This window comes from Scyliorhinus canicula, chromosome 22 (assembly GCF_902713615.1).
Source record: "Scyliorhinus canicula chromosome 22, sScyCan1.1, whole genome shotgun sequence".
Lineage (NCBI taxonomy): Eukaryota > Metazoa > Chordata > Chondrichthyes > Carcharhiniformes > Scyliorhinidae > Scyliorhinus > Scyliorhinus canicula.
The window spans coordinates 15,039,093-15,979,035 of record NC_052167.1 but is presented as its reverse complement, the minus strand read 5'-3'; the positions used below and the strand labels follow the sequence as shown (position 1 = coordinate 15,979,035).

Here is a 939,943-nt window from a genome sequence, read left to right as displayed (position 1 = left end):
GGGGCCGGCCACGCGGCGGCGGCGGCTGCTGCTGCTGCTAACCGCCGCTCACGAGACTCGGTCCCCTCCCCCCCCCCCCCCGCAGCCGCCTGTTCGCTCCACCAACACGAAAGATGTGCGTGCGCGCCTCCGCAAGCTAGTGCCTGCTGGCATCCTCTGCCAGGCAGCCCCCCCCCCACTCTGCCAACCTGTGCCCCAGCTTTTGCTTTGAAGTCTGCCACTGTCCTTTCCCCTCCCCCTCCTCCTTCCAAATCTGCCACTGTCATTTGGGGGCGGGGGGGGGGGGGGTATGTTTATTTGTCTCCTCTTAATAACCTGGCAGTAAACAGGCTTTCAGAGCTGGTTGGTGGCTTATTGGCTCAGATCTGGTGCTATGTGCCAGCTGTCTCAATCTCTTATGCAGGGTAACAGATGGCACACGCACCAACCACACAGGCGAGATACTGTAAACCACACAAAATAGCCCATCATTCATTCTGAGGGCAATTCTTCCAACCCTCTTTTTGTTTTGAACTGTATTTGAGATCTACTGTCTGTGTACACTTGTATTTTCTACTTTCATGCACATTAGGGGGATGTTCTTTCTCGCCGGCTAAGCAGTTAGCAATTGTCTCAAACTAAATAATCCCTAATTATAGCAAAAATGTGTTTTGCAATATTATTGCCCTCAGCTAACCTTGATACATTAATATGGATTTTTTTCAATGCTATCGACAAACTGCGAGTTGCTCCTGCTGCCTGGAATTCCAAATCAAATGGATGAAATGGCCTTATGCACACAAATATTAATCGACGTTTTGAAGAATAAAGATTCAGGGTCGATCTGAGACCCTAAACTGTATGCACGCGAACTGTGAGATGACAATAGTTCCAATCCTTTCTCAAGTTCAAAAATATGGTTCAGATTTACTGATCCAAGAATCACATGAAAAATATTCTATCATTTTGTGTGGTTGGTGCCAGCGTTTTCATATTTGTATCAGGTTCATGCACCCGAGCACTTGTTAAATGGAAATGACCACTTTGAAACGCACCAGTTCAGTCAAAGAGAATCCTGTTTTGTTTATACGAGGCTTACAACACAGTTGAACCTCATATTTCAAGGCATAGTAACGAAGTATGAACTATCAGAAATGTGCTCCAAATGAAACAGCACAGAGCATAAACAATGAATGAAACTAGAACACTTTGCCAGTGGACAGTGTTCCCACTTTGTAACAGAGTGGAATCTGTAAGTTCAATTTTCAGAGAATACAGCACATAAGTGCAAACTCACACAGTCACCCAAGGCCAGAATCGGACCCAGATCCCTGGCACTGTGAGGCCGCAGTGTGTATATTCCTCCAGATATATACGGGGTGAAACTCTCTGAGCCTCCATGGCAAAATCGTATCCCCGGAGAATCGTGCGGGCGCGGTCTACGCGGCGCTGGTAGGGGGCCATTGACAGAGGCACCCCCCCGCGCGATTCACCGACGACAACTGGCCGAGTTCCAGATGGCATGGTTCTAACCACGTTTTGCTCGTCGGGAACGGTCGGCGGCGGCTGCGGACTCAGACCACGGCCACCCGGGTTGGGGACGGGGGAATCCTTCACCGGGGGGGGGGGCCTCAGGGACAGCCAGGCTACCGATCAGGGCCACCGATCTGCGGGCGTGCGTGATCTATGGGAGGGGGGGGCCTATATTTTCAGGGCCGCTCCACGTTGCGAGTCCACCATGTCATGCGAGGCAGCCGTTGGAGTCCGCCGCCGTGCGCCCGCGTGGACTCCCAACCGGAAGTGCAGGGGCCTGTATCAGCAGGCAGAGCTGCTTGGCGTACTCCGGGGCCCTGCTTGTCCCCTTCAGGTTGGAGAATCCCTCTGGACCTTCTTCAAGAAACATTGGCGTTTTGACATTGGAGTGGAGACATAGCCCCATTATTGGAGAATCCCACCCATGGTGCCCATTGCTCACAGCCGCTACGATATGCGTGGAATATTTCACTGAAGAATTTAATAAAGATTTGTTGAGTATCCCCATTTGTGGGTATCGATATCACATCATGCAAACAATTCTCACATGAGTACAAACACATTTATTACACACACACACGTGTGAGAAACATCAAAAATGACTTTCTCCAGAGCCATAAGCAGTTGTAACAAATTCAAACAGCTGGTACAGCTGTAAGTACTGAAATTCATGCTGAATAACTATAGCATTGGCGAAGAATAGCATTAACAAATTAAAACACCAGTTGTAAAAGGCAATTATAACTTTTTGAAGATGGATCACTTAAATTACACCAATAAAATCCTACAAAGTGAACTGAATGCAACATTTATTCAACAAATAAATGGAACTGTTACAATATAAATTGAGATTTATTTCTAATTTGTAGCAGTCCCTTTTTCATCAATTTAAAATAAATTTGAGGAGGAATTTCAACATGAACTGTGAATATAGGAAAATACCCATTCAGCTTCTTCCACCATTCAGTTAGATAATAATAATTGGGGATTTTCACAGTAACTTCGTTACAGTGTTAATGTAAACCTACATGTGACACTAATAATGGTTATGATTATTATCATGGTTTATTTGCACCTCAACTTCATTTTTCTTTGGTTCCATTTTGCTGGATAGCTTCACCTAACAAAAATCTATCCATCTCCTTCTCGGTCTTGAAAGCTCAAATTGTCCCAGCCTCCACAACCTCACGGGGAAGTGAATTCCAAACCAATTATAACGGAATAACTAAAAAATACCTCTGCAGAACACCAGGAATCTGGTATATCACAAATTCAACTACTTTACTTCACGTGCATGATGAACATATTTGTTTCTGGACAGCCCAAAGGTTCTTCAGTGATTGGCCCACGGAAGTGGCCTTCAGAAGTTCTAAAGAGGCTACATTCCTTCATTAACCTACAAAGAATATACCCAGTCACCGCTTTTTAACCAAAATCAATTTTTATTGGCAATAGGCTGAGCAGTCCTATATGTGTGTTTCAGATTCCAGAGAGTTCACCTTTTTGCACAAACATTTATGTATGTATTATGACTGGGTAATGTATGGCTGCCTACTCAATACTGCAGTTCAACATGCTTTCTATTATGGTATCAAGATATTCTTATTGAGCTAAATTCTTTATTCCATGGTTCCCCAGATTATTCTCTTTGTAAAGTGCATTTTATGCGCCGAAACAGAAAAATTAAATTTGACAAATGCTATGTGCAAGTATATTCTCCCACATCCACGTGCATAGGTAATAAAAAGATCAGTCTGTACAATCATTCCTGATGCGAATGATTTTTTTGTAAGCTTCTATAGTCGGGTTTGTGAACTTCAGAGACTTTCGACACTTTGTATATTTGTTTCCATTGTCACAACCAAAACTAGTATTCCTTTTTCTGTTTTCAACATGGAACCTTCAAAGTAAATGATCCAAGTTAAAAATCTCAATCAAAATGCCAATACACAACTGTGGGCAGAATGTGAAGGAATAAAAATCTATCCCTATCCAGTACTTAGCACAGTGTGCTAAATAGCTGGCTTGTAATGCAGAACAAGGCAGCAGCATGGGTTCAATTCCCGTGCCAGCCTCCCCGACAGGCGCCGGAATGTGGCAACTAGGGGCTTTTCACAGTAACTTCATTGAAGCCTATTTGTGACAGTAAGGGATTATTATTATCACTAAGTGTTATTTCAAAACCTCTTGAAATGCTTGTATACACCAATAATTTATATAATGAGATTAACATGACAATGTAATCAATACTTGTCCATCAATATAGTTATTAGTTAACTGAAGAATCCTGTGGTGATATTTAATTCCTTCCATGGCTTGATTTCATGATTCAGCCTATTTTCCAACGGTTTACGAAAGTTACATGAAATATTTCAATGACCTCAGAAAATGTTGTTTGATGATCGTACAAATTTGGTTCCTTCTGAAACACATGAGCCAATATATGACCAGTAGATTTTAAAACAGATTAGGATTCAACAGTTATGTTGAGGGAAGCATAATAAATATTCAACCATTTTTACATATAATTCACAACACAGGAAGGGGCCAATAGGGTCAACTAACTGTTTTGTGTTGCCGATTATGCTCCATACGAGCCTCCTCCAACTTAGCTTTATCCGCATAATCTTTGATCCCTTTCTCCCTCCTTTATCCAATTTCATGTTACTGGCATTTACGTTATTTACCTCAACCATTTAATGTGTTTGCAAGTTCCACATTCTAACCATTCTTTCTTCTGAATTCTTTGTTGGATTTATAATTAGTTACCTTATATTTATAATTTCTTGTTTTGGACTCACCACTAAAGTGGGAGCATCTTCTCCACGCTTATGTTGTGAAAACCAGTCATGATTTTAAAGACCCCCTAAGAGATCACACCTCAGTTTTCTCTTTTCTAGAGAAAAACGCCCCAGTCTATTCAGTTTTTTTCTAGTAGTTCTAACTGTCCAGGCATCATTTTTGTGAATCTTCTTCGCACTTTCTTCAGACCATGATATCCTTTTTGTAATTTTAGTCCAGAACTTTGCACAGTAAGTACTCCATGTGTGGTCTAACCTAGGTTTATATGCAAATTTGCTCCAACTTCCTTGTTTTTCAGTTCTATTCCTTCCGAAATGAAACATTGCTTGGCTTACATCTTTTAATGACCGTGCCAAATTGCACTGTTACTTCTAATGGTTTGTGTCTCTGTATTTCTTGATCACTTTGCTCTTCTATCTCTTTCAGATTGTTATTTTCAATGAGCTATGTGGCCTCGTTCCTCACTCTACCAAAATGCACAACTTCACATTTATCTCCATCAAAATTTATGTGCCATTTACATAATAATGATAATCTTTTACATTAACACGGCAATGAAACGACCGTAAAAATCCCCTCGGCGCCACACTCCGGCACCTGTTCAGTTCCAAGAGAGAGAGATTTCAGAACGACCAATTTAGCTCACAGTACCTCTTTTGGGACTTGTGGGAGGAAACCCACGCCAACACAGGGAGAACGTGCAGACTCCGCACAGTAACCCCAAGCGGGAATCGAACCCGGGACCCTGGAGTTGTGAAGCAACAGTGCTAACCACAGTGCTACCATATACACGCTCCATTCTGAAAGTTCATTAACAACTTCCTGTGTTTTGTCAGTCTCCCTGCGGTGTCATCCGCAAATTGTATTTCGGCTCCCTAACCCAAATCATCTGTAAAAGCTCCAACTTTAGTCATGACCTATGAAGGACCTTAAGATCCAAATATATGACATCCATTATATTTCTTTGTCTCTTCTTTCTGTTGTATTTAGTAAAGTAGGTCAAGCATGGCCATCCTTTTGAAATGCATGTTGGCTATTCTTTGTTGCATTTTGGGTTTAGAGATGATTTATTTTATTGCACCTTTGAGTAAGGATTCCATTATCTTTCCCATCATTGATTAATGTCCCCTCATAAGTTTTTATTTGTTGTACATTGCCTATATTTAAGTGCATGGGACTTTAAAGTTTTTTTTCTGTGGCTGTGGCCATGTACTCGCCATAACTTAAAAAGGCCAGCAAGTGCTCAGCCTGCGTGGGGTCTTGTCGGTTGCCGCTGGGCTGCTCCGCTGAGAGGGAGCATTTTCACCAATGTTAAGCTATGTAGTCTAATGTTCTTTGGACTTTCTCTAGCTCCATTTTTAAATATAGGAATAATGTTCTATATTCCTCTGTCAATTTAACATTTTCTAATTAATTTTATAATTATATGATGGTCACTATCCCTTCCCCAGCTGCTTTTAATATGCACATACTGACCAAGGGTTTTATCCTAAGCTGAGTTACTTTATAATATAAATTATCGCCCGCATTTCCTATCTTGGAGGTCTTTGATGTTTTCTTCGAATGTCAAGTCCACCTTACCTTGTCGTCTCCCTAGGTAATGAGGCAAAGTAGTTATTCAATATTTCTGCAATTTCACTGTCATTACCTGAGAGTTTATCTTCTGCACCCTAATGGTCCGATCATGATTGTTCCTTTGTCATTTATTTAAAATACTTTTTTTCTATTTTAACACTTCAAAATTATGAATTATGATTACGGAATTGCTCAGCATGAGGGAGGCAATTAATTTTCCAGATTGATTATTCAAATGCATAATTGCATTTACTGTTTTACTAGTCATTGCGAACATTAAATGGGTTGATAAATGCTACCATTTTAATTTTGTTCTTAAAATTGAGCAGGAAATAGATTTCTAAATGAACTTAAGTAGTGCATTGAGAACGGTTATGAAATCAAAATTGTAATGTCATATTGGAACACCAATCACCAGTGTGGTATCAAAAAAAATCATAGAATGTAAACTTTCAAATTAAAATTTTGAACATTTCACAATTTTAGAAATGATTGTGTTTTTTTAATTAGGCTTTTAAACTGGCATTTTAGTCGTGTAACCATATGACAGAAGTTACATCTTTGTTCTTGCTTTTCTAGGTCTTTTCCCCCTCATTGGTTTGGTTTTAGATTTTTTAAATTTTGCCTCTGCGAAGAGATTAATGGCTTTGGAGTAGGTGGGGAGACTTTGTAATACATGATGCATGAAACTATATAGACCAGTGCATCTTTTCCTTTCCCATCATTTCCATGTATTTGTATGATAGTGGGTCGATAGCACAGTGATAATGTTAATGGACCTGCAAGCCACAGGCCTGAACTAATGCACCAGAGACACAAGTTCAAATTCTACTAAGTAGCTAAGGGAATTTAAATTTAATTAATAAATCTGGAATAAAATGCTAGTTTCATTAATAATGATCATGAAACTACTGGATTGTAGTGAAAACCCATCTGGTTTATTGGCGGGGGGGGGGGGGGGGGCAAATCTGTCATGCTTACCCGGTCTGGTTTACACTGCCCTCTGAAACGGCACAGCAAACCACTTGGTTGCACCAAATTGCTACAGAAAAGAGCATTATGCATCTACCTCAACCCCATAACTCTGGTGGTTCAAGGCTGGCCCACAGCCGATCAGGAATAGACAACTACTGCCAGCCTTAGCAGTGATGCCTACATCCCCCCCCAAAAATATTAATATTCCAAACTGCTGTGAATGGAGAATTGGGCTTTAAATCCGAACTGAACTTGAATTCAGGTAACCAGAACATTAAATTGATGTAGAAGTGTAATTGTTTTTGCAAAAGGCCTTTTGTAACCAAGATTGTACTGCAATATTGAAGACCTGCTTAGAGAACAGCAGGAAGCAGTCAATACTAATCTGATGCTATTATTGGGCACAAGGTAGCTTACCTTGTAATATCACCTTTAAGTCAGAGTGGAACAATAACCAAGAGCCATAAATGATTGCAGATGCAGTCCAACCTTGTCACAAATTCATAGGGACAAGCAAAGATGTTTCTGTCGGGGACCTCATGTAAAAACATTTGTGAAAATAAGACACAAGCTTGTTTGTAAATACCAGACACACGAGATATTACTCTGTAAAAACTGGCAAACATCAATTATAAAAGAAAAGATGTTTCTGTCATAGTTAACTTTCTTAAGATTTTCTAAGATCCTATGGGCAGTTGATTTGGAGAGATCAAAGAGTAATTTATGGCGTTGGAATGCTTTCGGCCCATGCTGGCTCCTCGTGCAGGCAATGCAGTCAGTCCCGTCCCCCTATTCTGACCCAGGTGCCCATCCAATTTCCATGGTCAGTTTCCAATTTCCTGTCTTGTCGGCAATGAATTCCAGGCAATTACCACTCGCTGCATAAAAACGAAATCCTCACCTTTTCCTTGCATCTCTTGCTTAAAATCTTAAAACTGTGGTCCCTAGTCCTTGTACAACCAGCTAATATGAAGTTTTTCCTTCTCCATTTTATCTAGGCCTGTAATAATCTTGTATCCCTCCATCAAAACTCCTCTTAATCTCCTTTGCCCGAAAGAGAACTCAGCCTTCCCAACCTAACCTTGTAACTAAAATCCCCCATCCCTGGGACTGCCCGGTAAATCGCCTCTGTACCCTCTCAAGGGCCTTCACATCTTTCCGACAAGTGTGATAACCACAACTGAACACAATACTCTACTGGGGCCCCACCAGAACCTAGATATTTCAACATAGCTTCTGTACTTTAATACTCAATGCCCATCTATCTGAAGCCCACGATCACACACGCTTTAACTATTCTCTCAATAAGTCCTGTCACCTTCAAAGGTCGATGCACATGCGTCCTCCATGAAGTTTATATTGCCTCTCCCTATCCCTTCTGCCAAAATGTATTACCACACATGTATCTATAATGAATTGCATCTGCCACTTGACTGCCCATTCTGCTAGCGTCCTGTTGCATGCAATTCGTATCATCCTCACCATTTGCCAGTCCAAGTTTCGTATCTTTGGCAAATTTTAAAATTTTACTCTGTTTCTAAAATAGAAGCCATTTATACGTAGCAATAAAAAAAGCATAGGTCCATCACTGACCCTTGAGGAACAAAACTGTCCACCATTCGCCAGTCTGAAAATAACCATCCACCACAACTCGTTAAGCCAACATTTTATTCAATTGCACACAGCCTCTCCTTTGCATAAACCTCAGTTTTGTTAACCAGCTTTTTATGTGGTATCTTGTCAAACATTTACTTAAAATCCATGTAGACAACATTCACCACATTCCCTTCGTTAACCTTCTCCATTAGTTCATCATTAAAAAAATGAACTCATTAATCATGATTGGCCTTTTACAAATCTGTGCTGGCTCTCCTTACTCAACTCAAACCTCTCTAAATACCAGTTGACTATTTGCCCGATTAAGGATTCCAAAACCTTACTCATGACTTGACATTAGACTAACTGGCCTGTAATTGCTAGGACTGTCTTTGCACCCTTTCTTGAATAAGGATGTCACAATTGCAACTTTCCAATCATCTGGACCTCAATATCCAGGGAAGTTTGAAAAACTAAGACAATCCTATCCCTCACATCCTTCAACAACCTGGGATTGCAGTGGCATATTTACCTACTATAGCCAAACTATCAGGAATCCCCTCCCTTTCAATTTTCACACTATCTATTGTCTTCACTTTTCCTATTTTGATCGATAATATTTCCTTACCTAGTAAACAGCAATACAAAGAACTCATCAAGTACTCTACCCTTGCCCTGCAATGCAAAGCATATATCACCCTCTTCTATGAAATCCTTAAAGTGCAGGAGGCCATTTGGCCCATCAGGTCTGCACCGACCCTCCAAAGTAGCACCCCATCTAGGCCCACTCCCCTGTCCTATCCCCTACCCTAACCCTATCTAACCGTTGGACATGAAGGAGCAATGTAGCATGGCCAATCCATCTAACCTGCACATCTTTGGACTGGAGGAGGAAACCGGAGCACCCGGAGAAAACCCATGCAGACACGGGGTGAAAGTGCAAACTCCACAGAGACAGTCACCCAAGCCAGAATCGAACCAGGGTCCCTGGCGCAATGCTAACCAGTGTGCCACCACACATGCTGGTAGAAGATTTTTGGGTTGCCTTTGATCGTAAAAGATAATGATTTTACATATACTCAATATTAAGTTGTCCCTCACCTTAATTGCTCTCCCAGCTCTCACTGTGTGCTCTCTCAGGCATGGTGTGGTTTCAATGGATATTGTCTTTAAAGGTGGTATGCTACATTTTGTTCTGTTCTCTAATGTTTAATCAGTAATTAAATCAAATGTAATGAAAAGCCAAATTAGTTAAGGTAGCTGAATACTTTTGGAATCCGCCAATAGTGTTTTAAATGCTACCCGAATGTCAAAAGGTGCAACTGTGTTTAATTTCCTGGAAACAAAATACTAAAGGCAAGGAAACATTTACAAGAATCATCTTTGTTTATTGTCAATATCAAATTATAAAGAAAAGAATGTTGTCATAATGGCATACAGTTATCTTTCTTTGAACAATATTACAAGTGCCCAAATAACTCCAGAGCTTAAGGATTTTAAAAAGTGTGCGTTTGCAGATTTGATTTGGTATTTTACAGCAACATTTGCCTGCATAAATATTTCTGTGCCTCATTTTATTTTATTCTCGCTATATAAGTTTGCTATTCTGAATAAACTAAAAAACGGAAGATACTGAGGTAATCTGCTAAACGGAAACCATTTCATGATGGTAAGTTGCACAACTTTCAAATGACAAATACCTTGAGGTCATTTACAACTTTCATTTGGGCCGAGTTTAAAAACTGTCAAAAGAAACTAAAAATAAACAAGTTATGCAATTTGAAGTTTTCTGAAAGAAGAAAACAGCCAACATGGTTTTTACCTCATACTTGCTTCCATTACCAATGCCATAATTACTGCTTCTTGATAATAAAATTAACTCCCAAAACATTCACTGCCAAAATCAACACTTCATGGTTTCATCGAGAGACGCAAATAAAAATCATGAAAAGACAATCAAAAAGATAGTTCATGACCACCAACTTGATCAAAACACTTTCAAGGCCTTGTCATCTACTCTTAAGGTGTTCACAGTTTCTGACTATTCCTTTTTAGTAGCAGATTGACAAAAAACAAATGAAAAGCTAAGTACAGAATTCTTAATGCAGGGTGTGGGAAGGAAGGAGAGAGAGGTTACTTTTTAAATGGACAGCAGTTCCTGTTCTTAGATTTAACAAAGGACTTCTTGATCCCACTTATTTTTATATTAATGAAAACATCAATGAAAGTCTGGCGCTTCTGGGAATGTGCAACCTGAACGCCTAATGATGACATTTGCTGCATAATGACCAGCTTGGATGCATTTTTCAAGAGGATGATCATAAACCAGTTGCGACAGAAAACCTACAAAGAAAAATAGCAAAAATTAACAGGCAAAGCATTAAAAAGCTTTACATTCACAAGTGCGTACACCACATTGTTTTTGCACAGGTCATAGATACATGCAGGGCACTTGATTATATTTTCCATTGATAAAACCAGCCTTTTGTCAATCTTCAGCTTCTTACCTTTGGGCAGTGGCCTGGCTATCAAGGTCAGTACGAAGAAATTGCAGCTTTTCTTTTCACAGCTTAATGTTAAATTGTGGCTTGTTTCTGCTTTAAGAATAACACTTGAGATGCAGTGTGGCATACTTTGAAGCTTGATATTTCAAGGTGAGCCAGACGGATGTGCAATTTGATAGGAAGGTCCCATGACTCCCTTTGGTGGTCAATGGATAAATGGATCCCATAACATGGGAGATACAGAAACCAGAAAATTCATTACTTTCATCTCCCTGTCTGTGCTGTAATAGCAGATCTCGGGTGGTAATGGACTCTCTTAATAACTGGCCTCAAGTGCTACCCTGACTAGTGTGGTGCAGGGAGAGGTTAGGGTAGGACTTGATGGTGATGCCTCTCACAGTTCAACAGTTTGTCAGCACTCACTGTATGGAAGATTGCCCACACAGGTGAGGAACAATCAAATGTTTTTGCCTTAAGATATCATATCCACAAGTGGTTAACTGTTTGGTGGAAAGGAAATATAAATAGTATTCTTCATCTTTTGAAAGATAATACAAAAATAACTATTTTTGAAAGGTAGCATGGGATTTATCTTTGAATATAGGGACCCCCCCCCCCCCCCCCCCCCCCCCGCCCCCGCCCCCGCCATTCCTTATCTTGTTAAATCTGATTCCAAGAGTTATCATTAGTCTGGCACATCACAATGTGCATTTTCTTCATTCCAAATTATTTATTAATGATTAGGAGAGGGCAAGAATGAACAACAATATGTTTAAGTAATCATGAGTCAAGGGAGGTTTTCTTCAAATATTCAATTCACATAGTAAAACAGTTTTCTTTTTGGAAGATTATTAAATGAACTACTAATTGGAATGAGGCAAATAATTATAATTACTTTTGAATGAAGGAAAAGAAATGTGATCAAAGACCGATTTTTAATATTTATATTTTTGAAGCAGCATTTATCAGCCTTTTACTTTCTTCAGTATATTGAAATAAAGCCAAAACATGATGAAATAAAAAAACTGCAGCTAAATTCATCCACTCGGACTCACTGCTGAGTACCAATTTCCTTCTCTTGCAGTTAAATCAATGCAGTGTTTGAGTAAACAAAGTTAAAGCTTTATTAGAGTGATCTGCTTGTTCTGCAACATCTACTTGATGCCCTGGTTACAAAGCAGCCGAACGCACACAAGTAATCAGGTGTTACTCAACAAAAGTAGCCAGGAACTGGAACACTTGGGAGGATCGATAATATCTCCATATTCAATAGTTAACAATCCCCCAGAATTTTGCAACTCGAGGTGCTAGGGGTTTGGTTATCTATCACCACATTCCCTAAATAATTTAGTGGCAACACTTTTGCCAGAAATATGGCTTACTAGTAAAAGAACTGGCTATGAAGCACTTTTAAGATAACTTGAGGACAACAAAGGTTCTATTATTAATCTACGTTTTTCCTCTTAATCAAGTATTTTTGATGAATAATTTGGTTTACTACCAGCTTCCTTTCTTCAAAATGATGGTATGTAAACTGAATAAGATTACAAAACCATTTGAGTCAGTTTGTTTGGCCTGAACTGCTTGCAGCTTAAGGATCAATAGGTAATGAATTCAATAATTTTGCACCCGTTGTCATTAACATGGTAACCAGTTCCACAGAAGCTATATTTTCCATTACTCTAGCGATCTATTGTAATCCTACAGGGACATTAATTCAGCATTAGGAATACAAATCTTTTCATCTTATTCTGTTGAATTTACATGGAACAAAACTATAATGTAAAATTGTTATTTTTGGTCTTCAAATTTTCCTCAGTCCTCAACTAGTTCTCCCAATTCAAGTGCCTTTCATCTCGCCGAGTTCACCTTTATAGGAGGTTTGAAATTCTATCCCACGGACATCCGGAATTTACGTTTGCTCAGACATGGTGCTACGATGTTGAGCGTATCTTTTGGATTTTATAAATATTGCCTAAGGCTATCAATACCAAGCACTGCATCGATAGTATGAAGAGGCAGTTCATACATTTCAGCTTAGTCAAATCTCAAAGAAAATATACATTATGTTAAGGGATAAAAACAACAAATGAAAACTGGTCGAAATGTGGCTAAGAGAAGTTAAAGATAGTGTCAGAATAAAGAGGAGGCTTAGAACGTCGCCAAAATGAATAGCAATCTTGAGGATTGAAAGGTTAGCCACGGAATTGATCAAGAGAAAACAGATTAGAAAAGCTTCTATGAGTATGTAAAAAGAAAGGGATTAGCGAAAAGTAAACATGAGTCCCCTACACGCAGAGACAGAAGAAATTCCAATGAGGAATAAAGAAACAAATATTTTGCATCTGGAGACACAAAAAACATTCCAGAAATAGCAGGCAACTAAGGATCTAGCAATGTTGCTCCTATTTCACATGCCCTGCTTGCACAGATTCAACTACATTTGTTATCAGTTAAGTCTTTAGTGGACCACCCCAGTCATAATGTGCTAACTTTTTAAGATGTTGCACCACAGATTGGAAGGCACCACATGGCAGTTCTCAGGATCATCGGCATTTTCAGATTCTGAGACAGTGACCTGCCAAACGGAAAGAAAATCAACACAGGCTGTTCATGTGCCTGTCCTATAATGGTAGACTCAAATCAACAGTCAGTGGACCATGAAACAAATCATCCACTTACCCTCTAAATTAGGGAATTATATGTTAGATCAAATTTACAGCACAGAACCACACCATTTTAATCAAACTGGTGAATGCCAGATTTTATATTTCTCCTTCCATATCTCACGGTTTCCTTCTTCCTCACATATCCAACAAGCTTCTCCTTAAATGCTTCAATGCTAGCTGTTTCAGCAAGTGCCACATTCGCTGAAAATAAATTCCTCCTACGTCCTTTGTTTGGCCAGACCACTGACAGGTGGCAATTATATCCACGTTAGCGTGGCCCTTCATCACTCTGAATATCTCACGGAGTCTCCTCTTAGTCTTTAATTTCCTAAGGACAGAGCTCCAGTCTAATAATAATCTTTATTATTGTCACAAGTAGGCTTACATTAACACTGCAATGAAGTTACAGTGAAAATCCCCCAGTCGCCACATTCCAGCGCTTGTTTGGGTACACTGAGGGAGAATTCAGAATGTCCAATTCACCTAACAAGCACGTCTTTCGGGACGTGTGGGAGGAAACTGGAGCGCCCGGAGGAAACGCACGCAGACACGGGGAGAACATGCAAATTCCACACAGACAGTGACCCAAGCCAGGAATCGAACCTGGGATCCTGGTGCTGTGAAGCAACAGTGCTAACCACTGTGCTTCCATGCTGCCGTCTACTCCATCTTTTTCCGATAACTGCTTCTTCTAAATTTTAGTATCATTCTTGTAAACTTATTCTGAAGTCTCTGTTGCTTCAATGTCATTTATTAGTATGGAGACCAGAACTGTACACAGCACTCCAAAGTGTGATTTGGCCGAGGTTCCACATACGTTTATCATTTTCCCCATTCTATATTCGGTTTCTATAACAAAGAACCTTAGCACTTTGCTTGCACTCTTCATGGTCTCGTCAACTTGTGCTACTACATTTAGAAATTTATTCATCTGTATTTCCAAATCTTTGCTCTGCCAACCCACTTAGCATCTTAGCTTCTAGCAATAAGTTGCTTCCTTATTCCTCCTATCAAAATGATCCACTTCACACTTGCTATATTGACTTTGATATGGAATACCTCCACCCACTCAAAACCTGTTTATGTCTTCCCCTATATTGCTGTAGTCTTTTACGTGAATGGCGATATCCTTGGAGTTTGGGATCATTTGCAAATTTTAATAGCACACACTCCTGATTCCCAAGATCAAATCATTTATGTATGTGGTAAACAACAGTGGTCATTTTCTGACAATATAAATGTGTACTAGTAAACAAATATTTTGTATTTCTGCGTCAAAAATTAAATGCAGAGTTCAATATTTCCAGTTACAATTTTGGCACAGATCAGTTTCATCATATTTATTGGAGCAATGATCCCTGATGGCTTAAACTGCTCAGATACTGATTTGAACAAGAATAAGAAGGTAATAAATATGCAGTGTTTTTGAGACGGCATTTTTCACAAAATTACATCTTTTGGCATACAAGTCAAACACCGAGGATATTTACCTCCAACAAAGGCATCACCAGCTCCATTAGTATCGACAATCTCATCTTGTTTAATCTCCAGGACAGGGTAGGCTGTTACATTATCAACTGTGAGAAAAATGGAAAATGATACAGATTATCATGAAAAATCGTAATCAAACCGAAAACCGTATGCTACCCAGCTCTCTGCCACCTGGACTTCACTACTAAGCGGAATTTTGATGTTCCCTGAATACAAATCGTCACTTTACCAACCGGAAGCAATTACAAAGCGATTACGAGGATTAGTGGGAAACTAAGGATTGGGAAGCCTTTAAAAGCAAAAAGGGGACAACTAAAAATGCAGTAGGTGGGGAGAAGATGAAATATGATTGTAAGCTAGCTAATAATCTAAAAGGAGATTGCAAGAGTTTTTTTTCCGATATATAAAAGGTAAGAGAGAAGCAAGAATAGACATGAGGCTGGAGAAGTAGTAATAGCAAACAAATGGCAGAGGAACTGAATAGGCACTGTGCATCAGTTCTCAGGGTGAAAGACACCAGTGGCATACCAGAACTTCAAGAGAGTCAGGAGCAGAGGTGAGTGCAGCGGCCATCACTAAGGAGGTGGTGTTGCGGAAGCTTAGGTCTGAATGTGGACAAATCATCTGACTGGATGGACTACATCCCAGGATTCAAAAGGAGATTGCTGAGGACATTGTGGAAGCATTGGTAGTGATCTTTCAGGAATCACTAGAGTTTAGGGAGGGTCCCAGAGGAGTGGAAAATGGCTCATGTAACACCCCTGTTTAAGAAGGGTGGGAGGCAGAATAAGGGAAATTATAGGCCGGTTAGCCTGACTTCTGTTGCTGGTAAGATTTTAGATTCTATTATTAAGGATGAGATTGCAGAGGACTTGGAAGTGCATGGTAAAATAGGACTGAGTCAGCATGGTTTCGCCAAGGTCATGCTTGACAAATCTGTTAGAATTCTTTAAGGAGGTAACGAGGGAGTTAGACAAAGGAGAGCCAGTGGACATGATCTATTTGGATTACCAGAAGGCCTTTTGACAAAGTGCTGTGCAGGACGTGCTAAATAAGATAAGAGTCCATGATGTTAGTGTCAAAGTACTGGCATGGATAGAGGATCGGCTGACTAGCAGAAGGCAGAGAGTGGGGGTTAAAGGGGTCGTTTTCAGGATGGCAGCCAGTGACTTATATTTCACTGGGGTCAATGTAGGAACTATTCACGATATAGATTAACGATCTGGAAGAAGGAACTGAGGGCATTGTTCCTAAATTTGCAGATGATACAAAGATATGAAGAGGGACAGGTGGTATTGAGGAAGTGGGGAGGCTGTAGAAGGATTTGGACAGGCTAGGAGAGTGGGCAAAGAAGTTGCAGCTGAAATACAATGTAGAAAAGTGGAGGTTATGCACTTTGGTAGGAAGAATAGAGGCAGAGACTACTTTCTAAATGGGGAAAGGCTTTAGAAATCTTAAACACAATGGGACTCAGGAGTCCCAGTTCAGGTTTCTCTTCAGGTTAACATGCAGGATCAGTTGGCAGTTAGCAAGGCAAATGCAAAGTGAGCATTCATTTTGTGAGGGCTAGAGTACAAGAGTACTGTTGAGGCTCTAAAAGGCTCTGGTCAGATCCTATTTGGAATATTGTGATCCCGTTTTGGATCCCGTATCTAAGGAAGGATGTGCGGGCCTTCGAGGGGGTCTAGTGGAGGTTCACAATAATGATCACAGAAATGAAGGGCTTATCATTTGAGGAGTGGTTGGGCCTGTACTCTATGGAATCTAGAAGGACAAGGAAGATATCATTGAAACTTACAAAATACTGAGAGACCTAGATAGAGTGGAGGAGATGTTTAGACTAATAGGGGAGACTGGATCCCGAGGGCCCAGCATCAGACGGAAGAGATGATCCGTTAAAACTGAAATGTAGAGGTGCTCCTTTAGTCGGAGGGTGGTGAATCTGTGAAACTCATTGCCACAGAAGGCTGTGGAGGCCAAATCACTGAGTGACTTTAAGACAGAGGTAGATAAGTTCTTGATTAATCAGGGGTTGTGGGAGAAGGCAGGAGAATGGGGATGAGAAACATATCGGCCATGATCGAATGACGGAGCAGACTTGGTGGGCCAATGGCCTAATTCTGCTCCTACTCCTTATGGTCTCATGGAATGTGGATTTGAGGCCACAATTTTGATTTTTTTGAGTGATGAAACAGTCTGAAGGGGCTGAATAGCATAAGCCTGCTTCTATTTCGTATGTTCGTAAATTATCTGGAACCCTTAGCTGTATATTATGCTTTAGTTCATGTTTTAATATACTGTTGAAGATTTAGAAGTAAAAATAATATGTTTCTTTACTTAGATAAAGCAGAATGTGCTGGATAACTCAGCAAGTCTGGCAGCATCTGTGGGGAGAAACGGAGTTAACGTTTTGGAGTCCAATATGACTTCCTTAAAGTCGTCGTATCTGATTCGAAACATTAACTCTGTTTCTCTCCACAGATGCGGCCAGATCAGCTGAGCTTTTATCTTTTCGCATTTTCTGTTATTTCAGTTCTCCAGCATCTGCAGTATTTTGTTTTATTTTACAGTTTTTTTTACTTCTTTAATACTTGCATCTCAGTTCATGTTACAAGTATTGCGCTGTATTCCATTGATAAATGGAATGCTCCATTAACCAGCAACACCCATTCCCAGTGAGTGCCAATAATAAAGATATTACTTTTATTTTAAAATATTAGTTTACTAACCCGTATTAAGTAGTGAGAGGTGCTTTTAAATTACCATTAACTTATTCTGAATCGTCTTATGGGGCTCTGGGACAACCTTTCCCTGGAGTCTGCTTATACAATAACACACAAGCAAGATAACGTAACTCAGATAACTGTTAGCCAGTTTTGTTATACAATCCCAGAAGACAAACTAGATTGAGAACACAGAGGAGGTACAACTATATATCTCTGAAGCAAAACACATGATCAGCAAATACCCAGGACAGTTAGCACTGTTTTCAAATACCACCACCTCTATTCAACTGCAGACACACCAAAGGTGTCATGGTATCTTTTATTACAATGATAATCAGTATGGTGCAGACCGACAAAACAAAACATACAAATGACTACAGGGCAGAGTTGGTGTTACATCGCAAAATCTGTGCTAAAAATGCAAATTATTTAGATTCTCGTTCAGACACGTTATTTGACCCGTATATATTTTAACTGATGCTCTGACACACAGAATAAATGCCCATACTCAATGCTAATGAAGGGATAAAACAGGCGCATTCGAGCTGATTAACTGACATGAACATGTTTTCACACCTGGGTAATTACATTTAATGTGCCTGTAATCACAGTCAACAAACGTTTGTTTTCAGTTTCCTAGTAGTAATTTGTCGCAATTCAAAAATAGCTTCCTCCTCCACAAACTGATCTTTCTTCCTCCTTGTTTCTCTCTGGTCGATGCAAGCCATTCACTAGCCGAGATGGGCAGTATCTTACCTGTTCTCAAGTTGACACAAATGCTGCTCTTCAGCTAATTTCGAGGAAGTGCTGGAACACTGGAAGTGGGCTTCTTTTCAACTTACTGTGAACTTTAGTAAAGATTTTGCTGCCCTTCAGCTGGACCCCTCACTAGTTCTCCACCATAAGTTCACGGAGTCCCAGAACTACTTTGATTACACTTCCTCCCAACCTACATGCTGAAAAGGACTCTCTCCTACTCTCTGTTTCATCTGTTCAGATGTTTCCACTTTTCAGACCAGCCCTTCAAATTTGCTTTTTACCCTAACTGAGGTTTGCCCTCCATAGTAGTTGACAGATCCCTCAACCTGTCTCTTCCATTTTACACATTTCTGAATTAAATACCTTTGAAGCGTTGCATATGTTACAACGTAGGAAAACGCAGGAACACACAGCAATGTCTCATAAATAGAAATGAGACATATGTCAAGGTAATTTCTGGAGGTGTCAGTTTAAAGATATATTGACTAGGACACTGGTGGATCTCTGATGCTTCTTTTCAAACAGTCATCTATCTGAGAATACAAACAGGATCTCCATTTCATATCTTACCTCAACTTCACCACCTCCTCAACAATGCACTGAAGTGTTGCACTAGTCAGCAGAGAGTCAGATGCTGTTTCAACAATGTCCATTTAAAAAAAATAGAATTTACAGTGCAGAAGGAGGCCATTTGGCCCATCAGGTCTGCACCGGCCCTTGAAAAGAGCACCCTACCTAAGCCCACACCTCGACCCTATCCCCGTAGCCGAGTAACCCCACCTAACCTTTTTTGGACACGAAGGACAATTTAGCAAGACCAATCCACCTAACCTGCACATCTTTGGACTGTGGGAGGAAACCGGAGCACCCGGAGTAAACAGCGGACACGGGGAGAAAGTGCAAACTCCGCACAGACAGTGACCCAAGCCGGGAAATGAACCTGGGACCCTGGAGCTGTGAAGCAACTGTGCTAACCACTGTGCTACCGTGCCACAAAGGGGCCATGAGTTGTTGCAGCCTCAATAAATTCCAGTGGATCTGTGCAAGTCTGATAATGTGAGGATCTAGACTTCTGAAAGACATCTGACAAATCTCCAAATGAGGGGGTCTCAGTATTGGACTGTTTTTGAATTTACAAAAATGACATGGATTTAATAATAATGATCTTTATTATTGTCACAAGTAGCTGCAATGAAGTTACTGTGAAAATCGCCTAGCTGCCAGACTCCGGCGCCTGTTTGGGCACACTGAGGGAGCATTCAGAATGTCCAATTCAGCTAACAAGCACGTCTTTCGGGACGTGTGGGAGGAAACCGGAGCACCCGGAGGAAACCCACACAGACACGGGGAGAATGTGCAGACTCTGCACAGTAAGTGACCCAAGCCAGGAATTGAACCCGGGTCCCTGGCCCTGTGAAGCAACAGTGCTAACCACTGTGCTATCGTTTGCCGATGATACCAAATCAGAAATGTCATTTGAACGAGGAAAGAAATTACATAATGGGTTGGATAAAAGGAACAAGCTAAGAGAGACCTACGAATCTCAGTAGGCTCAACATTCAACATAATCAAAACAACAAAATCAACAGAGTTGAAATACATTGTCAGACTCTAGAATTCAAATCAAGAGGACATTAGGACTAAACTGAAAAATGCTCTGGACAGATTGCATTTGAGTGCTGCATCCAGTTCAAGTCACTGCAACACGAGGTTAACTCTAGCATGAGAGATAGTGCAGAAAGCCGATCCTTATAGGGCAAACTACAAGAAAAGGCTGCAAAGAATCAGACCTTTCAATCTTTAAAGGAGGCAGCTGATAGGCGATCTTATGACTGCACTTGTCTAATTACGGGAGTGGAAAAAGTAAATTTGGAAGATTACTTTAAATTAAATTGGGAGGGTAGCCCAAAGGGACACATTTGAGACAGTAAAGGGTACATTTAAGACTGATATTCAGGACATTATCTTCACATAGTAATTAATATAGGGAATTGAGTTCCACATAAAATAGTGCAGGAGAAACCCTTGAATCATTTATTTAAAAAATGACGGGCTGGTTTAGCACAGGGCTAAATCACTGGCTTTGAAAGCAGACCAACAGCATTGTTCAATTCCCGTACCAGCCTCCCTGAACAGGCGCTGGAATGTGGCGACTAGGGGCTTTTCACAGTAACTTCATTTGAAGTCTACTTGTGACAATAAGCGATTTTCATTTCATACTGTAATTGATGGGTGGCAGCTGGCTCCCGCATCGCTTTGAAAGGATGAATTGAAATGGGTCCAATAACATTCCTCACCCATAATTATCATGTGTTTTAAATTTTCCTTCCTCGACCCAGCAGAAGTATCTTCCCACCCAAGCCAAGACTGAGATCCCCTCTACTCTGGGGAAACCCATTTTCATTCACTGCAAGCATTTTCTGAAGAAACTGAAGTTTCATCATTTCAGATTAAGTTTTTTTTCTTCAGTTATGGCTATTTTATCACAAACTAATATTTCAGCAAGAAAAATATAATGCTGGTGACACGTTTTTGAGGATTGTAGGTAAGTTTTTGAGATTGCAGACAATAAATATAAACTCTAATGTAGTACTCTCTTGTAGTTCATTATAAATTAAGTGCCTCTTTGCTAAAGGGAGAAACCGGATAAATTAATAAGAATAACATCAAACAGGAAAATCACCAGGTTCCTGAAGAGCTGAAATGAACTGATAGGGCAGCACGGTAGCATTGTGGATAGCACAATCACTTCACAGCTCCAGGGTCCTAGGTTCGATTCCGGCTTGGGTCACTGTCTGTGCGGAGTCTGCACATCCTCCCCGTGTGTGCGTGGGTTTCCTCCGGGTGCTCCGGTTTCCTCCCACAGTCCAAAGATGTGCAAGTTAGGTGGATTGGACATGATAAATTGCCCTTAAGTGTCCAAAATTGCCCTTTATTGTTTGGTGGGCTTACTGAGTTATGGCGATATGGTGGAGGTGTTAACTTTGGGTAGGGTGCTCTTTCCAGGAGCCGGTGCAGACTCGATGGGCCGAATGGCCTCCTTCTGCACTGTAAATTCTATGAAATAGTTCTATAATTCTATGATAGATGGGCTTTTTGGTTACCATGGACCAGTTTGGGCCAAAGGGTCTGCCTCCGAGCCGTAGATTCTGTGATTCTTTCATGTTTCCTGAGAACCTGCATTTAATCTGGATTCCAAGTAAATTATTTTGGGCAGAATTCTCCCACTTTGAGACAAAATGTCATGGTGGGGGCAGGAACATGGAGTTTTTCCGGCTGCAAAGGCTGGCGGGAAAACCCGCAAAATCTCCTGGTCCTACCTCAGTAATTATACACCTGGATGTTTTACGGCACATTCAGTGGTGCTGCATAGTCCACCGGGTGCCATGTTGAAAAGGCGTCCAACATCACCATTAACTGGATGCAGATAAGGTTCATGCTGGCCTCTGGCAGGTTTTCTGACCCGCCATGGCTGGGACCAGCGGAAGATCCTGCTGTAAATTCAAGCCAGTGTGAAACCGATTTCTGAGATCCCGCCATATTCTGCCCCCCCCCCCCCCCCCCCCACCGTCGTATCCGCTGCCGAGGATTTGGGAGAATTCTTTAATTGTGCGCTTCATTCTCGAAGTACATAACCAATTCTATTTATGTACAAGAGAGTTAAACAACTAGTTAACTATCATCTTGATTAATTTCCTTCCGACCTTTTAGGATATTTCCCGTGGCTTTGAAACTTGCTAATATTTGGTGCAGCTGCATTAGAGAGAAAGCAACACCGAGGGCTGGATTCTCCGCCGGTGGGGTGCCCTGTTTTGCCGGCAGCCTGGGGGTTTTTCGACGGCGTGGGGCTGCCCCACAATGGGAATCCCCAGTAACTAGCCGGTGTAACGGAGCATCCCGCCGATGGGATGAAACTGAAATGTGGCGCGGCGGGGCGGAGAATCCAATGTCTGATGTTTCTTTTCCCCTTGCCATCGTGGCCCACCCTAATTGCTCTTGAATGGAGTGGTTTACAGGGCCAACTCATAGCACAGTTAAGAGTCAGCCACATGTCTGCGTGGGTTTCGCCCCCACAACCCAAAAATGTGCAGAGTAGGTGGATTGGCCATGCTAAATTGCCCCTTAATTGGAAAAAATAATTGGGTAATCTAAATTTTAGAAAAAAAAAAAAAAAAAGAGTCAGCCACATTGGCCAAGAATAACACGGAGGCCAGACCAGGGCAGATTTCTTTCCCTAAAGTGCACTCGTGAATAAGATGTTGTTTTCACAATGAGCTATAATAGTTTCATGGTCACTACCGCTTAACATTCCAGATTTATTAAATGGTTTAAATTCCATCAACTGCTGTGGTGAGATTTGACCCCCCTCCCGAGCATTCTGGGCCTCTGGATAATAGTCCAGCGACATTACCATCTCCTCCCTCTTTTCTCCCAGTATCATAGTTACAATATTTAAAATTCATCCAATAAAAGTGGTAACTTTTTTAGCTATCCTGTTCTTCAAATTCATATTGGAAGTCTACAACCAATATTCACATGCAAGGCCTGAGTGACAAGCCATGGTTGAACTGCTGTGGAAAAAGCAGTTCTATTTTGCCTCAGGTTTCTGCCATCAATGAGATTTTTAATCATAGGAAAAAGCTGATGAAACAGTCAGCTCTTTACTATCATTCAACATTTAAAAATTACACAGCAAGTTACCCAAGTTCTAAAATTTGAAGTTGCCCATCGATGACAGCAGCATGAAGGGTACAAGATAGCTGATTTTAAGTGCATTTGCTACAGGCACCAATTTAGAAATTGGCAGCACTTAGTGCACACTTGATGTCGATGCAATGACAAACATTACATTGTACTGACGCCAATCATGGATTACAACAGAGACAAATATTGTTAATATGTTCCTCCTTTTGGTGATGAAGATGTATTCCAACACAAGTCTTACATCACTGCACTGGTCACTGAAAGAAGCAGACTGCACCATAACTCCCTTTGTCTACACCATGTTTTTGAAAACTATCTATAATTTGAAATACAGCACAATTTGGAACAAAAACACACTCGGGGCACAGAGCAATGCAATTTTAAGTAGAACTGGAATGTTAATCATTTCCTTTCAGAGCACGTTCAATATGGTTTCAATCATATGTGGTTTTTAGGTTCATCAGCATTGTCACAGTTAACTGTTAAAATATTTAGCATGGCAAACACAGTATGAAAGGGGTTGGGAAAACAGCTCCGGATCCCAGTGCTACTATCAAGATGGGCGAAGTGGAAAGGCGTCTAAACACCAGTCACAGACTCCAGTTTACAGTATGAGTACATCGTGTACGATGTGGCCCAGGTGAACATGAAGTACCTGCTGAAGCTCAACTTCTAAGTACGAGCTCACTGTGGTGAACACTCTGCCTCGAAACACTCCCACCCGCCACCGCTTGCCTGAATAAATCGCCACCATTCGCAAAATCAGGCTCCAGGAAGAGCCTGAGGCAGTGGGCTGCAGGCAGGGACAGGATTAGAGCTGGCATTCTCATAATAAGCTGGGCAGTGGCCGAGGGGAGGGGGAGCTTCAGGCCAAGCTGGGGGGGGGGGGGGGGGGGGGGGGGGGGGGGTTGGGGTGGTGTCATAACCCCCGTCCGTACCTGCAAACTGACAGATGTCATAAATGAACATCATTGTTATGAAATTGTTTTTATTTTTTACAAAAGTGCACGTTGACTACTTATTTTGTGTGGGGGGGGGGGGGGGGGGGGGGGGGTATGGGTTTAATTTGAGTATTAAAATGGCTGTTAATTTTAATCAGCCATTGAAGTGGCTTAACTGACAGAAAGCATTTGGTTTACTTGTACCAGACCTTTATTAGGAGAGGGGAGAGAGATGGGAGGTAATGATCCCCACCCTTTTAGAGGCTGGCAGACCCAGGGCTGTAGAGTTGCTTTTTGCATTTGCTACCTTCTCCTCTTCATTTGAAAGGTCATTCTTTTTTCTCTTTCAACTGCATCCTACCCGTTGGCATTTTCTTTTTCCCTTTTATATGATGTCAGGAATAAAAGATAGCATATAAAAAAAATATTTAGCAAGTTCTAATTTTGCTTTTTTCTCCCAAATAATGTTTCTACAGTGGATCCTGAAAATCAATCTTCTCCTTGCTATCCAGAAATGGTACCCTTTCTAAAGTGGAATTAAATCAGCAGGACTCTGGGGAAAGAGCAGGGACAGACAGGATGGGCTGTGTGTCCTATTCCTGTGTTGTAACATTCTATGATCCCATGATCTGGAGGGATGAACAGTTACACTACTTGCAATAATCTACTTACTACTGTTACATTTACTGAACTTTATTTGAAAAATTAGATCGACAAACGTGGTTTACAGACTACAGCAAACAACACTGATGGATTACCTACTGAGTATGAATGATACTCGTCCCCCAGAGAGCGCACATCCAAGTTGTTATTTGGGAAACCTGTACTGAGCAGACAAGCCGAAATGCTGGCATGACTTCAGAACTCTCCTATTCCTGGGTCACCATGTTCCAGGACTGAAAGGTCATTGGTGAAAACTCATAAATCCTCATAGGATGAGACAACACTCCTTTACAGTGCTTGGCTCAAGAGAAAGCTACTGATTCATGAGAAACTTTGCATGTACAGACTGCCCAGGTGTTGGTTGTACTCTTCAATTGCTCTGGGAAAAAAACAAAGCCTGGCTTTTGAGACACATTGAGGTCTCGAATTTAAAAAAAAGATTTAAAAGGCAAAGTACAATCCAACTGATGCAGGATTATACTGATGAACTTGTACAAGCGGAGAATCCTGCCCCTAGTCTTGCTATTCAGGAAAAAATAGCAAGACTAGGGGCGGGATTCTCCGCTTGTTGATGCTGAAATTGCAATTCTCTGGCTGTTTCTGTCGGGAACGCCAGGGGTTTTACATGGTGCGGCTGCTAGCCCCCCCCCCCCCCCCCCCCCCCACTGGGCGGAGCATCGGTGCAGGAGTGGCACCGACTTTTTCATCATAAAACTAGACACTTACTCAGGACATAGCCTCAGAATCGGAGATTCCAGACCAAAATCTTTGTCAGAAATCTGTTGGGAGTGATTCCATTGGTTGACTTGTTCCTTTCTGTTAGTGTTAGATTCTGATGACTGGTTAAGAAGGATTTCCCAGTCATTTCTTAATGCCAGTTTCCAAGTTGCTTTCTTCATAAATGTTCTCGACCTCTTTGGTTCTGATATGCTCTTGTTTCATGTTCAGCTAATCAGAGCGCAAAATGGAAAATATTACCAAAAATGCATAATACACATTCCCATTTGTAATACTTCAAACAATCTTTGTAAGAACATCTTACGGGGGAGAATAGAATTCCTGGTAAGATTTTCAGAAAGGTAGTCCTCGTTTCTAGCACAACAAATTCAATTTTGTTGTTTTCTTGCAAAACTTTCCGCATCAGTATTGCATTGTAACATTGAATGATACAGCACAGAGGAGGCTGTGTCAGCTCTTTGAAAGTGGGATTTGAAAGCCACACTGCAAATGTTTTACCCTGAAATGATTTAACCAATTTCCCATTGAAAGTTATTGAATCTGCTCACACCATCCTTGCAGGTTGTGCATACCCTTCGGGCTCGGGTGGGGTACAAGTGAACTATCACCTAAAATTATCCTGCTTTTGTAATCTCCTGCTTTGGTGTTGAAAGCCCATGCATTTTAATTGTCGATAATGGGGAAACATTTGAGAAGACAAAACGTATTCTCGAAGATACCAAACACTTTGGGCAAACCCAATGGATTCAATGGCGGGTGTGGGATTGTAGAATTTGCGGGAGTGTCCGTGTGAATTTCCCACGGTATCTTCCGCTGGTGCCCGCTATGGCGGATTGTGAAGCCTGCTGGAGGCCAGCGTGAAACTGATTTGCATCCCACTGATAGAATGCAGATGAAGGCCTGGCCAGAATCTCCCACCCATGCTCGTTTCTCCGTGATGCTAATGGGAAAACTCAACAGTGCAAAACATGCCTGGAACAATACAGCGTGGCAGATGTTAGGGCTCATCCGAACAATAGCAACCCTCGACCCCGGAACACCACAGAAGTGGACGGAGGAAGCAAATTCAGGCGGATCTTCCAGATTCGCTGTCATCTATCTTCCTGTAAGAAGTCTTACAACACCAGGTTAAAGTCCAACAGGTTTGTTGGACTTTAACCTGGTGTTGTAAGACTTCTTACTGTGCTCACCACAGTCCAACGCCGGCATCTCCACATCATCTATCTTCCAGTCTCCGAAAGTTCCTGGAGATCCATCATCTTTCTCAGGAGATCCAACCTACAGCCTCGGAATGCTCCCGGAGATCCATCTTCATTTTCAGGACTTTTATCTTCTTTCTTCCATATTGGGTCAGTAGTTCAGGGCCTTTTCAATACGGTGCCCAGATACGGTGGCACCATCAGGTCTGTCCCACCTTGAAATACGGCGCAAGACATCCGTTTGCATGATTAATTAGGTAAAAGCCGGAAGATATGGCGAGGTTTCTCGCCGGCCTCCATAGAAGAAAACACTGCACATTCCTGCCCCTGCCATGGGGCTTCATCCCAGATGGGGAGAATTCCACCCTTTGCATACATCTGCCGTTTGTGCAATTGATACCCAGATATGAATAAGTTGCTTCAGTTCAAAGTTAATTAACAATCTATGTTGTCTTGATCAAAGCATCCTGCCTCATCTTTATGTACATTTCTTATAATGGGAAGAATTTAGTTTTAAATAGACTCCAGACTTTTATTCTGTTCCCAATTCTCCAGGGTACATTGTTAACTTAATTTAATAAATTTCAACTCTCGATGAGTACACATGACTTTTTTTTTACAGAAAATTAAAAGAGAACAATTAAGTGAACCCAAATATTGTACACTGTTGGCAATTTGAAGTCAGATCCTTATTGATCAAGTTTTGCAAATTTAATTTCTGTACTTCTTCACAATCCTTAGTCCGATGTTTCAAATGACAGCTATTTCAAACATTGCTTGGTAACTTTACTGAAAAATGAACATACTCAATCTGCCTAGGAGCAGGCGGAAAAACACCTAAATTCAATGAGAACTTTGGTGAAGATAATATGGGTAGATTAACAGGGAAGTCCCTCTATCAGGTTCCAAGAAAATGTACTAGCAATACACTTGTTCAAACTAATTGAATAATTTTAGCTATTAATTAGCATTACTTAGATAATTTTATCAACCAGTTTGCAAATTTCATCATGACTGCCAGCCCCCAGCCACTAATGCCAGCGTTGCAGCTGTGTTTCATTGGCAGAGGTGGGACGAAATATGGGACTATTTCAATCAAGGCATTTTTTTGGCTTTTTTTAAAAACAAAACCACACTTACTGACATACTATTAGAACTTGAAATCGACAAACAAGTTGGCCGGAATTCCCCGTCCGTTCACTCTGGCGGGATTCCCCATCCGTTCACTCCGGGGGGATTCCCTGCCCGATCACTCCAAGAGGATTCCCCGTCTGTTCACTCCGGGAGGATTCCCCGTCCGTTCACTCCGGCGGGATTTCCCGTCCGTTCACTCCGAGAGAATTCCCCGTCTGTTCACTCCGGGGGATTCCCCGTCCGTTCACTCCGGGGGGATTTCCCGTCTGTTCACTCCGGCGGGATTCCCCGTTCACTCCTCGGGGATTCCCCGTCCGTTCACTCCGGCGGGATTTCCCGTCCGTTCACTCCTGCGGGATTCCCTGTCCGTTCACTCCAGCGGGATTCCCCGTCCGTTCACTCCGGGGGGGTTCCCTGCCCGATCACTCCGAGAGAATTCCCCGTCCGTTCACTCCTCGGGGATTCCCCGTCCGTTCACTCCGGCGGGATTTCCCGTCCGCTCACTCTGGGGGGATTCTCCAGCCCCACTGCAGTGTCTGGAGTTTTGGCTTAGCACAAAATTCTACGTCCTCGCTGGTGGCGAGGGCGAACTCTGATTAGAGAATCCCAGCCGTTAACTCTGCTTCACTCTTACAACTACCGTGCATGGAGACACTGTTTGAATATGAAACGAATGGTGAAAGGTGACATAAAACAGTGTTTATTTGGTGATCAAAACTTTTTCACAAAATACTATTCCCATATGTTGTATCCTGTTTGCAATTTATATCACATTTTTGTGACCCCAGATCAGTTTGGCCAACACACAGCATAATATTTTCAGTTCATGTGCCATATTTAATAATCAAAACCCTATTTAAATTACAACACCCACTGAAGTGGCATGAATCTGCACCACATGAGCTATCTTTTCTTCTCATCGTCTCTTACAAATTTATACAGCTAATTTTTTCTAGCTTCATGCGTATCTATATAGATCAGCACAGGAACCTTTGGATCCATAGCCTTTAGAGATTTCCCCAACAGGAAATACTGCCACAAATTTAAAGTCATGATTTTTCCCCCTTAGTCTGAATGTATCCTCTAAATATGATTCCAGGACAGAGCACTCTGAACATTTTTCATCCCCCAAATCTATGGAGCATCAATACCTCTATTGTAATACATTATATAATTCTTTAAAATGTGTGACCATAGAATTGAGCATTTTAATTCAAATTGTTGCCCCTTGTCGCAATTGTATCTAATTTACATGATTAATTCCACAAACACAGTTTGCCTAATTATTCAAGAAGGGAGGGGGATAGCAAACAGGGAATTATAGTTCGCCCGACATCAGTAGTAGGGAAATGGTAGAATCGATTCCTAAGAGATGTGGTAACAAGGGAGCACAGGGGTGCAGTGGGTTAGCTCTGCTGCCTCACGGTGCCGAGGTCCCAGGTTCGATTCTGGCTCTGGGTCACTGTCCGTGAGGAGCTTGCACATTCTCCCCGTTTGCGTGGGTTTTGCCATGCTAAATTGTTCCTTAATTGGAAAAAATGAATTGGGTACTCTAAACTTATTTAAAAAAAGATGTGGTAACATGCACTTTGAAAATTATATAATTAGGCAGTGTAAGCAGAGTTTTATGAAAGCAAAATCAAGTTTCATAAACTTATTTGGAACTTTTCTTTGAGGGGATAACTAGCAGGGGAGTTAAGGGGGGACCAATGGTATAGTAAATCTGGATTTTCGAAAGACATTTGATCAGGTGCCACACAAGAGGTATGACAGTATCTTTAGGGCTCACGGGATAGGGGAATATTGGATTGAGGATCAATAAACTGAGAGAAAACAGAGTATAAATAAATAGGTGACAGTTAGCAGGTTCTAACTAATAGCGTGTCATAAAGATCAGAGCTTGATCTCAGCTATTTACAATTTATATTAATGACTTAGATCAGAAAACTGAGCATAACATGCCCAAGTTTCATGGCGATACAAAGTTAGATGAGAAAGAAAGCTTTGAGGACACCACAAAGAGGCTGCAAAGTGGTATGATAGAATCCCTACAGTGCAGGAGGCCATTTGGCCCATTGAGTCTGCACCGACCCTCTGAAAGAGCACTCTAACTTAGGCTCAATCCCCCATTCTATGCTTGTAACCTCACCTAGGGACAACTTAGCCTATCCAATCCGCTTAACCTGCATATCTTTGACTGTGGGAAGAAACCGGAGCACCCGGAGGAAACCCACACAGACACGGGAAGAACATGCAGACTCCACCCAGACAGTCATCCGAGGTCGGAATTGAATCCGGGTCCCTGGAGCTGTGAGGCAACAGTACCAAAACCACTGTGCCACCCTTTAGCAGGTTCAACAGGCAAGAAAGTGGCAGATAGAAGTTTCCACTTTAGTAGGAAAAATAGGAAGACGGTAATTTTTAAAAGATGAGAGATTTGTAAATGTTGACATGTAGAGAGATTTAGATGTCCTTGTACATAAGTCACAAAGTTAACATTCAGTTAAGAAACAAATGGTAGGAAACAGAAAATTCTATAAATACTCAGGCCAGGCAGTATCTGTAGACAGAAACAGTGCGATTGTTTCAGATCGATGAACTTTCTTCAGAACTGAATGCACCCTGTTGAGTATTTCCAGCATTTTCTGTTTTAATTTCAGGTTTCCAACACTTGCAGTACTTCAGTTTTGTATCAAATGCAAATGATACGTTAGCCTTTACACAAGAAGATTGGCGAATAGGAGTAAAGAAACGTAACTGAAATTATACAGGGCCATGGTGAGATCACACCTGGAACACAGTGTAGTTTTGGTTTCACTAGACTGATTCCTGGCATGTGGGATCATCCTATTGGCACAGATTAAGTAGTCTAGGTCGATTTACCCTAGAGTTTAGGAGAATGAGAAGTGATGTCATTGGGGGGCTTTACAAGATATATGTTGCCCCTGGCTGGAGAGTCTAGAATGATCGGCCATAGTGTCAGGATAAGGGTCGACCAGTTGGAGCTGTGAGGAGAATCTTTTTTCGTCAAAAAGATTTGAGAGTCTTTTAATTCTCTGTCCTAGAAGGCTATGGACGTTCAGCTATTGAGTATATTCAAGACAGAGCAATAGCTTTGTGGACACAAATGGAATCGAGGGATATGGAGAAAGGGCAGGAAAGTGTAGCTGAGGTAGAAGAGCAGCCACAATCTGACTTGAGTGGCAGAACAAGTTCAAAGCGCTGTATGGCCTACTCCTGCTCCTATTTCATTAGTTATGTTATAGTTTAACAGGAATTTGGGTACATAAATGTTAGTGCGCAGGTACAAAATGTATTCAGAAAGGCTACTCAATGGTGGCCTTTATCTTAGGAGCGTTGCAATTCAAAGCTGAGGAAATTATGCTTCAGTTGCATGCTGCTTTGCCAGATCCCATCTGGATTACTGCGTTCAGTTACTATGGAAGGGTATATTGGGCTTTGTAGGGCTACACACTGTTAGGGCTTAACTGGTAAGCTGTGACTCTCTCAAGCAGAAACCTTATAAATTATATATATATATATATATATATATGTTTTCTTGAGGGTAACTGAATGCAATTCTACAGACGGGGGTTCTAACAAATGCTCTATGCACCTAATGCAACATTTTTGTTTTGAATTGCGACTCCCTTGAAATAAAGGTTACCACTGGAGTAACCTTTGTGATTACATTGTGTACCTGTGCACTAACTCTTCATGATTTAAGTACAAGGCCCCCAAATCCCAGTTAATTCAAAACATAATCGGTCATTTCAGCTTCATATTTCAACTCAACATTGATTTTTGTTACGTTGTAGGTATAAGCAGTTCATTTTAAATGATCAGTATTTTGGTGAACATTGTTTCAGGTGACCACGGTAGGAATTTCTCACTGCAGAGTACAGGCAAGCTTGAGATTTCACACCTGGGGCACAGGCATACAGGAATTGCAAACCTGGTTGCAACTGTACAAAAGGACATACACGATACAAAAATATAAACTAACAGTTCAGTCTCTGTGTATGAGCAGAGACCGAGATCTGGCGACTTCCTCGAGTAAACATACATGTTTTCCCTCAAAGGACTTTCATTTAAATTTAACTTCAACAAACGGTGCCTTAAGTTACAAGTCTTGGCAAGTGCAAGCTATAACTGGCAACAGGAACAGAAATATGATTAGGAGTCTGGTTTCAAATTCTCCCAGTGTCACTGTAAAGACAAAAAAGGCCACAGAGGACACTCAGACTGCATATGTACCTCTGCAACAGTGAATGAAAACAGCAATTCTGATTTAACTTTGCAACACATAATGCTTTATATGCCATTCTTCCCCTTATTACTTCAAAAAATGTTCAAATAAGTAGAGCACCTGAGCAAACTTCCCAATTGGCCACTATGCAAAGTAACAACTATAAAACGGGTTTGTAGGAAGGTTATACACATGGCTCCACCTGTGGCTGCAGAGTTCGATGGGTTTGGATCACACAGGGTCTCTCACTGGGCAACTTCCTCATCTTTGCCAGTCAGTCTGAGCAGGTGATTCCACAGTTAGAGTGGGAGATACAAAATCAAAGGGTAAATCAAACAACACCACTCTCACACATTCGATCACTAGTTAAAGCATGGCACAGGCGCACACCCAAGAAGAGGTTGACCATCTGCTCAGCCGGGTATAGAACAGAAAGAAAATAACTTGTGGTGAAATGATGAAAAAAAGTCTTGCAGCGTATGACTTTCATGTTTAATGATGCATAATACCCTGGATGGTTCTTACAACATCGTGTGGTGTTCTGCAGGCTGCTTCCAGTGACATGATTAACAATAAAAATATGGAAACAGCTGTGCTAAGTGGTGTGACACTGCTTGCAGATGTACCAACAACTCGAGAAAAAGCATCCTTTTGGATGACAAAAATATACCGTGTATTCTGGATCGATCTCATTCATCGGAAAACTCAATAAAATTATGCACCATAACATAAACGTCCCTCATACTGTCTCTGTGCATCTTTTCCTCTCATTTATAGAGTCCGTTCAAATACCATCTCCATATACTTGTGAAAATGAACCTGGTTCTTTTACGCTGATGCTTCATAAGATTACTATCGAAACATCTCCTGTGTTTCATAATACAATCTTCACTTAAAAATACAGCCTGCACAAAATGTATTTTCCTCTATTTTTATCTCAGAAAATGATTCCCCATGGTATGTGATCTCCTTCCAGGTCTCTGCTAATGCCATTTTGTAGCTATATGCTACTTGAAAGAAAATCCAACATAGATAAACCATACATAGATTTGTGGTTTATTACTTGTGACCACTGTTGTTCTAAGCAAAGCTATTCTAAATGGCGCTGTATTACTGTAAAAGATTTTTGAAACATTTCTAAAAGATTACTGTACCATTTTGAATTCTAAAAGATTTCTGCTAATACAGGATTAATTTATACCGTAATAGAGTAACTGCTTTATAAATTAACTACTTGTAATCTAAATATGCACTCAAGGTATAAACACTTTGCAGGAAAGTTCATTTCATGCAGCATTTGAATCCTATTCCATAAGACTACTGCTTGAACTATAATATCAAAGCAAACACTAAAATATACTTTCATTACTTTACGATGGAATAGATTTATGTATTCAGTGATATATGTAATCCAGCTGAGCTGTAGCACCACTGACAATTCAAACTGTAACACTGCATTCAGCAACACCCCCAGCTCCAAATATTCAACTAATTATGAAAAACATTCGGTTTAAAAAACACACAAGCAGTTAACATAACCTCAAATTTAAGCCAAGAAGTCAATTTATGACAAAACATTTTTGATAAACACGTGTGTTCTCACTAAAAGCAAAAATCAGAAGTAATGTGCCAGCTGGCAAAACAATGTGCTCCCCAAGATGCTGACATAATGAGATGTTTAAGCAGTAAAATATCATTTAGCATACAGACATGTGTGCTTGTTCTACCACTACTAGTCTCTCTCACATGCCAGAGGAAGCAGGTGCATTGTAGCTCTGAGGAGCGGATATATTTTATTAAATGCTTTCTCTGTAATTTTATGCTGTAGTTATACATTATTTTGGAGCTCAGAATAACATTAGAGAAAAAACATTCAATATACAGATCAATTTATGCATTCAAAAGCAGTGTCAATATAAACTAGACACAAGCAATTTTGTACTTGCGCCAATTTGTCTTTCTCAAGAACAAAATGACATTAAACCTCCTTTCTTTGTTCTGTCTACAACGATGATCAACTCAGTACTTGCTTTCCCATATCAGGCCCTGCAGTTAACCGATCTCTCCTATTGACAGCAACAGAAGTAGACATAGAAAATGTACATGTATATCGTTCTTTGCGCATGCAAAAACATACACACAATTTTGCTTGGAAACTTCCCCAATTATAACCTATATTCAATAACCTGGAAGGTCCTTCCAATCCATGCACAGATCTATTACGTGTCAAAGTCTTGGTATGAACACTGCAATAGAATCTGTATTTCCATACCATGGAGACCAAATTTTCAGACTGACAAGATAGAGGTACAATCCAATGGACCCATTAGCATTTCCCATTATTGCCTACCTTTTTTTTGGGAAAATCTTTTTATTGGAATTGCCTACCATTTGACTCATTCAAGATCAGTGTCCATAAAGGTAAATTACTAGTATTTCTTAATACAAAGGCTGGAATCAGTCTAAATCCATCATCAGTCCTCAATTCCTCCTCTTTCTGTTGCTTGTTTAGGTCCAGAAAACAGATCATAAGACATCTCAAGCATTTGATGAACTTACTAATTCCCTACCATTAATTTCTTTGATGCTAAATTTCCAGCATCGATACGTTTCCCCTTGGCATTAAACAACCTGGTTTCCTTTTGTTCTGTGCTCAGTTTCACTGTACGTAACCAACCTGAAAAACAATTGGGAAATTCCTTTTCCACTACAAGATTCAAGCAAAAGTTGAGGAAAATTAACTATCCTCTTCTGTAAACTACTTTTAGTTATTTGGAGAAATACCCAAATGTTATCAGTACTTTGCATAATGGGCTTTCTTTTTAAAATTTCAACTGCTTACATATTAATTGTGCTCTCTCCAAAGATATTGCCATTGTTCAGAAGGTTATGTTTTTAAAAAAAAAAATTGCCATCAGAGATTTTATTTTGATTTAACAGTTGTCACCTCTAGAAAATTGCATGTCTCCTTAACACTTCAAACAGAATATCAGAGAAAAATCATCACAGATATACATCAAAAGTCAGTACAGGTCCTGGCATTAAGTATACAAAGTATACAAAGAAACTTCTTATTGAGCTAACTATGGGAAGCTGCCAACCAGGAAAACATATAAATCTTGTACCATTTCAAACTAATAATTGCAAAACACAATTCCTAGAAGGACTAATTCTGGTTATGATAGAGGGAAATAATTGAGTTTCCCTTCTGAGCAATCAGGTGGCTACTAATCTTGGAGTGTTGTGATTGATCCATTGGATCATGCTTAAATCGCCTGGTCTGTGGTAATTACTGCTCATTCGTCCTTGGTGCTGATACTTTAAGTAGCAACAACGGCTCCTTACTGTGGGCACTGCAGTCACCCTGGAAGAAATGGAACTAAACATGCTCATTTAAATTTGTGCAGGATAACCACAAAGCACAGGACAGGATCCAGCAGAGAGCTTTGCAAATCTGCACATCAAGATTTCACCAAGTCCTGTTAAGAAGCACTCTCTATGCAGTTTGTCAGTTTTGATCTTGAGGCATTAGAAGGTACATGATATAAGGCAAGGATCTGACTCATATGTCGCACTGCTATGTCTTCAACTGGAGCTGTCCATATTAATTGTACTTTCTTCGATATTCCTTTTCAAATATTCATTCACGGCCCGGCCCAAAACCATAAGAAACTACAGAGTCGTGAACGCAGCCCAGTCCATCACGAGAACCTGCCTCCCACCCATTGACTCTGTCAACACCTCCCACTGCCTTGGGAAAGCGGGCAGGATAATCAAAGATCCCTCCCACCCAGGTTATTCTCTCTTCCAACCTCGTCCATCAGGCAAAAGTCTGAGAACACGCACTAACAGATTAAAAAACAGCTTCTTCCCCGCTGTCACCAGACTCCTGAATGACCCACTAATGGACTGAATTGATCTCTCCACACATCTTCTCTACTGTGTAGCACTACGCTCCGTATTCTTCACCCAATATCTATGTATTTACATTGTGTATTTATGTATGTCCTACGTTTTTCAAGTATGGAACGATCTGCCTGGACTGTACACAGAACAATACTTTTCACTGTACCTCGATACACGTGACAATAAATCTAAAGCTGATCTAAAACTATGCTACAGGTAAAGCATTGTGTTCTAATTTGTCGGTGAAACAAATCTTCCAATATATTCCTTTACTGGGCATTAATTGCACTCTATTATTTTTGCAAACTTTGGAAAATGTGAATGGTTTCATAATATTGTGAACCATAGGGTGATTTTGATAAGTTACGGACAGGCTCAGAATGACATGTGAATTTAATGTATTTAAAAGATGCACTATACACATAGATCAGGCAACTGAAGGAACATCTATTAAGAACTTGAAAGTAGTTATTGACATTCACTAAATCTTCAAATAAGGTTCTGGAAATTACTGCTAGATTGGTGAATTACAAAATTAAGAGTAGGACACCTAGGTTTCAGCTGCACTTGTGGTACTGTGCTCCGATTTTCCAAGTCTGCATTTCTGGTGATGCACATGGAGTGCAGAGAAAGGGAAGTAGAATGGTATCTAAATTAGTTCTCTTGATTATTGTGACTATCCATCTTGGAGAAATGGTACGTTAAAGGGGATACAAGTGATATTTTAAAAATCATAATCAGGATTGGACATAGATTCGGATAAAATGTTCAAAATGCATCGTGTTAACAGGGCCAGGGGTCAACATATTGTTGGAAAGTCTGGATACGTTCCAGGAAATACCTATTTCCTTCGATGGTTCTGATCAATTGCAATAGCTTACTCATTGATGTGGCCCACGCACACAGTCCTTCAAAACTGAACTTGATAAGGTCCTCAAGAGCAGAGGATACTAGGGGTGGTGATTTGTGGGTTAGGTATATTGAACTAGTGATGTGCCATGGCATAAAATTACTCCAGCTCAATTGACTTCTGAAATTATGGAGATTTTCCAGAGGATTTCCTGGAAAGTGGTCAAAGTTTAGTTCCTCTAAAGCTGTATTACCAGAGACCTTCGAGAACGTTGGATGAGATTGTACCATCTAATGCATAGGGTAAGCATGAATAAATCAGATGATCTGTTCTCATTCTTATTTCCATATGTGAAAATGTTTTGTGTAGATTACATTATATTTTAACTTGACCATAAAACTCAGCTGTGACTTCTTGCTTAGCTTCCACTTGGGATCACATTCTCCTTCCAACATTTCCTGAGGCCTCCTGAAGTTCCCAGCATCACAGATTCCCGTCTTCAGCCAATTCAATTCGCTCCATGCGATATCAAGAAGCAGCTGTAAAGGCTATGGGCTCTGACAAAATTCTGGCAATAGTACTGAAGACATGTGCTCCCTGAACTAGCTGTGCCCCTAGCTAAGATGTTTCAGTACAGTTATACCAGTGGCACCTACCTAGCAATGTGGAAACTTGTCCAGGTACGTCCTGTACACAAAAATGAGGACAAAGCCAACCCGGCCAATTATCACCTCATCAGTCTACTCTGGATCATTTGCAAAGTGGTGAAAGATGTCGCCAAAAGTGTTACCAGCAGCACTTACTCAGCAATAACCTGGGCACAGATGCTCCGTTGGATTTTACCAGTGCTACTCAGCTCCTGACCTCAAAAGCTGAACTAGGTGAGGTGAGAGTGATTACTCTTGACACCAAGGTAGCATCTGACTGAGTGTGGCATCAAGGAGCCAGCACAAAGCTGGAGTCAATGGGAATCAGAGGGGAAACTCGCCACTGGTTGGAGTTATATCTGGCACAAAGGAAGATAGCTATGTAGTTGGAGGTCAATCAGCTCAGCTCCAGCACATCACTGCAGGACTTCATCAGGATGGTGTCCTAGGCCCAACCATCTTCAGCTGCTTCATCAATGAACTTCCTTCCATCACAAGGCCAGAAATGGGGATGTTGCTGATGATTGCACAGAATTCAGCATCTACAAATGAACTTCATAAGCTATAAATAAATACTGTGGCTACAAAAACAGGTTAGAAGCTGGGAACTCTACAGAAAGTAACTCAGCTCCCGACTCCCCATAGCCCTTCTACCATCTACAAGGTACAAAGTCAGGATAGAATATCCTCCACTTGCCTGGATGAGTGCAGCTCCAACAAAATGCAAGGAACTCGGTTATGGGCCAGGGTTTAGAGAACCTCAAAGTGTATCATGGAGTTCATCTGACTGACAACTTTTACTAGATTGTGGTTATGGGGAGCACATGGGCCTTCTTTCCAGGTGTGGTTCAACAGAGAGCTGAAATACTTTTAAATTAAAACAATGTTTATTCATGAAACCAGTTAACACTTTACAAACCCATAGTAAACATCTTAACTACCAACATCAATCATCCCTACGGATACAATATTCTATAAGTAATCCTTAATCTCTCCCAAGCAGCATCCATAAGACAAATACCTTCTTCAACACAGACATCAGGTTTACATTCTCTACTGAGAGCAGTTATTACTTTTAAATCAGCAAGTGATTTGAAGACATTCCTTTCATGCAGAAAGAAATCAGAATTACAGCTGGTTTTGCTGGCTGCAGCTCCCAATCCGCAAAACAAAACTAAACACACCCTGTCGCTGCCTGCTCAAAAACAAAGGTGAAAGACAGACAGCCCAGCTCCACCCACACTCTGACATCACTGTAGCTATCTGACAAACACCCATTTCTTAAAGGTTCACTCACATGACACCATCTAGGAGAAAGAGCCCATTTGATTAGCACCCCATCCACCACAAGGGACATTCACTCCCTCCACCACCAACGCACAGTGGCAGCACTGCATGCCATCTACAAAATGCACTGCAGCAATGCTCCTTCGATAGTACCTTCCAAACCCATGATCTCTACCACCCAGAAGGGCAAGGGCAGCAGATGTAAGAAAACACGACGACCTACAAGGTCCCCACCAAGGCACACACCATCCTACACCACGTGGACTGTAGCGGTTCAAGACTGCAGCTCACCACCCCCTTCTCAATGGATATTAGGCATTCCATGAATGAATAAAAATAACTTTGGCTGAACCAAAACTTAGATGAGCTAAACAAATTAAATTAATACTGATAAATTAATACATTCCTGTGAAGTGTTTCTTTTTAAAATTACATGCCCTCTCCCTGCACCTTAAATGGTATTGATTGGCAGATAATCTTGATTTAGTTATATGGTGATCTTTGATGCACAGATGTTTCATTTCACTTTATTTACGGATGGAAACCCATTCACCAGCAAGAACCAGATCAAAATGTATTTTCCATCTTTTAGATATGAGAGTTGATATTGTTCAATGGAACATTAATAAATATGCATCAATAGATTACACTTTTGGGTTACTTGAGCAAAATTGGTTAGAATAAACAGTACTGATGACAGCAGAAAAAAAAATTCTCCAAATGTTTTACTGAATTACCTGAGTCACAACAAACTTTCAATCTTATTGGCTAAAAATGCATCTTGCAGGGCATTCAGCGGCTCAGATTCTGAAATCTCATGCTCATTAAGGAATTCCCAGTTTATATTTCACTTAATTGGAGCTACTCATTATGAAACCATTATTGTTTTGTATATCATATTTAATCTTATTGGCGTTATTATCATCGTCTTGCTCAGGGAGAACTGGGGCATCTTTCTGTTGTAAATCCTGGACTCCACTTGCTTATTAATTCACATCTGAAATATCATCTGTTCTCAGGACCCTGTCAACCCCTTTCTTGAAGGGCTGTGGAGTACACACCACTTCCACCAGTAAGCCGTGAGATTTCAGCAATAAGATAAGGGCATTTAAAATAAAAAGGGGATGTATACAAACTCGAAATGCACTTGGTTTGGATTGATTGCATCTATGTATTTTAGAAGAATCTGGGAAGAGGTAGCAGAGACATTACACAAATGTAATAATACTTTAGAAAAAGGTGTCGTTCCAGAGGACTGATGGATAGCTGATGTAATTTTTCTATTTAAGAAGGGGGACATCACCATCCCGGAAATCACAGACCAGTTAGCTTTACATTGATGATAAGAAAAATGATGGAATCCTCACTAAGAGAATGGAGGATCCAGAAACAAAATAATCAACAATTAGCAAGGATTTTGGACATCGCTGATTGAGCCAGCATTTGTTCCCCTTAATTGCCTTGATTGGGGTGAGCTGCCTGCTTGAACCTCTGAAATCCAGGTGGCACAGGTACATCCACAGAGCTGTTAGGGAGGGCGTTCCAGGAGTTTGTCCCAGCAACAGTGAAGGAATAGCAATTTGGTTCTATTTAAGGATGGTGTGTGGCTTGGAGGGGAAATTTCAGATAGTGGTGTTCCCATTTATCTGCTGCCTTTGTTCTCGGTGGGAGGGGTTGGGAGGTTGTAAGGTGCTGTTGAAGGAGCCTGGTTGAGTTGGTGTGGTGAATCTTGTAGATGGTACACACTGCTGACAATATGCATTGATGGTGGAGTTAGCGAATATTTTCGGTGGTAGATGGTGCCAATCAAGTTGGTTGCTTTGTCCTGGATGGCGTCATGCTTCAAGTGATGTTGGAGCTGCGCTTATTCAGGCAAGTAGAGAGTATTCCATTACACTCCTGACTTGTGCCTTGTAGATGGTGGCAGGCTTTGAGGAGTCAGGAGATGAGTTACTCTCACAGAATTTCCAGCCTCTGACCTACTCTTGTAGTCACAATATTTAAATGGCTATTCCAGTTCAGTTTCTGATCAATGGTAACCCCAGCATGTTGACAGTGTGGAATTCAGCGATGGCAATGCCACTGAAATGTCAAGGCTAGATTCTCTCCTGTTGGAGGTGATCATTGTCTGGCACTTGAGACACGAATGTTGTTTGCCACTTATCAGCCCACGCCTGAATGATGCCCAGATCTTGCTGCAAGAAAAAACTGTTCCAGGACCTGTAGAGTTGTGAATATGTACCAAATATTGCACAACCAACAGCAAACATTCTCACATCTGACCTTCTGATGGGGGGAAGATCATTGATGAAGCAGCTGAATGGTTGGGCCTAACACACAATTCGAGGAAGTCCTGTCGTGATTCCTGAGACGATTGACCTTCAAACAAACAACCACCACCTTCCTTTATGCTAGATATGATTCTAACCAGTGGAGCGTTTCCTCCCCGATTCCCATTAACTTCAGTTTGTGTAGGGTTCCTTGATGTGACCATGTCTAATGCAGTCGTAATATCAATGGCACCCACACTCATCACCTCTCATTCAGTCCTTTTGTCTATGTTTGGACTAAGGTTGCAATGAGGTCAGGAGCTGAATGTCCCTGGTGGAATTCAAACTGAGCAGGTTATTGCTGAGTAAGTGACAACATCGACAAAGCCTCTTTTCATCACTTTGGTGCTGAAGGGGGGTAGCCTGATGGGTTGGATTTGCTATGCTTTTTGTGGATAGGACAAACCTGGGCAATATACCATGTCGTCGGTTAGATGCCGGCGTTGAAGCTATACCGAAACAGCTTGTTCTGTTTGGCCAGGCTGGCCTGGCTAGTTCTATAGAGCAAGACTTCAATTCCACTGCTGGAATGTTGTTGGACCCTATAGCCTTTGCAGTATCTTGTACCTTCAGTTTCTTGGTATCACGTGGAGTGAACTAAATTAGCTGAAGACTGACATCTGTGATGCTGGGAACCTCAGGAGGGTGCCAGTTGGAGTAAAGGGTAGTTATTTAGAGTGGCTGAAGGTGAAGCGGTGATTCACAAGAATCAATACCAAGATTACTACTGTTCACAATTTACATTAACAACATGGCAATTTCATTTGTGGATGACACCAAATTCAGCAGGGTGTTGCGGGGGAGGGGTGGGAAATAGTCAATTCTGAGGAGGACTGCAAAAGTTAAGCTTTCAGAATGGGAAATGGAGTCCAACAGAGCTAGGTGCATGGTTGTACTTTTTTGTAGGAAGTATGGAGAGGTCACTTTTCACTTGAAAGATGCAAGTCCAGGTGGGGTAGAGTAACAAAGGGATCGGAGTACAAATACTCTGTCAATAAAGTTGTGCCACAGATTAGTAAGGCCATAAAAAGGACTAAACACTAGGCTTTATTTCTAGAGGGGTAGAATTGGAAAAGTAGGGAAGTTATTCTAAAACTGAATTAAACCTGGGTTAGACCACATTTAGAATACTCCCTGCACGCCAGTTGAGTTTGAGGAGCTGGTTAAAGGGATAGGGAACATGCAGTCGGGGAAGGCGCCGGGGCCGGATGGGTTCCTGGTTAAATTTTACAAGGCGTATGCAGACCTGCTGGGCCCCCTGTTGGTTAGGACCTTCAATGAGGCGAGGGGGGGGGGGGGCTTTGCCTGACGATGTCTCGGGCGCTGATCTCCTTGATCCTTATGTGAGACAAGGATCCCCTGCAGTGTAGGTCATACAGGCCGATCTCACTCCTGAATGTGGACGCCAAGTTGTTGGCAAAGATCTTAGCCACAAGGATAGAAGATTGTGTGCCGCAGGTTATCCACGAGGATCACACGTGGTTTGTGAAGGGGAGGCAGCTGAACACTAATATACGGAGGCTCTTGAACGTTATTATGATGCCGGCGGTGGAAGGGGAGGCGGAGACAGTGGTGGCGCTAGATGCGGAGAAGGCCTTTGATAGGGTCGAGTTGGGGTACTCGTGGGAGGTGCTGGAAAGGTTCGGATTTGGGGAGGGGTTTGTCAGTTGGGTGAAGCTGTTGTATGAGGCCCCGATGGTGAGTGTGGCCACGAATAAGAGGAGGTCGGAGTATTTTCGACTATACCGAGGGACGAGGCAGGGGTGTCCCCTGTCTCCCCTACTTTTTGCGCTGGCAATTGAACCCCTGGCTATGGTGCTGAGGGAGTCGGGGGATTGGAGGGGGCCGGTCCGGGGTGGGGAGGAGCACCGTGGCGCTCTATGCGGATGACCTATTGTTGTATGTGGCAGACCCGGTGGGGGGAATGCCGGTGGCGATGGGGATTCTCCGGGAATTTGGGGATTTCTCAGGGTATAAGCTTAACTTTGGGAAAAGCGAGCTGTTTGTGGTACACCTGGGGGACCAGGAGTGGGGGATTGGGAGGCTCCCACTGAAAAGGGCGGAGAGGAGCTTCAGGTACTTGGGGGTTCAGGTGGCCAGGAGCTGAGGGGCCTTGCATAAGCTAAACCTCACAAGGCTGGTGGAGCAAATGGAGGAGGAGTTTAAGAGGTGGGATATGCTGCCGCTGTCTTTGGCGGGTCGGGTGCAGTCAGTCAAGATGACGGTGCTCCCGAGGTTTCTGTTCCTGTTCCAGTGCCTCCCCATCCTTATCCCGAAGGCCTTTTTCAGGCGGGTTAACAGGAGCATTACGGGGTTTGTGTGGGCACACGGGACTCCAAGAGTGAGACGGGTGTTCGTGGAGCGGGGCGGGGGGGGGGGGGGGGGGGGGGGGGGGGGGGAAGAGAGGTCTGGCGTTGCCCAACCTCTGTGGGTATTATTGGGCTGCCAATGCAGCGATGGTGCATAAGTGGGTAATGGACGGGGAGGGGGCAGCATGGAAGAGGATGGAGATGGCATCCTGTGTGGGCACAAGCCTGGAAGCGCTGGTAACAGCGCCGCTGCGGCTCCCTCCGACGAGGTATACCACGAGCCCGGTGGTGGCAGCTACCCTCAAGATTTTGGGGCTATGGAGGCAGCACGGGGGGGGCGTCTTGATGGCGTCCCCGATACGGGGGAACCACCGGTTTGTTCAGGGGAGAATTGATGGCGGGTTCCTGAGTTGGCACAGGGCAAGTGTCAGGAGGCTGGGGGACCTGTTCATAGACGGGAAGTTTGCGAGCCTCGGTGAGCTGAAGGGGAAGTTTGGGCTTCCCCGGGGAACACCTTTAGGTACATGCAAGTAAGGGCATTTGTCAGGCGGCAGGTGGCGGGGTTCCCTCTGCCACCGCCACGTGGGGTTCAGGACAGGGTGCTCTGGGTTGGAGAGGGGAGAATCTCGGAAGTGTACCAGGTGATGCAGGAGGTAGACGTGGCCTCGGTGGAGGAGCTGAAAGATAAATGGGAGGAGGAGCTGGGTGAGGAGATTGAGGAGGGGACGTGGGCGGATACCATAGAAAGGGTGAACTCCTCCTCTTCGTGTGCAAGGCTTACCCTCATACAGTTTAAGGTACTGCATAGGGCTCATATGACCGGGACAAGGATGAGCCGTTTTTTTGGGACCGAGGACGGGTGTGTTAGGTGCTCAGGGAGCCCAGCAAACCATGTCCACATGTTCTGGGCATGCCCAGCGCTGGGGGAATTTTGGAAGGGTGTAGCAAGGACGGTATCGAGGGTGGTAGGATCCAGGGTCAATCCAGGCTGGGGACTCGCAATATTTGGGGTTGCAGTGGAGCCGGGAGTGCAGGAGGCGAAAGAGGCCGGTGTTCTGGCCTTTGCGTCCCTAGTAGCCCAGCAGAGGATTCTTCTTCAGTGGAAGGATGCGAGGCCCCCAAGCGTGGAGGCCTGGGTCAACGATATGGCGAGTTTTATTAAATTGGAGAGGTTGAAATTTGCCCTAAGGGGGTCAGTGCAGGGGTTTTTCAGGAGATGGCAATCATTCCCAGACCTCCTGGCAGAACGGTAAAAACAAAAGGTCAGCAGCAGCAGCAACCTCGGGTGGTGGGGGGAATAATTGGCAGGCTGGGTCTTTTTCCTCTTCGAAATTAAAAAAAAAAAAATTATGAATGGTTTTGATAGGGCGAATTCAGAGAGAATGTTTCCTTTTGTGGTGAAAACAAATTTCACTGGAGACCAGCATGGTAGCACAGTGGTTAACACTGCTGCTTCACAATGCTGGGGTCCCAGGTTAGATTCCCGGCTTGGGTCACTGTCTGTGCGGAGTCTGGACATTTTCCTCATTTCTGCGCGGGTTTCCTCTGGGTGCTGTTACGTAATTTGGACATTCTAAATTCTCCCTCTGTGTACCCGAACAGGTGCCAGAGTGTGGTGACTAGGGGATTTTCACAGTAACTTCACTGCAATGTTAATGTAAGCCTACTTGTAACAATAACAAAGGTTATTATTATTAAAAGGTAGTCACTAAGAAATCCATGACGGAATTCAGAAGAAACTTCTTTGCCCAAAGAATAGTGAGAATGTGGAACTTGCTACCACAGGGAGTGGTTGAAGAGAACAATATAGGTGCATTTAAGCAGAAGCTAAACAAGCATATGAGGGAGAAGGCAAGTTATGATAATAGATTTAGATGAAAACAAATGGAAAGAGGCTCAAGTGAAGCATAAACATTGACATAGATTGGTTAGATTGAATGGCCTGTTTCTGTGTTGTATATCCTATGTAATCCTGTGAAAACTTAATTTTGTGCCTTCATTAGAAGTATCAACTTGCCTTTTTTAATGTCCAACTTCTCCGAACTAGTGAAGCTACCTATCTACTTTGTGCCTTGTCTGTCCTCTGATCGATCATATCTTCTGAATATCAAATGTATTCCCTTCTTCTCAGGCTAGCTATGCTCTCGTAATTCCTATATCATAACTTCCTTCTCAAAAATCTTACCAATATGGCCAAGATACCCTGAGGTTTGAGAGAGGAAAACTAGATAGCACTCCTGCTTTTGATCCGACAACTCCTGATGTGCACATTTGAATACACTAGCTGAGAATGTGATTTGTGTGATTCCCACTCAGTTGGATAGCCTAACAGTGTTCATGCATGAATAATTAACGCCTGTGCAAGTTATCAAATGCGAACTGTGAAACTATATCCCAAGCAAGTGGTCAATGTCTTCAGGGGAATTATTGTAATATCTAGCAAACGGTGACTTTGATCCACTCACTGCTGCTCTCTCATGCCTTTTAAGTCTGCATAAGAAGGAATTTTCCTTGACACAAGATCAGTTGGCAGCCTGTTCAACCTTGCCTACCTTCAGGCCAAGACAAAAGTACGGAAAGTTCTCATCAGGGAACTCCTCCATGCTGACGATGCGGCATTAACATCTCACAGGGAGGATTGTCTGCAGAGAGGTATGGACAGGCTTATGGAAGCTTGTAACAAATTTGACTTAACTATCAGTCTTAAGAAAATGACCATCATGGGACAGACGTTAGAAATGTCCCATCAATTAACATTAGTGACCACACTCTGGAAGTCATTCACGAGTTTAACTACTTGGGCTCAACCATTACCAGCAAGCTGTCTCTTAACAAAGAAATCAACTGATGCATTGGAAAGGAGCCTGCTGCTATGTGGAGCCTGCTGCTATGTGCAGACTGCCCAAGAGGGAAAATGGCAAACTCACACATAACACAAAAGTTTGTGTGTTTCAAGATGGCATCCTCAGTATCCTACTTTACGGCAGTCAGGCTTGGACAATGTCTGCCAGCCAAGAATGACACCTCAAGGTATTCCACGTTCGCTGCCTCCGACAAATCCTCGGCATCATGCAGCAAGGTCACATCTCCAACATAGAAGTCCTCGAGGTGGCTAACATCCCCAGCATTTACGCCATACTGAGCCAGTGGCGCGAGAGATGGCTTGGACATGTGAGCCGCATGGGGGATGGCAAGGATATATTTTACAGTGAGCTTGCCACAGGCACTAGGCCCACTTGCCACCCATCCCTTTGCTTCAAAGAAGTCTGAAAACATGACATAAGACTATAAGGTACAAGAGAAAGATTAGGTCCATTCTATCTAGGCCCCTCAGCAATTGAAGCCCTGTGACATGGACCACAAGCGTTGGGAGCAAGTTGCCAGCGACTGCCAAGAGCTGGTGGACAGCAGTGAAAAGAGGTGAAGAGACGAGACATAGCAGCTGGCAAGACATGACACAACAATGCAAAGAAGAACCACTCACATTTAATGCAATTTAACACAGTAACTATTTGACCACTTACATTTCAATTTAAATGTAAACGCTAAAACATTAAAATCCTGTAGCGCTTCCTTCCTCCAAATGTCCACATTTATAGATCATGTTAATATGCATTTTGTGTAAACGTTTTAAGGGGGGAGAGGGATTCAATCTTCTAAGCACTATAGGTTTTGTTAAATAAAACTAATTTGAATGTTTTCTGAATACTTTCACATTTATCTCTGCAATTTTACCTTTACTCGTGTGTAAATATGGCTACACATATGACAGTTTGCTCATGGCTTGCTGAAATCGCGGCTATCCACTTGTGAGCCTGAGTGCGAGTGCCACCAAACTATGTTGCCTATGGAACGACGACTGCTGCACATATTTTCTCACCCAAAATCCACACATAGCCATTTCAAACATTGCTAGATGGTGACTGGAAGCAGGAAAATGATCAAACTTCCCCTTCCTATTCCACGTGCACTGTGAAAATTTGAGAGATCTTGGGGTTCATGTCCACAGATCTCTGAAGGTTGCCACTCAAGTGGATAGAGCCGTGAAGAAGGCCTATAATGTGTTAGCGTTTATTAACAGGGGTTATGCTGCAACTGTGCAGGACCCTGGTGAGACCACATTTGGAGTATTGTGTGCAGTTCTGGTCACCTCACTACATGAGGGATGTGGAAGCATTGGAAAGGGTGCAAAGGAGATTTACCAGAAGCTGCCTGGTTGGAGGTTACGTCTTATGAAGAAAGGTTGAGGGAGCTATGGCTTTTCTCTTTGGAGTGGAGGAGGATGAGAGGCGACTTAATAGAGGTTTATAAGATGATGAGGGGGGATAGATAGAGTGGACGTTCAGAGACTGTTTCCTCGGGTGGATGCTGCTGTTACATGGGGGCATAACTATAAGGTTCGGGGTGGGAGATATAGGAGGGATTTCCGAGGTAGGTTCTTTACTCAGAGAGTGGTTAGGGTGTGGAATGGACTGCCTGCTGTGATAGTGGAGTTGGACACTTTATGAACTTTCAAGCAGTTATTGGATAAGCACACGGAGCACACCAGAATGACAGGGAGTGGGATAGCTGATCTTGGTTTTGGACAAGGCTCGGCACAATATCGAGGGCCGAAGGGCCTGTTCTGTGCTGTACTGTTCTATGTCCTATGTCCTATTTCTCTAGCGCAGAGTAGAACCGAAAGAACATTACCAGTTGTGGGGAAACCCAAAACTAAGAGGTCATCTCTCTAAGATAATCACCAAGAAATTAAATAGGGAATCGGAAGAAACATCTTTATCCAGAGAGTGGTTAGAATGGGGAAGTTTCAACCAGAGGAAGTAGTTGAGGTGAATAATACAGATGCATTTAAGGGGAGACTTAGAGAAGCACATGATAGAGAAGGGAATGGAGGGATATGCTGATCAAATTGGGTGAGAAAGGAGGGGAACATAATGGAGCATAAATACCAGCATGGACTCTTTAGGCTAATACCCTGTTTCTGTGCTGCATATCCGATGCAGCGATCAATTCTATTGCAGCCTGTGACTAAACCTGGCCCTTACTGACCTGTATGCACCAGAGACAGCATTTTAATCTGGATGTTTTCACAGTGAAATCGTAATAGTTGAATATATTTTAGTTATGAAATACTGTTAAAGTTATTTAACAGCTCTTGCTGTGGGAGGCGGTGGCATAGTGGACTAATAATCCAGAGACCCAAGATAATTATCTGGGGACCTGGGTTTGAATCCCACCACGGCAGGGGGTGGAATTTAAACGCAATAAAATATCTGGAATTAAAAGATGACCATGAAACCATGGTTGATTGTCGTAAAAACCCATCTGGTTCACTAATGTCCTTTCGGGAAGGAAATGTCATCCTTACCCAGACAGCAATGTGGTTGACTCTTAAATTCCCTCTGAAATGGCCTATCAAGCCACTCAGTTGTATTCAAATGCTACAAAAACACAACCATCTTCAGCTGCTTTATCAATGACCTGCCTTCCATCATAAGGTCAGAAGTGGGGATGTTTGCGGATGACTGCACAATGTTTAGCACCATTCGTGACTCCTCAGATAATGAAGCAGTCCTTCTCAAAAAGCAGTAAGACCTGGACAATATCTAGGCTTGGGCTGGCAAGTGGCAAGTTACATTCACACCACACAAGTGCCAGGCAATGACCATCTGCTACAAGAGAGGATCTAACCTTCACTCCTTGACATTCACTGGCATTACCATCGCTGAATCCCCACAATCAACATCCTGGGGGTTACCATTGATCAGAAACTGAATTGGATTAGCCATATTAATACTGTGGCTACCAGGGCAGGTCAAGGCTAGGAATCTTACGATGAGTAACTCACCTCCTGACCCCCAAAGCCTGTCAACCATCTACAAGGCACAAGTCAGGAGTGCAATGGAATACTCTCCACCTGCCTGGATGAGTGCAGCCCCAACAACACTCAAGAAGCTCGACACCATCCAGGACAAAGCAGCCCGCTTGACTGCTCCTCCTTCCACAAATTTTCAAACCCTCCACCACCAATGACCAGTGGCAGCCTTGTGTACCATCTACAAGATGCACTGCAATAACTCACCAAGGTTCCTTAGCCCGCTACCATCTCGAAGGACAAGAGCAGCAGATACCTGGGAATCCCACCAGCTGGAGGTTCCCCTCCAAGTCACTCACCACCCTGACTTGGAAATATATCACCGTTCCTTTGCTGTCACTGGGACAAAATCCTGGAACTCCCTCCCTAACAGCTCAGTGGGTATACCTACACCTGCAGGACTGCAGTGGTTCAAGAAGGCAACACACCACCACCTTATGAAGGGCAACTAGGGATGGGTAATAAATGAAATGAAATGAAAATCGCTTATTGTCACGAGTAGGCTTCAAATGAAGTTACTGTGAAAAGCCCCTGCTGACCTCACCAGCGACACCCACATCCCGTAAATTAATTAAAAAAAATACAAAATGTAATTCATGTGTAAATCTATTTCATTGGAGAAGGGGGGAAAAAACAATTACATGTACATTGCCACTGTCGTATAGACCAACAAAATCACTATGATGCCAGGAAACAGCACTACTGTCCTAACTTCCATCAAATATATCCAATACTTGTGCTTTATTTGGATGATGCTTTATTACCCCAACATATCATACAACCATTACAAAATTCTGTTCATGCACTTCTGCAAAAATAGCACACTGTTGAGGTTTAATAGCTTGGGATTGTTAAGCTGTACAAAGAATTGAGGTCTTCTGCTTCATATACATGGCTGTATAAATCCTGCAATTTTACCAGCGATCATTTATTAGTCATCCACACTGTAAGGTTCAGAGCACAATGAGCCTAATTAGTGGTTTAATAAGTGTATTAGTTATGCCCGGTGTGGTTCTGTGGTGTCACTAGATGCTAAATTAAATACAACTCTCTTCTTCTTGTGTTCATTAAACGGTTTAATGCCAGCAGGTAAGGAAGTCTGAACTAAAATATAAAAAAAACTAATAAATTGGCATTTCTTTTGAGATTTGCCCTATGGGCCAAGCATTTTTATGTCCTTAATCATTATTAAATGACTTAACATGACACGCCGAGCCAAGAGAATGATTGCACCCCTATGCATGTATGAATTACAGACAAAATGAAGGATCATGCAGTATTAGAAAGGTGCCTTTGGGAAAAGAAAATCTCTAATTTCATTTTATTATTGACATCCATTTTGCTGTTGTGAATTAAAAAAAGATTGAAGCAATAGACTTCCATTTCTATTCGAAAACAAAGCTTCTCCTGAGGCACTGCAATTCTTTAAACATTAATCATTTCTGTTTTTGTTACTTTGTGTTTGACACTGCCACATTTCTGGCTCCCTCTACATCACATTTAATACTCTTGTGACAGGAGGTTAACCCATAAGTTGAACTTTTTGCTCAGGAGCAACAAGGGTGTACTATTTACCACCATCAGGTTTACCTGTGGCCACAATGGTGTCTTCTTTGCCTTGTGTGAAAACTACAATACGTTGTCGCTTTTCATTCACTTTCGGCAAACCCCGGGTTTTCTTGGCAATTTCTTTAATATCTTCTGTCTGCTGGCAGCAAAGCAAATGCGGACATGGAATCATTTTATTTAGGCACGTTTCAACTAATTTCAGAACTTAATCCATTCACTGTACATTTTAATGGTTAGTATAAATACTTAAAATATGGGTCAGAAAATGGTGTATAATATGTTAACTCGAATAGGTTATCGAGAAAGCACACTATTTGCATGCAATTCAAGGTTAGATGAATTAATAGCTCACAATTCACGACCAGCATTTTTATCTTAAAAGTCTTGCTTGGAGAATTAGTGAACACTACTTTATCACCAAGATGCCACAGCAATTTATAAAAAGAAGCATGCCCAATTGTCCACCTATCATCGTCATTTGCTATATATATTTAAAATATTTCTCTGCTCTCCTCTTCCACCTTCAAGTATTCTTTTCATAAGATAGTGTCTAAAATGTGAACGACGGATGGTAAACAACCAAAATCTTGACCACAGGCCAGAGCTGGTACTAAACAAAAACAGGAGACATTTTTTTTTTTTAAGGGCAGGATCATTCACTCAGGTGGATTTCTTCCCCCGTCTGAAGGAAATACTCTTCTTCCAAAAATTCTCCTCACTGTGGATGCCAAATCCAAACAGTAATTGAAGGAAGATTCCACCTCAGGCCCTAATGATTACACTGGCAGAACTTGAAATATTTATGGTTGCTGATATGACCAAAACCGAAATTGCAATAATTTACTATTGAGGAAGGCTGCCTCTGTTAAAACTATCTCCACTTTAACATTAGAAATCACTCCAGCAATTTAATCTATTATTCTTGTTATTTTCAGCAGTAGTGTAAAAGACTGCAAAAAAATGTGATGCATGAATCAATAATACTACCAAACAATTTCAGTCATAATTTCCTTTACTGTGATCTTGAATGAGAGTTACTTGCTCAGATATAATTTTATGAGCAGCTAATTTTCAGCAGCCAAAAATCATAGTTTTCTGACATAGCTTCCCACGCTGAAATTGATCATTCCAGATAATTGGCATTTGACACTTTTTTAAAAAACAGCAAAACTTGCATTTTTGCATACAACTGTATTTAGTTGCAAGTCAATGGTATATACATGTAAAAGTTTGATTTTGAGGCCTGATTTTAGGCAAAAGGTTAAGGGATTGACTTTTACACAGGTAATGTTTGAGGGGCTTACCAATACCCCCAGCCCTCACAGGCAGAAGGGAACTGTGCAGGATTTTCAGTCTGTTCCCATTTGTTTGAGGGACTTGCTTTCAACTTCCGACGCTCATGGCTCAAACAGCCAGCTGCTGACTCCACGGAGATCCCTCTGGGATTGGTGCATGCCGACTCCGCAGTTTGTTCGAATCTTACCTCTTGTCATTTCAATTGAAAATTAAACTCTTACTTAAATTCCCTGATATCTCAGTGGGGTGATCTGATGCAGAAAGATCTGAAAACTCCTGCTTCAAATCCTGGTCTCTGGTGTATTACTCTGAATGCAGAGTGGGGCAGCTTAGTTGGAGGGGAGTCCTTGGGAACTCGGGGGTTGACTTTCACATGAGATTGACCACGATGTTGAATATATACAGTAATACACAGAGTGGAACAAGAAAGAGTTAACATTTTATAACCCAAAATGTTTCAACTCCTGTGCATACAGCGATAGTAGTTCAGCACACTACCTCACTGCAACATTCAATAACAGAATACATACTGAACAAAGAAGCCACATAAACACACTTTTGTTAAAAATGCATGATTCCCAAAGGCAGCCTCAGAGAGAGGAGTCATTGTTAGGAAAAAGTTAGGAAAAAAATTCCCAGACACAGATGTTCATAATTAAGGTAACATATATGAGGAAGGTGCCTGTAAGTGGCATTTTAGTTAAAGTGACAGCTACTGCATAAACAGTGTGATATCAGTTTTTAAACAGATGGAAATATGATAGATGGATGCATTTCAAACATGATATTTCAGGTCAGTCGTTTTATATTACGAAATTAAAATCAGTGTCCACCTGTGACCCAGTTCTATTAATGGAATGTTTCTGCAGTTATAATATGCTGTTAAATTTCCAGTTATAATATACTGTTAATTTTTCGCAATCATGAATAATAGTAGTTTATCAAAAGGCCACTAATCGTTTTATTACTTATTTTACATTCAGCCCCAAGCTAAGCAACTTTGTTGCTGCAAATGTTTTGTTACTTGTGGTTGAATGAATCAATAATTTGGACTTTATGCAGACTAATGCCCAAAAAAAGGAATCAAACATAATTCACCCTACTGAATGATTTCACCCAAAATAACTACGAAAAAGGCATCTGTCTCACTTCACAACATTATGCCTTTTGTGCTTCTTAGAGAACCACTTTCAGGCTTCTTTCAAGTAGGAAGTGAGTCATTGGTATTAATTTTCATTCTGCAATAGTCTGCAAATTGCTCTGCCTGCAAAAGAGCCTTCGCACAATAAAATTAAGTGGAAGATGTTGCTATTTAATAGTTGAAATGACAGACACCTTATCTGCAAAGGAAGCCTTAACCAGTGCCCAAACTCTTTACTTCCCAAGAGCCTTTTCAGAATTCAGTGAATAACATCTGTAAGAGATGTTGGGTACAGGCCGAGCACAGTGCGTCATACATCATGCTGGCAGAACAAAGAAACCAGGATGGCTGCCAGGTAACCATAGTAACAACTGCGAGGACTGGAGAGTATAATAGCACATCAATCACTGTCCAAAGAACTTCATTATCAGCAAAATCCTTTAGGATCTGTTTAGTGTGCAATTGCGGGTCAACTCACCTCAAAGCCTTGCTCTCTAGCGAAAGTGGCAGCCTCCTGCAAAAGGAATGAGCAGTTAATTATAAAGTGCTGTCGAGACTGCTGAAAATAACACTACAATCTAGGTATACTGAGGCACTGTTTATTGAAGCCAATTAATTTAACAAATGCTCCACTGCTCAGATACAGTATAAAGACTTGTTTCTTTTGCTTTAAATATTCAATTTCTTTCAAAAAGACAGTTTAAAAAGTAAAATACTAGATTACATGATGAAATCAGAATGATTCCCAACTCCCCCCCCCAAAAATAAAGAACAAGTACAGTTCCCTCAGGCCATACTGACTGGTATATAAGCTTGTCCAGGTTAGCATATGTCAATGTTTACACATGGACTCAACTGGGTATGATGTTGAAGCTATGACTGAGGTTAGCTGTTCTCACAACTAATTCCCAACACAATCCCTTTTTGTAATTCCTGGGTTTTGGTATCTGTGGAATACTGAAAAACAAGGATCTAGGCTTCTGCTCTCAAAATGAAAGAGGAAAATCAAATAGAAAAGAGTGACCGAAAAAGTTCCCTCTTAAGTATATAGAAGATTTAAATAATGGTGCTAGATATGAGGAAGCAGAAAGATATGGCGGTGGTATTAAGTCACAAAAAGGATGAAATGGTCTGCACGGTGTGGATAAGAATCTAAATAAAAAAGCCAATTAACCTGCTTTGTGACCTACGGACATATTGGGCACTTTCCATGTTCTAGATGAAAAACTTTCACCTATATAGCCTCAATATAATTTTTCGTTGAAGAGTTTTGCATGTTGGCAACCTCAACTCAGATGACAGCAACAGATGAAAAATGAAAATCTATCATACTGGTATCATAAGGGCTACTCTTGGACTGGGGTTAAAACACACTTTGGGAGGTTACAGGGGAATTTAGTTAGTATCTGGCAATGAAACAGTGAAGTCAGCACTGTACTCCATGAAAGCAGGAAAAAAAATTCTACTCCAGTGCACTAACTTTCTTCTCTCGGATGAACGTCTGTGCCAACTTAAAATAAAATTCAAAAATAAGTAGATCACAAGGTTAAGTAATGCGATTACAAATATACAAAATAGCCACAGGCTCCATAAATTGTGATAGTTGGCAACACTGGTAGTTTTACAATTTTCCAGACATTGCTGGCTCATAAAAAGTTTAGTTTATAGTGTATGAAAGTTGAAGCCAAATTTCTGTTGGAGGTTTATTGTGCCTCTTATGAATCCAAACAAAGTTACAGTGGCCTAATCGACCCCAGAATGCACTATACCATGGAAATGCTTGCTCATATTATAAATGTATTTACTGTTGTTAAAGGTGACAATCCTCTTGCCATCAGTGCCAAACCAGAAAGTTATTATTTTAGCTGTGGATATCACTGAAGAATATTGCAAGGGATATCAAGAGGAACAGAAGAAGGTTTTATGTTTATATTAAAGGGTAATGTGGGTTGCTTAAAAAACAGATGTGGAGAATATTGCAAATAAAAATAAGAAAATGGCAGACTTGTTGAATAAATACTGTTTCAGTCTCCACAGTACAGGAATAAGATAATATTCCTGAATTTCCTCTCATCCCCTCTAAACCTCCTGCCCTTTACCGTAAATCTACATATAGAGGAATGTTGATGGATGTTTTTATTTAGTTATTTATTCGTGGGGTGTGAGCTTCATTGGCAAGGCCAGTACTCACTGCCCATCCAAAATTGCTCTGAAGATGGTGATAGGCTGTCTTCCTAAACTTGCAGTCCTTGGGGCGAAGGTAATTTGAAAATTCCATTCGCTTAAAAGTTCCAGAATTTTGAATCAGTGACGAGGAAAGAATGTGGGATGTTTCCAAGTCAGGATGATTTGTGACTTCGAGGGGAACTTGGAGGTGGTGCATATAGTTCATCTGGATTTCCAGAAGGCACAGATAAAATTCCACATAACTAACGGTTAGCCACAATTAAAGTTCTTCAAATTAAATACAAAGTATTGATCTGGCTAGGAGACTGGTTAGGTAGTGGAGAACAGGGATAATGGATGTAATCCTGAATGGGAAGGAAGTGACTTATATCCCACAAAAATCTGTGCTGGGGCCTCACCTATTCACTATGTTTATTGATGGCTTAGATAATGCATTAGGGAGCCATGTATCCAAGTTTACCAACGACACAGACTAGTAACATAGTAAGTAGTGTAAAAAGCACCATAAACTACAAGGAAACATCAATAGTGTGAGTGAGTGGACAAAACTGCAGCAGAAGGATTGAAATGCAGATAAATGAGAAGCTATCATTTTGCATCAAAACGTATCGATACAAGTGTTATTTAAATGGTAAATAATTTGGAACACTGGAAGTTCAAACAAATTTAGATGTTCATGTAAATCAATCACTAAAATGTAATGGTCAGGTACCAAAAATAATTAAGAAGGCTGATGTCATATTCATTATTATATGCAAAGGGTTCAAATATAGGAGAGGAAATGTTGTGACCCAAAACGCTGGTTAAACTACATAGGGAGTACTGTGTACAGTTCTTGGCACTGCACTTCAGAAATCATATACTGTTTGACCTCGGAAGGAGTGCAGTGCAGATTCACCAGAATGTTACTAAGGCTTCAAGTGTTGAATTGAGATCTAATAAATATAGCTTGTATGGAAGGTTAGAATGGTAGGATTGAGGTTTTTGAATTTTGAAAGAAATTTGTAGCACTGATATAGAAAAACATTTTCTGTTAGTAGGGGAATCTAGGACAATTGGATTTAACATTATATCAAGCCAGGCCATTCAGAAGTTATGCAAATGATGTTTCAAATGCGCAACTCTCTCCCACAAAAAAAAGAGACGGCAGTTCAATCAATAATTGAAAATTCTGGATTGGTAGGCTTCAAGGGTATGGATAGATATGAAGCCAAGGCAGGTAAATGGAGTTGGGATACAGATCAGTCACACCTTCATCTGTACGTACAACGGGCTCGAGGGGCTGAATGACTTGCTCCTGTTTCTCTGGGTACCAACACAAAAACTATTAGAATTCAAGAAAATTAAATGCAACCATGTTTCTTAAATTCTTGAACTACTTGAACTTGTGGTTTATTGCTCAGGTAGCTTAAAACCTACACACAAGAGCAATAGCTTTGTGTGACAGCAGTGTAGTACGGGGCTTAAAACCGGGATGGAGCGGCAAAGGAATATCTTGATTATCTGACAGAATGTCATTGCCACATTGTGATGTTGAGAAACACATGATGGCACGTGCTTGTGCCTCACAGAATCAATATTTTCTGCTCCAGTATTGATGATGAGATTGATATTTCACAATCAGCACTCTCTTCCCATGATGCATAAATTGTTGTTCCCTTTACATTTGGTATTCTTGCGAATTGTCCCGATGAGTGCAAGAAAAAAAGCTTTGACATTTTGTCTTTTTCAGCAAAATTCATTTTCTACTCCATGCTGTACTGCAATTCCATACACTAAATAAATATTGAATGAAAAATACAAAGCTGAAATCAAGTGTAACTTCATGAAAAATGTTGAATTGTGTACTTTTGTCCCTCCTGCTCCTTTCAACCCGAGGGCAGATTGCTTATAGCTATTTCATCCAGGGAATGCGCTTAGCATAAAGAGAGGAATTTGGAGTAAAAATACCTCATCGTTAAAAAATACTTTGCTCAATGCTATCCAATTAGACATAAGATGCATTTATCAATACCCATTATTCTAAGTGTTTGATGGAACTACCAGCTGACACTGTACATTCAAATTTTGCTATGTTTCAGTGTCTTAATCAAAAACATGCTCCAGCAAGTTATTTGGTATTGATCAGTCACTCTTGCACTGGGTCAGTGGCATTGAAGGAATCTCCATTGCTTCTTCATTTATGCATGAAAAGTTTATCCCATAAACTCTCTGATGTTCACTTAAGATTTCACTTCCAAGTTGCAATCCAGCAATTAGAAAAACAAAACCCAAAGTGCAGCCTCAGCTCCTATTCATCAACTTTTGAATAATCAGTCTTGCGAAGAAAGATTCTATAATACATCCTCCTACTTCCCCTAAAGCTAAACAGTACATCACTGAAGGAGGTAGTGGTGTCGTGGTAATGCCACAAGACTAGCATTTCAGAGGCTCAACCTAATGCTCTGGAGACCCAGGTTCAAATGCCCAAAGTTGTGACAGCTGTCCCACAGATAAGACAAGCAATAGCCTAACAAGAAGTCAGTCATGGAACCAGACGGTACAATGTTGCAAGCATCACCAACGGCAGAGGTGATGGCACCATAGTATGGTCTGGGGGGAGCTCCTTTGGGAGTCCTCAACATCAACCCTGGACCCCATGAAGTTTCCAGGTAGCACCTGACCAAGCTAGCCAAGTCCTAAGGACTTAGCTGTCAGAATCTATCTGTGGCAGGAAGGGAGCCAACAAGTCAGAAAAACCTACCTGAACTCATCTTCACTAATTTACCTGTTGCAGATGCATCTGTTCATGGCAGTATTGGTAAGTATGACCACCGCACAGTCCTTGCGGAGACAAAATTCCATCTTCACATTGAGGATACATGCCATTGTGTTGTGCTGCACTACCGCCGTGCTAAATGGGATAAACTTCTAACAGATCTAGCAACTCAAAACTGGGCAAACATAAGATGTTGTGGGCCATCAGGAGCAGTTGAATTGTACTCAAACATAATCAGCAGTGACCTAGCCCCCACTCTAATACCATCAAGTTGCAGGATCAACCCTGGTGCATTGAAGAGTGCAGGACGGCATGCCAGGATCAGCACGATGCATTGCTAAAAATGAGGTGTCAAACTGACAAAGCTACAATGAAGAACTAAGCTACAATGAAGAACTACTTGTATGCCAAACAGCTGAAGCAGTATGGAAAAGGATCTAAGCAATTCCACAACCAATGGATCAGATCTAAGCTCTGTAGTCCTGGAACATCCAGTCCTGAATGGTGGTGGACAATTAAACAACTAACTGGAGGAGTTGTCTCCACAAATAGCTCCATCCTCAATGATGGGGAAGTCCAGAACATCAGTGCAAAAGTCAAGGCTGACTCATTGCAATCTTCTTTGGCCAGAGTGCTGAGTAGATAAGTCATTTTGGCCTTTTCCGGAGGTCCCCAGCACCACAGATCCCAGTCTTCAGCCAAGTCGATTTGCTCCACGTGATGTCAAGAAATGGCTAAAGACACTGGATACAGCAACGGCTATGGGGCCTGACAACATTCTGGCAATAGTACTGAAGATTGGGCTTCAGAACTAGCTGTGCCCCTAGCCAAGTTCTTCCAATACGGCTACAATACTGGCATCCACCTGCCAATGTGGAAAATTGCCCAGATATGTCCTGCCCAAAAAAGGGAGAACAAATCCAACCCAGCCAATTACCGTATTATCAGTTTATTCTTCAGTATCATCAAAATGATGGAAGGTGTCATTGAGAGTACTGATAAGGGGCACTCTCAGCAATAACCTGCTCAAGGATGTTCAGTTTGGGTTTTGCCAGATCCAATCAGCTTCTGACCTCATTGCAGCCTTGGTCCAAACATTGACAAAAGAGCTAAACTCCAGAGGCGACGTGGGAGTGAATGTCCTTGACATTAAGGCAGCATTTGACCAAGTAGGACATCAAAGATTCCCAGCAAAATACTAGCAAATTAGAATGAGGGGGGAAATGCCCCACTGGCTGGAGTCATGCCTAGTGCAAAGGAAGATGGTTCTGGTTGTTGAAGGTCAATCATCACAGTCCCAGGATATCGTGCACGAGTGCCTCAGGATAGTGTCCTAGGCCCAGCCAATTTCAGCTTCTTCATCAATGACCTTCCCTCCATCATAAGGTTAGAAATGAGGATGTTCATTGATGATTACACAATGTTTATTCCCATTCCTGATTTCTCAGATACTGAAGCGGTCTGTGCCCATATGCAGCAAGCCCTGGACAACATTCAGGCTTGGACTGATAAGTGGCAAGTAACATATATGCCATTCAAGTGTCAGGCAATGACCATCAGCAACAAGAGAGATTCCATTTTGTTTCTTTTGACATTCAATGGCATTACCATTGTGGAATCTCCCACTGTCAACATCCTGGGCGTTGCCATTGACAAGAACTTGAACTGGACCAGTCATATAAATACTGTGACTGCAACAGTAGGTCAGGAGGGAGCAAAGAGTAACTCACCTCCTGACTCCCTAAAGCTTGTCCACCGACAACAAGAGTCAAGTCATGAGTGTGATGGAATACTTTCTCGTTGCCTGGATGAGTGCAGCTTCAATAACACTCAAGAAGCTCAACACCATCCAGGACCAAACACCCTCCCTGATTAGCACTTCACTCTCTACCTTCTACATTCATTCTTTTCACCAGTGACACATAGCGGTAGCAGTGTGTACCATCTACAAGATAAAATGCACCAACACACCAAGGCTCCTTTGACAGCACCTTCCAAATTTGTGACCTTGATTATCTAAAAGGACAACGGCAGCAAATGCACGGGATCACCATATCCGGCAAATTTCCCTCGAAGCCACACACCGACCTAATTTGGAACTATATTGCCATTCTTTCACTGTTGCTGATTCAAAATCCGAGAACACCTTTCCTATCAGTACTGTGGGTATGCCTGCAGCACAGAGACTGCAATGTTTCAAAAAGGTGATGCACCTCCACATTCTCAAGGGCAATTTTGGATGGGCAATAAATACGGGACTTCTCAGCAATGCCCACAAACCATGAAAGAATAAAAGAAAACACACCGTTGGCCAATCACCTCCTTGTGTCATAGCAGAACATACCTATAGTTCCATCATTCCAACACCATATTAAATAATCATTCATTTGATTTTACCATATGCATTGGATTTCCAACATATTTTAAAAAATAAATAAATTTAGAGTACTCAATTAATTTTTTCCAATTAAGGGGCAATTTAGCATGGCCGATCCACCTACCCTGCACACCTTTGGGTTGTGGGGGTGAAACCTACACAAACACGGGGAGAATGTGCAAACTCCACACGGACAGTGACCCAGGGCCGGAATCGAGCCTGGGACCTCGGTGCCGTGAGGCAGCAGTGCTACCACAGGGCTTATTTAGTATTCTGTGCTATATCTTAGTTTATGATTATTATGATTATAGTGGAATGATCATAATCTATCATCTAAAATTGTCTCTCACCAGTGTTATAAAGCTGAATTCGTTTACTCCACATACATCTCAAGTTTGGAAACAAATTCTTAAAAGTGTCATTTATGTCAAGTAAATGTTCTTCACAGTTCAAATGAGCACAGTGTGGAATTTCACATATCCACCATTAAACTTTAATGAAATCTGAATGATGACATTTAAAGTCTATTTTAAATATCCACTACCATGTTGGGAACTAAATCTATCTCACCTCAAATCTTGCTTGGGGTTTGTTAATGTCTTGTATGTTTTTTCCATGTTTTGTAACTCTACATTGAAGAAATTAATTATTTAAGCAAAATAATAATTTCCATTGCAATTCTAGATTTTTAAATATCTCTAAGAGGTACATATAAATGTCATCCTTCTTCAATGTCAGGTTATTCAATTCTACTGCACGGAAAAATAAAGTGCAGTGTTGCGTGATGAAGGCTAACAATGATGTCAATGATGCCTTGTAAAGATGTGAAACGCAAGGACATACAACCACTTGAAGGCAATTGCAAACATTATTTGCTGTATATTATTAAGTGACTCACAGTGCTGCCTGCTTGATGAATACACATCGATTTATTTGAGCAACCTGTGACTGTCCGAGTCAAAAACTACAGCTATTAAGTAGGATTTAAGTTACTGCTGACTTTATCATTCTCTCAATGTCATTGTGGGCAATTCTATTTTAAAAAAAATAATCTAGTGATTTACTTGAACTACATAAGCTCCTGCATTGCACATATAATAATTGCAATGGAAAGGCCAATATATGCTACAGCCTGCATCATGGTGAATTATGTCAAATTTGCTGTAATTTGAGTGCAAAATCATCCAAAGTGCACTTCAGTAGGATAACCTTCAGTCTTATTTGCTTTGACTTCCCGCCTATTACCGCAGAACTATGGCTCAGATGCAGTCAATTTGGAATTTTATTTATCAATATTAACCAAGGCAATGGGACAGCTGGCTCACTCAACATTAAAACTGAATTGGCATTCAGTGTCAGTGAATGGAACGCAAGACAAGTGGAAAATGTATCACACTACTGTCTCAAATAAACAATTCTTACAGATCACATTGCTAACCAATATATCTTCCACTCGACATATTAAATTTGATACTCTGGATGAACCTACTCTTAAAACTCCCTGGATCCAACAATCGATTTTCTTTCCTGATGAATCTCTTAGTAAGTACATTGTTGAATCAAATGATGACTCACATTGCAGATTGTTAATCACTGCAGGAATCCTTGTACAATATTAAGCAAAGTCAAGCAAACCCTTATGGGAATAGCATTATGATGATTTGGACAATGACTAATTAAATAAACATGATATATTTTTATTATTCTTTACCTATAGTATAGTCATTATTCACATACCAAGTTTCACAAGTGCTACCAATTAATTTGATCCATTCCATGAGCTTCAATGAACCTTGACATTAAACTATTTTAAATACAGTGAACCTTTAATGGTCGCCAATTGTTTAACTGCAATGGCACACCAGCATATAGAATCATGAACCTTAAGCTGGGGTTTCAAGGAGACATTTTGACCAATTAAAAGTAAAATAGATAGCTGACTTGACAAGAGGCTGGTAAACCATACCTGTCTGTCCTCTTGGCTATGGGATGGTGAGAGCTTTACTTGCCTAAGGGATACGTACGTAGCAATGAAATAAAACGTCAGTAGCTTTGAAACAGTTCCAATGCATCCATACATAGGAATCAGAAAACTAGTGAGAGAATTTTAGTTGAGAATAATTTTCAAAGCATAAAAACTGTCTGCAATATATTTCAGGGGCGATTCAATAATTCTAGCAGGGAGGTCCTGATCAAAGAGTGTACAGGTCAGCGGCAGAGTTAAAATATTGTAATCCTAATTTGGAGTTAAGTGGAGCACAACATTCAAGATCGAATGACAGGTTCAAAAACCAAATAAAAATTGAAAAAAAAGACTGAACGACAGGACCTTGTGCTTTGAGGTGAATTGCCCAAGATCATTTTGCAATAAAACGTCTTTTTTTTCCTTCACTAAGTTCATTTTTGGAAAACAAAATATGCAGCTGTTCCATTTTTAAACTTGTTTTCTCAGTCACCTCAACCTACTAATCAGGTGATTTGCTCAGCAAAGTGAATTTCAGAGCTGGTCATCTCAACATGTTATTGCAACATGTCAGAGCAACAGTGGTACAGTCAAAGTGTTATTCAACCAAAGAAATTCTATGGATAACTAACTAAAATTAAAATTGTTGCAAGAGCCAGGGTATGGGGGTGGCAGACACGGTGGAAGGGCAACTGAATTAAAACTAAGAACAACTGATGTGATTAGCAGTCCTGCAATTTTCATATCAAAAATGAGAAACACCATTATAAACCAAGCATGTTTTCTTAAAAAATCTCCCCTAAACATTATGGCTAATCTTACCAACAAAGTCATTCCTGTATACTGCCATCTCTTGCATTATTTAATTCCAGATGTTTTTAAATGTCTAATTATTATTTCCTTCCCATTGCCACATCTTCAAAAAGAATTCCATACATATGTACACCATTTTCTTGTCACAGAAGTCAGATAGCAAGAGTTTGCATCACCATCTAATTGTCAATAAAATAGAGGGCCCCACAAAACGGATGCAGTAGCTAATGTTAACAGTGACAGTTTATAATTTCACAGCAATTTTACCACTAAAGCATTCAACTTGAATATTTTTCAACACTGCGTTAAACTGGATTCAGATCCAGTTACTGCCTTTGTATGCTTATCGACATTTTTATGGTCATCGAACGGAAAGTGACAACATAAGAATTTGATGAATTAAGATCTAAATGATCAATAAATAATTTATTTTCATTTCCTTTCGATTTCCCAATAGCTCAGGAAATGTGCCAATGATTAAGGCACTAATACTTCATAAAATATTGTTCAATATATTTGATATGCTTGTGATTTTTAAGTGATTAAAATTGGTATTACTGCACACAAAGCTAGAAAAACTGCCAGGTTGGTGCATACAATGGTATAAATTGTCAATACAAAAGGAAAATAAAACATTGCCATTCTTTAACTGAATGTGGACATTTTTAATGACTATATCATGTTACATGTGCGAAGTGCACTCGATTAACTTTTTTTTCTAACTGACTTGAGGTAAGGAAAGAGGTTGTTTTTAATGAATGGATGGATAGAGACTGCAATAAATGTGGTTCACATGGATTTTAGAAGGCTTTTGATCAGTTTTACAGAAGGCGAGTTACAAAAAATTCAGGCGGACAGTACAGCATACGAAGAAATATAGCAGTCTATACTGAATTGGAATTTGTTTGATGAATGAAAAATTTTGGCACCCACAAAATAACTGCAAAAGACATTCAGAAAACAATTCGTGGAATGTGCAGATTCAATTAAGCATGGATATATTTGAGGCAAAATGTCTTGGAAGAAAAACTAAGAATTGGAGCACACACTCAGTGGAAAGATAGAAATTTAAAAAAAGACTAGGATTCGAATAGATAATTCTCAAGTGTAAGTGCAGGTATATAAAACATACCACGGAAGTGTCATGAAACATTTTACTATGTTAAAGACGCCACATAAATGCAAGTTGCTATTGTTCTGAGCACAGTCTAACCCAGTGTGAAATTGGTAAAGAAAGCATGAGTGGTTTTTTTTCAATGTAATGAGTGCTGTATTTCCAGTTAACTTCATGTAAATCAACCATATTTACTAAAAGGAGACACAAACCGTCTCATTTCCAAACAGGATATCAACGTAGGGGAAAATTTTCATCAGGTCCTCCTTAAAAAACTGCGAGATGAATGGTGCTGATAGATTTAGACTCATGATCTTATTGTTTTCAGACGCATGATTTGCCACTTTCAGAATGGATTCTGTTGACACTGTAATAAAGAATCCCTGGAAGAGAATATAAGATGCACATTGTTACTGGCTGTAGGGGAACATATTTGCAACAACAGAACTTTTATGCAAGAAACTAGCATGAACGCAAGAAATTATATCAAACACTATTAATAGATTGTAATAAATATCATTACATTTAAACATTATTAGCCAGGGTTTTTCTGTAATAATGGCAAGCCTATTTGCCATTAGTAGAGGATAAATCTGACAACTTCTGACATTCACACAGGTGCAGTTAAACACAGAAGTCCAACAATTGTTGAACAACCTCTCTGGTTGTGAATAAAGTACATTTTACAAATGTGGGGAATCATTACCTCAGATGATGTTCATATAAAATTTTTTTTAAAAACAAACTTTTTTTCTGCCTTTTGTCTCTTAGTCCTATTTGCATTTCCCAATCTTTATTTTGCTTCCTGTACGCTCATTTATATTTCTGCTTTTCTGGTTTATACTGTGTCACACAATGACAATTCTTCAATCCGATTAGATGAAGAGCCACGCCGTTGCTTTCCCTTGGTCACAGATGCCAAAGATCGCCAATGGGGACTCATACTGACAGATGCCATAACAGAAATCTCACCTGACAGCCCATTGGCAACTATGTGCGAGGTGAATGACAAAAGTTGATGCGTCATCAGTGAGGGGAAAATCTGGGCCATTGTTTTGATATTAAGACAAAAAAACATTCAAATACAAAATTAGTATAGTCAGGTCAGTTTTAAGTACAGTAACAAGTACTCTATTTTTCAAAATAATTTAAAAACAATATATTCAAGGATACAGTTAAGGGACAATTCAGTGATCTTTTTATTCTGGTAATTAACATCCACAGTGGCTTTAATTTTTTAAAAAAACATCTGAAGGGAACAAGAACCTACTTTACATGTGCTTCTGAAAGATATTCACAATTCTACAATAACACAAATGCATTCCATTCTGAATGCATGGTGTAGTGTAGTTGCATTGCAGGAATTATTTGAACGGTTACTTGGTTGAAAGCTATGTGACCAGGCTGCACAAAAGATGTTGCCTTCTCTGCACCAGACACAGGACAGAAGAGCTCTGTACATGCAGACTCAAGTGTTTGAATGCCAGAGGATTCATTTTGAAAAATGCAGAGGGAATGGTAACATAATGGTTATGCTGATCTGGAGAGCTGAATTCAAATCCCACCAGAAAAGCTCAGTGACGAAATAGACGCCTCAAGAGTTGGAAGATTGTGGGTACTGCAAGTCACAAGTACAATTTGGACCAAACTGCAATAGTGCTGCATCTTGCAAATGTCATCTTTCAGATGCATCAGTCAACCTTGTCTACTTGTTTCGGTGGACATAAAATGCTCCATGACAATATTTACAGAATACTTATCACTCAATTAACACAACTAAAAAAAAAAAGTTCATTATTTAAATTTGTATGTAGGACTGAAGTGTCAGATTTGCTGCCACATTGGCTAACTTAACAGTGATCACACTTCAAAAGAAATGTAATGGCCATGACAGTCTTCGGACTGTCCCAAGATCGTAAAATGTGCCAAATAAGTGTTGAGGTTTTTTTTCTGGTGCGCACAATTGTTTCGCCCAACTTGATTTTTTTGTGCCACATATTGACCCTAGTTGAGAATTATGTGCTACCTTCCTTCCAACACTGTGACCTTAGCCAGCCAAATGGCTTTTGAGAAAAATCTTGTGATTCAGTTTTTGATTTGCAACCCCACAATTGGAGAATTTCAACACTTCATCTGCTACCTCTCCACACAAAGTTGAGACTGGTCAATAAATTTAAATGTAAAATCATTCTGTCCATTGCTGAATGCTTTGCCTTTATGCTGATTTTTCTGCCTGGATGTTCTCATTTGAATAATTTTCAACGACAAAATGTTTTTGAGATATGCTTCTCAATTTCTACACACTTCTAACATTACTCGCTGGATCCTTGCCAGTTTACACTAGGTTGTCAATCTCACCTTATTGTGTATGTAAAACAGCACCACTTCAGCTCTGTTTATACTAACATTCAGATTAAGTTCAATCCAAATTAATTTTCGCACATTCTGCATAAAAAACAATTTTCTAAAGTACTTGAAAAGCCAATTCAAGTTGCTGCTGAAGAGACACATGCTGCTGAAGCTTTTTCGCTTGCACTCATCAGGACAAATGTAAGAATAACAAATTGCAAACGATCTCAACCATTTATATTACAGGAGAAAAGTGGGTTTATTGGTTGGCCGATAGAGAAAGTAACCGGGAACTATAGGCACCCCAAACCCATGGGAAATTCAACAAAGGTGCAAGGCTTAAATATATGTGATAAAGGAACATCTGTAAGTATGGTCGATTTTAATCTGCATACAGATTGGACCAATCAAATCAATTACACTACCGTAGAGGAGGAAATCCTGGAGTGTATAGAGGATGGTTTTCTAGACCAATACGTTGAGGAACCAACTAGCGAACAGTCCATCCTAGGCTGGGTATTCTGAAATGAAGATGGAATCATTGGCAATCTATCCCCTTAGGGACGAGCGACCATAATATGGTAGAATATTTCATCAAGGTGGAGAGTGAAGTGGTTGATCCCGAGACTAGGGTCCTGAATCTTAAGAAAAGAAACGACAGTGATATGAGCCATGAGTTGGCTATGATTGATTGGGAAACGTTACTTAAAGAGATGACTGTGGATAAGCAGTGGCAAACATTCAAGGACTGCATGGGGAAACTGCAGCAATTGTTTATTCCTGTCTGGCACAAAAGAAAAACGGGAAAGATGGCCAGTCCATGGTTTGCAAGGGAAATTAGAGACTGTATTCGATCCAAGAAAGAAGCATACAAATTGGCCAAGGAAGATAACAGGTCTGAGGATTGGAAGCAGTTTAGAATTCAGCAAAGAAGGACCAAGGGACTGATTAAGGAAAAATAGAGTATGAAATTAAACATGCAGGGAAAATAAAAACTGATTGTAAAAGTTTCAATAGGTACAAGAGAAAAAGATTGGTGACAGTCAGAAACAGGGGAATTTATAATGGGGGACAAAGAAATGGCTGAGCAACAAAATACATACTTTGGTTCTGTCTTCACAAGCAAGAATTCAAATAAGACACCACAAATGTTGGTGAATGCAGAGTTCAGTGAGAGGGGGAACTGAAGGAAACCAATCTTAGCAGAGAAATGGTGTTGGGAAAATTGATGGGACTGAAGGCTGATAAATCCCCAGGGCCTGATAATCTACATCCCAGAGTACTTTGTAGCTCAGTGGTTAGCACTGTTGCTTCACAGCACCAGGGACCCGAGTTTGATTGCCTGCTTGGGTCACCATCTGTGCGGAGTTTGCACATTCTCCCCGTGCCTGCATGGGTTTCTTCCAGGTATTCCGGTTTCCTCCTACAAGTCACAAAACATGTGCTTGCTAGATGAATTGGACATTCTAAATTCTCCCTCAGTGTACCCAAACAGGTGCCGGAGTGTGGCGACTAGGGGATTTTCACAGTAACTTCATTGCAGTGTTAATGTAAGCTTACTTATGACATAAAGACTATTAAGGACGTGGTTCTAGAAATCGTGGATGCATTGGCGGTCATCTTCCAGGATTCTATAGACTCTGGAACAGTTCCTACAGATTGGAAGGCAGCTAATATAACTCAACTACTTAAAAGGATAGGTAGAGAGAAAGCAGGGAAATATAGACCAGTAAGTCTAATATCAGTAGTGGGGGAAATTCTAGAATCCATTGTCAAAGGTTTTATAGCAAAGTACTTAGAAAACAGTGGCAGGATTGGACAGAATCGGCATGGATTTATGCTTGACAAATCTACTGGAATTCTTTGAGGAAGTAACTAGTAGAATTGATGAAGGGGGGGCCAGTGGATAGGGTTTATTTGGACTTTCAGAAGGCTTTTTATAAAGTCCCACATAAGAGATTAGTGTGTGAAATTAAAGTGCATGGTATTCGGGATAGTGTATTGAGATGGATAGAAAACTGGTTGGCAGACAGGAAACAAAGGGTAGAAATTAATGGGTCTTTTTAAAATTGGCAGGCAGTGACTAGTGGGATTGGTGCTAGGACCTGAGCTATTCACAATATATATTAATAATTTAGATGAGGGAGCAATATGCAATATCTCCAAATTTGCATATAAAAAATTGGCCATAAATTAGGAAAGGGGAATGTGCAATGAGACCTGGGTGTCCTCGTACACCAGTCGCTGAAGGTAAGCATGCAGGTACACCAGTCGCTGAAGGTAAGCATGCAGGTACAGCAAGTGGTAAAGGCAAATGATAAGCTGGCCTTCATTGGGAGACGATTAGAGTAAAGGAGCAGGGATGTCTTGCCGAAAGCATACAGGGCCTTGGTGAGGCCACATCTTGAATATTGTGTGCCGTTCTGGTCTCCCTATCAGAGGAAGGATGTTCTAGATATAGAGGAAGTGGAGTGAAGGTTTACCAGATTGGTTCCTGGGATGGTGGGACTGATAGAAGACGAGAGATTGAGTCAGTTAAGATTGTATTTGATGGAGTTCAGCAGAATGAGGGGGGATCTCACAGAAACCTATAAAATTCTAACAAGACTGAACAGAGTAAATGCAAGAAGTATGTTCCAGTTAATAAAGGTATCCAGAACTAGGGTTCACGGTCTGAGGATATGGGATAGACCATTTAGGACAGCGATGAGGAGAAATATCTTCACCCAGGGTGGTGAGCCTGTGGAATCCGTTATCACAGGAAGTAGTTGAGGCCAAAACATTGCATGTTTTCAAGACACATTTAGATATAGAACTTGAGGCAAAGGGGATCAATGAATATGGGGGGGGAGCCAGGATTAGGCTATGGAGTTGGATGATCAACCATGAATGGCAGAGCAGGCTCGAAGGTCTGAATGGCCTTCTCCTGCTACTATTTTCAATGTTATGTTTTTATATTCCTTTAGTTTGTAGAGAACAAGTTCCTGTGCATGAATGCAAGTCACTTCTAGCAAGCATTAATGAGCCACGTTACAACCTCGACTGATTATCTTAAATTGGCAGTTAGTGTAGCTAATAGCACACTCAGAATTGTTCAACAAGTGCTGCCCAATTGTGGAATCACACCTAAAAGTGGTAATTTTATTTTGTGTTTTGCAAGCACAGATTGGTTGAATACAGTTTGTACTCTGCCTATTATGAACAAGTGAAGTGACATGTTGTTTGATTCGACCAGCCAATCATTTATTGGGACATATGGCCCATGTAGCTGGCACTGAAATTCTTACACGATGTTACCCAATTGCATGGTAGGCAGAATGTATTTTTGGACTGACGGCAGCAACCTGTTAGTGGAAAATACCACTTGAGTAGCCACTGCATAATGGCAGTGTGAAACAGCCATGCTAAATTAGCAAAAGACATAAATAGTACATTTGCTTTCAACGAACACTAATGAAATCTGGGACAAAGGCAAGTATAACCATTAACTTAATTCAGGACAGGCCTTCCAAAGGCTTATGTTGACATTTACTCTTAATTAATTTCCATATGGGAGCTGAATTTCAAATATAACTAACACTACATTACTATTATGTAATATAATCAGCTTAAGGGAACAGTGGATTCCCGCATGCTATTGTGAAAGACTCAGTCCTCATATATCCTTCGAACTCAGAGTCTTAAATGCTAGTGGCAATGTGTTGATATATTTCCTCTAGCACCTCTTCAACACAATTAAGGGAAATTATTTTGATTAATCAATAGAACAATTGCTTCTACGCTTTGCGAAGTGGAAGAAACAGTGCATTCTGAACAGTGAGAACATTCTTAAGCCAGAAAAAGTATTAAAGGAAACAGAAAGTATATTGAAGGGCAGAAAAAACAGTGCCTATTCACAGGAGGCATTTTGGTCTGGTTTGGGTTACAGCTTTTAAAAAATTAATTCTACAGTTGTGGCACAAATTGTGATCTGTATAGTTTCTGTTCCCCTCTGACGAACATGAATGCTTCAGTCATAAAGGAAATGATGTAGTTGGTGACACATGAACAGAGTTCCAAAACAATCCAGTACAAATAATCCATCAACATATACAATGGGGAATACTGAAATATCTAGTTTATTCCTGCATGAAGACGACCTTCACAGTTCACTCATAGAACAAACTGAGTAATTCACCATTCCCAAGAGTGTATCATCTATATGCTAATGCTTAAAAGTCCATTTCCTCAGTTTGTCATGTAGAGATCTTGTACACACAGATGTAGTTCAAATGATACTGTCAACCTACTTATAAGAACACACTTGCTATCAGAAATTTTCTACAACAGCCTGGAGTTAACCAGCTCCTAGATTTGCTGATATGATGCAACACATGATTTGGTATCTAAATTCAACTTCTCCCACGGAAAAAACACAACATTTATTTGGTTCTGATTCTGGATTTCTGATTCATCTCGGGTGCGCAGTTCAATAATTATACTTCAAGAACAGATCCCTGCAAAACAAGAAAAAATGCCTATTATCTCTAGCACCTGATTTTCTCTAATTTTTGATTGTTGACAATTGTCTACAAGTGGCAAATTAATACTTTCAACACTGCAAAGGAAATCAGGTAATCAAAACCTGACTAATTACTGCCATTTAGAGACTATAAATTTGAATATATAAAAGGTGTCAACGTGCACAATTGAGTTTTGCTTGATTGCTCACCAATTTTTTCTATAAAGTGCATTGTTTTTGATTCAGCGTGCAACCTAAATTCTAAAAGACCCTTTGCCTTGCATTATGAAGTTGTTTCAACAAATGTATTCTAAATTATATGGCACCTGAATAAGATATCTCTGCAACCCTGCCATACCACTAGAATGATTTTCTTCATCCCTGTAGCATACATACTTGGATTGTATTTGTCTACACCACTATTAAACCCTCTTTGATGAATATTATATTTACAATAGTTTGAGGATTCATAATGACTAATCTCATATTTATGCAACTGACTGGACGATGAGCATAATAGAGCAGCTCAGCCAACAAATTTCTGTCATTTACTCAGCAGTTGTCAGATCTTAAATCAATGGTTAAAAATAATCTAACAGGAAATCATGAATAATTACAAATTTATAACACATCAGCAGAATCCACTTTTTAATACATTTATTGCTGACAGATTTGTTCTGTGGCTATTAGCAGGACTAACGGCAATCTCTTTTTCTCTGCATGACATACCTGACAATTTAATCATTGGTTTCCAATTTATTTTTCTGTCTGTCATTTTTATAGTATTTTCATTTAAAGTATTGCTACATTTATTAATCCAGGTTGATCCGAAATGTACCTTTTTTCCTTTGGTCAATCAATTATATCTCTAATTTCAAAATGAAAACTGGCCACAATTTATAAAAGTGTGCTTCCCACTCACTACAATATAAAAACAATTCTTCACATCACAAGTTGCAACTTTTTTTTAAGAACAAAATTCTTTAGAAACTAAAAGCTGACACACAGGTGGAACTATTTTTGTTTCCACACGTATGAGGTAATTTTGAAATCACTAATATTTCTAAAGTCTCATTCCAGAGGATACAATTGACCAGGACGACCTACAAATTATCTCCCAATGTTCATCTAACTATTCTCTATCGGGAGATTTCCAACTACATCTGTAATCAGTGCTCTCACTTAGTTAGTCCACTGGAGGCTGTTTCATCGGTGTGGAAAGCAAGTCAATGAGAGAGTAGGACTAGCAAAACATGCACATCCACAGAAAGTTGAAGTATAAGAGTTAGCTACCAATTGGGAATTCACTCATGATAACTTGCATGACTGACCTGCCTCAAACAATTAAACTTAAGCAGCACGTAGTCAAATAAAAGCAAAATACTGCGGACAACTGGTAATCGGAAATAAAAACAGAAAATGCTGGATAAACCAGCAGGTGTGGCAGCATCTGTGGGGAAATAAGAGTTAACATTTCAAGTCCACGACTCTTCTACAGAACTCAAAACCTTAACTCTGTTTCTCTCTCCACAGATGCTGCCAGACCTAATCAGTTTATCCTGTATTTTCTGTACTTGTTTCGCACATCGTTATATCTCTATTCATAAGTTAAAATACTTGCTTCCTTTTCTTGAGATCAACTTGTGAACAGAAAAACTAAGTTAAACAATATTTAATAGCAGAATATATGTTAAGATACCACAAGTTACTCAAACCTTGCGTTTATGGTGACCTGTATGGTCTTACATAGAACTGGGACTTTATGCATCTCGTCCTTGGGCGTGGTTGGTGGCTGCCCTGGGTGGATCCTAGGCCCAGGCCTGCCAGAGGTGGGGACCGTTGTCTTTTATCTTTAGGTCACAGTCAGTGGGTATGGGGGTTTATGGTTGGGGTTTTTTCCTTCAAGGGTAGGGGTTTGTAAATGGTATTTGGTTTGTATGGATTTGTTTATTTTCCATTTTATAAAGTGAAAACTTGAATAAAAACATTTGTTTAAAAATGTTTAAATTCCTACATATGTTTATAGAACAGGCTCATTTCGGGGTCAGAGAACAGACAAGGATGTGGAAGAGATGGGTGGGACAAGCATATGAAAAAGACAGCGAGAGCGGTGCAGCAGAGGCTGGTGGACTCCATTCTTGAAGTGGACCACCAGTACTCACTTGTCCCAACCCCGGAGTTATAGGCAAGTAAGGAAAAGCTGCAGACACAATTCGATTGGTTGTCAAGCTGTGACCCTCAAGAAGTTATTTTATCAATACAGGGAGAACGCCAGCTAAATTGACAGGCGGTTTCCTGGGAGATCGTACAGGTAAATAACTCGAGCGGCAGCCTGGTTTGCGTTCCTCTTCAGGTTAATGTCGATTTTGAATCGTTCTATTGAGTCTCTATAGATTGGAGCCTCCGGCTGGGGGATTGGTCATGACTGACTTTTTGGAAAGCTTATCCGTCCCAGCTGTGGAGGGGGAGAGAAGCGAGGAGTTGGAACCCTCACTGGGTCCAGGGGAAATTGTGAAATGCATTGTGTTGATGGAGACTGGTGTTGATGGAGACTGGTAAAGTCCCTGGCCCAGATGGCTTCCCCACTGAACTTTTAAAGAAGTTGCGGAGCAGTTGGTACCTTTAATTCCTTATCCTGGGTTTGTTGCTCTCTACCCTCACACAGGTTCGATAGCACAGTGGTTAACACTGTTGCTTCATAGTGCCAGAGACCCGGGTTTGATTCCAAGCTTGACTTACTGTCTATGTGGAATCTGCACGTTCTCTCCCTATGTCTGCATAGGTTTCCTCCCACAAGTCCCCAAAGACGTGCTTGCTAAGTGAATTGGACATTCTGAATTCGCCCTCAGTGTACCCGAACAGTCACCGGAATGTGGTGTCTAGGGGATTTTCACAGTAACTTCATTTCAGTGTTAACGTAAGCCTACTTGTGACGCTAATAAAGATTATTATAATCTCTTTGATTCTCAAGAAAGACGAAGACCCAACAGAGTGCGGGTCGTATCAACTATCTCACTTTTAAATGCAGATGTTACTTGCCAAAGTGTTGGCGCTGTTGCTGGAGCCCGCTTCCCAGAGGAGATCTCGGATAATCAGAAACATTTTAAGGATCGATAATTGTTGGGTAATATACGTCACCTGCTAAAGGTCGTCCTTTTCCCTCAGACTTTTGAATGGACCTAACTCGTATTTTCTCTGCACCCTAGCTATGACTGTAACATTACATTCTGTAGTCTCTCCTTCGTTCCCTATGTATGGTGTGTGTTGATGCAAGAAACAATACTTTTCACGACATACTAATACATGTGACAATGATAAATCAAATCAAATTCCTCGGTGTCCGAATTGGAGTTGATTTGTTTCCCTAGATGCCGAAATGGCGTTCGATAAAAGTGGAGTGTGAATATCCGTTTGAGATGTTTAGGACTTTTATCTCCCGGATTCAATGACTGCTAGTGTTTGTACGAATGTTCTGAATTCTGGCTACTTCCTGTAGAATAGGGACACAAGACAGAGGTGACCACTATCACCCCTCCTGTTTGCTTTGGCAATAGAACCGCTTGCTATAGCGCTGAGGTCCTCAGTTAAGTGGAGGGTGATAAATTGGGAATGGGTGGAGCATTGGGTTTCCCTTTACACAGATCACCTACTTCTCTCTATTACGGAGCCAGTATGGCCCTTTGGACAAGATAATGAAGCTATCTAAGGGGTTTGGTCCTTCTCTGGGTACACGTTGAACTTGGACAAGAGTGAATGCTTCCCGGTCAACTCACTGCGAAGGAGAGCCCATCTGGGGACACTAGCTTTTTGCGTTGCCAAGACTAGCTTTTGTTATCAGAGGGTCCAGGTGGCCCACAATTGGGCTTCGCTTCCTAAATTAAATTATACTAGTCTGGTTGATAGTGTCAAGAAACCAACCTGGGCCGGGTTCAGACTATTAAAGTGAGTTTATTTATTTTTCAATGTCTCCCCTTTTTTGGCAAAGTCAATAAATTAACACACTCCTTTATTTGGGTGGGTATAATTCCAAGGATCTGTGGGGCTTTGCTCCAAAGAGATTGGCAGTCAGGGGGCTTTGGCTGTACCAATTTATTGTTTTACTATTGGGCAGCCAATGTTCAGAAGATAATGTTGCGGTTCCATGATCCTGGTTTCATATGGGGACAAATGGAAGTGAGCTCCTGCATATTTTCTAGCCTGGGTGTAATAGGCAGCACGGTAGCATAGTGGTTTGCGCAATTGCTTCACAGCTCCAGGGTCCCAGGTTCGATTCCCAGCTTGGGTCACTGTCTGTGCGGAGTCTGCGCGTTCTCCCCGTGTGTGCGTGGGGTTAGAGAGCAATCTTCCATGCGTCCGAGGCAGCTTCCAGGTCCGTGGCCTCGAGGTACAGCTGGAAGCACTGTTTAAACATTTTCCAATTTGAGCCCAGGTTCCAGGCAATGCGTAGGAGCGGCAGCGGGCGAACGGAGTCCATTCTGCAGGATGGCGTGAGACTGGTGGAAGGCTGATCACTAGTTTAAACCCATAGTTCTCGTATATTGATTAGTTAATAGTTAATAAAATAGAGTTGAACCTTCCTCAGTGTTGGTGGTATATATTATCCTCACAAGTGTACATCATCCAACACTTCATGGTACCATTAGTTGAGGGATGTTAGTACTTCTGAGACCTACCTACCAGAGATCTAAGCCTGTCCGAACCAGTTGACTCTCTCAGCACGTGGTGCGAGTCTGTGCTAGACTTTATGAGTTCTTGTTCTACTGAGAGGCAGCACCCAGAATGAGCGGGAACCATGGTGCCCTCTGCCTTTATAGTATGTGTATTCTAACTGGTGATTGGCTGCGGTGTTTGTGCATGTTGAATGGTCCCAGTGTATGTCCATCAGTATGTGTCTGCACCATGATATACTGGTGTGTATTATGACATCCAGGTGCTCCGGTTTCCTCCCACAGTCCAAAGATGTGCAGGTTAGGTGGATTGGTCATGATAAATTGCCTTGTGTCCAAAATTGCCCTTCGTGTTGGGTGGGGTTACTGGGTTATGGGGATCGGGTGGAGGTGTGGGCTTGGGTAGGGTGCTCTTTCCAAGAGCCGGTGCAGACTCGATGAGCCGAATGGCCTCCTTCTGCACTGTAAATTCTATGAATAACAGTATCGTTGCCTTTCTCTCTGGTAAGATTTTCCCTGAATCCAGTGGTGGTGTCCACCCTAAGAATCTGGAAGCAGTTCAGCAGCATTTGAAGCTCTTTTCCCCATCTTCAATCGCTCCCACCTGCAATAACCACCTTTCCCTGCCAGTGGGTTTGGACTCGACATTTAAGTCATGGGAGGGGAAGAGTTTGGAGAGGTTTGGCGATCTGTTTGTGGAGGGGAGGTTCATCAGTTTTAAGGAGTTGGAACTGCCAACTGCCTGGTTCCAGTCTTTTCAGATTCCCAATTTTTCATTCAAAGCTTTTTCCTCCTTTCCCTTGGCACCGCCCTCTTCCCAGTTGAAGAGAATTTAGTCTTTCGCCAGGTCTGGTGGGAGGACTATTTTGGGCATAAAAGACCATATACTCTCAACGGAGTCAGCTCCACTGAGTGAGGTGGGGGTGAAATGAGAGGGTGAGTTGGGTCCCATTCTGGTTAATGAGGTATGGATTGAGGTCTTTCACATGCTCTACACCACGTCCTCATGTGCTTGGCTAAGTCTGATTCAATTCAAGGTGATGCATGGGGCACATCTGACTGAAGCGAGGATGAGTGGATTTTTCCCTGGAGTGGAGGGTGAGCATTGCTCTGGGTGCCAGTCAACCACACTCGTATGTTCCGATCTTGTTCCAAGTTGGTAAGCTTTTAGGCACCTTTCTTCAACACCATGTCGGAGATATTCAATGTTGACTTGGATCAATGTCTGCTGGTAGCCAGTTTTGAGGTATTCAACCAGTGCTTCAGACAGGGGTGAAGGTGGATGTTCTCGCCTTCGCTTCGTTGATAGCCCGGAGACGAGTTCTGCTTGAGTGGAGGTCTCCTACTCCACCCAGTGCCTCAGCTAGGTTGGGTGGTCTCATGTCTTTCTCACATTTGGAGAAGGTTAAGTACCATTAGAGGGTTGGTAGAAGGGTGGTACTCAAGATGGCAGCCACTCATTTTCGTTTTTAAGGAGCTAGTCACCGCCAGCTGTTAGGGGGTTTAGTTTAGGTTTTGGGGGTTAAGTTAACATGTGCTTTTGCTCATTAGCCATGCTCTTATATTGTGTAACTTTGGTTAATTGTTTTGAATGATTTTATTGAACAAAAAAATTTAATAAACATATTTTTAAAAAAAACATGGAATCAACAGAAAATCACTACTTTTGTCAATAATGGCAGAAGAAAATTAGAGAAAACTCTTAAATACACACATTTCAGAAACAAATTTCCTGAAATGAAAACTATGTGGAAGAGGTAGATTTATGAAGCTGGCAGGTCTGTAAATGTGGCACTTCATTCTCACACTTCTTCCAGTCATACAAAATTTCCTAACATTATACACCAGAGAACTAATAAATGACCGTAAATCGTCAAGAACAAACTGTACTCCTGGAACAGTTGAATGCCACAAAATCATATATATTTTTTTAAAAAACAGCAAAATAGAAACTACATCATACTAAAAAGAACATGCAACTCATTTGATTGCCAGCAGAACTTGGTATTTGTTTCAAAGAACATTCAAACTTCTGCCTCTATTGGTCAGCAATGATTTCTTGGTTTTCTCTATTCTTCGTGAATAGTAAGAATGTTAAATATTTGCTGTGATGCAAAGGTGCGCCTAATTGCAATTCTAATTATGGGACTGTCATTTATTCTGACAGTTAACTTTTTGTACAAATTCTTTTTCTTATTCTTTTTTAAACTAAGTATACGATTCAACATTATTTTTCTGATGGTGTATGCCATGTTTTATTACTATTCTGTTCTACCGTACCAGCACATAGAAAACTCATGTTAACAAATAACCAGTGCTCTAAGCTTCAGTCATTCTGACCATGACAGCACCCCCAAAATAGATCTTCTTTCTGTCTTACACAACCTAATTTTGCAATGAGAGTAGATTCCTCCCAGGCTGCAGACTCAATTGGCATAACATTCCACTAAACATACCTTGCTGATTGCTCAAGTTCAACTGTTGTGAAACCTGCGTGGAAGTCCTACTCACCCCAGCAAGAATTACTGATAGGCCTAGAATCAAGCCAAGGCTTTGCTTGCTCATCCTGTGTTCCTTAAACAAATGTATTCAGGCTGCTTCTATCAGAAATCACACATAAAAAAGGGGAAGAAAGAAGGAAGTGAAAAGAATCTGAAGTAGGAGTCATGGAAAATAACTGATTATAAATTATTTTAACCCTGTTACTATACATAGGCAAAAATTACTCTTAGTACATAATGTACAGTTTAGAGCACTGTATATTCAAAAGAACATTGAACTTTTGGAGAAAAGAAGATTTCAATCTTTCGCTCATGTTTCTAAGTTGCAGCGATCCAAACCTGACCTTATTTTCAAGTATAGTTATGAGTTAGGACTTCGGAAAGGAATTGATACAGCAAATAACCATATTACTTCGTTTTTGGTTACAACACTAGGAACATGAGTAAAAAACGGTCAAGTCCAAGCAAGACTCAACATGATCCCCACAAGCAAGTGTGTGCGTGTGCAGGCACACGAACAGTGGTGAACATATAGAACCGACTTTAAGGAAACTTTCATGCCTAGGTGGCTCAACTCCTTCAAACACGTATAAATAATCTGTTCATAAGTTTCAAAAGGTTAAGATCATAAGCTAAATCCAAATGAGGTGAACCACTCAGGCCATATTAGTTCATCCACCTCGAAAGGGTCTGTACACTCACCATCTTGGCATCAAATTGTGTTGTAAATTCAAAGCTTTTCACCTTCATTATTCTACCAAATGTCCACCCATATATATATCACTACTGACTTGCCTCTTTCCTGGTGTGTGCCTGTTACGGGCTAGGCAATCTAACCATTATAAGCCCGCGGAGCGGCATTTGCAGGTGAGAATCAGGAGTAACAATGAAGAGCAGAAAGAGTGATTCTACAATTTGAAGGAGAGGGATGAGGGGGAAAAAAAAGAGAATAATGACTGTGAAATGAGGTGTGAAAGATTCCAGCCTAAACTGCTGAGCTGGGGGGGGGAGAGAGAGAGAGGAGAGATAAGAGCACCAGAACAGGTGCCGGAATGTGACGACTAGGGGCTTTTCACAGTAACTTCATACTTGTGACAATAAAAGGTTATTATTATTAGAACGACTGAATGACTCCATTTTAGCAGGATTACCAACAATATGATTTTTTTTTTTTGCAAACACGCAAACCAGCTTCGAATGCAAATGCAGTTGTGAGGCTTTAGTAATTATTCAGTAATTTTTGCTCGATTATCTTTAGGTACAAGGAGAAATTTCAACCACCTCTATATTTTGATGTTGCCACTCAGTGGACACCACACTAAATTGTGTCTGGAATTCTGTAGAAAACAAGCATGATGAACTGAATGATGTGTTCTCATTTGATATTTATGTTTTGTAAACTGGAGTTAAATATGTGGAAGTGACAAAAACTGGAAGCAAACGTAAAATGGCTGCATAGATTTTGGGTTGGCAGCGCAGTATTTATCAAAATAAAACAGAAAAGCTAGACATGCCGAGACAAACAATTTTACAACTTTTACTCAAATCTGAAGTTTGGAAGAATAAGTTGATCTTAGTTAGACACATAAAATTCTTATTAGGGCTCAAAAGGAAGAATATTTTTGTTGGTTAGCAATTGGGGAGGGAGGGGGGGGGGGTCTAGAACCAGGGAACACAGTCTCAGAATAAGGGGAAAGCCATTTCTGGCTGAGTTGAGGAGTAATCTCTTCACTTAAGAGGGAAGTGAATCTTTGGTATTCTCTGGCCCAGAGGGATATGGAGACTCAGTGATTGAATGTGTTCCTGACTGAGATTAATAGATTTCTACATATCAAAAACATCAAGGATACGGGGATAGTGCAGGAAAACTGTGTTGAAAAAGATGATCAGCCAGATCTCATGAATGGCAAAGCAGGCTCGAAGCGCTGAATGGCCTGCTCCTGCTCCTCTTTCTAATTAAATTCTAAGATTAATGTTCAAAAACATTCTGTTGTTCTCGACCAACTGTTCATTGTCTGTATTTTGAGGGGGGGGGGGGGTCGTCATCACAAGCACAGAACACCTAAAGATCTAACAATTTGTCTCAACTTCAACAAAATGTTGCCAACACCAGACATTTGACATTTTCCAAATGGCCCCTCTGATTCTCAACGTGGGAGAATTACAACACATGCTCAAGTGTAAGTGAGGTCAAGGTTGTCCAAAGCCATGTCAAAAGTTTCTTATAACCAGCAGATAGAGGACACGTCCATTAGGCATCACTAAATCTATTCTAAATTACTTTTTCTCTGAATATGATAATCCTATAAAGATGTAAATTCAGAAACGGAACATGATCTGAATTGCTGGAACGTTCCTACATTCAGTTTTTATTGCACTAAAACGAGTATGGAAGCTGTTTAGTAAGAGAGCAGATCATATACAATTTTAATTTGAGAAATTTAGATATGAACAGCACAGTAGCACAGTGGTTAGCACTGTTGCTTCACAGTGCCAGGGTCCCGAGTTCGATTCCCGCTTGGGTCACTGTCTGTGCAGAGTCTGCACGTTCTCCCAGTGTCTGCGTGGGTTTTCTCCGGGTACTCCGGTTTCCTCCCACAAGTCCCGAAAGACGTGCTTGTTCGGTGAATTGGACATTCTGAATTCTCGCTCTGTGTACCCAAACAGGCGCCGGAGTGTGCCGACTAGGGGATTTTCGCAGTAACTTCATTGCAGTGTTAATGTAAGCCTACTTGTGACACGAATAAAGAGTATGATATAATACAGCGAGATTCGGCCAAGTTCAAAGGAATAACATACGGTGATTTTCTTCGCACCAGAAAATCATACATTGTTTTGCAGGAGTGTAAATACTGGCTGATGTAAAAAGTGCATTGGAGAAAGCAAATAATACTGTATCAAGAATATCCCTATGAAAAACCTTCTAACTTTAAGAACTTAGCATTTTTGCATCTATGTTCCAATTTAACTTAATTGAAAACAAAATATTTTAATTAAAAGCAAGTGAAGTGAAACTTACAGACTGCAACTATCACAAAGAAGTGTTGTTTCAAAATTGTGTAAAGCATAAAACATTTAACAAGAGAATCTGGATTTACTACCTACTTTAGCACTGATGTTTCATTTGTGAAAGCCGTATACATTTAAAAAAAAACATTTTATTTATAAATTTTAAACAACAATTTCAAGAGGAAAAACAACAAAGTGAGTAACACCCACCCAACCAACAACCACATCCAGCCAGCCTTATACATTTATAAAACAAATGTGGGTTGTAGTACTGAAAACAACATTTTCTAATTTTAATAGACCTTTTACTTCGGTTGCATTTAAATACATGCATGTCTGCTGGAAAGTTTATATAAACATTTATATGCAATATATGTCATTATGCAATACTGAACTTCGGGTTTCTTCAGGTGCAGAAAATCAGTTCCAAAGACAAAATGGGGCACTCTTTTAGAACAGGCATCCAGCAAATTGACACAAAAGAATGTATCATTTATCATTTTTATTTATAGCAACCAATCTGACTACCAATCATCAAACTTCAAGAGATCCTGTTCTGAAAGTTTCATTGAGCTTGGCAGTGCATACAATCTCTGTTAAAAACATCGCAACCCTCAGCTTCTCCAGCATTTTGGCATGGCCAGAAACTGCACATACAGCACAACTGTGTCAAATCCAAATGTAAATTTCTCTTAATTTTCTGTAATTCTGCCCAAGGCTCCAAATACTGTGCATGAGTTACATTGCAAAGGAGATTTTGGAATGCCAAGACAACACATTGACACTCATTGCAACATTTTGATTCACACTTTGAAAAGGGTGACGTAGATAGAAACAATGACAAAGTGTGCATGAGCAAGCGCACAACAAATGCCCTGTGCAAACAAGCTGAACGGTTTAGCTATTAGCATAGCAACTTTTAATAGCCACAAGGTTCAGATTTGACAGCTGAGCATTCAGGAAGTTACTAAACCCTTACACATCACTGCCCCACCACCCCAACTATTCTTTATAACCTCAGACACCAGAACGACTGAATGAAGATAATCTCAATTAAAACATTGAACCAACAATCAATATTACTCCTAACCAAGATATATGATTCATATCCATGCAAAAGCAAACTAGTGCAAATACTCGAGTTAAACTAACAGTAATATATTGCTATATATAGATTGATTGAAATCAATCACAAAAATTAGTTCATCAAAATGTCCCTAGTCTAAACAACTCCGGTGCATGGCTAAGAATTCTCCTTTCTCTTCCCTCCAAAACTCAATAATGACATTCTGCTCAAATGGCTCCATTCACATGTAGTGGGATATCTGGAATAGAGGCCTACTATTTGCAGTAGAGGTACTAAGAGATTGAACAGAATGGTATATTGTGCTGCCACAAAACATGCCATCTGGTGGCCGATTTCAGAACTATTCAAGTTCCCCCAACAAGAGCAGAGGAATTGAGGGGAGAATTCCAATTTGTGGCCTTCTAGGTTATCAAGATAACTTGCTACAAGGTTAGTCATTCATAGAAACATAGAAAATAGGGGTAGGAGTGGGTCATTCGTCCCTTCGAATCTGCTCTGCTGTTCAACATAATCAAGGCTGATCTTCTACCTCAACAACATACTTCTCACTCTCCCTATACCCCTCCACACCTTGTGGAGTCTCAAAATTTATTTATGTCTTAATATATTCGGTACTTTGGCACCACAGCCTTCTGCAGTAGAGAATTCCACAGGTTCATCACCCTCCGAGTGAAGAAAATTCTCATCTCTGTACCAAATGGCTTACCCCATATCGTGAGACTGACACTTTGTCCTAGACTGCCCTCACCCCCTCCAGCCAGAGGAAATAACATCCATGCATCCAGTCTGTCCAGACCTGTCGGAAGCTTCTACAGTTCAATGAGATCTCCTCTTATGCGACTAAATTCCAGTGAATACAGGCTCAGTTGAGCCAGCAATGCTCAAGATTGTCCAAAGCATTGTCTTTCTATGTGCAAATGTGTAATTTTGTTCAATTGTTTGCATTCTCAGCGGTAATGTTTTCAAACTTCATTTTATGACTTCCAAGTTTTCAGCTTGTTTGATAGGTCTTCACCTTTCCACCACAAAGATCTGGTGATTAGAATTTCACCTGAGTAAGAAGCTGATTTGGTAATTCTGTACAGTGTTCCGGTTTTAAAAAAACAAGTAATTTTAAAGAGGAAGCAATATATTTTTAAAACTGCAGAGGAAATTCACTCGTAATGTTTTTTAGAATTGACTGCTCGTACGCATTTCCACCACATCATCTTCGTTCCCCCTCTCCTGGACCCATCCCATTTTCCACACAAATTGCATTGGAAATCACCTGTGATGTGTTGGGTAAGCTGGGTCTACGAGGACTGCGTTTACTGTAGTAGTGAGAGACAGGCTTCCAACACTTGAAGAAATGCAACTTAATTTTATTGAATACTTAATACATGCTTTAACTGTGGGTTGACACTATGCTGACTTGACTGGAGACCAGAGGCTAACCTGACCAGACTATCTTACTACCACATGGTATTTGTTCTAGTTTCTGCTCACGAGCTCTGACTGTCTCAGAGGCTGGATCCCGAGAGAGCGGGAAAACTAGTGCCCTCTGGCTTTATAGTGGTCATGTCCTGTCTGATGATTGGCTGCTGTGTTCTATGTGTTCACTGGTCATCATGTGTGTCAATCACTGCCTGTCTGCACACCATCATATACCTGGATGTATATTATGACAACCTGTTTTTCATACATTGCACGTAAACCTAAATCCCAAAGTCGCAGCGCACCATCGAACTCCACGTTAACAGATGATCAGGGTCACCACTATTACCGTCCCTTGGTCCAAAAGCATTGCATTTTTAAAATTCACAAAATTGATATATCCATAAATTCAAAAGTCTGGTCACTTTTGTTAAAGTTGTTCTAATATGGCAGAACTTTAAAAAAAATCTACATTGCGAAAACTCTGGCACTTTCTATGTTCATCTTTAATACCACACAAGAACATAAGAACTAGGAGGAGTAGGCCAGCTGGCCCTTCAAGCCTGCTCCACCTTTCAATAAGATCATGGCTGATTTTTTTGTGGACTCAGCTCCACGTACCCGCCCCGCTCACCATAACCTTTTATTCCTTCACTGTTCAAAAATCTATCTATCTTTGCCATGAAAACATTTAACGAGATAGCCACAACTGCTTCAGTGGGCAGGGAATTCCACAGATTCACGACCCTTTGGGTGAAGAAATTCCTCCTCAACTCAGTCCTAAATCTGCTCTCCCTTATTTTGAGGCAATATTGTACAATACACTCCAATTTGATTTGTTAATCAGGAATAGGACTGTGAAACACTTGAAAGTAATAGATAATCACAGTTCTTAGCTTTACAACCATCTTTTAATAGAAATAAATGCCAAACTAGGGGAAGTAAATTTTAGTGTGTGTGTAATGGTGCACCAGGCAGCTTTCATTTCAATTACTGTCGAAGAATATCCTTTAATCCCGACATTCTATGCAAACAATATTGAAAGAGACAGTTAAAGAAGCCTAAGATAATATTCCAAGTGCATACAAATCTTCCAGTTCCATTTTTGTAATGGCAGCTGCATCAAGCACAGCTTTAGAGATTCTTACCTTTCTGCTCATGGTAATAATAACGTTAAAAAAATATGGTCTTATTCTTTGACAAAGGGTCATCTGGACTCGAAACGTTAGCTCTTTTCTCTCCCTACAGACCTGCTGAGATTTTCCATCTTTTTCTCTTTTGGTCTTATTCTTGCTCTACTCTCAACCTTATCACTGTTTTATTGTACTTACTTGCACACACTGACTTTTTTTTAAAATTTAGAGTACCCAATTAATTTTTTCCAATTAAGGGGCAATTTAGTGTGGCCAATCCACCTAGCCTGCACATCTTTGGGTTGTGGGGGCGAAACCCACGCAAACATGGGGAGAATGTGCAAACTCCACACGGACAGTGACCCAGAGCCGGGATCGAACCTGGGACCTCGGCGCCGTGAGGCTGCAGGGCTAACCCACTGCGCCACCGTGCTGCCCATTGCACACACTGACTTGACATCATGTCATCAGAATTCCACACTGAGCTTTATGGGGCTGTGAAATTGCCGAATGTTTGTCATGAAAATTTGTTGTCGAAAAATCTTTTCTTTTAAATTTTAATTCAGAACATTTTTCATTATAACACAGTATACCTACAACACATAACCAATACAACTCCAAACTTATTCACCTCCCAACCAACACCCCAAAATGAACAGAACCTAACCAAAAACTTCCCCCTTAACCCAATAGTGAGGTGACTAGCTCCTTGAAATAGGAAATGAATCGCTGCCACCTCGAGTAGAACCCTTCTGCCAACCCCCTCATAATGTATTTGACCTTCTCCAAGTACAAAAACTCCATAAGGTCACTCAACCTGGATGAGGCAGTGGGCAGAATCGTAGTCCTCCACCCAAAAGAACTCACCTCCGGGCTATCAACAAGGCAGAGAGGAGGACATCCGCCTTCACCCCATCTGCAGCTTTGGCGAGTCTGAGACCCCAAAAATGGCCACCGGTGTACAAGGCTCCAACTCAATCCCAAGAATCCCTGATGTGGTGTTGAAGGAGGAGACCCAGAAGCTAACACATTTAGGACATGACCAGAACGTTTGCATATGATCCGCCCACCACCGAGAATATCACTCACACCAGTCCACCACCCCTGGGGAAAAAAACCGTATACATGCCCTAGTCAGATGTGCCCTGTGCACCACCTTGAACTGAACTGAGCTGAGCCTAGCACGGGGGGGTGGTGTTGATCCTGTGACGAGCCTCACTCCACCCACCCCATCGAAAACCGGGCCTAGTTCCCGCTCCCACTTCCTTTTTACCTCATCCAATGGTACCTGCTCCATCAACAAGATCTGACCATAAATATCCACGGTCTTCCCCTCCTCCAACTCGGACATCAAAAGGACCCTTTCCAAAAGAGAAAAAGAGGGTGCCGGGGAAAGGAAAAAAATCTTCATGCGCAAATAGTCGTGGACCTGAAAAAACCTAAATGAAATTAAATGAAATGAAAATTGCTTATTGTCACAAGTAGGCTTCAAATGAAGTTATTGTGAAAAGCCCCTAGTCACCACATTCCGGCGCCTGTTCGGGGAGGCTGTTATGGGAATCGAACCGTGCGGCTGGCCTGCCTTGGTCTGCTTTCAAAGGAAGCAATTTAGCCCTGTGCTAAACAGCCCCTTTCTATTATTCTTCTGGAGTTGGAACTTATCCAACAGCCCCTGAAAACTGGCAAACGACCCCTCTATAAAAATGTCCCCAAACCCCTCTACCCATTCCCTTTCCCATGACAAACGGCAAGTCCAAACCCGCAAATAGATGCTTTCCACAGATTGGGGCTTTCATTGACATGGACTCCAGTTTAAAATGTTGCCTGAACTGCCTCCAAATTCTTCGTGGCCATCACTATCGGACTTGGGAGTAAATTTTGTGGGGGAAATGGAAGCGGAGCCGTAACCAAGGCCCTCAGACTAGTCCCTTTACAAGAGTTAGACTCCATTCGCTCCCATATGGAATCGGGACGCTTAAGCTACCCCTGTACCTTTTCAATGTTCGCAGTCTAATTATAAAATAACAGGTTAGTTAGCACTAGCCCTGTAGTGACTGCCTGTACCTCTGCAGAAACATCCTACGAATATAGATATAACCTTAACAAAGACTTGGGGAGAAAAACAGGGAGACAATGAAAAAATAAAAACCTCGGGAGGATGTTCATTTTTATTGTCTGAATCTTGCCCACCAAAGTCATCCCACCACTTAAGCCCATTCACCAGGCTAACAAATTCAACCTATGGAGCAAAGCCCAGTCGTAGGCCACCCAGATATCAAAAGCTTGACCTGGCGAAACATAAAGGCAACATCCCCAGTTTGGTTCCCCTCTCTGGGGAATTCACCAGAAAGTATTCGCTTTTGCCCAGATTCAACTTGTACCCAGAGAAGGAGCCAAAACTCCTAACTTTCTCTATGATAAAATCCCCTTAATAAAATCAGTATCTTCTGCCAAAATCACACCTGGAAGACAGGGCTCAAACCTCATTGCCAGCACCGTCGCCAACAGCTTAGCATCAACGTTCAGTAACAAAATAGGACGGTACGAACCATTGTCCATCGGATCCTTATCCTTCTTCAAAATCAAGGAGATCGATGTCTGCCTCAGTGTTACCAACAATACCCCCGGGACATCAAATCATCAAAAATATTCAAATCAATGGGATCAACTGACCCGCAAACTTCTTATAGAATTCAGTAGGGAATCTGACTGGGCCCGGAGCTATACCCAACCTCATTAAACTTAAACATTGCATGATATGCTCTGGGTTCAATGTGAATTCCAACTCCTCTCTCCCTCGCCACTACTGGGACAAGCCATCCAAAAATTCCATCATGGGCAACCTCTCCTGCCAAAGGCTCCGATTTATAGAGGCTCCGGTAAAAGGCCTCAAAAGGCAGCATTACCCTCTCTGGGCAGAGACCAACCTGCCACTCGAGTCCTTCACCTGCTCCATTGCCTGGGAGGCAGCCTACCACCTCAGCTGGTGCACTAACAGGCGACTGGCTTTTTCCCCATATTCATAAAAGGTCCCCCTCAAGTGTGGTAGTTAGTACATCACCTTGCCCATTGAGAGCAGCTCAAATTCCATCTGAAACTTCTTCCTACTTGCCAACAATTCCGGCATTGCGGCAAGGGAGTACTGGTGGTCACCTCAACGATGGAGTCCACCAACCGCTGCCTCTCCACCCTTTCACTCTTCTCCTGGAGTCTTGTAGGAGATTATCTCCTCCTAATGACCGCCTTCAGGCTTCCCACAATGTGGAAGGCAAGATAGTCTTACTCCTATTAGACTCAATGTACTGCCTACTCACCACAAAAAAGTCAATCCCAGCGTAGGCTTGATGGATATGAGAAAAAAATAGAAGTCTTCTCACTCAGATATAAAAATCTCCATGGGTCTGCATCCCCGGGTCTCTCTACTGGGCCATTCAGCTCCCTTAAATTCCAAGTGACCAGCCGGACAGGGGCCGTTTACCCCACCTCCAAATCCAGCATCAGCCATTTCCACCATTGGTGTAACCCAGGAACTATCCAGAGTGTGTCGATACTGGGCCCACCCAAGGTGGCCGCCAAACCCCTCGATCAGAACAGAACAAAGAAAACGTTATAGTCACCGTCCGAGAACTAACCACATCAAATTAAACCAGTAAACAACCACAAGATGAACAAAGGCCCCCACCATCCATCCCCCCACCCCTGACCCCAAACTAAACAAATACAAAAACCCTAAGTTCATTAAAGCTCTCCTAATGTCTCCGCTACTGTTAGCCAACTCGACAGCTAGCAGGAAGGCCCCCGCTCAGAGTAAAAACAGAATAAACCAGTAAACAATCATAAGGCGAACAAAGATCTCACGATAAATAAAATTTACAGTTTGCCTAACCACAGTCCACACTTCACAAACGCATCAGCCTCCTCCAGCACATCAAAGTAGTAGTGTTTCGAGTTGTAAGTCACTCGGGAGGCGTGCAGGGTGTATCACACCAAATCAAACATTATTCCTGTATGATGCGGCCTTGGCCTTGTTGAATGCCGCACGCCTCTTTGCCAGTTCACTCCCACATGCTGCTCGAGCCTAATGGCATGGTCCTCCTGTTATGGGCCAGGGTTCAGAGAACCCCAAAATATATCATGGAGTTGACCTGACCCACAACTTTTAATAGACTTTAATTATGAGGAGCACATGGGCCCACTCTACAGGTGTGATGCAACAGAGATCTAAAGTACTTTTAAAACAAAACAATGTTTATTCAATGAATCCAGTTAACATTTGATAAACACACAGTAAACATCTTAGCAATTATCAACTCAAATACTCCCCCCAAATACTACAGTACTCTATAAGTAACCCTTAATCTTTCCCAGCAACATCCATAAGACAAAGACCCTCTTTAACAAAGATAGCAGGTTCTAAATTCTCGACTGCAAATGATCTGAAGGAATTCTTTTCATGCAGAGAGAGATCAAAATTACACCACGTTTCGCTGGATGCAGCTCCAACTCTGAAAACAAAACTAAACACACTGTAGCTGCCAGCTCAAAAACGAAAGTAAAGCAGACAAACAGCCCAGTTCCACCCACACTCTGACATCACTGCAGCTATTTGATAAACACCCATTTCTTAAAGGTACTCTCACATGATACTCCCATTTATAGTCCTGATGGTCCATCGCCCACCATAGGATACACTCCTCCTTCCACCGCAGGACTTGCTCCTTCTTCTGGTAACTATGAAACCACATGATGCTCGCCTGCGGTGGTTCCCCAGAGCGGGACATTTGCCTGAGCGACCTGTAGATCCGATCCAACTCGGGAGAGGATCTCAACCCACCCTCCCCCACCATCTTCCCAAACATCTGTGTATGTATCCCATTGGATTCGAGTCTTGCAGATCGTTCAGCAGCCCTACGATCCTCATGTTCTGCCTCCTGGAGCAATTTGCCAGTTTGGCCCCCAACGTCTTATTATCCCTGGCACCCTCTCCAACTCCGCTTACAGGGTGGCGATCTGGTCACTCTGCCTCGAGGGGGCTACCTCCACACCCTGTATCACCGCCCCTTTCGCCTTTACAACCCTGTCCATTTTTGCCCAGGTTGCACGAATGGAGACCAGGACCCCTTTGATTGCTTTGCCAAGGTCCTCAGAGACAGCCTGCCCTAACATCTTAGGCTCCACCGCCAAATGCTCGTGAGATTCTCAGCTATCAGCAGAGTGGCCAAAGTCGTACTAGGAGCCTCCGCCATTTTCTCAACAGATGAGGCGCGAAAGTCTTCCGAGTCGGATGACTATTCTTTACTTGTCTGCTACCTGGTTTTGTATTTTTTTGGGCATTCCTTTTACATGGGAATCGTTTCCTATTGAACGAATAACGTTTCCCCCAATCACCCCATAAACCGGGCGAAAAGGGCCAAAATCAAAGTACTCTGGCAGGAGCCACCTCGTGAGTGGCTGCTCTCTACATGCCGCCACCTGATTCCTCTGAAAAATCACTTGATGTAAACATACGCACAGCAGATCAACAAACTTCTGAGCATGTGCTGTCACATTTGAAATAGTTTTTTTCTTTATCCTTTCATGCAGCGTGTGGAGAAAAAAAACATTTGCTGCCCATCCCTAATTGCCCGTTAACATGTCATAGGGCAGTTGAGTCAACCAAACAGCTGTGGGTCTGGAGTCATCTGTGGGACAGACTGGGTAAGGATGGCAGGTTTCTTTCCCTGAAGGACGTTAGCGAACCAAATGTTTTTTTTGAAAACAGCAATCAATGATTGTCACCACAGGCTTTATATTCCAGATTTATTCACTGTCTTGTTGGGATTTGAACCCTCATCCCCAGTGTATTTAAATACTAGCTCAGTGATATTACCACTACACCACCATCTTCCCCTATAAGGCTTGATAGAGTGAGACAACATTAAAAATAACTTCGACAATGCTACACAATAATGGCACGGGGCGAGGAGCGATAGACTGAAAAATGGTTTTCCACTAACAGCTCGTCAGAGAAGTTTTGAGCAAGTTTTTACCATTCCTCAAAAACAAGTAAACATTGAAATCTTAAGTGAACTTCAACTCACGTGAAAAACATAGAAAAATAAACTGGAATTTTTTTTCTGTGAAAACAAACAGAATTAGCTGTAAAATAAATAAAAGCTTTCCCGAGAGTCAGTGGTACATGAAACATTCAGCAGTGCTGACACAGACATGGCAGAAAGATGCTATTCAATCCTTGGTTAGTGCTAAATTAGTTCATCTCAGTTGAGCTAATGGTAGGGGTGATATAATTGGCCACAACACTCATGGGAACGGGAGGAGAATCACAAAATGTCATTAACTTGACTGTATCCAATTTAAAAGTGTGCGAATGACATGCTTGCAACTAGCTGGTAATGCGTCTTAAACTCAAGTGGCTAACAGTCACAGGGTAAGCTCACACATGAAGAAATGTCACTTGGAGCATCTAGGGAATATTGCAAACAGCTATGGAACTAAACCCTGGAAAGAATTAGCACCTTCAGAAGAAGGCGGCGAAGAATCCACACAGCATTTTGCATTTTCAGAACATCTATAATTGTGGACAGCTGGCGGTTCTTTACTAGTTACAAGAAGTTCAATAAAATATCAGTGGAAACGGAAACCTATTTTGCTCTCTGTTCAATTATGATTGGCTTCTGAGTTGTCAAACTGGAAATATGTACAAGGGTTACAAAGATTACTCGTTCCAACTATTAGCGAAAGGTATCAATACTCTTAAAAAATAAATTATAACAGATCATTTGCTTTGTTTCATCTGATATAACTGAACATTAAGGCTATTAAATACAAACCGATTATTGTAAAATCTGATGCATTTTGAAAACTTGCATGATTGTCTGATGTCAGTACCTTAGATGAGCTATTATTGTACAGCGAAACAGTTCAAAGACCAAGGTCATTGTCTTTGGCGCCAACAACAAATGCAACTTTACACCAACTCCAACCCTCTCGCTGATCACTGTCAGTCCAAACAAGACTGTTTGAAACTTCCACATACTCAACCTCCAGAGCAAAAACTTCCAAAATTGTGCATAACGCAACCACAGCCCATCTGTTGTTGATGTCAACATGCTTTCCTTTTTCACTCCGACTTGATTATTCTAATGCTCTCCTCTGAACTCCTGCTAATTCTGCCTTTACCCTTTCTTACATCAAGTCCTATTTGCCCATCAAACCTATGATGGCAGACAGACATTAAGCTCTCAGTCCTCACATTTTAAAACGCTTGTTCTGCTCTTAAAATCCATCTTTGCCCAATCTCGATCACCGTTCCTCATCTCTCCCTTTGGCTCAGCATTCATTTTTCTTTTACTTCACCGTACAAGGTTTTCCTAGGTAAAGATTGCTATAGAAATGAGAATTGTTGCCTTTTTATACTAGATGCAGAAAACATAACCAGCTAGTTTCATTAAATCCGGGCCCAAGTTTCCTAACCTGCACATCATGTTCATGCAAAAATATACAGAATGTCTCACCCTCACAACCCAAAGATATGCAGGTACGTGAATTGGCCACACTAAATTGCCCCTCAATTGAAAAACAAAAGGAATTGGATACATTTATATTTAAAAAATATACAGAATGATTTCAAAAAGGACTTAACCAAAAGGAAAATATATCTACGTAATGCTGAAATGAATGAAATTATCACATCAATAAACGCTTCTCCAAAAGATCTTTTTCTTCAAATAAATAATGTACATGTTTTATGTGTCCAAAGATGTGCAGGTTAGATGGATTGGCCACACTAAATTGCTTCTCAGTTTCCAAAGTACAGGTTAGGTGGGGTTACAGGGATAGGGCAGGGAGTGGACCTCAGTAGGGTGCACTTTCAGAGGGTCAGTACAGGCTCGATGGGCTGAATGGCGTCCTTCTGCACTGTTGAAACTCTATGGTTCTATGTACTTAACTGATCAAACCCCACAGACCATCTTGCACAAGAAAGTCCCCCAAGTTAAATTGCATCATTGGTATCAACAGCAAATGAAGTATATAATGAGTGATGAGTATTCGGAGTCCCATGAATCAAATGTTTGACTCTTGTCTAGTGCCGAGGAGCAGTGAGCAGAGCCATACATTTTCTCATCCCTCTCTTGGAGCAGGCTCATCTGAGATACCATTCAACTGATGATGAAATGACAAAGGCAGGGGTCAGATAGCACATAATGCAGGAAAAAATATGCAACGCATTAAAAACAAAAACTGCACAACTAACCTGCTTAAAGGCTATAATTACTTAGGATAGGACAAGCTTCCCAAGTGATTAACATATCAGACCAATAAACTAGATTACGCAATAACGAGCCTTGCCTGATGCCAAGAATACAGTCTAAACCTTTCCCAACCAGCTACAAATTATCAAAATATCTACGTGGAAACTAAGAAACCGATTGACCGCGAGATATTTTAAAAATCCTGAGTGATTTGTTTACTCATCTTTTCAAGACAATGCTTTGTTCTTCCTTACTAAAAACCTCTCAAATAATTTTTTATGTATTCTTGTCAACCAATCTTTGCATTCAATTCAGCTGTCTTTGGGAGAAAACGGTTCCCAACTTAAAAAAAAATTAAATATCACCATTAAACTGCAAATCCAAGTTTGCAACCGGAACTTGGTCTAAAGCAGCACGGTCCAGCCAGCCATGTATCACTTTCAAGGAGGATGGGACAGTGGCAGAAAGGATAGGACAGCACAGATGCTACTAATGCAAAACAAATTGCAACACTGGTGACATTTTTAATTGCTCAAGGGATATTTGCCTCCAGGAAAATAAAATAAAAATGGTTTAAAAAGGTTTCCATCACTTGAGCTACACAACCAGTGCCAAGCATAATTGGTCTGAAGTCCCAAATAGCCAAACTCAAACTAATTTGACTTCAGTTAGTCTAATTCAATTTTATGTTACCACCCTCTTGCAGAAAAACTCACGCTCCACTCCTTGGAAACTATCACCCCACCTCCAGCCTTTCTTTCTTCTCCAGTCACCTTCCAAACGTGCGCTCATGTTTCCTATCAGGTTTCTGCCTCTGCCACGGCACTGAAATGACTCTAATTGAAGGTACAACGTCCTTTGTAATGTGGTGTGCGACCCATTCCTCATGCATCTTGAACTCTCTGCAGCCTTTGCATGGTTGACTGCACCTGCATTCTCGAACACCTCGCCTTATTTGTCCACCTTTACAGGACTGCCTTTGTTCGGTTTCACTCATACCAATCACATTTTAGTCAGAAGACGGGGTCAGCTTCCACATTATTCACAGGATGTGGGGGTTACTGGCCCATATATTGGCCATTGCTAATTGTCATCGAAAATGTGATGGCAAGCTGCCACCACGAGTATTTCTATGATTTGCTCGACTATTTCAAAGGACGGTTTTAAGAGTCAACCACATTCTGTGGGTCTGGAGTCACATTAAGGCCAGACTGAGAAAAGATAGTGGATTTCCTCCCCCAAGAAATTTATAAACCAGATGAATTTTTATAATAGTCCAGTAGTTTCATAGTCACCATTATCAATGTCATGAAACCCATTGATCTGTGTCCCTGGGTGCTAAAGTCTGTCTGTGGAGATTGTAACGTTTAAAGTCCAGGATGTTCCAACTGCTTGTAACACTGGCTCCTGTATAGTAACAAGAGTGGGACCTTCTTGGGAGTGTTTTGATAGGTCACCAGACTAGTTCTAGAGTCAGAGGTCGACAGCACAGAAAAGGCTCTTTGACCCATTGTGTCTGCACCAATCAAAAACAACCACCCAAGTGCACATCTAAATACTTCTTAAATGTTAGGAGGGTTTCTGCCTCCACCACCCTTTTAACAGTAAGTTCCAGATTCCCACCACACTCCGAGTGAAAAAACTATCTCTCACCTCCGCTCTAAATCTCCCATCCTTTACCTTAAATCTATGCCCTCCCTTGTTAGAAGGGGCTGGTTTAGCACAGTGGGCTAAACAGCTGGCTTGTAATGCAGAACAATGCAGAACAATGCAGCAGCGCGGGTTCGATTCCTGTACCAGCTCCCCGATCAGGTGCCAGAATGTGGCGACTAGGGGCTTTTCACAATAACTTCATTGAAGCCTACTTGTGACAATATGCGATTATTATTATTGTTATTGATCACTCCACCAAGGGGAAAAGCTTCTTCCTGTCTCCTTGATCAATGTTCTTCCTAATTTTATACATCTCAATCACGTCCCCCTCAATCTCCTGAGCTCCAAGGAAAACAACCCCAGTTTAGCCAATCTCTCTTCATAGCTAAAACTCTCCAGCCCAGACAACATCTTGGCAAATCTCTGCTCCCTTTTCAGCTTTATCGCATCTTTCCTATGATGTGGATTCCAAAACTGCACACAATATTCTAATTGTGGCCCATCCAACGTTTTATATAGTTCCAGCATAACCTCCCTGCTCTTAAACACTATGCCTTGGCTAATAAAGGCAAGTATATGATATACCCAAGTTCTACCTGTTAATTTCATCTGTGTTATCAGACTGGTTGTCCACATTCAGTCCTGGGGAAGCTGCAATTTCCTCTAGCTAAACATTGGGAGGACTGAGGCCATCCTCTTTGTGCTTCAGCCACAGATTCTGTTCCCTCCCTGTACAGTCTCAGAACCAGCGGCTTCCCAGCTGTGGCATCCAAATTAACCCCAAGTTGAAAGTCATTTCTGATGCCTTGATTAAAATTCTTACCTATGTTTAAATCTTTTCACAGCTTTGCATTCCTTTCCTCTAACCTCCTCCAGCCCTAATCTTTTCCCCCACTATCCACGCCAAATTTGATAGCAGTTTCTTCAGCTGTCTGGGTCCCATATTTGAATTCCCTACCAAGCCCTAAAACATCCATCACCCTCTCCTCCTTAAAGTCCCTCTATTACCAAGTGTTTGATTTGGATTCCATCTATTTCTGATTAGGTTATGGGATTTCATTTTCTTTCGAAGCGTTATATAAAAGCAAGTTGTTGTTAACCTAAGTGACTGTCTACCTCTCATGGTTCAAGTGGAAAAAAAATCCCACAAATCTACTCTCGTGCTCGTTTGTGGGGGACACATAATAGCTATAACAATTCAAAGGTAATTAATTGAATGTGAAGGTCTTTTTGCGGTATATTTTATTTATTAATGAAGACTTGTGCTGTATTCAGCATTTATGAACAGATAGGGTGCAACAGGTGGAGCTGCTGCTGTACTGCCAGAACAAAGATGAGACTTGAAGCCCTGACCATAAATCATTTCAATTTTCTAACAGGTTATCGAAAATGATTGCTTTCCCTTTTCAATGCACATATAAAGAAAGATAAAACTAAGTAAGTAGAGCCACAAACATAAATTATTTAATATTTCATTTGCATTATTTATTCAAGTAGTCTGAAGCAACTTTTTCAGACCATTCAGTTACCAAAATTAGCCGAAAACAATCTACTTTTATTATTAATCACAAGGCCTATCCACAATGGCAGTGTAATATTTCATAAGAATAAGGAATACTAAAGAAATATGTGCTTGAGGGGTAGACAGTGTAAAAGCACTGCATGGTGTGGCACTAAGCAAGAGACCCCGATTGGTTCCTGCTTTGATTGCTGATCTGTGCCTAGATAATGACCTTCATTGTGGATGGAATAGGGTAAGGCATTTAATTGCATCTTCCGTTGGCTTAGGGCAGGGAGAAACGGGGAAGTCAGCCAAAGTTCATGGTTTTCTTTCTAGCTCTTTATATGTCAACTAGATAGAATTCAAAGCAAGCTTTTCTCAATATCTTAAAACATTTACTAGTCTGTATGGATTTGTTAAGATTCCTGATCTGAAAGCATACTGGGAAAGCTCACTGAAAAGATTACGCATACATAATTTTCTGTAATCCTTCTGCAGTATTCATATTTTGGGCATGCTTTCAAGCTTATGAGAGAACGAGGAAAATATGGAGCAATCCAGGCACAAATCACAGCTACGCAAAACAATTTAATGCCATGACATACATTCATTTTATGGATGACTGCATGGGTTTCATGCAGATATCAAAGGCTCAGATGCTTGTGCTGTGTGATTTTATGCAAGTATATTTCCATTCTTTATGGCAACAGCTGGATGTCTACTGGTATTTTTCTTTAATTTGTGCATTTAAGAAAGATTTATTTTGGAAACGTAGTGTTGTGGCACCATACAAAGCAATTAAAACAATCTTCATAATCAAACAAATCACAAAAATAATATTTATGGGCATTATGTTTAATGTGCATTAAATACATTATTTTACCCTTCACTGATCTCTTATGAGCAGTAAATAGAGATGGGCAATATGGCCGTGCCAGTGTGCAACGGAAGATGTTACATATTGGAAATATGTTCCAATTCTAAAGTTGCTCGATATACCACAGCCTTTGATAAACATCCATTTATAATTTTCACGATACAAAAGCTATATAAAGCATATCTTTTACATCATGCAAGAAATTTTTGAATGCTTTTACGTATGACAAAGCTGCTGCAATTCCAGATTTAAACGTGGGATTACTGCAAACCTTTAGAACAGGAACACCCATCACGAACCATGTTGATGCCAACTGCGAGGGTATTCCCACTTGGAACACCAGTTCGTGGGGGTGTGGTTTTGTTTTTGGAATTTTGCGTAGAGTCAAGCAAAACCCTAGCGAGAATAGGCAGCCCAATTGTCCTGTAACAATTATTAAAGTCTATTTATTAAATTAAAGACAAATACACACGGACAGGACTATTCTATACTAAAACAATTAAGTATATGAATTACTAAACACAGTTTATGTAGAACGTACTCCTTGTTCCAAAATATATCTACGAGTCCCGAACTCCTTCGGACTTCCCCTTTTCTCCCAAACATCCAAATTAAATGGATCTACAGGTCAAAATCCAGCTTAGTTATCATATATACAATGAAGTATAATCATATCGGAGCAACGCCTTATCCTGGTCCAGCAAAGATATTTAAAGTGCCTTTATAATTGTTTTCTGAACGGCCTTAGCTCTAAGATTTAGAGGCTACAAGATGTGAAACTTGGCCTCCTGGCTGCTCGCTGGAAACTAGCTTGTCTGCTTCTGAGGCTACTAGGTGTCAACTCACCTCACATACTTCCGAAGGTCCTGGCCATCGTATCTCTGTTCCACTTTGATGCTACAATCTGTGTCTTTGGCTGCTGCCCCTATCAAATTCCTTGACTCTAGACATTAACATGTGTATATCTCATTGATCTCCCAATTATTTCTACGGTTTCTGACCTATTCCTACTAATAGGGGATTCACATCTGATCCTTTTGCAAATCTCATTACTGGGAGAGCAGCATGCCATCCAGCCTTTTGCAGGCTGGCAACTGCTGTTGTTAGGCAGATTTCTACCTGTTGCTGGGCATATCCCATCCTATTATGCCTTGTTAAATTCTTGTTACTGGTGGTACTAGACTAATCCATGACACAGCACAAAAGAATACTACATGCTTTTGAATTACATTATGTACAAACGTTTGGGACCTAGGTGACAAATTGGTTAAATATATTGCCGTTTGACATTAAATATACATCTCCAGAAGCAGTATTTATGTCTGTGTGTGGTAGTAAGGATTCCCACTAAGTTGGGTTTGGATAATCATGGCCTAATTTTTAACGGGCACAAGGTCACATGCACATCTCCTAAATATTTAATCTTATTTCTCACAACAGTGGCTGGTATGAGAAATAGAAATGTTACTAAGATTCAGAGGGGATCCTCATCTGAGATTGGAATGGAAGGAGCTTTACCTTGTAGCTGACTGCAACTGAATTGACCGGAGGATGTTAACATGACATGCCTGAGTACAATATTTTCCAAAACTTTTAAAACATCTGTGGCTCTTTTACAGACATGTCAATGTTAAAACTGTCAATTCTTCTGTGAACCTTATCAGCACTATCAATCTAAAAGGAGGCAGCACCGGTGGAAAGAAAGGGGTTTTATCCCCCTAAACGTCCGATAATGCCTGGCAAGAACATAGCAAGTGGGTGACCACTCCCAGACCACATCTATCACATTATCAGTGACCTAGAGGCATGTAGAGGCCCAATGTGGGCTTGTGCTCCAAATGACCTCTTGGAAAAATTACACTTCCACATGGACTCTTCCCATACAGTTCAAACAAGCAATTGAGTCAAATGGTGATGAAACATGCATTGGTAATATGAGTTTGTCTTTTAAGATTGAGAATGACTATCCTATAAATATCCTGTAAGTTTATACAGCACAGACCTAGATCTATAACCTCCACACATGGTGAGTTGTTGATCCGAGTCTAACTATTGTGGGAATGAATTCAGGAGCAGCTACAATCTTGCTTGCAGGGAGGGTGTTGTGAATGGAGCCACAATTATTCCTGGTCACATTTTCACAACCCCTTACACGAATTCAGAATGCCATTGGCAGAGATTGGTTGGTTTATGCAGACCAGAGAATTAAAGGGAACAGGATGTAAAATTAGAAAGAGGCTGTTCATAAAGCACAGTTGCTGAAATAGATTTAGCAATAACAACAGGAGTAACTTGCATGCTTTAACATAATTCACTACTTCATAGATACACTTTTGAATAATAATACTACACGATTGTTCACACAACTGGAAGAAATCCAATTGTAAGACTTCAAAAACTGGCATGCAAGCAATTGTTTTAAGATTAAAAATGAAAAATAGAAGTATAATGCTTAAGTGTCTTGATGGATGAATTATATCCGGCACTTACTGAAATCTCGACCTGGGTATAACACGTGACTCTGTTCCTGTCATTTAGTGATGCCTTAATTAGCTGGGTGAATTCTTCTGTCGCTTATACATTGCTTTTTTTTTAGGTGTATATGCACTTCTTTGTTTATTAAAAATTGATGCTGGCCCAATATTGAAGCTGGAACCATTTAATTTCCTACTAAAAATTTACATATTAATTTTAAGCTGGTTCATTTTCCTGCATGAATTAAAGAAACAGTAACCCTTCAGGTCTGCTTTACACAAATTATTGGTTTAAAGTATTTTTGAACATATATTTCAAAACACATTTTCATGCTACTTAAAAAAAACAAACATGACAATCAAATTCTATTTTTAGGATAATGTTCTTTTCATCAAGAAATGAAAGCACTTACCTGAATCATTAAAAGGAAAGAGCCTGCCAATCAATATTTGAGGTAAACTGTGACGAGGCAGTGGCATAGTGGTATTGTCACTGGACTAGTAATCCAGAGACCTACGGCAGATGGTGAGATTTGAATTTAATAAACATTTGGAATTAAAAGTCAAATGATGACCATGAAACCATTGTAGATTGTTGTCATGTCCTTTAGGGAAGGAAATCTGTCTTCCACAGCAATGTAACCGATTCTAAAATGTCCTCCAAAATGGCCTAGCCACTCAATTCAAACACAACGAGTCGGCCAAGTCAGCAAATCCCACAAAATAATTTTTTATTTTTTTTTTAAATGGTAACAGTCGATGCTTATCTGGAAAAGCAATTTACAGGATAGAATACTTATTTGGGAAAAGGCATCTACATTTTTGCGGTTTCCTTGTGCTCAGCAAAGTGAGGAGTGGATGTTATTTCTGGTAAATAAATCCTTTTGTGTTACCCAGTATAAGCATTACACATTTCCAGGTCAGGTACAATGAATAGTCGCCTTAATCCTGTAATTTGCTTCGCCATAGCTAAAGAACAATACCTAGATTATGAACATTCATTTTGCATTTCCAGTTTCAACTATCTATGCTGCTAAGTATGATATGAATGTGAATTTAGTGGGAAATCAGTCTTTAAGCATTGGCCCTGCAACCACCACCCACACTTATTCAAAACAAAATGCTTATAGCAAATAGATCTATTTCTGTCCATGTTCACATTTGAGCCCTAACAGTGAAAGGTCAGTGTGCCAACACAATACTTCAAGACTTGTGTATTTGTTCCGCTGGAGCAGAGAAAACCGAGGGGGGGTGACCTGATCGAGGTGTACAAGATTATGAGGGGCATGGACAGGGTGGGTAGGGAGCAAATGTTTCCCTTAATTGAAGGGTCAGTTACAAGGGGACACAAGTTCAAGGTAAGGGGCAGGAGGTTTAGGGGTGGGGGGGGGGGGGGGATTTGAGGAAAAACATTTTTACTCAGAGGGTGGTGACGGTCTGGAATGCACTGCCTGGTAGAGTGGTAGAGTTAAGTTGCCTCACATCTTTTAAAAAGTACCAAGTACTTGACACGTCATAACATTCAAGGCCAATGGCCAAATGTTGGCAAATGTGATTAGGTAGGCAGGTCAGATGTCTGTCATGCGTCGATGCAGACTCGATGGGAGTAGGGGCCTCTTCTGCACTGTATTATTCTGTGATTCTGTGAAGACAAAACCTTGAATTTCAAAGAGAATGTCTTCAGATGTACATCTAGATTCTTCAACCCCATCTTGGAGGCGAGATACTTGATGCAAAAATTGTCTTCTGTTTGTCAATGGCCATGTCATGATCACAGTCGGGACTGCCGAGTTTAAAAACAAAAATTGAGTTTCCAGTGACTGAAAAGTTCACACAAGGCATCGGTTTGAAGGTCTCAACTGTAATAAGCAAACTAAAAGCAACATTGATTAACAACTATTTAATAAGCAATTTATAGTTTAAACTACGGAACAGATTCTCCCAGTGACTTTTAACATGAATGAAAATCTCACACCACGGTAAGAATTTACAGAGTTCCTTGAGTGGACACTTAATGCACCGAGAACCAGTCCAAAGTTATTTTTGCTCTCAATGGCTGCTTCTCTTCTGACTTTTCCAGTTGGAACTTCAAATCCCAGTGCTGATTTTCACTGTTGAGGGTTACTCGAAGATTCCTTCTTTCTATCCCAAGCTCGGTGAATCTTCCAGTCTCTATTCTCACAAATTCGATCTCTTCAATCTGAATGCGAGCACATACCCATGTTCTGCATGGTGAACAACAGAGTCAGCATTTTCTCTGCTTCACGTGCAGGCCTAGCTGCCTCCATTTCTTTGTGATCTCTCTCTATAGATTCTCACCATCTGATTTGGGTCTGTAAGATTCAGTGATCTCTTCGGAAACCCTTTATATCAATGGCTTACCATGGACACACCCCCTCTCAAAGCTCATCTCTTTGGCAATGTGAATCACATGGGCCTTGCATCCACTGAGAAATGTTACTTAGCTATCCTCAAGACCACCAATTACATTTTATCTTTCAATTAAATTGTTTGAAGTATAACCATTTATAGAACCTGACATTTCTAATGTCTGCCTGGGAGATTTGGGAATCAAAGGTCTACCCATAGTCAGCACAGATGCTCTTGCCATTGTCCACAGATGTGAACATATTGAACATTCTCTGCAGGTCTCTTGACTTAGACCTCTCTTGTCTCCGGAGCAACCCAAGCCACCCCGGCTTGTCAGGTAGAATTCAGAGGTCACATGACCCCATTCATTCCTTCAACTTACCTTTGGGATAGTCCCAAAACATAACAACCCTTTAAACGTCATTTCTGTAAAACCAGTCTTTCAGCCAGCTGAGGCTTATGCTGTAAATACAAATATGTAAACATTTGGTGCTTTACAAAATTTAAAACATCATAATTTATAGGCCAAGCTGGAGGAATGAATAGATCTTCATCTGTTGGTCATGTTTTGTCTAATGAAAATCGCTTATTGTCACAAGTAGGCTTCAATGAAGTTACTGTGAAAAGCCACTAGTCGCCACATTCCGGCGCTTGTTCGGGGAGGCTGGTACGGGAATTGAACCGTGCCGCTGGCCTGCCTTGGTCTGCTTTAAAAGCCAGTAATTTAGCCCAGTGTGCTAAACCAGCCTCTCAAAACCATTTAATAAGATCACGGCTGATCTTTTTATGGACGCAGCTCCATTTACGCGCCTGCTCGCCGTAACCTTTTATTCCTTTACTGTTCAAAAATCTATCTACCTTTGCCTTAAAAACATTTAACGAGGAAGCCTCAACTGCTTCACTGGGCAGGGAATTCCACAGATTAACTACCCTTTGGGTGAAGAAGTTCCTCCTCAACTTAGTCCTAAATCTACTCCCACTTATTTTGAGGCTATGCCCCCGAGTTCGAGTTTCACTCACCAATGGAAACAACCTCCCTGCTTCTATCCGATCTATTCCCTTCATAATTTTGTATGTTTGTATTTTTCTTACAGTCCTTCCCCTTCACTGATATGTATTTTTTCGAAGCACTGTGAAAAATCTCTTTGCAAGTCCTCCACTGGTCCTCAATTGCCCCACCACAAAGTCTTTGCTCCCAACCTACCCTAGCCAACTCCTCCCTCGTCCCATTGTAGTCTCCTCTGTTTAAGCACAAGACACTAGTATTGGATTTTACTTTCTCACACTCCATCTGTTTTGCTGGAACACTGGTCCCAGATTGGTTCAGGTGAAGACCATCCCAACGGTACAGATCATTCCTGTTCCAATACTGATGCCAATGCTCCATGAAATGAAACCCCCTCCTTCCCGCACCACTCCATTAGCCACAGGTTTACTTCCCTAATTTTCTCATCCCCATTCCAATTTGCTTATGGCTCGGGTAGTAATCCAGAGTTTATGACCCTTGAGGGCCTGTTTTGTAATTTGCTCCTCGTGCTTGATAATCCACCAACAGGTCCTCTTTCCTAATCTTGCATATGTTGTTTGTCCCAACATGGACCACAACAACTGGATCCTTCCCCTCCTGCTCCAATATCCTTTCAAGCCGGTCAGAGATGTCCCTCACCCTGGCATTGGACAAGCAACATACCATGCGACGCTCTCGATCCTACTTACAAAGGATGCTATCTGTCCCTCTAATTATCGAATCCCCTACAACTACCACTTGTTTTTTTGCTCCCCTGCTTGAATGGCCTCCTATACCACGGTGCAGTAATCAGCTAGCTCATCCTCCCTAGTCCTTTTCCTCATCCACACGGAGAGCAAGTACCTCATACCTGTTGGGCAAGGTCAAGAGCTGAGGTTCCTCCGTTCCTGAATTCAGTATCCCACTACCCGCCTCACTTGCAGTCACATCCGCGACCACTGACCGAATTTGAGATACTTAACCTACGCTGCTAACATTCTATTTTACCACAATTCATCAAAATATTTCTGATTATTTTTTTCTAATTCTTCCAATTAAGGGGTAAATTAGAGTGGCCAATTCACCTACCCTGCATATCTTTGGGTTGTGGGGATGGGACCCATACAGACACAGGGAGAATGTGCAAACTCCGCATGGACAGTGACCCGGGGCCAGTAAGAAACCTGGGTCCTCGGCGCCGTGAGGCAGCTGCACCCCTCCCCTCCCCAAAAATAGCTGATTTTTAAATAACAAAACAGAATTATTTCACACTATCTATTCCGTATTCACTATCAATAGCCAGGTTATTCCCCTCTGTTTTAAAACTGGCACCATATTATAAGCATGAGGTTCAAATATAATACAAATTATTTGTCATACACTTATTCTTGAAGGATAACGATGACAGTGGTAGAGCAGAGGCCAAGTTCTTAAAAAAAAAGCAAATGCCCTGGCATGTATTTTGTTCCATCAAATCTCTCAATGAATCACAGCAAAACGTAGAATGTAATATGTAAGAATTTGGGACCTAAAAGGTTAATAGAGAGTGGCAGAACAGAAAATGCATCTGTCAGCCAGTATCAAATTACAAGGCTTACTCCTAGATGGTTAGAGAAAAGAGCCTGCAGCACAGCACAGATTACGTGCATACATGGTGGTGGGGGAGGAAGACATTCTGACAGAAGATGAATCACAACCTAACCTGCTAAAAACTCAATTGTAAAATTGGTCATTCTAATGAATATATTGTACTTATAATATCAATAATGCAAACTGTTCCTGAAAACAGGCAAGTCTGTCCTCTTTTATATTACCAGCTCTTTCATTAATTGCTTCAGACTACAGTTCCCTGGCAACAGCCTGCCACTGCACTTTTGGCTCCAGTTCAACATTTTTTCTTGAAAAACAGCATCACTGCTGCCTGTGCTACTGCTAGATTGGCTAAGTGTTCTAATAATGCAGTTTCCACAATCACATGATATAGGAGCAGGCACCAAGAGTGTGGCTGCCAAGCAGCATAAATCATCTGCCCAAAGCAGTTTATTTTGCAAGCAGATCTGAAGATTAAAATCCAAGGTGGCTGCGTTCTTTCACTGATGTAGCAAAATATTAACAAACCATTCAAGAGACAATATTTATTCCAGCACAATCGCAAATACAACATTTATATCTTTACATGATTTTGATATGAGACAGAAAATAAATTATACCAGGAGCTGTAAAATGATTGTTGCAGTGTAGGCGACAAGTTCCAGATTGAAGAGGAAAATGAATGCTTTATTAGCACATTGAAATGCTTTTATCTTCAAATATGTTAAATCCCATTTTATCTCCAGATTGCATTATAACTGATCTTGCAAATAACCTGGTTATCTGTATGCCTAGATTGGGGACATTAAGCAAGGGTTGCCGATGTATGTACAACGTTCTGATTTTTTGACATATATTTGACATTTTTGAAGTGTCAATCTTTTTTTCCCTCTTGATACCAAGATCGATTAAGGTTGTCCAGAACACAGCAGTGAGCATTAACAAGCTCCAGGCAGTAGAAAACATTAACACTATGGTCCTCTAGCTGAAAGAAACTGAAACATTATTTTCAATGAACTCACTGACTGTATAATCAATTGTCACACTTAACACCAGCTGCTCTATTCTCAATGATCAAGTAGCTTTGCTGCAGTGAAGGGACACACGAGCATACAATCAAAGAGACCAGCTTCAAAACTATAACCACTCACACTTTGTATTTGCCAGATGTGTCAGAGTCTCTATCTTTAGATCATGCTAAGATATACTCATGACACTTGAGGTTATATACAATTCTCCCTGACTACACTTTACATTATTGTGGCACAGGAGCTCCCACCGCCTGACATCATGTGACAGTACCATGCAAAAACAGGATTTGAAGCAGATGTTACCACAATACAGACTAAGATAATTAGCAGATGATGCCTGGAAAGGAGAGCATGGGATGCCAACCTTCCACAATTTTTTCAAGTCAAAATTAATGCAATAGAGAAGGAAATGATTGAAAAATAGCAATTTAGCGCAATCTATTTCCTTCAATAGGAATGCAGCATTCTCCTCTAAATACTTGGCATTAACCCCTTTCAGCGCCACTGGCGAACGAGACAGCTAGTTTCAGTACTGAACAAATGCCTACATTCCCAACAAGTTATCCTTCACTTGCTCTGACTGATTTTGGCTCCTAAATATTGGCATAATTGCCGTCGTCCAGCTTGAATGGGTTCCTCCAATGAGTCTCTGGAACATTAATTTAAGCAGCTGCGGGGCTATTTTAAAGCAAGGGGAGGTGATATAAGAGTTAGCCAGATTTAAAACAAAATGACGGAGTAGTAAAAGACAGTTGATTGGAGGTAAAAGTTCAATTCTATAAATTGAACAGGCATGTATCGCACTAGCAACTGTGCCTATTATATTGCATAAGCTTCATGGCTAACTGGTCTAATTTCTCCACATCACTGACACAAGCCAATTTTTAAGGACATATTCAAGTTTTGACGTAATGGAAACTTTGATTAAAATCCTTTCAATCACTTATCAACTGAAGTATTTCCTTCCAACTGACTAGAAATCTCAGTATGCGGTTAAGAGAAATGTCACTTTCTTGTCACTTTTTTGGTTCTCTGCAACACACACTATTTCCTAGCTACAAGTTTACTCTTGGATGTCATAGAATTAGAATTTACAGTGCAGAAGGCAGCCATTCGGCCCATCGAGTCTGCACCAGCTCTTGGAAAGAGCACCCCACCCAAGGTCCACACCTCCACCCTATCCCCATAACCCAGTAACCCCACCCAACACTAAGGGCAATTTTGGACAGTAAGGGCAATTTATCATGGCCAATCCACCTAAACTGCACATCTTTGGACTGTGGGAGGAAACCCATGCACACACGGGGAGAACGTGCAGACTCCGCACAGACAGTTGCTATGGGGGAGGCGTTTTCAGAACCCCAAAATTATCATGGAGTTCAACCAACCTCCCCCTTGATTGTATTGTTGCTTTTGAAGCACACGGCCTGTTCTCCAGGTGTGGTATTACAATTATGGACATGTGGGTTTTTAAACACAAAACAATGTTTATTCCATGAACTCAACGTAACCTTTTAAATAAACATTGGATCACTTAACACCCCTTACTTCAAAGATAACCCCGAAAATAGTACAACACTAAATAATCCCTCAAAATGTTCCGTTAAACCTCCAAGAGACTTAACACCTCTAAACAGAAACACATCAAGTTAAAGACATTACTATTGAATTTAAATCACCCAAATGATTCAGAGATAGTCTTTCATGGCAGAGATCACAGCAGATGCAGCTCATTGCAAACTGACACACCCAAGTTCCTTTTCTCAAAAATGAAACCAAAACACTGCAAAATGGCTGAGCTAAAAACCCAGCTCCACCCATACTCTGACATCACTGCATTTCCTAAAGGTACATTGCTTAAACATCCATTTCTTAAAGGCACTCTCACATGACACAGTGACCCAAGCCACTAATTGAACCTGGGACCCTGGAGCTGTGAAGCAATTGTGCTAACCACAATGCTACCATGCTGCCCTGGATGTTTGACAAATTACAACCAGCCAATAAGAAATGTACAAGAATGGCCTATTGTTTTTTTTTCCCCTTTCAGTGTGAAAGCTCCTGCCTCCACTCAGCATCTCATCAAGTACAGAGACAAGGCCCTAAGATATCTATCTGTTTGGGAAAAATGCAGCCCATCCTGCATTAGATTTGTTGTTTTTTAAATCAACTTCACCTGAGAAGATGGAGATCTAAATCATTACTGTTCTGGTGGCAAGCTGGATTCAAAAGTTGGAAGTCTTTCAGTAGCGAGAACAAGGAGCTCCTAAACTCAGATTGCGTGATCCAGAAAATGTAACCAAGTTAGCAACACATCAAAATGGAAGTACTTAAGTGTCTCAGATGTGCACAGGCATGCTTGAATTCATTTAGCAACTCCTGACCAAATTATAGAGTAAGCAAAATATCTGCTGCTTTCCAATAAAGTTCTTTTTCAAATAAAACTATCCTATGTGAGGAGCGGCAGTGATGGATCTGTATGTGTGAGGGTATTTTTCAAAAGAGCAGGAATGAACATAACAGGTTGCCCATTACCCTTCCATTCTGCCACAAATCTTATGCAATTAATGGTCTGCCAAAGATGCACCTGGGGCATATTGGCCATTAAGAATATTAATAGAAGCGATATCGTCCTTTCTAAGCAGTTCACTCAAGGTAACAGTGGGCAATATTTCCCATCAAAACCAACTTATTCTTACTCCCTATATTCTGTGCAAAGGCAAAAATGGTCACAAACAGGTTCGTGAATGGGCAGAAATTTTTCCTGTAAAGATGAATTACTTTCCTGAAAATAGCTATGAAACCCAAGAGTGGTTATAGTGAAAGGTTTCAGGTAACTGAAATGGTTGAGTGCATCCTACTTTGACCAGATGTTTGCGTTATGAAGTGACTTAAGTAGCTTTTCTAACTGCCCTAGCAGGTACTTGAGAGCACAGTAGCAGAAAATTGATCAATGTCAAGCTGAAGAACAGCACAGAACAGTGCTGTTCTTCAGACCAGTATAAAACAGCTAAACATTTATGAAATGAAATTCATTCTCAAAGAGATATAGATAGATACTGCAAATACTACAACAGATAGTTAAATTAATAATTACACAGACTGTTGACTTGACAAACAATATTGTTGTTTTTCAAAAGAAAATGAGGTCAGACAATCCACTCTTTGGAAATTCTGCCTTGTGTGGCAGTATTTCAACAGATTTTCCAAATGGATCTCTGAACAGTCATGTTACTGGCTACGAGTGTTCAAGGATTATCTATGAACCATAATGTAACCAGCAGGAGGGGAAGGCAGCCTCCTGGCTCAAGAGAAATGTTAGCAAAGTTCCTAGAGGTTGTCAAGTAATGAGGATAGCATCCTGAAAAATAAGGGGACAATGACAGCTATCAAAAAGGGTCTCTTTAATGCATCATATTATAAAACCATAACATAAGTGGCCTAGATGATTTGGAACACATTTCCCGGAAACCAACTCACTGGTGAGTAAGACATGCATAGAAAGGTTGGGGCTTTGATGGCAACAAGCTGACTCAGCTACAAGTGCAATGTAGCAATCGGTGCTGAGTCTTTCAGAACTGACCTTAGTAACAAGCCTGGGCAGAAATATACAGGTCCCAATTTCAGGATGCTGTACACAGGTGACAATGCTGACAGGTGTCAGTGACTATGACATTCCTTGAACAAGTCTTGATCTGAGAAAGGGTGTTCAATTTTGAGAAAGCTGAAGCAATTGCAACCCTACTATGCTTAATGATAAGTCAAAGTAACTATCAACAAATCATCTTTTAAAAAATATGATTTTTCAGATCCATTATAATCCTCTGATGAGATAGAACTTTCAAAGTTTCAAAGTCAATTGGCCTGTACTGGCAAATCTTTTTAGAGAAAACAAACAAGTTGGATTTTCATTTTGGTTATTCATCCACTTGATGCTTGGATTTGGCCATCCATGTGAGTCTTGGATTTCAGATTTGTAACTAACAGTACATTTTTCTAGGAAGCAACTGTACTTTGGAGTACACTAGTGGTAATCAAGTGTCAAAAGCAAAAGTGAAACACAGAGGGACTAAATCTCGACGTATAGATACAGAGAATAACGGATAAACAAACTGAATTAAATTAGATTAAAGGCAGAAAATAAGACCTAGAAATAATATCACATATATGATGAGATACTGTTCTATACAAAACACAGATTAAACAATAATTTAGAAAAAGAGTTGATAACTTAATTGCAGCAGTAAGCAGTGAAAATTTAATTCCAGTTCACGGCCCGGGTCAATATTCATCCCTCAATCAACAACACTGAAAATAATGGGCGGCACGACAGCACAGTGGTTAGCACTGTTGGTTCACAGCTCCAGGGTCCCAGGTACGATTCCCGGCTTGGGTCACTGTCTGTGCGGAGTCTGCATATTCTCCCAGTGTCTGCGTGGGTTTCCTCCGGGTGCTCCGATTTCCTCCCACAGTCCAAAGATGGTACAGTAAGTTTCAAACACTAGCTTTCGGAGCACTGCTCCTTCCTCAGGTGATTCACCTGAGGAAGGAGCAGTGCTCCGAAAGCTAGTGTTTGAAACAAACCTGTTGGACTTTAACCTGGTGTTGTAAGACTTCTTACTGTGCTCACCCCAGTCCAACGCCGGCATCTCCACATCAGTCTAAAGATGTGCAAGTTAGATGGATTGGCCATGCTAAATTGCCCCATAGTGTCCATAAAGGTTAGGTGGGGCTCCTGTGTTACAGGGATAGGGTGGAGGTGTGGGCTTGAGTAAGGTGCTCTTTGCAAGGGCCAATGCAGATTCGATGGGACGAATGGCTTCCTTCTGCACTGTAAATTCTATGATTCTATGAAGTTATCTGGTCATGGTCACATTACTTCTTTGAGGAGTTTGCTGTGTGCTAGTTACTGCGCCTTTTCCTAGGTTACAATAATGATGCTTTAAAAGTACATTCCTGCCTGAAGAGAGTTTTGGGATATCCCGAGGTTGTGAATGGTGCTTTTAAATGTAAGTCTTTCATTTTTTTCTTTACAGTTTGACTATTGGGTTATTTTTCCAATTTGCAAATCAGCAGTTTGTTACCAAGAAAAGTATATATTCAATACAAATGGAAGCAGGTATCCAAATTCATGCAATAATGTTACACTAAATTGTGAATTCAAAGTGGCACGGTTATGGTTCCATATGTTGAAAGTTTGCCAGATTCCTCAAATCGCTGTGATAATGTCCTAATCCCAAACTGTGGCCAAAATACATTAATCCTGCCCCGATTTCTTTGCAGTTACTGAAATGGTTGACCACACCATCCTAACCTCTACATCTCTCACCTGGTGATCAGTTCAGTGGTACTGCACTCATTGATTCCATTGTTACACCTCAGGTCATATCGAGGTTTCTAATATTGATTCTGGTCCCACCACCGACAGACCCATACATGATCCTTACCTCCTCTTTCTGCAACAATATCATTCACAAACATGGATTGCTTTCAAATGTACATTGATGATACCTAGCTCAACCCTCTAACCCTGCCACTGCCTCGGTGTGCTCAGACTGCCTGTCCAATTTCCAGTCTTCAATGGGTCATAATCTCCTTGTTATATATTGGGAAGCTCAAAGACATACTCTTTAAGCAGCTACAGAGTCTTTATCCTGGCCACTAATTCTGTACCGAGCAACTAACTCAGACAGAATCAGACCGATTGCAAGCTCAACATCCCAGAGATTCTAACCCCATATCCTAACCATCAAAAAGGACAACTTCCACTTTGCACAACCCAACCTTTTTGGCTGGCCATTCAAATTTGCATCCTTGTGTTTAAACCCTCCCTGATTTGTCTCTCTCTAGTCCTGTAGCTTCCTCCAGCTGCGCAACTTGATTTGCAAAAAATAGCCTGTTGATGTGCGTAACTCTGAAAGCAACTGCCATTGGGACACCGAATGACATTTCTAAATAGATATGCAAAAATGTTCCATTGTCAAAAAGTACTGCGGGAGCTGGTCAAGACTAGCCTCAGCTTGATGGTGCAACAACTCAATAGCCGTTAACATCAAACAGTTGGGAGAGTGAAAACAGCGCGAGAGGAGGGACAGCCGGGAGACGCAGTGGTTGCTGGTCAAGTGTTTTATTTTTACCAGTATTTTTATTTGTATTTAAGTTGGGCGGTTGCTAAACCCGAGACATTACACTTGTAGTGTCCCCCACCCTTCCACCTCCTCTAACCTAAGGGGGTGAGTGAATATCAGGGAAGCTCTTTCTTTCTTGTTCTTGTTTTTATCGCAAGTTATCTAGGGGGGGGGTGGCAGGGAAGGCAGTGCAATGTCCCTCCTACAGAATGTTTGAGGTGAGAGACTCTGTCAGTGTCCCTGCTGATTTCACCTGTGGGAAGTGCACCCATCTCCAGCTCCTCAGAAACCGCGTTAGGGAACTGGAGCTCGAGCTGGATGAACTTCGGATCATTCGGGAGGCAGAGGTGGTCATAGATAATAGCTTCAGGGATGTAGTTACTCCGAAGAATGAAGATAGATGGGTGATGGTGAGAGGGGCTAGGAGGAAGAAGTCAACACAGGGATCCCCTGTGGTCGTTCCCCTTAGTAACAAGTATATCACTTTGGATACTGGTTGGGGGGGGGGGAGGAAGACATACCAGGGGTAAGCCACGGTGACCGGATCTCCAGCACCGAGTCCGTCCCTGTGGCTCAGAAGGGAAGGGGGGAGAGCAGGAGAGCAATAGTTATTGGAGACTCGATAGTTAAGAGGGACAGATAGACGGTTCTGTGGCAGCGAAAGAGACTCACGGATTGTATGTTGCCTCCCGGGTGCCAGGTCCGTGACGTCTTGGACCATGTTTTCAGAATCCCTAACGGGAAGGGGGAACAGTCACAAGTCGTGGTGCACATCGGTACCAATTACATAGGTAAGAGTAGGCACGGGGATTTAAAACAGGAATTTAGGGAGCTAGGGTGGAAGCCGAGAGCCAGGACAAACCATGTTGTCATCTCTGGTTTGTTGCCGGTGCCACGTGCTAGCGAGTTGAGGAACAGGAAGAGAGTGCAGATAAACAAGTGGCTGCAGGGATGGTATCGGAGGGAGGGTTTCAGTTATGTGGATAATTGGAGCACATTCTGGGGAAGGTGGGACCTGTACAAACAGGACGGTTTGCACCTGTACCAAAGGGGCATCAATATCCTGGGAGGAAAATTTGCTATGGCTCTTCGGGGGGGGGGTTTAAACTAATTTGTCAGGGGGATGGGAAAGCGAGCTGTAGTCCAGAAGCCAGTCTTGAGAGTAGTGAGGTACTGAGGAGGGTATCAAGGTCGCAGGAGTGTACCGGCATGCACAAAGGTGGGTTGAAGTGTGTCTACTTTAATGCAGGGAGCATCCAGAATAAGGTAGGTGAACTTGGAGCGTGGATTAGTACTTGGGACTACGATGTTGTGGCCATTACGGAGACATGGTTAGAACAGGGACAGGAATGGTTGTTGGAAGTTCCAGTAAGAGTAGGGAAGGTGGTAAAAGAGGTGGAGGGGTAGCATCGTTAATCAAGGATAGCTTAACGGCTGCAGAAAGGCAGTTGGAGGGGGATCTGCCGACTGAGGTAATATGGGCTGAAGTTAGAAATAGAAAGGAGCAGTCACGTTGTTCGGAGTTTTCTATAGGCCCCCAAATAGTAATAGAGATGTGGAGGAAGAAATTGCAAAGCAGATTATGGATAGGGGTGGAGGTCTCAAATATTGATTGGAACCTCTATAGGTTGAACAGTTCAGATGGGGCAGTTTTTGTACAAGTGTGGGCAGGAGGGTTTCCTGACACAATACGTGGATTGGCCGACATTGGATTTGGTACTGGGTAATGAACCGGGTCAAGTGTTAGATTTGTTTGCGGGAGAGCACTTTGGAGATAGTGACCACAATTCAGTGTCTTTCAGTATTGCAATGGAGAGGGATAGGGCCATACGGCAGGGCAAGGTTCATAATTGGGGGAGGGGTAATTATGATGCAATTAGGCAAGAATTAGGGAGCATAAGATGGGAACAGAAACTGTCAGGGAAAGGCACAAATGAAAAGTGGAGCTTGTTCAAGGAACAAATACTGCGTATCCTTGATAGGTATGTCCCTGTCAGCCAGGGAGGAAATGGCCATGTGAGGGAACCATGGTTCACAAAAGAGGTTGAATGTCTTAAGAAGAAAAAGGAAGCGTATGTAAGGATGAGAAAACAAAGTTCAGTTGGGTCGCTTGAGGGTTACAAGGTAGCATGGAATGAGCTAAAAAAAAAAAGGGTTTAGGAGAGCTAGGAGGGGGCATGAGAAGTCCTTGGCGGGTCGGATCAAGGAAAACGCCAAGGTTTTTTACTCTTATGTGAGAAATAAAAGAATGACCAGGGTGAGGTTAGGGCCGGTCAAGGACATTAGTGGGAACGTGCATGGAGTCAGAAGAGATAGGAGAGGCGTTGAATGAAAACCTTTCTTCAGTGTTCACCGAGGAGAAGAGCCATGTTTTTGAGGATGAGTGTGTGATACAGGCGGGTAGGCTGGAGGAGGTAGATGTTCTGAGGGAAGATGTATTAGCAATTTTGAAAAACCTGAGGGCCGACAAGTCCCCTGGGCCAGATGGGTTATATCCTAGGATTCTTTGGGAGGCAAGGGATGAGATTGGAGAGCCTTTGGCTTTGATCTTTGGGTCACTGTCCACAGGGATAGTGCCAGAGGACTGGAGAGTGGCGAATGTTGTTCCTCTGTTCAAGAAAGGGAATAGGAATGACCCTAGTAATTATAGGCCGGTTAGTCTTACTTTGGTGGTCGGTAAGTTAATGGAAAGGGTCCTGAGGGTTAGGATAATGACCATTTGTAAAGATGCAGCTTAATCCGGGATAGTCAACACGGATTCGTGAAGGGTAAGTCTTGCCTCCCAAATTTGATTGAATTCTTTGAGGAGGTAACTAAGTGTGTAGATGAAGGTAGAGCAGTTGATGACGTATACATGGAATTTAGTAAGGTGTTTGATAAGGTTCCCCACGGTCAGCTCATGAAGTAAGGAAGGAGGTGTGGGATAGAGGGAAATTTGGCCAATTGGATAAGTAACTGGCTATCACATAGAAGACAGAGGGTGGTGGTGGATGGAAAATTTTCAGTCTGGAGACCAGTTACCAGCGGTGTACCACAGAGATCAGTGCTGGGTCCTCTGCTATTTGTGATTTTTATCAATGACTTGGAGGAGGGGGCCGAAGGGTGGGTCAGTAAATTTGCTGATGACACCAAGATTGGTGGAGTAGTGGATGAGGTGGAGGGCTGTTGTAGGCTGCAAAGAGACATTGGTAGGATGCAGAGCTGGGCTGAAAAATGGCAGATGAAGTTTAACCCTGATAAATGCGAGGTGATTCATTTTGGTAGGACACACTTGAATGCGGATTACAGGGTCAACAGCAGGGTTCTGAGGAATGTGGAGGAACAGAAAGATTTTGGGGTTCATGTCCACAGATCTCTGAAGGTCGCCACTCAAGTGGATAGAGCCATGAAGAAGGGCCGAAGGGCCTGTTCTGTGCTGTACTGTTCTATGTTCTATCATAGAGTAACAGAGTCATACAGCACAGAACAGGCCCTTCGGCCCATCACATCTGCGCCAGTCAAAAACAACCACCTAACCATTCTAATCCCATTTTCCAGCACTTGGCCCGTAGCCTTGTATGCCCTGGGATCGCAAGTGCACATATAAATTCTTCTTTAATGTCATGAAGGTCTCAGCCTCCACCACCCTTTCAGATAGAGAATTCCAAACTCCCACCACCCTTTGGGTAAGAAGCTTTTCCTCAGATCGCCTTTAAACCTTCTGCCTATTACCTTAAATCTACGTTCCCTGGTTATTGACCCCACGTCAAGGGGAAAAAAGTTTGTTCCTGTCTACTCTATCTATGCCCCTCATAATTTTATGCATCTCAATCATGTCCCCTCAGTCTCCTCCATTGCAAGGAAAACAAACCAAATCTATCCAATCTCTCTTCATAGCTAAAACTCTCCAGCCCAGGCAACATCCTGTAAATCTCCCCTGCACCCTTTCCAGTGCTATCACATCCCTCCTGTAATGTGGATTCCAGAACTGCACACAGTACTCTAGCTGTGGCCTAATCAATGTTTTATACAGTTCCAGCATAATCTCCCTGCTCTTAAACTCTTTTTTGGTAGGGCACACATTATGCCTTGGCTAATAAAGGCAAGGATACCATATGTCTTCTTTACCACTGTGTCCACCTGCTCTTCTTTTTTTTAATAAACAATTTTATTGAGGTATTTTTGGCATTGTAAACAGTTACAGTAATGTGCAAATATCAACCCAACACAGAAACATAGCACAAAAGACCAATCCTCTCTCATAAACAGTACCCGCCTATTTATTCCTCCTATTCTACTCTAATCTACCCCCTCCTTTTAATTCCCCGCAAAGAAGTCGATGAATGATTGCCACCTTCGGGTGAACCCTAATACAGATCCTCTCGGGGCAAACTTAATTTTTTCCAGCCCTAAAAAGCTCGACATGTCCGAGAGCCATGCTTCCGTCTTCAGGAGCTTTGAGTCCCTCCATGCCAGTAGTATACGTCGCTGGGCTACCAGGCATGCGAAGGCCAAGACGTAGGCCTCCCTCTCCTCCTGGATCCCCGGGTCTTCCGAGACCCCAAAAATTGCCACCATTGAACTCATCACCACCCTAGTTTTCAGTACCTGAGACATGCTGTCCACAAATCCCTCCCAGTATCTCCTAAGTTTTGGACATGCCCAGAACATGTGGACGTGGTTCGCTGGCCCTCCCGCACACCTAGCGCACTCGTCCTCCACCCCAAAAAATGTACTAATCCGGGTCACCGTCATGTGGGCCCAGTGGACGACCTTGAACTGAATCAGGCTGAGACCAGCACATGTTGCAGTTGAATTCACCCTACTCAGGGCTTCCGCCCATACCCCCTCCTCCATCTCCTTGCCAAGTTCCTCCTCCCACTTGAGCTTCAGTTCCTCTGTCTGGGACTCCTGCCCTTTCATGGGTTCTCGGTAAATATCTGAGACTTTCCCCACTCCCATCTCTCCCCTAGAGACTACTCTGTCCTGGATCCCTTTTGGTGAGAGGTGTGGGAAGGATGGGACCTGTCTAGGTATGAAGTCACGCATTTGCAAGTACCGAAAGTCATTCCCTCTTACTCGTCCGAATTTCTCCTCGAAGGCCCTCATGCTCGAGAAGCGCCCCCATAAGAACATATCGCCCATCCTTTCCACTCCCGCCCACCGCCACGCTCGGAATCCACCGTCCATACTCCCAGGGGCGAATCGGTGGTTGTCGCATATTGGAGACCAGACCGATGTTCCCACCTCCCCTACATGCCTCCTCCACTGGCCCCAGATCCGTAGGGCTGCCACCACTACCGAGGTGGTGGAGTACCTGGCCGGCAGGAGCGGTAGGGGGGCCGTGACCAGGGCTGCCAAACTGGTGCCCCTGCACAAAGCCGCCTCCACTCACCCCCAAATAGACCCCGTACCCACCATCCAACACCTTACCATGGCTATGTTGGCCGCCCAGTAGTAGTTACTGAGGTTCGGCAGCGCAGCCCCCCCTCGCTACAGTTCTTCTCAAGCATCGCTTTCTTCATCCACGGGGACTTACACGCCCAAACAAAGCCCATAATAATCGTGTTGACCCTTTTGAAGGACCGCAGGATGAAAATCGGGAGGCACTGGGAAATAAACAGGAATCTTGGGAGGATTGTCATCTTTCCCATTTGCACTCTCCCTGCAAGTGATAGCGGGAGTGCATCCCATCTCCTAAACTCGCTCTTCATTTGCTCCACCGCTCTAGTCAAATTTAGCATATGCAGCCTGCCTCAGTCTCGTGCCACCTGTATCCCGAAGTATCGGAAACTTTGTCCGACCATCCTAAATGTCAGCCTCTTCAACCTGTTCTCTTGGCCCCTCGCCTGCACTACAAACACCTCACTCTTAGTCATGTTCAGTTTGTACCCTGAAAACCTGCCAAATTCTCTCAATATTCCGAGTAGACTGTCCATCCAAGCCAGCGGGTTCGCTACGTACAGGAGCAGGTCGTCTGCGTACAGTGATACCCTGTGCTCCACCCCTCCCCTGATCATTCCCTTCCACCCCCTTGCAGCTCTCAGGGCAATCGCCAGAGGTTCTTTGGCCAGTGCAAACAGCAACGGGGAAGAGTAGACATCCCTGTCTGGTCCCCCGGTGTAGTCTAAAGTACTCTGATGTTGTCCTATTCGTCCTTGCACTAGCTTTTGGGGCCTGGTACAATAGTCTAACCCAGTCAACAAAACTCTCCCCGAACCCAAACCTTCAGAGTACCTCCCACAAATAGTCCCACTCCACCCAGTCAAAGGCCTTCTTGGCATCCATTGCGACCACTACCTCTATCTCTCTGCCCTCCGGGGGCATCATGATCACATTAAGTAGTCTTCTCAAGTTGGCTACCAGCTGTCTGCCTTTAACAAACGCTGTTTGGTCTTCCCCAATCACCTCCGGGACACAGTCCTCAATTCTAACCGCCAAGACCGTAGCCAGGAGATTGGCGTCGACGTTGATCAGGGAGATTGGTCTGTATGACCCACACGCTTCCGGGTCTTTATCCCGTTTTAATATCAGCGAAATGGTAGCCTGTGACATTGTTGGGGGTAGAGTCCCTCTGTCCCTCGCCTTGTTAAATACCCTGGTCAGCACTGGCCCCACTACCTCCGAGAACTTATTATAGAACTCCGCTGGGTATCCATCCGGCGCCGGGGATTTACCCGATTGCATGGCCTTCAAGCGATCAGTACTTCCTCAGCTCTGATCGGGGCCCCCAGTCCGTCTAGCAGCCCCCTACCCACTTTTGGGAAGATCAGTCCGTCTAAGAAACGCTTCATATCCTCCGGCTCCCCAGGGAGTTCCGAGGTATAGATCTTGCTGTAAAACTCCCAAAACACCTTGTTGTTCAGTCCTGATGAGTCATCCACTCTGTTCCCATATCGTCCACTACCCTGCCTATTTCTCTGGCCGCCTCCTTCCTCCTGAGTTGCTGCTTAAGCATTCTACCAGCTTTCTCCCCATGCTCATAGACCACACCCTTTGCCTTCCTGAGTTGTTCCACTGCTTTGCTCGTGGACAACACTCCCAGCTCGGCCTGCAGTCTCTGTCTATCTCTACGTAGGCCCCCCTCGGGGCCTCTGCGTATTCCCTATCTGTCCGGTGGATCTCCTTGACCAGTCTGTCCATTTCCGCTCTGTCCGTTCTATCTCTGTGGGCCAGAATTGAAATCAGCTCCCCCCGTACCACCACCTTCAGCGCCTCCCACAGGGTCGCTGCTGAGACATCCTCTGTGTCATTAACCTGCAGGTAGTCCCGCATGCACTTCCGCAGTCTCTCGCACACCCCCTCCTCCGCTAGCAATCCTACTTCCAATCTCCATTGCGGACACTGGTAGCTCCCTTTGCAGACCTGTAGGTCAACCCAGTCTGGGGCATGATCCGAGATGGTGATCGCCGAACCACCTGCTCTTAAGGGACCGGTGTACATGCACACCAAGATCCCGCTGATTCTGCGTTCTTCCCAGGGTACAGATATTTATCATGTATTCCCTTGCCTTGTTTGTCCTGCCCAAATGCAGCACCTCACACTTATCCGGGTTGAATTCTATGTGCCATTGATCAGCCCAACTGACCAGTCCATCTTTCTGTAATCGGAGGCTACCCCTCCTCAATATTTACCATCCCATTCATTTTCATATCACCCGCAAACTTACTGATCAATCTTCCTACATTCATATCCAAATCCTTTCTATAAAGCACATACAACAATGGCCCCAACACTAATCTCTGCGGGACCCCACTAGACACAGGTTTCCAGTCAGAAAATCACCCCTCGACCATCACCCTCCGCCACTCAGCCAATTTTGGATCCAATTTGTCAAATTTCCTTGGATCCCATGGCCTCTAACCTTCGCTATCAGTCTCCCTAATCAAAAGCCTTGCTAAAGTCAAAGTAGACTATGTCAAATGACCCTCATCTACACACCTGGAAATGTATTTTTTTTCAGAATGGCAGTCAGACATTCCAAAGTATTTCCTTGCACAAAGTACTTGGGGACATTTTAATATGACACACATATACATATATAAATAAAAACGCTATATAAACGCAAGGATTTACTTTTAGTTTTTGATTCTTGGAAAGCATAATACGCCTTGAATCTGAATAAATTTGTTTGTTGGTCAGTGGATTAAGAACTGGCTTCCACCGGCAGAAACTAGTTAACTGTTGTACCTCTCTGTGGAGATTAGCTACTCGTGATGTCCTGCAGCGATCAGTGTCAGGACAGTTGCTTTTGCTACCTTCATTCATAGGCCGAAGGTTGGTAGGTGTTGGAGAAATGGCCCACAAATTTGAGGACAATATGAAGACTTTTGCAAGTGTTAGGATTATGGATACAAATGGATGCTAATGAGATGGCCAATGGACATTGCATGAATGGTATTTAACTTTGTTAAATATTGTGTCACACATGTGGGCAGGACCAATACCAAATATACTTTTATCCTCAGGGTGCATAATTGAAGTCTGCTGTGAAAGAAAGATCCGTGTTATGGTATATAATTCTCTCAATGTTTACAATGGTGTGGTGTTAGCTAAAGCAAATAGTATTGGGTTGCACTGTCAGGAGAATTTTACACACAAAATAAAACACACCAATTTGTCCTCTATGGGGCTTTGGTTAGCTATCACTTCAATTACTGCGTCCAATTCTGGTCTCCTCTCAAGATGAGCATTATAGAAGCATTGGAAAAGGATCAAAGAGGGGTCACAAGTAAAAATTATGCCCATTTTCAAACTTCCTGACCCAGACAGGTTGTCTCTTTTTTACTTTAGAGATGCATTGATCAAGGTTCTTAAATAATGAAGAAACAAGACTGTCTTCACATCAGGCAATTTCAATTGATTAGGTTAGGGAAGACCAGGATCAGGCATACAAGTTACAAACAGCTGGAACTAAGTTAGATGCAGTCGGTTTCTTTTTCCCCCCCACGGGCTAGTTGACTTGAGAAAAGTAATTGCTGGCTCGTATGTTGATTTGCTGGCCATTTTCAAGTGAGCTGGAACTGTTTCTGGCCGTTTCAGATATCACAGAGGCCAAAAGTTAGGTAAAATCCCAAGTAATATGAAGCATGTCAAATATAATCTCCTGGACTGGTCTTGATCGTCCAAGGAGGTCAAAGGAGTATTTTCAGGAATTTTTCCTCCTAAATTGATCTTGCTTTTAAAAATCTGTTTTGTTTTTCCTCTCCCAGGCAACTAATTTGTTGTTGGTGTAGGGATGGGGTTGTTGTTGTTAAATACGATACTTAAGAGGCATTATGTAAGCAAGGCTGGATGGTCCAGTTGCTCCTTTCCTGTCCATCATTTTACATACTCAAATAGAACTCTTTAGGCACCAAGGAACTTTAGATAAATGGCTTTGTTCCATATTTAGCTATTGTGCTCATGGCAAATGTAGCCCATTATTGTTTTCCAATGTTTGATTTTGATTTATAGCAAAATTCAGAGACCTGGAATAAGTACATTAGGTGAACTGTTCATTAAAAAAAATAAATTTAGAGTACCCAATTCTTTTTTTCTCAATTAAGGGGCAATTTAGCGTTGCCAATCCACCTACTCTGCACATCTTTTTGGGTTGTGGGGGTGAGACCCACACAGACAGGGGAGAATGTGCAAACTCCACACCCAGGGCCGGCACCGAGAGGCAGCAGTGCTAACCACTGCCCCTGAAGTATTCCATTTTAAGTTTAAAATTTGTTTTTTACAATATGTAAAGCATACTTACTGCAATATAATATACTTTGGCTTTTTCCACCAACTGCCAGTTTTCCTTCTGGTCCAGATGTCTATCCTTTTTGTAGCAATTTGCTGCTGCCAGTTTCGCAACAAGAGACCTAAAATAGACAAATGAAGTTAGCTGGTGAATTACTTGAATACATTAAATAGAAAAATATCTGTCAAAACATGTTATCTCTAGGGCAGCACGGTGGCGCAGTGGTTAAGTGCTGCCGCCTCACGGCACCGAGGTCCCAGGTTCGATCCCGGCTCTGGGCCACTGTCCGTGTGGAGTTTGCACATTCTCCCCGTGTTTGCGTGGGTTTCGCCCCCACAGCCCAAAAAACGTGCAATGTAGGTGAATTGGCCACACTAAATTGCTCCTTAATTGGAAAAAATGAATCTCTTTTGGAGAACATCCAATATCCAGTAACTTCAGCAGAATTTTATTTAAGTGACATACAGCAATACGAAGTTGTTTGCTGCAAGATGCAAGTAAAAGCTTATGCAGGGTACTCAGTGGTTTCCCTGAAAGGGCATGGAATTCCTCAGGATTCCCACTGAAAGGATGGTGGGGGGGACAACACCACACTATGGATACAGCACCATAGAATAATTCCCAGGGCACAGATTTGCATATGGACAGTCAGCAGCCGAGATAAAAAGTTCAGCTATACGTTCAAATGTACTGATCAAAACTGGATGGAATGACTGGACTATTTGAATTTGTTCAATTTATAAGTTAGTATGCTTTCAGTAAGTTGCTGTAATTTTCTCCCTCCTTAGGAGTGTAATAACTCATTCTGTCAAACTGTTCCAATGATACTACTAGTCACTAGTACTTTGTACAAATACTTCGGCAATGAACGGCAGCAGTTTATATTCATTGTGGGAAGCAACAGTACTCAGTTCCATTACTTACCTACTGGTTCCTATTTATATTAACTTTCAACTATGCACTCAGACGGTGATTAGGATAAGCAATTTTGACTGATATTTTCCCTTCCCAATCCCAGGACAATAAAGCTAATAGCGTGCATCTGCTGCTGCTACAGGTGAGAATCGCTAACTTAACTCAATCTAAAGATGGAATATGGAATATTTATAATTAGTATAACTTAGTGTACACCCTATGGTGTGTTTAGTAACAGCCATCAGCGAAGCTTCAAACAATTTTCTTTTCAATCTGCTAATGATTTCAATAATTTCTCCAAATGTTTGTTTTTCTCGGGAACCACATTCATGTCAGTGGATGTATTGTGGATTAATTAAACATTTTTTGAAAAGCATTTTGTCAGATGCTAAGAATATTGAAAACCTAAAATGTAGAACTCAAATTAGATGTAATTTCACAAGTTTCTAGTAAAAACTTTCAATACTTACCTCAGGAAAGATAACGCATAGTTAGCTTAAATACCTTTTGGTACAACCACAGCAATTTAATAACATACTCCAATTAATCAATAAAATGTGCACAGACCAGCAGAGTTTGGTCAACATTTTAGGCTATGTTTACAGCCAAAAATATTTCCACTACTTTATGAGAGAAAAATTCTGCTGTGCAAGATTAGCACCAGCATTATAATCCTTTAATTTGTAACTGTACTATTTATTTTCTATTTTTCTGTACTCTCAACAGCAAGTAAAGCTGAGGGGATAGAATTGGCAAGTATCCTCTTAGAGATAGCAAAAATAAGATTCACCTGTCCTGTCAGCTGCATCGCTTCCTGATTCCAAACAATAAATAATTACCACTCCAAGTTATTTTTAGACCCCTCCTCCCAGATGAGTATGACATGTGGCTTTTCCAATCAAATTTTCTTTTAAACCTTTGCTTTCAAAATTCTTTCCGCTGATATGGTAAAAACCATGGATTATGCAAATGTTTCTTTTTATATTGTCGACATAAACTAAAAATCAGATGAGTTCCATTATAAATCAAAAGCCAGTTAACTGTCAAAATTATTGGGTAATTTCACAGGTATATTAGTCGATAGGTAGAGATGGAAAAAAGCAAATACAATGAAAAAGGTGTACGCATAGGGTTAGCACGCTGTTGATTAACTCTGACCAATGGCTCAAATCTAAAATGCGATATAATTAGCTTCCAGGTCCCCAAGCTGTGTGGAGCAAATAGATCAACGGTATTGATTTTAACTGCTGCTGTGACAGGGCATTTAAATTGAGGGCAGTCACAACTCGCTGATCTTGCTGCTTTCTTGCCATGCCCTAATGTTAACTTGCTCATTTGAGGTGATTAAGACACCTGCAGGAATGCAGTGGTCATTCAACACCCGACTCCAATGTCTGTTGGACTCATATGTACAGTGATGTTCTTCCCATCAGGCCGGACCTGCTGGGAGTCAGCTGGTGGACAAGACACCCAGGCAGATGTTTTATACTTCAAGAAGAACTCTGGGCCTTGCATTAAAGGGTTTCCCTTGCCCTGGCATCCACACATCGATCGTCCCTATTCGACAGAGAAGGGGCTATTGCCATCCATTGATCAGGAAGTTGCAGGTCAGGTTTCTGGCTGGGTTAAGGTACGATTCTGGGAAGCAGATAAAAGCAAGGAAAAGATACAGGGCTATGAGGAGATAGTAGAATTAGTTTTGGATTGTTTTTCATAGGGCCAGAAGAAACATAATGGGCCGAACTGCCTCCTGCACAATAAACCATTGTGATTCTTCAAGAATGAGCCAACATACAACTGCCAAAATAATCTAAGCGGTTAGGAGAAGATCAAGAACCTGATTCAATTATTAAAATTATTGAAAACAAAATCACATCCTTAATTATTTTATCAGTTGCTACTCCAACAAGGAATGAAACAGTTCTTGACCTGGTCTTCCACCATGAAACAGAGAAAGATAGGTAACCTAAAAAACAAATGTGCATTTGTGAAACAGGAGACCACAAGATAAATTGGTCCAGAGCATGGCTGGACAAAAATAAATCAGTGAGATCAACTGAGAAGAAAATTTTTGGATAGATAATAATAGACAAACAATGGGAACACTTAAACAAAATATAGTGAGCATAAATCAAGTACATTCTAAACCCCAGAGGGAGAAATGTAACTTCCCTGTCAAAAAAGCTGGGAAATTATAGCCCAATTAATCTTCAACTAGTCTTACGACAAGGAATGAGGTGACACACAAAGAAGCTAATCAATGAAGTGTGCACGGATCTCGAAAATGCTGGCTATACGCGACTAATCTTAGAATTCTTTGAAACAATAACAAGTGATAAATCGAAGGAATGAGCAGAAAAACAGTTTGGGAATTTTGTGACACTGAGCGGAAGGTGAAATCAGGAAAGTTGACCAAAGGCCCGATAACTAGATAAGTTTTTAGGAAAATCTGGAAACAGGAGAGATGGATAGAGAAGCAGAAAGGTTTAGTCAGGGAACTCCAAAGCTTAGGACCAATGCAGCTGAAATCAAAGCCACCAATGGCGTAATCAGGTATCACATCACTGGTTGAGAGCAATGTGGGGCAATGAACTAAAGAGAATTTGGCCAGAAGTATGGATAGGGAGTTGAAGGGCAGAAAGAAGGAAAGTTTCTCAGCCTGGAAATTTGTTACATCTGTTGTTTTGCGGTGTGTTGGTGCTGTTGTTACTTCTACATTCTACAATTGTGATGGGGGGAATGAAGGATTGTATGGAGTGAAAGTTCAAAAAAACAGTATGTTTTGGAAGGAAAAACAAGGAAAACATTGCCCTTTAAATGTTAAGAATTTAAATATGCGATGGGAGAACGGTCTTGGTGTGTGGACAAGATGAACTAAAGGTTGCACACGTGAAATGTAAATGTTGCGTCAGTCCCAGAGAACCATAGGCTGCATTCTCCCCTTTGAGCGTTGACTGGTGGTCATTTAACCCGAGGGTCACCACATCTCAGACGAGGGGCAAGACTGAGATGGCAGGACCTTTATCAATAACCTCAGCCGGTACAGGAATTGAACCGGTGCTGTTGGCATCCCTACACTCCATGAACTAGCCATCCAGCTAACTGAACTAAGTGAGTAGATGAGTCTATAAAAAATGTGCGGGAATCCATAGTATTGAGTCTGGAGCATACTGAAGCAGAAATCCCGTGTTGTGCACAGCTTTAAGTCGCCTATTTGAGGAAGGATATTAAAGCAGCAAACATTATCTGGGATGTTACCAGAAGTGAGAGTATGAAGAAAACCTTCCGAAATTTAGGCTCTTATGCACTGGAGCACAAAAGGCTGAGGTGTGACTTGATAAATCAGGATTTCTGGCAAATCATAGAATGATGGTGCATGGCGGAGGCCACTGTGTCAGTTTTTTTGGAGAGTTGTTCTAGAATCTAACTAGCATTTGATTAATTTAATAAGAAATAGTATCCTAACCTTAAACTAGCTTTCTTGAAAGAAGTCGCTGACCTGTTGTCACCGGTGATGCAGGCAGCACAAGTGCCCGTTGGCTGTTCATTTTGTTCATAGTAATGGGCATCAACATGGGCTTCTTCAGCTTTCTTCTTCAAAATGTCACCAAATTTATCTTTTCCAATGCACCCAAAGAAAGTCACTACCTTATGAGGTTGCTGAATCATCCACTGCAATTAAAAAAGGGAAAGTTGTCTAAATTGTATTTCAAAATTCAAAATAAAAGAGCTGATTCAAGACAGTCTGTAAAAATGCCTTCATTCCCAAAGCCTACTGCTGTTTCGTTGTCCAGCTCAATTAGACTGCCACTCACTTTCTCCTCTCTTACCTTATTATAGTCAAAGTACCTTCTATTCCCAGTCCTTTACCACAGCCCTCAGATTCTCCAAGATTCTATCTTTTGCCCGCCCCTCTCCGACATGCTATCTTTACATAATATCATTCAAAGTCATGAGGTCAGCTTTCGCACGACTGCTGTGGGCTCTCAGCTCTTTCGAAACCTGCTTTATTGCTGTTGTCAGACTGCTTGCCTTAGATTCTGCCTTGGTGTCGCCTAATTTCCTTCAAGTAAACATTGGGAAAAGTCATAATTTCAAGACCCACCACAAATTCTACACCATTGCCACCCCTTCCAATCACGGCCATCTTAATTCAAACCAGGCTGCTTGTACCCTCTTTGTCCTAATCAGTGCTGGGGTGAGTTTCCAGCCTTGTATATTTTCCATCAAAAAGGGGCGCCTGGTTCCACCTCATGGCATTATTTGGTGTGATTGTGTGTGGGGGTGGGAGAACTCAAGAAGAAAGAGCATCATTTTCTACATTCTCAGCTATGTGTCGCTGAAACCTTCATCAATACTTCCATCACTTACTATTCTAACGCTCTCCTGGCCGGCTAGCCACTTCTCGCTCCTCCATAAACCTTACTTTATACAAAATTCTGCTGCCCATATCCAGTCTCACTGCAATGGCACCTGGTACCTAAACACCTCAATAGTAATATACTCTTCTTTAAATCCTTTCATGGAATTTCACCTCACCATCGCTATAACTTTCCTCAAAGCTCCTCCCACTTCTTTTTGCAGACTTTAGCTATTGTGCATCAAACCCCTCTTTTCACCTTCATGTTGGCATTGTTTCTCCATTTTGTTAGCCCAGTGTCCATCTTAGGTGGCTACAATGCTCTGGAATTCCTTTGCCTTTCACTTCCCCATCTTCCTTTACAATGCTCCTTAAATCCCAACTCTCCAACCATTCTTTTGGCCATCTTTCTCAAAATCTTCTTTATTGGCTTTAATTCATTTTTCCTTATGCTTCTGTGAAGTTCCTTGTGATTTTTTTCGATGGTAAAGGTCACATTGCAAGCGGTAGTTGATAACAGCAAAGTTATCGAAGGACTGTCAAAGGGGTCAAGGGTCAACTACCTCTTTTGTAAGACCATTTTCGCATTTATCAATGCCAAAACTACACATGTACAATAAAGCGCCAATATATTTTCAAGTATCTTAATAACTTTTACACTAATTCCTCTAAATTCCCGTAACAGCCTCCCCGAACAGGTGCCGGAATGTGGCGACTAGGGGCTTTTCAGAGTAACTTCATTTGAAGCCTACTTGTGACAATAAGCGATTTTCATTTAATTTCATTTCAAATTCCTGTTTTTCTTACCAAAGACTATTAAACCATAAAACAGCTCGACATAATTTTGTATCTTGAACTACAAAGAACCCTACAGGTTACGTTTTCCATTGCCCACACGGGGAGTTCAGGATCTTTGTACTTGTTTTGGGTGAGAATAACTCATCATTAAAATCTTCCAGATCAGCTGTAATTGGAAATGCCAAGAGAGTCAGTGGTTTGAATTCGTTTTGACAGCCTTTCCAAAGGTTAATGTTGACCACTAAGTACCTTTCAAAGCAAATGCTGAGGCAGAAAACCTATTGACAACTCTGTAATCTTAACTCATCCCAATGGTACAAGCTCGCTGCTCGCTTGCAACAAATAGTTGCACACTGACTCGGAGTCTACAGATTACCTGTCTTCAGTCTTTGCCAAGCAGGTATTCCCAGACCTGCAAATACAGTTCATGGCTCTGACAGATGCAGACAGCACAATTCTAAATCAGTTGATCTTCCCAGCACGTTTTATCTTGCACCACATGTGTCACAAAATACTGCTCGTGTCTCTTTAGGAACAATTGCCACCATTAATTTTAACTCGACTTGCAGACCAACGTGGAACACTGTAGTTCGTAGTTGGATAGTTTGCAGTGAACGTTGGTACTGTGAGCACCTTAATTCATATCCCTTTCCCTTAATGAGTTTCCTGATCGTCCATACTCTTCTAAATGCTTCAATTATTTTTGTTTTCACATAAACATTCTCTTTATGTTCTAATGCCAAAAATACAAATGATCAAATAAAGCAATGAAAAAAAGTCATAAAAATCTTTATTCCTTTGTAAACTCTTTTTAGTTTTCAGTAGTCCACCTGCAGGAAAGGGTACTGAGGCTTCTGAACACCATATCATACAACGCTTTTACACTTTAAGGCTTCCCAGCCCTTGTACACACATTCCACACCAGCAGGACTAAACCCACTGCTGTGAAAATATTGTTGAAAAGGCAACATTCATTTGCAAGAAACTTGCCAAATATTTAGAGTTATTAAATCATTTGGCTCTACTTAAACAATTCATTCATGTTTGGATGCCAAGCAAAGAACAAAGGACAAAAAAAGTCTTCAAAAACTAGAGGAAAAAGAGGATTTAAAATAAGACTAAAAAACCTCTATACCTTTAAGAAACCTTTTGTGCATGGGGCATTTTGCCCACTTGACAGATGGAAAATTGCATTTAGGTCCATTAACAGCCATTATTATAGCAAAATGAAGCTTTTGTACTTTGAGATTTCCCAGCTGCTGCAGGCACATTCTAGTGGTAATAAAGTGTAAATTTGACAGGACAGAGGATAGTCATAAAAGTGGGTTCTCAAATTGAATGCTACTTTTCTTGAAACCCTGACATTTGAGTGTTTTCTTGTTACCAAAGAAGAGTCTGGGGCCCAGGAATTCAGTCATGCCGCAGAATGTTAACAGCCCACATGCAGATGGGGAGTCTAAGGAGCTCAACATAATGCTGGTGGTGCTGAGGTAAGAGCTTGCAGGGGTTAGTGCTTTGATTTCCAGTTCAAGAATTGTAGGGTTCTGGAGGAGGAATAGAAAGCATTAGAGTCCATGACTGGGGTTCGGTAGTGGATTGGACAGAAAGGTCAGAGGCCTTTAGAGTATTACGAGGGAGGTGGTTTGGGAGGGTGAATGGGCTAGGAGGTTGAGTACAGCAGCAATTATTTTTTTATTTAAAAAAAAAATATTTTTATTCTCCATTTTCACATTTTCTTCAGAATTTACACCCCACCAACAAACAGTAAACGGTAACAAATACAATGTCAATCCCCTTATTAACAACAATCCCATCCTCCCACGAAACAACGGCCCACCTGACATTATAAGCATCAAATAAAACAAACCCTCCAAAGGTGGAAAAAAAAGGAAAAAAGAAATAGGAATCAGGAATCGCCTATGGTCACCATTGACATATACAGTCCATCCCCTAAACACTCCCTCATATTCAACGCCATCCCCGTTGCCCGGTCCCAGGAAAACCAAGAAATCCCCTTCGGCACACAACCCCCGCATACACACCCAAGCCTCAAAGAACCATCATTGCGAATGAAAGTCTCATCTCTTCCCTTGTCCAAATATATACATCGACTCATTTAGTACATACACCAACACGCAATGAAAAAATAAAGTTACATGAGGTTGCATCGGTACACGAGCATTTCTCAATTCTGCCACAGTCCTCTGCCTTCGCAAACTCCTCCGCTGCTTCCGCCATTCCAAAATAAAAGCCCTTGGATTTGTAGGTAACCCTCAAATTAGCTGGATATACTATGCCGCACTGCACCTTGCTGATGTATAGTGCCTTCTTCACCCTGCTGAAGGCAGCCCGCCTTCGGGCAGACCCACAATCCTCAGATTCTGTCGTCTTGGTTTGTTTACCAGTCTTCCATTTTGGCTCGCAGACTCTTGTTGGTCTCTATCAACCTCCGCAACTCCTTCCCCATCGAGGCGAGTTGATCACTGTGCTGCGATAATGCCTCTTCCACTTCCTTCAGTGTCTCACCTTGTTCCTGCACCTCCGCCACTGCGCTTGATACCACCATCATCACCGGGGCAATCACCTCCTCGACCAGCACTTTCAATACTGCCCCCATCTCCTTCATCACTTCCATGTGCTTTGTGAACTGTTTTTCAAGTTCCACAGCCATGACCTTGGTCATTTCTTCTGCTGTGAGCAATGCAGCCTCCCCTGGTGCTCTAACCTCCGCTTTCCTTACAGTGCCTGCGCTGACTTTTTCCACTCACCGGCGGACTTTCGTTAATCCCCTTTTTCACAGCCGTTTTTCTCCCAAATTTGGACATTTTTCCTCCCTGTGCCTTCTTACAGCCTTTTCAGCCTCCGTTGCCCCCGGGACTTTGCGTTAAAACTGCAAAATTTCTATTCCCGAGCGAGAGCCCTCCAGTGTGCGGCTGCCTCCTGCCCGCCGTCACTGGAAGTCATTGCGCAGCAGCAATTATGGTAAGCATTGGTGTTGTCCGCCTCAGGGAAAAACAAATTTGCAGCAGGGGCCAGAGGCGTTAGAACTCTTATTCGCTCCTTAAAATTGACTAGCATCTGCTTCAGGTGTGGGAAGAAGAGCGTCACATGTTTGCCCTTTACCAAATTGGTGCTCAGCACAACTTGTCACAGAAGTATGCTTGTGCATTGGACACCATGTTGGTTCTCAAACAAGACATGCAGCGCCCAAACAACCCATCCCTAATTTGCGTCAAAAGGTTAAAAATTTTATTTGTGGAGGGAGGAAGAAAATATTGTGGTAACTTTCTTTTACATTATACATTGAAATAACACTTCAATTAAACTAATACAATTGATTACTTCAGGTAACATGAGATTCAAGCATTTTTGTATAAATCAGCTTCCTTTCCAATTCTGGTGCTCTCTGCCCTCATGGCCTATCTTTTGACAATTTTCTCTGCTTCACTGCCTTTTCTGAAGGCCTTGTTTTTGAAGGAGTCACTTGTTATATAAATAAACTTACCAGGCAATTTCTATACCAGATACCATGGCAAGTTTATTTGATGTTGGTGGTGTTAGTTAAGGGGAAAATGTTGGCCAAGAAAAATTCTCGACTCTTCCTGAAAGAGGGAATTATTTTAAATTTACCTGAAGTGCAAGAACAGGCAGGTTGACCATGGGCTGGAAAGGGTCACTTCTGACAATGAAATAGTCACTCAGTACTGCACAGATGTTTTCGCCTAAATTCCATGCCCAAGTCTGAAAGTAAAGTTTGAAGCCAGAACCTAATAACTGAACCAAGTTGACCCTGATTTTGCAAATCAGACCAGCAATATTTTGCCAATTTCTTGACAGAGAAATGGATTAAAATGACCAAAGAAATGCAAAATAGTAATTAGGCGACCATATTGTTGGAAAAACTTCCATGTCTGTAACAGAATTCATGTCTATCTGATTGACCATTTTCTCAAGAGCATCAGAACTCGAGGAGTAGCTCAATGTTAAAAAAAAGTGAATTGGCATTTCTTAACATAGAAAGCCCAAATTTAACAAAAATGGGATTTTTAATTTACCCTTTGACGGAATGTGAACAGTGCTGGTCGGGCCAGTATTTATTGCCCATCCCCTAATTGCCTTTGAGAATGTGACGGTGAGCCACCGCCTTGAACTGCTGCATTCCATTTGATGTAGGTACACCCATCGTGCTGTCAGGAATGGAGTTCCAGGATTTTGATCCAGTGATAGTAAAGGAAGGGTGATTATAGTTCTATGTCAGGATGGTGCAACGTGTGTGGCTTGGAGGAGAACCTCCAGCTGGTGGTGTTCCCATTCATCAAATGCCCTTGCCGTTCTATGTGGTCGAGGTTGAGGTTTGGAAGGTGCTGTCAAAGAAGACTTGGTGAGTTTCTGCAGTGCATCTTGTAAATTACACACCGCGGCCACTCTGCATCAGTGGTGGAGGGAACGAATGTTTACGGTGGTGGATGGGATGCCAATCAAGTGATTGCTTTGTTCTAGATGGCGTCAAGCTTTGAGTGCTGTTGGAGCTATATATATATATATATATATATATATATCAAGGGAAGCGGAGGGCATTCCATCACAATCCTAATTTGTGCCTTGTAGATGGTGGGCAGGTTTTGGGAGTCAGGAGATGATTAACTCACTGTAGAATTTGAGCTTCTCACCTACTGTTGCAGCCACTGTATTTATATGGCTGGTTGAGTTTAATTTCTGGTCTAGGATGCTGAAAGTGAGGGATTTAGCACTGGTAAAGCCATTGAATATCAAGGAGCGATGGCTAGATTCTCTCTCGCTGGAGATGGTGCTTGAAACTTTTCAATCCATCACAGAATTTTGGAAAACCAAATACTAAATACCCGTGTGTGCATGGGTTTCCTCCAGGTGCTCCGGTTTCCTCCCACAGTCCAAAGATGTGCAAGTTAGGTGGATTGGACATGATAAATTGCCCGTGGTATCCAAAAGTGCCCTTAGTGTTGGGTGGGGTTACTGGGTTATGGGGATAGGGTGGAGGTGTTAACCTTGGGTAGGGTGCTCTTTCCAGGAACCGGTGCAGACTTGATGGGCCGAATGGCCTCCTTCTGCACTGTAAATTCTATGATCTATGATCTATAAAGGAGATTTTTGAAGGCAGCAATACATAGCATCCTGACTTGGAACTGTATCGCTTTCTTTCACTGTTGCTGAATTAAAATCTTGAAATTCCTTCCGAACAGCACTGTGGATGTGCCTGCACCACATGGACTGCAGCGGTTCAAGAGGATGGCTCCCCACCACCGTCTCAAGGGAACTTAGGGATGGACAACAAATATTGTCCTTTTCTCTAACATCCGCATGTCATGAAAAAATAATAAGAAGAAAGGTGTAAGATGGATTTTGGTCTTTGCACTTCCCATAAAAATGAAATTTTGAGTTTACAAATCCATCAACAAAATTAAAACAGATTATTGGCCATTGTTAAAGATCTTCAGTGATTTTTGTAAACAATGATGGAAATCAAAAACAAGTGTAGATTTCTAAAGAAGCTGAGGGAAAGGATAAGCTGTTTTCAAAATACAACATCTGGACGACATCTACCATCACTGCAATTTCATGCATAGTTAGTAATGGTGTAGATATGTGCTCTTTTCCATAAGGGTTGCACATATGGCTGATAATCTGGAATTAGCTTCTTCGAGCAGCATTATGATCCACAACTGTTTCAATTTGTATGCTATCTTGAACAGGTCTGTTCTGATGGCTGTCTGCCATCTATTCCTCCTGTTTCATTAGAGCATCTATGGATTCATACCAGATCACACTCTCAGCATAGGGAATGAGTGTGAAATTCAGTTACATTGCAGCCATTGGTGATTAATTTCCATTTTGTCCTCACAAGTATTCTAGAATAAATTTCGAAATCTAGAAAGCTCCATTCTTATTAAGAAAATAATTTATTCATTTAAAAAAAGCATATATATATATTATATATATATATATATATATATATTAATGAACATATTATTTAGGTATGCACTACGATTGCAAAAAATTAGATTTTATATTTAATAAATGGTACAATGATGGATGGAATTAACCAGTAATACAATATTACTGGAATTACAACTTTACAAACTACAATTCGACAAATAGAATTCTTGATTCTCAATATCAATGATTACACTGAATAAGCAGAGAAAAACATCATTTAACCCAACTAGGTTGGTTCTAAAATCTGCTTTGTTACTTGTTCTCTTGCTGATGGTCAGGAATATAAATTTCTTCAATAGCTGCCACTATTCTCAAAGAAAATCTTTGATGAAGTTGTATTTTCACTGATGGAGCGTATTGTTAGACGTGAAAATAAATATACATTCATATTCAAACTTCCTTAAATTCAACAAACCTTCTATAGAAGGCAGACTTCATTTTGCTGCTTTTTTAAAATCATAAGAAATAGAGGCAGTAGAAAACTAGCCCACTGAGCTTGCTCCATCATTCAATAGGATCATGATGGGGAGATGCCGGCGTTGGACTGGGGTGAGCACAGTAAGAAGTCTTACAACACCAGGTTAAAGTCCAACAGGTTTGATTCAAACACGAGCTTTCGGAGCGCAGCTCCTTCCTCAGGTGAATGGCGAGGTATGAACCTAACCTTTTTGGTCATACCTCGCCATTCACCTGAGGAAGGATCTGCGCTCCGAAAGCTCATGTTTGAATCAAACCTGTTGGACTTTAACCTGGTGTTGTAAGACTTCTTACAATAGGATCATGGTTGATCTTATAACTGAGATAGTGATGAGCATGGACTTGAAAGAGATTTCCACACATGAGAATTTTAAATGGAGTCAGTGGAGTTAATAGGTGAGCAGAACTTGAAAAATTAAGATAAGATAGATGTTATGATCTGGACGGTGGTAACTGCCGTGCAAATCAAATCCCAAAGAAAATCTTGGCTAACTTTTCACAACTCTTTTCTTTTTTTATTTTGACCATGTGTACTGAAATCAGAGCAATAAATTCCAGTAACATTGGGGGATTTTAAATATTAAAACATTTATTAACAAAAGAAGAGAAAACCTAGACACGCTGACACACAAGACTACACTTACACAGCAATAATCTTACAGAACATGTCCTCCCCTTTAGGCAACAATCCCTTACAGATATTTATCCAATAATATTACATCAATGCAAACCCACAATTGCTGGAAGGTATGTCACAAAACCTCTCACTCTCTCCTGTTCTGCTAAGCAATTCAAGAAACTTTAAAACAAAACCCTGCTTTCTGAAAGAAGACACGTTCCGAGTTGGCTGGAAAATTGCCTCACTTTGCCTTTCCAGCGCACAGCATCACTCCAGGAGGTGTTACGCAGCCACTTCCAACACAGTTCTCACATCTCTTAATTTGTCTATTTCTCTTTCATCTTGACTCTAATATCCTTATTGTTCTTTGAAACTTACCTCTCCCAGAAGACAAAAATCTTTCATGTCCTCCTTATTGTCCCTACTTTCGGATTAAATAAAATTTAATAACCTTACATAGAACAAACAGTGAAGGAGGCCATTTGGCCCATCGAGTCTGCACCAACCCACTTAAGCCCTCACTTCCACCATATCCCCATAACCCAATAACCCGTCCTACCCTTTTTGGTCACTAAGGGCAATTTATCACGGCCAATCCACCTAACCTGCACATCTTTGGACTGAGAGGGGAAACCGGAGCACCCGGAGGAAACCCACGCAGAAACGGGGAGAACGTGCAAACTTCGCAGTGACCCAGCGGGGAATAGAACCTGGGACCCTGGCACTGTGAAGCCACATTGCTATCCACTTGTGCTCCTCTGCCATGGTACCTTACTTAGTTATGACCTTTCCCAACTAAAATCTTAAATCCTCCTTTATCTCCCAATGCAAATTTCTATACATGGTTTATTTGATTATAGGAAATTCAACTTGGCCATATTTACTTCCAAGTGCATGTCTTTCATACCCACGCCCCTTTGATGTAATACACCTTACTGTCCAACAAGAGCATGAGGTGTGTTAAGCCTCCATGCCACAAAGACATGGTAAGAGTTTTAGTAGCACAAATGGTCTGATGCAGGTGAAAATAGGCTATCTTTATAATGCAGAATATATCAGATGGGTTGTCCAGCTCAAGGCCTAGCAGGGCTGATATTGCAAACAGTCTGGTTCAACCAGATACAACAGCTGGGAGGTGGACTGAAACTGGTGAGAATTGACAACAAAAGCTTCAGTCTTCCCAATGTTTACATTTAAATGTCCAAATTTTAATCCACGTGTCATTTTATTCTACATTTCATAATTTATAGCTATTAACTAGCAGACTAAGTAAACCGTGAATTATGTTAGATCCTGATAATAAGTTGTGCAAATTATTAATGAAAATATCATAGAAAGGTTATTTCAAATGTCAAGTGTTTCCACTTGTTAAGTTTACACTGTAATTTCCTTATTATCAAAATTATTTGAGCTGAGAAAATGCTTAATCCCACTGTGATTAATTTTATTTTTGAATTTCCGAGAAATAAATTTCATATAACAGTATGACCAACTAAATAATGCCGAAGTAGAAAAACAAGTTGATTATTTTTCGTACTGGTTTCAAACTTATGACTGACTTGGAAGCTCTTTTGTTTACCACAGCTTTCGAATAAGTAGATTTTTAAAATCGACTACTTTTGGCAAAAGATAGGTTTAGGTAAAAAGCTATGGGTTAAGAAACATGTCAGCACGTAAATGACATTGTGAAGAAAACAGTAGTTGCCAGTTTCTGATAGCATGCCAAAAGTATTTGTTACTTTTAGCATTGTATAAGTGATCCAAGAGAAAAGGTATAGTTTCTGACTGCCATTTTTCTGGTAAGATTTTAAACAGAGTCCTCGTCTACCTGTTCAGGTTGAAACTGAAAACAATAATCATAGATACTACCTTAGAATGGGAGGGTGTTCTGAGCAATATTTATCCCTCAATCAACAACACTAAAAGTAGACAAATCCAATTGCTTTGGGACATCCTGGGGACATGAAAGCCTTGACTCAGGTCATTTTCTGGGTCATATTTTACAGAAGACTTTTGTTACCCCATAAATGAAAATGATCAGCAATAACTGCCAAAACGTAATGGACCAATAAACTGGCAGAAGTCTCAATTTGAAACAAATTAGATCCTAGCAAATGAAGGGCAGGTTCAAAGGGCTGAATCGCCTACTCTTGCTACTAATTCTGGTATATTCCAAAAATCTTCAGCCTGAAGCGCCGAGTGGATGATCCATCTTGGTCTCCTCCGGAGGTCCCCAGCATCACAGATGTCAGTCTTCAACCAGTATGATTCACTCCACATGATATCAAGAAATGGCTGAAGGCATTGGATACGGCAAAGGCTCTGGGCCCTGACAATATTACGACAACAGTACTGAAGGTTTGTGCACCAGAACTTGCCGCACCCCGAGCCAAGCTGTTCCAATACAGCTACAACACTGGCATCTAGCCGGCAATGTGGAAAATTGCTCAAGTGTGTCCTGTAAACAAGAAACAAGACAAATGTAACCCAGTCAATTACCGCCCTATCAGTCTACTCTCCATAATCAACAAAGTGATGGAAGGAATCATCAGCAGTGCTGACAAGCAGCACTTACTCAGCAATAACCTGCTCACAGACGCTCAGTTTGGGCTCCACCAGGGTCACTCAGCTCCTAACCTCATTACAGAACTAAATGCTTGAGGTGAGGTGAGAGTGACTGCCCTTGACATCAAGACAGCATTTGGCACAGTATGGCATCAAGGAACCCTGCTAAACTGGAGTCAACGGGAATCAGGAGGAAAATCTCTGCTGGTTGTAGTCATATCTGGCACACAGGAAGGTGATTGTGGTGGTTGGAGGTCAATCATCTCAGCTCCAGGACATCACTGCAGGAGTTCCTCAGTGTAGTGTCCTCGGCCCAACCATCTTCAGCTGCTTCATCAATGATCTCCCTTCATAAGATCAGAAGTGGGGATGTTTGCAGATGACTGCATAATGTTCAACACCATTTGCAACTCTGCAGATAACAGAAGCAGCCCATGTCCAAATGCAGCAAGACCTGGACAATATTCAGGCTTGGGCTGACAAGTAGCAAGTTACATTCGCGCCACACAAGAGCCAGGCAATGACCATGTCCTACAAGAGAGGATCTAACAATCGCCCCTTGACATTCAATGGGATTACCATCACTGAATCCCCCACAATAAACATCCTGGGGGTTACCACTGATCAGAAACTGAACTGGACTAGCCATATTAATACTGTGGCTACCAGGGCAGGTCAAAGGCTAGGAATCCTACGGTGAATAACTCACCTCCTGACCCCCAAAGCCTGTCCACCATCTACAAGGCACAAGTCAGGACTGTAATGGAATACTTTCCACTTGCCTGGATGAGTGCAGTTCCAACAACACTCAAGAAGCTCAACTCCATCCAGAACAAAGCAGCCCCACTTCATTGCTCCTCCTTTCACAAACATTCAAACCTCCCACCACCGACAAACAGTGGCAGCCATATGTACCATCTACAAGATGCACTGCAGTAACTCACCACGGTTCAACACCTTCCAAACCCACTACCATCTAGAAGGACAAGAGCGGCAGATACCTGGGAACCCCACCACCTGGAGGTTCCCCAAATCATTCAGTACCCGGACTTGGAAATATATCGCTGTTCCTTCACTGTCATGGGGGCTCAAAATCCTGGGTCTCCCTCCCCAACAGCACATTGGGTATACCTACACCTCTAGGAGTGCAGCAGTTCAAGAAGGCAGCTCACCGCCACCTTCTGAAGGGCAACTACGGATGGGCAACAAATGCTGGCCTAACCAGCGACGCCCATATCCCATAAATGAATAAAAAAATACATAAGTGCATCTTGTGGCCACTGATGAATGGCAGCAGTACAATAAGAAAAAAATATTTCTTTAAAATGTTTACTGAATCGGTAATTGTTTTTAACAAGGTTTGAACGGGACTTTTAAGAGTTTGCGCTAATTATAGAGGAATCAATTGTAATTTAATTTGACCTGGCAACCCTTGACCTCAAAGCAGTACAAACAAGAAGGGAGTTAAGACACAAAGAAGCCAGATAACCAGATACACAGAAGACAACAAATAAGCTACTACTGTAAAGAACAAAACAGAAATGCAGCAGAGGGGAAAAGAGAGCAGGCACAAGTCAGAGTAAGTGAGTGACTGAGCATGTGCGTCTACCATTAGTGTAACAACCATCTCAGAGAGTCTCTGATGGAACACAGCTGCCGATGAACATGACTCATGGATCGAATTGTTTGACAAGGAAAATGAAAGATCCAAACTTCCAGAGGCTGAGTTCGGGAACTTTGGAACTGCGTGTGGTGCCACACGTATGTAGTGAGCGATACAAACAGTTTTTTTTACATAGAATTACATAGAATTTACAGTGCAGAAGGAGGCCATTCAGCCCATCGAGTCTGCAGCGGCTCTTGGAAAGAGCATCCTACCCAAGCCCATACCTCCACCCTACCCCAATAACCCAGTAACCCCACCCACCACTAAGGGCAATTTGGACCCTAAGGGCAATTTAGCATGGCCAATGCACCTAACCTGCATGTCTTTGGACTGTGGGAGGAAACCGGAGCACCCAGAGGAAACCCACGCACACATGGGGAGAACGAGCAGACTCCACACAGAGTGACCCAAGCCGGGATTCGAACCTGGGACCCTGGAGCTGTGAAGCATTTGTGCTATCCACAATGCTACCGTGCTGCCCAGTTGTGGTATTGCAAAACATATCTTTTGTTGCATCACCTACTGAAATTAAATTTGTCTGGATATCTGAAAGATCGTGGCCCGGATTCTCCGAGCCCGTGCCGGATCGGAGAATCGGCCGGGGGGGGGGGGGGGGGGGGGGGGGGCCACAAATCCCGCCACGCCGCTCCGCTCTGACACTGGGCCAACCGATTCGCCGGTGACCGGAGAATCAGCAGCAATCACGCCATCACGGGCCGTTGAAAGCGGCCCCCGTAGCGATTCTCCGCACTCAACTGGCCGAGTGCCCGCCGGCGTGGTTTACATATGGTCTTACCCAGCAGTACCTCGGCGTTCTGGCTGCAGGGGCTGATCTGGTCTTTTGGGGGGGGGGGGGAAGCCGACTCCATTGGGGGCCCTCCACAGTGGCCAGGCCCGCGATTGGGGACTACCGATCGGTGGGTGCGCTCATTCCAGGGGGAGCCTTTGTTCCTCCGCACCGGGCCCCTGTTGCCCGGGGGCACGGAGATGGCCGTGGCACGCATGCATGGACCCGCGCCGGCCGTGGTGCGGACTAGTGCCGGGCGTGTTGGGCCGGCTTTTGACGCCGAAGTAGCGCACAGTACTCCAGAGACATTCTAGCCCCCGAAGAAGGGGAGAATGACTAGCCCTGTGACGCCGGCATCAGCACTTGGCTGGGATTTCGGAGAATCCCAGCCTATTTGCCTGTTAATTCATAGTTAATTTACACTGATTCTAATTAGTCTTAAAAGTAAACCTTACAAAAGTTACATCATATTGGTTATCCCTTCATTTCGAGACTGGGATTTGGGGGGGGGGGGGTCATTCTGTAAACTTTGCTTTACCGTTTCCCCATGGGAGCATCATAAATTTATAAAGCTCCACCTGATCTTTCTTCAGATTAAGACTGTAGAATTTGATTAATGAAGCACATATTTTTCAAAAGAGTTTCAAATGCAATAAGTTACACTAAAAAAAACTTATTATTTAGGCAAACTATGCTAAGTAGAATACATAAAGGAAAGCAGACGAAGTCAGTTAAAAATTGGCTGCGTTTTCTAAGTTATCTTCTCTTTCCCTGTTCCCATTAACATGTCATGGAATCAACTGGCATCGACAAACACTAAAATATTTTGATTAAAGTGAAAATGTTCTTGCGTAAAAAGCTTCCATTTCAGTCATTATGACCACCTTCATGATTCCTTGAATTGCTGGTGTTCTGATGGAGCAGTTCAGCCAATAAACAAAACAAAACATGCAATTTTTATTAAAATTTATTAAAATGTAGTTTTACAGGCTGCAGCCAGAGACAGAACAGTGGTCCCATGAATTTGACCCTCATAGTTACTAGGAACACAAAAAGACTTGGAAGTACTGGGAGTTCACCACATAATCACAACCAATAATTAAAAGCACACTTTAACCTAGTATAAATTGTGAAAAACATTATCGCAGTCAACTGAAATTCAAATATTAATTCTAATATTTAGTTTTACAAACCCAGTTCAATTGCTTAATTTTCTTCCAAAGGCAGAAAAATGTGCTTCTGTAATGCTATATTCAAACTTGGTTTGCCTTGGCAAGTAGCAGAAATGTCAACTATGAGATATGACTCATCTCAGTGTAATCTAACCTACTATGGGACAATTACATACAAGCTCTATAATTCTTCAGCATTTACAAGTTTACTTCTGCAAGAAATCCACTTCCACTCCCTTTACTCCTCCCGACACATACCAAGATGCCTTCTCCCTTCTTTTCTCCTATTGCCCATTTTGTGCAGCACCCCAACTGAAATTAAATAATTGTGCGTTTCCTGTGTGCCAAAAGAACTCTATAGCTACACAGAGGAATAAGTACCAAAGTGAGCTCCTATGGTTTTCAACATAACAATAATATGATTGTGGTGTTATGCACAAAAGAGCACAAAGCAGAGGCTTGGTACCTCTCCATTGTAAAGGGATGAAAAGCTGAAGAACCACCCAGATGGGATGTCAAACAGCAATATGAGAAAAGGAGATGGTTTCTTGCTAAAATCATACCCGATATGTGAGTCATTTGACATTCTGTTTCGACTCTGACAAAAATTCAATTCAAATGCTGCAGTAAATGGCTTCAATACACAAAGCTTCCTTCCACCTACTTGATTTTCCATTTTATGAGTCCAGCAACCGAACCTTCCTGTATAATCTGCAAAACTGCTCTGACCACAGGAGGACATGACTGCATTTCAGGACATGCAAAGCGATAAATGTGCTTTCTAGTGTGATTATTCTCGGAAGGTGCCAATTGTCTGATTGGAGGCAAGCACTCAATCAACTTTGTAGAAAATCCTATTGGATATTTTAAAATATATTACAGAAGATACTGTATCCTTTTCAGATTCAAGAATCGGTCCTCGGCACTGTGAGGCAACAGTGCTAACCACTGCGCCACCCTGTCACCCTTCAACATCCTTCCTGAAGAGCAGTGTTCAGAATCGGACGTACTGTAATACACCAACTGAGGACAAATCTGTGATTTGTAACGGCTAATCACAACTCCCTTGCGTTTGAACGCTCTGCCTTGATTTAAAGTCAAGAATCTTTTAAAACAGCCAGCTTAAAGGATTGCGAATGTGAAGCCTCAAGTCTCTCTCTTCATCCACCCACCACTGAAATTGTATAATTTACTTTATATTGCCCTTCATTTTTCCTTCATAAATGCATCACTTTTTTGGAGCCCTTACTCGCTCCCCCACCCCACCCCACCACCATGCCAACCGCAGCCTAATTTTTCTTGAAGAAGTCGATGAACGGTTGCCACCACCGTGCAAATCCCTGCAGCGATTAAGGCGACTTTCATTTTCTTAGAGTCTGAGAAATCCCGCCATGTCACTGACCCATACCCCTGACTTCAGGACTCCAAGTCCCTCCAACCTGGTAAGATCAGTCTTTAGGCCACCAGGGAGACAAAGGCCAGGACATCAGCCTCTCTCACCCCCTGGGCTCCCGATGCTCTTATATCTCCTCCGCTGCCCCCAGATTCTCAAAGCCGCCACCAACACCGGACTTGTGGAGTATCAGGCCGACGAGAACGGAAGAGGCGCCGTTATCAGTGCTCCCAAACTTGCGTCTTCACATGACGCCGCCTCCATCCGCTCCCATGCCGACCCCTCCCCCACGACCCACTTCCTCATCATGGCTATATTAGCCACCCAGTAGTAGATGCAGAAGTTCAGCAGCGCCAACCCACCCTCCCCCCGACTGCGCTCCAGCAACATTTCCTTCATTCGCGGGGTTTTACCCACCCACACAAAGCCCAAAATAACCTTATTCACCCGCTTGAAAAAGGCCTTAGGGATGAAGATGGGGAGGCACTGAAAGACAAACAGAAATCTCGGGAGGACCGTCATTTTCACGGTCTGTACCCTCCCCGCCAGTGATAGCGGGAGCATGTCCCATCTCTCAAAGTCCCCTTCCATTTGTTCTACCAACCGGGATAGGTTGAACATGTGCAGTGCTTCCCATTCTCGGGCCACCTGGATTCCCAGATATCGAAAGCTCTTCCCTACCATTCTATGTGGCAGCTCTCCTAGTCTCTTCTCCTGAGCAAACAGTAACGGGAAGAGAGGGCACCTTTGCCTTGTCCCTCGGTGTAGTTTAAAGTACCCCGACCTCAGCTGGTGCTTGGTAGAGCAACCGCACCCAGTCAATAAAGCCCTCACCAAACCCACACCTTCCCAGCGCCTCCCACAGGTAATTCCACTTCACCCGATCAAAAGCCTTTTCCGCATCCATCGCGACCACCACCTCCACCTCCTCTCCTTGTCAGGGCATCATAATAACATTGAAAAGCCTTCGAACATCGGCCTCGAGTTGCCTGCCCTTTACAAATCTTGTCTGGTCTTCCCCAATCACCCCCAGGGCACAATCCTCTATCCTTATGGCCAGTATCTTAGCCAGCAGTTTGGCCTCCACATTCAGTAGAGAAATTGGCCTGTATGACCCACATTGCTCTAGATCCTTCTCCCGTTTCAGGATCAATGAAATTGAGGCCTGCTTCATTAAATGTCCTCACCAGCAGTGGGCTCATTATCTCTGAAAACGTCTTCTAGAATTCCACCGGGTAGCCGTCAGGCCCCTGGGCCTTTCCCGACTGCATGCCCTCCAGCCCCTTGATTATTTCCTCAATCTCAATTGGGGCTCCCAGCCCTTCCACAAGATCCTCATCTACCCTCGGGAACCTCAACTGATCTAAAAACTGCCTCATCCCCTCCACCCCAGCTGGGGGTTCCGACTCGTAAAATTTACTATAGAAGTCCTGAAACACCTCGTTCACCCCCGCTGGGTCCAGAACAGTATTCCCGCTTTTATGCTTTACCTATCTCCCTGGCCTCCTCCCTTTTTCTGAGCTGGTGCGCCAACATTCTACTTGCCTTTCCCCCATACTCATAAATCGTCCCCTTTGCCTTCCTCAACTGTGCCACCGCTTTCCCTGTGGTCAACAGCTCAAACTCCGCCTGTAACCTCCGCCGCTCCCTCAGTAGCCCCGCATCCGGGGCCTCCGAGTATCTCCTGTCCACCTGGATTATCTCCTCCACTAATCTATCCCTCTCAGGCCGTTCTGCCTTTTCTCTGTGGGCCCATATTGAGATTAATTCCCCTCTGACCACTGCCTTCAAAGCTTCCCAAACTGTCGCTGCAGAGACCTACCCCGTATCATTTGTTTCCAGGTAGTTCTGGATGGACTTGTTCACCTGCCCACAGATCGCTTCGTCCGCTAGCAAACCCACGTCCAGTCTCCACAGTGGGCGTTGTCCTCTCTCCTCACTAACCCACAGATACACCCAATGTGGGACATGGTCCGACACTGCAATTGCCGAGTACTCGGTATCCACCACCTTCGCTATTAGCGCCCTGCTCAGAACAAAAACATCGATGCGAGAGTATACCTTGTGGACATGTGAGAAAAAGGAAAACTGCTTCGTCCTTGGCTGTGCAAACCTCCATAGGTCTACTCCCCCCCCATCTGTTCCATAAAAACCTTCAATTCCTTTGCCACACCGGCCTCCTCCCTGTCCTGGATTTTGACCGGTCCAATTCCAGATCAATGAGTGTTAAAGTCTCCTCCCATGATCAGGTTATGTGACTCTAAGTCTGGGATCTTACCTTAAACCCGCCTCACAAATTCCACATCGTCCCAATTCGGAGCATATATGTTCACGAGTACCACCTGCACCCCCTCCAGCTTCCCACTCATCATTATGTACCTACCCCCCTTGTCTTACACGATTCTCCCCCCCCCCCTCCACTGCCGACTAGCCATCAGCCTTTTTAGGCCAGCCTCTAGCTCGCGCCCTCCACCTCCTCGAGCCCCCCCTCGGGCAGTCGCCGTTCCTGTCCTCCCATTTGCCCTCTAGTAACAGTTCCTCCCCATCAGCAAAACAGCTCTCTCCTCTCCCCCTCTCCCCCCCTCCCCCCCACAGCAACATCACTAGAAACCCAACCCCCCCCAAGTCAAGCTCCAGCTTAACACCTGCTCACTCCCCACTGCGCTTCCGACAGTCAGCTGACCCATGCTGACTTGATAGCGCCCGCCCCTGGCACCAAGCAGTCTGTCTCCCCATTGTTCTCTCCCCCCATATGGACAAACATTTTAAAAGCATCACAGTCCCCGGTAAACAATCAGAAAAAACAGTGAAGAAACAGCCACTTTAGAAAACTAATCACCCAAAAAGCAGAACCAACCCCAAAGCCCATCCCCCTCTAACCAGCCCCCTGCAAGACAAAGTTACCTTTCGCCATCCGAACAGCCCCTTATTACAGATAGCACTACTTATATTTGTACAACAAATCGCCGCCACAGTACTTCTCCAAGGCTTCAGTGTCTTTGAATTCGCCTCCAGCCTCTTTTCTTTAATAAAAGTCCATACTTTGTCCGATGTTTCAAAGTAGAAGTCCCGTTCCTCATGTGAGACCCACAGATTGGCTGGGTGCAGCATCCCAAACGTCACCCATTTCTTAAAGAGGGCCGTTTTTTCCCGATTAAACCCAGCTTGCCTCTTGGCCAGATCCGGGCCCAGGTCCTGATAAACGTGCAGCTCACAGTTCTTCCATTTGCTGCTCCGTTCCTTCTTGGCCCACCGCAGAACGTGTTCCTTGTCGAGGAAACGGTGAAAGCGTACCACCATCGCCCTTGGTCGCTCGGGGCTTCTTCGCGAGGGCTGTGTGTGCTCTATCCACTTCCAGGGGCCGAGGGAACGCCTCAGCTCCCATCAAATTCTCCAGCATGTCCGTCACATAAGTCCTTGCATCCGATCCCTCACTGCCTTGAGGGAGGCCGACAATTCTAAGATTCTGCCTCCTGGACCAGTCCTCCAGCATTCTTTTCTGGCGGTCGTTCATCAACCCCACCTTGGTCTCCAGCACGGTTATGTACTCCTCGTGCTCGCAAACCTTTTTCTCCACCTCCTGGATCGCTCTTAAAATATAGAACATAGAGTGCATAAGGAGGCCATTCGGCCCAGCGAGTCTGCACCAACCCACTTAAGCCCTCACTTCCACCCTATCCCCGTAACCCAATAACCACTCCTAACCTTTTTGGTCACTAAGGGCAATTTATCATGGCCAATCCACCTAACCTGCACGTCTTTGGACTGTAGGAGGAAACCGGAGCACCCGGGGGAAACCCACGCAGGCACGGGGAGAACGTGCAGACTCCGCACAGACAGTGACCCAGCGGGGAATCAAACCTGGAATCCGGGCACTGTGAAGCCACAGTGCTATTCACTTGTGCTACCCTTCCGTGGGTCTCCTGATTCTGCACTACTTGATCGGGTCCAGCGTGTCCTTCTTCAGCTTGGCGAAGCAATTTTTGAAAAACTTCATCACTGCTCCATCGACCACTGTGCCATCTCCCCACGGCCCTTGCTCTCTGCCATTCATTCCCGTCTTATCAGCTCTGCTCGTGTCTTCCTTATAGGACTTTGTCTTCTCACATGGCCACTTCTGGTCCAATTCTCCATACACCAGAGGGGGATTTCTCCTTACTGTCTCACTCTTCATCGATTTATCCCATAAAATCCGGGAAAAAACAGGGGGGAAAGTTCCAAAAGTCCGTCACAGGCGGGGGCTATAAAATGTGCGACCTACTCCTCCAAGGCCGCCACCCGAAGTCCAAGAAGATTTGTCAAGCATGATTTTCCTTTTGTAAATACATGCTGGCTTTGTCTGATTACACTTTCTGATACTGCTTTCCAAATGCTGTGCTACGAAATCCTTGATAATGGACTCCTACTTCCGACATGGTCTATAGGTCCCGGTTTTCTCTCTATGAAAATGAAATTAAATTAAATTAAATTAAAATCACTTATTGTCACAAGTAGCCTTCAAATGAAGTTTCTGTGAAAAGCCCCTAGTCATCACATTCCGGCGCCTGTTTGGGGAGGCTGGTATAGGAGTTGAACCGTGCTGCTGGCCTGCTTTCAAAGCCAGCGATTTAGCCCTGTGCTAAACCAGCCCCGTATAATAATCGCTTATTGTCACAAGTCGGCGTCAATGAAGTTACTGTGGAAAAACTCCGAGTCGCCTCAAGGAGGCTGGTACAGAAATTGAACCCACACTGCTGGCCTTGTTCTGCATTACAAGCCAGCTATTTAGCCCATTATGCTAAACCAGCCCCTCATCTGTGCGAAACTAGCCTGCACATCTTTGGACAAACACTGTGTTGTTCTTGGCTAGGATCTTTCAAGTTTTCTTCATGCCCACAGACTGAAAATGACAATCATACTCAATGTTACATTTCTATTTTACAAAGTATAAACAGAACGCTGGCCTCTCAGAGATCATCTTTTTAAGCACATCGTAAAAGTTTCTAATGCAATAACCGAAGTAAATATATTGGAGATATAGTCTGCTTATGCTCTTGGCTGGAGATTTTGACATGGTCCAATGAATCATCCTGTTGCAACATCCTACATCCAACAAGGCTGTTCTACTTGACGACCTATGTGCCTAATGCTCCAAACAGTTCAGTACAAATCACAGGAAATCATGCCTAAACTGTAGAGTCCATAATTTGAATGTTGTATTCATGGAAATATTGAAGGCCCAGACGAAGTACAAAGAAAAGCCAGACAAGAACTTTTCCTTAAAAAGTGATATTTTCCTTAATTCACAGATCTTCCAACACAAAAACACCAACAATAACAGAGACCCAAGCACGAAGCAGAGGATCACTGTTTTGCACTCATCCTTACATTATAACTAAAATCAGCTAAGAATAGCTCTAGAAAAAAGCAAATTACTGCCGATGCTGGAATCTGAAACAAAAATAGAAAATACTGGACAATCCCAGCAGGTTTCACAGCATCTGTGGAGAGAGAAGGGAGCTAACGTTTCAATTCAGGATGACACTTTGTCAAAGCTAGAGAGAGTTGCAGTTCTGGGGTGTTAGATTGTATAAATGCAGAAATTAGGCAAGGGTGTAGCAAAGGCAGAGCAGTATTAATAGGGGATTTTAACTTGCACATAGATTGGCAGACAATGACCTGCCAGAAAGGTAATGAGTTTCTGGAATGTGCCTGGGATAGTTTCCTGCAACAACATGTTCTAGGTTAGGTACAGTGGATGTCCAAAGAGGCTTGGGGATTCGGATGCATATATTCTTCAAATGCCACGAACAAGTGCAGAAAATAATCAAAAAGGCTAATGCAATGTTGGTCTTTATATCTAGAGGATTGGAGTATAAAGCCACAGGTGGTATGCTGCAGCTATACAAAACCCTGCTCAGACCACACTTGGAGTACTGTGAGCCGTTCTGTGCAGCATACCTTAGGAAGGATATTTTGGCCATGGAGGAAGTGCAACATAGCTTTACAAAATTGATACTTGGACTACAGGGGTCAAGTTAAAAGGAGAGATTACACAAATTAGAACTGCTCTCGCTAGAATTTAGAAGGTTACGGGGTGATCTGAGCGAAGTATTTAAGATATTAACAGGGAAGACAGAGTAAATAGATTCTAAAACTAGGGGGCATAGTCTAAAAACTAGGGCTAGGGCGGCACAGTGGTTAGCACTGCTACCTCACGGCATGGAGGACCTGGGTCACTGCCCGTGTGGAGTTTGTACATTCTCCCAGTATTTGTGGGGGTTTCACCCCCACAACCCAAAGACGTGTAGGTCAGGTGGATTAGCCACGCTAAAAAAATTGGGTGCTCTAAATTTTTTAAAAATAAATAAATAAAAACTAGGACTCACCCATTCAGGAGAGGTGTTAGGAAGCACTTCTTCACTCAAAGGGTTAGTAGAGGTTTGGAACTCTCTCCCACACACAGTTGAAGCTAGAACAATTGTGACATAAAAACATACATAGAAAATTGAAGCAGGAGGCCATTCAGCCTTTCGAGCCCGCTCTGCCATTCATTAGGATCATGGCTGATCATCAAGTTCAATATCCTGATCCCGCCATCCCCCTCATATCCCTTGATTCCTTTAGCCCCAACAGTTATATCTAATTCCTTCTTGAAATAACACAATGTTTTGGTCTCAAATACTTTGTGATAGTGAATTTCCCAGATTCATCACTCTTCTGGGTGAAGAAATTTCTCCTCACCTCAGTTCTAAAGGGTTCAAACTATGACCCCTACTTCTGGACTCCCCCACCATCGGGAACATTCTTTCTGAATCTACCCTAACTGATCCTATTAGAACTTTAAAATTTTCTATGTGATCCATTCTCACTCCTCTAAATGCCAACAAAAATAATCCTAATCGCCATCCCAGGAATCAGCCTGGCAAAACTTTGCTGCACTCCCTCCATAGCAAATACATCCTTCCTCAGATAAGGACACCAAAACTGCACACAATACTCCAGGTGTGGCCTCACTAATGCCCTATACAATTGCAGTAAAACATTCCTATTTCTACACTCAAATCCTCTCGCTATGAAGGCCAACATACCATTTGCCTTCTTTGCTGCCTGCTGTACCTGCACGCTCACTTTCAGCAACTGGTGCACGAGGGTACCAAGGTCTCGCTGAGTATCCACCTCTCTCAATTTACACCCATTCAAAATTAAACTGCCTTCCTATTTTTGTTACCAAAGCGGATAACCTCACATTTACCTACATTATATTGCATCTACCATGCATATGCCCATTCACTCAGCCTGTCCAAACCCCACTGAAGCATCGCCGCATCCTCCTCACACAGCTCACCCTCTCACCGACTTTATATCATCTGTCAATTTTAAGTCTAAGATAGACTTTTGTTAAGCAAAGATATTAAGGGATATGGGCCAACGGCAGGTATATGGAGTGAGACTACAGGTTAGCCATGATCTCATTAAATAGCAGGACAGGGTAGAGGGCTGAATGGCCTACTCCTATTCCTATCAGATATATACTGTTGCGTGTGTGTGTATAGATATAGATATATATATATATATATATATATATATATAGCAGTGGGGCTGGACAGAGGGCTAGTGAACTATCTATCGGTTTGCTGTGAAATTGCAGTGAAGCATATTTTAAGTCAAAGTAGTCCACTTGCCCAATCAGTAATTATCCTCCTATTAATTAATTAAATACCTTTGCTCCGACAGTTATTGCATCTACACTTGCAACTATTAGCCACTTCATGCTGATTTATTGAATACACGGCATTACCATAAATTTTGAAGCATTTGATCTATCAAACGTGAACTACACCTCAGTATCTTCCACAAAACTCCACTCATCTTGCAATTGTTATCAAACCTTTTTGCATTGGGGATTTTGAAAACATCTCATTATTTTTCCACTTCTTATGAAATCCTGTTGACCGAGTTCGAGAAGATATATTGTGTCAAAATTGTTGTAAAACAATAATAAACTCGCCTTACTTTAACTTCCTGCGAATGTGATTCGAAAGCCAGACTTTCTTGGTTTAATTTGCACCCTTCATTGTTTAGCCACTAGCCGAAAACAATACATCTAGTTTAAGCACTGTCAGATCACCAACACAAAGCCTGATAACTTTAACTTATAGCAAACACAAGATTAATGGAAGTTTATCGTATTGCAGTGTCCACACAAAAGGTCTCTGAGGAAGTACTCTTGGCTCCACTCCGTTTCTCATCTTCATTAATGGCCTAAGATAGCATCAGAAACCTTTTCTTTGTTGATGACGCTCCCTTTTACCAAGAATTTATATCCCGATCTGATAGTAAGCCGCAGCAAAATAATTACATGCAGAAATATAATAGCGGTTGTCAGCCGAATGGCGCATTAGTTTTAAAAATCTTTTGAAAAAGATTACCAAGATGTTGCTCAATCATTTCTACTCTATAAAAACGTCAAGCTTAACATTCTGAAGTTCATATCAAACCTAAAACGAGGATGTTATGGGTAAACAAATGGCAAAAATTATTCAAAAAGCTATTGATAAATGAGAGCACAGGAAAAACGGAATTGATGAAGATCCCTTATTCCAATCTTGATTCTACCTCCTATGATTAAGCTCTCAATCCTGCACTAGACCATCAATACAATACGAATCAAAAAGGCTTAAGCTAGAAACATGGCTGCATTGGGATCAGTCATCAGGGGGCATAGATTTTTTTTTTTTTAAATAATTTTTATTGAAATTTTTACAAAATACAGAATATAAACATCTTAACTCTATTAACATACAACCGCGGTAACACCCCATGAACAATACCCCCCAGCTTCAAGAGCAACTTCAAACAAAAGGAAAGAACAGAAACAAAGAAAAAGAAAAAAAACAAAAAAAGAGAGAGATAGCACCCTCCACAAACCCATGTGCACAGTTCTCCCTCCCCCCATCCCCCCCCCCCCCCCCCCCCCCCCAAGCTGCTGCTGCTATCGGCCTATTTCCCTACCTTTCCGCCAGGAAGTCCAGAAAAGGCTGCCACCGCATGAAAAACCCTTGTACTGATCCCCTCAGGGCAAATTTCACCCTCTCCAATTTAATGAACCCCGCCATATCAGAGATCCAGGCCTCCACGCTTGGGGGCCTCGCATCCTTCCATTGGAGCAAGATCCTCCGCCGGGCTACTAGGGACGCAAAGGCCAGAACACTGGCATCTATCGCCTCCTGCACTCCCTGCTCCACTGCAACCCCAAAAATTGCGAGTCCCCAGCCTGGCTCGACCCTGGATCCCACCACCCTCGACACCGTCCTTGCTACCCCCTTCCAAAACTCCCCCAACGCTGGGCACGCCCAAAACATATGGCCGTGGTTCGCTGGGCTCCCCGAGCACCTAGCACACCTGTCCTCGCCCCCGAAAAACCTACTCATCCTCGACCCAGTCATGTGGGCCCTATGCAGCACCTTAAACTGTATGAGACTAAGCCTCGCACAGAAAGAGGAGGAATTCACTCTCTCCAGGGCGTCCGCCCATGTCCCCTCCTCAATCTCTTCACCCAGCTCCTCTTCCCATTTCCCCTTCAGTTCCTCCACTGAGGCCTCGTCTACCTCCTGCATCACCCGGTATATGTCTGAAATCCTCCCTCCTCCAACCCACACCCCCACGAGGACCCTATCCCGCACCCCCCGTGGGGGCAGCAAGGGGAACCCCTCCACCTGCTGCCTGGAAAACGCCCTCACCTGCATGTACCTAAACATGTTCCCGGGGGGAGCCCAAACTTCCCCTCTAACTCCGCCAAGCTCGCGAACCTCCCCTCCACAAACAGGTCCCTCAACCTCCTAACCCCTGCCCTGTGCCAGCCCAGAAATCCGCCATCAATGTTCCCTGGGACAAACCGATGGTTCCCCCGTATCGGGGCCTCCATCGAGCCCCCCATTTCTCCCCGTGCCGTCTCCATTGCCCACAAATTTTGAGGGTAGCCGCCACCACCGGGCTCATGGTATACCTCGTTGGAGGGAGCGGCAACGGCGCCGTGACTAGCGCCTCCAAGCTCGTGCCCACACAAGACGTGCTTTTTGTTCCCGAGGTTGTCCTCCAGTGCCTCTTCCATGCTGCCCCTTCCACGTCCATTACCCACTTACGCACCATCGCTGCGTTGGCAGCCCAATAGTACCCACAGAGGTTGGGCAACGCCATCCCCCCCCCGCCTCGTTCCAGGAACACTATTCGAACCCTAGGAGTCCCATGCGCCCACACAAATCCCGTGATACTCCTGTTGACCCTCTTAAAAAAGGCCTTCGGGATAAGGATGGAGAGGCACTGGAACAGGAACAAAAACCTCGGGAGCACCGTCATCTTAACGGACTGCACCCTCCCCGCCAGTGATAGCGGTAACATATCCCACCTCTTAAACTCCTCCTCCATCTGCTCCACCAATCTTGTGAGGTTGAGCTTGTGCAGGGCCCCCCAGCTCCCCGCCACCTGGACCCCTAGGTATCTGAAGCTCTTCCCTGCCTGCTTCAATGGTAGCCTACCAATCCCCTCCTCTTGATTCCCCGGATGCACCACAAACACCTCACTCTTGCCCAGGTTCAACTTACAACCCGAAAACCCCCCAAATTCCCTAAGAATCCTCATCACCTCCGGCATTCCCCCCACCGGGTCCGCCACATACAGCAACAGGTCGTCCGCGTACAGAGACACTCGATGCTCCTCCCCACCCGGACCAGGCCCCTCCAGTTCCCGGACTCCCTCAGTGCCATGGCCAGGGGCTCAATCGCCAACGCGAAGAGCAAGGGGGACAGGGGGCACCCCTGTCTCGTCCCCCGGTACAGCCGAAAGTACTCCGACCTCCTCCTATTTGTGGCTACACTTGCCATCGGGGCCTCGTAGAGCAGCCTCACCCACCGGATAAACCCCTCCGGAAACCCATCCGGCCCTGGCGCCTTCCCCGACTGCATGCTCCCTATCCCTTTGACCACCTCCTCCAGCTCGATCGGCGCCCCTAGTCCCTCCACCTGCTCCTCTTCCACCCTCGGGAATCGCAACTTGTCCAAGAAGCGCTCCATTCCACCCCCCTCCACCGGGGGTTCAGACTGGTACAGTTCCCCATAGAAGTCCCTGAAGACCCCATTAACATCTACCCCCCTCCGCACCACCTTCCCAGCTCTATCCATCACTCCCCCAATCTCCCTGGCCGCATCTCGCTTCCGGAGCTGGTGCGCTAGCATCCTGCTCGCCTTCTCCCCGTATTCATACACCGCCCCCTGTGCTTTCCTCCACTGAGCTTCCGCCTTTCTGGTCGTCAGTAGGTCAAATCTGGCCTGAAGGCTGCGCCTCTCCCCCAGCAATCCCTCCTCTGGGGGAGAGCATATCTCCTATCCACCTGCATCATCTCCCCTATCAGTCTTTCCCTTTCCCTCTGCTCCCCCCTCTCCCTATAGGTTCGGATGGAGATCAATTCCCCCCTCATCACCGCCTTCAATGCCTCCCAGACCGTCCCCACCCGAACCTCCCCGTTATCATTGGCCTCGAGGTATCTCTCGATGCACCCCCGGACCCTCCCGACCATCTCCTCATCTGCCAGCAGCCCCACCTCCACGCGCCAGAGCGGACGTTGGTCCCTCTCTTCCCCCAGCCCGAGGTCCATCCAGTGCGGGGCATGATCCGAAATGGCAATGGCGGAATATTCCACTTCCTCCACCCTCGACACCAGCCCCCTGCTCAGGACAAAAAAATCAATCCTTGAGTAGGCCTTATGTACATGGGAGAAAAACGAGAATTCCCTGGCCCTTGGCCTCGCAAACCGCCAAGGGTCCACCCCCCCATCTGGTCCATGAATCCCCTCAACACCTTAGCCGCCGCCGACCTCCTACCCGTCCGGGACTTGGATCGATCCAATGGGGGATCCAGTACTGTGTTAAAGTCCCCCCCATGATCAGGCCCCCCGCCTCCAGGTCCGGAATGCGGCCCAACATACGCCGCATAAACCCCGCATCGTCCCAATTTGGGGCATAAACATTCACCAACACTAGCCGCTCCCCCTGCAGCTTGCCACTCACCATCACGTACTTCCCGCCACTGTCAGCCACCACCTTCAATGCCTCAAACGACACCTTCTTCCCCACCAGGATCGCCACCCCCTTACTCTTCTCATCCAGCCCTGAGTGGAATGCTTGACCCACCCACCCCTTCCTCAGCCGGACCTGGTCCACCACTCTCAGGTGTGTCTCCTGGAGCATGGTCATATCTGCCTTCAGTCCCTTCAGGTGCACAAATACTCGGGCCCTTTTGACCGGCCCATTCAGCCCCCTCACATTCCAAGTTATCAGCCGGATCCGAGGGCTCCCTGCCCCCTTCCCCTGCCGATTAGCCATACCCCATCCCTTGCCCACCCCCAGCCAGCGTCCCACGCTCTGCCAGTTTCCCACGGCTGCAACTCCCCCCCTCCAGCACTCCCTGCGTCCTCCAGCTCCTTCCTGACCGTTTCAGCAGCAACCCGGTACACCCCCCCCCCCCCCCCTCCCCTCCCCTCCAGGCTAGGACCCCTCCTAGCCGCGCCCCCCCCTCTACAGCACTCCCGTGGGCCAGCTAACTTCTGCTGACCCCGGTGGCTCCCGCCCTACTTTTGGCTCCTCCCAACGTGGGACTGCCCCTCCTCCATTGTGCCCGTCAACGAGTCCACCCTCCCCCCGCTCCTACGCGGGAAAAGAAAACATGCCCCCCTCCCTCTACCAGCGCGGGAACCCCACAGAAAGCCCGCGCTTTCGCCCTGCCGGGCCCCGCCTCCTCCAGGGCCACTCCCATTGTCAGTCCCCCCCACCAGCTCCCCGAACACCCCGTTTACCCCTCTGCCCGAACCCGTCCACCCAACCCCTGCTTGAAAACCCATAAAGAAAAAACCCGTACGACATCACCCCACCCACCCTAAAACCACCCCACAGCTTACCCTAAACCCAGCAAATACAAATACAGTAGGGGGCATAGATTTTAATGTCCGTGGGGCAAGGTTTAGAGATGTGCGAGGCAAGTCTTTTTTTTTTTTACACAGAGGGTGGCAAGTGCCTGGAACGCATTGCCAGGGGAGGTTGTGGAAGCAGATACATTAACGGCGTTCAAAAGGCATCTCGACAAATATATGGAGAGGATAGGTAGAGAGGGATACGGCACAAGGAAGTGCTGAAGGTTTGGTCAAGGTTGGTATCATGACCTGGACAGGCTTGGAGGGCCGAAGGGCCTATGCTCTATTGTTCTTCTTTGTTAATTAGCATCATGTTCATTAAGAATTGAATATTATGAATGCAAACGCTTTTTGCTGGTCTGTTCTCAAACTCGATGGGCTCTGGTATTTATAAAGAAGCATGGAGGTTTGCAAACAGCAGGGAATGCATTGAGGCCGGGAATTTCTTTTTCACACCTGCCCTTAGTCTGTTGTTTTTAGTTTAATTTTTAGAGTTCTGCTCTGGATCCTGAGGAAAGGTGTTTTTCTTAGACAAGCTTCAGAAAGATTCTCTCCCAAGGACTATGTGAATAATTCTGTAAGCCACTGAGTGTTAACTTTATTAATAAGTGGCATTTGGCCCGTGTGTGTGTGTGTGTGTGTGTGTGTGTGTGTGTGTGTGTCTGTGTGTGGAATGTGCGGAATTGAAATTTTAGATATTGATGGAAAATTAAGCTCAAAGACCGTTCTTTTTTTTAAAAAAACTGTTTAACTGTTGATTGAAAAGTTTTTTTTTCTTGGATGTTAATGGGATTAATCCTGTGTTAATAAAGTTTGTTTTAATGTAAAAGATCCCAAGTTGCTAGTGAAATCATTCCTGGAGCAAAGAATCCTTTCCTCGCAGTTTACAATTTAAAAAATGTTGGGATCTCGTCCGGTTTCCTAATATAAATTGGTGCATGGCTTGGGCACCATAACAAACTACAAACGGCCCAAATTCCTAACACAAAAACTCGTGAACAAAGTCTCAATTTATTTTGATAGACTGTGGAATGTCAGGTGAAGCCGACTACCCACTTACCCTAGAACTAGACTGTCAAGCGTGTAACTAGAACTGAAATCACGACTTTCCACCCACGCAGCTCTCGACATAAATGTGGGCTGACTGGAGAAGCATAGAACACATTATTTCAATTTTATGACTCAAGCTTCCTATTCAATTGGTATTTGTTATATCTTACCACTGATTTATTTTGAACTAATATAGATTACTTCTTTCATTGTTCCTCACAATGGTAATGTTGCTCGATAATACAAAAATCAGAAATGCAGCAGTCAGACTTGCTTCTTTGCAGTGACTAACTTGAGCAGACAAAGCACCTGTAGTTGCAGTAAATTGTCTCCCTATTTTAGCTTCAGTTTCATTTTTCACCAATGATTCTTTGTGGATTTGCAGTTAATCCAACAGCACAAAAATGGTTGGTACATTTAATATTTGGTGGAGCCAGAATACACTGAGCACTCCAATTGCTAGCTCTTGAAGTATAATAGCAGCATGACTCGATTGCACAATGTCCACATTGACTGGAACCAAGTACTTATAAAAGGAGCAAATTTGCTTTGACTTGTAGACTTGATTGAGAAAGCCCAGTGTCAAATCACTGCTAAGCAAATATGTCAGTGGCAATCTCAGACCTGGCATCCCAACTATCCAGGATAAGGCTAGATGAGTAAACACTGCTCCAAGACAAGCTGTCACTTCGCTGAGCGCTAAACTGAGACCAAGTGTGACCATTAATATTGCTAACAGAATCTCTATACATGGAATTTCAAATTGCTTCCACTCAAGTTTTCAAATCCCTAAATGAGGTTGAGCATCCTGTCCAATTTTTTGTTATTTATTCGTTCACTGAATGTGGGCATCACTGGCTCAGCTAGCCTTTATTACCCATCCTGCACTTAAAAAGGTGGTGGAGAGCTGCCTTCTTGAACTGCTGCGTTCCATGTATAGGTACACCCGCAGTGTTGTAAGGAGGTAGGATACAGGATTTTGACCCAGCGACACTAGGGAATGGCAATATATGTTTACGTCAGGATGGTGTGTGACTTGTCCCTCTAGGTAGTAGAGGTTGCTGGTTTAGAAGCTGCTATCATAGGAGCCTTGGAAAGTTGCTTGGAAAGTCTTGTAGATGGTACACAGTGCTGTCGCTGTGTGTCAGTAGTGGAGGGAGTGAATGTTTGAGGTCATGGATGGGGTGCCAATCAAACAAGCTGTTTTGTCCTGGACGGTGTCCAGCTGCCCGAATGTTGTTGGAGCTACACTCATCCAGGCAGATGGAGTATTCCATCACATTCCTGACTTGTGCCTTGTAAGATGGTTGACAGACTTTGGGAAATCAGGCGGCGTTACTCAGTGCAGAATTGCCAGCCTCTGATCGTCTCTTGTAGTCACAGTATTTCTGGTCAATGGTAATTCCCAAGATGTTTAACTATTCACCATATTCATTAATGACAGATGATGGGATAGAAAGCTACATATGAATATCATGGGGCAATGGCCAGATTTTCCCTTCTTGAAGATAATCACTGTCTGGGCACTTGTGTGGTGCAAATGGTACTTGCCACTTGTCGGCCCAAGTCTGGATATTGTCCAGGTCTTGTTGCATTTGGACAAAGACTGCATCATTACCTGAACTTATCTCAGTGATGGGGGGCAACAGAACTCCTGGGCTAAAACAAATCAAGACAGACTGTTCTGCAATCATGCCTGCTCGGAAATGTGGATGTGAAAATCAGGTGAGAACAAGGGCAGACACTGCTATGATATTCTCCTAATAACAACCCAAAGGCTGCATTCAGACTGAGAAATAACGAGCTGGACAAGATATTGGAAATATTACTGGCACCAATGAAATCATTCAATAGCAAGAGCCAGAATGGGCAACATTTTTAAATGGTGAGTTGGAGGAAATTAGCTTTGATGAAGAAGGATTGCCAACTTAAAACTTTAAACACATTCTCAGCACAATAAAACACATGAAAACCAAAAACAAAATTAACAGTAATAAATGAAAGCGCAGGGAGAATCATCATAGCGGCTGCCAGGTAAGGAAAGAGTCAAAGCGGGAAGGAGAGTGCAGCGGGGGAAATTGAGACTGGCTGTTAGTGGGGTGGAGAAGGGAGAAGAAATGGCTGCTGATGAACGTGAGAGAGTGCGTGCATGTGCGAGAATGAGTGAATGAGTACTCTGAGACTGACAAGTGAGGCAAAGAACACAGTTTTACCCTTTCAAACTGTAATTGTCTACTTTATTAATTACTTGATTTTTACTGAGCAATTTATTGCTTTGCTACTGCTTTATTTTTGCTCAATAAATTGAAATTCATGTTGTGCCAAACCTCATTTTTTCAAATTCTGCTCACCAGCCCCTTGAGTGAGAAAAAAATTGAAACATGCTCCTCACACGAAAAGGTTGGACGGGCCTGGTCTAGTAATACACAATAATGGCAGCCACTGGACAGGAAAGCCGCCCTGCTGACCTTTACAGATGGGCAAAATAAACCGCAGCAAATTCCATTGAAGCTTATGGTGCTGCTCCAGCACTTATTTCTCCAGAAAATATATTTGATTATGGATTTTCTTGAGGTTATACAGTCACCTAATGTATCTTATTATAACACAAGGCAGTTATAGCTGTAGCACAATAAATACAGCATAAGCAACTTCAGCTAGAACGTGTTTTTCAAACTTTTTCACCGGGACCCACTTTTGCCAACTGGCTGACCTTCGCGACACACGCCACATTCGCTTACCTTAAATGTGAAAGGAAGCCTGCTTTTTCTCGCGATCTCATTCCAAAGAGGTTCACAGTAGGTGAGAGAGCAATGCGCATATGAAGAGCAGACTTCTGCCAAATCCTTGTGCCGTCTTCATCTTCGTGAGAACGGAAAATCCAACCTCGCACATGTAGGTCGTTGTGAAGGACAATAGCAACAAATGTTTGTATTACGCAGCATTGGGTACTCCTGGGAGATGCTACTCCAGAATGCTGACAGCCTCATGTGCTTTTGGCGATATTTTGATGTGGTATCACTGGTCAGGTACAGCAGCGTAGTGTTTTCATTTGCTGTCAGCTCTAAGTTAATACTGACTCTGGGGTCTCAAACCTCAAAAGGGATTTTTCACCCACCACTTCTCTTTCAAAACCTGAAACTTCTCCTCTCGTTTGCCAGCACTTCCCTGCATATAACACACATGGGCTTGCATCCTTATTTGCATTGGCACAATTGTTAAAACCATACCTCAAGAAATCATCTTTATACTTTGTTCCCGAGCTTAGTGTCTTCTTTGTGGGCTATTACCCAAAGGCCCTGAAACTCTGTACAGAGCTAACACTAGTACTGCTCTGTCCTGCCTTGGACTCTCCTGTGGAGCTCGCTCCAGCAGATTCAGATGAGGTCCTGGTCAGTAGGTACACTACCTATTTGTGTCTCTGGCTATCTCTTACTTGCAAGAAAATGATTTATCTTCACAGTCCTTTTGCCGGCAGCTAGAAAATTGAAGAAGCTCTCCTCTGTGATTTGGGGCCAAAAGGACATACTCAGAGGGCGCTTGATGTCAAGTGTATGTGACCTGCTCTCTGCTATCGCTTCTGGCCGGAAGACTGTTCACAGCCTAATTTCTTCTTATTTAAAAGGTGACGTCAGCCACCATTCTCAATCAAAATGCTGATAGCAGCCTTTGAGCGCTTATCCCACGATGGGAATCAGCGCCGATCACTCCGTGACGCTCCTGACAACCACCCACGAGTTGCAACCTTCACTTCGAAAAACCCTGAGCTAGAAGCAGAACATCTTTCTTAGTTGAAAAAGAATTGGCAAGAATCTGATCAGTTTAGAGTATTGTTGGATAAAGACAAACCTGGGCCACTTTGACTGAATTCTGGGTAGAGCCACCGGCATGATACTCCACTCTGAACTTCTTCACAAGTTCATCAAACCTGCAAGAAAATCCAAAACAATAATCAGAAATTGCAATGGCTTGATTAACTGGAATCAACAAAACTAAACACTTGAGACTGCTTGATAGTAACAGGAAATTCATCCTCATTAGGTGCTGAGCAAGTTGTCATCACAGACAATTTCATAATCAGGAATAAAATGTACACCTGCACACATTCAAATGGTTAGACCAGGAGCAAATGTATTACTTATGCTCAGTATTGTAAGAATGTTCACTATATTTACTTTTCTCAACCTTTCCCATCGCATGAGATGTGTCATTCCTCAGGTTTAATCACCACCACCAGCTCTCCCACTCAAAGGAGAAAGCAGCCAATGGTCATCTGGGACTGTGGTGACTTTACTTTATTATCATGCTTTTTATATGATGTGCATGCTGCATTGGTTACATTTGTGCAATCTAGCTGTTCAAAAAATGGCTGCTCTATTTACCGAACAACAGGAACTATAAGGCACTATATAAATGCAAGTTCGCCCTTTCATGAATTTGGGTATTAGAAATAGACCTCCTTTGTATGATCGCTGAATAGCTTTACTTCATGATTCAACAAATAAGGAAAATACTGTAAATATGTCCCATGAACAGAGATTAAAAACTGAACATTGTTACAAAAAAAAAGATAATTCCATGCACATTTCCGCCACTCTAGTATAGAAAGGAATGCACAAGAGAATGCACAACGGGGACTAAATTTGATTTTACATTTGGATTTGGTTTTGGGAAAAGGCTTTATACTGACCAAATCCATGACTGGCTCAGACTCTCAGAAAAGGAATTTCTAGCCTTCAGAAAACCCACCACAGCCTCGTTATCTCTAAAGAGGCACTAATATACTCAGACTGCAGAAATCAAATTCCAAGTAATTGCTCAAAGACGCCTTACATCTGAGGCCAGGCCAATGGAGACAATGCATCTGGGAGGACGAAGGACCCTAAACCTCTGGTAAACTTAATGGGTGAAACATTAACCATCTCAAGATTCCTGACCATGAATATATATCCTTCGTCCAAACCAAGAGGAAGAAGTGAGTTATATCATGCGCCCCCCCCCCCCCCCCCCCCCCCCATCCCCAAGTTTCTAGAACCTATAATATTGCCTTGTGAAGCTAAAGGAAGGAGTTTGCCACCTTTCATCAACAAAAACAACAGCAGAGCCAGAGCTCTGCCCAGGTTTAAGCTGCCTGGCCCTCATCGACACCGTTTCTACTGGAATGTCTGAACTTTTGCATCAGTGCCCACTACAAGACTATTTCACCTCTGCAAGCTTCTCCCATTGTGAAAGTCAGTGCTACTGAAAAAGTGGATTACCTTGCAGCAGCTTCAGCCTACTATACTCTCTGAAGGAATACACCATTAGACTTTTGATTTTGAACTCTGCACTCATGTCAAATAATAATTCTTATTTTGTCAGATTTCTTTGCCCTGTACTTCTTTCTTTCCCTTATCATTCTTTTACTGCATACATGCAAAAAAAAAAGGGAACGTTGCAAACCCGCTTCCACATTTTGAATGTGTGTAAAATAAACTGTAGAGAAAAACATAACTTCTGACAAATGCCAGACCTGGAACATTAACTCTGTTTCTCTCTCCAGCAATTCTGCTGGACCTACTGAGTGTTTCCGCCCTTACAAGGGGGGAGATAATTTGGTGCGACAAACAGCAGCTGGGCAAAAGCCCTCCCTGTGCAAAGTAAACTTTGAAGAATGCGAAAACAAAGCACAAAGAGTCACAAGTCAAACAACAAGTAGCTTTTGTGCTCTCTTTAAATAATGTTGGTGAAAAGGTCTTCATATCAGTTAATGTCCCATTGTGCTAAGTCAGCACATCGTGGCTGAAGCATTGGGCAGTCTAATGTGGCGAGTTGGTCCTGTGAATGGTGATGGATCCTGCTCTGCATGATTTGCTGCTCAAAGTGATAAAAGGGTTGTTTTTCAGATTGGACGATAGTTTGCAGTGGAGTTCCCCAGGGGTCAATGTTGAGACCCTTGCTCTGATATTCAGAGCATGATTTCAAATTTTGTAAATTATATGAAAATGGGACGCATTGTTAACTGTGATGAGGTAGCCTTGAACTTCAAAATGGCATACATTTAGTGGATTGGGCAGACAAGTAGCAGATGAAGCTCAATGCAGAGGTCTGAGGTGATCCATTTTGACAGTATAATGTTGAACTTGTATAAGACACTAGTTGGGCTTCATCAAGAAAACTGCATCCAGCTGTGGGCACCATACTTGAGGAAGAATGTGAGAGGAGATTCACAAGAATGATTTCAGTAATAAAGAACTAACTATAAAGATAGATTGGAACGGTTGGGATTGTTTTCCTTGGAGAAAAGATGACTGAGAGGAGACTTGAGAGAGGCATTGAAAATCCTGAGGAGTATCGACAGGGTAAATAATGAGAAACTGTTCCCACTCAACAGCATCAAGAATTAGAGAGCACAGATTCAAAATAAAAGTTAGTAAAAGTGATGTGAGGAAAAGTGTTTTCACCCAAAGGGAGGTTGGAGTTTGGAACGAACTTCCTGAGAGGATGGTGGAGGCAAGTTTGTTCGAGGTAATGAAAAGGAAATTGGATTGCTTTCTGAAAAGAGTGTGCAAGGTTACGGGGATAAGGCAGGGGAGTGGGACTAGGTACGATGCTCATTCAGAGCCAGAGAGGCCCCCATGAGCCAAATTTGGTCACATTTTGCACTGTAAAGATTGCGATTCTGTGAAGTCTTCTCCGAGTACTACCCTCTTCTAGCAAAGTAGTGAAACGTTCCATGCTTACCGTTTTTAGGCCAAATATGTCAACAAAAATACGCTGCTCGTGCTATATTATTCCCTTTTACATAATGATGAGCATTTAGAACATCAATTCCTCTTTAGAATTTATTTTTTAATTGACAACAATGGCAACTGGCATGGCAGGTCAAAGTATTTTTTGGTATACAGGATCCCAGCAGTTCTATCTTTCATTCACTATCCTGTAATTGCTAAAGATCATTTTTCCATCATTAGGTTCCTGCAAGGTGAAAGAAGCCAGTATTCTCTTGATAACTCATTAGACAACCAGCCGTTTCTTCCAACTTTGAATGCGAGAGGTAAAACTAACTTCCTGGTGAAAATTCATCTGTTCACCCTCATCTTAGTTGTTATTAAGTGGCTGTTTAAATGTATCAGTTTCAGCAGAAAACAGCTTCTCAAAAGGATAACAGTATTCGCCACCCCAATCGCCCTCCCCAAAACGCTTGTTGAAATAAAATCTAAACTAAATCATGGTACCCATTTTGTGACATTCTCTGACAATACGAGGATGAAGAAGGTAACAAGAAATAATGGATCAGACCTTAAGACCATAAGACAGAGGAGCAGAATTAGGCCATTCAGACCATCAAATCTGCTCCACCATTCAATCATGGCTGATTTGTTTCTCATCTCCATTCTCCTGCCTTCTTCCCATACCCCTGATCCCCTTATTAATCAAGAACCTATCTAGCTCGGTCTTAAAAACACTGAGTGACTTGGACTCCACAGCCTTCTGTGGCAATGTGTTTCACAAATTCACCACCCTCCGACTGAAGAAATTTTTCCTCAACTCGGTTTTAAACGATCGTCCCTTCAGTCTGAGGCTGTGCCCTCGGGTTCTAGTTTTTCCTACTAGTGGAAACATCCTCTCCATGTTCATTCTATCTAGGCCTCTCAGTATTGGCCTCACCTGCTCAAACTAGCAAGAAAACGTTTCAAAATTAATTATGTTTTTATTCTTCATGTCATAAATCTTCTCATTTCCATTTATATGTAGATACCATTTTGGCCACAGAACCACAGAAATTAATGCAGGTTATAAACTTTATTCAATTTTCAGTAAAGAAATAATCACTATTAACTTGAGCACATGTAGTCAGACAAAAGCTTTATCTACCCTCCACTCAATTTATTACATCTTCACGCCTTTTGGAAGTTGGAAACTTAATCAAAACTGTGACTTGCTTAATTGATAGAGATGTGTTGATTGTATAGACATGGCACCCTGTTACCGCATCCCCTTACACCTAGGGTACTCTATCACAAGGCATAACTTTCCACTGCCAAGATCACTATAATACAGAAAAATAGAGGAAAGGGGAATTGGCATGAAAGCAGAGGGGAGAGGTGAGGTGGGGCGGGAGAGATGAAGAGGAGGCAGAGAAGGAGCAGAAGGGAGAGAGGATGGGGTGAAGGAAAAGGGGGAAAGGAACAGGGAAAGTGAGTCGAGAGTGGACTGTGTTTTTCTTCATCATACATCTAGTTTCTCAGCCTGTTGTGGAATATATGTGTAGATAGTAACTGGAAGTGAATATTCTGCTCCAGAATTTGTTGTAATGTAGTCTGATGGCACAATTGATCTTGTTTTTGGCAGTTCACAGATTACATAGTCTTACTTTTTTGTTACAAGTTTGTAATTCTTTCCCACACATCAACTGCTTTTGGTCACATTTTTCTAAACTTTATCCAGATATATTAACATCCAATATGGTCCTTGCCTTTTCTGTAACCTGAAATATTGTGCCCAGTGAAGCTCGGCAAAGAAATAACTCAGGAAGCTATTACTGCTGACATGGAACGGATGAGTTTCCTGACAAGAAAATATTGTTTGAACTATTTTTCTGCGTGCATGTACACTCCCCTGTTTAGAAATGCCAGGAGTCATGGAAAATTAAATTTGCAGCAACAAGCAGCTCAGTAAGTGGCACTTTTGATCTTTATGACATGACACGACAATATCATAACAGATGAGTGCTATCTTGAGGCTGACAACTGAATTTACTACCTACCAATGAAATCATCCACCAGTATTCAGCTAAGCGGTTTGGTAAGACATACATCATTTTTTTTTTCATTTTAATTAAGTTTTGTTTTGGAGGGGCAGGCCAACTTCCCAGTGCTACACTGAATTGGCTACTTCATGACTGACTTTTCCAAACAGTTTCAGAAGGCTAAAGTCATAGTCCTTGGTGGTCACTGTAGATTTGATGCGGAAATCCAGCCCATTTGGTATGTTTGTTTCAGATCGAGGCAAGTATCAGAATGTCCTGTGAAACTCCTTCAAAGGCAAAATGCACAACATGGCTATCAAGTGAGTCATATAGGTGGTTCCAAATTAGACAGTGCTTTGGCATTGGTACTGAATGAATCAGATGATACTCACCTCTTTACTAATACCCAGTGGCATAACTAACTCTTCAAAAAGACAATGGCAGAATCCATATTTTCTGATTATACCTTACACAAAGATCTTCCACAATTCGATTACAGTTTCCAGAAAAATACATCAATCTTTATCGCACGACTAGCTTGGATTGGAAACCCTTCCAAATTTCAAAATGCAAGCTGTCAAATTACTTTTCTGATATGTGGGGCATCTGGGGCTATTTAGGACAGGGCTAAATCGCTGGCTTTGAAAACAGACCAAGGCAGGCCAGCAGCACGGTTCAATTCCCGTACCAGCCCCCCCAAACAGGCGCCAGAATGTGGCGACTAGGGGCTTTTCACAGTAACTTCATTTGAAGCCTACTTGTGACAATAAGCGATTTTTATTTCATTTTCATTTCATATGTACATCTATCCTGTGGAAGTTGAAGTATAATGAGCTTTCCCACCTCTTGCTCCAAAGGAAGCAGAACAAAAAGTGCTCCTTATTGCTGATAATGATAATCTTTATTGTCACAAGTAGGCTTACATTAACATTGCAATGAAGTTACTGTGAAAATCCCTTAGTTGTCACACTCCGGCGCCTGTTCGGGTACACAGAGGGAGAATTCAGAATGTCTAATTCACCTAACAGCACATCTTTTGGGACTTGTGGGAGGAAACCGGAGCACCCGGAGGAAACCCACGCAGACTGGGGGAGAATGTGCAGACTCCGCAAAGACAGTGACCCAAGCTGGAAATCTAATTCGGGTCCTGGCGCTGTGAAGCAACCACTGTGCTACCTTGCAGTGCAATCTTTTATAGCTCACTAAAGAAAAGATAGGCCTTGAAGAACATTCTGATCATGCCATTTCAGATGGTGATTTTGAAGAGGTGATGTAATAACCTGATTATCAGCTTTTCAGATACATATTTTGCCAGTTCAGGATTGAATGGAGGGACCAACAAGATCTCGGTTCCATCTGTTCCCTGCATCTCAACTTGCACTCCTACTACTTTTCATATGTAGCTGCCATTTTAAGCTGAATGATTTCTTTGCTCTCAGAGGAATGATACAGAATTCACATGGTTGCACTCAGGTAGTGAACATCAGGTTTGGAAGGAAGTAATTTGCTCCATTTCAGACTAAATGTAAACATAAACTACATTTAATATAAAAAATAAATCCAACCCGTCAGGAAAATGAACCACTTTCTCATGTGACGAAGAGACAAATGCATTACACAAAGATCCTCTGGGATTCTGCTCGACCGCTGTGATTTTAGCTCAAATCTTAAACAAAGCGCATAATCAGGTTTCTGTTGGAAGGTGTGGCAGCTGGTCAAACCTCCGAGAACATTCAAGGTGCTTATCTGCACTTGTCGATTCAAAAGGTTGCTTAATTCAAATTGTTAGTTTAGTCCATGAACATCTTTGAATTAATGTTAGTTTTCAAAAAAAGCAATGAGTGCTTCATGAGGTGTTTTTCCCCTCTGGCGAAGCTGGACATTACAGAAAATGCAAACTTGGAGCACTGGATTTATGTTTTTTTTTTATTGTGCCTTTTTCTAATTTCTTGTTAATGTGCCTGGAAAGTTCGGATATTAAATTTTGCAGTGCTCAAAGAAACCCTATTTCGAAGTTGGAATCAAAATATCTCCTCTAAAATTTATCGAATTACCCCATCCTGGCTGGAATATATCAAATGAGTATAGATGCAAAATTTTTAAAACTGTTTTACTAATGGTCAGTTAAGGACCATGACTTAGAAATTAATTGTTGTCGTATTCTGCAGCAGGTCACAAGATATCATATACATTGATATTTTGATTCTGGCTACAGGAACGCCATGAAACATTTTACTCACTTCTCCAATATTCTATGAAAATATTTCTCTCAGTTCTAAGTACAGAAATCATCTATCACTGTTTCAAATGACTCATTGCTAGTTTTTAAAGGGAAATTTGTATCCCTATCATTTATTAATTATAAAACAGATAGAGAAAGACAAATTTGTCAACTAATAAAATACAATTATCGTGACATATGGTTAAGATCCATTATGTAGGCGCTACTTCATTTACTCCACAAACTAATTTGACCTTTATCAAATTAGAAATAGTGCTAAACATGTCAAGCAGACTTTAGCTTAATCAAATTAATTCAAGACAATTACCGAGATCTTCAAATTATCTTAAAAATGTAAAATCCAGCTTTATTGAATTTGTCAATATACGTCAATGACTTGAGTTCAGATAGGAGGGGATCTGCTGAACTGTCATTCACAAGCTAAAATAAAGAAAAATCCACAATCTATTATTTTAATACATCGTCACATGATCTCTTCCAATGTTATAAAAAAAGTAACTCATCTTGTGATTATCTTCCACTCAACTGACTAACAACACCAAGGTAATAAATGAGACTAGTAGTTTATTTTCCCTTTGTATTTTGGTCTCCAGTAACAAAGAAAGAAAAAAAATCACAAAACCCAACCGTGGCAACAGGAAACAGCCAAAACATCCTTCTCTCGGCAGCTCCAAGACCCATCAGCACAACAAAATTCATCTCCAGGCTATCAGGGAGGCAAAGGGCCAAACCAACATCGGCCTCTTTCCCCACCTGCACTCCCGGATCCTCCGACACTCCAAATATTGCTAGCTCCAGACTTGGAGTTACCATTACCCCCAAAATCTTCGACATTATATCTGCAAATCCCGTCCAAAACCCCCTCAACTGCGAACAAGCTCAAATCATATGGACATGGTTCGCCGGCCTCCCTGCACCTATCCTCCACGCTGGAAAGAACCGACTCATCCTGGACACTGTTATGTGGGCTCTGTGTACCACGTTAAACTGGATGAGACTTAGTCTTGCACACGTCGAGGATGCATTAACCCTCCGCGAAGCCTCACTTCATACTCCAACACCCCCCCCCCCCCCCCCCCCCCCACCCCCAACAACTGATATGCCCCTTTCAGTTCCCCCAGGTCTGCAAACTTCTCCAACAAATAAATCCCTAAAATATTCTATCCCCACCTGCCGCCATCCCCGGAACCTCGCATCCAACCCTGCCACGGTAAGCCGACGAATGTCACAAATCGACACCAACAGGGACATGTCGTCCAATCTAAAATGCTGCCGGCACTGGCTCCACACCCTCACAACTGATACCACCACCGAGTTCATGTGCACCTGGACAGCAAGAACAGAAAGAGAGCCAGCTATAGTGCCCTCAAACTGGTCCCTTTACACGAGGCTGCCTCCACATCGGCCATTTCCGAACCATTGCAATGTTTGCTTCCCAATAATAGCTTTGCAAGTTTGCCCCTTCCCACTCCACGATCCTTCTCCAAGAACACCCTCACCTGCCCAAACAAAAATTGTGTCCACCTCCGTTACCATCATATCCTCGCCATCTCTCATACTCCCAATTTCCTTTGCTGCCACTTGCCTCCTCAACTGATGCGCAAGCATCCAGATGGCTTTGTCCCCATATTCATATCCTACCCCCCTGGCCTGACGCAGTTGCCCCACCATCTTTCCCGTGGTCACAAGCTCAAACTCCACCTGGAGCTTCTGTCTCTCCTTCACAGCGTCTCTTCAGGCGCTGCCGAGTTCCTCCTGTCCACCCGTAGAATGACCTCAACCAACTGCAACCTCTCAGCCCGCTGCATCCCCTCCTTGTTCGCCTGGATCGAGATAAACTCCCCCCTTACCACCGCCTTCAGTGCCTCCCACAACGTCGAGGTGGAAATTTCACCAGTCTTATTCCTCTGCCAAAACCCATCTCAAAAAATCCACATCGTCCCAATTTGGGGTATACACATTCACCAGCAAAACGCGCCATCACAAATCTACCCACAGAGTCTGTCACTATTCTCCCGATCTCAAAAGCCACCCTCTTATTGATCGACACTACTACCCCCCTCATCTTCATATTCAACCCCAAATGGAATACCTGCCCCACTCAGCCCTTCCTCAACCTCTTTTGGTCCCCCACCTTCAAATGCGTCTCCTGAAGAAACACCACGTTCATCTTCAAACTCCTTAAATGTCCAAAAACGCGAGACCTCTTAATCGGTCCATTCAACCCTCGAATGTTCATGTAATCAACGGGTCAGGGGTGCTTCTTGCCCCCTCCCCGATCAGCCATAGCCCCTCTTTAACCAACTCCCCCCTGGTCCACGCCTCACTCACATTCTGGGCCTCCCCAAGCTGTCCACCACCATCTCACTTTAACCAACGGTGCCACACCAACTCTACCAGCACGGGCTTGGAGGGTCGAAGGGCTGTTCCTGTGCTGTACTTTTTCTTCGTACCAATGTCTTCACTTTCCCCCCCCACCCCGCCCAATAAGCAATGAAAAAGAAAACCAACCCATCCACTCCCCTTTGCACCACAGATCTTCCCAACCCCCCCCCCCCACATTGCACTCCCGCTAACTAGACTACCTGCTACCATGCAAGCCCCTCTCGAGGCAATAGCCTACCCACTCCCCCCCCCCCCCCAATCCGCAATTCCCGAAGAACTGCTGGACACACTTACCCAATCCGCACCCACATATAGTAAATATAACAATCCAACCGGCATACATACGCGCATTCCGTATTGGCATCTCCAAAGTTCAGGGCCCTCACAAGCCTCCCAGACTATGGTCTCTCATAAATTTACTCGCCTCCTCCAAAGTAACAAAATAAAATTCCTGATTCTGGTGTACCACCCACAGATGAGCAGGATACAGCACCACAAAATTCACTCCCTTCTTGTAGAGGGCCGCCTTGACCCTGTAGATACGTTTCCTTCCCAGGCTCATTCTCTCGTCTGCTTCGTCCACCGCAGAATCTTCTCTCCAAAACAATGGAACCGCACCACCATCGCCCTTGGCAGCTCCCCGCAACGCCCTATGCGTTCAATCCACCTTGGGAGGACGGTCAAAGACACCCACCCCACCAACTTCTCAACATATTCACCACATGCTCCTTTCATTTCCTCAAAGAGCTAGAAGGAAGCCGGGAGTTTACAGAGAGTGCAGCTGACTGGGAGCAGAGTTGGAGGGTGGAGTTCCAGTTGGTCCACAGGGCAGCTACACTCTAAGTTCAATGGGGATGGAGGCTAGAGCAGTTGCATGCTCCTCCTGTGGGATGTGGGTGGTATGGGATACCACCGGTGTCCCCGCTGACTACACCTGCGGGAAGTTCACCCAACTCCAACTGCTCAGAGACCGCGTTAGGGAACTGAAGCTGAATGAACTTCGGATCATCCGGGAAGCAGAGGGGCTGATAGAGAAGAGTTACAAGGAGGTAGCCACACCCAAGGTACAGGACAAGAGTAGCTGGGTTACAGTCAGGGAAGGAAAACGAACGGGCAGACAGTGCAGGGATCCCTTGTGGCCGTTCCCCTTCAAAACAAATATACCGTGTTGGATGCTGTTGGTGGGGGGAAGGGGGGGGAATGATGACCTACCGGGGGAAGGCCTTAGCGGCCAGGTCTCTGGCACTGAGTCTGCTTCTGTGGCTCAGAAGGGAAGGGGGGAGAATAGAAAAGCAATAGTGATAGGAGACTCAATGGTTAGGGGAATGGATAGGGGATTCTGTGGTCGCGACAAGGCTCCCGGAAGGTATGTTGCCTCCCGGGTGCCAGGGATGTCTCGGATCGAGTCAACAGGATTCTTAAGGTGGAGGGTGAGCAACCAGAAGTCGTGGTGCACATAGGTAGCAACGACATAGCTAAGAAAAGGGATGAGGATCTAAAAAGTGATTTTAGGGAGTTAGGTTGGAAGCTAAAGAGCAGGACAAGCAAAATAGTGATCTCAGGATTGCTACCGGTGCCATGTGCAAGTGAGGCAAGGAACAAAGAGCAAGTGCAGCTGAACACATGGCTACAGGGGTGGTGCAGGAGGGAAGGCTTCAGATATGTGGATCATTGGGATATCTTCTGGGGAAGGTGGGATCTGTACATGAAGGACGGATTGCACCTAAACTGGAGGGGCACTAATATCCTCGGTGGGAGGTTTGCTAGAGCTCTCCGGGAGGGTTGAAACTAGTTTTTCAGGGGGATAGGAACCAGAGCTATGGATCAGAGGATAGGGTAGCTGTTGAACAGGCAGGAATAGTATGCAGCAAGTCTGTGAGGAACAAAATGAAAATCGCTTCTTGTCACAAGTAGGCTTCAAATGAAGTAACTGTGAAAAGCCCCTAGTCGCCACATTCCAGCATCTGTTTGGGGAGGCTGGTACGGGAATTGAACCGTGCTGCTGGCCTGCCTTGGTCTGCTTTCAAAGCCAGCGATTTAGCCCTGTGCTCAACCAGATAGACAGTTGATGGGGCAAAGTTGCACTCAGTGGGATGAGTTAAAGTGGAATGGGTTAAAGTGTGTCTACAGATGACACAAAGGTTGGTGGAATTGTGGATAGTGATGAGGACAGTCAGAGGATTCAGCAGGATTTAGATCGTTTGGAGACTTTGGTGGAGAGATGGCAGATGGAGTTTAATTGGACAAATGTGAGGTAATGCATTTTGGAAGGTCTAATGCAGCTGGGGATATACAGTGAATGGTAGAACCCTCAAGAGTATTGCAAGTCAGAGAGATCTAGGTGTACAGGTCCACAGGTCACTGAAAGGGGCAACACAGGTGGAGAAGATAGTCAAGAAGGCATGCGGCATGCTTGCCTTCATTGGCCGGGGCACTGAGTATAAGAATTGGCAAGTCATGTTGCAGCTGTACAGAACCTTAGTGAGGCCACACTTGGAGTATGGTGTTCAATTCTGGTGGCCACACTACCAGAAGGATGTGGGGGCTTTAGAGAGGGTGCAGAAGAGATTTACCAGGATGTTGCCTGGTATGGAGGGCATTAGCTATGAGGAGCAGTTGAATAAACTCGGTTTGTTCTCACTGGAACGACGGAGGTTGAGGGGCGACGTGATGGAGGTCTACAAAATTATGAGGGGCATAGACAGGAGTGGATCGTCAGAGGCTTTTCCCCAGGGTAGAGGGGTCAATTACTAGGGGGCATAGGTTTAAGGTGCGAGGGGCAAGGTTTAGAGGAGATGTACGAGACAAGTTTTTTTTTAAATACAGAAGGTGCCTGGAACTCGCTGCTGGAGGAGGTGGTGGAAGCAGGGACGATAGTGACATTTAAGGGGCATCTTGACAAATACATGAATAGGATGTGAATGGAGGGATACGGACCCAGGAAGTGGAGAAGATTTTATTTTAGACGGGCAGCATGGTCGGCACAGGCTTGGAGGGCCGAAGGGCCTGTTCCTGTGCTGTACGTTTCTTTGTTCTTTTTGTTCAATGCAAGGAGTGTCAGGAATAAGGGAGTTGAACTTAGAGCATGGCTCAGTACTTGGAACTACCATGTTGTGGCCATTATGGAGACATGGATTTCACAGGGGGCAGGAATGGTTGTTAGATGTTCCGGGGTTTAGATATTTTCAGAAGAATAGAGAGGGGGGTAAAATAGGAGGGAGAGTGGCACTGTTAATTAGGGAGTGCATCACAGCTGCAGAAAAGGAGGTACTTGAGGAGAGTTTGTCTACTTAGTCAGTATGGGTGGAAGGCAGAAACAAGAAAGGAGCCATCACTTTATTGGGAGTTTTCTATAGACCTCCCCAATAGCAGCAGAGAGATAGAGCAACATATTGGGCGGCAGATCTTGGAAAAGTACAGAAGTAACAGAGTTGTTGTCATGGGTGACTTCAACTTCCCTAATATTGACTGGAACCTCCTTAGTGCAAATGGGTTGGATGGAGCAGATTTTGTCAGGTGTGCACAGGAAGGATTCCTAGACTCAATTGTCGATATGCCGACTAGGGGAGGCCATATTAGACTTGGTGCTCGACAACGAACCAGGCCAGGTGTCAGATGTCTCGATGGGAGAGCATTTCGGTGAATGGCCACAACTCCTTGACCTTTACCATAGTCATGGAGAGGGATAGGAACACACAGTATGGGAAGGTATTTAATTGGGGGAGGGGAAATTATACTGCTCTCAGACAGGAGCTGAGGAGCATAAAGTGGGAAAAATTGTTCTTGGGGAAATGTACAACAGTAATGTGGGGATTGTTGAAGAAGCACTTGCTGCGAGTGCTGAATAGTTTTGTCCCACTGAGACGAGGAAGGAATGGTAAGGTGAAGGAGCCTTGGTTGACAAGAGAAGTATCTAGTCAAGAGGAAGAAGGAAGCTTACGTAAGGTTGCGGAAGCAAGGATCTAACTCGGCTCTAGAGGGTTACAAGGTAGCCAGGAAGGAACTCAAAAATGGACTGAGGAGAGCTAGAAGGGGGCATGATAAAGCCCTGGCGGGAAGTATTAGGGAAAACACTTATGTAAGAAATAAGAGGATGATCAGAGAGAGATCAGGGAAAGTGGAGGGAACTTGTGCCTAGAGTCTGAGGAGATGGGGGGAGGCCCTAAATGAATATTTTGCTTCAGTATTCACTTGTTGCTCATGAGAACAGTGTGAACCAGGTTAATAGACTCAAACAGGTTGATACTAAGAAGGAGGATGTGCTGGAAATTTTTTTAAGCTTCAGGATAGATAAGTCCGCTGGGCCTGACGGGACATACCCAAGGTTACTACGGGAAGTGAGGGAGGAGATTGCTGCGCCGTTGGCGATGATCTACGCGTCCTCACTCTCCACTAGAGTAGTACCGGATGATTGGAGGAAGGTGAATTTTGTTCCCACTTTCAAGAAAGGGAATAGGGATATCCCTGGGAATTACAGACCCATCAGTCTTACGTCTGTGGTGAGTAAATTTGGAAAGGATCCTGAGAGATAGGATTTATGATTATTTAGAAAAACATGATCAAACAAAAGTTTGATTAAAGATAGTCAGCATGGCTTTGTGAGGGACAGGTCATGCCTCACAAGCCTCATTGAATTCTTTGAGGATGTGACGAGACACATTGATGAAGGTCGGGCAGTGGGTGTGGTGCCTATGGATTTCATTAAGGCATTTGACAAGGTTCCCCATGGTAGGCTCATTCAGAAAGTTAGGGGGCATGGGATACAGGGAAATTTGGTTGTCTGGATACAGAATTGGCTGGCCGAAAGAAGACAGCGAGTGGTAGTGGATGGAAACTATTCCGCCTGGAGGTCGGTGACCAGTGGTGTCCTGCAAGGATCTGTTCTGGGACCTCCGCTCTTTGTGGTTTTTATAAATGACTTGGATGAGGAAGTGGAAGGGTGGGTTAGTAAGTTTGCCGATGACACAAATGTTGGGGGAGTTGTAGATAGTGTTGAGGGTTGTTGCAGCTTACAACACGTCATTGATAGGATGCAGAGCTGGGCTGAGAAGTGGCAGATGGAGTTCGACTTTGATAAACGTGAAGTGATTCATTTTGGAAGGTCGAATATGAATGCTGAATACAGGGTTAAAGGCAGGATTCTTGGAAGTGTGGAGGAACAGAGGGATCTTAGGGTCAAGGTATATAGATCCCTCAAAGTTGCCACCCAGGTTGATAGGATTGTTAAAAAGGCGTATGGTGTGTTGGCTTTCATTAACAGGGGATTGAGTTTAAGAGCTGCGAGGTTTTGCTGCAGCTTTATAAAACTGTGTTCTTTATAAAACCCTAGTCAGACCACACTTGGAATATTGTGTCCAGTTCTGGTCGCCTCATTATAGGAAGGATGTGGATGCTTTGGAGAAGGTGCAGAGGAGATTTACCAGGATGCTGCCTGGACTGGAGGGCATGTCTTATGAAGAAAGGCTGCGGGAGCTAGGGCTTTTCTCACTGGAGCAAAGAAGGCAGAGAGGTGACTTGATAGAGGTGTACAAGGTGATGAGAGGCATGGATAGAGTGGATAGCCAGAGACTTTTCCCCAGGGTGGAAATGGCTGTCACGAGGGGACATAATTTTAAGGTGATTGAAGGAAGGTATAGGGGAGATGTAAGAGGTAGGTTCTTTATACAGAGAGTGGTGGGTGTGTGGAATGCCCTGCCAGTAGAGGTAGTGGAGTCAGAGTCATTAGGGACATTTAAGCGACTCTTAGACAGGCACATGAACAGCAGTAAATTGAAGGGGTGTAGGTTAAGTTAACCTTAGATTAGGATAAATGGTCGGCACAACATCGTGGACTGAAGGGCCTGTACTGTGCTGTACTGCTCTATGTTCTATACTTTGTGGCCTGCATTCCCTCAATCCCTTCAAGCAGCCCCACAATTGGGAGATTCTGCCAACTGGAGCGATTCTCCAGGCCTCCACCTTCTCCCTCAGCCGCTTCTGGCCCTCTATCATGAGCACCATCCCTATCGCCAGCATGGCCAACTGCTTCTCATGATCCACCATACACTCCTCCACCTTCTGCAGCTCTGCGCCTCCAGCCGTTGCTCCACTCTCTCAATAGCCTCCGTGATCGGCTCCACCACCTTAGCCATGTTTTCCGAGGCCTCTTGCCTCTGCTGTTGGAACTTGCCATTCAAAATATTCACAAAATTTCTCAGTAGACCACTGGGCAGTCAACAATACTACATTGAACCAGAGGTTCTGAGCACCACATCGTCAGAAGACATATTGGCCTTGAAGGGGGTGCAGATTTAGACCAAGGATTAAATTATGAAGAGAGATTACACAAACAAAGATGGTGTTCTTTAGAATTGGGAAGATTAAGGGAGTAGATGATCAAGTATTAAAGGAAACAGATAGGGGTTGACAGAGAGAAACTGTGGTTGGGATTCAGTGGCATAATCTAAACATTAGAGTAAAATCTGTCAAGGGTGTAATTTGGAAACAACGGGTGTCATAAGTTTGAAACTCTCTTTCACAAAAAGCAACTGACGCCAGACCAAGGTTAATTTAAAATCTGTTCACCAAAGATACAAAGGGATATGAAGCATGGTGGGTTTCTGGAGTTACGTCACAGATCAGCCATGATGATATTGAACGGAAGAACAGACTCAAGGGACTAAATTGCCTCCTCCCAATCCCATGGTCTGAGGTTCCTACAAACTCTTTTCTAAAAATAAATTTAGAGGCCCAATTTCTTTTTACCTAATTAAGGGGCAATTTAGCATGGCCAATTCACCTATTCTGGACATCTTTTGGGTTATGGGGGTGAGACCAACGCAGACATGGAGAGAATGCGCAAACTCCACGAAGACAGTGATCTGGGGCCGGGATCGAACCCGGGTCCTCAGCGCCATGAGGCAGCCGTGATGCCCAGGTTCCTATAAACTCAAACATCAAAATACCATATTTGTGAGAATATAGCAATTGTTGACATTTTAAGTAGCTTTTCCAGTATCACTACAGATAAGCCAGAAAATAAATATTTTTTGTGGGCTTAGTCAACTCATCCCTGTGATGCCCTCTATAATGAATCAGATAATGAATGTTGTCCAGAATGCATGTCACTCATAAATTTAAAGGCAAAAATAAAATCAGTGCTGAACATTCTTATAGAAGATTACAAAGAAATGTAAGATTTTTTTAAAAAAGACTGCAGCTCATCTAGTTTTCTTCTACAATCCTGGAGGTTTGTGCCACACAAGAATAATGGAGTTGTTGGCCAGTCATGACAATGTCAATTAATTAATCTGCAGCAGACTCAGACAAGAGATGAGAAATAGCCCCATTTGAAACCTTTATTTTGAAAAGGCTGGAAACTAAAATGGTGGCAAGCAAAGTCTGCTTTACAGCAACTAAAATTGGGAGATGTTTACATATCAACCATCCTGGTAGCCCTCTAAAAGGAAGAAAGATACTTTCCTTCAAGTGTCATGCAACAGTGAAGAAAGCTGCGAGTAAATAATGAATATTAGGTCAGGTATTGAACCAACAAAAATGCGTCTCTTACATTTCTATTTCTGCAAGTTAAAATGTAGCTCTGATCGAGTGGGATGCCTGGCAGCCTACAATGCAGACTGGTGGTGATCACAGGGGTTAACAGGATATGAGCTGCTCAAACTGCAGTGCTTTTCAGCATCACATCATTGCTGCCCTCTGGTGTAGAAATCTCCCTAAGCTTTAAACTCCAATACATGATTGAACAATTACACCCAGGTTCATGGGCACATTTCATGTTTATTATTATAGTAACTATACAGAACCTAGGAAATGCACTGAGGATTACTTTTAAAAATAAAAATGTATTATTTCATTCAATCAAATTATCTGTACAAAAATAAATCATAGCTCAAGCTTTCTTCCGTCATCTGCATTATGCAATGATTGAGTGGACAGTAAGACTGCTCAAGAGCTTGTATGTTGTCACGCCTTAAATTTGACACACTGAGTTGTTGCTGGGTCATTTAAAACCTCCAGCTTACAGCAGTAGAAATGCTAGAAACATGATGCAATAATATACTCTGTAGCAATATCCGCAGTTTCCATAACACTCCTGTGGGTGTTAACCACAATCCAGATCATTCTGACGAATCATCTTGTCCCAGGGTATTTTGCTGTGAGAATTAGGTTTGTGTGTCTTGTGCATTAGTGATAATGATCAAAAAAGCTGATTGTGTCATGTTTAATTATTAACAGTAAAAGAACAATTTATTAATCATTCAAGCAGTTACAAGATTTATAATTGTTGCGCTACATTGCTATTATGATAATCTACTGCAAAGAGAACATTGCCTGCTTGCACTAACACTTGGGATTTATTATCGGAACCATCCATGAATCCTGCAAAATCTTTAAAGCAGGTAATATTTTATGTGTTGCAAACGGTCATCAATGAATCACCCAGAAGTTACCAAATTTTTAAAAAGTCAACAGCAGATCTTTGTAATTCATGCAGCAAAGAAGAATAAACAAGATGGCAATGAGGTGCTCCCTTTCAACAAATTCTGAAAGCTACAATTTTCAAGGGGCTGAAAGAATGGAGACTTGGAGGTGCTTGCGCATAAAGCATAGGAAATTCTGGGCTTTAGAAATATAGGCATTGAGAACAAAGCCAGGAAGATTTGTTAAAACAAACCGCGACTTGAAAATCACTTCTGAACACAGAGTGTCACATCAAAATGCAAGTTAATACTGTTGTACGCCAAATTCTGTCTGGGTTTTCAGGTAGGGTGGTGCATGGGCTGACAGTGAAGATGATAGCTGTAGACTGCAGGAGGACATCAAATTATCTGTTCAGGTGGACAGAAATGTGGCAAATGGAATTTAACCTGGAAAAATGCTGAGTGATGTATTTGAGGTGTTCAAACAATGCAAAGGATTACATAATTAACAAGCAAAGAGATCTTGGCTAGAATGTCACAGATCCCTGAAGGTAGCACAGGGACACAGCATACTACAAAAGGGACCAAGTCAGAGGGAGTTTGGCCATATCATGTTCCAAAGGAGTAACCCGAGGTCGGGTGGCCTCTAATGCTAGGAGCTTTGTAAGGTATGTTCCGGGTGTGGATTGACACGTGGAATTGTGAAATTGTTGCCATCACAGATATGTGGTTGAGGGAGGGGCAGGACTGGCAACTCAACATTCCAAGGTACAGATTCATCAGGCGAGCAGGGGAGGGTGTAAAGGAGCTGTTGTCACATTATTAATTAAGGAGCCAGTTACTGCAGTAAGGGGGGGACACGATATCTTTGCAGGGTCTTCAAATTAGGTTTTGTGGGTAGAGCATAGGAATATCAGGGCAGTCACAGTGCTGAGAGTGTATTTTCGGCCCCCAAACAGTCAACGGACAATAGAGGAGCAGATATGAAATGAAAAATGAAAATTGCTTATTGTCACAAGTAGGTTTCAAATGAAGTTACTGTGAAAAGCCCCTAGTCGCCACATTCCAGCACCTGTTCGGGAAGGCTGGTACGGGAATTGAACCGTGCTGCTGGCCTGCCTTGGTCTGCTTTCAAAGCCAGCGATTTAGCCCTGTGCTAAACCAGCCCCTTGCAGACAATTCACTGAGGTGTATAAAAATAATAGAGGGATTTCAACTTCCCCCTCAAATACTTGTCTGGGCTCAGTCTAAGATTGAGGGTTGTGATGCAATCTTGCCAGCTGATGGAGCAAAGAATATTAAACTGTTTCAACTACCAAATGTGTTTGCGGTATAAAGTCCAGGACACAGCCATAAAGAAGAATACATTCTGATCTTCATGGGCTGTCTAATGCTGTGGTGCTTTAGTTCTCTGGAGTGAAGCGTTACAGGCGCCAAGCTTGCCTTGCTGATCTTAGCTGATAACTCTTTATCAAATGAGCCATCATTGGAGTTAATGGTTCTCAGGTATTTGAAACCATCAACATTGATCAGCTTTCTCTCATCGATAGAAATGTCTGGTTGAATAATACCAGGATTTGCCATGGTTGGAAACTCAGTCTCTCAAAGACTGACGGTCAATGCAAACAGCTTTGAAGCCTCTGAAAATATGTCAACCATGAACTGTAAATCTCTCATGTAGTGAGCCTTTAAGGCACAACAATCATCAGCGAGAAGGATTTACTCATGGGTTTCTCATAAGTTTAGGTTTTTGCACTGAGCTGTCGTTAGTCAGTGTGAGCCGTCAAAAAGATATGGTTGATACACACCCTGTTCAAAATCCGTGACAGCTTGCTTACGGACACAGGTGAAGAACAGGTTAAAGAGAACTGCTTCTAGAATGCAGCCCTGCTTCACTCCGGTCGAGATCTCAAATAAAGCGGATGATTCCCCTTTTCAAAGGACATGGCACATCATTCCGTCATCCAATGGCTGTATGATCTTGGCAAATTGTTTTGGGCAACGATGCCGATACTTAGGACCTCCCTATTGACGATGTCAAAGGCCTTTGCGGGTTAAAGTAAATGAAGTAAAGGGCCACGTTCTGCTCGAGGCACAGCGAATATCATATCCAGTGTGCTGCAACATGGCTGAAAGCCACACTGAGCTCCAGGTAGATTTGTTTCTGCCACATTGGCAAGTCTGTTCAGGGTAGTGCGAGCAAAGATTGTTCCTGCTATGGACAAAAATTGGATATCGGTTGCTGCCAAACTCTGTTTTGGTGCCTTCGTTTTTGTGGACAGCAACAATCATGGCACCTTGCAAGTCTTTTGGGATCTTTTCTTCATTCCAAATGTACAAAAGGATATCATAGAAGATCACATTTTGCGCAAACTCATCTTCTGTGCCTGAAAGAGTACTAAACGAAGGAACCTTCAACTCATTGTGTTTCGATAAACTTGCAAGGCTGAGTACCAAATGCTAGAAAATGGGATTAGACTGGGTGCCCTGTTTTTCAGCCAGCGCAGACACAAAGGGCCAAGTAGCCTCTTCCTGTGCCGTAAACGTTCTACGATTCTAGACTATTTCAATCCCAGCTGGGGTACTGTGTTCAATTCTGCCAGCACACAGGAAAAGCTGGGCTTGTTCTTCCTTGAGCATAAACGGTTAAAAGAAGCAAAAACAGAAAATGCTGGACATTCTCAGCAGGTCTGACAGCATATATGGAGAGAAAAGGCAGCTAATGTTTTGAGTCAGGATGACTCTTTGTCAAAGCTGCTCTGACCAGCTTGATAGGGCCTACGTAAGATCCCCTTTCAGAGGTTTGGTGCAACCTCGATGGGCCAAATACCCTCCTTTGTACTGTTGGGGTTCTATGATATCGGCAAATATCTACAGCAATGCCACTTTTCATTTGTAATGCAACACTAGAGGGAGCACATACACAGATGGAGTGACAGTTACCTGCATTAAAACAAAGTTAGCTTGAGACAGACGAGTAGTAAAATTTAAGTTACCCATTTTCAGGTATGCGCAGCACTAATTGCTAATTGTTATTTGATATAGTTCACTCGTCATTGCTCAACCATTCCCTCTGTAAACATGCTTCTGATAATTTAGTAAATGCTGAAGATATATAATCAGGAAATTTCCTTATTTCAGACATGGAGAATTGATTGTACCATTCAGTTTATGGTCACTTCTGGTAAAATAAATGAAAAACTTTGAATAAAATATTCAAGAAAACGTCCATCATCAAATGGGTGATTTGAAGCCATAACCCCGAGATTAACAGTCTACCAACTGAGTTGGTCAGGCTACGTAGGAACTCCTTGCACAAGGCTTTTAATAATGGTCCATGGATTTTCTATGGACTACAGTATCAGCCTTGTATTTGTCAAAATATAATTAGACCCACAATAATAATCATCAAAGATGTTACAGAACATCTGTAACATGTGGGCAGCACGGTAGCATGGTGGTTAGCATCAGTGCTTCACAGCTCCAGGGTCCCAGGTTCGATTCCCGGCTGGGTCACTGTCTGTGCGGAGTCTGCACGTCCCCCCCGTGTGTGCGTGGGTTTCCTCCGGGTGCTCCGGTTTCCTCCCACAGTCCAAAGATGTGCGGGTTAGGTGGATTGGCCAGGCTAAATTGCCCTTAGTGTCCTAAATAATATAAGGTTAATGGGGGTTGTTGGGTTACTGGTATAGGGTGGATACGTGGGCTTGAGTAGGGTGATCATTGCTCGGCACAACATCGAGGGCCGAAGGGCCTGTTCTGTGCTGTACTGTTCTAATTCTAAAAAATGACCCATATTTATTTATTTTTTTTTTTTTTAAATTTAGATTACCCAATTATTTTTTCCAATTAAGGGGCAATTTAGCGTGGCCAATCCACCTACTCTGCACATCTTTGGGTTGTGGGGGCGAAACCCACGCAGACACGGGGAGAATGTGCAAACTCCACACAGACAGTGACCCAGAGCCGGGATCGAACCTGGGACCTCAGCGCCGTGAGGCGGTTGTGCTAACCACTAGGCCACCGTGCTGCCCAAAAATGACCCATATTTAACCACAAGAATAATGCTGTTATCAGAGGTGAGGTGAATAATTCCAATGTCATAATCAACTGTCCAACAAATGAACTAGAATTAACTGAACTCAATTTCTTGTACCCAAAAGCAAGGGTTTCTTGTACCCAAAAGCAAGGGTCTAAAGCCTATTTTGTGCTATCTTCATAACTAAAGCCAGCTTCTAATGGTTGTGAGGCACAGTTCTGAATCGGCGCATGTGCAATGCAGGCTCAGTACACATGTGCAACTGTTTCTCACACCTTTCATGCTGGTGGCAGGAGTTAGTGTTTTGTTCGGGCTGTGAAAGGTATTTAATTCTCAGACAACTTTTACAGTGGAGGGATGATTTTAACATTACTACACCATGGTGGTTGCAACATGGATAGATAAGTCATTAACAAGAATTCACAGCAACAACTAAAGCATAAATCAGTTCAATGCATTCTATGCTCGGTTCAAGCAGGTAACCAACAACTCGCTGTTGAGTCCCCCAGCAGCCAATAACTTACCCATACCCACTATCACAGCTTCCGAAGTCAGATTGGTCTTCCTGAAAATGAACCCTCTGAAGGCAACGGGCCTGGACGGGATCTCTGGTAGTGCACTCGCAGCCTGCGCAGACCAGCTGGCAGAGGTATTCACAGACATCTTTAACCTATCCCTACTCCACTCCGAGGTCCCCACCTGCTTCAAGAAGACCACCATCATACCGGTGCCAAAGAAGAACCAGGCAACGTGCCTCAATGACTACCGTCCGGTGGCCCTGATTTCAGTCAAAATGAAGTGCTTCGAGAGGTTGGTCATGAAGCGCATCACCTCCATACTCCCAGAACGCTTTGATCCACTGCAATTCGCATTCCGCCGCAACCGGTCCACAGCAGACGCCATTTCCCTGACCCTATACTCATCCCTAGAGCATCTCGACAACAAGGACTCCTACATCAGACTCCTATTTATTGACTATAGCTCCACCTTCAACACCATAAACCCAGCCAAGCTCATATCAAAGCTCCAAAACCTAGGACTTGGCTCCCCACTCTGCAACTGAATCCTCGACTTTCACCAAGAATGACCAACAACACCTCCTCCACAATAGTCCTCAATAACGGGGCCCCGCAAGGCTGCGTACTTAGCCCCCTATACACACAAGTCTGCGTAGCAAAATTTGGTTCCAACTCCATCTACAAGTTTGCTGATGATACGGCCATAGTGGGCCGGATCTCGAATAACGACGAGTCAGAATACAGGAGGTAGATAGAGAACCTAGTGGAGTGGTGCAGCAACAACAATCTCTCCCTCAATGCCAGCAAAACTGAAGAGCTGGTCATTGACAGCAAAGTACTGTACACACTCCTGTCAGCATCAACGGGGCCGAGGTGGAGATGGGGTTAGCAGTTTCAATATCCAAACATCTGTCCTGGTCCACCCACGTCGACGCTACCACCAAGAAAGCACAACAGCGCCTATACTTCCTCAGGAACCTAAAGAAATTCGGCATGTCCACATTAACTCTTACCAACCTTTACACATGCACCATAGAATGCATCCTATCGGGCTGCATCACAGCCTGGTAAGGCAACTGATTGGCCCAGGACCGCAAAAAACTTCAGAGAGTCGTGAACACACCCCAGTCCATCACACAAACCTGCCTGCCACCCATTGACTCTATCTACACCTCCCACTGCCTGGGGAAAGTGGGCAGCATAATCAAAGAGCCCTTCCACCAGGCTTACTCACTCTTCCAATTTCTTCCATCGGGCAGGAGATACAGAAGTCTGAGAACACATTATAGAGATCGACAAAATTATGAGGGGCATAGGTTTAAGGTACGAGGGGCAAGGTTTAGAGAAGATGTAAGAGGTAAGTTTTTTTTACACATAAGGTAGTGTGTGCCTGGAACTTGCTGCCGGAGGAGGTGGCGGAAGCAGGGACGATAGTGACTTTTAAGGGGCATCTTGACAAATATATGAATAGGATGGGAATAGGCAGATAAGGGCCCCGGAAGTGCAGAAGATTTTAGTTTCGATGGGCAGCATGGTCGGCACAGGCTTGGAGGGCCGAAGGGCCTGTTCTTGTGCTGTACTTTTCTTTGTTCTTTGTTCTAATACGCACAAACAGACTCAAAAACTGCTTCTTCCCCACTGTTTCCAGACTCCTAAATGACCCTCATGGACAGACCACAGTAACACTACACCCTGTGTGCTTCATCCCATGCCGGTGCTTATGTAGTTACATTGTATACCTTGTGTTGCCCTATTATGTATTTTATTTTCTTCCTTTTTCTTCCCATGTACTTAATGATCTGTTGAGCTGTTCACAGAAAAATACTTTTCACTGTACCTCGGTACACGTGACAATAAACAAATCCAATCCAATCTCACATTTGTAGTGTTCCCATGTGGCACCCATTGGGCGAATCCACTTGGGTGTAAACAAGGAAACTTGAGCATAATGAGAACCAGAACATATTGAGCAAGTTGTAAAATATATGAGGGGGAGAAATGTTATTGAAACTTACAGGATACTGAGGGGCCTAGATGAAGTGGGCATGGACAGGATATTTCCACTAGTAGGAAAAACTAGAAACCAAGGGCACAACCTCAGACTGAAGGGACGATCCTTGAAAACTGAGATGAGGAGGAATTTCTTCAGCCTGAGGGTGGTCAATCTGTGGAACTCATTGCCGCAGAAGGCTGTGAAGGCCAAATCACTCAGTGTCTTTCAGACAAAGATAGATAGGTTTAATAAAGGGATTAGGAGTTATGGGGAGAAAGCAGGAGAATGGGGATGAGAAACACACAAGCCATGATTCAATGGACCGAATGGCCTAATTGTGCTCCTATATTTTATGGTCTTAAACCTGAAGTAAATATTGTCCTGTAACTTCCATAAAGTGGCAATCTCCATTTGATTGTCACTCTCTCTGGATTTACCTTTGCTGGGATTCCGAAACTCCTGTCTTGCCCAACCTTCCACACTCAGGTTGGATGAGACAGGAGCAGCGAAGTGCACCCCCGGCAGCATTGTCATGCACTAACTGGGGCACAGAGAGTTAAGTTGTTAATCCTTTTTTAAAAATGAAAAGTATTTTCATTGAAAATTTTCATTTATGACAAACAAACATATCAAAACGTATAATCTGAATATGCAATTGTACCTACCGAGTTAACAGATATAAAATAAATACTTCCTTGAATTGAACATACAAGAAATGTGATTAGAATGTACACTTGTGACAGCCATAGTGACAATGTGATCAGTTTCCACAGCCAGCCCCCAGCCCAGCGCAATTGTCCAGAGGGAATTAGCACTTCTGGGTAATCGGCAAGTAAACACTTCACGTGGCCACTCCTAGTGGGATTCTCCCAGCACAACATGGGGGTAAATCCGAAATGTGACACTGGGGAACCAGGAAGTTATGGACCTATGTTGTAATGAATAGTAAATTGTTTTCAGCTAATTGGTTCTGCTTTTTAAATTTCTAATTGACTAAATAAATATTGCATAAGTATGTATCCCCAAGGGAAGAATGACAATACTAATAGCATCATTTAGCTTCTAAACTACATTTTTACAAAATTAATGATATTATTTGATGCAGAGATAGATTTATATTATAAAATTTCAAAGAAGCAACTCTTAGCCCATATTGAAAGCAGGTCTCAACCTTCGTACATTTGTACTTTTGGCAGCATGTTGACACTTTACAGCCAAAATGACGTCCATTCCTCACATGTGCAGGCCACAGCGGATGCTATTCTGGCTAAGTTGCTAATGCTGACGCTTTGCCTTTTCAGGCTCGCATTAAGTGGTGCTTGCCTTGCATGAACATGGGCCACTGCTGAAGTTTGCATGCAACCTGCAACGGAAGGAGTGGGCATGGGTCATTCCCGCAATCTGTCCCCCTCCCCTATTTAAGGCCAACTAATTTTGCCCCCCACTGTTTAGTTTCAGATACTTTCTTGACTGACCAACACTTATACATTTTCAAAGGAAATATTTACACATCTGAACTGTACATTCATAATTACAAAGACCTTTGTTTACATCCTGTTTATTACTGTTGACGTAAACCTGCACAACAATATGAACAGGAAGGGATTCTACTCCCCTAATGTGCAGATTGTATGTGGCAAGCGCCTGCACTTCAATGCTCAGCATGCGGGTTCATGTCATGATACCTTCATCATGAATTTCTCCAGCATCATAACCTTCTGAGGACCGTTCTTGCCATTCTGGCCTATAGTGCAACCCCTGCTCTTTTCTCAGACATAGCTTCAGCCATCTGGTCCCAAAGCTCTGCAACTCTGTCCTTAAACCTCTATACCAAGGATTCTCACTATGGGGTTCGTGATAAGGTTTCAAGGAGTTTTCTGTCACCACTCCGGGATCTCTCTCCCTCCCAACACCATCAATTTAGGCTCCTGGATCACCTCACCAATTGAAGGCAGCCATCAGTCGGCCCCATACCAGTCATGTGATCCACCTGACCTCTCACCCCATCACTCATGCCAGCAGGTTGCTTACAATTTTCTACATTAAAATTAAACTGCCACTATTTTAATACATTCCCACTCTTTAAATCCAACGGTGTAATGTTATTTTGTTAGCGTTTGATGATTATTTTATTAAGTCTTTCCCAATGCTCCTTTTCTCAGGATGGCAAGGGCACCAGGGACAGCGAGGGTGCCAAGTGTGAATGTTTAGAGAGGCAGAGGAGAAGAGGATGTATTGGAGTAACCTGGAGCTACAACTTTGATGCAGATGTGTTCAATACACAGGTAACACCAAAGCAGGCAGAAGGGAAAAATGGGGGAGGATAAGGGACTCAGGAGGGTGCCAAGATCTTGCAGGGAGCACCACAGAATTTGTATGTGGGTTGATCAGTGGAAAATAAAGTTCACTTCAGATGTAAGCAACGTAAAGTAAAAATAGCACAAATACTTCATGCGTGGGCTGGAACTTGCTCTGGGAAGTTGAAAGAGGCATTGTGACTTGTCACCAGTCATGTCTAAACATTGAGCTTGCAATGAAATAAGCAAACAGGATTCAAGATTACGTTGCCATATTGGTTGGAATTTAAATACAATCACATTCTCCCTGGGTGTGCTTGGGTTTCACCCCCACAACTCAAAGATGTGCAGGGTATAGAATTACATAGACTTCACAGTGCAGAAGGAGGCCATTCGGCCCATCGGGTCTGCACCGGCTCTTGGAAAGAGCACCCTACCCAAGATCAACACATCCACCCTATCCCCATAACCCAGTAACCCCACCCAACACTAAGGGCAATTTTGGACACTAAGGGCAATTTATCATGGCCAATCCACCTAACCTGCACATCTTTGGACTGTGGGAGGAAACCGGAGCACCCGGAGGAAACCCACGCACACACGGGGAGGATGTGCAGACTCCGCACAGTGACCCAAGCCGGAATCGAACCTGGGACCCTGGAGCTGTGAAGCCATTGTGTTATCCACAATGCTACCGTGCTGCCCTTGCAGGTAGGTGGATTGGCCACGTTAAATTGCCCCTCAATTGGAAAAAAAATTAATTGGGTACTTTAAATTTAGGGGGGAAAAGGAATTCAAATACAGCAATGTCATGGTGAAGTTGTACAGTGCCTGTTCAGACCACATTTGGAACTCTGCCAAAGGTTCTGGTCACTGTGAAATGAAATGATCATCAACAAGCAGTGAAGATGAGTGAAATTAGTCATATCTGAATTAAGAGTTGATAAGTAGAAATATGATTTCATGTAGGAAGATATACTGAACAGGATAGAAAAGGTGAAGCAGAATAAAGTCAGGACACGGAAAATAAATGCAAAGCAATGTTTTCGATATGTTAAGACAGCAGAATACGAGATCATAGGTTGAGGCATAAAATGCAAATTTAGGACAGACGTCAGGAGATATTTCTTTATTCAGAGCATGAATTGGAATGGTTCCCATGAAATAAAAATAGGAAGTGCTGGATAAACTCAGCAGGTCTGGCAGCATCTGTGGAGAGAGAAACAGAGTTTACATTTCAAGTCCATATGACCCCTCTACAAGACGTGGTTCATGAAGATGATTTTGCATGTTTATGGCTCATGTGGCAATTTAAATTAGATGCTTCCCTTTAAAGTTTTCATGTAGCAATGCATCTGACTGTTCAGTTAAGGATTTAAGGGGACAAACACCATCTATTGGTCAAAAATTGTATATACAATAAACAATACTAAAAACAGAAAATAATGCTGGAAATATTCAACAGGTCTGGCAGCTTGTGTGGTGAGAAATTTCACATTTCAGGTCATTATCAGACGTTATTTGAAGAAGGTTGCTCAACTGAATTGTCAATAAACATCTGTGCGAAATAAAAACTGAAAATGCTGAAAGTACACAAGTTCAACAGCATATGAAAAGATTTGTTACTGTCAACGCACACTTTTTAAAAAAAAAAGGTCTCTTCTAGAAATTGCACAAAACAATTGGGGAAGAAAGGACAAAGCTCACTGCCCAAGCATAGAAGACAAGTGCAAAAGAGGAGATACTGACGAATTTAAAGTATTGTTGCTGGAACCTAGATGGCAACACACCAGATTGCAATGACAAAAAAGAACACTGCAGAAGGACACTAATCACTGATACCTCAGTTTTCATCGGTAGAATTGGAGAGATTTACAGCACAGGAGGCCATTCAGCCCATTATGTTCATGTCAGTCAGTTAACAGGTATACAGCCAATTCTCACTTTCTGATTCTTGTCTGTGGCCTCAAAGCATTTGGAATGCGCATTCAAATACTGTTTCAATTAAAGTTTATGCTTCTATCTTCGCCTCAGGTAGTGTGCTCTGCATCCTCCCCACCCTTCCAGTGAAAAACATTTCTCTTCAACCTCCATTTAATCGCTCTCCCAATACTTTAAATCTATGCTTCCTGGTTATTGACCCCTCGCAGGGCAGCAGCTCCTTCCTCGCAGGGCAGCAGCTCCTTCCTCGCAGGGCAGCAGCTCCTTCCTCGCAGGGCAGCAGCTCCTTCCTCGCAGGGCAGCAGCTCCTTCCTCGCAGGGCAGCAGCTCCTTCCTCGCAGGGCAGCAGCTCCTTCCTCGCAGGGCAGCAGCTCCTTCCTCGCAGGGCAGCAGCTCCTTCCTCGCAGGGCAGCAGCTCCTTCCTCGCAGGGCAGCAGCTCCTTCCTCGCAGGGCAGCAGCTCCTTCCTCGCAGGGCAGCAGCTCCTTCCTCGCAGGGCAGCAGCTCCTTCCTCGCAGGGCAGCAGCTCCTTCCTCTCCACTTCAGAATGTTTGCAATGTTATAAACTTTAATTAAGCTTCCCGTCAGGCTTGTTCTTCTCTCGAAAACAACCCCAGGCAATCCAAACTATTCTTTGAGTACGTTAGCTATCAGAAAAGTAGTATGGTGGCAAATTCAGTCACAAACAAGCAAAAAAGAGGGTTAAGCAGAGTGAAGGAAAGATCAAAAAATTGGAGACAGAACGTCTTACACATACACAAGAAAAAAGTTAAGTTGCAGATTTATTTATTTTAACATACAGAATAGCACAGGAGTAAAGAGAGTGGCAACACATCCTGCAACCTCCCCAACAGAGCCAAAAACCAGCAGCTCCAGTCCTCCTCACAAGTACACCCATAACAAAGAGTTCAGAAGTGATTCAAAACCTAATCCTCGAGATACTTCCAGATGAATCTATGCACCCGCAATCTGGTTTTCTACACCGCACCCCTCATCACCCACAACAATCAAATGCAAGTCTCTTCACTGTACCCTACTCTACTCCAGTCCTACAATCTCCCACAAAACTCTGTTCTGCGCACCTTCCCATATTGTGCCCCATCATTGGCAGCTATATCTTAAGCCACCCAGGCCCCATACTCTGCAATTCCCTCTGTAAATACCCTCTCTCCACCCCTCCTTAAAATTCATTTATTTGGCTCACCTGTCGATCATTCCAGTGGATATCTCCTTTTTGGCACAACATCCATTTTATTTTCCTTACATCTCATGATGCACAAAAGGCACTATATAGCGGCAAGCTGATAAACAAATGAAAGTGTGGACTGCAGGATGGATGAGCTAACTGACCATGGGTGCCATGGTAGAGGAAGCCATTCCAATGAGGGGAGGAAAATGTAATGTAGTGGTAGTAGGAGACAACATAGTCAGAGGGATTGACACCGTTCGCTGCAGCAAGGGCTGTTTAGCACAGGGCTAAATTGCTGGCTTTGAAAGCAGACCAAGCAGGCCAGCAGCACGGTTCGATTCCCGTAACAGCCTCCCCGAACAGGCGCCGGAATGTGGCGACTAGGGGCTTTTCACAGTAACTTCATTTGAAGCCTACTCGTGACAATAAGCGATTTTCATTTTCATTTCAAAGAGTGCCAGTCCAGACAGCTGAGTTGCAACCCGGTGCTAGGGTTCAGAACATCTGCTCGGGACTGGAGAGGAACTTGCAGCGGGAAGGGGAGGAAGGTGGAACAATGAAAGTGGTCTGTGTAGTCAGTGTGAGACAAGGCAAAAGAGAACGATTTTACTACAGGAAACGAACAACAGAACAAGACAGGAAGGGATAGAGTACAAATCTAACAGTAAATCAACAGGTGAGATTAGAGGTTATAAAAAGAATAAAAGGATAAGTAAAGCCCCGGGGCCGGATGGGTATCCGGTGGAATTCTACAACAAATTCTCGGGGATATTAGGGCCATTGCTGGTCAAGATTTTCAATGTGGTGAGGGATAGAGGGGCGCTGGCCCCGACGATGACACAGGCCACTATTTTGTAAATATTGAAGCAGAACAGGAACCCGGAGCTATGCGGGTCATATAGGCCGATCTCACTGCTTAATGTGGACGCCAAGCTGCTGGCCAAAGTTTTGGCCTCCAGGATTGAAGATTGTGTGCCGGATGTGATTATGGAGGATCAAACCGGGTTTGTCAAGGGCACAGTTGGTGGCCAATATAAGAAAGCTGCTCAACATTATTATGATGCCCCCGGAGAGTAGGGAGGTTGAGGTAATTGTGGCCATGGATGCAGAGAAGGCGTTCGGCCGGGTGGAGTGGGATTATCTATGGGAGGTGTTCGGACGATTTGGGTTTGATAGGGGCTTTATCTGGGTTAGGCTGTTGTACCAGGCCCCGGAGGGTGGTGCAAGGACGAATCGGACGACCTTGGACTATTTTAGACTTCATCGGGGGACAAGACAGGGATGCCCCCTCTCCCCACTGCTGTTTGCATTAGCAATAGAACCGCTGGCAATTGCTCTGAGAGCTTCAAAGGGCTGAAAAGAGCTGGTTCTGAAGGGGGTGGTGGAACATAGGGTCTCGCTGTACACGGACAACCTGCTTTTATACGTAGCAGATCCAGGGACAGGTATGGGTGAAATCATGGCGACTTTGGGGGAATTTGGCCGGTTTTCGGGATATAAAGGGCAGCACGGTAGCACAGTGGATAGCATTGTGGCTTCACAGCGCCAGGGTCCCAGGTTCGATTCACCGTTGGGTCACTGTCTGTGCGGAGTCTGCGTGGGTTTCCTCCGGGTGCTCTGGTTTCCTCCCACAGTCCAAAGACGTGCAAGTTAGGTGGTTTGGCCATGATAAATTGCCCTTAGTATCTAAAACGTTTAGGAGGGGTTATTGGGTTATGGGGATAGGGTGGAAATGAGGGCTTAAGTGGGTCGGTGCAGACTCGATGGGCCGAATGGCCTCGTTCTGCACTGTATGTTCTATGTAAACTGAATATGACAAAAAGAGAGATGTTTGTAGTCCAGGCAAGGGGTCAGGAGGGTCTGCTGGGGGAGCTATCATTTAGGTTAGTGGGGGACAGTTTCAGGTACCTGGGGATACGCGCGACTGGGGCCTGTTACACGAGTTGAACTTGTCCCGGTTGGTTGAGCAGATGAGGGACGAGTTTCAGAGATGGTATGCGCTACCGCTGTCGCTGGCTGGGAGGGTGTAGACGGTTAAGATGACGGCCTTCAAAGATTTTTATTTGTATTTCAATGCCTCCCAATTTTCATCCCGCGGTCCTTTTTTTAAAGAGGATTAACAAAATCATTCTGTGCTGTGTCTGGGCGGGTAATTCCCCGTGAGTGAAGAAGGTGATGCTCGAGAGGAATCGGGGGGAGTGGGGGCTTGCCCTGCCATATTTCAGTAATTATTACTGGTCGGCCAACATTGCTATGATAAGGCAGTGGGTGGTGGGGGCAGGATTGGTTTGGGAGCGGATGGAGGTAGCTTCATGTAGGGGCACCAGCTTGGGGGCGTTGATAACGGCACCTCTGCCATTCCCGTCTGCAAAATACTCCACCAGTCCCGTGGTGGTGGCGGCCTTGAGGATCTGGGGTGAGTGGAGGATGTACTTTGGAGCAGTGGGAGCATCGGTTTGGTCCCCAATATGTGACAACCACGGGTTTGCCCGAGGGAGTTTGGATGGGGGGGTTGAGTATGGTGAAGGGCAGGAATTGATAGGATGGGGCACCTGTTCCTGGAAGGGAGGTCCCTAGCTTGAGGGCGCTGGAGGAGAAGTTTGGGTTGGCAAGAGGGAACAAATTCAGAATTTTACAATCTCTGACATGTGGGAGGCTTTCAAATGTCAGTTGAAAGGAATTCAGGACCGTAATGTTCCTGTGAGAAAGAAGGGTAAATATGGCAAATTTCAGGAACCTTGGATAACAAGAGATATTGCAGGCCTAGTCAAGAAGAAATAGGAGGTATTTGTCAGAGCTGGGAACAGACAAAGACTGTATGGAATATAAGGAAAGTAGGAAGGAACTTAAGCAAGGAGTCAGCAGGGCTAAAATGAGGCACAAAAAGTCATTGGCAAATAGGGTTAAGGAAAATCCCACGGCTTTTTACACGTACATAAAAAGCAACAGGGTGGCCAGGGAAAGGGTTGGCCCACTGAAGGACAGGGGAGGGAATCTATGTGTGGAGCCAGAGGAAATGGGCGAGGTACTAAATTAATACTTGGCATCAATATTCACCAAAGAGAAGGAATTGGTGGACGTTGAGTCTGGAGAAGGGTGTGTAGATAGCCTAACATTGAGATCCAAAAAGATGAGGTGTTGGGCGTCTTGAAAAATATTAAGGTAGATAAGTCCCCAGGGCCTGATGGAATCTACCCCAGAATACTGAAGGAGGCAAGAGAGGAAATTGCTGAGGGCTTGACAGAAATCTTTGGATCCTCACTGTCCCATCCCGGAGGACTGGAGAATAGCCAATGTTGTTCCTTGTTTAAGAATGGTAGCAAGGATAATCCAGGGAACTACAGGCTGGTGAACCTTACGTCAGTGGTACGGAAATTACTGGAGAGAATTCTTCGAGACAGGGTCTACTCCCATTTGGAAGCAAATGGACGTATTAGCAAGAGGCAGCATGGTTTTGTGAAGGGGATGTCGTGTCTCGCTAACTTGATGGGAGTTTTTCGAGGAGGTCACAAAATGATTGATGAAGGTAGGGCAGTGGATGTTGTCTATATGGACTTCAGTAAGGCCTTTGACAAGGTCCCTCATGGCAGACTGGTATAAAAGGTGAAGTCATACGTGGTCAGAGGTGAGCTGGCAAGATGGATACAGAACTGGCTAGATCATAGAACACAGAGCAGCAATGGAAGGGTGCTTTTCTGATTGGAGGGTTGTGACTAGTGGTGTTCCGCAGGGATCAGTGCTGGGACCTTTGCTGTTCGTCGTATATATAAATGATTTGGAGGAAAACGTAACTGGTCTGATTGGTTTGTAGACGACACAAAGGTTGGTGGAATTGCGGATAGCGATGAGGACTGTCAGAGGATACAGCAGGATTTAGATCGTTTGGAGACTTGGGCGGAGAGATGGCAGATGGAGTTTAATCCGGACAAATGTGAGGCAATGCATTTTGGAAGGTTTAATGCAGGTAGGGAATATAGAGTGAATGGTAGAACCCTCAAGAGTATTGACAGTCAGAGAGATCTAGGTGTACAGGTCCACAGGTCACTGAAAGGGAGAAGGGTAGTTGTTGGCAGAAGAAATTGCGATGTGTGTCAGGATTGGTATAATAAAGATGTCTGAAAGTATTGTAATAGCACAGGTCAAGGGCAAACCTGCAGGCAAGGGGTTAAACATATACCAAGGGAAAACCAGCAAGCAAGCGGTTAAAGTCACCCACATTGGAAATGATTTAATCTCACGGAACATTTGAGTATGAAAAGGGAAACACAGGAAGCCCTAGTAAGTCTAAGGGATCCATCGTCCAACACATTCACACCTCTTCTAGAAGTTAAACATGTTAAGCACAAACCCATGAGATTGTATTCTTTATTTTTCCCATTACTGGGACCAGGAACTATGCACTGATCACTTTGTATGTTCTGAATGATTCAGTGAGGTCAATACCTGCTTGTGACTGAAAGGAACTTTAAATATATATGCATGTAATTCTGACTTCATCAGAGCTGACTTTTGCGAGCTGCAGGGTGGTCGCGGGGTCTGTCTCTCCTGTGTGCACACAGTTTTTCCGAATTAAACAAAGTTTTACCAACACCACGCAGTCGAGAAAAGACTTTGAGGTTTTTCTTCCCTCCAACAGTCGAGAAGTTATTGGCCGGGCCATTGAGTATAAAAATTGGCAAGTCATGTTGCAGCTGTATAGAACCGTAGTTAGGCCACACTTGGAGCATAGTGTTCAATTCTGGTCACCACACTACCAGTGTGGTGATTGTAGATCTGAGTAGATCTACAATCTACAATACAACTGAGCAAGCACTAGAGGGAGCACGGGAGAGCTATATAACACAGGGACAGGAAGTGACGACACACTTCACGGAAGGCAGAACTCGTAGCAGGACACAGACACAGGCAGGCAGCATTTGAGGTAGCCGCAAGTTAAGCTCTGAAGACAGAACAAATTCACAATAAAGCATCTTCTCCACCTTTGAGACTACGAGCTTTATTAAGACACGAGGAACAACACAACCAGAAGGATGTGGAGGCTTTAGAGAGGGTGCAAAAGAGATTTGCCACAATGTTGCCTGGTATGGAGGGCATTATCTATGAGGAGAGGTTGAATAAACTCAGTTTATTCTCACTGGAACGACAGAGGTTGAGGGGCGACCCGATACAGATTGACAAAATTATGAGGGGCATAGACAGGGTGGATCGTCAGAGACTTTTTCCCAGGGTAGAGGGATCAGTTACTAGTCAGCATAGGTTTAGGGTGCGAGGGGCAATGTTTAGAGGAGATATACAAGGCAGGTTTTTTTTACACAGAGGGTAGTGGGTGCCTAGAACTCGCTGCCGGAGGAGGTGGTGGAATCAGGGACGATAGTGACATTTAAGGGGCATCTTGACAAATACATGAATAGGATGGGAATAGAGGGATACGGACCACGGAAGTGACGAATATTTTAGTTTAGATGGGCAACATGGTCAGCACAGGCTTGGAGGGCCGAAGGGCATGTTCCTGTGCTGTACTCTTCTTTGTACGAACGGGATATTGCGCCCGACTCATCGCTCACACCGACCTCCTCAGAAGACAAACACGGTACACAATCGACAGAGTACCCTTCGCTGTCCAGTACTTCCCCGGACCGGAGAAACTATGACACCTTCTTCGCAGCCTTCAACACGTCATCGATGAAGTCAAACATCTTGCCAAGGTCATCCCCACACCCCCACTACTTGCCTTCAAACAACCGTGCAACCTCAAACAAACCATCGTTTGCAGCAAACTACCCAGCCTTCAGAACAGCGACCATAACACACAACCCTGCCATGGCAATCTCTACAAGATGTGGCAGATCATCAACATGGGTACCACCATTACACGTCAGACCACCACCCACCAGGTACGGGGTACATACTTGTGCGATTCGGCCAACGGTGTCCACCTCATATGCTGCAGGAAAGGATGTCCCGATGCGTGGTACATTGGTAAGACCATGCAGACGCTGCAACAACGGACGAACGGACATCGCACGACAATCGGCAGGCAGGAATGTTCCCTTCCAGTCGGAGAACACTTCAGCAGTCAATGGCATTCAGCCTCTTATCTCCAGGTAAGCTTTCTACAAGGTGACCTTCAGGACGCATGACAACGCAGAATCGCCAAACAGAAACTTATACGCAATTTCCACACAGTTGAGTACGGCTTCAACAGGGATCTTGGATTCATGTCGCATTAAATTCACCCCCCACCATCTGGCATGGACTTGCAAAATCCTACCAACTGTCCAGGTTTGAGACAATTCACACCTCTTTAGCCTGGGATTACCCCCCTCTCTGGATATGTAAAGACTAAATTACCTGCAAATGCTCGCATTCAAAGCGTCGTCTTGCATCCTTTTCTATTGAAAGTCTTTTTATTGGCTTTTCTCATATTTATAAACAGTTGTTACTTACATTACATTTTTCTTGCCCGTGCTGATTTGCTTTATTTTACAGGGAGGTTTGTTTTGTCCTTCATTTGAATAACTGTATGTACACTGCTGCCCTCTGGATCGATCTATGATATCCCCCCTTCCTCCCCCCACCCCATTGTTGGTTGCAGCACCCTTCCTCTTCTCCTGTGGTTTCCCCATTCCCCCATCTGTTCTGGGCTGTTTTGAACAGAAGCCCCTTCAGCTTTGTCCCTCCCCCTTTTGGGTTCACTGGGGATGTCTCGCTTTTGCCTAGGTTAAGTTTGTAGCCCGAGGGCAGCACGGTGGCGCAGTGGTAGCACTGCAGTCTCACGGCGCTGAGGTCCCAGGTTCTATCCCAGCTCTGGGTCAGTGTCCGTGTGGAGTTTGCACATTCTCCCCGTGTTTGTGGGGGTTTCACTGGAAATTCTTCCTGGAAAGGCAGTGAAAGCAGTCTTTTAATATTTTTAAGGCAGAGGTGGATAGATTCTTGGTAAGCAATGCGGTGAAAGGTTATCAGGGGTAGGCAGAGGTACTATCAGATCAGCAATGATCTTATTGAATGACGGGGCAGGTTTGAGGGGCTGAATGACCTACTCCTGCTCCATGTTGGTGTGTCACAAAACAGGCAGTAGAGAGGTGGCAGATAAAACAAGACTTTCAAAAAGACATGATGAAAGAATGAGAAAGAGTTCAGCATAAGTTATAAACTTGAGACAAAACATACACACAAAGAGATGATAAAGAGAAAAAGTGAGAAAAAAGTGACAGAAAATGTGAAAACCAAAATAAAAGTCACTTAACTGAAATTTTGGCAGCCTGGTCCAAATAACTGGCGGATAAAATAGACCAAAGAGTCATAGAATTTACAGTGCAGAAGGAGGCCATTCGGCCCATCAAGTCTGCACCAGACTTTGGAAAGACCACTCTACTCAAGCCCATGGCTTCCCCCTCTCCCCATAACCCAATAACCCCCACATAACTTTTGGACACTAATGGGCAATTTAGCATGGCCAATCCACCGAAACTGCACATCTTTGGACTGTGGGAGGAAATCGGGGCAGTCAAAGGAAACATACGCAGACATGGGGAGAATGTGCAATATTGTGGGGAGATATTTACCTACAAGCTGAGTAAGATGCATCTTAAATGCAATCTAACTGGAAGCAAAAAGTGTTAGAGAAGGAAAACAAGAACAGGAAAGAGCTAAATGCATTTGTTACATATTATTTAATGAAACAATCCAGTCGCTTGTTGTATCAGCAGGTTTTAGTTCAGAAAATTATAAGAATCAGATTTTATTTGCGATGGCTACTTTACATCAATATAAACAAAGTGTGCCAACATATTTTATATATTTTTACTGTTTACAGTAATTATATGGTTACCAAGCTGCTTGTGATTCCCACAAAGTAATGGGATGTTTTTACACTCTGGCATGAGCTAAAACATTTTGAGCATGCCCATCTAACCACAGGAAAAGTATTTTGCATTGGTTTCAGATGCACTCTGTCTTAACAAAGCTACATACTGCTCTGCAATAAATATAAATCCTTCAGTTACTCAAAATAAAACACGTACAGCAAGACCCAAGTTTTCACTTTGTCCTTTTTAAGTAAAGCAACACTGGATGGGCATTAAAAACAAGAAATGCTGGAAATGCTCAGCAGATCAGGAGCTCAATAACCTTTCATCAGAACCCGCACTGCTCTTCATTTCAGCAATTTTTTCCCAAACACTCGCAGTATTTTGCTTTTGTTGGCAGATGGGCTTTGTTTCATGTGATAAACATCATGCTTTTTAATGCATTTCCAATAAATGAGAAGTTTGGACACTTAATATATATTTGTTGCGAGTCCTCGGACCAAAACGTCCAGTTTTTGCCAGGAAAAGTATATATTTTCATAAAATTAGCACAGGCATGATTTCAGTCAAAGTTTGAAAGCAGAATAAAGACTGATAGCCTGAAAACAAGGTGAGGTCAGAGTCTTGGAACCAATTTTTAAAAGCTGACAGATGTAATAACAGAATTCACAAAAACTTAGCAGTTTCAATTACCCAATATCATTTGACTTGGTATTTCAATGGGGTTTAAACCATATACTGTATTGAGAATCACAGCGATCAGCAGTTGTTCATCCATGTTAAAACTGTTCTCTCAGCACGTTTTTCTATGCTGAAAGTTAGGCATTGCCTTTTAGTTCCTATATCCGACTGCAGGCTCTGACTAAGTGTAGGGAACAGTATCCAAGATTGCAAAAGACTGGAATGTTTTCATTTAGCAGATATCAAAAATTAAATGCTTTCATTATTAGCAGTATCATTGATAATGCTTTGACTTAACAACCAAATGGCCAATGGGCAGAACTCCAAGCTTGTCGCTGTGTACTTTCCATTTTCCACAAGGACGTTTATAACAGAATGTAACTAAACATCAATGCACACCTGTTAACCGGCCAGCTTTTCTCAGCCCATAGCATGTGTTTGGTTTTCCAGCTAATTTATAGAATGGATGGAGAGATGTGACAAACTGAATTAGAGGACATACTATAACCTTTTAAAATTTAGTGCAATGACATCCCATTAATCTTACATTTATTTCAAAAATACACAGAGTTCCTTGAAACACCAGCTACTTGCATAATTACAAATAAAGAAGCTTGCTGGTGGACAACTGGACTAAAGATCTAAATTAATTAAACTTATCTAAATTTACCACTTAAACAGCAATCAGTCATATTAATTTATTCTTACAAAATAAATGGCTTTTAAAACAGTATATTAGTAACACCCTTATGTGCCATCTCAGAGGCACAATAATGAATTCAGGTGTTTCCTCAAAAAGGATATGTTCTATGCAAGGGCAAAATGACCTGAATCAGAGTGGATGACTTTCAAGCATAGCAAATAATTTCATATATCACTCATCTGACATTATTTTGGCTACTATGGAATTGAAGGCAGCCAGCCAAATTGTCAAGGGCTCCAATTATACACGAGTAGAGTCTAAATGACCACACAGGCTTCTACATGAATTTCAGGTCAAAATTTGTGCACAGAATAAACACGAGACCAAGGGCGGTTCTGCGATAATATTCGCTAGTCTGCGTATTTTCAATTCAACTTCCAAGGGGTTGGTTTGGACAGTGGGCTAAACAACTGGCTTGTCATGCAGAACAATGCCAGCAGCGCGGGTTCAATTCCTGTATCGGTCTCCCCGAATAGGCGCCGGAATGTGGCGACTAGGGGCTTTTCACAGTAACATCATTGAAACCTACTTGTGACAATACACGATTATTATTATTATTATAAGTTTATCAGCTGAGGGAGAAAGAAGAAATAATGCACAAAGGTTAAAAAATAGAAAATGTTGGAAATACACAGTAGGTGAGTCTGCAAGTCAACCAAAAGACCAACACCCTGACACAGGTACCACATCCTATTGCTAAAACTATAGTCCAACAGGGTTTATACCCAAGATATGCCAATCGCCACCCCTCCCACTGATGGTAGCATGCCTACTCAAATCACCCGCACTCACTACGTAAAGAAGAGATGCAACCAAGGACTATGCTCAGGCCAAATGGCTATTGCTACAAATGAAGGCTTTAATAAGATTGTGAAGTTTTGAGACTGTCTTTAATTTAGGCTGGAGTAAAATGTAGGGATGAAAGGGTGTTCTGAATTCTGCTGACAGTAAGCCTGGGTAACCTGTTTATTACAGATTAATGGGGGGATGCAGGTTGTAATACTGGTTTAGGGACCCTTCTTATTGATTCCCTTATTTTCTATTTCTTTTACTTTGTCATTATCACTTTTGATCCATGGATATTTAATGGAGACATACCTTTAAGTTGAGCAGGGGAAGTGAGGAACTCGAAAGTTGCTGAATAATACACTTTGCTATGAAGATTTAGATTTTGAACAGTAGAACTCAGAATTTATGCACCCGAGAGATTGAGTTTGATTGGTTGGTTGGTGGCCAATGGATTGGCCAAGGCCAGGGATACTTGGCAATGGTCAGCAATGGTCCTGCCAGGAAGGATTTTCAGAGGACCTGGCAGAAATCCCCTGGATGCTGAGAGGAGAGGCTGGGTGTTGCTCTCTCTCTCTCCTCCCAAATGTTTCTCAGCTGTTATTTGAGTCTGCAGCGAAGTCTTGAGACCCTGATGGAACTAGTGAAAACCATTACAGACTGAAAGCAAAGACATCCAACTGGAGGCCTAAACTGAAGAAAGATCTAACTGGAAGACGTCCAACTACAAAATAAACTTTTATCCTCAGTATTATTTTTACATCCCGCTTTCCTTTTGTGTTCGTCTGTCTTGTGTACGTATAGGGTGGGGCGAGTTGAGGGGGGTAGAAATTATGGCAGTAGTTAAACAATTGTATTTGTTGCCTATTTAATTATAGTTATTGTTAGTGATAAAAAGTTAATTGTGTTTAAATTTACAAACCTGGTGACTAGTGGGAAGCCAAAGACCAAAACTTCGAGTGCTTTAAAATTAAGAGTTAATTTCAACTGTGTTACAACTCCGGGTCAGGTGGGGCTAGAATTGACCTTGTACAAGCCCAGGGTGTCATAACACTGGGAACAAAGTGTGGGGTATTCAATTCTTATTTTTCTCAATTAAGGGGCAATTTAGTGTGACCAACCCACCTCCATCTTTGGGTTGTGGGGATGAGATCCACAGACATGTGGAGAATGTGTAAACACATTCCTCGATGCATGAGGCAGCAGTGCTAACCACCACGCTTAGTGTGCGGTATTCATGTCTGTATGAAAATGAAATGAAATGAAAATCGCTTATTGTCACGAGTAGACTTCAATGAAGTTACTGTGAAAAGCCCCTAGTCGCCACATTCCGGCGCCTGTTCGGGGAGGCTGTTACGGGAATCGAACCGTGCTGCTGGCCTGCTTGGTCTGCTTTCAAAGCCAGCGATTTAGCCCACTGTGCTAAACAGCCCCTATAAACAGCCTCCCATTGTCTGTAAACAATGGGAGAAGCATCTGTGCTGATGGTGAACAAACTTTTAGTATCCAAAGCCCCAGGAAGGTGAGAAATATCAGATTTTATGAAGTTATACAGTTTAAGTCCTCAGACTTACGACACAATTGGTTCCAGAGAACTGCGTTTTAGAACACAGAACATACAGTGCAGAACGAGGCCATTCGGCCCATCCCATCTTTTAAGTCTGAACCGCTCCCTCCCCCCCAGAACAATGTTATAAAATTGGGGATCAGTTCCGAAACCAAAGCCTGATGAGCTAGTTTCACCAAACTAACCCAGAATTTAATTATTTAAGAACAAAATAGCAAATTATAAAATATAAATTTTCAGAAAAAGCTTGGAAACTTCAAGTACAATCACGTAGGAACAGCAGCTGAGCTTCTTGAGTCTGGGAAACGAGTGACACAAAACGTTGATGCGTGTGGGTAAATATTAAAACTCAATTTAAAATATTGAGTCTGTGGGAAAATATACTGTGGGAACACATCGGCTTTTCAGAATCCTCACCACAAATGTGACAAAGTAGCAATGTAAGTGCAGCCAGTAAGTTAGATACACTTGTGAATGGTGGTATGGAGCGCCAATCAGAAGTCTCAATTCAGAATTTGTAAGCCAATAGGGAGCAAGGAAAGGGCAGCACCAAAAAAGTGCACTTGGTGTCCTTCTCTCCCTTCTTTGTTCTCTTTTCATTATTCTCTATCTTTTGCCCTTCTGGGCCTTTGTTTCTCTGGTTTATATTTGAAATTGTACTAACTAGTTTTTCAATAAACTCAATCTCAACCTACCACCAGACTCCGATTCTTATCGAAAATAAGAGATTCCACAATGCGCATGTATGAAATGCTGAACAACCACAGTCTGTCTCTCTCTCCCTCGCCAACACCCATAGACTGTCTCCCCCATACTAACACCCGCATCCTCTCTCCTTCCCTGACCCCACAGTCGGTCATCACTACTGCGCTGATGCTCAGGCAAATGCATCATCTCTTACTTTGCTGCTGCTCCTCCAGTGACGGGTGGCTTTCTCTGGTTGTTACTAATAATCACAACAGCATCTCATTAATGGACTTATTAGCATCAGGAATAAAACAGCCTGTGATTAGGGCAGCTTCAGCAGTGTGAGTGACCAAGTAGCCTGAGCTACAGAGAATGTGCATGGTTGTAAAAAGAAAAGGAAAGCTGGTAAAAACACAAAAATCACATCACTGCAAGATAGAATGGAATGGAGTTGGATGTCTGGTAAAGTTGCCATAATCCCAGATGACCATAAAGCTGCCTTTGAAGGAGGAGAGCTGACTGGTAGTGATTTAACTTAGGATCACCACACCTCAGGCGAGGGGCAAGGTTGAGAAGGCGGGGCCTTCCTGGTGCGGGAATTGAACCCACGCTGCTGGCCTCGCTCTGCATCATGAACCAGCTGTCTATACAACCAAACTAAACCTGCCCCAAGTTGTGTGCCTATAGTCCAGCTAATTACTATTTCTACCTGAATAATGAGTTATGTGATTCATGTTGTCATGGAGATGGCTTTGAGTAGGCAAGAGTCCAGAGGAAGACACGGGAGGACAGGTTCACGTTTTCCTTAAAATATCCCCCGAGAGCAAAAAGGAGTGAGAGATGAAAGATGGAGGTCAAACACCTATGGTTCACCGTGGAAGAATGTGGGTGGGTGCTCACACATGGGTTGAAGAAACCAGGTTCATGAGGGTTTAAACTAGAATAGAAAATTCAAGTAGCTTTGGCTAGATGGCTAAATCTTACACACAGTTCCGGGATGAGAAGTTGTCCAGCTAGAAAAAAAAAGGGACGGAAGCTAAAAATCACTGGACTGGCTCCAGGGGAATAGTGTATCTACTCAAGGGGCAGATCAAGGAAAACCATGCAGAGGGGGGTCCATGTCACACTTGCTGACAGAACAAGAGGCATCCGGCAAACCAGTTACTTTTTGATTTGGCTTTCAAAATGTAGGAGAGAGCGCATTGAGAGAAGGAAATGCAATGCACAAGACGGGAGGAACGTAAATAGCTATCTTACAGATGTACTACAGCATCTGTTGCATTTGCAGAGCAAATGGAATGAGAAAGAGAGAACAAGAGTGCCCTGGAGGGATGAATCCCATTAGAAAGTGCCTGCGGATGATATCCTTTTGTTGCTGCTTGGTGGCATGAAAAGCAGGTTGATATTTCAGGCCGAGAGCATTTCACATTAACCATTATAGGAGGGGTCTGTGTACCCTTCGGTTGTCCTGCGATTGGTGAACTGACTCTCCAAATCTTTGCAGCTGTATTATCTGCACATTGTTGATCATTAATGAGTTTCCATTGCCTCAGAGCATCTTTGAGAATCATCCAAGTTTCTGTTCAGCTATTTAATAATCATTGCTGTGATTTAATGTCTTGATTCATTTGTATCTTTGGTACCCGTTTTTCCAATTCCATCAAAATATTTAACTCAGCTGCTGTGTACTTCCAGCAGTTTATCATTTTTGTAATTTGTATCATTTTATTGCTCGTTGTCTACGCACGTACATTGTTGTGCATTCTCAATGTACCTTCAGTACACTTTTCAACAAAAGGACAGAAGAAAGAACCACAAATTATTCCATATTTTACTAAAATTGCAATTCATAGTTCAACCAAAAGGTGGCAGGATTAGTTCATCAGTTTCTGGAATTCAAAAGTGGATACTTTTCAAATAGTGAAGAAATATATCACAGTGGGAGCTGTCATGTGTCTCTTTCTCCCTCATAGTTACGCTTTCTCAAAAACAATAACTTTGTTGCTGTTCTCTCCCCAGTCTTTGGCCCCTTTCTGTGCTGTAACAATTCTGTGATTCTATGAAATTTCTTTTCTCCGTGCTACAATCTCTTTTAGTTTAAATTCTTATTTCCATCTCTGCCCCATTTTGTTTTCTTAAGGCACTGAACTTCTTTTCCTAACCCTATATCTATACTTGGGATCCTCAAACAACCACCTCTCCGCCTCAAATCCGTCTCTTTCTCTATGCCAAGCGTCACATCCTGACCATTTATTGATAGGAAGCCAGTTTCATGATTTAAGTAGCAATACACAGAAATTCACAGTCCCGTCACAGCAAAGCAGATTGGAGACAATAGGACAAATCAGATGTTTGTCAATGGGTGTTCTCAGAGATTACTGAACTGCCACTGAAACAAATATATTTTTCATAAATATGTAATGTAAAAACCCATTCAGACAATTTTGTGTTCATGCCTGAAATGCTGAAATATCTTTCCTGCCTGTAAACTTCATACAAGTGCAAGGGCAGCAGGGTAGCATAGTGGTTAGCACAGTTTCTTCACAGCTCTAGGGTCCCAGGTTTGATTCCGGCTTGGGTCACTGTCAGTGCGAAGTCTGCACATTCTCCCCATGTCTGCGTGGGTTTCCTCCAAGTGCTCCGATTTCCTTCCACAATCCAAAGATGTGCAGGTTAGGTGGACTGGCCATGATAAGCTGCCTTCAGTTCCACAAAAGGTGAGATGGGGTTACTGGTTTACTAGGTAGGGTGGAGACATGGACTTAAGTAGGGTGCTCTTTCCAAGAGCTGTTGCAGACTCGATGGGCCGAATGGTCTCCTCCTGCACTGTAAATTCTATGATTCTCAAAGTGTTTATAGAAGGGCACAAGCCACTTGGATTTGTGGCATGACTGGCCAACCCTTCCTGATAGAAAAAGAGCTGCTGGTCAACCTGCCATATACATCAATTAGAAATGTATAACACTGTCATATTTGTTTAGTTCAAAACACAATGCTCAGCACTATAAAGGTTTTTTTTTAAATGAGGAAATCTCACTCAACAGAACCATAGCCTAGATATTTGGCATTAAAATTTTTCGAACATGTCTACGTTTCCATCAAGGGAAGCTCCACAATGGGAGCATCACATTTACAATAATCTGCTCAAAATTATCTAGAAAGTGAATATTTTGTAGTTGCCTGTAGAATATATGATTCATATTCCAAAATACTTTATACCTGCAGTTTATTTGCACTAATTGGAAAACAAGACACCCCAGAGCAAAGATGCTATTTGATTTAAAGCAGTGAATGTATTTATGTATCTACAAGCTGTGTATGAACATGGTATTAACAAGAAAATTCAATAAGTTCTGTACTACTGTACCATAACTATTCATGTCTTTCATCTTCCTACTGTCCATAGCTTTTACTCTGATTTCAAATACTAATACAGAAACCCATCCATTTTCTTCTGAACGTAGAGCTGATGGGAGTTTCAAAAAGATTTGGACCAAATTGACAGCCACAAATGTAACTGAAATGGTTGTGTTGTAGCTGTAGTTCATTCATTCATTCATTTGTGTTCTGCCTGAAGTTAGGTCCTTTGCTCAGTATCTGCTGAAGCTTCATGCTGAGCTGAGTTCTTGGATGTTTTTTGCCATTGCCTTCCATTCTCAGGGGCAGGGCAAGGAGACAGATACAAAGTCTACCTCAGCTGCAACAGATTGCGAACCCATGCTTATAGCTATATTCTAGCACGTGCTCGACTAAGCTAAACAGCCCCAAAAACGTTAGTTATCACTGTCAAAAGTTTATCACAATGCGAGGCAACACGAGTCATGAAAAGGACATTTGGAGATATTCAGAAGATAAGAAATGGCCACTGCTTTGTGTTTACAGAGCTGCAACCTCAACATGGGTTGTCAAAATGCTGCAAGACACATGAACAGACCACTCGAGTAGCTTATAACTGTTTATCTGAACCATAAAACAGTTTGCAACTTCAATACCATTCTGATATATGCAAAGAAGATCATCTTTGTATTATGTTTGTGCAAGAAATGTGTCACCAGGAGACAAAAAGCCAGTAGGCCCTTAGCAATTGATTAGGGATATCAATACTATAACCAATCTGGAAATATCCAGCAGAAGAGTTAATTAACTCTCCCCCACCAGCAGATTCAAAGACAGGGAGACTTGTTAAATCCAACATGTGGCCGGCCTCTAACTCCCACCCCTTCCACACAAAGTCATGCCGGCAGTGGGGATGGCATTGGGTGCTGCCCACCAGTCAGACATTTGATGCCCTTAGTGGACAATGAATTCCTAATTAAAGTCTTAATCCCACTGCCACCGGGATTTAACCGTGTTTGGGGCAAGTGCGTGCGTGTACGTGCGTGCATGCATGTGTGTGGGGGAGTTTTGCACAGGATGGGAAAGAAGGTAGGTAGGGAGGTAGTGGGTGGGTAAGGGGGGATGCAGTGGTGTACTGGTATTATCGCTGGGCTAGTAATTTTGAGACCCAGAATCATGCTCTGGGACACTGGTTTGAATGCAGATGGCAACATTTGAATTCTTTTTCAAATCTGGAATTAAAAGTTTAATAACATCCATTGTTGACTGTCTTAAATCCCCATCTGGTTCACTGATGTCCTTTACGGAAGGAAATATGGCGTGGCCTACATGTGACTCCAAACCCACAGCAATGTGGATGACTCTTAAATGCCCTCAGGGATGGGCAATATAAATACTGGCCCAGCCAGCAACACCCACATGAACGAATTTCAAAAACGGTTGGCAGTGGGCGGGTGAGATTTCCCTGCTTGGGTTGCTTGCGGGGTGGGTGGAGTTCACTGCTTAACAAGTCGGCTGGGTTAATTAGGACCCGTCGTGGGGTCTGCCAGCTTGACACTCAGTGAGACCCCTAAAAACTCAACCAACTCTCAACCCAAAGCCACATGTTTCTTTTCCAAATAGAAAGCTGCCCTCTCTTCGGCCAGTAGCTGAGATGGGACTTCCTATTCTTGAAAAGCTGAATTAATGCCTCCAACAGGTAACAGCCAATTCATAGTTGGGGAAAGCAAGTGTTCCCCTTGAAGGCTCGGGGTGGGGAATCCGGCCCCTCACATAATTCGGGCAAATATTTCGGAACGCAGGGCTGAATATTCCAAGGAATGGCAATCACTGTCGAAATGCCACTCCGCCCCTATTTACATGGCTTGCACTGGAGCTCCACATTTCTCCGGACTTCCAAACCGGGTCTCCTGCGAAAGGTGGAATGCACCGGTGCCTGGGGTCCTTGCTACAGAGTTCAGGAGCATATATAAGCCACGCCATGTTGCCTTTCTACAGCACAGGATGCTAATGTCCCAAAGCCACATTGACAAGCTACAGAGAGAAGGTAAGCATGTGGGTGAGGAGATAGGATGTGGGTGGGTGAGAGGGTAGGGTGGCAGATGTGGTTGGAGAGGTAGGGTGACAGGTAAGTGGTTGAGGGGTTGGGGTGGCATTTGAGTGGACGAGGGAGTAGGATGGGTGGCACGGTTTGGGAGGACTAGTGGAATAGTCAACGGTTCTAGTCAAGAGTCCAATATAGTTATCCAGGAGTTAGAACTGTTTCCCAACTTTTCCTGAGTAGCTATTCTGGTATGTGTGCCAGAACCATACAAAATCTCCAATACAAACTCAGAGTTTCAGAGGTCTGCAGGAGCAGAGTAATTGCCCAACAGAAGTTGAAGCTTCCCAGGAAATTCCCAGAGCCCTTGCAATTGGACTTCTGAGCACCATCTTCTGGGGTACAACCATTCAGAGATCTAGAGAACTGGGCCGCAGTGTCTCTGTACAGATGCTGTCTGAGCTACTGAGTATTTCCAGCCTTTTGGTTTATATTTCAGATTTCCAGCATCCAATATATTATGCCCAACCACTGCAATCTGTTGTCATAGAATCACAGCATTTACAGAAGGCATCCATTCGGCCCATCGAGGCTGCACCGGCCCCGGAAGATATTCAACCTTTGACTATTCCATTAGTCCCCAAACCTAGCCATGCCCACACCCCCACTCAATCCCCGCAACCCAGTAATCCAACCTAACCTTTTGCACACTAATGGGCAATTTAGCATGACCAATCCACCTAACCTGCACATTTTTGGACTGTGGGAGGAAACCGGAGCACCCGGAGGAAACCCAGGCAGACATGGGGAGAAAGTGCAAACTTCACACAGTCACTAGAGGCCGGAATTGAACCCGGGTCCCTGGAGCTCGGAGGCAGCAGTGCTAACCACTGTAACACCGTGCCGTCCATCTACAAATAGGATTAATGATTAAAAGCACGAGAGCATGTAACTATGTTATTCTAAACAATTGTGAGCAGAATCACCTTCATGCAGTTTAAAATTAATCATTTTATTCTGTATGCATTTAGAGATAAAGGCAACGCATTTAACTATTGTTCCATTAAGCCTCCAATCAAAATGATATATTGATCCTTGCACTTAAGAGACATCTATTATCAATACTTCCACCACAAAAGGTGGATGGAGGTAACACTTGTTTACAGACAACCATCTCCAAAACACATGGGCAGATTTCAATACAAACTTGGCACAGAGATAGAATACGACCCAAGGAAGAGCTGATTAGCTTTTGGATCGGGTCCACGAAAATATTTTTCAAGCACACGTTACACAGGGAATTGGATGAGTTCTTTTTTTAAATATTGCGAGTTGTTTGATGATTTAGAATGTTGTTGATTCTTTTAGAATGTTGTGGATGTGGTGAAATTCGTCACAGCTGTCAAAACGTGAGCTGCATTTTCAAAGCAGGTTGTTGGATGTGGATTGGCCAGCAGCCTCCTCTGTGAAATGGAAGCTTTTTATAAAAATTCATTTTCTTTTAAGCTTCGCAGTTACAGAACACCAGGGAAAAGCCTCAACGAAGTGCTATGTCACTTAATAACCTTAAGTCAACACGTGGAAGTATGTGCTCGACCCAGTGCTGTCATTGGTTGGCATGGAAGGGGCAATGCTACAGGTGGGTTCATTTGTGCTAGAAGGCCGACACACACATTTTCTTTGCTCTGTTTATATTAGGCCAGACGTTATGTGATTGGTTCTGTTTGTTTATGTGTCTACAATTTGGGTACAGAAGTTGAGGAAGTAATTTGCAGACAATATTCATGATGGAGGAATAGGTATTGTGATGACTAACAGAAGCTGCAAGGGACTATCAATAAGATGGTGCAGTGGCAACAAAAAGGTGGAATTCAATGTCAGTAAATGGGAGACAACACAGGGATATATTTGCAAATGACCACGTTGATAATGGGAGCCTCCACTGAAATATATACCTTACGTCCCAATTTTTTTAAGCCATCTCTGATCTAAATGAAACTGCACATTGAAAGGAAATGGCTAAGTGATGTAAAGAGCAGGGAGACTTGGGAAAAGGGCAACAAATCCTGGAAATACTCAACTGGTCAGTTAGCTACTGTAGAGGAAGAGACTGAAGATCAATGACCTTGCATTAAAAGTTAAAAATGTAACATGTCACAAACAGGTACAGAATTTAACCAAAAAAGGCCAATTGTTGTTCTGTATTCTATCCCTCTAGATTTAAAAATTGGTACGAATCATACTTTAGCAACACATAGCCCTAGTTAAACCACACCTTTATAACTGTGAGCAGATCTCGACACTTGTCCCGAAGTAGTCCCTTGCAGCGTCTGTTAGTCATCACAACACCTATTCCTCCAAGACAATGGTCTTGGCCATTATATCCATGGATGGTTATATTGGCTTTGGACATTATACGTAAGCAAGGTTATATTGGCCTGGACACTATACCCAAGGAAGGTTATATTGGCATTGGACACTATACGTAAGGAAGGTTATATTGGCCTTGGACACTATACTCAAGGAAGGTTATATGGGCCTTGGACACTATAACCAAGGAAGGTTATATTGGCCTTGGACACTATACACAAGGAAGGTTATATTGGTCTTGGACACTATACCCAAGGAAGGTTATATTGGCCTGGGACACTATACCCAAGGAAGGTTATATTGGCATTGGACACTATATGTAAGGAAGGTTATATTGGCCTTGGACACTATACTCAAGGAAGGTTATATGGGCCTTGGACACTATAACCAAGGAAGGTTATATTGGCCTTGGACACTATACCCAAGGAAGGTTATATTGGTCTTGGACACTATACCCAAGGAAGGTTATATTGGCCTTGGACACTATACCCAAGGAAGGTTATATTGGCCTTGGACACTATACTCAAGGAAGGTTATATTGGCCTTGGACACTATACTCAAGGAAGGTTATATTGGCCTTGGACACTATACCCAAGGAAGGTTATTTTGGCCTTGGACACTATACCCAAGGAAGGTTATATTGGCCTTGGACACTATACTCAAGGAAGGTTATATTGGCCTTGGACACTATACCCAAGGAAGGTTATATTGGCCTTGGAGACTATACTCAAGGAAGGTTATATTGGCCTTGAAGGGAGAAAAGCGTAGATTTAGCAGGTCAAAATCTGGACTCCAAAGGTTAGATTATAAGGAGTGATTACACAAACTAGTTGTATTTCCTGGAATTTAGACAGTTAAGATATTAAGGAGAACAGGGATGGTAAATGTAGAGAAATTATTTCTGCTAGTTTAGGATTTGAGCATAGCCTAAAAGTTCGAGCCAGACCTTTCAGGAGTGAAACCAGGTATAACCAAACAAATTTGCAGGGTTAAATGGTCCACTCCTGCTCCTACCTAAAAGGAGGAAATTACTCCTGTATAAATAAGAGAATAGGTCCCTTTTTCAATAAAGATTACAAGAGATAAGACAGCAACAGCTTGTACAACAAAGACTACAATCCTGAAAGGGCAGATAGGAAGCAAAGATAAAGTGCAAGCGGACACAGGACCTCCATAATTGTTCAGAAACCTAATATAAAAGTCATAAAATCAGGCAGTGATTTAATTACTCGACTGCAGTATGCAAGAAATGCAATTTTTAAAAAACATTTATGTAGTTATCATGTGCTAGAGGCAGGCAACTGGTATATGCTCAATTTTATTGTTCTCATCAATCTGTGCCATTACAACTGTAAAGGACACTATACCCAAGGAAGGTTATATTGGCCTTGGACACTATACCCAAGGAAGGTTATATTGGCCTTGGACACTATACCCAAGGAAGGTTATATTGGCCTTGGACACTATACTCAAGGACGGTTATATTGGCCTTGAAGGGAGAAATGCGTAGATTTAGCAGGTCAAAATCTGGACTCCAAAGGTTAGATTATAAGGAGAGATTACACAAACTAGTTGTATTTCCTGGAATTTAGACAGTTAAGATATTAAGGGGAACAGGGATGGTAAATGCAGAGAAATTATTTCCACTAGTTTAGGATTTGAGCATAGCCTAAAAGTTCGAGCCAGACCTTTCAGGGGTGAAACCAGGTATAACCAAACAAATTTGCAGGGTTAAACGGTCCACTCCTGCTCCTACCTAAAAGGAGGAAATTACTCCTGTATAAATAAGAGAATAGGTCCCTTTTTCAATAAAGTTTACAAGAGATAAGACAGCAACAGCTTGTACAACAAAGACTACAATCCTGAAAGGGCAGATAGGAAGCAAAGATAAAGTGCAAGCGGACACAGGACCTCCATAATTGTTCAGAAACCTAATATAAAAGTCATAAAATCAGGCAGTGATTTAATTACTCGACTGCAGTATGCAAGAAATGCAATTTTTAAAAAACATTTATGTAGTTATCATGTGCGAGAGGCAGACAACTGGTATATGCTCAATATTATTATTCTCATCAATCTGTGCCATTACAACTGTAAAGGACTCGACATCGCAGATTTGTACAAGTGATTTACTGAGATAAAATATTTTGATCAATGAATGCTAACTTGTGCAATGCTCCAGTAGCACCATTTGTACCAGTATGATACTGGCACCATTTTCATTCAGTGTGTGGCACTGCTTCACAAGCCTTGAATCACAGAAAAAAAAGCTCCACTCATCCATAATTGTCCTTTCATCCTTTTGAAAACCATGTATCAAGTACTATTTCCCCAAGACACAAGATAAATTGTACCAGAAGCACCATGTGTTGTTATTTCAGCAGGGTAGATTTCTCTTACACAGCATAAAAAAGTCACATATCGAAAACACAAAGAAAATATACTTAAGTTCAAATATTCAGCAATCAGCTTTGGCAAAGATATCAGACATTCAGTCTCATGCCAATACAAAGCTCACTGCTAAAACAATTCATTTAAGAACACACGTAATTATCATAGGACAGTCAATATTGCCCATATCACAAGATAAAAGGGACTAAATGGCATCCCCCTTGGTAAGTCACAAATACAATTCCATTTCACAAGAAATGTTGAGCAACATTCTACCTGACTGCCAACACACGTACTCTGATGCTGTTCAATCCATATATCTGATAAATAATTCTAGTGAATGTTAAATGTGTTGGGGAAATGATTGCGTCAAATTTTTAACATCAAGGTTAACCTGAAAAGTTTGCCTTGTGCTCGAGAGGCTTCAGCCAATATTGAATCTACTAAGTGGACTTCACAAATAGTTGCACATAGACTCACTGGAGTAAATTACAACACTGCAGTTGGGATGGCCCCCATTATGATTCACTGGCATAGGCTTAGGAGGAGATCACAGTCACTAAGTGACCCTAAGGGTTAGTCCAACCCTTTCAAACATTTACTCTATGCTTTTTAATCAGTAACATTGTTGTTTAACCTTGCTGTTGGCAACCCAGGTAAAGGATCTGCCAAAATGGAAAACCCCAGATGTCAGCAGAAATGGTTTGTTTTCTGCCAACGTTAGTCTGGTTTACTTGATGTTAGACTGGGTCTATTATACCATTTTAACATTAATATAAAGAGAGATAAAACATCTGTATACATTAGAGCTTCCTTGCGCTGTATTGTATGTGTCGAACTTGTGAAAACTGCAGGCTGTAAAAGACCCAATGGTCCATCAAGGTTGTCCTCTGTACATAAAGCCTAAAGCATTATGACTAAGTGCTACGTATGGTAATAGGAGAAAAGGGGCAGAAAGCAGAATTCAGGTTAAAAGATACAGAAGAAATTAATAGAGATATGTCATGATCATAAACAAAGGATACTAAAAGGACAAAAGTTGACCAAAAAGATCCTGTGGTGAGACATGATGGCATGTGTTTGGGATGTCCATGAATCAGTGCCCTTGTGAAGGTTATCAGTGGAATAGAAGGGCAAAGGAGGAGCAGTGCATCATCCAGAGGGTGGTTCCCTCTGCGCCAACAGATCCAGTAGATCAGCTGAGGAGCAAGGAGCAGGGACATTGAAACCAGAGGACTAATTGGTGAAGTCTGGTAATCCAGGTGAAAGCTGAAAGGCAAATTATTCAGATGAGTGCAGCTGATAGAGTGTCTTCAATGAACAGATGAAGGGAGGTAAGCAGCATACAAGAAGGGGAGCAGCATAAGACGTTTGAAAAGCTGGTCCAACCTGGTTCACTGAAGAGTGATGGAGGAGTTTTGAGAGACAAGTAGAGTGACAACGGGAAGCACGTGATTAACAGTAGTGATAATTCAGAAATATAGCAGCTAAATCCAGAACAGGGTGGCAACCAGCAGGAATAGCGACGAGCTGGTTTTGGATGTGATTAAAAAGTCCCAGTATAGCAGCAGAAACGAACCCACTGTATGTCGAGGGTTGTTGCAGGTCACAACAGGACATTGACAGGATGCAGAGCTGGGCTGAGAAGTGGCAGATGGAGTTTAACCTAGATAAATGTGAAGTGATTCATTTTGGAAGATCGAATTTGATTCTGAATACAGGATTAAAGGCAGGATTCTTGGAAGTGTGGAGGAACAGAGGGATCTTGGGGTCCACGTACATAGATCCCTCAAAGTTGCCACCCAGGTTGAAAGGGTTATTAAGAAGGCACACGGTGTGTTGGCTTTCATTCACATAATAATAAAATGTTATTGTCACAAGTATGAAGTTACTCTGTAAAGCCTTAGTCGCCACGTTCTGGCACCTGTTTGGGTAAGCTGGTACGGGAATTCAACCCATGTTGCTGGTCTTGTTCTATAGAATATATAGAATATAGAACAGCACAGCACAGAACAGGCCCTTTGGCCCTCGCTGTCGTGCCGAGCATTGCCCAAAATCATGATCAAGCTATCCCACTCCCTGTCATTCTGGTGTGCTCTATGTGCCTACCCAACAATCACTTGAAAGTTCCTAAAGTGTCGAACTCCACTATCACACTGCATCACAAACCAGCTATCTAGCCCACTGAGCTAAACCAGCCCTTGGTCGAATTTGAATGCTGAATACAGGATTAAAGGCAGGATTCTCGGAAGAGTGGAGGAACAGAGGGATCTTGGGGTCCACGTACATAGATCCCTCAAACGGGGGACGGAGTTTAAGAGCCACGAGGTTTTGCTGCAGCTTTATAAAACCCTGGTTATCCACACTTGGAATATTGTGTCCAGTTCTGATGGCTCATTATAGGAAGGATGTAGATGCTTTACAGAGGGTGCAGAGGAGATTTACCAGTGATGCTACCTGGACTGGAGGGCTCGTCAAATGAAGAAAGGTCAAGGGAGCCAAGGCTTTTCTCACTGGAGCGAAGAAGGAAGAGAGGTGACATGATAGAGTTGTACAAGGTGATGAGAGGCATGGATACAGTGGATAGCCAGAGACTTTTCTTCAGGGTGGAAATGGCCATCACGAGGGGACATTTTTACACAGAGAGTGGTGGGTGCATGGTATGCACTGCCAGCAGAGGTGGTGGAGTCAGAGTCATTAGGGACATTTAAGCGACTCTTGGACAGGCACATGGGGAGCAGTAAATCGAAGGGGTGTAGGATAGGTAGATCTTAGATTAGGATAAATGGTCGAAACAACATCGTGGGCCGAAGGGCCTGTACTGTGCTGTACGGTTTTATGTTCTATGTCAGGTAGTGAAATTGAGGGAGTCTTTCAGGAAATGTAGTCTCAGTGGAAAGCAGTGGCATGGTGGAGGCTGCAGTGAGTCCAGAAGCCAAAGACATGGAATTCAACCCAAGAGTAAGTAGATATGAGCCCAGGTACTGCAACAGTGTAAAGCGAAGAGGTTTTCAGTGCGCAGACATGTAATCCCGAAACTCACTGGCAGGTTGGGGGTGGAGGGAGGGAATCTGGAACAGGTTGCATTAAACATAAAGTGATTTGAATACCAGAGCTGAGTAAATGACGTAACCACATAACCAAGGCATACAATGTAGTTCAGTAGAGGAATGTGTGCAGGGGCCCGAGTCACTGAAAACAACCAGAATGGACAGCAAGTTCTGCATATGAGTTTAAATTGTAGTTTAAGCTAAAATGCACCTAACATAGAATAGTGGAGTACAGAGCAAGGCAATCAAGCTTCTTGCGACGATCTTCGATTCAGTTAGTCCCACACTCCTGCGGTTTCCCCGCATCTTCAATTTTCTTTCTCCCTGAACTATTTATCCAATTCCCTTCTAATCGTTTACCATTGAATCGGTTTCCACCTCCCTATCAGGGAAATGCACTGAAGCTCCTAACCACTCGTACTGAAACAAAAAGGTTTTCCCCATGCCATCTTTGGTTCTTTTGCCAATCACTTTAAATCTGTGCCCTCTGGTTTCAGAATCTTCAGCCATTGGAAAGAATTTTCTACTATGTACTCGATTCAAATCTTCATGGTTTTTTGTAAATCTTATCAAATCTCCTTTTCATCTTCTCTATACTAAGTGGACCAGCCCCCACTTCGCCAGGCTATCCATATAACTGTACTCACAGATCCCTGGAACCATTCTAATAAGCTACTTCCATAACCTCGCCAAAACCTTCCTGGTGTGTGGTGCCCAGAATTGGACAAAAGACTTCTACTACGTGTATGGGTTCTGAAGCAGAGGAGAGAAGAGTGGGGACAAACCAGTAAAATATGTAATAGACAGCCATGGATGAGAGTTGCAAAGCAGAAGGGCTCCATTGGGAAGGGGTCAGTCTGGAAATCTTCTCCACCCCAATAGTGTACAACTCGTGAATTCATAATCTCACCACAGCAAGTTGTGAAATTGGCTTTAATAAATCTAGTCGTTCATGGAAAAGCACCAGAAAATATAAAAAAGGGACTTGAAAGTTGCCATATTGTCAGCAAAATCCAAAAGGGTTACTAACACGCTTCAGGAAAGGTAACATATCACAATGCTGTTGATGCTTAATGCATTCTGAAGTGGGCTACCACAGCTTGAAGATAAGAGACCATCACATCAAAAGTTGAAAACTTTATGGCCCACCACCTCCTTGGAGCAACTAATAGAGACAGACGTGCCAGCATCACTCACATCATGAGGCCAAAATAAAAGGAAAGACCGTTATTGGGTTGAGAGAAACAGTAACGGTGAAGCAGAGTGCCAGTGTTACCATTAATGCTGAAAGCACCACTATTCATTGTAACTACATTTTAATCACAGGAAACACGATCAATGGCCAGACGCAAGTGAAATTTTAGTTACTAAATAAACTCTCAAGCATTTCTACTCCACTCTTTGCTGTCGTTGAGAAAGCGAGGGCAGCACGGTGGCCTAGTGGTTAGCACAGCTGCCTCACGGCGCTGAGGTCCCAGGTTCGATCCCGGCTCTGGTTCACTGTCCGTGTGGAGTTTGCACATTCTCCCCGTGTCTGCGTGGGTTTCGCCCCCACAACCCAAAAATGTGCAGAGTAGGTGGATTGGTCACACTAAATTGCCCCTTAATTGGAAAAATAATTGGCTAATCTAAATTTAAAAAAAAAAAAGAGAAAGCAGTCCTAAAAAGCTGGCTCCATGTGCTCATAACTTAAAAGAAACAAATACATGGCATTGATTTCTAGGCTGCAACTCCACTTCAGTGTTCAAATGATGGGAACAAACTTGCTCATTCTATCACAACAGTTAATGTGGCTATCTAAAACCTTTAATCACATTCTACTTTGTAACCAGTTCCAGATTAAATAAATAATCCATCATACACATTTACGCTTGGATGAGAAATTGAACTTTAATTTGGGAAAAGCATCAGAGCACAATACCATAATCATTTCCATGTGTCGCACAGTCAGTACCATAGCCTGAAAAACAGGGCAAACAACAACTCGAGTTCAGCAGAGATGATGCCAGTGACCTGATCATAGAAAGAGGTGGGAAACAAAGCAAAAGCAGTACTCCCACAATGAAAATGTAGTGCCACCATGAATTCAAGTCAAAGAGGAGACGGCATAGCAGTTTAACTTAAATTTAAGCAGAGAAAATTGTTTTTAAAAAAATAATGGCAAGTTGGCTATTTATAGCAGAAAAGGGCAGCACAGGAAAGGGCAGTGATGTGTGGTTCCTGCGGACTTTGGGGAGTTTTGAATACCAGATGTTAATTTGTGCAAACACACATGCAGAAAATATTTATCCAGGTTTGTCCAATTAAATTACTGAGCTTATAACCTCAGAACTTGAAGCAGAATTGGAGTCTCCCTGACAAACCTGAAAAGGGGAGTTTTTGGAGCCTGGGTTTCTGCAAAGATATAGGGAACTGGTAATGGTAAAAGGAAGGAGAGGTGACAATCCACAGACCAAGGAAAATGAGAAGAGTCGGTCTACATAAGGAATATTCGGGGTAAATTATCCTTTCTACCAAGTTTGAAGCACTACTTTACGTTCGGGAGAATGGTGACTCTCGCCAAATGATCAAACAGATTAAAATGGTATCAAAAAACCTGAGATGACTCATTGAGAAGGTAGGTTATAAATTTTGAATTAGGAAGAGTTAGTAGAGGATGGTAGCAACAAATGAGACAAAGGCACTGATTTAAAAAGATTTTGCATAAAAGATGAAGGTATGCAGGAGGAATTAAGAAGGAAAATCAAGTTGGCTAATTAGAAATAAGCACAGATTAAATGAGGTGTTATTTTTCCTTTTTGTCTAAAGAGAATTAAATACAAAATGTGCTATAATACATATATTACAATGCTCAGAGTGTGGGAAATAATAGAAGCAATGATACCACAGGAAGATTAGTTAATGGCACTTACAGGAACCTGTCTGCAAATTGAGATGGCAATATGGGCTGAGGGAAGCATGCCATACAAAAAAAATTGAAACATCACAATGCAAAGGAAGACAAAAAAGGAAGAAGGGGCCATGTACACAGAGTTGTTTCAAAACCTCACAATATTCTAAAGCACTTGGACACCAATGAAGTACTTCCAAACTGTTGGACTTCACCCGACGAAGGAGCAGCACTCCGAAAGCTTGTGATTTCAAATAAACCTGTTGGACTTTAACCTGGTGCTGTGAGACTTACTGTGCCCACCCCAGTCCAACGTTGGCATGTCCACATCCAAACTGTTTTCACTGTCTCTAACGCAAGGGAATTTAACATACACCCACTCAACATGTGCACAGCAAGTTGGTGAAGACTCCAAATTGAAACGGGAGTGTTACATTAGTGGAGTTGTCATACAAATGAAAATGAAAAATGAAAATCGCTTATTGTCACAAGTAGGCTTCAAATTCAGTTACTGTGAAAAGCCCCCAGTCGCCACATTCCGGCGCCTGTTCGGGGAGGCTGGTACGGGAACAGGCGCCTCCATGTGGTGACTAGGGGCTTTTCACAGTAACTTAATTTAAAGCCTACTTGTGACAATAAGCGATTTTCATTTCATAAGCCAGGGATATAGTAGATGAAATCTGAAAACAGAACAAGGGAGATTAAAAAAACAAAAGTATTGTTCTACAAGATTTTAAATACTGTTTAGACAAGGAAGGACGAAATGAGAAAAAAAGGAATGAAATTCTGAATATTGTTAACAGCTGTGTCTGTTAACCGCATTGCGGTAGCATTGCTGGATCCAGCTTTAACAAAATAGGGCAGGCAGGTTAAATAATATGGGTGAGCAGCACGGAGAAGTTTTGCTACGGTTTAAGATCCAAATAAAATTAGAAAAAGTTGATACAAAAGCTAGGGTATCAGATCGAAAAGGCAGATTTTAGAGAGTTTACAAGGAATTGGCACACAGGATGATATTTTTTAAAAACATTACAGAGTGTAACATTTTGATAATCTTCAATATCTATGGATATTATTCTGTAAACATAGCTTAAATGGTAATTCAATTTTGACTTTTTGTGGGACAATTAAGTGAAATAATTGGGGAAATGGGAAAACACTTGCTTATGAATAAACAAAATTGTTTTATCGTTTTATGACCGAACTCCTTTGAGACTTGAGCTGAAGCTGTCTTAATTGCCAAAATACAATTAGGTATTTGTTTTTGTTTGTTTGAAAGAATGGCTAAAAACTGCTAGGAAAACAAAGGTAGTTTTAAAGGATTTATATTTGTATTGGTAAACATTAAAAATAAGGTATGATTTTAAGTGTGTTTAATTTAATATTTCTGTGCCTGGAAGGCTAAACTTAGTCAGCTTCATGCTAGAGGTGTTTGTATGTGTAAGTTGTGAGAGAAGGCAGCTCTCAGGCTTTATTAGAAGCAGTTTGTTTAGAAGGCTAGAGGGGTAAACATCTCGGTCAGCTTTGTGAGAAGAAAAGCCATACGATGGAGTAATTGTCAAATAAACAAGTGCAGAGAGACCTGAAGAACAGCTAATTAAGGACAAGAGAAGTGAAGTTTCCAAGAAGTCTGAGGTTAAAGGTAGCAGAACAGAGGACAATCCAGTAAAGACAGACAGAGCTGAGAAGACTCATTCCCTGGAGCATCTCGGCAACAATGATCCTACGTCAGGCTCCTATTTATTGACTACAGCTCCACCTTCAAAACCATAATCCCAAACAAGCTCCTATCAAAGCTTCAAAACCTAGGACTTGGCTCCTCACTCTGCAACTGGATCCTCGACTTTCTGATCCATAGACCACAATCAGTAAGAATAAACAACACCTCCTCCACGATAGTCCTCAATACCGGATCCCTGCAAGGCTGTGTACTTAGCTCCCTACTATAATCCCTACACACACACACGACAACGTGGCAAAATTTGGCTCCAACTCCATCTACAAGTTTGCTGGCACAGCCGTAGTGGGTCGGCTCTCGAACAGCGAAGAGTCGAATACAGGAGGGTGATAGAGAACCTAGTGGAGCGGTGTAACAACAACAACCTGGTCAGAATACAGGAGGGAGATAGAGAACCTAGTGGAGTGGTGTAACAACAATAACAATCTCTCGCTCAATGTCAACAAAGCTAAAGAGCTGGTCATTGACATCAGGAAGCAAAGTATCATACACTCCCCTGTCTGCATCAATGGGGCCACGGTAGAGATGGTTGACAGCTTCTAATTCCTCGGTGTGCACATCAACAAAAATCTGTCCTGGTCCACCCACGTTGACATTACAACCAAGAAAGCACAATAGCGCCTATATCTTCTCAGGAAATTAAGGAAATTCGCCTGTCCATATGGACTCATCAACTTTTACAGATGCACCATAGAAAGCACCCTATCTGGCTGCATGACAGCCTGGTATGGCAATTGCTCGGCCCAAGACGTAAGAAGCTACAGAGAGTCGTTAACACGCCCAGTCCATCATGTGAACCTGCCTCCCATCTATTCATTGATTCTGTCTTCAGCTCCTGCTGCCTTGGGAAAGCGGGCAGCATAATCAAAGACCCCTCCCACCCAGCTTATTCACTCTTCCAACTTCTTCCATCAGGCAGGAGACACAAAAGTCCGAGAACATGCACTACCAAATTCAAAAAACAGCTTCTTCCCCGCTCCTAAAATGACCCTCCCGTGGAGTAATTTGATCTCTTCATAAATCTTCTCTCCTGAGTAGTGCTACACTTCTGCATGTTGCACCTGAATTTCCTGTATGCCTGTGTCTATGGATTTACATTGTGTATTTTATATTTGCCCCATGTATTTCTTTTCATGTATGGAATAATCTGTCTGAACTGTACGCAGAACAACACTTTTCGCTGACCCTCAGTACACTTGACAATAAACAAACCCAATCCAATCCAAGACTCAGATGCCAGAAAGATATCGGAAGAGATTTTCAGGTTTGTGAGATTTTACTACGGCCTGTAGTTGAAATAACAATGGAAATTGGTGGCTAGGTCTCTGGGTTTTTGTAAAAGCAGTTCAGAGAAAGGACAGCAGGGTAGCATGGTGGTTAGCATAAATGCTTCACAGCTCCAGGGTCCCAGGTTCGATTCCCGGCTGGGTCACTGTCTGTGTGGAGTCTGCACGTTCTCCCCCTGTGTGCGTGGGTTTCCTCCGGGTGCTCCGGTTTCTTCCCACAGTCCAAAGATGTGCGGGTTAGGTGGATTGGCCATGCTAAATTGCCCGTAGTTGTCCTAATAAAAGTAAGGTTAAGGGGGGGGGTTGTTGGGTTACGGGTATAGGGTGGATACGTGGGTTTGAGTAGGGTGATCATGGCTCGGCACAACATTGAGGGCCGAAGGGCCTGTTCTGTGCTGTACTGTTCTATGTTCTATGTAAACCTGAAATGGGGTGGTGTCAAATCGTGGACCGGATTTACTGTTAAAAGCGTAATTTGGAAAGCCTGGTCTGGATTTCAGAATGCAAATCTCTAAGGGAAAGCATATTATGAGAGAAAATTTTAAAGTGTGTTTTTGAGGGTGGAGTTTAGAAACTCTCACCTGACAGTCATCACGGGGGACTCTGAGGAGACATCCACAAACATTCACTCAGGGTTCAAAGTGGAGAGTGTATTTACCCACAGTCATCTTGTGTGCTTAAAAGAGACTGTGTTCATGGGACCATTGTAAATTAAGATGTACTTTGTAATCCGTCTCAATCTTAAAATCTGTGCGTAATTGTTAAATTAAGGGGAGGGGGCAAGTAAATATGTATTGCATCATAATCCAATTTTTTCATGCTTATTAAATGTTTTTCTTTCGTTGTTAAAACTAATTAGCAGTCCTGTGACTCTGTTCCCCCATGTTTTATAACATCATTTGGAGGAGGCAATGGCGTAGCGCTATTATCGCTGGACTACAAATTCACAGAACCAGGGTAATGCTCTGAGGACCCGAGTTTGAATCTTGTCACGGCAGATAGTGAAATTTGAATTCAATAAAAATATGAAATTAAAAGTGCAATGATAACTACAAACCATTGTTGATTGTCATAAAAACACATCTGATTCATAAATGTTTTTTTAGGGAAGGAAATCTGTCGTCCTTACCTGGTCTGGCCTACATCTGAGTCGACAGCACTGTGGTTGACTCTTAAAAGCCCCTCCGGAATGAGTAATAAATGCTGGCCCAACCAGCAACACCCACATCCCATGAATAAATTTTTTTAAAATTGGGATCGTAACAAAATGTTGTGAACTTATGACGACATTATGTTTAAATAAACCATGCATTGCTTTGATTGATCTTTACCAGTGGGAAACCTTAATTCGCTGACATGATGATAGGGAGTGGTCTTAACTGTTAATTTTAATAGCTTTATGTGGAATGTGGGTTAACATATGCTAACAAGAGAATGTGACTTTATTGATGGCTTCTCTGCAGAAGGAAGGAAATGTGCATTTGTTTGTCATGGAAGGTTTTCTTCTGGGGTCTGAGGATGTAAGTAATAGCTGTGCCTCAGATTACAACACATAAAGCAGGGGTTGCAAACATTGGGGTGACATGAGATTGTTTGCATCCTACAGTCAGTAGGTGTGAATTTGGGCCACCTCCCAAAAAAAGGGAGGAGGAATGGGAGACTGGGGAATTAAAGTTGAGAAATCGTAATCCTCGTTGACAGTGATACCATGGCTTCTAGGGTATGATGCTTCTGGACACAGTTCAACACCACTTCAAAGACAATGAAGAGAGACATCATCTATTTTGACAACACCAAGAGTTGCTGGGATCTTGAGAAATGAGAATGCCTATGTAGTATTCACTGTTTCTTGTCAAGGAGATGTAAAATCTTGTCTAATAAATTCTGCTTCATTCATAAATACTGGTTATCCACACCTTGACGGTCAAGTACAACTGAGAACTAAGTGTCAGAAATTTCCTCATTTGGGACTTGATGGTCTTATGCAAAATGAAAAATCTCACTCATTGGAAATATCCAACGATTCCACAAAGGATTGCCCTTTTAAATCCATGAGTGGATATGTTCTTAATCGGTGTGTTCAGCAATGGATCAGCTACTATGTGTCACTTCATGAACATTATTTTATTTCAAATGCTTCTGTTAAATGGCTCATCAAAATTTGTTTCAGCATAAATTCTTGGAACCACAATTCCATAAATGATTTATTTTGAAAACAACTACCCAAGGTTAACAGAAAAACACCATTATCTACAACAAATATTTGCCAGTATTCTTACAGGCAACTCGTGGAAACATGAGATTCAAAGTAAACTTCACTGATCAGGACTGACCATCAGACCAATGATTTCACAAAATGCATTAAAGTTGGCTGTAAGAGGGGAAATGGAACTGTACAATTCCTTTCCATTCCTTACTTTAGTTCAGAAAGTGGATTTTTTTCAATATTAATTTCCTACACAAAATATACCATTTGTATAGAGAAATACCATAAAGCAGAATAGATGATTTAGGAGTACCATCAAAAATATTTCTCAACAGTGTGAATACAGAGCCAGAGCAAAAGATTCCAAGATGGTTTGGCAGGGTAGGTGCTGAGTGGCTGTTTGCCCCAGCTGGAGACTCAAGCAGTAGGGGTCTTGACTCAGGATAAGAAGTCAGCCATATAGGATTGTAGAAAAGGGAAATGTCTTCACTCAGAGGGTTGTGGATCTTTGGAATTCTCTACCCAGAAGGTTGTAGTTCTCACTTATTTGGACAAGCGGAATGGTGATTGACCAGGAAAGTGGATTTGAGGTTTAAGATTTGCCATTGTTATTGAATAACAGAACATACTCGCAAAGTCCAAGATCTGCTCCTGCTCCTATTTCTTAAATTATCTTTTCTTGTTCTCTGCAATATTTGGAGGCAAATGGCACAAGAACCACTTAACAACCCCTCCCACTGAAGTGGACTGACATTATTGCCTCTTTGGGTCACTTGGAGTCCTGACGATCTCCCTTCCGAGGAACAAACAACATGACTAAGTGCTTTAACTTATCCATTCAGTATTATTTGGGGCCTATCCAAGGCATAACAGGAGAGTCCTAATTTTGAGGAAATTTGTTGTTCGAAGTTTAGACTGTGTAGTTAGTTAATCAGTTAAAAGTAACTTACAGTTCTTCGTGCTTCTCATCAGCCAGGATCTGGTCATTTGTCTTCAGTCCATACCTTTAAATCAAAGTGAAAATATTAAATATTATTGCATAGAATTATGTATCATTGATGGTATGAATAATTAAAAAAACAACGTTCTTGGCTACGATATTAAGTACTTATTAAAATACTTATACATTCTCTTGTCTGGAACAATTTAGTTCCCATGTGCTTTTTGGAGAAAATGCATGTATTTAAATATTTGGGTGATGGTGCCTTTGAGAACTTGGTGCCGGTAAAAGCATCTGGGTTCTAGTAATTGTTCATGTGGTCAATCTGCCTTGGAGATAAACAGTAGGAAAAAAAAGTCAATAAGTTACTAAATGAGGCGAGTAGATTGTGGGTGTGGTTCTGTTTCAAATGTTTTTTTAGGTTTTTGTTTGAAGTTGAGTTTAGAACAAGCTAGCTATAGGGAACATCTCTTGCTGCTGAATTTAGTTGAAATTCTGTCAGGTTGCTAAAAGAATTAAAACTCTTGATAACTGAAGAACTCTACTAACATTCAATTGAATTTCTGATTTAGACAAGCTGAGGAGAGAGTGAAATAATGTTAGAACCATCAGAGTCCAAGGTGGCCATGCTTAAGATACTTGTGACGCCTATATTGATTGGGGAGTTTGCAACCATTGGACAGTTGGGAGGAAATGTGAAGGGACAAACTTCCCCGAAATGCAATCCAAAGAAATATTAAAATAAATGCAAAATATTCTGGATTCTGGAAATGTGAAATGTGAAATAGAAACAGAAAATGCTGGAAAAACTCAGCCAATCTGGCAGCATCTATGGAGAGAGAAACAGAGTTAACATTTTGAATCCAATATAACTCTACATCGGATCTGGAAAAGCAAAGCAAGAAATATCAACCTTTATAGGAATCTTCAAAACAGTCCTCAGATGAAGAGGATAATCTTCCAACTTTAAGACTCGAGCTAACTGAGGTACTATGTAAAATGGGTGCAGAAACAAGTATCAGTGTTCATTGTACTTTTAATATCTTTAATGTAATTTAAGATACAGGGTGATCATTTGTACTCATGCTCTTTGATTTTGATGTAGTAAATGCTTTGTTTTGAGTTTGTGGCTTCATTCTTTTACTAAATACCTGGATTTTGGGTTGCAAAATATAACAGGATCATTATCAGGCTCTACCGAGATCATAACATACTTAACTAGCAGAGCGAGATCCAAATTCTGTGGAACACTACGAATGAGAAAAGTAACATATTTTCTGACTGACTTTCCTTTCCCAGCTATTTCAGATAAAGCTAATTTACAAATTAGAATATGAAAGTGTCCCCTGTATGGGCAGGGAAGATGTTTATCATAGAATCATGCAGAACAGAAGGAGGCCACTTGTTCCAATGATTTGCTGCTAGCTCTCTGAACAAACTACCAATTAGCCCAGGGGTGGGCAAACTTTTCCGTGCAAGGGCCACATTCAGAAATTCACAATTTTAAAGGGCCGCATAGTATATTAAGTAAAATAATTACTTCACCCGGTTATGATTCTGGGCGCCTCATATAGAACATAGAACAGTACAGCACAGAACAGGCCCTTCGGCCCTCGACGTTGTGCCGAGCAATGATCACCCTACTCAAGTCAACGTATCCACCCTATACCAGTAAGTAACCCAACAGCCCCCCCCCCATTAACCTTAAAAAAATAATTAAAAATTAAAAAAAAAAAAATTTAACATTTTTTTTTAATGACTTGGTGGGCCGCATAAAAACCTTTGGAGGGCCGCATGCGGCCCGCGGGCCGTAGTTTGCCCACCCCTGAATTAGCCCCACTCCCTAGTTTTGCAAGGTTATGGGGATAGGGCAGGGCAAATCGGACTGGCTTAGTTGCTCTATAGAGAGCTGGCAACACTTCTCCACTGGAGCAATTTACAATCATTCTTATTCCACATTCCCCTTCCCTCAGTATGACCCACAGAAACATAGAACAGTACAGCACAGAACAGGCCCTTCGGCCCTCGATGTTGTGCCGAGCATTGTCCGAAACCAAGATCAAGCTATCCCACACCCTGTCATTCTGGTGTGCTCCGTGTGCTTATCCAATAGCCGCTTGAAAGTTCATAAAGTGTCCGACTCCACTATCACAGCAGGCAGTCCATTCCACACCCTAACCATTCTCTGAGTAAAGAACCTACCTCGGACATCCCTCCTATATCTCCCACCCTGAATCTTACAGTTATGCCCCTTTGTAACACGCTACATCCACCCGAGGAAATAGTCTCTGAACGTCCACTCTATCTATCCCCCTCATCATCTTATAAACCTCTATTAAGTCGCCTCTCATCCTCCTCCGCTCCAAAGAGAAAAGCCCTAGCTCCCTCAACCTTTCCTCATACCCTCCGATCCAGGCAGCATCCTGGTAAATCTCCTTTGCACCCTTTCCAATGCTTCCACATTCTTCCTATAGTGAGGTGACCAGAACTGCACACAATACTCCAAATGTGGTCTCACCAGGGTCCTGTACAGTTGCAGCATAACCCCGTGGCTCTTAAACTCAAGCCCCCTGTTAATAAACGCGAACAGACTATAGGCCTTCTTCACGGCTCTATCCACTTGAATGGCAACCTTCAGAGATCTGTGGACATGAACCCCAAGATCTCTCTGTTCCTCCACATTCCTCAGAACCCTGCCGTTGACCCTGTAATCCGCATTCAAATTTTTTCTACCAAAATGAATCTTTCATGAAGGAAGAGAAAACGGGATAAAAATATTACGGTTCATTAAGTCCCAATAAAACATAAAATTAGTGCTTACTTGATTCTTCCCACAGTTATTTCATAGAAAATGATACTGCAGTCCCAAAAAGCCAAGCCTGAACAGCGGTTTAACTGGATGAAGGTCACTAAAGCTTTGTTAAACAGAAGGGATGGTTTGGAAATTTACAACCATAAAGACTTTCTTTTTTTAAAGAAATTTATTTCTTAAATTATTACTTTTTTTCCCCCATTAAGGGGCAATTTAGCACGGCCAATCCACCTAACCCGCACATCCTTGGGTTGTGGGGGGAAAACCCACGCAGTCACGAGGAGATTGCAAACTCCACACTGTACAATGACCCAGGGCCTGGATACGAACCCGGGTCCTCAGCACCAAAGGGAGCAGTGCTAACCATTGTGCCACATGCCGCCCCCAACCATAAAAACTTTGAATGAACAACTATTTTATTAATAAATTGAACATTCAGGATTCAACCTTCTTTAGACTATAACAAAAATAACATTTGCAAGCATGTTATTTTATTGACTGCCACCGATCTCATTTTATTCAGTATAAAAAATTAAACAGATCATTAGTGAGTAAACTATGTGTAAATCAGATTTTAATTACATGCTTATAAATGACGCATTACACAGTGTTTACAGAAAAAAAATCCACAAGAACATTATAAATGAAAGGTTGTAAAATACTTCCCATGGAGTCCTTTTAAAGTGTAGCAATTAACAACATTTAAAAAAAATAATCTTTATTAGTGTCACAAGTAGGCTTACATTAACACTGCAATTAAGTTACTGTGAAAACCCCCAGTCGCCACACTCGGGTGGCGGGTACACGGGTCAGGTACACGGATGGAGAATTCAGAATTTCCAATTCACCCAACAAGCACGTCATTGGGGACTTGTGGGAGGAAACCGGAGCAAGTGAAGGAAACCCACGCAGGCACGGGGAGAACATGCAGCAGTGACCCAAGTCGGGAATCAAACCCGGGTCCATGGCGCTGTGAAGCAACAGTGCTAACTACTGTGCTAGTGTGAACATTTTAATGTCCTAAAAATAAGCCTCAACTTTCTGCCATTCGAATAACTTAAGCCACTTCAAAGTATTTGGAGAATAATCAATTCATACGTGCAACAGGGTTTCTCTTCCTCACATAACTTGTATCTTATGGTTCAATCTCTCCTTTAAGCACACAGAACATTATTATATATTGTAATTCTGCAAGGTTTTAAACATTCAGGGTGCACAATATATTGCAAACTAAATATTGTTTATCTGCCAGCAAAAAAAACGGCCTCAAAGTATTTTGAGAGCAAAATTGCATTGATTAAACTGCAAACCAAACGTTTGATGAGTGTTAAGATCCTTTCCCAAACGGCATATATCTGATTGTCACTTGCATAATGTGTCACTTGCACGATGAGCCATTTGGCTACTGAGCCAAGGGTAATGACAAAGAGATGAGAAAACAAAGTAATCTCTCTCCTAGAAAGTTAGAGATTTCCGCAAAAGGTGTCCGTTTTACCCAATGGTAACATAGCACATTTTGCTACAATGGAAGGATGCGAGGCCCCCAAGCGTGGAGACCTGGATCTAGCATAGCATTTGCTACTAGCATAGCAAACTCCAGATCAATTTGATGCAAACACAAACATGAAGTCAATGTCCAAAAATCCCTGAGAAATCTTTTTTTTTTAAATAAATTTTATTTTACAGAAAATATAAAAATATAACAAGTAATAATATGCAACAAACTGCCCCATAACACCCGCAACACCCCCCAAACCGTAACAACACATGTATCCCACCCCCCCACCCCAACAAGAGAACTTAACCAAAAATTAAAATTAAATTAATCAAATTTAAATAAAATAAACAAACAAACAGTCATCGTCTCGTCTTTCCCCCCCCCCCCCCGCCGGTTGCTGCTGCTACTGTCCCAGTACCCTATCGTTGAGCCATAAAGTCGAGGAAAGGTTGCCACCGCTTAAAGAACCCTTGCACCAATCCTCTCAGGGCGAATTTGACCTTCTCTAGCTTAATAAAACCCGCCATGTCATTAATCCAGGTCTCCACGCTTGGGGGCCTCGCATCCTTCCATTGTAGCAAACTCCTTCGCCGGGCTACTAGGGACGCAAAGGCCAGCACACCGTCCTCTTTCGCCTCCTGCACTCCCGGCTCTACCCCAACCCCAAAGATCGCGAGTCCCCATCCTGGCTTGACCCTGGATCCCACCACCCTTGACACCGTCCTCGCCACCCCTTTCCAGAACTCCTCCAGTGCCGGGCATGCCCAGAACATATGGGCATGGTTCGCTGGACTCCCCGAGCACCTGACACACCTATCTTCACCCCCAACGAACCTACTCATCCTCGTCCCAGTCATGTGCGCCCTATGCAGCACCTTGAATTGAATGAGGCTAAGCCGCGCACACGAGGAGGAAGAATTAACCCTCTCCAGGTCATCAGCCCATGTCCTGTCTTCGATCTGTTCCCCCAGTTCCCCTTCCAACTTAGTTTTCAGCTCCTCTACTGACGCCTCTTCCACCTCCTGCATAAGCTTGTAGATATCGGATATCTTCCCCTCCACGACCCAGACCCCCAAAAGCACCCTGTCACTCACCCCCAACTCTATCAAACGCTTTCTCTGCGTCCAGTGCCACCACTATCTCCGCCTCCCCCTCCACTGCCGGCATCATGATAACATTGAGCAGTCTCCGCACATTCGCGTTGAGCTGCCGCCCCTTGACAAATCCTGTCTGATCTTCGTGAATCACCTCTGGCACACAATCCTCTATCCTGGTAGCCAGGATCTTCGCCAGCAACTTAGCGTCTATGTTAAGGAGCAAGATAGGCCTGTATTATCCACACTGCAAGGGGTCCTTATCCTGCTTTAGGATCAAAGAGATCAGTGCCCGCGACATCGTCGGGGGCAAAGCCCCCCCCCCCCCCCCCCCTTGCCTCATTGAAGGTTCGCACCAGCAGGGGACCCACCAGGTCCGCATACATTTTGTAAAATTCCGCCGGGAACCCATCCGGCCCCGGGGCCTTACCTGACTGCATTTGTCCGATCCCCCTGACTAACTCCTCCAGCTCTATCGGCGCCCCCAGCCCCTCTTGAACCCTTGGGAAACATAGCCTGTTCATGAAGCTCTCCATCCCCTCTCTCCCCCTCGGAGGTTCCGACCGGTACAATCCCTCGTAAAAGTCCCTAAAGACCCCGGTTACTTCTGTCCCCTTCTGCACTACATTTCCACCCCCATCCTTCACTCCAACAATTTCCCTAGCCGCATCTCGCCTACGGAGCTGATGCGCCAACATCCTGCTCGCCTTCTCTCCATACTCATATACCGCGCCCTGCGCCCTCCTCCACTGTGTCTCCGCCTTTCTGGTGGTCAACAAGTCAAATTTGGCCTGCAAACTGCGCCGTTCTCCCAGCAACCCTTCTTCCGGTGCCTCCGCATATCTCCTGTCCACATCCAGGAGCTCTCCCAACAGTCTCTCCCTCTCCTTCCTCTCCCTCCTTTCCCTGTGGGCCCGGATGGAGATCAGCTCCCCCCGGATCACTGCTTTCAGAGCCTCCCAGACCATCCCCACCCGGACCTCCCCCGTATCATTGGTATCCAGATACCCCTCAATGCTTCTCCGAACCCTCTTACACACCTCCTCCTCTGCCAGCATCCCCACATCCAGGCGCCAGAGCGGGCGCTGGTCCCGCGCCTCTCCCATTTCCAGATCAACCCAGTGCGGGGCATGGTCCGAAATCGCTATGGCCGAATACTCGGCATCCTGCACCCTCGGGATCAACCCCCTGCTCAGGACAAAAAAGTCTATCCGGGAATAAACCCTATGGACGCGAGAGAAAAAGGAATACTCCCGCACTCTCGGTCTCCCAAACCTCCAGGGATCCACCCCTCCCATCTGGTCCATGTATCCCCTCAGCACTTTGGCCGCCGCCGGTCTCCTGCCCGTCCTTGAACTGGACCGGTCCAGTGTGGGATCCAGCACCGTGTTAAAATCTCCCCCCATGATCAGGCCCCCTGCATCCAGGTCCGGGATGTGACCCAACAATCGCCTCACGAAGCCAGCATCATCCCAATTCGGGGCATATACGTTCACCAGCACCACCTTCTCTCCCTGCAGCCTACCCTTCACCATGATATATCTGCCCTCCTTGTCCGAATCCACCTCAAACGCCACCCTCTTTCCCCACCAGAATCGCCACCCCCCGGTTCCTCGCGTCCAATCCTGAGTGATAAACCTGCCCCACCCACCCCTTCCTCAGACGAACCTGGTCCGCCACCTTCAGGTGGGTCTCCTGGAGCATAGCCACGTCCGCCTTCAGCCCCCTCAAATGGGAAAATACCCTGGTTCTCTTAACCGGCCCGTTCAGCCCCCCCACGTTCCAGGTAATCAGCCGGATCAGAGGGCAACCCTCCCCCCTCCAACTAGCCATAGCTTATCAGATGTTCACCCCAGGCCAGCACACCCCGCCCGACCCGTTCCCCATGGCAATAACGCCTCTCCTCTTCCCCCCCGGCCCCCACATGCTCTTTCCTAGCCATTCCAGCAGAAACCGGTATCCCCCCCCCCCCCCCCCAACCCCCCCAAACCTAGGACCCCTCCTAGCCGCGACGCACCCTCCATGGTACTTCCGTGAGTCAGCTGATTTCTGCTGACCCCAGCAGCTCCCGCCAAAACCTATCCCCTCCCGGCATGGGGTCTTCCCCACTTGCCACACCTCCTTGGCACTGCTTCAGCGCGGGAAAGAAGACCAGTAGAGGCCCCGCCCCCACCGCCAGCTCCACCCCCCCTGCCCCGCAACGCGGGAAACCAGAGGAAAGCCCGCGCTTTCACACTGCCACACCCCACCCTTCTGACGCAGTTCCCCAAAATCCAGTTTCACCTCAATCCCCAACAGAAGAGAACATATAAAACACAAACCCCCAACATTCCCCACCTAACCCATAACCATACCCAACAAACAAACCCACCCGTAAACAGAGCAAACAGAAAACCAGCATACATAACACACATGTCGAAGTTATAAAAGTTGAAACAAAACAGCAACAGCGGAAACAACGACGGCCAAAGTATGTCCCCAGACCCTAGTTCGAGTCCAGCTTCTCCGCTTGTACAAAGGCCCACGCCTCCTCCGGGGACTCGAAGTAATGGTGCCGGTCCTTGTATGTCACCCACAGGCGCGCAAGCTGCAACATTGCAAACATGACCTGCTTGGCATGAAGCACCGCCTTCGTCCGGTTGAACCCGGCCCGCCGCTTAGCCACCTACGCACTCACAGTCCTGGTAGATCCTCACTACCGAATTCTCCCATTTACTACTCCTCTCTTTCTTGGCCCAGCGCAGCACACACTCCCGGTCACTGAATCAATGGAACCGCACCAGCACCGCCCTCGGGGGCTCATTTGCCTTAGGCCTCCTGGCCATCACTCTGTGAGCTCCCTCAAGCTCCAGGGGCAAATGGAAGGACCCCGCTCCCATCAACGAGCTCAGCATCGTGGTCACATACGCCGGGAGATCCGACCCCTCCAGCCCCTCCGCCAGGCCCAGGATCCTCAGATTCTTTCGGCTCGTGCAAACGTCCAGCTCCTCCAAGCGGTCCTGCCACTTTTTATGAAGTGCCTCGTGCAACTCCACTTTCCCCACGAGGACCATGGCCTCCTCCTCCCTTTCAACTGCCTGCTGCTGCAAATCCCGAATAGACACCTCCTGGGCCGCCTCAGTCCCAAGCAGCTTGTTCGTAGTTGCATTCCTGGAGTCCAGCAGCTCAGCCTTCAGCTCCGCAAAACAACACAGGAGCGAGGCCTGCTGCTCCTGCGCCCACTTCCACCAGTCCTCGGGTGTTGTGCCGGCCGCCATTTTGTTTTCCTTCCCCCGTTTTTTGGGGGAGCTGCTGCAGCTTCTTTCTTCGTCCCACTCCGGGTGAGCACCATATGGTGTGGGGCAAGTTCCTCCAGGCACCTTCCCCCACCGGGATGCGTTAAAACAGCGCCGTTTGGGGCCTTCGAAACGGCCCAAAAGTCCCTAAATAGCGGGAGCTGCCGAACGTGCGGCTTAGCTCCGCATAGCCGCAACCGGAAGTCCGAGAAATCTTTTAACACATGGGATTTAGTAAAAATCACAATTCATATTTGAAGGTTTGAAAAACCTTAAGAAGCACTGAAACCAGCACTAAAATCATGACGAAGTATTTTGTCCTCCACAATGGTGAAGCAACTCTGTGATCAACATTATCATTCACGAGGACATACAGCCCATTAAACAACCGAGAGTCTCAGCAATTATCAACTGGTGAAGGACAAATTACACATCAGTGCCATGTTCTGGATTATTATATCGGGCAGAAAACATACTCCGCTGTTTTGAATTGATTTTTTTTTAAGGAAACATATCTGAAATATGTACTTACCATCTAACTCTGTGACCTTCTCACTTCCCAAGTCTAATAGCAACATCAAATAAAATATTTTTTTAACAGGTGGATGTGAGGCAGAATAAAGGTGCAGGAGAGAGTGGAAGAGATTGACCCTCTGATGTATGGAGCTGAGGGCCAGAAGCGGTCGAAAAAGAGGGAATCAGTCGGTTAGAGCTGGTGCGGCGTCTGCAATGCTGGAGAGGGAGGAGGGGGCTCGGAGCAGCCCCACCGGCTCAGTGGTCGACGGACCTGGTGGTGAGCTTCTTGAACGGGAAGTTCACCCAGCAACGGAAGGAGACTGGAAGACCTGTTCCAGGCAGTGGATTCAATCAGGGCGGTGGTCGACCCCGTGGAAAGAAGCTGGCGACCCAGGGTCAGGCGATGCAGAATATGGAGGTGGTGGTGGGGGAACACAGTATGCCTCGATGGCAGCGGAGATGAGGCTGATGCGCTATCAGCAGAGGCGGCTCCAGGAGAAGATTGAAGACCTAGAGAACCAGTCAGGCAGGCAAAACATAAGGATTGTGGGTCTATCGGAGGGGAGTGAAGGAGCCAATGGTGGTGCATCTGTGGGGAGGATGCTGGAGAAGCAGCTCGGAAAAGGTGCGTTGCACGGCCTTTGGAGGTGGATCGAGCGAACAGGGTGCCAATAAGGAAAACCCACGGGATCGAGCCGCCGAGGGAGATGGTGGTGCGGTTGCACCTTTCCTGGACAAGGAGCAAAGAATGAGGTGGGCCAGGCAGACGAGGTGCTGCACCTGGGAGGGCAGTGAAATCCGAGTGTACCAGGACCTGGGTGCAGAGTTGGCCAAGAGGAGAGCGAGCTTTAACAAGGTCAAGGCAGCCCTTTACAAGAATGGGGTGAAGTTTGGACTACTGTACCCTCCACGTCTGTGGGTGACCTACGAAGACCGGGAATTGTACTTTGGCTCGGCGGAGGAGGCGGTAGATTTTGTTAAAGACAATGGACTGACAGGAGAAGGTGGGCTTTGAACAGTTGTGGAGAAGCTGCTGTTAACTTATGTTTGGAGCTATTTCTTTCTTTTTCGGCTTCGGATGTGTTCTTTGTTGGGAGATTGGGGGTTAGTCTCTTTGTTTGGGCTTGGAGAAGGGTGTTTTTGCTTGTTTGCACTAATGTTCGAGTGGGGGTAGGGTGCTAGGTGCCATGGGCAGGGGCTGCCAGGCTAGCTGGATGGGCTAGTTCACGGAAGCGCAATGGGGGAGAGTGGAAGGTCAGTGGGGGGGAGTCCTGCTGACAAGGGCAAGGGAAGGGCTTTTAATAGTGTAAGGGGAGGCAGATCGATGATGGTGGGCGCCCGAGGGCATACCTAGGGAGATGCGGAACACGAGCCGGAGGTTGGCCCAAGAGGAATTATGGTTGTTTATGGAGCACATTGGGGGGGTCCGTGGAGATTTGGGAGGCCGAGGGCAAAGGAATTTTCGTTTTACTCCCATGAGACAGTTTCTGGGAGGGTTGGAGTTCCTGAAAGTTGATGAGGAGCTGATGGAGGGCCTGGGGCTTGTAAAAGTAGTGGAGGGGTTGGAGGCAATGCAATTGGGTAAAGCCCCGGGACAGGACGGGTACCCAGTGGAATTTTATAAGTAGTTCTCAGGGGAGTTGGGACTGCTGTAGGCAAGGGCTGTCAATGAAGCAAAGGAGTTTGGAGTGCTCCCCCACCACCAACGTTGTCACAGGCGTCGATCGCCATCATTTTAAAACGGGATAAGGACCGGAAAACTGTGGGTCGTACTGGCCGATCTCCCTGTTAAATGTGGATGCCAAACTATTGGCGAAGATCTTGGCCACAAGGATCGAAGACTGCGTCCCAGGAATAATATGGGAGGACCAGTTAGGGCGGCATTTGACAACCAGCATTAGGAGTTTGCTTAATGTAATCATGATGCCTCCAGAGGTGATGGTGGCCATGGACACAGAAGGCCTTTGAACAGGTGGAGTGGGAATACTTATGGGAGGCCCTGGGACAGTTTGGATTTGGGCAGGGATTTGTGAATTGGGTCCGTATGCTACATTAGGCACTGGTGGCGACTGTGCGGACGAATCGGGTGAGATCTGATTACTTCAGGTTGCACCGGGGGACGAGGCAGGGATGTTCACTTTCTCCACTGTTGTTTGCCTTGGCCATAGAGCCGTTGGCATTGAAAGCGTCGAGGGTCTGGAATTTGAAGTATTGTGAGCAGTTTTGGGCCCCATATCTAAGGAAAGATGTGCTGGTCTTGGAAAGGGTCCAGAGGTGGTTCACAAGAATGGTCCCTGGAATGAACAGCTTGTCGTATGGGGAACGGTTGAGGACTCTGGGTCTGTACTCCTTGGAGTTTAGAAGGATGAGTGGGGGAATCTTATTGAAACTTACAGGATACTGTGAGGCCTGGACAGAGTGGACACGATGTTTCTAGTTATAGGTGGTGCGATTGCATAAACTGAATTTGGGTTGGTTGGTAGAACAGATGAGGGGGGACTTTCAGAGGTGGGATGCGCTCCCGTTGTCATTGGCGGGGAGGGTTCAGATAGTTATAATGATGGTGCTGCCGAGCTTTTTCTTTGTTTTTCCAGAGCCTCCCGATTTTTATCCCTAAAGCATTCTTCAAAAAAGTGAATACAGAGTTCTCGGGATTTGTTTGGATGGGTAAAAACCTGCGGGTAAAAAAGGTGCTGCTGGAGCGGGGAGGGGCTGGGTCTTCTGAATTTCATTAATTACTACTGAGTGGCGAATATTGCGATGGTCAGGAAGTGGGTAATGTAAGGCGGGGGGGGCGCGGTCGGTATGGGAGCGGCTGGAGGCGGCATTATGCAAGAACGCGGGACCGGGACATTGTTAACGGCACCTCTGCCATTCTCGCTGGTTCAGTACTCCAGAAGCCCAGTAGTAGTGGCAGGCCTGAGGGTGTGGGGACAGTGGTGACAGTACATGGGGTTAGAGGGAGGTGGTGGAGGATCGGTGCAGGCGCTGTGTGGGAGGTCCTGTGAACCATGTCCATATATTTGGGCATGTCCAAGGCTGAGGGGTTTCTGGCAGGGGTTTGCTGATGTCATGTCAGAGGTCTTAAAAGTGAGGCAGGGTGGTGCCGAGTCAGAGGTGCGTTCTTTGGTGTGGCGGAAGACCAGCAGCCCAGGGGGTGAGAGAGGCCGATGTCCTGGTGGCCCGATGACGGATTTTACTAGGTTGGAGGGACTCGGAGCCCCATAAGTCGGGGGTATGGGTTAGCGACATGGCGGGGTTTCTCAGACAGGAAAAAGTTAAATTTGCCTTGAGGGGATCGCTGCAGGGGTTTGCTCGGAGGTGGTAGCCATTCATCAACTTCTTCGAGGAAAATTAAGCTGCCAGCAGTTTGGGGGGGGAGGGGGGGGGCATAGGAGAGACGAGAAAGGGAGGATAGTAGAACCAATGGGGGTGGTTGGGGAAGGTGGTATTGTTTGTGTAAGCCATGTTTGGCTGGGGTTTGTGTTTGGGGATTTGTTGGCTATATTATTGTGTTTTTGTTGAAATTTGATGTTTAAAATTGTTATAATTATAAATGCCTCAAAATATTTTCTAAAAAAAAAAGAATCAGCTCACTAATACAGAGATGGGGGCGATGGGAAGGGCTTTATGTTAAATTTCATTGACTGTAAAGAATTTTTTGAGTTTAAATGGTGAGATTCTCTACACTGATGTCAGAGTGATTCAAACTCATCAGACCAAATAATTATTTATTCAATAGTGAGCTTGTTTATTCACCGGCTATTGACATAATGCCCAAAAGACTACAGTCCCAAAGCAAACTGGAAAAACTGACCACAGCATCTGCTGATTTGTGGTGCGAAACTGGTTATTCTTCATAGCGTCCATCAAATTAACCATAAAAAAACATTTATATGCTTCATAATCAGAGCAATGCATCTTCATTGCCTCAGTATGGTTAACGCCTCGTCACTCCAGTATATCACCCAAGCCTCCAGAAAGAACATGCTGCTATCAATGATTCGTCTCTTTTACAAAGGACAATCTCAGCCTGGTCATTAGAAATATAACAGATTCTGTTCTATTGCCTGCAGAATTATTCTATAGTGTGGAATATTTTACTGTTTGCAATCAGGACACTGAAGTGCATCAGAAAGTAACCAATTTAGGTCATCAGTTGCATGATTTATTTTCAGAAAGATCGGTTTATTTATTCAATGCTTTTTCAGATGCACAAATGGCATGTTAAAAAACTTTGGATGAGGGCAGCACAGTGGCGCAGAGGGTTAGCCCTGCTGCCTCATGGCGCCGAGGTCCCAGGTTCTATCACGGCTCTGGGTCACTGTCCGTGTGGAGTTTGCACATTCTTCCCATGTTTGCGTGGGTTTCGCCCCCACAACCCAAAGATGTGCAGGCTAGGTAGATTGGCCACGCTAAATTGCCCCTTAATTGGAAAAAATTAATTGGGTACTCTCATTTTTTTTTTTTTTAAAAGACTGGATTTTCAAAACTCCCAACCACAGCACCAAACACGAAATGGTAATTTTCCTTCAATGCTGAAATGTTAGTCAACCTTTTGTGCATGTGTGCAAGGTAGGGAGAGAGCAGAGTCTGAACCTATTCTTATCTGACATCCACCCACACACACGGGTTTTACAGAAATGGTTAGATAACAATTAGAAAATGGGACCCTTGCAAATTTTATTCCCCGATCTCAGCAGCACGATAGCAATGATAATGTCATTCTGCTACTCTGGCAGACCATCGGCAGAGACCAAAAATAAAACACAGGGCTTTCTGGAATTCTACAATAACCAACTGAATCATTAGAATTTTTTTTTTTTAAATTTAGAATACCCAATTATTTTTTCAATTAAGGGACAGTTTAACATGGCCAATCCACCTACCCTGCACATCTTTTTTTTTGGGTTGTGGGGGTGAAACCCACACAGACACGGGGAGAATGTGCAAACCCCACGCAGATAGTGAGTGACCTGTGGCCGGGATTGAACCCTGGTCCTTGCCGCCATGAGGCAGCAGTGCAAACCATTGCACCAGTGTGCCGCCATTCTCAATCATTAAGAAATATATATTTGATTGTAAAAATGAAATCCAGAGCTACACAATGGTCCAACAAATTCAAAAAATTAATATGGTTAATGGAAAAACACTATTAAAGATTCTAAATGTATGAAATCAAAAGAATAGCTAATAGTGTCCATTCGAGTCCAGTGAAGAGGAAGCTTTTCCTACTCTTGAATTGTGGTTCAGGTAAATTTACATGCCTGGGGATCAGATATGAGGATTCATTGAAAGAGAAGAATGTTCAGCAGGTCATAAAATCAGGCACTCATCACTAGTGTGTCAGGGGCCCAAGTCCTTACATGTGAACTCAGAGCTTTGGAGATAGATTGGAGGGGGGCCTTTCTTTTTAGCCTCTCTTAGACAAAGGTGGAATGGCCTACACACCTGCAGAAGCAGGAAAAAGCTCTTTACCAAAAATATAAATTGGAATTATTTCCCCCCAAAATACTTAATCTCCGCTCAGCAAAACTCCAAGAGACCCAAGACTCGATAATCAGCAAACATATCCAATCAACACATGTCACAATATCCTTCCCAATCAGTAACATATCAAATGCTTTCTTGAAACCACACATATACTTACTACATCAAGCAGTAGGCTAGTCCAGAGGGCAACAAGCTTCAAAGAAATACTCACTGCTATTCAATCACATTTGTTTACATCATCTATCGTTGCCACTTTCATTCCTACTATCGCTATTTATCTTCCTTAAATCAACAGGCTCTCCTTTCATGCTTTTAAAAGCATGAATTACATCTCCTGGATCTATTTATCTCCAAATTATCACCGCAATTATTTCTGCACTTGTATTTTTTAGACAAATCTCCATGCTTCCAAGTATAGTGTTCCTTGTCTGGAGATTTAGGCTCACTAGAAAGCAACAGCAAGCACAGTGGTGAGAGGTTCACGATTCATTGCGTTCCCTCCGTGCCTCGGCGATTCTAATAACTTTGCTATGATATTCGGTACAATGCAAACTGAAAGAATGAAAGCGCAAGTTGCCAAAGTCCCAGAAGACCATAGACTGCTTTCCCCCTTTTTAAGAGCACGGAATGGTGGTGATTTAACCGAGGGTCACTACTCCTCAGGAGAGGGGCATGGGCCTTCTTGAATAACCGAGCACAAAGGAAGATGGTTGTGGTGGTCAGCTCCAGGGCATCACTGCAGGAGTTCCTCAGGTAGTGTCCTAGGCCCAAACATCTTCAGCTGTTTCATCAATGACCTGCCTTCCATCATGTCAGAAGTGGAGATGTTTGTGGATGACTGCACAACGTTCAGCACCATTCGCGTACTCCTCAGATAATGAAGCAGCCCATATCCAAATACAGCAAGGCCTGGACAATATCCAGGCTTGGGCTGACAAGTACCAAGTTACATTCGCGCCACACAAGTGCCAGGCAATGATCAGCTCCTAAAAGAGAGGATCTAACCACAATGACATTCAATTACATTACCATCGCTGAATCTCCCACAATCAACAGCCTGGGGGTTACCATTGATCAGAAATTGAACTAAACCAGCCACATTAATACTATGGCTACCAGGGCAGGTCAAAGGCTCGAAATCCTACGGCGAGTAACTCACCTCCTGACCCCCCCCAAAGTCTGTCCACCTACATGGCATAATACAGGAGTGTATTGGAATACTCTCCACTTGCCTAGATGAGTGCAGCTCCAACAACACGCAAGAGGCTCAACACCATCCAACAACACGCAAGAGGCTCAACACCATCCAAAGCAGCCTGCTTGATTGATCCTCCTTCCACAAACTTTCAAACCTTCCACCATCGACAATCAGTGATAGCCTTGTGTACCATCTACAACTCACACTGTAGTAACTCACCAAGGTTCCTTAGACAGCACCTTCCAACCCTTCGACCATCAGCATCTAGAAGGGCAAGAGCAGCAGATACCTGGGAACCCCACCACATGAAGGTTCCCCTCCAAGTCACCCACCACCTCGACTTGGAAACATATCGCCATTCGTTCACTGTAGCTGGGGCAAAATCCTGGAACTCCCTCTCTAACTGCATAGTGGGTGTACCTACATCTGAAGGACTGTTGCGGTTCAGGAACGCAACTCACCACCACCTTCTGAAGGGCAACTAGGAATGGGCAATAAATGCTGGGCTAACCAGCATTGCGCACATCCTGTAAATAATTTTTTTTTTAAACCTGTGCTGTTGGCATCACTCCACAACATGAACCCACCATTCAGTCAACTGTACTACCCCCCCCCCCCCCCCCCCCCCCCCCCCCCACACACATTGCAATCTACATACATGCTGGAAGCAATCTGAATTCACACGATAGCAAGTTGCCCTGGCTGCTGCCACATTTGCCCAGTGTCCCACTAGGTACAGATCCCACCCCTAAGCTACCCTGTAAATTATACACATCACTGTGTCAAGATCATAGCTGCGAGTGTGAAATCAAGTGATGATGATGCATCTCTTTCATCACTTCTTCCTTTTCTTTCATAGCAGGCCAGGTTGCACTGCTTGTGCACCCGAAAGGAAAAAGACACAAGGGCAAGGGTGAACGTGGAGACGGGGGAAACTAAGAGGTGCATGCTTATATCATCCGCAATCTGCAAATCTGAAGAGTGTGGGAAGTAGAGATGGTGGGATGCGAGAAGGATGATCAGTATGAATGTACTGGCAGCTTTGATGGTTTCAGCCCCTCTGCCGGAGATGCCCTCAGCAATAGGTGGCCCAATAATGGCCAGCATTATCTTTTCCCATGGGGATTAGGATATGCAGGCATTCCTGGTCCTTTCACTTAGCTCTTACTGTATTAGATTGTGCACCATCTTGTCATACAAGAGATTAAGTGTCAGTGAGTAAAAAACAAAAGATGTTGGATATACTCTGCCCTAAGGCAGCATGCGTGGGGACAGAAAGTTTCCAACATGTGTGTTTGTAATTCAGGTTTTCAGGAATGCAGTATTTTACTTTTGTGTCAGCAATATCCAATCTGTTTGGCTGATGTGGCTGCCATGGTGAAATAGCAATGTGTGCAAGGCTTGCAGCAGTGCTAGTATGCGAGGTGTATGGGAAATGTGCGTTAGGAATGAGTCACAATTGTTAAGATTACTGGCAGGTGAGTACTGGGGGTATTGTGATTTGATCAATGTCAGGGGTAGTGGTTAGCTTGGTATGATAGGCATTTGAAAAATTCTTGCAGTATTGCATCCAGTTCCTTGGAGCTTGATTCCTCCACTGACCTCCATGGCTTTCTGCACTCACTGCCTTTGCACCATGCACCTGGAGGGCCTCATGATCCCCTGCGGGTATACATCTCCTCCTTTGTAGCTCCACCATCACTACATCATTTGAACCCTTGGGAGCCCATGTGCTCCCACAATGTGCTATCAGTCCATAGTTGCCAATGCCCACTTAAGGCCTGGTACCTGAAGAAGGAGGATCTTGAATCCATGGCAACATGTCATGCTCATGCAATTGATTTCTAAATAATTAATCAAATTTGCTATATATACACACACATACCTTGGGACATTTTGTGACACGAAGTTATGAACGTATGTATGTCCCAATGTGTCCCAAGGGCCAATAACTGCAATACTATAAATTTTAACTTTAATTTTCATAAAATTAACATTAATTCTGGTGAAGAAATTAAAGCTAATTTTGGCACCAATCATTCCCAAAATCTGATTTATTTCCTTTAAACCCAGGGAGAAATACAATTAGAACCTGTGTAAATAAAAATAAACCAGTCTAAAAACATGGATTCATTGATTCAAATAATATCAAGAAATCCCTGAAGAAACAGCAACTTCAGCTACATAACTTTTCTAATGCATTAGCAGCATCCCATTTCCAGGACAACTGACCCGTAAAAATTATTCACTTATGGAAAAGCATTGGCATTCAAATTCATTCTGTTGCAGTTCAGTTCTCAGAATGCATGAAATGATGCAAGCTGTCATACATTGAAGTCAAAAATTTGTCTTTCAGTTGATGTAATAAATTAGGGACTGATCAGGTAAATGGAGAAGATTCCATGTCACTACTCAAAGAGGGAAGTTCTCATGACTCTCTGTAGGGCCTTATGTGCAAACTTGCTTGCATTGCCTAAAGAAACGGACAGAAATTGGGGCGTGTTTCCGGGGGGGGGGGGGGGGGGGGGGGGGGGGGGGGGGGGGAGAGAGAGGAGGAGGAGGAAGAGAGACGGAGCAGCAAGGAAGATGGCTAGTGGGAGATCAGAGGTGTCAGAAAAAGAGTCAAAATTGTACTGGAGGAATATGGAGACAAAAATGGGGAAAGAGGAGGCATGAAAGGAGAGATGAAAAAAAAGATTAAAAGATATGAATGATATTGTAAGCTAGATTCCAGGAGCTTCATTGTTCAATGTGACATTTTTCAGCTCAAATTTTTACACCTCCCTTCGGGAAGATTTGACAGTTATGTAAAACCACAAAAACAGAGCATGTGCCAATTCAGAAATAGAATTATAACTTATGCTACCAAAAATACTTTGGAAATAAGTTTTTAGCACAAGTCAGGACACCACAAGGAAATGAGTAAGATTTCCATGGTCAGCCCTTCCAAAACACCATATTACCAATTCATGAATTATGTTCCATGTAATTTTACATAAAAATTAAGGTTTAAATTGTTGAATCCTTCCTTTAGTTCCAATTTTTGTTTCATTACAAATCATATTCTAATTTATAATAATTACCATAATCAAAATGGGCATTTAAGCAGTGGACTTAAGCTGAGACAGCCTGTTAGCCAGGACAGTGTGTCCCAGGATTTGTTCTTTTTGGAGAGGAGAATACAGACTGCCGTGGAATGTTAAGAACCAGCTTTGGAGGAAGTTGGTTCAATTGGCTGGGTGGCAACTGGTGGATTGGCCAGGAAAAGTATTCTTTGTGCCCAATTCTTTTTTTTAACCAATTAAGGGGCAATTTAGCATGGACAATTCACCTACCTTGCACATCTTTGCATTGTGGTGACACAGGGAGAATGTGCAAACTCCACATGGACAGTGACCTGGGGTCAGGATCAAACCCGTGTCCTCGGAGCTGCGATGCAGCAGTCCTACCCACTGCGCCACCGTGCTGACTGGCCAGGGACAGTGTTCTAGCTGACAAAAGTCAGTGATTGGTTCCTACCCGAGGCTTCAGAGAGCTGGTGAGAAGTGATTAGACCTTGAAAGAAGAAAGAGCTCTCTTTCTGCTTAAGTAAAGGACTGTTTTATTGTTCTAAAAGCAGCGAGTGCCTGGCACATCTTTACTATATAGTTGAAATGATCTTGAATCTACAAAGACAGTAAGCAGCCTTGCCAGAGAAAACCCTTTCAAGTTAGAAAGAAGAAGCATGAATCGAAAGCTTGAACTCCTGGAAGACTTCAACTGCAAACCATCATAGTGCATAAAAGATCTTGAGATCTTCATCTTTCTTCTTTTTTTTTTTTTAATTTAGGGTACCCAATTCATTTTTTCCAATTAAGGGGCAATTTAGCATGGCCAATCCACCTACCCTGGACATCTGTGTGTGGGGGCAAAACACACCCAAACACGGGGAGAATGTGCAAACTCCACATGGAGCCGGGATCGAACCTGGGACCTCGGTGCCATGAGGCAGCAGTGCTAACCAATGCGCCACTGTGCTGCCCTACTTTATCATCTTTCTTCCCTCTCCCCAACCCGTTCCCTCTATGTTGTCTGTGATATATATATATATATATATAATGATATATATTGGGGCGAGTTGGAATTAGATGGTTGGCCAAGAGATATTAGATAGTCAGTTACATTTTTATCCGTTTAATTGTATTACTGTTAAATAATAAGGTTCAGGGCGGCACGGCGGCATTGCTGCCTACAGCGCTGAGGACCCGGGTTCGAATCCCGGCCCTGGGTCACTGTCCGTGAGGAGTTTGCACATTCTCCCCGTGTCTGTGTGGGTTTCACCCCTACAACCCAAAGATGTGCAGGATAAGTGGATTGGCTACGCTAAATTGCCCCTTAATTGGAAAAAAATAATTGGGTACTCTAAATTTATTTTAAGAAAAATAATAAGGTTCATAGAATTTAGTGGCCATTCGGCCCATCAAGTCTGCACCAACCCTTTTAAGAGCATCCTATCCCTGTAACCCGACCTAACCTTTTGGACATTAAGGGGCAATTTAGTATGGCCAATCCACATAACTGCACATCTTTGGACTGTGGGAGAAAACTGGAGGAAACCCACGCAGACACGAGAGAAAATGCAAACTCCACACAAGCAGTCACCAGAGGCCGGAATTGTGAGGCAGCAGTGCTAACCACTGTGCCGCACCTAAAGACAGGAGAGCGAGGAAAGGCAGCGCTCGGCCTGATGCTGAAACCTGGGATTGAACCAGGGACCTTTAGATCTTCAGTCTAATGCTCTCCCAACTGAACTATTTTGGCTACAATCATTTCATGGTCATTATTAAACTTTTAATTCTAGCTATTTTTTCGAGTTTAAATTCCATCACCTGCTGTGGTGAGATTTGAATCTGGGTCCCCAGATAATTAGCCTGGGTTGCTGGATTACTAGTCCAGCGACAATACCACTAGATCACTGCCTCCCCTGAGGGCTACAGTTTATTGGGCTCAGCCAAGGTCCTCAGGTATTTTAAAATAACATCTAATTTCACTTGTGTTGCGCCTCAGGTCAAATGGGAACTGATTGTGCACTAGCCCAGGGGGCCCGTGACAAAATATACAAATTAAGAGAGTTGAGAAAGCATAATAGCAGCAGAAGCATTTGTATATGTTCTTGGATTAGTTTAAATTTTGCTTGTTCCCATTATTCTAGTTTGTACTCAAAGAAATGATGCAGTTCAAAATCACACCACTTCTATGTACAGAAAGTTAGTGTCCAGGTTTGCTTAATTTTCCCAACTTGCTCGACAATAACCAATTTACACTCAAAAATTCAAGATATATAGTCACACTACAATATCTTTTGAATTGTGATAATCAATTTGGTTCAAATAAATAAATACGGAACAAAACAAGAACACATGCATCCTTTATAAATGGTGAATAAATTTTGTAATTTCAATAGTAAAAATAAGGAAACAAAATTTCAGTACAAATATGAACATTTTCATTGGATCATACCAGTGAAATTAGTAAGACCAGAAGAAAAGAGAAATAGTTTAAAGCATAAACGCCAACAGTGCAAAAGGAGTGAAATTCCAAAGTAAAGTATTCTATTGCAATGCTTTGTTTCAACATATCCTACTATTTTTTAGAAAAGCAACCCAATAGCTGTCTTTTTGCATTTATGAGGGCTTTCCTGGACAGGAATGTGAACTGCATTGCTCAAGTAAACTAGATTAACTCAATTATTGCTGCAAAGTTTTGAACTGAAATTTCACTGAAATTTTTGCAGAAGCTACAATTTCTTGGTAATGCTACATTTCCTACTGAATTTGGCTCCCGTCACATTTTTTGAATATTTTTAAGGCATAGCTCGTTAGATTCTTGATAAGCAAGGTTATCAGGACTGTGGAGTTGAGGTTACATTCAAATCTTATTGAATGGTTAAAAAGGTTCAAACAGTCGACTCCTCTTAATTAACATGTTTGTATTTGATTTTAAAAGCCAGGATGAATCATGACAATTCTATTCTGCTTTATTGGTTTCTTTCACTATACAACAAGGAAATAATTATAAAGATATCCTGTAGTACTACTCGCAAAATTTTGGATGAAATGTTGCTTCATAAGCATATGTATTTATCTGTGTAATATGCAACATATTAGGTAAGGTGGAGAGCATAGGAAGTTTTTCTGTTGATGGGAAGTTCTCTCTACATTCAAAAGGAATAGGTTTCATCCATGGAGCCTGCTTTAGTGCAATATACAATTTTTAATTATTTCCACATTCACTCTGCAGGTTCTAGGTTCTATTATATTTCTGTCTCAAAATTCAACTGTAGTCCATATCACTCTTTTGACATCATCCACTGTTAGACGTTTAGCTGCTCTTGTATAAAGAATCAAAGATTCTGCTCCTTTTCACCAACACCTTTATTTCACTTTAACAGACTGTGCAACAAAATTCTATCATCACATCACCTGACACTAAGGCGACCTGAAGCCCCTTTGCAGATCAGTGTCAATTATTGGATACTTAACAGAAATAAGACAACTAATTGGAATGTCTCTTACCCATCACTTAACATCCACAAATGTTATTATTGACTCAAAATATAATCAATGTATCTTGGAAACTTACTTGTCAAGGAAATCCTTGTCTACGACAGCACAGATGTCAAGAAGGGGGTTTCCCATTCCAAATAGCACATTTTGTCTGAAAACAATGCACAATATCATGATAAGTTTGCTGTCACAGTACAGTGGAACTTGTAACTTTTCCTAAAAATCAGAATAGAAAACCATGACAAGTGCTAGGATTCCCAGTTTTATTTTTTGAAAGGCTTGAAAATATAAATCAGGAAACACTTTCACTGGAAGCACACACAGGGAACTGACTCTGAAGAAAACCTCATCACAATTCATCATTTTACACTTACTAATTGGAGAAAAAAAGCCCTTAGGAGTAATCAGTGTTAAAGTGAATACACTGGTTTTAGGATGCTACAAGCAATCTCATTTCAACCATGTTAATCATAATAAATATTCATAATTCTGCATTCCACTAGTTTTGGCAGCTTAATTCCATGCAATTTCTAACTGAATTGGTTGGTATGGATCCCTCTCATTTCGGCCATCAGATCAGCAAGACAAAGCACTTAAAAATAGTTCGCATTCACACTGGGAAATAGTATCCAGCAATGAAGGTCAGGAAAAATTAAATAAAAGAAAAAAACATTAGCAAGTGAAACCATGAATAAACTTCTTCCAATTGTAGCTGAAAATGTTTGATTCAGAGGAATATTTAACAGATATAGAAATATGTGTCATGAATACATAGAACATAGAACAGTACAGCACAGAACAGGCCCTTCGGCCCTCAATGTTGTGCCGAGCCATGATCACCCTACTCAAACCCACGTATCCCCCCTATACCCGTAACCCAACAACCCCCCCCCCTAACCTTACTTTTATTAGGACACTACGGGCAATTTAGCATGGCCATTCGACCTAACCCGCACATCTTTGGACTGTGGGAGGAAACCGGAGCACCCGGAGGAAACCCACGCACACAGGGGGAGGACGTGCAGACTCCACACAGACAGTGACCCAGCCGGGAATCGAACCTGGGACCCTGGAGCTGTGAAGCATTTATGCTAACCACCATGCTACCCTGCTGCCCTCATACAGGTTCATGTAAATCCCTTTGACATTTTCTTTTAGCTCCATCACACTGTGTACATTACCTTTGCACAAACTCTTTCACTGACTATTACGGAAATCATCCAGAGAACCCTACAGTGCAGGAGGAGCCCATCGAGTCTTTACAGACCCTCCGAAAGAGCAGCCTACCTCGGCCCACACATACCTGTCCTATTCCCATAACCCCACCCAACCTGCACATCTTTGGCCACAAAGGGGCAAGTTTAATAAGAATAACAATAGTCTTTACTGTTACAGGTACACTTACATATACTGCAATGAAGTTATTGTGAAAAGCCCCTAGTCGCCACATTCCAGCACCTGTTCGGGTACACAGGGGGAGAATTCAGAATGTCCAAATTACCTAACTGCAAGTTTTTTGGGACCTGTTGGAGGAAACCAGAGCACACGGAGGAAACCCATGCAGACACGGGGAGAATGTGCAAACTCCACATAGACAGCAGAGTCTGGAATTAAACCTGGGTCCCTAGCGCTGGCACCGTGAGGCAGTAGTGCTAATCACTGTGCCACCATGAATCCGAACCAGACATTAACCAAATAAGATTGTTCCATTTTGCTACAAAGTCAATTTCGTGCAAAAGCAATACAGTCTTCTTCATTAAACTGTGCCAAGTAGACTTTGAATCACGACTTACATTTTTGTTTGTGGAGGATGTTGTGCAACTGTCACACGTGGATTGTAGAAAATGGGATTAATTTGGTATGAACTGAAAACATTTAATTTCAAATTTAGGTCAGTGCATTTTTGAAAAGTGTAAGTCTAATGTTCCAATGAAAAGTTAGGGTAAAAACCGCAGACAGATGGAACGGTCATAAACTAAAAAGCTGATACATACAATGAAGCGTTAATTCAGAGAAATGTTCAAGAATTTGCAGCTCCCTATATAATAACAATATTAGCACTACTAGAGTACACACACCAATTAACAGTCCTTGTGCAAATTAGACACTACAAGCAAAGGTACGGCAAAATAAAATAAAGAATCTTCATGTGTTTGGAACTTTATTTTCTTACTTACATAGCAGTTTTATATTATTAGTTTTAGCTGGTTGCTCCTTTCCATTGCAAGTGAAGTCCCACAGTGGACTTAAACATATAAAGTAGACATAAGCTCCAGTGCAGTCTAAGTATCCATTGTCAGAGGTGATATCATTTAGATAGGACATCAAATCAAACTCCTGCCAGAGATGGTACTAAACTTAGCCTTTCATTTTCAGGGTCTCCCTTTGAGTCCAAAATGTGCCCAACTATTCAGGAGCATATCCATGACCTATAAGCCAGGTCAGATGAGTGATGAAAACACATTTACTTGCCTTGACACTTGGAGCTGCAACGGAAGGAAGCAAAATTAAAAGAGGCAAGAGAAAAAGAGGAAAATGGAAGGAGTAAAAGACAGAATGAGAAAGAATGACCGAGAGCAAGAGAGACAGAGAAAATAAGGGAAAGAGACAAGATTGTTAGAGTGGAGAGAGAAAGATACAATAGTAAGCTAAAGAGAAAATAAAGACAGAGAATGGCTTCCCACCTTGCACTCCGTAAAAAATTAAAAACTTCCCCAGAACTTTGCAACCTATATTGTAAGGTTTTGTGCATAAACAGAGATTTATGATTTGATTTAATCACATATGATTACGGATTGTGCGGTGATGCAGGACATTTGGGGGGCAGCCCGGTGGCACAGTGCTTACCACTGCTATCTATGGCGCTGAGGACCCGGGTTCGATCCTGGCCCACTGTCTGTGTGAGGTTTGCACATTCTCCCTGTGTCTGCGTGAGTTTCACCCCCACAATCCAAAGATGTTCACGTTAGGTGGATTGGCCACATTAAATTGCCCCATAATTACAGAAAAGTAATTGGGTACCTCCCAAGTTTGAAAAGAAAAAATGCAAGACATTTGATTCATGCCTGTTCAACAAAACCTTTGTAAGTATACATTGAAACAACAGGCCCCAGATGGTCAACAAGTTCGCATTAGTGTTTTGACAGGAACTATCTCAGTCTGAATGTCTTGTTCACAATAAGAAACATATCTGGACATAATGAATTATCAAGGTCAGCACAGATGACTAGAGATCTATAAAGATCTTGAGCTTTCATTTACAATTTCTTAGAGTGTGACAAGAAAAAAAGGGACTGATGAAGGTTAAGATTCTCATCGGAGGAAAAGTGGGATAATTATGTTTATTTTTTTTGTACAACTGCAGCTTAGACATAACTATCAAAAAACTTTAAACACAATGAAAAGATTTAAGTTGCAAACCATAGTTGCCGTTAGTTTTAAATTCTCTTCTAGCTTCCTAACTCTCACCACGCACTGTTTACGGACCTACATTCACTCACCATTAGGAGATGTATGGAAATGACTTTACATTGGTCTGTTGCCTCTCGAATCTGGAGTGTTGTATGGCATTTGACCAATATACAAATTAGGTCAGGAGCGGACTGTGTTGGGAATTGAAAAGGAGACCAATATCCCATCGCTTCATGGTACGTGACATTATATCATTGCTCAGCTTTGTTCTTGAGTAAAGTAGAATTTGGGATTTGGACACTCAACAGAAAAACTCATTATGAATACATATTACTCTCCATCTTTCTCAGGAACACCTTTTGCTCCAGGTATTAATCTGTGAACCCAAATTAGAATTGAAGTGTTTGAAAAATTGATCAAGCTTCCTCAACAGTCTCCAATCTTTAAAATTGAAGTCATGCTTGGAGAGAAAGAAACAGGTCTCGTTCTTTGAACCCTTTTATAAAGCTATGAACTTATTTTTTTGGCAATCTACTGTATACACAAAGTTAGATGGAGCTCTATTACCACAATTAATGATACTGTGGAATTATCATAAAACAGATAATAATTTGACTGTCAGTAACTGCCAGAACATCAAACTTAAAGACGGAGGAGTCACTGCTCACATCAGCTCCACAGCAGGTGCTATTTAAAACTATATGTAAATACATCGGAGTAATTTAAATCTGGCAATATCATTGCAAGGGGCATACAATTTATGCAAAGCATTCAAGCTTTGCTGTTGTAGAACAAGACATCAACTTTACAAATACACTATCATTCCTATATCCAGTTTCTCCACATATTTTTATTTTAGCTGACTGGTAGAGGAATCATGATGCTATTGTTCCACTGACAACACAATGCCAAATCTAGTGTAAGCCTCGAAACCAACTATTACATTTTGCAAATATGCAATTATTTAGATAAACACTGCTTTTATGTAATTGTTTTAATATTTATCAGTCAACTGTTTCACTAAAAATCCAATAAACTGCTCTTAAACATAATAATCTAATAATCTTTCTTAGTGTCACAAATAGGCTTACATTAACACTGCACTGAAGTTACTGTGAAATCCCCTAGTCACCACACTCCGGCACCTGTTTGGGTACACTGAGGGAGAATTCAGGATGTCCAATTTACCTAACATTATACATATTCCAAAATCCACAGCCATCCAAATCGATATATATTTTTTTTAACTATTGAACATTCAATAAGAAGCTGATCTTTAAAATTGTACCAGTTTTCTTGACACTGTGCGATTTTTAAAAGTAATACCAGCTGCAAAAATGAATGGCATTTATCCCTTAGTGGTAGCTGGAAAGTATCTGAGATGGGTCCTAGAACCCAAAGGCATAGAGTTGAATTACCAAAATATAGCTCAAAAGCAACTGCACCCCGCACACTGGACACGAGATTGCCAGTCTTCCCACAGGGCAAATTCCCAATCCTGCCATCGTGGATACCAGAGTGCCTGATTAGCTACCGTTTCTTTAAAGAAAGCGTTCGGCAAATTATAATTTTTACGCTAAGATATCCTCCTTTAAACTATTTCCTGCATTGTTGAAAAATAAAAAATCGTACAAGAGGAAGGAAACAATTTAATGTTGGTCAACATTGCTGTCCTTCAAATCGCACACTTCACATAACAGTTAAATATAACGTAACACTTAAAAATTGCTGTCTGGATCCCTTCCATACCAAACGTGACTGACAGCGTGAAGGTTGGATTTTAAACTTCGGAAAACATGAAATAATCAGCTTTAAAAACATGACATACTGCACGTGATATAACTTCGCGGGGAAATGGGGGTAAAGACGGAAAGACATTCGAAAAGCAAAACCATAAGCAGAATCGAGAAGAGTTCACGGTAATGAGGAAACATTTAATGTTTCTAGGACACAGCTAACTATTGTACCTAACCATGCAACTTCGGCATTGGGTCCCGTTTTAAGCAGGCAATTTGCAAGAGCGTGGTCAAAAGAGTTGATGATTCAAGCGCTGATGTAGAATGATTCCACCCTCAAAAGGGAGGTGCACTGAGCAGCAAACCCTGCCGAACTTGGGAGGTGTTATTTCCCCTGTGGAGAGATCACTTGTGAAGTTGTGAATTTGAAGAGCGCGCAGCGAAACCCAATCCCTCTACCCACATGGAGAAGAGTAGCGTAGGGTGGTTGACACATATAGAATTTTCAATGATTTTCATCATGGTCTGTCACTGTCAGTACGCAAAGGGATCGTTCCTCTGTGCAACAGGTGCTTCAAGTCATACATCCCGAAAATGCCTGGCACGAGACTGCGCATAAAATACGCCTGCTATGGTTGCTGCAACATTTGATCAAGTGTGTGTCTCCTACTTGCTATCCGCTTCATCCACTAACTGCATTCACAGCAACTGACAGCGGCTGCAACTGCAAACACTCAAAGAGGGGGAAAAGGGCCACAAGACATTCAAAAGAAAATACTGTAAAATAAATGCAACACCGACCAAATTAATTACACGCACGTAATTAAGGATGATTTACCTCAAGCACATCATGGTTGATCAAATTGCCGGATGCGGGATAAAAAAAACACCCTGAATGAACCTCACGCCTCCTGTTTGCGATTCAAGCTCGTGTGTCTCAGCAAACTGACATCCGTGAAATGTATCAAACTAACCTGGAACCGGAAACCCCGCCTCCGCCGCTGTCCATTCATCCGCACCCTCCATTCACAACACCGCAGGCTCCTGACAGCAACTGGATTGACGGGGCCCCCGGCCAATCCACTCCGCATCCCCCCAAACATTTTCCACTTGAGCTCCTCAATGATTTGGGTTTGTTTGCAGCTTTTTTCAAAAAAAACAACCTTCTCGCAAGCCCGATCGAATTAAACGTTGCCTCACATAAAAGCTTGGAAACACCCAGATGACAAAAAAAGCTGCCGTTCTGCTCATTAAAATTTGACGGAAAATTCTTCATTTCAGCTATCTCACCCGCGGCTATGCTGCCCTGTGGCCTCTCAAACCATTGAACGGTAAACCCTTTTACAACTTTCACACAAATGGGACATTTGCAGGCGAGAGCATTGAAAGCCTCCGGGGTATTTGGAGAGGGGTTTCAATACACTCACCAACCGGAAAAAATAAAAATTACCAGCGCGGAAACATGTTTACATTATAGAACCGCGAATGTCAGTGTTTCCAAGGTCCTTATGTCAGCAAGAATGGGCATCAGCATGAAAATATTCTTTACAATCTTGTGTAAACATTTATACAAATCTTCCCAAATCCTCTAATCCCTTCTCCCCGCGAGCACGGCAACTACAGATTTGACAGTAGAGTTCAACATGGGGCAATTCATGCTTTTACATCAGAGCATAACATAAAAACTCGGAACAGGTGTAGGCATTTCAGCCCCTCGAGCTGCTCTGCCATTCAATACAATCATGGCTGATTTCATCTCTGCCTCAACTCCACTTTTCTTCCCGTTCTCCATAACCTTTCATCAGAGAATCCCTACATACAGAAGGAGGCCATTCAGCCCATCAAGTCTGCACCAACCCTATGAAAGACCACCCTACTTAGGCCCAATCCACCTAACCAGCACATCTTTGGACTGGGAGGAAACTGGAGCACCGGGAGGGAGAAAGTACAAACTCCACACACAGTACCCCAAGGCCGGAATTGAACCCGGATCCCTGGCGCTGTGAGGCGGGAGTGCAAACCACTGTGCCACCAAGCTAATTAAAAATCTGTCTAACTGCTCAAATTTACTCAATGACCTGGTATCCACTGCATTCTGGGATAGTGAATTCCAGATTCACGAAGAGAAGCAATTTCTCCTCATTTCTATTTTAAATCTGCTACCCCTTATTCTAAAACGTTGACCTTGTTCTAGAACATCCATTAATGGGAAATGCCGCTTTACATCTACTTTGGCAATGCCCTTTATCATCTTATATTCTTCAATTCGATCGCCTCTCATTCTTCTGAACTCTAAAGGGGAAAGGCCTAACGTGTTCAATCTCCATAAGTCAACCCCCTGAGTTTTACAGCACAGAAATAGGCCTTTTGGCCCATCTCGTTTGTGTAGGCCATCGAGCACCTATCTATTCTCATCCCATTTTCAAACACTTGGTCCGTAGCCTTGGAATCAACCTGGAATCAATCTAGTAAGCCTCCTCTGAACTGCCTCCAATGCAATGCAACTACACCCCTCCTCAAGAAGGGGACCAAAACTGTCCACAATACTCCAGGTATGATCTCACTAATGCTTTGTATAGTTGCAGCAACCTTTCCCTACTCTACACTCTATTCCTTTAGCAATAATTAGCAAAATTCCATTTGCCTTACTTATTACCTGCTGTACCGACATACTAGTTTTCTGCAATTCAAGCACGAAGACACCCAAATCCCGATGCACCAAAGCACTCTGAAGTTTCTCTTGAACGGTTGTTTTATCGCATGAATAAAAGTTGATGATGCTAGCAGATGCTAGAACAAAACACTAATACTGCAATTGTATTGTCACTGTTGTACAGATCCAAAGGCCTATTTGTTGATTAAAGCAGAGTCACGTCAGACCTCGAAGGAGGCCTATTACTGGTTTGAATTTGTACAAGGATACACTATGATTTTACAGTGCTGCTCTAAAGGCACTGTAATGTTTCATTTAGAAATAACATATGCATACTGATCCATAAAGGACCCAGATTGTAAAAATGCTTAATTTTCATACATCATACGCAAACATTTGTAACATGTTGTTTGCACATTCATTTATGCTACCTTTGCAAGAAGCACTGTAATATAAATGAGGTGACATTTGCTTTTGAGTTGCTGGAACATTTACATATGAACCTTTACAGGTACAAGCTTTATGTAACATATGTGCACACTCAAAAAGCTGTTAGGTATTTCTCACCACTATCCCCCAACATCAGGTGTGTGAACGAATGGCACCAATTTCTGCCACTGAACTCTGGGTACACAATAATTAAATTGAATTATTTGGCTACGAACGGCCAGGATCAAAGTTTTCCTAACTGCCTTTTAATAACATTAGTACCTAATGAAAAAAGCAAAAATAAAGCAAATTTAAGAAGTGCTTTTTCTCGTAAATAAAAAATAAATAATCTTTATTGTCATAAATAGGCTTACATTAACACTGCAATTAAGTTACTGTGACAAGCCCCTAGTCGCCACATTCTGGCACCTGTTCGGGTACACAGGGAGAATTCAGAGTTCCCAGCTGTTACGGGAACTGAACCCGCAATGTTGGCTTTGTTCTGCATCACAAACCAGCTGTCTAGCCCACTGAGCTAAACCAGCCCCGATTAATGTGCTACAGCATGTAATTTATTTCTGAAATACATGGGGCATCTTGAGATGTTGAAAAACAAGTCCTGACCAAATAACACTTACATGGCCCTCCGAAAATAAACATGTACATTTATGCCACTGTTCCATGCCTGTGAGTCAGACATCAATATTTTTTGATGGGATGTGAAGGTGGCACAGTGATTAGTACTGCTGCCTCACAGTGCCAGGGACCCGGGTTTGATTCCGCCAGCCCAAAGGTGTGCAGGTTAGGTGGATTGTCCTTTGCTTAAAACCCTATTTTCGATATCAGTAAAATCAGTGACTGAAGGATAAAATGATTAATTAATTATTTTCAGAAACAATTATGATTTGTGGGGACAATGTATATACAAACATCCTATAGAATACTAACTGTGATCTGACAACCTAGATTTGAGTTCTCAAACTATTTATTTAACATTGCAACTCCTATCAGCACCACCTAGTGTATCACAAGGAGAACAGCAATTTAGACATTTTATTATGAGATTTTCCAATATAAAAACTTAGGACTTTTAATTGGAACACACAATTTAAAAATTAGACATTTCTGTTTATTCGAACAGCTACTCTCACTTTCTCCACAGAATGTGCTTCTGGTCTGGTTTGTTCTTCAACTGCAGGCCCAGGTTTAAGTAAGTGTCTGGGACTAGTAGGCACCCCCTGATTTCTCTTTGAAATTGATAAAAATTGAAGACAATGCTGCTTAAACAACATCGGTACATTACTCTGCTGTTGAAAAATTTGTAACCACATGACCCTGACTGAGATCATCAAAATTGTATTTGGTATTGGTATCAGAGAATTTGGAACAGAGGTAGATAAATGGAGTTGAGGTTCCGATCAACCATGCTCTAATTGAATTGTAACAAAATCAAGGAATTGAATGCCCTACTGTTTCTATGTAAGTTATTTTCCCCTAACTGCCCTTTAAGGGGAAAAGCACAACTGTACCTCCAATATGAAGAAAGCAAAATAGTTCCCACAGTGGAAAGGAAAGTCTCATTTATTTCCAGGAATAAAAAATAAAAAAGCTTCTTCCACTGCCCTGAGCATGTCTCTTTCAAACCTTTCCAAATCCTTTCAGCTGCCAGATGCACCATGAGCAAGACCATGGAAGAAGTACCAGTCTAAATACAATTCTCACACCAAGCATCAAAATTCAAACTTGGCTGAAGTGTAAAAAATGAAAGTGAGTCACTTTCTTGCAAACCCCTGAACAAAGCAGCTGCCAATTTGCAGAGAATTATTTCAACATTTTGTGTCTAATTGACACGAGGTGTTTCTCGTGGAAAAGATTCTGGAGGAAGGAACAGAATACTGGTCTTAAAACACAAAATACGCTAAATACAACTCCACGTTCACACATGAATGTTAAGAGCTGTGATTCAGACCCACAACTGGCCATTGGATCACAGGCACACCACATCGTGTGCTATTAAATCAAAGAACTTCCCCAAGTTACAAAGAGTACACAACCAAAACCAATTCTTGGTTCAACCAAATTAATTTCCTCTACTTTGTTCCCCCACCAAGAGATCAGTTACTGGAATCATCACGATCTCAACTCTGCTTTTTGAAACAGAGGATCAGGAATTGTCCATTTAGTCCCTGAAGACTGTTCCGGCATTCAGTGAGATCATGGTTAAGCTGTCATCTTACTCCATATACTTCATTTTACTCCAGATCTCTGAACACCTTTGGTTAACCAAAATTTATCAATCTCAGATTGATAAATAACAATTGATCTTGCATCAATTACCATTTGTGAAAGAGACTTCCAAACTTCTACCAGTCTTCCATAATTTATGAGCATACCCTTACAGTCTTGGGCAGGATACAAGCTTTGACAACTATTAGATGCTCCAACTCTTATCAACTTTGGCAGCTTTATTGCTTCCTTAGTTTCATCCATTAACTCACAGTCGGTGTCTTCCCTGATCTTTCAGCTTATACTTCTTCTACTCTCCAAATGCATTGTCCAATGTTCTATTCGGTTTGGTCCTTACCATTCTCATTATTTTGTAAACAAACTCCAGTTCTTACTCCGAACATTTCCTACAACTCCTTATCCCTTTTCACCTTTCCTACCTTAGAATCATATCATATTATCTGTTTTACTTCATCTTTTTTACCGTTTCCAACTTTGATGGCATCTAGCACTGTGAGCCTGGCCCCTTCATCATGGCAACTGAAAATAAATTTCCATTCATTCCATCTTAAGGAACACTATGGATGAATAAACAGATACAGTCAAAACTGAAACCAAAGCAAACTAAGTACATAGATAATACAATAAAGGATGTCAAAAGAGCTATTAAAGAAGTTATAGCAAAAAAAATCAGGAAAGCAAAGAGGAAGGTGAACTTAAATGATCAAGGAGTATAAAATATGAAGTACTCTGCAGACACATTAATAACGAAAGAAAAATTAAAATAGGGTATGCTCACTGAAGGATATACAAGATAAACTCTCAGATAATGGCCAAATTTACTTGAATTATTTGAAGATATAATAGAAAGACTAGACAAGGGTAATGCAGTAGCAAATATTGTTATGGGCCAGGATTTAGAGAACCCCAAAGTAACATGGTGTTCACCTGATCCACAACTTTTAATAGATTGTGGTATGGGGAGCACACAACCCACTGTACAGGTGTGGTACAGCAGAAATGGAAAAGTATTTTATAAAAGCAAAACAATGTTTATTCTATGAACTCAAATTAACCTTTTTAAAACATAGTGAACATCTTAGCAACCATTAATTCAAATACAACCCCCAAAGAATAACTAGTCTTTACTCAACAGTAAGTAATCTTTTCAGCTTTCCTTTTAACATCCATAAGACTTAAAACACCTTTTCCCAGAAGCACATCAGGTTAAAGTCACTACTATTATTAGTTTTAAATCACCAGGAACAATTTACAGTCTTTAGATTAGAGAGAGAGAGATTCATACACCTTCTGGCTGTGACTGCAGCTATCCAGCTCTGAAAACGAAACTAAAACACACCCTGCAGCAAACAGCCTAAAACGAAAGTAAAAAGCTGACAGCCCAGCTCCACCCACACTCTGACATCACTGATAAACACACATTTCTTAAAGGTACATTTCTTAAGCATCCATTTCTTAAAGGTACTCTCACATGACAATATATTTGGATTTTCAACAGGCCTTTGCTGAGGTGCTACCAAGTAGGCACCAGGGGGCAAAAAAACAATGTACAACCAGCAGGCTATTAAAGAAAAAAAAAGAGGCACGGGTAGCTACTCAGGCTGATAAAAGGCAGTGTAAGGATCCTCCTGTTTAAACCCTGTTTTCCCTGTGTATTCCCTTTATTTTCTTTTGCTTTGGCTCTTATAATTTTTGTACCTTGACAATTAATGGGACTTTAAGATTGACTTTACCTTTAATTAAAATAAACAAATCTCCAGCAGGATGCCTGTTTGGTCTGATATCAGTGATGACTCATCTTGATGGACTTGACTGTCAGCCAATGAACTGTTTACTTTGCCAGGCTCTTAACAGATACTCTATACGGATTGGTGCTGACCGTTCCGGAATATTCTGCCAAGGGCAGGAAGGCGTCATCTGGTTTTTAGTTTTGTTTTGAACAAGGTGAAGGAGGCTCTTTTGTGTTTCTCACTGAGAGGATAGATCGCCCTTAGGCGCCCATTTGGAGACTCAGTAAAGCTGGAGGACACTCTAGCGAGTTTGGAAACCAAGTAAGAGTACAATCCAGGCTGAGAACGAAGTGGGGGGGGGGGCAAAGAAAATATTAAGGAGATCCAGACAACTTACCAGCTGCAGGCCTGGTCAGTTGATTAAAAACCATTTTAAACTCTCGTGTGGAGAACTCTGTTCTTATTTCAGACAAGCTGCTGGTCATTCTGGTGAAGCTGGAAACAATTAAGAATTAAACAAGCCTAAGGCTGTTCTTGTGAGTAAAGGGCCAGGTTAATAAAAATGAAATGACTCCCCAGAGGAAATCCTACAGCCTGGAAGTTCTGACTGAATGTTTACTGCCGGAAGATCCTCACTAGCAATCCAACTGGTGGTTTCAACGCTCCGCATCCTGGGAAGATAGCCGGCTACAATGATTTAATTCTCAGCAGCAAGGACACCTTCTCCCTTTTTTCTATTTTTATCCCTACCCTGTGTGTATATGTCTTGTGTGTGGCTGGGTAGAGGGTAGGATGGTAAAAGGGGGGAGTAATATATTAGCTGGTCACTATTTCATTACAGTTATTGAATATTTCAACTTTGTCCCCGTTTTAAATAAACAGTTACTGTGTTCAACTTTCAAAACAGTTGAGCAGTCAAGAGGCCAAAGATTCCACAAATTTTATACAAATTATTTGTTAATTCACTTGTGTTGGAACTCCAGGGACTGTGGGATTGAAATCGATTGCGCACTAGCCCAGGGCGTCACAACAGTAGGAAGTAGTATTCCAGTATTGGTGCTGCTATCACTGTTAACTTTAATTGCTTTGCTCTTGAGAACCAGATATGCATTTTAAAAATATGTGGACCAAATTAGATTCAATACTGAGGAAGAATGTAACAAAATACAACAAACATAAAATAAACTTGCAGAACGAAAGACAGATGTTTACTGCCGGAAGATCCTCGTGAGCAATCCAACTGGTGGTTTCAACGCTCCACGTCCTGGGAAGATAGCCAGCTACAGTTATTTAATTCTCAGCAACAAGGACACTTTCTCCCTTTTTTCTATTTTTATCTCTTCCATTTTACCCCTTCCCGAGTTGTACATTCTAATACTAGAAATAAAAGTTTAAAAAGGGGTTATTCTTATTATCTGCAATAAGCATTGGGCTTGGAGCAGAATTTATGATCATGCTTTGCCGTGTTCTGCTACACGATGTATACAGTTATCCATTAATGGACAGCCAACTGGCTACACACAATCTAAAAATGTACCACCCTGGAATTGACACCAACCCTCTATATACGAACCAATGAAATGCATTTCTGAGAACTCAAAGAGTTAAAATAAACATGGAAACTCAAACTTCTAATAGTTTTCAAATATGGCTGCATTTTGGGAGACTGTGATATAATATTTGCATGCCATTAAAAAGGTAGAATTAAACATGGACTGTCATAGAGATTTCACATTTTAATGGGCAAAGATATCACGCTGTCCTAATGCGAAAGATAGTTAATTGGGTGGATCCCAGACCAGGCCCCTACTGTGGATTGGATACTGGACAGAATTTTAATTTTGTAAGACTGAGGGGAAAGGGATACCACGCTCCGGGAGAGAATGCATGAAGAAATAGAGATATGGAATATTAAAATAAAAACTTTATTACTGACAGTATTAAAATCTTTAACATCACACTAGAAAATAGCTTAACAATACAACAACAGTGAATACTGCTATCTTTATTCCACAAACCTGCCTCCTATCCACTGACTCTATCTACACCTCCAGCTGCCTGGGGAAAGCAGAAGCATAATCAAAGACTCCTCCCACCGGTTTACTCGCTCTTCCAACTTCCTCCATCAGGCAGGAGAATCAAAAGACTGAGAATACGCGCGAAGAGACTCAAAAACAGCTTCTTCCTCGCTGATACCAAACTCCTAAACGATACTCTTATGGGCTGACCTGATTAATACTACACTCCTGTATGCTTCACCCAATGCCGGTGTCTTATGTATTTACATTGTGGACCTTGTGTTGCCCTTTTATGTATTTTCTTTTTCTTTTTTTTTCTTTCATGTACTTAATGATCTGTTTGCACTGCCCGCAGAAAAATACTTTTCACTGTACCTCGGTTACCCAGAATTTGTCTGCTAAATCAGAGGGCAGGTGTAGGGAGGGTCACGGAGCGATCGATCGAGGCATTTGTATGACAAAATGGCCTCCTCTGCACTGTAAATTCTATGTTCTATGTTATATTCTAAGTCTGACCATTTTGTTTTCTTCTTTCTGCATCAATTCCATGATTCCTTCTGTCAGCTATTTTTGCTTGAAACTCTTTGCTTTTGACCTCTTCACAGAATTAGTACAGAGCAAATAGTTGAACAGAGGTTATACAATATACATGAGCAGATTGCCTTTTATTGGCCCTTCCATCGTTAGACATAATTCTGAAATTAATATATTTGAGCCCATGTTTTCTCAACATAAATATATTATGCTGTACACCCTTAATGCAGAAGTGCAGTTTGATTATTAAACACAAACTAAATTTCTACAGAAGCCAGGTGGTTACCAGGTACTGAGCTCCACAGAATCCCTACCGTGCAGGAGGTGGCCATTTGGTACATCGAGTCTGCACCGACTGTTTAAAAGAGCACTAAACCTAGGACCACTCACTACCCTACCCCCTTATCATTGATCATGGCTAATTCATATAACCTGCGCATCTTTGGGCACTAAGGAGCAATGTAGCATCAAGGCAGGCCCTGGGTTCATTGGTGGGCCCGTGTCACCGCCGCACTCAGTGTGGTGGAGGATTCGGGCCCAGAGGACTCCGAAGACTGTCAGCCACCCCGTGTCGGGGGTGGAGGGTGCACATGAGGCTCTCTGCAATGGGGTGCAGGGCTCACTCGTGCCTGACACTGTGTCACCCCTTACCCCCTCTGGGAGACTCCCGTAATCTGCCACATCATAATTGAAGGGTCTTTTGTTTTTCTGCCTCCGTAGGTAGTGCAAGCAGTGTCCTATTGGGCAATCCCCACCACCCTCCTTTCCCCGCTCTTCCCACCACGCCCCCTTCCTTTCCCTTCTGTTGATACAAAGGCGAGGGTTTCTGGTTTCTCCAGTGCAAAGTTTAGTGCTTGTACCATTGTTTTTTGTACAACTGTGTTGTGAACTGTTTTAATAATCAAAGTATCCTACCCTCCTCCCCGTACGTTGGTACTGAGGGGAGGGTACCCTGTTTCTCCAACACAAAATTAGTGTTTGTACCGTTTGGCCTTGTATATATTTTTTACTATTTAAAATAAAGAGATGGCCAATCCATATCTTTTTTCATTGGCTGTAAAACACAGACATCCGGTGGCTGTGAAAAGCTCTATACAAAGGCAAGTCTTTCTTTTGATTCCTGCAGTTTTAACAGGTCATTCACGTAATGTTATCTCACTATTTACTCATTTTTGCACCTTTTCAGTTTCCCATTTCCCTGTTTCCCAGTTGCCATTTTCCTTTTCAGACTTTTTCTCTGAACATTGTTTATCATTTTTTGAAAGCTGCCCTGCTTTCTGATTAACCATTTCTCATTTCAGACTTTGTCTCTGCACGGATTCTTTGGATTTTCGGTTAATTATTTACCATCCCTCAATCGTTTTGTGGAAATATCTCCATGTTTTAACAGAATTTCTGCTCAGCACCAGCATGAGCGTCGCATTAAATAAAATAAACATTACAGGCGGGGTTTTTGACGCAACCCACCGTACTATTGGTCGTCGGCGGGATCTTCTCGTTCCGCCGTGGTCAACAGGTCGTCAATGAAAGCATCGCTCATTGCTGCGAAACCTACGGTGGGGTGCACCATCGGCAGGACCAGAAGAACCCGCCAGCATCAACTCCTAGAAAATCCTGCCCGTACATGCTTACTTGACAGAGGAAAAAAATTGTGTTTGCTACTGGGTTTTACAACAGAGAAATGGGGCCTCAGAAGCACAACAGTTGAGAATGTTATAATATAAACTGGGGAAGAAAAAAAATAATGATTTTTTAAAAATCATCTCCGAGCTCCTAACCTAGAATACCACACAATTCCATAAGTGTTCTTGGTTGTATAATATTTGTCTTATTTTCAAACACTTTTAGAATACATATCAGTTCAACATGTACAGATTCTGATCAAAATACACAAGACAATCTACCATAGATGAAATGTAATGTGAAGTACAGTAAATATTGTCTGTTGGAGCAGATAACTCAATAAATTAGCTTGATGCAGGGCAATTCAGTGGTGCAGTGGTCAGCACTGCTGTCTCACGGCACCAAGGTCCCAGGCTCGATCCTGGCACCGGGTCACTGTCCGTGTGGAGATTGGAAAAAATTAATTGGGTACTCTAAATTTAAATAAATACATAAATAAATTAGCTTGATGCATTGATGGATCAGCCTCAGCTTTTACCGTTATTCAACATGCTCAGAGTTCTTGCTGCTGATGTGGACAACGGCAAAGTGTGCAGGTTGGATGAATTAGACTATATCACCTTGGTACAAGAAGCCATTCAAGTGGGGGAAGTGATAAGGACTGTGGTAGTGATAGGGGACGGTATAGTCAGAGGGATAGATACTGCTCCCAGGATGAGCAATCAGGAGTTGAGAAAGTTGTGTTGCTTTTCCAGTGCCAGGGTTAAAGGCACCTTCTTGTGACTGGAGGAGTGCTTCAAGTGGGGCAGGGAAAGGTCCAACTGTCATCGCCAACATCGCAGCCAATGAGAAATTAAGTATGTTGAAAGTGTTTGAGAATCTAGGGCACTAATTAAGAAGTAAAACCTCTAAGGCAATGATCTCTGGTTGACTACCCAAGCCATGTGCAAATTGGCACAGGGTCAAGTAGATCAGAGATTTGAATGCATAGCTCAGTGTTGTGCATGACTCATGACAGGGCATTGGGAGAGAAGGAGATGTTCCATTGGGAAGGGCACCACCTAAACTGGCCTGTGACGTGTCACAGATAGATAACTAGGACTGTAGATAGGGCCTTAAACTAAAGAGTGGGATGTTGGATTCAAGAGGGGAAATTTATAAATCTAAAGAAAAAAGCTACAAAGCACTGCAGCTTTGTATTTGAGTTAAGATATGAAACAAAAAGCTCAATGGTTATAGTGCAGTGAATAATGTTAAAACCATGAAAAATGTAAAAAGTTAAAATTATAGGTATTTTATCTGAAGCGTAAAGCATTCTTCATAAGAAGATAGGTGAATTACTCGTACAAATAGAGTTAAATGGGTTTGATCTAATAACCATTACAGAAAATTGGTTGCATGGTAACTAAGGTTGGAACTAAATATTCCAGGATATTTGATGTTTTGAAAAAAGAAAATGTAAAAGGAGCATAAGTAACATGAGAATAGCGGCCGACATGAGGACAATAGTGATGAAGAATCTTGGCATGGAAGAATCTTGGCATGGCAGACTAGGAAGTTGAATCAGTATGGTAGAGATAAGAAATAATAAGGATCAGAAAACACTGGTGGATGTTGTTTATTGACCCCCGAGCAGAAACTGTATTGTTAGAAAGAATATTGAACATGGAACAAGAGGAAATTGTAACAAAGACAATGCAAAATCAATAGGGACTTTAATTTTCACAGACTTAAGTAGTTTGGAGGACGAGTTCATGAACGCGTTTCCTCGAACAATATGTCATGGAACCAACGAGGAAGAGGCTATTTAAGATATTTTTTGTAGAATGGGGCAGGATTAATTAGTAATCTCATAGTAATGGATCCCCTGGAAATGAGTGATCATAATATGAAAAATGACATGTTAGACCAGGGGTGGGCAAACTTTTCCGTGCAAGGGCCACATTCAGAAATTCACAATTTTAAAGGGCCGCATAGTATATTAAGTAAAATAATTACTTCACCCGGTTATGATTCTGGGCGCCTCATATAGAACATAGAACAGTACAGCACAGAACAGGCCCTTCGGCCCACGACGTTGTGCCGAGCAATGATCACCCTACTCAAGTCAACGTATCCACCCTATACCAGTAAGTAACCCAACAGCCCCCCCCATTAACCGTAAAAAAATAATTAAAAATTAAAAAAAAAAAAAAAAACAATTTTTTAATGACTTGGTTGGCCGCATAAAGACCTTTGGCGGGCCGCATGCGGCCCGTGGGCCATAGTTTGCCCACCCGTGTTAGACATTTAGCTGCTGTTGTATAGAGTCAAAGGTGTTGCTCCTTTTCACCAACACCTTTATTTCACTTTAACAGACTCTGCACAAAACTCTAACATCACATCAGCTGACACAAAGCCTGAAGCCCCTTTAGATATCAGTGTCAATTATTGGATACTTAACATAAATGAGACAACTAATTTGAATGTCTCTTAACCCATTATTTAACATGACATTCACCTGGAGTTTAATAGTCACACAAAAATCCAAAACTAGAGTGTGGAACTTAAATAAAGTCAATTACATAGATTTGAAGGGCAAGTGGGCTGGGATAGATTGGGAAATTGGATAAAAAGTATGATGGTCGATGAACAATGGCAAACATTTTACAAATAATTCCCTGAATCTATATTCTATTGGAAAAACAAAAATTCCCTGGGGAAAGAGATTGAGGACAGCATTGGTAAAAGAGGTTTATAATACCAGCTAGAGTAGTAAACCTGCGAACAGGGAGAGTTTGCGATACCAGTAAAGGATCACCAAAGAAATGATAAGGGGGAGGGAGGGAAAATAGAATGCGAGAGTAAATCAGCTAAAAATATAAAAAGATTGCAAGAGCTTCTCCAATTATGTAAAATAAAAATAATCAAAGTTAACCTTGAAAGTTAAGACAGGAGAAATTATAATGGAAAATAAGGAAATGGCAAAGATATTAACGAATCAAGGAACAATTACAGAATTGTAAATATTTTGCAGAAAACAGTGGTAATACACAGCCATGGTGTGCATTCTTGCTATTATTTTCAAACACTCTTAGAATACACAGATATGTTGGTTAACTTTTCAGGGGTAGACCTTTCAGGCAAATTCTAAGTATCTACCTATTTTCATTTCAGATGTTATCACTGGGCATTGCTAACATTTTGTTTTTCCTTGCAACTTTGTAAACAGATATTTTCTTCTATGTTAGTCCAGATTACAGCCTGATACAGAAACAGGGATGAAATCCTCAGCATTATTCTTCATGGATTCAGGCTTTATATTCAAAATATTGCAAATGTCAACCAACAACAATGCCTTTGACCAATTACAACTTAACCTGGTATCTCGCACCAAAACTTGGCCCAGCTTTTGTGGTTAGCAAGGCAAGGCCAGTGACTTTGAAAAAAGATGGTCACAAAAATCGAACAATCTCTGTCTTCTGAAGTCTTGGCCATTGACATTATTAGCTTTTCAGGGCCACTGGGGGCAGTTAGCAGTAATTATGAAGTTTATATTTGAAAATGAAATGAAATGAAAATCGCTTATTGTCACGAGTATGCTTCAATGAATTTACTGTGAAAAGCCCCTAGTTGCCACATTCCGGCGCCTGTCCGGGGAGGCTGGTGCGGGAATTGAACCGTGCTGCTGGCCTGCTTTAAAAGCCAGCGATTTAGCCCAGTAAGCTAAACCAGCCCCTGCTTTCCATTTCATTCAGCAAAGTATAACTTTTTCAAGGTTTTTTTTATAATGGGCCAAAAGCACAGAGTGGACGTCCTCAATTGATTGACACAACAACGCACCCTCTGGAGAAGAGTAGGATTGCTGACAGCAATTTCTGAATTTCTACCTTTTTGATTGCATGTACAAACCTTTGATGTTGCTGTCAGTTTCAGTGGAGTAATGATGGTTAAACGCTGAAAGTTTTGCTCACATCATCACTGCAAAGTCTAGACCATTAGGTTTGCTTTTTTTAAAAAACAGACAAATTAAATGGAATTCAGCACAAACACGCTAATGGGCCATCTCTTTCAAAAGGAACTTTAAACTGATTCTGTACTAACAAGAGCATATGCGCTGTACTTCAGTGACCTGGGTTTAGTCTAATATAACAAGGTACATAATTATAGTGTATATGTTAGAAATCAAGAGACCTGGTTTAGCCGAGAACCCGGGTTCGATCCCGGCCCCGGGCTACTCTCAGTGTGGGGTGTGCGCATTCTCCCCATGTCTGCATGGCTCTCACCCCCACAACACAAAAAGATGTGCAAAGGTAAGTGAATTAGTCACGCTAAATTGCCCCTTAATTGGAAAAAAAAAAGAATTGGATACTCTAAATTTATATTTTTTTTAAAAAAGAGGCCTAGATTAAAATCTCCAGAATGAGCATTCAAATCCCATTATAACAGTCTGAAAATTGGAAATTTAGAAGCAAAAGGCTGGTATTAGTTCAAGAGACCATAACATTATTTGAGTGCTATAATAACCCAGCTGGCTCACTAATGCCCTTAAATCTGCCTTCTTTACTCTGTTTGGCCTCACATGATTCAGTCCTATGCCAGTGTGGTTCTCTGAACTGCCCTCTGAAGTAATCCAGCTTCTCAGATCAACAAGGTCCTCACAATAAATTCCAGCCTTGTTTTCTTTCTTTACAAAGAGAGATAATACTTGGACCAGAAGTATTGTATCCACTTGAATTTGTCTTTCATTCCACTTTTCTTCTTGTCTGCTTTTACTCACAGCTGTTTTTCAGTCCAGCTTTGTGTTATACAGTTGAGATATTACAGTTAACCAGAGAAAAAGACAGCATGAGCACAAACTTAGCACGCAACACAACAATGTCCAATAAACATGCTTCAAACCTCTTCCTCCTTCAATGATCCTCACATCTAAAGTTCTGAATGCCATTATCAGAAAAGGAAGCACATAGTAGAACAATATTAATCAGAAAGTCTGAAGTTGAATTTGCCATTGGTGCTCATTATCAGACCTGTTTGGCTAGCACAAAGATATTGCAATTGACTTCCATGGGTTAGGCAAGTTAAACTTTGGCAAGCATTCTGCCACAAAGCACCAACCAACCACCCTCCTGAACGCGCTTTTCAGACAAAGATTTGAACTTTGCTGTGATACTTGCATGCAGTTAGTCTGCCCACTGTTCAAACCCATTCGACACAATGAGCATACCGCCAGCAGAAATCACAGCAGAATCGGGGGCAGCAGGGTAGCATGGTGGTTAGCATAAATGCTTCACAGCTCCAGGGTCCCAGGTTCGATTCCCGGCTGGGTCACTGTCTGTGTGGAGTCTGCACGTCCTCCCCCTGTGTGCGTGGGTTTCCTCCGGGTGCTCCGGTTTCCTCCCACAGTCCAAAGATGTGCGGGTTAGGTGGATTGGCCAGGCTAAATTGCCCGTAGTGTCCTAATTAAAGTAAGGTTAAGGGGGGGGTTGTTGGGTTACTGGTATAGGGTGGATACGTGGGTTTGAGTAGGGTGATCATGGCTCGGCACAACATTGAGGGCCGAAGGGCCTGTTCTGTGCTGTGCTGTACTATGTTCTATGTTCTAAGTACAAATGAGATCCACTTCACCACATCATCCAGGAAAACTTAGCTTAAGTATACAATTAGGTCTTAAACTTCACAATGCCTTTACCTGCACAACCCTACATAGAAGTCCATGCTAATCACTCTTTACAGGAAAAACTATCTAAAACCTATCAATTTAAACCTGTACAACCTTGCCATGTTTTCATGACACACTGAAGCCCTGCATTTACTTTTTTTTTCTATACCGTTTCATATCTTGCAGCCATTTTAATATCTTACGTTATGTTCATATTTTACCAACTTATTGGTCATTTGAGGAAGTAACCAGAGCTGTGGAAAAAGGGGATTCAGTTGATGTACTTAAATTTCCAGAAGGCATTTAGATGAAGTGCAGATCAAAGGTTACTACAGAAAATAAAAGCTCATGTTATAGGACATGTTTTTCAAACTTTTTTTGAGGGACCCACATTTACAGAATGGCCGACTATTGCAACCGACGCCACATTCACAAAATATTCCCCATAATTACTTTAAAAAGTCACACTCATTGTTGCCACTTCTGTATTATTGAATATAAATTTGTAAATTGAGCTGCTGTTTCACCTTAAACAGCAGCTCCACCCTGACACAAAGGGTGTAACTGAGGATTATTTGATTTCTTCACACCCACTGTTAGCATTTTGAAAATTGCATGTTAGCACTGGAAAGATTAACAGACTCAATATTGCACAGTTTTAACATCATGTTCACGTGTTCAAAACCTAACACAACATTGGATAGGAAATTAAACTCAAAACTTCAACTTCAGAAACAGGAGCCCTAAATGTTGAACTAAAAGCATGGTCAGACAGAATGTCACTGGACACCTGTTAGTACCGTTTCCAAGGTAATTATGTAACAGACTAAAAGCATGCTTGAAAAAAAAACGCTGCTCGACATAGCTCAACTGATCAATATGCAAAATGTGCAGACACAGTCCATTCCATACACCTGCAACATTTTACAGGCTCCTGTATACACGAGTGCAGTTTAGTCGCCAGCTAATGCCATCTTTGGCAAACAATTTGAGCCCCACTAAAGGTAGATGCAAAGGTCCTTGCTGGAGAGGAACTAATTCAGCTGATGGAGTCCAGGTAGCCACATGGCAGCGATGGATGCTTGGGACGAGTACCTGGGAAGAGGGGGTGGATAGCAGTGTGGGACGTGAAAAAAAGCGTCCTTGAAGGACGAGAGTCCCGGTGTGGAGAGACAAATCAGAAGTGGAAGGAGTGGACATAGTGATTGTAGAGCTGGAGGAGGCTGTATGTCCAGGTTGCTGAGAGAATGATAAAAGACGCAGAAGAGTTTGTTAGTGACACACTAAACTCAAGAAATAATATAAATCCTGGCGCTGAACACAGTAGCAGGATATGCACCCAAAGAGAATATTACAGGTCTCTGACTTCAAACTTCCCAACTACACTCTGACCCAGAGAGGCAAGGAAATCCACAGCACTGGCTTCAACATCAGCCTCACGTGGCCATACACTGTATTGCAATGAGAATTTACCGAGCGAGAAAACGGTAAACATGGTCATGTGATATTTGGGGATCATTTTGGTGACCTTTTGGCGACCCATTCTACACCATCCGGTGACCCATCCGCAGGTCACGACCCCACTTCGAAAATCACTTTGATAGGGGACAACATATTGGCAGGATTGAAAGTTGGCTGGCTAACAGGAAGCATAGAGTAGGCATAAATAGGTATTTTTCAGGTTGGCAAAGCATAACAAGTGGAGTGCCACTGGGATTAGGGCTGGGTCCTCAACTGTTTACAAATTTATATAAATGACTTGGATGAAAGGATTGAAGGGATCGTTGCCAAATTTGCCGATGACACAAAGAAATTAAGTTGTGAAGAGAACAAAAGAAGGCTACAAAAAGATATAGATGTGTTAAGTGAGTGGGCAAAGATCTAATAAAGGGATATAATGTGGGAAAAGGCAAAATTTTCCATTTGGCAAGAAAAATAAAAAAGCAGATTATCTAAATGGTGAGAGATTGTAGAGCTCTGAAGTGCATGAATAAAAGGCTAGTAGGCAGGTATAGCAAGTAATTTGGAAAGCTAACAGGATGTTATCATTTATTGAGGAATGAGTACAAAAGTAGGAAGGTCATGCTTCAGTTGCACAGGGTGCCAATGAGATCATAATTGGAGTACTGTGTACATTACTGGTCACTTTATTTATGGAAGAATGTAAATGCATTGGGAACAGTTCAGAGAAGGTTTACCAGACTAATACCTGGAATTGGTGGACTGGCTTGTGAGAAAAGGGTTGGCAGACTAGGCTTGTAACTGTTGGAGTTTAGAAGAGTGAGAGGCGACTTGATTGAAGTCCAAAGATGTGCGGGTTAGGTGGATTGGCCATTATAAATTGCCCTTAGTGTCCAAAAAGGTTGGGGGGGGGCTACTGGGTTGGGGGGGTAGGATGGAGGTGTGGGCTTAGGAAGGGTGTTCTTTCCAAGGGCCAGTGCAGACTCGATGGGCTGAACGGCCTCCTTCTGCACTGTAAATTCTATGAAACATCCTGAAGGGTCTTGGCAGGATGGATGAAGGGAGGATGTTTCCTCTTGTGGTAGAATCGAAAACTCAGGGTCATTGTTTAAAAATAAGGAGTCACCCATTTAAAGTGTAGACTTTTTCAAATTTAGAGTACCCAGAGAATTGAGAGTTTTCTAATTTAGAGGTAATTTATTGTGGCCAAACCACCTACCCTGCACATCTTTTTGGGTTGTGGGGGTGAGACCCATGCAGACACGGGGAGAATGTGCAAAACTCCACATGCACAGTGATCCAGGGTTGGGATCGAACCTGGGTCCTCAGTGCTGTGAGGCAGCTGTGCCAACCACTGTGCCACCATGCTGCCCTCATTTAAAGGGAAATTAGGCAAAGTTTTTTTCTCTTGCAGGGTCACAAGTCTTTGGAACTCTCTTCCTGAAAAGATGATGGAAGCAAGTCTTTGAATATTTTTAATGCCAAGGTGGATAGATCCTTGGTAAACAAGTAGGCAGGATGCAGACTTGATGTTAAAATCAGATCAGCCATGATCGTATTAAACGGCAGAGCAGGTTCGAGGAGCTGAATAATCTACACCAGCTCCTTGTTCTTATATATCTTTCAAGGCTGAAAGGGCCCATTTTTCACCTACAATACTCTAACCTTAATAATCCAAATTTAAAACAGAGTTGAGGAGAAACAACTTCTCCCAAAGGATTGTGAATCTGTGGAATTTGCTACCCCAGAGTGCACTGGATGCTGGGACAGTGAGTAAATTTAAGGAGGACTTAGACAGATCTTTAATCGGTATGGGGTTGAAGGGTTATGGTGAATGAGCAGGGCAGTGGAGTTAAGGCCAGGATGTGATCAGCCATGATCGAATGGCGGAGCAGACTCGAGGGGCTAAATGGTCTAATTCTGCTCCTATATATCTTATGAACCTCCAGGGCTAAAACATTTCCCTTGCCCCTTGATCAATAAACTGAATGCAGTACTTAGGGGATTGTCAAACTATAGGTCTGTAAAATGTCAGCAGTACCTCTCCATCTATGTCTTTGTGTAAAGACCATGCTGTAAACAAAAATGGGGAAATATATATTTTTTTAATTGACAAAATATGAACAGAAACCCATGTGATATGAACAGAAATCCTTGTGATAGAAATCATGTTTCCAATTTAAAAGATCATTTTAGAAAAGTTGATAAAGCCCCACATAAACATGACAAAAAGCAGAAACTGTGGGTGGCAGAAACACAGTAATGTTAATTCCATGTTTTAAGGGGAATATAAATGGTCTCAATGTTACCATATGTTAATTCAGCTCATGATGACATTCTGTGCAGGCTGGTAAACCCGAGACCCATGCAGTAGCCAAATCATAAATAAGTTTTTTTTCGTTGTTATAAAACATACGTTACTCAACAATTGGGTAACGCTAAAGACGGCGATGTTTGCTTTTTAAACTAACACGGTGCAATGTAGCAGAATGTTTTTTTAAACGGGGTAGGAGACACATGAAGGTTTGCAGGGATGACAAAAAGACTCTGCAACTTGTGTCGAAGTTCAGTACATGTGTGCAATGTGCCAACGTACGCGTACGTGGTGAATCCGGATGAATACGACCTTTGTGCAGTTATTAAATTTCATTAAATTACTTAGTTATTATTTCGTTACTCGAGCGATAATAGTGATCGAGGGGAGGGAGGGGAGACCTTTGATCGGATTAATTTGCAACGTTGGTATGTCAAAAAGGCTGTTTTTCAGGGCGAGACGCAATGACGTTTTGGGGCCGGGTTGTGTGTTTTTTTTTTAATTGACTGAACTGAAGTTTCACGAAAACTGCGGTTTGCACACACGAGGTGAAAGGTGTTAAAAATCTGAACTTCCTTCCCCGAACCCTGCAGGTTGGGAGTTGTTTGGATTTTGTTCTGTGACCTTGAAGGAAGCAGGAGAAGAAACTAGAGAGTGTGTGTGTGTGTATGTGTGTCTTGGCCAACGTGGTCAGGTTTCCAATCGAGCTGAAGCCGGCGGGCAGCGAGCGGCAGGAATCGCCGCCCGCTCTGCTGGGCAGGACCACACACACACGGCATCCTCCTGAATGGGAACACATTGCCCAGGCCAATTCAACCGCAGTCCCATCGCGGGGAGAAGCAGGCTGGCTGACATTCCTGCACACTCGGTTTAAACGTCTCTCTCTCTCTCTCCCGATGCCAAAGGAAAGCTCTGGACGACACAATGAATGGAGCCAGTTTGAACGGGGGCGGAGGGTGCGAACGACTGGATTCAAACTGTACCCGCGTCAGCCATGGTTTAAATTCAGCAACTGTCACTATTTAAATATTAACCTGAGTTTTGGTCACTTTCTCTGCCCCCCGCGGGGTGGGTGGGGGGTGTGGAAGGGGCAGGTTTTTTTCTCTTTACCTGAGGGTATTGTGTTGCAGTTTGATTTTTTTCGCCGGCTGAGGCCCGTCTGCTGCCATCGCTTCCCAACTCGCTCCACCGAGGGGGCGCGCGAGAGGGCGGGGGCGGGGCTGGCAGGGGCGCGTCCGCGCGCCGAGAGCACGGGGCTGAGTTGGAGCGAAGGCGCGCGAGGGTGGGGCGGGACTGCAGGATTACCAGGGAAGGAAGGAAGGAGGCGCCGAGAGGACGGGGCTGAGCTGGAGCGAAGGCGAGGGGCGGGGCTAAGCAGCTGGGCGAAGGCGCGCGGGTCTGGAGCGAAAGGGGTGGGGCTGAGCAGCTGAAGCAGGGCTGGCGCGACAGAAGGGGGCGGGGCTGGAGCCACAGCGCGTGGGAAAGGGGCGTGCTGGAGCGAAGACGGTGGGGCTGACAAGTTAAAGCGCGTATGGAACGAAGGCGCGCGGCAAGGGGGGGCGGGTCCGGAGCATAGGCGCGCGGCAAGGGGGGGCGGGTCCGGAGCATAGGCGCGCGGCAAGGGGGGGCGGGTCCGGAGCATAGGCGCGCGGCAAGGGGGGGCGGGTCCGGAGCATAGGCGCGCGGCAAGGGGGGCGGGTCCGGAGCATAGGCGCGCGGCAAGGGGGGCGGGTCCGGAGCATAGGCGCGCGGCAAGGGGGGCGGGTCCGGAGCATAGGCGCGCGGCAAGGGGGGCGGGTCCGGAGCAAAGGCGCGCGGCAAGGGGGGCGGGTCCGGAGCATAGGCGCGCGGCAAGGGGGGCGGGTCCGGAGCGTAGGCGCGCGGCAAGGGGGCGGGTTACCGACATTGAGACCGTTAACGGGCACTCTGTTCAAAATCAGGACAAGGGGACATGTTGAATATTTTTGCACTTCTGTAATTTTGAAGTCGGAATGTTTTAGAGTGCACTTTTATATTTTCTATGAATAAGTGCACATTTATCGAAAACATAATCTCTACATTTCACCCAGTCTTGGGACAGCGTTGTGAATAATTCCAGTCCGTGACACACTGTCGCTTTGCCTATTAGCAGGAATATGATGAAGTTTGCAGGAACTAGAGACTAATCATCTGCCCAGAGCTGCGAGCAACCCGGCAGTAACATGAGAGAACAGCCACATTAAAAACTAGCTTAATTTTCTGTAAAAACAATATTGACAGTAGATGTGGGCAGAGGGCGGGTGGTCGGGTCCTCTGATGAAATATTAAGTGCATCCGGACTGAGCGAGAGAAGTTAAAGACCTCCAGCCCAGTTCTTTGTATAGACTGCAATATAATAAATGAATACACATCTTACCACACGACGTGAAATAAACACGTGTATTGTCCTCGGTGGACAGAAGCTGTTTTTCATGCGGAGATTGATAAATATTTATTTTTTTGTTTTCAGCAGGAGCTGCTTCCGGCAGGGCCGCCATGTTACCCCGGCCGCTGCTTCACTCGATGTTGGTCAAGGCTGTTCGCTGTGGTTGGAGACACAGCCTCGCTGGTTAAGGAGGGTCAGTCAGCCGGAGGGGGAAAATGATCCACAGCCTGTTCCTCATCAACCACACCGGCGATATCTTCCTGGAGAAGCACTGGAAGAGCGTGGTGAGCCGCTCGGTGTGTGACTACTTCTTCGAGGCCCAGGAGAAGGCGGGCGAGGCGGACAATGTGCCGCCCGTCATCCCCACGCCCCACCACTACCTGGTCAGCACCCACAGGGACAGGATCTTCTTCGTCGCCGTCATCCAGTCTGAGGTGCCCCCCCTGTTTGTCATCGAGTTTCTCCACCGAGTGGCGGAAACCTTACAGGTCTGTAAGGAACTCAACCCAGAGCCGCTGGCAAGAAATCAAAACCAGCCCAGTCCTTTTGTTTTCTTTTTGTCAATTTGCTTCAACGTGAATACCAATTGCGATTGAACGTGGTGCAATTTACCAGAATGTGGCTCAGTTAGGCACTCTTGAGTCAAATGATTGTGGGTGCAAGTCTCCCCTCCCTCCAGGGGTGCACACTGTAATACAAGGGCACAAGTAATAGTAGACAATACGGCCTAGTCGAGCATGCAATGCCATTCCATATAATTATGGCTGATCTTGGGCTTCAACCCCACTTTCCTGCCCCTGCCCCCAATCCCTTTGATTCCCTGAAAGCTCAAGAACTTGGAGCGCCATATGCACTGGCAGAGCGAAGCTCACTTTCAGATGAGACATAAATGAGAAGGCCCTGTCTGCCTTCTCAGGTGGACAAAAAGATCCTGTGGCACTATCTCAAAGAAGAGGGTACCATATTGCTGTAGACTAGTGGTGGGCAGCCTGCAGCCCATTGGATTTCTGAATGCGACCAATTAGATATTTTGTTGACTGTTGCGCACATGCAGAGTTGCCAGGTTCTGCTGGTTTCCAGCTGCGTGGTTCTTTTCCCTACAAATATTATTAAAACGATATGCATGTAAAGCAAGGGCTTGCAAAGTGAGGTGCATGTTGATTACACACAATGACTGAGTCTTATGCTCCCTTTAAATCCAGTCAAAGCGCTACTATGGTTCAATTGGCATGCCTTGCCAATTCTAGGTACACAAGGGTAGTACCTATCCCGGGAGACCATCTTGGCTACGATAGCAGTGGATGAGGGAGGTTCTGTTTTTTAATGTTGCTTTAAATATTTTCTTTTTGCCATTTGAAGTTGATGACGATTCTATTACTATATGAATGATTAAGTATTTTCTATAACTCATTGTGAAATATTTAGCGTGTATTTAAATGTATTCTTGGGGTCATGGTTAGTGCACATGCCCGATTTCAATCTTATGGCCAAGTGAGATGAATGAGGGCCATTCCTGCAGCCTGTTCGTTAGCCTAGGTTGCCCATCACTGCTGCAGATAAATTGGTTGCTGCATCTCCTACGCAACAGTACTTCTAGCTGTAAAGTGCTTTGGAATGTCCTGAAAGATGCAATGAATTTCAAATTCTTCAGTATAGCACTAATAGATTAGTTAAGAAATTGTGTTGTGACTAATTGTTCTTTAGGACTATTTTGGAGAATGCACTGAGACTGCAATTAAGGATAATGTTGTGATTATGTACGAGCTCCTGGAAGAGATGTTGGATAATGGTTTTCCATTGGCTACTGAATCCAATATCTTAAAAGAACTCATTAAACCTCCTACAATTCTTCGTTCCGTTGTTAACACTATTACAGGTAAGAAGCAGTTCTCCTACCTTATCAAATATTCCGAACTATGAGAGGTTTTGATAGAGCAAGGAGGAAGAAATTGTTTCTTTTGACATGTGGATCAGTAATCTAAGCTCACAGAATTAAAATATTTTATAAAATAATTTATTTAGTGAACACTAACCCCCTGAAGCCAAGCGATAGCCTCCTCATTTGCTGAGTTTAGCATGCTTAGTCTGTAGAGGGGACACTCCTCAGTAAATGTGTAGTTTTATGTTTTGTTTTTGTCTCCCAAGTGTAGAGGGAGTTTGTACTGACGGCCCAGCAGGTTGGCTGCATAGGGGCCTTGGCCTATCCTGAACATGTTTAACAATGACCACTCTCTCGCCGTAGTAATTTTAAGTCTGCCACTCAACCGATGGGGTTTGTCACAGGGAACCTCTGACTTTTCCATTCTTTCATCCAACGGATGTCTTCTGGTAGATTTTGGGAAGGGTGTTCCATGTGAGGCGCTCAGATAGTAGGTGGGATAAACATAGAACATGGAGTGGGAAGTGAGGGGCAGCACAGATGTTTCAACAAGTTTTTGTCTGTTACTGGATACGTGGCACAGTGATGGCTGTATGGGCAGGAAGCCAGGGAAAGGATGTTGAGCAGAGGGTTCCGGTTATGACATGAAATGTAAAACGAAATGAAAATCGCTTGTCACAGGTAGGCTTCACATGAAGTTACTGTGAAAAGCCCCTAGTCGCTACATTCCAGGCTGGCCTGCCTTGGTCTGCTTTCAAAGCCAGCGATTTAGCCCTGTGCTAAACAGCCCCTGGTGCATGCATTGTTGCATTCAATTGAGTGTCAGCAAGATGTGTGTGTCATGACCTTTGCCAGACAAGTGCACAGCATTCTGCTGCAGTGTATGACTGGGCAAGTGCTGAGGCTGGGAGTGTTGTGACAGCAGCACCGCACATAGATCCCACAAGTTTGGTTTGTAAATTGTTTCTGGCCCTTCCACCATTGGTTTTCCTACCTTTATTCGTCACTTCCATGCCTCCCCTTCTCTTCCCTCCCCCGCTGACAGTCTAATTTTTCTTGAAGTCGATGAATGGCTGCCACCTCAGACGAACCCCTGTAACGAACCCCTCAAGGCGAATTTAATTTTCTCAAGCCTGAGAAACCCTGCCATGTCACGAACCCAAACCCCCGACTTCGGGGGCTCCGAGTCCCTCCATCCCAGTAAATGCCTTCTCTGGGCCACCAGGGAAGCAAAGGCCAAAACGTCCCCCCCCCCCCCCCCCCCCCCCCCCCCCCCGGTCTTCCAACATCCAAAGATTGCCACCTCAGGACTCTGAGCCGCCCTTCCTTGCAGGACCTCTGACATGACATCTGCAAATCCCTGCCAAAAGCCCCTCCGCCTTGGACACACCCAGAACATGTGGTTTTGACCTTTTGGTGCTGCTTTCTTCCAACATTCCCAGGTGGACAGAGTCCCATTGAGAGTCACGCCCAGGTCTGTTGAATTGGGATCATGCCTATAATCTCTGACCATCAATGTAGACAGGTCATTAATTTTGGCACTGGCATTGTGGGAGTGGAATACACTGGATTTGGAGGGATTCAACATGAAATGCTATGTGCTGAAGTGGTCTGTCAACTTTGTAACAGCAAAATAACTAAAGGGGAATGAAGAGACATTTTTTCTACACAGGGTTGTTACGATTTGGAGAATGTTCCTGAAAGTGGGGTGAAATAGATTCTATTGGAATTTTCAAAAAACAATTAGACATGTACTTAAGAGGACTAATGTACAGTGTGATTGGAGAAAAAGTTGGGTTGTAGAATTAAATCAGGTAGGTCTTTCAGACTTACTGATTGCCCTCGGGTCGCACGTTACTCTGATTGTAAGTTCTATTTGCATGCCAATGTTACACAATGCAAAGCTGGTGTGCAACAGAAACCTCTATCTTAAATGGTACAACAAACAATGGAACATGTTAACTCTTGCTTGAGCTTTTGATGAGATAACAGTATTGATGAGGGTAATGCGATTACAGAAATGTATATGATGAAGTACAGCACAATAAGTGAGCACAGCTCGATCTCAGAATTAAAAGGGCAGCAGCATATTGGCTGAGTGCCAAGAAGCAAGAGTTTTTCGAACTGGAGGAATGTTTGTAGTAGAGTTCTCCGGGGTCAGTTTTGGGATCCCTACTCTTTATAGTGTCTTTTTAAAATTTAGAATACCCAATTTGTTTTTCTAATTAAGGGGCAATTTAGCGTGGCCAATCCACCTAACCTGCACATCTTTGGGTTGCGGGGTGAGACCCACGCAGATACTGAGAGAATGTGCAAACGCCACACAGACAGTGAGCCGGGATCGAAGCCGGGTCTTCGTTGCCGTTAGGAGCAATGCTAACTACTGCGCCACCGTGCCATCCCTTCAATGGACCTCTTTAATGTCAAACGAGAGGTCCACAACTGGACATCACTGCTGTCCAGATTACAGTTTAAGATGGAAAATAGATTTTGGAGAGTCACATACTCAAGGACTCTAGACATGTGTGTATTTGATAGTGTAACTATGTGTACCTGCCTTTGTATTCATTGGATATTGTAATTAGGCAAGTGTGTATTTTTTCTGTAACTGATCAGATCCTTCTGTGGAAAACTGCTAAGTAATTGAAACAATTAGTTTGGATTGGATACTGATTATCTTCAAATAAGTGATGTGTGGGTGCAGAGGTGATTCAGCAGGATGTTGCTTGGGATGGAACATTGAAGTTATGGAGAGGGGCTTGGGGTGTTTTCACTGGAGCAGAGAAGATTGAGGGGAGACCTAATTGAGGTCTAAGATGATGAGGGTGGTGATGGTCTGGAATGCACTTCCTGGGAGGGCGGTAGAGGCGGATTACTTCACATCCTTTAAAAAGTATTTAGCACGTCATAACATTCAAGGCCATGGGCTGACAATTCGAATTAAATAGGCAGGTCAGGTGTTTTTCATATATTGTGCAGACTTGATGGGCCAAAGATCCGCTTCTGTGCTGTATTCTGTGAAGCGTAAACCATGGTATATGCTAATTTTGTGTAATCCTTAAATCAGGACTCCTCTGGTGTGTGCGCCACTAGTTGGAGAGCTGAAGCCTGTGCTGTAGCTCAAATTAAAGGCCTTGTTTGAAACTCCTTGTCTGGTTTTTTGAGAGTGAAGTACACTATAGTCAAACAGCTATATTTTTCTCCCTAAAATTGAAGATCTGAGATGAGAGTAATTAAAGACAAATACAGGAACAAATTGGGGAAACACAAGGCTGGGAATTGCCAAAACAATTAAAAAGTACCCCTAAGTGAAGGGGAGAAGGTTGGATCTCCGAATAAGACCAAGACTCAATGTTACTGATTGTAGGAGCTACATCCTTGGTAGTTGCTGCATCTCCCGGCCCCAGGAATAGCTGTCTCCGAGAATTGAACTGCTGTAGTCGCCACCTCCCAATTGGTTCTACCACCCATAGAGGCATTTTCCATTCATCACCTCCAGGCATCCTCCAGATTTTTAAAAAGTGATAAAGCCGAAACCGCTGGCGGCCATGGCTCTCGGCAGTACAAGCGGGAGAGGCTATTCCCAGGGCCAGGGAATATGCAGCTCCCACAACCAGTTAAGTTGAGTCTTGGTCTTGTTTGGAGATCCAACCTCTTCCCATGTAGCAGAGGGGGGAGGCTGGTGGCTGCTAATCCATCCAGGGTGAATAATTCTGATTTTGAGGAATAAACTTGGCCCTGACCTATTCTATAAAAACGGGATTTGCCGGTATGTGGGAAACAGAACTGTATATAAAATTCATAAAATACTTTCTGTTCAGAAAACGATGTACAATATTAAAGTACGCTATCGTAAGAGATAAAGTCAAACATTTCTACATTTTTAATTGTTAGGTAGCAGTAATGTGGTTGATCAGCTTCCCACTGGGCAATTATCCAATATCCCTTGGCGAAGAGCAGAAGTCAAGTATACAAATAATGAAGCTTATTTTGATGTTACGGAAGAAATTGATGCCATCATTGACAAATCAGGTATTCAGTTTATTTTGTTAACTCTGCAACCAATCAAATTCTACAACTCTTATCAAAAACTATTTCAGTCCACACCACTCCCTATTTGGTCACTTTGATAAGTCTTAATATATGCTACACGTTAATTCATTTTGTTTCTAAATATTATTATTTCTTTCCTCAAATGTGGGTGGCACTGGGAAGGGCACATTTGTTGCTCATCCCTTACTCGGCCAGTGTGAGTCAACCACATTGCTGTGGATCTGGTGTCTTATGTAGATCAGACCAGGTAAGGATAGCAAATTTCCTTCCTGAAAGGACATTTAGTGAATCAGAATTGGTGGGGGGGCAGGGGGGATGGTTACAACAATGATAGTTCCATGGTTACTAATACTGAGACTAGCTTAAAATAACTGCCATGGTGAGATTTGACCCCATGTCCTCAGAACATAGAATTTACAGTGCAGGAGGCTATTCAGCCCATCGAGTCTGCACTGGCCCTTAGAAAGAGCTCACTACGCAAGCCCATGCCTCCACCATGTTTGCATCTTAAGTGGCTTAAGCTTTTTTTTAATGCCAGGATCAACTGTCTTTGCTGAGATCCAGGGTGTGATTGATGCCTGCGTCAAGCTAACTGGAATGCCAGACCTCACCCTTTCCTTTATGGTAAGTAATGTACTTCATTTTGCACAATTTTTGCCATTCTCTTAACTATACGTCCTTAAAATGCTAACTTAAAACTGCAGCTCTTTCTAAAATTTGTATTTCATGAACTGCATGAATGCATTAAATGTTCAGATGCCAATTACTCATGCCTTAACTCCACATTTTCATCCAACTGTAGAATCCCAGGCTGCTAGATGATGTCAGCTTCCATCCATGTGTCCGCTTTAAAAGGTGGGAATCTGAACGAGTTCTCTCATTCATTCCTCCAGATGGAAATTTCCGTTTGATGTCTTACCATGTCAGCTCACAAAAGTAAGAAGTGTTCTGCCTTTCTCAAAAAAAAAATAACCAGTAAAAATCCATTCTGGGACAATAAACAGAAAATAGAAGTGATGAAAAAAAAAAATCATCCATCAAAATAGGAAATTGCTAGACAGAATGTGATATTCAAACAATTCTTGCCTATTCTTTTCATATTCTTGCCATTGCCAACTAATTGAATATTGATAAATTAAACATAATAGCAGGGAGCATATTAAGAAATTGAATATTTTAGGGTGAAAAAGGAGGAAAATCTGTACTGTGTAGTTGTTGGGAAGTATGTTTCCCGGGGTGTTTATTTGCTGTAACCTGTTTTGATGCAGGTTTGTAATAAAATACATTTTAAAAAGAAAGAAATTGAATGTTTATGTAACTCAAATGGCTCAAGTTTATGTCAGTTCACCAGCAACATAAAATAATCTTGCATTCTCAGTAAATGGCTCTAATTGGTTTGAGTTTTGATTTCATAAATTCTTGCCTCTGGCGAGCGTCAACATTTCTTTGACCTCTATTCTCACTGCTACAACCTTGCATGTCAGATATAATGTACAATGTCATTTTACAGTATCCTAGCAACAGCTACAGGAATACCAGACCAGGAGAAAATATTAGGAAGCTGCTAGGGAAAGATGGGATTTAGAGGCGTTTTAAAATCGGAGAACGGTAGAGGAGTCCTGTGAAGGACTCCAGCCGAGGCAACTGAAAGCTAATTTTACCTCCGTTTAACCAAGCTTTTGGCTATTTGCGCTAAAATCTTGAGCGTGGCTGGGATTCTAATTTTGCTTTATAAGCCCTGTGCAATGTTTAATTTTGTTCCAGGTGCTATTTAAGTTATTGATGGGACTGAGGAAAGGAGAATGAACAGGATAGAATCAAAACACAAGGGTGTAGCATGGAGATGTGTTGTTTTTTGGGGTAAAGTGGACCAAAGTCATGGAGGGAACTTGAGAACTTCAATGAGGTTAGTGTGACAGGAGGAATGTCTATGGATGTGGTTGAAACAGACTTCCAGAGGCATTCAATAAGATTCCACGCAATGGAAAAGCTGAATACTGTGGATGCTGGAAATACACAGCAGGTTATGGTAACACCTGTGGAAACAAATGGAATTAACAATTCATGTCTGTCACCCTTCATTGAAATTGTATGTTCATGGAATTTAAGGCAATTTATTTACCTGGGTAAACAGTAGGAGAGAGTATGGATAATGGGTATGGACTCATTGGAAGGGAGTGATAAGTGCTTTCCCACAACAATCAATTATGTGTGACATTAATTGCATATCACAATAGAAAGCCATTTGTAGAAGTTTGTCAATGGGTGATATTCATGTAAACAGAAGCATAAAATAGCAAGATAAGATTACATGAGTGGACAAAACTGTAGCAGATGAATTTCAAAACAGGCAAGTAAAGTTATCTATTTTAGACCAAAAAAGGATATGTGTTTCTTTTTTAAATGGTGAAAAGCTAGGAATAGTGGAGGTCTAAAGAGACTTGAGGTTCATGCACATAGTTCACTTAAAATGTAGCATCAGATACAAAAAAAATCATAAACAAACACTTTGCTACAGCTAGACAAAGTCCTGGTTAAACCACATCTTTGTGCAGTTCCAGGCACTGCCCTTTAGAGAGGATCTATCAGCCACAAAGTACAGTGCAGATTCACCAGAATGTTTCTAGTGTTGTAACTCAAAAGATTACATTAACTGAGCTTGTATTCCCTGGAATGTGGAAGTTTAAGGGGCAACTTGATTGAAGATTTTAGGATTTTATAAAGAAATGGTGTCGGTTAAGGAGTCCAGAACAGGGGATTGTAACTATTCAGGAGATAATCTCTGAAGCATTCTTCCATGCCGAATGTGGCCGTGTGGAACATTCTCCAACAAAAAGCAATGAGGTTCACTTCAGCTGAGTGCAGGTGCAACTCCTTTTAAAAACTCGATAGGTTTTGAAACATTGTTTATCATTTCAGACTGCAAGTTTATTACTTGAAGGCTGGTTGTTGCCAATGTATAATAATCAATTAATCTTTGTGATATCCTCGATTTTCCCTTGTTGTGTTCTGTCAGAGGACCGAACAATGAAAGGAGAAGTTACTGACCACTGTTGTATTGCTCCTCCGTAGTCGAGAGATACAAGAGCTTTCTGTTTGGCCTGGCAACTGGGAATTAGACCCTAGGAAATAAATTGGGGGTGGGGAGTTGCAGTTATGCTTCAGGTAGTCATATATGCAAAGCATTTAGTTTGTTTTAGGCCAAGATGCTGATAAGCTTGATACGATCTAATAAAAATATTGAATCTCAAATTAGTCTTTGTTCTTTCAGCTTAGTGGCAATACCAGTTTATGTAAAACACAATATCAGCTTCAGAGAAAGTGGGTCTACAGGGCGATTTGATGTAACAATTGGACCAAAGCAGACCATGGGAAAGACCGTGGAAAGTGTTCTAATGATTATTCATATGCCTAAGGGAGTGCTCAATATGACTCTTACTGCAGCACAGGGCACTTATACATTTGATCCAGTCACCAAGGTAAGTTCCAGCTAAGTTAATGTATTTGTTATGATGTAGAGATGCTGGCATTGGACTGGGGTGAGCACAGTAAGAAGTCTTCCAACACCAGGTTAAAGTCCAACAGGTTTGTTTCAAACACCAGCTTTCGGAGCACTGCTTGGAAGCTAGTGTTTGAAACAAACCTGTTGGACTTTAACCTGGTGGTGTAAGACTTCTTAATGTATTTGTTGCTTTACAATATTGCTTAAACATTGATACTGTAGATTTCTGCTATAAATATCTTAAAGATGAGCCTTAAAATGACATTCATTTCCCAGTAATGAAGAGAGAAGTAACAGATTTAGTGATTCAATGACTCTTATGGTTCCCTCTCAGATGTTAATTTGGGACATTGGAAAAATTACCTTGCCAAAGTTACCAACACTCAAGGGAGTTATTAGCCTACAATCCACAGCACCCAAACCAGAAGAGAATCCAACAATCAGTGTTCAGTTTCGGATCCAGCAACTTGCCGTATCGGGTGAGAAGAATTTTTTTTTTAAAAAGGCAAATAAGTTACTTAGTAGGGTTCTGAAGAGAGTCACATTGGGCTCAAATGTTAACTCTGTTCCTCTCTCCACAGATGCTGCCTAACCTGCTGAGGTTTTCCAGCATGGTTTTTATTCCCGATTCCCAGCACCTGTAGTATTTTGATTTTATTTATTAGTGTAGGATTGTTGACTTGTACGTCAGGTTGCATATCATAAAGCATATGGATTAGTCCATATTCGAAATTTACAAAACATCTAGAATACCAATTACATCCAGTGAAAAGGAACTGCAGCCATGTTTACCTTCTCTTGCTGTCTAGAATAAAAACACATTCCAACTTCTATTACTTCTAAATTCCCATCAATATTAAGGGCATCTCTGTACACATGAATCGGAAGAGGCGAGGGTAGGACGCTAGATTTGAATCTGGTTTGAAGGGAAATAAGAGCAGTTTCCATAGACCGTGGGTTCTATTTTGCAATTGCTTCTATCTACCACAAAACAAACCAAATCCGAACTGACATTGCAGAGTAGTAAAGAGGCAGTTTTGCTCAGTTGGCTGGACAAATAGTTTGTGATGCAGAGCAAGGCCAACAGCATAGGTTCAACTTCTGCACCGGCTGAGGTTATTCTCAACCTTGCCCGAGGTGGCGATCCTCAGGTTAAATCACCACCAGTCACTTTCACCAACACAGTTCACCTGGACTGTGGCGACATGACTTGAATTGACTGAAAAATGCTTGGATACATCTTGAAGTTGTGAATGGCACTATAGATTCAAGTAAGCGCCAATGTTTTGAGGTGTAGGGCTCAATAGTGGTGTTGAAATCTGCAGAGGATAGTAAAAAATACGTGGTAAATAATAAAGGATCAAAAGAAGCAAGGAATCTACTGAGATGGTGAAATAGATACGTAATATTTTTGCCAATAATGAGAGGAAGTGAGGAGAAGGATTTGACAATATTAAAACAACATCTAGAAGCAAAGATTATTTAAAAATAAAATCTCCAATTGAAGCTAATGGTCTGGGATAAAGAATTAGAAACAGATCATGATTGAGTGCTTCTGAATGAAATGAAAGGATCATAAGGTGACATGGATATGATAAGTGGAGATCATCTCCACACCAATACCATGGACTCTGGGAGCAGGAGGGATGTACAATTGTAGACAGCACATCTTTGGTATATAAATCATTTTCTCTCTCCAGAAGTAAAAGTTGGTGCATTACAATTCTCATCCTGTCAACAAGCATTTTGGTTAACGAACGGGCAGCACTATGTGGAATTTAATCACTAACTTAACCAACTTAATGCTTTTAATGTGACCAAATGTGCCCATCTCTGACTGATTTCCCCCCTTCTGCACCACTTTATTGCATATTAGACTGGCTCCAATCAAGGCTATACTCAATACTACTATTCTAGACCTGTTAGGATTCTAATGTTTACAAAATAAACATTACCAGTGGTGACTAAAATCTTCTCAACGCTCTTGCATCATTAAATGATATTTTTAATGTAAATACAGCTTTGCCGTTCCACTCATTAGAGATAGACATGGATTTAATTTTACAATAAGGTATTTTTGCAAAAGAGTGGTGGAATTGTAATATTCATTTGCTTCCCTCCTAGGTTTGAAAGTGAATCGACTGGACATGTATGGAGAAAGATACAAACCATTTAAAGGTGTGAAATACGTTACCAAAGCAGGAAAGTTCCAAGTTCGGACATGAGGGAAAGAAAAAGTTTCACATTATGCAATTTCCAAGTCTTAATCTGCATTCAGTCACAAATAATATACATTATTTTCTTTGACACTGTCTCACACTATTTCAGAATTCCAAGTGCTTTAACTGGAAAAGGGAAAACAGAATGCAAATTATTTCTATGGTAGTTGTGATTAACCCAATTGCAATAACAGGAGAATGAACCAAATTGGCTATAATGCATTAGGTGAATTGTTTCCTAGAGACATTGATTCTTCACAAAAGCTAGAATATGCACACTATTAAACATTCTAGTTTTATACTTTAGTTATACAAGATGTTTTTATCCTGTGCTGTTCAGAGCCCAAAGATAATGTTTTAACTCATGTAATTTGGCATAGTAGAAATTATGAACTAACAATGCCAAATTGTAGCAGGAAATCTATTTTAAGTACACATTACTGCTTTTGATATGCTCAGACATGTTCTAAAGCATTCAGAATAGAGCCGGTCCGTGTGCCAACTGTACTCTTTCCCCCCCCCCCATGACCAATTTTCAACATGGCTCAAGACAAATCAGATCAATGCAATTTCTAAATACACCATCTTGCAGCCTATGAATGTTTATGCTCCTGACCGCATTTACTAAATGAAGAGAATACTAACACTATTGATGCAAGTACTTTTCAAAGTGTTAAACAAGTACTGAGGAACACAGAATGTTAACTTGATTGTTTAGAAATAGATTTAGTACTTGGCTTTGGTCACACTTTGTACTTTTGAATGTATGATTTAATTGTCTCAATAAAATTAGTTAAATTTTAATTTGGCTGTTGCTGCCTTTTATGTTGTTTATGGGAAAGCACAAGTTACAGGCTGTCCATTTTTATCATTCAGCAACTTATTTTGACAGATTAAAGAAATAGGCTTTGAACAAATTCTGCATGATGAATCACATGCACTCAAAGGACACCTGGCGTATTCACCAGAAGACAAACTCCTGATTGGCCCTTTCGACAGCTGCCTGCCATCCTTGATTGAACTGTGAGCCTGTGTCCAGGCCAATTTAAGGGGTGACCCCATAAACATAACAATGAATGTTTCCCCTCTGGGTACATGTTTAGGACCTGGAATCATTGACTTGTGTACATGATGGGGGTTTTTGGACCAACTGTGGTAGAGCCCACGAGGGAACAAGTAATTCTGGATTTGGTGATTGTGTAATGAGGCAGACTTGATTAGGGAACCTAAGGTGAGGGAACCCTTAGGGGGCAGTGACCGCAATATGATAGAATTTACCATGGAGTTTGAAAGGTAGAAGCTGGAATCAAATGTAACAATTTTACAATTTAATAAAGGTAACTATTCAAGACATGAGGGAGAAGCTGACCAGAGTTGATTGGAAGGGGAGCTAGCAGGGAAGACAGTTCAACAGCAATGACAGGAGTTTTGGGGAGTTATTCAGGAGGCACAACAGAAATTCATCCCAAGGAGGAGGAAGCATGCTAAAGGGGGGGGGACCAGGCAACCATGCTGACAAGGGAAGTCAAGTCAGCAGAAAAGCAAAGGAAAAGGCATATAATGTGGTGAGGATTAGTGAGAAGGCAGAGCATTGGGAAGTCTTTATAAGCAGAGTGTATTATTAAGGATGGCATAGCTTCGGTGGTGGCCCACAGCGCTGAGGACCCAGGTTCGATCCCTGTCCATGTGGAGTTTGCACATATATTTTAATTGAATTGTCACATTGGGTAGCAGTGGTTAGCACAGTTGCTTCACAGCTCCATGGTCCCAGGTTTGATTCCGGCTTGGGTCACTGCCTGTGTGGAGTCTGCACATTCTCCTCGTGTCTGCGTAGGTTTCCTCCCACAGTCCAAAGATGAGCAGGTTAGGTGGATTGGCCTTCTTAAATTGTCCTTGGGTTAGTTGGGGTTACTGGTTTACAGGAATAGGGTGGAGGTGTGGGCTTGTGTGGGGTGCTCTTTCCAAGAGCCAGTGTAGACTCGATGGGCCGAATGCACTGTAAATTCTATGATGATCTATGATAAAGCCATGCTTCCTGATCTATCACAACTAACAATAATGCAAGTAGTTTTTAAATTTTGGTCAATGTGCAGATTGCTGCATTGTTTGGTGAAACGGTCATAGATATTAGTATAACCCAACAAAACAGTTGACTCAATGGTTAAACTGTGGTTATCATTTTTGTCCATGTTCATACGAATTTTGAATAAAATTTCAGCTTCCATTTCCAAGATTCAGCTTATCTTCCTTTATGAATAAGTTATGCATCTTAAACATTTATCAGCTGGATTCCAATTCAACATAATGTATTCAACTGAAGAATGTGACAAACACAGACGAAATGTTACAAAACATTTTATTTAAAAATGCAGGTACTTATAATGCAGCTAATGACAAATTTAGTTCAAACAGTATAAATTCTGGTTGTAGCCAAAGAATGTGTGTCTCTGGATCGTTCATTTTCCTTGTAAAATACAGAACTCCACAAGATGAAGAGAATTACTTTCGGTATTATAAATACTCTTCACTGGTGCAAGTAGTTCATAATTCCTGGTTCAATTTTAGGATGTACTACTTTTGTGTCAAGATTTAATGATTAATTTTTGCAAAGCTCTTTTTCTCTGCCAGTTACTGAAATATCTCACTTGTCAGCATTTACTGGGGCATCTTTCAATTATAATCAACCTAACACTAATTATAAGTTGTCATTTCCAATGGGAAACTTGTTCCATCCACACCACCATATGTAATTTAAAATGTATGGCAAAAATTAGTGCATCATAATTAAGTAAGTTTTATCTCCACTTTAATACCTTGTACTAAAACTGGACATGGGAGTCTGAGCATATTCCTAGTTCCAAAACTAGATCTAATATGCTTAAGGATTCACAGTATCCAGTGTCAATAAAAATCACATGCCATGACATGTATTTATCGCGAGGCTTAAAATAAACTGGCACGTCCACAGACAGTTAGAATCACAAAATGCTTGGGTAACTCAAATGGCCAAATAAACAGAAGAATAAATATTCTTCAGCTAGAGAAAATGTAATCTTAATGAAATCAATGTCTTCACCGTTAAACTTAATTTCCTCTTAATATCGTCATGGATTCCATATTTACATTAAAGCTGTAGTAATATCATGCATTAAAACTATCTGCTACTTAGAAAAGATCAAGCTTCCTTAAGATACAGTACATATTATACCCATAATTCTTCAATGTCAATGGTTGACATGCAGTCACATGATTTTCACAATTGCCATCTGATATGTTGGCGTGAGAATCATGGATAACAGGATAGTTCCAAGGCTGCGTTTCTTTTAAATGTGAACTGCGGCAATTTAAGGTGGACGGATCACCACCACCAGAAAGGGTAGTTGGAGATGGGCAAGAAATGCTGGCCATGTCAGCAATATCTCTTTCCACAAAATATATTTTTTAACATTCCATGTGATTGAAATATTGAAAGGTTTGTAGCTTCTGGCAAAAAAAAACCTTAAATTATAGCTGCAGTTTTCAAACGATTAAATAATTAAGTATCTGCATTCTGCAGAATTGATCCCCTCAGGATAATAATTAGAATACTATTGTAACTCAATTGTAATCATGGACTGTATTTAGTCTGCTCTCAAAGCTAACTGTGGCAAGATAAATAAACATCAACTCCATAAGAATTGCAGCCACATTGGAGAGTTTCACTTTCCGTCCCTTTCGTTATGTAATTTTCTTTTTGAAAATATGTTTGTGAAGTAAGGCCACAACTTGCACGTGCACGAAAAGTAAATTATGGATGTAACTTATCATAAAAATATACAGGTACTTAAATTAAACAAATCTAAATATCAAACAGGGCAGCACGGTGGCGCATATTTTTTTATTGCTGACTACGGATTCTTTTTGGAAAATAAATTTCAAAAAATACTGCTGAATTTTTTGTAAGCAGTTACTGGAAGACATTGTGAGGGTTTTTAATCAGTTGAATATTCTAAGTTGTTAGTATGGAAATAATATCCATTTTGGACAATTTTATATTGGCAGGACAATACATTTTACTGAATACTCACTCTCAAATAATTTTAAAGCACTCTTTCAGATCAATATGGAAAGTATGGATGAATGCAAAATTAAACAATATATTGTGAAGCAATTTTGCTTTTATACATTTTTGATTAAAACACCTGGGAAGTTAATTTGTAAATGAAAATAGTTCTATCATTCCAGAAATAGCTCAATATATCTCAAAGAATATTACAATCAATTTAGCTTACATAGATTTAACCTGCCCTCATTTCTTTGCACAAAAACCAACTGACCCAACCGGCATCAATATTTAGTTCCTGAACAGCATTTTATACACCATTCTCTTGTATTTAAATGCAACCATGTTAAAAAGCAGAATACAATTCTAGAAATTCTCTCATTAATTGATCAGCAAAACCAAATTTAATTTGTCAATAAACTTTTCATAAACCATTGCCTATTTAGTCCAGACTCCAAATAATAAAGTAATGCTAAAGTAGTAAATACTAACTAGTTAGTAAGTAGCTCATAATTCATTATCAAGTGAATAGCTGCAAATATCTGAAGGAGTATCTTGCCCAATTTTAAGGACAGTGCATTGAGCCAGTATTTGAGCTCATGTACTCTTCAATTATTAGTATTCAAGAACCATCAGACCAAATACATTTGACACAATAGAATATGTTCCATGATTGGTAGCACATTTCTCAATAAACTATACCAATTCTTAACAAAGAAATTTAGCAAAAACAGTCTTTGGCTTAGTAAGTGAATTCATGCTCAGGAATCGCACTAATAGAAATAGGAAATAAACAAATGTGATAACCAGCTAAGCGTGTACTCTGCCCTGTACAGTTGTCCAATCATACAGGTCCACCCACCACAAGAACAAAGTGTCTGTAATAGTGTTGAACAAAAATACAGCTCTCAGGGTCCAAAGAGATCAGACATATGGCACCCAGACAAATAGCGTACATAGGTTGCCCCCAAAATGTTATACAATATGTCCATTTGAAAAAAAAAACACATTTGGTATACTAAACTAGGCTAGGTTACAGGTTAAACTACATTAGGTTACAGCCATACGGTTTGTCTATTGACATACAGCAGTCCTTTATATTTGGCAGGACACAAAGGCTCTAACTTGTCAATATCAATTGTAGTCAGATGAAAAGAATATTTAATTCTGCCTACTGGGGGTAAATTGGGAGCAGATATTGAAGAAATATACTGTTCTTAAAGTGTGTTTTGAAGAAAAGCAGAAGTAAAGCCATTTTTCAATATTCAGCTAATTTCATAATTATAGTAGAGGTATTGTACACACAAGATGAATATACTAACTGTTAAATATCAAAGATTTTTTAGTAGTGATTGCTGTGAATTAGAAAAATTATGTTAACTAAAATAGCACTGCCATTCTGATTCATTTTATACTCCCAGTGGACATAGAATAGTCTTGACCCAAGAGAAAGTCTATGTTACTGCACCAAAATGGAAAACAAAAATTGGCAAACGTCTTGGTTTACTGGTACCATGGAGTTTTCCGCACCCAACGGAGCCTGTATCCAGCATCTGTTCTGATCTTAATGGAAGCAGCCTCTGCTTCTCGCACAGTTTCCTTAACGGACTGCATCAGGTTCTGAGCATTATGAACCAACATTTCCGTAGCCTAACGGGAAAAATTGGATCATCATTTAAACATGCAAACAGTTGCAACAATCCAATTGTACTGCTTTTGTGGATAATAATGAATTCGGTAATTTTAGTGAAGGAAAAGCAATTAAAGTACACTAAGTTTTGATTAAGGTGATGATTATGATGATTTGAGCAAAGTGATGCCGCATCTGTATTCCCATTGCCTAGAAAAAACAGTTCGGCATTTGCTCCTTGATCCAAGAAACATACCCTTTTATTGTGTCTCAGTTTCATTCAGGAAATGCACTGCTTAACAAGTCAAGGAAGATCAAACAAAATTTATCTTGGCTTAGGAGAGTTGAAATATTAAGCAGTGCTTGGGTTCAAAGTGCTGATTGTTTAACACAAAGCTCTTTCCCAAATATGACTTTAAAATAAAAAGGCTACGGTTAGTTTGAACAAGGTCATAAGGCGAAAATCTTCCACAAGTGTCATTTTGGGTGGGAATCATGCGGTGATTTCCGCTGGGTGCACGGGCATGATCCAAATCGCAATTCACTCACACATGGAATTTTTTCTGGTGTGGGCAAGTAACGATGCCGGCAAGTCCAATTCCTCAGAGAGGGTACCCAGATCTCAAAGTTAAGTTGAAGGTTCCCCCCAAACCCACACACAGACATCACAAACCACCCCAACCCTTGATCCCGAAGGGGCAACCTCCCTCCATCACTAAATGTCAGCATCATGCCCCCACCCCTATCCATCCTCATTGTGCCCCTCTGCCCCTGAAGTGAGCATACCCCACTATAGGGTTGCTGAGAGCCACCCCCCCCCCCCCCCCCCCCACCTTAAAGATCACCCACCCCCCTTTCAGGCTCCCCACCATGCACCCGCTTCAGACCACCCTTTCCCTGCGATGCCTCCCCTTCACCACCGCCACCACCCTCTCCCCCCTCATATATAGCCTTCTTCCACACCTTCAAGGCACCCGCTTTCAGGCCCCCTCTTTATGCACCCCCTTCATAATCCTCTCATGGCCTCCCTCAGGCTGTGCCTCTTAGCACCCTGGCAGTGCCAACCTGGCACCCCTACTTCTTCTAGGGTGGCACTGCCAGGGTGTTACATTAGCACTGCCTGCCTTGCTCTGTCCCATGGCCTCCGAGCTCCCCGCCATGGTCATCACATCTGGTGTCCGTTGATGAAGACCAGTACTGATTCGCACCTGTCTAAGCTGCACTGGCGGGGTCGGTGAATCCTGGGAGTCGAGAGACTCCGCCCTCAACCGGGCGGTGTATTTTAGGACTCATTTAAATATGCTGATCTGGATCATGCCCTTGATAGGGATGATCCAGATCGCATCGGGCGCCATGGGTTGGGAATATCGCAATCGGCTTGGCATCCGCTGCAAAACCCGTTTAGGGGCTCTCCCGCTATGCATCGGGAGGGGGAAATCGGCGCTGGGCGGAATCGTGCCCATGGTTTCACAAATTTGAAAATTAGCTCACCTGCTCAGACTCCTCTTCACTAATGTTAGTGCGCCCCAACATTGTAGCTTTGACAGTAGAGAGAATTTTAAGTTGTGTGCTGATAGTTGGGATACGTTCACAGACCTGTGATTGAGAGAAGAAAGTAAGCACCTGAACAACAGAAAAAATATAGAAAACAACTACGAATTGCACTCTGATTTCTTTCCCATTTGTGCTTGTGATGTGGATAACACCAATAATGTTTTATTTATTGTAAATCCCTGCCTCAGTCAACAGAAAATTTGTAAGATTTAGGAATGATTCTTTTCTCTCGGAAAGGTTTCACTTAAACATACGATGGGCCATTTATCACTTTCTTCCAATGAGAATTGTGTAACTTGACTATGTGTAAAAGTACTTTTTAAATAAAGCCCAACATACAGAATTTATTATCCTAAAACTTCTGTTCACTTGTTCAGTGCTTCAATTCATTTGCCATACCTGCAGAAGGTTAGTCCTGATTCGTTTATCAGTACATTGCTTGGCAACTTCCTTTGCCAATCGTGTCACTTCATCAGATGCCTTAGCTATGTCCTTGGCACAATGAATAAGGGCACGTTTGTTTCCACTGCTACCACGCACCAGTCGTGACATTTCTGCCATCAACAAGGCCATCCTTTTTGCGGCGCCAATGATATCATTACCCTGAGGAATGAATCGCATCCAAGATTTGTCATATCTGAATTCAATTTGGTTATTTATCTACTTTTCCATAAAAAAACGTACATTGTCTCAATCCAGGCTGCTATCCCAAATGACTTGTATCTTTTATAATTGGCTTAATTGATTAGTCTGCAGCTACTCAGTGGGTAAGGATTCAACACTACAGATTAGTTTGAAAATTTAACAAACAATATTTCCAATTCTGCAAATCGTGCATTTTGAACAAATTTTAGATTGTTTCATAACAACCTTCAAAACTCAATTTTAGCCCACTTTTTAAAACTTTGCCTGAAATGCTCGTAACGGAAGGACTAATATTATTACAACACCAACAATCAAAAGTGCAACGGGTAATAATAGCCTGCACTTTCAAGTACATAGTTGTTTACGGATAGGTTTTTTTAAAAAGCTTGAATCAAAAGAGCGTTCCAACTTTTTTTGACCTCCTGTGAATCCACTACATATTGTGAAAGAACAATAGCATCTCAAATTTTATAAATCCAGTTATTACAAAAACAGCACAGGTACATTGTTGCAGCCATGCGAAGAACAGAATAGGAGCAGAAATAGGCCATTCAGCCTCTCAAGCCTATTCCACCATCCAATAAGATCCTGGCTGATCAGATCATGGCCTCAATTCCACTTTCCTTCCTTGTCCTCCGATAACAATTGGCTCGCCTGCCAATCAAAAATCTGACCAACTCAGCCTTGAATATATTCAATGATCTAGTTTCTGCTGCTCTCTTGGGTAGAAGAATTCCAAAGACTAAAAACCCTGAGAGGAGAAATTCCTCCTCGTTTCAATCTTAAATGGGACACCCAACCTGAAAATGACTTATTTCATGTAACTCTGTTTCCTGTTAGTTAACCAATCCTCTATTCATGCCAGTACATCACCCCCAACATCTCTTAGCTTGTGTGTGACACCTTTTTGTCAAATGCCTTCTGGAAATCAAATACACTACAATGACATTTTTATCCACCCTGCTTTTAACATTTACAAGATCACTAATAAATAGTCAAACACAATTTTTCCCTTTCATAAAACCATGTTGACTCTGCTTAATTATATTGTGAATTTCTAAATGTCCAGCCACTACTTCCTTAATAATGAATTCTAGTATTTTCCCAATGTCAGATATTAGCCACACTGGCCTATAGTTTCCAGCTTTCAATCTCCCTTCTTTCTTCAATAAGGGTATTACATTTGTCATTTTCTAATGCATCTACTATCCCTGCAGCGACTTATTTTAACACACCAGGATCCAGGACATTAGGTCTATGGAATTTGTCAGCATTTAATCTTATTAGTTTACCTCTCACTTTTTCATTGGTAGCGATTGAATTTAAGTTTCCCCCCACCCTCCCTTTTGATTTCGATTTTCTGCTATTATAGTGATGCCTTGTGTGTCTTCTAATGTGAAGATACCTATAAAACATTTGTTCCAATTCTCTGCCATTTTCTTGTTTCCCATTATTAATTCGCTAGTCTCATCCTCAAAGAGACGAATGTTTAATTTGTGTACTTTATGTACTTCTAGGAATTCTTACTGGATTTCAAATTTGCTGTGTAGTCTCAAATTCCAATTTCTCCCCTTTTTTAATAAAGTCACAGCATTGTGCACCTTTTATTTCAATTTGATACAATTCTTAAATTCCTTTTCTAACCACAGATTGTTCCTCCTTCTTGTAGAGTCTTTGCTTCATAATGGAATATATCTATGTTGAGTTACGAAATATCTCTCGGCAGTGCCAACCTGTGCTGGGGGCAGTGTCAGGGGCGGACCCTCTGGGAAGCCCCATGGAGAGGTTCCCATTCTGTTTGTTGGGGAGGAGAGAGACCCATATGCTAGTGCACCGATGTTTCTTTTTCAGAGTGGTTCAAAACCTGGATTGAAAACATAGCTGTGCAACTGGAGAGCTACATCCGGGTTTGAGGCCGCGGCTCACCATCTGACTTGGAAAACTCCGCTCCAAGTTTCTGGCCACCTTCAAACTGAATTTAGTATTCTACTGTTGCCTGGAGGATCCTTTTCATGAAATCATTAATTAATTCAGGTGTAAAATAACCTGGTTTGTTCTATATTTTGTATAACGAGAAAAAAGCACTTTTTACTACACATCTGAAATCGAAAAGTATTAAGAAATTTCACACTAAAACAGCGCAACTCCCTGGACAGCCCCAGCCCCACAAGTTTATAGAGTAATCAGCTGAACCAAAAAGACCAGATCATAGATTTGAATCCCAGTCTGTGCACAGATAGTCATCTAGCTTATAGCAATGTTAATGTGCTATGGTTAGCTCTTAATTACCCAAAGTGAAGAAGAGGAATAAAAATGGACAGGTTTAAATCTCTGGACGTTATCCATTGAACCCTGCAAGAAGCTGATGTATATGAACACAAGCCAAGGCCAAATCAGTTATTTGCAATTCTCAGGGGTTCTTCGCTCACAGAGCCTCCAGGATTACATATCAATGGTGGCATTTGCCAAGAAATCTGGGACGATTAGCATAAGTAGAATCTTATCCCAGCAACAAGTCACATGGCGAGAACTGGATGCACCAAAAACAGGTGGCAACTGAACAGAGTGATCACTCCTTATACCAGTCCAGGATAGCACACAGCTGGTGTTAAATTCAGCAATGGACCTCAGTTAACCATCAGAATCCGTAGATGCATGGAGTATCCTGATGCAGCTCAATGGTTTGGAATTCAACATTCGAGTTGGCTGCAATACTGGCAGGGCAGTCGGTAGGTAGGTATGGAGGTTGGGGGGCTCGAGAATTTGACAGTAAGTGGGAATTTGCAGGCTGGCAGTGGCTCATAGCAGTGCTATGGATACAGGAAGAGATTTTCCTTTCTTGCACAACCAAGTAAGAAAGAAAACTTTCCTCCTCCTCACAGCCTTCAGCATCCATTTTAAGGACCGCTGTTTAGGCCTCTGTAGGCCCAGAGAGAACTGAATGGAGTGTGTAGCAGTTCCCTTTAAGTAGGTATTCTTAGGGGCAGCAGTGGCTAGCTTTGCTGCCTCACGGTGCCACGGTCCCAGTTTCGATCCCGGCTCTGGGTCACTGTCCGTAAGGAGTTTGCACATCTCCCTGTGTTTGCGCGGGTTTCACCCCCACAATCCAAAGATGAGCAGAGTAGGTGGATTGGCCAAGCTAAATTGCCCCTTAATTGGAAAAAATGAATTGGGCACTCTAAATTTAAAAATAAAAGTAGGTATTATTGGTGGGTGGGTTGTATTGGATGCAGCCGACTGCCACCCAAAATTGCTCCGCTAAACTTCAGAGGACCCGGAAAAAAAAACAGGTACAATGCAGAGCAATTTCAAAGGAAGGAATCTTCAGATTTGTACCTTGACAGTGAAGGGCAGCAAATAATTCAGTCATCACGATCCTAGAGCCAAATCACCCAATTTAAGCAACGGCCACTTGATGCTGGAAACCTAGACTGTTGTATCCTCTCTATCCAGGTTTGTAGAGACAAATATGAAGCACCCCTACTTCTGCCACATCACTTAAATCAGCACAGCAGTAAATCAAAGTTAGAACTTTCATGTCTTGTATGACTCAACTATGCATTTGGTAAGGTCACCAAGTCATTAGGGAAACTTGGAATGTATGCTGTAAAAAGAAAACTAACGAGTTTTAGGAATTGAATGCATTCAGGACACAGTGCCGTGGTCAAAGTGTACTGAATATACCCAATAAAATAAAGGCCATTTTCTCACTCTATTCAGAATAAATCATTAAAAATTTTGGAGCTACATAATTTAAAACAATTGCCAGTTTGGGGACAACTTTAGAAGCCAATCTTAATAGATTTTTTTTAAAACTATGATTGTCGGAAAAAATACATTCAATAAATGCACTTTCAAATCCCCAATTTAGATAGTTTGTTCAGAATTAAATTTCTCCAAGACAAAGTAAATATTAAAAATCTCCATAACCAGGTTAAAAAATAAAAACTCAATGTTCACTTTAACTTTATATAATTCCTGATTTGTCTTTAAACGTTAAAGGACCAACTTAGTCGTGTTTCCTCAACTTTCTTCAAAGCCTAATTTTTTTCTTTGATTTTACAGATTTTAGCCTTTAAAAGCTAGTGTGCTCCCATTCCTGTTTCCAGTCAAGCATTCCCTCTCCCAACTAACTTCTGCCTTCTATAAACAAAATCCTAATTTGCGACTTAAATTTACAAGTTTGTAAAAAAAAACATTCCTCTAATTATTATCATTGGCTATGTGCTGGAGTCAAAGTATTATTTCCTGCGCAGGCGCCGTTTGTGCATAACCTTCAGCCATTCTCCCATCATTTTCAAAATCCGGATTGTCAGTTCCCACATTACCTATTTCTTCTCATCAAACTAATTAATCAATCAAACTAATTAATCACTAATTACTAGAGCAAAGTGAGGTTTGACAGTCTTCTATTTTGGTAAATAATAATACTGAAGGATCAGATTGACAGGTGCATTACAACACCTTTTAGAAAATGTATTCAGAAGGATAGAATAAGATTCAGACTACAAAGAAAAACTGAACCTTCTAACTCAAGTTTATTGATGTATATCTTTTAATGGGCCTATAACTGTCATCACTAAGTTGAAATTGATAGCCAATGTTTACAAAAACATTAACATTGTATAAATAATCACACTGCAAACTACTTGCTTTAAAATGAAACAACAATTGAAAACAAAATCAGGCATTTAACTGTGCATACTGAAGAACTGCAATATATCGATGAAATGTTAGGAACAGCATTAATTATGGTATTGCAGCTACAAAAGTTAACGAAAAGCTTTTAGCTCTAATACGATCAGGTAAGCATCATTAGTCCATACAAAATCTAAAAAGAAACAAAACATCATTCAATGGCAGCAGCAATATTCTTGTTAGTAAGCTGCAATCTAGAAAGGAAGAATGTCTGTTATATATTTTAACGGCTAACCTTTTCGATTAAAAAGTGCTGCACAGTTGCAGAAGATTCATATTTATGTTGCATAATCCTTTGAAAAATCAATGTTTGAAATTAAATTTACAACAACCACTTGCATTTATATAGCTTTCACATAGCACAACATCTAACGGTGATTATATCGAATTTAATACTTGCCTTATATTAGTCTTAGAAGTCAACATTCAGAAATTCTCAGATCAACCTACAGTTGATTGTTCTGAAATTAATGGATTTGATGTTTTTTTGTCTTTTGCATAGGCTGATGTAATGACACTCTGAAAGATGTCAAGAGTATACAAAACAAAGAGGCTCCACAGAAAGCCATTAAAGACCCAAGCCCTCTGCTACATATATTTTAAATGAGTGTCTGGCAAGCTGCCCATGACCTTTGGATGCAGATCAGAACTTAATACATGAATGAGGTAGATCCTAATCATCACCCAGCGGATCCTAATCATCACCCAGCTGAAAAGGGCACAATTTTGTTCTAAATGGTTCTTTCCCAGCTGGGTGAAAAGGCGATTTCCACAAGCCAATTGCTTTCTCTACTTTATAACATAAAATCTCTCTAGTCATCATGAAAGAATTCTGACATTTCTTTCTCTCTTTCGTGTTGAGGGGAGGCTAAGACATAGAAATTGAATATTTATATTGTTATTAAATTTGTAGGGTACAGAAATCATTAGGAAAGCAATTCAATGTGAAAGCATACCTCCAGTTTCCATAAATATTACTACAAAAGCTACCTATTCAAATTCTAGAAACTGTCTTTGTTGGCGAGTAGAAAAGCAGATTTTTAACAGAAGCGTTTCAGAAATTTGTTGTTATATATTGCACAATGTTTGTTGGCATTACCAAAAGTCATTGCATCTAACAGAGTGTCAGCTTTCCTCAATGTCTTTAGACCATTATGTAAATTAATAATGGAGGAAAGAGTGCAATTATTCTGGTGAAAAATGATTTTAGCAAGAAATTAAACTCCCTTTTACAATTCTTCCTAATACAAGGTAACTGCTACTGGGCCAAAGATCAGCATTCATTTTGGATCACAGCTCAAGTATAATTGAATTTCAATTATAATCATATAATCTCAATTATAGTGAGGATCAATTAAGATATAATTCAGCTTGATGTCTGCTTCATTTGGAAAATGGAAATTTATTTTTAAAAATTAAAATTCCTGATCGTCAAATATATCAGACTATTAGAACTATTAAGGCTGACGGAATTAAATTTCTACCTTCAAAAAGCCTTCAGAGTAAATATTTCAAGCACAGCTGAAGCCAAGAATCACAGATAAATTTGATATTCTTTGTCCGCACACATTGTGCTGGATCTTCCACTAACGGAAAACCAAGTCCAAACTATTATTCATAAAATTTAATATTTTCTGCAGACAGTCTTCCTTTAACAGTCACTGCCAGACCAAATTGTTGCTTTTTATATCCATCTTAGCCATAGCCCTTTGGAGAAAACAGCACAGACAAAATAAGTAAAAATATATTTACAATCTGGAAGTCATTCAGAAATGGTCATCTATGGCTTCACAGGTGATGGAGACTATGCAATGTTCAATGTCAACAATCAGGATCCTGGGTACACTCAGTTTGCCAGAGAGCAAAATGCCTCCAAGTGCATCAAAGTCAACGCTTAATTGACTGTTGACATTGATGAGAAACTTGTGAAGCCAATCTCAGTACTTCAAGAATGCAGGCAAACATTTCACTTCAGGCTCATGAAACCCAACCAGAATCTACAGTGATGCAAATGGGTCAATAATTTGAATGACTGGATGCACACGAACCAACAGCCAGTGGGAAAAACTGAGGAGTACCTTACTAGACCATTTTCTTGCTTCTCGATGCAAAGACTGAGCAGCAGCCAGCATTGTCTGGTTAACTGGCTGATTTGTAGGCATTAAAAGTAGCTCAGGCTCGTACTCATCTTCATTGTCAGAGGGAAGAGTCAACTCAACATCATCGTCATCATCATCATCACCATCATACACATCTACATCAGCCTCAATTGCTTCATTTGCCTCATCAGTCACATCAGGCTTTAATTGTAGCGAGTACAGAGGAGAGGATGGAAAGATAGTGAAAGGGTTAGTAGAAGAGACAAAAGGAGAGAGTAAATGAACGGAGTTCTTTTGTTAAATGGGTATCTTCTTGTTCTGTAGGGAAGGAAAGCACAAAATGTGTCGAAAAATCGGGAAGGGAAAACATGGCTATTTTTAGCTTGTGACTTAACTTACAGCCAACTAATGGAAGCAGATGAATCATGCCCAAGAAAAAGAGAAGAAAGGGATTTTTTCCACATAACAAAAAGCTGAAAAGTTTTCCTGCACATTCACTGACTCAGCTTTTGACTAAACAGCAGGACCAAGACAAAAAAAATAATGACGTTATTCAATGATCTGAAGCAGGATCAGTGGTTGCATGCATAACATTACAAACTGCATTCAAACTGTACAAAATTGGTCTGGAAAGAAATTGAATGATGGGAAATAAGGGATGGTTATACTGGGAATCTTCACAAGTTATGCGCTGAAGGGAATAGGGAGCAAGAGGCTAGCATAGAGGTTAGAAAGTACAAACCCAAAAGATCAAAGGGATTGTCAATCATTGATAATATACAGGATGCTAATATTTTCATGATGAAATTAAAAGTAAAAGCAAAATATTGCAGATGCTCGAGATCTGAAATAATAACAAAGTGCTAGAAAAATTCAGCAGCATCTGCAGAGAAAGAGAGAGACAGAATTCATGATTCAGTCCAACAACTTCTTTGAAACTGGCGAGAGATAGAAACAAGAGAGTTTTACGCTTCTGAAAAGGGACGGCGAGGGGGCTAAAGTCAAGGAGAATAAAAGGGAAGGTCAGGGATAGGTTACATGGCAGGGGAAATTAAATGACAAAGTAGTAATGGAACAAAAGGTAAAGGGAGTGGGAATGGTTATAATAAAGGAACAACGCTTTGGTCCAGAGTATGTGTTAATAGCAGAATATTCGAAGGCCAGCACTGGATGAATGCAAAACATTAAAATAAGGCACGGACACGAGACAAAAAAATTAAAATGGAGGACATAGTTCAATTGTTGTTGAACTCAAAATTGACTAAGTGCCTAATCAGAAGTTGAGGTGCTGTTCCTCAAGCTTATTGGTCTTCATTGGAATACTGCATCAGACAGGGGACAGAAATATAAGCATGAAAGCAAGGTGGTGTATTAAAATGGCAAGCAACTGGAAGTTCAGGTCATGCTTGCCGGCTGAGCAGGGAGGTCTTTCAAATTTGTATATTATATTCACCGCTCCCAATGCAGTCTCCTCTACATTGGAGAGATCAAATGTAGACTGGTCAATTGCTTTGAACACTCCCTTTGCTTTTCCTTTCATGGCATATTTGTCATTTAATCTCTCTCGCCCTCTAACCTATCCATGACCTTCCATTTTGTACTAACTGACCCTTCCCCTTTTTTAAACAGCATAGGACCATCACATTTCTACCTCTCCCAGTTCTGAAGAAGAGTCGTATTGGACTCAAAACATTTACCCTGTTTCTCTCTCCACAGATGCTGCCAAACCCAATGAAATTAAAGATTATAGTTGACAAGTCAAGAGTAAAAACCTTTCATTAATTGGTGAAGAAAAGTAACTCTCGGCTTGGTAGAATTGAACAGCGAATAAAAGAAAACTTTAAGCAGATTTCACCGAAACACCTTGGCCTCAATAACAAACCACAACACTCCACTATCACTCACTGACAGGAGTGCAAGAGTTAAAATATCAAGATCAAGCAGCTCGCTCCCATTCCCAGTCATTTAGCTTTTAATGAACATACATTAGACTATTGATGAGACATTCACAAAAAGCAGATGAGGCCTAACTAATGAGAAGTCATATCCCGTTGACATCTGTGCTGTGACTTCAAATTCATCTGCTGTGGGATCACTGGAAGCAGATCAGAGATTCAAGATCCTTTTACCCCCTCACTATGGGCCAGGAGGACCAGGAACACACCCCAAGACTCAATAACAAACCACAACACTCCACTATCACTCACTGACAGGAGTGCAAGAGTTAAAATATCAAGATCAAGCAGCTCGCTCCCATTCCCAGTCATTTAGCTTTTAATGAACATACATTAGACTATTGATGAAACATTCACAAAAAGCAGGATGAGGCCTAACTAATGAGAAGTCATATCCCGTTGACATCTGTGCTGTGACTTCAAATTCATTTGCTGTGGGATCACTGGAAGCAGATCAGAGATTCAAGATCCTTTTACCCCCTCACTATGGGCCAGGAGGACCAGGAACACACCCCAAGACTTCACAAAGAGGTCTACTGACTGCCCCAGCCACTCCCTTCTATCATTACCCTACCCCCCATCAAACACCCAGTGAGGGTTCCTACTGGCTACCAAGGACAACTCTATCCTACCCGGGAACCTCGGCCGCACCTTCCTGACAATACTAATTGCTTCCATCTGACAAGCAGGAAGTTTGTGTGGCTGGCTGTCAGCTCAAATGTATTTAATTGAAATCCTGCCAGTAAATCAAGAGGACTACTGTATCATGGACTTGTCAAATTAATTGTCCACTACCAACCTTCTCCACATCTTCCCCACTTGCCCATTAATATCACGGGCCTAGTGTAGCCATTTGCCCAAAATACATTTCAATACAGGTACCCCAGCTCACCTTATATATTATCCCAGCTATATTACTGAAGCAAATACATTTAATTAGGGTTCTCTTTATCTCGTATTCAAAAGCAAAACAAAGCTCAATTCATAAGGAAGTTAAACATTCCATCATTCAGAATTAAAAATCGATTCTATTTTAAGCGCAGAAAATATGGGAGGGACTAGGGAGCAGGAAAAGAAAAGAGAATGGGAACAATTTTGTCTAACGGTTTATGATTAGTTCTGAGCCAGCCAAAAAATATCATACTTCATAAGAATCAGGATTTTTATCTTTCCAATTCTATTCTGCATGTTTTTGAAATACCACTTCTCTCAATGCAACTAAATTTGCAGCAGAGGACGTGTCCAAATATTTCATCGTCATTGTTCCGAAAATCTGGCATGTAGAAAAATGATTTACTTCAGTTAACCTTACAGCTCCATCTCAGGCTCAAGCAGATAAATGAACTTGTTGCAAAATGGTAGGGAAAAAATGGTTACAGGTTGGAAAGTCAGGCTGTGTTGCGCAAATGCAACACTCAGTATCCTTGATGGAGAGAGAGCCTCACAGTACACATACCTCTTTGTCAAAGTACCTCTTGAGGGCATGTCTCAAGCAGTTAGTGATAGGTAGGACAGGAATTGACTTAGACATCCAGAGACCCAACATAGTGTAGTGGCACAATTCACATTGCGCATTGTAGACTCTTGAACCACAGCCAAAGTTGATAATCTGTTTCATAGCCCATAAGGAAACTCAGACATGGCATGGCAAGTTATCAGATGATATTACCTGAAGACTGGAAATGAGAGACACTACCCATGTATCCAAGGCTTACCACCAGCATGATTGGGTTGCAGAGAAATAAGGAGATGCTGCGAGTCTTGTACCTCATACTGGGATAACAACCAATCATGCCTATATTTTGGACAGTGTCAGCAGCACTGAGTTCGCTTTATATCATGAGTTGTGCTGCTCCCCATCCTGTGTTTGGAGTGCCCCATTGGACTTTCTGTCCATCTAGCAAGATGTTAAATTGTTAAACTGATAATCAGGTAAACAAGTCAAAGCATCTCTGTCACTCTTGGATATTTTTGAATTGCCCAACCAGAGTGGAGGGTTAAAGAAGATTGTGAGAAGGATTTGCTCAAAAATTGAATTTGACCACTATATCACCAAATTAGAACACATTCATTATACTGCTTCAAAGCAGAGAAACTGCCAATTTTAAGAACCCTATCTCTAATTTGTATTTGTTTTGAAGGTAAAGAAAACACATCTGAAACAAAACCTGGATCGGGGCACCTCCTTTGGCTATTCTACTATTCAGCTCTACTTTAATAGTTTAAATGGGTAAATAAGATAAATTTGCAAATCAATTAGTTGCAGATGAAGTACTTTCATCTCGGTTTTTACAATAAGTTTAACTTATGGAAATAGTTACGGTTTATGCTCAATGTCAGATTTGTGCAAAATATTTACAATCCATACTGCACTTTAAGTAATACTTCTTATTAAATTATTGTTAATCTTTGAATTAATACTCAGAAGTTAATTATCTCTATTACTGGGTCAATAAAGGCCCCTAAAGTTTGTGCATATTGATCAGTATTTTGGCTGGAGTATTGTCCACAAAATCTTCCCACACCCCAACAACTTCGAGTGAGATTACAGAAAAGGAAAGATGACCTTACCTGTCAGGGTCTTACTTATTCTTTAAATAAAGGAACTTTTCACACAAAAATCATTTAGAAAATAAAATAAATATTATATTTTTCAGGGAGGAGACTCGTGCATGCAAGCAAGCCCCACATGTTTCCGAGGTGGACATTTTTGCTACTTACGATATCAGTCTGTTAAGACACAGACATTATCCTCACAATACACTTCTATATAGTATAAATGGACCCAATTCAACGCAAAAAATACCAGATGTCTCCCCCCATTGAGACTATGTCAAATAACAGGTACGCAGAATGGGAGTATGGTGGGTGACCGAGGCGTGGGCACAGTTGCTAACACTGCTGCCTCACAGCAACAGGGACCCGGGTGTAGTTCCAGCCTTTGGTTATTGACGGTGCACGGTTTGTACGCCCCCCCCCCCCACCCCCTCCTCAGGGCCAACCTGCCTGATGCGCAGGTTAGGTGGGGTTGCAGGTATAGGGGAGGGGAGTAGGCCTTGTGGGTGCTCTTTCGAATAGTTAGTACAGACTTGATGAGCTGAATGGTCTCCTTTTGCACTGTAGGGATACTACTAGTTACCTCGTCACATGATAGGGATTGACAATATATTGCAGCCAAAATGACATCAATGTAGTCCTTTGCTCAGAAGCAGATATGGAAGCCCAATCTGCCACACAAAAACAATTCACACCCTCATTTGATATAATGTTTTATGAAGGCCCATGAATTGCTCTAACTTTGCAAATGCTATCACTTAGAGAGACTAACTTAAGGTTTAGGAATGGAAGGGCATGAAAGGTTTGAACTTACAAAGCAACCTTTATGTAATATCATCATCTCAAAGCGCTTCAGAGAAAATTAGATATTTTTGACTGTAATTTGGAATGGAGAGTAGGTCTTACGAGGAAAGATTGAGGGTGCTGGGCCTTTTCTCATTAGAACGGAGAAGGGTGAGGGGCAACTTGATAGAGGTTTATAAGATGAACAGGGCCTGTTCTGTGCTGTATTTTTCTATGTTCTATGTTAATTACTATTGCAAAGCAGAGGTAGGTGGCTGCCAATGTGTGCAGCAAGATCACAAATACAAGAAATAAATAAATAACAGATTAGCTGTTTTCCATTGATTGTGGTTGATAGATAAGTTTCAGCCAGGACATCATGTAAACTTCCCCAGTTCTTTGAGTAATGCCATTATATTCTTTTTACATCCATACAGATAGAGTCTTGGTTGAATGTTGTTTCCAAATGACGGCACCTTCAACAGTACAACACTCCCTCAGTAGCAGACTGGTCAGTCGGTCTATTGCATGTTCCTGCACCTTGGGAGTGGAATTTGAACCCTTACCCTACTAATACACATGGGAATGCAACCACTAAACAAAGGCTAGCACCTAAAAATGATTAGTATATCCATAGAATCCCTACAGTGCAGAAGGCCATTCAGCCCATCGAGTCTGTACCGACCCCCTGAAAGAGCACTCTACCTAGGCTCTCTCCCCTACCCTATCATGGCCAATATACCTAACCTGGACACTAAGGGGCAATTTAGTATGACCAATCCACATAACCTGTGGGAGAAAACTGGAGCACCGGAGGAAACCCACGTAGTCACAGAGGGAATGTGCAAACTCAACACAGACAGTCACCCAAGGCCAAAATCGAACCCTGGTCCCTGGTGCTGTGATGCAGCAGCGCTAACCGCTATGTCACCGCGTATATTTCACAAACGCGAGCTGAAAAGCAAGGAAAACTTAGCAAGCTATTAAAAGGCAGAAAATAAACATGACATAGGAAAAAGAGGAAAAACTGGAGTGGACAGAAACTAGCAGTGGCATATACAGCAAGCTGAATGCTCCTCCTTTCATTATTTTTATAATGAAACTTTTAATTTATTTGACCATGGATCTTGGTCTTCCAACGGAAGCTTTCACAAGAACTGACAAAAGGGATTTAGTACAGTTCTTGTGGACGGTCAGAGCTCTTCTGTGTCTCTACATATGAAACAATCCCTCGATTCAGCATGGAAATATCTATTTTATTTAATAAAGAGACAACTATAGAACATAGAACAGTACAGCACAGAACAGGCCCTTCGGCCCTCGATGTTGTGCCGAGCAATGATCACCCTGCTCAAACCCACGTATCCACCCTATACCCATAACCCAAACAACCCTCCCTTAACCTTACTTTTTAGGACACTACGGGCAATTTAGCATGGCCAATCCACCTAACCCGCACATCTTTGGACTGTGGGAGGAAACCGGGGCACCCGGAGAAAACCCACGCACACACGGGGAGGACGTGCAGACTCCGCACAGACAGTGACCCAGCCGGGAATCGAACCTGGGACCCTGGAGCTGTGAAGCATTTATGCTAACCACTATGCTACCGTGCTGCCCCGATATGTTGAAAGAATTGGTTGACACTTAAGGACAGCATAAATACCATACAGTATTATAAATACTATACAGTATAACAGTGACTTGAGCGGCGTCTCCAACTGACACTCATACCAGCAATGCAATTTTCCATGACAAGGCCTTGCATACCCAAATCAAAAGCTCACAAAGAATCAGGATTAAATCTTGTGGACAAGGAGGAATGGAAAGGCTTCATTTTCCTTGTTGCCTTGTAAAGTAAGCATATGTTTCACATAGAGACAACATGTAGTAAATACTTAATTACTACCGAAGTATATGAATTAAGTTAAATTGCATACAAGTGAGCAGCTGTTGGAGGCATTCCAATATTGGAGCAGTCTCAGAGCTCAGGAAGTCATAGCTCATTAGAACATCACTGAAACTTTTTCTTCCAATTGATGTTGTGATGTAACCACACGTAAAGGACATCATCCTAAAAGCTATTTAAAAATGAACCAGTGAAGCAGAAAACCCTTGGAGAAATAATTCCTCTTCTTGAGCTCTATGCCTGAAGGCCAATCCGGCCTAAAATGCCACGATCTCCACCGTGGTTAGGGCAAGGAGGCAGGTCCCAAATCTACCCCAGCTGCAGCAGGGATCGCACCATATGGTGTTCCTACCAATCTGACCCACACTGACCATCTCAGCCAACCATCCTCCACGGTATCCAAGTTTCTATGGCAACGTACACTTTTACAGGTTGGGCCTGTACTCATTGGAGTTTAGAAGAACGAGAGGCGACCTTAAAGGATTATCAGGGGACATAGCAAGGTAGATAGTGAGGCTGGTCCCCCTTGTGGGAGAGTTTAGGGCATAATCTCAGAGTAAGAGGTAGCCAATTTAAGAGATGAGGAGGAATTTCTTCACTTAAGAGACTGGTGAATCTGTGGAAATGTTTACTGCAGAGAGCTGTAGAGGTGGGGTCGTTAAGTATGTTTAAGGCTGAGATAGACAGATTTTAATCAGTAAAGGAAGCAAAGAATATGGGGGATGAGGCATGGATTGAGAATTATCATATTAGATCAGTCATGATCTCATGGAGCAGATTTGATGGTCTGAATATCATACTTCTGCTCCTACGTCTTATGATCTTTACATGCACGTTGTAGTCTGGAGTTATGGATTGTGATGATAGACATTTTGATTTCTTTCCATTGCATGACTGACCAGGAATCTCTCCTGCTCTTATTGCCTGTCATTGGCATATATGTGAGCCACATTAAGAACACACCTTTCATTGGTCTGGAGTGGAACCTGAACCCGAGCATGTGGTTCATAGACAGGAAAACCACCATTGTGCCATGTTCTCCTTAAGGCCTCTCAATACCTATCCTATCAAGTTGTAGTTGGTTAGATCTAGCTAGGAAGATTCTTTTGAGGGTTACTGTTACACCAGTTGTACAATGACATGGGAGAACTATGCTGTTCAATAACTGCTTTTGGATAATCTTTAGAATAAAGGGATGGAATAAAATTCACATGTATTGCTAGAACAATTAATCATCCAGGTTTCAGTCCAACATGTTGACAATCCTCAGGTGGAATGATTGTCAAATGACCAAAGGTCTGATTGTGGATAATCCAAAGTTCAGACAATGACAAGCAGATACCTTCAAATGGATCAACAATGAATGCAAGTGGGATGCAGATGGAATCAGTAATTAATTTATCGAGTTAAATGCTGAGCAGAGATTATTGCCTTGTTTTACAGATCAGACAACTGTCATGTCATCCAGCCAGATAATTAGCCCGACAACAGGGCCTGAAAATGAGCTTGAGACAATTATACTATTAAGTTAATCAATTTATTTTGAAAATATAATTTACCCATTTAATTTGCCCTGATTGACTGCTGCTTACTACTATCCCATACCAGCCTCCCCGAATAGGCGCCGGAATGTGGCGGCTAGGGGCTTTTCACAGTAACTTCATTTGAAGCCTACTTGTGACAATAAGTGATTTCATTTCATTTCTAAACACTTTCATCAGCTTGATATTGCATTTCTTCATGATACCCATCAGTGTCACTTCAGTTTTCAAGGGAATTGATTCAACCAAGATTAGCCAAACATGTTGTTTCATTTCTGTTGTCATGTTCTGACCCAGATCAAAGAATTTATTCCAAATAACTGCAATTTAGAGTCTTACGAACGTGGGTGTAAATTTAACCTAGCTAAGAATCATGCATTGCGTTAATGGATCACTCAAAGTGCATGTTTCATTGTTTTCATGTATTCCAAGGCTGTAACAACTAATCTTACAGTTTTAGTTTATTAGTTTAAATTATCATTCAAGGTTTGAACTCTAATTTCAGTGACATTTCTGAAGTTTCTATGATCCTATGTCTTCTATATATCATATGCCATGAAATAATAAATATTCTATGGGTTACAAAGCAACCTTTATAATAACATGTTTTTGATATCTCAAACAATTCTAGAAGGATAACAATAAAATCAGCATGTGTTTTGGATCGAGGGAGACTTATGAAAACAGCTCATTCAAGTAAGTAGAAATAACTTCAGTTTCAAATAGACACCAACAATTTGACAGGAACTTAAAATGAGAAATTAGGATATGCATACAAGAAATAGATACGGACATCTGAACTCCCAAACGATTAAACAAGCTTTGTTTATACCTCTGGCTTCCTTCGGTCAGTCAAGTTCTTACCTTGCTGGACCATTTTCTGGCTTCATCGTGCAACTGCCTGGCAGACTCCATCATAGGTTGATTCACCACTTCTCCTTTCATTTCAGGAAATTCCTCATCTTTTTCCTCAGGAGGAGGGGGTCTTGGTGGAGGAACTTGACCCTCAGGAAGTGGTGGTTTGGGTGGAGCAGGTTCGTCATTCAACTGTAAACAATAGATTGAAAGCTCAATTTAAATAAAGCTTCAGCATAATGCCTCCACTCTTTAATTACATAAAAGCACAGGAAAAGTTATTTTTGCAAGATAATTATAGAAAAGGCATTTAACTTGTGCTAGAATTTCATCTGCACCAACTTTGTATTTTCAATTGATTATATTGTAGCAGTAAATAAGCAAAACTCTCAAGAGGTTTAAACTCCAATGCAAAGCAAATCCAAACACTCCATGGAATAATCCCCAACTGACAATCATATTTTATCCCAGTCAGATGTTACTATACATCCTTGATTCAATATACATAGTAAAACAAAGTATATTAGTTAATAATAGTTCACACAATACACATCTGTTTCTCTTTTCCCCACCATTAGTAAGAACTTGTGAAACTTTCCAATTATGGTCAACTGAACTATTGAAAATAACCTATCCTAAATTTCAGACCATCTTTCTATCATACTCGGGTTCAGCTATACAACATAGGGCGGCACGGTAGCACACTGGTTAGCACTGTTGCTTCACAGCTCCAGGGTCCCAGGTTCGATTCCCAGCTTGGGTCACTGTGTGGAGTTTGCACTTTCTCCCCGTGTGTGCGTGGATTTCCTCCGGGTGATCCGGTTTCCTTCCACAGTCCAAAGACGTGCGGGTTAGGTGGATTGGCCGTGCTAAATTGCCCCTTAGTGTACCAAAAGGTTGGGTGGGGTTACTGGGATAGGGTGGGGATCTGGGCTTAGGTAGAGTGCTTTTCCCGATGGGCCGAATAGCCTGCTTCTGCACTTATGATTCTACGATTCTATGAATCCTCTTGTAGTAAAAAAACAACTTATCATTTAACTTCCTCCTTGCTTGCTGCACCTGCATGTTAGTTTTCAGTGACACATGAACAAGGAATTCAGGTTCCTTGGTTATCAACATTTCCCAACCTCTCTCGGTTTAAAAAATACCCTTAATTTCCATTTTTCCTACCAGCGATTATGTTCTTGCCCACTCACTTAGCCTGATTCTTAGCAATGTGTGACACCTTTTTCTTTACAACAGGTGATTTAATAGTATGATCGCAACTTTTTTTTATAAATTTAAAGCACCCACATCATTTTTTTCTAATCAAGGGAAATTTAGTGTGGCCAATCCACTTACCCTGCACATAGATCATAGAATTTACAGCGCAGAAGGAGTCTGCACCGGCTCCTGGAAAGAGCACCCTACCAAAGGTTAACACCTCCACCCTATCCCCATAACCCAGTAACCCCACCAAACACGAAGGGCAATTTTGGACACTAAGGGCAATTTATCATGGCCAATCCACCTAACCTGCACATCTTTGGCCTGTGGGAGGAAATCGGAGCACCCGGAGGAAACCCATGCACACACGGGGAGGATGTGCAGACTCCACACAGACAGTGGCCCAAGCCGGAATCGAACCTACGACCCTGGAGCTGTGAAGCAATTGTGCTATCCACAATGCTACCGTGCTTTGGGTTGTGGGGGTGAGACCCACACAGATATTTATGATCTCAACTAATATGCTTATCAACGTCAGTTCAGATTCACCATGAAGCAAAATTGTATAACTGCCATTCAGAATGACTAAGGATCAAAGGATAATTTCATAAGGCAGCACATTCAGACAAGGTAAATATCCTTCTGAAAAGAAAGGGGCATTTAATTCCACTTAACTGTCCTTTAATAGTTAACACATCATAGGTCTGTAACCTGTTTCAGACCATCAGCATATAAATAGGGTTTTAATTTTAATTCCCAGATTTAAAAGTTATAATAATTTTTTATATAATATTTATCATTACAAGTAGGCTTACATTAACACTAATAAGAACATGAGAACTAGGAGCAGGAGTAGGCCATCTGGCCCCTCGAGCCTGCTCCGCCATTCAATGAGATCATGGCTGATCTTTTGTGGACTCAGCTCCACTTTCCAGCCCGAACACCATAACCCTTAATCCCTTTATTCTTCAAAAAACTATCTATCTTTACCTTAAAAACATTTAATGAAGGAGCCTCAACTGCTTCACTGGGCAAGGAATTCCATAGATTCACAACCCTTTGGGTGAAGAAGTTCCTCCTAAACTCAGTCCTAAATCTACTTCCCCCTATTTTGAGGCTATGCCCCCTAGTTCTGCTTTCACCCGCCAGTGGAAACAACCTGCCCGCATCTATCCTATCTATTCCCTTCATAATTTTATATGTTTCTATAAGATCCCCCCTCATCCTTCTAAATTCCAACGAGTACAGTCCCAGTCTACTCAACCTCTCCTCATAATCCAACCCCTTCAGCTCTGGGATTAACCTAGTGAATCTCCTCTGCACACCCTCCAGTGCCAGTACGTCCTTTCTCAAGTAAGGAGACCAAAACTGAACACAATACTCCAGGTGTGGCCTCACTAACACCTTATACAATTGCAGCATAACCGCCCTAGTCTTAAACTCCATCCTCTAGCAATGAAGGACAAAATTCCATTTGCCTTCTTAATCACCTGTTGCACCTGTAAACCAACTTTCTGGGACTCATGCACTAGCACACCCAGGTCTCTCTGCACAGCAGCATGCTTTAATATTTTATTGTTTAAATAATAATCCCATTTGCTGTTATTCTGTAGCCACCTGGCCCACTGCCCAACACAAAATGGAAGATTGCAAAGAATGCAGGGAGAATGGACATGTTGGAAAGCAAGCACCTTGCAAGGCGATTGTGTATTGGGACAACTGCAGAAACCGGTTTTGACTGCTGCAGAGACCAGACAGCACTGTGAAAGAAAACACGTTAACATACTAATGAGGCAATACCGGGCGAGTCCCAGATACAATGGACACAAGTTAAGCACAAATCGATACATTCTATGGAAGGCCAGACCCAGTGGCGCCAGAGAAGCCCAAAACAATAGGTCCCAAGAACCGCCCCAGCAACCAAGGAACTGCCCTATGATTGGGGGGTTCAAACATATCGATTGGGAAGAGACCCAATCGATTCCAAGCAGGTAAGGGAGTCCCGCCCAAAGGGGCACGGACCCCCTGGGACCTATAAAAGAAAGGTCCCACACATGGTTCAGTCTCCTGTCTCCGGGCTCCTGTCTTCTACTACAGCCGTCGAGCAGCAGCCACCAACAAGTCAGTGCCTAACGGCGACGACCGCTACCAGACATAGGCACTCCTGACACCCTTGGCAATTGATAACAATCCGAAGTCTGCAGACCAGAGCAGAGCAAGAGGCCTTGTTCCCTGACCTCGCAGTTCCTTCAAGATAAGTATTAGTTGTTTAGCGGTAGGAGTAAGTTTAATCCTTTAGCGTGTGCATGGGTAGTTATTATAATTGTATTATAATAAACTCTAGTTGTTTGGACTTACTAATTGGTGTACGGTTTATTGTTTTGAACTTCACCTTGAAGCTTGTGGCGGTGTCTTAACGGCACCTGGCAACTCCAGAGCTTAGAACGTGAAACAGAGCAAAGCGAGTGTTAAGCACACTCACCCAGAACGACCAGCAATTCCTACCAAAATGGATAACCTAACATTTGTCAACATTGTATTCCATTTGCCAGACCCTAGCCCATTCACTTAACCTATCCAAATCCCTCTGCAGACTTCCAGTATCCTCTGCACTTTTCGCTTTACCACTCATCTTAGTGTCATCTGCAAACTTGGACACATTGCCCTTGGTCCCCAACTCTAAATCATCTATGTAGATTGTGAACAATTGTGGGCCCAACACGGATCCCTGAGGGACACCACTATCTACTGATCGCCAACCAGAGAAGCACCCATTAATCCCCACTCTTTGCTTTCTATTAATTAACCAATCCTCTATCCATGCTACTACTTTACCCTTAATGCCATGCATCTTTATCTTATGCAGCAGCCTTTTGTGTGGCACCTTGTCAAAATCTTTCTGGAAATCCAGATATCCCACATCCATTGGCTCCCCATTATCCACTGCACTGGTAATGTCCTCAAAAAATTCCACTAAATTAGTTAGGCACGACCTGCTCTTTATGAACCCATGCTGCGTCTGCCCAATAGGACAATTTCTATCCAGATGCCTCGCTATTTCTTCCTTGATGATAGATTCCAGCATCTTCCCTACTACCGACATTAAGCTCACTGGCCTATAATTTCCTGCTCTCTGCCTACCTCCTTTTTTAAACAGTGTCACGTTTGCTAATTTCCAATCCACCGGGACCACCCCAGAGTCTAGTGAATTTTGGTAAATCATCACTAGTGCATTTGCAATTTCCCTAGCCATCTCTTTTAGCACTCTGGGATGCATTCCATCAGGGCCAGGAGACTTGTCTACCTTTAGCCCCATTAGCTTGCTCATCACTACCTCCTTAAGTGATAACAATCCTCTCAAGGTCATCACCTGTCATAACCTAATTTCTATCAGTCACTGGCATGTTATTTGTGTCTTCCACTGTGAAGACCGACCCAAAAAACCTGTTCAGTTCCTCAGCCATTTCCTCATCTCCCATTATTAAAACTCCCTGCTCATCCTCTAAAGGACCAATATTTACCTTAGCCACTCTTTTTTGTTTTATATATTTGTAGAAAATTTTACTGTCTGTTTTTATATTCTGAGCAAGTTACTCTATCTTACTCTTCTTTATAGCTTTTTTAGTAGCTTTCTGTTGCCCCTTAAATATTTCCCAGTCCTCTAGTCTCCCACCAATCTTTACCACTTTGTATGCTCTTTCCTTCAATTTGATACTCTCCTTTATTTCCCTTGATATCCACGGTCGATTTTCCCTCTTTCTACCGTCCTTCTTTTTGTGGGTATAAACCTTTGCTGAGCACTGTGAAAAATCGCTTGGAAGGTTCTCCACTGTTCCTCAACTGTTCCACCATAATGTCTTTGCTCCCAGTCTACCTTAGCTAGTTCTTCTCTCATCCCATTGTAATCTCCTTTGTTTAAACACAAAACACTAGTATTTGATTTTACCTTCTTACCCTCCATCTGTATTTTAAATTCCACCATATTGCGATCGCTCCTTCCGAGAGGATCCCTAACTATGAGATCATGAATCAATCCTGTCTCATTACACAGGACAAGATCTAGGACCGCTTGTTCCCTCGTAGGTTCCATTACATACTGTTCTAGGAAACTATCACGGATACATTCTATAAACTCCTCCTCAAGGTTGCCTTGACCGACCTGATTAAACCAATCGACATGTAGATTAAAATCCCCCATGATAACTGCTGTACCATTTCTACATGCATCAGTTATCTCTTTGTTTATTGCCTGCCCCACCATAACGTTACTATTTGGTGGCCGATAGACTACTCCTATCAGTGACTTTTTCGCCTTACTATTCCTGATTTCCACCCAAATGGATTCAACCTTATCCTCCATAGCACCGATATCATCCCTAACTATTGCCCGGATGTCGTCCTTAAATAACAGAGCTACACCACCTCCCTTACCATCCACTCTGTCCTTCCGAATAGTTTGATACCCTCAGATATTTAACTCCCAGTCGTGACCATCCTTTAACCATGTTTCAGTAATGGCCACTAAATCATAGTCATTCACAATGATTTGCGCCATCAAACCATTTACTTTATTCCGAATACTACGAGCATTCAGGTAAAGTACACTTATGTTGGATTTTTTACCTCTGTTTTGAATCTTAACATCTCCAGTTTTACTCATTTTAGTATTACTGGGCCTATTCACTGAGCTCCCCTCAGTCACTGTACCGTGTACTGTCGCCCTTTAATGAAGTTATCGTGAAAAGCCTCCAGTCGCCACATTTCGGCGCCTGTTCGGGTACACTGAGGGAGAATTCAGAATGTCCCAATTACCTAACAGCATGTCTTTCGGGACTTGTGGGAGGAAACCAGAGCACCCGGAGGAAACTCACGCAGACAAGGGGAGAACATGCAGACTCCATACAGACAGTGACCCAAGCCGGGAATCGAACCGGGGGCCCTGGAGCTGTGAAGCAACAGTGCTAACTGCTGTGCTACTGTGCTGCCCTCTTCTATACTTCTAAAGTATGTGAATTATCAAATTTGATATTCACAACAAAGTGTTCAGTTGTGTACATCAACTACAAAACTGTCTCACCCATGAAATTAGTCAGGTCATATGAAAGAAGGAAGACAGTAAAGTCTTCCCAACTATTTATTTAAGTCTTCCAAATCTGTTTAACTTATGGATATATATTATTTTCCCAATGTCCTGATGACATAGCCTTCTCTGTAGCGTGATTGATTTAGTAGGCGGCACTGTGGCACAGTGGTTAGCACTGCTGCCTCACAGCACCAGGGATCCAGGTTCAATTCCAACCTTGGGTGACTGTGTGGAGTTTGTACGTTCTCCCCATGTCTACATGGGTTTCCTTCAGGTGCTCCAGTTTCCTCCCACAGTCCAAAGATGTGCAAGTTAGGTGGATTGGCCCTTCTAAATTGTTCCTTAGTGTCCGACGGTTAGGTGGGTTATTAGGCTACAGGGATGAGACAGGGGAGGGGGCCTAGGTAGAGTACTTTTTCAGAGAGTCAGTGCAGACTCGATGGGCAGAATGGCCTCCTTCTGCACTGTATGGATTCTGTGATTCTATTTCATCAGCTAAAACAAAACATCAATCCTTCACAGTTATGTTAATATCAAATGTAGACATACGTGAAGTTGATCTAGATCAGGCGGTGGAGGAGGGAAGTCTGGTTCCTGAGGCTGGAAAGCTTCTCGAACTTTAGCCACAGCGCCTAAAATTCGATATCCTGAATCCAAGAAACTCTTCTGCAAACCTACATTAAGAATCATAGATTAGTGAACAAAGTAAACTGGCAAAATTCTTTAAATAAACAAATGTTGTTGAAAGATACACAAGCTGAGTAAAAGGTTCCACGATTTAATGAACAAGATCAAAAATCAGAAAGCACATCCCTCAATTGAAACAGGTAGCAATTTTGTTTACAGACCTCACTGTCTCGTGTCTCGTTCAGTGACTTTTATTTAACTCAAAAGCAAATTACCGTAATTCCCAGGCCATAGCAAGTTTGAAATGCATCAGTCTTGGAAGTAAAATAGCCAGCAGCAGATGTATCTGGCATTTAGACGAATTAATTATTAGAAACTGCGAGAAATGAGATTAACTGGCTCAGAAATGTTAAATTGTGATGCAAAGTTGTATCAAATTTCAACAAAAGCACATCACGTTGTTGTGGGGAGGAGGAAATTAAAGTGAATCAGTACCTGAAGTCAAATGAAATTGTCTTATGCATCTCAGTGTAAGGTTCTTAGCACCATTGCCAGAGAGCAACAGTTCTTGTACCCTTGACCAGAGTGAATAATATTAACTATGATGTAATACAACAGATAGAAATCAAGAACAATGTAAGCATTCAATCCTCAATATATGAAACAGGCACATTCAACAATGCTATGAAAGTAAAAATCAAGCAATGAAGCTTCAGTGCATCTTACCAGGATCTGAAATGTTCCCAGCTACAGCTTTAGCATCCATTACCATAGGAGAGATGGTTTTGCTTAGATCATCAGATGCTGCCTTCACTGATGCACGGAATTTTGGGTCTTCTGAGTTTTCAACTTCCCTCTTGGCAACCAAAAGAATTCGGTTTGCACGACGTGCAATGCTTGTTGCTCCAGCAACCAACATTTGAGGTTGTACATTGGCCATGGCTACCTTGCACTTGTCTATATCTTTCTTGATGGCTTCTTCAGAGGCATCCAACAGAGACCTGGTATCAATAGCTTCATCCACCAAACCTATACAAGTATATGACAATTATTACCCATTATTACCAACGTGAAATTGAACAAATATAATTCTGGATTTCAAGCTGTTACTGAAACTCATCACATTTAAAATAGAAGTTTCTAGTTTGGTCTAGCTAGAAATTTGGAATATCATGGAGGCAAAGAATTAAACGAATGCGACAACATCTAGAGCATTTAAAGGTTTGTACAATTTCTTAGGTTATCATGAAAATTCGCACCCCATAGTAGAGGGATGCAGGTTTGATTTTCTGGCATCAGAGCTGCATGAGTGGGACAAATTTAAAACCATATCTCTGGCTGCTCTCCCACAGTTTCTGGTACCTATCTAAATAGAAGCAATAGCAGATATTTGGAAGCAGACCGTCAATGTACCAAATTAATCATGAGGTGCGTACTTCGTTAGACGGAGTTATGAAAATGGGTGGAGCGAATAGATGGACTAATATTTGCAAAGCATGCCACAAATCTACTTGTTAAACATTGCCAATTCAGATCAATAGATTTGGGCGATACGGCGGCACAGTGGTTAGCACAACTGCTTCATAGTGCCAAGGACCTCAAGTTCAATTCCGGCCTTGGGTGACCGTGTGGAGTTTGCACTTTCTCCGCACGTCTGCGTGGATTTCCTCCGGGTGCTCTGGCTTCCTCTGGCTTCAGTGCAAAGATGTGCGGCTTAGGTGAATTGGCCACACTTAATTGTCCCTTAGTGTCTAAAGATATGCAGGTTAGGTGGGATTATGGGGTTACAGGGATAGGGCAGGGGAGTCTAGGTAGGGTGCTCTTTTGGAGGGTCGGTGCAGACTCGATGGGCCAAATAATCCCCACGAGGACCATGGGGGGAACCATTATTGACCTCCCCATGCGACTTGTGGAGTACGAGCTCCCAGATAGGGGACGGAGGACGCCCGCCTGGGACTCGTTATGTGTTGATGTAAAAGCTGGCCCATAACAGGGCCTAGACAGACTTGCCCACCCACCAAGGATTGTACTGGGAGCGAGATGCTGTATTACGCAGAACTTGTATATCGTTAGAATAAATTAATGTTTAATTTTCACCTGCTTCCTCAAGTTACTAAAGCCTCCTTCTGCACAGTAGAGATTCGATCATTGTCATTTTTCAATATTAAATGCTCACGGTGGACACAATTCTTCAATTTAGAGAAATGAAGTAAACTGTAATAAGTGCTACTTAACAGCAGCAATACGGGTCACCCCACAAAATCATAGTCACATTTTTACTGCAAGATTAGCAAAAAGTGGCTGCACAGTAAGAGGAGGGTTTATGGCTCCAATCTCTACCCTGTAATCATTCTGAGAAATCAGCTTTACTTTAAAATGTAGGGGAAAAAATCAAAAGCAATGGAGAAAGGAGTGATTTGTGCAACATTAACGTTCTCTGCAAATCAGACATGGAGATAAAAGTATTTGAAGCAATTTCTCTTTGGGCGAAGACTAATGGGTAACTTCAACAAATTCAAACGAGACGAACGCTCAAAGGAAATATCAGTCATAAATTGTATAACAAATACTTTAGTGTAAATTCTCTGAACAGTGTCTGAACAGTTATTCTACCAAATGCCATTTTCTGTTGAGAATGCAGGATCAATTAACCTAGGCTTAAATCTGATACAGTGATTTAGTTTGTTTTTAAGGAATTCTTTACTGGATAATCTTTCAGAGCAAAAAGGTAGTTGATTAAGCTTAAAATTATTGCCATTTACCAACATATTATTTCACAAGTGAAGGCTTCAAGCTCAAAATAAGGCTTAGTTGCGGAGCTGATACTTAGAATAGCTAATGACACAAGGAAGCAGGGCAAAATATTACTCAAATGGACTTTCACAGTTTCAATCACAAGAACAGTACAACTACTCACCAGTCATTTTCTCGACATTATCAATCCACTGGTTCTTCATGGTTTCAAAATGTTCATTGGCAGCCTGATTACCAGGGTTTCGCAACAAGATGCGAGCAGCTGAAACCACCTGGACAAGTAATTCAGTAATAGTCAAACTGTGCCAGAGACTTGGGGAGAAGTTGAATATTGCAGCAGCAAAGACAATGCCAATAAACCCTCTTCCAAAGCTATAAAGATAGGTTGAGAAGTATGTGGCTTACTGTTGTGGGATGAAAATTAAATTTTAAATTACATTTTTTTGTTAATATAAATGTAATGTTGCATACAGCTGATTCAAAAAGTTTGATCCATTTTCCAGTCATTCCACTTGATGGGGTAGACAACCTTGAAACGAATAGCCATATTGTTACATTGACAAAGTGATCAATCAGCAATGACTTCACTATATCTGGGTCAGAATCAAAGTCAGCAACTCTTGTTATAAAAATTAAAGTTAGAACAGAGTCAGGTGGCTAAAAATGGAACAGAAGCAGGGGGCGGGGGACAGAGTTGTCAGAAGATGTATTAAAAGGAATATTTTTTTAAATAACGATTCTGATTTTGAGTGTTTAACAAAGACCTACCTGTGGTGTTAACTCTCGAGCAGACTTCACGGCTGTCTGTATACCTTCTACTGTGGTTTTGTTTGCAGCTCCAACAGCAGCAGCTTTCTCTGCTGTAGCACCAAGTTTGGCAGCATGGTTCTCAAAATAAGCTGCCCTCTCCTGAAACACCTACCAATACAGCAACATTGTTCCATTTTTAGCACATGTAATTTTCCGCATTAATTGGACAATAATATAAAACATACAGGTTCTGTTGGTCACAATATTCTACTCAAGGGAAAGGTAGCCTTTTTTATCTCTCCCCCCCCCCCCCCCCCCCCCCTCTATTTCTTGTCTGGTTCAATAATGCATTAACTGCAACCAAAGACTGAAAGGCAACCTAAAGTTAAGTCTACATTGATATTAAACTACTGTAAACGGGTGTGAGACAGTAGAAGAACAGTCTTCCTTCCATGAAAGAAACGCTCCAATTGTGTTCAATACTTCCCAACAGTAACATGGCCAAGATCGAGTACTCAGCAATTCAGTATATCAAGAGTGCAAACCCATATCCTATCACTCCACAATGCCATGCACTGGTGCTCCAATGCATTGCTCATTGGCAAATGAAATAACTTACCACTGAAACAGCCCTCCTTTGCAACCGGTAATATTAAATTACAGGCAAGGTTCTCTATCTGGTTTGGTTCCTTCATACCTCATTGAATTAACACAGGATGTTCATTAATAATTGGGCACTGCATTACTTCCCTCAAACACCACATTTTTATTGGTATGCCATTCTCCTGTACAAATACTCCTTTTTGAGTTCCCATTTACCTCATCTCTATTTGGTGCATCCCGAGGAGCTGTGGCTGCTACAGCCAGCAACTTAATTGGAGTTGTAGTGTCACTGAAAACATCAGATACCTCCTGGGTCATAACTTCTTGCATTTTGCTTTTTAGGTCCTAAGAGAGAATAAAGATGATAAAGTTAGTATTTCAAGGAATCCAACATCTTAATGTGCCTCATGTAAATTAACATATTAGGGCACTTTGCAATGGGAATAGGTGGACACAAAGCAGAAGTGCTTTTGATCTGAGAAGCAATAATGCATTTTTTAAGATAGCCTTTTGAGGCGGAGACAGATTAAAAATATAGCAATGCTAAATGATTTGGCAAATAGACAATGCATCAGCTGGGATGCAGTGCCCAAAAATACCAATCAAGTAAAATTAAATGTTGCCTTCAAGGGATCTAAGATCTTGAAGTTGATTCACTGGGACGCAAGGTGTCAGCACAGAACAAGGAATGGATTCTGCAGAAGAAAACAGGTCTTCAAGTTTTGAACACACTGAAATATGTGAGAAGTGTTGAGCACTGGACAAATTGTCCTCAAAATGATGATGGTGTGGGTCAGGAGTATGTGGCCCTGCAGCATTTACAGTCTGCACTAAAGCACAATGATAGAGTGGTAGAATTCAGGTTCATGTAACAGCACAACAAATTGTAAGATCCTCATTTGAAACTGACCTCCAGTAAACAGAGTATAAAAATAAATACTTTCTGAAACATTATAACAAATAAAAGCAAAATCTTTGTGCTCGTACAGTGCTTCAGAGTTCCATTGTCCTGCTCTATTGAATCATGGATACATGTTCATGCCTGCAATCCCCTCAGTATTAACTGGTCACATGCAGTGTGCTACTGATCAGAGATGTTAAGTGGAGGCAAAATCATGCCAAAAAGGAGGGTGACAGAGAGGAAGAATACACAAACACAAAGGTCTTACATTTGCAAAGAACTGTTCCTCAGCATGGAATTGAATTCCTTACTGCCAACTACCCTTCTTCCTAATTAACCAATTATAATTTGTACATAAGAATAGCAGCTTTCATTTCCTGAGTAATCAACACATTCATAAATCATTTCCCATACAAAGCATGAAAATAATCAGACATTGTAATGCTCAAGCTCTACTCAAAATATATTCAGTTAGGACGAGATAGAGAGTTGTGAATCTTTGGAATTCTCTGGCACAGAGGGTTGTAGAAACTCCATTGCTGAACACACTTAAGACTGGGACGGATATCTGGGATGGGATTCTCCGTCGGCATGATTCTCCGTTTTGTCGGCGCCCGGGGGTTTCCCGGCGGCCCCATTGACCAGCCGGCGTAATGGAAAATCCCCCTGGCGGGTCGAGGCTGAAAAGTGGCGTGACGAGGTGGAGAATCCAGCCCCCAGTCTCCCAGGAAATCAAGGGTCATATGGGCAGGGAAGTGGAGTTGAAGCCCTAGATCAGCCACGATTGTATTGAATGGTGGATTAGACTTGTCTCATTAAAAGTTCAAGAATTTAACACGAAAGGATTCATTCCAAAAAAGCACGGTTCGTCATTATAGAGATAGTACTCCACCTACTGGTGAATATTCACTTTACACGAGATAGTTAATTAATTGTAACTGTTACCATCAAATTAAATGCAAGATTTTAATTTAAAAATATTTCTCAACTGCATATTCAATTCTCAAAATGGTCTGAATAATTTTTAAAAGCTAATTACAGTTTTAATGGAAAACTTATTCCCCATTGCTATCTTGAGTCAAATTAAAGCTGTATTCATCAGGTAAAAACTCTATCAACCATCACAATTATGAGACTTCAATGTTGTTAATAAGCATGCAGAAATGACAGTTTGCAGACTGATAATTTTAGCCTTCTGATGCAGAATGTATTTATGTTTATTATGCTCTTGGTGAATGCTCCCCATATAAGGATTTCTTCATCCATTAAACAAATAGAAATATACTTATTCAGAGCTTTACTCACACAAACCTCAAAAGATCATGGTCAAACACTGCTGCAGTTAAAACTGCCTAGAATTATAACATGGTACAAAAGTTGTGAAGTGCATGGTGAATGAGGTCAACTGCTTTCATGTGATGACAAAATAGATTCAGTAAATTGAAATAAAAATCACTGGAAATTTTCAGCAGGTCTGGTAGCATCCGTGAGGAGAGAGAGAGAAACAAGGTTTATGTTTCCCATCACGTCCTTCCATCAGAACCATTCTGACAAAAGGTCAGCAACCTGAAATATTAATTCTACCAAGTCTGCTGAGCATTTGCAGCATTTTCTACTTTGATTCAGATTTCATGGTATTTTACATTTAGTACATCAAAATGGCCAGAACGCAGAATTGTTACGGTGGAGGAGGAGGTAATTCGGCTCATTGTCTGTGCACCGACACTTGAAATGAGCATTATAGCTGAGTGCCATTCCCCACCTTTTCCCCATACCTCTTCATATTGTTTCTATTCAAATAATCAACTAACACCCTCATGAATGCCTCAACTGAACCTGCCTCCACCACTCTTCCAGGCCATCCATTCCAGACATGAAACATTGTGTGAAAAAGTATATTCTCACATCACATTTGCTTCTTTTGCAAGTCACCTTAAAGCTGTGCCCTCTCATTCTTTATCCTTCTAGGAGCGGAACAGTTTCTCCCTCTCCACTCTGTCCAGCCCCCTCATGACTTTAAACCTCTTGATTAAATCTCCTCTCAGCCTCTTGTCTCCACAGAGAACAGTCACAACCTCTGCAATCTATCTTCATAACTGAAGTTTCCCATCCCTGGAACCATTTCTGTAAACCTCTTCTGTAATCTCTTCGATGCACTCACACCTTTCCTATAGTGTGACACTCAGAACAGTACACAACATTTCAAGCGCTCCTACTTTTAGTGCATCCTGCAGCTGTGCAGCAATTGCTCTGGCCTGAGGACTGTCCCCTTCTCCCCGAGCTGCCAACTCTGCAAGCTGTCCAGCCAGCTGTTCTACTTTATCACACTTTCCAGTCATTTCCTGACGATAGGGTCCCATCATTGCATTAGCCAGTCGACGTCCCTCAGCAACAAGTCCACGGATAGCTGCCTGGCCTAAAGGGAAGAAAAAAAGCTCCTTAGATTAAATCAAGTGTAAAATTCTAAAAGGGCCAAATGATGCACATCATAAGTTTAAGACATTTTCACATCCAAATTGTATTACTGAGAAGTGCTGACTGGAAGGCAGGAATTTCACTAAGATGGGGATAAAACTGAAAAAAAGAATCCGGGAGGTGGGAGGGTCTTGCTAAGGAAACAAAGTGAAGATCAGTTCAAACTGCTCTTGCTCACCTTCCGATGGTTAGAAATAAACACTATTGGTGCAAGTTTGGTATCCTCACAGCGGAGGAAGGTATACAGTATGATGAGCTGAAAGTGGGAAGGGAAAAAATATTTGACTAAAATGATGAGTGTTACAATACAAAGCTTATAGTATCGTAACATTTTTGGACAACGGGCAACATGGTAGCACAGTGGTTAGCAGAGTTGCTTCACAGCTCCAGGATCCCAAGTTCGATTTCCGGTTTGGGTCACTGTCAGAGTCTACACGTTCTCCCCGTGCCTGCATGGGTTTCCTCCGGGTGCTCCGGTTTCCTCCCACAGACCAAAGATGTGCAGGTTAGGGGGATTTGCCATAATAAATTGCCCTTAGTGCCCAAAAGGTTGGGTGGGGTTACTGGGTCCCAGGGATAGGGTGGAGGTGTGGGCTTGAATAGGGTGCTCTTTCCAGGGGCCAATGCAGAGCCGATGGGCCGAATGGCCTCCTTCTGTAAATTCTATGATTCTATGAAATTACCAGGGGGCATAGATTTATGAACTATGAGCTCGGTTGGCAATTCAACCCCTCGAGCCTGCTCTATCATTCAATATGATCGTGATTGATCTCAACTCGGCCTCAACTCCACTTTCCTTCCCATTTGCCATAAATCTTCAACCCTTCACTAATTTAAAAATCTGTCCGTCTCCTCCTTAAATTTCCTCACTAATTTCTTTCATAATTTACCTTTCCTCTTTTTACTACTTTTTTAGTAACCCTTTGTTGATCTTTAAAAGTTTCCCAATCTTCCAGCCTGCCACTGACTTTTGCAATATAGCATTCCCTAGTTTTTGTCTTTGTTATCTTTAACTTCCTTGTCTCGCCAATGTTTCTTTCTTTCTGGAATATATTTTAGTTTTTTTTTAAAATTTAGAGTACTCAATAATTTTTTTTCCAATTAAGGGGCAATTTAGCATGGCCAATCCACCTACCTTCATATTTTAGGGTTGTGGGGGTGAAACCCATGCAGACACGGGGAGAATGTGCAAACTCCACACGGACAGTGACCCAGAACCAGGATCGAACCCGGGTCCTCGGCGCCGTGAGGCAGCAGTGGAATATATTTTAGTTGAGAGGAACTGAATATCTCCTTGAATATCTGCCACTGCTCATCAACTGTCCTACCTTTAAATCTTCCTGCCCAGTACACAAGGCCGACATAATATCTTTGTTTAACTCCAGAATACTAGTGTGGAACTCCAGTTCTCGGCCTCAAACTGATTAGGATGATTGGTAGAAGGATTAGAGGGGACACGAAGAAAAAACGTCTTCACCCAGAGGGTGGCAAGTCTTTGGAATTCGCTGCCTGGCTTTGAGGTGGATACAGAACCCCTCATCTCATTTAAAAGGTACCTGGATTTGCACCTAAATGTGATATAACCAGCAAGGCCATAGACTGGGTGATAGAAGGTGGGATTACAACAGGCAGCTAGTTTTTATTATCTTCAGCTGGCACATACACAATTAGCTGAATAGCCTCTTTCTGTGCTGCAACATTTCCTTGGTTCTGTGATGGCCATTAGGAAGGAATAGCTCATAGGAAGTCATTGTAGGATCGGGGTTGGAGAGTAAGAGGGAGAGAAGAGAAAGAGAGGCAGAGCAGTTTCTAATATTCACCGTGCGGAATGTGGGTGGGAGCCCGTTCTCAAATTGAAGAGACCAAGTTCATAAGGATTTAAAGAAGGCTGGAAGATTTGCCTTAGCTTTGGCGAGAGGGAGGAATCTCCAGGGTAACCCTCACTGTAGGAATCATTATGGGATCGGAAGTTACCCGGCTAGGAAAAGAAAAAGGAAGCTATCAGGAGCTCAGAATAATTTTGGACTATTTCCTGGAGAATGCAGTGTCCACTTAAGGGAGAGTAAAGTATAATCATGAAAGGGGACTTTTGGTCATTTTAAAAATTAAATGGGAGAATCTTTTCTGTCGTTCAGACGACATGTTGTTTACTGAACAGTACACAGCCAATTTTGCTTGTAGCCAATGGTGCTTTTAGTTTGTTTATTACAGTAAAAGTCTCAAAACAAAAGGCAATCCAACAGGAATACAATAAGCCAAAAGGTCACCAAAAATTATATGTCTTAGTGGAAAACATTAGCAGGTAATAGATTTATTTTTTAAAAGCTGCTTTTCTACAATATCTATAATATGGATGAAAGAGAAAAAAATAAAATACTTCTCCCTGCATTTTCATTCCATTTCCGTAGAACAAAAATGTTGTGTGTTATATTTTTGTGGTGTATACTCCACACCTAAAACTTGTACCAACTAAGTTCAGTTATTCACCAGCAAGTAGAGTTTTGGAATGGAAGAGTTCTTCGTAGAGCTCAAAATTCAAGTCAAAGTGTCACTGGTGTGTTGTCAATTTGTATTCAAGCTGCAATTCCATACTTGATTCTAAGTACAAAGTTCCACCGTTTTGAATCCCTCGAATCACGTTAATTTAACAATAAATTAGGGTAGAGATGGCGCAGTTAAAATGGCTTTTACCTATTATTTCCCTGATGTGAATGGTAGCATAAAGTAATATACACAAGTCCTTCGCCCTGTGAGTGAGACACTGGCCTTTCAAATGAATCAATTAACACTGAATCTGTGTTTCAAAGAATTTAAAGTGTACTCACCCACACCACGCCCATCAACTGTAGGATTATCTATCCAGCGCTGCGCCTGCTCTATTTTGCCTTCCAAATTAACTGCTGCTTTTACCGGTCTACTGTTGGCCACTGCTCGGTTTGTCTTGGTCTGCAAATTCTGCAATGTGGTAGCAATTTGCTTCGCCAAAGCACGTGCTTCTGGGGTATCACCTTTACCTCTGCAAAGCACAGAAAGCAGGGTCACAACTCTACACTAAACATGAAGCAAACAGCATTTAAGTAAAAAAAGCAAAGTGCTGACAAATGTGAACACTAATTTCAATAAAATTCAAAAAGTGGGACAATAATTGGTGAAAATTTAAGCATTTTAGGAGTGAGTTTAATGATTGTAAGGGGAAACAAACGGCACTGACTTTTAAGACTTAATTCAGAACAGACAACGGGGGCAATTTGGTGATGACGTTGCGCCCAGCTTGGATCTGGGCATGCCGAGTGAATCCCAGGAGAGCCGCAAATCAGGCTCCACACCAGTCACTAGGCCAACAGCAAGATACTCAACTTGCACCGCCCGGCGTAATCTGGATCATGCCGTCGCTGGGCAAGATGCAGATCTGCATATTTAACGAAACCATTACGCCAATTTAAATATCCAGACACCGATTTCACCCGCCACCCAGGAGTCAACGGCTGTGCCTGCGAGACCTCGCCAGGGTGCCGCTTAGCACTGGTTTCCACAAACGTGACAGGGGTCTAGCAGGCCATTAGAGACCCCTGGGTGGTTGGGAACGAGGCCGGATCGTACCCTGGCACTCTCCCTGGCACCTGAGCACTGCCAACACAGCACCTGGCATTCTCCATTGAAGGGGGGATTGAAAGGGGTTCCAGGTCAGCTCGCCAGCAGGAAATCTACTAAAGCGTGGCCTTGGTGGGGAGAAACTCCCAGAGGTTGGTGAATAGCGGGGGTGAATCTCGTCACTGCAGCCTACGAGAAACACCGCGCCAAACATGCTCAAAAACGAACGTAACTTTTGTTCGCTGAATCGCGCCAAACATTTATTAACTGAAATGAGAGTTTCATGCTAAATGGGTAAGACTTGATAGATTCAAAGAAACTCCATGATCAGTTTGTCCTTCAGTTATCCATTTTTTGAATACATACTGCCTTCTCAAGTCAGACAGCTTAGCTGTTAATGCTCCTATTTCATTAATCGAACGTAGTATATCATCCCGTTCTTTGGGGTCCTCACAAAGATCCGCAATTTTCTTAGCCTCTGTTAAAATACCACGGATGTTCTCTTCTCCATCAGGACCTCCATGTGGATCTGCCAGCCAGCTCTAAATAATTGTCAAAGTCATGGAAAATACTTGTCATTCATAAACAAAATTCAGGACAAATGTTACACATTTTTATAAAGTACCATATCCTTTGTTACGTCTTAACATACTGAATGCTGTTCCCAAATTACCTATACATTCAACTAATTTCTAGAGTTTTGCAGGGCTCAGCCTGAACACTAAACCACTGTTTTGCAGATAATCAACAGATATATTAGTTTACAAGATTAGAAAATGTCATCCCAGTCAAGTGGAAGAACCAATAGAGCTCTCTCAATACCCACTGAAAAATATTGGCCAAGGCGTTTGTCAAAGGGCAACTAGGAACAGGGAACAGATGGCCCAAATTGACACACTGCTTACCTTTGTTCTGCCATAAACACATTCTAATCTCTTTATGTGCCACTATCTGTACTCTTCTTCGCCTTAATCACCTGCATTTACATTCCCTTGGTCTTTCTGTCCCCAACATCTTTGTCAATCTCAACCTATCGCTGGTCCCCTATCTAGCCCCACTGCTCAACCCCCACCCCACAACAGTATAAATCTGACCCCATTTCCAGTTCATCCCTTTGAAATTCGCTCCAGTTCGAAAATTTTCATTTTCATTTAATTTCCAGCTTTGACAAAGAGTGAGCCAGACTCAAAACATTCACTCCCTTCTCTCTCCACAGATGCTGTCAAACCTGCTGAGATTGTCTAGTATTTTCTGTCGTTTCAGATTCCAGCATCCACAGTCATTTGCTTTGATCTAGAAAGAAGTCTGTACCTGGCTGAGAATCCCATAGGGTTCTTAAGCCCCCTTCCCAAAACAGCACAATGGAAAACTCCCAAAGATAACATCTACATCTGACTCGAGCCTAGCCAACTCTTCACTTCTAACAAATTCTCCTCACTCAAAATGACTAGCATCACACTTTCAAACTTGTTAATTTCTTTAAAATTCCAAACATGAACCCATCCTTGCAGGAATTAGATGTCTTCTTTTCCAACAACTCGCACAAAGGTACCTCTGCCCTTCATTTCACCTTTATCTCGACATCAAAAGACCATACGCCCATAAACTTGAGACCTTGGGAACAAGAAAATAATCCCCATGCAACAGAGTAGGAACTTCAAATTATGAATCTGTCAATATAAGATTCTAACAGATAGCGTTGAAGAATCCATATCTGTGTACAGTCAGGTGAAACATTTTCCAAGAATTTAATGAAGTTACCTGAGCAGCATCTATTTTCTTTGCAATGGCCTGCTTTGAGTTAGTCATGGCTTCCAGTTTCCTGGCTGCATTTTCCACCTTAGCTGTTAACATGTCCAGTCCTTGGGATACTTGCTGTGCTTTCTGCATGGCAATGGGTGTGGCACCTTGACCTCTACTCATAAAAAAAATACCCAGTATTACTAATATTATCTTCCTTCTACTTACGCACACGCATGCATACCATTATTTTACATGCATTAAGCAGGGCCACATTTATGAGAATAGAAAATGCAGAGGTCCAAAGAGATCTGGGGGACCATGTACATAGATCGTGAAAGATCATTACAAATAAATACACAAGAGACTTCCGGTGACGCCCTCGAGGTGACAGGTCGCAGGTCGGATCGCTCCCGCCCGTGATGGGCAAACGGACGTTTTTCAACGGACATTTTTGGGACCTGGCAGCCTGAATCGGTGGAGGAGACGATAGGGAAGAGGCTTCCTTTCCGGGGTATGGGCAGCTGGACTAGAAGTGGTCGAGTGGAGTGGCAAGGATCGAAGCGGGAGCAGCCGGGACCCCAGACCGGGCGGACAAGCATGGCGGACGGTAGGGACCAGGGAGCGGAGGCTCACTGGCCAAGGGAGCAACAGATGGAGTTCTTCAAGAACTGCTTCGCCAAGCTGAGGAGGGACACGCTGGACCCGATGAGAGCGGTGATGGACCGAATGGTCGAGACACAGGCGGTCCAAGGGAAGGCGCTCAGGGAGGTCGAGGCGAAGCTCTCCAGCCAGGCGGGCACGGTAACGGAGCTGGAGCATGAAGTGGAGGAGCTGAACGCCCAACAGAAGAGGATGCAGGAGCAGCTTGAAGAGCTGGGGAACAGAGCCAGGAGGCAGAATTTAAGGATCATTGACCTCCCCGAGGGCTGCGAGGGGTTGGATGTGGGCGCATACGTGACGGGTATGCTTGAGGCGCTGATGGGACCGGAGGCCTTCCCTCAACCCCTGGAGTTGGATGGGGCACATAGAGCCCCCGCAGGGAAGCCCAGGACAGGCGACCGACCGAGGGCCTTGGTGGTCCGCTTTCACCGGCTTGCTGACAGGGAACGTGTGCTGCGATGGGCCAAGGCGGAGAGGAGCAGCAGATGGGAGAACTGCGAGGTGCGCATTTGCCAGGACTTGGGAACGGAGCTGGCCAAGAGGCGTGTAGGATTCATCAAGGTAAAGGCAGCCCTCTACAAAAAGGAGGTGAGGTTTGGAATGTTGTATCCTGCAAAGCTTTGGGTTACGTTTGAGGAACTCCACTACTATTTTGAGACACCAGAACAGGTTTGGACTTTTATTAAAGATAAGAAACTGGACTTGAACTAATGGGCACTTAGTTCTTTCAGTGCTGTACAGTGGCGGCGGTCCGTTAACCTTATTTGCTCTGATTAGGTGTGGACTTTTATTAAAAGAAGAAGCTGGACTTGAACTAAAGGACTCTGGGCTCTCAGAGCTTTTGTGTGGCGGCGGTTTGTTAAATTATGTTTTATCCAAGATTGTTTTCAGCCTGGACAGAGAGTGGAGGCTGGAGGGCGCACTGTTTAGGGTGCTTTGGGGGGATTGCAACGGGGGGGGGGGGGAGAGAGGGGCCTTTTGGTGGGAGATCGGGGCCTCTGATAGGGGGATGGGCTAGGGCAGGGGTGGGCAAACTACGGCCCGCGGGCCGCATGCGGCCCGCCAAAGGTATTTCTGCGGCCCACCAAGTCATTAAAAAAAAAATTTAAAAAAAATTTTTTTTTTTTTTTAAAATTTTTTTTAAGGTTAATGGGGGGGGGGGGGGGCTGTTGGGTTACTTACTGGTATAGGGTGGATACGTTGACTTGAGTAGGGTGATCATTGCTCGGCACAACGTCGAGGGCCGAAGGGCCTGTTCTGTGCTGTACTGTTCTATGTTCTATATGAGGTGCCCAGAATCATAACTGGGTGAAGTAATTATTTTACTTAATATACTATGCGGCCCTTTGTGAATTGTGAATTTCTGAATGTGGCCCTTGCACGGAAAAGTTTGCCCACCCCTGGGCTAGGGGCTGGTTGAGGGACTTGAAAGGGCACGGTGGGATACAATTAGGTTAATGGGTCCCTGATGTGTGGGGGGAGGGCCCGAGCGCTCGGACAGGAGACAGGCAGGCGCCAAGGGCAGGGGTCAGCGTAGCTAGCGTAGGTCAGGGGGCACCAGGGAGAGTCGGAGGTGGGGCGCGGCGGGCTAGGGCCAAGCGCAGGGCTGACCTGGCAGGTCAGGCCTCGGGGGGCAGGGGAGGCCGGGGTTAGGGCCACGTTAGTTTAGTTGAACAAGTGTGGCATGGGTAAACAGCTGGCAGGGGAAGTGCCTTATTAACATAGAACAGTACAGCACAGAACAGGCCCTTCGGCCCTCGATGTTGTGCCGAGCAATGATCACCCTACTCAAACTCACGTAACCCAACAACCCCCCCCTTAACCTTACTTTTCAGGACACTACGGGCAATTTAGCATGGCCAATCCACCTAACCCGCACATCTTTGGACTGTGGGAGGAAACCGGAGCACCCGGAGGAAACCCACGCACACACGGGGAGGACGTGCAGACTCCGCACAGACAGTGACCCAGCCGGGAATCGAACCTGGGACCCTGGGGCTGTGAAGCATTTATGCTAACCACCATGCTACCGTGCTGCCCAATGTTTATTCTTTCCCACTGTTCGTTTTCACTATGTTAAGGCTCTTTGCACAGGGCCATTTTTCTCTCTGTAAATGTTACAAATTTGTGTTAAATAAAAAATTCAAAAAAACAAACAAATAAAAACATAAAATAATCCAAAAGGTTAATGAAATGCTGGCTTTTATATTCAAATGACTAGAATACAAAAAGGATGGAAGTTGTACTATATCTATAAAAAGCACAGATTAGACCACACCGCGACTACTGTGAGCGATCTGGGCCTCACACCCTAGGGTATATTGGCCTTGGAGGGGTGCAGTATAAATATATCAGAATTAAACTGCGACCCCATAGTTAAATTATAAGTCAAAATTACACAACCTAGGATAGTAGTCTCTGGAATTTGAGGGGTTAGCGCATGATCTGACTGAGATTTGTGGGAAGATGGCAGCTTAGTGGTAGTATCACTACACCAGTAATCCAGAGGCTGAGGCGAATGCTCTGGGGACACGGGTTCAAATCCCATCACCCCACCAAATCCGAAGAATATGAATGCAATTCATTTTTTTAAAAATGTGGAATTTAAAAAAAAGCTGGATCCAGATGCACAACATAGGGGGCAGCACGGTAGCATGGTGGTTAGCATAAATGCTTCACAGCTCCAGGGTCCCACGGTTCGATTCCCGGCTGGGTCACTGTCTGTGTGGAGTCTGCACGTCCTCCCCGTGTGTGCGTGGGTTTCCTCCGGGTGCTCCGGTTTCCTCCCACAGTCCAAAGATGTGCGGGTTAGGTGGATTGGCCATGCTAAATTGCCCGTAGTGTCCTAAAAAGTAAGGTTAAGGGGAAGCGTTGTTGGGTTACGGGTACAGGGTGGATACATGGGTTTGAGTAGGGTGATCATGGCTCGGCACAACACCGAGGGCCGAAGGGCCTGTTCTGTGCTGTACTGTTCTATGTTCTAATGCATCTAAACTGCCCATGGTAAGTAGGCCACTTAGTTCAAGAGCAATTAGGAAGAGCACAAAATGCTGGCTGTTTCAGTGACATCCACCTCCCATAAAAAAAAGTTAAGAAAAATAAATATTAAGAGGAACTCAAAAGGTAAACAGAGAGAAACTGTTTCTGTTGGTTAGGGAATCGTGGACTTGGAACATAGTATAAAAATTAGAACCAGGCCTTTCAGGAGCAAAGTTTGGAAATATTTCTACACACAATGGGCGGTAGAAGTTTGAAACTCTCTTCTGAAAACATCAACCAATGCGAGGTCAAATGCTAATTTCTAATCTGAGATTGAGAGATTTTTGTTAGCCAAAAGGTATCAAGAGATACCAAGGGCAAGTATATGGAGGTAGTTCACAGATTAACTAAGATCCCACTGAATGGCGAAACACACTCAACAAGGGGCTAATTGGCTGACATGCATTGTTGTAATGAACTTTGATCGTACAGACTACATTCGAGGAACATTACAAAATCACAGAATTATCTAAATCATAAGGATAAAGCTTTTAAATCTTATTTTGGCAATTCATGGTCACAACAATATCTGACATATGGATTGTTTTATTATTTTAATTTGGAAATGTCCTTAAACAATTGATATTAATAAATGTTTGGTAGTACAGATCTTGAATATTGCTGAAAAAGAGGCATACAATCAAAGCTTTCCATCTTGCACTCAATAGACGCAAAGTAAACCAACAGTAAAAGGAACAATGATTTGTACTGCATCAGAACACTGCTGATTGGTTGGCAAATGGATTCTGATTGGTAGAGGCATTACTGTGGAGAATGCAACAGAAGCAGGCAGGTCAACTCTTAAGGTCAAGGCATTGCCTTGGAAAATGAACCAGAGAATGGCACCCCCTGCCGTGGAAAGTGAACCAGAGAATAGCAACTCCACCTCCCCACCCCCCCTCTCCCCCCCCCCCATCTCCCATAATGCACCCATGAGCCACACTGCAATCCTGACTGATAATATTAAATTAGTTTTTATTGTAATTCTGAGCACAATCAGGATTGTTTCCAACCATGGAAGTTTTGTAAGCACAGGCTAGTTGGGTACAATCAGTACTTTGCCAACCGCAAACAGCCAAAAGGATGCACTGTTTGATATGATCTTCCAGTTGTATAGACTTGGAATCACAGCGGCATTGAAATTCTTATACCACATTATTCATTTGTGTATAGGCTTTTCTGGCTTGCTGGCAGCATCCAGGTAGTGCTTCACCTGTCACTCAAATTGTTCAGACACCTATCCGTCCAGGGTCATCCATGGTAGACTGAGCACTTACCAAGGCTGAAAATGGTGCCCTTCAGCCCAGGAATTTGCATAATTTACAGCGAGCAAAAGGTCACCATTGTCCCACAGGATTGTTTTGATATAACCCTATTTCAGCATCAAGCTTGCACAGTGAGAAATGGCTTGGGTCCTCCTTTCCAAACTGCCGTTAAGGTCAATCTTGTATGCATGGAACTGTAAAAATCCCAATATGTACATTGTACAGTTACAGTAGGCTTGTGGTAGACAACAGTACAGAATCTATTGGCAGATTTCTAAACCAACATATCGACGGACGGGAACCCTTTTGACTCATTTGACTGTACCATTTCAAAGGTGAATTTGAGTGCAGGATGGAGTCCATTAAGGTATGCTAGGAAGTTCTTAAATGCAGCTGCAGATTTAAAAATAGCAAATGTATCATCTATGTATCGGAAATATGCAAGCGGTAGAAAGTTGGGCATCATTCCATCGCAGGCAAGTTTCTTATGGAAACGGACTGGAGGGAATGCCATAGCAACATCATCCATTTGGGCAAAATGGTGTTATTGTGGTGAATGTATAAGCACTAGTAATTCACCAGTATACTGTGTTGCGTTATGCTATGCCATTAACCCTGTGGGCTCCATCTATGGGCCACTGTATGGCTTCACCCACAGGGGGAGATGTGGAGCATGTACGGGCTCCGCCCATGGCTATGCCCCTTATAGGAAGTATAAGAGCAGCTGACCTGTGGGACCGCCTTCAGTAATGTGCCAGTCGCAGGCTGGCAAAGTTGTAAGCTGATTAGAACCACTGTTTACTTCGACTCGTGTCTCCGAGTGAATTGATGGTCGCATCAGTTATTAAAACTGAACTCAACTGCATGGGTTGCTGAGTTCATTAAGTTCAATGAATGCAAATTCAGATATTGGTGCTGCCAATAAAATAAATATTACCTGGCTCGCAGCTCAGATACTTGATCAGTCATCTGGCCTAAAGCCTTTGTGGTGCCCAGAATTTCTCTCCGTTCTTTGCCTGCACAAAGTTCACCAACTTTTCCAGCTTCATCCAGTATTTGTTTGATAGCCTGCTCCCCAGCATCACCTAAAACACACAACAGATCAGTTAATCTAATAAATGGTCAACACCGTTAATACCAATAAGAAAAAAATATTGTCTGACACAGGAACAGTTTAGGATATTGGGTGAGCCAAACATTTGATATTTCACTTGGTATATCAGCTCAATAAACAAAACAATTTAGTTATTACCTGGAGGTGCATTAGGGTCACTTAGCCAGTTTTTGGCTTGGTTTAGCTTTGAGTCAATCATAGCTAGAGCTCTTCTCATAGTTTCTGTATCCTATTGGAATAAACATCAGTTAATACAATATTAGTTTAATGAGCAAAAACAAAATTTAAAAACCCTCCATTCAATCTGATATTCACACATCTTGAACAACTCTGTATCTCATTTCTGGTCAGAAGCTACAAGTAAATAGCGATTTTTTTTTTGTTCTTTGAGATCACTAATTCAGGGATGAAACATGAACATTTGTAATGGCACGTTAAGTCTTGAGGTAACAGGTGTTTCTCATTATAGAAAGAATAAATAATTACATGTAACATGAATAGTCTCAACCCAATGCAGCTGCTGTCAAAGTAACTTTTAAAGCATAACAAGAGATTCTAATTACTGTCAATCCAGAGACCCCGACATGGAATATTGTGCTACATACCAGTACTCTCAGTACTGATCCTCTAATAGCCAGATTACAGAAGATGCATGGTTAGGTTAGATTTTAGTTTGTTTATGGGGAAGGCATCAACTATATTCATCACACCTAATTTAGAATTTTATACGCCCAAGGAAAATCAACATCAGTCCCAAGCAGCAAACAGGTTATATTGTACAATTGTTATAAAATAATAAATCATGAAATTTGTAACACTTTAGTAATTCCCGAAAAACTTTTTTTTTTTAAAGATCTGAAAACTAACCGACAACATGCACGCATTACAATAATTTGTTGCAGAATGCTCCATCTGATGAACTATCTCATGATAAATAGGTAATTGGATCAGTTCTTTGTACAAGGAAATTACTGGCAAAGTACCACAACACATAGAACAGTACAGCACAGAACAGGCCCTTCGGCCCTCGATGTTGTGCCGAGCAATGATCACCCTACTCAAACCCACGTATCCACCCTATACCCATAACCAAACAACCCCCCCCCCCCCCCCCAACCTTACTTTTTAGGACACTATGGGCAATTTAGCATGGCCAATCCACCTAACCCGCACATCTTTGGACTGTGGGAGGAAACCGGAGTACCTGGAGGAAACCCACGCACACACGGGGAGGACGTGCAGACTCCACACAGACAGTGACCCAGCCGGGAATCGAACCTGGGACCCTGGAGCTGTGAAGCATTTATGCTAACCACCATGCTACCGTGCTGCCCCTCACTTGTCTGTAAAATCTCTCGGTACCAACAGGGAGTCCATAAGGGAAAGAAATCAGTTTCTTTCCAATAATCTTTCACAGAAGAGGAAATATTTCATCAGCAGGAGATGGTCATAACATTATAACATGTATGTGCATGCTTTTGAGAATCAACAGATTAATATCAAATCTCGACAGTCAGGTTCCAATTCCAAAAATAGAAGTGTGCAAACAGCCACAAAAAATACCAGTTAATAAAATCTCAATATTAAGTGTGATTTTGAAAATAAAGCTACATACTTCCTGATTATAACATCAGAGTGCTTTCAAATCTCCAACCCACAGAGCAAGCACTGTCCCTGATTTAGTAACAGGTCACGGCCACTATTTTTCCAAACTGGCCTATTCACAGCCTTCCAGATAAGCTTCAAGTAAGTTGAAAGCAACTCCGGTTCTGCCTCCAAAGACATATCTTCATTGAGCAAACTTGCAACTTTCCACTTTCGGAGTCTGCACATCCTCACCGTGTGTGCGTGGGTTTCCTCCGGGTACTCCGGTTTCCTCCCACAGTCCAAAGATGTGCAGGTTGGGTGGATTGGCCATGATAAATTGCCCTTAGTGTCCAAAATTCTATGATTAACCTAGGACAAAAGTTCAGCACAACATCGTGGGCCGAAGGGCCTGTTCTGTGCTGTATTTCTCTATCTCTATGTGAACTAATCTGTTAACGATATGAACAAATATTGTTGCTCCAGACCACAGGTCTTAAACTCATAAATCTTATCCTGCTTTCCTTCATTCCTTTAGACATCAGCCTTGACAGTCAGAAAGTCATGGGTTGAAAGCACTCTATAAAGACTTGTACCCAAAATCAAGCTGAAAGTGCGATGTAGTCCTGTTGCATTGATAAACAATCCCCAGTTCACCTAAGCCAAATCCCCAGCCTTCTCAAACTCTACATCTTCACACCATCTCCCCTCAGCTGCATGAGGCCCACAACTGCACTGGGAATCCATTCCAAATACAGCTCCTCAATACTCAAACTTCCCATCCTCAGTCAATGCTTGCTGACCTCGTCATTGTACCTTCCAATGTTCTCCCCATGACTTTCCAAATAATTTTTTTAATTACCTCAAAATGTTTTATTCTCAATCCAGTCAGTTCTCTACACCTACCAAATTACCTATAATCTCTCTCTCTCTCCCATTGCTGATATAGGTTGTGAAACAACTTAAGAAATATTGAAATATTTCATTCAGTAGATCTTTTGCGACAGAATGACGAGCACACTAAGCTGTTGCATTAAATAATATGAGTGTCCCTTAGAAATATTTTACAAACAAAAGAATCCCACAATCCCATTGAAACAATGTGGAGTAACAATTTGAGTTATAAGCATACAAAATTCACAGTATGAGAGGAGTTCTAGCACCTAAGGTTCTCTGCAATGCTTCAACGCCCAAATTCCTCATCATAAAATCTACAGTGCAAAAGGAGGCCATTTTGCCCATCGAGTCTGCACCGATCCGTGGAAAGAGCCCACACCTCCACCCTATCACCACACCTCAACCCTATCCCCATAACCCCACCTAACCTATTTTGGACATTGAGAGCAATTTAGCAGAGTCAATCCACCTAACCTGCACATCTTTGGACTGTGGGTGGAAATCGGAGGAAAACCCACACAGACACAGGGAGAACATGCAGACTCCGCCGCACAGACAGTGACCCAAGCCAGAAATCGAACCTGGGGCCCTGGAGCTGTGAAGTAACTGCATTACCATGCTGCCCAACGTGACAATTTAATTAAAATTTTAATAAACTCGGCAAATCTTCATATGCAGTGTTTAAGGGGATGGAAGAACTCAGCAGATAAAATCAAAGAGGGAAAAATCCATATGTTCTTCAGGTTAATTCAACTTAATTTTCTTGTATCTTGTTCTGCAGAAGCATTTGAAATCACTCAATACATCAATAATCAAATGCAAAATGACAAATATATTAACACATTGTTTTTTTTAGATTTAGAATATCCAATTATTTTTTTCCCAATTAAGGGCCAATTTAGCATGGCCAATCCACCTAGCCTGCACATCTTTTGGGCTGTGAGCCCACGCAAACACGGGGAGAATGTGCAAACTCTTGCATAGTGACCCAGAGCCGGGATTGAACCTGGGTCCTCGGCGCCGTGAGGCAGCAGGGCGAACCCACTGCGCCACCGTGCTGCCCCCTAAACACTTATTGTTGAGGAGTTAAACTATTATAGCTTGCCAATTTGTTTTTCATATATTTTATTATTTAGGAAACCAATTTACTTAATAACAAATTAGTACTATTAAAAAACTAATTTCTATGCTCTCTAAAATAAGCTTAAATATTTGCCAAACATAGGCTAAGTGGAACCTAAGAAGGCTCTCTTGGCAGATCGCTTGACCTTTTCACACTGTATCATTGGCAGCAAAAGGAAATGTAGCTCATTTTTGCGCAGACAAATTGCATTCTGCAGAGACTTCATCTTGCGATTATTAAACAAAGCAGGCCCAGACATTTCTGTGACATCTGCATTTTTCAAGCATGACCTTCTATGGTCAAACATGCAAAATATTCTGCTGTAAGCTCCAGTCCATTCATCACACCAAACTTGTGCTGTGACATAAAAGCAGTGCTCATCTTTTTCATTAAAGCATAACATGTGCAGCAGCAATAAAACACAGGAAAGCATCTGGTTCTTTTCCAATAGATAAAATAACACCCTTATAGATGCTAATAACAGCTTTAACATATATTTTCTCCAAAACAACTTTTGAAGAGCACAGATTATCCCATACAAATCCAACACATAACACCAACAAGCTGAAGAACAGCTTTACTTTCCCAAGTGAAATTAGTGGCGATAATAATTAACTTCCTGTTTCTATCACTGTACATAATACCTGAAGGCCAAAGAGAACAGAACATAGAACATACAGTGCAGGAGGCCATTCGGTACATTGAGTCTGCACCTACCCTTGGAAAGAGCATCCTACCCAAGCCCACACTCCACCCTATCCCCATAACCCAATAACCACTCCTAACCTTTTTGGTCACTAAGGGCAATTTATCATGGTCAATCCACCTAACCTGCACGTCTTTGGACCGTGGGATGAAACCGGAGCACCCGGAGGAAACACACGCAGACACGGGGAGAACGCGCAGACTCCGCATAGACAGTGACCCAGCAGGAAATCGAAACTGGGACCCTGGCGCTGTGAAGCCACATTGCTATCCACTTGTGCTACCGTGCTGCTCAACAAGAATGGGGCAGGAATGACTGGGACCAGTGGTCAATGCCAAGTACAATACCCTCGGTAGGAAATAGTGGTGGCAAATCCGGAGACATTTCATAGTTTTAATGTTAAAAATTCATGGAAATGCAGAATTCTTGAAACAAAGAATCACTTGCAATCAGGATGCCAATTGCCACATACACAAAAAACAATTTTAAATCCCACCCACTATGACTAATTCATTTTTCCCAAATTTTAGCATTATTTTATTGTAACATAAATTATGCAGGAGGGGCATGCTGATTAACGGACATCAAAATACCTGACCAATATTAATGTGCGAGTCACAAAATCTAAAGTTTGTGCAGAGCTACGTTTTTCATAGTTGAAATGGTTAATAAATTCTCAGATTGATAATTGAAAAGGTTTTTTTAAAATAAAAAATAATCTAATTTGAAAGTTTCAAGAAAGGGGAAAATGATAATCTCCAAAAGACCATAAAAAGATACATAAGGAGTCCCATGTATTAAAAGGCTGTGTGTGGAATAATAGGTGGGACAAGAACATTTTGATCTCTTCCCAGAAATACAACTTAATGCAATTCAGTGCACTTTCTGAACAATGTAAAGAGATCAAATTGCAACTGCCTCAGAGTTTCAAAAAAATGACCAAAACGTTATTTTACAAAGTAGAAGCCAACACCACCTTTACACTGTACCTAATGTGCAGTAAAGGGCATTAACAGCAAGTATAGAGCTGCAGCTGGCATTCCTCAGAGCTGGAGGGGCAGAGCTTGAGCTTATGAAAATTATATTTTGTTTTATCTAATGCTTATTAAAAAGGATTAATTATTTCCATTACATTTTGAACTTCAGTAACTTTCCTTTGCATTATGTCAAATGAAAATTTATTTTTAGTTAACTTCAGCAAAATCCAAACATTAATTGGAAGTTTAAGCTCCATGAAGACAATTGACAGATAGAACAGAAATTGCTCGGGCAGGTCGGTGGTGCAGTGGTTAGCACTGCTGCCTCACCCGGGTTCGATCCTGGCCCTGGGTCACTGTCCGTGTGAAGTTTGCACATTCTCCCCTTGTCTGCGTGGGTCTCACCTCCACAACCAAAAGATGTGCAGAGTAGGTGAATTGACCACGCTAGCTAAATTGCCCCTTCGTTGAAAAAAAATAATAATTGGGTACTCTTGCCTAAAAATGACACCATCGCATTTGTTTTAATACTTCAGGCACTGAAAAATGGAATCATACAGCACAAAGAGAGGCTATTCAGCCCACTTACCTGTGCCAGCTCCTTGAATTAACTACACAATCAGTACCACACCCTTGTTCTTTTTCCAAGGCCCTGAAAATGTTCCTGTAAATAGGATTGTAAGTTCCCTTTAAATATTTATCCAATTCCCTTTTGAAAGTTACCACTGAATTTGCTTGCTCCACCTTTTGATTATTTGCAAGTAGAGGATATTTAAAGTGCTTTCTACACGAGTGCTCCAAATACCTTGGTACGCAATAAATTTTGTGTAAATGTTTAATGCATGAGCATATCATTGTGCAGCAATTTGTTTTTTGAGGTAGGCAGAGAATCAGCCCACAGCCCTCCAGCTTCACAACTCTCTCAAGTGAAGAAATTCCTCCTCATCTCAGTCTTAAATGGCCTTTCCCTTATCCTCAGATTGTTTCCCCTGTTTTTAGACTCACCAGTCAGGGGAAGCATCTTACGTACATCCACCCTGCCATGCCCTGTAAGAATTTTTACAATTTCAATGAGGTAACCCCTTATTCTTAGGAATAATAATAACCTTTATTATCACAAGTCGGCTTACATTAACACTGCAATTAAGTTACTGTGAAAGGCCCCTAGTCGCCACATTCCTGCACCTGTTCAGCTACACGGAGAGAGAATTCAGAATGACCAAATTACCTAAACTCTTCTAAACTCTACGGAATATAGATCCAGCCTCTCTAATCCCACCTCATAAAACAATCCTGCCACCTTAGGGATTGATCTACTGAACCTTCATTGCACCTCCTCTCTGGCAAATATATCCCTCCTTAGACAAAGGACCCAAAACTATACACAATACTCCATATGAGGTCTCACCAAGGCTCTATAAAATTTCAGTAAGACAGCTTTACTCCTATACATAAATCCCCTGCTAATGAGGTCTGTAGTAATCCACGGGAGGCAGGAGTTCCGTCACCACACCAATAATTATTTACAATAACGATATTATAGGAGCAGCTACAAACAGTGCTGCTAGCAGTCCAGTCAACTTAAGACTGGCTCACAAAGCCTACACAGGTGATTATATGGGCCCCCTCAATGAGCTATCATTGAGGGAGCTCATACTCCAATTGGCCAACCAATAAAGCCAATTAGAGTTCATTACACGGTCCAATATACCATTTGCCTTCATAATTCCTGCTGCAACTGCATGGTAACTTTTAATGACTCAAAAACAAGGAATCCCAGGTCCCTCTGGTCACCCACACTTCCCAGCGTCTCGTCATTTAAGAAATATTCTGCCTTCCTGAAGTGAATAACTTCACACTTACTCACATTATATTCCATCTGCCTTGTTCTTGCCCATTCACGTAGCTTGTCCAAGTTTTTTTGATGCCTCCTTGCATCCTCCTCATAACTTACATTCCCACCCAGTTTGGTGTCGTCAGCAAATGTGGGCACCAGTCCCAATGCTTCAGAAATATGATGCTCTACGTCCTATAGCGATTCTCGAGTCACATTTTTAATTGCTCAATTCTCCTATTTCCCTGCTCAACAGGACATGGGATGAGAAGTAATCCTGAGATTACTGCTTTAGGAGGTCCTGCCTCCTTCCTCGCTCACTTTTAGGAACTCATCTCCCTTCCTACCCAAGTCATTAGGTTCCAACATGGACCATGACCTCTGGCTGTTTCCCCCCCTCTCCCCCCCCCCCCCCCCCCCCCCCCCCCCCCCGGTGGCACAGTGGTTAGCATTGCTGCCTCACGGCACCATGGTCCCAGGTTCGTTCATGGCTCTGGGTCACTGTCCGTGTGGAGTTTGCACATTCTCCCATGTTTCCGTGGGTTTCGCCCCCACAACCCACAACCCGCAAGGTAGGTGGATTGGCCACACTAAATTGCCCCTTAATTGGAAACAATTTTTGGAAACAATAATTGGAAACAAGGAAACAATGACTCTAAATTTATTTTAAAATAGGATACAAGGTATCGTTTAAATTAATTTAATATTTCTGTGCCCAGAAGAGTCAAATTTATAGTTAGATTCATGCTGGTAATGGTATTTGTATGTGTGAGGGTTGGTTTCAATTCCAGCAGTGATTCTGTTGTGCTTGGAGGGGACTATGGCATGCAGAGTAAATAAACCGGCAGTGGTTGCTTAGTAACTGGGACCTTAGTTTAGCTAATTTGATTGCATTTGGAGATAGATAGTGAGATAGAAATCACCTCCCACAGCTCTGCTGGAAGCAGTTGGTGTTAGAAGGCTAAAGAGGAACATCTCTCTCAGCCTTGCTGGAAGGAAAGCCAAACTATGGAGTAATGGCTAAGAGAACAGATGCTGGAAACCTAAAGTCCAGCTAGTTAAATAAACTAGAGAAATTAAGAGACGTTTCCAAGTCTGGAGTTAAAGGAACGGAGGCAACTGGGAAATAGAACTGTTCAGTAAAGTTGAAAAAGCACTGGATCCTGAGAGGCCAAAAAGATATCTGCACTTGGGGCTGAGGTTTGTGAGAAATTACTGTAGTTTGGGAAACATTATTTCAAATAACTGTGGAAATTGGTGACTGGACCTTAGAGTTTGTGTCTAAGCCTTGAAGATAAAGGCTTTTCACAGTAACTTCATTGCAGTGTTAATGTAAGCCTACTTGTGACAATAAAAGGTTATTTATTTATTAGTTATTTATTTTAAATCTGAAGGGAGAGGTGTAAAACCTGAAAGTGGAAGCAATGGAGGGAAAGCATAATTTAAAAAAGATTTGAAAATATCACTTTTGAAAATGGAATTTGAAATCACTATCACTTACTCGTGTGGAAGTCAGCATTCAGTGAGGCAAGGTGGCACACGGTAGAAGAATCATCTGGGGGAGGGTTTGAGAAGAAATTCACAAGACATCCACTTGGGGTCAGATTGGAGTGTGTCTTATCATAGTCATCTTGTGTACTTAAAAGGGACTTTATATATTAATCAGACCACTGTAGCTTAAGATGCAATTTGTAACCCATGTTAATTTTTAAATCCTTGTACACTTAAGCTAAGGCGGAACAAAGGAGTATTGCATTATAATCCAATTTTTCCATGTTTAATATAAGTTTTTTTGTTGTTAAAACTAATTTGCGGCTGTATGACTCGTTTCCAAGTTTTATTTAAAAAAATTAAAGTTACAGTTTTTTGAGCCCGGGTTCCTTTCTGGGATCCTCGTGCCCAGTTATAACATCAACTGGGATTGTAACATATCCACATACTGGTTTTCAAAAAACAAATCCAGTAAAATCAGAAAATGAAATCACACAAATTCAAGTGTCAATAACAAGTTTTTAAATAATTATGTTTTGGGAGGGCTCTATTTCACGACAGAAAAAAGGTCTAATGTTTGACTAAACTCTAGAAGAGCTACATGTTTTTAATTGGTTGTGTATTTCAATGCTGTAATAAACTGTTTAATGTAGTCTATTTGCTATGACCAGTGAATGAAGCATTCAGAGAAAGTCATTTGTTTCCAGTTTCTATCACTGTTGTTGACTTTTATGTATATTCACTTCTGCCAACATTCTGTTTTTATGGATACCTACATTTTCAGTTAGATCGCACATTGTCCTGAAGCCACAGAAAAATCAAATCAAGCACAATCATATCAGTGGGTCAAATTATGCATCAAATTATGCTCCCTAATACTTAGAGGCAAAAGAACAATTCTCTTAAACATGTACGGATAAATAATAAATGGATAGTCAAAGGAAGGGTTGGGCCAATAAGCTTTGAAAAAGGAGACGTTCTTCTGAAGGCAGCAGGCATGGCTGGGATACTAAAGGAGTACAGGATACTACGCAGCTGCCGTCACTAAAGAAAATTCTATCAATGTCACAGTGAAAGAGGAGATTGTAAAAAAAATGCATGGGATAATAATAGGTAAAGGAGGTACTTAAAAGCCGGGCAGCCTGCGGAGTAGAAAAGTCTCCTGATCGGACAGAATGGATCCTAGGGTAAACAGAGAAACAGATTTACGGCAACTGTCAAAAAAGATGGCACAAGGGTAAAAAGTATGTAGCCCTTAATGATGATCTGGACTACATTGCTAGAAAAGATGGTGTAAGCAGATTGAATAATACCCAAAAAGGAATTTGATAAGTATTTGAAGTGGGGAAATTTGCATGGTTATGGGGAAAGAGAAAAGAGGTGAGACTAATTGGATAGTTCAACTAAAGTGCTGACATTGCATACACCAAATGTCCTGAATCAGTACGGTTTTATTCCATTATTCTATGATAATGAAGAACAAGTAGAATAATGTTGACCAGATACACAAGAGTAATTAGGCCCCAATGACTCAACTTCCACTATACTGCTAACACATATTAATCTGTTTACTATGTGGTCTAATTTTGTTTACTTCTCCTCCACCCCAAAACATTCTTCCCTCACCACCTTTCTTTAAGATATGAACCATACAAAGACAGTTTTATTTGCATCAGCAATCCTTGAAACACCAAAATTACCATTCTTTATATGCAGGCCTGTCCCATGAGAATGAGCAGGGTTTTCAAATGTGGGAGGTGCCACACCCATACCCAGCTGTTCTTAGCTTACATCAACACAAGCACATTTCCAAGAGTTACCACTTGACAACAATAAGAACCTTGCGCTATTTTTTCACAAGTTTGGGAAGCCTGAGGACACGTAGACTAACTGCAACATCGATATAACAACTCTTGCTTCGATTAACCCGAGCATAAAGTTACTTCAGCACCTATACAGTAAGAAGTCTTACAACACCAGGTTAAAGTCCAACAGGTTTGTTTCAAACACGAGCTTTCGGAGCACGGCTCTTTCTTCAGGGGATTCACCTGAAGAAAGAGCCGTGCTCCGAAAGCTCGTGTTTGAAACAAACCTGTTGGACTTTAACCTGGTGTTGTAAGACTTCTTACTGTGCTCACCCCAGTCCAACGCCGGCATCTCCACATCACAGCACCTATACAGCAACTCTTGCTGAGATTAAGCCCAGCATAAAATTAAGACCTTTCTGTTCGAATATGGTTCAACACCATGCCAGGTTGTCATTCACCAATGAGTCAGAGGACCTAATTCTTGTTAAATGTAAATTTGATTAAGCACTGAAAATAATTTTCATGCGTTTTAAAATAATGCCTGATCCTAGTGGAGATTCTGTTCAAGCTTTCTTCCTTCTTCAGCCGCCCTCCATCCCACTTTCATTTGAAGAAATTTTAAAGACCATGTTTTAGTCTGCTCTGTTTCAAAAGCTTTAAGAGGCATGTTCAAACTGTTGTGGTTAAAAAGCTCCAAACGTGTGACCTAACAACAAGTTGAATTTTAAGAAGTGTTCAGCCTGTGCTAGCCATAAGTTATTTGAAGCAAACTGCACCACACACCAAGGCAGTAACCTAACAGCATTCATTCAGGACATGCTTCAGCAGAAAAAGAGAAAAACAAAGTGAGCTTACCTTCTACAAGGAAGGATGAAGAAGAAACAAGGAAGTAAAAATAAGATGCTTGTAATGGTCTCAAAGAAAAAGAGTGCAAAAGAAAGCTTCTAAAATATAGAATGTTATGACCACAAAAATACAGCAGCTAATTTACAAACAAGGATTTTCTGTGCTGTGTAACTTATAACACTTACCAAAAATATAAAAAAACAGTATATCTGGGTATCTGTCAAATTCATATTTGCACAATATCTTACAAAGTTGTTTTAAGATCAGATGAGAATGTATACACCATGTTGCCTTGAGACAGGCACATGTGTGGAGAGACACACACAGAGATAGAGGCCAAAATAATTCCATTTTACATCAGTGTGCAAGTGACACTTTTACTTCAACCAATATCAAATGATGAATTGGTATTCTATTGTAGTTTAAGACTGAAATTTAATCCCAATTTTTCCTTCATCTCAGCATAGCAAGTAAACAAGTACGGTTCAGAAACTACCTACTGTCTGTGGCCCAATTAAATAAATAAAAACAGTCTTAGTGATAAATCAAGATTCAAGAAGTGAAAACAGTGAAAAATGAAACAAAAAATGTCATAGATAGATCATACACTGCAGACACTCTCATGGACACATAACCAGAACCAACCAATAACTGTCCCATTAAAAAAAAAGTATTTTATTGCCCTTCAATAGACAAGTAAATTAAAGCTTCACCACTGAAATAATTTCTTCCACAGTACTTGCATTATGATTTACCAAGGTTCTCAGACATACCTTACTAGCCCAAGCATCTTCATCCCAGGATGTTAGCTGCAAAACACGAATGATCTCATTGATTTCAGTACTCATCTTTTCCACAGTGAAGTTACGGTTCTTTAGAGCTTCTTCCACTCCTTGGCTTTTGAACTGCTTTGTAGTCACAAAAATCTTAATAGCTACAAAATGAAATGTAAAACGGTGACACTTAATTACCACAACCAGCCACTTGTGTATATTCTCTGTCCCAGTAACTAATTATGGCTTTGATTTCAGTTATGACTTAACCAGGTTTTGTCAGTTGATGCCGACACAGCTATAATTTACAGCAGATGATGATGGAAAGACACAGCAGGTCATTAGCATGTAAAAGGAGAGAAAAATAAAGTTAATGTTTCAGAATGTTCCAAAGGAATCTCGATCCAAACATTAACCAATTGTGCTTGCTTAAAATATGAACCGGATCTGTAATTTGAGCACTTTGGTGTTTGTTTTCAGCTCTGCACTTTCAGTGAACAAATTTTATTCAACATGGCAAATCCGAAATTCCAGGCAGTGTTTTCAGTATAATTTAGTGCTTTTCAATTCCCAACACAGTATTGATTATCCACATGAAATTAACACTCCTTCACAAAAATAAATTCAAATAGGTGCAATGTTTGAATATAATTTGGCTCGATTCTGAGTGGAAATAAAAAGGGATTGTAGTTATACCATCAAGGCAGACAAATATAACTTATTATTCTTACGACATTTTATGCTAACAAGAGGTTTATCTGTGTTAAATTAAAATTGTAATAAGTCAACGATATACAAATATGGATCCAAATCATGATTGTGGATTAGCAGCGAAAAAAGGTGGGAGCATAAAAATGTCATGACTGATTAGTATGTCCATAATTTATTCATATGATGAAACTCTTCCAGTGCAAAAGTCTAATTCAAAAACAACACCAGGAGTCTGGCTATTTTCAAACTGATTTTTTTTTTTTACCTGAAATGAGTACAGGAAGAAGTTCTTTTACTGTGTTCATGGAATTCACCAGCATAACCCTGTGCTCTTGATGAGTCAGTTCCTGCTGTCTTTCATCAATCATCTTAGCCATTTTAGTCATTCCTTAATTGGGGCAGGATGGGAGGCAGCATTAAAGAAGGGAAGAGAAGAAACAATAGTAGTATATGGAGACATAAAAGGAATACGTATATTATACTAGTTGTTCTTTTGTAATTACAATACAAAAAATGAAGTGATCCAAAGCACACACTAAGAACATTAGCCATGCTAAAATACATAATCTGTAATTGAATTTCCAACATTGCAGATGTCTTAATGCAGTTGTTAGATAATACTTGCTGAAGGTTCATCTATAGTACACATTGGTACATCTGGTGATAATCATATCTAGTGGAAGTTTCTGGAGTAAGTTTAAGTGTTTGTAGCATTAACATTTACTCCATGCCCGGTGCAGTGGTTAGTTCTGCTGCCTCACGGCACTGAGGACCCGGGTTTGAATCCCGGCCTTGGGTTACTGTACATCTGGAGTTTGCACATTCTCCCCGTGTTTGCGTGGGTTTCACCCCCACAACACAAAGTTGTGTAAGTTAGGTGGATTGGCCACACTAAATTGCCCCTTAATTGGAAAAAAAATAATAATTGGGTACTCTAAATTTAAAAAATAAAACATTTACTCCATGCCCAAAGTTACACTTTACCTCCTCAGAATAATATGTCTCTTAGAAAAGTTTGGTTAAGAGTAGTTGCATTTAAGGGGATGGATCCAGGAGCCAGAAGCCGAGTGGGTGCGTGCGGAGGAGGCCTCCTGCATGGGGACCTCCCTCCGGGCCCTCGCCACGGCAGCACTCCCATCCCCACCCAAAAAACACTCCAGCAGCCCAGTGGTGACAGCCACCCTCCAATCCTGGAACCAACTGCGGCAGCAATTTGGCCTGAACAAAATGTCGGACAAGGCTCCCATCTGCAACAACCATAGGTTCAAACCAGCACTGACTGACGCCACCTTCAAAAGGTGGAGGCAGGACGGGGGGACACTGACAGTCAGGGACCTATACACGGACGACAGGATCGCAACACTGGACGAACTGACAGAGAAATTTCGGATAGCTGGGGGGAACGAGCTACGGTACCTGCAGCTCAAAATCTTCCTACGAAAGGAGACAAGGACGTACCCACAACCGCCACGACAGACACTACTGGAAGACCTACTGGACGCAAGTATCCTAGAGAAAGGGAACTGTAGAGACATGTATGACCGACTGGTAGAAAGGGACGACACCGCACTGGACGCAACAAGAAGGAAATGGGAGGATGACCTGGGATGGAGATAGGGTGGGGACTCTGGAGCGAAGCACTGCATAGGGTCAACTTCACCTCCACGTGCGCAAGGCTCAGCCTGACGCAACTAAAAGTGGTACATAGAGCCCACTTAACGAGAAACCGTATGAGTAGGTTCTTCCTGGAGGTGGAGGACAGATGTGAACGGTGCCAAAGAGGCTCGGCCAACCACGCCCACATGTTCTGGTCTTGCCCCAGACTTGTGGAGTACTGGACAGCCTTCTTCAAGGCTATGTCCAAAGTGGTGGGGGTGAGGGTGGAGCCATGCCCGATAGTGGCGGTCTTCGGGGTTTCAGACCAGCCAGATCTATTCCTGGGGAGGAGGGCGAACGCCCTTGCCTTTGCCTCCCTGATCGCCCGCCGTAGAATCCTGTTTGGCTGGCGGTCAGCAGCACCGCCCAGAGCTGCAGACTGGCTGGCCGACCTCTCGGAATCTCTCCAAATGGAGAAAATCAAATTCGCCATCCGAGGGTCGGACGACGGCTTCCACAGAACGTGGGAGCCATTCATACAACTATTCCGGGACCTGTTTGTGGCCAACGTACAAGAGGAAGAATAGTCGGGTGGCCAAGAATCAGGGGAAAATGGACGGGAATTGGGGGAAGGTAGCCCGGGGGGGGGGGGGGGGGGGGGGGGGGGGGGGGGGGGGGGGGGCTACGGGTTCGTTATGGGGGTTTGATGGCTAGCTAAGGCCCAAAACCAAACTAAATAAATGCCAATAAACATGTGCCTCGGCCATATTGGGGAATGTAAAATATGTATGCCGGCTAAAGGGGGAGGCCACAGTTATTATTACGAAGATGCTTACCTGTAAATATATATGTTAATTTTTGCGTGTTTTTTTCTCTCTCTAACAATTTGTAATTTGTTCAATATAAAACATGAAAACTGAATAAAAAACATTTATAAAAAAAAAGAGTAGTTGCATTTGCAAGTGTTGCTTTAGAAATTAAACTTCAAGAATATGGAATTCCTAACCTGGACCTAAGTTTTTAGTGTAAGTCACCAAATCCTCCATAGTTTCAACCACTTCAGCGACTGTGAGATATTCCAAGATCCCTTTGCAGACACGGATAATTTTACGGACCTGGGGGTGGGGGTAAATGGAATGTATTTTAAAAATGCAAGAATCTATTGTTTTTACAAGTTACACATGGCACATCAATCTGTGGCATACTAACATACAGATAGATACAACAAAAGTCATTCACATTTTGCCCAAGGGAAGTGGAACAAGTTTTCATGAATAAATTACCTCTGCTTCATCAAATGTCAACAGCAAGTCTGAAGTTCCAGAAAGAATACCTCTGGAACCATCAATGAGGTAATCACGTGCAGGTACAGCATATGGATTGTCTTTCAGCATCTGCGCAGCCTGGATCAATTTAGTGCAGGCATTTTCAACCCTTTGAATGATAAGTCAGGAAATTAAGATTAATGCTCAATTGACTTCTATATACAATAATGGTTATTTGACAAATTAACGGAACAATACCAAACCTATGATTTGGTTCTGAAGATGAGAAGTCAGGAATATTAATTTTAGAGGCAAACCAGATCCTTTTGGGTTTCGTGACCCTAACTTGTTCACTCCAATGTTAATTTTTTATTTATAAATCTACAGTTCCGAATTATTTTTTTCCAATTAAGGGCCAATTTTGTGTGGCTCCACCTACCCTGCACAAGTTTGGGTTGTAGGGGCGAGACCCGCGCAAATACAGGGAGAATGTGCAAACTCCACACGGACAGTGACCCGAGGCCGAGATTGAACCCATGTCCTCAGCGCTGTGAGGCAGTAGTGCTAACCACTAAGCCACTGTGCCATCCTCACTCCAATGTTTAAGGAACAAAATTGATGTCGCAAGGTGCCAAAAGCAACAGATATAGTTTCAAAGAGTTTTTAAAATCACAAATAAACATGACAAATGCTAGCTACTTAACTCAAATGTTCCCTTTTCTTGGTATGGTTTCAGTTCCCCTTTGCGCCAGCCTTAAGGTGTGTTTTAAAATAATTAACAAGAACTCCAGAAGACTCAACAGTTTGAAATCACTACTGCCATTAGAAATCAAATACATCTCCTGTATTGCAGTGCCCTCAACCAGTGTCAGCAGAGCATAATACATTCCACTTCACACACCAAATGAACTGCAAACTGCACAACCCAGACTTACCACAGGAAGCTTTTTTTGGGAAACAATTGGCACCGCTTATTAGCCATTGAGTTGCCCTTTGAATGTCCCTTTAAACTGTAAACAAAATTTTTCTCCGAGCTGTGCTGTCAGCAATTTCACATAGCAAAGAAAGCCATTAGGAAAAACCAGTAGGCTAGGAACAGATTCATGCAACAGCTGAGTACTCCCTTCAGCAATTTTTAAACATCAGCCAATCTCCATTGTGAGATGTTACTCAAGAGAACCTGGCATAATACCAAGGAGCTGGCACTACATCAGATACCTTTCTCTGTTTAGTGATGCCCAGTAATATAAACAACATCCATCATTTCAGAAGTATCATAAAACTGAATCTTATTTGGACCTTAACATATACATAATTGTACTTGGCTTTTCACTGTGGGATAACAGGAATCTTCAAAAAAATTTTAGAAGACCAGTAAACACACTACGAGAGCGATTCAGCGGAATAAACCTAAGACCGCTTTCGGACGCGTTTGGCAGGGTCTTCCTCAGCAGCTACAGTGCTATTCACCCCGCTATTCACCTGCACTTGGCCATTCTTTTGGACCTCGGAGTGTTTTGCCCCTTCAAGGCCACACTTAGGCTCCTTTCCTGCTCTTTTCCTGCACTGGCGAGGACTGGCTCCTTTCATCAAGGCACTATTTTGAACGGCAGCCCCATTCTCTACACTCCCCTTTCGCGCACCTCCAGATTTCTAGACCTTCACCACCTCCCCCATTTTTTCTTGGCCCTTCAAAGCCCCCCCCCCCCCCCCCCCCCCCCAATGGGAAAGGTACTCCAGGGCCCAGCCCTTGCTAGTGTTAACCTGGCACCATGGCATTGCCAGCCTGGAACCCTGAAATGCCCCTGGCACGACCACCCAGGCACCCTGACAGTGCCTAGGTGCTAGGTTGGCAATGCCAAGGTGCCCAGATGCTAGGGGGTAGTCCTGGCACTACCCCAACCACCCAGGGGTGTCTAATAATCTGTGATCCCCCCTCTTTCTCCTCCATCCCCCCTTCAACCCAAGGGGTTGCACATTTGTGCAAACAGTGTCAAACAGCACCCGGTTGAGGTCTCGCATGCGCGGCCGTTGACTCCCGGATATCAGGTGAATACGATGTCTAACGGCAAATATAATTATCTGGATCACAGACAGGGTAGGAGTGATCCAGATCGCACCGGGCAGAGCGTGTCAGGTGACTCCTGATCGGACCAGCACCGAGCCCGATTTGGGGCTCTCCCGAGATGCCCTCATTGCGCCCGTGGAGCTGAGCGTGCCCTACATTTTGGCTTATAATAATCTTTATTGTCACAAGTAGGTTTACATTTTCACTGCAATGAAGTTACTGTGAAAAGCCCCTAGTCGCCACATTCTGCATTCCAGCACCTGTTCGTGTACACGGAGGGTGAATTCAGAATGTTCAAATTACCTAACAGCACGTCTTCCGGGACTTGTGGGAGGAACAAGTACATTGTACTACCCCACATGATTGTCTGCAGTTTTAAATTCTTACACTGCAAATCAAATGCTCTTGTTTTTTTTAAAACTTACGGTTGGATCTAGGATTCGGACACTCCAAAGTTCATGCAGTTTTCCATTCCTAATTTCTAGAAAGTCAGAAACAGAACTCCAAGCCAAAACAAGAATGGCAGTGGAATTTTTTTTTTTTTTTCAATTTTCCCAATTAAGGGCCAATCCACCTATCCCGCACATTTCGGGGCAGCATGGTGGCACAGTGATCAGCACTGTTGCCCCACCGCTCCAAGGACCCAGGTTCAATTCCGGCCTCGGGTGACTGTCTGTATGAAGTTTGCACTTCCTCCCAGTGTCTGCATGGGTTTCGGTCCATTGATGTGCAGGTTAGGTAGATTGGTCATGCTAAATTGCCTCTTAGTGTCCAAAAGGTTAGGTAGGGTTACTGGGTTACGGTGATTGGGTGGAGGCATAGCCTTAAATGGGGTGCCCTTTCCAAGGATCGGTGCAGACTCGATGGGCCGAATAGCCTCCTTCTGCACTGTGGTGACTCTATGATTCTATGATCTTTGACATGTGACGGTGATACCCACTCAGAGATGGGGAGAATGTGAAAACTCCACACGGACAGTGACCCAGGGCCAGGGTCAAACCCAGGTCCTCAACGCCATGAGGCAGAAATGCTAACCACTGTGCCACCATGCCGCCTTGACAGTGCAATTATGATGGTCTTCCCTCAATGTCAATCGCTCAATAATACTGGCCTTTGTTGGATGCTGGCCACAAACTGAACATTGAACTGCACTATTTTTGTTGCAATCATTCATAGGTTATCTAATTTGAGGTGACTGCATTATTTACTAATGCAGATGCAAAATGCCCATGTTCCTTTAGCCAACTGGGAATAATTTAATACAATAATAAGACCAAACTATACAACACTAACTCTGCATTTTATGATAAAATTCTAAATGTAGCATGCAAACAGCTTCAGAACGGACCAATTTAATTTTAATCTGTGTAATTCTTTATTCGTTGAACAATGGTTAATGTTACGGACACCTGGTCACTCCCCAACAATGGCTCAGATACTGAGCAGGCGCGTGATGATTTTAAGTTTTAAGACTGTGCAGAAAGATTGATTCATTCCGTGAGTGATAATAAAAGAAATAGGGCTTGGATATTTTATAAAGAATCAAAGAAAACAATATTTAAACTTTTACATCAACTCTACCACTAACATGTAATGTCTTAACCTGAACACTAGTTCACTAATTCCCATCAAATAGCACTTGGGGCAGCACGGTGGCACAGTGGTTAGCACTGCTGCCTCAGAGCTCCAGGGTCCCCCGAGTTCAATTTAGCTTAGGCTTACTGTCTGTGTGGAGTTTGCACTTTCTCCTCATCTAGGGGGTCTCTAATTCTATTCTAACACTTTGCATGAAAATACAGCTCTCGTTCCATTTAAAACGATAGGTAAAGGCAACTGTATTTTTATGCAAAGTGTTAAAATAGATAAAGATCTTCCTCTGGAATTTCCAGACTGGAACTTAGCAACTGTAATTGGGCTGTTTGATTTCCCACTCCTGTGTACACAATGCCATTCGTGTGCAATGGACAAATGGGCCATCAGATTATGTAATAGGATGTCCTGAATGATATTGGATCTTGGGTGAATCACCCTATGCATTCCCCAACGAGTTTAAGTCTAAATGGAACAATGCAACTCAGCCAGGTGTGGCCATCTCCTTTCAGTCCGGGCTAATGCTATTTTCCATCAGTCTGTTTAACCCTTAAATTGCTACACCTTGGACCCCCATTTCTGGACCAAGTTCCGAATATCTCCCACATCTTGACAGTGAGGTAGGCATTGCATAGAAAAGATCTGTACATACATGACTTGCTAAATAATCAGGAAAACTAATTCGGTTATTCTCTGTATTCTCGTATACAAGATCATGGCTGACACCATAATTTGACAGCACAACATCATTCGAGTCATCAGCAATTGCTGACCACACTGAAAAACTGAAACACTCAAGCCCAAGTACAACAGATTGCATGTTTGTTCAGAACAAGCTTCTTCAGTTGTACAGGGCTTCCCGAAATTACAAAAACAGCGTAAGGCATCTTAAAAATTGAATTAACAAGCACATAGAAGATCAGACATGCAGGGGATGAAGTCAATAACATTCTGGAAAATATTTAAAGTATGTGTGTTTTAAACATTAAGGTTTGGGGCACATAACACATCTTAGAAACCTTCTCAAAAGGTACAAAATACTAAAGGACTTGTCAAGTTCAGAGATAGCCATTCCTACTGCCATTATTTTGTTAGCTTTTCAATCTTGTTGAATGTTTGTTTTCTTTAGACTTTGAATTTGATATGAAACGTGAACTCGAACGCTTACGGTCAGCATTTGTGTAGGGTGTCCTTAAATAAAAGATCAATTAAATTGAAGGAAGTTCAACACCTCCTGCAAGTCAAGACTATGAGAGCTGTTTCCAACCTTCAAAGCTATTTTATCTGGTAGCCACTGGAAGATAAACATCAGCAGGAACTTCACTGCCTCATGTGGAAGTACAACTCTGATCACCAACAAGTCCCATCAGTGCAGGAAAACACATTTACTTCTGATGAAATTGGCTTGGTCTCTCTCAAACAGCTTCTCTGATAGCATCCCATACAAACTGGTATTCATCCAAAACTCTTGCCATCCACATACTGTATATACAAAGACCCACTCATCCATCACAGGTGCCCATCACACCTTCCACTGGTTCCTCATTACCCAGTGTTTATATTTCAAAATGATCATCCTAATTTACTCATGTAGTAATAGTTTTTCTCCAAATGAACTATGGAATCTCTGAAACTCTACATCACAGACTGCACCTCTTCAAATTATGATTCTCTTCTCCTCTCTCACCACCAAGATATAAGTTTCAGATGGCCTATTCCAACTTGTGCATTTCTCTTGCTGCACACCATCACCGAGCTCCATGTAATCAAAACCCATAATATTTATCTCATCGATCCTACCTTCATTCACTTAACTCTTGCTCAATTTCCACTCTTGCCATCGAAATATCTTCTGATGTTTAAAAGGCACCAATTAAGTGCAAAGTATTCTTGGATAAAGGTAGTTAAAAACAGACTTACCAGGGTGAAATTAATAGCAAGTATTATGTTAGGATCTTAGTGGGAACCCAACTATTTGCAATTTTTAAAACTGAGAAAGATGACTGCACCATAGAGTGATATTGCTGACCAATAGGTATCTTTTGTGTTAAAACAAACTTTAAGTTAAATACAAAATCAATCACATCAGCAACAAGTATTAGCTCTACAGTTAACAGTTAAATGAGTTCTTAAATAAAAGGAAAAACTTTAACTTATTCCCTAAACTTGCATCTACATATATATTCCAATTAAGCAAACCAATATATTCAAAGATAACTTATAAAGTTAACAATCACGTTTACTTTCTTTTCCCTGTGCCAAGACCTTGGAGAGAATCCTACAGGAGCCAACTCAAAACACTTCTGTTCAACTTCAAATTCTATGGCAAACTGAAATTACAGACATACTTGGCTCCTCCCCTTAATTACACGATAGAGCAGAACAAGTGGATAGCACTGTGGCTGCACAGCGCCAGGGTCCCAGGTACGATTCCCCGCTGGGTCACTGTCTGTGCAGAGTTTGCACGTTCTCCCCGTGTCTGTGTGGATTTCCTCTGGGTGCTCCAGTTTCCTCCCACAGTCCAAAGATGTGCAGGTTAGGTGGATTGGCCACGATAAATTGCCCTTAATGACCAAAAAATGTGAGATGGGGTTATTGGGTTACGGGGATAGTGTGGAAGTGAGGGCTTAAATGGGTCAGTGCAGACTCGATGGGCCGAATGGCCTCCTTCTGCACTGTATGTTCTATGTTCTATCTCTCCATAAGGCATTCTACTGTCTCCTCCCAGAAGATGTCCCATGGCCAGGTTAGCCAGGACCAACTACAATATCTGTCATAAATTATCTACACCTCAGGGACCTCCATACCAAAACAATATCCCCTTATCTGTAAGGAGGCAAATGTAAATGCTTCTCAAATCTATCAGCAGAACACTCCCGCTGTAAAATCACGGATTACGTCACTTTACGACCCCTTAATCACAGCTTTAGCAGACATACTGTCTGTGCGCATCTTAAACTCATTGTTGAATAACATTACTACAACAAATATAAATTATAACAATTTATTTCATTCATCACAATTAGAAGTTTCAGATTCAAGTTTCTGAGGACATCATAAAAAGCTTGTAGTTCAAGTGTCAGGTCACCACGTGTGTGATCATGCTTAATGCAGAAATCTTGCTATTGGTATTGTGTTCGCAGTCACTTAGTAAATGAATATAAATATAGCTTTATACAATTCTCAGTCCTTCTTATAAATACATGTGAACTGTTGTCAACAAGTCACATAGAACACAGAACATAGAAAAATACAACACAGAACAGGCCCTTCGGGCCACAATGTTGTGCCGAACATTTGTCCAAGGTGGCGTGGCGATTATTGGGGCTGAGGGCAAATGGGATGAGAAAGGTCATGAGTCCAAGAAGAATCAAACCATAACCTTTCCCCGCTGTGGTAACTGAATCAAATATGATTAAAATAGGCCCATTAATAAGGTCATGTGTAGGTACAAATGCAAACACGATGAGCAGTCATTCATCACAAGCCAATTTTGTGTAAATGTAACCCAACACTCACTTGATGAAGGCTGGTGGCATATCCCTCTTCATGACCTGATCTTCAGTAGTCTGTACAGTCTCTTTCCCAACCTGAAACAGATACATGAATATTAACTTATAATGTTCACCATACACTCCATAAAGGTTTGAAGAATAGGACAAGAAACAGCTATTGCCATGCAAAATGCTGATGACCAACTGCATTCTGGGGCTACGCTGATAGATATCAGTCATGTTCACACACAGGATATGTACGATTTTAAGGAAACCTTCTACCAACCACATGTTTTTTCCCCTGGCAGTGTCCCTGTAAGCTGAAAGTGCCAACTGGGCACCTTGGCAGTGCCAGGCTGGCACTCAGGTGGCACTGCCAGGGTACCAGTGCCAAGGTGCCCAGGTGGCAATAGCAGTGCCAGGTACCACCCTGTCCAGGGGGCATGCACCCAAGGGCCTCCAATCCTCATGAGTGTTGTTCCGTCTGGCCCCTGTTTGTGGAGACCAGTATTGAACCGCGCTCCGCCGAGGTCTCCAAGGCTAAGGATAAAGATGCCAACACATTGGTTACCTCAGGGAACTGCATATTAGAGTGAGGCTAGTGTCTCGCTCTGACATGCAGATTTTGCCAAAAGGTGCTCCTGTCCACAATAGGCGGGCTTCACACCGCAACATCGTGTTAGATCTCGCGAGACGTGGTAAGCAGGGTAGATCCTGGCATGGGGTCACCTGGCAGTTACTGGTCACATCGTGTCACGGCACACTACTTTTTAGGTGCAGCGTGTCTGGTAGATCGTGCCCAGAGTGTCTTTAACTTGGGGAAATGCATTCCAAGGCACTTCGTACCAAATAAAATATGACACCAATAAAGATTTGAGGACAGGTATCTAAAAACTTGGCCAGAGAGATGGGTTTTAAAGATCATCTTAAAAAGGAGTGAAAGAAGTATAGGGCAGGAATTTCAAGCTTAATTCCTTTGCAACCGAAGGCAGAGCCACCAATGAATGAATGTAAAGCAGGGTAATGCAAGAGAATTGGAAGAACGCAGTGATCTTGGAGAGTTGTAGGGCTGAGGAGGTTACAAAAGTAAACATGGCCAGCTATGCATTATTAAGCTGCTTTATTTTACAGGCAAGTGAACCTACAGTTGTAATGAAATTCCATTGTTATCCAACTACAGAACCCTCAAGAAGAATAGAAACACACCACACATGTGGTTCATTTAATTTTTCCTGACTGTGATAGAACGTAGAACATAGAACATACAGTGCAGAAGGAGGCCATTCGGCCCAACGAGTCTGCACCAGCCCACTTAAGCCTTCATTTCCACCCCATCCCCATAACCCAATAACCCCTCCTAACTAACTGACCTTGCTCTTTACATCCATTGGAAATGGAAGGACAGTGTTTCCAACCCCATTCTCGTTTCGTGATTTGCAAATAGGTTCGCCAACTGACTAACTATCCCCTCTCCCAACAAGATATTCTCAGCAGACATATCATGCTGGGCTCACATGAATAGAATCAACCCACCATAAGAGGTATGGATGTCTTTAGGCCATCGGAGACAAAATAATAAATTGCTTAATGTCTCCAGTTGTTGGCAACCTTTAGAATCAACATGCTTTAGAATCAACATGCTTCAGAATCAACATGCGAGTTCACACCTCCTCCTCTGCCTCACCACCCTGTTATGAGTGGGTGGCATTTTAAGCCTATGAAAATACAGTGTTTTAAAAACACAATCCTGAAAAATAATGAATCCTCAATCTTTTCTGTGGGGAGAAAAAGATCAACATTTCTAAGCAATGGTAATTTAAAGTGCATTTCCATAGTTTTAAAATATAAATTTTCAAGTTGGGAAATGTCCATATTAACACATAAAATTCCATTTATAGTCTAATATTAATGAACTGTGTCAGGATTGCAGTCGTCTCATTTTTAGTATTAATATAATTAAAAACCAAGAGGATTCAAGTACATTGTACAGTTTGGAATTAAGTTATTAACCTATAGTGCCTCTACAAATGACAAGTTAACAATATGGTTGCAAATTTATTTATAGTCTTGCACCTCTTGTCACATCTTAAATGTCTGTATAGTTATAAAGCACACACACTCTTACTATCACCACCCTGGTGCTGCAGTTTACAAAAGGTTTGGCTCCTTTTCGGTACTTAGAAATATTTAATATTCTGTTTAATTCAAATATCAGGATCAAATAGATTCCTTTCCTCACAAAGATTCTGAATAATCCTTGAATTCTTCTGAAGGTAGCCTTTGAAGTTCCTTGATTCCAATTGTGTGCCAACATAATGAATGGAAGGCAAGTACTCAAATTTTGGTAGATTCCTTCAAGTTTCTCTATGTAACAATGGCACTTAATAGCTTTCAAAAGCACCAGCACCATAAACAAGTATTAGCAACTTGGCCCACCTGGTTTTGCTGATGTTCTAATTCCTGCCCCCCCCCCCCCCCCCCCAAAAAGAAAAATCAAGAGAAACAGAATGGCAACAGATACCAACATCTATATTATGCAATCCTAGTCTGTTGCTTTACAATAATGACACAAACATGACTCCAGCAACTACCTGTATGTCCTTCTATTCCAAACTCAAATTAAATACTGCATTTCAAAACATATTAACTGTCCCCATCAGGGAGATCTGATCTAAATCTCATAAATCAGATTTTAAAAATAAGCAAGCTTTGCTGTGGGAGCGTCCCTTCCTTACTTAGAACAGTCAGTCTCAATCATCCTAATGGCCTTTTCTGAACTGTCGCCAACACATCTAGATTTTTTTGGAAACATCAAACCTGAAACATCTGTGGATTCTGTCACTAAGGAATAACATGTTCAAAAGGTTAAATTGAACATTCCTGGATCAGTTTCTTTTCTGGGGCCAACAAAGGGGAATCTCGTCAAGTTATCTCTGCTTTGATCCATTTCAAATGAATTGCGAGACATCAGAACTTCCGCGTTGTGTATGACTGAAGATTTTTATCATTTCAAATGTCCAGAAACTCGGAATACTTAATGATTTGACATAGGCATGCTTTCATGTTGATTGGGTCATGATAAATTCTTAATGTACAGAACATATTTAAACTTTTGACTGAATTTTGTATTTTGAAATCAATATTATTAAGCATGTTTATACAGGAACATCTCCTTTCCAGGGCCTTAATATTTATCAAGGTTTACAATTATATCATTAAAGTAAATGACTAAAGTTTTTCAGATTGGAAACTCTAGTCTAAGTGCAGCATCCACTTGTTTTGCCTGCTGTACAACTCAAAACTGTTTAATGCACAGAGGTCATCGCTGATCCTACAAGTTACTAAATTCTGAGAGTGGAAATAAACTATATTAAAAGATACAGATGAATCAAAACCTCAAATCTTCTTGCTGAATTGAGAACAAAAAAAATGTCTATTAGAGCTAAGCATCCATATGTGGCAAGTCATCCAGATTCGAAACTTTAGCTCCCTTCTCTCTCCACAGATGCTATCAGATCTGCTGACATTGTCCAGTATTTTCTGTTTTTGATCCAAATATGAAGCCTGATCTGTTAGTTTAGTATCTAATTCAGACTGTATCTAATGAATGCCACTGCTGGGAGTTGAACACTTGAAGAAATGGACTTTATGAGGTTCCAAGGTAAGAACCTTCTCCAGGAAAAGTGCTGGCCTTGCCAGCAATTCTCACATCCAATGATGTTGGGATGCCGGCATCCAAACAGTAATTTTTTTTTAAAAAATTAAGCCAAATTGAGATTCAAACAACATCATGCCAGCAACATCACTTTAAAACAAGCCACACGTTTCAAACAACATTGGAAGTTGACAAATAATTAATTTAAAAGGGTAGTCTCTAGAATTTCAAAATTTTCTTTGAACTCTCCAGGTTACACACTGGCTGGTGCTGTTACAACCATCTACTACTGCAATTATTCCAGGATTTTAACCGATTAGACAAATTGAAATGACACTAATAGTAATATGGCATAGCAACTTGAATGTACCTTCATTTTGATTCTCAAACTATTCCCTCATGCACAAGGCACATTTCAGACAGTAGGCAGAGAGAAAAAGGGGGACACATATGTAGCTGATCTCAGAGTTCTCAAGTCTCTGTCACTTTGATCTTGGTCACAACCAGAATCAGGTAATGTCTTTTCACCAAAAGCTTGTAAATGTTTGAAAAAATAGGCATGCAGAGATTTTTGTTCAAAAGTAAATTATTTGATAAAATTAATTTGTTTCAGGATAAAATCAGTCAATCTTTTCAAATTATTTCAAGGAGCCGTTATCAAAGCACAGAATGAAACATTTATTTCCCTCAGCTGAACCAATGTGTTCACATCCAATACCATACCAAAATGAAAAGACAGTTCACAGAATGTTCCTTCTCAAAATATCAAGAGTTTGATTAAAGAAGGGGTAAGTCAATCATTAAGTTCAGTGAAAATTTGGTTTCGTGCTTTCTGTTATTATGGTGTCAAGCCACTATTCAGAAAGTTGAACAGGTAACACAGCAAACAAGTACTCTGGGCGCGATTCTCCCCCACAATTTTGAAGATCATTGGCGGTTTTTCAGGGAGTTTCCAGCTGGATCTACTGGTGAATTCCCCACCACTATTCAATGACACAATTATTTATTTGGGCCCTGGGGCGTTTCTCACCGGTTAAGCCCACACTTCGAATTTTGTTTAGCACTGGGGAGCGGAACTGAGAGATCAGGCCACCATTTTGAAAGGGTGCCCCATTCTTTATGAGCTTGTGGGTCCCCCTCACCCATGGACAATGTCACCCCCACCTTTCCAAGTGAGGACATCCCGATGTGGGGGTCCTTCAAGCCCCCCCCCATGCCCACTTACAAGCCCCTCTCCCATACCTCCACCTGTCACCCCTCCAACCTCCCAGTGGCCCCTACTTACCTGCCCTGCACCCCACCATTCTTCATACGCCTCTCCACCCTCCTTTCATGGGCATAGTCCCCTTCAGCCCCTGAGCCCTGGCAGTGCCACCTTGGCAGTGCTCCTGCCAGCTTGGCAGTGTTCCTGCCAGCTTGGCAGTGCACCTAGCCACTTTGGCAGTGCCAATGTGCCCGGATTCCAGGGGGATGGCCAGGAAGCCACCCTGCACTGACCATGATCACCCAGGAGTCTCCGCTGGTGCAGGAGAATCCTGGGTATTGTTCTGCCTGGTCTACATTTGTGTGGACTAGTGAAGAACGCCGCCCGGCTGTTGCCTCGCGGGAGAGGCCAGTAGATCGCGGGTAAGATCACCAAAGTCCGTTTAAAACCAGCTTGGTCACGCCCCTTTGGGCGTGTTTCTAACTCGGATGCCTCGCGGGACTTGGTTGGATCCCACGAGGCATGAAGGATGCCACGAAGTCCACTGCCAGGGCTCAGGGGCTGAAGGGGACCATGCCCATGAAAGGAGGGTGGAGAGGGGTATGAAGAATGGTGGGGTGCAGGGCAGGTAAGTAGGGGCCACTGGGAGGTTGGAGGGGTGACAGGTGGAGGTATGGGAGAGGGGCTTGTAAGTGGGCATGGGGGGGGGCTTGAAGGACCCCCATATTCACCGGCCACACCGCCACACCGCGCTCGAGCGAGCGTGCAAAGCGGCCGGTGAATCGCACCCTCTGTTTTTATTTGTGCACAGAGGCTTAAACGGAAAGAGCACATCCATTAAGAGGGTGAAAATGCTGAACAAGTAACAATTCATGAGATTATTTCAAATTTGAAGATTAGCACATTAAACCGAACCTTCAGTAAATCAGCCATTCCTCAGGAACATCATCAAATTCAGAGCAACAATATACTAGTTCCTTTGAAATAGGCAAGCACAAGAACATAATCTTAAATCTGTAAATATTAAGTTGTTAGTCCTCAAAACAAGGTTTTCTTTCTCCATGTTGTTGACGGCAATCTGAAATACTATAATACTGACAGACAGGGCACAAACCAAGGTTAAAGTGTTTCTGTCACAATTCCCCGGTCAACTTAAGTCTCATCAATGGTCAATGGATTGTTAGATTAATAACTTATGTAGCATCTCTAATGATACTGCAAGCTTGTAATCAGCCCGATTTCCTTCTACCACCTCCTCACTATCCCCCAAAAGGGAAAAGAGGTGTCTGAAGATGCACTTAAAAATATACTTATATAGATATACACTAATAGGATATCAGTGAGGAAATGTTAAAGCAATCAAGTCTAGAAGTAACAAAGTAGTAGTAAGCAGTTTAGCAGCATTAGTGGAAAGAAAGAGTGGAAAACAAGCCGTATAGCATGGTGGAAATAAGCAGGCTTGGTGATGGATAGGATGTGAAGTCTGAGACATAACTGAGGAATGAACAGGACATCAAGGCTTCATTACCTTCTGACTCACCCTCAGTGAACTCTGGAAGGGAGATGAAACAAGGGCTCAGTATATGAGTTTTAGGGTGCGGTGGAAGAGAATACTGTAATCTGAAATGAACTGGTTAACAACCAATGTTTCAATGTGGCACGGTCTTGTTCAAAGAGGTAGTCATGAATGTGGGTCAGATTATATTGAGATTCAAAGTAGATTGAGATTCAAAGTAGAGAAGTATCAGAGGAGAGGAGATAGGGGCTGGTTTAGCACAGTGGGGTAAATCACTGGCTCGTAATACAGAACACAGCCAGCAGCACGGGTTCAATTCCCGTACCAGCCTCCCCGAACAGGTGCCAGAATGTGGCGACTCAGGGGTTTTTCACATGAAGGGCATTGAAGCCTACTTGTGACAATAAGTGATTAAGGGTTTTTGAGTGCAAGCTGAAATGAGGATTAGGAGTTGTTTGGTGCAATGATTAAGGAAAAAAACTCGAGTGAGAAAACATCACCATGGTTTGAGAATGCAATAAATAACTAGCACTTAATAAAGGAGTCAGGTGTGGGCACACGGGACTCCAAGGGTGAGACTGGTGTTCTTGGAGCGGGACAGGGATGGGGGGGCTGGCGTTTCCCAGCCTCTGTGGGTATTATTGGGCTGGCAACGCTGGGATGGTGCGTAAGTGGGTAATGGACGGGGAGGGGGCAGCATGGAAGAGGCTGGAGATGGCATCCTGTGTGGGTACGAGCCTGGAAGCGCTTGCAACGGTGCGGCTGCCGCTCCCTCCGACAAGGTATACCACGAGCCCGGTGGTTGCAGCTACCCTCAAGATTTGGGGGCAATGGAGGCGGCACAGGGGGGAGATGGGGTCCCCGATACGGGGGAACCACCAGTTTGTTCCGGGGAGAATTGATGGCGGGTTCCTGAGTTGGCACAGGGCAGGTGTCAGGAGGCTGGGGGACCTGTTCATAGACAGGAAGTTTGTGAGCCTGGGTGAGCTGGAAGGGAAGTTCAGGCTCCCCCCGGGAACACCTTTAGGTACATGCAAGTGAGGAAATGAATAAATGAATGTGATAAAATTAGGCACTAGGACCCTGAGGGCACTGTGGTCACAGACAGAACAAAGGAAAGCAGAAGTTTCATGGCTCGCGGGGGATAGTAACCTCGTGGTCAGAAGGAATCAAAGATGCTGGGGTTACAATGCAAAGTGACCAATTAGGATACAGGGCCAGGTCAGGAGGTGTATAGAATGACCAATGGGAAGCTTATATGTGAATCTTACTGTGATTTTGAATATATCAGCAGAAGCTTCTTTGTATTCTGTCTCTCTTTATTCTGGGCTCTCAGAAGACAGTGTGTGTGTCCTGAGGTCCTATGGATTAAGTCAGCCTTGCAAGTTAGTTATTATTAAATGATATGATACCTGCAAATCCATCTCAGATTTTATTGAATCTAGACTGACAGCAAATTAACCAGGAATCCGCATTTGGTGCCGAAATCGGGATTTCTCGACTATCTTGCCTTTCATCTGCGAAATCAGAATTGGAATGCTTTCAGACGGCGAGAGAGGAATTATGGGCCCACGATATCTTTATATCGCTTTTCCTCTGTCTCGTATTCTGCTAACAGTCTAATCACTCGCATTTGATTAGGTTCGATTGCCTCGACGAAATCAAAGGTCAGTCTGATGGATTCAAAGATTTTATTTCAGTCATTGCAGGTTTGGTTAAGTTTTGGAATGAGGCGAACAGTTCAGTTGGTGTCTGATGGGATGTTGCCTGGTTCCTCAGTTGCATGAGGCGAACAGTTCAGTTGGTGTCTGATGGGATGTTGCCTGGTTACTCCGTTGCATGTGAGTAGCAAATTAAAAATTGGCTCTATTAAATTATACTTTAATTCGGTTAAGGTCTTTAACGGATTGATGTGATGTCGCGCAACAGTTCAGTAAAAGACCGCTGATGGGATGTTGGCGCACAGTTCAATTCCGTTCTATTCTAATTTGATTAAAAAATTGGTTAAGGTCCGTACCGGGTTGATGTGATGTCGCGAAACAGTTCAGTGAAGGACCGCTGATGGGATGTTTGCGGACAGTTCAATGCCGTTCAACTATAGCTTCGCGAAGATATGGGTTGTTTGAATGAAACAGAATTGGGTTATAAATGACTTGTGTGTTGATGAATGCACGTATACGGATGTGAATTCCTTTGTCTGAATGGAGATCTCCAATGAATGAATGAGTCTGTTTGATAAGAATGTGATAAGCTCTGTTCCTAGTTTTGTGAAATGTTGTGTTTTAGGAGGTATTAAAGTGAGAGTTAAAACGGAGTAAGTATTTGAAAGTTCTTCAGAACCTTAGTAATAATGATGTTAATTAAACATAATTCTCAGGAAGAAAACAAAAATTGAAATCAAACTGTATAAATTGGGATTCGTAAATGATTAGTTGCAACTCGGCATAGTCTTGGCTGAAAAAATAAATAAATAAATGGGGGAAATAAATACAATAGTTTCAAATCAATTCGAAGTTATAAATGGCCGGCAGAGCAATGTGCTCTGCACGAAATTCACACAAAGAGATGTTCAAGCAGACAGCTTTGTGTAAGCTGTACTGCATGGCTCCGCAGGGTCCTAGTGCCCGACGAGCACGAAAAGTCACTTGCAGAAATAATGATGTTTACCATGTTATAGACATTGAAGAAGGAGATTTGGAGAATAAAGATATTGGACCAGAAGTTAGATTCAGAGAATTAATTGCAGTATCAGGAAATGAGAATCTGATTGCAGGGAAATATTTAATGAAAAAATTGATGCAGAAAAATTAAGATATTAAAACCAATTGCTAATTTAGAGGAAGTTTGGGTGAAGCTACCAACTAAGACTGCGGGGAACATCATCCGTGAAGCTGTAAAATGTAAAGACAAGATTGTTCAGATTCTGGGTACACATACAGTTGAATTAGGGCAGCATGGTGTCTGGAGCAAATGAAATTGTATCACATTTAAAACAAATGACCCAATGGGGGAGGAGACAGTGAATTAAAACCTGTTAGCAGCATTGATTGGACAGCTGATAAAGTTCAAATGTCATGTTTGGATCTTACTTTCATACAAATCCGGTCGTCATCAAAATAAAGTAATTAAAGTAAATGCAGTAGCACTATCAGGAATGTATCAAGGGAAGGTTTTTACCAGATTGGATCACTGGGTGAGCAAAAGGGGAGGAGTTTGAGATTCTTCGCATCTCACTCAGGGGTGCAATAACAGAAGGAGGAGGCTTAACAGGCCACAAGGGCGGTGATTAATGGCCCTCAGTTTAAAATGGTTCACAGTGAGTATCAGGAAACCACAAGTCTGGATTGTGGGGCATTCTGTAGCCCGATTGTTTGGACTGGTAGTAGTCATATGAAACCCAGGAGACGGTCAGATACTGAGTATTCAGGAGAATGGATAATGCATTTGCAAAGACAGCGATGGGATGCTGCAGCCCCCAGGGAGATTTGGGGCATTCAGGTTTGTCCTGATTGTTTTGTGGAATATCAGGCAACTTTAATGATTGAGGTTTGTGACCACAGAGGGGCTTTTGAATCCAAGAGCATGGAGCAGTGCAGCACAGGGCAGGCCCTTCGGCCCTCGATGTTGTGCCGAGCAATGATCGCCCCGCTCGGACCCACGTATCCACCCTATACCCGTGGCCCAACGGCTTCCCCTCCCCCTTGGCCTTGCTGTTGGGACACTACGGGCAATTTAGCATGGCCAATCCACGTAACCCCGCACATCTTTGGACTGTGGGAGGAAACCCACGCACACCGGGGGGGGGGGACGTGCGGACGCCGCACAGACGGTGACCCAGCCGGGAGTCGAGCCTGGGATCCTGGAGCTGTGAAGCATTTGTGCTAACCACCATGCTACATAAGTGTCAGTGTAAGTGGGATAGATTAATGACAACGTGCAATTACTGCAAGGATAATTTGGCCGACAACAATGTGACTTTAAAAGGCTGTGCAATCTTGTAGACAAGTGACAGACTTATGGTATCGATTTGTGAGGCAGTACGTGGGCTATGCTAGATGGTACTTCTGGAATATCCAAGCACGGATAGGAAGATACAAATTAAGAAATAGGACCCTCTCCGCCTTTGACCTGTTCGTTTTAGTTTCAGATGAAGCAACGATCATACCGATGAAGAACCTGAACAACACTCTGCAGAAGAATGTTTCAGACAGTATGGGAAAAAACTAATGATACAATTGGCTACATGTTTGAGGGAATTGAATGATAGAGCCCGGAAGAAAAACCTTACGGGTTAGCAACAAATCAAAATATCAAATTATTACTGAATACTGAAACCTCCGGTCAGACATCTCTAACGGGACGTTAGCTGATGGGTGATCTGTGGTCTCCAGGAGGGACGTATTACGCGGAGGAGTTATTAAGGGTCTCGGCAGACAGCAGTGACTGACGAGGAACCCCCATATTTTAAATGACAGTAGTCTGGAACAGTGCATCTCAAACTATCTGATGTGGCGTACCGGCAGTTTTTTTCCCAATGTGCCAGGGACCGGTGAGCGAAACAAGCCAATCCAGGATTACTGTCTCTTTCTTTTCTGGAAACACTCCACGTACCGGTGCGTACACGTACCACACTTTGAGAGGCACTGGTCTAGAATATTAGCAGCTTGCTGCCACGAGGGGAAATTTGTAACCAATATAGCATTGGAGAGTATAACAGTTGTTACAGACTAAATGCCCTGTAAGTTGTTAGGGACTGTTATGTATAAATTCAATTGGGTTGTAACCACAAGAAGTTAACTGTACTAAGTGCGTGCGTGGTGTTTAAGAAAAACCAAATAATGGCAAGTATACAATCCATGCGGTAAGGAAAATGATAACAGACAACAGGGGGTTGAAGAAAACGGAGCTATTGTCTCAAGTAAGCCAGGGCGGGCAGGCAACATGATTCAGTACAATGTTCGACGTCAGAGTCAGGAAGTCAGAAATAGAAACAGGATTGGTTGACGCTCCTGCAATTAATAAAGCAAGATAATCAGTGCATGATACAAAATATCAGCAATTACCATTCCTATGGGAAACGGAAAGCACTTCCTACAAAAAATCCCAGTGAGGGATAAGGACCTTTTGGTCGCTGATGGACTGAGTTGTGGGCTGCTTCTAAGGGACATGAGGACGCTTTTATGGTGCTACTGCCCCGAGGTAGTCAGATGCCTTGGAGGTAGTGGAACAACCGGAATGGCTATTGTGTTACCTTCCTGAGTGGCGCCAGCTATGGTTCACGGTGATTGGACTTGAGGAAAGCACCTCACAAAGAGTCTATTGACACTGGTCTGCGAGATGGATGCATTTACCATTGATTTTCCTGCACAGTTTACAAATCCTGACATGTAAACACGAATGACAAGGCTGAGGGATAGTTGCTAGTCAGTATAACTATAAGAAGGATATAAATCCTAAGGGAAACACAGTAGTATTGAGGATGGCTATCTATCTAGTCAGATTCAGTTCGGGGTTATCTCTCATAGCTTGGTCATGGGGATTTACCTGCTGCATGGATTGATAATACTTGTTATTATAATTGTAGACTGCACAATCATTGGATGCTTTAATATGTGTTGTACGCTGGCTAGGGCTCGGATGCTGCCGATAGGCTTGGCCCATCATTATTCACCAAAGATGACATCTCGTCACTGGTGACCATGACACCAGACGGAAGAGGACGGAGAGCCAAAGGCTGTAAAAATGTGATGAGGTGTTTATGTACGGAATACCGGCTCAGTTAAGTTCTGTTAACGGGCCTCATTTGATTGGACAGATTAACAAGGAGTTCTGCTCCCAGTTGGGGATATGTTAGCAGTTAGACTGTGTGGACAGACCGCAGTCAGCCGGGTTGGTTGAGAGACATAATCAGACCCTCAAAACTAAATTGGCTAAATTAAGAGCGGACACGGGGCCGACATGGCTTAAGTTGCTCTCCGGTGTCCTCATTCAGCTGTAGGTCACACCTGCAGGATCGGCCTGGCTCTCTCCTGCCGAGTCTTTTCCGGCAGGCCCATTAGAACTCCCGGGAACCTGCCTGTTCCCAGATTGGTCCAGTTTCACCATCTGACTAAAGAAAGGACTAACTATGTTCTAGCCCTCACTAACGCCCTCAAGGAGCTCCATGGCCAGTACCGTGCAGCTCACTCGTCACCGTCCCTATCACATAGCTCGCTCTCAGTGCAGCCTGGTCGTTATGTCATGGTCAAAAACATTGGACTCGGAAAGGGTCAGAGCCACGATGGGAGGGGCCTTTCCAAGTTCTCCTTACCACCCCCACTGCAGTTAAAGTGGAGGGGTGGAGTGTTTGGGTCTACCTCCACAACTGTAAAAGGTCGGTCACTAACCTGCCTCCCTTCCCCAGCGCTATTTTACAGGTGTGAAGCATGATGGGGTGGCTACACGCCGCCTGTGTGATCTTCGGCATCGCCTCGCTTAGAGTGACATCGGCGGCGGTAATGGAACAGGGGAATATCATCTACATCTGTAACCCCAACCGAAGTACCCGGACATTCCACCTCTGCAAAGATGACGTTCTTCGCTGCCCCCATATACGAGGACGTGGTGTCGACTCATGGAAGGTCATCTGGTTAACGGACCATGCAGGACTTATGACGCAATTGCACCGGTCCCAACGATGGGAAGGGAAGACTGCATGGACATTGCCTTGTTTTTGGAGCATATGTAAATTTGATTTTGGATGTGTTAACCTTGATGCCTTACAGGTAAAATCAGACTATGAGGAGGGGGTAGGAAGAGGTTGTGAGAGAGAAAGAGGGACTAGACAGAGGAAGGGCTGTGTAAGAGGGGAGGTACAACCAGACGTAGATTATCAGGAGATGTACTTAATTTATTTAGGATCCGGAATGAGGGAAACCTGGACGGTATGAATCTCTTCTAGATTTACCACCGCTTGTATGGCCAGGGGAGGGTTGTCTGCTACCCAAACCCCACATCGGTGTCTAGGTTATGTTCTGTTTCACCGCTTTGGGGCACTCCCCCAACTGTGGTTCATTGTCAGAGTTCCGAGCCACCGCCCGCGCAAGTTACTCTTCCTTACGATCCAGGTTCGGCCCACCGGCTATTCGCCTTCCCCTTCCTGGGGATAATTCCCACTCTCACTAGGATAAGCTTCAACGGTGGAGGGCATATATATCTAGCCCCTTCACTCCCAATAGAGATTCCCGGTCATATGAGAATTGTTTCAGCAGTGAGAGGTACGGCTGTTTGCTGGTAGAGATGAAAATGAATATAACATGTCTGTCCTCCACTTGTACTGATCCAAAGTGTTGCATAACCCTGACATCAGGTCAATGTGCCTGTTACAATGCCACTTGTGTCCCGTTGACGCTAGGCATCCAGCTCCTTTGTAGCTGGGCGAATGTCTCTCATATCACTGTTGAGTCTAGGGCGTTCCGCATTGCTATGAGGCCCGAATGGGCGTTCCAAAGCTGGATGAAATGGGCTACTGGGGGTTCCCTGCTCAATCAATATACTGATTGTGATGCCAGCTGGTACACGGAGCAAGGATACTACTTTTTCTTTAATGGTACAGCGGCCAATGTTTAGTCACTCCCATTTCCCCGCCAAATTGCTATCGGGACTCTAGTCCCCACCACAGTCCCCTGCCCCACTGAGTGGATACTGCACCATAAATTGGCGCGTCGGTCAGTCTCAGACGAATTTTTCGAAGGTTGGAAGAAACCTCAGGTTCCAGCACCCAACCGGGGCCACTCAGCCGGATGGGGAATTCTGAGCGCCTAGACACTGGGGGGGTATGGGGGGTTCCTTGGCGGTCAACGATAGGAAGTATTTTATTTGCGGCCTTACCATCCTGGGAAACGAGACCTTAGGGGCCCTTGGGGCACTAACCAGGGAATTATCTCAACTCAGGTTGTTTGCCATGCAGAACCGTTATGCTCTTGACTATCTTGCCTGCATCTTTGTGGGCACGATCATCCTTAAATGCGTGATGGGTAAAATGCAGGATGCCGTGGAACAAATAGCCGCCGCCAGAGTCTTGACTGTTAGGATCCACGAGCATGCAGCGGCCGATGAGGTGCTGCAGTAGGATTTAGAAATGCAGCAACAAGTTTTCCTAGATGAGGGGCCGTGACTGCGGCTTGGACCGATAGTTTATCATGAAATGATAAAAGGAGGGAATGAGGAAATGAATAAATGAATGTGATAAAATTAGGCACTAGGACCCTGAGGGCACTGTGGTCACAGACAGAACAAAGGAAAGCAGAAGTTTCATGGCTCGCGGGGGATAGTAACCTCGTGGTCAGAAGGAATCAAAGATGCTGGGGTTACAATGCAAAGTGACCAATTAGGATACAGGGCCAGGTCAGGAGGTGTATAGAATGACCAATGGGAAGCTTATATGTGAATCTTACTGTGATTTTGAATATATCAGCAGAAGCTTCTTTGTATTCTGTCTCTCTTTATTCTGGGCTCTCAGAAGACAGTGTGTGTGTCCTGAGGTCCTATGGATTAAGTCAGCCTTGCAAGTTAGTTATTATTAAATGATATGATACCTGCAAATCCATCTCAGATTTTATTGAATCTAGACTGACAGCAAATTAACCAGGAATCCGCACAAGTAAGGGCGTTTGGCAGGCGGCAGGTGGCGGGGTTCCCACTGCTGCCGCCGCGTGGGGTCCAGGACACGGTGCTCTCGGGGGTATGGGTTGGAGAGGGGAGGATCTCGGAAGTGTACCAGGTGATGCAGGAGGTAGACGAGGCCTCGGTGGAGGAGCTGAAAGATAAATGGGAGGAGGAGCTGGATGAGGAGATTGAGGGGGGGGGGGGAATGTGGGCGGATGCCCTAGAAAGGGTGAACTCCTTCTCTTCATGTGCGAGGCTTGGCCTCATAGAGTTTAAGGTACTGCATAGGGCTCATATGACCGGGACAAGGATGAGCCGGTTTTTTGGGACCGAGGACAGGTGTATTAGGTGCTCAGGGAGCCCAGCAAACCATGTTCTGGGCATGCCCAGCGCTGGGGGAATTTTGGAAGGGTGTAGCAAGGACGGTATCGAGGGTGGTAGGATCCAGGGTCAATCCAGGCTGGGGACTCGCAATATTTGGGGTTGCAGTGGAGCCGGGAGTGCAGGAGGCGAAAGAGGCCGGTGTTCTGGCCTTTGCATCCCTAGTAGCCCGGTGGAGCATTATTCTTCAGTGGAAGGATGCAAGGCCCCTCAAGCCTGGGTCAATGATATGGCAGGGTTTATTAAATTGGAGAGGGTGAAATTTGCCCTAATGGAGTCAAGTGCAGGGGTTTTTCAGGAGATTTAAAAAAAAAGAAATAAATAAAGGAGTCGGAATGGATGGAACAGAGGGAATTGTTTGAACAATGAATAAAAAGTATGAGAGACAAGGCCAGCAGCAGAAATGAGATTTGAAGTGAGTACACAAATAACTCTCTTCTTTCCTCTCCTTATTGTTTTAAATCATCTGAATTGCGGTAAAAATGATTAAAATAATTAGTAACCTACAGCACAAAATTGTCTATGAATCGAACAAATGTAGAAAAACAGCAAGAAGTCCAAAACAAAAAGCAGAAAAATGTTTTGTTTTTTTTAAATACACGGGTGGATGCTTAAAACATGTTTTACATAAAATGGAACACTGATGTGCAGGGAAGAGGAAAAAAAGAAAGAAAGAAGCGAAAGCAGAGACTAAATGTGGCATTTGAATCTTAGGTGCTGTCCCAGAGGCACAGTGAACCCACACTTTTGCACATGTACGAACCAAATATTTTAAAAATAAATTTAGAGTACCCAATTAATTTTTCCAATTAAGGGTCAATTTAGTGTGGCCAATCGACCTACCCTGCACATCTTTGGGTTATGGCGGTGAAACCCATGCAAACACGGGGAGAATGTGCAAACTCCACACGGACAGTGGCCCAGAGCCGGGATCGAACCTGGGACCTCGGCACCGTGAGGCAGCAATCCTAACCACTGCGCCACTGTCCTGCCCTGTATATGAACCAAATTAACAGCAAATATCAGAAACTTGTAGACCCTCTTACTAAAGAAAGGATATCCAACATGGGATGACTGAGACTATTAAGACACACTACATTTTTAAAATCATTTATTGCACACCAACTGTCAACATCAGTCATTGACTGTGAAACCTCATAAGAACCTGAAGTATTTGCTAGAAAAAGGTTTACAACTCATTTGTTCTGCACAGTTGCATGCCAGCACCACAAAATTAGCTCAATGCACCTGCCAGAGAAGATTCTTCACTGAGGAAGCTAAGCATTGTCATGCCAAACAAATTTGCCATCAATATACAGCACCGGCCAAATCAGCATCCTTTATACAAAGTAAACCAAATTATTCATTGAGTTTCAACTCACTGCACAATTAAAATGTTAGTATACCTTCACACAAAAGGGTTTTTTCCAACCAATGTTACAAGACGGATTCTTTGATAGTTTATCATCCTTAAATGAACAGATAATTAATAAAAATACATTAGTCATTAGTTTCAATCTATGACACAGTTGGTAGAAGTGAACATTCAAATCTGGCACAAACAAGATCTCAGACAATTTGGAATCTGGTGCAATACTTCCAACATTTTTGGATAGAACTATTTATTCAGAGAAAGTTTATTTTGCAGCAGTTTCCAGCTATTGGCTCTTGAGCATCCCCGATTTGTTTCCTCCATGATTGGTGGCCATGTCTTCAGTTGCCTAGGCCTTGAGCACCTTCATTTTTTTCCCTCACTTTCCTCATTTGAGACACTCCTTCAAATCTACCTCTTTGACCAAGCTCTTGATCCTCATACAGAATATCCCATATAACTCAGTCATATTTTGTTTTGTAATGTCTGCATAAAGCATGTAGGAAAGTCTTGAAAAAGCACAAGTTGGTGTTAGGATTCCCACTGTTGCTGGTCAAATACTGATCAGTTTGTCAACAGCCTGTCTCCAAGGTTACCCGCTCTTCGAACTTCTAACTTGAATTGTCATCATGAGGATGGTAAGATAAACATAACTACCTTTTGCTACACAGTTGCTAATGGTCACATCAAACTGCTTTGTACTTCAGGGAACATTTCTATTTGAATCTGCCACTCATTCCAAACATCTGAAAGCACCAACAGCATACCTGACCACTAGCTAGCCTTCTCAAATGGATAGCAAGCAGAATGCTTGATCATACACTGGTTAGAAAGGGGTCTCAAGAAAAATAAGAGGTAACATCACAACCACAAAATGAAGATCCAGTCCCCTAACTGGCCACAAACCAAGCATACAATCAGTTACATTTTAGAGGAGCATATACAATCCATATCTTTACACCAAGGTTATAAAACCGTGATATATCAACCAAAAAGTGCAGAACTGTTTTGGTAGATTATGAATGTCAGGCAACAAAGGGGATATTGTCATGAGAAAACCCACAGCCTGGCAGGTGTGCACTTAAATAGTTCTTGCCTAAATCTCCAAAAGGCTCAGAAGGCAATAACTAAGGATTTGTTGAAGAAGTTAAGGTGGCAGCCAACATCCCACAAATAGCAATGAAATGAGAGACCAGTTAAGATATTAATAGTCCTCAGAGGATGGAACAATGTGACGCATCTCTGCAGGTAAAATGCAGAACTTGTTCAATAGTCACCTGAAAAGGGTGGCTAGCACTTCTACACAGCTCCAGGGACCCGGGTTCAATTCTAGTCTTGGGTGACTGGCTGTGGGGAGTGTGCACTTTCTCCCAGTGTCTGCGTGGGTTTCCTCCAGGTGCTCCAGTTTCCTCCCACAGTCCAAGGATGTGCAAGTTAGGTGGACTGACCATGCTAAATTGTCCCTTAGTGTCCAACGGTTAAATGGGATTGGGGGTTACATAGATGGGGCAGGGGAGTGGGCCTAGGTAGGGTGTTCTTTCAGAGGATCGGTGAAGATTCAATGGTCCAAATGGCCTCCTTCTGCACTGTAGGGATTCTACGATTCTTTTTTTTAAAATTTAGATTACCCAATTATTTTTTCCAATTATGGGACAATTTAGCGTGGCCAATCCCCCCACTCTGCACATTTTTGGGTTGTCGGGGCGAAACCCACGCAGACACGGGGAGAATGTGAAAACTCCACACGGACAGTGACCCAGGGCCGGGATTCGAACCCGGGTCCTCAGCGCCATAGGCAGCAATGCTAAGCACTGTGCCACGATTCTAAAGAAAATTCCCATATTACATTCTTTGTTGCAATGGACTTAAAAGAAGCAACCTTCTGATGATGTCGCCAAGAACAAAGATGAGAACGATAAATCACAGTGAAACTGCCATTAAAATGTATCACAACACTCACTTCCTTGTGAAATATTTACTCTATTACATCATTCAGCTTCTTGGCTTCATATTCACCAACCTCTCAGTGGTGCAAACACATACCGAATGTGGGCAGAGAACTTGTCACAAATCGGCAAGATTTTATTTTGGTAGCTCAAGACCATTCCCAGTAGTCAGCAACATCATATCTGCAAGATTTCAACTCTAACTACCTTTGCTTCCTGTCATTTATAGTGTTATCAACAAGAATTGTATACTTCTAGCGTAACAAATGAAACCAGTACTTTGAGGGTTAAATGCGTGACAAGTGTGACTAATACTAAGTGCAAGGATATTTTTCCTAAAGACTGGAGAAAAGAACCGCATAAATATTTTAGCACTATTGCCAAGTAGTTTCTATTTCCATTAACTGTACAGTCCCTACAGGGTGTAGTAATTTACAGTACATTCTTTGTACATAAAAGGAATTTTGGTCAAGAACAATGAGATAATCAGATGGCAATAATCCCAGAAGTTTAAAATGCATTCAAAACCACCAGAATCTTCTAACTTAGTATTGTATAGTTGTCGAAGTCACAGCTCAACATTTTAAAACAAAATTAAAAATTGAAGCACATTTTCAAATAATTGTTTGATCTTCTTTTCCTCCCTGTCCTTCCCCTCTCACAATGAGAATGCAGTAGCCAATTACAATGCCACTTTTGAGCTGAGATGTACAGTTATGCAAACATTACTACACAGAAAGACTAGCTTAATTTACCAATCATATGCAGATCTTCATTTTCATGAAGTATCTGCAGCCAAAATGTTAGATAAGAGAATCCTGCTTATGCTTCAAGTAATCTTTTAACATTTCAAATCTCCACCATTTTCATCTCCCCCTTAGAGTTCCAAAGATTTACTTGGTCCCTGCATTTCTATCACATTTTAAAAGCTTGTTTACAATCTGTAGTCTTTCTGTTTTGCACCTCCATTAATTTAGGATTTATCCTCTCAACCATAAACACAGGGACCTCGCAAGGCATATGACAGAGGTGTCCCAATACAAGATCCTACGCAGCAACCAGAAATGGATTGGTGTTTCAGTTCCTCAGACAGGCAGTTGTCATTTCAATCACATTAAAGTAGAGATTGGGCTGAGAAAGCTATGAGGTAGTGAATGCTGAATGCCTTTTTCTTACCCGCCAAGAATTTGTTCTTAAAGCAGTGGGAAGCCTAGTCCTCTCCACAAAGGAATGTATTAATTTCAGTGCTGCTAGCTAAAAACATGCATTCAAAGTTTTACATCATTACATCAAACAGACCCAGCAATATTTTTTTTTAAATGGAGGTTCTTCACATATTTTCCCCACGTTCCCTGACCTTCAAATGCCTCCACAAAGACATCTCTTGAATCCTACCTTCCTTAATTGTTCTCCCAATCCCTTCTAGATGTTTGAAACCCTCAGTGCAAAGTAACGTGGGAAGGTTGACTGTGCTAAAGTCATCATACAAATGCAACTGTGAAGCAACAGAATATTTTCTACTGAAGAGAGGTGAGCAGTTAACAATCAAGCTTTGGAAACCAATCTTTTAACCATTGCTTCTCAGAGTTCAGAAGGCCAACATATCAATAGTACGACGACTGTCCAAATAGTATCCTTGTATATAATAATTTAATCATGCTGCACCATTTCAATATAGAATTAACCACTATTGGTCGTACTATTATTTTTTTTTTAAAAACTGATGCCATCCATGAGATCCTAGTTTCATAGTGAAGCTATCTGCTGGTGAAACCTTCACCTATGCCTTTTATTACCGACAGGCTCGACTATTCTTATATACACCCATCTGGACTCTCATAAATTTCACCCTCCATAAATTTATCTATAACTCAGCTGCTTCAATCTTAATGTACATTAAGTCCCAGACAGCCATCAATCCTGTGCTTGTTGGCTGGCCGACACTGACCAGCTCCTCTGCAACACCTATATTTTAAAATCCTCGCCCATGTTTTCAAATCCTTCCATGTCTGTGCACCTCTGATCTCTATAGCCTCTTGTAACCTTATAACCCATAATCCTCTTTGACATCTGCACTTTTCCAATTCCCTTGCACTTTCCAATTATAAATCACTTCACAACTGGTAACCATGCCTTCAGCTGAAGAGGTCTGGAATTCATTACCTAAACCTCTGCTTTTCTTTATTTTTCTGAGATATTCCTTAAAGCCTACCCCTCTGAACAATCTACCGTTACGTTGTGTTATATGACTTAATGAAGCAGTTCACAAGAGAAATAACCAAATTAATAAGGACTTTGTTTTTAGTGCTTTACTATCAATACACTGGTTTCCAATATTAATCTAACTTGGTTCCCTGGAAAAATGTTAAATCCTACACTCAAATGACAGTGGTGAAAATCAATCTCAAAACTACATTAACAATAAAAACAGTTTATTTTCTCCTCACCATGCTCACTGCATAAAGACGGTTGAATATTTGGCACACATTACAAAACAGGCAGTAACACACTATAAATAGATTCTTCATTAATCTGAGCAAACAAACTCTACAAGAAAAGCCATTCAGGAACACCATTCCAACAGGATCTGGTTCTCAATTCCTACTCTACTTTCAGCTCCATGCTATTGTTTTCAAACAAAATTAGTTGTCAAATGTTTTTGACCTCAAGATAAAAACATTACGTACAAACTGATCAGCTGGCAACTTCTACAACCACAACATTCATTTTCAGCTTTTGTATGATCATGCTTCGAACCCAACACTGGATGGCTGAAAATAAATTACACACAAGATTACAAAAACACACACCTATGAGAAAAAAGTTTTTTTCTTTAAAAATAAAAGTTAATAAAATAGATAACACAAGTATTTCCAGAGGTGATAGCTCATCTAAATAAATGAATAAGAAAGATAGAACATTTCTGTAGGAGTAATCTTACCCACACAGACTGAAATAAACTCAGTGTCACAAAACCCAGACTTGGTGATACTATTCGTTAAATTCTCAGATGTTTCTCAGTTATGTTGTAAGGCACTAGACAGGAACAATTGTCAAACAAAATTTGACACAAAGCCACATGAGGAAACACTATGATACTTATGGTAATTAAGACTTGGATACAGCAGTAGATTTTAAAGTGCATCCTGGGGAGGGAAACAGAATTAGAAAGGATTAAGGAGAGAATTCCAGGGGTGCGATTTCATGGAACTTTTCTCATTTTGGGCGAGTTTGGCAGGGTGTTTCTCACCTCCTTTGTCAGTGAGATTCACACCGGCATTTACCCACACGTAGTCATTTTTTGTGCCTTGGGGAGTTTCTCCCCGGTATCGCCCACATAATTTTTTTCAGCAGTGAGGAGCTAAACTTGCTGGCGAGACCGGCTCCTCAAAGATCGGGCCGCCATAGTGTCCAGATCTCTAAGTGAGCTAGACGGTCCTCCCAAAGCATCGCCAGCCTGGCAGTGCCACCCAGGTACCTCGGCAGTGCTAAGGTACCCCAGGTGCCAGGGGAGAGCCAGGCCCTGTCCCTGACAACCCAGTGGTCTCCAATGGCCTGGTTTACCTCCCAGGTACCGTCATACCTGGTCCACATTTGTGCAGACCAGTGCTAAATGGCTTCATGGCGCGTCTCCCAGATGCGGGTGTTAGTTCCGGGCATTGGGATAATCCGAAGCTGACATATTTAAATGAGCCATTATACATGAATCTGGATCTCACCCTCAAGATCTCGTTAGATCTCAAGGTGTTCTGTGCATTGCACATCTCGTGGGAAACCTCTCCTTAACGGCCTTGTCGTGTCACACAGTTGGGTGCTATGAGGCTGTTCAATTGCACCCCAGAGCTTTGGACCTACGTAGCTGAAGGCATGGTTGCCAAAAGTGGATCAAAGAAAATTGGTGTTATGACAGGAATTTAAGGAGCTACATCTGGCAAGACCACAATGAAAACTGGTTTTGAAAACTTAAAAAAAAGTTTTTTTTTTAAAAAATCAACAACCGAGAAATATCGGAGTGAATGGCTGAAATAAAAAATATATAAAATCAATGGTGATGGTACCAAAAATTCTGCAATCATGGAAATTCATATTTTTGGTCTCAAGGAGTTATCCACTTAGTCCTTTTTGCTTTTTCAACAAGTGTTGCGGGGTGGAAAGTGCAGCTTTTTAGCGTTAGTGTACTTCACTCTCACTCACGAGAAACCAGACAAAGATTCTTGGGAGCTACATACGAGGCTTTTATTACATGCCGTAGCACGGACTAATGACATTCCAGAGAGCAGTCGTTCAAGAATTGTACCGACAGATATATTTCAGATTTGGTTACAAGAAATTAGCATATTTCAATCATTTGTTACTCGTTATCTATGTCCAATCATGACTATTGATTAGGTTCACATCATGCATAGTATATGAGAATAATTAACCAATTACAACAGGTGCATACTTACTTAATTATAATATCCAAACAATGCAAAGACATGCTGCCTCCTAATATTTAATACCAGTTCCACATCATCATGAATGTGGTTATCAATCACCCTCCCTGTCTGAGTATAATTGCCTCCAAGGTAAAAATGCTCAATGCAACAATTATGTATGATTATGTCTTTCCTCCAGACAACTGGACATCGATACAAATGGTGAAAATATCCCACATTGTTCATCGTCATCCTTGAAAATGACCATCTGTTGTTAAGTTTCTTGGTGGCCCCAGCACCAGATGTGTCCTTGGGCTGATTTCCTACATCGAACAACTTCAGCTAAACAGCTTGTGTGTCATACGGATCGATATAGAAGAGTTTAAACCCCTTCAGCACTTAAAGTGGATAACTAGAGTGTTAAATCCAAATCTGATGTAATGTCTATAATACACCCTTTGAATAACTTTGTATGTTTTTATTTTTCCAAATAACCATGAACAAACATTTCACAAATTTATTTTTAAGTCAATATGAATCATTGATCCCACGATCCCACAGAAGGCACACGTTCTTGAACAACTGCAGATTTTCATGGTGAAAAGACTGCAGATATACGCTCAAGTCAGGACAGAGTGCAACTAAGGATGCCAAGATCTCCGGAATGGCCAGAAGTCTCCTGGATTCAGCATCAGTCTCCCGGTGGCAACAAAAACTATTCCAGGAGATTGGAATGCATGCTGCTTCCTCGGTTTGCCAGTATCCAGCCGGCACATGTGGGCTATATCACCATGCAACACAACATTTGCAGCAAAGGGAGCTGGGGAAGTGTGTGTCTCTCACTCTTCTGTGTTTGTTTGTCTGCACCATCTTTAATGCAGGTAGCTGACACTGCACACACATGTGCAGAGTGTTTTGTTTGATGAGGGTAGGGAAAGGTTCCGATTCATTAATTGAGGCAACAGGGGACTGCTTATTCCCCGTTTTCTGAATTGGTAATTTTTTGTTATTCGTTCATGGGACATGGGCGTCGCAGGCTAGGACAGAATGTATTGCCCATCCCCAATTGCCTTTGAGGGGGCAATTACCCTTGAGGGGGCAATTGGCCTTGAGAGGGCAATTAAGAGTCAACCACATTGCTGTGGGTCTGGAGCCACATGTAGGCCAGACCAGGAAAGGAAGGCAGATTTCCTTCCCTAAAAGGACATTAGTGAACCAGATGGCTTTTACAACAATCGGCATTGGTTTTATTTACACTTTTAATTCCAGATTTTTATTGAATTCAAATTTCATCACCTGCAGTGGCAGGATTTGAGCCTGGGTCCCCAGAGCATTACTCTGGGTCTCTGGTTATCTAGTCCAGTGACAATAACACTACCTCCCGTTGGGTTTTGCAGAACATTTCCATGGTGAAGCATTTCGTTTGAGAGGCAGTAACTTTTCCCTGTGCAATGGAATGTTACGCAGGCTGCAATGGAATACTCAGCCCTCTGCTCATTGTATGGGAAAGGTTCTGGCATTGGCTCGAGTAGTCTTGTGCCAGTTGTCCTCTAGGATCTGTCACTCGCATCTATAGAGAGGAAGCTGGGTTAGTGAGTAGCCTCTCTGCTGAAACTAGCTCCTCCACCATTTACTGCACCGTACCAGCCTCCCCGAACAGGCGCCGGAATGTGGCGACGAGGGGCTTTTCACCGTAACTTAATTGAAGCTTACTCGTGACAATAAGCGATTTACATTTTTTTCATTTGTTTCCATTTAACAACGCAGTGACTCATTTCAGGAAGACAGAAGCAAAGAAAAGCTCCCAGGTTTGAGGGGAATATTTTTTCTCCAATGTAGAGCATATTGCAACTCCTGGGCATTTTCACACCACACAAGATTGAAACTTTTCCACTATTTCTTGCATATAAATATCAGAAAGATTTCAAGGCAGTTACCTTTAAAAATGATGCAGCTAGTTTTCTAAATAACTTTCATGCCATATCACCAGCTTTCTGTGACTCTGCTTCCAAGAGCTGTGATATCACTTCTGGGAGCTTTCATGACATCACTTCCATTGACATCGCCTGGATTGTATCCAGCCACAGTTAGCAACCCATGTGCGAACTGAGGGGGTATTCGGAATGTGATGCACCAACTCCCTGGTCCTTCTTGGTGCTGCTGAGGAAGACTTGTTGAGCTGCAGTGTCTTTGAGAATGCACAGATTGGAGCCAAATTATGCCAGTATTGGAGAGAGTGACTGCAGAGCTAATGAAGTACGCATATTTTTTGTAAAATTCTGCCGGGAACCCGTCCGGCCCTGGGGCCTTACCTGACTGCATTTGCCCGATCCCCCTGACTAGCTCCTCCAACTCTATCGGCGCCCCCAGCCCCTCTACCAGCCTCTCTTGAACCCTTGGGAAACATAGCCTGTTCATGTAGCTCTCCATCCCCTCTCTCCCCCTCGGGATTCCGACCGGTACAATCCCTCGTAAAAGTCCCTAAAAACCCCGTTTACTTCTGTCCCCTTCTGCACTACATTTCCACCCCCATCCTTCACTCCCCCAATTTCCCTAGCCGCATCTCGCCTACGGAGCTGATGCACCAACATCCTGCTCGCCTTCTCTCCATACTCATATACCACGCCCTGTGCCCTCCTCCACTGTGTCTCCGCCTTTCTGGTGGTCAACGTCAAAAATGGCCTGCAACCTGCGCTGTTCTCCCAGCAACCCTTCCTCCGGTGCCTCCGCATATCTCCTGTCCACCTCCAGAAGCTCTCCCACCAGTCTCTCCCTCTCCCTCCTTTCCCTGTGGGCCCGGATGGAGATCAGCTCCCCCCGGATCACTGCTTTCAGAGCCTCCCAGACCATTCCCACCTGGACCTCTCCCGTATCATTGGTATCCAGATACCCCTCAATGCTTCTCCGAACCCTCTTACACACCTCCTCCTCCGCCAGCATCCCCACATCCAGGCGCCAAAGCGGGCGCTGGTCCCGCGCCTCTCCCATCTCCAGATCAACCTAGTGCGGGGCATGGTCCGAAATCGCTATGGCCGAGTACTCGGCATCCTGCACCCTCGGAATCAATCCCCTGCTCAGGACAAAAAAGTCTATCCGGGAATAAACCCTATGGACGCAAGAGAAAAAGTAATACTCCCGCGCTCTCGGTCTCCCAAACCTCCAGGGATCCACCCCTCCCATCTGGTCCATGTATCCCTTCAGCACTTCGGCCGCCGCCGGTCTCCTACCCGTCCTTGAACTGGACCGGTCCAGTGTGGGATCCAGCACTGTGTTAAAATCTCCCCCCATGATCAGGCCCCCTGCCTCCAGGTCCGGGATGCGGCCCAACAATCGCCTCATGAAGCCAGCATCATCCCAATTCGGGGCATATACGTTCACCAGCACCACCTTCTCTCCCTGCAGCCTACCCCTCACCATGATATATCTGCCCTCCTCGTCCGACACCACCTCAGCCGCCTCAAACGCCACCCTCTTCCCCACTAGAATCGCCACCCCCCGGTTCTTCGCGTCCAATCCTGAATGATAAACCTGCCCCACCCACCCCTTGGGGGGCAGATACCTGATGGTAAGGGGCAGACTGGAGGGGAGAAGAGTGGTGCTGGTGAATATATATGCCCCGAACTGGGATGACGTGGACTTTATTAAAAGTGCTGGGGAAGATCCCGGACCTGGACTCTCGTAGGCTAATAATGGGGGGGAACTTTAACATGGTCCTTGATCCGGCGCTGGATTGGTCGTGTCCCAGAACTGGTAGACTCCCGGCAATGGCAAGGGAGCTGAAAGTGTTTATGGAGCAAATGGTGGCAGAGGACCCCTGGAGAGCCAGACAGCCGACGGGAAGGGGCTACTCGTTTTACTCGCACATCCATAAAGTATATTCTAGGATGGACTTCTTTGTCCTAAGCAGGGACTGTATAGGGGAGGTAAAGAACACGGAATATTCGGCAATCACTATCTCAGACCATGCCCCGCACTGGGTAGACCTGCAGGTCCGAGGGGCGAAGCACCAACGCCCACAATGGAGGCTAGACGTGGGACTGCTGTCGGAGGAGGGGATCTGTGAGAGGCTTTGGAGGTGTATGCAAAATTATTTGCAGGTTATATACGGTTATATACAATTATATACGGGGGAGGTCTCAGCGGCGACCCTGTGGGAGGCGCTAAAGGCAGTAGTGCGGGGCGAGTTGATCTCAATTGGGGCCCACAGGGCTAAGGCGGACAGGGCAGAGATGGACAGATTGGTTCGGGAAATGTGTCGGAAAGGTGAGGAACACGCGGAGTCCCCGGGGAGGTTTTACTCAGGGAGAGGCAGAGACTACAGGTGGAACTGGGGGCGCTATCCATGAGTAGGGCCGTGGAACAGCTTAGGAAGGCGAGGGGCGTGGTGTACGAGCATGGGGAAAAGGCTAGCAGATTGTTAGCGCAGCAACTCAGGAAGAGGGAGGCGGCCAGGGAAATAAGTAGAGTGATGGATGGGGAGGGGTGCAGAGTGGAGGACCCAGCAGGATTGAATAAGGTATTCCGGACTTCTATAGCAAGCTGTACACTTCAGAGCTTCCGGAAGAACCGGAGGAGATGAAAAGGTTTCTGGACGGGTTAACATTCCCAACAGTAGGTGGGGGGGCAAGTGGATGAGCTGGGGGCCCCGATTAGAGTGGAGGAGGTATTGGGGGGCCTAAAGGCCATGCAGTCGGGGAAATCTCCGGGGCCGGATGGATACCAGTAGAGTTTTATAGGAACTTCTCTGAGTTAGTGGGCCCGGTCTTTGCAAGGGTTTTTAATGAGGCAAGGGACTACCCATTCTGCCGCCGCCGATGTCGCAAGCCACTATATCACTGATATTGAAGTGGGATAAAGATCTGGAAGCTTACGGGTCCTACAGGCCAATCTCCCTGATCAATGTAGATGCCAAGCATCTGGCGATCAGAATTGAGGACTGCGCACCGGAGGTGATTGGGGATGACCAAACTGGGTTTGTGAAAGGCAGGCAGCTGTCGGCCAACTTGAGAAGATTACTTAATATGATAATGATGCCCCCGACGGGCAGGGAGGTGGAGGTAGTGGTGGCGATGGATGCCAAGAAGGCCTTTGACCGGGTGGAGTGGGACTATCCATGGGAGGTGCTTGGACGGTTTGGGTTCGGGGAGGGACTGGTGAATTGGATCAAGTTATTATATCAGGCCCCCAAGGCCAGCGTCAGGACAAACAGAGAAGTGTCAGAGTATTTTAGACTATACCGTGGGACAAGACAGGGCTGCCCGCTCTCTCCGCTGCTGTTTGCGCTGGCCATAGAGTCGCTGGTGATTACGCTGAGAGCCGCAAAGCGATGGAAGGGGATGGTTGGGGCGGGGTGGAACACAGGGTCTCTCTTTATGCGGACGACCTGCTCCTGTGCGTGTCGGACCCAGTGGCCGGGATGGGAAGTATACTGGAAATGTTGAGGAAGTTCGGCCAGTTCTCAGGATACTAATTAAATATGGCCAAGAGTGAAATGTTTGTGGTACAGGCAAGGAGCCAGGAGGACAGATTGAGAGGGCTACCATTTAGGCTGGTTGAGGAAAATTTCCGGTACTTGGGGATCCAGGTGGCGCGAGACTGGGGCAGCCTGCACAAGTTAAATTTGGCCAGGGTGGTGGAGCAAATGAAGGGAGAGTTTCGGAGATGGGACGCACTCCCACTGTCGCTGGCAGGGAGGATGCAGACTGTAAAGATTACAATCCTCCCTAGATTCCTGTTTATTTTTCAGTGCCTCCCGATCTTTATCCCACAGTCCTTCTTCAAAAAGGTTAACAAGATGATCATGAGCTTTGTCTGGGCGGGAAAATCCCCGCGGGTGAAGGCGGCAATGCTTGAGAGGAGCCGCAGCGAGGGAGGGCTGGCTTTGCCGAGTCTGATTAACTATTACTGGGCGGCTAATATCGCTATGATAAGAAAGTGGATGGTGGGTACGGGGTCTATCTGGGAGCGGGTGGAGGCGGCTTCGTGCAGGGGCTCCAGCTTGGCAGCCCTGGTCACAGCTCCTCTACCGCTGCCGCCGGCCAGATACTCCACTAGCCCGGTAGTGGTGGCGACCCTGCGGATATGGGGCCAGTGGAGGAGGCATGTTGGGGAGATGGAGGCGTCTGTCGGGGAGGGTGGGCGATATGTTCCTGGAAGGGAGCTTTGCAAGTTTGAGGAGTTTGGAGGAGAAATGTGGTCTGGTAAGGGGAAATTATTTCAGGTACCTACAGTTGCGGGACTTTGTCCATAGACAGGTCCCATCCTTCCCATGCCTCCCGCCATTGGGGATCCAAGACAGAATAGTCTCTAGGGGGGGGAAGGAGGGGAGGGTAGAGTCTCTGATATTTATACAGTGCTCATGAAGGAGGAAGGGTCCCAGATGGAGGAACTGAAACTCAAATGGGAGGAGGAGCTAGGCGGGGAAATGGAGGACGGGATGTGGGCAGAAGCCCTGAGTAGGGTGAATTCGACCGCAACATGTGCCAGGCTCGGCCTGATTCAATTTAAGGTCGTTCACCGGGCCCACATGACGGTGGCTCGGATGAGCAAATTCTTTGGGGTAGAGGACAAATGCGCTAGGTGCGCAGGAGGACCAGCAAACCACGTACACATGTTTTGGGCATGCCCGATGCTTAGGGGGTACTGGGAGGGATTTGCGGGGATCATGTCCCGGGTGCTAAAATCAAGGGTGGCGATGGGTCCAGGGGTGGCAATTTTTGGGGTTTCGGAAGACCAGGGAGTCCAGGGTGAGAAAGAGGCCGATGTTTTGGACTTTGCTTCCCTGATAGCCCGGCGATGAATATTATTGGCATGGAGGGACTCAAAGCCCCCGAAGACTGAGTTGTGGCTTACGGACATGTCGAGTTTCCTGGGTATGGAAAAAATTAAGTTCGTCCTGAGGGGATCTGTACAGGGGTTCACCCGAAGGTGGCAACCATTCATTGACTTCTTTGCGGGAGAGTGAGCGTCAGCAGAGGAGGGGGGGGGCAGGTTCTCAGCGGCGTGAGGCAGCAGTGCTAACCATTGCGCCACCGTGCCACCCTGTTTAAAACATTTTACAAGTGGACTTGAACTTGTACCTAGTTGGATGTGTCTCAACTAGTTACTGCTTTACCCCTCCATCGACATTTCAATTTTACAGTTTGTCCCACCCCATTAAGCTACTCTACTAACAGGAGTTAGAAGTCACACCTCTACACGGTAACCCCAAGACAGGTAACTTTGGGAAGCATATAATGTAGCAAGTATCGATGGCATGCAAGTAAGCCTGGGCTGAAGGTTTTTTGTTGCAAGATAAAGCTTCTCTCCTTTATTCAAGTTCAGTTGTAAAATACATTAGCCAAAATCAATTTCAAATGCCATATGCATTAATACAACGCCCCCTCATTATTCTCGTGGTTTACTTCGGGCAATTCTTTTTTACATTTCATATTCCATTCATCTTTCTCTATTTAGAACCTTGTAGTTCCTCTATAATTGGATGTTTAAGTGCTGAAACTTTTAGTAATCCTTCTGTAACCAATAAGGGTATCAGCATTTCCATATCCTTTTTTACTTCTCCCCTCATGCCATAGAAAAAACTGGCTCCAGTTTTACCCCTCTTTGAATGTAATATCACTGGTCAGAGTTCAAGCTGCCACAGTTGGACCTGATGTCATAGATTGTGAAATGTTATCTGGTCATGATCCTCTTCAGTTTGAATTTGTGACCCCTGTTAAAGTATCGCAAGAGGAATAAAATTAGCATTCATGGTCTAAGGAATGCTGACATTCAGACACTGAAAATAAAACTTGCAACAGTGAAATCAAATTGAAGTGTCCTTCAAAGGTTATATACAACGTGGTTAGACAGCAGAGAAGTAAAATACATCACGCCCAGTTAAGATGCACTGGCAAACCATTTCAATTTCGCACATCTCTATTTGTTCTAAGACATCTCTAGCAGAAATACCAGGAATTAGAAATTTAGTGTTCAAAGTTTACTGTGTTAAAAAACTTGAATGAAAGAAAACTTTCACGGAATTAAACATTTTCCCCAAGTACAAAAACAATATTAGGGGATTAATACACTTTCATCTGCTGCCATTAAATAGCAACAAAAATGTTATGTCTTTTTTTTTAAATAAATGTTTTGATTCTCCATTTTCACATTTTTCTTCAAAATGTACACCCCACCCACAGACAGTAAATGGTAACAAATACAAAATCAATCCCCTTAACAATAACAACAATCCCATCCTCCCACCACCCCAAACAACAGCCCACCTGTCAATATATGCATCCAATAAAACAAACCCTCCCACGGTGGAAACAAAAAACAAAGGAGAAAAAGAAAAAAGGAGTCCGGGACCGCCCATGGTCACTGTAGAGTCCACCCTCCCCCACCCCACACTCAACGGCGTCCAACCTCAGAGTACCGTACACGATACCCAAGAGTTGTAAACCACCCCCCCCCCCCCTCTCCAACTCCTCCCGTCCACTGCCTCTTGTAAAACTCCTCCCCCCAACCTCGGTTCCTTCCCCCCAACTTTCCACCCCGGCGACCACTTGGACCCTGTTCTGCCAGGCTCCGATGGCCACAGCCCCTCCCCCACCTCACTCCCATTCACTGGCCAGCTTAAACCGGCCAGCGTGGAGGCCCCCACCCGGGTCCCTTTCCCCCTTGCCCGGCCCTAGGAAAGCCCAGAAATCCCCTTTTATCACACAAACCACGCATATCCACCGACACCCCAAAGAGCCCTCACTTCGAGTGAAAGTCCCATCACTACCCTTGTCCAAATATATACATTAGCTCCTTTAGCCCATACACCCGCACGCAGTGAAACAAAAAAAAAGAAGAAAATACAGTCATGAGGTTACATCGGCACATGGCCATTTCTCAATTCTGCCACAGTCCTTCTGCCTTCACAAACTCCTCCGCTGCTTCTGTCGTTCCAAAATAAAAGTCCTCGAGCTTGTACGTCACCCTCAGCTTCGCTGGATATACAATGCCGCACTGCACCTTGCGAATGTATAGTGCCCTCTTCACCCAGGTGAAAGCAGCCCACCTCCTCGCCAGCTCCACCGTAAAGTCCTGGTATACACGTATACCAGCTCCAGCCCACTGCACCACCCGCTTCCGCTTGGCCCAGCACAGGACCTTCTCCTTCACACTGTACCTACGGAAGCACAGAGTCACTACCCTTGGCGGCTCACTCGCCTTTGGTGCAGGCCTCCACGACCAATGAGCCCGATCCAGTTCATATTGGGAGGGATCCTCCCCCTCCCCCAATCGTTTCGCCAGCATCGCAGTAAAATACTCAGTCGGCCTCGGCCTTTCAACTCCTTCGGTCAGCCCCACAATCCTCAAATTCCATCGCCTGGATCTGTTTTCCAGGTCTTCCATTTTTCCTCGCAGATCCTTGTTCATCTCCATCACCTTCCGCATCTCCTTCCCCATCGAGGTAAGTTGATCACCGTGCTGCAATAATGTCTCCTCCACTTCATTCAGCACCTTCCCTTGCTTCCGCACCTCCGCCACTGCGCTCCCCACCGCCGTCGTCACCGGGGAAATCGCCTCCTCCATCAGCACACTCAAAACCTCCCTCATCTCCTTCCTCATTGTCTCCATGTATTTTGTAAACTGCCTTTCGAATTCCGCAGGCATCACCTTAGTTATTTCTTCAGCCGTAAGCAATGCAGCCTCCCCTGGTGCTCCAGCCTCCATTTTCTTTACCGACCCCGCGGTGACCTTTCTACTCCCCGACGGAATTACAGCTATTTTCATGGCCGTTTTTTTACTGGTCCTCGACATATCCCTTCCCTGTGCTTTCTCCTGGCCTTTACCGCCTTCACTGCCCCTAGGACTGGCCGTCAATCCGGGACAATGCCATTCCCAAACGGAAGCCCTCCAACGCGCGGCTGCCTCCCGCCCGCCGTCACCGGAAGTCTCCAAAAATTTTATGTCTTAACCCATGGCCATCATGATCCCATTCTGTTTGCCACGAATTAACTAGATTTTAGATTTAATGCCAAAAAAATAGAGTCCTGTTTTGGGTGCCTATAGAACATAAAACATACAGTGCAGAAGGAGGCCATTCAGCCATTGAGTCTGCTCCGACCCACTTTAGCCCTCACTTCCACTCTATCCCCGTAACCCAATAACCCCTTCTAACCTTTTTGGTCACTAAAGTCAATTTATCATGGCCAATCCACCTAACCTGCACATCTTTGGACTGTGCAAAGCACCCGTTCATGCAGACATGGGGAGAACGTGCAGACTCCGCACAGACAGTGACCCAGCGGGGAATCGAACCTGGGACCCTGGCGCTGTGAAGCCACTGCGGTATCCACTTGTGCTACCGTGCTGCCTCTAGTGGGGTGGGGCGTTTCTCGGCACCTGTTGTGTCGAGAACGACCCCGCTTTCAAACAGGATTCTTTTTTTACCTGGCCTCAGTCGGGAATGCCCCACCGAGGCCGCAATATCTCACTGCATGAAGAGAATGCCGCCCCAATATTGACACCCCCCTCAGACTCCTCACCACAACCTCTGGATCTCTCTAACCCCCAACCCCCCCCCCCCACCTTCAAAAGCCCCAACTTACCTCTTCGGGGGTCCTCGAGAGCCCCCCCCCCCCCAAACACCATCTCTTAAGGGCAGGGCATCATCAAGCCCATTCCCTGGCACAAGCAACCTGGCACCTGGGCACCTTGGTACTGCTAGCCCGGCAGTGCACCTGCTAGCCTGGCAGATGGCACTACCAAGGGGCCAGGCTGGGAGTGCCACCCTGCCTAGAGCCTGACCACCCCGGGGCCACTGATGGCCTGGGAGCCCCCCCCAAGGTACCATTACACCTGGTCCATGTTTGTGTGGACCAGTGTTAAACAGCGCCATGGCGAGGTCTCGCAGGCACAAGCATTCATTCCTGGGTCACACAGAATCGCGCGCCAAGATATTTAAACGTGCCTTAATGGCTCACTTAAATATATAAATCTAGATCTTGCCCAGCGAGGGAGAGATCCAGATCGCGATGTCTCGCAAGATCTGGCGAGGTGTTCAGGAGGGTCGCAAATCTTACGAGAGGCCTCTCGCAAGATTTAAAGCCATGTCGCGTTATTGAGACGGGCACGATAATGCCCTTCGTTCACACTCGTGTGCTAAAGTAATTTTTAAAGGATCAAGAGATCAGACTGTGAACTTCTATTTAGAGCATTGCAATTGGTCAAAATAGTTTTAAAAAGAGCAGCCTTATAATCGAGTTCTTTCCCAACACGAAGAAGTCTTCCGTGAAATTTTTAAATTAAAGTTTAAACATTTTATGCAAATTAATACAAACAACAATGCTTAAACCAAACGCAAACCCCCAAACCACTCTTCAATCCAAGAAACAAGAACCTTCCTTACTCACACCCCCCAACAGCCAACAGTGGCCAATTCTCTGAAATACAATACATACAGCCGCCATCTCCGGTAGAACCCTCCAATTAACCTCCTCACTGTGAATTTGATCTTCTCGAAGTGCAAAAGCTTCATTAAAGCACTCTGCAGCATTGCTGGCCTCCAGCCCAACAGGATTCGCCACTGCACTACCAACAAAGCGATGGCAAGGACATGTGCCCCCACACCCGTCCGCAGCTTTGGCACATCTGAAACACCAAAACTAGCTGCTAAACGACAGGGCTCCAGCTCAATATTTAAGATCGCCGATATGGTGCTAAAAAAGGACTTCCAAAAATCCACCAGTTTCGAACAGGACCAGAACATGCATGCGTGGTTTGCTGGCCCTTTCGAACAGCGCTCACACATATCCTCCACCTCCACAAAGAACCGACTCTACCTGGCCTCAGTGAGGTGCACGCGAAACACTACCTTTAGCTGGATCAGGCTCAGTCTCGCACACGCTGACATGGAGAGAACGTGCAAACTCCACACAGACAGTCACCCGAGGTTGGAATCGAACTCAGGTCGCTGGCCTTGTAAGGCAGCAGTGCTAACCACTGTGCCGCCATGCCACCCCAGGCAGGAACACCAAGAAACACAAAAAAAACCTAAAATCTTGGCAAGATGCTCATCTTAACAAATATGGATCCGATCCAACCCTATCAAAGAGAACGGGAGACTATCCCACCTCTGTAAGTCCATCTGAACTCACTACACTCGTATAACTCAACACCCGGAGCCTCACCCAATTCCAAACCAGCTGGACTCCCAAATATTGGAAACTAGTCACCGCTAACCGAAACAGCAAGCCACCCCCGGCTCCCCAATCTGCACCCGCCCCCCCACTTCCACCCCCTGCCCCGAAGCACCAACCACAAATATTTGCTCTTCTCAATGTTCAACTTGTAACTGGAGAAGGTACCAAAGCTCTGCAAAATATCCAGAATATATCCTATAGATGACCCAGATCCCTCACATACAGCAGCAAATCATCTGCATATAATGATACCCCATGTTCCACTCCCTCTCCAACAATCCCACTCCACGCATTTGAGGTCCTCAAAACAATGGCCAATGGCTCAATTGCCAATATAAACAACAAGGAAGACATTGGAAACCCCTGCCTCATACCCCAACGTAACCAGAAAAGATCCCGAGCTCATGTGTTGGTACAAACATCAGCAAACAGGGCCACACACAGCAGCCATACCCATGACACAAACCCAGGCCCAGGCCTAAACTTCTCCAACACCACAAAGAGGTACCCCTAACTCCACCTGGTCTCCCAACAGGAAGAGTTTGGATACTTAACAACACCATGGCTGCATCTCCTTCATTCTGTTGCAGAAACCCCAATTAAATGCAAACAAACCATAACAGACTGAATTGTAACACTCACGGCCTTTGGAAAAGTTATCTGGTGCAACTCGACACAGCCAATGAGGAAAGTTTTGACAATGCGCTGGAATTTACAGTTTGCCTCATTGTGTTAAAGCTCAGACTTGGCATGTTCAAAAATCAGTAGGGTTATATGGTGCATTATGGCAAGACAACTAAAGCCATGTGTCCAAAACCAAATCAAATAATCAACTTTGTGAAAGCTATGACCCAAGGTTAACATATGGCAATTTCCTTGGGAAGAAGGTCAAGAAATCAGATCTTATACATGGTAGGACTACTTCCAGATGGGCTCCATACGCCTGGCCAATTACATCGAGATTATCCCAATCAACTCCATGTAGGAGAAATAGGAGGCTTCAATGAACAAGTCTTGTGATGACCCTTGCATTTTGGGGAAAATGCTGTATGTTCTTCTTGTGAAATATCCCTTTACACTAGGGTCATTCTAGGAAGGAAGATAATTCATTTTCCCAAGTATGAGGTCATTAGACTTCTGAGAAAGGCTCATTTGAAACAAGGTGACTAGAGGAGTAAAAGTTAAAAACCAGTAGTAAATCAACATCCTGGAACTCCCTCCCACTATGGGTGTCCCACTTACACCACATAGACTACAGGGACCACATAGGCCACAGGGATTCAAATAGGTAGCTCACCACCATATTCTCAAGGACAATTAGGGATGGTGTGATGAATGTAGGAATATTTTTAGACAGATTGTATTGGATATATCTGTTGCAGTAATGATATTAAAAGCTTGGGTTAAATAATATATATCTGTTACAGTAATTCTTTTTCTAAATCCTGGTTTAACATACAGGCAGGCGGTATGTCTGTAAAAGTTGCAATTAAGGGAGGGAAAATATGGGCGGTAGTACCGGTGGGAGAGGAGCGGGCTTGTGCAATATGTTACGATGGAAGTATTGAAAGTACGTGGATGTTTGCACATTTTTGCCTTTTTTTCTTTCTTTCTGATGATGTCTGTAACTGTTTATAAAGCCAAAAACTACCTCAATAAAATTGTTTATTAAAAAAAAAAGTTGCAATTAAGATATCGTAAGAGTGAGATAATCATATATTTCAACCATGTATGTGTTTATAAAAAGAGATGCCAAATGGAACTTTGTTATGATTGCTAGAGATTCCCTGGAGAGTAGATAATTTAACACATTATGTTTAGACTTGGGTATGCAGGTGATAAGATCAGAATGGGATAAATATGTAATTAATGGGATGAGCCACGACTGTCCTAGTTTTGCAGTTTGATATCAGTTTTGCGGTTTGGCAGTCTGCTAAAATCTTTGGTTGAGCAGCAGGTTTGCCAAATGCTGTCATGTTGAGCAGGAGTCAGACAGAGACAGAAGGATTTGTCCCTGAAAGGGTCTCTCTCTACTTTTCTAAAAGGTCTTGACACAAGAATACAGCCAGTATCCCCATGTTTGCTAACTTTATTTACCAGAGGCTTTTGGATGTAATGGGCTTTGCTTAATTGGAGATAAAGACTGTCGAATTAGTAAAGTGTTTCCTTTTATTTTAAGAATTGTGTAACTGTTAATTGAAAAGCTATTTTCTGTGATGTTAATGTGGTTACTCCTATGTCAATTTAAAGTTTGTTTTAATATAAAAGATCACTATTTGTGAGTGGAATCACTCTTGGAATAAGGTATCCTTTCCTCACAGTTTTACAAATTTATACATTTTTGGATTCTTGTTCAGTTTCATAATATAAATTGGGGCCTTGTCCGGTACCTTAGTAATGGGCGATAAATTCTGGCCTAGCCAGCAACACCCACATCCCATGAATAAAATAAACAGTCAATTGGAGATCGATTTATAACTCGTCTCAGAATCTGCAGTTCAGAGCACAGAATATGTGTCTGGGAGAGAAACTTTAGTTGATGGAAAGCAAATAACACAAGACTGTACAAACAGACCAAGTTTTTGTGTAGCAGTAAGAAAAAAATTCAACTCCAGATGCTCTTGGTGAAGCAACATGTGAGCAAGTGGAGTGTATCAGAGAATCAGACTGTGAGGTAGGTGTGATGGGCAGTCAGTTCAAAAGGAACTATGGAAAGTTATGCCATCAGGACTTTTGCGACCAGAGTGAGGGGGAATTTGTGGACACCAATATGGTCAACCTTGACCAAGCACAGGAACTTCAGATAAATACAGATGCTGGTGAAAGTAATTTGTGGCCTGAATCCATTAATGGAGATCCATTGTACCTGAGGCCGAGATTGAGGTTGTACGTGGTGCCACATTTGTGCAAAAAGAAATCATAATGTTGGTTAACTACATGAGGGGCATCTTTGTTTTATTGACTATTTAAAAGTGAAATTTATGTTTTCATTTGAAGTATTGTTGGTCTGTTTATATTAGAATTATTTGAATTTGTTTGTTCCAGTGAATGTTTTAAAAAGTGAAATGTCCGTTTTCTCTCCGTTAGCATTGTGAAGATTCTGTTCTTTTAAAAAGTTATGGGACTCTGCTGGGATTGCAACAAAATGGTTCTAAATCCCTATTCAATGAGTGAAAAGTAACATGCAAACTCAGCTTCACATTGATAATAAACATAGTTTTCTCTGCTTAGGTGACAATTGTTTCACAGTTATTAAAAAGTCTTCACCTCTTTCCAAGGGATGATAAACTGTTAGGAATCTGTTGCCACGGCTCTTTTTTTGTGAAGAAATGCGCTACTGCTGTAATTGTCAGCATAATGAACTTGCCTTTTTTTGCAGGGGCAACGAAGAATCCAGCACAAGTTTGTAGGGTCAAAAGAAATAACTTTATTTAGAATTACATATAAACAACTGCAGCTGTCCTTCACCACTGCTTTCCTCCAGCTGGTTCCACACTGGCCAGCTCTATTTATGCAGGTGACTCTGCTAATGATTTCTCGGCGCTACTCATTGGAGGAGTTCAGACTTGTGGAGGATTGTGGAGAGAGCACACACGGGCTCTGGAGGCTCTCAATTCCATTGCTGAGAGACTGCTACAGGCATTTGCAAACATGGGGGGAAGAGGGGGGGTGGGGAGAGAGAGCGTGAGAGAGGGAGAGAGAGCGTGAGAGAGAGAGAGAGAGAGAGAGAGAGAGAGAAGGGGGGGGGGAAGAGCAAGAGAAAGAGAGAGCAAGAAAGAAAGAAACAGAGAGAGAGAGAGGAGAGGAGAGAATGGTGGTGGCTGGTTCATCTGAATGCCTTGTTGCAGGAAAGGGAGGACGTCAGGTGCCCTGCTGCCGTTGAGGAAGGGCGACAGCCTAAATCAACTGCAACATGCTGGAGGTTTGGAGGACTGACTTACCATCTGATGGTGCTTTTGTTTGGACTGCTGACTGTGTACTGTTTCTATGTCTGGAAGCCATGTGTTGTTCCTACCGCTCCTACTTTTGTGGCCAGGACCGGGGGCTGGCTGGAGCAGGTGACCAGATATTGGGACTACAGGAAGAGAGTGGTAGTCGCTCACCTCAATTGGACACCTTGGGAGGCCGTAATGACAAGTCCTGACTGTTGTTCCCTCTCCTTCTCCCATTACCCTGTGTCAGCGAGACATTTTCCGGTCAGTTGGACAGCTTAGAGCGCCCTTCCACCGATGTGGGTCTTTGCGGCCAGATGGCGAGGGAGGCACTGCCTTGGCAGCTGGTGGCGTTGTTTCTTGTCTTTTGATACGCTCTGTACGGTTTGGTTATCATATGTTGGGGTTATTCAGGGCTGAATTATGCCCCTCTTCAGAGGGGTAGACTGTTCTTTCTTTCTCTTCTCCGCCATGCTCAGTGTTGGAGTGGCCTATTCTGGTGGGTTGGGCTGGTGTGCCTTTCCACTGGTGTAGCTGGGGAAAGGGGGGGTTGGGGGGGGGGAGAATATTCTGGGGTGCCATGTGTTTGGTGTCCTTTTTGTATTATTTTCTGTATTTTGAAAATGTTATTAAACTACAATATAGCCAAAGTGTAATCAGACAAAGTCAGCATGTATTTATGAAAGGCAAATCATGCTTGACAAATCTACTGTGCCTGCGTGGGTTTCCTCCGGGTGCTCCGGTTTCCTCCCACAGTCCAAAGACGTGCAAGTTAGGTGGATTGGCCATGATAAATTGTCCTTAGTGACCAAAAAGGTGAAGAGGGGTTATTGGGTTACGGGGATAGGGTGGAAGTGAGGGCTTAAGTGGGTCAGTGCAGACTCGATGGGCCGAATGGCCTCCTTCTGCACTGTATGTTCTATGTTCTAACAATAATCAGGCAGGTTATAACACCTTTCAAGAGTACTAGTTGTTAACATAAATGAATTTAAGGAAGGAGGCATGCAATATCTGTCTCATTAGATACATCAGACTGTTTTTATTTCCCGTTTCCTCTTTCTACACAACCTCACTAGAGGCTCAAGGTAACAGAAATAACTTTATATCTGCAAGTTGCAGCATTTCCCTTACTGTCACTGAACTGATATCCCAGAATCCTCTTTCCAACATTTATCAGAGAAGCAATACCCACAGGTCGGCTGTGGTTTCAGGAGAAAGCCCATCACCACTTTCTCAGAAGGATTCATGATGGGCAGTAAATCCAGCTTTACCAGCATCATCCACACACAAAGAACATTTTTTTTTTTAAAAGGACTGTCAGCAAATAAAATGTACAGATACTAAAAGAAAACAAAGTGCAGTTTGGTAAAAATATAGGAAACCAATAAATGAAACAGAAATCTATCATGTGGAATATTTAATGTGTCAACAGAAATAATGGTATCATATTCATTTACATGTTTGTAAAGATACTACTTCAGGCTTTTGAAACAATGCAGATTCTTTTTTAATAATCTTTCCAATTAAGGGGCAAATTAGCGTGACCAATCCACCTACCCTGCCCATCTTTGGATTATTGGGGTGAGACCCACCCAGACACAGGGAGAATGTGCAAATCCCACACAGACAGACCAGGGATGGGATCGAACCCGGGTCCTCCACCCCTCGAGGCAGCAATGCTAATCACTGCACCACCATGCCACCCAACAATGCAGATTCAGGAAGTAAGAAAAGAAAATCAACTGAAAGATGAAAGGGAGCAGATAAGATGATGGGGGGAAAAAGTTTTGAATGGGCTGTGTCGGGTAACTAATTTGGGAACCTTTAAATTTCTAATTTCTGTTGACTTGGATTCAGAAGTACTGTATTGACAAGTGGATCCAGCTAGTTCTCAGGGAGACATTTATTCAGCTGTACAGCAGCACATACATGGGTCCTGGTTACACATTACCGGGTCCTTACTCCTTTCTCTCAGCTACTACCGAGGCCGACCTATGATACAAATGCTGATTAATCTGTGGTCCAATCAGGACAACGGAACAATCATCCTCAGTTGGATGAACCTCATGCATGTCACACGCAGGTTATTACAAGAAGCTCAATACAAAGTCCTCAACTTCACAGACAATATCAAAATATGATGTGGAGATGCCTGCCTTGGACTGGCGTGGGCATAGTAAGAAGTCTTAAAACACCAGGTTAAAGTCCAACGGTGATTCCAAACCAACTTGTTGGACTTTAACCTGGTGTTGTAAGACTTTTTACAATATCAAAATAGGAAGGAAAGAACAGTTAAAATAAGTGATGGCAGTTTGGGATCAACAAAATAACTACATTGGCAAATCATTAGCAGATGGAATTCAATAGGCAAACTGTAAAGTAGAACACAGAAGTATAAGTATTTCATGAATATTGTTTAAATGGCTGAAGATGAAGCTGAAAGACATCCAAGGACCAGAGGTGGCCATGCCCATCTGCAGCAAAAAACAGCTTATGAAATGCAAACCTATGTATCCAAAAATACAGCAGGCTACACATTAGAAGGATTCATGGTTTTACTGTGATTCGTCTACATCTTGAGATCTCCAACAGCACATCAGGAAGCCACTGAAGCACTCGAGGCAGTGAAGTACAGTCAAAAGATTGACCCTTTGCATCACATGACAATGTGAAAACAGAAACCTGCAGAAACCTGAGGCTATAAAAGTAGATGACTGGGAGATTTTGTATGTGTATGGGGCAGCAACACTATTAGAACGTCAATCCAGAACACAACTTCAAACTCAACCAAGGCAGGAAGACAATAGGACACATGATCAAACTGATAAACAGCAAATTTGGGAAAATGGTTATAGAGTATCGCAGTAAAAGCAACACACTCATAGAATTAACAGTTCAGAAGGAGGCCATTCGGCCCATCAAGTCTGCACCGGCTCCTGGAAAGAGCACCCTACCCAAGGTTAACACCTCCACCCTATCCCCATAACCCAGTAACCCCACCCAACACTAAGGGCAATTTTGGACACGAAGGGCAATTTATCATGGCCAATCCACCTAACCTGAACATCTTTGGACTGTAGGAGGAAACCGGAGCACCCGGAGGAAACCCACGCACACACGGGGAGGATGTGCAGACTCCGCACAGACAGTGACCCAAGCCGGAATCGAACCTGGGATCCTGGAGCTGTGAAGCGAGTTTTATATCCGCATTGCTACCGTGCTGCCCTAAACACAGCTGTAATGTGGAGATTGGACAGCCTTCTTTGAATGATAAATGGTACAACTAAGCCACAAAAGCCGAGTGCAGTAACCCTAACAGAATGTATAAGAAGGTGATTGGAACAAACTCCTGGTGACGGTAGTCAGTGGATAGGAGACATGAAGAAATGTAGATATATGAGTGTGAACCCTCTGTTTATATGGCAAGCAGATTTTGAAATAGAAACGGACAGGAAAATGCAGTGTTGTTACTGATGACAATTATTTACTGCTCTAAATTACAAAAGCAAAACAACTTTCGCAATTCAAAAAGACAGAACATCTGCTGCAGTATTATTTCTCCAATTCCATGAAGCTGACCGGATGAGTTTTCAGAGAAAACTCTTCCACAAATTAATCTTGCCAGAAAAACACAGCGCGAAAAATGGATTAAAATACATTTCATGTTAAAAATATGCTTCAATTCCATTAGGATGAAATTTACTATATTCCTAACTAGATGCATTACTTGCAGCGTATAATTGCAAGCAAACTGGTCATGTTAATTAGCAACTCGCCAAATATCTATTTGCTTCAACTGCAAAATGACTTCACAAAAACATTAGCTCCAGGAAGTAGAAAAGCTATAATTGTAATACTGCAATGTATTTTCTGCCAAAGGGAATCCTACTGCACCGGCTTGTAAAATAAATTTACAAGCTGAATAAAGAGTCCAAAAAAATTACAGTACACAAGCTCCAGAAGTTTTCCTTTTAAGGCAGCCCCATTTAGAGAGCTGAAAATTTCCTTAAAAGGCCACTGTCCAAAGCACACGTGCCTTTGTTCTGTTTGGCTTGAAAGAGCAAATAGACCATTCCCCTCATCTTTCCACCCCTATATTGTATACAATACATGAGTAATGCACTCAGACATTGCGGTTGCAGGTTTCACAATACTCGGTAACATTAAGACCTGTCCCTTGAAAATGGAGCAGCTTAAAGCAATAGGGTAGTTTTCTACTGGCTTTATCAGTGCAAATAGGCTGAACCTGCACTAAACATTAGGGAACTTTAAACAAAAGTTACGTCAAGCATAAATCAAGGTTCTGCAATTTTTAGTTTAAAAATCATTTCACTCCAAGTCAGCCCCACCCACAAATCGAACGAAGAGTTATGAGGTATACACCAATTGCTCCAATTTGAGAGAATGGTCCTCACATTAAGATCATTTTGTTTGACGCACAAGCATTAATAAGCAGCTTTTAACTTACTGAGAAAATGGGATGACTTGTACGCAGATTAACTTACTAAGAAAATGACATGCACAAAAGGTGAAACTAGTAAATGATTCAGTACAAATAAAAATAGTAAATGCCAGAAAAACTCAGCAGCATCTGTAGAGAGAGAACAGAATTGACATTTTGTGTCTGCATGACTCTTTTAGAGTCTTACAGACTCTGAACGGGAACACTGTTTCTCACTCCATGAATGCGGTCAGACCTACCAGATTTTCCAACATTTTCTGTTCTTATTTTAGATTTCCACCATTTGCTGTATTTTGCTTTCATTTTAATGATTTGCTCGTGTTTCTTTTAAATCATTTTCAGAAGTTTAAGAATCAGCTTGTTCACAGGTAGAAGACCAGGCACTCTTAGATAATTACTTATTTTCAGCTGCTTAATAAAGCTGCCCAGGTTACTAGTTTCATGCAAAGGAAATTAAGATTCTAGGAGGGCATGCCAGGAGCAGCATCAGGCATTGCTAAAAATGATGAGTCAACCTGGTGAAGTTGCAACAAGATAACTTGCATGCCAACCAGCACAAGCAGCAACTAATCAGCAGTGCTAAGTGATTCCAAGGCCAACGGATCAGATCGAAGCTCTGCAGTCCAGTCACGTCAAGCCGTGAATGGTGATGGACAATTAAACAACTCACTGGAGAAAAAGAGTCCCCATAAATATCTCCACCTCAGTGATGGGGAGCCCAGCACATCAGTGCAAAAGATACGGCTGAAGCATTTCCTACAATCTTCACCCAGCAGTGTTAAATGGATGACCCCCCTCCACAGGTCCCCAGCATCACAAATACCAGTCTTCAACCAATACGATTCACTCCACATGGGATCGGCGAAGGAACAGGATATTGCCATGGCTATGGTCCTTGACACCATTCCAAAATAGTCCTAAAGACTTGTATTCTAAGCTATTTCAGTTTAGCTACAACACCAGCATTTACCCAGCAATGTGGAAAATTGCCCAGGTATGTCCTTTCTAAAAAAAAGTAGGTCAAATCTAACCTAGCCAATTACAGCCCCATCAATCTACTCCCAACAAGGTGTGGTCCCCCCCCCCCCCCCCCCCCCACCCTCCCCGCCGCACTTTGAAATTTTTCCGACACTGGGGAGCTGAATTTGCCAGCAAGATCAGCTCCTCACAGAGCAGGGCGAGGTGTCATTATGCCTGGTCCACACTTGTGGAAACCAGTGCTAATCGGCACCCAGTTAAGGCCTCGCGGGTGTAGCTGTTGAATCTCTGGCACCGGGTGAATGTGGCGTCGGGATCACACAGTAAGGGTGTGATCCAGATCGTGCCAGGCTTAGAGAGTTGGGTGACCATGATCGGCCTGGCATGGATCCAGACTTCTGGTCCAGGTCTCCCGGGATTCACCCATAAGACCAAGACATAGGAGCAGAATTAGGCCACTTGGCCCATCGAGCCTGCTCATCATGGCTGATATTTTTCTCATCCACATTCTCCTGCCTTCTCTCCATAATCCCTGATTTCCTTATTAATGAAGAATCTATCTATCTGTGTCTTAAAGCATTCAGTGACTTGGCTCCAGTGTTCTGCGTCAAAAGTTCCACAGATTCACCACCTCCTGTCTGAAGAAATTCCTCCTCATCTCGGTTTTAAAGAATCGGCCCTTCAGTCTGAGTTGTTGTGCCCTCTGGTTCTAGCTTTTCCCTAAGAGTGGAAATATCCTCTCCATGTTTACTCTATCCAGGCCTTGCAGTATCTTGTAAGTTTCAATAAGCCTTCAAACTTCCAACAAGTACAGACCCAGAGTCCTCAACTGCTCCTTTGGGCAGCATGGTAGCACAGTGGTTAGCACAGTTGCTTCACAGCTCCAGGGTCCCAGGTTCGATTCCCGGCTTAAGTCACTGTCTGTGCGGAGTCTGCACATTCTCCCAGTGTGTGTGTGTGGGTTTCCTGCAGGTGCTCCGGTTTCCTCCCACAGTTCAAAGATGTGCAGGGTAGGTTAGGTGGATTGGCCATGATAAATTGCCCTTAGTGTCCAAAAAGGATAGGTGGGGTTACTGGGTTACGGGGATAGATTGGAGGCGTGGGCTAAGTAGGGTTCTCTTTCCGGGTCCGGTACAGACTCAATGGGCTGAATGGCCTCCTTCTGCACTGTAAATTCTATGAAGCTCTTCATTCCAGGGATCATTCTTGCGAACCTCCTCTGGAGGCCAGCATATACTTCCTTAGATATGGCGCCTAAAACTGCTCACAATACTCCAAATGGAGTCTGACAGAGCCTTATACAGCCTCAGAAGTATATCCCTGCTCTTGTATTCTAGCCCTCTCGACATGAATGCTAACATTGCATTTGCCTTCCTAACTGCCGACTGAACCAGCACGTTAACCTTAAGAGAATCATCAACAAGGACTTCCTTTGTGCTTCTGATTTCGTAAGCATCTCCCCATTTAGAAAATAGTCTATGCCTCCATTCCTCCTTCCAATGTACATAACCTCATACTTTTCCACAGTATTCCATCTTCCACCTTCTTTGCCCACTCTCCTAGCCTGTCCAAGTCCTTCTGAAACCCCCCCGCTTCCTCAATATTATCTGTCCCTCTACAGATCTTTGTATCATCTGCAAACTCAGCAACAGTGCCCTCAGTTCCTTCTTCCAGATTGTTAATGTAAACTGTGAAAGTTGTGGTCCCAGCACCAACCCAAGGCATTAGTCACCAGCTGCCATTCCGAGAAACACCTCTTTATCCCCATTCTCTGCCTTCTGCCAGTCAGCCAATCCTCTATCCATGCCAATATCTTACCCTTAACATCATGGGCTCTATTTCACAGCCTCCTATCTGGCACCTTGTCAAAGGCCTTCTGAAAATCCAAATAAATCACGTCCACTACTTCTCCTTTGTCTAATTTCCTTGTTACCTCCTCAAATAATTCTAACAGATTTGTCAGAAATGACCTCCACTTGACAAAGCCGTGCTGACTCAGTCCTATTTTATTATGCACTTCCAAGTACTCAAGAATCTCAACAGACTCTAAAGTCTTACCAATGACCGAAATCAGACTAACCAGCCTATAATTTCCCGTCTTCTGCCTCCCTCCCTTCTTAAACAGGTATGTTATATAGCCATTTTCCAGTCCTCTGGGACCCTCCCTGCCTCCAATGATTCCTGAAAGATCACCACCAATGCCTCTGCAATCTCCTCAGCAATGTCCTTTAGAACCTTGGGGTGTAGTCCATCCAGTCCAGGTGATGTGTCCACCTTCAAACCTTTCAGTTACCCCAGAACCTTCTCATTACTGATGGCTACTACACTCATCTCTGCTCCCTGATTCTCCTGGAGCTCTGGTATCCCATTGGTGTATTCCACCATGAAGACTAATGCAAAGTAACTATTCAGTTCCTCTACCATTTCTTTGTTTCCTATTACTACTTCTCCAGCCTCATTTTCCATTGGTCCAATATCTATTCTTACCTCTCTCTTACCTTTTATATACTGAAAACAATTCTTCCCATCTTCTTTCATATTACTAACTAGTCATCTTCTCCACTCTGTGCATTTTTTAGTAGTCCTCTGCTCGCTTTTAAAGGCTTTCTAATCCTCTGGCTTCCCACTAATCCTCGCCACTTTGTATGCTTTCACTTTTGCTTTTATGCTATCCTTGACTTCCTTCGTCAGCCATAGATGCCTCGTCCTCCCAGCAAGTCCAGCTCCACGCTGGCACAAAGTGATGGCTGAATCGTGTCCATAGTACGCATTATATTCTGTAACTTGTGTTATTCTTAAAAATCTATGTACATTTATGAAGATATAGGTGGGACGAAGAAGCATTGTGTTACAGTCAATCTTTTCATGTTTAACAAATGTTTTATTATTTTCGGGGGGAAAAAACAAATTGAGAGTCCTGTGACTCTGTTCATCCACATTTCTTTTTTTTTTAAAAAGGTAAACGTTATGGTCCCTTGAGCCAGGGTTCCATTCTGGGGCCCTCCTGTTTGGCATCTGACATTTTGTTTCAGAGTCTGGTGTGTCTGCCACAGTTGGTCTGTTGTCTTACATGGGCTGTGTACTTACTGAGGACATTATAGTATGATATATTTTGTAATTTGTGTCATTCTTTAAAATCTGTGAAGATATAGGTGGGGTGAAGGAGCATTGTTCAGTAAATGTTTTATTCTATTGTTAAAAGTTAATTGGCGACTTCCGGTTGCGGCTATGACCAGCTAAGTCGCACATTTGGCAGCTCCTGCGACAAAGGTGTTTAAGGGCCGATTGGAGGGCCCCGACGGTACTGTAAAGACGAATCCCGGTGGGGGAAGGCTCCCTGAGGAGAGTGAGTCCAACTTTATGGTCGGTACTCGGAGTGGGGTGACAAAAAAAGCGGCATCAGCTCCCCGAAAAAAGCGGGGGAAGAGGACCAAAATGGCGGCCGGTGGCGCACTAGAAGATTGGAGAAAATGGGCGGAGGAGCAGCAGGCCGCTCTCCTCCGGTGTTTTACGGAGCTGAAAGTGGAACTCTTAGAGTCTATGAACGCGACGACCACAAGGCTGATGGGGGCCCAGGCGACCCAAGAGGCGTCGATAAGAGAGCTGCAGCAGGAGATGACTGCAAGGGAGGAGGAGGCCACGGTCCTCGTGGGAAAGGTGGAGGTGCACGAGGCACTCCACCTGAAATGGCAGAGCCGCTTTGAGGAGCTGGACACTCGAATGAGGCGGAAGAACTTGAGGATCCTGGGCCTAGCAGAAGGCCTGGAGGGGCCTGATCTCCCGAAATATGTAGCGGAGATGCTGGGCTCCCTGATGGGAGAGGGGGCCGGTCCATCGCCTCTGGAGCTGGAAGAAGCATATCGGGTCATGGCTAGGCGGCCTAGGGCGAACGAGCCCCCGAGGGCGGTGCTGGTGCGATTCCAGCGTTTCTGTGATCGGGAGAAAGTGCTGAGGTGGGCCAAGAGGGAGAAAAGCAGCAAATGGGAGAATTTGACGGTGCGGATATATCAGGACTGGAGTGCGGAGGTGGCAAAGCGGCGGGCCCGGTTTAACCGGACGAAGGCGGTACTGCACGCAAGGAGGATCAAGTTCGGAATGCTGCAGCCAGCGCGCTTGTGGGTCACCTACAAGGACCAGCACCATTACTTTGAGACCCCAGAGGAGGCATGGACTTTTGTTCGGGAGGAAAAGCTGGACCTGAACTAGAACTTGGGAACGCCGGCGGTCGAGGCCGCCCGAGTACCCTTGACTGATCAAGTGGCCCATGTCTTTCTTAGGCCAGGTCGGAACTTGGTTGAAGTTGATGGATCGTTTGGTTTCTTTGAAACTTGTGTTATGGGGGGTTTCTTTGTTCCTTTTTGTGTGTCTCTTCCCGTTGCCAACTTCCCTTAATTATTGTTGTTGTAGGGGGGGCTTTTTTACTGTTTTTTGATCTGTTCTTTAAGGGTTATGGTTACTGTTCTGTTCGATGGAGGGTGATGGTTAAATACGTTATTATTGGGTAGTTATTTAGTTATGCAGGCATAGTTATGTATTTATGTATTTATTTGAGATTTGTTATTTATATTGTTATATTGTTAAGTTGGGGAGGCGGGACGGGGGGGGTGCAAGTTGGTTATGCGGGTTTTCTTTTTCTCTTTTTTCTTCCTCTCGTTTTAAGGGGGCCTTTTTATGGGCTTGGATGGGGACGGGGGTGGAATTGAAGATGGCGGGGTAGGGTGTGGCCGGGCGAAAGCGCGGGCTTTCCCCTGTTTCCCGCGCGCGGGACGGGGGAAGGGGGAGGAGAGAAGAGTGGGGTGTGGCCAGCAATGGCGGCTTTTCCCGCGCTGAAGCGGGGTCAGAGAGGGATGGCAAGGGGGGGGGGGGGAGGCCCCTCCCCCCCCCACATCGGGAGGAGTCGGAGTGTGGCAGGGGGCAGCCGGGTCAGCGAAAATCAGCTGACTCTCGGGAGTACGATGGTGGATACACCGCGGCTAGGAGGGGTCCTAGCCAGGGGGGGGGGGATACCGGGTTGCTGCTGGAAAGGCCGAGGACGGGAAGGGAAGAACGGGAGGAGAGAGGGGGGGGGGGGCCATCGCCATGGGGAACGGGTCAGAAGGGGAGGGTCGACCCGGGGCGAACAGGGGACAGGACATGGCTAATAGACAGGGGAAAGGGACAGGTCGCTCCGCGACCCGGTTGATTACTTGGAACGTGAGGGGGCTGAATGGGCCGGTCAAGAGAGCAAGGGTTTTTTCACACCTAAAGGGACTGCAGGCGGATGTGGCAATGTTGCAGGAGACTCACTTGAGAGTAGTAGACCAGGTACGCCTGAGAAGGGGGTGGGTGGGACAGGTGTTCCACTCAGGCTTGGACGCAAAGAACCGGGGGGTGGCGATTTTGGTGGGAAAGAGGGTGTCGTTCGTGGCGGCGCAGGTGGTAGCAGATAAGGAGGGTAGGTACGTGATGGTGAAGGGTAGGCTGCAGGGAGAGAATGTGGTGCTGGTGAATGTGTATGCCCCGAATTGGGATGACGCGGGTTTTATGAGGCGCCTGTTGGGCCTCATTCCGGGTCTGGAGGCAGGGGGCCTGATCATGGGGGGGGACTTCAATACAGTGCTCGACCCTGGGCTGGACAGATCGAGTTCCAGGACGAATAGGAGGCCGGCAGCGGCAGAGGTGCTAAGGGGGTTCATGGAGCAGATGGGGGGGGGTAGACCCTTGGAGATTTGGCAGGCCAAGGGCGAGGGAGTATTCTTTTTTCTCCCACGTCCACAGGGTGTACTCCAGAATAGACTTTTTTGTACTGAGCAGGGGGCTGATTTCGAGAGTGCAGGACACGGAGTACTCGGCCATTGCGATTTCGGACCATGCACCACACTGGGTAGAGGTAGAACTGGGGGAAGCACGGGACCAGCGCCCGTTGTGGCGCCTGGATGTGGGGCTGCTGGCGGACGATGAGGTGTGCGGAAGGGTCCGGAAGGGCATTGAGAGATATCTGGGCACGAACGACACGGGCGAGGTGAAGGTGGGGGTAGTCTGGGAGGCCCTGAAAGCAGTGATCAGAGGAGAGCTGATCTCCATAAGGGCACACAGAGAAAGGAAGGAGAGGCAGGAGAGGGAGAGACTGGTGGGGGAACTTATAGAAGTGGACAGGAGATATGCGGAGACACCAGAGGAGGGGCTGTTGAGGGAGCGGCGCAGTTTACAGGCCCAGTTTGACCTACTGACCACTAGGAAGGCGGAGACGCAATGGAGAAGGGCACAGGGCGCGGTCTATGAGTACGGGGAAAAGGCGGGCAGGATGCTAGCACACCAGCTGCGCAAGCGAGATGCAGCCAGAGAGATTGGGGGAGTGAGAGAGAAGGAAGGGAACGTAGTGCAGAAGGGGCAAGAGGTGAACGGGGTCTTCAGGGATTTCTACAGGGAATTGTACCGGTCTGAGCCGCCCAGGAGGAGGGGGGGAATGGAGAACTTCCTCGATAGATTGAGGTTCCCAAAGGTCCAGGAGGAACGGGTGGAGGGGCTGGGGGCGCCGATAGAGCTGCAGGAGCTAGTTAAAGGGATAGGCCAGATGCAGGCGGGGAAGGCGCCGGGGCCGGATGGGTTCCCGGTGGAATTTTATAAGAAGTATGTGGACTTGGTGGGTCCAGTGCTGGTGCGAGCCTTCAATGAGGCGCGAGAGGGGAGGGTTCTGCCCCCGACAATGTCACAGGCCCTGATCTCCTTGATCCTGAAGCGGGACAAAGACCCTGTACAGTGCGGGTCCTACAGGCCTATCTCCCTCTTGAATGTAGATGCCAAACTGTTGGCAAAGGTCCTGGCAACCAGAATAGAGGATTGTGTGCCAGGGGTAATCCATGAGGACCAGACGGGGTTCGTAAAGGGACGACAACTTAACACAAATGTCCGGAGACTGTTGAATGTGATTATGATGCCAGCAGTGGAGGGGGAGGCTGAGATAGTGGTAGCACTGGATGCGGAGAAGGCATTCGATAGGGTGGAGTGGGAATACCTGTGGGAGACGCTGGAACGGTTTGGGTTTGGGGAGGGATTTATCAAGTGGGTGAAGCTGCTGTATTCGGCCCCGATGGTGAGTGTGGTTACAAACGGGAGGAGGTCAGAGTATTTTGGGCTCCATCGAGGTACCAGGCAGTGATGCCCCCTATCCCCCTTACTATTTGCATTAGCGATCGAACCATTGGCGATGGCACTGAGGGGTTCAGGGGGGTGGAGAGGACTGACAAGGGGAGGGGAGGAACATCGGGTATCACTCTATGCGGATGATTTGTTGTTATATGTGGCGGACCCGGAAGGGGGAATGCTGGAGGTAATGGAAATACTAGCGGAGTTTGGGGACTTTTCGGGATATAAATTAAACGTGGGTAAAAGTGAGGTCTTTGTGATACACCCGGGAGATCAGGGGGAGGGAATTGGGCGGCTCCCCTTTAAGAGAGCAGTAAAGAGCTTCAGGTACTTGGGGGTGCAGGTGGCAAGGAACTGGGGGACCCTCCACAAGCTGAACTTTTCAAGGCTGGTGGAGCAGATGGAGGAGGAGTTCAAGAGGTGGGACATGGTACCGCTGTCGCTAGCAGGGAGGGTGCAGTCAGTCAAAATGACGGTCCTCCCGAGGTTCTTGTTTCTGTTTCAGTGCTTGCCCATCTTTCTCCCCAGGGCCTTCTTCAAGAAGGTAACTAGCAGCATTATGGGCTATGTGTGGGCACATGGCACCCCTAGAGTGAGAAGGATTTTCTTGGAACGGAGTAGGGACAGGGGAGGATTAGCGCTACCCAATCTTTCCGGATACTACTGGGCGGCGAACGCATCGATGGTGCGCAAGTGGGTGATGGAGGGGGAGGGGGCAGCTTGGAAACGTATGGAGAGGGCGTCCTGCGGCAATACAAGCCTGGGGGCGCTAGTAACGGCACCATGGCCGCTCCCCCCCACAAGGTATACCACGAGTCCGGTAGTGGTGGCCACCCTGAAAATCTGGGGGCAGTGGAGGCGACACAGGGGGGAAGTGGGGGGTCTGATGGTGGCGCCACTGAGAGGGAACCACAGGTTTGTCCCGGGGAACACTGGCGGGGGATTCCAGAGTTGGCACAGGGCGGGCATCAGGCAACTGAGGGACATGTTCATAGAGGGGAGGTTTGCGAGCCTGGGAGAGCTGGAGGAGAAATTTGAGCTCCCCCGGGGAACACGTTTAGATACCTGCAGGTGAAGGCATTTGCCAGACGACAGGTGGAAGGATTTCCCTTGCTTCCCGATAGAGGGGTGAGTGATAGGTTGCTGTCAGGGGTCTGGGTCGGAGAAGGGAAGGTCTCGGACATCTACAAAATAATGCAGGAGGTGGAGGAGGTATCGATAGAGGAGCTGAAAGACAAGTGGGAAGCGGAGCTGGGAGAGCAGATAGAAGATGGGACATGGGCGGATGCCTTAGAGAGGGTCAATTCGTCGTCGTGCGCACGGTTGGGCCTCATCCAATTTAAGGTGCTGCACAGAGCCCATATGACGGGGACTAGGATGAGTCGGTTCTTCGGGGGTGAGGACAGGTGTGTTAGGTGTTCGGGAAGCCCTGCGAACCATGTACATATGTTCTGGATGTGCCCGGCACTGGAAGAGTTCTGGGAGGGGGTGGCGGGGACGGTATCGAGAGTGGTGGGAACCAGGGTCAAACCAGGGTGGGGGCTAGCGATTTTTGGGGTTGGGGTGGAGCCAGGAGTACAGGAGGCAGGGGAGGCCGGAATATTGGCCTTTGCGTCCTTGGTAGCTCGGAGAAGGATCTTGATTCAGTGGAGGGACACAAGGCCACCAAGTGTTAACACCTGGTTAAACGACATGGCAAGCTTCATCCAATTGGAAAGAATCAAATTCGCCCTGAGAGGGTCGGTACAGGGGTTCTTCCGGCGGTGGCAGCCCTTCCTTGACTTTCTGGATCAGAGATAGGAACTGGAGGCCGAAACAGCAGCAACCCGGGGAGAAATGGGGGAGGGGGGGAAGGGAGGGGGGGGGGATAGCAACGTAGGGAGCACGTCAGCGGGGGGTCGCGGGCAATGACTGCCCGAGGCCATCGGCAGAAAGGGAAAAACGGTTTGGTTGCTAGACTGGTAGCGCGGGGGGGGGGGGGGGGGGGGGGGGGGGGGGGGGGAGGGTGGGGGGGTGCGCGCGGGGGAGGGCGTGGGGAGGATTTTCCAGGGGGGATTTGTTGTGTTATAATTTAAAATGTAGTAGGGGTAAATGTTTGTATCGAAAAATTTCAATAAAAATTATTTAAAAAAAAAAAAAAATGGCGTCCCGATCTCTCACTACACTGAGGAGTTTCAGGGAGACGAACTAACCCCTCAGTGCAGAACGCGGGGCTGTGTTCCCCGCCGAGACCCGGTATCTAAACCCAAGTGACGTTTGATAGCGTTGCGTTTCTCGGTGCTGTGAGACACAAACACACTCGCTATGGGACTTCGTTCCCATTTAGTTAAATTGCATCCTGTATTTGAAGAAAGTAGCTAGTTTGACCATATATTGATTGTATCCTTTGAAAGGAAGGAAAGAATGGAGTACCAATGATAACTATTTCATTTTTCCAACTTGTACAAAGCATTCTTAATAACGATCCATTTGGACAATGGGACACTTTCTCCAAAAACCAAGCACAATAAAAATTGAAGTTTTATCATCTCAACATGCAAACACCATAAAACCAGATCTTCATATTTTCACATGGTCCAGGAAATCCACATATGTACCAATATGTTGAACCATTGAATGTAGTTAAAAGCCAGCTCATTCTCTGGCCTCCCATTCCATATTCACTTCACACACTGGCCTCTTCATACTTGTGTTCCACCACATCATGTTAACATCATTCATAGTCTGTCTCTCCCTCAAAATCTGTGAATACAACTGAGACAATTAGCCAAGCTTTGTCACAAGAATGTAACATTCCTACCGACATCAACAACTGTCAACAAAATTTGACATGATTGAAGAGAGGATCATTTTATCTGCTTGCCATGAAGAATGCACATTGTTTGAATGTATGCCAGTATTAAAGCTATTTTCAGTGTCACTATCCCACTATAATGCACTGCATTAAGACTTGCAATGGATATGGTTAATATTCATTACACTCAATTCTGCTGTGCAGAGCTCTTAAAGTATTTTCAAGCCAGAGGGCTGGTGATGCCAAGGGACTGAGTGGACTTTCATCTCCAGGACGAGAGTTGAAATGTAGCCAAGAATGGTGTTTCTGTCTCCTGGCTAGAAAATCATTACTTCTTGGTGGTCTCAATTCACTTCTAATGGCCATGGGGCCATAATCACACACCATAAGAGGGTACAAGATGGTACATTGAAAGTTAAGCCACAATCTTGTACATCATTGAGGGAGTTTTGTTTTCCATCTAGCAATGCTAAACTAAGAACTTCTTGATGCTGCCGTCAGCTGGCCAAAATGGAAAAGATTTCATTCACATCCTTACCTTGAGCACAAAATGAATTGAACTCTCATGATAAAAGGTTTCTTGAATATCCATTTTAATAATATCCCAGATCTCGAGGTCAAATGCAGCCAAGCAAGTTCAGTTTCATGTTTTTGATTTCTCTACAAATAGTTTTCACTCATATTCAAAATCTTAATGTATTTCCCACTGATTATACAAACCACTTTCTCACATGGTTTGATACTAAGTCAAACAGTGCCACAAGGTCTCAAATTTCCTGATTTAAGTTAGATTAGCTGATCTCAGCTGAGAGCACACTAAAATTGAGCCAAGCAAAATGTCCAGGATGAGGGTGGAGAAAACTCAATACTGGGCACACCATAATTATGTGTAATGCTGGTACACAACATTTCTGTCATAATAATACACTTGGTGCAAAGATGCACACCCAGTCACATTCAGTATACCTCGAATAAGAGTAAACTTGTCCAACATTCAAATAATTTGACAAAATGATTCAGGGACAAACTACTTTTCAATTTTCCATATTTTAGATTATCTTTATGAACAAAACAATTTCTTATTTAATTAACATTAATTTTTACATTTTATGGTAATCAAATGCAAACTTGGCCATCTTGCAAACTTAAACCCACAACAAACTGGAACCAGCATAATTTAACAAGTGACTGCAGATAATATATTCAAAACCTAATTAAAGAGCCTAAATAATGTTTTATCCAACTTATCACAAGTAAATTGATGTGCCAACTCTAAATTTAAAAAGCTCATTGTGCCTGCTCATAACTTGAAGTAGTTCAGACTGAGTTAATTACAATTCTGAAATGAATTATCATTAATCTGAAGAAGTCATACAGAATCGAAACATGAACTTTGTTTCTCTCTCCACAGGTGGTGCCAGGCTGCTGAATTTTTCCACACATTCAAAGGCGTCAATCACCAAAACCACCACCAACAATCTTTGAGGTCAGCAGTGACCAGAAACTTAACTGGATCAGCCATATACATATTGTGGGTACAAGAGAAAAGAAAGGCTGGGTATTTAATGGCAAATGACTCTCCAAAGCTTTTTCACCCTCTACAAGGTGCAAATCAGCATTTTGGTAGAACACTTTCCATTCACTTGGATGAGTGCAGTTACAAAAATACTCAGCTTTACATTAACAGAACAAAGCATCGCACTTGACTAGTACTGCATCCATCATCTTAAAGATGCGCTCCCTCCACCACTCAAATGCCATGCGGCAAAATGTGCCATCTGCAAAATGCACAGCAACAATGATCCAAGGCTTCTTCAAGAGCACTTTCCCAAATCCTTTACAATGTAGCATGAACAAGGATAGCAAGCCCATGGAAACAGTCATCACCCCCTAGTCCCCCAGCATCCAAACTTAGACATATAATCCCTTTATCGTTGCTGGGTCAAAATCTTGGAACTTCCTACCCAAGAGCACTCTAGGAGTACATTTAACACACTGACTTCAATGGGTCAAGAAAGCAACTCACCATTGCCTTCTCAAAGGCAATAAGGAAAGGGAAATAAATGCTGCCCTTGCCATCAGTACCCACATCCCATTTTAAAATACCCTTATAGAGGAACAGTCAATGAACAATACCACTGGACAAGTAGAAAAAAAACGTCACTTTACTTTCAGAAGGTCAGTGGAGAAGGACAAAAGTGCACAGGTTCAGACTAATGAAGTGCAGATTTAGAACAGAAAGGGGGATCAGTGTAACAGAAAGGGCTGAAACCAAGATAGGGCTGAAACCAGAATATTGGCCTCGAGGTACGAGTTGCTGTGCTGAAATATTGATATTCAAGACAGATAAAGATCAAACTGGCTGACAAATCAAAAAATATTTTCAGAAGAAAGTCATGTGTAAAAATATTAAACCAGAAAGATAGATAAAATGTTTGATGCTATTTGAAAGAAACCATTGCTAGAAATGCAATTTAAATATGTTCAGGCACACAAAGAAACAAATACATACCATTGCACTAAGTTTAAACATTGTTTAAATGCCTCAGCTTGCAACCCCAACACTGATTCAAGCCAGCTGTTTTTTGTTGCCTGCTATAATGGGAGTTCAGTACAAAAAAGGTTGGCTTATTGAAAATTCCTGACAATCATTTGAAAGAACTTGCAATTCCAAAACTCTAGCCTTATCAATATTGCAGACCTTTTGTTTACATCAATTTAATTGTGAATGTTGTGTGTAATGAAGTAAATTGCTAACAACTGCAAATAAAAGTCTTATGTGTGGTTCAAGTTATACAGTACTCTATCAATGTTGGCATGACATGAAAACATAAACAAAAGATTGCATTAAAATGACTTCTCAAACTGCCAAGTGTCATTATGGATGTTTGCAATATCTAGAGTGCTTACCACATAACCTGGGCCACTGAGCCACAGTGACTGAATAAATCTGCTTTTATTGCTTAGAATTTTAGAATTTTTAAACTGATGTTGGAGATTTTCAGCCAATTATCCATATAAAATCAATAACCTTAAAAGTAATACATTTGCCATGCAGCATAAACAGTGACAAATGCAAAATCAATGTTACAAACATTAACTGTAGCATTCAGCCATAATCAAAGACAGGTGTTGATCCAAAAACGCGAGGTGTTGGGCATCCTGAAAAATATTAAAGTAGATAAGTCCCCAGGGCCTGATGGCATCTACTGAAGGAGGCTAGAGAGGAAATTGCGGAGGCCTTGAAAGAAATCTTTGGATCCTCACTGACTTCAGGTGAAGTCCCCGAGGACTGGAGAATAGCCAATGTTGTTCCTTTGTTTAAGAAGGATAATCCAGGAAACTACAGGCCAGTGAGCCTTACGTCAGTGGTAGGGACCTACTCCCATTTGGAAGCAAATGGACGTATGACCGTGAAGTCACACGGGATCAGGGGTGAGCTGGCAAGATCGATACAGAACTGGCGAGGTCATCGAAGGCAGAGAGTAGCAATGCAAGGGTGCTTTTCTGATTGGAGGGCTGTGACTAGTGGTGTTCCGCAGGAATCAGTGCTGGGACCTTTGCTGTTCATAGTATATATATATAAATAACTGGTCTGATTAGTAAGTTTGCAGATAGAACATAGAACATAGAACATAGAACATAGAACAGTACAGCACAGAACAGGCCCTTCGGCCCTCGATGTTGTGCCGAGCAATGCTCACCCCACTTAACCCACGTAACCCGTATACCCGTAACCCAACAATCCCCCCATTAACCTTACACTACGGGCAATTTAGCATGGCCAATCCACCTAACCCGCACATCTTTGGACTGTGGGAGGAAACCGGAGCACCCGGAGGAAACCCACGCACACACGGGGAGGACGTGCAGACTCCACACAGACAGTGACCCAGCCGGGAATCGAACCTGGGACCCTGGAGCTGTGAAGCATTGATGCTAACCACCATGCTACCGTGAGACCCCCCTATGACACAAAGGTTGGTGGAACAGGAGGACTGTCAGAGGATACAGCACGATTTAGGTTGTTTGGTAACTTGGGCGGAGAGATGACAAATGTGAGATAATGCATTTTGGAAGGTCTGATACAGGTAGGGAATATACAGTGAATGATAGAACCCTCAAGAGTATTGACAGAGAGATCTAGGTGTACAGGTCCACAGGTCACTGCAAGGGGCAACACAGGTGGAGAAGGTAGTCAAGAAGGCATACGGCATGCTTGCCTTCATTGGCCGGGGCATTGAGTATAAGAATTGGCAAGTCACGTTGCAGCTGTATAGAACCTTAGTTAGGCCACACTTGGAGTATAGTGTTCAATTCTAGTCGCCACATTACCAGAAGGATGTGGAGTCTTTAGAGAGGGTGCAGAAGAGATTTACCAGGATGTTGCCTGGTACGGAGGGCAGTAGATATGAGAAGAGGTTGAATAAGCTTGGTTTGTTCTCACTGGAATTACGGAGATTGAGGGGTGACCTGATAGAGGTCTACAAAACTATGAGTGCATAGATAGGGTGGATAGTCAGAGACTTTTTCTCAGGGTAGAGGGGTCCATTACTAGGGGGCATAGGTTTAAGGGCAAGGTTTAGAGGAGATGTACGAGGCAAGTAGTTTTTTTTTTTTTTTTTTTTTACAGAGGGTACTGGGTGCCTGGAACTCGCTGCCAGAGGAGGTGGTGGAAGCAGGGACGATAGTGACGTTTAAGGGGCATCTTGACAAATACAGGAATAAGATGGGAATAGAAGGATACAGACCCCGAAAGTGCAGAAGATTTTAGTTTAGACGGGCAACATGGTCAGCACAGGCTTGGAGGGCCAAAGAGCATGTTCCTGTGCAGTACTTTTCTTTGTTCTTTGTGGTAAATCTCCAAATTTTCAGTGGTACCTTCGCTTTTCCAGAGAAAATGAACAGATCATATCCCTCTCTGCACAACACTTAAAATTGGCCATGGGAATTGAATCAAAACCTTTCTTTGCTTTATATTATGGCCAATTTAATTTCAAATGACAACAGCCATCCAAAAAACTCATTGGTGCAAAGGATTTGTAAAGAGTTACAAACTGTATATTTGCAGAGTCAATTTTGTGACAAGAGTACAATGCAACAATTGTTACTAAAATGCAGACTAGATACCAATTTAATCTCATTTTATCTGTAAAATAAATTGTGGCCAGGTTGAAAAGTCTAATTACGTATCAAATGTTGATTTTTATTTTTATTATTTTCAGTGTAACAATCAGAATCCACCCACAGTAATGGCATAGGTGTAAAGCTACATCATTTCACCAGCAATTGTCAGACATGCTCTTTTCTGTATGGTTTCAACAACCTCTGTGGATAAAAAGTATTCCATTCGGATGATAAATACTGCCAGTTAAACCACTAAACCTGCCTCGTCCTGCTGCTCACAACTAATCAAAAAATCATTAACTACTTACAGCAGCAGGAACAAACAAGGCATTCTAGCCTATTACAAAAGCATTTTACATCTTCACTAATCCATGATCCTGACGTCATAATGAAAAATACTTTGGGGCTTCAAATCACTGTATTAATGCTACAAAACAATTGATTCCTGATGCTACTGGGAACGTTTACTACCAGATTCCCAGTAATATGGTCCTTTCTTTTCTCCCATGTTGAAGGTCAAATGACGTACTCAACGCCATACAAATTCACAATTAAATTAGGCAAGGCCAAGTTTCTTGTCATTTCCCCACACTCTAAAATGAATGGTGCAATGTTGTAGCGAACAACTAAGCTACATAACAATAAGAGTAGTCATAACAGTCAAATCATCAGAGAACGGACTGCCATTGCATGTCATAATTTCTTCAAGGACTCTGTTTGATAGAAGAAAAAAAATTAGATTTAGCTAAGACAAACTGACAAAGAGCAACACCCGCAAGTCATGCTCAGGAAGTAATCTATTTTTCCACTGAAATTAATGGATGGAAAATCATGAGCAGCAGACCTGTAACTTCCTAATCAACGCTGCCGATGAGCAGGGAACTGACAATGTTGTTTGGATATTTTTAAAAGTTGGGGTGAGGTGAACAAATCTGACCCCTGCAATTGCAGGCCAAGCAGCCTAACATCACTAACAGCAAATTAATGCAAAACTAGTCTAAAAAGCAGGCTAGATCTATTAAGCAGGCTGAATCTATTAAGCAGCAGCTCAATAAGAAACAGCTAGCGTGGATTTTGACAGGGAAGATCACGTTTGACATATTCCCACTTCTTTTGAGGATTTTATAAGTAGATGGACATATTCCCAACTAAGTAACTTATTTGAACTTTTAGACAGTTCAACAACTTCCAGATGAAAAGAATCAAAATGAAACAAAATAGATGCCGCCAGGGTTAGATTGAGAGGGCAAGAGGAGATCTAGGGATGGGAGTGTGATGGGAACGTTTGACTAGTTTGATTAAAAACGGAGAGCAAACCATGTACTCCAGCCAGGTATACAACTATCAAAAGTAGTATGAAGGACTGTCAATGCAAGTCTTTGGACCATTATTCATTTCTTCCATGAATGGCCTGCATACAGAAACCAATTGCAAGCTTGGTAATCTGCAGAATTTACTCAAATAGTGACAGCATGGTACATCAAATAGATGGTACAGAAGGCAAACCCAGAATATAATATTCAAATCAGCAGCATAAATTCAAAAGAAAAGTAAACTGACTAGGAAATTATTATTTGCCAAAAGGTTAATATATCTTTGTATTAATATCCCATGCAATGTGGAAATGGCATAGATTTGATTGCTGTTGCAGGCTGGCTGTCCAACACAGCTCACTTTCTGGACTAGTCTGTAAGCTTATTCTTGGATTTTGGAAGCTCCAGGCTGGTTGATATATATTTTCATGGTTCTGCACACAAGCTTCAGTTGTTCAGCTTTCGTGGCCGATAGGGCAGGTGAATTTGGACATGAGGAAATCATGAATCAGTTTTTAAGGATTCTCTGGGCCCAAAATGCCACAATGAACACCATCAGTAGGAGATCTGCAGCGGAGATATCTGAAGAGATTATTATGAAGACAGAAGTAACAAGAGTGAAGATTGCAATGGGGAACAGTGAATAATGATCACAGAGGAGAAGATCGGAGGTAAAAGATTAGAGCTCATACATCAAAGCAGCAGCAGCAATTGAGTGTGACAGGCAAAACTGAGTCGTATAAACATCCTAAGTCCAAAGTATGCCAAGCCTAAAAGTAGAAAAAGGCCAGGTCTGGTTGACACTCTGACCAACTAATTTTAATGAAAGCATTTGATTTCTAGATGCAAATTCTGTGCATGTTAATAATGAACCATACAAAAAGACTCAAATCTTGTAATATTTGAAAAGATTTTGTTTAAAGATTCGACAGTTACATCGAAAATTTAGGGACGGTTTTCATATGGAACTGTGGCACATGGATCTGGCTCTTTTTCAAATGCTTATACACCTGTGAGTAAAAATTACTTGAAAAAGTTTTGATAGGTTAAATCTATGGGTAATTGTATGAAATTTTATCTAAAAATTAAAATGTAAACCTCAGAGATATGTTCAACATTCTAATTTATTAATTAGTCAGAGAAGGGTCGGGGACAATTTTCACTGGTTGCTGTTCTAGAAATAGAACTAGAATCTTCTTTATAAAAGAAAGCCAATTCCTTTTCCCCACCCATTCAGTTTTTTTCCTCTCTCCCTCCACCCTACATCTCCAGCAGGGAATACAGAGAGGAAATGTATCATGATCATTATCAAGGCACATTAGAAGGTATTGGAAATTCTTAAAATAATTACCATTACCAAATACAGCTCAAAGGGTGATGATGAAAGATTTAGATAATGATACAGCAGTAACAACTATTTGTACAAAAACCTCACAGACAAAGGCACCAACTTCAAATGGGCTCCTGCCCAAAGGACAAAGAGCTTTTAACGTGAACACACTTTTTTGTTACTTTTTTTTTTAAATGTAGAATATCCAATTCATTTTTTCCAATTAAGGGGTAATTTAGCATGGCCAATCCATCTACCCTACACATCTCTGGGGTGTGGAGGCGAAACCCAGGCAAACACGAGGAGAATGTGCAAACTCCATATGGACAGTGACCCAGGGCTGGGATCGAACCTAGGACCTCGGCGCCGTGATGCAGCAGTGTTAACCACTGCACCACCGTGCTGCCAATTTTTTGTTACCTATTGAAGTTTAATAATCATAGGGCAGTATTGGCCAGACAGTGGCTACTCAGAGTCATAGAGTTAGATGTTTACAGCATGGAAACAGTCCTTTCGGCCCAGCTTGTCATCACGAAGCTGGTCCCACTTACATGCATTTGGCTAATTTACCTCTATACTCACCAAGTAAAAATACAGTTCACACATTAGGCAGTACATCATAGACATCTGAAAAGGCTGAGTTTTTATCAACAGCATTCAGATTGTCATTGCATGGAAAATATTACATTAACATTTTAATGTAAAAGAGGCAGGTGAGTTTCTGTCACAAAAACATGCACTTAATTTGAAGTACTTTTTCATGAAGATTACAATGCTCCCTGAAGAAGTTGCATCTTGGGGGATAAGATTATTCACAAACTGTAGATTCAATCAAGACAACCATTTAAACAGGATACAAATGTTGAAGGTGGCACCGATGTCTTCCGGTGTCTGTCAAGGAAGCTACTTTTGCCAAACTAACCACAAACCAACTTGCATTTGGCCGAGAGGGAAGCGTTATACTATAAGTTTCAAGTTCTAGATGTTTTTGAAAACAAACTGCACTCTTCACTTAAAAGCCATGTTTCTTTTTTTTTTCCTAAATCAACATAACTGAAAAAAATGGCTAATTGGCAACAGGCAGCATGAGAAATGTGTACCCACAGGGCATGCTCAACTGACGGCAAGTGGGAAACAAAGCCTTTCAGAACTCTCACAGGGTTTGGTCTAGAGCTACAGTTAAACATGAAACTATTAAAGATGCATGAGACGTCGCGGGGGGGGGGGGGGGGGGGGTGGAAAACACTAGATATCGCAACAGCCATCTTCATGCAACTCGGTGGCAGACACTGAATAACATATTGAAACTGTTTTGAAGTATATTTTGATGTTATTCAAAACTACACGCCCAGCTGTGAAGTTTTGTAGCTCGGAAATTCGCATAAGGGATATCAATGGTGGGTCTTCTGCTACTTTTGATAACGATGTGGACTTATTCAGGGGGAAATCCTACTTACTGCAACTTAAATCAACTGTCACCCTGAATGAATCATGCAATGTCCCAACTGGGTTCTGGTGAACTCAACATTTCTCCCTCAACCTTTGTCTGGGAAAACAGGATGCTTTGGTTTGATCTTTGTGTCTGCACTGTGCACACTTCACCCCGAGGGACTTTCGGCGGACTTACCCTCACTAGATTACTGACAGCTGCCTGCACGGCGGCAACAGGGCCGGTCAGGTCAGGTATTGCTTTCCCATCTACTTCGCCCTCTTCGTGCATAATCACCAGATGGGAGATCTGTTGAGCGACCGGCTCCAGAATACTTTCTATCGTCTTCGTGTGAAACACAGGCATCTTGGCGGCTCGGCGGGTAGCGGATTCCCCCCCTTCCTCAAAAAAAACAAAGCAATGCAGATGCAGACAAGAGAAAGAGGTCCACTCTCCGTCAGACTGGCTCACAGATTTCCCCCAGCTCCCTCCTGGGAAGACTCTGCCTGCAACAACGGACAGCCCACACCGCCCGGCCCCGCCCTTCGCCGGGCAGCATTGCGTCACCGCTGGAACTCCGCCGCCGCCTCGGCCGCTCTCCGATTGGTCGGCGGAGCCATCAATCAGCTGTAACCATCCCAACCCCCGCCCCCGCCGTTTCCGTTGGCGCCCGCCCCTCCCTGCCGGTGACGTCAGGCATTCTATTCCCTTACATGGGAATTTTGTCCGGGCAAAAAAAATGGAATGTTCGGCGCGGCTTGAACTGGCGAACGTTCCAAACCGTTGGGCTCGTGCGTGCTGACTGAGCCCGCAGCCTGCGCTATAAATGGTCCTGCAACCCCCCCCAGGCCAGCCGGCTGGTCAGAGTTAGTGTTCGCCACTTAGGTTCGTTGGCCATCACTTCTGTCCCTCAAACGAGTGCCTCAGGCCACAATTTGAGTTTTAAAATGAATAAATAATTAACTGGATGATCGGGGCGGGGCGTTGGGTAAATTGCCCACAGTTGCAAACTTAATTCGCACAAATATCTCTTCAGTTTGGAAGCACTCTTTTACAATAAACCTGACGTTTAAGACCGTAAAGTATCTTAAAGAAGGCAGCAATAATTCCTACACTTGAGCCTGATGGTACATGTACGAGGGGAGTTAACATTGAAAGCAAAGATTTTATCCATATCATTTCCTAAAGCACTCACCATTCTTTGTTTACTCTGTCTTCTATTGGGCGGGTGTATTTATTGCCCGATTTAATTTACCAGATGTGAATGTTGCTGAGGGATGGCATTCACCTATGAGGCAGGACATTACTTTGAAGGACACTGGACTGGAGTTTCCTGAAGGGAAAGCTATTTCCCTTCACTCAACGCTATTTTTTTTCCCCACAACTCATTCAGTCCCCAAGCTGAACTTTCCATTTTGAGATTCGAACTTTTTCCTACATTCTTTTAATCACAACATCCCCATTTTGGAATTCATAATAAATGTCGAGCTTCTTATCAGAAAGAAAATACCACAGTTTGTACATTAAATGTGTAAACGTTTTCCCCAGATTTTGTCAGATGACATAAAATATTGAAAAAAGTTAGCATGGAGTGTTAGACATGTGACAGGCAACAGGACTGTTGGATGTTTGCCCAGGTATTACCCAGTTATTACTTCATCAAGCTAGTATTTGTCCCACTTGATATTTTATCAGTAAGAGAGTCAGTTTGGATCATCGTTGTTGATCTATTTGTTCCAACTAGGAATATTACTGTATGACCTTTTATGTGTTTGTTTGCTTCTCATTTTCAGCTAATATCACTGACTAACAGCAAAAGTCTCATCATTGGCCAGTCCTGTGCTGTGCGTTGTGGTGGCACACACAAACTGAGTCCCTTGTGGTACCAGGCTTCTGAGGCGGATTGACCCCCCAACATGCAGTATGAAGGCCCAACATCATGTGCACATATCATGGTGTTCATGAATCAAACTACCTCTGAATAGCTCCACTGCCCTTTCGATATTTTGGATAAACACTGCAAAAAATTTGGATTGGAACCAAACACCAACTGAAGTCTTTCTGGCATCTTCTGCACCTAAGTCGGTGCCAAATACAGTGTTGTACATTGCTTTGGTTGAGTGGCAACCCTAATGCTTGGTAACTCAGTTATTCCCAGACCTGCATCCTGGGGAGGTCACTCCAGTTTCAATGCAGAATGTTAATACAGGAGACAGCAGTTATGAGTGAGGAGCAGAACTTGATTGGGTGTCTGACGTTGAGGGGGATATTTGAGTCCCACTGGTCTGCTATTGCTCACCTCAAGTTGGGCAGTTCCTGACCAGTAAGATGCTGATTTCCCACCTGCTTCAATAAGTGCTTGGAGCTTAAATCTCTACTCAGCAAGTAAATTGAATTCATCGCACTGGGCAATGAAGAAAAAGTTACAAGATGCAAACTCTTCAATTGGCAACCTGTGACATCAGGACCATGTTCACAGAATTTTAAAATGGCTTGCTAGTGGTCAGTAATGCCTGTAAAACAGCTGTGATTGACATGGAACTTAGCAAGATGAATATTGATGGATCTTCCCAACAATAGAATAAGACTCACTGAAAGTAAAACATTTCACGTTCACCTGACCAGGGAACAGTTGAGAGGAAAGGTATGAGTAGAGAGTAGGCTTTGCTGTAAGGCACTACTATCAATGATAGAACCACCTCAAGAAAATGGTTCAGAACATGTTCTCTCTATTCAGCTCTTAAATCAAACCACGCCAGTTAATATCCAGTACCTCCGTACCAATGCTATGCTCCACTGCTGAGTTAAACAACCCGACCTCTGGGGAGCTTGGCACTGCAATCAGCAGAATCCCTATGTCAGAACATCTTTACCTACAGGAGAATTTCAACGCACCATGAAACATGACCCTCATGCCTCGGATATTATAACTTGGGAAAAATGAATGACAGTTGATAGAGTTTACTACGGCCATGAGCTTTGAGTAACTTTCAGAAAAAAAAAAATGTCCTGGAGGAATCTGAAATCCAGGCTCTGGCATCAGCTGGACCTGATCATCACCAATCTTGACTCTCTGAGCAGCATTCCCAACACATGTAGCCATCACTATGCTGACTGTAATAGAAATCACTTCCTGCTTGGAAGCTTATTCATTCAAAACAGGAAGGTTATATTTGTAACAAAGTCAACCATACTGCCTTCCCAGATAGAAGCAACTGAATTAAACAAGTGCTTGCTGGGATTCCCATACCACTCACCAGTGAAATACAACATCATCTGAGACACCCTTTGCAGTATCACACATGACTGGTTCAGGGCTAACAGAAACTGTCATTGAAGCCAGGCAATCTGCCACTAATTACAAATGAGAACTGGCAAGTACAATCTGAATGCATTAAGAATTATGAAGTGAAGTCCAACAGACTACTAAACTTTGCCATTGTGGTTAGACGGCACGGCTGCACAGCGGCTAGCACTGTTGCTTCACAGCGCCAGAGTCCCAAGTTTGATTCCCGGCTTGGGTCACTGTCTGTGCAGAGTCTGCACATTCTCCCCGTGTCTGTGTAGGTTTCCTCCGAGTGCTCCGGTTTCCTCCCACAAGTCCCGAAAGATGTGCCTATTAGTTGAATTGGTCATTCTGAATTCTCCCTCAGAACAGGCACCGTAGTGTGGCGACTAGGGAATTTTCACAGTAACTTCATTGCAGTGTTAATGTAAGCCTACTGTGAGACTAAAAGGTTATTATTACAACATTACGAATAGTTTTATGTCCTCCAACATAGGGAATGCTAGGGGCAAAACATTCCATTGGAAACAAAGGCAGGGGAATACATAACTGACTGCAATAAACAGTTGGAGGAGATGAGTGGAACACCACTAGGTGGCAGAACTATAACTGATACATCTATCTCCGAATTATCACTGCAAACAAATACCTATTCCACCAAGGGTGAGAAGAAATTTACAGCACTGGAATTAAAGCATGACTCAGGCCCCAGACAAAAGGCATGGGAAAGCTTGTAACCAGTACCACGAAAGCATAACTTTAAGGATAGTGTAATGACTTGAAAAAAAATTTGATGTGGTTGTATTTCTATGAATTTTATTTTGGGTGTATGCGTTGACTGTTTGAAATAGGGAACTGGCTGGTAACAATGAATCACAGGAACAGTAATAGGTAATTTCCTACATGAGATTGTGTCTGATCTGTACCTGGACTCTGCCGACCTGCTTTCATTCCATAACCCAACAAAAATCTATCAATCTCTAACTTAGAAAATTTCAATTCACCTAGCTTCAGCTGGTTTTTAGAGGGGCATGTTCCAGATTTCCACTGCCATTTGTGTGTCGTGCTTTCTGCCATCTGCACCGACCCTAGCTCCAAATTTAAGTTTGTACCCACTTGCTCTACGCCACACAAGGAAATAGTTATTTTTTTCTCCACGATCCATGTCTTTAAACATCTCACTTAGATAACCTGTAACTTCCATACTCAGGGAATGCAAGCTTGGTTTATGGAATCCATCCTCCTCCTAATATAACCCTTTAAGCCCCAGTATCATAGAATTTACAGTGCAGAAGGAGGCCATTCGGCCCATTTGAGTTTGCAACGGCCCTTGAAAAGAGCACCTTACTTAAGCCCAAACCTCCACCCTATCCCCATAACCTAGTAACCCCACCTAACCTTTTTGGACATTAAGGGCAATTTAGCATGGCCAATCCACCTAACCTGCACATCTTTGGACTGTGGGAGAAAACTGGAGCACTCGGAGGAAACCCACGCACACACTGGGAGAATGTACAGACGCTGCACAGACAGTGACCCAAGATGGGAATCGAACCTGGGACCCTGGAGCTGTGAAACAACAGTGTGAACCACCGTGCTAGTGTGCTGTATAATGTTATATCTGTGTTGCACCCTCCCCTCCAAGGTCAGTCCAAAGATGTGCGGGTTAGGTGGATTGGCCATGTTAAATTGCCCGTAGTGTAAGGTTAATGGGGGGATTGTTGGGTTACGGGTATACGGGTTACGTGGGTTTAAGTAGGGTGGTCATTGCTCGGCACAACATCGAGGGCCGAAGGGCCTGTTCTGTGCTGTACTGTTCTATGTCTATGTCTATGTCAGTGTTCTTCTGAAATGCAATGAATTCAGGACTCCAAATGGCATTTAACCATAGCCTTATATAGTTGTAACGTAACTTCCAGCCCCTTGAGATAAAGAACAACATTTAATTTACCATTTAAATTATTTTTACCTGGCGACTAGCGTTTAGTGATTTCCTTGTTCAGATCCATAAATCTTCCTTCTCACCATTTCAAAAATATTCTGATGTTTCTTGGGTCCAAAGTGGACAGGTTCACCTTTCACCTAGATCTCCATCTGCCACAATTTATCTCCTTTTGCAACTTTCTGCTCCAATGTACTCACTGTGGCACGTAACTTGATGTCATCAGCAAACTTGGATATGATGCTCCATTCCTTCATCAAAGTCATTAGTAAATGAAAAGCTTTGGCACAGGGTTGATATTGGAAAGAGTGGTGTATTACAGCTCAAACTATTACAAACCAATTTCATTCTTTGAAAAATTATTACAGCTGCTGGAGTAATCCATTAAGCTGCAGGTGTGGGCTAATTGCAACTCCCTACATGAAGGGTTTGACTACATCTGTTGGAAAACATTTTTAAAATATAATTAATTTGATGTATTTCACTCTTAAAATGAATCAAACTCCTAAATGCTGAAGTTAATTGTGAACCGCCTTGGGTTTTACGAAATGAATGTAATTTTTAACTATTTGATCTTGATGTCTTACAACTGTGCTGTCGAAAGGAGCTCCAGAAAAAGGGAGGGAAGTCTGGCAAATGGTTACCCTTGACATTACCGTGCTTCACCTCGTGGTGATCAGTTTGGTGAACCTCTTACTCATAATTACCAAGTCTGAGATCAAGCCTCGAAGCTATGCCATGCTACAAACGGTAGAAAAATCTTTAAAAGCAGATATTGATTACCCTCTAAAACTAAATAAATTTTTAGCACTAAACTTAACTCTTGATGTATTGGGAAATTTCATTTGCAACAGCTAAATAATCATTCCTTACAAAGGTCAGGCACAAAATACTGTAAGGCAGCTTTTCCACTTAATTAATTAACAAGGTGCCTTTGGACAATATTTCTTCCTTCTGTTGTGTCGTAATCATGATATATAAGTATGACGAGATAAAAGATGGAATCCCAGAAAGATTGGAAGCTTCACATGAGCACAGATTATTTTGGATCTATGCCATGCATGCCAAGGACATTTGCAGTCAAACTACTTCATATGGCAGTCCGGTCGATTTCATTTCTTCTTTCCACTTATTTTCAGCTACTTCATTTCTCTGTATTGTCCTCTGACCCATTATACAAAGTAATAATGCACTTTTCCAGTCATCAAACAGGGTATGGGTATTGGGTGCTGTGTTACTATCCCATTTACAGAATTAGACTAAGAAATTTAACATATATCCAGCCTGATTTCATTGAAATCAGTGAGCTATGGCACTATTCAGGCAACTTGTGCCTGTGTCAGGATCTGATAAACTGAAAATGCCAGCCATTGATAGATAGATCTTGGAAGAAGGGGAGGTAAAGGGTGGGAACACTGATCCGCAGTGCTCTGCAGTATTTTTGTGAAGTCTGACTCCACAGAATTGAGGACCATGGCTATTTATTGAGTGGTGCCTCGAAGGATGCAGTCATATGACTACCATGCACAGAGGCTTGAGATCGCAACGTTTAGGGCTTGTCACATTCCACAGTATTCTGTGGAATTTACCAATATGTGGTTCAGAAAGTCTACTTATTCAGCAGTTTCTTCAACCTTATTATGTGAGTGTTTTACAGACACAGCTAACACTGACTACAAAGTTGAATTTTATTCTTTCATTATTAAGTCATCTTTGGTTTCCAACACTTCACGGTTCCTGAATCAGTGTTCGAATTAATCTGCATAATAGTGCAAAATGTTGAATGCTGGTTGATGAAGCTGAAAAGTCAGTTTTGTTAATTACAAATTTTCCTTGGGTATCCTGAACTCGTCTACCTCTGTTACCTACAAGAATAAACAACGTGTTCCTGCAGCTGAACACCAATGAGAATTACATCATCACAGATTACCTGTATGATATTTCTAATTCCGTATTATATGTTCAGTTTTTTAATAAATTTAGAGTACCCAATTCTTTTTTTCCAATTAAGGGGCAATTTAGCATGGCCAATCCACCTCACCTGGGTTGTGGGGGTGAAACCCATGCAGACACTGGGAGAATGTGCAAACTCCACACACACACAGTGGGCCGGGATCAAACCCGGGTCCTCAGCGTCGAAGGCAGCAGTGCTAACCACTGTGCCTCCCTCAGTTTTTATTTCTGATTTAAAGCATTTGCTAAATCTTTATTTTTGTTCACATTAATTTGGCTCAGTGATGACACCCTGGATTAATTAAACTCCTAATTTAGGCTCTGGTGTAAGATTGAGGGAATGTTGGATGTACCACCTACAGGATGAGATGCTAAACTGGCTAAACTGGGAGTCTCTGACTGTTTAAATGGACATCAATGCTGGCAGTTTGCCATCAATTGTCCCCCCAACCCCTTGGGAAATTCCATTTCAGCATAAATTACCTTTTTGGCTAGTAACAGAAAATGCTGGAATGCCTAGTTATTGCACCAAAAGTAATAGTAGTTTGAATGTGAAGTGCCTGGCAATTTTATAATGAGTGAAATCAAATTAGCCTTGGAGTCATGGGTGAAAGGACCACTCGAACTGAGACACTTGCCAAGAATGAGCATGCCAAGATGCAAGCAGAAGGAACAAACATCTCCAAGTTTCAAATGTTGAATGGTCAAATAGAAGGAAACAATCAAATGGTAGTTCCTGAAACGAAAGGAAGTATATACGCTGAACAGTATTTCAATATGAGGGATGTGATTTTGGTGTCATGCTGTGTGCAGTAAGTTGGAAGACAGCCTGATTTAAAATAACAGGGATATTATCAGAAAAAATTACATAAACACTACTGTAGAATTAACACTTGCAGGAATTTATCATGATGTGGAGATGCCGGCGTTGGACTGGGGTGAGCACAGTAAGAAGTCTTACAACACCAGGTTAAAGTCCAACAGGTTTGTTTCAAACACGAGCTTTCGGAGCGCAGCTCCTTCCTCACCTGAGGAAGGAGCTGCGCTCCGAAAGCTCGTGTTTGAAACAAACCTGTTGGACTTTAACCTGGTGTTGTAAGACTTCTTACGGAATTTATCAAGTATTTATCATATTTATAAATGCATATGCATTAGAAATAATGTAGTAATTAGTCAATAAATGCAGAAAATCTGATGTCACCATAAACAATATTTACAGGAATTTATTTGCATGGCACCAGATACAAAATTCTCCACAAACAAGTGCTTTAGAATGTATTTTTAAAATTAGCATTAAAACATATTCTTTGACATTTTATAGTTGTAGCCTGATGCAGTTTGATTATTACAGCTGAAAATTGATTTTTCATAAAGCATTTTTAATCATTGTCTAGTCCACCATCTGTGAGGAACTCATTTTAAATAAATGAAAATTACATTAAGAAACTTCAGAGAAGGGCAGCACGGTGACACAGTGGTTAGCACTGGGACTACGGCACTGAGGACCAGGGTTTGATTCCCGGCCCTGGCTCACTCTCCATGTGGAGTTTGCACATTCCCCCCCGGTCTGCGTGGGCTTCACCCCCCACAACCCAAAACTATGTGCAGGTTAGGTGGATTGGCCATGCTAAATTGCCCCTTCATTGGAAAAAAAAATAATTGGGTGCTCTAAATTTATAGAAAAAAAAGAAACTTCAGTGAATCATTTATTGTGCAAGAAAATATGAACCTCAGAATCATCTGAGTCGCATTGGCAGATTCGGTTTAATAAGGACATGAGCATTCCACACCGAGTAAAAATAAGAACAAAGTTTTATTTACAAACAACATACACTTCACAGCAGACGCCAGGTTTCAGCTTTATCGGTGCTTTCCTGGTCGACCTTGTATGCACTGAGTAATTGAGATACCCCACCCCTAGCGGGGGAACTTGTACTCCGCAAGGAGCTCGGGGAAGACGAGCATTCTCTTATTTTTTTATTTTCAGAAGATATTTATTATTAGATGATTAGCAGATTAATCTACAACGCACCAGCCAGGATTAAAATTTATCAAAATTGGCCACCTGCTTCATACCTATAGCACTTGACTTTGGTGCAATCCTCTTGAATATGCCCAAATTCTCCAAATGAATAACATTTCTGCTCATCAGCAGGATCACAGTCACGCGCCAGATGTCCAGGTCTGCCACAGTTATAGCAGCATTGCTCCCTCTCCTTCTTTGGCTCCTTGCAAACTTTGGCAATGTGGCCACCCTTGCCACAGTTGTAGCAGGCATCTTCCTGGAGCTCACAATCCTTTGCAAGGTGGCCCGATTCACCACAGCGATAGCAGATATCACTTGAAGCAGTGAAACTTCCTCTGCCACGACCTTTAATCCGACTGCGGCCACCTGCTCTTGGGCAGTCAATGCCCAGTATACCCACATGTAAAGCACTCCTGGTTGCTCATGGTGAAGTATATTCAGTGGTCTCAGCGCTGAGCTCTCTCTCCTTTTTTTTCCTCCCCCCCCCCCCTCTCAGCCTCACGACCGCTGACTTTCGTTTTTTTTTCTCTTTCTCAGACGAGCATTCTCACCCCGTAGGTCCCGTGCAGGATGTTACAGTCCCTTAATTAATTAATTAAAATAAATTAAAAGATGTATTAGTGTCCTTTCACCTAAAGAGAAAAGCAGCGTAATTTTAGGAGGCTTCGTGATGGAATGGGTGCAATTAGCAGAAGTGCACAACAGTGATTAATTCACTCTCGATGCTCGGCCAGTTTTGTGGATGGGCCAGATTCTTGTGAAATATGTTTTAAATTAGCCCCAAAGATAATAATAATAATCTTTATTATTGTCACAAGGAAGCTTACATTAACACTGCAATGAAGTAGCTGTGAAAAGTCCCTGGTCTCCACACTAAGGCGTCTGTAAAGCTCCACTCATGCTGGATGTAATATGCGCTTGGGAACATCGGAACAGGAGTAGGCCTTTCAGCTTGTCAAGCCTGCTCCGCCATTCAATACATTCATGGGTGATCAGCTTGTTCAATGCCTTTCACCTACGTTATCCCCATAACTCTTTACATTATTGTTAATTAGAAATCTTATCAATCTCTATCCTAAAGGTACTCAATAACCAGATTTCCACTGCCCTCTGGGGTAGAAAATTCCAAATATTCACAACTGTGTAAAGAAATTTCTCCTCATCTCGATCGTAAGTGGCTTCCCCTTATTTTCAAATTGTCCAGACTCTGCAACCAACGGAAACATCTTACCTGCATCTACCCTATCTATTCCTTTAAGTATGTTATATGTTTCAATGAGATACCCTCCCTTCAAAACTTTGGAGAATACAAGCCAAGTTTGCACAATCTCTCTTCATAAGACAGTCCCATCATAAGAACATAAGAACTAGGAGCAGGAGAGGCCATCTGGCCCTCGAGCCTGCTCCACCATTCAGTGAGATCATGGCTGATCTTTTGTGGACTCAGCTCCGCTTTCCGACCCGAACACCGTTACCCTTAATCCATTTATTCTTCAAAAAACTATCTATCTTTACCTTAATAACATTTAATGAAGGAGCCTCAACTGCTTCAATGGGCAAGGAATTCCATAGATTCACAACCCTTTGGGTGAAGAAGTTTCTCCTAAACTCAGTCCTAAATCTACTTCCCCTTATTTTGAGGCTATGCCCCCTAGTTCTGCTTTCAACCGCCAGTGGAAACAACCTGCCCGCATCTATCCTATCTATTCCCTTCATAATTTTACATGTTTCTATAAGATCCCCCCTCATCCTTCTAAATTCCACGAGTACAGTCCCAGTCTACTCAACCTCTCCTCGTAATCCAACCCCTTCAGCTCTGGGATTAACCTAGTTTAATCTCCTCTGCACACCCTCCAGTGCCAGTATGTCCTTTCTCAAGTAAGGAGACCAAAACTGAACACAATACTCCAGGTGTGGCCTCACTAACACCTTATACAATTGCAGCATAACCTCCCTAGTCTTAAACTCCATCCCTCTAGCAATGAAGGCCAAAATTCCATTTGCCTTCTTAATCACCTGTTGCACCTGTAAACCAACTTTCTGTGACTCATGCACGAGCACACCCAGGTCTCTCTGCACAGTAGCATGCTTTAATATTTTATCATTTAAATAATAATCCCGTTTGCTGTTATTCCTACCAAAATGGATAACCTCACATTTGTCAACATTGTATTCCATCTGCCAGACTGTAGCCCATTCACTTAACCTATCCAAATCCCTCTGCAGACTTCCAGTATCCTCTGCACTTTTCGCTTTACCACTCATCTTAGTGACGTCTGCAAACTTGGACACATTGCCCTTGGTCCCCAACTGCAAATCATCTATATAAATTGTGAACAATTGTGGGCCCAACACGGATCCCTGAGGGACACCACTAGTTACTGATTGCCAACCAGAGAAACACCCATTAATCCCCACTCTTTGCTTTCTATTAATTAACCAATCCTCTATCCATGCTACTAATTTACCCTTAATGCCATGCATCTTTATCTAATGCAGCAACCTTTTGTGTGGCACCTTGCCAAAGGCTTTCTGGAAATCCAGATATACCACATCCATTGGCTCCTCTACTGCACTGGTAATGTCCTCAAAAAATTCCACTAAATTAGTTAGGCATGACCTGCCCTTTATGAACCCATGCTGTGTCTGCCCAATGGGACAATTTCTATCCAGAGGCCTCGCTATTTCTTCCTTGATGATAGATTTCAGCATCTTCCCTACTACTGAAGTTAAGCTCACTGGCCTATAATTACCCGCTCTCTGCCTATCTCCTTTTTTAAACAGTGGTGTCACGTTTGCTAATTTCCAATCCACCGGGACTACCCCAGAGTCTAGTGAATTTTGGTAAATTATCACTAGTGCATTTGCAATTTCCCAAGCCATCTCTTTTAGCACTCTGGGATGCATTCCATCAAGGCCAGGAGACTTGTCTGTCTTTAGCCCCATTAGCTTGCCCATCACTACCTCCTTAGTGATAACAATCCTCTCAAGGTCCTCACTTGTCAATGCCTCATTTCTATCAGTCACTGGCATGTTATTTGTGTCTCCCATTGTGAAGACCGACCCAAAAAACCTGTACAGTTCCTCAGCCATTTCCTCATCTCCCATTATTAAAACTCCCTTCTCATCCTCTAAAGGACCAATATTTACCTTAGCCACTCTTTTTTGTTTTATATATTTGTAGAAACTTTTACTGTCTGTTTTTATATTCTGAGCAAGTTTACTCTTATAATCTATCTTACTCTTCTTTATAGCTTTTTTAGTAGCTTTTTGTTGCCCCCTAAAGATTTCCCAGTCCTCTAGTCTCCCACAAATCTTTGTCACTTTGTATGCCTTTTCCTTCAATTTGATACTCTCCCTTATTTCCTTAGATATCCACGGTCGATTTTCCCTCTTTCTACCGTCCTTCCTTTTTGTTGGTATAAACCTTTGCTGAGCACTGTGAAAAATCGCTTGGAAGGTTCTCCACTGTTCCTCAACTGTTCCACCATAAAGTCTTTGCTCCCAGTCTACCTTAGCTAGTTCTTCTCTCATCCCATTGTAATCTCCTTTGTTTAAGCACAAAACACTAGTATTTGATTTTACCTTCTCACCCTCCATCTGTATTTTAAATTCCACCATATTATGATCGCTCCTTCCGAGAGGATCCCTAACTATGAGATCATGAATCAATCCTGTCTCATTACACAGGACAAGATCTAGGACCGCTTGTTCCCTCGTAGGTTCCATTACATACTGTTCGAGAAACCTATCGCGGATACATTCTATAAACCCCTCCTCAAGGCTGCCTTGACCAACCTGGTTAAACCAATCGACATGTAGATTAAAATCCCCCATGATAACTGCTGTACCATTTCTACATGCATCAGTTATTTCTTTGTTTATTGCCTGCCCCACCATAACGTTACTATTTGGTGGCCTATAGACTACTCCTATCAGTGACTTTTTCGCCTTACTATTCCTGATTTCCACCCAAATGGATTCAACCTTATCCTCCATAGCACCAATGTCATCCCTTACTATTGCCTGGATGTCATCCTTAAATAACAGAGCTACACCACCTCCCTTACCATCCACTCTGTCCTTCCGAATAGTTTGATACCCTCGGATATTTAACTCCCAGTCGTGACCATCCTTTAACCATGTTTCAGTAATGGCCACTAAATCATAGTCATTCACAATGATTTGCGCCATCAACTCATTTACCATATTCCGAATACTACGAGCATTCAGGTAAAGTACACTTATGTTGGTTTTTTTACCTCTGTTTTGAATCTTAACATCTCCAGTTTTATTCCTTTTAGTATTACTGGGCCTATTCACTGAGCTCCCCTCGGTCACTGTACATTGTACTGTCTCCCTTTTTGATTTTTGACTATGACTTCTCTGCCTTACACTCCCCCTTACTTCCTTTTGCTTCTGTCCCTGTTTTACTACCTTCCAACGTCCTGCATCGGTTCCCATCCCCCTGCCACATTAGTTTAAACCCTCCCCAACAGCTCTAGAAACCCCCCCCCCCCCCCCCAGAACATGGATTCCAGTCCTGCCCAGGTGCAGACCGTCTGGTTTGTACAGGTCCTACCTCCCCCAGAACCGGTTCCAATGCCCCAGGAATTTGAATCCCTCCCTCTTGCACCATCTCTCGAGCCATGCATTCATCCTATCTATCCTGACATTCCTACTCTGACTAGCTTGTGGCACTGGTAGCAATCCTGAGATTACTACCTTTGAGTTCCTACTTTTTAGTTTAACTCCTAACTCCCTGAATTCAGCTTGTAGGACCTCATCCCGTTTTTTACCTATATCGTTGGTGCCTATGTGCACCACGACAGCTGGCTTTTCACCCTCTCCCCCCCCCCCCCCCCCCCCCCCCCCCCCAGAATGTCCTGCAGCTGCTCCGAAACATCCTTGACCCTTGCACCAGGGAGGCAACATACCATCCTGGAGTCTCGATTGCGTCCACAGAACCGCCTATCTATTCCCCTTACGATTGAGTCCCCTATCACTATAGCTATATCATCCCTGGAACAAGTTAGGTGAACTTTTGTTGCACTCCCACTATGGCAATCATATCCTTTCTGAAGTAAGGGGACCACAACTGCAAACAGTACTTCAAGAGCAGTTAACCAAGCATTTATACAATTGAAGTAAGACTTCACTACTCCTGTACTCAAATCCTCTTGCAATAAAGGCTAACATTCCATTAGCCTTCCTAATAGCTTATTGCACCTGCATGTTGGCCTCTTATAACTTATGGATAAGGACACCCAGGTCCCATTGTACATCTACACTTTCTAATTTCTTTCCATTTTGGAAAAAGTCTGCACATTCCTTCTACAAAAGTGGTTACCTCACATTTTTGAGGTAAAGTGCAAATACAAGCACAATCTAGCAGAAACTCCAGATGTTGTATTGCTGCTTGGCATTATTATTTTCTGCCTAAATTTATATTTGCCAAAATTGTTCACTTTGTCTTCATTGTGCCCACAGATCAGCACACTCCAGTTATGGAAAAAGTGCAACCCTGTTTACACTATCGTCACACCTTGATCACACTTTATCGCCTACCTGTTTTTGTTTTGTTTTTTCAGAAGTTGTTCACATTCAGTAATGCAACTTCTAAACACGACAACTTCTCAGATTTTAAGGGAGCAGGGTGACTAAAACTCAGTGCCATCTGTGCTTAATATTGAAAGATGGTTTTCTTGCCTGTCAATGCACCATCTACTAACTTCCTTTGGAACCTCTCCCAATACTATCAATCTCTCCTTCATCAACTTGTGCTTTTAAATCATGCAAATCAGATTCACACCCTTTCTGGGTATGAACCTGATTATGTCACCAGGGAGGGGGTTGCGACGGTCGCGATCTGAATTTTGCTGATGCAAATCCCATTATGGCCCTCTCCTGAGATTTTGCAGCCACAGTGGGATTTGCATCCACGGCAAACGGACCCGCTAAATCTCACCCAATGTTTTAAGTCTGACCTTTAATCAGAACTGAATATGTTTTTGAGGAAAGGGTGGGTGGGACAAAGACAAGGACAAGGGAAGTCCTGTGATAGAGTGAAAGGAGACATTGAGTTACAAAAAGGTTAGTCCTTCTGGGCCAAAAGAAATGGAGATGGAGCAAAAAAATAAGTGAGGAAACAAAGCACGCATGTGCCTAAAGTAGGTGTGCTGCTGGCTTAAGGAAAAAATATGCAAAATAAGCTCCCCTCACTTCCTCACACTTTGCATTCTATAAGGATTCCATTCCAGCGCCCTCAACCATGTCTGCCACATTTCTCCCATTTCCTTTCCCTCCCAGAAATATGATATTGGCCTCGTTGTCCTCTCTCCACTTCACCAGCCTCCATATTTGACAGATAATTTTCCATCATTTCTGTAACTTTCAGTGTGATTCCACAATCGTGACTTCCCCCTCCCCTTTCAGCATTTCCGAGGGACCCTTACCTTCTGATTCACCCACCCCCTTTCTATGGCACCTTTCCATGAAAATGCAAGAGATGTAACACCTGACCTTTAACCTCCTCGCTTCTCAGTGTCCATCGCCCCAAACACCCCTACCAGACTAAACAAAGATTTACATGTACTTCTTTTAATCGCACTATTCACCGCTCACAATGTGGTCTCCTTTACACTGAGGAGACCAAATGCAGATTGACCATAGACCATACAGTGCAGAAGGAGGCTATTCGGCCCATCGAGTCTGCACCGACCCACTTAAGCCCTCACTTTCACCCTAACCCCTCCTAACCTTTTGGACACTATTGGCAATTTAGCATGGCCAATCCTCCTAACCTGCACATCTTTGGACTGTGGGAGGAAACCGGAGCACCCGGAGGAAGCCCACGCAGACACGGGGAGAGCGTGCAAGCTCCGCACAGACAGTGACCCAGCGGGGAATCGAACCTGGGATCCTGGCGCTGTGAAGCCACAGTGCTAACCACTGTGCTACCGTGCTGCCCGCATTGGGTGACTACTTTATGGAACAACACCTCCATCATGTCTGAAAGCATGACCCCGAACTATCAGTGGTCAGTCGTTTAATTCTGCACTTTGTGCTCATGCTTACGTTTCTGCTCTCGGTCTACTGCACTGTTTCATTGAACCTCAAAGTAAACTTGAGAAACAGCACCACATCTTTCAGTTCAAACTTTACAGCCTTCTGGATTCAACATTAACATTTCCAGACTGTGAACTCTGTTCCCCATTTTTTTCTTTGCTTGTTTCAGTTTTCTCGAGACATGTTTAGTTTCTTGCCCTTTCTCCATTTTGGTTTTCACAGATACTGCCTAACCTGCTGGTTTTCTTTCCAACATCTTCTGTTTTTATTTTCTATGTTTTCTACCACCTGGCGGTTCCCCTCCAAGTCAATCACCACCCTGACTTGGATATATATATATATTGCTATTCCTTCACTGGGGCAACATCCTGGAACTCCCTCCCTAAAAGCACAGTAGGTGGACCTACACCTCAGGACTGCAGCAGTTCAAGAAGGCAACTCACCACCATCTTCTGAAGGGCAACTAGTGATGGGTAATAAATGCTGGCCTAACCAGTGACACCCACATCCCTTAAATTAATTTTTAAGAAGTCAGAAGTGTGATGGAATACTCTACCCTTGTCTGGTTGCGTGCAGCTCAAACAACACTCGATAAATTCAACACTACCCAGGACAAAGCAGCCAGATGGATTGATATCCCGTCCACTACCGTCCAACATTCCCTCCCTCCACTACCAATGCACAGTAGTAGCAGTGTGCACCACCTATAAGATGCACTACAGCAACTCACCAAGGTTCCTTAAACAGCACCCTAACCCATGTCCTCTACCATCTAGAACAGGGGTGGGCAAACTTTTCCGTGCAAGGGCCACATTCAGAAATTCATAATTTTAAAGGGCCGCATAGTATATTAAGTAAAATAATTAATATTTAAAATAGCCAAAATAAAAGGTTTTTAAAGAAAAAAAAGCAATTAATTTTTATTAATTAATATTTTAAAGTAGAAACTTTACATGAAACACATTTATTTGAAAAACAAAGTAACTCCGTTTAAATTTTAAAAAGCAATTAATTTTAATTAATTAATATTTTAAAGTAGAAACTTCACATGAAACACATGTTGTGCCGAGCAATGATCACCCTACTCAAGTCAACGTATCCACCCTATACCAGTAACCCAACAGCCCCCCCATTAACCTTATTTAAAAAAAAATTAAAAATAAAAATTTTTTTTTTTATTTTTAAAATTTTTTTTATGACTTGATCTTGGTGGGCCGCATAATGACCTTTGGCAGGCCGCATGCGGCCCGTGGGCCGTAGTTTGCCCACCCCTGATCTAGAAGGACAAGAGCAGCAAATGCATGGGAACACTACCACTTGCACGTTTCCCTCCAAGTCACACACCATTCTGACTTGGAACTAGATCGGCATTCCTTCACTGTCACTGAGTCAATATCCTGGAACTCTCTCATGAACTGTGGGTGTTCCTGCACCACATGGACTGCAATGGTTCAAGAAGGTAGCTCACCACCACCTTCTCAAGGGCAATTCGGGATGGGGAATAAATGCTGGCCTAGCCGTGAACCCCACAACCCATGAAATAATTTTCAAACGTAAACTTGTTTAATTTAAACATTTTTATAAAGCAAATAAGTAGATGAAAATTACATTTCTTATTGGTTAGAATAGAGAAAGAAGCATCAATTGTTCGCCTTGGAGCAGAGAGGATTTCACTGAAATTTAATGGAGATTTTTAAAATGATAGGTTTTGGATGAATTGATGAGGAGACACTGTTTCCGATATGAATTTGATTGAACTCATTGCATTGTTATAATCTGAAATTCAGTGGTAGAAAGAATGGTGGAAGTCAGAACTTTCAAAAGGGAAGTGGATACATATCTGAATAGGAAATGTTTTTAGGACGATAAGGACAAAAGTGGGATGGAAGGGGGAAGTTTTGGGTAGTCTAAAAGACATTCAGGTGGACAAGTCCCCAGGACCGGATGGGATCTATCCCAGGTTCCTGAGGGAAGCGAGGGTCGAAATAGCTGGGGCTTTAACAGATATCTTTGCAGCATCCTTGAGCACGGGTAAGGTCCCGGAGGACTGGAGAATTGCTAATGTTGTCCCTTTGCTTAAGAAGGGTAGCAGGGATAATCCAGGGAATTATAGACCTGTGATTTTGTCGTCAGTGGTAGGCAAACTGTTGGAAAAGATACTGAGGGATAGGATCTATTCACATCTGGAAGAAAATAGACTTATCGGTGATAGGCAGCATGGTTTTGTGCAGGGAAGGTCATGTCTTACAAACCTAATAGAATTCTTTGAGGAAGTGACAAAGTTAATTGATGAGGGAAGGGCTGTAGATGTCATATACATGGACTTTAGTAAGGCGTTTGATAAGGTTTCCCATGACAGGTTGATGGAAAAAGTGAAATCGTATGGGGTTCAGGGTGTACTAGCTAGATGGATAAAGAACTGGCTGGGCAACAGGAGACAGAGAGTAGTGGTGGAAGGGAGTGTCTCAAAATGGAGAAGGGTGACTAGTGGTGTTCCACAGGGATCCGTGCTCGGACCACTGTTGTTTGTGATCTACATAAATGACCTGGAGGAAGGTATAGGTGGTCTGATTACCAAGTTTGCAGATGATACTAAGATTGGTGGAGTTGCAGCTAGCGAGGAGGACTGTCAGAGAATACAACAAAATATAGATAGATTGGAGAGTTGGGCAGAGAAATGGCATATGGAGTTCAATCCAGGCAAATGCGAGGTGATGCATTTTGGAAGATCAAATTCAAGAGTGGACTATATGGTCAATGGAAGGGTCTTGGGAAAATTGATGTACAGAGAGATCTGGGAGTTCAGGTCCATTGTACCCTGAAGGTGGCAACGCAGGTGGATAGAGTAGTCAAGAAGGCATACAGCATGCCTGCCTTCATCGGACGGGGTATTGAGTACAAGAGTTGGCAGGTCATGTTACAGCTGTATAGGACTTTGATTCGGCCACATTTGGAATACTGCTTGCAGTTCTGTTCGCCACATTACCAGAAGGATGTGGATGCTTTAGAGAGGGTGTAGAGGAGGTTCGCCAGGATGTTGCCTGGTATGGAGGGTGCTAGCTATGAAGAAAGGTTGAGTAGATTAGGATTGTTTTCGTTGGAAAGACGGAGGTTGAGGGGGGACCTGATTGAGGTCTACAAAATTATGAGAGGTATGGACAGGGTGGATAGCAACAAGCTTTTCCCAAGAGTGGGGGAGTCAGTTATAAGGGGTCATGATTTCAAGGTGAGAGGGGGAAAGTTTAAGGGAGATGTGCGTGGAAAGTTTTTTACGCAGAGGGTGGTGGGTGCCTGGAACGCTTTACCAGCGGAGGTAGTAGAGGCGGGCACGATAGCATCATTTAAGATGCATCTGGACAGGTATATGAACAGGCGGGAACAGAGGGAAGTAGACCTTGGAAAATAGGAGGCAGGTTTAGATAAAGGATCTGGATCGGCGCAGGCTGGGAGGGCCGAAGGGCCTGTTCCTGTGCTGTAATTTTCTTTGTTCTTTGTTCTTTAAATTGAATTGTTCTTTCAAAGTACAGGCATGGGCACAATGGGCTGAATGGCCTTGTGTGTTAATCATTCGATGATATACAATGTGGATGTAAGTGTGTATTATCTTGGTTTGCATTTTTTAATGCAGATTGGTTTCTACTAAGTTTTGAAATGTTTATCTTGTGTATTAGAAAACATTAATTGCCATGTCTATAACATCTCATATGTTGTTTTTTCTGGATGATTTATTTTTGCTGAGATTGCATATTTTGAAACAAACCACAAACACATCTTACACTACTGGACATTCACCACTTAATTTATCATTTTTTCACCTCCTTTATATCAGATGAAGCTTTAATCCACTGACAGTTTAAGGAATTATGCCATTTCTTTATTGAGCAGCATGTAGATGGAAGGGTTTAGTTACCTATGTGATTCCCTATGTACATTGATACAGAAAATCTGCAAATATTAATTAAAATAATTCTCTGCAATGGTACCATTAATGCCTTTGGGTACCTGACACAAGTCATTCAGAAATTAAGTTAGGGATTCCTGTGAGTGTTTCAAAATTTTGTAAAAATGTAGGTCATCCACTGCCCTGAACCACATGCTGAAATTCTGGATTTATACAAGAAATGGCTCCTTGGGCAAATTACTGACTACAGTACAGGGAAAGTGGTAAATGGTTCACACATCGTGAGTTCATTCACCTATCATTTAGAAAGTGTAGCAATCTTGAGTCAGATGAAACTATTGCCTCTACACCTTTCAACAGACTAATAATGTCATAAATGTCACTGTGTCTGCACATAATTTATTAGATGAAGTAATTAATCCTGTGATTGCATAGAAATGTCACTTTTGAGTTCGGAAATGCAAAATTCTGAGTTTATCACGTAATTCCCCTTGAGGCAGCACAGGGAATCTGAGCATTTGGAACACTAATACTCAGTCTCATAGGTCAGGAGGATGCAAGTTTCTGAGCTCAGCTGGAGTGGGGAATGATTAACAAGGTTTGTGAGTTCTCCTGAAGGAGGAAGAGAAAATCACATATTGGGAACTGGCATTAATTCACCTTGTCTACCATCCATCCCTTTTTTTTGAGAGAAAGCTGCAAACAATTACTATTGCTGTTACACATATTTAATCAGAACATAAGGAATGACGCCTGCTTGTATTATTTCTGTGCATTTTCTTATGTTTTTAATTGTCTTGTGTTTCTATCTTTGCTGAATTTAAAATTTATTCCGATCAATTTAGTCGTACTGATTGCTATTTGGCAAAAAGTTAAAACTCCTTTAAAACTTCTATCCAACTTGCTTGTCATTTCTATTTCTCCCCTGAAACTATATTTCATTATGTTATGTGCCTGGAGGCTTCTTCTCAATACAATAGGCTTAACCACAACCAAACCATGAGGGGATAGACTTTCAACTTGCCCTCTGACTGCTGTGGATCGGGCACCTGTTATAGAAACCACCACTTCTACCGCTTCACAATGGAAATTAATTTTCATTAGCCGATTGAATGAGCTGGTTTAACAATGTTTTTATTGTTCTTTTTTTATGTTTTTGTTTGACTTCGCTGCATTGCTTGGTCATGTATGCCCTCTGGTGGATACATGGTAGACTGTATTTGTTTATTGATCTGGCCCATGAGTATCAAGTCACAACATCAGAGAACAGTAATTGTACAAAATAGTTAATCTTTTCAAATATAAACAGTGCAGCAATTATTTTGTTCATACACCAATACAATAAGTGCAGGAAATTGCTCATATCAGACACTTTTCTTTTAAACTGCATGTCGTCGTTCTCGAAGGTTGCCCAGTAACCATGAAAGTACACAACTCGGCACTTCAGATGCAAGGTTAATAAGCATCAGCAAATAAAAACAAAATGTTGCGGATGCTGGAAATGAGAAAATGCTGGACAAATTCAGGACGCCTGGCAACATCTATGAAGAGAAAAGTAGAATTAATGTTTTTTTCAAGTGCATATGACTTTTTAAGATCTTTATTGTCACAAGTAGGCTTCATTGCAATGAAGTTACTGTGAAAATCCCCTAGTTTCCACATTCCGGTGCCTGTTTAGATACTCAGAGGGAGAATTCAGAATGTCCAATTCACCTAGCAACACGTTTTTCTCACTTCAGAGATAGAGAGGGTTAAATTTTTCTTCATACTGTTTAAGAAGGGTGGAGCAAAATAGGTCAGGATTAGGTGGGAGCTCAGGAGACATTTAAAGATGTCATGGGAACAAGACAAAGGAGTTAATACTGTATAAAAGACTAAAGAAGGTGCTGATCGTGGCACTAAGGTAAGTCAGCAAAATGCTTTGAATAGCAGAATAATGGTGAGTGCTTGTGAAAGCAAAACCTCAGAAAATATGGCGCTCTGGACTTGAAAAAAACATTAATTCTACTTTTCTCTTCATAGATGTTGCCAGATGTCCTGAATTTGTCCAGCATTTTCTCATTTCCAGCATCTGCAACATTTTGTTTTTATTTGCTGCTGCTTATTAACCTTGCATCTGAAGTGCCGAGTTGTATACTTTCATGGTTACTGGGCAACCTTCGAGAACGATAACATGCAGTTTAAAAGAAAAGTGTCTTATATGAGCAATTTCCTGCACTTATTGTATTGGTGTATGAACAAAATAATTGCTGCATTGTTTATATTTGAGAAGATTAACTATTTTAGGACTAGAAAACTTAATTAATAAAGGGAGTCAAGGTGGAAGAGAAAGTTCTTGGTCTGAAGATATTGAACTGAATGCAAAATCCAGAAGGCTGTAAATGACCTAATTGGAAGATGCTGTTTGTTCCGTTTGTGTTGAGCTTCATTGGAACATTGCAGCCCTAGCCATGTATTCACTATACCATCTGACCTTTCCCCACCCACCCACCCCAACCTCTGATGCTGAATCTCTGAATACATCAAATTACTCAGTTTCATCCCTTTACATCCTCGTCTCCACACATTTTGGGCTCTGCACAATGGTGAATTATTCTTCCGTTGTCTTTGTCTCTGTCCTCATCTCTTTGGGCAGGAGTCGTCTCCACCTCCCCCCGCCCTGCCCCCACCCCCCTCACACAACCCCTGGTTCAACAGATTCTTTCACCCACCCAATATTCCCTCTCCTTCTGGTCTCCTATCTGCTCTTGATATTTTCATTGAGAACAGACAGGGTGACATTGCTTGTCTTTAACTTCTCTGCTTCTCTCGTCCACTTCAAAGTGTCTCCTTCTGAATGTGCCACACTCCATTCTCTCGCGTCCAACCCTGACTCGGTTATCAAACCTGCTGAAAACGTGGTGCTGTTGTCTGGCTTACTGACCTCAATTGGCTGAGTGCCAACTCTCAGGCACGTCTTCCTTTTTCCCTGGACCATGACCCTGCCATCAAACATCAAGCCATTGTATCCAGGACTGTCTCTGATCTCATCTTCTTCTCTGGAAAACTACCCTCCACAGCTTTCAACCTCAGTTGCCCCAGCCCCGCACAGCCCACTTCCACCTCCTTCCCAAAATCTACAAACCAGACTGTCCTGGTAGACTCATCGTGTAAGTCTCTCTCTCTCGCTCTCTCCCCGCCTACATTTGCGATTCCTCTGCCCTATGTGTCACAACACCAATTTCCAGTTTCTAGGCCCTAATTGCTCCTCTTCATGGATCCCTCAACACCTCCATCCCCCACCAGGATGGTCTGAGGGCTTTCTGCTTCTTTCAGCAAAGGCTCAAAAAATTCTCCACCCACCACTACATCTCCGCCTAGCTGAACTTTTTCTCTCATTCAGCAATTTCTCCTTTGTCTCACTTCCTTCAAATAAAAAGTACAGGAATAGGTACCCACATGGATCTGAGTTATGCCTTTTTTGTGGGGTGTGAGAACGTTCCAGTCGTACTCCCACCTTTTCCGGTACATTGATGACTGTATTGATAGTTCATGCTCTCATCCAGACCTGGACAAAAGAATTGATATTGCTCCCAATAACTGACGGAAAGATTTCACCTAGCAGGGAGCAATGAATACATATACCTGCAGCTTAAAAACTTCCTACGGAAGGAAAGCAGGACATACCCACAATCACCATGAAGAGACACTAGTTGAAGAACTACTGCATGCAGACATTTTAGGCAGAGGAAACTATAGTGACATGTACGGACGACTGGTAAAGAGGGCTGACGCCAAACTGGACGTGACGAGGAGGAAGTGGGAGAAGATCTGGGGTTCACAATAGGGTGGGGATTCTGGAGCGAATGGTCAACACATGGTCAACTCCATCTCCACATGCGCAAGACTCAATCTAACGCTGCTAAAAGTGGTACATGGAGCCCACTTGACCAGAACCCGAATGAATAGGTTCTTCCCCGGAGTGGAGGGCAGATGTAAATAAATAATAGAAACTGACCGAAATGTAAATAGCATGCATTAGGGGCTCCACCCAGGTGCCTGCCCCCTTGTAAAAAAAACCTTTTCGTTCTGTGTGTATTTATACTATGTATAACAAAACCCAATAAAAACATTTTTCAAAAAAAGATTTTGCTCCCAATGTCCACCTCCCTTTCACCTTCACATGGTCCATCTCTGACACTTCACTTCCCTTCTTTGACCTCTCTATCTCCATTTCACATGGTATAGCCATAGAACAATGACTGGGGAAAAGGGGAGACAGAGAGAAACACAGCCACAGCCACACCCAGAAACAGTCTTCTAAAAACAAGTTATTGCAAAACAGCCAGCCGGTTAAGGTCAAAACTCAAACTGAGCAGATTTCAGCTTTACTGAAACTGAAGATGATTTCCCCCAAACATGGCCACCTAACCTGTGCATGATAATTATTATTTTTCTAATGAATTTTGAGTCCCCAATTCCTTTGGGGTCTACTGCTCCATCAGCCCTAATTCCTCATCCTCCTCCCACAGCACTTCCCCTTGCACTTTACACCTGATCCTTTTACCTCCCCACCATTTCACTTCCACCTACCTCAATTTGTTTTACTGTATTCACTACTTCAAATGTGGTTTCCTTTACATTGGAGAAACCATATGCAGACTGGGTGATCGCTTTATGAAACACCCTTGCTCAGTCTGCAAGCATGACCATTACCTCCCTGTCACTTGCCATTTTAACTCAGCATCTTGCTCTCATGTCCATATATCTGTCCTCAGTCTATGGCGTTCAATTGGCCTTGCTGTTACTGTAACAGTGCTTTTTTAGCCCATGTATTTATCTTACAAATTATCAATCATGTCAAGGGCTAAGATACCACCCCATAAAATATGTATACTCATCAGCATGGCCAATTTATAAAATCCTAAAAACTGGACAAAGGTTTTAAGTTGACTTAAGTAATGGCTGGCAGTTCATCACACACAAGGAATTTTCTGGCATTTAGGACAGTGGCCACCTCATTATCTCTGAAGATACTCTAATGACTTGGGGACTGCAGAGACCAAATTCCAAGGGAATTATACAATGGACATTTACATTTCGCGGGTTAGTCCTGGACAACTGAGACTACCTGTCTAACAGCAAAAGACCACAACACCACTTTGAAACAATTTAATGTTTAAAACATTAACCATCTTAAGAATACAAAGGAATATACATCCTTTGCTCAAACCAAAGCAGAGAGCTTGAAGTGCTATCATATGACTTTCGCTTACTGCTCTCCCCCCTCCTTGCCCAGTTGGATGAACCAATTACCCTGCTTGTGGATCTGCAAAGCATACTGCCATCTTGCCTCTAGCCAGCTGCAGTTCAGAGCCAGGAGCCAGAGGTCTGTTCCAGGTTTGAATGCTTGGCCCCCCATCTCTCTAGTTTCTCCTGGAACTTCTGGACCATCGCCTGCGAGATTAATTCTCCTCCGCGTGCCCATCTCATCGGGGAAGTAATTTCTTAAAAGTGAATTGGCCAACATCAGTCTGCAGCCTGCCGACTCTGTGAAAGAATGCATTATTAGGCTTTGGTTTTCATATGACTCGGGACTCTATTATTTTTGTCTGTGATCTTTGGTCTGTACCTCTATTGTTTTCTCGATCCCACCTTTATTTAATGAATGTAAAAGAGGCCAAGTTGCTACCCACCTCTCACATTTTGAGTGTGTGCAAATAAACCAACCCTATTAATTAATCCAACCTTGAGGTTGCTGTGGGACTATTAATAGCGAATTGGATGATATCCAAAACTGAAGGTTTGGGAAATACGGCACTGGTTATGAAGGGCAAGATCAAAAACGTCTTTGATTACGGATGAGAGGAGAAATTGGGGCTGCTTAAATTAAATCCCCTCCTCTCCGTAACAATAATATAAATAGTAGAAATGCACTTAGCTGATTTTATAATTGTTTATCTTGAGGATTAAACCTTCAGTAATGTGCACAAACAAAAAACTGTGCATCACCCAGTAGGCCACACCTGTATTTTACACTCTAAAGTAGCTGGTGTGACTTATGCAATCGTTGGATGTTTGCAGTTTTTTCAGTGAACTAATGCCAATATTCTGAACTGCAAATAAAATTCACTGGACATTAATTCCTATGGCAGCTCATTGCTTCCATTGGTCACAACAATTTATGAATCTCTAGCCAATATATGGGTTGCACCAAAACCTATGTCTGAGGACCCGAAGAGAACTGTGAGTACAAAGTCAAATGCCAGGAGTTAACCTGTGGCCCATTTGACTTGTTATCAAATGGATGCATGCAGTCTATGATTGTATAAAAAAATACTGGAACTGTGAATAAACATTTCTGTATTTCAATAGTTAATTTTATTAATCCATGTATAAAGATTTCGTAAAAGTATGAAATATCATTGGACCATTGAAAATACATTGTGTGACTTTTTCAGAAGTCAATCATTAGTACAGTGTTAGACATTTCCTATTTCTCTTTACATCAGATGAAAATCAAAGGCATCATTTTTTTGGGGCTGCTTTGAAACAAACCTTGAGGGCAACAAATATGGAATTCCTGGCATATTTTTCGAATGCCATACTTTTCAAAAGGCCCGTGTGGTTTGGTTTGACTTTCAGGATTACACATGTACGGTATTTTAAGTTGCATAAACAAGACCTCATATTCCATTTTCCATTAACTTTGGAACAGTTTGTGAATTTATCCATAAAATGCTGACTGTGCTTAAAAGTAAAATTACACTTAATAACTAAATAAAACAATTCTACCAAGAGGCTAGATATAATCACTGAACCCTTGAAACAATTGAAAAACGGGAACAGGAGTACAAGATGCAGCCACAACTTTACAAAATAATATTAACATTATGATCTCTTAGCTGATTATCTTGTAAATAGCAAAGGAAACTTTCAAATTCAGCAAGACGTTGTAACTCAGACATTGGGTTTTGATTGATGCATGTAAAACTGTTTTGCAATAATAGGAGAGGAAAAAGGTAGCAATACCGTAACTATTATTGAAATCTCTGTGACAGGATTTTAGATGAACGTTTTATTGGACGCAAAATGTGGTTATGTGCTTTCATTTTATTCATTTATGGGATGTGGGTGTTGCTGGTTAGGCCTCATTTATTGCCCATCTCTAGTTGTCCTTCAGAAGATGGTGGTGAGTTACCTTGGAAATGGGACAATAGCACTTGCATGTTTACTTAACAAGTACACTTCAAAAGCTTCAGGTATTAACTCAGCAGCTGATAACATACCTGCTCTTCCTATTAACGATTATATGAAATACTTGACAATCCAGGTTTCTGGGTGAATAAATAAAATACAGACCAAAATAGCAAAATTGTCCTCATAACATGCAGGTAACAAATCATCTTCTGTTTATGTTCTTCAGCTTTTAAAAGTACAGAAGCTGTCGCTTTAGGTCAGCCCATTTTGATTTGATGGCCAGTTAATGGGGCTGGTACCCTCATTTTAGCATCAGGAGTTTTGTTGTAATATTTTGTACTAGGTGTGACATGGGGTCACGTGAGTCGTTGAGCGCCTTGGCCTGGACTCCCCTCGTCTCTAACCCTGCTTTTCACAGTCTTTCCAGCTTGCGGATTACCTCTGCAACCCAAAGCTGCTCCCATTCCATAGGTTGCTTCCTGCCCTCCTGCTCATCCACTGAATACTTGCTCACAAAGAAGGAAGTGACAAGCCCAGAAGGGTCAGTGGTGATTGGGAAGATCGGGGAGCAGAAGGGTCAGGGAGCAAGAGAGGCCATTCAGAAATGATGATCAGTTGCAAGCCAGATGTTAGAGTACAATCAGCAGCAAGCAGAGGGTGGGGAGGATGGTGAGAGAGTGGCAGCAGGCACAAGATTCCACGGGTGTTGAACAAAGAAAAATAAACATTACTATACAAGATCAGAAAGATAAAACAATTCACTGTCTTACACATGGAAATGATGGTTGAACTCAACACATTGCACAATAAGTAGCAAGTGCAACCAAGACAGATCCCATGGATTACTCAACAACCCACCCAGACATCAGTAAACACTATTAGTCAACCAATCCTATTGAAACTCTGGCCCCTTCATGAGTGACTCCAAACTTTTCACTTTCAAAGATCACCCTCCCAGAATTCCCTGAAAGCCACTCCAACATCAAGTGTCTCATTGACTGCACCACTCTATGGTTTCAATCTCCTCTCATGAGACTCTATTTCCCAGGATTCCCAAGTCTTCACTCCAGCCTCTACTTACTGGCAACATTTCAGCTCTTTAGTAGTTTCACTAGTCTGGCACTACCCTGGAATTGCTGAAAGCTCCAACCTGTGCATCTATACCAAGCTATAAATGTCTCCCAGAGTTTCCCCTGAGCCCTACCCCATTTACAGCATGGAACCAGTGGCTTTCTGCCATCTTCTCAACTCCCCAGTCCTTTTCCTAAGCCCCAATTGCACACAATTATTAAACAGCACCTGGGAATTTTCCTGAGCCCTAACCACACGAGCCAGCTAACGGTAACACGTTGCTGCCTGTGAACAACAGCATCTTTTTGATCGGGCCTTTCCCCCCTGCTGCAGAACATGCCCTCCCCCAGAAAACACACAAGTGAATTGAAACCCAGAACATCCTTGAGCCTTGCCCATCTCCATGACAACGTACCCTTCCAGGGCACAAGGTTATAATGTTTTAATGTATTTTCTGTTGGTAAAAGTCCTGGAGTATGAGCACAGTTTTGGTACTCTTATTTGTGGAAAGATGTAGTGGCATTGGAGGCAGTTCAGAGGTGGAGTTAAGGCCAGGCTGAGATCAGCCATAGTTGAATGGTGGAGCAGACTCAATTGGCCAAATTCCGATAATTTTATGAATGTATGAACAGGCCTAGTGAACTGAATGGCCTACTCTCAATTCCTATGTTCTTATGACCCACAATTGCATGAAGCTAGAGTATTTGAGGAGCCTCCAATTTAGCCTGGTGAAGTATGAAACACACTCCACACAACCTATTAAATAATAAAACCAGTAACAAATGGCAATAAGGTGTTTGTTTTGACAACAGTTCAAGTTTGTTGTATGTTGCCATTATGATGCAAGCACAAGTTTGAATCCGTATCGGCTTTGTTCGTGCAAATGCATAGGTTACACGGAAAACACATGCAAGTAACCTGTTCATTTGCATCCTAAAAAAAAACGCTTGTTTTGTATGATAAATGATTTTATGATTAGAAAAGAGCCTATTGGCCCACTAACATTTAAAAAAATTAAAGGCAGACCAGTCAGCCTGTGAATTCGTTCAAATTCAAAAAGTTTGCTTCTGAATATATTTGCCCCTCGGGTGGTCTCCTGCCTGATTACCAAACACACACGGAGATTAGTTCAGCAATTACAATAAACACTGTGTGAAATGTGAAACCAAAATGATTGCAAAACAAACTATCTTACAAACTGACTCATTGTCCTACATATCATACATCTGGCCCAACAAATTAGAAAAGTTATTAACTTTTAAAACGGTTTAGCAATATTAAATAAATATAAAAACAAATTATCTTGTCTGATGCAGACAAAAGTCAAAATTTTACAAATTAATATGTGCCTTATCCTGACTTAAATTTTCAGAGCTGCACAAAAATTATAAATTACAAGGAGGTAGATTGGATAATTGTATAAAGCACACAAACAATACTTCAATTAATCAAAGTAATTGATCAACTGATATTGTGACCAATGAGTTAAAATCTGTTAAATCAGACATTCATGTTTTCTTCAATCCACTGGATGTAGTTTTTAACTCTTGTGTAAACGCCTGGTTTATTTTTTCTGGCACATCCTTCTCCCCAACTAATTATTCCATAAAGATGCATTTGTCCATTGTTTTCACACACAAGAGGTCCACCAGAATCCCCCTGTCATTAAATGAAGAACAAATGGTTTAGTTATAGTTTCAAACAATTAATTAGCAAGGTTGCAATGTTGATGCTATTTAAATACATTTGGGAAATGATTCAGAAGATGACTAACTAATTATTATCTAGTTCAGTGTCTGAGAATGAACATTCGAATAGAGGTAACACATTTAAACCAAAATCTTCTATCGAGATAATACACGTAGGGGGTAGCTTTGACTGGTTGTGCGATGTGTGGGTGGCAGTGAATCAGCAGTCTGTTTTACAGGTCTCCCAACTGTTATTCCCACTGAAGTCAAAATAGCTGCTTTATTTGCCTGCATAATAGTCACTGTAAAGTAAGTATTGCATTTGACCCCTTTGAGTTATTTCTGGTATGAGGGAATGCACATAATGGCCCAGATTTTGTGGTAATTCTAATGGTGAGGCTCATCATTATCATGGAATAAACTGTATTGCAACTTCTTGAGGATTCATATGCACAGTTCAAACTGGAAGTTGCGGTCCAAGGTACCCTGCTCCTCTGAAGGCTGCACTATACTGAGAGTCTTGGTATTAAAATGCATGGGACAGCATTAAGTTGAAAGACTGACCACTAAACTGACCAGTTACTTAATACACATGCTAGAAAAAGTTGAGCCTGGCACATTCAAAAGTAAGTGCATTTGTAATAATGTGAAAATTACGCCAAACAACTTCTCTGGCCCACAAAACGTAATTTTAAGCTGTGGTGTTTCATTCGTTTAGAAGCTAATTAGTGTTGGCAATGGTTTTAAAAATAAATGGGCGCGATTCTGCCACCCCGTTGCGCCTGGCACCGATCCGGGAGAATCACATGAGAGGCCCAAATCTGGCTTTGCGCTGGGCACAAAATCTTATTCTACTCGTAGTGCCCGGCACAATCTGGATCATCCACTTGCCGTGGGTGATTGAGATAATATTTAAAGCTCATTTAAATATGTGCAGCCTATTTGAGTCTACATTTCCCCTGGCGCCCGGGAGTAACCAGCCACACCAGTGAGGTCTCACCCGGGCACTGATTCCCTCTGGTCTCCACAAGCGGAGGCCAGGCATGATGGGCATTCTGGGATCTTGGTATCCATTGGAGCCCGCTCTGTGGTCGAGGGCAAGGCAGTACCTTGGCATTTCCCCTGGCACCCAGGCACTGCCAGGGGCACTGCCCAGGTAACAGGCTGGCACTGTCAAGGGTCAGAGGGTTATGCCCATGAAAGGGGGGGTGCCCTGAAAGGGGGACCACTCACTTGTGAGGGGGGCAGGGGTTAATGTCCATGTCTGCAGGGGGGTTGTCCGAGGGTGGGGTGTGTGGAGACACTCAAGCTCACTTAGAGATCAGAGCGCCGTTTCAAAATGGTGTTCAAATTTGTGAGGAGCTGGTCTCGCCCACGTGTTCAGCTCCCCACTGCTGAAACAACTTCTAACGTGGGCTAAACCAGGGAGAAACTCCCAAAGCCTAATAAGTGACTAATTGTGAGTTACTCCAGGTCTGAATCTCGCCCAAAAGCTAGCTGGAAACAATCCGCCAAACGCAACCAAAATTACATTTTTGTTCAAATAAATTTAGAGTACTCAATTAATTTTTTCCAATTAAGGGGCAATTTAGCTTGGCCAATCCACCTACCCTGCACATCTTTTTGTTGTGGGGGCAAAACCCACGCAAACACGGGGAGAATGTTCAAACTCCACACAGACAATGACCCAGAGCCGGGATCGAACCTGGGACCTCGGCGCCGTGAGGCAGCAGTGCTAACCACTGCACAACTGTGCTGCCCACAAAATGACACTTTAGAAATTTTTTGTTTTGGGTCGGGGCGGCACAGTGGTTAGCATTGCTGCCTTACAGTGCTGAGGACCCCGTTTTGATCCTGACCTGGGTCACTGTCCATGTAGAGTCTGCATGGGTCTCACCCCCACAACCCATCTCTCTCTCGCTCAGTGAAGATTTAATTTGTTGAACAACCTCATTGTTACCTGCCCTGCTCAGATGCCCTATAGAGGGTGTCCCTATGGATCAGATACTTAATTGTAGCAAGTCCACTTTAAAACTGAGAACAGTGTTGTGGGTAACTGTCAAAATAGTTTACGATTGCTGTTACTTTTCCTATGAATGCAAAATCCAGGCCAATATAATTACAATTTTTTATGACGTTGCTGGAAATTCTCCCAGTATGAAGAAGCCAATATATATGTATTTACACTTGACCACAATCCCTTTCTCTGTAAAAACTGGCAACAATTGTCAAAAGCATATTTGTAATATATGAATTCTATCCTCAGATTTAGTGAATTTTACTGGAAAGTTTTCATGAACTTGCTTTTTTTTAAAAAAACTTACTTTACAAGAATCTTCCTTCCATTCAGGGTGTGCGGCACACAACATGTTATCTGTTAGTTTGTTTCCATAATAGTCAGGAGACCTGCATTCTTGTTGTGAAATCAAATTCACTCTTGCCTCCTTCAGGAACTTGGAGAAGAAAGGTGCAACTGAAATAACAAAAATACAACATTACAAAATGTACATTTTTAGTATGATGCATTTCTTGAGCAAGTTATTTGACAAAGAGTCACAATGTTAGCTTCCTTCTCTCTCCACAGATGTTGTCACACCTGCTGAGATTGTCCAGTATTTTCTGTTTTTCTTATTTGACATAATGTTGGTTTCCAACACCATTGAAGTAAAGTGCTGGAAATATTATGGTCTACATAGATATTTTTAACAAAATAAAAGGAAATTTTATAGAGCAACCAATTCAATTTAAATCTGCCTATTACTTAGCAGTAACAGAGCAAAGGTGGTCATTCCAGAAATCTGGAGTTCAGGCATAAACTCGGCACATTCTTTTGAAGAGAAAAAATTAAGGTGTCCTGGATGACAAACAAAATCAAAATAAAACAAGACCACAAAAGGAGGCTTGTGACAAATGTCAGAAACAAGATTCCGTTAATAATCAGGAAGAATACGGAAAGTACAGGAGGATTTAATGGAGAGGCAGACGGCATGGCTAATGCATTGAATAAGTTCTCCGCATCTGTCTTCACAAAGGAAGTGAATGACATGAAGGCTACACGAAAATAGGAGGGGGAGATTTCTGGACAGAAAGAGGCGATGTACTGAAAAAAGGTCCACATGGAATTCATTCTAGATTACTGAAAGAAGAAAAGGTAGAAAAAGTGGAAGCATTGATTACAATTTCTTAATCCTTACTGAATAGAGGAGTAAATGTTGTAGGACGAAAGGGTTGTTAATATTATGCCACAAGTCAGAAAAAGAAGAAATAAAGTTAGAAATTACAAGCTAACATTACTGGTGGGGAAGTTATTGCAAAACATTTTTGGGGGCAAAATAAACTTTTATTTGAGAAAGCATAAATCAATCAAGGACAGCTGGCATGGGTTTGTTAAAGGTAAATAATATCTGACTAACTTGATTGAATTCTTGAGAGCGGAGAAAATATTATACAAATGGACTTTCAGGGAACGTTTACCTAAGTGCCACACAGAAATCTTAATAAAAAGGTGGAAACTGCTCCTTAAAGCCAGGAAGTGTTGTATTTTGAAGATATCAAAGCAAGACACATAAACCAGAATTTCCAACTCACACTGAGTTTCCTTCCCATATCCAGAAACTTCACACGGAGTATTTTCAGGAAATGTGAGGTGTTTCGAAGGTAAACAAATGGGTTGCACAAATTTAGATTCTTTTGCGCACATTCCTGATTGAGATTTTAACTTTAGCAGAGCTAAAAAAGAAAAAGAAAATTATTAGTCAAAATGTTTTTCTTGTTTAATTTAAGAGTTATAATATATATTAAGACTCCAGCACTGCACTTCTTATCTGAATCTTGTTCGCAATTTCTATGCATCTAATGCTAATAACAAATGCAATCTTACCAATGTCATTGTCAAATGAATCATCATTGTACTTCGGATGGCTAATTATTTTTTCTACTGCAAATGCTTGATCATTTGTTGTCCGTTCATTTGTTGATTGTATTCCCAGTAATACATGATACTCTTCATGAGACACCCTAAACAGAAAAAAGGTTTTTCATAGAACATTTTATAACTTGGTTCCAAAATTTACAAGCTTTTGGGCCATAGTTTATTCAATGAATGTCCGCCAATTCCTCTTTACAGAAAAAATACAGGTTTGCATCAGTTAACAGAGATCATTCTTATCATCATAAGCAAAATGCTGCAGACTCTGAAACAAACAGAGAATGCTGCAAAAACTCAGCAGGTCTGGCAGCATCTGTCGGAGGAGAGAGAATAGAGTTAAAGTTTAGAGTCCGTTTGGGTGGTCATCGGGGCGGCATTCTTCCCTACCCGGCGCGATGGAGGGTCCCGGAGTAGGGGAGTGGCGCCAACCACTCAGGGGTCGCGCCTCCCCAAAGGTGGGGAATTCTCCCCACCTTTGGGGGCCAGCCCTGCGCCGGAGCGGTTGCCACCAGAAGACCGGCGCAAAACAACGGCGGCCCCGGCAGCGGGGCTGGCCAAAAGGCTTTCGCCGGTCCACGCATGCGCCGGCAGTGACGTCAGCGGCGGCCCCCCCAGGACCCCGGGGGCCTGCTCGCGCCGCTGAGCCCGCCGTTCCAGAGGTGGTTTAAACCTCGGCGGCGGGAGAGGCCTCCCAGCGGCGGGACTTCGGCCCATTCGGGCCGGAGAATCGCCGCAGGGGCCTCTCCGATCGGAGTGGCGAGATTCCTGCCCCCGCCACTTCCTGGGTGGCGGAGAATCTCTGCCACGGCGGGGGTGGTATTTTAGGCGTTAAGATGGAGGAGAAGGGTCAGTCTAAAGTTGTTGATCTCAATGAGTCTGGAGGGCTGTAACGTGCCTAATCGGAAGGCAAGATGCTGCTCCTCCAACTTGTACTGGGCTTCACTGGAGCATCACAATGCCCAAGGACAGACATATGGACATGAGAGCAAGGTGCTGAGTTAAAATGGCCAATTTGTAAGTCATGTCTGTGGACTAAGTGAAGGTATTCCGCAAAGCAGTCACCCTGGGGTAAGTTGGAGGGTATAATGAATACACGGTAAGGGATTGGTTAGAAGGAATGGAGTCAGAGGAATGGGGACACGTGGAGGGTCCCAGATGGGCATTGGTGTCAGTACGTTTGCATTCCTTAACACCTGGAGACAAGAGAAAAAGCTTTTTGTTCAGACACCAAAATAGAACTGGGGACAAGGGCAGATGTGAGAGGTGAGTCAGTGCTGTGGGAGAGAAAGGTGGAGTAATGTACACATGGTGGTGCATGGCACAGAGTGCGGATGTCAAAATGTGGCGAGATCAGCAGTCTTTCAATTTGGAGTACTGTAATTACTGCTGCCAATGCGGTCTCCTTTGCACTGGGGAGACTAAATGCAGACTGGGAGAAAATCTGACATTCCAATGACTGTTCAAATTCATTGCTGCTGAGACAATCCTATCCATTTAAACTCAACAGGATAATTGTCAAATTCAGCAAGTGATTGCGCCCTCTAGTGCGGGCGGGGGGGTCAGCTTTGACTGAAAGCTGACTCAGGGTTTATATTTTAAGAAATGCATCAAAGCTGCGAGCAGGAGTAAAGTGGTGTAAACAAACAGACTTCAGGGAGAAAGTTTTTACCCTGGGCAAGAAGATAGAATGTAGAAGTAGCATTCGGTTTTAAGTCAAAGGATTGAATACAATGAACTTTAAAAGAAAATACCAATAAGGGAAATTTAGCATAGCCAATCCACCTACCCGGCACACCTTTGGGTTGTGGGCGTGAGACCCACGCAGACACGGGGAGAATGTGCAAACTCCACACAGACAGTGGGATTGAACCCGGGTCCTTGGCGGCGTGAGGCAGCAGTGCTGTTACCACTGTGCCACCCTACTGCCCTGAATTAAACCAACGTGATCATAACGACAGTTTTCTCTGTTCACATTATTGTGGATTAAGATCATTTAACAATTCAAACCAAATTTTACCTCATCTCATTTGGCGAGATAAAGAAATATATCTGCAATAAACACGGATGTTCAGGTCACAAGTTCCATCGCTATAACTCTGGCTTCTGCTATCATAAAAACTGATATGGAGAAGTGTAGGTCAACTCCCAGAAAGTTAATTTACGTAAATAATTATGTGGACCAACCACAGAAATAACTGATTTTGCTGAACCTGATAAATATTCCATTAACTTCCAACACAAAAAACACATTCCAAGGGAGTATGAGTCAACAATGTGGATATAGCTTTGTAGACCCGATTCTCCAAACCATACAGCAGTGTTGGATCACAGACTACAATCATAGAATACCTACAGTGCAGAAGGAGGCCACTCAGCCCAACAGGTCCACACTGACCCTCTGAAAGAGCACCAGGCCCAGGACCCCCCACCCCCCTCCCCATCCCCTAATGAGATTAACACTAATATTTCCATTTGTACATAGCAAAAATATACTTAACCGTGGGCACAAATGATTGTAAATTTAACCTACCTTGTGCCAATACAGTGTGCAGCTGTCAGAACCCAACAAGGGTGGATCAGACTTCCTCCACAGAAAAAATATGAATCCTTGGATCGTCTATCAGTAACATAGAGTGCTGCTTGCCAGGGGTGGAGTTCAATCGTGGCTTGATTTCCTCCAGCAATCTTATTAATTTTATATTCCCTCTGGCCACACTTTGATGCTAGGGAGAGAAATGAATGTGTTAACCCAGTCACATTATTTATTAGGATGTTCAAACCCACACTGAAAGAAATATAAATTACCAATAAGTGTAGTGTTAGTACCTACAAACAAACAAAAAGATAGGAGTTGTTCAAATGATTAGAAACAAAATGTGGCAGAATGTCCAGGGATAATTCAATTCTATATAATAGGCCATAAGTTCTGCCGAATTAATAGCATAGGAAAACGGGTGTTGCAGATGACACAGCCTGAACATTTCATTCGGTATGCAGTTATTCATGGAGACCCTTGGCCGTGTTAGATATTGAAACCTCTGCTGAGCCAGTTCACTCCGAACAGCTGGGGAACATCCGAGCTTTGATACTGGGCCAGTGTCAGGTTAGCTCATTACAATCAAAGGGAAGTAGATTGCTACAATTGTGCCACAGTGTTTCCTGAGTTTGGGGTAGAAAGTTTGCCATGTTCCCATTCCTCATAGCTTTCAAGAGGCTTCTATTTGAACCATAAGTGCATGAGTGTTGGGCAAAAAAGTAATTGGGCGCGATTCTCCAATAATGGGGCTATGTCCCCACGCCGGCATGAAAACCGGTGCCAACCACTCCGGCTTTAATGGCTCCCGAAAGTGTGGAATTCTCCCCTCTCTAGGGGGCTAGGTTGGCGCAGCTCCAGCCGGCGGCGAACGGCCCGCGCAAGTTCGTGCATGCGCGGAACAGCCGGCGTATTTCCGCACATGCCTGGGGTTCCCTTCTCCGCGCCGGTTATTTAACTGAGCAGACTGATATCTAGTTAAGTTTTGTAATTAATTGAGAGCCAACAGTGAAATAGGGGTTTGAAAGTGCAGTTACATGACTGAGTGGAGAATTTATTCCAGGAGCAGTGTGGAAGGAATGGTTTAGCAGGTCGGAAACATAGACAAGGATTTAAAATAAGAGGTGAGAGGAACAGAACAAGTGAGGTGCATGAAGGAGAGCCAGATGAGTAGTGGAAATGACCAATGTGTGATTGTCAACTAATAGGATACAGTGTCCATATCAGTGGAAACTTTCTCCGTCCATCCAAACCCAAATGTAGGACAGATCTTGGTATTTTAATGGTCCCCATACTTGAGTAACTGGTAACAAAAAAACTTACAAGCTACTTGTCTCTGGTAAATGTTTTCACGTTATTATTTTAAATAGTTTTTCCAATAGCAATTTATGATAAGGTTTTCACTTACTGGCGACTGTTTGACATGTTGGGATATCGCAGTATTCCCAATATAGTGAACCCTGAACATAACACCAAGGCCTTTTGTCACCATCTGGATTCCTTTATTGTAGAAATATTTAAAGGAAAAAACAGATTAGTAAACTTCTGGTCAACCTATAGACAAAATGCAATCCATTTATCAGACATTAAAAAAAGCAGGAAGTGCTAGAGGGTGGGAGTCACCGGCCTCCCAGTCACGTGTTCTCCGCAGCGGGAGGCGGCACGTTGTTCGCTGGCGGCGGGATTCTCTGCTTCCACCGTTGTCAATGGGAATTCCTATTGAGGTCACCCCACTCCACCGGGAAACCCGCGGGTGCGAATGGCCAGAAACGTCTGCCAATAAAGCCAGTAACTGACAGAGAAAACTAGATTAATGTTTCTAACGCCACCCTTCATCAGAAAATAGTGCAAATCTATCATTTTGTTTTCACATTCTAATTGAACTGCTGAGCACTTCCAGATCTTTCTGGCATTAGTTCGGATTTTCTAGTTTTCTTTCCATCCGTGAAGATGCGATTAAACGTGATAGTCACAATGAAAAGGTTGTTCGGAATGCAGCTATCAATTTTAAAACTCTTGGATCTACAAATAAACTGTTGTAAATGTTGTATTTAGATACTTAGCGTGGAATGTTGACTCTCAGGCACTCTCCTGTTTAAGAATTTTCACAGTTTGATTTGTTATTTCCCCACCTGCCCTCCCATACTCACCCAAATAAATTGCAGGTGTAAATATAAGCGGCAGTGCTTAATGTTGTCCAATACTGTGAAAGAACCCAGCTCGTTCAACTATTTCAGAGATCCAGCTTTAAAATTATACCAAGGGCATGTTACCCTACTTCTAGAAGACTTCTAGAACAGTACAGCACAGAACAGGCCCTTCGGCCCTCGATGTTGTGCCGAGCAATGATCACCCTACTCAAACCCACGTTTCCACCCTATACCCGTAACCCAACAACCCCCCCCTTAACCTTACTTTTTAGGACACTACGGGCAATTTAGCATGGCCAATCCACCTAACCCGCACATCTTTGGACTGTGGGAGGAAACCGGAGCACCCGGAGGAAACCCACGCACACACGGGGAGGACGTGCAGACTCCGCGCAGACAGTGACCCAGCCGGAAATCGAACCTGGGACCCTGGAGCTGTGAAGCATTTATGCTAACCACCATGCTACCGTGCTGCCCACTCTTTCACAGTATTGGACAACATTAAGCACTGCCGCTTCTTGTAATTCTTTGGCCTATAACCTCCTGGTTACCTAGTCTCACATGTTGGGGTTACCCCAATGATACACTGGGGAATCCCTCCAGGACGTTCCCACATAAGGGTTTGCTTGGCAATTGCCAGACATGCTAACTTCCTCTGCGCTGGGCTAGGAACCATCCAACAGTATGGTGTTTCTTACCTCTCTTCACCCCAGTGACACCTCGTTCATGCAGCCAGGGGTGTGCTTTGCTGCTCCAATCTCACTCAGCCGGAATGAGGAAGGTTGGGCGAGACAGGGACTTTGGAATTACAGCATTGGTATGTCCACTGGAGATTGCCACTGAGGAAGTTACAGGCCGTTATCTTCCAAACTCGGAAGTTGAATTTTTACCCCAACATATAGGTTTTTAATTGTTTGCAGTGATTTGAGGTTTGGTTTGTAACAAATGCACCATTGTGGTTCATCTGGTTAAACTTTATTTTAAAGTATCTCTTCCCTTATTAGAACTGCATACAAGAAGTCTGGAATTAAGTCATTTCAGAAAAAAGAATTCAAAGTATCATGAAAAGATAAAATCTACCTGCAGTAGTTGTGATTCCCGAGCCCCAACTCTGATGCATCATATCTCCTTGCATTGAACTCTCTTCCGAGAACAGCAGACGAATGCCATTTCAAGCATTCTGCACCAGACTCTGTGTAGTCCCTTGTACCACTGTATTCTTTCCCACTCTCAACGCAATTGGATTTATTGTCTGAAAAAAAAAGCAAAGATATCAATGATATAAAAACAGAAAATTATAGGAATACTCAGCAGGTCAGGAAGCGCCTACAGAGAGTTAATGTTTCAGGTTGATGACCCTTCATCAGAATGGAGGAAAGGTAGACATGGAATAGGTTTTGAGCAAGTAAAATTGGGGAGGAAGAACAAAAGAGAGTCAGTGATAGGATGGAAGGCAGGAAAGATTAAAAGACAAAGTTTCATAGCAGGTGGCACAGTGGTTAGCACTGCTGCCTCACAGCGCCAGGGACCGGGGTTCAATTCCGACCTTGTGTGGAGCTTGTACATTCCCCGTGTGTGCGTGGGTTTCCTTTGGGTGCTCCGGTTGCCTCCCACAGTCCAAAGATGTGCAGGTTAGGTTGATTGGCCTTGCTAAATTGACCCTTTGTGTCCAAAGGTTTAGGTGCGGTTATGGGGATAGGGAAGGGGTGTGGGCCTTGGTAAGGTGCTCTTTTCAGGGGTTGATGGGCTCAATGCCCTCCTTCTGTACTGTAGGTATTTTACAAAAGCCAAAGGGAGTGTTTATGTGAAAATTAAATTGTTGAGTGCAAAAGGCCATCGCGTGCCATCAAAAGATGAGGTGCTGTTCCCAAAGTTTGCATTGTGCTTCATTGGAAAAGTGCAGCAGGCCAAAAACAGAAATGTCAGAGTGGGAACAAAGTGGAGAATCGAAATGACTGGCGACAGGAAGCTCGGGATCATGCCTGCAGACTGATTGAAGGTGTTCCACAAAACGGTCACCCAATCAGGCTCTGACAAAGAGTCATCCAGAGTCAAAACATTAGCTCCCTCTCTCTCCACAGATGCTGTCAGACCTGCTGAGATAGTTCAGTATTTTCTGTTTTCGTTGTCACCCAGTCCTGTTTGGTCTACCCAATGTGAGTAGAGACCAAATCATGAGCAGTGAACGCAGTATGCTAAATTGAAAGATGCACATCACTGTTTCTCTTGGAAGGAGTTTTTGGACAATAGATGGTGAAAAGAGAGGAGGCACCAATAGACATCAATATACCAAGATATGAATTTGGCTGTCAATTTCTGTACCTGGATCCATGGAAGGAATACCCCATACTGTGCTTTCACTAACTGGGCACAGCATTATTTTGAATGGTTCGAACAAATGCAAGAAAAACTGCGATTAAAAAGTGCCAACAGTCTTCCATCTATCTCATGCAAGTAAAATGATAAACTACAAACCTTTTCCCAGTGAGAATTTTGCAACTATCCAGAAAATGGTTAAATTTCATTTCAGGAAGGAATTGGATATATATTTGAAAAAGGAAAGATCTGGGGATTGTTCTAACTCATCTTCCAGCAGCCGACACAAGCACAGTGAACTGACACCGTCCTGTGCAATAAGACTATGTGATACTTTCAACTGCTTCATTTTCCACCCCACAAGTTGCTTTTTCTCCGTTTTAGTTCATTGATCCCATTCTTATTCTTTACACCCACCCCCATGACCCTGGATCACTCTGTGACCAACACTGCAAAAACGTAACCTGCCCTTAGCCCCGAACCGATGCTGCTTTGAACTATTTGAAAAGTGTGCAAGGTTAAACTGGTGATAACCTCCCCTTCAGGACTCTCTCTCTCTCTCTCACCCTACCAAGAAGGGCTCAGCCTGTGTAAAGCACATTCTCACAGTGAGGTCAGGAATGGGTTTGATATACCTTCAATTCACTGAGAGGCAGAGCGAGCGAGTGAACAGTAGGCATTATTAGTCATGAACCTGCCTAGCCAGAGTCAGTTGTACAGATGAATGCCGCCCACAGGCGGCCGGTCTATATATGGCCCCGGTGAGGGCGGAGCCAGAGGCGGAGCCATATCAGGGTTACAGTAGTACCTGGAAGCAGTTCATATCACCACTTCCAGGTCATAGGTCATAGATTACAGTATCATGCATTATGGTGAATACATTCACCACAGGGTTATTGTGTGATAGACTGTAACTGCATACTGATATCCCCAGTCTGTTATTCCATGGCATACAAACGCACCTTCATGTTACACAATTCACCTTCATACAATACCCATTTGTTGCTTACATTTCAGTGGAATACTTCTTCACTTAAAATGATTGAAAACAATGCGAAAATGATTTGATTTTGCGTGAAATTTTATACAAAGTGTTCTTTACTCCAATGCAGTGCTGAGGGAGTGCTGCATTGTCCATGGTACCCTTTTTTCAGACAAGATATTAAATCAAGACGCTGCCTGCCTGTACAGATAGACACAAGATTCAATGGCACCATGCAAATAGGAGCATAGAAACGCTTTGATTTTAAGGCCAAAATTCCTCCCTCAATCAACGTCATAATGTCACCTAGGCTAACTGTAAATAATGGATTAGGTTACTGAATGATAACATACCTAATTCACAGTGTTTACCGAGATATCCCTCAGGACAACGACAGATATAATCCTTTGAAAAAAATGGTTGTGCACAGCTTCCTCCATTCAGGCAATTGTTTGTGCTGCATTCTATAAATGCAAAAAGTGACAGTTAAAAACAGTGTTATCAGATGTGTTAGTATCAGAAAGATTTGTTCTGGCATTCTCAGGTTCTGTTGTTCTGGTACTGTATTTAAGTTCTAAATAAACTTGTACTCCAAATCTCTGCTGCCCATACGTTCGCTCACACCAAATCTTGTCGCCTGTCATCAATGTCCTACACTAGTTCCTGATCTGACAATGCCTCGATTTTTAAAAATCCCCAATTGTTTTGATATCACTCCACGGTCCTGCAATCACTGCGACCTTCTGTAGCCTTACAAATCTGCCCCCTCGCTCCCGGATTTTAATCACTGCTTCATCAGCTGGCCTACTTTCAGCTGCCTTAACCCGAAGCGCTCCAATTCCCTCCTTAAATCTTTCTGCCTCCTTTAAAATATTTCTTCAACTAGACCACATTGGCTTAACTTTTGTACATTTGTGGCAAAGGGTGGCACCACGGCGCAGTAGTTAGCACTGCTGCCTGCGGCGCCGAGGACCCGGGTTCGATGCCTGCCCTTGGTCACTGTCCGTGTGAAGTTTGCACGTTCTCCCTGTGTCTGCGTGAGTTTCAACCCCGCAACCCAAAGATGTGCACGGTAGGCGGATTGGCTGCGCTAAATTGCCCCTTTAACAGGAAAAAAATAATTGGGCACTCTAAATTTATTTTTTAAAAGTATATTTGTGGCAAAAATTTATCTTTATTGATCATGCTCTTGTTAAGTAGCTTGGGGTGGGTTACGACATTTAAAGGTGCTATATAACATCAACAAATATTTATTTAGTGCCTTGAACATAACTAAGCACCTCATAGTAGCATTATGGAAAAATAATGACAACAAGCCACATAAGGAACTTTCAGGTCATTTGACCAAAGGGATAAATTTTAAAGAGTGTCTGCAAGGTGAAGACGGACACGTGCCAGAGCTTAGAGCCTAAGCAAGTGAAAGTGTGGCTACCAGTGGTGGAGTGATGGAGTGATGAAAATTGGGGATGCCTAAGAGACCAATATTAGCAGAGCACAGATATTTTAGAGGGTTTTACAACTGCGGCAGATTTCAGAGATAGGCAGGGGAAAGGTCATAGAGGTATTTAAAAAGAAAGATGAGAAATTTAAAGTGAAGATGTTTCTTGAATGGGAGCTAAGAAAGGTCAGCAAGGAGGGATAATAGGGGAATGGGGCTTGGTGCAAGTCAAGATATTGGGAGCAGAGTTTTGGATCACCTCAAGTTTATAAATAGTTGAATGTAGGAGGCCAGCCAGGAGCCAGTTGGAATAGTCAAATCTATGGGTAACAAAGGCATAAAGGAGGGTTTTTAGTAGCAAATTAGTTGAGACAGGGAAAAAGGCAGGCAATGTTATGGAGGTGGAAATAGGCAGCCTTTAGTGATGGTGTGAAATGAGGTCAGAAATTGATCCCTGGGTCAAATGTGGCACCAAAGTTGTGGGCAGACTGGCTTTATCTCAGACTGTTGTTGTTTTATTACCTGATAACAAGAATCAACAGACCTGGAGAGAATGATATTACCTTTTGTTTGTACATTGTAACATACTGCACTCCGTCTGCATTTACATTTCTGTACGTTGCCTCTGTGAATTCGCAACCAGGTGTCACCTCTTCTGTAGATTTCAAATGGAGATTCTATGCATGTACCTGACAGGGATCCATTAAAACATTGTTTCTAATATGTGTTAACCAATTTTGTAAATATTTCAGTAGGTTAACCATGACAAAACCACAGTTGAATTGAATATTGTGACCAAGTTACATCGGACATGCTGAATTAATTTTCAAAATCTGAAGGTGTATCCTTAAGCTCTATGCGAATTGAATCAGTTTTGTGGGCTCACAGATAGGGAGTTATGCACAATATTGTGATATTTAAACATTGGGTGTTTTTTTCCAATCCTGTTCACCCCGGCCGCAAATCCCGTTATGCCCACTAACTCCTGTGAGAGGTCCATAACAGGATTTACGCCGGGGAGGTCTCAGATCTGCCCCGCCAGCAACGTAATCAGCTTCATGCCCAGCGAGAGAGTGATCCTGGTTAGCATTAATTTAACTAGATTTGAGGTATAATGTGACGTCACGCCAGCAAACATCGTAGCTGGCATCAAAAGAAGAAACCAGCTGTGATGACCATGCCAGGCTTTTGGAGATGAGTAGAGCTCCCAGGTGTTGACAGACCTGGTTGGGCAGTGCCACGATGCTTTGCCAGGGGTGGGACCTCAAGGAAACACCATTGGAGGGAGGCATTGCTGGAGAGGGGGATGTTCTGTCTGCATGGCAGTGGCCAGGGGGCTGTCGGTTCATCCTGATGCCTGCGTGGTGTGGGGGGAGATGACCCAAACATTGAGTGGTGAGGGATATAGTCTAATGGGCATGGTGATTCAGTGGTTAGCACTGCTGCCTCACAGCAATGGGTTCAATTCTGGCCTGGGGTGACTGTCCGGTGTGGAGTTTGCACTTTCTCCCCATGTCTGCCTGGGTTTCCTCCGGGTTTGCCAGTTTCCTCCTACAGTCCAAATATGTGCAGGTTAGGTGGATTGACCATGATAAATTGCTCCTTAGTGTCCAGGGATGTACAGGTTAGGTGGGGTTTCTAGGTTACAGGGGTAGGCCAGGAAAGTGGGCTTATGTCTTTCAAAGGGTTGGTGCTGTCTCAATGGGCCAAATGGCCTCCTTCTGCACTGTAACAATTCTACCGGCCTCTCTGTAGGGGTTTTCAGGGCATTTCCATTGTATGTGCAGGTCTCTATGTCCGGGGGATGGGGGAAAGTGAGCCTTTAACTTCAGTTTGAGATCAGGGCCCTTTTAAAAAGGTTGGTGAGTCTGGGCCCCATCCCATCCTAGCTGGTTGTGTAATCCTTGCCAGTACTTTGAAAATGGCTCAAAAAGGCATCTGTGCAACCAGCGAGTTTCACAACTGCTTTTCTCACATGATCCAGCACTCTGTGCAATCTTTGGAAAATTCCACCCAATCTGTTTTAAGAAACGATGATGGTGGAAGAGAAAACCTGACTTGCTATTTAGGTGCACATTAAAATGGTAGTAACACCAGAAGAAGATTTCAGCACATCCTAGCGCACTTTACAACCAATTAGACAGTTTGAGTCTAAAATCACTGTGGGAACATTGGAAAACACAGTGGTGAATTTAAGCACCGCTATATCCCAAAACCGCAATGGAAATAAAAGGATCAGGTTACCTGTTTTACATCTTAGTTGAGCTCATTATGAGCAAAGACACTAATAAATTGTCTTACTCTGGCCTCTGCTTCAATTTCCCTACCCAGGCACTGTTTCAAGCTGAACCAAACTAAAAATAATAATAATAACTTATTTTCACAAGTAGGCTTCAATTAAGTTACTGTGAAAAGCCCCTAGTTGCCACATTCCAGCACCTGTTCGGGAAGGCCGGTACGGGAATTGAACCCACACTACTGGCATTGTTCTGCATTACAAGCTAACTGTTCAGTTCACTGTGCTAAATCAGCATCTGTTAGCAACTTATTCAACTCTGAGCTGAGGTACTGAACCTACTTTCCATCACAAAGACCACCTACTCCTTTCCCATGATACTGTACTCCTCCACTTAACCCTCCACTGTGCAAGTCTATATATGGTGGTGGAGGTGGTTGCGGTGGAGGGGGAGAGGGGAGGGGCGGCTGCGGGGGTTTTCTGCCCTCTTTAATTCAGGGATTAATGAGGTTATTTTCAGCAGCCCCATGACCATCTCAGCTCAGAGCAGTTTTTGTTGAATTGAACATGATTGCATTCGGAAACATGTTTCAACGTGCACCATTCTTAACGTTGGGAGGGTGCCAGATGTTTTAAATTGTAGCTTACGTGTTTTGCTTGAAATGTGTCTTTTTCTTCTCTGCAACAGATTACTCAGCGGAGCCTGAAAGAGAGAGAAAAATAAGGGTCATGAAAAATCTCCGGAGGAGACGTATTGCAGCCTCTGCTTTAAATATATCAAAATGAATCTTAAATAAGAAGAAATAGCATGTTTTATGCTAATTTAGTGAAAGAATATGATATTGTCATCAACTTTATTTCTTATTCTGTGAAAGTAAAAACAAAAACCTCCTGAAATACAGTTTATAAATAAACTTCCTTCAATTCCCAGATGACTCAGGCAGTTAATCTCATGAGTCATTGAGCCATATAGATCAGTAAATCCCTGGGTCAATGACCAGTCTGTGCTGAGCTAGCAGTCTTTGCTGGGGCATCAATAAGGGCACTTCAAAATGAATTCAGTGCCTTTGCTTCTGGGAGGGGAAAACAGGATATATATCATAGAATTTACAGTGCAGAAGGAGGCCATTCGGCCCATTGAGTCTGCACCTGCTCTTCGAATGAGCACCCTACCCAAGCCCATACCTCCACCCTATCCCCATAACCCAGTAACCCCACCTAATACTAAGGGCAATTTGGACCCTGAGGGCAATTTAGCCTGGCCAATTCACCTAACCTGCACATCTTTGGACTGTGGGAGGAAACCGGAGCACCCGGAGGAAACCCACGCACACACGGGGAGAACGTGCAGACTCCACACAGACAGTGACCCAAGCCGGGATTCGAACCTGGGACCCTGGAGCTGTGAAGCATTTGTGCTAACCACTATGCTACCATGCTGCTATCAATCAGGCATCAACTGCAGATAGATCTCATGGTTGAATAACCTGCCAATAGACCTCATCAAAGTCTAGAAGTAAATAATGGCCACTGGGCAACATATCAGAGGGTGACCATCTTGCCAGAATCAAACTTAACAAGGAGTAGAGACCTTTAAAGAGAGAAAGGGGAATATAAGAGCAGGGACACATGTAGAAATTGCTGAATGTTTCATAGAACTGGAGGTAATGTATCAGCAATCAGCGACTTGTGGGGAAAATAAACTACTCTATCTTTGAAATCAAAATTGAGATACAAAAAGTGGTTAGCACTGTTGCTTCAGTGCCAGGCCAGGTTCGATTCCCGGCTTGGGTCACTGTCTGTGTGGAGTCTGATCGTTCTCTCCGAGTCTGCGTGGGTTTCTTCCGGGTGCTCCGGTTTCCTCCCACAAGTCCCAAAAGATGTGCTGTTAGGTAATTTGGACATTCTGAATTCTCCCTCTATGGACCTGAACAGGTGCCGGAATGTGGCGACTTGGGGATTTTCATTGCAGTGTTAACGTAAGCCTACTTGTGACAATAAAGATTATTTAAAAAAATTAAAATTAATGTTTCTAACCCATAGTAGAAAATCTTACTCCAACCAAGTGTGAAACTAGGACATTACTCTGAGCCCTTAATATTTTTAATCCTCTTTGGAATGCGGGATGGAACATGTTGGAAGTTGTTCTACATAGATCATTCTACAACATTGAAGATAGATGTCCATCAAGTCCATTATGAGAAAATTCAAGAAGCGTGGAATAGCAGCTGCTGGAACATATTGCCTGAGAGTTGGATAGCAGGGGATATGTTTATATATCCAGGGTACAATGCCTTCTGTGATTAGGTCAGAAACAGAAGCAGCTGCTATTGAAACTCTGTGACTTGAACAGGTGGAGTATAGCGTGCAACCAGCAGGATGGTGGAAATGGACACTCTGCCACTGAGATCATGATTGTACTTGCTGTCGAACAAGGCCTTAACTGTGCTCGTCAGTTTTCTAATGACTTCCGAATGACTATGCTACTTTGGATGGGGGAGGGGGTCTCTCTCATGCTTTCGCGCCCTCCCACCCTCTAGTCAGGTTAGCACAAACTCTCTGTGACAGACTTGGGATCTAGCATTTGAACTTGGAACATCCATGGTACCCCAGGGCATTGTTCAAGATTAGCATGGCAGCCTGGCACATTAATGCGACTTGACATGATAGACCTGTTATAGGGGGCTTTGATTGTTCCTGCCCAGCTCCAGATAGTCCTGGAATGCAATTACCAAACCGTAGGGTAGACAAACAGCTGAAAGCTTACCAAGGGTTGTATGTTAATGAATTTCCCTGGTTAAACTCCAATTGTAGTTTTTCTCACAATTCGGTATCCCTAAAATCTATCCAGCTCTGTGCAAAGTAGATAGCGTTAAATAAGGTGCATCTCTTTGGAGAGAAATTGAACTGTCTGTATCAGGCAATCAGAAACGTGATCCATATGGTTTGGAATATCTGAAGCATAGGGGTTGGTATCTGCCCATGTTACACAAGTAACTGATTTTAAAACATGTTGGAAAGCTATAACAAGGATTCTGCATTTTAAAACATTAATGCTCTCAGATGCAGGGCCAAGGAGCAAATATCTGAGATCCCTCTTATTATTTTCCTGAATTCAACTGCACTGCATGGCTGGAGTGCTGGTGCCTTCCCACAGGAAAGCAGAAACCAGAGAGGGCATTCTATCTCCCCTGCACCAAGGACAAAAACACAGCATCTGTGGTTTCCTGACAATGGGCTAGTCGCTATTCCTTCTGTACTGGAGATGTGCGGTCTGCGGATAACGATGAATAGGAAAATAAGGGAAAATGTATGCAGAAAAATGTCGAGGGCTATAGCAAGAGAAAAAAGCCTCTTGGACAGACACAGGCTCCTGGCATCATTGGAGCCTGAAGGAAGCTTTGTGCAATTAAAGTTGCACATTTCATAAATAGTGATGAAATACATAGAACATGTTGCAAACTCAATGCTAAACACATCCAACCAGAACTGCAATCAACAAAGTTAACAGAACATTGAATTTACATAACCAAGGAGAATACAAGATGTAGGACTCAAACATTACAATGATACAGTCAGACCACATGCTCAATATTGCATCCAGTTCTGGTCATCAAGTAGCAAGATTAACAGTCAGCCAAACATTGGAGACAAGATAGAAAAAAGCTATAAACCTACTCTCCACTGGCAGGTCGAATGGATTATGAGAAAAGACAGAATAAACTTCACATCCTAGAATGTATATAGGATTGTTATGGATATACAAAAATTAAACCCAGTTATTACTTCAGCTGAGAATTTCCTGAGGTAATGTTCTGGCAGATGAGTAGGAGGTGTGCTAAGAAAATCCTGGACCTTTAGATTAAACTGCAGGAGCAGAACAAAGAATTGTAGATTTAAACTTGGAGGGTAGTTTTATGGGCGATATCAGGAAATTATACTTCCCCAAAGAGTAATCAACATGTTGAATAAACCTCCTGATAGAGTTGTGGAAGCAATGACTGAAGTTACTTCAGAAACAGTTGGATGCTCTGAAGATAATGGATGGAGCTGAGGGGTCTGGTTTTATGATGTTTCTAACTGAATGCTGTTTGGCTTTTTTATCTGTTCTATCTTGTGATTGTGAAAATCTGATTTATTTTAATAACTAGGTGAATTGATCCTTTGGAGAGCCGGCAACGACACAATGGGCCAAATGGCCTCCTTCTGTGCTGTAACCATTCCGTGATTCTGAGTTTTGAGGTGACAACATATTTATCTATGATCATATCTACATGAATCAGAGGGTTATAACAAAATGAGGGAGACTATATAAGGAGCTCTATTTGAAATTTGCTGTCTCTCAGAGGAAGTGAAAACTCCGAGGCGAAGATGGCATTGATGTCACCATCTTGTGCTTCATCATGGCTTTTAAAGTCAACATTACCATATAAGGAATAATAATCCAATGCACTATTGTGTCACATTTGATGCAATGGCTATTAATGGACATTTCTTGTCATTAACTGTAGGATGTCAGCAATTCTTACATCATGTTGAAGGGAACTAATGATTTAGATTATTTTGGGAAATACTGGCCGGAATTCTTTGGCCGTTCATGTGTGTGGGATTCTCTGTCCATGCCATCAACGCAACCCCCACTCGTGGGTTCCTGGCAGTGTCGGGTTGCTTCAATAGGAACTCCCATTGACAGCGGCGGAAGCAGCGAATCCCGCCACCTGCAAACGGCGTGCCACCTCCCGCTGCCAAGAAAGACGGGGCTGGGAGGCCGGAGAATCCTGTCCACAATTTCAAACAAGCCAATTCTATGGAAAGAACATCATTACTTGGAGCTTTTCTCCTTTTCTTTCAAATAAATTTGGAGCGCCCAATTCATTTTTTTCCAATTAAGGGGCAATTTAGCGTGGCCAATCCACCTACCCTGCACATCTTTTTTTGGGTTATGGGGTCAAAACCCATGCAAACACGGGAAGAATGTGCAAACTCCACATGGACTGTGACCCAGAGCCGGGATCGAACCTGGGACTTTGGCGCCGTGAGCTAGCAGTGCTAACCCACTGGGCCACCGTGCTGCCCAGAGCTTATCTCCTTATCAAATCTTTCTGTTTGAACTGATTTGACTACAATCGCTTACCATTTCAATGTAAATGCTGAATGATGACAGTAAAATCAAAAGCAGGATTTTCATTTTTCTCCCGGGATCTTACTTTCTTGTCGTATTTCTGCAAAGAAAAAAAAAAGTGGCCTTTCAACCAACTGTACCTCATTAATGTGGAATGCTAAACATTCCTTGCATTATATGTAGCTGACTAATTATACTTTTTAAAATATCCCGCTGAACAGATTGTAGTAGATAATAAATTTCCCCAGGGTTCGCTTTCAGTTTCTGTCCAGTTGGTGCAAGAGAGAAAATTAAGAACAACTTGCATCAATTCAACAATATTCTTAACAGGCTCAAAGGTGCAATTTTCTGCACTACATTTTCAGATCTATTAAAAATTGGCTTTTTTGTACAAACTGTGAACTGAATATTCCTGATACCAAAGCCCCTTTAAGGTCTGCCATGTTTACCATGAAGTATTAGTGTTGTGACTTCTGTCAATCAGTGAATGGATAATTAACAATTGAGTGAGTTCATGGTCATCTTTACTTCTAATTACCATTTTCACTAAATCTAAATAAAATGATTTCAAGATGTTTAATTAACAGGCTTACAGTTTTTATACACTTTTTAAAATAAAAATTTAGAGTACCCAATTATTTTTTTCCAATTAAGGGGCAGTTTAGCGTGGCCAATCCATCGACCCTGCAGATCTTTGGGTTGTGAGGGTGAGACCCACGCAGACACAGGGAGAATGTGCAAACTCCACACGGACAGTGACCCGGGGCCGGGAGTTCACCTTTTATACAGTACACAACTGCTAATATAGAAGGGAGGGTAAATGTTATCAAGTTTTACTTTAGAATACGTTTTGTTCTTTGTTCTTGCTAGTGTTTTGCACTTTTTCATAGAACGCCACTAAAACATTGTTAGGATGTGGGTGGTGCTGGTAAGTCTGATATTTGTAATTTATCCCTCGATAGACAGCTACCACCAGCTTACAGTAACTCAAGTGAAAATAGTCAAAGAAACCTTTGAAACATTACTATGGAAATATTATTAAAAATAGAAATGTACACATTCAAGAATTCAAAAACAAATCTGTTAAGAACTTTTTAATAAAAAGGTAGCATTTTATTTCTCCCTAAATACAAGACACTGAGATTATGCAGTGACTGTCCACTAAATATTCAACCAAACTCCTGAAGCATTATTGGTCAACTGCTTTTTCTCCAAAGCCGAACATTTTTATGTATTCAATAAACGTGAATAAAATATTGTTTGGTGTGCTGGTAAATATTGTGCTAAGTGTTATGGGGAATTTTTGTCTTTGGTGATGGAATAGTATTTAATAATTTCAGGTGGTAAAAGGAAAAAACAGATGTACATTTATATAGTGCCTTTAAAAACTTCAGGGCATCCTAAAGCACTTTGTAGCTAATTAAGTGTTTTTGAAGTTCAGTCGCTGTTGTAACGTACAGCAAGGTCTCACAAACAGCATGATTTTATTGCTCATTTTCTAAGCTGTTGGTTGGAAGGCAAATGTTGGCAGGTCACTGGGAGAACTATGGCACAAGTCAAGGTCTCACAGTGAAAATGGGAAAATTAAGATGGAAAGTTGTTCACTTCAATAAGCAGTATGCACATAGTATGAAATAATTCTTCGTTTAACTCTCAAAATACTCCATTCTGTGCAGATTATTTAAATTGAAGAATTCTATGTGGTAAACTTGATAGTTTCATGGTCCTTTCATAGTAAAAACATAATTTATACATGTAACAGTACAAAAACTAAGCATTTAAATTGGAAGTTATGAAGGACATCTGTTTTTATTTCAGAATTCAAAGATGAAAAGGATCTTGTTGATACATTCTTGACAAATGACATTCTTGACAAATGACTACGTTTATGATCCCATTTTTAGAACTATCCTCAATTCTTCATGTCAAAGCGATGTGTCAGAATATATATTTGACCTTTGGTGAATGGAACCAAAGGAAAGGGTTTTGTTCCCCCCTTTGTAGTTTGTTCTCAGCATACTTTTGCATTAGCGTCCTTTCCTGGTTTAAATTATTTTGGCATATGAGTTATAACAGCATTTACCCAGCCACAAGTCTTGTGACTTTTACAGTATCTATTATACACAGTAGTTCTATTGATAGAAGTTCATAACTTCCCATGCCGAACCCTGAGAAAAGAACCACTTCTCCATATTGAGGGGAACTGAAGAACTGGATGAGGAGTTACTCTGGGTCACTCTCATACCACTGCTGGAGCTGAACCCACACTGGACAAAACCAAGCAGCAAGTAATTTTCTCAATTCTCTGGTTATTATACTGTTAAATATGGGAGCAGGCAAAGCAGACGCTGACTCAAAAATTAAACCTTTCGTTCTTTACAGCTTTCATGACCAGTGAAGCAGATGTTCAAATAGTGATTATGAAAATAGTATACAAGGAACAGAGGAGGATAGAAATGTTTCTTAAAATACTTGAAATAGACTTTATGTATTTCAACAGAGTTAGCAACAAAGTTTTGTTTCACGTTTTCACCAGTGCAAAGTGCACCAAAACAAAATCATGAGTGTATTTTTAAGAAAGATTTCATGACGAGGTGACATTGTGAATACAATGCATAATTCAATCAATACTTTAGCGTAATTTTTTTAATCATCAGGAACTAACAGCAATAACCAATTTGGTGAAATTCCTGAACATGTTTGTCTGATCAGAATAGAAGGAGAAAATTGGAACTGAGTTCCCAGTATGAGTCCTTCTAGATCATCAATTCACATTACACTGGAAGTAGTTTACATGTTAAGTCCTCTTTCTTTTAAAGAGATAACTCACAATTAAATCACAAACTTAGAATTTTTCTTATTTATTCATGGGATGTGGAAGCTATTATTGCTCGTCCCGAATTGCATTGAGATGCAACTGAGTAGCATGCTGGACCCTTTCAGAGGTAGCCACTGCTGCCAGTCTGAAGTTCTGACATCACATATATGCCATCACATATATGCCAGACTGGACTGGGTAAGAATCGTGGATTTCCTTCCCTAAAGGGATGGTTTTTAAGACAATCAATCCATCTGTTTCACGGTGAGCATATAGAATGATTGGAGCACACCACCCACCAGGTACGTGGTACATACTCGTGCAACTCGGCCAATGTTGTCTAACTCATAAGCTGCAGGAAAGGATGTCCCCAGGTGTGGTACAATGGCGAAACCATGCAGACGCTGCGACAACGGATGAACAGACATCGCACGGCAATGTGGCAGGAATGTTCCCTTGCAGTCGGGGAACACTTCAGCAGTCAAGGGCATTCAGCCTCTGATCTCCGGGTAAGCGTTCTCCAAGGCGGCCTTTAGGATTCGCGACAACGCAGAATTGCCGAGCAGAAACTGATAGCCAAGTTCCGCACACATGAGTACGGCCTCAACAGGGACCTTTGATTCATGTTGCATTACATTCACCCCCCAACGGATGAACAGACATCGCACGGCAATGTGGCAGGAATGTTCCCTTGCAGTCGGGGAACACTTCAGCAGTCAAGGGCATTCAGCCTCTGATCTCCGGGTAAGCGTTCTCCAAGGCGGCCTTTAGGATTCGCGACAACGCAGAATTGCCGAGCAGAAACTGATAGCCAAGTTCCGCACACATGAGTACGGCCTCAACAGGGACCTTTGATTCATGTTGCATTACATTCACCCCCCACCATCTGGCATGGACCTGCGAAATCCTACCAATTGTCCTGGCTTGAGACAATTCACACCTCCTTAACCTGGAGTTACCCCTCTCTCCAGTCGCTCCATCTGGATCTGTAAAGACTTAGTTACTTGCAAAGACTTGCATTCAGAGTATCGTCTTGCATCATTGACTTTGTCTATATATGTGTTTCTGGAACCTACCTCTTCATTCACCTGAGGAAGGAGCTGCATGCCGAAAGCTAGTGATTTGAAACAAACCTGTTGGACTTTAACCTGGTGTTGTAAGACTTGTTACTGTGACCACCTTTGTAGGCAGCAAATCCCAGGTCATTATTACTTGTGTAAAAATGTTCTTCCTCACGTCTCTTTTTCAACACTTGACCAAAATCTTAAATCTGTGACCCCAAGACCTTGTACCATCAGCGAATGGGAAGAGCTTTTCTTTATCTACCATATCTAAACCTACCGTAACCTTGTACGCCTCTATCAATTCACCCTTTCTCTAAGGAGAAAAATCTCAGCTTTTCCAACCTAACAGTTAAAATCCTTCATTCCTCAAATCAAATCTGCCATATCTCAAGGACCCTTGCGTCCTTCCGAAAGTGTGGCTACCGAAACTTTACACAATATTCTACCCAGGTTATATAACCTTTGTGCGTGAGAGGCCAGTACTCCATTTTTATCCCACTCAAACAGCGGATAGAAAATCTTTGAAAAAAAATGCTTGGCAGAATGTTAACCGTGAATTAATGTCAAAACAATAAATTGGTGATTTGAAAAAAGGAGTAATTAATAAAAATGGCCCTTTAAAAAGTGGCACGTAGCAGAGCCAACCAGTGAAACCTTTTATGCATTGCTGTCTAAGAAGCAGAGCTGGAGCAGCAGACTAAGCCCCAAGTCCTCGTCACGAGGGAAGAAGTGGGGACCGGGGCGAGCTAAGGAACTGGGTTTAACTAACACTGACCCCATGTATTTGCCTCTCTCAGCAACATTCTGAGCTAGCCTCAGCAGAATTCATATGAAAGTGAGTGTTGGAACAGAGTTGCCTTTCAGCCTGGGGTTTCCTCCTCTTCAACCTGCTTCATTAGTAGGTTTTGGGGAGGGAGGGGAGGAAGGGTTTGTGTGAGTCTAGCTTACTCCCAGTCTGTGGATTCTCTCCTTCTTACACACACACACACACATGTTCACTCACTCGCACAGACTCGCTCCTCTCGCCAGCTCGCAAAATTTTAACATTTTAAAAGTCGAGGACGAAATCACGACTGCAGTGAACATGCCAAGTGTGTTTCCACACTCCGTCCTGCTGGAGAATCCAGCTGCCCCCTGCAGGGGCCCAGACAGGCCCTGTTGCTGTCACAGCTATCCCTCGGGGTCTTCCCCAGCCAGCTCTGTCACCTTAACCCCTGTGCTCCTTTCGGGGGGCGGTGCCAGCATGGGAGGGCAACAGAGAGAGACCGAAAGAGAGAATGCTCCATGGCCACTCCCCTTTACACCACTCCTCCAATCACAGATTCTTTCTCTCTCAGTGAGCCTATCAGCAACAAATGTGGGAGAGAAGTGGGCTGTGATTGGAAGAGCAGCTTCTTTCAGATCTGTCACTTCCCTATATTTTAATGTGGAGATGCAGGCATTGGACTGGGGTGAGCACAGTAAGAAGTCTTACAACACCAGGTTAAAGTCCAACAGGTTTGTTTGGAGTCACTAGCTTTCGCAGCGCAACTCCTTCATCATCACAACTTAGTTATTGAACCCTTCCTTGCGACATTCTTTCAGGTGCAATCATCTACTCGGAGTTCAAAGTCATTTAATTTAAATTAAATCAAAATTTATATATCAAGTTCTCACTCAGCTGAAGAAGGAGCTGCACTCCGAAAGCTAGTGACTCCAAACACACCTGTTGGACTTTAACCTGGTGTTGTAAGACTTCTTACTGTGCCTATATTTTGAACAGCGGGTCCATGGGCGGTATGGAGAGAGAGGCATGACCGACTAGATTGTGCTCCTGGGTCTACTCTAGACTGACGGCATCTTTAGAAAGGGTCAGCATAATGTCTGTATTTTTGTACTCAATACGTATATACATCAAGACAAGAGCCCAAATGCTTTGCCAATTCCTCATTCAATACGGGGCAGCACGGTAGCATAATGGTTAGCATCAATGCTTCACAGCTCCAGGGTCCCAGGTTCGGTTCCCGGCTGGGTCACTGTCTGTGCTGAGTCTGCACGTCTTCCCCGTGTGTGCGTGGGTTTCCTCCGGGTGCTCCGGTTTCCTCCCACAGTCCAAAGATGTGCGGGTTAGGTGGATTGGCCATGCTAAATTGCCCGTAGTGTCCTAAAAAGTAAGGTTAAGGGGGAGTTGTTGGGTTACGGGTATAGGGTGGATACGAGTTTGAGTGGGGTGATCATTGCTCGGCACAACATTGAGGGCCGAAGGGCCTGTTCTGTGCTGTACTATTCTAAATCTAAAAAAAAAATAAATGTCCTGCTGTCTTTTGAGATTAATGCACATGAACCTCCAGCTCCCTCTGTTGTTATTTGTACTAATTCTAGATTTTATTCAATTAGTTGAATTTATAATCCCCAGCTAACATGTTGGGATTGCCCAACAAAAAAACATGTTGGGACTTGAATTAATGTTTGCAGATCATTCGTACATGCCTCTGCACCATGAGTCTAACTGATGTATTACTCTACATGTCTCAAAGTAGTTCACAAAAAGAAAATACTTTTGAAATGTAGACCAATTTAGCAACCAACTGAAAAGTAATGTCCCACCAGCAGCAAACTCAATGATATATTTTGAGTATATTGATTAAGGGAAGAATGTTGGCCAGGACAGCAGGGGAACTCTGCTCTTTGAGGAGGAGCATGGGTTAAAAAAAAGTAATAATCTAGACAAGCAGAACATATATTGTTTAACTTCACTGAAAGACAACACATCTGACAACGCAGTATTCCCTCAATACTGCAATGAGTTCGCCTCCAATTGCTCTAGCTGATAAAGGAATTCACCAAGGTTTCTGACTGGGCGTGACAGTGGTAGCACCCAGCTGATACTTTCTCATTTAAAATAGGTTCCCAATCTGAAATAAATTCCCCAAGATGATTATGGGCGCACAGTAGCATAGTGGTTAGCACTGTTGCTTCGCAGCTCCAGGGTCCCAGGTTCCCGGCTTGGGTCACTGTCTGTGCGGAGTCTGCACCTTCTCTGTGTTTGGATGGGTTTCCTCCGGGTGCTCTGGTTTCCTCCCACAGTCCAAAGATGTGCAGGTTAGATGGATTGCCCATGCTAAATTGCCCCCATGTCCAAAAAGGTTGGGTGGGGTTATGGTGATAAGGTGGAGGTGTGGGCTGAGGTAGGGGGTTGGTGCAGACTCGATGCTTCTGCACTGTACATTCTAGGATTATTCTTTGATTTTGTTCACCCAAAGCTTGATGTGAGACAGTTTCTGATAAAAGGTGGTCATTAAGTTAGAGGAGGTGACGGACAGGTGAAGTTGGGCATTGTTTGCATACAAATAAAACGTCAAACTTGTTCAATACCACGGAATGGAAGTAGATAGACCTTAGAGACAGTAACACCATCACAACTTCATTACTGAACCCGTCCTTGTGACATTCTTTCATCTACTCGGGGTTCAAAGTCACTTAATTCAAATTAAATCAAAATTGATGTATCAAGTTCTGAGCAATTAACTTCTATTTTCCTGCGTTGCGTTGTTTAATTCAAATTATTGCGTCAAATATGAATTATCAATGGACTAATTCTTGGGAACATGGAACTATCAGTTTTACCAGTTGCAATTCAGACCCCAACCTTGTACCAGCCTTGTCCCTCACACAGGCATGGTCTCGGTACAGAGACTGCCAGCAACTCTTATCTACCCTTGCAGTGAGCACATCACCTGCATGCAACCTTTTATTTTCGGGTGTATGCTCATGTTTTCTTGGCATCGGAATAATCTGAAAAATACACATCGCTAAAATATTTAGTACAAACAACGGACGATTGTTTGTATACTGCTACCACTATATATTTTCAAACTTAAAGCGACAGTGAAAGATCAAACCTGCTAAAGAGTTGTTCCAGTTCGCTCCTAACAGCGCGCAATCCTCTCAGCCAAGCTCTGCTGTGACTTGTTGAATCTTCCTCACATTATAAAGACTGAGCAGCGGAAGTGAATGATCAGCTACTTAGTGGAAATTCCAACCCCAGGAAATCGGAGGACTAGTATCGGTCTGATTCTTCACTTCCCCTACACATCACATTCCGAAACCCCCTCTGAACTACACATCTCCTTAACTCTTAGCACTACAGACTGACTTCCTCCTGTATCCCTTCAGATTTTAACCCACTCTACCTTGTACAAACGAGTGAACCTCATTCTCACAGATATAACCTTTAAAAAGATCTAGCACCTTCCTATCAATCAACCTCTGGACTGACTGTACACTCTTTTGTACCTCTTTCGATACAACTATGGTTCATTTTGCCACTTTAATAAACCCCACCTGCTTATCCTGCTTTAAAGAGTTTGTCTTCCCAGCACTTCCCTTGAGCCACCACACTGCTGTTTTGTGTGTCCAGAAAATGAAAATGTTGAAGTTTTCTTACCTCTCTTCCATCCCCATAAGTTTCCTTTTAAACCCGAGGCAAAATCTCTTTACTATCTCCAACTGGACCTCATTTGCCTTGACCACCTGTGGATTTCTCATTTCCCAAACTTGTATCCTTCACCGATTGGAATTGATGTCAAAAACAAACGGTGATTTATGAACTAATTCAAAATCATCTGCCATTTCCGCTGCCTGTCTAGCAGTTTTAACCCTTTACTCTTCCACATGAGTTCTCACTACTGCTGGAAGTGAATCTTTAAATTCCTCCAAAGTAACCCAAAGAGCTTCATGCATTCAGTCTATTTATAATGCTCTCATCCACCTATCAAAATTATATTGTTTGATTCTTTGAAATTCTATCTACATCTGACTTGGTTCTTTACTCAGATTTCAAAACTTCTGTCTGTTGACTTCTGGCACTTGTTCACATGCACTTAATAACTTCATTTGGCTTTTCTCACCTCATCATAATGCATCAATACCTCTTCAGATAGTGATGCAAACACTTCACTAGTTCTACCTGCCAACTTTGAAGCAACAGTACCCACATAGAGTTTGGCCACTTCAATTGTTTAGCTACTTTCTCAAATGTGATTTAAAGAAAAAGGCTTCCACATCTTTTGCATCGAGTATATATATTTTAAATTTAAAGTACCAAATTCATTTTTTTTTTCAATTAAGGGGGAATTTAGCGTGGCCAATCCACGTACCATGCACATCTTTGGGTTGTGGGGGCAAGACCCATGCAGACACGGGGGGGAATATGCAAACTCCACACAGACAGTGACCTGGGGCCGGATCGAACCCGGATCCTTGGCACCGTGAGGCGGCAGTGCTAACCACTGCACCACCTCTTTTGCATCAAATCTTGACAGTGTTTGGGACTTCCGGTGGAGTAATGTAGGTGGAGAATGTTTCCGCTAGAGTCCTGCACGTTTTGCCCTTTTCCCTCAGTATTAGGGGTATTTTCGATTGAAAACCCACATAATGGAATAAGGATCCTAACTTTTGTTAGGATACCCAACAAGAACACCAAACAAATTTTCTAATTGTAAAACTGAGGAAAGGATACTTCAAGCAGGAGTGTTGACTCTGACCAATAGGTATTTTTTATGTTAAAACAAACTTTAGAGTACAGACAGTGACCCAAGCCGGGAATCGAACCTGGGACCCTGGAATAATTTATCAACAGTACAGACTCGTGTTTGTCTTAAGTTAAAAGGAACTACAGCAATCTGTTAAGTAGTGATTTTGAGTTTCTGCACCAGACATTGTGTGAGTTGAGGGTGGGCGGAGTCAGGAGGGCACTGATGTCATTCGGGAGAGGCTCAATCTCATTGTGGGTGGGGTTTGACATCGTTGGGGGCGGGGCTCAATGTCCTTGGGGGTGAGCCGCAACATCACTAGGGGGCAGAGCATGATATGGGGCCCCCAAAAGTGCAATTCTGCCTCTGGTTTGTGCGCTCCTGCGTGATTGGCCCTGAGCCAATCATGTGGTCTGTGTTGCTCACCCCCTTAAAGGGGTCACGCTACCACAGTTGTTCAGTCTGACTGGCTGACCGTTGGTCATTCTCAGGAAACAGAATATTTCTTTCTGCTCCCCCAAAAGAGCCTCAAGTGAGGCATCCAATGCACCCAATAACCTCAGGTTTCACCTGAGGAAGGAGCAGTGCTCCGAAAGCTAGTTTTTGAAACAAACATGTTGGACTTTAACCTGGTGTTGTAAGACTTCTTACTATGCTCACCACAGTCCAACGCCGGCATCTCCACATCATGGCTCCCAATAACCTAGTGTAGTTCCATGTATCATTTTTAATCTTTGTTACTGATTTTGTTTTCTTACATTTTCAGACCTTCCGGTAACATTAGGTCTGTACTTTAAAGTTCAGTAAACTTGACTCGAGGATGGCAACTCGCATCGTGTCCATCACCAGATCTGTGAACTTGCACTTAGTTAACAGTGCCAACTCTATCCAATCTCTGTTCCTTCCCTCCCCCAGTCCTGCTGCTGAAAATTATTCATACTTCTGTCATCTCTGTACCCTGTACTTAGCAGTTGTGGAATGCAATGTTTCATACGTTTGATGCTGAAAGTTGGTTGAGAGTATGTAAGGGTTGATTCCCTTATTTCCTATTTCTTTTACTTTGTCATCATCGTTTTTGGTCCATGGATCTTTAATGGAGACATACCTCTAAGCTAAACAAGGAAAGTGAGGCACTCAAAAGTTGCAAAATCTGCTGTGAAGATTTACATTTTGAACAGAAGAACTCACACTTTCTGGCACCTTAGAGATTTGGTTGAATTGGTTGGCTGGTGGCCAATGGATTGGCCAGGGGACCGCATTCTGCCCAGCACCAGACAGCAATTGGGTCTTGCCAGGTGGGGCTTTCAGAGAACCTGACAGAAAGCTCCTGGACACTGAGAGGAGAAGCTGGGGGGTTGCCGTCTCTCTCCTTCTCCCTAATGTTTCCTGTCTGCTGTTTCTCAGTCGGCAGAGAAGTATCGAGACCCTGATGAGTCTACAGTGAAAACCATTACAGACTGAAAGCAAAGACATCCAACTGGAGGTCTAGACTGAAGGAAAAATCTAAATGCAAGACATTCATCTGAAACAGAGACTTTTATCCTTTTAGTTACATTATTATCTTTACATTCCGTTTTCCCCCCTGTCTAGTGTATGTGTAGAGAGTGGGCCGTTAATATTAATATTAGAAAAGTACTGTCGCGGTAGCACAGTGGTTAGCACTGTTGCTTCACAGCGCCAGGGTCCCAGCTTCGATTCCTATTGTAGGTGAAAATATTCACGAATAGAACTTTGAGTGAGTGAAAAAGCAATTTATTAATTTTCAGAGCTCCGGGAGAAAAGGCCTTTGACCCCCACGGTCTGTGCAGCACCTTTTCTCGCCTGAGCTGAGGTTGCACTGGGTTAATACACAGAAGGAAAGCGGAATTAGTTGGCATTCGCATTTATATATACCCAATCAATTCTGTTTGCGTCACAATTCATAACATGCATCTTCAATGCCATAAATGGCTACAAGTTAGCTCCTATAGCCTCTAATTGGCAGTTTGCCTTACCGGATCAATTTATTACATAGATAACGGTTACATAAAGTCATGGGGTCAATAGTCCAGCCACGTTGAACATGTCCTTCCTCATTCCTTGCTTGTTCCTTAATTTGGAGCCCCTTTGGCAGTTACAAGTAGCTAAGAATACAGACATTGGGCAAAGGTTTCCAATGGCTCATTGTCTCTCCGGATGTATCTGGTTGTGGATCACTTGTTTTGCACAAAACTTTATTACTTCAGCAGCAGACACTGATAATAACATAGGGTCAAGAACATTGACAGATTCCATTTTATATCAGGCGGCATCCATTTTGTATCTTCTGTAGTCCGTTTGGAATTCTACCTCTTCACCATCTTGGATCACTGTCTCCACGGGGTCTGTATGTTCTCCCTGTGTCAGCGTGGGTTTCCTCCAGTGCTCCGGTTTCCTCCCACATGTCCCGAAAGATGTGCTGTTAGGTCATTTGGACATTCTGAACCCTCTGTGTACCCGAACAGGCGCTGGAATGTTGCGACTCGGGACTTTTCACAGTAACTTCATTACAGTGTTAATGTAAGCCTATTTGTGGCAATAATAAATATTATTATTATTTGTTGCATACATAGCTATAGTTATTATTATTAAAAGTTAATTGAGTTTACATTTACAAACCTAGTGACTAGTTATTGGGCAGCGAAGAACAAAGACTTTGGGTATTTGTAAAATTAAAAATTAATTTCAACTGTGTTGCGATTCTGGGTCAAATGTGGCTGGAATTGAATGCACACCAGCCCAGGGGATCATAACAAGTGGCATTGCAGCTTTTGATTGTTTCAGTGATTAAAAAGTAAAGTCATAAAACATTCAAAAGTATGCTTTTTGCAAACACTTTTCTCAGAAAGTTTTCCCAAGACTAGTCTCCAATCACTCCAGCATTTTTGAAGTAATAAAACATTTCAAAACTGCACAACTGCAAATTGTTACTACAATTTTGTTGGTTGTGGGTCTTTTGATATTTTAGCTTCATAAAATTGTATGGGAACTTCAGAAAATAGCTGGGAATAAATACTTTTCTCTTGTCTTGCAATTCACAATAGAAGCAATCTACAGACACACAGTTTAGGTTTACCAAAGAATGGCCCAATTTGGGTTAGTAAGTTAGCAATTAGTCATAGTACAACAAGTATCATAGTAAAGCTACAGCAATGTGTACAAGACTAGTATCTATCAGTACATAGTGAAGTATCATTTCAGGACTCTATGCAAGACTGGTATCTATCAGATGCAGTCAGTTGATTCTGATGATTTTGTCGACAGACCTCAGCCCAATCAACATCAAGGTGTGGTAAGATTTAAACAAAATGAAAATGAGTGTTCAGTTACAAAGACAAATTGAAACACCACACCCAGTCAGGCAATGAATCATTTTCTCCTATGTGAGGCGTAGGAAGTTTTTCAATCCATGTTTTAAAACTATGTTTATTTTTCCAGTGTGCCTAAAGCAGATAGGGAATCTATCCAATTAGAATGTACAATACCTGGCTGACTGAAGATTAGAACATGATGAGACTGAATGATCAGTGGCAGTGTGCGTTATATTTCACAACTCCATATTTGAGAGTACTAAATAGGAAGGGAAACAATCTCTAAACCTTTAAAAAAAAAGTTTGAGTACCCAATTTATTTTTTCCAATTAAGGGACAAATTAATGTGGCCAATCCACCTACCCTGCACATCTTTGGGTTGTGAGGGTAAAACCCACGCAGACACGGGGAGAATGTGAAAACTCCATACGGACAGGGACCCAGAGCCGGGATCGAACTTGGGACCTCGGTGCAGTGAGGCAGCAGTGCTAACCACTGCGCCACCATGCTGCCCTACCTCTAAACTTTCTTAGCACAAGTCGAGTAAATCTTGCCTTCCACATCGCTCGGTTTCTTATTGAATTATTGAAATAGCAAACAGGTATTACGTTTCACTGCCTTCAATAACAGGCGATGAACAAGAACTATTCCCAACCCAGTGAGGGGTGTGGGGAAAGTTAAAGATGGAAAGAACTATCATATATATATATAGCACTTAATCATGTCCAAAAATATTTCACAGATAAAATGAAATGAAAATTGCTTATTGTCACAAGTAGGCTTCAAATTAAGTTACTGTGAAAAGTCCCTAGTTGCCACATTCTGGCGCCTGTTCGGGGAGGCTGGAACGGGAATTGAACCATGCTGCTGGCCTGCCTTGGTCTGCTTTAAAAGCCAGCAATTTAGCCCAATGTAACACATTAAAGCTGAAATGCAGTCATTGTTCTTATGTAAGTAAATGTAATTTGGCCCTGAGGAATTAAGAATGAATGGAGTTTTTGCAGCGTAGATGAAACTTTAACTAAATTACTTGGAGGAAGATTGCTTTCCCGCTCTTCATGCATAACATGAAACTCAACTGCACGAAAGTCACATCATCTGTAACTATTGATTAAAAAGCAAAAAAAGTTACAATGTGGCAATAAGAAAAATCCATTATTTCATCCAGCTCTGAGATTATAACTTCTGCAAAATATAGAATTTCTTACTATCACAGTAACCGTTTGATTTTCAGCCTGATATCTATAAACTGTGGAGGTAGTAAACAACATCTTTGCAATTTTTAAGCCACATATTCAAAATAGTAAAGGATCATTTTTAGCACACAATTTCAGAAGTTAAACATAGACTGCTGAGTTCTAAAATACCCATTTATTACACTCGTCACAATCAACAAAAACAATGTCTCCTGGAGCAAAATGTTTTCCAGATTTTGTATGGTAGACAATTTTAGGGTTTAAAACATGCCATTTTTCATGACTAAAGCAAAATCTACTGTATAAATAGAACATAGTGGTTAGGAATGTTGGAGTACTGGTTTATACCTGCGCCTGCTGTACCCATAAATACTACTAATGGACTTTGATTAAAAGAGGAATACAATTTGTAGCAGATTACAAGATTGTAATTAATTCAGCGTCTTAATGACATAGAGAAGTATGAAAGCAAAGCTCATCTGATTTGTAATGTTCGAATACAGTGATTTAGTTTGTGCTTGCCATTATTTACTCCTTTGTAATACATAGAGAACATATGACTGCATAATCTATGTAAGGAGACAACATTCCTCCCTCAAACCACATCAGTTACAGCCACATAATGAGATATTATAGCCAATGACCAAAAGCATGGGTGTAGAGTAGGTTTTAAAGGAGTATTTTAAGAGAGGAGTAAGAGATGGAAAGGGCCGAAGAAGCTGAAGGCATGGTCACCAATGGCGATTATAAATGGGGCTGCTTGAGGGGCCAACATTATGCTTCACCCGTGCCGGTATCTATCTATTTACATTGTGTATCTATCACACGTCCTATGTTTTTTCATGCATGGGACAATCTGTCTGGACTGTACGCAGAACAATACTTTTCACTGCACCTCGGTACACGTGACAATAAATCAAATTCAAATTCCAAATTAGAAGGTTGCAGGGCGTTTGGGCTGGTCGAAGATTGTAGATGCAGGGAACTGTGAGGCCAAGAGGAGATTTGAAAGTAAAGATGAGAATTGTAAAATTGGAGACAATGTCAATCAGCAAGCATAGGGGTTACAGGAACTTGGTGAGAGTTAGTACAAGGCCATCATTAATGTCATGTGCCAAGCATTATAAAGCTGGTCATACGTGAATCGAAAAATGACACTATCCATTGCGCAAGAACAGAATGCTGCAAGACAAGAATTTACCATTGGAGATATTTTCAGTTGAAGGCATTCCTGTGGTTTTCTGTGTGCTAATTGAGTGGACTAATAAACATACTAGCCAGAGGGAATGCGATAGGAATGTGCTCAGCATCCAATGACTGTTACCTCCCAAAGTAATTCCAAGGCTATGATTTGAACTCTTTCCCACTACATCCAATCAAAGATGTAACTGACATTTATGGGAATCACAGGTGGTATTTTTTTTCATCCTGTATGGTTGCTCCTGTTTGGCATGCTGTTATAACCTGCCTGCTCACCACTGGCTGGGGACTCATGGCAATCCCACAATCCTTAGGGAGTATGAGCTTCCCCAATGAGGGGGGCAGAGAAATCTTTAGCAGATTCCCTGCATAAGTACAGCTGGCCAGTTTGTAACCAGCTAGAAAGGAGTGAGCAGCAAGGGAGTTGCTGCTGCAGTTGTGTATATATATGTTTTTGTAAATAAATGTTATTTCTTTCTGTCCTTCAACTTGTGCTGGATTCTTCGTGGCCCTCACAAAACTGGCGACGAGGGTTAAAGTGAATAGCTGTCTACACTGCTGAAGCCACCTCCCTGGATTTCTGTTGGCTACAGGTTGGAAGTTTTTCTTCTGTTACACCATGCCTCTGTATGGATGTTTGGATGTTTTTGAGGCTGCGCCGGAGAGTTGGAACCAGTATGCACAATGGATGCATTACTATTTCCGGGCAAACAACATCACCAAAAACGAGCGCCAGGCAGTCATTTTGCTCACTGCCTGCGGCCTGCATACGTTTGGGGTGATTAGGAGCCTTACGTTCCCAGCTGTGGTGGACACCAAGACATTTGATGAACTTGTGAACTTAGTGGGGCAAGATTTTAACCCAACCCCATCCATAATAATCCAGTGTTACCGGTTTAATACCACTGAAGAGGACCCCAGGAGAATCCCTTGCAGAGTTTCTATCCAGGCTACGCAGGGTTGCGGAGTACTGTGACTATGGTGAGACCTTGTCAGAAATGTTACGCGACCGTTTTGTGGTATTAACAATGCGGCCACCCAGAGAAAGTTGTTAGCTGAGCCAACATTGACTTATCAACAGGCCATTCAAATAGTATTGTCCCGAGAGAGCGCAGAGCGGTGAATGCAGGAGATACAGAATGGAGATGCACACCTTGGGATGCAACCCTTCCGTCCAAAAGTGGCTCCCGCACCCCTGTGGTACCTTGGGCGGGGCGGCGTCCGGATCGACGCCAGTGGCTGTCGGACGTTCCTCCCCGAAGGGAGCCTTCTCCAGAACCAATGGATGAGGAGCCATGTCTGTGTCAGACTTGTAGGCGCCGACCCCGTCACGGACGCTGGTCCTGGGGGCGCCAGAGGCACCGTCGTTCCAACAGAAACTGGGGCCAGCCCAGGGGCAGTACCTCCCATTTGGATGAACCTGCGGCGACTACTCCCGAGGACATGGAGACGGAGGACGACTGCCTGCAGCTGCATTGTATGGCAGCTCCCCGTGTGGACACGAATCCATTAAGGTGACAGTACAGGTCAATGGTCACCCACTTGAGATGGAGTTGGACACTGGCGCAGCGGTCTCCGTGATCGCTCAGCGGGCATTTGACCACATCAAGCAGGGCTATACAGACCGTTACATTAACCGACACACAGGCCAGTTTGGCCACCTACACGGGGGAACCATTCGTCATTGCAGGAACTATGATGACCCCCTGTTGTTTATGGATGCCAGGAGGGGCGTTTCCCACTTATTGTGATGCGCAGCCACGGGCCCAGCCTGTTGGGTCGGTACTGATTGCGCCATTTGTGGTTGCAGTGGCAGCTCATCCTCCAAACAGTTTCTGGAGGGTTGACTGAGGTGCTAGGACGATACCCAGATGTATTCCAGCCTGGTTCGGGGAAAATAAAAGGGGCTGTAGCCCATATCCAAGTCGAACCATGAACCATGAGCCATGAGCCTCCCTTGTTTATGTCCGGGCGCATCCGGTGCCTTACGCCTTGCTTGAGAAGGTAGAAGGGGAGCTCACTCGTTTGGAGTCCTTGGGTATTATCAGGCCCGTCCATTTCGCTGACTGGACAGCACCATTTGTATCTGTAATGAAGCCAGATGCCACAGTTCGCTTGTGCGGCGACCATAAACTTACAGTGACTACGGCTTCCCGGCTCTACCCATATCCAATGCCTCGCATAGAAGCTCTCTACGCGAAGTTTGCAGGCGGACTCTCATTCACAAAATTAGATATGAGTCACGCCTACCGACAGTTGGAGCTGGACACTGCCTCCCAGTTATATGTAACGATTAATACACACCGGGGTCTGTATGAATATACATGGTTGCCCTTTGGGGTATCCTCTGCCTGCGCTATTTTTCAACGGGTCATGGAGGGCATCTTGAGAGGTTTACCGCGTGTCCCTGTCTACTTAGATGACGTTTTGATTACAGGAACATCGGAGCAGGGACCTTTGGAAAATTTGGAGGCTGTCCTTAAGAGGCATTTTTAGAGGCTGGAGTCCGTTTACGTCGTACAAAGTGCGTTTTTCAGGCGAAGGAAGTAGTCTACCTGGGTTATCGGGTGGACTGCGAAGGTTTGCACCCCATTGCAGAGAAGGTGCGTGCAATCCAACAGCCCCCCCCCCCCCCCCCCCACCCCCCACCCCCACCCCCCGACTGACACTTCGCATCTTAGTTCTTTTCTCGGTCTCGTAAACTATTACGGGAAGGTCCTCCCAAAACTGGCAACTACGCTGGCCCCATTGCACCTTCCGGGAAAGAAGAATCACACCTGGGTTTGTGGTCAGCCGCAAGAAACCGCTTTCCGGCGGGTAAAACCCCAATTATCATCGTCTGGGTTACTGACCAACAATGATCCTGGAAAGGCTTTGAGGTTGTGCTCTCTGGTTCTAGTTTTCCGTACAAGTGGAAACATCCTCTCCATGTCCACTCGATCCAGGCCTCGCAGTAACCTGTAAGTTTCAATAAGATCCCGTCTGATCCCTCTGAACTCCAAGGAGTACACACCCAGTGTCCTCAACCGTTCCTCATATGACAAGCTCTTCATTCCAGGGATCATTCAATGAACCTCTTTTGGACCCTTTCCAAGGTCAGCATATCATTTCTTAGATACGAGGCCCAAAACTGCTCACAGTACTCCTAATGGGGTCTGACCAGAGCCTTATACAGTTTCAGAAGTACATCCCTGCTCTTGTATTCTAGTCTTCTCGGCATGATGGGTACTCTAAATTTATATCCTAACTGCCAACTAGACCTACATGTTAACCTTAAGAGAATCTTGAACAAGAACTCCTAAGTCCCTCTGTGCTTCTGATTTCCTGAGCATTTCCCCATTTAGAAAATAGTCCAAGCCTCCATTCCTTCCATCAAAACGTCACATTTTTCCACATTGTATTCAATCTGCCAGTTCTTTGCCCACTCTTCAAGCCTGTCCAAGTCCGTCTGCAATCCCCATACTTCCTCAATACTACTTTTCCCTCTGCATATCTTTGTATCATCTGCAAACTTAGCAACAGTGCCTTCAGTTCCTTCTTCCAGACCGTTCTTGTAAGTTGTGAAAAGTTGTGGTCCCAGCACCAACCTCTGAGGCACACCATAGTCACTGGCTGCCATCTTGTTGTCATCGAGTTGTGGAGATGCTTTGGGCGCGATTGGTCCAGTGTGACTGCGTTGAGTTGCGGGTAGTCAGCGGCTCGGTCGGCTGCGCTGGGATGGCCCTGCGATGAGTGCCCGCTGAGGTCGCAAACTTCAATCGAGTTTTCTGAGTGTGAAGAGGATGGCGTCCAAGATGGCGGCTCCCATGAGTCACCCATGGTGGACCACGTGGTGGGGGTCCGCCAAGATGGCGGCCCCCATGGATCGCACGTGGTGGGTGGGGGCGGAGTCGGGGCATAGGCCGCTGCGTTCCGGGGCCTGCGGGCCTGCGAGTGCAGAGGGCGATTACTTTGTGCCGCTGGAGGTTTAGGGGCTGGGGCCTTCCTTGCCAGGCACACTCTGGCGTAGTGGCCTTTTCGCCCGCAGCTGCTGCAGGTCGCGTTGCGGGCCGGGCAGTGCTGCCGCGGGTGCTGGGGCTGGCCACAAAAGTGGCAGGCTGGGGTAGCATGGTGGCTGGGTGGCCGCGCGGTGCAGACCTGGGGGAGTCGCTGGTCGGGGGCCCATGATGGGGTCGCGCAGTCGGCAGGAAATGAGGTGAGGCTACGAAATGAGACCTCCATAGTTGTAGCGAGTTCAACAGTATCTTCTAAATTTAGGGCCCCCTTCTCCAGCAGTTGCTGGCGCATGTAATTCGATCTAATGCCTACAACAAAGACATCACGGACAGCAAGTTCTCTATGTTCTGCAGCAGTTACAGCCTGATAATTACAGTCCCGGGATAAGGCTTTTAAGTCTCTGAGGAATTCTTCTAGCGATTCTGTAGGGCGCTGGCGGCGAGTAGTAAAAACGTGGCGCGCATAGACCTCATTGATAGACCTCACGTACATTCCATCGAGTAGGGCTAGGGCCTCTGTATATGAGCCGGTACAGTTTACCTGAGTAGATATACGATGGCTCACCCTCGCGTGCAGTAGACTGAGTTTCTGCTCCTCCGAAGTTTCTGTGGTGCTTACTTCAGCCAGGTAGGCCTTAAAACGTCGGAGCCAATGCGAAAAGATTTCTTTCGCCTCTGCATCCTACGGGTCGAGTTCCAGTCGATTAGGCTTGAGGGCTGATTCAACGGTCATTCCTTACGTTTTCTTAAGACAATTAAATTGATGAGACCATCAATTCACGCGACACGTGGTTAGAAGTGAACAGTGATTTTAATTGTCTTACAACAGAGCCTGCCTGTGGCAAGATGAACTCCAGATGAACTGGCCGGTAGGCTCTCAGCATCAACCTTTATACTTCCGGTTAGGGGGAGGAGCCGTGGGTGGAGTCAAGGGTGGAGCCCAGTAAAAACTCCCGTACACTCCCAGTGCATCTCCCCCTAGTGGCAGAGCAGCACAACTGATTGCGTTCCGAGCTTACAGAGACAGAGTACAACATGTGTAATACAATGTGAATTACGCTACTGTGATTCACCACACATATTACTCTTTACAGTCCTGAACACACAATATTACAACATCCTTTCCGTACCCTGTTTTCAATGGTTTTAATTGTGTTAAAGAGAATATTCAAAGCAAATGACAAAATACCTGATCTCTTTTAAAGTCCCAATGATTTTTCCACTAGGTTGCACAGAACTGTGTCCTGGAAATTGATCCTTAACTCATGGAGACCTCAGACCAATCCTGGAGGGCAGAGTCACAGAATAAGGGGTTGCTCATCTGTGGCAGATTGGAGGAAGTATTTATTAGCTCAAAGAAGCTGTGGAGACCGAGTACTTGACCATTTTCAAGGCTGAGATCAATAAGTTTTGAATCAGCGGGGGAATTAAGGATTACGGAGAGAAGGCAGTAAAGTGAGCTTGTGAGTGTTTGATCAGCCATGATCTTATTAAATGGCGTAGCAGGCTTGACGAGATGAATGACCCACTCCTGTTTTTATTTCTTATGGTCTTATGGAGGATTGGCAACCCTAGTGAATAACATATTTAAATGGCTATAGAGCAGGGGTGGGCAAACTTTTCCGTGCAAGGGCCGCATTCAGAAATTCACAATTCACAAAGGGCCGCATAGTATATTAAGTAAAATAATTACTTCACCCGGTTATGATTGTGGGCGCCTCATATAGAACATAGAACAGTACAGCACAGAACAGGCCCTTCGGCCCTCGACGTTGTGCCAAGCAATGATCACCCTACTCAAGTCAACGTATCCACCCTATACCAGTAAGTAACCCAACAGCCCCCCCACCCATTAACCTTTAAAAAAAAATTAAAAAAAAAAAAAAACATTTTTTAAAAAAAATTTTTTTTTTTTTTTTTTTTAATGACTTGGTGGGCCGCAGAAATACCTTTGGCGGGCCGCATGCGGCCCGCGGGCCGTAGTTTGCCCACCCCTGCTATAGAGGATATGGTGGTTGGGTAAGGGGGTGGAGGTTAATGGGGGGGGGTATATAAATACAAGTTTTTTAAATTATGGGGCGGCATGGTGGCACAGTGGTTAGCGCAAGGGACCCGGTTCAATTCTGGCCCTGTGCAACTGTGTGGAGTTTGTACATTCACCCTGTCTGTGTGGGTTTCCTTCGGGTGCTCTGGTTTCCTCTCATTGTCCAAAGATGTGCGGGCTAGGTGGATTGGCCATGATAAATTGCCCCTTAGTGTGCAGGTTAGGTTATGGAGTTACGGGGATAGGGAGGAAGGATGTGCAGGTGGACATGAGCTGGTACTGACTCGATGGGCCGAATGGCCTCCTTCTGCACTGTAGGGATTCTAAGATACTTTTCAGTTCTGAAGGAGGGTACAGCAAGTGGGAAAGGCTGACTCGACTGATGCTGAATACCACACTGCATGTTTGCAACGACTCCCCTTTTGCTTTCACATTGCTGCCGACACTAATCCATGCCCTGCGTTACTGCGAACACTCCTCAAAGCCCGCTTCCCCCGCCCCTCAACGTCACAGCTGGCTGCTGTCAATCACTGCCGCAGAGGCGGGGTCTGTCAGCTGCTGGGCGGGGCCGCGCCTTTGCGCGCAGCCGCAGTGCGTTAAGGAAAAGCGACGAGGCGAGAACTACAACTCCCGGCAGTCCCCGGGCGCCGTCCAGTGTCGCAGCTGCATGTTCCTGACCAGGACAGACTGTTCAGAAAGAAAACCAAGCCATCTCTCTTCCTCAAGATATTCAATGCTTCCGTCTCGAGATTTAACCGTTTCCGCCTTCTAGGAAACGTCTTTTTATTTTCTCAGCCAACTTTAAGGTAGGTATGCTCAAGAGCTCCGGTTTAGCTTTGGTTGAAGTTTATTTTATTGCTGTAAGGCCTAAAGTGTCAGTTGTGTCTCCCATCAGTTCAGCATCGAATGGTTGCCTTGGAAAATATGCCTCCCTGAAAGCTGTTCAGAATAGCACACTTTGCCATGTTTTCCTGGCATTTATTGCTCTCTTATCAGCGTTTCTAGACTTTTAAGTGGAGCTTCTGAGGCAGCAGTGTGTAACTCATGATGCTGCAGTAATACAGTTAACTCTTCGCCAGGACCTGACCCAAGGCCTACATCCCAAATGTAGTGATTTATGTTGACAGACCAAGTCATGTTTTCTGTTTAATTTTATCAGACACTGGGACTTCTTTTAACCAGTGCTTCAAGTAGTTGATGCTAAAACATTCAAGAGGCGGCTAGATACAGCATTTTGGGGAGAATGGGATCAAAGGCTATGGAGCGAAAGCAGGATTATTAGGCTATTGGGTTGGATGATCAGCCATGACTGTGATGAATGGCGGAGCCTGCTCGAAGGGCCAAGAGGCTTCCTCTTGCTCCAATCTTCTATGTATTGATGTATGTATCGTATTATATACATTTTCATCAATTAACAGCTTGCAGATTGGTTTATGAGTGAGCTGTCAAATTCTGCTTTTGGTACCATGACACAGTTAAAGAGGTGAAAAGGCTGATTCTCCTCTGCATTGAGACCAGGAAATGCCTATTTTTTGAGTATGGTGCACAAGAAAAACAGAACAGAAATCTGTACAGCCAGTCACACAGCCTGGGGATTTTTACAGCTTTTCCCGGTTGCTGCATTGTCTATTTAATTTACAATTATTTAATTTTTTTTGTCTTTTGTTTTTAATGATTGGATGATGTGATGTATTTGCATTCAAGTTACAAAGGAGGCACCGCAGTCGTCGTCAGATGCAAAGTTGACCCTCCAACCTGCATTATGATATGACAGCCAGTGTAAAGTCGCCTTAGTTCCAGATGACCATCGGTTGTATGAGGGGAAGAGTTGACTGGTGGTGATTTAAGTTGAGGATCACCCCAACTAAGTCGAGGGGCAAGTTTGGGAAGGTGGGCCTTCATGAATAACCTCCGCTGGTGTGGGAATTGAACCCACACTGTTGGCTTTACTCTGCATCACAAGCCAGATGTCCAGCCAACTGACCAAGCAGGTGTATTGGGCAAGCTACAGTTTGTGATGGTTTAGACATGAAATGTAATGAAGGTTATGAAAACTTAATGCAACACACATTCTTGGCTGTCATAACGATGGCAATTGTCAGGACATGGGAGCGCAATAATAGGAGTATCCCTTTCAGTCCCTCAAACCAGTTCCACAATTTTATGAGATCATAACTAATCGAATCTTACCTCCATTTATCTACCCTGGTTCCATATCCTATTATATTATTTTCTGGCAAAATCTTAATTGGTCTTGAACTTATTATTAATTGAACTGGCATCTATTTATTTTTGTGCTGGAGAGTTTCACACTTAACATGGCTCCTTATTTGATTGTCACTTCAGATGTGTTCAATGGTATTTGCATTTCAACCCAGTTAATGCAGAAAGGATGGCCTGGATTAGCCCTTTTTTTAAAAACCCAATTCTATGAAACCAGTGTAAAAGATTGCTGAAATGTAAGCACAAGTTACACTCAACATAACTCACTATCTTGACATTTTTCATCAGACTAAAAAACATCATGGTTGAAGTTGACCATGTCCTCAGATTGAATTAACCATAATTGCAAGTTTCCATGAAATGCAGTTATTTGCAGGCTTCAAGAAGGCCCTGACAATTAACAAGGGCACAAGGTGCAAGTTCACGCAGGCCTGTTTTGAAAGCTTCAAAATATTTATTAAGGAACTGACTAGTGTACACTAATATAATACATCATTTTGTATAGCCTTTTAAAGACCCTTTCAGTTATTTAAAATTGGGTTATTTACCAGTTAGCGGACTCGACACTGATTAAAATGCATGGGTTTTGTGTTAAATGCATTTTCAGTTGAATTGAACAGACTACACCAAGTGTTAATTATGTGACGAATTAGGTTCTTAAAATGTTGGTTTGTGACACATTTTACTTTTGGTGACATGCAAACGAGTTTGAGGAAAAATACATTCAAAACTTGCGCCCAATGGCTAATTGCGCTCAAAGCAGAAATTCTACCAGCTCAAAATTCAAGCATAGTTGTTGGTATGCCTGAGAGTTTCTGACTGAGCATCTGACTTTTCCAGTTGGTATTTGATGATATTTTATGGCATGGTTGAAGGAAATGTCAAGCAATCAGAATCAACGAATAATAACTTCTAACTCCACTCGAGGAAATCTGAGCCCAGAAGCTGAGCAGTTCTTTCGTGGACATGGAAACTCTTCTTAGGACCTATCCTTAATAGAATATAGAACATAGACCATACAGTGCAGAAGGAGGCCATTCGGCCCATCGAGTCTGCACCGACCCACTTAAGACCTCACTTCCACCCTATTCCTGTAACCCAATAACCCCTCCTAACCTTTTTGGTCACGAAGGGCAATTTATCATGGCCAATCCACCTAACCTGCATGTCTTTGGACTGTGGGAGGAAACCGGAGCACCCGGAGGAAACCCACACAGACACGGGGAGAACGTGCAGACTCCGCACAGACAGTGACCCAGCGGGGAATCGAACCTGTGACCCTGGCGCTGTGAAGCCACAGTGCTATCCACTTGCGCTACTGTGCTGCTACTCCAGTAGATCGCAGCACTTCCACACAGTAAACATGGCTAAAATATCTATGAGGTAATGCAAGCACCAGATTAGGTGTTTGACAAATGGAATATAATGTAGGAAAATGTGAAGTTATGTACTTTGGTAAGAAGAATAAAGGAGCTGAATATTATTTAAATGGAGAAAGACTGGAAAAGCTGCAGCACAGAGGGATTTGGGGGTCCTCTTGCGTGAATCACAAAAAGCTAGCATGCAAGTTCAGCTGGTAATAGGGAAGGCAAATGCAATAATGGCCTTTATTTCAAAAGGAATGGATTATAAAAATATTGAAGTCCTGCTAAAACTATACAGGGCACGAGTTAGACCACACATGGAATACCGTGAACAGTTTTGCTCCCTTTATCTAAGGAAAGATAGACTGGAATTCAAGACAGTCCAGAGAAGGTTCACGAGTTTGAGCCTGGGTATGGAGAGATTTTCTTATGAGGAGAGGGTTAGTAGGTTGGGCTTGTGCTCATTGGAGTTTAGAAGAATGAGAAGTGACCCTATTGAGACATAGAGAATTCTAGGGGGCTTGACAGAGTAGATGCTGAGATGTTTCCTCTTGTGGGAGAGTCTAGGACCAGAGGACATAATCTTAGAGTAAGAGGTTGCTATGTAAGACAGAGATGAGGAGGAATTTATTCTCTTGAGGGGAATGCATCTGTGGAATTCTTTACCAGAGAGAGCTGTAGAGGCTGGATCATTAGATATGTTCAAGGTTGAGATAGAGAGATTTTTAATCAGTATGGGAATCGAGGGTTATGAGGATAATGCGGGAAAGTGGAGTTGAGGATTATATCAGATCAGCCATCAGATCAGGGAAGAAGACTCGATGGGCCAAGTCCATATTATGGGCCAAGGTACATATTATGATCTTATGGGCAAGTGTAGATAACAATAGGTGGATTGCAGGCCTTCCAACCATGAGCCTGTATATGGGTAACTGGAGAAATTCAAAAATGTACAGGATTACTTTTTCATAAATTAAGATTGATCGTATTTCAGATGAAGTAAATTTGGGTTTGGAATCAAAAACATGTCAAGATTAGTAAAGTATCTTTATGAAGAATTTGAGTAAAGTGAATGTGAACCATATGAGAAAAATAGATCAACATGGATTGGGGAACCTGGCTGCATAAATACAGGGACGGAAGGATGGTGAAATCCCAGTATACAACAAAAAGGAATGTAACGTTAGGTTGTTTTTTTTGGGATGTTGTCAATGCTCATCTTGATTGTGCACTCACCGTTGTAATAAAGTACTTGCAACCAAAGATTGAGTTAAACTCCCACTGTGGGTAATTGTGAAACTGAATTTAATAGCTTGTTACAACCAGGTGAAGAGGGGTGAATTGTTACCCCTCCTATGCATCCTCCTTGGTTGGTCACAACAAATGTTAATGCTTCTTTTTATGAAGATGTGCTTTTTCCAAATTGGAATGTATTTAGCTATTTAAGCTATGACCAATAAGGGACCAATCAAACAAGGTTTTCTTGAATGAAAAACAGAGCATTTATTTGCCACTAAACGCGAGGAAAATAATAAAAATTAGCGTCAAGCAACCGACCCGTATGCAGTCATTTAAAAAAATATATATATTTTTATTGGGTATTTGCAAATTTTTATAATAACAATTACAGACATAAACATGGTACCAATAATCATTTTCACTCCCATCACAATCTTCACACACCCCAACCATAAAACAACAATCCCCCCCCTTCCCCGAGAAAGTCGACGAACGGCTGCCACCTCCGGGTGAACCCAGCCATTGCCCCTCTTAAGGCAAACTTTATTTTCTCGACACTGAGAAATCCAGCCATGTCACGAACCCAGGTCTCTTCACTCGGGAGCTTCGAGTCCCTCCACATTAATAAGATCTGTCTCTGGGCTACCAGGGAGGTAAAGGCCAAGACGTCGGCCTCTTTCGCCCCCTGAGCTCCCGGCTCTTCCGACACTCCAAAGATCGCTACCTCCGGACTCGGCACCACCCGTGTTTTGAGTACCGTGGACATTGCCTGAGCGAAACCCTGCCAAAACCCCCTAGGCTTCGGGCATGCCCAGAACATGTGGACACCTCACACACCTGTCTTCTACCCCAAAAAACTTGCTCATCTGGGCCACCGTCATGTGTGCCCGGTGGACTACCTTCAATTGTATCAGGCTAAGCCTGGACCATGATGAGGATGTATTAACCCTGCTTTGGGCATCCGCCCACAGACCCACCTCTATCTCTCCTCCTAGTTCGTCTTCCTTAAGCTCCTCCACCGGGGTTTCCTCCGATTCCAACAGATCCTGGTAAATATCTGAAACCTTCCTCTCTCCCACCCAGGTACTGGAGACTTCTCTGTCCTGTATTCCCTGTGGCGGCAGCAGCGGGAAGGCCGGAACCTGCCTTCTCAAAAAGTCTTGTACCTGCAGATACCTAAACCCATTCCCTGCTGGCAATTCAAATTTGGCTTTCAAGCGGGGGAAGCTTCTGTCTATAAATAGATTTCCCATCCTCCTAATTCCTGCCCTTTGCCATCTCCGGAACCCACTACGATTATTATAAATCGGGGTCCAAACCGATGCTCCCTCCACTCTCTTATATCTCCTCCACTGCCCCCAGATTCTCAGAGCCGCCACCACCACTGGACTTGTGGAGTATTGGGCCGGCGAGAACTGAAGATGTGCCGTTATCAGTGCTCCCAAACTAGTGTCTACATGACGCCACCTCCATCTGCTCCCGCACCGACCCCTCCCCCACTACCCACTTTCTAATCATGGCTGTATTAGCCACCCAGTTGTAATTCCAAATGTTCGGCAGCGACAACCCACCCTCCCCCCAACTACGCTCCGGCAACAGTTTCTTCATTCACAGGGTTTTACCCGCCCACATAAAGCCCAAAATAACCTTATTCACCCGCTTGAAAAAGGCCCTCGGGACGAAGATGGGGAGGCACTGAAAGACAAACAGAAATCTGGGGAGGACTGTCATTGTCACAGTCTGTACCCTCCCCGCCAGTGATAGCAGGAGCATGTCCCATCTCTTCAAGTCCCCTTCCGTCCGTTCTACCAACCGGGATAGGTTTAACTTGTGCAGTGCCTCCCATTCCCGGGCCACCTGGATTCCCAGATATCGAAAGCTCCTTCCTACCATTCTAAACAGCAGCTCTCCCAGTCTCCTCTTGCCTGGATCGGGAACATCTCGCTTTTCGGAAGGGGCGACTTGATAGAGGTTTATAAGATGATCAGGGGAATAGATAGAGTAGACAGTCAGAGACTTTTTCCCCGGGTGGAACACACCATTACAAGGGGACATAAATTTAAGATAAATGGTAGAAGATATAGGGGGATGTCAGAGGTAGGTTCTTTACCCAGAGAGTAGTGGGGGCATGGAATGCACTGCCTGTGGAAGTAGTTGAGTCGGAAACGTTAGGGACCTTCAAGCGACTATTGGATAGGTACATGGATTAGGGTAGAATAATGGAGTGTAGATTAATTTCTTCTTAAGGGCAGCATGGTAGCATTGTGGATAGCACAATTGCTTCACAGCTCCGGGGTCCAAAGTTCGATTTCGACTTGGGTCACTGTCTGTGTGGAGTCTGCACATCCTCCCCGTGTGTGCATGGGTTTCCTTCGGGTGCTCCGGTTTCCTCCCACAGTCCAAAGATGTGCAGGTTGGGTAAATGATAAATTGTCCTTAGTGTCCAAAGTTCTATGATTAACCTATGATAAAAGTTCGGCACAACATCGTGGGCCGGAGGGCCTGTTCTGTGCTGTATTTCTCTCTCTCTCTCTCTCTTTTCCCCAAGTTCAATTTGTACGCCGATAAATTACCAAATTCCTCGAGAATCCGCATAACTTCCCCCATCCCCTCCAACGAGTCTAAAATATACTCGTCATGTCATCAGCAGGTCATCAGCATAAAGCGAGACCCGGTGCTCCACCTCCCTCCGAACCAGCCCTTTCCAGTTCCTAGAGGCTCGTAACGCCATGGCCAATGGCCAGAGCAAACAGTAGAGGGGAGAGGGGACACCCTTGCCTCTTCCCTCGGTGTAGTTTAAAATACCCCAACCTCAGCCGATTTGTTCGCACACTCGGTACTGGTGCCTGATAGAGCAACCGCACCCAGTCGATGAAGCCCTCAGCAAACCCAAACCTTCCCAGCGTCTCCCACGTAATCCTCTCCACCGATCAAAAGCCTTCTCCGCATCCATCGCTACCACCACCTCCATCTCCCCTCCTTCTGAGGGCCTCATAATAACATTTAAAAGCTTTCAAACATTGGCCGTGAGTTGCCTGCCCTTTACAAATCCCGTCTGGTCTTCCCCAATCACCCCCGGGACACAATCCTTTATCCTTGTGGCCAGTATCTTAGCCAGCAGTTTGGTGTCCACATTCAGTAGAAAAATTGGCCTGTATGACTCGCATTGCTCCGGACCCTTCTCCCGTTTCAGGACCAATGAAATCGAGGCCTGCGACATTGTTGGGGGGGAGGACACCCTTCTCTCTTGCTTCATTAAATGTCCTCACCAGCAGTAGGCTCAATATCTCTGAAAACGTCGTATGGAATTCCACCAGGTAGCCGTCCGGCCCCGGGGCCTTGCCCGACTGCATGCCCTCCAACCCCTCAGTTATGTCCTCAATTTCAATTGGCGCTCCCAGCCCTTCCATTAGATTGTCATCCACCCTCTGCAGAGACCTCCCCTGTATAATTTGTTTCCAGGTAGTTTTGGATGGACTTGTTCACCCGCCCACAGATTGCTTTGTCTGCTGACAACCCCACATCCAGCCTCCATAGGGGGCGTTGTCCTCTCTCCAAAGTAACCCGTGGATCTACCCAATGTGGGGCATGATCCGACACTGCGATTGCCGAGTACTCAGTATCCACCATCTCCGGTATTAGCTCCCTGCTCAGGACAAAAAAGTCAATGCGAGAGTATACCTTGTGGACATGGGAGAAAAACGAAAACTCCTTCGACCATGGCCAGGCAAACCTCCATGGGTCTACTCCCCCCATCTGCTCCATAAACCCCTTCAATTATTTTGCCGCGGCTGGCACCCTCCCTGTCATGGATTTTGAACGGTCCAATTATGGATCAATGACTGTATTAAAATCTCCCCCCATGATCAAGTTATGTGACTCTAAGTCTGGGATCTTACCTAACACCCGCCTTATAAATTCCACATGGTCCCAATTCGGCGTATATATGTTCACAAGTGCCACCCGCACCCCCTCCAGCTGCCAACTCACCATTATGTACCTCCCCCCCCCCCCCCCCCCCCCCCCCCCGTGTCTGACACGATTCTCCCTGCCTCGAATGCCACTCGTTTGTGAACCAAGATTGCTACCCTGACTGTGTGCAGTCATTAAGGTCCCCATACACATGCGCGTGCGCAAACTCACAGGTATTAGAACTAAGGGAGTTAGACTCCAATAAAAAAGTTAAAGAATGTACAGTTAAGTGTCCTGTGCTTGTCCTTGGGGTGTAGATTTTAAACATTGCGGCCGATTTAGGTCAGCTGGTTACCTGGGTGTGGTCAGATGTTACATTTATTACGAGATATTGCTTAGTTATAGGCTTCTGCTGGAGTCAGCTTCTCGAACCAGTCAACGTACTTTTCGAAAAGTGAGAGAGAGAAAACCCTCAGCTTATTTCGTCTGTTGAAGACTTTCTGGACCTTGATTATGTCACCTGCAATCTCTGTCTCATGGCTGGCAACCTGGCCTTGAAATGCTTCACCCTTTGTGTATTTCGAAGGCGATTTGGGTGTGTCCGTCTGTGGCGGCCATCGTTTCCATATCCAGCACTTCGCATTTTTAATGACTCTTTCTGAGACAGTTGAGTTTCAATGGGTGTCTTGAAATGTCTCTTTCTTTACAATTCCCTGAGGGTGATTTGTTTGTTTCTCACCTCAACCTTGGAAGGTGGCCTTGCATTTTGCAGTTTGCTCTGTTAGTTCGAATTGCAAAATTTCCAGTCAGTTGAAAGTTGAAAAGTCATGTTTTCAAACATAAAGGGGTATAGCCTCATAACAAGCTGCAGATATTGGCTTTATGGTGTTAACCATGGCTCAGTGGTAACACTCATGTCAGTAAGAGGATTGCTAGATCAAGTCCTGCAAATAAGACCTTTGGGCATAAAATCTAGGCTGACACTCCAATGTTACATAAAGATGTTATGATGTTATTTCGAAGAGGAACCCAAGTCAATGTTTTCTGGATGTGGTCAGATGTAGATGATATTGCAATGATTTCAACATCTTGGCTTGCTGTAGGTTTCTGGTAGAGTTGACCTCTTGAACCAGGCAACATACATATTTCAAAGGAGAGAGGTGGAGAAAGCAAGAGCCCTCGGCTTATTTCCTCTGCTTGATAAATCCCTTAAACAAGACAGAAAATCAGATTATCTAGCCATGATCACAATGCTATGTTTCCGACATTAAAATTATGACTACACCTTTATAAAAAGTATCTCATTGGCTTTAAAAGTTCCCGTGGCACCCAGATATCTTGGAAGGCACAACAGAACTACACTTTTTTTCCCCTATTTCAAAACCATTTTTCATTTCATCTTTCCAACAAAACATATTTTTTTCTTGATGGGATGTGGTCAGCAATTTGTCCATCCCAAATTGCCCTTGAACTGAGTGTCTTGCTGGGCCATTTCAGAGGGCAGTTATGCGTCAGCCACATTGGTGTGAGTCTGGAGTCACGTGTAGCCCAGGCCAGGTAAGGATGACAGATTTTCTTCCCTTAAGTACATTAGTGAATTACTTGTGGCACAAAGAATGTGTGACAGAGGGCAACATTAATGAATTTACAACAATTGAAGATAATTGTCATGGTTATCATCACCGAGACTATCTTTAAAAATCTAGATTTATTAATTGAATTAACATTGTGCCAGCTGCCCCCAAAGTATTAGCCTGGGCCTCTGGAATACCAGTCCACTGACATTACCACTGTGCCACCATCCCTCTGAGATATACCTTGTGATATTTCTAAGCATTTTTCAATTATATTACTGAATGGATATTTGATATATCTCCTTTTGATTGCTAAGCAATTCTTAAGATTTGGCACTTTCTAATGTTTTCTAATGTAAGAAATCTGTCTATAATTTCAATGTCTGTGTTCTGATTTTGGAATTTACATGCAGTGATGGCCACTAAATACCAGATTGGTTAATTGCGCACTTTTTCAGAATCTTGCATTGCACTAGACCAACAAAAATAATTTATACCATTTTGTATTTGTTGCCATTTTCTCTTGTGTTTGTGGACAATTGATTTTAGTCAGCAGTATCTTAAATCTAGATAGGTGTCCTATGTTTGACTGCCAAATCTAGGTGTCCTCCATTTCCCTGCCTAAGTGTGGAGGAAGTTGCCAGCAGAATTTGTAATAAGCTGGTCCTATAGGTACATGCTTCCTCACCATCATCTCACTTTACACAGAAAAATGTCAATAAAGAAGAAGGAGTCAAATTCTGAAATGTAGAAAAAGAAGATTATATGCCAGAATTTGATGCACCATTTTAGTAGAAATTAATTCTGAATTCTTGTTTTTGCACTGTCAACGTTAATTAATAATAATACTGTCTTTTGTTTGCAGTTAGAAATTATTGTTTGGTTACCTTGTAAAGCAAATTAACTTTGGGATCCAGTCATTTCTTCTGGTTGAATAGTTTAATGTTGCAAGTGGGATGGACAGGAAATGTGCACAGAGCTATTACAACAAGGAATAAGGAAATACATCAGCATTGGGGACAGTCCTGGATATGGATGCATTGGCAGTGTGGGGATGGGGGCCATGCAGTACTTTAATGGCAATCGTAAGTCTTGGAGAACTGGGAAGAGTTCTCTGGGAGCATGGCAGGGGGAGCCCTTGAAATTTGGGAGCTTGAAGGCAGCTGCAGAATCAGGATGCCTTGGAGCAGTGGGGTGGCCACAGTTCCATTTTCTTCTCACCCGAGGACCAATGAGCAAATTTCAGAAAGATAAGTATGGCACAACATTAAACATGAATTTTTAAAGTTGAGGTATGAAGAAAATAAACCACTTGGTGAGCAAAAATAAAGCAATGTCAAAGCAATAAATTGCTAACTAAAAAATGAATAATTAATAAATCTGACCATGAGAATGTCCGTGTGTGTGCCCATGTCCAGCTCGGGTAAGGTCTGAGAATCTGAGGCAGAGGGAAGGGAGGGGCGTCTTTTTGTACAGTAGGTGGGGATGGTATTTGGGTGAAAGACCCAAAGGTTCTAGCCTCACTCAACCAATTGATGAACTCTTTTAAGTTGTCAGGCAACGTTTCTCCACTTGGCGACCCATTGATTGTCCCAGTGTCAGCAAGTTCCTGTGCACAGTTAGTGTGTCTGTAACCCGTACTGTCTTTAATCAACACGTTTCAGAAATAAGCATCTATTGTACAATTGGCGCGTCTGCAACTTATATAGTCTTTAATTAACATTTTCCTTAAACACAAAAATTACCTCAAAAACACTGAGTTTAACTTTAATACTGTCGCCAAGTTATTACACTTAAGCAACCGTAATGAAGAAAGATAGCGTGGCTATCCAGGTGACTGACATGTACCTAGAGACGAAGGGGAATCCAAAAATATCAGATTCAACTGGGAGGAGAAAAAATTGAATTATTGCTAACTTTTGCAGGATAAAATGTTCAGAGTAAAAAAAGTTACTTGGTTTCAAAATATAAGCCAAGAAATAGCTGCTGTTGTCAAAGTGAATGGATCATAATAGAAAAATAAGAGTTGTGCTTTTTAAATTGAAAATGTTGGGATGTGGTTGATTGACTATGCCATGCCTACAAAGGTTTCCATCCTTGTAGCCTTCCAAGTCCCTGCCCATCTGCTTGAATTTCTTGAATCAAGATTTTGTCTCTGCCGCGCCACTGAAATTGGCCCGAAGCAGATAAACCGTCGACACACCATCCTCTTCCAAGGTCTCTGTCCATTGTCCAGCTCAGTGGCACTGCTCTCGTTTGGTTTCACTCCACCATTGGTCATGCAAATTTAGAGCCATACATACCAGAAATGGCTTCTCTTCCTATTCTTTCACCAGTCCCTCAAAGATAATAATAACTTATTTTCACAAGTAGGCTTCAATGAATTTACTGTGAAAAGCCCCTAGTCGTCACATTCCGGCGCCTGTTTAGGGAGGCCAGTACGGGAATAGAAGCCGCGCTACTGGCCTTTTTCTGCATTACAAGCCAGCCGTTTAGCCCACTGTGCTAAACCGGCCCCTGGATCTCCCCAACCCCACCCCACCTCCTATGTCCTCCTCCTCATTCGCATCGTTTTGTTGATGCCACTTAACAACATTACCTGAAAATGAGGTCAATAATAATCTTTATTATTGTCACAAATAGGCTTACTGTGAAAAGCACCTAGTCATCACACTCCGGCACATGTTCGGGTAAACCGAGAGAGAATTCAGAATGTCCAATTCACCTAACAAACACATGTCTTTCGGGACTTGTGGGAGGAAACCAAAGCACCCGGAGGAAACTCACGCAGACAGGGGGAGAACGTGCGGACTCCGCACAGACAGTGACCCAGCAGGAATCGAACTTGGGACCCTGGTGCTGTGAAGTAACAGTGCTAACCACTGTGCTACGTGCTGCCCAACTCGAAATCTGGCATGTACTCTGATGTAACTCAACTTTCATTTTCACCACTGCTCTCTCCCTGGGCCACTGTCCGTGTGGAGTTTGCCCATTCTCCCCGTGTCTGCGTGGGTTTCACCCCCACAACCCAAAGATGTGCAGGGTAGGTGGATTGACCACGCTAAATTGCCCCTTAGTTGGAAAAAAATGATTGGGTACTCTAAATTTTAAGGGAATAATGGCTGAAACCAAGTCTGAAATGTCCGGGTTTGATTTTCCATTGACCTGTGAAGCTGACCAAAATGACCCATGGAAGAATGAAGTGTGTGGGCCTCACCCCCACAACCCAAAGATGTGCAGGCTAGGTGGCTTGGCCATGCTAAATTGCCTCTCAATTGGAAAAAAATGAGAATTGGGTACTTATAATTTTTTGAAAAAGAGAGAAAAAAAAGTTTTCAGAGGGCAGGGTGGCACAGTAGCACAGTGCTTAGCACAGTAGCTTCACAGCGCCAGGGTCACAGGTTCAATTCCCGGCTTGGGTCACTGTCTGTGTGGAAACTGCACATTCTCCCCGTGTCTGTGTCACAAGTCCCAAAAGCCAAAAGAATTAGACATTCTGAATTCTCCTTCAGTGTACCCAAACAGGCGCTGGAGTGTGGCGACTAGGGGATTTTCACAGTAACCTCATTGCAGTGTTAATGTAAGCCTACTTGTGGCAATAAAGATTATTATTATTAGATGCTTTTGGGACAGATATCTGAATCTTAAAGAATTCCTGGGAAAAAAATCATTTCCAGTCACTCATGGCACAAATGGGACCTTTAGTGGTAACACAGGAGGATTCAATTCATAAGATCGTTCAGATATGGGGTGCAAGCATCAATATAAAAGAAGAACCACAAATAGGAATGAAGATGGAGTCTCTTTTTGCAGGTCAAACAAATGGCAGAAATTGGTAACTTCCGAGAAGAATGACACCAGGAATTACTGACGAATGGTCAACAGATGTTTGAGATGTGACTCAAAATATCATTATGTCATTGCATGTCCAAAATGGAATAACAGGGTAAATTAAATTACACATGACGTGGATGTTTCGAAAAGGGAAGGTGATGATAATCAGAAGGAATTGTACTGGTCGCAAGAAGCTTTAGTCTGCTAATGAGTGTTCCAGTTGTAGATTCATCCAGTTGCGCTGTGTTGGACAGTGGGTGCATGTCACAGTATGTGGTGGAACTGGTTAAATTCCGAACTGATAATGGTCGGAGGAATTTGTCAAAGGTCAATTTAAAAGTATGTGTGGAAAATATCCATATTGTAGTTATGGTGATGGAAAGGACCCGTTGTAATGAGGTTTGTGAAAAAAAATCGCACCGTAATTGATTAGATGCATTAGAAAATCTTAACCGACCAACTAAATTCTGGCATGGGTAGTCCATGGTTGGGGGAGCGACAGTCCCTATGAATTGGACTATGGGACAAATCCAAAATTACCTTTGGTGATGTGGAATTATCCACCGGCCTTAGAACTACAAATCATTTTTTCTGAGCGCGTGAATGCCTTGAATGCAGACAGAAAGGCATAGATCAAGGTTTTGTTTTGAGTCTGGCTGACTCTTTGTCAGAGTCTAGCTTTGCAGAGAAGTACAGGCAAATGAAAGATTAAAACACTCAACACTTCAAAGGCATTTGAAGACTAAGCATGGCGTTCGAGGACAAACCTCTTTATTTTTTATCAAAGGATGCAACGAGAACTTAAATCATCAATTGAAGTCCCTAGCAGAAATGTAACATTGAATGACAAAGCAAGTAAGATCGTGAGGACCAGGAGGCATTAAAGTTAAAAGAAAATGAGGGGTTGCGAAGATCGGCCGGCATAGGTTGTGAAGGCCAGCTGGCGGGGGTCCTGAAGGACAACCGGTTGGTAAAAATGGAAAAAACGTTTGAAAAACATTGCCATAGAGTAATGATGAAGAGAACAGATGCTGGAAACCTAAAGTCCAGCTCATTAAGGAAACTAGAGAAATGAAGAAAAGTTTTCAAGAAATTGGTGTTGATAACAGAGAAAACTGGGAACCAGAGCAGATTACCGTTCGGTAAAATCACAGAGTTGAAAAAGCATTGGATCATGAGGCCAAAACGATGTCTGGAATGGTCCTAAAGTTTCTGAATAATTGGCAACATTATTTTGAAATAATTGTGGAAATCAGAGTTTGTGTCACTGCCTTTAAGACAAAAAAAACCTAGTTTGTGCAGGGGTTCGGGATGGAAAGCGCTAGCAACAGTGCCGGTCCAGATAGCTCCAGGGAAATACTCAGGGAGTCCGGTAATAATAGCTTCATTGAAAATCTGGAGGCAGTTTCACCAACACTTCGGGTTGGGGGCAGGGTCACGGGAAATGCCGATTTGGGGGAACCACAGATTTGAGCCAGGGAGCTGGGATGGAAATTTCCAGAAATGGGAAGAGAAGGGGATTAAGACGAGAAAAAATTTGTTTTTTGGGGGCGGTTTGCAGGATTGAAGGAGCTGGAAGCGAAATATGAGCTGGAGCAGGGAGAAATGTTTAGATACATGCAAGTTCAAGATTTTGCCAGAAAGGAGACACAGAGCTTCCTGGAGGAACCGGCCTCCACATTGCTGGAGGAGGTGCTGACGACAAGGGGACTGGAGAAGGGGGTAGCGTCAGCGGTGTACAGAGCTATTTGGGAAGAGGATAAGGCACCACTGGAAGGGATCAAAGCAAAGTGGGAGGAAGAGTTGGGAGAGATTATAGAGGAGGGGGTCTGGTGTGAGGTGGTGTGGAGAGTAAATGCCTCCACCTCATGTGCGAGGTTGAGGCTGATGCAGCTGAAGGTAATATACAGAGCACACCTCACGAGGGTGAGGATGAGCCGATTCTTTCAAGGAGTAGAAGATGTGTGTGAGCGTTGTGGGGGGAGGCCCGCTCATCATGTTCATATGTTTTGGTCCTGTCCAAAGCTAGAGGATTACTGAAAGGAGGTTTTTAGGGTAATTTCAAAGGTGGTGCATGTGAAACTGGACCCGGGTCCCTGGCCATATTCAGACCAGGGTTGGAAACGGGTGCGGAGGCAGATATTGTAGCCTTTGCCTCGTTGATCGCCCGAAGGCCGATCCTGTTGGGATGGCGAGCAGCCCCTCCACGCTGTGCCCTGGCGTGGCGGGGGGGACCTGTTGGAATTCTTGACTCTTGAGAAGGTTAAGCTTAAACTGAGGGGAAGGACGGAGGGTTTCTACAAGTCATAGGTATTATTCATTATGCACTTTCAAGAACTGGATAACATGGAACATTAGTTGGGGGTGATGGGTGGGAGGGTTGGGGGGGGGGGGGGGGAGAAGGGCTCTGTATTAATGGTGACTATGGGTAATCCATGATTCCTTTTTGTCATTTGTTTATGTAAACATGCGGGCTAATGTTTGGGGGTCGGTGGGAGGATGGGATCATTGTTATTGTTATGGGGATTGACATATTTGTTGCTGATTATTGTTTATTGTTGGTGGGTGTAAATTATGGAGAAAATGTGAAAAAGGAGAATTAAAATATTTTAAAAAAAATACAAAAGAAACCTGAAGGGAGAGTGTAAAACTTGAAAATGAAACCTTGATGGGAAAGCATAATTTAAATGAAGATTTGAAAGCGGAATTTGAAATTGCTTGTGTGGAAACTGGAGCTTAGTAAGTCAAATCATGGTGTTAGAACCCCGTGGGCTAGTGTGGAGTCACTTCCAGCCTCACTTGACCCAGAGTAGCAACACAACGGAAATTAGCAAATAATTCTCAGAAAAATACCTCGACTATCGCTGCCCAATAGCTACAGTCACCAGGTTTGTAAATTTAAACACAGTTTTTATTAATGAAATGAAAATCGCTTATTGTCACAAGTAGGCTTCAATTAAGTTACTGTGAAAAGCCCCGAGTCGCCACATTCCGGCGCCTGTTCGGGGAGCCTGGTACGGGAATTGAACTGTGCTGCTGGCCTGCCTTGGTCTGCTTTAAAAGCCAGCGATTTAGCGCAGAGTGCTAAACCAGCCCCTGGTTTACAATAACGATAACTATAATTAAACAAATACAACTAGTTAACTATTATTTAATTCCTACCCCCCTCCTTTTTAGCTCGTCCTAGACTCGATACACATACACAAGACAGACAAACACAGAGGGGAAAAGAGGGTTGTAAAATAATGATGAAAGTAAAAGGATAAGAATTTTTGTTTCAGATGAACATCTTCTAGTACACCTTTCCTTAATCTAGGCCTGCAGATGGAGGCTTTTGTTTTCAGTCTGTAATGGTTTTCACTATAGATTCATCCAGGTCAAGAACTTCTCTGCAGGTTCAGAAAACAGCAGATGGGCAGTATTTCTGAAGAGAGAGTTAGACTCTCTCAGCTGCTCTCAGCATCCAGGATCCAATTGATACGTCCTCTGAAAACCATCCCACTTGGGTAGGACCCAATCACTATATGTTGCTGGGCTGAATATGGCCTGTGGCCACCAGCCAGCCAATAAAACTGAATACCTCCAATCTCCCGGGTGCAAAAAAGCCTTGAGCCCTGCTTTTAAAGGCTAGCACAATGCACTTTTTTGCAGCTTTTGATTTCCTCGCTTCCTCTGCTCAACTTGAAGGTATATGTCCATTAAACAACCATGGATCAAAATGATAAAGACAAAGTGAAAGAAATGGGAAATAAGGGAGTCAACAGGAAAGGCTCTGACAACAGTGCAAGAATCATCTGGGGGAATTTTGAGGAGAAATCCACGGACATTCACTTTCGTTCAGAGAGGACAGTGTCTTACTACAGTCATCTCGTGTGCTTAAAAGGGACTTTGTATTAATGAGACCATTGTAGATTAAGATGTACTTAATCTGCGTTAATCTTAAAATCTGTGTATAATTGTTAAGCTAAGGGGGGAGTAAAGGAGTATTGTATCATCCGATTTTCCATGTTTAATAATTTTTTTCTTGATGTTAAAACTAATTGTTGGTCCTGGGATTCACTTCCTCCATGTTTTCAAAAAAAAGCAAACGTTACGATCTTTTGAGTTGACATTCCATTCTGGGATCTTCCTGTTCAGTTGTTACACCAACTGGGATCGTAATACCCACCCGGGGCTGTCAACTTCATTTTAGTTTATTTAATTGATTATTTAGTTTATTTCGAAAGAGAATAGAACTAGGGGACAGCTGGGACACTGGAGTGTATGGGAGAAGAAATGTTGAGACTGAAGAATTCAATAAACTCTCTTGCTAAAGAAAAGCTCTGTGACTGGGTTTCATCTTCACCAACTTGTCTCTTTATGCTGACCCTGGCTTCTTGTTATTCCTCTTTTGACGGATGTGCCATAATCCATTGGGTCCTTTCTCTGGAATTCCATAAATCCTGTGATGTCGCCACCTTTTCTCACTGTCGTTAAGAACCTCCTTAAAACTGACAGCACGGTGGCGCAGTGGGTTAGCATTGCTACTTCACGGCACCGAGGTCCCAGGTTCGATCCCAGCTCTCTGGGTCACTGTCCGTGTGGAGTTTGCACATCCTCCCCGTGTTTGCTTGGATTTCACCCCACACCCCAAAGATGTGCAGGCTAGGTATTTGGCCAAGCTAAATTGCCCCTTAATTGGAAAAAATGAATTGCTGAGGAAGAATGTTTTCAAAATGATTTCTGTAATTCAGTTTTTTTTCTTATGTTTTCCTGACTGATTACTTGAGGTTGGTTGCCTTCAGAATGGCCATGTTCCAACTGTTTACTAAGCCATCTAACTCTTCGGTTCTCAACTGCTGCTTCTTTACTTTGAGCCAGTCAGTATGAATGAAAAAACCTTAAATGGTGATATGTGAAGTATGACTAAATATCCTGACGTAGAATGGTCACAGGAACTGTGCAGCAAACAGTTGACAAATATTTCCTCATATTATCTGGTGTAGTGGTAAGTTATCATGACACTTTTTGCATTACATTTCTGTTGACCACTTCTGTTATGCCCCATTACATCTTTAAGCTCATCTACACGTTAAATACCACAACAGTCCCTGACCTGTTCGATGATGAATTGCCCTCAATCTTGCAAAATTTTGTGTTCTGTAAATCTGGGTTGTGAAATAGATTCTCACTTTTATAAAGTGTTTTTTTTTGTGATTTTTGTACAGAAATATGGTTGTCACATGTTGAAATTTGAGGTGTTGTCTTTAAAGCCTACAAAATATTTAGGAAATGCGAAGGTTAGACCATAAGACAGAAGCAGAATTAGGCCACTCGGCCCATTGAGTCTGCTCCACCATTCAATCATGGCTAATATTTTCTCATCCCCATTCTCCTGTCTTCTCCCCATAACCCCCTGATCCCCTTGTTTGAGGGGATCGAGGGTTATGGGGAGATTGTTAGTATTTTACCTCATGGCAGATAATTAAGGAATATATTTTCTTAAAACAAATACATGGGGCAAAGATCAGTACCTTTCTACAGTTCTTTGTTTCACAATGGATTTCTGAAGGCTGTTCATTTTCTTAGTTTCACATGATAATCCATACCGTCTTACATTTGCAGTTTCTTCTTGGACTGTTTTGCATTGCAAATTCATCTGCCATTTTCTTTGCACATCATTATCCTTCTTTATGTATCGGTCGCTTGCAGGGAGCTATGCATTTGAGCTACCCTTGACAAGTTTCCGCAGTGTACCCTGCAAACTGACAGAGTCCACTGAAAGGAGTGTGATTTCGATAAACTTGCTCTGTCCCAGTGTTGTTGCAGCTGAATACATTCAAATGTGTTGTGTATTTCAATGCACTTCTGATTCAAACCTTTCATTAACTCTGTGACGTGGGGATCCCAAGCAAACTCAGAAATGCTCAGTATATGCCTCGTGGGAAGCAATTGCTCTAAAGTTTCTTGGTGAATCTCCATGCTGTATGGAGGAGATGTGAACACTGCACACTACTTTTAAATAATAATAATAACCACTTATTGTCACAAGTAGGCTTCAATGAAGTTCCTGTGAAAAGCCCCTAGTCGCCATATTCCGGCGCCTGTTCAATGTGAAACAAACCAGATTATTTGATCAACTGCAGTATGCTGCTTTTAAGATACATACCATTTTGTATTTTCCTGATGAAAGGAACACACATCCATGATGTAAATGAAAGGAATTCAAACTTTGCTGCAAGGCATACTAGATGTATCCATTATGAATTTTCATCCATTGCTGAGTTGTGCTTATTCCATGCTCTAAAGGTGCCGATGGTATTCCTCTTTCAAAATGACATTTTATGTTGTGGTAAAACACATTGGTGTGTACTTGATATACTTAAGTTGGATTTAAACTTTTGGTTGATTTTCCATAGATGAAAATTGAAATCGATGTAATTGTTTTGTTAATGATACTATATCACAATATTATTTGAGTCATAGTGAGAATTCCTAAATTTCAATCCGGATGCAAGTATCAGTCGAACACCAGATAACCTCAATGATTCTTATATTCACCGCGGGGCTGCAAGTGTAACTGAGTTACAGCAAGTGAAGGCAATTTTCTTTCAGTTACAGTTAATTATATACTTGTACAAAACCCCTCAAACCCCTCCTTCATACAATTATTTATTTCTTTCATTAGTCACACAGTTAACTCATTAGTTCAGGGGTGGGCAAACTACGGCCCGCGGGCCGCATGCGGCCCGCCAAAGGTATTTCTGCGGCCCACCAAGTCATTAAAAAAAAATTTTTTTTTTTAAGGTTAATGGGGGGGGGGGGGGGGGGGGGGGGGCGCTGTTGGGTTACTTACTGGTATAGGGTGGATACGTTGACTTGAGTAGGGTGATCATTGCTCGGCACAACGTCGAGGGCCGAAGGGCCTGTTCTGTGCTGTACTGTTCTATGTTCTATATGAGGCGCCCAGAATCATAACCGGGTGAAGTAATTATTTTACTTAATATACTATGCGGCCCTTTGTGAATTGTGAATTTCTGAATGTGGCCCTTGCACGGAAAAGTTTGCCCACCCCTGCATTAGTTGCATAGCATAGCAATTCTTATCTCAGAAGGAGTAACTCATCCCACAGCTGCGTTTCGTTCCCACAGACATAGCCAGGATCGCGATAAGGCCATACCAAGCCGAACACAGAAGCAATTCATCTCACAAGGCACATACACATATTACACAAACCTTGACATTCCATTTCCCATCAAGCTCTGATTCTAACTTGACATTCCATTTCCCACTAAGCTCTGATTCTAATTTGAGCCAAACTCTCAATAGATCAGCGTAAGAAACAATGAAAATATTGTGAGGGGGAAGGGGATTTTTCAAACTTAGTCTGTGACTCACCGGATTTGTGTCTGGCAAAAACCTCATCCTGTGATAGTTAACCATTTAGACACGTTCCTCAATCTTCAATCATAGATTATCATAGAATTTACAGGGCAGAAGGAGGCCATTCGGCCCATCGAGTCTGCACTGGCTCTTGGAAAGAGCACCCCACCAAAGGTCAACACCTCCACCCTATCCCCATAACCCAGTAACCCCACCCAACACTAAGATTTTGGACACTCAGGGCAATTTATCATGGCCAATCCACCTAACCTGCACATCTTTGGACTGTCGGAGGAAACCGGCGTACCCGGAGGAAACCCACGCACACACTGGGAGGATGTGCAGACTCCGCACAGACAGTGACCCAAGCCGGAATCGAATCTGGGACCCTGGAGCTGTGAAGCAATTGGGCTATCCACAATGCTACCGTGCTGCCCGAATCATGTGATCCTGTAATGGAACCAAAGAGGGATGGACTGATTTTAAGTTTTTCTTTGGTATTCCTATTTTCATCTGATCGCTCTGTCTCTCTTCATCTTTCCTCTCCTTCAAGATTAATTACAGTCACTGATACCTGCGCAAGGTGGTTATGCCGGAGATGGTATGATGAGAAACCTCGTAGAAATTGGTGTCTGATACAGTGAGGTGGAGAGATGTTTTTTACAAACTTCCCAACAGCTTCATGAGGAAAGAAAATAGGAGTAAGAGTATGTCTCCTTTCAAATAGCTGAAGTGGGTCTTTGATTAAAAACCATCATTTTCACAGTAGGTCAATAACTTTGATAAAGTACTTGGAAAATGGAGTGATTTCATAATTTTTGAAAAATCACTACTTTAGTGTGGGTTTCAGTGTTGTTCCACTATTTGCAAAGTAGAGTTTACTCCTGTGATGCAGGATTGATTTGTTTGCTTACCACTTCAGTGTGAAATTAAGAATATGTTATTTTGAATCACTAGAAAGTTAAAAAGCAGAACCTCTAGGGTTGTAAACTCAGGGTTACTCCCTGTGTAACGTGCCAGTGCAGCCCGAAATAGGAAGATAGTACATACAGCTCAACACGTGGCTAAACAGCTGGTATAGGAGGGAGGATTTCAAATATCTGGACCATTGGGACCACTTCCAGCGAGATGGGATCTGTACAAGAAGGAAGGGTTGCATCTAAACTGGAGGGGCATAACTATTCTGGCCGGGAGGTTTTGCTAGTGTAACACAGGAGGATTTAAACTAGTTTGGCAGAGGGGTGAGAACCAAAGCAAAGGTGAATTAACTGAAGGGGAACTAGAGAGTAGGGCCAGTAAGACTCCGAGGTCGCTGATCAAAGAGGGTCTCAAGGACTCAAGTGCATTTGTTTCAATGTGAGAAGTGTAACAGGTAAGGAAGATTGGCTTAGAGCTTGGATTAGTACTTGGAACTATGATGTTGTTGCCATTACAGAGAATTGTTTAAGGGAAGGACAGGATTGGCAAATTAACATTCCAGGATACCGATGTTTCAGGCGGGATAGAAGGGGATATAAAAGGGGTGAGGGAGTTGCACCATGGTTAAGAAGAATATCACAGCTGTACTGCGGGAAGACACCTCAGAGGACTTGCACAGCGAGGCAATATGGGTAGAGCTCAGGAATAAGAAGGGTGTAGTCACAATGTTGGAGGTTTACTATAGGCCTCCCAACTGCCAGCAGGAGATAGAGGAACAGAGATCTCGGCAGATTTTGGCAAGGTGTAAAAGTAACAGGATTGTTGCGGTGGGTGATTTTAACTTCCCCTAGATTGACTGGGACTCACTGCTAGGGGCGTTGATGGGGCAGAGTTTGTAAGGACCATCCAGGAGGGCTTCTTGAAACAGTATGTAGATGGTCCAACTAGGGAAGGGCCGTACTGGACCTGGTATTGGAAAATGAGCCCAGCCAGGTGGTCGACGTTTCAGTAGGGGAGCAGTTCGGGAACAGTGACCACAATTCAGTAAGCTGTAAGGTACTGATGGATGAAGATAAGCCCTCAGGTGAAGATGCTAAATTGGGGGAAGGCTAATTACAATAATATCAGGCAGAAACTGAAGAATGGAGATTGGGACAGATGTTTGAGGGCAAATCAACATCTGACATGTGGGAGACTTTCAAGTGTAAGTTGATAGTAATTCAGGACCGGCACATTCCTGTAAGGATGGATAAGTATGACCAGTTTAGGGAACCGTGGATAAAGATAGATATTGTGAGCCTAGTCAAAAAGAAAAAAGAAGAATTTGTCAAGGCTAGGAGGTTGGGAACATACAAAGCAAGTGTGGAATACAAGGAAAATAGAAAGAAACAAGCAAGGCATCAGGAGGGCGAAAAAAATGTTACAAAAAGTCATTGGCCAGCAAGATTAAGGAAAATTCCAAGGCTTTTTATACATATATAAAGAGCGAGTGGGTTGGCCCACTCAAAGACAGGGGAGGGAATCTATATGTGGAGCCAGAGGAAATGGGCGCGCTATTAAATGAGTACTTTGCATCAGTATTCAACCAAAGGGAAGGACTTGGTAGATGATGAGTCTGGGGATGGGTATGTAGATAGTTTGGGTCATGTTGAGATCAAAAAGGAGGTATTGGGGATCTTGAAAAACATTAAGATATCCGAGTCCCCAGGGCCTGATGGGATGTACCCCGGAATACTGAGAGAGGCAAGGGAGGAAATTGCTGGGGCCTTGAGAGAAATCTTTGTATCCTCACTGGCTACAGAGGAGGTCCCAGAGGATTGGAGAATAGCCAATGATGTTCCTTTTTTGAGAGGGTAACAAGGATAATTCAGGTAATTACAGGCTGATGAGCCTTCCGTCAGCGATAGGGAAATTATTGGAGAGGATTCTTTGAGACATGATTTACTTCCACTTGGAAATAAGTGGACGTATTAGCGAGAGGCAACAATGCTTTGTGAAGGGGAGGTCGTGCCTCAGTAACTTGATCAAGTTTTTTGAGGAAGTGACGAAGTGATGAGGTTAGGGAAGTGGATGTTGTTTACGTGGACTTCGGTACGGCCTTTGACAAGGTCATTGCACATGGGAAGGTGAAGTCGCACGGGATCAGAGGTGTGCTGGCAAGATGGATACAGAACTGGCTCGGTCATAGAAGACAGAGGGTAGCAGTGGAAGGGTGCGTTTCTGAATGGAGGGCAGTGACTCGTGATGTTCCTCAGGGATCAGTGCTGGGACCGTTGCTGTTTGTAATAGCTATAAATGATTTGGAGGAAAATGTAATTGGTTTGATTAGTAAGTTTGCGGACAACTCAAAGGTTGGTGGAATTGTGAATAGCGATGAGGACCGTCAGAGGATACAGCATGATATAGATTGGTTGGAGACTTGGACAGAGAGATGGAAGATGGAGTTTAATCTGGACAAATGTGAGATAATGCATGTTGGAAGGTCTAATGCAGATGGGTAATTATACAGTAGTTGGCAGAACCCTTAATAGTATTGCTAGGCAGAGGGATCTGGGTGTACAGGTCCACAGGTCACTGAAAGTGGCAACGCACATGGAGAAGGTAGTCAAGAAGGCATACGGCATGCTTGCCTTCATTGGCCGGGGCATTGAGTTTAAAAATTGGCAAGTCATTGTTAGGGGCCAGGGTTTAGAAAACTCCAAAGTGTATCTTGGACTTCACCTGACCTGCAACTGTTTATAGATTTTGGTTATGAGGAGCATAAGGGCCTACTCTTCAGGTGTTATTCATGTCTTGAGCACTTTTAATTAAAACAAAGTTTATTCTCCAAATTCAGTTCACATTTCTATAAACACACAGTAAGCATTTTTATCAACTACAATCATAAATACCCCACACAGCTATATCACTATATATATATAACCCTTAATAACTTCCCTTAACTGTTTCAATTGAATAACAATATCCAATAAACCATTAAACCCGTTTATCAAAACAGTAGGTTTGAATTCCTTCCAGAAAACAGTTGTCACTTTTAAGTTATCAATTGATCTGGAGACAGCTTTTAAATTGAAGGCAGAGAGAGAGACAAGCCAGTCTTCTCTGACTGAATCCAGCTTCCAAATGTGTAAACGAAGGTAAAACTCAGCGCCACAGCCAATTACCAGCTCAAATACGAAACTAAAATCCCAGAGCCACAGCCCAGCTCCACCCACACAATGACATCGCTGAAGCTATTTAATGATACTTAAAGGAACACTCCCATGACATCATATTGCAGCTTTATAGAACCTTGGTTAGGCCGCACTTGGAGTATAGTGTTCAATTCTGGTCGCCACTCCGCCAGAAGGATGTGGAGGCTTCGGAGAGGATACAGAAAAGATTTACCAGGATGTTGCCTGATATGGAGAGCATTAGCTATGAGGAGAGGTTGGAGAAACTTAGTTTGTTCTCATTGGAACGACGGAGGTTGAGGGGGGAACCTGAATATGACCACAAGATTATGAGGGTCATGGACTGTCGATAGTCAGAAGCTTTTACCCAGGGTGGAAGAGTCAATTACTAGGGGGCATAGGTTTAAGATGCGAGGGGCAAGGTTTAAAGGAGAATACAAAGCAAGTTTTTTAACACAGAGGGTGGTGGGAGCCTGGATCTCGCTGCCGGGGGACTTTTAAGCGGCGTCTTGACAAATACATTAATATTTTTTTAAAATGTAAATAAATCTTATAAATTTAGAATACCCAATTAATGTTTTGCAATTAAGGGGCAATTTAGCATGGCCAATCCATCTATCCTGCACATCTTTGGGTTGTGGGCGGTGAAACCCATGCAAACACGAGGAGAATGTGCAAACTCCACACGTGATCAGAGCCAGGAACGTACCTGGGACCTCGGCGCCGTGAGGCAGCAGTGCTAACCACAGCGACACCATGCTGCCCGTACAAATATATGAATATGATAGGAATAGAGGGATATGATCCCTGGAACGGTAGGGGGTTTTAGTTCAGACGGGCACCATGGCCTGTGCAGATTTGGAGGGCCGAAGGGCCTGTTCCTGTGCTGTAATGTTTCTTTGTTCTTTGTTTGTTATTGAGTCATGTACTGTTATCAGACCTCGTGATTTAATTTCCTTAAACCCCCCCCCCCCTTCCTCTCAACTCCTGTAACTTTTGCTTTTCCTAATTTTGTGACTGCTGTAATAAATTAAATAATCCATCAATATATCTCCTATATCTGTCAGATTTGGCATTGGTATCCGCTGTAAATAAGTGAATTAGTAAATTTTGTTTTCTGACAAATCTGATGATAGCTGTTTAATTTGGTGATTAGATAATATATGGTGATGGATGAGGCTTCATGTAATTGTCACATTGCTCTTGCAGTATTATCAAGCAATTTTTAGTACACTTTAGTATGGAAGTAGTAGTGTAACATTAGAATTAGGTTGATAATCTAAAGCCAAGAGGTGGGAGACTGCCATTTATTCACATTTTGAAGCTTTGTACTATATTCCTAGCATTTCCATTTTTAATGTGAAAATTGTTATGTTGAATCGCTATTTAAAAACACCAATGCAACTATTGAATCACCTACTGTTATCTGATCGCTGGTGATTTATAGCTCCAGCTCTTCATGAAGCATGTTTTTAAGATGTTCTGTTGGTTTCTTGGGACATTTTTAAACTTTGTGTGGATTTTTTTAGTATTGGGAGAGAAACAACATTATCACTCGGGCCTTTCCAACTCCAGAAACAAGTTATCTGGATGAAGCTGCAGGCTTACTCATGCAGAATTCCTTTGTTATTGAACTCATTGAAGTGTGGACATGGCAACGTAATACAGGTTTGCTGGCTGTCCCTCATGCTGTACAGTTACTGATCGGAGACCAGTATTTGTGGAATAGACTGCAAACATTGGGGCAGCATTATTCAACAAAACAGTAATCTTACCTGTTTCACTAAGTGGATTTCAAGTGGAGCAGATACATACTGATGCATCAGGGACCATAGCTCTTACTTCTCGCTCGCATGGTTTCAAGAGTCTCCCATTATTTTACTTCTGCAACTTGCTTAGTGCAATGTTTTACTCTTGCTTCAAAATAATTGTCTTGTGTTGCACAAATTAAACAATTTTGATAAACAGCACTAGAAGTGTTCTCAGTGTTTTCCAACATCACTTCCACTCCATTGTACTATCGCTCATATTCATACTATGCTGCAGTTCTGTGCTGTTCATACACTCCTGCATGATATTATATAAAGAGGTTTTATAGTTTCGGCATGAAAATATTTCATCCTCAGGATATTTCAAGACCTTTATTTGCATGCAGTGGATTGCTTTGACATGTGGAAGCTAATTTGCTCACCCAAGGTGTCACGGGCTCTCTTCTTAATGGTGCTGATTGAAGGAGGAATATTGGCTAGGACACCAGGCAAATTCTCTGCTTTCTGTTCAAACAGTGTCATGCAATCTTCATGTGCATTTGAGTAAGGGCCTCAGTTTAATGTCTTCCCCAAAATATGTATGTTATTTATACACAATAAAGTCATCAATTGGATGAGAATGGTGGATTTTAATATGTTCTATGGACCTCATTGCTGTAAACTGTGGTTTAGAAACTTGGGACATCTTTGAAAGTTGAAGTATTATTAAAGATGATAATTCATACATTATGAAATTAACAAAGATTAAGGTGTAACAATAAAACTGTTGTCATTAATGGATCTGCAATGTTAACTACTACTGAAGCACACATTTAAATGTTCAGAATTCTGAGGCTGAATATATATTTCATTTTTTGATGTCCATCTGAAAAATATACACACATAGGAGCTGTTTTATTCCATATATGGTCAGGTTTGGGTATATCCAAATGTTTTTTATTTCAGAAATACATCGCAGAAAATGCTGAAAACGAATAATTGATAGACCACATTCAATGGTTCATCTTTTAGGAAAAGACACTTAATTAGATCCCATGCTTATTCCTCCACTGTTTGTCAGTAGCCCAAATGCTTGTTTCACATGAGTGACTTACGTAAGCTGTCTCTGTTTTGTTGCTGAGAGTAGAATATCCTCTACAGTGGAAAGACAAGCAACATGTGTGGGTGACTGCTTTGCTGAATATCATTATTTAGCACTTAATCATAATCCTAACATCCTTTTGACTCATCAGTTAATTTTACACTTCCATTCTCGCACTGACCAATATGTCTTTGATGCATACTGCTGTGCTGAAAAGGGAGTCCTAATGAAGGGACACAGTTGATACTGTACCTGATCATTCATTTTCAAATGCTGACTAATTATCTGTGTGTTGCAATATTTCTTCATCTAAATATTTTTATTCAAGTTTTCAACAATTATACAACCCACATACCCAAACAGAACCCCAAAATGTAAGATAAATAAACTCACCTCGGGTGGAACCTCTCATCTGCCCTTGACAGAGCAAATTTTACCTCCTCCAAATACAGGACCTCCATTAGATTCCCCCAACCATGTCAAGGCCAAGGGGGCGAGAAGCTGACCTCCACCCCAACAGAACCTGCCTTCGCGCAATCAACTGCCCCCACTCCCATCTGCAGCTCCGGCAGGTCTGATACCCTGAATGTGGCCTCCAGGGGACCCGGCTCCAAATCTACATGCAGACATAGTGCTGAAAAACGACCCCACAAATTTCCAACTTCAGGCAGGACCAGAACATATGGACATGGTTGGCTAAATCCCTCCCACACCACTCGCAACTATCCTCCACCCCCTCAAACAGCCGTCTCATCTTCACCTTCGTTAAGTGTGCCATGTACACCACTTTTAATTGAATCAACCCCAGCCTCGCGCCCGAGGTCAAGGGGTTAACCCTTCCTAACACCTCCCTAACTCTTCCTCCCACTTGGCCGTAATCCTTTCCATGGGTCCCTTGTCCTCCTCCGTGATCCGAGCGTATATCGCCATAACGACCCCACTCTCCATCCCTGCCACCAACTGCATCTCCAACATCGAGGAGGATGGTGCCGCCGGGAAGTTCTGGAAAATTTTTCTTGCGAAATTCTGTATCTGCATATACTTGAACCTCCCCCCTCGCGCTTGAGCTTCACTCCCAACTCCTCCAACCGTGAGAACAGCCCCCCCAAAAAACAGACCCTTCATCTCTTTCACCCTTTTCTCCTCCCATCCCCAGAACCTTGCTGCCATCCTCTCTGGCTCAAACCCATGATTCCCTCTTATTGGCATCACCTTCGACCCTGCTTTCATCTTGAACTTCTGTCGGAATTGCCCTGAATCTTCAGCTTGGCTACCACACAGGACTACCCGAGTACTTCCCCGGGTTGAAGGGTAGTGGCGCCATTACCAGCGTCCGCAACCCAGACCCTTCACAAGAACCCGCCTCCATCCGAACCGACAAAGCCTCCATCTGTCTACTCCAGCCCCACACCATGTCCGCATTATTGCCCAGTAATAGTGTAACAAGTTTGGAAGAGCCAAACCAACCGCCTTCTTTCTCCGAGCTACCTTCCCTGCCCACACAAACGACGAGACCAGCCTGTCCACCCCTTGAAAGAATGAGTGAGGGAAAAAGACCAGCAGAAACTGGAACGCAAACAAGAACCTTGGAAGAATGTTAGTTTTTACTGCCTGCAATGGGCCTGCCAGCGACAAGGGAAGACTATCCCATCAGCCCAAATCCTCCTCCACCCTCTTTGCAGTATTTCTGTTTGTAGTTAAGCTTTACAGCATTTTGTTACTGTAATAATTGTTAATATTTTTACTTTTTCAGTGATAATTTTCTATCAGGAATGGAGAAACCACCTTTTAAACAGGTTCAGACGTGTGGGCCCTGGGATTTAAAGGAGCGTCTAGGAACAGGAGGCTTTGGACATGTCTACATGTATGAACATAAGGTAAATGTTATACACCACTGGGAAATCTGGCTTTTGTTAATTACAGAGTTTTTAAAAGTAAATTTAGAGTACCCTATTAATTTTTTCCAATTGAAGAGTAATTTTTAGCATGGCCAATCCACCTACTCTGCACATCTTTTGCGTTGACGGTGTGAAACCCATGCAAACACAGGAGAATGTGCCAACTCCACACGAACTGTGACCCAGAACCGGGATCAAACCTGGGAGCTCAATGCCGTGAGGCAGCAGTGCTAACCACTGCTCCACCATGCTGCCCTTAGAGTTTGTTTTTAGATTAAATTTTTTAAAAACTTGTTGGCGAAAGATTTATTTTTGGTGGCCTTTATATTCTACTTGACCCTTCCATGCCTTTGACTTGTGAATTTTAAGATTACTGATGGGCGCCATTTACCGGCTGCATCCTGCCGGAATCGAAGGCCTCCCAGGATCGTAGATCATAGAATTTACAGTGCAGAAGGAGGCCATTCGGCCCATCAAGTCTGCCCCAGCCCTTGGAAAGAGCATCCCACTTAAGCCCACACTTCCAACCTATCCCTGTAACCCAGTAACCCCACCCAACCTTTTTGCATGGTCAATCCACCGAACCGGTGAACCCGGAGTAAACCCATGCAGACACTGGGAGAACGTGCAGACAGTAACCCAAGCCAAGAATCGAACGTGGGACCCTAGAGCTGTGAAGCAACTGTGCTAACCACTGTGCTGCCCTGTTATCGTGTATGACTCCGGAGGATTCCCGACTATCTTTGGGCCTCTTGAGATCTAACCAGAGATGTCGTGGGTCCCGCCCATGCTGGATCGAACGATCGAACGATCACCTGTCATCTATCTGCCTCACTGAGCAGACCCCAGCTGGACAGCATTTGGCACTAGTCCCCACAAACTGGGTCAGGCGGAACAGCATTTGGGGGGGGGCGTCTCCCAGGCGATTGGTGGCCTCCGGGCACTGGTGCCACCTGGTAACCTTGGCACTGCTGGAATGGCATCCTGGCAGTGCTACCCAGGTGCCAGCCTAGCACTGCCATGGTGCCCAGGTGGAACTTTCAGGCTGGCAGGGGCATTGCAAGGCTGGCGGTGCTAGATAGGCATTTTGCTCTCAATGGGGATCGGGCCCAGCAGTACGCTGCCTGTGTGAGTTGGGGTGGGGGGATGGGGCCTCAAGGAACCCACTTGTAGGTGACATGGGGGCGGGGTGTGGGGGTCGAGGTGGGGGGTCAGGAGATTAGATCGCCATTTAAAAATGTCCCGATCTCTTCCTGCACTGAGGATCACTGCTCATCGATGCTCCTCAGTGTCGCAGGGGGCGGAAGAGAGGACCCAATATCTCCTTAGCCGCTATAGTTGTGGCTTATTATTCAATAACTTCAGTAAGTTGAATATCCCTTGATTTTCATGTGCATTTGGTTGGGATGTTTGGCTTCTGTGAAATATATAAATCAACTGAGATCAATAATAATAATCTTTATTATTGAAAGTAGGCTTACATTAACACTGCAATGAAGTTACTGTGGAAAAACCCCAAGTTGCCACGATCCGGCGCCTGTTCGGGTACATGGAGGAAGAAATGCCCAAATGACCTAACAGCGCGTCTTTCGAGAATTGTGGGAGGAAACCGGAGCACCCGGAGGAAACCCACGCAGACACGGGGAGAACTTGCAGACTCCACAGTGACCCAAGCCGGGAATCGAACCTGGGACCCTGGAACTGTGAAGCAACAGTACTAACCACTGTGCTACCATGCCGCCCACAATTACCTTCTAACTAGTAATCTGCGTAACAGGAAGCCTTGGAATTTGGGTCATAACACTGTGGTTATACCCGGGAAGCAGTTGCTATATAAATCTCTCTGCGTCATACACGACAACTGTGTGGGTGGATAGCTTGCTTCCCCATCCACCACGCATTCACTGTCGCTGGGTCAAAGCCCTGGAACTCCCTTCCTAGCAGCACTTTGGGTGTCCCTACAACACGTGGATTCCAATGGTTCAAGAAGGCAGCACAACACAGGGTTGGCGATTGGCAGCAAATGCTGGCCTAGCCAGCAACACCCATATCTCCTGAACGAATTAAAAAAGAAATTCTGAACAGCTGCTAAGAAAGGGTGACCTGGGGATAATTTGATTTCCACGGGAACAATAAAGTGCCTGTGGTCAGGAATTCATTGAATCATTTGAACATTGGGGGAAGAGACTGGGCTCTTTTAGCTTTGTTATGCTGACCGTAATGCTATAACTAACTGAGTCCAGCTGTCTAACCTGCATTATTTATATGTGTACTGTGTAGGCATCTGTGGTCTATGGCAACTATATTGGAAACAGGTTTTTAAAAAAAAAATTCCAATTAAGGGGCAATTTAGGAAACTTAGGTTTGATGATAATCGACTCTAAGACGATGATAGGGATCCAATTAAGACCAATGGCTTGATAAGTTTCTTCTCTCTGTCATTACATTTCTGTCTAGGTAATTTGTTTGGGTACATACTAGAGGCTAGATTTATATTCATCCTATTCCTTACTCAGCATGCAACTATCCTGGATTGTAATATGCAGTTTTATGGAAAAGAGGAGAATGCGAAAGAAAGAAAATAGTTAAAAGGAATGAAGGAAGGGACATGCATGACCCCTAAGCTTTGAAATTCCCTCCTTAAACTTCTCTGCCTCCCTTTCTTCTAATATACTCTCTAAAACTTACTTTAACCAAACTTTTGGTCCCCTGTTAATATCTCTTTATTTGATTGAATGATAAATTTCTGCAGCCACTGCTCCAGTGAAGTGACCAGGAATATTTTACTACTTTTAAAGGCACTATATAAATTCAAGTTGTTGCACGCTTCAAGATCCTGACTTCCATTTAATGCTTTTTTACGAAGATGTTGCCATAACATGTTTCAGTAAGATGGTCAGATAGCTTAAGTTTGACCCTAGTGATTGCTGAGAGCTAAGGAAGATTTGGACCAGATCATAAATTATCCCTTTGAAGTAGTGAGTTATGTCCTGGCTGTATTTCAGCTTGTAAAGTTTCCTCTTTAAATAATAGTGTGCCTATTTGTCCTCTCTGCTGTAAAGATTGTCAGTCAGATGTTTATCTAATTTCAGGAGAAGTAGTTTGCAAATCAGGGATTCAGATAAAAAAATAATCGAAAGACTAACTGAAATAAAAAGAGAAGATGCTGGAAATAATTGCCAGGTCTGGCAACATTTATAGAGGAACAGAATTAATGGCCTGCAATATCCGCGCTGGGGAACCCTCCACGCTTTGGAAATTCCCCAGCCAAGGATTGCACGGCAATTGCCCAGGAAGTTCAAACTTATGTTGGGCAATTGCTCTGCAATTGGAATCATTGAATTGCAAACTGCAGATCGATCCGATTGTCTTGCAATGATAGTTACCCAGGAAAAGTTACAATTGGGTAACTATCTGACTGATCTCCCTCTCTCTCTCTCTCTCTCTCTCTCTCTCTCTCTCTCTCTCTCTCTCTCTTCCCCCCCCCCCAACTGACTACCCAACCCTGCAGTTCTACACACTTACAAACTTACCTTCTTCCTGGTTTCAGGACCAATGTTTCAGATCAAATGATCTTTCATCCGAAGTGACTGAATTAAACTAACAAGACTGCATAATACAAATATTATGTTCTGTTGCAAACAGTTATGACTTTACATAAAGATTTTTTTTAAACTTCCAAGTAAACTTCCAAGTAAACCTATAATTCCAAACCTCTCTTCTAGCACATTGGAGAAAGGATAGCAGTGAAAGCCTGTCGTCTGGAGTTGAGTGCAAGAAACAAAGAGAGATGGTGCCATGAGATTCAAATTATGAAAAAGTAAGTATTCTTTATAGATTTGAAAGAGATTACATGAACACTGTATTCAGATTTTTCCAAAAATGGTTTAGGTATTGTTGGTCACCTTGGAAAATGTTTCTGACAAAAAGCTGTTTGTGTATGAAGGAAAAATATGCAGCTTATATAATAAGTAAGGTAAAGTCACGAAAGCCCGGGTATGGCGAGACTACCATATCAGGAAAGATTGAACAGGTTGGGTCTGTATTCCTTGGAGTTCAGAATAATGAGAGGTAATATGATTGAAACATTCAAGATTCTTCGGGCGTTAGACAGATTAAATGTTGGGAAGATATTTCCACTCGTGGAGAGTGTAGGATCAGAGAGCAAAGTCACAGAATAAAGGGGTGTTCATTTAAGATGGATTTGAGGAAAGATTTCTTCTCTCAAAGAGTGGTGAATCTTTGGAATTCTTTGCCCCAGGATGCTGTGGATGCGGGGTCCTTGAACATTTTAAAGGCTGAGATCGATACATTTTTAATCAGGAGGGGCTTTGAGGTTTATAGAGAGAAGGTAGTAAAGTGGACTTGGTGAGTGCTCAATCAGCCATGATCTATGTGTCAGGAGGCTCCAAGGGCTGAATGACCATCTCCTATTCCTATTTCTTATGGTTCAGCCAACTGAGCCACAGGATCTTTGACATTCATGTGGAAGGGCAGGTTAAATGGCTTATCCAAGACATGGTACCTCCAACAGTGCAACATTCTTTTACTATGGCACTAAAGTGTCAGCTTAGATGGTGAAATCATCCGACTCAAGAATTGAGCGTTACCATTGAGCCAAGGAAGGCACATGAGAGCTGCTATATAGTATTAAAGATCTATTGGCCTTTAATCCCAGTTTAACTGGTGGGAAGAGCTATGACTCTGACCATGCTGGAGTATGCAGGATCGGGGAGGTTGCATTATTATAATGACGATTGACATCTTTTCCGTTGGTGCTGCATCTCGGGCACCTGTCATAGAACACTGGTATGGGATGTCTGCATCAGGATGGAGGAGAAGTAAAACAGAAGATTAAATGTGTAACCCCGCCCCCCCCTCCCCTGTTTGGCAGGGTGATGCTCACTCCACACAAGGTCCTCTGGAAAGTGATGGGTAATACTATGTCTTGACCTAGCCAGACCATGGTCAAATACACGGCTGTACACCAAGTTTCTGCTGGTCTTAATGCAGGAATGTTCCATAAAAGCTGTGAATTTTGTTGATTTAAAAAAAAAATCAAGGTGGGTGGCAGATATGGTCTCTCTCTTTTATAGATACAAGATGGTACTAATTTACCATTTTTTCTCTTATTGTCAAGTCACAAGTTTGATAAATTAGAGTTTCCAGTAAGTGCTCTTGTATGTTGATATGTGATTAGATTATTAAATGTATTTTCAAGTTTAGATATCGATGTCTCCCTTCACTTGTGCGCTCAGTGGATTAACATGAGAGTCATCTACGTTTCTTCCCTCCTTTTCAAAACAAGGTTAAACAACCCAAATGTTGTAACAGCATGTGAAGTTCCAGAAGAAATGCAGGATATTGCATTCAATGATGTCCCTCTTCTTGTGATGGAATACTGTACGGGAGGTGACTTGCGGAAGGTAATTTTTTACGTTTGTGTTGGGATCTGAGTGAGTGGAATGTTGAACTATAATCAGAGCTTATGGAGTTACTGCCAATGTTTAATGGTATTATATTATGCATTTAAAAAACCCTGACATGTTTTTTTAAAAAAAATTGTTATTGGTTTTCACATTTTTATGTTGAAATTTATCACCAAGCACGGTGTTGGTCAAAGCAAACAAAGAAAAGTTAGAAGTGTAAAACTTACAAGTGAGAGATAAGCCAAAGAAGAAGAGAACAAAAACAATACAGACACACAAGGATCGTTATACATATTTACATGTTGCTGGACAGGGTGTTTTAAAAGAAAATTTATCTTGGTGATTATCTGATGTTGGTTCTTGACCTTAAAATCTACCATTCTGCTTCATTTCTTCACAACACTTTTCTACTCCATGAAGGTTCACCTTTTATAATGAGAATGGTGGGAACTTCCTTCTGTTCAACTTATGGGACTCTAAATATGTTACTATCAAATTCAGCAAAATACAAAGTGCTCTTTGCAACCATTTTTGGAAATTTGAAGCATGGACTGAGAGTGACAGGCTCAGAGAACACTATTGCAGATTATACAAACAAAATACAATAAAGACTTGAAATATTCATACTGGTGCTTCTGTTATGTCTTTCTTTTTCCTCAAATGTGGTTTGGCATGGCCCCCACTCCCAATGGTTTATTGGGCCCTTGACCATGACCGTTCCATTACAAGTGCTTAAAGTGTCATCCTTTCTCCTTTCTCCTTTCACACAGCACCACAATAGGGCCCCCCTTATCCTCATCTTTCACCCCACCAATGACCACATTCATTGGCTAATCCTTTGCCATTTATAACATGTCCAGCGTGATACTGGCACCAAATACATTTTCCATTTTCCTCCCCTTGCAGCATTCTGAAGTGATGGGAATATTCTAATCTGGTCCATTCCTCAATGGCCCAACACATCTCCCCACCCCTTCTCACATCATCTTTCCAATCAAGTGCAAGAAATGGAGCATCTGCCCTTTTTACCACCTCCCTTATTACTGTGCTAAGCTCCAAACGCTCCTCCCATCTAAAGCAGTGATTCACTTGTACGTTTTTCAATTTAGCATACTGTATTCACTGCTCAAGATGTCTCCTCATAGATTCATAGAATCATAGAATTTACAGTGCAGAAAGAGGCCATTTGGCCCATCAAGTCTGCAAAAGGCCCTTGGAAAGAGCACCCCACTTAAGCCCACACTTCCAACCTATCCCTGTAACCGAGTAATCCCACCCAACTTTTTTTGGTCACTAAGAGCAATTGATCATGGCCAATCCACCTAACCTGCATATCTTTGGACTGTGGGAGGAAACCGGAGCAACCGGAGGAAACCCACGCAGACACGGGGAGAACGTGCAGATTCCGCATAGACAGTGACCCAAGCCGAGAATCGAACCTGGTACCCTGGAGCTGTGAAGCAACAGTGCTAACCACTGTACTACCGTGCTGCCCCTACATTGGGAAGACCAAACGCAGTCTATGAATGTGACACCCCGAATTTCCAGTTGCCTCTTATTTTAATTCTCCACCTAATTCAATTTCTGACCTTCCTGACCATGACCTCGTGGAGTATTCCAAAGAAGCTCAATGTAAGCTCAAAGACAGCATCTTGTTGTGCAACTGGGCAGTTAACAGCCTTTTAGACTCAAACCTGAGTTTGACAATTTTAGATTGTCCCCATTCTATTTCCTTTCTCTCTGTTGAATTGTTTTCTCTCTTGTTTCTCTTTATTTGCTTCTGGGCGGCAGCTGTTTGTGATCCTGCCTTTCGCACACCTTCAAATACATTTTGTTTCTTGTCCAGTTACAGCTCCCTTTGGCCTTGCTCTACTAACCTATAGTTTTAAAAATCGACGAACGGTTGCCACCTCTGGGCGAACCCTAACGCTCTCAAAGCAAACTTGATTTTCTCCAAACAGAGAAAGCTAGCCATGTCTGATAGCCAGGTCTCCGACTTCGGGGGCTTTGAGTCCCTCCAAGCTAATAGTATCTGTCTCCGGGCTACCAGGGAAGCAAAGGCCAGAACGTCTGCCTCTTTCTCCTCCTGGATTCCCGGGTCTTCCGACACCCCGGAAAACGTCACCTCTGGACTCATTGCCACCCTTGTTTTTAACACCGTGGACATGACATCTGCAAACCCCTGCCAGAATCCCCTAAGCTTCGGACATGTCCAGAACATGTGGACGTGGTTCTCTGGCCCTCCACATTTTACCCACCTGTCTTCCACCCCAAAGAATCTGCTCATCTGGGCCACTGTCATGTGAGCCTGATGAATGACCTTGAATTGTATCAGGCTGAGCCTGGCACATGTTGTGGACGCGTTGACTCTACTCAACGTGTCTGCCCATAGACCATCCTCTATCTCTCCTCCCAGCTCCTCCTCCCACTTGCTCCTCGGTCTGCATCTCCTCTGACCCCATACGTTCCTTGTAAATGTCCGAGATGCTCCCTTCTCCTACCCACCCTTCTGGAAACTACCCTGTCCTGAATCCCCCTTAGCGGTACGAGCGAGAAGGTTGACACCTGTTTATGTAGGAAGTCCCGCACCTGCAGATACCTGAATTTGTTTCCCCTCGCCAACCCAAACTTCTCCTCCAGTGGCCTCATACTCGGAAAGCTTCCCTCGATAAACATATCCCCCATCCTCTCAATCCCTGCTCTCCGCCATATCCTGAACCTCCCATCCAAACTTCCCGGGGCAAACCGGTGATTATTACAGATTGGGGACCAGATCGATGCTCCCTCTGCTCCCACGTCTCCTCCATTGCCCCCAGACTCTCAGGGCCGCCACCACCACGGGGTTGGTGGAGTACCTTGCCGGCGGGAACGGCAGAGGCGCAGTTGCCAACACCCCCAAACTGGTGCTCTTGCATGAAGCCGTCTCCATACGCTCCCGTACCGACCCCTCCCCCACCACCCACTTCCTGATCATGGCTATCTTCGCCGCCCAGTAATAGTAATTAAAATTTGGCAGCGCCAACCCGCTCTCACCCCGACTTCGCTCAAGCATTACCTTCCTTACCTGCAGGGTCTTGCCCGCCCAAACAAAGCCAGATATCACTTTGTTGACCTGTTTAAAAAAGGACCGCGGAATAACGGTGGGGAGACATTGAAACACAAACAGGAATCTCAGGAGAACCGTCATCTTCGCCGTCTACACCCTCCAGCTAATGACAACGGGAGTGCGTCCCATCTCCGAAAATCGTCCTTCATTTGGTCTAATAGCCGGGTCAGATTTAATTTATGCAGCCGGTCCCATTCCTGCGCCACTTGAATGCCTAGGTACCTAAAGCTTCCCCCTACTAATCTAAACGGCAGCTCCCCCAATTGCCTCGCCTGGATCGCAAGCAGCTCACTTTTCCCCATACTTAGCTTATAAACCCCCCCCCCCAAGAGCAATTGCCAACAGCTCTATAGCTAGCGCGAACAACCGTGGGGAGAGGATGCATCCCTGTCTCGTCCCCCGTCTAAAATAGTCCGATGTCGTCCTGTTCGTCCGTACACTTGCCACAGGAAACTGATAGAGCAACCTGACCCAGTCAATAAAGCCCCGCCCAAATCAGAACCGTCCTGATACCTCCCCGATCAAAAGCCTTTTCTGCATCCATTGTGATTACTACCTCCACCCCCCCTACCTCCGGAGACATCATGATCACATTTAACAGCCTTGTTACGTTGGTCACCAACTGCCTACCCTTCACAAACCCCGTCTGGTCCTCCCCAATAACGACTGGAACACAATCCTCAATCCTGGAGGACAATATTTTGGCCAGCAGTTTGGCGTCCACATTCAAGAGGGATTTCGGCCTGCAGGACCCACACAGCTCCGGGTTCTTGCCCCTCTTCAGAATCAGCAAAATCGTGGCCTGTGACATCGCTGGGGGCAGCACCTCTCTTTTCCTTTCCTCATTGAACATCCTCATCAACACCGGCCCCAATATCCAAGAGAACTTTTTATAGAACTCCACTGGGTACCCGTCCGGCTCCGGGGCTTTACCTGCCTGCATGGCCTTCAGACCCCCCACTATCTCTTCCAACCCGATCGCGGCCCACAGCCCTTCTACCAGCTCCCCGTCCACTTTTGGGAAATTCGGCCCCCCCAAGAAATGCCTCATCCCCTCCGGCCCCGTAGGGAGTTCCGACCTATACAGCCTACTGTAGAAATCCCTAAATGCCTTATTCACCCCTGCTGAATCTCTAACCAGGTTCCCATCTCCGTCAATTACTTTCCCTATCTCCCTGGCTGCCCCCCCCTCTTACTAAGCTGCTGTGCATGCATTCTGCTGGCCTTCTCTCCATACTCGTAGATCACCCCCCTCGCCTTTCTCAGCTGCTCTACCGCCCTCCCTGTGGTTAACAAGCCGAACTCAGCCTGTAGCCTCCGCCGTTCCCTTAAAAGCCCTGCCTCTGGGGTCTTCTCATACCTCCTATCGCTCTGTAGTATCTCCTTAGCCAGTTGGTCCTTCTCTGCCCTGTCCACCTTCTCCCTATGGGCCCATATCGAGATCAGCTTCCCTCTGACCACCGCCTTCATTGCTCCCCAGACCATTGCTGCTGAAATTTCCCCCGTGACGTTGACCTGCAAGTAGTTCTGAATACATTTCCTCAGCTGCTCGCACACCCCTTCGTCAGCCAAAAGTCCCACATCTAACCTCTAGTGCGGACGCTGATTACTGTCTTTACTAACTTGCAGGTCAACCCAGTGCGGAGCATGGTCTGAGATTGTGATCATCGAGTACCCCGTGTCCACCACCCCTGCCAGTAAGGCCCTGCTCAAAATAAAGAAATAAATCCGGGAGTATACTTTATGCACATGTGAGTAGAAGGAGAACTCCTTCACCCTCGGCTGCCCAAACCTCCATGGACCCCCATCAGCTCCATGAACCTTTTTAGTTCCTTTGCCATTGCTGGCACCCTGCCCGTTTCCAAGCTTGACCTGTCCAAGCCAGGGTCAATAACTGTGTTGAAGTCCCCTCCCATGCCCAACCTGTGCGAGTCCAGGTCCGGTATCTTCCCCAGCATCCTCTTTATAAACTCCACATCATCACAATTTGGCGCATACACATTTACTAATACCACCTGCACCCCCTCCAGTTTCCCACTGACCATAATGTACCGACCTCCCACATCCGAAACTATTCTACCCGTCTCAAACACCACCGGTATGAAATAATTTTGACTGCTCCTATTCTTATTGATTTATCTTTCCTAATATATTAGCTTTATATTCTAAAATCCTTTGTTTAGGTTAATATTTTTATTAGCAATATATTTGGAAGTTGGTTCACACTGCATTATTTCATACTCCTGCAGGATAAATGTTCAACACTCTTTGTTTTTAATTTATTTTCCCTGACAGTTCTTTGCTGATTTATGTTCTTTGTTTCAAGGTATTAAACAAGCCTGAAAATTGCTGTGGACTTAAAGAAAGCCAAGTACTTAGCTTACTACAGGATGTTGGTATGTGATTTTTATTTTTAACATCTGTTTCTGTCATATTAACATTCTTGTGTCACATATCTGAGCGTGATTTCTCCATCACACTTTCCTAATTTAATTTATTGTTATTAACGCCATGGATGGTCTGGTGTAACATTCCAGGTTACAGTAGAATGTATTTGCACACTTCCAAAGATTAAAATAACTCCTTTTGAACTTATTGTACCCCTACAGAAGCTCTCATTCTGGGGTGTAGCCTATTGATTCACCAGCACACTGTGACGTGGAGGTGTTGAACTTGTTGCTGTAGGTGTAGCATTCAATAAAGGAATTCTCTGTTTGAGTTTGATTTGATGATGAGCAGAGGTGAACTACTTCTGTTTTCCTGAGCAAGGAATATAAGCATTTGTAGATGATTTAATTTGGACACATCTCTGAAAACCTATTGGGGCCACAGAAAGGCGAATCAGACAGCAATTAATTAAGTTTGAAATGTAGCTGGTAAATTCAAGTTACCAGTGTTGGCTGTCCCTCCATTATAGTTGCCCTGATGTTGACTGCAGAGCTTTGAACACACATGCTTGCCTGTGTACTGTGCGGCATTAATTTTTAATAATGAAAATGGGCAGAAGAGCCAGGCTGCCTCTTAATTCTAAGAAAATCCAAAGTAAGTTCTGGAGAAGAGCTGAGTAGTTTTTTTGAAAACAAAGTTGAGGCCATGTGAGACTGCCTTCTGCTCCTTCACAGTACTTGGCATCAATGCATCCTATAGTCAGAAGGCACCATATTTTCATCAATGTACATCTGAAACTATATGTAAATGTGAAACTCGTGGCATGGCAACATGGTAGCAGCCTGGCAAGAATTGTTTTTATTAATAGTCATAAACAATAAGGAGTTAATTTAAAACTATTGTCAACTTTTGTTTTTCAAAATTTTCTGCTTTTATATTTCTAAGTTCTTGCGTTTGTATTTTCTTGCTTTACGTTCCTGTATTTCCTTGCCTTATGTCCCTTGGGTGAATCTTTTCAATGCCCCTTCATTGCTTCGCAACTCCTTGTGCATTAAAAAAAAAATGTCCAAGATATTTCTGACAGTCTATTTCCTCCTCTTGGTCCAGTGTTTCAAGAACCTCTTTGTTGGTAATGCACAATAATTACCTGTCTGCATTGTTCTCCTTCTCCCCAAATAGTGATGTTTTCCTTCTTTATTCAGTCCCACAAAGGAACTTGCCAATTTCTAATAATGAATGTTACCAAAACAAAAACTCTTGATTTTATACTTAAAACTATTTTTTGTGACCATTTTTACTTTGCTACAAATCAGGCTCAGGCATCCAGTATTTGCACGACAACCGAATTATCCATAGAGATCTCAAACCAGAGAATATTGTACTGCAGGACATCAGTGGCAAGGTAAGGAAGTTCTATCGGCAATTTGAAATGTAGCTTCTCTATTAAAGTTTAGAAATTAATTATAGACAGACTTCCTTGTTTAAATAGTGTCCCATGCTAGCTGATATATGTAGTTTATGGTTACCTCTCCTCAAACTTTGTCCCGAATCTTTCAAATCTGCCTCCATCACATCTCTTTTTAAAAAAAAAAACTGACCATTCTGTGTCCTTGTAAGCTAACACTCCCCTTCCTCTCAAGCCCTTGAACGTATATTAACCTCCCAAATCTGTGTCCCCCTTCCCACAACTCCATGTTTGAACCCCTCTATTCAGGTATCCGTCCCTGCCTCAGAACTGAAATATCCCGAGTCAAAGTCACAAATGACTGAATGTGGTGCACCATCCCATCTGATACATTTAACTGTATCATTGCCCAACTGATCCCTCACTTGATCCTACTCTTGTTTATCCAGTTGTCACCAGAGAATCTCCTGCAATGGCATCGCCTCTCATTCTTGCAATCAGTTTTCTGAGCTGCAGGAATGCATGTGAAGTTTGTTCACCCTCCTAATTATCTCCATGATCAAGTACCAACTTGGTAGCATTGGTCAAGGTGAGGCCCATGGAGGTTCCAGTGTAGTGTACTCAAAAACATTCTTAATTGGTAATGAATAAAAAGATACTCCCCCTAACTTTTGTCTAGTTTAAGATATAATTTGTATATGTAAATTACATGTGACCATTCTGTGGGCTCAGTTTTTATGTATTATCAACAATGGTCAAGAGCTGATGAATTATTTTTGTTCACATGAGTTTACGGTATTTGGTTTCACTGAATACAGATAACCAGATATAATATCCACATAAGAGTGAGTCAGACAGTTGCTCAGTTTCAAATTGGTCAAAAAATCAGCACTCTGTCTTCAAGTGTCCTTGTTAGTTTTTTCAAATTGTAATTAATTTGTTTGCATTTTCAGTACTTTGTTAGAGCACTAATTGGACAGTTCTCAGTGTGAGAAATCAAAAAGACAATGATTATGAAACAGTGTCATGGTGGGCAGAACATGTGTCGTGGATAGATAATAATATTTCCAAGTGGAGCAATTTCAGACTTGACAGGTATTTGCAGGATGGAAAATGGGACCATTATAGGGGTATATTGAGAAGGGCAACCTGAATCTGGTGGACGTTGACACAAGTAATTGGGACATGCTTGCAGCATACTGGCCAATGTGATGTTGATCATTGAGACACTGGATATCTTTGAATTATAGAATCATCAGGAGCAAGAAATCAATTAGTGTTGGAGCAGTGGCAACAGAGCATCGCAGACGTAACAGGAAGCCCCTGTGCTTCATGGATTACACTAAAGCAGATATATTGAAAGGGAATAAAGAGAAATGGACATTTATTAACCAATCATTTTCATATGTAAAAGTCTGCTATCCATAATAAGCAGCAAATTAATGAAAAGCACAAGCTTAAAAATCTGACTTGGAAAACTGCATTTAATTTTTAGCTTTGTTGAAAGGACATCTGAATTATTTAATTGCAGAAATATAAGACAAATGGAGTAAATAAATCATTTTATGTTCATCACAGTTGGTACACAAAATAATTGACTTGGGCTATGCAAAGGACCTGGACCAAGGAAGTCTTTGCACATCTTTTGTCGGGACATTGCAATACCTGGTAAGTTTTGATGCCTTGTATATTAGAAATGTGCTTTTTAATCATTCTGAACTTGTTCCCATTAACTGAGCAACACGCAAGGACCAGGAGACACGGCTTTAACGTTTTGGACCAGAGGTGGTAAGGATACGAGGAACAACTTGTTCACACAGTGAATACTAATGACCCAGAATTTGCTGCCTACAAGGGTAGTAGAATCTATGGTGTCAGAAAGGAATTTGATGGAAATAAACTTTCAGGGCTAGAATGATAACGGGAATGGTCCTTCTGAGTTGTGACGACTCTACGATAAGGATATAGCAATTGATGCATTACTAGTACTTTTTACATATGGCAGTTTTTTTTTTAACCTTTAAATTCGCTTCAAACATTGATAATGTTATGTCTTCAAATATTTCCTGTTAATTTTTTGCTTTAGTTCTTCTTCACAAGTTCTTCTTCACAACCTGTCTGTGCAAACCTTATGATCACACCCTCTCTCAAGCACAGATGCTGCAGCACTATCACAGGCAGGCAGCCACATACACCTCGACGGGTTTACATCGGCATTTTCCATGAATAAAATTCAATTTTTAATTTGAACAGGAAAACATAGTAAGGACAGAATGTGTAATATTAAATGGTAGTGTCACTACCTGATAAATTTCTCCCCTTTAATGTTTGGTCTTGTATTTAATCAGAATTAAACTGGAATTGATAATCTTTAACATCCCAAATTTTTGAATTGTGTTGGTGTGTTTCTGCTAACATATCTTGTCAATGAACAATGTCAATTCATTTTTGCATTCTTTTGTTTTTGAGAGAAATTGTCCAAATGGACCTGGTGGTTAAAGAGTAATATGATCTTTTTCTAGGCTCCAGAGCTATTTGAGTCTCAGCCCTACACAGTCACTGTAGACTACTGGAGCTTTGGAACATTAATTTTTGAGTGCATCTCAGGATTTCGACCATTTTTGCACAATATGCAGCCTTTCCAATGGTAAGCAGACTGTCCATACATCCTATTTTTGCACTTAAATAACAATTGCGACTTTACGTTGTGGCTTTGACATTGAAAAACATTCCAAGGCATTTCACAGAAGCATAATTAGACAAAAGTTGACATTGAACAAAAGGAGGAGCTATTGATAGAGATGAGTAAAAGCCTGGTGAAAAAGGGAATGCCTACAAGGCTGTCAGCACAGTCCAGTGATCAGGTGAAAAGTGGGTAGTTCACACCAGAGCAGAGGAATGCAGATTCTTGGACGGTGGTAATACTGGAGGGGATTGCAGAGATGGGGAGGAGTGAGGCCTTGGGAAGGGGATGAACATGAGGATGAACATTTGAAAATGACTCCAGATCTGTCAGCGGTGAAGGCTGGCAAGCACACTGCGGTGGGTGAATAGTACTTGGTGTGGGTTCAGATACAGGCATCAAAGTCTTGGATGAGCTCAAGTTCAAAAAGGTAGAAAATGGCTGGCTAGTCGGATATTGAAGTACTCAAATCTGGAAGGAATAAGGATGAGTGCTTCAGCAGATAAATTGATACAGGGATTATGGAAAAAAAGCAGACTGTTTTGATGCTGTGTCAGGGACAGAAAGCCGATTAGAAAGATTCAGACATGGATTTGGGTGATGACAAACTTAAGGAGTTTGAAGAGGAAAGTGAGATACAAGATGGGGTGTTCCTTGGCAAGGTCAATGGGATCAAGGTTGGTTTTTTTTAGAGGAAGGGTGATAGTAAATTCAAAAGGGAAGGACCGAGCAGAAGGAGCCATGTACAATGTCAGCCAGCACAAAAGCGAAGAAACGATGTTGGGTGGTTGCCAGTTTAGTGGATACAGGTCCAGAGATCTGGAGCTGGGTCTCTTGAACAAGACAAGCTCAGGACGTTTTCTTGTTTGGAGTTAGTTTGAATTGCTGTTCTTAGGATCTTTTGGTTTAGAGTCTGACTTGGAACTGTATCTTTTATTGTTGATGGGTCAAAATCCTTGAGCTCCCTGCTATCTGCACTGTGGGTGTACTTCGACAACACTGACTGCATCGGTTCAAGAACATGGCTAATCATCACCTTCTCGCGGGCAATTTGATATTGGCAATAAATGCTGGACTTGCCAGTGAAGTCCACATTTCATGAATGAATAAACCAAAACAGAAAGGCGAACATTGCACCTAAAAATAAATGAGACTTTTTTTTCCAAAATTAGAAATGCACAATATTCACCTTTTTAAAAAATATATTTTTTTATTCTCCTTTTTCACATTTTCTCCCAAATTTACACACAACAATAAACAAGAATCAGTAACCAATGTAATGTTATCAATATCAATAACAACGATCCCATCCTCCGACCAAACCCCAGACAATGGCCCGCATGTTAACATAAACAAATGACAAAAAGGAATCAGGAATCACCCATAGTCACCATTAACACATACAGTCCCCCTTCCCACAACCCTCCCAGTCCCCAACCCCCCTAATGCTTGATTGATCCAATTCTCAAAAGTGCATAATGAATAATGCCCATGAATTGTAGAACCCCTCCACCCTTCCCCTCAGTTCAAATTTGACCTTTTCAAGCGTTAAGAATTCCAGCAGGTCCCCCCGCCACGCCAGGGCACAGGGTGGAGAGGCTGCTCTCCATCCCAACAGGATCTGCCTTCGGGCGATCAACGAGGTGAAGGATACAACATCTGCCTCTGCGCCCGTTTCCAACCCCGGCTGGTCCGTCACCCCGAATATGGCCTCCCGAGGGCCCCGGGTCCAGTTTCACGTGCACCACTTTAGAGGTTACCCTAAACACCTCCTTCCAGTAGTTCTCCAGCTTTGGACAGGACCAAAACATATGAATGTAGTTTGTTGGGCCTCCCTCGCAACGTTCACACACATCTTCTACCCCCCTCAAAGAGCCGGTTCATCCTCATCCTTGTAAGGTGCGCTCTATACACCACCTTCAGCTGTACGAGACCCAATCTCGCACACGAGGTGGAGGCGTTCATCCACTGGAGCACCTCACACCAGAACCCCACCTCCATATCCTCTCGCAACTCTTCCTCCCACTTTGCCTTGATCCCTCCTAGTAATATTCACCTTTTTATTTAAGTCTATATTAAGTAAATGGGAACTGTATAAAATGTGCCACAGCAGTGATGCTGCTAATGCTCTTTAAGGATGAAATGGTCGGGCCACAATCTACTGTTGGCTTTCATTTGATGTACTTGCAGAAGACACCGAGGTTATTTTCTGTGGGAGATACAAACAGTATAAATACATTTATTTTTAGGCATGGCAAAGTTAAAATCAAAGGCCAACAAGATATTATGGCTGTTGAAGAGATGAATGGTGAAGTAAAATACTCGTCAAACTTACCACAACCCAATGGCCTTAGCAGGTAATATTTTTCTCAGAATTCTTGCATCTTGTCTGAGAGATTTTCACATGTTCCTTTTCTGAAACTTATTGTAGATCTGTGTTGACGTTTTTTGTAGAAAAAGTATCAGAGCTTTAATCATTATAAAAGTTGTATCTTGTTACAATCGTTTTATCATATGCACATCTTGTCACAGGCTGAGATTTAAGATGCTGCATTTTAAAAATGTTCTTCAACCAAATTCTTATAATGGCAACATTTGGTCGAGAACAATCTACTATATGTGCTGTGTTTATTTAAGAAAAACCTTAATTTAATTACATTTTTTTTGGAGAGTTATTCTTCAAAATTGATATAGGAAGCACTTAGAACATAGAACATAGAACAGTACAGCACAGAACAGGCCCTTCGGCCCTCAATGTTGTGCCGAGCAATGATCACCCTACTTAAACCCACGTAACCCGAATACCCGTAACCCAACAATTCCCCCCATTAACCTTACACTACGGGCAATTTAGCATGGCCAATCCACCTAACCCGCACATCTTTGGACTGTGGGAGGAAACCGGAGCACCCGGAGGAAACCCACGCACACACGGGGAGGACGCGCAGACTCCACACAGACAGTGACCCAGCCAGGAATCGAACCTGGGACCCTGGAGCTGTGAAGCATTGATGCTAACCACCATGCTACCGTGAGGCCCCATTGGCAAATTTCTCAATATAAGACGGAGAGAGATTCCTTTACAAAAGAATTTAAGTGGGTTATCAGAATGAGGTATAAATGTGGGTTGGCAACTTACTAAAAATAATGAAACAGGCCGTAATCTAGGTGGAATTACAGAGTGATATGAAGTGTGACCTGGAGGGCTGTACTGGACCACTCCTATTTCTGCTGTACATAAATAGTCTGGATCTGTCTTCTGAGTGTACGGCAATTCAATACACAGATGACACTGAACTATGGAGGGGAAGGGCGATTCGGATTTCAAATAAGTAGTCATTATTTTGCCAGTTATGTGTCTGAGCTGGTCAGTGGCAAAAGAAGTTGAGCTGGGGGAAATGGAAGACATTGAAATTTGAGTGTTGGTTGGTGGGATAGTTTTGCCAGGGGGAATTGAGTCAAATGATCAAAAAGTCTCCATCATCCTAACCAACTGTGCTGCAGTTTTGTTCCTTTTTAAAATTCCTCTTTTCTTCATATCATTTCCCTGCTTCTGAATGTGACAACATGCGCTGGGGTAGAGTTCCTCCAATAACAGCAGCCTGTAGCACTTTGCTAAGTTACGTAGCACTGTTGCTTCTCAGCGCCAGGGACCCGGGTTCGATTCCTAGCTTGGGTCACTTTCTGTGCAAAGTCTGCACGTTCTCCTCGTGTCTGCATGGATTTCCTCCGGGTGCTCCAGCTTCCTCCCACAAGTCCCAAAAGATGTGCTTGTTAGGTGAATTGGACATTCTGAATTCTCCCTCAATGTACCCGAACAGGCGCCAGAGTGTGGCGACTAGGGGCTTTTCACAGTAACTTCATTGCAACGTTAATGTAAGCCTACTTGTGACACTAATAAAGATTATTATTATCCTCTGTCAGACTGGATGGTGACTGTGGAATCAATGCTGATGAATTTAACCCTCTCCTGCCCAGCACAAATTGAGATACACTTGCAACAATAACAACATGAAAGTGATGAGGAGTAGAATTCTTCGCGTTTTTTCTGAACAATTCGGGGACATTGGGATTGGTTTCAACACTTCTACCTCCCTGACTGAGATAAGCAAAGTCAGCACAAAAGAAAAATTGTTGCTTTGGTTTTCAAAAATAAACATTTGCTGATCTCTGTGACAAATAATGGCATGCATTAGTTCTCATAGATTGTAGTTTCTCTGTTTCTTTTTATAAAAATGTGTACAGTAAGCAAAACATTGTAGCGTCTGTATGGCAGATACTATTTACCTTTACTGCACATGAGCTAGTGAGGAGCAGAATGATACATTCTGAAACCGGAACATCTAAGATATCCGTTATCCCATCCCCATTTCTACCGTCATGGGGGTATTTTGGTTAATGATCCCAGCCTACTCTTCGCTTAATTGAATAAACTACAAAATATTTTGATATGTAAATTGCTCAATCCTGAATTCCACCACTGATCAGCAGAGAAGGCTCACAATGTTGGAATAGATATGTCCCAGTTGAACATGTATATACAACCTAACTGGTAACCTAAACTTTTGACTTAGTAAGAGAGTCATACAGTACAGAAGAGGCCCTTCAACCAATTGAATCTGCACCGACTCCACTAAATCTACACTAACCCCACTTTCCAGCACTTTTCCCATAGCCTTGAATGTTATGATGTACTTCTTAAAGGTTGTGAAGTTTCCCACCTCTACTACCCTTCCAGACAGGGTATTCCAGAATCTCACCATCCTGTGGGTGAATGAAAAAATTCCTTAAATCTCCTTTGAATCTCCTGCCCCTCATTTTAAAATTATGCCCCCTCATTATTGACCCTTCAACTAAGGGGAACAGCTGTTCCCTATCCACCCTGTCCAAGCCCTTCACAATCTTATACACCTCAATCAGGTCCCCTCTCGGTCTTCTCAGCTCTAAAGAAAACAACCTGAGCCTATCCAGCCTCTCTTCATTGCTCAATTGCTCCATCCCAGGCAACATCCTGGTGAATCTGCTCTGCACCCTCTGGTGTAATCACATCCTTCCTATAGTGAGGTGACCAGAACTGAACACAGCACTCCAGCTGTGACCTAACCAAAGTTTTGTACAGTTCCAACATAACCTTCCTGTTCTTAAAATCTGTGCCACGGCAGATGAAAGCAAGTGTGCCATATACTTTAACTACCGTATAAAATAATAATCTTTATTTGTGTCACAAGTGTCACATTAACATTTCAATGAAGTTACTGTGAAAATCCTCCAGTCTCCACACCTGTTCGGGTACACAGAGAGAATTCAGAATGTCCAATTCATCTAACAAGCACGTCTTTTGGGACTTGTGGGAGGAAACCTGAGTACCCGAAGGAAACCCACGCAGACACGAGGAGAATGTGCAGACTCCGCACAGACAGTGACCCAAACTTGGAAGCGAACCCGGGGCCCTGGCGTTATGAAGCAACAGTGCTAACCACTGTACTCACCGTATTCACCTTTTCTGCTGCTTTCAGGAATCTGTGGACAAGCACGCCAAGATCCTTCTGTTCCTCTGAACTTCATAGTGTCCTGCCATTCATTAGTACTCCCTTGTCCTTTTACTCCTCCTGAAGTGCATCCCCTCTCACTTTTCAATGTTAAGTTTTATCTGCCCATCTGACTCAACCTGTCTAGATTGGAGGGAGAATGGACTTTTATCACTTTATCAAAGGGAAGTTGTGAAGCTCTTGTCAGATTTGAACACCGAGGCCAGAATTTCCATTGCTCGGGCAGACATGTGCCTAACTCGGAAGTGCATGCAATTGCTTGGAGACATTGGGCACGTGTCCCGATGCCGTTGCGCACTCGTGTGATATTTCAATCAGTGAGCGCACAAGGGTCAGAAGTGCACCTGCCGACAGTCAAGCGGGCAATTAAGCCCATTAAAGAGCCAATTGAAAGCTATTTTACCTGGCCGGCCTGCTTTAATGGTTGATGGACAAGCCGATAGGCCAGGCGGCCGTCACATTTTAGCTAAAACTTCGATCTAGGGTGCGATGAAATGTCAACACTGAAGTAAAATCATAAAATGTCTGGGGACTGAGGCTTTCTGAATTCTCTTGTCATATGTTTGAATGTTCTACCCAGACCCAGTTTGCTGTGTTTTTTCATCGGGATTAATTTAGCAGCTCCCTGAGACAACTCAGCAGCAGCTGTCCCCTTGGGGGAAGGGAGCACATTTGAAGTGCCAGCCCACACACTCCTATTTTTGGCACCTGCTCTCTTCCAGCCCCCCCCTCAGCAACACCGAGCGGTTCTCCGCGCGCATAATTGACCAGCAAGTGTGAAATCATGTTCCGGGGCCGATCGCAGCCAGAAACACATTTCACTTTTGCTTCTGGGCCCAACTCAGAGCATGTGCCCAACAGGCAGAAATTTCAAGCCAGATTTCCAGCAAACTATTGACATCTAGTTGTAAAATCAGAGTTGTTACTTACACGCAGCTGAGAATTGTTCATTTATTAATTAATTTTTATCTTTTGTTCAATGTCGCATAACAATGATACACGTAGTGCTATTGTGTGTTGGCAGAGCACTGGTTGGGAACTAAGAGTTCCATGCGTACTTGAACATGAGTCAGAAATGTAGTCTACATTTGATGAGAATTTAATAGGGTGTTTAGACTCGGCAAGTATGAATGTATGCCCATTGAATCGGCTGTTAGAAGATACAGAGGGTAAGGCCCTGGCCATCATTACGATTATTGTTGATGATCACATCAACATTATAGCCTTCACGGCATCATGACTGAGCATTGATTGGCACTTCTCCTTGAATGAAACCTCCCATCTTGGCTATTTATTCCATCACTTGTTCTACTCAAACTGCCGTGGTGGTGGTGTAACCCTTATCTCTAAATCCCACCTTGTTTTGTTTCCTTTCTCTGGTTTCTTCCTCTTTAGCTTCCTGCCTTGTTCCGTCCCATCAGCCTCTCCCTTGAGATGCTCTTCTGTACCGCCTCCCCATGTATCGAGCTAAGTTTCTCACTGAGTGCTCTCCCTCTTTCTTTCTCTCTCTCTGTCATTATAAATTTGCCTACCCATATGTGCAGCACCTCTCGATCATACCAATTGATAAGACCTTGTTTCTCCCATCGTAAATATCACTGATAAAGCAACTTCTGACCACTCCCTTGCACCATTCTCTTCCCTCTCCCAACCCTACTTCTTTCTGTTCCTGCCCTCTGGGGAAAAGAAACTCTTCCAAACTCTTTTCTAGTGACTTAGAACTGCTTCTTCCATAGTCACACCTATCTAACCTTTGGCCCACAAGTTATCTGCTAAATCACAACCTCTATACCACCTTACCCGCATTAAAACTCTCTCTCTCTGACCCTTACCTCTCCCGCTGGTTAACCCACATTTTTGTGAATTCTGTAAAGAGTTGAAGATTTAAACAACTGCTTTCACTTTCCATCATTAGATCTGGCTGGAAGATATCAAGACCTGCTCTTAATTGCTAAAACTGCACACTACTCCAAGATCATCCTTGAATGCAAAGATAACCCCTCGCTTCTTTGCTGCATCACAAAGCCTTTGTAAACCACATGTCCATGCCCCCTGTACCCTCGCCTCCACCGTAAGAGGAGCTCATGAATTTGTTTTGTCGTGAAGATTCCGAACATCCATTCAGCTTCTCCTTGACCTATGGGCTAAACCTCTCCCAATGATGCCTGCTCCTCTAGCCCTGAACCAATTTGCTGCATTTAAGTAATTGTTGGAGTAAATTCGGCAACTCTTTGTTTAGTCTTTAGGCAAGCATATAAATTAACTATTTAAATTTCTAAAAGGGACATTGATTCCCAATACTGCCCACAGAGAGATAATGAGGGGGAATAAGAATTTAAAAAAGAACAAATATGGATTTAATAATAACACTTGTACAGTCAAATTTGAATACATTGCATTTGAGGTTTGGGGAGTGCAAATATACATGTTCTTTTGTTAAAGCAACTGAACTAGGTATCGTCAAAATGAAAAAAAAATAGACCATGACTTTGTGCTTCCTACTCCCAAAATAATGCAGAGATCCACATGCAGGTATGTCTGTCAACAAGTATTGCCGTTTGTTATTTTTATAAATTGCTGAAGGGCTGCAAATTTCCATGGTTATCAACTTAAACCTCTTCAAGAGCCCAGCATTAGATATAAAATGCCAATGAAATGGGTGGGTGACTGATGGCACATGTATAATTATGCTGTTATGTGTAGGATTTTGTGAAGAAGCTTTGCAGCAGACAGCGTCCTGGGACATGACTTTATATTTTATGGTTTGTGTGTGTGGTGTAAAACAAGGCTTTTATACAATCGGATAATTCCACTGAATTACGGTGAATTTCGTAACTTATATTTGAGAAAGCGTGTTAAAAATGTCACTGATCTGTGGTAACTGCATGTTATGCTCAAATGCAGCAAGTTTAATTTTTGTTTTTCAATGTTTTTATTTTCTCCTGTAGCCTGATGGTAAAACCACTGGAGACATGGCTGCAACTGATGCTGAAATGGGACCCAAAATTGCGAGGTGGCAATATAGACCCGAACATAAATCGACCGTCATGCTTTTTGTTTCTGGAACACATTTTAAGTCAGAAGGTTAGGAGTACTGAGGCAGCATAATAAAATCTTGGTTAAGTGTGCGGTGTGCAGTATTGCTTTTAATTTTAATTGAATGGCCTGAAAACCTCCTCTTTGGGTTAGTGAATCTATTTGGTTCCATCCACGTGAGAATCTGGTTCATGAATTCAGGATTAGAATGATAAAGAATGTCAATATACAGACTTGTTTCAGAAGTGTTGGACCTTCATCGTGAATCCAAAGTACCACACTTACATAACTTATACACTTACATTGTGGGGGGCACGGTAGTACAGTGATTAGCACTGTTGCTTCAGGGTGCCAGGTTCGATTCCTGGCTTGGGACATAGAACATAGAACAGTACAGCACAGAACAGGCCCTTCGGCCCTCGATGTTGTGCCGAGCAATGATCACCCTACTCAAACCCACATATCCACCCTATACCCGTAACCCAACAACCCCCCCTTAACCTTACTTTTTAGGACACTACGGGCAATTTAGCATGGCCAATCCACCTAAACCACACATCTTTGGACTGTGGGAGGAAACCGGAGCGCCCGGAGGAAAACCACGCACACACGGGGAGGACGTGCAGACTCCGCACAGACAGTGACCCAGCCGGGAACCGAACCTGGGACCCTGGAGCTGTGAAGCATTTATGCTAACCACCATGCTACCGTGCAGAGTTTGCACATTCTCCCCGTGACTGCGTGGGTTTCCTCCGAGTGCTCCGTTTTCCTCCCACAAATCCTGAAAGATGTGCTTTTTAGTTTAGGCAATAAATTAATTGTGTTCTTTGCAAAAGTCACACGTTCCCTGCTGTCTCAAGAGGTTTCCATAGATTAAATAATACTCCGTTTCCCATATTTGCAGTCAGATAGTGCTGGCACTTTTCTGGAGGCTTTACTACAATCTCAAGCCTCAATGCTTTTGACTCACTTGAGTGTACTTTGAGGGAGCCTGGTCCCAGAGCTTCATCCATACAGGGCCTATCAATTGGCTGAAGCTTTGAGCAGTATAGCTGTCCCTAAACTTCTGCGATCTCATCGCGCTCTCACACTCTCCATGTGCTAAAATTCACTCCAAATTTTATTTTAAAAATGCTTTCTATGCTTTTCTCGACGAATGGTTATACAATTTTTCAAATGTCCTAAGTTCCTGAAAGCATTCTTTGCCTTTGGGTGCCCTCTAGTGGTCAAATGAGTGTGGGAAGAGCTCCAGGATGGAATTTACCACTTTATTGTTCTCTGCAGAGGGTGAAGCCACTAGCTCTAATGCTAATTGCACCTCAAGAAATTTGTTTGCATCTCACAGTTGTTCCAATTCTCTTACTGGGCCAATTAGATTTATTTATAACATTTCCAGGATCGATGCAATTTGTGTTGTGATAGACAAACAATACAATTCTGAGTGAAAGGCAATAAAGATATTGTGGAAAATGTCATTTCACGATTGAGTTTACTCTTATTCCCAAATTTTCATCCCTATTTTGCATGCAATAAAAGTAATTGGAATTGGCCTTTTCCATCATTAAAGAAAGGCAAGGACTGTTTGCTCTTAGCCCTTTAGCCTGCTCTTGAAGGAAGGGGGCTTGACTTAGTTTGGACTCGGCCAGGACTGTTGTGTATCAATATAAATCAACAATTGGGACAGATGCTGCTTGTATCTTGTAGTCAAAATCTTCCCTTGAGTTTCATAGATTTCATAGAATTTACAGTGCAGAAGGAGGACATTTGGCCCATCGAGTCTGCACTGGCTCTTGGAAAGAGCACCCTATCCAAACCCACACCTCCACCCTATCGCCATAACCCAGTAACCCCACCTAACACTCAGGGCAATTTTGGACACTAAGGGCAATTTATCATGGCCAATCCACCTAACCTGCACATCTTTGGAGTGTGGGAGGAAACCGGAGCACCCGAAGGAAGCCCACGCACACACGGGGAGGACGTGCAGACTCCGCACAGACAGTGACCCAAGCCGGGAATCGAACCTGGGACCCTGGAGCTGTGAAGCAATTGTGCTAACCACTATGCTGCCGTGCTGCCCTTCAAAGCCACAATATCTCCCCTGCGCACCTATCATCGATCCAATTATGGGAAGCTCTAAGAAACAGCACAGCCACAATGGGTTGAGTGGTATCTTGCCATTCTGTTCATTTTTATGATTATATGTCCATTTTACTCCACTTTTATTTACATTGTCCAGCTGCTGAGGAGCAGGGACATCTTAGTTGACTCTTGCACCTCGACTTGTGATTTGAATCCTTCCTAAACCACTTTTCTCCTTCAATTAGCTGTAAGAGCCCTCGTGTCTTTCTGATTCCTGTGTAGGCAAATCCAGTCCAATTACACAGAATTAGCCAAATTGACAACCTCATTGCGGGACTATGACATGGCTTTTCGTACTAGCTACTCGTCATGTGGTGGAATAAAAAAAAATGTGTGACCAGTTTGAAAGAAAACAAATGGATGAGCCCCTATTGAAAGAAACAATGAAGGGCTATTAGAATAAATCTAAGGAGTCTGACAGGAAGGTTGAAAAGATGTGCTAAGGAGGGCTAATTATCTTTTGCGGAAAGCATTACTATGTTATATAATTTGCGGCATGTAAAAAAAAAAATGTTAAATCTTATTTTGTTACAGTACGTACACATATTAAATATGACCTCTGCCCGCATCCATTCGTTTCTGATAAAACCTGACGAAAGCCTCCATTCTCTTCAAATGCGTATCGAAACTGAGACAGAAATTGCTGCTGCAAATCAGGAATTGCTTCTAGAAACTGGAATTTCCTTAGATCCTCGTAAACCTGCTAATCAGTGTGTACTGGATGTGGTATGTATTGTCTTTTATTTAGTAAAAAGTAGGATAACTTTTTTTTAATGTTAATGTATGCCCTTTCTGACTCTGGTGGTTGAGTTACTTGTCTGGTCTTGTTATCAAAAAGCATCCAAATTTATGTGTATGAAAGACATCTAAAGGATGTCACTAAGCATGCTGATGTTATCTCTGAGGGTATCCAAACTTGGAAGAATGGTCCATGGGGTGTATCATTTCATTTCCTTTTAGTGTGAGGAGACAAGTGAAACTTCAAAGAGAGTAAACAGCCCAGTCGTCTGGGAACAATTATTAAGGACTATTTATTAAAGTGGATTAAAGACAAATACACACAAACCGTACTCTCTCACAATTACGATGTATGAATTATAAAACACACAGTTTATATAGAATGTACCCTTTGTTACAAAATGTATCTATGATACTTGAACTATGTAAGACTTCCCCTGTTCCCAAGCAACATTTAAATTGAATAACCAGCTATAGTTAACACACTGATGTGTATAATGTAGCACGGTATAGGGGCAGCACGGTAGCACAGTTGCTTCACAGCTCTAGGGTCCAAGGTTTGATTCCCGGCTTGGGTCACTGTCTGTGTGGAGTCTGCGTGTTCTGCCCGTGACTGGGTGGTTTTCCTCCGGGTGCTCCCGTTTCCTCCCATAGTCCAAAGATGTGCAGGTTAGGATTGGCTATGCTAAATCCCATAGTCCAAAAATGTGCAGGATTGGCGATGCTAAATCACCCTTCGTGTCCAAAAACAGATTAGTTTGGGTTTCAGGGATAGGGTGGAGGTGTGGGAATAGGGTGGAGATGTGGGCTTGGGTAGTGTGCTCTTTCCAAGGGCCGGTGCAGATTTGATAGGCCAAATGGCCTCCTTCTCCACTGTCAATTCTATGAATATGCAGAGGCAGTAGTCAAATCTGGAAACCCTCTTTTTCCTGGTCCATCAAAGATTTTTAAAACTGATGTTACGAAGGTTTTCTGCACTGCCTTGGCTCTAAGACTTCGAAGCTTGTTTGCTGTGAATGTGGCCTTCAGGCTCAGGGGCTGAAAACTGGCCTGTCCGCTTGAGTCTGCTAGATGTTAACTGCCTCCCTTCGCTTCTATGAATATACATTAATGTATGTATATCTCCGGGGCCTTTCCAATTGTCTATAATCTGCCGTTCTAAACTCGTTACTGTGAGAGACGCATACCAAGTAGGGTGCTCTTTCCAAGAGCTGGTGCAGTTGGCTCCTTCTGCACTGGAAATTCTATGATTCTAATTGAGGCCTTTTGAATACTGTTTACTGCTGCCTCCAGGCGGATTCATGACGAGGATCAGGAGAACATCATGTGAAAACCCTAAACCATGCAGTTAAATCACTTGGTTGCATGGTGTACCGAAAACAACCTTTCTCTAAATGTTGGAAAGACCAAGGAACTGATCATCGACTTCAGGACGCGCAGCACGACAACCCCCCCATCTGCATCAATGGCTCCGAAATGGAGATGGTTGATAGCTTTATGTTCCTGGGCGGTCACCATCACCAGCAGTCTGTCCTGGTACATTCACGTTGATGCAACAGTCAAGAAAGCCCAACAACATCTCTACTTCCTACGGAAGCTAAAGAAATTTGTCATGTCTGCATCGACTCTCTCAAACTTCTACAGATGTGCGATAGAGAGCATCCTATTCGGCTGCATCACAGCTTGGTATGGCAACTGCTCGGTGCAAGATCCCAAGAAACTGCAGTGTGGTGAACTCAGCCCCGTGCATCGCACAAGCTTGCCACCCCCACATTGATTCTGTCTACACCTTTTGCTGCCTCAGGAAGGCAGACAGCATTATCAGAGACCCCTCCCACCCAGACATTGCCTTCTTCCAGACCCTTCCATCAGGCAGAAGGTACAGAAGTCTGAAGATCCGCACATCCAGTCATAGGAACAGCTTCTTCCCCAAAGCTACAAGACTCCTCAACAACTCCCCCTCGGACTGATCTGTTCCCTGTAAGAACACTATTCACGATGCCCTATGAACATAAGAACTAGGAGCAGGAGTAGGCCACCTGGCCCCTTGAGCCTGCTCCGCCATTCAATGAGATCATGGCTGATCTTTTGTTGACTCAGCTCCACTTTCCGGCCCGAACAGCATAACCCTTAATCCCTTTATTCTTCAAATTTTAGTGGTTCGTGTGGACGTATTCTCATATTTCTCTAACATCAGAGATTCCGGCAATATTCAGGAACAGACGTATTTTGTGCAAACTTTCCTCACACGATTTGCTAAATGTTTGATGTTTCTGCCCGGTTTCGAACCATGGACCTTTCGCGTGTGAGGCGAATGTGATAACCACTACACTACAGAAACCACTGCTCTTGCTCATGTATTTGCTTTGTTTGGCCCCTTCTTCCGCATTGTAACCAATCACTGTTTGTCGATGTACCATTTGTCAATGTTCTCTGTTGATTATTCTCTATGTATACTATGTACGCACTGTGTATGTTCCCTCGGCCGCAGAAAAATACCTTTCACTGTACTTCGGCACATGATAATAAATCAAATCAATCAGTCAATCAATCTTCGGGCTGAATTTTCCAAAAAATGGGAAAGTATCAGGGTCTGACTGAAAATCAACGTGTTTCTCTGCAGAAGCACAGTCAGGTTTTCAGACCAGAATTTCTGGCACATAGTGCACAGAAAATCTGGGGACGTAGTTTGTGTCGTCATTCTGGCTGGAAATCCGGGGGGAGGGGGTTTGTGTCGGTCGTCATTCTGGCTGGAAGGAGCCTGATGGAGTCGGCCTTAGATCAGGCACTATCTTTAAAAGGGGACCCATTCTGTATTGAAAATACGTTTCCCTCAAACCCCCATGAACATGGAGGATGACCGCCAACCATGAAAGTAACGGGGTGCACTATCCCCCCATCCACACTGCCATTGGGGCTCATCCCTCCCATCACCACAGATAAGGGAACCCCCCACCCCCCGCACAATGGAGGAGGGTTAACCCCACTGCCAGAACCCATGGGGGAGTGCCCACTTCAGTGCCCTTGACACTGCCAGGGTGATGGGAATGGCCCTGAACCCCCATGCCCCTAGCATGGTCACCATGGCTGGTTTCCCTTTTCAAAACCAATAGTGATTCGCGCAGGCGTGACATCATGCTACCGGGCGGGGGGAGCCATCGTGGGCGGACGCTACAGCGTAAAGCCGTTTAAGTATATTTAAATTGATTAAAATTCATGGCATTCGGGCTCACGCCCAGAGGGGACGGGGAAGATCTCAAATACTGTAACAGTCCACTCGCGAGATTTAGCAGCCACAACGGGATTTGCGCTCGCAGCAAAGGGGCCCTCTAAATTCCATCCTTCGTTTTTCTACATTAGCTTTTACAAGCCAAAAGGAACCACTGAAAATAAGGTTAAATGTGCTGCCCCTATTTTAAGTGAGCACTTCAGCATAGAAAGAAGTGCTTTTCAGAGTGCTTTATGATCATTGTAACTTACTATTGATGTTAGTTTAGAAGTGCACGTTATTCAACATTTGTTGGAATTACTAGCAGTATGATAAATAGCCTGATAGTAATTGAAATTATTCTGTGCAATAATAAAGCTTAATATATTCATATTGAATTGTCATGTGTGATGACCCCTATTTAATCGAATGGGGTCAATATCTCTTGTAAGATAATGGACATCTTAAATAAGCCTTAACAGTGCCAATGTAACATATTGCAATAAGTCTTCCATTTCTAATGACTTCTTTGAGCTTCTTATAAATTTGTACAATAAAAAATTTGTGTTTTGAAATATCGTTTTCTCTTTTTGTAGAGAGGCTGGGATAGCTACATGGTGTATCTATTTGATAAAAGTAGCACTATCTATGAAGGACCCTTTGTTGCCAGAAAATTACCAGAACATGTGAATTACGTTGGTAAGAATGCAATTGCACAGGAAATTTGAATCGAATAATTTGAGCAAGATTAAAAATGTTTTCAGACCCGATCATCGAATGAAAATAGAATCTATTTTGTAACCCACTTATGTTTGAGCATGATGGACCATTGCATCAGTGCGTCTGATAAGTGGTTATGTTCCAAATTTTCTGATCTTCCTTATATAATTGTTACATGTTTCAGAAATCGTTCTGATAAAGTGTTTCTTCCAATTTGATTTGCTCTCGAGCTGTGGTAACATTGAGAATACCTTTCTCTCTCCATTCATGTTCACCATTAAGATTTACATTTATTTATCCAACTATTATACCAAGTACTGCTATATTCAAGGAAGGATGACTACCTTTTCCAAAAGATTAAAAATTGAACTAATTTATATGTTGAAGAAAATCAAGGCAGCACAATGTTTGGTTATGAAACATGATAACTGAGGTGGTGTTAGCTGGAATAGTGAGAAATTCAAAAACAAAACTGGACTCATTATTAAAACTGTCAGTTTATCTGGAAATCTGAACTTATTTGACGCTGCGGAGGGTGTCTCGGGTTTCAATGAAGAAGGGGCAGTTTGAAATGTATTATCCATTTAAATACCAGGGATATGGCTGTAACCCTAACATACAGCAAGTTCAAAGTATTGAGAATGTTTTTCAATTATGTTTTATTCCAAACATTATTAAATTCTTACATACAAAAGCTTAACCAGATCCTACAGTTTGTCATTTTTATTTTAACAAAGTAACAGCAATGACCCTAAATCCCCCCTCTCTTTCCCCCCCCCCCCTCAGCCCCACTGCCCTCCCTCCCTATCCCCTCCCCACCTAACCCTCCCGCCCCATCCCCCTAACGGCTGGCCACATACAGGTCCTCAAAGGAAGTGATGAAAGGCATCCACCTGGAATAGAAACTTTCTTCCGACCCTCTCAGGGTATTTTTAATCTTTTCCAATCGCAGAAATTCCAAAGTATTGTGAAATTGTGACTTGATTTTTGAGTAGGAGCACCGCAGAAACTTGGATCGAGCTTTGAAAGGTTTTTCAGCAGCATGGCGTATCTGGGCCACAGAATCACTGCACAAGGCTTATGTCCTGTGGAAGGGAAAGTTTGAGCGATTAAGCTCTGGAGCCCAGCAATGTGGCCAAGCTCAGGTCATTTTTATATTTGATAAACGATTATGGGAAGTTTTTGCTAAACCTAACCACAACGTTGGCTGTGTTTCTGCACAAGGAAACCAAATGGATATGGGAGTCTGCACAGAAGATGTGAAAGCGCTGCTGCAATCGAAAAATCTTCTAATCCATTTTGATCCAGACAGGGAACGTATTCTGTCGCAAATTGCTTCACCCTACGGTGTTTGGGCGGTGCTCTCTGATGTAATAGAGGATGGATTCCGAACGCCGACAAAGGCTGAAAAGGGTATTTGCTGTTGGGCAAAGAAGGGTTAGCTATCATTTTGCGGTAAAACAATCCCATCAGTACCTCTATGATCGTTAGTTCACCATATGTACCAACCATAAGCCATTGATGAGCTTTTCCAGTGAATGAAAATGTCTTCAGCACTGGCCACTTCCATTGTCAGCATATTAGTACATCATCGTGTACAGGGGAGGAAAAGACAATGCTAACATGGACAAGTTAAGACATCTCCCTTCACTGAATTTGCTTACCCAGGTATTGTGACTTCCCGAGACGATGTTCTCACTAGAGAGACTTGCCCAATCTCCATCAAAAGCTAAGCAAAGTAAGCAGTGGAAGGATAGAGATCGTGTTCTGTCACAAGTTAAAAGATTTTTGATGCAGGGATGACCATCTATCATACAAGATGGTAGGTTGAAGCCTTATGTGAGTTGCAAAGATGAGTAAAGTGTGCAGGTTGGTTGCATATTGTGGGTGGTTGAGAATACTTGTTCCACCCCCTGGCCATTGGCAAGTAATGGATGAAATTCATGAGGCTAACCCAGATGCCTCTGAGTCTCACCAGGTTGTATGTTTGGTGGCCTAATATGTACCAGGATTTGGAGAACGTGAAATCCTGTTCTGCATGTCAACCTAACCAACCGATGGCGCCACTAGAACCATTAAATCCTTGGCCATAGCCTGATCATCCTTGGTCGAGACTTCATATGGATTTTGCAGGTCCTTTCCTCGGTCACGTGTTTTCAGTCATCGTGGATGTTCTAAGTGGTCACGGGCAACATTGCAGCTCCCAGTACCAAGAGAAGCTACGCTAAGTCTTTGCAACCCCTAGGTTACCAGATTCTGGTAATGGTACAGCATTTATGAGTGAGTTGTTCCAAGAGTTTATGCAAAAGAATGGAAGACTCCAAGTGCCTTTTTATTCAGCTTGGCAGAGCGAACTGTTCAGACAATGAAGGAAGGATTGAAGAAGATGGCAGGGGAAGAGACCAAGCTCTTGAGATTCTTATTTCAATATCGTATCACACCACAAACAGCTAAATGACTCTCACCAGCTGGATTATTGATGGGTAGAAGACTGAAATCTCACCTGGATCTGCTGCATTCAGATGTCAAACCAAAAGTGAGAAGGAGACAAGAAAAGCAGGAGAGCCATGATTATCATGCTAAGGAGAGATGTTTTAACCCAAATGATTGTGTTCACATTAGGAAATTTGGCAGTAAATTTGCATTGGCTACCTAGAGGTATTCTTAACCGAAGAGGTCCAGTATCTTTGGTAGTAAAATTGAACAATGGAAGAATTGTCTGCAGGCACCAAGATCATTTTTTTCTACCGCATGACCCAAGAGACAGCAAAAGTTCCAGATAACACAATAGAAGGAAATGTGGCTATGGAAGTTCAACAAGAAGTGATTCCTGTTGTTCCAGGACTTCCAGTGGACCGTACCTCAGGAGAGGGACACTTGTGCACAGATATCCAACTTACTCCCGTGCCCACATGTTCAGTTGAACTAAGTCAATATCATCAGAATTACCAGTGGTACTGTGAAGATCACAGTGTTGTCGCAAAGCTCCTGAAAGACTGATGTATAATTAAGGCATTAATTTCATTATAATAAAGGGGATTAAAATTTAAGTGAGGGGGAATGAGGTGTTATAGAGTGTCATTATTATGCATCTTCTTATTTAAATCTATAGCTGATATCATCAGTAAGTGCTGTGACATCATCTGTTGTTATCTGTGTATATCGTGCCGTTCGTTCTAATTCTATTCAGTTACTGTTATTTAGACTTTTAACTAGCTGCAACCTATGTTTGAGTCCATACTGTATTTTAAGCATCAACATTTTTATATATTGTATCAGATTAGCTTTATCAACTTTATTAACAACATTTTTCAATCTGACTTGGTGTAAGAAGCTACACTACCAATGTGACAATTTAGGTTGGAAATATTATTAAATGAGCAATCGGACCTGGAAGCTTTGATGAGGGAGAAGGAATTGTCTCCAGTAAGCCAGGCATTTGTCAACGCCACAAAGTTAGTTTCACTTTCATGAAGTTATATATGCCAAGTCTTATTAGTGAAGGAGCAAACATTCTGGAGGGCAGTATGAACCAGAGCAATGGTTAATAATTTATAATGGAAGGGTCAGACATGCAAGACAGAAAAGGAATAGATTTGAGAGTGACTTGAGCTTCAGTTACACAGCAGGTGAAAAAGATAGGCTGTGACAGTGTGTGGAATGAAGATGTGAAAGGACATGGCTGGAAGTGATGGAAGAGGCGTGCAGTAATTGGAAAGGAAAAGTGGAAGTTTGAGCTGAGCAGCAGGTATACGGATGCAGGTGAAAAAGACAGGCTGTGATAGTGTGTGGAATGAACATGTGAAAGGATATGGCTGGAAGTGATGGAATAGGCGTGCAGTAATTGGAAAGGAAAAGTGGAAGTTTGGGCTTGGCAGCAGGTATACGGATGCAAACAGACACTGAGGAAGGCTTACGTTGCATGGACCAGTGGCAGAGAGCGTGGCATGGCAAGGGAGATTAGTAGGATAGAGGCTGACACAAGAAGGGTAACAAAAGACTTTCTTGAGGGGAAAGCCTCTGGACAGGAAGCAGAGAAAAGAAATGAACCACATCTGACTGAACAGAGCTTTATGATTTAATTACTAGTGAGCAGACCTGAGGGCAGTTTCAAAATCAGTAGCTCTTTAAATATATCCCTTTTGACGAAGTCTCATGTGGAACACTTCTAATTAAACAAAAAGCATAAAGAAGCCAGAACAAAACAGGAGGCTAGATAATAAGTTGGTTTCAAACAAGAGGAAGCAATGCAATTTCGGACATTAAAAAGGCTGAGAGATGACTATCCATTTCAAGCCCATCCGTCCTGATGCAACACAGCTACATGCAACCCCCCCCCCCCCCCCCCCCAAAAAAAGGCAACAAGTCTCTTAGAACTCCGTTGAATTCTACAGGTGCTTGTTCTTGAGCCTCTGTTGCACGTAATCTACATTAATAACCTGGCTATCAAAAATAAATACATAATCAGATATACTGATGTGATTGAAATAGAGAAAGCACTGGGACAATGGCAATTTGACTTTATGTAGCATTTTTAACATCGTAACATGTTCCAAAGCTCTTCACAGCAGCAAGAGCAAATTGATACGGAGCTGGTAAAGGAAATATTTCTGCAGGTGACCAAAGGCTTGATCAAAGAGTGAAAGGAACAAATGGAGGCAGTGGAGCTGAGGGGGAGAATTCCAGAGCTTCCAGGCTATGCAGCGGAAAGAAGTGGAATGATTAAAAGCAGGGATGTACAAGTGATCAGAGTTGGACGATCTTGGAGAGCTAAGCTGCATAGCTACCACCCAAACATTAATGTACAGCGATCACGGAGTCACAGAACATCCTGTGGAGCTCTCTCTTTATCAAGGTGGATTTCAACTCCTCTGTTCTGAGGAAATAGCTTTTAGTTGCCTTCTTACCCGCTCCAACTCGGACAGCCCCATTGACTGCTCGTCACCCATGTGCTCAATCTCTTCTCCTGAGACTGCGTCCCACTGGATTCACCAGGTTGCACCTCAGCAGACAATGACCGACATGATCCCAGCTCTGTCGCTGCTCTGAGCAGGACACCACAGCTTTTGGGCCTCCCTGAGCCCCCAACTTCCAGCTGCGCCAACTATCGATGGCTCCTGGGACCTCTGATCCCCAGCAGCATGGGACTAATATCAACACTTCAGCTGCATGGAGCTGACCTTCCTCTTTGTCTGTTTACCCACGGGTTTCTCTGAGCCTCAGCTGTCTGCAGCTTAGTGACCTTCTGCCACCTCTCCAGCTCCCGACGGGCTTCTCTGAGCCCAGCTGCTTATGGAGCTCATGATAACACTTCATCTCCCACCCTTTCAGGTCCCAACTAAAAACATTTGATGTGGGCTTCATTTTCATGCGGCACCCTGGTTCCATGATCATTGTTTCGTACCAGACCACCTCTTAGCATACTGCCCAACCCCTGCTGCTATTAAAAAAAACGGTGGGAAACAAATGTACTAAAACTGAAGTTAAATTGTTGCAGAGAGGAAGCTTTAGAAAGGCTTGACTGTGAACTCATGACATTAGAATCATAAAATAGTTAATGCACAGAAGGAGGCCATGTTTGCACTGGCTTTCTATAACAGCAACTCGGCTCATGCTGCCTTTTCCCTGGAGCATTGCAATTTTTTCCATTCAAAAAATTATCCGATTCTTATTTGAAAACCATGATTGAATCTGCCATCTAATCCGGTTCTAGCGACTAATCAGCTTTAAGCACAGCCAGCATTTCTGATACCTCCTCCTTATCAATTTTTAGCCCATTCAGTATTGGAACTACCTCCTCTTTCACTATGACTTTGGCAGCATTTTCTTCCTGGGTGACGAAAGATGCAAAGTACTCAATATATTAGACATGCCTTCTATATCCATACCTCAATCACAGCTTTAGTCCCTAATTGACCTAATCTTCATATGTCTGTAGATGACATTTGAATTCCCTTTTATGTGAGCAAAACAGTCACAAACACCCCCCGCCTTTTCTCAAACTCCTCTGCGGAGCACCTTAACTCACACTTTATCTTCTTCAACCGCAGGAAGTCGTACAGGTCACCAAACCAATCCGCTACCCCCGGTGGCAATGCCGACCGCCCTCTAGTAGAATTTGTCGCTGTGCAATCAGAGAGGCAAAGGCCACAACATCGGCCTTCCCCCTCTCCATGAGCTCTGGCTTCTCTAGAACCCCAAATATCGGCACCAAAGGGTCCAGGTCCCTCCCCTCCCTCCTCCACTATCCTGGCTAAGACCGCGAACACTGCCGCCCAGAATCTTCCCAATTTTGTGCAACCCCAAAACACGTACGCATGATTCGCTGACCCCCCCCCCCCCCCCCCCCCCCCCCCCGCCCACACCTCTTACACTCATCTACCCCCTGAAAGAACCCACTCATTCTCGCCCGAGTCATATGCACCCTGTGCACCACCTTAAACTGTAAAAGGCTCATCCTAGCACAGGCAGAGGTCCCGTTTACCGTATGGAGTGCCTCACTCCATACTCCCCAATTGATCACCCCTCCCAACTCCCCTTCCCATTTCTCCCTGATCTTCACCACCCGCTTGCCTCCATGCTCCCCTAGCCACTTGTATATATTCCCAATTCTTCCCTCCCCTTCCACATCCGGAAGCAGCAGGTGCTCCAGCATCGTATATCCCAGCAACCTAGGGAACCCCCTCCAGACCTTTCGCACTAAGTCATAACCTGCAGATACCTAAACTCATTCCTATTTGGCAGGTCTGCCCTCTCCCTTAGCTCCTTCAGACTGGCGAACCCTTCGTCCAAGTACAGGTCCCTCACCTTGGCCAGCCCCACTTCCCTCCACCTCCTGTATACACTATCCATCCACCCCCAGCTCAAACCCTAGATTCTCGCACAGCTGTTTTGACACCGACATCCCTTCCACCCTAAAATGCCTCCTCAACTAATTCCATATCTTCACCGTGGACTGCACCACCGGGCTCCTGAAATACCTACTTGGAGCCATTGGCAACGCTGCCCGTCACCTGCCTAGTTTTACTTGATCAACCTGACATCAAACATACTCACCATTTTTTCTGCTGCATCATACACTCCATCCCTTTTATTATTCGGCGGGCTCTCCCCCCCCCCACCCCCAAAAACCAATCCCAGAAACCGATATATGAATGGATTAAGTGTGAAGAGGTGCAACCCGTGTCAGCAATGAGGAAAGAGGAGACAAGCTTTAGCTGCAGCAACTAGAAAGAGGTTGATTACGGGAAGGGTCCTCATTGAGGTCAGCAGAATATGAAATGATGCGGATAAAGACATTGCAGAATTGTAATTCACGAAGTGGAGGAAGTTTGGACCAGTGAACATCATTTACTTCTCATCAATTTAAATTTTGAAACAATTATTTGGATGAATATCTTTGTTCCAAGAGCATTAAATGTTTCGAATGATTTGCCAGACAGGCAAAAAAAACATCGAATTTTCATAGTATGGTTAGATGATATCAAGAGTTGTGCTAGTGATGAGTTTTTGTGGGCCAACGATCTTTTACGCTGAGCATTTATAAGTTCTCGAAACATAAGATGATTTGACAAGACACCAAAATGGATTGTACTATTAACATGAGCATTAATCTCCCTGAATGGAAGAGTAAAGATGTTTTGAACTGCTATATTTTAATCCTTTATGTCTTTTTTAAGTATGAAAATTAAAATTCCAAAACATAAAATTTTGACTACAATTAACATTCATTACGATATTGTTACAGTGCGGGATGCTAAGATAATGTTGCCAAATGTACAACTGAGGAAGGTATGGGGTGAAGCTGTGAATTATGTCTGTGGATTGAAGGAGGACTACAGCAGACTTTTCCAGGGACAAAGAGCTGCAATGTAAGTCGATATTGGAGAGGAGACTAAAGATAATACACCATAAATCAGCTTATTCAGGACAGAAGACTTATGCAATTTTATGCTCATAATTTGCTCACTTAGAACCATTAGCAACTCTGTTTATCATTTTTGCACTGTTCAGTCATTTTCTCTTTATATATAGAATTTTCCCAATCTTTAAAACCTTTTAAAAATGAGCGTGACTATGCTCAGGTTCCATTAATTAAATTAATACTGTTTAAATTAGAGATTTCTATACAGGCAGCTCGCTGGCCGTCTGTTGGTCAAGCTGCAACAGGCCTTGAGAAGGCGGAGGCCCAGGGGTGCAGGAGATGTGCCCTACTCAAGGTCGAGCTCAAAAACCTAGGCTAATGTCTTCATTTTATTTTAGAAACAAAACTATTTTTTTTATCCAATTGAGCTAAAATTCCTTCCACTTTTCCCACAATTTTTCATCTTTGCCCACTATTACTGTTTCATGTGCAGTCAGAGGACTTTGCTAATGTAGCACCTTTCACGGTGCTGTTCAGAACTTGACCAGTGAGAGCATTTATATAGCATCTGTTATGGCCTCAGGACCATTCAAAGCACCTTGCAGTCAATGAGGTATTTCTGAAGTGCTGTCACTCATAACGCAAGATAATGTGAAGCTTACATTTGGATTTGCAGTTCCAGTGTTTGGGTCATCTTAATTCCCTTTCTGTATTTTTAATTTGGATTATAAAGTTCTGCTGTTCTATCCCCAGACACCTGCAGTGGGACCAACTTTGTAGGTGTGGGACATTTCTTTTCAATTCATTGTTTCATGGTGTGCGGGCGTCATTGACTAGGCCAGGATTTATCACCTATCCCTAATTGACCTTGAGAAGGTGGTGGTGAGCTGCCTTTTTGAACCACTGCAGACCATGTCGTGTCGGCATACCAACAGTGCTATGAGGAAGGGAATTCAGACTTTTGACCAAAGACGTTGAAGGAATGGCGATATCATTCCAAGTCAGAAGGGTGTGGAACTTGCAGGTGCTGGTGTTCCCATGTATGTGGTGGTGTTCCCATGTGTCTGCTCCCCTCTTTTGAGGTGGTAGCGGTCACAGGTTTGGAAGGTGCTGTTGAAGGAGCTTTAATAAGTTACAGCAGCGCTTCTTATAGATGGTACATGCTGCTGCCAGTGTGTGTCACTGGTGGGGAGGGAGTGTGTCTAAAGATGCTATGGCTTAGATGGTGTAGAGCTGCTCGAGTGTTGTTCGAGCTGCACTCATCCAGGTGAGTGGAGAGCTTTCTATCACATCCTGACTTGTGCCTTGTAAATGGTGGACAGGCTTTGGGGAGTCCGGAGGTGAGTTATTTTCCAGCCTCTGATCTGCTTTTGAAGCCACAGTATTTGCAGGGCTGGTCCAGTTAAGTTTCTTGTCAATGGTAACCCCAGGATGTTGATCATGGGGGATACAAAATGATGGGTAGCACAGTGGTTATCACTGTTGCTTCATAGTGCCAGGGGCCTCGGTTCGATTCCCAGCTTGGGTCACTGTCTGTGCGGAGTCTGCACGTTCTCCACGTGTCTGCGTGGGTTTCCTCCCACGGATCCCGCAAAGACATACTTGTTAGGTGAATTGGACGTTCTGAATTCCCCCTCAGTGTACACGAACAGGCGCTGGAATGTGACGATCCACCGGCCAGCTCTCGCTTGAGCGCGTACGGGTGGTGGATACCAGGAGATGCCTCCCACTGGTTTCCCGGCAGCCTTCATTTCTTTTGGGATCTGCTCAAATTTTGTGAGGTGTCGGAGTCGGAAGCATGCTGAAAAGGGTCAAAGTGCGCGTGCTGAAAGTCCGCGTGCTGAAGTTGGTTTTAAACCGACTTTGGCAAATTTACCCGGGTTCCATCGGCTTCCCAGCGAGGTGCCGTTCAGCATTGGTCCCCAGAAATGTGGACCAGGAGGAACGGCATCTGGGATGTCTCTCGGGCTATTGGAGACCCCTGGGTAGTCAGCACAGTGCAGAGTGGCTCCCTGGCCCTCCCCAAAGATCGTGGGCACCTTGGCACTGCCATAATGGCACTGCCGAGGTGCCTGGGTGGCACCGTCAAGCTGGCAGGAGCATTGCCTGGGTTACAGTGCAGGGGTGTCAAGATGGCACTGTCAAGGCTCAGGGACCAAGGGGGACCATGCACATGAAATAACGGTGGAGGTGGGGTTTGAAAGGTGGGGGGGGGGGGGTAAGTAAGCGCCTCTGGGAGCTTATGGGGGTGACGGGGGTGTGGGGGACCTGAAGGGGGGGACTCCCAGGGACCCCACACTGGGGTGCCCTCACTTTGGGGGGGGGGGGGGTAGTGCCCATGTGTATGGGGGGTGTGGGGGACCCACAAGCTCACTTAAAGATTGGGGCATTTTTTCAAAATGGCGGCCCGATTTCTGAGTTCAGCTCCCCAGTGCTGAAAACAATTCTGTGGGCTAAACCGGTGAGAAGCTCCCCAAGGCCCAAAAATGCGACATCATAATAAATATAATTGAATAGCGGTGGGAAATTCCCTGAAAAACCCACGACAAATAAACTTAGAAATTTTCTGTTGAATCGTGCCCTGAGAAGGAGTGAGAATTAGAGTGAATGAATTCATAGTGTTGAACCCAAGTACAGAAAGAGAAATAGAGTTTGGATTAAGAGCAAAGAAAAAATTGACAGGGGAACTGAGTAAAAAATTAAAAGTGCTAAATTTTACATTTTCTAAATCTGCTAAACCTGAAAGAATGACCCATACTTATTTAAAATAGCAATTTGATTATCAGCCATTAACAATTATCACATGGCGTGATTAATTATTAGACTTGATTTTCTGTGACGAGTTTAATAGGCAATTAATGTGAAAATACAGCAACATCATGAATGAGGTTTAAGAGTGAGATTCCACCATTGCAAAGGGAAGTGTTGCCAGTCACCCAGTAATTTGTGATTTGGAATTCATGGGCTTCTCTTCCCCGCCACAATCTACGATTTAACAACAGGATGTATCTTTCGGATTATCTTTTAGCAAAATCTGGCCCTCCAGTAGCTCCAAATCATGTATTGGCACAGATAAGAGGCAGCCATCTGGTATTTTACAGAGCTGGCCACTGGGTGGCATACAAGAGCAATCTGGGGTGATTTTCACTTCAATTAAATGTTTTTTCGTCTCCCCTGACCACTGCTTTTTGCTGTTACTGTCTGGCCTCATGCAGGGGCTTTAATTGGTGGTCTTTCTGGGGACGCCATTCCTCAGAATTAATTTTCAGCAAAATTAGATGGAATATTTTGGGGAGCGCTGCTGAAATGTGTTCTTGAGGTCAAATGCACAATTAATGAACTTTTGTAACAAAAATAACTTTCAAAAGTAACATTTTCAGGCATTTGTGTTTAATCAGAGATGTAATTTTAAAAAGTCAGTTGTTTCCTTGAATACTATGTTCCTGAAGGCAGCATTTAGGTCAGTGTGAAGAGCAGTGACATGGATTGGAGCTACTTAGAGGAAATGAGCTGAAATGCACTGCATCAATGAGCTGCTGCAATTAGTCTGAAGGGCTTCAAAGTTAGCAGAAATTCATGACTCGATGTTTGTATTCGATGTGTAGTTTGAGAACTATGAAGATAGGAAATTTTTTTTATACTTTATTAATTTTTTTAGCCATCTCCCATGGGTTTGATGGTTTAACGTTAGTAACAAAACAGAACATAATTTACCCATTCATTATTGAGGTGATTGGAGGGAGAAAATTAGAGCTACATTTTAAAAAAATTACCCTAATTACTTATATAATGGAATACTATTTACGACCCCAATTACCTCCAGCCAGCGCAAAAGAATATTATCAGTATATGCAACACCCCAACTTCCCTGCAAAAAGCAAGAATTGATATTTGCTGACGGGCTTAGCTTTGGTATGAGATGGAAAACATGTTTTGGCTTAAAATAGCTTAACACTCTCAATATTTGGACCTGACTATCCGACAGAGAGCTCATACTGCAAGTTTAACCATGGTGCAAATGGAACCCAAATGTTCCGTTTGGAAAGTGTGTTTTCAACTACACGAGTAGTTTTCTTTTTGTTTTTTCCTTTCTGTGCAATTAATTATTTTCATTTCTGCGCATTTGATCACTAATGTGGACAGCATTGTTAAACTTGATTGGTTTGCAGGAATATTTGGTTTTATAAATTGATTTAATTTATTTACAATATGACGTTAACATTTCCAGTATCCTTTTCGTGTTTGATTTCGTCTTGCAAATTCAGTGGGCGGAATTTTCAGTGTTTTCCTTTTGCAACTGCTGGGCCAGATGAGACGCTGTGTGCAGCACACCAGCTACACCGCTGGCTTTCTCACCATGTCCAGTGCTGGACTAGGAGACGAGACGCTGTGTGCAGCACACCAGCTACACCGCTGGTTTTCTCATCATGTTGTCCAGCGCAGGGCCAGGCGAGAAGCTGTGTGGAGCTCAGCCGCTGGCTTTCTCACCATGTCCAGTGCTGGGCCAGGAGACGAGACGCTGTGTTCAGCACACCAGCTACACTGCTGGGTTTCTCACCATGTCCAGTGCTGGGCCAAGCGAGAAGCTGTGTGCAGCACACCAGCACTGGACAACACCCCCCCCCCCCCCAAACGTACACAGGAACCGGTCATGGAGACCCCCCACCTCCGAAGTGCTGCCAGGAGGCAATTCTTTGGAGGAACCTCATTACGTCAATAGCGGAGTGATCGTGCTGGGAGATCTCAGTGGCGAGCATATAGCTTTTGCCGCTTTTTAGGACTTTGCACCTGTATTGCCATTTCCACTGGCACGCAGTCCCGGCCTATGTACTTCTTTTCAAATGTGTGTGTGTGTGTTTGAAAATTATTATGCAGAGATTATTAACCAGTCACTTCATGATATGGGGTATTTTCTGGTATCCTAGTGAAGAGATGTTCAATGGGATCCTCTTTATATCACCTGTATAGATATACTTATCAAATATTCCATGGACCCTCATTGTAATTGTGAATTGTAATTTATTCCCAGGCTGAGTCTCCTTCGTTACAACAATAACCTTACAAAAATGAAGACAACAATGTTTTCTAATTCCCAGCAGTTAAAAGCCAAGTTGGACTTTTTTCAGTCAAGCATTGGTCTTGACTTGGTAAAATACCGTGAACAAATGGCATATGGAATTTGTAAGTGTTCAACTTTTTATTTCTTTCCCAAAAGTGTAGTGAGCATGTTGAATCGGAATGGTGTTTTTAGCAATCACATTGATTTGAGGTGATCAGGTAACCTTCCTTTTCATGGTGTTCCCTCGCAAATCGTGGGCAGCACGGTAGCATTGTGGATAGCATAATTGCTTCACAGCTCCAGGGTCCCAGGTTCGATTCCCGGCTTGGGTCACTGTCTGTGCGGAGTCTGCACATCTTCCCCGTGTGTCCGTGGGTTTCCTCCAGGTGCTCTGGTTTCCTCCCACAGTCCAAAGATGTGCAGGTTAGGTGGATTGGCCATGATAAATTGCCCTTAGTGTCCAAAATTGCTCTTCGTGTTGGTGGGGTTACTGGGTTATGGGGATAGGGTGAAGGTGTTGACTTTGGCTAGGGTGCTCTTTCCAAAAGCTGGTGCAGACTCGATGGGCCGAATGGCCTCCTTCTGCACTGTAAATTCTATGAAAATTCTATGAAATCCTGTTGGCCACAGTTAATTACCTAACTGCTCCTTGTTTAATTGGTGGTACTGTAGGTGGGAACAGGAATTTCTTGAATTTACACTGTGCAGCCAAAAACCACATATCCATTCACATGTTATTTTCTTGTGAGCATGGTAATTGGAAGTATTGTGACTGGAGAATCCTCATGTGTCAGTGATCCCTGGTGACCATATTGTATCAAGGAATAAAATCACAAGGTCAAAATTGCGTGATGGAACAACTGATTTCCCTGATATATTATCAGGGTCATGTAAATCAGTACAATTTAAATTGGCAGAGGTGAGTTCAGTGTCTTCTTCCTATTTCTCTTGTCCATGATCCTCTTTGACCCAATTTCCAATAAACTACTGACCACCCAGGTTCCTGTACCCAGACCCGCTGATGTTGCAAATGGTTCTCTCTCCACCATTTCAAAACTGGCATCATCATCGCCCTCCTCAAAAAAAAAGCCCGTTTCAACCCCTATGCCCTTGCAAACTGTGGTGGTCTCATCTCCAGCCTTCCTTTCCTCCCCAATATCCTTAAGTGTAGCCATCCATCACCCCCCCCCCCCCAAGCTATTTTTCACACAACTTCATGTTTGAATCTCTCAAATCAAGAATCTGCCTCTGCCGTGTAACCTACAGCCCTAATAAAAAACACAAATAACAAGTGCTGTGACTATGACTATTGTATTATCCCTCCGCATCTATGCAGTCTTTGAGCAGCCTCTTCCTGAATGTTGTTCCTCTGTTGGCCAACAGCTGAGGTCTGCATGACTCGCTGGGTTCCACAGCAACGTATCCAATTACAGCTTAAGCATCATCAGCAATGACTTCCCTTCCTGACTTCACATCACTTACTCTGGGGTCCCACAAGGATTTTCCTTGGTCTTTTTTGTATCCCATATCAAGCTGGCAGGGGAAATTGGAAGACAAAAAGGATGATGGTGCAAGGCAAAGGAGATGATAATGGGACAAAACAGGTGAGATGGATTTGGAGGGGACGCACATAAGTAGCGGAAACGACTAAGTTATTGTTTCTGGATTTTTCCCCACCACTAAAGATAAACTGACAGACCAGTAGTTGCTGGGCTTATCTTTACATCCTTTTTGAACAAGGGTGTTACGTTTTCAATTCCCCAGTGCTCTGGAACCGCCCCTGAGTCCAAGGAAGACTGAGAAATGATGGCAGTTTCCAGTCTCATTTCCCTCAGTATCCTTGGATACATCTCATCTGGTCCTGGAGTCTTATATTCCACCATAGTGTTATATTTGGAGGAAGTGAGTGGAATCAGAGGAGATGTTGTTCAATGTGTGAACACGTTTAGCCAGGCAAAAATGGGGAAGTGGGAAATAAAAGCTGGTTAGGCCTCCATTCAAAGAAAAACCATCAGACCATCCTGCTGAGGAATAGAGGTTTAGAAAGATTGCCCCTCCACAGTGAGGAGGTGGCAATTAGGAGCAATAAAATGAAAATTGATGAGGCGCCAGGGACCCGGGTACAATTCTGGCCTTGGCTGACTGTGTGGAGTTTGTACATTTTTCCCGTAACTGCGTGGGTTTCCTCTCACAGTCCAAAGATGTGCAGGTTAGGTTGATGCTATGCCATGTTGGCTATGCTAAATTACCCCTTAGTGTCCAGGAATGTGTAGATTAAGTTACGAGGTTATTGGGATCGAGCAGGTAAGTGGATTTGGGTGGAGTGCTCTTTCAGAGGGTCGGTGCAGATTTGATGGGCCAAATGGCCTCCTTCTGCACTGGAGGGATTCTATGATTCTAGGACGTTGGAGAGTTGCTGATGTAAAACTGGACAAGGACAGAAGAAGTAGAATTGAGATGGGAAGAAATCAGTTCAGGAGACGAGAGCAAACCAAAACAGCGACTGTACCAGGGCTGTCCTGTGTGTAGATCTTGGGAAGGATGTAGAAGGGGCTGTGTGCGATTGGGGGCTATGAGGCTGCAAGTTGCAGAGGGAAGAATTCCAGAATTGATAAGACTACCTACAATTTTGCAAGTGATGCTTGATGTTTGGTGGTGGAGTAATGGATCTGGGGGAAGTAGGGAGAGAGCACTGGGAATTGGCAGAATTGTAAAAGTAGATATTTCTGACTGATTTGAGCTTAGAATGTGTGCGTGCAGGTATTAGTGTAAAGCAGAAAGGGTAATTACACAGAAGTTACGGAAAGAGTTAATACAATTATCCAAGACAAATTGTTCACCATGGTGAAAAGTTCACACATGGATAGACGCAAGTTTAAAAAAGTTCAGAATAAGCATACCCACTGAGGTGGCGAGTATAAGTGAGTTTAAAGAATAATCGGGAACATTAATAATCGGGAACGCAGAGTGCACATATGGATTATGGGAAATGGTAAGAAACTATGTAATTCTGTACTTGATCTCTTGAGAGAGCGAAACACTGGCTTATAGAATTTTATGCACTTTTTTCTAATCTGATACTTCAGACAATATGTTTATTGTAGTTCTTGTAACTTGTCTTAGGAATGTTTGAATGAAAACTGATTTTGAAATTTGAGGTAAAATAAGCTGGTTATTAAGATCATTGTGAATTTTAAGTTTGCAATGAAAATATATTTTTATTCTTAGCTTCTGAGAAGATGTTGAAAGCTTGGAAGGAAATGGAGGAGAAGGCAGAAGCTTGTAAACAGGTGAGTAAATCACAAGCATTGTTGGTGCTGAAAATTGTTTCACAGGAAGGAATCATTCCTAATTTTATACTTCAAAAACTTATTGAGTGATAAGTAACATATTAAGAATACAGTGCAGTCTACAGCACTCTGGGATGATTTAGCAGTATGAAGTGGAATATTAAATGAATGACTGTTTGAAGTAATGGATATTTCTGGTGACCTTTTACACGACCATGAAATGTTTTTTGGTGTGCTGGGATGATTAGCTTTTTATCGGCCCCGTCAGTAAGAAAGATGAAAATACATGGTGTTTGTGCGGAAGAGCATGACAGTAATGCTGTTTACAGTTGTGCACCTGGGATACTGGTGTGGAAAGTTTATGACTCAGCTTTGTGGCAACTAAATAAAAACACTCCAAAGGGTTCTCATCAGATATTAGGTTCAAATTTGTCCAACATTTTCCTCTGGCTGCATCATGTTACAATGCTACTTAAAACATAAAATACACATTACTAGGTACCCTTTTTCATTTTCCCATGATGTCAAGTCGGAAAATAATCAACAGTTATTTGTAATTGAGGAACCAAAGTGCCACTTCTTAAAATGTGTGCTTTCTTAAAAAAAACTTGGTGGCATACTTGATCCAGTTTTGGAGCTGGTACAGCAAATACCTTTTCTGACCAGCTACAAGGATAGCTTTTAATGTTCCTCTCTTGCAGAATAAGTCAGCAATTAGCACCGCAGCTGTTTGAAGTAGAGGTGGATTTTAGCCTCCAGAAAGCTAAATTCTGTTTGCGCTAAAGCCGGAAGTAAAAGTGAGCAAATATATGTGTGCATGAGGCAACAGGCCAGTTTCTAATGTCTCTACATGTGAAATGAATCCTGAAGAAGTTTTTGTTTAAAGTTTAAAATTTCGAATATGCTGTTTCAGATTCCTAATATTCTCATTGTTACCACCATACTACAGCAAGGGTAGTAAAGTATAATAAACTGAGGGATGATGCTTGTGTTGATAAGTTGTAGGTTGTGTTGTTCAGCGGTACGTAGCTAGCAAAGGGTTGAGCCACGTTTTCCAGTATTACGAGAGCTAAAGTGGTAAATGTGAAGTGCAGTTTGGTATCTGGTTTAGCACAGTGTGCTAAACAGCTGGCTTGTAATGAAGAACAAGGCAGCAGCGCGGGTTCAATTCCCATACCAGCCTCCCTGAACAGGTGCCGGAATGTGGCGACTAGGGGCTTTTCACAGTAATTCATTGAAGCCTACTTGTGACAATAAGTGGTGATTATTATTATTGGTGCTAGAATCATTTCGCCACATTCAATTGAGCTGGCAGAGTAATTTTACAGAACTTCTCGTGTAAGGAGGTCAAAGTTGGCGATTGTCCCCCATGAACAGTGCAGAAGTCTACCCAGTTTAAAAAATTTTTTTTTCCTCTAACACCAACTGAGGACTCATTGTGACTTATCGGATGTTGGATGTAGCAATACATTGCTTAAGTGCCATCCTTCTTTGGGAAATAGCGCAAGACAATGAGAGGAAATTAGACTATGTCATTGCCTATTTCTGTAATGGTGGGGAGGGAGAGGTGCAACTCTATTACTATCCATTAGATATTCCATATTATATCTAAGCAACTGAATACCCCAATTATTCCGTATGTAATGGTCTTTTTGGGATATTTTGCTTCAAAGATAGTAGCAATAACAAAATCTACAGCTCATTTCATTCACAAAAACATTTTTTGGATGTTTTAGGCTGCTAAAATTGGTCATTTGGAAGAACAAATCGTGGGGCTGCACAGTGAAATAGTGGAACTGCAGAGGAGCCCATATGCAAGACGACAGGGAGATGTTATGGAAAACCTGTAAGGAAAAAATAATTATTCCTAGTATGATAGATTTCTGCATAATCTTCTAAAGTGGTAACTGGTATCTTCCTAAAAGAAAATAGTGGAAGTGGGTGGATTAACACAGTGGTCGGTCAAAAGTTCTGTCTTTCACCTCAAGAGCATCTCGATTCAAAGAACAAAAGCGGATTAGCTGCCAAAAGGCTGGACTTTGCGATGGCTATTAAGCCTCAATACAAACCCCATTCTGTTAATTTCTATATTTTAAAATTAAAATCATATTGTTCTTCTCCATTCAAGAGTGACTAGTGATCGAAGACACAATAAAAAGATATTATGTAGAGAGTCTCAAATATATCCGTTTTCAATTCCAGAATAATCGTGAAAATATGCATATGTGCTTTAACTTGCCACCCTTGTGAAAGCACGTCACTGCAGAGGTGAAGGTAGATACAGATTCAGTCTATTCAAAAAATACCTAGGGCACAATTCTCCGCACTCACGACGGTGCGGAGAATAGCGGGGTTCGTAAAATTTTACGGCCACGCTAGTCTGACGCCCTCCCGTTATTCTCCCCCCCCCCCCCCCTCCCCACGCCCGACTCCCGATACGAATTGCTGCCGCCGTTTTTTTACGGCCAGCAGCGATTCTCAGCTGGCCGATGGGCCGAGTTCCAAGCCCTTTACGGCTGTTTTTACGAACGGCAAACACACCTGGTCTGGCCGTTCGTAAAAACGGCCGTAAAGTGCCGATTTTTAAAACCATGGCACCGATTGGCACGGCAGTACCACGGCCGTGCCAAGGTTGCCATGGGCCCGCGATCGGTGGGCACCGATCGCGGGCAGCGGGTCCGATACCCGCGCACTCTTTGTCCTTCCGCCGCCCCGCTGTATCACTTCGCGGGGCGGCTGAGGGGAATCCCGGCCCGCGCATGCGCGGGTTTTGCGCAAATGCGTGATGACGTCATCCGCGCATGCGCGGGTTGGAGTCTTCCAATCCGCGCATGTGCGGCTGACGTCATGTGACGCATCAGCCGGCGCAAACTCTGGCAAGCGGGCTTAACGAAATTCGTTAAGCCCGCGATGCCGGAGTTTACGGCGGCGGCATGCTAGCCCCGACCGGGGACCAGAATCGGTTCTCGGTCGGGGAGGGGGAGGCTGGCGTCAAACCCGCCCGGATTTGACGCCAGCCTTACGATTTCTCCCTCTCTGGGAGAATCGCGCCCCTACCGTTTCCCATGGGGCGGGTCAGTTGGCTGGATGGCTAATTCTTGCTGCAGAGCGACATCAACAGCGTGGGTTCAATTCCTGGCTGAGGTATTTCACGAAGGCCCCGCCTTTTCAATCTTCGCCTGAGGTGTGGTGAACCTCGGGTTAAATCACCACCAGTCAGCTCTCTCTCAAAGGGGACAGCAACGTATGGTCCTTTGGGACTGCTGCAGCACTTCCATTTACACTTTCCCTGTTGCAGCAAATATTTCTTCCATGATCCCAGAAATGTTGCCACCAACCCTGCCCCTTTAAGCTGCTGTTTTTCCCTCTTAAGCTTTCTTTGCAGAACCCGGGATGCATCTGACAATAATCTCAATCATATTTTTTTCTAATAAAAATATCTTAAGTAAACTTTTATATAATTGAAAGAGGTGATTCAGCTTAGAACGCCACTCCCTTGACAGGGCATACATTGATTCCAAGGTAAAAACAGTAATTTCCATATTCAACATAATGTAACACTGGAGTCAAATAGATGATCTGATTCTATCATTTGGTGTGTTTTTGACATTGTTACTTCTCGATCATTGTCAAACAATGGAATTGCATTGGATAATATAGAATCTGTTTTTGAGTAGAAAAAAAATCTCAATTCTGGTTTAGGACAAGCGAATCTATCATTGTCCAGTTGTGTTAATAGGTGCAACCTGAGAACACAGATATGAGAAGTACTTTGCTCTTGAACAACCAGGAGGGTAAATATATTTTTTAACTTGAAGGAAAATGTATTATGCTGTTGAACAGAAAGCAGTAATTTAGTTCAGCGCTTTCATGGGGACAAACACATTAAGACAGTGCTTAGATTGAATAAAACCCAGAAAAATCTATACGTATGCTTTCAACAGAACAGTGCAATCATCCATGTTTAGATTAATTTATGAAAGGTATTATTTATGGCAAGTAATGGTCCTTCAACAGACATAACAATTCATTAGATTGATTTACAAGTATGTTGACGTAATAAATCATTTTGCTAATCATAATTTTCTTTTCCAGAGAACAGAAAGCCATCGATTTATACAGGAAGCTCAAGGGAAAACCTAAAGGTATTGTGCATGTTTTTATCTCTGCAGATTTAACTTAATCTTTGTGAACATGGAACAGCATATAAAATACACTTCTCAGATTACTAATTAGATTTTGTCCTGGACAACTCGTAAACAGTCGATCCTCATTGACTTTAAACTGGTGTAAGGTTCTTCTCAAAGGCATGTAACCAGTTTTGATATGGTGCTCTAGTTTGTCTGAACTCGAGACTATCTTTGTGAGGGCATAAGGTAACATTTAGGAACTGCTGCAGAGAGGGAAGAGCGTGGAAATTTGCGGAACCATGTTAAGATAATAATAACTTATGAAAATGAGCAGTAAAAATCATAAAATGTCCGGGTGCATTTTGATCATCTCTGACCGAAGTAAGGCCACATGCTATCTCCTAGCAACAATAGTTGCATTAATTAGCTGTAGGCAGCTTCACCAAAACCATTCTTGCCTCTTTTCAACCCAGTCATGGTAAAGCATTGAGTTCTACAAATATAACAATGTTTTCATGTCACCTGTCTTTGGGTAATGCCTTTGAGAAACCATCATGTAAGGTGCCTACCTCAAGTGTATATCCAAGTGTTTTTGAAATGCGATGAGGGTTTCTGCCTCCAATACCCTTTCATGCACAGCAATAGGAATGAAAACGTATTTATTGTCCAGAAAATAATTTATTAGGTGACTTTCAATTTAATTTCTTATTTTTGCGTCTTTGAGGTCAGTAGACCTTCAATTGTTTGGTTTACAGGCATGGCCCACATCAAATTCATTCACTGTCACAGAATTCAATGCTTTGGCCTGGCTTGAGCAGGGGTTTTAGTATTCGAAACATATACTGCCAGCACCTACTGATGACTGGAATGTCCTGGGTTGGATCCTTCCCAGAACGATCTTTATCCTTGGCACTGCACAAATGTGATTCTCATCTAATCACTTAAAGACTTGGTGTATCTACTCAATAACATTGGTGGCAGTGGAATTGGTGTAGCTTTGACCTGTTAACAGCCTGGTTATGGGGCAATTTATTTTAGTCTCTGCAAAACAAATAACCCCAGAGTCTGGAGGATGAGAAGCCCATGATTTGTCAGTTAACAGATGACACCAATCCCACTGCCATCAATATTATTGAATAGATGTGCTCCAGTGCATCTGGCCTTTGGAAATATTTCATTGCAAGCTCCATGTACAAGGGCCAGAAATAGGATTATTTTACAAAGTAATTGATAGAGCAGCTTGCTTCTCTTCATCGTTCTAAGTTCAATGCATTCCAAAAAGTACCCTTTCTGAGTGAAGTAGTAATCCATTATTCTGTTTTAAGATGCACATCAATATGGAGACAGTACAGAAATGGTAAAGATCATTGTTCAAACCGTTCAGAATCAGGACCGGGTGCTGAAGGAGCTTTATGCCCATCTCAGGTATGAATACTCGGGCAGTTCAAAGATTTGTTAACATTTCAGTGATACGGTCTACAATAAAGTGAAATACATTTTTGGGAATTTTGTCATTGAAAGTATAAGAGTGATTTTAAAAAAAAATAGAAAGCACAGGTAAAATTCATATGTTGCGATTTAGTAACTCAATCTCTCGTTCAATTGAGCCAGTTTAAAGGAGGATCCATTTGAGCTCATTGCGTTAGGCTTGGGGAACAGAAAAAGCAGCCATAATTCTTGCCCTAATTCCTGACTATTGACCCTTGCAGAATGTCTTCATGTATCGATGTTGGATTAGAGTGAAGTCAAGCTTGGCAGCAATACTTGCACCACCCTTCCTCCATGATCAATGTCAAGCCTTGCATTCGAATAATGGCCGTTTGATGTATACCATTTATAGATTGTTGGTAATAAACCATCAAAGTGCCCACGAAATTGGGGATTAATTTATTGTTTTTTAAAAAAAATGTATTCATGAATTAACCATAGATCAAATGTGTGTCACTTGTGAGATCTTAATGGTCCTGTGCACCACTGCTTTGCTAGAATAGGTATAAAAATTCTGTTAATGATCACAACAAATATTTCAATGAGCTCTCTGTCGCACAAGGACACCGTAATAATTAAAATGTTCAGGCATACCTCCTGCTTAATCAACTTGTCATCCAGCATTTATTATATTGAAACTCGTATGTGCATTAGCTATAGCACTAGATTTAAGTGACCAGTTTTTTTTTCCTCCCATCAATTCTTATACAAAACCATGTTATAGTTGTTCAATTTTGCATGTAAATTGTGTCATTTTGAAAAGCTAGGGTGTTGCGATTTTAACATTTCTAAGTCATGCTTTTAATACAAACATAGGTTATGATTTATGTTCCTGTTTTCAAAAGAAAATGTGTAAATCTGAATGATTTTGTAAGAATTGTGATGAGGGACCTACAAATCTGCACCATATGGGAAAGTGGGCTGAGTTTCACTCCGATTGATCATTAATGGATTCACCCATTACATGGGTGTAACTCATTCATTATTTATTGGTTCAGCCTTTTACTGTTTGTTTACTTAATTTAACTCCGTGATTCTTCTCATTTATTCTGGGGATGTAGACATCATTACAAGGCCAGCATTTATTGCTTTTCCCACACATTGTCCTTGAAACAGTTGTGGTGGGAAGCCTTCTTGAACCACTTTGGTTCATGTGGTGATCATTATCACAGTGCTGTTGGAGAGGGAGTTCCAGGATTTTTACTCCGCATCGATTAAGGACGACAGTATATTTCAAGTCCTGATGGAGGGACCTTGCAGGTGATGGTGTTGCTGTGTACCTGCTGTCCTTGTCTTTCTGATTGGTGGAGGTGGCAGATTTGGGAGCTTCTGTCAAGTCTTTCGAGTTGCTGTAATGCATCCTTGTGCACATCATAGCCACCGTACCCCAGTGTTATAGAAGGTGGATGTTTAGGTTTGGGGTGAAGCACCGACTAAACAGGGTTGCAGCTGCACCAGTGGAATGTAGAACGTACTCTCTCACCCTCCTGACTTGCAAGTGCTCGAGAGGCCTTGGGAAATCAGGATGTGTGACTCGCTGGAGAATACCCAGCTTCTGACCTGTTCTTGCAGTCATGATATTTATGTGGCAGATCCAGCTTAGTTTCTGGTCATTGTAATTCAACTATATTGTTAACTGCTTTACATTATATTGCTGCAGCTTGGCAGAATAGCTGTATTGGCCATGTCATTTTTCAACTGGGTAATAAAAGTACAGAATTTTAATACTGGCTTTTCATTAAGAACATTCATGATCCTCGACTCATTGCACAGTCTTTAAAAACTGCCAATAATGTTCTGGGCTGCAACATCAACGAGATAGAATTTGTAGGACTGTTTTCGTTCTGTTTATGGGGATGACAACACTTGCTTGCTTTTTCAATATTAAAAGCTTGTTCCCATCAGCCACAGGCTGCTGTGTATTTTGTGATACATGGTCAATATTCCCTTAGCAACCACACCACGGCCAGTGAGCAGACAATCTGGACTATCCAACAGACGCCACACTCTGCCATGGAAACCCTCACAGAACGAATGATTTGTTTTAGTAATTTCGGTTAGGCCTTCTGTGACATCATTAGTATCGTATGCTGCATTATCTTTGTCCACAGTAGATTTTCCTTTAATTTTGTTTCTAGCTTGCATCTGCTAAAATTTTGGAAGCGCTTTTGTTTAGTTGATGCATTCATTACCCCTACAAGTCAAAAATACATGAATGACAAAGCTCACTTGCTGGTTAAAAATTAGATCCAATGAAATTATAATGTCTATGTTCTATATATCGCTTCTAAATGGTTAAAACACAGTACAGTTTCTGATCTGGTGATGTTTCCTACCAGTTAGCTTTTAAAATTAGAATGAGGGAAGGCTAGTAAAAAAAAAAAAATGCGCCTATCTTATTTTGCGCATTATGTTCACTAGTGAGATGAAAAGAACAGCACTGTGTATTTTTTATAGTCTCTTTAATATAAGAAAACATTATTAGCTCTGGTTTTACAAGGCTTTTCACAATTGTGGTATAAAGCAAAGTTTGACACCAAACAAGGTCAGATGAATAAAAGCTTAGTTAGTCATCGTCCCTCCAGAACTGGTGAGGGAATTCCAGAGCTCAAGGCCTTGGCAGCTGAAAGCATTCCCATCATGGAGGAGCAGTTAAAACTTGGGATACTCGGAGTGCTGAGCCGTGTTGTGGGGCTGGAGGAGGTTATCGTGATGGGGAGGGTCAGGCGATAGAAGTTTGAAAACAAGGTTGAGAATTTTAAAATGAAGACATCATCCAACTGAGAGAAGTTGTCGGTGAGTGAGTCTGGGGTGATGGGTGAACAGGGCCTGGTGTGAGTTAGGATGTGGGCAGCAGACTTTTGAGTGATTCCTCGTTTACAGAAGGTAAAAGATGATAATCTATGATAATCACAGGTCAGGAAGAAGTGCATTTGAATAATCAAGTCTGGAGGTGGCAAAGACGTGACTGAGGATTTCACCAGCAGGGGCAGAGTCGAGCAATGCTACAAAGGTTTAAATTGGCATGGATGCATGATTAGAAGCTAATCTCAGGATAAGGTATCAGCCAAGGTTGCAAACAGTCTGTTCCACCACAGACAGTTGCGGTGGAGAGGGAGTGTCAGTTCAGGGGATTAACCCGATAATGCATTTGTTCTTCCCAATATTTAACAGACCCAACACTGGTACAAGTACTGAAATAAACCTTTAGTTTGTTCCAACTCCTGAAAAGAATACTATTAGCTCTGGAAAACAAAGCAAAAAACTGTCCTGATAAGTCTTTCATTAACCGGTGTCTTTCCTTGTGTCTTACAGTAAACTCCTGGCTTGCAAACAGAAGATCATTGATCTTTTTCCAAAGATTGAGCAAGCGCTTGATAACATTCGAGAAAATGAAAAAATGTTATTGAGATCGCAAGAAAAGAGGCAAAAAGAAATATGGTATTTGTTAAAAATTGCTTGTGTAAGTACTTTTTACCCCCCAAATCAAGAGCTAATGAGGTTGAGAACAACAAAATCTACCAATATGGTCAATCTTATTATATCATCATTACAATCTGTTACCCTAGATTTAGATGGAATGGGCATGTTTCCATTTTTTCACTTCATAATATCACCAAGTATTAAATCTTTAAGATAAACGAATGTTCATATTTTTAGGGTTATTTTCCTCTTTATATCACCAGTCGTGTTTGTTCACTGTCACATTTACTTAATGATTTTCTCCATCCAAGTTACCCTGTGCTAAATTATCAGACTGCGGAGTGAACGCGTGACTTGACTCTTTTGCATCTACAGATGCATCTGCTTTAGCAGATAGGGTGGCAACTTAATTTCTTAAATTCCTGTACCTTGTGCTGGAATGTGCCTGATAAGGGAAACTACGGTAGCACAGTGGTTAGCACAGTTGCTTCACAGCACCAGGGTCCCAGGTTCGATTCCCGGTTTGGGTCAGTGTCTGTACAGAATCTGCACGTTCTCCCCGTGTCTGCATGGCTTTCCTCCGGGTGCTCTGGTTTCCTTCCACAAGTCCCAAAAGACGTGCTGTTAGGCAAAGTGGACATTCTGAATTCTCCCTCCGTGTACCCGAACAGGTGCCGGAATGTGGCGACGAGGGGCTTTTCACAGTAACTTCATTGAAGTGTTAATGTAAGCCTACGCGTGACAATAATATCATCAGTTTACCTTTTTAGAAAGTTTGATTATGATTGCTGAGTTCCAGTGCCATGATCTTATATTTCAAGTTCTACCAAAATAGTTATATGCGAGAAGGTCTTTGATTTGCTTAAAAGTTAGCATTTCATATCAGGCTGTACAGCTAGAGTACATTTGATATCTTTCAACGTTCCCTTGCACATCCCTTTGTGTGCACGTGACACCATAAAACCGTTCAGTATTGCTAGTACTGCTGATCATTATTCTACAACAAAGTAAATAGGTGGCCGGTTTCCTCTGCATCCTACGTCATGCCATAACCTGCAGGGTTACGGACCAAATGCTGGAAAGTGGGATTGGTCTTGATGGCTAGTTTATCGGCTTGTGCAGACGCAGTGGGCCAAGTGGCTTCTTTCTGGGCTGTAAACTTTCTATGATTCTATGAATCTATTGTGAAAATCTAGCTTTCATGATGTTACCATTAAGTTATCTCCTAATGCCCCATTACACTGAAATTTAGCAGAGTTCGAGGCCCACATAAACTTAGTCTTTGCTTTGAATGTATTGTGACACCTGTTGGGAAGATGAAGGGAGGAGTTGTTTCCTCACAGGCACAACCACAAAGACTCCTCATTTATATGTAATGCACCTTCTAATGCCTGTGCCCTGCCTCTCCCATTTTGTACTTTTGCTAAGAATTGATTAGTCATCTTTTAAACAAGAGGACATTTTGTTTTCTATATTTCTTTCTTTTCCAATGTTCTTGTATCACTGCACATCATCCTCTGCCATGTGAACTGATGGATGATGGGCTGCTCGAGATCCTTTTGAGCAAATGTGACATCAGCCTGTTGAATATCTGTGAGTGTGACTAGGATAGATTTACTGCCAATATTTCCTTCCTACCTTGGTGCTTCTTCATCCTGGCCCAGCCATATTCGGGAATTTATCATGGAGGGGATCTTTGATAAAAACTGGCATTCCAAACCCGGCTTTAATTAACTCTTCCTGCTGGGAAATGTTGCAGCCAGTGCTTGGGAATTGAACAGGAAGCAGCTTGAACTTGCATTCATGCCTACTGTATGGCAATGAACTTTAACACTGCTCTTCTTTCTTCGAATTGAAAGGAATCTGTTTAATGAAATGAGTTGACTTTTAACATGCCGTTGGATATTTCATTTCTTTCAGAGCACAGCGCGAGGCTCTGACAGTGCAAGTCCAGTGTCTTCTGGTTCACCCCATGGTTTAGGATGGGCACAGCAAGGGCAGAATCTTATGCCACAAAATGCCATGCCTAATCCTTTGTCCTCTATATCTGTAATGAGAAACAGGTAGGAAGTAACAAGATATTGCCGGTAGGCACTTTGATATTTACTCTTAAGATTTTCTGTGTGAATTATAACTTAAGTTCCATTTGATTAATGGAAATTGAAAAATCGTCTAAAATTCAAAAGGAGTACAAAGTATATATGTGTTTTGGAAATCTGTTGATACAGTGATATTTAATTTTTTTTAAATATTTTTATTCAAGGCATTTTCATATATGCAAACAAAATTAGAAGAACAACCAAACAATTTAAAAAGAACCAACACCCACCCCCTGACAACAACTCCTCCTCACACCCTACCTGCCCCATTGTAGGCCCATTATCCCCGGCCCCCCCCCCGGCCATCCTTGCTGACCTCTCTAACCTCATTTAAAAAATCAATAAACTGTTTCCGTTTGCCAACCCCTTCAAGATGAACTTAACCTTCTCCTGTCAGCCTCAGGAATTCCGCCAGGTCATTCACCCACACCCCCCCCCTTTCAGCTGCTCCGAGTCCCGCCACACGAGCAAAATCCATCTCCGGGCTATCAGGGAGGCAAAGGTCGAAACATCGGCCTGTCTCACCCCCTGGACCCCCGGGTCTTCCCACACCCTGAATATCGCAACCTCCGGACTTGGGACCACGTCTACACCCAGCACATTAGACATCACTTTCGAGAACCCCTGCCAAAACTCCCTCAATCTTGCATACGGCTGGAATGTATCGATGTGATTCACAGCCCCCACCCCCATGCATCGCTCACACCCCTACTCTACCACCGCAAAGAAGCTACTCATCCTCGCCACCGTCATATGTGCCTTATAAGAACATAAGAACTAGGAGCAGGAGTAGGCCATCTGGCTCCTCGGGCCTGCTCCGCCATTCAATTAGATCATGGCTGATCTTTTGTGGATTCAGCTTCACTTTCTGGCCCGAACACCATAACCCTTATGTATCACTTTGAACTGGATGAAGCTTAGCCTCACACATGACGAGGACGCATTCCCCCTCCGCAAGGCCTCTGCCCAAGTCTCCGCCCTCACCTCCCCTCCCGGCTCCTCCTCCAGGGCTCACTCCCATTCTGTCAACTCCTTATAGACATCTGACACCTCCCCCTCCCCTATTTCGTCCTTCGACACACCTTGTCCTGCAACCCCAGGGCCGACAGCCCAGGAAAGTCCTGAACCTGCAGGTACCTACAGCCATTCCACCTGGGCAATTCATTCTCTTCCTCTAGGTCCTCCAACTTGGCAAATTTGCCTCCTATAAACAGATTGCAGAAGTGCTCAATCCCTGCCTGCCGCCTCCCCGAAACCTCGCGTCAAGCCCCGCCGGAGCAAACTACGGTTATTACAGATCGACGGCCACACAGAGGCATCTTCCAGTCCCAGATGCTGCCGCCTCTGCCTCCACATCCTTGGGGCTGACACCTCCACTGGACTCCGAGTACCTACCTGGTCTGTGAGAGCGGTAAAGGCGCTAGCAACAGCCCTTAAAAACTTAACCCTGCGCGATGCCGCCTCCATCCGTCCCCACACCAACCCCTCCCCCATGGTCAATTTCATAACCATAGCAATATTCACCACCCAGTATGAATTCATCGTATTCGGCAACGCCAGCCCCCCTCTCGTCACCTCTCCAAGAAAACCCTCCTAACCCCCTGGGTCTTCCCCGTCCACACAAAACCAGAGATCAGTGCATTGACCTTCCTAAAAAACGACTTGGAGAAGAAGATACAGAGGTTCTGAAACACAAACAGAAACACTGTCTGCACAGGCCCTGCCTGCGACAGCACATCCTTCCGCTTAAAATCTTCTTTCAACTATTGTACCAACTAAGCCAGGTTCAGTTTGTTTAACTGCTCCCAGCTCCGCGCCACCTGGATACCCAAATATCCAAAATACTCTAAACGGCAACTCCCCTAGCCTCCTTTCCTGCCCTATAGGCTTAATTGAAAACACATCGCTTTTTTAAAAAATATTTTTATTCTCCATTTTCACATTTTCTTCAGAATTTACACCCCACCAACAAACAGTAAACTGTAACAAATACAATGTCATCCCCCTACCAACAACAACAATCCCATACTCCCACCAACCCCCAAACAACGGCCTGCATGACAATATAAGCATCAAATAAAACTAAACCCCCCCCCCCAAGGAGGAAAAAAGAAAAAGGAATCAGGAATCGCCCCTGGTCACCGTTGACATATATAGTCCACACACCCCCCCTTAATATTCAATGCCATCCAATCCCCGAAAGAGTACCGTGAATGACACCCATGAATTGTAGACACCCCCCACCCTCCCTCCCAGACCCCTCCCCATCACTTCCTCTTGTAAACTCCTCCCCCCAACCTCGGTTCCTTTCCCCGAACTTGAGAACACATCTTTTTCCCATATTCAGTTTGTATCCCGAGAACTGGCCAAACTACCCCAGGATCCCCATGATGCCTCTGATGCAGCCCACCGGGTTCGCAATGTACAGCAGCAGATCGTCCACATACAATGAGACACTGTGCTCAACTACCCCCGCTCAATTTCTCTCCAATCCCTCGACACCCTAAGCGCCATTGCCAGCAGCTTTATCGCCAAAGCAAAGAACAACAGGAAGAGTAGGCACCCTACCCCGTCCCACAATATAGGCCAAAGTATCCCAAACTCACTTGGTTCATCCGCACACCCGTAACCGGCGCCTTACATAACAGCCAAATCCAATACACAAACCCCTGCCCGAACCCGTACCGCCCCAACACCTCCAACAGATACGCCCACTCCACCCGATCAAACATCTTCTCCGCATCTATCGCCCACCACTATCTCCACCTCCTGTGCTCCAAAGGCACCATAATTACGTTGAGTAGCCTCCTCACACTCACTGACATCTGCCTCCCCTTCCCAAACCCATTTGATCTTTGCCTATCATCCCCAGGGCACAGTCCTCAGTTCGCGATGCCAACATCTTCGCCAATAACTTGGCGGAATGACCCACACAGCTCTGAATCCTTTTCCTTCTTCAATATCAGGGAGATAGAAGCCTACGACAATGTAGGGGGGAGTTCCCCCCTCTCCCTTGTTTCATTATACGCCCTCACCAGCAGTGGCCCCAGTTCCGCCCCAAACCTTTTATAGAACTCTACCGGGACCCCGTCTGGCTCCGGGGCATTGCCTGCCTGCATCGTCCCCATGTCATCCATCACCTCCCTCAGCCCAATTGGGGTCCCCAGTTCCTGAACTAGCCCCTCCTCTATTTTGGGAAACTCCAACCTGTCCAGAAACCGCCACATCCCCTCCTCCCCGGTCAGGGGCTCTATAATCTATAATCATAGCCTTCTATAAAACTCAAACACCCCTTTCACCCCCTCCCGGTCCATCTTGCCCTTCTCAACCCTCAGTCTGTGAATCTCCCTCGCTGCCTCCTGCTTTCTCAGCTGATGGGCCAACATCCTACTTGCCTTCTCCCCATACTCATACACTGCCTCTCTGCCCCTCCACAGCTGCCCCACTGCCTTCCCTGTAGAAACTACCCCAAATTAATCTGGAGCCTTGCCTTTCCTTCAACAGCCCTGCCTCCGTCGCCTCCAAGTACCTCTTGTTTACCCTCAAAATCTCATCCACCATTCCCGTTCCATTTTTCCCTATGCACCTGGATTGACATAAACTGCCCCCCCCCCCAACTACCGCCTTGAATGTCTCCCACAGCGTGGCAGCGGTGACATCCCCTGTGTCATTTAGCTCCACATAGCCCCGAATGGCAACCCTCACCCGCTGACACACATGCTCATCCGCCAGCAACCCCACATCCTGCCTCCACTGTGGGTGGTCTCTCTCTCTCCACACACCCCCCCCCTTCCCCGGGCCACACGCAATCCGCCCATTGCGGCGTGTGGTGGAAACCACAATCAAGTACTCCCAAGTCGGCCGCCCCGACCAACAGCGTCTTGTCCAGCATGAAAAAAAATCAATCCGGGAGGACACCTGCTGCACATGGGAGAAGTATGAAAACTCCTCCACCATCAGCCTCCTGAACCTCCACGGGTCTCTCCCCCCCCCCCCCCCCCCCCCCCCCCTCCATAAACAGCCTCGACTCCGTTGCCACTGTTGGCACCTTGGAACTCGACCGGACCAAGATCAGACCTATGACCATATTCAGTGATATTTTAATGTTCTGCACTTTTAGTTTTGTGAATATTCAGAACTTGCTGTTTGCTTTAATTGCTAATCATCATCTCTGAAATGCTATCAAAAAATGTGCAAACTCGAATATGTGAGAAGAAAAAAAGCTAATAAATATAATGCTCTTTGTGTGCCTTTTATAAAAAGACATTGTCAAAATCTGATGTCTGTTACACACACTACCAGTCTTGAGTTCAAACCAAATTGTCCTGCAGAAAATAATCCAGTTGATGAGCTCATTGTACATTCTATCCTTTTCCCCACAGTGAATCGTCAATGTCTGTAATTGAAGAGAACCAAAATTTCTGCAGCCAGTTGCATAGTTTGATGCGTGAAACTTTATTAGAACACAATAACAGCATATCGGTAGGAGCAATTCAGAATTTCATGTTTTGTGTTAATGTGTTTTGTCTTTATATGATACTGGCTAATTCTTTCTCCTTAAAGTACTGTTTTGGTATTGTGAGATTTTTTCGCTCTGTGATGTGAATTATGACATGGTTGGCCTGATTAATTTGTTTACACTCCAGAATAGCTGGCATTACAACAACTTAGTTTACTTTGCAATATTATGGAAGTAACTGTTGCAATAACTAGCAATGCTGCAATGCAATTTTGCTACAAATCTTCAGTTTTGCTACAAATCCTGGTAGTACAGTCAACTATTATCACTAACAATCGCTTCTCGGCCTTTTGGGTAAGATGAGCGTGAGGGCAGGTGTAATGCCTGGATCTGGTATGTCTCTCTTGTGGGGACCATGAATTGGATTCAATTTGAATTGGTTTTTTGGAGCAGGCAAGGAGCTGGATTAGGGGTTTGCCCCTGTCCACACTCTGAGCTCTGACTTTGTGACTCTGATAAAGTAATTTAAAAAATCTATTATCACTAAAATAGTCCTGCAGTACAGCAGCTTTGGGAGAATAAATTTCAACTATTACTGAATATCCTAACATTATGAAAGGCTATAATAGATTTCAATATTAAAGGGCTCCTATGGTAAACTAAATGGCTATAGTGTTTCTTTATGATAATGTAAACATTTTATCAAAGCGAAGGGATATTGATCACAAGGTTATTTGGTGGAACCATCCACAGAGAACAGCGGAGTCTGTAATTTGTTCTGCACACAAGGGCAGTCTGGTACCTTGTAAGCTCTTCAACTCTGCTGTCTGTTGCTCAGTTAACCTGAAGGTTTATCAGTATCACTGTTACCAAGTATTGGCTTCCGCACTGCAAGATAAAAGACAGCGTGTTTGTTTGATAGGTAGAGTGGATGAAAAATTGATTTTCATTGCAGTACCCAGTAGTCAGTATTGATCCACTCTTCTTTTTCAGTCTCTTGATTGGAGCTGGCTGGAAGAAATGTTATCAGACAAACTCTGAGATGCATATTTCGGCAGGCAACTGATTTCTTGAGTGCTGAACACAAGACCCTGAGTCAATGATGATTTGCTGTTGTGAACACTATAAAGAAAAGCCTGCAACCTGAATCCTGCTGTGTCTCAGAACCATGTCTTTTGGTCATTAATCGCACTGTTTCAGTGCAGGACAATGCAAGAAAGTACTGCACCTGAATAATATATAGCTTTTTGGCTTTGTCATTATCCATTTTTCTAGCACAGTTACAATGTTAATTGTCCAGGTAAAAATCTGTTTGATGTTTAATGAAAATGGAAATTGCTGGAAATACAAAACCAGCCTGTCAGCAACCAGAAAGAAAAAAGGTGGATTTACGTTCTGAGTGAGGGGTGCTATTAAAATTGGAGGATCTACACGTCAAATATCATGCTATTTTTATCAGCTACTTCTGGAACTGCTGAACAGGCCCCAACAGTTGCAGTGTCTTTTTTTTATTTTGCTTCCTATTTTATATATGTATTTACTTAAAGGTGAGGAAATCTCAAGATGTAATGTTTTTCCAATTTTTCTTCTCTATTGTGTATGAAAAGGAAAATAATTGCAGAAGAATTTTATTGGGAATTTCAATAATTAAAAGAATATATATATAACTGGGGAAATGTCACTGAGGGGTGAGTATCTCCCTGCAGGCCATGACTTTAAAATGGCAAGGGAGTGAGTTAATGGGTTAAAATGGCAAGGGAGTGAGTTAATGGGTTAACAACTACAGAAGTAACGTGGTTTTGGTGGTGTCCCACAATTCACAGCTTGGTGAAATTGTCTGCACAATGGCATTCCCCACCGGTGACGTACACAGTAACTTACCAAGGAGGGAGAGGCGATTAAAGGCCTTGCATACAGGTTCCAAAATTAATTTTATACAAACATCAAATGCAATTCTCTTTGCTTTTATTTAATTTAATAAAAAGACAGCCTGCAGATTTTCCCACCACTTTGGTTTCAGTTTGTGAAAAGCAACCACAAACACACTTCTCTGTTTAGAAGTTGCGTTAATTTAACAGAATAACGTTTAATAAACGTTTACTGCAGTGTCTGTTACATGGTGTGTAGTTGTCTGAAGAGTCTTCGTTTTTTGAAAACTTCCATGATGTTTGTAGAAATCAGTTTTAAAACCTGATATGTCTCTAACATCATTTGGAATAGCATTTAAAAAAAAAAATATTTTTAGAGTATGCAATTCATATTTTCCAATTAAGGGGCAATTTAGCGTGGCTAATCCACCTAAACTGCACATCATGTGGGGGCGAAACCCACGCAAACATGGGGAGAATGTGCAAACTCCACACGGACAGTGAGTCAAAGCCGGGGTCGAACCTGGGACCTCGGCGCCATGAGGCAGCAGTGCAATCAACTGCGCTTGGAATAGGATTCTAAGCAGCTATAATGTTCAGTAATATAATTTGTGTACTATTATAATGTATGATTTCTGTTGAAACATCATGATTATAAAAAATAATGAAAATATAGTTTCTACTTGTGAAATGTATTGAGACTAAGCATGCCAATGAAAATGACCTTTGCTTCACTGCATTTATAACATCTAGAGCATGGCTTTGTGGTAGGATTGAAACTTGTTCCTGGTCCAAACTGGTTGTCCTACATCAATTCTCACTTCAGCTTTTAATATTCAAAGGATTGGGTGCTATGATTTTAAATTGTGAACTCTGCAGATTGAGAAAAAAAGATAATTTCAAGTTTTTCCAACATTTTTGATTTCTTTCACCATTTTAAGCTGAAGAGGTGGGAGGGAACTGTGGAAATGGGAATTAAGAAAACTAACTTGAAGTAAGGGCAAACTTTGAAAAACGACGGCGATGAAAGCTGAAGTAAAATGTTTTATATGAAGAGGCACAAAAGGTTTGCACTCTACGAATCGCCTCCTACTTTTTCAGATATAGGAATACAGTTGAAAAACATTTTGTTCCTTTGTGGTTAAGTGATTAAAACTGTTCTCCACTGATGCCTTCTTGATAATTTGAGGTGTATTATATCCATTTTGAGCACTAAAATGCACTAATGCGGTTGAAGCAAAAGCCTTTCTAAATACAATGGTTGTAACTTCGGTTTTAACCTCCCCAAACGCTTCCAATGTTGTTCAGAAAGTTCATCTACTTTATTGAAATTGTTCAAATGACGAATTTGGGTAATACAGAATCAATGTTTTGGGCAGTAAGGTAGAACAGTTGTTAGCACAGTTGCTTCACAGCTCCAGGGTCAAACGTTCAATTCCCAGCTCGGGTCACTGTCTGTGCGGAGTCTGCATGTTCTCCCCGTGTCTACGTGGGATTCCTCCGGGTGCTCCATTTCCTCCCACAGTCCAAAGACGTGCAGGTTAGGTGGATTGGCCGTGCTAAATTGCCCCGTAGTGTCCAAAAAGGTTTGGTGGGTTTACTGGGTTACGGGAATAGGGTAGAGGTGTGGGCTTGGGTAACGTGCTCTTTCCAAGGGCTTGTGCAGACTTGATGGGTTGAATGGCCGCCTTCTGCACTGTAAATTACATTTAACTTATTAAATATTTTAATCTCTGTGACATAATAGATGAGATTTCACCCTGTATCTCAGGGTTTGCTGAATTGTTCCCTGCAGTAAAATGTCTGACTTGTTGATAATTTCCAACTGATCTAATGGATCTGTTGGTTCTCGATTATGGGCGGGATTCTCCAGCCTTAGTCATGGCAGGACCGGTTGAGAGCGAGAATGGAAAATTGGGTGTTCCTGCCAAAACCCCATTCGCTTTCAGCAGCACCAGAAAGTCTCAGCTGTGAATGAGGATGGGAAATGTCTGTCTGTGTGCGAGCTACATCTGCCCTGTACCTCATTATTTTTGAGGATGAAACTCTTTTAATATATTGTAACCACATCTTTTTTCCTCCTCTTCCTGGACCATAAGTGTAGATAATCGCTCCAGGAATACTACTAGTGTTGCTACAAAACTGATTAGTGACCGATCTAGCAGCCAGGGGATTGTTTTGGCTCGTGTGAAGGAATCTGACATTGGCAACACAACTGAAATTGGCAACTTGATTGATGGAAATTTTGGTCTTGATCTTGTATGACTTGCTGCTTGGCTCAGAGACGGTGGCACAGCGGTTAGCACTGCTGTCTCACAGCACCAGAGACCTGGGTTCGATTCCGACTTCGGGTGGCTGTACGGAGTTTGCACATTCTCCCCATCTCTGCATCGGTTTCCTCCCAAAGTCCAACGATGTGCAGATTAGGTGGATTGGCCATGCTAAGTTGCCCCTTAGTGTGGCCGCTGGAATAGGTCAGGGGATTGAACCTAGGTGGGGGAGGTCTTTCGAAGGGTCAGTGCTGACTCGATTGACCGAAAGGCCTCTTGTACTGTAGGGATTCTATGATTGACCCTCCAGCATTCTATATAGTCCCCAACTTATCCACTACCTTTTGACCAGTTTCCATCTTTATGTGATATCAAAGATGCAACTGGATTTAATATTTCAATTATCTGTCCAGTCAGCCATCATGCTAAAACCCTTTACTAATTGTGAAATGCATCTGACACTGCAAGAAATCAATGTATTTTTGTTTTTAATTGATAAATATAAATTCAGATAATTTAACGGACAAACAGCTAGAGATAGAAATATTTCTGGTCATGGTTTGGTTCTGCAGGATTCATTGACCACCGAATGTTATTTAATTACTTTTGGCATGCAAACAATGTAAGTGGAGAATACATGTCCCATTATTTATACCAAATAACCCAATGTTTATGCATCATAATGTTGCCTACTATTTGAGAGTTGCAATGACCTGACATGGTATAATTACCTCCCCCAGGCTTTTGCTGTTGATTCAGTAGGAATGGGAAATTTATTTTTTTCTAATTTTGTGCATATTTCTGCTATCGTGCTGGTTGAGGCTCAACCTTGAAGTAATGTTGTGAGGGACTCTGCCTCCACCATCCTTTCACGCAGTGAGTTTCAGACTCCCCACCACTCTCTGGGTGAAAACATTTTTCCTCCACCAAGGGGAAAAGTTTCTTCCTGTCTATCTATATGCCCATCACATCTCAATCATGCCCCCTCAGTCTCCTCTGGTCCAAAGAGTCTATTCCAATTTCTCTGCATAACGAAAACTCTCCAGCCCAGGCAGCAACCTGGTAAATCTCCTCTGCACCCTTTCCAGTGCGATCACATTCCTCTTATAATGTGGATTCCAGAACTGTACACAGTACTCTTGCCGGGGCCTAACCAATATTTTATACAGTTCCAGTGTAACCTCCCTGCTCTTAAACTGTATGCCTCATCTAACAAAGGCAAGTATACCATATGCTGTCTCAATCACTCACTGTTATCTTAAAGGACCAGTGTACATGCACACCGAGGTCCCTTTGATTCTCAGTGCTTCCCAGGCTCCTGCCATTTATCATATATTCCCTTGCCTTGTTTGTCCTGACAAAGTGCATCATCTCATACTTGCCCAAGTTGAATTCCATTTGCCACTAACCAGCCCGTCTATTTCCTCCTGTAATCTAAAGCTATCATCCTCACTATTTACACTGGACCAATTTTTGTATCATCCGCGAACTTACTGATAGTCCTCCTACACTGCGGGACCCCACTGGTCAGGCTTCCAGTCAGAAAAACATCCCTTCCTGCCACTCAGCCAATTCTGGATCCAATTTGCCAAATTTCTTACCGTCGCTATCAGTCTTCCATGTGGGACCTTATCAAAGCCTTTTTGAAATCCAAATAGACCACATCAAATGCATTTCCATCATCGACACGTCTGGTCACCTCTTTGAAAAATTCAATTAAGTTGGTCAGACATGACCTCCCCTTAATAAAACCACACAGACTGTTCTTGATTAACGACTATTTCTCCAAATGCAGATTAATTTATTGTCTCAAAATTGCTTCCAATAGTTTCCCCATCACTGAGGTTAGATTCCTGGCCTGAAGTTTCCTGGTTTACCCCTTCCTCCCTTTTTGAATAATGATACCATTGTTGCCTGTTTCATTTTGTAAAGCAGTGTCATTCATGCATACATGTTTACAATGATGGGGGTGGGGGAATTACAATGAAGGCATAAACTACTATCAACTTCATGTCTTAACTTGGACTGCACGAGGATACAGGAACAGATATTGGGATGAGTTGGAAGTTCACTTGTCTAAATTTTATATATGATGTAAAGAATATACAGGATCAGCGGAGAGAGACAATGAATATACTCTGCTCATTGTAACACACTGACATCCTCTTTTTGTACAACAAACAGATCGTACTGCTGTCAGTCATGTATCTCATGTACATTTTCCAATTTTATTCATGACGGCGTTAATTGCACTTTTAAAATGTAACCTCGTTTGAATCTCGTTTTAAGTTTTATTATTTTGTTTATATTATTTCTGTAATGCTGTCACACCATTGCAATGTAGGCAGCATGTTAGACAATGGGTAGGTTGTCCACTATCACCTATTGATAATTCAATTGATGACATGCCTTTTGTGCACCTGATGTATTTTTCTCTAATAATAGCGAATATAAGAAAATACATATTTTACTCCTGTCCTGTAATCTCATGTATGATCAGATTAATTTATCATAAAACCTGAAGCATTTATTAAAACGCAAGAAATTGTTGAGCAAATGAATTCTATTGATATTTCTGTTTTAAAATTCGTTTAGTAAAATTCCTTTAGTAACTGAAGATCATTAGACATGTGAGAGTATCAGTTGTGACAAATTAAGTTTGTTTTATTTTTGCTGCATTTTAAGTTCCTATACATAATTACTCATGTTGAAATTGTTATTGACGTTGTACTTTTATGTTTTAAACTTCAATTTATATTTATGCAGCTCTGAAGTAGCAAAAATATATATTTTGTTTCTGTCATTCATTAGTATTTTTGACATCTTGGGTTTATTATGTGAACCAAGGTGACCTTGATAAATGTAAAATATAAATGGTTCTCATATCCACTGCTGTGGAGTTATTCTGTTGCAAACTGACATTAAAAAGCTATAAATTTACAGATTTAAATATTGTTCTCCATTGAATCCGTTTTTCTCTTCATCTTTCCATTCATAGGTGAAATTTACCAACAATAACTGGTATTTATACGTTGCCGTTCCCATAATAAAGCACTCCCAAGTAACTTCACAGGGGCATGATCAAGTCTAGCGTCAAGCCAAATTGAGATATTGGGGCAGGTTCAATGAGGTAGGTTTTAAAGGGCATCTTGAAGGAGGAAAGTTGGTGCGGAGGATTAGTGAGGGAATGGCAGAGCTTTTAGGCTATGAACAACGGAAGGCATAGCTGCCAGTGGTGGAGCGATAAATTTGAAATGGAGGAGATATATAGGGTTGTGGGACGGAGGAGGTTACAGAGATCAGGAATGTTCGAAGCTGTCGAAGGTTGATTTTAAAATCAAGGCATTGCTTAACTGGGAGTCAATGTAAGTCAGCAAACGTTTTGGGTTACCCTAAATTTATTGATGGTAAACTTTGGCAGGCTGGGGGTCATCAGGAAATCATTTGGACGCCACAGTGGTTAGCACTGCTGCCTCACAATGCCATTGGAATAATCCGGTCTATCGCATTAAAGGCATGAATGATGAGAATTTCAACAGCAGATCGGCCATGCTTTTATTCTGTCCCTTTGTAATGATCTCTTGTTTGTAAAATAATTTTAATATGTATATGAAAATACCAGCGAGCCTTTCTGTGGCAAGCTCTAATTTCCACGTGAGAGTTTTCACTTTGCTTTCTGTCCTAAATGCGAATGAGAAATTTAAGTTTTAAAAGTTTATTCTTGAGGCACTTGCCTATGTCTACTTTCCCTGACAACTGAGTGTTCAGACAACCTGGAAAGGGCATCAAGTATCATTAGTTACAGGACCAGAGCCACACATAGACCTGGCCAGAAAAAGTGACAGCTTCCTTTTCCTGAAAGACATCAGTTAATCATTTGGGCGGCACAGTGGTTAGCACTGCTGCCTCACAATGCCAGAGACCCGGGTTTGATTCCGGCCTCGGGTGACTGTGGAGTCTGCACGTTCTCCCCGTGTCTGCGTGGGTTTCCTCCGGGTGCTCCAGTTTCCTCCCACAGTCCAAAGATGTGCAGGTTAGGTGGCTCAGCCATGATAAATTGCCCCTTAGTGTCCAGGGATGTGCAAGTTAGGTAGCGGGGATAGGGTGGAGTGGGCGGGGAATGGACCTGCGTAGAGTGCTCTTGGGGCGTCGATACCGATTTGATGGCCGATTGGCCAACTGCACTATGGGGGATTCTCTGGTAGCTTCGAAATTTTTAACGTGCTGAATTATTTCAATTGCATGAAACCTTTCCCGCTTGACTTGAATATTGATGGATGTAATTTAAAGATGAGCATTCATCATCAAAATTCAAAATACTATGGTTGCTGAAGATCTAATATAAACATAAAATGTTAGAAGTAACTCTGGTCAGACAGCATCTGTGGAAAGAAAAACAATTAACATTTTAGGTTGGGGCCTTTCCTTTTCCTTTGCTTTCTGTAAGGACTTCAATTGTCTTCGTCCACTCCTACATACCCCCAGGATCATGTTTCTTTTCCACAACATCTTCCCATGTGAGTACAGATACAACAATCTGCACTTCCACCATCTCCCTTCCTGTGGTCCATGGATCCAAATATTTTCCACATCAAGCGAGGGAACCGTGGTTTACCAAAGAAGTGGAATCTCTTGTTAAGAGGAAGAAGGAGGCCTATGTGAAGATGAGGCGTGAAGTTTCAGTTGGGGCGCTTGATAGTTACAAGGAAGCGAGGAAGGATCTAAAGAGAGAGCTGAGACGAGCAAGGAGGGGACATGAGAAGTCTTTGGCAGGTAGGATCAAGGAAAACCCAAAAGCTTTCTATAGGTATGTAAGGAATAAAAGAATGACTAGGGTAAGAGTAGGGCCAGTCAAGGACAGCGGTGGGAAGTTGTGTGTGGAGGCTGAGGAGATAAGTGAGATACTAAATGAATACTTTTTGTCAGTATTCACTCAAGAAAAAGATAATATTGTGGAGGAGAATGCTGAGACCCAGGCTATTAGAATAGATGGCATTGAGGTGCGTAGGGAAGAAGTGTTGGCAATTCTGGACAAGGTGAAAATAGATAAGTCCCCGGGGCCGGATGGGATTTATCCTAGGATTCTCTGGGAAGCCAGGGAAGAGATTGCTGAGCCTTTGGCTTTGATTTTTAGGTCATCATTGGCTACAGGAATAGTGCCAGAGGACTGGAGGATAGCAAATGTGGTCCCTTTGTTCAAGAAGGGGAGTAGAGATAACCCCGGTAACTATAGGCCGGTGAGCTTAACGTCTGTGGTGGGTAAAGTCTTGGAGAGGATTATAAAAGATACGATTTATAATTATCTAGATCGGAATAATATGATTAGGGACAGTCAGCATGGTTTTGTGAAGGGTAGGTCATGCCTCACAAACCTTATCGAGTTCTTTGAGAAGGTGACTGAACAGGTAGACGAGGGTAGAGCAGTTGATGTGGTGTATATGGATTTCAGTAAAGCGTTTGATAAGGTTCCCCACGGTCGGCTATTGCAGAAAATACGGAGGCTAGGGATTGAGGGTGATTTAGAGATGTGGATCAGAAATTGGCTAGTTGAAAGAAGACAGAGAGTGGTAGTTGATGGGAAATGTTCAGAATGGAGTTCAGTTACGAGTGGCGTACCACAAGGATCTGTTCTGGGGCCGTTGCTGTTTGTCATTTTTATAAATGACCTAGAGGAGGGCGCAGAAGGATGGGTGAGTAAATTTGCAGACGACACTAAAGTCGGTGGAGTTGTAGACAGTGCGGAAGGATGTTGCAGGTTACAGAGGGACATAGATAAGCTGCAGAGCTGGGCTGAGAGGTGGCAAATGGAGTTTAATGTGGAGAAGTGTGAGGTGATTCACTTTGGAAAGAATAACAGAAATGCGGAATATTTGGCTAATGGTAAAATTCTTGGTAGTGTGGATGAGCAGAGGGATCTCGGTGTCCATGTACATAGATCCCTGAAAGTTGCCACCCAGGTTGATAGGGTTGTGAAGAAGGCCTATGGTGTGTTGGCCTTTATTGGTAGAGGGATTGAATTCCGGAGCCATGAGGTCATGTTGCAGTTGTACAAAACTCTAGTACGGCCGCATTTGGAGTATTGCGTACAGTTCTGGTCGCCTCATTATAGGAAGGACGTGGAAGCTTTGGAACGGGTGCAGAGGAGATTTACCAGGATGTTGCCTGGTATGGAGGGAAAATCTTATGAGGAAAGGCTGATGGACTTGAGGTTGTTTTCGTTAGAGAGAAGAAGGTTAAGAGGTGATTTAATAGAGGCATACAAAATGATCAGAGGGTTAGATAGGGTGGACAGCGAGAGCCTTCTCCCGCGGATGGAGGTGGCTAGCACGAGGGGACATAGCCTTAAATTGAGGGGTAATAGATATAGGACAGAGGTCAGAGGTGGGTTTTTTACGCAAAGAGTGGTGAGGCCATGGAATGCCCTACCTGCAACAGTAGTGAACACGCCAACATTGAGGGCATTTAAAAATTTATTGGATAAGCATATGGATGATAAGAGCATAGTGTAGGTTAGATGGCCTTTAGATTTTTTCCATGTTGGTGCAACATTGAGGGCCGAAGGGCCTGTACTGCGCTGTATCGTTCTATGTTCTATGAAACATTGATCTAGTTGTACTTTCAATTAAGTGTAATTTGCTTGCTTCTCACAATGTGACCTCTTTTACACTGGGGCGGCCAAACACGGAACGGGTTGGTGCTTTGCAGAACATTTCGTTCAATCCACAAGTGCGACCATGAACTTTTGGTCGCTTGCCATTTTAATTCTCTGCTGCACTCTGACCTCTCTCTGTCTTCTGTGTCTGACACTGTATTCATTTTCTTTTCCAGCCTCAGCGACAGGAAATTATTTCATGTTATTCTGTAGTTGGTTATATGAAGGTATGGACCATCTTGCACCCAACTGGGGACTCTTAGCCAGGCTGGACACATAGTAGCCAGGCTGGGCACTTAGTAGCCAGTCTGGGCACTTACCAGTCAGGCTGGGCACTTACCAGCCAGGCTGGACACATAGTAGCCAGGCTGGGCACTTACCAGCCAGGCTAGGGACATAGTAGCCAGGCTGGGGACATAGTAGCCAGGCTGGGGACATAGTAGCCAGGCTGGGGACATAGTAGCCAGGCTGGGCAAATAGTAGCCAGGCTGGGCACATAGTAGCCAGGCTGGGGACATAGTAGCCAGGCTGGGGACATAGTAGCCAGGCTGGGGACATAGTAGCCAGGCTGGGGACATAGTAGCCAGGCTGGGCAAATAGTAGCCAGGCTGGGCACATAGTAGCCAGGCTGGGCACATAGTAGCCAGGCTGGGCAAATAGTAGCCAGGCTGGGGACATAGTAGCCAGGCTGGGCACTTACTAGCCAGGCTGGGCACTTACTAGCCAGGCTGGGCAAATAGTAGCCAGGCAGGGCACATGGCCCCCTTCATTCCTCCAGTTTACCTGGAATTACAGAGACAGTCCCAAAACGTTTAAAATGCACATTCTCCACAGGCTCATGGACTGTAAATGTTTGTATATTTATGGTTTAAAATATCCTCATCACGGCAGCGACCCATTTACATGTCAACATTCAGCAGAAAGCAAGTCAATTGGTGCCAGATATGGGACTATTGTCAACTGGTTCAGTTGGAAATTGTTACAGATTAATATGCTGTCGTGTAATTGGAACAAAACGTTCCCATTTGGCCTTGAGACAACAAAACCATGCCAATCTGTGGTGTTTCCAATGGATCTCAAGGGCAACTGTTACATCCCAGGATAGCTCTAAAGGTCTTAATTTGGTCAACAGTTGGTATGTATCCAGAACAGAAACCATCTCAAACATAGTTTCTAGTTGATAAGTTTGTCTATTTGTGACCCCTGACCCACAGCAACATTTTAATATTGAAATGGGCTTAGCAAGCCACTCAATTGTGTTCAAGGGGGCAGATGATCATTGCCTTTTCAAGGGCATTAAATGCTGACTTACCAGGGTGAGACTTCCGGTGACGGTGGGTGGGAGGCAGCTGCACATTGGAGAGCTCCCGTTTGGGAAGGGCATTTTCGGGGTTACCCAGGGGTAACAGAGGCGGCAAAAGCAGGGAGAAGGCACAGTGAAGGGAGATGTCGAAAACAAGTTTAAAAAAAAAATCGGCCGTGAAAAAAGCAGCTGAAAGTCCGTCGGGGAGTGGAAAGGTCACCGCGGGGACTGCAAGAATAGTGGAGGCTGGGGCACCAGGGGAGGCCGCATTGCCCACGGCTGAAGAAATGACTACGGTGATGGCCGCGGAACTCGAAAGGCAGTTCACAAAACACATGGAGGCGATGAGGAAGGAGATGGGGGCGGTATTGAAAGTGCTGGTGGAGGAGGCGATTGCTCCGGTGAGGGCGGCGGTATTGAGCGCAGTGCGGAGGTGAGGGAGCAAGGCGAGGCGCTGAAGGAAGTGGAAGAGACATTATTGCAGCACAGCGATCAAATTACCTCAATGGGGGAAGGAGATGCGGAAGGTGATAGACATCAACAAGGATCTGCAAGCCAAAATGGACGACTTTGAAAACTGATCCAGGCGACTGAATCTGAGGATTGTGGGTCTGCCCGAAGGAGTGGAAGGCCCGAGGCCGACTGAGTATTTTGCCACGATGTTGGCGAAGCTATTGGGGGAGGGGGATGATCCCTCCCGATATAAACTGGATCGGGCTCATCGGTCGTGGAGGCCTGTACCAAAGGAGAGTGAGCTGCCAATAGTAGTGACTCTGTTTTTGTAGGTACAGTGTGAAGGAGAAGGTCCTGTGCTGGGCAAAGCAGAAGCAGGTGGTGCAGTGGGCTGGAGCTGGTATACGCATATATCAGGACGTTATGGTGGAGCTGGCGAGGAGGCGGGCTGCCTTCAGCCGGGTGAAGAAAGCGCTGTACATCAGTAAGGTGCGGTGCAGCATAGTATACCCAGCTAAGTTGAGGGTGACCTACAAATCCAAGGACTTTTATTTAGGGATGGCGGAAGCAGCGGAGGAGTTTGTAAAGGCAGAAGGACTGTGGCTGAATTGAGAAATGGTCATGTACCGATGCAGCCTCATGTAACTGTATTTTTTCACTGTGGCGGGTGTATGTGCTAAATGAGCTAACGTATATACTTGGACAAGGGAAGAGATGGGACTTTCGCTTGCAATGAGGTTCTTTGGGGCTTGGGTGTGTATGCGGGGTTTGTGTGTTAAAGGGGATTTCTTGGTTATCCTAGGGCCGGGCAAGGGGGTTAGAGACCTGGGTGGGGGGCCTCCACGATGGCCGGTTTAAGCTGGCCAGTGAAAGGGAGTGAGGTGGGGGGAGGGACTTTGGCCATCGGAGCCTGGCAGAATAGGTCCCGATGAGTCTAGCCGGGGTGGAAAGTTGGGGGGAAGGAACAGAGGTTGGGGGAGGAATTTTGTAAGAGGAGGTGGAGGGGAGGAGTCGGGGAGGGGGGGCTTGCAATGCATGGGTGTCATTTACATAATCTTTCGGGGATTGGATGGCATTGAATGTTGGGGGGGGGGGGGGGGGGAACTCTATAGGTCGACGGTGACCATAGGCGATTCCTTATTCCTTTTTCTTTTTTTTTCTCCTTTGTTTGTCCCACCGTGGGAGGGTTTGTTATATTTGATGCTTATATTGTCAAGTGGTTCATTGTTTGAGATGGTGGGAGGATGGGATCGTTGTTGTTGATCAGGGAATTGACTTTGTATTTGTTACTGTTTACTGCTTATTGGTGGGGTGTAAATTTTGAAGAAAATGTGAAAATGGAGAATAAAAATATTTTACAAAAAAAAATGCTGACTTGCCAACAAGGCCCACATCCTGTGAATGAAGTAATACAACTGGGGACAGGACAAAGAGGGCCTAAAACAAGTTCAAAAGCAGAGAAGTTACCTTAAAACCTGTGTCAAACTTTGTTGATTTTTTTTGAAGTGATTATTAATAGAGAACACCGTGGTAATGGAGAAAATGAATTTATCTTAATTCTTAGAAAAGTTGCCCAATAATAGACTAATGAATGAAGTTAGAGCAACTGACAGAATGGACCATGAGATGGCCACAAGATGGAAGGGAGGTTTTATGGTACAGTGGTTAGTATCCCTGTCTCAGCCAGAAGCTCCGGATTTGGGTTGCACTGCAGGAAGGAATGTACGTGGAGGCAGTTTAAGCAGCATTTTAGGTTGGGAGCTGGATCGAGGTGGGATGCTGATTATGGGGGACTCATGGGTTCGAGCCGGGGAGGATGGATGCAAGGTTCCGGGGATGGGAAGAGAGGGGGATTAAGGAAATGAAGGATTTGTTTCTGGGAGGGCGATTATGAGTTTGGAGGAGTTGGGCGAGAGGTTTGGGTTGCCGCAGGGCAGAGGTTTCAGGTATATGTAGATGTAGGACTTTGCGAGGAAGGTCTTTCCGACTGTCCCGATAGCGCCCACCTCCTCGTTGCTGGAGGCGGTGTTGTCGGGGTTGGAGAGGGGGGGGTCGTCTCTGCGATCTACAGGAGAACTTTGGCGGAGGACAGGGTGTCCATGGAGGGGGTTGATGAAATGAAAAATGAAAATCGCTTATTGTCACGAGTCGGCTTCAATGAAGTTACTGTGAAAAGCCCCTAGTCGCCACATTCCGGCGCCTGTCCGGGGAGGCTGGTACGGGAATCGAACCGTGCTGCTTGGTCTGCTTTAAAAGCCAGCGATTTAGCTCAGTGAGCCGCGAAGTGGGAGGAATGACTGTGGCGCGAGGTACCGCGGATAGTAAATGCCTTGACTTTGTGCGTGAGGTTGGGGCTGATACAGCTAAAGGTAGTGTATAGGGTGCACCTTCTAAAATCTAGGATGAGCCAGCTATTTGAAGGGGTGGAGGATGTCTCTGAGCGATGTAGGAGGAGCCCGGTGAACCATATGCATATGTTTTTGGCCTTCTCAAAGGTGCAATGGTTCTGGGGTGGGGGGTGGGGGATCAGCACCATCTCGGGGGCTCTACATGTGGATGTGCAGCCCGGTCCCCTCAAAGCCATATTCAGGGTGTCGGACTGGACGGAGCTGCAGATGTGTGTGGGTGCAGATGTTTTAGCCTTTGCCTTGCTGATTGCTTGCAGGCGGGTTCTGCTGGGGTGGAGGTCGGCTTCTCAATCCTGTGCCTCGGTGTGGCGGGGGGACATGCTGGTGCTTCTGACCCTGGAAAAGGTGAAATTTACTCTAATGGGGGGGGGGGGGGAGGGAGAGTGATGGGTTGTGTAATTGGGGTTTGTTTATCATGCATTTCCGGGAGTTGGTTACCGTTGAGTGTTGAGGGGGGTGGTGTTGGGGTCGTGTGGTGTTGTGGGGTCATTGTGAATTGTAAAACTGTTGAAAATTTGTTGAATAAAAATACTTTTTTGAAAAAAGAGGGCAAGTTCATAATGTGGCCAAACTGGTTGATTATGAACCTGTAAATTCCTCCAATATGCTGATGACAGGCATTCAGAATGGGCGAGTCTCCTGGCCAGCCATGCTCGAAGTGGAGTAGCACCCCTCAGGCTATAGTCCCTAGCTGGTGACCTGACAAATACATCAAGCACTTGTGATTGTGCCACAGATTAGCAAGACCATAAACAAAACAAACCAAACTCGCGGCTTTATTTCTCGATGGATAAAATTGAGGGAAGTCGGACTGAACCTTGGCTCGGCCACTCTGAGAGTACTGTGTGCATTTCGGGTCACTTTATTATAGAAAGGAGATAGAGGCTTTGGAGAAGGTGCAGAGAACATTCACAAGGTGACACCAGAAACATGTGGGTATAGATATCAGGAAAGGTTGACAGTCTGTGCCTCTTTGCTCCTGGAAAACAGTTGAGGTGTGACCTAAAAGAGGTATTTAAAATTGAGATGTTTTGATTGGGAATGTGTGCTATGAGCAAGAGCCTAATTGGAGGCCATCAATATAAGATGGTCACCAAAATATCCAGTTGGGAACTTGGAAGAAACTTCTTCACCCAAAGAATGGCGACAAATGTGGAGCTTGCTACCAAAGGGAGGGATTGAAACAAATAGTTATGGATGTACTTAAGTGGGAGCTGGACAAGAATTCAAGGGAGAAGAGAATAGAGAGTTGCACTGGTAGATTTCGATGAGGAAAGATGGGAAGAGGCTCAAGTGGAGCAAAACACTAGTATGGAGTGGTTGGGCCAAATGGCCTGTTTATGTGTTGTATGTAATGTTATGTGTAGTCATTCCCTGACTGGTTACTGCCATCAGGCCATCTTTGGAGTCCACACAACTGTTTTACTGTCATTTGACAAAGTCTTGACAAATTTATTTACTAAAACTGCTGGAAATGCGCAGCAGGATGATAAAAGCAAAAGAAAAGGCAGATTAATTAATGTCTTGAGTGGGAGAACACTTCTTTGAACACTGCAGCACTGGCTCAATTCCTCACTGAAGTGCCAATCCGTATTAGGTGTTGGAATGCTGTGTGGGGTGGGGTTTCTACAGGAAAAATGCTCGAATTTACAAGCTCTGACTTGAGTCAGTGTGAGACCTTTTGTTTGATGATTCACAGCTGCAAATGATTAAATATTGCTGCATAAAGTTATAATTAACTATATATAAATGAATGCACAGATTGTATATTTGTCTGCATTATCTCTGTAAATATTGTAAAAGTTGCACTGGACCACACGTATGGGTACATTTCAATTCACATTTTCATATTCTCTCATATCTGTCAGTTACTTTACTAATTTCCACTGGCCTACTTTGAACACCATTCACCAATGTTGTTAACTGGTGAAAAAATACTAATAGCCATCTGTTCTCATGCAATTGTGTTGCCCTTCAAGGGACAATCATCACAGCAATGTACCAAATGTACTATCAAAATAATTTATACCATTCTCACTCCATCCAGTTTCTCAATAAAAGATTTAATAATGGTTATTTTGCCCTGTTGGTACTTATTTTCCAAGTCTAAAAGTCTGCCTGGAGACATCCTGCCAACCCAACTCCATAGTAGCCACAATTATAACACTCTTAACCCACAGTGCTTGGGACAACACTTCCCCAGGATTCTTTCTCTGATCTACCTTTTATTTTCAGACTCCTGGCAGTAATGCAGGGCCGCCCCCTTTTAGTTGTAATATTAACATACCAACATACAAGGGCAGCACGATGGCACAGTGGTTAGCATTGCTGCCTCACGGCGCCGAGGCCCCAGGTTCAATCCTGGCTCTGGGTCACTGTCCGTGTGGAGAGCTGGGCTGGGCAGCAACCGGACCCGGCTGTGAGGACGAGAGGGAGCAGAGACTGAGCCAGGCCAGATCGCCCGCCAGCCAGCCAGGAGCATACGCGGTGGTCGAGGGTCAGGGCTGAATGAGAGCCGATGGGTGAGCAGAGCAGCACTCTCTGGAGGTACGAAGGTCAGGCAAGTGGCAGCAGTCATGTCTTTGGGACTCTGAGAGCAGCGGCAGGTTGGAGCAGGGCAACTCAACCAGAGCCAGTGGCCAGCCACGCAGCAAGACTGAGAGTGAGAGGGTTGGGCATGACTTAATTGCATTCCACATTGAACCTTCCAGAAAACTGATAACTTGCAATTCCACATGTCTGGTGATTTCTAGCAGCCATCATAAATCAGTCTTTGCTTGTTTTGTAAAGTCCTTTTAACACAGTTCAATATGGGGCAGCACGGTGGCGTAGTGGTTAGCACTACTGCCTCACGGCGCCGAGGACCCGGGTTCGATCCCGGCCCAGGTCACTGTCCATGTGGAGTTTGCACATTCTCACCGTGCCGTCCATTGTGACTTTTTTATATGCCCATGTCATGTTGTGGCATTTGAACTAGTGACCAAAACATATTTCAGAAAAATGTTGCTTTCAATGCTTTGTTTTTTAAAAAGTATATTCTCTCAAATCACAGAGATGAATTCTGGTTGGTAGGCAAAATGTCAGTTTTTTTGCAAATCATAAACAATTAGTTTTATTAAGTAATACAAAATTAGCTCATACCTGTAATTTTACGTCCTTTGTTCCATGTCAGTCTGTGGAAGAATAAAAGATAGAGGGTAGAACCTAGTCTTGCAGAGACACACTTTGAAACAAGATGGCTGGGAGGGCAGATTTAAAAGCATTCAGCAGAATAAAGCTTTAGGTTAAGCAAGGCAGAAATCCTGCGAAAATAGTTTACGGTATCTCATTTAACTCGACTCAAAATGTCTTTTTCTTAATTTTGTATCATTTCAGGAAGATAACATGCATTGTTTGAGTTACAATCATTACAGCTATTCTCTAACTTTATCTCAATGTGAAATTAAGCAACTTATTTTTTACATATCATGCCTCATCTCCCCCAGTGAATGCTTGATCTCCACAAAGAGGGAATGAACACGTGCATTCGGTACACATTTTCAGTTCAGGTTGCAGACAATTTGGAATGCTACTTCCCTGGATTATGTTTTAATACAAACAGATTTATTTTTGTTCTTTATGGGATGTCGGTGTCGCCGGCTACGTCAGCACTTATTGCACATCCCTAATTGCCGTTCAGAGGTGGGTGTGATCCTCCTGAGGTTATTATGGTGTAGGTACACCCACAGTGCTGTTACAGAGGGAATTACAGGATTTTAACGCAGCCACGGTGAAAGAATAGCAATATATTTCCAAGTCAGGAAGGTGAGTAACAGGAAAGTGAACCTCCAGTCGGTGGTGCTCCCATGTGTCTAGATGTTAGCAGTCAAGGGATTGGAAGGCGTTGCCGAAGGAATCTTGGTAAAGCAGTAGATAGATTGTTCATTGTTCATCAATGGTGGAGGGAGTGAATGTTTTTTAAAAAAATGCTAATTCTTCATTTTATACAATATGACAAGAAAGAATAACTACATTTACACACATAAAAAAACCCTAACATACCACACTCCTCTTACAACCAAACCCCTCTCCCCATTCCACTTCTCCCCTTTGCAGCTAACGGTGACCAATTCCTTGAAATAAACAACAAGCGACTGCCATCTCCGATAAAACCCCTCGATTTCTCCCCTCACAGTATAGTTGGCTTATCCGAGGTGCAGGAACTCCATCAAGTCTCCCAGCCACATTGAGGCACTGGGTAGAGGCACTGACCTCCTTCCCAGCAGTATTCGCCTCTGTGCAATCTGCGAGGCGAAAACCAGGACATCGGCCCTTGCGCCCATCTGCAGCTCCGGCGAGTCCGACACCCCAAATATGGCCAATAAAGGACAGGGCTCCAGCTCAATCTTCAGAATCACCAACATGGTGGTAAAGAATTAGACCCAGAAACCCACATGGTTGGGACAAGACCAGAACAGGTGTGCATGGTTAGCCAGACATCTTGAACAGTCCTCCACCCCTGCAAAGAAACAAACCAGTCTGGACTTGGTCAGGTGAACCCTAAAAACTACCATAAGTTGGATCAAACCAAACCTTGCACACAATGACGTAGAGTTCACCCTGCTAAGGGCCTCGCCCCACTCCTTGTCATCTAATATGGGCCTCAACTCCTCCGCCCACCTAGCCTTAACCACTTCCACTGACACTGATTCTTCCGACAAAATCCAACCATAAATACCAGAAGTGCTCCCCTCCTCCGATCCTGCGAGCGAAAGAACCCTCTGCATTAGAGATGTTGGTAGTGTCTCATGGAATATTAGGAAAATCCATTTAAACAAGTTGCGAACTTGAAGATATCTGAATGAATCTGAACCTGTTTGCCCAAACTTTTCCGTCAATTCCTCCAGGCTGACAAACCCTGGAGGGATTGAATGTTGATCAGGTGTCGATCAATTGGCCTTCTTTGTCCTGAATGGTGTCAAGCTGCTTGAGTGCTGTTGGAGCTACATTGATCCAGGCACGTAGGGAATATTTGTAGGGGCTGTTTAGCACAGGGCTAAATCGCTGGCTTTGAAAACAGACCAAGCAGGCCAGCAGCACGGTTCGATTCCCGTAACAGCCTCCCCGAACAGGCTGGAATGTGGCGACTAGGGGCTTTTCACAGTAACTTCATTTGGAGCCTACTCGTGACAATAAGCGATTTTCTTTTAATTTCATATTCCATCACACTCCTGACTTATGCCTTGTAGATGGTGAACAGTCTTTGGGAAGTCGGGAGGTGAGTTACTCGCCATAGGATTCCTAGCCTTCGACCTGCTCTTGTAGCCACAGTATTCGTATGGCTAGTCCAGTTCAGTTTCTGGTTAATAGATCTTAATAGTAGGGGATTGAGTGATGGTAATGCTATTGAATGTCAAGTGCGACGGTTAGATTCCCTCTTGTTGGAGATGGCCAATACCTGGCACTTGTGTGGCGTGAATGCTACTTGCTACTTGTCAGCCCAAGCCTGGATATTATCCAGCTCTTGCTGCATTTGGACATGGGCATTAGATAATAGGTGTGATTTTTAAATATATATATATATATTTTATTGAAGGTTTTTCATTCATAATAAATTTATAACAAACCTATTATCACAAACAACGTATGTAACATAAAACACTGTAGCAAAAGACCAACCAACCATGTGAGTCTCATCTAATAGAAAAGAAAATAGGACCCCCCACAACTGACAGTGACTAAAGAAAAAGAAAAGAAATGGCTGCCATCTGAATCCTTCAACTGTGAACTTGACCGTCTCCAGATGCAGTTTAAGTTTACAAGCTTGGGACACGACCAGACCATTTGGGTGTGGTTGGCCAGCCCCCGGGACACTTGTCTTTGATTCCCCCGAGAAAAAGTCATCCTGGCCTTAGTCAAGTGAGCCGTTTGTATCTCCTTGGAGCTGGACCAGTCTCGGCTGTGCACAGGAAGATGTGGCGTTCACCCTGTGAAGGGCCTCATTCCAAACCTACTCATACAAAATAGGTTCCAATTCTACCTCCTACTTCGCTTTCACCTCATCCACCAGGGCCGACTCCACCGACAGGATCTGCCCATAGATACCTGAAATACTCCCCCCACCATACCCTGCTAGAGCAAGAATCCTCACAATATGAGTACGGTATCAAGCGAAATTGCTAGACTTCTCTATTTACTAGACTCCTCAACCACTCTCCCTTGGACTAATCTGTTCCCTGTAAGAACACTATTCACGATGCGCAATGCTGCTCTTGTTTGGCCTTGTTCTGCACTGTAACCAATCACTATTTGTTGATGTACCACTATCAATGTACTCTTGTCAATTATTCTTTTGTCTACTATGTACGTACTGTGTACGTTCCCTTGGCTGCAGAAAAATACTTTCCACTGTACTTCGATACATGTGACAATAAATATCAATCAATCAATTGCAGAAGAGCCTTTCGCACAAAGCTACAGATCTGACCAAATTTGCCCCAGAAAGTCCAAACTTTACCAACAGATCCACCAGGCTGGCACATTGTCCCTCCACAAATACATCCCTAAATCTCTCAAGTCCCTTCCCTCTCCACAACCTAAACTTGGTATATTAGTCTCAACAGCTCCAATAGTTGGTTGTTGCAGATAGGAGTCAGCAACGACATGGATTCAAACTTAAAATGCTGCCTACGTCATCTTAATAACCTTTATTATTGTCACAAGTAGGCTTACATTAACACTGCAATTAAGTTACTGTGAACATCCCCTCGTCTCCATATTCCTTCGCCTGTTTGGGTACACTGAGGGAGAATTCAGAATGTCCAATTGACCTAACAAGCACGTCTTTCGGGACTTGTTTGAGGAAACCGGAGCACCCGGAGGAAAACCAGGAGGACACAGGGAGAACGTGCAGCTTCCGCACTGACTGTGACCCAAGCAGGAATCGAACCTGGGACCCTGCCGCTGTGAAGCAACAGTGCTAACCACTATGCTACCGTGCAGACCGATACCTTGCCGGAGCAAACGCCAGCGAGGGGGGCGTTACCAATGCACCGAAGCTAGAGCCCCTTCGCGAGCTCAGCTCCATCTACCCCCATATGGAACCCAGATCTCTAAACCACCCCAGCACCTTCTCAACATTGGCTGCCAATAATAAAAGAACAAATTGGGCAACCTTTGCCTCTGAAGAACTGCCCATGGATCTTGGGGCCCTACCTGCCCATATAACGAATTTTATCATCTCATTAACCTTAACAAAAATATAACTAGGGAGTAAAGCGGGGAGGCACTGAAAAAGAAACAAAATCCTCGGGAGGATGTTCATTTTATCAGACTGGACTCTGCCCGCTAAGGACAGAGGAAGAATATTCCAGACTTCACCTTGCTCATCAGACTAATGTAGTTTAATTTATGGAGCAGGGCCCAATCAAGGGCCCCCGGATACCCAAATAACAGAGCTAGATCAGGCAGGATGAAAATGTATCATAAAATAATATCATAATATCACAGAATCATAGAATCACTACAATGCAGAAGAAGGCCATTCAGCCCATCGTGTCTGCACCGAACATTGGAAAGAGCACCATGCCTAGGCCCATGCCCCCACCCTATCCCTGTAACCCCACCTAACCTTTTTGACATGAAGGTGCAATTTAGCATAACCAATCCACTTAACCTGCATATTTTTGGACTGTGGGAGGAAAATGGGACTGTGGGAGAAAAACCCACACAGACACGGGGAGAAAGTGCAAACTCCACACAGTCACCCAAGGCTGGAATTGAACCTGGGTCCCTGCACATATGAGGCAGCAGTGTTAACCACTGCCACCTCTAGATTGGCCCCAGGTAACACCCCCAGATTGGCTCCCCTTCCTGGGGGATTAACTGGAAAGTATTCGCTCTTCTCCAGATTCAATTTGTACCTAGAGAAGGAGCTCCTCAGTAGCTTCATTATATCATGCTGTGGGGCCCTGTATCATAACCAAACCCAAGAGATAACCTTCTGCCACAGATCAAATATCCAAGAGCCACAACAAGGTACCTCCATCCCACGTTATCAACTGCTTTCTTGGCATCCATAGACATAATCACCTCCAGCTTGGGCCTGGAAAAGGGGGAAAGAACCACATTCAACAGCTACCAAATATTAACTGACAGTAGTCGACCCTGAACAAAGCCTGCCTGGTCTTCTGCAATCATCTCGGGAAGACAAGGCTCTAGCTGCAGGGTCAACACTTTGGCAAGTAAATGGCATCCACGTTCAATAACGATATGGGTCTTTGTTCTTCTTCAATATAAGAGAAATGGAAGCCTGCGAAAGGGTAGAGGGCGAAGACCCCCGGGACAAAGAATTCTTGAACATGTCAATTTTTGAATACCGCCCCGATCTTTGTAACCCCGATGCTCCTCCACAGCAGCCTCCGGACCTCCCACCTGCCACTGCCCCAACTTACCCTTGAAACCCCGCCCTCCCTGGCAGTGCCAAGGTGGCACTGAGGGTGCCCGGGTGGCAGTGCCAGGGTACTACCCTGCCCAGAGCCCGACCTAGGGGCCTCGAAAAGCCTGGAAAGCCCCCGACCCGGTCCACGTTTTTGTGGACCAGTACTAAACAGTGCCTTGGTGAGGTCTCCCAGCAAGGCCACTACTTCTCAGGCCTCGGCAGAATCCGGCGTTAACATATTTAAATTAGCCATTATTCTGGATCTCGCCTAGCCAGCGTGAGATCCGAATTGCGACATCTCATAAGATCTGACAAGCATTGCAAAACTCACGAGAGGCCTCCCGAGATTTAATGGCTTCATCGCGTCATCAAGTCGGTCATGACGAGGCCACTAGATGCGCCCAATATAAGTCAACTCTCATAGAAGGATGTAGGGTCAGAGCTCAACTCGGGGTTAAATAGGATGTTACGACTGCAAACGGCCTTGTTCAAATAAAATTGAGTTGGGAAAATCATGGAATCGGTGGCAAGAGTATGCGTCTGTAGTAGACGCTGAATATAATGGCTGAGGTCTTTGGTGGAAATTGCAGCTCGTTCAAAACTGGGCAAGTGGTTAGACAACATAGTGGCAGAGGAGGGATCAAGACAGGTGGCGGAGAATTACTTATTTTGAAATAGATTTGGACAGCTCATCCATCTTGTTCAAACATTGATCTTCTCCTTCCAGCCATGAATGTTGCTGTAGTCCATACATGCGAAGTGTAATCCAATATCAATGACAGGGAATCAAGTAGCCAAAGAAATTGTACTTCCACAAAGTAGGAACAGCTGAGTCTACCCAAAATAGCTGGACTGCTCCATGGAGCTGCAGTGCCGTTGACAGTGAGATTTGCTGTTAGGATTGCGTAGAGGGAGTTTTGATCTGAACCTGGGCTGTGTTATATGTGACCCAGGATTGCTTGTTGCTGGTACCAGGTATTCGAGTTCCATTTCCCAGCACCAACCTGGGGCACAGAAAACATGTAATTTGCCCTGAAAGAAAGATTTGCTTTTGTATAATGCCCTCCATAGCCTCACGTCCCACCAAAGCAGTTAATAACCAACTGCTGTAAAGTAGCAAACTCCCAGTGAATTTGTGGATAGCAAGCTCCCACAAATAGCAATGTGACAATGAGCAGATAATTTGTTTGAGTGATACTGAGTGGGGTATGGTCAGGTGCCGCTGTGATATAGCACAAGGCATGGTCAGGAAGGGCATATTTGTTCCTTGGAACAGCTTCCTCTCCTGTGCAACATGCATGCGCACCTATGAAAGACGATTATAAAAAAAAACATTTGGAAGTATGGGACTGCTGAAAGTAATGAGATTATTCAAAATCACAAAGGCTGTGTGGTTGTTGAGAGAACATGAATCAGTTCTTCCAAAGAACTCCCAAAGTTCTTACTGGCTGAGTAAGTGTGTGAAATAACTGTCGGCAGAGCAGTTAAAGGGGACGCGGGGACCTCCCCTTTAAGGCGGGGGTCACTCAGTGACCCGGTAGTGAAGGAGGTGGCGGTGGGTAAGGGTGGGGGAAAGCGGCAGTTGTTGTGTCGGCGGCGGCAGGAGCGGGTGGTGAGTAGGGGCGTCCGGGGATCGAGCAGGGCTCCGGGTGTGAGGGGTTCGGTCCCCGGCCCGGACCTCACTCCCGCCTTCAACTTTTATATAAAATGCACGCGTTTTATTAATTTTTCAGACTGGGTTGTGATCCCCCTCTCCCACCATTTTAAGCTGCAACTCTTTCCCCACCCATTGACGTGCATGTCAAACCATGTTTAAACGTATCCTGTTTCTGCAGTAACCCTCTCGTCATTGTGTCCCTGTGCCCACCCCCCTTGCCCTGTGCCCACCCCATGCCCTGTGCCCACCCCCCATGCCCTGTGTTTACCCCCTTGCCCTGTGCCCACCCTCGCCCTGTGCCCATGCCCTGTGCCTACCCCCTTTGCCCTGTGCCCACCCCATGCCCTGTGCCTACCCCCATGCCCTGTGCCTACCCCCCTTGCCCTGTGCCTACCCCCCCACCCTTGCCCTGTGCCTACCCCCCCACCCTTACCATGTGCCTACCCCCCCACCCTTGCCCTGTGCCTACCCCCCCACCCTTTCCCTGTGCCTACCCCCCCACCCTTGCCTTGTGCCTACCCCCCCCACCCTTGCCTTGTGCCTACCCCCCACCCTTGCCCTGTGCCTACCCCCCCACCCTTGCCCTGTGCCTACCCCCCCACCCTTGCCCTGTGCCTACCCCCCCACCCTTGCCCTGTGCCTACCCCCCCACCCTTGCCCTGTGCCTACCCCCCCCACCCTTGCCCTGTGCCTACCCCGCCACCCTTGCCCTGTGCCTACCCCCCCACCCTTGCCCTGTGCCTACCCCCCCACCCTTGCCCTGTGCCTACCCCCCCACCCTTGCCCTGTGCCTACCCCCCACCCTTGCCCTGTGCCCATGCCCTGTGCCTACCCCCCTTGCCCTGTGCCTACCCCCCTTGCCCTGTGCCTACCCCCTTGCCCTGTGCCTACCCCCCTTGCCCTGTGCCCACCCCCATGCCCTGTGCCCACCCCCATGCCCTGTGCCCACCCCCATGCCCTGTGCCCACCCCCATGCCCTGTGTTTACCCCCCTTGCCCTGTGCCCACCCTCGCCCTGTGCCCACCCCCATGCCCTGTGCCTACCCCCCCTTGCCCTGTGTCTACATCTCCAGCCAGATTCCTCCTCACTCTGCTCCCCAGACCAGCTCCAGAGCCCTTGATCCATATCTTGTCCAGTCAGCTCTCCTGGGTTTGCTGACCCCACCCCATGCCTACTAATTGAACACAATGGATTTCTGAATCATAATCTCTTCTCTCAATCTCAGCAGGCCCTTCCTGTACCTGATTAATGCAGTTTTATCCAGTTCTGAGTTTGTGTGGCTTCTCTTGTTGTAGCTTGTGTCCTAAGTTATCTCTGCCGCCGCCCCCCCCCCCGCTTTATTGCTTTTACTAATCCTCTTATATCAGTGCTTTAGTCACCTCCAATGCTTGTTGTCAGCTGTTTAGAGTTATGAATGCAAGTCTGCCCGCTGTTAAAAAATGTTCTTGTTTTCTTTCTTGGGTGCTGTTGGGCTAACTTTGATGTTTTGATATGCTGCTAATTGACAAGACATAAACAGATTTGGACAATTAAAATTCCAGATGCAAGTACGTAGCTTATGCAAAAATATACGGGATACATTGGCTAATGAGATTGCTCACAGAGCTTCAAACTGACTTTACAGGCTAATGGTGCATGCTTGGGAGGCAAGTTAATTATCATTTGAGAGCTCCTGAACCTGAGACCCATTGCTATACTGTTGTCATTTAAAGCACTTTTCCTTTTCTACACTATTCATAATCTTGTATCCCTCTTGCCTATCTACTTTCAGGGTTAAAAAATCCTAATTTCTCCTTGGCTGAGAATTGTTGAGACTTGTGCATTGGCTCCAGAGCATAAATGATTCAGTGACTGAACTGGGCACTGTTCTTCGAATGTACTCTGACCAGAGCACTCTGAAGTTCAGTCAAATTTCCTGATGTATTCTACTGTCTTGGCTGAATAGTTCAGTGGATATAAAAGATCCCACAGTGCTATTTTTCCCAGACAATATTGAAACCTCAACTTCTTGGTTATTTTCACTTTTTTGGGGGGATCTTGCTGAAGGCTAGTTGACTGGGTATCCTATATTACAGCGCGACTGCACTTCCAGAAGTATTTTGTTGGTTTGTACAATGTTATATAACAGCAAGTTCTTTCTTCTTTTGATGTTCTATTGGCACTCTGCCATTTTGCACATGATGTACAAAGGTCTTTCTTCAGCTTCATCTTTTGCTGTTTCAACCAATCATGCTATGTGGGTGTTTTCCACTGAAGTGTTGAACTTCACATATACCTCTATAAAGTTTAATCTGCCTTTGTTCTGTCCACTTAGCTATTTAATTAGTTAATTCTGTAATTTGAGCTGCCATTTTCTAGTTTGCTAACCCCCTCGGTTTGGTATCAGCTGCAAATTTGATTGATTTACATTTGAGTGTCTGATTTCAAGCCATTCTGCAATAGAAACTAGGCTGAACCGAAGGCATGTGGAAGCTGGGAACAAGTAAAGAATCAAGACATTCGTTTGTTAGTACAGAATTTGGGGTATCACTGAAAAGAGAGACGTGTCAAAGCGTGTTGTGTTCCTCATCAGGGCGCTTGCAAAAATACCAGGGAAAGGGGAAACAATTGTGCTGTATGAGAAGGGAATGCTGATTGATAGAGGCGGCGTACCGCCATAAGGGGAGGCAGTGGCGTAGTGGTATTGTTGCTGGGCTAGTAGTGCAGAGACCCAAGTGATGCTCAGGGTACCCGGCTTTGAATTCCACCACAGCAGATGGTGAACTTTGAATTCAGAAAATCTGGGATTAATTCTTTTTGTTCAAAAAAATCCAGAATTAAAAGTCTAATGATGATTGTGAAACCATTGTTGATTGTAAACAACAAAAGGAAGTCTGCCATCCTTCAATCTAGTCCAGAGATCCACTGCAAAAGCCTTTTGAAATAGCCTAGCCGCTCTGTTCAAGGGCAATTAGGAATGGACAATAAATGCTGGCCTAGTCAATACCACAAATAAAAAAAGGTTGATGGTGACTGACCGATAACTGCCAAGTATTGTTTGAAATTTCAGCCAGGCAGTTTGACCCTGATTGGCCAAGACAAGGAATGAATCGGCAAATTTTGTTCAGCTGAAACAGGTACATGTTTATTCTGTCTGCAGCTTCCAGTACGTGCTTGCACCACACTGCAAGCCCAACTTAAATGGTTGTTGTCATCATTCTTAGCACTGAGGACTATTTAGAAAATGTTGTCCAATTGCTAATGTTGGACACTATGTTTTGAGTTTTGCATGCATGGGCTGGTTGGGTACCGTCTGTACCTTGTCCATTGCGAATAGCATCTGGGGCATGCTGTTTGATGCGATCTGCCTACATACAGCCGACATACGCACTGGCACTGAAATTCATAACCATGTTACTCTATTGTCTGCGAGGCAAAGCGTCTTTTTGGTTCGATGGCAGCATCCTGTTGGTGGAAATTGCCGCTGTATCGTAACAGCATGGAACAGCCAGCCACACCCGTCGCTCAAATCTCTGAGTCACCTTGCCCTTTCTGGATAATTTGAGGTAGACTGAGCACTTTTGGCCTGATCATGAGTTTGTGTGATATACAGCATGATGATCTGATCAGGGTATTCAATATCCCTCAGGAGGATGCCTTTGATGTGTCCTACTTCAGCATGAAGCATGGTGAGCAAATGTTCGAGCCCTATTTATGTCAATAAGACCAATCTTCCAGCATGTGGAACTGTAAGAATCCCACTGAGTAAATTGACTAGTGAAGGCAGGCTTGTGGTAGAGAGCCCCAGGCAGATTCCTCAACCAGTAAGCTAAAGTTCATGTGACTTTTCTATTTCACCGTGGGATCTTAAAAGAAGTAGCTGCAGGGATGGTGGATATATTGGTTGTAGTTTTCCAAAAATCCTTGGATTCTGGAAGTTCAAAAATTGGGCAACTATCGGTAGACCAGCCCAACATCTATTGTGAGAAAAATGTTGGAATCCATTATTAAGCAAGTTATAGCATCACATTTGGAAAATCATAATCTTTTTAAAATAAATTTAGAGCACCCAATTCATTTTTTCCAATTAAGGGGCAGTTTAGCGTGGTCAATCCACCTGCCCTGCACATCTTTGGGTTGTGGGGGCGAAACCCACGCAAACATAGGGAGAAATGTGCAAACCCCACATGGACAGTGACCCAGAGCCGCGATCGAACCTGGGACGCGGTGCCGTGAGGCAGCTGTGCTAACCACTGCACCACCGTGCTGCCCGGAAAATCATAATCTAATCAAGCAGAGTCAGCATGGCTTCAGGGAAGGGAAATAGCATCTGACTAATTTATTAGAAATTTTTGAGGAAGTTTTAACCAGACGGGAACTAGTGAATGTGTTATATTTGGGCTTGCAAAAGGCATTCGAAAACGTACCACACAAACGGTTAAATCTTAAGATATAAAGAGCCCATGGTGTTAGAGGTAGCATATTGGCATGGGTAGAGAATTAGCCAATGGACAGGAAATAGTGAGTTGGAATCTTTTTCAGGGTGGTATAGGATTCCGCAGGGATCAGTGCTGGGACCATAACTGTTACCATTATATATGAGTGACCAGAGGAAGGAGGCAAATGTACTGCAGCCAGATTTGTAGACGAGACAGAGATAGTTGGAATGGCAAGTTGCAAGAGGGATTCAAACAGTTTGAAAAGAGATAGATAGGTTTAGTGAGTGGGCAAAAATTTGGAAAATGGAATATAATGTGGGCAAAATGTGAAGTTCATTTTGGAAAGGAAAACTATTATTTAAATAGAGGAAAATCTCAAAGCTGCAACACAGGCATTTGCGGATACTTGTACACGAAACTCAAAGCTAGCAGCAGATAATCGAGAAGGCAAATGGAATTTTAAGGGGGTTGGAGTATAAACGTTGGGAAGTTTTGCTGAAACTGTACAAGGTGCTGGTGAAACCACATTTGGAATACTGAGCAGTTTTAGTCCTCTCATTTGAGGAAATATATTATTTAATTGGAGGTGGTTCAGAGAAGGTGATGGTGGTATGGAGGGATGATCTTATGAACAAAAGTTAAACAGGTTGGGACTCTACTCATTGGAATTTAGAAGAATGAGAGATGATCTCATTGAAACAATTGGATTCTTAACGGGCTTGACAGGGTAAATGCTGAGAGGATGTTTCCCTCCTGGGAGAGTCTTGGACCAGAGGGCATAGTCTCAGAATAAAGGGGTGCCCATTTCAGACTGAGATGCGGAGGAATTTCTTTTCTGAGGATTGTAAGTCTTTGGAATTCCTTGTAGCAAAGCTGTGCGGGTGAATTTAAGGGAATTGAGCGTTACAGGGAAAGGACAGGAAAGTGGACGTGAAGAGTGGTGGATCAGGCTCAAGGGATAGAATGGCCTACTCCTGTTCCTGTCTCTTCAGTTCAGGGTTCAGTCCATTAAGACATGTAAGGAAATTAGTATGTTGAAGTTGTCAGATGTTATTACTGGGCCGCTAATGCAGAGAACGTTCTGGGATGTGTGGGGACCCGGTGTCTCCCTGGGCGTGTATGGAGGCTGGGTTATGGAGAGGGTCCAGTTTGGGGGCACTGGTGACGTCCTCATTTCCATTTGCTCAGACAAAGTACTCATCAAACCAGGTTGTTGTCTCCACTTTCAAAATATGGAGGCAACATTTTGTGCTGGGTCAGTGTCCAGGCTTGTCCTTATTTGTGTTAACCACCCGTTTGAGCTGGCATGGTTAGATGCTACGTTTGGGGTGTGGAAGGGGCTGGAGAGAGAGTGTGATCTATTTCTGGAGGGGCAGTTTGCTAGCCTGGAAGAATTGAAAGAGAAATCGGGCACGGACAGGTTTAGATACCTCTATTGATATGAAATTTTGTTTGACAGAATGTTTCCGGCCTTTCTGACGGTGCCACCATTTTCCTTGCTGGAGAGGATCCTTTCCTGTTCAGGATCCGTAGGGGGTAATCATCCGGCATACAAGGACAGATTTTGGGGGAGGATTCTGTCTCGGCGGAGGGAATGAAGGTCAAATGGGTGGAGGAGCTGGGGTCTATATAGGAGAAAGAGGTGTGGAGTGAGGCCCTTCGTAGGGTAAATGCCATGTCATTGTGTGCAAGGCTGAGTCTGATCCAGCTCACGGTAGTGTTCAGGGTGCACCTTACTAAAGCCAGAATGAGTCCTTTCTTTGTGGGGTTGAGGATAGGTGTGAGTGCTGCTCGAGGGGTCATGCTAATCACACACACGTTTTGGTCCTGTCCCAATCATGTGGGTTTTTGGGCCTCCTGTTCTTAGCACCATGTCGGTGATCCTGAACATCGAGCTCGAGCCCTGTCCTTTAGTGGCTATATTTGGGGTCTCGGATGTACCGGAGCTGCAGACTGGCGTGGGGGCAGATGTCCTTGCCTTCACATTGTTGGTTGCTCTGAGGTGAAACCTGTTGAGTTTGAGCTTGGCGATGCCACCCAGTGCCTCAGCATGGCTAGGGGACTTCATGGTGCTTTTACACCTCCAATTGAAGGGTTCAACCGAAGATGGCAACCATTTAGACTGTTTCAAGGAATTGGTCACCCGTTAGCCCCCAGAGAGGTGGGAGGGAGTATTTTGGGAGGGTGGGGTTTGCGTTTATTATCTTAACTTACGGTTACTGTTTTTTTATTTTTGCATAAAATGACAAAAGCTTAATAAAAAATATATTTTTTAAAAGGTTGTTAGTTACGCTCCATTTAAACTAAATTTGTGGTGAGTGTTGAGATTACATAGAAAATAGAACATAGAACAGTACAGCACAGAACAGGCCCTTTGGCCCTCGATGTTGTGCCGAGCCATGATCACCCTACTCAAACCCACTTATCCACCCTATACCCGTAACCCAACAACCCCCCCAACCTTACTTTTATTAGGACACTACGGGCAATTTAGCATGGCCAATCCACCTAACCCGCACATCTTTGGACTGTGGGAGGAAACCGGAGCACCCGGACGAAACCCACGCACACAGGGGGAGGACGTGCAGACTCCACACAGACAGTGACCCAGCTGGGAATCGAACCTGGGACCTTGGAGCTGTGAAGCATTTATGCTAACCACCATGCTACCCTGCTGCCCCTTAGGAAACCTTAAGCTCCAATTAAGGTCATTGGACCAGCTGTGGAAGATAACACTAAACCAGCATCTGGTGAAGATGTCAGGGGTCAAACCCGGAGAAGAACAAGGTGTGCAGCATTCACTTGATTTGACGTTTGGACAGTTCCTGTGGCCAGAATTTTGCCAAGCCAGTTTACTCCGCTGTGCTACTGAACATAGATTGTAGATCCACAGTGTAAATTTGCCATATGTAAAGTGTATCCTCTGACCAAATAAATAGAGATGTGGAACTCCTGTATTGTCAGAAGACTATAGTGACCTGGAATGCATTCCGATGGATACTACCTGTAAGCGACTCATTATTTAAAATAGTCATCTCTACTCAATTGAAAATTCCCCACATATTCACTGCTAATGCTTGCATACATCTTTGTTCCCAGAATTATTACTTTTTAAATGTATTTTAAACTTCTGGACAACCAGATAGGAGGCTGAAATTCCACCACTCCTGTCAGTGACGATTCAGAGATAAGCAATCCAACATCTAGACTTGGAGGGTAATCTGTTTTTGCATTTGAGTTATGTCAACTATTGGCACCTGGCTTTCCTGCAGTCACATCATTGGAGGAAAATGGTTTGGTCCTTTGTGGACCTTGTTTAATAATAATGATCTTTATTAGTGGCACAAGTAAGCTTACATTACAGCAATGACGTCACTGAAAATCTCCTAGTCACCATACTCTCACGCCTGTTTAATGTGTTAAAGGAGAGAGGGAGCAAAAGATGCTACGACTGCAGGAGAACAACACCTGGCGGTTGACTTGGTGTCATAATTCTGAGAGCAGGAAGGTAATGACTGAGCTAGATTCATGTTGGAATGCAGAAATGTAGCTAACTCAGGATGATGGGATGGACTGGGCTTGAGGGCAATCGTAGCGTATTCATACATGCCCGTACTCATTGACAGTGCTAAAGTGGGAATAAGAGCAGGCTAATGTATTGAAGTACTGTGTCCTCTGTGCTCGAGGAGCCAGCGGAAGCCGTGTCCATTACTCGGTTCTTGGGACTTTGAGAGCTCTAGCTTTTGTTGAACAATTTGGTGATGTCATTAGATAATTTATTCTATTCTGCAGGAGGGACGCGGCAATGTTTACGGATATGGAAACCGTGAGAGAGTGACCAGTACTAGAGAACAAGGTAGCTTAAAGCTGAAAGACCTCGGGCTGGATTCTCCGCCGGCTGGATGCTCCGTTTTGCCAGCAGCCTGGGGTTTCCTGACGGTGTGGGCTGCCCCACAATGGGAAACCCCATTGACCGGCCGATGTAACGGAGCATCCTGCCGGCGGAGTGAAATAGAAATGTGACGTGGTGGGGCAGAGAATCCAGCCCCTTGAATTCTATTGGAGAGGAACTGAAAAGCCTAAAGTGGAATTGAAAATGTGGCTCACAATATGCTAAACATACTAAAAGGGTTTACACACTTGCAATGGTGTCAGATGGTAGTTGAGTCAGAATATGATCAATATAATACCAAAACTATGGAAATGAAAGCCCAGCATCTGTTGAAGATGTCAGTGGTCAAACCCAGAGAAGAACAAAATGTGCAGCATTCACTTGATTTGACTTTTGGACAGTTCCTGTGGCCAGAATTTTGCCAAACCAGTTTACTCCGCTGTGCTACTGAACATAGATTACAGGGACTGTAGATCCACAGTGTATGCCTATGGCATTTGCCATATGTAAAGTGTATCCTGTGACCAAATAGAGATGTGAAACTCCTGTTTTGACTTGTCAGAAGACAATAGTGACCTGGAATGCATTCCGATGGATACTACCTGTAAGAGACTCATTATTTTAAAATAATCATCTCTACGCAATTGAAAATTCCCCACATATTCACTGTCAATACTTGCATACATTTTTGTTCCCAGAATTATTACTTTTTAAATGTATTTTATTCCAAGTACAAAAACACAAATAAATCAAAGAACGTTCTCCACACCTCACAGTTCAGTTTGTGCACATTTGTCCCCCTTTTCACCCCCCCCACAACAAATAATTCCTCAAACATGGTCATGAACAGTTCCTGCTGTGTCCCAAAGCCCTCCATGATCTCCTCAATTTGGACTTAACATTGTCCAGCCGAAGAACGTCATACAAGTCCCCCAGCCAGGCTGCCACCTGTGACGTTGTCAACAGCCATTCGAACAGAATCCTTCACTGGGCAACGAGAGGCAAATGCTACACCGTCGGCCTTCCTCCCCTCCATCTGCTCCGGCATTTCCGATACCCCAAAAATCACCCCCATAGGCTCCGGCCCAGCCTCTGCCCCCACAATCTTCGATAACGTCCCAAATACCCCCTCCCAGTATCTCTCCAACTTCTCGGATCCCCAGAAAATAGGTGCTTGATTTGCTGGTCCTCACTTGCACTTTTCACACTCGTCCGCCACCCCTTGGAAGAACCCACTCATCTTCAATTTAACCCTCAATTTAAAGCTATACCTGAGCTCGCTTCCCTTCGGAAGCTCCACCCTCTCCCGCAGCTCTTCCAGACTTTCAAACTTCTCTACCAAATATAAATCCCTTGCCCTCACCAGTCCCACCTCCTATACATGCCATCTGCCTATCCCGGCTTAAACCCATGGTTCCCACACAGCGGTGTTGGTACCGACATCCCCTCCATCCTAAAGTGTCTCTTTAACTGATTCCGCACCATAATTGTGAACTGCACGACTGGGCTCTCCGCGTACCTCTTCGGTGCCAGCGGAAGCACTACCGTCATCATGACCCTCAGACTGGATCCCTACAGGACTCATTCTCCATCCTAACCCATTCTAGTCCCTCTCCTTCCCACCACCGCCTCACCTTCTCTGCATTCTCTGCCCAATAGTAGTACAACAGAACCCCCACTTAGAATTACTTTTAACATTGCTTGCTTCAAATTGACCCTTTGGAGACGACGCTAACCTGTATGATTTTGATCAATTCAAAAATCGTTGATATTGTACCGGAAAATTATTTCCCAACACGGGTTTGTAAGCACCTCTCTGTCTTGGAGAAATTGTACAGCGATTTTCGCCTGTAATACTTGGATTCTTTCTATTTTGTTTAACTTCTGATGTCAACAGTTTAATTCACGAATGGTATCCTACATGACCAGAGTTGTGAACTGATGCTGGAAGACATAGAACTCCATTTTTACAATATTAAATATCCGTGTGTGTGCTGCGCTATAAGTAAGTTGGTGTATTAGGATGATTAAAAGGGCATTGGCGATCATGGATCTCCGTTTGATTGGTCCGTAATTATGTTTGGCAAAGTAATAGTGGTTTGCCATTGTCTTCTTGCTGTTTGGCTGACCAGGAAACTTTCCCACCGATATCAGGTGTATCGGAAGGATTTACAGGCTGACAACCAACCTGTTTGACTACCTTGAGCACATTGCTTGCATAGCCATCAAGTCCGGAAGTGGGACTTGAATCTGGAGCCCCTGGCCCAGACGTAGGGACACTACCCATTGCACTACAATTCCTATTAAGAATGCCTTATTCGATTGAGTTGATGCTCTGTCTGGAGCTGCTTCTTGATTATGGAAAGCAATATTATGTTTAAAAGAACATGCATTATGATTATATAAATGATGTTTGGATTAAGATCACGTATTAGACACCGTATCTGAACTATTTTTAAATGATGGGAAAAGTAATGTTTACTGCTACAGGTGCGGTTTGTGCTGTGTTTATTCAAATGACTACTGTTCAGTTCAGCAGTTAATAAACCAGTAAAGCCACCTTGCTCGAAGTAGGTTTTGCTTAAGTTACAGAGTAACTTGCTGGTAATTTTTTTACTGCAGTACAATCTTTTTTCTTCATTGCTCTCCTTTTGTAATGCGTGCACGTTTCACTGTTGACAGCAAATATTGTGTTCTTGTGCTTTGATGAAGATAAAGAAACCAGAAAGTTGAGTTTGAAATTGACTCCGTGTAATTGGCCTATTAAGAAAAGCTTTGGGTTCCTGAAACTAGATCCGATTCGGAAAGGAAAAGGGTGGAAACTGAACTTGGCAAGTTTAAATCTTTGCAGATGCCCTTTTGTATGATAGTCTCAACAATGTTGATGTTGCCAAGAAATTGAAAGCGGTTCAAAAAATGTCCCGGTGTTGAAATTGGGTAGAAGTTTAGTTTCTCGGTGATTAAGCATAAGATTCTGCTGCTTTTAATTTGTTTTGTTAAAGGTGCTAAGTAAGTGCGCATAACTGCCATTTTATAAATAATTTTCTAAACATTTTACAAACCAATCAAATGTCAAAATTCGTCTTAAGCCACTGTGTTTCAAACTTTTTTTTCTGGCGATCCACGTTTACAGAATGGCTAACTCTCGTGACCCACACCACATTCACAAAGGATTCTCTCTAGTTACTTTTAAAAATGTTATACTCATTGTCATCACTTCTGTATTATTGTACTGTGAAATTGCAAACTGAGCTGCTGTTTCACCTTAAAGGACAGCTCCGCCCTGATACCATGCTAAAGGGTGTAACTCCGTATTATTCTGTCCTCACACCCATTGTTAGCATATGGAGATTTGCCTGCAAGCGCTGGAAAGGTTAACAGGCTCAATATTGCACGGTTTTAACAAAGTCATGTTCACCTCGGATAGGAAATTAAACTCAAAACTTCAACTTCAGAAACAGGAGCCCTAATAGCTAAACTAAACGTCAGACAGCATGTCACTGGATGCCTGTCAGCACCGTTTCCCGGTAAAATATATAACAGACTTAAAACATGCTTAAAAAAAACAATGTTGGGCACAATTTAACTGACCGATATGCAAAACGTGCAGACACATTCCGTTCCATACACTTGCAACATTTCACCGGCTCCTGTATACATGAGTGTAGTTTAGTCACCAGCTAATGCCATCCTTGGCAAACAGTTGAAGTCCCGATAGAGGTAAATGCAAAAGTCCTGTTCAGGCACCAGTTCAGCTGATGGAGTCCATGGAGACAGAAGGCAGAGACGGATGCTTGGGGACGAATACCTTGGAAGATTGGGTGGATAGTAATCTTTATTGTCACAGGTAGGCTTACATTAACACTGCAATTAAGTTACTGTGAAAAGCCGCTTTTTGCCACATCTCGGCACCTGTTCACATACACAGGGAGAATTCAGAGTGTCCAAATTACCTAATAGCACGTCTTTTGGGACTTGTGGGAGGAAACCGGAGCACCCGGAGGAAACCCACGCAGACATGGGGAGAACATGCAGACTCCACAGAGACAGTGACCCAAGTCTGGAATCGAACCAGGGACCCTGGCGCTGTGAAGCAACAGTGCTAACCACCGTGCTGCCCGGATGGCAGCGGGGGAGGTGATAAACAAAAGTGTTCTTGAAGGACAAGAGCCTCATTGTGGAGAGACAATTCGGAGGTGGAACGAGTGGACAAAGGTGCTTGTAGGGAGGGAGGGGGCTGTTTGTCTAGGTTAACGGAGAGAATGATAAAAGACACACGGGGTTTGTTAGTGACACACTAAACACACAAAATAATACCGATCCTGGCGCTGAACAGTAGCAGGATATGCCACCCAAAGAGAATTTTACAGGTCTCTGACTGCAAACTGCCCAACTACACACTGGCCCAGAGAGTCAAAATGTCCATCACGCCGGCTTCTCCATCAGGCTCGTGGTCATACAGTGAGAATTTACCTGGAGCGAAAATGGTCAACCGATCTTGGGGATAATTTTTGGTGACCCATTCTACCCCATCCGTGAGTCGCGAACCCCACTTTGAAAATCACCTGTCTTCAACTTTTCCAATATTGCAAAGTTGTGATATAAAATTACTTATCCAGCACATGATCATTTCTGAATTTTCCATGCGTTCATCTTTGGTGAAGTAAATGCTAACTTGTCCATCAGGTTATTAGTTTCAGTATATCCCTGATTTATTATCTGCTATTCCATTCCTTCCTTGCAGATAAGGTATGATGATCATGACTCATGTTGGAGCAGTTGTGGCTGCTATAACTGGAGTGGTAGCTTTCTTCCTTTACTCTTCCATACACAAGATTGAAGAGGGGCACCTCGGCATTTACTACAGGTATTAAATTATTGGAGTGGAAGCAGATTTGAGGCAATGGTGAATAGAGATTTAAAAATGTAAGAAGACTAACTTATCTAAATTTGCTATGCTATTTACTGTGTCGAGTTTGCACATTCTCCCCCTGTCTGCGTGGGTTTCCTCCAGTTTCCGCCCACAGTTCAAAGATGTGCAAGTTAGGTGGATTTGCCTTGAACTCTCTTCCTAACTGCACTGTGGGTGTTCCTACAACACATGGACGTTGTGGTCACACCGCCATTTTGTGGTAAGAAATGCTGGCCGAGCCAGCAACGCCCGCATCTCATTGAAGTGGATGGTCAGCCATGATTGTATTGAAGGATGAAGCAGGCTCAATGGGGTGAATGGCTTACTCCCGCTCTTGGATTCTTTCCTATCGGCCACAATACTGGATTAATACTCCTGTTCAAAATAATGGCATTGAATCTTATACATCAACCTAAAAGGGAAGAATGGACCTCTTTAACATCTGATCTGAAAAACAACATCTATGATAGTGTTCCCCTCCTTCAGTACTACATCAGAGGGTTAATCTTGATTGTTGTGCTCCAGTCCTGGAGTGGTAGTTGAACCTGCAACTTTGGTGAGAGTGCTACCAACTGAGCCACAGCTGACAAATCACGTCCTGAATGTAAGATGAGAGACCTAGAATGTAAGATGTGGAGCATAGACCTGTTGAGCCCAACTGGTATGTTTCTGTACTGTGAATTCTTTCCAATTTCTCCAGATTCCGTATATAGTTTAACTGAAATGTAGGCAACAACCTGTTGCTTGTGTTTTGTGTGTGACACTGTTTTAATTTTGGTAAACATACTTAATTATTTTTCTTTTAGAGGTGGTGCTTTGTTGGCCAGTCCAAGTTCACCAGGATACCACATTATGGTACCATTTATTACACACTTCAGATCTGTTCAGGTTAGCAATCTTTATTCAAATTGCCAATAGGTCCAGGGTGGGATGCAAATGTCTGATTCACGGTCCGTGATAACTTTGGGAGTTGTATTGCTGTTGTGATTTTCTGGAATGCTCTGTTCCTGCATCCTTTGATTGGTTTCCCACTGCCCTCTTGTGGGTGTGTCACCTTGCTGTCAATCCACTGGCTACTTCATTCCTCTGTCGATTCCCATCGTTGGGATTCTGACTCTGTCACTCCCAAGCCATTCTATGGCCCCGTTCAGCAAATTTCTCCCATTTACACTTGGAGATTCAAGAAATCTTGAATACTACAATTAATGAGCAAGCTGAGATGGCTGAAAAAGAGAGATGCAATTTATGTGAAACACAAACCTGATTATTATGACCTTGTAGTTTTCCTGCGTATTTTGTCCATTAAATTTGTACGGGTAGGTTTAGCCTGTTTGCAGTGTTTTAAAGCTGTGATCTTTCTGCCTAAAAAGGGAACAGGGGGAAAAATTAGATTTAATTTAAACCCAGGTGATAGTTCAATCCATTCACTTGGCACAATAAAAACAAAGTTTTCAGTTCATGTAAAAGTTGCTCATAGAAACTAGTCTAGCAGTAAGCATAGGAAAGGTGCTGGATTTATCCATATAGAAACTAGGCTGGCACTAAGCATAGGAAAGGTGCTGGAGTTATCCATAGAGAAACTAGTCTAGCAGTAAGCACAGGAAAGATGCTGGAGTTATCCATATAGAAACTATCCATATAGAAACTAGTCAGTAAGCATAGGAAAGGTGCTGGAGTTATCCATAGAGAAACTAGTCTAGCAGTAAGCACAGGAAAGATGCTGGAGTTATCCATATAGAAACTATCCATATAGAAACTAGGCTGGCACTAAGCATAGGAAAGGTGCTGGAGTTATCCATAGAGAAACTAGTCTAGCAGTAAGCACAGGAAAGATGCTGGAGTTATCCATATAGAAACTATCCATATAGAAACTAGTCAGTAAGCATAGGAAAGGTGTTGGAGTTATCCATGTAGAAACTAGTCTAGCAGTAAGCATAGGAAAGGTGCTGGAGTTATCCATATAGTAACTAGTCTAGCAGTTAGCATAGGAAAGGTGCTAGAGTTATCCATATAGAAATTAGTCGAGTAGTAAGCATAGGAAATATGCTGCACAAAAGAAATGTGCCTTGCGTTGTTGCCCACTGAGCGATGTATTTTCTTCAGCTCAATACATGAACTGTAAAGTGAACAATGGATATTTTTATAACTTTTCTTGTTTTGTTTCAGACTACTTTGCAAACAGATGAAGTGAAAAATGTGCCTTGTGGGACAAGGTATGTTACATTTTATATAGGTGGAATCCTTTTGTGACTGTACAATGAACTGGGAATGGTTCTTGCATTTACTAAATTCTTTCATCAGCAATTGAGTTTTAATTAAGGTTATATTTCTTGGGTATCTTCATATTTTTGATTTGTTCATTGACTGAAATTTTAATAATCACTTTGGAGCAAGCATTTCTGACAGTTAAGAACCTACGGTGCACATTCATATTTGATTAAGAGGCTAGATTCGTGATCGGCATTGCATAAGTTGGGGAGACCTTTCCCAGATTTTCCTTTGCATTGTTTGTTTTGTCTGGAAACAGTTTTTATTGTAATTTGCAACTCAAGTGCATGAGGTTCCTCAGGTGTGAATAGCAGACCTGTTTTCCTCAATGTGCAGTCATGTAGAATAGAACATAGAGCCATTGTGTCTGCGCCGACCCTCTGTATGCCCATTCCCCCGTCCTATCCCTGTAACCCCATAAGCTAGCATTGAATGATTCACGCAGTTTACTTAGGATTTAATGTAATTTTAAGTGGCTTAGCTTCGCCGGAACCAGTAACTCAACCAAGTTCTACCAATTTTCCAATTAAAAATACACTGAATATAGTTATATTTTCAAGTGGTAGAGAGAGGAATAATATGGACACATTAAACAGATTGCAGCTGTGCCCGTGTCCTAAGCATGCTACCCAGGTAGTGTATGGTATTGAGAAATATAATCTCTCTTTACCTTGTTTATTCCTGCAACTAATCAAGCAAGCAGGTGGAACTGGATTAGATGTAATGAACCATGATGGATTTGCCCTCTGTGGTTTACCTTGTGACATTTTCAAGCAGATGCTCTTTGAAAATTTATATTTTGTGGCACTGGGTCGACAAAAGTCTTTTTTAGTTATTTTGTTTGCAGACTATAACTTTGAGACAGTATTGATGGTTGAGCTGTTACTTAACAACATTTTTGCTTTTTTCCTTGCAGTGGCGGTGTCATGATCTATTTCGACAGAATAGAGGTGGTAAACAGCCTTGCTCCAAGTGCAGGTCAGCATTTGGTGAGCCCTGTAGTTTTTGAGATTCGGCCACAACAGCTAATTCTAGATTCTTGCTTTAATAGAGCCTGTTTTCTTGTTACAATGAGGAGTAACAACATTAAGGCACAACCTGTTATCTAGGACAAGTTATTTCACAAGAACGTAAGATACTGGAGCAAGAATAAGACCCGTCGCCATTCAGTACGATCATGGATGACCTACCTCAACTTGTTGTTTTCTCTGTCTTTTAATACACTCTATGACGAGCACCTACAATCCTCTAGAGAATTTCAAAAATTCACAACCCTCAAGAGTGAAAACAAATATTTGTCTTTGTCCTAAATGACTGCCTGCTAATTCTGAAACCCTAGTTCGAGACTCTCCAGCCAGGCAAACATCCTCTCGGCATCTAATATGCCAAACCCCAAATTGAGTGATTAATAAATTGAATTGCTGCCCATAATTTTTTAAAATGAGACCTCAACATTAAATGCCCCCCCAAATATTTGTAAGCAAGTAACAGGGCTTCATGTTTTTGTTTTTTGCATTCTCCATTTTTGGTGTATGCGTGGTTCTAAAGTGACAAGTTTTAATATTAAACTGGTGATGGGTTTGGTGAAATGGTGTTGAAGTGCATGCTGGGAAATCACCTGAATCTGATGTGTGTGTGAAATCCTGTGACAAATGTGGGAACGTTTCCATTCCTGCAATGCTACAGTCCCATTCCTTAATTAAAGGGATTATGCAAGAGAAAAATAATCTCTTAAAGCCAACAGAGGAGCTACTGCAGTATGATTACATACTGTAGCACAGTGGATAGCACTGTTGCTTCCCAGCTCCAGGGTCCCAGGTTCGATTCCCAGCTTGGGTCACTGGGGAGGCTGTACATTCTCCCTGTGTCTGCGTGGGTTTCCTCCCACAAATCCCGAAAGACGTGCTTCAGGTAATTTAGACACTCTGAATTCTCTCTGTACCCAAACAGGCGGCAGAGGTTTTTCACAGTAACTTCATTGCAATGTTAATATAAGCGTACTTGTGACAATAAAAATTATTATATCCCCAAGGGGACGAGGATATTTCCACTGTTTCATATCCAGTGCCACAATATATAAAGCCAGAATCTGATTTGTCATTTCATGGCATTTTCTATCATTACCGCCACCGTTATAAAGATTTATTAATTAGTACCCTTAGATTCGTTTCTGCACTCTTTATTTCCTAAAATGTCCTACAATTTACTGAAATAAATTTGCTTTATCCAGTGTTAAGAGAAAATGTTTAAGCCACAAATTCCTACTTGCTGCGTTACTTAGTACTGATATACAGGATAATGCAAACAATTTTAGTACAAAAAGCAACTTTGAGTTATCAAGTTCAAACTGTAGTTCACATTTGCATGTGTTGAACTGTATCTGCCAGTGATATCGGCTCTGCAACAGCAAAAAGCAAAATACTATAGATGCTGGAAATCTGAGCTAATAACAGAAAATGCTGGAAATTCTTGGTAGGGATCTGGCAGCATCTGTGGAAAGAGTAACTGACTTATCATTTCAGGCTTGTTGTGATGAAAAAGTCTCCCAACCAGAATATAAACTCCTGTTTCCTTCTCAGCAGAGCTAATCTGTTTTGTGCCCTCCTGTGTTAAACCTTACATTTGGTCATTACCCCCTATTTGATAAATTTCTATATCATTCCTCTTGTGATCTTGTCTCTGAATGATTTGGATGTAGATTTTGGACTTCATGTTTCTAATCTGCAAAATCAGGATTATTGAATTGATGTCAAAATAAAATGTATCTCCCTTCAGTGTATGATATTGCTAAGAACTACACCGCTGACTATGACAAGACATTGATTTTCAACAAAATTCATCATGAGTTGAACCAGTTTTGCAGTGTGCATACCTTACAGGAGGTCTACATTGAATTTTTTGGTAAGGCTTATTAAGCTTAATTTTAAGAGACCTTTAATTGTAGGTTGTTATTTGCTTGTGAAACATTATTTTAATCATTTGTTCTGTTTACTGACATATGTGCTCTTCAACGTAGTACTGTACAGGTATCCGAAATGCTTGGGGCCGAGTATGTATAAGTTTTTAATTTCGGATAAGCGTTGCTGAACCTGTTGTAATATATATCAAGTCGAAAAATTATTTACTTGGCTGTAAACAAAAAATTGCATGTCGTCACTTGAAAATCTAGAGTTATTCAGTTAACTGTAATTTAATTCCAGATGAAAAATTGTTTAATTTCTGTTCGCATGACAATGAGCGCCAGTTTGTGGAATTGCTTTTGATCAGTCTTATTTTAAATTAAGCACTTTAGATGGGAGAGCGGGAAACATAACATTTTACCATCTGGTTTTTATTTAACCTACATGGCATTCTTTGGCTGCGAGGACAGGCTGGAGACTTGATCATAGACCTCCTAGATCATGGACCACACCAAGGGGGTGTGAGAGCAGCTAGTATTGAATGGCTGCAAATTTCACACTCTCTGTGGAGCACTGAACCCTCCGCTTCTGCATGCACAGTACATGGAAGCCCCAACTACGGGGCAGCAATGGTTAAAATTAGAATTTTTTTTCTTGGATTGATTGACATTTTGAATAATAGAATGATTTTATATGGTACATTTCTGCAGGTAAGCATGTTGCAGCCTTGTTTAAATTCATACATTTCGCCTTGTTTATGCTTTAGATCAAATAGATGAGAACCTCAAATTGGCTTTACAAAAAGACTTGACTGTTATGGCACCTGGTCTTACTATACAAGTAAGTGGAAAAACTCCTTGTCTTTACAATACCGTTTCAAGGTCTACAGGATGTGCATTTTGTATATACTGCAGAGTCTGGGCAGTTTTTTCTAGTATATACTTTATAAATCTTAATTTTTAAAAAAAATATTTGTGAGGACCCAACATGTTGAGCAGTCTGGTATTATAAATGTTCTGTGTTTTGACGTCATTTGGAGGGTTTTTTCATTTGCAGTAGAATGAGATTTATGGAACTCCCACTATTGAAATGAAAGGGAATTGATTTATTTGACATGCTATAGACTTGGAATGTTTTTTGTACCATTGAAACTAAGAGTCTTTGTTGAACAATCTTATTTTCTTGTAATTGCTCCTCTCTTATGAACCAACAGGCTGTTCGAGTTACAAAACCTAAAATTCCAGAGGCAATTAGGAGAAATTTTGAACTGATGTAAGTTGGTTGCTTCACAATCTTGTGCAATATTGGATCAGTTCTTCAATATTTGTTGCTTTTGGAATGAGAATTTTAAGCAAGCATCCAATGTTTGTTAATGATTCGGTTAACTCTGGAAATGACAGCTGTACTTTGCTGTCGAAGATTGTAGTTGTTAAACTCGACTTTTTAATCATCTTCTTCCGAATCTCATTGTCTCTACTTATATATATTTCCACCTATATTCTATGATCTTTATTCACTTGGCATGTATCAGTTTTTATCACTTTTATCAAGGACTTGTAGTTATTTAAATCCAGCAAAAGAGCAACATAACGATTACAGCTAAATTACTGATACGCTAGTCTCTTAAGTACTTGAGTGTAATCAATGCATTTAGCCACCAAAGCAAGCTATTTTGTGACCTCTGTGAAGAGTTCCACTGTTAGCAAATTTCTACAGGTTTTTAACCATAGACTTAATACAAAATGGATCCATTTGCTTTTGATCCGATGTGTATACACACCACTGGGTTTAAAAATCATAGTACAGGACAGAATGATGCAGTTGTTAGCACTGCTGCCTACAGTGCTGAGGACCCGGGTGCGAACCCGGCCCCGGGTCACTGTCTGTGTGGAGTTTGCACGTTGTTCCTGTCTTCGTGGGTTTCAGCCCCACGACCAAAAGATGTGATGGTTACGTGGGTTGGCCACGCTAAATTGCCCCTTAATTGGAGAAAAAAAGTAAAGGGGTATCTAAATTTATAAATAAAAATCATAGTATGTCATTTTTGGCCTCCGGAATTCCTTACTTGGTGTAGAAATATTGGTCTCCAAAACCTCTTAGATTTTCACTTGGAAGGCCCAAAAGTAATTATGGCACACTGGGCGAACATCTCCGCCAGATAATTTTCTGCATTATTTGCAAATTGTTTATTTCAGGGAAGGGGAGAAGACAAAGCTGCTTATTTCGACACAGAGGCAAAGGGTTGTGCAACAAGAGGCTGAAACTGAAAGAAAACGAGCTATTATTGGTATGTTTGTCAAACTAAAGTTTAATGTGTGCGTAACCTCTGAAATTTTAGCAGGGTTGGGGTAAAGTTTCTGGTGTTCCTGCAAAGTGCCAGAAAGGTGTTTTGAGGCACTTTAAAAGGCTGGGACAGTGGCAGCAAAAAACATCCAGCCAAGTGGGCCCAGGCCTTGATGAATGAGCAAGGAAGAAATCTCTCAATCATTCAAATAACTTTGAAAAAGTGAGGATCTGAAGAGAGGAAATAAAAAGGGTGCTGAACACATTGTGGGAAGATGAATAAAAGACTCTAGCTACTGCATTCAAGAGCTCGCAAATGCAAATCAACATTGCCCCTGGAAACAGAGACATAATTTAGTAATTCTTTCACTCAAACCTTTCATTACTCATTTATGCCTGTAAGGCTCAGAAGCCAGGTCTTATGGGAAACATATTCCCCTTTCTATACAACAAAAAACAAGGTGACCTGTGTAAAGTAAATTTACTATATTACGGTTACCAGAAAATCAAACTGAGTATTTTCAGATCTCCGATGTCACGTGGAACACAATGTGGCTTTTACCACTTAAGAGTGTGGGTGCCTGACCATGTTTTTCCTAGTGGTTTACCAGGACTGTGTACTTAAAAAAAATTAGAATGTAAATAAAAAATAAGTTGGTCATTTAAGCCAAACTTCACAAATAACAAGGTTTTATTAACAATCAATCCAATTGTCCTTTGATTTTCTTATTTCCTCCATTTTAGTTTTTCTTATTTCCTCCATTTTAGTTTAATTTTTAGAAATTGCCTATTAGGTCGGTGTTTAAATGGACGGCATTAAAAAAGGGCTGTTTTTTTATGCCTAGCAACCAATGGTCCCACACAAGCAGAAACAGTTAGTTCAGTTGCGAGGTCAATGTAGTTGGGGGCAAGACTTCACTGACACTGCCTATACAGGCAGGACGATACACAGGGACAGAAAGCAAATCCTAGAAACCAGGAAGAGAGACAGAAGCAAGTTCCAGAAAGAGCTTCTGGTCAAAGGAACAAAGAGCAGGAATCCAGGAAAGAGGGGGGGGGGGGGGGATGTGTGGGGAGGGGTGAGTTCTGTTTGGTCAAGTTGAGAGTGAGGAGCAGAAGACGAGGCTGCAGGTGCAACCTTAGATACTTTCGGCTGGTGAGAAGCCAGAGGTCCAAGGTGACCAGAAAATTGGTGACTCCTTGCTACTGGATTATGAAGCAGTGATATTGGTACAGTTGAGCATCTGATAGTGTGAGAAAGCTGAAGCTTGAAGACACGTGTAAATTTAGGGCAGAGGAAAACCAAAAGGAGAGGCTGAAACCCTGAAGATGAGTCCTTGGTGAGAACAACCGAGAAAAATTGTCATTTGGTTCTAAGATTCTAAGGTGTGTGCTTTCCAGAGTGGAGATTAGAAAAGCTTGTGTGAAAGGCAGAGGTCCAGTGAGACCAGTTGGCCCTGAGTGTAACAAACGTCTGGGGGGAATTGATGAGAAATCGTGAAGTTGTTTAGATGGTTTCTACCATTTAGAGTGTGGGTGTAAGACTACAATTTTCCTATTGGTTTACAAGCACTGTGTACTTAGAAAATTAGAATGTAAGATAGATGTTGTAACTCTTGTTAACCTACCAAACCTGGATATACTTATAAAGCAGTAGTGTATCATAGTTCATTTTATAGTGGACCAGGGTTTAAACAAACTCCAAAGTATATCACGGAATTAACCTGACCCACTATTTTTAATAGATTTTGGTTGTGGAGAGCACAAGGGCCTACTTTCCAAGTAACATCAAATGGGATCATAACAAAACATTGGGCGGAATTCTCTGCTCCCGCTCGGCATCGGGAAGGCCGTCGTGAACTCGGCCGAGTTTCTCGGAGGCAGCTCCTCACACCCTATTCAACCCCCCCCCCCCAAGGGGGCGAGGAGCGGTGTTCCGTAAATCTCGGCACGCCGAGAATGACGCGACGGCGGAGCCTAAGTGACGTCGGCGGCGCCTAAGTGACGTCAGCCGCGCATGAGCAGGTTGGCCGGCTCCAACCCGCGCATGCGCGGTTGCCGTCTTCCCCTCCGCTGCCCCACAAGGCGTGGCGGCTTGATCTTGCGGGGCAACAGAGGGGAAAGAGTCCGTCCCTTGGAGACGCCGGCCCAATGATCGGTGGGCACCGATCGCGGGCCAGTCCCCTCCCGAGCACGGCTGAGGTGCTCACTCCCCTCTCCGCCCCCCACAAGCCACAAACGAAGTTTTGGCGCCATGTTCACGACGGCAGCGACCAGGTGTGGTTGCCGCCGGCGTGAACAGGTCGGGAATGTCAGGCTGCTCGGCCCATCTGGGCCAGAGAATCGCTGGTCGCCGTGAAAAACGGCAAGCGGCGATTCTCCGAGCGGGGGGGTGGGAGAATCGCGGGGGGCGCCAGGGTGGCGTGTCGTGAGTCGCCCGGATCTCCCGTGATTCTCCCACCCGGCGTGGGGAGCGTAGAATCGGGCCCATTGTGTCTGATGTAACATCGGAGACCTGAAAATAATCAGTTTGATTCCCTGGTAACCTTAATGTAGTAAATTTACTTCACACGGGTCACCTTGTTTTTGTTGTATAGAAAGGGGGATATGTTTCCCATAAGACCTGGCTTCTGAGCCTTAAAGGCATAAATGAGTAATGAAAGGTTTGAGTGAAAGAATGACTAAATTATGTCTTCTCTTTCCAAGGGCAATGTTGATTTGCATTTGCAAGCACTTGTATGCAGTAGCTAGAGTCCATGCTCACTTTAGTGTATGATTTCCGTTTCCCAACAATGATTATTTCAATGGTATAGCTTATAACTAATCATCTGTGACAATAGAATAAATTTAATTGCCTTCAAATCATAATGCCAGTTTAAAATTTTAGTGCTGACCCATTGCTTTGCTGCCAATTCCTTCAGGCATTTAAAATTATTGACAGCTAGTTTAATTAACTGCACACCATTTAACATGCAGTTAGGTAGGCTGCACATTCTTGACATTTTCTCTGTCATGAATATTTTGAATACATTGCAAAGGATTACTATGTTTGTAATTTTTTTATTTTCTCGTTCATGGGATGTGAACACTGCTGGCAAGACCAGCATTTATTGCTCGCCCTTAATTGCCCTCGGGGAGGTAGTGCAGTCCACCTGGTGGTGTTACACCCACAGTGCTGTTCAGAAGAGATTCTAGAAATTTGATACAACAGCAGGAAAGAACTGCTCTTATCTTGAAGTCAAGATAGTCTGTACCTTGGAAGGAAGCTTTCAGGGGAAAGTGTTCAAATTAATTTGTTTCCTTGGCCATCTAGGTGGCATGTTGCAGTATATGAAATGAAAATCGCTTATTGTCACGAGTAGGCTTCAATGAAGCTACTGTGAAAAGCCTCTAGTCGCCATATTCCGGTGCCTGTTCGGGGAGGCTGGTACGGGAATTGAACCGTGCTGCTGGCCCGCTTTGGTCTGCTTTCAAAGCCAGCGATTTAGCCCAGTGTGCTAAACCAGCCCCGTATATCTTGCTGTATATCTTGCCAACGCTGCTGCTAGAGGGAGTGAATGTTTAAGGAGGTGGATGGTATGCTGATGAGATGAGACTGTCTGCTTTGTCCTGGATGTTGTTGAGCTTCTGTTGTTGGAGATGCACTCATACAGGAAGTGGAGAGTATGCTACCACACTTGTGCTTTGTAAATGGTGTATAGGCTTTTGGGGAGTTGGGAGGTCAGTTACTCACTGCAGAACTCCAGCGTCTCACCAACCCTGTTAGCTATAATATTTATATGGCTGATCAGGCTCAGCTCTGTCAGTGGTATCCCCAAGAATTTGGCGGGGGATTTCAGTGACTGTGATGGTTACATTTTGTCGTCATAGCAATGGCCATTGCTGGCACTTGTGTAGTGTGAATGTTACTTGCCGCTTATCAGCCCAGGCCTGAATGTTGTGCAGGTCTTGCTATTGGACACAGCTGCTTCAGTATCTGAGGGATCACAAATGTTTATGAACAAAGTCGAAACATCCCCAATTGATGTCGTGATGGACGGAGGGTAATTGAAACAGATGGAAATTATTGGGCTTGGGACACTATCCTGAGGAACTCTTGCAATGATGTGCTGGAACTGAGATAATTTACCTGCAGCAACCACCACCATCTTGCTTTGTGCCAGATATGACTGCGACCAGTGGAGGTGTTTTCATCCTGATTCCTATTGATTTCAATTTCATTCTGGCTTCTTGGTGCTACCACACTTGTGCAAATGTTGCTTTGATGTCAAGGGCAGTCACTCTCGCCTCCCCTCTGGAGTTCAACTTTTTGTCCATTTGGGTGATGGCTGTGATGAGATCAGGAGCTGAGTGGTCTTGGCGGAATCCAAACTGAGCATGCAGGCTATTGCTGTGTAAGTGCCACTTGATAGCACTGTCGGCAACACGCCTGTCACTTTGCTGATGATCGAGGTGGATGCTGATGAGGCAATAAATGGCAGGACTGGATTTGTCCTGCTATTTATTTGTGGACAAGACATACCTGGACAATTTTTCACATTGGCTAGATGTCCATTTTCTAGCTTGCCAGGGATATAGATTTGTCCTGTAACATTTTTGGTATGAAGGTTTGCAAAACAAAGAAGTACTTGGTGTTGAATTGGTGTTGCATTGTATTATGTATATGATATTTGTGCTTTCATACCGTAAATAAATATTGTCCATTAAGAATATAGTTAATAACAATGGCACAAACCATATTTCTTTGGTTGATCAGAAACAATATTTTTATACAGTTGATAAGGGAAGACAGTGGCATGGTGATATTTTCACTGGACTTGTAATCCTGGAAACCAGGATAATGCCGAGGGACCCTGGTTTGAATCCCACCATGGAAGGTGGTGAAATTTGAATTCAGATTTTAAAACAAAATTTGGAATTATAAAGTCTGATGCTGACCATGAAACCATTGTCGGTTGTTGTAAAAACCCATTTGGTTCACTAATGCCCTTCATGGAAGGAAATCTGTGTTCTCTCTTTACCTGGTCTGGTTTACATGTGACTCCAGATCCACATGTGGGTAAATGCCCTCCAGGATGGACTATAAATGCTGACGCAGCCAAGTGACTGCACATCCCATAAATGAATAAAAATAAAGTATATGATCTTGGACAACCTTCAGGAAATTGCAAAATACTGTACTGCTTCAACATTTGTTTTGTAAATACCATGACTTGCATGTTTTTTTTAAATATATATAATAGAGGCAGAAAAAAATGCACAAGTAGCACAGATTCAATTGCAACAAAGGGTTATGGAACAGGAAACACTGAAGAAGATTTCAGAAATTGAAGGTGAGATTTACATCTGTTCATCACCATTCTAAAGTATAAACTAATTCTAATGTGTGAAATTAATCTGGGCGGTGACATGCTCTTTATCTTGTAGCTTGATCTTAATTATCCATACTAGGGTGCAAAGTATCTAACTGCCCATCTAATTAATACAGTTTTTGCTCCAGTTTCTCTCCAACTGTAAAAGACTTGATTTCCTTCTGGATAATGTTGTGTGGTGCCAGTTACTGTCTGCCAGATCAAATGGACAAACAATTTGACTATCTTCGCAATTGTTTCTCAGAATAGTGACCACGAGCTGGAAACCTGCCATGTGCCACCCCCACAGGAACCAGATTTAGCAGTCCAGCTCCTGGGACAGATTCATTTAAGTTGCATAACCAAGTAGAAATTCATTTCAGCTGGAGTCTCTGACTTCATCGCCAACCCCTTCAGTCTGTTGCATTACTTTCAATAAATGGAGTATCACTTGCATGCAAAAGGTGACCACTAAATCCACATGTGAATAATCCTGCTTCCCGTTTGATTCTTTGGAAACATCGTTGAATGTTTTTATTTTACAGTCTGTGGCTTGGTCTGAGCTTCATCGTTATTGCATTCATATTATTTGTCATGATGGTGAGACATAAACCATAGAACTCCTACAGGGCTCCTAGGAGGCCATTTGGCCCATTGGGTCTGCAACGACACTGAAAGAGCATCCTATCTAGACCCACTCCCCTGCCCTATCCCCTTAACCCCACCTAACCTGCACATATTTAGACACCAAGGAGCAATTAAGCATGGCCAATCCACCGAACATGCACATCTTTGAACACCAAGGAACAATTCAGTATGGTCAATAAACCTAACCTGCACATTTGGGCAGCACAGTGGTTAGCACAATTGCTTCACAGCTCTAGGGTCCCAGGTTTGATTAGTGGCTTGGGTCACTATCTGTGCGGAGTCTGCACATCCTCCCCGTGTGTGCGTGGGTTTCCCCTGGGTGCTCCGGTCTCCTCCCACAGTCCAAAGAAGTGCAAGGTAGGTGAATTGGCCATGCTAAATTGCCCTTAGTGTCCAAAATTGCCCTTGGTGTTGGGTGGGATCACTGGGTTATGGGGATAGGGTGGAGGTGTAGGCTTGGATAGGGTACTTTTTCCAAGAGCCGGTGCAGACTCAATGGGCCGAATGGTCTCCTGCACTGTAAATTCTATGTAATTCTATGTAATCTTTGGACTGTGGAAGGAAACCCATTCTGACATGGGAAGAATGTTAAAAATTCAGTCACCCAAGGCTGGAATCAAACCCCGGTCCGGTCCCTGGCGTTGAGGCCGCAATGCTAACTGCTGTGCAGCCCAAAATAAAGTTTCACATACAATAGAGGTCTTGGCTAGTTTGTCTAATTCTATAAATTTGGGATTTACAAACAAATAGCTTTTAACTTCAATTCTTTACATGACAAATGATTATTCACAAACTTTTTTGTGATATGGCAGTTTCAAAAAGGAGCACAGCTAGAGGTTGTGTAGAGAGGAAGAGGTGCTACTGGTTTTCTCAGCCCTGTCTGCCTTGTTCACTGTGCTCTGCTTAGTTGCAATCTATCGCTGCTACATAGATTAGATGTTAAAATGTTTCTTAACTATCCCATGTTTAAAGTGAGAGGTAGGGGATTTAATTGTTAATGTTTGCTTGTAGATACTACTTATTTAGCCAAAGAGAAAGCTAAAGCAGATGCAGAATTCTATACTTCTCAGAAGATTGCACAGGCCAACCAGGTATGAAACCCTTTGTTGTCCACTCGATTTCCATATGTAATTGCTCAATACAAAGTGTTATGTATATTCCATTGTAAGAATAGTTGTAGTGAAAGAGGAAATTCTATATGAATAGATACTGAGGAACTTTGTGAGTTAATGTATAGAATGGGTCCCTGATTTCCTTTTTTGTCTATGGTTGCTGTTTTGATTTTGTTTTTTTAAACATTCTCTCACATTTCACTTCCCCAAACCATGATTTTTTGTGAATGTTGCCATTCCGATCAGGGCCGTGTCACCGTTGCGACCGGAGCCGTGTCACCGTTGCGACCGGGGCCGTGTCGCCGTTGCGACCCGTACTGGTTGGGTTCAGGCTTTCTTGTTTTTTTTGAAAATCTTTTTATTGGCTTTTCTCATGTTTATAAACAGTTCTGTATATACATTACATTGTTTCTGCCTGGACTAATTTACTTTATTTTGCAGAGGTTTGTTTTGTCCTTCATTTAACTAACTATGTACATTTTGTTGCTCTCTGGATCGGTCTATGATGCTCCCCCCGCCATAGACTTCAGCACCCTTCCTCTCCTCTTGTGTGCCCCTGTCCCGCCTCCATCCTTTGAAGGCGGTGTCTAGAATGGTCGGGGGGAATCTGTGATTGACATGGGGGACATTTTGGTTATCCCGAAGTGCTGTCTCAACTGGGTCCACGTTCTCAGCGTGGCTGCTACCACTGGGCTCATTGTGTACCTTGTTGAGGAGGATGGGAGTGCTGCTGTGGCCAGGGCTCGGAGGGTTGTTCCTTTACAGGATGCCTCCTCCATTTTACCCAATCTGTGTCGGGTTCTTGTACCCATCCCCTCACTTATTCCACCATTGCTGCTCAGTGGTTGTATTGTAAGTTTGGTAGAAAATGAAAATGGTAGAGCCACGCCCCCTGCGACTTTTCCTCTTTGCAGTATCGGTTTGGGAATTCTCGGGTTCTTACACCCCTCCCACACAAATGCCATGATTAGACTGTCGATGTTTTGGAAAAAGGCCTTGGGGCTGAAGATTGGGATGGATCTAAACAGGAAGAGGAACCGTGGCAGGACGTGGAGTGAGCCCCACCGTTGAAGGTCTTTTCTTACTTCCTCCACCAGGCTGGTCAGTTTCCACTTGTGGATCTGTGTCCAGTCTCTGGCTATTTGGATCCCCAGGTAACGGAATCTGTTTTGGGCCATTTTAAATGGAAGCCCCTTCAGCTCTGTCCCTCTCCCTTTTGGGTTCACTGGGAATGCCTCGCTTTTGCCCAGGTTACGTTTGTAACCCGAGAAGGTCCCAAACTCTTTCAGTATTTGCAGTATTGCCTCCAGTCCCTCCTGTGGCCTCGAGACATAGAGGAGCAGGTCCTCTGCGACCACCTCTGGTACGCAGCCCTCCAGCCTTTTGGCCAGGACCGTTGCGAGTATTTGCGCATCCATATGCAGCAGTGAAATGGGTCTGTATGATCCACATTCAGTTAGTTCTTTATCTTTTTTGGGTATCCGTGAGATTGTGGCCTGCGCTGGCATGGGGGACAGTGTGCTCCTGCCAGCGAGTCTGCGAACATGTCCCTTGGGTGTGGGGCCAGGCCTGGTGCGAATTCTTTGTACAAATCAGCCGGGAACCCGTCTCATCCCGGTGCCTTCCCTGCCTTCATGGAGGTTCAGGCTTTCTGATGTGCAATTTTAAATGATCGTCTGAAATTTTTATTGCCTGTTGGCCCTTGAATGCATTCATAGTACAGAAATAATGTTTAGACATGTCACTGTCATTTTTTTAATAAACATTTTATTGAGGTATTTATGGTTTTACAGCAAAATAAACAATGTACATGAATTTATAAACATAGTGCAAAAGCCGTCTTCCTCCCTTATAGGTCCCACCTTTACTAACCCCCCTACTCTAAACTAAGCTAACCCCCTGCCCACCCCCTTTCTGCTGACGGTTAATTTACCGCAAATAAGTTGACGAACGGCTGCCACCTCCGGGCGAACCCTAACATTGACCATCTCAAGTCAAACTTGATTTACTCCAGACAGAAAAAGCTAGCCATGTCAGTTAGCCAGGTCTCCGACTTCGGGGGCTTTGAGTCCCTCCAAGCTAATAGTATCCGTCTCCGGGCTACCAGAGATAAAGTCCAGAATGTCGGCCTCATCTCCTCCTGGAATCCCGGATCTTCTGACCCTCTGGACTCGGCGCCACCCTTGTTTTCAATACTTTGGACATGACATCTGCAAACCCCTGCCAGAATCCCCTAAGCTTCGAGCATGTCCACAACATATGGACATGGTTCGCTGGTCCTCCCGCACATTTTGTGCACCTGTCTTCCACCCCAAAGAACGTGCTCTTTGAGCGACCTTGAATTTTATCATGCTGAGCCTGGCACATGTTGTGGACGTGTTAACTCTACTCAACGCCTCTGCCCAGAGACGATCCTCTATCTCTCTTCCCATTTGTGCTTCACCTCCTCAGTCCGACCCCATGAGTTCATTGTAAACGTCAGAGACCTCTCTTCTCCCACCCACACTCTAGAAACTACCCTGTCCTGCATCCCCCTTGGTGGTAGGAGTGGGAAGGTTGAAACCTGCCTGCGTAGGAAGTCCCGCACCTGCAGGTACCTAAATTTGTCCTCCACCTCCCTTGGGCTAGGAAAGCTCCCCTCTATAAACATATTCCCCATCCTCTCAATCCCTGCTCTCTGCCATCTCCAAAACTCTCCCTCCATCCTTCCCAGGGCAAACCGGTGATTATTACAGATTGGAGACCACACCGATGCTCCCTCCGCTCCCACATGCCTCCTCCATTTCCCCCAGATCCTCAGCGCCGCCACCACCTGGTGGAATATCGTGTTGGCGGGAACGGCAAATGCATTGTTATCAATGCCTCCAAGCTGATGCCCTTGCATGAGGCCGCTTCCACACGCTCCCATACCGACCCTCCCCGCACCACCCACTTCCTGATCATGGCTATGCCTGCCCCGGCTCCGCTCAAGCATCCCCTTTTTTACTTGCGGGATCATGCCCGCCCATACGAAGCCAGTGATTACCTTAATGACCTGTTTAAAAAAGGACTACGGAATAAAGACGGGGGATACTGAAACACAAACGGGAATCTTGGGAAGACCGTCATTTTTACTCTGCACCCTCCCAGCTAGTGACAACGAAAATGCATCCCATCTCCAAAATCTCCCTCTTCCCCCCCCCGGACCAGCTCCTTGAGGCTCACGGTGCAATTGCCAGTGGCTCTATGTCTCGTCCCCCAATGCAGCCTTAATTGGTCTGATGTTGTCCTATTCGTCTGTACACTCGCAACAGGAGCCTTATACAACAACCTAGCCAATATAGCCCCACCCAAATCCGAACTGTCCCAGTACCTCCCACAGATATTCCCATTCTACTCGATCAAAAGCCTTCTCTGTGTCCATTGCAACCACTACCTCCACCGCCATACCTTCCGGGGGCATCATGATCACATTTAACAACCTTCTTACATTGGCCACCAACTGCCTTTCCATAACAAACCCCGTCTGGTCCTCCCCAATAACATCCGGGACACAAACCTCCATCCTAGAGGACAAGATTTTAGCCAGCAGTTTGGCGTCCACATACAACAGGGATATCGGCCTATAGGACCCACACAACTCCAGGTCCTTTTCCTGCTTCAGGTTCAATGAGATTGTGGCCTATACATCTCAGGGGAAGCACCCCTCACTCCCTTGCCTCAGTAAATGTCCTCATCAACAGCGGCCATAATATACCCGAGAACTTTTTATAGAACTCCACTGGGTACCCGTCCGGCCCCGGGGCTTTACCCGACTGCATGGCCTTCAGACCCATCGCTATCTCTTCCAACCCTATCAGGACCCCCAGCCCTTCTACCAACCCCCCATCTACCTTCGGGGCTGCCCCTAAGAAGTGCACATCTCCTCCAGCCCCCCTAGAGGTTCTGACCCATACAGCCTACTGTAAAACTCCTTGAACGCCTTATTCATCCCTGCTGAGTCCCCAACCAGGCTCCTGTCCCTATCCTTTACTTTCCCTATCTCCCTGGCTGCCTCCCTCTTTTTCTAAGCTGCTGTGGAAGCATTCTGCTGGTCTTCTCCCCATGCTCTTAGATCGCCCCGCTCGCCTTCCTCAGCTGCTCTACCGCCCTCCCTGTAGTTAACAAGCCAAACTCCGTCTGTCGCCTCCATCGTTCCCTTAAATGCTCTGCCTCTGGGATCTCCGCATACCTCCTGTCGACCTGCAATATGCCCCTTGTCAGTCAGTCCGTCTTTGCTCTGTCTACCTTCTCCCTATGGGCCCGTATTGAGATCGGCTCCCCTCTAACCTCTGCCTGCAAGGCCTCCCAGATCACTGCTGCCGAAACTTCACCCATGTCGTTGACTTCCAGGTAGTTCTGAATACATTTCCTCAGCCGCCTGCACACCTCTTCGTCAGCTAAAAGTCCCACGTCCAGCCTCCAGTGTGGGCGCTGGCTACTCTCCTTGCTAACCTGTAGGTCAACTCAGTGCGGGGCATAATCTGAGATTGTGATCGCTGGATACCCCTTGTCCACCATCCCCGTCAGTAGAGCCCTGTTCAAAATTTTAAAAATCAATCCCCCCCCCCCCCCCCCCCCCGCCCTTTTGCCGATCAACCATCACCTTTTTTGGGCCCGTCTCCAGCCAATCATGTCTCATGTCCACATGTCTCCACCAGCCATCCCCCCAGGCAGCCTCCATCCCCAACCTCTGAGCTAGCCTACCCAGCTAGCTTGGTTCTTTGTTATCTCCTATCAAGTTACCTTTCAGGACCAGTTTACTTCAGTAAAGCAATTATTCATCTTCCACTTTGTTAAAGAAATACTCCATTTTACTACCAGTACATTAGCATTCGGTTTAGCACACGGCTAAATTGCTAGCTTTGAAAGCAGACCAAGGCAGGCCAGCAGCACGGTTCAATTCTCCCTGAACAGGCGCCGGAATGTGGCTTTTCACAGTAACTTTATTTGAAGCCTACTTGTGACAAGCAGTTTTCATTTTCCTTTCATTTTCATACAACATTTGGAAGGCAAATATTGGGAGTGACAAACTACCGTCTGCATATGGCTTGACTTGAGAACTGTAAATTCTTTCTGCATTCTGATTTACAAGAAAAAAAAATGTGCATTAAAATAATTGCACCAACAATGGATACTGACCAAATAATTCCAAGGACCTAACTTTTTTTAAATGTACGTTTTAAGATGTGAAATCCACTTGCCTGTTCCAGCATATTCGGGGCACGTTAGTGCTCAACTAATGAAGCCTTGATTTGAGTAGGTGATTCTTTAATATTCTGCTCCGTTCTTATCTGTACGATTCTGGGGTTGTTTATGCACAAATGCCTGAGGCTATGCCAGCTGGCATTGGCAAATATTACTTGGTTAAGATGTGCTAAATTGTAATTTTGTCTTAATTTATTAAATAGATTGTTTATTTTAAAGATTGTTTATTTGAAGATTCTAACTGAACAGGGGAAAGAAAAAAGTGTTCAGTTTTTACTTCCATGAGAAGGAAGTGTATCATACGGACCCAGGAATTCTTTGCAACCGTTGATTATATACCATTCATATGGGATTATTCATGTTTCGGAAGTGAATTAAAAACAATTTTTCCACCTTCTCTCCTTATAGTTGAAACTGACTAAAGAGTATTTGGAGCTGACTAAATACCAGGCAATTTCAGCAAACAGCAAGATTTATTTTGGCAGTGACATCCCAGACATGTTTGTGGACACTAGTATCTTTCAGCAAAACACTGAAAGGAGGACTGAGGAAGCTTCCTCCAGTAAGGAGAAGGACAAGGTGATGTTTGCACCTAAAACAGCAGCAGGCAAGAAACAAAAAGATGCGATAAAGGACGCCACGGAGACCGCAACCTAGTGTGAGCATATGAAAGAGGCAATGTTTTGTTAAATGTGGCAGAATATGGATTTCACAACATTGTTGGATTATGCTCACATGGATTCTGGTATGATGACCGTCAGATTGGGTGCAGCATTATATTAAGGGACACTCGGTGGTTTTATGAAGCATTGCTGGAATGGCAACAGGATGACATTTTGACACATGACTGATGTCTAATGATCAGTGTTCCCAAACACTTATTCCATGTCAAAAGCTGCTGTATGTCTGATACAAAATGTTGCGCCTAACTGAACGCTGATTTTTGGCATTCTGTGAATTTACGAATACATGTAATATGGATTACTTAAGGATGTCACAGTGTTTGTGATTGGAATGTCTATTTTGCTATTGTGATTTTGTTATGATCAAATCAACAGGAAAATGATTGGCAGGTGAAGAAATCTTTTTTAACTTTGGACAAACTACAATACTGTTCTAAACAGATCAGCGGAATTGGAAAATACACTTTAGAATTATCAAAATGCTAAAGTATTTCTAAAATTCACACCCCCTATTTACTTTTATTATCAGAAACCATGAAAATCAATCTTCCTAGTCACCAGTTGTCTAATACAATAATCTTATATTAATGATTTATTTCTGAGCATACTTGACTCTATACTGCCTTCCAAAAATACATCAGCCCTAAAAATACATTGGCATCTGTGCTCAGTGACTACTTTTGGGAGGTAATAAAAAGATGTTTACCTGTCGACTAAGGGCAACAAACCCCATTAGATCGCTTTGTGAAAGGGAGTGTTGATTTTTGCTGAAGGTGCATCATTTCCATTTCTCATTGATTTGGGTGCTGGTGGTTTTGGAAACTGTTTTGACGTGTCATATTTCCTGCAGTGTAAAATTAGGAAAATCATTTTTATACTGCTATTTTTTTTTCCAATTTATCAACATTTGTCACGCAGATTAGAAATGACCAATTGTAGGGATTCAACACTGATCAAGGGTATGGTGCATAGTCTCTTGTCTTTAACTCTTAAAAGTTGCAAGTTACAGTTCTGACGTGGGATCCAGTACTGCCAAGTCAAAAGATTCGCCCTGAAAATTTGCTGTAGTCATTCACGACTGATCTGAACTCTAGGCGATAATGCAAAGTTTCTTAGATTCTATTAATAGTCTTTGCTAACTGAGTTCTCCCACGCATGTACTGCTTAATTGTTGGAAAAATTAAATGTTGGCTGAATTGCAGGCAAATGTTAACAGTACTTTTCCTTGCAAAGAGCCCTGTTCTGATTTCTGGGCAGTTGGTAAATGCAGATACTAATGTTTATTTTTGATAATTCATTATACAATAGAACCATTTTACATCATGATGTGTAGTTGATATATTGTAGTGTTTTAGCTTTTATATGCAATGTTTGTATTGAGCTGACACTGAACTTTGCCCCAGATTTAAGATTTTGATGTGAACATTTAATATTGGTTCCAATAGGTTTGGCTTATTTCTCATCATATAAAGCTGTGCCTGTCTCAAATGGTGTACCAAAAAAGTATTCAAAAAAACAAAAAACGATATAAAGCACTCTGGATTGATTTAAATTTGATTTCATTATATTGGGATTTGGGTTTATAATGTTGCTCCTTTTGGCACTGAATATACAATGCAGGTTTGTGTCTTAGATTGGTATTTTTGATGTGAAGCGTACAAAATTATTTGCACTTGAGTAATTCCAAAATTCTGATTGTCTTGCCGATTCTCAGTTGTTAAGCATCTTAAGATTTTCTGCATCTGGGAAATGTTGGGAATCAGTGAAGTTAAAGTTTACAAGTGTTAAAAATGCTTTGAGCTGGGGCTTAGAATTTTATCTTCTAAATCAGCTAAGTTTAAATAACTGGCGAATGGGTTCGGAGCATTTGAAGAACATGAGTAACTCTTCTAAAAACAACATTTTATAAACTGAATATAAAGGCACAAAATTGACATTTTCCAATAACTCACAAATAAACTTATTTTAATACCACATGGTCTGTCTTTTTGTGTTATTTCAAGGGGATTGTTCTGTTGTCCATATTTTCCATTTGGGTTGCTTTTCAAGTAAGTGCTGCCATAAAAAAGATGGGGTAGGAATATTAGGAGACCTTAATTACTGAGAGGGACTGGAAAATGTGTCTTGCTTTGAGAAATGGAGGAGCATTTCTGTGCACAGAAGAACTTTCTTGATCGATTTATGTCTCCGGTATAAGTAAGGAAGCAGTATTGGATCTAGTTCTGAGAAGTGAAATGCCTTAAAATGGGAGATCATCTAGAGAACAGCAGCCACAACATTTGGTTTAAATAATTGTGGAAAGAGACCAGAAAATATTGATTAAAATGTTCAACTGGTGAAGGGCTAATTTCGGCGATTGTAAGAAGGAATTTAACATGGTTAGCACAAAGGCAAAATTAAACTGCAACTGAGTGATGCTGTTAAATGTGAAGCGCTGCACTTGAGGAGGACATATGGGATGACTTGCATTTGATGTACTGTCTTGAAAAATGTAGACGAGAGACATTGGTGTCCATATAGCCTTTTAAAGGTGAAGCAGTGCATGTTTAATTGGGGTTTATTCGAGGAATAGAATATGGAGCCAAAGCAATCATACTTGAATTTTATAAATCACTGGTTAGGCCTCCATATTGTGAATAATTCTGGGATGCCATAACTTCAGGAAAGATGAAGGATATGGAGGAGATTTACCAGGATGCTACAAAGCCCCTGCAGAAAAGGCTAAGAGGTGACCCAATATAAGTCTTCAAGATAGATTTTAATGGAGCAAATAGGGATTAACTAATGGACATGAGCATTTGGACTCCAAAACTATTGGGAAATTATCAAGAGGGACGATGAGATTTTTTTATTGACTGTTCTGGAATCTAGAACATTCTACCTGAAAGATGTGTAACAAATTTTAAAAATGGAATTGGCAGATGTTGAACTTATCAGGGTTACAGCTACAACTCTGCATGATTGCTTTTTCTGAGAACCAGCACAGGCACAACAACAGCAAATGACTGGCTCCTGTGCTCTAGGTTTACTCATTTACATTGCATGAAAGTTATTTCTGTTTTCTCATTTCCACTGTCTTCATTCTAAAAATGTGGAAGTCTTTCTACAACATTCACTTGCCTGACTTCCCAGATTACGTTTAATGCAACGTTGTTGAAATGAAAAGAAAAATGAAAATCGCTTATTGTCACGAGTAGGCTTCAATGAAGTTACTGTGAAAAGCCCCTAGTCGCCACATTCCAGTGCCTCCGGTTCCAGGGAGGCTGGTACGGGAATCGAACCGTGCTGCTGACCTGCTTGGTCTGCTTTAAAAGCCAGTGATTTAGCCCAGTGAGCAAAACCAGCCCCTGTTGACTTGTACCAGGGACATATTGATCAAAAAGGTTCTCCTCAGCACTTGCCATGTATATTTATTAATATACTGGTGACTGGTTGCAAGGAAAAGGTGACTGAACAGATGGAAGATAGTAACTTTGTATGCCTCTTTGTTATAATGTGTATTTTTGAACATGTAACATTTACTGTCTTGATATGATCATCGTAATCACAGGTATACAATAGATAACTGTATTTGTGCTTGGCACTTAACTGTCGAGCTTTGCAAAACTCCTGAGTAAAAGAAACCTTCACTTAATATAATTAATAAAATGTGAAATTGCTGACATGGGAGACACCACACAACATTAACAAGTTCTTCTGTCCAGAGACCATCTCTGCTGACAATTGGGTTTCAGAACAATTAGCACGGGCCCAAGCTGATATGAGATGACAGGCCTGAGAACAGATAAGGAATGTCAGATAATGGGGCCCCCATTTACTGATGAAAGCTTTCAAAGAATGATAAGAAAATATTGGAAATTAACTCAAAGAAGTATGGTATCGTGAGAGCTACATAATTTCTCTCCGTGCCATGACAGATTGGAAATGAGGGGGTGATCTGACTCTTATTTCTCTTGTCTGGAAGAAACTCAATGCTTCATTTGACCACTACACCATTTAGAAAGATTAGATACGTACCTGCCAATATTAATCCCTGTATCCTCATAAATTGGCAGAAAAGCGCAACCAGCTGAAAAGTTAAATCTACTTGGGTAGGAGCTGGGTTGCCTCTGGAAAGGTAGAAATATAGAAACGGAGGAGACCATTCAGGCCTGCTCTGCCATTCATTATGATCGTGGCTGATCATTCTCGATAGCCTAATCCCATCCACCCCCCATATCTTTTGATCCCTTTCATCCCAAGAGCTGTATCTAACTGCTTCTTGAAAACATACAATGTTTTGGCCTCAACTACTTCCTGTGGTAAAGAATTCCACAGGCTCACCACTCTAAAGAAATGTCTCCTCTCTGTACAACCTTGTATCCTCTACAGACTGTGACCCATGGCTCTGGATACCCTCACCATTGGGAACATCCTTCTTGCATCGATCTGTCTAGTCCTGTGTTAGAATTTTATAGGTTTCTATGAGATCCCCCTCATTGTTCTGAACTGCAGCAATCAATCTTAACCAACTGCACTACATCAGTCCCGCCATTCCAGGAATCAGTCTGGAAAACTTTTGCTGCATTCCCTCCATAACAAGAGCATCCTTCCTCCTGAGAAGGAAACCACAACTGCAAACAATATTCCAGGTCTGGCCTCACCAATATCCTGTATCATTGCAGCAAGGCATACCTGTTCCGGTACTCTAATCCTCTCTCACTGAAGGCCAGCAAACCATTTGCCTTCTTTACGCCTGCTGTACCTGCATGCTTATCATCAGTGACTGGTGTACAAGGGCACCCAGGTCTTGTTGCACATTGCCCTCTCCTAATTTATGGTTATTCAGATAATAGTCTGCTTCATGCTTTTACTACCAAAGTGGATAACCTCTCATTTATCCCAATTATACTGTATCTGCCATTCATTTGCCCACTCACTCAACTTGTCCAAATCACACTGAAGGATCTCTGCATCCTTCTCACAGCTCACACTCCCACTCAACTTTGTGCTATGTGCAAATATGGAGATATTACATTTTGTTCCCTCATCTAAATCCGTAATATACATTTATGAATAGCTGTGGTCCTCGCACCAATCCCTGCAGATCCCCACTAGTTACTGCCTGCCACTTTGAAAAAGACCCATTTTTTTCCTACTTTGTTTCCTACCAACAGTTTTCTACCCATCTCGATACACTACCTCTAATCCCATGCACTTTAATTTTACACACTAATTGCTTATGTGGAAATTTGTCCAAAGCATTCTGAAAGTCCAAACACACCATTTCACTAACTCCCCCTCATTAACTTTACTAGCTACATCCTCGAAGAATTCCAGTAGATTTGTCGAGCATGGTTTCCCCTTTCATAAATCCATGCTGACTCTGTCCGATCCTGCCACTGTTTTTTAAGTGCTCTGCTATAAAATGGATTTTAGTATTTTCCCCACTACCCATGTCAGGTTTACTGTTCTATAATTCCCTGTTTTCTCTCTACTTCCATTACATAATGGAGTTACATCTGTAGGAACTGTTCCAGATCTTATAGAATCCTGGAAGGTGACCACCAATGCATCCGCTATTTCTAGAGCCACTTCCTAAACTGCTTTGGGATGTAGATTATCAGGCCCTGGGAATTTCTCAGCCTTTAATCCCATCAATTTCCCTATCACCGTTTCTCCACTAATATTGATCTCCTTCAGTTCCTTCCCCTCACTAAACCCTGTGTTTCCCAACATTTCTGATATTTTCTTTTGTGTCTTCATTTGTAGGACACAACCAAAGTTTGTATTTAGTTGCTCAGACATTTCTTTGTTTCCCCCATTATAAATTCCCATGTTTCAGACTAAGGGACCTACATTTATCTTCAATCTTTTTCTCTTCAGGTACCTATAGAAACTTTTACGGTCAGTTTTTTATGTTCCCTACAAGCTTACTCTCATACTCTATTTGCCCCTTCTTAATCAATCCCTTCGTACTTCTTTGCTGAGCTCTCAACTGCTCTCAATTCTCAGACCTGTTGTTTTTCTTGACCAATTTGGATGCTTCTTAATTGGATTGAATACTATTTCTAATTTCCCGTATAAGCCAGCGATTGGCCACCTTTTCCTGTTTTACTTTTGTTCCAGACTGAGAAAGACTATTGTTGGCAGCTTCCCTCTACGCTCTATGAATGCTTGCCACTGCCTATCCACAGAAGAGAACAGACTGCAGCACAATGGAAGATGATCTGAATCTAAACAGGATATCGCAGGTGTGGTTGGGCTGGCCAACAGAGGAGCTGACCCCAAATAGGGTAGAGGCTACCTGCCAAGTGAGCCTGAATTACCCAGCATAGCCGGGTGATGTCATAATAGCATTTTACTGTAAATTACTGCTTAGGCACGGACAGGTGGTGATCCTTGTGTGAAACTTCAAATTGGTGTCACGTGAACCTTTGGTAAGGTGTTTTAAAAATAAAAAAATGTCTGGAAACGAGACTTCCGTTTTAAGGGTTGGAATGCTGGCCTTTAATCGGCCAAGTGGCCACAAACCCTGTCTGTATGGAGCAGTTGATTGACTATTCGCTGAGTGGGCTAGACAAAACTTAATTTTATAAATCCCATCCTTTGTTGGTTAGTATAGATCCACAACACAAAATTGTCACAAGACTGGCAATCTGTTTGGAAATGGGGCAAAAATAATGCAACTGCTTCAAGGTGAATGCTGTGGAGGCACGCTGACAATTCCAAAGGGAAGAAAGTTCTTGCCTCGCTCCTTAAATGGCTGACCCCTTTATTCTGAGGTTCTAGATCCCCCAGCTGGAGAAAACCGCTGCCAGCTTAAGAGTGCCTTTTGTGGTTATATTACAATTCGCAAACGCCCTTTTAATAATAATCTTTATTGTCACAAGTAGGCTTACATTTACACTGCAATGAAGTTAGAGTAAAAAGCCCCTTTGCTTAAAGTATATGCACCAAATACTTTTTTTTAAAGCATTTGGCTTCCATTACTTTGAAAAATTGCATTGTCAATTTGATAAATGACACCCCCACTGAAGTCTAATTCTAACTAATTGCTGGCTTGTCTACATAATTTCCACTCTTTACTGCCACCCTTGTTTACATGTTTGATTAAAGTACAGTAGGTTGTTAGCTGTATGAACAAACATTGTATCCTTGCACCATTTACATCTCTGTCCGGGAGGACTCAGCCATGCGGTCAGTAATATTTGTCAATTTAGGGCAGCACTGTGGCGCAGTGGAAGCACTGCAGTCTCACAACGCCGAGGTCCCAGGTTCAATCCCGGCTCTGGGTCACTGTCCGTGTGGAGTTTACACATTCTCCCCGTGTTTGCGTGGGTTTTGCCCCCACAACCCAGAGATGTGCAAGGTAGGTGAATTGAACAGGCTAAATTGCCCCTTAATTGGAAAAGATGAATTGGGTACTCTAAATTTTTTAAATTTTTTTTAAATTGTCAATTTGGAGAATGACTAGTTCCTTTGGCTCAGTGACTTGAATTAAATCTGGATTATATGAGATTGTTGCTGGTGATTGAGGATGGCATTGTGCGACTAACCATAAACCAGTAAGTAGCCTCAAAGGTGACTTTCTCTCTTAAAGTTGAGCATCTGACCTCCTCTAAGTCCTGATGGTAACTTTTACAATCACGAGGCAGAAATGTTCCCTTCCAGTCGGGGAGCACTTCAGAAGTCAAGGGCATTCAGCTTCGTACTTTGGGTAAGCATTCTGCAAGGTGGCCTTCAGGACACGTGACAACACAGAATCGCCGAGCAGAAACTGATAGCCACGTTCCGCTCGCATGAGTACGGCTTCAACAGGGACCTTGGATCCATGTCTCATTTCTCCTCCTCCTCCCCCCCCCCCCCCCCCCCCCCCCCAACTACCACCATCTGGCCTGGGCGTGTAAAATCCTACCAACTGTCCTGGCTTGATACCATTCTCACCTCTGTAGCCTGTGATTATGCCTCACTCCAGTCGTACTGTATGGACCTGTAAAGACTTAATTGCCTGCAAAGACTACATTCAAAGTATCATCTCGCATCATTGACTTTGTCTGTCTATGTGTTTGTGGAACCCACCTCTTAACTCACCTGATGAAGGAGCTGTGCTCCGAAAGCTAGTGATTCCAAACAAACCTGTTGGACTTTAACCTGGTTTTGTAAGACTGTGCCCACCCCAGTCCTACGCCAGCATCTCCACATCATGGTTACTCTTAAGTTATGGATATGGTAGTGATGAAACTTGAACATGTCTCTTCACTTTGCTAATCAGTCCTGCAGTGCAATATACCAAACTTCTTTAAACCTGACAAATGATTTATAAACATATTAAAATGTTGCATTCCCTTCTATTGGTTATTATTTTTATGGCATTTCACATGATTATGTGAGATACATTTTAATGTTTGAATCAAGCAAGAATGTCTGTATTCTGAAATAGCCCCTTAAATGTTTGCCACCCATCACTATGACCTATCTCTTAACCAAATGGGCCAGTTAATTCAAGCCCTCATATTGTCCTTTTTTAACTTTAATATTTTAACCTTAGACCCACTCTTCTCTCTCTCAAACTGAATGTAAAATTCAATCATATTATAATTGCTGCTACTTAAGGCCACTTTCATTGAGTCATTATTAATCCTGTCTTGTTGCACAATACCACGTCTAGTAGAGTCAGTTCTCTGGTTCGTGCCAGAATATGCTGTTCTAAAAAACTATCCTGAAAACGTTCTATGAATTAGTCATCCAGGCTACCTTTGCCCATTTGATATTTCCAGTTTGTATGTAAATTAAAATTGCCATGATTTTTGCTGTACCTCTCTGACAACCTCCCATTATTTCTCCCTTTTATAACCTGTCTTACTATGTGGCTATTGTTAGGGGGCCTGTACACCACGCCAACAAGTGACTTCTTGCCTTCATTTCTCCTTTCACCCACACCACCCCAGGGTGTATTTAGGTTATTCCTCTCTATTGTGCTAATCTCATAATTAATTAACAGAACCCCCCTTCCATCTTTTGAGCTTTCTGCTGTTGTCTGTAAAACTTAAGACAGTTCAATCAGTTTATGAAGCAAACATTTTACCCAAACAGTATAAGCAGCAGGTAATAGACAGAGATAAGCGATTCCACAACCAACAGGTCAGATCGAAGTTCTACAGTCTTGCCACATCCAGCCGTGAATGGTGGTGGACAATTAAACAACTTACTAGAGAATGAGACTGCACAAATATCCCCAATCTCAATGATGGAGGAGTACGGCACATCAGTGCAAAAGACAAGGCTGATGCATTCACAACAACTTTCAGCCAGAAATGTAGAGTGGATGATCCATCTCGGTCTCCTCCGGAGGTCCCCAGCATCACAGATGTCAGTCTTCAGCCAATTCGATTTACTCCACGTGATATCAAGAAATGACTGAAGGCACTGGATACTGCAAATAGGCCCTGACAATATCCCAACAACAGGGGTCATCAACAATACCGACAGGCTGCACTTGCTTTGCAATAACCTGCTCACTGACACCCATTTTGAATTCTGCCAGGCCCATTCAACTCCTGACCTCATTATATATTTGGTTCAAACATAGACAAAAGAGCTGAACTCCGGAGGTGAGGTGAGAATGACTAACCTTGACATCAAGCCATATTTGACCAAGTGTGGCATAATGTAGCCCCAGCAAAACTGGAGTCAATGGGAATCAGGAGGAAAAACTCTCTGCTGGATGTTGTCATACCTCACACAAAGGCAAATGTTTTTGGAGGTCAGTCATCTCAACTTAAGGACATCACTGCAGGAGTTCCTCAGGGTAGTATCTAAGGCCCAACCATCTTCAGCTGTTTCATCAATGACCTTTGTTCCATCATAAGGTCAGAAGTGGGGATGTTTGCACAATGTTCAGCACCATTTAACCTATCCCTACTCCACTCCGAGGTCCCCACCTGCTTCAAGAAGACCACCATCATACCGGTACCAAAGAAAAACCAGGCAACATGCCTCAATGACTACCGCCCGGTGGCCCTGACGTCAGTTGTAATGAAGTGCTTCGAGAGGCTGATCATGAAGCGCATCACCTCCATACTCCCGGAATGCCTTGACCCACTTCAATTCGCATACCGTCACAACCGGTCCACATCAGACACCATTTCCCTGGCCCTACACTCATCCCTAGAGCATCTCGAAAACAAGAAATCCTACATCAGACTCCTATTTATTGACTACAGCTCCGCCTTCAACACCATAATCCCAGCCAAGCTCATATCAAAGCTCCAAAACCTAGGACTTGGCTCTCCACTCTGCAACTGGATCCTTGACTTTCTGACCAACAGACCACAGTCAGTAAGAATGAACACCAACACCTCCTCCACAATAGTCCTCAATACCGGTGCCCTGCAAGGCTGCGTACCTAGCCCCCTACTCTACTCCCTGTACACACACGACTGCGTGGCAAAACTTGGTTCCAACTCCATCTACAAGTTTGCTGACGATACGACCATAGTGGGCCGGATCTCGAATAACGACGAGTCCAAATATAGGAGGGAGATAGAGAACCTAGTGGAGTGGTGTAACGACAACAATCTCTCCCTCAATGCCAGCAAAACTAAAGAGCTGGTCATCAACTTCAGGAAGCAAAGTACTGTACACACCCCTGTCAGCATCAACGGAGCCGAGGTGGAGATGGTTAGCAGTTTCAAATTCCTAGGGGTGCACATCACCAAAAATCTATCCTGGTCCACTCACGTCGACGCTATCACCAAGAAAGCACAACAGCGCCTATACTTCCTCAGGAAACTAAGGAAATTCGGCATGTCCACATTAACCCTTACCAACGTTTACAGATGCACTATAGAAAGCATCCTATCGGGCTGCATCACAGCCTGGTATGGCAACTGCTCAGCCCAGGACCGCAAGGAACTTCAGAGAGTCGTGAATACCGCCCAGTCCATCACACGAACCTGCCTCCCATCCATTGATTCCATCTACACCTCCCACTGCCGGGGGAAAGCAGGCAGCATAATCAAGGATCCCTCCCACCCGGCTTACTCACTGTTCCAACTTCTTCCATCGGGCAGGAGATTCAGAAGTCTGAGAACACGCACGAACAGACTCAAAAACAGCTTCTTCCCCACTGTCACCAGACTCCTAAATGACCCTCTTATTTACTGGCCTCATTAACACTACACACTGTATGCTTCAACCGATGCCAATGCTTATGTAGTTACATTGTATATCTTGTGTTGCCCTATTATGTATTCTCATGTATTTTCTTGAATTTTGTTTAATTCCCTTTTCTAATGATCTGTTGAGCTGCTTGCAGAAAAATACTTTTCACTGTACCTCGGTACACATGACAATAAACAAATCCAATCCAATCCATTCTCAACTCCTGATACTGAAGCAGTCTATGTCCAAATATGGAAAGACCTGGACAATATCCAGGCTTGGGCTGACAAGTGGTAAGTAACATTTGATTTACAAGTGCTGCACAATGACCCATCTTCAACAAGAGAGTGTCTAACTGAGTGCAACAAAGAACAAAGTGCAAGCTTGGAGTTTGTTAACGAATTGGGTGTGGTTTGGGAAGGTGCTTGTTCCTCTTCATTTTTTCTATCTTTCTCACCCTTTAGCATTGGTTCTTACTCTATTACAGGGAAATGAGCTAGCTGGTTGGTGAGAATCTGGTAAATTCTACTTAATCCCTAAAATTTAAAGCAGTACACAACTTGATGATAAAATGAGCAGGGCCCACAAAGGGACATGGGTTAAGTGAGTGGGCAAAAATCTGACAAATGGTGTATGATGTCAGCAAATGTGAAATTGTCCATTTGGACAAGAACAATAAAAATAAGCTAATTATCTCAATTACAAGAGATTTCTAACTGGATGTGCAGATGGATCTGGGCGTCTACAAAATGCAAATATAGCCAGTAATTGGGAAAGCGAATAGAATGTTATAATTTCTTGTGAGGGCAGTTAATTACAAAATTAGTCGGTGATGCTTCAGTTGCACAGGGAATTGGTGAGACCACATCTGGGGTATTTTGTACAATATTGGTCTCCTTATTTAAGGAAAGATGTAAATGTGTTGGAAGCAGTTCAAACAAGGTTTAATAAATAATACCAGGAATAGGTGGGTTGGCTTCTGAGGAAAGGTTGGACAGGTTAGGTTTTTATTCACTGGAGTTTGGAAGAGTAAGTGGGGACTTGATTGAAACCTTTACGATTCTGAGGGGTATTGACAGGATGGATGTGGAGAGGGTGTTTCCCATTGTTGGAGAACCTAGAATTAGGGGTCACTGTTTAAAGATCAGGGGTCATTCATTTAAGAGATGAGAATATTTTTTTTCCCTCAGGGTTGAAAGTCTCTGGAACTCTCTTCCTCAAAAGGCAGTGGAAGCAGAGTCTTTGAATATTTTTACGGCAGAGCTCGATAGATTCTTCATTAGCAAGGGGGTGAAAGGTTATTGGGTGTAGGGCGGATTGTGGAGTTGAGGTTACGATCAGATCAGCCATGATCTTATTGAAGGGCGGAGCAGGCTCGAGGGGCTGAGTGGCCTACTCCTGCTCCTAATTCGTATATTTGCTTGTTCATTGCCCTTAAAGATTCAATGACATTACCGTCGCTGAGTCCCCCACTATCAACATCCTGGGGGTGTTACCTGAACTGAACTGGACCAGCCATACAAATACTGTGGCTACAAGTGTCCAAGGAACCCTGCAGCGAGTGACTCACCTCCTGACTCCTCAAACTTGTCCAGCATCTACAAGGCACGAGTCAGGAGTGTGATGGAATGCTCTCCACTTGCCTGGATGGGTGCAGCTCCATCAACACTCAAGAAGCTCAACACCATCCAGGACAAAGCAGCCCGTTTGTTTGGTATCCCTGCCACAGATATTCACTCCCTCCACCACTAATACACGGTAGGAGCAGTGTGTACCATTTACAATTTTGCGTGGCCAATCCACCTACCCTGCACATCTTTATGTTGTAGCTGTGAGACCCACGCATCACGGGGAGAATGTGCCAACGCCACATGAAGAATGATCCGATGATCAAATCCGGGTCCTTGGCGCTGTGAGGCAGCAGTGCTAACCACATGCTATCCCCAAGTCACTCGTCAACCTGACTTGGGAATATATGAAATGAAATGAAAATCACTTATTGCCACGAGTAGGCTTCAATGAAGTTACTGTGAAAAGCCCCTAGTCGCCACATTCCGGCGCCTGTCCGGGGAGGCTGGTATGGGAATTGAACCGTGCTGCTGGCCTGCTTGGTCTGCTTTAAAAGCCAGTGATTTAGCCTGGTGAGCTAAACCAGCCCAACCTGCTTCCACTGCCTTAATTGTCACTGGGCCGAAATCCAGGAACTCCCTCCCTCACAGCATTAAGGGGTGTACCTACACCACATGGACTGTAGTGGTTCAAGACGGCAGCTCACTACCATCTTCTCAAGGGCAATTAGAGATGGGCAATAAATGCTGGCTGAGCCAGTGATGCCAACAAAAACCTCTAGCCTTGTCTACTAATTTAGCTTTAGATTTATCCTCTCTCCCCTCCTGTCACAGTCTGTTTAGCACTTTCCATATTAATACTTTTCTCTTTTGCCTTGTTTCTACCGTTTGATTTACCACATCTTCCCAAATTTGATCCCCTGTCCCCAGTGTTTAGGTTAAACATTCTCCACTTCCCTACTTCCAGAGCACTGGTCCCAGGGTCCAGTTGTTTACAGTCCCTACAGTACAGCCCCGACTTTCTCTCGTACTGGTGCCAGTCCCCACGAGCCAGAACCCATCTCACTCACACCAGTCTTTAAGCCACACATTCATCCCTCCAATTTTATTTATCCTATGCCTATTTATACATAGCTACAGTAATCATTCAAATATTATAACTTTGAGGTTCTGCTTTTTAATTGAGAGCCTAATTCCTCCTCCCCTCTATGCAGAACCTCTTTCCTTGCTCTACTTATATGGTTGGTACCTACGTGCATCATGATGACTGGAAGGAAAGGGACTATTTGAAACCGTCACACTGACCGCTCCCAGCCCTTAACCTCGGAATTGATGCAGGCTGGTTGCCTTGAGGCAGCCTTCCCATGGGCCTGAATGGCAAGGCCTGAACCTCCCCTCCCCAGTAGAGCAGAGGGCGATAATGGAGGACCCAAAATACGGGCGTTAATTTATTTAAAGTTTTCTCTGGGAGTTGGTCCCTGCAATTGATTCCCTGTGTTCTGTTTATTACTCTTCTCCTATCCTCTCAAAATCTAAATTGATCTACATTCTTCCTGCCTCAATCGACAAGTTTGAACTGGAGGATATACGCTAAGTGTAACTTTTTTAATGAATTGAGGTTCTTGATGTGATTGTAGGGATTATACTTAGGTTCTAAAACTTTTGAGCTTTATTCCCTCTAAAGGTAGGGTCAGCTTTTACATGAGGTATATAGAGAAAATGACACTTTTATTTTTAGGCCAGAAATCCTGGGGCTGACGTTTACATGAGATTGACTTTCACAACAGACGCCTCTCCTGCATTCCATCCTGTTGAAGACCTTAGTGTTTATACTTCCTCTCCTACCCGTATTCCTCCGTCGTGCTTAAAAACTATTACATCTCTTAGCACTCCCAGTTCCGATGAAACATTAACTCTGTTCCTCTCTTCACAGCTGCTGCCAGGCCTGCTTGTATTTTCACCTTTTTCTGATTTAATTTCTGATTTCCAGCATTTGTAGTAATAAGCTCCTGTCTCCAAGATCAGGAACATTGGACTAACAACTCCAGGTGTTGCAAAGCAGCCATTTTAAATTGTGAAAGCGGGGCTGCAAACTCTGACACATCTCACAGCCTGGCTATTTGTGATGTGGATCATCAGGACATCGGAAACCATTCCAAGTGGGACAAAGATTCAGGGAAGGATGCCGGAATGCTTTCCATTGGAGAATTCTGCTGACTGGCTGGCAAAATGCCAAGTGTATCTGGACAGACAACAAAAGGAAGAAGAGTGTGTGCAGCAATAATCCCATGTCCTGGGAGTCTAGCTGAATGTACTCCAGGTTCTAAGGAAGGATCCGCACCGGAAACCTTATGTCTGATTTCTCCACAGGTTCTGACTTGCCGAGTCTTCCCTGTATTTTCTTGTTCACTCCTAATATGGAGTGTCTGTGCTTCATTTTATCACCAGGAACAGTAATATATTCCCAAGTCAGGTTGATGAGTGGCTTGGAGGAGAACTTCCATGTTGCAGTATTCCCACGTTGTCTGCTGCCCTGGTCCTTTTAGAAAGTAGTGGTCGTGGGTATGGACGGTGTCAACCAAGGAAGCCATGTGAGTTCCTGCAGTGCATCTTGTATTTATATTTGTTGCTTTGATTTTGCGGAATATCCTGCCTCTCTTCCTTTCCTGCATTTGACTGGAATTACTTTTTTCTTAAAAACATTTTATTAGGATATTTGTAGTTTTTATAATAAATTATTTTATTTTTTTCTTTTTTCTTTTAAAAAAATAAATAAATTTAGAGTACCCAATTATTTTTTCCAATTAAGGGGCAATTTAGCGAGGCCAATCCACCTAGCCTGCACATCTTTGGGTTGTGGGGGTGAAACCCAAGTAGACACGGGGAGAATGTGCAAACTCCTCACGGACAGTGACCCAGGGCCCGGATTCGAACCCAGGTCCTCAGCGCCGTAGGCAGCAATGCTAACCACTGTGCCACCGTGCTGCCCTCGCTTTTAGAATAATAACAATAACAGCAACATAAACATGGTACATAAAACATTTCCATCCCTATCACGTTCTTCGCACCCCCAAATCAATGAAACAATAGCCTAACCCCCCCCCCCCCCCTAGATTTCTGCCTCTGCTGACATTTCTAATTTTCTCAGAGAAAGTCGACGAACAGCTGCCACCTCCGGATAAACCCTGACATTGACGGAATTACTTTTTTAAGAGACTAAGTTCAATTGCACGTGCGAGGGAGCGTCAAAAATACATATCGTAGGGCAGCACGGTGGCCTAGTGGTTAGCACAACTGCCTCACGGCGCTGAGGTCCCAGGTTCGATCCCGGCTCTGTGTCACTGTCCGTGTGGAGTTTGCACATTCTCCCCGTGTCTGCGTGGGTTTCGCCCCCACAACCCAAAAATGTGCAGAGTAGGTGGATTGGCCACGCTAAATTGCCCCTTAATTGGAAAAAATAATTGGCTAATCTAAACTTTTTTAAAAATACATATCGCATGAGAACAGGCAGAAGGGAGATGGGAGAAATGGGTAAAAAAATGTGATCAAGTGTAAGTGATAGGAGTGCTGGAGGGAGGCAGTGGACACGTAGCAAGTAAGCTGAGAATGTGAGGATCAAACAAAGGGAGTGGTAGTGACAAGATTACAAGTTAATGAGAGAAGAACCTGTATTGCTTTAGTCTAGCGTGACTCTCCTGACATTCCAAAGGCCTAAGGGTGTAACACGAGCCTGAGTGTTCAAGTAGAGATGTAGATAAAGCTATGCCATGACCAATTTAGCAGGGTTGTAGTCCTTCATCTGTTGTTTGGAATGGCTAATTCTGCCAGCAACTGACGTAGATCTTTGTCTTTGTGGTGATATGATCTGCATACTCGTCTGCCATTGGGCCAGAACGTCGGCTTACCATTGGCCCTGGTCGGTCATGTGCCTCTCGACCGATTGGCCGAGAGGCTGAGTTAACCACGCCTCTATTAACGAGCTATAAATGCTCAGACGCGTGACGATCGTCCCTTTCCACTGTAGACGATCGCAGAGCTGTGTTCTAGTCAATTAAAGCCAGACTTTGGTAAATCACTCGCCTCGCGTACAATCGATGGTACATCAGTCTTCAAATTAATTACTTCTTGATTTTGGTTGTTGAATGTAAGGTGAGTGAACTGCGGGCGTGTTTCCATCCAGTGCACGTTTATCTGTGTTCCGAGAGTGACTGTGGCAAAGTGACTGATATTGTTCCCACAATCATACCTGTCCCTCGAGGTGATACACCGGGAGTGAGCAGAACCAGATTCATTTCAGAACTAAAGTTGGGGCGGGATTAACTCTTGCTTGGGGAGTGAGGTAAGGTGGGGTAGGCTAGATTTTGTGAAATTATTTCTTGGGACAGCCAAGGGATCCTAGGAAAGATGGTAAAGTGCATTTTGAAACGCGCTCCGCCTTCACTTTTCACAATTTTCAGACTTGTTTGTTCCAAACTACCAACTTCAAACCATGAATTGTTAGAGGAAGTGTCGCCCTGCTTCCGAGAAGAGCAGTGTTTTAATTTGTCAAATCCTGGTTCCAGCATCCTAACTTGCTGCAGGGTTGAGGGCTTCATTCCTGCAAAGATAGCAACACTGTGGGGCGATGCTAGCCTGAGGGAGATAATTGGGTGATAATAACAGAAACCAGCCAATTGATATTTGCATGGAAGACTGACTGGTAGTTTCATAGACATCTGATCTTCATAGAATTTACAGTGCAGAAGGAGGCCTTTCGGCCCATTGAGTCAGTACTGACCCCTGGAAAGAGCACCTTACTGAAGCCCACACCTCCACCCTATCCCCGTAACCCAGTAACCCCACCCAACATTTTTGGACATTAAGCTCAATTTAGCCTGGCCAATCTACCTAACCTGCACATCTCTGTACTGTGGGAGGAAACCGGAGCACCCGGAGGAAACCCAAGTAGACACAGGGAGAACGTGCAGATTTCGCACAGTCAGTGACCCAAGCCGGGAACCCTGGCGCTGTGAAGGAATAGTGATAACCACTGTGATACCATGCAGCCCAACTAAATGTTTCATCCCCTCACTTTCCTGAGTAAAAGCAAAAGAGGGAGTTCCTTAAATGACTCGGTTGATTCAATAAATGCATAATTGAGCCTTCCAGATCAGAGAAATTCCCAATTTGATCCCTGTTTTAGGCTCAGTAGGTCTTGCAAAGGTGTTCTGAGTCTTGTGTAGTTGAACGTTAAGTGTTTACATAGCTTTGTATCTACACACAGGGTATAGCCCAAGCTATGAGCTACCTCCACACTTGCTTCTGCACAGGTCTCTGTCCAGTCCACAACTTACTCTAAACTCAGGTTATGTATCTCTTTCCAGCACACTGTGGGTGATTTTTGTTTCCTAGACCCACATTAACCCTTGCTATGCCAGATACACTTCTACTACAATCCACAGCCTCTGCTGAGTTTGCTTTGGTTTCGCTGCACTCTGCACAGAGAATTTGAGCTCCCGCTCCTGGTAATTTTTCAGAGACCTGGTGGAACGTGTCCTGGTGACCAGAACAGAGAGATTTCCATTTGTCATCTAATTGGTGAAGGAATAGCCTACTGTTCACTTTGACATGTGGAAAAAGAACAGCCGCTTGCCTCAATCAGGCTGCTAGCAACTTGTGCCAAAATTTCTGGACATTAAGACCAGCTTGGTAGAAAGGTCAAGCGACCACCTTGGAGATTTGGACTGCAAGAGGGAAGGGCAGTTTGAGGCAGTATTTTCCAATGCCTGCAATACACAGCTTGGTGTAAAGTGCCACCTTCTGAGATGGTTTATTAGCAGCCAGGGGAATATAGTCCTCTGTGGAAAGACAGGCGGACATTCAAAGCTATTGGATAAAAGCAAATTAATGCGGATGCTGGAATCTGAAACGAAAGAGAAAATGCTGGAAAATCTCAGCAGGTCTGGCACCATCTGTAAGGAGAGAAAAAAGCTAATGTTTCCAGTCCAATAAATTTGATTAAGAGTCATAGGACTTGAAACGTTGGATTGGATTGGATTGGATTTGTTTATTGTCACGTGTACCGAGGTGAGTGAAAAGTATTTTTCTGCGAGCAGCTCAACAGATCATTAAGTACATGGGAAGAAAAGAGAATAAAAGAAAATACATAATAGGGCAACACAAGATATACAATGTGACTACATAAGCACTGGCATCGGATGAAGCATACAGGGTGTAGTGTTAATGAGGTCAGTCCATATGAGGGTCATTTAGGAGTCTGGTGACAGTGGGGAAGAAGCTGTTTTTTGAGTCTGTTCGTGCGTGTTCTCAGACTTCTGTATCTCCTGCCCGATGGAAGAATTTGGAAGAGTGAGTAAGCCAGGTGGGAGGGATCTTTGATTATGCTGCCCGCTTTCCCCCGGCAGTGGGAGGTGTAGATGGAGTCAATGGATGGGAGGCAGGTTCGTGTGATGGACTGGGCGGTATTCACGACTCTCTGAAGTTTCTTGCGGTCCTGGGCCGAGCAGTTGCCACAGCAGGCTGTGATGCAGCCAGATAGGATGCTTTCTATGGTGCATCTGTAAACGTTGGTAAGGGTTAATGTGGACATGCTGAATTTCCTTAGTTTCCTGAGGAAGTATAGGCGCTGTTGTGCTTTCTTGATGATAGCGTCGACGTGAGTGGACCAGGACAGATTTTTGGAGATGTGCACCCCTAGGAATTTAAACTGCTAACCATCTCCACCTCAGCCCCATTGATGCTGACAAGTGTGTACAGTACTTTGCTTCCTGAAGCCAATAACCAGCTCTTTAGTTTTGCTGGCATTGAGGGAGAGATTGTTGTCGTTACACCACTCCACTAGGTTCTCTATCTCCCTCCTGTATTCTGACTTGTCGTTATTCGAGATCCGGCCCACTATGGTCGTATCGTCAGCAAACTTGTAGATGGAGTTGGAACCAAGTTTTGCCACGCCGTCGTGTGTATACAGGGAGTACAGTAGGGGGCGAAGTACGCAGCCTTGCGGGGCACCGATATTGAGGACTATTGTGGAGGAGGTGTTGTTGTTCATTCTTACTGATTGTGGTCTGTTGGTCAGAAAATCAAGGATCCAGTTACAGAGTGAAGACCTGCTGAGATTTTCCAGCATTTTCTCTTTCGCTTCAAAGGTATTGCTGAGCCACAAAGCACCATCTCCGTCAGCAGAGTCTGTCTTCCTCCTGGACTGCAATACAACTGCAGTCTAATCCTGCAAAGCGCTAGTTCGAAAGTTAAAAACGTAGGGGATATTTTCTGTAAATGATAAGAAGGCTGGAATCTGTGTTTATTTCTAGTTTAAAGTTGATGTTTACCAGAAGCTGCCTCCCATTCCCAGCTTTCTGCGGCAGGTTTGATACACACAAACCCTGGCGTCTCATTCAGTTTCAGCTAATGTTGCATCCTGATAGGTCTAACCCCTCAGAAAAATGGCCAACGTCATGACGATTGGCAAGAAGTTCCCTTCCGGGATAAAACACACACATTTGGGTGCAGTTAGGAAACTGCCAGGCGTCGTTTGGAGGTACAAGATTCGCATTTGGCCCTAATCCGCTCTGCTTGGTAACTTTTGCAGTACAATGTGTTTATTAAGATTATCCTCTTGTTACTTTGTATTCATTTGTCCAGGGCGCTGCGTATGTGCAAAACAGGAGAATCGAGCTCAACCTCTTGGGAGGATTTCCCTTTTTATTTTGAATGATAGGGATTAAACAAGGAGAGAAACATGTTCAATTGAGTTTAAAGTTTGCAGAGAATCTGTAAGCGAGCTTGGAAGTTAAGTGTTTTATCCAAAGTGTGTTTATTCAAACCCACCTTCTCAAAGTGACACAATCTGGATACATGGAACATGGCTGGTAAATAATTGTGTTACAATTGTATCGTGTATCAGAGGGGGAGGATTGCCTTATAGCGAAGGTCGAGCGAAGAACTGTTTGGTGCAGATGTATTGAGCGCAGCAGAGACCGTTCTGCAAGACTCCCTTAACTGTTAAGAGAGTTTATAACTTCCAGGGCGTTTAGCTTGGCTCTTTTAATGTTATTTTACTTTTAGGACAGCAGTTTGGACAGTCGACCCTTTCTTTACTGCTGTCAGCACAAAGGGACTTCAGACCAGTGGACCCTGACCCTTGGACAGTTTTGCAGCGGGCTAGAATCTGCCTGTCTGCCAGCTCAGGGTGATTTGATACTGTCAGTTATTTGGAGCAGAGTCTTGCAACGTAGTGTCTGACCTCGAGGAGTCCCTTTTCAAAAGAAGAGCTGGGTTGAATGTTCCTGTGACTGGGGAGTGTGACATGAGCAGCAAAAGCAGCCCCTTGTTACAATGTCCTGTAGGTGCCTCTAGGGGCTGGTTCAGCTGGACTTGTGAATAAGTGTTTACAAGAGTAAATGCATTGTTTCTTTAAATAGATTTGCTGTTCCACAATAAAGCTGGCTTTTGGTGAGCACATTTCGGAAAGATCAGGTTAGAAAATTCGGAATAAGAGCACCATTCGGCCCCTCAAGTCTGTCCGATCATTCTATTGGTTCTGAACTGATCACACCACAACTTCCTTTGCCTGCCTTTGATCCATATTCCACAATACCCTTCCCTCATATTAAAATAAATGACAATCTCTGTCTTGAAGGCTCCAGTTATTCCCTGACATCCACACAATTATGAGGGTGAGCGTTCCAGATTTCCAATCCCGAACAATCTCACTCTAATTTTAAAATTCTTCTCTAGATTCTCCCACCAGAGAGAATAGCTTCCCCACCCCATAAAATCTTTAATTTTAACATCTCTGCAGTTATAGATTTGCGTCCTATAATATCCAACCCATTCAACTTACTTAGACCGAGTTCCTCTGGCTCCATGTGTGATTTTGGGCAGCAGGATTGTAAAGAGGCTGTCTTCTTTTTTTTTTGGCTGGCCCTGTCTTCTTTTACCACTTGGTGATGCCCACCCTCCTGCCACTCTGGTAGGTCGTACCTCTGGGAGTGAAGGACATGCCCGACCATCCTGAATTCTCTCTCTGTTACAATGTCCTGTCGGTGCCTCTAGGGGCTGGTTTAGCACAGTGGGCTAAACAGCTGGCCTCTAATGCAGAACAAGGCAGCAGCGCGGGTTCAATTCCCGTACCGGCCTCCCCGAACAGGCTCCTAAATGTGGCGACTAGGGGCTTTTCACAGTAACTTCATTGAAGCCTACTTATGACAATAAGTGATTATTATTATTAACTGATCCTCTGTAGCATTTCCTTATTGGTGCTGCTCTCAGTGTGATGCTCAGGATCTTGCATTGGCAGAGCTGGTTTAAGACAACCAACATGATACCTTTGCCGTTCTCTTCCACGTCTCGATGAGCAGATTGTGTTTGGTAGTACTGTGGACCTGTAGAATCGCAGCTTCGTGGCTGTGCTGATGGCTGTCCATGCCATGTGGAGCCACTGGGAGATTGATGTTGCTTTGCTGATTATTGTGTGAACTTCACCTCTCTGGAGGTGTTGCTTCCTTGGTAGGGGAAGTGGTTGATGTCCTTGATCCTTTTGTTGACCAATGGTAACGGGCCTTGTTGCCGTTCAGTCATCAATGCCCTAGTCTACTTTGCAGCTGATGCGCAAACCAACCTTGGTGTCACTGTTGTCAAGACTGTGACAACTGTTAATTGGTCTCATTCAACAGAAATCTGTGAAGAAAATACTTTTAAAAAAATGTATTTAAAGAATGTGGGCATTGCTGGTTAGGCCAGCGTTTATTGCCCATTCCTAGTTGCCCTTCAGAAGGTGGTGAGTTGCCTTCTTGAACCGCAGCAGTCCTTGAGGTGTAGGGACACCTACAGTGCTGTTAGGGAGTTAGTTCTAGGATGGTGTTATCTGAGCCACTTCCAGCAACAGTGAAGGAACGGCTATATATTCCCCAGTTAAGTTGATGAGTGGCTTGGAGGGGAACCTCCAGCTTGTAGTATTCCCATGTGTCATCTGCCCTAGTCCTTCTAGATGGTAGTGGTTGTGGGCTTGGAAGGTGCTGTCTAAGGAACCTTGGCAAGCTACTGCAGTGCATCTTGTAGGTAGATGGTACACACGGCTGCCACTGTTTGTCAGTGGTGGAGGATTTGAATGTTTGTGGAAGGGGTAACAATCAAGCGGACTACTATGTCCTGGACGGTGTGGAGCTTCGAGTGTTGTGTCAGAGCTCTACTCATTCAGGCAAGTGGAGAGCATTCCATTGCACTCCTGACTTGTGCCTTGTTGATGGTGAGTTACTTGCTGTAGGATTTCTAACCTTTGACCTGCTCTGGCAGCAGCAGTATTAATATGGCGAGTCCAGTTCAGTTTCTCATCAATGGTAACCCTCAGGATGTTGATAGTGGGGGATTGAGTGGTAATGCCATTGAATGTCAAGGGGTGGTTAGATCCTGTCTTTTAGGAGATGGTCTTTGACTGGCACTTGCTACTGGGCTGGCAACTTGGGCTATTGAACGGTTTTTAAACTTCATTCATCATTCATTCCTCAGAGCAGCTACATGTTATAGGAGTTAATGCAACAGAAGCTAGTGATATGCAACAAAAGGAAATTGTTTAACTGGCAAAGTCACACAGCTCTCCTTTGCTTTTTTGGTGTGTTTGCTTTTTTTCCCTCCTGCAATTGCATACCTGGCAATTATTTACCTTCAATTTATCGAACGCCACTTTATTCCTCGTGCTCCACTGCCACTCTTACACCCCCACCAGTGCCCCCACTGCATCCAAACTTCTGATCCACGATGGTGATATCTGAAGCCACTTCCAGGGAATGTGCAAGAGTTCTGGGACAATCCTCCAATTTCCCTGGCTCTCTCGCTCTAAAACATTTGGGCATAGCAGTGATTGACTTAGTGGCATGACCCATTCCAGACAATTTGAAAGAGTTTTGATTTCAGCTCCCAGACGAAACCCATTGGCTGTGTTCCTGAAGAGATCAGAGAGAAACGTGGTGTCTATTACCTTTCCTTCCAGAGTTATATCGCCAGACTCTTTGTTGTCATTAGTGTTCTGTCAAGAGGTATAGTGTTACCCGTAAACTGATTGGTGAGCCTTGCTCCTCCGAGACATAGTACCTTGCTGAATATTGACAGCAGATATCCCCCACCCCCTCACTGTCGCTGGATTTCCAGCCACTACTCCTCACAGCCCCTCCCATCTCTCTCAGCCACTTCCTGGCTGCCTCTCCCACACCATTGTAGCTGTTTGCCCACCCTCCAGCCATGCAGCCTCTCTCAGTATCGCTGCTCTGGTCCTCGGGCTGAACATGGCAATTTTCCCACTGCTTGCTGCTTTTCCAACTACACTTTCTCCCTCTGGTGAGACTCCCTGTGAGCCTATGAGCAATAAACAGCCTGTGATTGGAGCAGTAGCTCCTCCAATCTGTCACTTCAACTTACTTGTTACTTAGGCATATTTTGAACATAGGTGTGCGGGGTTGTTAGAAACCTTTGCCGGGCTGGTCTCTGGCCCACAGGCCACATGTTGGATATTGCGTGAAAACACAATGCATGGTAGGTTGTCGCATAAGGTTAAATCTCACGGGATCCAGGGTGAGGTAGCCAATTGGATACAAAATTGGCTTGGCGACAGAAGCCAAAAGGGTGGTTGTAGGGGGTTATTTTTCAAATTGGAGACCTGTAACCAGTGGTGTGCTTCAGGGGTCAGTGCTGGGACCACTGGTGCTTGTTATTTATAGTAATGATTTAGATGAGAATTTAGGAGGCATAGTAAGTTTGCGGATGACACCAAGATTGGTGGCATAGTGGACAGTAAAGAAGGTTATCTATGGTTGCGCCAGGATTTTGATCAATTGGACCAGTGGGACGATGAATGGCAGATGGAGTTAAATTTCGATAAATGTGAGGGGATGCATTTTGGTAGATCGAATCAGGGCAGGACCTCCTCAGTTAATGGTAGGGTGTTGGGGAGAGTTACAGAACAAAGATATCTTGAAGTACCGGTTCATAGCTCCTTGAAAGCGGAGTCGCAGGTAGACAAAGTGGTGAAGAAGTCATTCAGGTTTCATTGGTCAGAACATTGAGTACAAGAGTTGGGACGTCTTGCTGAAGCTGTACAAGACATTTGTAAGGCCACACTCGTGTCCATGAAAGAATTAAAAAAACAGCATTCATAGCTCACAGGTGAATACAAGAGCAGGGATTGGCCATTCAGCCCTTCGAACACACTCCTATCATTCAAGGAGATCATGGCTGATCTTCTACTTCAACACCATTTTCCTGCACACTATCTCCATATCCCTTGCTGTTTGTAATATGTAAAAATCTGTCGATCTCAGCCTGGAACATACTCGAGGATTGAATCTCCACAGCCCTCCAGGGAAAAGAATTCCAAAGACTAACAACCCTCTGAAGAAGAAATTCCTCTTCATCTCTATCTAAAATGGGTGACCCTAGCACAATCAGGTTCCAGCCTTGGTCACATTGCAGCCACATCTTTGTAATGGCTATCATAATCATACTAATTACAAGCACGCATTCAGATAAAGTGCTGTAAATGGGCATTCAGCCTCTGATCTCCGGGTAAGCGTTCTCTAAGGTGGCCTTCAGGACGCGCGACAACGCAGAATCACCGAGCAGAAACTTATAGCCAAGTTCCGCACACATGAGTGCGGCCTCAACCGGGACCTGGGATTCATGTCGCATTACATTCACCCCCCACCATCTGGCCTGGGCTTGCAAAATCCTACCAATTGTCCTGGCTTGAGACAATTCACACCTCCTTAACCTGGGGTTACCCCTCTCTCTGGACCTGTAAAGACTTATTTACCTGCAAATGCTCACATTCTAAGCATTGTCTGGCATCTTTGAATTTGTCTATATATATGTTTCTGGAACATACCTCTTCATTCACCTAAGGAAGGAGCAGTGCTCTGAAAGCTAGTGTTTGAAACAAACCTGTTGGACTTTAACCTGGTGTTGTAAGACTTCTTACTGTGCTTTCCCTTTTGTGACATCAAGACATTGACCATGATTAGCAAATCTTGGTGGACTGCAGCAAAGTGTGAAAACAGAAATACTCTGTACCAGTCATTGACTGCAGCTTCCAAGCTGCTAGACATCTTGACCCTCTGGGTCCATGTGAATGCAGCTGAGAGAGTGGGGACAGCATCACGCACTCTTCCTGTACTTTCATCAAATTCCTTAGCATAGGTTAATTAGCTGCAAAAATGTGACCTTTGAAATTTGGGTTTTTGTTATACCTGGCACAGTATAAATACACACAGGAAGATAAGACTTTTGCAAGGGGGGGGGGGGGTACACCTGGTGGTGCCCCCTAATGCTATTTACATTTTGTTGTTTATTTACATGAGTTTAGACTTTAGACCGTTTCTTCTGGACATAGCCATAAATTGAGGGGTAATAGATATAGGACAGAGGTCAGAGGTAGGTTTTTTACGCAAAGAGTGGCGAGGCCGTGGAATGCCCTACCTGCAACAGTAGTGAACTCGCCAACATTGAGGGCATTTAAAAGTTTATTGGATAAGCATATGGATGATAATGGCATAGTGTAGGTTAGATGGCCTTTAGGTTTTGACTTCCCATGTCGGTGTAACATCGTGGGCCGAAGGGCCTGTACTGCGCTGTATCGTTCTACGTTCTATGTTCTTTTTGTCCTTTTGTTCTCTTTCCGCCTTGCTGCATTCGTTGTGCCGTGGTGTTCCCCTGTGTTTTCTTTCCCACTTGTGTTCCTCTCTCTTTTCTAACTCCTCCCTTGCTTTCTCCCCCTCTCCTCCTCTTTCCTTTTGCGTCTTGGCAACCGTATCATTGTTCCTGGCTATTTAGTTGCTATCCACAAACAGGTCCCGGAACAGCCGGGTGAATGGCTCCTATGATTTGTGGAAGCCATCTTCCAACCCATGGGTGGCGAATTTGATTTTCTCCGTTTGGAGAAATTTCTCTAGGTTGGACAGCCAGTCTGCAGCTTTACGTGGTGCTGCTGAGCAGGATTCATCCTGGGCGATCAGGGAGGCAAAGGCAAGGGAGTCGGCCCTCTTTGTCATGAACGGATCTGGCTGGTCTGATATCCCGAAGACCGCCACCTTCGGGCATGGCTCCACCCTCATCCCCACCACTTTGGACATTGACTCGAAGAAGGCTTTCCAGTACCTGGTAAGTCTGGGGCAAGACCAGAACATGTGGGCGTGGTTGGCCGGGCCTCCTTGGCACCGTTCATATCTATCCTCCACCTCCCGGGAAGAACCTGCTCATTCGCGTTCTGGTTAAGTGGGCTCTATGTACCACTTTTAGTTGCGTTAAGTTAAGTTGGAGTTGAACCTGTGTAGTGCTTCGCTCCAGAGCCCGCACCCTATTTTGAACCCCAAGTCTTCTTCCCACTTCCTCCTTGGCACGATCAGTTGGGCATGGGCATTGGCCCTCCTTCCCATGAAAAGATCTGGCTGGTTTGATGCCCCAAAGACCGCCACTTTCTGACATGGCTCCACCCTCATCCCCACCACTTTGGACATTACCTCGAAGAAGGCTGTCCAGTACCCTGCAAGTATTGTCCAGTATTGTGACCTGACCGTCGGTGTATAGGTCTCTAACCCCTCCCATCCTGACTCCACCTTCTAAAGGTGGCGTCTGTGAGTGCCGGCGCAAACCTATGGCTGTTGTAGATGGGGGCTTTAGCGGACATTTTGGTTAGGCCGAATTGTTGTAGCTGATTCCAGGACTGTTGCAGCCACCATTGGGCTGTGTGAGTACTACTTGGGTGGGGATGGGAATGCCGCCTCGCCCCGGAGGGAGGTCGCCTAGCAGGAGGCCTCCTCCCTGAGCACCCACTCGGCTTTTGGCTCCTTTATCCATCCCATTACTATTTTTACTGTCACTGCTCAGTGGCAGTACTGCAGGTTTGTGAGGGCTAGTCCCCCCCCCCCGGTTTTTGTTTTCTGTAAGACCTTCTTTGGGGTCATTCTACCCTGCATATCTTTGGGTTGTGGGGGCGAAACACGGGGAGAATGTGCAAACTCCACACGGACAGCGACCCAGAGCCGGGATTGAACCTGGGACCTTGGCGCCGTGAGGCAGCAATGCCAGCCACTGCGCCACCGTGCTGCCACATGTTTTTCTAACCTTGGATTGGATTGGATTGGATTGGATTGGATTTGTTTATTGTCACGTGTACCGAGGTACAGTGAAAAGTATTTTTCTGCAAGCAGCTCAACAGATCATTCAGTACATGGGAAGAAAAGGGAATTGAACAGAATTCATGAAAATACATGAGAACATGTTATACTTCTTCTGGACATAGCCATAAATCCATTTATAGTATTCTCTTCAACTACTTCCTGTGGTAGCAAGTTCCTCATCCTTACCACTGTCTGCATAAAAATGTTTCTTCTGAATCCCGATTGGATTTCTTGGAGACCTATCTTATTTAGATGACCTCTAGTTCTGCTCTTTCCTTTGTGTGGGAAACACACTCCATTTTCATTTGATCAAAACCTTTCCTCATTTTAAAGACCTCGATTAGGTCATTTCACAACCTTCTTGTTTCAATAGAGGAGACCCAGCTTGATCATCCTTACCTGAACGGTATTGAATCACAGTTCTGGTATCATCCACATTTGCACCCTTTCCAGCGCCTCTATATCATTTTTTTTGTAACATAGCAGCCATAGTTGTAGGTGGTTCTGCAGGTGTGGTCCAACCCCAAGTTCATTGCAAGTTTGACATAACTTCTTTGCCTTTCAGTTTTATCTCTCTAACACAGCGGTTCTCAAGATGTGCTCTACAGACCACTGGGTCCTCCAGGAGATCAATGGGCTGGTCCAAAATACAGGTCATTGATGGGCAATGCCACGGCCAAGATGAGATGACGGAACAAGCCATCCCCACCATTCAAGCACTGCTGCCATTGCCAACAAACAAAGCCCCCCCCCCCCCACCCCCCCCTACCGTGAGAAACCTTTCCGACCAATGCTCTAGAAAATAAACTCCAGTCCTAGGTTTGCTTTGGGTGGGGTCTTGTTAACTTCCGTTGTTACTTTTCACTTGTGCATTTGATTTGCGTACTTCTGTTCTCAGATCGCTTTTGCTCCTCTACCCATTTAGATTCTTATTTTCTAAGTAATATGCAGCCTCCTATTTTTGATGTTTTTCAGTGAACTCCAATGACAAATAAGCCTCGGAACGATCTGATTTAGAAAATTGCCAGCCAACAATAAGATTGGCAAACTGCTCTTCATCCCTGAGCAGAAGGTATTAATAATGATGCACATTAGGGTTTAGACTTGCTCAGTGGGCACCATAAGCTCTTCTGCCAATGTCGGGTTTTACAGCAGGTACAATTTGGCTTGGCCAGTCACTAAGATCTATTTTCTGAATTACCTTTGCGCTTCATGCAATTTATTTCTGTTAATATCCTTTCCTGTAGAGCATTTGAAAAGGGAATTTCTTATTTGACCAACTTCCCCTAATTTTTGAGAGTAGACAAGGGTTATGTGGTAGATCTAATTTATCTAACTGTTCTCAAATCTTCATTCCTGTCGAGCTTATGTTACCATTCTGGGCTTAAAACATTTTGGTTTCATGTTCTCCTTAACATTAAATTCCACTTGGATACCCTTAACTATCAGGCTTTGGACTGGATAAAGACCTGTTCCTTCCCACAAGTATGTGACTGGAGTTTTGATTGAGCGGCAATCTTAACATCGATCCAGTTTAACTTCAGCCTACAAAACCCATGTCAGATGCTATTGAGGGACTTTTCCCCATAATTGTTTTTCTGATTACCGCATTTTGTTGAAACATATTGCTTTTGTAGGTTATTTTTTGGATGATGTTCCTCAAGTAATTTGGCTACAAAATAGTTACTGCAGCCAATACGTTTCATATCTTCTGGCTAGACAGGGACCCCACTTTTCTGTCACTCCTCTCCTCCTGTTACAGAATACACAGGGAAAACCCTTCTTCATCCGTCTCGCTTTGTGTTATGGATTCTTCCTCGGGTTCCTCATCAGGAGCAACGTAATGGACACTGGACTTTACTCTATTTCCTTCTCTACATTCCTCACAATGCTATAATATGATGTGGCGGTTTTCTCCCTGTCTCCAATCTTTCATCACCTACTGATCTTGGTTAACAATTAGTTAAGTGACCCAGTTGTGTAGTTATGACATTTATCCTTCTTACATTGGCCTGGATAATTCCCAGCACACCTCCACCATGGTTAAGTGCCTGTTCAATCTGGATTGCTTTAAGTAATTTGGTTGGATCAGTGACATTCGGTTCCTGGATCCTGATTGGCCATGGCATTGACTTGATACCTGAACAAATGAGAATGATAAATTGAGCAATTCATTAAGTATGTTATTTAAAGTACACTGTGTCATATATGAAATAATTTAAGTATTACAGATAAATGGTAACATTGCCACAATTACTAATGTACCATGTACATTACCACCTCCAAACTCAGAACAATTTACATATTACTCCTGACCAGACTCTTGACAGTACTCCCACTTGAGATCAAAATCTGTGCATTTTCACTGGACAACATGTGATGCATGTTGCAAGGTCAATACTTAAAACCTCCAACTCGGGAACAGTTTGTACATGTTTGACCTACTTGTCTACGTGTAAAAGATGATTCCTGAGTGATTTGACGGGAAATGAAATGGGATAAATGTGTGTGGGAGGCAGCCTTTTGCACGTCCCAACATCAACAGATGTTGGCAATTGCAAAATTGAGGAGCACAGTGCTACAAGTTGTTATTTTCTTGATACTGACTAATTATCCACTGCCATTCATTTACTTAATGCTGGAGAATAGGATTATAAGTGTAGTATCAGCTCAAATATGAAAGTTAATTTACTTACGAAAGACATTTTCTTCAGTGTTAGTCTTAACTGAGCCTTTTAAATCCCCACAACAGCATCTGCCCAGACTAGTTCACATTGATTATTTATATCACAGAATTGTTATAGTGCAGAAAGAGGCCATTTGGCCCATAGTGTCTGCACCGGCACTCCACACAAGCATTGTGACTTAGTGCTATTCCCCTGTTCTTTATTTTAATGGGGAGGCGGCTGTGTAGTGGTATTGTCACCGGCCCCAGGGTAATACTATGGGGATCTGGGTTCAAATCCCACCATGGCACATACTGAAATTTGAATTAAAAGTCTAACGATGACCATGAACTCATTTTGTCGCAAAAACCCATCTGGTTCACTAATGCCCTTAAGGGATGGAAACCTGCCTTTTACCTGGTCCAGATTGACAGCTGAAATGGTCTAGCAAACCACTCCGTTCAAGGGTAATTAAGGATGTGCAATAAATGACGACCTCGCCAGCGATGCCCATATCCCTATAATGAATTTTAAAAATAGTAATTATTGAATGCCTCGTTTGATCCTGTCACCGCCATCATTTCCAGGCAGTGCATTCAGGACCCTGTGTGACAAAACTATTTCTCACAGGTTAGTGTGAAAGGAGAATCTAAAAGCTTTTGGACAGGAGCATGATGGCCAGGGTGAATCAAATGGTATAATAAAGACTCCTGACTTTGTTTTCAAACTTTTGATGCTACTTATCATGTACCATTGTTCATTTTCTTCGAAGGCATCTGTGTGAGTTTAACATTTCTAAATTCTTGCAGTTATGTCAATGTCACAAAATTTGGTTCTTTCAGAACTGGTGTGAGCTGCAGAATCTTTTCTCTCTTCTCCAGTACATCAACAGTAAGTCGCCAGAATAATATATTATATTTAAACGTCTGCTTCAAAGGCAATTCACTGACGACGATGAAATGCTTTGGAATGTCTGGTGAAAGACGTTACTTTTCTTTGGCTCAAGTATTTTTAAAAACGTATTCATTAGTGCCCGTTTCTATTTGCCCATGAGAAGGTGGTGGTGACAGCTGAATGGCTATTTTGGAGGATAGGTTAAAGTGAACCACATTGCTGTCGGTCTGGAGTCACATAGAAACTAGATTGGATAAGGACAGCAACAACAGGGAGGCCGATTATTATCTGAATGGCTGTGAGACAGGGAAATAATAATAATCGTTATTAGTGTCACAAGTAGGCTTACCCCTGTGCCGGGTCGGAGAATCCCCAGGAGGAGGCGTGAATCCCACCCCACACCTCCGACGCCGGCTGCCTTTATTCTCCAGCGCCATTTTTCGGGCAGGGGCGGGATTCACGCCATGCCAGTCGAGGGCCATTGACAGCAAACCCCCCCCCCCCCCCCGGCGATTCTCCGGGTCCCGATGGGCTGAGCGGCCGTCCATTTTTGGCCTGTCCTACTGGCGTGAATTACTCCCCTCACGCACGGCAGAACCTCGCAGATGAGTGTGCGCGGGCGGTCCTCGGGTGGGGGGGGGGGGGGGTGGTACTGGGGGATCCGACCCCGGAGGGTCCCCCACGGTGGCCTGGCCTGCGGGCGGGCTTGTTCTGTGGTGGGCCTTCTTTCCTCCGCACTGAGCCCCTATAGGGTTCCGCCATATTGCCTGGGGGCTGGCAGGGAGAGAACCCCCGCTCATGCGCTGAAATATCCCCACTGGTCCACGCGTGCGTGAGATCACGCCGGCCAGTCCGCGTATGCTCGAGATCACGCCGGCCAGTCCGCGCATGCGTGAACTCGCGCAACGCCGGCTGGAGCGGCACCAACGACTCGGCGGCAACCTAGCCCCCTAGAAAGGTGAGAATTCCTCACCTTGGGGGGGGGGGGGAACTTTTGATGCGGAAGTTATTGGCATGGGGACATAGCCCCATTTTCTGAGAATCCCGCCCTGTATATTTTTAAGAAGGAGGTAGATGAAGCTCTTGGAGCTAATTGGATCGAAGGATTTTTAAAAATATAAATTTAGAGTATCCAATTATTTTTTCCAATTAAGGGGCAATTTAGCGTGGCCAGTCCACCTAACCTGCACATCTTTTGGATTGTGGGGGTGAAACCCATGCAGACACGGGGAGAACGTGCAAACTCCACACGGACAGTGACCCAGGACTGGGATTCGAACCTGGGTTCTCAGCGCCGTAGGCACAAATGCTAACCACTGTGCCACCGTGCTGCCCCAATGGATCTAACGATAAGGAGGGGGTAAAGTGGGAAAAGGTTACTGAGTTGAATGATCAGCCATGATAATGAATGGCGGAGAAGGGCGGAATGGCCTCCTGCTCCTTCTTCTATTTTCTTCCTCAAATGGCATTGGCAAACCAGATAAGGTTTCACAACAATCCAGTTTCACAAGCTCAATAACTGACTTTTATTCCAGGTTCATTTAATTAACTGAACTGCTGTGATGGCGATGATGAACACAATGCTACCATATTCTTACCTTTATGACTATCTCTTAGCTCCTGCTCAGTTTAATTGTCCTTTGGAGAAAGGAAACCTGGCCTGGTCCTTAACCTGCCATAGCCTGGATGTGACTCACAATAATGTGGTTGACTCTTAAATGCCCTCTGAAATAGCCGAACAAGCCATTCAGTCATAATAAACCACTACAGAAAATGTTATAAGGAATGAAACCGGACGGACCATCTGGCATTGACCTAAGCACCGGAAACAACAAAGACAAACTCAGCCCTGTTGACGCTGCAAAGCCTTCCTTGCTAACATCTGGGATGAGTGCTATAATTGGGGAAGCTGTCTCGCAGAACAGTCAAACTACAGCATGACATACTCATACTCACCAAATCACACCTCAAAGTCCCGACACCACCACCCCTGGGTACATCCCACTGGCAGGACCGACACAGCAGAGGTGACAGCACCGTGCTATCTAGTCAAGAGGGAGTTGACCTGGGAGTCCTCAACATTGACTCCGGACCCCCTGACGTCTCATGGCAGCAGGTCCGACAAGAGATAATCTAACCATTGCCACATGACATTCAATGACACTGCCATTGCTAAATCTCCCGCTGGAAATTTCCATTAATTAGAAACTCAACTGGATTAACCATGGGGTGGATTACCCGACGCCGGTAGGGGGTTTTCCAATCCAGCGAAAAATGGGAGCGTCGGCCGAAAAACTGGATTGGTGTCGGCGTCAATTGCTTTCTGATTCTGCGGTTCCCCCGTTGGCAGTGGCAGCGAGCTACGCAGCCGACGCCTGTGTCTGATTAACAGGCTGGAAGCTGCTTTTGATGTGGTGAGGAGCTGTCAATCATAGCAAGAGTGTTTATAAACATTGTGGTTAGCATCAAAACAGGGTATTTGAGATGCATTCAAGCATGAAGGGAAAGATAGGTGAACAATCCACCTGTCTCTGGAGTAAGAAAACTGTCCATCACTGGCTAATGCAATGTATTGCTGTGAGAAATTGAATTGAAGATTTGCATTTCAAAGGCTGTCAAGGGATTTGAAGATCTTTGAGGTGTATTTGCCTTTTGAGGAGCCCCTGACACTTGTAACAGTTGCTGCTTTAAAAATGTTTATCTGAGGCAGCAGATGTTGGGGAGGGATCAGTGAAAATGTAATAATCCTTCACTCTGCTGCCTGGACTGTGCTTCATCTTTCAGGCAGGGATCACTGATTGGGGGGAGAATCTCTGATTGGGGGTGTGTGTGATGGAGGGGGGAACCTGGAAGGGGGTTGTGGGGGGATTTGGGTCACCATCATACTGTGGCGTGGGCGATTCGTTATTCCCTTGGGTTTGGTTGGGGGGAATTTTCCAACTTGACATTTATTCCCTCCACCACTGGCGTAAGAGTGGAAGCAGTGTGTACCATCTAAAAGATGCACTGCAGGAACTCACCAAGCCAAGGATGCTTAGGCAGCACCTTCAAACCAATGACTGCTACCATCTAAAAGGACAAGGGCAGCAGATGTCTGGGAACACCACCACCTGGGAGTTCCCCATTCAAGTCACCCACAATCCTGACTTGGAAAAATATCGCCGTTCCTTCACTGTTGTTGGTTTATAGTCCAATAACTTCTTCCCTAACAGCACTGTGGGTGTATCTACACCACATGGACTGCAGTGGTTAAAGAACGTAGCTCACCAACACCTTCAAGGCAAATAGGGATGGGTAATAAATACTGGCCCAGCCAGCGATATCCACATTCCATGAATGAATAAATGAAAAATTCATAGTCTTTCTTCTTGCTGTTTCAAAGCTGTCCATCATTTGAAAAGCTTTTCTAAAAAGCAATAAAATTGAGATTTTCTAATGGCTGGAACCTAAACAAACTTCAAAGTTAGAAAAGGTATTTATAGGCTTTCTACTTATTTATATGTGAATAACACATTAGGAAAGGGTTGCCTCTGCTGTGTTTTATTTTACAATATTGAATTGCCTCAAAACCTTCTACCAAGATTTGAATAAGAAATAGAAACGTTCCTCGAGTTCCGAACATAAAGGCACCATTAACATCTCCGGGATCGGGTCCAGCGCCGCTTTCGGGAACATAGAAAACTCGCGATTCAGTCCCGGCATCAGCACTTAGTCGCCCAAACGGAGATTTCCGCCCCCTATTCTTGTCGGGGCAATGATTTGTGTCACATCTGGATTTTGCCTGGGACCTGCAGACAGTGCTGAACTTCACTTTCCCCTGCATTGAAAAGCAGGCAAGCTCCCAACACAGCTACACAGAAACATTAAACTTTTTCAGGAAATGGATCCAGTTTGAACAAAACTTGAGGAAAATAATGAAGCCAAGAGGTATATGTGGTTTTTTTTAAACTGGTCAAAGCAGGAACTTTTATAGTTAACAAACTTGACCATAAAAAAAATAGTGGAGAACGGTTTAGCTCCGTTGGTTGGACTGGTTAAATAGTGATGCAGAACCAGGCCAGCAGCGGGGTTTCAATTCCCCTACCGGCTGAGGTTATTCATGAAGGTCCATCTTCTCAACTTTGCCCCTTGCCTGAGGTGTGATGGCCCTCAGGTTAAATCACCACTGGTCAGCTCTCCCCCTCAAAGGGGAAAGCAGCCTGTGGTGATCTGGGACTATGGTGACTTTACCTTTATTGACAACAGCAGATGGGAAGAATATTTAAACAGCGGGTTGATCCGCATCATTCAGCTAACTTATCGGAAATGCCACAATTTTATTCATCTCTTGAGAGAGAAAATGCGTAGGCTATCTCAACCGACTGACCAAAGAACAAAGAGGTGGTGTCAAATGACCCTAAAATCTGCAGAGGTACAGAAACACTTTTTATGCTCCGTTCCAGATTGATTTTAAATTATATGCTGAGCACTGTCTTTGTCCTCATTCATAGCTAGTCGCGCATTGTGAATTTTGAGCTCGGGAAATGTTCCATATATTGTTAACCAGATGGTTCTTTCTGTGAAATGGGCAGCCAAACTGAGCCGAGCGCACTGACCAGAATTTTTCTATTATGGGGGGTTAGTGGGCTTGGGTAGAGAACACCCTTATTGTTATGAAACCATCCCTGAGCCACTGTGGTCAGCATTATAGGGGTTAGATTTTAATATACTTGGCATTGTTCATCACTTGTCAGGACTTGCGTTAAGTGCCAGGACCTTGAGTTTTATTCCGATGTTGAGTCTGTGGTTCGGGTGGAGCAGCTTTCTGCCTCCTGGTGCACAGATCAGCAAGGTGTGGTAGTCAGTATTAGGGGTATTATGGTAACTAGGTTGGAGGTACCTTATCCTGTAAGATCATTGGTGTTAGAGGTACCTGATACTGTAAGATCATTGGTGAAGCCTGCCTGCTGGTTCCGCCCAGTAATGCGGGGTATAAGAGTCTGTGTTTCCCTAGCTGCCGCATTCTGTACCTGCGCTGCTGGGGAAACATCTAGTTTAATAAAGCCTTCAATTGTCCTACAATCTCGCTTCGGGAGTTATTGATTGTGCATCACAAGGTGTGGCATTTTATTATTTAAAGAATAAGTCTGCCCCTATCCGCTGGCTGCCATTCTGTTGCTGTCGTAATTCACCGCCCCTCTCTCCCACCTCCCGCACGTTTGCCTTTTCCAGATTGGACTGCTCCTAACTTCGCCCACCTGAAATGCTGTACCTCCTGACCCTCCAGTCTCCTATGGTCAACTCTGCATTTAACACATTTTTCTCCTGTCCAGACAGCCCTGTCCTGATCTAGCATCAGTTTTCATTGTATTTTCAACTGTACCTCAAATTGGGTTTGAAACTCTGGAAGTGAATGGAAGATAAGTGGACATTTTGTTGAGGGAACACCCACAGGCTAAAGGACAGTGTTGTCCCAGATTCCCCTGAGTTACTGTCTCCTGATTTCCCCCCTCCTCCCACTATGCTGGCTGACCCCCCAGGCTCCCACTCCACAGTTCACCTCCCTCCTCCAGTACGCATAGAATTTGGGAACTGCATCATAAATGGCACCAGGCATTGTCAGATCCCATTGCAGTCAGACTGGGATTCTCTGCTCCAAAACCTTTTCCCAGTGAGCCAAATTCTGAGCATTTCCATGACCCCACTGCTTTGACGATTATCCTCCCCAATACTCCCCCAGCAAGGCCTCCCTTCCCCAGTGCAAGAAGAATGTGCAACTCCCCCTCATTACCACCTTCCAACATGCTACTTGCCAGAAACCTCAAACAATTCTAATGTACTAAAGGGTCCTTTTATATTGGCCAAGATAATGACACCTTTTCTTTGGGCTCCTCTTCTGTTGATAACAGACCCTAATAGTTCCTTCCAATGCTCCTAGACCCCAGGATACCCCACTCATCCCCATGCTGCTACAACCACAGGAAAATCCGCTTAAAGGTACCAGAATTACGCCATACTGATGACTCTAGAACCACTATTGTTCTACATTTGGGTTCCGTACATTAGCAAATGTTAATGACAATCTGACTTCCCTGTAGACTAACCAAAGGAAGATGCATTATTAACCTGCTTCTTTACCTGTGACTTATGTGAACTGTTGTCTTTCACTGGCACCTTATTATGGGCCTCATCAAAAGTAGCATGACCTATGACTAATAGAAAGGCATGCATAAAAGCCTCTGAGAAAATCTTTAAAAAGCTATTATAATGTACCAGTCCAGTGAGCTTAATTATCTTTCAATAATTCTTACTTCTATGCCGTCTAAAAATGGAATTAAATCACGCAACCACTCTGTGTATTTTGCTGGTACTATATGCACTTAGCCATCCATGTATTTTGAAGAGTTTGTTAGCTAAACCAAATCCATTAGTAATGGATCAATAATTCAAAATGCATGCAGCATGTTTGTCTTGTGTCAACAGCAAACCCCACAGTGCTAACATGTTTTCAGATATGATACAGGTGAAACCTTGAGCCATGAAAACGTTTAGCAAGACTTGTGTAAAAGAGGGAGAGGCAACACCTGCATGAGGCATCACTAAAAAAAACCAAAACATTAACATTATTTTTTTTTCTTTAATGGGATGTGGACATCGCTGAGCATTTTTTGACCTTTGCCCTTGAACTGAGTGACTTGCTTGGCCATTTTAGAGGGAAGTTAAGAGTCAATGGGTGGAATTCTCCCAAGCCCCCAGTGGCGGGTTCTATGGCAGGTGTGGGGGAGAATATGGCGGAAGGCCCAGAAAATGATGTCTGGAGAGAGATAGAACAATAGAAAATAGGAACAGGGGGAGTCCATTCTACCCTTTGAGCCTGCTCAGCCCCATTCATTATGATCATGGCTGATCATCCAACTCTAACCTGTTCCCGCTTTCCCCCCCATATTCCTTTGAGCACTTTAGCCCCAAGAGCTATATCTTAACTCCTTGAAAACCAACAGATTGGGATCCTCCATTGGCGGGACCCTCTGCTTTTGCGGCAGCACACACACTTGCGGATTTCCCAACGGCATGGGGATGGCCGCGATGGGAAACCCCATTGGCCAGCTGCCGGAACGGAGGATCCCGCTGCCGGTAGGTGCCTGCCGCACCAGAAAATGGGTCTGGTGGGATGGAAAATCTTGCCCACGATATTTTGGCCTCCACTACATTCTGTGGTTGCCAATTCCACAGGCTCACCACTCTCTGGGTTTAGACATTTCTTCTCCTCTCTGTCCGAAAGATAGGTGGGGCTAGGATGCAAGATTTCCTTCCCTTAAGGTGGGTTTTAATGACGATCGGTGATAATTTCATAGTATCCATTACTGAGGCCAGCTTCCAGTTCCAGATTTTATTAATTAAGTTGAAGTTTTACTAGTTGCTGTAGTGTGATTTGAGCTCAGGCCCCCAGAAGCTTTAGCCTGGATTATTGTCCAGTGATATTACCATAAAAAGCATTTTTCCAGGTTACAATGGTATATAATACTGAAAGCAAAAACTTGCCATGTAAATTATAAAATTGCTTAAGACCCAAATAAAGTAGGAGGAGAATGAAATCTGATCATACCTGCAAATCCACCAAACTGGTCAAATTAACTACCAAATGTATTTCAAGTATATTGTGTTTTTTGAAGATGAATTTCTATTTATGTTTACAGTGTGTTGAGTTATGAAAGGTATTTGCCATTGGTGTACTTTGTACTGTACTATGTTTATCCGTGGAAACTAAATTGTTATTGTCGTGTCTATATTCAGCGGTTATACATGTCCTCTGTACTTTTGGCATAGAATATTATAACGTCATTTTTGCATGTTCTGTAACTACTGAGACTTAAACTAACAGTTCCATCACATTCAAATGGCCAAATTTTCACACCAACTAGTTAACGGAGAGAGAATGATTGGAGCTTTGTGGGTCCAAACAACACTATTTTATTTATGTAGGGTGTGATCAAAATGCCCAGTCCCGCCCAAATTGGGACGCATCAGGGCTATTTAATCTCGCGAGAGGTCTCTCGTGAGATTTGCAATGCTTGTTATGCTTCGTGAGATCTAATGAGATCTTGTGAGGTGTCGCAATCTGGAACTCGCCCTCACTGGGCATGATCTAGATTAAAAATTAAAGTGAATAGTTAGACTCACTTAAGTATGTTGGCACCAGATTCTCCCAAGACCCTGGAATGAATGCCCACCTCTTGGAGAGCTTGCCATGGTGCTCTTTAGCACTGGTCCACTGTGGTGAATTCATACTGTATTGTAATTCACACTGTATTGTATTGCATAGTATTATGTCCTTGTGGGCTCTGTCTGTGAGCCTTGCGCGGTTCTGCCCATAGGGGGAGATGAGGAGCTTGTACAGGGCTCCGCCTATGGCCCTTCCACTACCGGAAGTATACTTCCTGCGCGACTTAAAAGCCCTTGCTCGGGACAGCGCCCCGCCTGCTCTCAATTCTTCTGGTTGCAGGCAGGCTCAGTTGTAAGACCATTAAAACCACAGTTTACTTCCAATCGTGTTCCGAGTGAATTGATGGTCACATCAATTTAATAGTCTTAGAAAACTTGAAGTAAACTACTATGGAATCAGCCCTCAAACCTGATCGACTAGAACTCGACCCGCAGGCTACAGATGCGAAGGAAATCTTCCTACACAGGCTTCGATGTTTCAAGGCCTACCTGGCTGAATCAAGCACATCCGAGACTACAGAGGAGCAGAAACTCAGCATACTGCACGCACGGGTGAGCCATCATATCTCTACGCAACTCAATTGTACCACATATACTGAGGCCCTTGCTATGCTCGATCGATTGTACGTGCGGCAGATAAACGAGGTTTACGCACGGCACATTTTCACGACCCGCCGCCAGCGCCCCGCAGCGTCGCTGGAAGACTTCCTGCGCGACTTAAAAGCCCTTGCTCAGGACTGCAACTTTCAGGCTGTAACGGCCTCCCAGCATATGGAACTCGCTGTCCGTGATGTATACGTTGCGGGGCTCAGGTCTAACTATGTGCGCCAGCGACTACTTGAGAAAGGGGCCCAGAACTTGGAGGACACTGTAGAGCTAGCAACTCCTATGGAGGTCGCATTCCGAAGTCTAAACTCATTCCCCGTGGACCAAGTGACCCCATCGTGGCCCCCGACCAGCGACTGCCCCAGGCCTGCGCCGCGCGGCCACCCATTCACTACGGAGCGCCAGCGTCCCATTTTTCTGGCCAACCCCAACACCCACGGCAGCACTGCCCGGCTCGCAACGCGACCTACAGCAGCTGCGGTCGCATAGGACATTATGCCAGAGTATGCCTGGCGAAGTCTAACTCCCCCGCAGTCCAGAGCACTCGCCCCCCCCCCCAACTTGCAGGCCCGCAGACCCCGTAATGCTGCAGCATGTCTGCCGACTCTGCCTCCACCCGACATGTGCGACTCATGGGGGCTGCCATCTTGGCAATCCTCCTCCACGCGGCCAGCCACGTGCGAGTCATGGGGGCCGCCATCTTGGATGCCATCTTCCTCGCCGCCTGCCACGTGCGATCCACGGGGGTGGCCATCTTGGACGCCATCTTCTTCATCACCCGCCACGTGCGATCAACGGGGGCCGCCATCTTGGCCATCAACCGAAGTCCACCTCGACGACTACGACCTCAGCGGACAGTCATCACGGGGCCACTCCAGCACTGCTGATCGAGCCGCCGACTACCCGCAACTCAACGCAGTCACGTTGGACCAGTCACGTCTGAAGCACCTCGAGGGCTCGATGATGACCGTTAAAATCAACAGGTACAGGACACCGTGCCTCTTCGACTCCGGGAGCACCGAGAGCTTCGTACATTCTGACCTGGTAAGACGCTGCTCGCTCCCTATCTTCACTGCATGGCAAACTATCTCCCTCGCCTCGGGCTCGCACTCAGTCCACATACAAGGGCGCAGCGTCACAACCCTAACAATTCAGGGCGCCAGCTACTCTAATTTCCAGCTGTACGTACTCCCCGAACTCTGCGCCCCACTCTTACTCGGGTCGATTTTCCAATGTAATCTCGAGCCTCACACTCAGCTTCGGCGGACCCTACCTCCACTCACTATCTGCAGTTTAGCGACTCTAAAAATCAACCCCCTCCACTCTTCGCTAATCTAACGGCTAACTGTAAACCAGTAGCCACTCGCAGCAGGCGGTACAGCCTGCAGGATAGAGTATTCATGAGAGCCGAAGTCCAGCGGCTCCTACGTGAGAGAACTCCCCTGGAGAGCTCGGGTGGTGGTCGTCAAGACCGGGGAAAAGTTCCGGATGGTGGTTGATTACAGCCAAACCATTAACCGGTTCATGCACCTTGATGCGTACCCCCTCCCCAGAATTGCAGACATGGTCAACCAGATCGGCCAGTACCACATATTCTCCGCGGTGGATCTGAAGTCTGCTTACCACCAGCTCCTAATCCTCCCGGAGGACCGCCACAACATGGCGTTCGAGGCAGACAGCCGCCTCTTCCATTTCCTCCAAGTCCCCTTTGGCGTCACGAATGGGGTCTCGGTGTTCCAACGAACAATGGACCGAATGGTGGACCAGTACGGGCTGCAGGCCACGTTTCCGTATTTGGACAATGTCACCATCTGCGGCCATGATCAGCAGGACCACGACGCCAACTTCCACCAATTTCCCCAAACTGCCCAGAAACTCAATCTCACCTAAAATACGGAGAAATGCGTTTTCCACACTACCAGACTAGCCATCCTCGGCTATGTCGTGGAAAACAGAGTCCTGGGCCCTAACCCGGACTGTATGCGCCCCCTCTTACAACTCCCTCTCCCTCATTGTCCCAGGGCCCTCAAGAGGTGCCTGGGATTCTTCTCTTATTATGCCCAGTATGCGGACAAAGCCCGCCCACTATTTAAGACCACACTCTTCCCACTGTCAGCAGAGGCCCGTCAGGCCTTCAACTGCATCAAGGAGGACATCACCAAAGCCGCCATGCGGGCGGTGGATGAATCCGTCCCCTTTCAGGTGGAGAGCGATGCCTCAGAGGTCGCTCTTGCCGCCACTCTGAACCAGGCAGGGAGACCAGTCGCCGCCTTCTCCCGAACCCTCTCCGCTTCGGAACTTCGACACTCCTCAGTCGAAAAGGAAGCTGAAGCCATTTTGGGATCCGTACAGCACTGGAGGCACTACCTTGCAGGTAGGAGGTTCACCCTCATCACCGACCAAAGATCGGTTGCCTTCATGTTCGACAACTCGCAAAGGGGCAAAATAAAAAATGATAAAATCTTGCGGTGGAGGATCAAACTCTCCACCTATAATTATATCATATATCGACCGGGGAGGCTCAACGAGTCCCCAGATGCCCTGTCCCGCGGCACATACGCCAGCGCGCAAGACGACCGCCTGAAGGCTATCCACAACGACCTCTGCCACCCGGGGATCACCCGGCTCGCCCACTACGTCAAAGCCCGAAATCTGCCTTCCTCCACTGAGGAGGTGAAAGCCATCACCAGGGATTGCCCGATCTGCGCGGAGTGAAAACCGCACTTCTATAAAACAGACAAGGCCCACTTGGTAAAGGCTTCCCTGCCCTTTGAACGCCTGAACATCGATTTCAAAGGGCCACTCCCCTCGACCAATCGAAATATGTACTTTCTTAACCTCATTGACGAATTCTCCCGCTTCCTCTTTGCTATCCCATGTCCCGATATGACCTCCCACACAGTCATCAGAGCCCTGCACAGTGTCTTCACCCTGTTCGGTTTTCCCAGTTACGTGCACAGCGACTGGGGTTCGTCCTTCATGAGCGACGAGCTGCGTCAGTACCTGCTTGTCAAGGGCATCGCCTCGAGCAGGACTACCAGCTACAACCCCAGGGGGAACGGGCAGGTTGAGAGGGAGAATGCGACGGTCTGGAAGACCGTCCTACTGACCCTACGGTCCAGGAATCTCCTGACCTCCCACTGGCAGGAGGTCCTCCCTGATGCGCTCCATGCAATTAGGTCCCTCCTATACACCGCCACCAACCAGACCCCTCACAAACGATTATTTGTTTTCCCTAGGGGCACTACCACAGGGGCTCCCATCCTGGTTGAGGACACAGGGCCCGGTTCTCCTCTGGAAGCACGTCCGGGCACACACAACGGACCCCCTAGTAGAGAGAGCGCTACTGCTTCACTCGAACCCCCACTACGCCGCCTTTGAATACCCCGACGGCCGTCAGGACACCGTTTCCCTCCGGGACCTGGCGCCTGCAGGATCCACCACCACCGAGGTACCCCCCACGCCCTGCGCCCCCGCACCTACAGGGTCCCTGCCCACGCTCTGCGCCCCTTACGCCTATAGGTTTCCTGCGCCCCCCCCTTCGCCCGTCGCACCGATCAGGAATGCAGCTTGGACCGAAACACCCCCGGAGTCCACCCTCATACCCGCACCGACTGTCACCACCCAGCCACCCAAAGAGGCTGCAACCCCGATGCTCCGCCGATCCCAAAGGACGACTCGGCCACCGGAACGGCTCAACTTGTAGACCCGTCACCCCCGCCGGACTTGATTTCTTTTACAGGGGGTGAATGTGGTGAATTCATACTGTATTGTAATTCACACTGTATTGTATTGCATAGTATTATGTCCTTGTGGGCTCTGTCTGTGAGCCGTTGCGCGGCTCTGCCCATAGGGGGAGATGAGGAGCTTGTACAGGGCTCCACACTTGGCTCCGCCCATGGCCCCTCCCACTACCGGAAGTATAAAGTGCCGCAGCCGTGAGCCTGCTCTCAGTTCTTCTGGTCACAGGCAGGCTCAGTTGTAAGACTATTAAAACCACAGTTTACTTCCAATCGTGTTCCGAGTGAATTGATGGTCACATCATCCACACAAATGTGGACCAGGCGTAATGGCACCTGGGGGGGGGGGGTTCTCCCAGGCCATTGGAGGCCGTAGGTTGTCGGGCTCGAGGCAGGGTGGTACCCTGGCACTCCTGCCAGCCTGGCACCTTGGCAGTGCCATTCTGGAATTGTCAGGTGAAACCAGATTTTGTGACCTGGATCCTTCCCACACTGGGTTGGCCCCAGACTCGCATAGTTAAAAGAGCATAAAAGCACTTTTAACTCTGCTCGCGCTGGATCAAACCATCACCCAGCATTGGCCTTGCTAAGGAGGCCCCTGCTGAGCGGCATTTAGCACTGGCCCCTGTCATGATATGTATATTGTCTGGGATGTAAAGAGTTAACAAGTTAATGATAATTCTTACCACTCAATGGAACCACAGAACAGTCCTATAAATATCATGTGACTAGGGGATTCTGGGATTAAATTAGAAGATGATTAGAGGATAAGGAGTTAAGGGTTAGGAGAGAGCTGGAAGACTGTCGGGCATAGAGAGCAGTTGTATACTTCTGAGCTCTGTAAGTTAGAGATAGCATAGTTTTATATAATAACATTTGTAGCCACCTGGGTTGGCCACTTCCCGACTTAAAATGGAGATTGGCAAAGAATGCAGGGAAAATTGGACAGTATGAGAAAACAAGCAGTTTGCAGAGTTCTTCTGTATATTCGAGTTGCAGAAAGCAGACAGCATTGAAACCAGCAATCTGAATATTAATGAGCGATTCCCAGGCACAATAGCAACAGTTAGGATAATCGAGGTAAAACCAGACGTCTCAGCGCCAGCAGGAGTCCAAGACAAAAGAGGCTAACGAGCACCCAAGGACCGCCCAGCGATTGGGCAACAGCCCAGTATTGGGGAATTCAAACCGATCGATTGGTACGTGATCCAATCGATTGGAGTCAGGTATGGGGTCCGCCCAAAAGGGCGCGAAGCCCTTGATGCCTATAAAAGACAGGTCCCAAGTTCAATTCGCTCTCTTGGCAGTTTCTCTCGATAGACTTCTCGGCAGGGTCACGCAGCAGACCGAGACAACACTTGACCCTGAACTGCCTTGCAGCTGCACCAACAAGTAAGTGTCCAGTCAACGCACGCTACGAGATAGGTGCTCCTGACCCTTATTCCGTACCAGCTGGAAGCCTGCAGTCTCAGGATTAAACAAGAAACAGGAAACAGCCCCAGTATTGGGGAATTCAAAACGATTGATTGGTACGTGATCAAGGGGGGAGGGTGGGTCGTCTCTTTGTTTTGGGTTGAAGGGACGGGTATATTGGTTCTTTGCTAAGGATGGGCGTTAATTTATTTTTCTCTTTTGTATACACGGTGGGGGGGCGGTTCTGTTCTTAGTGTGAAAGTTTGAAAATTTGAATAAAAATTATTTAAAAAAAAAAAAATAATATTTCGGAAGTGTGTTTTTGCATGCGTACCTAACAGGGTTATAAGGTAAAACTGATAGAATTTGTTGCGAAAAACTGTCGGAAGTTTGTATTCTGGAAATTAGCGAAAGCTGTAACCGTGTCTACAACACCGCCTTAGTATCCCTCGTTCCAAATTTAAAAGAAAGCATTATGATAGGAAAAATGGCCATGCAGGCAATGGAACGCCTCATCAACTCTCAACAATTCGTGGTCGCAGCGACCAGCAGCAGAGTAGGACAGTGTCCCGTTTGGGAAGTTGAGTTGAGAAAGTACCTCAAAGGGAAGGGATGGCCCCTTTAGGATGACTTTTGCTCAAATGAGGAAACGGTCCCGGGTGTATAGGACATACTTGGTGGGAGAACCTGAGCGAGATTCCTAAGAAGAGGTTAGGAAAAGCCCGCAAGCCGATGGCAATTGTGTCCTGTTTGGCACAATTGTGAGGCACAGAGGAGGTCGTTCGGACGCTCCGCAAAGAGTTAGAGGAGAAACATCAAATGAGCAAGGTTGATGTTAGCGAAGTAGAGAGCGAGAATATAGAATTAAGGAAGAAGTTGGCAGCAAAGGACAGAGAGGTGGATGATGCCAAGAGGGCACACCAGCCTTGTCTGGCGCATCTGAGCAGCTTCCAAACACAGTACGATAAGGCCTATCAGGATACGCAGCGTGCAGTCCTGGGAAGAGAGGAAGCAGAGATGCAGGTAGAGGCATTGCGAAAGCAATGCAGTGACTTAAAGGCAGCGTTGAGCACTCCATGCTGCTACCACGGAGCAGAGACAGAGCTCCTTAGACCATGTGAAATGTCGGAAGCAGATTGCTGAACTGCAGTCTTTGCTTTCCGTACCAAATGGGTTTCAAAGCACATTTAGATCCCAGTTAGAGGAAGAAGATGGCCCTGATTGGCAGGAACTGAGTGAGACAGCGCAGAGATATGTTCAGGGAACATGTGCGCAGGGAAAGCCCCAGAAAAGAAAAGCACCCCAACCCCCCACAGAGCAGATAGAACAGGCACCAATGAATCCGGTCACCACCCACCGCACAGTCGCAGCGGACGGAGACGCGGAATTCAAGTACACCACCCCCTTAACCGTGACCCAACTAAGGGACGCGTGCGAGAAGATCCCACCGTTCCTCCCCACCGCAGACCCCCACCAATTCTTCACTAGAGTAAAGCAGCAGGCGACCATGTACGGCCTGGATGAGCGAGAGCAAGTGAAGCTCACCGTTTTAAGTTTAGACCCCTCGGTTGTAGCGGCCCTTCCCGACCCCCAGAATGTAGGAGGAGGCACCCTTGCAGAGATGCACACGGCGATCCTAGACGCGATCGGTTATAACAGAGGTGACCCAGTTGAAGGCCTGAATAAGTGCAGGCAAAAGGAAACTGAACACCCCACAGCGTTTGCAGGATGTCTGTGGATACATTTTACAGCAGTTTTCGGCGACTTAAACTGCGCCCATTTGACCCCAGACAATACGGCCAAATGGACCCGCACCCTTATCTCCCATGCCACAGAGGCAGGACAAAGAGCCTGTGCTAACTACGACCCCTCAGAGGAAACTCATAATGAGAAATGGGTTTTAAAAAGGTTGTCCCGCGCTTGGGAGCAATCTGTCCATAGTAAACCCGCAGTTGGGAAACCCGAAGATCAGCAGGAAAAGGCTGATATTCAGGCAGTTAGAGCACACCAGAACCCCGCATGGGTGAATGAAGGCAGGAACAGCCCCCCACAGAAACCATAGGAGTGTTACAACTGTGGACAATTAGGACACTTTGCACGAGAGTGCAATGTTCCACAAAAGCCACAGAGAGCCCAGCAGACAGGCACTCTGAATAGAAACAGGACAAAGCCCATACATAGTGTAAGCACCCGTTCAGACCAGGGAGACATGGACGGAACAGACTGACGGTGTTCGGGCTCCCCCACTTGGGTCTGTGACACCCTTTGGGATAGGTCCGGACGACCAGTAGGCGCAGCAAAAATACGGGGACAGCCCATTGAATTACTCTGGGACACAGGAGGGTCCCGCACCACAATTAATTTCTCCAATATGTTTCAAAAAAACGCGTGGCCCACTACAGCCACAATCGCTCTCAGCGGCTTCACAGGCCACTCGCAGCAGGGACACATCACAGCCCCTGTGCCCATTCAGATAGGTAACATCACAACAAGACACCCCCTAGTTTTAATGGATCTGCCCCACACAGCAGAGCACATTTTAGGCATAGACTTTATGAATTCACACAGCCTGTCATTTGATCCAGTGAACCAATGTGTCTGGAAAATGGCAAGGTCAGCAAGAGCCCCCTCAACGCTCACAGTAGGTGAGTATGCAAACAAGATTAGTGCAGTCGGAGAATATTGCTTTGATCCGACCACACTTAGTACGGACAAACAGGTTAGGGCAGTTTTGCAGAAGAACAGGCCAGCATTTGCCAGTCACAGACACTACTGCGGCAGAATGGCTGGACCGGTTCATATTACAGGACCTGACCCTAGACATCAAAGGCAGTATGGATTTCCCCAAGAGGCAGAGAGAGAAATCGCAAAAGTTATCGACAGCTTATTAGAGCAGGGCGTACTCTGATCAGTAGCCTCTACTAATAATGCCTCGATTTGGCCAGTGAGAAAGCCCGGTGGATCATGGTGACTGACCATCGGGGACTCAATAAAGTTACCCCCGTAGTAGCCCCCACGGTAGCCACAAGTCCCGAGACCATGCTCAAACACGGACTCAACTCGCAATACTTTAAGGTTTTGGATATCAGTAATGGATTCTGGTCCATTCCATTGGCAAAGGCGTACCAGTACAAATTTGCCTTCACTTTTAAAGATCAGCAGTATACGTGGACATGCCTTCCACAAGGATTCCACAACTCCCCCTCCATTTTCCACTGACAGCTGGCAAATGGTTTGTCTAAATTCTCTCGCCCTGAATGTCTGGCCCAGTATGTAGACGACCTATTACTGCAGACAGACATCAAGGCAGAGCACATCACGCTTCTGTCTGAACTCCTGGAACTACTACAGTCAATTGGTTGTAAAATAAACCCCAAAAAGGCCCAAATTCTGGAAAGTAAAGTGATATATTTGGGTACGGTTATCACACACGGCAAACGCGAGATCGAGCACAAAAGGATTGACTCTATTGTCAAATTGCCCCTTCCCCAAAATGTATCAGCCCTCTGGTCGTTTTTAGGACTGGTTGGTTACTGCAGAAACCACATAGACGGTTTCTCCAGAAAAGCAGTACCCCTCTCAGACCTCCTTAAGAAAGGAGCCCCTTGGGAATGGCTTCCGCAGCATACGGATGCTGTGGATGACTTGAAAAGAGCCTTTATCGCAGCCCCCGCACTACAAGTTCCAGTCCCGCTTTCCCCCTATGCTATTGAGGTAGCTAGTACGGATCACACCCTTTCGGTCGTGCTCCTCCAGGAACGGCACGAGCAGCTGAGACCAGTGGCTTATGCCTCCAGAATCTTAGGTCCTGTGGAGCAGGGATTTTCAGCCTGTGAAAGGCACCTGCTCGCAGCTTTCTGGGCAGTGCAATACTTTTCCTACATAACCGGACTGAACCCCATCACAATTCTGACCGAACACACCCCCACACAGCTTTTGTTAGATGGACGACTAAAGGATGGAACTGTTAGTCAGATTAGAGCAGCGAGATGGACCCTTCTTTTGCAGGGACAGGACATCACAGTAAAAAGGACAAAGACTCACACTTTCTTAGCCGACAACCTACAGGAACCCCCCATGAATGTGAAATCATCTCCCCACTTAATAACTCAGGGCCCTTTATTGCAAAGACCCCCCCAGAAAGATAGGAAGTTCGCCCCAAGCACACACACACGTGCGCACCTTTTTAAAAAATAAATTTAGTGTACCCAATTCATTTTTTCCAATTAATGGGGCAATTTAGCGTGGCCAATCCATCTACCCTGCACATCTTTGGGTTGTGGGGGTGAAACCCACGCAAACACGGGGAGAATGTGCAAACTCCACACGGACAGTGGCCCAGAGCCAGGATCGAACCTGGGACCTCGGCGCCGTAAGGCCGCAGTGCTAACCCACTGCGCCACCGTGCTGCCCCAACGTGCGCACCTTTAAGGATATACGTGGATGGTTCATCCACTATATTGAACGGAAAACGCATTACAGGATGCGGTATCTATGTTGAGGACGCGCAGGGATGCGCCCTAGATGAGATTTTGTTACAGTTACCAGGTTACTTAGGCGTGCAAGCAGCAGAGCTAGCGGCCATTGTGTACATTGTAGAGCACCCAGATTCCTTCCCCAGCCCGGCAGACATTTACTCGGACAGCCTTTATGTCTGCAACAGCCTCACAGAATTCCTACCCCTGTGGAAAGCAAGAGGATTTGTTTCCGCGGACGGTAAACCCCTTCCTTCAGCCCCATTGCTCTGCCACATTTTGGATAAAGCGAAAGACAGGACATTTGGAATTATTAAAGTTAGAAGTCACCACCGTTCATCCCCCCCCTGGAAATGTGAAAGCCGACGCACTGGCTAAGGCAGGTTCCAGGCATGGACATTTTTGGATTCCCCCCGAAAGCGCCCCAGTGAATGCAGTTCAAGTCTCGCAAACTAATATTGAGGATTTAGTGCAGGCCCAAAAGCAGGATAGTAATCTCAGGGAGATTTTAAAAGGAAGCTTTACAGCCCCATTCGATAGGTTTAAAAACGCACTGACCACACATGACGGTGTGGTTCTGAAAGACACCCTTTATGTGGTTCCTGAACAGGATAGGAATCAACTAATTTCTTTGTTCCATGATGGTCATGGACACTAGGGAATTGACCCCTCTATAGCCCATCTGAGACAGCTGAAAGAAGACGTTACCCATTACATAGAGAATTGCCTTATCTGTGCCCAAAATAATCTGGACAGATATTCCAAGAAAGCGCAGCTTAGCCACACTCGCCCCGTTAACGGCCCCTGGACTATCCTCCAGATTGATTTTATAGGACCATTGCCCCCTTGCAGGAATGGTTACAAGTATGTATTAGTAGTTATAGACACTTTTACAAAATGGGTGGAGGCATTCCCATCCAGGACAAATACAGCAAAGACCACGGCTAAGATTTTAACCCACCACATCTTTACGAGATGGGGACTCCCCCGCTGCATTGAATCGGACCAAGATTCCCATTTTACGGGGCGTGTCATGAAGAGCGTCCTCACGATATTTGGCATAACCCAGAAATTCCACATAGCATACCACCCCCAGTCCAGTGGTATCGTGGAGAGAATGAATCGGACCCTAAAAGCAACCCTCAGAAAAATGGTCCAACAGAATAACACGACTTAGGATTCAGTCCTCCCATTCGCTCTAATGTTAAGTCGAAATACTGTTTCGACTTCTACAGGTTTCACCTCACACACTCTCATGACCGGACGCCCCATGAAAGGTACCGAATATCTCTTAGGACTTGACTTGACCAGCCCTGAAGTGACGGCCCTCACCCACGAAAACACAGTAAAACAGTTAGTTGAGAATGTAAAGACAGCTCAGTTAGCAGCCGCAGTGAAATTAGGCACACAAAAGAAACAGAGCAAGGCCTGTTTCGATAAGACAGTGCATGCGACTGAGTTTGAGGTAGGACAGCAGGTCATGCTATCTATTTACAACCCCAGCACATTTCTGTCGCCAAAGTATTCAGGTCCATATTCGATTGCGGACAAAGTTAGCCCCTCGGTTTACAAAATTATGTACCCCAACGGAAAGACTGCGTGGTTTCATATAAACCAGCTGAAGGCAGATGGCTCGCAGTCTAACCATACACACCACGCCATGCTTGACGCAGGACACCACGCCCCGCCCACAGCAAACTCAACTCCACCCTCCCCCAGCACGACTGACCCATCCACAGACTCGACCTCGACTCCGCCCCCTAACTCCAGGCTCCGCCTCAGAACGCTCACAAGCAGCAGCAGCAGAGACAGCGACTGTGACACTGACGATAGCCACAGCACACCTCCCTACTATCACCCAGCAACAGGCCCCACACCCGACAATTCTGAACACGACTCCAGTGATCCCTTCCTGATCACTTTCCTTAACGAACCTCACCTAAAACTGCCACCCTACGATGACGACCCCGACTTTGTACACTCGGATTTAGAAAGCACTGTTTGGCACCATGACAACTCGTACAGGCTCGTCCGGAATGACGAGATGGACCCAAGGTCACACCATGCAGCCTTAGCAGCCATTATTCATTCGTGAGTATGGCATCCGGGAGAAGAGGATGACAATGAGTCTGACTCCCAAAACCAGAACCCCTTTGTGACCCTGTTCGCAGATGACAATTGAGGTGTCCAGATGATGTAAAAAGAGGAACCGCTTGAGAGAGAAACGGTGTCCTTTTCTGATGGAATCTGCACGTTTTGTGTTGCATGTTTGTTTGTTTGTGTTTGAATGTGTTTTTGTTTCAGGTACAACAGCTCTGCGGCCACACGCCACATTTGTCCGCAGAAACCTTTGAGAACTTGCCAGAGCCCCGTTCGTAACTGCTCTTCTGGTTCGAAGGTAGAACCATTACAGCAACCCCCACGATGAATACACTCTTGCCCGTTCTTGTCAGGTCACTCAGGCAGTGGAGTAACGGCAGTGGTTCCCGCCCTGTCTGAGGACCCCCCTCCAGTCAGCTAAGCTCGGGTAGAGCACAGCCCGCCCTACCCGGGGATTCCATCCAAATCTTACCCGTCGCGGCCCACACGCAACTCATTCCGGCACTCTTGGTTTTAAAAGTTTGGTTTTGTTTCAGGTTGCCACTCCCCATGCTACTTACATCCACGAACATTTTGATGGTAAAACGCAAAGCCTGCGAGACGGCTCACAATAGTACAGTACCTTAGAGTATGTCTGGTCCTAGAATTTGTTTTTGAAAAAAAAAATGAGGGAGTCACAGAGAGTGACCAATTGTAAAAGGGAAATTGACATTAGAGGACAGACATGCTAATGTTCAAGATATTAAGCAAAATAGTAACAGACACTATGCTTGATCCCATAAACTTTCAGACACTCCAAGAAGAGATCAGAAGAAAACGAAAGAAGAGAAAATGAAGATAGCCATGTTTTTAGTTCTAATTTATGTACATTTGCGCGCGAACGCGAACCCCCTCGCCCCAACCCCCCCCCAGCCGTTAATGATTCACTTCCCCATAGCACCCTGAGCCCAGTGACCAGTAGCAACACACTATCATGGTATGAGAAGTTCATAACATGGTACTCCCTTTCCTATGTAATCTGAATGAGAAAATGGCGAAGGAGAGCCTACCGCTCTCGAACCCCGGTTTACAGAATTAGATCCCCTATTTTCGGTCTTCACCAAGCCCCCGAACCCCTAGAGATGTAATAAAGGACTTTCATTCGTTTGCGTTTTGTGGAATTAAAGAAATGTGTTTTGTTTTGCGACTGTAACAATGTATTGCTCTGAGCTTGACTGCCAAGCCAGAGAAAAATGTAATTGCTGTTTTATTTATGTATGGTTAGGAAGCTAGTATGTTTGGATGTTTGAGTGAGTGTAGTTTATGAAGGATAGTTAGAGGTACCGTTTTTCTTGTTTTGTAGTGTCCCTGTTATGACATAGCGCCACTTAGCATTGTTTAAAAAAATTGTTTAAAATTTCTTGCATAGTTGAGGACAGTGTAGAGGCCATGGAAGAAGGTTCGCTGTGGTTAGGGAATGAAGATGACATAGTTGTGTGATCCTTCATGCTTTGTGTTAGAATCACAAGGAGGGAGTGTAGCCACCTGGGTTGGCCACTTCCCAACTTAAAATGGAGATTGGCAAAGAACGCAGGGAAAATTGGACAGTATGAGAAAACAAGCAGTTTGCAGAGTTCTTCTGTATATTCAAGTTGCAGAAAGCAGACAGCATTGAAACCAGCAATCTGAATATTAATGAGCGATTCCCAGGCACAATAGCAACAGTTAGGATAATTGAGGTAAAACCAAACTTCTCAGCGCCAGCAGGAGTCCAAGACAAAAGAGGCTAACGAGCACCCAAGGACCACCCAACGATCAGGAAACAGCCCCAGTATTGGGGAATTCAAACCGATCGATTGGTACGTGATCCAATCGATTGGACTCGGGTACGGGGTCCGCCCAAAAGGGCGCGAAGCCCCTGGGGCCTATAAAAGACGGGTCCCAAGTTCAATTCGCTCTCTTGGCAGTTTGTCTCGATAGACTTCTCGGCAGGGTCACGCAGCAGACCGAGACAACACTTGACCCTGAACTGCCTTGCAGCTGCACCAACAAGTAAGTGTCCAGTCAACGCACGCTACGAGATAGGCGCTCCTGACCCTTAGTCCGTACTAGCTGGAAGCCTGCAGACTCAGGATTAAACAAGAGGCCATTGTTCCCTGACCCAGTGGGTTCCTTTTCCAGAAGATAAGTATTGGCCTGTAGTGATAGAAGTAGCTTAGTTTTGTAGTATTTATGCATGAGTAGCGATTGACTGTGTATATAATAAATGTGTTTTGATTTGAACCTTACTAACTGGTGTATTGAGATATTGATCAGCACTTGAACTTGACCCTCGTGGTGGTATCATAAAGATACCTGGCGACTCTAGAGCAAGGGAATAAAACAGAGCCAATTGAGTGTAAAGCACACTCACCAAAACGAGCAACACCTTCTACTTTAGGAATGTGACCAAATCTTGGTTAGTAGTGTAATAAATTTAGATTTGTTTGTTAACAAAGCTTTTGTGTTCTTTATTCAACACTATGCATCTGAGCCATCCAGGTAGAGCAGAATAGAGCCTACAACAGACCCCACAACAGGGGACCAGGAATGCTGGCACTTGGGGAGGCTTCCAGGCGATGGGAGGTCATTGGGGTGATTGGCCTCTGGGCAGGGTGGCACCATGGCACTGCCAGCCTGCCACCCTGGAAGTACCACCTTGGTAGTTCCACCTGGGTGCCAACTGGCACTGCCAGGGTGCCTGGGTGGCACTGCCAGGCTGGCCTTCTGCCCATGCTAGGATCGGGTCGGGGGTACCCTCCCATGTGAGATGTGGGGGTGGTGCTGGGGGTCGACAATCTCATCCTGTACTGAGAGGCTCTAATGCAACAAAGTGCTGTTAGATAGCGGCGCCCGAAGCGACCCCGCTAATCCCACCCAGCCCGGATTCTGATCATTTTTGATGCTCTATGTAAATAAGAAAAGTTTCTCAGCATAGCTGTTAAAAATATATGGGTGAAAAGCTGATAACCCTTTTGAATGTTGGGATTGTTTTACTCTGAAATGTTCATAAAAACAGCTTCTATGTCGTACCTAACTTTTAATAAGTCAATGTTCGTTCATGTTGATTTTCAGCATCTTGCAATGGAAAATTTACAGTCTGTTGATCCAGAACTGACCACCGGAGGGAGCTTTTACATCCGAGTTCTGAATTTGAAGTCCATCCCAATGGCTTGTCTCTACATTGCAATGATCATCCTCTCCACCTACTGGCAGAAATATACAAAACCTCTGGAGATGCAGAAGGTGAGAATTTTGCTTCCTCTTGATGCGGCTGCTGCATAAGCCAGATACAGTTCACTCGTGTCCAATGGCCATTAGAGTTGAAAGCAAGTTATTGCGAATTAATTTGGTTGATATACAATATGATATTGTGTTGTCTGGTATTCTCAATGAAATAAATGCACTATGACAGCTGGGAATTTGGTATTTTTAAAAAAAAGGAAAATTGAGCATATTTCTAATTCTGCTCTTCAACTCAGTTTAGAGCCTGAACCTTGTTTCTGATTCACAAAGTTACATTTTGCTTTTGATGTAATTTGTTTGCTGCAATTACAGAATACGAGAACACCAGATCATTGAGCTGAAATGCTAAACGTGTTATTAACTCAACATACTCTGTCTGACCTGCTGAGTATTTCTAACACTTGCTGTTTTTAACATCCGATTGCTTTCATTCAGTGAGTTGCTGTGATGTGCCAGGAAAGTTCTGTTTGCTTCAGTCACATTATTGACCATGATTCCACGTGTTTCTGATACACTGGGATTGCTGACAAGTCTTTCAAGCTGAGCTAATTGTCTAAGAGGTGCTGACTAATTTTATTCATTAATTTATGCTGCAAAACTAATACTCCTGCACGTGGTTTGGAAATCAAACGGTCAGCAAGTGCACTGTTGCAATAAAAGTTAACCAGCAAATAAATATCACGATGAGGCAATTGCAGAACATTAAATAAGAATGATTGTGCATATATTTATATTTGGATAATACCCTGCACTAAAACCACCACCAGGTTGATGTACCCCCTCTAACTGCAGTTATGATCTTGATTCCACTACTCCAGTGGAGAAGGAGCATGGCTGTGCATAGACACAGTTAATAATAAGTTAATAGATGGGGCAGTCATCATTAAAAATTCAAAGGGAGATGCCTGAGGCTTTTCTTTAATATATTGGCCGCAGATCTTTCCTAATAATTCAGTTGGTGAGTGCTCGGGGCGTTGTAGAATTGAAGCATGCAAATCAGAAAGGGTCCAGGATTGAACTTCCGTCTTTGCAGATTAAGGTGCTCTCAGCCAGTGGAGTGGCAGGGCAATGATCCTAGCTATCTGGCTGGAGGTGAGAGGGTTATCATCCAGACACCACCTCCTGCTGGAAAGCTGTGTGCGTGCTTCCTCCACCCTTGTGGTTGAACAGCCTGCAAATACTCAGTAATGAAGAATGACCACTTGAATGACATATCAGATAGGGGCATCCGCCTGCTGATGTAAAGTCTAGTGAGAATTCGTACCTTCTGCAGCAGAGCAGAGAAATGTGTGTAGATGTGTGCTATCATACTGGTCTATTTGCCCATGTGATGATATGCCATTTTCTAATCTGTCGAAACAGTAGGTTAGCATTTTTTTCCTTTTGGATTCCAAGGCCAGTAAAAATGGGCTTCAGCATTTAGTTGGCTATTGATTTTTAAATTTAACTCTGTTCATTTAACAACAAGTTTGTAGGTGTGTGAAGTTTTGAGGAAATTGTTTTAAAAAATTCAACCCCTGCCCCAAACCTTGCACCCCCCACATTGAGGGAGTTGGCCCTGATTAGGATGGTTGACAACACATTCTTTCTGTAGCAGTATCGTTGCTGCCTCTGATTTGGCTGCAAGGAGCTGATGAAGCAGCACAGCCATATTCCTAGGCAGCTGCTTCAGCTTTGAGCTGTCAGGGTCCGAGGGCGAATGTATTGTGCATTGGCTATGATTTAAAATTGCTTCTGTCAGTGTTTTGTTTTATAGCTAACGGCTGAAATTGGCAATATTTTGCAGTGGGATAGGTGCAGTATATTCAGCTGTCAACCGTGGCTCAGTTGTGGCATTCTGGCCTGTGTTAGAAGGTTGTGGGTTCAAGTTCTACTCCAGGACGAGGCTGACACTCCAGTGCAGTACTGAGGGAGTGCTGCACTGTCCAAAGTGCCGTTATAATAAACCAGGATCCCGTATTTCCTCTCGGGACATAAAAGAACCCATGGCATTATTCAAAGGAGAGCAGGGAAGTTCTTCCATGCAGTATTTAATCATTGTGACTATTACTGGGAGCGTGTAGTGTGCAGATTGGCTGTCGTATTTCTTACATTTCAACAGTAACTAAAGTTACTTCATTGACTGTAAAATGCTTTAAGGTTTCCTGAGGTGCAAGTGCTATAAAGGTCCATGTTGTTTTTTTCTGGGCACGATCCAAGAGTCACTTCAGGCGGGTTTAGCTAGAGTTTCTTCCCAGCTAGGTCAGCGAGTTCCCCACTGCTATCTAACCACACTTAATCACTTTAATGGCCCTGGGAGTTTCTCCCCAGTCAAACTCACACTCGCCGGCTGGATCTTCAGAGATCGGGACACCATTTTGAAAGGGACCCCGATCTCTGAGTGAACTGGAGGGTCACCCACACCCACTATCCACGTAAATGTCACCCCCCCCCACCCAAGTGAGTACACCCCGCTACAGGGTCTCTAAGAACCCCCCCCCCCCCCACTTTTCAGACCTTCCCATACCCCCTTTTGGGCCCCCTCTTTTCAGGTTCTGAAGCCCACTTAGCCATGCGAGACTGGGTCCTGCCCACAATCACGATACCTCCCGAGGTGCAATAGCCTTCCAGAAGCTCTGGGGAGGCCTCTCCCAGCATCTACCAGCCGCTTCACGCCTCGTTTGGGCGGGACATGGCTGGTAGATCGCGCTCCCTGCCTTTATTTTACTCTTTGTGCATGGTGTGTTAGCTTTTGCTTTCCATTTAAATAGCGCTAATCTTCTAAGTTATTCATTCAGTTTCAGCCAGTCTAATTTTCTTTTATATGCCCATGCTAAATAAGACTTGTTACAGCTGCATGTTTTAGCACTGCTGTGCTAGTGATCACTTTTAAACTTGACCAGTTTCATATTAAACTTTATTTAAAAACGTATTAGGTTTAGTATCGGTTTTGGCGGCTGTATGTATTTTTTAATTATTATTCCCGCTGTTACATTTGACAAAAAGCAGTTCTGAACCCTGTTGATTTGTCTATTTGCTATTTTCCCACTTGGGTAATAATGTACATGAATGATTCATGCCTAACATACATAATGCATAATTAAATCACAATTTGATGGAGTGGAATTTATTAATTGTGAAGACACATGTGTTTCTGTAATACACTAATTTATTTCTCTAGATTTTATTGCCACATTGCTCACTCAGCTGTAATCAGCTGCTATGTTGAGTTTCTAAGTAACAGTTGCACATTGTTGCAACAAATGATCTGCAAGAACATGCTAAATACAGGCAGGGCGTGTTAATATACTGATTGGTGCAATATGTTTTTTTTCGAGAAAAGTTATTGCGTTAATTACAGTAACAGTGGCAACTTGATCATTTGTTCTTGGCTGTCAGACCCAAATTCTGATGGATTAATGAGGTTGATGGATTGCGGATTGCGCCTGGTAGTTCGTGTAGATTATAAATAAGGCCTTGTGCTAACAATATGAGTGAAAATGGAAACATTAATATCAATTAAAACCCTTTTTTTGTTGCTTTTTAGCAGACTGACAAATGTTAAATTTTCTGAATTCTAACCTTCCCACAAAAGGTTGGAGTTGCCTTCAGGATGGGCGAGTGGCAGTCAGTGATGGCTTGGCCACTTCTTATGCACTATGACGTGGAAAAACCCATCCGGAGATCATTTCAGGGGGCAAGGCAAGGAAAACATGTCAACAGTCAGTGGCTGCTTTAGAATGGGCGCAGGGTTGCCCCAGTGGTTTAGTATTTAAATTTGCCACTCTGTTGCGGCACTTTGTGGATGGGTTCCAGGCCAGTGCGGAGATAACCAGTATGGCCAGGGGTCAGTTTCTTATCACTAGCCCCCGGGCCCACAGTCTGGGAAAAGAAAAATTGACCAAAGTTTCTATTCCAGACTGACATCCAGATGTTGTGAACATCAGGCTAAGAAAGGGTGGGGCTCAATCCTCATGTCCTAATGTCACAATACTTTCTGATACTCATTAAGGTTCAGATGTGACAAAGAGCATCTTGGACAAGAGGAACTGCTGGGCCAATCGAATTGTCCCCTGCCAAAAATCTACACACTGGAGAGCAAAGACAAAATGATTCTGATTAGAATTGCAGTGCAATATATCCCAAAATATGCAGGTTGGAGATGGACCTTTCCAAGAACTGTAGCAATTCTTCCTGTGTAAGTGTATAAAACACTCCAGCATTAATATGAAGATCACATCCATCAGCTGATAGTACCAACGTGTACAGAATAATTATTTATCACTATTCCTGTATTAACTGATAAAATACATGTTAATTCGGACCATCATAAGAATACAATGCATACAGAGTTTTATTTGATCAAAGGTGATTTGATTTTTTGGATGCATAGAACATAGAACACAGAACAGTACAGCACAGAACAGGCCCTTCGGCCCTCGATGTTGTGGCGAGCAATGATCACCCTACTCAAACCCATGTATCCACCCTATACCCGTAACCCAACAACCCCCCCCCCCCCTCCCCCTCCCCGAAACCTTACTTTTTAGGACACTACGGGAAATTTATCATGGCCAATCCACCTAACCCGCACATCTTTGGACTGTGGGAGGAAACCGGAGCACCCGGAGGAAACTCACGCAGACACGGGGAGGACGTGCAGACTCCGCACAGACATTGACCCAGCCGGGAATCGAACCTGGGACCCTGGAGCTATGAAGCATTTATGCTAGCCACCATGCTACCGTGCTGCCCCTTAAAGATCCAGCAAAATGTATTTAGGTATTCAATAGGTGCAAAGTAATACCAGAGCATTTCCATGAAACATCCCATTGCTATTCACAGGTTAAAAAGTTTGAGTTTGTATGAAAAATCCAATCCCTAATTTGGATGTGATTAGGGGAGACGGTGGCCTAGTGGTACTGAAATGAAATGAAAATCGCTTATTGTCACAAGTAGGCTTCAAATGAAGTTACTGTGAAAAGCCCCTAGTCGCCACATTCCGGCACCTGTTCGGGGAGGCTGGTACAGGAATTGAACCGTGCTGCTGGCCTGCCTTGGTCTGCTTTCAAAGCCAGCGATTTAGCCCTGTGCTAAACCAGCCGAGGCCCAGACTATAATAATAATGATCTTTATTGTCACAAGTAGGCTTACATTAATACTGCAATGAAGTTACCGTGAAAAGGCCCTTGTCATCATATTCCGGCGCCTGATGTTCTGGCAACATAGGGTCAAATCCCATCAGTGGAATTGATTGTTGTAAAAACCCATCTCCTTCGCTAATGTCCTTGAGGGGAGGAAATCTGCTGTCCTCACCCGGTCTGGCCTACATGTGACTCCAGTCCCACAGCAATGTGATTGACTCTGAACTGTCCTCCGCAATGGCCTAGCAAGCCACTCTGTTCAAAGGCAATTAGGGATGGGCAACAAATACTGTCAGCCACACCCCCATCCTGTGAAAGAAATAAAAAAAATACTTTTGTGATTTGAGTTGAAAAGTTTTTATTTAGAAGCAATATTTATACTAAACTGTTGGCTGCTTTCTGCATTGCCGATAGTACACTGACTCATTGATGTCCTTTCCTGCCTCTCTCTCGTTCACCCCATTTCTCTCTTTGCTTTCATATTTATATGGTTTTTAAAGTAATAAAGCGGTAAATCTGGTGTCATTTCCACGGCACTGAAGTTCCATGTTTATGAATAGCTGGGAGACAATCGTAAAGTACAAAGTGTTACATAGTCAGTTAGAGAGATATAAACATTTGACATCGGCCTTCTTGTCTAAATCTGTTTGATAAATTCAGCCTGGTCTGAAATCCCTTTTTTCCTGGGGCTATTGATTTCAGCAGTGTAGCAGAATATGATACATTATCTGAGTTAGTATTGGACGCCCTGTTACATAGTTATATTGCTAATGGCTCCCTTGCTTCCCATACACTTAAAAAATAGTTTAATTTTAGACTTTAGTAATGTTGTCGCAATGTGTTTCTTCCCTTTTCTTTCTAAACAATAGCTACATTTGATTTATTCCTAATGGACTGTTTAGAATAATATCATCCATTTCATACAAAATTTGAACTGCAGCTTGCATTGTGAGCGTTTGTTTATTTCACTGCAATAAATGTTGTTTCAGAAAATTAGAATGTTGAATATTACATGTGCAACAAAAAAGGCGAAGACTGAGAATTAAACACAAAAGGCTGTGTTTTCGGAATGTCTTTTGAATAATTTGAAATTCAAATACTGTAATATGGTGCCAAACTACCATCAAGCATGCAATGGAAGATATGACTTCAAGGGATGTGGTAGCATATCTACACCAACAAAGATTTTATTTCTTTCCCACTCATTGCTGTCCCTGCATCATACTGGAGAGTGGAGGCAGGCAACCTGTTTGTAGATTTTGTCACGGTTGCATATAAAAATCCCCCCCCCCCCCCCCCCCCCCCCGGTCCTCTTTCCCTAATGGCAAGTCATCAACCATGATTGGAAAGTTAGTGTCAAATAAAAATGCAGGCATAAACTCATGGCATGATACTCCCCAGCTCAGCATGCCGAAGATGGCTGCACTGCAGTACTGAACCATATAATGGCTGTTTGTTTGGGGACCTGGGTTGAGGATGATTATTAACTACAGTTCCTGTTTGGCTGGCATTGAGTTATGAGGCAGTTATTCAATTGAGCATTTTTGGCATTGCCATAAAGACAGAGAACAAAGCTCATGCACTCTGTGAATGCCATTTATACCACCATATTGAATTACTGCTGTAAATTTGTTACTAGCTAATTATTCTTTCTAACATATTGATCTTCTGTGGCCATTGCTCAAGAAAGATAAAATAGAAAGTCTCTTTTCTTTCACCTGTCTCTTATTCTTTTTGACTCTCTTCTCTTTTCTTTAGCTTTCTTCCCGTACCAGCCTCCCCGGACAGGCGCTCCGGAATGTGGCGACTCGGGGGCTCTTCACAGTAACTTCATTGAAGCCTACTTGTGACCATAAGCGATTTTCATTTCATTCATTTTCATTTCATTTCATTTCTTTGTTCTTCCGTTCTTCCAGACTTCTTCCATTGTGCTTTCCCACACTTTTTGGTTTACTCTTCCAACTGCTTGGAATGGGGAGTCGAGTCCAAGGAGCAATGACCAGATTGGAGGAGAGAGATTCACATTGGGTCTGCTGGAGAGGGGAGAAGCTGAGGTAACAGCATTAGGGGTTTCTGGCCGATTGGATTGAGAATTCGGAGTACCTTGAGTAGGATGGAGTTTGGCACTGGAAGCATGGATCTGGAGCTCCTGAGTGTTTTTACAGGAATCATAAAACAGCTGCCAGGCGCAGAGAGAATGGGATTGTGAAATGAAATGAAATGAAAATCGCTTATTGTCACAAGTAGGCTTCAAATGAAGTTACTGTGAAAAGCCCCTAGTCGCCACATTCCGGCGCCTGTTCGGGGAGGCTGGTACGGGAATCGAACCGTGTGTCAAATACCATGGGGCTTGGCAAGGAATGAAGCCAGTTTGATGCAGACAATGTTAGTGCACGTTGAAAAGAGAGGACGGGGGCTTCCGGTGGCGCCCTCGAGGAGGCAGGTCGCAGGTCGGATCGCTCCCGCCCGAGATGGGCAAACGGACCTTTGTTTACGGACTTTTTAGGTACCTGGCAGCCTGAATCGGTGGAGGAGACGACAGGCTTTCTTCCCGGGGTATGGGCGGCTGGACCAGAAGCGGTCGAGTGGAGCGGCAAGGATCGAAGCGGGAGCAGCGGGGAACCCAGGCCGGGCGGCCAAGCATGGCGGACGGCGGGGACCGAGGAGCGGAGGCTCACTGGCCAAGGGAGGAGCAGATGGAGTTTTTCAAGAACTGCTTCGCCGAGCTGAGGAGGGACACGCTGGACCCGATGAGAGCGGTGATGGACCGAATGGTCGAGACACAGGCGGCCCAAGGGAAGGCGCTCAGGGAGGTCGAGGCGATGCTCTCCAGTCAGGAGGGCGCGGTAACGGAGCTGGAGCACGAGGTGGAGGAGCTGAACGCCTTCAGAGAAGGATGCAGGAGCAGCTTGAAGAGCTGGGGAACAGAGCCAGGAGGCAGAATTTAAGAATCGTTGGCCTCCCCGAGGGCTGCGAGGGGTCGGATGTGGGCGCATACGTGACGGGTATGCTTGAGGCGCTGATGGGACCGGAGGCCTTCCCTCGACCCCTGGAGTTGGATGGGGCACATAGAGCCCCCGCAAGGAAGCCCAGGATGGGCGACCGACCGAGGGCCTTGGTGGTCCGCTTTCACCGGCTTGCTGACAGGGAACGTGTGCTGCGATGGGCCAAGGCGGAGGGGAGCAGCAGATGGGAGAACTGCGAGGTGCGCATTTACCAGGACTTGGGACCGGAGCTGGCCAAGAGGCGTGCAGGATTCATCAAGGTAAAGGCAGCCCTCTACAAAAAGGAGGTGAGGTTTGGAATGCTATATCCTGCAAAGCTTTGGGTTACGTTTGAGGAACTCCACTACTACTTTGAGACACCAGAACAGGTTTGGACCTTTATTAAAGACAAGAAGCTGGACTTGAACTAATGGGCACTGAGTTCTTTCAGTGCTGTACAGTGGCGGCGGCCTGTTAACTTAAAGTTGCTCTGACTAGGACTTTTACTAAGAAAAAGAAGCTGGACTGGAACTAAAGGACTCGGGGCTTTCAGACATTTTGTGTGGCGGCGGTTTGTTAAATTATCCTGTACTGTAATGTTTTATCTAAGATTGTTTTCAGCCTGGACAGAGAGTGGGGGTTGGAGGGCGCACTGTTTAGGGTCCTTTGGGGGGATCGCAATGGGGGGGGGGGGCCTGTGCTTGGTACCTTCTGGTGCGAGATCGGGGCCTCTGATGGGGGGATGGGCTAGGGGCTAGTCACGGGACTTGAAAGGGCTCGGTGGGATACAATTAGGTTAATGGGTCCCTGGTGGGTGGGGGGAGGGCCTGAGCGCTGGGACGGGAGACAGGTAGGCGCCAAGGGCGGGGGTCAGTGTGACTAGCGTAGGTCAGGGGGCACCAGGGAGATCGGAGGGGGGGCGGGGCGAGCTAGGGCCAAGCGCAGGGCTGACCTGGCAGGTCAGGCCTTGGGGAGTAGGGGAGACCAGGCCGGGGGGGGGGGGGGCGGGGAGGGAGAAGAGGGTTAGGGCCACGTTAGCTTAGGGTAGTGGAACACGTGTGGCATGGGTAAACAGAGCTGGCAGGGAAAGTGCCGTATGGAAGGATTTTTGGTTTCAACATTTATTAACATGTTTATTCTTTCCCACTGTTCGTTTTCACTATGTTAAGGCTCTTTGCACAGGGCCATTTTTCGCTTTGTAACTGTTACAAATTTGTGTTAAATAAAAAACTTCAAAAAAAAAGAAAAGAGAGGACGGGTTTGAGAGACATTGCTGCTACAGTGGTACGTCAAGAACAGGGAAATATCAAAGCAAATTTAACTTAAACTCTGGAATAGAGAAGGGAAGGATGTCTGGGTGAAAGTTTTGAGTGATGGGATATGTAAATTTTGTGAAGTTTTATTGCATATAGTAGTTGTTAATCTTGTGTTGCAGATGGAGGTTGTTGATTGGTTGATTTTTCTTTGATAACATATTTACATTTACTGAGATTAAAGATCCCAATTTGCTTTCTGCTGATTTTGAGCACATGTGACACTTTCCAAAGTATTAAAGTGACAGGTTAGGTGCAAAACATTCAATTAAACAAAGAGTGTATACATTATTTTCAGACCACCATTCATACTTTGATTAATTCACAGTGATATCATACAAGTAAGATACTATTAAAACATATGGCCATGTGAAGAGAAGATTTTTGGCATTATGTAACTGGCCTTCTAACCCTCTAACCCTACAACCATTCAAGAACTCTGTGTTCCCCCAACCCTGCCCTCTTGTGCATTCCCCATTTCCAATGTCTTGGATTGTCAGCTTGCCTTCAGCTGCCTGGGCCCTAAGCTCTGGTATTCCTTCCTTTTAACCTCTCCCTCTATCCTCCTTTAAGATGCTCTTTGAGACCTCGCCCTGACCAAGCTTTTGACACCTGCCATAATGTCTCCTTTGAGTCGGATTCAATGTTTGTCTGATTAGGCCTTGGAAACCTTTATGATGCAAATGTGAGATGTAATATATTAATCTCAGCCCTTTCTTAGATTAGAAGAGAACATATTTATTCTTCAGAAAAGGTTAATAAATATAATGATTCCATAATTTTATTCAATTAAAATGTGTTAATGCATCTGCATTACTTTTTATTTTCTTTAACTCGACATTGCTCTCCTGCTAAGAAGATGGTTCTCACAGTGGAAGTCGGATTATGGGAAAGTTCTTCAGCATCTACACTAATTGGCATTGTGAGAGCCTGAGTGCAGTTGTCATTTGATCCACATTTCATATCCAGCTTTGCAAAGCTGGTGTGGAACTGCAATGTGCTGTTTGGATTAGTATAAATAGTTACCAGAAGCAGTGGAATTCTCAGTCGACAGGATCCTCCACTCCGCCAGCAGCGCACCCACGTCCGCAAGTTTCCCGTGGGGTGGCCACAATGGGAAATCCCATTGGCCGGCTGCTGGAATGGAGAATCCTGCTGCCAGCGAAGACGCACTGCGCAGGAAAACAGGGCTGGGGGACTGGAGAATCCCACCCTAAGGTGTTCATTTCACTGAGAGTAAGGTCTGAATCTTAGGTGAAGTTGGCTAGATAGCGAGAGTGTGATGCAGCATGATGCCAGTAGTGTGGGTTTAATCCCTGTGCTGACTGTGCAATTTCATGGAGGCCCTGTCTCCTCACCTTGCTCCACAATGTGAAGTGCTGCCCCTCAAGCTACATATAACCAATTATATCTCTAATGGAGAGAGCTGCCGATCCTCTTTTGTGGACTATGGTTAATTACCTCCACCAATCAATGCATGCGAGAGACTCGACCATCTTCCCTTTATAATATCCAATACTCGGGGCGGCACGGTGTTGCAGTGGTTAGCACTGCTGCCTACGGCACTGAGGACCCAGGTTTGATCCTGGCTCTAGGTCACTGTCCATGTGGAGTTTGCACATTCTCCCTGTGCCTACGTGAGTTTCATCCCTACAACGCAAAGTTGTTCAGGTTAGGTAGATTGACCACACTAAATTGCCCCTTCATTGGGGAAAAAAAATTGGGTGCTCTAAATTTGTAAAAAAAAAAGATATCCAACACTGTATCACTGAAATTATTACCATTTCAAAATTCTGATGCACTAGGATCCTGAACCAAGTTGTGCACTCAGAATTTCTGCCATTTCATACCGATCATTTCTAATAGTTACTGGAACATATTTGCCCTGTTAAATCCATATAGCTGGCCCCTAATCAGTGCCTAACCTTTTCTACCCCCCTCCCCCCTCTCCAAATACAGTCTCTTTGGATCAATATTTCTACAAACTGGAAGTAATAGTAATCAATTTGCATTTTGCTTTTGCTATACAGACCACCTGGCCAATCTGCAGTATTTCTCAACAAAAACAATTTCAGAGAAATGCTGATTGAAAACACATTTCACACAGAAGTGTTCTACCTTTCTAAATTATGCTGCTATTTTTCAGCATGACCTCGTGATGCATTAGCAATGTTTAGTGTGTTAATATTCTGATTTGTATAATTTACGGTGATTTTATGCTTGCAGTAGCAGGACCTAATATTCCTTTTCTAATTGAAAATATTTATTCAGAGTTCATAGTTTGAATTACTATTAGCTGTGGATGACTTTTAAGTGAATATTGTTTGCCTTCAATCAGATTTTGTTGTGTTTTAGGCTTAATGAGGCACAACAATGAGGTTGTTAGCATTAAAGAGGTGGTGATATATTCTGACTCCATCATATATATGGATATATTTATAGACTATGCATATGTACAGAGGTTTACTATCAGAATGGAAAGGCTCATATTGTAGAAAATACAGGACGGCCTCTTCAGTTTTATTACATAGCAGTGTGACTTAGCAAACATGATTCCTATTTTAATACCAAAGTAGGTAATATATGATCTGCATTTGGAACTCCAGGTATTAAGTTATCTGGGAGTCTTTCTGTTACAAACACAATTGAGATTCCTACCATCCATACATGGGCTCCCTCCTAATGAAAAACAGAAACTATTGACTCACTTCCAGCCCCAACAAAGGGCAATAAAGCAACATGGCACCTTTACCCAGGAAAATCTCAGGAATGATTGTGAAACAGCTCATTCCTCAGACAGCCTGCTGCCCCCAGTGTGTGCACAGTCAGGCTGACAACCCAAATTGTGCCAAAGTGTACTGCAATGACTTCACAAATTACATTCCCGTAATGTATTGCAACTGTTAAGACTGGATGCACATCTTGCAAACGTTGTTCCTTTATAAATTCCACACTCGGAATGAAAAGTGCCTCTGTGAAACCTGTCGGGCTGCACTTCAACTCTCCTCCAGTAGAGACAGTGTAGCGCTAATGTGCTACCATTGGCAAACGGGTGTAATTACGGTTTACATGGGCAGATGCCACTATAAATCTAGACATTGGAACTTGTATTAGAAGCATAAAAGGGCAGAATATAGGACTTTGAAATGGCAACTAAATTATGTCTACATGCCCTAGCCCAATTTGTCCCCACTCTCTAACCCTCTCCACTCCAAGACTCAAGTGGATCTTTCCCAACAAAGCCAAGGACTTCAGGCGCATGTACTTTGTGCCAAACTACAAGGTATTCCATGCCATTGAATGACAGAGGAAGCACCTAGGAAACTAGGAGACTGAGTTTCTCAATGAGAACCGTAGCAAATATATCAACCATTTAAGGATTAATAATTAATATGAAACCGTTAATAATTCAATATGTCAATTTCCAACATTAATTGCACCTTTTAATTAAACATTACTAGCTGTAATTGTTAATTTGAATATTTATTCCCACAAATTTTATGAACTCTAATTTCAAAAGGCAAATATTACATTTTGAATTCTATGAGTTGAGAAATTATTGTGCATGATATTAGCATATGAACACTTAATGTAGCATTGCTTTATCCAATTTAACAGCTTATTTTAAATAAGAATAGTTTAATGCCTCTGTTAAATAGTGCACAAACAAATGTCAAATTAATGTGTTAAGGGTTTGCCCGTAATTTCTTGGTTGGAGTGCTTTGATTCTTAACAAAATGTAGCTAGTTAAATGTAGACCTGTAGGGCGGCACGGTGGTGCAGTGGTTAGCACTGCTGCCTCATGCCGCCGAGGACCCGGGTTCGATCCAGCACTTTCTGATTCTCCCCATGTCTGCATGGATTTCACCCCTGTTGTTGAAAACGCACCACTGTTCCTAGAAGTCCCCTATACCAAAAAGGGCTGACATTCTAAATTGTGAACAGGGATTCTCACTCCCTGACTCCAATGCAGGCTTCGGTGGGTGCTATTCAGGTCAAACTATATTTTCAAGTTATCCCCCGGTATAACCCATACCTTCACCGAAGATTTCATCTACTTACCGCTTAGTAGCATCGATCCTGGGTCTCTCATTGCTAAGTAAGTAAAGTAGACTTAGTAATAACCACTGTTTCAGGTTAAATTAAGTTATTTTATTATTATATTTTATCTTTTAAAAGCTGCAATCACTTTCTTTACAGAAAGGTAAAAAGATATTGCTTCTGGATCCTTCTGGTTGGTTGAAGGGACCTTCAGGCCCAACTTGACAATCAATCTTCTTTAAAGTCTGTTCTTCTTTAGATGTATTTGCTGGTTAGCTCGGTTGCTATGCCTTGTCGATCCCATGTACTGAGCTATGAGAGCTGGCTCTGCTGGCTATCTCTGAGCTGACTCTGCCTCCTCTTTAAATTCTAGTCTTCCTTAGATGTATTAGCTGTTTTAGCTCGGCTGTAATGTCTTATCTTTCCCATGACTGAGCTGGCTGTAAGCTGACTCTGCTTGCTTCTCTTGTTCCTTCTCTCTTTCTCTCTGAGTTCTGATTCTGGTAGTTCCTGCTATGGTCTCTGGGTTTATATTCTCTTTCTAACAGTTATTAAGTTTTTATGACCTTATTGTAAAGTAACTATTATTTAACTTTGATTGTAAAAAGTATCTTTGATCTAAACATTCTAATACAACTAAGTATTTATTTTGACATGACCTCACCTCTCAGGTCTCTGATTACATTGTTTCCTTTGTGATGTTCAAAGTTCCTTTGTGATATTCAAAAATGATTTGGTTTCAATAGAGGTGTGAATTTTGGTAAGGTTCCTGTCATTTCTATAGTTTTATTTTCTAATTGTGTCCCCAGCTCATAATTTTGACTTTGATTTAGGCTCTAAATTATGTTTCTCGTAGACTGATCGTCTCCAGTTTTCTTTAATTTACTTGATATCGGCAGAACTTCACACCTAGAATTGTCACCAAATTCAACTGAACCTCATCCTTTCCTTTCCAGCTGCTTACTAAGATAATTAATTTCAATGAATGTGTGAAACATTGCTTTTAGCTGTATACTAAAATCCACTTGGTTATAACTTGAAAGGTTTACATTTATCACCTAACTCAAGTGAAACCCTCATCCATGCTTTTCCAAATGCTTACTATGATGGATAATTTTAGTGAAGGTGTGAGCCATTGTTTGTAGCTTCATACAAAAATCCTGTGTTTGCTAAGCCTGTTTGGGAGAAGGAATCTGCATTTTATAATCCTGCTCTTTGCAGCTGCTATTAACCCTTCGTGGGATCTTTCCCTGTATCCTCTGATGTTTCCCTCAGACCAGATATTGCCAGACTTCCATGTTTCAAATGACACATCTTTCCATATTTTCAATAACACCCCCCACAACTCAAAGATGTGCAGGGTAGGGGGATTGGCCACGCTAAATTGCCCCTTAATTGGAAAAATTATTTTTTTTAAAAAAAGAAAAAAAATGTTATCCTATAATCTATATAAAGGACTTTCCTGTAGCTTCTGAGAATGATATCCCTGAAAGCATTGAGTTGTAATTGTGCAGTAAATCAACACAGGTGACATTTGAAGATTTTTGTGCGAGAGTATTTGAGATATCCGATTTTCTATTGTTCTTCATTAAAGCTGACCTCCTCACTGAGCCAATCATCTCACTTTGATGCACTGCCATTTAAGCCTTTCACAACAGGAAACGAGGGCAAAAAAAAAATGACCCTGTATGTTATCAGAAGTGGCAAGGGTGTGTGTGTTACAGATATAATTACCTTGCTTTTGGCACCTCTTGGTTTTTATCCACACATGGGCAATCTGGGTCAAAGGCAACAATGGAATTGCATACTTCTTAATCTAATCTTCATTCTAATCTTTTGTAGTGCGTCCCGAGTAGATTTTACTGAATTAGGAGGCAATAAGAATGCCATTCAGTGCCGTGGAGGTTGGTTTCACAGACCAGCAGGGGAAGCCTGCCTTGATGGCATTTGGTGATTACAACTTTCCAAATTGGCATCCTGAAAGTTTATTAATTTACAGCAAACTTAGTTCAAGTACACGTGAGGATGAGGCTGCGCAAATCCTTTCTGTGCCTGCATCATAGCTACAAGCTTTGATGTTTTAAAATGTCCGTTGCTGCTGTATGTATATCTGCTGTTTCCTGCATGTTGCTTCCTGACAGCTGCTGTAGTCTCAGGAGAGGCCTAATTTATTACCCCGTTGCTCTCTTTCTCTGTAATGGATATGGTACTACAGTAGGTTCCATTATTGTTGTTATTTGGAGGTTACTGTGACCTTGTCTCATGGTAAGAGAAAGATTAAAAGCTCATCCTTCTCTGCACTGTAATTCTAGTTGGGGGGGGGGGGGGGGGGGGGGAGATGGGATACTCAAAATTAATTGAATGACACCATGTGCTAGATATTCATAAAAATTTGAGAGCGGTGACACATATTTTCAGTGAGGGGTGTAGAATGCCAAATTAACTCCATATTAATTATGAACACTTTCTATATCAATGCCTGGTGTAGTTAATCGTAGTACTTTTACAGCCTTACCTGACTCCAGCACCAGGGCCCCAATCAGTAAGATATTCACCTGAGCACATTATTGCTTTTTAAAATCGAGTTTATTTGTCAGCTGGATATTACCAGCTGAAAGTTGCACATTGTATTGCAGTGCAGTCACCGTCATTGTAATACTTGTCCCTCGGCCCAGATGCCCGTGAACAGTCAGCACATGTGATGTGACTTCAAGGCAAGCTTAGCATCTTGTACTTAGTGCTGCTGTCACACGGAGGTGAGAGCTGCTGATTGCATTCTGTGCCTGGGCAGATAAAAGTATCTTTTACTCCAGAAACACTTAAAGACTTGTGCAGCTTTGGAAAAATGTACATTTCTTATCAGCGCCATCTGTCACCACCACCCCCACTCCTCACTCCCCGACGTAGTGTTCCTCCAAGACCATTATGCTGCTTATTACTGAGGAGAGTGGGAACAGACAGTTTATTGCAGGCTGAAGCTTTTATGCTGTACCTTACTTGCCTTTCTGTACTGGTGGAGAAGTTCCAGATGGGCTGTGGGAAACCAGTGGCTTTAAGGAATGCAGTACACCTAAATTGGAAGGGAGAAAATAATGTCAAATTTTTAAAAAAATGACAATCCATCTCCGAATTTACTAGAGTTACAATCTATAATTTTCATGAATTCATCCTACACTAACTTGTTTTTTATTCCTCCCTTTTTATACTCTTTTTTTTTCCTCCAATGCACAGTCATTCCCCTAGAGCAGATTAATTCGGTCACCATTTCTTCTCTCTCTGTCTTGCAGGAAATGTTCTGCTTCTTCCTCCCAGATCGCTGAACTGGGACTGGAATTTTCCATGTGTGGAATTGCTGTGTGAATGTACCTCCTTAAACCCTGACCTTTTTATGTACCAAGTGCACTGCACTATTGGGTAGCTGCCGTTGTGTTTTAAGTTATAACAGTGGAAAAAATGTTTGAAATTTTTCCATTTCTGAATTTATCTAAAACACGATTAATTAAACAGAAGTAGGATACATTACTGGTGGTGGCAGCTTATCAAAAAGGAGTTGCCAAGCGTAAATAATGTAGTCAACGTGGGCATACGTTCCATTTCTCTTCGGCTTCATTCATGGAATCATGCAGCTGGAGATTCAGCCCTTTGTGCTTAGGTCAATCAAAGAGCTTTCTGTTAGTCCCAGCCCCTGACCCACTGCTCTACCCATCCCCTGACCCACAGCCCTACCCATCCCCTGACCCACAGCCCTACCCATCCCCTGACCCACAGCCCTACCCATCCCCTGACCCACAGCCCTACCCATCCCCTGACCCACAGCCCTACCCATCCCCTGACCCACAGCCCTACCCATCCCCTGACCCATAGCTCTACACACATTTCCTTTTTCAGTAATATCCCATTTGAAAGTTATTATTGATTCTGCTTCTACCACCCTTTCCGACAGTGCATCACTGATCATAACTCGTACAAAACAAAATCCTGTTGGTCAATTATCCAGAATATGTGTCCTCTGACTACCGACTCTCCTCCTGCTGGTAGAAATAGTTTCTCCTTATCTATCCTATCAATTCCCCCCACCCCCGTAATTTTGTAAACATCTGTTAAATCTCCCTTAACCTTCTCTGTTGTAAGTCTAACAATCCAGATCCTCCAGTTTCGTTGTTTCATTCTGAAAAAACTATGAACTCCGTGCCCCCCCCCCTGAAAAAATTAATTTCACACCATGTTGCGTTTCATAGAATTCCTACAGTGCAGAAGGTGACCATTCGGCCCATCGAGTCTGCACTGACCTTCTGAAAGAGCATCCTACCTACAGCCACTCCCTGCCCTACCCCCATAACCTCACCTAGCCTGTAATTTTTAACCCGGCCAATGCACCTAACCTGGACATCTTTTGACTAATGTAATGGTTCAGAAATTGAAAATATAGTTTATGGGCAGAGAGTAATAAAAATATAATCACTTGTTTGAAGCTCATCTCTTTTTCGTGATTGAATAGCACAGCTATGGAGATGGTGTTGCCATCAGGATCGTGTGTATTGACCGTGAGCTACAGGATGGAACTCAGTCACAGAATTATCCACACACCTGTAAACACTGAGATCCCAGTTACAGCCCTGGGTAACACCCAGTCATGTCAAGTTAAAGATTACAGCTACACTGTAGCAGAAAGTGAGTCAATTGTGCTGCGAAGGACGGTTACAATCAATATTCAGAAAATAATATAACATAAAAGCCTCTGGTTAAATAATTTATAGGTTTAAATCCAAAAGTCATCTAGTTTCACTTCAACCTAAAATGTATTTTCATAATTACGTTGCTGGAAGCTAAATTAATTCAATTTTTTTAGGCACTGTCATTTGTTAAGTTGAACAGAATGTGATTTGAATAGTTGCTGCTTACAAGTCCATGTAAATGTCTGTGTTTGTTAAATTCTGCAGATCCTATTAGTCTATAACATGGCCTGTAGCATCATGAGCCTGTACACCACTCTGCTCTTTCTGCGTGGCCTTAGCATCGCAACTTCCATTTTTCAAAAGGAGTTCTTTTCAGAACTGCAATATGCCTACTTCACGTACTGGGTGATAAAAAACGTGGAACTGCTCGACACAGTCTTCATGATCTTAAGACACCGAAAGCGTCAGATCTCCTTCCTACACGTCTATCATCACAGTAGCATGCTGATCCTGAGTGACCTGACCTATCATTACTACCCGTGGCCAGCCATCGCTCCTTTCCTTACATTAAATTCATTCATTCATGTCGTCCTGTATTTCTACTACGGGCAGAGCGCGTTGAACCCTGTCCAGCGACCTGCATGGAAGAAAAGAATGACCCAGTTACAAATCCTTCAGTTTCTTTTGGACTTGATTCTTGCAACATGGGGATATCTCTATCATGGATTTTGTATTTACAGTGTCATGTATGGTTTGACAATGCTGGGACTGTTCTCAAACTTTTATCATAAAGCCTTTACTTCCAAAAAGACTACCTAATGTGCCTGTCATTGAGAAGTTTGACTTGTACATGATTTTTCTTTCCCGTAACTAAAAGAGCTGGATATATAGTCCAGAACAGTGTTAATATCAAAATTGTTTCAAAATTGTAATTGTTAATTTAGGAACACCAAGTAGCTATGATTTGATGTGATTTCAACAAATAAAATGTTTGTGGATATATAAAATTTTATTATATACGTTTCTTTTTGGTGTGAGTCTTTACTCATTCATATTAGGGTGGGTTTTTTTTGTCTTTGCCTAATGCTATTGTAGCTTTGTTATTTTAGAAAGCTTACCGTGCTAAGGGAGACTGCCTGCACTTTATCCCCGTGCTGTTAAAATGATAAAGCAGAAACTGGTGGGAGTTATTCCCTATCAGATGAGATCAGGCCTGGGTATGGTCGTCAGTGTGAGAGCATTGCCAGAGAGTGGATACTTCCCAAAAGCAAGAGTGTGAAATCCTGAAGTGTGAGTCACTTGAGGCTGATTTTATACCTCCTTAGCAACTGGTCCTAGAGTAACATGAACAGAAATTTAAAACTTTCCTGAGAAATAGAGTAAACGACCAAAAATTGTCATTTATGCTGTTTCCCTGGGAGCTCAGAGGGTCTTTTGTCAAAGATACAACAGGAAACAGGAGGTAACCTCCAGGATTTCTAGGTCATAACATGCAATTCTAATAAAAAATAAACGTTGCTTGCCAACAGATTCACCTTCATGATTCAAATTGAAAACTAGTGGAACTAATCAGTCTTGATGCTGGTAATACCTTAAATACGACTGTACTTCATGGTGATGATGTTACTGAACACGTGGAGTTAGAATCCCTACAGTCAAGAAGGAGGTCGTTCGGCCCATCAAGTATGCACTGACTCTCCAAAAGAGCAGTCTACCCAGGTCCACTCTCCCACCCTATCCCAATTCCCCATAACCTGACATCCATAGCCCTGGACACTAAGGGGCAATTTATCACGGCCAATCCACCTAACCTGTACATTTTTGGACTGTGGGAGGAAACCTGAGCACCCGGAGGAAACCCACAAAGACACGGGGGGGGGGGGGGGGGGGGGGGGGGAGGAGGAATGTGCAAACTGCACACAGTCACATTGAATTGAACATGATGCTGTGAGGCAGCAGTGAATTGAACATGATGCTGTGAGGCAGCAGTGCCATAGAGTCATCTTGTTGCACATTGCAGTTGGAGCTTAAGCTCTTAGTAAACTCCGGAATAGGTCATTTCATAGAATATTCTCCACATTTACACCAAAACTTGTACATAATTCCATACCCTCCAAACTCCTATTTGAATTTACTCCTTTTTGGAAACTTACAAGTAACTGACTATCTCTACTGTTCATTGAAGTAGTGATTGGACACCGTGGTTGACATTGTTCTGTCACTTGGATCAATGCAGTAGGTTGGCTTTTTCCTCTTCCAGCAGCTGGAGGGAGGCTGCTCTCGAGCTTCAAAGAAGCAGAGCCCTGGGGTGACAGCAGTCCCAAAGAAGAAAACTGAGGAGTTGGGTTTCGGATTGAAGTGTAAACCTTCACGGCTAGTAACCTAATGATTATTCCTCGCTCCGTTTGCTGGATCAGTCAGACAGAAGCAGGTTAGATGTGTCGATACAGGGTCAAGAAGGGATGTTTTAGATCTTGGGACATTGGAAAAAGTTCTGTATCTGTAGCAGTTGTTCAGACATCATGATCTTCACCTGAAACATATTTTTGTTCTATATTCGTTCATGGGATGTGGGCTTTGCTGGCCAGCATTTATTGCCCATGCCTAATTGCCCTTAGGAATGTGGTGGTGATCTGCTGCCTTGAACTGCTGCAGTCCCTGTGGGTGTAGGTGCACCCACAGTGCTGTTAGGAAGGAAGTTCCAGGATTTTGACACCGCAGCAGTGAAGGAACGGCGATTCTAGTTCCAAATTGTGTTTAGGTGTGACTTGCAAGGCAGCTTGCAGCTACTGGTGTTCCCATGCATCTGCTGTCCTTGTCCTTTGAGGTGGTAGAGATCATGGATTTGGAAGGTGCCATCAAAGGAACTTGGAGTTGCTGCAGTGCATCTTGTCGATAATACTCAGAGCTGACACTGTGAGCTGTGGTGGAGAGAGTGGATGCTTCAGGTGGTGGATGGGACAACAATCCAGCGAATGCAATGTCCTGGGTGGTGTCGAGCACCTTGAGTGTTGTTGGAGCTACACTCATCCAGGCGAGTGGAGGGAAATATTCCATCACACTCCTGACTTGTGCCTCGTAGATGCTGGACAGACCTGCTTGCAGTGAGCGTAATCAGGGCAGTGGTTTAAACTAGTAAAGTGGGTAAGGTAGGAAATAAATAGGCTTTAATCGCTGACTACCAGTCCATGCTCAGCTTGATTTATAAAGAGGTCAGGAAAATATAGTTAGTGCAAACAAAATAATTGTGCTAATGGATTTCACCAAATGAATCGCTGGGAATGCACAAGCAGGCACGACTCTGAGCTGCTCAATGTGATACATTACTGCTTTCTGACATGTTTGAATAGGTATCTTTCAATTCAACCCAGTGATGGTATTTAACACAGATTTTCAGACAGGCCAGCAAGATAGACATCTCGAAGCATCAAACAATGTAGCTCTCAGACACCAGCTCATTGGACCATTTGCTTTCTGATTTGTCTGAAGCGTTTCCAGCTTCACGATCATGACATCTACATTTTATATGGCATTGCAAACATGTAGTCAGGTCTATTATCCCCAGTGGAGCTGCTCTTCATTCGCCCTTTAGGATGGAGAATGATTTGGAAGATGGGTGCAACTGGGTGTTGTTTCGAATACAACAGGTGAGTGGGATGGTGTTGTTGGGGTGGGTCTGTGGGGGAGGGTGCATGGTCTGTCTGCTGCCAACCAATCCTAGCATATGGGCTACAGGCCAAGGATCACTTTCCTGGACCACGCTGAGGAATGGAGGGGATTTCCTCTGAGGTGTTTCCCTACTGCCCTCAGCAGAGCTGGTGGATGGACCCTGATTCTCATGTGGGTGCTGGAGATACTTGTAGGTGGTGGGTTCCAGGTACAAGGCTCCAAGCTGGAGTCTGGAACCATGACCGGTACTGGTCATGGGTTGGGTGAGGTCTTTGTGCAGATGTGTTGACATCCTGAGAAAGGCCAGTGGAGACTGTTCCCATCACATTACTGATATTCCCTTTGGACTGGAGCTTATCATTTACAGGTGGCCTGAAGGAGAGAAGGGGCAGAAAGTGACTGACCCACCCCTATCCATTGCTGCACCATTCTCCCCTTTCTGGAGCTGTGAGACTGCATAGCAGTCAATTGAGCTTCCATCATAACTGAAAATCATATTAACACTGGATTCTGCCTGACTGGCTCTACTACATCGTCCCTGCAGATTGTCACATTCTCGAGGGTAGACTGCAAGCCAAGGGTGACATCAAGTGTGATGGCGTCACAGAGGCAGATGCCTCCACACGCCCAGCCATAGGTGATGAGACACAGCATGGTTCAAATGCCTTCTGGGGTTGTCTGGGTGTGCCAGCAAATCTCTAATCCTTCCTAGGTCCTGGATGTCCCAACCTCTCTGTCTTCAGCAGAGATTGGAGATGGCTTTGCCATCCAGCAAGACCGGCCCCGCCCATTGTTCTGGGTGTTCCTCCCTAACCCTAACCTTGTTATCTATCCCACACTGAGCTACTACTGAAGTTTCTTTGATGTACCCTCAGAGGGATTGACCTTTACCACGGTATTTTCGTCTGCAGGAACCTTTTTGTTGGGGAAGGTTTTGAAGAAAGAGAGAAGTTACAATGTCAGAGAGAGCCCAGTATCAGGTTAACAATCTGGAGAATAAAGCTGCAGTCGCTTAGTTTGTTGCATGTGAGAGGAGTTGAACGAAGGTAGCAAATAACCTGCTTGGTTATACCACCAGCTTCTCTGCTGTTTGTGCTTCAGCCTGGATCAATGATCTCCAGTGCATCCTGCTTTGCCTCTGTGGGACCAATTACATTGAGGTGTCCTGTACCCATCTTGCCCATCTCCCTGCCATTAATGCAGCTTCCTGCAAAACAGTGTGTATGTTGAGAAAGTGAATGGACATGAGTGAGGTTCATGTATATAACGGACGTGCTAAAAGTAGAATAAGCAAGATGAATCATTGATGGAGAGATGGAAAAGGAAGTGTGATTGTGATTTGAAGTGAGTAAGGAGGGGTTGGGATTGGTTGGCGGGTGTGAAGTATTAGAGATTGAGAAGATAATGGAGCTAGTGTGTGGAGAGAAAAATAAGGGGTAAACATGTTTGGAATGAAGAAGTATGTGTTTATGTGTCTTGACATTTGTGTGTTGAAGGAGGTGATAGTTATGACCTCGTCCATGGCTGCTGGTGGAAGGGCTGAGAGAGGTATTGAGAGGCTGGTTTAGCACACTGGGCTAAATTGCTGGCTTTTAAAGCAGACCAAGGCAGGCCAGCGGCAGGGTTCAATTCCCGTACCAGCCTCCCCGAACAGGCACCGGAATGTGGCGACTAGGGGCTTTTCACAGTAACTTCATTGAAGTCTACTGGTGACAATAAGCGATTTTCATTTCATTTCAGGAGGAAAGTTGAAGAGCTGGAGACAACCTCGTCCTCTGGTCAGTTCATTAAACATCTTCGTATTTTGAAGCCTAGATCCTGACTTTGACCTCCCTCAGCCGCCTCTCGGGAACAATACTTCCCTTTTTTTCAGTCATGAATGGGCTGTGGGGATCATGGGCAAAGCTAGCATTTATTGCCATCCCTAATTTCCCTTAAAGTGGTGAGCTGCTGTCTTGATTCGCTGTGTGCGTACAGTGCTTTCAGGGAGGGAGTTCCAAGATTCTGACTCGGTGACAGTGAAGGAATGATGATACATTTTCACACCAGGATGGTGTGTGACTTGGCACAACTCTTGCAGTGGTGGTGGTGGTGTTTTCTTCTGTCTGTTGCCACCGGTGATAGAACCCTCAGGTTTGGAAGATACCGGCGAAGGAGCCTTGGCGAGTTCCTGCAGTGCATCTTTTAGATGTTACACACGGCTGCCACTGTGTGTCAGTGGTGGTAGGAGTGAATGTTTAAGGTGGTGGATGGGGTGACAATCAAGCAGGCTACATTGTCCTGGATGGTCGAGCTTCTTGAGTGTTGCTGGAATGACAGTTATCGCATTGCAAGTGCAGAATATTCCGTAACATTCCTGACGTCTGCCTTGCAGATGGTGGACAGGCTTTGGGGAGTCTGGAGGTGAGTTACTCGCCGCAGGATTCCTAACCTCTGACCTGCTCCTAGAGCTGCAATATTTGGCTGGGATCAATTAAGGCCGTGATTTAACGCCCAAAAAACAGAGTCCCGTTCCCGTTTTGGTCGCAAATTACGCCGTGAATGAGGAATACGCCGCCAAGGCTCCACTTGCCTCACTTCCTGCATTAATGGTGAGTTTGTCAGCACAGGAAAAGATTGGGGTGATATTTTTAAATGCCACCCCAATCTCCCAACTCCCTTTGTACTCTTTCCCCCCCCCCCAACTTGCATCTTAGGGGGTCCTCAACCCTCCCCCATCACGCCAGCTGTTAAGGGCAGGGCACTTCACGGGCCGATCCCTGGCACTAACAGGCTGGCACCCTGTCAGTATCCCTACCAACCTGGCAATGCCAGGATGGCACTACCAGGGTGGACTTGCCAGTGATGGGGTGCCAGGGTGGCAGTGCCAAGGTGCCTGGGCTGCAGTGGGATTTCTAGGGTGCCACCGTGCCCAGAGCCCAGAGGCCTTCTATGGCCGGGGAGACCCCCCCCCCCCCCCCCACCCCTCCACGAGGTGCCATCTCACCTGGTCCACGTTTGTGTGGACCAGTGCTAAACGGTGCCATGGTGAGGTTCCCCACGCCCGGGTGTTTGTTCCCAGGCCTCTGGAGAATCGGACGCTGACATATTTAAATGAGCCGAATGGCTCACTTGGTGAGAGGCCTCTTGCGCTATTTTGACAGACTTGGCGCGTCATTGAGTCGGGCACGAACAGGCCGTTCAATAGCTGCATAAGTGTCTGTTTAATGACGACCCCCCCAAGATGCAGTTTGTGGGATTTCAGTCCAGCTTCGTGGATCACACCACCAGGGGTACATCAGGTAAATGATGGACAGCCTTAGGCTCGAGCCTGCAGCCTACAAGTCTTCCAAAGGTGCTGAATACAAAGCAGGGCCGTAACCTTGCTTTAAGAGGCGCATCCCTGCTTCAAGTCGAGTCATGGAAGATGCTGAAAATTGTAAAGGACACGTAGACAGGTGGACCAGACATGCGGCAGTTGGAAAGACAGCCAGCTCTTCATGTGTCAATGAGGCCCAAGAATTGTAATGGCCTGGGTTTTACGTCCACAAATTTGTGACAGCTTGCTGCCCTCCCTGACCCCCGCGCATACAATACCTACCAGAGTTAAAATCAACCCTGTGGCTTCGATTGGAAAAATGGGCCAAATGTTTTCTTAATCTGTACTTTGTAATGATGAATTGAAGTTTTGTTCTGCCTACCAGCTCAATTGATAAAAGAGTCAGAATGGTGGACTAGCATTCATGTAGGTTCTGGAATGTTTGTAACAATTGAAATGTCTTTGACTTGTAACAGATTTTGTTAAACTTTCATTTTTGATTTGCACAGACAAGGCAAGCGGCTAGTTTGCTGGAAGCTGTTCACTGACTTTGTTTTCAAGGGTGGAGCTAAAACCATTTTTCCTGTGGTGTGAAGGGATTGAAATATCTTCCAGTTAAATGCATATGTGGCATACACTGGGGGGAAAAAAAAAATCAGGTCGCTCGCTTTTGTATCATTCAAAAGTGAGGTGGAAAGAGATGTATTTTTTAGATATCTATGGAAAAGTTTCAGCCCAATGTTCCATCCCAATTTTATGCTGGTGTTGGTTACAATTTGCTCATTGCCTGTGTACTTTTGCTTCTTAATGTATTTATCTTAACAATGCAATACTTTCTTTTATAGCTTCAAGCCCTGGGAGGATGACAGATAGTGTATTTATTCTGTGTATATATGGAATTTCCCTAGAGACACCAAATCACCTCTGTTTAAAATTTACATGTTTGAAAATGCTTGATAGAAATGGACACAAGCCAGCACAAAGCATTGCAACACACAACATGTACAAATTATATTTTTTTAATATTCTGGATTTGTATTGATATACCCACCGAATGAAGCCAGCCTGTTGTCTAAATATATTATAGATTTATAAAGTGATGCCATAATGAGAATATGCAGCCAATGGCTAATATACTGCTTTTGTTATTTGTATTATTAATTGGCCTTCCAAAATTTAGATAAATGCATAGCCAGCCCAGCGTCTATTCGCTTCCATTATATACATTTATTATTCTGAACATAGGTTTTTGCATCATTTTGATCAACAAAAGCAAATGTCCTTAATGATAACATTAGAGGTTTCACTGTCAAACATTATTACATTAATTTATCAGTAAATGTGTAAAACTCTTGTCCATTGCATGTTCACGATTTAACTATGTTCCTTTATTGAACATGAATTGAGGTACAAATATTCCAAAGTTACCTTTTTGGCCGTGCCATTGGTAATTACATTCCAAGTATATTGTTGATGTAAACAAAGTACTTATTAAGAAAATCACCAGTTGTTTGTAAGAATGTTTTAATATGGGGAGAATTCAGGCATTTTAATGTATGCCAGTGGATCTACTGTGGTGTATGCTTATGTACTTGTGCTCAGTTGGAGAGTTGGACAGTACACATAACAAGTGAATTCAAACAGGTTTATTTATTTTTTTATTAACTTATGGGATGCGAGTATGGCTGGCAAGACCAGAATTATTGCCGATCCCTCATTTTCTTTGAGAAGGTGGTGGTGAGTCGCCTTTGTTAACTCTATGGCCCTTGTGGTGTAGGTACATCCACCTTGCTGTTAGAGAGAGATCCAGGTTTTTGACTGAGCAACATGAAGGAATGGATATAGGGTGCGATTTACTGACCATCCCACTGCCTGTTTTTCTGCAGCAGAGGCTACCGACCCCGCTGTTGTCAACAGGAGTTCCCGGTGACATCACCCCTCGTCGCCAGGAAACCCATGCGCCAGCGTTGGCTCGGAATTTCCAGCTGGCGTGAATCCCACCCATAGTTCCATGTCCGAATACTGTGCGGCTTTGAGGGAAACTTGCAAGTGGTGATGTGTCCATGTGCCTGCTGCCCGCGCCTTTATGGATGGATTTCGAAAGCACTGCCAAAGGAGTGTTGACGAGTTGCTTGCAGTGCATCTTGTATATGCTGCCAGCCTGTGCCACAGGTAGCAATGGGAATGTTCAGGGTAGTGGATGGGGTGCCAATTTAAGCAGGTTTCTTTCTCCAGGAGGCTGTCAAACCTTTCTGAGTAATGTAGGAGCAACAGGCACACCATATGGAGAGTCTTTCAACACACTCCCAACGTGTATCTTTTAGATGGTGGATCAGGGTTTGGGGAGTTACCTGCTCCACAATTCCCAACCTCTGACCTGTTCTTGCAGTTACAGGTAGGGATTTTCCCACCCCGCCTCCCCCCTACCACAATGCCCCCCCCCCCCCTCCCCCACAATACCAGCAGCCAATGGTGAACCGCCTCCGCTGCCAGAGAATCTGCCATGGGGGGGACTGGAAAATCAAAAAGGCTAATGGGATTCAAAAGGATTGGAGTACAAAGACACAGAAGTTTATGTAGCTCTATTTTTCACTGCCTGTTATATGTGCTAAATGAGTTCAAGTTGCCTATTTGGACAAGGTAAGTGTTGGGATTTTCTTTTGCAATGACGGTTCTTTTGGGGTTTGTGTGTTTATGCTGGGGTTGTGTGTTGAAGGGGATTTCTTTTTTTTCCTGGAGGGAGGAAATTGGAGGGGTGTGGGGCCTGGGCAGGGGCCTCCACACTGGCTAGCTCAAGCTGGCCAGTGAACGGGAGTGCCGGGGGGGGGGGGGGGGGGGGACGGCTGTGGCCACCAGAGCTTGGTAGAACAGGTTTCAATGGGCGTGGGAGGTGTGAAAAGTTGGGGTAGGGGACTGATGAGTGAGGTGTTATTGAGAGGAAATGGATGGGAGGATTCTGGGAGGGGTGGGAGGGGCCCGATGGTAACAGTCGGACAGGGTGGGCCAGGCCCAGTGGGCAGGGCCTGGATTGATGAGGATGATGGATGGTGAAGGGGGGTGTGAGAGGCCCCCGATTAGAATAGTTATGTGGAATGTGAGGTGTTTGTTGGAGGGAGGTTTTTCAGGGTCATCTTGGGGATAATGCTCGTGAACTTGGAACCAATGCCTCTGGAAGCCTTTTCCGGGGGGGGGGGGTTGGAGTGGCTCGGGTGGCAGGCGGGTGCAGGGGCAGATGTCAGCCTTTGCCTCGCTGATTGCCCAGAGGCAGGACCTGTTGGGGTGGAGGTTAGTTTCTCTATCCTGTGACACAGCTTGGCAGGGGCACCTACTTGAATTTCTTTGACTCTTGGGGGAGGGGGTGGGGGGGGGGGGGGGATTGGGGAGTGCTTTGCAGTTCATGGGGGCTGTTTATTAGGACTTTTGAGAATTGGTTGCCATTGAACATTAGTGTGGGGGGGGGGGGGGGGCGCGTCGGGGGTATTGTTGTCTTTGGTTACACTGTTTACGGATTGATTTTTAATTTGTGTTTTTTACCTGGAATGTATGGGTGGATGTTTATATTGAGAGGGGTGCGGTTTGTGTGGGGATTGTTATTGTATTTGTTTTTGTTTGTTTTTTCTTTAGTTGCTTATTGATGAAAATGTTGAACATGAGGAGAATAAAGAGATTTAAAAAAACCAGAAGTTATGTTGCAGCTATAGAAAGATATTAAAGGATATGGGCCAACAGCAGGTACATGGGGATAGGCCAAAAATCAGCCATCATCTCATTGAATGGTGGGACAGGCTCGAGGGGCTGAATGACCTGTTCCTATGTAAAATCTCACCCAGTATTTACACGGCTGGTCCAGTTGAGTTTCTGGTCAATAATATCTTCCAGGTGCTGATACTGGGTGCTTGAGCAATGGTAATGCTGTTGAACATCAAGGAAAGATGACTAGATTCCTTTGTGTTGAGATGATTGTTGCTTGTCACTTGTGTGGCTGGAATGTTGCTTGCTATTTACCAGCCCAAACCTGCATATTGTCCAAGTCTTGCTGCACGTGAGGAGTCATGAATGATACTACCATTGTGAAATCATCGGCAAATAGGGGCAGCATGGTAGCATAGTGGTTAGCATCAATGCTTCACAGCTCCAGGGTCCCAGGTTCGGTTCCCGGCTGGGTCACTGTCTGTGCGGAGTCTGCACGTCCTCCCCGTGTGTGCGTGGGTTTCCTCCGGGTGCTCCGGTTTCCTCCCACAGTCCAAAGATGTGCGGGTTAGGTGGATTGGCCATGCTAAATTGCCCGTAGTGTCCTAAAAAGTAAGGTTAAGGGGGAGTTGTTGGGTTACGGGTATAGGGTGGATACGTGAGTTTGAGTAGGGTGATCATTGCTCGGCACAACATCGAGGGCCAAAGGGCCTGTTCTGTGCTGTACTGTTCTAATATTCTAAAAAAAATGTTCCAACTTCTCACCTTTTTGAAGGAAGGAAAGTCCTTGACGAAGCAGCTGAAGATGGCTGGGCCTTGGCCATTACCCTGAGTGATGCCCTGGGATTGAGATGACAACCACAACAATTTTCATTTTCGCATGGTTCGATTCTAACAAGTGGCGAATTTAAGCGAGGTGTTAAATTATATATAGGATTAGTAACACTAACTTGTGTTTGCCAACCCCGCCATGGAGGAGAGTTAAACAGTAATGTTGAAGCTGCAATGTGGGAAGGACATCAGGCGATTGAGTCGTGTTGAAATGTGCAGTACTTTGAAATAGATTGTTTCGGGCAGCACGGTGGCGCAGTGGGTTAGCCCTGCTGCCTCACGGCGCCGATATCCCAGGTTCGATCCCGGCCCTGGGTCACTGTCCGTGTGGAGTTTGCACATTCTCCCCGTGTTTGCGTGGGTTTCACCCCAACAACCCAAAGATGTGCAGGGTAGGTGGATTGGCCACGCTAAATTGCCCCTTAATTGGAAAAAATGAATTGGGTACTCTAAAAATTTTTTTTAAAGTAGATTGTTTCAGCTGTTAGGAAACATAAACTATAGTCCAAATATAGTTAGTGATGGGCTGAGTGGAAAGCTGTGTCTATGTGTTTATTGCTTATAAAATAACGTGGACATACAATCTTCCTGTGACCAATTACAGATGATTTTGCTGCCGGCCTCCAGTAATAATATTGTCAATGCCCTTCTGTGAAGGTTCCGCAGTAATCTATGTTGTCAGTTTATCATGGAACCTTGCAAGAGACTTGGCAGAATTGATCTAAATAAAAGGAATCAAATAAAATCATGTTTGTTTCATTTTGTCCTATCTTTATTGATTACATGGTACTTGGATCCTCCACTCCACTGGCACCTCATAAAAAACCTTTTTACAATATAACTTTGACCACAGATATCAAATAGATCTGTGTGAGACCAAAAATAAAACTTCTCTTGACAGGAATCCCAGTACATATGGCTATAGTGGGGATTTGAAATCTGTGATCTAATCTGTGTTTATATCACTGATATGAATAGGAAAAGCTTCACTCTTGTGGCTAACAACGTTATTTGAACCTTGCTATTACTCCCTACTGTCCATTATTACATAACAACACCTCGCAAGGCCATAGAACTGTTACCGTAGATGCCACCATATAAGTTGACCTTTGAAGCCTCAAAAAATCCCTCCAAAAACACATCAAACAAAGAACAGCACAGGAATAGGCCATTTAGCGCTCCAGGCCTGCATCTGTCTTGATGCCTGTCTAAATTAGCTTGCATGCTGATTTACATGCCGAATACAAAAGTGAACCGCCAGTATGGGTGCGGGTGACTGCCATTTTGAAATGTCATTGGAATTCCTAGAATCCCTATAGTGCAGATGGAGGCCATTCGGCCCATCGAGTCTGCACCGACCCTCTGAAAGAGCACTCTATCCCTGCAACCTTGTAACCACACTTAATCAGCACAACCCTCAACACTAAGGGGCAATCTAGCACAGCCAATCCAACCAACCTGCAAATCTTTGGACTGTGGAAGGAAATCGGAACACCCGGAGGAAACCCAAATGGACACAGACACCTCAGACCGGAATTGAACTCAGGTTCCTGGCCCTGTGAGGCAGCAGTGCTAACAATTGTGCCACCGTGCTGCCCTGAATTAGCTGAATTCATCACAGAATGTCCTAAACTCCTGTGCAACTTTGCAACCTTAACACCTGCTTGATTCCTTGCACCTGGTTACAAGCTACAGATAAATAAAACATGCGTTTGAGCGGTGAAAAGTGGAATCTGACTTTGAATGTAAGTTTAGCACGTTGTTGCTGAAAATACTTATATGCCAGGAATATGCAACAGTATGATTCATGGGACTGGAAAATGGGGTTGTCTTATACACTGGGTTAATTTACATACTGATCCACAGTATCTCTGCCAGATTTTCTGTTCACCTTGTGACTTTATTGCTCTGTCTGGTGAATGGGATGATATCAGACACAATTCTCCCGAAAAATATTTCAAACTGTGGGCTAGAATTCTCCAGCAATTGGGATTCTCTCTTCCCACTGGAAACCCATCCTGTCCAGTGAAATTCCTGGCGACGCTTTGGAAGGCAACAGCTTCGAAAGCATTGCATTGAGGGAGCAGATGTGAGGAAAGGGAAAGTCTTCCTGGCTTGATTCTTCACTGAACTGTCTGAATCATAGAATATTAGAAGTTACAGTACAGAAGGAGACCTATTGGCCCATCGAGTCTGCACCAGCCCTTCGAAAGTGCGGTCTACTTAAGCCCATGTCTCCACTCAATCCCCGTAACCCAGTAACCCCACCAACCCTTTTTTGGACACTAAGGGCAATTTAGCATAGCCAATCCACTAACCAGCACATCTTTGGACTGCGGGAGGAAACTGGAGCACCCGGAAGAAACCCACGCAGACACGGGGGAGAACGTGCAAACTCCATGCAGGCAATTCCTGAGATGGGAATTGAACCCGGGTCCCTGGAGCTGTGAGGCATCAGTGCTAACTACTGTGCAGCTGCACCGTGGTCTGCTCCTCAGCTGTCAGACAGAGCAGTTCAGAGTGAGAAGGCCACTTTGAAGTTTAAACAGTCAGACCAGGATGAAGATCTTGAAAAGAGGGGTGCCTGAGATCACCATGCCAAGAATGATCTTCAGGTTACTGAGGGTTGGGAGAGGCAGTTCAGACATGGGACCCCCAGGACCCTTGGGGGAGACCCTCCCTCTGCAGCCTGGCAGAGGGGCACATGAGCAATGGGCTGACCACCTTGACCCCACTCGAGGTCCATCTCACCAGTCCAGAGAGTCATTGCCTGGATATCAGTTCCATGTGCCAGGAGAATGTGCACCATTGGTAACGCCAAGGAGTGGGGGCTGGACGGTGGCTGAAGGGGTTGTGGCTGAGGGGGTTTGAGAGGTGGGGCTGAAAGGGGCACAGGTCACCCTCATACATGTGTGCTTTTGCGGGAGGTGGGTAGATGATCCATTATTCCCATAGTGGGGGGGAGGGGGGGGGGGGGGTGGGGGTGGAAAGAAGCCACTCCTTGATGAAGGGTTGGGATTTTCCGTTCCCGCAGCCAGCCAATGGGATTCGCCCTGGTGGCCACCCAATGCTGTCGGGAAACCCGTGGGTGGGCTGCCGGCGCTCCGGAGTATTCCGCCGCTGTCATGCCTCTAACTGTGTTGAATGTAGTAAGTTTAATTTGTTGCACTTCCACATTGAGTGTGTTAAAGGCTTTAGACTGATGGGTGTGTCAGGTGGAAGTGCAAATCAAACCTTAGCTTTTCACTTTGTACTTAGACTGAAATGACATTGCCGTTTCATCACTTCCCAGTTTTCCATGATGATATAGTGGTTGAACCATCGCGATTATAATATCAAGTACGTCAAAGCCAAATTGGTGGTGATTAAATGACTACCTACTGTTAGAATCTCTCCTTCCCTTGACCTCAGCAATAACTACAATATGGGCATGATCTACTGGCCACATCCCATCGGAACTGAGGCACAATACAGCCGGTAGATCCCAGGAGAGTCCTCCCCCGGGATTCCCGATGGTTGTTACGCCTCACGAGATCTAACCAGATCTCACGAGATGTTGCGTACTGGGTCCTGCTCACAATGGGTGGGATGCAGTATCGTATGTTTTTTTTAAATTTAGACTACCCAATTCATTTTGTCCAATTAAGGGGCAATTTAGCGTGTTCAATCCACCTACCCTGCACATCTTTGGGTTGTGGGGGCGAAACCCACGCAGACACGGGGAGAATGTGCAAACTCCACACAGACAGTGACCAAAGCCGGGATAGTATTGCGCGGTTAAGTGAGTTTAAGAACCTACTTAGCTTTACTCGCGTTGGATCTAATGGCCCCCCTGCATTTATCGGCCTCGCTGAGGAGTCGGGCACTGTTCAGTACTGGTTCCCATAAATGGGGAGCAGGCGGAACGGTCGGGGGGGAGGGGGGGGTCCTTGGGTGGTCCTCGGGTGGTCCTCGGGTGGTCCTCCAGAATCCCGTCCAGAACAGACTCTATTTTTAGTTAGATTGTGCCCTAAAGTTTGGACTTTTCTGCTCCTCTGTGACCTACTGCCATGCTGAGGAGAGCCTTTGTAACTCAATTGCTTCCCAGAGGAATTAAAGGCTTTGACTTATTCAAATCTACCTCTCAATGGGCAATAAATGCTGGCCTTACCAGAAACTCCAACATCCCATGAAAAGTCCTGAAAGTAAAAATGAAGTAATTTGAAACAAAGTAGCTGCTGACTAGTCACACACGGGGCTCTGAGACACACTGCGATGTGAAAGCTCCTCGTTTTGCATACTGTACTGATTAGATTTTCAAACAATCACAACTGTGAACATGAAGATGCATTCTTGGCATTCGGTATAGATTGGGCAGAAAGAACCATTCCTAAAGTGATATCTTCACTGACATTCTCCACAATCACTGAGTTTCAGGTGAGTGATATTAGTAAATGCGAATCCATTGCTATTCCAGAAGCTAAAATGGTTATGATTGGTAAAGCAGGGCATGGGTTATTTTGCCTTCCAATATGAAGACTGTAGATTATCAGGATCATGCCATTTGGTAAGGCCATTGGCCAAGATTTGCTTTGGATGCTCCTGAACGTCTTCTCTTGATATGATGCATTTTATACATTGCAAAAGACACTTGACATGACCGTTCAAAAAAAGCCCCATCAAATGTTTCCTCCAGACATATCTCAACACTCTTGAAATCTGTCTCAAGAATTTTACAAACATCTTCATTTGCTTATCTATTTAAATCAAGGACGCTGGAGGTGACATTACTGTGGGAAGAAAAGTCATTGTTGTGGCTATGATTGGATATGTAAGAGTGGAACCAAGTGAGGGCAATGCTGCTGAGATGGACAATGATTAAAGTGATTGAGAGGATCGATGCAGGTAGTGTAGTAGATGTGATGAAGTACCACATTGGACAGATTTACTGGGACAGTGGAAGCATGTAGTATTAAAGGGCTGGTGGTTAATTGGCCATGTAATGTCCACGGTGCTAGAAACACGGGTGGTGCCGAGTCCGGAGGTGGCGATCTTTGGAGTGTCAGAAGAGCCGGGGGTTCAGGGGGTGAAAGAGGCCGACGCCCTGGCCTTTGCCTCCCTGGTAGCCTGGAGACGGATCCTTTTAATGTGGAGGGACTCGAAGCCCCCGATTGCAGAGAACTGGGTTAGTGACATGGCAGAGTTTCTCAGTCTCGAGAAAATAAAGTTTGCCTTGAGAGGGTCAATGTCGGGGTTCTCTCGGAGGTGGCAGCCGTTCGTCGGCTTTCTCGGGGAAAATTAAAATGTCGGCAGAAGCAGCATTCCAAGGGGGGTGGGGGGAGCGGATAGGTGTCAGATGGTTGAGGTGTGTGAATATTGGGTCGAGCGGGGAAATGTTTATTTTACCATGTTAATGATATTGTTTTTGTTATTGTTATAAAAATTTTGCAAACACCTTAATAAAAATATATTTTTTTAAATTGGCCATGTAATTGGCTAAGAGATATGCGGCAAGAAGGAATGCTAAACAGATGTTTTTCTGAGAGAAGAATGTATTTTTAGTAGCATTACCCCAGGGATTAATATTGGACCGTTCATTTTCTTGTTCAATATAAATGCCTAGATTTGTTTGCATGAAGTATGGTATTGAAGTTTGTGGATGATACAAAACTTGGCACCATAATAAAAAGTAAAGAGTATACTAGCAGACTTTAGAAAGACATGGTCAGGCTGGTTAACTAGCTACACACATAGTTCTGCAATTTAATGCAGTTAAGTGTGAAGTGATATACCTTGGCAGAAACCTCTATGGACAGGCAATATCATCTAAATGAGGGTTCTTGCAGAAGGACATTTGGGTGTACAGTCACAAGCCTTTGAAGGTAGCAGGGCAAGTTGATAGGCCAGTTAAGAAAGCATTTGGAATACTTGACGAACCGGAAGGAATATCGAACCATTACAAATCACTGGTGAGGCCTCGGCTGCAGTATTGTGTACAATTCTGGAAATGTATTTGTTGAGAACTAATTGGTAGAGTTATGGGAAAATGCTGGGTCATGGGACTAATTTAACAGTTTTTTCAAAGAGCCATCTTAACCCATTGGTGCTATGAGGTTCTATGATTCTAAAGGAAGTCAGCCAGAGCAGGCAACCATATCAAAGGCTCCAGTGAGGTTGAGGAGGAATTATCCTAATAACTGCATGTTTACAGGATTCTCTCCCTGGGTGTGAAAACTTTCCCGTCAGGTAAAGACCAGGGAAGAAGATCTGGGACCAGAAGGTAAGCTCATTTACTTTTTTGGTAGCTGATGAACATGTGGTTGTTTTGGCCCTCAGATTGAGGAAATGAGAGTTGTTTTTCTGAACTATTTATGTTTATATCTGGAAACTCAAAAGCCATCTAGTGAGCGGACATTTACTCCATTGACTACAAGCTTCTTCAGAGGCAATTAACCATGGTAGCAGCAACTGAAAATCTTCCACTGGCACAATCGAATAGCTAGAGGGAACACTTCAAACTGTGAGACAAATGGAGGGCTTATCGTCCTCCATGAGAGTTTCACTGGGAATGGATGCAAGCAGGGCTGATCATATTAATTGTAGGAATTCATTTTGGCTTAGTTGCTTTTCGTCTCCTTGGCCTTCTGACAAAAGTATTATTAGCAAAACCCCTCCAGTGGGAAAGCTTGTTGACCTTCTTTGCAGGCGATAGACGATTATGACTACAGTTCCATTGACTTACAGGTTGCCGTGTACGCACATGTACTGGTGGGCAGTACTTCACAAGAGGACTAGAACAATCCATGTTTTCAGAAGTACTGTCCCCATTTCTCACCAGTGCTCTTCTTAGTTGAGTTGTTGAATTAGATTTTTGTTTTCATCCCGCTTTGAAAGATTGTTCAAGTATTAATTTACTTAAATAAATAAATATGCAGAATTTATAGTGTACCTTAAGGTTCTCCAATGTGCCAAAACACTTCACGAATAATAGATGATTTTTGAAGTTCCGTCCCTGTTGTTACATAGACTAAGTGCAGCTGCAATTTTGCACGGAAAAAGGCAGGAATTCTCAGGATTCTCCCATTGACAAGTGGCGGGAGAATAGAATCCCGCCACCAGGAAGCGGTGCGTGGCTGAGATACACTCGGCTAGGGGACCAGCGAATCCGCCCGAGATCCCGCAAACAGCAGGTGAGGGGCTGGATGTTTTCCGATGGGGCGCTGTTCACTGGGGGGGGGGGGGGGGGGGGGAGAGGGGGGGGAGGTTTCTTTACTTCCTCCGTTTGTCAGTGGGATTTCCCATTGAAGCCATCCCGTGGGAGGGGGTGCGCTGGCACTGGGAACAGAGAATCCCAACAGCCGGAGAATTCCGATCGAGATGAATACACAATGTGCGCAATCCTACACCGGAGAAGCAGCTCACTGTGGCGCAGCGTAGCCGTTGAAAGCCGGGAGACCCCACTCCCAAGATCGACACTTTTTCAATGCAATCTCGGGAGACGTTGCGAGGTGAATCCTGCCAACAATGCGTGAATTAACTTTTTTTGGGCAATTCAGCCAATGTGCTGATTCCCGAGGTACCTGAGGCTTTGAAATTCAATCCCTTTACCTCAGAGACTTTGGGTGAGCGCAGTTTGGTACTGGCCCCCACAAACCAGACAGAACGGCACTCGTGGGGATCTCCAAGGGGATCGAAGGTCCCCAGTTCATGGCCTTTAGATTGGGTGGTGCCCTGGCACTGCTGGTGCCACCTGAGTAACATGGCAGTGCCAGTCTGGCACCCTTGCAGTGCCACCTGGTTGTCAGCCTGGCACTGCCAAGGTGCCAAGCTGGCAAATTTTGCACCCGCGTGATTGGGTCGGGAAGGGGGTGGGGCGTGGAGGTCGGGGTTTCGTTTGAGGGCCTTGTAGATTGGGACAACATTTAAAAATACTGTCCCGATCTCTCGCTACAACAGAGTGGTCCGACGAGCAGAGCTCCCCATTGTACAAAATGGGGCTATGTGCGCCCCGTTCAGGGTCCTTATTCAACATGAATCATGTTGAATAGTCATCTGTTTCTCGGCACTGCGAGTAGCTAAACATGCTCGCTAGGTGACTTTGTTCCCTTTTGGGAAGACCGCGCCCAATTAGTTTGCTTTGGTGATTGGGGGATGTATGTCAGCCAAAACACTTGGGCTTTCTTTTGCATCCCATTAGCTGGATACAAATGTGGTTCCCGCTGGCTGCTGGCAGGCTTTCTGACCCGCCATAATGAGCACCAGTGGAAACGCCCGCTGTAAATTCACACTGGTGCAAAACCGATTTCAGAGCCATCTGTCATATTCTCCCTGCCATTGAACCCGCTGGTGGGGGGCTTGGGAGAATTCCATCCCCAAGAACTCCTTGCTTTTTCTTGATTAGTGTCATGGGATCTTTTACACCCATCTCCGCATGGTTTAACATCTTATCCAAAAGATGCCACCTCCAACGATGCAGTGCTCCCTCACTCCCTCACTCCCTCAGTGAAGTGTCAGTCAATGACATGACCAGGTCCTGGAGCCAGAAACTATCTGACTCCAGTGAGAGTTACCACTGAACCAAATTGTGTTTGAGTATTATGATGTGTAGCCTGAATCTAATTATCATAAGGAAGCAAATGATTAAAAATCACAGTTCAAGGGGAAAATGTGAAGTGTTAGACGATTATTCACTGTTTAATATTAATGATGGTTAAAAAAAAGATGATCTGGTCATTATCACATTGCTGTTGTGGAGTGCAAATTAGCTGCTTTGTTGCCTAAATTACAACTGTGACTACACTTCAAAAACTACTTGATTCTCTGTAAAGTGTTTTGAGATGTCTGCTTTTGTGGAAAGCGCTATGCAAATGCAAGTCTTTCCTTCTAGAAAAGCAGTAGTCAAGCCAAAAAATATTGATTTGATTGGTTTAGGCATTCTTGAAGAGAATCTTGTCAGGAATTTCTAAAAAATGGAGTCAATGTCTAAAGCTATTTTACACCAGCTAATTAATCCAGTCAACAGTAATTGTCCTGTGTACAGCACAGGTTGACTTATGTGGAAAGGATAAAGGTATAGCACTTACCCGTGGCAAAATCTTAGAAGGCAAGTACTTGCTGCATTTTATTCAAGTGCAGTGAATTTGTGTCTTTAATCAACAAGGGTTGTCTTATTTGTAAAATATGGTGAGTTGATTTGTATTTCACACACCATTTGCAATTCAGTGCGAACCATTTTGCAGTGCACCTTATTAAAGTTTAAGATTGCTTTAAAGGCCAAAAAATTCCCCAGTTTCATTCTGTGGAGGCAGATCTGTTTAGTACATCTAAGAGTAGGTGTCCAATAAAGTGCATTGTGCAAGCCTTCAGTATGACTTTTGCAAATGCTAACCTGTCAATTGTTCTGCTAATTGGGTCAGAATAATGTCTCATTATTCACCATCTGCTGGAGTCTAGCCAGTGTAAAGGCTATATGTACAAGGTCTTTAAGATTTCAAATTTTCTGATTATCATATATTAAATATTCCTGATACATTTTGGCTGTTGTAATACAACATATTTTAAAACATTTTCCTGCCGTGTATCCTCTGAAGTGTAAATGCAATGTTGTAAATTAGGTTCGTGAAAATATTAGTATTGCCTATTGTACTCTAAAATGTACATTAAAACATATTAGTAGTATTTATTGCTGATTTTTGAAATAACTTGCAAATATTATAACATTAGCCTCCCGATCTTTTTTTATTCCTCAACCCTATATTTTTTCCCTCTTGTTCTGTATCAAAAGCAGTGACTGACGCAAAGAGATAGTTGTACCGACATCAGCCTATTGGCATCTCACCTGAGTCTTGTGATCATGTGGAGGAGAGAAGGAATCCTCACCAGGCGAACTAAATAATATCTGTGCAGCATAATAATTTCCAGCAAGGATCACTGGATGGCCATCGGCGGGAACACCGATAAACATATTGTACACGACGATGAACTGGATCACAAACATGAATCCGAAAACAGCAATAAATTGCTGTAACCCCACATAATGTGTTTGACTTGGTCAACATGACCAATGGCCTAAACATAAAAAAGATTAAATTGTGGAAAACAATTCCAAGAAAAATTGTTTTTTTTAAAAAACCTCTCAATTCCTTCCAATAAAATACAATCTGATTTATTCAGTCACCATAAAGGATGACCCTAGTCATTAGAATTGGTATCCATGTCATATGTTCTTCTCCCCTCACTTATCCGGTAACATTGGACTCAATTGTGGTACTTCATCTGCACCTTGACTGAGACCAGGTAACGGCACAAACCACAGATCAAATACAGAACTTTCTGGTTAGTATGGCTCAGTACCAGATCACTTGGTGTATTCATCTAGTGAGCTTCACCTTCCCCAATAATCCAAATGAACTAAAGCAATTGGAAGCCATTTTGATATATTTTACATTGAATCACAGTGAGTTAAACTTTAGATTGTCTGTTTGTTTGTTGTATGGAGAAGTCAGCAAACTCAGCAGATGGGATGATTGGAATGTTAAAAAAAAAGAAAGTTTCTAATACATTGCTTATTGATTTCTATCTTTGGTAATGAAAATCAGACCCCAAAAGTTTCAACTGCATTTAAATCTTGTCATAATTGTGTAGCGTTAATGGCCTAAAGCTTCTGAATAATTGGATAAGTGTCTTGAGCAAATAGCACATATGCAACAAGGCAGTAATCATCAGGAAACACACATACTTGGCTTTTAAAATATGAATAATGCTTTTGATGTGGCACAAAGTCAAAGCCAGAATCAATCATTGGTACAGTTTAAAACCGCACAGTTCATATTTACTCCAATTTTACAAAACACTGATGATTGGTCCTTATTCTGTTGGGCAACATGTTGACAGTTGTCATGCCCAGAACAGGTAGGAGGATATCACAAATGTTAAAGATAAGCTTTCAAAGGGAACACAAAGCTCTTAAGGTGGCTGCAGCACACCATGTGATTTTTGCTATTTGAACTGATTAAATATGGACCAAAAGATACAGAGATGGAGTTTGCAAAAACTCGTCTCCATGTTTCACCAGGGATGCTGAACCTTAATAGATATTAGACGTGTGTGAAATGGAACTCATTGGCTTTTCATTATACTGTAATCCAAACACAAAGACCTTGGCTGTCTTAAACTCTCAGTGAAAACCCACAACACGAGGGGCAGGATTCTCTCAGCTGACGCCGGGCACGGAGAATTACCGGGCTGGGCGCGAATCGCGTGACGTTGCCCCGATGCCGGTCCGCCGATTCTCCGGAGAGCGGAGCGGTTGGCGCGGCGCCGGTCTCCCCCCAATGCCGATTCTCCACCTGGGATGGGTCGAGTGGCCGAATTAAAAAAAAAAAAAAAAAAAATCCGAGTCCAACTGGCAGCATCCACATGTGGGTCTTACCCGGTACCTCGGCGTGCATCCATCCGGGGCCGGCCTGGTGGTGGAGGAGGAGGGGGGGGGGGGGGGGCTCCACTGTGGCCTAGCCCGCAATCAGGGCCTACTGATCGGCGTGCCGGCCTCTCGGGCTGGGGGCCGCTTTTGCTCCGCGCTGGCCCCTGTAGCACTACAGCATGTGGCATCGGGGCCAACATGGAGAAGGGAGCCACCACGCATGCACTGGCGCTGGTCGCAATACACATGCACCAGTATTGGCAGCTGGAGTGGCATGGGTCGCTCCAGTGCTGTGCTGGACGGCAGTGCCAGTGCCGTCAGAATTGCTGCTCCTGAGGGCATGTTGACGCTGTCGTGAAACGGCGTCAACACTTAGCCTCAGGATGATTCACGCCCAAGATATTTATCAGCCTAAGACACCATCTTATTTGGAAAAGGTTTTTGGACTTGTAATAGGTCACATAGGTGAGACAGGCATACTTGTTGCCTGCTTTTGATACAGCTCTGCAGAGATAGAGAGACCAACAGAAAGCCATCAAACCAGCTGCAGTCAACAAACCAGCCCAGGTAATAAGCAGTAATATAAAAAAGCAAAATACTACAGATGCTGGAAATCTGAAACAAAAACATAAAATGTTGGATGAACTCCGCAAGACTGGCAGCATCTGTGGAGAGAGAAACAGAATTAACGTTTCGAGTCTGACCGTTCAGAGCTGAAGCGGGTTGAAAATGTGATGGATCATATCATCGGAGAGGCGGTGGAGAATGTGGAGCAGGGTAGAAGGTCAGGGATGTGGGGGCTGAGGAGAAATTGACAAAGCTGTCACGGGCACAAGACAAAGGGAATGTTAATGATAGCATTGAGGACTAAAAAAAGGTGCTGGTAGTGGCACAAAGGTATTTCCTGCATTACAACAGTGACTACAAAAGTACTTCATTGGCTGTACAGCATTTGAGGACATTCTGAAGTTGAAAATGAAATGAATGAAATGAAAATCGCTTATTGTCACGAGTAGGCTTCAAATGAAGTTACTGTGAAAAGCTGAAAAGTTGTTAAAGGTGCTTTATAAATGCCAGTCTTTATTTCTTTCTGTTAAAGATCAGGATAATTTTTAATGTTGCAAATTTGTTTCTCTAAATTGTAGCCAATTACATGAACGGTATCCTACGATATAAACACCAGATGTGCTTGTGATTCATTAATTTTTTTTTTTCGCCACGGAGTGGGGTGGATTCAATGGGAAATTCCACTGACAGTGGCGTGACCAGAAGATCCCGTCAGTGGGCTGCAGCACACCACTGAGCAATACGCCACACGCGGGGAGGTCAGAGAATCTCACCCAAAGTGTCTTGATGGCAGAAATGTGGGAAATATGGGAGTTCCTGTCAAAGAAACTCATCAGATTCATGTGAATGAAGATTGAGTTTTTGCCTGCAGGATCAAACTTTAAATTACAGGATAAAGTACCTCTTCAGCATCTAACCTACTCCTCTGAACAGAATGTGGTAGCATTTGCTGTGATCAGTGCTGCCACCAAGTGGAGAATTGTTTCAGGGACGGTGTTCAAACCTTTACCAGTGCTGCCTCTCTGTGGTCTCTGAAGTATTCACTCAGCTGCCTCACTGAAGCAAAATACAAAAATGTTAGGATGAGGAGGACTGTAAAATGATAATGCACTGGAGTAATATGGAAATAAAGGATCAAAATATTATATCATTTTCCAGGAAATGATTTTGAAGCTTTATAAATAGTCAATAAATAGCCCCAATACAAAGGAATAATTTTTATAAATCAGTTCCGACTCCTTGTCAGTGATATAGAATTACAAAGCAACAGCAGCACAGAAAAGGTCCTTTTTGCTTAGCCAGTTGATACCAATGTCTCTGCTCCACATGAGCCTCCTCCTATCCTTCCTTATCTAACCCTGTAACCCTCTATTCTCTGCTCCCTCATACGCTTATCTAGCTTGACCATAAATACTATTCTGTACCATTTGCCTCAACTGCTCAATGTGATTTCAATGTTCCACGTTCTCGTCATTCCCGGGGTAAAGTAGTTTCTTTTGAACTCCCTACTGGATTTCTTCGGGACTACCTTATACTGATCTTCCCTGCAAGTGGAAGCATTCTGTGTCATGGGATATTTTTCATCCTCCTGAGAGGGCAGATGGGACCTTTAATGTTGCCGTGACAAGACACCCGCCCTGGAGGGCAGCACTCCCGGAATGGAGTGTTAGCTGGATTACATACTCAGGCGTCTGGAGTGGGACCCACCATCTTTTGACTCAAGGTGAGTTTATCTACTGTTCTACAGTTAAAACTAGCTGGGCTACAGTTAAAATAAGTTTAGTACATGCAATAATATTAAATTTGTTACAAATAAATGCATTAAGAACGGTTCATCAGTTTTTAAAAACCTATACAGATCAAGAGGATTGTGATTGGCCTACAGACTGTCAAAAAGAGAACAGAGAGTTCTGGTTTAATTTTTGTAAATTTTACTTCCACTCTATCGAGTGCAAATATCTTCTTTTATAAATTGGAGACCAGAACTGCACGTACTGGGATTCATTTGATGGGGCCTGTAGGAACGTACTGAGGGAGGGGGAAATCGGCCAGGGTTGAAGTGCCTAATGTCTTTTCAATCCATATTTGGGCGGCACGGTATCACAAGTGGTTAGCACTGTTGCTTCACAGTGCCAGGGGCCCAGGTGCGGAGTCCGCACGTTCTCCCCATGTCGGCGTAGGTTTCCTCCGGGTGCTCCGGTTTCCTCCCACAAGTCATGAAAGACATGCTTGTTAGGTGAATTGGACATTCTGAATTCTCCCTCTGTGTACCCGAACAGGCGCCGGAGTGTGGTGATTCTGGGATTTTCACGGTGACTCCATTGCAGTGTTAATGTAAGCCTACTTGTGACAATAATAAAGATTATTATTATTATTTGGCTAGCAGTGGGGAAGGTGGAAAAAGGCCATCCCACCCAAAGATCAATGGTAACACTTGAGTGGCCAATTATGGGCCTCTTCCCATCGCCAGGAGCATTTTATCAGCATCTGGCAGGTCCTCTGTCATGAGAAGAGACCATGGGTGAACTTTGGCCTTGCTGCAGGCTTGGGATGCGGGAATGGGATTCTCCTGATCAGTAATTCTGTGCCCACTGAGTGGCCCCCTGACAGCAATGGCCACCTCTGCAGCAACACCCATTCCCCTCATCAATCATCCTCCCTGCACCTTGCCCTGATTGGCTTCAATGCCCTCTGATCCTGTGCTGCGAGGCCAGCATCTATTGATGAGTCTTCGCTGGGTGCAGTGCCAGAAATGGCCACCCCTCAGGGTGATGCTTCAGCGTCCTGTTAGTGGACCTGTACTAACATGTACTTGTCTTGATGAGTGCAAGATGAAAAGCTTTGATAGCATGTCACTTTTTTCAGCAATACTGTAGTTCTGTAGTACTCAGTGACAATCAGCATCTATTCCTAAATTATGTTATCTATTTTAATATGTAGTATGATTGTGATCTGTGATTTTTGTGCTGATAATAACTTTGTACTCAGCTCACTTTGATGAATGTTATTTACTTGCAGATATTTCTAATTTATCCCTGCCCATTCTTGGTGCTTCCATACCCTTATCAGTGCAGATCCAAAACACAACAATATTATTTATATAGCGCGTTTACTGTAATGCCTGGACCTGTGTTGCTACCACAGTACCACAGTAGCAGCACAAAATGGCTAGCTTCATCTATTTCTCAAATTTTTACCTTAGCCTACCAAGGTAATTAGAGATGCACTGGGCACTTTCAGAAACAGGATAATGCTGTCAAGCTAAAATTATGTTCTGCCTCCTATACAGATGAATGATGTGGTATATAAGCTTCAATGCCGGTGTGATGCCAGTTATTTAGGCTGTATATCCCAACACTCCCCTTTGGCGTTCACAATTGATAGAGTACCAACCTTGCTCACCCAGCCCACACTTGTGAAATTCCGAATGTAAAGTCTAAGAGTAGATTCTGCAATTAGATAGCACTTTCTGAATTAGTCCGAGTGTGCTAAGAATTACACTAACAACCAATTTAAGATTATCAGTCAAGCTCATAATGTGACTCATGCTTGCTAGAAACTACAGATATTAATCTGCAGGGACCAGTTTTCTGCAGGCAAAAGGAACTTGTCCAGGCATTGTGCCTTTTTTGAATTAAACAAAAAAATGGGAGTCAATAGCTTCCTGGTGCATTCATTATGGCAATGCCTTGACCAATCAGTGTTGAATTTTGAACCAACCCTCATGTAGCATAAATTAATTTTTCCTGTGAAGTTTGGCATTCTTGTACTTGTCTTGATGAGTGCAAGATGAAAAGCTTTGATAGCATGCCACTTTTTTCAGCAATACTGTAGTTCTGTAGTACTGAGTGAAATCAGCATCTATTTCTAAATCATGTTATCTATTTTAATATGTTGTATGATTGTGATCTGTGATTTTTGTGCTAATAATAACTTTGTACTCAGCTCACTTTGATGAATGTTATTTACTTGCAGATATTTCTAATTTATCCCTGCCCATTCTTGGTGCTTCCATACCCTTATCAGTGCAGATCCAAAACACAACAACATTATTTATATAGTGCCTTTACTGTAATTAGCACTCTGAGACCCCTGGATTATTATAAAACAAAATACCACACCGAGCGATATAAGGAGATATTGAGGCAGATGGTCCAAATGTTTGATCAAAGAGCACCTTAAATGAGAAAAGCGAGGTAGAGAGGTGGTCAAGTGTAGGGAGGGTGATCCAGAGCTTAGGATCTGGGCAAACAAAAAGCAGCCACCAATGATGGAGCAATTCAAATCTTGGATGCGCAAGAATTAAATGAGCACAGATATCTCGTAGGGTTGTGAGGCTGGAGGAGACTACAGAGATAAGGAGGGGCAAGGATCCAGTAAATGCCTAACTGCAAGACGATTGTAAGAACTGCCTGAGTGTTTTTAGACCCCAATGGTAACTCACCGTGATCCCCTATCATTCTCTTCGGGATCATAGCCCCAAACTCATATACTCCAGCTCTGTGATGCAGTTAAGATTCCTTGATCTGCCCTTGAAGCTTCAGACCAATTCTTTGAAGCCAATCTTTTAGTAAGTTCAAGCTGTCTTGTGTTACGAAGAGGGTTGCTCCTTTGCTCCTTTGAATTGTAGAATGCAGCTTTTGTTTTTGAAGAACTGAAGTAAATCAAAAGAAAATTGCAACAGTAGTGGATGATTTCACTTCATTAGGTTCTTTATTCTCTTTCACAAAATGTAACCGCAGGCCGCCATGGGGATTTACATCGGCACAATAATTAAAGCAAATAGGGTCCCCTAACTCTGATAATGCCGGAGTCCTTCTCCCACCAGTTACATCAGTAGAAATATGTATTATGGAGGTAGGAAATGTGTTTTATTTATGCACAAACTAAATAATCTGTCATCTGACCAACTGGCTGAGAAATACTCATTGTGACTCCCAGTGAAAGCCTTGGATTACAGAAATAAGACAAAATTATTCAACAGTTAATATTAAAAAGAAGAAAGGAGAATTCTGTCGATGAAGATCAGCATTTTTGTCAGTTAGCAAAGAGAATCTGAAAATGAGTAAAATTCCAGAAACAAATTCAACATTATTAAGGTGCAACAGCAAAATATATTTCTTTAAACATAAAAACTGTCTCTGTTGAATCACATGGTAAAGATTGCTGGAACAGTGATCCATGACCTTGACCTAATTAAAGCCCTCATTTATCAGGTTGCACTTTAATGACCTTTCTGTGCCTGTTTCAGCATAAAACCTCTGGCTGGATCTTTCTTTGGAGTCACATTGTGCAGTCTGGGGTAATTTTAAATTTCAGCCTCACACCACCTATAGAGCACCACACTAAGTGATGGTATGTTCCAATTGTCCTGTCACTCATAGAAAAAAAATCCTTCATAACTCACTTATACTTGCAGCACTTATGAGTTATGGGCCTTTTAGCTTTGTGAAATAGCAGTGGGAATCAATGTTTACATCACTACTGTAATATCCTATATTTCTCCTTGTCCTCTAAACTGAGCAAGAAAGTGAAATAGACTTCCCTGTTTCACTGGGGCCATTTGAGTCAGCTCAGTAAAAAATGATTAAAACAGCAGTTTCGCCAACTGAATACGACAAATAACTTGCTTTCCGTTTTACCGGAGTTTGCTGGGCACACAGAATAAAATGATCAAAAGCTGCATTGTCATCAGAATTGTCTTTAGCCTGCAAGCCAAAAATTTATGATGTAAACAGACTGCTGACTCCATCAGTATCCAGAGAGGTCGTGGACAGAGAACATGCTCGTCTTTTCACCAAAGCTAGTTTTGAAGATTTTAAAGAAAAAATCTTTATGTTATGTATCGGACAAACATTTAGATCTTTCAAGCTTCAGATACTATAATTTTGTTACTTTTGGAGCCAAAGATTTGTTACTACCGTCCATGAAGTTCCTTAAACCACAAGAGAATGCAGATGCATCCCCTACCATTCCCTTCGGGAGTACAGAATTGTGGTTATGTACACCATTGTTGGCCCATTAACCTGTCAGACATGGTCAAGGAAGTCAAATGCATGCTGGGAAAATAGATGACATTTGCCATTAGATTACCAAAGAACGGATGACCAGATTAAAACTATATAACACGGAGCTTGTTTTTCAAAAATATATTCTTACTCTGGTTTCAGTTGCACGATACAGCTCTGCTGACTGAATTTGCCGTTTCTCACTAGCAATTAACATAAGGCTGCCATACATAGGACAAATAGCTGGCCAAGCAAGAACATTTTCATTTGACAATTCTGGGCTGGATTCAAATGCAGGATTTGGAGATGAAACACGATGTGTAACCGAACAATCCAGACCATGACAAATTGCCCACTCACGTGGAGAATCCGCAAAGAAGCTAGGTGTAGAATATGAAGAAAATCATTACCTTCATTCTGACGTTTGGTTTGAGACACATTGTTGGGACAGGGCAGAGGAAGCTGAACTGAGTATTTGGCCTTTGCGATTCCTGACCGGCAAATAATAATAATAATTTTTATTAGTGTCACAAGTAGGTTTACATTAACACTTCAATGAGGTTACTGTGAAAATCCCCTCGTCGCCACACTCCGGCACGTGTTCGCTGAGGGAGAATTCAGAATGTCCAATTCATCTAACAAGCACGCTTTTCGGGATTTTTTGTTGGAGGAAACCGGAGCACCCGGAGGAAACCCTCGCAGACACAGAGAGAACATGCAGACTCCACACAGACAGTGACCCAAGCCGGGAATCGAACCCGGGTCCCTGGTGCTGTGAAGAAAAAGTGCTAACCACTGTGCTACCGTGCTGTTGTCAGTGCGTAGTCATATTGGACAGGTCCTATTCATCTGTACAAAAATAAATAATCTTAACTTGCACAACAGTAACAATATTTGTTTTTAGAAAACTGATGAAGGCAGGTAGAACGGTGATGCATAAGCACAGAGAAACATTTTTCCATCTCTATCTTGCATTGCCATTTTCCAAAGTCGCACATCAAACAAAATGATTGACATTGGCAGACTTGGTTTTCAGCACAAATTTGTTTAATTTGGTTCATGTCATTTACAAATTTAGTGAAAAACTCACCTCTAATCACGATCGCTATATTGGTTTATCTAATATCACAACAGCAGAGCCTTGTCCTTTTAGTACAACACATTATTTTATTTGCAGGATAAAGTTCAATTTTAATCACCATTTCAGAAAATATTCAACCTGAACAGTCGAACAATCAAGCTTTGCTATCCTGGTGGTATTGACTGAATTAAATGTTATCACATTTCAGTTTGCTTTATATTGAGTTAACAGAGATCGAACACATTGATTCATAATAAAGAGATATTGCCGAGACTCTGATAGTCAAGATATGTTTGGAGACAGGAGAGATTCACATTCTATTTGCTTGTTTTAGCACATGTCCTTGGAGTGTGAGAGATGGTGGAAATGTTGTATTTATTGTCCATCCCTAATTGCCCTGAGATGGTGATGCTGAGCTGCCTTCTTGCACAGTTGAGCATGGCTGCTTCGTTAAGAATCAATTACATAACATAGCCAGAGTGATGTGTAGGCCAGGACAGGTAGGGGCGTGAGGTTCATTTCCCTGAATCACATCAGTAAACAAGTTGTTTTTTTTCAACAAACCAGGAGCTTTCATGATCATTTCCCCCTGAATTCTAATCCATACATTATCAGATTTATTGAATTTAATTTCAAAAATTGCTATGGAGAGATTTTAAATTCACAACCTCAGAAATTCTAGTCCAGTAAGCACTACATTCTAATCCCCCAAAACACAGAGTAGTGTAATGGTTCGGGGTTTGGAATTTCCCAATTGTATATTAAGTAAGTTCAGTCACTTCCGGTTATTACACAAGGAAACTACTTCATATCATAAATGGTTGAATGTAAAGGTTGTCCATTGATTTTGAAATATTGTTATCATCCCTGCAGAAACTGATAACTAAAAGATTATTGAAATACTATTACTATCCTTGACCAGAACGCAAAAGCAGCTCGGATTCTTGACATATTTTATTTTAATTTTTTTTTTTTTTTTTTTTTTTTTTTTTTTTTTAATTTTTTTATTGGAATTTTTTGCAGAAAATATAACAAAAAGTATAGCAAAAAGCAGTAATATGCAACTAACAGCCCCATAACACCCACAATTCCCCCCATACCGTAACATCACATGTATCACATTCCCCCACCCCCCCCCCCCAAACAAGAGAACTTAACCATAAATTAAAATTAGATAAATCAAATTTAAATAAAATAAGCTAACATAATCAACGCCCCCCCCCCCCCCCCCCCCCACCCCCCCCCCCCCCCCGGGTTGCTGCTGCTACTGTCCCAGTACCCTATCGTTGAGCCAGAAAGTCGAGGAAAGGTTGCCACCGTTTAAAGAACCCTTGCACCGATCCTCTCAGGGCGAATTTAACCTTCTCAAGCTTAATAAAGCCCGCCATGTCATTGATCCAGGTCTCCACGCTTGGGGGCCTCGCGTCCTTCCACTGTAGCAAAATCCTTCGCCGGGCTACTAGGGACGCAAAGGCCAGCACACCGGCCTCTTTCGCCTCCTGCACTCCCGGCTCTACCCCAACCCCAAAGATCGCGAGTCCCCATCCTGGCTTGACCCTGGATCCCACCACCCTTGACACCGTCCTCGCCACCCCCTTCCAGAACTCCTCCAATGCCGGGCATGCCCAGAACATATGGGCATGGTTCGCTGGACTCCCCGAGCACCTGGCACACCTATCTTCACCCCCAAAGAACCTATTCATCCTCGTCCCAGTCATGTGGGCCCTATGCAGCACCTTGAATTGGATGAGGCTAAGCCGCGCACACGAGGAGGAAGAATTTACCCTCTCCAGGGCATCAGCCCATGTCCCGTCTTCGATCTGTTCCCCCAGTTCCCCCTCCCACTTCGTTTTCAGCTCCTCTACTGACGCCTCTTCCTTCTCCTGCATAAGCTTGTAGATATCGGATATCTTCCCCTCCCCGACCCAGACCCCCGAGAGCACCCTGTCACTCACCCCCTTCGCGGGGAGCGCAGGGAATCCCTCCACCTGCCGTCTAGCAAATGCCTTTACCTGCAGATATCTAAACATGTTTCCCGGGGGGAGCCCAAATTTCTCTTCCAACTCCCCCAGGCTCGCAAACCTTCCGTCGATAAACAGGTCCTTCAGCTGTCTAATGCCCGCTCTATACCATCCCCGAAATCCCCCATCCATGTTCCCCGGGACGAACCTATGGTTCCCCCTTAACGGAGCCTCCATCGAGCCCCCCACTTCTCCCCTATGTCGCCTCCACTGCCCCCAAATCTTGAGGGTAGCCGCCACCACCGGACTCGTGGTATACCTCGTGGGAGGGAGCGGCCACGGCGCCGTTACCAGGGCCCCCAGGCTTGTATCCCCACAGGATGCTCTCTCCATCCGTTTTTTATTTTAATTTTGTATGACTGTGAGCAAAGGAGTGATTACATGAAGAAATAGGGATATGGTATATTAAAATAAACTTTATTGCTAACGCAGCATTAAAATCTTTAAACTCACACCAGAAAAAAACTTACAATTACCCCTTAACAATACGACCCAATACAATGAATACAATACCCTTAATTGCTATCTTTATACGTACATAAACAACAAGAAAAAATAATCTCCACTCTCAATTCACTTTAACTACCATTGGCACATAAGAATATTTGCTGTACAGAGATGCTCTTTGAGAGAGAACTTTTGATACTGCTTTAAAGGCAAGATCAGGCTCCTGCCAGATCTATGCAGAAACCTTATGGCTGTATGGCTTCAGAAGCTGTTTCTTAGCTTGTTTCAACTCCCCCTTGTTCTCAGACAAGTCTGCAGTGCTTTAAAGACTGTTAATCTCTTTTTAACTAAATTGCAGAGAGCAAAACCTGACTTGTGGTCACGATAAAAGAACTGCACTAACCTACTTTTCCGACGAAATGCCTGGTACCTTAGCTCCACCTAGTAATGACATCGTCTTACCAAGCTGTAATATAATTAACTCCACAGGGAGTCCCCTTAATCAAAACAAAATAGCCCAAGCTTTTTACGATGGTTTACGATGATTTGCACCCCTGGCTCCCAGAATACAATTGCCTTTCAAACTGGGATTTAATTAAAAACATGACTGCAGCGGTCAAACACACTCTTAAACCAGGCTTTTAACCCTTACTGCACTAAATGCCTATAATACAATACACCTGAAATTCCGAGATTCATCACAATACTCTTCCCTCAGTTTTCTAAGGATTTACAAACCGGCCATCGGCACACTAGCTGCAGCCTTTTGTTTCTCTAAGACCCCCCCTCCCCCCCCCCCCCCCAACAACTTGGAGATTTGGAGAGCAAACATTTGTCCACAGTTAGCCCAACTCGCTTGCCTTTGTTTTCAGATGTGAAATATGGCATGTACATTCCAATAATTATTGAATTGGGCTCCTTTGTGTCCACAGTAACCAGGCCATGCAAGAGTGGTGCCGTGCAGAATACGAAGTAGATCACATGACTCTCTTCATTCCTCCATTTATATTGAATTAAAGAGACAGTCCAAAACATAAACATCTTGCATTCATAATAATATTAACACAAATACCTACCAGTCTTTCTACCACATGTTTATTTTTTTCAAAGTTCCTGTCCATCCCTGTAAGATAAACTTTCAAACTGGAATTTTATGAGTAATATGTTATAGACTAACAAGGAGAAAACCAGGATACAATGCATATTGGATATAATAAGTGTCAACCCGTTTCTTAGGTGAACCATGTACAAGGAGTAATAAATAAGGTAAGCACAGAATTTAAGGATTCACTTACTTTGTGTTTCAGCAAAAAGAAAAAGTATGCTGTGAACTTAAAGTATGCTTTTGAGCAAGATAGTGCAAATCAGAGAAGTGTTACGTTCAGTGTCATCCAGATGTCACAAACGTATGGGGGCGGCATGGTGGCACAGTGGTTAGCACTGCTCCCTCACGACGCTGAGGACCCGGGTTTGATCCTGGCCCCGGGTCACTGTCCATGTGGAGTTTGCACATTCTTGCCATGTCTGCATGAGCCTTATCCCCACAACCCAAAAATATGTGCAGGGTCAGTGGATTGTCCACGCTAAATTGCTCCTAAATTGGAACCCCCCCCCCGCAAAAATTGGCTAAAAATTGTGAGAAATAGATCAGTGACCACCTTGACAATGCAGAAGAAATGCGGAATTAACAAATATTTAAAGAAATAAAGTTCAAATAAAGAAAGTAACTGTCAGAACCCCCATGAGGACCACAGGGAAACCATTATCGATCTCCGCGTGGGATTTGTGGCGTGAAACTTTCCAGGTAGGGGCTGGAGGCCACCCAGCTGGAGCTCATTAGACCTACATAAAAAGCTGGCCCAAGCAGGGCCTGGAGCTATTTGTTGCCCCAACAGGGATTGGATTGGGAGAGAGTTACTGCTGTGGGCTGAGCATTGTACATAGTTCAATAAATCCATGTTCCACTACCGCTGGTTTCCTCAGTTACTAAAATAACAATTGTCTACATTTTTCTCTTTTTCCTCCCAATGCTGTACTCTTTGCCACATTCCTTCCAGCTAGCACTGAAAGGCAGCAGCTCTGACAGTGCAGCACTCCCTTGGTACGGCAATGGAGCCTCAGCCTAGATTTCATGCTAAGCCGCTGTAATGAGACTCTGAACAGTCTTTTGCTTCAGAAGTGAACTCCTCAGCCATGGCTAGACACAGGCTTAAAGGTGAAGGGTGAAGAACATTAAGTATAGTTTCAGATTAAACCACTTTCCCTGAAAACAGTTAATAAGATTATCCAATATGTGGCCTGCCCCTGTAAACTAAAATTATATAATCTAACGTTTTTTCAACACTTCTTCCTCTAATCGGGTGTGTTGAATCTTCAAGTCAATACTTAGTTGAGAAGATTCCATCAGCCTCGGTAATCATAGAATCATTGAAAAAAGGAGACCATTCGAAAAATAGTGTCTGTGCTGTCTATTTGAAAGAGTTATCTGTGGTATTATCATAAATGAAGGCAATGCAAGAGTTAATGAAATGTATACAGACAGCCACTGGAGGGAGCTAGTCCCATATGTCGATAAGGGATGGGGCTAAGCCTTGTGGGACAGATGATGACGATGAAGACAGAAGTAGAACAGACAGGCAGAAGGTAGTGAGGCATGAGAGAGAAAGAGAGCAGTTGTGTACTTGAGAGTTCTGCAGTTGGAGATAGCATAGTTTCATGTAGAAACCTTTTACTTTAGGGTGGTAAATATATGGAACATGCTGCCTAGGGAGGTGGTACGATAGCGGCATTTAAGGGGCATCTAGACAAATATATGAATAGGGTGGGAATGGAAGGATACGGACTTAGTATCCTTAGTGAGTCTTAGTTTAGGCAGGTATCATGGTTGGCACAGGCTTGCAAGGCCGAAGCGCCTGTTCCTGTGCTGTATTGTTCTTTGTTCTTTGAATGTGAACAAATCATAGTAAGTTAGAGGAAGAAGTGTAGAATAAACATTAGATTATATAATTTTAGTTTACAGCTGAACTCCTCAGCCATGGCTAGACACAGACGTAAAGGTAAAGTCGTGTAAATAAATTTATAGTTTTGTTTGTTAACAAAGCTTGTTGTTCTTTGTTTAACATTACACATCCAAGCCATCAGGGTATAGCAAAACAGAGAACAACGCCCTATCCAACTAGCCCCACTTTTTCTCTATATCCTTGCAAAGTTTCTCCACTTCCCTTATAAACGTCATTATTGAATCTGCTTCCATGGCCTTTCAGACAGTGCATTCCAGATCATAACAATTTGCTGTGCCATTTTTTTGCCCTCATGTCACCTCTGGTCCATTTATCTTAAATCTGTGACCATGCGTTAGCAACCCTTCTGCCACTGGATATAGTGGACAGAATTCTCCGTTTGGGAACGAGGGGCTGGATTCTCCACCCCGCTGCACCACATTTCTGTTTCACCCCGCCGGCGGGCTGCCCCATTACGCCGGCTGGTCAATGGGGTTTCCCATTGTGGGGCAGACCCACGCCGTCGGAAACCCCCCGGGCAGCCGGCAAAACGGAGCATCCCGCCGGCGGAGAATCGAGCCCCGTGTTGCCGTTGGGACTGAATAGCGTGCGATCCGCATTCCTGTTGGTGGCATAATTTGGAAAGCGAGTCAGGACATGCAAATTAGCATCACTCTGCCGAATTCGGAGAAATTCCCAACTCAGCGGGGATTCTAATCGCTGGGGTCAGAGTTAGCAGTCTGGCAGCTGGAGCAGTCTTTCTTATTTAGAGTAGCCAATTCATTTTTTTTTCCAACTAAGGGGCAATTTAGAGTGACCAATCCACCTACCCTGCACATCTTTGGGTTGTGGGGTGAGACCCACGCAGACACGGGGAGAATGTGCAAACTCCACACGGACAGTGACCCAGGGCCGGGATTGAACCTGGATCCTCAGCGTCGTGAGACAAGCTGAAGCTGTTTTTTTTAAATTTAGAGTACCCAATTCATTTTTTCCAATTAAGGGGTAATTTAGCGTGGCCAATCCACCTACCCTTCACATCTTTGGGTTGTGGGGGCGAAACCCACGCAAACACGGGAGAATGTGCAAACCCCACACGGACAGTGACCCAGAGCTGGGATCGAACCTGGGGCCTCAGCGCCGTGAGTCAGCAGGGGTAACCCACTGCGCCACCGTGCTGCCAGCTGAAGCTGTTTTTAAGTGCTCACTCACTGCAGCCACTGTGGCTCACAGAAGACCGGCACACCCCTTTGCCGTGAGTCTGAGGTGGACCCACAGCTCCATACCAGTGAGGCGAGGAGGGTCACCCTCTTCCCCAGGGTGGGCTGCAGACTCAAGCCTGCCCTCCTGAATGCTCCCTGGGAGGTGGTGGCAGAGGCAGTGCTGCCAGCCTCACCAGGAGGAGACAGCTGGTGATCCGGAGATGTGGGGATCACTACTGAGGCATCTGCCCTGAGAGGGGCAACGAACCAGGGAGGGTTCAAAAGGCTACAGTGTGGGTGTCCCCTGGTTTGAGTGAGTTCTGTTGACTCCCAACACCTGGTGGGCACCTGATTAAGGTTGGCACTTGATGATACAGCTGGGGTATGAGGGTTTCCAGAGGGGTGGCCTGGGTGGGCTCCCAGATGACCAGAGGCCTTCTGAACATTTAAAGGACACAGGCAGCATTCAGCAGCGTGAGCAGCCAGGAGCCTGTAAGTAGCACCAAATGGGTGCATTAAAAAACAGACTGCAACAATGGCGGTCCGAGTCAGGCCACCCAATGCCAAGGAGGGGCACCCCAACTCCACGTACTTGGCACCAAGCTGTTCCCTGTGTTATGGGCCAGCGTTTAGAGAACCCCAAAGTGTATCATGGAGTTCACCAGACCCACAACTTTTAATAGATTGTGGTATGGGGAGCACACGGCCCACTCTACAGGTATGGTACAGCAGAGATCGAAAAGTATTTTTTAAAGCAAAACAATGTTTATTCTGTGAGCTCAAGTTACCTTTTCAAAACATACAGTGAACATCTGGGCAGCACGGTAGCATGGTGGTTAGCATAAATGCTTCACAGCTCCAGGGTCCCAGGTTCGGTTCCCGGCTGGGTCACTGTCTGTGCGGAGTCTGCACGTCCTCCCCGTGTGTGCGTGGGTTTCCTCCGGGTGCTCCGGTTTCCTCCCACAGTCCAAAGATGTGCGGGTTAGGTGGATTGGCCATGCTAAATTGCCCGTAGTGTCCTTAAAAGTAAGGTTAAGGGAGGGGGGGGGGGTTGTTGGGTTACGGGTATAGGGTGGATACGTGGGTTTGAGTAGGGTGATCATTGCTCGGCACAACATCGAGGGCCGAAGGGCCTGTTCTGTGCTGTACTGTTCTATGTTCTATAACCATTAATTCAAATACAACCCCCAAAGAATACAACACTAAGTAATCCTTCAACTTTCCTTTTTAACATTCATAAATCATTAAAAAGAAACCTTTGAACAGAAGCACATCAGGTTTAAATTCACTACTGAGAACAGTTATCACTCTGAATTCACCAAATGATCAAGAGATAGACTTTACATGGCAGAGAGAACAATATTACACATTCTTTGGCTGGCTGCAGCTCCAACACTAAAACGAAACCAAAAAAAAAAACAGACACACCCAAGCTTTTCTCAAAGTGAAGCTAAAAGCTGCCAGACAGCCCAGCTCCACCCACACTGCAGTAACTTGAGCAGACAAACATTTCTTAAAGTGACATTACCATGACACTTCCCCCCAAGAAAAAAACCCATCAACTTCAAGATGGTTTAATTTTTCACCATTTCACTATCCTTTACGAAATGCACACAGTAAATATACTTTTTGTTTGTTTCAAAAAACAATACACGCAAACAGGTATAATAATATAGTCCATTTGTTTTGTTCTCCTTCCTCCAACTGAACCTGCGTCACATTCGTGACAGAGCATCGTTATCAAGTTTTCTCGTCTTGCCACATGTACTATATTTAATTGAAATGGCTGTGACAATAAACTCCAGCGAAACAGCCTTGCATTGTTATTTCAGAATCGCTCCAAAAACGTCAACGGATTATGATCAGTATATATAATGGTGTCAGATGGATTGCTTGTCACATAAAGGTGAAAATGTTGCAAAGCCAGCATAAACTCAAAGTCTCCTTCTAAATCGTTGAATAGTTTTTCTGGCGAGAATTCAATTTCTTTGAAAAATAACCAGTAGGCCGCTCTGGGCCTTCGTCGTCGTCTTGTAGAAGCACCGCACCTACGCCCACATCACTCGCATCAACCGCCACTTTGAATAGTTTTGTATAATTTGGGATGGCTAACAGAGGAGCTGGTTAACACAGCCTTCAGGCCGTCAAATGCCTGTTGGCACTCCGCTGTCCACTGGAATTTGTTACGCTTCTTGAGCAAGTCTGTCAGTGGAGCGACCACACTGCTAAAATTCGGTACAAATTTCCAGTAAAATCGACACATACCAAGAAATCACATTATTTCCCGTCGTATCGAAGGTATCGGAAACTCCCCAATAACTTTTGTTTTCACATACCGTGGGACCATTCGACCCTGTCCGATTGTATGGCCAATGAAAGTTACTTGGGCTTTTCCAAATTCTCTTTTGGTTAGGTTTATCACCAAACCCGCCTCCTGAAATCGATTGAATAACTCCATCAGATGTTTTCAATGTTCTTTCCATGTATGGCTGAAAAATACCAGAGCGTCGATGTATACCGCACAATTGAGTAATCCTGAAATGACTTTGTTAGTTAACCGTTGAAATGTGGCGTTTTTCATGCCAAATAATTTTGAATTGGTATATACCATCTCGAGTCACAAAAGCTGAAATCTCCTTTGCCCTTTCGGATAAAGGTACCTGCCAGTAATCTTTAAGTAAATCCAGTTTGGAAATAAAAGCTGATTGTCCCACTTTCTCAATGCAATCCTCCAAACGTGGGATAGGATAAGAGTCTGTTCTTGTAACTGCATTAACCTTTCTATAGTCCGCACACAACCGTTGGGTACTGTCTGGTTTAGGTACCATCACTATGGGTGAGCTCCTTTGGCTACAACCCACTTCAATTATGCCATTTTTAAGCATACTCTCAATCTCTTTGTTAACCTGTGCCAATTTTAAAGGGTTAAGTCCATATGGATGTTGTTTGATTGGAACAGCATTTCCCACATCTACATCATGTATAGCCATTTTAGTACTTCCCAATTTATCTCTACAAACTTGCACATGTGATATCAATAAATATTTCAGGTCAGTCCGTTTTTCCTCTGGAAGGTAACTCAACAATTTATCCCAATTTTTAAGAACATCCTCATTTTCCAATTTAAATTGAGGTATGTCAAATTCACAGTCATCTCAATTTGGTTCGTCACTTTGAGTTAGAATCATTAAAACCTCCTAATTTTTCTCTCCTTCCCTTTCAAAGTACCTTTTTTAAAATAAATTTAGATTACCCAATTATTTTTTCCAATTAAGGGGCAATTTAGCGTGGCCAATCCACCTACTCTGCACATTTTTTGGGTTGTGGGGGCGAAACCCACGCAGACACGGGGAGAATGTGCAAACTCCACACGGACAGTGACCCAGAGCCGGGATCGAACCTGGGACTTCAGCACCGTGAGGCAGCTGTGCTAACCACTAGGCCACCGTGCTGCCCTTCAAAGTACCTTTTAAGCATATTCATATGACACACTCGGTGAGTTTTCCTTCTATCCGGCGTCCGTACTACATAATTCACCTCACTTAATTTCCTTTCAATCTGATAAGGTCCACAAAACCTTGCCTTTAAAGGTTCACCTACCACTTGTAACAATACTAAATCTTTATTTCTACTGGCAAAACTACGAACTTTGGATTTCTTGTCTGCTACCCGTTTCATCACATTTTGTACAACTTTTAAATGTTATCTAGCCAATTCACCTGCTCTATTTAATCGTTCCCTAAAATTTGACACGTAATCCGATAATGTAAGTTCTGATTTTTCACTCACCAATTTTTCCTTAATCAATTTAAGTGGTCCTCTCACCTCATGACCAAAAATTAGTTCAAAACGACGGAATTTGGTTGACTCATTTGGTGCATCCCTAATTACAAACAGCACAAATGGAATTCCTTTATCCCAATCCTCTGGATAATCATGACAATAAGCCCTCAACATTATCTTTAATGTCTGGTGCCACCTTTCTAACGCTCCCTGCGATTCTGGATGGTATGCAGTTGATTTAAATTGTTTTATTCCTAAGCTACCCATAACTTCTTTGAATAACCTTTAAGTATAATTTGATCCTTGATCCGATTGTATTTCTGTGGGTAATCCATATCTAGTAAAGAATTTAAGTAACTCCTCCACCATCTTTTTAGTTGTAATATTACGTACTGGAATGGCCTCTGGAAACCTAGTAGACACATCCATTATAGCCAAAAGATATTGATTCCCACTTTTCGTTTTAGGAAGCAGTCCGACGCAATCAATTAGGACCCTTGTAAAAGGTCCTCAAATGCTGGAATAGTTATTAAGGGCACTGGTTTTATCACTGCTTGAGGTTTTCGTATCACTTGACATGTGTGACATGATTAACAACATTTAACTACATCTTTATGTCGTCCAGGCCAATAAAAATGTTTTTGGATTTTAGCTTGGGTTTTCCTTATTCCCAAGTGACCTCCCACTGGTACCTCATGTGCAACTCGCAACACCTCCTTTCTATACCCTTTCCGGTAATACTACTTGATGAACTTCTGCCCATTTTTCATCCGCCTGCATATGTAAAGGTCTCCATTTTCTCATCAAGACATCACTTTTACGGTAATAACACTCTGGTATACACTCAGATTCCTCTTCTGTGTATGCTTTCAGATACATCTGTTTTATTTCTACAGCTTTCTGTGGTAACTCTGCCAATTTTTGTGAACTAAAAATATCGGCCTCATCCTCCACCTGTTCTTGTTCTTTTTCAACTATCTGATCAAAAATTTTTTTTTTAGAATTTAGAACAGTACAGCACAGAACAGGCCCTTCGGCCCTCGATGTTGTGCCGAGAAATGATCACCCTACTCAAACTCACGTATCCACCCTATACCCGTAACCCAACGACCCCCCCCCTTAACCTTACTTTTTAGGACACTACGGGCAATTTAGCATGGCCAATCCACCTAACCCCGCACATCTTTGGACTGTGGGAGGAAACCGGAGCACCCGGAGGAAACCCACGCACACACGGGGAGGACGTGCAGACTCCACACAGACAGTGACCCAGCCGGGAATCGAACCTGGGACCCTGGAGCTGTGAAGCATTGATGCTAACCACTATGCTACCATGCTGCCCCTCAATTGTTTCTGATAATTGCACTTCCACTTCATCTTCACTCTTTGCTTTCTCCCCTTGACTTAACCTGTGACTTTGCGATGTTGTTACTACACAATCTGGAAAAATCCAGGATATTCGTCCTTTAACACTTCAGGTGTCTGATTTTCCACTGGCTTATCAACCACAGTAGGCATCACTCCCACCTGCGATCCAGCTATCTCATTACCCAAGATAAACTGTATTCCTGGACAAGATAGTTTCTCTATTACTCCCCATACCACTTCATTACTCTTCACTGGACTTTCCAACCTTACCTTATATAATGGAACGCTACTCCTCTCACCCTGAATTCCACATATTACCACCTTTTCTGGCAATATTCTTCCCAAACTGCATAACTCCTCATCTCTTACCATTAAAGATTGACTAGCTCCTGTATCTCTTAAAATTGTGACTTCTTTACCTGCTCCTCCTGATACACATGAGTAAACTTTACCCACACAAGTAAGTTCTTTAAAGACATCTGGTACCTTCTTATCAATCAGGCTGATCAGGCTGTACAATCTTTTGCACCTCCTTTGCTTCACTTGGGCTTTCATTTGCCACTTTAACAAACCCCACTGTCTTAATCTGTTTTGCTACATCAGTCTTCCCAGTGCTTTTCTTCAACCACCAACACTGTGACTTTACATGGCCTAGTTTATTGCAGTGAAAACATTTGAAACTTTTCATTTCTTTTCCACCCTCCTGGATTTCTTTTTTAATCCAAGATACACTCTCCTTATTATCTCCCATCAGATCACCTTTGCCTCTACCACTTGAGTATTTCTCATGTCCCCAGTTTCTATCCCTCACAGGCTGAAACTGATGTCAGAAACCAAGCTTTGATTTATGAACTAATTCATAATCATCTGCCATTTCTGCTGCTAATCTTGCAGTTTTAACCCTCTACTCTTCCACATGAGTTCTCACTACATCAGGAATTGAATTTTTTAACTCCTCCAAAAGTATAATTTCTCTGAGAGCTTCATACGTTTGGTCTATTTTCAAAGCCCTTATCCACCTATCAAAAATACTGTGTTTGATCCTTTCAAGCTCCATGTACGTTTGGCCACATTCTTTCCTTAAATTACTGAACCTTTGTCTTTAGGCTTCAGGCACTAGTTCATATGCACCTAAGATGGATTTTTTCAACTCCTCATACGTCTCAGATACCTCCTCCGGTCGTGATGCATACACTTCACTTGCCCTACCTATCAGCTTTGTTTGAATCAGTAATACCCACATGTCCTGTGGCCATTTCATTTGTTTAGCCACCTTTTCAAATGAAATGAAAAAGGCTTCCACCTCCTTCTCATCAAACCTTGGCAATGCTTGGACATATTTAAATAGATCCCCACCAAGCCTTCGACTCACTTTCTCTTTATCCTCATCACTATCCTCAAACTGTACATTTCCCTTTAAATCTGCCAATCTTAACTGACTGTCATGTTTCATGGCCATTTTCCGAAGTTCAAACTCTCCCTCTCTTTCTTTTTCCTCTCTATCTCTTCCGTATTCAAGCTGCTTTACTACTTTTTCATGTTCCATTTGTTTAATTTGTAACTGAATTTTTGCCATTTCCAATGAATCTGACTGTATCTTAGGAAATTTTAAATGCTTAGCCACCACCATAATTACCTCATCTTTTTGCATTTTGCCAGGTAATGTTAACTGCAATGTTTTTGCCAAATCTAACTGTGCTTTTTAGTCTCTGTCCGTAAGGTACTGCGTGTGACCGTCTCCACCCACAGAAACTTCAGAGCCTCTGAAAGAGCCATTGTCCACAACACACTCCCGACTTAAACTGAAATACCACACCTGAAAAGCAACCACAATATGCTCACCCCTCACTGTCTTTAAGTTCACTAAGCCAATCCAATGTTATCCCCCTCAAGCCCCCAATTTGTTATGGGCCAGGGTTTAGAGAACCCCAAAGTGTATCATGGATTTCACCTGACCCACAACTTTTAATAGATTGTGGTATGGGGAGCACACGGCCACTCTACAGGTGTGGTACAGCAGAGATCAAAAAGTATATTTTAAAGCAAAACAATGTTTACTCTATGAGGTCAAGTTAGATATAGATATAGAACAGTACAGCACGGAACAGACCCTTCGGCCCTCAATGTTGTGCCGAGCAATGATCACCCTACTCAAACCCACTTATCCACCCTATACCCGTAACCCAACAAAGTTAACCTTTTTAAAACATACAGTGAACATCTTAGCAACCATCAATTAAAATACAATCCCCAAAGGATACAATGTACTATGTAATCCTTAAACTTTCCTTTTTTGCATCCATAAGACATCAAAAAAACATTTTAACAGAAGCACATCAGGTTTAAATTCACTACTGAGAACAGTTATCACTCTGAATTCACCAAATGATCAAGAGATAGTCTTTAGATGGCAGAGAGAACAACATTACACATTATTTGGCCGGCTGCAGCTCCAACACTAAAACGAAACCAATAAAAAAACACACACCCAAGCTTTTCTCAAAGTGATAATAAAAAGTGACAGACAGCCCAGCTCCACCCACACTCTGACATCACTGCAGTAACTTGAGCAGGCAAACATTTCTTAAAGTGACATTACCATGACACCTGATATTGCCCCCATCCCAGGCAGCCACCCCCCAGAAAGCAAGCCAATCTTTGAGGATTGGTCAGTGTTTATTAGCCTCCCGCTCCCCCACCGCAGCCCTGGACCTGCTGGTCAGTGCTTCCACTAATTCATGCCTATGAGACTTCTGCCTAAGAGGTGTGGAGCATCTTGGAAGGGTGGAGCATACTGTGCCCAAGCCGCTGATGATATTGAAATCCATACAAATAACGGTTTTGCATGAACCACCGCCATCAGGACTTCAGTGCCCACTGCCCCTGCACCCCCGGCCATCCTCACCGGGATCAAATCCCCCCTCCCATCCAGCAAGGCATCGTCACCCTTCAAATACCCCCTTCTCGCCACCATCAGGCCTGCCCTCTCAATTGCTGGTATCAGAGCCCTGCCCCTTTCAGGCCCCTGCCCCTTGACAGTGCTAACGTGGCACTGTCCTGCATGTCCCCGACCACACGGTGTCACAGATGCCCTCAGAGTCCCTCGATGTAGTCAGCACATCTGGTCTCTGGTGGTGGAGACCAGTAGTGATTTCCCCCCCCCCCCCGGCTTCATGCTGCGCCGGCAGGGGAGAGAATACCGGGAGCCGGGAGAATCCAGCTTCAAACCATCCCAGCATATTTAAATGATTTAAATACACTAATATAGTTCACACTCAGTGAGGGTATGAACCAGATTACGGGAAGGATTCTCTGGTCCTTCAGCCACGTGTTTCTTTGTGGCGTGCTGTTCACTGGCAGCGGGATTCTATTCTCCCGCCGCTTGTCAGTGGAATTTCCCATTGAAACCATCCCAGGCTGCTGGGAAACAGGGGTGCACTGCCAGCGGGAAAAGTGAATCCTGACGACCAGAGAATTCCGGCCTACGTCAGCTACAGCAGGAGCCTCGCGCAGTAGTTAGCGCCTGGCGCTGACCCTGTTTAGGGGCTCGATTTGTGTCTGGCACAACACAGCCAGAGAATCGCCTTCATAGTATCACTTTAGAGCTCATGCAGAAAAATGTCAACTTGTGGAATCTCTTTTATTCATAGACAATAAATTTCCAGATTACTGGAGAATGCATAAATAATAATTCTAAAGTCCATGCATCCAATTTAGAGCTTAATATTGGTTTTCCGAGTATTCTCAGCAAATGTATAATTTTGTACATCATGACAACCTAACAATCCCCACAAATGAATGCTCCTTTACTTGTAGGAGAACATTTTTCTTTAAAGCATAATTTGAGCAATCTGTAAAAGCCCTGTGAAGAGGGACAATCTTTCTTCGTACAGAGACGAGCATTAGATATTCCTTTGCAGGAAATGGTACAGTTCTTCAGGATAGAATGGTTACTACTTGGCAGCAAACTGGAGAACAGAGTTGATGGGCTGGAACTTATTTGATGCTCCTCATGAATTTAAGTCTTAATTTCCAGTTTCAGATTTGCAAAACGTGCCCCAGTTCCAGGAGATACTGCACTTCTCCCTCAGCAGAGCAAGTGAAGTGTCAGGTGGCTGAAGTCTGAGAATACCCTGATTCTAAACACTTTGTGTTAAACATGTTAGACAGAAACATTGGACAAATGGTGAAGGGACTTATCAGTATATTCAAGTTAGATTAAAAAACTAATTTGAAAAGATTAATGTATTCCGATCCTGTTAGCCTGAATCAGATAGCACTGGAGCTGAAGCTGCACAGGCTTCTGATTATTGAATTTTTATGGGCTTGTAATTAATTGCAGATTCCCTGTTTTGTTCTATTTCTTTTTCTTTGACATTTTAATTTCAACAAAAAGCAGCAGTCTCCATGCAGCCCTTCTCTGGAGATTCTAATGGCCTATAAAACAAAATGAGTTATAGATATGGGGTAGACTTCAGTTGGTTAGTGATAGTTGAAACCTTGCTGATCATGCTGTATTAAATTTTTTTGCTCTTGTTCCTATTTCTTGTCTATTAAATTGTAGCCACACTGCACTATCTAAAGAACAAAAATATATCAAACTTTCACTGTGCTGTAATATATTATAGAAGCTCCATGTGACATTTTTGAAAGATGTTGCACTTCCCATTAAATTCATCTCCCTGGCATTTAGGAAGTTGCCCTTGGTTTTCAGTGTATGTGAATCACATCACTTCAACATCCCATCCCAGACTTGAGACCGAGTATTGAACAGAAAATCATGTATATCATGTTGACACCCCAATTAAAGACCTGTTTCTCTGTCATAATTTAGTTCACAATATGCTAAATACACTCTAATCAGCTGCTCAGTCTGGATTAATACCTTTCTGTGGCAGAGGTTTTTAAAAATATGTGACTATATCCATACAAAAGCTATGTTTTCCTTTCTGTACAAGGTGCCAAAGAAATAAATTATTTTCTGCCATTTATATGGCACTGTGATGATTTGTTACAATTTCTGAGCAGAAGGTGAGGGGGTGGGGTGCATTTATGTTTTGTCAGGGCAGGGGTTTGTAGGGGAAACAACAGAAGCAGGAATAAGGAAGTGGGGAAATCAGAAGGTTTGGTACTGCAATGGCAGTGTCGAACATAATTTGTTGAATATAAGTGTCAGCCGATGCGTGTATTCAGCAGATGCATTCAGAATAAATTCAAAAGCAAGGCACTGATCTAATATGTTAACAGACATGACTTGGGATAACTCATTTTATAATAGAACACAGAATTTTGTTTGGGTCTGTTATTTCTACTTAATTAATCACTTCAGCATTTACACTCATCGCTGCTTCTGCCACTGCATACATTGTATAGCATTAAATTACCCATCCAATACATATTCTCTGAGCAGGCGAAATAAAAATAAAAACAGTAATTCAAGTGAGATTGTTTTGGTTGTCGGATTCAAATCAATTTGTTCACTGGCTGTTTTTAACCTTACGTCCAGGCATAATAATCTTGCTAAACACATTTCAAAGTGAAGGCTATCATTTATTGTGTGAATTTGAATGTCATGATTTTAAATCCTGTTTGGAGCAATTTTGTGCAAATTGTACTTTATTCCCCTAGAAGAGTTTATCCCATACTTCTAAAAATCAAAACTGGATTAGAGATTCAGTTTTGGAGTCTCCATATGTTGGTTGTTGGCTATTAATTAGAGCATGAGTGATATTTTTTGCTAGTAGGAAGGGAAGATTAACAATTTTTATTGTGCATTTTTATTTGAAAGAACCTCAAGTATGACAGCATAGTGGTTAGCACGGTTGCTTCACAGCTCCAGAGTCACAGGTTCAATTCCTGGCTTGGGTCACTGCATGTTCTCTCAGTGTCTGCGTGGGTTTCCTCCGGGTGCTCCGGTTTCCTCCCACAGTCCAAGGATGTGCAGGTTAGGTGGATTGGCCATGGTAAATTGCCCTTAGTATCCAAGAAGGTTGGGTGGGGTTGCAGGGATGGGGTAGAGATGTGGGCTTAAGTAGGGTGCTCTTTCCGAGGGCTGGTGCAGACTCAATGGGCCGAATGGCCTCCTTCTGCACTGTAAATTCTATGATTCTAAGTTCAGGCCAAAATTAAAATTCACAGCTGAGGTTTACACTGAAGAGATCAGATGAATGTTGTAGCTGTGAAGAACGCATATGACTTTCCCTTGTTACACCACAAAAAACTCCCCAAGGTCTTTGCTGTTGGAGGAATCATAAGTCACAAATACTGAACTGTGAAGTGAAGAAAAAAACTGACAATGAAAAATAGCTTTAAAGACAACTATTAGAATAGAGCTCTGATGATGACAGGTTGGTGAAAGTCTGAGATTATTGTTTCATTATATTAAAGGCCCTTCACATCTTTGGAGATTTTCCAAGTAGATGTATCACATGTCAGACCTTCGAAGCCACCATTTTCCGGCTTACAAAATTATGCATTATGTTAAGACAAACAGGACATTGATGATGAAGCTACCAAGGATTTTTACATCTAATTTCCAACATAGTTTTGAAAAAGATCAAGTCCCGATAGACGTTATAAAAGACAAAACTTCAGCCGGGAAAGCCAAAAGATAAAGCACTCTGGGATTTTCTTGGTGAAACACGTAGGCTCTTAAATTTAGTCAATTTTTCAGACTAAGATCTTAGCCTTCAAGATTTGCACAGTAGGTCCATGGTGGAACCCATCTAACTGCTGGTGAAGTGTTCAGCTCATAGTAGTATACGTCATGTAGGGTAGCATGGTGGTTAGCATAAATGCTTCACAGCTCCAGGGTCCCAGGTTCGATTCCTGGCTGGGTCACTGTCTGTGTGGAGTCTGCACGTCCTCCCCCTGTGTGCGTGGGTTTCCTCCGGGTGCTCCGGTTTCCTCCCACAGTCCAAAGATGTGCGGGTTAGGTGGATTGGCCATGCTAAATTGCCCGTAGTGTCCTAATAAAAGTAAGGTTAGGGGGGGGGGGGGTTGTTGGGTTATGGGTATACGGTGGATACGTGGGTTTGAGTAGGGTGATCATGGCTCGGCACAACATTGAGGGCCGAAGGGCCTGTTCTGTGCTGTACTGTTCTATGTTCTATGTCTCAATTTGATTTAACTTATTGATTTAAGATGTCATTAGGAAAGTTTAAATGTATCAAAAGGCTATTTCTAATCTGACCAGTTATCATATTCTTTATCTTGTCTCTAAATTGTGAATGTTTACAGAACTCATAAATTTTCAATTTGGCCTTTATAATTTACTAGTCTTGTACTTAAATCATCATTAAAAAAGTGGTGTAACTCTTACTTGTTTTATTAACAAAGCCATTCGTTCATCTTTCTGCCTGATTTCCTATTTGTGTTTTTTTATTATATTGGCAAACTGGATTTGTCCACAAGTGTCATGACTTTTAATCAGTAAGTCGATTATGTTGCGTTCCTACCATATTAAAAGAAATCGAACAATGCATATTCAAAACTTCATTCTTATTGCTATTTTTTTAAATGGATTTCCTGCTGAACCGAAACGGATGGCTGCCACAAGGCACATGATCACAGTTTTGGACCTTTGTTCAGGGTCTCAAGAACAAAATCATTCTTCACTCAGTCTGTGGAATCTCACAGCCCATTCTCCAGACCCCTTGTACTCAACGAGAGGATGTGCAGACAAACTGGCTCCCCCAACTGAAACTATAATAATAATAATCTTTATTGTCACAAATAGGCTTACATTAACACTGCAATGAAGTTACTGTGAATATCCTCTAGTCGCCACATTCCAGAGCCTGTCCGGATACACAGAGGGAGAATTCAGAATGCCAAATTACCTAACAGCACGTCTTTTCGGACTTGTGGGAGGAAACTGGAGCACCCGGAGAAAACCCATGCAGACACAGGGCGAACATGCAGACTCCGCACAGACAGTGACCCAAGTTGGGAATCGAACTTGGGGCCCTCGTGTTGTAAGTGACAGTGCTAACCACTGAGCTACCGTGTCACCGATATCACAAAAGAGCGAGATCGGAACACTTTGTTAGACTGGATAGGATGCTAAAATCTTTTGTCTCTGGGGCAGCACAGTGGTGCAGTGGATAGCACTGCTGCCTCATGGTGCCGAGGTCCCAGGTTCGATACCGGCTCTGGGTCACTGTCCATGTGAAGTTTGCACATTCTCTCCGTGTTTGCTTGGGCTTCACCTCCACAATCCAAAGATGTGCAGGATAGGTGGCTTGGCCATGCTAAATTGCCCCTTAATTGGGAAAAATGAATTGGGTACTCTAAATTTATTTAAAAAAAAGATTTGTCTCTCTCCGCAGAAAGAACAATGGAATTCTGTCCAGAAGCACAGACATTGATTGCTAAGCTACAGTTAATTATTAATGCAACATGTCACATGACCAGGCCTCTGGCCTTTTGGACAGTTTTAACATTGCATCTTTCGTCTCAAAAGCAGCTTGTTGTTAACATCCAACTAATGACTTGCTAAAAAGCAGCCTTCAAAGCAGAACAACAGCCTGCTCCTCAAGCCTGTCCAAGACCCTGTGCCTGTGTACGTACTTCATCTTGCAAAATCAGTACCAACAGTAAAGTGAATCCTACATATTCGGTACTCAGCCAGCTAAATTCAAACTCCTACATGAAAGAATTATTTCTTGAACTCTGACTCTGGAAATCATGTGAACTGATCTTAATTTCTGTGGTTTTTATGCTGTTACGATCCATTGTTGTGATACTGCTTTTTGTACCCTCTTTTAATGCGTGTGTGTGAGAGAGAGAGAATGGGTAGATGCAAAATTCCTCATCCAGGTTTTGAAGGGGAAATAAATTAAACTTCTGAGTTAATCATAACATAGGTTTACTGCAGGTTATTAGTAAATTGGATTACACAAACCAAGGTTTTGGGAGAACACACCACCACACACTTCAAAATAATATAAAACACCTGTTTATGGTGGTGAAGGAATTAAGTACAGTTTACATGTCTCTCTTTTGTCTGTAAGGATATTTTCACTCGAAGTTTCAGAACACTCACCATGTTTTCATGCATATGACGACATCCATTTTCCTCGAGTTTCCTGATAAATTTCTTTTTTTTAAAATAATTTTTATTGAAGAAATTTTTCAAAATACAAACATTTTAACCCCCCCTACATTTACATTTGAATTATAACAAAACAAAGTCAAACCCCCCTACTTAACAAAAAAGAAGTCCCCCCCACCCCCTACTCGCGCGGTCCCCCCCCCCCCCGCCGGCAAACCGACAGTCAGACCAACTTATCATTTCTGGCAGTGTCCTCGGGCACGCCTTGCCCGTGCCACCACCGCTACCGTACTTCCTTCGTCGTTGTCCCCCCTCCCCCCCCCCCCTCCCCCCCCTCCCTCCCGCCCTCCCCTCCCCTCCTGGGTTGCTGCTGTCACGGCCTCAGTTTCTATCTCTGATCTAAGAGGTCCAGGAAGGGTTGCCATCGCCTGAAAAACCCCTGCACCGACCCTCTCAGGGCGAATTTGATCCTTTCCAATTGGATGAAGTTTGCCATGTCGTTTAACCAGGTGTTAACACTCGGAGGCCTTTCGTCCCTCCACTGAATCAAGATCCTCCTCCGAGCCACCAAGGACGCAAAGGCTAATATTCCAGCCTCCCTCGCCTCCTGTACCCCCGGTTCCACCCCAACCCCGAAGATCGCAAGTCCCCATCCTGGCTTGACCCTGGACCCCACCACTCTCGACACCGTCCCTGCCACCCCTTCCAGAACTCCTCCAGTGCCGGACATGCCCAAAACATATGTGCATGATTCGCAGGGCTTCCCGAACATCTAATACACCTGTCTTCACCCCCGAAAAACCGACTCATCCTTGTCCCCGTCATGTGGGCTCTATGCAGTACCTTAAATTGAATGAGACTTAGTCTCGCACATGACGACGACGAGTTGACCCTCTCCAGGGCGTCTGCCCATGTCCCGTCCTCTATCTGTTCCCCCAGCTCTAACTCCCACTTATCTTTCAGCTCCACTACTGGTACCTCCTCCACCTCCTGCATAATCTTATAGATGTCCGAGATCTTCCCCTCCCCGACCCAGACCCCTGATAGCACCCTATCACTCACCCCCCTGTCGGGAAGCGCGGGGAACCCCTCTACCTGTCGTCTGGCAAATGCCTTCACTTGGAGGTACCTGAACGTGTTCCCCGGGGGGAGCCCAAATTTCTCCTCCAGCTCTCCCAAGCTCGCAAACCTCCCCTCTATAAACAAGTCCCTCAGTTGTCTAATACCCGCCCTCTGCCAGCTCTGGAATCCCCCTCCTGTATTTCCCGGCGCAAATCTGTGGTTCCCTCTTAGTGGTGCCCCTATCAGACCTCCCACTTCCCCCCTGTGTCGCCTCCACTGCCCCCAGATCTTGAGGGTGGCCGCCACCACCGGGCTCGTGGTATACCTCGTGGGAGGGAGCGGCCATGGTGCCGTTACCAGTGCCCCTAAGCTTATGTTGCCGCAGGACGCCCTCTCCATACGCTTCCAGGCTGCCCCCTCCCCTTCCATCATCCACTTTCGTACCATCGATGTATTTGCCGCCCAGTAATATCCTGAAAGGTTGGGTAACGCCAGCCCTCCACTATCCCTACTCCGCTCCAAAAAGACCCTTCTAACTCTCGGGGTACCATGTGCCCACACATACCCCATGATACTACTCGTTACCTTCTTGAAAAAGGCCCTGGGGAGGAAGATGGGCAGACACTGGAACAAAAACAAGAACCTCGGGAGGACCGTCATTTTAACTGACTGCACCCTCCCTGCCAGCGACAGCGGCACCATGTCCCACCTCTTAAACTCCTCCTCCATCTGTTCCACCAGTCTGGAAAAGTTCAACTTGTGGAGGGTCCCCCAGTTCTTTGCCACCTGCACCCCCAAGTACCTAAAACTTTTAACTGCTCTTTTGAAGGGGAGCCTCCCAATTCCCTCCCCTTGGTCTCCCGGGTGTATTACAAAGACCTCACTTTTCCCCAGATTTAATTTATACCCCGAAAAGTCCCCGAACTCCGCTAGTATTCCTGATAAATTTCTAATGAGCTGTTGTGGTTGTAGAGTTAGGCACAGAAAACATTTCTTATTTGCATTTTCTGCTGAATTAATTGAATTTTTTTAAATGGGTAAAAAATAGCTTCCAATGTTTGTAAAAGGTCAACCTTACAAAAGGTGCCACACTTATCACTTGCACTAAAAACAGTTGAACAGTCGGGTGACACTGATTTTGGCTACTTGAATGGTCACACCTACATTTTAGTCCTTGAGTCAATGAAGTTTGATTGAAAGTGTTTGCAGAGTTCATTGCCAAACAAAATATGCAAATGATTTTCCTTCTGCAAAGCATATTGATTGTATTTTTATTTTCATTTTGCTGCCTATTCCCTTAAGTGAAAAAATGAACCAGATAGGGTGCTCCATCGTGAAAATTTATGCATCATTTGAGTCATTACCTTCTTCCCTAATCATTCATTAAAATTAACAATATCACCCACCCCAAAGAGAAGGGGGAAAAAAAGCCCATGGCTGTAAGTATAGATATCGCCAACTTGAGTGATTTCAAAACATTAGCAATGTATTATAAATAACTACTTAATTTATGTTGCTTTTGTACAAAAATTGATTTAGTATGGGGGAAATGAGTTAAGGGGCAAAGCACTTTTGGATTTAAATCATTAAACCTTAATGATTTTAAATTTTGCAGTTACTGTGGTAATAAATTTGCCAGCAACTAAAGCATAGCTCGCATACATCGTATGCAATTAGTGCAGCTTGTTGACCATATTTCCAATTCACATTGACTTTTGTTGTAAGATGTATGGCAAGCAATAGTACTAATTCTAAACCTCTGTTACTTTATTCAAATTTGTTAAAAGCATTATTGGATTATATTTTACAGCATAATATTTTCAAAACTTTTCGTGTGTTTCATTATCCTCATCATGTAAACGAAGAAGTGGTTGGAAAAGATTTAAGGGAAATTATGTCATAAATAAGAACAAACCTTGAGGGTAATTGGACCCAAAGACTTTGGCTTGGATTTTAACTTTCCGACTAGTGGAGGAACCTGGCAGAGGTTGGGGTTGCTGAGGTTTCAGCAGTACATTTATCAGTGGCTTTTAATGCAGGGAATGTATTTGCACCTGTCTTGCAAATTTCCTGTTCAATTAAAGCTTATGGGTGTGATAATGACTCCCACCATTTTAGTTCGAATCATAGAATGTTTATAACACTGGAGGCTATTTGGCCCATTGTGCCCATGCTAGCTTTCTGCACGGGCAAATCAGTTAATCCTGCTCAACCATCGCTTTCCTGTCGCCCGACAAATTTTATCTCTTCAGCTGCTCATCCAATTCCCTTTTGAAAACCATAATTGAATCTGCACCCACCACATTCTCAGACAGAACATTCCAGAACCTAGCTACTCATTACCTAAAAAAGCTTTTCCTTATGTCATTGTTGTTTCTATTGCCAGTCACCTTAAGTTTGTGTCCTCTGGTTCTCAACCTTTTTGCCAGTGTGAACAAGTTTTTGCTTTTTACTCTGTTGAGATCCCTCATGATTTTGAACACCTCCATAAAATTTCATTTAGACCTTCTCTTTTCTAAGGAAAACACCCAGCCAATTCCTGGAACCATTCCCATGAATCTTTCCTGCAACCTCTCTGATGCCTTCAGATCCTACCTAAAATGTTGAAATGGATGCAGTATACCAGCTTTTCTTTTATTCATTCGTGGGATGTGGGCATCGCTGGCTGAGACAGCATTTATTGCCCATCCCTAAGGATGGTAAGTAAGGTAAGGATGGTAGATTTCCTTCCCTAAAGGACATTAGTGAACCAGGTGGGTTTTTATGACAAACTACATTAGACTTTAATTCCAAATTTTGATTGGAATTCAGATTTCACCATCTGCTGTGTTGGCATTTGAATCCATGACCCCAGAGCATTACCTCAAACTCTGAATTACAAGACATCACAACTATGCCACCACCTCCCCCAGTTAAGGTTGAATCAATGTTTTATAATCGTAACATCTTTGTTTTTGTACTCTTTGCTTCTATTTATAAAGACCACGATCCTGTTTGTCTTTTCAACCACTTTCTTAACGTGTTCTGTCATCTTCAACAATTTATGCACATTTATCCCGCTGACTCCCTCCCTGGTGCTTCACAGCGCCAGGAACCCGGATTTGATTCCCGGCTTGGGTTACTGTCTGTGCGGAGTCTGCACGTTCTCCCCGTGTCTGCGTGGGTTTCCTCCGGGTGCTCCGCTTTTCTCCCACAAGTCCCGAAAGACGTGCTTGTCAGGTGAATTGGACATTCTGAATTCTCCCTCCGTGCACCTGAACACGTGCCGTAGTGCAGCGACTGGGGAATTTTCACAGCAACTTAATTGCAGTGTTAATGTAAGCCTACTTGCGACACTAATAAAGATTCTTATTATTGTTATATCTTGGGAGCCTCCTCTCGCTGAAGGCAAACATAGACAATGAAATTCACATCGCCTGCAATGTGCCAGCTCAATCTTTGACGATCCGAGGAAAATAACATTTGAGGACCAGGATCTCAAACCCGAGACCCAAGTCTAGATAATTAACATAAATGAAGAAACACAGTGATCATTGTACCAATCCATGGACAACCCCACCGTGTACTTTCGTCCACTTTCAAAACAGCGATTCACCACTCCTCTCTGACGCCTGTCACTCAGACAATCCATGTTGCCCCTGTCCTTTTTACAAGGGCTTCATGTTTGCTGGCAAGCCTATCATATGTGGTATTTGAAAAATACTTTTCGAAAGTCCATTTACCACATCAACCATGTTACCCTCATCACCACTCTCCAATACCTCATCAAAAAACTCAACCAAATTAGTTAAAACACAATTTGCCTTTTACAAATCTGTACTGCCTTTCCTTAATCAACCCACATTTGACCAAGTGACTACTCATTTTGTCCTTGATTATTGTTTCGAAAAGCTTTTGTGCCACTGAGGTTAAACTGCCCTGTGACTCCTGGGTATATCTTTATGCCATTACATTCTTTACTCTTTTCAGCTCAACAATTTAAAGGGACCCTGCTATTTTGTGCCTTGTAGAGATGTTTAGGCAGAGCCAGACTTGAAGTAATGGCAGTCACAACATTGCAAGGCTGCACCAATGTCTCTCTATAGATGATGCAGAAGATCCCTTCAGGGTTATTGATTGCGAAGAAAGCTGCTAGAGAATAGGAAGGTAAAATAAGTGTCTGTGCACGTTCCAGTATGTCCTGCATCTTACCCTAACCTCCTCACCCAGCCATTCCAAGCCTATTTCTGCACATCACTCCAAATACCAACTTCCCTTGCAGATGCACCCATTCTCCTTGTGTCCAGGCAGCTTCCTACATTTCCATCTGACCATTCGCCACTGACACTCACCCTCATCTAACTGCAACCTCACCCCCAGCTGTCACAATAACCATCTAAAAATGTTGCCCATCCTACCTATTTCTCAAGAAGATGATAGTACCCATCAATAGATCATATGTAAATTTAAAAATTCTGTGAAATTATTTGTTTGAATCTTCTGTTTTCCTATCTAAATGTAAAGGTCATGAATCTGGACCGACTAGGTTTTCTCCTTTGCTGCACATTAATATGGATTGAGTGTCTATTAGCTGATGTGCATTCGAGCATATCATCGGAGCACATTTAAGTTACTGGACGGTAAACAAGACATTTTCAATGGGGATAGTTGGCCAATAGTAGGTCAATGATGGTGCCACATTTGCGATATCACCAATTATTCTCCATCACGTTCCTGTTGGAGGTTTTCAAGAAATTGATGGTTAATGTTTCACATCATTGATTGCCCAAGTTTAAGTTCCTATTCTGGCAGACACACAAATAGAGCTATAGCTTTGTTAGTTTGCAACTTGATGACTACTGGGAGGTCTGGGGCGGGATTCTCTGATCCCCCGCCAGGTCGGAGAATCACCCGGGGGGGGGGGGGGGGGGGGGGAATCCCGCTCCCGCCGGCTGCCGAATTCTCCGGCTGCCGAATTCGGTGGGGGCGGCAATCGCGCCGCGCCGGTCGGTTGCTGCTCGCAGCGGGCCCCCCCCCGGCGATTCTCCGACCCGCGATGGACCAAAGTCCCGCTCGTTCTATGCAGGTCCCGCCGGCGTAAATTGGACTAGGTCCCTTACCGGCGGGACCTGGCGGCACGGGCGGGCTCCAGGGTCCTAGGGGGGGCACGGGGCGATCTGGCCCCGGGGAGTGCCCCCATGGTGGCCCGGCCCGCGATCAGGGCCCACCAATCCGCGGGCGGGCCTGTGCTGTGGCGCCGCTCTAGTCTTACGTGCCGGCCATGTAAGCTTCCGCGATGGCTGGTGTGAAGGTGAACCCCCCCGCGCATACGTTGAGATGACGCCAGCAGCCGCTGACGCTCCCGCGCATGCACGGACCCGCGCCGGCTGGCGGAGTCCCTTCGGCCCTGCCTGCCGCGGTGCCAAAGGCCTTCCACACTGGCCGGCTGGGCGCAAGCCACTCCGGTGCCGGTCTAGCCCCTGAAGGTGCGGAGGATTCCGCACCTTTGGGGCGGCCCGACGCCGGAGTGGTTCACGCCACTCCATCCCACTGGGACCCCCCGCCCCGCCAGGTAGGGGTGAATCCTGCCCCTTATATTAGAATAAAGCACAGGTGCACCATTCATATGATCTGATAATAAACACATTTTCTCCTGATGAATAATGGCATTGGGAGCACTGATATTAGAAATTCAAAGCCCATTCCTCTGACCCTCCCTTCTCATGCAATAAATGTAATGAAGACTTTAATTAAAGCAACAGTTATTTAGCTAATAGCCAGCTGCAGTCTGTGCCCAAATGGGCTAATTGATGTTAATTGCCCAGGACCTAAGAATTTAACTTCATGACTGTGTCTGTGTCTCCTTGGAAAAGGCCATTCCAGCTCTTTTATGAGCTTGTAAAAAGTCGATATAGAATTTAGCTGAATATAATGCACAACGTATAAATTTAAGAGCATTATTTATGAGAGGAGAGGTCAAGTTGAGTCTGGATTTGGAAGGAAGATTCTAACACCAGCAAGACTACACGAAGAAGTTAATATGTAATTATTTAGAATTATAGAGTTTTACAGCACGGATTGAGGCCCTTCAACCCATTGCGTCTGCATTGACCATTAAGCACCAATCTATTCTAATCCCATTTTCCAGCACTTGGTCCATAGCTGTGTATGCTATAGTATTTCAAATACTCATCTAAATACTTCTTAAAAGTTGTGAGGGTTCCTGCCTCTACCACCCTTTCAGGCAGTGAGTTCCAGATTGCCACCACCCTTTGGGTGATAACGTTTTCCCTCACATCTCCTCTAAACATCCTTCCCCTCACCTTTAATCTGTGCCCCCTGGTTATTATCACATTCGCTAAGGGGGAAAGTACCTTCCTGTCCATCCTATCTATGTCGCTCATAATTTCATACACGTTAATCAGATCACCCCCTCAGCCTTCTCCACACCAGGGAGACCAACCCCAGCATAGCCAATCTCTTTTGCTAGCTGAAAAGATCCAGCCCAGGCAACATCCTGGTGCACCCTCTCCAGTACAATCACATCTTTTCTATTGTGTGTTGACCAGAACTGTACACAATGCTCCAGCTGGGGCCTAATCAACAGTTTATACTAGTTCCTCCCTGCTCTAGTATTCAACACCTCAGTTAATAAAGGCAAGAATCCCATTCGCCTCTTTAATCACCTTATCTACCTGCCCTGCTGTCTTCAGGCAAGTGGGCAAATAAGGAATGTCATAATATACATCTATGTATATTATGGAGTGCAGACAGGCAGTGATTGACACACAGGATGACCAGTAAGCACACAGAACACAGCAGCCAATCACCAGACAGGACATGACCACTATAAAGCCAGAGGGCACTAGGTTTCCCGCTCTCTCTGGACCCAGCCACTGAGACAGTCAGAGTTCGTGAGCTAGCCAGTACAAACACCATGCGGTAGCTAGTAAGTCTGGTCAGGCTAGTACATAGGTCTCCAGTCAAGTCAGCATAGTGTCAACCCACAGTTAAACATGTATAATAGTTAAGACGTTAAATAAAATCATGTTGCATCTTATCAAGTGTTGGAGGTCTGTCTCTCGCTACACTGCATCAAGTGCAGTCCACGTCGACCCAGCCTGCCCAACACATCAAGGAACACATCAGAGAAAGGGTTGGTAATTATGTATAATTAAAATAGCCATAATTTAATGGGGATGATACTAGAGGTCCTGGGGGAAACGGGCAGGTAAGTTTCTGAAGCCATTGCAGAACTGCTTAATTTAACTTAAATTCAAATGAAGTATAATTGAGAGAGGTGGTGAGCAGGCATTGAGCCTATTTCACGTCTAAAGGCACAGTGCACATTCTATGGCCAAGGTGTAACATATTAACATAAAACAAACAAGGTTTTAATAAAAATGATAGTGGCTGTATTTACTGGGTAATCAGATGGATAAACCAGCCGGAATAATTTGAGTAGATGAGGAAACCAGACTACGGGGGTAACTTATTGCTAGCCAATGCTATTGTTAGAATATCCTGCTATAAATAGTGTTAAAAGTATAAAACAAATTGAAGTACAGGCATGTCATATTGTGAACTTTGAGCCTATACTTTCAAAATTGGGTAAAGGTTAAATTGACTGCCGCAAATCATGTCATTTTTGGCATTTGAGTTAGAGACAGGATCAAATTTCCAGCACCTACCTAATTAAATATGAATGTAGGCAGGGCCGGCTCAAGGCACCGGCAACTCGGGCTGTCGCCCGGGGCGCTATGTGCTCGGGGGCGCCAGAGACTCGGGTCCCGCGCATGCGCAGTTGGGCCGGTGCCAACCAGCGCATGCGCGGTGGCCGCCCGCCCCCAGGGCGGCCCCCCGGCTCGGTCCACCCCCCCCCCCCCTCAGTCCCCCCCGCCCCGCCCTCGGGTCTGCCCCCCGCCCCGCCCTCGGGTCCGCTCCCCCCGCCCCACCCTCGGGTCCGCCCCCCCTTTGGGTCCGCGGGGTTGGAGCCGGTGAGATCATACAGTGTGTAACCCGGGGAAGATGGAGCCAGTGAGATCAGACAGTGTGTAACCCGGGGAGGATGGAGCCAGTGAGATCAGACAGTGTGTAACCCGGGGAGGATGGAGCCAGTGAGATCAGACAGTGTGTAACCCGGGGAGGATGGAGCCAGTGAGGTCAGATAATGTGTAACCCACATTAAATGTGCCGAAAGCATGCAGTAATAATAACATTTTGATGTGTACTGTGGATATTTCCTGGAGTCAGGCAGTTGCAGGCATGAAGTAAAAGAAAGTAACCTAATTTATCCTGTCAATATTTGTCTCCTTTTCACTGCTACGATGATCAGATCAGTGAATGATGGAGTGCGGAGGAATCACATGGTGGTTCGTAAACAGGAATGATAGACCGTAGAACAACAGGATTGTGAGAATGTGACGACATGGAGAATGCAACAGGGAACAATTAACTGCAATGGTTTTGTGCTAATTCAAACCACATTGGTTGTCTCTTGGATTTGTGCACGACCCAGTTCACTGAGGAAAGAAGTCCTGTTTATTCTCTCTTTCACATCTCTCTTCCCACCCCCCTCCCATCTGAAGGTATTTGCTCTTACCCTTGACTGCGTGCTTCTCCACCCTGTGCTTACTTTGCCTTGAGCCTTTTCAATTCCGTCCCATTATAAACTGTGTTCACCATTTGCAATTTAACCTTGAGATCTAGTGGGAGTGGAATTCCCGTGAATGGTGGGAGTTGACTATTTCCATTTGCAGTTATTTACTCTCAGTAATTTCCTTCATTGCCAGGGGAACAACCTGTGAGATCTTAGTCCAAGAGTTGGTTGTTATAATTTATACGTGAAAGACAGTGAAACATTCAGTGTCAACTCCTGTCTATGTATTCTCTGGTCTGGGAGTGGGACCATCATCTGGAATCCTGGAATTTCCATACCTGTGAAACAGGGTTAGAACTAGATGGTTCAAAGAAGGGTAGTTTGCTGTTTTCTCCACCCACAATAGCAGATTATTTGGATGACCCCCCTCGGGTCCGCCACCCCCGCCCCTCCTCGGCCTCGCCCCCCCGCCCCTCCTCGGCCTCGCCCCCCTCCCTCCCCCCCCCCCCCCCCCGCGCCCCCCCCCCCCCTCGGCCCCGGCCCCGGCCCCGCCCCCCTCGGCCCTGCCCCCCCCCCGCCCCCCCCCCCCCCCCCCTCGGCCCCAGCCCCGCCCCCCCCTCGGCCCCGGCCCCGGCCCCGCCCCCCCCCCCCCCGGCCCCGGCCCCGCCCCCCCCAAGGGCGCCGAAGTTCAGCTTGCCCGGGGCGCCAGCAACCCTAGAGCCGGCGCTGAATGTAGGTGAGGGTATCTCTCAGTTATTTGTGGAATTCACACATTTCATTGTTTACGGTTGGGTAACACTTCAAGACTATGAAGTTTCCTGACTGTTTGTTTCCTTGTTTCAGAATAGGCAAAAGGGAAAATCGAAATCCAATGGCCACTATCAACTTCCCATTGCATCAAATAGCTTGGTGGCCAACCTGAATATAACACTGGGTCAAGGCCAGGGCTCTGCTCTGCTGAAGATCCATTTTCATTGTAACAGGAAGGGAAATCTGCCCTATAATCTTACCTAACCTTAATCAACATTTCAATTCTTTAAAATGAACAATCCAATCTATGTGCTATAAATTTCTCTTCAGTATATTTTACCTAAATATACTGGGATCCTTATGCCATTAAGGTCTCTCACTCCCTCCTGACATATTAAAGTTCTAAGTTGTTCTACTCGGCTATGGGATATCAGTTTCAACTTTTGCAAACGTTTCAAAATGCGATTCAATGTGAAAGGAAGGAAGTGAACAAGGATCACAGATGTGAATATCTTGGGTTAACGGCAGGTTTAATCATTCATTTCCAGATCTGCCCAGAAGCATTATTGGTCTATGCCATCGCTTCGGCCTCACAGCGCCGGGGGACCCTGGTTCAATTCCAGCCTTGGGTGACTGTCTGTGTGAAGTTTGCACTTTCATCCAGTGTCTGCTTGGGTTTCCTCTGGGTGCTCCGGTTTCCTCCCACAGTCCAAAGATGTGCAGGTTAGGTGGATTGGCCATGATAAAATTGCCCCTTAGATTAGGTGGGGTTACAAGGATAGGTAGGGTGCCCTTTCAGAGAGTTGCTACAGACTCGATGGGCTGAATGGCCTCCTTCTACATTGTAGGGATTCCATGTCTATCACGAAAGCTGACCAATATTTAAAGATACCAAGAATTCAAAGATAACACAGATTTTAACTGCTAACTGGCTTCTTAAACCACCTTCTTCACCCTCACCCCCTAAAATAAGTGTGATGAGTACTTTGTTACAATGACCAAGATTGTCCAATCATCTGCCTCTGTTGCTTGTTTCTCTTCCTTCTCCTAATCCACTCATGCCTAAATTTCTCCAAGGTTCCCTGTTGCCCTCACGCTTTATTTGGACATTTCTCCAGTTTCTTTCATATCTCTCTTCATATTCTCTCCTTGCTTATGAGATTCATCTTTTTTCTCCATAGATCGTATTCCTATTCAGCTGTTGACCACCTAGCTTCCCTTCCTGGCTCCTATGTTAGATCATTCTATTAACAGTTTTCTACCCTCAGGTACTTTCACACTTTGCTTCAAAACTGCTGCCATCAACTCTCTCCTCCAAATAATCCCTGACCCATTTGTCCTTGCAAACTACTGACCCATCTCCAACCCTTCATTATGTTAAATTCAGAATATCATCTTCAATTCAATTGTGAGACTGGAACAAAGATTCAAATTGGCAAAAGATAGAACTGATTCTGGGAGGTTCTTCTTAACAGAGCAACCAACACATGAATTGGATTTCCACGTCGTCTAATATAGATGAAAATCCTGAAATAATGCGAGAAAGAATCAGATGTTGAAATGGGATGTATTTGAGGATTTTCTGGATGGATGAATTGAGATAGTCTGAATAGTCTTCTTCACGTATTGAGGCTGGTTTAGCACACTGGACTGTGGGAGGAAACCGGAGCACCCGGAGGAAACCCAAGCAGACACTGGATGAAAGCGAGGCTGGTTTAGCTGGTTTAGCAGACCAAGGCAGGCCACCAGCACGGTTCAATTCCTGTACCAGCCTCCCTGAACAGGTGCCGGAATGTGGCAACTAGGGGCTTTTCACAGTAACTTAATTTGAAGCTTACTTGTGACAATAAGCGATTTTCATTTCATTTTAATTTTTCACCTGTAATTACCTTGTGATCTTGTAAAGATTCTGCTCATTGAAGTCAATTTGTCACTATTGCCACCATGCCAGCAGGGATCAGCTGGTGGCTAGCGAACCTTGTATTTTTATCTGACTCATTTACCTCATTACTCCAGATTGAGCAGCCTATTGTTTTATTCAAAGCATTAAGCATGGTGCTAACCTTGGTGCATGTTTTTTGGAACCAGACAGAGTGACGAGGGCAAGCCGGCCAAACAAAGGGATTGATTTTTGTGAAATTACTTGATGTGGACAAAATAAGCAAATATTTATAATCCTGTTCAAATCCATTAAGCAAAAATTACTGGACTCACCAGTAAGTCAGATGAAGATCTGAAGAAGAAGGCTGTATATTTTAATGGTGATCTAATAGAACTGAATGCTTTAGAATTGGTTGTTCCAACTGTATCACAGGAATTGGAAAATGTACTTAATGGAATCTATCAAGTATAAGTATTGAATTTCATTGTCACAGTGTTCACCATGGTAAATCCAACTTGTATATTTCAAGAATTATGTTCGACAAAGATAAAAGCGCAGCTTTTGAAAGCTGATATTGGATATTTACAGCACAAGGAATTCAGAATTTCCAAAGTGATATGTTGTTAGTGGGAAATCCATTGCATTGACGCCACTATCCATTTTACTCATTTTATTATAAAATCAAATATAAACACAATAAATCTTGAAATTTAAAAAGATAATCACAGGGTTTTTTGTGTCTGTCTTGTGTTACTTACTCAAACCTCTGTCCTCCAGAACAGAGTGTGCTTTATGTTAATAAACAGTCATGACTGTATGTTCAGCTTGTACTACAGTGAAGAGACAGATGATCAAATTTTTTTTTTGTTTGTGGTTGAGTGAGCAGTTAGCCCAGCTGATTCCAATGAAGACAGCATTAGAACATAATTAGACCAGATGTGACAACACAAAGGAGGCTCCTGTAAAGATGAATACAACCCCAAAATGCATGCTCACAGAAGTTTGAGGGGGAGAATGTGACTGATCGGATTCAAGCCAAAATAAAATGAGCTTACAGCAGTTTCAAGTTGCGGGCATGTTGGACTTGGAACAAAAGCAATTCTTGTGTCCTTTTTTTACATAAATGGGATGGGAGTTGTGAATCAAACCAAACTGAATGTTTGAACTCCGGTTCACTCTTGCTGGGACACCTTAACTCTTCTGTAGTTTACTGTATTCGCGTGACAGGGAGATTCGTTTTGGCTGGAGGCTTTAAAATTCATTTAGGCCAGCTATCAGGTGCCAAATGAGCAGAGAGAATGATTCCCTCACCTGAAGACAGAGCCCGAGAATCCTGAGGAATTGGCCCTCATCTAAACAACTGCAGCAAGTCGCTAACCAAGCTTCCATTGGTAGCTTTTCCCAACTCGAGAAGGGAATATCAGAGAACCTGCTCAATAGTAATAGCCTTCTAGTAAATCCTGGGGGGAGAGGGAGCTGATGCACGAGAGTGGGATAGTTGCGGTCCAGCAGTGACCTTCATTAGGTTATGAAGATTAGAGAGGACCACCTGGTTGTTTTTAAACATAATTTTTTTAAGAAACACCTTTTATTGGCTGCTACAGACCCGGATTATAAAGGATCCTGAGTGAATCGGGTCCAGTGCCTGTAAACAGCAATAAAGAAAGTTTCTATAGCAACTGCAGTAAGGCACACCGTGGGCAGAGCAGAACAAACTTCTCTTACCAACATCATCCTGTCTTACATCTGCTTTGATCTAAAAAACACAAAGACTAAATCTCAGTTTCAACTCCCTTGAACAACCACCAGAGAAGATTCAGTTCATTGGCTCATTGCAATTGCAGCAGTTTAATGGCAGAATCCTGAGCAGAAGTGTGGACCACTGTGTCCTCCACACAAGTGGCTACAGGTATGAGCTCTCTGTAATGTAGGACAGGGCCTTATGGCACACTGCACGTAAAAGAGTTTGATTCAGATGCAGACAGCAGGCACCACTGATAATCCTCAGCTAATAGTTTTGGTTCCATGTCACTGAGGAATATATACAATCCCTCTAACCATAATTTTGAGAGGTATTAATCAAAAATGTAATAGTGGTTGCAGTGAATAGCCTACAGAAGAATATCATGTGAATACATAAAATGCTGATGTTATTTTACAAAGTTTTTTGAAGACTAACCTCGTATTGTGCTGTACAATGAAAATATCCTAGACCAGTCCCTCCGATTGCAATGGTAATCTTTCATCAGACAGAACTCTTCAACAGTGTTCTGATGTAAGGTCATCGACAGATGCTGCCTGCTGAGTTTGTCCAGCATTTTTGTTTTTATTTCAGATCTCCAGAATCACGTTTGTTCCTGCATTTTATGAGTGTTCCTCTCCTACTTATTCAAATATTCTGATTTTTTAATAGCAACCAACATACCCAAGGGGCTGGATTCTCCGCACCCTGACGGCGAAATTGCTTTCGGCAGCTGGAGCTGCAAGCTCCACAACAGCTGCCTGCTAGCCCCCTGCAAGATGGTGAATCTGTGGCCTTTTGATACCAGTTTTCCTGGTGGAAAAGACCACAATTTTCACGACAGTGTGATAGTCCCAAAAATGGAGAATCCAGCCCCAGGTGCTTCACAGAAACGTTACAAATCAAAATATGACACTAAGCTCCTTAAGAAGATAGGTGAGATGACCAAAAGCTTGGTCAAAGAAGAGATTGTAAGGAGTGACTTGTAGGAGAAAAGCGAGGTAGAGAGGAGGATATGCTTAGTTAAGATATTCCATATCACGAGGAAAATAAAGACAGGGCGGGTGATTCTCTGCCTGCGTTGCACGTCCGCTATTCCCGAAGAAGACCCACAAAAAAAGCCCAAGCTCCCCCCAAGACCAGATGCAACATAGGAGGGTCCCCTGTGGATTAGTGAGCGCAGGGACGTTAGGGGAGTTACGACACGGGCAGCAGAGATTTGACCTCAGGTTTAGAGAGTGTGCGAGACCAGACACGAGTGTGTTGGAATTGTCAGGTCCGGAGGAAAGGAAGGTTTGAAGGCGGTTTTTAGCAGTAGATGATCAGAGACAGAAAGGAAGTTGAATGACATTCCGAAGGATGAAGTCAGTGGTCTTAGTGATGGCAGGAATCTGAGGTCAGAAGCTATTTTCATGATCAAATGCGCCGTACTGCCCATTATACACCATACCCCTTAATGTGCCACACTGCCCATTATACACCATACCCCTTAATGTGCTATACTGCCCATTATACACCATACTCCTTAATGTGCCGTACTGTCCATTATACACCATACCCCTTAATGTGCCACACTGCCCATTATACACCATACCCCTTAATGTGCCATACTGTCCATTATACACCATACCCCTTAATGTGCTATACTGCCCATTATACACCATACTCCTTAATGTGCCATACTGTCCATTATACACCATACCCCTTAATGTGCCACACTGCCCATTATACACCATACTCCTTAATGTGCCATACTGTCCATTATACACCATACCCCTTAATGTGCTATACTGCCCATTATACACCATACTCCTTAATGTGCCATACTGTCCATTATACACCATACCCCTTAATGTGCCACACTGCCCATTATACACCATACCCCTTAATGTGCTATACTGTCCATTATACACCATACCCCTTAATGTGCTATACTGCCCATTATACACCATACTCCTTAATGTGCCATACTGTCCATTATACACCATACTCCTTAATGTGCCACACTGCCCATTATACTCCATACCCCTTAATGTGCCGTACTGTCCATTATACACCATACCCCTTAATGTGCCACACTGCCCACTATACACCATACCCCTTAATGTGCTATACTGTCCATTATACACCATACCCCTTAATGTGCCGTACAGTCCATTATACACCATACCTGTTAATGTGCTATACTGTCCATTATACACCATACCCCTTAATGTGCCGTACTGCCCATTATACACCATACCCCTTAATGTGCCGTACTGCCCATTATACACCATATTCCTTAATGTGCTATACTGTCCATTATACACCATACCCCTTAATGTGCCGTACTGCCCATTATACACCATACCCCTTAATGTGCCGTACTGCCCATTATACACCATACTCCTTAATGTGCCATACTGTCCATTATACACCATACCCCTTAATGTGCCATACCGCCCATTATGCACCATACCCCTTACTGAGCCGTACTGCCCATTATACACCATACTCCTTAATGTGCCATATTGTCCATTATACACCATACCCCTTAATGTGCCATACTGCCCATTATACACCATACCCCTTAATGTGCTGTACTGTCCATTATACACCATACTCCTTAATGTACCGTACTGTCCATTATACACCATACCCCTTAATGTACCGTACTGTCCATTATACACCATACTCCTTAATGTGCCATACTGCCCATTATACACCATACCCCTTAATGTGCCATACTGTCCATTATACACCATACTCCTTAATGTGCCGTACTGTCCATTATACACCATACCCTTTAATGTGCCACACTGCTCATTATACACCATACTCCTTAATGTGCCATACTGCCCATTATACACCATACTCCTTAATGTGCCATACCGCCCATTATACACCATACCCCTTAATGTGCCATACTGTCCATTATACACCATACCCCTTAATGTGCCGTACTGCTCATTATACACCATACCCCTTAATGTACCGTACTGTCCATTATACACCATACTCCTTAATGTGCCGTACTGTCCATTATACACCATACTCCTTAATGTGCCATACTGCCCATTATATACCATACCCCTTAATGTGCTATGCTGCCCATTATACACCATACTCCTTAATGTGCCGTACTGCTCATTATACACCATACCCCTTAATGTACCATACTGCCCATTATACACCATACCCCTTAATGTGCCATACTGCCCATTATACACCATACCCCTTAATATGCCGTACTGTCCATTATAAACCATACTCCTTAATGTGCCGTACTGTCCATTATACACCATACCCCTTAATGTGCCGTACTGCCCATTATACACCATACCCCTTAATGTACCGTACTGTCCATTAGACACCATGCTCCTTAATGTGCCGTACTGCCCATTATACACCATACCCCTTAATGTGCCATACTGCCCATTATACACCATACTCCTTAATGTGCCATACTGCCCATTATATACCATACCCCTTAATGTGCCGTACTGTCCATTATACACCATACTCCTTAATGTGCCGTACTGCCCATTATACACCATACTCCTTAATGTGCCATACTGTCCATTATACACCATACCCCTTAATGTGCCGTACTGTCCATTATACACCATACTCCTTAATGTGCCATACTGTCCATTATACACCATACCCCTTAATGTGCCATACTGTCCATTATACACCATACCCCTTAATGTGCCTTACTGCCCATTATACACCATACCCCTTAATCTGCCATACTGCTCATTATACACCATACTCCTTAATGTGCCGTACAGTCCATTATAAGAACATAAGAACATAAGAACTAGGAGCAGGAGTAGGCCATCTGGCCCCTCGAGCCTGCTCCGCCATTCAATGAGATCATGGCTGATCTTTTGTGGACTCAGCTTCACTTTCCGGCCCGAACACCATAACCCTTAATCCCTTTATTCTTCAAAAAACTATCTATCTTTACCTTAAAAACATGTAATGAAGGAGCCTCAACTGCTTCACTGGGCAAGGAATTCCATAGATTCACAACCCTTTGGGTGAAGAAGTTCCTCCTAAACTCAGTCCTAAATCTACTTCCCCTTATTTTGAGGCTATGTCCCCTAGTTCTGCTTTCACCCGCCAGTGGAAACAACCTGCCCGCATCTATCCTATCTATTCCCTTCATAATTTTAAATGTTTCTATAAGATCCCCCCTCATCCTTTTAAATTCCAACGAGTACAGTCCCAGTCTACTCAACCTCTCCTCATAATCCAACCCCTTCAGCTCTGGGATTAACCTAGTGAATCTCCTCTGCACACCCTCCAGTGCCAGTACGTCCTTTCTCAAGTAAGGAGACCAAAACTGAACACAATACTCCAGGTGTGGCCTCACTAACACCTTATACAATTACAACATAACCTCCCTAGTCTTAAACTCCATCCCTCTAGCAATGAAGGACAAAATTCCATTTGCCTTCTTAATCACCTGTTGCACCTGTAAACCAACCTTCTGTGACTCATGCACTAGCACACCCAAGTCTCTCTGCACAGCGGCATGCTTTAATATTTTATCGTTTAAATAATAATCCCGTTTGCTGTTATTCCTACCAAAATGGATGACCTCACATTTGTCAACATTGTATTCCATCTGCCAGACCTAGCCTATTCACTTAACCTATCCACATCCCTCTGCAGACTTCCAGTATCCTCTGCACTTTTCGCTTTACCACTCATCTTAGTGTCATCTGCAAACTTGGGCACATTGCCCTTGGTCCCCAACTCCAAATCATCTATGTAAATTGTGAACAATTGTGGGCCCAACACTGATCCCTGAGGGACACCACTAGCTACTGATTGCCAACCAGAGAAACACCCATTAATCCCCACTCTTTGCTTTCTATTAATTAACCAATCCTCTATCCATGCTGCTACTTTACCCTTAATGCCATGCATCTTTATCTTATGCAGCAACCTTTTGTGTGGCACCTTGTCAAAGGCTTTCTGGAAATCCAGATATACCACATCCATCGGCTCCCCGTTATCTACTGCACTGGTAATGTCCTCAAAAAATTCCACTAAATTAGTTAGGCATGACCTGCCCTTTATGAACCCATGCTGCGTCTGCCCAATGGGACAATTTCCATCCAGATGCCTCGCTATTTCTTCCTTGATGATAGATTCCAGCATCTTCCCTACTACTGAAGTTAAGCTCACTGGCCTATAATTTCCTGCTTTCTGCCTACCTCCTTTTTTAAACAGTGGTGTCACGTTTGCTAATTTCCAATCCACCGGGACCACCCCAGAGTCTAGTGAATTTCGGTAAATTATCACTAGTGCATCTGCAATTTCCCTAGCCATCTCTTTTAGCACTGTGGGATGCATTCCATCAGGGCCAGGAGACTTGTCTACCTTTAGCCCCATTAGCTTGCCCATCACTACCTCCTTAGTGATAACAATCCTCTCAAGGTCCTCACCTGTCATAGCCTCATTTCTATCAGTCGCTGGCATGTTATTTGTGTCTTCCACTGTGAAGACCGACCCAAAAAACCTGTTCAGTTCCTCAGCCATTTCCTCATTTCCCATTATTAAAACTCCCTTCTCATCCTCTAAAGGACCAATATTTACCTTAGCCACTCTTTTTTGTTTTATATATTTGTAAAAACTTTTACTGTCTGTTTTTATATTCTGAGCAGTTTACTCTCATACTCTATCTTACTCTTCTTTATAGCTTTTTTAGTAGCTTTCTGTTGCCCCCTAAATATTTCCCAGTCCTCTAATCTCCCAGCAATCTTTGCCACTTTCTATGCTTTTTCCTTCAATTTGATACTCTCCCTTATTTCCTTAGATCTCCACGGTCGATTTTCCCTCTTTCTGCCGTCCTTCCTTTTTGTTGGTACAAACCTTTGCTGAGCACTGTGAAAAATCGCTTGGAAGGTTCTCCACTGTTCCCCAACTGTTCCACCATAAAGCCTTAGCTCCCAGTCTACCTTAGCTAGTTCTTCTCTCATCCCCTTGTAATCTCCTTTGTTTAAACACAAAGCACTAGTATTTGATTTTACTTTCTCACCCTCCATCTGTATTTTAAATTCCACCATATTGTGATCGCTCCTTCCGAGAGGATCCCTAACTATGAGTTCATGAATCAATCCTGTCTCATTACACAGGACAAGATCTAGGACCGCTTGTTCCCTCGTAGGTTCCATTACATACTGTTCTAGGAAACTATCGCGGATACATTCTATAAACTCCTCCTCAAGGTTGCCTTGGCCGACCTGGTTAAACCAATCGATATGTAGATTAAAATCCCTCATGATAACTGCTGTACCATTTCTACATGCATCAGTTATTTCTTTGTTTATTGCCTGCCCCACCATAACGTTACTATTTGGTGGCCAATAGACTACTCCTATCAGTGACTTTTTCGCCTTACTATTCCTGATTTCCACCCAAATGGATTCAATCTTATCCTCCATAGCACCGATGTCATCCCTTACTATTGCCCGGATGTCATCCTTAAATAACAGAGCAACACCACCTCCCTTACCATCCACTCTGTCCTTCCGAATAGTTTGACACCCTCGGATATTTAACTCCCAGTCGTGACCATCCTTTAACCATGTTTCAGTAATGGCCACTAAATCATAGTCATTTACGATGATTTGTGCCATCAACTCATTTACTTTATTCCGAATACTACGAGCATTCAGGTAAAGTACACTTATGTTGGTTTTTTTACCTCTGTTTTGAATCTTAACATCTCCAGTTTTATTCCTTTTGTTATTACTGGGCCTATTCACTGAGCTCCCCTCAGTCTCTGTACCTTGTACTGTCGCCCTTTTAGATTTTTGACTATGTCTTCTCTGCCTTGCACTTTTCCCCTTACTTCCTTTTGCTTCTGTCCCTGTTTTACTACCTTCCAACTTCCTGCATCGGTTTCCATCCCCCCTGCCACATTAGTTTAAACCCTCCCCAACAGCTCTAGAAAACCCCCCCACTAGGACATCGGTTCCAGTCCTGCCCAGGTGCAGACCGTCCGGTTTGTACTGGTCCAACCTCCCCCAGAACCGGTCCCAATGCCCCAGGAATTTGAATCCCTCCCTCTTGCACCATCTCTCGAGCCACGCATTCATCCTACCTATCCTGACATTCCTACTCTGACTAGTTCGTGGCACTGGTAGCAATCCTGAGATTACTACCTTTGAGGTCCTACTTTTTAGTTTAACTCCTAACTCCCTGAATTCCGCTTGTAGGACCTCATCCCGTTTTTTACCTATATCGTTGGTGCCTATGTGCACCACGACAGCTGGCTGTTCACCCTCCTACCCCCCCCCCCCCCCCCCCCCCAGAATGTCCTGCAGCCGCTCCGAGACATCCTTGATCCTTGCACCAGGGAGGCAACATACCATCCTGGAGTCTCGATTGCGTCCACAGAACTGCCTATCTATTCCCCTTACGATCGAGTCCCCTATCACTATAGCCCTGCCATTTTTCTTCCTGCCCTGCTGTGCAGCAGAGCCAGCCACGGTGCCATGAACCTGGCCTCTGCTACCTTCCTCTGGTGAGCCATCTCCCTCAACAGTATCCAAATCGGTATATCTGTTTTGCAGGGAGATGACCGCAGGGGACACCAGCACTGCCTTCCTACTCTTGCTCTTTCTTTTGGTCACCCATTTTCTATCTCCCTCATTAATTTTCACCTGCGGTGTGACCAACTCGCTAAACGTGCTATCCACGACCTCCTCAGCATCGCTGATGCTCCAAAGTGAGTCCATCCGCAGCTCCAGAGCCGTCAAGCGGTCTAACAAGAGCTGCAACTGAACACACTTCTTGCACGTAAAAGAGCCAGGGACAGTGAACGTGTCCCTGAGCTCCCACATCGCACACGAGGAGCATGACACGGGTCTGGGATCTCCTGCCATGTCTTAAACCTTAGGTAAACTTATACAACAACAATTTCAAAATAAAAATAAATAAATTAGACAATGAAAAGAATGAAAAGAAAAACTACTTACCAGTCATTTACCAGGGTTAAAAATTATACACCATACCCCTTAACTATCCATTATACACCATACTCCTTAATGTGCCATACTGCCCATTATACACCATACCCCTTAATCTGCCTTACTGCCCATTATACGCCATACTCCTTAATCTGCCATACTGCCCATTATACACCATACTCCTTAATGTGCTGTACTGTCCATTATACACCATACTCCTTAACGTGCCATACTGTCCATTATACACCATACCCCTTAATCTGCCTTACTGCCCATTATACACCATACTCCTTAATGTGCCATACTGTCCATTATACACCATACCCCTTAATGTGCCATACTGTCCATTATACACCATACTCCTTAATCTGCCATACTGTCCATTATACACCATACTCCTTAATGTGCTGTACTGTCCATTATACACCATACCCCTTAATGTGCCGTACAGTCCATTATACACCATACCCCTTAATGTGCCATACCGCCCATTATACACCATACCCCTTAATGTGCCATACTGTCCATTATACACCCTACTCCTTAATGTGCCGTACTGTCCATTATACACCATACCCCTTAATGTGCCGTACTGTCCATTATACACCATACTCCTTAATGTGCCATACTGTCCATTATGCACCATACCCCTTAATGTGCCGTACTAGTCCATTATACACCATACCCCTTAATGTGCCGTACTGCCCATTATACACCATACTCCTTAATGTGCCATACCGCCCATTATACACCATACCCCTTAATGTGCCATACCGCCCATTATGCACCATACCCCTTAATGTGCCATACTGCCCATTATACACCATACCCCTTAATGTGCCACACTGCCCATTATACACCATACCCCTTAATGTGCCACACTGCCCATTATACACCATACCCCTTAATGTGCCATACTGCCCATTATACACCATACTCCTTAATGTGCCATACTGCCCATTATACACCATACTCCTTAATGTGCCATACTGCCCATTATACACCATACCCCTTAATGTGCCGTACTAGTCCTTTATACACCATACCCCTTAATGTGCTATACTGCCCATTATACACCATACTCCTTAATGTGCTATACTGCCCATTATACACCATACTCCTTAATGTGCCGTACTGTCCATTATACAGCATACTCAATGTGCCATACTGTCCATTATACACCATACTCCTTAATGTGCCGTACTGTCCATTATACACCATACTCCTTAATGTGCCGTACTGTCCATTATACACCATACTCCTTAATGTGCCGTACTGTCCATTATACACCATACCCCTTAATGTGCCGTACTGTCCATTATACACCATACTTAATGTGCCATACTGCCCATTATACACCATGCTCCTTAATGTGCCGTACTGTCCATTATACAGCATACTCCTTAATGTGCCATACTGCCCATTATACACCTTAATGTGCCGTACAGTCCATTATACATCATACCCCTTAATGTGCCTTAATGTGACCCCTGCCTGTGCTCGTGGCTGGCTCTAGTGGCTCCAGGGTGAGGAGTGGCCCCCTAATGGACTTTGGGGGCACATCAGTTATGCACTGACCCCGATGACCGACCACGGGGTCCACCGCGTCAAGTTCGCGCTTGGGTAAAGTTCCACCAAAGCCCCTTCCACTTTTTGATAATGCCGCTGGTCCTTCGATGCTTTGATAGAATGCTTTAATGTCTACACAAAACGTTCGGTCAATCCATTCCCTGCTGAATGATTTGGAGCTGACTTGATGTGGTGTTTCCCGTTTCATTTCAAGTTGCCCTCAAACTGTGTATCATTGTCACTGACAATCTGTTCCGGTGTTCCAAATCTTGCAAACACATAGTTTCTTATTGGTCTAGAGATCTGATTTAGAGATGTGGATCAGAAATTGGCTAGTTGAAAGAAGTCAGAGGGTGGTGGTTGATGGAAAATGTTCAGAATGGAGTTCAGTTACAAGTGGCGTACCACAAGGATCTGTTCTGGGGCCGTTGCTGTTTGTCAGAAGGTTGGGTGAGTAAATTTGCAGATGACACTAAAGTCGGTAGAGTTGTAGACAGTGTGGAAGGATGTTGCAGGTTACAGAGGGACATAGATAAGCTGCAGAGCTGGGCTGAGAGGTGGCAAATGGAGTTTAATGTAGAGAAGTGTGAGGTGATTCACTTTGGAAAGAATAACAGGAATGCAGAATATTTGGCTAATGGTAAAATTCTTAGCAGTGTGGATGAGCAGAGGGATCTCGGTGTCCATGTACATAGATCCCTGAAAGTTGCCACCCAGGTTGATAGGATTGTGAAGAAGGCCTATGGTGTGTTGGCCTTTATTGGTAGAGGGATTGAGTTCCAGAGCCATAAGGTCATGTTGCAGCTGTACAAAACTCTGGTAAGGCTGCATTTGGAGTATTGCGTACAGTTCTGGTCACCTCATTATAGGAAGCACGTGGAAGCTTTGGAACGGGTGCAGAGGAGATTTACCAGGATGTTGCCTGGTATGGAGGGAAAATCTTATGAGGAAAGGCTGATGGACTTGAGGTTGTTTTCGTTAGAGAGAAGAAGGTTAAGAGGTGACTTAATAGAGGCATACAAAATGATCAGAGGGTTAGATAGGGTGGACAGTGAGAGCCTTCTCCCGAGGATGGAGGTGGCTAGCAAGAGGGGACATAGCCTTGAATTGAGGGGTAATAGATATAGGACAGACGTCAGAGGTAGGTTTTTTACGCAAAAGTGGTGAGGCCGTGGAATGCCCTACCTGCAACATTAGTGAACCCGCCAACATTGAGGGCATTTAAACGTTTATTGGATAAGCATATGGATGATAATGGCATAGTGTAGGTTAGATGGCCTTTAGTTTCTGACCCCATGTCAGTGCAACATCGTGGGCCGAAGGGCCTGTACTGCGCTGTATCGTTCTATGTTCTATGTACTCAGTCATTGTTTACTTCATTATTGCAACTTCTGGCCATTTTGAGTGCCAAGAATATGTGTCCCTCTAGTAGACCAGCATAATCAATGTGTCTTCTGTGCTCTGGCTAAATCGGCCATTCTCATGGATATAATGAAATGAAAACCGCTTATTGTCACGAGTAGGCTTCAATGAAGTTACTGTGAAAAGCCCCTAGTCGCCACATTCCGGCACCTGTCCGGGGAGGCTGGTACGGGAATCGAACCGTGCTGCTGGCCTGTTTGGTCTGCTTTAAAAGCCAGCGATTTAGCTCAGTGAGCTAAACCAAAATGGTTGTTCCTTATTTTTACACAAGATTGGCATTGCCCAACCTTTTCTCCAATTTGAGCATCTAATCCTGGCCACCAAAAATAACTATGTGCCAATTCCTTCATCCTTACCATACCAGGATGTTCCTCATGCAATTGGTCAATTGGACTCCACTGCAGAACCACGGATGAATAATCACATGGATCCCCACAATTTTATCTGCTAATCAGTTAGATGGATCACATTCTTAAGGGAATCCTTATCTGGGTTTAGCCCCTTACTTAGTTTCATTGGTTCTAATTCACAGCTGAGACCCCCTTCATTCGTTCAAGAAAGTGTCAGTCACTTAACAGGTGATTGGTTAATTAGACATTAATCAATGACTCCAAATTAATTAACTGTCCGATGACTTTTGTTCCACGTTCAAACTGCCGAAGTCATGTCTGGTCTCAGCTACGATATTGTTTCAATCTTATCGAATGTATCTTTCATATCAGAACTTGTAGTACATTATTCATACCATTTGAGCCATGGACAGTATTCAAACAATTTTAACTTACTCATATTTCTACAATTTCAGTAAATTTCAAGAATCATTTAGATAAAATTTTAAAGGACCCCTTCTGTAATTGTTGAATCCAGCACCATACCAGGATGTTCCTCATGCAATTGGTCAAGGACTCCATTGCGTAATCACGGATGAATAATCACTTGGATCCTCACAATAGAACTCCATTCTGTACTGTCAACTCAAGTCTTCGTATGATGTAGGGCTTGATCATTGGATATTTCCTATGAACGTCTAACAGCATTCCTTTCTGAACCAAATCCATTTGCTTTCCTATCACTGAATCAGTTCTTGTATATCTTTGAACTTGAGATAAAGTCACATTAAAACATGTCAAAAGCCCATGAGGCTGTCAGCATTCTGGGTAGCATCTCCCAAGAGTATCCAGTGCTGAGTAAAATGAGCATTTTGTTGCTATTGCCCTTCATGGCGATCTACATATGCAAGGTCCGATTTTCCATTCTGACAAAGATGACACAAAGGAACCGGCTGAGGTTTGCACCTGATATATGCTTTGCCCTCTCCTCCTGTGCACCTGGTTGGAGTGAGATCATGAGGACCAAGCAGGCTCCCCTTTCATATTAAAGGCAAGTGAACATGGTGTGTGTTGCATAGGTTGGCCGGTGTGGGTTGTGAAGGTCGCCGGTGTGGGTCATGAAGGTCGGCGGTTTGGGTCGCGAAGGTCGGCTGGTGTGGGTCATGAAGATTGGCTGGTGTGAGTCGTGAAGGTTGGCTGGTGATGGTCATGAAGTTCGGCCGGTGTGGGTTGCGAAGGCAGGCCGGTGTGGGTCGCGAAGGTCGGCCGGTGTGGGTCCTGAAGGTCGGTTGGTGTGGGTTGCGAAGGTCGGCCGGTGTGGGTCATGAAGGTTGGCTGGTGTGAGTCGCGAAGGTCACGGGTGTGGGTTCTGAATGTCGGCCAGCGTGGGTCGCGAAGGTCGGCCAGTGTGGGTCCTGAAGGTTGGCCGGTGTGGGTTCTGAAGGTTGGCTGGTGTGGGCCGCGAAGGTCGACCAGTTGGCGGGTTGTGAAGGTCGGCCGGTGTGGGTCGCGAAGGTCAGCCAGGGGCTGGTTTAGCTCACTGGGCTAAATCGCTGGCTTTCAAGGCAGGCCAGCAGCACAGTTCGATTCCCGTACCAGCCTCCCCGGACAGGCGCCGGAATGTGGCGACTACGGGCTTTTCACAGTAACTTCATTGAAGCCTACTTGTGACAATAAGCGATTTTCATTTTCAAAGTGGGTCCCAGGAAAAAAGTTTGAAAAAGACTGGTCTAAATAACGTTGCACTGCATTTAATTCACTTAGAATTTGATCCATAGATCTTTGAGAAAGAGCAGGCACAGATGTTATTACAAAACAAAGTCTTCTGTAATGAAGCAGACCTTTGCACGTCACAATGGTGAATAATGACGGTGATTCAGCAGCCACATTCAACTGCAGATATGCCTGTGAAAGATCAATTTTACTGAATTTCTGTCCTCCAAAAAGTCCAGCAAACAAGTCTTCAATCAGCGGCAATGGATAATGATCTGAGCACAAAACTGGGTTAATCGTAGTTTTAAAATCGCCACAAAGGACAGGAGTCATCTCACTTTAATAAAGGAATGATAGGTGTCACCCAATCACTTGGAGCAAAAGGTTCGATGACTCCTGTCCTTACTAATCTGTCTAGTTCTTCTTCATCTTTAGGATTGATGGCGTATGGTATGGTTCGAGCTTTGAGACATTTGGGTGTGCTGGCTTGATTTTTAGGTGTACTTCAACTCCAGTCATAGAGCCCAGTGAATCTGTGAACACCTTCTCATACTTCTTCAGATGTTGTTGCAAGTTTCTCTTTGAATCCACTTCGTGATTGATTGTTTTCCAATTAAACCTAAACTTTTAAAACATTAAAAAAAAATTCATTTACGGGATGACGGATGTTGAGGTTTGGGATAGATGTTTGATTACTCTAGGTCAAGTCGGCATAAGGAGGGAGGATGTGTTGGGTATTCTAAAAGGCATTAAGGTGGACAAGTCCCCAGGTCCGGATGGCATCAATCCCAGGTTGTGAGGGAAGTGAGAGAGGAAATAGCTGGGGCCTTAACAGATATCTTTGCAGCATCCTTGAACACGGGTGAGGTACCGGAGGACTATGGAATGGCTAATGTTGTCCCCTTGTTTAAGAAGGGGAGCAGGGATAATTCAGATAATTATAGACCGGTGAGCCTAACGTCAGTGGTAGGGAAGCTGTTGGAGAAGATACTGAGGGATAGGATCTATTCCCATTTGGAAGAAAATGGGCTTATCAGTGATAGGCAACATGGTTTTGAGCAGGGAAGGCCATGTCTTACCAACTTAATAGAATTTTTTGCGGAAGTGACAAAGTTGATTGATGAGTGAAGGGCTGTAGATGTCACATACATGGACTTCAGTAAGACATTTGATAAGGTTCCCCATGGTAGGCTGATGGAGAAAGTGAAGTCTCATGGGGTCCAGGGTGCACTAGCTAGATGGATGAAGAACTGGCTGGGCAACTGGAGACAGAGAGTAGTAGTGGAAGGGAGTTTCTCAAAATGGAGAACTGTGACCAGTGGTGTTCCACAGGGATCCGTGCTGGAACCACTGTTATTTGTGATATACATAAATGATCTGGAGGAAGGTATAGATGGTCTGATTAGCAAGTTTGCAGATGATACTAAGATTGGTGGAGTAGCAGATAGTGAAGGGAACTGTCAGAGAATACAGCAGAATATAGATAGATTGGAGAGTTGGGTGGAGAAATGGCAGATGGAGTTCAATCTGGGCAAATGCGAGGTGATGCATTTTGGAAGATCCAATTCAAGAGCGAACTATACGGTAAATGGAAAAGCCCTGGGGAAAATTGATGTACAGAGAGATCTGGGTGTTCAGGTCAATTGTACCCTGAAAGTGGCTGCGCAGGTCGATAGAGTGGTCAAGAAGGCATACGGCATGCTTTCCTTCATTGGAAGGGGTATTGAGTACAAGAGTTGGCAGGTCATATTACAGTTGTGTAAGACTTTGGTTAGGCCACATTTGGAATACTGCGTACAGTTCTGGTCGCCACATTACCAAAAGGATGCGCATGCTTTGGAGAAGGTACAAAGGAGATTCACTAGGATTTTGCCTGGTATGGAGGGCACTAGCTATGAAGAGAGGTTGAGTAGATTAGGATTATTTTCATTAGAAAGACGGAGGTTGAGAGGGGACCTCATTGAGGTCTACAAAATCATGAGAGGTATAGGCAGGGTGGATAGCAAGAAGCTTTTTCCCAGAGTGGCGGATTCAAGTACTCAGGGTCACGAATTCAACGTGAGAGGGGAAAAGTTTAAGGGTGATATGCGTGGAACGTTCTTTACGCAGAGGGTGGTGGGTGCCTGGAACGCATTGCCGGCGGAGGTGGTAGAGGCGGGCACGATAGCGTCATTTAAGATGTATCGAGACAGATACATGAATGGGCAGGGAGCAGAGAGATACAGATCCTTAGAAAATAGGCAACAGTTTTAGATAGAGGATCTGGATCGGCGCAGGCTTGGAGGGCCGAAGGGCCTGTTCCTATGCTGTAATTTTTCTTTGTTCTTCTTTTATGCAGTGCTAGAGCTGAGATGATTGATGTCCAACAACCGCAACCATCTTCCTCTTTCTCTGTGCCAGGTATGACCGGCGGAGAGTTTTCCTCCTGATTCCCATTGACTGCAGTTTTGATAGCGCTCCTTGATGCCATACTCAAATAAATGCTGCCTTGATGTCAAGGGCAGTCACTCTCACCTCTCCTCTGGCATTCAGCTCTTTTGTCCATGATTGAACCAAGGCTGTAATGAGGTCAGGAGCTAATTGACCCTGGAGATATTTGTGGAGCCTCCTTCTCCAGTGAGTTATTTAATTGTCCACCACCATTCACGACTGGATGTAGGAAGACTGCGGAGCTTAGATCTGATGTGTTGGTTATGGAATCGCTTAGCTCTATTATTTGCTGCTTATGCTGTTTGACACCTAAATTTTCAGTATGTCTGATGTTGCTCATAGCATGCTCTCCATCACTCTTTATTGACCCAGGGTTGACCTCCTGGCTTGGTAGTATTGGTAGAGTGGAGAATATGCCAGACCATGAGATTGCAGATTGTGGTTGAATACAATCCTGCTGCTGCTGATGGCATAGATGCCCAAATTCACAATATCTAGCTAACCTTCTTAAAGATGCTTTGAACTGTAAAATGGTTTCATTTTCTTCCTGACTACAGTGGTGGCATTGGAGCATTTCTGCAATCAATAACGGTTTAGAAAAGAGAAGTTGCTGTAAAGTTTTCATTAATTCACTGAAGGGCTTGTCTCCTGGCTTTGCTGGGTGGACAACATTCTGTAGCAGCATAAACATTTGACACAAACTGAGCTGAGACATATTGTGACCTTTACATCCTCCAGTGTCTGATTAGCTATTAAAAACAATTGGAATCTTTCTTCATATGAATTCTACATTTCATAATCCTCATCAAAAGTGTCCATTACACCCATTTTTCCAGTCATTATTTTGGATCCCTGCTCCTTGGGTCTACACTTCCTCCCATCTGACTGTGTTGGAAAGTTTGGCACAGACAATCCCTGAACAAGCACCTAGGAATTCTTTCCCTTTTATTCCTGAGTATTTTGACTTTTCTACCAAATTGTGACCTCTGCAGAGTTGACAGGGTTTGAAATCCTCGTTCCCCGCAGCCTGTGCATTTCCACCATGTGCACGGCACCTGCCGCCCTGACCCCACTCACTTCAACATAAGGAAGTATTCCCAGCCTGTCAGTCTTCTTACTCACAGCTGCTGTCAAAACTTTTGTTAAGCCTTCACATCGCTGGCAGTGCTTCACCCAATGTCTGTCCTGTGAGAGTCTGGTTCTGAGAATCTTTCATTACTCCCGATGCCATCCCAGAGTTAATCGACAAAAGTCTTCTTTCCAGTGATTTTTCTGCCTCAATCCTCATCGCCAGTTTTTTCTCCATTTACATTTCTTTGTTGCCGCAAAGAGAAATATATGGAGGTGGCTACACTCTGAATTCTTGTAAAGCACGATGAGAGATTTAGAAAGGCGATCTGTTCAAAGCCCGAACAAACATTCTGCTAACATCACTACACGTCATGTGACACAGAACAGGAATGTATTACCAGATACATAACAACATCACATACACTTTAACAGATTTCAAAAATAATTGCTCTTGTAACTCATTATCTGGCAGGGAAAGATTTTATATCTTTATTAAGATTGATGTTATGAAATGCGATGTTGAAAATCATTCCAATAAGCAGCTGGTTAACTATTTTACCCATGATTATGCCATGGTTTATTAGTTGTATCAGTATTGTTTCAGGATAATTTTACTATTGTAAGATTTTGGGAGCTACCTTATCTCAACCAATTAGATTTGATTCCCATTATGGTAGGGACGTTGAAAAACTATTTGATTGGCCAATTGTCACCCTTCCATTATTGGGTTACAGAATCATACCTTTTGCGATTTCAATATAGAAGGTAAAAAGAGACATCATTAACCTCCTCTCCTCTCTTCATTTACAACATGACATATCTAGTATTAATTCTCTTATCTCAAAGGATGAGTCTTTTCTCTGTCTTGCATCCATATAGATGGTGCCGTCAAGATTATCACAAATCTCCCAGCTGTTTCTTGGCTGTGCAAACTGACATTGTTGATATTTTCAAAGTCATGCCAATTAATCAGTGACATATTTTTGTAGTTAGGTGAAGATTTAAGTAGTATTTTTCTGTCTTATTAACCTTTTTGGTTACAAGAGCGGTCCTCAGATTTTCATTCCTTATCACCCGTAACCTGCTGGATTGCACAGAATGACATGTAGCACCTATTACATTCTGCTCCAGCTCAATGATTTTTTTCCCCGTATAGATCTTCCTCACCATATTCCAAATTGTATATGACTTTGCTGTCATTCATTTATAATGAACCCTCCACACATCTCTAAGCAATCAGAAGGCTGAACATTTAGAGATTCATCTGTAAATGATGCTTATTGAATCAAGGTTACCTACAGATAAAGTTTTTTAAAAAAACCTGATTTATCCTGTGAAAAATTGTATTATCGGAGAGCTGCAGATTTCTCTGGTGCTTTAATTTTGCTTGTAGCGCAGTGATTCCATATTGATTGCTTCATCTCTGATTTAAATTGCTTTTTCCAGGGCTGCCACATTTTAAATTTGGCACCTTCGTGTGCAACATGAAAGGGTGAAATGATCCAAAATCCTTCCACTCCAGTCGTGCTTTCTCCAGGGAAATGATGAATGGACGTCAGCTACTTCCCCACAGGAGGACAGAATTATCAAGAGGGTGTCACCCTTCATGTTTTTATAGCTCTCACGGTGACTCATTTAAAATGGTCACTTGCCCAAGTGTTCAGTTGGGAAAAGTGATAAACTCAGGAGGGAAGTAAAGCAGCTTTTTTTTATTAAAGAGAAGGAGTATATCACTTTCAGTGTATCTACAATAATCTATTGAAATGTGTTATTGCCCCTTGGTGCCTCGGGAGGTGTATCCAGTAAGTGGTTGAGCTCTACAGACCTAGAGGTTCCCCTGTTTGTTCCTGTGTCTGAGCTGATCTCAGCCAGGTGGGAACACACAGATAACATCAGTACCTTCGGCTGAATCCTTACTGGAAGTGTCTCTTGATAGATGTTAAAATGGGATCAGGCTCATATATGATGCTTACTGCTTTTATTAATGAAGCGGGCAAGATGAGGAATAAAGGGACCTTGGAGTGTTTCTCCATAGATCACTGAAGGTGGAAGAACACATTGGTGAAAATGGCAAATGGGACCCTTGCCTTTATCAATCGAGCACAGTAAGAAGTCTTACAACACCAGGTTAAAGTCCAACAGGGTCTGCTTTTTTGCATCTTTGTAGAAACTGAATGTCAGTGTCTATATGCGCGATCTTCCTGGAGATCCTCTCCACTTTGAGCCGGCAGTTTGCGGTGTCAATGGTAGCCATGATGTGGAGATGCCGGCGTTGGACTGGGGTGAGCCTCCACATCATGGCTACCATTTATCAATCGAGGCATGGATTACAAAAGCAGGGAGGTCATGTTGGAGTTGTATAGAACTTTGGTGAAGCCGCAGCTTGGGTACTGTGTGCAGTTCTGATCACTGCATTATTGGAAGGATGTGATTGCACTGGAGGGGGTGCAGAGGCTATTCATCAGGATGTTGCCTGCATGGAACATTTATGTTTTGAAGAGAGGTTGGAAAGGCTTGGGTTTTTTTCACGTGACCTGATTGAGGTGTTTAAGATTATGAGGGGCATGGACAGGGTGGATAGGGAGCAGCTTTTCCCCTTAGTTGAAGGGTCAGTCACGAGGGGACCCAAGTTCAAGGTGAGGGTTTAAGGGGGATTTGAGGAAAACCCTTTTTACCCAGAGGGTGGTGACGGTCTGGAATGCACTGCCTGGGAGGGTGGTAGAGGCGGGTTGCCTTACATCCTTTAAAAAGTACCTGGATGAGCACTTGGCCCGTCATAACATTCAAGGCTATGGGCCAAGTGCTGGCGAATGGCATTAGGTAGACAGATCAGGTATTTTTCATGCGACGGTGCAGACTCGATGTACTGAAGAGCCTCTTCTGCACTGTTATTCTCTGATTCTGTGATATAAGTAGCTTTTTTCGCAATGGGATCAGCGCTTGTCTGACACCCTTACCGCTGAATCTCAGCAAAGAATTCAGGGAAGGGCAGAAGAAATTGGCAGAGAAAATTAGCAAAAAAAATCTAAAGATTGCTGTGTTTTCCACAAACATATGTAATTAACAGGGCAAAAAAGATAATAATAATCATCTTTATTGTCACAAGTAGGCTTACTGCAACAAAGTTACTGTGAAAGTCCCCTAGTTGCCACATTCCGGCACCTGTTCGAGTTCACTGAGGGAGAATTCAGAATGTCCAATTCACCTCACAGCACGTCTTTCGGACTTGTGGGAGGAAACCGGAGCACCCGGAGGAAACCCACGCAGACACGGGGAGACCGCGCAGACTCCGCACAGACAGTGACTCCAGCCGGGAATCAAACCTGGGACCCTGGAGCTGTGGAGCAACAGTGCTAACCACTGTGATACCCTACTGCCCATCAGCAAGGTGGCATTGCCAGCTGGCAGGGGCACTGCCAGGGTGTCAAGCTAGCATTTTATGGCGGGGCGGGGATCAGGCCAGGGGTGGGGGAGGAGGCTGAAGTGCCCCTCAGTGCAGAGAACATTGTTGAGGATCCCGATTTATCCAGATGGGTGTTAGATACTGGGATGTTTCTTAGTGCTCTGAAACACCCAGATAATCGCGGACGCTACAGGACTCTGTCCCCAATAATAATAATAATCGCTTATTTTCACAAGTAGGCTTCAATGAAGTTACTGTGAAGAGCCCCTAGTCGCCACAGCATGAATGATGAATATGTCTGTGCAATCCATATGTTCAAGATGAGAGCGTTTCTTGTGTGCAAATACCATCACGTTGCTGAAAGCAAAGGTTATGGTCATGTGGGTGTATGTAAAATAGCTGAAATACCACTCTGATGAAAAACTTTATATTGATGTTTGCATAAAGCTATTGATCCACACAGCAGTGACCTCAGGTGTGTAATAAAGCCTTATGCTTTCAGCTGTGCATACTGAGACATGAAATCTGCCATAATTGTTACTGATGAGGGAAACATTGGCACTATAAGTCCTTCTTAATTATAATTATATTTGAATTAAAGAGATGATATTGTTTGCAGTTATATAGGATAATTGTGCTGAAATATTTGTCACATGCAAGATTTCTGATAAGTAAACACATATTCAGTTGAAAATGAAATGCATTTGGTCAAATTTTAATCCCAAAGGCAGACTATATATTACCGACTGTGAATGCAGTCCATATATTAACTATCCATTGAGAGGTATACTTATCACTGGACTGCAGAGATGAGATGCACATTCAGCACTGGCTAACTTATCAAGTTGCACATAACTCTGCACAAACTTGTCAAACACCATAATTGTGAATCAGATAATGTTGACAGCATTTTGAGAAGGTGATGAGGTGTGACATGAGGCTATGCAGCTTTATTTTTGAAAATATGATTTTTCAACTTTCAACTGACTAGATTTTGCTATTTGAAATGGGGCAAAGCAAACTGCTCAAAAATATAAAGTCACCTTCCAAGGTGGAGGTTCAAAACAAACAGGTTGGGGAGTTCAAAGAGAGAGACATTTCCTATGATTCAGAGACCCATCAAAACTTAAATACTTAAAATGCAAAGTGCTGGATGTTGAAACAATGGCTGCCATGGTCAGAATCACCCAAAACTCTTTAGAAATGCACAGTGGGTGAAGTGTAACAGGCCAGACTGCAGCCATTGCAAGAGATTGCAAGAAAGTTTTCAGCAGGCTGAAAGCTGAGCTCTCTCTCTCTCTCTTGGAATAATGTGGTGATGCCGGCGTTGGACTGGGGTGAGCACAGTAAGAAGTCTTACAACATCAGGTTAAAGTCCAACAGGTTTGTTTCAAACACGAGTTTTCGGAGCACTGCTCCTTCCTCAGGTGAATCTGAGGAAGGAGCAGTGCTCCGAAAGCTCGTGTTTGAAACAAACCTGTTGGACTTTAACCTGGTGTTGTAAGACTTCTCTTGGAATAAGTGTAACTTTACTAGAAATGCAAACCAAACTCTCATAATAATTGCAACATCTTCTACACCTGACGGCATCCATGAAACCAGCTAATCCAAATTAGGTGCAACATTCAAAAGTCTGTGCCTTAAGTACAATCAAAGGATACTTAAACATGTATTATTTTAACATTTTTAACGTACTGTAACTTCCTTTGTGTGCATGCATGTGTGTGCACATGTGTATGTGTCCAATGACTCCGTAAGGTTCAAAGGTAATCGGTTCACAGATTAAATAAGTAAATACATTTGGATTCAGAAAAGGCATAAATAAATAAATAATCTTTACTGTCACAAGTAGGCTTACATTAACTCTGCAATGAAGTTACTGTGAAAATCCCCTAATCGCCACATTCTGGCGCCTGTTCGGATACACAGAGGGAGAATTCCAAATTTTCAGCTGGTACGGGAATTGAATCCTCCGCTGCTGGTCTTGTTCTGCATCACAAATCAGCTTTCTAGCCCACTGAGCTAAATCAGCCCCTTGTTAGAAAGAAACTTAAACCTTTCTTGTGATCCAACTGAGGAGGCTGAGTAGGGGGTGGAGCTAGTTCCCTTCTTATCACCTGGTCAGAAGAAAATTGGGGGGGGGGGGGGGGGGCTCGTCTGGGAATTGTTCCCACAGGCAGACAAATTATTGGAGAGGGGAAAACAAATTGTTCCTGCAAAAGCAATTTAAAAACTGCAAAATGTTTTCTTACATCGCTAATACTAAAATATTAAAATGTCCAGATTCAATGTCAATGCTTTCATAGAACAAGAGGAGATAACTACTGGGAAGTTCAGGATACTGTCTCCCTGAAATAATTTCAAAGTGTGCCCAAGCACTTAGATGCGGCATTCTACATGAAAAGCAGAAAAACAGGTTTTTAAGAATGGGTGGGGAAACACCTGGATGTGGAAATTGAGGACAGTGAAACAGATAAATAAGCAGCAGCGAAATTAAGATTGGAGCAGCGGAAATTGGAACTGGAATTTAAGGGAAAGGAAAAAAAAGAGAGCGAGAGGCAGACGCGGAAGGAGGAGAGGGAATTCCGGGAAAGAGAAAAGGAAAGGGAGTTTAAATTCAAACAGCTCGAGCTGAGAAGGGTCGATCCCACTCTGTCCATTGTGTACACCCCTACTTCAGATTTAAGGGCTGAGGTATTCAGGATTGCCCATTTAATCCCCAAGTTTGATGAAGACGAAGCGATGCCTTCTTTATCTCTTTCAAAGGGGTAGCACAGTAGTTAAAGTAACCAGCCCAACACTGGTCCCTGCTGCAGCAAAATAATCTGACAGGAAAGATTTATGAGGTTTACTCCCTCTTGCCTGAGGAAAGTGCATCAAGTTATGAGGGAGCAGAAGGACCAGTTAGTGCTCGAGGTGGACCATCAGAAGTTCCATACCCTCAGGAAATAGTCTGACCAGATGTAACTGGAATTTGAATGGCTTAAGCAGCTTGCGTTTTAAAAAAAAAACTTAGAGTACCTAATTCATCTTTTCCAATTGATACACAATCAATGGACACGACATGTAGATAAAGTCCGAATGATAGGCTTTAATACACAAGAAGTGGGCCCGGCAGCAGACGTACAGAAGAATGGCAGACTGCCGGGGACCACGGGTTCTTATACCCCGCCTCGTAGGTGGAACTACCTACCTCTCAGCCAATCGGCTGAGAGGCACATGACATACCTGGGCAGCGAGTCCTCTGCACCAATGGCAGCTCACACTTCCAGGTACCGTAATACCCCTAGTCATACTACCACACCAATTAAGAGGCAATTTAGCATGGCCAATCCACCTACCCAGCACATCTTTGGGTTGTGGGGGCGCAACCCATGCAAACACGGGGAGAATGTGCAAACTCCACACGGATAGTGACCCAGAACCGAGATCAAACCCGGGACCTCGGCGCCGTGAGGCAGAAGTGCCAACCACTGCACCACCGTGCTGCCCCTTAACAGCTTGCTTTTGACAAGTGGGTACAGTCACATCAAATTGAGGCCACCTACGAAAACCTTTGTGAAATAATTCTACTCGAGGACTTCAAAACTCCATACCCTTCTCAATAAGAACTCAGTTAGAGAAATGGAGCGCATCAGGCGCCAAGCAGGCAGCAACTCTCGCTGATGATCATGAGCTTCTCCACAAACCCTGATCCCAACTGAGAATGACAGAAGGTGGGCTGTATAAGTAACTGAGCAGCCTAGGAGAGAAGGGACAGCTGAAAGCACAGGGGCCCCACTTCAGGCCAGAAAGGATGGAGAGTGAGGACAGAAAATTGTGCACTTTAACTGCTGCAAGGCAGCATTCCTTTGTGCGGCTAGCCGGAGGTTATGGGATAATTTCCTTATGGAATGTGATCCTGCTAAGTGTGAGGTGATGCATTTTGGAAAATCTAATAAGGATAGGATATACACAACGAACGACAGGTCTCTAGGGAGTATTAAGCAACAAAGGGACCTTGGTGCACAAGTCCATAGATCCCTGAAGTGACAGCATAGGTAGATAGAATAATGAAGAAGGCAGAGGGAATGCTTGCCTTCATTAGCTGGGACATAGAATAGAGGCGCAGGGAGGTCTTGGTACAATTTTATGAAACATTAGTTAGGTCACAGATGGAATATTATGTGCAGTTCTGGTTTCCACACCATCATAGATTTCATAGAATTTACAGTGCAGAAGGTGGCCATTCGGCCCATTGAGTCTGCACCGGCTCTTGGAAAGAGCAACCCTACCCAAGTCCACACCTCCACCCTATCCCCATAACCCAGTAACCCCACCCAACACTAAGGGCAATTTTGGACACAAAGGGCAATTTAGCATGGCCAACCCACCTAACCTGCACATCTTTGGACTGTGGGAGGAAACTGGAGCACCCGGAGGAAACCCACACACACACACGGGGAGAACATGCAGACTCCGCACAGACAGTGACCCAAGCCAAGAATTGAACCTGGGATCCTGGAGCTGTGAAGCAATTGTTCTAACCACTATGCTACAGTGCTCAGAATGCTTAGAAGAACATGATTGCGCTGGAGGGGTGTGCAGAGGACATTCACCAGGGTGTTCCCTGAGATGGAAAGTTTCAGCTATGAGGAGAGACTGCATAGGCTGGTTTTTTTCCTGGAGCAGAGGAGGTTGAGGGGAGACCTGATAGAGGTATACAAAATTATAAGAGGCATAGGTAGGGCCGATTGTAAGAATCCTTTCCCCAAGGCAGAGGTGGCTCAGACCAGAGGCCAAAGGTTTAAGGTGAAGAATAAGTGGTTTAGAGGGGACCTGAGGAAAAACCTTTTCACCCAGAGGGTGGTGGACATACAGAACGAGCTGTCTGAGAGGGTGGGGGAGTCAGATACTCTCACAATGCTTAAGAAGCATCTGGAAGAGCACTTAAATTACCATGGTATGGTAGGCTATGGATTCCCATTCCAGCCTCCCTGAACAGGCACCGGAATGTGACGACTAGGGGCTTTTCACAGTAACTTCATTGAGGCCTACTTGTGACAATAAGCTATTATTATTATTAAATGAGATTAGTATAGATTGGTATGTGATGGTCGGCATAGACATGGTGGACCAAAGGGACTGTTTCTGGGCTGTTTGACTATGACGATCATGGATGTGGCTACCTACTTCGCAGAGGCTGTTCCCTGAGAACAATATCTGCCAAAATAGTGTTGTGGGAATTAACCCAATCATACCCAATATGCTTTGCCCTCCAAGATCCAGTTGGATTAGGGATCAAATCTCATGTCCCGAATATTCCAGGAAGTAATGGGTATCCTGGGCATGACCCAGCTGAAGTCCACAGTGTATCACTCACAGGGCAGAACGAGAATGGTACCACCAGGCCTTGAAAATGATGGTCAGGACATAAGGTCATACTGCCGTGAGCACCCAGAGATAAAGGACTAGGTTTCTCCCGTTCACTACCAGGGAACCCAATGGAAGACTGCATAGATAGGGGAAGTAAAGCAACCTACACTACAAAAACAGATTTAGTCAAGGGGTGGCAGGTTCCCTTGACCACCTTGCAAAGGAAATCTTCACCTTCCATGACGATGGGTTATACTCGTGTCATGTCATGCCATTCGGAGGCTGGTGAACCAGATAGTGGTGGGCTTATTTAATTGTGTAACATACAACAACAAACAATGTCCTAGTGACAGTGACACCTGAGAAACTCATTTACAGCAACTGGTAGCCCTCGTCCAGAAATTACAGTTAGCTGACCTAATGATCAATCTCACAATAAGCGAGCTCGCTAAGGTTCAGGGGACCTAACTGGGGCACGTGATGGGTCACTGAGAAGTACTGCCCTGACCTGAAAAGGTACGAGCAGAAGCACAGTCTCTACTTTCCCATAAGAAAACAGGGAATAATAAGATTTTTAGGGATATGTGGGTTCTGACGGCAAGTTCTACTCCCTATCCCCTTAACCCAGCAACCCCACCTAACTTTTGGACACAACAGGGCAATTTAGCGTGATCGAATCCACCCAACCCGCACACCTTCGGACTGTGGGAGGAAACCGAAGCACCCGGAAGAAACCCATGCGGACATAGGGAGAACGTTCGGACTCCGCACAAACTGTGACCCAAGCCGACAATCGAACTCGGGTCCCTGGTGCTGTGTCGCAACAGTGCTAACCACTGTGCCACCCTGCCGAGGGGAGCCAGTTCACCCCTTCTCTCCCGGTCATAACAAGTGTCATATCCAAGTTCTTTCTTTCTTCTTTACATTCTCAGGTTGTCCAAAAACACTTCTGAAAACAATCAATTACATTTTTGAGGTGTATCTACTGTTATGTAGATAAATACCATTGTGGAATAGATACAGCTACTCACTAGCGTGCCAGAAATTAGCCCAGCACCAACTGAGATTTCAGCAGGGAATATAAAATCCTGCCCTATACCATCAGGGATTATATTACCAACCTTTCCAAAAATCATGACATGCCAGTAGGATTTCATGAATCAGATTGTCCCCACCTTTCTACAATGAACTCTGAGGAGTTGGATGTGTCTTGGTAAATTGCTGAAATTAAAGTACTCAGGAAAAAGTATCACCCTAATCTTGGTGCTATGACTTTATATTAAAATTTGCCTAAAGCTGCTAGATTTGGATTTTTACATGTCGTAATTGTTTTCTGTTTTGTGCTGATGTTGATGGTAAAAGTTAGGTAAGAAACGGCCTAATGAACTCATCAACAGGTGATGAGAATGAATAAGTTATGAAACAACATTGCAGATAAATATATGCTTTAAACATGTACTTCAGCTCTAACCGCAGATGCCAGCTGCCTCCTAATGCAATGACTGGAAACAATCGATTGAGATATGGACAATGGAAATGAATATGTAGCCAGGGCTAGGTTATTATACCCAGTGTAGTTGAAAACCAGAACAGTAATCCATTCAAACTGTCGCTTCTGAAATATGCTAGTATGCTGGAGGTGAGAACATCCTTGTATGCTCAAGAACCTTTCTTCAACACATGCAGAGAGAGTTGTCATATTAATCTGAAAACAATACAGGTCGAGTATCCTTTATCCACAAATTCGAAAACCAAACTCAACCAAAAGACACACTTTGTTGAACCTCATCAACCTTTAGCATGGGAAGTCTGTGACCCAAGCTGACACAAGTGGGTTGACACCAACCTTGTCAACCACACCCTGTATTTATTATTCAGTGATACTTTTATAGGCACTTTATTCACTTTAAACTATTGCTAACCTAGGTTTTGGCTATTGTAATGTAAGTAGGCTGATGCAGTATCTGCAAACCTGAATTATGTGGAATCAGAAACACAATTGGCCTTGAAGGTTTTGGATAAAGAATTCTCAACCTGTATTGATTAAGAGGCTCTGTTTTGTTGTGAATTCACATCTGGACCATTGCCCAATAACATTAATTAGTGATAGAAAGAAACATGATGTTCTTACCAGTAGAAGCTCTTTCGCCACAGACGACTTGTCATTTAGTTTAAGATATTGGGGCTGGTTGGCAGCGAGTATGATGATTGTAATTTTGTTGATGGGTATATGATCTACACCAGATGGGTGAATTTTATCTGAACACCAAATGTAATTATGGTTTATCAACTTTATGTCCTTTATCATTTATATAATATGTGCTCTTCCATCAATAAAATTAAAATAATGTATATGGCAATTATAAGAAACGTTCAGATTTCACTAATTGAAGATTTGAACAAAGCCTCGGAGCCTTTTATTCAAGTACAATTAATGCACCTCGATTTTACAAAATTCTGGAATGTGATTTTCTTTTACAACACCAACCTGCATTTATATAGAGCTTCAAATGTAGCAAAATGTTCCATGACACTTTTTTGCGTAAAATATATTGGGTTTTTCTTTGTGGGTCGAACATCTTACTAACTGAATGCATTTTTGACATTATCTTCTATTCCTCATGAAATTCCAATTGGAGCACAGCCTCAAGATATATATGGTCCCGATTATGCACCAACAGGAAGGCTAATGGTGTTTGCTGTCAGTTTCACATGTTCTTGTATGTTTAAGTTTCAAATCTTTTTGCAGGGCAAGTTGTTGCAAGCGTGGTCTAATAATATCACAGTGGAGAGAACAGGGCATCTGGGATCTGCATGAACAGGGAAAATAATAACAATAAAACTACCGATATCTCTAACCAATCAGGCTGATGATTTGTGAAATTGACTGTGCAAGGACTGGGAATGAAGTGAAAATTAGAGTGGATAAAACGTCAAATAACGTACACAAAGAGAAATTAAGAAAAGGGAAGAAGGATTGGAATAAGAGCAAGTGGAAAAAAAGAGACAAAGTAAAAGTGGGGGAAATTTTCAATTTTCAATTTTCAGAAATCTCCAACAACAATCAATAACTGAATGAATGAAATGCCAGACCTGTTAATTTTCAGCATCAGTGAAGTTAATTGAAAGAAATGAGCACCTAAGACATCATTAATATAATATCTGGAGATGAAACGACAAGACTAAACTTTTTGTGATGAGTTTAGTTTGTATCTGTTGGACATATACCACAACTTTGTGCCGGTCAATGCATTTGAATGGTGAGGCAGACAGTGAGTTACATTAGCTACATTTCTGTGTAGCTAATGGCGGACTGACAACATTTTGACATTATTATTTAATTAGCTATCTGCCCCTCACCTGATGTTGCTGCATCATTTGGGCATAAATAATGGTGTGTAAATAATGACTGTCCGGCTTATGTCATAAAGGATTATTTTTCATCTTGGAAGCAAGTACCCTCCTGCGACTGTTAGAACATTTAAACCTTGCATTTATTTTGCAAAGATGCGTCTGAATCTCTTTGTAATTCTTTTTCGAAGAGGGTTTTACTTTTTTGGGCTTTGTTCTCATCTTAATTGCATTGTTGAAGTGTCATTATTTCATCCCTGTTTTGGATATTCATTAACGGTTGCCACATCTCTCACATCATGAGTATCATATGAACTATTGCACTTTGATTGAGAGATGACAGTGTTTGTTCTGTCTCATAGCAAGTGATTGTAGCTTCCTTTTGTGTTTTGATCTTTTGTTGTGGCGTTAATTTGATTCTTGAGCCTGACTAGTTTTATGTTACATCCTTCAAGCGCTCTGTAGATGTTTTTTGATCACTTCCCCATATTTCATTTAACAAGCACTACCCTCAGTATGTTGAGTGACTTAGTGATAATAGTGCCTGTAATAGCATTCCTATTCATTACATACTATATAATTCTGACCTAAACATGTACATAAAACTTAGAGCAACATTGATTTATAGAAGTACTGTAAATTAACTCCAGCTAATTAGCTTTTGTTAACATGTGCCTTCTAACATCAATTACAGGTAATGTGATCATCAATATAGAGAGGTGACAATTAAGGTGCATCTGACACTATCATTTTTAAAATGGCTATTCAGGTGTCATTGAAGATGCTGTTGGAACCACAACGTGGATTTATATATCACCGGGGGACTATGTGGTATTCTCCATCTACAAAATTCTGTGTCACAGTAAATTAAAGAGAAAATGTTATGTATCTTTCCAGCATGCTCAGAAGTAAATGTCTTAAGGTAAAACTGTTGTGTGCAGCCATTGAGAAAGCATCTTTTGGCAGTTATCCTCACTGATGGAGCTTCTCTGTAAACTGCTTTTATATAAACTCAGCATTCTGCATCACTTCCAGCCATGCTTAGACTGGGAAGAGATTATTCAGGTTTTGGCAATGATATTAGTGGGTCCCTTTGGCTTTGACTTAACACTGAGATTTCATTTACAGAAAAATGCTAAGTGGTTGGAGGGGAAATAAAATTTCATAGCTTTGTAGATGCTTTTGATGGCAACAGAGTTTAGCAGCGGGAGGAAATTGAGCGACCTACAATTGAAGACAAATCAAATGTATTACAGCTGACAGAAGCAACTATGAAGAAGCTTTGAAATGTTCTTTTCCCTCTGAGTCGTTGGATTTCTTTTCTTTTTGCAATAAATTAGAATTGACTTAAATCAAAACCGAATGGACTCAATGTACAGCTGTAAAGGCACCAAAAACATTGTGGCTGACATCTGTGCAGCCTTCTGACTGAATGAATTGTAGTTCCTCCCCACCCTAACCCCTTCAGCAAGAACCATTCAGCTCAAAAGGACAACATTAACATAAAGGTTCAATTGTAGTGTTCAGCAAGCTTCGTGCTACAATGAAATCTTCAATTTTCCTGTTCAGAATTTGAGAACACCTGGCCAAGTACCAGGATTGAGTTGGCTGTTGTTAAATGGGCAGTTTTACGGTAACAAAGCTTCTATTTTGTGATGAAGAGGAACCTACTGAATTCTATAAATTCTGTTGACTGGCACCCCAAAGGCCCAGTTTCTCTGATTATGTGCAGCCAACAGGTACACCTCCCTACTAAAAGTGGGGCAGTAACCTGGCAGTGCCACCCTGGCAATGCGACCCTGGCAACACCAGGGCCCCTCTAAGGAGCCTCATTGGGGCAGGATTCCTTTATGTGCAGTGGGGAGGGATGAGGGGGCCCATCGCGACATCTGTGGAGGTGGTGGAGGTGATGCCTATAAGGGATGTGATGGACGTAGGTTTTTCAGATATATTGTATTACAAGTATTTCGTTCAATAAGGGTTAAAATCCTGGGTTAGTGTGTGTATGACTGCTGCAGTAGTGTTTTTAAAGAATCCTGGCTTGCAAGACAGCTAGGCAAAACAAAAAGTGGGTGCATGGTGGCACAGTGGCATAGTGGTTAGTGTCATAATATACACACAGGTATATGATGGTGCAAGGGCAGCATGGTGGCACAGTGGTTAGCATTGCTAATCCCGGCTCTGGGTCACTGTCCATGTGGAGTTTTCACATTCTCCCCGTGTCTGCGTGGGTTTCGCCCCCACAACCCAAAGATGTGCAGGTTAGGTGAATTGGCCACGCTAAATTGCCCCTTAATTGGAAAAAATAATTGGGTACTCTAATTTTTTTTTTAAAAAGGTATATGATGGTGCAGACAGGCAGTGATTGACACACTGGATGACCAGTGAACACACAGAACATAGCAGCCAATCACCAGACAGGACACGACCACTATAAAGCCAGAGGTCACCAGTTTTCCCACTCTCTCGGGATGCAGCCTCTGAGACAGTCAGAGCCTGTGAGCAACAACTAGAACATCCACCATGTGGTAGTAAGATAGTCTGGTCAGGTTAGCCTCAGGTCTCCAGTCAAGTCAGCATAGTGTCAACCCACAGTTAAAGTATGTATGATAGTTAAGAGTTCAATAAAATCGAGTTGCATTTCTTCAAGTGTTGGAAGCCTGTCTCTCTCACTACTGCAGTAAACACAGTCCTTGCAGACCCAGCTTACCCAACACATCATGGTACCAGTGAGCCATGCTCGAGTTTGACGGACCTACCTTGAGATAATCTGCCTTTGACCAGCAATCAGCCATCCGGTAACATGGACAGCGTCCGCCCTCCCCTGCAGCTCCGCATCGCCGGCAACCTCGGTGCGAACTGGAAGATTTTCAAGCAGAAGTTCCAGCTATATCTTGAAGCCACCAACCTCGAAGCCGCATCGGATGCCAGGAAGATCACTCTCTTCCTCTCCACACCTTTAACTCCCTCACCTTTGCTGAGGGCGAGGACAAGACAAAGTTTAAAACAGTCCTGCTGAAGTTCGACAGCCACTGTGACATCGAAGTCAATGAGAGCTTTGAATGCTATGTGTTCCAGCAGAGGCTTCAGGGTAAGGATGAACCTTTTCAGTCCTTTTTAACCCATCTCCACATCCTCGCGCAGTCCTGCAATTACGGCTCCGATTTCATGATCCGGGACCAGATCGTTTTTGGGGTCCACTCCGATCCCCTTCGCCAGCAGCTCCTTAAGGTTAAGCAGTTCACCCTTACCATCGCCATCGAAACCTGCGTCCTCCTCGAGCACGCCAACAACTGGTACTCCCATATCAAGGCGGCATAAACGGCACCGCAAATCCCCACGATGCGGAACGGGTGCAGGCCACCAAACAGCTCCAGGGCCTGAGTCTGGATGAGGGCGGCCATTTTGTACGCTTTTCCCAGGCTCCTGCGCATGTGTACCACGACCAAGGGGACGCGAGGCCGATGCCCGAACTGCGCAGGTGCGCACGTAGTTCGACCGCACTGCACATGCGCGGTGGTGCACGGAGCGTCCTGACGTCGGCGCCATGACATGCAACAAGTGTGGCTCCGCTCATTTAAAGTGGCTATTTCCCACGAAGTCTCAACGCTGTCTCCTGTGTAGCAAGCTTGGCCGCTACGCAGCCCTGTGCTGATCTGCACAACTGCCCAACACACAGCGATCCCAGCCGCAGCACAGGAGCGTCCGGTCAGTACAGCAACCCGTTGCAGACTCCGACATTCTTCCAGATCCCGACACCGAGGGCCTCACATCCCCATTCCAGGTGGGCATCATCACCAAGCATACGCTGCCTTCAGCAAAGATGGTGAAAGAACTCCCAGTGATGAGCATTGATCTGGACGATGAGTGGTGTGCCACCCTTACAGTCAACAAGGCTCGCATACGCTTCAGGCTCGACACCGGCGCTTCAGCGAACCTCATTTCAAAGTCTGACCTTGACACCATCCGCGCCAAGCAAGCATTCTTCCACCGGCCTGCCAGCTCCTCGACTACAATGGCAATGCCATTGCTGCCAGTGGCGCATGCCAGCTTGCGATATTCCATCGTTCTTCAAAAGCGACGCTGTATTTTGAAATTGTAGGAACCAACAGAGAGCTTCCCTGCTCGGTGCTCGGGCCTGCAAACTCCTGAATCTTTTGCAGCGGGTTCACACCATGTCGTCCGCAGAGGCAACGGCCTCGCCAGGTGTCAACTTCCACGCCCAACTCGATGACATCATAGCACAGTGTGTTCGAAGGCATGGGCACACTTCCTTCCCGATACAAGATACTGCTGAAGCCGAATGCCACACTTGTGGTCTATCCACCGCGTCGGATGCCGGTACCCCTTAAGGACCGCCTCAAGCAGCAGCTGCAAGACCTCCAGGACCAGGGTGTCATTTCTAAGGTCACAGAACCCACAGACTGGGTTAGCTCCATGGTTTGTGTCAAAAAACCGTCCGGGGAACTTCACATTTGTGTCGACCCCAAAGATTTGAACCGTAACATCATGAGGGAACACTACCCTATACCTAAACGAGAAGAGCTAACCAGCGAACTGACTCATGCCAAGTTTTTCACAAAGCTGGATCCCTCCAAGGGGTTTTGGCAAATACAGCTGGACGCATCCAGTCGAAAGCTGTGCACATTTAACACCCTGTTTGGTCGTTACTGTTACAACCGAATGCCCTTTGGCATCATCTCCGCCTCGGAGGTGTTCCACCGCAAAATGGAGCAAATAATGGAGGGCATCGAGGGGGTGCGAGTGTACATCGATGATATCATTATCTGGTCCACAACTCCTCAGGAGCACATTGATCGCCTCAAGCGAGTGTTGCACAGGATCCACGAGCATGGCCTCCGACTCAATAGAGCCAAATGCTCGTTCGGTCAACCAGAATTCGTTGCCCACCACAGAGACTGAATTTACAGACTGAATGTTGCATTACCTTGTGATCCGTTTACACATCTGTACATATTGTTTCTTTTTCCTAATTTGTTATCTGCCCTCTATCTGCACTAGACACCTTCCCATGTAAATACGTTAACATACTTTGTATATAGTCAGGCTCCTGTACACACACACACTCACTATTTATTGACCTACAAACTTTTTTTTAAAGTAAAAAAAAAGTGGGGGAGATGTCATAATATACACACAGGTATATGATGGTGCACAGACAGGCAGTGATTGACACACAGGATGACCAGTGAACACACAAAACACAGCAGCCAATCACCAGACAGGACACGACCACTATAAAGCCAGAGGGCACTAGTTTTCCCGCTCTCTCGGGATGCAGCCTCTGAGACAGTCTGAGCTCGTGAGCAGCAACTAGAACATCCACCATGTTGTAGTAAGATAGTCTGGTCAGGTTAGACTCAGGCCTCCAATCAAGTCAGCATAGTGTCAACCCACAGTTAAAGTATATATGATAGTTAAGAGTTCAATAAAATCGAGTTGTATTTCTTCAAGTGTTGGAAGCCTGTCTCTCTCACTACTGCAGTAATTGCAGTCCTCGCAGACCCAGCGTACCCAACACATCAGTCAGCACTGCTGCCTCAAAGCGCCAAGGGCCCGGGTTCAATTCCGGCCTTGGGTGACTGTCTGTGTGGAGTTTGCATTTTCTCCCGTGTCTACGTGGGTTTCCTCCAGGCACTCCGGTTTTCTCGTGCCAAAGATGTGCAGGTTAGGTGGATTGGCCATGTGTCCAATGGTTAGTTGGGGGTTACAGAGATAGGGCGGGGTAGTGAGCCTCGGTAGGGTGCTCTTTCGGGTGGTCGGTGCAGACTAGATGGGCTGAATGGCCTGCTTCTATACTGTAAGGAATCCATTATTCTATTCCATGATTTTAAGTGAACTAGCTCTTAAGTGCACTTGCAAGCCAGCATGAAGATGTCCATGATACTGAATTTATCTTTGTAGCTGGAGATTGTGAGCGTTCCCAGTGTTGGATTGCAGGGGTAGCCCAAAGATTTACGAGGAGACCACTCTCGGAATTCCACAGGCAAGGTTTGCACGTTAATTACCCAGCAGTGCAAACTTTCCCAGACACTTGCTCTTCACTGGGAACCATCCGAAAATGCAATTTAATTCACAAACTTGGTTCTGACTAGATTACAGCAATAGTTACTCAGAATATTTTAGAAGAATTAAAACCACTTTGAACTCCTGCGTAACCATTGTTCAGACTGAGCCGTCATGTGACTTCCCCCATCCCCCACAGGACGCCTTCAATTTCAAACACCCCAAGGGTCCCCCCCCCCCCCCCCCCCCCCACTCCCCCCAGGCTAGTCTCAACCGCATGGCATTCCTCCTACCTACAAGGGGGTCATTTGATCCCCCTCCCCGTGCCTGGCCCAACTCTACTCAAGCCAAGGCCCGAAGCCTCCTGACCTCTGACCTCCGACCCCCCCTTCCCTCAGATCTCCTATCCCCAACTTCCAATCCCTCAACCGACCTCCAACCCCCCCCCCCCCCCCCACCCCCCCCCCCCCCCCCCCCCCCTCATCCCACCCACCCCCTCCCCAAATCCAATCCAATTACCTTAGACACACCTTCCTTTTCCCTGGTCTGTCAATTGCGATGGGCCTTTCAGGTATTTTACCTGGTTTACAACAGCCAGTGCTTTAAAAAGGGGGTTTCTTCACTTCGATTCTCCTGCACTTTGATGCTAGACCTTGAGGACACACCGCACTGCCTGAATCAGAAGGTTGGGCGATACAGGCTTGGAAAAATTTCACGTAAGTAATTGAGCACGGGGTGACAATCTGGCACTAATTGCCACTCCCAGGAAGTTCAGGCCCACTAAGCTAATTTTTAAAAAATGAATTGTTACATAGTGGTAAGAATGTCAATATGTAGTGTGCTGCTAATATATATTCCTACAGCAGCTCAGGTGCCTTATCCACCTCATTCAGAGGTTAATATGTTCTTTTAATCGGATCTCACCTTATGGTGTTGAGAAAGTGATGTTACTCTGACTCCCTTACAACAATGTGCTTCTTGCTCTGCTGGCCAGTTCATGGAATGATAATAAAATAATGATTATTTTCATGGAATCAAGGATTTGCACGCTGAACCATATGGTCAGTGAATTTTAAAACAGATGCGAAATGCTGTGTATTTGGAGGATAAAGAGGAAGTGCTAGATTTAGAAAGAATTGAGGTGACGTCAAAGTTACGTTACATATTCATCTGTTAATTTCATATAGTCTGAAGCATAATTGAAGCTGTTAACATATAAATCCTTTCGAAGGATTTATCTTCCTACCTTCTGCATCAATGCAAATTGGCTTTGGCTCTTCATCAAGGTGCCAGTGGCAGAGCCACTCTGGAAAATACTAAACCCTCAGGCCTCAGACCTCAGGCAGTTTACTGGATCTCTCGTAGACTTTAGAAGCTTCCTGTTAAATCTACTGTAGTTCTGAGAAAGTCAAAACACTTTCTCATGACCCGAATGTGAAAACCTTAGCAGCCAGGGTGAGGTGTCCAGCTGATGGGTGGAAATGGGGTATGTGGAGAATACTTTCCGTCAGGTACAGTGCAGCTCGTAGCTCTGGGCAGCTTGCAGTCTTTCCAGCTATATTTTGCATCTACCAGTAGCTGACCATTCATGCAGTTGAATTTTAACATAATACATACGATGAAGCTTCATCATGTTGGGAACACACAAGGAAATCATGACACTATTAAGAGCATCTTAAAGTATCTTATAGTTTGCAAATATTGCATAAGTTGGTCTTTCGGTCTATGTTAATGCAAGCAAGCATCATGACAAATAGTATTCCTTCCACTGTTTTTCAGATATAGGAGGACGAACTGGGTCCATGATGATTACAATTGCTTTTTGCTGGTGATCATTCCCAATTCATAGACTCGTTGAATGACACTGCGCAGAAGGAGGTAATTTGGACCATTGTGACTTATGTTGCACGTTTTACTATGGGCGTAAAACGCGTTTATTGGGGTGTATTAACTTCCAAGTGCTTAACACCGCTAGGCTCAGTTGTATGTATTTATTCAGCTTTAGGAGTCGCCAGTTGCCGTATAGACAATGTCACTAGTATTCCAAGGTCAAGTTCAAAGTAATAAAGACGATACACCGATTAGTAAGGTCCAAACGATAATATTTATTATACAGTAATAATAAATATTCATGCACACACTAAGAGACTAAGCTATGACTAAACTAAAGTAATCAGAATACTTATCTAACAGGAACAGGCAAGGTCAGGGAGCGAGGCCTTCGTCCTGGTCTTGGGCTGCAACCTTCAGCAAGCGTTCTGGTCACTGGGGGTTCTAGCGGGCTTAGTTCGCGTAGCGAGCGTCGTACTGGCACTTACGGTTCGGCGGCTGGTGCTCAACGGCTGGAGTCAGTGGATCTTCAAAGTCGTGGTCAGAGCCGGAGCACGGAAAAACAGACCGGACAACACGAGGTCCCTATCTTTTATAGGGGTTCCATTGTCCTTCCCTCTTCTTGGGCGGGCTCTACCTATTGGATCAATTCTTCATCAATACTGGATTAATTCCCCAATGCGAGGGGGTCTCCGTGATGGAGGGGGCGTTTCTTATGTCCTTTTGTTTGGAGGTTTCTGGTGCCTCGATGTCTGGGCCTTGATTAGAATGTGTCCATTCAGAACCAAATGTATCTATTGTGTGGGTGTTCAGGTCTGATTGCCTCATTAGCATGCAAAGCGTTTTGCCATTTGCACCTAACTAAGGTCTTCTCACCTGAGCCCAAACTGGTTTCTGCTGCTGCAGAATGCAAAAATGCTCTTTGCAGACTGCTGTTCTGGCTAAACTGTCTGTTTCCCAGCAGTCTTAGCGCTTGACCTATTTTTGTAGCTCAGCATCCATTTTAGGTGGCTACACTTGTGCCATCTCTTTGTTAGAGGTAGCCAACTAGTCAATAGTCTCATCATAGACATGCGAGCTACAATGGAAATTACATTGTACCGCACAAAAGTAATGATACTTACAGTCTCTTTTCAGAATATTTATGTCTGTTATATCCACAATGCAAGGAAAGAACTTGCAAAAGAAAGCAGCAGAATACCAGTGTAAGGGAATGATGAAAGGTAAACAATGGGCGTGATTCTCCCAAAGGGGGACAAAGTCCCCTAGTGAGCGCTTGCAGTGCCGAGAAACACATGGCCATTCAACGAGACTTATGTTGAATAAGGGGCTGAATGGTCAACATGTGGCCGATGCCGCACATAGCCCCGTTTTGTACAGTGGGGAGCTCCCCTCGCCAGAACTCCCCGGTGTAGCGCAAGATTGGAACACCATTTTTAAATGGCGTCAGGATCTCTGAGGCCCCCAAAAGGACCCCTGCCCATCACCCCTCCCAGCCTGAACACACTATGGAAAGGTTCCCAGCCCTCCCACCCAACAGCACCCACACCAGGCACCCCCTGCGCGTGCAGAAAATGCCAGCTTGGCACCACCAACCTGGCCACCAGCCATACCAGCTGCCAATGCCACCTGGACAGTGCTGGGCTGGCACCCTGGCAGTGCCAATGCCCGCTGACAGTGCCACCTGGACACCTTGGCAGTGCCAGGCAGGCAACCAAGTGGCACTGCCACAGTGCCCAGGTGGCTCCAGCAGTGCCAGGGCACCACCCTACCCAAAGTGCATGTAACTGGGGTTCTCCGATCCCCTGGAAGACCCCCCCCCACGCGTGCAGTTCAGTCTAGTCCCCGTTTGTGAGGACCAGAGCTGAACGGCGCTCGCTCGAAGTCTCTGAGGCAAAAGGGGTACACTGGGAATTTGCACATGACAGTGAGACTCACCACCTTGCTCTAATATGCAGATTTGCCAAAAAGTGAGGCAGGATTTACAGCGTAACATCTTGCTAGACCGCGTTTGATCTTGCGAGGCGTGGCGAGCCAGGTAGATCCTGGGAGCGGATTCCCCGGCTTTCAGCGTCGCAGCGCAGCCGTTGCATGGCGCTCAGTGACCCTTGTTAAATAAAAAATCTTTGAAATTCTAACTGGATTTGCTAATCATTTATTGGTCCTTTTAAATTTGTCCTTAAAAACGAAATGCAAACATTGTCAGTCTGTTATCAGTTTCAGTTACAGATGCACATTTATACAGCCAAACGGGAAAACCGGAAAGTCAAGCCTAGAACTTAAATTGGCCATAAAATGGTTAATAGCAGCACCAGAAAGCAAATAAAAGAGAAAATGAGAAGGGGGTCACACAGAGGACATGTTCAGCTTGGACCCACTGTCCATAATTTGCCTCTGATCTCTATGCCTATGTATTTCATACATGCAGGCAGCTCTCTCATAAGCACAGAGTCTGATTCAAGGCTGATTGTCGAACATCTGTTGAGGTATTTACAAAGTTGGTAGATTAGCTGCAAGTCAAGCAGGTGTTTTGTTTTACTGGAGTCAAAGTCGATTTTGTTCTGGTCTTTTAAGTGCAAGGAACGAAGTTGCGGCAAAAACATTTGGAAAGCTCACAGATAATAAAGCATAAACAGCAGTTGCTCATAATTACAGGTGGTCAATATTTGGCACATTATGTGCCTCACGGAAGAAGAATACAAGCTTAATTTATATGGAAAAGGCATAATCAAATGCAGATGGGAGGATGTAAATTAAAGAATTTACCAAATATCTCAGTGGAATATACTAATGGAAACGAGACAGAATAGGAAATTAAAAATTATTTGAAGCAGATGGACGTTTCTTTGAGTTTTTTTAATTTATTAGCTACATGAAACTCTATCTGTTTATTTTACATGGCCATGAAATTAATGATCTGCTGAGCTGTACTTGTGTTATTTTACGTTCAAAAAGTCATTCATTATATCTTGCAATATTTGATAATAATCTGTGAAAATCTCTCAAGTAGTTTGATTTATCCTTGAGTTTTCTTTTGTTAAAATTAACCCTTCCTGTCTCTGATGGACCATAGTCATATTGCAGGTATGTATAAAGCCATACCATCTCCCTGAGAATGTTTCTGATGTCTTCTATTATATATTAACTGGTTTACGTATAACATACAATTACACTGTCCTTCCATTACAGTTTAACCAGTGCACTTCAAACTTCACAGAATAGTGAATCTGCAGATGTACCGTGAACAACATCAGTGGATATCATAGAATTTACAGTGCAGAAGGAGGCCACTTGGCCCATCGAGTCTGCACCGGCTCCTGGAAAGAGCACCATACCACACCTCCACCTTATACCCCATAACCCAACAACCCCACCCAACACTAAGGGCAATTTTGGACACTAAGGGAAATTTATCATGGCCAATCCACCTGACCTGCACATCTTTGGACTGTGGGAGGAAACCGGAGCACCCGGAGGAAACCCACGCACACATGGGGAGGATGTGCAGACTCCGCACAGACAGTGACCCAAGCTGGAATCGAACCTGGGACCCTGGAGCTGTGAAGCAATTGTGCTATCCATTAAAACCAGCTACCGTGCTGGTATAATTGAAGCTAGTTATCCACGATGTTAAGCCTTGACAGACTACTGAAATTTTGCAATTTATTTTGGTCCCATTTTGTTTAGTTTGCATTGTGACATTACTGGCATCCTGCTATGGGGTTGTAAGAACAGTGGAGATTAACCTGGCCTTTGAAAAAGTTTCTGGTGAAGACAGCTCAATTGAAGGATCAGGCATTCACAACATGGAAAACTACGAGGCAACTTAGTTTCTAGCACCATTTGATACAGCTGTGTGCTAGTACAGCAAAGGATTTTGGGCAAAGTGTTGGTGAGGTGAGTTGACATTTGAACATATTTTCTCGTCCAAGGGAGCTTTATACTTAAATGAGCTGCAAAGCATTCTTCAAATGCTTAGACTTTCCAACATTAACAACTAAACAATTTACCTCCTTATCAGCTTTCCACATCTGTGAATAGCTCTCCTTGCAGTTCACTGGGGTAGGCAGAATCAGTGAAACCACGCATAACGGTGCCATTCAGCCACCCCGTTGTGCCGGCGCAAATCCTGGCACAATGGATGAATCGTGTCTGAGCCCAAAATCAGGCTCTGTGCCGGGTGCCAGGCCGATTACGAGTCACCTGACTCACACCACCCGCCGCAATCTGGATCTCGTCTTCGCTGAGCGAGATCCAGACCTGCATCCTTAAATGAGCCGTGTGGTTTATTGGAATACCCGGGTGCCGGTTTCACCCGGCATCCGGGATAATCAGCTGTGCGTGGGAGACCTCACCAGGGAGCCATTTAGTAATGGTCCACACAAACGTGGGCGAGGCGTAACGGCACCTGGGGAGGTCCTCAGGCCATTGGAGAGGCCCGGGTAGTCGGGGACAGGGCAGGGTGGCACCCTGGCATTCCCCTGGCACGTGGGCACCTTGGCATTGCTAGCCTGGCAGCCTAAACTGCCATGGTGCCTGGGTGACACTACCAGGGTTCCTAGCTGGCACTGCCAGGGGTTGGTCCCCAAGGCTAAAAAAGATAATGGCAAAATGCCGTTGAATAACGGGGTGTTTCCCGGATTGTTCAGTGGACTTTAAGTCCGCTCGGTCACGCCCAACATGCTGATATATCTTGTGTGAAAAATACTGAACCTTTGACACAAAACCATTTCTTTGTAATATTTCTGACAGCACATTCTTTCAAAATGTAAATCTCATCAGCATCCTTCTACAATATCTTCCTGTGTCCCAAGAAGGTTAAGGAAAGGTTTATTTTGGCAAACAAAAGCAAAGGCCGCCAAACGGTATGCAGCACATAAGTCAGAGCCGTGGACTACTGACTATGCCGGTCCCAATCGGGGCCGGGTTTTAAGTATCTGGTTCACAAGCCCCAGCTGCTATGCCTCTGCCACTCAGTGGGGTTCTCATATCACAGGAACCGCATGGGGAGATTAATTGATTCATCCCCGTGGAATTACAACACTTCCCCCGAAGTCCGTAGGTCCTTCTGTCTTTGGAGATGGAGGAGGTGTCCTTCGCCACTTTCCCCAGAGTTGTGTTTCCACTGGTTTCGGGTCTGGGATGGGGCATGTGAAATGTGTCGGGGAACGTCGCTTCCATGCCAATCCCGCCAACGGTCTCTCCCTGGCCAATCCTCCATCCCGTGTGTATCAGTGTCCTGGCCCTCGGGAGATTTGCTCCTTGGCCCATGGAGGATGAGCAAGAGGGATAATGGACTGATTCCAGCTGGCGGGGCTGGCTCTGGTGCGGGTTCCCTGCCTTTGAGATGGTCCATGCGCACCGTCTGCTCTTTGGTTTTGACTATATAAGAGGCCGGCCCAGTCTTCTGTACGATGGTCCTCGATATCCAGGGGGCACCATTCCCAAAATTCCACAGGTATACAGTGCACCCTAGCCTGAACCCTCTGTCCTGTTTCTGGTGTCATAGCACTTTCTCTGGAGATCTTGTTTCTTCTCCACCTTCCCACCAAGATTAGGAAATGTTTGGTTTAGATGGGTTCGTAATCTTCAGCCCATAAGTAACTTTGCCAGTGCCACGCGGTCGTTATATGCAGCGTGGTCCGATAGCTGAACAGAAAACGCCCCAATTTAATCTCAATGGACCCTGTGGCTTGTTTTTTTATATCTCTCTTGAAGGTCTGTACCGTCCACTCAGTCAGGCTGTTTGAAGAGGAGGGGGTATGGGGTGGTCCGAAGGTTTTTCACTCCATGGGCCTGCATGAACTTCGAGAATTCCTTGCTAGTGAAAGGGGTGCCGTTATCAGTAATGAGCACCTCCGGAATAACATGGATACTAAATGGCTGGAGTAGCTTCTCAATGGTAGTTCATGAAGTGGTGCACGGCATCCGGTAAACATCTATCCATTTTGAGTGGGTGTTGACAAGTAGTAAAAACATTGACCCTAGGAAAGGCCTGGGGAAGTCGGCATGAAACCGCTCTCGGGGGCCGGCCAGGCCGCTCCCAAGGGGTGAAGTGAGGCTGATGGCTGCAGCTTTTGATGCTGTTGATTTGCCGTAACTCTTTCAACCAACCTCTCGATGTCACCATCAAAACCCAACCACCACATGTAACTTGCTGGTGAGCATCTTCTACTTAGACACTTCTGGGTGTCCATTGTGTGAAGGCAATATAGATTTCCTGCCTTGCCTTGGGACAAGTACTTGGACTCCCCACAGGAGAATGCCATCTTTAAGGCTAAACTCATGCTGCCTATTTGAGAAAACCTGCAGTTCTTCAGGCTGATTTCCCTGCCATCCGCCATGACATGGCGGAACTTCGCCAATGTTGGGACCTTCTGCATTCATGCAAGAATTTGTGAGGCTGTGATCGGCAAGATGTCCATACAATTTAGTGCCAACATGACTTTGTTCACTCTTGGGCGAGGTAGGGATGTGTTGCCAATAGGAGTCGACTCAGGACATCCGTAATCTGTGCATCTGGGCAATACTCGAAGGCATACTCATATGGCACCAACAATAGTCCCCATCGCTGGATCCTGGCCAACGCTATCAGTGGCATTGCCTTGAAAAGGCTGAGGAACAGTTTGTGGTCTGTGATGATTGCAAAGTGCCGCCCATGAACGTATTGATGGAACATTTTCACCACAAAGATCACAGCCAGTCCTTTCTTTTGAAATCTGAGAGACCCTGCGCTCTGCGCTGCCAAGGTTCTCGACACATAGGTCATTGATTTCTATATCCTGTCATCCATACGACATGACAACACCGCCCTGAAGTCATATGGGGAGGCATTGCATGTGAGTAGGAGCGGTCTGGGAGGATCGTAATGTGTCAGCAGTCTAGAGGAAGTCAGTTTTGTTTTGCTTTGGCAAATGTCTCTTCTTGTGGCGCTCTCCATGTCCATTTCTGAAATTTCTTTAGGAGTACATGTAATGATGTCACTATGATTGCTCGTACTCCACGATACTCGCGGAGAGATTAATGGGATTGTCCCCGTGGGTCTCGTGGTGGTTGGAACAAGTATAAACTTACTTGGGAGCTCTGCTTTTGACAGGACCTTCGCATTCGTCATTTTGTCTTGTCTTGATATATCTACAATGCACCACAGACAGCAATGGTGGAAACTGGTGAACTTCTTTTCTTGATCGGTTCATGTTTCACAGCCATACAACAAGGTGCTGAGAACAGAGGCCTTTTAAACCTTCAACCTGGGCCTGAGGGTCAACAGTTAAAAAAAAAATAATTTAGAGCAGCCAATTATTTTTCTTTTAGCCTGAGGGTCAACTTGATGTTATTACATACACGTTTTTTGAGTTGGCTTATGCATCCATCAAGATCTGCATCCGGGGCAGATGGTCTGTCACTGTGGACTTGAGGACCTGAGGTAGCAGAATTTCCGAACTACTTTCAGCGGGGTGTCGGTCAGAATGATCAGGGGCAGCGATGCAAAACCTTGTCCCATTGGCACAGTTTTCTCTCCCAGGCCTGGGAGAAACATTCCATGGGCCTTTGCTGCTGAATTTCCCTGTGAGAACCAGCGCAGCATCGTCAGTATGGAGGAGTTCTCTGATCAGGGTGACATGTGATTAGGACTTTGCTTTCAATCTTGATAGATTGTTAAGCTTTCCGTCTGACCCGATACGAGAGTAGATTCCTTCCATATCTGCAGGGAAGGCAAAGTTCAGAAGCATGGAGAAGAAGGCGACAGAGTGAAGGCTAAGATATAGCTCTGTTTCTCTCCATTCTTCACGGTACAAGCTATGTGTGAAGGGATTAAGAGGGCACTCGATCCTACCATCAACAAAGTTGCCCCCCCCTCCTCACCCCAAGCCAGCAGATGGTGAAGAACTCACCGCGGTGCTGAGCATTATTGTGAACTGTGTTCCGGTAAGACACATGTCTCCCAGGCTGTGCTTGATACACTTCCACAGCATGGAAGAATTAGATGAAGAACTCCCAGCACTTGAGATTGAGAAGGCCATGGATAACTTAGCAAAGAGAAAAACACCCAGCAAGGATGGCTTCCCAGCTCAACATCTCACGCACGGAAAGTCCCAATTATTGTCACACTTTTATGGCCTTCTCCTTCTCTGCTGGAATGTCAGCTTCATTCTGCAGGAGATGTGTGACGTCAAAATCATTACACTCTACAAAAGAAAGGTGACTGACTGCAACACCTACAGGGCATCTCACTCTTCAAGATCATGGAGAAGACCTTTGCAAGGATCATACTTACAGACCAAGTGTACCCAGAAGCACAGTGTGGTTTCCGTGTTGGCAGATATACTGTGGACATGCTCGTCTTCATATGCCTGCTACAAGAGAGATGTTGAGAAAAGGGATGTATGTCTTTACTTTGATAGAAGTTACCAAGCCACTCAACACCATGAGTAGTGTCGGACTAGACATGATGATTTTGGGGAAAACTGGCTGTCCAATAAAAATCCTCAGTCTTCTCTGCTCTTTCCATGACAATATCTAATAATAAAATAGAAAAAAACAAATTTATTTTTAGGCCATACTGTGAAACTTCATTTCTGGGAAGCCTGCAAGAGCAACTCAGAGTAATTTGGTCTTTAATGAAGAGCCTCATAATGTTGTAGCTGCTTTGTATGAAATCGAGATAATTGAGTTAATTTCCTGATCAATTATGTCTAATTACTGAACTCTATATATTGCTCCATGTAATATTCCAATTGGGCTTACTGGTGTCAGAAATATTGCATTTGAAGTTAAATATATTAATCTTAGGCCGAATGTGTTTATTTATAAAGACAATATAGAATTTGGTCATCTACTGCTCTTTAAAATGGACAATCAAAGTTTGTTGTGTGTTTTGGCACTGCCATTTTTCGGCATGACACAATATTGGAACATTTGGTTGCTGAATTCAAATCCCCACTTTTTCCTTTTGAAATTACACTGAATGTGAACCATCCCAGGCCAGGAGACATTGTAATGGCATTCCCATAGTGACTGGCCTTCCAGCTTCATTGATCTACAATTTGAACTCGACCTCTTTGAGTTTGGGATTTTAAGTTTCTCAAGTGCTTTGAAAAACAATGATTTAATATTTGTTGTAACTTTCAAAGCACTTAACAAACTTGAAACCAGTCTCACTCACAGTAGGGATGCAAGCATTTCCGCTGTTGCCTGCATTCCTTCCCCATCAGAGGACCCATACTTTATGACCTGAAACCAATTTTGAGCACCCCTGTGCTCCTTATTCCATGACACCAAAAGCTAGTTTACACTGGGAATAGTAACCAATTTTTCTTTAAATGTAGTGATCATATTTTTCAAAGTGCTTCATCATTTTAAAACTGGAATGCACTCACTCTGGCAACTGTAGCACAGGGTCAGATTGGGGATTCTCAATAGGGTTTCCCCATTATACAAAGCTCTGCATTGTTCGAACACAGCTTGTTGACTTTCCATACTTTATGCCCTATAAATCTTTCAATTCTGAATAGTACAAGGGAAGGGATTACTGTAATTTCTTCCCTTTTATTCCCATTGCACACCCTCCTAATTGGCACAGGCATTCATACCTATTCCCAGTCTATCCTACTGTCTATTAATGTCTTTACCACAATATGATTGTGACTTTCCCTCCACCCCAACCAACACCTTTGCTTTTTCCCTCTTCACTGTGATATTTGTCTTCACCCCTTGATGTCCCTTCTTACCACCTCTTGCTACCCACCCTCATTCTTACCCAAGTTGAACATTTATCTTCAGTATAGTGATTACATGGCGTGGTGTGGTTGAAAATGCAGGTTTAGGGTAAATGAAGACACTGCCCATTATACCACCTCTTGTCATTCATTCCCACTTCAACATAATACAAATTGGGGAGGAAGCATGAAACATACCCATTTTACAAAGATAGAGAAAGGAAATGATTTGGCTGAAGCTTCTCTGATGGTCCGACGTAACTGGATCCCAACTTCAGAACAGATAAATAACCAAAATCCCAGTTCCTGATTCAAATCCATCATTGAATACCAGTGTGAGGATATTAAATATCAAGGGGACTAGTTTGCTTTTGATAACAACCACATGTTAATTAGTCCAACATTCATCGTCTACACACTTAAATTGCTCATTTCAGTGTGTTAACATAGTCACTGCTCTCTTACAGCTATATCCCAACGTGAATGGTTGTTTTCAGAGAGAATTAAGAATTGAAAGTGGGGGAGAAACTGCAAAAGAAAAATAAATCAAGAGAAAAGCTTTGATTTTGACCATTTTTGAATTTTTGTTTTTGTTTTTTCAGAAATAACTTTTATTATTCCAAATGTAACATTTCCAGCATCTCTGAGTTTGTCTATATAAATGTTTCTGGAACTTACCTCTCCATTCACCTGAGGAAGGAGTTGCGCTCCAGGAGCTGCGTGTTTGAAACAAACCTGTTGGACTTTAACCTGGTGTTGTAAGACCTCTTACTGTGCTCAACCCAGTCCAACGCCGGCATCTCCACATCATTATTCCAAATGTAACAATGTCATCTTTCTAACCCACTTGTACCACAGCAGAGCTGAAACACCAGTAAGTGCACAAGACATCAGGCTAGACATACCTTAAAAGGTTTCCTGTGCAGCCTTCACAAAAGAGCAACTACTTAATGCATCATATTTACTGCAGTAAATAGCAGGCACCATCTATTAAGTACAAACAACAAAAGCCACCGACAATAGAACATTTTAGAATGGACTCAAGGAAGTCAAATTATGCAGAACATCCAAATTTATTCCAAAGAAAGACAATATTTTCAATCATAAATTGGTGATGTGCTGTGACTAAGCAGACTAGCCAATTGCAGATAATCCTATATTGATAGTTATAATAAACCTATTTTGAATATTAACTGTTTAGTTCATTTCAAAACATTACATGATTTATGTTGACCAATTTGCGTCAGCGCATTCACTGGTGTGACACTGGGAGTTTTCCAGCTATCAGCAGAGTCCTGTATACAAATAGTAATTTGGCAGACTGCAAAAGTGGTTGTACTACGCAATTTATAAACGTTCCAACTTTTCACTGAAAAATTCTTCCACGCTATCAGTATTCCATTTGAGAATGCTCAGATTTTCTGCAATGTTCCCTTTGTCGTCCGGCAGCTTTAGCACAGGATCAGAGTCACGCACATACTTGATCTGCAGACCCTTGAACATCTTGGGCTTATCACCTCTGACAAAAGCCTGGACTTGGGGGAACCTTCCCAATTTTCATCCACATACTTCGAGGACAGGTCCAGCATAAAGCTTTTTAGTTTCTGACTGGTCCTCCTCTTGGCAACATTGTCTGCAGTGTGGATCCAGCTGGTTGAGACCGAACTGTCCCAGGAGATCACAAGAGCTGCAGAGCAAGTTACTGGAAAAACCAAGTTCACGGCAGGCTTCCGATGACAGATCTGCACCACACATAGATACCACATTTAATAAGGGGAAGAGCCAGAACAAGTAAACCTCGGCAGCCATCTTGAACCACCGAAAGCTGACAATTTTTAAATATTTACGGCCACTGTGAAAAAGTGAAAAATTTCCTTTTGCTATTTTTTAAAGTAAATAATTAACTATGTCATTACCAGAACATCTGTTACTAAACCGATTTTGGCAACAGAATTTACTCAAATCCTCAAGTTTATAGATCCTGCATCACCCCGCTTCTCTCTTGAAGAGGTGTTGAATCTAATGCTAAAAATCTGTGGCCAGTAAATAGTTGCAACTGTGTGGTCGGACATAGATTTACAAAATTGTCAGTAACGCCACCTTGAAAGTGGTATTTTGAAGAGTTACTCTGGCTGTAATTGGGCCAAAGGTCATTTCGTGAAACCACCAAATCCGCCCCCACCACCACCACCATCCCGCTGCCCCATATTTATTGCAATTGCAGTTTTGACTTGAACTGATTTTGTAGGGCTGTTAATTCCTTGACACCCTGTACCCTTACTATGTACAACTCTAATTCACTTTTATAGAAATGTGACCTTTGTGATGATCTGCAACTGTTTAATTATCGGTGTACAACATCACATAGCAGTTGGCTTTCACCACTTACTTCCTGATTTAAAATACTTAGACAGGACTGTCTGGTGAGTAGGATCATTTTTAGCTCCTTGGGATCATCATTCCCAAACTGTTACTTAACCATGAAATGGAAAAATTGAATCCTGAAAGGAATACAAATTTCTCTTTGATATCAGTAAGAAACCAGCCAGCGGAGATTAGGGAATGGCTATAAAAAGCCATTAAGGACCAAAATGTGGCCAGAATACAGAAAAATACAATGAAGGGATGGGAATGGAGGAAAAACATTCTGATTCCACTTGAAATGTGGAAAGTGACTTAACTTTAGCTGAGTTGACAAGTGGAATTTTCCATTAGATCATCTCTGCACTTGTGTAACAAATTGCAAGGACGAGTAATGTGAATTTACCTTTCCTGACAGTGACATGTGTCTGAACCACTACATGCTGTGTATACGCTGAGAAAAATGATGCTATTTGTCTTGACCAGCAAAAGTGGCACAAATCATTTGCAACTAAATATTCTTATTTTCCAAACCATTTGTTGTGTCAGTTAAAACAGAAAAGGCTGACTTGAGGATGAGAGAAAATGAAGGTGAATCACAGAGCTGAACAGCAGGGTCAAAGGATCTAAGGATCAAAAAGACAAAGAATCATCCAGACTCGAAAAGTTAGCTCCCTTCTCTCTCCACAGATGCTGTCAGACCGCTGAGATTGCCCAGTATTTTCTGTTTTTGTTTCAGAGTCCAGCATCTGCAGTAATTTACTTTTATCAGAAGGATCTAATTTTGGTGCATTCTGTGACATGGGCACAGATTACACTAATATTTTGTCTCTCTCAAGACTCAGCTCAATGTATTTGCATGTCTGCAAACATGAAATCTACCATGAACCAGAGCAGCTGGGCAATGTTTTAGAAGGTAATTTAAAAGATTTTTTTTGTTGCATAAAATATATTAATTGTATATATTTGAAGGGTTACCTGGTACGGCATATTGATGCAACTGAAAATGTGATTATCACAAATACCAAGCATTTGTAATCAGTGTCTGGTCCACCACCTTTAAATAATGCAACATTAAAAAATGGAAATTGTTTTAAAACACTGCATTGGACCATTTACTAGTTATATTGGTGTACCCTGGTCAATTTCTTAGTAAATTTCAAACCTTTTAAAAAGTCTCTTTTGTCCTTTCACCTAAAAAAGCTTAATTTTAAGAGCTTCCTTGAACGGCCACAAATGACCCAAATAACAGAAACACAGCACGGGGGTTAATTCCAATTAGGGGTGTGGCCACATTAGTGTGCAGAACTGGCTTCTAACACAATGCTATTTAAACCAATGCAAAAAATATCAGTCAGTTGATTCGCTCTTGGAATTCCTTCACCTCTTGTGTAGTTTGGCCAATTCGGGACAGATTGCCCACGAAAAAACATGGCCAACCAATCAAAGCTATCCATTGATGTTTAGTATAGTTAAAAAACAGGTAAAGCTAAACTGATAAGTGCTGAATGTTCTGAAGCTGATGGTTGAGAGATGTTGGTATATTAAAAAAAAAACTTTCATGAGAATGCAATGACTGTTCATCTGTTTCGTAAATCATCCCAATCAAGTCATGTGAACCCAGTCCACTCCTAATGTGAAGTTGCTTAGTACAAATACAAATTGTGCAAAACAAGAGGCTTAAGAGCTGTTTGATTAGAATTGTTTCATTTGTTATACAGTAATATTTGAATATTTTGAGAACACAAAGTTAATTCAAATTAAGAAGAATGGACTGTAAATACAATTAAAAAGACAAACTAGGAGAAATTAATCAAGCTTTCCAGAATAAGAATTGACCAGAACGTTGTAAACTTTGATTCCTTTTCTGGACATATTTCCTTCTTTGGTTTGTCAAGTAGATGCTTGATAAATATCTTCCTGCTTATTTTATTCAAACACTGAGAAGCAATACTTTTTTTTATTCTTTTGTGCGTGTTTGACTCATACTCAGACATCTGTTTGATCCCAGGTCACCAAACATTCCCAAAACAAATGTGCTTTTAATACTCAAGCTTTCTGTCATCCAACCATTACTTCTTGAGTTGTGTTGTCTTCTCATATCTTTTCAAGCTAAGAGTTCCTGCATTATGTGTTTTGATATTTCACCTAGTTTCCTTGATAGAAAAAAGATTTTGGACCTTGTGTTATCTGTAACTCTTGCACTTTTTCTGTTGCTACAGCCTATTTTATCTGACAATATTAGTCATGCCAGTATAGACTTTATGATCAACAGACTGATAAATTCAGCAGTGGGGGCAGGCTGGTGGGACATAGTGGACAAGTAATCCAGAGACTCAGGGTAATGCTCTGGAGACCTGGGTTCAAATCCTGCCACAGCAGATGAATTCAATAAAAACCTGGAATTAAAAAGTTCAATGATGACCATGAAACCATTGCCAATTGTTGTAAAAACTCATCTGGTTCACTAATGCCCTTTAGGGAAGGAAATCTGCCGTCCTTACATGGTCCCACCGACATGTGGCTCACATATCCCCTGAACGAATAAACAAAAAGTTAATTTCCCAAAACTGAGTGTCGTTAGTAGAAATGGGGGAGATCTGGTGGAGATTAGAGTGCAGGGATAATTGGACCAGGGCACACTGAAGTAATTTTGTCACCATTTAAAATTGTCTCCAATGCCTGTAATTTTATAAAGGCTTGAATTTCGCATTGTTATTTACAGTTACAGAAAAACTAGTTGGAATGTAAGAATTTCACAATCTCCATAAATCAGTGACTTATGTTACTGCCAGTTGGAAATAGCAAAGTTCTCTGAATGAGAGGATTCAATGACCATCATTGAAAGTGGCTCCAAAGCAGGACTAGGGATTGAGCTTGCCAAGTCCTCAAGGTCATAGCTGCCAAACTAGGTCTGCGGCAGGTGTTACGAGAACCAACAGACTACCGGTGGCGGTAACACGTTAGGTAGCTTTTGTATATTGAAATATATATTTCGAAATCCTCGAAAACAACCTTTTAACTCCATCAAATGGGCACCAAAGATATCCACCAGCCCCCAGCCTAACCCCCGCAAACCGCATCGCTGAGAAATAGATAAAAGAATGGGAAAGAGCTAACCGCCCAGCAGGAAAGCCAGCAAGGACGAGGGGAGGGAAACCACAGCCTCGGAGCCGGCAGCCACACGGGGTGACACGGGTCTGGGTAGGATTGACTCCTACCCAGGAGTTCTCAGTGCAGACCCAAGCGCTGTTGGACAAATGTATGGGCTTCATCACCTCCGAGCTCCAAAGACATAGGGAGGAGCTGAAGAAAGGCCTCCTGGCAGCTGTCGAGACGGCAGTGGAGGTGCCAACGGCCCCCATGAGGGAGGCGATGGCCAAAATGGAGCGGCGGTTTGAGGCCCAGGAGTTGATGACGAGAGACCTTGAGAGGGCCCCCACGGACTGAGGAGACCAGATCGTGGCACTTGAAGCCAAGGTGGTGTGCCCGATCGAGACCCAGGTGGACTGAAAAGAAAAAATAGACGGCCAGGGGAACAGGGCTTGACGCCAGAACCTAAGAATCGTGGGGCAGCCGGAAGGTATGGAGGGGAAGAACCCCACGGAATATGTATCAGCGATGCTCGGGAAACTGGTCACAAATGGCAGCAGTGTGTGTGCCAGCTACAAGATGTACTGAACCTTCCAAATTCCTGATCACTGCCACCTAGAAGGGGCAGCACGGTAGCATGGTGGTTAGCATAAATGCTTCACAGCTCCGGGGTCCCAGGTCCCAGGTTCGATTCCCGGCTGGGTCACTGTCTGTGCGGAGTCTGTACGTCCTCCCCGTGTGTGCGTGGGTTTCCTCCGGGTGCTCCGGTTTCCTCCCACAGTCCAAAGATGTGCGGGTTAGGTGGATTGGCCATGCTAAATTGCCCTTAGTGTCCTAAAAAGTAAGGTTAAAGGGGAGGTTGTTGGGTTACGGGTATAGGGTGGATACGTGGGTTTGAGTAGGGTGATCATTGCTCGGCACAACATCGAAGGCCGAAGGGCCTGTTCTGTGCTGTACTGTTCTATGTTCTATGTTCTAAGGGCAGCAGACAAATGGGACCACCTGGAAATTTCCCTCCAAGCCACACACCATCTTGACTTGAAACTATATTGCCATTTCTTCACTGTTGCTGGGTCAAAATTCTGGAACAATAAATGCTGGTCTAGCCAGTGACGTCCACATCCCATGAATGAAAAAAAGTATCTACCTATCTCTTTTTAAAATAAACTTAGTGACTGTGCATCAACAGTCTCTGAGGTAGCGAATTACAAAGATGCACAACCATTTCAGTGAAAAGATTTCACTTATCTCAATTCTCAATGGATTTTATTCTGAAACTATGCACCCTAGTTCTAGACTCTCCTGCCAGGGGTATCACCCCCCAGCTCCAATAGGGGAGAATCTTACCCCCCTAGACATTCAATAGCATTACCATTATTAAGTTCCCACACAATCACGATCTTGGTGGTTACCATTCACTAGACACTTCTTAGAAACAGCCTTTCTATAGCTGATCTGTAGAAAATTACCTTTTTAAAGGTGAACAAAAATGTTTCTGTTTCCACGTGCAGACCCTTCTCTTTTAAGTGATCATAGCTATATAAATTTTCCATCACCACTTTAAGAGCCTCCCGGAACAGGCGCCGGAATGTGGCGACTAGGGGCTTTTCACAGTAACTTAATTGAAGCCTACTCGCGACAATAAGCGATTTTCATTTCATTTCAAGAGTACCTTCACCTCTCCGCTGGTGAACCCTAAAGACCCAATACCTGTTTGGAATTAACCTGCTTCCGAAATTAAGTTGACCTTTGGGAAATCCAAGCTAACCAGCCCAGAATGAAAATGCCAATCACAAACTCATTGCTCCATTGTAATACCGACATTTTGAAAGCAATTGAAACTGCAACCTGATGGTATGAAGTTAAATCGAGCAAAGAATGACTGAAAATATAACACAAGACAATCAAAGGAATAAGCTTACAGCAAGAATATTAGTCTGGGGTACTAACTTCCAAAAGGGTCTCCATGAACCCTTTATAGTTGGCACTTTGTTCCAAATCCCTCCATAGCTTCACCCTTCTCTATCTCTGTCATCTACTCTGAGACTTTTGAGTGGGCTCGATTCTCATTCGGGTCACTGTCTGTGCGGAGTCTGCACGTTCTATCCGTGGTCTGCGTGAGTTACCTCCGGATGCTCCGGTTTCTTTCCACAAGTCCCGAACGACGTGCTTGTTAATTGAATTGGATATTCCGAATTCTCCCTCAGTGTACCCGAACAGGTGACGGAGTGTGGCGACTAGGGGATTTTCACAGTAACTTAATTGCAATGTTCATGTAACTCTACTTGTGACACTAATAAAAATTATTATTGTTAGTTGCTGCAACCCTTGTGTATCCCTGACTCCCTTTGTCTCACCATTGACGTTGATGCCTCCAACTCCCTGCCCTCTTGAGCTGTTGAAATTCCTCTCCAAATCTGTCTGCAATTCTACCTTTTTTTTCTCCTTTCAAGTAACTAGTGAAGCTCAACCTCTTGTACAAGCATTTGGTCACCTATCCCAAAGTCTACTTTAGCTTGGTGGCAATATTTGTTTGGTGACGCTGCTGTGAAGAGCCTCTGGAAGTTTTGCTGCATTTAAGGTGTTGAATAAATGCATGTTATTGTTGTTCGTGCATTTTGCCAACGTGCATGAGTTAATTTAACAGAGGCAGAAATCAAAACTAGAGCTTCCCTGTTCTGCACAGTTGCTGTACAATCTGGATAATCTTGTTGAGCCATTGAGATAGAACTGGAGGAAGGGAACTATTTAAAATATGTGGCTACATAAACATTACACAGAAGAAACATGGAATAGGACTCATAATTGAAGTTGTGTAAGACTATGTCAGGATCTAAACATTAATATAAGATTATGATGAGTTATTTTATTTTAACCACTGAGATCATCAAAATGTTAACAACACAACAGCCATATCTGCTAAAAAATGCAGGGGCCTTGACGTTATAATCAAATCCTGCCTCGGACCTTATGATTCTTATCTGGCCTCACCACAACATTGGGGCTACCAGTGGCTGCAACAAGTTGCTGACTTTATCCCAGTAAGTATTATACTTTGAGTGTTGTTTACTATCAGAAATAGTAATGCCCCCTCAAATTATAATAGTGCCCAATTTACTGCCTACTAATAGGTAATGTCCCAGTGACGGATAGGGGCTTTCCCAGAGAATATGTTATAAATTAAGCTTGTCGTGATATCATGGCTGTGTTATAATTCACCAACTGACCACTAGGAGTCCCACAAGTATGAATGAAAAAATGAAATGAAAATGAAAATCACTTATCGTCATGAGTAGGCTTCAATGAAGTTACTGTGAAAAGCCCCTAGTCCCCACATTCCAGCGCCTGTCCGGGGAGGCTGGTACGGGAATCGAACCGTGCTGCTGGCCTGCTTGGTCTGCTTTAAAAGCCAGCGATTTAGCTCACTGAGCTAAACCAGCCCCATACAACCATATAAACCATATAAGTGAATGTAAAGTCAGCTGGCCAGACACTGGCTGGAAGAAGTAAAAGAGAGAGCTTGCATCTGCATGATTTTACTGCTGTTCGTCTGTTGTGTTGAATATAGTTTACCTCCAGTTAAAATGTCAATAAGTTGTTTATAACTTTAACTCCAAGTGTTCTTGTAATAAATAAGACCATCCAAGAAGAACATTGCAAGGCTGACATTGGAAATAGAAGCAGGGGGACACAGCACCCAAATTCTGCTAAAATTGATGTTCCTGTCAAAATATCAGTGCTCTTGTATCTTTGTGTCATTAAACTCACAATACAACATGATCAACCATTAGGCGTCGAACAAATGTGACAGAAATTAACTCAAAGTCTGATTTCATCCATCAACCGTGTCAGTCATGGCTCAGTTTGTGCTACTCGAAGGTTCTGAATTCAAGTGCCACCCTTCGATTTGGGTTTAATAATCTTGGCTCAGCCACTCCGGGTACGCAGGGAGTTTTGCAGTGTTAGGGGTGTTGTCTTTCAGATGGGATGTTAGACCAAGGTGCAGACAAATGGCACTGTTTCAGAGAGGAACAAGGGTTATATCGGCCAATTTGTATCCCTGAATCAATATCACTAGACAGATTATCTTGTCGTTATCATATTGCTAATTGTGAGAGCTTGCTGTGCACAAATTAATTGTTATAATTAATTGTTATAACTGCTTTGCGGCAGTGATTGTAATTCAAAAGTACTTCATTGGCTGTAAAGTGTTTGGGATGTCTGGTGGTCATGAAGGATACTATTTAACTGCAAGTCTTTCTTTGTCCCTCTCTTCCACAAAAGTGGCACTTGGTTTTTGCTTAGCCTGCACCCCACTGATCTAACCAGACTTGGCATGCTGAGCGTCATTTGCAAAAACCCCACCCCGTCACTGCTGTGTTCTGAAACCTGGACATAAACATTCAAAATGAAATCAGGAATTGAAAATTAGTGTTGCAGTGTTTTTGAGAGTATACAGGATTCTCAAGTAAACAGAGCAGAGCTGTCTATTATGATTATATCAAAGCCAATGTTTACCAGCTCAGGAGAAAATATGCTTCGGGGGACAGACGTCATGGATTTGATATCACCTTGATTAATCTGCACCTTGATATTTAATTGGAGTGTTCATTTTAAGCTGCAATACCTCACTGTACTATTTTATCTTCAGTTTCAGATTAGTTTTAAAAATATTTTGAGAAAGTAAGATATGTCCCCAGAGCATTTTGGAAAGAATTAAGGGGTTGAATTAATAAAAAATGACATGGTTCAAGACATGTGGAGGTCTTTGCTATCAAATTGATGCCAATCAAATAACGCATCCCTTATAATAGAAAATGCTTCAGTGCTGTATGCCATCTTCCCCTCCTTGTCCCTGCCCTGCATAGTCTTCTGTAAAGGTGGGGAGAAAATGGAAAAATGTCTTTACTGGCCTATGTGTCATTTATTAAGTCCTTGATGGAGGTGGACACATATAACTACCTTGGTCCTGTACTATTTGTGTCCTGGTGCAATCAGTTCCGTGTTAATAATCAGCTGCATGCTTATGTACATTCACAAGTCAGTTCGAGGCAGCTCATAACAGTTCAGTTCAAAAAGAAAATGATTGTTTATGAATAGTAGAGCAATACCATTTTTGTTTGTCTACCTTCGGAAGTAAGATTGACTTGAGTCACTGAGGCATTGTCTGTGGTCCATAGTTAACAGGTCAGCTTTGTATTTAAAACAAGCGTTCTGAAAATTTCATCTGGTTTGGCCTTGGTGACCAATTAGAAAATGAAGCCTATGCTTTTTAATTAAGGGCCCAACAGATGATGACAATTGTTTCTCTGTTATATTTACCTACTGTTAGAAGCTTTGAATGTCGCCGTCATGGCTATTTTTCAGCTATGTCAAATGTTCAGAAGGAAGATTGACTGTGGGAATAAGTTAGGTAACGTTTTGTTAAATCTAACCACTCTCTGACTATTATGGCAAGACTTCATTTGATATATAGCATCACTCTGACATGAGAAGAACAGTGGCAAAGAACATCTTGTAAGTCAATGAACTGGAACTTGAAAGAGACCTGAGTTTGTGACTGAGGAAGAGGAACAGATGGAACAACCATGTGTCTCTCTTGTTGCCTTAGTGTTAAATAATTTAATTCAACGATGCTATGATTGGAAAGTGGTAAATGGTAAATAAAAGCTAATAGTCATGTTACTTATTGAAACATGTAGACCTTGGGCAAATTGGGAGTGTTAAAAAGTGTTACAGTTATCAAACAGGTTACATTTTGGAAAGTATATCACTCTTTGAGATTACTCGGTAGACTTTCAACTTTCTGCCTGGAAATTAAAGTCAGGAAATTACTTTGTTGGTTGAGTGATTTTATGTCATGGTGGCAAGTTGAAAATCCGCCCTTATATGTCCAATGTTAAATAATCTCCTGCATGACGTTGTTGGTTTCTGGAACAAACTCCCCCAGATACATACATTTTTATACCGAGAAAATAATTAGTGAATTGGTGGAACTATCGAATATTGACTTTAAATAACTGTTTGTAAAAGCAATAAATGTGATCTGTCACTGATTTTCACTGGTAAAACTTGTGTCGAGTTTGATCCATAGGGAACAAGTCAAATAACAGAATCTGATGTACGGACATAAGAAATAGGAACAGGAATAGGCCATTCACCCCTTTGAGCCTGCTTGAGCCAGATGATTGAGCCAGATGATTGAGCCATTCAATAAGATCATGTCTGGTCTGATCATGGCCGCTAATCCACTTTCCTTAATCCTTATCTCCCTTGAAGATCAAAGATCTGTCAAGCTAGGTCTTGGCAATATTCAATGACTCCGCCTCCACAGCCATCTGGGTCAAGAATTCCAAAGATTTATGGACCTCTGAGAAATAAAAGTACTTTTCCATCATTGTAAGTGGCCTTGGCCTTTATATTATAGGTTGGATTAGAGGCAAAGTATTTGGAATACACTCTCTGCTAACACACAGAGCAATAGTGCACAGTACGCACCTGAGCCAGGCCTTTAAGAAAAACACAAAGGAGACAAGGTTCTGCTTCCCAAGAAGGGAAGGAAATAAGAGAGCAAATGGGCTTTCTCCCGTTGATTGGAAACAGTTTGCCTGCCCATTCTATTGTTGCCAGATACCTTGACAGCCTTCCGTCTTGTGAGATGATGGTTTGCACCACGAGGGTCAGCTCTGGATTTAACATTGCCTGGCATGACTCAGTTACCCCACTCTGGCATGTCAGGAAGGAATGGGCTGAGAAGTTGACTGCTACTTAGCATTGGAATACAGCTTTGCAGGGCATTGAAGAATCGAAAGGTTGAAGGATCGGGGAACCAAAGCATTTACAAAATGAAAAAGAACATTTAAAGAGAAGGTAAAGTAAGGCAGTAACTCCAGAAAAATCTTAATTTGTTCTTAAGGATAGGAAGCTGCAATTTTGTTCTGAATTCCACCATTTTATCCTTCCATTTTCTCTTTTTGTCAGCTTTCCTTCGTTTTTAAAAAGTTATATGTCTTTCTTCTTCTATAACAGTACATCTTATCCTTTTTGTGGCAATTACCCCCATCATCATCGGCGGTTCCTCAATTCGGGGGTGACATTTACTCAGTATCATAGTTTTCAACCATGGGTTTTAATGGGACTGGACAGGCCAATTCTTGAGTCTAAAATCTTTAGGCACATGGGGCACGGTGTCCTGTGAAGTAATGGGATATAGCATGCAGGATTTGCTTCAATTTCTTTCCTTCTCTGCCACTGCTCTGCCTCATCATTGAGATGTTGTGACTCAAAGCGAGACACAGCTTGATGGACAAGTTGTCACTATTTTAAATGATTGGTAGAAACCACCTTCTATTCAGTAATGTTGATGCTGCTGTGCTTCAAGGAGAGTTTTAGAGTTTCTTTGTCCTCCCCTGGAATGTTGGCAATTTGAGAGCTCAGAAAACAAGACATGGTAGGGAAGACCTTTGGCATTCAGACACAGTGTTCGGCCATCAAGGTTGATTTTGCAGAGTCTTGCCTTAATGCTTATGGAGATGCTTCATGAAGGACATTAGGGTCTGTTCAGTGATCCACCTTTTGAATTTGGAGGATGTGGCGGAGGCATTGCTGATGAAATTTCTCTAACACTCTTATATGTCGCTGGTACACAGTCCAGGTCTCACTGCAGTACAGGATTGGGAACAAGAATGCCTGTGTTCACTTGGACTTTTGTTGACATGTGGAGGTCTTTGTTACCAAACATTTGTAGAAGACCGAGCTGAAGCAGCTGGTGTGGGATCTCCTCATCAATGGGGGCCTTTTGAGAGAGATGTCTGCCAATATGTTGGAAGTGCTCAACATATTCCAGAAGCTTTCCTTCAACATACATTGGCAGGTGGAATACCAGATCTACCCGGTGTGGTTTGATTTATAAGCTTTCTTTTGGCAACATTCAAAGATAATCTGAGTTTCTTGAATGCAGAATGAAAGAGATTGAGGACAAAATAAAAGTGGCAGAAATGACCCTGCTATCGACCGGCACTTTATTTTTAGCTCTCGGTGGGGAACGCCCTGCCATGACCACACTTACCGCACATCCTTCACTGAGGAGCTCTAACAAGCCGAGCTTCTCAGTGGAGGAAGAGATCGGGGTGCCTTGATCTCTCGAACCTTGCCCCCCCTGACGTGACCCCTAGACCCCCCCAATGCCCCAATTCACCTGTTGAGAGTCTTTGAGATGCCCGCATCCTATCACACACCGGCAGCGCACCCCCGAGCCTGATCTCTGGCATGGGCAAAATGCCAGCTTGACACTGCTAGCCTGTCACCCTAGCAGTTACCCTGACAGCCTGGCAGTGGCACCTGGGCACCATGGAAGTGCCAGGCTGGCACACAGATGGCACTGCCAGGATTTCCAGGTAGCACCACAAAAGTGCCAGGCTGGCAGTGCCAAGGTGCCCAAGGAGCTCAGTGCCAGAGTTCCAGTCTGGCCAGAGGCCAACCACCCGGGAGGCCCCTGATCACCTGGGAGATGCCCCCAAATGCCAGTACACTTGGTCTCCGTTATCCTGCAACCTGTAGCTGCTCTTAGAAGAGCAAGAAACCCTCACAGCCTGGGATAGATGCAGTAACCACAGCAGACAGCTATGAACCCACCCAAAGGCCTGGAACCTCAGGCAGCCACTTTCCAAACCTTTCCCATGAATATTGGAAAGATAAGCAATGTGTCCTAGATAGGATATGGATACATTGCTTCTCCTGCAAATTCTGTATCATCCCCACCAACAAGTCTGATTCATCTCTGCATGCCTATCTTATTGTGTGAAGTCAACACTACCAGAAAAATTAATTATCCAGCATCAGTTTTCAACCCACCAACCTCTACCTCAGTGGGCTTTGAGACTAGTCTCTGGAATCCACGTGGAAAAATATTTATTTTCTCTGTGGTATTTGCATAAATATCTTTATTTTCTCTCTCCCTCTTTTACTGCATTAATTCAAATGAGGCAACGTAGCTACCTTCCCCCGTGCTTTCAGTGTGTGCAAATATACTAACCGTTTGAGTTGATCCTACCTCAAGTTTTCTGCAGGCTTTTAATAGAAAATTGGATCACAGCAAAACTGATGAGCTGGGAAATATGCCATTGCTTATAAAGAGGGAAACAAATCATTTCTTCTTATGGACACATGGTGAGGGAGGAATTAGTGTTGTTTAAATTAACCCCACTCCTGTTTGTAACTCAAATTGCACCAGGGTTTTGATATTGCAGTGTTCGAATAATACTCCATGGAAAAAATGGATCATTATTCTATTTTATTCAATAAAATAGTCTTTAACAGTATCTGATCTCAGTGCCAGTAGGTTGTGTTTGCTTTCACACTGGCACCTATACTGGGTCACAATGCAAACAGTATTGAGGTGGAAACAGCAAGCTTGAATGCATCGCCCAAAATAACATTGCAAGTCAAAGAGACAAGATGGTTGTCCCCATGAGGGAACCCTGGGCTCCCAGCTACCAGAGGGCAATAACCTTGAGTGGAGCAGTTTGTTAGGCTGCCAAATAAAAGAAACCCTCCATTTTGTTTAAACTCCAAGAGAGGATTAACCTTGGCAATTATATTGCACTGTGTGAGAGCATTTCCTATCCAATGCTCTTTCAGTAATTCTGCCAAATCAGCATGAAACTGGACCTGAATTAGATGACTGCTATGAAATACTGCTGGACAAAATATGCCTCGGTGAAATGAAATTAAATGAAAATCGCTTATTGTCACAAGTAGGCTTCAAATGAAGTTACTGTGAAAAGCTCCTAGTTGCCACATTCCGGCACCTATTCGGGGAGGCTGGTACGGGAATTGAACCGTGCTGCTGGCCTGCCTTGGTCTGCTTTCAAAGCCAGCGATTTAACCCTGTGCTAAACCAGCCCCTACGAGTAGGCTTCAATTAAGTTATTATGAAAAGCCCCTAGTTGCCACATTCCGGTGCTTGTTCGGGAGGCCAGTACAGGAATTGAACCCATGCTGCTAGCATTGTTCTGCATTACAAGCCAGCAGTTTAGCCCACTGTGCTAAACCAGCATGACTTATTAGCCTAAAATAAAATTTGCCTCACGTTACAGTATTACTTCAAAATATGCCCAGATCCAACTCGTTAAATTAGTGGGAATACAGAATATCCAATGACTGAATAACAAATTGAAAATTCCCATTTCCAGTATTGTTTGCTTTTTGGTAATGATTCCCCTTTCCCACTGGCACAGCCCACTTCCCCATCCATTTCTTGGAAGTGAAGGGTGCAGAAGATCTCAGTTAATGTTGATTTTGGCAAAGAAAGCAAGCGTTTGGAGGAAGGATTGATGCTCTGCTATATTTCTCCATGGTGGAATGTTGTCCTCACTTTCCACACTCTCTTGACAGCATGTTTGTGATTGGGAACTCATTTCAGAAGCAACAGGAGTCTGTTTACTGCTCTCACACACTCTTTCACTTTTTAACCACAGTGGATTCAACTGTTTTGGATTTATTTTACGAATTAGAACGGTTATTTGTCAGTTTCTTTTTATTTGTATGGCTAGGGAAACAATTACTTTTTTCTGCCAAGACTAATAATCCATTCAATGGCTTCAGCCAAAGCAATGTTGTGATACTGCCATGACTGGATCTCTCAGGGCAGGAGTTCAGTATGTAGGTAATGGTTTGACCTGGATGGCCACAATCACAATATGAGTAGTTTCTCATGTTTCACTTATGGCACAAGTGGCCACATCTTTCTGGGTCCATTCTCGAGTGGCCAAGGATTGTCCAGACTTTTGGTAGAGGGTTTGAACCTCAGACTTCACCACTTGGGGCGGCACGGTGGCATAGTAGTTAGCCTCACAGCACCAGGGACCCAGGTTCGATTCCGGCCTTGGATGACTGTGTGGAGTTTGCATTTTCTCCCCAGGTCTCCATGGGTTTCCTCTGGGTGCCCCGGTTTCCTCCCCCAATCCAAAGATGTGCAGGTTAGGGTGACTGGCCATGCTAAATTTCCCCTTAGTGTCCAAAGATGTGTTGGTTAGGTGGGGTACGGGGCTAGGGAGGGGGAGTCGGCCTAGGAGAGTGCTCTTTCAGAGGATTGATGCCGACTCGATGGGCCTAATGGGCTCCTTCTGCGTTGTAGGAATTTTGTGATTCTGTGAACTCTTAAAGAGGCGGTGCACTGTGGCTAGAGCAGGTGCAGTAAGTTGTCCAATGTTTTAACATGAAGAATACGCAATAATGGCCAAGCTAACATCGTCCACGTTCCAGGTTTTCTCATGCCGCAGTGGAGGCCACGTTACTTAGGCTGGAGAGGGAGGAGAAGTATGATCTATTCCCTGGGGACCTGGAGGCTCACTAGGTTAATGTTGCAAAGTCAACCTGAGCTGATAGTCATGGAGCCCAGCCCTGAGGGTCTGAATGCAGTGTTGAGTATGGTTTGATAACCTCACAAAAGTGGTCAATGACAGTGAATGTATCTTCAAATGCCATACCCCACCAACTGTACCACTAGTCCAGACAATGCTCATAACTACCAACAATCAGGAGTCATAGCTTCACCTCACTCTCACAAACATTATAGTGCTATATGCCTTACAACCTTTTTCCACAGATTGAATAGACTGTCATTATTCAACCATGAAAGCCACATAATCCAATCACATTGCAACCCACTCACCAACATACGTTCCTCTGCCTTGCTGGATAAGGTGGCATATAATCCAAAGCAGCCAGTTGTAACTAATGGGAGCCATGCACGGCTGCATGTCTTTAACCCAATGGTTGTCACCATCTCTGGGGCAACCATGGCTGACATTATAGCCAGTGGCAGGGTGGAAACAATCAGAGATGGCAGTTTTCTTGCACTTAATCCTGTTTCTTTCACCCAACTTTACCATAAACCCACAATCCTTTCTGCTTTCCAAGCTGCAGATGGTGTAAGTGCGAACGTCTTACTATCTAACCCCACCTCTCACGCGACACTATCCGTGTGCTTTTCTCCTGCCAGATACCAAGAGTTGTATCTTGACCAGGCAGTGTTGGCAGAATAGGAAGACAGTGATGAAGAAGAGACATTATCACTCGATCTTGCGCTCGCACCCACCAGCTCAGATACTGACACTGCATGTACTTTAGGGGATAGCTGAGAGGCAGATATTGCACATGGTGAGCCACCAGCCAAGAGTGACCTGCAACCAGGGCAAGAGACAAGAGTAAAGTAGAGGTCAAGTCACCGGAGGCCGAGATCACATGGAAATTCTGCTGCAGAACACACGCCTTGATGAGTGCCCTACAGAAGGAGGCTAATGGGTTTCTACGACAACATGCTTGGTACATTGTCAAGCCTTGCAAAACACCTTTTGTAATGTCAGGCTGTAGTGTGCAGATTTGCCAAACAGTGATCCTACCACAATGTGCGGGATTCATATTGCGAGCCGGGTAGATTCCTGAAGCAGGGTGCCAGGCTTCTGTCGAACATGCTTGGCCTTGATGAGCTGCTTTTCGAGTGCAGTGTGGTCATAAAATCACGCCCAAAGTCTCTGGTTTATGGAAAGTCTTGTTTGTGCATTACAGAGATAAGGGAGGCTAAATTCGACAGAGCATAAAATTGGGCACGAAAATCACAGCTCGTGATGAACTCTTATTGGTTCCACTTCATGCAGGAGCACACAAACCTGGTACTGCCTGCAAATTATAACAGTTGTGGCATTCAGACCAATGCTGAATGCATGATTGAATGATTGCACACCACAGAAGGGGCTCAAGTTCTTGTGAGGCTAGCATCCCTTAAAGCTGGGCTACACCTCTTAAGATTGAGATACAGCAGGAGATAGCAATGGTTAAAGAAGAGTTGAAAATCAGGAGGAGCCTACAAAAGTGATGCCCCAATGTTCTCTGATGCTAAGCTGAAGGTTATGTTGTAGGAGGTTCACAGAAGGAGAGAAGATGCTCTTCAGGCAGATAGTCAGAAGGCAGTGGGAGTCAATGCAGTCGCTGCCACAATTTAACCCTGTGCCCTGGACCTCATACATGTGAACATAGTTACTGAATGCATCATCAGATGTCATATCCTGCTAACTGCATGACAAGTTTCACATACTGCTCCCTTCCCAAGAGCCTCTTCACTTGACTGGCTATAATCTCTATCGATGAAATGGGTCAAAAACCCAGGCCAGGTGACCAGGAGCGGAGTGTCATTGAGAAGTGGTGTCCCAGACTGGAGACAGGGGGAGATCCCAAAGAGAATAAATATAGGGAGAATCTTCAAAGGCGAGAGAGGACAGGGAGGTCTCACAAGAAGAGTTCAGAGATGGTACAGGAATACGTGGTCCCCATTCGGTTAAAAGAAAATAGAGAAACAGGCTCCAAACAGGAAATATTCGGCAGAGAGCAGACTTTAAATGAAGAGGGCTCAAAGGAAGCCCAGAAAGTCCAAGCAGGCACCTGAAAGTTGGGGACTCTGTGCTGAGGGCTGCTGGGGCCAAGGCACCCCTTTGGAATTGTAGCTTGGTGCAGCTGAAGATCTGAAACTGTGCTTATGAGTTGGTGTTTGGTGCATACCCGAGAGTCATGGGGAACTGACTCTTGGCAGATGAAATTGAAACCCTGTGAGGTGGGCTGTTGTTGATGCCATTTGAGATGAAGTGACTTGTGGAGAGAATTCCAAGGCAAGATCTTCGAAGGTGAAGATGCGAAACCTTCATGAGAGAGAGACAGAGTTTAAATGAGATTGGTTGTCTCCCAGTGTTACTGATATCTGGGTGGATTGATGAGAAATTGATGGATCCTGTTTTGGTCTTATCATATGTAGCGTGGTGTATTCAACCACAGTTGGCCTTTGAATTGACATATACAGGTTGAGCATATCTCATCCAAAATTCAGAAAATCGAAAAATTCTGAAATCGCCAATTTGTTTTGAGCGATGACATGATGTCACAAGTGGGAAATCCCACGAGGCTCCTGGGTGATGTGCAGTTCCCAACACGCGCCGCACAAGCGCAGTTCCCAATGTTTCGTGCATGTGCAGTGCCCAACGTGCACTACCCATGAGCAGTTCCCTTCGCGCACCGCATATGCACAGTTCCCATCATTCTGCACATGTGCAGTTCCCAAAGCGCGCCGCACATGCACAGTATATTCCGAAATCTGAAAAATTCCTAAACCTGATAAACACTGGCACCAAGGATCAGGAAGTCGAGGATCTAGTTGCAGAGTGAGGAGCCAAGTCCTAGGCCTTAATATGAGCTTGGCGGGATTATGGTGTTGAAGTCAATGAATAGTAGTCTGACGCAGGAGTCCTTGTTGTCGAGATGCTCCAGGGATGAGTGTAAGGCCAGGGAGATAGCGTCTGCTGTGGACCGGTTGTGGCGGTATGCGAGCTTCCCCTCCAAGTCACTGACTATCCTGACTTGGAAATATATCGCTGTTCCTTCGCTGTTGCTGGGTCAAAATCCTGGAATTCCCTCCCTACTAGCATAGCAGGTGTACCTACACCACATGGACTGCAGCGGTTCAAGAAGGCAGCTCACCACCACCTTCTGAAGGACAATTAAGGATGGGCAATAAATGCTGGCCTAACAAGCGAAGCCCACATTCTATAAAAAATGAATTACAAAAATATGATGTTGAGTGAAGGGCATGCTGGGAATGAACGGAAGCAACCTCATTATAGTTTGAAAGCAGCACCATAACTGTGACCGTATAAAGTTGAATTTTGTGGCCAGATGCTTAATGGCAGTTAGCATTCTCCTACGTACATTTTAACTTACATTTTGAATCAATTTATGCCGGCAGGCTTTTGTTTGACCCAGAATGCTGAACAATTATCACAAAAACTGTGTCCCGTTTAAAAACAAATTACAACAGTGTTCACAACTGGCTTTTGAAGCAGCGTACAGGAATATCTGTAAATGGAAGCTTGCCGGTGTAAAGATGCAGTGCAGGCAGAAGGTCACTCCCTGTCAGAATATCACTGGCCACAGGCCTTGGAAAATGGCAGCCTCATTGTTTCTGCCTGTAAATCTTTCTGGTGTGGAATTTATGTTTTACAGTTGGATGACCACGGTGCCTTTATAATTAAATTCTATTGTACCTACTTTTTGGACTTAAGACTTTGATTTTACTTTCCAGGATCAAATGCACATTACACCCAATTACACGGCAGTGTATTCCTTTTTTAAATCCACTGCTCCTTATCAAAGCATTGCAACATAAAACTGTGAATTGCTGTTAAACCTTAAATAGGTGGCTGTGACTGAGTTACAAGTCCTTTTTTTTTTATAAATGGGAATGGCTATTAAGCACAACAGACTTCCGAAAGAAAAATCATGTGTTTTGAAACTGCTTGCAACATGATTAAGAAACAATTCCTTTGTTAACACGCACAGGAAATTTGCCTGGGATGCATTTCTGAAAAAGCTAATCTGAGGTTTATTGTCCCTGAATGAAATGGAAATGAGAAAATTCCACTAACCATGTGAATAAACGAACTGATTTTGAATCAATTTCAAACTGTTGTAGACTGAAGATATTACCCATAAGTATTGGTAAATGGAAAGCTCAGATGTGACTGAATGTGAAAGCCAAAACCAATTTGATTTTAAATGATTTCCAACTGATTTTGGTTAAGCAATGTTGTGTGGAGGTTAACAGGCCTCAAATCAATTCTTGTGGGAGCTATCCACAAAGTTAATCTCGGAACTGATTGTTGTGTGAACAAGACTTGTGTTTCGTTACACTGAATTCTGGATCATCTGTGTTTAATTTTCTGTTAAATACATGCTGTGTTTTAAAAAAAAACCTAAGCTTGAAGTTCTAACGCAGACAGGATGGGATCTGTCACTCAGCTTATTGCATGTTGATGACTCGTGCAGTTTCAGCTGTAAGCAGTCTATGATTTATGGACACCAAGTGAACTCCTGCGGCAAACCAGCAATGAGATCACAGCGGCAACAGGGCCTTTTTTGGCTAGAGACAGTGCCTGCATTTTTCTCATTCATGCCAAACTGCTTTGCACGGCAATTAGCTCTGTCCTCATTTAGTCTCCAGTCCCAAAGGGTAATGAAAGTCATATATCATCTTCAAGGCTGCTAATTATCCAGCTCAGTTACAGGTAGGCTTTGTAACTCTGAGAAGGCCTGTCTGCAAGATATTTATTGCCGTTCCAATAAGCAAGCAAAAATACTTTCTTGAAAGGTTGCCCATACCCCTGCAATACATCCTTGACATACCTTTTGCAAATGTGCTAGTCAAAGGGGAAATGTCTTCATTCCATAGAACTCATTTTTCATCCTATAACTAAACATCCAGCAAGAGGAGAGCAAATGCTTGAAACCTGAGAGCATGTACATTTTGGGGGTCATTGTGTCTCAGCTGATTAACTTTAGCAATTTTAAGGCCTCATCCACAAGGGAAAAAGGCTGTGTTAGCAATTCAAAGGCAAGGGACGACCCTAAAATGTTCCACCTGTTGTTTTTCAGATTTACAGCAAGAGGAGGTGAAAAAATAAATTGAAATAATTTGTTGATGTTCACTTCAGCGTGTTTTTGTGGAACAGACTAAAAACAAGATTATGCTGGATAAAAATGGAAAGAGGCTACTTTCAGCATCAAAAGGGGCTAATTGACAAGGTTACATCTCAGAAAATGATTGATGTCCGACTGGTTTTTCTGTCAGCCTGTCACAAGGCAGGAATGTTTAATGTTCTCATTATTGGTTACGCTGTTGTGTATATTTCTCTGTCAGCACGGCAGACCCATCTGAACTGGAAAGGCACTTCAAAGCCCTGCAGGTCATTTATCATCCTCCTGACACTCTGAATGTTCAACCTCAGCTGAGTGCTAGTGATTTGTTATGACTTGAGACCCATCTGACAGACAGGTCTGCTGTAAAAAGAATTCCTTTTTGTCACACTGTGAAAACATCAATGTTCCCATAATGGCCTACAACTGTCAAAGGAGACCGCCACCTGACAGTTGTGTGGTCTCACTAATTTGCAGCCCGGTGACTGTTTCCTTGAGTTTAGTTTCAGTTACAGTGTCACATGCAAACAGGCCACCATCTGTTACTTGCTGCTACGGGCACGGTATGGAAGAAAAATGGATATGCTAATTGGAGTCACATATTCATTTCATATTTAACACCACTGGTTAAATCTAATTTTTGAAGCAATGTTTAAATGAGTGAGACAGAGAAAAAGAAAGAGACGAGTATATGAGAAAGAGAGAAAGAGAGTAGAAGCGAGACTGAGTGAGCAGTTGTGACAAAATGTAAGGGCTTTGTTTCCTTTCCCAACCACTGACATGATTAATCGTTTTCTTCAGATCTAATTTTGGAACATAAAAAACACCACATTTATCTTGAAGAGGAATGATGTGTTGTACGCGCAGATGGAAATTTCGAGCACTGGAAAGATTAAAGTGAAATTCCACTCCTCAGACCTAATCATGGGTTGTAGATTATAATGTCGCTGTTACCAGATGGTAAGCTTGATTCCACAGCCCCTTCTTATATTAATGAATATTATACTGTTACATTTGACTTAGGTAAGTGAAATGTCTATCATGCCTAATGGACTGCCAGCTAGCATAACACATGTTGTACCACTCACATCTCTGATGCATTTTTCATGTATTATACTAATGTAGAGCATTTTATTTCCCACTGTTTTCCATCATTGTCACTGTTTCCTAAATCCTTTCTTCACACAGAGGAAAAGTAAAACTTGCATACAGCTCCAATTTTCCCACGTAGGTCACAGCAATAACTCTGCAACTAAAACAGTCACCTCAGGCCATCTGTACAAGAACACAGTAGTAACTTGATTAACTTCCCAGTCAACATGACTGGGTACAAGCCAGCGCTGTAACAAATGTTAATTCAATTGATTTTCGTGCAACCTGAAGTTTCTGTGCAGAAAACTGCACAAAGTGTAAAAGTAGCTTTTTGTTACGAGCATCCCCCCCAACCCCCAACCCCCGGTATTATACATTTCAATGGCTGCTTTGAAAGCTGCCGTCTTAAGAGTGTCCCACCCTTGTTAAAAGTGTTGTAAAACTGGCAGATCCTTTACTAATGTCAATCCCCTAGGTCTCTTCATTGATACAGCTGTAGTCGTTTAAAGCTCAGTCATAAACATGCATTCTACAGCTTCCTTTTGAGGTATTGTGGGAACTCAAAAAGATTAAGACACTTTATTAGAATCCCAGTATTTTTACCAGAGCTGTTGGCATTGTAAAGGGACCGGCTTCCATGCTAACGGTAATACGGACAGCAATAAATTTTGATTGCTTATGGTTTTAGTGAAGAAATTTACAGCATTTTGGGGATGGGCTGCTTATTGAGGCACTCTAAAACAGTGACGTCGACAAACCAAGTTCAGTGGAAGCCAACGCGATAAACTGATAAAATCACAGCCGTCTTACCCTTTTTTAAAAATAAACGCAAAGTCGTTAAGATTGATTATAAAAGGTTGGATTCTGCTAAAGATAAAAGAAAAGCCACCATTTTAGTTTGTTGTCATTTTAAGAAAAGAAAATTCTACAGGTCTGAGGAGCACAATTTTTTTTATAACAATGACACTTTACCTGCTGGACCGAGCAGCCTATTGTAAAGGGATCCTTTTTTCCTCCCCGCCGCTTGCTTTAATGATTTTGCTTAAAATGAGTCTGGGCAATAATGGGTCTGTCGCAAAACAAACGGCCACAATTTACTAGCATAAAATGATTGTTCTACTCAATCAGGTTGCAAGTGAGCACTCGAAACAGAATACAATGGCACATTTGGGGAGTCTTTTCTGAGGTTTGGTGGACATTGTTGGAATGGAGAAGGGGGAGTTTTACTTTACATCTTTCCTGCACTGTTTCTACTCTGGGATTTACTTGGAGCTAACAAAAGGCAGCAAAAGCAAGGAGTAATTCCCGTACCAGCCTCCCCGAACAGGCGCTGGAATGTGGCGACTAGGGGCTTTTCACAGTAACTTCATTTGAAGCCTACTTGTGACTATAAGCGATTTTCATTTTTTTCATTTCATTCAATTATCAGCCTTGACATCTCTCTGCACGAAGGGCATAAAATAAAAGTTTATCTTTTCATGGCATGTTGTTTTTCTATATTACCTACATTTTAAACTGTTCCTTGATTATCAAGCTGAGAGAAGGATGACATGTCTGGGAACAGATCTGGTTACTGCTTGCATGCTGTAACAAACACTATCTGGTGAGATATAGCAAAAGCAGAGAATACTTATCTCTATTATGTTTCAAAAATGGAGTACGTTTCCCCTGTTTGTTACTAGGAAATCATGCCGGTTAATCAGCAGACCCGCCCAGACCACCCTGGACACCACGGACCTGAGCAGCTCCAAGCCAGACATTTTGGAGACCTGCATTGAAGAGGCACTTTGGAGACCTGCATTGAAGAGGCACTTTGGAGACCTGCATTGAAGTTGACACCTGTCAACCGCACTCTCCACCAGCGCAGATCTTCACAATTCGGTGGGATTCAGTAGTAGGCAGACTTCTGGGTCACTCACTAGTCAGCACCTCACAGCTGATGATCCACAGCAGGGGGAGGCAGGGACGTTCCAAGGATCTGGTACAGATGGTTGTCAGAGCCCAGGATTCTGCTGAGCCTCAGGCCAATGACGTGCCCCTGGGTCCCAGAATTTCTCCATGTTTCAGGTCATATCCTCCATGGCTGAGGGCCTGAGCTCCATGGTGCAGGCCTTCAAGGGTGGTATTATGACCAGTACAGGTTTGGAGGGCCGAAGGGCCTGTTCCTGTGCTGTATTGTTCTTTGTTCAACAGCATGGTGCAGGCACTGGTGGGAATCCATGAATGTCAGTGCCAGAGGATGGTGGGGCTTCTGGATTTCATTCCTTGGAGGAGCTCAGGGGTCCACATGCACCCGAAGGGAGGAGGATCAGCAGGAACACAGCCCGGGGCCCAGCCCATCTGACACCCCACTCTGTGAGCAACACATCTCTAGCACCGTACGGCAAGAAGGATAGCATTGCAACACCTCAAGGTCCCAGCCCCCCAGGGGACACCCACCAAGATCATCAGCAAGCCGCCTCAACCTCAGCTGTGGATCCTGCTGGTACACCTGGATGTAGCGCATGGGATTATGGGTAGTGTTTTGAGATGGATAGAAAGCTGGTTAGAGACAGGAAATAAAACATTGTAAAAATGGGTCTTTTTCCAAATGGCAGGTCCTGACTACGGGGGTAGCACAAGGATATGTGCTAGGACCCTAACTGTTCACATTATATATTAATGATTTGGACGAGGGAACTAAATGTATTATCTCCAGATTTTCAGATGATACAAAGTTGGGTGGGAGGGTGAGCTGTGAGGAGGATGCAGAGATGCTTCAGCAGGATTTGGACAGGCTGAGTGAGTGGGTACATGCATGGCAGATGCAGTATAATGTGGATAAATGTAAATGCTTCGGTAGCAAAAATAGGAAGGCAGATTATTATTTGAATGGGTGTAAATTGAGAGAGGTGGATGCTTAGAGACACCTTGGTGACCTTGTGTATCAGTCATTGAAAGTATTCGCGCAGGTACAGCAGGCAGCAAAGAAGACAAACAGTATGTTAGCCTTCATAGCGAGAGGATTTGAGTATAGGAATAGGGATGTTTTACTACAATTGTATAGGGCAATGGTGAGGGCACACCTGGAGTATTGTGTGCAGTTTTGGTGTCCTTATCTGAGGAAGGATGTTCTTGCTATGGAGGGAGTGCAGCGAAGGTTTACCAGGCTGATTCCTGGGATGGCGGGACTGTCATATGAGAAGAGACTAAGTCGGTTAGATCATATTTATTGGAGTTTAGAAGAGTGAGAGGGAATCTCATTGAAACGTATAAAATTCTAACAGGAATAGACAGGGTAGATTCAGAAAGAATGATCCTGATGGTGGGGGAGTCCAGAACTAGGGGTCATAGTTTGAGGATATGGGGTGAACCTTTTAGGACTGAGGTGAGGAGAAATTTCTTCACCCCGAGAGTGGTGAATCTGTGGAATTCACTACCACAGAAAATGTTCCGGCCAAAACGTTGTGTAATTTCAAGAAGGAATTAATATAGCTCTTGAGGCTAAAGGAATCAAGGGACATGGGATGAAGGCGGGATCATGGGAATTGAACTTGATGATCAGCCATGATGATAATGAATGGCGGAGCAGGCTTGAAGGGTTGAATGGCCTCCTCCTGCTTCTATTTCCTATGTATGTTTCTATGTAGCGGGAGGGTGAGGATGAATACGCAATAATGGGCACCTAGTGAGTATGGGTGAACCTTGGCACTTGTGGAGAATAGTCACCATTGAAGTCACTTTGATCACCCATATAGACCCTCCATGCTGTCATGTCATGGCACCATGCTCCACAAACCCCAACGCAAATCGGGTGCTTCATCTGTGTGCACAGTGAGAATTGCAGGGCAATGTCTGTCCTAGTCCCATACTGGCAGCACAGTAATGCCATGCAGCTCCTGGCACAGGGGCCCCCAGTAGCATCCCCCTGACCACCAACTCCCCATCCATGGAAGGTGCCCCCTCCAAAAACTCTAGTTATGAGGATGCCAAGTGCTGAAAACATATAGAGAGTTTGTCCACCTGATCAGTAGATGGAGAAATACACCGGGAACCCTGACCTCGGAGGAGACAGGAGCAGCGGAGATGTTTAATTCAGCCTCTCTCTGCCCTGGATCACCCCGTCCAGTGCAGGCCACGTTCAGCTCTCGGTCAGGCAGGAGTCAGTCATCCCGCGGAGGTCAAGACGAGCATCGCTCTGTCCTCACTGCAAATCATCATCATTCTCCTGCAGCATCCAGTCAGTCGCTTTAGTGCCTTGCCTATGAATGGTGCGAAATTATGGTGACTGCCCGCATGCCCCACAGTAGTGAGAGGATGTCAGACCCCATGATGGGAGGGGTCTTCATATCCTAATCCTGGCCGTTCCCAAACGAGAGGCTATGAGGCCATCCCTAGCCCTGCACCCCATGCAGGCTCTAGCCATCACCTGAGGTCCTTCGTTCATATCCTCCTTGGGTTTCCACTCGCCACCCTCCTTGACCTTGTTTTCATCCATAGTCTGTGGCGCTCCTCCATCTTTTCCGTGTCCAGCTGCTCGCCCTGCTGCAGTGCAGATTGTGCATAGCGTAGGAAACCACTATGATGCAGAACACCCTCTTGAGGGCTGCCCCAGACCAGTCCATGGACTGGAACTGCATCTTGAGCAGGCCAATCACCTGCTCGACTATTGCACATGTTGACACATGAACATCATTGTAATGATTCTCAGCAGGTATTTGGGGCCTCCGCACACTCAGCAGCTCCCAAGGTGGTAGGTATTCTTTGTCCTCATAGAGACATGGTTTCAGCCGCTACTCTCTCCCAAGAGAGTGTCTTGCGCGTGTCCAAGGATGTAGCTGTCATGGATAGTCCCTGGGAAATGGGAACACACCTGCATTATGCATGTGGTGTGGTCACACACTATCTGAATATTAAGGGAGTGGAATCTCTTGCAGTTCACAAATGGCCTCCCATGCCACCATGGGAAAGCTGGGTCGCATGGGTGCATTTGATGACACCCTGCACTTGGGGCAGGCCTGCTAAGTGGGAAAAACCCATGGCCTTGGCGGCTTGGCTCGCCTGGTCCTGGTCAAAGTTGATGCTCAGAAGGGCCCTCGCAAATAGCGCACCGGTGACCTCTCTTATGCACTTGTGTGCGGCAGTCTGGGATGTGCTACACAGGTCACCCATGCAGCCCTGAAATGAGCTACTGGCGTCAAGGTTCAGAACAGCAGTTATTCTCAGGGCCACAGGCAAATGGTGACCTCCCTGTCCATGTGGTGCCAACTCTTGCAGCACCTGGCACCGGCTGTCCACTGTGCCCTGGACACACGCAGCCTCCTCCAGCATTGGACCTCTGACATCTTGAGAAAAGAAGATTTCCGGCGGTAGACCTGTGGCCGGTAGTGTCTCCTCCGAGATTTCACCGTCTGTGGCCGTGTTCCCAGTAAATCAGTGGACCCTGCCTCCCCCTCCTCTGCAGGGCGCTGGTCCTGACTGCGTGCAGCAACATGTCGATGCTGCTGCTCCACCACTCTTGATAGACTGGCATCATAATTCTCTCAAATCAATAACTGAAAGGAAGAGAACATCTAAGTGAGTGATGAGGAATTCTGACAATGCCCTGACCCATGGCCCAGTCAGGATCTGGGACATCCACCCATGCACATCCCATTCTGCGAGCAATGAGCCTCACTCCCTCCACTCTCACACAGTGGCCATTGCCCATAATTGCTCCTCTCAATTTCACCTGACAGAAGCGCCTTGACCCTTCAGAGCCTCAGTGGACTGCAAGCCCCCACCTCAAAGGTTAGGACTGAGGGCAGGTGATTGCGTTCAATCCACCTGCGTTTCAACCTCACAGGTGAACGAGATGCTGCCACCCATCATGTCCTGAAAGGGGGTGAATGGTGAATGCTCTGCTCTCTTCCCCTGCAGCAGAGGCCCGTGTAGCCTGTCATTTCACTGCACCCCACCCAGGGACCCCACTGTCATCCCCTGTGCTGACCCAATGGTTGCACCCTCTCCCACCCTCCTCCAGCTGCCACTCTAGCAGGGCAATCCCTCAATGGGGAAATGACCACAAGCCCAGCAAGGGAGACCTGAGAAGCGAAACCATGCACAGCATCTGCCAGACCCATTGAGGCCAAAGCAGTGAAGTGTTGCTGAGGCCTGTGAGCAACTGCCCCCCTCCCAAATGCTGAGATATAATCCCCCCCCTCCCCTCCCCACGTCGCCAGACCTGGATTCCACTTACCTGGGTCCTTCAGTGCCCCCTCTCCAATTTGCGCCCTGGATGATGATCGCGACCTGAGCACTCACCTCCGATAACCTCTTTGGAGCTGAGGCCACCAGGTTCACATTTTTACACAGCTGTTGTAAATGACGCTGGTGTACAAGGAATATTGAGTGAGGAGGATATCCAGCACGAGGGCTCACTATTCATATTACAATGTATTTAAACGAGGTTCCCGACATTCCTGGCATGGACTACACCCCAGGGTCCTAAAAGATATAGCTGAGGAGATTATGGAGGCATTGGTGATGATCTTTCAGGAATCACTGGAGGCAGGGAGGGTCCCAGAAGACTGGAAAGTGGCTAATGTAACACCCCTGTTTAAGAAGGGAGGCAGAAGACAGGAAATTATAGGCTGATTAGCCTTACTTCAGTCATTGGTAAGATTATAGAGTCCATTATTAAAGATGAGATTGCGAAGTACCTGGAAGTGCAAGGTAAAATAGGACCGAGTCAGCATGGCTTTGTCAAAGGGAGGTCGTCTCTGACAAATCTGGTAGAGTTCTTTGAGGAGGCAACAAGGAAGTTAGATGAAGGAGAACCAGTGGACGTGATTTATTTAGTTTTCCAGAAGGCCTTTGACAAGGTGCCGCAAAGGAGACTGTTAAATAAGTTAAAAGCCCATGGTGTTAAGGTTAAGGTTCTGACATGGATAGAGGATTGGCTGACTGGCAGAAGGCAGAGAGTGGGGATAAAGGGGACGTTTTCAGGATGGCTGCCGGTGGCTACTGGTGTGCCTCAGGGGTCTGTGCTTGGACCACAACTTTTCACAATATACATTAATGATCTGGAAGAAGGAACTGAAGGCAATGTTGCTAAGTTTGCAGAAGATACAAAGATCTGTAGAGGGACAGGTAGTATTGAGGAAGCAAGGGGGCTGCAGAAGGATTTGGACAAGCTAGGAGAGTGGACAAATTAAATACTATGTGGAAAAGTGTGAGGTTATGCACTTTGGAAGGAGGAATTTAGGCATAGACTATTTTCTAAATGGGGAAATGCTTAGGAAATCAGAAGCACAAAGAGACTTGGGAGTCCTTGTTGATGATTCTCTTAAGGTTAATGTGCAGGTTCAGTTTGCAGTTAAGAAGGCAAATGCAATGTTAGCATTCATGTCAAGAGGGCTCGAATACAGGACCAGGGATGTACTTCAGAGGCTGTAGAAGGCTCTGGTCAGACCCTATTTGGAGTATTGTGAGCAGATTTGGGCCCCGTGTCTAAGGAAGGATGTGCTGGCCTTGGAAAGGGTCCAGAGGAGGTTCACAAGAATGATCCCTGGAATGAAGAACTTGTCATATGAGGAGCAGTTGAGGACTCTGGGTCTGTACTTGTTGGAGTTTAGAAGGATGAGGGGGGATCTTATTGAAACTTACAGGATACTGCGAGGCCTGGATAGAGTGGACGTAAAGAGGATGTTTCCACTTGTGGGAAAAACTATCACCAGAGGACACCATCTCAGACTAAAGAGACGATCCTTTAAAACTGAGATGAGGAGAAATTTCTTCAGCCAGAGGGTGATGAATCTGTGGAACTCTTTACCGCAGAAGGCTGTGGAGGCCAAATCATTGTGTGTCTTTAAGACAGAGTTAAATAGGTTCTTGATTAATATGAGGATCAAGGATTATGGGGAGAAGGTAGGAGAATGGGGATGAGAAAATATCAGCTATGATTGAATGGTGGAGCAGACTCAATGGGCCACATGACCTAATTCTGCTCCTATGTATTATGGTCTTATCATCGGCAAAGGGCGTGGCAAATTAGGAAATGTAATCTCGTTGGCAAGCATCGCATTTCCTGACTCGTGGCATTTTATGCCCGCGTTGCCATTCTCGCTGACAGCTAATGTGGACTCAAAATTCTTCCTATGAATTGGTGCCCCAAAGTTCAGTCACATGATTGGTAAGGTATGAGAATTTTGGCCGTGTCCTTCTTTTCAGAGTTCTTTACATTGCAGCGATTGACCTTACCTACACGTTTTGGAGGTTGGGTTGTTTTACGTAGCTGCAAGACTTCTAATCTTGATGCTCTGACTCCTGCAGTGCAATTAAGAACAACCTGGGTTGACTTATCAGCAAATTTTCTTCCCCCTTTCACAGCAAGTGACAGTTTGTCTCTGTTCTGTACCTCTCCCTGAAGGTACAGTTGAGATGGGAACTCCAAGTCTGAAACCCATTTTTAAAGCAGTGTACTGAAGTGCCAAAGGTGCCTAATAACTGGTTACAGAATGTACTATTTCAGCAGCCACTCAATTATTTAATCGTATAATCAGATAATAACAGCCATTTATTGAGATAAGACGTCCTCAAAACACTTGAAAAATGCTTGATAGAATTATATGCACAAGCAGTATCAAATGGTATTAAATAAGTCCTCCGTATTTTTTACATCAATTAATGATCAACCTTATTTCGAAATTAGTTTTAAGAAGTCCCCCAGAACAGTCACAAATTGCTCAGAACAAAGTGTAAATATTTGGTTGCACCAATGTTCCTCATTGTTCCAGGTCACAGTGTTTTGAATCTTTAAATAATGTTTATCCTCCAAATGCCATATACTGTTCTCTTTTTGAGGAAACGGCAGTTGCACATAAGGTCTTGTCCGTGCCCAATTTGATGCAAAATTTATACATATGCATGTTGTACAGCATGGATTGACCTGCCCTCATATTTCCTGCTTCTTTGTGAGGCCACTGCCTCTGCTCAGCTCCTACTTCTGTCACTTTCAATGTGGATGGGAAAGGAACAACTGAACAAAAACTGTGTATAAACCTGCATCCTACTCTTCCTGACACTAGATTTTCCTTTTGGCAGGATTCTGTTCTCAAGTTGTCACTTTGATGGACTATCCTTGGCGGATTTCCCAGCACCAACCTAATGTAAACTTCTGGAGCAAGTTCCCAGCTGTGTTTGGGAACGCGCCACCGTGGTGGGACTGATGATGGCGAGAAATGATGAATGCCCACAGCAGCTTTAAGGGGCAAGCAATCTTCAGGATCAGAAATGTTAACTCCCTCTGGTGAATCGGCAAATTCCGCCTGTGTGGAAGTGCTAATTCTTTGTCTTGCCTTGATCTTTGCACACATTTCATCTCCCCTAGAAATGCTGAATTCCTGTAGAATATTGCAGTTGTTAGCACACAGTATCAATGAAGCACTAAGGATGGAAAATGTGTGTAATACCATTCCGTGTGTATCACCTAATTTGAATGTGCCTAGCTATACAGGGGCAGATTGCTTCCAATGGAAAACAATTTCAGCGCAAAGATGTCTGGAATCTGGCATTGCTGTCTCATTTCAAAATGTTGATAAGAAGAAAACAGTGGGGTAAATTTTCAACATGCCACCCAGATGTATATGTAGCTTTGTGGGTTGGCTGACCATTAGCGAAAAATCTTGTTTTAATTTCATTTCATTTCTATCCAAATGAAAATTGGTTGCTTTCAATGTGAGCGGCTAACCCACAAAGGCAGATTTAGACAATGCTAGTTAAAAATCTGCTCTTTTGCGTTAGTACACAAGAACAACACATCACCAAGTTTCTTTAAGGGTTCCACTTATTAACCAAGTCAAGATATGTGTGAAAGGTGTGCTCTTTTGTGACTTTAATAATAAAACTGTGGCAGTGGAAAGACTACATGGGTATACAAATACATTTGGCTTGAAACAGCAGCCTTCCTAAATGCATATGATCCATTCCTCAGCGCATCAAATAGATCTCTCTTTGAAGGCAATCTGATAAAATTTATTTTGACCTGACAGTCGACTGATTGAAAGTGTTTGGAAGGGGAAGTAAAACTGAACAAAAATGTACTAATTTATGTAGATTGTAGTCAATCACGGTGTTTCTTATCTTGACAGTTATGGATGTACAGTATGTTTTGGGTTTTAACCCAATCAGTTAGGCCTAAATTATAGCTGCAGGTCATTTAACCTCAAAATTTTATGATGGACAAATTGTTGCCATAGTAAAGGCTAATTTTCACAATACACTCGTTATGGTACTGCAGGAACAATATATCCAATAAATTAGTACAACCACATTTAGACTTCAGGTTTGCCAAAGAAAACAATGTTAACACTAGAATTAAATGACACAGATGACTGAAGGGGACCAATTTAAACTCACGGGTGGATCTCTCGATTAGGAACTGCAGTGGAGGCTCCATCCATTTTAACCATTGAGCCTCATGAACATCTAGCTCAAAACAGGTGCTCAGAGGTAACTCCAGTGGCCTTAGGCCTACCAAGAATAGAGGCCCCAGAATGGTTGTCAGCTCAGTTGCAGTGGTGTGATTCAGAGGGTTTCACAGATGGGAAGTGGGGAGGGGTGATCTTTGAGGCATCAGAGGACATTGTGGGGCCTGGAGGAACACTACAGCTCTCCAGCCCGCACTAAAATCAGTTTTATTCTTGCCTGACGGGGCCTTTGCTGGGTGTGTGCCTGATTTTGTATCTGAATGCCACAGATATCAACTGAAACAAATTGTTTGAGACATACCTTCTCTGTAGTAGCATTCCATTCCCAGAATCACAGAGGAAGTACTTATATGCATCAGAGACAGAATTGTGATAATCAAAGATTTATGACTTGCATGTTGTTATGCCAGAACATTATCCTTCCTGTGAAAAATATCACATGATTGGGGTTTTGCAACAATATTGAATTTTTATTTTTGCTTTAACTGTAAACTGCCATAAAAGGACAAGTTAGAGCAAGTGAACAGTTTACTTTGGTCACCCACACAGTGGACAACTAGCATTCTAATTACCTAATGGACAATTTATATCGCGACCTGGAATGTTCAACATTTATTAAAGAAAAGTATCTGATTTTTCAACCAAGGAACTGATGTGTTGAGAAAGTCAGATGTAAACTACCTTAACTTGCAGGATGCAGCTTGGTGAAGTCCTGTGCATCTAGATTCAGTGACCAATACAGCATTGGTGGGAGTTTGAGATGATTAAGTGATTGTCTCAGGAAAACTCTGCCATTTTATCTGGAAACTGAGATCTCTGATCTTATTTGAATTGCCAATATCACTTAGCATACAGTAGTCAGACTTTTCCATATTACTTCCTTCATCTAGTTTTGTAGAATCATGTGGTTTATGGGCTGATAAAGGAGCAAGCACTTGAAAACTCACTTTACTGATTAAAACTGTACTTTAAGGGTGAGTGTTCTTCACTTGATCAAATATTCATATTTTTTCTCATATTATCCTGAAAGTTGGCACCTTTAAGCGTTAAAAATATTTCAGTGTGTGTCATGTCATTAGCCAAGGTGCGCTCGTTGTTCTGCAGATGGTTTTGAAGGTTGTTATCTTAAAAATCATGCCTTGATTTCACATTTCCAGTTGTGAGGCACTGGTGAATAAGCTTACACTACCGCCATTGTTTAATAGCTTACATACCTGCCAAGAACTGGTCTGATGATTTTAATGTGTTACAGACATTCATGAAACTTCTTAGAAAGGAGGTTGCCATTAAGCCATTTTGAATAAGGATATGTACCAAGAGACTTTAACTTAAATCTTTTGATAGAGCAATACGATTAATGTATCAGCTAACAAGGCCCTGAAAGCTTCCAAAGCATGTTGTTACTTCAAAGATCCTGGATATCAGAAGTTAAAATCTGGTACTACATTGATTTTTGGAAACAGCTTGAAATTTTGTCATTATTTTTATGTTTTGGTTGGTAATAGCCAAGTGTTACATCACAAGTAAAATTATTGATAGTGATTTTAAGTTGTCTTTTATCAGCTTATAAGGAAGTATTTATTTAATTTTAAATTTAAAGGAAACAGTTCAGTTGAAGCTTCAGCCCTCAGTATTGTCCTGGTCTATGTCATGAATCAGCAGTGGAGAATATTCAAAGGGCCTCCATTGTTATCCATCTCTGCTGGTAACGGGGTTAGAATGGCAGTTTAGATAATAATCACATGTGAATAGCTTATGGTGGAGAAACAGGTTATAGACAATTGGGAAGGTCCCTGAGATATAAATTTGTTAATGGAGTCAAGAAATTGATGGGGGCAGACAGCTGAAAACATGGAAGGTATAATCAAAGAACAACAAAGGTATAATCCCCAGACCCTGAGAAGCAAGAGAGGCAGTTACCATCCAGCAGTCTTAGAAAGTGGACAGGCCAGCTCCAGCCACCAAGCCTGAAGGCCAAGTTTACAGCAAACAAACTTCTAAGTCTTAGAGCCATGGCAGTGCAGAAAACCTTTGTAACAGCAGTTTTAAAATATCTTCGCTGGACCAACAAAAAGAAGGTTCCCTAATCTGAGTATCATCCCTGCATTGTGTGGTAACTATAGCTGCTTTTCATTTGGATGCTGTTTGGGGACAGAGGAAGTCTCACAAAGTTCAGGTATCATTGATCATATATTGTAATTGCATGAGAGTAGAATAGTCCTGTTTATTTGTATTTGTCTTTTCTTTATTTTAATAAAAAGTCTTTACTAATTGTTGTACCGTGACTGGGCTGTTTATTCTCACTGGGCTTTCACTTGTCTCCTCACACCAAAACAAAACAAAACTATACACCGCCACAAACTGATCGATGTGACGAGGCCTCTCGCGAGATTTATGATGCTAGGCACACCTCGCGAGATCCCATTAGCTTGTGAGATGTCGCGATCTGGATCTCACCCTCACTGGACGGGATCCAGATTTGCATATTTAAGGAGCAGGTGGCTTCATTGCTTAATTTAAATATGTCGGCTCCCGATTCTTCCAAGGCCCGGGAACGAACACCTGTGCTTCGGAGACCTTGCTGTGGCACGTTCTGGGACTGGTCCAGACAAGCATGGACCAGGCGCAGCAGCACTTTGGGGGTTGTCCAGGCGATCGGACACCCCCAAGTGGTTGGGCTCTGGGAAGAGTGGTAGCGTGGCACTCCCAATGCCACATGAGCACCTTGACCAATCACTGATATCCAGGCACCCAGGCAGTGCGCCCTGGCACCCTGGTAATGTCACAATGGCACTGCCAGGGTGCCCAGGTGGCACTGCCAGGCTGGTAGGGGCACTACCAGGGTGCCAAGTGGCAGTGCCACAGTACCCAGTTGGGAGGGTGCCCATGCCAGGGAGCAGGCCCGCGGGTGCCCTGCCCTTGTTTTCTCCAATAGATGGATAATTATAAAAATACATTTTTCTGTTCATGGCCACGTTTGAGGAATTGTTCATCACGGGGCGGCGATAAAAAGGGGGAAACACTTGCAGAACCGGTGAACTGTCGGGCATGGAGAATGTTTTTTGATCTATTTATATTTTTGTACTTTTGAATATGTTTGGAATTATTGCTCGTTTGATCCCAACAGCTTCGCCAATGGTAATGTTGGTGAACCACAAGCATTCCCTTATATCAATCAAATGACCAAACAACCAGTTAGTTAGTTCAAAAGATGGTTTATTTACACAAGAGTTACCTTGACATGCAAACACAATATCTACTACGAGTTAAACTACACTTATCAGCTACAATAACCTATACTTAACTTCAGGGAGACCGGCCCTGTGCAAATGGATAAGGCCTTTATCTGGATTTCACTCGGCTGGTTCGAAGAAAGTGGCTCTGTCTCTGCTGGGCTCACCGTCAGGTAGTGATCATTGGTCTTGGCTGTTCCTGCTATAGTTGGCTGGTACAGGCCTGATCCAAAAGAGACAGAACACATGGCTGTGTCCTCTTTTATCCCCCTGGGATTTTACGTTCTTTGGGGCGGTCATTAACCTTGGACCCAATAGTTCGACAGGGCTCTGATCACTGTTTTCGATTTCGGCCAATAAAGGGGCGACTGCCTTGGTGGCTGGGTGGGTCGTCAGTGGTCATTGACCTTGGCAGTTGGGCTCTCTGAGTAAAGGGAGTGGCGCCGACCAGTCTGTGGCTGTACCAGTTTCTTGATTGGAGTTCTATTGTCCTGGGAAAATGGGCCATTAAAATGCAAACGAGCAGGGGTTTCGATCAGGCTTGGTTACCTGCGTTTCAGATACACATAAACTCTGTATCTGTTTGAGTCCTGGGTTGGCCGTAATTCCCACAGTCCTTTGCAGGTGGCCATCTTAGATGGCTACATCCCGTCCTCTTGATCCTGAACGCGAAGCGTGGTGGATCACACTATTGATCCCTGTTCATCTTTGGTGGCCTGGTCACCCTTGGTCAAGGCAAGGTTCTACTTTACTCTATCCTATGGTTTGGGACATTTACCTAATATTTCATTAATACATTCAGAAATTAATCAATCTCTAATGGTCACCATACGTTAGGTCACTATAAAACATTTAATTTATCTGCACAGTTGATCTCTAGCTAACACTATCTAAGCTACTCTCATGCTGCTGGTGAATATCAGAGAACTTATATACAGTACAAAATTTAAAACAGCAGCATCACATTTCTACTTAATCCTGGTAAAGTTACAGAGGTACATGGTTTAGTCTTAGCAGTGATTAGTACATGAATTAAATTTTGTTGAATTCCAAAGAAGGGGACTGTATATATCGGGGAGCAGGAGGCTTTGGGTCGCCATTTACGGAGTCGAAGTGTCTGAATGACACTGCAGATTATTGCAATTACTGGAAGGGCCTTCACTGTGTATGAAAGGGAGTTCCATTTGGCTATGTTTTCGCATCAAGTGGGGGTGTCGGTGTCTGTCCGGGTTGGGGGTGGCCTGTTGTGTGGCAGTGTTCGGGGCTGGTGTGGGGTTTGTAATGAACGTGTGTTGCGCGCACGGTTGCAGAAGTCCAGTGATGATCCAAACGCATATCAGCCGTCCTTGCTTCATCCTGTGTTTTCTGTTTTCTGTGTAATTCTGGGGGTGCAAGCATAGTATCTGTTATTATCTTTTGTTAATATCTTGTTTTATTATTCTTTTTCTCCTTACTCCTATTACTCATTGTGATTTTCACCATGTGTGACTCCCTCATTTTTTCCCCGAAACACCATTTTGCAGAGACGAGAAATGCAAAATTTTAAAGTACAGAAACTCTCGCAGCTTGTGGTCGATGTGGGGAGTGAGTGCCAGAGACAGTGCAGAGTGTAGAGAACCATTCCAGAGCGTATGAAGTGATGGGAACATGAGGTGCGTGTGGGCCGCTGCGGGATAAGAATGGGTGGAATCCCCGGGTAGGGTGGGGATTAGTGCCGTTACTCCACTACCCGAGCTTAACTGACCGGATGCATTTGGGGTCCTCAGGTAGGGCGGGGACCAGTGCCGTTATTCCCTATCTGGGTGCCCTGGGTGGTCGGGAAGAGTTTGTAGTTGTGTGGAAACTTGTCACAAAGACTGGGAGAACTGTGATCTGTTTTCCGACAAATTTGTGCCTTTAACTGACATTGGGTATCGTACCCTCGAATCAGAAGAGTAATTTTGTGTCGGGGGACATGAGTTAAAACCATGTTGCAGAAAAAGGAAGGAAAAAGGCGGGCAGGCTCCATCAGAACTTGGACACCTTAATACTTAGGCGGTGTCTCTTTCTCATCATCTGGACACCTCAGGGTTCTGTGCCAAACAGTGTTGTAAAAGCATTACCGAAATGAGAGTCAGTATCTGAATCATCACCATCTCCCAGTTGCCAGACTTGTGTCAGCCATTTCTGTGCCATGGCCGCATGGGCCATCGGATAATCTGAATCGTCGTGCCTTACTGATCTACTAGAGTTGTTGCGGTACCAAAGAGGGGGTTGTTTGTCGTGAGGCATAGGGGCAGTGGGGGTGGAGGGCAAGTTACTGTCATTGGGTGGTGGCTGTGGCGGTGGTTGGGGGAGGGCATACAGGGTGTCAAAGATGTCTAAGTCGTGGTTCCAGGGGCTGGGGTGACTGGGGCAGAGAGGTCGCGCCAGTGTTTAGGGATAGTAATCAAATCCAGGAGGCTCTCACTGTCATCAGAGTCAAGGTCAAGGTGAAAGTCCGTACCTGTGGGCAGAGACAAGTTCGGGTCTGTGGGATACATGCTGGTATGGCTGGGGGACGGTTGGCGTAGAGGTCGAACTAGCTTGTCGATGCGCAGGGCAGAATCGTCTCCTATTGCCAGAGAGATGTGGTGGGAGTGGCTACATTGGGATCCGTAGACTTTGAGTTGGTTGATGTGGAACCAACCAGTTTTACTGTTGGGGTATGTTATCTTGTACACGGAGGGGCTCACTTTGTCTGAAATGGAGTAGGTCCTGCAAATTTGGGGTGGAGGAAAGAACTGGGGTTGTAGAGTGAAACCATTACTTGCTGACCGACTATGTACTCTATGGGGTGGACGGTTTTATCAAAGCAGGCTTTACTCTGCTTCCTTCTCGCGCCTCATCGGACAGTTGCAGCAAGTTGTGCCGCTTTAATGTTGGCTGTAACCTGTAGGACTGCTTTTTCGTGGGTGAGGGCGGTTACTGTGGGGCTTGCCAGATCGAGGCCTAATAAATATTCAATACCATTCATGGGCCGTCCGGTAATGAGAGTGTGGGGGGTGAAACCTGTTGAACCGGAAACGGTGTTCTGAATAAACATGAGAGCAAATGGGAGGACTGTGTCCCACATGGTATAGTTATGTTGCACCATCTTCCTAATGGTTGCTTTTAAAGTTTGATTCATTCTCTTCGCTGGATTGGGTGTGATATGCTATATGGAATTTCTGCCTGATCCCAAAACATGTTCAAACATTTTGCATGACTCTGCCGATGAAGTGGAAACCTTGGTCTGACTCAATGCTGTGGGGGAGACCCCAGTGTGTGAATATCTGTTGGGTCAAAATCTTAGCGCTGGCCTTTTCTGTGTTTGTCCAGGAGGGAAATGCTTCTACCCATTTAGTAAAGATCTCGATTACAACCACCAAGTACTTGAAACCATTTCTGCAAGGGGGAAGGGGGCCAATGTAATCGAGTTGCAAATTTGTCCAAGGGCCATTCACAGGTCGGGTGTGACGTAACTGTCCTTTCTCTGAGAAACGTTCGGGATTGTTCTGCGCACAGATAAGACAATTCTCGACATAATGGGTTACATCGCTTTTTAAATCGGACAACCAACACAAAGGTCTTAAGTAGGCAATGATATTGTCTATCCCCTGTTGTCCGTGTCCGTCATGAAATTGGTAAATGAGATGGTTCTGTCCTGGGTGGGGACCATATAAATTCAGTTTTTTCTAACTATGCCGTCCTGTACCGTCAGTACATCCTTCCATTTATCATAGGTGGCTGGGAAGTTGCCGTCTTAAACCTGTTTGAGGGGTCGTTTACTTTTTGGGCTTGGGATAGATCCTAAATATTGGTCTGGGAAACCTGGACTGAGTGTATCGGTTCGCTTTCGGGTGGCTGCCAGAAGTGACCATGGCGTGATCCTGCTTTGTCTAAAGGTCTGACTTTAAATTGCCTGGTGGGGACGATGAATGATGGCTTCTTACTTTAATAATACATTATGTGCATTCTGAGGCTGTCTTGAGAATGTGCTTTAACAACGGGGCAGAGGGTAGGGGTTTTCCATCGGCTGAAACAAAACCTCGAGATTCTCTCAGAGGCAGGAATTCTGTTAAACTTTTGCACACATACAGGCTGTCCGAGTGTATGTCAGCGGGGGTTGGAAAAGAGTCGGGGTGCTGAACTACATAGACTATGGCTGCAAGTTCTGCTGCTTGTGAACCTAGTTGGCGGGCAATTTTATAGAGATCTCTTCTAGTGGACATCCCTGCGCATCTTCTTCCCAAATTCCACAACCAATTATTCTAACTCTAATTCTAACTCCATTTTCAATTGTGGAGGAACTGTCTACATACATTTTTAAAGCATTCACTGCGGTTTGGGAATCCTGTGTCTTACTGCCTGCTCGTGGGTGTAGTAACTTTGGGATAAAGGGTCGTGTGTGGTGTTGGGCTGCTATGATCTGGCACTCATGTGGGGTCCCTGCATATTGGAGATTATCAGCCAGAAATGTGTGGGCCTTGGTGCGTTTTACCATAATGTCCCTGCCTTGTAATAGCAGTGTCCAGCGAGCTGCTCTGATTTGGATGACTGAACCAACCTTTAATCTACCGTCTAGTAATAGTTGTGTGGGGGTGTGCTCGGTCAAGATCATTACTGGGTTGAGGCCTGTGATGTACTCAAAGTACTGTACTGCCCAAAAGACTGCCAACACAGTGCCGTTAGCAGCCTGAGAATCCTTGCTCTACGGGGTCTAATACTCTTGAGGCATAGGCTACGGGTCCTAAGTGATCATGTCGTTCTTGCAGAAGTACTGCTGATAGGGTTCGGTCGGTGGTTGCCACTTCGATGGCATAGGGCGAGTCTGGGTCTGGAACTTGTAAAGTGGAGGCTGGGCCTAGGGCACGTTTTAAATCATCAATGGCGCCTGTGTGCTGCGGATGCCATTCCCATGGGACGTTCTTTTTAAGGAACTCTGAGAGTGTGGCTGCTTTACTGGCAAAACCATCTATATGATTTCTGCAATATCCTACAAAACCTAGGAATGACCAAAGTGCAGTGACATTTTGGGGCAGGGGCAATTTAACGATGGATTTGATCCATTTTTGCTCAATTTCTCTCTTCCCATCTGTGATGATGGTGCCTAAATAAAGAGCTTTTTACTTTAAAATCTGGGCCTTTTTGGGGTTGACCTTGCATCCAATGGATTTCAATAGGCCTAGGAATTCCAATTAGAGCTCTACATGTTCCTCTTTTGTGTTCGTTTGCAGGAGCAGGTCGTCTACATATTGTATGAGCCATTCGGGTCGGGAAAATTTAGAAAGTCCATTGGCTAATTGTCGGTGCAAAATGAAGGGGGAGTCATGGAATCCTTGTGGGAGGCATGTCCACGTGCACTGCTGCCCTTGAAATGTAAACGCAAACTTATACTGGCAGGCCTTGTCTAAAGGTATGGACCAAAAGCCATTGCTGATGTCCAGCACTGTGAAGTACTTTGCCTGTACTCCCTGTTTTAGCATGGTCTCGGGACTCGTGGCAACAGTGGGGGACGATAAAGGGGTTACCTTATTAAGTTCTTGGTAGTCGATCGTTAGTCGCCATGAACCATCGGGCTTTTTTACGGGCCAAATAGGGGCATTATTTGTGGACGCTATGGGTCGAATAACTCCTTGGTCTAACAAACTGTTACTAACTTTCGAAATCTCACCCTCGGCTTTCTGTGGGAAACCGTATTGCTTTTGCGGCTTTTGATCGGGACATGAAATCTTTACCCTAACCTACCTTTAACCTACCTGGGATCTTCCCACAGTCGTGTTTGTGTTGTGCGAACGAAGCTTTGTGTTTTATGAGGACCTCTCTAATCGTGTGGTCTGCATTAATTGTTTGCGGATTAAACCAATAGTCCCCTACTGAGCAAATTGTGTTTTCATAATCCCCTACTGTGAGCGTAGCAAGAGCCCCAGCAGTTTTGGCCATTCTCCATACACATTTGTTTACTGGGCCAAATGAAAGGTTATGGGAGCTCATAAAATCAATACCTAGAATGTACTCTGCTGTTTGGGATAAGTTAACTAAAATGATGGGGTGTCTGGTGCTAATGTTCCCTATCTGAATGGGTACAGGAGCTGTGATATATCCTCGCTGTATGTGGTCAGTGAATCTACTCAGAGTGATGGTGTCTGTGGTGGGCCATCTGCCTCATTGAAACATGGTGGTGGAGTTTAAGGTGGTGAAAGATCCTCCTGTGTCCCAAAGTAAATCGACTGTATGTCCCTGGACTGTGGCTGTAACTACTGGTCTGCCTGATTTGTCCCAGCGTGTGTCACAGACCCAAGTTGGGGAGTCCGAACACCGTCAATCTGTGGAATTAAATGCTAAATCGTCTGAACGGGCCCTAACATTATGCATGGGCCTAACATTGTTCCTAGGTGGGGGGTTTGGTTGTTGGTATCGGTGCTGGTTCGGGAGGTTTTGTCGGCAATCACGGGCGTAATGTCCCATGTGGCCACAATTGTAAAAGCCTCATGGTGCCTGTGCTCTGGGGTGCTGTCCCTCGTAGTCTACCCTCGTTTACCCATGCTGTGTCCTAGCTAGTCCTAAGTGGAAGCATGTTTGCTTCTATCTCGTCCTGATCTGTCCGTCGGTGTAGGGTTTGTTCCCATGCTCTGGAAAGTCGTTTCAATACCCAAATTTCATTGTGTGTGTGGTCTGCGGGGTCGTAGTTTACACAAGTCTTTTGACCTGTGTCTGTGGCATGCGAGACTAAGGTGCGGGACCATTTAGTGGTGTCCTCCTCATTTAGGTGCACGCGGTTCAATTGTCCGTAGACTGCCATGAAATTAATCCATAGGCAACCAGCAAATGCAGTCGATGCTCTTCCTCCTTTTGCCTGCAGTTATTTAAACCCTCGACTGGATCTCCTTTGTTATACCCGATGGCATCTAATATGGCTGTTTTCATTTCCAGTCGGGTTCCCTCTGCTACATTTTGGGGTTCAGGCAAAGCTGACCTTACGGACTGGCTAAGGCTCATAACTATTAGCATTACTTCCTCTCTCTCGTCTAGGCCGTACATAACATTTTGTTGGAGCACCTCCTCAAAGAAGCTATGTGGGTCTGCGGTGTGGACTAATTTTCGTGCCAGCTTCTCTTAAATGGGTCATGGATAGTGGGGTGGTGTAAACAATATCAGGCTCATCCTGATCTACCTTACTCTTCCTGTTAGGTACGCATGTGGGTTAGTACACATTTCCGAAATTCAGTTATTTGGTCGATATAGGACTTGCACTTGTGATTCTCTCTCTTTCTTGCAATTAGATTCAAAGTTTGTGGGTTCTCTCAGAGTGACAATGTCACTTCTTATCGAGTCCCACCAGAGTCGCCAATAATGTTGCTCGCTTTGATCCCAACATCGTCGCCAATACTGTTGCTAATATTAATGATAATGTTGGTGAACCACAAGACTTCCCTTATATCGATCAAATGACCACACAACCAGTTAGTTAGTTCAAAAGATGGTTTATTTACATACACAAGAGTTACCTCGACATGCAAACACAATGTCTACTACAAGTTAAACTACACCTATCAGCTACAATAACCTATACTTAACTTCAGGGTGACCGGCACTGTGCAAATGGATAAGGCCTTTATCTGGATTTCACTCAGCTCATCCGTCAAGTAGCGAACGTTGGTCTTGAACTTGGCTGGCTGTTCCTGCTACAGTTGGCTGGCACAGGCCGGATCCAAAAGAGACAGAACACATGGCTGTGTCCTCTTTTATCCCCCTGGGATTTTGCGCTCTTGGGGGCGGTCCTTAACCTTGGACCCAATAGTTCGACAGGGCTCTGATCACTGTCTTCGATTTCTGCCAATAAAGGGGCGGGTGCCTTGCTGGCTGGGTGGGTCCTTAGCAGTCATTGATCTTGGCAGTTGGGCTCTCTGAGTAAAGGGAGTGGCGCTGATCAGTCTGTGGCTGTACTGGTTTCTTGATTGGAGTTCTATTGTCCTGGGAAAATGAGCCATTAAAATGTAAATTTTACACATAAACTCTGTATCTGTTTGAGTCCTGGGTTGGCCATAATTCCCATGGTCCTTTGCTGGTGGCCATCTTTGATGGCTACAGAATAAAATACAGTTAAAAAAAAAAATAATGGGATGACACTGATAGCAACAAGCTGGAAGTATTTAGTTGACTGTAAAACATGCCGAGTGACCCTGAGGTTGTGAAAACTGCTATATAAATGCAAGTTCATTCTGTCATTCATTTCTGAAGTTAACATTAGATCATTAAAAAATATAAAGGAAGATACTTTTTAGGATCATCTTGCCAGTTCCCACAAATGATGGGATTTGAGTCTATAATGAAGGGCATCTTGAACAACTGGTTATTCAAGTGATGTTTGAGCACCGGATCAAAGAACCTCATAAATACCTTCTGTTGCTAAACAAATATTGGTCTCCAATAGCAATACAAAAAGCCCATCTTAAAAACATGTGCAGCTCAGAATTTGTATTTAACAGCTTAAATGGAATAAACTTAGAAAAATGAAATTGTTTAATATTTAATATTTTTTCATGACTTACATCGAACAGTCATCAGTTGTTTGGTTCTCTTTGTGATCCAGGTCACAAGACCAGGGTGAAAAATACAGTTCCATTGATGTATCTCACACATGCAGAATTTCTCACAATTAGGTTACAAATCCCTGAAACAAAAAGGAGGAAGTGTTCGCGGATCGGACAATATCAGTGGATAGAACAGACAGGCTGGCATTTCAGCTCAGAATTCTTCGGAATTTTTGTTTCAGGTTTCCAACGTCTGCAATTTTTAAAAATCATTTTAGGTGACAAATCCCTGGCCGAGTTGAAGGATTGTTGTCTACCTTATTGTCATGGTTCATTTTGGATATTGAGGATCTATAGGAACAGGGTAAACTGCAACTCCGATGATTCTTCTTAACATACAGAATTTAGTAAGTCCACAGCAGTGAAGGCTTGAGGAACTGGATGTGTTCATGTTTCATGTCTACAAGGAGTGTGAGAGGTTGCAGCCCCTTTCCTGCTATTTGAAAGGGCTCCTCTTCAATTTCTGGGTGTACGTCAACCCACGCTCTTGATCTTTGGCATCCAATGCAGAGGGGAGAGCAGGTAAGTTGGAGGACGTCCTATTGGATCAGTTCTTGGGTCTGGTCAAGGAGCCATTAACAATTCCCAGTTGGATGCAATCACTCCATCCGTCTTCTGCGCTTATGTCTGCAGCTGGGTAGCCTTGGAGAAGAAACATGTGGCACCTGGCAGTTTGCCTGACCTCTTCTGTGTCAGGTGGGAACCAGGGGGACTGAGCTGCATTGTCAACATTGTAAATAGTATTAGGATTTTATTTGATAACTTCCCTGTGACTTTATTTATAATTTGGAGTTTATTGTTTCTGTCTCTTTCAAAAATGTTTATTCATTTGATTTTGATTGATGACACAGTCATCCTCAATGGCAACTAAAAGAGTTGAAGGCTGAAGTACGTTAAATATTAAGCCCAGGACCCAAACCATGGAGTAGATTTTAGTGGGTAGAGGGAAGAGATTTCTGGCTGGTTTACATGCTGAGTAAATGAATAAAAATGTGGCTGAAGCAATGAAAAGAAATTATTTAAGTGATAGTTTTGTTTTGTGGTAGTTAGCATTCCAATTAGCTGGGTTTGACCAAGGGTTGGATGATATGGTGGAAATTGCTTGTCACTGATTGGCATTTTCCTACCTATTTAATGAATGATTTTTGATTGCTTCTTATTTAATGAATGAGCTGTTTGGGCAAGTTAGTATTTTAACTGGCAATGGTATTTATTCTAATCATTATTTTTATTTTGTCTGAAATTCACTTTGAGGTTTAAGACCCACCAAATGTGAACTATTTTCACGGCTTAAATGGGCAGAAATAAATTGTTAATACCACAGGTGAAGGAAACAATTCTGATGAACTGAAAATTAGAATGAGTAAAGAATGTAGTTTGGCAAAAATGTTTGAGTAAATTTTCAGAAATGTCACTCGTTATTAATGGGATTTCAGAATAGAGAATCGGATGAGGACAGAGTAGAATAATCTGGTCCAAAATGGCTTGTCTTATTTCTTTGAATAGAAACAAGGTGATTGTTGATATAAGGAGTTTGATACATCGGTGGGTGATATTGATGAAAAAAAGACTTGCGTTTATAAAACTCATTCCACAACCTCAGGATATCTCATAGTGCTTTGTTACGATCCGAGTTGGTGTTAAAACTGGACGGGAAAATCTCAGACTGGTTACTTTTAAAAATAAAACGTGGAGTCACAGGACTGCTAATTAGTTTTAACAAGAATAAAACATTGATTAAACATTAAAAAATTGGATTGTAATACAATACTCCTTTAATCCAACTTTATTTTAACAATTACTCACAGGTGTTAGGATTAACACTGCCGATAAAGCACACTTTAAGCTACAGTGGTCTCATTAATATACAAAGTCCCTTTTAAGCACACAGGTTGACTGTGGTAAGACATACTTCTCTCTGAACCCAATTGAATGTGTGTGGCTATCTCCTCAAAAATCTATCTTATAACGTGAGCCACCTTGTCTCACTGAATACTTACTTCCCCACGACTAATTTCAAATTCCGCTTTCAAAAGTCATAATTGCAAATCTTTTTGAAATAATGCTTTCCCTCCACTGCTTCCAGCAAGGTTTCGCTTTGAGGTTATACACCTCTCCCTTTAGGTTTTTTTTTTAGAACAGTACAGCACAGAACAGGCCCTTCGGCCCTCAATGTTGTGCCGAGCAATGAAGTGATCATTCCTTTGTCTTAAAGGCTTTCACACAAACTCCAAGATGCAGCCACAAATTTCCACAATTATTTCAAACAATAGGCGTGATTTAACTAAGTTGGATCAAAGACTCAAATCGAGTGTGTTAAGCTACGTGTTTCTGGCGCCAGAAACACAACGCTATCGAATGGCACTTGGGTTAGATAGGGGGCCACAGCCGGGAATGAGCGGCGAGGCCGAACTGCACAACGTAGCGTCCGATTTCTGGAGCTCCCAACGTCACCCCCCGACTCCCCCCAAGTTCCAACTCACAATGAGGGTGTCCGCTCCCCTCGCAGACTGACACACAGATGGCACTTCCAGGGTGCCTGGCTGGCAGTGCCAGCATGTCCAGATGGCACCAGCAGTGCCAAGGTGTCACCCTGCCCAAAGAGCATGCACCTGGAGACCTCTGATCCCCAGGGAGACCCCCATGAGTGCCGGGCCATCCGGTCACCATTTGTGGATACCAATACTGAATGGCACTCGCCTGAGGTCTCCAAGACGAAGGGGATAGATCCCAGCACCTCAGGTGCCTCGGGAAACTGCATATTACAGTGAGACTAGCTGTCTCACTCTAATATTTAGATTGGCCAAAAAGGTGATCTTGTCCAAAATGGGCAGACTTTAAATTGCAAGGTCTTGCGAGATTACATTAGATCTCGCAAACTATTGTGAGCCAGGTAGATCCCAGGAATGGGGTCTCCTGGCTTCTAATGGCCACGTTACGCGACGGCTTGTGGTGTGGCTGTTTGATCATGCCATATATCTCCCAAACTGTAGTAATTTCTCACAAACCCTCGCACTACTGCAGATATATTTCTGGCTTCTGATGATCCAATCCCTTTTTAACTCTCTGTGACTTAAATGAACAGTAATCTGTACTTTTCCCAATTTCCTCTATTTTGTTAATTCTAACCATCTTGGAAACTTCTCTTCATTTCTCTAGTTTCTGTAACTAGCAGGACTTTAGGTTTCTGGCATCTGTTTTGTTAACCATTACTCCATAGTATGGCTTTTCTTCTAGAAAGGCTGAGAGAGTTGTTCCCTCTTTAGCATAGTTGTGAGAGCTGCTTCTCTATTACTACCTCTCTCAACTGCTCTATCTTCCAGTTAAAACTAAGAACAAAGCCCTCTGGAAAGTGAACTCCCCCACTTTACTCTTCATACCATAACCCTCTCTAAGCACAATAGAATCAGAGTTGGACTTGAAACCTACCCCCACACACCCAAACCCTTTTTCCAGCATGAATCTACCTATAGATTTTACTCTTCCAGGCACATAAATATTCAATTAAATCGAATGGAAACTATTCCTGTTTCTATTGTTTACCAATATAAATATAAATCCCTTAAAACTACCTTTGTTACAGTTAATTAACTACTCTTGATTTGTAGTCTCTGTTGTAATGCAGAATATGCAGCAACCAATTTGTGCACAATGAGCTCCCACACAGCAATGTGACAATGCCTAGCTAATCTATTGTTAAATTGCTAGTTGAGGGATAGATATTGGCCAGGACCCAGGGATAAATCCACTGCCCTTTTTCAAACTACTGCTCTGGGATCTTTTACCTACACCTGAGAGAGCAGACAACAGTGCGAGCCTTTTCTGCTGCAATTTAGTAGTGGGACTTGAACCTACAACCTTCTGATTCTTGGGCAAGAGTACTACACAACTGAGACACCACTGACATTTGTATTCTATATTCTGCACTATTCACAGCACAAAAGAGGAAAAGTATAAATATCCAGCACTTTTCTAATTGGTTGAATGGATGTAGGTAATTTATACAACCCTCAGAGCCTCGCATCAAAATATTTTATATACGTGTTTGAAATTACAGGCTTCGTACCCAAACCATTTCAAATTAAAAATGAGACTATAAATGTTTCCACATGGTTCATTTCTTGTCAGGAAAAAGTTCAGGTTATCAGCAGAAGTTTGTATGCCACGTCTTTAATCAGTCGGCAGCTAATTAGTGGTGCTCTACACAATGAGTCCGCAAGTCATTAATCATGTGAACTAAAAGCAGTCAGCTCCATGCATGACATTTTAAGAAAAGTGTTTTTTTCATTCAAGCTAGACTTCAAACTTGTAAGATTGCCTTTCATAGTCAATAATGAATGAATTATGGGCCTTGTCCAGCTGTGACAGATGAGGGACCTCTGTTTAGCTACAAAGCAGCCTTCTTACTTGCTGCTTCAAAAGAGGCTGAATGAATTTATACTGCTCTGTCTTCCATCTTGTATCTATAACTCCCAGAATGACAATTAGATTAAAAAAAGGTTTGTAAATATATTTTTGTTTCACCCTTTTTTCAAAGAAAACAGTGAAAAAATATGTTCCCTTCACTTTAGGGTGGTTCATGCCATTTTGCCACCATTGAGAGACTTCATTAATCAACATTTGCGGAATCTAGTTCTTCCACACACTCTAATTTCCCCATTCCTTTGGCCGTGAGGTCACCAGAAATTATTAGAAATTCCGAATGCAGTTTCATGCTCAGTCGTACTCTTGCCTGCAAGTCGAAGGATTGTAGGTCCAATTCCTTTCCAGGACTTGATTCAAAAACTAGAGATTGCACAGGACTTGGGGAATGTTGGAAGGGCTATAAAATCAGAGAAGGAGACCATTCAGTCTGTCAAACTTGTACTGGGCTCATTGAAAGAACTGTCCAATTTAATTCCACGCCCCAGCTGCTCATCCGTAACCCTGCAGATTACTCCTCTTCGAGTATTTTGCATTCACTACTCCTATTTATAAAGCAAGTAATCCACATCCAATTTAATGCCCTTATCAACTTGCCCTGTCATCTTCAAAGAGTTTTGAATATGCACCCCTGATCCCTCTGCACTGCCCTCAGTTCATCATAAATAATGTAATAATATAACATCCTTCTTTCTTTCGAATAATATTGCCTCTATATCACCATAACTACGCAAACTATTAATGTATTCCACATTAGATAAACCAAAGAAGATGATGAAATAAACTGAACAGTTTAAGAGCTGTTAACTGCTTAAGAGATAACCTGTTTCCTTTTCTCAAAATATTATTCACGGTATCCCACAGGTGGTAGGATTTTGCGTCTCTATTGTAGATTTGACATTCATCAGTCTCATTAGTGAGTTGGCATGCTGCACAAGTGATGTAGGCCGGACTTTTCAAACCATTCCCATCAGCATGGGGTGCAAACCATGGGAAATCCAGTTGAGAGTGGCGGGATCAGAATACCCCGCCAACTGCCAATGCCAGGCAGCATCCGTCGCCACGAAACACGTTGAGGGGGTGGGGGGGGGGGGGGGGTGAGGGGGTGTGTGTATTACTGCTGGTGTTCTTAGGGGCATCCTTGCTATTACTAATGTTGTGTTTGTAAGTGATGCTGTTGATGTTGTCTCGCTGGTCAGTGACGTTGCTAATGTTTTTGATGATTTTTTTCTGCTTTTCCAGCTCAGATGCCGGTCAGGTATTGATTCTCATTTGCCTACTGGTTTGGTCTGAATAATGGAGTCCTTGGAGATCTTGGCATCTCCATTTCAACAGCAACCTTTGCTGGATTCCAGGTTTTCATGATTGGATCCTGTACATGTAGAGTTTGTCCTTTCATGATTGTTCAGGTGTTCACCTCCTTCTACATGTGCATCAATGAGTTGATGGCTTACTCCCCCTATGTGACCAAGAGGAAGTATCTTGCTTGGCACAGCTGGCTTATACATCTGTCCATTTAACAGCTCTGCATATGTCAACCGTGAGAGGTGTAGCTTGGTGTGACAGTAAGGTAGGCTTGGGCCTTCCTTTATCTCTCAGCATTTTGTGAGGGTTCTATTGACCATCTGGATGTGTATTTCTATAAAACTAGGTCCCCTTGGGTAATCCGGTGATGAGGTGATGAAGTTGAACCAAACTGTTCAGTGAATTCTTAAGTAGGGTGCTCTTTCCAAGGGCTGGTGCAGGCTTGATGGGCCGAATGACCTCCTTCTACACTGTAAATTATACGATTATGAGTTCCTTAATCTCCAGAGATGAAGTGGGTTCATTTGTCACATATTATTTTTTCCGGAATCTCTTGCTCAACAAACAGAACTGGAATTGCTGAAATGATTGTTCTCACTCTCAAATCTTTCATCTTTCGAATAAAAGGGAACTTTGGGGAGTAGTCTCCAATCATGAGATACCATTCTTCATTGTGTGTGAGTGAACTGGATCCCACAGTATTCCACGGCCTGGAGTTATCATCTCTTTCTGCTTGTTATTTTTGCATATCTGGCACATAATGTATGTAGATACCATGTTTTGATGTCTTTGTAAATGCCTGTCCAGTACATAGCTGATCTGGTTCTGAGCTTACAATTCTCCATTGTAATATGGCCTCATGTTTCTTCTGGAGAAAAGTTCTTATTGCATCGTATTGGGTATGATTATTTTGGATACAGCTGTCAGAACACCATCTTCTAGTGAGAATCTCTGACTGACCAGTACTGCTGAATTTCTAGATTTGCCTGTGATCTTATCAGGTCCTCCCCAGATCACTTGCTGAGGGAGCATCTCTACCTCCCTCTCTTCTCTATTATGTCTCAGTTTCGGTAGTTTTATGCTCTCTAGGTGATGGATCTTTATACCTGAATCTTTTATGTCACACTTCACTGAGTTAAGCTGTAGCTCTTCGCAACTGCTCAACCCCAGGGTATCAGGGCCAACTAGTCATACAGTTAATATATTTTCCTTTGCCCGGGGCCGGGCCGGAGAATCGCCGGGACCGGCGTGAATTGCGCGACTCCGCCCCGACGCCAGTCCGCCGCTTCGCCGGAGAGGGGAGAATCGGTGCCATTGGCGCTGGCGCGGTCGGGGGACGCTCTACGGGGCCCCCAGCGATTCTCAGCCATGGATGGGCCGAGCGGCCACACTAAAAAAGCCGAGTCCCGCCGGCGCCGTTCATAGCTGCTCTTACCCTGTGGAACCTCGGCGTGGATGCATTCAGGAGCAGCCTGATTTGGGGAGGGGGGGCGCCCACCCCCGGGGTGGGGCCTCCACTGTGGCCTGGCCCACGATCGGGGACTACCAATCGGTGGGCTGGCCTCTCGGGCTGGTGGCCTCTTTTGTTCCGCTCCGGCCCCGGTAGCCCTACACCATGTTGTGTCGGGGCCGGCACGGAGAAGGGAGACACTCCGCGTGCACGCATTGGCGCCGGTCCCACTGTGCATGTGCAGACCCGCGGCGCCCATCTGATGCCGGGGATTGGCAGCCGGGGTGGCGTGGGTCGCTCCAGTGCCATGTTGGCCTCCTATAGGGGTCAGAATTGCTGCTCCTGAGGGCATGTTGACGCCGTCGAGAAACACTTATCTTCCAGAAAAGGGGATGGGATTGCTGAATCTAGATCCTGCCCACTATTTTTAAAGGTTTGCAGAGTCTCCCTGAAACTGTAGGTGCAGCTCCTTGATTCTGGACTTATTTTTCACCCTGTTCCTGATATAAATGGTTGTGTGAATTTCTTTTCTCTCAAAACTCTCGCATCTAGCCATTTCATGAAGTTGTACGGTCTCTGTGCCTATTGTATCCTCAAACTCATTTGTCATCTTCCAGGGTATGGATGTTTTGATTTGTTTGATTCTCATTTACCCTGTTGCTCTGTCTCTGATAATTGGTTTACAATTTTCTTTCTTTGTTCTGTACCTTTCTTCTTACAAGCTCTGTTGTTTGATCCATGGCTGGGACACTTTCTTCCACCTATGAACTCATGCTGTTGTCCACAGCTATTTTGCATATTTTTAAATTTAAAAAAAATTTAGTTCAGCATTAAATTCTTAAAAATATTTGGGTATTTTATTCCCAGACACCTGCTCCACCATGTTATGTCTTCTGGTTCCCATTAGTTGGAATTGATAATACTTTAGATTGAAAATGCTGGAGTTGTATTTAGAACATACATAAGAGCATAAGAACTAGGAGCAGGAGTAGGCCATCTGGCCCCTTGAGCCTGCTCCGCCATTCAATGAGATCATGGCTGATCTTTTGTGGACTCAGCTCCACTTTCCGGCCCGAACACCATAACCCTTAATCCCTTTTTTCTTCAAAAAACTATCTATCTTTATCTTAAAACATTTAATGAAGGAGCCTCAACTGCTTCACTGGGCAAGAAATTCCATAGATTCACAACCCTTTGGGTGAAGAAGTTCCTCCTAAACTCAGTCCTAAATCTACTTCCCCTTATTTTGAGGCTATGCCCCCTAGTTCTGCTTTCACCCACCAGTGGAAACAACCTGCCCGCATCTATCCTAGCTATTCCCTTCATAATTTTAAATGTTTTAAATAATTCCAACGAGTACAGTCCCAGTCTACTCAACCTCTCCTCGTAATCCAACCCCTTCAGCTCTGGGATTAACCTTGTGAATCTCCTCTGCACACCCTCCAGTGCCAGCACGTCCTTTCTCAAGTAAGGAGACCAAAACTGAACACAATACTCCAGGTGTGGCCTCACTAACACCTTATACAATGGCAGCATAACCTCCCTAGTCTTAAACTCCATCCCTCTAGCAATGAAGGACAAAATTCCATTTGCCTTCTTAATCACCTGTTGCACCTTGCTTCTCTCCCTGTGGATGGTCGACTGATAGACTGATGGATTGGTGCATAACTGCAGTGCAATCGTGAATATGACACCTTGAAATATATATATTCGCATAACAAATAATTTCGAGCTCTTTATGCATAATATAACAACATAACATTTGTTAACGTTTAATGTTAATGTTTTGAGTCCAGTATGACTCATGGTTGGAACTGGCAGCGTATTTGGACCGAACGATAAGCCGCAGTTAAAAATGAATTATGTACAGGAAAAGCAGTTTAATGAATAGCAGACTTATTTGTAAAGTTGGAAATTTGCAAACTCAGCCACAATGAAAAAGGATGACACGGGTGCGTGCAAAGGAGATTCACCAAAATGATACTAGGAATGCTCCATTTCAGTTATCTAGAAGACGACGAGAAAAGCTGGGATCGTTCTTTTAGAGCAGAAATTGTTAACATCAATTCAAAGGGCTGGCACAATCACAATGGGTCAAATGGCCTCCCTCTGTGCTGCATGATTCTATTATTATTATGATATAATCCTATATACAGTATGATATGATTGAATGCATGTAATCCAGTCTTCTCAGGCAATACAAGTTACTGTTGCTGGTACTTAATTGGTTTTGGCCAAATCCATCATTGTGGAACCAATATCAAAGATCTCTTTGAAGATTATTATTTATGTATTTCAGTTCAGGCACAGGCAAAATATATTCTGCCATTTAGATATTCGGAAAAATATTGTTGATTAGGAAAAAAGTCTGTTTGAAAAGCTTATGCCCAACCATTTCAATGCGCATGGAAAAATCTGACTGCCACTTTTAACAGACATTTTTATGCCTCAAATTAAACAGCATCCTTTTGTCCTACAAGTAAATCATGATGAATTATTTTGTTCATGACAGTGAAGCTGGGCTGTTTCTGAAGATTGGCACAACTCTATTATGTTTCCTTGACTTTGGATAAATACATTGACTCTTTGACAGTACATTGACTTCCAGGCCTCTGTGATGGTACTAGCTATTCAAAAATATCTTATCCGAAGTTAGAAATAAAATTATAAATAATGTTATTGAGATTGTACAGAGTAATAATGTTGGACTATGCTGATCAAAACCTTGTGTGGTAAGTTAAAAGATGGAAAGTATTTAAAGTACTTCAGGGAATGCAGAAGACTCAACTAGTTGTATTGTCCATCCGATTTTATTCTTTATAATTGTTTTTAAAAGCTTATTTTTACTACTGTTTTTTGTTGTTTTTCTTTTACCCTAATTTATTTTTGTCTGATGACCACTATTCAAGGGCCATTATTTACTGTTAGCAGATAGAAAATGGAGCCTGCTGGTTATTAGGCTTGCCATTGCCTCTAGACTTACCGCAGCCTTTGTATTGGAAGTTGTTGGCAAACTTCAGCATACCTGCAGTGGAAAAATTAAACACAAGGGGCACAATTTAATGGAAATGAAATAGAGTCCCATGTCGAGCGCGTTTAGCCGGGTGTTTTCCCGATGTGGCAGTCCCAAGAACATCCCCCTTATTAAACAATACTCGAGTTCATTTCTGGGCCTCAGCGAGGAATGCCCCACCAAGGCCGCATTTAGTCCCATTTCCTGCACTAACGAGCTCCGCCCTGATCACTCGACACTGCGGCGTCCAGACCCCCCCTCCAACAGCCCAACGCATCTATAAGGCAGCACAGTAGCACAGTGGTTAGCACTGTGGCTTCACAGCGCCAGGGTCCCAGGTTCCATTCCCAGCTGGGTCACTGTCTGTGCGGAATCTGCATGTTCTCCCCGTGTCCGCGGGCATTTCCTCCGGGTGCTCCCATTTCCTTCCAGAAATCCCGAAAGACATGCTGTTAGGTAATTTGGACATTGTGAATTCTCCCTCTGTGTATCCGAACAGGTGCCAGAGTGTGGCGACTAGGGGCTTTTCACAGTAACTTCATTGCAAAGTAAGCCTACTTGTGACAATAAAGATTATTATTATTACAAGGGAGTCATCGAGCCCCCTGCAACCCATCTCATAAGGGCAGTACACCCTTGGGCCCGATCCCTGGCATGGGCAAAATACCACCTGGGCATCTGTCATTGCCAACCTGTCATCCTGGCAATGCCCATGCCAGCCTGGCAGAACTACTTGGGCACCTTGGCAGTGTAAAGGTGGCATCCAGGTGGCGCTGCCAAGGTGCCAGGCTGGCAGTGCCAGGGTGCCTGGGTGGAATAAGAGGTGCCAGGGTACCACCCTGCCCAGAACCCGACCACCCAGGAGTCCTTGATTGCCTGGGTGACCTCCACCCAAGTGCCAGTATGTCTGGTCCACGTTGGTGAAGACCAATGCTAAATGGCACTCATTTGGGGGTTACAAGGCGCATGGGTTAGATCCTGTGCCTTGGGTAACTCTCGCAGTATTTACCAGCCACATCGCATCCCGAGTCTGATGCGCTGCGGTGATCATGCACTTGTCACAAGTTATAAAATATGTATGTACTTTTTAATGTAATCTGCCAAATCTGACTACAACAGTACAATTATTTTTCACATTTTTGCTTTTAATTATTTTTATTAACCTTCCATTAAATACCAGCTTACATTATGATACAGGGTTCTGGGTGGCATAGACTTTCTCCTACTTGATCATTCATCACTTGAGAATATCTGGGATACTATTTGACTCCATTCCCACATGTAAACGTGAGAAACACAATCTAATAAACATGAATCAATATTTATTTCCAAGGTGAAGATCACTGGATAGGCAACAAAACTTGTAACCCTGACCATTGCTTTAGTTATTCACCAGGGACAATGACAGCGAATTGTGTATATTCTCTCTGCTAAACTGGCTCAGATTAACTAATGAGCACTGATTGAGGATTGAATCTGGGTCTTTCTGAGTTCTTATTGCTTCTATCCACCAGTCATTTATGAATTGGGAGTTTGGGAAAATTGGGGTGGGATTCGGATGCTGGGGATGGGGGGGGGGGGGGAGAGGGGGGGGGGTAGTGTGGACGTTGGGGGGGTCAGAGATTGGGGTGTCAGAAATCAGTGGGGGGGGGGTCAGACATTGGGGAAAGCTGGGGGAGGTTGGACATTGATGGGTGGTGGTGGGTTCCAGGCGGTGGAGGTTGGGCCGATGAGTAGAGGGCTCAGACTGTTTGGAGGGATCGGGTCAGATTGTGGGTCCAGCCTGGTCGGAGGAGTTGGAGAGAGGGTCGAGTTGGGCAGGGGGTCCTGCCGGGTTGGGGGTCGGATCAGGGATGAGAATCGGGCTTGCAGGTTAGGGACGGGATGAGTGCCATGCGGAGAGGTGCTGGGGGAATCCCATGGCGGGGGTTGGGGGGGGGGTAGGTCAGTGCTGGGGAATACATGTTAATCGGGAGGGGGGTACATGGGGGTTCTCCATGGGTCAGGGGTGTACCCAGGGTGGTTAGGAATGTGGGGGGAGTCCTGTACATGGATCGATCTGTATATTGAAAATAGGCAGAAGTTAGAAGAGGCTTTATTTCTTCAAACCTTTTCTGAGTAACTATTAACGTAACCCTGGTGGAACCATCCAAATTTAGTGATTCACGTAGCTTTGTCATATGGTTCACAGATCAGCGCAGTTGCCTAGGGGAAACTTGCCTTTTGGGACAATTGCAAATGCTTACCTGGGAATTTCCGACAGGGAATCTGCAGCGCATCTTTGGATTACCCCCCAAAATACGGAGAGGCTGGAAGTTACGGCCTTAAGCTTCAAACATCTCTTTTAGTAATAATCTACACTGTTAATGAGAATGTTTAAAACAACTAAGTTTGATGTTAGTTCTGGTAAATTAATGCACATTTAAAGATATTTTTATATTTTTTCTGCGCTCAATATCCTGAAAAGAACCTTTCTGAGTACAGTACAACCAATATCTCTGGCTGAAGGAGCGACACTCAGAATGACAGATGTAACTGCAAGAAGAACATCACTGAATCTACCATGCTGGCTAACTCTTTAACGTGGACTATCCAACCTTTAAGGTGCCCTGCTTGGTCTTTGTAGCTCAGCCTCCATCACTTATTAAACATGCTGTAATAAATTTTAATAATAAACTTGACAAATCATTATTTCCCTAGCTCACCGATGGATTTCTTCAATAAATGAATGTCAGGTAACTTCAATGTACCACAGTCCAACACAGTTTCAGTCTTACATTCAGTATTTTGCTTTCTGGAACTGCCATTTCCAATTTGATGTTCTGTTACTAAATCACACAAAATCTTCATTTTGTTTTTGTGGTCTCCTGTGGTGCCGTGGTTTGTCCGCTGTTTCAGGAATTGGGGTCTTCTTGTCAGGGTTTGGAAGGGTCTCGATCCCCCCCCGGAACTTCTGTTTTCCTCTTGGATAACAAGCTGTCTGCCTACCCTCAGCATTGCTGGCTTGGACTTTTGGATTGCTGGATACCAGCTTGACCTCAGCCACTACATCTTGTTCATCTACTGCTGTGTCTTTTTCACTGTGATACTTTAAAAACAATATTTTATTGAGGCATTTATATATACACACATCATACACAACCATAAAACAAAACCACCATGATACCTTTTAGCACCCAAATAATTTGTGATCTATAGAATTCTTTCTGCCGATTGCATTCACACTGTTTTCCAATTTGGTGATGACGGTGTATGGCTTGGGGTAAAATGGCGTCTCCACCTTACTGGGACTCCCGTCTCAAAAGTACTTCATCACCAGGCATCTAGCTCCTTTTCTGTGGTCTGTATAAAACTTTGCAGCACCATTTTTCTCTACATTATGATCTCGAACCATCTGATCACACATATTCCCTTCAGCTTTGTCATCTTAGTGTGTATATTTTGTGTCGAAAGAGCAGCTCAGCTGGGTTTTCCCTATTGCAGCGTATGGAATTGCTCTGTACATGGCACATAGAGCACCGGAAAAGGGTACACCAATGCCCTACGCTAATGGCAGCCCCACATCGGTGGAAAGGTGCCTGACAAGCAGCACAGACCACCGGAAAAGGACACACCGCCATAGGGCACAGAGTGAGAGAGAGAGAGAGAGAGAGAGGGGAAATCCCTCCTCTCCAACGAAGGGGCCCCAGTTCAATCCAAAACAACAGTTCCAGGCCACTGGCTACAAAGCCAGCAAACAGCCACTTCTCTCACCACCACCCGTCTCCTGGTTGCATCTTTTATTACACTCCTGTATCATCTTTTATTACACTTTTGTATGTTTTGATATACTACTGAGTGTAATATGTGTTACTCAAACTTGGTTGCTGATGATGTTTTCTGACTCTCGATGAAGACTCAAAATCATCCTGTAGTAACAAAAGGTTTATTGAGTAATTATAACGATAATTGCATGAGTTCTTTACTTTGACATTGATACTAGTGATAAGGTCAACAAGATTTAACTACAGTAACTATGCTTAACTACACTAACCATCTGAGCTAATCTTATACTCCTGTCCTTGTCACAGTACATCCGAAACAGAGAGACAGGCACAATGCGGTTGCTCTTATACCCCTGTTGGTCCGGCCCTCTAGTGATCATCTGGTGCTATTGATTACACATTAACCCCTTAAGTACATGCACATAGAGATCACTACACATATGACAGCAACACCTCCTTCCAATCTTTTCCCTCAACCTCAGCAATCCTCATTTTTTAAGGATTGGTTTTGTAATCCATGTTCCCGTTTGCCATTTAGGTGTTAACATAGAACATAGAACAGTACAGCACAGTACAGGCCCTTCGGCCCTTGATGTTGTGCCGAGCAATGATCACCCTACTCAAACCCACGTATTCACCCTATACCCGTAACCCAACAACCCCCCCACCCCCCTTAACCTTACTTTTTTAGGACACTACGGGCAATTTAGCATGGCCAATCCACCTAACCCGCACATCTTTGGACTGTGGGAGGAAACCGGAGCACCCGGAGGAAACCCACGCACACACGTGGAGGACGTGCAGACTCCGCACAGACAGTGACCCAGCCGGGAACTGAACCTGGGACCCTGGAGCTGTAAAGCATTTATGCTAACCACCATGCTACCGTGCTGCCCCACTCAGTAATGGTGAATATCTATGGCTTGCATGTCACCTGCAAAGATCTGTGAGATAAATTATCATGCATTGCCTAAATGCAGGGTGACTGGTAGACCGTACCTTGCAAATATTTCAATCAGTGCAAGTACCTTTTTCTCTGATGTTGCAGACTTGATGACAGCACAGTCATAGTAACAGCTGTAGCAGTAAATCACTGCTTGTATGGGCTTCCCTGATGGAAGTTAACCTAACTGATACACCCACTCATGGTCCAGCCGGCAACAGTGTTCTGGAGGATTGGGTCTGCTGACAAGTTGACGTCCATAACATATCTTGACAAACTGCTCCACATCTTTCTCAATCCCTCACCACCAAACTTTGGTTTGTACGTTTTACTTTGGAGGAACCACTCCCAAATGACCCTCATGAGCTCGTGATAGTAGCCTAGGCCTAAGCTTTTGAGGTACTCCAAGTATGTTACCTCTGGGAACACAGTAAGTGGCCTAGCCAACAACATCCACAACCCTGGAATTAATTTTTAATAAATTTCCACGTGTGCATAGTTCACCTTGTATAGCGATGTTCAACTTGACTGGACCATATTCCCAGTTTGCAACTTGGATTCTCTGTCTGATGACATCAAATTCTGGATCTTTGTCTGACTCTCTCTAAATCTGCCTTGTTGTCATTGCTGTGGGTGGAGCTTGAATTGGCTCAAGCTGCACAAATAATTCAGCTTTGTCTCTAGTGATCTACGTATTTCATCGTCCCTCGATCGCCTTGACCATAGACTGGTCAAAGATGTTCATCTTTGCAGCAATGTGAACTACCTTGCACTTTTACTGTTGGAGTTTCCAAACCACTCTTTCGATTCCAGGAAAAGGCTTGAATCTGGAAGAATAAATCATCTCTAATGGTCTGTGATCCATCACTCGTCCAAACTCACTGCTGAATAAGAATGCATGGAATTTTTCACATGCCCACACCAATTCGCGGGCCTCTTTCTCCATCTGAGAAGGTCTCCTCTCCACATCTGTTAGTGGCCTGCTCACTTGGACAATGATTCTCGGGCCTTCAGCATGTGTTGCACTAGCTCTGTTTGGGATACATTTTGAGCTGTAGTTTGCAAGTCCCAGAGTTCTTCTCACTTTACTTGAATTTTGTGGTTCATCTTCTATTCCTTCTATCTTGTCTTTGGCTGGATTAATTCCACTTATCGTGAATTTATGCCTCATGCACATTAGTTCTGTGACACCCAGCAGAAACTTGTCTCCGTTTACAGTATATGCTGCCGACTGAAATCTAGCTAGCCTTGCTCTTTGCCTGAACTTTTCCTCTCAGCCCAAACGTTCTGCAGAGAGGCTTAGCTATAGGTTTCACATTCTCAGCAATGCTTAATCTTACTTGGCAGTTGTGTAACTTTAGAATTCCTTGATAGACTGGTCCAAACTCCTTTCTAAGCTTCATATAGTATTTCGCAGAATTCATTTTTAATCCAATGTGCAGCACCGCCAAGATTTGGGCAGTTTCTCTGATCAGGAGAGGCTCACCATCTTGCTCAATCGCTACAAATTCCTCTTTATGTTCCGATTCCCAGCTCTCATACTCACAATGAAGCTTCCAACAGTTTGAAGAGGGGTTTTAGATGTGCAACCTTTTGGACAAATTTTTGAGATGTTCACTTGATTCTCTTTCAGTTCCTCCTACTGTGCTTTGTCAATAACATTAGTGTCACTGTCTGAATCTACAATATGCTCACTTTAGCACCACATATAATCATTGCAACATTCTCGTGGTGGCTCCGACTGACAGAAAACATATATCTATGATTGCTATTTGTGTTTTCACTTCTTGTATCTTCTTCAATTTGTCTCACGGTTGGTACTGTTTTCACTCTCTTTCCTTCAAGTGGATTGACAGACTTCCCTCTCTCTGTTCAGCTTTGCTTCTGCACTTCTTAGCAAATGGTCTTTTCCTTTACATTTTTTGCATATGGTTCCCTTGCCACGGTAATAGGTATCTTTCCCATAGTGCTATAAATTGCCACATCTGAAAACCTCTATTTCAGAGTTCTGCTGTTGTCATTTACACATACCTGTTTTCTATTGTGCTACTTAGTTAACATTAACTTTTGCCAATGGCAGAGGTGGGACAAAGTTTCATTCTGTGAAATTGCTCACATACTGGGCGGGATTCTCCTTTCCCCCACTGGGTCGGAGAATCTCCGGGGGGGCGGCGTGAATCCCGGCCCCGCCTCCTGCCGAATTCTCCGGCACCGGGGATTTGTCGGGGGTGGGAATCGTGCTGCGCTGGTCGGCGGCCGCTAACAGCGGCACCCCCGGCGATTCTCCGGCCCACGATGGCCCGAGTGGCCGCCCATTTACAGCCAGTCCCGCCGGCGTAAATTAGTCAATACTTACCGGCGGGACCTGGTGGTGCGGGCGGCTTCCGCGGTTCTCGGAGGGGCGCGGGAGGATCTGGCCCCGGGAGGTGCCCCCACGGTGGCCTGGCCCGCGATCGGGGCCCACCGATCCATGGATGGGCCTGTGCCGTGGGGGCACTCTATTCCTCGGCGTCAGCTACTGTGGTCCTCCGCGATGGCTGAGGCGGAGAAGATTCCCCTTGCGCATGCGCTGGGATGATGCCAGCACACGCTGGCGCTCCTGTGCATGCGCCAACTCGCGCGGGCTGGCAGAAGCGCTTCGGCGCCGGTTGGTGTGGCGCCAAGTCCCTTCCCCGCCGGCCGGCGAGGCGCAAACTACTCCGGTGCCGGCCTAGCCCCTGAGGATTCTGCATCTTTGGGGCAGCCCGACGCTGGAGTGGTTCACACCACTCCTTCCCGCCGGAGTTGCCCGGCCCGCCGATTCCTGCAGAATCCCACCCACTGTTTCCAATACAGCTGCTGTTTTCAAAGTCAATATTTAAAAAAATATATTTTTTATTCCCCACCTTTTTCACCTTTTCTCCCAAATGTACACCCAACAATATACAATACTCAATAACAAATGTAATGTCAATCCCCATATCAATAACAACAATCCCATCCTCCCACCAAACCCCACACAATGGCCCGCATGTTAACATAAACAAATGACGAAAATAAATCAGGAATTACCCATAGTCACCATTAACACATACAGTCCCCCTCCCCACAACCGTCCCAACCCCCAACCCCCCTAATGTTCGATGTGATCCAATTCTCGAAATGCATAATGAATATGCCCATGAATTGTGGAACCCCTCCATCCTTCTCCTCAGTTCAAATTTGACCTTTTCAAGCATTAAGAATTCCAGCAGGTCCCCCGGCCACGCCAGGGCACAGGGTGGAGAGGTTGCTGTCCATCCCAACAGGATTCACCTTCCGGCGATCAACGAGACAAAGGCTACAACATCTGCCTCCGCTGGTCTGACACCCGGAATATGGCCTCCCGAGGGCCCGGGTCCAGTTTCACGTGCACCAATTTAGAGATTACCCTGAACACCTCCTTTCAGTAATCCTCCAGCTTTGGACAGGACCAAAACATATGAATTTGGTTTGCGGGCCCCCCCCCCTCAAACGTTCACACACATCTTCTACTCCCTCAAAGAGCCAGCTCATCCTCGCTCTTGTAAGGTGCGCTCTGTACACCACCTTCAGCTGTATCAGCCCCAACCTCGCACACGAGGTGGAGGCATTCACCCTCCGGAGCACCTCACACCAGAACCCCTCCTCCATACTCTCTCCCAACTCTTCCTCCCACTTTGCCTTAATCCCTTCGAGCGGCGCCTTCTCCTCCTCCAAAATAGCCCCGTAAACCACCAATACTGCCCCCTTCTCCAGTCCACCTGTCATCAGCACCTCCTCCAGCAATGTGGAAGTCTCGAACCTGCATGTATAAAGTCAATGTTAAGCGCCTTCCTTTTTTCAGCAATTATATATCAATTTATACCACTTGCAATGTTGAACCACCTGATCCATTATCTGTTTATTCAGATCCATTGCAATATAATTGTATCTATCCGACGATGCCTGCCTCAAAGGGGTCTAACTAGGACTACTGTTTCTCCCTCTTTATGGCTCATTTGGCAGAATTTAGCATCGCCACATAATGGTCTTTCAAAGTTTTCACTGCACATTGTAAGGAACCTCTTTTAAATCCCGAAATTACCCTTGTTTGCCTTTTTAATTCTTGTCTTGCTGGCTGATTCAATACTGCGGACTTCGTTTTTTAAACTGAAATACTCCTGGTTTAATATACTACTTAAACTGGCCCAGGGACGACCCTTATTGCAGTGTGCTATGTGGCAGTGTCCCGTGATATCATTTTGATGGATTTGGCTAGCAGCCAATCAGCTCTTCTGGAATTCTGGGATTTATCCAATTCTTGATTTGGACTGGTAGAGCCCTTCAGAGGGTTCTGGAAGGTGGAGCAGTCTCCATGTTATTTCAGTTCTGTGTAAACCTTGGAGAGAGCAGATTCCATCAGTGAGTAAATCCCTCTCCAGCCAGGCCCGTGAAGGTAACTTTTGATTGAAATGCAGCAAAAATATCTCCAGCCAGACTTGTGAAGATAACTTGTGACTGAAATGCTGCAAGCAGTAGGCAGACTTGTGAAAGTTTAATCCTCTGTTTGAAAGTCTGGGAAAAGCCCAGTTTGATGTCTCCTGAGAAGTCTAAAAGGTCCTGAAGACCAGGCCCTTCTCTCTCTTCATACCACAGCCAGAAACCCTGCACAAAAAACAGACAAGCAGTTGAAAGGCTGTGTAGATGGTGAACTTGCCGTAAACCCTCAGGTAGAAAATTAAGTGAAGACACAGATCAGAGGGTCCGATCCAATCAGTGTATTTCAACGCTTTGCATCCCTAAGAGATTGCCGCCTACAAAGATCTCAACTTCAGCAGCAAAGATTCTCAAATCTCTAATTTCCAGTTTAATCCCTATTATTTTTGATCCTTCCCTAGCCCCTACTGTGTGTCTGCCTTGTGTGTGTGTGGGGGCGGAGGGAGGGACGGTGTTAGGGGAATAATTAGATCAGCAGACTGTTACTCCCATTATCTCTTCTCTTGTCATAAATAAACAGCTTTTTTCACTGTTTTATTTACAAATCTTGTGCCTGTAAGTCAATGGAGCAGCCAAGCACGAAAGACCTCAGGAAAATATACAACTTATTGGTTAATTAACTTATGTTGTGACTTTGGGTTCAGTGGGGCTGGAATTGACCACGCACTCGCCCAGGGTGTCGTAACAACATTTATAATCACCTCCACTGAAACACCCATTGAAAACAATAAAGACCATCATTGTGCTTTCTGTGACACTGTTGCCCTGTCCAAAAACAGGCTGTGAATGTCAGGATATGCTTCAAACTCCTACAACCAGACTTTCCATTTCATGTCAATGGTATAGGCATCACACATCGGATCAAACAGCTCAATTATCTGGCCTGGGGATATATCAGCTCTCGTAAATGCTATGACACAATCCTAAATATCTCTCTATTTATCGCTGTTGTCAATGTCACATCTCTGGTTGAACAAAGTCACAGATTTAACTGCAAGAACAACATAATTTAATCTGCCATGCTGGCTATCCCCTAACATGTGCTATCTGACCTTCAAATCCCTGCAGGTCAAGATACCACCACATGTAGTACAGTCTACCTTGTGGTAACTTATCTGAGTGGTATCTAATACTCAAGTACACACACACACACCATGAGCTGTCATCATAGCTCAGCACATCTCTCAGGATGGTGTGAATAAAGCTTGAATGCAATGTCTACTATAAAACAGTAGGGCTGGATTCTCCACAGAATGGAGGGGGGGCTTCTCGCTACACTGGAGAGGTCTGAAGTGTTGCGGAGCTCCCCACTATACAAAAGGGGCTATGTGCAGCCTCGCCCACTCATTCCCGTTGAGGCCTCTTTTACAACGTGAGTCGCGTACAATAGCCATGTGTTTCTCCGCACTGTGAGCGCCAGGAAACACGCGGCTAAACGCGCTCGCTATGGGTCTTTATTTCCATTTGGTTGAATCAAGTCCTTAGAAACCTTTCTGTTAGACATGCCCAAAATGTAAAAAAACCTTAAAATATAGTACTCCAACAGGACGCTATATAATTTCACAAGAGTTAGAACGAATGGAGCAAAAGTCCACATAAGGTTGAACATCCTACCCAAGTTCAACGAGCAAAACACTCATCCAAACAAGAACAGAAAAATGCAAACATGAACAAGGAATCCCAACAATTCCACATATCAACATGCCCATCCCTAATATCCCAAAACCTCAATCACGCCACGCACGGCCTCTTTACAAACAGGTTTGCCTCCTCTGGCACACCAAAAATATAGGGCTCGATTCTCCGTCTCCGGCATTCTCCGTTTTGCCGGCAGCCCGGTGGGTTTCCCCACAACCAGCCGGCGAAGTAGAGAATCCCGATGGCATGCTGAACCAGAAATTTGACGCGGTGGGACAGAGAACCCCATCCACAGTTTTTTCCCTCAAAGGTCACTCTTATCCGTGCCGGGTACATCATCCCAAACTGGGTTCTGCTTTTTTCAGGGTGGCTTTGGCCTTGTTGAACGCCACACTCTTCTTTGCCAACTCCGCTCCCACATCCTGAGAAAAACCTGATGGTGTCACCTTCCCATTTGTGGTGGTGATGCTCCCTTGCCTAAATAAGCACCCACTCTTTTCCTTGGAAGCCATTTTTGCCACTGATGAGCCTCGAGAAGCCCCGGATTCAGTCGCTGAACTTCTACTTTCAAGCTTTATCCCCCTGTATTTCTAGACATTTCACCGATGTAGGTACCTTATTTCATTAAACAAGTTGGTTTTTAAATGAAAATGTCCCCTGAAACTCAGCAAAAAGGAGTAAAGGAACAGTACCCTAGCGGGAGCCTCCTTGTACAGATCTTCCTCCTACATAAGTTTCCAATCAGAACATCTTCACAAATGATATAAACAACATATTTATTACAGCCAACTAGCGACAGAGGCGGGTTCATGATCTAGAATTGAAATCCCTTCCCGATTCCTGCCTTCAAGAGGACAATCCAGCACATAATCTTTGAACCTGTTATTGTTTCTGATGCTTAACCTAAATCCCCAATACAACAGTTTCAATGTTGTGACCATTAGAAATGGGTTGGAGGATAGTGGAGGTCGGGGTGCAAGGAAGTGCCAATAGATCTGTCTTGTTACCATATGGCTAAATATGGATGTGACAAGGATTTGATCATTTCCAGAAAAGTAATTCACAGACTAATGTTGGGAACATAACTCGTGAGCCTCAAGGGCATTTTAACTCACTGGTGGCTCTTTTTTTTCTGCAATAAAATTTGTTTGGATCATATACTGAAAAGATAGACTGCTGGCTTTTTGGAAGATTGTTCAAACAGTGAACAAAGCACAGCTGTAAGCCCTTAAAGGATTATTCCACACTGCACAAATGAAGAGACAGAGGGAAAGAGTGTGGGTGCAAAGCAGACTTTTAGGAGTACTGACGTTATTCATATATATTAATTAGGCCGATATTGTGATTGCTTTTCCCTATTATCAGTGAGCACGTCAACAGTCAGCAACAGTGTGACACTTTGTCTATTACTCTGGTGGTGCACATATGTTAGAAAATAGACATGGCTGAAATTCAAACCACCATAAATAAATGGCTTCTTTCCAAGTACAATAAGTTGGAAAAATATTTCTTGCTCCAAAGGGATAAAAGCCATACACATGTCAAAAAACATTTGAACAATTCATCAAAATATTTCTGTGAATGCAGAACTAGTTGACAAATGTGTGGTAATATTTTGTGTAACATGAAGCAGTACCATATACTGTTATTAATTTGTTTTTTAGCATTCAAGAAATCTACTGTGATTATATTACAGTTGTAGACATAGATGGAACTGAGTACACTGTTGTTTATTTTATCTGCTAACTTGTTTTCCCATGAATAATAAATCCAAATGAAAAAACTAAAGACTATCCAAAAGCACTTTAAAAGCTATAGGGTGCGATCTAACTGGATGGTATCAGAGTCCTGGAATGAACATGTTTAGCCGGGACTCTGGTTATGTTCGGGACCTCAGTGGGGAATTCCCCGACAAGGCCGCACTTAGTCCCGTTTCCTGCACTGAGGAGCACCACCCGTCGGAACTCCTCCGTGTAGGAGAAGATCGGGCCGCCATTTAAAAATGTCAGCCCGATCTCTCGATCCCCCGACCCCCAACTCACATGTAAAGGAGTCATCGGACCCACTGCACCGGACCCTCAGACCTGATCCTCAGTGTGGGAAAAATGCCAGTCTGGCACCCTGGCACTGCCACCTGGAACTGACACGGTTTCCAGGCAGCACTGGCAGGGGCACTCAGGTGCCAGGCTAGCAGTGCCAGGGTGCCACCCTGCCCAGATGAAAAACACCTAGGGGCCTCCTATCCACTGGGAGACCTCCACAAGTGCCGTTCCATCTGGTCCTTGTTTGTGGAGACCAGCACTGAATGGCACTCACGCAAAATCTCCAAGGCAGCCTTCAGGACACGCGACAACGCAGAATTGACGAGCAGAATCTTATAGCCAAGTTCCGCACACATGAGTACAGCCTCAACCGGGACCTTGGATTCATGTCACATTACATTCACCCCCCACCATCTGACCTGGGCTTGCAAAATCCTACCAACTGTCCTGGCTTGAGACAATTCACAACTCTTGAACCTGTGATTATCCCTCTCTCCAGTTGCTCCGTCAGGACCTGTAGACTTAATGACCTGCAAAGACTCGCATTCAAAGTATTGTATTGCATCTTTGACTTTTTCCATATATATGTTTCTGGAACCCACCTCTTCATTCACCTGAGGAAGGAGCAGTGCTCCAAAAGCTAGTGATTCGAAACAAACCTGTTGGACTTTAACCTGGTGTTGTAAGACTTCTTACTATATCAGGTCAGCAATCGAACAGGCGATCTTCCTGATTGAGCACGGTGCATTTACTCACGGAGTCATCCCCATTTTTGAAATTTTCGTCTCATGACAAGTAACAAATTCTGTTGACTGATAACAATGGCAACAAGTAAGTTTGATACCCAATACTTGATTTGCAGAACACCAAACAATTGGTACATCACTTGTTGCATTGCACCTGTCCTCTCATAGCACTCAAGGAATATATCCATCATTCATGATTGAAAGCCTGGCTTGCTAATGATATCTGAAGAGTCAGACCTCACACTGGATGCTAAAATTCCAGCCAACCCACTCCAGATAACTCTGCAAGTTGGGTCTCGCAGGCAGGGAGCAGGAACAGGAAGCTTACAAGTATTCTGTTTGCAGGATTCTTAGACAGACTAGGATATCACAAGCTTCACTTAAACTGTCCGGATGTAAATAAATAGGACACGTTCTTCTGCATCTCTGCATTCCACATTGAGCAGAGTGAAATTCTACCTGTATGGATTTCTTAGTGGCTTGCTGCAAAGATATATAGGCACAATGACCACTTTCCATGCCATGTCCTAATTTAGCCCCTCCTACTCCTTCGGTTTCTCTGGGACTTCAATAAATTTTCAGTGTTATTCTTGAGGGGCTTCTGGGTAGCTCAACAACTACTTTGATAATACACCTGTGAACAGGAATATTATGGGTGACAATTTCGAAGTGCTGCCTCTGACGGGAATGAGGTCTAATTCCCACCAGGTGGATCGGCGTGAACCAGATTGCAATCCACCCACACTTAGAAATATTTTGGGAGTTAGGGTGAATTGTGCCCTGAATGAGGGGAGTTGCCTGTCCGGCACCTCAGCGGTCTCAGACTAACGCTTCGCCAACAGCCCCCTTCTTGCCAGAAAAGACCCCCCCATCACCAGCAAAGACCACCCCCATCGCCAACAAAGAACACCCCCCCCCCCAATTGTTGCTATCAGGCCTCCTCCAAATTGCCAATACACAGTGACCCCACCCTCAAAGTTGAGTGACACCCTGCTTTGGGGCCACTAAAGTGCCCTCTTAAGGCCCGCCTCTTTCGTGCCCATTCTTCGTGTCTCCTTTACTGCCCAACCTCTTCATGCCCCACCCCTTGGCAGTGCCAATGTGGCATCCTGGAAGTGCCAGCTTGACACTGCCAGATTGGCACTGCCAGGCTGGCACAGTGGCAGGGCACTACTTTGCCATGTCCCCGAACATCCGAGCCTCTGAGCCATGAAGATTTAAATATGTTAATCTGGTTCACGCCCAGCGAGTGTGTGAACCAGATCACTCCAGCTGGAGCAGGCCGGGAGCATCGGAAACTGTTTGGTGCCCGGCGCAAATCCTGATTCGGGCCCCGCCTGGAGTTCTCCCGGCATAGCGGGATTTGCACTTGGGACAAAGTGGCTGAAGAATCACCCCCAATATGTCAGTGTGAAAAGAGGGTGAGGGCAATGGTTTGAAATGTCATGAGGAGAAACAGACTTACGCTAGCAAATCAAAGACTCCAATATTAGGCTGTGGAGAGAGCAACAGAGTTCATGTTTCACATTTATGACCTTTTATCAGAAAGAAGGTAATTGATCGTGGGAACTCTGTTTCTCTCTGCACAAATACTGCCAAACTGGCTGAGTATTTCCAGCATTGTCTGTTTTTATTTCACAGACTTTGGGCAGGATTCTCGACGGCATGAATGGGCTGCTCACAGGACTAATTCTGGCCCCTACAGGGGGCCAGCACGGTGCTGGAGTGGTTCGCACCGCTCCAGCTGCCAATCCCGGCGCGAACTGTGCACCGCGGGATCCCTGCATGCGCAGTTGCGCCAGTGCCAACGAGGACATTGCGCAGGACTACAGCGGCCGGCGCATAGGAAAGGAGGCCTCCAGCCAAAGAGGCTGGCCTGCCGATCGGTGGGCCCTGATCGTGGGCCAGGCCACATCGGAGGCCCCCGCCGCCGGGGTCGGACCCCACCTCCGCCTTCACCACCACAGTCTGCCACCTTGATCCTTCAACGCCAAGGTCCCGACTGGCTCAGAGCAGGTTAGAACGGCGCCAGCGGGACTCGGCTCTTTTTTTACGGCTGCTCGGCCCTTCCGGGCCGGAGAATTGGCGGGAGGGCGTGTCCCGTTCGCGGGGATTCTCCAGCCTGGCCTAGGGCTGGGAGAATCTCGCCCTCTGTAACCACAGTATTTTGCCTCTGCCTAAGTATAGGATTCTAACTATAAATATTAACACTACTGTGAATATTTATAACATTTTCCTTCAAAAGTTTCCCCCAAAACCTATTATTATCATTAATAAATAATCATTTAATATTATTGAAGAATAAACTCTGTCACAACTCACCTCTATTTAATATTCAGTGTAGGTTATCGTATAATAAGATAGAAATTTCTCCTTCATTTATTCCTATGGCACACTGTTAGCTGTGGATCGGTGATCAGTAGTGTTCTGTTGGAGTTAGATGGTCATGGGTTCAAGTTCCATTACAGATAGTCAAGCACCAAACTCCAGGGTGGCAGTCCAGTGAAGTGCTGAGGTGCACTGTTACAAATGCTGTCTTTCAGATCAGATGGTATATTGAGGCCCTGCTTGTCCATCCACGTGTATGCAAAAGATTTCCTGCCAGTATTTTGGAGAGCAGGAGAGTTAGCCCAGCATGCTAACCATTATCAATTCTTCAATCAACAGGCAGAATATCTGATCGCTATCACATTGCTGCATGTGGGAGCTCACTGTGCAAACTTGCTCCTGCGTTTCCTACTTTAGAACAGTGACTTTGCATCAAAAGTACTTAATTGACTGAAAATTGCTTTGGAACAGCCTGTTGTGGTCAACGGTACTATCTTTTCTTTTCAGACTTGTCTGCAGGATGTACAATAATATATATCTATCTCTGATGCTTAGTTCATCTGTTTACTAGCCAGTGTAAATATAATAAACTGCCGTTTTGTAACTCGTAAAAAAAGCAATATTTTCAAAATAATTTATTTTTATACTGCATTGTCTTTTTTATACGGATCTCTCCTAAGTTTACTTGAAAAAACATTTAGCAGGAGCATTCCTAAGCTTTTTAATTCACTTTTGCATTTGTCGAAAGGGAAACTTGGTGAAATGATTGAAGCATTTTAATTAACTGGCAAATGAGTGGAGATGCTATTTAAAAAACTACTTAACAGGCGGAATATTTTATAAATGCCATAGTTTTTCCTTCAGCTCTTATCCAGTTTGTAGTTTAAATTTTTGAAAAAGAAATTATTTTATTACAAACATATATCAAAACAGGTTACAACACGGTAGCACAGTGGCTAGCAGAGTTGCTTCACAGCTCCAGTGCCTCAGGTTCGATTCCCGGTTTGGGTCACTGTCAGTACGGAGCCTGCACGTTCTCCCCGTGTCTGCATAGCCTTCCTCCAGGTGCTCCAGTTTCCTCCCACAGTCCAAAGATGTGCAGGTTAAGTGGATTGGCCATGATAAATTGCCCTTAGTTTCCAAAAAAGTTAGGTGAGGTTACTGGGTTATGGGGATAGGGTAGAGGTGTAGGGTGATCTTTCCAAGGACCAGCGCAGACTCGATGGGCCCAATGGCCTCCTTTTGCACTGTAAGTGATTCTATGAACAAATAAATGCCCCGAGAAACACACTTCCCAGCAATCAACTATACAGTCTGTGCAATTTTTTTTAATGTAGCTTAAACTTAAGGTCAACAAATGGTCATGCTACAGTATCTGATTTTCTGTTAATAATTCTTCAATGTTTCACAGTTATTATGTTAAAACATTAAGAGTTTGGCTATATGCATTTTTAAAAAGGCAGGTTTTCCCTATAGGTCTTCTAAAACTTTTTTAAAAGCAAAAATCAATTGAATACTGTTGGACTGAGTTTTGTTTTGGTAATGTTGATTGTACCGCAAGAGATGGGTTTGGTACAATGCACATTTCTGTGTTTCTAGTTAAGTAAACAATTAGCTATAATTTACCAACCTCACTAAGCCAATCACTTTTTCCTTTCTCTTTGCCTCTATTATGGCTTGTTTGATTCTGGTTTTGACTGGGCAGATTTTGCAGCTGTTTTGAAGGTTATGACAACATCACAATCTGGCTAAAAAGTAGACGCTGGTCCTATTCTCTGAGCCAAATCCAGGCAAGCGGATACATTTCCTGATTGCTTTGAAGTGGCAACGCACACAAATTTAACATATCACTTAGCAAAGGTTAATATAGCATGTCATTGGAATGAGCTGATGAAGTAATGATTAATTTGCTTGATGTTTGCAAATGTAAATCCCTGATAAAATATAAATAAACCAATGTATTTCTTTGGATGATTACATTTACATTTCACAGTTGAAAGGGTGTGCAGAAAGTAATCTATTTTTTTTGCAACTTTGTAAACACTTATGTGAGTTGGTTGCATGATCATTACCATAGGTTTATATTTGGATGCAGATCACTGAAGATAAATTACTACATGGATTTATGTACCACTGAGACTGATGATTAGGTTATATATGTACAGGACAGGTTTATAACCACTAATATACTGTCACGTCCAGCATAATTATTTCACATATCCTATAAAACTAGACAGGAAATTTAGAGGTTCTCTATAACCATCCATTTAAGGATTTAACCTTGTATCTGATTTTCAATAAATCTGTTTAAGATTGTTAGCAATTACGTAATGCTTAAGAGTTTTTCAATTACTCTGTTTCCGAATAACGCGCCAAGTATGCATTGATTTCTGTGGCAGCTTTTAGCCTGATAATTAATCAAATGATGTGTCTAACTTTTCACACAATTGTGCCAAACTAAATTATATCAGATAATACTGTGCAAAGCTGGAAAAATCTAAGTGGAGTACACAGATGGCGCATTGCATTTGTTTATAAAAATGCGTTACCTGAGAAAGTTGGGTACAGGCTTGGATCCAAGATTTCTCACATTGAATTCTATATCTCGGCTGGTAGATCTCGGGGTGGGGTAGTTTGTGTTGTGAGGTATAGCAACCCTGGATTAACTTTCCTGCTGCTAAAACAGTATTGCTTTTAGTGCCTCCCATTTTCCTCCAGCTGAAAGCAACTAACACATAACAGAGATGGAATTGAACTTGGCCCAGAATCATTTTCTTTTTGTTGATATTAATCGATTTTGCAGATGACAAAATTAAGTAGCACAGGATCACAGACATAAGACCATTCCTACTTTCCCCCTCTATATTCATTAGTTTCAATGAGTTTTCATACAAAACTATCCATTAAAAGTGGCACAATGAGGAAAGTATCAGCACATATCTCTTAAGTAGGAGTATATAGATTCAAAGTTCTAAGGGACTAAGTACAAATTGAATTGGAAGTCCAGAATGATCTGAAATAAGCTTGTTTAGATTGTTATCAGCCATTTTGGATCAACTTAACTTTGGCTTGCATTAATTTGTTTCTGATTACTTTCTCTTCCCTATTTTATTTTTGGGTGGAAAAGTTCATTTTTCTACTCCAAAAAGCTGTGAAAACATATTTAATGGCAAACGTATGGTGATATGTATGTTATATGGGGCCTGTATTATGTTCACATCTGCCTTTCTGTGATGTGACACATTAGCTGGAAATTCCAAGAGTTTCTGTAAAAGCTTAGCTTAAGAGCAGATGTGCTTTTGTATAGTACTCCAATAGTTCATAAATTTTTTCATTCAAACTGTGTCACCTGCAGGTGTTATACTGAAACGAGTACAATGTGAAGCTCTCTGCCAGACCCTGGTTTTGGGAGGTGTGCGAGGAGGTGAAACATGTTTCTTGATTCCAGATGAATTGATGTACATCATAGTGTACAAATTCCTTTCATTGCAGTATGTAGTGTTGCAAATACCCGAGGAAATCTTCACAAACCCTTTTATGGTATTACTACATTGAATGACTATAGGAATTCTTACTCAGTGTTGATATAATGCCAATCAGCCTAAAGTAGTATGAATCCTTGCCAAATAGCTAACATACAACCAAAACATGCTTTTGAATTGGAAGGTCAATGGCAAAATACATTTGGGGCTGAATTTCTCAGTGTAACTATCCACTTTTCTGCTCATGCTCATGCTTCCTGATACACATTGGGATTTTGGACATATCTGACACATGTTTTACTGATCGTAAATGCCAATAAATCAGCTACTATACTCAACCAATTTTCTATTAAAAAGTGCTACTTTCTAAGGTGGCACAGTGGTTAGCACTGCTGCCTCACAGTGCCAAAGACCCCGTTTTAATTCCAGCTTGGATGACTGTCTGTGTGGAGTTTGCACGTTCTCCCCATGTACTTGGAACTCCCCATGGAACTTGGTAATTTGGTGCAGTGAGGTAATCAGGAAGGTAAGTGGAAAATCTAATTCCGCTGTTTTTCAGTTAAAAGTGCAGTGTGTAGCTTAGTGTCTGATTGGTTGAAGCTGCCCCCACCCTAATTGCTGACAGGCAGTTAGTTATCTGTCAGTCACCTGAGGCCTGTTTAGGGGCACAAAGGGCACATTGTATTCTTCTCTTTGAAGTTTAGGTATTTTTTGAGTCATCGGTTAGCTGAGGTCTGCATAAAAATCAGACAGAAAGCGCACTCAGTAAGCTTGCGCTTTTCAAGGAGACTCATCCGGAGTGAGGCGCATCCAGAGTGGGAAGTTGGAACTTGGTAATTTGGTGCAGTGAGGTAATTTGGTGCAGAGTGGGAGGAGGTGATTTTTCTCTTACTGTTTTGTGTTCTCTCCTTCTTCTGGCCTGTGATTTTTAATCTGCAGGGAGAGAACCAGGGAGCATCTAAGACTCTGGGTGTGTTCTCCCAGTGAGCCAGAGAAGACGCAGCCAGAGTGAGGCACAACCAAGAGTGAGTTTGGGAATTTGAAGTTAGGTGGGAATTCGAAGCTGGGTGGGGAGGAGGTGCTTTTAACCCTGGTAAGTGACTGGTAAGTAGTTTTTCTTTCCATTGTCTAATTTATTTATTTTTATTTTGAAATTGTATTTGTATAAGTTTACCTAAGGTTTAAGACATGGCAGGAGATCCCAGACCCGTGTCATGCTCCTCGTGTGCGATGTGGGAGCTCAGGGACACGTCCACTGTCCCTGGCTCTTTCACGTGCAAGAAGTGTGTTCAGTTGCACCTCCTGTTAGACCGCTTGATGGCTCTGGAGCTGCGGATGGACTCACTTTGGAGCATCCGCGATGCTGAGGAGGTCGTGGATAGCACGTTTAGCGAGTTGGTCACACCGTAGGTGAAAGTTACTGAGGGAGATAGCAAATGGGTGACCAAAAGACAGAGCAAGAGTAGGAAGGCAGTGCAGGTGTCCCCTGCGGTCATCTCCCTGCAAAACAGATATACCATTTTGGATACTGTTGGGGGAGATGGCTCACCAGGGGAAGGCAACAGAAGCCACGTTCATGGCACCGTGGCTGGCTCTGCTGCACAGCAGGGCAGGAAGAAAAATGGCAGGGCTATAGTGATAGGGGACTCGATCATAAGGGGAACAGACAGGCGGTTCTGTGGATGCAATTGAGACTCCAGGATGGTATGTTGCCTCCCTGGTGCAAGGGTCAAGGATGTCTCGGAGCGGCTGCAGGACATTCTGGGGGGGGGGAGGGGGGGAGGGTGAACAGCCAGCTGTCATGGTGCACATAGGCACCAACGATATAGGTAAAAAACGGGATGAGGTCCTACAAGCGGAATTCAGGGAGTTAGGAGTTAAACTAAAAAGTAGGACGTCAAAGGTAGTAATCTCAGGATTGCTACCAGTGCCACGAGCTAGTCAGAGTAGGAATGTCAGGATAGATAGGATGAATGCGTGGCTCGAGAGATGGTGCAAGAGGGAGGGATTCAAATTCCTGGGGCATTGGGACCGGTTCTGGGGGAGGTGGGACCTGTATAAACCGGACGGTGTGCACCTGGGCAGGGCTGGAACTGATGTTTGCTAGAGCTGTTGGGGAGGGTTTAAACTAATGTGGCAGGGGGATGGGAACCGATGCAGGAAGTTGGAAGGTAGTAAAACAGGGACAGAAGCAAAAGGAAGTAAGGGGAAAAATGCAAGGCAGAGAAGACATAGTCAAAAATCAAAAAGGGCGATAGTACAAGGTACAGAGACTGAGGGGAGCTCAGTGAATAGGCCCAGTAATACTAAAAGGAATAAAATTGGAGATGTTAAGATTCAAAACAGAGGTAAAAAAACCAACATAAGTGTACTTTACCTGAATGCTCATAGTATTCGGAATAAAGTAAATGAGTTGATGGCACAAATCATCGTGAATGACTATGATTTAGTGGCCATTACTGAAACATGGTTAAAGGATGGTCACGACTGGGAGTTAAATATCCGAGGGTATCAAACTATTCGGAAGGACAGAGTGGATGGTAAGGGAGGTGGTGTAGCTCTGTTATTTAAGGATGACATCCGGGCAATAGTAAGGGATGACATCGGTGCTATGGAGGATAAGGTTGAATCCATTTGGGTGGAAATCAGGAATAGTAAGGCGAAAAAGTAACTGATAGGAGTAGTCTATCGGCCACCAAATAGTAATGTTTTGGTGGGGCAGGCAATAAATAAAGAAATAACTGATGCATGTAGAAATGGTACAGCAGTTATCATGGGGGATTTTAATCTACATGTCGATTGGTTTAACCAGGTCGGTCAAGGCAACCTTGAGGAGGAGTTTATAGAATGTATCCGCGATAGTTTCCTAGAACAGTATGTAATGGAACCTACGAGGGAACAAGCGGTCCTAGATCTTGTCCTGTGTAATGAGACAGGATTGATTCATGATCTCATAGTTAGGGATCCTCTCGGAAGGAGCGATCACAATATGGTGGAATTTAAAATACAGATGGAGGGTGAGAAAGGAAAATCAAGTATTAGTGTTTTGTGTTTAAACAAAGGAGATTACAATGGGATGAGAGAAGAACTAGCTAAGGTAGACTGGGAGCAAAGACTTTATGGTGGAACAGTGGAGAACCTTCCAAGCGATTTTTCACAGTGCTCAGCAAAGGTTTATACCAACAAAAAGGAAGGACGGTAGAAAGAGGGAAAACCGACCGTGGATATCTAAGGAAATAAGGGAGAGTATCAAATTGAAGGAAAAAGCATATAAAGTGGCAAAGATTGGTGGGAGACTAGAGGACGGGGAAAACTTTAGGGGGCAACAGAAAGCTACTAAAAAAGCTATACAGAAGAGTAAGATAGATTATGAGAGTAAACTTGCTCAGAATATAAAAACAGATAGTAAAAGTTTCTACAAATTTATAAAACAAAAAAGAGTGGCTACGGTAAATATTGGTCCTTTAGACAATGAGAAGGGAGATTTAATAATGGGAGATGAGGAAATGGCTGAGGAACTGAACAGGTTTTTTGGGTCGGTCTTCACAGTGGAAGACACAAATAACATACCAGCGACTGATAGAAATGAAGCTATGACAGGTGAGGACCTTGAGAGGATTGGTATCACTAAGGAGGTAGTGATGGGAAAGCTAATAGGGCTAAAGGTAGACAAGTCTCCTGGCCCTGATGGAATGCATCCCAGAGTGCTAAAAGAGATGGCTAGGGAAATTGCAGATGCACTAATGATGATTTACCGAAATTCACTAGACTCTGGAGTGGTCCCGGTGGATTGGAAATTAGCAAATGTGACACCACTGTTTAAAAAAGGAGGTAGGCAGAGAGCGGGAAATTATAGGCCAGTGAGCTTAACTTCGGTAGTAGGGAAGATGCTGGAATTTATCATCAAGGAAGAAATAGCGAGGCATCTGGATAGAAATTGTCCCATTGGGCAGACGCAGCATGGGTTCATATGGGCAGGTCGTGCCCAACTAATGTAGTGGAATTTTTTGAGGACATTACCAGTGCAGCAGATAACGGGGAGCCAATGGATGTGGTATATCTGGATTTCCAGAAAGCCTTTGACAAGGTGCCACACAAAAGGTTGCTGCATAAGATAAAGATGCATGGCATTAAAGGTTAAATAGTAGTATGGATAGAGGATTGGTTAATTAATAGAAAGCAAAGAGTGGGGATTAATGGGTGTTTTTCTGGTTGGCAATCAGTAGCTAGTGGTGTCCCTCAGGGATCCGTGTTGGGCCCACAATTGTTCACAATATACATAGATGATTTGGAGTTGGGGACCAAGGGCAATGTGTCCAAATTTGCAGATGTCACTAAGATGAGTGGTAAAGCGAAAAGTGCAGAGGATACTGGAAGTCTGCAGAGGGATTTGGATAGGTTAAGTCAATGGGCTAGGGTCTGGCAGATGGAATACAATGTTGACAAATGTGAGGTTATCCATTTTGGTAGGAATAACAGCAAACGGGATTATTATTTAAACGATAAAATATTAAAGCATGCCGCTGTGCAGAGAGACCTGGGTGTGCTAGTGCATGAGTCACAGAAGGTTGGTTTACAGGTGCAACAGGTGATTAAGAAGGCAAATGGAGTTTTGTCCTTCATTGCTAGAGGGATGGAGTTTAAGACTAGGGAGGTTATGTTGCAATTGTATAAGGTGTTAGTGAGGCCACACCTGGAGTATTGTGTTCAGTTTTGGTCTCCTTACTTGAGAAAGGATGTACTGGGACTGGAGGGTGTGCAGAGGAGATTCACTAGGTTAATCTCAGAGCTGAAGGGGTTGGATTACGAGGAGAGGTTGAGTAGACTGGGACTGTACTCTTTGGAATTTAGAAGGATGAGGGGAGATCTTATAGAAACATTTAAAATTATGAAGGGAATAGATAGGATAGATGCAGGCAGGTTATTTCCACTGGCGGGTGAAAACAGAACTAGGGGACATAGCCTCAAAATAAGGGGAAGTAGATTTAGGACTGAGTTTAGGAGGAACTTCTTCACGCAAAGGGCTGTGAATCTATGGAATTCCTTGCCCAGTGAAGCAGTTGAGGCTCCTTCATTACATGTTTTTAAGGTAAATATAGATAGTTTTTTGAAGAATAAAGGGATTAACGGTTATGGTGTTCGGGCCGGAATGTGGAGCTGAGTCTACAAAAGATCAGCCATGATCTCATTGAATGGCGGAACAGGCTCAAGGGGTCAGATGGCCTACTCCTGCTCCTAGTTCTTATGTTCTTATGTCTGCGTGGATTTTTCCAGGGACCCCCAGAGTGCGTGGTGTGGCAGGCAGCGCAGGCATATTGTGCAGGAGCGGCCCCAGTCGGGGGGGGGTTGGTTGCGGGGTCCACGAGGGGTAGGATGGGTGGGCCGCGTGGCAAGCGGGGTAGGACTGGGCATTACGAGAAGCGACCGTCATGGAGAACGCTAACACTTTTGTCTCCGTTAGGTCGAGCGCGGCCCCTTCCAGCAGTCGTTGCCGGATGGGGTCCAATGCAATCCCCGTCACGAATGCATCACGCATGAGGAGATTGGAGTGTTCCGTGGCCGTGATGGCCTGTCAGCTGCAGTCCCGTACAAGAGGGATAAGGGCCCGCCAAAAGTCTTCAATCGACTCACCAGGTAGTTGTACGCGAGTGGCGAGTACATGCCTTGCAAATAGAGTGTTCGTCTTCTGGACGTAGTTTTCTTTAAGGAGTTCAATGGCGCCTGCATAATTCGGCACATCCTGTATCAGCGGGAACACGCTGGAGCTCAACCTTGAGTAGAGAACCTGGATTTTCTGAGCTTCCGTCGGCTTGGGAGTCGCTGAGTTGATATAGGCCTCGAAGCAAGCCAGCCAGTGATTAAAGTCCGTTCTGGCGTTTGGCGAGTGTGGATCCAGCTGCAAGCGATCTGGTTTGATCCTGATGTCCATGGTGCGGGAAAATCTATCTAATAAATTGATGTGCTATCATGATCTCATTGAATGGCGGAGCAGGCTCGAGGGGCCAGATGGCCTACTCCTGCTTCTAGTTCTTATGTTCTTATGTTCTTGTGAGATGATACATGTTGACAGAGGAATAGGGAGAGGTGACTTATATTGAATGGAATAATTCTGGAGTGTGCTGGGACAGGAGGAACCTGGGGTTCAGGTGCACAGATTTGTGAATGTGCAGGACACTGAGAGAGCAGGCAGCAAAGCATATTGAATCTTGTGCTTCACAAATAGGGATATTGGGCTTTAAGATAGACATAGATAAGTTCTTGATTAATAAGGGGATCAGGGGTTATGGGGAGAATGGGAATGAGAAAATATCAGCCATGATTGAATGGCAGAGCAGACTCGATAGGCCGAGTGGCCTAATTCTGCTCCTCTGTCTTATGGTCTTATGGGCTACATTTTCACCTTGGAAGTGGGAATCAAGAATTGGGAGATTTCCCAATGTTGCGATCCTGCCTCCTGATTGGTAGTATCTGCTCACCTATCTTCATGGTGGGCTGTGTAGGGTCAGGCTGGAATTGGCACTGCCACCTCGTGCAGTAGGCCCAAGCTGGAGATGCCGAGGCTCACTTCCATTGACCATTCGCTGAGACATTGACCCAGTTCTGGAGATGTGTGTGTCCTTTTAATCCTTATCCCCTAACCCCACCCTACTCAAAACCCTAGAACCACCCCCAACACCCCCTTACCTTCACCCACCTCACCCCCTACCTTATATTTATAGCGCACCCTTAATGCAATGAAACATCCCCAGGAACTTCACAACAGCAATGTAAAAGAAAGTATGACAGTGAGTCACATAAGGAGATAGTGACATGGAGAAGTGTTGGGAGAATATTCCGGAGCTTGGAGCGTAGACAAATAAAAGCCCAGCCATCAATGGTGGAATGATTAAAATCAGGGATACCTATCAAAGCAAGAAACAATCTGTGATAGTCAAAAGGTCAAGAGACAAGTGAAGCTGTTCATATTAGCTGGTGGTACAAGGAGTAGGAAACACAGGGTACGATTTGATGGGCACACTGCGCGCAAAAAGCAGCTCAATGCGGCACACCATGGTCGATAAAAGTCGGAGACTTCGCTCCTGGGATCTACCCGACTCGCAACTCCTCGCGAGATCTAACGCAATCTCCAAGACGTTGCGATGTGAATCTTGCCCATTTTAGCAAATCTGCAAATTAAAGCGAGGCAGCTAGTCTCACTTTACTGTGCAGATTGCTGAGGTATCCGAGGTATGGGATCAATCTCCCTTGCCTTGGAAACCTTGGGCAAGGGGCATTCAGTACTGGTCTCCAGAAACAGGGATTAGATGGAACAGCACTGAGGCCCCCGGTGCATGCGTTTTGGGCAGGTTGGCACCCTGGCACTGTTGGTGCCACCTGAGCATGCTAGCAGTGCCACCTGGGTGCCAGCTTGGTGCTATCAAGGTGCTGAGGTTGAAGGGACACTGCCAGGTTGGCACTCCCTAGGTGTCAAGCTGGCATTTTCTTTGCATGAGTGCGATTGGGCCGGGAGTACCCTGCGTGGGTTTTGGGTGTGCTGGATTTGGGGGGGAGGGGGGAGGGGGGGGGGTGTAGGGGGGATTGCTGCGGTGGCCTCAGAGATTGGGACGTCATTTTTAAACTACACTGAGGAGTTCTGGCAGTGTGTTCCCCATTGAGGCCCCTTATCAAACGCGGGTCACGTTTTATAGCCTTGTGTTTTTCGACACTATCAGCACCGAGAAACACGTGGTTAAATCACATCCACAGATTTAAGATTTTGGGCAAGAGATGCACAGAATTGTGAGGAAGAACTTTGTTGCGCAGCAAGTATTAATTACCAGGAACTTTCTATCTGCAAGGGTGGTGGTAGCAGAGATAATCAACAATTTCAAAAGGAAATTGAGGGAGTTACATTTGTAGGGGCACAGAGCAGGGGAATGTGTAAAAGGTTTCAAGACTAGTCTGTGCATTTCAGATGAGGCGACACTTAATGCGGAGATATCAGGACAAATTTAATAAGCAACAAAATGTATACTTAACAAAAGAATGCGGCTATAGTTCTTGCTTCCCACCATTACAGGGACATAAAAGGCTTATGATGCCACTTCTCTCTTCTCTCCCTCTGTCTTCCTTTGAAATCTGTGTGCTGAAGCTCTTCAAGTGAGTTCTTTTATCCTCTGCAGTCAGGGGTCTTCCTGTGTGCTGATGTTACCATTGTGCTTTGATCTTGTTATTTTATTGGTCACGGACAAATGTCCCGTGGTCATAACTTGAACAGGAAATCCTTGATATCTAAACAGTCCATTGTTAACATTTTCCTGTACAACCATTTGTTTAGAGCTATTTAATAATGCTACAACCATTTACTTATAGCCCTCAAGTCCATTGATCTAGACATTTCAAAGCATATCCTTTAGTAACAACTGGTAACATAGTTTTGGACATCTGTCCTTTTTGCCTTTTGCTATTCACACTGCACCATTAATTCCTGCTCCAGCGTAACTTCGATTCGACTCGAGGCACACAGGCTGCATATCCTAAGGACACATTTAGAATTAACCCTTCATATACCAGAGGCTTGTACAAAATGGTCAAGGGAATAGGGGAAAGGCAAGGAAATGACACCAAATCATGATGCTTTTTCGAGGCATCATGCAGACGCGAAGGGCCAAATGGCCTCCTTCTGCACTGTAACACTTCTCTGGTTCTGTGAAAATACATACAAAAATAATTCAAAGTACAAAGTATAAAAAGTACAAAATGATACACATTTCCAACAAATGGGACTCCCTGGATTGCTTTACTGACAGCCAGCACAGACTCGATGGGCTGAATGGCCTCTTTCTGTGCCCTAATGATTCTGGCTGTAGTTTGCATATTACTTGCTATTATCATATTTAATACCTTGATATATTCTTCCTAATATTTCTCTGTAGGTACTGTTTCCACTTGGCTATATCTTCAAATATAAATCTTCTTCATATCCTTGTATATCCTGCGTTCCTACTTCACTGCAGAAGTGTAGTATAAGTATATCAGGCAGAGCAAGGGTTAATGTGGGACTTGGAAACAGTACTGCACACAATGTGATGTAAAAAGCCATATGGCCTGAGACTGGGGTCAGTTGTGGTATGGACAGAGACTTGTGTAGTAACAAGCATGGAGTTAGCTCACAGCTTGAATTTATATAGGTACATAAGAACATAAACATAAGAACTAGGAGCAGGAGTAGGCCATATGGCCCCTCGAGCCTGCTCCACCATTCAATGAGTTCATGGCCGATCTTTTGTGGACTCAGCTCCATTTTCCGGCCTGAACACCATAACCCTTAATCCCTTTATTCTTCAAAAAACTATCTATCTTTATCTTAAAATTATTTAATGAAGGAGCCTCAACTGCTTCACTGGGCAAGGAATTCCATAGATTCACAGCCCTTTGGGTGAAGAAGTTCCTCCTAAACTCAGTCCTAAATCTACTTCCCCTTATTTTGAGGCTATGCCCCCTAGTTCTGCTTTCACCCGCCAGTGGAAACAACCTGCCCACATCTATCCTAAACACTTAATATTCAACCATACAACACTCAGATCGTCTTCATGAGACGACGCGGGGTCCGCGCCGTCAGGAACTTGGCCCACCAGGGGCAGAGCATCGGGGGAGGGCCTCAGGTGACGTCCTGAAGCCCTCCCAAATGCATGAGGCATACTCTTTGTGTACGCTGTTTTTGAGAGGGCGGAGCATCGCAAAAGTGATGCCGCCTCCGATTTCGGCGTAAATGGGGATTCTCCGGCCGATCGCTGAACATGATTTTGACGTCAACAACCGAGAATCCCGCTCTTTGTCTCAATGTCAATTAAGAGGGCACGTCTGTCACAATCCTAATGACTAATTCATTCCCTCCCAACAAGGATGTGTTTGGGATCTGGAAATTGCTTCAATTGTGAAAATCCAGGCCCAAATTTCTATACCTGTTGGCGTACACTACTTCTTTGTAATAACAAAAATGGTTCTTCTGCAATGATATTGTGCTATTTTTTGTGATAGCTGATATAATCTTTTTTGAAATTGGGACAGAGGTTCCCTGAGTTTATCAATAATTGCAGTAGATTCCCCCACACAAAAATTAAGAAAGCCTCTGATTTACACTGATATTCATACTTACTTTCCTACTCTTTATGTCGTGCAATTTCTTCCAAACATCCTGCCAAGTCTTTCAAGAGGCCATTCATTTGGTTTCTCAATGTTGAAGTTCCATTCTATTGGATACAATACTATAAATGAATAACACATGTTGCATAGTACAGTATTATTGAACATTCATCAACTGGCTCCAGTTCTGCAATGTCAGATCTACTGAAATATTTGTGATGAATTGTTGTAATGTTTTTTGACATATGCATGGCTCTTAAATCTTTGGAACAAGAAATATTTTTCAAACTTTTATGTCTCGGAAAGCAGCCAGTTATTTATATTGTTTTTTTTTTGCAATAACTGCTTTCTGACATTTGAGAACAACCAGGGTAATAGATATGGGTCTTTCCGGCATGACTTGGACTACTTAGCTGGAACTTGCAGGTGATAGTAAGGGTCTTTCGGACATGACTTTGACCACCAGGACAACAACCTGATGGGCACAAAGGTGCGCACATTTCAGTTTGGACACAGTCTCATTGGACAAAGAAAAACAACAATTTTGGCCCTATGCATGTGCAAATAAAGACCTGACATCTGCTTGAGATCCCCTTTATAAGATTTGTTTGCCCTGAGCCAGCCAGAATCATAAAATAGAATCATAGAATCCCTTCAGTGCAGAAGGAGACCATTTGGCCCATCGAGTCTACACCAACCCTCCGAAAGGGCACCCTACCTGGGCCCAATTCCCCACCCTATACTAGTAGCCCCACCTAACCTTTGGACACGAAGGGGCAATTCAGCGTGGCCACTTCACCTCACCTGCACATCATTGGACTGTGGGAGGAATCTGGAGCACCAGAAGGAAACCCATGCATACATGGGGAGTACGTGCAAACTCCACAGACAGTCACTCGAGGTGGAAATCGAACCCGGTTCTCTGGCGCTGTGAGGCAGCAGTGCTCGAAGAAACGGCGCAACGCTGCACCGATCCTCCGTCCAGTGGGGGGGCTAGTAGCCATACAGCATTTAGCTGTGGGTACGGCCAGAGAATTGCCAGGTCCGTGGCCACGCATTCTCATTTCACTGTGCCACATGAAAATGGTTGGAGTGAATTCTCTGCCTCCACAGCCTTGTGTTTCCCAGCAGCGCATGGCCACCTTCAGCAGGATTCTCCATTTCACCACTGGCAAAGGGATTTCCCATTGTAGCCACCCCACAGCACCAGGAAATCCGCGAGAAGGGTGCACTGCCAGCGGAGTGGAGAATCCCGTTGGCAGAGAATTCACCCTATTGTATTTGGTGTATCAGCCATGCCGATCATCTGCAATAGAGAACGCAAGAAACTTACCTAAACGTGGACTTGGGAAGACCAAGATTGCTCCTCTGGACTGGTCATTAAAGGAACTGACCATTGCTGTTACTGAATTTTCCCGATCCCAAACTGATCATTCCCCTACTGGCACTCTTGGCCCTGCTCCTGACCCAAGTTCCAAATCTTTTTACCTCTGCCCCGAATGCCATCTGGCAACTGTATCAACAAAAGCAGGCTTAAGGGACGACTGTTATGAATGCTTAGCTGAGTTCCAAGAATCATTAATGTACTTAGATCTCAGCAAGAAATATTAAGACAACTGCAGAGGGGAGGTAAAGCATTGTTCTATTGGCATCGCTATTACCTTGTAATAACCTACTGTTTCCTTGAAGATTTCTTTTCACTGCGTATGTGTTTATTTACACAAGATTATGAGGTCTGAAGTAGATAAAAGTTTTAGAGACCGATAATGTTCATGACTGTGATTGACAAGTTTATGAGGGCCAATGTATTTCAATGGCAATGTTGAATGGCTGTTTACTTTTTTTTGGTTGATGACTCAAGGCTCTGGTCTGTGTTGCTTCACAACGCCTCTGAGAGGCTATGAACGATACCTACTTATGAAAGGGGGCCAACTTTAGTGAACTGGGGTGATTTGAACTACCCACACCTGCATTGGAGCCAGCAAGGGTGGGGAAGTATTGCTTGTGGGTTCTCTAACTCTACACCTACCTGTGCTGGTGAAAACAGCAAGAAACAGGAATGAGATAGAAATCCAAGAATTGGGGTTCCATACACTGTTTTAAAGGGTTCCCAAGTTGGCTTAGCATGGCAAAGTCCAAACTGTGAACTCTGTTTCTCTCTTCATAGATACTGCTTAAATTAAGTGTATTTCTGGTATTTTATGGACGGGATTTTACCAGCCCGGGGCCGGGCCGGAGAATCCCCGCAACCGGGCCACGCCGCCCCGACGCCAGCACACGAATCTCCACGGAGCGGAGAATCATTGCCATTGGCGCCGGCTCATTTGGCGTGGCGCCGGTCGTGGGCCGCTGTACACAGCCGGGCTGCTGATTCTCTGGCCCGGATGGGCCGAGCGGCTGCTCTAAAAAGGCAGAGACCCGCCGCCGCCATCTACACCTGGTTGCAGCCGGCGGGAGCTCCGCGTGCAGGGTCGGAGGGCGGGCGGCCTATGGGGGGGAGGGGAGGGGGGCTCCGATGGGGCCTGGCCCGAAATAGGAGCCCACCGATCGGCTGGCCGGCCTCTGGCTCTCCGGGCCTATTTTCCTACGCGCCGGCCGCTGAATCCCTGTGCCATGTTGCGTCGGGGCCGCCATGTTGAGGGAGGCCACCGCGCATTCGCGGGTCCCGAGGCGCCCAGTTCGCACAGGGAGGGGAGGCTGGAGCGGCGTGAACCGCTCCAGCGCTGTGCTGGCCCCCTGTAGGGGCCATAATCGGTACTCCCAGCGGCCGTTCACGCCGTCATGAAATGCGGCGGCGTTTCCGACGGTGTGGACACTCTGCTGCCGAATGGGAGAATCCCACCCTATGTTTTCACTTAACTCTCACTTGGTGCCGTCAGTGCCCTTTTTTCTATCCTATGTTTCATTAACCATTCCTCTTTTATCAGATTTATGTGCTCATTTCAAGTTTTTGTTCAGTACTTTTCACAACTATTGGAATGATGTTGAGATATGTAATTTTAATGGTGAAATGAATGAAACTGAAATTAACGCTGAGACTTGTAATAATATGCGCGTTCTGTAGACTTACAGAAGTTACTGGACACTGAAAGCTTAGAAAAAGAGGCATCTGTGAAACATAGAATCATAGAAAATAAGAGCAGGAGTAGATCATTTGGCCTTTGAGCCTGCTCCATCATTCATTATGATCATACATGATCCTCTATCTCAATGCCTCAATGCCCTATAACTGCACAAAGTACTCCAGATGTGGTCTCACAAATGACCTGTACAGCTGCAGCAAGGCACCCTTGCTCCTGTACCAAGTCCTATTGCAATGAAGCCCAGCATACCATTTGCCTTCCTAACTCCATGCTTACTTTCAGTGATTGGTGTACTCGGACAGCCCGATCCCTTTGTACATCAACATTTCCTAATCTATCATCATTTAAATAATAATCTGTCATTTTGTGTTTTCCTACCGAAGTGGATAACTTCACGCTTATCCATGTTATACTGAATCTGCTATGTATCTGTCCACTTATTCAACTTATTTAAATCGCCTTGAAGCCTCTTTCTTAACTTCATCACCACTCACATTTCCAACAAATTTAATGTCATCAACAAACTTCCAAATATTACATTTAGTTCCCTCATACAACTTATCGATTTATATTGTGACTAGCTGGGGCCCAAGCACTGATCTCTGCAGTACTCCATTAGTCAGAGCCTTCCACTCTGGAAAAGATCTGTTTATTCCTACTCCGTTTCATAGCTGCTAACCAGTTATTATTCCATTTCATTGTACTACCCCCAATCCCATGTGCTTTAATTTTGCACACTAACCTCTTAAGCGGGACTTTATCAAAAACTTTCTAAAAATCAAACTGCACCACACCCACTAGTTCACCCTCATTTATTCTACTAATCACACCCCCAAAAACTCCAATCGGTTTGTCAAACATGATTTCCCTTTCATAAATCCTTGTTGACTTGTCTAATCCTGTCGATATTTTCTAAGTGCCCTGTTATCACATTCTTTTTAATAGACTCTAGTATTTCGTCCACAACTGATGTTAGACTAACCGGTCTGTAATTCCCTGTTTTCTCCCTCCATCATTATTTAAATAGCGGGGTTACATTGGCCACCCTCCAATCTGCCTGGACTGTTCCAGACTCTAAAGAATTTTGAAACATGACAACGAATGTATCCATTATTTCCATGGCCACCTCCTTTAGGCCCCTATGATGCAGATTATCAGGCCCTGGAGTTATTTATTAGCTTTCAGACCCAATGATTGTTCCAGTACAATTTTGTTGATACTAATTTCCTTTAATTCCTCCTCCTCACTAAAACCTTAGTTCCCAACCATTTCAGGGAAATTATTTGTGCCATCCTCCACAAGGACAAAACTAAACAAGTTGCTTAATTGCTATGCCATTTGTTTGTTCTCTAATATAAATTCTCAAGGATTCCCTCAAGGATTCAAGGACCCCCCTCATTGGTAAGTTAGGATGGGTCCAGAAGCTATGGTGGTAACTCTAGAGATCGGAGCGCCATTTTTAAATGCACCCGACAAGGGACTCTGTTTATTTCTGTTAAATCCTGCCCAACGTCTGTGAAAGAAAAAGAGGCTACAACCTTGGAGATAGAAGGCCAAATATACAGTAACCCTCGTTGTGAAAAATAGTTCAGCTTGGAGAAAGCAGTGAAAAAGAATTTGTTAAGAGTGGTGGATCAGGAGCTAGATCGATTAAAAGACAGGGGTATTTCTAATTTTCTATTTAAGTCACTGCACAAGAATTGCAAGTGAAGTTCAGGCTGAAAAGACCGAGATCTTACAAGGAAATTGAAAAAGTTTGGAATTAGTTCGAAAGAAGAAAAAGAAACCTTTAAAAGCTTGATAAGTAGCCAAAGACTTATTGGGGATGCCGAAATGGAAAAGGGTGTGTTCATTTAAGGATTTCAGTTTTAAAGTATTAGTGATTGCATTTATTGTGTTTTTTGATCGCAAGGTATAATTGATAACCTATTTAATCTGTTTAGTTAGGTGGAGGCAGTGGTGTAGTGGTATTATCACTGAACCAATAATCCTAAAACCCCAAAGTTCAGCTCTGGGGACCTAGATCCAAATCCCACCATGGCACCTCGTGGAATTTGAATTCAATAAAAAATTAAAAGTCCAATGATAACCATGAAACCATTGTCATAAAAACCCATCTGGTTCACTGATGTCCTTTAGGGAAGGCAATCTGCCGTCCTTACCTGGTCTGGCTTACATGTGGTTCTCGAACCACAACAATGTGGTTGACTCTTAAAATGGCCGAGCTAGCCACTCAGTTTAAGGGATGGGAAATAAAGGCTGGGCCAGCTAGAAATGCCCACATCCCATGAAATTAGATTTAAAAAGTTAGTACTGTTTGTCTCGTTTGACTCCTTTATATATATATAAATTAATTTGTTTAAAATGTGAAATGCTATTGTGTGGTCTTTTCAGTTAATAACTTGGAATTCAAGTTTCTTTTTAAAAGTTAACAGTCTTTATTGGGATTAGAACATAGAACATGAAATTAAAATGAAATGAAAATTGCTTATTGTCACAAGTAGGCTTCAGATGAAGTTACTGTGAAAAGCCCCCTAGTCGCCACATTCCGGCGCCTGTTTGGGGAGGCTGTACTGGAATTGAAACGTGCACCGTGCTGCTGGCCTGCCTTGGTCTGCTTTTAAACGCCAAGTTTACAGTGCAGTACAGGCCCTTTGGCCCTCGATGTTGTGCCTACCTGTGAAACCACTCTAAAGCCCATCTACACTATTCCCTTATCATCCATATGTTTATCCAATGACCATTTAAATGCCCTTAATGTTGGCGAGTCCACTACTGTTCCAGGCAGGGCATTCCACGCCATTACTACATTTTGAGTAACGAACCTACCTCTGACATGTGTCCTATACCTATCTCCCCTCAGTTTAAAGCTATGTCCCTTCGTGCTAGCCATCACCATCCGAGGAAAAAGGCTCTCACTCAGGGCCGGCTCAAGGCACCGGCAACTCGGGCAGTCGCCCGGGGCGCCATGTGCTAGGGGGCGCCAGAGACTCGGGTCCCACGCATGCGCAGTTGGGCCGGTGCCAACCAGCGCATGCGCGGCCCCCCCCCTCGGTCCGCCCCCCTGCTCGGTCTGCTCCCCCCGCCCCCCTCGGTCGCCCCCGCCCCCCGCCCCCGCCCTCGGGTCCGCCCCCCCGCCCCGCCCTCGGGTCCGCCCTCGGGTCCGCCCCCCCTCGGGTCCGCCCCCCCCCCCCGGGTCCGCCCCCCTCGGGTCCGCCCCCGCCCTCGGGTCCGCCCCCCCGCCCCGCCCTCGGGTCCGCCCCCCCCTCGGGTTCGCCCCCCCCCTCGGGTCCGCCCCCCCTCGGGTCCGCCCCCCCCGCCCCCCCTCGGGTCCGCCCCCCCCCCCTCCCCTCGGGTCCGCCCCCCCGCCCCCCCCTCGGCCCCGCCCCCCCTCGCCCCCCCCCAAGGGCGCCGAAGTTCAGCTTGCCCGGGGCGCCAGCAACCCTAGGGCCGGCGCTGCTCTCACTGTCCACCCTATCTAATCCTCTGATCATCTTGTATGCCTCAATTAAGTCACCTCTTAACCTTCTTCTCTCTTAACGAAAACAGCCTTAAGTCCCTCAGCCTTTCCTCATAAGATCTTCCCTCCTTACCAGGCAACAGCCGGGTAAATCTCCTCTGCACCCTTTCCAATGCTTCCATATCCTTCCCATAATGCGGCGACCAGAACTGCACGCAATACTCCAAATGTGGCCGCACCTGAGTTTTGTGCAGCTGCAACATGACCTCATGGCTCCGAAATTCAATCCCACTACCAATAAAAGCTAACACACCGGAAGCCTTCTTAACAACTCTATCAACCTGGGTGAATACTGACGAAAAATATTCATTTAGCACCTCTCCTATCTCCTCGGACTCCACACACAACTTCCCACTACTGTCCTTGACTGGCCCTACTCTTACCCGAGTCATTCTTTCATTCCTGACATATCTATAGAAAGCTTTAGAGTTATCCTTGATCCTACCTGCCAAAGACTCCTCATGTCCCCTCCTGGGTCTTCTTAGCTCTCTCTTTAGGTCCTTCCTAGCTAACTTGTAACTCTCAAGCGCCCTAACTGAACCTTCACGTCTCATCCTTACATAAGCCTCCTTTTTCCTCTTGACAAGTGATTCAACTACTTTAGTAAACCACGGTTCCCTCACTCGACCACTTCCTCCCTGCCTGACAGGTACATACTTATCAAGGACACGCAGTAGCTGTTCCTTGAACGAGCTCCACATTTCAATTGTGCCCATCCCCTGCAGTTTTCTTCCCCATCCTATGCATCCTAAGTCTTGCCTCATCGCATCATAATTGCCTTTCCCCCCCAGCTATAACTCTTGCCCTGCGGTATATACCCATCCCTTTCCATCGCAAAAGTAAACGTAACTGAATTGTGGTCAATATCACCAAAGTGCTCACCTACCTCCAAATCTAACACCTGTCCTGGTTCATTACCCAATACCAAATCCAATGTGGCCTCGCCTCTTTTTGGCCTAGCTACATACTGTGTCAGGAAACCCTCCTGCACACATTGGACAAAAACGGACCCATCTAAAGTATTCGAACTATAGTGTTTCCAGTCAATATTTGGAAAGTTAAAGTTTCCCATAACAACTACCCTGTTACTTTCACTCCTATCCAGAATCATGTTTGCAATCTTTTCCTCTACATCTCTGGAACTTTTCGGAGGCCGATAGAAAACTCCCAACAGGGTGACCTCTCCTTTCCTGTTTCTAACCTCAGCCCATACTACCTCAGTAGACGAGTCCTCATCAAATATCCTTTCTGCCACCGTAATACTGTCCTTGACTAACAATGCCACCCATCCCCCTCTGTTACCACCTTCCCTGAGCTTACTGAAATATCTAAACCCCGGCAGCTGCAACAACCATTCCTGTCCCTTCTCTAGCCATGTCTCCGAAATGGCCACAAAATCGAAGTCCCAGGTACCAACCCATGCTGCAAGTTCACCCACCTTATTCTGGATGCTCCTGCCGTTGAAGTAGACACACTTCAAACCACCTTCCTGCCTGCCAGTACATTCCTGCAACCTTGAAACCTTACTCATGACCTACTCTCAACCTCCTGTATACTGGAGCTACAATTCAGGTTCCCAACCCCCTGCTGAATTAGTTTAAACCCTCCCGAAGAGCATTGGCAAATATCCCCCCCAGGATATTGGTACCCCTCTGGTCCAGGTGTAGGCCATCCCGTTTGTAGAGGTCCCACCTACCCCAGAATGAGCCCCAATTATCCAGGTATCTGAAACCCTCCTTCCTGCACCATCCCTGTAGCCACATGTTCAACTGCTCTCTCTCCCTCATCTCGCTAGCACGTGGCACGGGTAACAACCCAGAGATAATAACTCTGTTTGTTCTAGCTCTAAGTTTCCACCCTCACTCACTGAATTCCTGCCTTACATCCCTATCCCTTTTCTTACCTATGTCGTTGGTGCCTATGTGGACCACGACTTGGGGCTGCTCCCCCTCCCCCTTTAGGATCCCGAAAACATGATCCGAGACATCACGGACCCTAACACCTGGGAGTCTCTCTCGTTCCCACAGAATCTCCTATCTATCCCCCTAACTATGGAGTCTCCAATGACTAATGCTCTACTCCTCTTCCCCCCTTCCCTTCTGAGCAACAGGACAGACTCTGTGCCAGAGACCTGTACCCCATGGCTTACCCCTGGTAAGTCATCCCCCCACCAATATCCAAAGTAGTATACTTTTTACTAAGGGGAACGACCACAAGGATCCCTGTACTGACTGTTTCAGCCCAGCCCCTCTCACCATCACCCATCCATTTTCATTCTTCGGAGTAACTACATCCCTGAAGCTTCTATCTATGATCACCTCTGCCTCCTGAATGATCCGAAGTTAGTCCAACTCCAGCTCCAGTTCCCTAACATGGTTTCTGAAGAGCTGGAGATGGGTGCACTTCCCACAGGTGAAATCAGCAGGGACACTGACGACGTCCCTCACCTCAAACATTCTGCAGGAGGAACATTGCACTGCCTTCCCTGCCATCCCCCCTAGATAAAACAAGAAAAAGAAAGCAAGATCTTACCTGATATTCACTCAACCCCTTAGGTTAGAGCAGGTGGAAGGGTGGGGGACACTGCAAGTGTAGTATCTCAGGTTTAGCAACCGCCCAACTTATATACAGGTACTACATACCTTCCCAGAAATCCCCACGGCCGACTTCCGGTTTCTTGCTGCTCTGAAACAAAAAAAACAACTCCAAAAAAAAAGTTAGTTAAAAAAACAAAGGCCGCTTCTCCTGTAAGGTAAGTTTTTAAAACGGGAAACTAACCTTCCCGACAGACCCCTGGTTACTGCTCTCGCTGCTACCGCTGAAAAACTGGAGGCTGCTTCTCCTGTAAGGTAAGTTTTTAAAATGGGAAACTTACCTTCCCGATAGACCCCTGGTTACTGCTGGTTACTGCTCTCGCTGCTACCGCTGAAAAACTGAAGGGATTGTAACAGTATAATTAAAATGGATAAATCGTATTTTATATTTTTTTAACAATTGCAGACTTTGTGCCAATCACTAATTCTGGGAAATAGAATACTTGCACTTGGGGGGGGGAGATCCATTGTTAGCAGCGAGCACTGCAAGTTCAAGTACAACAGTTAGAAATATAGCATGGTTACATGTAAGGACATTCTCCTTCTACTTTGTACTACAATCTCAGCTCCAACATGGGATGACCACTCTCTATATAGCAGCACAACAGCTTGCCATTTATTATTCTCCACATACTGTAGCTTCTCTTGGTGAGACAGGATCGAGAGAAAGCACACTTATGCACAATGCAACCATGTTGACAACTGGATTGAGGCATGTTCAACTCAGCTCACACCTATTCCTAACACGAAACCAGGCTTTCATCTTATCTCACTGAAGCAATTGAGATGTATTGGCAAAGTTGGTTTTTGTTTAGTTTTTTTTAAAGTACACAGACCTTGTGAAGTCACTGAACACATAGCACTTACAGAACAGCATATATCAGACTGGTTTTATAGTTTTGCATGTGTTGAAGATAGCATGTTAAATTGATTCGTTCCTTGGGATTTAGCTGAATCAGATTAAGTTAAAGGTCCAGCTTAAATGGATTGATGCTTTTGCAGGATTGAGTTGTTGCCCTTTATTGGATTATGCAATTCCTCTCACCCTATTCTATAAGAGGAGGGTAGTTAAATCATGTATGTGGCCAGGAAGAGACTTCTGATTTTGTTTGTAGTTCCTGAGCTTCAAGTGGAATCATTAAGATCTATTATGCAGTGTGCTGCTGTTGCATGAACCTTTAATACATTCATCTGGGTTTTCCTTCATTGCTATTTTAGCAGAGTTGTTTGTCTGTGCGGGTACATATCAATGTATATAGTTATCTATTAGTGCATATAGTTATCGGTGCGATCTCCGACTAGCAAGTGGCATCAGAGATTGGTCACGTGACTCGGCACACCTGCCAGTTGGTAGTAAGCCATACAAGAAGATAGTCACAGTTAGAGTAGCTCCAGGAGAATTCACTCAATTCATTCAGTCGCCATTGTCTGTATTATAGGTCATCAGTTATCTTTTCTACATGCTTGTTAATAAATCATCTTTTTATAGTTAAACAACTGTATGTTCTGTGTAATAATTAAAAGTTATATCACAGAACACAACAGTCTGGTTAACAAAGAATAATTGTCTCTGCTAAAATAGTATCAAATTCAGCATCAACGGGGCCGAGGTGGAGATGGTTAGCAGTTTTAAATTCCTAGGGGTACACATCTCCAAGAATCTGTTCTGATCCACCCATGTCGAAGCTACCACCAGAAAGCACAACAGCACCTATACTTCCTCAGGAAACTAAGGAAATTCGGCATGTCCACATTAACTCTTACCAAATTTTACAGATGCACCATAGAAAGTATCCTATCTGGCTGCATCACAGCCTGGTATGGCAACTTCTCAGCCCAGGACCGCAAGAAACTTCAGAGAGTCGTGAACACCACCCAGTCCATCACACAATCCTGCCTCCCATCCATTTACTCCATCTACACCTCCCGCTGCCTGGGGAAAGCGGGCAGCATAATCAAAGACCCCTCCCACCCGGCTTACTCACTCTTCCAACTTCTTCCATCGGGCAGGAGATACATAAGTCTGAGAACACGCACGAGCAGACTCAAAAACAGCTTCTTCCCCACTGTTACCAGACTCCTAAACGACCCTCTTATGGACTGACCTAATTAAAACTACACCCCTAGGGCAGCACGGTGGCACAGTGGTTAGCATTGCCGCCTACGGCGCTGAGGACCTGGGTTCGAATCCCGGCCTTGGGTCACTGTCCGTGTGGAGTTTGCACATTCTTCCCGTGTCTGCGTGGGTTTCACCCCCACAACCCAAATATGTGCAGGGTAGGCGGATTGGCCACGCTAAATTGCCCCTTAATTGGAAAAAATAATTGGGTACTCTAAATTTATTTTAAAAAAACACTACACCCCTGTATGCTTCATCCGATGCTGGTGCTTATGTAGTTACATTGTATACCTTGTGTTTCCCTATTATGTATTTTATTTTATTTCCTTTTCTTTTCATGTACTTAGTGATCTGTTGAGCTGCTCGCAGAAAAATACTTTTCACTGTACCTCGGTACACGTGACAATAAACAAATCCAATCCAATCCAATCTAAATAGTAGGAAGAGGGATTTCAGATGACTGTTCTAAGCACTTACATATTTGTCTCATTGTTATATTTTCAAGCCTGTCTTCAAAATTTTCCTGGGTGCAGTGATGCTGGTCACTCTTATAAATGGGCCACATGTCTTGCGTTCAGGAATGCAAGAATGTTGTCCAATAGCTAATCAATGTGAGCATAACTTGGAAGCATAACAATGTTTCCTCCTTATGGTTTAAACTGGATGTTGTTACTTATAAACAGTTCTCTGTATTACAATGATGGCTACCCTTCAAAAATGGAAGATATGAAGTGATATCAGACATCCCAAGATCACAAAAGATGCTTTATAAACAAATGTTTTCTTTCTTGCCTTCAAATGTGTTCCCCAATCTTTCAGATGCCAAACTGAAAACTGAGTCAGATGAGACCAGATATAAATCACTCAACTGCTTTATTTGTACAGACAGTAAACAGACATACATAGTGTCAGTTATAACTTATTTCATTTAACTTCGAATCCTTTCTTAGAGCGGAGGAAATATAAAGCAATTTGCCCTTGGTTAGCCAGTAGAGTGTGTCAGTCTCACACTTAAGGAGCCCAAATTACACAGGCTTGGACAGAATCCTGCAATAATTGTTTAGGTATTTCTCACAGTAGATGAATCCAACCAAACAACCGTGGACATGGATTTTTCTCTCCTTGCTACTTCTGACCACAGGAAGTGGATGGGCTATCTCTCTATGTTCCATTCACTGATTTGCCAATAGACCTGTCAATTAGATGAGCTATATTTCTTCCACATCAGGGGATTATCGGCAGGCATCCCAAACTAGGCCCAAGTGAACAGTTCATTCCAATGATAACTGATGTGGATGTTCACGGAAAGTCCCGGATGAGTTATTTGTTTATAGTCATGTTTTGTGTCATTAACAAGTTACATGTTTCACACTATCTGAAAGGAATATTGAAATCAATTGAATTTAGATACTATCACATTGATCTATGTGCATCTGTGTTTCCGTGACCCATTGATTTTATCTCTCCGTTAACTGAATCGTTTTCCTTTTCACTCTAGTTCTGTTACAATGCCTTTTGATTTCAGTCAGTGACTATAGTTCACAGAATCCTGAAAGCTTAACTCGTATCATATTGTAATTACATGGTCTATTTACTCTTCTTGTAGTCCTTCATGTTCTTTGTTAACATGCACCAAAATAAGCGGACCATGTGCTAAAACTATAACTTCTCATTAATTTTCTCATGCTCGGTAAAAATACATCAGGGGTGGGATTCTCCAATAATGGGGCTATGTCCACATGCCCACGAAAAAACACGTGTGAATCACTCTGGACTGACCTGGAGAAAGTCCAGGGCGATTCTCCGATTTGCAGGGGGCCAGCAGGGTCCTGGAGTGCTCCTCGCAGCTCCAGCTGCCGATACGGGGCCCTGCGCTTCCGGTCGGAGGTCCGCACACGCGCAAGGCGATGGCCTGTGTCGGCTGCCCCGCGCGACATGGCCGGCCCACACCGTGGACTGGCACCGAAAACATAGGCCCCCCCTCAGATCGCATGCGCCCACGCATCGGTGGCCCCCGATCAATACCTGCCCATCCTGGAGGCCCCCTCGGTGAATGATCCCCGCCCCCCCCACCAAGGCGGCCATGCCGACTGCCCGCCGGGTGGAACCATGAGAGAGCCACGCCGGCGGGAACTCAAAGAACAAAGAAAAGTACAGCACAGGAACAGGCCCTTCGACCCTCCAAGCCCGTGCTGACCATGCTGCCCGACTAAACTACAATCTTCTCCACTTCCGGGGTTCTCATCCCTCTATTCCCATCCTATTCATGTATTTGTCAAGATGCCCCTTAAATGTCACTATCGTCCCTGTTTCCTCCACCTCCTCCGGCAGCGAGTTCCAGGCACCCACTACCCTCTGTGTAAAAACTTGCCTCGTATATCTACTCTAAACCTTGCCCCCCGCACCTTAAACCTATGCCCCCCCAGTAATTGACCCCTCTACCTTGGGGAAAAGCCTCTGACTATCCACTCTGTCTATGCCCCTTATAGTTTTGTAGACCTCTATCAGGAGCCCTTCAACCTCCGTCGTTCCAGTGAGAACAAACCGAGTTTATTCAACCGCTCCTCATAGCTAATGCCCTCCATACCAGGCAACATCCTGGTAAATCTCCTCTGCACCCTCTCTAAAGCCTCCACATCCTTCTGGTAGTGTGGCGACCAGAATTAAACACTATACTCCAAGTGTGGCCTAACTAAGGTTCTATACAGCTGCAACATGACTTTCCAATTCTTATACTCAATGCCCCGGCCAATGAAGGCAAGCATGCCGTATGCCTTCTTGACTACCTTCCCCAGCTGTGTTGCCCCTTTCAGTGACCTGTGGACCTGTGCACCTAGATCTCTCCGACTTTCAATACTCTTGAGGGTTCTACCATTCACTGTATATTCCCTACCTGTACTAGACCTTCCAAAATGCATTACCTCACATTTATTCGGATTAAACTCCATCTGCCATCTCTCCGCCCAAGTCTCCAAACGATCTAAATCCTGCTGTATCCTCTGACAGCCCTCATTGCTATCCGCAATTCCACCAACCTTTGTGTCGTCTGCAAACTTACTAATCAGACCAGTTACATTTTCCTCCAAATCATTTATATATAGTATGAACAGCAAAGGTCCAAACACTGCTCCCTGCGGAACACCACTAGTCACAGCCCTCCAATTAGAAAAGCACCCTTCCATTGCTACTCTCTGCCTTCTATGACCTAGCCAGTTCTGTATCCACCTTGCCAGGTCACCCCTGATCCCGTGTGACTTCACCTTTTGTACCAGTCTACATGAGGGACCTTGTCAAAGGCCTTACTGAAGTCCATATAGACAACACCCACTGCCCTACCTGCATCAATCATCTTTGTGACCTCTTCGAAAAGCTCCATCAAGTTAGTGAGACACGACCTCCCCTTCACAAAACCATGCTGCCTCTCGCTAATACGTCCATTTGCTTCCAAATAGGAGTAGATCCTGTCTCGAAGAATTCTCTCCAGTAATTTCCCTACCACTGACGTAAGGCTCATCAGCCTGTAGTTCCCTGGATTATCCTTGCAAACACGGCCAGCTGCATTAGGTGAATCGCTGCGGGGGCCCCCGACCGGCACCGCATCGACCGCGTGCGATTGGCGGCGATTCTCTGGGGACCGCAGAATCACGGGAGAGGCATCGGTCCCGATCTCGGGTTTGACGCCCATTCTCCGCCCCCGTGCCGAACACAATTTCGGCACAGAGTCTCAGAGAATCCCGCCCCATATTCCAAACTTTCAACTACTTTATTCAATGTGAACTCTTTGAAATTTACTTTTCCTTTAAAACGTGAACAATATGCTGCAGAGGTGTCTGCAGAGGGTCAGGCGATCTTGGCGATTTCTAGCCAAATAATGATTAACTCACGTCTGAATATATTCCTGGAATGTCATTAAAATGTAAATGTCCAATGGTTCAAAACCGTCCCGTGAAAAGACATTCAAAGTGCAATTGCTGAATTTACACCTCCTATTGTCTGGATGTTTATCGAAACTCAAATTCAATAGTCTCCACGTAGGAGAGACCAGTTTATCACAAGCAGGCATGAACAGCTAACATTCAGTCCCCATTGCGCCACAATGCCTTCGAAATTCAAATAATTTTTGTGGACAATAGAAGTATTCATCACATAATCTAAACTGATTTCAGATAACAAATCGTATCACTCCAAAAACCAACCAGTGACCAGTTAGTCTGGAGGCCAACAAGCCACAAGAGTGGGCCATCCTCCACAAGAAGAAAGGAACCCTAACTAATGACCTAGTCATTGTAAACAATGAGAGAAGGACTAATTTATCTCCATCTGCAAATATTCGTCACTACAGAAATGAGAGACTTCCAACTTCCATTCATCTCCAAAGAATCACGAGAGTGAACTTATCCAGCCCCGCAACGCTGTATCTTAAAAGGACTGGTTCAAACACATGTTTGTTTTGCATCTTGTTATTCCATTAGTAACCTAAGTGTATGATTCATCTTTAGAATTCACTTTTTCCTGAGTGTGTGTGTGTGTGTGTGTGTGTGTTTGAGGGAGTGAGTGTTTTTATTGCGTGTTGACTGAATCATCATTTAACTTTTGTTCTGAGTTAAAACGTGCCAAAAAGCCTGTTTTGTGTTTATTATTAAAAGTCAGGATGCTCAAGGGTTTAAAACATTCCCTCTAAAAATACCATCTTGTTGCTAACAACCGACAGAAAAGTGAAAAGTTATCACACCACCTCTCTCTCCCGTCCGTAACAATTGCCAGGAAGAATCTGACCAGGAAGCTCCTCAGCAGTATTCTGCACTGCACAGAAATGCAGAGTTGATTCAGAGGACATTGAAGCACAACTACCATGATTTCTATTGTATATCAAATGCAAGAATAACTGAGAAAACAGAATATAGATCTCTACTCGACAGTATTTGTCAAAGTAAATAATTTGGGTTGTGGAAGCTATTGTTCTAATTTGGATATACAGAAAAGTATTTTGAGATAGTTTACCAACTATATGAGCAGAAAGTTCATGGATGGTATTCTTACTGAACCATTTAATATCTCCTGTGGTTTAGGCAGGGCTGTGTTCTTATACCAAGTCTCTTCTGTTACTTCTTTGTAGGAATGATTGTTATTACAAAAGATCAGCACGGGGCAGCACGGTAGCATGGTGGTTAGCATAAATGCTTCACAGCTCCAGGGTCCCAGGTTCGATTCCGGGCTGGGTCGCTGTCTGTGCAGAGTCTGCACGTCCTCCCCGTGTGTGCGTGGGTTTCCTCCGGGTGCTCCGGTTTCCTCCCACAGTCCAAAGATGTGCGGGTTAGGTGGATTGGCCATGCTAAATTGCCCGTAGTTTCCTAAAAAGTAAGATTGTTGGGGGTATAGGGTGGATATGTGGGTTTGAGTAGGGCGATCATGGCTCGCACAACATCGAGGGCCGAAGGGCCTGTTCTGTGCTGTACTGTTCTATGTTCTATCTGAAAGCAGGCTTGAATATCATTTTTCAGACAAGTCCTTTCACTGAAGCAGCGTGTGCTTTGAACAATGTTTGTGAGGAGTTCATTCATGAATTTGTGTTTGCTGAGGATGGACTTGAAGTACATGCCCAGGCAGATCTACAACTGATTAAGGAAGATTATGAGCTTATTATGAATCTAAATAAACCATAGGTAATGTGCTGTTTACCAGAAGTGGATCGGTACATCAAATCATTCATCACTATCGATGTAATTGAAGTGAATACATTTATTGAGTTTAACCACCTACGAAGAATGACTGTACTTATTGACGATTACAAAGATCAGAGGGTCTTTTGTTGAACCAAGTGTATTTTTAAAAAACGATTCATTCATGGAATGTGGGTGTCGGTGGCTCAGCCAGTATTTATTATCCATCTCTAATTGCCCTTGAGAAGGTGGGGGTGAGCTGCCTTCTTGAATCGTGGTAAGACGTCTTACAACACCAGGTTAAAGTCCAACAGATTTGTTTCAAACACGAGCTTTCGGAGCGCTGCTCCTTCCTCAGATTCACCTGAGGAAGGAGCTGCGCTCCGAAAGCTCGTGTTTGAAACAAACCTGTTGGACTTTAACCGGGTGTTGTAAGACTTCTTACTGTGCCCACCCCAGTCCAATACCGGCATCTCCACATCATGGCTTCTTGAATTGCTGCAGTCCATGTGGTGTAGGTGCACCCACAGTGCTGCTAAGGAGGCAGTTCCAGGAGTTTGAACTAGCGACAGTGAAGGAACGGTGATATATTTCCAAGTCACAATGGTTTGGATGGTGGAGGGAAACTGGTGATGTTCCCTTGTGCCTGTCGCCCTTGACGTTCTAGATCAGGCTTGTCCAACTTTTTCGCATTTGAGGGATATGTTTGAACATTTTTCTCACTCAAGGAGCCAACATGCAAATTTCAGAAAGATAAAATTTGGCACCATTAAACATGAATTTCAAAATAAACTGCGGTATGAAAAGAAACAATTTGCCTAGCAAAACAATGAGTTATAAATATAAAATGAGTATTAGAGTGTAATAGGGTGAGAGTATGTGTCCAGCTCACTCTCAGACTCAAGGTATTCAGTTACTCACCCTCACCCACTGTGAGAGTGCAGGATGGTGTGTGTGGGTGAGACAAACTTATGGACACACTCTGCCTTCTCATAAACACTCCCCTCACAAACACTCCCTCTCATCCTCACACATTCTCTCTTACCCCTCTATCCTCCCGCACTCTCAACCCCTCTCACACTCACTCAACACTCCTACACTTACCTGCCTCACACTCCCACAGTCGCTCACACTCCCTCATCCCCTCACATATTTTTACCACTCTCACTCAGATGCTAGCCCTGACTCCTGCTGCCTCGTGCTCTGCATTACATGCCTGAGTCGCACTTTGGATGCCTGGGCCCCACTCCCCAGCACTGGTGCTCCCGCACCTCTGTCTCTGGTCCTTGCTTGCTGTTCCTCAGCTCCCCGGCCATCCGCTCCTCGCTCCCCAGGCCCAGCTGCTCAGCTTCCCAGGCTCGATCCTTGGCTCGGCAGGCCCGGCTCCTCGGCTCCCCATCCCCACTGCCTGCTCCCTGGGCCCTGCTCCTCGGCTCCCTGGTCCCCACTGCCCGATCCCCCGGCCCCATTCTTTGGCTCCCTGGGCCCCGCTCCTCAGTTCCCTGGGCTCTCCTCCTCTGCTCCCTGGACTCCACTCCTCAGCTCCCTGGGCCCTGCTCCTCAGTTCCCTGGGCCCTGCTCCTCGGCTCCCTGGGCCCCGCTCCTCGGCTCCCTCGGCCCTGCTCCTCAGTTCCCTGGGCCCTCCTCCTCGGCTCCCTGGGCCCTGCTCTTCGGCTCCCTCGGCCCTGCTCCTTGGCTCCCTGGGCCCCGCTCCTCGGCTCCCTCGGCCCTGCGCCTTGGCTCTCCTCCTCTACTCCCTGGGCCCCACTCCTCAGCTCCCTGGGCCCTGCTCCTTGGCTCCCCTGGCTCTCCTCCTCTACTCCCTGGGCCCCACTCCTCAGCTCCCTGGGCCCTCTCCTCGGCTCCCTGGGCCCCGCTCCTCTGCTCCCTGGGCCCCACTCCTCAGTTCCCTGGGCCCGCTCCTCGGCTCACTGGGCCCTGCTCCTTGGCTCTACTCCCTGGGCCCCGCTCCTCGGATCCCTGGGCCCCGCTCCTCGGCTCCCTGGGCCCCGCTCCTCGGCTCCCTGAGCCCTCCTCCTCTGCTCCCTGACCCCCTCCTAGGCTCCCTGGGCTCTCCTCCTCGGCTCTCTGGGCCCTACCTCTTGGCTCCCCAGGCCCCACTCCTCAGCTGACTGATCCCCATTGCTCAGTACCGGGCTCCACTCTTTGACTCCCTGGACCTCATTCCCCAGCTCCCTCGGCACTGCTGCCCATCTATCTGGGCCCTGCTGCTCATGTCTCGGGCCCTCTTCCTCGGCTCCCTGGGCCCTGCTCCCTGGCCCTTGACTCCTCAGTCCTTGGCCCCCTGCCCTCAACTCCCTGGGCCGTGCTCCCCGGCTCTCAGCTCTCCAGCCTCTGGATCCCCAGCCCCCGGCTTCCTGGTCCTTGATTTCCTGGCCCTCGGCGTCCTTGACTCCCTGGCCCTCAGCTCCCCAGCCCCCGGCTCCCCAATCCCTGATCCTCAATCCTCGGGTTCCCAAGCCTCGGTTCACTGGCCAACCAGTCCTTGGTTCGCCGGCTTCTCGGCCCTCAGCACCCCTGCCCTCAGCACCCCGCCCTCAGCACCCTGGCCCTTGGTTCTCCGACCCTCTGGATGGTGCTGAGCATCTTGAATGTTCTTGGAGGTGCACTCACCCATACAAGTGAAGAATATTCCCTCACACTCCTGACTTGCGCTTTGCAGATGTTGAGGCTTTGGGGAGTCAGGTGAGTTACTCACCACATAATGCCTATTCTCTGACCGGCTCTTGTAACTATAGTGTTTATATGGCTGCTTCAGTTCAGTTTCTGTTCAACAGTAACCCCCAGGATGTTTATAGTGGGGGATTCAGTGGTGGAAATGCCATTGAAGGTCAAGGGATGATGGTAAGATTCTCTCTTGTTGAAGATGAACATTTTCTGGCACTTGTGTGGCATGAGTGTTAATTTTGACATGTCATCCAAGCCTGAATATTGTCATGTCTTACTGCATTTGGGTCTATGTCTTACTGCATTTCCAAATGAGAATGAGATCAGTTTGCAGCTAATCCATTTAGAGGGCAACTGATCTGGAAGAATAGGCAGTGGAGGCCTATTACAGCCGAGATTGATCCTTTCTTCCCTGACTTCCACACAGACATGCTTCCAGCAGGGCTCACTGGACAGTGATCAAGAGTGCAAACCCTGGTCTTTTCATCCCTGTGGGAAGAGAACACCCATAAAGCACCAGTGTAGCTGGTGTGGTGATATGTCTATGGGTTGCATCATATTTGGATGGTGTGCAACCTCCAAACAGCAGGTGGCAATACAGACACTACATGTGGTCTCTCGACCAAGGCCATGTGACCTGTGACTCGGATATAAAGGGGAGACACATCTGGCCATCTTGAGAAGAAGATTGAGAGGGTAATAAGACATACTGAATGCTGAGTGCTAGGTGCAAGTTCCAGAGGAGTAGTTAGCAGACTCCATGATAACGTGCTCTGTATTAGATTGCAACCTTACCACACGAGACTCAATAAAGGGTTCTGGTTTGGACAAGGCAAAGTATTTGGTGAGTTCCTTTCGAAAGTACAAAGGACCAAACACAACAACTGGGACTGGCAAACACAACACAGATCACAGGTCAGGAATTGCAACTAGGAACTTGCTAGTTTAAAGGGCTTAGTATCATATCATCACTCAGGATGGATTTTATCCAGGTAATAGTGTCACCTACAACAGTGAATTAATATTGCAAAAATAATCTTTATTTTTAGCCGTTAATGTTCTATTTTTCCCCATAGAAACTCCTAAACCCTTGCTTTATCATAGATATTTACACAGTTTTTACATGCACCTTTAGGGCTGATTCGCAGATAAGGTGAGGAATGTGAGTGTTGCCCTGCAAAATTTGACATCATGGCATCACAACCATTAATCTCCATTCCCTAATTTAGACCCCTGCAAGATACAACTCCTTCACCAAGACAATATTAAGCACCAGACATGATTCTCATTTGCTTGATTTATTTATTGACAAGATAAGGGTTAAACTCATGGATTTGACTTTCAATCACTTTGAGCTTCATTCCATTCCCATTTTTAGAAGAAGCATGGAGCTGAATTTCATTTTAGCCCTGGGGAATTTGCCCACTGGCTGGTTAACTGACTGGAGTTTTGCATTGCCTCTGTTGGGGAAGGACTAACGGAAATCTGTACCCATCAGGCACTTTGGTCAATGCCAGACCTTCCCCAGCATTCAGGTCCCCAGAATGGTGTGGTGGGGGAGGGGGGGGGAGGGATCCTGCCTGTTGGTGGCTGCTGTTGGTAATGTGCATCAGAGGCCTATGATTGACAAGGAACTCAGGCCATGGGTGAGTGAGGACAGGATGGGGGTTACGGGAAGAGGGTCGCTGGATGGAGAGGAAGAAGTCAGAAGAAAGGGCCAGGGCACCAGGGGGCATTCAGTGGGCACCCCTTCCTGATGCCAGGTTTCTCGATTAGTCATTGGTTGTCTTTGAATGAGGAACCACCCCATTTCACCAAAGCCCACAATAAAGTTGCTTTTTGGGCTCCTGGCATTGTAACATCCCGCACCTGCCACTAATTGAATGCCAGTGCTGGCAGGATGAGGCCTCTCTTAAGCGTCTCAATTAGCATCTGGGTGGGAAGACTGTCCACAAGGAGGTGGGGTGCTTACACCACATCTGCGCTCCCCCCGCCCCCACCCCACCACACAGCCTCCAAATTCACCACAGGGTTCATTAACTTTGTTTCAATTGAATCCAATACCAGTGAATTACCTGAATAAATATTATGCTGGTTCTATTTGAGTACAACTTATTTCACATTCACTCAGCGAGATCTATAAGGCATAAGTCAAATCTGAAAATATAAAATCTATTATTTTTGAGAAAACGATCATTTACAATCTCTGGAAAAGCTAAATTGATGGGTGCTCATCCGAGTATTTTGAATCAACCTCTATGAAACGTTGAAAACATTACTGAATTGCTAACAGAAAAGTCAAAATGAGGGTTAACACTGTAGAGTGCTCCATCGAGTTAAACACTATTCTTTTGTCTGTTGGATCTAGGTTTGAAACTAATCCAGGCAGCTGGGGATATTCTTTCTTTCTCTGCCAAGTGTAAGGAAATGATGTGAAACAAGTTTGAACAGGATCAATTATGTTGCTCATGCATCAGGCCCACAGAAGAAAAGTTTTCACAGTTTAGTACATATTTGCAATCCAGCTCAGAGAAACCTCAAAGATGTGTAAACCTGGAAAAAAACGAAACTCTTGCAGTACAGGGTGCTCATTGTGGCTCTGATTAAACACTTTGGGCAGAATCTTAACTTGCAGGAAGATATGGGGCTGCATTCTCCGCCCCATGACAGCAGCAACGTGGACCACGATCAGGCAGCGAATCGGATGCCCGACCAAAATTGAGGTTCAGGCGGATACTGAACTGACCGCGATGCTCCTCGGCCCCTCTGCTGGCGATGACATCGGGGCTCACGCCCACACACCAGCAGGAAGATCCTCATGGCCTATTAGCAGGCCCGTGCTGGTGAGAGTCTCTGGGCCCTCGTGATTCTCTGGTCCTCTGGGCCAGGAATTGCGTGGGGGTGAATCACTACTGGTATTTACCAGCATGGCCCTGACATTGTGGACCTCGCCATTGGCCAAGGGAGTAACCCCCAAAGTCTGAGGAGGGCCACCCTACCACCGCAGTGCAGGGCCTCCTGCCCATCCCTCCCCTACCAGACCTGCCCACCCCCCATGTGGTCTGTGGGTGGGGTCCTGCTATCCAGGGCTCTCGGGGAAGGGGGGGGAGGGGGGTGAGTCCCCCTATTCAGAGAGTCTCTGGGCAGGTCCAGT

The 939,943-nt window shown here is 43.6% G+C and overlaps 7 protein-coding genes, 1 long non-coding RNA gene, 2 other non-coding genes and 2 pseudogenes across 30 annotated transcripts; 4 read left to right on the top strand and 8 right to left on the bottom strand.

Annotated features, from left to right (window-relative positions):
- Window positions 1-9,827: 9,827 nt before the first annotated feature.
- On the bottom strand, window positions 9,828-274,323 carry LOC119956026 (adenosine kinase-like). Of its 10 annotated transcripts, none has more exons than XM_038782747.1 (11): window positions 274,201-274,323; window positions 247,370-247,444; window positions 224,873-224,926; window positions 160,481-160,559; window positions 126,295-126,500; window positions 121,926-122,034; window positions 64,872-65,042; window positions 53,926-53,961; window positions 51,032-51,149; window positions 15,124-15,210; window positions 9,828-10,803 (listed from the first exon to the last, which is right to left on the bottom strand). In XM_038782747.1, exons 1-11 carry the CDS (start codon window positions 274,257-274,259, stop codon window positions 10,679-10,681), a joined length of 1,119 nt encoding a protein of 372 aa, XP_038638675.1. In that variant the 5' UTR covers window positions 274,260-274,323; the 3' UTR covers window positions 9,828-10,678. The 10 variants fall into 10 exon arrangements, with proteins under 10 accessions (XP_038638675.1, XP_038638676.1, XP_038638677.1 ...); XM_038782748.1 differs by having other exon boundaries at window positions 51,032-51,146; XM_038782749.1 differs by having other exon boundaries at window positions 126,328-126,500.
- Window positions 245,476-245,548, bottom strand: trnaf-gaa. The gene has a single exon. It is a non-coding gene; the product is annotated as a tRNA-Phe (tRNA).
- A 689-nt stretch (window positions 274,324-275,012) lies between the features above and the next one.
- LOC119956025 (AP-1 complex subunit mu) lies at window positions 275,013-287,951 on the top strand. 2 transcript variants are annotated; one of them, XM_038782744.1, is made up of 8 exons: window positions 275,015-275,982; window positions 277,199-277,370; window positions 281,268-281,405; window positions 281,965-282,050; window positions 282,229-282,362; window positions 284,698-284,905; window positions 285,263-285,407; window positions 287,053-287,951. In XM_038782744.1, exons 1-8 carry the CDS (start codon window positions 275,710-275,712, stop codon window positions 287,151-287,153), a joined length of 1,257 nt encoding a protein of 418 aa, XP_038638672.1. In that variant the 5' UTR covers window positions 275,015-275,709; the 3' UTR covers window positions 287,154-287,951. The 2 variants fall into 2 exon arrangements, with proteins under 2 accessions (XP_038638674.1, XP_038638672.1); XM_038782746.1 differs by lacking the exon at window positions 281,268-281,405 and having other exon boundaries at window positions 275,013-275,982.
- A 1,535-nt stretch (window positions 287,952-289,486) lies between these two features.
- Window positions 289,487-424,340, bottom strand: LOC119956225 (vinculin). 5 transcript variants are annotated; one of them, XM_038783255.1, is made up of 23 exons: window positions 423,991-424,339; window positions 360,014-360,084; window positions 352,855-353,005; window positions 352,578-352,686; window positions 350,241-350,363; window positions 349,265-349,425; window positions 348,501-348,503; window positions 337,364-337,454; window positions 337,049-337,196; window positions 331,166-331,319; window positions 329,771-329,946; window positions 328,639-328,829; window positions 325,555-325,754; window positions 322,654-322,782; window positions 321,853-322,002; window positions 321,248-321,356; window positions 319,057-319,359; window positions 318,253-318,377; window positions 311,424-311,606; window positions 301,795-302,016; window positions 294,773-294,976; window positions 294,311-294,415; window positions 289,487-292,839 (listed from the first exon to the last, which is right to left on the bottom strand). In XM_038783255.1, exons 1-23 carry the CDS (start codon window positions 424,156-424,158, stop codon window positions 292,693-292,695), a joined length of 3,423 nt encoding a protein of 1,140 aa, XP_038639183.1. In that variant the 5' UTR covers window positions 424,159-424,339; the 3' UTR covers window positions 289,487-292,692. The 5 variants fall into 5 exon arrangements, with proteins under 5 accessions (XP_038639183.1, XP_038639184.1, XP_038639185.1 ...); XM_038783256.1 differs by lacking the exon at window positions 348,501-348,503 and having other exon boundaries at window positions 423,991-424,338; XM_038783257.1 differs by lacking the exon at window positions 301,795-302,016 and having other exon boundaries at window positions 423,991-424,337.
- An 8,603-nt stretch (window positions 424,341-432,943) lies between these two features.
- Window positions 432,944-433,508, bottom strand: LOC119956121 (annotated as a pseudogene).
- A 16,797-nt stretch (window positions 433,509-450,305) lies between these two features.
- Window positions 450,306-482,453, bottom strand: LOC119956168 (tissue-type plasminogen activator-like). 2 transcript variants are annotated; one of them, XM_038783093.1, is made up of 12 exons: window positions 482,375-482,453; window positions 474,624-474,711; window positions 470,138-470,192; window positions 467,817-467,942; window positions 466,169-466,279; window positions 463,598-463,769; window positions 461,776-461,867; window positions 460,365-460,557; window positions 457,787-457,923; window positions 457,495-457,635; window positions 456,231-456,379; window positions 450,306-453,877 (listed from the first exon to the last, which is right to left on the bottom strand). In XM_038783093.1, the coding sequence occupies exons 2-12, from the start codon at window positions 474,675-474,677 to the stop codon at window positions 453,719-453,721; spliced, it is 1,389 nt and encodes a 462-aa protein (XP_038639021.1). In that variant the 5' UTR covers window positions 474,678-474,711; window positions 482,375-482,453; the 3' UTR covers window positions 450,306-453,718. The 2 variants fall into 2 exon arrangements, with proteins under 2 accessions (XP_038639021.1, XP_038639022.1); XM_038783094.1 differs by lacking the exon at window positions 467,817-467,942.
- A 13,930-nt stretch (window positions 482,454-496,383) lies between these two features.
- On the top strand, window positions 496,384-590,075 carry chuk (component of inhibitor of nuclear factor kappa B kinase complex). Its single transcript, XM_038782730.1, has 22 exons — window positions 496,384-496,576; window positions 525,973-526,096; window positions 529,843-529,937; window positions 531,426-531,543; window positions 536,979-537,048; window positions 538,354-538,442; window positions 540,024-540,113; window positions 540,968-541,092; window positions 543,378-543,485; window positions 549,626-549,761; window positions 552,390-552,581; window positions 556,398-556,500; window positions 564,269-564,392; window positions 569,415-569,566; window positions 572,673-572,734; window positions 574,471-574,580; window positions 576,830-576,879; window positions 578,190-578,289; window positions 581,668-581,815; window positions 583,696-583,838; window positions 588,257-588,356; window positions 589,327-590,075. The coding sequence occupies exons 2-22, from the start codon at window positions 525,992-525,994 to the stop codon at window positions 589,372-589,374; spliced, it is 2,268 nt and encodes a 755-aa protein (XP_038638658.1). The 5' UTR covers window positions 496,384-496,576; window positions 525,973-525,991; the 3' UTR covers window positions 589,375-590,075.
- trnav-cac lies at window positions 554,862-554,934 on the bottom strand. Its single transcript has one exon. It is a non-coding gene; the product is annotated as a tRNA-Val (tRNA).
- A 23,165-nt stretch (window positions 590,076-613,240) lies between the features above and the next one.
- On the top strand, window positions 613,241-649,030 carry LOC119956024 (erlin-1-like). The gene is made up of 12 exons (XM_038782743.1): window positions 613,241-613,318; window positions 626,418-626,540; window positions 627,392-627,473; window positions 628,752-628,798; window positions 629,770-629,831; window positions 631,629-631,754; window positions 632,520-632,593; window positions 632,967-633,025; window positions 633,949-634,040; window positions 639,280-639,369; window positions 641,047-641,126; window positions 646,782-649,030. Exons 2-12 carry the CDS (start codon window positions 626,425-626,427, stop codon window positions 647,028-647,030), a joined length of 1,077 nt encoding a protein of 358 aa, XP_038638671.1. The 5' UTR covers window positions 613,241-613,318; window positions 626,418-626,424; the 3' UTR covers window positions 647,031-649,030.
- Window positions 649,031-663,796: 14,766 nt separating this feature from the next.
- Window positions 663,797-721,437, top strand: LOC119956155 (elongation of very long chain fatty acids protein 5-like). Of its 6 annotated transcripts, none has more exons than XM_038783068.1 (4): window positions 667,221-667,306; window positions 678,442-678,490; window positions 702,123-702,293; window positions 720,695-721,437. In XM_038783068.1, exons 1-4 carry the CDS (start codon window positions 667,224-667,226, stop codon window positions 721,247-721,249), a joined length of 858 nt encoding a protein of 285 aa, XP_038638996.1. In that variant the 5' UTR covers window positions 667,221-667,223; the 3' UTR covers window positions 721,250-721,437. The 6 variants fall into 6 exon arrangements, with proteins under 6 accessions (XP_038639002.1, XP_038638996.1, XP_038638999.1 ...); XM_038783072.1 differs by having other exon boundaries at window positions 667,258-667,344; XM_038783074.1 differs by lacking the exons at window positions 667,221-667,306; window positions 678,442-678,490 and adding an exon at window positions 663,797-663,918.
- Window positions 721,438-813,512: 92,075 nt separating this feature from the next.
- Window positions 813,513-830,834, bottom strand: LOC119956208. The gene is made up of 2 exons (XR_005458604.1): window positions 830,612-830,834; window positions 813,513-813,935 (listed from the first exon to the last, which is right to left on the bottom strand). It is a non-coding gene; the product is annotated as an uncharacterized LOC119956208 (long non-coding RNA).
- Window positions 830,835-833,106: 2,272 nt separating this feature from the next.
- On the bottom strand, window positions 833,107-833,875 carry LOC119956206 (annotated as a pseudogene).
- Between the last annotated feature and the right edge of the window lie 106,068 nt (window positions 833,876-939,943).

Bases quoted from the DNA above. Each gene is read 5' to 3' on its own strand.
- chuk (XM_038782730.1), top strand. From the start codon at position 525,992: ATGGAGAAACCACCTTTTAAACAGGTTCAGACGTGTGGGCCCTGGGAT. The intron at 529,938-531,425 runs GTAAGTATTCTT...TTTCAAAACAAG, and splicing joins GAGATTCAAATTATGAAAAA to GTTAAACAACCCAAATGTTG. The intron at 538,443-540,023 runs GTAAGGAAGTTC...TGTTCATCACAG, and splicing joins TGCAGGACATCAGTGGCAAG to TTGGTACACAAAATAATTGA.
- LOC119956168 (XM_038783093.1), bottom strand. From the start codon at position 474,677: ATGAAAATCCTGCTTTTGATTTTACTGTCATCATTCAGCATTTACATT. The intron at 470,193-474,623 runs GTAAGCGATTGT...TCTCTCTTTCAG, and splicing joins TCAGCATTTACATTGAAATG to GCTCCGCTGAGTAATCTGTT. The intron at 460,558-461,775 runs GTAAGTGAAAAC...TTCTCTCCCTAG, and splicing joins AACATGTCAAACAGTCGCCA to CATCAAAGTGTGGCCAGAGG.
- LOC119956155 (XM_038783068.1), top strand. From the start codon at position 667,224: ATGACGATTGGCAAGAAGTTCCCTTCCGGGATAAAACACACACATTTG. The intron at 667,307-678,441 runs GTACAAGATTCG...TGGTTCTTTCAG, and splicing joins CTGCCAGGCGTCGTTTGGAG to AACTGGTGTGAGCTGCAGAA. The intron at 678,491-702,122 runs GTAAGTCGCCAG...GTTGATTTTCAG, and splicing joins TCTTCTCCAGTACATCAACA to CATCTTGCAATGGAAAATTT.
- LOC119956025 (XM_038782744.1), top strand. From the start codon at position 275,710: ATGATCCACAGCCTGTTCCTCATCAACCACACCGGCGATATCTTCCTG. The intron at 281,406-281,964 runs GTATTCAGTTTA...TTTTAATGCCAG, and splicing joins TGCCATCATTGACAAATCAG to GATCAACTGTCTTTGCTGAG. The intron at 282,363-284,697 runs GTAAGAAGTGTT...TTGTTCTTTCAG, and splicing joins TACCATGTCAGCTCACAAAA to CTTAGTGGCAATACCAGTTT.
- LOC119956225 (XM_038783255.1), bottom strand. From the start codon at position 424,158: ATGCCTGTGTTTCACACGAAGACGATAGAAAGTATTCTGGAGCCGGTC. The intron at 352,687-352,854 runs GTAATTTATTCA...CCCCACCCCCAG, and splicing joins TGACATTTGATGAAGCAGAG to GTCCGTAAAATTATCCGTGT. The intron at 337,197-337,363 runs GTAATAACTAAA...TGTGTGTTTTAG, and splicing joins TGACCCTAATGCACCTCCAG to GTGATGCTGGGGAGCAGGCT.
- LOC119956024 (XM_038782743.1), top strand. From the start codon at position 626,425: ATGATGATCATGACTCATGTTGGAGCAGTTGTGGCTGCTATAACTGGA. The intron at 626,541-627,391 runs GTATTAAATTAT...TTTTTCTTTTAG, and splicing joins CACCTCGGCATTTACTACAG to AGGTGGTGCTTTGTTGGCCA. The intron at 629,832-631,628 runs GTCAGCATTTGG...ATCTCCCTTCAG, and splicing joins CAGCCTTGCTCCAAGTGCAG to TGTATGATATTGCTAAGAAC.
- LOC119956026 (XM_038782747.1), bottom strand. From the start codon at position 274,259: ATGGCAGCAGACGGGCCTCAGCCGGCGAAAAAAATCAAACTGCAACAC. The intron at 65,043-121,925 runs GTAAGTATGCTT...ATTCTCTTCCAG, and splicing joins CCAAAGTATATTATATTGCA to GGATTCTTTATTACAGTGTC. The intron at 15,211-51,031 runs GTAAACCTGATG...TTTTTCTCACAG, and splicing joins AGACACCATTGTGGCCACAG to TTGATAATGTAACAGCCTAC.